This window comes from Nomia melanderi, chromosome 12 (assembly GCF_051020985.1).
Source record: "Nomia melanderi isolate GNS246 chromosome 12, iyNomMela1, whole genome shotgun sequence".
Lineage (NCBI taxonomy): Eukaryota > Metazoa > Arthropoda > Insecta > Hymenoptera > Halictidae > Nomia > Nomia melanderi.
This window is the reverse complement of record NC_135010.1, coordinates 8,912,757-10,066,189: the sequence shown is the minus strand read 5'-3', so window position 1 is coordinate 10,066,189 and position 1,153,433 is coordinate 8,912,757. Positions and strand designations below refer to the sequence as shown.

Genomic DNA, 1,153,433 nt, shown 5'->3' with positions numbered 1-1,153,433 from the left:
CGTTCGTTCCAAGGGTTGGAAGCGGGGAAAATCTCGAGTCTGCGATTCCCGAAGGCTGAAGCGTATCGAATCGTCGGAGGGCAGTCATGGCGGAGGATACGGGTACACGGGGGTTGCAGCCCCTCGCACGCGACGCAAAAGTGTATTACATGTCGCGGAGAGAGAAGAAGCGTCGCGTAAACTCCCTTGATGCGTTCACGTGTGTGCACGTACACAGGACGCCCTGTAATTGGTGGCTCGCCTTTGCGAAGGGTTGGTGATCCCTGACGGGGAAATAAACTTGGACGCAGCCCGGCGTGTTCTATTATTTATATTTCCGTCCGGCGATCGTTCCGCGCCGGGTCGTTTCGGTGTGTCGCGGAATTTGTCTCGGTGCGGAGCCGGGGGGTGGTTTAAGACGCAGCTGGAAATTCAGTCGCCCTTCTTGGCGTCGTTGTAATGTCTTCTATAGGATAATGCGTGTTCCCTTCTTCTTTTGGTTCGTATTTTACGAAAGAGAAATGTGCAAGTTAAAATTTCTGCAATGGGAAAACTTGGGAATGAAAATGTTCGCATCAGGAGGATTTGGAAACAGAAGTGTTTCCGATAGCAATATTTGGAAACAAATTTTTGTTGTAAGAGTGTTTGGAAACAGAAATGTTTATAATAGGAAAATTTAGAAACAGGAATGTTTGCGATAGGAAAATTTGGGAACAAATTTTTATTGTAGGAGTATTTGGAAGCAGAAATGTTTGTAATAGGAAAAGTTGGAAACAAATGTTTGTTGTAGGACCATTTGGAAACAGAAATGTTTGTAATAGGAAAATTTAGAAGCAGAAATGTTTGCAACAGGAAAATTCGTAAACGAAACTGTTCTGTCCATAAAAGAATAATTTAACAATCACAGCTTTCATTTTACGAAAGAAAATATCTAAAAATCCAAATTGCCATTTAGTAACGAGATAACTTGCCCGTTCGAATGTGAAAGCTTTTCATTTTCCATATTAAACGTTCCCCGTATGAATAGACCGGGCGCGATCGCTCGTCATAAACAAACTGACTCATTAAACGTAGCTCGATGGAACCCTCGGCGTCCCCGCCCTCGTTCATCGAGCGTCGAAAATCATAGACCGCAAGTTTGCACGGGCAATCCCAAAAATGGCGTCATAAATAAGCTAAAAGCTATTCGTTTTATTCGTGGGGGGTGGCCACCCCTATCGCCGGGACACGCGTTTGTGTACGTGCACGCTCACACCGGGGCAATTACATAAAGAAAGAGTGAGCGATTCTCGCACGTGCAGGCGTTAGCGGCGAAGGGAGACGGCGGTCGGCCAGGAATTTGTCTGCGTTACGTTGCGAGTAAGTTTCGGATAGCTCCGATCCCCCTTTAATATAAAAAATGCGCGATCCTTCTGGTACGGCGGGGTTCACAAGGAAAATTCGTATTCGTAACGTGACACGCGGGATTACGAGATTTATAGGGGGTCCTAGGTGTTCGCGGTCCCCCAAATGGAACGAACGACGCCCACTCCGTCCGACTGATGGCCAAACCGAAAGGACACTGTATATTTCTCCGCGGGGAACAGACTGCCGGGCTCTGAGACTCCATTTGTATTTTTCATACGGTAAGAAACGTCTTTCGGATTCTTAAACTCCTGTGCGCCTGTGGTAGCATTTCTCTCGTTTAACCCCTTTGGCGCTATTATTTAATTCCGCTACTAAGCTCGTGTAATATTCTACTGTCGACAGAGAAAATTGTCCATTCGACTTCGAGTGGAAATTTTATTTGAAGATAATGCATTGATTGCAGCGAAATAGTTTGCTTTGATCCTTGGTAATGAACGACATTAACTGTTAAATTGGTCTAGAAATCTTCATCTGGTGATAAATTTCTTTCAGTGGAAACAGAGACGAAAGGATGGATGAAAATTGAAGAGCCAATTAATTGGACAATATAGGAATTAATATAAAATTACATGAAAGAAAACGCGGAATTTGAAGTACGGTTAGCGTTAACCCTTTGAATTGAAAGCTTTTTTCCACTCGTTTTGCCAACAGCTCGAAGCATTTTCAATGGGAAAATATATTCATATATAAATAAATGATACAAAGTTATTGTTTGTATTTAGAATCAACGGAAATTCATTTTTTATATAATTATTAATTTGTAACGTTTGTATTTATGATATTTATAGAATTGGCATTCGTAACACGAAAACGTTGTAATTTATTTAATGACAATATTTTGCGATCAATAATAATAAATTTTAAATTATAAATTCTGCTTGAAGCTACAATATTATAAGGTAAGGGGTATTCACGAATGTAGCCGCGGCAACGGAGTATCGATGATTCCAGCACTTTTAATTTGTGGTATACTGTGATCGAAATTTCGGTAGAAATACGGTCTCGATTGGTTCAATTATTTTGATTCATTTTCCATACCGCGAATATTCGGAGGTCCTCTCCCGTGATATTCGATGTCACGCGATACTAAATTTGTGTATGGGAACTTGGAAATTATCATCCTCCATTTTGAGTCCGTTGCGGAGCAAGGTAATTGGAAAACTTCTCGTTGCAATTTGCTTCTATTCGCGTCCTCTCTTTCTTCGTTAAAAAGAATGCTACAACCAGTCAGAGTATTCCCGTATTTTCGAAACGTTACTTTTCCAGCAAGGAATACAACAGGGCTTCAGTAAATGATATCATTATTTTCCACTATCTCGATCACAAGACTCTTAATTACCTAACGACTAAATCGAACTTTTAACTTCCACGAACACAGTTTACAAAATTTTTTTCTACATTTATTCGGACGCCTAATTAAATTCTGCAATCGAGATTCTACTGTAGAAGAAATAGTAGTGTGGGAATGGATGTATTTGAGTGATGAATGTGTGTGCAGTAGATGAATGACGCGACTGTGTGTGAGCGCGGTTTGAATGAATGTTCAAAGCGCTGGAATATTCTAGATTATCCTGATTTTCTCCATATGTTAATAATGTTCTTTTTAAGAATCTAGAATATTCCAAATATATGTGAAGTTAATGCACGGTGATGAAAGAATGTTCTAGAAAGTGTGCGAGTGAGACAAGAGCCTCTGAGTATATAAATAGTGTGTGCGTTGTTTAATTTAGTCAGTGTTTTATTGTGAGCTGTGATGAAATAATTATACTGTTTCAAATAAAATTCTCTTTCTCTTACAATAGGTACACGGAATGTTCCAAAATTCGATAACAAGGTCTCTGTTCGAACGGGTTGAAGCACACAGCCGCTAAAAATCGAGTAAACGAGCTTCTTGGTAATTCTGCCTAGGGCCGGTCTCGCCTTTTTTCAATTGCAAACTACGAACGGTCCGACGACCAAAAAGTCAGACCGTATTAAGCAACGAAGAGCATTTCGCGGCGGTTGTTGTAGGTCCACGTTCACTCCCGTTCTTCTTTTCTATCCGCCCCCGACCGCGGAGGGCGGGCGGGGGGGCGCAACGGAAGGGAGCCATTTCTCGACGGGCCGTATTATCGCGAGCCCCAGTTTCGAATGAAATAAACATAGGGTCGTAAGGTAGCGTTCGTTCCCCCGAACAATGGCGCGCCGGCTGCCGGTAAATGGGTCGGTGTGTCGCGCGCAAACGAGCCCCCGGCCGAACAATACCGCAAAGACGACGTTTAATCCCGTTTAATTGCTAAAAACTCCGGCACCGCAATTGTAAATACAAATTTCTATGGACCCTGCAGAATTCTTCGACTAATTAACGCTCTAACTGCCGCCGCCTTTAGCTCGTCGATCGTGTACAGGTTGTTCGTGCGATTTTGCGAAATGAATTTTCATGGAATCGCGTCGGGTGAACTACATTTTTTGTAGGATCTGTCGCAGAAGTAGGGAGAGTAATTATCTTGGTAAATGTTGGATTCTATCTTCGTTTCGTCGAATGATTACTTTCGATCTTGCGACATTTATCTGGCGACGCGATGTTCTTGCAATTTAATTTCTTTTCTTTCTCTATAGAAATCCTTTTTTACAACTGAACAAACCCTTTCAAGAATTATTAACAAAATCATTAGAAACGTAACTCTCCACAGATTCATCCCCTATTTCCTCAATCTCCGACTCCTCCCAGACCTTCGACGCTAAAACCATCGAGCAATGAAATTGAATTTTTGAGACTTCTCTATAGAAACTCTTAGAGTGCATCTATCGACACTTTAATAATACACCGAGGAAGAAATGCAGAAATTCGGAGTGCAAAGAGTTAGAAGACGCCCGAGCATCGTTGCGGCACAACAGTCCGAATTTCATCTCCGTAGATAGACGCTGATCCGCTTAGACTAGAACGGTTTGAGGCCGCTCGTACATATCGCTGGTAATCACCTTGATACTGGCCGCGTTCCCCGGGAACGGTATACTAATTACTCAGGATCGGGAACAGCGGGGTAGGGGGCGATGCTGCGTCTTGATGATATGTGCCCAATTATTTATGCAAATCGATCCGGTTTCGACTGAATCCGTTTTATAACGTGTCGCGGCGGGCTGCCGGGCACGGGGCCCGGCATTAGCTAGGATGAAATAGAGGGACATTTCGAGGATCGATCGGATCCCGCGAGGGGAGGGGAGCTGGCATCCCTCGAGCCCTGAAACAGAGGTAGCGATGGGCTTGACACCGGTGTTGCTGAACAGACAACGGATATTCATGCGATATTAACCCTTCGCATTCGAAAGTTGTTCACCGGAAACATTCGGCATTCTCCGGTGACACATGAACGGACACTGTTTACAGCGAGCCAAAAGAGGAATTACACAGGAAATGAAGATCAACGCAGTTTTATACGGATATTTCACGCGTCGATTGATTACATATAGATTAATGTTAAATATAAAACTTCGTAATTTTCCTGGGTCGAATCGGTCTGCATGGAATCGAAGGACTGAAATGTGCCGAAGATATTTCACCGTTTAATCGTGGAGTTTCGTTTGAAAAATCTTTCATTAGGCGTTTAATTAAATTCAATCAGCGACGGGTGTACGCGTCACACGAATGATGAATGCGTCTATGATATGTTTTTATGAGAAACTAAAGTAGAATAGAGGAGTACATGTTTAGTTTAGGAAGTGAGTGGTATATTGTTGAAGAAATTCGGATTGTTTTGGGATTTCAAGTGTACACTGATCGAAGGTAATTCAATATTGACAGTTTCGATGTCTATGCGTTTATATATACTCGCGATACTATGATATGTCAACACTAACGCTTAACGCTAACGTGAACCGGTCAAATGACCGGATTTCAAATTCTGCATTTCCTTTTGTTCGTGTAACTTTATATCCATTTCTATATTGAAGAATTACATCCTTCCTTTTGCTTCTGTTTCCACTAGAAAAATATATCATCTAATTTTTTTACCCCTATTTTCTAGACAGTTATTCGACTAATTACATTTCATTCAATTCAATAAATCTTGTAAGCAAACCATTGGAACAAATGAAGCTAAAACGTGTCAAACTCTCAATGTAATTTCGTGGCTTGTAACTTTACCTAACTATATCTATAGGATTAATCTCATTTTGTTTATATAAAATATAGGATTGCAGTCGTCACGTATATCGACGCCGGCAGCGAACGTGCTAAATACCGATATGACTTGAGCAGTATCATTTCCCATCACTAGCGCGGGGGATGCCGGTGGTGGAAAGTAGGGTCGGATCAAAGCGCTGCAAATGAGGAGGTTAACGGCCTTCGGCTAGTTACGACGTCTCTCTGTATTCACCGTGTATATACGTTACGTGACCGGTCGGTCGACCGCGTCGCCTCGTTAATATTAAGCGTAAGGTCAACAAGGCGAGCATTAAATGGAGCGAGCGCAACGGCGACGTCCGTTCCAACCGACGTTTCCCAGCGAGATGAGGCGATGGGCAAAACTTCATCTCGAGAGATGTCTATCCTCTTTATCCGCCGCTCGTTCCGCGAATGATCTGCCACGCTCCTGTCATTCGTATTCCCCGAACAGTTTCGTTTTAAATAATCATGTTTGAAAAACGCTCGATAACCACCCTCTCGGCGAGGTCCGCTGCAGCTAGAGTTATTATTAGGGCCACCGGACAGTCTCTCCGCGTTCTGAACCCTTCGATTTCAATGGTTCGAAGCTGACAACTTCTTGCGAAGGGGAAATGAGAACGGTGGTTGAAGAATAAGGGTGGATCGGTGAGAATGACAATGTTACTGATTAAATACAGATGATCACTTTTGCTTCACGGAAACGATGGAAAATGTTTTGCAAGGAGTTTCATGCTGAAAATGGAAGACTTTTTGGCACTTCTGATATTAGTTATCGATTTCGAGATGACAGTGCGGCGATGGATGAAATTGGATTCGTCAGAAACGATGTTGCTGATGTTCGCGTTGATTGTCGGTCAGGCATAAATAAATCAGTCATTTTGGGAAATCACTCACCGATTAGGTTGGAAACGAAAGGACAGAATGAAACCGCGGGCTGTCGGTCAGCGGGCTTTCGAATCGTTCTAACGGAATTACCCTTCTTCCGCCGGTGAATAGCGTTTGCTCTACCGATCGGACGAGATTTTAGTCGCGGCGCGCGCGACTGGCGACCGCAGGCGTTCGCGTTCCCATTTCGAACTTCCAAGTCGTCCGGGAATCGGTGAAACCCGCCGCGTCAGCGCGGATTTCGTCGGATAATTCCGTAATTATGTAGAAAAGTACACATCCCATTGATTCCATCGATTTCCACCTATCTACGATTGACCCTGATACGTTCGCTGGAACCAAATTATCTTTGCCTTGCGTTATCATATAATTATAATCCCCTTCCGGTCTCTAAAATTGTAGGTATCCGTCAGAAATATTCAAAACTTCATATCATTAACGCGTACAATTAAATTTCTATATTTAAACAGCTCTACTTCATACTTTACTCCTGTCAAAATTAAATCTACGTACGAGTACAATTCTATTACCGTTACTTCCACATTTATAATCTACTATGATTCCTAATACAAATAACCTATACAATACAACCGCATCATAAGAGCAACTCCACAGTCACCTTACAAAACCTCTGAAACTTGAATTTCCACTTTCTACCTGTTCCGTTCAAAAACTAACAGCGTGAAACTATAATCCTTATATCACTTGTCTCCCTTGATATTTCGCTTACCGAGGCTCCACTGTATAATTACCAATAATTCGTGGAAGCACCGGAGGTGAAAAAGAGAGGAGGGGGGTCGGTTGCCAAACCGGAACCGGAAAATGATGGAGAAACGGGGCCAGCTGGTACAAAGAGGCGCGCGATCTCCGCAGGCCCGTCGATGAATATAAAACGAGGATGCACGCCGGTTTCGTTAACGGGTCGCGTAGCCGGTGACTGACAATGCCGGCCGTCGAACGAATGGCGCAAATCACCTCGCCGCGCCGGTTATTTCGAGCCCGCCGATTCATCTTAACGATCGTTAACGGAGGAACGGAGAACAACGCGATGTTACACTCGGCGATCGTTAAAACTTAACGAAATCCCCGCGCAACAGCGGGACGGGACGGGACGGTCCGCGTAATCCGTTGGAAAAACGTGGCTGCAATCGGGGTCACGTTCAGAAGGGACGTTATAATTGCACGGACGAGCCATTCAAGCCGCGCCCGCGCGCTTCCGCGTTTCCTTTTCCGACGACCGTGTCATAGACGCGGCCGCGGAGTATTCCATTGCTCGATGAAACGGCGACTTTGGATAAATAGAACTGTTATCGTCGGACACGTACTAAATTTCAATATTAATTATTCCTCGTATTTATTCTCCGTTAGATTTCAATTTTTCGAGCGAACTGTTCCGCGTATGATTTTAATGGAAAGCTCGGTGGTTTTTCGAGTAGTTTGCTTCGTTTTTTGGAATCCAGTAGTTTTCAACCGTTTGCACTCTGAATTTCTTTTGCATTTTTCCCTCGATTATTCTGTATTACGATATTTCATTTGAAATGCATTTGAAAAAATAGATATTGTATAATACTATCGTATAATATTGTAGAAATACGATATATAATTTGTAGAGAGCAGTGTAGACGATTCCTCTTACCGATATTATCGAGAATAACATAAAAGTGTAATCTGTTTGAAAAGTATTTTGGCAAAGCGCACCCATGAATAAAAATGATGTCGAGTCACCCTCGACGTAGGAGCGCAAAGGGTTAAGGAAGGAATGGTAATTAGGAAGTCGCTCGAAAATTCTAGTTTCAATTGCTGCCGGTCTATATAATATAATTAAAAGGTTTACTCTGTTCCAGTAAAAATCCAGAGGGGAATCCTGTTGAAACCCTTGAGACCAGCGAGGTCACGGGTTCACTCGCGCAAGAATCAAATGATCCCCGAACACGGTCCTCGGTAACGAAGCTCCTGAATGCTGGGCCAGCGATTCCGACCGGAAGACTGATGCACGGGCCGCCGGTATTAAGAAAATAAACTTCCTTGAGCCAAGTCCCGGAATGCCCCCTCGTTAGTTTTCCCGATGCCAAAGAGCCGAGGCGGATATATATTCCGCGGTTTGAATGCGGCTTCCTGGACTCTCCCCCGGCCGGCTGAACTCCGGCTTCTTCTTTCACCGAGGGCAAAAAAGAGTCGAAAAGTAGTTTACCGTCTGCGGATATAGAGGATTCTATGGAATATGCGGATCGATCTTTCCCGGAGGGAAAGCCGATGCTTGCACTAGAGGGCGAAGGAGAACGAAGGAGAAGATCGGGACGGGGCGGGAGGGGGGTGGACAAGAAAAAATCAACAGATAAGGAAGATGACGAAGAAGAAGAAGAAGGGTAAAAAAAGGGGGTGAGCAATGAAAAATAGAGAAAGGAAAAAGAAGTGGAAAAAGGAGGAGAGGGATGAACAAGGAAAAACTAAAAGATAAGGAAAATGATGAAGAAGAAGGGTAGAAAAAAGAGGAAGAATAATGAAAAATAAGAAAATGAAATGGAAGAAGATGGGAAAAAGGAGGAAAGGGATAAATAAGAAGGAACTAAAAGATAAGGAAAATGATGAAGAAGAAGAGTAGGAAAAAGAGGAAGACTAATGAAAAATGAATAAGAAGGAAACAGAAGAAGAAGGGTAGAAAAAAGAGGAAGAATAATGAAAAAAGGAAAAGGAAAATGATGAAGAAGAAGAAGAGTAGGAAAAAGAGGAAGAATAATGAAAAATAAATAAAAAGGAAACAGAAGAAGGGGAGGAAAAATTAGGAGAGGGACGAACAGGGAAGACCCAAAGGAATAAAGATCAGAAGGGAAGGGAGAAGATGTAGAAGAATGAAGAATAAAAAGAGAAAGAAGGCTATGAGAAAGGCGAAGAAGAACGGAGAAGAAGGGATAAAGGGAAAAGTAGTCGCAGGAAGTCGAGAACGATCTGAAAAATATCGTTCGACCGTGCCGCGACCGAGTTTCCATGGCCGAAACCCCACCCGCCGTCTCGCAGCGAGATTAATTATCATGGTTGTATTAGCCAGCACGGTTAATAGCCGTCCGAGGATTTTTAACTGGTCAATTATTCCGGACCTTTTTAATGGGAGGAAGTTTAACGACGTTCCCCCAAGTTGTAAAAGTTCTCTCTTTTATTCCGGCCCGTAGGAACGCGTGTAGGTACGCGCGTGGTCGCGCGCGATTAGCGGGGATCCGCGGGGCGGTCGCGCGGGGCCGGGGGGGATGAAATAAATTATCCGTTCGGCTTGTACGCGCGATAAATTACGCGCGGCGGGGAGAATTCCGATGACACGCGACGGATCGTGTTTTACGATATTCGAATGGTAATTCATGGATTCGGAGCGGAGCGGACCTCTTGTAAATTATCATATTGCGCCGCACGAAAGAATAAAAACCTCCCCTATGACTCTCCTCATCCTCCGTAGGAGGAGACGGCTTGTTTGTCGAGAGCGAAAGGTTAAATGTCTATAGGCGCGGCTAGGAGGGTGGGATCGGGGGGCGGCGGCGGTGGCAGGGGACCAGGGAAATTAATAGTCCGCCCCGGTTGCTTCGACGTAAAGACGTCTAGCTACTAATTAAAATTTCTGTTCCCGGAAGAACCCTCAACGCAGGTCTGCAGAGAGAGAACCGGAGGCTCTACGTCCCTTTTCAAAGTGATTATCTCACAAAGAAGAGAGCCTTTTATCCGTCCACGTAGCCCGGGCATTTAATTATATAAAATAATACTCACTTGAAAAATGATTTCTCCGCTTAAAAGGAAACTCGGCCGGGAATTCATGCTATTCCCGTATTAGCGTTCCCCGGTGCCCCGGCCAAGTATTTCCGCGCTGTTAATGCAACCTTGTTATATCACGGGCCAACGGACGCTACTTATTTCCGCGTTAAATTCCGGGATGTTTCATGAAGTCTGCGACTAATTAACGACTCGTAATTGGAAGGTTTCGGATTAATATTGTATGTCTGTCCCTTGGAAAAATACCCTCGCGTCCCTTCTCGGTTCCTTCGAGTTCGAAGGGGATAACATGAATTACGTAAGTATTCCTGGTTTCTTCTGTTGCAGTCAATGAAAAATATGAGAAATTCATAAAAGAATGAATTATGATACATAAACCAATCGAAATAAATACCTTCTCATAGCCTCCACAACAAAAACAAGAACTAATGAACACGATTACTAGATACTTCGAATATTAGTACTAAATTAAACCTTCCCAAATAATTCCACGCAACCCTTAGGAATCATCAGACCTCCTCACAATGAGAAGCCTGCGAAAATTATCCGTGAAGCCATCAGGAAGTACACCGGGAATCGTCTCGAACCGCTGACCTCCATTTGAATTTTATTCGTCCGCCATTGGTTGGGACGTTGACAAATTCCATTTCGTTGAGTGGTGGAGTCCCGCGCGGCTGACGCGTCGTGTTTCCTTCGTTCCGCGATTCGGCCACCTCGACTGATGCCGAAAGTCTCCTTCTTCCAGCTTCCTTCCCACCCCAGCTGATTTTCACCCCTCGCGGCTTTACCTCGGTCTTACGGGTGAATCTGCTGAGAGGAGCATCCCCTTTCCGGCTCCCATACTTCACCGACTCCCGTGTTTCGCCCTCTTCGCCCTCTTTCATCCCTTTCACTTCCCCGCCGGCTTCACTCTCGTTACACTTCACCCCTCGCGTAACCCCAAAACGTTACGCTTAGTTTGATTCAGCGCGCGGTACCAGCCACTTGCCTCATCCTATCAGCTTCTCCCTCTCTCTCTTTCACTCTTTCTCTCCGTGTTTCCCCGTTTTCTCTCTTCTTCGTCCCCTCGTTGTCTGTTCTTCACCCCCTGTGCGTGTTCCGTGTCGCCCCTTTACCGCCGCCTACCTCCCAGGCCGTTTCGACACCCCACGTGAACACTTTTCACGTCCGCCCGCGCCGCGCGAGCGAATTCGCGCTAATTGCGAGCCGACCCGCGAACGAGGGAATTCTCGCGCGCGCGCCGCGTTCGACCGAGTTTTCCGATAGGATCGTTTTCGAGGGAGATGACCGCTAGTTCTGACCAGGGGATGGAACGACGGAGCGACTGTTGGTTTTCTGCGACGATGGAGACTCGTTGCAGGGGTTGAAACGGAAACTTTATGTGTTTGATAAATTTTGTATTAATACTAAGTTTACGGAGCTTGTTAATTTGACGGATATTGAATGTTTTAAACAGTATTTAGTGACGGTTCAAGTAGACTTTGATTCGTGCAATTACGCGAACACCAATTGAAATAGTCTGGCTTTGAAGCTACAATTTTCGCGGTTTATGTAGATGAACGTAGCTTTTTAGGAACGATAGAATAATGTGTAGAATATATTAGTAAATCTAGTGTTAACTTGTACAATATTTAGTTAATCAATTTTCGGTTACTTCGTCTTCAAGTGGAATGCTATATTTTTTATCTATTGTGCTCTGAAGTGAACGCGGATGTAGATAAATTGGGAATTTTTTGTTCCTTGGTTAATTATTGATGGCAAAGTTAGTGTATACGTATGTAAGGGATATATTAAAAAAAATTTGTTTTCCAACCAATTTTCCCGTATTAATCAACGTCCTTCTGATGCTGCCAGCCGACACAAAGTTCCGCCTTGAAAAAGTTGAAGTACCACCGTGACTGCGATCTTTATAGATAAGATGGATTCCCCCTGATCCGTTTAATTAGGTTTCTTGAATAGAGAAACGGAACCGTGAAAGGAAACTCTTCGCGACGGATAAAATATACAGCCGTATCTTTTTCTTTTAATTAACGGGATACCCCAGTTCACAAGATAACTACTTTTAGACAGATTAAAACTATCTTCCATCTTTTCCTTTCGGACGAACAAGACAACGTAACTCGCGGGAGCCATCGACAACGATGCACAACGAAAACACGCAAGATACATTAACGATCGCAAGAAAATCATAATGTACCAACGCGCAACACCGAATATTCCGCGACGAAATCGCGAAAATCGAGCGGGAATGAAAATGCCCCCGGAAACCGGCGAAACTATGGAAAATAAACACCGGCCCTTCAACAAACAAATCCACGAAGAACAATAGAACATTCGAGCACCGTGGAAACGTGAGATTCGAAAACATCCGGCCGGGTTCCACGCGTATAACCATTAATAACGAATTTCTTGCGTAGACCAAACAAACGTGGGGGAAAGGGTGTCGGGGGCGCGAGTAACCGAAAAACATCCCGCGAACCGTTGGATTAATGTATAGTTAAATACTCGCGGTGTAACGTTTGCCCGAGTAACTGGGTTTCATTTTTAACGACCGACCGCCGCTCGTGTTCGAGAACATTGGGCACGGGGTGCGGAGTCAGGGCGAGAGGGCGGGAGGGGCGATGAACGTTAAAATGCAAACAAAATCACGGGAAAAGTGGAGAGCACGGCTGGGGCACAGCCGGAGAATCCGAGCCGGAAATTTCCGGCCACGACTGCTTTACATATTAACTAATTCCGCTATCTGGTCCGGCAACTTTGGATTAGACGTTATTCCCCGGTTAGTAATACCGACGTAACGGGCCGCGACCGTTCACCCCGGCTGATTGTAAGTCCTCGTCCCCGGGAAATAATCGCCATTATCATTCGCTAACCGGTTGATTAATGGAACACCACGGAAGTGTTCCGCTATTCTATCTCTCTACCAGTGACCACTTCTGTCCGCGACTCCGGCCCTCGGATTAACCCCCTTAAAGCGGGGAGCAACTTTTCGGGTGCCATCGCTGCACTGGCCGGGAAAGGACATTCGGAATTTATAGGGGAACGCGGAGAATTCGCGAAATTCCGCGGCCGTTTCGGTGAATTTTGGTTCATTCTGCTTTCGTTATAGGTGCAAGGGTGTTTGGTAACGGGCAGTGATGAATTTGAGAAGTATTCGTTTTGAGTGGTGTATTGGGAATCGAAGTGTTAGTGTTCGTTAGAACTGTAGTATTTTTGTATGGCCTATGTTGTTGAATTATCGTTGAAGTGGAAGTCGACGCGAGAGTGTTTAGAAACGATCGGATGATTTTATCAAATTTTCGAGGGGAAATGAGAAATTTTGCGGTAGGAAATGGAATTGTCGGTGAAAGGCTTAAGAGAGCTGCGAGTCATTGTTCTTTCCATCTGTTTCCTCTGCGAGAGTAATGGAATTGCAGCGACGAGTTACAAAGATCGCAGGCACGAGTTAATTTAGCGATGCAGCGAATGCGCGCTGAAGCTCGCGAGGAATTCCGAAAGTCACCGGTTGCCGGTCTATGTGTATACATAGAAACGCTCGGTAAGTCGGGGGGATGATTAAAAAGCGACTGCTGAAAGGTCTCGCGGGCTGGGGCTAGATTTTACAACGGTTTTAATTAATGTTGTAAAGTAACGATCTTCCCTTTCGATCCTCCGTCCCGGAACAAATTAATTTTCTCTAATTTACGGGACGCAGCACGCGGACGAATTAGATTAAAAATGCAGCTGATGGGCGGAGGGGCAATCCATTAAAATGTTTCCACCTTTTCCATTTCCGTTGCAGCGCAATGAATTTTGAATGAACCGTTCCTCGGGAAATAAATTATTATCGCCGATGTACACGCTCGCATCCGGCCGGTTAAAGGGGAGAGTCATCGACTGGCGTGCTACTTAATAACGACCGAGGCCTATGACCGTGTCGCGCCGAAATATTTTCGTGGTGTAACAGGAAATACGTTCAGGGAGGAGGGCAAGGTAAACTGATCCGTTCCGTGGACAATTGAATAAAATTGAAATCGTCCCCGTGCTTCTTAGCTCCGTGCCACGGCTACCGTTACACTGGGATCATTTTCGCGTTGATGCGGTGTCTCGTTACACTTGGTACTCATGGGGAAGTCACCTACCAACCTGCAGCTTCTGATCAACTTACACGTTTGCTTTTAAAAACTCTTATTCCATTATATAGCTCACTGGTAGCTAAAGTATTAAACAATAACCCCAGTCTTCAAGATTCCATCAGCATCTACCAAAAAGATTCAAAAGCTCCAAGTTCTACATCCCCAAAGAGCCGAACGCAACAAATTCCAACTCACATCTCATTGCAATCCCTTTCAGTGCTAAACGTTTAGCTACCCATGGCACGTCAAACGAAAACTCGAAATCCCACTCAATGCTCAAAACTCATCCAAGCCTACTACTTTAAACCCTAAGTCCTTCCCGAAACAGTTTCAAGGCTCTAAAAACGCCGCTCCAGTGCCCAGACACTGATGAACCGTACGCCAGTAGCGAAAACATGAAGAACTACAGCTTTGACCCGCGGGCGCCGTAGAAAGGCTGTCCTTTCACGGACAACGGGTCCGAGTTCCGAGCTCTGTAGAATCCGAGCAGCCCCAGTGTCCACGGCGGACGAGGAAGCCGGAGGTAGAGGGATGGACGCGCGAGGAAGACAGAGCCGGAGAAACCGCACGGGTCGTAGGTCGCGGGTAAGCGGTAAGTTTCTAACGAGAAGCATTAGCGGAGTGGACGAGGTGACATCAAATATGTAGATAGCGCTACGGGGAATTTCTCCGGAGAACAAAGTTGCTACAACGAAGCCCGGGCCTCGGAAATAGAAGGAGGTTGGATTCTGAGAGCCGCGCGCGGCCGAGGGGTGGATGGTGAACAGCAGAAGCAGCCACGGACGCGTTGGTCTTGCCTCGTCCTTGGAAGGCAACCCGCGGAAGGCATCAGACTCCCTTGTGGCGCGGCCTCCTACCACCCTCCGCCGTAACGTCGGATAATAATGGGGAAGGCTGGCGAGGGGCCCGTTCCGTGCACCAGCGGAGCACGAATTAAGTCTGCGGAAACGACGCGACGCCGCGTCTGGAATTGATTAACCTTCGCGCCGTGAACAGAGCGTGGCCGTGCGTTTGGCACGTTGCGGATCGTGTCGATTACCGAGCCGTCTTCGAAAGGGGCTCGAAAGAATTCGGGGATGAGGCTGGCGGGCTTCTTGGTTAGGGCTGATCAAGTCGCTGCGCGAGGATCTTCTTCCTGGTAGTCGTGTTTTAGCTGTTCATTAGTTGAAACGATTAACCCTTTGCACTTGGGAAGTGACTGCTAAGCGGTATTTCATTTGATATAGGGGCGTCGTGGGGTTTGCCGTGTAGTGTGCAGCTTTGTATAGTATCGAGGTATGGAGTACTGAAATGGGCGTTTGGTTTCTTGATTGATGGGTTTTCGTTCGTTAACGTTTCTGGTGAGAATCCTTCGATCGCAAGGTTGATGGTTTTATGGAAGGAATTGATGGATGTTATAATATTGTTTATCAAGGATTGAGTTTGAATCGTGCGATTATTAAGCTTCTGATTTTCCATATGAATCACGTGTATCAATGAAGCTAAGCGTTTTAGCACCGAAACTTGGGAACCTGTTAGACGCACTTATTCAGATCATTGGAAGAATCCGGCGTCTGTCGACAATGATTCCTACCGAACGATCGAGACTAAGATTCACAGAAAACGTTCGGCGTCTATTACAGTGGAAATATCACGGGACGAACGGGAGAACGAACGGAGCTGAAAAACAATTTGCCTGCGAACGTGTTCCGGTTTAAACAGGATACACTCGGAGCCTCTGCGGCCGTCCTCTTTTTCCAGTTATCCTGTATATGACAGAGGATAATTATAAAGTTGCTGCGTTTGATTTTCATTATTTTTACGGCACTCTCCGTTCGCGCGGACGTCGGTGGTCGTGGCGGCAGGGGTGGCGGGGGGGGGGGGGGGGGGGGGCTGGTGAGGGCTGGCGCAACAGAACGTTTCGCAAAACAGGATTCCAGGGTAGAGACGGCGGCAGTATCATGGTCGTTCCCGATACGCTATTAAATTTTTCAATTTGCTTCTCCTAACTCGTTCGATTCTTATTGCACCAGTTCCCCCGGTTAGTCGGACGCAGGTTCCCATAAGCGTGCACAGGAAGAACGCGGCGTCGATAAAAAAAGGAGAAGGGACTCCACCCGGCAATACAGTTACCCCCACCCCTGCGTCGGCCTTCCACATCCAGCCGGGTCAAGTCCATTTTATTTTCGTCGTCCTCTACGTGTTATTAGATTATTCAATTTCTTCCTCGTTGCCCATTTTTACGCCGTGTATCGCGGGGATCCTTGATCGTCGTAAATTTCCTACCCGCCGAGCCTTCATTTTTACCTCTTTCGTAGCTCTTTCTCGCCGCCTTTATTACTCCCGATCGAATCCGCCGGGAATGGGTTCACCGATCGACGAATTTCCATCGGATATCCTGCTCCTATTTATTGGAACCGTGGTTCTTTCGAATACGCAGCGTTCCGCGGGGAACTGCAGGCGCATCCTCTTCAACGTTCTCGATGATGATGCTTCTGGACGGAACTGGGGCAGCAACTAGCAACGTTCGTGCAACGGCGATTGTAAATGAGTGATACTGAACTGTATAGGAACAAGGGAAATATTTTTAACCCTTTGAGTGCTGCGGGCGTATATATGCGTCCCTCGATCTTTTTAATTTCACAGGATGGCGACAATTCTAAGTGTATGCGATTAATGTATGCGTTTCTTGGCACCATTCGATTTGATGAAATTAAGGAATCACAGTAACAATTTAATTACAACTTACTTAAGTTTATGAATTAACATAATTTATCAATCCTCAGATGGGCAACAAAATATTCCGTCCATAGCAGAAGTATACAGCACCCAAAGGGTTAAACAGTTCTACCGTAATATATTATGTACTATATTATAATTTATTATCAATTCTTATTTTCTAATTCCACCATTATAATCACTGTCTGATAACTTCGAAAATAGGCTGTTCTAATAATTCTAGAGGGTGATCAGATATAGTCAACCCTTTGCACTCGGAAGTTTTTCACTAGAAACGTTCGACACTTTTTGATGAGACATCAAGAAACAAAGCTATTTTATAGAAGTATCTCACATAGCGATGCATTATACAAAACTTACTGTTAAATACAACACTTTGTAATTTTGTCAATTAAATCGAATGGTGACTTAGAGTCACCTCCCGAGTGCAAAGGGTTGAACATTCAAGTCTACGGACTGTATTAATGCATTCATTTGTTTATTCTTCACTAACACATTGCACAAAAATGACTTAACAGTAGACAACACGTGAGTTAATTTTCTGTACGATTCTTCATGATCTAAACAAGTCGAAACAAACAATTTTTAAAAAAACTGTGTTTCTGGGCACGATTTCAAAACTAAGAGTGTGCAGAAATGTGTTAAAAGATGGTTTCAATCAGCATTGCTTCGAAGTTACCCGATGAAAATTGAAATTTCCAGGTGAGCAAGAACTGGTCAAGGTTTCTCGTTTCCAAGCAACGAGTCCCTCGCGCGGCCGTCCTCCGAGAGAATCCGCGTGACCCCGTCGCCCCGTGTAACGCGTCGCGAGCTTTTTTATCAAGTTTCGCGGCGGTCTTGAAATTTTACGCAGGCCTCCGTGTGCGTACGCCGCCATAAATTCACGGCGAATCTCCATAGAGCTCTAAATATCTTAACAAGTTTAATACTTCGGCTGGGCGTGGTAATTTTGCCGGAGGGCTCCCGCGGGACGTGAATTATTTTCAGGCTGGCCGCACGCCGCCGTGATACGATTCTATTTCGCGTAAACGCGCGGTTACTTTTCCGATAACGCTTCGATTTTGTTCGCTGAAAGTGTTCCATCGATTAACGATAAACTTCCTTCTTCCGAGGAACCTCGCGCGAATGAATAATTGCTTTTATAGATTGTGAATGAGGTAAAATAACGACCAGTAGAATGGATGAGTTATAGAAATAATTTTTCAGTGTGACATCCACACGACAAAAGACTTTTAGATGTACGATCACTCGTGTTTCTGAATAGCATCGTACCGCTAACCGTTTGATAACGAATGTTACATTAGATACTTCACATTTATTTTACTTACAACTATTATAAAACCGTAGTTAAATTATATAAACAATGAACGATTGATTTACAGTTTTCTACAGACCCAGTAGTTAAGATTTCTATATAGAATACAGGTTTCCGAAAGTACTGTGATGCTTTAAAAAATCTTGTTCAGCAACGGAGAGACAATAATGCTTTAAACAGCAGCATCTCGAAATAACATTCGGGAGCATCGATAATTCACGAGAAGAAACACCTAAACGATCCTCCGACGTCCTCGCCGCGCGGCAAGATTCACCCCCAACGTTCCTAAACATGTCCGCGTCGTAAATCCAGCTTTAGCCGGTCCCACGAAAACCCACTGCTAAAATAGAACCGAACTCCCGAGCTTCCGGGGCTCGATGCGGCCTATTAATTACTTCTACAAATTTTACTGCGGCGTATAGTCTTGCAGCGCCGCCCGAGAGTCCGTTAATTAGCTCCCGTGCCGTGCTAAAAAATTCACGGGACACGCGAACGGAGGAAACGCTCGTCTCCTGTTCCGTCTTTAAAATTCTGGGGCCATTGTTCCGGACATGTCCAGGTACATCCTCGAAGAGCGTCCCCGTCCGGCTGCGTGGATCGGTACGTCCGCCGCGCACCGGGAATCGTTCGTTTTCGCGCAGCTGTTCCGGTCGTGAACATTAAAACGACTGTTAAATGGTTGTTAATTAGCAGAGAGCGAATCTCTGGGTATTCATGGGAAATTTGAACGCGATGAATTGTGTAGCACATTCGCGATAAAGTATACAAAACGTTCGAAGTCTAGGAAGAATTGTTGACAAACCTAGTTTCTTATTATAATTCTATTTCTCCAATTATATTCTTAAACTGAAATTCGCTTAAAGATCCGCAGTTATTCATAAGCAATAGGCGCGTTGAGGAAATACCACAAAGTATTAAATGACTCACAGTATACAATCAGAATATTAAAACCTATGCTAAACGATTTACTCGATCGTCGATAATAAACGAGCCAAAGTGTCGGGTAGTACCATTCAATAATTATTTATACTCGCGATACAATCCGAAACATTTTGAAAACCGTTCGAAGTGGCCATAAAGACGACATCCGCAGAGAACGTTAACTTCTTCCTCCGCGTGCCAAATTCCTCGTACATCCAGTGATGTATCGTTCGGCGGACAGGGAAGGAAGAGAGAAAGGATATCGATCATCGCGTTAAGCAGCTTTCACGGTGCCAGGGACATTAGATGCGGACACATGTGCGGAACGAATCGGCGCGACTCAGCGATGCGAATCGGTGACACGTAAATGGGGAAGACGCTCGCCCCATCGGGGGGTCGGCGGCCAGAGGGTGCGACGGATACGCTGTGGCACCTTTCACCCTCTCCCCATCGCGCGGACGCGTTCCGAAAACGTTCGAGACGATCGTAACGAGTCCATATTCCACGTTGGCCGGCGACCGTCGCTTCCATTCTTCTTGTTCACTCGCGCGATTCCATTTCGCGTAATAAGCGACAATGGCTCGATCCATTTTTCCACTTCCCGGCGACGGCTGACGGGCACGTTTATCCGGGAAATTAAACTTGGCCAATTTCCGTCGCAATCGTTAATAGTTTTGCCCGCGGTCGCCTGTGATCGCGGTTTTCTCCAGGCGCTTTTAATTGTTCGTTTGTCAGCTGTAATGGAACGTGAAATATGAAGGAGAGTGGAAGAACTGGGATTGTTAGACGCCAGGATGCTTGACAGGGATTTCTTCCGTTTATATGTGATTTTGTCTTCGTTAAATTCGTTTTCTTTGTTTCATAACGTGTTTAGAGAGATCTCTGGAGGATCAACGTTAGGGCAATCGGAATTTGTTCATAGAAATAGTGATTCCTTTGAGAATACACAGATGTGAAATTGTTTAATTTCTTGTAGGATTATAGAAGTAGCTTGGCAGGTTCTTCGAAGATTAAACAGCCTCGCACCAGGAACGCATTGGAGACGTTCAATGGTGGTTCTGTCCAATTCTCGAAATCTTCGATCACCCGAAGCTAAAGGAACGAAGGAATCGTTAACGAGGAAGCAGGAAAGGGAGGCGTGAAGGCGAACACGAAGCGACATCGAATTTCGCGGGCCAATAAAAGCGCAATTCCAGAGGGTGGAAACTACTGGCAAAGTAGCGGAAACAGCGGGCTAGCCGACTGACTGCCATGCCGAGGCGCGGCGTTAAGTAGCGACAATAACAATAGGACGTGGCGCGGAAAGAACGTGTAATGGGAAAGAAGATAACGTGATAAGTGGAAATAAGAGGTGGGAGACGGTCAGTTGCGTCGCTTTACACGGTTATTATCGTCGGAAACGAGGAACGGTGCGCGCCACTTACACGTTTTTCGCGCCACGGTCGTTGACGACGCTCGATCGATTTTTCGTTCCGCCATTATTTACGATATATTCGAAGTAATGTAGGATATAACATAATATATATAATGCATAACATTATTTTCTGTGTATTAATGCAACGAATTATAGTAATAAGCTGGAATAAGAGAGAACAGGTAGGCGAACCACAGTAATAGGAAGAAAAGAATAGATACGATAGAATAATACTAGATTGCATTACAATGGAATAACAGTGGAATTGTTACGGTAATAATGTACAGTAAAAACTCGATAATCCGATTTAGTCAAAATTGAATTGTGCATAATTCGATCGTACGTATCTCGAGATATTATCTAAGATACTGAATTATCGAGTTCATGAATAACCGAAGATCTAAATGATTTAGATCGTAAATTTTGGTTAATGGTGGTTCTAGTGTATCGAAGTTCAGTTTAACCTTTTGCCCTCCAATGGCCACTCAGTGGTCACTTGATTTAATAGATAGAAAATAATAAAATTTGATGTTTCATGATAATCTTTGTATAATACATCAATATGCCAAAGATTCGAATAAAACAGCTTCGTTCCTTAATTTACGCGCGATTGCTCGTTAAATTAGTTTTAACCAGTTAACTGTGGACACGTCCTCGTAAAGCTTGACATGATACGAATTCTTTCAGCGATGAATTCTTTATTTTTTCACATCAACATGTAATTCTTTGTTTCGCTTTGATCTTTCATTAAAATATATTCTACGTGCATTCGTCCTGCGTTCGAGTACACGCTCCATTTTTTTTATCGCGCGCATAACGGTTTTCCCAACTAAATTCCACAGTTAACTGTTTAAGAAGCGTCATCTATATCCAATGAGAAAGCCTTGAGCATTTCCGGGGAGCAACTTTCGGAGCGCGAAGGGTTAATCCCTCGAATCCTACGGAATCGTTGAAAGATCGCGGCGGAACACGAAAGTGTCGTGTCGGCGACGAAACAAAATCGAGGAGGGAAAGGAAAATCGTCGGATTCGAGAGTCGAATCCGTTTTCCGGACAACTGTCTCGCGAATTGAGCTATTCAAGGATCCGTGGAACGATTTCCCCTCGGGCCAGGCCTAATATTCGAAAATGGCTGTCCGCTTTATGATTTCGCTCACGTTTCACGCTCGGCCGCGGAAACGAGGGACCAGTTTCCCTCGAACTTCTGTATTCGTTTCTGAAGGCCGGAATGATGTGGAACTCCGCGATTCGGGGTATCGTTGATACAGGAACGAGCCACGCCGCTTCTCCATTGGAAAAAAAAGAATATATACGTATATGTATACATATATATGTATCGGGTATCGGTATCCTCTTCCATATTTGAATACGCGCGGTGTATTCGCCGCACGTAGCCCCGGGGGCTCAGGGTGAATCTAAATGTAAAAGAAGACCGGTTATCGTAAACAGGTTTCATTAACCCTTCGCTGGTCCTCGATAAATTCGACGTTTGATTTTGATCGCGCCTCGACAAGCCGCGATAGCTTCCCAATGAAAATCTCCAGTGTAACGTTGGACACACTAGAACCACCCACTCGTGTCGAAACGATCCGTTTTATATTTCTTCATTTCCGATTATCGCGAGCGTAGAGAGAATGTGATTTCAGAATTTGTTATATCAATGTCGATCTCCATAGATTTCAATGAATCCGAAGAGATCTTGATAAATGTACTTTTGTCGTTCTGATTAGATCGGTTTTAGTTAAATGCAGTTTTCTAGTATTAACCCTTTGCACTCGACAGGTGACTTGATTACATACAGTGAAACTATAAAATTTGATATTTAATATTATACTTAGTTTGAGAAATATTGAAATAAAATAGCATTGTTCTCGAACGTACGTGTGATTTCTCTCCGTTTCACGAAATATCTTTATCTCGTTAGAAAATGTTCAAATATTTCCAGTGGAAAACTTCCGAGTTCAAAGGGTTAATATAATGCTATTATATTAATCTTAATCAGTTTTTGTGTGTTTGTTACAAAAGTGAACTATTATAATTTGATGGAATGATAGTTATTCAGAAGCGACGCGTCTCGAGCCGCGGATCTTCCTTTTAAAAGTTCAATATTTACATTCGAATGTTCGAGTTGTCAGAATCTTTGAATGTCAAGGACCATTCTCATGTTTCCGCATCGGGGGACGCGCGTTGAACATCGCGAACGTCGCAGACACAAGGAATCTGTCAGCCGGCCAATATATTCCGGACGGAATGGGACGCTTTAACAAATAGAGTTTAAAACCGGGACCGGTTTCGCGTATCGGGGACACGCCCGGCCATTTGTCCGCCGTTTATTCGGTAACCACGGCCTTATGAATATTTATTCGACGCGTCGTCGCGAAGTTGTCCGCGCCTCCCTCCTTCTTTCGTACGTCCTGTTTTTCTTACTCTTTCCGGCGAACGTTAAATTGTTCCCCGACGTTGCTCCGCCGCGTTCGTTTCTTTATTTTCATCGTAATTTGCGGGCACCCGGAGCATTCCAGAAGCTTTGTCGGATTTAATGCGGCCACTGGGACTTTCCGTGCCGCCATTTTGCGATTGCTAACCCTCCACCAAGAGGAGACAATTTGTACCGAGAATTCAGATTTCTCTCATGTTTCCTAAGTTATTTCATCCTAATCGATCCGGGTAAAATTCTTTAATACATACATTTAGAAAAATAATTATACCGATTAACAATAATCTTTAATAACGATACTCTTCGATATCCTACTTCGATCGAAAACTTGAGTCTCAGGAAAACCAAACGTTCCATATATCCATCACTTATTCCATCGCGACAGTGGTATACCAAAACTAATTATCAATTAATTAGTAAATACTATATTCTCTATATCGATCCTCTCGTTACAATCGTTTCCAAGCATCTCGTAGCCGATAATCGGCGAGCACAGTCGCAGTCGATGCGTTATCGTTAACTTATTATTTAGCCAATATAACATTAACTCATTATTAATCACGAAATGCCGTGCCCCGGGTAATTGGAGTTTTAAAAAATATCTTGTATCTGCTAGTGTGCACCGTATGTACGCGCGACCGCGACGAATCCGCCGCACCGGTTCGGTCGGAGCTATTAAATTCTCATTACGAGAAATGGAGTCCGCCTCGGCCCCGATTACAGCTCGGAATATTTAAGTGTCACTCGTTGCTTTAATTGATCGATACTCGTTATCGCCGGTCGGTGGCGGCGGGGGCAGCGGCGGCGGGCGAGCTTATACACTTCAGAATTATCGCGCGTGTTGCCCGCCACCGTGTACCACCGGATTTCCACCGAAATATGTACACCGATAGCTTCTCGTTTTAAACAAAGCGCATTATTACGCGATACAATTAAATCCCGCAATAACACACGGACCGTAGTAGTATCATTTGCATAACGCGGTCTCCCGTTCAATATGTACTAAACGGAATAAAGCTCTCCCGCCGATCCGCCGGTTTTTCCCGATCCCGACGATCCGATATTCGGCTCCGCCGAAAACGCGCGCCCACGCTCCCACCGTTCCGCGTAACGATCCACGCGTCACATTAATTTCATTCACCTTCGCGTCCCATTCCGGCCTCCCTTGATATAGGATTCGAATTCAACGGAATCTCCGTGTCTTTCGATAAAGGGAACTCTTTCTTTCGCAAAGTTGAAGACGAGATCGTCGAATCTTTCAAGAAAGGAAACTTTCTTCGTTTAACGCCGGAATTTAGAGGCATCCTCATTGTTTTCGAGATAGCTCTTTATCGAGGGAAAATTTGGAGTGTACCGGGATCTCCGAATCTTTTGGACAGGGAACTTTCTTCGTTTAATATCAGAATTCGAAGGAATCGATTTTTGGGAGAGGATCTTTCTATCGTTGAAAATCGGAGTGAAACTTACGACTCTTTACAGGGCAAGTCAGTAAGATCAGAATTTAACACTAAAACTACCGAACGAGTCAAAATGGCCCATACCTGATTCCTTTTCGCAATTATTAAAAAGATAACAGATGTTTCTCTCAGAAATCATTGCAAACTGTAAATCGATTAAAATTCTAATACATGCACTTTCGGAATTTCTATAGACGATTTTCAAAATGTCAATTTCACTGATAGTTTCAGTGTTAAGAAACTCTAAAATCTTTCAAACAAGTGAACTCTCCGTTGCATAACATCGGAATTCACAGAAATAAGTCTGTGACAAAGGAAACCTCGTGACTGTCCCAAAGAATTTTTCTAAAGAATTTCACCTCGAAGATCGGTTCCCAGACGAGTCTACGTGACATAAACAAAGCGAGTCTGCAAAAGTTGTTGGCATAATCGCTCGCGAAAATCTCTGGTCTCGATGTGATCTCAGCTTCGAGTCCCAGAATAACGATCGTACAGGTATCTACCTGTTAGGGACGCTCCTCCTGCCGTTCGGATGCGCCGTCACGCGCAGACATTGTCACCTGTTCCAGAAGACACGCCGCTCCTTCGGCAGAGCACAATACTGTGCGTTGAAAAGAAGACGAACGAAAGAAATGCGAGTCTAATTGGTGAAAATAGAGAGTGCAGGTCCCTTTGTCACACATATTTCCCATTCTACGGGTCCGCTTGCGAAAACGGCCACGCATACGAACCCCTTTGCGTGACGTTGAAAGCAAACGTCAGGATTCATGGAGCGTAGGTTAAGACAAGTTGTAAGAAAGATCACGTACCATGAGCTAGTTTAGAAATAAATTATTTCGTTTTCATGGTGCACTGAATAGGAACTTTATAAAGTAGTCTGTTTTATGTAAGAAGAGAATATATGCAGCAATTCTCGTTTTAATTCGGGTTGTCTGCATAACTAGTAGTAGTTAATAAGATTTATTAACACGTTGAATGCCGCACGATTTCATGGTACAAAATACTTGAAACGGAAAGAATATGATATTAGATCATTCGATTGAATTGCATTGTTATTATTGCCGGTTCATCTAGCTGAATGTCACCACATTAGTCAGCATTATTTAGTATAGAAATGTTTTCAAATAATCATGGTTTAATTAAGAACTATAGTAATTCGATTTGGTTGGGAAATATTAACCCTTTGCGGATGAACGTCGACATTTCGGCAATGACGTTCATATTTGGAAGACTAAGTCGCAGGCAAATGATTTAATTACTCGCACAGCAAGAGATTAGCATATAGTTTCTGTTCTTGCTATTATTCAAGTAATTAATATATAATTTAGCTTCATCTAAGGTTTTGCACATTTCAAAGAATCTTCTGCCAGACATAAAATTCTGTCTTAAGTTTGCATGTTACTGTAATAAGACTATTAAAGAAGCCTACTAACAAGGCGTCGTTCCAAATCTTCATGCTCGAAACTATTTTCCTCCGTTCCTCTTTGTTGTCCATAAATCATAATCTCTAAATCACTTGTATCATATTATAACATTATTTACCCTCTCATCACAGTAACACCAACTCAAACTTTCTTCAAAAACGGAGCCATGAAGGTTTCCATTCCTAGATATAGACCATAAACTATTCAACCATTTAAAAACAGATTTTTATACCTAGCCCTTATCAGTGATTCCAGAATTAAATCCTCAAGGATAAATTCTCAAGCTAACTTCAAACAGTAGACTTTTTATAGTTCACCCTTTTCACCTCTATCTTACTAGTAACATTTAAAGCACGCAACAGTTTACAATATAATATTACATAACAATAACCTTTGTATCTAATCAAATCCGCCGAACAAAGGATAGTTCAATAATTCTCGTTTCCTCGGAATCACAGAAAACAGCAGGCGCCGCGTCACGGGGGTCCCGGGTCCGAAAGCGGGGCCGGAAGCGAGAATCGTCCGTGGATCACGCGTACGCAAGCGGTTCCGCTTAATTAGGCCCGTCGAAAGTTCGCCGAGCGTGAATCATTCGGCCTCTAAACGCTGCTAGGTGGCGGGCTCAGCCATCTGTGGCCACTTAACCGACGACGTGGCTAACCAACCGGTTCCGATTATTATACCTGTGTCACCACCTCTAACCGGCGGGGCCCGGGGGATCGCCCCTTCGCCGCGGCATTGTGCGTTCCACGGGGGCCCCCGACAGGTTGGCTTCCGTTTCGCGATAGAATTGCAACGGCATTCCTCGTCCCCTCTGCCGCTGGTTCGATGGTTTATAGCAAGGGTGGCCGAACTTGTCACGCATTAACGGGGATCGTATATTAACACCTTATCTATGGGATAGATGTTAATCCTTTGTACTCCGAAGTTTCTAACTAGAAATATTTAACATTTTTTGACGGGGCGAAGACGATATTCTGAGAGTAAATCGAATAGAAATCAGTACATTGAGGAACAATGCTATTTTATTCCAATATTTCACGTATCGAGGCATTATACAAACTTCGACATTAAATATCAGATTCTGCAATTTTACTGTGTCGAATCAAGTGGTGAGAGTCACCTCCCGAGTGCAAAGGGTTAATATGCTACTCGGTGACTTATAATTTTGTGTTAAAAATGGTCTAAACATGTTGTTTTAAAACATTGGTTTTCAAATAATAATTAAAGTATTGATTCAGGATTGTAATTATTATTATCATTGAAAATTGATTAAGAATATATTGAGTATAGATTATTAACTCTATGCTGCTTACATGACCGCATTGCTCCGGTTAATTTCTATTGCAACATAAAATTAAAATTTGGTTAAACCGTCGTTTGTATATTATATTAAACACTGTAACAAGTATCTCTAAAACATTCTCGGATTTTCTATCAAGCGTGCATGGAATAGATATTCCAGACATTTCGAAATCAAAGTTTACAGAGGTAAAAATACATCACGAGCGTACGGTGGCCCTAGGTTAGCCACCCTTGGTTTATGGCTTTTTATTATAAATGTCCCTCTCCCCTTGGTGCAGTAGCTAATAGCCCGGAACCGTGGCGGAACGCGTCGAACGGCCCCGAAAATGTTCCCCGACGGTGTTTTTGTCTTCGTCGGGGGCCATTTCCGCTTTACGCCCCAGCGTTTCCCTCTTCTACCCCTTACGAGCGAGTAGGCAACGCGCGGATAATTCGGATGACTTTCAGATTCGATTGAGATCGCACAATGAACCGGTAGTCACTGGAGTTCCGAGTTTCGTATGATGATTAATCGTTATATTCTCTTAATGGCACTTCGCTTTATGGGGTACGGTCCGCGTTTTATCAAAATGGACAATTGGGAAACGATAACTGATGTGTGCTGGTAAGCACACTATTCAAACAGAGACCAGCAAAGGAAATACAGTTCTTGGTGGTTTAACTTCTTTATTTCCAAAAAATTACCAAACTTCATACGCAATATTAACACTGTGACTACCGAGCAGTTAAATTTCAAAAATACTTTCTGAAACTTCTAAATACGAACTCCAAGAGTGCATCGAGACTTCAATCGATTTACAATTGAGTACGCGCATTGCTAAATTAGTTTCCTTAATAATTCCTCAGAAAGCATTTATCTTTTTACTCATTGCAAAAAGAAGACATTAAATTTCGTACAATGCATCAGTATGTGAAACATTGAAGCAAACTAGCTTTCTCATTAACATATACATATCTTCTCATTACTTAGCTTCAAGGAAAGGACTAAAGATCTTAACTTCCACACTGATCCTCGCACTCGTCAAAAACGAGAACCGTAGAAAATCTCTGCAATTCGTAGTTCTTCAAAACCAATGAGTTCTCGGCATTGAAACTTTAATATTTCATATATGAAATGTTTTTTCGCGAATATCTCGGGAGCTAAGCTCGACCGTCAATTGCACGCGAACGAAAAGTTCGTTAGGAATATCGATTCCGCCGATATATTCGAAAACCATTGAAAACAGAGAGGAACCGGCTTCCTTGCGGCCCCGCCGCTGGAACGCGCACGACCGGGGGAAAGGGTCGGAGGAATCATGTTTTATAAATTACAAGATTTCGGCGAGGAGGAAGAGTTCCCGCGATTTCGGGTCGGCCGGGAACAAACGGCCGGATCGCTGCATAGAAACGCGAGCTAATATTAACTGTTATTCTTGCGAGCGGTATTATTCCGTTACGGTGTGCGCGCGATATTGTGCGTGGCGTATAGGAAAAGCGGGTTTATAATTCAATAATAACACGGCGCGCGGCTTGCCCCGGCACATATTATTTCTGCGGGAATTCGATATCTCCGTGGTTTCCCAGGCAAATGGTATTTTGTTACGCGCCCGTTCTCCCCGGCAGCGCGTGCAATCGAGTCGAGATTCGGTAAAAGGAGCCGACACAATGGCCTCTTTCGTTTCCGACCTCCGCCGTGCATTATCCGCGATAACGCTAACAATCGTGATTCCTTTAATATTGCATCCGTGCCTCGATTGCCGGGAATTAACGGAGTTCGCGTTATCTTCGCGATTTACCGTCGGAACTTTGTTTCGTCGATAATTGTATTCTGTTATGAAAGTTGCGCGGGACACCCAGTAGATAGGGTTGACGTTATTCACTCGAAGAATCAACGACGGAGAATACTACACCTGGGAACGTGGATATGACGCGTTAGTATGAAACTTCAATTTATTATATCTTTATGTTGACACGTTCCGTGCCATGGGACTTTCGGTTACATTTTGCTTATGAACTGTATCAGTTTTCTACATAAAATGTTAAGTTATATTTCTGGTAATTTTTATATATTTTAACCGTTTGGATGCTAAACAACTTTTGTAGATATTTACCAAAAATAAAGAAGTGATTGGGCGTATGCAAAAAGATTAATAAGAGTACTTATCTAATGAGATCACAAGTATTGTGTTATTACAAAAAAATATCAGAAAATAACATTTATTCAGATAAATTTACTTTGATTTATTTCTTGAAGAATATAGTAAGAAAGTTAATATTGTTTCTTTATAATTTCATTGCTTTGCAACGTATACCACTATCCACGAGCATGTTCCTTAAAAATATTTTCTTACAAAAATTGACGTATACCATATGTGGTACACACGGCACCGAACGTGTTAAATTTGGCATGAATCTCTCGGAAGTGGTTTGTCCAGATTCAGAAATTCTCCTCGATGACGAATCGAGTGAAACAAATTTTCTTATATCCCCGAGATGACGCGAGAGGGTTAAGGGACGAATAGCTCCGAAGAATCTTGATTTCTCAATTTCTATGCGATTCGGAAGATTGCCCCAGTTGCACGAGCTCCCGATAAGTGCTGATTCGGTGAACGGGTTAATAAATTCGTAGGAAACGCTGGAATTTTCTATTCGGTGACATCGCGACCGCCGGGGGAGTCCCTTTTTCCAGACGGCCACCTAAATCCCGTTTATTGGACTCACCGTTCTCGCGTTTCTCCATTTTCTCCTCGGCCTTTCGGTTTTTATTCGAGAAGATTACCTTCAGTTGGCGAACGGTTTTAAATCCGTGTCAACGACAAAGCTTTCCCGGATAATGTACGGCACACCTGGCGGACGAAACGTGTGTAACGGTGGAAACGGCCGGGCGACCGGAATCTCCTTCCCGCGTTTATCGCGATCGCGACGCCTTTTCTGGATCGCGGCCTGGCCCTCCCGCGTATATATTTCATCTCGCGGCGCCGGCGGTCGATTGCCCGGCATAAAAACGCCCACCATTAGCCCCCGCCGGATGCACGGTAACGATTATTGTTTCTTTCGAATTACGAGCCGGCTCGCGTTCCAAAAGTCGTCCCGGCGGACCGACCCGCTTTCCAGAAACCGTATCACCTATCTCTCCCTTGTAATTCCGGCGCCGGGAGTGAGAAACTTTTCGCGTAAGTTTTTAAACCGGCCGCTCGTTTCGTTCGCACACCACTGAGCACGGTTAAATTTCGATTGAATTTTTGAAATAAGTCGCTGGACTTACGCTTGTACATCGAACCGTTCGATAGATAATGTCGCTTCGGTTTAAAAGGAATTTCACGTAGACACCTGGTCGTCCTATTCTATTTCGAAGAGAAGTTTGAATGAACGTCACAGTAGAAAAAATGGAAATTTGTTTAGTGCCCCGAGGAAGCTCTAAAGAACACGGCAAGATTAAACGCATTCGGGGGGGATGGAAACTGCAGTTGCCAAGAAGGAATTTTTCTCAAGAGAGCAGTTCTTGCGGTTGCCTTGGGAACCACAGCAATGTCTTGGGAACTACAGATCGCTTTGAGAACTACAGTATTGCTTTGGGTACGGCAATATCGCCGCGGAGGCTACGGTATCACTTTGAGAACAACAGTGCTGCTTTGAGAGCTATAGTGCCGCCTTGCGAACTACAGTATCACCTAGCCAATTATAGTATCGCCTTAACAATTGCAATATTTCCAGAGCTCCAGTATTGCTTCAGGATCCACATATCGTCTTAAAAACCACAGAATCGCTTTAGTATCTAATGTATCTCCTTAAGAACCACAGTACCCCTTGATACACAGCTCATTCGAGACCCACCCCCTAACGCGTTAACCTCCGCGTCTCTATCTCCAAAATCTCCCCGTGAAACTATCCCCTATATCCAAACCATCGCCTGAATCAAAATTCCCAGATGATCCGCATTCCGCGACTCGTTCGAAAGAACTCGAAGACACCGGTGGCTCGTTCAATTTCACAGCAAATATAGTTGACCACATCAAACGGGCCGGTCCTAACAAACCTTGCTCCCCCGCGAGCGTCAAAGTGGCACGGGCCAGGTAAGCCCCCGGTTTGCCGGCGAGATGCACGGCACGGTAAACGAGACTCCGAGCGACGCATGTGGAGTCCCATTGAGGCGACCACATCAAAAGCCACGCGCCGCGCCTGCAGCTTTCCGCGGCGATGTCGGCCATTACCGGGGCTCGCTCGTTTTACGCAACTTTCCTTCGGGATATTCTTGCCTGCCCTCCAGCCAGCCATCCGGCTAGACGAGCCTTCCTTCACCTGCCATTAAGCGGACGCGAAAATTGTCCTACGTAAATCGTCGCGCCGAGACGCGCGGCTGGGAAAAGTCACGTCGTCGTATTCCTGTGCTTCCTCCACTTTCTCCAGCTTCTCCGTGGCCAACGACCCCCATTTTTTTCCCCTCCTCCGCAATGTCCCGAGGACGCTTTCCTTAGGAACAACTAGCGGAGCCGCGGACCGACCGCTTTTATTTCTTCAGCCTCTCTCCCGAGGAAATCGTGAATCGCCGGAATTCTTGCGGTCGCCGACGGAGCTGAATGATTTACTTAAACCGCGCTTTCTTCCGCTTTTCCCGGGTCGTTCTTTTGATCGCTGCCCGTCACCCCCCCCCCCTCCCTCTCGAGCGGTGAGTCAATAATTGCCGGGGCTTTTGTTGGAATTTGCGCATGGTTTTTTCATCTGCCCGGCCCAGACGGTTTAGAAAGCGACGAGGGGGCTGAATTAAAGCCGTGCTTTCCGGTTTGAATTGTTTAGGGGATGTTTTGCTCTGCGCCAGCGCTGTCGAGGATGTTAATTTTGAGGTGCTTTGCTCGCTGGGCTGAATACTGCGTTCGATAATACGTACGAGCGGGAATGTTGAATCGTTTATTAACGGAGTGGTTTATTTGATTTGATCGCAGCTTGGAGAGACTGATGTTAATTATAGCCTAGCAGACATTTTTATAGTTTCTTCTGTCTAGTTTCTTAGGTTTCTGTGAAAATTTGAAGAAATTGCTTCGGTTTGAGCTGTACAGAATTCATGAAGAAAATTGGAGAATTTCTTAAATTTCGATAAGAAGTTCTGTATTCTTAATTATTAGTTATTAATGAAATGTCCAACGAATACACTTTAGATATCAACACGAAGATTAATTAAAATTAAAGGTTGATCTTCTTTGATTTTCTTCTTTGATTTGATGTCAGAAGAACAGGAACACGAGCGAAGATCGATCAGGACATTGATTGTCGCTTGATTTTCGTGCATATGGGGAGTTCCGTGAATCGTCAGCTTCGCGAACATCGGAATAGAATTAATTGGACGGCCCAAGGCCAATTAAAATTCTATACTTACGGATGAGGGCGCACGTGCGCGACTTCCTCCCGGATAAATAAAGCAATTATCGCGGCCACCGGGGAAAGGACGGTCCGTCGGCACGATCGAAATAATTGTTAAGCAGAACGTTCCGGAACTTTTACCCCGGCGAAACGAACTCGCGTGTACGTTTCGCTTGTAAACACTCTCGCACCTTTGCTCCCTTCCGTGGTAATTAAAAAACGCGTAATTTGCGCGTCCTCTTGTCTTCCCGGAGGCCATTTTGTCGGCGCCGAGCGCGTAGCTTAGAGCATTCGTCGTTACTCGAAAGGCGTATTCGAGTAAGGAAAGTAAAAATTTATCCATTTGGGACTCCGTGTTCGAGAAAATTAAGATTGAAATTTAATTCTAATTAAAATTAAGTATCACAATTGAAAATAATAATCACATCACTGTTTCCATAAACGAAATCTACCAAATGTCGTTACTTTCAATTTACATTTCCGTTATAATTCGCATAAACTCTTAATTATTCAACTTAGTTCAATCCATAATTACATCGATTGTCCCAATAACGAAGCCTGAAACGAACAAATTCACTCTTCCCCTTCGACGTATTCTTTCGCATAAAATTACCTTTTTCCTGTTCGCACCGTATCGAAAGCGTCCTGCGCACTCAGATTCGGATGCCCCTTTGCGTTCCGTTCGTCGCTCGTTCTCCGTCGTTCCTTTTTCAGTGTAACGGGCTGGCGCGAGAGCGAGTTCGGCCGATCGCGTGCGGATCGTGGTTATCCCCGCGCAACAACCCCGTGCTTTGCGATCGTTATCGTCACCTTTTTTATTTATCGAACAGACGTTCCGGTTTATGGGGCCGCGTTGCGAGCGTTAAACGTGTAATTCGCGATAAGAAAAGGTTCCCTCCGATTCCTTCTTCTCCCGCGGATCCCGGCTCGGGTCCGTGTGTACCGGTTTCCGTTTCGTCTCTGTATTCAGCGGACGTCCACGCGGGATACGCTGCTCTCGCGCGCTCCGCCCCGCCTTGATTCCGCGATTCGGCGGTGCCGCGTCAACGATATTCAATTTTCTGGTTTCTCCTCGCAACGGAACGCACGTACGCCGATCGGTACCATTTACGATTACCGGGAATTCCGGCGAGAAACTGGGAACGACCGTAAAGAAAATAATTTCGTTGGCTACGCGCATCGAGATCCTCGCTTCACCTGTTTTTTCCCCGATCTTTGCGTTCCTTTTCTTCGTCTCCCCGTTTCTTCGTTCCCCTTTCTCATCGATGCGGTTACTCGAGGCACGCGAGAACTCGAAATGTCGGGTATGTTTCTCGGATTTGGCTTTGGTCGGCGAAATTTCGGAATTCATAGAGGATAGAATGTTCGGTACAAATGAGCGAATGATGTTTCATTATACCCTACTCCGTTCATTATGAATTTTACACTAAAATCTACAAACGGGCGTGCTTTCGCTTCAATTTCTTTCGAGAACACAATACGCTCGACGTACATATCTGGCGCACCCCTAGCTTTTACACTTCCGATCCTTGTTACGACCCCTCGAACGTAAACTATCATAATTAAATGTAAAAGGGATAAACGGGTAACGTTATGTACACCTCCTTTCGTATACACAGGAGTTAATAATTGTAAATAATTACTTTGAACGTCCGACTGGCCGGCCGGCCGGGTATATAAGGATTTATTTCTGATTGCTTTCCGGCAGAGCGAATCACGGATAATGTACAGAGAACGATAATTTCGCGTACGTTCTGCGCCGGCCGTACAAAATTAATTGATATTCCCGTTGTTCGGCAAACAACGCATTAATATAACGCGCGGGGCTTTTCGATTTTTCCGCGGCCTGGTGAATTATCGCAAATTAAAGAGGATGAGGAACTGCCGGCCGGCTGGGGACGAGGGGCGCGGCAACCGGTGTACACGAATTATCCACCGGTAACGATATTTTTGGTGTTGTTCCAACAAACACGAATCAAATCGCGTGTGTATTTTTCCCGTCGAACGTCGGTTAATATAATTCACCGTAAAATTAACACTTAACGCGGAGTGACGCCGCCGAGTTTTTCCAGCCCGTAGACCAGTGTCCCTGCACCGTTCCGTGCGACCGGGAAGATAAACAGGTAACGACGCGGCAATTAATAAAGAGTAAATTATATTCGTCGAAGGGGGGTTCCGATAAAGTGCGTCTCATGGGGTGTCGATTGAAATAATTACCGTAACAAGGAACCACAAGCTATCTTGAAAACACTTAACTAATCCTGCGAGAACAAGCTTCAACGTTCACGCGATACGAGGTCGATATGTTCGACTAAAATTCTCACTAAAAATTCAACGAATTATCCGTTGCGATCTCTTTGAAGAGCATGTACCTAAAATGTGTCTGACGTAAGTTGCAGCTGCTTTAACGAGTATATTCATCGAAACACAAGACCTTAATCATTTCTCTATGACGAGTATACTCGTGAAAGACAGTTAACTAGTCGAGTAACAAATTTCCAATCGTTTCCAGCCACGGTTAAACAAACAATGGAGAAATCGGAATCGCGGAGATCTCTCTCGTGTTAAATATATCTGAAATAATTTCCAATGAAGCGCTCGGGATCTCCGATGGATATATAATTGCCCCCTCGACTCTTGCCAGCTGCGCGTCAATCCGATTCGGCCGCGTTCGAACGTCAGCTGCGAAAATTCCACCCCCGACCGCCCCGTGAGCGAACGAACTCGAGAACACGACGCGGAAATCTCGGCTGCCGGGGCCAACAAACGTATAAATCGATTCACGGTAATCTGAAGCTATCGACGTGGACAACGCGCGGCTTGTCTGTATCGATTTCGCCCGGCCGCGGGGAGAACACACACGTTTAAATAATGCCCCGGCACATTAACAATCGGTAATAACATACGCGCCTCTGAAAGCCACATATTGGGGCGGAGAGGATCGGATATGCTCGAGCGAGGGAGGGGACGGAAAGGGACGAGCCAGGGGACGCAAATATTAATGATCGGCCCCCAATGAACTAGGAATACATAATGCCTATTTGCATGACACCCCCGCCGTGACAGGCTTAGTTAATCATTCGCACGCTCTGATGTTTGCTGAATCGGCGTTGCTTACACACGCGTCCCCACAAATCAGCCGGACCGCCGCTAATAAATCGGTGATCATTTATTAATTTATGGAACAGCTAAGAACGGATTTGAACGCGATTTACCAGCTGACGGCCGTAGGTTGGCTGGCTAGCTGGCTGGCTTCGACTTCACGCCGTGTCCCGCGAGAATCTCGTGCCCGGTTTACGATCTGTCGATCGATTTATGCCCTCACGTTTCGCACTGAAACGATCGAGGCTCGTGACTGGTTGTTTCTAATGTTGGAGAGTTTGCGAGGCGTTGATGTGAAGTTAAGCGAATTGGAGAATTTGTTTGCTTCTGTTAATGGATCTTTTTGATGCGATAGGTTCTTGGGAGGGAATTCTTAAGGGAATTCGGATTTTCGGATTTCGAAGGGAAGACTGAGTTTATGGGTTTTATGGTTTATAAATTTCTGGATTTCTGGGCAACTCAATTTTGGGATTTTCGGATTTCTAGGTTTCTGAACTTCTGGATTTTCTTAAGTTTCAGGATTTCTGGGCTTCAGGATTTCTGGATTTTTAGATTCCTAGATTTCTTGATTTCTAAATTTCTAGATTCCAAAATTCCCAAGTTTTCAGATTGCGAAATTTCCAAATTCCGAAGGGACCAAATCCCCAGAATTTTACTAATCGCAATGTCTCCGAGCGAGCTGACGAATGAATACAAAATCGCGCGAACATTCGTTTCCTAAGTTTCCTCCATTGATACCTGATCGGATCGATTAACTTCCGTGTCGGCCGGTGAATTACGGTGTCAGCCGAGCAAAATTCAGCAATTGTTCCTGGTAACCCGCGCTCAGAGCCCGAGCCACGGAGGAACAAACGTCAGGCACGAATCTCCGGACACGTACGCGCCATTACGGCGCCGCAAGCCGAACTAATTCCTCCGCAAGTTCGCCCGGAACGACGGTGTATGACGCAATTCACAGTTTCCGCGACCGAAACTCGTGGCGCGGTGTTTCGGAATAATTCGCCCTGGATGGAAACTGCGGTGGGGTTCGACTCACCGTCGCGGTTACCGTCGATGGACACCTTTTCTCGTCACACAGCACGATTTTTCAGATTCTTTCAACGAACGCCAGTAACTCGATTTAATTAGATATCACTGGCAAATCGAATGCCGGTCATTGACGACTACCAAGGCATTCAACGCGTTAACCCCCTGCAGTTAACTTATCAAATTTCTACAAACTCTTCCCATAAAAAAATTATGCATCAAAGTCTTAACACTAGAACTACCGAGTATTTAATACATTCAACATATAATTCTTATAAAAACTATAAGTACACATTTTTCCAAATCTCCATTGCACCACTGGGCTGCAAACGAATGATTTCACTACTCAAAGTGCAAGAAATCACGTAGCGTCCTTATTCTCTATTACTTAAACCGTCGAAAAATTTGCCAGAATCTGTAGGTGTTGTGCACTTTGCATCATCGTCGAGAGGTTAAGTATCACAGCATAAATTCCACCCCGAAGTCACCCACAAATTGTCTTATTCATCGTATCGCGACACATGTAAATATTACAAGCAGCCGCAACTCTGAATATTACATAACAATGACCGGCCATTTTTCAAATAATATTCGATCCTCTAAAGCTGAGCCGGTTCGCCGGCAGTCTCCCGAGAGCCGCGTAAAAACGGCAAGGGGCGAATGAATTATTTCAGCCGGCCTAGGTCGCAGGGCCGATCGTTACCCGCGTATGTCGGTATTGATTTCATTAATAACGGGAACCTGCTACCTGCGTGACTGCGCCGCGAAACAACCGTCCGGCCCCGTCTCGTTAAGCTCGCCCGACCACCCCCGTTTTAATCTTTCCACTTTTATCCGGCCGCCCTGGCCCTGGCCCGGCCGGCCGGCCGCTGCGAACGCTGCCGCTATTGGCAACGACCGCGCGTCCGGCCGCGTTACATACGGGTCCGGCCGCTGGTTTAATCTCATTTGGCGAGGAACCTCGGCGAGCAAGGAACACGCCAGCCACCGTCGCGCCGCGTCGCGTCGCGTCGCGTCGCCTTTTGGATCCGAATATTCGCCGGGATGGGGTCACGCCGACAGACAAAGTAGCTCGGCCTGGAACAGGTGCAGTCCACCGGAAACGGGACGGGAAGGTGTGTTAACGTAATTGACTCGATCGCCGCGCGACGAACCAGACCTTTTGGCTTCGTTTTAGATGATACTCGTGCGCTTCTTCCCTTGTGCTGGCTGGCTTCGTGGCACTCCTGATAATCGTGGATTTCTGGGGCGTTTTTCTATTAATTGGAGTTGCCTGGAGTGGAGATGATGGTTACTGAATTGTTTCTTCGAAGATGTTTGGGAAGATAAAAATGATGCTTTCGGAATATTTAAATAGTTTTCATTGGTATCGATTTGTTGAGACTTAACAAATTATTTAACCCTTTGCACGAATAATATTGAATATTACTAATAATCTTATTTACTTATAATATTGAAAGTAACATAATAAAATTTATTTTAAAAATCTCTGAACAAAGAATCACCGTTGCGAATAAAACTGAGTCACGCTCGACACAGAAGCGCAAAGGGTTAATTCCCCAAGACCGTCGCAAGATCATTGCGCAAAACCCATCACTCGTAATCTGATCGTAACCACCCTTACTCCAACTTATCGAAGCGAACCCTCTCATCCCCGAACAATCTCAAACAGCACGGTAACATAGCCTCCTCTCGTTAGCCGCGTGCGTCAATTCATCCCCCGAAACGACGCCCACATCTGCCGGGGGACTAATTACCAGAGACGAGTCGGCCAACGGAAGACGAAATGGAGCCCCGGAAAAAAGTGGAGTTACGACGCCGGAATGTTGTCCAGCTGTCCATAAGCGTTTCATATCCCGCGACGTTCCCGTCGTCGCGGGCCACCGTCGATTAAGGAGAAATTCGTAATTGCGAATTAGCGTCGCGGGGGAAGCGGCGCAACGACTTCGTCCGCTCGCGCCGCCGGTTGTTTTACTGCGCCGAGCCTCGCCGCGCTGCCAGGCCGCGGGATACACACGCGTGTACCACAATTTTAGACATCTGGCGTGGTAATAACTTAAGCGGCATAGCTTATGATAACTGAATTATGTAGCCGTGGCCGGGAACTTGTGTGTACGCGGCACGCAAAATCCCTGTATAATTCAGGGATTGCGTGCAATTTGTCGGCGTTTTCCGCGGGGCCGTTGCACCGGCCGCCCGCCCGAAAATTGTCAGTCCCGCCCGGATTTCGGTCGTCGCTGCCCTACCGACACCGTCGCTCGCAACGCGCAAATTCAATTTTTTTCTAGTCGCGCGTCGATGTTTATCGAAGGCGTGCGTGCGGGCGGGCGGGCGGGCGGACGTTTTTTTTTTTGTTTTGTTTCCAGTTTAAATCCCTTAAAGCGCATCTGTTCCCGAATACAATTTTCACGTGTTTCGGGGAGTAGCACGGGCTGCGTTATGGGGCCGGGCTCTTTGTTTTTCGTGTTCGACGCGATGCGCTTTTCCCCGACCGGGCGAGATCGTGTTTTGCAAAATACGAGGGCGGCTCGTCGGAACGCGGGCGAAATAATTACGCGGACGATGGATGGGGTTTGATCGCGGAATGTAATGCGTTCGGTTGTTAGCTTTGGAACTGACGAGTGGACCGGGATGGTCTGACTTGGGTTTTTCGTTTTGGAATTATTGGACGCCGAGGATTTTAGGATTATTGAGATACTGAAATTCCGAGGATCGGAGGATTGTGGAACGAATTTAGGATCTTCGAATCTCGAGATGTATGAACGAGTCGCTTTAGTTAACGTAGATTCAGCGTTAATTAATTGGAATCCGAATGTTCGACTTGCACTTCTAATGATTACGATACGACCGCGCACCACCGTCGACTTCGAGTCTCCTTCCGCGCGTTTCACAAAAACGCCCCGTCAAACAGTAATCTCCTCAAGTCCCCTTTCAGCTAGCAATTTACAGAATTCCAACGATATCCCAAAGAAACAAAGATCCGAAGGAGATCCGGAAAGAGTACCGAATCCTTAACGCTGTTCCATTTGTCCGAGGACCGTCGATCTCGCGATCCCCTTTCACGCTGCGGAGGAACAATCCCCCTGGTATTTTCAATATCAACGTTCCCGGAGCGAAGGAGCACGGATCGCAGTTTCAAATTTCTTTGTCCAGTACGTGCGGGATTCGATCTATCGACATCGGCGATGAAACGGAATCTCTTCGTAGCGGAGCTTTTAATCCCTCTCACACGTCGTCAGCGACGGGACGACGGAATCCGTTCATCGACGGAAAGGAGGCGAATTTTTAATTTCGACCGGGAAACTCCGCGAGAAGACGAACGAAACGATTCGGCAAAAGAGGGTCGCGATTCGCCGGGTCGCCTTCTCGTCGATTTCTGCCGTATACGTTCCCGATAGCGCGCACAAAGTGGCTTCTAAGCTGTTGCCAAGAGGTCCTTTGACTGGTTTCTTGTTAGCCGGTGCCTTCACAAGGCGTTCAGCGGACCGCCCGCCGACTGCCGTCTAGACGTTAAGTAAAACCGAATAGAGATCCGACGGTTTCTCGGTTCCCTACTCGCGTTGCCCGCGAGCCTCTCCCGTAGACTCTTGGTACGTGTGTATACAAGTTGTTCCCGCGTTACTAATGTATCCGTTGAGTACACTGTTAATATTTAAGCGGGCTCGGGCGGGATTCCCGTGTAGCTGCGCGGCGCGCGCCGACGACTAGCACCGTCGCCGCCGTCTCCTTCGGCTCGCCGAAACCCTTCAACTTCCCTTCGGCGTGTTGATCGACGCCCCGGCGGCGGCCTCCTAGCGCCAGGTGCTCGCCGCCGGAACGCAAACTCCATCCGGTAATTTCGGAAATTTCGATACGACATTCGCGATTAATTAATCACGCCGCGCATAACGCCACGTCAACGCCACCCGACCCCCCTAGCCGTGGCGGTTGCGACTGATCTCGCCGCCTCGGAGATGCTATGGATGGAATCCATGGTCTTTGGGTTTTCGTTCCTCGGTTGGTGGTTGGTCTTTTGTTATTTAATTGTGCAATTGAATGAGTTTTGGGCGTTGAGGGGTGTAGATGGTAGAAATAGGGGATGTAGGTAATGTTGGATGATAGGGTATGGCTATTTTGGAGATGCTATGGATGGAATGGATGGTCTTTGGATTTTCATTCCTCGGTTGGTGGGTGGTGTTTTGTTATTTAATTGTGGAATTGAATGATCTTTGAGTGTTAAGGGGTGTAGACAATGTTAGATGATAGGTTATAGCTATTTTGGAGATGCTATGGATGGAATGGATGGTCTTTGGGTTTTCATTCGTCGGTTGGTGGGTGGTGTTTTGTTGTTTAATTGTGGAATTGAATGATCTTTGAGTATTAAGGGGTTTAGACAATGTTAGATGAAAGGTTATAGTTATTTTGGAGATGCAATGGATGGAATGGGTGGTCTCTTTTTCATTATTTAATTATATATTTTTGTTTCTGGTGTCTAGATTAATACTTTTGAATGATTCGTTGTTGATGACATTTTAAATGCAGTGTTAGAATCTTTGGAAAAGTTGTACATATAGAAAATAGGGGATGAAAGTACTATAGAAAAAAGGTGATACCCGAAATTCCAGTTTCTGTTTCGATTCTAACAAATACGATTTACCTAAATTACAGTTTAAGGTTAGATTTGAAGTTACTTGGATCTAGAGAATATCAAGATCTTCCGTCGCGTGTTCCCAATTCTTCTGATTCCAAAATAAATATCGTTGTCTCGCCGTTGAATCGTCGAATCATGGAACTATTCCTTTTTTCCTTTAAGGATCACACCGTCGCCGTGTTTTTTGACCCGGCAATTTGACCGTACGCGAATCGTCCGCGTTCTACGCGTGGAATCGCTGTTTCCCGGGCGTCGGCGCAACTTGTCTCTGTCGCCGCGATAAAAGCAGGTGTTGCAATCCGCGATCGCGATTGAATTTCGCGCATGCCGCCGCTTCTTACACGCGCGCTGCGTGCCCGAGTAATTTTATCTGGGCCGTTTCTTCCGTTCCCGTATTTATCGCCAATTCCCGGCAATTCCCCGCGCGTGCATCGTTGATTATGAAAGTTCCGGTTCCGCGGGCGAACAATGGCGCACTGCTTTTACCCGGGGACCGTGAGTTCCGCCGTAAAAAACGCGGGTTCACGCTGATAGCTTTCCCTCTAATTATATTAAAAAAAACAGCGGCGACCGGAAGCAACGGAACGACCGAAGGAAAATGGCGTTTGCTCGTGAAGAACATCGACTCTTCCTTTTTAAGCCTAATCTAGCCTACGAAAGGCCTAGGACATGTTCTAAAATTTTCCCTTTATCTATTCCTTCTCTGATTTATTATTCTTCGACAATGTTCTCTACTATAATTATACAGGGATTTTAGTTTATTGAAAACGATCTGAATGAACTACATTAAATTGATTGTAGATCATTCATTTATTCAGATTCAACTGTGTAGAATTAGTTTTCGTATGTTTGAGGTACGAATGAATAAAATAGAAGACATTCCGGGTTACTTAATTAGCTTCGGGGAGGAAGTAATTCGTTGAAAATGGAATATTGGTTTTCATTAGAAGAGAACGATCGTTGAGTGGTTTTCCGCGAAACATTTTAAACGTTTCAACGCTTCGAAAACCGTAGGAATTGTTCGTCGGTTAGTTAGCGGAGAGGAAGTGGCCTAGCTTCGGGAAATTAATTTTTCCCTCGAGCTCGAACGGTCCTTTCTCGCACTTTTTCCGACCGGAGAACTCGATTACGACCTCGAGCTGTTGCCAAGGAGTAATGGCAGAATCTTGCGCCGTGTACATCGCAATTACATGCTTAATAATCCGGGAATCACCTCGTTCCCGCGTCGAAACTGAAAGTGACGCTCGGAATTGAAGGAGAGCTGCTCCGATCGACGGCTCGTCCGAGGAGCTTTTGAAACGTTATCCTTCCCGATGTCCTCCCCATCGAAATACGCGGCGTTCTTCAAGTTCCGAGCATACGTCGACTCGCGTTTCAAGGTTTTGTAATTGAATTCTGTTGCTTCTCCGACTCTCCGTTGCCTCGGAATGTCCTGATCACCAGTCTTAAGGCTCCCGGCGGAACGTAGGCCTTCAGAACTTTCAATTTCACCGGTGTCCACGAGGAGAATCTGAGGAACTGCACGGTGACATTACAAAAAAGAGACGAACAACAGAAAATCGAACAGCTAGAATTTTCGAAAGCAAAATTGAAATTTTCAGAAGTATATCCGAAGTTTCGAAAGTAAGCTTGAAGTTAAGTTTCCAGAAGTAGGATGCAACGAAGCTGTTTGAAATTAAGATACAATTGAAATGTTCGAATAGATTAACACTGTGTGACAAATATCGATTGAAAGAGACGAACTTTCGGAAGTAAATTTAAAGTTTCAAAAGTAAGATTGAATTTAAATATTTAGTAGGATAGAACAAAGCTGTTCGAAACTGAGATATACTTAAAATTTTCAAATAGATTAATACTGTGCGACAGATATCGATTGAAAGAGACGAACTTTGATTGGAATAGCGTCGTTTCCAGAAGGAAACCTTTGAGAAATATTTTTGCGGGCTGATTTGGTATTTCGAGTATCAATTGGCTCGCTGAAAACAACTTGGCCTTTCATTTCCGGTCCCATGAAATTGGCGAGTGTGCATTGGCTCCTCGGTGGCGAATGGCGGCCGCGACCGTCGCGTCGAGGAATTAATTAGGAAATTTAGCGTTTCATAACTCACGATTGGACAGAGCTCGAACGGGGAAAGGGTCTTCAGCTTTCCTCGAGTGGCTATTGAACCACCGCGGGCAGCGCTGCTCAAACACTTCAACTCGAAGAGGCAATATCTCGTAATTGGACTATCATAATGGCGTGCTCGATGGGCCTCGGCAAGGAAACGCTTCGAAATTAAAACACTTTCGAGCCGGATCGCGCCATCTGCGACAGGAATTCCGTGAATTTCAACGCGGAATGTACGATTTTTCAACGCGCCGCTCCCTATCCTAGTTCTTCCGCACGGTTTCACGTTAAGGTCGAATATTCGGGACCGTTCCGAACACATTAGCCTCGCCTTTACCTTTCTTCCTACCGTGGACCGTCGATTATACGAATTAACAACATTCTACAAATTTCCGTACGTCCTAGTCTTGATTTGGAACAGGTCGAATGAATATTTTCAGATTTAGTGTTAATATTAACCCTTAGTACTCCAGATGGTTTTGTAATTTATCAACTGCAACTATTTTTTATGGTATCTCTAGTGAAAATGAAAAATGCTATAACATTTCGATCTTTTATTTTCCTTCTCAGTACAAAATTTGGATGCGTGGAAAATCTAATAATTTTAGGGTAGCTTCTTTGATACGTTAAAATATTTAATATTATAACTGGTTCAATATTGGAGCAGAGTTCAAAGGGTTAACACTTGTAATATACGATTCTTATTATAAATTGATGATACATATTTGAGGATATAAAGAAGGATTGAAAACTAGTAGATGATTAGAATACAAGTAATTTACTCGAACCATTACGTTAAACGCCGAGATTTCCAAATTCCCTTTGACGCAGGCTAACGAAACTAATGCCGCTGGTAAAACGAAACATGTTGAAATCTTGTTAGCAATTAATGCAGCCAGATTATCGTTCATTAAAAAAGTTTGGCGGGCGGGTAACTCGTCCGTCAACAGTCCCCAATTAAGTCCGACGCGTTTGTATCGCGGACACGTAAGAACGACAATGCGTCATTACGATCGATTACCTGAATTCAGTTCGTTAGGAAGCCGGCGCGTCCCGAACGTGCTTTAATTAGCGCAATTTAATGGACGGGGCCGAGGGGAAGGGTTGAAGCTGCAGGGAGCGAGCATATAAAGGAATGCACAAACGATTATACGTCGATCCTATCCTCTGTTCCTTCCATAAATATCGCGATAAATATTAACGGTAATAATCGTCGAACTTTTTCAACCCTTTTCTTGCTCGCGCAGCTGACGAAGCGGGCAAGAAGCGATCGCGAGGGTGGCGTGCGTATATTGCGGGAGTTCCCCGTGCTGTTCGCCGTTTTTACGGAAGACATTGCTGCAAGTTTTCCGCCGGTTGCAACCAGTTGATATCACAAAGTTTTTCATCCCTCGGCCGGTGGGCGGAGGGAACTCTTTCGGAGAAGGGACGAGGGAACTCTCATTCGAGAATAACCAATTGCAGGAACTTGTGCGTTCAAACAAATTTTTACAAGAATGACTAATATTCTTTATAGTTAATCAGACTGGAATAGGTGTATAATTTGATACAGAGAGCTATATATCAAAAAGTGCCAGCGTCGCTCTCAGCGACGCTCTATTTTTGATAACTGTGGTCATCCATAGAATTTTTCATATTTCCTGTCATATTTATCGCTGTCAAAAATATACGGTTACTGACAGCGCCACTGGCCATTCTTGGCAAATTTTCAGCGTCGCTCGCAGCGACGTTGGCACTCCAAGGGTTAAACTATCTTTCTTAAAATTCTAAGTTACGGCATCTTCCGACGTCGTCGTCCAAGAAACACGAGGTTTTGTTTGCAGTACCGCCTAATACCGTTACACATCTGATCCACGATACTGCGGCCGAGATAGCAGCAGACCATAATTTCCAGCATAAAGCATCAACAAAAGTCGCCTGCGCAGACACGGGTGTTGTCCCGACATGAACGACCATCGAATAAAAAGGAGGATCCACAGTGTACACACTATTTTTATGCATTCGCCCGTGAGAAGTCAATTACACCTCAATCCCACGACAGTTACGACTTATTCCGGTTCCCCATAACTGTTCCAGGAACCGAAACCGATATAACGGTTTTCAATCCGCGCCGCCTCGGCTCGTCGCGTCGCGCGCGGCGGCAGCAGCAGCAGCTGCCCGAGGACGTCGTCTATGCGCTCGGCCCTGATCGGCGTACGTTACACCTGTGCCATAGCGTGCATGTGCACACGTAATATTTAACACGCGCGTGCTCGTCCCGTGTCTCCGACAATGGTGCTCGGCAAACAGCTTTTCGCGCCGGCGAGGGAGGCGGGCCGCATTAAGCGCACGCGTGTAAATTTCGTGTACACCTGATTGTTCGCGTGTTAACGGGGCACCGCGGCGTGGGTGCTCGTAACGGGGGAATCGGCCGGAGCGTATGCACAGTGCCCCGTACATCCACGACAATCGCAGCCCGCTTAAGGCCCGCCGCGGCGCAGACGAGCGCGCATAGTTTCCGCTCGCTCCGGATTATATTCGAAGACGTAACGCGGCTGACGTGACAGGTTTGTCTGAACGGACGGCGGAGGAAATATTGCTGGAACGTGCGGGCGGCGACGAAAGACACCGCTTCGTACATTAACGCTCGGCGTGCTGAAACTATCCCTGTTAAGTCTCCGCGGGATTCGAGCTACCTTTCCGGCGAAATGTGAACCGTTCCCGTTGGTTTACTATTTTCGGCATGATGTTGAGGCAGGAATGATTGAGGAAATTTGGAAGATGCTCGGAGACAGTTGCGTCGAATCATTTCGTTGGAAATATTGTTTTTGGGAGAACTCTTGTGGATATTAACCCTTTGCTCTCGAAAGGTGACTTTTAGTCACTGGTGGATTCGATACAGCAAAACTGTCAACTGCTGTATCAAATCTATTAGTGACTAAAAGTCACCTCTCAAGAGCAAAAGGTTAATGTCCACAAGAGTTCTTCCAAAAACTGAATATTTCCAACGAAATGATTCGACGCAACTTGTCTTAATTCGATATTAATTCGATATGTGAAATATTGAAATCAAGTAGCTTTGTTTCTTAATTTATATATGTCCTCTCATTTGTTTCAAAGAATATTTATATCTGGCTGAAAAATGTATATTTCCAGGAAAGAACTTTCGAGTGCAAAGTGTTAGTGGTTAGACTGTTGAAGGTCTCTTGTAAATTTCTAAGCGGAATTCATAGAGTCCTTATTTCATTCGAATTATGTATTTAATATAATATAAACTGTCGCTTGAGTTATAAATACTAATTTCAGTGAATCCTCATCGAGCTTATTTCTTCTATCGTTCTATTACAAATTGAGTCTTGCTCTATACTCTAACGCTCGTATTCGTTCGAATGATCCTAAACAACCCCTTCACAGCTAGAACCCTTTATCGGAAGCTTAAGTCAATATTGAACCGGTCCGAACGGGCAAATCGCGTTTCCGTCGCGTCTAATGTCTCGCAGTTACGCAACGTGGTTCCCGTTTCTTTCCGACAGCTTCGGCTGAAATTAATAATGAATCGGGCACGGTTGAAATCGAGTTTCGGGGCGTGCTTTAAGCCCCGCTCGGAAACATATCAAGCAGAGGCTAAATCCTTGGAAGTTGGGAGAAGAGCTTGCAGCCTGCGCGTGCACGTCGGCTACGGGTTACGTATTAATTGGTATTAATGATCAAAAGGATCCGAAGTTCTCGAACGAAGAGACGACAGAACTTTCGTCTCAACTCGATTGTTTCTGTTCCAGCAACTTCCCAGTCGGTCTCGCGTGGTGTTCCACGAGGATCGTCGATACCTTCGGAAATCTTTCCCGAACTCGGTAATGGACGTCCGTGATGGAATTCCCGAGCTCTTCGGTTTCACATTCTCTGAAAAATTTAGCTTCGCCCGCCTCCCCGCTCTCGATGAAGGAAAACTTCGTTCCTTCGTTTTATTCAATCCGCGCCGTCTCGTAATAGGAGTTCGTTCTTTGCCTACGGTGTCCCTTAACCGATCGATGATTCCGAAATGACGGGCCGGATCGAATGAAACCGGGAAATCGAGGATTCCCCGTGACGCGTGCGTTTTCCCGCGAGCTTCCCGGGAAAGGAGCTGGTAGACGATATTCAACGGATTAACCCTTTGCAGTTGAGACGCGATTCAGTCACGATTCGATTCGACATAGGAAACTTACAAAAATTTGATATTAGGTAGCACGAAATATTGAAATGGAATACTTCTGTCCCTTGATTTGTGCGTTGCTTCCATTTTACAAAGTTTAATCAATGGCTCATTAGAAAATGGTGAATACGTTTGGGAAACTTTCGATGAGTAGTTTCTTGCTATTTTTCCCTTAAACCATTACTAGAATCATCTACACTTACGTCACTCACAAAAATATATCAATCTCCACCTATATCGCACTACACAAACACCAACGACGTAAAAAATTCATTAAAAATCTCAGTTAACCCTTTGCACTCGAGAGGTTACCCACTCACCACTTGATTTCGTACAACTGTAAATCTTGACGTTTAATATTATACTCCGTACAACGTATCAATTTAAGAAATATCGAAATAAAATAGTAATACTGGGTCTTCATCTCAGAAAACGCGAAAATATTTCTAACGAAAAACGTCTGAGTGCAAAGGGTTAACACATACGAGTCAAACGTCCTTCCGCCTTAAATCGAAGCACCTATGATCATCGCATCGAAACTCGAAGGAGCATCTTCGCTACACTCTCAACCTATACAACGAACATTCCCATCAATCACCAGAAGAACACGATCGATTCGACAGTCGTCACTGAGGTCGGAAGCAATCGGCGATCGAAGAGCGTCCCTCCTCCCCAGCTGTTTACGATCTAATAAACCGAAGTTTCAGGGCGTGCGATATTTCCCCGAGCGCGCCGTAACATGTCGGGTATACGAGACAATTCTTAAGTATTCTTTAAGCTAGTATCGAAACTCCGCGGAGCGAGGCGGCTACGCGATCATGTAAATAAGGGACGAAAATGTAGTTTATGCTACGTAGCCAAGACCCAGTTCCAGCTTCTCCGCGGCGGACGGTAATGGGGACGGGAGCCATGGCGGACGGAAGAATACGTACAGCTTCCGGAATATTTCCTATCGGAACAAAAGGCCGGAATACAATTTCCCGGCGCGCCGCGGCGTGTCCCCGGCAAATGTATAATGACTTTCGAATCGATGCGACGCGGACCGCTAAACTTCCCGATCGTTCGCGAACGATCTTCAGCCGGCCGACTCTCCACGCGAGACGGTTTTACAATCGCGGGACAACTCCGGTTTCGCGTCTCCGTTCCTCCTCCTGATAATTATCCTCGCAATTACACACTCGAGAATGTCTGGCAGTTAGTGGCCGGACGGTTCTCCAGAGAGCCGTCCATTTTCTTAGCGACGAGCCTCAGCCGTGGAGAATTATCCGGCGGCTGTAATGAAACTCTCTCGACGTTAAGCCGATACCGGGAACAGATGATGAAACGGTGGGCATGCTGATGACGTTGTTGCATCGATGGTTCCTGTTCGGCTGGAGGATGGGCATGGCGTTTGATGCATTCGGGGGTGGGTGAGCTGAATAGTTTGAAGTTGGATGGTTTGAAATTGAATATTTTAAACTCAAATATTTTCATTTAGATTTGGAATGTTTCCAAGTTTGTGAATATTATATTTTGTGAATTTTCTGTTTTGCTTCGGAATACGTATATATATATATGTGTATTGATTTGTTAATTGGAGACTTTTTAATTTTTCATCAGCGAGCTGGAATTTTTTATTTTCGTTTGTTTCGTTGCTCGTTACTGGAATAACATTTTTAAATTCCGTATTATTTCAGCGATAGAGTGCTCCAAATATTCGGGATGAATATTGATTTTCTCGGTTCCAAGAGGCTTCAGGTAGGATAATAGGAAAGGAGGTAATTGTCCGCGTTTTTACCGATTTGCGTGAATACGGTGGTTCGCGGCGATTCACGGGGAAGAATAGTCGATCAGCCACAGTCGAAAGTCGAAAGCGAATTATCATGGATACAATTCATTAGTGCGTCAATAGAGAAAATAATGGCGGGCCGCGGGAAATCGGTCGTGCTCGCATCAGGTTCCCTCGTTATCTCGATTGAAAAGATCCAGCCCCACCCCGCAACCTCGGTAATCAGCGGCCGGTCGTTTTTAATCGTCGCGCGTTCACCAATTATACATTAAAATGCGCGGCAATCGGCGACGTATCCTGTTCATTACCCTGTCCCCTTGATTTTATATTTAACAGGGGCCGACTGATTTTCCTGGCGGGCAACGATCTCGCTGGTCGATAAATATTTTTGTTTGTTCTGGCCGCGTTACGAGCCAGACGGAAACTAGCGGTTCTGCAGCCCGCCGCGTTCATTAATCAAAAAATCGCGAACCTCATTTGTACTCGTGTTCCTTATACTTCTGTATTAATTACGTATTTTGCGATTGACGAGTTTGCTTTCCAATTTAATCCACTCACGACTTGTTTCCCAAACTCGTCGAAATTATTTCGTCGACGATCAATGAAAATAGCGAAGAATTCTATTATCAGTAATTAACGATAGAATTTTAAATCTCGAAGAGTCTCTTTTAACCCCTTGCCCTATGATTTATTTCGTACCTACGATCAACACAACTTCATCGTTAATAATTTATTACAAAAACACACAATTTTGATGCGTATTCCACGTTCACTCCAAAGGTTAACGATCGACAATAGAAATAATATTTAATTTATATTTAAAACCAATAAATAAGATTTCTCAAACTCAGTTTACAATTTTCGTCACGAGTCTAACACGATATTCTACGCTAATCAGTTAATTTTAGGCCACAAAGAGTTATCTAATTTATCTTCCAGAAAATAACATACCAGTAGATCGATACGAATAAAGCTTAATCCAACGCACAACAATTCCAACCCTTAAGATTCATCTTGCAAGCCAGCTCGATCTGTTATAACCGAGGATATTCTAAAATCGAAGACTTCGCGGACACAGGTGCCTCGTCGCCTTACGAGAAATAAATGTGATTCGACGCCGACAATCAACGACTGACTCGATACAGTTCCATTCAAATCGGAGGCGCGACGAGCGTCCGCGCAGTTGATTTTCCAAGTCAACGAGCAATCAGGAAGCCGACACGCAACACGCCGCGCGAAGATTGCTTTTTCATTCCATTCGCCGTTTATTTTTTCACCGATCAACGAGCCCGGGAATGTAAATTAATCCGGTATTGCATATGAGATGCGCGGATGCGCGAGCACGCGGGCCACCGTATTGAATTCCATGATTGGAAACAGGTATTACGTCGACATCGGGCGTCGAAACCGGGCGGGGAGTGATGGCGGCCGTAGGGGGAGGAGGGCGTGGAGGATCGCGAGACCGTAGTTCGTTTTCCGGCTGTCGTTTTTCCCCCGGTTTGTTATCGAAGGCGTCCGCCGAGGAGCGAAAATAGGGGCGCGCTTTTAGCCACGGCTGATTTGAAAACGTATCTATCAGCAGGCTGAAAAATTGCGCGCGCGGATCTTCAATACACACTCCGGGTGCCGCGTCTGCAATCTTTCAGCATCTGCCGCAGACGGTGTGCAAGATGATTTAGGGGTTGCGCCTGCCTTGATGATGATCGAATGGAGGGATATCATCGGGAATTATGGTTCGTCGTTTCTTCGGGGGAATTTTAGAAAGACGTTTCGTTTTGTTACGGATTATTAGGTTTGTCGTACGTGTCGTGCTGGGTTTGGTTAAGATCGTTTGTTCTGGGATTACGATTTTTGGAGTTTGAGAGGAGTTTGATAGGATAATTGCGCAGAAGTACGGTATTGTGTGGATTATTGTCTAGGGTATTATTTAGATTATTTTTTGGAGTACTCTTTGGACTGTGCTTTAGATTACTCTTTGAACTATTTTCTAAAGTATTTTTTGGACTATTTTCTAGACTATTGTCTGGACTATTTTCTAGACTATTGTCTGGACTATTCTCTAGACCATTCCCTAGACTATCGTCTATACTATTCTATAAATTACTCCTTAAACTATTGTCTATGCTCTTCTCTAAACTATTCTTTGATCTATTCCCCAGACTATTCTCTAGACTACTCTTTAGATAATTTTCTAAACTATTCTCTAGACTACCCGGCGCTCTCTATCGCTCCCTTCCGCAGAAAATTCGCATTCCATTCATTTTCATTCAATTTTACAGGAACAATCCACGACAGAAGTACAAAACAGTAACGCAAAAAAATGTCGAATCCATTGTTAACTCTTTGCACTCGAGAGGTGGCACTCAATCACCATTTGCTTTGATGTACCAACATTATAAAATCTTATAAACAATCTTAAGTTTCGTGTAATCCATAGATACGTGGAATATTAAAATAATAACTTTTTTTCTTAACTTATGTATATTCTATTATTTACTTCGTTTCACAAAATGTCGGCTATAATTCATTGGAAATATTTGTTCAATATTTTTAATGAAAGCCTCCCGAGTGCAAAGGGTTAATACCCGTTGCACGTCGAAACCGTGAAAAAATTGGAGGAACCCATGGCTGGGACATCGATAAATTAAATGTTTGTATTCTCGATCGAGGCGCCGCGATTTTCGAATTAATTTTAAATAAACGGGGAAAAAACGGAGGAGAAACAATACCCCCGACGGCTGGTGTTGATTTTCAATTGATATTGTAACAAGAGAATTCTTTCCCACCGGAAGCCGGCAACAGATATTTCGACCGCGTGCGAATAACAGCATATGGCGGGGGCCAATTTTCCAGCAAGTTGGTCGGCTGTAAATTCAGCTGATCCTGGAGGACCGGGGCCGGACAGCAATTACATTTTTCATGGAAATTAAAATCCCGTCCGGCTTCCCGGCCGGAATTCGTAATGGGCTGCTTAATCATCGCGTTAAATTTCAACGTTGACGAGCCGGAACCCGAGATGATTCTTCACGGTCCTCGTAACTAACAACCGGAATTATTGTCTTTGACACCTGAGGACGGCGGACACGCGGAAGATCGGCCGTTGTCACGCCTACGAGAGCTGTTCGCGATATACCGGGTGTCGAACGTTACGAACGTCCACTCTACTAGCAAAGATACGGGGAATGTTTCCATTAGGAGTTCTTTTATTAAAAATCGTACATTCCTTTCTAATACACTTCACAACAAAAAGTTAATTTGCTGAATACTGAATGAGACTTAGCGATGGAACCTTCTATCTCAATTTAATATAGTCATTAACACGTCGATTGCCACGGTTGCCGGTGATCGGAGCTTCAACGTAACGCGTGCTATGATACCAAGTCATTAATAATTATTTCTAATATCATTCGCCTTTATTATGAAAGAATATATAACACAAAACGTTCGAAATTCTCATGACAGTCAACGTGTTAATTATTAAAATGTATATTCCTTCAAGTCCTCAACATCTACTAACAAGCAGACGCACCAAAAACGTAACACAGTACATATAATAAACACTAAAACAAACAACTACAGTGAATAACAGCGTGCCCTAAGCGACGACAAACCATGAACACCAGAAAAATAGTAAACTTACAAACTACAACACTACATAACATCATTATTCATCTTCCACAGGCCTATCCATCAACGACAACACGAACCTAAACCAAGAGATCACTGCCCGTTCCACCGTTCCCAGCCAGGCGATTTTTAATTGGACCCGCAACACGACGCAATCGATAGGTTTACGAAACTATCATGCCCCAGCTATTCCGACACAACAGTTTACGAGGATCCTGTACGTGACAGCTTTGTCTCGGAGGACCCAAGACGTGTCAGGAGGCTAACTACGGGACCGACGATCGTCACCGATGTTCCATCGTGTGTACGTCAACGGCGCACACGAACGCAGCGACTCGTCGACGTTGGAAAGGTGGACGACGCCAGGTGAAATATAATGGCAAACAGGCCTGATTATTTTCGGAATGAAATGGTTGCCCCCGGGGGGCGGAAGGGGGCCGGTCTGCACGGTTTATTTACATTCCGGGTCAAGGGCCCACAAAGGAGCCTGTAATTATGAGATGAAAGCGTCTCCCCTTCCGGCCATCTCTTTTCCTCGTTCGGTCTTCAGTTCATCCGAGGATACACCCCTGACCGCCGGTGTATAGATCCGAAAAGAGGGGGCATTCAAAGTTTTCGGCGTTTCATCCCCCGTCCAATTACTCGTTACACAACCGGTCGCTCGCTTCTTGCCCGGCCCTAATCAATTACGCCGCATCCGGCGAATTTTTCTCGTTCTCGTGTGCGTTCTCTAAAGTAAACCGCGATACGTGCGGCCGGCCGAATGGGGGGGTTCCCAGGGAAGAGGGAGCGGGGCGTCGGTAAAGGGTGAAAAAGAACGGATCGATGGGAATCTCATTAGAGGTATAGACGCTCCGAAATCGACTGCGCGACGGTAACAACGCGAATTCGGCTTTATTCGCCCTTTAACCCCTTCCACGGCTGAAATATTACGCGAAGCTTATTATTAGGGTATTCCCGAAATGCGAATGGAAATTTCGCGGAGCTTCCATGGGAATGTAATAAATTACGTGGGAGAAGATATAGAATGTTCTCGGGTATTTGGTTGCTTTTGCAAGGATTAAAAGGTAGCTCCGTAACGTTAAGTATATCACGTAGGTAATTAAGTGTGTCTCGAGTGAACGTAATATCGTGGAGCTGGATTTGTCACGTATTTCCTGTTATGCGTAGAAAACTAAGGGATCCTTTAAAGTTTGATATATCTCGGTGGATATTTCAGTTATGTGATAAGGAAACGGACGCTTGTCTAATGGCTCTTAATATTCGAAGCCGAAGAGATCGATGCAACGTTAATAGAATATATTAATATAGAAAGACAGAGAAAGGGAGGAAACGACGGAAGAAGTCTCGTTGTAAGGGACCGTGCACCCGTCAATCGATATTTAATTAAGCCCGAATTTACATGAAAGTTCGAGGGAAAGAGAGAGAGCGGTTTCACGAGCAGCGAACGGGGAAGGGAGGCCCAGGGAGGCGGAAAAATAGTGGCATAATTAGGGATAATCTTTCCCCATTTATCTTCTAAGCGCTGCGGATGTACATTGTTAATTACGGCTGACAGTAACGAAGAGAGCTCCACTTAATCGAGCGAAGACTTCGCCGCGCGCCGCGCCGCCTTCTCTCCTGCCGACTTTCTTTCCCTTTGATCCTTTGTCCTCGCTCATCCTCCGCCCCCTACCCTTACCTTTCTTCTTCTTCTTCTTCTTCTTCTTCTTCTTCTTCTTTCACTTCCCTTTCCACCGTCCCTCTGTGTCGCTTCTTCAATATTTATTCTCCGAACCGGTACTAAAGAAGGAGCGTTTTTATCGTTGCCTCGTGGTCAACGGCGTCGCTTAAAAGTCGCGGCGCGACGGCCGCGCAAACGATCCCCGCCGTTAAACGGCGAAGTAAATTGTAACGGGACGAGAGCCCTCTGCGCCGGCGGCGCGGCGCGGCGCGGCGTGTGATTAACGCGTTCGATGCGGGAGGATTTTTATAATTCCGCGATCCCCGTGACGAACGTTTGCTTAATGTTCGCTCGCCTGGCTCATTGTATGCGGGCCACTTTGATCACGTCGATTTACCTTTCCGCGTTTGTCTATTGTCCTGACTGCTTCTTCGTGTTTTTATTCGTGAATCGGAACACTTTTCATCCGAATGAGACGTGGATATTTATTTATGCCTATTACTGTTATCTTTTTCAGCGAGAAACGCGGTTTCTGGAGATCTGTGCAGATTTTGTACTTTAGCATAGGAAATTCAGTGTTTGCGATCGAAATATAGCGATTTAAAGTTCTAAAGTGGTTAGTATATGATTACACGTATATCTATATACAGTAATTAACTACCGGACCGATCGAAATCACCCATTTGGGAATTATTATTTCACGATTATCAAAACTGTGAAGTTTGCGAGAAATTATATAGCAGATTTATGCGTTTGTACGGCTTTTTGATATTTCTATGATATTATATGAAAATCACTGTTAATCCTCGGTAGTATTAGTATTAACGTGGAGTTTCCACTTCGATACACGCATCGATCTCGCCGAGCGTATTAAGGGTAGTCGATCCAGCGGTAGACGGAGAAAGTCGGAGACCCGATCGAAAACCGAAACGACGGAAGAGGGAAACGTTAAGGAGTGTCCGTTTTACGTTTCGAAACCACCCCTTATTAGAATTATTAAATTTTAATGAAGGTTGATCGGCAGTAACTCTTAACGACACCCCCGGACGTAATTGTTTTCGTTAATGAGGAGCTTAATGATACCTTAAATTCCTCGCGATATTGAGATTCTGACCGGCTGCCAATTAGATCCTCTCCGCCAGACCGATGTCAACCGTATAACGAGCAGCTTAATTCTAGCCGAACAAAAGAATCCCATTTAATTATAAATCACGGCCGGCCGTTAAGAGGCACATAAATATTTTAATTGAAATCCCCACCGATACCGGTTAATGACGATTATTTTATGAACGGTGTTCTTGCCCTGTTAACGATTACCCCGGGACAAGTAATTAATGATTCGTATCGTTCGGCGATATCGTTTACAAGGCCACCTCTCGCGACAGACGAACGGACGGACGGACGGTCCGCGACGCGCTCGCCTCTTTAATATCCCCGGTCGCTATTAATGGGCCCTATTAACGGGAAGATGTGTTCATTAAGCTCGAGTTTAGCGTACGTTTACCACGGTTCCTATAAACGAAAATATATGCCCGACCCGTTCAGGCTACGCGGCTCATTCCGTTCGCCGCGTTTAAACCACTCCCGTTTAACCACTCCCAATTCCCGTAACCCTGAAAACTACCCGCGCTCGATGAATACAGAAGAGACTCGCACATTTGTTCCGCCGATCGAAATGTGGATTGAGTTCTTCTTTATTCCGGGGACGTTGCTTCTCGAGCTGCAAGGATTCCAAATAGTTGTTTTGATTCTCGTTGTTCTGTGAACATTGTAAACTTGAGAAGGGACATTTGATGGATGAATGGAATTTTGAGATTTGAGGTGTTAGCTTCGTTGCTCTGGATTACCGTTCGTTGTCAGTGTTATTTAATTACGGTTTACTCATTTATTCGGGAATGTTTAAAATGTATTAACCCTTAGCGGATGGAGATTCGTTGAAATGTACAAAAGCTTCAACAGATTAAATTGTATATTAATTGCTTGAATAATAGCAGAAACAGAAGCTACATGCTAGTCTCTTGCTGTCCGAGTAACTAAATCATTTGCATGCGACTTAGTCTTCCAAGTATGAACATTTCATCTCTCTGAAATGTCGACGTTCGTCTGTAAAGTGTTAAAATCGATGCATCATAGGATTAAAAAATTACTGTGTTTATTATAATGTTGATTGAGTTATTAGGATATTTATAAGTTGAATGCCCATTTGGTGACGATACTTCAACAGTGGAATATTGAACATTCCTACGACCTCTTGCACGATTTATTCCACGACGCTCCAGCGTCACTCGAGATTCCATTTGCCGAAACAGAAACAAGGAAACGGCCCCATAATGTCTAGGAAGAAAACGGGAAGACTGTTTCGGGGGACAAGCTAATATATCTTTCGAAAAATATCTAGAGTTCGTTTCTCGGCGCTGTTATCCGAGGAACAATATTTCCGACGACCAACTACTTGTTTCAGTCCGCCCGGAGGGTTGCGACGAGTCAAGGTCCCCGCCGCCGGAAATTGAAATTCCATCGTCGTCCGATCTATTAGAGAGTAAGACGGTTTTTCGGGACGGGGGATACGTTTAAAATTGGAGCGGTATTTATGTAACGGCGCGTGGAACGCGTCGGCTCGCGCGGCCGAACGAATTGTAACGCGAGTTCCGCATGTTAATCGCGACGCGTTTCCCGTCAATGTTCGAGCAGGATTGCTGTGAAGTTCTGTTTCACTATTGCGACAGAAGAAATGCGAAAGGAATGAATTGTCAGTATGTTTCTCACGAATCTTCAGAAAAATAGCAGTAATTATTAACATATCTAGACCTTTAGTTCACTTACACATTCAGAATATAATAGAATAAATAATACTGTAATCTATTTTCTCACACCATTATACAATTTAAAATGATTAAATTAAATAAGAGCATAACCAATTAGGAAAAGATTGACCGTTCGATTGCCACGCTTCTCTATTACACTGCCTAAAAGTGTCAGCCTATCGGTTCGCAGAATCCCATTATTTATCTATTTCAGCTTTCAGCTCTATCCAGCTTCTAATTATTCATTTCCATTTGTGCTACTATCAGCTTGAAAATGAAACAACGAAACTTCGCACTATTCGGAACCCCTTTCTACAAAACTAGAAAAGCTAATGATCATCAAATATTAATCAGTTCAAAACAAACCCATCCCATCAACTTCAACACTAAAACCACCGAAATTAAATTGACTTTTCGATGTTCCTCGATAGAAACCTCAAGAGTACATCAATCTTCACTTCAACTGATATACAATTAATTTCGCGTATTGCTAAATGATATCGTCAATAATTCGAATTTTGAAGGATTAACAATTAACAAGAAATCAGGAATGGGTCGACCCGTCTATTTTTAGCGTTAACCGTCCCGCAAGCCCCAAATAAAATACAAACACCAGAGTTTACTGAACTCGCATCCCTACGCGATGAAAGGGTCGCACGCGACTCCGCGTTCATCCCTCGGAGAACCTAACCCTGCACGCAGGGTCGGCCGTTAGAAATTCAGCGCGCGGTTCAAACACTCTACCGCGGCGTGTAGCGAGAACGTGTGAAAGCGCGGAACAGAGGGACAGCCCGTTGGATGCAAACGTGTTTTTCGGGGTGGGAGGGTTGAAAGTTAACGCTCGGGGAAAGGTATACCTGCTAATGGGCCCTTCTGTTCGCGCGCGGGGACGTGCGTGCGTGCACTCTTCCTTTCCGAAACGGTGTGCTCGAGGAGGGAGCGGGAAAAGCTTGTCGCAGACGACAGAGGGAGGAAGAAGAGGGTGTAACGCAGCCGTTTTGTTCCCAGCGAGGGACATCAATATCGCCGTGCGCGCGGCCTGGCTCGCGCCAAGTATTCAGAATGCCCTTCAAGAATTTTAATGCGACGGAGAAAGAATTTATTGCGACATAGAATGCGCAGTAATGGCGGAAATACGTATAAAAGTCGGGGAAAAGGGTGCGCATTGTCGCCGTCTAATGGCCTGGCCTCGGGCGGCGTGCAGCGGCAACGTGTACACGCACCACCCCCGCGACCGAGCAATCTCTCTCTCTCTCTCTTTCTCTTTCTATCGACGTGCAGGGCCGTCTTTCCGCGAGGCATTCCTGGAAAAGGGCACCCACAAGGTCAGCGTGATTTCAACCCTTTGCTGACGAGGATTTTTTTATGTATGTAGACGTTCGCCCTTTTTCGCGTCAATACTTGGGGGCCTGAGAGATGGACCAGGCCCATTGACTAATTTATGACCGAGGGGACCACCAGGACCTGGATCGCGTGCGCCCTCGTCTGAAGAGGTTTCCTTAGAAAACCGTTGAGGGAAAGTTAGTCGCCGTTCCTCGTTAGAGCCACATCGCGTAATAAATATATTTAACCTGACTACGGACTTAGTTTTTATTTTAGTAGCCCTACATGTAGATACTACTAGATAGGAGTTAACTTAACTATGGCGGGTCCAGACGTCAAGTTGTTCGTTTGTACGGCGAGGTTTGACGCGGTTTGCGTATCATAAATTTTGCGATTTGAGAGTGATAGGATTTTTTGCGTAATTACGTTAGATTAGATTATAATGTGCATGTATGGTAGAGGAAGAATTGTGTCGGTGTATTATACCGTTGAAATAGATATAGATGAAAGTTATCACATTGGGTACCGGCTAATTTTCATAACTGAATTGTCCAGATGGCAATTTTTAATGGAATCAACTTATATCACTGTACATACAAGAATTCAGATATGATATTGTCATGTAATATATTTTAAATACGTAATCAATTCGAATCGAATTTAATATTTTTTTAAATACTGTAGTAATTAGCGAAGTTGCATAGCATGCCTTCTTATTTGTTTTATTTGTTACAAAGCCGGTTAATAAACTATATAATTGATAAATTCTTTAAATCAGCGGACCACTTGAAATCCTTGGCGGCAGCGACACATGAGAAAGTATAAAGAGGAGTTTTAGTGTTAACACGTTGAACGCCGCGCGATTTCAAGAGGAAAATACGCAGAGTGGAAAAAATATATTAAATCATTTGATCGAATCGCATTACTATTCCACGTTCATCCAGCTGAATTTCACTATTATGTAGCATTATTTACAACATAGAAACCTTTTCATATAATTGTCGTTATCGAGTGAATTATAGTACAATAATTCAATTTGGTCGGGGGTCAACGCGTTAATCAAATTCACTTCGCTCGAGGAACCGCGATAAAAACCAATTTCTTTCCACGAAAAACCTATGTCACCCGAAGATCGTTTGGTCAACGTTAAGGGTTGAAGCAAGAAGAGCTGCGGAATTATTTAACTTTTTAAACGGCGCTGCTCGAGATAGCCAGGGTCGTAGAACCCTGACCTGCATTCAGGGGGTTAGTCCTCGGCCAAGAAATAAGCGTGGATGTACCCAGCGGCCCCCCTCCCCTCCCCCTGCGCCCGTCTTTCCGGCCTTTCTCGTTCAGCCCCTCTCAATTTTGCCGTCTCTTAGCATCCCTTTTGAGGCGATTCAAGTGTCTCGCCGAAGTGCGCCATTAAAATAGATCAACTGTGATCTCAATTGGGCGACGCGACGGGAAAAAAGGGTCGCGCCGCTTTCTTATCCCCCTTTCTGGATGGTCGCTTAACGCGGTAATACAGCCGCGCCATTGTGCCGCAGTCTCGCTGAATAAATACGCTCCGTTCGGGAAGGGGCGCATTATTTTTTGAGGGGTGGGCCACACGAATGAAACTGTCCGATATAAAACGGATAGCCGGCGAGTTCGGATTTTTTTTAAATGCGAACGCTGATTTCAATGCGGATACCCCGGGGGAGGGAAAATATTTTCGTGCACCGCTCGGCTCTCGGTTCATTCGGCCGGCAATCGTATTCCGAGTAATTAATATTCTGATGCTGGATAAACGATTAATCTGTTGCCGATCAGTGCCGGTCGCGGCCGGTTTGCGTTTAATTTCCTTTTTCACCGGTGTCGCTGGGAATTTGTCTTTTACCGGAACATTGCTGCGGTAATCAGAGAATTTTTTATTGAGCAGCAATTAGTCGAGATAGTGCAATATCACGCTGAAACTAGAAAATTGATTTTTTGAAATATTCCTATAGATACTCCAACAGTGCGTCTATTGAGACTTCGATTGGACCATTCAGTTTAGGTATTAATTAATTTTTTCAATCATTCTGTAGAGAAACATGTATTATCTTCTATATAATTGCAAAAAGGAGGAATCAGAAATGGTTCGTTCTGACACGTCCAGTAGTTTTAGCGTTAAATAAGTGAAATCGAGTGGTTTGGAAAGTTTTCGAATCTCTAGGGGATGTTTTCGATGGTTTGGACCCTTAAGAAATTTCGGACTACTTTAGGATCCTTCGAGAGTCTTCTAGAATATTCGCAATCCCCGAACTCGCGGATCCTCGAATCCTCTTAGAGATCGACCGAAGATCCTCGGATTCATCGGGACCGTTTAATTGTATTCCGCGTCGTCTCGAAACTGTGCTGCGTTCCGCAGTGCTCGCGCGGCGCGGCTCCGGAAACCCGACGCCGGAGAATATTGTCATTATTACAGAAACAGGTGGCAGGGATTAAATTTAGCGGCGAGGAAAGACACTTTATGAAAGGCCTCGTTAAACATGACGGTGCGAGAACTTCGTTAATAGATCGTGTCTCCGCGAAAGTAACTTGCGACGCCGTCGGTGTCATCGATACGAGACAGCCTTTGAACGTCGGCCATGACAACGCTGTCGATGATAAAGCTCGCCTTTAGCAGCGTGACCATTAGGGGCGGCGGCTTTTCATTGGAGAAAAGTTTACTTTCTCGAGCGTGAGCGATCACAGCGCCGGGCGAACTTCCTGACAGCGTCTTATATACATAGGTAACGTTGCATTAGCGGCAAATGGCCGTAAGAACATTGATGGCCTATCCTATTTCTGGCTCGCTAATTATAGCGTGCACGGGAGTCCCGTGGCTCGTTCAATTTCGCGCACCGTTGTGACCCATAAATTACACTAATAATTCCACCACCACCGCTACCGTCACCCTCTCACCTCTCCCCGCGTTTCTCATCCCTCCCACCGTCATTTCCCTATCTCTCTATCCGTTTCTGTCCCACTGTCCGCTTCCGTTATCATCGTCATTACTTTCGTTAACCGAATTTTCCGCGTTCGCGTTTTAATTAATGTAACCTACATTCGTTTACGACAGTTATTGTTTCACCGAATAAATAGGTCTTTCAGTGACTTAGAATTTTGCGTTTAGAAAGGACCTAACGGACCTTTGAACGATTGTCCTCCAATGAGTTACATTACGTTAATGAAAACGATTCGCTGATGTATTATAATTTCAATTACTATTCAATTTGCCGACAGCAATGATTAGTACTATTGAAGGTTTGCCGAGTCGTTGCGATAATAGTTGTTGTTCAACGTTCGGATTAGAGTGATCGCAATTGTTATCGAAAGTTTCATTACACGGTATCGTATTCATCTCCCGTGACTCCTGAAGTTTTCTGGAAACTAGTTTAAGTCGCGTGAAACAAAACCGCGCGGCGCGTACAGCGATATTCGATCGCGAAATTATTTTCTCGCGCGAGGCAGGGTCGGTGACATGTCGAAACGCGGGTTAATTTCCGCGTTTCCCACGACCCGCGGCCATTTCCACGGTTTACATTGAAATTTCCATGTTGTCTACAATGCCGGGCCGTGTCCCGATCCCCGCGTAACATCCAGTTAAAGACCCCCGAAGCAAAATTCTGTCTCCGCTTTGATCTCGTCGGGCCGCGTACACATCGTTCCCGTGTCCTTTGTACGAATAAACGCGAGGGGGAGCCGTAATGCGGCGTTCACACGTGAACCGGCCTGCCAGTCGGCGCGGAATTCATCCGTTTCGCATTTGCATATCGAGCCGAACCGGCGGGCATTCGCTAAAAATCCCCACGCAATTGCAAACAACGCTATCAAACTTCGCGGATACGCTTCCCGTCGTGGTGCGCCGACGCTTGACCGGGTTTCCCTGCGAAATGTTTTTCGTATAAACAACGAACTCGGAGTTTTCAAGTTCCGCGCGGCGCAATACGGCATTTTCATGAATTTCTGAATTTTCAACGTTGCTTCATTCCCATGAACGCACGAAGCACGCGTACATCGAGCTGCAACGCTATAAACTTCCGTCGCTACGAGTATTTTTAACATTCCCTTTAGACTAATTTTCGATTATTTCGTATACTTCGTTCGATACGCACTTCAAAGGATAATTGATAGACAATGGAAACGATTTATCTCGGTAATCATATATAAAACAGTGAAAACGATCGAATACGTGGATACTTTGGATTTTTTAAGCATTCTCTTTAGACCAACTCGCCATTGTTTCATATGCTTCGTTTGATACTTAAAAGGACAGTTACTCGATAGGAGACAATAGAAACAATTTGTCCCGCTAATGATATATAAAACGGGGAGGACAATCGAATATTCCCGTCGCGGAGGTAGCTATAAAATTGCTGAGTACCCGACGAGGAAGCACAAAGCATTATTTGCCCAATAGCGGTGCGCCGATATTTGTTCCCGTATCGATTTTAGAAACGCATCGGTGGAAGCGTCCATGTAAACAGTTAATTCACCTGATAAATCGTCCTTCGAGGGATGGAATACTTTATATTCTTCTTCCCGCTCGCTCCTGCCATTCGTTGTTCCGCTGATGAAGAGAAACTGCGTGAATTTAAAGGACGCGCACGCGATAAATCGCGCATCACGCGTTTCGTTCGCGAGAGAAATGATTCATTCTGCGCGAAATTGTGAGTTATTCACTCGAAATTTCGATCTTCCCGCTGTATCCCGTTGTATCATTCTCCTAGACATTTTCGCCCGTGCACAGTGATCGAGAATAAGGGCGCGCGACGCCAGTAATTCCCGAAGCAACGATGAAAACGCGAATTCACCTTCCAATAACCACCCTCCGCGTCGCTTTTAAAATAAATACCCGGCGTCCCCCAGCCCGGGGGTCGCGAGCTTGTTCGAATTCCGACCTCCGTTTGATCTCGTTGTGAACGCGGCAGAAAGGAAGACGTAATGCGATGCGGCGCGGTGCGTGACGTAAAATGCGAAGCTTTTGAAGTTCGATGGGAAGGGTCGGTGAAATTGAAGCGATCGGTATGCGTGTACCCTTATTGGCCGGCGACCGGGTTGTCCGGCAACGTATCGAGTACTGTTCACGTTTGTTTCACTCTTTTTGCCGGGCGTTTTTTCTTTTTTCTCTTTTAAATATCGACACGACCACTTCGCGTGGGGCTGGAAAAAAAATACACAGCACGCCGGGGGTCGTTCGGAATGAAGATGGGACGACGGAGACGGTCAAAGGGGATTATCGGCGCTCCGCGGGGAGGCAGAAATTAATTTCAGCCCTCGAAACGCTTGTTTTCTGTTTGTTTTACGTTTGTTTTACGTTTGTTCACCGTTGTCGGTTTTCGAAATCTCTCGAAGCACTCGTCTCGTACTGTTTCCCTGATGTTATCGTATACCTTCTGTGAGCTTCTAACGGTTCGCGAATGTATCACGAGCTTTAGAAAATAGTATTTGAAACACGCGCGTTATTTCTAGCGATCTGAAGAAATTAAATAACTGGTGGTTTCCAAATATACGTGATTTGTAGTAACAGCTGAACTGTTACCGCGCGAAGGATTCTAGAATAGCGAACGCTCCGCTTGATAATCGAGAAATGTATTATCCGACCGCAGTTTGACTAATTGCAACTCCGCTGCATTGCAGTGGAAATATTCGAAGTTTCAGGAGTTTCGCTCGCCGAGAGTCGGTAAAACGTTTGTAAAAAGGAGCGGATGGTTGTATCGGTTATTATTATTGACAAGAAAGCCGGGTAACGGTAGACGGGCGACGACCGCGGCCGTTTAGAACGACGTCGCGCTGTTGCCCGCGTTACATCCGCGTGTTTAGCGTTTAATTAAATTATTTCGCGGGTTACCTTCGCATTCACTTCCGCGGAATGTGATTAAATTATGTTTCGCCGGTGTTTCTGAAACGTCGTAATTTATCTAGTGTATTCACATGAGCAACAATATTCATCCGCGGGATAACAAGCGGCCGGAGAGTATACCGGGGGACCGAGGAGCAGGAGTTCTGGATTCATTTCACGTAAGTTTAACCCCGTCGGTTTTCACCGCCGCGAACGCTTCGGTGCGCCTTTTGTTTCGGCGAAACGGCGCCGCGGACCCTGTTCGTTCGCGAGTTGTTCGCGAATTCGCGGTTCTTGCTCGTCCCGCGCAACCCTCCGTCCCTTTTGACTCCATTCCGCGCGCGATCGTCGCTCTTATCTCCGGACAAAACCATTATCAAAAACTCGATATAACTTTCAGTTGTTCCCGGAGTTCTGCAAATCAATGGGACGTTCAATTTTTCAAGAATAGTTGCCGGGAACAGGCGAACTTCGGGGTTTCGGTAAAACAGCTGGCATTCTTTATCTTTCAATTTATCGCGCTTCGACGATCTCGAGTATCACTCGCAGTCCCCTTTGTTTCTGTTTTACGATCGTCGCTGTTATATATAAACAAAATTATTATTTAAAGTCATCCATTCGGAAGAGCTTTCAACTATCTTGCTACCACTTCCATAGCTTTGTAAACCAATCGCCTTTGTATTTCAAGGAAACCTATTAAAAGGAAGGAAAACATCAACAATTAACCTAAGTCAATCAACCTTAATACTAATCATACCACTTTTTCTACCGAAACTAGTCAAATAACTGGTTACAAAATAGAGAGAAACAAATTAGATGACAAATTCTTCTTAGTGGAAACAGGAACCAAAGGAAGCATGAAAATTGAGAAACCAATTAATCGGACAATATAGGAATTAAAATTAAAAGAAAATGAAACGAACAAATACAACGCAGAATTTTAAATCCGGTCGTTTGACCGGTTTCCGGTGCGATTAGTATTAGCACTAGAACTATCGAATGAGTCAAAATGATTCCTGATTCCTTCTTTTCGCGGTTATTAAAAACATAGCAGATGCTTCTCTAAGAGTTATAAAAGAGATTGATTCTGCAATACTCAAATTGAATCATGGATCAATTAAAGTCTCAGTAGATACTCTTGAAATTTCTACAGAGAAATTTGAAAAGGTCAATGTCAGTGCTCGTTCCAGTGTTAAAGTCTGAGAACCTCGAGAGGAAAGAATCAAAGGCAACGCATGAACTCGGAGATCGAACGAATCAACAGATCAGCGAAAACATGGCGGATCTACCCCCGAATATCATGCCGTCCGTGAAGTGGCGACCGTCTACAGTGTCCAATCGTTCGAACGGTCATCGCGTACGTGCATCCGGGTGTCCCGGTTGTTTATGGGACGTCGAAAGAGCGGACGGTGGCCGTAGGACGGGCGCGTAAATCACGTCCCTCCGCCGCAGACTCGTAAACCACGGGAACCGGGCGTTGGTAAGTTGGTCGCGGGTTCTGGACCGCTTCTGCCGGCGTGCCGTGTAGCGTCTTTCCATTCCTGCCGGGAACGATAGCTGGAAAACGCAGTTAGAGCGCGCACGCGATCGCGCCCGGGTAAATACCCGGGACACCGTGTCCAGACGGATAAAGGCCACGGTCGATCAAACGGACATCGTTGCGAGGCACATAAACATCTTGCCGGAGCTCGCCAAATCGAGTAATTCCTGGATACGGCGCGAGCGCGATCAATTCGTCCGTTGTCGGGGGTAAATGGCGGGTGAAGAGCGTCGCTCGCTCGTCGCATCGCGTCGCGTCGCGTCGCGTCGCGGCGTATTGGGTCGCGCCATAGAAACCCGGGGATTATAGGCGTCGGCGGGAGAGTGGACCGCGGTAATTGCAATAAATTTTTCAACGAGCGAACCTCGCGCGCCTGCCGGGGGTGCTGGTACATAGGTAGATAGAGCTAGGTGCGGTAGGGTATATGGCGGCGATCTCGCGTGTCTAGGAGATGGGTGGAGTGAACGGTGGAATGGGTGGGCAGGCGACGCGACGGTTCCCAGGGAACGCGATGGCAGTAAAAGGAGGGTAAAACCGTTGGTTGACATTGAACATATTTACGATTATTTCCCGGGCATTAAGGCGAGTGGTTGCCGGACGTGGAGCCGGACGCCGCGTTTCGAATGGTGCCGGCCTCGTTTGGGAGACTGAGAGGGCGAGGGAGAAGAAGGAGAAGCTGATGAAGAATGAAGGGAAAGCAGCGGGGGATGGCTGAGAAGAAGTTGAAGATGGAGGTGAATATAAGGAAGTTGAAGATGAAGGAGTTGAAGATAAAAATGAAGAATTTCAAGACGGAGATGTAGATGAAGAAGTTGAAGATGAAGATGAAGGAGTTGAAGATAAAAGTGAAGAATCTGAAGATGGAGATGTAGATGAATAAGTTGAAGACGAAGAGCAGAAGAACGAAAAGACGATAAAAATGGAAGTAGATACAAAAACAGGCAACAAAGAAGAAAACGAACAAGGAGGTGGTCGAAGCGGACAGTCAGACAGGAGATCCCCCAGCCATGCCTCGAACCGCAGCAGCCGCACCGCTTCGCGAGCCTCCCCCCGGCGAAAGAGACCTTTATCTGTTGTGTATTTTCCAGTGAATTAAGTTTCTTGCCTTCTGCTGTCCAAGTTTATATGTTTTGCGGAGAGATAGCGGGCGTTCATCCCTCCGGCCGACGCGAAACCGGGGGCTGTCAGAGGACTTTTCTTCGCCGCTGGAACACGAAGCCTCGAAAGGGGATTTGTGGGCTGGGTGGTTTTTGTTTGCGTCACTGCGCAATATCCTAGCCACCGGCTTAACCACCCCTTCCACACCCCCTTTTCCTACGGCCGTCCTTTCCACCTTGGATACCCCCTCATCCTCCTTCGACGCTTCTGGATATCCTCTCATCTACGTCCTCCGCATCTCTCGCGCTTCCTTCCTCACCGTTCTAGGCTCTTTCGGCAGGCCAGACGGCAGGCGACATTGTTTCAGCGGGTGTCGCCGCGCGAGATCTCATTCCGCCGTTATGGTTTCGCGCTTCGTTCCCCGGGCACTCAACATTTTTACGTTCGCCCGGGCTTTTGTCGCCCCTGCTTCGCTCCTTCATCCCCCTTAGGCTGCCTTCGCCCACCTTTAGGAACCGTACCAACCCTCTCTATTCACGGCCACGTTTTATTACAGGCCCCGGGAACCGGTTGATGGAGCCTCTCCCCCGAAACGTTAACTTTAAACTACAAATGGATTCTCCTTTCCTTTCGCGCCACCCGATGGACCCACGCGGTGTTTACCTTGTTACGAGGTGCGGGCAGGTAGATCCTTCAATCTGTTAACCCCGTGAACTCGACTGTGTCTGTCGTTACAAACGTTCATTATGTTCTAATGAAATATAGGTGTATTCATATATTATATATATTATTTATAATTATTTTAAATATACATATTTTGTTTATAGAATCTTGTATAAATTAAAAGTATTTTATACAGGTGGATAGTAGTTATTAAGAAAAGACGTCAAATAAATAATTTGAAGCTAAGAAGCACAGGAACGATGCACTTTCTCGTGAAAATGTTTATTTATTCATCCACGATCTGGAAATGAAGTTTACGTGAACTTTCTCTTGACAGAAAATTGCTACTTTTATATTCCTCTTTGCCCGACCCGAGAACATTTCTGCATCGCAATAACGAGGCCGGCGAATAGCGAAGTCCTCGGAATGAATGTAACTAACGCGAATTCATCGTGCGCGAGAGGGAAGGTGGCATTATGATTCGATGATTCCACTATTCGCGCTCGGGGAATAATAAGAAAATCTCGCAGCATTCTTCTTCAACCCCGTTGAACTTCCATCGGGGTGAATTCACGGTTCGCGGATTCTTCCGAGATTCCCGGGGCGTCGGGCGTGCACCGGTCGGACGCGTCTTCCGCAGCCCGGCGTGCGTTTTTCTAGTAATATACGCACCACGGAGGAAGAGACGGCGGTGGAAAGGTCGGCCCGATTCCACAGCTTAGTTTGCAGACTCCTCTCGCCGAGGGATGGTCTTTGTTTGCGCCAATATTTGCTCGCCGACTAAATTACTTCCTTCTATAACTCTCTATCTCCCTCTCTCTCCCTCTCTCTCTCGCTTTCCTCTTTCGCGGCTTGGCCAACACGGCATCCTACGCCGCGAAGGGAACAATTATTGAATGCGGCTCCGTTTCGAAGGTTATTCGAATCCGATCTTGTAGATCTATCGAACCCAGCCGTTATTATCCGTTCAGCGGCTATTGCAGACGTAACAGAATACGAGAACGCCGAGACCAAGATGGCTGCGAGGAGTCGAGGGCTCGGGAATTTTGGAATTGCGCGGAATATGAGAAGTTCCGAGATTCTTAAATTCATCCTCGGAAACGTCGAGGTTCTTGAAACTCGGTAGATTCCCGAAAATCTCAAAGTTTCAAGTTGAACGAATGGAATCACGTATTCATAGGTTACAAAATGAGTCCTCGAAATTGTCGATAATTCGGACTTGTAAGAACTCAACATTCCAGAGTCTCAACTGATTTGGAATTCCCAGAGATTCTGAGATAAAAGTATCATCGTGAAAATTCGAAATCACCGTTTCATTGCAAGAAGTTCCTAACTAGCAATCGAGTCTTCAAAATCTTCGACAATCCTGAACTTCTAAGTATCTGTAATGTTCAAGGAACTCATTTCATTCGCGAATTTCAAGATTCTCAGAAACCCTGTACGATTTCTAGAAAAACTCCCGCCCCGAGCCGATATTTTCGAATCCCCGCGCATTTCCAGCGGTTATCCTCGCGGCTCGCCCCAGACTTTACATTCCGCAAGCCACTTTCCCGTAATACCCCCGGCTCAACGTGACAGACGAGGCTTAACGCCGGCCCCTTTGACGAGGCAGACATTTAGACAGGGGGTTGTTTTTGCGCCGGCCGCCCCCAGACGTCTCTGCGGCACGCGGAGTCGCTGTCAAACACTTTTTGCGAAACGCGCCTCCGCCTTTGGGTCAGCCACGATCCGAGCGAGCGTCGTATTGGGGAAAACCGTCGACGCGAATGGAGTCGTCCGAGCGGCCCGGCTGTTAGGGGTTGTTTTGCTACGCCGTGGACACGGGAAACGTTTTAGCGGTCCCGCGGGTAGAAAATTAATTTCGCGGTTGATGGCCGACGATCGGTCGGTTCGGAAGTGTCCGGTTCTCCGGAGGAACTGACCCGGCGTGGAAAGTGATTTCCGTCCCAGCGAGTGTCCTCTCGCGGTGAAACGCGACGCACACGGATTTCTGTGAAACTTAAAAAAAATTGATACTCAAACTCCGAAGTTAAACTCCGTGAGTTTCACAACTCTCGAATGTTTCACAATCAATTTCTATAATTCACGAACGAATCTATAGTTGAAACAACTGATAATTGATCTAATTGATCCCAAAGACGTAGATGATCATTATCAAGCAATTCTCGAGTAACCAAACAATTACCCGATCGAATATTTCCTACACTGTTCCAGTGAACGTTACGCAAAACTCCTTCCAGCCGGAAACTTCCAAATAACATCCAATCGTTCCAAACTAAACAAACCCGAGAACACAGCCACCAGTGATCCATCAGAAGCAAACACTTAGCTACCCAGCAATCCTCTCATCCTTCCCAGGGCCGCTGTTCTTAATCCGAATCTCCTTTTCAAAAGCCTACGACGAAAGGGCCCGCGGAAGGGGTGAGTTCGTTCGGAAAAGCAGGTTGATCGAATTTTTCGCAGCACTTTAGTTCATCATCCGCGGCACCGGGGGCGCAAACTTGCGGAACGACATTACCGGAAATGTAATACCCATCTTGATTACAGAACGGCCGTGGGGCGTTTCCGTGGTGATGCTTTCCTCCGCCGCGGCTGCCCTGCCTACGTAATTTCCATCCGACGTCGAAACCGCCGTCTTCTGTGCGGAGCCCTGGGCTCTCCCACCGTTCTGCGACGAGTTTTCTCTTTATCTTAGGACGCCGGCAGACGCTGACATTGTCCTCGGCTCTCCTCTCATTGCCGCTACACGCATCGTCGTCCCTAGCGCCGCCTCTGTCTCCCTTCGACCTGTTCGAGGCACGCTCCGGCGCCGCGCTTTCACGCCCTTGGCGCTTTCCCCCGGCGCCCCCGGCCGTTCCGCTTTCCAATTTATCCCTTTCGCCGGCTCCGTACTTCCGAGATATTAAACCGTAGTTCTCCAACCTTTGATCCGCGGCCGGTACACAATGCTCTCGGTCTTAAGCCGTTCCGGTCGCTTCCCCACCCCGTCGATTCCGTTAATCGTCGTCGCCCCTCTCCGGGCGGCTATCGCGCTTGAATCTTTTACGGCGCGATCTTCGGATATAAATGCGGGGACGTTTGGTCAGTGGGATTTCATGTTCGACGAATTATGGATTAACCCTTTGCGGCCGAATGTCGACATTTCGAGATGAGTTTTTCGTGTTTCGAAGACTAAGTAGCAAACAAATGATTCAAATAGTCGAACAGCAAGAGATGCACTTAGCTTCTGCTTTTTGTATTATTTAAGCGATTGGTATATAATTTAGCGTCGTGTGTTGAAGGTTGTGCAGGGTTAATCCAGAGGATCCCAGGAGTCCGAGGTTTCTTCATTTATAATTTTAATCCGAAGCTCTTGGAATTTATTTCGGACCTTGACATCTTGTATCAGGGAATGCTATTTATATAATCGCCAGCGAGCCGTTATTAAACAATTCCAGTCTAATCTTCTCAGAAGTAAACAATAGAATTACCTTTCAGTGGAACCCTTCGACACTGATGATTTCCAAACTGCTTCGAGACACAAAAGAAACCGGCTAGAAATCTCATTATGCGTCCTCGACTCTGTCGCGTAATTATCTCCACCGTCGTCTCGTTTCCAAGAGAAAAAGGAAATTTTATTTCACGCAACATCGAGAAGGGGACACGGTATCCAGGATGAATTTCCTGTTGCCACGTTCCTCCCCGCGCACCACCGCGTCGCACGGATAACGTTCCCGGATTCACCGGTGACTTTTATCGACACGATGGATTTCCTGAAACGAGCGCGGAGCTCGCTTAAGTTGCAGAATGAAAAATAGAGGCTGGATACCGGGGAGCGTCGCCGTCGAATCCGCGACGCGGAGCATCGTGTATTTCGCGTGCACCCGAACAGATCAAAGATGAATGGCGCTGCAAGTATAGATTCTCGAGACGTCAGGAGCAGCGACCGGAAGAGAATTGTCTTTATACGGATGCTGGGCATTCAATGAGGGGTAACAAGTCAGCCATGCGATACGACGTCGCCGCTCCATCTCCAACGGGTAAAGCCTCCCTCTCTCTTTCTCTCTCCCTCTCTCTCCCTCTCGTTTTCTCTCGTCTCTTCTCCGGGATATACAGTTTCCACGCTTTTTATTTTCCCGGGGCCTGACATCGACAATGGACATTCCAGTTTCCTTGAATTCGCGTCCGTCGAAAGGTACACTTTGCGTGAAACATTCGATCCCGTGACGGGGACATCAGACACGTAGACGTTCTTAGTCAGCGTCACGTTACAAAGGCGAGGTCGAAGGGCGCGGAGGGCGGAAGTAATCGCTCGGTAAATTCCCTTCGAGATGGATACATCTGACAGGTAGATAGATTTCTTCAAGCAAGCTACAGAAGTAGAATTTTGTGATTCGAACTGTGAAATTTTGTAATCGTTTGTTTTTTGTCGCTGAAAAGGTGATTGGTAATTTAGTTAACCTTAATCGGACCGCGATGCGGCTTTGAGTCGCATTTGAACTTTTTATTTGAATTTTTTTATTATTTCATATTCCAAAAGTTTTCTTGTGCTTCGAAATTTGGAGAAGCAATAATATGTTAATAATTCCTTTTTTTCTCATAAGTGACTGAGGGCCACATCGTGGTATGTTTCGTTATAAAATTCGTTCGTTGGTTTCTAGGTTTCTATAGTTTCCGAAGCTTCTGATTCATTGTGAACTTCAATCCACTTGATCTATTTCAATTAGAAGCTCAGTTCTTTTAAAAAATTGAACCAAAAGTTCAATCTATCATTTCAAGATATTTCTTCGATATCGAAATTACCTCCTTCGCCTAAAGAAGCCTATCCACCCTCGAGATTCTGTATCCCGTGCAAATTTTCCTAATCCGCACTGGAAAATCTGAAAATACAAGGACCGGCGTCTACTTATCTCGCAGCTCGCTCTCGCCGCGTTCGCCAGAAGAAATCTGCGGATCGATAGTGGCATGAAAAAAGTCTCAGACACCGTCTGCGCGGCCGGAAGTCTCCATCGAGGTGGAATCGCGGTTTTCACGGCTGGGACCGTAGGAATCCACGACCAAGGGATTCTCGAGTCGTCGATATTCGCGAGGGGGTGGACGAAGAGCGGAGGGAGGCGCGCGGAAACCCTGTGATAACCGTCTGAAAAGCGGCGAAAGCGGCGTCGTTTTATATTGTCGCGCACGTCGGCGCTGGATCCAGAGCTTGACGAAACACGGATACATCCCCGAAAGCCTGTCGACGACGGCTCGGCGGTCGGTGGTCGGGGGTGAAAGGGCGCGTCGCCGGCGCCGAGCCAAACCGGGCCCGTGTAATTTTCCACCGACGAAAAATAATTAGAAGGCCTGGCCGTGTATGGACCGTCTGGTCCGTCTGGGCCGAGCGTGGCTTGATTACTCCTAGCAATACGTCGGGGAAACGGCAATTTAAATTAGTGGACGCGGCCTCCGCGTAGCGCGGCGCGGCTGCGTGCACACGCGGAGCCGTTTGACGCGACCCGTCCACGCCGTGCCAGTTGAAAAAGGAATTTCTAACGACTGGCTCGACGGATTGATACGGTAATGGTTCTTAATGTTTTGTTTCGGTTTTCGTGAATATTCTACTGAGTGATAATAGTTTATTAACCGGTTGACTGTGGAATTTAGTTGGGAAAACGTTCTGCGCGGAATAGAATCGAAAAATGGAGAGTGTACTCGTCGAACGCAGAGCGAAGGCACGTGGAGTATATTTTAATGAGTGATCAAAGCGAAACGAAGAATTACGTGTTTATGTGAAGAAATAAAGAATTCATCGCTGAAAGAGTTAGCATCATGTCAAGCTTTACGATGACGTGTATACTCGTCAAACATTAACCTTTTGCACTCGAGAATATTTTTCTCAACAAATGTTCATTATTTTTTTATGAGATATCAATACGTTTTACAACTAACAGTTTATTTCAATGTTCCATGTGTTGATACGTTATATAAAATTTGACATTGAATTCTAAATTTGATCATTTTGTTCGGTCATATCAAACGGCGATTGGAAGGCGCCGCTCGAGTGCCAATTATTACATAATGGAAGTGAAATTAATCCTATAGATATTGTTATTAGATTAACTGCGATATTAAATTTAGGAACTCAGTGACTCGTTTCTGTTTCATTTTTCTAATATTTTGTTTAGAAGGTTTATTAAATTGAAGAAAATATAATTAAGGAGACCGTTACTGAAATAAGCGCTGCTGGCGAATGTGTTAACGTGTTGATTGCTACCAGTATTTCGACTGCTCTGTATACTAATGCTTATTTTATTGTAATAAAAGTGAATGGTATTAGAGGTAATTATTATTTATTTGGTATCGTAATATATACTTGTGTTACAGTATTATTGTATATAGCTGCTCGTGTTTGTAAATATTTTTATCCCACATAAATTTTCCTATTGTATTTATTCTCGAGCAATCTGGAAACTCTGGTCATCGGTGACCAACAGTCAGTGTCTTAATATATTCATAAGATATTTGTAAGAGTGTTCTGGATATATGTTTTACAAATCGGAAATAAGGTTTGAAATATATTCGTAAGGTTTTGTTACTGGAATGAACTAGTTTGTAATTTCTGTGTACTTTTGTTCTAATTATGGTTAATGTAAACAATTAGACAATAATTTGTCTAATGTTGGTTTCTAATTAATTTGAAGCGATTAGTCGGTTCTTTTATTTTTTTATATGGATCTTTCGCTAGATTTTCTGTTACATTATTCGATGCACGTTCGAGGAAAATTTCATATGAGCCAAATATGGTTCTGAAGGCACTAACACCGGGAACGTGTGTATATTTTTTCATCAGCCTGTGTATTATACTTCCATCAGGGAACTGACAACATGGCCGTCGACGAGAGGAGACACCAGGCCTTTACAACGAACCGTGCGTTATCAACCGGATCTACCCCATCGACTCGAATTAATCAGGAGCCCTGCGTGCCACGTCACCGAAAAGTACCGAACAATATTATTCGTCGGGAAGAGGCAATCGTTTGCGGTCGCAATTGTTGCTTGATGATAAAGAGATCACGCTTTGTGCGGGGATGATGGTATCGACGGATTTACTCGCACACCCTGTATAGGGAGTGTTGTTCACTCCCGTCTGTCCATCGCTTGGTTTCCCACCCTTGGTCTCCTTTATCTCGCCACTTTCCGCGTCCAATTAATCTTTAACAATACAGTAGAGTTCGATGGACGTATTTTCCAATTAGAAGACGCACCATTAACGTTAGAAACATTGGACAAGTGAAAACGAGTCGTTCCAAAATTGTTATTTCAAAAATATTCAAACGATCGAGACGCCTATACGAAGAATTGCAATCTAAATTTGTCTTACTTCTAGTTTCACTTGTAACTCTCACGAGAAATCATAAATAAGTTACTCTAATTGCTTGCCAGTTCTAGCACAAACAACGTTTCCTCCATTGCGAGATCACTTTGTCTAATTGATCCCCTTTGCTCCATCCCCCAAATTGCTTTACCAAGGTTCCTTAAGGGAAAATTGTTTTGGAAGGTTCAATCAGCGAAGGATCGAAGCTCGGCCAATAATGTCGGCCAGAAAATTTGATTCGCCCCGGCGTGACTCGGCCCGTTTTCTTCTCTTTCTTCCCATTAGACGGATCATCCTCGTTACCCGCCACCTGTATCGGAAGCGTCGATTAAGGGTTTCGTCGATTAATCAACGTCTCTGTTAACAGTCACGTCGCTGAGCCAGGCACCGGGCCGGTGCGGTGCATCAATTAATCGATGTCTCTATCAACTGACGTCTTGATTAACTTGATCGCGGCCGGCGCCTCCTTTTTCCATGATTTGCATTGACTTTTACAAGACAATCATCGTCTGCGTCGCTCCTTAATAAACCCAATATCAAAACTTCGTACATTCGCAACTCCTCTAATCATTATTAAACACGCCTAACACTAGAACTACCAGATGGGTCAGAATGATCATTCTTAATTTCTTTTATAATTACTGGAAAGGTACAAATGCTTCTCTGAGAAATCGTTAAAGAAGCTGATTTAATGATACCTACACCGAACTATAAGCCAATTGAAATCTTAAAGAATTATATATTTCATAAAGAAATTTGGACTCAGTTGCTCGATAGTTCTGTTAATAACTCCACAACATACTCAATAACCAAACCACCATATAACAACCTCCAAACTTCACTTTCAATTTACTCCCCATTCATACCATTCCCGATACACCATCATCATTAAATCAAGAAACGAAGCTCAAACAACAAACGTTCGTCCAAGAAGACTACTACAAAACCCAGACCCCTCAAGCTCGCAGACCTTCGAAGCTTCATTTGCCTCCGGTACACCATGCGACTTTGTCAGCGAGCTCGTCGAGGAAGCTAGAAAATTAATGTGAGTTTCCGCGTTCGTTGGGGAAGCAGATTGGCGGAAGGGTTCGAGGCCTGCTGCAACATGCTTCCCTGAAAAAAAAAATATATATATATATATATATATATAAATATATATAAATATATATAAAAGGAAGTAGCGGAAAAGCTCAGGGAAAACTTTAGGCTAGGAGGATGCGGCACGTCGGTAAATAATGAAACTTTACATCGGCGCGAGTTGCTTGCGGTGTTTTTCATCGCATGAAGTGGGACTGTCTAGACGCATTCAGCGCTTCTGCAACACTGCGAGGAACACCTTTATGGTGTACCCTCTCTCGCAATTTCCCGCAACGCGCGTACCTCCCTCTCCTCCCCTCTCCCTCTGTCTCTCTCTCTCTCTCACTCCGTTTTTCTCTCCGCCCTACGCCTCTTCCTTTCTCTCCTTTTTTTATCGTCTATTCCTTTCTCCTCGTTTCCACGCTGTTTCCCTAGCATCCCCACCCGGCCCGGTCGTCCGGCATTTTTTCTGCCACTGTTGCGTTCCGCGTTTTCTCCGCGGCCTTTTTGTCCGACGAGCGGTGCGTTACACTTGAAAAAGGTTACTGGAGACTGGCTCGCTCGCGCGGGGTAGGTTTAGCGCGCCCGTCGACGGATAACACGGCCGCTTTCGATTCCAGACGTGAAAAAACACGCGAGGAATTGAAGCCGCACGCGACCGAGCCGATCCCGCCCGCCGCGGAACGTTTCTGCTTTATTAAAAGCGGGGAATGCGTGGGACGATCGTTTCTCTGGCGCTCTGGCTCCCTTTGCTGGCAGCTTGTTTCAGCTTTGATACTGTTTTTTATCGGGTTTCCTTGGATGTGTGTTTCGACTTTTGAAATGGTAGTTTATTCTTGGTTATTCCTTGGTGAGGAAAGGAATCGAGGGTTGATGGCAGTTGTTTATTGGTAGTTTTAATTGTAGTGTTTCCCTGTAGCTCATAGGGACTAGGGGATATTCGAATTCGATTGCTGGTTGCATATGCGATTTGCTAGTATATTCTCTATATAAGTACTGCTAACTACTTATTCCGTACTATTATTAACCCTTTGCACTCGACAGGTGACTCTCAGTCGTCATTTGATTCGATGTAACAAAATTACAAAGTGTTATATATAATAACTCTTATGTAATGTATTGATATGTGAAATATTCAGTTAAAATATCTTTGTTTTTTAATTTACGTATGCTTTCTCATTGGTTCGTTTTAAACGGTGTCGTCCATGTCTCATCGGAACGTGTCGAATGTTTCTAACAGAAAGCTTCCGAGTGCAAAGGGTTAAATGTGACGCCTACATTCGATTTCTTACTATCCCAATATCGAAAGCAGACTGCAATCAAAGACCTAGGAAATACCATTCGACCTAAAAGGCTCGACACCTTCCCAAAGAAGCCGTCCGAAGTTCCCGGCCCCAACGCGAACAATTCATACACCAAACTCCAACGGAAAGTACCGAGAAACTCGACGTCTCAAGTATCTAATCCAAACTCCAGCCGTTCAATCGTTAGAAACAAAGCGCAATAGGGCTCGCAATAACCTCGACTCTTTTCCGTTGAACGGGCACGGTCGCAGCCCGAATCCGCCGAACATCCCGACTTCATAATCCACGCTGACTGCGACGGGGAACGCCATTGAAGCGGCGTGCGCGCGCGGTATCAATATTAAATGGCGGGCGACAAAGGAGGAGGAAAGATAGGAAAGATACTCACAATTACCGGGAAACTCCGCGGCGGGGTGAACGCGAACAAGGAGCTCCACGGCTCCTCGACGAGGCAGATAGCGCGCGGCGAGCAGCTGGCTGTGAAACAGAAGTTCGCGAGTTACGTCGCGGAATAACAGTTTCGGGGCGGTTGAACGCGTGCAGCCGGGGCAGCGGGGGCGGGGAGGATACGACGGAGCAACGGGCTGCGAAGTTCGCCCGCGGAGAATACTTTGGACGCGTTTCCGGCCCGGCGTACAACCGCCGCCGCCGCCGCGGCCAGCTCGCAATTCTTTACGCGGTCGCGCGAATAATCTCGAAATTTCGCGTTTTAATCCACGCCCGACGACGTAAATCCCTCCGCGCGGCGCAATCTTGGCCCGCGGGAGCGGAACCAGGCGCCCGATGGAACCGATGAAACGTTTTGGCAGCGGGAGGGTGGTTTTTTCGGGCGTCGATCCGAAACGCTGCTGGTTTCCTCGGTCGCTTCTTTCTGGATCGACTCCATTTCTTGCGCGAGATCGCCGGTTTTTGCTGGGATTTCTTTGTATTTTAGTTGGTTCCGTTCCGTTTTTCTGATCTATTATTCTTTTTGTTGTGGTTGGGAACTAATTGGAGCGTGGCGGTCGGGATTGATGTTAGTTTTTCGAGGGAGGTTATCGGTTTTTGCTCGATTTTCTTTGTACTTTAAGAATGTTTGATATTATTGTTTGTTTATTGTTGTTGTTTCTTTAAGGTTGAATTGGAAGAAAGGTGGTAGGTGTATTGGATATTTATATTATTGTTGCTATTATTATTTTGTAATGTTTTTTGCTTCTTCTTTCCTTGTTCCTTGTATCTTTATTATTTTCCGCAGTCGAATGCAAACGAGCTCAGTTACCTTACAGGATGGTAATGCATAGTAAGGAATGAAGTAACAAGTACGTATGTACGTATTTACAAAGGAGGATGCAATGTAAAACGGAATGGGGGAAAAACTCGCGTGTGAAACTTAATTTAATACACAGAATGGACGCTCCTTCTAGTGTACCGTTGAACCAATTCTTTTTTTTTCTCCCGGTGCGAGGGTTTCTGTTATAAGGAAACATTTTATAGGGATGATTCCTCCGGTTTCACGGTTTTCTTTCTAATTTTTCCGTAGAGAGGGAACGCGAGATGGCGTGTGGATCAGGTGACGCGGCGAACGCGTGTAAAACGAGATGAGGTGTCGGGTGTAATTGAGGAGCGAATGGTTTAATAAAATTCCTATAAAATGTGAAACGAGAGTGCGAAAACAAGTTTGTTAACGACAGGCTGTTCGCCGACGTTAGAATTTATAGAAATTCACTAATAAATATAACAATTTACTAGTGAGAATATTCCACAGACGCGAAATTCATTGGCACTTTATGTATCTTTTGATTGGTACTTAAAAATTTTCGGAAGTCATGTGTCTTTGTAAAAACTACAAAGAAATACATAAAAAGTTCTCTCAAATGATTAGTCAATTCCAATTAATAAGATTCTATGAAGTCATGTATCTTTATGAAAAATACAAAGAAATATATAAAAATTTCTCTCAAATTATTAGTCAATTCCAATTAATAAGATTCTATACTCTTTTCTGTCCATTTATTTAAAATTACTCAGACCTTACCGTTTCATCAATTTCGTCTATAAAAACTGTATATCTGCATCAATATCATTATTCTATTCACAAGGCGCTATATTTACTTTCTTTCAGCGACAGAAACGACTTGGTCTACGTCCTTACTCTAGAGTCTAGACGCAGCAGTTTTCTTTTAATTTTCCAGCGACTGGTTTCGAACGCTCTATCATGCACGAATTCAGTATGAATGCGGAAGAACTTTGTTCGTGAAACTGTGACATATTTCCGTGAACGGTCTCTCGTAACGATCCTCTGTTCTTGTCCGTGGTGAATCAAATTCATACATCGATTATTAATATGCGGAGAGAGAGTTTTAGAATATCGAGAACTGAATGTGAGCGTGGTCGAGTAGCGAGCTGTGTATTCGTTTTATCATAAGTCAAACGAAATGTTCATTACTTAATTTTCGTTGTTTTGGCGAGAACAACTGTAAATGGAATGAATAGAAAATTAGGAGAATAGGAAAATAAGAAAACAGGAAAACAGAAAGATAGAAAATAGGAAAATAGAAAGTCAGAAGATGGGAAAATAGAAAGTCAGAAAATAGGAAAATAGAAAGTCAGAAAATATGAAAATAAGAAAACAGGAAAGTGGAAAATAGAAAGTTAGAAAATAGGAAAATAGAAAGTTAGAAAGTAGGAAAATAAAAAAATAGAAAAATAAGAAAATAAGAAAATAAGAAAATAAGAAAATAAGAAAATAGAAAATGCAGAATAGAAAGTTAGAAAATAGGAAAATAAGAAAATAGCAAATTGAGAAAATAGAAAGTTGGAAAATAGGAAAAATAAGAAAGTAGCAAATTGGGAAAACAGAAAGTTAGAAAATAGGAAAATAAGAAAGTAGGAAAGTAGAAAGTTAGAAAATAAAAGAACACGATCAATGAATGTACAAATAAATTCATAATTAAGCTATCCACACAATTAACAGATTAAGGTAGTTGTCCTAGCACCACACGTCAGTCACATGAAAAGAAACCAGGAACTGGCTAAAGTTTGGGAAGAGTTATCAGACGCAGTAGGCGTCGCGCCACGTCTCGGACGTACCTTGTAATTGCTGGAAAATTTGCGAGTCCCCCGTACGGTTCAACTTATCCCGGCGGCGGGAACTAAACTTGCTCGTGGCACGAAGTGAAATTTACTCGCGCCAGTAGCGAGGACTTACGCCGCCCGGTAATAGAGTCGCGTGTGTGCCTTTGCATGTAGCGTTTTGTACATGGCCCACGGTACATGGCGTCGCATACTTCTTCCGTATAAAACAATTCCCCCCCTGCGCGGGATGCGCGGGAGCTACCAGCAGGGAGCGTGGCTTTCTTCGCGGAGCACTATGGGATATTTGCCTCCCAAGTACGGTAAAAAGTCCGTTATAATAAATATCCCCAAAACCGAAAAAAGTATATACATGGTTAACATGTGTAATGCCATGTGTACCATATATGGTACACGTCAATTTCTATAAAAAATTTTTAAGGGACACATGGTCACGGATAATGCGTTATAAGATTATACAAACATTACCAAAAACTTGAATATAACTTCATATTTTATTTAAAAAATCAATACAGTTTAGTAAAATATGGAATTTCCGTAGCACGGAACTTTTTAAATAAGCATTCCATGAGATATGAATTTTTCAGATTTTTGGCTTTGTTAAGTTTGTAGTAAATAAGTCATATTGTTATAGTCTTGATATATTAAGTTTTATAGATTTGCTAAGCTTTAATGCCTCTAGTGATTTTTAGTAAGGTGAAAGTAATAAATGAATGTAATACACAAAGTCCAGTAATTACTGTAACTACTACTAATAGTAGGTTATATAAACCTAGTAGCTCAATACTGAGAACAAAGAGTTCATATTTCACAACACAATATGTACAGTTATTCCAGCAATCTAGAAAAGGCGAAACATTCACGTTGTCACTGTCCAAACACTTATTCAAACGTTCCCTCAGGAAACTTTTAATTACACAGAGAACTTCGGAACCACGCTCGATCGCGACGATCGCGACACACGGCAACACGCTAGGATAGAATGATAAATCCAAGAACGAAAGCGCCGTTCGACAGTGACAACGGGAGTTGAACGAGGAAACTTCCTGTAGGAATAAGAATTTATAACGATACCGGGCCGCCGCGGGTCCGTCCCGGCGGGATTGCCATCGAGTTTATGAAAATACGGTATCGTCCGTTCCCAACTTTCGCAATTTCTTGAACCGCGACCGGTTCCGCGACGGTGAAAATTAGAAATCCCATTCGAGGATGATGAACGTATCGGCCGAACGAAATTCCTTGGTCGCGCGAGAGCGTCCCCGCACTTTTCCGACGTAGCCGCCGCCGCCGCTGCGAGAGCCACGAAGGGAAATTCGTATTAGAGAAATTACGATGGTTATGGAAATTTATGGAAATACGGGTTACCCTGATTTTCTTCGGATCGAATCCGATAAACGCGTCGACACGGAAGCTCGCGGGGAAGGAAAATTTTATCGACGTTCCCTCGAACGTCCCGGTGGCCGCCACGTCGGACGGGAATCTGCATTGAAAAGATTGCGCCCGCCATTAAAATTTATGGAGATCTTGATTCCCGATTCGACGAGCGGAGCGGAGCAGCGGCGAGGCTTTCCCTTTTCCCAAGACGAGGCGAAGGGAAGAAGCGAACCGAGCCGGGCTGGCCGCATTATCCGCGCCTTTTGACTTCTTCCCGGGGCCAATTACCGCGAGCCGTTCCGCCCGAGGAAAATGGCCGCTTTGGGCCATGATTCCATCTCGCCGGGCCTCGGCCGGGGAATCCTTAGATCGGTCGTCCGGTTTTCGATTCAATTATCTAATGGCACGGTTCAATCGGCGGACAGTTTTCCGTTGTTGGCGTATCGGCTTCGTTTTTCTTCTGTTTTTTTCGTGGGGCTGTGTTGTCGATAAAAATGTTAGCGGGAAGAATGGACTGTCGTGATTCATGCTGGAGATCGCCGACGGAATTGGGTCGATTCGGAGGTTATTTATGTGAAAGCCTTTTCATTTGTCGATGTTATTCGACTGGATCGGTTTCAGTGAAATTAGCTTTCTGGTTTCTTGCTTCCTTTCGTGCGGTTCGATTGTTTTGTTATTGGTCATTGTTGAGAAGTTTCTGGAAGACTGTGTCTTTAATAGTAATGTTAGTTATGTATTTTAGTATTAAAACTACCGAGTAGTTTATTCGACTTTCTGGAATTTTATTGAGAATCTATTGAGACTTTAATTGATTTAACATTCAGCTTGCATATTGCTAAATCATTGTCTTCAAAGATTTCTCTTAGGAACATCTGTGATGTTTTTAATAATTGCAGAAAGAAGGAATGATTTGACTTGTTTGGTAGCTTTAGTGTCAACGAAGCTCGTTATTTTCACTCAAACAAGTTGGAACAGTTTAATACAAGACTCGTTTGCTACTGTAAGACGAGTACTACAAGGAGAACGCGAGACGATTGATCAGACGGTTAGATTCAGAAATCGAGCGGCTGTACCGATGACCCTTTCCAATCTCCAACGCGACGACTTCAGCAGAGACGGAATTAATCAGTCGCGAAGATTAGACCATAAAGCGCGCAAATGTCACTCGCGATCGCGCGAAAGGAGAAAGATTCCAGCGGACCCTGATTCGCCGGAGTTATCGCCGCGTTCACGCGCCACTGGCTTCCCGTCCCTTTTCTTCCCTATTCGAAATTATTTTCCCGCCTTGCCTGTTGAATGCGGCGTGATCGTCAGTCGAGAAGGGAGTCTTTTCAGAATCTGGGACGCTAAAGAAAAGAAACATGCTCCTCGCCCATGCAAATGCATTGAAAATACCGAACAAACCCCTGTCGCTAAACATTACATTCACAAACAACTCATAAATCCTCTGCCATACAAAATAGTTATTTCAAAAATACCAACTACATACAAATAAATTCCGTTTCTCTATTTCTACATCAGAATCAAACCACAAAATACCCATTACCATTTAAAAAACTTCACAACACCCCTATAATGCAACCAAAACGCAACCACCATATATTTACCTCTATACCTAAACAATTTTCGTCTCATCCATGTGTTCGTATCACTCGTGCTTCCCAAGTTATCGAATTTTTCCCCAGAAAACGGCCGTTCACGCGCGGCGCGCCCCTGAAAACCAGCCCGAAAAGCGAGTCACCCTCTCAGACCCACTCCTCGCGCGCCCTCGAGAGATCCGTCGTAGACGAGGAACGGCGAGGGGGGCGCAGGTTCCCGGTGCACCCTTAATTTCGGCCCACGGTGTCGGGCGTCGGGGTTTTTGCTCGAGTAGCTATAGTGAATTCCGACACCTCGTAAAAGGGTTGGCTGCCGACGCGGCCCGTCACCGACGTCGTCAGCGTCGTCGCTTGCTGGCTGCCGCGCCCCTTTGACAACGGCCAATAACCCCCGTCTCGTTTCGGTATCGCGATTCCAAAGGCACGCGGGCGAGCGAGCGAGCGAGCATTCCGCAGAGTCGCGCGTCGCGACGCCCGGCGACGCCAATCGAGGGCTCGTCGGGACGCCTCCTCGTGTTACCCGCTGATCGACGCGCCGCTCAAAGGAGAAATGTTAATTTCAATGCAGACTGCCGCGTGAAGGGCCCGCGCCGCACACGTGCGACCGACTCGCGAGTCGCATTCCGCCTCGGCCACCCCCTCGCCGCTTTCCAGCCCCAGCCGGCGCGTCGACACACCGTCTCGGCGTGGTGCACGCCGTTGTGCATCGTTCCGGGATGTGCGCGAGTTTTTTCATCCCTTGCTGCAGGATTTTCTTTGAGATTACGTGTGATTTATTTCGTTAGGGCTGGTTTGGCGAGTTCTGTGTTTGGGGATGAAATATTGATGGAGAAATGAGACTGGGGAGATTGACTGCGTTGAACGAGAAGTAGGGAAGCGATGAGTGGTTATATATTGATTTTGGAGATTTTTGACAATGTTTCCGCCGAAGGTGTGTTTTTGAGATTTTAGCTTGAAATGATTTTCTCGGTTTAATCGGTTTTCTTTGAGTAAGTTTGGATGTTTTCTATAGTTAATTTTAGAATCGTCATTGGAGGTAGGAAAGTTCATTCGGAATATACGAGTAATCTTGGAAAAGAATTTTAAGTTAAAATTCTAGGTGTTTTTTGACACTTTCGATAGGAATAGCGTTAAATGCGAAATTTGTATTGAGGTGGCTTTTGGCTACTTTTGATAAGGAATTTTTAGGTTAATGCGGATGTAGCGAAGCTTTCGAGTAATTGTCTTTTATTCTGTTTGTTAAATTATTTTGTATCCGCCGCTGCGACTTCCGCAAGAAAAATTCATAACAATTACTTGGTTTCAGGATGGCTAGACGAGAATCCCTCCTTAATTGCGCGAGCTGCGGCTCCGACCACGACACACGGCGACAACTACCCCCTGTAACTTCTGTTTAATGGTATCTTGAAATTTATTAGAGATACCGTGGAGTGTGCCCGGAATGCTGCAGCGATCATTTACTTCCGTGCACGATTTAATAATGTAAATTAGGGGTTGTTCCCGGTGTATCGTTGTTGGTTGCCTCGTCGTTTCTCATACTTATCCCGTGCCGTAACTATCGTTTCGAAATCTTTATAAAGGCTACCTTAAACGAACGACTACAGGATAGAAAAATATTGAAAACACAATTAACAATTCAAAAAAATACTTCACAATTTCGAAAAACCACTAATAATTCAAAAGAATACTTCACAATTTCACAAAGCCACTAACAGTTCAAAAGAATACTTTACAATTTCAAAAAACCACTAATAATTCAAAAGAATACTTCACAATTTCAAAAAACCACCAATAATTCAAAAGAATACTTCACAATTTCAATGAAATAATTCGATTCTATTTTTTCCCATTTTTTATATTTTGCCACGTGAAATTGTGCTGCATTTAACGCATTAAAGAATACCATATCCAATCCATCAACGTATCTCTTCTCTTTTTACAATACGATAAGAATAAAACAATTCAATGAAATAATTCGATATTATTCTTTCTCATTTCCTATATTTTGCTACATAAAGTTATGCGACATTCAACGTGTTAAAGAATACCATGCCCAATCCATCCACGTGTCTCTTCTCTTTTTACAATACGATAAGAATAAAACAATTGAATGAAATAATTCGATATTATTCTTTCTCATTTCCTATATTTTGCCACGTGAAATTATGCGACATTCAACGTGTTAAAGAATACCAACCATATCCAATCCATTCACGAATCTCTCTTTTTACTTCCTCCTTTCTCCGTCAGCAGCCGGTCGAACGAATCTCCTTGACACCCGTCGGCCGAATGTTTATTGCCGATGTTTGCGCGCGTGCATCAAGGTTCCGGGCAGTCGTTATTGGTCGCCAGTGACTAATGGTCCTCCGTAGAGATGTTTCCGAGGCCGTGGCTCGATTTTCGTGCGCGCCGACCGGGGGGATATGAATATAAATTACTGGGCGCCAGGCGTTGTATTGATTGGTTGTAAATTACGCGGACGGACGGCCTTATTCGCGCGTGGCTGTGATTTTGTTGGGTCTAACTGTATCTCCGGATAAGGGAGGGCGCAGATAATGGGGCTAATTTGATAAGGCCGGTCCCCGGCGTGTGCGCTCCGATTTAAGCGAGCCGGCGCGCAACAGATCCGTCCTACAAAATCTCGCTTCTTCCGGGTCCCCGGAACGATCGGCAGTTAATTTTATGGAGATCGCGTTGTCGATCACCGACGGGAATATTTGTTCAACTGATCCAATAATGCGCAGCGCGCAGCGAACTTCCGTTTGTATTTCCGCGAAGCGCGAGAACTGTGAGTGATTGGACAATGGGATAATGGTGTATTGTTCGTAATGTAAAGAACTCCAGTACAGTGAGCTACTCTGCATTTTGAAATAGAATCACAACGATGGAGAAGATTCTTTGTTCTTTTTCGAAGAAATTTCTGGAGTTCTATCATGTAAATACAATAATATGAAAGTAAGCTTGAGTTAACCCTTAGCACTTCAGGCTGTTTTGTAATCTATCAGCAACTGCAACTAATTTTTATAGTATTCCTAGCGCAAATGAGAAACCATAACGTTTCTTCGATCTTTTATTTTCCTTTTGAGTGCAAAATTTGGATGTGTGGAGAATCTGATAATTTGAGGGTAGTTTCTTTAAGATTCATTGAAATATATAATATTGTAACTGGTGCAATATTGGAGCCTACAGAGTTCAAAGGGTTGAAGGTTGAATAAATAGAAGACAGTACAACTGCTGCTATCATTACAATATGTTAGCATCACAGTGACTCAATTTCTAGAAAATCGGTACGCAGAACAAGTTAAAACTACGTCACACAGTTGAACAACATTACCTACTGTTTGCTATAAATCCTTCAATACCAAGGATTCAGAAAACCGTAGTTAACAGAAGTCTAACGCAGATCTACCCGAAAAACGACTGTCCCCGATAATCCCCAATCAGCGTTCCTCCGCGTCGCGTCAACCCCGAGTGTTTCTCCTTAAAAGCGAGTCAGCCTCGCAGCACTCTCCTGAAGCCACAAAAGCTTCTAGCCTACTTCGGAGTGAAAGGACGAAACGAAAGAGGATCGCGCGAGGATGTATCCAGCGGATAGAAAGAGAACGCTGCCGACGCTGTCATCGAACGGTAGGAAGGAACATCGTCGAACGGCGAGGGAAACGGCAGGGAGGCAGCGCGTAGGAAAAAGAAGAAAGCCCGTGATGCTCGCAGGGGTGGCGCGCAACGGGGACGAGAGCATCACGCACTTTCGCGTACACATAATTCAGTTTCACGAGTTGGCCGGGCGCTGTAAGCACCGGCGAATATTAACATATGGATGGGGTTGCGCAGTGTGAAGCGCTTATCACACAATGGAGCCAGCCATTGTCATGCAGATTCCCCTTGGCTAATATAAAATGATCATCAGACAGATCGGGGGAATCCCCTAATGCTTTAACACCCCTCCGCCGGCCGGTCAGCAGCGGCGTCGGTCGGCTGAGCTGTTGCGTTCGTTCGCAAGCGTAGCCATGCGTGATAGGCCAGATACACGCCGATAATTATATGCTAAAGGCATGTAGCGAAGTTAGTCTCCCTCCGGGCCGAACCCCCGACGCGTCTCCCGTCTGTCCCCCGCGATAGGATTTGCGTCTGCTCGCGAGCGTCCCGTATCAGCCGGATTACCCGGCGAAATTGATCGAACCTAAAAAGCCTCGGATAGCCTTCTATTCTCGTCCCCATCGTATTTTCTCTGTCTATCCCATTCTAATTCACGCCCTCTCCTTCCTCTCCTTCGCCCTCCCCCTTTTTTTTCATTTTGCTCGAATTTTTCTTTCACCCGCCGATCGAATGTACGCGGTTTAACGGGCTCTCCCGGTCGGTTGATTGATCGGTGTTTTGCGGCCGCTTCGATGGTAATTGGGGCAGCTGCTAATGGGAAATTTGAATCGCGGTTCCCGGAGAGTTCACCGGGTCACCGATACTTCGCCACTCTAGCCGGCTACAGATTTAAACGCTACGTCTCCTTCGGCCCGCCGGCGTTTGTCTCGCTCGACGTTCGAACGGGACGCCGATAATCGGGTCTCCATCGATTCCCGGCGTCTCCGAGGAAATGAGAAGGCGTTTTATTCTTTTTTCCGTGTTGCTCGCTTCTCGGGAATCGATCTACGGCGAGGACTTCGCTCACGGAAGGTATTTCCATTCGAGATTGCGTGACGCGCTGGCGTCGGGGGCTGGCTTCTCGCGCGAAGGGCGAGCGACTCTATCCGATACCGCGGTTTTCAAAGAAACTTTCGCGTCCCCGTCGTTCTGAAAGCCGCGGATGACTCAGCTTCGCGCGCCACCGTGTTCAATTATACCCGCGGCTCCGCGCCCGGTCATTAACCGACGCTGAGGGCGACCCTTAAAAAGCGGGCCCGAACTTTCCGACGATCCGCGGCTCGTAATTATCACCGGCGATTCATCCGGCGTTCACACCTGTGCGCGTTGAATACGTTGCCGGATTTCGAGCTCCGTCATTGTGCTTTGACAGCGATCGGACCACTTCCGCGTCGCTATTCAGTCGGTTAACCTTTTGACGATGGCTTCAGTGGTCCCTTGTGGATATCGTATTCATTATGTGTTGCGGGGGGTAGCGATGGGTTTGTGTATCTTGGTGCATTTGGGGTTTCTAGTTTCGTGGGGTAGCGGTAGTGTTGGAGGGATTGTTTGCTTGGAGATATTTTTGTGCGGGGTTATTGGGGTTGGTTACGAGTTTGTGTGGACAAGTGTTGCGAGGGTAATGGGAATAATAATACAGAAGTTGTAGAACAATAGAATAGTAGAATAACAGGAATAATGCAGTAGAATGTAGTTTGTATCTGCATTGGAATCTAGTTTTTCTCGAAACTCTACTCTTGAGTCACATTCGGTCGCTCAGAAAACAATACGGTTGACAATTTTTTATTTACTGATTTTTGTAAATTTCAATGGAATAAGTAATATTCTATTGCTGCAAAACCCACCCTCTGAAGAGAGACTTCATATCCTCTCCCGGTTAAATAAATAAACGAAAAATTTCAAAAACCAATGCATTAGAAAGCATTAATTTCCTCAATTTCTTTTTCTGGACTTAACCGCACTAGCTTCTAATCCTCAGTATTCCCATTCAACACCTAAATACCTCAAACGCATATCGACAATCCTCGTGGCTCACCTTTAACCCTCCAAACCACGTCTTATCTCCAACATTCCCGAAACGCCGAACATCCCCAAGTCGCAAGTGTTAAAATAAAACCATCCCCTTCCGCGAGCTCTCGGAAATTAAAACTCGAACCTGTTCGACTCCATCGAAGACGCCGCCAATAACTCGCGACTAAAAGACTGCCGGGCAAAAAGTCGGAAACGCAAGTGTCTCCGGCGTCGAACCCGAGCCGGGCGGGGTTCGAGCTTCGGAATAGTTCGATTACCCGGTGACAACTTTAAATTCGAGATCGTGAGTCACGGGTCGGAGGTAGGCGTCGCCCTCGAAACCCGGAACCGGCAAAAAGCGAAGCGGCGGGCCAATGAAACTCAACGAGCCCTGGCCAGCTCGTGTCTTAAATTACAAAGCAACGTCGTTACGAGACGGAGTTCTCGCGTCGCTAATAGATCCTAATTAGCGCCCGGACGAAAGTATACAACTATGCAGGCTTCCGGTTTTTTCCCTCCCCCCGCCCCGTGCCCCGTCCGTTGCTGTCCACCGCCGCCTCCTCGCTCCTCGCCAGCAGCCGAAGTAATGAAGACAGGGTGCAAAGTTAAAGTGGAATGTTCCACTGTGCGGAAGACTACTTAGTGACAAGTGATCCTTGAGGAGGAGAGCGAGAGGAAAACATTGTTAATTTCCCTTGCAGATTCGAGTGCGCCCGCCGTCCTTCTCGCCCGTCCACCGTACTCCTTCTTTTTCCGCCGTCCGCCGCACCCCTCCGCCCGCGACTCGATTCGGATGCCGATTAAATTAACGTCGTCCCGTCACGACGAAACGATTGCCACGGACACCGGTGGCAAATCGAATTCGAGCGGCGAGGCGGACTTCCAGCCACCGAAAAATTCAGGCTCCGGTGGAGATGGCTCCTTATAGGGAGGGTTCCTTGGATATTTGTAGCTGATCGTCGTTCGAGTATCGGGTTTGTTTTAATATTCATTTGTTTTAGCCGTTTGGAATATTTCAGGTTTTTTACGCATAAGTGTACAAGTTTCTGAGTGTTCTTAATATTATGCTGTCCAGTGGCACCACGGTGATTCGCAAAAATTTTCAGACAAATGCCGGTGACACCACGTTAGCGTCGCATGCAGAACTATCGCACAAACGGTATTCCTTGTGTTCTGTTCAAGGCAACAGAAAGTTGAAAGCTGCAATACGATCATATTAGCAAGCTTCGTGTTTTTATAAGAAAGTGCTCCTTGAAATTTCGTGAAAATAGGGGGACAGGATTGAGAACTATTCAGATTAGTAGAAAATAACATTTTATGATCTCCCGGAAATCTCGACAGGCGAAAAGATCTTGAATCCTACCGCCAAACCAAAGAATCCTGATTACGCGTGCGGACGGTATTGTGTTAATAATAATAAATAATTTTTCAAAGGTTACTAATGAAATATGAATAATGAACTGAAGATTAAAGTCCCATCTTCACTCGTAATTCAACTAAACAACGTCAGTTCCAAAGAATCCAAGAACACTTCGGGCAAAGAATAATACGGAACACGAACTGGAAGAGCGCGATCTATCGACGAACGTGTTAAAACCGAAGAAAAGAGCATTGTACGCGAGTGAAATACTTCAACGGTCGTATCACAAGAATCGATGTTCACGGGCGCGCCGGATAACCCGCAACAACGATCGCGTCGCGTTAACGACCGGCCAGGCCGGCCGACGACGTATAAAAATGTCCGTGCAGACGAGCGAAAAATCGCGTATCCCCGGCGCAATTTCAAACTTGTCAGCGTTCTTGCGCGCCGGTGATCGCGCGGCGGGCCGCGCGAAGAAAATGGGTGGCCGGCTGACCGGGGCGGCAGCCCCATTCTGTTTCGTTAAGCCCGTCGCGGTATAACGGCAAAAAATACATGCCGCCGCGCGGCGCGGAACGGCCGCACGGCCGTCGCGCCTGGCCCAACGACAATGCAGCGGCATTACACTTTTATGGCAGCTCGTGATTATGTATCAACCAGACAGATTTATACGTTATGCATGCCGGTATCGATTTGCACGCGTAACGGAATGCAACGCGCGTTGAGCCCTGTGGGAAATATGCAACGCCGAAGTAATGGCGTCCGAGCCGATACGGGTTAATCCGGAATAGGCGACCGACGCCTGGAACCGTTTCCGACTGACGCGCGGAAAAAAAAACAAAAGTGGCGTCTAGTTGACGGAATCCGCCGACCTCGACGCTCTCGGCCGGCGCGGCCGCCATTTTCGATCGGCGACGCGTTTCGCGGGCTTCGGGCTTGATATCGTCGCTTCTTTTGAATTATGTTAGCTGCCAGTTACCTAGCTACTTGTTTCTAGGTCGTTTTTTAGAAATTGTCACGTGCTGGGAATTTGATGTAGTTGCTATGGATTGTTGGTCTTTGGACGGTTTTCTGACTTGTGCTTTGAATATAAGGGATTTATAAGTGAATTTTGTAATATTGAAGTTTGAACGACGGCAAATCTTTCGGTTGCTATGGTGAAGGTACAGGTAAAAGGATTTCCGTTAGCTAAGTTGATCAATAACTGACTCACTGGTCGTGTACACTTTCAATTTGGGTTAAATGGCGAAGAGTCCTCGGTATATTTCTTCCTTCACTCGAACGTCAGGAAGCATCCAATTTCTTTTAAAATCAAATCTGAACTGCGGAAGTAGCTGAAAAGTAGTTGCTCTTTTAGCTCGGAAGAGGATTTGTTTCCGTCGTGCAGAATTCAATGCGGATTCCGTATGTTCTAATTTTCATAGATGAAAAGTGCTATTCCCGTGATTCAGTGGCTCGACAAAAGGGAAGGAAATGATTCGAGATTGTATCTCTGAGAACGGGGTAAAGACTTCTCGAGATGAACCGGCGGTTTAATGCGCGGCACTGTTTCGTGTAGAAGAAATATGAAGATCGCTGGATTTTATGAGAGCTCCCTCTGGATACGTTGAAATATGATGTTCTTATATACTGCACACAATTATAACTTAGTACTTGGAACTCTTTAACAACCTTTGAACAGCGATAATTTTGTAATATAGATTAACGAGCCTTTAAATAACAAACGAACAGAATTGAATGCAACGCGATTCAATAGTTTTGTGTACCGTATCGCGGGAAAAATGACTGAAAGCTTTGAATTATATTAAACAATAGCATTCGTAAATAATTAAATTCCACTAAACAGTAGTATTTAGAAATGAATAAATAATGCTAAACGGCAGTATTTAGAAATGATTAAATTATATCGGATAATAATATTTAGCTTGTTGATGAGCGCGTTTAACTGTCGAACGGTTCTTTACTTCGTCCGGCACACCCGGGCGCCGTAAAAATGGCGCGATGGCTGCGGCATTACGGTCAATCGGAACGAATAACGAAAACGATAAACGCGGACGTTACAGTCATATTTTTTAACGAGTCCCGGGGAAACAGGTTCGATTTCCGCGGCGCGGAAAACACGTTTGGTAAACGGATCGCGAAGGAACGGGAACGACGCCACGAATGGCACCGGTGTTTGCGAGTAAATTGCATTGATAGCGTGCCAATGTGCAATCGTTCCGCGGCGCGTCCCACGGAACTGATTCTACGCCGGTCGGATTGCGGAAGCGAAAAAAGGACGATTTCGGATCTCCATTTCCTTATAGAAAGCTGTCATTCCGCTCGGAGAAAGACCGTCCGCTGGTGGCTCGGGAATCGTTTCTTCTTTCGTTCAGCTTCGCGCCGATATTGTCGCGTTCCCTTTATCGCCGCGGATTATTATAATCTTCGACGTCCCTACATTCCATTCCTACAGAAAGCAGATTGTCGATCGTCGAACGCTTCTGGATTCCTGAAGCTCCCTTCGCGATGAAAAACCGATCTCCGTTGGTTTTAGGCTGAAAATCACGACTTCGGTAACGTAATTATCTATACGAACGTTGGATCAGTTTTAGAATTAATTTATAATGCGAAATACAATATTACCGAGTATAACATTTGCCAAATAATGTAGCGTGAATTATCATATTATTTAATATACCGCTGGCTAAATACTGTACTGTGAATTACAACTTTATTGAATGTCACATTTGCCAATAACACGAATTACGATATTATCAAACATAATATTCTCCAGGATAATGCAATGACAACCGCAATAATATTAAATATAACCTTTTCCGAGTCAGTAAAATACAATGTGAAGTACAGTACTATAATCACTAAAACTACCGAGCAAAATAGACTTTTCGAAGACTTTTCGAAGTAGAAACTCGAATAGTGCATCTATTGAGACTGGTTGATTTACAATGCAATATTCGTATTGCTAAATCAATTTCTCCAATAATTTCTCATAAAAACTGTTGTCTTCTCAATAATTGCAAGAGTGTTAAGTAGTTCCAATGTCAAACGCTTGTCAAACAAAAATCAATCATTCCACTCACTGATCCCAACACTCCTATAATAAAATGCAATCCTTCAACGTTCACTTATCACCTCAACGTCTCTAATTAACAACACTCGCGTCTCGGAATCGGTTATCCGAAGCGGCTAATCGTTTAATCATATTTTTCGAGCGAGAAGCAATTTACGGGCAATCTGGTCGCCGTATCTGCACGGTCAGGATGACCAATCCTCTCGGGGGCGAAGTTACGATCGGCGAGAGTCACGGACGAGTCGCGTCTCGCGTGATTATCGGCGCAGCGTTTCGTTCCACTCTAAACGAGGTTCCCCGTTGAATAAAGGCGGCGTCGGCGGGGGAACGGCGGAAGGGAACAGCTTCGATTCCCATCGAAGAAATAATGTTAAAAGTTCATTCATTACTATCGGCGGAGATAAGGGGAACGAATTATAGACTCGTGATAGTATACCCTCGAGGGAGGCTGCAGCCGGCTCCCTTTCGCCCGGCATAAATCCTCGAACTGTAATTAGGTCGATAAGACACCATTTACATCTGGAAACGAGGTACGCTTTCGCGGCCGCCGCGGTTTTTGCGATGAGCCCGAGGCTAAGATCGGAGCGGCTTCGCGTAATTGATTGCCCGTTCGATTCTATTTCGAGGCTGTTCGCGATATTAAACCGAACGATCGACCCTCTTGCCCGGCACGATACTCTTCACCCGTTAATTAATATCTTGCCTCGGCTCGTTCGAATCGACAATGAAATCGGATGAGCCATCGCTTAACCCTTGCAAGACGGATACTTCGAGACCGCGCTCTGAAAAATCATCTACAAATGAAGCTGCCGCGCGGATATTTGACCATTAATCGAGTTTTCGACAGTGAAAGATTGCGGCGTTAGCCTGTGTCTGTTAATATTGATAAAGATCAATTTGCAATGAACGTATTAAAGATATTTTGGTAGATTGCCAGGTGGTATTTTACTTTACTGGCACATGTGCGTCGTAATAGTATCGAAATTTTGGTCTGTTTTACTTTCTTGGAGGATGCGTTTCAATTCGAGAAGAGTGTTTTGTGTATGATGGTCCTTAGGGGATGTTTCCAGTGTAACGATTAATCGGGATTGAGCTGGCGTTAGAGATTTGAATAATTGAATCGATGGAATAGCCGGATAGCTCCGGCAATAACTAAATTTTACAGTGGAATTAATAATTCAATTTTGTAATACAACCACTTCGCCGGTCAACTCGATCTACTCGATGCTGCTGCATTCGACATGAGTTGCTGAAATTAGTAATACGATCGGTTTCATCGACGCAACGTCCGCGGAACGAACGAAACTAACGATTAGAACGCGCAGGTTGAAGAAAGAGGTCACGAAAGAACTTGAAACCAAGAAATAAGACGGAACGTGTCGGTGGAATGTAACACGGAATAAATTATAATCAAACGCAAGCGATGTAATTCTGATCGTCGCGTACCGTTAACGTCGTTCGCTGCACGCGAAGTTTATTAATTTGTCAAACGATTTAATTAATAAACGCTGGTGTTTCCGGGCCAGACTTTAATTATACGGACGCTCGCCAGACTGGTTCTTGGAAAAAGAGATCCGTGTATTTTCACGGCGTAGCAAAAGCGCGCGAACTGGCGGCGACCAATTCATTATTTCATTATTTTCCAGCGTCGTCGTTGTAACGTTTAATAGCGGGACAGAACGGACGCTGCTTTCATCGAGCGTTCGACCAGCAAATTAACCCTTTATTACGAATGTCGGCGTTTTGTCGAGATCAGACTTTCATGTTTGGAACACCAAGTTGCAAATGAATAACTTAACTATTCGAATAACAAGAAATCAGTACTTAGTTTCCTTGTTCTCTGATTTAAGCATTCAATGTCCAATTTAGCAGAATTTGCGAAAGGTTTTGTATACGTTAAATAATCTTCGTTCCCAAAGGGTTAACTAGTTCTCTTGTTCCACGCTTTTCACGACTGAGAATAGAGAACTATTCGAACAGCAAGAAATAAATACATAGTTTCCTTGTTCTCTATGATTAAAGCATTCAGTGTCTAATTTAGCAGAATTTCCAAAAGGTTTTGTATACATTAAATAATCTTTGTTCCCAAAGGGTTAACTGGTTCTCTTGTTTCACGCTCTTCACGAGTGAGAATAAAAATTTGTCTTTCTTCGCGAGCGACGACGATCCACGCGGGAAGTGATTTTGAAGTTTCATTGGTCGGGCAATTGCTCGTAGATCGCGGGGGAATTTATGACGCCTCCACGCGGCACGCTAAGCCAGAGCTAAGTCACGGTGATTAGTCACCCGAAAAGCGAGTCCTGGCGGTTTTATCCGCGAACAAGTTCTTGATCCGCACAATGGATGGCCCGGGGAATATTAGGATTACAGTTGGACCATCTTCGCACCGCACCGAGAACACGACGCTCGGTTTCCTCCGCTGCTGACGTTATTGACGCAGTACGATATTCGTTTTGGACCTTTGAACGAAGGTAATTCTGTTTTTAAATAGCTTCACTCGCGAATCGATTGGTATGTAATAACCGATACTTCACGGTTGCTTCGAAGGTTTCATTTCATGTTCCCTTTTACCTTGATAAAACTTTCATACTTCTGCGATGTCGCTTGAGAATGTCTCCTCGTTCAGAGATTTTATTCTTCAATGGTCTTTAACACTATAGAAACTTCTCTATAGAGACTTTCATTCATTTATCATTCAGTTTGCGTATTGGTAAATAATGTCTTCAATAATTTCTCAGTAAAACATCTGTTATCCCTTTAATAAGTGCAAAAAGACATCAGGAATGGGTGATGTTGACCTGTCTAGTAGTTTCAGTGTCAAATTGCGATTGAAAAGTAATAAGTCTACAAACTACAAAACAGTATAAAATGATAAAAATTGCAATATAATATAATTATGATAACAAGAGCATCTCTTTCCAATTACAACGTTTCACTTCAAACAACCCAGACAATTACCGTAAAACTCTTCCCACTCGAAGACAGGACAAACATGTGAAAATCTGAAAAAACGTAGCACCGTCAAAAGAAGGCTCCTCCCCGCGCTCCGCGCGCAGTGCCCGACGCAAGCGTAACACCAAAGAACACAGCTCATCAATCATAAATTCGCCGATCGCGATCCGTCGTTAACCGACACCGTCGACAATCAATTTCTCGGAATCTCCGCGCGTAGTCGCGGCGCTGAAAAACGAGGGGCGGCCAATCCGCCGGCGGAATAGACTCCGAGATTCGCCGGGTCGGGTGCCGGCGCGGCACCTCGCCGATTCCATATATCCGGCGTCTCTCAAGGCTCATCTTCAATCAGGCAGCTCGCCTATCGATCACCCTGGAACGCTTTCTTATCTCTCTTTCCTCTCTCAGGTATAACTCTTCGCGCAGCCCCGAGGTTCCTCCGGCGAGGAGCGTCCCCCCGCTCCTCGTCACCATGTTTTCCCTCCGCCCGTCCCGCCGACAGCCGGCTCGCACGCAATCAGCGTTACAAAATACTCGGAGGGAAAGAGGAATATCATCCCGAGTCGCCGAATAAAGAATCCCCCGCGATCTCATTCGCGGCGCGGCTCGTTCCAGCGCGTCGCGGAAATAATCTCGTCCCCGTTGCATCTCGCAACCCTTCCGACGCGTCCGTTGACGGTCGGTCGTCGATGTTCCCGGGTGTGTTTGCCTCGCCCGTGTTTGCTCGGCCGCGATGGCCTGGCCCGGGGATCGGCGGGAATGAAAGAAAACGGGTTGAACGAATGAAAGAAACGAGGCCGTCGGTGGCGCGGCCTGAAGAGGATAGTTTCGCGGTGGATGGCGAGCAGAGGGGGGCCAAGGGGAGCGGTCTGAAAGGAAATAACGGAGAGCGAGAAGCGGAATAACAAGGGGGACCGAGCGAGAAGAAACGCACCCTTGAGAGAGAAATTGAGAGCGAAATGGGGAGAACGGACGCCGGTTGGGAGATAGAGGAGGAAACGAGGGAAACGGAAGAAGGAGCGAGGCAGAGGGTGCCGGGGCGGCGGGGGAGGGCGGCCGCGGAATCGAGATGAGAAATGCGCCGAGCCAGATAAGACAAACCCTCTATTCCGTGCGCGCATAGCCAGAAGAACATCCTAGATCGTAGGAGTTCCAGAAATCGCTCGAGGGGCTCTGCGAGCGGGAGACTCGGCGCCGCCTCGGTTGTCGCTCGGTGGTCCGCGGGTCGCGAGTCTTGCTGCTTCGAGGGAAAAAGGAAGGAGTTAACAAGAGGCGGAGGGAACAGGGGAAAGCCGGGCGGAGAAAAGTAAAGAAATGAAGATAAGAGGGAGGAGGAGAAGAAAAAACGAAATGAGAGAGGAAAAGTAGAGGGAAAAGGTGACAGAGGAAAGTACAGAGAAGTAAAGGAGAAGAGAAGATAAGTGAGGGGAACGAGATAAAGTAAGACGGAACGGAGGAAAAGGAAACAAGAGGAGACTGTGTAGAGGGAAAAGGTAAAAAACGTGTTCGAGCATCAAGGAAAAGCAAGGGAACTCGCGCAATCGTACTCGCGAGCGCCGCACGCACGGCTCCGAGGCATGCCCGGTTTCGTTTTGGATGACGAGGAAGAACACGCCGCACCGCGGAACGCGAGCGACGTGTCTTCGGGCGGAAATGTCGGCCGAGAACACGGTGGAACGTGCCGGGACACACGGTCGCGCGGACCTCGAGCTCGCTGCGCGCGGCGCACGGAATCTGCCCGGAAGATCTCTCGAGGCTTCCGCCTCGCCCGAGTTCACCGGGTTTTCGCCGCGGAGGATATTGAAGGGTACTTTCCGCTATTTCATACGACGAGACCCGGCGCAAGCCATGTAGTTACGCTGATAAGAAGAGATCTCGGCTCGTAACGATGAATTTTCGTGCGAGCCTTATTATCCCGCGATAGCGGCGCCGCGATTTTACTAATATTTCAGGCGATTGCCTATCAATTTCACGACTCCTCGAATCCCATTGGGCATCTTCCGTGGGACTTTTTCCGCGTGAGGTTTTCGACGAATCGTGTAGATGAGAAACGTTAATTAACGCGTTGAATACCATAGGGTTACAATTCGAATTACTGTAATTCACTCAGTTAAACGATAATTATCTGAAAATATTTCTCTATTATAAGCAGTGCGGTTTAATGTGGTGACGTTCGAGTATATCAACGCGCAGCAATGATACAATTCAATCGAATGGTTCAATATTCATTTTAATTTGCATTTTCTATGAAATTGTGCAGTGTTCATATTAAGAATTACTTCATTACTGATTCTTTCGAGAAAGAATTCTAATCCCCTGCGAATCATCGATAACATGCCTCCCCAACTCACAAGGAACAACACCCATAAATTCGATCTCACATCGTTCCTCTCGAAGAAAATTGTTTCTCCACGCATTCGCCAACAAAGGAACACCAAGTAGAACTAATCACGTCTCTTTTACTCGGAGCGTCTCTCATACCCTAAGTTACAAGCGCCTTAAAGTGATTCACACTCAGATGACCAACCCTGATAGAACATCCTCAGCCAACTCTCGCTCCGCAATCCGTGACGAATCGATCAAGAAAATTCAATGATCCATCCGAGCGAGTCACGGCCGATACCTGTTCCATCGATCCCATTCTAGCCCGACCACACGAATCAGCTATCCACGATTTACACGGTCGCCGGCCTCCTCATCTGATTCTGACAACTTCTTTCGCCCCCTGTTCCTTCCATCTCGACGTCTCCCGCACTCAGGTGGTGGACACGATTTCCCTGCGCCCACCCGGGACCCTCGGGGAAGATCTCGCCGGCGGCATACCGATCCCGTTCATAAAAAGTTCCCTCTTCCCCGACGTTCGGCCTTTCATCTACGCACGAAATCTCCCAGATTACCGCGCGGCGCGTCTGCCTTCCACCGTCGCGGAAATATACTTTAATTTACCGGCTGTCAAAGCGTGCCAGTTCCTTCCGAGTTCCCTTATCAGTGTCCCGTACAATTCCCTCCCCTCCCCCGCACCCCGTGTTCTTCCTTTCTTTTTCCCGCAGCCGGTGCCAGGACGTCGGCCACTGTCTTCCGACGCGTTTTCCGCATTTTTCCGCCGGAAGGAACGCCCCTCTGCATATAGATTCCCCCCCGAGCCGCCTCTGTGTCTCGCGGGCTGAGGCAGACGTCACCTAACGTCGCCGCGGTAATCTATTTACGTCAAGGATATTGAGATGGCTATACCAGACGAGATTAGCTTCGATCCCTCGGCCGGCCTCTCTGTCTTCGTCTGTCCTCCTCTGTCCCGCTGGGTTCCGCCATCTTCGTTCTCTCTTCCCGTGCACCGTTCGCTCACCCTCCTCCGGCTAACGATCCCGGTTAATTTCATTTTTGGTATCGTTACTGGCCGATCGCGCGGCGCCGTTCGGGGCGGCCCTCTCAGCGCGATACAGTTTATAATTTGATGGCTGGCGAGGGAATGAAATTACGGTGTCTTTGTGACTGCGGGGGGAGCACGGACGGGGCCGACGTCGGGGCTGAGGACGGCGAAGGGAAGAAGGCGGCGCTCTTGAGATAATTCCCGGAGACACGGACCTCTGCCGAGACATACGTTTAGTTCCTTATCTGGTGTGAATACTTGATGAGGTATTACCCGGGACCGGCGAAGAAGTTGGAGCCGACTTCAAGGATCGCAGAGGGGACACCGGATGTAGACCTCGCGGGTATAAAGTGAAATACCGTCGCCGACAAATGAGGAGTGCGCCGGGTTCGCGAGAGGGGATTGAAATGTAGACGGATGTTTGGGATATCATCTTGGATGATAGGAGGATCTTGCGAATGGTAGTCGGTGGTTTGGGTTGGACAGGAGTCGGGGGTTTCTGGAAAGTCTTGGGGAATGTTGACGATCGTTCGAGGTTGCGTTCGATTGGCCGTGTAATTAATGCCGCGATTTGATTTAGGACTTCGCTGCCTTGATAGGGAGATCGGTTGGAAATAGATGGTCCCGAGGAGAAGAAATTCGATGCAAACGAACTACTTCAATCTTTAATATTCAATCATTTTAATTTCCAAGCCAAAGCATAGCTACAACCAACCGCGTCTCAATACCCAGTTCATTTTACCCCGCGAAAACAGAACGATGGAGCAGAAAAACCGAGAGAACACTCAGCCGCGAATGACGAATGACAAAGCAACGTTCCCAAGATAATCCCGGAGTACCTCGAAACCTCCGATCATTAGGAACTCGCTCGATAGAGGATGTATCTCGAACTGTAGCTCCGCGGAATAACATAAATCCCACCCCAGCAGGCAATAATTCATCTCCCTAACAAATGCTCCCTATACGCCATCAGTCTCTCCAGGAAAAAACGAGAAGAAAAGCAAACGGAGGAGGAAGAAACAGCGGCGGCAGGAACAGCCGCGGAAGACCAAGAAGAATAAAAGACAGAGAGAGAGAAAAAAAGCGTAACACGCGATAGGAGTCCAGTAAAATGTTTCCCCATCTCGAGAGGGCCAGTCGAGTAGGGTCGTAAAGGAGCGGCCTGGGGATACGTTAATGCGGAAAACGCGGCTTTTTTTCTTATCCTTTGCGGCCCGGCTGGGGCGGCGCAGGGAACAGCGGAGACGTAACGATCCGGGACGTATCTCTCTTCGAGCAGCCGGGGATACGACTCCAGACGACCGAGGAGAGGAATGCTGAAGGGTACTAAGATGGCCTCGGAAGAAGTCTGAAAGGCTGCTGGCTACTGATTTTACAAAGGGATGCGCAACCGTGCCGATCCAGGGGCTGGCTCGGAGAGGTCTGGGGTGCCGGCCGATCAGTATTCAGCCGAAGACCGGCGGGTCATGTGACGGGCTGGACATACACAAGATTTGCCGGAGATTCTTCACAGTGTACAGGATACGCCTCGCCTGGCAAACTGATCCTACGTGCTCTGGCTCCTTTATACGTCATTCCCATTTCCGATCGCCACGGGTTCGACGGACGGCCGGCCGTCCGACGGGCCTGACTTTATTCCGTCGCGACCCGTCGCCGGCGCACGTGAGTCTCCGCGATCGTGGAACGATCCCCGTGGACCCGGGCGCACTGCGATTCTTTTGGTCATTACGGTCTGCTTAGAGAGGTCCGGGGCTGATCAAACCCCGGCCAATCTCTCTTGATCACTGTCCTCTGGACGTAGATGCACTGACTGCAGACGTGACCTTAATCTCGAGTAGGCGGGGCTAATTTCGCGCGGCTTGTTGATTGTGTATGAATATGGATTGGGTGTTATGTATCCGGGACGCAGGCGGTGTGAGAGTATGTTAATAGTCGCAGTTGGCTTCTTTGGAGTTGTTTTGATTAGATGTTTGAATTGTTTGAGGAACTAGTTTTTGTTGAGACTGTCGAGTGTTTGTAGTAGAGTTTGTTTTTAGATGTTTGGGATAGTTTGGGATCGTTTGAGAATGTTTGATGGCGGATGAAAGTTTGCTTGGTGATTGAGAGACTTTATATGAATGTTATGACAACGTCTAATTGATGTAATTAGATTTCATGGGTATTGCTTCGTAAAGTAATGTTTCCAAGTGATTATGTTCATGTATTTTTACTCGAAAACAAGTGTTGCATTGTTTGCTGTAATAAATGGATCAACAGCAATGTTTCTGGAGCGTCGTGAGAACGGAGCTCAGGTGGCACAGGAAGTGACGCCACAAGGTAATCACTCGGTCCACAGTAAAAATATATACGTCGAAAACGGGGCGCGCAAGAATTCAGAGTGATCTTTAGCCGTACTAAAACTAGGAAAGAATGCGCAAACGATCCTCCAGCGCGATATACTTTTATTATGATTTCTTATCTCCGCTTTTATGACAGCATCCCGGAGGGTCATTCTTTTCGAAAATACAACGGTTACACGGGAATTTGTCGAACGAGCGTTATGGCCCATAAAATCTGCTACCATGTTTCCGACGGTTTCCTTAAATAGAATTCTTACGTGTCCGCAGTGCTTTTAAATACGCCGGACTCCGAAGGCGGACACCGGGGCGCGCCTTTCACCCTTATTACCATGAGCCCAGGCTGGGGGGCAATTTATAACCCGCGGAGGAGAGTCATTCCGCCGGGCGAAGTGTTTCAGCGTTCATTTGCGAGGAGCTTCTATATACACCCCTGGAAAATGACGTTTACCCGCGGAAAGCATACACATCCATTTAAGAAACTGAGCGCTACCGCGCGTTCCCGGTTGCCCGTCAAACTTATGAGCCCCAGTTATCGCGAGTGGAATAAAAATGCCCGCAAACGCTGCGCGCGGTAGTGCGTACAGTGGCGTTTAAAAGTTCGGTCAGATCGTTTTTGGAACTTTTCTTACGCGATAAAGACTTTCAGAGCTTTTTGTTCTTGTGATGTACGAAGGACATATCGCATAAACAGATACTGTACGAAAATCGACACCATTTGTTTTTAAAATTTTTTGGAAATAAATAGTTCAACATGTTCAAAGGTTTAGGGGCAGAGTGTCTAAAAAGGAAATAATGCTTGTTTTCTGTTGTAATAGTAATGCAATGAGTATTCAAGATATACTTAGTATTTTGTGGCTATACTGATTTCTAAAAATCACCTGGAACTTTTGAACGTCATTGTATTGTCTTTCCGAAATTTTCATGGATACACGTTACAGGAATCGCTGAAGTTAGATTTGGATTATTTATAAATTCGGATAGAAATATTTTTTAGTATAAAATTATGACTTTTTCATGTTTTTTGTAGTTTCGTCTTTTATATTCGTTTGATTTGTAGACTTCGTTGGTTGAAATCTGTAAATTCTTTCTAGAGAATGTCTTTATATTTTGAAAGACTGGTTCTTCTTCGGGTTTTCCGTTTCTGAAGGATTTCCTTTTGTAAAAGGACGTCCACTGATTATATATGTACTTTAACTTTCTCCGATTTCACTAACGAAACCCATATCGAAAGTTCGTGTACCAACGATTCGCCCGCATGTTTCTCGTCGCTCGAACGGTCGCTCCGTCGTATGATAAGGGGATTACGGAGCGTCCGGCGCAAGCCGAGCGAGTCGATCGTATCCATGGTGAAATTTCGTAAGAACCGAACCGAACGACGCTTTGAAGAACGATACGGTGTCTAATCTCCGATCCCCGTTTCGTTTCGGCCATTGTTATCGATGCGTTCACGAAGAAAGAATGTCTGATGGTGCACGTTGACGATTGAGCCTGTAAAGCGGACGTTTAAAAGCTCCGATAAACGATAAAAATCCTCTTCGACGTTCTTCGAGTCCTTTCAATCCCCACGCTGCAAAGAATCTTCAAAATAATCTTACGTACTTTACAAAACTGGCGAAACAAGTTCTAAAATCAATACACTTGATCAAACTAACAATCTTCAACTTCGACAATTCATCGAATCAGAGAGTAATTAAGCAACCAATAAATTCATCACGATTCACTATCTCAACAAAATTCCACGATCCCTTCAATTAAATTCAACTTTCCGACACCTAAAACTTAACACGTTCATCGCACAACCGAAAAACTCCACTATCCCCGACCACCTCGAACCTCGAATCTACCATCAATCGATCCGCGAACACTATGGATCCCAACAAACATAATCCCATCGCATCGCGAATCAACGAAGCCGAGCGAAACATATCGCGGCATAGAATCCTCGGAGACAAGGTGCATTCACCATCCGCGTAGCCACTATCGTTGATTGGAAAGAGTTCCAAACAACAGGGACAACCCGCGCCCCCCTCCAGCATCCCCCGCCGCGGCAAGCAAAGGGGCTCAGCTGAACGGGCCGGCTTCGATTCGCCGTTGAAAGAGCGTAACGCGGAAGCGCGCGATAAAAAGCATCACCGGCAGAGAAAGCTAAATGAATGGAATCTCCTGATGAAGCCGGGAGAGTGGCACTCGTGGCTGACATTCATTTTCCCGGCTCCTTAATGCCGCGGCCACGGTTCAAGAACTCGCTACAAAACAGCTCCGACCCTTATATTCACCCGCCGAATCCTCCCGTCTCTTTCGTTCGTCCGCGCGCGCGAATAGGGTCAGCCTCCTCTCTCCGGCTTCGCGCAGGAATGCGACGTGAAAGGAGGAGACGCCGTGCAGGACGAGTCGCAGCGCCGGGGGCAAATTGTCGCGACTCTTTCGTTTTTCCCGGCCGGGCGGAAGCGTGCGCGGCGATATAATGGAATAGGGGTGGCTCGAGTGGCCGCGCGGAAAGGGCTGTCGCTGGCCTCAACGGTGTCTGCGCTCGCTCTCGTCCCCGCGCCCGCGACCCCTATTTGTGTCAGTCAGTTAGTCTTATCTGTCGACCGGTCTCGAGACTGTCACGTCGTCGATCCGGAATGAAAAGATACGGGGCGGCTGCCGGTGACGACGGTGACGTCTACTCTTCTAGGATCGAACGCGATTCAGCTGGGATCGAATTCTTCTTTACGACCGCCGGGCGCGGCGGCGGTATTTGATGGCGGATTCGTGGTAGACTTTTCGGAGCTATTGGTCTATTGTCCTCTAGTTTTTGTGCTTGAAATCGAGTGGGGAGTTACCGGCGATTCTCGAAGTGTAGTTCCTTTGGATTATGGGAATTTTTGTCTGTACGTATGTTCTTAACATTGGAAGTACCGAGCAGTTGAACTGACTTTTGAACATTTGTTTGTGAGAACTACGAACGTGGATTTATTAAGGTTTCAATTGGCTCAAATTTCAGTTTAGGTACCAAATCAGGTTTATTAATCATTTTTCGAAGAAGTATCTGTACCTTCGCAGTATTTGTAAAAGAAGCAGTTAGAAATTGGTCATTTTGACATACCAACGGTTCTAGTGTTAACCGCTACACTAAAAGTGCTACTCTATCGGTTCGTAGAATCGAATTACCTGTACTTGTCTTCCTTCTAATTAATTTTCGTTACCTGCTTAGAAATGGAAAAATGGATCGTGTTATTGACAATCTTTTCACGTGAAAATAGAAAAGCGTCATTCAGTTTCTGAACTGAAACGCAAGAAGCGCGGTCGCGCCTGGCACTTTTCGATCGGGTTTTTACAAAGACCAGTGGCACTCAGGTTAAGTGTTTCCCAGTGAAGTTTCTAGGAAATTTGAAGATTGAATTATAATCAATAAGATGTAGAATACTCCTGCTTGCGAGTCGTTCGAAATTAGGAATAATTAGATAAAACGAGTGTGTGTTCGTAGGTTCGTTTATCTCCACGCTTCTGTCTTGCAGTTAGTCTTTATCGGAAGACGCATTTCTGTTTCGAGTGAACAGGAGGAAGCCCCTAATAAAACCGAAGCACCGGCTACCAATTAAACCAGAAGCCGCCGGCCGACTACCGAGTCATCTAGCAGTGCATACCGAACGGCTAGCGTCAGCAATACCTTACGAACTATCATCGAACCATCAGCTGACGAACTCTTTCCACCGAATTCCGTTTCGTAGAACCGTTCCGAGACGGAACGGTCCCAGAAATGGTAGCCCGCGAGATACGAATCGAGCGGTGAATCCGAGGAAGCTGCTCCGCGCCGCGGGAAGCTGCGTCGCGGAGTCCAGATCTATTCCCGCGATTATGATCCTGACAAAGAAGGGTTCTCGAAGGCGACCGCCGGGTCGTCGGTCAGGAATGCACCGGTCAACGCGCTTTATTCGGCCGAAACGGGGCCGAGAATCCCGCGGTGACACCGAGTGGACGAGTATGCTATAGAAAGCGATTGGATGCTTTTAGCATACGTTGTGTATCATTGTATTCATTCTAACACGGCGAATAGGAATGTTACAGTGGCTTCCGATGGAAATGACAGACGTATGGGAAAAATTCGGAATATTAGAATATTACTTTACGAGGTCTACGAATCTATGTTGAACTTTTTGAACTTATGATTACTGTACAATCAAGTATTCTATAAAGATTTTAGAATTTTAAATCATTTTCTGTTGTGGTTCTTAATATATACATTTTATTTAGATAGTAAGGTATATTTCTAACGGTGGTGCAAGGTTTTATCAAATCCTGTTACTTCAGAATCGTCCGAAATCTGTTTGTGGTCATTTTCCCTTCGCCAATCTGTTTAGATATGGATTGAGCTAGGTCCACAGCTAGGTTCTAGTTAGATTTAGAGTTCGGTTCGGATTATATCCGCGGGAATTTCAATTTCCACGAGGAGCGAACGCGATATTCGTATTCGGGACGAGCGGAATGACGTATAATGCGCGATAAAAGCTTGCAGGGGGGGACAGCGCTACGTCCGGTAGGAAAAGAACATCGCTGGACGTTTTCACCTGTGTGCGCACGTCAGATGTGTAAGATTCGGCGCCTCTCCGAGGGCCACGAAGCCGCTTAAGACCGGTTAAGCCGCTTACCGAGCGCGCCGCGTTCCCCGAAACTCGGTTCACGGGGCGTGGGCGTGCGTCCCCGAGCGGGAACCTGCCGAATACGAATCCTTTCCCGCTGCGCGCGAGAATGTTACGATGTTCCTACACTCCGGCACAAAAAGGTACGAGAATGTTACATTTTTGGAACCCTTGTGGCTACATATTGCACGGCTTCCGATGGCGCGGGGGTAAATCGTGGAAATAACGAGGCTGCTCTTTGGGTTCGTAAACCTGTTCTTAATGTTAAAACTACCGGACAGAATGACATTTCTTAACTTTTTTATAGAAACTTTGAGAGGAAATTTGTTGAGACTTCAAGTGGCGATTCAGTTTGTGTGGATATTTATTTGTTTCTAGGGATTTTATATAGAAAAGGGTGTTAATTTTCAGTGATTGCGAAAGGAGGATTTAGAATGAGATTATTTGATACTTTTACATAATATGTTGTAAATCGTATATTTTAGTATTTACTGCAACTTCTGTTGCAATTTTGTCTGTCAATGGCAACGCTTTTTTAAAAATCATACGCTCCTGACAAGCGGTTGTCACTTTCGGGTGTCTCGTGCTTCTTTCTCCCATCGTATTTCCCGACGTTCCTCGAGAGATCGTAAATCATTTTACGACTACGATTTACCAGTTTCGCAGTTCCGAAAATAGAACCGCTTCCTTCCCTCGAATTCCAAATTATCGACACTTCAACGGCGTTCGATCCTCCGGCATTCAACGTCGTTAATTTTTCGAGAATCCAGCAACTCGAATAACAGTTCACCTTAAACGCAACGTTTAATCAATCGTCGACTAAAAGTACCCAATCGAAGAATTCAAACTATATACTACTCGATTCACATTTGTATCAAACAAAGATTTCTAAGTGATGAATACTTGAAAAATATTTTCAACTTTAAAACAATGATTTTAATCGATATAACAATGACGTTCACCTTCATCAGATAGATAGTAAGCAACCAAAAAATGTTTAACTTCGAAGAAAAGAATCGTTGCGTTTCACTGCTCACGTTCGCTACCAGCGACACATATTTGTGACAATCATGATCCTATACTTTACATAATGAGAATTAAATTAATCCTACAGAGACTGCTATTAGAGATTATAAACCACGACATTATATTTAGGAACTCAATGACTCGTTGCACTTTCATTTCTCTAATGCTTTGTTTGCAAGATTATAGAATTGAAGAAAATATTACAATTCAGGAGACCGTCGCCGAAATAAGACCTGATGGTGAATGTGTTAACAATGTTAGCAAAGCAGCACGCCGCCATTTTGTCGCGGAGTGTACTCCACGTCCCGGCGGCGTTTCACGCAGGCAAATCCTGAGGCTGATGGGTTGACACGTTCGCGAAACGCGGATATGTAAATACTTTTCACGACGCCGACCGGCTTACACGATTTCAGAACAGCAAGGACGGGGATTCCCATCCCTTATCTGTGTCATCGTGTCTATCGATGCCGCGCCGCGGGAATAGAGCCCGGCGAAGGCCGAGGGAGAGAAAGCTCGCTCGCGCGCGCGAGAGTTTTAGACGGTAGACTAAGTTTATAATCTTGAATGTAATTTTCGTGCTACACCCGGGTCAACAGCTTTGCATACCTCGCGCGAGCTACCTGCTCTTTTATTAAGCGCCCTGCAAGTACGAGCCACATTGTTGCGCCGCTGTCGGAACTCTGCTGTAGAGATTGAACGGCGCGACGCGAGATTATCGAAAAGTGGCGACGAAATTCGGCGAGATTAATTTAAAAGGAGGCATCGAAGCATCGTCTTGCGAGATTCTTTTGCTATACGATTGATATTCATAGAGATTCACTATTTTAAAGGTTCACTTCCGACAGAATATTAAAAATAGATGTAAGAAAATTGAAGGATTCGATTACGAAACTTTCTCAATAGGTTTTATTGAAGAATCTAAAAGGAGAAGGTTTTTCTTTGCAAGTATTATAGGAAGCTGCAACTTCCTCGTTTAACATCAGATTTACGGAACCCGTGGATTTAACGGATATTGGGTTTTTTTAAATATTATTTAGTAATAGTCGATTTTCATTAGATTATGTGGATGCACATCGTGATACTCTGGTTTTCAATCTACAGTTTTCGCGATTTATATAGGGCACACAATTTCCTAGGAACGATAGAAGAAAGTGTAGAATAAACCACCATAAATCTAGTGTTGAGTTCTTTATTTCCTTTAAGTATTTATAAATTTTCGTTTTATAGTGTGGGGGTGGAATGTAGGTTATGAGGAGGTAATGAAACACAATCGACACACGTTTTGTATTCGTGAAAGTATCGAACTGGTATTTATTAGTATTTTACACCGCGCGATTGTACGGTGTAGTTTTTCGGAATAAAGCGTCAGTCGTTCGCTGTTACAGATAAAAAGTGGAGTGTCGATATGTCGTTTGTTACAGTTGAAATTCGAATGTCCAAATGTCGTTTGTCTACTGTCGTATGCCGAGTGCCGAATGCTCAAAATGCTTAAATGCCGTCCGCCGCGTTCCTTTGTTCTACCGGTGTTATATACCCGGTCCAAGACAGACAACCGCGGATGGACAAAGCAATCGGAAATGTGTGCTGAACGTGTTCGTACAGGTCCTTACAATGCAACTGTCCTGTAACGATACTTATCCTATCGGAAACGAGGCAGTAACGAAGTCGCTACAATAGTATTCCATCCTCTAAAAAATCACGCTCCAATCAATTCCTACATCGCGAGATCAGCAAGCAACTTCCTCCAATATTCGCCATTCGTCCCCTCCCACGAATTCCACCCTAAACCTCCACTTAACCATTCCAGAACACCCGGCACAATAAAAGAACCTTATAAAACGTGTCGCCACATCCCGCGATCGAAACGGCTGTCGCCATCTTTACGGCGGTGACACCCGTTCCCGAGCTCAGCGCGCGCCGTAAGCGTCAATAATTAACAACGAAGTTAAATATTCCCGAAACGACGTAGCGAACGGAAACTCGTCGTCGCGAGAGGCAGTTCCCGAGGAGTCGAGGTTTCCGTTGTACGCCTGTCGCGCTGTAAACAGCCCCGCGATCCGTGGAACGACTCGAACCTGGAACGTGTCGCCGGTGTATCCGGTCGTCCGGGATTCCTGCCGAAATTACGAGGCTCCCAGGTCCGCGGGCCGCTAAAAACCGCGGCGGAAGAGCACAGGCCGCGCTTTCCTCGCTGCGCGCGGCTCGGCGCGTCGTTAAAGGACGAGAGTGTTCAATCGGGCAGCCGAGTCGGGGGACCGTGTAGTCGCCGGTTTACGAGTGGCTGTCTCGAACGCTCGAGTTTTATAGTCGCGATAGAGCGTGGCTGTAAACGATAAGGATCCCGTCGAAAAATTTACGGTATGACAAGCTCGCGGCAATCGTAACCGTTAAAGGCTGAACGCTGAAAAGAACAACGAAAAAAATCAACGAACAGCGAGGAGGAAGAGAAGGAAAAAAAAACAACGGAGGAATCCCGTACGAAAAACGCCGAAGGGACGAGGGTGGACGAAAATTGCGGCGAGCTTCTTCTCCGGGCAACAGGGCGAACCTGCAACACGAAAGTCGCGACGAACAGTCCCTATCTTTCCGGCTCTGTCTATTATCCGCGTTTTGCTCCTTTTCTCTAGAGTTTACCGTGGCGTTGCTGCAGGTTTCCACAGTTGGGCGATGACTTGATGTTCAGCGGGACGGGAGCTTCGCTGTTTATAGTTTCTTTACGGTCTAATTTTATTTACAACTTCCATTGGTTCGGTAGCCGTGTTTCGCACGTAACTATGGATAGCAAATTAACGTTGCAAGAAGAACGAAATTGATGGATGAAACACATTAAACCAAATTTCCTCGGTTCAACCATCAAATGATCTTCCTACAGCACTTTTCCATAAGTTCGTGTTTCACGTATTCCCAGGAAAATGACGGTAGGTCGTGAAAGTTCGCCAGGAGACGCGGTTTCGCGCCGACTTGGTTCGCCGAGCTAACGAATAACGCGACCGCGACTGTCGGCGGGAACTGGGTGAAATTGTTTCCGCGGGATGAACCGCCGCCCCTCCCGACGTCGCGCTTCGTTATGGGGTGATTCGTCCGGAAGCGCGAGGCAGCCCGCCGCGGGCGGAGGCTGATTTGCTTGCGCGACGACGCGAACGTGCTCGCGCGGAAAAGAAAGCGGCGCGGTGGAACGGGAGCACGGTAAAGCCGCAATTTATTGGAGTAATGCGTTATAGACGGCGGCTTGTCCCGTTCATACGGGCTGAGTTACGGAACCAATTACAAGCCAATACCTCTTAAATGGAATCAGATATCGAGGAACTGTTACCGGCGCGCCGCGCCGCCGCGCCGCCGCTTTCACGGCGCCCGGGGAGAGTTACATTCTTCGCGAGATTCGAGATTCTTCCCGGACGGGCCGGCTCTTCCTGCCTGTCGAACCGCTCGGACGATCTTTCTTCCCGGGCCGTGTTACTCTTACCTTTCCCCCGGCCTCCTCTTCGCTCCCGCTCTATCGCCCGGGCAGATATCGACGTTTCTGACAGACGCTTCGGTGATACATGCAAATGCGCGGCATCCGTGTGCGCGATGACGCCTTTCCGTGGACGTGATTGGGAAATTGCTTGCGGTTCGCTCCGCGGAAGGTGGCGAGGATGTTCCGTTGATTAATTAGTAGAGGTTCCACACTCACTGATGTAGAGTGTTTTTCTTTAAATGATGAAAGACTTGGGAATACTCGTATTTGCAAGGTTCAATTTTTTGACCAGTTCACTGTGGGATTTAGTTGGAAAAATTTCTCGTTCGCGCGCAGTACGATGGAGAATGGAGCGTGTACTCGTCGAACGCAGGACGAATTCACGTAGAGTATATTTTAATGAAAGATCAAAGCGGAACAAAGAAGAATTACGTGTTTATGTGAAAGAATAAAGAATTCGCTGAAAGAATTAGTATCTTGTCAGGCTGTACGATGACGTGTATACTCGTCAAACACAGTTAACTGGATAAGATTGAGACTTTTGGGTTAAGTATAGATCTTATATTTCCTTTCGCTTTATGAACTCTGCCACTATTGTAGGGAGCGATTAAAATCTTAATAATAATTGAAGTTTACGAAGCAATGTACTCGGAAGATCATGATCTTTCAAAAAGAAGCTAGAAAAAGAGTCGCTGAACGAAGTCTTAGTTAGCGTCGATGACAGAATATAAGCAGATGAGACCCGAGTTTTTCTATTTTTTATAGCTTAGTTCGTTAGTCTATGGTGACAGGTTGAAAACCTGAACCACGGTCACAATGTAAGAAAATGAGAGAGAGCGAAAGAAAGGGAACGAATGCACAAATACATAAGCCAACAACAGCCAGCACAGAGAGATTTTTAATACTTCGACTGATACTAGCGAGTATTGAGAGTAAACTGAGAATTAAAGCTAGCAAGATTCATTTAAATTCCATCTCCAAAGCAATAAAACTGCATTACACTTACGATCCTTCATTTTCTTCTACCGTGACTCTACTATCCACCAATCTTTACCAAACCAAATTCCCAAGTTTCAAAGTACCCAACGACAATACTCCGAAAACTCGCCATAAAAACGCTACAAATCCCTTGAAAACATTTTCCATTAAAACATCATTCCCAAAAACAGTGCGCATTTCCATTCGAAACAAGAAAAAGCCTTTCTAAAGCACATCCTCCCACCGCGACCGTATAAATTTCCAAAGGGGTGCTCGCTGCATTTCAGGATTTTCGGTGGCGGACGTAACCACGCGCCGCTCGATTTCCCCTTTTCGTCGAGCTCCCACGCTGTTCGCCGATGAAAAATTGTCACCAGAATCTCGATAAGTTATGGCCGGCTGGGGTCCCGTTGGTCGCTGGTCGAGGCTGCGCCGCTGGGACCCGGAAGCGGCCGCAGGGACGTCCGAGCGTGACGAGCCTGACCGCGCTAAGCGACGCGACGTGTCCCCGCGAATAGTTTTACGGGGGTAAGTACCACTCGCCGCAGCCCCGTCCTTCGGCGTCGCGTTTCCCGGTTACGTTTCCTTCCAGTTCCCCCCGCCGACGTCCCAGTCGTCCGTCGGCCGCCATTGTGTACACGGGGGTGGCCTCCGAGCACGGAGGATCCGCTACGTGCGTGGCCTCGGCGGGGTCAACGGACACGGAACTAGACGACGGTCTCGGTTCCGCTTCGGTGAACTTCTGATGACGGTCCGATTTTGATTTCGCAGCGGAGAGCCGGGACCAGCTTCCGAGGGAATCGATAACGCCAACTAGGAAGGACTTTGGGGATGGAGGAAAAAGGGACGGAAGTCATTTTCGTTTGTTCCGCTGGGATATTATTCTATATTGTTCTGCTTGGGGAGCTCTTTCTTGATCAACTTCGGAGGAATGCTTTCGTTGAGTATTGCTGGGAGGTTAGTGTTTATTTCTGTTGATGGGGATGTATTGCGATAGAGTTCAGAGGAACGGAAGATAGTGATGTGTACTAGTATTGTTCAATTAACCCCTTGGCCTATATCTTTCTCAACTCTGATCGACACGGCTACTTTCATTAATAATTTATTGGAAAAAGAGGAAAATTCTAAGCATATTATGCCTATATTTCCAAGCATAATAGTTGATTACAGAGGAATAATATAACTTTGAATTCGAATGAACTGAGTAATATATTTATTTGTTGAATCATGTTGAAAATCTTCACGAGTCTCGCTCGTTGTAGGACAAGGAGTTAATCGAGAGATGGAAGAGACTAATAATACTACTACTAATAATGAATAATACATTAACGCACTCTTTATCCAAAGTTCACTGAAAATGCAAGATGCAATTCTAGTTTCCATTATATCTATATTAAAGACTATTAGTTGAACCGATTACTGCAACCACCAAAGAAGCTTAAAAGATTCGCACGGCATTCGAAGCCATCGCTAGCGGGGAACGCCGAAAACTTCAAAAATCGCTGAGGCAAGCTGCGGACTGGTTTGCGCGAGCACCCTCCCCATTATATAAGAACCACGGGGTTGGAAATCGTCTTACTTTTGACACTGAAAAATATAGTCATCGGATATACGTGTTATATAGGCGGGCCGCCATATACGTCCGCGCGTACATATATAGACTTCCGGGGGACAGGAAGCCGGGACCCACTTATCAAACACTCTGTAGACACGGCCCGGCGCGTCGCCGGCAGTATCCGTGACCGACATTTGCAAGGCGATTAAGGGAAGCGACACGATACAGTTGACGACAGGGGTTCCGGCTGACAATCGTTGTTACGCGAAGAAGCCCTTCGCTACCAGAGAGAGATTACCGTCGAACCGGCGGAAATGGCGCTGATGGAGGGACTTGACTTTGTCAACTGAAGCGCGAGGAAAGCTTCCTCCTGTTGCTGCCGCTATTGTTACGTAAATACGTAATACGGGACGGGACTATGGGCGGCGGCGGCGGCGGCGGCGGCGGGTGACGCGGGAGGGGGTCGGAGATTGAATGGCCCGCTTTATTAAAGTTCGGCACGCGGTTTAATCGGCGGCCGACCGCCGAAACGTCGCCCTCGTCTCCGTAATTAATTGGGAATTCGCGTCGAAAGCCACTTCCACGATTTTCCACTTAATCCTCAATGGAGGAGCAGCATTCCGCGGAGCGGCCGGATTCGCGTAAACTGTCGATTAGGAAATCTGTTTGAACGGGTTTCAGCTTTTCCGCGTCCCGGGGGATCGGTGGCCAAGATTTTCGGCGTCGGATTGCTGGAAATCGCGATTGGGGAGTTTAAATGGAGTTCCGAGTCGCTAGAGATTGTTGTTACTGATGATCTGGAGGTGTCGAGTGTTTTAGAGAACCTTTTCTCAGGTTAGGGAATTATTGGGAAATGCAACTGGTTTGATTTTTAATTATTGACAGTCTTTGGATTGGAAATGAGGGAATGTTGTCATGAGCGTATTATGTACGATCGAATGCTAATTTTAAAGGACATCGATAGTTTAGTGATTGAAGGAGATGATAATCTCTTCTTTGCCTAATATTCTTGAACTTGAATTTTTAAACAACCGTCGCGTAATATATCGCAGCGTTCAATCCTATGTGTTCCTATGTCAGTTTTATTCACACGTGTGCTTGTTTATCAAGATATTTTTAAATGGACTATATTATTATATTATTTTCAATATTATTAACAAGATGAATCGTTTACACTGCTCTCTACAAACGAACTATTTTTCAACCCTTTGCCCTCGGAAGTTCTTCACTAGAAATATTTTAACATTTCCTAATGAGATAAAGACGATACTTTGTGAAACTAATTCGATGAGAAATCGCACATACATTCAGGAACAAAGCTATTTTATTTCAATATTTCTCAAATTGCATTATACAGAGTATAATATTAAATATCAAATTTTATAGTTTTACTTTATAAAATCAAATGGCGAGTGACATTAATCGTATTAACCCCTTGCGCCCCTATGTCAAGGCTCTACACCAGTTTTACTCACAGCTGTGCTTTGTCAAGATATTTTTAAAACAAATTATATTATTACATTATTTTCAATATTATCAGTAAGAAGAATCGTTCACTCTGCTCTTTACAAACTATCTTTTAAAATCCATTCCAAACAAAATATCGTAGTAATGCATAGTTATCGAGGAAAAGTACAAAAGAAATTCGGCGTGCAAATGGTTAAGATTGCCCAATAACTCGGTAACAACGGAGCCGTAACGGTAGTATCAAACTAGCAAAAACGCGGAGCAGTAACTCTAAGGCTGCCGCACGTCGTAGCCAAAATCTCCTGTACCCGACGCTGCCGGCCGCCGGTTATCGCTAAATACGTTGTTTCACGGGCAGCCCGCAGTTAACTCTTCCCGACAGGAATTATCTTCGGCATCTACCCGCACAGGTATCGTTGTTGTGTCGTCCTTAAAGCGTCCGGAAAGAAAGGAGGAGCGCGCCGGGACGATGCGGGCGACCGTCGCTTCGACGCATCCACCTCGGCGCACGGACAGATTAATTTTCGTCACGACTAGATAACAATAAATACACGTTTGCGCTGACCGCCGTTCGCCCGTCTTACGCTCCGGTATCTTTAATCAGATTTAGGAGAGATGGAAAAAGGGAGGAAGAGGGTGGAAACCGTTGGTCGCGCTGCGAGCCAACGTTTTCTTGCTGCGTTCCTTTAACAGCCGCGACCGCGGTTCTCTAATACGTGCAATTACGATTGTTGGGGTACACCGAGGAACCGCTATCTCGCTCGGCATCTATCTCGAGCGCTTTAGTAAGTTACTGCGATTGCCCCTTAACAAAAGAACGCCGGATTACCGCTTCGGATGCTTTTTAATTAACCTCTGGACCTAGGAATTCTTACGTTTATCAAACCTGCATCAATGTATCAACTATTGTTTCGTGCACCATTTGAGTACTTTGTTTATGGAGATTTTGTGAATATTAAAATTGTATTTATACTTGACCTTCGATTTATTAAATAGAGTCTATAAATAGATTTATTAAATAGATTCGAGAATTAAATAGAGCCTGCCGGCACAAGAGAAAACAAAATATCGAAGAGAAAAGCTGGTAGAATTTTTAGAAATACATATTTGTTTCACGTAGCTCAACAAAATAAATAATAACGACATTTCAAACAAAAGTATATTTTATTCGTTAAATTCAGATCGCGTAAATTGAGCGTAAAAGCTTCCGCGTAAACAGTGTTCCAATTTACCCGTAAAAATGGGGCTCGCGTGATAAAACGAAATAAATACTCCGCGTAAATCGTGGTTCGTATGTGTATATAGTGCGACTATAATACAGATAAAATATTTCCTTTCCAAAGTTTCAATCATTCCTCGGCGAGAAAGAACCGCAAGGCTCTCCCGACTTCCGATCATTACAAGACAAGCAATCGTCCCATTCTACGATTCGCGAACACCGAACCATCTGCGCGCGCAACAAAACCGATCGTCGGTGGAGATACGGGCCCAACTGTCTCCCCGAAACGTTCTTTTCCGTGCGCGTAATTGACACTTCCACGTTAATTAGCGGCGCGGTCTGCTCATCGGGTGTCCAGCCTATCATCACGGACCAATTAGCTCCTCGCGCGTCACCGATGCAGCCCCCGATACCGAACACGCTCCTCCCCGCGACGCGTCCGCTTAATTCACGGAGTTCGGATCCTAGAAACTCGAAAGACCGACCGTTCGTACACGAAAACTTCCCGGCCCCGTTCCCCGGACGACCCGGACAACTTATTCCCTACCCTCCGGCTCGTATCGCGCGACCGAATCAAACAACGACGGCGAAATTAACCCGACGACACGGACGGGAATCTCCTGGAAGTCGTGAGGCGTTCCCGTGGAGCGGGGACGAATTCTTCGTTAATTGAGATGCCGGGAAACGATTCAACGGTGGCTCCCGGGCCGACGATAAATACTCGTCTCGGGCCGCTTTGTACGTCCCGTCGACGTATCTCCGTCCGGATCCGACGACGAACCGTTTCCACGTAATCGTCGGACCATGGGCCAACTTCTTTGGTGTACGGGGTCTAGCGCAGGGCCACGGCCGCTGGGAAACGATTGCAATAAGAATCGATGTTGAAGAAATATTTGGGAATATGGGTAATGCAACGTGGGTATTGTGATAAATCGTTAATAGGTATTTCTAATACCATTCGTCCTTCTTGTAGTAGGATGAATATTATTATGTAGAGTTCTAAACATTCTCATGGCAGACAACCTGTTAACTTGACGATTTATATCTCATATCTGATCGGTGCAATTAGTTTGTGATAATTTGTTGGAAATGAGAAATATTCTGGGAATATGTTCATGTTTGCTCTGAAGAATAACTGATAAATGAAGAATAATATTTAATTTGAATTCACGAGAAATAATATTTGTATTAATTTCTATTTGAAATGTTCACGAGTCTTGCACGTTATTCTGAGGGTTAACGCGTTGACGCTCACTTTGAGGTGGTGAACGACAAAAGCAATTTTCAATTGATTCTCAAGGTGTTTGATCAAGATTTTGTACTCTCAGAATAAAATTACTATATTTCTTTATTTACAATACTGAGAATATAAAACTGCATTGAACACGTATAGAAGGCATTTACTGTGCTAAGGTAAATAATTTTTACCTTTTAATATTATTAATTTTGTACTGCATAGATCCTGTTATAATCGCGAACAAAAATTCGGCCCATGGAGGGTTAACCCAGTTATTGCACCAGGAATAACATTAGATATTTTAATGAATCTTAAAGGAACTACCCTACAATTATTAGACTTTTCACACATCGAAATTTTGCGGTAAGGATGAAAATAAAAGATCTAAGAAATGTCATAACATTTTTCATTTTCGCTAGGGATACTATAAAAACTAGTCGCAGTTGCTACAGATTACAAAACCATCTGGATTAAACTACCGAGGAAATGATTCCAACTTCCAAGTAAAAGATCTAGCAGGACAATCGTACGAACTTCCATCGTTCCTTTCTCTGCCCCGAAGTGGGCTCTACATGTTACACACCTTATATACCTGGCTAACCTAGACCTCCAACCGGTAACCGGTCTCCCGTTCCGTTTCGGTAGTAATATCGCCGTATAATTACAACTTCTGCGGTTACGAGGATGAAGGGCGAGCCCGGTGAACACTATTTTTCTTATCTCGTTCGCAGGGCAGCCGCGAGTCCCGGCCGACGGCCACTTATAGCGAACATAATAGGGTTCTATTCCGGACCAGGCTTTCTTATCTGATGTGCCCTGCCCGGCGTCCCCCGGGACGGACACTTATATGGGGCATGTAGCTGAAGGCACGACCCGCCATCGCGACCGGGCATTTTCCTTATTGGCTCCCTCCATCCCGCGTTCTTCTCCCGCGATCGCCTTCGGAGAGATCCGGAAAGAGTCTCGATAGGATCGTTGCCTGCTCCTTCTCCCTTCTGTTCGCGTTGCCTTCGTCTTACTCCGGAGCACGGCTACCGAAACAATTCGGTTACTCTCGGAATACGTGGCTCCGCCATCTTCTTTGAATTGCTGGAGGATTTGGCGGTCGCGCGCGCTGCGATGGATTGCAAGGCGAATTTTAGCTTTGACGCTGCTGCGGTTTACGACGAGCTAGAGGATCATTATTCTTTTCGGTTGATACTGGTTTTGAAGTCTTTGCGATAGGTTCGATAATCCTTTTGGAATCTTTGATGTTAATACGTTGAATATGGTTTCATACGAAATACTCAAAATGGAAAGAATATAATATTAAATCGACGCACACTTTTAGTTTTAAAATCGTGGTTCTTTTTAATAGTTTGTTTTGACTCGTTCAGGTCATGAAAAATCGTAAAATCAACTTGCATGTATCTAGACTGTTAAGTCATTTTTGTTCAATTTATTACTGAAGAATAAACAAATATATGGGTTCAATCATTGTTTGAAGTACATTATTAATGCAGGTTCGTCTAGCTGAATGTCATCGCATTAGACAGCATTATTTCTAATACGTAATTAACGTAAATTTTGGAAGAATCTTCGGTGTAAATGCTTCGCGACTTCTTTTGTAATTGTATTAGCTACAGTTGTTTCATTATCGATCGCTTATCTTCAGAGTTTATCTTTGTACTTCGGAAAATTCAGTTTGTAATAGAGAAAATTATGCAGGAGCTTCCTGTTTTTACAGTTTCCATGAAACTCCGCTTGAAACGATGGAAACGGCGACCGTTCGTTGCACAAGTTTTTCGCGTTGATTACCGTTTCAAACTTCGCACGGTTTTCGTCACAGTTCCCTGAATAACGCTTTTTCCATCGACAGCGGACGATGTCCGTGCGCTCAGGTGCGCGAAGGAAAAAAAACAACAACGCGGAGCCGGTATCAACGGTTCGACCGCGAAATTTATACGATTCTCGCGGGCAATAATGACGGCGCTTTTCTGTTTACGAATTCAAGGATTGCCGCCCCGGGAAACCGGCGGATTTATGTGTCTCTTGCGTGCCACCGCGCCGAACAATTTTTCCCATAGTGAATGTAACGGCCGCGCTGCCCGGCTACGCGTACCTGGGAGTTTTTCATATTTTGCCCGGCGGCCAATTCGATTTTTTTCCCCCTCCCGGTGCGACGGGGCGCATCAAAATTCCCGGACGAAGCAAGATGCGCGGACACGCGGAGAACCGCGCCGAACCTGATGGTACTCCCACGCCGGGAAAATCGTTTATCAGAAAAATATACCGTTACAGAAGCCACCAGCCCGTTTCCTAGAAAATCACTGGGTTCGTGTTTTCATCTGAAAAAAAAACTGATCCGCGGCAAATCCAAAAGTTTCAGCGACGTTCCGACGGTTTAAATCAAATATTCCCGTTGGGGAATTTCGAATTAACGAGCATTCATTGAGATATGTTAGAATTCTCTATAGATCGTGCGTCTAAATTCAAGCTTTCAACGGCTCGATTACGAAAGAAATAGGAAACTGTTTTGCGTCTTCAAATTTCAAATAAAAATTCGCAGTTAACTATGCCATTGAATTTCGTTGCGTCAGATCTTCCGATTATCGATTTCCAGTGCGCAATTCCGCGCATTATAGGATGGAGGTTATGAAACGATGCGCGAAGATCAAGAAACAGGTGAATTTCCACGAGCATCAGCGAAAAGCGGAACAAGCGGAACGGAGGTAGGCTCGAAAGCAATAAAGCCGGCTAATGAAAATTAGAAAAGGCGGCGGCGAAAGGGGAGCGGGAAAAAGAGTGGAAGGGGAAAGTTCAACTAAAATTGTTCGGTGTGCGAAACGCCGGGCGCAACGCACAATGCGCGGAACGCGTGCCAGCGGAGGCCGCGAAAGAAGTCGGGAAGGGAATTAGCCGGTGGTGTGTTTAATCACCGAAATTTCCCTCGGAAGCGAGCAACCAACTGCCGCGGGGAGACCGCGAGGCCGGTTTCCATTTCCCTGAAACTCGGCGCGCCGTTAGTTGATTAAACAACTCGGAGCTACTATTCTTATAATGGAGCGCAACGCGGGCCGCGGGATCGAAGTATCTCTAATTAAAAACGATAGTCGCTCCGCGCGACGGCGCGAGACACGGCGACAAAGATGCTGCTGAAAAAAAAGAAAGAAAAAGAAACAAAGGTTGTGCGAGGATATCCGCGAACTCTCTGTCCCCGGCGGAGGAAATTACAATATTTATCCGTGGCAGCGGCCCCGCTGCAATTAGTCGGCCATTATTAAAACGAAAAATTTATTTTCCGCTCGCGTTCCTTCGACCCCGCCGCGCTCTGCCCGGAGGTCGCTAAATTGTTTCGCATTCTTGGCCGCTGTTAATCGAATTACCCGAGCTTCAGCTCGAAATTCTGCAGACGCCGAATGAATTAACCCTCCGCCGGCGATACGGACCGTTACAGGCTTGTCGATGATCTTGTCCCTTCGCGACTGCGCCGCGAGTTTCGGCTTTTATCGCGGGACGATGCGAGGATTTTCGTAAAGTGTTGTTTGTATTTAAATAATAGACTGGTTGAGTAAGATGATTTTGGATTTATACTTTGAAGGTTATTGATTGGTTTCGTTTGGTATTGTTGGATTGATCGATAGGGTACGTGAATCGTGATATAGATTAATCCAAGTTTCGTATCATTGTAATTTTTAAGTGGTTGATAAAGGTTTGAATGATCTTACAAGTTGCCAAGAAATGTCATGTTGAGGGAGAAATAAGAATGCAAGGATTGTAGGGAAATGATGTAGACAGATCGTGAAAAGTAATAATAGACCGCAGAGAATATAATTAACTTCGGGAGAGGGAAAGAAATTGCAGTTCGAGGAAAGAAGTTGAAGTAGCTGTTCCAGTGACTGAAGATCTCGCGAATCAATCGGATTACCGGCGAATAAGGGAAACGCGCGAGTAATTACGGCTGGCCACCGTAAATTTGCCAAAAATCGCGAGCCGGTTAATTAAACCGGCCCCGATCGACCCCGGCGAAAATACGGGCGCGATTTTACGAGCTTTAATTAACCTTCGTCCGGCACGCCGGTCATGTTTCCTTTTTACTCCGCCGACCGTCTCTGTTTTTACTGTTTACCCGTTGATTTTCATCTTCATTCCTGTCACCGAGATTCGCGGCAATTGATTCTTTCAACGATCACGCGTATCGTTTTACATTCGTTGTTTGCTATCCGTCGCCGAAAATATCTCGTGAATAGTAAAGCCGCTATGGTATTTTTTTATTTATAAGCAAGCCTGGATTGCGCGTTGAACGTTTCGAGCTTTGAAAGGGATACGTGTAAACCGCGATACTGGACGAGAGTATGAAAGCGCGGTTCGTGATTGATGAAAAAGGATAATACGATTTTTTAACGGTATAATGAAATTTGCGAAGTCGGGTCTAAGTGAATTATTCGTGTAAACATTTGGTGTGCGCGATTCGATTCAATTCTGTGGAATATTTATGCTTGCTTAATGAACCGTTCTAATTTTACACTTTTTGTATATATATATAATGCACGAGCCCGGTAAAAATATATATATATATGTATGACCTTTTCCGAATATAATTTATTTGAATATTTGATGAAGTTCAAATGAGCTGTCGCTTTCGAGTTTTTGCAAATTTCACTTCGACTCCGGTTTCCGGAAATTGCAAGTCTAAATTTGCATAAAGTCTCGTAACCCAGTTACAACGTATTTCAAATTTCAAGCTCTCTCGTAACGCGAGCACTTCCCCTCGCCGTTTATAATTATTCAGCATAGAGAAATTAAGAAATTCTTCATCGTGCTCCGTTTCTTTCCGGAAGACTTAAAGCAACCCCTTCGAGTTTTATATTAAGTTCCTCCTATTTTCCGTTCCTCTCTACATAAATTTACATAAATCGTTTTTGCATGAATATAATATGAAGTTCCATCTGAAGGAAGCTGCATCTGCATTTTTTTAGACGCATTGTTGCGCTCGAAAAGAAAATAAAGTTGCGGGAAAGTGGACCATTAACTCCGACAACGCTGAAGAAACTTTAGATACGACGTGTCTCCAGAAGACGAGGTGCGCCTTGAAATACTCCTGCGGCACCACTAATTATTACATCGTTAACCGAATTCTCGGGTCGAAATCACAGAATTCAATGTATCACATTATTCACCGTTAAAATTACTTAAATGAAACGTGAACAATTGAATATTAAGATTACTTAAATAAGACTTGAATAATTTAATATTAAAATTCACTCTTAACGGACCGGAAGTATTTCAAGTTCACTTGTTGCCAAAGAATACGGTAACATGGATGACCAGAAGCGACCTAGTGCAATACTTAATGTGGTAATCGTAAACATTACACCAATAACAGTGATGAAATTAATAAAATGACTTTTGCCATTTAGTTAAGGGTTCAAATGCTTAACGAACTTCATTTCATAATATCATTCAATACAATCAAATATCAAACATTAAATTCTCTACAATTTTACTATATCAAATATGCACTATACAATTCTACCAAATCCCGAGTGCAAACGCCTAACCCCTTGCCATATTACTTACTTTCGCTACTAAGCTCGTGCAAAATGTTTTTATCGGCAGTTTAGGAACGCAATGAAATTCTCCACTCCACTTGAAGTACAAATTCACTTTCAAGATAACCTATTGGTAATAGCAAACTAGAACTTTTATCCATGCGAACAACATTGATGCTCATTAACACGTTAAGCACCACGGAAACCTTGATCTTCTACACAGTTACCCTTTTCAGCAAAGAAAAGCAGCAACAATTATTCACTTGGCGTTACAATCTTTGCATTACACTTATCAACTTCGACATCGATTATCTCGCATATCACGATCGTTTCCAAGTAATTAAAGCATCAATCATCGACTAGACTCGAAATCTTCACGAGTCCCGCTGTACGGCAGCCGTTTAAGTTTCCCCGTCAATTGGAAACCAAACGTCCGCGCGGAATCGTGCGACACCGAACGATTTCCCGCAACGACTCAACAAAGAAGTTTCCGTTTGCCAGGGGACGGGTCCCACGGCGCGTCACATCGTCCCGCGAAGATTCCATCCCCTCGTCAAAAACAGCCGGCCGCCCCGTCGCTATCGGTGTCCTTAATGTCGAAAGTTTCGCCGGTCCCTGCCCTATCTGTGCCAAATGAACGAATTTGCCGGAGTTAGCCGTGATAATAAAGTTCTTTTTTCTCCAGCTCGCCTCGCCTCGCGTCTCCTCTCTTCCAGCTCTCTGTTCCACCCGACGGGGCCCATGGGACCGACGGCCGAGCCGCGGCGGAAGGGACAAACAACAAGCCGCGGGAAAAGTTGCGGACAACCGCGCGGCTTGTTGCCCGATAACGATTGCTCGGCGAAAATAAAGGGACCGGCCCCGGGAATAACGGCCCCCGCAGTTGTAAAGTTCCGTCCGAACGGACGTATATCTGGCGATACCCCGAGAATTACGGCCGCCTAATCTGTCGATGTAACGACTCCGCGTGTATCTCGGGTAGAATGGCCGCGATAGACGGGCCATTCCGCGGACGACAAGGTAGAATCTTTAAATGTTCCTTGCCGAGGATCTACGAGCGGCGGGAATGCCGGACGTCTACGTGAAAGCGCCGCGGGAATTTGTCGACGTCGCTGGTACCGTTGCTGGTCCAGTGGAACGGAGATGTTAAGGAATGGTACTCGGTTCGAAAATAGGTGCTGAAATGGTGTTTAAACCTAGGAATAGAAGCGCGGGCTTCGGGGATGCTGGAGTTCCGTTTTTCGAGATTTATGAAGGCTTTTCGGGATGTTTGAGGTCTGCGTGAAAGGGTTGAGATGCGGTGCCATTCGGAAGGATCGATGAGACAGACTATGGAAGATGTTTGAAGTTTCTTGTTAGAGACCTATGGTTTCCGAGGATTGAAATGTGTAATGATAGACAAGCAATTGAATTGACTTTTCGAAATTGATGGGAACTTTAAGAGTATCTGTTGAGACTAGTTGATTTAATTTAGTTTGTTAGATCAACTTTAGTTAGTTCTCAGAGATATCTATTGTCTTTTTAATCATTGCAAAAGGGAAAATCAGGAATGGGTCATTTTGACTCTTCTGGTAGTTTTATTGTCAAAAACATTGAAGAGAATGTCTTGGTACCATTAAGAAAAGATCAATGAAACATTCATCGTTCCATCCGAGGAAAGGCAGTTCCTTTCTTAAAGATTTGGTGAAGTATATCGAATTCGTAAAATCTAAATTCTCTTTTTAAGAGTTCACGGGAGTAAACTGACTGAACGTTTACGTAAAGACACGGAGACGCTCCAGGATGTTGGTACCATTAAGGAAGGAGCAGCGAAGGAGACATTTGTCGTACGAGGGAACGGTAGTCAAAAGCATCAAACTCCTTCAGCATTCTCCTTATCCTCGTTTCCACGGCGTGCGACGATTAAAACGAGAGCGAAGGGCTGCAGAATAGGGGATCGTCGATCCGCGCAGGACAAAGAAGACTCCTGTGTTCGCAGGATCCGGCGAATGGAGTCAGCGGACCTTAGAAGCAAGCACAAAAGAGCGTGCTCGCTGCGATCGCTCGGTTAACTTATCTGTCCTTTCGCTCGGGATCCACCCTATCCGCGCGTCACGCTCCCCTTTCGCGATCAAACGATGCCCGCGCGTACTCCGCGTCCACGTGTCGTCCCGGTTTGTCACTGCGGGACGGGAAACGGTTCATGGATACGGGCCATCCGTCAGGTGAGGCTCGGGACCGAGTTTTTATTTTCGGGGTAGCTACGCAGGACGTTCAAGCTGTCTAAACGATGGGCGGAAGATACCTGGGGGTGAGTCAGATGATCTCGATCAGGAGGATGACTAAGATAGCTATTCTTGATAGCTTTCATCGTGGTAGTATTGTTCCAGTGAATTTTTTAATATGATAAGATCGTTAGAATTTGCTTTATGATATTGTTAAGGTTAAGGCAAGTTTCAGGGTGGAGTAGCGTTATATTAAAAATAGCTTCTTTTAACACTAAAACTACCAGACGGGTCACGGTGACCCATTCCTCATTTCTTCTTTTTGCAATTATGAAAAAGATAACAGATGCTTCTCTGAGAATTAGAGAAATTGATTTGGCAATACGCGAGCTAAATTGTAAATTAACAGAAACCTCAATAGATGCACCCTTGGAGCTATAGAGAAATTTCAAAAATTCAATTTAATTGCTCGGTAGTCTTAGTGTTAATTACAAATGGAACACTATTACCTTACCAATATTTCAAATGAAAAATCGTTAAATAAACGAAAGAGTCCCAATAACTATCTGTTAAAGATCAACGTAATACTAAACTCACAGACATCGTTCACCATAGCGAAACGTTTAACAATTAATCCGGCCGCCACTCGCCTTTGTCGCGGAAGAACGTCACGGGAAACACTCGAAATTCCCGCGGCGGTCAGCCTGTTAAACGTCGAGTGAAATTGAATGTCGATAAACATTTGCCGCGCAGATATTCGTCGGCCGCGCGGAATTGCGACGGGTCGGTGCAGCGCGCGCGGCGTGTTTTCGGGGATTTTCAATCATCCGGCCCGCGGAATCGAAATATTATGACGTTCGGCGTGTCCCCGGTCGTGTCCCATCTTCCATTACCTAAATTAATCAGTTATGCATTTGGAAACGGTGCCGGGAGAGCCGTCAGTCCCGGCCCGATGCCGCTCGGCCAAGCAGGGGATCAATACTTGATAACGGGCCGCGCGGACGCTTGATAGAATAATGAATGATAATGCGCGATAATTATTCGGTTAATCGTTCGACTTAATTATTGAAATTGCACGGTCAATCGTTGGGTCGGCCGGTGGCGCGATAATTAATGGCGCGTTCCGGGCCGACCTTATCGCGTCGCGGCCGAACTTTATATTCCGCCGGCCAATTCCGCTAATTATCGGCCACTTTTAAACCGGCGCGCGAACCGAATTATTTGACGCGGGCCCGCGCGCGCTAAATGGAATCGAAATCCTTCGAACGGAGAAAGAAACTCTCTATCTCTCTCTTTCTCTTTCTCCCCGTTCCGTTTGCGTAGAGAGAAAAGGAAACAGTAACGAAAAGAGAGAGGGAGAAGCACGATCTAATACGAGCTCGACGCGAAATTGAAAATTAATCGTAATGATCGCTCCGGAAAATTGAAACACCGGCTCTCTCCTCTACGAGTCGTTTCATTCAATCCCGTTACTCTCTCGTCTCTCTCCTCTACGCCGACCCGCGGCGCCCCACCCCTTTTTATAGTAACAGATCCTCCAGTTATACTCCGGTTAATCTGATTCCCCGGTAATTTCGCGTCGTTCCCCGCGGAACGGCCGGACGATGAAATGGATCGGAATTGTTATTCAAGGACCGACCGCCCGGCCCGGCTCGGCTCGGCCGGTCGGGATAACGAAGACGGAAACGGGACTTGAGAATTTTCTGGGACACGTGGAGCCGCTGATCCGATTAGAATTGATTTTCCTTTATTCTCTGATAAAAGGGGAATGTATTCCAGTGTTCCGTAATTCGATTATAAGTTCGTTCTTTATCCGACTCGGGGAATAAATTTCGATGATTACGTGTCTCTAGGTGTCTGTGTGAGCCGAAGAGGTGAACTTTGTGAAGGAAGATATAGGGGGTGGATGCTTTAATTTTTCAGTGAACGAGTATCGAATGCGATGAGTAAGGAAATATAAGGTTACTCGTGTCTTACTTTGTACCTTTATTTACTTTTCTTGTCTTATACTAATATATTATTATTGAAATATCGAATTTCTCCTCGTATATGGTACATAGTTATTTCATTGTTTACGTTATTCTATTTCTTTTATCAGTTCCTTTTAGTATTTAGGTTATTTCATGTCTCTTGTTGGGTTACTTGCTTTATTTTCTACCTTTATTTACACCTTTTGTCTTATAATATTATATTATTGAAATCTCGAATTTCTCGTTACACATGGTACAAAATTTCATTGTCCTTACTCCATTTCTCTCATTAGTTCCCTTTTTTCTTTCGGTCATTTGATTTCTGCTTATTTATTATTCAAGTTACTGTATTTCTTCGCCTTCGTTGGAGGATAATCCCGTTTACATCCGCGGCGAGAAGCATTTTCGGGGTAAAGTTGAACGAGCTTGGCGCGACAAAGGGACGAACGCCCAACGGTAACACTTTCTAAATAAAGTTAACTAAATATCTAATGGACCCGCGGTGTTTCCAGTATTTGCGCCGGCTGGCCGGGCACGGAAGCGACGACAATATAAACAAGCGGACCGGCCCGGCGTCAAAGCGGTCGATGGCAAATTAGACTGCGCTCTAAACAGGGCGCAAGCCTACGTTAAGGCGCGCCGGTACACTTAACCGGGCCGCAATCACGGGCCAGAGTTTACCTTGTCCGGCTTGGAATCGGGTTAATGCGCCACACGAGCGAAATTAGTTTCGCTAATTTAATCCTGGTAATGCGACCGATATACCGTTCGATTAATCGCCGGCAGACGGGATCTCGAGTCGCGATCTTCGGCGTCGATCCTTAGGAACCCACGATTTCGCGTGAAATCGACGACAAGGTTGCTATCGGCCACCTCGAAGTGACGAAATCGTACGGGTCGAACTTGGACGCGTCGAACGCTACCGGGAAACGTTCGGTTAAATTTTTTTATTCGACTTTCAGTTTGAATTTGAATTATATGTTTTAATTTTCGTTCCAATCTCAAGCTTAATTTTGATTTTAATGACAGAAGTTTCGGGAAATTCATTTTAACATCGAGTTCGAATCTGAATTATATGTTTTAATCTTGATTCCAATTTCGAGTTTAATTTTGATTTTAATGACAGACGTTTCGTCACTCATTTCAACATTATCGAGATCGTTATTATCTTAACACATTGCTGACCGGTCACGGGTTCGCTCGTGTTTTCGTGCCCGAACGTTGTTGACCGGTCACGAGTTACCTCCACTTGCGTGAGCCGTTTCAATTTTCAAAACATAGGACAATTTAAGGTATCGCGAAAACAAGATATTCAAAGTTACATAACAGGTACGTCCAAAGTTTCATTTCAATTCGTTATGTATAAGATAAATAAAGTATTGAAGTTTTATTTAGATCGAGAGTGGGAGTTCCAAAAATATGGTCATTAGTGAAGTGCGATCAAATGCCACAAGCAACAGAGCCCTCAAAAATGGCAAAACCAATACAAATTTAATTACATTCAGACGAAAGTTAATAAAAATTCAGTGGGATATGCATGAGCATTGTAATAGATTCTTCAAAGTGACAGAAAAGAGAAAGGACAAAATAAAAAATCTATAAAATATGAAATGTTTAGGATGTTAGTGCATCAACATTATCAAGTTTTAATGCTCTATCTATTAAGTTGGTACAGAAAATACTAAAAGTCCACAAGCTGCTGAACCTTTTTAATTACACCGATGATTGCATTGTATAACTAGGTTTATGGAACGCGTCGATTTGACGCACACTGAATTTTATAAACATTATTTAGTAAATGTTTCGACGGGTTTGAACATGTATCCTAATTATCCATTTCTAAATCTAGAATTTTCAAAATCTAAGTAAACGAATATCAACTTTTCTAGGAACAATAGAATAAACTGTACAATGAATATCCGCAAACCTAGTGTTAATTACGGAATAACCGATGACATTAAATAGCTTCTGCGTAAAACTACCGATCAACAATGTATTAAGTAAAAATAGAATATATTCGATTTGATATTTACAATTATTTACATGACTTGGTTAATCCTTTACTCCAGAAGTTTCTCACTGGAAATACTCAGTACTTCCTAATAACGCAGATGATATTTTCTGCGATTGAGTCGACGAGATACCATGCATCGAGGAAGAAAACAATTTTTTAATATTTCATATATTGAGGCATTATAGAAAGCTTAATATTAAATATCCAACTTTACAGTTTCACTGTGCCAAAGTGAAACATTTGGTTTCCATTTGGACTCAGCATTTCGATCCATATTAAATATTCCTGTAGCTACACGCAAATATTTAGAATACTGCAGCGATCTTTCATTATGCTGCAAACTTTACTTCGAAATTGACAAATAAAGGACTATGTATTTATCCGGATGAAAGTTTTATTCATTTTCGACGGGGATTCGATATACGGCCTCGCAGAGCCGTTTTAAATTTCGCTAACGCATTAAATTCCCCGGCGATCGTGCGATTTTCGGACGATTTGACCGGAATCGCGTGCATTATTCGCGTGTCCGACCATCTGTCCTGCGGATACGCGCTGTAAAGGGGGTCCGCGCGACGCCTTCTGCCTCGCACGAATTTTATTACGTTTTACAGAGGCCATTTGTCGCCGGCGCCCGTTTATCGGCCGGTTACCGCACGCGAACCAGTCCGCGCACGTCCCGGACTCGTCATCAAAGAATTGAAACCCGGGTCGTGCGCGACGTGTCCTCGCGCGCCGTAATAAAAATCGTTCACGCTCAGCTCCGCCTACGAACGGAATTCTCTGTTCTGATAAGCTCGCGCTGCGAATCGTAGGAAATCTTTTTCCCACGAATTTCGAATGTTGCTCGACGTATTCCAGTTTGTAAATGAACCTGTCCGCTTATCGATCTTTACGCCGTGAATTTCTGCTCCTACGGAAAACGATGAAATCTACGAGAATTTCGTATAATTCTCAGATTTCCATACAGATCTGTGCTCTTTAAAGAAAACGTTAGTAACACTTTAGGGATAGAATTTTACTTTATGAATTTAATGCATAGTTTATGTTATTAACACATTGCGTACCGGCTACTTATCAGAAAACTGAATTGTTCGGAAATTTTCAGTGAGATCAACTTGCATTGCTACACATACAAAAACTCAGCTATCATATTGTTACGTAATGTATTTTAAATAGATAATCAATTTGAACCAAATTTCATATTTTCCTAAGTACTATAGTAATCAGCAAAATTGCATAGCGTCTTTATATAAAAACGAGATTTCTCGTTGCAAGTACGCAACGTGTTAAGAAAATATTTTTAGAGGTAGGATTTTACATCACGAATATTTTGTCGATTCGTTACTAAGTGAATCGAATGATAAAATGAATTAAAATATTTCAAAGTTTCATCGAATCGAAATGTTGAGGTATTCGGTTTGACAGGATAGTTCTCGTTATTTTACTGTGCTCATCGGAGAACAACATTCCCGAAAAAAAGTTAACGAATCCATGAAAATAAACGAAGATCGTCGAATGGCCGATGAACAAGGAAAGCAACAGGGTGCACCGAATCACGAATACCGCGAAGATCTCGGGGTAATTGGCGATTTGCTAGGAAGCCTCGGGATTGGATTCGCCGCGATCGCTCCGGAATCGCTCGTCAGACCCATTTCCAGACGAATCCACGCGAACGTCCGTCGTAACACGTCGACGTCCCGAGCAAACGTTTCCGGGAAGACATTTTCAGAAGCCTCGGACGCGGCGCAGCGAGTCACGTTCGTTCGCCTCAGCCACTTGGCGAGATATATTGTCGCCCGGCTGCCGCTCCCGATCGAACGAACTTTTTAATCTTTCCGCGGCCGCGAACGAGCAGATGCTTTCAAGCTTTTTGTTGGAGCTGAGCTCGCCTCTCACTCCATCTCTTCCGCAACGAGCTTTCGTCTCCCGATCGACCGGAGAATTTTTACTCATCGCCGCGAACTTTCGCTCGAGAAGATCTCGAGCAGCATCCGATTTTTCGCTCCTCTTTATACTTTCTCATTTGTCGCCGGCGCCGGGGATTTCGCAATCGAGTGGTTCGCTAATTTAAAGAATTTATTAATTATATAGTTTATTAACCGGCGTGCTTTGTAATGAATGAAAGAAATATGAAGGATTAACTAACATTACCAGTCAAATCGACTGTTTTATATTTTCTTGCGAAAAAATTGGTACGCTCATTTGTTTAACACTAAAACTATCGGACGGATCAAAATGACATTCCTGATGCCTTGTTTCTGTGATTATTAAGAAGATAATAGATGTTTCTATGATAAATTATTAGAATTTCAAAAAGTCAATTTAACGATTCGATAATTTTGGGGTAAATCATTTCTGGGATGTTCTCTCTCATTATATCCTAATAATTCTGAGTAGGCAAGTATGACACGAGTCATTTTGATTTACCTAACAGTTTTACTATCAATCTTTAATCTATCCAACAGTATCACTATCAATCTTCAAATCTATCCAACAGTATCACTATCAATCTTTAATCTATCTAATAGTATCACTACCAATCTTTAATCTATCTAGTAGTATCACTATCAATCTTTAATCTATCTAATAGAATCACTATCAATCTTTTAATCTATCCAAGAGTATTACTATCAATCTTTAATCTATTCAACAGTATCACTATCAATCTTCAAATCTATCCAACAGTATCACTATCAATCTTTAATCTATCTAATAGTATCACTACCAATCTTTAATCTATCTAATAGTATCACTACCAATCTTTAATCTATCTAATAGTATCACTACCAATCTTTTAATCTATCTAATAGTATCACTATCAATCTTTTAATCTATCTAAGAGTATCACTATCAATCTTTAATCTATCCAACAGTATCACTATCAATCTTTTAATCTATCCAATAGTATCGCTATCAATCTTTTAATCTATCTAAGAGTATCACTATCAATCTTTTAATCTATCCAACAGTATCGCTACCAATCTTTCAATCTATCTAATAGTACCACTAACAATCATCTTTCACACTAAAAAATCCAAGAATATCTAAAAGATTCAAACCAAAACACAATTTAACTCCACCAACACCTAGCTTCTTTAACAAAATTCTCCCACCAGAAGTCACCGACGTCTACCCACAAATTGATACTAGCTATCCCGCGTGTCCCTGCTTTTCGTCGCCCCAGCACATTCGCGACATTCACACCGCGCGGCAAGAAGTTTTTTAATCTGTCGCGGGTGTGGGTGGCGAGTAGATGTTTTCACGGCGAGATCGGCCGACTTGACACGTCGCGGCGCGCTGCGCCGTTTCCGGGGAACACGGATCCCCGCGAAACTTCGCCGACGTTCTGGAAGAAACAGCCCGGACACGACGTCGCGGCGCTCGTTCCGCGGCTTAATCGGCCCGGGAACTTTTTCAGTCGTCGGACAAAACCGTTGCGCGCGGCCCCCCGTCGCGATGGCCGCCGGACCCGCGCCGGAACCCGGCAAGTTCGCCGATTCGGTGACTGTCGGCCGTGTTACGCGTCGCTGACCCGCCGCTGGAAAAACTTCCGCGTGTTTTCTCTCTTCCCTTTCGTCGGAAACAATGGCGGCGGTATCGATCCGGTCGATCGAGGAAATCCACCGCGAAATCCTGGACACAATGGAGCGTGCGTGTTGGTTCGACGCGTCGATCGCCGCGGAATCTTCGGCTCTTCTGTTCCGTTGGCTTGTAAAAGGTGTCGGACGTAATCAGATTTTTTAGTATTACAGTTCTTATTTCATATTGTTCGTTTGGTTAATTGGATTATGTATCTTTTTCGCAGTTAGATTATAGAGTACTACAGTTCTCATTTTATATTGCTCGTTTAGTTAGTTAAGTTAGTTGGATTACGAAAGTTTTCTCTGAAAATATTTTTAAAAACAAAACTGTTACTCGAAGGAGTATTTTGTTTTTCGAAAACAAAGAAGCAGAGGTTAGAAAAGAAATTTGCATCGTAAGATTCTAAGAGTTAGAGAAGCTTAATTATTCGATTTAACATTCTTCTAATTTCTACTTTATCAAGATCGAAGGCATCAATCATAATTGTAAGGATACTTAAAAAGTTCGTTTCAACGGACGATCGAAGCTGCCCGACCAGTCGACGTTTAAAGGGCTCGGTGTGGTTTACGTAATTCGCGGCAGAAGGTGATCTTAATTAACGGCCCAGTTGCAGACACTCGTCAGTTTCCTGTGACATCTATCACGGACCTAATTAGGATCAGTTAACAGTAATGCAGGGTATCGATTTTACCATAACACCGGAGAATAACATTAATTACACAGCAGCAACATCTGCGGCGATGCAACCCGGGATAATAGGGAACGAACGCGAGATTCAACGTTTAATTAATTCGTCCCGTCCCCGTAAAATCTAATGTTATTATATAATTCTCAGCTAATGCGGCACGAAAATTCCTGCGCAACGATCACGCGGAAACTTGTTCTCGTTATTGCCTGTCGCAGGTAGAACGAGAACAGCGAATGGATTTCGGGGATCGATTCGCTTTAAAAAGTTGCGCTCGCGAGCGCCTTTGTCCCCGGCCGACAATCGGGGCTTTTTGTCCTTGCCCCGCGCGGAAATTGTTTTCACGCGTCGTCGTGACTCGGTGCCGTTCGCAAGGCGTCTCGGGCGCCCTCCATTATACCCTTTCGACAATTAAACACCGTTATTCCATCGGGAACAATTCGAATATCGTAAAATTAATTAATTGGGTACGACCGATCAAACGACCCGGCGCTCAACGGGAAATTGTTTGTCCAAGGAACACCGATACGGGAGTTTCATGAATCCCGGATATACGTGACCGCTCCTTCTTCCTTCGTGTGCGTTCGAAAGATTGAATAATAATATTTTCAATTTCGAAACAACTTGTCGGATTGAAAGGAACCTGAAGTTTCCTTTCGCGAGTGCGTTCCAGAGATTAAACGATATTTTTTAATTTTGAGACAATCCAGTGTATCGGAAGAAACCGCCACGTGAAATAGTATTTTTTCCTTTGTTCGCAGACATTCAATCTATCGGACAATAAAGTTTTCAATTCCGAAACGACAATTGATAGTTTGAATGAAACCGCTGTCAAAGTAAACGTCCCTTGCTTCGTGCGCGTTCGAACGATCGGATTATAGCATTTTTAATTCCGCAGCGAAATCCAGCGTATTGAAAGGATTACTATATTAATGCTATCACTTCGTACACAATATACAAAGAGTCCGGAGCGAAAAAACGAAGGTTCAAAGGACGCGTACGTAGTTCCGTTCCATGCAATTTTCGTCCGTTCGTTCGGGCAAATATTAAATCGACAATTTTTCAGAACTCGAAAAGCCGGGGCACGGTGGGCCCTCGCTGATCGAACAGCGTGTTTTTCTTTGTCGGTCAATCTGCGGGAGAGCAGCACAAAAAGCGTCGTTTTTTTGATCAACCAGTCGAATTCATCAAAGGGCTCGTCGTGCGAACGAGCGGACGCTAGACGCCGGCGTACCTGGTGCGAAAAGCCTCGCGAATCGTCGCGATTTCCGCTTGGAAGCGCGCCCGTCACTCTCGATTCTAGCAAAGTCGCTTGGATACAAGCTTTTTTTAAACCTTTCAGTGCTGGATGCTTTGTTGTCGCAGAAAAATCTCAGGAGGAAAAGTTTTATTCGTTTCCTAAGATGGCATTCTGTGGATGCATCGTCGAGTACCTTGTAGTACCTTAATTTAGCGACAACGCGATACGTATTAATTCGATATAGCGATAATAGTAATGATATAATACAGTGCATTAATAACAAAATAAATAATAACACATAGTACAAGTAATAATGATGTAATACAGTAAACACCAATACAATACAGTAATGAAAAATAATACAAACTATTGACACAATCCACCAATACAACCCAGTAACAACAAAATAACACAACCTACTACTACACAATACACCAACAATCCCACGCGACGCGAATTAACAACGCAACATAATCACAAATCGATCGCAGAACCCAACGAAACCTCTTTCTCCAAAGACGACACTTCAGTACTCACTTGTGCCCGCTAATGGACGCTACCATTCAGCACTGAAAGGGTTAATATTTCGAGCGCGAACGCTTTTTCACAGGGACGACGATTCCCTAACCCGGCGCGTTAAGAACTGACGGCGCGTCAAGGGGCTGCCTGAAGAGACGGCCTGTGCTCGCCGCCTTTCACGACCGACACACACGTCCCGTTCGGATCCTCGGATGACTTGGACGTCGGAACGACGCTCGACGGTGGAGATTTCGTTCCGGATCCCGGGGAACGTTGCCGAGAGGCTTGAATAACCCGAGGGGCGGACGGGCGGAGGGCGGTGCGCGCATCCCACGCGAAGTGGAGACGCAACACGCTCGCGAGTACACAGCCTCCATCCCCGTAACTAGGCTACGGTATTCTCGAGGGCCCGTGTCAAGCGTGAAAATAGAATTTTTAGCGCAACCCTCGGCTAACACACTCGCAATCCGTAAAATTCGTTTCCCACGCTTCCGCCGCGCCCCTCGCGCGCTGGGAATCGAAAGAGCGTTGCGATATACTCGTCGGTTGCCGTGGAAGCTTCGCTCGCTGGATTTTCGAGGATTTCGCGTGTAGAGGATTAACATTAACTTTCTCTACCAGTCAAACAACTGGCTGTGAAATAAAGATAAACAAGTTAGACGATAAATGTTTCGCAGTGGAAACAGAGGCAAGAGGAAAGGCGAGCATTGAAAAACTGGGTGATCCTGAATTTGAGGATGACTGAGAAGGAAACTGAATGGAGAGGAGAAGCCTAGAATTTTGAATCCGGTGATTTGATCGGTTCACGGTCACCACTTGATTCGATACAACAAAACTATAAAGTTCAATATTTAATATTTCAAATGAAACTTCGCATTGTTACGTGAAATATTGAAATAAAACACCTTTGTTGCTTGATTTATCTACGAATTATCGTTAAATTAGTTTCAAACAATATCACCTATATCTCGTCAAAAAGTGTTGAATATTTCCATTGAAAAACTTTCGAGTGCAAAGGATTAAAAGGGTGACTGTTTTCGTGGTTTTGGGAGAGGAATGAGTATCGTGTCGATTCGTTGACAGTGAGGTTGTTGAGGAACTAACACTGGAACTACCGAGCGTTTACTACGATTAATATGCGATCCATATAAAAATTGTAACGGTAGATTATTTTCAGTTTCTTCGGACATTCATTATACCCAAGTGAAAATGAATTTGCAAAATCATTTCGAATATTCAATGCTTTGAAGATAATTGTTGAAGAAAAAGATTGAAACCTGTCATTTTGACTGGTACAGTAGTTCTAGCGTTAAGTTGATTGGCTTCTGTTTCCTAATGTAAATCTTAAAAGTATATTGATTGAGACGCTTGAGGTTTAATTGACATGTATGTTAGTTTATGTAGTATTGATTCTATTTGTTCGATAGAAAATCAAGGATCGTTTTGAGTGTTTCAGGGTTAATCACTCTTCTCGTATCAGCCGTTAGGGGTACAACGAAGTTCTTCGAATTTGCTTTTCATCGTACCTTTGTTCCTGTACCATCGCGTTTGGATTCCGGGTAAAAGCTGTATGAGTCGTTTGATCAATACAAAGATTAAACGGCCTGGATTCACATGGGGAAGATGAGCGAGTTCGTTTGATCAAAATATTGTGTACATTATGCATTCCCTTTCAGGGAAGTTTAACGTCGGATACGGTGGCGTTGTTGAAGATGATCTGACCGTGAAAGGCCCCAGGAAAAAAAGGAGACACGGAAAGAGTTTAATGCCGCTGCTTTGAAGAACCTTCGGAGTCATGTCATCCATGATAAAAGAATTTTGATCGGTCTGCTGGCGACGAGAGTATTAGGGGCGGAGAAGATGCACAGTTTAACGTGTGCGTAAGTATTCAGACAGCGTAATAAACTCTCGAGAATAATGAAATATTCAGAGCAATCCTATTCCCTGGTAATTACCGCTTAACACATTGAGCCCCGCGATAATCCTGGATTTTTAGTATATTGTTTGATTGCTAATTCTACGTTCATATAACATTTTAGATATGTATAACACAAGTCCAAAGTAAAATTTACAAAATCGAATTCCTTATTCTCTTGCGTAAGTTAGAAATTTTGGTTTAATCGATGTTTAAAAATATATCAATATAATCACCTACGCTCGCGTTTTTAGTAGCTGGAATTTAGCCGGCGTTCATTGTGTTAACAATGAATCTACCGAGCAGTTAAATTCACGTTTTAAAATTCCTCTGTAGCAACGTCAAGATTGCATTCATCGAGACTTCAATTGATTGATAATTCAGTTTACGTGTTACTAAATCAATTTTCTGAATAATCCCTTCGAGAAATATCTGTTATGATTTTAATAATTGCAAAAAGAAGAAACCAGGAATGGGTCATTTTGGTAGGTTTAGTGTTAAAACTGCAATAATTCGCTGGTTAGTCATTTTCATTTATAATTTACAAATAATCTCCTCTCCCAAGAACACAACGATCAATCCTTCACCATCCTATATCAATAGCCACGTATTTTATCAATATTCCCTAGAATTATTCACAGCATTATAGCCGCATTACACAAACGCAATGTTACTGCTTCTCAAAGGTTGAATGAATGAATAACCCTTTGAACTCTATAGGCTCCAATATTGCACCAGTTATAATATTAAATATTGTAATGAATCTTAAAGAAACTAAAATTATTCGATTTTCCACATATCCAAATTTTGTACTAACAAGAAAAATAAAAAATAGAAGAAATGTTATAGTGTTTCTAATTTTCGCTAGGAATACTATAAAAATTAGTTGCAGTTGCTGATAGATTACAAAACAACCTGCTAAGGGTTAACTGCTTACAACGTCGATGCAAGTTTTAAGTTTAAACAAAGTCAAGGACGCTGCAAAGTTCCAAGGGAAGTTTAATCACGGTATCTTTTTCCTGTTCCCCGGCAACTCGGGGTGGAGGGACGCTTCGATGTCTCGGCGAACAGCTGCGACGGGTCCGCAGTTCCCGATGACACGTGAAATTCGCACCCCTTTCCCCAGGATCGTTTCGCGCCGCCGTTTTCCCAGCCACCCCCCGTCACAGAGATCGCGACTCGCGACGCATAACAATTCGCGTCTCTCGGCGGCATCGTTTTATCGCGTTAACGCGACCTTTCCCCCCTCCCTGTTCCTCCTCCCGGCGACAATGACCCCGTCCAGCCACTTCGGGCGGCCACGAGGAAAATTCGACGGGGGATGCAAATTAGCCGGGCAACAGTCACGGAAACTTTCCACGACTCTGCAATTACTTTACTTCTCCTGGAGAGGAATATCGTGAACCACTTATTAGCGGACACCGCGCGACGAATGGGACCATTGGGAATACATAATTCGCCGGGACATGTATTATTAAACAAGGTAATTAAACGATTCATTTGCCGATGCGAGTTCACTGGCGCGATCGTGATTCGCTGCTACCGGCTTTGCAATTTAAATGTGTCTTTAAAGGAAATTTCAATTAAACCTCCGGTTTACAACCTTACTTTTTAATTAAACAGGAGTTCATTTTTTGACAGGAGCTCCCTGGGGAAGAGGAAGTTATATACTCCCCGCGAGGGGAAACTTCGTGCGAAGCTGGGACGTACGGAACGATTATTCACTTTATACTTAATTTAGTAATAATCCTAATCATTCATTATTACCTGTTATCACGGTTAATTTATCAGTGCCTACAATTACTATAATTTCACGCGTATAACGACATAATTAAAACACTGGATTCCGCTGTATAAAAACAATATTATTTTTAACATTAACATTAGCGTTGTTCCACAATATATCGAATAATCTACTAAAACAATATTTTAGAGCGCTTACAGTACCATAAGAACAACATTTTAAGCACCTTTAAGCGCTTACGCTATCACAAGCGCAATTCTCCTAACCTTCAGGCGCCAGCAGTAGTCAAAGGGTTAAACATCCCCATGACTGACGCTTCTGAGTGACTTGAAATCAATCGTAGCACGCAGGATAACCGATATTCGTAACGAAGTTGATAATAGTGCAAGGGTTGCAACGCCAAATAATTAATAATTTCAACTTTCAACCCTACTTTTCTTTGCCACAAAAGAATAAGTCTAAAAACGGCCAAGATCTTCGCGGCGCTTAACGTGTTAAACTAAAACAAAGCATCAACCACGTCCAGTTCACAATGCTAATACATCATAAGGCCCGCGACGTCCGTCACAACGAACAATTCACCGGCATCAATCCAACAGTCTCCACACGGCGTCGTCCCTAGGGAGGTTCGAAGGGGATGAAAGGGTCCAGGCAAGGGCCGAGCGCGCACGTTCCGCAGAGTAGCGTCCAAACTCGTTCCAGATGCCAAGGAAACTGTCCAGTTTCTCGCGATTTTACCTGAATCCGCCGTTTCCCGCAGAACGCTTTCTCCTGATGGGCTTCCATCCCCATCCCGCTCCAACCCCCTATTCATCTCTCTCGGCGGTCCATCGGGCCGGTTGTCCTCGTCTAGCGGTGTCCTCGCCAATCCGCCCGTCTTCGTCCGTCCCTTGCCCTTTTGTCTCGCCCGTGTTCATCCCCCACCCTCGGCCGGCGTTTCGCCCGCGTATCCGTGTTTCCCTGTTGACGTCATCCCCGAAACTCAGAGGGGGATACGCCGGGGTCGGCCTATCCGACCGCAGGATGGACTGCACGGAGAACCGGGGATACGGTCAGGCCGGCCTGTTACCGTGGTAACGCGATACAGAAACTAAATTCCGTATGTACTCGGGGGCTAAGTGCGGCTCCGGCCGAAATTTCCCGTGCCTAAGCAAACCGTTCCGCCGACACTTAAACGGGATTTTGCAATTAATGCTCGACCGGCGGGCCGGCGCGCGGCGGACACGCGACCGCCGCGGCAAATAAAACGCGGCTTTGTCCGTCAACACGTTCCAGCGGTGATACGCTCGCGATACGTTTGCTGTGACGCACCCTTTCGGCCGGTTGTAAGACCGCTTTGCGGGCTGGCGAGAGGGTTGGCGGAGGGAAGAATTGTGGGAGTCGAGTGTGATTGAGGTTTCAAGTCGTTGATAGGGGAATTGGATTCTTTTGATAGTTTTGGGAAGATTTTTATTAGTGTTTAATATTTTATGACGATATAGGAGCGTTCGTTGAAACTGAGTAATGGGGAATGATATATCAGTTACTAGAGCTGGCAGAGAGGTAAAATGATTCCTTCTTTTTACAATTATTACGAAGGTAACATAATTCTTGGAGAAATTACTGTTGATTTAGCGATACTGAATTGAATAGAAATTTCAATAGTACCACTGACGGAGTTTCTATAGAAAAATTTTGAAAAGTCAATTTGACTGATAGTTCTAGTGTTACTGAGAAAATTATTTTGCTTTGATAATTCATGTACCGATGCGTTATTTAAAATTTAATGTTATATATAAGATTGTATAATTCTGTTATATCAAATCTAGCGAGTGAGTTATCTCAAGTGCAGATAGTTAATATGAAAGCAATTGTAAAGCAATTGTAACAATTGCTTGAAATATTTAGAAATATCTTCATAGACGGTAAGAACTGAAAAGATGAAAATATCAGGAAAGTGTTTGAATATTCCGTAGAATAGCCGCAATCTAGAGAATCAAAAAGAAGAGATGAAAAAGAGTTTCATCATACTTTATCATTCAGTAACTTACGAAACACTGGAAGGAACCGAGTAGTACATAGTAAGGAAAGGAAAGAAACATTTCCCAATGATATACACAATTTCCGTAACACTATCACAATCCTGCTCACTGTTCCACGTCAGCCTCCATCACGATACTCTTACAAACCGTTGTCCAGCGAGCAAACCGCTTCGTCCTCGCGATCGCCGCGACGGTTGATCGATCCACGCCATCTCCCGACCGCGTTTAAGAATCCCATCGACGTTAATTGCTCCACGGAGCATATTTCTGAAGGATTTGAGATCCGGCGGGTCTGCGCCAGCGAGAGAACACTCGTCGGCCGCGCGCCGCCGGCACGTCGATTCACGGATTTGCCTGGCTGGCCACGAATTGCATACCGGCAGGTGCCCCTCGGCACTCTAAGAGCCCGTGAAACGTTTCCTGGCCGAGTGTTGCGCGCCGGTGTAGCGCTGTCGTGTCGGTATTTACATTAAATAGAAAATCCCGCCGCGCGCCAGCGCGACCGAGAGGAGCCGGTGATCTCGCGCGAGCGTTGCTCTCGATGGATTCGTCGTATCGTAACTCAATAACGCTGAGTGCAACGCGAGAGCCAATAACAGGGAGAAAGCAGCCGCCAGGAAATGCATACCGAGCTCTATATAGCAGCCTCTAGATCTTCCTTTTTCTACGTCCGCGTTTTCTTCTTCCCGGTTTTCGTTGGTCTTCCTTCTTACTCAGTGGAACGAAGACTTATCGACAGTGAAATGTTTGTGAATCTAACTGCGATCGATGGGTTAACGTTGACCGCGTGGTCAGTGATAATGGAAGATTTTCAGTTGGAGGGAATTATGTTTAAGGTTGATATCGGATAAAAGTGTTTATTTGAGGTGGGTGTAATGGAGGAATTGTGATTATTTTATACAATTCGTAACTATTTTTATAGTTTGTATAGTTTGAAGGATTTTATAATTGTAGTGTCAGGATTAAGGATTGTAACTAATTGTGTCTAGGAAATTTTATATTTCACGTTCGTAATGGATTTTGGTGATGTTCTAAACTACAGTTTGCAGTGCCACTGTAGGTCTCGTTAATAGTAAATATTGTTACTACTGCTATAATATGAGGCAAATTATATAGAAAATAATATTCAATGATCTATATTTGAGAAAGGACATTTATGTCGAAAGAATTTATCAGCGCTGAAATAGAGCGTGTCAAACAGGCCAGCCACTACGGTCTCCGTAAGTAGTATAACCCAATGCTTCGTCGGGCACGGTTGATCGGTCTCAACGTTCCTAGGAAGGCTACTGAAGCGTCGTTATGTTTCTCCGATAACCGATCGCCGTCGACTCTTCGTTTGAATATTAAATACGCGGAGTATTGTTTCGGACGTCCGCATTTCACGTGTCGTCGCGGCGCGCAGCGCACAGCGCCGGCTGTCAAGCAGATTCGAACGTCACGAATAATTAATTTGTTCCGTTGGGACATATTTATCAGCCGATTCGCGAACGGTCGAAGACCACGTCTCTTCGTGGCAGGATCATTAATTCAAGAGCTCGCGTTCATATATTTTTCATCGGAATTGTGTTGCAGTTGATTGTATCGTTCCTAGATTTCGGGACACTCCAGTTTAACCTTTTGCACTCTGAGCATTCGGCTACAGATACTGGCACACTTCAAGTATCTTTCATTAATTACTTAACTTACGCAATATCCTCAAGAATATCTTGACAATTTATTACAGTATACTACAAATTTTGTTAAACAATTGATTACAAAAATATCACAATTCCCTTCAAACCTCAAATCCCACGACCAAATCCAATCACACCACAACTACTGTAAAGGTCCCACATTAGTCAACTCGACCTTTGGTTCAAAATGCGTCAATAATGATCATGCATCCGAAAGCTGAGTGTTGTCAGTGGAAAAATTTGCCGCTCTTGTAAACCAAAGATCAGCTTCGCAAACGTGGGACCTCCACAGTACCAACTATCCATTCACATCTTAGTGCTGCAGAACTGAATACAACTAAAGCAGCCTAGGATTTACTATAGACGATGAAAATAAATACTTCTGGGAGAGAGGCGGTTCATCCGGGGTCTACCAGTGAACTCGTCAGTAAGGCAACCTGGTAGACTAAGCTCATGTAATATTTTACTATCGACGATTCAGAAATGCATCAAAATTTTCCATTCTACTTCAAGTGGAAATTTCATTTCAATACATTGATAATATTAAAATAGTGGTTTGCTTTGTTCCATGAGTAATGAACATTGATAGTCGCTAAATTAGTCCAAAAATCTTCGTCGCGAGTCTCACTCGTCATTGTACGATAAGAGGTTAACAGTACCTACACAAACTCACGCATATTAGATCCTATAGGAGGCCAACATCTCGTTAGGGTTGAGATTCCCGCGACACCTTTACCAGCTCCGTGCCGAACCGAGCGAGAAAACGCCGGATACGTTCTCCGCACCCCGTCAGTCCATAAAACGCGGACCGCTATGTACGCCGCGGGAGGGCTAAGATGCCGCGGCTGTAAAAAACTATATAATATTCTCGGTTAATTTTTAAAGTACCACTTACGCCGAAGGCGGGCTCCAGACCTGCGGAAGTTTCGTTCGCTCCCCTCCCTGCCGGTCCGCGGGGCACACCTTTTTTAATAATGCCGTAAAAACCCTCTCAGCTCGCTCGGGAGCCTCTTGGAAAATTACAAATTCCCTCTCTCTTTCTCACGTGTATCCGGCGTGTAATGATTCGCCCGTCTCCCCCTCCCCTCCGCCCCGTTGGCCGCCGCCGGTTTTTCACTGGAATTTTTTTCCCTCGGCCGACGTACCGCTCGACACCGATCGACTCGCTCCCGTTGAGGGCGGACGTGCTCGCACGTCAGTCGATTTTCGACGCCGCGTTCTTTACTTGTTAATACCGGCTGCTTAATTATTCACGCCTCGCCTAAAACGCGAAACGATCGGGGAATAATTATTTGAACGGCGTCCTGCGGCGGTTCCGACCGCGTCGCACCGCGAATCAGTTGCCGAGCGGCTGATTAAAATTTAACGCGGATGGTTTTTGTGTAATCTGCGTTAAGCATTCACGACGGGACTTTCGTCGATAATCGCGGAACTGTGTCGAGTCTTTGAGATAATGAAAGGTAGCTCATTATTCTGGTAAATCGTGGGCGCATCCGTAAATACTCAACGCGAAAGGAACGACTTTAAATTTCCAACAACTGCGACGTTAGTCAAATATCGAGCTTAAACGAAAGATCACTCTCATAAACTTCATCGATAATTCATCCCTAACAGAGTCTCCCGCAAAACGACCAACATTCTCGACTTTAAACCTTCCAGAAGAGTCTCGAAATCACCGGGAGAGTGGCGAAACGGTCGCAGAAAGGGTTCCCGGTAAATTAAATCCGTGTCAACACGTTCCCGAGCGTGGCCTTAATCTATCTCCCAACCGGCAGCGTCCGCATTGTAGTCGGAAGTTCGCTTACACGTCGGCCCGCGTTTCCGCGGAAGAGAGCGGAGAAAAGAGGAAGTCGGCGGAACTCTTCCGGCCAGCGAGGGAAACGTTTCCCGGCAGTTCGTCGGTTCCGTCGTCGGATCCGTCGCGCCGGCGACAAAGCGCGGCCGCTTTGTGGCCCGCGGAAAGGCGCGTCGCTCGCGATCCGCGGGCGGAAAAGCTCGACGCACCGCCTCGCCGCGGCGCGCAGGAAATCGCGGTCGGTCCCCAGCTCTCCGGGGCTTCTTTCCGCGGCGCGAATCGTTCTCAAAGAAAACGCCACTCCTTCATATTCCATCAGCGCAACGAGGCCAGGCCGCGGCTCGAGAAAGAAATCACTCGGACGTGTACGCGCGAGCTACCCGACGTTTTTCCGCGGCTCGGCTCGACTCCGCTCCGTTCTACGGCGACGTGACCCGAGAAATCGAGGATACATTTATCAATTTCTAATACACGGCTGCCGGGGGCTTTGACTTTCCCGATTCTTCCCTCGCCCGCGAGGGTACACGCCGATCCTTTCCACCGCCGCCGCCTCGCTCGATTCCGGGTCACCGAGTGGCCGGAGAATGCGGCTGCCTGACGCGGTTCTCTGAGCCTCGGCGTTATTAATTGCGCCGCTGCCTTGGCATCGGGGGATTTCGCGGGGTTGCGATGCGTTTAACGCTGCAAAGTAAATTCGTTAACTTCTTTGTTAAATTAATCGAGGCGCCGTGAATTTGAATGTTTTCGTGGTTTCTTTAGTAGGATTTCGATGTTGAAGCTATGGAGATAATATTCTGTTTTGTTTCGGAGGATGATACTAGTTTATTGAGGATAGGTTTTGTAAGGATTGCGAGGATTCTTTCGGAATTTGTCTAATGTTCTAAAGTTAATTATTTGAGAAATAGCAATCGTGTTAGCATCAGTAAAATGTAACAATGGAATGATACGAGAGACAGAGTAACAGATGGGAAATTCTTCGGGAGGAAACACTCGTATAAACGGCGACTTGTTCGCATTTCAAGTTTCATAACAAGACGACCAAAGTAAATTCGTTAACTTCTTTGTTAAATTAATCGAGGCGCCGTGAATTTGAATGTTTTCGTGGTTTCTTTAGTAGGATTTCGATGTTGAAGCTATGGAGATAATATTCTGTTTTGTTTCGGAGGATGATACTAGTTTATTGAGGATAGGTTTTGTAAGGATTGCGAGGATTCTTTCGGAATTTGTCTAATGTTCTAAAGTTAATTATTTGAGAAATAATCGCGTTAGCACCAGTAAAATGTAGCAATGGAATGATACAAGAGACGGCGTAACAGATGGGAAATTCTTCGGGAGGAAACACTCGTATAAACGGCGACTTGTTCGCATTTCAAGTTTCATAACGAGACGACCGATGTACCGCTTAAACGTTGGCCGACGTTACTCGGTTTCTTTCGGTTTAATGAATTTAGGAACCGAGCACTCCTCGCCCCACTCTCGCCATCTCGGTTGGCTATTAGCCTTGCCAAAGGCGGCGGGAGTTAGTGAATAGCGCGGAGGTAACGTCTGCGAGTTTCCACTTGTACAAACTTTGGCTCGCGAAATGCACAAGAACGCTTAGTTAAGCAGAAATAAGGCTGTGAATGTTGCTGCCGGATTAAATATAAACAGCAACAAAGAAGGTACAAACGAGCGCCGGCAAGGATTTGCCTGTTCCTGCTTAGTATAATGGGATGCCTTTAATTCCGGCCCGGGAATATTGTCCCCGCGTATAATCGCAGTATATCAGCGGGTTTATTCAGAAACTTCTAATTGTCATTTGCGTGGCATATATTCTATAACATCGAGATATTCCGCGAATCATGCCTCCGCAGTCTTACAGGATTGCCGAAACGCTCGAATGGAATACCTCGGCTGCGTTTCACGTGTAATCTCGTTCATTCGCGCTTAATCTCGGCGCAAAATGGTAATAATTAACCAGGCCACGGGAATTCGAGCATTCATCGCGTGTACAAACATTTTGGAAATTACGGGCCATAGAAACATAAGACGCGAAGGTGTAGAAGCGTGGAAACCTCGTAGAATTCACCGTGGTAATCTTTCCTTTAATTCACTAGAAGCATCGTCTAAGAAACGAAAATTTCATCCAACCTTGATCACCCCTTCGTCCACGAGAATTGTAAACTTGCTCAAGTAACTGTACCTTAAGAATTACATTTACCCTTCATCGTAGGTTCAATAGCCTCCGATACATTCCGCGTTCATTAATACGTAACCCGGAAAACCGTATGAAAGAAACAAGCAGGATATTGCATTACTAATGGAAAAATGTAAATCCGAAATCTCACCGTTGCTCCGAAAACACTGTACGCTCCGCGGGAAGCGTCGTTGCGACGTGTAAAAATATTTATCCAGCCGGACGGGTACCGTGAGTTTTATCAGACGCGATCCCGCTAACGAGCCCCTCGGATTTATGTTAACACGAAAACGTCGAACGGCGACTGGATTTTTCCGAGTCGGTTGAAATATACATTTTAATAACAATAAAGTGTCCTATCTGCGACGGGGATCGATATTACGCGGCATTTACATTATCCGCAGCGGAGTCGACCGGCCCGTAATCTGATTACGCGTTTACCGGTCACGATTCAAACACAATAAATGGTTACAATATATAATTCCGAGTCGGCCGGGCTCTGTACACGTGAATCGTTATTCACGCGTTCATGACCTACAATTATGATCACGGTTAATCGGAGGACGAGTTGTAATTAACAATTACAGAAAGTAACTCGCTATCGAATTAACAGTTACGTTTCAATCGTCATTACCGGCTGGTAATCGGGTTACATTATGCCCGGGGACCCGATCCGGTGCGCCGGCCGCGTAAATCCGTCTGTATTTGTTTTAAGCCGGACCTGACCGAAATCTAATTAATGTTTCACCGTTTATTTACCAGGCCGCGTTTAAGAATTCTAATCAATGTTTCACCGCGGCTAATTCGGGGACGCGAAAGTTTACGTGGATCGGGTCCGGGCTCCTCCCGGTTTGCTCGCAACACCATCGGAGACCGGGCCGGTTAAAAAATTCAGAGGAATTAGGATTCTTGACTTGGTCAGATTGGCCGTAATTAAAAGTTTCCTTTCGTTCGCGGCCGCCTTTTAAAATTAATTGGACAAGTTCCTCGGGCTCGTTAACCGCAGAACAACGCGCAACTTCGGCCGCGCCGGTTTTCGCCGTTGAATAAATAAATAAATAAATAAATAAATAAACGAACAATCATCCCCTCGGAGCAGCGAGAGCCTCGTTTAATATTGAACAACGCCCGCGAAGGAAAAATTCGCGTCGAACATTTTCCGACTGCGTTTCGCGGCTCTGGTAACTATTCTTCGCGCGGAAGTTTCGCGAATCGAATCGTGTGGAAGGTTCGTTTCGGCTTTTCCGTGTGGGGAAATCGTTAATTGCTTGTTGCCGGTTCTCTGTGTGTAATCGTGTCGTTGAAGTGAACCTGTTTATTAGTGATTCTCCTTGGAAATTGAAATAAATTGTAATCTGTTTATTAGTGATTTTCTTTGGAAATTGAAATAAATTGTAATCCGTTTATTAGTGATTCTCCTTGGAAATTGAAATAAATTGTAATCCGTTTATTAGTGTTTTTCTTTGGAACTTGAATTAAACGGTAATCCATTTATTAGTGATTTTCTATGGAAATTAAAATAAATTGTAATCCGTTTATTAGTGATTCTCCTTAGAAATCGAAATAAACTCTAATCCGTTTATTAATAATTTTCCTTGGAAATTGAAGTAAACTTTAATTCGTTTATCAGTACGTTTCCTCAGAAATTTGATTGCGTAGTCATCTAGATGAATATTGTAATGATCTCCAAAATAAGTGAACAAAATTTCGACGGTATGAATTACGCTGAAAATGTTATATCTGTTCTCTCCTTATTCCTGACACTTTGATTTCAACGTATGAATTTGATGTCATAGAAATGTGAGGAAAAATTCCGAAAATTCTAATTGTAAGTGAGGAAATTCAAATGATCGGAGCGGATTCCCGTTGGCGCGAAATTCCGCGATATCCCGGTCGCGAGGAACCTCCGCCGGCGAACTTCCAGCGAATCGGAAAAGCGACACGTAATTCCGCCGGCTGGTGTAATTACCTTGCGGAGAAATTTCCGCTTAACGACGAATCGATGATATCCGGCCGACCTGATTAGCGACGTTTCTTTTCCGCGCGCGCTCGATTAAACGAGGAACTCATCCCTCTTCCGCCGGCACTCGATTATTTTAATCCGTCTCCCGTCGACTAGACGGGTTTTTGATTATTTCGAAACGCCGAACGACAGACAGTGATAAATGTTGAAGAAATATCCGCGATTTTCTTTAATCATTTCGACCTTGATAATTTTAGTAATATCCAACTCGTCGATTCGTAATTTGATTCGTGTAATAATGTACTTATCGTAGTGACCGCGTGAAGTTTAGATACAGTTTAATGCTTTAAATGGGATTGATACTGTTGTCAAATCGTGTACGTAACAACGAAAAATCACCGCATAACCGCACGCTCGAAATTATTACGAAATATTTACCCTCCGGGGAATATCAATTAAGTTGTAGTTGCTACGGGGAAATTGCGCTTGATAGTTGCAAACATAATTACGCCCTCTCAACTTTACTCGAATCGACAAAATTTAGCGCAGTTACGAACAGTCACGCCCGTCAAACATATTTCCCGAAATATTAAGTTTGTCAAGGATCATGTAATTAATAGGCCGGCGCGCGTGGCGCGGGCACGAGCGTCGAAAAATTGGTAAGCGTAACAGAGAATCGGGTTTCGTTACAATTTTCAGTGGAACTCTTTCTCGGATCATTCGATACCTTCGAAGGAGAGAGAAAAAAAAGTGAAATAGCGATCGAAGGATTGAAAAGCGATTTTTCATGATTGTTCTTTCTGGGTCGTGTAAATACCGTGGCCTTATTGAAACGATCGTAATTAAAGCTCCCGTACAATCCTCCTCGCAATCTTCTTAGGCGAGAGGAACGCGATTTCCAATCGATATGACGGTTCACGTCTGATAAAGTATTTCTATTCCTGGCCCATAAAAAACTCGGTAAGTGGTTCGACCTAGATTTCCAACAGTAGAAAAGACCGAGCTCTTTCCGACGAATCAAAATCGATTTTCGAAGAAAATAAAAGTATGAACCGCGGAATACTTTCTATTGCTCGGCGTAAAAATAAAAAAACTCTTTCGTGCGGCGATACGTGACGTAATAAAAAGTTCGATAAAGTAACGCGAGGAATTCTTAACCATCGGGGGACTTACTGTGAATCTGATTCTTCCATCGACAACAATTAATAGCATTCACGGCGTTGATTAGAATTAAAACAGTTTCAGAGGTTTTCAACGATTCTTCGATTCTCCCATATTTTTTTCAGCGGTTTTAATGTTCAGATTTCGATGCTCGGATAAAGAAATCCTTCGAGGGTTTCTTTAGACTTTTTGACAACCACAAAAAGGTTTCTAAGATGCGGCTGTACTCAGATGGAATGTTTACAAAATTTTCAAGAGTTCCTCAACAACCTCTTTGATTCCGAGGAGCTTGCAAATAGTTTTCTGGATGTTTAAGTTGACTTTCAAAGGATTCTGGAATTTATAGAACTCATTTTAAGAACTCATTAGAGGCTTAAGAGGAGCTAAACGGTCTGCAAACATCTTTCAATGTCCTTTATGGATCTTCAAGTCCTTCAAGAGGTACTATGGGAGATCCTAAAGAGTCCAAGGACATCATAAAAAGTCCTGTAAGGAATTTCAGGGATTCTGGTAGTTCTCTTGAAATTCTTACTTGCTCTTTGAAGAATTTCTAGGGCTTCAGGAATCCTTCAAGAGAATCGCTAGAGCTTGAAAGATGATAGAAGTCTCTTAGAGACTTTCAAAATTCTTTTAATACCTTCAGATGTCCTTTAAAAATCTTATAGAACCTTTTAATAACCTTTCCAGAATCTAGGGAATTCTAAAAGTCTTCTTAGAGTCTTCAAAATTTTCTTAAAACCTTTAGATGTCCTCTAAAAATCTTATAGAACCTTTTAATAGCCTTTCCAGAATCTAGGAAATTCTAAAAGTCTTCCTAGAGTCTTCAAATTCTTTTAAGGCCTTCAGATGTCCTCTAAAAATCTTATAGAACCTTTTAATAGCCTTTCCAGAATCTAGGGAATTCTAAAAATATTCCTAGAGTCTTCAAATTCTTTTAAGACCTTTAGATGTCCTCTAAAAATCTTATAGAACCTTTTAATAGCTTTTCCAGAACCTAGGGAATTCTAAAAGTCTTCTTAGAGTCTTCGAAGTCCCTCTTAGGATCCCTAGGTGGTCTCTGAAAAGCTTTTGAAATTTTAAAGATCCTTCAATAGGCTGTCTAAGACTAAGGGAACCCTAGAAGTATCTCCTAAGTTCCTTTTAGAGTCCCTAGCTCCTTTCCAAAGTCCCCTAGAAATCCTGTGAAAGGTCGTGTCCTCAAAGTCCTCATAACAAACGATCATCCATGATGGAAAGTTCCCTTCCATCCACATCCCTTCACATTTTCCGACAAGCTTTCATTACCCTTGTCACACGAATCTGTTTCAGCCCACAGTTCCACACTTTCCCGGCGCATTAACGCGTGAAATCCGTCGGGGGTTGCCGGGCCGCCTCCATTTTCCCTTTCAATTTGCACCAGCCACCCGGGCGACGTCGCAACGCGAGCAATACTCCAGACGTGGTCACGATCAGCGGATTTTTCAGCCGCGCGTCACTAATTCAGGAGTCTGTCGATGGATCCTCATCGACGATAACGCGCTATCTATCAAATCCACAGGACGAATCTCATTTTTAAAGGAAGAATACCAAAACTGGCCATCTATAATCCTCAATTTCTCTATTTAGAGTACTCAGACACTCAGGTTCAGGATCACCAAACTGTCTATGCGTCATCCCGAATTTCTCTATCCAAACTACTCAGAATCCTTAATTAAGAACAAAACTATCAAACTACCAATTTGTCTCGTCCTACATCCAAATTACCCAAATTCCCAAGTTCACAGGAACGAGATTGAAACTATCTTATCTTTTTCCAGGCCTCGCGTTACCCAAGAATCTCCGAATTAGCGAAACAACAGCGAAGTGCTCCTTTCAATGTCCCCGTTCAAAGTACTTACAGACGACGCGAGCGGAGCTTGCGCGCGCTCCGCAAAGCCAAAGGTAAATACGATTCATCGTAAGCCCATCTTCTCCTTTTTCGGGTGGGACAGTATAGTCTGCTTTGCGAGGGGAATAACGAGGCATCGTCTCAGCGTGTTAACGTCCAGCTCAGCAAAACGTTGCGAAGCGGGTCGGACGCTTCAAAGCGACCGGCGCGGACGCCTTCCTCCCTTTCGCCGGTTTTCGTTGCCCTTTCGGTAGTCTAGACCTCAACGCTTTCGTTAATTAGCCCGCTGAAACCGCGCCGGCGGTATCGCAAGTAGCAACGTACGGCAAAAGCGAACGAGCGCTGGGAACGTGAGCAGCTCCCGCTCTTCCTCTCCACGGTTACCTGGATTACACGGTCTCCGGGACGAGCACGTAACGCGGCCCCGTTTTTGGCCCCGGTTCTTACCGAGTTCTTTCACGACGCCGGCAAACGATCATCGCCCCTGATTGCGGAGTGGCTTTTCCGCGGGGTTTCGTGGTCCCGTTAAAATGAACAAAAAATAAATGGGAAAGCCGGCACGAAGGGGGAAAAAAGACAATCCGAGACTCGGTACGCGTTCTCGTTCCGAGTTGATCTGAATGCGGCTAACTAAAGATCGCTACGGTTTCCTAAGTTATCATTCGCCGGGAGCTGGCCCAGCGATTCATTCGGCGAAGTGATTAAAGTAGGAAGTAGAGAAGTTTGCTGCACGCTTGAATAAGCGATCGAGTGTTCTGAAGTTCGAAAATGTTTGGGTGTTAACCATTTTGACCTGGAGACTGTTGTGTTCGTTGTAACTGTTGAATTTAATCGAGTGCTTCTAGATTAGTGTTAATTATTCCTGGTTAGCACTGTGCTATTGGAATGATCGTAACTGTTGCCATTAATTAGCACCGTGCGGTTGGGGTTATCGTAGTAATTGTTTTTACTAGTTATTACCGTGTTATTGGGATTATTATGATAACTATTATTACTAGTTTGCACCGTATCATTACTATTGTTGTAGCGACTGATATTACTAGTTAGCAAGTTCGAGGAAGATCGGCGAACTTTAAGATAAGCTCGCACGTGCATCCACACAAGATGGTTCGAAACGAGAGCGGTCGTGCGCGAGAACATCAACGATACGCGACGCATCCGCGCGACGGAGGCACGCAGCCCGAACAACGCATTATACGACTGTGCGCTATCTATGCAGTTATGTGCATGCACACGCACACACGCACACCTATGTACTTACCCGGCCACTTGTGCATCTGCGCGGCAGTACATGCATATGCACTCATACACGTTCTCACCCCCTGAAACGACGCATCGATGCACTTATGCACATGTGCGCCGCTGCGTGGCTGCATTGATGCTTTACGAAGACTGCATAATAGACTGCGCTGTGCATCTCGTGTCGCGTGGTTACACTGTGCACCGGGCGCGGTGTACACGGGGTGGATTCACCGACGTTGCCATCTTGTGATTCACGTTGCTATCATTTTCCGCCTGGTGGAACGGATTAGAGGATCCCGAGTAATTTTTCTATTCGACGTTTCCTTTCTAAATACAATCGTGTGTACTTTATTCTAGAAAATTTGGAAAATCACGTTCCGACGCATTTTTCATCGACGAATGGATATCAACTGATCCACCTCGGCGTCAAGCTATTTTATATTAACACTAGGACTACCGAGCGTTTGATACGATTGAACTGTAATCGTTATGAATATTGTAGTAATAGATTATTTTCGGTTTCTTCAGACATTCGTTATAGTATTCAAGTGAAACTATTTATTTTCAGTCATTTCGAATATTCAATGCTTTGAAGATATCAGTAATTGCGGAACAGAGAAACTGAAACCAGTCATTTTGACTGGTACGGTAGTTCTAGTGTTAATCCACGCGTGTAGAGACAACGTCAATTTGAATCGAGACGATAATATCGAGTGCCACGCGTATTTCTCGGGTGCTTTTCTATTATCACGAACGAACGAGATATTTCGTACTTTCAATTAACTGTAGGATATCCAGTATAACGCAACACTCTCGCAGAATAATTTATTACACAATTGCTAGCGCACAATGCGGCCGATTCGCGCATAGGGCGCCGTGCATCATAGCTTACACGGACAGCAACGGTTACAATCAACATCCGGGCGCAACGTGAACCGTCCAAAATTTCGGTCGAGCCTCTAGCTTGCGGGATACGGCCGGTGAACGTCATGATTCCAAGTAGCTCCAAGATTCTATTCCACCGCAGGCACCGCTGTTCGAGTCGCTGTGCTCTATTTCGAGGCAATGTATCGCGTTATAGTTTATGAAACGCTGGAAACCATCATCGGTTTTGTCTCGACTTTCGGTGATTTTTAATCGACCGTAGGGAAGAGCCAGCCCGGTGTCCGAGACGACAGCAGCCGACAGTCGTGATAAATTTGATACAGGCAAGACCGCTAATGGATCTCCGGTTGCGCTCGAGCCCTGACCAAACAAACTTTCAGCCATTTTCGCGTTTATTTAAGCTGGCCTGTATTAAGGTAAATTACAACAAGCCTGAGATAGAACAGGGGAATGAACTTGTTCGTTTCATCATTTGTCCATTTGTTTGTTCCTCCTTTTTTCCCTTCTTTCCCTCGTGTGTTCAGTTGTTCGTTTGTTCATTCTTCCGTTTTCTCAAACGTTCTTTCGTTGCTCTGTTCCTTCTTTCTTTCGTTCCTTCGTTCACTTCTCTGTTTATTCCTTTATTCTTTCCCACATTGCTTCTTTCCTTTGTTCTCTCCTTCACTGCTTCATTTACTTGTTCTTTCATTCACGTATTCTTTCCTTCGCTGCTTCTTTCTTTCGTTCCCTCATTCACTTCTTCATTCCTCCATTTATTTCCTCTTTCATCCACGCATTCCTTCATTCCTCTATTCCCTCCTTCGATTCATTCAACCCTTCACTCCTCCCTTCCTCCATTAATTCCATCATCGATACGTTCATCATTCCCTCGCTCTCTTGTCCCTTCACCCCTTCATCCCTCCATTTATTTCTCCTTTCATCCACGCATTCCTTCATTCCTCTATTCCCTCCTTCAATTCATTCAACCCTCCACTCCTCCCTTCCTCCATTAATTCCATCATCGATACGTTCATCGTTCCCTCGCTCTCTCCTCTCTTCACCCCTTCGTCCCTTCGCTCAGTTCTCCCTTCATCCCTCCGTTCACCGGTTCCTTCGTTCCCCGTGTTCGCTCGTTCCCATCTTTCACGACAGTAGCGAGGCAACGACACAAGAAGCGAGGAAGAGAGATTTGATTTTCGAGGGCGTCAGGAGGCAACGGAGGCAAAGATCCCTCGCGTGCCTTTGTTTCCCCCGGGTCTGCAGCCTGTTTGGTTCCGCAACAGGAAATTAACAGCTCGGTTCCGCTTTCTACGTATCCCGCCCGTATTGTTCGCTCTCTCTCCGCCGTCCCCCCGCGCCAGCTCGCGCAACCACCCACTCCTCGCCCGAAGGTAATCAGGGATTTGTCACGCTTCGCGTGCACGCGCGCGCGGGCGCGTCCTCTGATATTAGACGGCCGCCCACATGACGGGCACGGGAACCCACCTAACGTGTGTCACGGGATTCGCGAGTATCGATCCGTCGCCGCCGCGATACTTATCGCGGTTACGCGGCAATTAAATCGGGGCGAGAACAGTGATCCGCTTGTTCGACGTTCAGCGAGCGGAATCGCTGTTCCTTGGTCTTGTTACCGAGTTGTCGAAGTCTGACGTAGTAGTGGAATGTTTTGACGATGGATTCTGGGGTGGAATAGCGTTGACAAGTGTTTAGCTATTTTCTATTAATTCATTCTCTAGCAATATTTCCTTCTATCTATCTTTCGTTCTGATTATTCTGGTTAATACTTTGTTGTTTGATTAGAATCATTTTGAAATATTTCGAAGTACACTACGCTCGACAGGTGACTCTCAGGTATCACTAGGTTCGATGTATAAAATTATAGTCTTATATACAATATTATGCTCTGTACCATGCATCGCTATTGGAAGTATTCAAATGAAGCTTCGTTTCTGAATTTATGCACGTTTCCTCATTAGCTAGTTTCAAAGAATGCTTATGTTCCATTGGGAAATGTTGAATGTTAGTGAAAAACCGTCGATTGGAAAGGGTTGAGATATCCACTTTAATATCTGGTTTTACCTTTAATTGACAATCCGTCGGTTGTCGAGACTTTTATGTATGAATTTCCGGTGTTCCTAGATTCTACGATAGATTCATACCTATAAAAATTCTGTCAGACCATAAAAGGGATCCAAAGTAATCACGCGTTGCCCTTAACTCAGTTCGAGCACAGCCGATCGCTCGAGCCAATCGGATAACGAAAAAACGCCCGCGCGGGAGAATTAATTGCCGCGTTTATGTCGCGTTCAGCTTCTACCCGTGGAGCGGACGCGGTTGGCACCGGAACAACCTATCTTTCCGCATATTTTGCGGCCGGTGTTTCTCAGGGACGCGAATTTATCGCGAACTGCAGCGGCGAGTCATTTTTCTCGTGCATCTGTGTCATAGACACGGCTCCCAATCACGGGGCACACAATTTATCCTCGGAGGAACGCGAAATATAGAAGAAAGCGTCGCACGACGCATTCGGCGCTGTTAAATAACCCGAGATACGGACAGTTCGATAAATTATCTGATCTCATTGTCTTTCTTCTTTAAGAAAAAAAGCTGATAAATATTTTCCCTTAACCTCTTGCCCTATGATGTATTTCCTAAATGTGACCGATACATGTACTTTATAGTTAATGATTTATTTATTCATTTATTTCCATTTATTTATTCGTATTTTATTCTTTTCTCTTTATTATATTATTATACTTTCATTGATTTATTCATGGGATCAACGATTCATTTATTCATTTATTCATTTATTCCAAAGATTAACGATTGATATAGTGTTACTATAGTCCAGATAATGAAAAGGTGGATCTTGAGTAATAAATATATGTTACAGACGTTTATTTAAAACGATGTTTATTTTTTTATATTTTTCCGTTGTCAACACAAACTTCGTTTTTTTCAATATCTCTTTTTTTTCTCGCGTTTATCCAAAACAACGCATACACGTACGCTACACCCATACATATGCACGCACATCCATGAAGTTTACATCAATATTAACCTACATGTCTGCAATGTATTTAATAAAATATGGAAACAACACGGACAACACGTAAAAAGTACAGCTCAACGCCACGGAGGTCAACACACGACTCTGCTCCTGCAACTCTCTCACAGACATTCTCTCTCAAAAATCATTCTCTCCCCCACAAGCATTCTTCTCCCTCGCACTCGCCGCAAACACTCGGATGCACCTCTGGAAAGCTGACCCTGCAATCTTGGGTCCGCGACGTTGCGCAGGCCACTTTCCCTCGACCGTTTTACAGCCTGTCCTTCGCTTACACTCGTTCTTACGTTCACTCTTCTTAAAAATACCTTAACCTACGCTAAAAATTCTAGACACTACATTATTTACCACAATTAACCCTCATTTCAATGAATCTACTAAACAGGAAAATTTCAATTACTTCGAGAAGATTAATATATTTAAAGATTCTTAGTCGCAAGGAAAGCATCCCCTGTCTCGAGTTTCGTAATCTGCGACACCAATGGCACCCCAAACTGCAGCGTCCCGCGGATACTTCACTCATTCTTACATTCACTCTTCTTAAAAATACCTTAACCTACGCTAAAAATTCTAGACACTACATTAATAATAGGAAAGCCATACGTAATCTATTTTCAAAACAAATAAATAACACTAGGACTTCTCAAATTCAGTTTAAAATTTTCACCAGTCGGACATGATATTGTAGGTCAAGGGGTTAAAACGTTGCTCGAATAAGTGATGCCTGCAGTTCGATAGATTAACTCGCCTCATTGTCTTTCGCCACGAAGAGAAAGGCTGAAAAATATTTTCCCTTAAACTCGACGTCACTGTAAAGGGGCTAACATCGTTGGCAAATGAAACATTCCCTTTTTTCGCTTCCCGATGCGCCAAGCGCGTTTCTTCGCGGCGGTTCACGTGTGCCGGCAAAAACGCTCGTTCCCAGCCGTACATTGTGCCCGAAGAACGGGTGTCCCGGCCGCGTTTTTCGCTCCGGCCCCGGCCATTTTGTCGCGGTCGCTATCAGATCAGCGCTGGGATCCATTGTCCTGCGAGCGACCGTGGTCGTGATCGTTTAGATCGGGGACACGCGAGCGTTGAAATTACGTGCGTTATGACGGACGTTTCGTACGGTCGTAGATGTTTACGATTGGCTTCTTGCGTCTGCCGGCGCAGACAGTGTAGAGGGAACGGACGTGTAACCTATATTTGTGTATCAATGGTAGATACTTTTAACACGTCATTGACCGGTCACGAGTTAACTTGTGTTTGCACGTACATTAGCTATTTCAATTTTTCAAACGCAAGGCGATATTGCAGAAGCTAAATATACGAAGTTATATACAAGATATGCCGAAAGTTTCATTTCAATTCATTATTTATAAATAAAGTATGCTGAAGTTTATTTAGATTGTTTCACTTTCATACTTGATTACAGAATAATAGCAGGTGACATGGGATGGTTTTTGTGTAGAATTGCCGGTCAACGATGTGTTAACGTTAAAAGTACCGAGCAATTGGAGTGACTTATTCCTGTACTTTTATACAAGTTAGAACATATTTCTCCCTTATTGTTGTATCAATGCAATTTGTTTTCATTTATTTTACAATTTTTCGCAACAGCCTCGTCAGAATTTAAGTACTTGCAATCTAGACATTCTAAAATGGATCAATTTGACTCGTCCAGTAGTTTCAGTGTTAATAATGATGAATCACGAGGGTGTGATAGATGACTAACATAATTTGGTACATTCGTTTATTTAAGAGTTCTCGTAGAAAATACTGTAAGTGCTAAAACTTAAATCTCGTTTTCCTTTTACTATCTTCCTAAATAATCATCAACAACATCAGTCACCAATAATACAGTCAATATCGAAACACGGCATCCTTAAAACGTTCAACGCAATATCAGCTAACTCTCTCAAAAATGTCACATTTAATCTCTTGAATATTTTCTCAGGCATTTTACCATCTAACCCATTACTTATTAATCCCATAAGTTTCTATCCAATTTTTGAAAAATCAAGAACTCACGCACGATTCAAGGATTTCCTTTCAAAACATGTCTTCATCCCATCGGAGAACGCCGAATACCAGAGTACCTTTCGAGTGCAAAGTGTTAACACTCGTGCGTCCTCAGCCTTAACCTCCAAGCCAGACGGCGCGAGATGTCGGGCCCAAGATTGCCCGGGCCAGTCTGTCCAGGCATTAGGTATCCCGCGAATCGTAAAATTACAGGCCGCCGGATCGCGTCCTCGTAATTTCACGGGTTATGGATCGCGGTGATAACGCTCCTCGAACCTTCCTAACAAAGCCACCCGGGTCCGGTCGGCCCTTAATGAACGGAGACCCGGCCGGCTGAATTTTTATGCCCGAGACACGACCTCGGTCCTCCCCGCCCGCCCCGGTCAGCCCCTGATCCCGGTCCGCTTCTTCTGTTCTCCTTTCACATTTTTCCACCGGTCGACGCTCGCCACCGCAATCTACCGGGGCAACGGAACTGCGCAAAGGCATCGGGACGATTGCTTATTTCCGGTTTAGCCGCCGGCCCGAGACACCGAGACGGAAGCCGCGCGGTTTTGCCACCGCGCTGCGCCGAGACAGAGGACCGAATCGGATCCGCTCCCTTTCTCGCCCGCCGAGAGGCTATCCGCTTCTCTGCCCACTCGGCTCCTTTCTTTTTTCCCTCGAACCGATTCGAGGATTCCCGGGCTCGCCGTGTAATCGAGAGCGGAACGAGGCGACACGGATGCGGCCTTGTCTTCCGTGGATGTTCGACGACGCCGAAGTTTACGGCTTAGATCGGTGGAACTCTTTTTTGACGGTTTAACCCTTAGAGTGTCAGCGTCGCTCTTGCGACTCTGTTTTTGATAGCGATAAACGCAATAGAAATTATGAAAAATTCCGTTGATGATTACATTTATCGCTATCAAAAATGAAGAGCCGCTGAGAGCGACGCTGACGATTTTTCCAGAAAGTGCAAGCGTCGCTCTCAGGGACTGTATTTTGGATAGCGATAAGCATAACAGAAATTATGGAAAATTCCGTTGATGATTACATTTATCGCTCTCGGGGACTCTATTTTGATAGCGGTAAGCATAACAGAAATTACGAAAAATTCCGTTGATGATTGCATTTATCGCTATCAAAAATGAAGAGCCGCTGAGAGCGACACTGGCACTTTTTGGAAAAATTGCCAGCGTTGGCTGCAGCACCGTTGGTGTGCTAAGAGTTAATCTTCGAATTCTGCGAGTGTGGGTATGTATATTTGGTTAGAAATGTGTAGTGTTCAGGAGAATGAAGTGGTCCTTGAAATTTGATTGGGAAAGTTTTGAGGATTTATTGATTGCGACACTAAAACTACCGAGCAATTGACTTTTCGGAATTTCTCTGTGGAAACTCGGAGAGTGCTTCTATCGAGACTCGGATTGATATACAACTCAGTTTGCGCATTGGTAAATCGATTTGTTTAATAATTTCTTAGAGAAACGTCTGATATCTTTTTAATAATAGCAAGAAGAAGACGTTAAGGTGATTTTGACTCGTCTGAGAGTTTTAGTGTTAAGTTTTGTATTGAAAAATAGTGCTACTTTGATTAAGGAAATATTATAGATATTTAAGCATTGTTTCGTGGTAAATTTAATAATCCTATTTATCTATTGAAGAATTTTGAGAAATATTTAAATCTAATTTCGAAACATAGGATTCTTTTATTCTTAACCATCGACTGCTTAATTTCAATACTAAAATTACCAGAGAATTGAAAATCACCCACTTCCGATTTCTTCCTTCCGTAATTATTAACCCTTTGCACTCGACAATACTTTTCATTACAGACATTCATTATTTTCTGACGAAATATTTAACATTATCTGCAACTTACATAAAGGAACATCTTGTATAAATTATAGGGCAGAATTGTTTTATTTCTATGCGTTAATACCTTATTTAACCTTTCATATTGAATTTTTCATTTTATAATTTTGTTGCGTTCAATCAAACGGCGACTGAGAGTCGCCTCTCGAGTGCAAAGGGTTGCAAACATAACAGACGTTTCTCTGAGAACTTATTAAATCAATTAATTCACCAATACGCAAACTGAATTAATTAAAGTTTCAACAGATGCACTCTTGGAGTTCCTACAGAGAAACTTGAAGAAGTCGGTACTTTTCGTGTTAAGCTATTGTGCCGGTGTTCTGTGGTAATTTAATCGATCCCCACGATGTCCTCGACGCGATAATAGGCAACGATAAGACTGGAATACAGGCGAACGCGTGCTCAAGTTTTTATATCGACGTTCATAGAAATCGATCGATCCGAGGCGGATCCGCGAGCCAGTCTCGAAGAAAGTTTTCAACCGATCGCCAAGGAAATTTCCAATTCAGTTTGATGGGTTCGCCACACGGAGGTCAGTTACAAAGTTTGCCGATTACCGTCCCGCTATCTTATCAGATTTCAGGGGCGGAATGGGCGGCGGAGGGGGGGGGGGGGGAGGGAAAGCAGAAGTTCACGTTGCTCGCTTGACGAATCTTATCAACTGCACGCCGGGGATTTAAATGCTTGGAATACTTGGACAACGACAGTGACTTATTCAACGTGATATCCGAGCGTATCACTCTCCGAAAATAAATCAAAATTATTATCCCTCAGATAATCAATGTTAACAAAACGATCTTCGATCGACCATATTTTTCCACTGCGAAATCTAGATATATTCAATCTTCAATTCGAAGATTAGTAAACAATATCGTAGACTGAGATTTGCGATGACGGAATGTTCAAGGAATCAATGAACTTCAATCGATGGAATAAATGCTTCATTGTTCGCTATTCCTTAATACTAAAACTACCTGACTGGACCAAATTCCTAATTTCTTCTTCGGGCAATTATTAAGAAGATAAGAGATGTTTCCTTGAGAAATTATTAAATCAATTAAAGTCTCAATGGACGCACTCTTCGAGTTTCTATAGAACTTCAAAAACTCAATTTAACTGCTCGGCAGTTTTAGTGTTAACACAGTAACGATTTATTTATTAGGCAGACCAAGGCAAATCGTTTCCCCATCCCTTTAACACCAAAAAATTCCAAATACTCAAACACCAACGACCAAAACTGAAGCCAATCTCCAAATAAAGAAGTGACAAGCGTAACGCACTAAATGCGCTAAATTCTTCCAGGAAAATCTGCGACCCAATTCGCCTCTCAACAAATTCACTCGTCGGGAGCAGCGAATGGATCGCAGAAAGCTTCGAAGACAAACAAGCATCGTCGGAATGACACAATGACACGTCTTCGCGTTAAGCGACAATGTTACACACCCCATGACAAAGAATCAAAGGAAAGGGAACAAAAAGTGAGGGAAAAAAGAAGAATCACCGGAAACGCCGAACGATGATAAGATTGCCCGTCGAAGGGAATCACCGGTAACTCGGAAGCTCGCAAGAAATCTGATCTGCAAGCTCGGATATTAAACTGGAGAGGGAACCGTGGGGGAGGTAGCTTCCTACATGCGGGATCCTTCGAGACTAGTTTCAGACGAAAGCCCAAAGACAGGAGCGCGTCGCGTAGCTGCGGACCTCTGATATCAAAGGTAGGAAGATAAGAGAGGCTCTCTCCGTCGAGATTGGCACTCAAGATTGATACACGCGTGCTTGATTCTCGCTTGTTCTTTGAAGAGACTCGCCGGCCGCTCGAAGCCTCTCTTTCTCCGTCCCCCGGCCCCTCTCCCCGCGCCTCTTAATACACCCACGCTGCAGATATCATTCCGTAAGCGGGCTGGAAATTGCCCGGGACCCCTCACGAACGTCGCGAGACACGAGATTCGGGGTCGGCCGAGCGAATCGGGAGGAGCCGAGAAGCCGAAAGACGACGGACGCGGAGCAGGGGCTGCGGATATTAGGGGAGGACGTTATTCTTTCGTGCGAGCGTGGTCAACCGGCGGCGCACATCAAAGCGCCGCGACTGGAAAACGATTCCACGGCAGAAGGGGAAGAAGGGAAGATGTAAGAAAAGGTCGTTTCTTCGGAGATGGAAAGCGGTTTCGGGGATGGATCGCTTCGGCGGGTCATTGGACTTTTTCGGAGGAACACCTCGATGTGGAATTTTTAGACTGATCTAGCTTGCGTCTGACGGATTTCGGTGAAAAGTTCTCCCCTGGGAAAAATGGGATTTTAAAGCTAAATGAAATATTCAGGAGTTCGTGGTGTATTCAATGTATACACGAGAAATTTAATGGAGTAATTACGTTGACTGCCACGGTGATCACCGGAGCTTCGAAATTGATCAAATGCAATTGCAATAAGGAAACTAATGCCAAATAGAAGTAACACAAACAATTAGATGATAGTGTAACACGTGTGATACGACATTATTAATTTCTAATACTTGCCTTTGTTATGAAAGAATATGTATTGCTACAGAAAACGTTCGAAATCCTGGTCAACGTGTCAAGCTTCTCGCGAAACCTATATTTACCAATGAACAAGTCCGAGTTTCATCGCGTTCTATTGTACAAAGTTCCCCAAGAAATTCATGATTTTCATCCCGGGTACAAGAGGTCAACGAAGAATCGTTGGATTAACGAAGTGTCCTGTCTTTTTGCTTTCCTCCTTTCTGTCGGGCACCGGTGCAGCGTATCGGTGAAAAAGAGAGCGCGCCGCCGCGGATATCGGACAATGGCAGCGACGTCGGACCGTTGAACAAAACGATCGGTATCCGCGAAAGGGTCGAGCGGGTCCCGCGAGCCGCGTCCCAGAGGCGTCTCCGTGTAATGCGGAAAAATGCTCGACGGCCCGGGGACAGCGGCCGATAAAATTGTTTTGTCCCCGGCCGCCGCCGCCGCCGCCGCCGCCGGCGGGACACGGTCCACGGGGCAAACGAGAACCTTTAATCCGGCGGGTCCGCGGATCGGGGTCAGTCGAATGAACGTGTGTGCACGTCCTACGGCGCGCACTGCTCTTTTCGTTGGACGTGATCGATCTTACCGGCGTGTCACGGTAAGCAAATACGCTTTTTGTCCTAAAATCGACCGTCACATGCGACCACCGCGGTGCAACCGTTTCAATATGCCGATTCGACCTCGACGACTCGTCGATTATTTCCTGGAGATGCTTCTGTGTCCCAAGGGATGGAAATAGGCGTGTTCGATACATTCGGCTGGATAACGTGGATTTCAATGTTCGCAACAGAGAACGGCGACTGAGTAGATTAGATAATGCGAGGAGAGATGAGAATGTTTGAGGGTTCATGGAATGATAGTGATTTTTGGATCGAGTTCGGGATGAACTTGTGACTGAACTGTAATCTGAGTATTGTGATTACGATTAAGATCGAATGTTTAGATTGTGAATGATCATGTGTTTCTCTGGGATTAGGAGAGTATGATGAATGGTAGATAAGTTAGTATTATAGTTACTTTTTCTAGTTATGGAAATTAGTAGGATGTTTATAGAATTTTTTAATCGAGGAATAGTTAGTAAGAGTTTTTAACGTGCTGTTACGAGTTATTCCGCGAATTCAATGATTCTACGTCTCGCCGGAATCGAAATGGAGCGTAAAATCAAGCGAGGATCGCAGTTCAATGATAAAGAGGTCGATAAAGCGCGGCGCGGCAGTTCATTGACAGTGGATTCCGTACTTGTTGCGTCGAAATTAAAGAGCACGAATTATTTGATACCTTCCCGGGCAAAATGCGAAAAAATACTTTGTTCGGCGATGGCGGAGCGCATCCCCGACGCGATTTTATTACACGTGTTCGGTAACGCCCACGCCCCGGACCCGCGGAAATTCGAACGAAACCTGAAACACGGCCGTTACAGGGCCGATCCGCCATTTAGCAGGTCCAATTCCCGCCACCTTTTTCCTCGCGTATCGAATCGCGGAACGTCGTGCGTTTAATTTACCTTTTCCATCGGCGCCGCGCCGATGAACACCGGCGACTCCTCGATTTAATTGGATATCAAACAATAACCGGTCGGCCGGGAACGTTCCCCGGACGTCCGCGCATTTTCGTGGTCTACAATCACGCCCGTGATTACACAGACAGTTTGCGAAATAATGATCCTTCCGGGAGAAAAATAATATTTGATTTGAACTCAATTGAAGATGATAATAGGCACATTTGCTCGAAACTTTCGTCGCGTGATACGGTAGGGTGACCAGTTGGTTAACACGAATTCTGCGCGGTTTCATAGAGCAAAGTACACGAAATGAGAAATATAATATTAACACATTGCTGGCTAAATTTAGCCACTAAAGACGCGAGCGTCGGTGATTGTATTGATACGTGTTTAAACATCAATCAAACCGAAATGTCTAACTTACGAAGAAGAATAAGGAATTCGATTTTCTAATTTTACTTTGGATTTGTGTTACACATCGAAAATGTTACATTAACGTAGGATTAGCAGTTAAACGATAGAATAAAAATTCTCGTGTAAAATCGAAAGCTGAATGATTGACGCATAATTTCCTTCCGTTCTTTGTACCATGAATTTTATAGAAGTTTAAACAGTTCTAGACCTTAATGGCCGTCAGTATATATACAAGAGATTCTTAGAGTCTACGATGTTTCTTTATTGAAGATATCATCTTATCAGCGAACGAGAAATTCATTGAGAATTCGAGCAGATCGTACGACGCGGATATCTGTTTACCACGCACACGCGAAATTTCACGATAACCTCGGGAGTAAGATGGATTGTTGATATCAGCGAATCGAGGAACGTGGAGAGCTATATTTAACGTGGATAATTGCACCTTCAATTATTTCCACGCGTGCCTACTTCAGTTAAAAATAACAAATGACAGCATCGCCGTTTAATCGCGGAGTCGCGACACATTTCGCGGAAAATGTTCTTTACGATGTCCTCGTGGCGTTAATCTTTCCGATCGAGCGCTGCCAGGTTTACGCAGCAGATATGCGGGCCTCATGGCGGCGCGGCATAGATTCTTGAGCATGTGACTATAGGTGTCGGCTATCTGGAATACTACTGACACTCCTAATGGTCCAGATAGCTGAGTCGCCCGAGGCAGTTGCCCTACAATCTCGCATCTACATTCGAACCTTAGTTCGGCAATCAAATTGATATCACGCGTCATATCCTCCGCCTTATAAACGTAAAGGTAACGCGTACGTTTCTCCTTAAAGCGAGGCGCACCACGCGAAACACCTATCGTGTGTAACTTAACCCCTTGGCTTATGATTTAAACTTTGATCGATACGGCTACTTTGTCATTGATAATTTATTGGAAAAAGAGAAAAACTCTAAGCATATGTTACGCCTATGTTTCCTTTGAAGTATTATAGTTGATCACAGAGGAATAATATTTATTTTGAATTCGAATGAACTGAGTAATATATGTATTTGTTGAATCATGTTGAAAATCTTCACCATGACTCTCACTCGTTGTAGGTCTTGGTTAGGTATCGATACGGCTACTTTGTCATTGATAATTTATTGGAGAAAGAGAAAAACTCTAAGCATATGTTATGGCTATATTTCCTTTGAAGTATTATAGTTGATCACAGAGGAATAATATTTACTTTGAATTCGAATGAACTGAGTAATATATGTATTTGTTGAATCATGTTGAAAATCTTCACGAGTCTCACTCGTTGTACAAGGGGTTAATAGTAGAACTACCGAGCCTTTAACCTTTGTACTGCGAATTTCTTTTGAATTTTTTCCTCGATGATTCTGTATTACTATGGTATTTTATTGGAAATGGGTTTTAAAAGATAGTTTGTAGAGAGCAGAATAAAAGATTATTTTTACTGATAATATTGAGCATACCGAGCATTTAATACGATTAATACGTAATCTATACAAAAATTGTAACAATAGATCATTTTCAGTTTTAGAAGTAATCAAGTGAATTATAGTATTCAAGTGAAAGTATTTATTTTCGAGATCATTTCGAATATTCGATGCTCCGAAGATATCAATAATTGCGAAACAAACAAATCGAAACTAGTCATTTTGACTGGTACGGTAGTTTTTAGTGTTAATTAATAAGATATTTCTAAGAGAACTGAACGCGAATAAATGAGTGCATTTGATTAAAATTTCGTTGAACTGAGAACGTGATTAGATGGAAGATATAAATTCTTTTTTCTCATTCTTATCGTTTCTTTGAATTCATTTCATATTTATCAATCAATGTTTCCTGGTTGTTGTAATTAGCACCAAGTTAAGGGATTGCAAGGTTTCGAGAGCACCCAGTACATGCGTGGACTCGTGTCTAAAGGGCCATACGATTCCACGCACATGCATATGTATATGTTGCGGTTATTATTAGATTTCGTTGCGCAAGGGATGGAAAGGGCGGCTGGTTTTGCCTGCCCTCCGCGAAACGGGCTGAAATCGAAGCTTCACTCTCGCGAAGCTCCTATCCGATCCGCCTACAATCTGCTTTACAATATTCTTTACATCACCGATTTCACCTTACAAAGACATTCACTCGTGTTCGAACACTTTCGTGCAGCTTCCCTGGCAAAAAACCAAAGAAAATCTTTCGACAAACCTTTTCATAAACCTACCAAGAATATAAAACACGACCTAACCATTACAAAATCTGTATTCAAAGTACCCATCATTAAAAACACCCAATTAAGACACCGTTTATCTCTATTTACAAAAATCGACCGAACCGATTCCCTTTTATCCTCGAAAAAACTCTTGCTCCATTCAAACCTCGAAAAACAAGTTAACATTCGCATTTCACCGTCACTGCCCTTTCAAAATAAATTGACATTCCACGGACCGCGTTTCCAAACGATCTACCGTTAAAAAAGACCCGCGGAAATCCATTTTCAGTTACATCGAACAGTGGCGAAACTGCGAAATCACTGTTCGAGTGTTCCTTGTAAAAACAAAGAACGATGGCAGCGCGAAAAGAGAGAAAGGAAAGGTGAAACGGGAACATTCGTCGAGCCCGATGGAACAAACGGAAATCAGAATATTTCGGGAACACCGTGTATCCACACGCGTGCGCGAATTTCCATACGTATCTGCCCGCATATGTGTGCGGACGTGTACATATGTATAGTTAGACGGTTAGAACTATTATTGGGTCGCGGGTTTGGCCAAGGACCGTGCGGTCACGTGGACCAGATAGCGGTGCACGAATCACTGAACACGGAATCATTCAGCGAGAAACGCTGATGCATAATCTACGGTATTTCTCGAAATCACGCGTCTCGGTTACCGGCCGGTGAACCCGCCGCACGGAAGGAACCCGGTCGAACGTGTACGTTTGATAAATTTCAATGGGCTAGGGCCGGTGTTCCCGGGGACCGTAAATATTTCACCCGCCAAAAAGTCCCTTCTCGCTGATGGAACTACTGGGAACGTGCTCGAGAATGCTGCACGGTTTTTAGGGATCATTTGTCGGTGAAGTTATTAGCAGTTTATGCGGATCTATTTAACCTCTTGGCCTATGATTTCTTTCTCGACTCTGATCGGTACGGGTACTTTGTCATTGACAGTTTATTGGAAAATGAGAAAAATTCTAAGCACACGTTATGACTATGTTTCCTTTTAAGTATAATAGTTACAGAGGAATATTTACTTTGAATTCGAATTAACCCTGGGCCGAATGTGTGTTCATGATTATAATAAAATTAATAAATATCCACATATGAATACGAATTCACAATGTATTCAATAGTTCCAATAATTTCATCAAACGAATATATTTTGTAACTTTCAAGTTACAATGACGTTAAACTTTCACGCCTGAGCATATGAAAGTTGAAGTTAACTGATTACTTAATTTTATTCACCACTTCGTGTGCAAAATGAAATAAATCAACAAGATGTCAATATACTGATATATGACTTTAAAGTTACATGGACCTGCAGAGGGTTAACTAAGTAATATATGTATTTATTGAATTATGTTGAGAATCTTCACCATGAGTCTCACTCGTTGTTGTAGGATAAGGGGTTAATAGTAGAACTACCGAGCATTCAAACCTTTGCACTCCGAATTTCTTTTGAATTTTTTCCTGGATAACTCCGCCTTGTTACGATATTTTATTTGAAATGGATTTTAGAAGATAGTGAGTTTGTAGAGAACAGAGTAAACGATTCTTCTTACTGATAATATTGAGAATAATATAATAGAGCCTTGACATAGGGACGCGAAGGGTTAATACGACCTATAAAAATTGCAAGAATAGATTATTTTCAGTTTTTTTAGATATTCATTGTAGTATTCGAGTGAAACTATTTATTTAGGTCATTTTGAATATTCAATGTTTTTAAGATATCAAAAATTGCGATACAGACAAATCGAAACGTCGTTTTGATTGATACGTAGTTTTAGTGTCGTAGGATTTTTTTATAACCTCGTATCCCTTTTCCACTCGTAAAGACAATTCTTATCTTTCATGATAAGACGATTGAATTTAGGTATTTATGAAAATTAGAAGTATTAATATAGATTGATTATTCTGAAGATTATATGTTTTTGTTTATTTTCTGCTATAAATTTAACATTTTGTAATTTTTAGTAATTTAAAGGATATGGAAATAGAGTGCAAGCGCTGCTTAAATTCTTTACAAAAATCTTTCGTTTTGCTAAATATTTACAAAGAAAAAGGGTGCAACCAATTTTTTGAACCTCCGGGTTCCGTGCGCCCTTAACGTGAAAGATAGATGAACTTCATGTTTCCTACCTCCCTTTTTCAATAAATGGGAGTTGCGTGCATGCTGACCGCTTTTATCGTCGCAACCAAAATTTTAGTTAAAAAATCACACGACCGCGTTTCAATATTGTCCGCGTAATATGTCGAATTGGGCCGGGTAAAATTTATCACGTTTGTTGGCCACTCCGTCTCTCGCGTGATCGTTTGGAATATAAATCGTGTTGTCGCTGTAACCTGAAATAGTATTATTGGAAGGAAGCACGCAGGAATGAAAATAGTCTCTTTGAGAAACGAGTATAACATGATGAACAGAACATTCTACTAATTACTCTTGTTTTAGTAGAATGAAAAACCCGGAAATGTTCAATGAATGATCATCAACTTAGTTTAAACTGTAAAGAACACGTTTGAATAATTTCTTTAATTTCAAGAGGCTATAAAAAAATCAAATTGACTGTTTGAGATTCCTCAACTAATTTCGAATATTCAATGCTTTTAACACTAAAACTATCGAACAGTTAAATTGACTTTTGGAAATTTCTCTATGAAAACTCTAAGACTGTATCTATCGAGACTTTGCTTTCACATTGCCATCACGTCAACCTTCTGCACTCGAGAGATAACTCACTCACTAGATTTAATATAACAGAATTATACAATCTTATGCATAACATTAAACTTTAAACAACGCATCAATACATGAATTATCAAAACAAAAATTTTTCATAATTTTCTCATTAACACTGGAACTACCGATCAGTCAAATTGACTTTTCGAAATTTTTCCATAGAAACTCCGTCAGTGATACTATTGAAATTTCTATTGACTTACAATTAAATTAATTTCTTTTATAACTTCTCACAGAAACATCTGTTGTATTTTTAATAATTGCAAGAAGAAGAAATCCGGAATAATCTTAAGGTAATTCTCTTAAGATTCATTAAAATATTCAATATTAGAACTGGTGCAATATTGGAGCCCACAGAGTTCAAAAGGTTAACACATTGCGTACTGCTAACGAGAAATCTCGTTTTCATATAAAGACACTTAGCTACGCAACTTCGCTAATTACCACAGCATTGAGAAAAATATAAAATTTGATTCGAATTGATTATCTATTTAAAACATATTACATAACAATATGGTATCTGAGTTTCTCTATGCACAGCGATATAAGTTGATCTCAGTGAAAATTTCCATCCGCAAAATTCAGTTTTCCGAAAATCAGCCGGTCACGATCTAATAATATGCGAGAAAAACATATCGATTTTCCTTTCCTCGGGCACTTTCCTTTGAATCCTGAAATCGGCGAACGCCGGGTTCGTTGGCCGGTCAAGAAACTTCAACCCCTTCGAAACCGCCTGGACAATGGGAAGCAGCGTTCTACAAAAATTGCTGGAATATTTCCCCCTAAGGTAAGCGTTTGCGCGGCGAGCTCGGGGAAGCATAGAATCAAGTTATCATAGAGATAAACATACAATGAAAATACTTATTCCACTTTGAAAATACCGCGTTCCTTATAAATGCTCCGTACGCTTCCGCGGCTGTGAATAAAGGACGTAAAGAGTTGATAATTGCGAGTTCAGTTCGAGGTAAGTTTGCATTCTACGGGGAGAGGGCTGAAAATAAACGAGGGAAACATTCGCGAAGTTGATGATCGTTCCACGTGCTCGTCGGCCGGATGGAACGAGAATGGAGCGAATCCTTTTTACACGGAATACGTCCGACGGTATCGAGTCGGTAATACATCAAGAAGCGAACACGGAAGAGGAAGTATCATACAGGATATGCGTTGCGCAACTACCAAAGGGAGTAATAGTGCCCTGTCAGTTCAATGGATCCTCGCGGAAACTTCAATTATATTAACTTCGCCTAGTTCCACGATTCGAAAGAGAAATCTTTAGAAATCGTAACAGAGCGATTGTGCTCCTATGACATTAGTTTTATTCACAGGCGTGATTGTCAAGATATTTTTAAAATAGATTATATTATTATGTTATCTTCGATATTATTAGTAAGAAGAATCATTTGCTGAACAAACTATCTTTTAAAATGCATTTCAAATAAAGTGTAATACAAGGTTATTGAGGAAAAGACGCGAAAGAAATTCGGAGTGCAAAGGGTTAAAATGCGTTTTCTTTTGATCATTTAATTTTATATCAATTTCTACATTGTCTGATTAATTGCTTTTTTAATTTTTATCTTTACTGGTTTCTGTTTCTACTAAGGCAAATTTATTATCGAATTTTGTTTTGTATTTTGTAGTTATTTGACTAGTTACGGTAGGAGTATGGTTGTTAACGCTGAAACTATCAAATAGGTTAAAATGACTAGGTTCAAATATCCATTGTCATTGAAAAAAATATAATCACCGTATATTTAGCTGTATGCCTGACAACTTTTGTCTGAAAAGTTTATTCGCATCACTCATACATTTTAAGTTATCGAGTTTCCTCTAGAAAACCGTCGTTTAACCCGCGGCAGCGCGAAAATAAATCATTGTCGGAATTGATCAAAGTACTGCTGTCGATTCCCCAAATTCTCCGATGAAAAGAACAAATCCAGGGAACGAGTCGCGAAAATTATAGGTTTGATGGAGGAATCTCTGCAGGCCACTCTCCGTAACAAACGAGGACCCGAACTCGAATCTGAATTCCGGCGAATCCTACGTAATCTACCCTCTTTCTCCCGATTGCCCCCGGAGTTACAGGAGAACGCGTGTTATCGGAATTCTCTATTATAGGGACGTCAACCCGTGACTATCGATTATCCATATTCAAATTTCATCGATTATCCTCGACCAAACGGTACAGTCCACGCTAACTTTATTCCGTTTCGGTTCCTAGCGCTCCGTTTCGATTCCAAAACCGCCTGTTAATCATTTTCCTTTACATATCGTCCTCCCATTTTCTACCTCAATTAATAAATTATTATTTACTTCCTATTACAACCATTACCAATCATTCTCCCAACAGAGAAAACCTATCCATCCAGGAACATACAAATATAAATCAAAATCACCTAAATCTTCCAACGCAAAATTAATAAAAATTTTCGATTCCAAAACCGCCTGTTAATCATTTTCCTTTACCTATCATCCCTCCATTTTGTACCTCAATTAATAAATTATTATTTACTTCCTATTACAACCATTACCAGTCATTCTCCCAACAGAGAAAACCTATCCATCTAGGAACATACAAATATAAATCAAAATCACCTAAACCTGCCAACACAAAATTAACCAAAATTTTCGATTCCAAAACCGCCTGTTAATCATTTTCCTTTACTTATCATTCAAAATTAATAAAAATTGTCAAATTTCTGTTTCTTGCAAAAATTCTACCAACAAATATTACGTTCGCCAGCGAATTCCGCGCAAATATTTTCCCGGCAAAATTACAATTGCCGAATATGCAGCGGGAACGGTTCCCGGAGGCGGACGAAAATGGAATCGGAACGCGAGACAGAAGTTTCACGGGTCGATTACTAAACACAAAATGGCGGTCCGCGGCCGCCGGAAAAATTCCCTGAAATCTCTGGGCCGCGATCGTCCCGCGAGACACGCGTCGCCGGTTAAGGGCTCATAAATATCATTTCGCGAACCGGCCGGTGAAAATTTCATGTATACGCGATGCTGCGCTGCCCGGGAACGCCGTTTTTCACTTTCCTCCGGTCCGGCGCTCGTAAAAGCCCGCTGACCGATATTATCCACTCTAAGCTGCCGCCGCCGTGCGCCGGCCGTGTTCTGTCAACCCTTGACACCCGCGGACCCGGGGAAAAATATATCATCGCGGTCCACGCGACCCGAATAATTACCGGTCGCGTCGCTCCGCGTGTCCGCCGGTAACAAGATTTTTAATAATCCTGCGTGAAATGTTCTGAAAACGGCGCACGGCTGCCGGAACGTTCCGCGCGCACGCCGGACACCTGAAAAGGACCGCCGATTTATTGAAATTCCGAATGCGGACGCGACGGGGACGTCCCAGCGCTCGCATCGGCTCGCCCCCGTTTCCGCGATTCCCCTATCGACTCGCCGAGGACAGCTTCTGTTTCGTTCGATTCCATTTTCAGACAAATGCACGCGGCGTTGCGTTATCGGAGGGCAATTAAAATTTGATACACGACGCTGCAGGGTCTTTGCTTTCGGTGTGTTCGATTAGAGAGTGAAGTTTGTCTGAGGTTTTCGAGTTGGAACGCTTGGAACTGCGTGGGAATTGGGGAGAACGTTTCGGGTAGCTAAAGGTAAATATAAAAGAAAAATCTGCGAGTGTTTTCTACTTTTTTATTCTATTTAAGGTTCTTTTGGGAAATTGATTCTGTTTATAATAGAATTCTTGTGAATCGAAGGTAATCATATTGACAGTGAACTTTCAGGATTTCAATTGAAGATCGGATGCAAGTAATTTGGTCACTTAAACAGTAGCGAAAGTATCAGTGCATATCTTATTTTCAGTATTCCAGTGTTCAATATTTAATTTATCTTCTAAAGTGTTTTCAATACCTTACCAACTTCGATCGATAAAGATGTCACGTTCCCCAGAGCGTTGTAATTATCAGAAACCACTGCTCGAGAATTACAAACGCCTCGAATGGAAGTTCTGGGAGGTCCATTCGATTTCGGGAACAATGGTTGTGGCGACTCACGTTGCGCGATTATCCCCGATTTTCCGGGGATCTCCGGAAAACTCGGCCCTTTTCATCTACGCGTGGCTAATAATTAGGGAGCAGCGCGTGAAATGACTGACAAAACGCCGAACGAAAGGAAAGATGCACGCGATTACCTCGCATCGATCCCGAGGATCGTATCTTTGCCCATCGGGAATTGTTCCCGGTCCATCGCGCCGAAGCTCCTTAGACCCACGGGCAACGGGTCCCCGCCGGGAATAGCGGGAGCGGCTTAGGCTGAGCTGGAGAAATTAATTTGGACTACGGATCTCCGTGCAAATATCAATCTTCATAGGTTAATTGCCGAAATGAAGAGATCGACGGACCCCGACATCCCCTTTGTTAATGTTCTGCACGGATGAAACTGAATTAATGATTTTATTCGATGGTCGCCGCTGTTGTGTGCGCAGTCTTTAACGCGCTGAGACGTATTAACCAGTTAACTGTGGAATTTAGTTGAAAACCTCTGGTTCTGCGCGCAATAAAATCGAAAAATAGGAGCGTGTACTCATCGAACGCAGGGCGAATGCACGTGGAGTATATTTTAATCAAAGATCAAAGCGAAGCAGAGAAGAATTACATGTTTATGTGAAAAAGTAAAGAATTCATCGTTGAAAGAATTAGTATCGTGTCAAGCTTTACGATGACAATACTCGGCAAACACAGTTAACTGGTTAAAACATGATTTGAAGAGGAAGTTGAAATGATAGTGTGGTTAGAATAGAAAGTTCTGTTGTAGAATTTGTAGGCTTGCAATGAACTTTCGATTATCGATCAATTTTTATTGGTAATGTAAAGTTGAAATCTCAAATATGAAATTGGCAAGTTTATAGTTGAAATTTCAAATATGATATTGACAAGTTAGTTGAAATTTAAAATATGAAATTCACAAGCTAGTTGAAATTTAAAATATGAAATTGGCAAGTTTATGGTTGAAATTTCAAATATGATATTGACAAGTTAGTAGAAATTTAAAATATGAAATTCACAAGTTAGTTGAAATTTAAAATATGAAATTCACAAGTTAGTTGAAATTTAAAATATGAAATTCACAAGTTAACAGGTGAAATTTCAAATATGAAATTCACAAGTTAGTTGAAATTTCAAATATGAAATTCACAAGTTAACAGGTGAAATTTCAAATATGAAATTGGCAAGTTAATTGTTGAAATTTCAAATATGATATTGACAAGTTAACAGTTGAAATTTCAAATATGAAATTGGTAAGTTAACAGTTGAAATTTCAAATATGAAATTGGCAAGTTAACAGTTGAAATTGAAAATTTCAAATTGGCAAGTTAACAGTTGAGATTGAAAATTTCAAATTTGAAATTAGCGGCAGAAACGTCTTCGCGACGACGTCGATGCTCGATACGCGTCGTTCCGCGGGTCGTTCGTCATCATTACCAGCAGCCCCGGTAATTAAAACCCGCCGCTTTGTGATGGACGAGCGAGCGAACGGATTTTCCGCGGCGCGGAAGATGGATCGCGCGGCCCGGCGAAAATCGCCGCGCGATACTCGCCCGGTGTCCCTCCGTTTCAAATTTTTCCGCCCCTCCCTCCCCGCGCCGCTCTCATTCGTCAAGGAAATCTGCAATTTTCCGAGAAGTGGGTCGCGCGATTGAGATATATCGCGAGTCGATGACGTTGATCGAATCTCCGGGAAAATTCGGGACACGTCCCCTGCCGTGCGCTCACCCCCGGTCCCAGACTAGATTTCTATCGACGCAGTTTCTCTTCTTTCGAGAGAAAAATAGGAAATTTCGCCGAGGACGACACGCTGCACCGACTTTTCTGGAAAGCGGAAGCTGGCTCGGTGTACGCGGCATCTAAATGCATCGGAGGCGCAAGGCCTGATGGGAAGATAGGTCAGGTCCTTGATGGACGCGATATAGACGGGACAAAGGGAATAATCGTCGAACAACGTTAAGTGAATTTTCGAATTTCCTGGAGAATAATTGTGGAACAATGTAGGGAGAGATTTTGGAATTTTGAAAGGGAACGATCGGTGAACTACGTTGAAGGAGATTTTGGAATTTCGAGGAGAATAATTGTTCGAAGCAATATCGAGAGAGATTTTCGAATTTCAAGGAGAGTAATTGCTGAACAATAGAGAGCGAGAGAGATTTTAGAATTGAAAGGAGAACAATTCTCGGACGATATTAGGAGAGATTCCGAAATGCTCCGGTTATACTGCGAATATTTGTGGAAATGAATATTCATCGAGTTTCCTTTTCCCCAAATGGGAAAGCTAATTATAATGGAAACACTTTTCATCGGGAATTCTAATTTCAACCGGGCTGCGAATTGCTACAAGGATCTTTCATTTTGTTTTTCGGCCGCGGAGCGTGAAAGAATTTTAACCAGCTTACGTTGCTTGACTTTTTCCATCTGGGAAACAATTAACAGCGTTTATTTGTCGCGCCGGCATTTTTAGTTGCCACATTTTCTCCGAGTGAGAGGGGAATAAGATGAAAATAAACGTTCGAGTTTCTCCGAGATTAAAATTAATTAATGCGTCCGAAAGGAACCGGTCGTTGTCGAGTGTTTTATTCTCTCGTCTTCGCGGGATTGCAGATTTCCTGGATATGAAACATTTTTCACCGGCGATTCGTGCCGTTCCGCCGGTCGTATATGCGGCAACGATTTTCCCTGTTCAGAGCAAACGCGAATGAGCGAAAAAGAATAACTTTCCCGGAGCGATGTGAACGTTATTCCGTACTGAATTAATTATCTACGCTCGACTCGACGGTAACGCCCCGGACCGGTGTTCGCTGATCGATATTCGATATTCTAATTCGGTGACATGTTTATGGAAACGTTCGTGGCACACGTGTCATTACACCGCTCGTGCTCATATTCGATCAAGACCATAGATTCGAAATTAATCAACGAAAATGCGAAATAGTTCGTGCGCCGTCTGATCGTATATTTCGGTCATCGGTTCTTCTGTGAGGATTAACACTGTGACATTACGCGCCGCAGCATGGCCATGTTTAATTACCTACGATAAAAAATCAGTTTAAAACATTCGACAATTCGAAATACCACTACCATTATACTTTGTGCAATGCTGATTATGGTTTCGTTCTGTTTCTTTTAATAATTAAACAATAATCAAATTGACCTTTGTTACCCAACGATCAATTATTATTAAGATTTCTTATAATAAATTTACAGAGTAAAATAAATGATATATTAGAGTTAAAAATGAATTTTTCAAGAACTTATCATGAGGTCAAATGAAATAGTCTAAGTTTCGATGATACGCTACAGAAGCCCATGAAATCTTCATTAAAAGATGAATAAATGACGATATCCTTTCATCCATTGTCCGTCCGGTAAAATAAATACTAGGAAATATCGCGTCGCAAATAGATATTTTTATAACGGAATTTCAAGGTATTGACGACGAACAGAACGCAATTCCGCGTTGAATGGTTCGGTCGAATGACAAGATCAATAAAACCGAATGAGGTATTATCGGAGCTCGAGTTTTATTAATTCGCCGAGGCTTTTCGCGGGATATTAATGCATGGAATTCCGCAATCTGATTATACGCTATCACAATAAATTGGAAGGAAACGCGTCCGGTAATTTGCCCCCGGGTCGATATCTATTTCCCGCCGGACAAATATCGAAGAAAAATATTCCCGAATGAAATACAATATTTTCTTGCGGCCCAGTTATTCGGTCCTCGGTTCCCGCGCGAGCCAGAAACCAGGGCGGCGCTTATTAAAACAAGGATTTCGTTCCGTCCTTCGCTGGAAAATCCGACAATCGGCTCGGCGTTCGGCTCCTAATATATTGTCGAAGGTGGAAAAGTCCGCGGAAAATGAAACAAACCGTTCGGGGAAAGGTTGCTGTTTTCTTCGAAATTAACACGACCCGATAACTGTACCGGAAAAATACAAATCGCTGTTTATTTTCCCGGCGGAATTGCAAAACGCGAATGCTGGCAAATATTTGGATTCCCCGGTGGCCACTCGCGAATTCAAGATATTCAAATGACCCTCGAGGACGCGGATAACGATCAACAGAGCTGAAGTTGCGAAACGGTCACTGAAAATTGTTTCCCCTTTGTACTTTTCACGTTGGATGCGTCATGCCGATTCTCGGGAGCGAAATGATTTTATCGCCGAGTAAAAGGCTATCAGTCTCCGATAAAATACTCGAGACAGTAACATTTGTCGTGGCGAATGCAAGATTTCTCGGTAAAGCTAGGAACAGTATTCAAAGCTTCTCTTATGCATGTTCGACCGTAAAACCACGGAGCTGTTTCGAAAGTTGGATTAAAGAATTAATGACAAACTGAGAAACTCATATGCAACGATGATCGGTACGTCGACGATTGATAAAACGTGATAATCTTTTACTCTAGACGCTAACGCAAGAGATGATAACGAAACGACGTTACTAATAGGACGACGTAATATAATTAAACACATTCTTTCGAGGTTATCGAATAGTGGTAAAGGGGAAGAAGGGATTTAAATGTCAACGATCTTTCTTAATTACCAAATTTACAAATCACACGTGCAAATCGTGCTCGCGAAGAATTCTGACGTGAATGCGGGCGGAAAGTTTTGGCTAATTGTAAGCACAAATTCGTTCTGTTAAGGCCACTTACAGCCTTACCGTTTCTCTCGAGCCCTTAAATCATTGCAGTTTTAGTTTTTGTATACACTTTTATCTTTTCTCGGACTTAGCTGCACATTTGGCAGTTTTCTCGTAACAGTAAGAGCCCTCGTCCCGTCGCAACTTGCAATCGTCCTTAAGTATTACGAGAAAAGACCGTGGCAGCCACAAATCCCTGAACCCATAAGGCCCGCGATTCTTGCTGTAGATTTTCCTTGCCTATTGTTTACATCTGGTGTCCAGTCACCAGTATTTTTAACTCTCTAGCCCGTCTGTTAGCGTGTGTTATTAAGGCCTAAGCGTTTCTTGCTTTTTACCTGCCACGGTCGACGACTGCAAACGGGACGAATTAGTTATTAACATTAGCAACATGGAAGACCCAAGAAGGGAGGGGACTGTCTCTCCCTTCCACGAGTAGCTAGATGTCAAAGGGCCAACCAGAACGACTTCACCCCCGCGAAGACGACTTGCGGAGGTGTCGTCGAAGACGATTCTGGGAGGCCCAGTCAGTTAAATGCACACAGTTGAGAAACAAGTTTGACAAGTATCAGCTCAAATAGTGCATAGCACAGAGTACGGAGTAGGAAGTACGGATTGCAAAGCATCAATTAGCAATTTCGATCAAGCGCATAGCACTATAGTCAAAGTCCGCTTCACCTCCTACTCGCTTCTAAGTTTTGTTCCCGATTCTTATCGGGTGGTCCTTCGAGATATACAAGTTTATTAGTCGGCACACCACCTGCAAACGCCTACAAAGTTCGATATCGATTTCTGTCGAGGATAGAGATCGCTGACCGCTTATCGATCGCGATCCAGCGTTCGCGCTTCTATTCCAGACTGTCGGGGTTTGAGCGGGGCCTCTGAAATATTCCATTGTACCCGGTGACGATGGTCACGTAACGTCGCGAGTTGTTTTCTCCTCGTTATCGTTCGATACCTGCGAATGTAAATAGTCGATTGTTGCCTGGTGGCTATCGGCTCTCATGATCACGACTTTTTTGCGATCGCACGGGCGCAACTGTCTCGCTTATCGAACCCCCAGCGTAGCGACATAGGTAATGGAAAGAATGAATGGAGAGAATGATCGCCGCCATGGGAAATGTAGATCGCGAAACGGTTGATCCAGAAGTAACCGTGTTCCCTATGAATACACATTGATATTCGGTTCGTTTTAATCCTAAGAAATATTGTATTGAGAGCAGCGGTAATAATAAAATAATTTCAATGATTAATCGATTATTTATTCAATTAAGTAAATAATGATTTCAATAATTATTCGATTAATTGTTCAATTAGTTATTCAATTCGTTCAATAATAATTTCAATAATTAATCAAATAATTCTTTAATTAGTTAAACGATTAATTGAATAATTAATCAATAATTTTAACAGATTAGTTTCGTGGTTACACTTGTTGCCACTGTCCACCGTTAATCGTTTACCAGGAAAATAAAAAGATTCTGTGGTTATTCTATGAATTAATTTACTGTAAATTATATAAATTAATAACAAGGATAATAATGTTGCATTTCAACTCGAGGGAATGGTATCTATATTGGTTAAACTACACACGAAATTTTCGCCACGAGTGTGACGATATTATAAGACAAGGAGTTGATCTATTCGGTAAAGAGATCGATTTAATCTCGAGCCAAGCAATTTCTATTATAAAATCTTGTTAGGGTTATCTTGATTTTCGCGATTGCTAAACGAATTTAAAAGCTTCACGTTCCAGAAGTGAGAAACACGCTTTACTCGTGCAGAAAGGGATAGAAGACATTTACGTAAGTTGTTGTCAGTGTTTGACAATGGGTATAGCCGATCGGAGGCGATTCGTCAATTTTCTGAGAATCATCAGCGGCGATTGATAAGAGCAACCTATAAATGATCTACAGTGATACGTTGCACGGCAGATCCGCGACAATTAAAGTAGCTACTAAACCGTCGAGAGATCGCTGTCAAGGATGCGCAATCTAATACTCCTTGCCACGTGTTTGTCCCTAATCGCAGTCGCGTGGGGAAACTTGATCGAAGGATGGCATCAACCGGGCGAGATAATCGTCAACAGCCAAGTCATCCGCAGAGTAAGAGATCCATTATTACATCTTTCTTCGATTTGTTGCAATTAATAATTATCCAGGTTGAACTCGGCTTAGCAGTGTCGTTTCAACTTCTCCACTACTTCTTTCAATAATTATTCACAATAACTAAACGCACTCCACATTATCATACTTTCAAACGACAAATAAGAGAAACCCATATTCTACAATTCATCTAAATTAAATAAAGTTCGACTTACCAACGAAACGGATATAATCGAAAATTGAACGATCCAACACTAGATTTACTACACCGGTGTCTCAGTAAAATTTTAGATCCACTTCGATAGATACAATTCTGTCCCCTAATCTCGAAGATTACCTATTACTTAACGAAGCGTGTAACGAACGTAGATCTAGTGTTAAACGGTAATGAATTTCGTTGGCGATCCGGAGCGGCGCGCGCGTGAAAGTCGTTTGAAATGGAAATGCTTGCGTTTTCAGCCGAGGATTATAGGAAGACCGAACATAGCGACGTGTACGGGGGTGGCTCCCCCGGGATACGAAATTTCCTTCATCATTGTAACGACTCCGAACCCGTGGATAGTGAGACTTAGTGTCGCCAAAGGAGGTCTCCAGTCGGACTACGCAGTCGTATCGGCGATTGGAAGACCCAGCTGGGGATTCGTTATTAAATGTATCATTTTTGCCGCGCCTTCCGACAAAACGACCACCCCCAAGACTACCACGCAGAAGACCACCACGCAGAAGACCACCACGCAGAAGACCACCACGCAGAAGACCACCACGCAGAAGACTACCACGGAGAAGACTACCACGCCGCAGACTACCACGGAAAATAATGCAAACACCACTTCAACTTGGGAACCTAATACCAACACAACTCCAACTTGGGAACTGACTAGCACACCAGCTCCAACGACACCGTCTCCGACGGCATCCAGCGAAAGTACGGAATCAACCGACGAATCTTGGAAACTCATTAATGACATTGAATAATCCAGTTACAGTGAAGTCGATCGTAAATACTCGTACATAGTCTGCCATCAACGACTGACGAATAGCTTAGGAAGTAAAGGTCGTCAGCGCAACAAGATTTAAACGACTATCGTTTCTAAGATGTATTGTATTCCATTCGTAAATGTGATACTTGAAACGCGCAATGATTACGATGTAATTCGTGTCTCTTATTTGATGAATGCGTGTCATACTTGCGGGTAATTGCGCGAGTTGACGTTCAAACGGGGCTCAACGATCTGCGCGACGTATTGGTATCCTACTGAGCGTGAATAGTGTCTAATGTTTATATTCTATGGCATGTAAAGCGGTGATGGTGTTCAATACATTATTGATTCACTCGTTCGTTTCTTCTTTAACGTCTTTCCCTGAGCTCCATTTTCTCTGGTGTGCATTAAACTTTCCGACGGATCTACAGCGTTCAAGTTCCAGATCGTTTTCGGTATTGATTCCATACAACATAGATGTGTCGCTGTCATTAGTGCAAAGGATAGAGCCACAAAATAAGTGTAATATGTTCAATACTGAACGTTAAATAATTATTATAATAGAAAACAAGCATTAGTTTCTCTTTCAAACACTCCGGCCGAAAACCTTTGAAAATACCGAATTATTTATTTCTAAAGAAACATGTATAAAGAATAGGTGTTGATTGTCCTATAGTATCTTCTCACGCGACATCTTTATACGTCACAATACCAAAAAGTTCTTAAAGCCTTCATCGTGTAAAAGTTTCGAAACCCATGTGGAAACTTTCGAACGCCACTGTACACTGCACAAAACAAAATTCGACGCTTCGACTATAAGTAGCTTCCGTCATTAACACGTCGTACGCTGCACGATTTTAAGGTGCAGAATATACGAAATGAAAAAGGTGCAATATCAAATAATTTCATTGAATTGCGTTGTTATCGCAGGTTTGTTTTGCTGAATGTCGTCGCATTATGTAGCGTTGTTTACAATATAGGAATGTTCCCATCATCGTTTAATTGAGAGAATTGCAGTGACTGAATTTGGGCGGTCACCGGTGACCCACATGGCATTCAACGTGTTAATAAAGAAACGCTCAAACGTCCAAACTGTAAGAACTGTACAAAACGCAGCTGCACGCTCGCTGTAGAGTCCTCGATTCCACGGTCCCGTGGAAACGGAACAGCTTTAACAATCGGTTAGCAGGAGCCAGCTTTCGTCGCTGAACCGCGTCGAATAAATTAAAATTTCCGCGCGGAGCAGTCGTAAACCCGTTTGGTAACCTGGGTCCGTTGAGCCGGGGGCCGCGCGGAATAACGTCGCCGTTCCCCGGACCGTCGCCGCTTACGTACACATTTTCAGGCGCCATTGATTCCGTGACGGGAGGTATGTAATTCACTCGTCGCCGCTTGAAAATTCTAAGCACAGACGGTTTCGTTGCTAACGCGTTTCCAGGAAATGCTCCCCGGGGCGATGCTCCTCAAGGCTGCATCGCACGTAAACCGCCACTGTTACTTGATTCGCTTCATCATCCGCAACCGACTTAGAACCGTCTTCTCCTCCGTTCAACCAGGGATCCCCGTTCCTTCCGCTTTCTTTTTCCTCTTGTCTCTCCCCTCCTTCTCGGTGTTTCGCTCTCCCCTTCGTCAATTTTCCTGTTTCCATCGTTAACTCTATTCTGGCCTCTATTTTCCTACCCTTCTTGCCTCTAGCTTTTCCTTTGTATCCCTTTCTTTCTCGATTTCGCTGATTCTCTATCTTTCTGTTTCCTCTCTTCTTGATTGCACTTCTTTTCTTCTGCTTCTTTCTTTTTCTTAGTATTTCTGCCTTCTCTTCGCTAATTTCCTTTCGCTATCCCTTCGCTATATTCCTTCGCTATATTGTTCTCTGCTTTGCCTTTTGCTTTTCTATATTTCTTTATTTCTTCCTTTCTCTTTTCGCTGATTCTCGTTACCTTTCTGTTTCCTCTCTTCTCTTCACTTCTTTTCTTCTGCTTCTTTCTTTTTCTTAGCATTTCTGCCTTCTCTTCGCTAATTTCCTTTCGCTATCCCTCCGCTATATTCCTTCGCTATATTGTTCTCTGCTTTGCCTTTTGCTTCTCTATATTTCTCTATTTCTTCCTTCTTCTTTCGCTGATTTCCTTATTTCCCATTTGTTTCTTCTTTCATTTTCTTCAGCCTCCCCCTTCTCTCCCTTCCAATTTCCTTACGCCCCGTTTCTCTCTTCTTTCATTTTCTTCAGCCTCCCGTTCTCTCTCCCTTCCAATTTCCTTACTCTCTCTGTTCCTTTCTTCCTCCACTTTCTTCAGCCTCTCTCCTCTCTCTCGCCCCAGCGCCGATTCCTTTCTCCCGCGTTGTCGTTATCGGTCGCGCACGCGCGTCAGCCGTGGCCACGCGCTCGTGAAAATTGTACTCCAATTTGGTAAAATCCGATTTGTATGGATGGTCGGGATCGCGGTATCGAGAGGACTGGATATCGAGTGCCGGCGCCCGTGGAATTTTGATGGCATTTACGGCCGCGGGAAGGCCAGGGGGTGGCGAAAGGGGAGGGAATCAAGTGGCGTTCCTATCCGCCTCTTTGAAAAATTAATTCTTCCCGTGCCCGCTGATCAAGCCGGGCTTCGTTAAATATTTCAAGGAAAACGGAAACGATCAGCGCTCCGCCGTTCCCCGCGACCCCCGCGCCGCGCACTCGAGAGCACGCCTCTAACCCCGCGAGCGTCCGGTAATCGTTCTGGAGGCCATTCGACTGGAAAATATAAAATATCCCTTCCGCCGATGGAAATCTGCGCGGCGGCTCGCCTTGTTCGGGCGAGTTCGTTAATCGGAATACAGTGGAGCCTGGATTATATGGAACTCGGTTATCCGAACCTCGATCATCCATCTTGGTTGATTCCCCGAATCAACGGTCTTCGAGTTGCAAGTTGATTACCGATAGATGACCTCGTTGAATATTAAGACATCGGTCTTCTTATTCTACATCATGATCCCATTAAACAAAATATCCCCCATTCCAATAAAATTCGGAAAATAGCCATTTCTAACCGAAATCACAACTACCTCAACCCGTTCACTCGTAATTTACTTTTTCAGTGTATAAAAGGGAAACTGTGCTTATTTCAATTGATACGGTTACAAGGAAGCCAATAAACTTATTTTTAGGAGTACTTACTTAAGGGTTGGTTTGTAGAGGTAGCGAGATATACAGTGTCTTTCAAAAGTTCCCGGCCGGATCGTTTATCTTACACGATAAAGGCTTTAAGGACTTTTTGTTATTATGGAAATATAAAGGACGTCGCACATGTCTTTAGAAATAAATAATTCAGCATGTTCGAAGGTTTTCAGTCGGAATGTTCAAGAAAGAAAATAATTAGGTACGTGAAATACTTCTATAAGACACATATATCCAATTAAGAGCGAGATTACTATTTCTTTTTATCAAAGCAAGATACAAATTCTACTTTCCCTAACCTAGACGAAAGCACCTCTTCATCTTAAAAATAATCCGTTAGTCAGACTTCAGTGTTCCCTACGCGGGACAGTAAAAAATTAAAATCTCCTTCGCGAAACATCAGCGTGACGCTAGAGTCGAACCCGTTCGCCCAGACCACTTTCGTATTCGTATTTTCATCCCCTAACGTCGGACGGCGCGCGAGCATCGAAAAATCGTGAAAAGGGAAACGCGGGGGTGCCCTTCGCGCGACGACTACACAGCAACAAGTGAGAGCCGAAGAGTTATTGGACCCAAAAGCCTGTAATAATAGCCGTCCCCTCGCACCCCCGCCGAACCCCTCGACATTCGGAGCCGAGCGGAATCGAATGCTTCTCCTCCGGTTTTATTCCGGCGCATCTCGATGAGAGGAAGTCAATACAAGGGGACAGCTGGCCGACCGGAAAAATCGTCGCGTCTCGCGGCTCCCGATTACAACGATATGTTTTTTTACCCTTTTTCTGGTCCCCAGACGCGCAGAGTTCCGATAACGACGCGAACGGAGAAGGGGAACGCGGTCCGCTGCGGATTTTTCAGCGTTCGATACGCCACGCCGGAAGATTAGGATAGGAAGATCGGCTGTTCGGAGTTGTTCCGAACATCAGGAGTTGTTCCGTTTATTCCGGTAAATGTTTCTTGAATTCTTCGTTCCAACGTGAACGATCGGAAATGTTCCTCGGCTCGTTTTGCGCACGGATTTTGGATTTTTCTAGGAATTACTGGCGAGGTGGATCCAGTAGAGTAGGAACTTTGAGTAACGGTAGAAGAACAGTACAGATATGAATGTTATTAACGAAAGGAAATGAAAGATGATTAAATTAAATTTCCCTGTTATTCAATATCAAAATTTTAGCACTCCCAAAGAATCAGCAAAGAAACAGATCGTCTCAACATTAACCCTTATCACTCCAAGAATTCAATATCGATATTCCAACACTCCCAAGGAATTAACAAAGAAATAGATCTCTTCAAAATTAACTTTTATCGCTCCAAGGATATAGAATGATATTTAACCAACTCCCAACGCAATAATAATAAACCTGCGATATTCTATCAGTGACAATATTCTGCAATATTCCGGAGTCCCACGAATTCACAGAAACTGAGCCTTTATCCAATTCATCAAACTTCCGTCAGCTCTCCCAAATAAAAGCCACCTCCGTCCGTTAAAACGGAAAATTACCCAGCGCGATTGGCCCGTGAATAAAAACAATGGAAAAAGAAGCGATTCCCGGCGAACGTGACGGAGCGTGCCGGAAGTCGGGATTCGTGGAGCATTGTCGCGGCGAGAGTGCGGATCTTAATTTCAAAACGCGTCCCCCCATTTTTATCGCGGCCGGTGATCCGTCTTTATGGTTTCGTTATGCGCGCCGCGGCGAACGCTCGCTCGCTCGCCCGGCCGCCGCCGCGCCGCTCGTATTGTGAGCATATTTGTAATGCATTAGCATGCCCGCCACGGAACTTTTATCGACGCCCATATACCGGAGTTATTTCCTCCGTGGATGCGGTCTATCGGCGCATCGCATGTAAAACAGCGCGCGCCCGGCCGCCGCGCCACGATTCATCTTTTTCACGCCCCGACCGCGCCGCGTTGCGCCGCCTCGGTGGCTTGTAATTTTTCTCGAGAACGGAAGTTTTCGTGTATCTATCCGATCGCGGCCTCGCTCGGAAGCTGCCACCGAGGAGGACGTAACACACTTGTCCCGAACTTTTTTCCCATTCCCTTCTGTTCGTCCCCGCCTCTTCCGTTCTCCGTCAGTTTCGACTGATCGACGTGCCGATCGAGCGACCGACGAATCGTCGAAATTGATTTTCGTATCCGAACGGACGACGGGACGCATCGGAGCGGCGCGCAGCTGCGCGTTCATCGGTCCCGCTGCATTTCAATGCGTTCGACGTCTAACGAGGCATCTGGGAAATATGAGTGTCGAGATCGTACGTGCGGATTACGCGATATCGTAACATTCGGGGAAAGTACGCTCGGGAGCTTGTTAAGACACTCGCGCCGCGCAAACGGAATTTGATATCCCGCGGAAATTACGGATGGAGCTGCCGTGTTGGTCTTGTCGAAGAGTTTCCGCGTTAACGGCTCGCTGTATAATCTTCTTTCTAATGGTTTATTTTGCTATTAATAAGTCCGCGGGAGCGTGTATTTACTTTCATGGCGGAACGATGGTAATAACGGAGCAGTTTTTCGATGAGCGATGCAGCGAAGTAGATTAACGAGTTACGAAGTTCTAGAATCTTAATTGCTATCCTCTTCCGAAAATCCTTAACTTCCGAAATCATTAACAATACTCTACTTATTCAAAGTATCCACATAAAGAATCTTTAGATACTTCCCACTCTACTGCATTATCGCAACACGGAGACTGCATCTCAACTTCAATCTCCACTGTAGTAAAAATTTATCAAAGAAACCTCCATTTTTTAATAAAACTTCAATCATCCTCCGCAATCAACATCTTCGTCGACTAAATCCAATACAGCTACTTCGTATTCCCATTTGCTTTTTCACTTCCATCGATCCAGCGTTATGAACTTGACAAAATCCAACGACAGTGAGTTACCATGCCTACGAAAAGTCGTCCATCGGGTCCAATTCGCATCTGGCGTGACTAGCATCCGCGCAACTCGGTGACAAGCGATCGAATCTCGTTCGCGCAGCCGGCCTAGCCGGCGAACCGCCCGGCCGGCTCTCTTCCGCTGATTCAGATGACTCTGATACGGCAAAACGAAGACTTTGAATGATAAATGGCGGCGAACTATCGCGCGCGCGCGCGCGCGCCGGAGCCAGCCGTATCCGGATTCCCGGGCGCGTTTATTAAATGAGATTTATGCCGCTAAAGGACGGGGAATTGGTAAACCGATCGCGAACACCATTCCCGCGTTTCAATGGGATCTTACGGGCGACCGGAAAGCCCGGGATTCTCGGTACGCCCACCGTCTTCCTTTTGCTCCCCTTTCCACGGGCCGTTCTTAATATTTTATGGGGGCACCGTTGTCGCCTCCGCATTTACATCGAATACCCGCGCGGGGAAAAACTCGGACGGCTAGATTTTTAATAGCCTGCAGCCGTTGGTCGTCGATTTTCTGAACACCGCTCCGACGAACAATGTTATCGCGTTCCTCGCGGTCAGTTTGTTGGCCGAGGCGAGCCGAGGGATCGAAAGGAGAGATTCACGGCCGGGTTTCGAGGAGGTTCGCGCGCCGCCGCTGCGGGATTAATCCTTTCAAGGCGAATATCGGGGCTGCGCATGTGGAATCGAGAGATTCGAGGAAAAATTGTTTGAACAATGAAAGGTGCAGCTGTCTTCGTACGGTTCTCTGGTGTTCGAGAGCCTGTGATGTTGATTTTTATGGGAACGGTTCGCGAGATTTGATAGGATTTTTATTTGTGAAGGATATTAACCGTTTGCGGAAGAGTCTTTGACGTTGAACTACCAGATGGGTGGAATGACCATTCCTGATTTCTTCTTTCTGGAATTATTGAGAACAGGAGTTCTGGAAAATTATTAAAGAAATTGTTTAGCGATATGCAGACTGAGGAATAAATTGATTATAGTCTCGATATATTTCTTGAAGTTTCTATAGAGGGATTTTTATAAGTTAATTCAGCTGTTTGGTAGTTTTGTTGAAGTATATAAACCTTGTAACATATGAAGAAATATGTTATACATCGAATGTTTAAATAATAGAGAAGGAAACTATAGACTGATCTCTTGCTGTTTGAGTGATGAAAGCAGACATTTGCAATTTAATATTCCGAATACGAAAATTTGCAAAGGGTTAATTATACTATAATTGTATTACAATCAGTCTTATAGTGCTGAGAATACTTTTACATCTTGTTTCCACGAACTTTTCAATATTTTAAATATTCTATTTGATCGACGTAACGAGCAGTTGGTTGATAGAAAGGAATCTAAGCAATTTTCTTTATTAATTATGTTCGAAGTGGGGGAAATGCAATTTAAGAATGTCGAACGCGACTCCATGTATGGATCAAGTGACTGTGAATAAAATTCGTGTCGAGTCATACTCGACGAAGGGTTGGGAAGGGTTAAACGAGGAGAAAAAGGAGAAAGAATCGACTGCCACGCGAGAAAACGACACGTCAATTAAGCGTCGCTTTATCGCGACTCGCCGCCTCCGTGCCCGATTTTCCGTCGCCGGTCGCGGCCGAGGGACGAGGGCAAGGTAATTAATCGGGCGCGAGCTCGAACAACGTTTCCTATAATTTCATCATTACATCCGACTTGACGTGACGCTGGGCCCACGAGACAGATTCGACGGAAATAATTAAAATGTTTCGGTTCAGTGAGCCGTACCCGGCGAGTTTCGATTCCCCGCGGGGGCGAGGGGTGGTAAAAAGTCGGCCAACACTTCGGAAAACTCGGTTGAAATTCTGTAACGCTCGTCGATAGGCTTCCTCGCGACCCGATTTCTGGGCCGGACCAATCTGGATCGACGGAGAACGAACCGACGTAGAACATCGGTACGTTTCCAGGTTCATTCGGTAGCAATGATCATTTCCGAGGGCCTTTAAGGGAATCGTTTGTCAGGCGTCTCGGAGTGTTGGAAATTTAAGTAAGAAAAAGGAAATATTGCAATAGACAAACTGGAAAAATTATTTTTAATTTTACATTTGAAGTAACGCGATTTTAATTAGACGCGTGATTACATTCTCTCGCGCTCCAATAATTTAGGGAAACGTCAATTTTAAATTGAAATTACGAATTTTTAATTGAATTTTAGAGCTGAATAAGCTTGAAAGATTTATAAGTGAGATGGTAGGTCAGGTTGAGAAAAATAGTTCAAGGCATCAAGAGTTCCAATTATTGAGAGTAAGGAAACAATAGAAATTAGAAGTTCAATTTAAAAAGAATCAGAGAACAATAGAAATCAAAAGATTCCCCTCACAATTATCATTATTAGTTCGAATTAAAAATAATCAGAGAATAATAGAAAACAAAAGTTTTCCGTCACAATTAACATTAGAAGTTCGAATTAAAAAGAATCAGAGAACAATAGAAACTCAAAGTTTCATAAATTATTATTAGGAGTAACTATCGCGCAAAGGTTCAAATTATAAAGAATAAGGGAACAATATAGATCAGAAATTTCACGTTACAATTAACATTAGAAGTCCGAATTAAAAAGAATCAGAGAACAATAGAAATCAGAAGATTCCCCTCACAATTATCATTAGTAGTTCGAATTAAAAAGAATCAGAGAATAATAGAAATCAAAAGTTTCCCGTCACAATTAACAATAGTAGTCCGAATTAAAAAGAATCAGAGAACAATAGAACCTCAAAGTTTCACAAATTATTATTAGGAGTAACTATCGCGGAAAGGTTCAAATTATAAAAAATAAGGAAACAATATAGATCAGGAATTTCACGTTACAATTAACATTAGAAGTTTACATTAAAAAGAATCAGAGAACAATAGAAAACAAAAGATTCCCCTCACAATTAACATTAGAAGTTCGAATTAAAAAGAATCAGAGAACAATAGAAATCAAAAGTTTCCCGTCACAATTAACATTAGTAGTCCGAATTAAAAAGAATCAGAGAACAATAGAAACTCAAAGTTCCACAAATTATTATGAGGAGTAACTGTCGCGAAATATTGCGGCGTACACAGTATAACAAGTTACGCGCGTACGCTCGTACTGTCCCATTCTGCGTTCCGGGTCCCAGCCATTCGGCCCCGATGACGTATTGTGGCCGGGCGCGTAAACCGTGGAAGTTGGCTCGCGCCTCGTACGCACGGGACATAACTACGCTCGATCTCCGTCGTATTTCAACGGGCGTGCAGCCGCGCGACAGCCAGTATGCAAAACGCGTGCATGCCCGTAAGCGTGAAATTACACGGCGCGCGAGTGAGCCCCGGCGAAAGGAAAACGGACGTCGGAGGGGGGAAACGAAGCCAGACACTGCGAAATCAGGCGATCGAAAGTCCGATTTCGATGAACAGGTAGCTCGAAAAACTTCGCCTCGGAATTTGGTGAACGGACTGGACTATCCCACCGTGGAACGAGCGTAATGAAGTGGCTTATTGCGTTGCGAATAGCGTACAATGAAACTCTGCTTATGCGACCTCGTCGAGGGTGAAGTGGCAATATAAACGGAGTATCCGTATAATAGAAGTCCACTGATTCGTATCATTATTTTAGAGTTTTCGAGTAACCGAGATTCATGTTTAGTCGCTAGCGAGAAGATAGAACAATAGAATGAATGACAATGCGTTTGTTAGACGATCGAAAGTGAACAGATGAATTCAATTTATATCATCATTCTTCTGTTCTAGCGACTGGAAATTATGAATTTTATAAATTTGAAGAAGTATTTCTAGAAATAGAGACTTCGCGGAGCACGAATTAATGCATGAATAATTAAAGTAACTGTTACTGTGTTTTATAGCGTCTAGACTGTATAAAGTTTCTGTATAATTGGAATGCTTGGGATTAGTTGCAGTAACGCAAGCTCAGCTATTTTCGTTAATGTTTCATCAGGTTCAATTATGAGGCACACTTATGAAAATGGAGTTCCACTGTAGCCACTCGTTCTTGTTTGTTTCTGGGCCGAATGCCGGCATTCCCGATCGATCTTACCTCGCCCGCGCGTCTCCCTCGCCGCGCGCCGGTTACCTAAATTATTAACGATGCCGCGGGAACAGTTGCCGAACGACTCGCGAGCTCCGGCGTTGACAGTTGATTGAAGTTTCCATAACTGGATTTGCGTGTTTACCGGAAACTACGGGCGACAAGTAGCTCGACTATTCCGCGATGACGTCACCGCGTTGATTGCCCGCTGCACCTTTCCTTCGGCGGCGAACCTGGACACGTTTCTGGAGATTATCTCCGCGAGGATCCCGTTATTAAGATCTCTAACTTTTCACGATCCGAGATGTACTCAGCTCCTGGTTCTGGAACTTGCGTCAACTTGCATGGATTCAGTACCCACGTTCTATGGAATCGAAATTTCTTCGAACTGCTGGCCAATAATAAGACGAGTTAATCGTCAAGTTTCAGTGGAATTCGTTTTCGTTTTTGTGTTACACGTCGACGAAAGAAGTGACGCTTATTACACAACGTTGGATTAACTGGAACTTCTCGAAACTAAGAGGAATATTCAAACGTTCGAAAACGTTAGAAAAATCAAACTTTAGTGACATTTTAAGATTCAGGAATACTGAATGCTGTTGTTACTTAGAATAAAGTGGCAACAATTTCACAAGCAACGACGAGAGATCTAATACTCGATTTAAAGTTCGAGAGTGCTGTTCACCAACAAAAATTAGACATTTTAGTGGTTAACCCCTTGCTCTATACATCGTGCAAAACTCGCGATGATTTCAAGCAGAGTTAGGCAAGCATAGATATTACTTGATTTCTTTAAATTCAAATCAAACGTTAATCTTCTCTTATCAATAATGACGAAGTGGTTGTGTCGATCATGTTAAGAAAGAATTCATAGAGGTTACACCAATACTTACAAATATATAAATATTATTACATAGAATAAATAATTAATTACATAGAATATACCTAAAAGTTTCTTATTTTCCAATGAATTATTAACGGCAAAATGGTTGTGTCAATCATGTTAAGAAAGGAATCACAGCGGTTAAACCGATACAAATATATAAATACACATAGAATATGCCTAAAATTTTCTTATTTTCCAATGAATTATTAAGGACAAAATGGTTGTGTCAATCATGTTAAGAAAGGAATCACAGAGGTTAAACCAATCATTACAAATATTTAAATACACATAGAATATGCCTAAAATTTTCTTATTTTCCAATGAATTATTAACGGCAAAAAGATTGTGTCAATCATGTTAAGAAAGGAATCACAGAGGTTAAACCGATACAAATATATAAATAATTCCTCAAGAGGACGTTGATTTCATTCAGCAAAGACGTTAAAAGCGACTTTTATTCCTGCCCTCTGTCCCCAAAGTAGATTCAACCACTCTCGGAGCGTGTCCCGTAGGGCACGCCCCGGCCCGAGAGTGACCCTCAAATTTTCCGGCGGCGAACGTTCCTTTATCGTCGAAACTTCTATCCCCGTCCAGGACCGTAATAAAAAAGTAAGATACTTCACGGCGGTGGAATCTTATGCGACTTCTCAAGTGTTCGGTCCCGATTGCCCGCGGCCAGCTCCGCGCTGAGCCGCCATTTTTATCCGTTATCCACTCTTTTCCCACAAATCGCGGCCGAAAACTGGTTTCCCGATTGCGTCGGCGTGTTCGCCGCACGCGACCGATCCCCGGGAAAAATCGTCCGTTGATAAATCGAGCTGCGTCACGATTATTTCCGGAGGATCCAGTTTCCACGGGCCGAAAGATCGAGCTCGAACGATTCCCGCGCAACAAGCTTATGTACTGCACGGCAAATATTTGCGAGGAGCGCGTCCGGTTTACTTAAAATTCGATTTGCATGCTCGCTAACTCCGCAGTGTTGGGTTTTCGCGTTTCTCGCGTTGAACTTGCAGCTCTCGATTGATTTCGACTTGTGCTACGATTAATTACCGTGTAATACCATTATGGGACAACTTAGTCTTTGATCTTTCTTCTATTTAGATCCTTTTTTAGAAAAAATTATACACATACGATATAATATAGATTTTTATTTAAATCTCAAAGCAACTTCTGAACGTTCTTTTCTAGATCGACAAAGATGATCGTAGTTCGCGATCTTCGAGAACGCTGAATATTCCTCTCATCTCTGAAGAAACAACGATTAATAGTTTCCGTTAAATCGACGATTATTACACGCCTCGTTCCCTCTCTCGACGAGGTTTTAGGTAACGAAGACAATCCTGGGAATCTCGTTTCATCCGAATCGCGTAGTAAAATGGCCGCGAATGGGAATGGGAACGGGCAAATATTATCAGTGGCAATCCGACCGTGGTCGGACGCAAAACGAAGACAATCTGCTTTTCAACGTGACTGGTAAGCGCCGCGGAGCCTTTCCGCATAGTTAAATATTTTCCTTCCGAGCAAACATTTCTCAAAACTTCCTCTAAACGTTATCCCGGGCCGGGATCGGGCATCGAGGTACCATTTCCCAGGCACCCGGCCCTCTCCCGGCATATCACTCGCGCGCGCCCACACCGAAAACCCACAGAGACCGGGACCGGCAACTCTCACAAATGAGTATTCGGATAGTTTCTATTCGGGAGCCAGTGTGAGCTCGTGATCTCTCCAGGTTACAAAGACAGGAGTGTCTCCCGGCACGTAGCCGACGGCGTTGAACTTTCGCTCGCTCGTTACGCCGAAGGGTTGAACGTATAACGGAAAATGATAAAATATCAGATTGTTCAACGCTGGACTTACGAAACACGTCTGTCCGACGAATATTTATTTTCAGTAGTATCATCCGACGAAAGCTTAAATCCATTTAGATGGAAGAAGTATTCCGTTAGAAATACTTACCATCTTCTAACCAGACAGAGATGATGTTTTTTGAAATTAACACATTTTTAGTCTATCGTTTAATTGCTAATCCTACGTTCATGCAACATTTTAGATACGTATAACGCAAATCCAAAGTAAAATTACAAAATCGAATTCCTTATTCTTTTTCGTAAGTTTCGGCTTGATTGATGTTTAAAAATGTCTCAGTATAATTACCGATGAAGAGAAATCACAAGTGAATTGAGAAACAATATTAAATATCAAATTTTATAATTTTACTCAAATCAAGTGAGTGAGAGTCACCTCTCGAGTGCAAAGGGTGAATTTTCTGCGAAGAGAATTTAGTGAATAACGAAATACGTATAAGGTAAGTAGAATATTGTGTGTTTGATATAGATGGAGTATAATGGAGGATGTTTTTTATATGTACATTTTTTGATAATCGTCACGTTGGCATTCGATTGCATTGCAAGATGGTTTCAAGGATATAGGGCTAAATTGACCTGACACGGTACTCCGGAGGCAAACTTCACGGTTCGTTGGGAATTCCGTACAGTTTAGAGCGGAAACTTGCTGAGAATTCTTTGGGCACAATTTTAAACGCTCGTCGAACACTTCCGCTCGTTAATCTGTCCGAGTCGGACAATTTCTTTCGCGATCGAGAGCCTCGGACGGAATTTAAAGGACTTGGGAATATAGTTTCCAACGGAGCTCGCGAAATTCAACTCCACGTTCGAGCGTCAGCTCGGAACTCCACTTCATTCGGGTAATTATTACATTAATCTCTTATGAATTGAATTGGATCAAGGTGGACTTCCTACTACAGAGCGAAACTTAGATTTAAATTCATTTTATTGACCGTTCGGTGCCGGTGGGTCTGGATAGGCGAATTAATGGCGGATTAATAGCGAATCGTCGGTGTATTGGAATTTAATAATTTAATTCATTTCACTGTGTGCTACGCCGAATGCTTCAAATTTTATTACCCGATAACTACTTCGACCAAAATTACCAATATTAATTAACCGCTGACCCGTACAATATTAGTAATATTCTACGTTCACCTCAATATATACCTTCATTAATTTACACTTCAAGAACAAAAGTTTATTAGTAACCACAAAACAAAACTTCGCCTATAAATTAACCCAAAGTAAACCCTGCTTAAAAACAGATGTAATTTCCCTACGAAGCTACAAATTTCAATAAAAACCCGCTAGAACTAATAATTAATATCACTCTTATCGTGTCTCCCTCAAAATAGTTCCACGATAATCCAAACAACCTAACTTAAAAATATTGTATACATACACAAAGTCTGTAGCTAACAATATCAATTACATCACAAGTTCTATTCATCTCTCGAATAGTTTCCAAAGCATAAAAACAGCATAACGACGAATATTAAAGAAAAACGATCGTTATTTCTTACTAGACCGGATAAATTCGAATAAATTCGCTTTACAGAATCTCGATCTTCACAAAATCGCCCGGTATCTGTTTCATCGTGCACACGTTCCAGAATTCAGGGGCGTTCGTACACATACGACCGGATATACGCGAGCGCTCGAGGTCCGGTCCGGTCCGTGTTCACCGCTCCTCCTTGCGGTTTTCTTTCTGACCTTTCAGAACCGCCACAGGGCTGCGAAGATCGTTAACTAAAGTGGGTAATCATACCCACCGGTTTCACGCCGCAGCCGACCGGCCGCTCTGTATACAGGGTGGTGAAATTAGACGGCGCGGAGGCTGATTGCGTTCTGCTTTCATTTTTCCCGTGCACACGTGCGCGGCCACGATGGTAATCGCGGCACGTTGCGGTCCCTTCGACTGAAAACGTGCACGACACCGGACGAAAGCCCGGCGAACGGCTAACGTCCGATTCCCGGACACGGGAGTATCGAACGAAATTCAAAATTGCACCGGGCACCGTGTCCCATTTCAGTGAATTTCTTTATTCGCCCGAGGATATTATTCGGAACCTCGATTCGTGCGAAGGGTTTAACACTTTGACTGCCAAGCGAACAATCATTAGAACTCGTACGTAGTCGACACGATTTTCTTGCCACGTGTTCCAATATGTGGTGCACGCGAATTTTTGGAAGAAAATATTTTTGGGGCACATGGTCGAGAATAGGTATACGTTGCAAAGCACCGAAAACAAGAAACGGTATCGAAATATGTAAGAATTTAATATTTCATTTAAAAAATCAATACAGTGCGTGAGCAAAGTATAACTGAAATTTCCGTGGCACGGGACGTGTGAATAAAGCGGAAACTGAGAAATTAAGATTCTTTGTAACGATTGCTCTATCTTCCTTGTATCTCGTATATTCAATAAAACTTATGTTAAGAATGATGTCACCCGAATTCTGATGGCGTCGAAGTGTTAATACTGTCCTAAGTTGAACACTATTGAGTCTGATACTATACGATATTTACTTCCCAAAATGATTCTACTTAGATTTCGGAACTATTTCGCTGAGTCTACCGAGATCATTCATTTCGAATCTCTATAAAGAAGCCTGGTTTCAAAATCAAATTGAAATCAAAATGAAATCGAAAACTCTGGACCAGTTGTTCGCAAACAATTCTCGACTACTATTTCAAAACTGACTATTCAATATATAGGTTCTCCGACTAGAACCCTAACCTAAGAAATCACCAAAGTTCTCCACTCCCAGAACTTCCATTTCCGTAACTACCGAAAAACACTCAGAAGTTCCTATCACTTCGTTCACCTGTTGTACAGGTAGAACACCGGGGCATACGGAATTTTCATGGAAACACAGCGATGAACGCGGCTCTCGGAAGGCAGGAACGCCGCGGAGCGCGGGCAAGGGCGTAGGATCGTCGCGGTAATGACACACGTAAACGAGGAACAATTTACCGTGGCAATAGACACCGCCTCGGTGCTCCTTTAAACGAGAAACATCACGCCGGTTCCCGGTACTGCAAATTGTTTTAGAAGCTAATGGAGGTTCGCGGCGGATCATTTGAATGTCTTTCGGCCGGGGAGGTTCGCGGCGGTGTTTACCGAGCCGGGAACGAACTCCGCCGCCGTTGGATCGGCGCCGTTGATCGACAGGTGTTCCCTCAATCTCTGACCGTTAAGAGGGAATCCATAATGCAATTAACCCCTTCCCGAGATACACATAAACGCTACTTGTATCAAAATTAACCTCTCAGCGAGTCGTTGTAACGCGGACCGCCGTTTTCTCGCATACCGTCGAGCTGAATTAATTTCCTCCCCTTATCTCTCGCCTTGATACATACACTTACATTCGGAGACTGTTTAAGCTAATTTCGCTCTTAAATTAACATCAACGTGCATACCATCAGATACGCAAGTATACAATACACTTACGCACAACGCTATTAACATACATTAATCGATCCTTTTCAGACTCGAACATGCCACACGGAAAATGTTCAACCTAAATCAGCTCGGTTTTCATCGCACAGATACTATAATATCACAATTACCCAACGACGCCAACAAAGCCGAGCGAACGCGTATAAATCACTGCGCGCCGATGTAAAGCAAAGTTTCCAGAAGACGGTAACCCGAAAAATCCACACCGCGAAGGATTTACGGCGGCCGATTAGTCGGCGAAAGTGGAACGCTTAAACCGTCTGGACACGCGTCAAGAGGAGGCCGTAATCCGTAGGTGTAAGCTAATCGGCGGAAGATCGATCGGCCAGCGAGGCATATATTTAGAATCGCAAAGTATCGCCGTTACGTGGAACGGCCGTTCGATCACGGCGGGATCGCCGAGATCGTCCGCGCGATTTCCCGTGGATCGCGGGTAATAGGAACACCCTGTAGATAAACTGGCCGCGCCGGAGCATGCATACGCGCAGGGGAGGCGAGCATATAATTATATGCCTCGAGTCGGCACCTCGAAAATGCCGGCTCGTTAGCAAATCTTGCGGAGCCGCGCAAACACCTGCCTGATTGTTAATAATTTGCCGCCGCGCTAGAAGCCGACCGGCCGGCCGGCCGGCCGTGTTGCGAAAGCGGGAAGGGACGCGCGGCCATGATCGCGTCGCGCCGGTGTTAAAATGATGCCGGGCCGAGGCCCGGACCGAAGATACCACCAGCCAGTTAACACTTTCGTACGGGGAGGCTGTTTAGCCGCCGGTAATTTCGCCCCGCTCGATCGGACCGATCAAGATTCCTGTCTTTCGGGCCTCGACTAATCGCCGACGCTACCCTCGCCGCGCACGAGCAAAACGAGCCGTCGATCGGACGAGGCTGGGTCCTTGGGCGAGATTCAATAGGCTGATGGAAGCGGCTTTCTGATAGTGGACATTTTGTTTAGCTAATCGTCGTAATGATCGGTGTTAACCCTTTGCATTCTTACGTCGAGCGTGACGTGACATCGGTTTTATTCATGGGTGTGCTTCTTGGTTAAGGTATTTTTGAAATTGATTGTGTTGGTATTTTCAATATTGTTAGTAATTTTTGTTTGATGCATTTCTAATGGAATATTGTGATAACAGAGTTATCGAGGTAGAAATGCTAAAGAAATTCGGAGGTCAAAGGAGATAGTGGAATTGCGTGATGATAGCGTTATTGGGTTTAACGCTAACGACGGACGGGAGGAAATGAGAAGTTCCCGATGTCTTCTTTTTGATATTGTTGAAGAGATAAGGAATGTTTCTTTGAGGAATTATTAAAGAAATTGATTTAGTACTACGCAAATTGAATTGTAGATTGATTGAAGTCTCGATAACGCTCTTGGAGTTTCTATAAAGAAATCTCTGAAAGTTTAACCGCTCGATAGGTTTTGTGTTAACGATAGTTTCGGTTATTTAATCATTGTCGCATATATTGGGTTTCATTGTTTCAATCCTTTGGCGAGGGAAACGTGGATCATCGCGGAAATTAATTTTATAGATTAATTGTTAAACATTGAATCAAGAATAGTATCCTTAATTAAATAATTCCCCAACGAAAATTCCGCGATTCAAAAGATTATTCTAACAACTGCACATTTTCAAATCAAACATATAACACTTCTGCAAGCAATGAAATCCTCGAACGATCAAAGGTTAAACGTTTTATTTTCACCTGTCTATGCTCCACTTTCGAATTGACTATTATCACTGATCGCGACGTGACCGACAAAGGATCCGCCGAACGAATCCAGGTCGGGGCGCGCAATAAAACGAAAATCGTATCAAGGCGTAGGAGCGTTCATAGCTGAAACTACATCCCCCGCGGAAAAGTGGCATTTTCGGTGAAGTTGCGAACGCCCGCGGCGACTTTCCGGAACTTCGTTCCCACGGTCCCGTTCGTTTAATCAGCCGCGGCAGGTAGCTATTAATTAATTAGTCGCCGGCAACAATTACCGCGCACCCTGTCCTCCGCCGCACGCGAGTACCGGAGCGCAATTATTCCGTTCGCATGATCGCGGAGCCCCGACTGTATCCCCGGCCGCGTTCGGCTCCCTTTCATGCTCAACAGGGTTCCGTCTTTCTCTCAAATGAGCGCGTATTATTACGCCCACGACGTCCCGAGACAGGCAAGCGGAAAGTGTCGATGATCCTTTTTCTCCGGATTAACCGTTTCTCGTTATCGAGCCATCGTCGTTACTCGTCTCTCGGAAATCCCCGGCGAGCCACGGAAATTCATCGCACCGCGGAACGAATACAACCCGATGAAACCTGACTCTGTCCGTTCGTGACTCCGCCACGTAACTGTATAGAGATGATTTTTGTCGTTTCCTCGGTTTACGATCGCGAAAATGACGCTGGCCATTGGTCTCGGCTCGGAATGAGTGGATTATCTTTCGATTTACGTCCGCTTTAAAGTGTAATTATATTTGCCGTGTATTTGTTGTTGGCATCGGTGATTTACTGACTTCTTTGGGAGTCACCGCGTTCGCTTGGAAGTTGTACGCACATTCGCCGAGGATTTTCTTGTTCGAGCTTCGTTGCCTTTGGGATATTTTTGTTGGATCAACTGGAGACACTGCGAGCCTAAACTTCTGGCGATGGGCTTTATGACACCTGTTGCTTACAAAGAAAATTTGATACTTTGTGGAAACTGTGTATTTCGAAATGCTCGACGGTTTTTGCGCTGCGATATCGTAATTTCGATTTATGGAATTTGTAACGTTTCTGGGATTAAGAGTTTACGAGGGAGTTCACGTTTGATGGGTGTCGCGGAGATTTTTAGCCGCAATGCGCACTGAAGCTGCGTCGACACTGCAATGGATCGTTCATCGGAACGTAAAGTACAATCGTAAAATTCATAACAGTTGCGCGGAGAGTCCCGTATATCATCGAGATCGCCAAACTCGGCGCGGGATTCCCACTTTCCTTTAAACCGAAGGGATCTACGGCGACGTAGCAGGGATATTTCTCGAATCGTTTCCGAAGAAAGATTGGTACGTCCCGGTGAAGGCAATTTGAATGAATTAGTCGTGGGATCTCTTCTGTTCGAGTTACGAGAATCGAGTTACGCCTGTCGCGCGAAATAATAAGCGACGTCCTCGATCACCGATTGAAAATAAAACGTGGAGTGAACATTTATGGGTCGATTATACTGGAAATCGATCGATTATTTCCTGCGTACAGTCTTCGCGAGGGGTTTGAAGAATTTAATTCCATCGATTTCAATTAAGTCGATAATTCGTAACCGGCGTTCCCTATAATTATGGAACCTTTAACCATAATGACGTTCCACTTTTCACAGATATAATGTACTTCGAACTATTGTTTCCTTTATCGTCCATAAATGTAACGCCTATGCATATAATTTAAGATAAAAGACATTAACAGAAGATTAAATAATCAAAAGTGTGACTTCGAGAAGGTTAAGAAAAGCAAAATAAACACGTCGAAGAGTCAATTAATTAGAAATTAATTTTCATAGTGACTGAATGAATAAAATTTCATTAAGATCTATAAAATGCGAGAAAGCTGAGAAAGTAGCTGTTGAATACATCGTACAGTATCATTCCCACTAAGTAAATTACCTCAATTTTCTCTTAATTTCACTTAGCAGCCAACGTGTCAATTTCACCGAAGCAATCGGGATTCTGTCCCACACGGTGGATAGATCTTTCCCCCGGTAACCAAAAAACACGAGGCAAACGGTCGTGATACTTTGGCAGCGTCGCGCGATGGCTAATTAACCATCGACGAGAGGAGACGTTCGACGAACTTTTCCGAATTAAATTCCTGACGTTGCTCTTAATCAAGCCCTCTCTCTCCCTCCCTCCGAGTCACTCGGCCCACTCGCTCCCGCTAAAATATCGCTTAACGAGCGTAATTTACCTTTTTACGTCCTCCTTCGTTGCTCCTCGCCGGAGCATCGACGTCGAGGCGAGGCTTGAGCGAGATTTCGAGAGGGTTGCGGCTCGAACCAGCGAACCGGTCCCTTCTTATTGACTCCGAAGCGTTATTAGCCGGAATTCTTCGGCGGCACCGGCGAACCGTGGATCGCAATTATAATTAGTCCTCGGTGAACGGAGTCGAATCCTCTGACGGCGCGGCACCCGCGATAAATCGGGGACAGTCGGTTTTTCAAAGGGCGGCCCGCGATTCTGTATCTCCGGAGTTAATTCGAAGCGTCTCCATTAGTTAATTATGAGCCGAGACAGGGCGTGGTGTTGATAATCATGGCTCCCCCGAGGGTTTTATCTAATATCGTTCGTGTCGCTAATGGAACGACAAATTGTGACATCGCTTTAAGAAGAAGCTGGTCGAATTACGGGGTTCGTTTCACCGAACGGCCACGATATCGTTCGTAGATCTATTAATGTGAACTTCTATTTAGGTTTCTGCTAGTTACATTGTTCGGTGAAAGTTCATATCGATTTCGATTGATGAGATTAGACAGATGTAGTTTCCTATTTCTGTGTCTCCAGTTTCGAGGATCTAAGTGAACGAACACCAGCTTGTCTAGGAACGACAGAATAAATTATACAATAGCTATCTATAAACTCTATATTAACCCTTAACGGACTGGAGTTTCATCACTTACCACCAAAAATACTGTAACATACTCAACATAACATGTTAACGTATAAATATTAACAATAGCAGTAATAAAAATAAAATTATTTTCCCAGTGGACCCAGTAAGTAAAAGTTCCATATCTTTTATGTAATATCATTGCTTCGTTAAAAGTTAAAGTAGAACTATTTCAATTCAAAATTCCAGCATCTTCCCGAACAGAACCTACAACAAATTAATCTGGAACCCTAACCAAGCCCAACAATACAAACAAACAACACAAGAACCAGCATCAATATTTCCTCTAAAAAGTAAATCCCCAAGACGTGCCAAACAAATACCCCGTTCTTTAAGTCTCTCGGCCAAAGAATTTCCAAGCCTTTTAATCGCAAAAGGCGAGTCTCGACGTTCCCGTCCGCAAAGGAAAAACGAAAATTCGATCCTCGGGGAGCCAGAGGCCGGCAACGCTGCGCGGCGCGGCGCGACACGGTCCGCGAAGTAATCAGAAACAGGTGTTGACACTGCTCTATTATGTATTCAAGAGCTCTCCGGTGGCTTTACACAATGCGCGCAATCTTCGCTTAATTTCCATCTTAAAGCATTTAAGATTGTATGCATACTCGGCGCGAGATCGCCGGCGCAACGTGGCCGGTTCCCCGCCGCGCCGTCATAATTTACCGGGGAATATTACAGGGACGCCGGGATCCCTCTGTCGTTGACGGTTTTCCATTCAGGCCGGGTCACGCCGCACGGAAATGGAGCAGGGGCGCTCGCGCGTACAGTTTTTCGAATTCGCCACCCCCATTTTATATACGCCGACGGTAAACATCGACGGGAAAACGGTCACTTGCCGTTATTCCCCCCTCGCCGCCCGGCAGCTCTCTGCGAGGGCTCGAAAGTAGGTTAAACGTACACTCGCTGACAGTCTATGTAATTTAACAATTTCCTCTTTAAAATGTTTCAGCCCCGGCGCGATAATTACGAGCGAGCCGGGCTCGCGCGCGAGGGAAACACAATGCGCGCGGAACGCCGACAATTGAAGCGTTCGGAACGACCCGGCCTTTTAATGCAAATCTGGGCCACCTCTTTCGCTGCGAGCCCGCTTTTGCCAGCGGGACAACGGGGGGAAGAATTTGCCGCGCGCCAATCGAGGGGGCTACGCGAGGGATCGATCGGGACGCCGCGGTCGCGGCCGTTATTACGAATTCGCGCGACAATGCCGCGACGCGTGAATCGGCCGCGATCCACTCGGTTCGTCAGGTGTATCCATTAACACGTTCGCGACTGGTCGCATATTTCTGACGCTGAACGCTTTGTATTTCGCGCGAGGGAAATTGAATTGCTTTCCCTTGTGTTTGCGTTTTAGGCTGTGATACACGGTATGACGCGTGGGGAGTGGTTGAGATGTTTTTCTTGAATTTTAATTGCACCTTGTGAAGACGGTTTGCTGTGTTTAATAGAGTATTGGGAGTAAATATTTACGAATACTAACGAACCTTCGATAGCTTCCATTTGCTTCGAGTTCAAACTCCCGCGATCGGTTTCGATAATATCAACCCTAATCGGACCACGATGTGACTTCAAGTCACATTTGAACCTTTTACTTAAATTTTTTCGTTGTCTCATATTGCATTTCCAAAAGTTCTTTTGGGCTTTTAAAATTTGAGCCCTATAAACTAAAACAATACTTGAATCATTCCTTTTATTCTCCGAGAGTCACATCGTGGTATGATTCGTTATAAGAACACGTGGTACGATCAGGGTTAAGGAAAACAGCGATCGAAGCTACTGCGTCTAAGAACACCGATTCGCAAGGGAGCACGATAATTGATAAAATTTCATCGAAAGCTACAACGAGCGTTCCGCGAGAGAATTATTCTCGAGGATTTTTCGTCGTCCACGGAAAAACCACATTTATTCATCGCGCAGTGGCATTCAGCGGCCTCGATACAATGGTCCCGCGGAGAAAGATGCGCGGCAGCTTAAAGTCGCCTGACCCGGGGAAAATCCGTATTTTTGGAAAACGCGGGTCGCCGACAAATGGCCGCGGACCGCGGTGACGCGACGGCAACCTTTGTCTGGCGGCTTTTCAGCGCGCGGGCGCGAAAGGGAGCGGTTTTCGACGCCGGAGACGGAGCATTACTCTTCGCGCGGCTGACAACAAGATCGGCCCGTGAGATAAAAGGAAAAAAAAGGGGAGGGGATGTCGGGGAACAAAAAGAGTCAGAGCGGCGGGGGGTGGGGATGGGAAAAAAAGGAAGGACGCGGGGCCGTCGTTAATTTCTTCGACGCGCTGGACAGAAATGTGTGACGTGAAAATTGTCCAGTGATTTCACGGGGCCTGGATCAGGATCGACGGCGCGGCGTGGCGTGGCGTGGCGTGGCGTGGCGTGGCATGGCGTGGCGTGGCCCGAGGAGCATTCATTTTTTGCGTGTCCCCCGCCACTGTCAGCGAGCGAGTACCGGTCGATTATCGATACCCGGTACCGTGTGATCCTTTGTCGCCGTTCACCGTAACCAGGACGAAGTTATTATCCTGTCGGCTCGTAAATTCCTGCGCGGCCGGATCGTTACCGCGCGCCGCGTCCGGATCGGTTTTCGAAAGACGTCGACGCTGCCAGCTCGTGACACGCTCGCGACGCGTTACAGCGTTAACCAGCCGTGTAATTAATCGGGCGCGCAATCGAACTCTCGATTCGCGACCGTCCCTCTATCGCGTGTCCGCTCTTTGGCGGATGCGTCCGAAAGGATGCTTCTTGCCGGGCGCAGTAAACGCGAGGTCGGAGATACGGATAAGAAAACGCGCAGGGAAAAGATAATTGCGGGGAGTAAGAACGAGGCGGTTATCGGACGCCGACGGTGTCTCCGTACCCGTAATAGGGAAACTTGATCGCCTTGGAGAGGACAGGCGTGGAATGATCGAACAGGTGGAAACAGTTAGCATGCAATTATCCGCACTGCGATTGGATTTAAAGTCCCACGTGTCGAGGCCGAGGGGGAGTTCTAGGCGGAAGACGATTGGAAAAATGGCAGGCTTGAGATACGCCGATGAGCGGGACTGGTTAGTGCTCGGTGGAACTCGGAGCTAACTTTCTTTGGCGATTCGTTAAACGGAACCGGCACTTCCTTAGGCGTTCGCGATTGATTCGATCGATCTCTGCTTTAAATATCCGTTTCGCTAATCTCGACTTCCCTTTAGTCAAATGTACCTCGTCGTCAGATTAAAAGCGGCGCTGTTAAAAGCTTCCGTTCCCAACTAGATTTTCCGAATCAGGTTATATATATCCTAATACAATCACACCTCGCTTCATAACCGGAAACTACCATTTTCACGAAAATTCACGTCCTCGTAATTGTTAAACTACCCGAAACATTTCTTCCCATTAATTAATACTCAACGAACCTCTAATACCTCGCATTTAATACTAGATTTACAAAACCCTTCAATTTCACGGATACCAAATTTTTCAAACGATATTTAGTAACAGTTCTCGTGAATTTTGCTTCGTGCAGTTCTGGGAACACATATAGCAATACCCTAGTTTCGAAGCTACAATTTTCACGATTTATATAGACGAACAGTTTTCTAGAAGTAACAGAATGCAGTGTACAACAAACGTTCACAAATCTAGCGTTAATATCAGTTATCGAATCCTCCGTTATCCATTCAACTCCATTAACTTCTTTCATTCCTCGTGCCTCGGAATGCCACCTCCCCGAAATCTCTGCCAGACTGTAGTTTAAAAAATAAAGCGACTCGACCGGCCAATGTAACTGATAAGCAGGTCGGACGCGAATCCCGCTCGGCGAGCATCAAGGAGGCGTCACCGACCTGAAACCGCAGTATCGTTCCGATTCGTTCGCCAGGCCGGTTACGTAACGGGGATCGATCCGATTCCGGTTGGCACCGGAAGATAATCGAGACCGGGCCAACGGGGCGGGATTAATTATTGAGAAGCAAAAGGTTGGACCCGAAGGCGGTCCGGGAAGTCAGCAGTTCGTGAGCCACCCGGCACGCTCCGAAAGGACGTGCAACGCCAGCAGTTCCGTCCCGCTCAGGTGCAATTAAATCCGGGGGACTTGCACGTCGGGCGGGCCGGCCCGATGACGGAACTCAAATATGTGCCGCGTCGCGCGGATTTTAAACTGGGGCGAGGACAAACCCCCGGGCTGACGGCGGCTATCTCGCGCGCGGAGTCGATTGTTCGCGTTGACGGCCTCCGCGACTTATCGCCGATGCTTCACGGAGACAGACAGAGGCTGAGACCTTGTTACGGAGGAAAGCTTCGAACATGTTTTACGAACGCGAGACTACCCTTTCCACGTAACCGCGGATTTTTATTGATCTCCGCGCGTCCTCCTCAACGTCTGAGCTTCTCAACAGCGAATATTTCTAGGTGAAGTGTAGTGGGTAATTTATCGGGGCAATTTATTATTCCTGAAAGAAGACCTCGTTTGGAATGATCATTCTGTTCGGTGAAATGTTCCCAGAGATCTTGAGGAATGAAGATTTAATTAAATCTTGAATGGTTTCAATTTGATCAAGTCGTTCGATAATTCAGTTCCTATTACCCTATCCTCGTTAAAAATGTGGTAAGTACCGAGGACATTGATTTCAAGATCTGCCAGGAACTTTTGACTTATAAGTGTTAAACTTGTAATCAGTAAAAAATTACATCCGGGGTTCTGTAGTAAGACGTTATTTCGAACTTCAGAGTCCATACCAAAGGACGGTCTCAAATGATACATTAACAATTCTTCCGCGTAAAGTCTTCAAAATACAATCGACCCTCTTCCATCCTCTATTCCCGCAACTAAAATGTCCTTCTCAATCATCAATCGATAGTCAAAATATGAAAATATGAGATCAAATTTTTTAGCCCTTTATAGGCTGGTGGCACGTATAGATGCTTTTATTACGGGTCAAATTAGAGACTCTGTTCACCACTTTGATCCTTATGGTGTCGCAGGAACGGTTGGTGACACAGATAGGTGCCACCATAAAACAAGGAATCTAGGAAAATTTCGAAAAAACTTCTCAACAATAATTGTCTTTTAAAGTATTTCTAATATGTATACGGTAGAGAATACGAATTATAAATAATTTGCCCTATAAAGGGTTAATTACTGGAATAGCAAGAGATCAGCACACAGTTTCCTATTTTTCTACAGTTCAGGTAATTGTTATATAATTCAGCTTCATCTGTTGAGGGTTTTGTATATTCCCGAGAATCCTCGTCAAAGGGTTAAAATGAAGCTCTAGTTTATCCTGGGCGGCAGCTCGAAATTCGCTATTAGCGGTATATCGCCGAGGCCGTTATCGCGCCGGTATTTGTCGAGGAACGGATCAACGGCGAGGCACGTTGTAAACGTCTTCGGCAAACACGCCACCAGGTGGGTAGAGGGTGGCAGACGGGGGCGGCGGGGAGGCCTCACCGCCACGAGGCTCCTATCGGGCAACGGCGAACTTCGAAGCCGGGAGATCTGTAACTTTCCGCGGGGGCCGGGACACGACTTCTGCCCGGGAGTCGACTGCTCCGTTCAAACTGTCTGAGTTATGAGCTCGATCCGCGAATTCCGTTCCCCCGCCCCTCCCCCGGAGCCATCGCGGAATAATTATAGCGCGGGAAACCGAGCCAGCCCCCTCCCGCGAGCCCGGCATCAACGGAACTTGGAACTCCCGACGAGGCGTACCGGTTGCCTCCTGTATTCCGATCGTTCCCCTCCCCCGGTGTCAGGCGAAAATTTGTAATTGCGAATTGTTCCCGGCCCCACCCACTCGACGGAACTGACGGAGCGACGCGTCGATGACTTTTCGGACGAGATGCGTCTTGAATACCGAGTGCCTCGCTCGGGGGTTTAGAGGTGTTTGACGAGGGAATTCGGTTTGCCGTCTTGTGGGAGGGATTTCGGCTGGAGATTTCGAAGATTGAGATGGTTTTTGTAGTTTAGAGGCGTGGCATTTAGTTTTGGAATGTATTCGATTATTTAGGGAGGGGTGTTTGATGAGGGAATTTTGGCCGTTGGAGATTTTGAAGATTGAGATGGCTTTTATAGTTTGGAAACGTGGTATTTAGTTGTGGAATGTATTTGATTACATAGAGTTGAAACTTTGAGCAGTTTGCGATGGAGACGTCTGCTTGGAACCATCGTCCTGATGTTTTATGTGAATTTTAAAGTGGGATAATGACTTGTGGTAACAATATTCCTATTTCCTTTATATTCAAGAGCATTCCTGAAAGAATGAACTCCAGAACCAACAGCGAGAGGGTAAACGAACGTAACGGAGCTAAAAACTGGAAGGATCTCAGGAGATTCCCGAGGACTCAAAGGATCCACGCCTCGTCCCTTGATTCGCGCAATTATTCTTCCAAGTTTCTTTACCGAACCGACTCGAAAAGCAAGGATTCTGTGCTCGGGGAAAGTTCCCAGACAAGGAAATAAAGCGCCGGGCCGCGATGATCGGTCGCGGGCGGGGCGCCGGCCGGGGCTGTATCAAGGCGGCCGGCAGCGGCGTATTCCCGCGTAATTGAATTCAATCGGAGATTGAAGTGTAAACCGAGGAGGAGATTGAAAGCCAAAGAGTGGCATCGGCTCGATATAGGAAAGTTTCGGCCAAGCCGGAGAAAAAGGAAACGAGATTCGCGGGTGGGATGGAAAAAATTCTGTTGGCTCCGGGCAGACAGATTGGCCGGCTAGCAGGACTGACTGCCGATGCGCCAGCCCCGGAACTTTTCCCCGGGAACTTTCTCCGCCGACGTTCCCTCATCGAACCGGCTAAACCGATCCTCGACAGGCCGAGCAGATTACACGGGACAAGTTCCGATCGGCTGACCGGCCGGCCGGCCGGCCGTAATTTAAAAGTTTGCAATTTCGCGGAGGATACAAATGTCCCGCGTCGGGATCGCGTCGGACAAGACCCAGCCGCGCGTCGTTCTCCCTTCGAAATCAATTCCCCTCTCCGCGTGTTGCCCGTCGAATTTCGAAATTTCCGGATCGACCCTGTTCGGCCTGGTAAACTCGCCGCTCCCCGGCCCGGCGACCCCGAAGCTTTCAGTTCGCCAGAATAAACTCGGAACCTATCAAGTTCCGAAACTTGCGCCGCCCGCCGCGCCGGGACGCCGTGGACCGTCGATTTATCATGCTCCGGAGAAGTTGCCGAACGGAATAAACTTCGTCGTCGCGAAATTTTGGGAATTACAGCGTTCGAGCGGGACCGTGGTTTCTTCGGTGGACGGCTTGGATTGTTCGGTGTTGCGAATTAGGGCTGTTTTTAGGCTCGTTATTGTTCTATTGGAATCTGTCGTATAGAATGATTCCTCTTACTAACCCTTAGCACTCCAGGTTGTTTTGTAATCTATCAGCAACTGATTTTTATAGTATTCCTAGCGAAAATGAGAAATGCTGTAACATTTCTTCGATCTCTTATTTTCCTTCTTAGTACAAAATTTGGATGCGTGGAGAATCTAATAATTTTAGGGTAGTTTCTTTAAGATTCATTAAAATATTTAATATTATAACTGGTGCAACATTGGAGCCTACAAGGTTCAAAGGGTGAAATGGATTTCATTCACTTGGAACATGGCGGTTTTTATTCATTATATTAGTAACCTACCTATTTTTTAAATTTCATATACAACTTATTACGTTCTCCTAAGAAATTCGGAGGAATTCCTTTCTCTATCTTTCAATACTTTAACATCCATTTATTTCATAAATAACAAATTTTCGAAAAGATACTAAAATAGTAGAGTATGAAGCATATATTCTGGCTGCTAAAGTACGTAAGTGTTAGATTCTCACGAATGTTTCTCCGTTTTCATTTTCAATTCTCTCACGTTCGCCGAGAATACCTGAAATTCAGTGCATTGATAACAGATTGAGGTGCGGTAACGAGTCTAGGCGTGGCTGAACGAGTCATAGACACCGGGGGTTGATTTTTCAAGTCCATCCCGCCGCGAGAACCGTATCATTGAAGCCGGTAAGTATCGGACAGTCGACTCCATTCACGATCGCGGGGCCGTGTTATTACGCGGTTACGATGTAAATCGTGATTAACACGTAAGAACCGATCCCATTGAATATACGGGCCACGGTCCCCGGACCCATTGTTCGGCTAACGACGAGATAGTCCCCCGACTTCGCGGGCCCCCACGACATCAGGCGAGTTTCTTTGTCTCGGGAACCGGTTGGAAGGATCGGTCGGCGCTTACCGGGCCGACTCATACTCGGAATCATAAGTACGCCGTACGCTGGAATTAAAACAATGGAAACGGGAACTGTACCGGCGAAGTCTCTTTATGGGAGAACCGCTGATGGTAATGGAACTCTGCAGTCGTCTTAACTGATCCGCGCGCTGGGCGTTCCCCATGGCAGCGGAATATTCGAGAGACTAGATTTACAGGGATTTATTCTATACTTTATTCTATTCTTCCTGGAAGAGTGTATGTTTGTCTATGTAGATTAACCCTTTGCACTGGAGAATATTTTTCTCAAGAATATTCGTTATTTTCTGATTAAATATAAATAATATGTTTTACAACTTATATAAAGAAATACCTTGTGTAAATTAAGTGATAAAACTAGTTTGTTTCGATGTTCCATGTGTCGATACATTATGTAATGTTTGGTATTGAATTCAAAATTTGATCATTTTGTTCGGTCGAAACAAATGGTTGAAAGCCGCCGCTCGAGTGCAAAGGATTAAAATTAGCGTGAACAGAGAATTACGTGTATTCGCAAAATTGAATGAATTGTTACGGAATAATGTTTAAACCAATATCTGTAAAATTCATGGGTCCCGTAAATCTAGTGTTAATACACCGTCCTCGAAACACTGTCTCTGGTATTGACATTTTTGTTTGCGTCTACAATTTTTGTATATTTTTATGGAAATCGAGTTCGGGGGTTAAGAAGGTGAAAAGTTAAGATGGAGAAAAGAGGTTGTCGAATATTCTATGAGAAGATGTGTATAGTCGAACATTATGTCGCTGGAGCATTAATATTCCTTATTAACTTCCATTAACGATGTATACTTCTGATAGATTTAAATGTTTGTTACTTTTAATAGGATTTTATTTTGCCACTTTGAAGCTCGGTCTTTATAACACAACGTGCAAAACGAAGAAGAAAACACAGGAAGAAGAACGAGTATGTAACTCATTATCACGTGTCGCTCACATTATTACCAGACTAATGACTGAAAATTCCTATACTAATTTAATAATCCAAGTCGTTCATTGCCCACGCATTAAAGCGAACTATTTTGCTATTATCAATGTATTATCTTCAAACGAACTTTCCGCATATAGTAGAATAGACAATTTTGTTGCATTTCTTCCAAATTGTCGATAGTAAAATATTCTACGGGCTTCGTAGCGAAAGTAAATAGTACCCCAAGGGGTTAATTATGAAACTCCAACGATTCCCACGAAAAGGACACTCGGAACTTCTCGAAGAAGGTTAGAGGATCATTCTCCCGTGATCGTCATCGTGTAGACGCCGATTCGATCCGCGCCGCGCGCCTCTCCGTAAAAGTAATTCCTCCGGCGGCGGTTAAAGCCGTGGCGGAACTCGACGAGGCCCGGGCCTTGTACACGGTGTTTACGATTTTTGCAGACGAGGCTCATTGTGGTGGCTCGTTGCGCGCCGTTTCACGAGTCCCGAGGTGTAAATAAGCAGTCGCCGAGATTGCGCTTGATTACAGGGAGTCCGGCGCATTCGGTTGTCTTGTTGCAACGGGCCGGCGCGGCGCTGTTCTCCGCGAGTACATCGACGAGGCGTGAACCTCTGTCCAAATTTAATAATTCCTATTTGCGAGGGATCCGGTCGGCCGGATCGTAACCATCACGGGCCCCGTCGCGCGGAAAGAAAAAAGGTGAGAAGCCAACGGCGAAAATGGGGATATTACGATAAACATTAGCGGCTCGCACGTATCTAGTAATTTCTGACCTATGCGATTCGTGCGCACGCCCCGATCCGATCGAGACGTTATCACGTGGTCTTCGCGCTCCGAAATTTAAGGAATATGTCGCGAAAAGTTTCGAAAGGGAACCATGATGTTTCGATAACGACGCTGTGTTAACCCTTTGCTCGGATGTTTTCCACTAGAAATATTTGAACAGTTTCTGATGAGATAGAGACGATATTTTGTGAAACTAACTCGAAGAGATCATACGTTTTTGTTATTTCGATATTTCTCAAATTCATGCATACGAAGTATAATATTTAATTTTATAGTTTTGCACGGAATCAAATGGTGAGTGAGTCACCCTTCGAGTGCAGAGTTAACTTTGAAACCCCTTGAATCTGTTTTCACTTTGCCCTTTGCTCGAGAGAGATTTCTGTTCTGAAAATGATGAGAACTGATTTTTTGGCTTTATGTTAGTTGGAGGTCTTAGAATTGTACTTTGAGAAGAATAAGTTTTATGAATATTTGTAGATTAAAAGATTGTTTTAAATTAGAGTAGATACTACTTGGAACGCCTTGAACGATACGAAGAAAAATCGAGGGAACGAGAAGAACGACGTTCATTATGCTAGGTATCGTGAAAGAGAAATTAAGAGAATCATAGTGCATACTACAGAAAAGAGAACCAAGAGGATCGCGGTAAAAAATATATAAATGCCGTAATTATCCCTAGGATCCATAAAAGTATACTCACCAAGATCTAACTCGCAAAAGGGAAACTTTCAACAAAGGGCTCCGTTCTCGAGAAAAATTCCACGGAAATTCTTCGTCCGAAGTTCCGCGTTAAATGAATTTCGAAATTTCCGATGCAACGGGGGAAGTTCTTGAAGTTCGCCAGGCATCTCCTCGTAAATCCCGGAAGTAACCGTACGAGTCCCGTTGTCCTGATTGGGGGAAAAAATGGAACAATCGTAACGTTGATCGATCAATTGTAATTCGAGCGGTACGTCGAACTCACCGTTGAGGCGTAATGCGTGGGAGGGTGATAGCGGAGGACGTTATCGCGACCGCCCGCCGAAAGTATCGGTTTCCGACGCGAGCCGGAAGCGTATCTCGCGATAAAACGCGCGTTGCGTGCGGTCTCAGGACACGGCGAGCGCACTTGACCCGCGCGGATAAAGTAGATGAGGGAAATTAAAGCCGTAAATCGAGACCAGGCTACGTGAAACTGCTACGGCTCGCCGCGGAACGAAATCGAACCGACCAGCAGAGGAGCTTCCCTCTATTCACCCGAGTTTCCCGCTAAAACGACATCCGAGAGTGTCGATAGAGGTTTTCCTTGGACTTCGGTTCACATGTGCGCTTCCGCGCGAGACGTGTGAACACGAAAGTAAAATTTCTGAAGGTTTGGTAATCCTTTCTTTTACTTTTCTGCGATTCTTCCAGGAAATTGTTTTTTGTTATTTGCATTCTGCGGAGTTCGTTGTGGCGATTGAGGGAGATTGTAAAGATTTTCTAATTTTGTTAGATATTGGCGAAGGTTGAGAGAGATTTGGACGCCGAATGCGTTCGAAATCGGTGAATACAATGAATTGGACAGAAAATAACAAATGTTTAGATGTTGGAATGCTTATAAATTTCTGATAATTCTTATTATTTTTGTAGTATTTTCATTACGCGAAATGATTCCTGTATCTTCGATTCTCCGCAGTCCATCATGTGGAAACAAACTATCAGCCTAATTTTTTTTTATTTTCCCCGACTACGCCTTCGTAGATACAACCGCGAGCAGAGTGCCAGCAGTGATCTGTGCAAAGAAAATCCGCAAGATTTTCATTTTACGCAGAGAATACAGTTGCACGCACAAAGCCGGGTATTCGTCGAAAATACTGTTCAGCATTTTAATTCCGTTACGATGCAACGGGCAACGAAACTTTACGACCAACGGAATATCACAAAAACCCGACGCGAACGATTAGAGCCAAGGGACAAACACCAGGAACCACGCGTGTTCCCTACACCTTAGTATCATCGAACGATTAGGAAGATGAATAATCCCCTCGGCGGATTAACGGCCGGAGCGGATTTACAGCCGCGGCGGCTAACGAGCTTAGGGACCTCTTCCATAAAAACACCTGCCAGGAAAATTAGTGTACGAGAAACTGGTATCCGAACGCGGCCCAAAAATCGTCCCGATAAATATTTTTAGGCTCGTCCTACCTCCCGCTGATCTGATTTCCATAAGGCTATAACCGGCGTTCACAGACACTCGCCTTTCATTCGACGCCGCGTGCGTCCGGAATATTCTATATACAGTAAATTACGGGCGGGGATCGTCCGTCTAAACGTTCCGGGGCGAGCGGCATTATCCCTCGTTTGTAAATAAATAAATCGCGACGGAATAAATGCCTCTAACGGGCATTTTTCATGTTGCCCGAGCAGCGGTTCTTGTGCCCACGGTTGTTGTTCTGCCCGCTGCAGTTTCGCCGGGCCGCTCCAAGTGGACGACGCGATCGCCGGGGCAAAAAGCGGCTCAAAGCCCCCGTCGCTCTATTTCTATCGGGCCGATAGGCCGATAAAGTTGAACGGGGCTGTCGAAGAAAAAGCATGAAAACGAGTCGCGATCGCTGCTGCCCGGCATAATGGATTCTATGGACGGTAATATCTCAGCCGACTGTGTAGCGAAGTTTCTTCCCCCCCCCTGTTATTTTTTCCTTTTTTCTTTCTTCGTCTTCCTGTCCCTCCCTTCCGTCGTTCTCGCTCGCACTCGCGCCCCTCCCCTCCGCCGCGAAGCGGTTACTCGTTTCGCTGATACGATCGTTCCTACCTTTTTCGCCCTTACGTTTCTTCCTGCGCCAATGTCGACGTCGGAACTGGTTGCCCGGGAGGGAACTTCTGCGGGAAGTGTAACGCCGCTCCTCTCCCGCATTCTTCACGCCGCTCGATACCCTGGAAATCAACGAAGATGAGCGTTACCCTCGTTGGACGGCGATTATGGAACGATCCTGGAATGAATGCTCCGTGGGCATTCTCTTGGTTGGTTTTATTCGTTCACGCGTGGTCTACGTACCACTTAACGGGTCATTTACCGGCGTCATATATTTGCGACGATTAATATTTCGTATTTCGCGCTGAGAGTGAATCACGTTTGTTTGTCGCGTGTTCGCGTTTACGAGTGTTTCTGTTATCTTTAGATTCCAGGGACGATTTCGTTTTATTAATAGCATATCGGTGGGATAATACGCTGCAGAAAAATGCGAATCGATGCGAAGGTACATATTCGAGCAAACGGATTTCCCTGGTGGTATCCTGTAATCGAATGATGTTTGAGGTATAACAGCGTTCAATAAAGCTACAAATAATCGAACATTACTCAAACGCGAGTCACCGATGAGAAAAGATTATTAAATACCCCGAACCGTCAACAGATCCTCCAGACTCGTTCCCGCCTTAAATCCATGTCGTTCCAAAACGGAATCGTATTCAATGTAGCCCTTCGCACCCTCCCACGAGCAGGCTAACGGTCGAGGGCCGGCCCGGTCCGAGCCGATGCCGACGACTTAAAATTAAAACGTAATTGCGCGTGAAATTGTCGATTAACCAGTGTAAATAATTGCCGAGCGGCGAATGAAATCGAGTAAAACAAATTACGCGCGTCCGGCGAGCATACTTTCGACTCGGAAGGGGACGGGCGGAAGGGTTGCCGGCGAAAATGGAAAAAGAGCTGAAAAAACGGGGGAGGAGCCCGCTAGAAATTCGTTCCAGGTCGGATTCCAGGCCGGATCGGTTCCGCGGGCCTTCCTTCGAGCCGTTGTCGGTCGCTGCGACGGGAAAGGGGGGAGAGAGGGGCAAAGACAACGAGAAGGGGCGCCCCTTCTCAGCCGTCGATATCACTTAAGCCCGATTTATTTTACGATATCGAACTATATCTGCGCGCGCGCGTTCCGCTTTGCGTCCAGGAATGTCGATGGGTATCCCTTAATCATTTTTTGCCGTGGCCGGCTCGCTCAGCCCCGGCCAGGAGAGAGAGGAAGCTGCCCGAGCGGTTCTATAACTCTCCGCTCTCTCGCTTCGGGACTCTGATGCTTCCGAGAACATCCATTGTCGTCGGTTATCATGGCCGGTCGTGCGTGACGTGGCAAACAGCTTCGCTGAAAGTCACGTTCCCCATCCCCTTTCTGCCCCTGAGTCATTCTGACCTTGATAATGCAGGAATTTCATATCCTCCGCGACCTTAGACCTGCTCGTCCTTTTGTCAGCGTCCGACGTTTTCTTCCTCTAAGTCCTAATTTCTCTTCTTCTTCCGCTTCGTATTGACGATTCAATTGTTCTTCGATTGTTCTTCGTATTGACGATTCTGGGATTGTTATCGTTGATGCGGTGTTACCTGGTTAACGTGTTGATCTTTGAATCGGTGCAGAATTTAGTCGATATGATTTTCTCGAGGAAAAAGGAAGTGAGATTTGCAGTGATTGTTCCGTTGGTGATCCTGTATGTAATGGGTCTAGAATAATTCGGTTTGTTCGAGATGTAGCTGAGAAAGTTAACGTTTCGACGCTGTAATTTATATTTCTTTGTGTTAAGAGATTCCATTGATTCTACGAATTCTCATTTTCCTACTGATTCTGGATACTACATTAATATATAAGTAAAATTATGCCAGCTAAATTTAAACGATTCACTATTTAGAATTGACCACAATCCAATTAACATTGCGCAACAAGCTTCATCCTTGACTCTCGAAGGAAGACAGATTCGCGAATCAAACAGCGGTGTTGATTCCGTAGAAACTTTTGGAACCGTTCCCGAGATAATTGGGCCGTGCGCTGGAACGTCAGGAATCTTTTTGTATCGGTCAGAATTAATTAGCACGTGATTAACGTTTCGCACAGTCTCCGCGTTGCGAAAGGAATTCGATCGCAACCTCATTTGCTAGCTTCATTCTTTCTATGTTCCTTGCTGCCATTTAATTAGCGTTTAACGTTAACTTGCGAAACGTTGCGTTCTATTATACGCAGAACAATTAATCAATACTTCTGCACATGGTCAACGCAGCCTCATTTCGCGTTAATTTCTATTGTAACGAAGCCTTTGTATTGTAATGCCGTCCCCTTCTTCGATTCACTTCCGATCGCAACGGAATATTTCACGATACATTCGAAACACGGAATTAGAATGACACACGCAACGTTCGAATGATATCCAATATTATTCCCCCGTTAAATTTCATCCGTTAACGGATGTTTGTCGTCCGAATAATCTCGAGCCGGTTGTCGCGCAAGGTAATTACCCGCGCGAAGCTTTTTCGCTGCGCGATCGGGATAATAATTATATATTATACACGGCGCATTATACACTCCACGCCCGAATAGATTACCGGTATGATTGATCGTGAATTAACGCAGAAAATTTACGATCGAAGAATAAATCTGCGCGGATGATCGCGCTGAGTGCCATCGGACGCGAGTGTCTCCTATTTAATCCTAAAACCATTTTCATTAAGTTACGCCATACACGATCTCAAAACTTAATCATGGAATGGTCAAAATAGGAAACTGTCGCAAGGAATAACGTACAATTCACCTAACGCATCGCATTTCGTTATCGTATAACAAACGAAATTAAACGCGAACATATTTACCCCACTCACTAAATAAGAATGGAACGAACCGAACAACTAAATAAACAACCCAATAACTCTCTATATTTCCTACACACCGCCGTTCACAGCTCGCCAACTCGCTTTTCCCACGTGCCCGTTCCCTCGGAAGGAAACACGGTCCAAGGAGGCGTCGAAAATCACCGCGAGTCACGAACGGATCCACCGTTCGAGAGAAATCGGCCATGACCGTCGCGTCGCCGGCCACGCCGGGGAAAAAGAAAAAACGGAAGCGACGGGTTTAATCGATTCCCGCGTGTCACCGTGCCTCGTCCAGGCACGACCCTCCGCGCGAGAAGCGTATCTTCCCGCGGCTCCGTTACAAGAAATTACTCGCCGACGCGAGCTACGTGACCGTGCGCAACCGGCGACCATAATTCCCGGCCGCGCGCCGCCGCCACGTATTACTATTAAATCGCGTTTACGCCAGCTGCGCGCGGCCTTCTCCATTTTTGTCCCTCCGCGTCTCCCCCGCCGCCGGCGGTTCCCCGGTCCCGGAAGGCTCCCCGGGGATCAGTGATTGTCGATCTTGATCACCGTGATCCGGCCCGACGTAATTTCGGGCCAATTATCCGGCCGCGTGTAACGTTTACACGGAGGAAAGTACAGGGTGTCGCTTAAACGGCCGACGAAAAGTGCGACCGCTCACGCAACTCCTCGGCTGTAATTGCGGCCGGAGGACAGCGCTCGGTTTTTTCCTCGCGGTTCGCCCCGATATCCGCTAAACCGTCTCGGCGAGTCGGGAGCTCGGGGATAATTAGAATTCCTTTGGCCCCCTGTGCGCGGAAGCGAAAACAAGAGGCGCTGCGAGACGATTTGGTCGTTGCTGATTTTATTGCTTCGAAGTCGCGTGGGTAGGCTTTCAACCCTTTGCGGACGAAGATTCTTTGAAATGTATGAAATCTTCAACAGATGAAGCTAAATTATATATAAATTGCTTAAATAACAGCAAAAACAGAAGCTACATGCTAATCTCTTGCCGCCCGAGTAATTAAATCATTCGACCGGCTTAGTTTTCCAAATCTGAACGTTTAATCTCGCCGAAATGTCCACAATCGTCCGCAAAGGGTTAATACACGAAACGTCATGTATTATGTTGCATCGATGTTCTAATAGAATCTCGAATTTCTAGCGAAAGTTCACTTGCTCGCTGAACTGTCATCGTATGCCCCCGAGTAATGAACAAGTACCGAGGTATTCGATATTCCCCGTGTTTCCACCGTTTCTTTCTCAGAACTCGACTAACCTTTAACACGTTGACTGCCAAGAACTTCGAGCGTTTTGTTATAGTAAGATTAATTCCTTTATAATAGAGGAAATAATTATTAATGTTTTGGTATTACAGTACACATATAACACTATTATCTAGCTTCTTGTGTCACTAGATATTGATTCAATGTCAGTTTTCTTACTGTTTTCAAGCGATTTGGAAGTTCCAGTCGCCGACCAGCATGGCAATGTGTTGACTGCTGAAACAGAGATCTACATACTAGCACGACTAAATCCACATTTCTTAGTTTCATTGCTTCAAAGACGGAAACGAGGTTGAATAAAAAGCGATCCGCTAAATGTTCCCAAGTTTCCCGGAATCTTGCTCGACCGTGTTGCCGTACGCGACACCATAACGAGCTCAGATCGGCGGCGATTCAATGCAATGGCCCGGCGTAAATCAAACGCGCGTCAAATTCCAAAAACAGTAACGTCGCGGGTCTATGCAAATGGCGCGGCCTCCTAGGCGAACACGCGACACCTAAAACGCGCATGCAAACGGGCTCTCCTTTCCGAGCGTGCAGGAATTCCGCGGCGTGCACGCGTCGCCGATCGGCCAGGCCATTTATCCGTCTCGCGGGCCGGACGCCGCGCCGGCTACGAGCGTGCCATTCTTCGTCGGCGAACACGCGAAATAAGGCACAACCGCGCCGCGCTGCCAATCAACGTTTCCCCGCCGCCGCCGCCGCCGCCGCGTGACAACGAGCCTGCCAGGCTAGGTAGCGGCGGAAACCGAGGCTGCCCGGCTTTCATATGCAAATAGGCTGCGAGCCCGGCTGCACGTTCCTCGAGAGCATCGCCTTTTCTTGTTGCCAGGTGAAAAATGATCTCGACAACAATCAATACGAGCGTTTAACGCCGCGCACTTGCTCCGTCTTCCAACGGACGTCGCGCGACGAGCGACACGTAACCTCATTGGCGAGTGGACAGGTGTCCTTTGATGCGCTGTAATAAGCTGTTCTTGTCGAGAATTGTTGTGAAGGAAACTGCTCTGCGCGCGAGAAAATATTGGAATATTGAAATGCATTCTGATCGAATGTACAGCTCGTTATTTTGTGAAGAGATCTATGCTTCTGAACGTGTTAGAGAATGAATGAGAACTAGAGGTGTAGACGAGGGATGGATTTTATTGGATTTTTAGGTTGTTTATTGGATACTCAGTTGGTGCTTGATTACAGGTGCCGATGCTTTGCGCTTGAAATATAGAATTCAGTGATGTATCGATTGTTCGAATCTTCGATGGTTCATACAAGATTATACGAATCGTACGATGGTAGGTATAACGTACAAATGGCGGAAAGTGGGTTTAGAAAGTGATTTTGGCAATTTGAACGTTGTTGTCCGTCGTATCGCGAGTTTCGATCGATTAAGCAAACACTGGCAGAAATATTCTGTCAACGGGAGTGAACGCGACGCGCGGATTAATCGAGAAGCGCACTATTTAGCCGGCGATTCCGAACAAATCGCCGGGATAAATTTATAGCGGGTCGCACGCGCGCCGGCGCGCGGATAAATAAACTGGAACAGTGATTAATTACAGCCGAAAATCTGCCTGGGCCCCGTAATTACAACCTTTTCATTTCCTCGGGCGTTATTGTTCCAAGTCACGTGCGACCCGTTAATCGTTAATCACCGCCGACGCTAATTGTCCACCGATCGGAATAATTAAAGTCGCCGGTCAGCCAGAGGTGTTCCCGCCCCGACGAAAGAATTTTCACCGTTATTTAATCCGAGCAAACGTTTTCATTCGGCTCGAAGCGCGGTCCATTTGCAGCGGCCGACGGGATTCTTCGCGGGCGGATAGATTAAAAAACATGGAACTCGGATTTCGTAGTTACCTTTTCGAGGAAACAAGCTTCGAGGGTGCGTTCCGCGAGATTACTCGGATATTCGTGCGAAGTTTATACGAAAAGAGATTAATAATGGACTCCGCGCGTACTAAATGCCGGTTCGTACGTTAATATTCTGCGCGAAAATGTTTCGAACGCGTGAAGCGAGGAATAATTAAACCGAGATTATAGGCCAGTGCGTATTCTATTTGCAGCGAAGAATGCCTTATTTTTGGCTCGGCCGGCGTACAACTGCTCCCTTTGTACGGGAATTGCTCAGATTGCATTCTTTATTCGATACTCCAGTGGCCGGACCTTTCGCTTCGCCCGATCTGATACTCCAACGAATTAAAATTACGACTCACCGGCGGTTCAACGCGCAACCATTCATTTCAGACATTCTTATTAAGAAACGGCGTTCCCAGAAATTCAACAACTCCTCTCTTTCGCTCCCGCGGATGAATAATTGTTTCTTCTTCCACCTTACGACTATTAATTTCACGATATTCGACTGCTTCCTAATTCAACCTCATTACCTTACATCACTTCACATCGTATCCTATTTTGCATATACTTTACATATATCTCGCAGGCTCTGACGTGCCAATCACCGCAAACATCTAAAGTCTACACCCAACTCCCCGCCCCACTCCCTTGCCTCGACAACTTTAACGAATTACCTTCTCGCGTAGGATCCCCCGAAAAAATCAATTAACAAACAGCGTTGAAAAAATCAATTTAAATCAACTGGTACCGTAGATTGAGCAATGCCCGTAGGCATCACCGGTCGCAGCACAAAATGGAGGAATGTTCATTTCGTGGCGTGGAATCGACGACAGTTACTCGGAGCCCATTTATCTTGCACAGGAGCCTATTCGGCTATTCTTATGCGCATCTACTTTCCCGAATATATTTCTTTTTGTCAGGTACTAATGATATTTATCATATAACGATACTTTCGACTAAAGTGGCCCGTCCCTCTACCCACAGCCGTCACCTGTTTCATCTGAACTAGCTTCCTTCCATTCCCAAAGCGAAGAAGAAAGAAGTCTCTTAGTCAAGACACTGGGGTCGGCCTGTAAGACGCGAGACAGAGGGTCAGAGGAGAGGAAAATCAATAAGGTCGAAAGGCGAAGTGTCTTCCCTCTTTATCCCACTCCGAAACTCACCCTTTCTCTATCTATCTCTCTCTCCCTCTCTCTCTCTCTCTCTCTCTCTTTCTAACTCTCCCTCATCCGCTCATCTGACTTTCGGCGTAGAACACCGTGGCGGCATATTAATCTAAACTAAATCGTTCCGTGGCCCGAGGTCACCGCCGGTTAGTCGCGAGCCACGAAATTCACGGAAACACGGAGCCGACCGCGTGCTCGCGCTCTCTCGCCCCGTCTGATTATAATTCTGGAGGCAAATACGTCTGTGGCTTATTAATGGGAGGCAATCTTTCTTAAGGTGCTTCGTTCATCGGCAGGAAATTTCTATAATTATTTTCGTCCCGGAGCCGGAGCTCATTAGGTCGGCCGGGGCCAGTGTTGCTCCACCTTCTCTCTCCCCTTCGCTCCCTCGTCGCAGCCGTTGCTGCTTTTTGCTCGTACCTGCGCCATCATCTCACCTTTCTAACCACGGACAAGCACGAGAACCATCGTCGTCTACGTCCTCGTCCTCTACTCCCATTTTTTCCTTTCTGTCGACCACTTCTGCTTCTTCTGCTTCTTCTTCTTCTTCTTCGTATCTTATGTCTTTTATGTCCTATATGCTTCTCTCTCTCTTTCTCTCTCTCTCTCTCTCTCCCTCTCTCTCTGCCATCCCGTTCGCTTACCCTTTGCTCCTTTTCGTTCCGGAGCACCGGAGAGCGTGAACGAACCCGAACCCGCCGAGTATCAAAACATCTGCATCGTATATATCTCCGGGACGCATCTCCCTGGCTCTCTGGCACTTCGGTAATTATCGTTCGGCACCTGTTGGAGGTGGGTCCGTGCGTGTTCCAGCATTGGGCAGCGTCGCGACGTCATCTCCGCGGCGAATCGACGTCCCGCGGCCGCAGCTCGCCGCGGCGATTGCGGCTTGCGACGTTTATTTCGTTTATTCTGCGAGATACAGCTGTGATGCGCTGCGAGCTATTTTAGTAGCGCCGTTTGGTAACTCGGGGCAGCTTCTGAATTAGAGGTTCGAAGGAAATCGATAATTCATTTGACTGATATACTGGTGGTTTGAAAAGAATTGGCTTGTTAATACGGACTAGTGGTTTAACTCTTTGTACTTGGGAGGCGACCGTCGTCATTTGATTAAACGCAACAGAATTATACAGTTTAATATTCAATGTTAAAGTTCCTGTAATGTAACGCATGAAATATTGAAATAAAATAGTTCTGTCGATTTATACAAAATGGTTCTTCATACTAGTTGCAGATCAGAAATGTTTTTAGAAATATCATCGAGTACAAAGGAATTGGTGAATATCGATAATTGCGTTAAGTTAGTCCACGTACCCGAAGAAAATTAATGTCCTAGGCCGTACTATCGCAAAGTACTCTCGATTGCACATAATTCCAAGAAATCGTGAATATTACACAGCCAGAAAACGTTAAACGTCCAACTGGCATTACACAAACGACGACACGATGCTCCTCCGACGAGACCTCGTGTCTTCACACAATTCCATGCAATTTCGCGAAACTGTAAATATTGCAGGCTCTCGGCAGTCAGTGTTCGGTAGCCATTGCGCTAACGACGATAACTCGCTTCACCTTTACCGAGCCCTCGTTCTTTAATTATATTTCCGGAGCTCGCAATTTTCCGCTGCTCTCTTCATCGGATATCCGTGTACGCCGCGCACAGCGGCGGGAACGTTTTACACGATCCTCTACCGTAGACGGGAATTTATCCGGTAGCCTGATAATCGCGGATTCTAAGAAATTATGGAGAGAAGAGAATGAGATTCAACGAGCCTGCCATAGCAGCCCGCTCGCAGGGCGGAAAGAGGGGAAAAAAGTTCCGCGGGAAGATCACGGGGGACGGATACTTCGCTTCGCCTGATACCGTGCCGGGGATTTAATATTTATTAAAGAGTTCCGACGCGGGGCGAGGCAGAGGCCGCCTCCCGTCGAGCCTCCGCGCTCGAAACTGAAACTCGAACGCAACTAAATTTATGGCCGAGATTGTGAAACTCCCGGGCCCGTCGCGTCGCCGGGAAACCGTGTCAGCCGAAGATGGCCGACGCAAGAAAAATATCGCCACCGCGGAAAATCCGAGAGATTGTTCGAAAACTCAATTTCGGTGTCAAAGAGGGAGCTGAAAGTGTAGAAAAATCGCCGGCCGGCCCGCCGCCGCCTTTGCCTCCGTCCGGATGAATTTCGCTCGGCTCGACGACGTGCCAATACCGAGAGGCTCGTTCCTTTGTGGCGAAGTTTCGTTGCTCGAAATTCTCCGCGCGGAGGGACGGGGGCAAGCTTAACTCGAGTTAAAGGCAAAAAAAGAAAGGAGCTACGAGGGGAGCGGGTAACGGCGAACGGTAATTGGAATTCGTCTCGCGTCTCCTTGGGATTCGCGGACCGTGCGAACGCGTTAGTCGGTCATCTCTATGTGTGTCAGGACGTTTTTCTCGTGGAATCGACGGGGAAGTTGAAACGAAATTGCGTAGAAACGTGTTTCCCGGCAGCTTCCGATCTCCTTCTCTTGCGATAAACTGCGACTCGTGCGAGTTGAAATTTGCGAGGATATAATTGAGAAAGTTGGGTTGCGTATTGTGTACAGTGGATTTTGTAAGGGATACACTATAAAAAGGTACAGTATGGATATTATATACATATTCTCTGAAATTGAGTGGTATTTCGCGCAAGTTTCTAGTACCAAATCTCCCATAAATGCGTAACAATCGATATCACGACGATAAAAGAGAGAATCCCAGAAAAATGTATTCCTCGAGCGGCACTCCGAGCATTGGCAACGCTAGATCCTCCCGAAAAGGAATTCCCGCGCGATCGATCGGCAACGGAGCGCGGCAGACGGTCGATTGCGTGGGGAAAGACGCGAGAGTGCACTCAAGGCTTCCGGACGCGGGACGGGGGAACGCAAATTCGTGTTTCCGTGTAACGACCGCAATTTATAGTGCGTCGCGTCGAATAAAATCGGAATCACCGGGGCGTTCGCAGGGATTTCCCGCTTAACGGCTCGCGGCGGCCACGGAAGCACTAAGTAGCCGTAAAAATGGCGTCGGGGGGAGCTCGAGGCGAGCGGCGCGGAGTGGGACGGGGACGGGAGACGGGAGGAAAGAGTTCTAATCGACGTTCGCGGTCCGTGAAGAGATTTTGATTGCAGGTTTCGCGTCGAAAATGATCGCGGTCGTCGGTGCGACGTGTTGCGAGGATTGTTCGGACAGTCCGGTCTCGTGCGCGATCGGAGAAGGGAGAAATTCGGTCCGATGAAGGAACGAAGCGCGAGAACGCGCGTGGAATAATGACGATAATGATAAGGAAGCGAATGGAAACGTCGGCGAACTTAGACACCTTAGAGACACGAGGTGGCGGGATTCACGGACTTTCATGGTTTTGTCATTCTAATGGCGGGCGGGAGGAAAAAATGGCGGATACAAATAGACGGGCGGAGTAACTCGTCGCGGAAGTCGCTCCTTTGAGTGTAGTCTTTCAGAGTTGCGCTTCGAGGGAGACGCTGGAAGGAGCCCGTTCCAGTGAGAAACTTTCCGTTGAATCCGACCTCGTTTTTTCTTCGCCTTGTTTAGGGGCTTCTTGTTTGGGGGGCTGCGCCTAGGTGCGAACGGCCGCGCGATTCCTTGGATATATAGGGTGCAAACCGGGCGAAGATCGCGATCGAACGCACCGTTCGCCGGTTCCCGGTGGATCGAACTTTGTTAATTGCCGTTGCGTGCTCGCGGGCTAATAAATACACGCGGATAGGAGATATTCAATAAAGAACGAGCCAACCATCCGTCGGGGGAATTAATTACGAATGCGCACGAAGGGCGGGGCTTAGCCACGCTGTTATTAAACATAACCCTGTGGCAGCGGACTATACTTTGATTTAATGTATCGTTTAGTAGTTAGCCGCTCCGACTCACGGAAATGTTTCGTTACTTAGAGTGCTCGGTTTAGGGTGGAGTGTGTAATATAAACTACTTATTTATTCACTCGTAACACGACACTTATTTATGTGTCTGGTACGCGACTGTCATAGAGAAATTGGAAATGTAGATTAAGAATCTGTCGAATTGATAACGAACTAAGTATATAAGAATTTGGAGGATTCGATCGACGATACCGTTGTTAAAATGTTTTTACCTGTTACTTAATATTAACCCTTTGAACTCTGCAGGCTCCAATATTGCAGCAGTTATAATATTAAATATTTTAATGAATCTTAAAGAAACTACCCTAAAATCATTAGATTCTCCACACATCCAAGTTTTGTACTAAGAAGGAAAATAAAAGATCGAAGAAATGTTATAGCATTTCTCATATTAGGAATACTATAAAAATTAGTTGCAGTTGCTGATAGATCACGAAACAACCTGGAGTGCTAAGGGTTAATACTTTATTCACTTGTTATCCGATACACATTATTTTTACTGTTTCTTACCTACACAATTATTAATACGTGCAATATTCGGATTTGATGTCGGTGTCCTTAATGGTACAAGAGTTACACGAAATTGTCACTAAATTTTTCGTTCCGCGGCGCCGTGCGCTCAGGCACCGGTCGAATTCCTGTGCGAAATCGAATCGATAATAATACGGTATCGGACGCCGCGGGGGATGGGCCGCGTGCGCGGAGCTCGTCGCATCAAAGGGTGACGAAGAAGATTCAAATTCGCAATCAACGCGGTCGGAACGGCGGTCGGCCGCCGCGAGCGAGTGAACGCGAGCGCGGAAAGCCCACCGCAGCCCGCTTCGTACTCGGAATTCGCGTGCAAGAGCGTTCGCTTCGCATAGAAAGTAGTCGGCTTTGCGCTGGCGTTATCCCCTCTTCTCCTTCTAATTCGATCGCGGGCCAACGGGGTTTAATTCGCGCTTCGGGTTCTCCGTGACGCGAATCCGGTGGCCGTGTTAAGTCACGGCCAATCGTTAACCGCTCGTCGACAGTTCAATTAACCTTTAGAGGATGGGAAAAGCCTTGGAGCTTTGTGAAAATCTTCATACCTTACGGTCGTTCTACGGATACGCGAACATTTGGAAAAAGTCGAATACCATTTTTATCGAACAGAGATCTCTTGTAATTCGTGAATTTTACGAACCGTTCGCTAACGAATGATTATTTATCAAATTTATAAGAGTAAACGTATCGTGAATTACTTTTTGGTAAAAATAGGTGTCTGTGAATTGTGAAAATGAATTGTAAGAATTGAATTATCATGCACGAGAAATGCGATTCTTTTCGGTGAATATAAAATAAAATGAAAGTCGAAAAATACTGTCTCTCGCTTGCTTTTTAGTTAATGGCGTCGTGTCACGAATAAATCAATTTCAACTTTCGAAACGCCTGAAAGGCCCCCAACGGCGGATAAATACATCACTGCGCGCAAGATAAAGTTGAAATATACCTGTGTTCGAAGTCGGTGAATTCGGTGTCGCAAAGTGTCCGTGGAACGTCTTCGTTCCAGCAGGTAGACGAAACCTGTTTTGCCACCTTGCGCGGCAGACTTCAGATACGCGGCAGATACCACGAAGCTTTACAAAGTTCTGGTAGTTCAGCCGCGCCGATAAGATAGCAAGTCCAATTAGAGTCACTCGAGTGACTGCGGCGAAGCCGAACACGTTCTACTTCATTTAGAAACAATGTTCCCGCGGTTAGCATCTAACCACGGTGTGACGAGCGTAGAGAACCTTTCTCCACCGTGACACAGAAAAAGCATCCCTGAAAAACTGAATTTATTAACCGAGGAAAGATCGATTCGTAACGTGAAATCCTAGTTCAACGCTACAGAATCACGTTAAACAATTCAACATTCCTCTTTCTAAACGGTTCACCATTTACGTCGACCTCACAACCTAACCTCGATAACCAAGCAAATATTCCTTTACCTAACCAACAGACCTTTACCTTCAGTTTTACCTTCGGAAAAACAGAATTTCCATAAAATTCTCTTGGAAACACAAAACGAGCGAGATCAAAATCAGACACCCTATGCATTCAGCTAACGGGCCGCGAACGGGATAAGCCAGCAACGCGCGCACGAAAGGCACGAGACGAATCGGAAGTGATTGATAAACACAAGCACCACAGCCGCTCCGCCACACCTCGATCGTTAACTCCTCTGGAATAGGCTTACGCGATTCTCATCTCCCGCGCCTGGATAATTAAACGTCTGCCGGGGCCGCCGGTAAACACGGTCGACAAACTCGAAGCGTTCGCTCCCCCGTAAGAATCGGCCGCGTTGCAGCCCGAAAAGAAGCCCTCGCCCCGTCGTCCTGCATAATTAAGCGTATACGCGGCTCGAGCCGGATGCGTTACGGTTTTACATTGTCCGGCCTGCAAACATTTCCTCCCTCTCCGCCCCTGCAGGCCGGGGGTGACATTCGTAAGCCGGATTTAAGCAGATGTACGTACACCTAGCGGGGACCGCCGCCGCCGCCGCCGCCGCCGCCGCGCCGTCGGATCCTGCATACTAAACGATGATCCTTTGAACAATCAATGATCCGAAACTAGCAGCCAGGAACACGGCTCCTCGTTACGGCACGCGTGCACCATCAGGGAGGGATCGATCCCTCTCGACGCCGGCGCATGCTCCCGTTGCTCGCTAGACGCTCGTGCGGCGGAAACGATCTGCCGGTCCCCGGTACCGCGTCTCGCGGTGTAGAAATGGAACTCGCGGATTCTGCAACCTTGGACTACAATCAGTGATAGTTTGTCTATGTTACGTGATAGCTTTGGATTTAAAGAACTTGTCAATTTAAGTGGTTTCATGAATTTCGTGACAATTCAAGTTGATTTTCATTGATCAGATTCTGGGGATTGTCGGTTTCTCTGTTGTATGGATGGAGATCTAGTTTCATAGGAACAGTAGAATACAGTAAATCTAGTGTTAAATATTTCAGTTGATGTTCTAGAAACGTTAAGTATTCTGTGATTTCCCAGAGGTCCTATGATTGATGCATCGAATTTACATCGCGTTTTATCCAATTTCTTCCAGCAACATAAACCAAGAAAAAGAAGACTCCGTTTAAAGAGAACCACATTATGGAATCTTCTTATTGTATAAAACATCTTTCCCAAAAACCGAAGATCTCAACACCGCGAATTCCATTAGACACTCTCCTGTACCTCCGACGTTCGTCTTCACGGATACATTCCTCCTTGCCTCTTAACTCGCACACTTAGTAGATCCATTCTCGGAAGGGTGCGCGATTCGACTCGGTTCCCGGTCGACAGTCCGGCCGCAATTTGTCAAGGTTGACAGCGGTTCCACGCGATGATAAAAAAAGATTTCCTACGCGGCCGAGATCGGAGGGAAGCTCGTCTCGCCGAGAGATAAAGGGGCGAGGCGGGGGAGGGCCGGTGCCGGTGTTCGCCTCGACCTACAGCGCGCCTCATTAAATAACCCCTAGCTTCTCCTCTAATGATTAGACGTCCTGGGACCGGACCCGCGGCCGATAAATATTACAAACCGCCCCGAACCAATGGAAACGCCGGTTTTACGAGTACGAGCTTCGTTGCGTAGTAAATTCGTCCGATTGGTTCGCGGGGAATTCACCTGGCGCGCGCGTACTTTTATCCCGCGCTGGCCGGAGGTGGAGGCATTCCTGACGAGGCGATTAGTCCTGTCCGTGCGGCTTTCTCTCGCCCCGCACGCTATCTCCGCCTCGCCTTTCGCGTAACAAATGGATTCAGATCCGGGGGAGACGGTAGCGTAGATCCAGCGCGCCGGAAAGCGCTAACGACTGACCGCGGTGTATGTATTTGGCTCGTCTTTGTTCGCCGTCACCTCGGACGCTCTTCGAGAATTGCTTTTTCCTGCGATTTCTGGATTATTGCGAGGTAACTGGATGCTTGTCTTGTGACTTGCTGCGGAGTTATCTTGTTCGGAGGATTTGTGGACTGTAGCTCTGTAGATTACGAAAGTTGATCGTTTCTTTTGGGGGATATGGAGCAATTATCGATGCGAGTAGCTTATATTAGTAATTATTGAATTGACACTTTGCACTCCGTTGTTGCTATGGCGATAGTAAGTTGTAGTCTCTGCTATACAAAGTGATTTTCATAGCAAAAATGAAAATTTTGTGCAAATTTTGTTTCTTTGTTTGTAACGTTTTAATCGAAACACAGAGTATCCATTGTTATTTGGGAAACTGTATAATATCCCCATAATATGAATAAAATAACCATATGTTTAGCTCTATATCTTACAACCTTCGTCTAAAGTATTTGTTCGCATCACTCATACTTTTCAAGTTATTGTAATTATATTAATAAAACAGAAGATTAAAAGTAGATTAGCTACTAGCTCATAGTAATGACTGGAGTTGCTGAGAGGTCATATAAATTGCTCGTAGTGCAAAGGGTTACTAAATGTAACTTCAAAATTGTCATGTGATGTTTCAAACTTTATTCAGATGTTCGTATCATTGAGAAACGTAAGTTTCTATTCGCAAACGTGATTTCGTTGTTGTTCGTCTAACGAGACGCAAGTCCGCGGCGTTAATAGATCACAATTAAAATTCGCTAATGCCGCGAGTTCGCATTTGATTCACGAGAGAGGTTTCCGCTTATCAGAGCGCGCGTTCGGCGCGCACGACGAAATAAAATCCGTAATTCACTACGGCTCCGCGGGAAACCTCTCCGAGTAACTTCTGCACGTCCAGCAACGCGAACAGATTTCCCGAAACGCGCCGTTGTAATTTCCCTCGTTCGCCGCGAATTGCGCGAATTAAATTCGACGATCTGCCTCCAGACAGAGAGACCCGGCTTTTTTCCCAGGGCAAAAAGAGAAAGGAAGAAATTATGAAAAACGAGGGGGCGGCGATATCCCGTCTGAAAAGCGCGGTTCCCGGGTAAAAGGAAAAATGTTAATTTTACGCCATGAACAGAGGGTCCGCGGGTATCTTTCTCATTAACGTCGCGCCGCCGGAAGCCTCCCCTTGCGACAGAGGGGGCGTATCCGAATTGGCGGGGCCCCCATCAAAACTTATCGTTAAAAACGGCCGCGTAAAAGGTAACGACCGACGAAAAATCCACGATAATACTTCCGTCGTGCCGTTCCCGGAACACCGGTAAAAGCAACCTGGTTACACGTGGTTCGCCGTTCCGAGCGGGGATTAAAAACAGTTACGGGAACCGAAAAACATCTGTAACTGTAACGCGCGTATCGGTTTTTGACTTAATATCAGCCCCGCTGGCAGTCCTTCGATACGTGCCGATATTATTTTCCCAACTGTCACTTTCCTATGGAATCCAAGCGAAACTGATACGGAACAACGAATAACAGAACGTAAAATTGAAATAGTAACAATTTCGGAACCGACGTTGCTTCAGATTTCTTCAGAATCAACGTACGAATTATTTATAATGCTAATATACCTCATATTTCTAAATCCTCGAGGAAAGAACCTAATCATTACCCAGTAATAACATACAACATTAAACACTGATATCACAATTACTGCTAAGAATCATCGATAATTAATATTATCGGTAACATTACAATATTATCCAATCAATGCAACGTTTCCCAAAACCTCTCCCAAGAGCTCCAAAACCGGGCAGATAATTCCAAGCCACTCGTGCAGCACCTAACAATTATTTCCTCGACCGTTTCAATCTTCCCGATCTCCCGATTCGACTGCCCAAAGAATCCTCCCCGCCCGTCGATTGCACGGGCTCATCACTTTCCCTTATCCCTCGCGCCCCGTTTAATGGACACACGGCCGCAGACCGTTGTTCACGCAATTAGCCGGACCCCGGGGGAGGTTAGGTCCGCGCGGCGCGTCCGGAACGGTGAATTTGCAGGACAGGCCCGGCCAATGAAACGCATAGTTCGGATTATTACGATCGCCTGGCCGGCCTTTGTCCTGCCGGTTTCACGCCCGCCGCGGACGAAGGCCTCGGCCGGCCCGGAGATTTCTGCCAAGACAATTAGCCGGCTAATCTAGTTTCGCGGATCTGTAACTAACGAGTCCCGATCCAACCCTCCACCCCCGCTCCCCGCGTTACACTGTTTGCCCGGGCAGCGGCGCTCTTCCGGCGCGTGTGCCTTCGGAGCCGAGCCGCCCATTCCGCCCGTAATTACGACCGAGTAATTGTTGTTTCACGAGCATTAATTAACCGCATCGACGAATGGCCGCGCCCGCGCGTAAGGTTTTTTTCATTATGAACCGGGCCGGGCTCCTCGGGCCCGGTCGATTCGATACCCGGACCCTCGAACCAGTTTGCGAGCCCTAATTTGGATGAGTAACACCGACTCGCGTACGGTTCGCTCCGAATACGCGCGGTTCATCTTTTTGCGGCGCTAATGGAAACGGAGGAGCGTGAACTGGGAACAGGGAAGGGGACGCTTAGCGAACAGCTTGTTAGCGCACTCGACGGGTCGGGTGTTTTATGATTTTTGCCATTTTTCCGTCGGCGTTCTTTGGAAATTGAATTGCGCGAATTTGTAGGGGGATTTGGATGGAGTGTTCGGGTATTGTTTATTCGACCTTGATATCTTTATAATATTTATATGTAGAAGCGAGTCGTAGGAACGAGCTGTCGGAGACAAGAGACAGTTCACGTTGCCGATCTTGTTTTCCGTGGGTCGCGCAAGGTTGTAGAGTGTGAGATAGATCGCGAGATAGATCGAGCGAGGCGAATTTACGGAGGGGCAGAATTGTAAAGAAAGCGTGTAGAAGATTCTTAGACCACCCCGATAGATCCTACAAATTTCTAAATACGTTCGATCTAAAGTTATTTGCCATTTTTCTGTGCAAACGAATTGGAAACTATCGTAAGCTGCGATATTTCTGATAAAGACTGATTAATTCTCCAACTTTCCCCGAGAATTTCACATTTTTCTATCCTACTTCTATCGTAGAATTCCAAATACCGAAGTCCTAATCGAAATTCTTATCGCTGTTTCCCCAAATACCGTCCCACGGGACGAAGAAAATTGCCCCTAGGACTTTTCCGTGGACCGTGACTTCTCCGCGACGAGGAGGGCTGCGTTTGATCACGATATTCTGGGGGAACGCGGTCGTCTCGTCGAGTTATCGGTTGCGCGGAAAGGCCGACAGCGTTACGGGGGACGCGGCGAATTGCGGCGGGGCTCGATTTCAACGTCGACGATGACGACGATCTCCGGCGAATGCTCGCGGAATTATTTATCGTCCCCGGCGGCGCGCAGGGCGGCTCCGTTTCCGCGAGACGGTCCCGTCGAGACGCTGTAGTCGATTCCCGCCGATTCATCGGCGAACCGTCTGCTCGGCGAACAATGGCGGCGGCGCTGTGCACGCGCGCAATTACGTCGGCGAGCGAGCACGACCGCCATTGTTTCGGTATTCCGCGCCGGAGCGCGCTCTCGTCCCGTTCACAAATAATCACCGGCTGTTAATGCTGCCGGTTATTTCGGTTGAATAAATAATAAATAGACGATCGGAAGGGAGCGACGAACAGGGAAAGAGGCGAGCTGACGCGCGAGACACGCGGGAAAAGGATGACAGCGGTGAAATAATTGAAACGAGCCGGTTGAACGGTGCGCGTCGGTCAGGTGATCGTTTCAAATTACGGCTGGCCGGCCCGATGCTATTTATTAGCATAGTTTCTTATCGATTACCATATTCCAGCCGTAAATTCCGATTAGAAAGCGTATCGTAAATCCTCGAAATCAGGTTATTAACCGGTCCCGCCGACGCTTCCACCCATAAATCGACCGGCAATTTATGTAATCGAGTGCACCGAGTGTACGCTCCGCTCGCTTGTACGTTTGCGGACGTGTGTGGAGCAAGAAAAAGAGAGGGGGAGAGGGTTGGCGGCGAAGGATGCGGAAGAGTACGGGAGCCTTCTTAATATTCGCTGATAAAACGCGACCGATAAGCCCGATGCCGCGTATCGATGGTTCACGGCCCGTTGGCCCGCGCATGACGAAGATTAATACGGTAGATACAGCCGGCGGAACAGACGCGCGTAGGAGCGATCCGGAACTTCGGGCCACGTCGCGCCGCCGAAATTTGCAAATTAATTGTCACGTCAGGAATAGACGATCGGCGGAGCAGGAGGAGCGCCGCGTTCCCCTTGATCGGCTGCGTCGGCTGGAAACGGTCTTCGAGACTCGATTAGGGTTCATGAATCCAAGATTATACCGCTTTGTAGGTATCGAACCCTTCCGCAGCCTCGTGATCGTCTACCCACCTATCCATCGGTCTTATTAGTACTTCAGGAACCCGGGGAAATCTGATTCGCCCCCGTAACAGACGTTCCGAACGGAGAACTCGCTTGCCGCGCTAATTGATCGATCGATCGACGAACCGTCTTCTCTTCGTGTTTACAAATCACGAGCGTGGCAGTGCAAAATGATATATCGTCGCTCCTTCCTTATGAATATAAAACATATTTACAATCTCTCACTATCAGATTTCGACCGTGTCGTCGCATTTGCTTACGAGTACATTTCCAACAGCTTTCCTTTATCTTCAAGTTTAAACCTGATCATCTCTACTTCGTTCATCCCCTAAACATCCAATTCAACTTCTACGGAAACGCTCACGTCTCCAACTAAACCTGACGCGGTTCTGAAGCAAACTCAGAAACATCCAGCTCCCTCAAACATCTGGACCACACAACAATCGGGGTTGCTCGGGGTACGAAAGGAAACGAGGTCCGCTAGGAATAGGCGACGGCCGGGCCGACGCGGTCAGAAGAAGCACCCCCCTTCGGGCGGTTTTGTATTAAGAATGCACGTGAATGACGTGAAACGAATTCCTATGCAAAGCGTGGAACGCCGGAGAGCCCGGCCTCGGTCCTGTCTAACTAGCAGCCTCGCATCATTAACGGGTCTTGTTTGTTTTACAGCAGCGTAGAAAGGACACGCCCATTTCCTCGTGATTCTCCTCAGGTCCTCTCCGGACCCAGCCACCGAGCTGCCCTCTCTGTCTCACCCCGGGCTCTCGCCCTTAATCTCCCGGCCAGTCGGCTCTACACGGTGTGCCCGTTCGCTTTCGCGCCGCTTTAATTTCCAGAGTTCAGGACCAGCCCACCCCCTCCGCGTCATCCCTCTCGGCGAACCGGTCTTTGATGTCGCATTACGATTTTTGCCTGGACAACGTAATCACCGGGGACTTTGTTGGCCGTTTTCGGCGAGACCGCCGGAAATTGCCGCGATCCCTGTACCCCGCGCGCGGCTTCCGCCGTGGAACCCCGATGCGCTAGGAGATCTATCGAGCTAATTAATGAACGCGCCACGTCTGAAGGTCTTCACTGCGTTACCCTCATTAACATTCGTCCTAGTTACACCGTCGTTCAAACCATTCGCGCAGGTGCGCGAGCCGATACCCATAAATGTTTGCAACAGATTTTTGCGAGCGATCGTTCCGTCGGAACATTTTCCGCGCGCTCCGGTTCTCTGTAACAATTAGAATGCACGAGAATTTCCGCGGAAATATTTCATTAACCGTGGTAGGCGATATATATGTATATACATACACTTATATTTACGCGTTCCGCGTTATTTTCATTGAAATTTCCCTCGCATTATTTCGCGCCAGTATCCGGTTATTAAAAGAGGCATCTCGTCCGAATATTTTCACGGTAGAGTAACAGTTTATCGTCGAATGCTCCGCGCTTTTTTTCCCCCGTAGCGGCTCTTTCGTCGGGGGACACCCCGTATATGCGGACCCGGTGGACCACTCTCGCTCTCGTCCAACCCCACGGTGCGTGTATACATATTCATGGTGTCATTAGCGCCCCGTGAAACATGCTATTGGTAAACGTTTCTGGTGCTCCCTTCTCATAGATGATTGCGGGGCCGCGCGCATCGCATCGCGCTCGGCCCCGGCCTCCTTATAAATTATTGCCGGCTCGTTTCGCGGAACGTCAATGCCGCCCTCGATGACAAAGTGGCCAGCCTCGTAAACCTGCGAAACGTGCAGCCCATATAACGCCGTGCGCCCGGTCCGCGGCACCGTACCCGCGGATCCCCGGGATCGTAATCGCCGATCGATCTTCCCCTTAACGCCCCGGTTACCTTAACGCCCCTATAAGAAGAAAGTTGTCGGTTCGACAGCCCCGGCCGCCTCCCCACGCCGCCCTCCGTCGCCGCGCTCTTTCGCCGGTGAACGGCGATTTATTAGACGTATTTAATAATCAACAATGGCGTCCGGCCGGCGCTATAAAAACGAGGCGCACGAACCGCGTGCCTCGCCCGTAAGAAGCCCGTACACCATTATCCACTGACCTTTATCGCCTGGCCGCGATCGGTTTCAGTTTTCTCGACCACTGCTGCCAACGTTCGCCGATACCCGTTGATTTTCTACGAAGAAATGTGATATTTTTGAATCACCGTGGACTCTACGGAATTCGGCAGGAAAAATGATATATTTCTTCTTTATGGTGTATACCTTGTAATGTCTTTTTTAGTTGACTTTTCAGTTGATCGAGGGAGGATTATAATGGAAATATTGGGAATATAGACGGTAATGATTGTATCATACTTTTCCCAGTTTAATTACCAGTAATTTTTGTCGTTCTCTGGCCCATTACGTTTAATCGTTCATTATTGTTATTTAGGTGTTGTCGAGATATGAATTTGAATAATGCGTCCTTGGTTCCTCGAGGAAAATTATGCGGCTGAGTTCGCGGCGACCGGCAACGATGCGACAAGAAAATCGTGGCCAACGCAGCCGCTCGCGCCGGTGTGTTTTATTTATTAACGACGCGGGTTTATTAATTGCGCCGGGATCGGGCTTGGCAGGTTACTAACACTGGTTATCGATCGAACCGGGTGCAACCGAGTCGTTGTCTTACTGCCTGTAATCTTCTGTAATAGGAAACGATAAATTCGATATCGCCTTCCCCCGGTGAGAGCCGTTCGGAGTGTTTAACCCTTTTAAATTCGAGAGCGGAACCGGTCGGTCCGGCGGTGCGGCGGAACAAGTTTATTTACCGAAACGGATCGCGGGATTTGCAAACCGGGACGCGAAATAATTTACGCATCGCGGAAAGTGGGCGGGCGTTCTGTTTTCATTTTAATGCACAATATCTTCTCATTAGTAATTGTACACCGCGGGAAATGTTTGCTGCGATTATTTCGATATTCCGGGGAGACGAACGATTTCCACGGCATCATCGATGAAATATAATCGCGCGAACTCCCCGTGTTCTCGAAAAACGGGCACTCAATTTTTGTTGAACGAATCACCCGATGGTTTCAACGACCGTTGCACGGTAGGTCCGTGTAACGATAGTTTCGATTAAACGAAACTCAGCGAAATCTGCAACTAGAAACTGAACCATCTAAGTTCAGAGAGACGTTCGAATAAAAACGACACCAGGAAATAATAAAAAACATTCAGGTAAAAATGATATTTACCCTAAAATCCCTGCAAGCACGAATAAAAATATTCGAATCACTCTCGCGCGTTCGATAGATAATTCTGAAACCACAACATTAACGTTTACAGTTACAAGTTTCTAATCCCTTTAAACCTCTCCTCGCGGTAATTATTATTTCTGCATACTTTCAGATAAGGCTCGAAATACTTCCCTGCTCTGGCCCGGTAATTAGCGCGAGAGAGCCGCGTCTTAGCGAGGGCAGCGCGCGCTCGAATTCAGCGTAACGCTGATTCACGTCGATGCATTTAGAGAGGTTTAAGTCGAGCCATTACGGCTCAGAATTACGCGGCCAATCAGACAGGGGCCGACGCGACAGATCACTCCGCCGGTAAGGAATGGAACGATAGAATCCTAATTGGCAATAAATAACGCGGTATGCGTAACGGGAAGATCAGTAATAACGATCGGCATCGGAGCGGCGTGGCCGATCGGGGCCGAAGTTCTATTTAGTAGGTACAGAATTAATTACGCCGACGGTGAATCTGCCAGGATTTAGAATCGAATTACGTAAATGCAATTACAGGACGCCCGGCGCAACAGAGCGCGATTGTAGGTAATTTGTGCTCGCCCTCGTCTTTCTTCCCCCTCCCGCCCTCGTTTCTCTCCGCGATACTTTTTCTCTCTTCGCGCAGTCTCATCCCCCCTTCGTCTCCTTTCGTTTTTTCGCTTTCCTCCGCTCGTTCGACCGATCTGTCACAACATTTTCCGGTTAAATGAAACAGCAGCCAGCGGCTCGTCCTTCGCGAGCCACCCTTCATGGTCGCTTTGCGATCCGGCCGCTCGTTCCTCGAGTTATCCGAGTTTATTAAAATAAAGCAGTCGAGCTCGATCGATCCGACCCATTATTTACGATTCCCCCGGTGGAATTGAATTCCTTTTCTCGCCGACGCGTACCCTCCGGATCAAGGACACGCCGGGGATCAAGGCGATCGTAATCTCGCCCTCGAAATCCATCGCGAGCCCGTTACCAGCCGGCAACGACGAGTTAACTCGTCAAGCATTACCTGCTCCCGATCGCTCCCGTTGTTTTATTTATTTGCCGAGGAAGCGCTATTGAATTTAATTGCACAGCGAGGCCTGTAGATACATCGATTACGTTTCATTTATATTTATTGCGGTGTAATTCGCTTCGGATCGTTATTATTCCCTCGCGATTAGCTGCGCGCGAGTTTTCGCTGCGCGAAAATCACTCGGTTCGTACGGTTGCTATGAATTCTCGCGGACGGGTTGATCTTTTTACGAGAGCTCGACTTTTCGCCGACCTTCGCCTCGAAACGTCGCGAACGGAGATTTCAAATGAACTAGAACCGTTAATGTCGCGCAGTATTGAATTCAACGAAGATATTCTTCTATTAGCTCCTGCAATGCTGAATCTCTTATCTATCGTCGCTTTCGAAGTTAATATTCTATACCTTAATTTCTCCTCTAATTATTCACCCTTTGCACTCGAGGGGCGTCTTACAGCCACCTGATTCGACGCAGCTTATAAAATTTTCAACTCAATATTAAACCTCGCGTAATGTATCAACGCATAAAACATCAAAGTAAAATAGTTCTGTCTCTTAATTCATAGAAGATAATCAATTGTTAGTTGCGAGAAATATCGTTAATATTTAATCAGAAAGTAATGCATTTTTTTAATGAAAAATATTGTCGAGTGCAAAAGGTTAATCTTCAATGTAAACGCGTAGATAGATTCACACAACAATACAACGTACATTTCACAAATATCATTCACCAAACGTTTATCTTTAAACCTCAATCTCCCAAGGTCCAAATCAACGAACAATTTTCCCAGGAACGATACAACTCTACAACAAATCCCAGCAAACCTATTCTCGACGAGCGACGTAGCCGCAGCGAACACGGTCACGAAACTAATCACAGTGTCAAAGTCAAAGGTTCCACCGGGACGAAGACGTAATGGTAAACGGCAAACGAAGAATGATTATTCCCGCGTAACCGGCGAGCGTAAAACGATCGCCGGCCGAAATCCGGGTAATGGGTAAAGGCTCCCGCACCGTCCCGAGCGAAGACGTTTCCGCAGACCCTATTAGCCGCGCTCGTTATTACGTTAATCGGCTAAATAAAATTGTCGGGCAACGGGGCACGGCGAGAACGCGCGCCCGTTAAAAGGCCCCGTTGCACGGTGAGTCTGGCCATTGAGAAATTTCACGACGTTACGCGGCGGGCATTGTTCTTTCCGGAATCCCTTTCCGGCGTAATTAGCAACGCGGCTACGCCCCCGTCGGCTTCTCGGCCGTCCATTGTTCCCTTTCATATCGCGGATGATTAATGCCGACTAATCGCAATGATCGATCTCGATCCACGGAGGGTGCGTTTCATTCTCTTAGACGCTGAAATTCCGTAAGCCTCGTTGCCTCGTCCTTTGTCAACCCCCGGAACACCGGTCTCGGGAGTTTTTGCCGTATCGCCGTCGCCGACGGGACACCAATTGTGTTGCGCGAACTTCTTTCCCGTCGCGTATTCTTCTCCCCTTCTTGTTTTTCGTTCGTTTCTCTTTCGAAAAGCAAGCGAGCGTCGTTAACCGGCCGCCGCTCGACGTTTAATCAGCGAACGAGTTAGCAAGAATATTTGAGCGATTTGTTCGGGTTCGAATTAGGCCGGCGCCGACACTGATTTAACGGCGTCATCAGCGAGCAGCCGGACGAGGCTTGCGTGCCCCCCTTCGGGCACTGATCGATCCCCGGCCGTCCGTAAATTAATGAACTTTGAATATTCCTAAACATCCGTGGCATTAGAGCGATGAATCACCCCGTCACCGCGGCTTTCATCGTGGAGAATGTTAAAAGGCTGATTCCGGTGACGGAGAGTCTTCGGGATCGGTGTTAAACGGTTGGGGTATAGCCGGCTGAAGAGAAAGTTGCCTTCGTGGAAGCGTTGCGAGCAGTGAGCGCAAGATCTATGCGAGGTTTCGTTGTTCCTTCTGGGCTTTCGAAAGGAAAATTCGATGTTTCGGAGGAGGTGACTTCTAAAGGAAGCAATGGAACGTCTGTAATAGAAGCTATGCTACTATAATTATCAATTATAACTCTTAACGAACCAGAAGTACTTCAAGGTTACTTCCTGACAGACTCACGCTATGTAAAATAATTTCTACCGCTATATACGCATTGGTCTTTCAGGGTGAAATAAATTATTCCCTTCAAATTTCTAATTTCAAATATATAAGATACCCAAGCCTCCAAACATCCAGTATTATAAATCTTCCTAGTTCCTCGCAAATCAACTTTGAACGTCAAAGAAAAGATACACGTTCGCGGACAGTAAAGATTTTAATGAGCAAAAATAGAAAAAATGCAAATGCTGTACTCCGAGGGCTGCAGTGCATAATAATTTCAAAAAATTAAGGCTACATAGAATAAAATTCACGACAGTGTGGCTTATAAATTTTAATGTTATAGCATTCATGTCATTTTGCATCACAATGAAAGTGAATGCTACAGCATTCGCGTCCGCGTTAACTTCCACATCCAAGTGAAACTTAGACCACGAAGGAAATGCAACGGAGGACTTGTTATTCAACGTTGTCCAGGAGCACTTCGCCGAGCCGCTGTATTTCTTATTTCTTGTCCGGGGTACGTAGAAAAATTTGATTTCCCGAGGAATCGATACTCTGGAAGCTAGTCTAAGCACATCTGGTTGTCCCGCTAAGAAATGCCCATCACGGTAAAAACGATCCGCAGGAAGCTCTCGAGGCCGGTCTTCGATCTTGTCCAGGCTCGGGTACGTGCTCGGTAACGCGAATCAGCGAGCCGAGAGAGAGAGAGAGAGAGAGAGAGAGAGAGAGAGAGAGAGAGAGAGAGTTGCGTGGTCGGGCCTCTATCTCTCTTTCTCCCCGTCCAACCCCCGTCCCATTCCAATCCCGTCGGTGTTTCATCGCAAAAATCGAGTCAGTTTAGAACACTTACTCTCCCATTAATGCCGTCATCTGCGCGAGTTCGGCCATTAATCGTGGCGAGCTGAAGCCTGGCTTGCGAGCGAGTTAAAGCCGCGGCAACGTTGCTCGGTGTTGTCTCTTTCGTCCTCCGTTCACCCTCTCTCTCTCCCTCTTTTTCTCGCCCGCCGCTCTCTTCTTCGAACCCCACTGAACGCAAGCTGTGTTCCCGCAATTTGTTGCCAAATTTATTACGTGGCCCGAGATAAAAAGCAAAAGATCGACCGGAGGCAAAAAAGATAGAACGAATGACGTATCGTTCCCGTTGCCGGTTGTTGCCTTATAACCTCTTCATTCCGATGGCCGAGCCGAATGAAGCGGGAACGGGGTGTAGGGGGAAGAAGCGAGGAGCTGCGAGAGGGGAGAAAAAACGTCGGAAGAGCGAGAACTCGACGAAAAGACGTGGGAGATCGGAAGGAGGAAGGAAGAAACGTTGATCCGTGAAATCGCCGACGGAAACTGGAAACGATTCCCGGAGTTATCGTCTTGAAAACGAGACGACCGGTAATGACCGCGCCGCCCGGCATCCCCCAGCTACCCCCGTGCACCCTGTCGCGCCGCTGCGCTGTCGTCGCGTAATTATTTCTTTGCAAATATTTAGTAACCGGGACGTGAATGCCGGCGTCGTAATTGCGTCAGCGTGATGCACTCTACCGTTTACCACTTCTTTAATAATATGTTCTTAATGGTCTACGCCAGCATTCGCTTAATTGCCGCCGTTTATCCGCCGCAATTATACGAGCACTCTCTAATCCGTTTATTACCGTCAGCCTTGCTTTACTCTTTCCGAAGTGGCGTTTATCATGCCGGGGATTAAAAGGAGGGCCTCCCCTTTATTAAGCGGTCGATTAACATCATCGTCTCTGTCATCATCGCTTTTTCCCTTTGCTTCGACTTTCGTGGATCGAGACGACTCGAGATCCCGCCGAGTCGACCTGTTTCACTGAATTAAGAATCACGCGGATTAAAGAAATTCGGATGATAAAAGGTAAATCGAAGGAGTCGACCGATTTGCTCGGAAATGGAACTTGTTTTCGATTTCGAGCGGTGAGAAGGAGTCATGGAAGAGGTACAGGTGAAGACGTATAATAAAAAATAAACACAGTGAAGATAAAGGGAATAGAACAGAGTATATAAACTTAGACAGGGAAGTAGATAGGTTATTGAAAGAAGGGAAGTTACCGAGAGACCATCGTTTCAACAGAGATAAAGGGATATGATCATTTATGATCATAGATCAACGATTCCTGAATAGATAAGGGGATGAGTAAATAATGCATAGAGGCAAAAAGATAGATGACCGGGGACAGATGTTTCAAGAGCAGACATAAGGGGGACAGATTACCCAAAGATAGCCACTAAAGTAAAGACGTCAGGACAGATGATTAGAGGCAGGTGGTTTACAAGTAAAAACAGCTAGAGAAGGGTAGAGGCTCACAGAGACAAGAGTACATAAGCAGGGAGAAAGGCTACATAGGTAGGAAGAGATGGGTTTCCATTCTGTCCCGGCCGAATCCTCGCTAAAAGCATCTGCCCCGCTTCGCCCGGCCGTATCACGTTTACTTATCCACCGGCGGGATTATAAGAAGCTTCTCCAGCGACCGGTCGGCCGGCGTGCCCGATAAAGCGATCCAACGATCGCGAATAACAATTTCTTCCTTATTCTTATTCACGAGCGCCGGTCGGTCACGCGTGCTGCTGTTTCCTCGGAGGAAGAAACCGGGAAGCGTACTATTGCTAGATGACTTGATGTCTGGCGCCGCGACACGTCCATTGGATCATCGCGTAAGTAACGCGGCTTTCTTATACCGCTCTTATCTTCGACAATCAAGACAAACCTACATTTTTCTGTGTAATCACAGTGTGTACATAGGTAATCGATACACAATGAAACAGAATATACCTTAAGACGTTGAATGCCGCACGATTTTGCCGAGAAAAATGTACAGAATGAAAATAATGGAATATCAAGTTATGGAATTGAATTTATTATTATTGCAGGTTTATTCTGTTGAATGTCGCTGCATTAGGTAATGTTACTTATAATATGGAAAAGTTTTCAAATAATCGTTTAATCGAATGAACGTGTTAAATGAAGTGTTTCGCGCATCTTAATGTTTAAACATGAAAGAAACAACGAAACGGGAATAATGTTATTTTTAGCTTTGACTGGTTATTAACGTATAACAAATTATTATCGATAATAAGACGAAAATACGAAAAATGTTCAATCATCCCTTATCCCATCCTAGCAATTCCTTATAGAGCAATCCCCTAAACAAAGCACGGCTGATTTCCGACGATCGGAGGGACATCGCGAGAAGTCGCGCGTAATTTCCAGGCCGATCAACTTAAAAGCATTTATCTGTAACCGTATGATCAGGACGAGGCGCGATAATTCGTTTCGATGTTGCTGGAAAGAGGATTTACCTGTCCCGGGGATGGAAAACGGCTGAAGCGGAGTCGCGCGCGCTCTCCGAGCTCCCTTTCTCCCGGCTCTCCCAGTTCTGTCGTCCGGTAGGTGGCTGGGACGTCCCTTCCATTCAGAAGTTTCGATACTAATCGCAAGGTCATCGAGGATTCCCCGCGGAGGCCGGCCGATAATCTCGCAGCAGGACCTTCCTCGGCGCGGAGGATTCGTGGCTTATCGAGGCGCAGGCATCGCGCGCGACGCTTACTTTTCCGTCTTATTCATGCCCGTCCCATTCCGCCGGTGTCTCCCCTTTTTTTCTCGTTGCGCGCACACGCGTGCGTCAGCCACTTTATTTTTTTCTAGCCGGAATCCGACGCCGTAAATCCGCCAGATTACAAAGCATCGATCGGAGATTGCAGCTTGTTTCGGCTCCTTCGGGACCGGCGACTCCGCGCCATGGAAAAATGAAACGCACCTCATGCATTATTCAATCCCCCCGCCCCCCTATTACTATCGGGTTTATCCTTTCCGAGGATAATGCGTGCGTGTACGGCTCCTCGAACGATTTGTCGCTCGATCTTCCGTTTCAATCGCACCCCGTATACATTAGTCCTCTTATTCAAACGCCGCGAGCTCAGCTGAGATCACGGGCAGACAAACTACCTCTCTGTTTCTCTATTTCTTCCTTTGTTTCGGTGATTCTTGAACTTAACGTTGCACTGGAGACGTTCGCTGGAACTATTCGACACTCTTTAACGAGACGCAGACATTCTTTGTAACTCACTAACGAGGAAACAGTGTCTCGACGAGAGTTAATCTAGACTGCACTATTCTACTACATCGCCTTTATACTATATTCTTCTTCTCTATAATTATTTCATCCAATCCACGCCATCGCTCCAATATCAAGACAACTCGTTCCACGGATATTCCCAAAAAATCGCGGAGGGTCGGAACCGATGCTCGCGGGGACTCCCGCCGGGATGATCCCAGGCTATCAAAGAAAATCCCTCGATCGAGCCTGCAAACTGTAGGGCATCCCCAACTTCCATCCCTTCCCGGAGCCTTTATTCTTCAAGGGTCGCCGGCGGAGTCCGTTTATCGCGACGGTTATTTACTCGAGAACAATAATTCCGGACGAAACGCGGCCCGGCGACTGCGAACTTTCCGTCGACTGGATTTACCCAGACTCCGGGCTTCGCGGTTTCTTTGGCTGCGCGGAGAACTGAGACGAGAGAAGGCGGGGGAGACAGAGAGAGCTGGTGCAAAGTGTTTTTGCCAGTCGGCTCGTGGAACGAGGTAGAAAGTGTAAGAGAGAGAGAGAGAGAGAAAGAGAGAGAGAGAGCTGCAGTCGCGACCCGGTAAATGGTATCTTTGTCCGCTGGTACGGTTTTCAACGGGATTTGAATTTACCCGACGGCTCGGCGAACAAATTGGCGACGTCCTATTCGACCGTGTCGCGGAATCAGAAGTTGCCGGCAATTTTTCCGCGCCTTGCTCTCGCCGCCTTCCTGCAGCTCTCCATCTCGCTTCTCCTTTCGGCTCCTTTCCCGGTCGCTCCCTTATTCGGTCTTTTACAGGCGCGACTCCAATTGCGCGCCGAGCCTGCAATTGCTGCCGCGTGAAACCCGCGCCGGCCTGTGTAACGCGAAATGGTTTCTTTGGCGAACGCTCGTCGCACCGGAAAAACAACCTGCACCCTCGCTGTAAATCTCTGGACTCGTTCGCCTCTGGCTCTGCGGAATCATGCATCGCCTGGCGGCGATTGATCACATTTTCTTTGAATCCGATTGGATTGTTCGGGATTATCCGATTGAAAGTTTTACATGGGTTTCTTTGGGTGAGTAACCTTTCGTGACGTTCGTTTGGAATAGTAAGGTCGTTGACAGTACGTTCATTGCGTCTGGGAGCATCGTTTGCATCAATTATTTTTCTTCGATTTAATTTACTTTGTTCAATCTCTTTTGGAAGTTTTATATGGGTTTCTTTGAATGAATAAAATTGATGATGTTTGAGATATTAAGGTTGAGAGTTTTCTAATTGCGTTTGGGAGCATCGTTTGCATTAATTATTTTCCTTCGTTTCAATTTACTTTGTTCAATCCATTTTTCTCTTTTTCTGTCTCATTCTCCCTTTACTTCAAGTTTGTAGATACACGATCGTAGATGCAGTCTTCTGATTTTTAATTGCCCATCTACTTAATTCTTCCTCGGCTCCATCTTCTTCGTCGTTTTCACGTTATTCCACTTTCTCACGCGCACGTCTCATTCGTTTACCCGCCTCAGCTTTCAAATTCACATTTAATGCAGCCGGTTCAAGTGTTACGACAACATTAATCTCGTATCTGACGTATGCATCGTTGCACGTGACACGATAAAGTCATTATTATACGAAACGAGGGAGTTAAAACCGGTAACGTCTCAGATACAATCGTCTCCCGCGAGACACAGGCGGGAGGACGGCGACCCGCGCTACGGGGTTATTTAAAATAACAAATGTGTGATAAAGTAATCTCGCAACAGTATCTTGTGCTGTCATTTTCCGCCATTCGGGCGCAGCGACGCGTGACGACGTGATAGTGCAAATTGCGGGCCGACTTGAAAGGATCCGGCGACTTCATCTTCGCCGGCCCGCCGAACAATGATCGCGCAAAGTACGCTTTCGAGATAATTCCGTAACGTCCGCCCTCGAAGAATCTTGAAAAATCTTGAAAACCCATTACCACGAAGGAAGCGAACAGTAATTAATGCGCTTCGGTCACTGGAACCTCCATAAACTTCGTAATAATCACACCGCATCGCATACTCTTCGAATGTTAACACTTCCCATCAAATTATAACATACATCATGTACTCCGACATTCGGTACTCATTTACAGTCAACAACAGGTAATCAATAATTCCAACAACCATATAATTTACCACTATCACACGTTCGAAGCGCAATACCAATCGCATACAGAGCATCGCACACGAAAACAATCGAATCGCTTCATCATCCTAATCCTGCAGCGTCCTATCCATCAATCCACACATAAAACACCTCAATCTCCAAACTCGGAATTCCTAAAATCCACTTAAACACCGAACCAACGAAGAAACCCAAGTATCAGCTTGATCTTCGTCAGAAAATCCCCCAAAAACTTCTAAAAAACTCCAGAAAGCACCTGTCGATCAACACGCAGAGCGTAATCAGCTCGGCTCGGGAGAAATGAAGTGGTGACGCGTCTCGATCCTCGGATCCCGCCGGTGAGAAAGTCAAGCGTCCCCGAAGCCGTGTTACAGCGGCGAGCGTCACGCGGGCCGAACGAGATTACCGCAGATCGCATTAACATCTTCGAAGGCAGACAACCCGGGGAGAAGGCGGCGTGTCCCGGGGCGGCGGCATTCGAGCCGGCAGATCCCTTGATCCCTTAAAATTCTCCCGCGCGATTATTCCCGGGACGTGTCCCGCTCGCGGACAATAAGCTCCCCCGTTACCTGGACGTGTCCCGGGACGTCGATCCGGGGCGCGAGGAAACGAGGGCCCGGGATTCACGGAAACGGGGCGCGCGCACATCCCCTTAAGCCCTTGACGCGCTCCCGAGACTAATCAGACGGGAGATCTAATCGCCGGGCCCGATATTTGTGCGCGGGGGAAGACGAATGTCGCCCGGAGAATAGAAAAGGTACGCGGAGCTGAAAGGAAGAGAAAAACTGGGGGCGAGGGGCGAGGGATTAGGTCTTAAATCGCTAACACGACGGGGATGGGGTAGGTGGTCTCGTCTCGAGATTTCCTTGGCTCCCTTAAAAGGCCGTGGGACGGCGGCCTGAGTCTAGTGTGCGTGCACCTATACACTGCCTTTGAATGGCCGTTGCATGCACGCATAATCGGTTTGCATACTGGGTGGTTTCGAAATTGAAGGATGAAGCTGGGAAGACAAGTTTGAGATAGGGAATGACGTGACGTATTGACGGTGTTGTTTTTAATAATTCTAATCGAACTGTGTAAACTCAGATTAATCGGATGTATCGGTGTCTGCGGTGAGTAGGAATGGATGTTATTAATAGATACATCGACTGGTTTAGAAAGTTATTAACAGACATCAACTAGTTTGGGAAGTTATAATTAAACAGCCGATTGGGGAATTTATACTGACGTATCAACCGATTTGGAAAATTATAAATTGACGTATCAACCAATTCGCAGGATTCTAAATAAACGTGAACCACACTGGAAAATTACAAACGCAAATTTCACTGATACTTGTTCACAACTGAGGCAACCGGATTCTCAAACGCGATCTAAAAACGGAGATTGATAAAAACAATCTCCCACGGTTTCCACTGGAATTACATTTCTCGAGCGTGTACCACGATTTCGGGAACACCCTGTACACGCGCATCGCGACAACGCAGACAACCGAAGGTACACACTGCGATCCGGACCCTTTCGTTAGAAGAATGCCAGAGATAAAATCGCGCAACCCCTGCGCCGGTGACACGAAGGGCTGTCGGGTCTCGTGTTTTCACGAGCCCGCGCGTACGCGTGCGTGTGCGCGCACACGCGTCCCCCTTCCGCACAATCCACGCACACGATCAAGACACTTTCGTCGGTGGCTATAGTCGCGGGCTCGTTCCTCCTCCTTTTATTTTCATCCCCCTCGAGCTGCGCTCGCTCCACGCCGGCCCGCCGAATCCGCCCTCGCGGCAACATAGTTCATCGGTGTTTTTAAAGCTCCGCCCGTACGAGAAAAAGTATGTGACAGTTTGTTTTGAGAGAGGAAGAGAGAGAAGCACGGCGAGAGAGCGGGACGGGGGAGGGAAGGGGTGGCCGGGCGAGGCGTTCCGCTGACACAGGCGACGGCCGACCTCTCGCTCGCCATTGTGCGCGATACCTTGAGGACATTTCAAAGTTTAATAGAGTTATGCCCCGGGACTAGGGGAGCCGAGTATTTGCGGCGGAGAGGCGACCGGCCACCTTTCCGCGGACCGAGAAAGGGGCCAGAAGGAGAATGATTCGCTGCCTCCATTGGGAATCCGTTCTACCGGTGTATTTATATAATGGATTTCCACGCGGGTCGATAGGGTTGCTCAGGATCGCGGACGACGCTGTCTAAACTGCACCCTCCGTCCCGCGTCACGTATTTCAATTGTTACCGAGCCGGGTCGCGTTTTGCGGGGAATCGTGGGAACATAAGAAAATCTGGGGATCTACCGTGGATCGTGGGGAGTTTTTTGTTGGGAGAGCTGCGGATTGTCTCGGTGTTGTATCGGTCTCGAAATCGTTCGAGTTTGTCGTCTTAGACCTGTGTTTGCGATGAAATAGGGGGAGGTTTGTTATTGTTTGAAGGGATTGAAGAACCCCTTAGAACTTCATTGAATCGAAGAATATCAATTTACGTTTGCGCCGAAGCAATTTTTGTTTCGCGTAAAACATGTTTATTCGTGGTTTCGAAAGCGAAGAGCAGCTACGAAGCAGCAGAAATTGCTTCGGTAATTAATCAGATATTGATTCCCCGGTTGTGAACATGAATTATTCCCGAGCCAACTTAATAGCTGCCATTACCGTTGACGCGTTACTGTACCTCGTTCGATCGTGATCCGAAAAAATCCTCTTTGACGCATGGTTGTATCCCCGCGAGGAATGGGCGCGGAAGGGCGCGTCGCGCAACGATGAACAGTATCAGCGTTGTCGTGACAGATTTCCCCGTTCCATTTGCATGCAAACAGCAACGCCAATATCTTCTGGGAGCCGGCCGATCGTTTATGTATTATTCGATTCCCGGCCGACCATTTATCCCATTTTCCTTGGTGCGCGCGCATTAACACCAACGGTCGGCTAACTAGATTCGCATATATCCCGAAACGGCGCCGGCCTGCATGTGTTGTAATTCGATGTGATTAACAGCGCCGCGTGTTCGTAACTGTATGAACAAGTTGGCAATATTACCCACCTGGCCGTTTTAGCCGCCCGTGCCCCCTCGGACTCCGGCGCCCTCCGCGCCGCGAGATATCGCACGGATATTGCGCTAGTCCGCTCTAGTCGAGAAATTTAATAACAGCCCGTCTGATTCCTAGTCGGGTTTCAAGGTTGTTCTAGAATACGGTCATCGCGTGATCGACTTGTTTAACTCCTATGATGATAAGGACACTTATACGCTTCTATCTAGCGAAATAATTTCCACCCGGTATTATTACACGCTCGTAAACTTCAGAATTGAAGGGTGAAGATTGTTACGAGTCGCTCGGAAGACCGGTTAAGTCCAGAAAAGAAAAATTGAGAAATTATCAGTGACTTCTGAAATTATTATACAAGATATTTAGAAGCTGTAAAAAGGGCTTTGTGGCCTAGAGAAAACGAGTAAATATTTTAATAACTCAAAAGAGTATTATTTATTCTATCAGAATCTACAATCAGAAATCATCAAGAAATCAACTTAAAATTGGCTTTTAAGCGACTCATATATATAAAATCTTCGCGAGAACCTTGAGAAATGAAAAATTTGTGTTCGGTAAAATTCGGATTACCTAAGGCACGCTATAGGCAAGGAGGAATTCAGAAAAGAACTGAAATTCAGAAACATATATCAAACTACAACACAACCTCTCTTCTACAATAAAGATTATCACATTTACAAAACATTCCACGAAGATCTCGGAAACTATAGATTGGACTTCCCAAATTCCTCCGCCCTGAAGTACACAGATCCCTCCGAAGTACGCTACCCTCCCAAATACATAACCTTAAAATCGAAAACCACCCTACCCTCGCCGATCGTTCGATCATAATCCCCAAGAACTGTCGTAGCCGCCCGCGAAATTGGCGTGTAAACCGATTACCGAAGGTCAAAGGGTTTCCATTTTCACGGCAATAAAATCCCCCCACCTTTGATGTTTTCGCAGGTGGGAGAGGCCGCCCGCCGAAGTCTCTCCGTCCGCTTCGCCTAAGTACGCGTAGCCCACGCGCGCAGCCTTAAACGCCGTGAAAAGTTAATTTTGTTTGGCTTCGCGATATTACCGGGGCTCTTCGTTAACTTCCACCGACCCGCCCGCCCCCGCCGCCCCCGCGCCGACGGCTCTAACAGTGAACACCATCGTCTCTGCACCCGGGGGCGGTGTGTCTCCCGACCGACGCGTAATTAATTAAAAAACTTGGAGCCCTGTTCAAAGTCGATCAACGGAGGGTGAAAATTGATCGAGCAACGGCGCGACACGGGGACGAGCGGGGCTCGGCGGAAGGGACGGGGGTGGCTCGTTTTCGAATCGATCGCCGGCGCTCGCACGCGACGGTATCCGACCTGTATACAATTTTATTTCTCTAATTTTACCGGTTGTACGGCGGCGGCCGGGGGAACGGGGGGGCGCTAGACAACAACAGCTGGCGCAATTGGCGCGGCGTTAAAGCGCGGGCACGTAGCGTGCCGCGTGCGTATGCGGAATACGGAAATACCGGCAATAACCGGCGCGGGACCGTCGCTCGACCGGCGAAAAATCGGGAAGAAGGGGTTGGTTGGCGGGGGTGGCGCGTTAACCGACGCGGCGCGAGGGTAGAAGTAACTTGGCTTAACACATTGTCGATCGCGAGTGCGCTTTGCTTGCGCAGTGGCTTAAGTGATTGTCGGAGCACTAAGTTGCGGAGGTTGTTGGGATATTGTTGATTGGATGGTGTTTGTTGAATTCCAGTGACGATTCTGTTGCAGTTGAAATTGTTTGAATATTCATGGTTCGTTCGATGAAGAAGAATAACGCGTGATGCGCGTTGATTAATTGGTCTTTCCGCGATGTACTGATTTATTAGATGCGATGATTTTGTTGTTGCGGAATGTTAATGGGGAGTTCGGGGTGTTATTGATTCTGTTTGAACGTGATATATGCGTTAGAGTTGCGAACAATAAATCGGATGAAATTGATTCGGATTTCTTTATGGAAAGTACAGGAGATAGCTGTTACTAAGAATATGCGCCGGTGGTAGCGAACGTGTTAAGTCAGCAGCCGAGCCACATGTTTCGACTGACACATGTGGATCGGCTGGGGACCTCACAGGAGTGCTCTCAACGATGGGAGCGAACGCAGATAAGGCGAGAAATATTTCGCGCCCTCGCTCCTGAGGATATACTTGGAAGGCTGTGAGAATGGATGAGGATTAAGGATCTAATGCTCGCCACGATGGAGGGATGATCGTGGAATCTTTCGTACGGTGTTATTATCATTTGAATGACGCGAGCTGGTGATTCTTGGATGTAGGTGACATGATAATGTCCGTGGATGAAAGGGCTAAGCCGTCGTATTAGAATGATGATTCTATTATTCCGTCACATATTTACGAGTATTCTTTCATTTCTAACGTGAAACGTTGAATCGATTTTATCAAATATATTTGATTTATGAATAATATTATATGCGACACTATCCACGAATCCTCAGTTATTAAACGTAGATCCTAGAAGCGTATTAAACAACCGCCAACGAAGCGTTAACGTAATTCCGCGTCTACGTCGGACAGTCCAGAAATTTTATTCGCATCGTCAAAGGGTTTCCCGGTCCCTTTGGTGTTTCGCTCGGCGAGCCAGCGTTCCCGCGATCGCGCCGACAAATTTTTAAACAAGCCCCCCGGGAGCCCTACGAAGTCAGCGGTCTGCACGTGTGGGGCTTTAGCAAAACAAAACCAGCCGTCTGGAAGTCAGAGCACCGCGTTAAATACTGTCTGCTTCTGGTCTGGACCGATCCTCCCGCAGTCGGAAAACAAACTTTCCACGAGGCTCACGTTTCGTCTGGTCTTCGAGCAGCATGTTTTTTCAAATTTACTCAGTGTTGAGTCGATGATGATACTCGGAGTAATAACATTATCCTTCTATCTCTGGAGGACACTTTTTGCAAGCTACCACTTTGGGGGTTGCAATCAGATTGATATGCTCTTGGTGATTCTAAGATCGATCCATGATAGTTCTAATCTTTGAAATAATAATCTATGTAGTACCTAATTTAAAGTATTAATAACATTCGCACTCACAAATTTTTTTATAAAAAGTAAGAAATATTCGAAATTTTCCTATGAAATATAGACGACATTCTTTGAATTTAACTAATGAGAAAACACACGTAAACTAAGGAACATTAAAGCTGAATATTCTACATAAGATATTTTAACTTTGTTATATAGAATCAGGTACATCAAAGTCACCTCTCGAGTGCAAAGGGTTAACACTTTGTCGACCAGCAATTTTACACAGAAACTACCCCATGTTGAGACAATCTAAATAAACTTCAATATACTTTATTTATGCGTAATGAATTGAAATGAAACTTTGGACATATCTTTTATCTAACTCTGACTATGTTGCTTTTGCAATACTCTATATCGCCGTGCGTATCAAAAATTGAAACAGCTAATGCAAGTGCACACACGAGTTACCTCGCGACCGGTCAACAATGTGTCATGTTGCCAAATAAAAAATATTAAAATTCTTCAAACGGACGCGCAGTTAAACGATTCGGATGACAATCGAGGATACTAAACTTTGAATCTAACTCCCTCGAATGCACGGGTACCTTAACGCCGATGATTTACATATCGGCGCGCTGTCTCGCACGCGAATCTCGTAAATCCTCACGCTGTCAGGATCCGTCGTTCGCGGAGCAGTCGGCAAGACGGGCGGCCGATTCCTAAGCGCAACGGGCACGCGTTACACGCGCCTAGCCGCCGGTGGTGGTGGGGCTAATGAGGACCCGGGAGATGCATCAGTCATGACGGCGTGCGGTGGGTCACGAACGACGAAGCACCGGCTATTAATAAAAGTGGTTAATTGCGCGGCTGGCTCGGTGATAGCCGCCCGGCCAAACTATACGCGCGGCAACGGCCAACCCCCATCCCTCTCTCTTTTCAACCTGACTGGTTAATTATTTTGCGGCTAATCTCGTTTCGACCAACGTCAAATCGTTCCGTGCGGTCGATGTTTTTCCGAAATTCTGATTTTCGTTGTGTCTGCCAGTGCTTTAGATTTTCGACAGAATTTAATAATCTTCTAGAGGGGTGAAAAGATCGTCAAATCGTTCCGTGCGGTCGATGTTTTTCCGAAATTCTGATTTTCGTTGTGTCTGCCAGTGCTTTAGATTTTCGACAGAATTTAATAATCTAGAGGGGTGAAGAGATGATTTTATCAATACACAAGATGATCATAGAATGATAGACAGAATGCTTTGTGTCGAAATGCACGGTACATGTACTTCCGTCCGCCATTATCCGTAAGGGTGAAAACATCCCCTACAATTGGGGTTGAAGCTAATACCTTAGACTAATATTTGTGTGAATATTTGAGAAGCTCTAAGTATTGCTTTATCGTATTAATTCTCTCCTAGAGTTCGATTCTATGGGTTAAGTTATTCATCATTTCTCACCCCATATACAATGGAGACATACTGAACTACCCCTTTCGCTGACATGTTTCTATAAATCATTCTAACCTTCCCTTTTCGTTTAATATATATTAACCCTTTGTACTCAATAGGGGACTCCTATGAAATTGTAAAATTAAAAATTCAATATTAAATGTCGTGAGGTATCAACACGTGAAACATAAAGATAAAATAGTCCTATCTCTTAATTTATGCAAGATTTTTCTTCACGTTAGTTTGCAAATGTTATCGATATTTCATCAGGAAATAACGAGTATTTGTAATATCAAATATTATCGAGTGCAGAAGGTTAAAGTGCTACACTTTTACAGCTCATCAATTTTCGAACGTATTTATCAATACTTAACATATATATTTAATAAAAATAGTTCTACAATACAGTTGAACCTCCTATGACACGATTCAAATATTCTACGTTACAGTGTATCACGTTTACCATTTTATCGTGATATTTTTATTTTGGATAGTAATTCAAATTCTGGTAAGTTACCTTCTGCTTAATTAGTTTCTCATGGAAAATCTCATTTTCATACTTACACTGGTGATTGTTTCAATACCGTTGTACATCCTACTGTAACTCAATACACGCTAAGAGACCGACATTTCGAAACATAAATCATCAACGAAGACAAAGTTCCCCAGAGTCAATGAAAAACGTTTACCATTTTATCGTGATATTTTCATTGTGGATAGTAGTCCAAATTCTGGTAAGTTACCCTCTGCTTAATTAGTTTCTCATGGAAAATCTCATTTTCATACTTACACTGGTGATTGTTTCAATACCGTTGTACATCCTACTGTAACTCAATACACGCTAAGAGACCGACATTTCGAAACATAAATCATCAACGAAGACAAAGTTCCCCAGAGTCAATGAAAAACGTCAGAACCTAATCGTCGGTGGACGCAGCATGATCCTCTCGAGGTCCGAATATTTAACCGTGCGTTCCGCGTGGACACTTTTCGACCGGAACTCGTAATTTATCGCGCGGGAGTATATTAACTGGCGAGTCTCCAACTTCTGACACGGCGAAGGATTTGTTGGGTTTGATACACACTGGCGCGGTTTCGTCGCTGGATCGCGGGAATAGTTTGCGAGGGGAATTCACGGTTGAGGAACGGGAAGGTCCTCGGGGTCGGTGGCGAGGGTTGCAGCCCGTTGCAAGTAACAGGCATACGGGCTCCTTTTATGGTGTTTGTCATCCGTCGAGGTTCGAGCCAGCGCGCGGCATCTTCGAGCTATGGAAATTAATTCGATTCGCGTGTCGGAATTTAATTGGAGGAATATGTACGCTCAGCGGTTCGAGATTACGCGGAAAATATATGGGGCTCGCGTGGCGCTGAGGCTCGACGCGTTCCTTGTATTATTTCCAACGGTGTTCCGCCTTCGCTGAATACATCGTCGGAATAACTCGTTTGATATGTATTTGTTTGAATACTCGAATTTGCGTATTTCGATTCGAGCTCCAGCTTGTTGGCTGCTACATTATTTATCGTGATTTTGTCCGAGTGACTGTTTGGAATATTGTAAACATTTGAAATGGAATATTTGATAGAGGACACTGTTCAAACATTGTAGATCGCATAAAGAAAATTGTATTTCGTGCATGGAGATCTTGGGTCTGCTAATAATATTAATTAATCGTCCGGTTTTGAAACTATGAAATTTTATTGTATCGTGAGAAAAGATTTAGATCTCTCTTGAAAGTTAACGCTAAACCGTGCAGTTTGAGTTTTTGATATTCCTCTGTAGAAACTTCAAGAGTGCGTCTATCGAAATTTTAATTGATCTGCTATCTTTTTTATCCTTGCGAAGCGAAGAGTTCAGAAATGGATCAATTTGACGTGTCTGGTAGTTTTAATGTTAAGCTTGTCGGTTGTTATATTATTTGTCGTGATTTTATTCCAGTAATTACTTAGAATATTGTAATTATTTAAAATGGAACATCTGACAGTAAGAACATTGTTCAAACATTGTAAATCGTATTAAGAAAATTGTACATAGCACATGATCTTCGGTCCGCTCATAATATTAACCCTTGCACTCGAAAGGTGACTCTCAGTCGTTATTCTAATCGATATAAAAAAATTACACAGTGTTACACATAATATTAAGTTTTATATAATGCAACAATATGTGAAATACTTATATAACAGCTTTGTTTCTTAATCCACGTATGTTTTCTCATTAGTTCGTTTCAAATAACGTCGTCTACGTCTCATCGGAAAGTGTCGAGTGTTTCTAGCGATAAGCTTCCGAGTGCGAATGGTTGATTAATCGATTGGTTTTAAAACGACAAAGTTTTATCGTATCGTGTGAAAAGATTCAGATCTTCAGTCTCGGAATTGAAGCCACAGTGAAATCTGAAAGCACGTTAGATGAGACGATAACTCGGAGAGGCACGAAGACATAAACGATCTTGAAGTTAATGGACCCTGCGAGGCACGAGGATGTAAGTTACGGGGTTAATGTGTCGCGATGACCGTGCGGATTACCGGTGAAACGTGAACGGCCACGGCACGCGAAACAAATCAAATTTTATAACGGAGACGATATTTCGCGGCGGTCATGCTAGATTAAATACACGAGGGGCGAGGGACCGGCGAATAAGCCGCGCGCAATCGGGCACCCGTGAAATTGAACTATGCCGCGATAAAATTCGATGCCGGTATCGCGCGATTAAAATCGATCGCCGTTTCGCCGGGGACGGTTCGCTCGATGAAGGTGTTCATAGAGTCGCGATTAATTATGATGCTCTCCTCTTTTATTTATATCGGGAAATTTGTCACTCCGTTCCTCAATTTCATTAATTCATTTGGAAGTCATAGATCGACGGATAAAACGAAGCCGAAAAATTGATAGGACACGCGGCGGCGATCATGGAAATTGCACCGCTCCGGAAATATTAACGCCCGCCTCATTCGCGTCGCCCCTAAAAATCCGACTTGCGACCGAAAATGTGGAACCTGTGATAATTCGCAAAATTATATTGTCACTAGTACAGTAATTTATACAATTACCACAAGCTACTGATCAAAATAAGTTTCAAACTACAATTATTATTTCACTTCGAACAGTATAAGATCCAATCAACTGCTATGAATATTAACATCGTATCCTATTCTTGTAATTCACACTAAAACTACCGAGAAATTTGACATTTCTAAATTTTCATGAAAATTACAATATACTTCTTGAGATTCGATGGGTACCTTGCTGTATCTGTATAAATACACATTTTACAATTTTTCGCAAGTCCTGTCGTCTGAATATTAGCAAGCTAAATATTCCGAGTGAATTCAAGCCGTCCGGTAGTTTTAGTGCTAAACAAGTCGTTTTCCTGTTTTACTTCAGATTTCGTTCTCCTCGCTCTAATTGTTTAATCCGTGAAACGTCTAACGTAGCTTCAAGCAGAATGGGGATTTCAACGGAATATCCGGTCGTGATGTAATTCAATTGGGAAGTTCGTCCCTGTCCGCAGGTGTGGAGCCCGGATAACAATGAACAACGAAAGTAACGGAGTACGGCGTGTAGTACAGCGGCGCGACGTCGTTTGAGCGGGGACCGATCGCCGGCCGTTATCGTCGTTTATGATCGTCCGATTGTTGTTCCCTGCGCTTACACGCTCATGCGGCGGCCCCATTGTCCGTTCCGAGTGCGGATACCTGCGTACATTCGTGTACAGGCGCGATTATGTTTATTAGCGGCACGCCGTGGACGGCGCATGTGTCACGCTGCTAATGTTGTCCGCTAATTCCGGCCGTTGTAACACGCGTAACCGAGACGGGAAACCGTTTTCGCGACAATGCCACCTCGATAATTGCCCGTTCTCAGCCTGTCGCGTTCGCAGCGCGAAATTCGTTCGTCGAAACAAGCACGAGAGGTATAATTAGACTGTCTTACGACCAATTAGTAAGATTTTTCAAAATCGTTGACATCTTCGCTTGGAGAGTCAAAATGGCAGCTTTGTTTGAAAGATATTTTAGACTTCGTTATTCCGCGTGTTGATAGATTTTTGACAAATTGTGAATATTTTGAGTTTGCGCTCTTAACCCTTAACTCCGAATTTTGCATTTATTCATCGATAACTCTGTATTATTAGGATATTTTATTTGAAATGTATTTTAATGAATAGTTTGTGGAGAACCGTGTGAATGATTCTTCTTATTAATAATGAAAATAACATAATTATATGATCTGTTTTGAAAATATTATCAGTGCAGTAGCTGGAAAAATTTCTCGCGATTATCTCAGAAACTAAAGCTTTCCGTTGATAACATATATAGAGAACAGTTATTTGAACGGGCTAAGCACATCGACGACTAGACCCCAATTTTATTATATAAACAGTTCACAATTGTGAATGTCCAATTCGTCGCTTGCTGGTAATCGGATACTGTGCCAATAAATAACAGCACAGAAATCAGCGGCGTATCAACAAAAGCAACAATCAATAAAATAATAAAATAACGATGACAGATAGAATTTTTAGTAGAACTCTATGGAAAGCCTCGAATTTGTTCCTCTCTGCCACCTAATTAACTCTTGCCAATAGTGAAACTAGGTCCGCTCATTATTTCACATATTTACGTTTTCAGTATGCAATTTGAAACGCTCGCACACTATGTCACAACGCGCACACAACGAAAGAACACCTCTTGCCCGTGTCGTCCTTCATTTTCACATTTCAACGACCACGTCACAGTTCCATTCCCCCGCAAAATGAACTTTTGACCGCGCAGATCGGACGAACACCCGACTGCGCGATGTTCAAATTCAAATATCCCGGCTTCCTCAACGAACAATTTCCCTGTAACAGATTTAAAGAACAATCTCCGCGAGTAACCAACGAAATATAACCGCGGTAACATCCCTTACCGTTGATCACAGCGGTCAATCAAGGGCAGTCGGATGCGTGTCCCCCGGCCACCCCCGTCGCATTCATATTTATGTACCCCGAGCCCCCGGGATTTGTAATAAAACTGCAGGCCGTATCGCGATTTTAACGAACCGCGTGCCCGAACGTAACTTCATCGGCCGGCCCGATCCGCGTGTCAACGAACGTATGATTGTTTTCGTAATTCGCAGCTGGCCCCGGTAGTTATTTACATAAACGCTGAAAATTTATTTGTTTCAGTTTATTTCGTACGCAATATCCGGACGGGCGCGCGACGCTTCAGGAATCGCCAAACAGGGAACACCGGTGGCTTTGTTTCGGTTTACAATTCAATTTTCCGCGCTTCGCCCCCTCCGGCCGCCGTTCGTTCTTCCTCCCGGCCTCCGTCCCTCTCCGTCGGCGTTGCCGGAAAACCTGATAAAACGGCGCCACCGTTTATTACCATCAATTTTATATGTTTATCCGGGACATTGATTCGCGCGTTAGCGACCGCGTCACGTAGTTCATTATCGCTGCGCTCCGCTTTATTCATACAAATCACGCGAGACTTCCTCGCCCGCGATACGGATCCCGTCGACGAAAACAACCGGCCGATAAATTCGTCGGGGAAACGTAATTTTTCGCGACGAGGATTTCGAGCACGCCCGTAATGACGCGTGCGTTCGCACATTTCCCAGCGTTTCCCGCGGGCGACACCGTCGCGTCGCCGCGCGCCCTTCGCGCTTTACGAGGACGCCGCTCGTGAACCGGATGTTAACGTTTCCCTTGCTTTACGAGCGGTCGCGCGGAATGGTTTACACGAACGCCGTCGTCTAACCGTCAGCCTTCGGTGCCGCGCTCGCGATACGGCCGCGATTTTCATTTCGGCCCGCTCGTCGTTCGAGGAGCAATCCGGTCGTCCCGGCTTCGAGTGGATTTCAAATAAATAGAAAACTTCTGGTAGCAGTTTTTCAAGATCGTAGCGATGCTTAACCAGTTAACTGTGTTTGACGAGTACACGCGTCATCGTAATGCTTGACGTGATACTAATTCTTTCACTACTGAACTCTTTATTTTTTCACATAAACATAATTCTTCTTTGTTTCGCTTTGATCGTTCATTAAAATATACTCTACGTGAATTCGTCCTGCGTTCGACGAGTACACGCTCCATTTTTCGATTGTATTGCGCGCAGAACGAGATTTTTCCAACTAAATTCCACAGTGAACTGGTGAAAAAATTGAATCTTGCAAATACGAGTATTCCCAAGTCCTTCGTCGTTTAAAGAAAAACACTCTACATCAGTGAGTTTGGAACCTCCACTAATTAATCACCAACGGAACATTCTTTGTTTCGCTTTGATCGTTCATTAAAATATACTTTACGTGCATTCGTCTTGCGTTCGACGAGTACATGCTCCATTTTTCGATTTTATTGCGCGCAGAACCAGAGGTTTCTCCAACTAAATTCCGCCGTTAACTGGCTAATTTCGGAGTGATCACGAAGCATAGGAATTTCCACGCTGATTCTATAAATATTTTACATCCAACAAACGAGACACGCGTGACACTTACGATTTCGTTTGCTACAAAATAAACTTCCTCTCGGTGAAGTCATAGATTCTTCTTCATATACCTCTTTGTTAAATAGTTCGCTAGTCGGTAAGTGGCAACAATTTCAGAGAGTCCTCTCCGCATCACCAGCTTCCGCTCCACAAATTCGCAAATCTACAACAAGCCACGCGAAACCAATGGGCGCGGAGAATGCGGGACAAAGAGCGTGCGACGCGTAACGATCACACTTGTGATTCTTAGTCCGCCACCCTTTCAGCCCCGAGTATCGTAGCCGATCCACTCGACGTCGGCTTTTAAATCATTGCCCGTGCCCTACATAAAGCCAGCCGCTGCAACATATTGTATTATTAACATAGAATCGGTTCATCGGTTTTCCAACCCGGTTTCCATCGTTCGATCCAATTAGTCTGCGGAACAGAGGCCCGCGACGCAATTATTCCACGGAACGGAAACGAGTTCTTCCGCCTGACAAGACCTTCCCGATATCGCGTTTTTTTTCTCTGCGGAAGCCTCGCACGGAAAGGTACAAAGGGACGTTCCCAATCGGTTACGCGGCCCGTTGCCGTCGCGTCCGATCGCGTTCGCGAGTGTCTCGATCCTGTCGGACGCGTGAAAAATTGCCGGCGCCCGAAACAAGGCAGCTCTTCACCCGTGAACGATGATCGACTGTTCTAAACGGTCGCTTAACGCGTTCGATGGGGGTTGTTCCCGCGTGTTCCGCCTAAAGCACGATTACTTTCACACAGCAAAATATACATAGTTGAAATTATTGAGCACGCTGATCAAACTGGCACTCGTGAAATAGGTAACTAGTATAATTAAAGCGATATTTCTGTGGACAAACAAATTGATAATTCAAGATCTACAGCAACTTTCTAGAACTACCAGACGAATGGCTCGAAATGATCGATTTGAAGGTTCTTATTTCACCATTATCAAGACGACAGCTTTCGTGAGAATTTCAAAATAAATTCTTGCAACAATATGAAGTTCTTCATATCTGAAGAAATCTTTCCTAATTTTTCCAACAGATTATAAACTCCTTGCACCTTGTGTATGCAAATTCGCTTCGTTCAATGTATCGCCGAGAAAATGAATTCTTAAATCTATATAATTCATATAGCAGTCGGAATGTTAATGAAAGTACATAATGTTTACAAATGCCAGTACTTTACATTATTCATCACGTCGATTCACTCGGACAATGTTCAACAGTTCGATTAAGTTATACACGATCTCCATTCCGTTACAAACCGAGCGCCGGTCACCGGTGACCCCCAGGGCGCTCGCGTCAGAAATCACCGGCCGTGTTCCGTGGTAGACAAAGATCGCTCGGACCGCACGTGTGCACGCGCCTCCATCGATCCGGCCGTTTTATCCCTGGGTGCTCGACTTTTATGGACTTCCGTGGCCTTTATTTCGCCGTCGAGGATGCGGCTTTGATGTCTTTACGAGGCCGTCTCTCACCGAAATAAACGCACCAAGAACATATGGAGACGGGGTCCGGGCCGCGCGCAACGATCGCCATTCCGCGTTTATGCCCGACAATATCCGCGGGGGCGCTGGAGTTTAACCGGCGCGGACGAAAATGCGAGGGGGGGACGGGAGGGTTAATCGCTCGCCGCTTCCTGTTTTCACAATCCGCCGGTGGGAGAATAAGACTGAAATAGGAATTCAATGTTTGCCCAGCAACGGAGGGTGCCGCCACCCCGTTGCTCCACTAGCGAGCAAACATCATCCGCGCGCCGAGGAGCGCTTGATGAACCGGGATAGTCGGGGGTTACGGAAAATGCTTCGTAATGGCTGTTGATTTTAATTCGTGTAAAGTCAATCCCACTAGTTTGAACGGCGCCCGAGATGTTCACCGCCGAGATACGGAATCTATTTTCGTGGGAAGCCTTCGTCCGGAGATCGACCCTAAGGATCAACTTGGTTTAAATGTTTCTGGTTGATAACAGGTTGCAAGGGAATTCAAGGTACTCGTTGTAGAGTTAATCTTCCTGGAAGAATACTCCGAGATTCTTGAATTGACTTTCAACTAATGAAATTCGAATATATTTCATAGCTATCGATCGTTCAATGTTTGCAGCTGAAGTGTACACTTGAACTATTGAACTCTGAAACCTTCATCATCGAGGCATTAAAGTCTTCTCACCAGGCAATTATACCCGACTATTGCAGTAATCACAGGTAACCTAACTAAAACCTAACAAAGAATACTTCGAAATTGTTGAATCAACTTCAACTAATGAAACTCGAATATATTTCATAGTTATCGATCGTTCAATGTTTGCAGCTGAAGTGTACGCACTTGAACTATTGAACTCTGAAACCTTCATCATCGAGGCATTAAAGTCTTCTCGCGAGACAATTATACCCGACTATTCCAGTAATCACAGGTAACCTAACTAAAACCTAACAAAGAATACTTTGAAACTGTTGAATCAACTTCATCTAATGAAATTCGAATATATTTCATAGCTATCAGTTGTTCAATGTTTGCAGCTGAAGAGTACGCACTTGAACTATTGAACTCTGAAATCTTCATCATCGGGATATTAAAGTCTTCTCGCAAGACAATTATACCCGGCTATTCCAGCAATCACAGGTATCGTTCCCGTATCACGCATCACTAAATTGATTCCGCAACGCACACGGGCGTCTCGATACCGATCAATAGCCCGGGAATGGAGCGCGTTTCATTGTAACAATTATACTCGGCAACAGTATCCGGCCATTCCGTTGGAAATCGAAGATTCCTCGCGTCAATGCGAACAATCGCCGCGCCGATGATAATCGGCTACACAGCCGCCGATTAGCGTTTCCCGGGAACCAGGAAACAGGGAATATTACGATGTTATCGTTGGTACATGCAACGATCGGTTAGCCGTTAACGCGGCAAACCGTTCCGCCCGGAGACAGCGACGCCGGGGAGTTACAACGATATCCCCAACGGGGATCGGGGGAACTTTTTAAGAATACGATCAGCCAATAAACGAATTTAACGAGATCACCGAACGGTGAAATGGAACCAGAGACAGAGACGCGGAAAGAGGTAGACGGAGCTCAAGACGGAGAAGGACGGACAGAGGAATAGATTGCTTTCTCCGTAGGATCTGTACGCGCCATTTGCCGTGACGAACTTTTAGGCAAGGATTTTATTTCCTCCCGTGAACGCTTCCGAGTGATAATCGACACGCCGAATCTCTTTGTCCCTCCGCTTCTCTCCTCCTTTCTCCTCCCGTGCGCGAGGAGTCACGGAATGCCTCGGGAATCTACATTCGCGGAGACGAATGACCGGGAATTTCCTTTTCCGCAGGCAGGCCGCGCGGATCGGGATTTTTTTAAATTTCCCCCGGGAGCCTGACGGGGGCAAACGGGAAATCGCAATACGCCGGGTCGAAGGTAACGCGCAGGGTAACGTCCCTCCGGCGTTCAGACCCGATTGAAGTATTGCTCTTAACTATTGGCCGTTCCCGGCGCGCGCCGCTCGCTCGGCCGGAAAGATCGTGCCACAGCTGGATACAACCGTGACTTCCGCGCGCGCAAGCTCTCGTGCTATCGAGGAAAACGTAAAAGGGGCAATAATATGCCCAGCAGTAAAGACGAAGGGGGGACGAAAGTGCGCCAGTTCGCGCGACGTTTTATTTACAGTCGTTGTGAAATACCGTTCGGCCTGGCGCGACACCGTTCCGCTGGAAGAAAAAGGAAATTTAATGACCGCGAGCCTAGGGGGGCGGCAGGGTGTTTCGCCGTTTAAGGGCGAGGGCGGCTGGTGAAGCGTGGGGGAAATTAATGCCGCGCCGGGTCGGGCCCGGGATTGAATGGAATGATTCCGAATGCTAGAGCGTCGGCGAACGGCTGGAATACCGAATGAAATTTACCTATTAACGCATTTCTCAATGTCTGCTTTATATTAAAAAGGGGCTTGATTATTTTACGTGGCCGATCCTTTCGGGGGAAATTCTTTGCTTGCGTCGCGGAGGATTGAGTGATTGGGGGTTGTAGGTGGCGTTATTAGTGAAGTATTTATTAACGCGTTGTGGTGTGATTATATTTCTTCTTTTCGATATAAAATTAATCAGAGTTCCGTGGAATCAGTTAGAATTTATTAGATACGAAGAATTCCATGTTTATCTGTATGTTTATCTTGAAGCATAACGGTTGGTTATTGGAGAACAATGTTTAATTTGAATTCAAAGTGGAGTGATAATTATTATTATTAACCTTTTGCACCGACAATATTTTTCATTAGAGATATTCATTATTTTCTGACGAAATATGAACATTATTTGCAACTTACATAAAGAAACATCGTGCGTAAATTATGGGGTTTTATTTCTATGTTTCATGTGTTAATGCCTTATTCAACCTTTTACATTGACTGTTTCATTTTATAATTTCGCTGCGTTCAATCAAACGGCGACTGAGAGTCTCTCGAGTGCAAAGGGTTAATAAGTCATTGCAGTTACACAGGTACAGCTACTAAAATATATGGTAGTAGCAACTGTTGAGAAATTGTTAGTTGCTGAGCATTAACCGCGAGGAGAAAGAAGATTTAAAGCTTTAAAGAGGGGCGGAGGGTGTTTCGACGTTTAAGGGTGAGGGCGCCAGGTGAAACGCAGGGGAAATTAATGCCGCGCCGGGCCCGGGATTGAATGGAATGATTCCGAATGCGGGAGCGTCGGCGAACGGCTTGAATACCGAATGAAATTTCCCGTGCTCAGATGTCGGCTCTCGCGTCCCATGAATTCTTGTTAGTTTGGTCTTCGATAAAACCTCGCTACGCGGATTCGCGGCCCGACCCCGTTACTCGTCTCTCGCGGCGTTGCGCATCAATTCGCCGCATCGATGCGAGGAAAAGATGAGCGGCGGAATTCGTGATTTCCTTTTATCGGGAATGAGAAAATGAAATATCCGCGGGACGCTGCAGTTCGGGGTGCCATCGGTGTCGCGGGTTACGAAACTCGAGACAGGGGATGCTTTCCTTGCTACTAGGAATCTTTAAATATATCAATCTTCTCGAAGTAATTGAAATTTTCCTGTTTAGTAGATTCATTGAGATGAGGGTCAATTGTGGTGAATAATGTAGTGTCTAGAATTTTTAGCGTAGGTTAAGGTATTTTTAAGAAGAGTGAATGTAAGAACGAGTGTGAGTGAAGGACAGGCTGTAAAACGGTCGAGGGAAAGTGGCCTGCACAACGTCGCGAACCCAAGATTGCAGGGCCAGCTTTCCAGGGGTGCATCCGAGTGTTTGTGACCAGTGCGAGCGAGAAGAATGCTTGTGGGAAGAGAATGAGTTTTGGGAGAGAATGCCTGTAAGAGAGTTGCGGGAAGAGAGTCGTGTGTTGGCCTCCGTGGCATTGAGTTGTACTTTTTACGTGTTGTTTCCATATTTTATTAAATACATATATTTATTCCTAGCTCTCGATTACTCGAGATCCACCATTTCGTTATCTGTACTATAGCTACACTATAATAATGATTAATATATATGAAATTATGCTTGAAGGAAGATTCTCCGAAGATTTCCAAAGAATCAGCCGACGAAAACTGTCTACTAAATCCACTCTGAGCTTTATCACATCTTTCCTCTCCTTAAATCTAATAAAACTCGGAACGAAAGGTAATCGAACGGAATTTATTACGGCATTATCGTTCCGTTCTTAAATTACACACCGTCCACAGTTTCCCGCGATCCGATTCCGTCTCGCGCCTCGGTCCCGATACATAATCGAGCAAATGAATCAATAATAACGCAGTAAATCGATTGACCCGTGCATCCATAAAACCGGGCATTACGTTCGAAGCCGGTCGAACGACACCATAAATAACAGCGTAACGCTCGTAATTTCTCCATCCATCAGCCGTTTAATCAGCCACTGTTTCCGGAACCGGTTCCCCCCACCCGTCGTTCCCCGTGGCGCGTTGCATAAGGCGAGACAACGCGGGACAGTCGCGTTTCACCGCGATCCGCACGTACGTACTGCACCCCGCGTGCCCCGGCACGAACGTCTGAAATGCCTCCTCGAACGCATCGCGAAAGTGCATTACAACTGCGTCTGGAATACGCAATACCGCTCGGAACGGTGCCGGGGAACGGGTCGAAGCCGGCGCTCGTCGCGGATGCGCCGCACGAGCGTACACGAGCGTGGCAAATTCGCGTCGCGAGAGTGAACCATTCTCTTTCTCTGTTTCTTTTCTATCTTTCCATCTCTGTCTTCCTCTCCTATATGTCTATTTCCCTCCAGCTTCCTTCCGTACATCTCTATTTCTCTCCTTCCGACTCGAACAGAACCTATCTCTGCTCTTTCCCCTCACTTTCTCCCTTTTCCCTATTCGCTTCTTTCCTTTTCTCGAAACAAAGGGAAAACTTTCCCTCTTTCCTCCACTTTACAGTCTTTTCTTCTTCCTCCACTTCTCTATTCCTCTTTTCCGCTAGCTAAAGAAACTTCTGTTCCGCTCTTCCCTCCATTTCTTTATTTCTCCGTTCACCCCTTCTCTACCCAAAGCAGAAACTTCCTCTTTCCTATACTTCTATATTTCTCCTTCTCCGTCAAAGCAGAAACTTCCTATCATCCCTTTACTTTCTCCCTTCCCTTTACTTTCTCCGTTTCCCTCTTTCGGTTCCTCTTTTTCCTCAAAAGCAAACTTCTCCAATCCCTTCCTCTCTATCTTTCTCCGTTCCTCCATTCCCCTTTCCTTCGACTGCAAGAGTGCACATAATCGTTGCGGAACTCCCGACAAGCAACGTCGTTTCTTCCCGATTCGTTTCGCATCGCGAGAACCTACCCCGCCCCGCGCGGAACGGCAGTCTCCGCCGCCGCCCCCTTTCCCGGCGACATCGCGATCCCGGCTCCTCCGCAAACTGCGCGTTGAAAGACGCCGCCACCCCCGTACGCGGCACGTCCTCCTCCCGCCGGATTTCCATGAGCTCTCGCCAGGCAATACCGTTCTCGCCGGGGCGTTTAACGTAACCCACGATCGAATATTAGCCGGCAGTCCGCGTGTTTACGCATCGACGAGGCGCTTCCTACGCGTTCCATCCAGGTTTCTCCTGAGTAATGGATTCGATGGGGTTGTTTCGCGTGCGATCGAGGAATCTGCTATCGGTCCGGCTTTCCCGCCCATGCAACTTTCTCGCCGCTTACGCACGGCATCGCTTCGAGGGAATTTTGTTTGCGAAGTTATTTTCGTGCTCGGGGAGGATTGCTCGGCGATGCTCGCGAGAATCGAATATTGAAACGAGCATTGTTCCTCCGTTAAACCACCCGCGACAGTTTATTACAACTTTCGTTGGGAACTGTGATTACAACTCCGAACAACCCCCGGTAGAGTTCGATTCGCTAAATTCTGTACACCGACGGCCCATCGCGATCCTCTAAGTTGATCATTTCCAGCAACCCTCGAACTGGCAGGTGAGAGACATTTTTCAAGATAAGAAGAGGACGTCTCTTATTGTACTGTCCTCTCCCCGGCTCACAATTGCTAAAGCTAGGATTACCTAAGTCGAGAACTACACTCGGACTACGCAAGATTGGAGTACAAGAGGAAGTGCTGAGCATAACGCGGAAGGCAAAATGACAAATAACTTCTCCAGCCTTGTTGCAGTAAAAGGTGCTCGAGGGCCAGCTTTACAGCTCGTAACCGTCCGCACACGCGTTCTCCTTTCGCGTGGTCGTCGCAATCGGCGGAAAGTAGTCCCGAGGAGTTCCTAATCATCCGAGCAAACCCCCGTCGGCGCGCGGAGCGGCAAGAGAACGTTGTTATTCGCCGGACGGCCGGAGGGTGGACGTCGTCGGCGCATCGATCCCGGGGACGATAAAATTTTATTTGCACCGTGGCGTGTGCATGCGGGTCGCGGCAAGGTCGGACGCCGACGGGATAAAAAAGCAGGGGCAGGGGGAGGGGGCCAAGGGAAAAAATGGAGCGCTAGACAGCCGGGGTAAATAAATTTAAGACTAGCTGCCGAGCACAGCGCGTCAGCCGGTTTTCGGTCCACTCCTGCGGGAGCGGCTGGATTCTTTTACTGCCTCGACTTTTACGAGAGGCCGGCCGGCTCCCCCGATTACCGATCGAACACGCTTTTTATGCGGCCCGCAGCATCGCGGGCTAGTGAATGCAAAGTGCTCGGCTCTCCTCTCTATCCGCCTTCAATTTCCGTGTCCCTGATATAACAATAAAAATCTGCCAATAAAAGAACGACTGGCCGTTCGCGCCTGTTCGTGATATCATCCCCGCCTTCCGATGTTCAGCCGAATGGAAAAATCTGGGGGATATCGGCCACGTAATACACTCCGACCGATAGACCGGGCTATAATAACCGTGTCATTTCTCACCGGGCCCGTTATACGATTCCCACCGGTCGGTGTGCCACGGGGTCTTGATACCGCGGCGAATCCACGGGATCCGGGAAGCGGCGATCTAAACGGGACACCGGCGTTTACGAGTACGAACGTTTGGTTAACTCGCGAGTTAATCTTCGATGGCAAGTTTCGACGAATGGACGGGGGATGGAATTTCAATCGAGCGTGGCTCGAACGCTTGAGCTCGTTGGACTCTTTCGGCGGAGTTTCGGTACCTTTGGCGGTTGATTTATTCGGTGCACTTTATTAACCTTCTGCACTCGGAAGGTGACTCTCGGTTAGCACTTAATCTGACGCAGTGAAACGGTGAAATCTGATGTTTAACGTTCGAGTTTGTATCATGTGCCGATACGTGATATATTGGAACAAAATGGCTTTGTTCCTCGATGTAATTGTGATTTCCCTTCGCTGAAAAATTATTCGTATGAATATGTGCCAGAATAAGGTACATACCTTTCAAAGAGGCAGCTGACTAGTTAAGAAGTTAATTCCAGAATATTGAACTTTCAGATTACTCCGCAAATAGGAGAAATCTATTCATAGATATTAACCCTTTCTGAACGAAGATTCCTTGAAATATACAAATCCTTCAGCGTACGAAGCTAAATTCCATATCAATAGCCAAAATAATAGACAAAAGTGAACTACATACTAATCTCTTACTGTTCGACTAATTAAATCATTCGTTTTCCACTGAACCCTCCAAATACGAAAATTTCTTCTGAAAATATTCGCCGGCGAAGGGTTAATAAGCTAGACGTGAAAATTGCTATAATCACATGTTGTTCTACAACCCTGTCAATCTTACAAAAAATAAAGCAATATTCCGATACAACATCTCCCATCACCATCCACCACGGAAACTACCCGTGAACGAGCGTCCGTCCCATCAAAGATAGGTTGAACCCACCCCCGCGCCTATCGGACAAAAGGGTCTCCCAGCAGATTTCTCGAGCGAGCCGGAGCCAGGAGCGTAAACGGTGTATAAGCCCGAGAATGCACGTCCACGGGGCCAGCGGAAACGGTCCGGCTTATGGGGTAATTATTTTTTCAACTGGACGGAAAGGGGCGGGGTGGCAAAGGGCTGGTCGCGAGCGCTCACCACCGGGGGTCTTTGCTTGGGCAGGAGAACAAGGGTGAAAATAGACGTGACTGGAGGGGGGCGGAAGGTTGAACGTACTCTCGTCCCTGCGAATACGGTCCGGTCGTGTTGGTTCGCAGGTTTACAGGCGCTCGCGGGCCGCACACACGGCCGACTGCGAGGGAGCGCGTGGTCTTACGCGCGCGCCGCCGGGACGCATCTGGTTTAAAGCGGTGAAAGCAAAAGAGTACATGAAAGAAACGTTAATTACTGCATTACTGGCTAGCCAACCGTAAAATGTACCGCCGCTCGCGGCGCCGAGCCGCGCCGCGTTCGTGCCCCGCTCTCCTACGCTACCGTCCGTACGAACGGTGCCGGCCTCGGTTACGACGCGGCGCGGGGCAAACGCGGAACAAAGTCCCCGGGCGCGAGAGTCGCGCCGGAATAATAGACGCGACTCGGCTCAATGAGGAATTAAGGGTAAACGAATTAAGCGGACGAGCGCCCGGCAAATTGTCCCGTTGTTGTTTGCGCCACCTTTGACATTTTCACCGCCGTGTCGCGTGTACGTGGCCCGGAGACGCCGGGTTTAAGGTCGATTCATATGTGACCGCGGCTGTTACGTGTACGGGCATTGTCCGGGTTAATTTGATAATGACGAGCGTGACGTGGGTGATTGTGGACTGTACGGAAAACTGCGGTAACCGATTTGCTCGGTGAAAATGACTTTCCTCGTGAAGAAGAATCGGAGAATGAACCCTTGGCACTCCAGATGGTTTTGTAATCTGTCAGTAACTGCAACTAATTTTCACGGTATCCCTAGCGAAAATGAAAAATGCTATAAGATTACTTGGGTCTTTTGTGTTCCTTCTTATTCCAAAATTTGGATGTGTGAAAAATCTAATAATTGTAGACTAGTTTCTTAGATTCATTAAAATATCTATTATTTCTGGTGCAATATTGGAGTCAGAGTTCAAAGGGTTAAATGTTTCATGGTGACTGACCCTTTTGACTGAAGAGTTTACTCGGTATATTAAGAAATTTCGTTTTTAACTATTTCAGATGTCTTTCAGTATGTTTGAAGTTGGGTAAACTGATTTAGATGAAGGTAAATTAGAATCCAAAGAAATCGAAGCTTCGACAAATGCGTTTTTATAGATTCAATAAGAAAGTGTGACGGTAAATTCCACTGGTCAGTAGTTCTACCGTTGAATCTATAGAAAAGAGTGTTACCGAAATTTATTGGACATTGCCGTATTGCAAACAATGACGATCGCGGCTCCGCCGTAGGTAAATCAAGCTTCGCCCGCGTCGCAAATTTCTTCGAGCCAGCCCCGCGAGTTAATTATACCGATCCGAAATCACGCGTTCATCGAATTCGCGTTCGAATCGGTGGCGCTCGATCATCCGGGACGGCAGTGACGTATCGTATCGCCGGGCCAGATTTTTCATTTCAATCGTAATAACCGTTCGTCACGGGACGAGCCGGCGCGGCGAGGCGTCCCGACGGAGAACAACGGTCCCGCACGCAAGCGCGGGTCACTTTTCAATTAAAACTGCCCGCGGGCGATCCAGTTGCCCGCAATAAAGCTGCGCGGTAATTGTTTAGTTAGGACCGAGTTAGCTCAAAGTGGACTATCCCCGTTCGTGTCCAGCGGCGCGGCCGGACAACGCTCGACAGCAACGAGACGAATCCTTTTCCTGAAAGCTGTGGCCTTGCGCTACGCCGAAGGCATCGTGCTCGTTGACGGCGATTATTGCCAATGATCATCATCAACTCTGACAATGGGACTCTGGAAGACAGCGGAAAAGCATACCGATCTGAAGCTACATCCTCATTAGATTTCTTCTTGTTTTCTAGTAACAGATGCATCCTCGATGTTAGAACAAAAGCAAGATGTTCCTCGGTTTATGTTGCCTGAATGTAAACAGAATGTTTCAGTAAATACTTGCTGCAAGTGTCTCGGAACATGCAGTAGCAAAAGGCAACGAAGAGTTCCTGTTGCTTCAGTGAAGACGTTAATTGGTCGAACTGAAAGGAAGCACTTCATTAACTCCTTGGCGTACTGTTTACTTCCGCTATAATATTTTACTATCGACAATTTGGAAGAAATGTAACAAAACTGTTCATTCTACCTCAAGTGGAAATTTCATTTGAATAGAAAAATAGCTGTTCGCTTTGATTCGTGGGCAATATTGACTGTTAAATTAGTCTAGATATCTTCGTCGCGAGTCTCGCTCATCATTATACAGGGGTTAATATACTATCCGCCAATGCGAACGAATGGTAAACAGTTAATACAGTGAATAAAACAAACGGCGAAAGATTGTCTTACCTCTTTCAGCCACCAACTTTCCATCCACGTCAGTTCAGGCTGTTCCAGAGCCAATCACGGTGAACTCCATGGAACTTGAGGCAACGCGTCCGTTCCACCGGAATCCGCGTAAACCGCGGCGCAGGCTATAGATGCGGAGGGGTATATCATTTCGCAATAAAGCCGGTTTTAATAAACCCTCTGTTTGCCGGTGAACGGTGAAGCGGACCGGACGGTGGACGATTTCATCGGCACTTGAGCCGAGCTTTTTTCTTCCGCGCTGCCTTCTGTGCGAGCCGGGGAGCGCAGGGCAATTTTCGTCCCGATGTTTGACCAATTCTTGAACAACGGGCGAAGTAATAACGCGGGTCTCGCCCTTTCCCGCGAAACGGAACTTCTTCGAAGGGAGAGGGCGCGCTCGTAAAGCGGTATTAAATTGATACAGTGACTTATTTTTATTTGCCGGGGAAAACTTCGCCGCCGAATTAATTCAAATCTATGGCCCCGTGCCGCGTTGCGTATTATAAAAGTTCTCCGCGGCGCTCGCCCTCCTCCGCCCCTTTTCGCCGTGCACCCCTGCGCCGCGCTTTGTCTTCCGTTCCCAGTTGCTCCGGACAGAGTTGGGGAGAATGTAATCCGATTATAAATTGAGACTAATGATTAAAATGCGACATTTTGTTCGGCTCAAAGTTTCCCGTAATTAATCCTTTCTTGGGTATCCAGCTATGCGGGTAGTTGTTTCGAGATTTTTAATCGTTTGTCGTACGCCGGCGACAATTCACTAACGTTACTATCAATCGCGGTTCTTTTCGTCCGAAATGTTGTTGTATCGAAATTAGAGAATAAACACTTCAGATCGTAGAATTCTAGAATACACTGCGATCACCTTTAACTCTTCGCGGACGGAGATTCTATGAAATGTACGAGAACTTCAGCGGATGAAGCTGAACTATAAATTACTTAATACGTTCACAGCGCTGTAATTTACTCTTTCCCATTTGGCGGCTGAATTCTCAAAATTGATGAAAATATTGAAATTATCAATAAGTAAATTAATTTTCAACTATTCGGCGATGTTTTCTAATTACCAAACCATTCGACGAACCATATATTTGATGGTACACGTCTATTGTGATATCTTACTGTAAGCCACTTACGAACCGACGTGAACTCAATTAATATAAACAAAGGCAACTATCTACTATGTTGCTGTTCGAGTAATTAAATCATTCGTCCTTGACTTAGTCTTGCAAGTACAACAATTTCATCTCGAAATTTTCCGAATCGTTCGCAAAGGGTTAACAGATCACTGAAAATAAGCAAATTATAGAACATCGTAATCCTATCCCATTGTGAGGGATCTCTAATCAAACTACATTTCACCCAGCACTGCATCGCAGGCAGTCTCGGTTCTTTCACTTCCGGTCGTCCTCGCCGCTGCGCTTCGCAATTCGCTCCGTGGATTTAGTCGCGACCACGCGCGCGGAAGGTCGCAGAGCCGGGCTTTTTTTGCGTTCACGTGCGTGTACGTGACTGCAACTTTCAACGGGAACGCGGTTTAAGTATATTCAAGGATTCACCGGCCCCGGGACACTTTTTTGCGCGCGTCAGAACGCAGGTTTTTCATAACCGCGCGCGCGGGGAACCTGCTCGTCGCCTACGTGCCACTCGCACCGCGGTCGGCCGCTCCGTTCCCTCGCCCCTCTTCCCGTTTTCGTTCCGTTTGATTTATTTATTTCGCGCGAACCTTCCCGCCGGGGAACACGGCCGTATAACCGAGTTATACGCGGTCGAACGGTTTTAGAAATAAAACGGCTCCAGCCCTCCGAGGGGGCACCGCGGGCGGAAACTTTCAGAGACAATAACCGTGACGGTTGCCTTCGATGATTAGGATCTTCCCTGATTCGTTTATCGGTATCGCGTTGTCTGCTTCGATTTCTGCTATCTGATGGGATTAAAGTGTTGCTCGATTAGGAGCGTTTCTGCTTCGAGGTCTGGAATTTTATGTACCATAGATCGAATACTTAGAAATTTTCTTTCTACTTAAAATAGTCTTCAAGTTTCGAGTAATATATTATGCTTCGACCTATAGTTAACCTAACTTTGCATTAACTGTACATATTAAAGGGGATAAAAGAATACTCTGCTTTAAGTCAATTGAATCCTCATTGAAAGAATATTCATCCAAGTTCATTAAGTACAGTATTCCTTTATCACATTTACGTTAAATTCAATTAAAACCTTTCTTAAGTACCTATCTATAATAAAAAGAAGTTCGATCTTTCGTTTACGTTTTCTTAAGTTTCCCCGAAACTTTCTAATTTCGATGATTTTCGAATATGTCATTGCGATCCATGATTATGAACAACTTTTTCCTTTTTCTGTTAATCGAAGCAAAAATTCTTCGCGATTATCTCGGAAACTAAAGCCTCCCGTTAACAGATGTATAGTAAACAGTTATTCGGAACCATGTCCCCAACGACACATTTGAAAATCATCAAAATCGGAGCGGGCTGAGCATATCAACAACTTCACCCAAGTTTATTAGCATTTGTTTCCCACGTATCAGGTGGTACGATCGAAGACCGGAAACGGAAGCTGATGTATCTGAATGGTTTTCGTCGGGATGCCGTTGCCGAAAAAATATGGCCCTCGTTGGAAATACAATCACGGAGAGTAGTAGCCCGGGCCCTGTGTAACGATCAGCAGCGATTTACACGATCGTGGAAGATATATTTGAAGGAAGGATCAGTGGGAGCCGTGGAATGAACGTTAACCGCCCGCCATCTTGTTCGCCGACCGGCCGCATAATTTCCCGCGTGAAGTATGCGCGGCCACGCGTCACTCGTCGGCCGCGACGAATTTCCAACGTCGCCGGCCGTTAGGTAAAAACAATTTGTCGCGGCGTTCGTCCGGTTTTGGTATTCCCGTCCCGGAACACTTCGAGGACCCTCCTCCCTTTCCCCCGTTTTTCCGGCTGGCCCGGGACGAGGAAATGACAGCGAGATATATCGCGCGAACCCCGCGCTATTTACGACGCTACCGGTATTAGAGTCTATGCGTTTGGCGTCGCGTGGATTTACATGTCCGCGAAAAAATGCGTCGCTCGCATAGAGAAATATAGTCGTGCCGCGTCGTTAATCGCGCGATTTTCATGATCCTCGTTCGGTTGACGCGCTCGATCGAGAGAACTCGGAGAAATGAAATTTAAACTTCGTGTTCGGATTCTCGTCGGAGCTTTCGCATTTGTACGCTTTCGAAGTTTCTCAGGTGAAGAATTTTTAATTCCCAAAGCTTCGAGTGTTTTAGCTTCGAAATTTTTGAACGTTTGAATTCTGGGATATTCGAACCGAGTTCCTTAAGTCTTCTATATCCGAAGAAATTACACCTGTACGAAAAACAATCCTACGAGCAGTGTTTCAGTCACGGACGAAACCTAAACAGAACCTAAAGTCCCAACGGCAACATCATAAAACCGAAAACGAGCGTTTCAAGAGACATTAGTTGTCCATTAAGATTTTCAGAAGCCCTGCTTGAAGCTCCATTTAGGCGCCATTAGTGTCTACCACCTTTACAATCCCTTTCCTTAAGAAAACTATCATTATCATCTATTGGTAGGTGGTCCGTGTGCCCCCGGTGCCTTTACCGCGCGAACGCAAACAAATTCGGTCCTCGAATGGTCAGTCCCTCGTAAAGCTGATTTCCATGAGGCAGCACCAACGGGCAACGCTCTTAGCAACAAATAGACGCGAACGAAAACACTCGGTGGCTCGAGAAATCGTGCGCTCGGGGCCCGCGTCGGTTTCGAGAGGCTCGAAGGGGTCTCGCTTGCGCAACAACACCTTTGCTGCCCCTTCTTCTGCCTTCAACCCCTCAAAAAATCATTAGCACGGCATATGCTGAGCTAAGAAAAGAGGAGAGGGGTGGGGGCAGGGGTCGCGACATCTTTCGGTATTCGCGTCTCCGGATCCTTGAAGGACTCTCGGCGCCTTTGTGAGCGGTTCGCTCTCGCCGGTCGCGACGTCGGGGCATATTGCGGAAGCCGTCGAGTATTTATGGTACTCGGGGCATTATTTGTGCGTGGAGGGGTCCGTTATAGGGACGTCGAGTGCATCGCTAATATTGGCACACAGTGCCGGCGCTTGGCTGAGCACAATTGGAGCGTTGTGTAAGTACAGACTGCAGCCTCATCAATTACCCGTTCAATTAGCTGAGCCCCCCTCGCGCGGAAGTGTGCGTCGGACGACGGGAGGGGTACCAAAAGGACAGGCTGCGGAGAAGGAAAGTGAACGCGCGACCCGATGCAGTCGCGAAAATTTGCGAGCTTGCTGCCTCTTACAGCGATCATCCGTAGTCTCGATTTTCTTGACTGCCCTCGAGCAATGATCCTCTTGAGATCTGAGCTATGAAATTTGGAGGCTCGACGTGTGACCGAGGAATCAATATTACAGTCATCTTTGAAATTGGTTGTTACAGTTTGAAATCTAGGAGTCTAGATTATAAATTTAGGTTCTAGACTTAGGTTACATACTGAAACTTGGAGTCTAATTATTGACGAAACAGAGTTTGTTTCTTGCCCTTTGTTGCCTTTTGTTATCTGTAGCTTAATAATGGTAAGTTTCCTAATCGTAATTTTGAATCCTAGACCGCGTTCCACTTTACGAGAACCTTCGATAGGAATTCGAAGTTAACGAATTCTGAACGATCGCACAGTGGCTACTCGAAAAATCAATTCATAAATCGTCAAGCTATAAAAATGATCATCACGGCGCACTGTAACTACCCTTATCGCAGCAATTTCACGGAAGCCGCTTCCGGCCGATGATCCAGCTCGATCCTCGAACCCGTGGGATCGCGAGGCGCGGGGGAACAGCTCGACGAAGTAATAACGATGAAGAGTGGAAGAAAAATATTGGGCAGCCGGAGGGGCGGAAGATTAAGCCCCTCGAAACTCGTAAACCATCGCGGACCGCGGCGAACGCGGCCGCGACTCCGTTAAATTTATTATTCTCCTTTCGCTGCGTTCACAAGCCGCGGCTTGATTTAACGGGGGGAACGTGCCCATTCAGCGGAGACCGTTTCAACGGAGATTCGCGACCGTTCTCTCCTCCCTTACGATCGTGGGGCCCTCGTGAAACTTTGATTCGCGAGTGCATTGTTGGGACATCGCTCGATGGCTGGGCTGAGGAACGCAAGCTTGATCAGTCAGTTTTCATCCGCCTTCGCATCGCTTTCGATGCTAATTTGCTATTCATCGAAACGGTTACAATACAATCGAAATTATAAACGAAACACAAAACGAACTATCCTTCCTCTTCTTCATAATATAATATAAAATCTATCATAGATGTTATATAAATGTATATTCACAACGGAACAGAAATTTTCAATTTTGCAACTATGCACGAGTCATCTTTCCCCATCTAATAAAGGAGACTAATCCCAATGGAAGAATGATCATGTAAAATCTGTCGCAGATGTTACATAAATCTGTAGATTTAAAATGAAACAGAAATGTTCAATTTCCCAACCCCTATGCGCAGTCATCTCGACTCGTCTAATGAAGAAGGCTAATCCTGATGGAAAAATAATCACGAACGCACGTGTTGCGTATCCCAGCGGCCGTTCTCATTAATGTTTCCCAGTCTAGAAAACAGGCGTATTTTCGATGGAAAAAAAGAGGAACTCGGCGAGCTCCGGTGGTTTCCAGTAATCCGAGAATATTAACCGGGGCCATCCGTGTAACAGTATCCTCCGAGTGGCCGGGAAGAGTGACTAACTGATCAAATATACAGCCCCAGGGCTTTCGACGATCCTGGCTGGGGTCCTTTCGAGTTTTTCGCCCCTTCCGTAATATTGGCCCCGTGTATACGTACCCGCGATACGTACGTACACAGGAAAAGTTTCTGTTCCGCCCACGTGGACCCATATTGGTCGCATCGCAGCTGCGCGCGTGCGGAGGCAACGATATGTATGTGTGGCCACGTACCCGCGCCAGGAGAATTGCCAATATCGGACGAGCCTCGCCGCGTTTATTACCGCGGAAGCGAAGCCGAAAGTAGTTCTTGATATATTGCCGGCCGGCCTCGGTGTCGCGGCACTCTGATCGCGGACGTTTAATCGCAATTAGTCCTGGATCCTTGCCCCGGACGCTCTGCTTCTATTCGCCCGCGGCTACGGATTGCCCGCTTCTTATTATTCGTGTGTTTGCCCGGTAATTCGGTGCTGCCTGACTGCGGATGACATTTTTCATATCTGAGAGTGATACCGCTGGGAAGAATAGTTTAACTTCTGGTTCTGCGCTATGGAGAAAGAACTTTCGCGGATGTTAATTATATATTAATAGTACAGATATTAATGTTGATAATTAATGGTGGTTTATAGTGTTAATAAGATTGTAACGTTGGTAATAACAATTCAGTAATAATTGGTTAATATTAGTGATAATTTATTTAACTAATTCTAGGACACTTCGTAAGGGTTATTTTTCTCGAGGAATAGAAGTTAGACTATTATTCCTCGCCACTCGTGTATTCTTCACGTTTTGTTACTTAGGATCGACTTAATACCCAAAAGATGAAAATATTATAGAGAATAGTTTAACTCTCCGCTATTCGCGCGTGTAGCATTACTTCAAGGAAACTTTTCCTTCGACTATCATTCAAGATTCCTCGTGTCGTTGTTACACGGAACATTTTTACCGAAACACACGCAACTTCGCGATCGATGAATAGAACGCTCGGTTTCTCCTCGACCGAGAGTGTAGAATCGAACGTTTGTGGTTCCGTTGTAACGTCGCTTCGCTGCGTTCCTCCGCAGACCCGTTGTCCGCGCGAACAAATATTTTCCCGAAACAATGGCGGCCGGCGGCGAAGTCGCTCTCGAAACGACGCGACGCGACGCGCCGCCCGCGAAGAAATCGTGTTTTATTGTTCGCCGCGGAAATCTTTTTAAAAATCCATCTGCCGTCAAGGACACGGAAAATCGATCCCGCCGTTAACCAGGGTTTGACGCGGAAGCGCGCATTCACCGCGTCGCGGCGCGGCGTCGAAAGGAGCGTGTAAAAGCCGGGGTGGCCCCTCCTTCTGGCTTTTTTCCAGTCGTTCTTTTTTTCGAAAACGTCGCTGATATTTCAGCGCGACGAACGTTTTACCGCTGCCACCCGGAACGGAGCGGTGGCAAGATAGAAAGACTTTCTGACCTGCCACCGTTTTCACGCGGCGCGCCGCGACTCGCCGGCGGCAGGGGTAAGAGCAAGAGCTGCAAAAAAGTGCATTCTGAAATACCACCGCTGCCTTTCTGGAATTTTTATTATTGGTTCGTACCTTTGTTACCGCGATCCGCGTTCTGCGAAGGAGCGAGAGAAAATAATGGCGGCTGGAGAGAGAGGGAAGAGGAAGGAAGGAACGCGCGCCGGAGCCGCTGCGACGGAAGTGCGATTTCTAGTGTGTATTCCGCGCCTTGCTTCGCCTTTTTTCCCTCGTTTCTCGACTCCGTTGTCGTCCTTTCGGTCCCCCCGCGTCCCTCCACCGTCGGCGATCGATAAATTTAATAAAAGTTTATGGGAAATCGAATCAGAGGGACTCGCGACTGTTCTTTCGATTGCGAGCCATGAATCGTTCTTTCGAGCGACCGGTCATCGAGTTTGCCGGAAGTGTGCGTTGAATGTTAACACGTTGTTGACCGGTCACGAGTCACTAGCTGTTTCTAGTTTTATAGGGCAATATAGAATATTGCAAAAGCGAAATATACAAATTTATATACAAGATGCCGAAAGATTCATTTCGATTCATTATTTATAAAGTATGTTGAAGTTTATTCAGATTGTTTCACTTTCATACTTGATTACGGAATAATAACCGGTGACACGGGGTGGCTTTTGTGCAAAATTGTCGGTCAACAATGTGTTAAGTTGCCCATGAATTCGAACGTTCATCGTAGATGGTGGTAAACGAGGTTCATCGTTAAGGTGATAGTTCGTTGACGATGAACATTGATTTCAGAGAGGGAGAATTTTTATGCGAGTCGTTTCGTAGTTGAATAAAGTGAAATGATTTTGACAGATGTCTCAACGACTCGCATTTAACGGTGAACGTTCCAATGGACAAACGAGAATCAAATCAATTCGCGCGGAATTGATTTTTATTCGACGCGAGCTGTGAAATAAACAAATCTTTCGATTCGTTTACACGTATCACATTCACGGGATCTAATGAAACGTGTTTCCCGATTACTCGCTCTCGCGTTTCAAAGCGATCGCAGCCGATACGCCGTGAAATGTTGTTTTCACACTGACGCGAAGACCCGTCTCCTCGCGCGTTCCCCATTAATCACGCGTATTAGGTGTTTTTCAAGGTATTTATCGCGTTTCCGCGGACCCCGATTACATTTGCATCGCTCGCTGCCGATTTTCCAGTGAAGTTGTCGCTCGCTGAATAGATCGGCCGATTCGACAGGTGAATTTCGCGTTTCGTTTCTAAAGTAGACAACCCTGTTCTTCGATTCGACGTTAGTCACATCGTTTAAAACTAGTACTACTAATATTCAACGCGATTACTACACAATCCTTATAAAAATTGCAACAATAAATTTCCTTTCAGTTTCTCCATGAATTCATTACAGCGTCCAAGTGAAGCTATTTCTAAAATCATTTCGGATATTTAACACTTTCAAGGTATCAATTGAAAAATCAGAAAACTGAAACCTGTCATTCTGACGGATGCAGTAGTTCTACCGTTAACCTATCTACCTTGATATCTACAATTTCATAAATTCCCCGTTCCGTGGCTTCCAACATTTCAGAAAATGATTGGCTCGAAGCAGTTATTCGTATAATTTCTGCCAGTGTTATCGCCGAGAGATTTGCCGAGCAATTCCTTGAACTTGACCGCGGCAACATTGGCCTCCGAAGCAACCAAGCGCGATTATTTCCCCGAGGCTGGCCAGCAACAGGTTACGCGATCGGCATTCGAGAAATAAATATCCCTCCTCAGTGGCCGAAGACGTTTCGCGAGGTGTCATTAATATTTCGAATGTCCTTCGGGATAGATAACAATTCGAAATCCGCCGGAAACCAGTTAATATAAATCATTCGTCGAATTAACGGCAACACCTCGATCGCTAACGCCGGATTTCAATTAACTCGGCGGGTTTAATCGAGCGCTATTGTTACATGATTGAACAATGAACCGTGTATAGCGTTCCGTACACTATAAAATAAAGTTATTGCCCCGTAATAGCGCGCACCTCTTTGAATAATTCCTGCGGCCGAGATTGCCCTGTATATTAAGGTCGCAGGGCTGCGAGAAACTTGCTGAGCCGGCGAGGAGAAGCGATCTCGCTCGCGTCAATATTTCCACGATCCGCCGTAATTTTGTCGCGAGCAGAACCGAGAGGAGAAGCTCGGTCACGGTTGAAAAATGAATTCGACACTAATAAATTCGAGGATACACGTAAGAATATTGTACAAGTTTATCCTGCTCTAATTAAATTTCAGGGAATATCACGCTCGGTCCCTAATTTTCTTCATTCCACTTTCACTCATCCCACGCCCGTTACTCATTTTAATTTGTCTCCTTTTAAAACTTTCCGAGATTCCAAAATGAAATTCCTCCTGCGAGTTACAATTCATTAGAGCACATTATACCTCGAAGTTCAATATGCCATCGCCTAATTCACTGCGCACGACGCCGTATAATAATTTTATACAAAACACCAGCGATCCGTTAAATTATATCATTTCCACAAAAACGCATCACCAATCAACGGTGCAAACAGATCCTCCAAGAACGAAGACCACAATGAATCTCCCCAATTATCCGCTTCATCTCCCAATAACACGCGATAAATTAATAAAATCCCGGCTGACAAGAAACAGGTCTCAGAAAAACAGGCCGATCGAGTAATCGCGGCAATCGGCTCGATCTCGCATTCAGTCCTCGGCGATGTAACGGGTTAATGCGATCGATGCATCGTTGCAAATAACCGAGGCGACACGCGGCGAATATTGGCAAGATCACTCTCTACCTCTCCCCCTCCCCAGTGTGTCTCTCTCGCTCTCGGATGCAGGGGGGTTGAAAAAGCGTCGTGTTGCCGGGGATATTTTTCCGCGAGTATCGCGCGCTGTGTTGTCGCCCGGTTACGATGGAAAAATCGTGTTACCGCGTGTACAGCCGAGGAATTTACATGAGGTGGCAAATAAAATGAAATTGTGTATCACACTTAAAAAGGTAAACACGTTTCACGGGGGGGCCGGGGGCGGAGGTGGCGCGCCCGGCGCGTCCGCCGCGGCTCTTCCTTACCCGGGACGCGGCGACCGCGCCGCGGAAATATGGGAATGAATAAACAACGATATGCATACAATGCGCCGAGCCCGAAAGCCCGAAGCTTCTTCGTGATATCACGCCGGCCGGAGGGAAAATAACGTTGTGAATTAAACGGGAATTTGAAATTTAAACCAGTCACGGCGCGACCACCCCGCGTGCCAAGGAAACGCTTCGGGGCGTTCCGCGAAGGGACTGATACGTTGGCTGGTAAGTCGCAGTGTTTTCCTTTGATAGCGACCCTTGCGACACGTGTGAACGCGATTAAGGTTGCTGGGGGTGTGTGTATTGAAATAGTGATGATGTGAAGTGGAAGTGTAAATGTTTCTGCGAGTTATTATAAGGAAGATACAATAACAAGCAAATTCTGATGTTTTTTGATATTTTAAAATATTTTTGTGGTAAATTTCTGAAAGCGACCCTTGTGACACGTTAACGCGATTGAGGTTAATGAGGGTGTGTGTATTGAAATAGTGATGATATGAAATGGAAGTGTAAATGTTTCTGCGAGTTATTATAAGGAAGATACAATAAGAAGCAAATTCTGATGTTTTTTGATATTTTAAAATGTTTTTGTGGTAAATTTCTGAAAGCGACCCTTGTGACACGTTAACGCGATTGAGGTTAATGAGGGTGTGTGTATTGAAATAGTGATGATATGAAATGGAAGTGTAAATGTTTCTGCGAGTTATTATGTGAAAGATACAATAACAAGTAATTTCTGTTTTTTAATATTTTAAGGTTTTTGTGGTGACTTTATGAGGTGAATGTCTGAGATTGCTGGGGCGAGATCAATATACTTGTAATAATAATAAATAAATTCTGGATTGTCGAAATTCAAATTTTGAAGAATATAAATTAGAAACACAGAATTTCTCTTGGTGTATCTGCACCTTAGAATCAAGACCCAATTGTTTCAACCCTGCACCGTGCCGCGCGACCCTACGAGCAGATTACTCGCATAAAACAAGGATAATGGCGTGCGGTGCGTCGCGTAACTGGAAGAAGACTTAAGGGTTTACAGGTGAAAATATCGACTTCCCAAGAAACCCCTGAAAAACTCACGCTCCAAGCTCCTTGGCTACAATTCACATCGTGAACCTCGCGCAACTTGTCACAAATAAATTGCGTCCGAATCCCAAATTAAAATCATCATTAAATTAACTGTAAGCAATTACCCTCGGATCTGTATAATTTCATATGTCAATAATTACCGAGTAATTACAACGCATTATTATATTTTATCGATTCAAAGTCAACGCCGTCGACGTTCCAACAAAATTATCCCCGGAGTTATTAATTAAATTTCAATACACCCTGAACGCGTATTAAAATAACATTTTCTCAGCAACCGTTATCATGCTCGCGCCGTAGAATTTTGTTTGCAACGAACGATCGATACGCGATATTAAATTGAAAGCAACGCGTATCTATGAACTTCATTTCCATCGTCGCGATGGTGGGACTTATTAGACGAATTCCGGGTCCAGGGGACTCAGTTAAAAGTTTCCGTGGAAGCGTCGCCGTCGTCGTCGCGCCGCGTCGAAACTGATTCCGCAGGATCGAGGAGCCGAACGCCCGACTTGGAGAATTAGTCCTGACCGTACGCCGAGCCAGGCCCAACAAGTGGTTGTGTCTAGTTAACTTGCGGAGTCGTTGCTGGAGACAGTTCCGAAAGACGCGCTGTCACTGGGACAGTTCCCGTTGCGGGGGCGAGCAACCGCGTCTCGTGCGGCCGGGATTTAGGGTATTGATCCGTCGCGACGGCGACGCGGAAGAAGGATCCTCCTCCGCCAGGCTGTCCGGCCAGTGAAACGGGAACGTGCACCGCAACATAAATCTTTCGCCCTGACGACGGAGTTTACGAATTGTAATATCAATATCTCCTCTCTCTCACCTGTTGCAGTCTGGTCTGAGTTAGACCGACCGATTAATTCCGAGCAAGATTTTTATTGTGTCTGGAAGCTCCGCGTCCTCGGTGACCGTCGCGAGGATCACCGGCCGCAGACTTTTAATTGATCGATAATCAGTCGGAGGAGGATCCGCTGAGCTTTCGAATGACGGTTTAACCAGAGAATGAGACGTAACTCGTGATATTGCTGATATTTGGGTATTTGTTGGATAGTTTGAAAATGTTTGGGTACAAAGTTAGAATGTATCGAAGAATTGTGTGGGAATGACATTTAGAAATCTAGACGTTTAATTATGTAGAGTCTAGATTTCAGAGATTGTACATTTAGAAAGAGAAAAATGTTCGAACTCGATCGTTTCAAGTATCTAAGTTCCATTTGCAGCTACAGGGAACTGTTTCTAACACTAGAACTACCGTTCCAGTCAACATGACTTGATCTTTTTGTTTCGCAATTATTAATATCTTAGAAGCATTCAATAATTGAAATGATCTTGAAAATAGTTTAATTCGAATACTATAATGAATGTTTAAAGAAACTGGCAATAACCTATTGTTTGTATTCACAGACGCGTATCAGAATTTCGCAAGAACTCCGCGAAACCCGCTCCGGAAGCTGGGACTCTCGAAATTCTCCGAACGTCGGTGCATCGGTGAAAGGTGGTCCGTCAGCTCCGACATCGGAAATATCACGAGACACGGGAAGCTCCCCTTCGTGTCGGTGTAAACAAAATACGCGAGTCGTGGGAAACGTGGATCTTCAACGTTTGCTGTTATTACGGCGCGTTTTGAAGCGGGCACGCCGAGTTTTCGGGCGGGGGCGATGACGCAGAAGCGCGCGCGCGTGCATTCAGCTCGGCTAGAGGGTGTCGCGGGTGAAAGGAATTTGAACAAGCTCTAATTACCAAGCACTATAATTTTCCGTTGAAAGTGGCGGACCGAAAAATATGCTTCATATTTCGCTTTGCCGCCTCGCCGCTCGGTCTGCATTAACCCGCGCGGACGTGAACGCGCATAATTCTCTCAAAATGTGGCGCACACAAGTTGCTCTGTCTCCCGCCGGCAGAGAAAGGGTCAGGAAGGAAGCAGATAATTTTGAATGAATTGAAGCCGCCGCGCAACGAGCGGCCCGCCGACGCCGCCGCCGCCGCCGCCGCCGCGCGCGACCCACCAACACAGATACGCGGCCCCGGTGAAAATTATGAATGCGGACGGCAAAATATGTAGATGAAACAACGAAAAAGACAATGAAACTTCGCCGCGCCGCGTACCCGTCCGGTTCCCCCGTGCGCCGGCTGTGTCGCGTTGGATATTATTCGGACCACCATTTTCTATCGAGTCGCCCCGCGAGCTACGCGGGCGCCGGGCACTTTGCTAATAAAACAATAAAATATGTAGCACGCATTTCGTCGGTGCAAGTGCGAGTGAATTATTTTAGGATGATAGTCTTGCAGCAGTTTTATGGATGCTTCGAGACCGAGTGATTACATGAAGTTAACACTATTTCTATCGGAGGCATCAAAAGACGCCTTGTGAAACTTCGACTTAAAATTATTTTCTCAGTTTAATTATTCTTCTACAATTGAATGTTGAATTTACTATTAATTTTATAATCGTTGGAAAAGTCAATGCAGAATATATCAGTAAACTTAGGAAATAATTTTAAAAATTCGAAAGGCGTCTTTTCACTGTAGAAATAGTGTTAAATTATGTGTTGCAGTCGACAAATTTGTACCATTCAGTGTTCGTTTATAACGTCAATTTGATACGAGCGTTATCTAATGATTTTAAACATTTTGTCTAACGGAATACAAGTACAGACGATTTATAGTTTATCAGAGAAACGCCTGTATAATTTTTTGATGATCGTAATGATTAATCGATGGAAGTAGATGGTTTTGTTTGGGAAAAAGGATGTTCACGTTAGGTACTGGATGATGCGATAAACTCAAGCGCGGAGATGCGAGGCCGTTGATCGATCGAGGCAACGATCCGCCGCGATCCCCATGAGCGGGGTTCCCCATAGCGTGAAAATACAATACGCAAAGGTGTCCTCGGCCCTAAAACGACGCGATCGTCGTCGAAACGTGTCAACAGTAATTAACGTTCGACCGATGTAAGGCGGAGTGCCTGGAACCGGATCACGAATCCCGGCCGGTGTATCGATAAAACCGAATAATACGAGATCGGGCCGGCGCTCGATGGGCCGGGTCGACCAGCTGGAAACACGTCACATCGGGCCCGCATCAGAGATTAAACCTCACGGTGAAAAAATTCGTTTCCAAGGATCCACAGATGGTCACAAAAATACGCGCTCACGCTTTGGTACACAGAGTTAACACGATCCACCCGTTTCTCCCTTCTATTTTCCGTGGCACAGTCTCGAGTTACATTTTCATGGATCGTTTACCGGGAATTCTGGTGGACGATTTCGATCGACGAAGAATGATTAAACAGAGTTTTCTGTTTATAACAGATTTACATGGAAATATAGGTTGTTGAGGAGAGAAAGTTAACTCTGCACTCCAGACGCCGTTACAGTGATAAATGTATCGTTAACTACTTGTTAGGTATTATACTTTCGTTAATGATAAAATATGATTTTTCCATTTCTATGAGCGATTCCTCAAAAATGGCTTGATGTTACCGGTCGCTCGCATAAGGAATTAGTAAGGGTGTAAAGGATTAATATGACGCGATTCCTGATTTCTAAAACGTATGATTTCTAAAAATGATAGATTGATGAAGGAACGTTTGATATTTGTATTAACATTATTGAACAATCTATTTTATTATTATCCATACGTTTTAGAATTAGAGAATATAATTTAACTGTTATTCGACATAAATGTCTTCCGAGATTTCAGAGAATACACCATCAAGAAAAGAATATTTTTCATCGTGGGATATCTACCCTTCTATAACAAAAAGGCAACTACTTAAAAATGAAGGACCGACGTATATTTTAAGTCTAAAAAAGATCGAACGTGCGCAGGGCTAACGGCAAAGGGGCGAAGGGTAGAAGATCGACGAGGGTAGAAAGCAATTCGTTGTCTCGATCGAGTGAAAAATTTGGTCGTGGGATCGAGGCTTCTTAAAACTGCGCGATGTTCACGGGTTGGCGTGAAATTACGGGACCGTTTCGCGGGGGGAACGGTTCTACTCAGCGCACTCGACCGAGATATCCATCCCCCTCTGACCTCTAGTCGCTACATTAAGCTTATCCGTCAGCCTTCGGCCGAAGAAAGGGACGAAACGTCTCGAAATCGACGAGAGACACGCGTGCACGCGGCCCTCGACGGTTCATCGACACGCGAGATCGTTTCCCCTCGAGCGACCACCGACCATTGCTGCCTGTTCAACCAGCAAAACATGTAGATAGTCCCCGGTACAACTTAAGGTAGTGAATATATTGTTTGTAGACCGATAAGGGTGGTCGCGTGACAGCAGAGATTACAACCCGACAGGGAATCAATAAAGAACCTATTATCGGGTTGGTACATAAGTAAATCTCGTTTCATATGAATAGTCAAAGGTTCTTGCTAAACAACGAACACAATAATTGCAGTCAACTATATGTTCTCTATTACTACAATGACTTGCTCATTATATAATTGCTTAACACTAAATCTACCGGATAGTTGAATTGACTTTTCTAAAATTCTCTATAGAAACTACAAAGATGCATATATTGTGACAATTGATTTACAATTCTGTTTGCGTATTGCTAAATCAATTTCGCAGGTAATTTCTCAGACACCTATAAGTTTTATAATCATAAAAAGAATAAATTAGGAATCGGTCATTTTGATCTGACTGGTAGTTTTAGTGTTAAATAATTGAATTCCAACAATTGAAACTAGTCTGAAACAGAATAATTCAAGACACTAAGGTAAAGAATAATTTTTATTATTCCTTTGTTCTTCGAAACTATGAAACTAGCTAATATGAAAACGAATATAAATTCAGAAAGAAAGTTATTTTATTTGAATGTCTTACATATAGATACATTATATAAGACTATAATTTTGCTATATCAAATCTAATGGTGATCGAAAGTCACCTGTCAAGCGCAAATTTCATTCAATATTCGTAAACCTTGGTTCCTGTACTTTAAATTAGGTGACATTCAATTAAGGAATTGTTATATATACACATTTACTAAAAGATGTAATATATTAACCCTCGATTGGAGTCACGAGACCATTGTCAAACGATGTCAGAAGTTTTTAAATGAAGATAACCACCAGAACGGTGATGAACGCTTGCATTTCGGAGATTCGCGTGGAACCTCGAGGAGAATTTCCTCGGACGAGCGTCGCGGGAGCTTGAATTGTTTGAACGTGGGACTGGTTAAATATTTAGGAAAGGCTCAACATCGTTATAAGTTGTACCGGCTTCTTGGCGACGGCTGCGCAAACTTGTCGTTTTTATAATTGACCTAATTATCACGACCGACCGGCTGGAAAAGGAAGTCGGGGATTTTCGGTCGGTTTTCCGGCGCAATCGGAGGATTAACCGGTCGGTTCTCGTTTGATCTAAGATAGTCTCCTGAATGCAATAAGCATGTATCATAAAATGACAGTTCACCGCTTGACCATTAATTTATTCCGATTAGGCCCGCGGGGGCTGTTCCATTATTAATAACATTCCAATAGAAAAGGAAATTGTACATTCACTGCGGCAATAATCCGTGCTCCGAACACTATCCGAACGCACTGTATAATTATGATGTATAATGAAAGTGATTCGAAATTCATTCGACCAATCTTCGAGCGAATAGATTCACGAGTTAATGAGATCCTTAATAACAATATCACGGTGTAAATACAAACTTCGAAACCATAAAACCAGTCTACTTACATTTAAAAACTATACCTACTAAACCGTCAAGTTTTATTAATTGCATAGAAAATCCGGCACCACGCGAAACATAGAAATCCATCTTTCTCCCCTAAACGCAAGTATCCAACGGTCGTATAATATTCCGTATCAACGTGGCTTATCGGCGCCACTATTAACGAACGCCGGCGCAACATTGCAGCTACCTTTTGTAATGCTGTTTTAACAAAACACCGTCCCCATTATTCCATATAAAATCTCCTCGATGCGACGGCGTGTCATTCGAGTCGCTTTCAGCGAATTAATTTCCCAGCGAAATTTCATGACTCGTTCACGGCCGCGCGAGGGAGGGGGCGGATTTAACGAGCGGCAATCGTCGAAACGCGGACATAATTTAAAACAATATTCATCTTGTCCGGCGGATCACGGTTATGACGCGAAATTCGCCGGCCGCAAATCGATCGACCGTAGTCGTAGGTGGTTCCCCGTCGTTTCATCGAAACGACGGATCGACCGTCCGCCCGGGCCGCATTCTTCGAGCGTGTCACGCGCGATTTTGATTCCCGCCTCTCGTCGCGTATCAAATGCCATTCCTTTCAGCGGGAAACCGAGTTGCGCTTATAAATTTCCCCTCATAAACTCCGTTCGTCGAGTTTTTCGCGTTCTATTCGCCAGACGCGCCCCCTCCCCCGCCCTTTTTGTCTGGGAAATGGGTCAGCAAGTTTAATGTCGTTTATTTTGTTTACGCGCTCCCGGACGTTGTCCGGTCGCGACTCAAAAATCGAATTCCCCGGACGGATTCGTTTATGGAAGCCAATCTGCCCGCGGACGAGAATGTTCCTTTGCTTCCGCTGCATCGTCCGTTGGGAATGCGCGACGGTATGCGGCTGTTTTCGATATTATTCCGGCGGGGACGTTTCGAATATTCGTTGTAACGGCGATCGATCTTGCGAATGAGAAGTAACGACGAGTGAGATTAATATTGTGCATGGTTATAGGAATATTAACACGTTGAATGCCATGGGGGTCACCGGTGACCACCAAACAAATTGAATTATTATAGTTCACTCAATTAAATGATTATTTTAAAACATTTCTGTATCATAAATAACGCTGGCTAATGCGATGACGTTCAGCTGGACGAACGTGCTATAATAATAATGCAATTCAATCGAATAATTCAATATTACATTTTCTCCATTTTGTGTATTTTGCTCCATGAAATCTTGCGGCATTCAACGTGTTAATTTCAGTGATTCGAGGAATGGAAACTTGGAAACTTTAGAAAATCGAGAGAATTAGCGTTTGCGGTGTTCCTGATTGTCTAATAATCTATACAGTAGCATAAAGACAATCTGCAATTTTCTCCAAACTTGCACTAACACTTCCATTACAGAATATACCTCGCCACCGATCCCTTCAACCTTCCTCAAACGATGAAATCACTAAAATTTGCTACGACTCCACAATCCTTCAATGTTTACGCCAATGCGCGGCTTCTCACTTTCCAAGATAACGCGCAGTCACGTCGTGGTCCGAGGCGCAGCGTGTCATTGGTCCCGAGGAGCCATTACCGGCGGCCATAAAAAAAGGAGGATGGTTTGATAATGCCGCGGATAATCTATCTACTCGGTCCCTTTATAGGGAAGAATGGCTCGATAATAGGAAATCGATTTACCACGTCGGCGGACGGAACCGTCGCGACGACCGCCGATCTCCGCCATCTTTCCACCTATCTCCTCCGTTCCGCGTCCGTCCGACGCGGTCCACGCTGGCCGCAGTATCACGAACGATAACCGGCGAGGGTGGAGAGACCGGTTTTTCCCTCTTTTCATTTCTGCGCTCGCTCGGAGCCGGGCACAATGGCGGGCATCGCTGTTTTCACCGGGAATAATATTTCCCGCGAAGTCACCCGCCGCCCACGGTAATCGGTCTTTGTCTCCCGAGGCACGCGATACAATGGACGACGCGAGCGGACGGATCTTTTATGCTCGGCCCGCGATCGCCACCGGGTACAACGTGCAGTCACATAAATCGCTCATTGTCGGGATCATTTTCACGATAAGCGGTATCGGCGCCGATATTACGCCCCTAATTATCGCCGCACGATGAAAGGAACAATAAGTTACTGGTATGGGGGACCGACATTATCTGGCTGAGTAATGAAACCGTGGACGAGACTCGAAACTCCGGGACACGCTCTCGAGTCGCCGCGGACGGAAACGCGCATACGGCTAGTTTCATCGGGAAACTACGGGGTTCCCCGGTTTTTTTTCCCCCCGGGAACGAGTTTCCGCGAGAAATATCCCGTTTCCTATTCGAATTTCGACTCGATTTCCTGGTGGAATATCCTCGGGTGAAGTGTCTACGGGAAATACGATGGAATTCTTTATGCGGAGTGCGAAAAAATGGAGGTTGAATTATTGAATCGAATTAAACTTGAATTGTCCGTTTTTCATTGGGATCCCGAGGAGGTTGTTCGCTTGTTTGTACCCTCGTCTACGAGAAAATAGATCGGAGGGATTAAAAGAAATCATTTGTTACTATTCCCCGTTTATTTCATCGACTGCGTCGACTGCAATTTCCTTGCCTCTTCGTTAGAACGCTCGAAGAACGACTTCCCGTTCCGTAAGCGCGGCGAGGGACCGAGGCGGATAGATCGCGAACTTTTTCATACACTGTTGGGACGCCGTAAATTTAAAGGGTACCCGGTATCGGTTGGATTTATCTCAGTCACGACGCGTCGCGGCCGCCTCTGGCAATCAAAGAGCCGAAGATAAAATGCAAGCTCGAAAGCCGATTACCCTATCCTCTCACGTTCGCGGAGTCTCCTCCTTCTCATCTTCCTCCAGCCCGCGCCTCTCTTGAAATTTTCTTGCGCAACCCGCGAGCTCATCGGCGTCATTAATACCAATATATCTGCATAAACCCCGTAATGACCTAGCTTAATTCACGACAAACGCGCCGTCTCACCCCCGTGGCATCCATTTTCCTGCGCCCTAGCTTCGTAACCGGCTCGCCGATTAATTTCTTAGGACGCCCTCTTAATTTCAAACCGCGAGAAGTTGCGTGGTCAAGGGTAGACGAGCCGACCGGAGGCGGCCGAGGATCCGATCGAAGCCGAGGACGACGATTCCGGGACCGGGAACTCTCGAGTCGTTCGAAATTCCCGGGAAGACGGGGAACTCGCCGCGAGGAGCAAATTTCTTCCCCGATCAGATAACAGGATCTCCGAACGGCGGACGGGATTACCAGTTTTCCGACGACAATGTAACCCGTCCCGTGGATACAGCTAAACGGGCTTAAGGGATTAATCTTTAGTAGTCAATTTAGTAGGTGGCAGAAGTTAGATAAAGTCCGGCGTTAGCCCGCTCGGCTGCCGCGCGCGCGTGCGGCCCGACCGACCAGCGCGGGGCTGTGTTACCTAAGCTAACAATAATTTAATCACGTTCAATGCCGGGGCCCCTCCGATTGTTGTACCGAGATTAGAATTGAAGGCGGACTTAATTCGGGCACGTCTGCCGAACCACGACGAACATCCCCGGGTAATTACCATTTCAATAAGACGATGAGAGTTCGTAAACAAACTCGCTCCTGTTTCCTCGGAAAGGAGCTGGGGAGCGAAATGGCAGGGGTGGTTTAGAGCTGATCGTTGGATCGGATTTTATAGAAAGCGGTTCTAAATGTTAATCTTCTTGCGTTGACTGAGCTTGTTGAGGGTGTAGATACGAGTGAATTTAATTTTATTGAAGCTGAAGTGTAATATTTATAACGAAGTTCGAACTCTTATTTTGATACGTTGAATAGCAGTTTTAATCCTTAATGGAGCAATACCGTCATATATGGCACTTTTAGTTACTGGGTCCAATGTCGCGTATATGACGAAGATCATTTGATTGTATCACTATCGTTGCAATATTTACATTTAACACATTAAGTATCATGCTAAGTCACTTCTGTGAATCCGTTTCTCGTTACGTATTCTCTCGCGGCGAGTAAACTTGAAATACTTCCGTCCCGTCAAGGGTGAAACGAAGCTAAGACACAAGACGCTCTCCAAATCTTGAAATCTCTATCAATCACTTAGCCCTAGAATCCCACGCCCTCCTCCGCGACCCCCAACACAAGAGATCCCGCAATTAGCCGCGTCGTCCCAACCGGAGCATTCGTCTAGCATCCGTCAGAGAGCTGTCCTTATCGTTCACTGGCACCCCGGCAGCCCCGGGATCTCTCGGATTGGCCCGCGAACGGGGACGACTTTAAGGGAGCGCTCCCGGGGGCGCTGGAAAAAAGTGTCGGCCGGGATAGAGATTCGCCGAGAGTATCAGTCAGAGACGACGGCGGTTTCGGGGGTCGGAAAAACCGCGATGCCGGGTCGCGATGGTTGGAAAAAGAGGATCGGGACGAGTGCGTTGGAAGGGGTTGGCCCGAAGGGGTGAGGCGACGTTCGAGTGGGACCGGGATAAGGCAAGCAAGAAGGGTGGCCTGGGACGGCGCGGAATAGGACGAGCAAAGTGATTGCGAAAAGGGGGTCAGAGGGAAAATGGGGTACGCCGGTTTAATAGAGTGAGCCATGATGGATGACTCGGGATCGATATTAGTTCTTCTTTGGCGGAGTATCCTACGGCGACACGAGTATCCTCGGCATTTCGGAAGCCGCGATGGACCGTGCACGATATACGAGCCCGCATACCGGACATTTTCCCTAGTGGACCGTCGCGTGCGCGTGCACACGTACCGCACGTACGTGTGTCCGCGCGCCTGTGCGCGACGCCGGCCGACTCCGTTATTACGAGTCTTATGGACGACGGATGTCGAGCAAGAATTCGTAATACCGGGTTTCGTCTGGTCGCCATGGTTGACGGGGGCCCGGATAAGCACGATTTTCTTGGTCGCGGATAATTGTAGCGGGATTCCGACGCGCAAGAAATCCTGAGTAATGAGTTATGTAATTCCCGTTGCACCCGGCGATCATCCCCTATCGCCGCGCGGACGCGACGCGGGAAAGTTTGCCCGCTCGCGGATGATAAAGGGCGCCGGAATTGTATTTTTATGACCGACCGGAGGCGGGTCTCTGCGGTAACGTTTGCGCTGGGTATTGCGGGGAATGTTTTTGGATTGTGAATGCTGCGGGGAGTATTTGTGTTTATTAGGATTGGAGGATAGATTTAAGGTAGACAGAGGGTTGATGACGGTTGGAAGGGATGTTAGTGAATCTGTGTTTTACTACATGGAGGACAGTATGATCACAAACGAAAATAGTTTCGATGCACGTAAGTGTAGTTTATAAATATTACTACAGAAAGTTCAGTAGAATAGTTTGTTACTGATGGTAATTCTAGAGACCAAGTTCCAAAAGAAAGGTTCAACATCTTTAGAGCTTTCAGATATTAATCTCAGATTCCCAATGAACCAAAGCGACTTCTCAAATTTCCAAGAGCGCCGACTCAAAATCCTCCCAACACCCGTTGCCACAAAAGCAACAACTCTTGCGCGTAACCAGTTTGGTGTCCGAGCAATTACGGAACTTTTAATAAGCGTGAATATTAGTCCCGCAGCGGCAACATTCTTCCAGCGGCGTTTCCGCGGCCGTAAAAAAGAAAGCTAATTTCCCGCGACGCGCGGCAATTCCGAAAGCCGGGTGTATATATCCGGCGCGTTTCCCGTGCGAATGCTCTCGCGGGGGGTAGAGGTTTTCGCGTGTCGTCGACGGAAGCTGCGAGAAAGTATCGAGGCTCGTCACGAACTTCCGCCGCTCTGGGACACTTGAAGGGCGGATTCGGCGGCGGGGGATGGCGGGTCCGCGAGTTGGCAGCCGGCGCGATATAAAGTTACTCGAAATTACATCTGCATATTATTTCAATTTTGTAGATTGTTTAACTGCAGTAACGCCCTGGATACCAGCGGGAACTCCCGCGGAAAGTTTTCTTAGGATAATCTCTCGCCGGTGCCGCGACGCGCCGCCTCAGCGCCAACTTGCCGCATCTCATTGACTGTGTCGGAAGGAATTTGTTGCTCCCCGCGCGCCCTCGGCGTCCGCCCTCCGCCCAAAATTAATTTAGTAGCTGCCGCGGCGAGGGGGCGGAGGGGCAGGAGTTCAACGAGCCGCGAAGCGAATAAATAAGTCGCGTCGATGGAACGCCATTGCCGACCTCGCCGTCGGAAAAACCGCGGCGCGGAATGTTCGCGGTCCGCCGACCACGACCCGCAATAAACAGCCCTGGAAAAAACAGAGCGAGCCGCGCCGCGCGTAAATCATCCCTCGAGTTTACGTTGGATCGAGGGTGGCCGGGAAAAAGTATCGGACGGACGGTTCGACGAGATAGAACTTCCCCGACGGACCTACGCGTCGCCGGAAATACATTATCCGAGGAGGAGGCCCGCCGCGCGACAAATGCAACCGCGGGGATGGAGTTTGATCGGGATTGCGATACGTTTGGCCGTTGTTTTCGCTTATTTCTCCCGTGCGCCGGGAGACGTATTGTCGTCTGCCGGGCGATTATACTGTTCGGGGGCACGGGATTATTGTGAAGAGGAATTAATACGGGTGCTTTGGAATTTGAGTTTGCTTTTTCTCGTCTGCGAGAGACGCGAAGACGGGCGATTCGGATGTGATATTGATCATCGGGGGCGAGGGATTGTATAGAGTATTAATAGGGTATTAATACTTGATGCTTCTATACAAGCGAATCATACGATATTTATAGACATTGAAGGGAAACAAATTTCGAAGTGGATATCTTCGATACTATCGCGTGAATTGCTCTAAAGTCTCTCCTTCCTACTTACTTTCTTTCCAAATGGTATATACTCGTGATTGACAGTTCTCTATATATTCCATTACACTTCATCGCATCAATTTGGTGTTAATTCCGACACGGTATCGCAAGATCAAAACAAAATCCGTGGTTAGGCATGTCTGGCGTCTAGAAAAGGCGCGAGGCGATCCTCAATTTCAATTTGCGGAACGTACACTTATCAGGGCGTGTCGGGCTGACGTTTGACGGAACAGGAGTACTTCCGAGATTAATTCCCGCGCCTCCCGGCGTTTTGATCGGCCGTGGCACGACGGTGAAATAACTTCGAACACCTTCCTGCGATCGGGGTGCTCTAGAGCGGAGGGTTGAGGAACGAGGTGGTGGCGAGAGGCGAGAAAAAAGAGTAGAAAGGGGAAGAAACCCGGCGGAAGGTGAAGCGGGTGGGCAGCGTGTCGTTTGTATCAATTTACCGGAGCCACCCTCACGCCCACTAACTTCGCTTCAGATTTAATCTAATGCCGCGTCGAGAAGGGTAATTCATTAAACAAAGATCCCCGCCCCAGCCCAGCTGCCGGCGGCCGCTATAGATCCCTCGGTTCGGCTGGAAAATGAATATCAATCGAATATCAATCCGAATTTTCCTCGAACCCCTATCCTTCTCCCGGGGCGATCTTCGAGGAATCGGATTACCGGGGAGCTTAAAATATCGTGGCCGGCGAACGACGCGATAGCGAGCTGCTCGATCGCTCGAGAAAAGGATATTACTTATGGATACACCTGCTATTTATAGCACGACCGATAGCCCACCCCCGCGTCAGTGGTTTTCATTGCTCGCCCTCCCCCCTCCCGTCCCGATGACATCGCCGCTTCCTGGATAATCCGTATAGGTTCCGAGTATTATCCATCGGTTTCCGTTACGTCCATGTTTCGTTTTCTCCCCTGCCACGTCGCGATATATTGGACTGTTTGGGGGTGGTAGTGGAAAAGTTGACTAAGAAGGGGTTGAAAAAAAGATTCCGTATTACGAGGAGAAAGGAAATATTTTATCCTTCCTGAATTTCTTCGGAAGCTTTTGAGCCGCGATTGAAGGGGAGGGATGAAAAGGGCGGAGTAGATGGTCGGAGACACGATCGGAGTCTTCGCGAAAATTGCGAACGCGTGAAAGAACGCGAGCTCGAAGAAACTTTCGAAACGACCGTCCTAAATCGTGCCCGCGACCGTGACTTCTATAATCGTGGATCGTCGATTTATCTGGCGAATTAGAAAAGTTTAATTACCCGCGACGTATTTCATGCCGGTGCTACCGCCGCGGGGGTGGCTCCCGTGTGTACCGCGGACGCATCGCGGAGCAGAATATTCGAAAAAACCGCCGGCGCACAGTGTGAAATGAAATTGTTTCGTTTTATTTGGTACCGTTATTTTATCCTTAACAATTCATTAACGGGGAATCAAATTTCACTGTGTATTCTATGAACAGCGAACGTCAGTTGAAACGAATGCCGCGTTTTATCCGCGGCGAATTTATGAATATTCACAATCCTCGCGGTGAACACGGCCCGAAGTTTCAACGAGAGTTCTATTTTATATCGCGATCCGAATGAGAACCGAACGAATTAAGAGATCATCGACCGTAATTCTTAACCTCGAACTATCTAACCCTCCTTACTCGGCGCACACTCGCGACTGGGAATCTTCCGAATTCGAAGAAACCGAGTGTCCGGAACCGCTCCGAAACGGTCGACCGGGAAAATTTGAATTCCGAAAACCGGCGCACCGTTCGCCGCGACGGGAATATAAATTCCGGCGCGATATTCCGCGGGCAAGTTCGTCGAAACAGGTAATAGAGTGAAACGTTAAAACGAAACCCATTATCGTTAAATAATTTAATGCCTCGGGAAACGTTCCAAGCGAGGAATGCGGCCCGAATTCTCGCATAAATTTCGCAACCGCATAATTTCCGGCGACTAGCTCCCGGCCCCATAAAAATGAGCAATGTCCCGGGACAATGTATCGAGGCGAGTTTCCGCGAGCGGCCGATCTCTTTCGCGGTTACCAAAGGAGCCGAAGTAAGAAGTTTTCATTCGGACGATATTGGCGAAGTAAAGGACAAGGGTCGGCGAGTTTAATTTCGTATTTGCTTTAATTTTAATTTCAGCCCCGCTCTGCCCGCTGGAAGCTCCTCCGGCCGTCGACCGACGAGGGCGGCTCCAGGCAATTATGATAATATCTTGATCCGATAATGGGACACGGTCTTATTCTTACGAATTGTCGCGGGCCGGCTGGCTCCGGGATAGAAGAGCGCGGTACAGGGGGTTGGCGGGTCGCGCGGAGGGGCGGGGGGGCACGACCGGCGCCGATTTCACGCTCGAGAACTCCGGGAATGGAGCTAGCAAAGAGGAATTAAGATCTCGCGAAGGCTCTCGTTCCGACAATGCAAAGAACCTGGCCGTAGCTGGAACGTGGATCGGAATAAGACGGATCGGGTACGACGAGGATGACGAAGATGGGGAGGCCGAGCGAAACAGGAGCATCGTTTCGAGCCCGAGGGACTGAGACGGACGAAAGGGTAGAGGAGGCTATAGCGGAGGGATCGAGGAATAAGGAACAGCCTGGGCGAAATGTGCCGGAGGGGGTAGCGGAATCGAGAAGACGTAGGATGAGGAATAGAAGCAAGGGGTCAGAAGGGACATTATACTTCTGCCGAGTTCTCTGTCGTCAGCTCTTTGTTTATATTCCCAGGACAGCCGACGGGGACGGGGCCGTTTGACATGTCGCCGCTCGCAATGATGTTAAAGGGACAAAAGGGGGTAGGAAACGTTCCGCATCCCCTCCCGCCTAGCGCGCGACCGCTTCTACCCGGCTCGCTCCGAATCGGCGTTCTCGCGGCCATTGAAACGCACCACGGAACGAACGAACGAACGAACGAACGAACGAACGAACGACGGTGCACAAGCTGCCGGTCGTACGCACGTAAGTGCCATATCATTATGCGGCCGGATAATGAACCCTCGCGAAGTGTTGGTGGGATAAGTAGCTTCCTATATTTCATGAAACGACCCACGGGGGGTTGCGTGTTGGTTCTTTTTTTCTTCGTCTTTCCCTCTCCGCTCCCCGGTCTTTATTTCTTTTTTTCCCTCCTCTTCTTTCGTGCGCGGTTAGGTACGAAGGGGAGCCCCCGTTTCAAGAAAGAAACACGGAAACGGACTTCGAGGACCATTACACCGTAATGAATTATAAATCATAAAAATCGTATTGAATCGTTTTTCACGCGTTAATGCGCGCCGTTCGAACATCTGCCGCCGCGCCGGTCGCGCGCCGGGGCGCAGCCACTTTTTCTGCCTTCATTTATTCCGTTTTACGGCGGAATTAAGCTATCTTTATGCCGGCGCGGAGTCAGGATTCCCTTCGCGCCTGGCATCTGTCGCGCGGTGTACTTTACGTTTTTATATTCGATGATTCTTTCGCGCGCCGGGGATTTCTAATTCGACGGAGCGCGCGACGATCATTTCGTTGGCCCTATTTGCGCGGAACGCGGGATATTTCTTGATGTTTCTTATCGTGTTTATATTCGATGGTTACCCGTCGAGGTTCATTTATGAATTACAAGAAAGTTTCAAAAGAATAGAACTGTTTCTAACGTTCTCGGGGGAATGCAAAAAATTGTTAATTGGTACACGGGCACTTTGTTGGCCACAGAAGGGTCAGCGCGAGATGCATTCTCTTGGCAGTTTTGAAAAGCTTAAATACGATGCATTTAAAACACAGTTTTTTCACTGAGAAGGAAGCAGAAAGTTCAATGGAGGGCTTCATAAAAATGCGTCGGTCCATACTGGGAAATTTATAAAGATCTCTCAAGAAAAAGTAAATAAGCAAGAATAGCGGGCTTCTGGTAAAAAGCGGAGCACAGAAATAAAGATGCTGCAGTGGGAAGCGCAGGATGTATATTCCGCTACAAAGAAAATGGTGCTATTTGATGGCGCTCGGCTGTGATAAAGCACAAAAGAGTGTATCTAACATTAATGTGCAACGCGTTGTAACAATTATTAATAACCTTAACCCTTGACCTTATAATATCGAGTGAAACCGTGGAAACACTATAAATATGAATTCTATAAATAACAAGCACCCATAAACTGATATAAATATACAAACTAGTAAATTCTTTGTGACTAAAAATATTTAATTTTCCTACTAAATATATAATCTATTTCTACTGTAACATTATTAACGATAAATTCTCAACTCTCGCGAGTCTAGTAATAAAATAGATAACAAGTTAGAACCTACGTTCACTTTTCTACTCTTTTGCCAACCCTTAATTTCAAATAACCCGAGTTCGAGGGTTTAATTAAAATGCTGTATATTTAATTACCTAATTTGCCCAACAGTTTAGAATAATCATTTACACGTTGTACGAGGTGTATCAGACTAACCAGACATCACAGTCGACGCAACGCGAGCACGTGGCTCGTTTATTATTAAAATAACCAACGTCGCGCGGGACGGGGCTGCACGTGACCGGTAATTTTCCCTTAATCTTCGGATATCTCCGATCCGCGTAATCTGCTTCGCGGATCAGCCGGCGGCCCCCGTAATTATAGAAATAACTTCCCCCCTATCTCTTTAACCCGCGACCAGCGCTACGTAACGGCTGGAATATCCGCCGTCGAATAACTTCGAACAACGTGTCCCCATCCCTTGACACTTCATTACCCCGAAATAATTAATTCCTATCTAGTAACGAGGTACCGGTCGTTAAAGTCCGCGACACTCGTAATACGCCCGGTTAATGATATCCATAGCGTGTCAGGTAGGCAACGGCAGCTCGCGTGCGCGTATCATAAGCTGACGCGGGATGTACAGCTTACCTTTAAATATTTCACTCCTCAAACCACCCCCCCCCCCCTACGGCGGCTCCATTGTTGGGCGAACGCCCGCGCGCTCATTCGTCAGGCCCACTATTTAATCTTCTCACTGCTAATGGAGAATATTTTGCATCTATGGTAATATGCCTAACCGAGTATTATATTTTCTATACTCATTTTTAGTAATATTACTTACCCCTTATCAAAATTGCAGGCGTACGGAATTTTCAAGTTTCTGCTGAGTCATTGCATTGCGAAACTATTCAGTTTTAACCTTTTGCAGTCGAAATTTTTTCACTGGATATAATCAACGTTTTCTAGCGAGATATAGAAGATATTCTTTGAAACTAATTAATGAGAAAATAAACATGAGATAAGAATGCTATTTTTGTGTCAACATTTCACGTATTGATGCATTATACAAAATTTAGTATTATATATAAGATTTTATAATTTTGTTATATCAAATCAAGTGGTGAGTCACGTCTCAGGTGCAAAGGGTTAAAAGAAGTTATGACAAAAGTTACAGTATGAAAATGATAAGAGTACATTTTCTTAAATTTCTGAGAAGAAACCGTTAGTTGCCTACTGTAAAATAAGACATTAGCAATTGCAAAATAACAAAACAGAAGCCAGTTATTTCCTCTGGTTCCAGTGTTAAAATATCATTACAAAAACTGAAACTCACCCTCTTCCGCCACCCTCGAGTTTCGCCGTTTATATTCCGTCCCTCGCAAATCCGCGGAACTACCTCACACTTCCGTCGTCAACTCATCGTTCACAAAATAATCGCTGTCCCCGACAACTCCGCGATCTTCCGCCGATAAACATTTAAATCATCCCCAACAACTCTCGACCGTTCTTCGGTTATTACTCCCTTCCGCTGTTCTCGTTTCTTGTGTCCTTCCCGAAGACCGGCAGCCAGATAAGAACCTGCAAAGAAAACAAGAAAAAAGGTCGAAGGTTAGCTCTAGTTTCCGAAAGTTACATCGATTACGCGAGAGTCAACGCGAGAGCCGTTCTCGCGAGGTTATTTTATCCGGCCCCGTCAGAGGATGAAGCGGCCGGCGGCGGGGCCAAAGTTTCTGTGCTCTATCTTCAATCTGTTGTTGAACTTTGCCCTCCCCCGAACTGCGGAAGGTTAATTTTACAGTACAACCCCCTCCCCGCTCCGCCACCTCGTAACGAGTTCCGAGCGCAATCGCACATTCAATTGAACGAGCCAACGTACATTTCGCCCGGCCCCTCTCCCCCGGCCCCTCCGCCGTTCTTCCTCGTTTCCCGGCTTCCCTCTTCCCTTTTTTTCCCTTTCTTCTCCTTCTTTCGACAAAACCGGCTATCTGGCGCTCGCGACAACCGTGTCTCGCCCCGCCAGATGAGAGTTAATGGAACTCCTTTCACAGCGTTTCCCAGCGTCGCGCTACCAATTTACGTTTTTCTGATTAGTAAAACCGACCCGCCGCGAAAAACAGTTGCCGCGGTCCGCGGCGGGAGAACGCGGACGCGCGACAGGTCTTATCGGCTCGGAATGAAGCTGTCTCTTTCGAAAATCAGTTCCGGGACCGGCGGAATTGCGACTTTCAACGGGGAATTGGGGGCGAGCCGCGCGGCTGACGGCCGGAGGCGTGCCGGGTATTAACTGCCGGTGCGGCGTCGCTCTAGGAAAAACCTTAAAAGGAACGTTGCAAATTAGAGGGCGGCCGCGGGGGCAGGGAGGGCCGACAACCCCTTGACTACCTCCACCGCGGCGCGGCTAAATACCAGTAATTAAAACGTCGAGGTTCCGCGCAACCGTCCCATTTATTTGATATTTGTTTGGCAGCGCGGTGCATTCGTCTCCCAGCGTTCCATTTCCATCCCTCTCTGCCCCCGCGCTCTCAGTCACGCGCAAACACCTCGCGATTTCTCGTGTATACACGGAGCTGTTGCACGCGTCGGATGGCGCGGAATTTCTCTCGCGGTCGGTTTCTTTTTCAATTTGCATCGTTCCCAGTGAAATTACGTTAGACTTCTTAATTTGTACTTGGCTTATTTGTAAAGAATTTCGTTATATTTAAGTCAAACACATATCTGCGAACAGAATTGTACGTACTTATAATAATAAACGGTTGTATCATATGCGTAGAAATAGTATTCTTTCAGGATCGAGCTAACTAGAAACAAAAGCAACTCACGATCGGTGAAAACGAACCGAGGAAGCTTACAACGAATATTCGGTCTTTTGAAAATATCTGATTCCACACCTCGCGGCACCCTTCGATTCAAAGTCGGAAGGCCCCGCGAGACACGATCTTCGAAGGTACGCCAACGAATCTCGCGGAATTCGGGAAAGAATCGGCGTTTATGCGGATTCTATGCGACTCGAGGTGGAGCCAGCTAGTCGCGTACGTGTGCCGCGAACGCGAGGGAGCAGGTGAACGCCGCCCGAATATGGCGGTGTGTCGCTGCCTCGGCGATGCAAGACCGTGCGACAATGCGTCCGCATGCAACCGCACACGTGCATTCCCCGTTGCGACGTGTTACCTCGGCGCACACAACGCCGGCACGCGTGCATCGGTGTGCCCTGGTTTCCGCGCGGGGTGTATCTTCGGGACGTGAAAGGGGTAGGACACGTTTCGGGAATGCTTTTAACCCTTAAAAGCGGTAAAAGGGGCCGCGTAAACAGGGGCACACGCACACGGACAGGCGCGCAAACACACGGAAGCGGTTTGATCTTGTTTTCGCCTCCGCGCCGGAATCATCGTCGGGCGACCGCGAACGAAAAGCTTCGCCAGGAACAATCCTTTGGACGTATCGCGAAATATATTTTGTATACACGCCCCGCGGAAAGTTCCAGCGAATTGGTCCCTCCAATTAGAATCGCTGCTAAGAGTTCCGCGTACTTGCTGTCCCACTTTCCGCGCTCGCGTGCGGTGAGCTGCCCGAGACACTCGCAGCGACTGTATGCAATTTCGAGATAAAAATTACAAGGGCGTATTGTTTGAGACTTCGCGCGACTTCTCTTTCTCCGGGCGAGCTTTTTCGCGGCCACCGTGGAAACACCGGAGATGTGTAATCGCGTGGCACAGCTTGGAAGGGAACGCTCCTGTAACGATAGAGGAAAAGTGTGACATTACAATCTAGCTTCGCGAAATTTCGACCTCGGGAGAACGAATTTTTTGATGATTTCCAACGTTGCTCTTTGTAACACTGAATTGTAGAGAATTTTCAGAACTGCTGTATATAAGTTTTTCCACTTGCGACAACAATTGAGAAGTAAAGGTTCCACGATAGATTTAATAAACAGAATTACCACCATAGTCAACCGAAGGAAAATACTATCCCCTACTTTCCAACGCTCTTCCGAGTAATCTACTGCCAATTCCAAATACAACTCCTCCTTGCACATAAAAATTACCAACAGCGAAGCAACCTCTTCGCGATAAAAATAAAACTCACGAATAAACTACACTGTCGCCCTCCGAAAAGCTCAACCTCAACCCCAATTCAAAAACCAAAATCCCTCCTGAATCCGGAAATCCGGTCACACAAAAGGTACGCTCAAAAGCTAAACCGCCCCGGCGTCGCTGTGAAACCGCGGATTCGTAGAACGTTTCTTATCCGAACGCTGTCTGCGCGCATCTCCGCGGCACACGGTTACACACAGCCCGAGAGGGTGCAGAAATCCAGCGTGTCCGCTCGAGTCAGCGTGACAGAACACGCTGCGAGGTTCCAGTGTCGCTCGGCAGCGAGCAAGAAGGGATCGAATCGCGTGGCTGAGGGTTGGCGAGCGGCGGGGGCGGCGGTCGGTCGTCGGGGACGTAGTCGGGGATCGAGCGAGGAGAGAAAACCGCGACTACCGCGCGCTTCGTTCCGCAGCTGTTGCCAGGCCTGTGTGTTACGACTGTGCACGGTTTGTTCATTCGCCGCGCATTTGACTCGGCGAGAAAGAGACGGCGAAAGGGAACGAAGGGAACGACAGAGGGAGAAACACGGAGAGAAAGAAAGAGAGAGAGCGAGCAGAGGAGGAAAGGAGAGGCAGCGAGAACAGAGACGAATAGAGGGGGAGTGGTTCTAATGAAAGGAGTTTATTAGGACGCGCGGCGTCGGACGAGAAACGAGAGACCGAGGAGAGGGGCCGAAGGGTGGATTTGCATCCCTTATGCGTAATTTCGCTTCGATATTAGATTAGTTGGTCCCGCGTTATCCACGCCTCGGAATTACGGCGTAGCTGCGCTGATTAGGCGTCCGGGGAGCTCCCGCTCCTTTTTCCCGTATTCCCTTCCGGCGGCGTCTTTTTACCTCGCAGGCGAAATAAAAGCTACCGATGGCCCCATTGTCTCGAAATTAGCCGGCTGAATGTCGCGCACCGGTTCCCCGCTCGCTCGCCGTGTGCCGAGGTAGGATCGATCGTCGCGACAGTGTTTCCATTGTCGTGCGCTTCGCCACCGGCGTTGCATCCGCGCGGAATCGGAAAGGGGAGCCCTGCGTCGGCTCGCTCGCGATAAAGCGGGCCTTCGATCGAGTTTCGGCGAGCGAGCGAGCGAGCGAACGGAAAAAACCTGTCGCCCCGCGAGTTCCTCCGACGAAAGTAGTCGAATCGAAAGGCGGAACGGTAATTCGAGACTTTCTCCCTCCCGGCCGCGAGACGCTATTGTGAGACTTCCTCTTTGAACCCCCTCGACTCTGCTCCATTAGATCCTGGTTCCTGTGCGCTCGGAGGTAACGAGAGGAAGGCTCGCGAAGCGCCGAGCATGAGGAAGTAACGTTTAACTTTGCTGCAGGTCGTTTGCTGTATTCGGTTCGTCTACGAGCTTGATATATTATCTCGGGGGAAGTTGGCGAAGATTTCTTTGTGATTCCGTCGAATTGGACGGCGACGGTGGAACGAGGAGTCGAGCAAATTGTGAAGAATTCGATAAATTTCACGCTGGAAATGGAGGTCGAGGAAATGAGGAACGTTGCAGGGTTAATATCCGAGATTCGCAGCGAGGTTCAAACTTGACAAAAGCAATTTCTAAATATATCTCCTCCGATCCTTAATTCGCAAACAACCATGCTTCAATCTAAAAGAAAACGATTCACGCAGTACCAGCTCTCGTGCATTGCAAAATAAATACCTCGCGGGAGAATTAACCGTTAAGAAATCCTCCTCCGGCGCGTTTAAAATCAGACGTACCGTGTACATCGTGGAATTCATTCCAGCGAGCGGAGGATAGAGTGGTCGCCGCGATTCCGTTGAACTTTCGTCGGTCTCGTTCCGCGACGGTGGTGGCGCGCGGTCGTTCGGATTTAAAACGCGGCTGGGTGGCTGGCCGACTGTGAATTTTAGGGCAGGGCCGTTTCCGCGACGAAAATGTTCCATTGATGCCGCGTTTATAGGACCGTTTATACGTGACACGTATATCCACGATATTCTTGTAAGTCGTAGAAACTTTAACAATATCGCCGCGTCGCGCGCGGAAGGGCGGCGAGATTTTAGAGCCGTCGGTTATGATGCCGGCCGCGTCGCCGTTCCTCACCGTAATGGTACTGTTAGCGTGACCTATGTGCCGCGGCCGGGCTGTCGCCGCGGCTACGGCCGCTGGAAATTTTATTTAAGAATCCCATTTGCGTCGGTCGCCCGCGATCGGTAGGACATTCCGCGCGACGACGCGCCGGGAACGATCGCCGGGCAGCCGGGCCAAATTGTTGCGCGCCCGACGAGACCGATTCCCACCAATAAAGCTACAATGGAGCATGCTGCGCGACGCTGGCCCACCCTGCGCCCCGATACTCTTCTACGTGAGCCGAGACACCAATGCCGCGACGCGTCCCCCGTCTCGTGACCCGCTTTTAACCCTTCGCGGCTCGGAACGTACTCGACTTTTACGGAACTCGCATCGAAGTTGTAGGAATCTGTGGCTTAATGTGGCGCTGTGTGGATTTATTTCATTTCGTTCGGTAGAATTTTCCTCTTGCCGTTGTTATATCGTTGTTGGACTTATCGCTGGAATATTGTAAGTGCATGGGGTACAGTGGAGAAATGTTCTTAAGGGTTTGAGGATGTTACTTTACGCTGAAGTTATTAATTTTCTTAACAGGTTCTTAAACAGGAAGAAATTAGTTTGCAAATTACTTTCTTTACATCGCTTCGGGAAACTGTTGTGTTGCACAAGGATCTGCTGCATAATTGTTGTTCGGAAAAATTCGCTTTACGTGGACATTCTTTGTTCGTAGTAAATGCACATTTACTTTGAAGCTGGGACATTGAACGTAGCGAATTAATTGGGAAAGTTACTAACTGGTTCGGGATGGTCTCGAGACTACGCGTTGAGTTTAAAGGGGTTGAGTATTTCAAGTTGAATATTTGGAGTCGGTTACATGGAGAATCGTTGAAGGTTCTGGGCCACGAGGAAACATGTCCGCGAAACTGCATTCGATATTTACCAGTTGCCAGACGGTTTACTGGCCGGCAGAAAAATCCCAGGCTCGATCAATCCGGCGAAGTAAATAATAATGAAAGCTCATCGATCGGTCGGCCGGACCGGCGAAACGCAGCTAGCCGGCCGGATACGGGGAATTACGAATCGTATTGGGACGCGGCTTGAATATTCAAAGTGATTTAACATTTCCTGACCGATAGTAGCGCGAACGTTGTTCCGGCTCGCGCGCACGCCGCGGCCGATCGGCGAAAAATCGGTCGCGTCCTCGATAATCTTCGCGTTGAAACGCTCGCGACTGGGCGCAGCTGGCGATAACGTTATCGATAAATGCACCGTGTATTGCATAATTGCGGAATCACCCGATGACGCGTGGAAACCGATGACTCAGTCCCAGACGGAACCTCCGTCGATGAAATCATATGTTCCTTCGTATACGTAATCGCCTGTTCCATTCTACGATATTCATTAAAGATTCCTTTCATTTGTCCTCAATTACATCGAATAAAACCCAATAAATGAAATCATATTCAAATCAATAAACGTTCCTCTTCGACAAATATAGAAATTCTTTATCTTAGGAAACGATTGAAGAGTGTTAAGCTATTAATCGGTTACTATTATTAAGCTCTTCTTCACGAGTATTTATCTATCGAATAAACTTTGTGCTACAATTGAAAACAAACAGATTTTACCAGTTCCAACGGAAGGGATTCATTTAGAGAAACTAAATACTAAATGGAACACCGAAAGAACAATTTTGAGATTCTAAAGAAACACGTCACGAGATTAAGAGAGTTCGTGTGGCATATATACGCGTAAGATACACAGAGGCGTCTGAAACACATGCATTCAACGAGACTGCCGGGTAAGCGTGAGTTGTCACCGATTCCCGGCACGAAGTTCCCTTTTAAGTCAGTTTATATGTAAAGGACGGGAACGCTTATGTCAGCAGAAACAAACAGAGGGTGCGGCGGAGGGGAAAGTACTAACAGCGAGTTGCCATTGAAATCCGAGGAAGTATGAAGTTGCCTACCGATCCGCGTTATCATTGTGCAAATTCCACCGAAGATATCGCGACGCCAGGAACGCGAGTGTCGCGTTGAATTTCGCTGGAACTTTAATCTAGTTTCGCGGATACCGATCTCTCGATGAGATCATCGATCGACCTGCGCGACGGTTTTTTTACCGTGAGTCGGTCGCGTCGACGCACTTGACGTTGCGGCTCGGTGAACAAGAACATCGGGCGCGTTGCGCGCACTTTACGTTCGCGTTAACGCAGTTTCAATTGTGGCCATTATTTCGCAATATCCTGCTGTAAAACGACCAATGGAAACGTATTATCGTTATTATCTCCCGACATTATCGGTCCGAGCTGTGTAGACGCGCGCGCGTTCAACATCGTGATATCGGCGAGAATTACGGTCGGAACGCGTGCCCGAAAGAACGAAACGCGCGGTCGGAAATTTGAAATTCGCTCTATGAATCGATTAGTAGAGATACGGCCGCTAAGTCAGCATAGTTAACTCGATCGCCAATAATCGGGGCCATTAATAGCTGTTCGAAAATGTTCGAGCCAGAAGTCCGCCGTTTGACGTGATTGTGCCGAGAACCGATCGATTCTACGCTGAATCGAAATGGTTTGGACCGTCGGAAGAATCGATGTTCGAATTAATGGGACCGTTCGGAGTATCTGATCAAACTAGTTCATTCTATTCTAAACCCCACAGTGTTCGAGTTCTATAAATTCAATGAAACATTATTCTACCAGAAACGTTTCATTGATCATTACCGAACGATGCACAGTTCAGATCGAAGACAAAGAATACTCAAAGGAGGAACAAAAACGAAGGAAAAAATTAGCCAAGGCGAGCTAAGAGCTCGCGCTGGAATCAATATCCGAGCGGCTATAGTTAGTACGGCACGAAATTTTTGCAGAAACGTTTATATCCAACGGTGGCCTGGTCCCCAGGCGATCGGCGCACAAAAGAGAGGCGAGTTCTACTTCGTTTGTTCGGTGGGCCGAAGCCGGTGCTTACTACCACCGTGCACGGCGGTCCGCGTTCTTCGACGTTGTTGATCCTCATTGTCGTGTAGGGCACGATCAATTGAAAGCGCTCGCAGCGGTGAATGTCCACCGATATCAAGTTTCCGGTTAAATGTCGTTCAGGTTGTGCCGGTGCAGCTTGAAAGAGGTCTCTCCCGTACCCATTGAAACCAGATCATGAACGCTCGTATAGTTGCATTCGACGTGGATCCTACGCGACAAATTAACAATCTAGAATGGCCGACGAGCAAAGGGAAGAACAAGGAAAGAGGGAAAGAACGAGGAGACGAGGAAAAAAAGCCGGAGCCCCTGGCGTCGCGATGGCCAACGAAGTCCATTCGTGGCGGAATCGAAAGGAATCGCTGTCGCGTCGGTTTCCATTCCTCCTCCTGGTTCTCCTTTTTTCGTTTCCGACCGCGGTTTCGACGTTTCCGAAACGACAACAACGCCGATAGCCGGCGAAACAAACAACGCTCTACCATCCGGATCGAATGATACCCCACGCGAGCTTTATTTAATGATTTTTTCCTGCCTCCTATTTTTCTTCTTTTCTCCCTCCCTCACTCACTCACTCTCTCTCTCTCTCTCTCTGTCTCTCTCTTTCTCTTTTTTTTTTGGTCGGTGTATACCTCGGTAATTTGAAACCGGACGTACCTTTCAAGTGTCCTCGTAGCCGGCGTTTGTCGAACGGCCGTCGAAAACGATTTGCCAGCGTTTCAATTAATGCGCCACACGCGTTTCCAGTGGCGGCCGATTCATCGCGGACGGGAAATACAGCGAAAAAAGGAACCGGGCGGACGAACGAGCGAGCGAGCCGACTGAAAATTCGGGCGCACCGCGAGAAATCGATTTAAATCGGACGGACGCGGGCCCGGGCTCGCCGGAATCCGCGCGGGTCTTCGCAAAAACCGAGCTCATTCTTCGGATTCGGGGACTGACTTGCTTTCTGCGCGACGGGATAAAAACTTCCACATGGTGGATACATTCTGGCTGTGTTATCTGGTTTCTTTGTGGCACGCTGACTGAGAGGGGGGTGGGGCTTGGTTTATGGATATGGGTTGCGAAGTTCTAATTGTTTGAAGTTCGGACGGTTCGATCTGTTTGAAGATCGTTCGGTTCGGCAGATCAAATGAATTGAAAGTTGTATGGTCGGGAGATTAAAGTTTGTTTGAACTTGGAACGCTTCCAAGTTTTTTCAAGTTGGAATGCTTCAACAAGTCCACGCCGGCAGTTTAAATCTTCGAACAATAAATTCGAAACGTTCGGACGATAACGTTAAATTTCAAACAGTTGACTTAATTTATATGGTACACTCTTTGATCGAATCGTTTTTGCGTTGCTGTGTCGAATAGTTCTAAGAAATCCGAATTCGAGGTTAATTGGACGTAATAAAGAATGAAGACAGTGAGATGCATCAGACGTTTTGTAGTCTTACTTTCAAATAATGTTTAAATGAGAATATAAGGTTTTACGAATCGAACTCGGATTGAGATCATAGTTGCCGAAGAAGTTTAGCAGAGGATCGATACCGAGCGGTGGTTTGCGTTCGGTCTACGGTCAATCTTCTCGAGAAGAACAGCTTTTCGAGAGAAGTGCCTGTCTCATTTCCGGCGGCCGACAGTTCGTTTCTAGCGTGCGCCGCGGAAAATACCGTCGAAATGCGGTTGTTGTTCGCCTTCCGCAGAGCGGCAACAACGGCAGCTTCATTTATTCTTCGAAAGTTCCGCGCCCGTGTACCTATCCCGGGCGCGTTGTTATGCACAGTAAAATTTTACTACGGCACTTTTTTACAATTGCGGTCGGGACGCGGCCGAGCTATGATACCCATTAATTTCACCCCCTTGTGCAAACTCGAAGGGAACACACCCCTGCGCGTGCTTATCTCCCTACGTTCACGAAACCAACTCGAGCTTAACTCTTCTAGGATCAACAATTTTAAAGGAGTGCTTGGCAAAAAAAGATTCAGAAGAATCTTCGCTACGAAATGCACTGAAATATATACAGAATTCCACGGAGAATGTAGTTCCCCTTGATAGGAGCAAGGAACATACTTGTATGAAAGAGAATTATGTTTCTTCTAACATGAAAATATACAAGTGGAATTAAAAAGTTAAGAAAATAAAAAGATAGAATGATAGAAAGATGGAAAGATAGAAAGATAGAAAGATAGAAAGATAGAAAGATAGAAAGATAGAAAGATAGAAAGATAGAAAGATAGAAAGATAGAAAGATAGAAAGATAGAAAGATAGAAAGATAGAAAGATAGAAAGATAGAAAGATAGAAAAATAAATAAATAGAGAAACAGAAAAATATAAAACTATTTCTAGCTAGAAGAAAAGTTAACCTAAAGTTTTTCGAATAAATTATTATAACATGTCATAGTTAGAGATAACTATTTCGTTGTCTTGAGCCTAAAAGGGTTAACGAAATTATATTTTGAAATTCAAGCGCCTCGAGGAAGAGTGGCAGGATGAATTCGTCGCTGAACTCACGATACGATTGTCCTTTAAATTCCGATGCGCCCGGCCCTCCAGCCGGAGGTTTTCAATTTTCTTTCCCCTCCGAACCCTTTGGGCTTGACGTCTGCCGGCGCGTCTCGATCTTTCAATAAATTGTAAATACTGCCGAGTGTTCCAATATTGAAAGACAGTCGCGGACTGATTGGCAATTACTTTCAGACCAGCGATTCCTCCCTCCTTACTTTCCTCGGTGCCTTCTATTTTTCTGTCCGTTATCCGTGACTTTGTCGGGGGACACGTAAACGGATCGAGTAATTGCTCGAATATAAGAGGAAACACGGGTGGATTGCGAGATCTATGCGAATTTAACTTTTGATGCAGCTTGCAGTTAATCCTTGATTGGACCATCTCACTTATGGCTAACGTAGAATGTATTCGAACGCATAATAATCATCCCTTACGCATCTATTTACTACCTACATAAAATATCATATCTACCCGTGTATTATTAACGACAACATATCCTGATATCGATTCGAAACACACTGTTCCGTCGAAAATATAAATCACAAATAAAATTGCAAATACGGTGTAAAATATACCGAAATAAAGAACGCACTACAAAAAAAATATACCATATGAAATGTGAACACGCCACCCCCGACCTTTAGATGTTTAACGAATATGTAAGGTTAATGTATTATCATTGATATAAATGAATCAATATCCATACGTTCTCGTTCGATTCTCGCGCACCTGTAAATGCTGTTACTGTAACGACACGGAATAAAATTTTAACGAAGCAAAATGGATATTACAGCTCCGGTGTACGTGATTTATCCGGCGTTATTAAAATATTTTTATAATCATCCCGATCCCATGCACGGTATTATACAGTTTCAATTACCAACATATAAGCATCTCCTTTAGCAAAATTTTACGTTCGTAAAATGAAAGTACAAACGTAAATCTGATGAAAAACCAGCGTGAACCGGAAAAACTCGGATTTTCCCAAAATTCTACTTCCCATTCAGCGATATTAGCACCGGATTTTGTATTCCGCGTTCGGCACGCCGAACGAACCGTGCGAACCAACATCGTGTTCCAAAAACTTTCGCCGGAATCGCGAGATTCCGTCCTGCCGGCAGGAATGTTTTTTCAGGCGTCGAAAACGAAAGAATACGGACACGGCCTCTCAATGAATCTGACCAGGTGTTCGCCGGCGGTGACACGGTATTCGTTTTATACACTTTGCCACCGTGTCGCACCGACAATGACAGACATGTTTGACAAATACCGATGGCCGGTCTGTGGGCGCGAGCGCGCTGGTCCCCGCGTCCGCGCGCGCCGATTTCACCGGCGCGACTGAAATACCGCAGCCCCGGAAAAACCCGATGTAAATCAAATCGCCGTAAAGCACGCTATTGTCTGACACATTATACTCCGCGGCGCGGCGCTGTCCCGCAGCCCGAAATTTCTGAGCGTCATAGATCGACGCTTTTATACGACCCGTTAAAAGCGGTCCGAGGAATGTCAGAGGCTTCCAGCACACCGTGTTCCCGGGACACTCTGCCCCCACTCTCCCCTTCGCTGTCTATGCAGAATGTTTCTCCGGACTTGGCAGTTCACTCTATTTTTCTGTTTTTCATCCTCCTTTTTTCCTGTGCGTGTGTGCGTTTTTTTTGGTTCGGAAACTACGAATCGATGTACCGCGAACACGGGATAAACCGCGCGCTCGTTATTTTGCGAAATGGGATCGCGTGTTACCGCTCGAGGCAGATGACATTTCGAGGAATGCAGCTCTTTGGGAGTTATCGTTCGATTATGAATTAATAGGTTAACCGAACAACCCTCGAAGCTGTCAGAACTGAAATATTCACTCCGAGGTGAACCCACAATGCGCAATAACTGAATTAAAAGAAGTGTATCACTCGACTTCGTCGGTTGAACGTTAAACTCCCCTGTCTCGAGGGGTAAGCCGCGGACGCTTAGAATCAGAGGATCAACCTTGAAAGCCAGGGAAGACGTTCAAAGCCTAAAGTCAGGAAAAGAGCCGCTCGATCGCGAGTCGATTAAAAGTCACAGCCGTCGATGAAAGTGAGTCCGCCGGGCCGTAAACTCGCCGCGGAAGAATCGATACTCGGTAACGAAAAGTCTGGAGCGTTTCGAGGCTCGAGAGGACTCGTCGCCGGTGACTGCTGCGTAACCGGCGGGTGGGTTGGCCGAAGCCGGGTAGCCTTTTAATAACATCGATTCCCATCAAGGCCGAGTATCGAGGCGGCGCGGTGCGGCGCGGTTTTGTTTGCCGAACGAAAAAGGGCTTTCAGAGGAGCATTCAGACGCGAGTATTTACGGGGAGGGTCCTCCCTTGTCCACGGCCACTCGAGAAGCCACGGAATCATCGAGGAGTATCGCTACGCCGGCCGGTCTCCCTTTGACCCGTCCCTCGTTCTGCGGACCGCCCCACCTTGGGGGCAATTAATCCCTTTCGCTCGATTAAACTCTTATCCTAGCTTTAATTAAAACTTCTTTTTCACCGGTCATTCTCGCCGGGCCGGGATCCGAACGAGAACGCGACCAACCCGCCGCGACCAGGAGGACGCGATACGCCTTCTTACATGGAAACTGAATCTGCCGCTAATTGATTTTCGTATCGGAAAGGAAAGTTCGAAGTGGACTGGGATGGGGTCTTTAAGAGGGGCAGACTGATTGGTCGGAGAGATTTTTTAAAATTGTCTGTGGAACTATCGAATGGAACTATCAAATCGGTTGGAATGTGTGTGGAATTATACTGTTGCTGGAAATTGAAGTTCGAAGTGACAGGATGAGTTTGGAACGAGTCTAAGTGAAAATCTTGAAGGAGCGATTGCTTCTAATTAACTTGATATTCGAATGGTAATGCATACTTCGTATTGTACTATCGACGTACAGCGTCTAACAGAGTTTCGAATACTCCGAACCATTTAAAGACAGATATAAACCCACGATCCAAGGAATAAACTGCTCGTTCCAATACACGGAATCGTTCAACGGATAACTTCGCACTCGACCCAGTTCGAACTGTTCACCTGTTCAAATCGTTCGGACGATAACTTCGTGTTCCTTCTTACGCAGAAACCGAATCAACCCGCTAATTGATTTTCGAATCGGGGAGGAAAGTTCGAGCGAAACGGGGACAGAGTGTCGAGGGGATCGGCCTGGGTGGGGTAGCACTCGATTGGCTCGGGCAACGTCTGCGAAGGAGATCCGTTTGAGGAAGTTCGAAGCGGCGAATGGCGAAACACAGTGTAAATAAGATAAACAACGGCCGTGGCGAGGGGGCGAAACGAAAGTTATCTAGCGCGAGAACAAGTGTTCCTCGCTCCCTCTCCGTTGAGCACCACCACCTGTCCGGAAGACGAGCGTGTACGTGCAGCCGCCCACCAACGGAGCCCTAGTCAGACCTATTTCTGGCTAACGTCGGAGTTTAGGGTGCCGCCGTTGACTTTGGTCCGGGTATTTCTCGCCCCGGAAACGAAACTTTCATCTATCCGGCTCCCATCCCTCCGCCGCCTCGCTGGTCATAACGATCCTCGATCTTCCAATCCCAACAGGTTTTAATTACGAGCGATCCTCCTCGCTCAGCCGAGAAGTATTAATTACATTTCTAGACAGTCCGGCTTGTCTCTGTTTCCCATCCCCTGATTTTTATCGGGCCGCTTGCGTAACCCGAGCCACGTGATCCTCGTTAATTATGCTTCGATAAAGTAACTCGCCGGGGATTAAACGATATCCCGCGGAAGGGCTAATGCCGGCGCGACGAGCAACCTCGACACGCGCCACGGATCACGGGGTTTTCAGCTTCGAATTTTTCTGGTTCGATTTTATTGCACCGGTGCTTTGACCACCGGGGATTATAGTGCTTCCGGTGGATGACCAGCGAACTGTGAATCTTCTCGCGAAAGAAGATTGTGTGTGGTTGTTTTATTCCGTTTGTCGCGGTCGTGCTCGTCACGAGCGCATAAATATCGGCTATCCGGGGATCAGATTTCTGTAATAAAATGCTCGTTGAAAAATTATTCGATCGGAATCACTCTGAATAAGTATAGAGATAATTATAATCTTATAATGCAACCACTACTCCGCTTATCGGAATACCGATCATTCTCCTCGAACCAGTGACACTTTTTATCTACGTACTAATTCGGAAAAATGTTGATAATTAAGACAGGGATCGATACTGCACGCAAGAAACTCAAGTAAAAATCAACTGTTCCCCTAACTAACAACACACCAACTAACATCTCGCGATCCGCCACCATTTTGAGGCTGAAAGCAGCACGCAACGTCAGCCGATCTTCACTTTCCCACTTACAGCCTTAAACCCTCCGCGTCTACGGAGACCGTGAGCCGCGCGGATTCCCCGAAATTCAATTCACCGCGGCCGGATACACAATACAAATCATCCTGGATCATCATCGATCAAGCAGTGGGTCCCCCGACGCGACGGCCGGACAAGAATGAATCAGCGTGGCTTATTCAGAGCGTATCAAGGGCCCCGATCCCGCGTAGTCAGTCGTCCTCGTGTTACACACAAATCGAAGATCTCGATACGGTCTCGCCGGCTCGCGCGTATAAATACGTGTCCGCTCCGAAACCCTCCCGCCCCCTCGGAGACCCTCGCTTTTTCTTCTCCTCGCGAACCGTAAAGAGAAATAGAGAACCGCGCGGAGATCGGCCGGCCACTTAAAAATTGATCGAAACCTTTTTATGAGCGGTCCTCCAACAGGGGTGGTGCTCCGAATATCGGCTCGGATCCGATACCACGGACGGGGCGGGGGAGACAGAAGGGGGAGACCGGTTCGCGGTCGTTCGTGCGAGTTCGGCAGTCGAATAATCGCGAGCGGATCCCCTGCGCCGCGTCGCGCGACACATTCTCCTCGATATCGATGCACGCGATACGGAAGATGGATCCGCGAGAAATGCAAAGAATGTCTTCTTGTATGTTTGCAGATACAGTGGAATGATAAAGGAAACGCGACGAAGACTGTAGATAGAATGTGTTCACTACGGTTTTGACGCGAAGATTAGATTTCGGACGATTGAATGTTAGTTTGATAATGGATTAACACTTTATTTTGATGTGCTCGTGTACGGATGCGGGGTTGAGCTTGAGAGATTTAAAATAAGAGGAAATTTCAGCGGTGGATTTTAACGATTGAACGTGATTTTATCATTGAAACGGTGTACGACTGTCGAATTCATTGATTATTCGTTAGCAGCTATATTATACGTGATTTTAACGGGTGCAAAATAATAGAAAATTCATGTGCGGCCACTTGAACGGATTCCATATGAGATTTTTCATGGCGTGGCTCACGATGGAATTGATTTGGATGCAACGAATGTGGGGCATCGGGTTATTAAAAGTATTGCCTCGGCGTTCCAGGAAGAGAGGATTGATATACTTCGGGGGATATCCAGTTTTCGCTTCGCGGAATTATTTACGATACCGCGGCCACGGGTTTAATGTGGACCGGTCGTCGAATATCGATGTCATTAGACGGCTCTAATTCGCGTGATCGCATTTTTTAACGTTCGGCGATCGGCGAATTCTGGAGCGTTCGATGACGAAGCGCTTCCTCGCCGTTGCACCGCGATTTATTGGACGACCCCGCGCACGCTGTAATGGCGCGAATAACAATAAAAAATGATTGCCAGCAGCGGATAGTCGTAACAAATCTGTCGGCGGGAAACAGTTTGCGCGTCGCTGTTCCCCTCCCGATGGTATCCCACGGTTTTACTTTTTCATTTCTGCTCGGCGGGATTAGAACAAACAGCTTTTCAAACTTTTGCGGCTCGCTCGCGCCGGCCGCGCTCGAATCGTTCCGCGCGAAACACCACTTCCGCCGGCCGCTCTTCAGGAATTTCGCCGACTGCGGTTATTAACGGAAGTATAATAAAAATTTCGTAACTCGTTGCACTCTACTCGGGACATAATGAAGCCGTTAGCGGACCGAACGCGGCGTTCTTAAATTCCTGCTTACGAAAATATAATGAGATACATAAGAGGTTTAGTTGTAAGAGCCTCCAGGAACTTCGCCGTGGTGATTCAGTTTTAAATTCATTTTAAAATTCAATGCCACAAATAATCTTAATCTATGCTTAATTATGAACCTTCCATTTGCTGTTCGTATTAAACATCATTCCCTTCCGAGTTCGTTGATTATACTAGGAGATAAAAAGGAGTTATTCCTACCGCTGTTACGCCGGATTCAATTGGCGTTCTAAATCCTGCGATTCGAATATCGAAAAACTGTCTTAAGGAATCTCACGGAGTACAAGGCGGTTCGCAGTGTTTACGCGCGCGATAACGGATTGTTTCGTTTCCCGTCGACAAACCGTGGATCCGAATGTGTCCGTAAGTATAGAAACAAAGAACAGCGTGCCAGTGGTGCGCGAGAATGCAGCACGAAATAAAGAGAGGGATCTATTCGCGGGATCAGAAATAGAGTTTCGCGCTTGCCGGGGGCCGGTCGAAGGACAGGGTCGCTCATGGGGGAGGGACGGAGAGGAAGAGGTAGAAAGAGAGAGAGAGGAAGTGAGAAAGCGAACGCGCAGCAATCGGGAATCGCGATGGAGATACGATCTTCCAGTTCTGGTTCTCCGAGCAGGATCGCAGACCGGGGTGGTCGTGGCCGAGGTAAGAGAATAAGATTTCATCGTGTAGAACGAGGGTGGCCGTCTACGTCGAGGTGTAAGGTGTCCCGCGAGAGCCAGCAGATCGTCGGGCTCACGCAACATCATCGTTCGAACTCGCAGCTCTTACGTGATGCGACCGAGATGAAGACGCGTCACGTGTTTCGTGCGTTCTCGAGAAATACTCGGTAGAAGAAACACTCGTAGAAACTGTAATTCGAAGTTTTTGCGAGGCTTCCGAGGGAAATTTCGAAAGTTTTAATGCTGGAACAATTTGAATCGCAAAGATCAATATCATTGTTAGAGCCGATAGAAGTATCTCAAGTTCGAACTCATTCCTGGAATAATTTGAGCATACCTGAACAGTTCGAACTGTTTGAAACTAGAGCACTTCAAGCTAGAGCAAACGCCGCGGTATTCAAATAATTCAAACCGCTCAGACATACATTCCGAACTAGCCGAGCGTTCAAATATTCAAAGGTTTCAAACCAGCCACATCTAAATTCATATCCAAACGAGTTCAAACAGCATTCGAAGTCCACAAACTTGAAACTTGGGACCGTTCAAATCCTAATTCCGAGCTTATGCACTGTAACACGGTCGAGCGTTCCAAATGAATTCGAACTTTATTTACAGCCCGAATCCACGAGCGACGCGCCCGCGCGCACGATTAGCCGTAGGAGGACGGTAGCGGAGTGTGTTCCGAGGGAACCGTATGCCCTCTTCCTTCCTCCGCGAAGGGCCTCGGCGATAGGCGCGTGCTCGACGTAGCAGGACGCCGGGTCCTTCCTGCGTTCGCGCGCGTGCATGCATCCGTCCGTCTCTCTCTGGCTTTGCGTGTGTCGGTGCTGCCTCTGATGGTGGGGGTAGGAACGATTGGCGGACGCAGCGTCGAGTTAGATGCTGAGGAGATCCGAAGCGTCAGTTGCGCGGTGGCCGCCGTACCGAGTGTTACGGGTGTTCTCGGTATCGTATCGACGACGGTTGGCTCAATCTCTCCTGCTCTTCAGAGAGCAGCTCCATTTAAGCGAGTACTGGGATTTCGGTAAACAACACCGCGATTTCTGGACAGTGTCCACCGGCGTCCCTTGCAATAGGAAAACCAGTGCATCGCCAACGGAAGAAACTTACGGAATTATTCGGAGCGCGGTTCCCTTTTAAACGCGAGACACTTTTCGGAGTACTCGACTGGATTACCACGATCCCAATGGAGGATCGTAGAGCAAGGAATACCCTAGACCCGCGTATGCGATTCGTCGATCACCCCTGTTCAGACTGATGCCTGGGTAATTTCCAAGCCCCGCGAACGTTTCGAACTGGTTCGAGTGTCTAACAAGATCCCCTCCTCGTGAAGTGTGATTAATCGTCGAAGTGCGTATCACCGATGCGGTGAATACTCGATAAAAAGGGAGAGCAGGGAAATGAAACTGTTCGAATGACGGCTGCGCCCACCGTTTCGCCGCGATAACGAATCGAACGATCGGGAACCGAGATCCACGCGGCTAACAAGATCCCCGACGAATCGGCTCTCGTAACAGTCGCCGTGAGCGAGTTGCGCGCGTATCGATTGGCATCGGTGCCACACATGTCAGTCGGCCGGAGTAAATATTGGAGGGCGTATACGTGCGACGACAGCGTGCGTTAATAAAGGCGAGCTAGCGCGGCCGGGCTAGCGGGCTGGCTGGCGTGTGATGATCGTTCGGAGCAACGGTAACGGGAGAAGAGGGCAACAACGACGACAACGGTCAGGGTAGAAAAGATGCGCGAAAAGCACGCGAGCCGCGACGCCGCGGCCGGCCGCCGCGGAACGGTGTTGTCGGTGTCGTTCGCTTGCTACTACTGTCTTCTGGTGCCGGTGTGCCACGTGCTCGCGGTGACCAGCGAGCTGCCGCCCAGGCTCGACCTGCCGGAGCACTGTTCTTGGGACTCGCGGCAGGACGGCGCGGTAACCTGCGTCCACCGGTACACGGGTAACGATGGATCCTTCAGGACGAACTTCTCCCAGGCCACCAGCGAGTACGTGACGTCGGTGAACGTCGTTTGCGAGGACACCGAGGCGAACATAGGCAATGTGCTGAACGTGGACGGCTTCGTCCAGCTATGGAGGCTGAGGTCGTTAAGGTTGACCGGTTGCAAAATGGTCCATTGGCCAGCGAAAGTGCTCAGCGGGCTCCGGGACCTACGTAACCTGACCGTGCGCAGCCTGAACGGGCGCAAGAGCAAGTATACCCTGGAGCTAGAGAGCGGCGCGTTCGACTCGGTCCCGCAGATCGAGAAGATTGATCTCTCCTGGAACAACATCTGGCAGATACCGGAGCACTTGTTCTGCCCGCTGTCGAACCTGCTCACGCTGAACGTCTCTTGGAACATGCTGAAGGACATCAACGAGCTGGGATTCAGGGAAGTCGGGGACAGACACACGAGACGGCAACAGGAGTCCACCGCCGCGCCGTTTGTCTGTTCCCTGGACGTACAGTCGTTGGACGTGTCGAACAATCAAATCTCGGTGCTGCCCGCGTACGGGTTCTCGTCCCTGAAACGTTTGAGGGTGTTGAATCTGTCTAGCAACGCGATCTCGATGGTAGCCGACGAAGCGTTGCACGGTTTGCGATCGTTGGAGACGTTCGATCTGTCCGGGAACAGGATCGTCGCGTTGCCGACGGGGATGTTTCAAGACGCGGCGAAGTCGCTGAAGGAACTACGACTGCAGAACAATTCGATCAGCGTGCTGTCCCCTGGCTTGGTCGCTGATATGAATCAGCTGGTCGCGTTGGATCTATCGAGGAACGCTTTGACCAGCTCCTGGCTGAATTCCGCGACGTTCTCCGGCTTGATACGATTGGTACTCTTGAACCTGTCTTACAATCGTATCTGCAAGCTGGACCCTGCCCTGTTCAAAGACCTGTACACTCTTCAGATACTGAACCTTCAGTATAACGAGATCGAGACGATACCGGCGGACACGTTCGCGCCGATGAGTAATCTGCACACGCTAGACTTAGCGTACAATCGATTAACCTATCTCGACGCGTACTCCCTGAACGGACTGTTCGCGCTCTCCCTGCTGTCGTTGGACTCGAATCAGCTCGAAGGAATCCATCCGGACGCGTTCCGGAACTGTTCCAGTATGCAGGACCTGAATCTGTCCGGGAACAATCTGGACAGCATACCGGTCGCCCTGAAGGACATGAGGATGCTGAGAACGCTGGACCTCGGCGAGAATCAGATCAGAAGCCTGAACAGGCCCGGTTTCCGGGGCATGTCCAGTCTGTACGGATTGAGGATGATCGGGAACGAGATCACGAACGTCACCGCGGAGGATTTCGCCGAGCTGCCCGCGCTGCAGATCCTGAATCTCGCCAGGAACAAGATCGAGACGGTCGAGGCCGGCCTGTTCGCGGCGAACCCGGCGTTGCAGGCGATCCGGCTCGACTCGAATCTGTTGCAGGACATGTCCGATATATTCGCGAGCGCACCCGGTCTCCTCTGGCTGAACATGTCCGACAACATGATCGTGCAGTTCGATTACAGTTACCTGCCGGAGAAATTGCAGTGGATGGACCTCCATAAAAATCTGATTATGGATCTCGGCGTCGCGCCCCAGGCGATGAGATTGCAGACGCTGGACGTGTCGTTCAACCGACTAACGAGGATCCACTCGAGATCGATACCGGATTCGATCGAGCTTCTGTTCGTCAACGACAATCTGATACAGACCGTCGAGTCGCAGACGTTCTTCGACAAGAAGAACCTGACCCGCGTCGACCTGTACGCGAACCAGATCGTCAAGATGAACCTGTCCGCGTTCCAGTTGACCCAGGTGCCCGCGTACAGGCAGCTGCCTGAGTTCTACATCGGTGGTAACCCGTTCATATGCGACTGCACCACGGAGTGGCTGCAGAGGATCAACTCGCTCCCGATGCGGCAACACCCTCGGGTGATGGACCTCGAGTCGGTCTACTGCCGGCTGCCGTACGACCGGCACAAATCGTTCATACCGTTGCTCGAGGCGAAGCCGTCCCAGTTCCTCTGCACGTACAAGGCGCACTGCTTCGCGCTCTGTCATTGCTGCGACTTCGACGCGTGCGACTGCGAGATGACCTGCCCGGTCAACTGTACGTGCTACCACGACCAATCTTGGTCGGCGAACGTGGTCGATTGCTCCAACTCCGGCTACAAGACTCTACCCGGACGCTTACCGATGGACGCAACCGAGGTCTACCTGGACGGAAACAATTTCGGCGAACTGAACTCTCATTCTTTCATCGGGAGAAAGAATCTGCAGATTCTGTACGCGAACGACAGTAACATAATCGCCGTGCGCAACCACACATTCAGCGGTCTGAAGCGTCTGCTGGTGCTACACCTCGAGAACAACAACATCAGCGTGCTGAACGGCGTGGAGTTGATGCCCCTGGAGAACCTGAAGGAGCTCTACCTGCAGAACAATCTGCTGACGTACATAGATAACGGAACGTTCCTGCCGTTGCGGCAGCTGGAGGTGTTGCGACTGGAGAACAATCGGCTGAGTGTGTTCGCGGTTTGGCAGCTGGCGCAGAATCCGTACCTCGTCGACATCGGTCTGTCCAGCAACCCGTGGAGCTGCGAGTGCACCTATCTGGACCGGGTGCGCGAGTGGATGTCGCTGAACCGGGCGAAGATCAGCGACTGGCGGACCGTCACCTGTTCCCTGGGCATGCCTATCACGGTGCCGGCGAACGGCTCGCTCGTAAATTGCGCCGCGTTGACCGGCACGACCTCGGTGATCGAGCCGCGGCCGTTCGAGACTTATCTGCCGCTACTGCTGGCCACCGCGGTCCTGATATTCGCGATGGTGGCGCTGGTGTGCGGCGTGTTCAAGCACCGACGCGCGCTCAGGACATGGGCAGCGAGCAGATGCGGCCTGAGGGCATGCTACAAGACCGCCGCGTTCGAGGACCAGGAGAAACCGTTCGACGCCTACATCTCTTACTCGGCGGTGGACGAGGCGTTCGTCTCGACGATCCTCGTGCCGGGCCTCGAGACCTCGTACCGTTTGTGTTTGCATTACCGGGACCTGGGCGCCGGCAGCAACGTGGCCGACGCGGTCGCCGAGGCGGCCGACTCATCGAGGCGCACCATTCTGGTACTGTCCAAGAACTTTCTGCACGGGGAGTGGGCCAGGTTCGAGTTTAAAGCGGCGCTCAGGGACGCTCTGAAAGGGAAGGGACGCTCGGTGATCCTGCTACTGGTGGGCGGTGTCGGTCCGCGGGATCTCGACGCCGATCTCAAAAAGAGAATCTCCTCGCACACCGTGCTGGTGTGGGGGGACAAGTTGTTTTGGCAGAAGTTGAGGTTCGCCATGCCGGACGTGTCCCCCATCCCCGTTCTGGAGAGACCGCTGCCATTGCCGCCGCCGCCGCCGCCCCCGGCGCAGCATCAATGGACGTAGAACTGCCATTATTTAGGTAAGAACCGTTGTTTCATCCTCCTGGGATCTTTCTTTCTCTGCCCTTTCTTTCTTCATCTTGCGACCACAGTCTTCATTCGTCTTTTCTTGGCTCAGACTAGGGGACACGATAATCTTGATGAACTTTACGGAGATTCCTCCGAATAAGATACTCCGCGTGTACTTGTCTTTATTGAAAGAACGATCGATGTCGAGGGTGGAGAATGTGTTACTTCTCAGAATATTTGAAACACTAAAGGGTGCAAGAGGAAATGATCGATTCGTATTAATCTCTACCTCGTCAAATGCTCCGGGGGACATACTTCCAACCCTTAACACCGATGCTTGTTAAATCTAAACTTTATTAAATCCCTCGTGCACGGGTGCACCGTATTCCCTTTCAAACAGCAGTTGGCGACAACGGCGCGAGCCGAAAGAGGTGGCAGGCATTCCCGTATAAAATCGTCGCGTAACGAACCGGCTCGAAAATAACTCTACACACCGGGATCGATCCGATTCCCCCTTATTCCGGATCCGTAGGAGATCCGGGGAGAGTCTTTTATTGCTACTCGAACGAACGTCTTGCTCGACTCGCATCGATCGTTTGCCGGGCTACATCGGCTATCGGATCATAGCGCGTCGCCTTCCGTTCTCGGTTCGTTTGCCTCGATTCCTGGCCAGAGGAGTCCATGATTTTAATGACCCTTACTCCCGAGGCGGTGGAATCACCGTCTCCACCCAGCCTCGCGTCCCGGGGGCGCAGGAATTGTCCCGCGGATCCCGCGTTGCTGACGGATTTATAGCGCCGCTTAAACCGTTCAATCCGCTGCCCCGTAAAGCCCGAAGTTCGACGCGGGGCCTTTCCACCCCCGTTAATGGGCGACGCTGCGAAATTATATATCATTCCCGACTGACAAACTAACGAGACCCGGCGCGCCCCCGTGCCATTGAACAACGCAACGACGGTACGCCTCGACCTACAAGCCCGATTCGACGACGGCGCATTTCGCCCGCCATTGTGATCGCGCCGATCGTGAATGGGGTCATCTTCGGGCGGGTTTCGCGGCAGCATATGGACCGGACCAGCGAAACTGCGCGAGGGAATCGGCAACAGTGAAATTTGTCGAGCAATAGGGCAGCAATGGGCCTGCCCCGACCACTCTCGCTTGTCGCCCGTTAAATTTGAAAACTCTATTGATCGCCGATCGCCCCACGTACGGCGACAATTCTCACCCACTTACCAATTAAGTCGCTTTTATCGGATGGCTCCCTGCCAGCCCGTAAAGGAATATTGTCGGAATTGCATCGCGCGCCCCGTGCACACGCCGCGCCGCGTCGTGCTGTGCCGTGCCGTGCCGTGGCAGGCGCGTTACCTTTTATCGATTATCGCGCCGCGTCGTTGTGTCGTTCTTAATTCAATAGAACCGCCCGCCGCGCATTTCCACGACAACCCATTGACTCCCGTTCTCCGGCCCATCTAACGTTAACGTGTTCTCGATCTGACACCTCCGCGCGCGCCTATCAACCCCTATACGTTTCGCGCTAACGGGGTAATCTTGTCTTCGTTATTAAACCGTTACCTCCTCCCACCGACGCGATTCTTTCTTGTAACATCGTCGCCGGGGATAAATGGCAGTGACGCCAGCGAGGATCGAGTGTTTATCCTGGCACGCCTCTCCGTTGTCTTTTTGCGAGACCTGTCGGGCTATCGAGTTTCTTCCAAGAGTTTATGGAACCTTTGTTCACGTGGACCATTGGATATTTCAGAAAAATGAACGGAACGGCAACAACGGCTAATTTAATTTTCGTTTAGAGTAACTCGAAGCAGAATATTTCAAAGATATTTCCGAGTACTCTTGAAAATCTGAAACATCTATATCATCGAATTCTACAGCTTCAGAATTTTCCAAGCTCCGTAACACTTTTACTCAACCTTCGCTAGGAAAATATAAAATATTCATTGTAATAATATCATGACACCAAAGTTTAAGCAAGCGCAAACATTTTCCTCGTTAACGGGAAAGTTAAGCTTTAATAGGGGTGGCGACCCTCCTAAAAGGGAAATATCGCGTCAGATTCGCGCTTTGTCGCGGCTATACGAGAAAATTAGGAAAGTCAATTGGTCTCGGTCCCCCGGAGCCCCGCGACAATGTCACTCGCACCCCCATGAACTCACCCCTACGTCCGAGGATATCGGGTGGCCGAGGTTCCGCGTGAACTCGACGGACCGTGCCCGCCGCGTTAACTTCTCGTGACAAGCTTCAGTTTCAGCTGTTCGCCGGCCGAGGTGGTCACCGCCTCGTTTCCCCCGAGGGGCGGCGGAATCCGAAGGGCGGGTGTGCGTGCGTGTAGACCCTTTTTATTCCCCCCGAAACGGCGCATTCACGCCACGAACGTTTCCATTAGCGGCTGATCCATTGATAAGCCAAGCCGATACGGGCCCTCGATCCTGGCTCGTCTTACGGGATTACGCAAAAAATATATTACTCGAACAATGCGTGAATGGGGACCTCCTTGCCATTGTGCTGGGAAGATTGTCACGCTCGCTGTCGCACGTTCGAGGGTGAACTCCGATTCGCGGGGATATGCTCCACGTGACGCGATTTCATGGAATTTCTCGGAAACTCTAGCCATAAACGAAGTGGTTGGATGTAGGAGTCATTTTTAGGGGTAATACTAGGTAGATATCGGAGCGCGTATCTGTAGAAGCTTTGTGACGATCTTCGGAATGGCACATCGTTAGAGAGAAATTCGAGTTTGCAGATTTGCATGATGTATTTTTTGAATATACGAGCATATTACCTATCTTTGAGGAACGTTACACCCCCAGCGCGAAATTAAGAATTCGTGCGATTCCGCGAGTGTCAGCCCGAAAATGTTCGAGAGCGATTCAGCCCGGAAAAGCGGGAAGACGGAAGGTCTCCCGCCGGTCTGAGTTAGGCGCAGAGCGAGGAGGCGCTTTGTAAGATCAGCCCGAAAGGCAGACGGCAAAGGAGAAGCTAGGGTTTCGTCAGGGGAGAAAGGGATCTCGTGCTCTTTTTGCCGTGATTTATTACCGCGCCATACGCCCGGCGGTGGGGTTTTGTTGTCAGTTTCGATTTCGGCTATGATGTACGAGTCGCGCGGGGGTGAGCGCGGGCGCCGAGAAGAGCGAAAAATAAAAAAGGGAACGGCGATCCATCGATTAGTCCCATCCCCGTTCCACCGTTGACTGCTCCGCGCGCCTCTGACCGGTTCTCTGTTTCCCCGCTTTCTTTTCATTTTTTTTTTTTTTCAAACACATCCCGGCGTTATTTGGCTCCCATAATTCCCTTGTATTTATGTGTTTTCCAGCGACACCGAAACGGCCGAACGGGAGGCGTGAACCGTCCGCGGCTAGAAATCGGCGCGCGAGCGCGCTCTCGGCGGAACGGACCGGTGAAAAATGCATTTTCGCCGTACCCTCGATCGTCCTCGAAAAACCTTCGAATACGTGTCCCGCCTCGTGATCGCGTGGCGAAGTAGCCGCGCGTGTTCGCGGATGAACACGCTTTGCGACCAAAGAACCGGCGGAGTGGGCCGAGGGCGAGACGAAACGAAAGGAATCGGGGGAAAAGAGAGTGAGAGAGAGAGAGAGAGAGAGCGCTTCTGTCCCCTTCCCTGTTCCCCGCCGTCTTCCTTTCTCGTTCTCCATTTCTCTCTTTCTCTCCGTGCGTCTCGAGGTGTCTGCCGAGGGAACAGGTAGAACCTGCGCCGTACCTGTTCGCCGGCCTTTACATTTGTACCTGACAACGGCTGGACCGAATCTGGAAGACAAATGGGATTAACCATCGACCTCGGTTGCGTTTTTCCACGGGCCGAAGGGACGTTAGAAATTAAAAGAGGACTTTGTGAACCGGTGCTCCGCATCTCAGTTAGTTTTTCCTTCGCTTTTTTGTTTGCGAACGTTCCCTCGATGGGCGGTCGTTCCGGGATTCTCAGGCGCGACGTTTTCCCGGCGTTCCTTCGCCGGATGATGGACATCGAATACCCGGAGAAATTCTGTACAGCGACCAGAGTCGATCTCTCACGTTCCGCGGCCTCGTCGAAGACGAACGGCGTCCGAGCCAACACGACCGACGGAAAATTCGGCCGGCTTTCTCAGTTCTTTCAATTAACTCCTGGCGGTCTACGTGCCCGACTTTGCTGTTCACTCCAGCGAGCTTGTTCCCCGGGCTCGATTATTTATTTAGCCACAGGCGTCAAACGGCGCGCACTCCAGGATTAATTGGAAGAAACCGCGCGGTCGCGCGCTTCTCGCTCATTAGAATTTTCTACACGCATTACGCAAATTGCGCGCGATAAAACCTGCGACGATACACGCGGCGCGGCGCGGGCCGGACCGGGGCTTTAATTACGCGCGCGCCCCCGCTGGAATTCCGCCGTTGCACGGGGAAAAATCGCGGGGCGGCGCGCAGATACCGTCCGAATGTGTAACGATAACGAGTACGAAAGGATATTACGGAGCGCGGTCCAACTGCGCGTGGCAGAAGCTCCGCGTTCCGCCGGGCACAGAGAAATAAACGAAGGGATGTTCGAATGAAAGGAAGGAAATACAGAAAATACAGAAAACAGTTGAAAACAATATTCACCGGAGAGTACACCTGGCCTTCGATTCACGCGAAACTCCGATGCACGTGTTACGCAAATGAAGATCGTGCAAATAGAGTCTGTCGGCACGGGAAAAAATAAAACATTCGAAACAAAAGCTGTTATAAATTTCATAAATGCATATTCATTCCACATAGCCGAACAAAGGAACGTTGACATTTTACGAGAACAAAAGAACATATTATTCGGCGTTGCTAGAGTCAGATCGCAAATAGAACGAACCGCATAAATAGGACTCTAATTCACCTTGTAGAAGGGAGACCTATCAAAAGTCCGCGTAAATCGAGGATCAGGTGTATCGTTATTCCTCACCATACCCACGCGTCCACGAGTGCTGGCGGATGGAACTTAAACCCGTCATAAATTTCGGTAAATCCATTAACCCCGGTCGAGCATTTGCATAACAAAGGCTCGCCGATCCCGTCTCTCCCGTGACGTGTCACGGTCGACGGATCTTCGTACGCTTTCGATCGCGAGAGACCACGCTGCGGGTGGCGGTCCCCTCCGTGCGTCGATCGCGGACAATAAAACGATGCGTTTCTCGCGCCGGGTCTGTCGAGAAATGTCCCGCGATATTCCGGGCAGCCATTCCGCGTCACCGCGGTCTCGAGACAGCGCGGAGACGGCTGCGCTCCGCTTATCCACCGTATCGACAACCCTCGGTATTACATCCTGAGATTGGCGTATCAGTCGTCGTCCCCTCGCACGGCTGTATTGTCCGACGTTTCCCGGCGAAATGCACTTCCACGCGCCCCCTCATTGTCACCGACATGTTTTACGAGGCCACCGGGTCTTCCTCGCCGCGCAACACCGTTGCAATCCACTCCGCACCTGATTTCCCTCTGCTCTGCCGTAATCGCGTGGATTCTCGGGAGGTTTGTTGTCTTTTGATTTAAATCCTCACGGCAAGTACCTTCTACTGAATGCAATTTATTAAGTAATTCGTTGGTATTCAATACACTTCCAATTTGGTCATTTATGATTAACTTCCAGTCCGACTCTGTCAACTTTTCAATTTTTAACGGAAGCTTCGAACGTTTTAACGTGGTTAAATAACGAAAGTAATCTACCTTGTAATTTTCGGGAGGTCAATTTCATTTTTTAGTTTCTTGGGTACGTGGATTCTAGCACCATTTAGCTGATGATGTAATTGAGTATCTACACCGGCACGATTCACTCGAATCTTCAGCAGTTCATTGGATCCTAATTTAACGACACAAGAACGAGCACGAGGCGTCGCCGGTTTAAAGAAAAAGATCCCCGAGGATCAAAGAGCGCGATCGAAAGGAAGCACTTAGAGGAATGTACCGACCGGCTTTGCGGATTAAAACGAGCCGCAGAAGTTATTTCTAAAATCATTTGGCCGAGCGAATATTCCATTATGTTCCGTCCGCAAAACGCAATATCCTTTCGCGAGAATGGATAACTCGAGAAACGGGAAACGAAGCGAGTCGAATAAGCCCGTTCCCTTCGCCAGTCGCTCCTCCCTGGGTTTCCTCGTTCCTTTAGAATCCTCGTGTCCCTGTGTCCCTCTCCCTCGCTCGGCGCACCCTGTTTGCCGTCTCCGCTCTTCCGGTGCGCCTCTACTCGGGCGTGAACTTCTCTCTCTTCGAGGCCCTTGACGTTTCGACGGAAAGTAAGACCGTTTGCACACGACGCACGCATCGGGATACGATGGCACTGTGCGATCGATGCTGAGTTTGCTCGTAAACCAATGGAAGAATCATTTAGATGATAACTTTGGATATAGGGTTGTGACGGGCTCTCGTATCTTGTCGAGAAACTTGATCGTTCGTAATACTTTCCTTAATCAGGTGACGGACGAAACAGTGGATCAAACTTGTGAGAGCTGCTTAAAATGCGCGACAGATACCCGTTCCCTTTTCAACGAGACCGCGCGGCGGCGTGTGCACAACTAGCTCGCCGCCTTATGGTGCCTTCGCACCAACCCACTTTCGAGTGTTCCTTTAGTGATTTCAGGAAATGGAGCACTCTGATTTCGATCAAAATGAGTTTATAAAGAACGCGAGCGAATAGTGATGTTTTTGGACATACGGAGTATCATGAATGCTTGAGGGTTTAGTATTTTGTTCTTTCATAGCGAAGGTAAATCGAAGCAATGATTAATTATTTGGCATGATTCTCGCATTAGACTATTATCCAGTCATTTACACTGCTAAATATTCCGGCATAAACTCAATCTTTGTATTATAATCGTTTCCGATCAATCCGTATGCGCGGCTCATCCTAGGCCGTGCCTCTCAACGCGTTAAAACGATCGCGTAATTATGGATATCGAATATAGAACAGAGTAATTCTATATTCATGTATTCAGCATTCGTTTCTGAAATCGAGCGAGCACTCGCCGAGCTCCCCGAAATACCCGGCGAACGAGCGGGGTGCGTCTGTAAAATCAACTATTCATAAAACAAAATCAAGCATCACATAATTTCCAGAGGGTGCTCCAGAAATTGCACTTCGGGTCGAGCGAGCATTCGTCCGGTTGTTGTAAACGCACCGTAACAGGTACCCGCCGGCGCTCGCCCCTTCCCGCCGTTCACCTAACGCTGCCAGGTGAATCGCGAGGCACGAATGAATGGATGAATAACGAGCGACGATCTCGAGTCCCCCGATTCTGCTCCCCGGCCCGTTAAATCGCGGACGACGCGACGGCCTCGCCCGTCGCGCGGAGATCTGTGCCACCGGGGTAACGGCTGTTATGGAATTTCCACGCAGAGACCCGCGACTTCCGCCGGAGGATTCGTTTTAATGGCTCCCATTGGTAACCGGCGTTGAATTAACGGCCATTGTCGAACAGTCGGACGCGATACGCTCCGCGATTATTTCCCGATGGTCTCGCCGAGACGGTTTCAAGCACCGAGCGAGCCTTCCCCGAGATTGCTCCTTTACGACCGAGCCGGACTTTCAATTTTATTCGCCTCGTATGCAACCTGCTTCATCGGATTCTCCCCTCGCCCCCCGGCGATTACGTTATGCGTAAGTATGATTTTAACGCTTCTTAAACCGATATAAACACGTTAACGAAGGCTGACACGTTAAATCGCGGTCGAATTAAACGCCAACCGCGCTCGCCGCTGCCTGGATAAAAAACTAGAGCACTTTGACCGCGCGCAGCTAATACCGGGATTAAGAACACCGTCGAGTAAGCTTCTTTCGCTTCAAAAAACCCGCGTCCCTTGAAAGGTTCCATTCGGAAAGGTGATAATTCGCGAAATTTTTCATTTTCCACGGAAAATCGTTCCACCTTCCGACGTCTGTAACCGTTATTTATAATTGCAGATGCTCGTTCTGGGTACTCTTCCAGATATGAATAACGCAGAACGCGCCGTCATAAATTGATAATGGTCCCGAACGATTTAACGCTGATTATCATGGGCATCTCTCTCGCAACTTAAAAGCCTAGGCTCTATTAGGACTAGGGGAAATCGACGACCGCCGTGTAAACGTCAATATTTGCAGCTCGTTATCAGCCGTGCCCCCGCGCTTCACCCTCATTAGCGAGATCGCAGTTTCCTGTCGCGCGGCGGATCGCTAATGAAACGAGCGGGCCGGCGGTCTTCGATTAAACGTTTTCCCACCGGGCGGATGAAATAATAAACGCCGAGGTTTCCGGTGGACGCGCGGCCCGCGATTTTACGAGCGGCTAGTCGGTTTCCTAGGAAATTCCGCTAATCTTATCAGGAACCGTCGCCGCGTCGCGCTGGTTGCGCGCGAGCCTCGCGAGCACCTGCATCCGCGCAATGTTTGAGCAACGGGGAATTTTTATGGCGCTCTCGGTGCGACGGCCCGCTACGGGACTCTCCTTCCGTGCATCGCCGACGGTTTCTCTCTTTTTTCTTCCTTCTTCTCGCTTTTTCTCGTTCCTCCTCTCTCCGTCCGTGTTCCCCGAGAGCAAGAAACGCGGGCCCGCTCGCCGCTTCCCGGTAAAGTCGTTAACAGACTTATCTCGGTGGCGTGTTTGGTCAATTTGGAAAGCGTCTCTCCGCATCGCCGCCGCTTCACGATTTCTGTCCTGCACGCCCGCGCCGCGGCCGACCTCGTCGACTCGCTGCTTCTTGTGTCTCACTTAAGAGCTACTTCCACTTTTAATACGCGCTTCATGCCTCTTATCTTATCGGACCTCTTTTTCTGTCTTTCCTCTTCTTTTTCTTCCTCTTCGGGCCCTTTTTTCTTCACTCGCTTTATTAGTTACTCCATTCAGCTCATCCCTCGATGAGTTTGGCGCTATGTTGCATCGGAGCAACGAGACTAGATCTGTGTTTCTTAGGATTTGTTTTTAGATTGTTGGATTGTGTTGTAAGTGTTGGACGCAGAGGAATTCTGTGATTCTATTGAAAATGTTAACGCTTTGCATTCTAGAGGCGAGTCGGTGACTTTATGATAGGACACGATGGAATTATAGTTTTATATTTAATAAGTATATGAAATGTTAGAATAAAATAGTTGTTCCTTAATTTATCTGTCACCTCTATAATCTGTAGCTTTCAAAAATATCGTCTATATCTCATAGGAAAACCTTAAGTATGAAACACTTCCAAGCACAAAGGGTTAACTATTGATAACACAATAACAAAAACAATCTTCGCGAAGTTCCGAAATCTCATTAAACAAATAATCTCAAAATTTATCTATCGTTACTCTACAAAGCACTCCAAAATTCTCCCAAGGAATTCCTCCAGCATTGCTTCAATTCGCAAAGTGCCCCGCGTTATCTGCCGTAAATTCGATTTTACTTGCGCATTAAATACCAAGGACGCAACTGTTACCCGAAGAAATCACAGGGGTCAAAACCTCTCTTCCTAGCGCAGTCCCGATAAGCCTCGGAATCCATCGTTCAGCTCTTCCGCTTCCATTCCCTGTCTCGTTTATTCGTAACCCAGAGCGACGGTTCCATCGCGGAAATTCGGCCGCCGGCGTTCCGAATTCATCCGCGTCTCGCGCCGGCAGCTTCCCCCGGATACGCGGGGCCGGCTGATTTTCGTTTTATTTAACGACCGTTAGCCGGGCGATTCTTCTTACTCAGCCCGGACACGAATTTAAATGGAAATTACATTTAGGATTCGCGACGGATCCGTCGGCCGGCGGTCCTCGAACCGTAATAACGGCCCCGACACTCCGGGATCCCACGCTTTTGTATCGGGAAAAGTGTAACCAGACGTGGCTAATTCGAAACGTCGGGCCCGGGGAAAATTATTCCGGCGCGCGGACGCGCGAGCGGGCGAGCCTGTTCCCGGGATGTTTTCGTTTCATAAATAAAACGGGCGCGCACCGTATCTGGCCCGCCCCGGCGAGCCACGATAGACCCCGGCGAGTTTACACTCATAACATCGGAAAGTTTGCGCCCGGTGGCCGCGTTAAGGTCAGTCTGTTATTTCCGGCGTTGCTCTTTCCCGTTTCCTGAGATGCACCCCCGCGCGTCCTTAAATAAACCGTGTCTCGTTTTCGCGACGGGTCGGTACATTTCGATCTGGAGCCACTAAGGGAAGTTTCATTCCGTTTTCGAAAGTTCGACGGGTTAACTGGGCAGTAAGATATCGGCGGGGTTGGAGTCTTGTTGGCCAAGTTGTTTTGATATTTGAAATGTTCGACCGTTGCTGGTTTTTTAGGTATAGTGCAGTGAGTAAATTGTGGAACATTGTTGCTGATTGATTGGTAAGGGATTGGATCGGGAGTTGGAGAAGCGGTGCTCGATGAGTGAGTGAAGCTTGTGTATTGTTTAATTTTAGTAACGGTATGTCTGCCATGGTAAGATTGTAAATTCTTTTGTGGGACCTAAGTGGAGTAGATAAATTTCGACTAGCAGAAATTGTTAGGTGTATATTACGAACGTGTGATAAATTCAGTAGCATGTGTCACCGATGGAAAACACGAATTCGGCGAGGCGTTCGCGTTAAAGGGCACACGTCGGGGGCGTGCACGTTTCGAGGTATCGATTTATACTCGGTCGGCCACGAGTCCACGGAAAATTCTCGTTCCCTTCTGGTGACTCATGTCCGATCCTTTGCATTAACCGTGCAACGAGGGCGAGGGAGAAAGGAAAACGCAGCGGAACGGCGATCCTCGGGAACGGTTCGTAAAGATCGTCGGAGGGAAACGGGGGTAGAAAAAGGTGTAATCAACGTAACCATATTTTACGTGCTAGCTGTATACACAGCGGCGTATTACACCGGCCATGATAAAAATACAAGGGACCGGACCGAGTGAAAAATTTCGCCCGGCCGGAACGAAGGAGGAGGGAGCGGGTCTAATGTAATATTTTTCCGGCGCGGGGATAAACATTCCTGCGATTCCGGAGACCCGGCGGCCACGGGAACGATTAAACCGTTACCGGCCGGAATTTCTTGGCGCGACGGATTTTTCGAAAAAGTCCGCCGCGCGCGGCGGGGTGTATAAACCGTTAAAAAGCGGGCTGGACCAGTTTCGGGTATTACAAAATCAAATAGAGACGCACGAGTCACTCGGTGCTTAATCCTGGGAAGCGTTTTTCGGATCCTTTTTCCGCTCAAATGTGTTTTCATTCTCTTAGCACGTTCGTCACGCTTTTATTACTTTCGTTTAGTTTTTTCTCCCCCCCCCCCCCTCGATTTCACCGGATTAGTTCCGGGATTTTCCAGTATTTTTGTGTTTCAGGGCGAGACAAGGAAATTGTATACGCTCCTGATAATACTTCAAATATATAGAATTTCAAATGCGAGTAGCGCAGGGTTTAGCTTCGCCGTGAAGTGCAGACTGTGGTCGACGCGACCATGCTTCAACTTTTTTCGACCGTACGCCGCGCGGCCATCTGTCGACTTTAGAAGTCTGTTTACGGTTATTGGATTCAGTCGTTCCGAGTATTACTTTATGGGCTATTATCGCGATCATTTTGAAAATGTTTCACAGCGGGATGCTTTTCGTAAAAGATGCCAGTAAAGGGAGTAAAAAGGAAGTCCATGTGGTATGCGTCGGTGTTCTGTGCATCGAAAAATGAATGATAATATATATAACATAATTCACTTCCCCATGAACAGATTTCTCGAAGGTATAAGTTCTCGTCCGCGAAGGGTTAACAATGATCACCTATTACCGTTAATATTAAATTAACCCGAAACAGCTACTCCATTATTCCAAGCCACAATCTAGCGGAAAGCTCACGATTCCGGCGAGCCGTCGCGAAAATTGTGCCGGCGTCGCGTCGCGGCGGCTAACAGCTGCGCCGCGGAGGATCCCGGAACGCAATCAATTTATCAGACAAGGAAAACGCGAACGTGACCAGACTTAAGCATATGGCCGATTTAACGATGCGCCCGGGCCACGGGGAAACTGGATTCATGACTGCTCGTACCGCCGGGAGATTATACACGTTCCGCGGGAATATTTTCCGCCAGCGCGACGCAAAGCCAACTGGCGTCCGAACAGGGGCGGGAAAAAGGGGGACCGGTAACGCGGGCTCGTTGAAAGGAGAGGAACGAAGCCAATTATGCGCGGCACCAGCAGCGAATTTGTCACGGGGTTACGTTGCGATCCGAGCGCGACAATGAAACGACACGCCGAGACGCGGCCGCTGTTCAATGGGGAGAGAAATTTCGTAGGACAGCCTACGGTCCCTTCCCTGTCGCTGCGTACCTTTTGTCATAGGTTCGGCCGGGGCTCTTCGGAACGGCGAGTTTTCTACTCCAATGATGATTCCGCAGGAAACCTACGGATCCGCCCCCTACACCGTTAATTACTTTCTCTCGATTTTGACTGGCCCCGCTCGCTCGCTCGTTCGCTGATTTTTCCTTTGCTCTTGATTAATGGACACGGTAAATGCTCGCGTGCAACCGGCGTCCGATTGACAGAACGACGGAGAAATATTCGGGAGGGTGAACGGTCATTTTTCGACCCGCGTACCGTTCGATTCCGCATGGAATATCGCTGCTGGACTCGGTTTTTATGGTGGATATTGGCGAATGTTCGTCGATATTATTCTTGCTCGTGGAATTGCAGGGTAGACGTAAAAGGGGGGTTCGCAATTGTTGATGCACGAGGATGAACTTCGATTTTTTGAGGTTCGTGTATTATTATTGGACGCGTTAGTGAATGTTTACTGAGGTTTAATCACCTCTGATATACGTCGGGAGTATTAAATTAGATCTACGTCTTATGAACGAAAGAAGGCAGGAGTCAACGAAGTTTACCAACGACCACTGTTAAATCTTCAATAATTCCAGTGAAGCTCGAACAAAGCTTCTCTCCCTAAATTAGATTGAACAATCTTCCACCTATTCTCACACCATCGAATCCCTCGTTCTAAACCCATGCCCAATGAGACCTACAAACTTCAATATCCCCTACGCCGATAAATTAACCGTCCCAGAATCTCCCTGCGTCAACAGAAGAATAATTCACGCGTTCACTGATTTTTGGCAACGTTCTCCGCGGGTTTACATATTGAACGAGCTTCGTAAACGTCGCAGCGCGACGTTCCGCGCAGATGAGACGCCAGCGAAAAGGGAACGGCAAAGGAGAAGCCACAGGAGGAAGCAGCGCAAAGAACGAAAAGGGAGAGCCGAGGAAGCTACCTGTTCAAGATTTTCCCGCGGAAAGCTTACGGTATCGACGGCCGGCCTCGAAGCGGCGTAGTTCTGAATTATTTACGAGCCGGCTCGGAGCCTGGCCGTTTAATTCATACGGAAGGAACGATAATATCCGTGGCCGCGGGGCGGAGGAGCGCGCCGCTGCCGCCATTGTCGCAGGCCTTAGGGTGGCAGCTTCTGAAAAGGACAATTTTTCCCGGCCGCTTTGGATCTAGGACGGAAGGCGAGTGCCACGGGGCATCGCGCGGATCCTTTTCAAGCAGACTTTTCGGCCGGACCCGTTTCCCCTGTTTCCGCGGGGGTGCAGCTTCCTTCTTAGCGTCCCGTTGTTATTTCAATTGCTCCGCCACTCCACCTGTCATCGGAGTGTCAGCCCGGCTGGCCGGTGTTTGTTGGACATTCGAAAAGAGCAAGCGACGCGGTTGTTGCCTCTGCAGCTCTCGCGCCCATTCAGGGCCAGATAGCCGTGAGAGGGATCGAACTACGCTTTCTTTCTGTCCCGCGGGGGCTGTTCCGTGTCTCTGCGACCTCTCGCTGCTTCTATCTCTTCAATCTTCCCCTCCCACCTCGGGTTCGCCGGCTGTTCTCCGCCCTTTCTTCCGTTCCGTGAATCCGCAAAACTGGCTGCGGCCTGTCCTATCATAACATCTTCGCCTTTCACGGCAACAATGACGGCGTAACGAGACGTGCGATCGGGATGATGACCGTGGAAGCTGTAGAAATTCGGGCCACCGAAATGTTCACGGGCAAAACGATGTTCCTCGACCGCGTGTGTTCTTCTTCGCAGCGACGCCCCTGGACGTGCCTTGTGTCCGGATATTAAAGTGCCGTTACATCGTGCGGCTTTAATGCGCCGTAATGGACCGCAGGGAAAATGTGAATTAACAAGCGGAAAAAGAAGCATCGGGAGTCGCGCAAATTGCTCGGATAGATTCTAATCGCGACGTAATCTCGGGTAATACTGCTAAGTAATTGAATACCGCCGCATTGGGATAATCAATTTTTTCAAGTAATCGTACCGTTGCTTGGCGTTATTGTTATTGTTAGTGTTATTATATTTGCCGGGACATTTTGTTCGTCGAGCGTCCGCGTGTTTTCTGTTTTGCCTTTGCCCGTTTATGCTTCCGCGGTCGCCGGTTTTATTATTCAGAAGTACTCCCGTTTGCGCTGATATCCGCGGGGAAAGGAAGCATTTGTACGGTGCACGCGGAACGTTCCCTTCTTCCAAACGTCACGCGCACTGTCGCCGAAAAGTTTGGGACAGTTTCTGCTGTACGTTGCTCGCCAAGGAAATATAACATAATGCGTCCCGACGTTTCCTGTTTTTACTGCTTTTTCCCGGCGGCATTATCTTGTACCATACTAGACGGTAATATTTTATTCTCAAAGTTCCAAAGAACTCAAATTATATATCGGAACCTTCAGATATTACTAAAAAGGAAAACTATCCCTTAATCTCCTATCGCCTGAATAATCAAACGATTCATTTACGAACCCGTACGTCTAGTACAAAACCATAACATCAAACTGACATTCATTCCCAAACGGTTACTCTCAAAACTCCATTGAAACCCTGCCGCGAAACAAGTCTCAACAAAATCCCTGAAGGCAAATCCAATAGGCGAGCATTGTTTGTACCCGTGCACGTATCTCCGAACCTTGTCGCAACAATGGTCCGCGCCGGAACGGGCGAAATTTTCTTCTAAGCTTATTGATATTCGGAGCTTCTGTCGCTCGTGCACCGGCGCGCGGCGCACAATGGACGTCGAGTCGGCGGAAACGGTCGGCGAGCCGAGCATTCGATAATTTGCGGGTTTGTGTAATCGAATGAAGAGAGAGCTGCCGGCCCGGGAGAAAGAGGAAACAGTGGTGAGAGAGACTCGGACTCGGAATCAGGGTAGCCGTTCGCCGGTACGAATTAACGGCGGGGAAAAAAGGGGTTTCTGCGAGAAAAAGGACGGCAGGGTGAAAAAAGAACAACGGCGCGGAAGGGCGGAGGGGGGGACAACGCGATGGTAGTGGACTGGCAAGGTTTCGGGACCATGGGGAACGGGAACACGACGGACGCCCGAAGGCGGAGGTGAAAAATCCGAACGGGAGATGCTCTCGCTCCCGTTGGAAACCGGGCGGCCGTCATTAGAGACTCTGGCGGCTGCGCACGAAATTACGCGCGGATCCCCGTATGATCCTCGCTTTATTAAATCTACCGTGTAATTTTCATTCCGTACGTTCCAATTCCGGCGCTCCACGTGCGTGTCTTTGTTCCATTAGACCGCGCCGCGCCTTTCACTTCTCCCCTCCGTTCCTTTTTTTTCTGCCCTCTCTCTCCCTCCTCTCTGTTTCCCTTTTAATAATCTTTCGCTCCGACTTCGGAGCTTCGGTTTCGACTCGTCGCCGATCCTTGACGCGTATCGCGCAGGATTTCGACGTTCGAGCGGCCGCGAGCGACGGGTAGACGTTAGTTGGGGGTGGAGTCTTAAGATGGTGCGGGGGTAAGAGTCTCTTGCGCTTTGTTTATGGGTTGGATTCATTATACGTAACTGTATCGGAGAATAGGAAATTGGTACTGAGAATGAGATAGGAAAAGAGACCTGCGTTGTTTCCGTGGATCTTCTCTTGAGTAGATCAGGCACAGTTGGATGACTTGATGTTTAGCGAAGCGGCACTGGGACAGGATGCGTCTCTCTGGAATACAGGTTTGTAGGTTTGATTAGTTACGCGTAATCGTATTGGCGAATAGGACATTAGTGGTCGGAAATGTTGGGAATCGAGAAATAAGCGGAACATCGGGTGAGAAATAATAGAAATTGATCGATCGGTCGAATTCCTCAGCCTAGCTATTAAGTGATTTCCTAACGCTATGTACATACACGAGTGTTTCGGAGATTCGAACGCGGCGTTAATTTATTCAGCAAACAGGATGGGAGAAGGGGAGAATGAAGAGTCGCGAGACGGGCGGGGTCAAGCGTTCTCTCCGGACGGCGCATTAACACCGTCATATAATTCAATGTGAGGATCCTGGATCAACGCCGCGAGAAATCGATAATTTACGGCCCGGGGATTCGTCACGCCTCCGTGTTAATTGTTTCCAGGCCCGACTGCGGTCTGTCCCGCAGCGTGGGGTCATTAAGCGAGTAATCTCTCGCTTTTCGGACGGTCTGTGGAAATCGGGACGGTTCTTTTCGCTTTGGAGGGTATTTTTTTTGGATTGACGTGTTCCCTGTGGAATGAATAGAGCTTCAGTCGGAAGATGGATATCAATTCATCAACATTCCTCTTTAGCGATACTCTTCCTTTACTCTGGAAACTCTTTCGTCACGGCAGAAGCTACTTCACAAACGGTATATTCTCTAGAAATCAATTCATTAAATGAAACTTTACTAAATTCAATTTAATCTACAATTGAACATCAATGACATAAGAAAACTACTCGATTTCTACTTGAACAAGACAAGATCCACATTAAAAGGTTCGTTGCATCCGACGAAGCTGTCCTTTACACTTCGAAGTCTTGTACCACTAATATTCAACATTTTCTAATGAAACAGACAGCATTCTTTGAAACTAATATGAAAACATACATAAACAAAGAATATCATGTATAAGACAACGTAATGTTGGTATATCAAATCAACCGGTAAGATTACCTCCCGAATACAAAGGCCTACCTTCGTAACTACTTAATCCGTTGATCGTTCAACCCAGGAACATATCGATGTCCAATGATCGAGATGCTTCTCACCCCACTTCAATCACCGAGCAGGAATGCCCGAGCGTAAATTCGAAAAGCCTTCATTGGCTCGCGCCGCGGGCTAGAAGCTGCTGGAATAAAGGCGGCCGAGGGGAACTTTCGATTGATTTTTCGGGGTGGATTCACAAACGCTGCCTCGTAATCCGAAGTTGCAGCGGGGGGGGGGGGGGGCGATGGAAAAGCCAGCAAGTGCGAAATGAATCGGGATTCCCGTCGCCGGAACTATTCCTCCTGTTTATGCGAATTCCGCGTAGAACGGAACGAGAAGCAGCAGCCGGCAATTGTTCCGCGGCGCGTTTTAATTAATAAGCGGGAACACAGCCGACTGGAACGCCCGTGCGTTTCTCGGCCGCCTTCGTACAGCCGGCAGGATTTTATTCGAACGAGGCGCGCGTGGCCGTGCTCGATAATTCCGAATATAAGCCAGCGCAAATATTTACCGGCGCCCGGCAAATAAAACCCTCGTTACTTGAAAATTATTGACGGTGTTCCCGCCGCTCGTAATTCGGATCCCGAACGTGGATCGGTTTCATCCCGATACGCTAACGAACGAAGACACACGGGCTCCGAATTATCGGAGACATCCCGGCCAGCGCGGCGGCTCGTTCGCGGAAATTATTCCCGCTTCATCCGACCGTTCGCTCTATGACTCTTCCCGTTCCAACCCACGCGCGCGTCCGTGTTTGTTCGGCGTTCTTTCGGCGAGTCGCGAGCTGCCTGTGACGCGCATCAACGATAAAGTTCTTTTAGCGGACCAGTCATTTTGATTTTATTCGTCTCGTTATCGACGTTCATTAAATTTCGCCCGGCGCCACTCGGGACTTTTATTCCCGATATTTTCAATATTTTCACTTTTCGATTAGTACATTCAACATTTATATCGGACGAGATAAATATTCGTCGTACGGGAAATTCGATTCGTGTGTGCTCGCCGGTGTTTATTCGGTAATATTCCTCGACAAGTTTCTACGAGGCAGGCGGGGAATTGCTTTCGGACGAAGAATGCGACTGAAAGGAACGGCTCACGCTTCCGCGTCCTTCGCCGAAGTAATTAACGTCCGCTAATTATGGAATCATAGAGGCTGGCGGCCGGGTGATTTGTCGCGGGCTAGCTCGCCGGCACGCAACAAGTAAATTTTAGCATTAACGCGGCGAACAAGAGGAGAACGACCCCCGCGCCGACGTCCCGGCCCCCGCTCGAATTTCCTGCGGGACTCCCGGACGCTTTTCTCCCGGTGGAAGGACGCTCCGCTCGCGAAATTACTTTTCTTTGTCTCGCCGCGTCGCGATACCGGCCGCGTCTAAAGGGACCGGAGCCAGGGACTAGGAAAAATCGCCATTGTTCCGCGCGCTGAACGCCTCGGCGCGGAGAATGAAGGAGAGATCGTGTTACGCGATACCGTGGCTAACGTAATCATCGAACGTAGCATCGCTGCGCGGCGTTCCACCTTATTGGGGATCCGACGATCGACGGGGCCCTCGGAATCCATTTAGCAACGGAGAGAGAGCCTCTCGATCGCATCCGAGGCATCGATTTTCGAGTAAAATCGTCGTTCACGTCGCAGCTGCGACTCCGGTAGTAACATCGATCTCTTGTTCATAAATATTCTATGCGGACGTCTTTGATTCGGATTGCGTGTCCTACCGATTGAAATCTTCGAGTTGGATAGTATAGTATTTTTTCTGTGATTTGAAGGTACACGGAACGGGGTTGTCCGAGGAAATATCGAAATTTTGGTGATTAAAGCTTTATTGACGAGCATTTGTTGAGATATTCAGAACCATTACTATGGGAATCGATAGTGTAGATTCTGAGTATAAGTAGAGATATTTAGAGAAGTAGAAAATAGTACTGCTCTTCTATTGGCAGATTAACCTAATTATTGGTACCTTTTTGTTCTAAGTATTAATCCTTTGCAAACGAGTAATTTTAAGTACTCGAAACCTCTAAAAAGAGAAACTAAATTAGATATACAACTATTCAATGGTAGACATTGACCTCTAATTAATACATAAATCGCTTGTTCACACCTTTATGTTATATATTAAAAAGCTCAGTGTCGCCAATATAATATTCACCCTCAAACAGTTAAACTCCATCACCGCCGGTACACCGAAATTCCTTGTCCAAGGATTAATCCTAAAAACTATCCCGATTTCGAGTTATTCCAGCAAGACGTTTCAATTAGAGCATCGCGGTGTTCCACGCGGCTTCCCTGGGTTCTTATCAAAGACCAGCGGTCAGGATCACGGCGGAAAATGGACCGCTTCCCGGCTTGTTTTTCGACTGGGCCGGCCTCGCCGGGTTTCCGTGCCCGATCGTGGCTTCGAGAAAAAGGAGGGGGGGGGGGGTAGAAAAACGCGGTGTCGAGGGCGGCAGGCGGAAGAGGACGGTTCTTCGTCGGGTTCGAGTTACGTTTTTGCCGATGCGCCGGGAAATTAACTCTTGACCCGGACGCGGGAGAATTTTATGAAAGCGATAAATCTTCGCCGGGGCTTATGTATTTACCCGGGAACAACGCGCTAATGGAGGAACTTTTTTATCTTACCCTCCCGCCCCGGTCGAAGTCGTCGGTCACCGTGAATCGCGTGGTCGGCCCGCGAGGCGTCACTTTCGCGGTAGTTCGCCAAGCCGGTCCCGAGCAAGCTTAAATTAAGTGTCGATTAAAATGTATCGCCGCCGCTATTGCCCCGCGGGACGAAGGGGTAGCAACCCCTGTTTCACGCTCGCGTTTACGTCCTTTTTAATCACCGGCGAATTTTAACACGCCGTAACCAGGGCTCGCGTGCAATTTAACGCGGGGGATACCTGTGTTTTTTATGGAACTTAGTAATCTTCGCAGACTAACGCTTTAACCATCGATAATCGTCGGATGGCGCTTCCAGAGTACATTATTAAGAGCTGGATATCTTTCCATCGATTTCTTCAGCAGCAAGAATAAATAATCTGATAATATAGAACCTAAAATAACCCAGTGAACCAGTTCTTATCGTCTCTCATAGCGAAGTATCAAAGTTCCCAAGTATCACATCGGTTCAACCTCCACGCAGTTCTAGTGTTTACCTCTTAAAAGCTTCTCGAATACATCCCCTCGCGAAAAAACCGTCCGACCACCCGAACGTCGCTCCGCGGCGATATTTCGGCTGATCCTACGGAAAGCAGGGGCAGCGATCCACTGGGACAGCCGGCTCCTCTCGGTGTCGCGCGGAGAAACGTGCAAGGGCAAGCAGATGCTCACTCTGCAGCCTCACGCCCCGACACAATGGGGTCCAGAATGCGCGACGAAAATAATGGTGGTCGGCTGGTAAACCTATGAACCGATTCAATACGGTCCCACCTTTTCCTCCGGCTGCTCCCTCTCTCTATCTCTCTCGTCCCTCTGCCTGGGGCGAGGAGAGACCAGCGCGCGTCTTCTTTGTCATGCCACTTTTACCTCCATTTATCTCCGAGCGGCGTCCGTTCACCCCTCGTCCCCCGCCCCCGACCGGTCCACGGCGTATCAGTGTCCATCTCTCTCTTTATCCGCGCATCTATCCGTCCCCCAACCGGCGCGTGTATCTCCGCAGCATCTTATTGTGCCCTTTTCTCGGAATTCTTTTCTGCTCGTCTCCGCGTTCGACGCGCTGCTCACCCCTTTCCTGCCCGTCCTCCCGCCGGCCCACGATTTTATTCGTAAAGCGGAACGGTAGACGGCTAACGTCTCGTTCGATCGACCCGATACGGTTTTATTAGATACCCGGAATGCCGCTCGCCGTTTCCGTCGACCGGACGCGCGCGTCAAATGGAAAACTGCGGAACGCGCGCACACACCATCCCCCTTTCGCGTTTCCGCCCTGACGAGGAGAGCGCCGCTTTGTCCGGCTCCTACGGGACCAGTGGTTGTCAAAGTTCCTTGCAGTTCTTGCGTGGACCGAGTTTCGGGAGCTTGATTCGTGGATTGTTGCAGTCGTTTCATTTGTTGCGGCCTACGAGATGCTGAGGGGTAGCTTCGTTAACGCTTTGTACTTGGAACGAGACTTTTAGTCACCGTTTCACTTGCAGCAGAATTGTGGAATATAAAATTCAGGCTTTAAATCTGTAATGTAACTCTTGAAGTAAGATTAGTTGTCGTTCCTTGAGGAAAGTATTACCAATGCTTCATCAGAGGTTCTTCTCAGATTTGAAACATCTTTTAACCAGCAATCAAAAGTATCAAACGTAAAATAGATTCTAAAACCATCCAATAACTCTCTCTCTCAATACCAAACTAAACGATCAATTTAAAAAACATTCATCCTAACCTCGGAATATACCTATTCCAAGCGTTCCCGTGGCTCTCGATTTTATTTCTCAAACCGACCAAGGAATCGCGATCCTCGGTTTGAAGGACCCTGTCCTAGACGATGGTATCTCTCGCGACGGTAACCGTACGATGAAATAAGGGTGGACAGGACGTCGGTGGGGACGGAGCGGGATGGGGGGGGGGGGAGCATAGAAGACGGAGCCATTGTGCTAATCCCGAGTTACGTCTGGAGGTACAATTGTGTCAAGTTTACGGTCGAGTGCGATCCCATTCGGGCAACGTGTATCCAACGTGTGTCGGTGTGCTCGCGCGGATAGCGGCAGAGGAAGGACAGGGGGTGGGAGGGAGGATGGAGAATGGCAAGAGAAGCGGACGTCGGAGAGTCGCTTCCCCATCAAAGGAGGAATTACAGGGAACTAGTTTTCTATGGGCTCTCCGCGAACCCACGGCTTCCTTAGGTAAGGTCGGGCCGGCAAGATGATTCCATTATAAGTTCCGCAGCGACGGCTCGCCGAGTTGCTGGCCTTCCACCCCAAGCCACGGTCCTCGCCCTTCCCCCGACCGAATATTCCGCCCCGCCGATATCCCTCTTTATCGCCGAGCTTCTTCGTTTCGCCCGCGAATCGACGCGTCCATCGACCAGGACGATTCAACTTTTCCGACCGGCCCGCCGTAACGTATACGGAGCCCCCCTCGCCCCCCTGTACCTTTTATTTCCTCGACGCCGACCCTCGAGCCCGAGCGGCACTCGAAAATTTGTAAGCCGCGGATTCGGACGGGGGACGATCGGCTCTAGGCGAGTCGAAAGTTCGCCGGCGCGGATTTTCCGGCTGCTCAAAGAGAGCTCGAGTACAGGGCTCTATGCTCCGAGTCCTTTTCGGAAGGAGTTTCACGCGATCCGCGGAGCGTTTAGCAAGTGTGCGCGGTTTTTTGGACCCTCGAGGCTCGAGGTGTGTTTAAGTGTCTCTTTGATGCGTGAAATTTGGAAGTTCGGCCCGGCGGTGTGGAGTTTTTGGCGGTTTTTCGTATTGACTTTGCGGTTGGAAGTTTCTTCAGAGAGAATTCAGAGTTTGATGGGATTATTAGAGGGGATTGGCGGGGATTTGAGATTCGTCTTGAACTGGTTTTGCAGGGATAGTCTTGTGGTTTTATTATGCTAATTTCCAGGTGTTCGGTTTGATTTGTATTACTTGTGAGACGAGTGTAGAAGTAGCGATTCTTTCTTCGAGTTCTATTGATGAAAGATATGAACAGTTCTTGTTTAATCCGATAACATTAAATTTTGTTGAATAGGTATACGAAGTTTATAGAGAAAGCCGTATATCGAGTGATTGTTTAGTAAGTTGAATGTTCAAACTGTCTGCTCATTTTACGAAAACCTTGAATGAGGAGAAATATGTATCAAACATTCTACAATCAATTTCATGCAAAGGAGCCTCGTAATTTATACGAGGTTTTTGGGCTGCCCGTTGGAATTCCACTTAAAAGCGTACCATCTTGATCGAACGCGAGAAGTAGCACCGATGGAGGGGCATTAAAGCGAGGGGCTGAAACTTGGTGAAAGTTCGTCGACGTTTATGGGTTCGGGTCGGCGCGTAACTCGCGGTAAAAGAACGATTTGATGAGTAACGGGCCCCGCTTAATCATTTTACGCAACTACCGATTATCTGGCGCGCAAGATAACAGATATATTCCTGACGTATCGCCGGGAATGATTGATGAGGTAGCCGCAAAGAAAGAAATCAATTAAATCCTTCACATATATATCGGTCGCTCAGCCTGCCGGATGAATCATATCTGTCCAATATATAAAAACGTCCACTAGAGGCGATTTATCTTCCGCAGGCTATCTCCTTAATACTTCCGACGATCACGGGACAAATGTCCGTTGAACTTTCTAAGACCGGGATCCGCGAAAATTAAGGGGGAAGATAAGATAATCCAACGCTTCGGGAATCAGTCGTTTCCGTGGTCCATAGTGGGCGTTGAATGAAAGACGAGAAACTTTACGACGAATCGATAAAGACTATTCTTTTCCTACGACTTCAATTGCATCATGACAATCGTTCTACTTGTAACATACAAACCTCTCAACCGTGTTTTATCTCTGATCAAATATATATCTATATCAACTCTCTATTCAAAATCACAAACTCTGGATACTCAACGAATCCTCGACGCTATCAATAGTATCCTAATTCGAAGAACCATTCCCTCCACTTAAGAATAAGAAATCATACATCTCAAAAACAAAGAAGATCATCACAAACAACAATACAAAACACCACCGACCCATTATTTCCCAATCAAATATCCACATACCCTCACACTAACCAAGATCCCGTAACACTGCAACCATTACAATCACTTTAAACGCAAAAAGAAGAAATCCCCTGCATCCTAAATCAAACATTTCAACCCCAAAACATCTTCCCACTTCCCAGCTATCGGGATTCCCCATACTCTTCCGCCCCAAGCAGATTTCGCTGTGAAACCGCGCGCGTCCGCGTGTTTTTCGAGAGACGCCGGCCTCTCGCCGAGGGGAAACACCATGAATTTTAACGAACGGAGGGGGCGAGAGGCGGACGATAATGCCGGGGGTTGGGCGAAGTCGGCTGGCCGGCTGGCCGGGTTACCGGAGCCACGGCGACCCGTGTCACCGCTGAAACTGTAACATCCCCTGGCGTGAACTCGGGGGCGGAATTTCGGAACGAAATTACGGGTGATTTAAAAGCGGCCTGGCTCGGTAATGCATCTCAGGCTGTAGGTACGGGGGCGACCGGTGTGCGGAAGAGGGGCGGCGGCGCGCACCTAGCTGGCCGCGTGCGCGGGCGCGTACACGCGCGTATAGATTTCGCGGTTATAGATCGCCAGGAGATTCGGCCAACAAATATTCGAGTATCTCTTTTCCACGGGGTGGGAACGCGCCCAGGGGTCCAGACGGGACGTGACCAAGATAACGAAACGACCTACCCCCGTTCCGGCGGGGGTGGACGGGCTGGGGGGCCGAAGTCGCTCGGCGTTCCAGCGGCGCCGAAATCTCCGAAAGCCTTCCCGTGGACTGGGGAAACTTCTGTACCGTGACTACTCGCGCGCTTGGCGCTGGTAACGTTTCCTCGTTCGAGTATATCTTCTTTTATATGATAGAACGTACGTAGCCGTCGCAACGTCGCACACGTACGTGTGTCCGCGCGCGCGTGTGCGAGCTGCGGCGCGCACGGTCGCGGCCGCGTCTCTGTGTGCCGCGTCGGGGAAGAAATATTTATTAGACGCCCCGTGCATTGAATTCTTAGGAGGCTGCTTTTGCCCTCCGTCGACGGGAAGGGGCGGGGTTAACCAACCGTGAACGATAGTGGATTTTTACGATTATTTATCGTTATTACCGGATACGCGAGCACCACGACGCGACGTCGATCGAGAGACCCGCGACTACCCTAGGTTCTTGGGATCCCGGAATCCTCGATCGTAAAATTGTAACTGTGAAATCGGGGCTGCCGTGACTTAACAGTCATCCCGGATCGAATCGAGCCTGTCTTTAGGTTTTAACGTTGGATGGAGTTGGGTCTATTGTCTCGGTTCTCTTTGCGAGGCGTTTTTTTTAGACTGTTGGCAAAATTTCGGGAGGGAATGCTGGGTGTTGATTGGGTTGATAGTTGAATGCAATGTTTGTTGTAGTAAGTGGAACTGGAAGAGAAAGAATATGGAACAAGGCTATAAGGTATATTTATCATTATAGTGTATAAAATATTGTTTTACAGTATTTAAAACCTGTTGAATATTTGTAATTTCTACTTGTAAATTTCAATTGTCGACTTCTATCATTTTCATAATTATCGTCTAATATCTGACTTAGTCAGCATCAGTGTAAGCGATATTTGGCATGATCCATACGGTGGGTCATCGATCTCGAATGCGTTAAGTATACGCACACAGAGGAGCCGGAACAATTTGACGAAGCAGCGACATTCCTCCGAGTCGAGAATGAATCGGCCGCGTTGTCTTTCCATTCAAGCGTCGTCGGCTACGCGGCGCGCCTAACAAACCGTGGCCATAACCGTGAAGATCGATTCAGCGCTCGGTGAGAGATGAAACGCGTCGGAGTGTTCGGGCCGTGGCCGGCGAGGCGCGATCGGGCTCCGTGTTCACCGGAAGACCCGGTTATTAACGATTTTCGACACGCCGCCGGCTTTATCGGGGATAATCGATTAGAATGATTCATGCACGCTTGTGAAACTGTTTACACGGGCCGAACAATGTTGCGCATTGAGGTGCGTTTGATAGCTCGGTGCACGACACGAATTTTGATTTGTAATAATTGATGGATAATTTCGATAATTAGTCACGTCGCACTGATATGCATCGTAGATGGAATTAAAATTGAACCTTCTGCTCGGAGAACACTATTCTTTTTCTTCCGGTTGATACAGATTAACCCATTCGCTACCGGCAGTTCTTTCAATAAGTCTTTATAAAATACAAGGAATATTCAAGAAAAAATATCTTCATAACTTTCTGTGCATTATACCATTACAATGCTAGACGAGGACACGCGTGAATGTAATTTACTTTTCTTCGCGCTAGATATGAAATATCGAGCGTCACAAATTTGTTACGCTGGTAGCGAACGCGTTAACTCCCATAGGCGGGCGAGAATAACGTGAAGATTTCAATTTTCAACACCCAATGGGCAATCTTTCGTCCCGATACTCATTGAAAACAAAATTTCACAAGTAAAGATAAGAACTGAAACGTATCTTCTTAGTTCCACGAGAACATTCTTCTTCCCTCATCGATCCAGATTAATCCTCAAGGGTGCGCGAGAATAAGGGAAACGCTGTCCGCGGCAAGATTTATGCGGGCGCAATAATTCACGCATTACGCGGCGCGCGTAATTTCCAGGGCAGCGGAAAAAGAAAAGTGGTTTCCCCGTGCGAGCGGGCGAATTTCAAGGGAGAGAATCGTTCGGTGCCCGTTGGCCGCGGCCGAGCGTTGCATCCGTGCGCGCCGGGGCTGCGGCGGTGCATTTATCTGGCTAACCGCCGCGTGCCTGTCGCTCGGAATTGCGATTCGTGTCCCATTGTACTTAAATAGTTCGAAATGTCGCCGGTCGATTTAATTTCGGGATACGGCAACTATTTCCATTTGCGGGATTTATAACCGCCGTTTCGCGCGACCCGACCGTAATTGCGTATCGTAAAAAATCCACCCCCTCGACCCCATCCGCGCCGGGCAACTTGCTGCGATCGGTACAAGTCCGTGGAATCGTCGACCGCCGAGCAGTTACCCGGTAATAAGAGGCTCGTGTGCATAGATTGTTTTGTTATCATCATACGGCTTAATTAATCGCAATTACGTTTGATTAAACATCCTGCCGGCGAACGATAATTGTGACAAAACGGCCAGCGCCCGCGCATCAAGCCCGCTCGCCGGTTTCTCCGTGTCGCAGTTCGTTGGAAGCCGGCGTTGCCTGTAATATTTTTCGGCCGCGCCGCTTCTCGAATAATTTGATGAACAATTACTCGCTAATGAACAAGCTCGTCGCGGCTGTACTCGAGCGGCGAACAGCGGAACGACGGGCACACTCGTCGCGGAGCGTTAATCGCGAGCCGATCGATCCGTGAAATTTTCCCGGAACGGCGGCACGATCGAAAACTGCGCGGCGGAAGGGTGTGTGGATCGATCGTATTTTTTTTTCGAGTTCGCGGAAAAATTGAACGCGCCCTTAAACGGCCGCTAAATATTACTGAATAGAAGTAGAACTCCATTTATCAGAGCGTGTCGGTGAACAAAGTGGTCCCAGTAATTGGTACATTCAAATAATGGAAGCTCAGCGTGGCCCGACCTCCCTGCGGCAATGATTTCTCGCTCGGTTAACTTGATTCGACGATGTCCATTCGTTCTAAACCATTGTAACAGTCTCAGGCGCGCACGCGAACGGGAAAGGAGGATAATTAAATTTCAGCATATCGATCATTCAATTATACCGCGAATGAACAACATTTTATTGTGCAATCCGCGTTGCCGAAAGAGTTCTCGAGAAAGAACGGTTTTTTCCTTGTCGACAATTAACCGCGTCCTCCCTGCGTTGCGCTGTGCAATTGTTTGCTTGCACATTGTTTGATGATTCAGATGATTCTGTTTTATGGAAGGAATATTTAAAGCTCGATTCAAGTTACCAAATTACTTATTCAGCAATTCATAAACGATCTTTCCTTAACGTTGACTACCGATTCGCTAATTGAAAAACCAAAATTCCCCGATCATCCCGCACGAAAGTATTTTCATAATTCTATTTCCCAATTACAAAACAACGAACTTGTAATTGCTCGTTCCAGCCGTTTCGCTGGTTTGAATCTCAAGCAAAAAATCCCGATCACCAATTAACGAGTGCGGACACTGCGATCCAACAATACCCCGGCACAAAGGTTAAGCATTAAAACTTGCGAATAAGGGTTGTAGACACAGGCGCCTATAAGCGTCGATCCAAACTTCCGAAGGAGGTCAGACAGAAGGAAACTTTCCCCGAGCCCTCTCTATTATTTCGTTGCCGGGCGTCCAACCCCCAGTGAGCCATCACGGGAGCAGCGATTTGCGCGAGAGGTGGGGCAACGTGTCACGACCGCCACGTGCGAATTACGCGGCCGGTAATCCGCCTCAAAAAGACATAAAACTGGTTGGCCCCCGGTGATGGCCGCTGGCACGTGTCCGACCGTTCAAATTGGAAAATCATGATCAGGAAAGTTTTTAATGCGACCGCCATGTGGCCCCCGGTATTAATGTACATCGAACAGCGGGAGGGTGTGGCGCCGAAGGGAGGCAGCGGGGTGACGGTCGATTCACGTCGCGAGCGAAGTGATAACTGCCAGGCGGACGGGGGTAGACCGGTAAATTCGGCTGGCGGCTGCCAAAACTTCGTCCGCTCGTTCCTCCGGCGGAACTTGCACAACGATGGCCGTTCTTTGGAAATATTTAAGCGCGATGGCGGCGGCCTGGCGCAACGGCGAAGAAAATGAAGACGAAGAGCGGAGAAACGGGTAGAGCCGGAGGAGGGAGGCGTACAACGGAGCAGCAGGTGCTACAAGGCCACGGGTTCTCGAGGAATTCACACGCAGCCGGTAATTTCTTTCGACTCGCCGACCCTTGGAGATGATCGGTCGCACCTTGCATCGTTTATCCGATTTTTAGTCGGACCCCGACTCCGGAGCTACTAATTTGAAAGCTGGTCCGTTGCTCCGATTCGGAGTAACGGGTAGTTTCTCGAGGAAACGAGACGCGGAGGATATTGGTTTGCGGACGCGGTAACGATGAAGCAGGAAAGCTGCGAGATCGAAAGGGTTTCTGAACATTGAAGGAGGATTGCGGGGAAGTTGCGCACGGAGTCTCGCCGAGCGGATAGGCGAAGCCGAGGACGGAGCGGCGCGTACTATCGGCCGAATTGAAACCTTTTCGAAGGCAATTACGGGGCGGGATCGTTGAAAGAATTCGGAACAAAGCGCGATTCGTCACGGGAGGCTGCGCGCCGGCACCGGAGAACAGCCGAATCATCGCCGGGCTGCGTCGTAATCGCGCGCGATTAATCTCTCTCCTCTTGTGTCCCGTCTAATTCGTCGCGGAACCGAGCCGCTCGATCTAGTCGCTGGCGAAAAAAAGGAAAGGAACGGCGGAGGGGACGCGGGGGATGAAATACACGAAATAAATTCGGCCGACCAATAAAAGCAGCTCGATAAAACATCTGTACGCCAAAACGGGAACGATAAATTCGCTGTAACACGGCGGTTCCCGTTTTTCCGTTTGCCGTTCCGCGTTGGCGGAATGTTTGCGCTGAATAGTTGCTGTAATTCAAAGTCTTCCTTTGTATATTGACGAGTCTGGTCACATCCCTGAATATTTCCATTATTTTTCGTAGGAAACTGACATCTGCTCGGTTTCTCCGTTGCCAATAAATTTCCATCAACTTTTTTCACGTGCGATTCACTTCCGTCGCGTCTGAGGTTGCGAACCTCTACCACAACCCCCCGCGTTGCGCAGATATTCTCCGCGCACGCCGCATTTGCCATTTATACCGAATAACCGTTCTCCGGTCGAACCGTGCGGGACTGCTCCGTAAGTATCCCGTTCCTTGTACGGCGAAAGCTCCGGCCCGGCGCGACTCAAATCGCCCGTAAAAAGATTTTCACCGAGTGGCCTGTCTCGATTGAAATGAAGTTCCCGGGCGCAGTGTAATTGCGAGCGGATAAACAATCTCGGGGGTGTGCACACTGGTTCCTCGCAATGTACCCGTTCTTGCTCCATGCGCCGAGGAAACTCGTTCGTCCGGCTTTCTTCTCCTTCATCCCTCTTTCGCCGGGCGTAGTTCTTCGCCGGAGCCCGAGCGCAACCGGCCGGAATCTGATCGCAAAGGTCAAAACGACTGTCTCTGATTGATTTACCCACGGTCAATACACGGTGAAGAATTGTTTGAGAGCGACGTCGATTCCTATCCCTTCCACGGCCGCACATCCAATTCCCGTATCCAATGGAGAGCTTTCCCGGCCGAGCGGTACTTATTCCAGCCGCTATCGTTCAGCCTTCGGAATAACCCCTCCAGTCGTTCCGGATTGCTGCGAACGTTTTCTTCTCTTCCCTGGCTCCGACCCGAGAAGCATTAACCGTTCGCGATACGCGATCCGACCCCGATCCCACGCCGCCCGTTACGTGTACCGGCAGATCCACCCCATCGAAGATTTTCCACCCTCACGGATAGCTACCTGGCCGGGTTTCCAACTACGCGGAAGGTCGTTAAATTCGGTTTCCCGTCGTGGATCCTCTTTTAACCTATTTCCGAACGCCGACGCTGTTTCCGCTGTCGCGTTATTATAATACCACCCCTAGCTATTCCCGGCGAAATATCGCTGGCTGGACGGTTTCCGCGGTCCGGGAAGGGGATAAAACCGTCGAGAGGGTGACCTACGTAGTTTTTAGCCAACCGAACGCTGTTATCCGTCGATCACCCACCCTTCCTACGCGGTATCATCCCCCATTTGGTTGTGGCCAGGCGTTTATTGTGGCGGTCTCTTTCCCGCCGGCAGATTTTTTCCGCGGTCGCGAGATTTATTCGAAGAGCGCCGCGAAAGCTTTGACGCGTCTGCGTATGATGGACGAGAATTTCTGTGTCCGGCGGGCGGGCGCGGGAGGGTCGCGCGCCGGGCCGATACCAGTGAAAAATCGCACGAGGAATGGAGAGTGTAATCCCCGTGATTTTTATTGTGACGCGTGCTGGGTTTTCTCGTTTTGTCGGCCGCTCTGATCCGCGACGGGCCGCGACAACTCGCCTGAAAAATTGTGGCACCGGAGAATCTATCGCGCGAGTCGAGCGTACCTGCCGGAAATCGTGCGAATCGAACGACTGCGAGAGCCTGCGAACGTGTTCGCGGGATTCGTTGGGAAGTTAGGGGTGGGACGATTTGATCGCTTAACACGGTGATCGTCTTTTTAATTCTGATCCTGGTGAAACCTGAAATTTCCACCGGTCATGATAAAAATCAAAACTCTCTTAACTTCATTGTAAACTTTCAAGTTAATTCAATAAGTATACACGTATAGAGGTTCTACAAAGTTCAATAAACCTTACAAACTCCTCGAAAAGGAACGTCAGACATGACAATTTGAATTACAATCCTGAAAAATAAAGGTCAACGAAACGTACGCACGCGAATATACAATTATAAACGTCCCATTCGATCACGCACAGGTTACCAACCCCGCGGACATATCACGGGCGTCGGCGTCGAACGCTCGACGTGTAAAAGAGACACTGCAGCAGCCCGGAGTCTACTCACGTCGTGCAAATACGGGCCGTACAAACCCGTGGGGTGCCCGTTCGTGCACAGATAGACGGATAATCGTCGCTAATTCGCCGTCCAAAGTAGCCGATTTTAATTAACGGAAGTTTGCGCAGCCGGGGAGCCGCGTATTACCCGGAATAACCGGACCGGGCGAGTTCGTGATCAGGGCGTTCCAGTTACGTACACAGAATGTAAGAGGACGAGCAGTCGATTGGTTCGATTTCGATAAGTAGAATGGCTTGAGAGGCGACGGGGGGCGAAGAGTGTGGGGGAGGTTAGGTCGGAACGAGCCGAGGGAAAATGGCGTATGTCACGATTTCCGTTATCGCGGCGGTGCTCGTTCCTCCCGGCACCCTAGTCCTACGGATTCTCTTTCTCTCTCGCGCCTCCTCCGTCTGCAGAGCGCAGTAGTTGCATTCCGGGAGCAACTACTTCGGAAGTGCACTCAACCGGCGCTCGACGTTCCTTGGCCGGGACGGGCCGGGTGTGCGCGCCACCCGGGAAACCCGCACCAACACTTTTCAGCCGGCGGGTATTATGCGCAAGTCCCAACCCCCTAACTTTTCCACCGGCGGAGCAACTTTTCGACCGCTTCCCTTCATCGAGCCCGAGCAAATAATTACTGTCTCGACGACGCGACGAACTGGGAAGCCCCGTCGACGAAACTTCCGCGAAAACACGCCCGTTTCTCTTCTTGGCTGGATGACGGGACAAATGGTTTCCGCGGGGACCGCCGGTTAAGGGATCGGGAATTATCTTCGCGGGAAACAGTTCGGTACTCGTTCCCGATCGGTCGACCGGTCCGACGAATCTCCGGCGGGAACGCTTGAGACGGATAATTTAAATAGACGATAATTAAGGAACGCTCGACGGAGGTAACCCCGTTCGATTATCGATGAAACCAATTAGAACGCCGCCGGAGACCGGAACGGTATTAAAATGAAATTAAGGGTAGTCGTTTGGAAACAGTAGCTCTCGGGGGTACTGGGGAATCAAGGATTTTTAAGGCTTGTGGATGTAATTCCGATTGGAAAGATGTTTCTCCGTGATTTGTTTGTATACGTTTGTCTTATTAGAGATAGTCGAATGTACTTTGTTACGTTGTTAAATATCTTCAATCATGGTGGATGTTAAAAGGGAATAACGAAGAATAATCGACTCGTGGAATCATAAATTTTTCATCCCGAGTATGTCGCGTCGGAAAGTCTTCTACGGAAAAAGTGGTTCGAGAAACTCACGGGTAGAGACACGAACTGCGCCGTGCACCCGTCATTCCACGGTCCTTTTAATTCCGATAACGTCATAATCCCGTGCACTTAATCTCGCCGATCACGTGCAACGTTTGCAGCGAGCGCGGGTGCACGCTCTCGCTCGGCCGCGCTCTGAAGAGGAAATTTCCCGACGGTGCTTAACGCCGGATCGCTCGTCGCGAAATTGTCCCCGGGTACTTTTTACGTCGGACACGCGTCAAGTAAACTCGTGTCGGTGCACTTGACTCGTCTAGATCAAATACGTGGCCGGCCTGCAGGAAGGATCTGCGAGACGGCTGGAGGAGTAAGAAAAAGAAGAAGAAGCGGAAGAAGGAGAAGAAGAAGAAGAACCAGCGTTGGCACTGCGGTACGAAGTTTCCGATTACTTTGTAAGCCTCGATTCAACTTGGCCCTGTCGCGAATGATGTCGTTCGCTCTTAAAAGCCGCGGTCGGATTGCGGGGGAAGGAAAAAAGCACGGAACCACGGATCGTTTGCGAATCGACCCGCGTCTCGCGACGCGAAACTCGTTTCGCTGGTCGCGGAATTAACTGCGTGCCCCGGGACATTGTTTTTCTCGAGATTCGGTGTCGCGGGTCTCGGTTGCTCCAATTACCGGCTAATCCTGCAAAAAATCCACGTCGAATCTCGTTCCGTACTCATTGGCCTTGGGGAAGTTTCACGGAGTGGGATCGATGGAAACGGGGGTTCTGCGGGTAAGCGGGAGCCGGTTGCTCGGACCGCTATTTAAATTCGACTGCGGAAACTATGTTAATTTGACAGCGATCGCGGGAAAGGGGTGAGGCAAGGAGGGAAAAGCGAGAGGACGGAGAGCCGGGGGATGAAACGGGAAAATAGGGAATGCTGCGACAGATAAAGCCGGACTAAGGTAAGGCCGGATGACGAACGACGCGGGAAGGGGTGGAAAATGTGGAGATGTCAAAGGGATAAAGGGGAAAGTAGACGGACGCGAAGAGGCAAAGCGAGGAGCGGCGCGTGAACGGCTAAAGAGAGGGATGAGGAAGAAAGGGGAGAGGGCTGGTCGGAGTGTCAAAGGGGGAAAAGAACAACCGGGAGAAAAGGAAATTCAGAGGGGTGCGTAGGAGGGGAGAGGCGGCGGTGTGGGTTGCCGAAGGATGGAAGAGGAGGAAAAAAAGTGGCGAAAGAGGGAAAGAGGTGAGTCGCGTCAGGTGAGCCGGAAAATCCGGTAGCAGTTTTCAGGGGTAGATCCAAGGCTCCCAAGCTTCGACGAGGGTTGAAAGGTGAGGAAGAGGGTCGGTGGCGAGCAAGTACAAAGCTGTAGGAGGATGGGAAAGGTAAAGAGTGCTCGAAAAAATTTATCGAGCGCAGCACTTAACTCCCGGCCGCGTTTTAAAACAGACTGACGGAGACGATTCAAAACAGCTACCCTTCGATTCAACACCACCCCCTACCGCCGCCCTTGTTCTACACGCCCTTCCGGGTACGGGGGAGGACGATGGGCAAACATACTTAACGTTCGCTCGACAATCGAACAATTTCCTCGGCGCGAGTCGGGCGCAACGGCCGCTCGTGTTCGTAATCAGATTAGACGAAGTCGATTTTTCGATCGAGGGATTATATTCGAGGCTTTTTGTCTCCGGCTGCGAGTCTGTCGCTTCGTCGACGGACTGTTTTACTTGGAAATTTAAACATAAGTCCTGTTCGATGAATTGAAGTGATGTTTTAGTCCATAGAATTCTATGCCGCCGAAGAGACGTCTATTAATGCATTAGGAGTATTTTATTCATTGATGCGACCGTAATGTTCAACGTCATTCGTTTCAAATTTGTGTATCTCGCGGGATCCTCAGGTAACTTCTCTCGACGTTATTTAGGAGAAGATACTTTTCAATCTCGAAGCGAAGTAGATCGGCGGAGATAGGGTCGAGACGCGTGTAAAGGAAGGAAACGCGATTCGAAGACGTCGCTGGGAATTCAGCAGAATCTCAGCCGCTGCAGCTTTAACGGCTAATGCAATCGCGTGACTGGTTTGATGCATCCCCCGTGGAAACTGGGGAAAATTCAAAGCACCCTCGTAACACGGTGCGCGGCTTGGCGCGTCACGGAAATATTGTGGGTTACGTTTTTCTTTCTTTTTGCCGGCGTAACACGTAATTTCACGGTGTTTCACAGAGAGACAGGCTAGTTACTTCGCGCTCATGGCCCCTTTCGACGCTGTCGGCGGACGCCGCGCGACAGGGAAAACGCGAAAGAGTTTGTCCATCCATTCTACTTCCGGTGACGAGCTCATGCATAGAGGCCAGACGCGTCATTGGCCGGACGATAAATCCGGCTCCCCTGTTCGTCCGTCCAAGGGAAAGTTCCGTTGCGGCCGTTGAATCGTGTCGTTCCCTGTCGTTGCCTGCCCGGTTCCCCTATCACCTCCCCCATATCTTTTTGTTAGGCGGCTCAATTTACACAGTCGCTAATTTAGGGTCATGAATATTATTTTTAGAAGCCCCGCTAAGTTTAATAGCGGCCGCTCCCGCTCCCCGCGAAAACCGTGCTAATGAAAATTAGTAATTACGCGGCGAATGCCTGTTTATTTGCGCCGCGCGCCGACCGCGAGGGACACAATGGAATAAACGTTACAATTAAATTTCTTACCATTATCACGTTACCGGCATTGTATCGGACCTCCACATGCGAAAGTCCGAATTTCCGAATTCACCCCCCGGATACTGGAATTCATGCTCGCCCTTAACTAAACACTGCTATTTCAAACGCGATTGCAACGAAGGAATAGATCCTGATTAAACGTATATTTTTCTGTACTGTTATACCGATAACCAACTTTCTATGAGCCCATAAAAATCACTGGAGAATTCACGACCGAGGTAGTTTCGTCTAATTGATTGTTCCACGTCCATACGCTGTTTCATACGACTCTGTTTCAATTTCACGAGCACCGATTAACTTTCAGGGGACCAGAGCTTTTTCGTACAATGAAAAAATACCTTATTTTTCGAAATTCGTTAACCAACGTACACAACGAACTTTCGTATACGAGCAACAAATCATTAATTCTGATCTCGTTTAAATTTAAATTTATATTTTCAATTATTTTTAATTGAACATCGAATCTCGCACAGAGACCTATTTAACTACTCTTCATATTCCTTTCTATTAACTATCAATAATATATATAATGTAGCAGTATTTTTTTAAAGTGATCCATCCACCTCCGATTTACCCTATTTCAAAATTTAGTTCAAAGAGACATCCGAATCCCCATGATCAAGCATCAGGACACCCAATTCCAGGGGGTCCACCATATTAATCCGCGTCAAAGAGAGCCGACACGCTTTCCGCAAGTCTGTCACAAATAAACGTCCATCGATCGCCGAGTTCCCCCTTTTTCGTTCATGTCGGAGTCCTAAGTAAGTAGAAAGTCCTACTGAATTGTTCGGGTACGGAGAAGAAAGAACGCGGGTCGGTCCACCTTCGCGGCGTGTCCCACAAATTTCGGTGGGATCGACGTCGCGCAGCGCCCGACCGATCCCAAGCCCTGCTCGCCGTTTGATCCTGATACGAATTGAACTATCCGACCCAGGCACAATGTAAGAGTCCTTCCGGCGCGAACGAGCCCCGGATTTATCGTCATACGGACTTTCCGCGTCCGATGGCGCATAGGTAGAGCACGAACACCTACACCGTCGGTCAAAAGTTTGGAACTCTTATAAAGATCACGAAAAAATCTCCACCATTTAAAAGCAACATTCACTTCAGAATTTCTGTACATTACAATAGAACTGATTTACATGAATTAATCAAGTATAAAACTTAAGAAGAAAACTGATAGTGCGATACATATAAGTGATTTTTGGCAAGAGTCATCAAGGATGCAAGTGGTCCCACACTTTTGACCAGCAGTGTACCTCGTTCCCGAAAGCACGGACAGATGGATATATCCCTTCTCCCAGTTCCGCACCCCTTTTTATATTTTTCGCGCTCCGGCGTTTGTCCGATCCCTCTCCCCCTTTTCCGGCACCGTTTCGCGCTTTCATTCCAGGTTTTACGACGCACCGAACGTCGAATCCGGCGAAGGTTCACTGGCCCGCATCCCCAGGCCCAGGGGGAAACTTGTCCGCCCGGAGACCCTCGTAAACGTATAATTCGAGATTCGCGGGGACGCGTCTCAATTCCGGCCACGGGAACGGAATGAGTTCCGAGGGACCGTCCGATTCGCGTGAAACGATTTTTCGGCGGTTTCAAGCGAACACGAAGCATCGGGAAGTGTTTTCTGAGTGTTTGTTTCGTATCGACAGATTTAGGAGTGGATGTTGTTAATCGGAAGATGCTTTCTATCTTAGCATCTAGGGAACTATTATTTACTCAGCTGAAGAATTATTAGATGTAAAGAAAGATGTGATTTGACATGATTTTATATGATCTTGGAAGGTTTGGTTTGTCATATTGAAGACGGAAGTGTACCTTAATCGTGTCCTTTAACATTTCAACGTTTCTAAAGAATACACTGAAACAATGATCCTCGACAGGCTCACAGTTGCTGACAATATCGCTGATTCCATAACATTCAAGAGACAGCCACATAAATCTCGTCCTCTATTTTCTTCTCCATCATAAACTGTAAACGTTGTAACAGATCAAATACCATCGTACTTTATGTGTTTGTTCAGTACACAGAATAAGCTACCATATACCCGTTTAAACGTTCAAGAAAATCCGTAGAGTATTCCCGAGGGAGGACCGACAGAAAAGTAAAAGAATGTACAGAGATTTCTCTGGGAATGACCTTTGGCGTTCGAGCAGCGACCAGATCGAGAGTGTTTGATTAGGATTACGACGTCGCGCGGCGGAAAATATACGAGAAAGTTTCGATCCGGCTGCGAGCAGTTTCCGGAGCGTATCAGGACACGTTGTTTGACAAAGCTCCCGGCAGCCTCTCGAGGCGGGCGCCGCGTGGAACCGCAGATACCGGGGCCCACGTACAGCGAAAGGAGGAACTTTATATAGCCACTTTTATGTCGGTGCACGGCGAAAACGTCAGCTCCCACGCGGAGCCGGTCTCCATGATATTGTATGGGAAATTCATAGGTTCCAGTTCCAGGTTGGAGAACGGCCGCACGCTCGTATCCGACGCGATCGTAGCCCGCGGACTCAGTCGAACGTAAACGCGGCGCGCGTTTCGCGCTAAAGGGACTTTTATTATTTTTCCCTTTTTCCTTCTCTTCCCTTTTTTTTTCGTTCGCGTCCGCTTTTTCCCCTCCGAAATTCGCGTGCGAAAGGTCCGAGCGCGCAGATGTCCGGCCGCGATAAGGAAAAATTTGTGCTCGCGCAGCCTTGCTCGCGGAGCCGAGCGATATCTGTCGATCGTTATCGGACAGAAGCGGTTCGGACCCGTTATGAAAAATGCGTTTTGCCCGCCGGAGGGTTTCGTTCGGCGAAAAACTTGGGACAACGCGGACACGCGAAATCTGCCGCTGTTGTTGCGACGGGAAACCGAAAGAAGATTCTCTCGTAAAAAAAAAGCTCGAATCGCTGTAACGCGCGTACGGTAATTCCGTGTATCGTTGATTCCGGCAGCGACGCGATTGAAATTCGGAAGATAATTTCATTTGGAAATTGATTTTGCGGGATACGTGATACAATGGAGTCATACGATACGATCGAACGAAGTATTTGCCAACGTTGTGCGGTCGTTTGTAAACTATCGGTGTTCCAACGAAAACTAAGCAGATTCAAGAATAACACGGTGTGTAATGTTGCGTGGTTCAGTAACTATTTATCAGTGAACGTTCAAATCCACTTTACAGCCCGACCAAACGATCCCGAAACTTTCGAGCCCCGACGGCAGACGGATCGACGTGTTCCGAATTAATTCGGGGTAATATCGGGCGCGTTCGAATTGTTTAACCCCGGGTAACCGGCTAATGGAATCCCGTCGTTAGTAACCGAATACAATATCATCTTACTGTTATTAGAGACAACACGGCGAACGTTCTAACTGGGATTGGCGTAATTACCGTTATAAGAAACTTCCATTATGTACCGGGCCCGCCACTGCCACCGATGGTTTCTGTTAATATTTGAAACAACGGAGACGCGGCGGGCCGGGCTCGCAAATTACGCATGCATATTCGAGATGAATACATTTCGCGCCATAATTACATGCACGCAATTATCGTTCGGTGTACTGCAGGCCGAGCGGGCGGGTCGATAAAGCCCGCGGAAATGCTTTCGAAAATTGCGCGTTTCGATCCCGACGTCCGCGGAACGGCCACCGCGGATATCAAAACACCGCTGGAATGGCGCGGGGTTGCGGCGGAAGAGAGAAACGAACGAATGAACGGGCAGACAGACGGATGGACGGACGAACGGACGGTGGCTGATGATGCAAATGGCGGGACCCGCCTTGGGATTTGTTCGCAGTCCCGGTGCGTTTTTCTGTGCGCGGCTGGATTAAAAGCTGGAAAAACCATGGGATCGGAGACATTCTCGCGGGGGGAGGGAATTGGAAAAAGCGGAAATCATAGGCGGGCCAGGGCGTATAAACGGGACGACAAAATCGGAACACGGTGCCATTCGTTAGCACGAAAAATGCTCTTACATTGTGCTCGGTCGAATAGACTCGCCCGGTTCCCGCGGTGAACGCGGTCCGCGCTTGCTGCCGCGCTGCTGGCTGTCGGGATCGGTACAAATGGCCGAATCGGGAACGGAGGGAACAAGCGTTGCTGCGGCTCGTCATTCCTATGCGTCATTTCACTTTCCAGAGAGTGGTCGGGAGTCGGACCGAAATTTCCATGCAGCGCTCCGCCGGCCACCCTACTCACCTCGTCTCTCTTGATTTCCGTCCCTCTGATTCTCTTTGCTTTGGCTTTTTCTCTCCCGTTCCCTCTCTCCCTTGACTTCGCTCTTTTTTTCTCTGTTCATCGGTGCTCCCTCTTTCTCCGCCCTTTAATTTCTCCTCTCCTTTTTCCGCTCTCTCTTGATTTCTCTGTTTCCTTCCCGGTCTTTCGGTTTCCTCTTTCTCCCTCTCCCGATTTCCCTCTCTATTCCCGTCTAACCCGCCCTTTTTTTTCGCCGCTTTATTCGACAGCATTTCCCCCGTACCAGGTTTTTCCCGCTTCGTTCCCCGACGCAATTACAAATAGAAATTTAAGGCGTGCGTGTGCCCGCGGCGAATTTTAGCGTCGCCGTCGATTTCGCGGCCAGGCGTCGACCCCGAATAATTCCGTCCTCGTTCGACAGCCCGCCAGACCCCATTGTTCGTTACACAGTGGAATAAATGTTCGCGTTTCGGGAATGCGCGGCACGGGTCGATCCGACGCGTAAAAGGATTCTTTTTATTACGTACGTTACCGTGGCCGCGGGGTGAAAAAAAGGAATTCTCCGTTGTCGATCGATCGGGGAATTCGTTTTGCTCGACTGGCAGCCTCGTATCGGGCCCCCCGTTTCCCGCGATATCTTATTGACAGCGGAATATACCGAAACGGCGTTCGACGATTTTAATGAAACTCTCGCCGGCGAAGCGGTCCCCGTGAAAATATTTCACGCGCTCTCCTTTTCCCGCCACTCCTCTGGAGAGTGTGATTTTTCGGAACGCGTTCTTCGTTCAGAGACTGTTCGAATTCGCCGGAGAAACGAGATCGAGTTCCCGCGGTTTTCGAGAAGAATTAACGGGTCGCGTCGAGCGTGAAAGTGTTCGAAAGAGGGCCGCGAACGCATTTTCGAATCGCTCGTTACCCGAACGAGGCCACCGCCTTTCGACCGCGTAGATTCGATTCGCATTCATAGCCGGTCGAACCGAGCGCAAAAAAAAAAAACGAGCCATTGCGGCATCGTCATTCCGTCGTGTCATTCCGCTCCAGGAGCCGCGGCTCGCGTGCAACGAGCCGAAATTTGAATGACGCTTTCCGCGTCACGCCTCTCTCACTGCCTCTCTTTTTCTCCCTCGTTGCCGTGGCTCTTTCTCTTTCCCGTACACGTACAATCTCTCTCCCTATCCTCTCGTTCGCGTTCGATTTCGATCGTCCGAAGCGCGAAACGAGATTTCTGATCGGCCGTGTTCGCCGCGCCAGGCGATTCCCTCGGCTCCGACGAAAAACCCGTGTACACACTTATCCTTGATGATTTCTCCGGCGTCTATCCTTACCCCGGGGGACGCAGCCGATCGATCGGCGCGATCGATCCGCGTGTGATCGGCCGCGCGGAAAATGAAGCCGAGGCACAAAAGGTTTCGACAAGAATCGCCGGACCGGAATACGCCCTGGAATTCGATGCTCACGAACGAACGAACGTTCCCGACCGACGAAAGTTTTATTCCAGCCTCTTCCGGCATGTAGTCTACCATTCGAAATTCATTTCCCCGTTCGCTACCCTTGCGGTGCGCAAGCTTAATCCGCGTTATTATTGTTTTACGCCGACCCCGGACTCCTGGAAACCGTGTTTATGATGAGGCTTTGAATCATACAAGAGCTTAAAGTGTAACGGGGAATAGGAGATGCTCGCTGGAGGATGAAATACATCGCAGTGGGTTTCGGGGACTCGGCGAGCATTCAGATTTTCACGGAGAAATGGCTGCACTCCTGCGGATCCTGGGTCACGCGGAAGTTGTTCCCCTTGAACGAGTTACGCGACCGCGGTGCCTTTATTGTTATCGTTCCTCGTCTCCGGCGCGATGTTTAGCATTGCTATTGTCTACCGGAATATGTTCACCGAGAGTAATTCCCTTTGAAATCTGGTGAGCATCGGTGATCGGATCGATAGCGGCGATGTCGGGGATGTTTAAGAATTCAATGCGGATGTACTCGAAAGTGTTCCGTAAGTATTATAGCTATTCAAGGAAATTGGAGAGACAATATTATTTTGGGAAATCGTAGGTATTCATTAAAGTTTAGAAAATATGCATTTCTGATTTTCTTCGATATCTTCGTGTCATATTTCAGTTCATTCGTCCGAACTAATATTATAATTAAAAGAAAATGTAATTCATTTCTTGCTTTTTCGAATATATTCAAAAAACCAAGTTTACCCCTTGCGTAACAGAAACTACTACAGATATTCCTAATATTCCCTGATCGTTCGCGATGTTCCCCATTTCACAGTAACCCGAAAATGGTGTTCGCGAAAGTTCTTTCTCGATGTTCCACAAAAAGTTTTGTCTACGCGGTAACACGCGGCAACAGTCGTTGTTCTGCGTGTATCAGTCGTTCAAGCTGACCGGTACAAAAAAACAAAAACGAAGAGAGGAGAAAAAGCGGAAAGAGGAAGGAAACACGTCGAATTTACATGTAGACCTCGAATATCGAGAAGCGGCGCGGCAAAGAGGGAGAAATGGCCGCGTCCCCTAGGGCGCAAAGTTTCGAGGGTTGTTCCTGACAGGACAGCTAAGGCCTAGTGTGTAACGAAATATACCGGGTGTGTAGCGTTTTATTACTATCGCTGCTCTCTTGCGAAGGGTGGGTAACCATGGAAGATGAGAAGGGGAATGAGCGAGTAACGAAAAGACGTCGAAAGAAGAACGGAAAAAGGAGAGCGAGAGGAGAGCACCGGCAGGATACATAGAACTTTCTGCAGACTTTCGACTTGGCAACGGGCAACGACGAGGAACCTTCAATTTTAATGAACCGAGCACGAAGTACAGATAGGGGAGGGGGTGGACGGCGAATGTGTTCGGCCGAGGAAAGTTTCCTCTCTCCTTGAAATCCTGCCGGGGTGGATTTCAACGGTTCGCTCTGAATATTGGAGCCGAAGTTTCGCCGGATGTACACGGTACCATCGGAAGAACGGGGAGGAATAATGCATCGGCCATCCGCACTGTGGATCGGGGACACCCTTATTAGCGGATGGCCCGCGACAGAACCCGTCGAAGGGTGAAAACAAGGGCCAGCGAGCGGGGTTCACGGGGATTGGGCGAAATAATGAAAACGCTTCGTACAGCGGAAAAATGTATTTACCCTTAAGGGGCGGTAACTTTTTGGTAATTCCGAGTTTATTTGTGAGACAACAGAATATTGGCTGAACGTAGAGGAAACGTGGATAGGATTTTCAATATAATAAAATAGAAAATATATCCCAATGTTACTTTCATTTCCGTTTATTACGTTTGCTGCAGGTTGGGACATATTCTTTATTTTATTATACCAGAGCTCCTATCAGTGTTTTCTGTACGTCTACGTTACCTCATAGTGGAAACTTTCAACTGTTAAAGGCTAATATTGCCTAGAGCCATTATTAACATCCCATAGAACGAAACTTTCTCAGAACGATATTAAATCCTGAACAACGTTTAATAACATATTATACCATGCTTCGTACGGAAACTCCTCGAGCATCCAGCGTCACACCCAACGCACGACTTACAAACGTTTCGTTACTTTCCAATTATCCCGTCCAACCCTTACACAATAGTTCCGCGAGGACACGCGTCGACCACCCCGCGGGTGTCCACCGTACGGAATGTTAATAGTCGCGGAACAATGGGGGATTTCAATTTCACACCGCGTTAACGACGATCGCCAGCGAACGATAATGGCGGTTAATAATGACGAGGACGGTCGCGCGGAGACCATTCGCGATGTCTTAACCGCCGCGCTGGTCAGTCCCAACGCGCAATAAAAGTAATGCGAGTCGGAATGCAATCGGAACGTCGTTATTATGCGCGATATTAATTAACGTCCCGGCATTATTAGAGACGGTGGTGCGCGGAGCCGCCTTTGGGCGTCGATCCGCGGGGATAAATTCTCCGATCTCTCTGTTCTTCTCGACTTCCCTCTCTCTCCTTGTCCTTTCTTCTCCGTTCCTCTCTGACATTTTTTTTTTTATCGTCATCCTCGTACTTCTCTCCCTCCCCCTTCTCGTCTCCACCCCCTCCCTGTCTCTCGCTGGCCGTCTTCTCTTTTACTTTTTTCGATCCTTCTACACGCACGATTATCCGCGGCCTCCGCTATATCGGCTTTAATTAACACGCTCGCGCTTATATTCACTCTGTCGTGAACGGTTGAGACAAAGGACAGTGGCTCTTTGTTCGTCTCATCGGTGCGCGGGGCTCTTTCACACGGTCGAGAGCCACCGGGGGCAGGGCGTGTCCACTCTGCCGGCCTCTCCCTTCAGAACCAGTTCCACTTGTTTGTAAACACGGAAGGGACTTTCCGCTGTGAAACGCGCTCGCTCGCTCGCTCGCTAGCTCGCGGGGGTGGCATCCCGAGACCGCTTAGTACGTTTCATTATTTTCTCTGGACTCTCCGGTTTCTCTCTCTTGGCCCTCGGTCTGTCTTTCTCTGTCTGTCTTTGTGTGTTACCATTGTTGCCGCCCTCGTTCACTGGAGCCAGTAGCCGCCGACCTGCCCCCGTGCTGATATCTTAATCTGGTTTTAATTCACGACGAGAACGATTACGGATGCCGCCGCGGCCGTAATTCACCCTGCCATAGACATTTATTCCTCCCTTGTATCTTGCTGCTTTTTAACGCTCCTGCGAAACGGCCCGATTAAGAAGAGATAAATTTACTCGGCCACGCTGATGATACATCCTTTTCTTCGGAAATTCTCTCCGCTCTGTGGCTTGGTAATGTATAGGTACTTGCCGACGATATACCCGGTGTCCTCGAGATAACCGTGCTTATCTTGATTGAATAAGAGAGAATTTGGACCACGGTATAATTCGCCAATTGCATGTTCTGTTCGTTGATGTTGAACAGAACACTGTAATCTAATCTAATCTAATCTAATCTTGCTGTCTTCAAATATTTATAATGTCATCGCGAGGTGTCTTCTAATCGACGAACTTGTCGTCTATGTACGAGGATAATGAAAACTTCGTTATCCAAAAGAACACGATACCAAACGCGAGATTACCAATGAAAATCGATGCTACGTTAAGCCAATCCTTTATCTTCAAGCGAAAGAATCTTAGAATCCCGCGGTCAACCTAATATTCACGGAAACGCGTCTCGAATATCCGTCCCAGGCTAAGCCGGCTAGGACGTAAGTAATTTATACAATCCAGACACGATCCAGTCGCATTAAAGCGATCTCCGACGGCGGCGGGCATCTCCCGCACGAATCGCTGATTGAAATTCCGGCCGGGAGAAGAGCAGACCGCGGAAGAAGCCGGGCACCGCGAGTGTTTGCGCCGCGAAGAAAGTAATATCATTCAAAAGCACCGGAAGTTATTCCCCGATGCGAAAGTTTCTCCATTTTACATTACAGGAATGGTCCACGGGCAGGAGATGTTAGTCGCGGAGAAAACTTCATCTCCGCGATAACTTTTCCAATTATTATCAGATGGCAAATGGACAGTCTTTGTGTTTTCCGCGGCCGGCGAACGGGGCAGGGTGGAAAGGGAAAAGGTACGAAGGGGATGGACAGCCGGCGAACCAGGAAGTTCAAGAATTCCGAAAATCTATTTATGATCGAACGCTCGATGTTTTCCGAGCGCTTGCACGCGGCTTTCCCGAACAAAGATTACCGTGGTGCTGCAATACCGAGTCCGAGTTCATCCCGGACGCGCGGCGAACAATCGTATTAACTTCCTCCGATAACACATCGATGTACCCTGGAAAACGCTTCGGGTAATCGTGATAGCAATGCGATACCGATACGCACCCGCCCCGCCGATAATAGGAAATTTATTTTCCTTCGAATTCCTGTCGTTCCTCGAATACCGTGTTACAGGAAACGTTACTACCGCGAAGTTCCGTTCGATTCACTATCGTCCAGCGATACTTTCGCGGAAAATCGTTTTTCGCTGTGGAACAGCTTACGGTTTCCTTTGACGCGGCGCGCGTCCGAGTTCTCCTCGTCGCGGGAACGCGATCCGACGCGTAACAAACTCGCGACAGTTTCGCACCGGGACCCGTGAAAACGGGAAAATCAACGAAACCGACAGCGGACAGAGGGCAACGCGCGCAATCGGATCCCGCCCGTGGATCCGATGTTTTCATTACCGGAGCAAATCGAATTCCCGGCGATTGTGTTACTTGATCGGGCCCCGGCCGGCTTTATTTCCATTTTCGTTAACTAGCCCGGTACCGAGTCGCGTGCTGTTCGCCGCGGAATCTCGGGGCTCGGCTAGTTTTGCGGCTGTGATGAAGGAAAACGTTGCGGAGGGATCGAGCTTGTTTGGGAATCAACTGTTGTGTACGGTGGGATTTGTCGTTTCATTGTTTTCGGTTCTAAATCAACAATACCATGGCTGTCCGCAGAAACGGGCAACCATATTCAAATGAAAATACACCCTAAACTACTGTTCATCCCCACAAACGATTCGACTCTTTCCACCCACAAACCCTAAGTCACTCTCCAACCTCTTGAATCTTCGATTAACGAACTAATTCGCAAGGAACATACTAGAACAGAACACTCCGCGTAGAAATCATGAACAAATCGAGTATCATCGAGCAAGGTGTCGTCCTAATAGCACCGCGGCAGCCTCGAGTACCGGAGTTTACGACGACAAACGATAACGACGAGATTAAAGTCCGCGTCCGTGGAAGTAGCCGCGAGCTAACGAGCGTCGTTCGCGAAACGAGCAGCGTCGTCGTGAGAACGGTCCGCGAAAAAGTTCCGCGACAAAGGTACACAGGAACAACCGTAGTAACGAAACAGGGCGTGCTTCGTCCCGATTATTACCGTGGCCGGTGCAGCACAGAGGCGGCGCGTTCGCGAATCGTCGTTCCGTGCTGCTGCGCTGCTACGCGCGGCGCATCGATCGCACTTATTTGCATGTGCACGTGGCGCATAATTAATCACCGGGCCCGGCTCGGCCGGACGCGGCGCGCGATTGTGTCTAATTGATAATATAATACGCCGGCAATCGCGGCCACTTTGTGACGGGGCGAGGGACATTCATAACATCGCGACAAGTTGATGCGTCGTCATCACCCGAAATTGTATACCGCGGAACAGCGGGGCGGGATTGGGACGGCGGGGGGGTGGATGAAAATTCTCACCTGGACTCTTGCCGCGATCAATCCGACCGAATTAATGATCGACGAGCTCCGGCCGTCGCCATCATTTCGGCGATTGAACGTCCGGCCGATGTCGCGACCAATCCGATGGAACACACCTCGCGTGTACCGGGTGAGCCGAAAGTGATTTTTCGCAATCAATAGCGGCGATTGTTTATGCGGCCGTTTCCTACGAGCGAGGCGCGGTGTTGCCCTCCGGCTGACGTTGTAATTACATTTGCGCCGGCCGGGTTCCACGGCCGTTTCCTCGCGGAACAACCGCCGCGATCGATCCATCGGAATTATTTTACAAACGACCCACGCTGCCGCCGCCTCTATCCTCGTCTTCGTCTCTCTCCTGCTAACCGACCGGTAACCCGGCAAACAAAAACGGGAAGCGACGCCCGATACCCCGAGTCATTATTAATTTTCCGACCCGGTTCAATTAAATCGCCGGCGTCTCGCCAGGGGAAAAAGTTAGCCGGCGCGACTTCGGGCTCCGTGTTCTGCTCCGGTTTGCTCCACTCCGCTCGCCGTTCTTTCTCTCTTTCTGCTTCGTCCTCTTCTCGCTCCGTTCCGGCTGCGCCCGTACCTACACAACCCGTTCGTCCGTTCGCGCAGCGGTTTCTCCTTTTCTTCCATTCGCGGCCACCTTTCGTTTTTCTACCGGCGCATCTGGCGCTTTACGGCTCGTAGTTTATTGCGGACGGGGCTCCAGGTTTTTGCGCGATTGATCGAAGGGCGGCTTGAATTTTAGACCGTCCACCCGGCCTCGCGACTGATGAGACACTGTTACGCTTTTTGCGCGATATACTCCCCTACGATCGGGCCTGAGACGGCAGTTCATCAAGATTCTATCATCGCGATCGTATGTTATCCGTTCGCTTTAGCGATACATTAGCGATCGTTCTTTCGAGCGGCTTTTCGTCGACTCTTCGGGAGGCTCGAAGTGTAGCAGATATATTGAACTGGGGATCGACGTAATATCCCTCTCAATCTTATCGCTATTATCGTTTATGAAAGGAGACTAGAATTATTTCTTCATCAGTTTCTAAAACATTGTTCCAAGTTTGCGTTGAGAAAGATCCTTCTATTTCATAGAACTATTCCTGCTGGTAATATCAATTGGATATCAACTTAACAAAGAATTCCAAAGAATTTCAATCAGTGAGCTCACGAAAATAGTAATAAATCAACTCGTATGAAACAATAGCGTGCCTAAATAATATCTCCTTCAATCCACTACCAAATCTCCAAGAAGTAATTCCAACAAACAGTGAATCTAAACAAGCCTCCAAATAAATGAAAAAATGCAATCAGCGAAGTCTTACCATTAATATTTCCAAGCCATTCAAACGCTCGTGCGCGATAAAAGAGGGCAGGTCTCGATCGAAGCATCGCTGGTTCCAATTCCCGTCGAAGCCTCGTATCAATTTGTCTCCCGCTCGCGAGGAGTGAACGACGTAACGAAAAAGGCGAAGCGACGCGCCGCCATATTCGTTCACCAGGGCGTAAGGAGGTTCAAGTAACCGGAATCTTCAGCGCGGACATTTCCGGGCCGGGGGAGTCGCGATCCCGACGCGCCCGCAGCTTTTTCCTTGATCCAGACAGCCCGGGGATCGCCGCGTCTAGACGCGACAACCGCGTGGAAACGAGGAAACGCGTTCTGACGCGGGACGCCGCCCGGGAGGCTGGGGCGGGCGGTTCAGGGCACAACCAAGCGGAAGTTTAAATGCATTTCTAAAAGCGCGTCCGACGAGAAGGGGGCGAGGCTGTCGCCCGCGTACCCGGCTGATCTAAAAGAGGATCGGGGACTCCTGAAACGTATAGTATTAAGGAAAATGGAGGAGCGGCGCGATCGGTTGACGAGGGTCTGAAAAGGACCTGCCTCCCCGAGGACTGTCTATTCAAGATCAAGGACAATCCTCGAGATTTGTAATATTTCTAGTATTCGCGTTCGCTGGAATATTCAATGCAGAGCCTGGGGATACGAACATACTGTTTTTTAATCAGTTAACTGTTTTTGTTGAGTTTACTTATGAAGAAATGTTAAAGTACTGTGTTATGTCGAGTACAATCGTTGAAACAGCTGTAAGTTAGCTTTCAAGAGACATTTCATGTATACACTTTTCAAAGAGGTTGTAACAGTTAATTGGTTAAATGGTTATCTTAAAATAAGAGAGTGTACTTGTAAGTGTATAAAGAATTAGTTGGATTATATTTTTTGAAGGATCTTGAGAAGTTACTTCGTGGAACTTTGATTAGATAGATGTGATGGTTTTGTTAAATTATTGAATGTATTTCGAGGATTGATTTTTGGACCTGTATTTGGGTAATTGTCAACGATTGATCGCTATAATTCGTCGATTATAAGTCGAAATCTATTCGAAAGACGACAAAGTACATCTGTCGATATACTGCTTGCCAAAAGCAGAAGTTTCAGTGGGCAGTTACATCAGCTTTGTCTTCTTGAAAATATGTTCGGTGAATTTTTCTCAGCGTGATTTACAGAACGTATCGCTTTCTCTGTTTCAGATGTGAACTGTTGCCAGAAGTATTATCGATTCGCATTACGTATGAAGTAATTGGAAATCGCAGTGAGCAAGGTGAGTGGCTATTGGATTCGAATTTTTCTATCGAGATCGCGCGGAACTTCCGGTCGAGTATCGTTCGCGCGGAGCTTCGAGTATTTCGCGTGTGATTTTGTCGCGTCGGTGGCCCGCGCACGAAAAACATAAATATTTCGGGGCAGCGAGATCAAAGGGACGAGATAGCACGGGTTCCCGATATTTTCTTGCGCTTCAGAGGCGGGAACTCGGAGTGACTCGACTCCTTTAGCGTTCTCTCTTTGACGGCGCAACACTCGCTCTTCTATTAATTTCTTGGAACTAAACCGTTGATAACTTTCAATTTGTTAACTCTTTGCGCTCGAGAGGAGCTTGTCAGTTGTTACTTTATTCTGATACGGCAACATTATAAAGTTTGATATTTAATATCAAGCTTCGTATAATTAATAATTGAAACTTCGAAAGCAAACGATCTTCTCAGTTTACATGCGACTCCTCGTTAAGTTTCCGAAAATGTCGCCTATGGATCAGAAAATGTTGAGTATTTTCAGTGAAAAATCTCTAGAGCGCAAAGATTTAAAGAACGCGTCGTCGACAACGATGAGCACGATCGGATTCTAAAATTCTCCTCGATTTTCTGTTGCAGGATTCCCAGCTGCCGCGACGTTTCTCTCTACTTATTATCAAGAAGTATTTCTTACTATCGCAATGTACTCCGTAACACGGTGTCCAAACTAAAGTAAACGGTTATTCGTATTTTTGAGAATCGTGATAGCTTCGTAGTGTGCAAATGTAATTAGGGCAAAAAAAAAAAAACTAAGAAGGACGACAAAAGAAAACGAAAACACAGAAAAAAACAGGCGAGGCGGGGGTGAACGAAAGGAACGGGGGGGAAAGGAAAATGGAGAGCGACGAAAAATGATTACCCGTGAAGCGTGAACGAAGGGGGCGGGAAAAAAGAGGATGCGACACGCGCACAGAGATATACACACACGCTCGAGACACCTCATACACAGCGTGCACGCGCGCGCGGACACACAGGACAACACACCGAGCATACTACCTTTATTAACTCGTAATTGCAACGAAGTAACAAGTTTTCTCTCTTTCTACTCGACACGATAGTTTAATCCAATGGTCGACTATTAAAGAATTGCGGAACGATTGAATTTTGAACGGGGAGGCCTCGCCACCCTGGGCGGATAGATCGTCCCTTGTTTCATCGGACGGAGGTTATCCACTGTACATAGCGAGAGTTTTGTATATTTGTAAAATAGATAGGGCATTTTATTATAAACAATAAAGTTATTTATATATATTTTAATCACAACACGGCGAACGATCTTTTCTTCTTTTTTTTGCCCCGACGTCATTCACCCAACAGGGATCGATGCTGCAGCCGGCGACCGGTCACGCGGAGGAACGGACTCACGTGCCGTGCGCCAATGAATGAAACCGAAAAAAGTGAAAAAAAGGAGGGAGAGAGGGGAAATTTCTATCGATACGGTACGTATAAAAATTATTCCCGAGAAAATCGACTCCGGATATTTATACAAATTCGCAATTTTACAGAGTACGAGCCTGGCTCGTATTGTCGCGCGCTTCATTGTATTCTGAATATTGAAATTCCCCGCACGTATTTTTTTCTTGTTTCCTATAAATCTAACTATCGAAATTGATTGATTGCTGCCCTTTGTGTGACGCGAAGTGCCGCGTAAAAATTTCGCGGGTCTTGCGCTACCCGAAATTCTATTGTCAAGTATTGCTTTTCACTTTTTAGTTCGTATTAGATTCTTAGATGATCCGATTATACTTCGAATTGCATTATTTTCCGGCGACCAGAAAATATCGTGCACGAAATACGCGTACACGGACGGAAGCGTGCAGCTTCATGGAATAACATAGAAATTCCTTTATGACATAATCATCGAAGAAATATAAAACAAGGAATCATTAATGGATTTTTGTACTCCGGTTAAGTGCTGTTTCATCTCCACAGTAGAGTATTTTCAATGAAACGTCCCTCCTTCACTCGAGGAACACTTTACCCTTTTAAACTCGCAGCACGCTTCAAACTTTCGAGTAGCGTTAAATGTATAATAAATATCCGCAGTCCGGTGAAAACTAGAGTTCACAGTAAATTGCTCAAAAAGGAAACACCGCGGCAACGCGTTCAGCTCGTCTCTCCAACGGTTGTCCGCCATTTCGCGGAATTCAACGTAATTATCGCTGGACACACCAAGAGCAAGGCAGTTTTCATCGGAGCAAATTGTCATGTGGTCAGCGACTATTTGTTTGTTCCAAAATTTCCACTGCATTATTAATCCCCGTCCAGCGGCGGCGGCGGCGACGGCGGAGAAAGGGGTGGCAGGCCGCGCGGCAATGTCCATTACATTAACTTGATTGAGAAATATCAGGCAACAAGTGCGCGTATTACCGTATCGGCAAATGAAATTCGTATCACGTTCACGTCAACACCATTCTCCGAGTGTTTTTTAGGTTTCCCCCATGCCACCGGCGCGGCGGCCGTTATCGACGGTGATTCCTCCGTCGCGTCGGGTCCAGGAAAAATAATTATTTTCCGATGCCGGTGACGCGTGATTTGGAAACAATTATCGAGTCGAAAACGTTTCGGCGAGTGACGTTTCGAAAACGCTCGAAAACAAAACCCGGCGGAAGGGAGGGCGCCGCGCGACACGGCGCGACGGTTAGTTTCCAAGGAAACATTTGCACGTAAATTGTCATGAAAATTTCATTTCTCCGCCAATTATACAATGCGTTCGCCGCACTTCAATCGTCCTCCCTCGTTATTCGATTGAAGCCCCGCACGCGCGCCCCGTTAAAACGAAGTCACACTCTTGCCGGGCGACGGCTAATTACTCGGTGCGCCGGCTCGCGCGCATAAACTCGCGGTACAACCACGTCTAAAAAGCAAACCCGAGTAGAAGTCGTCCCCCCCCCCCCCCGGCTGCTGGCTTCGTCGATTCGACGATGTCGGATGAACCTAGACCCGGCGCGGTGTCTGCGTGTTCTTCTTCAACTATTCTCATAATTTCTAATTACGTCGGCATGTTGCGCTGTATCTTCGCGAGAGATTCCAAACGACTCGCGAAATATTCTTTGTTCTCCGTGGACGTTCGCGAACAGCTCGTTCCGCGATCGCTAATTACAACATCAACTTCATAACTCTTTAACTGGAACTTTGTATCTCCAATTTCCTGGTACGCTGTAGAACCTTGCTTCCCCTGGACAACCTATTGCCTTTGTAGTCTATAAATAACATATCATTCCCCTGTATCTCTTAAAAAACTAGCAATATAGCTTTCAAATTCGATGTTAGAAAGCTTTACGACCTTCTCCCCGCATCGTCAAGCACCGAAATTCGCGTTGAACGGTATCATTCATCGTTACAAAAAGGAAAGAAGAATAAAAGTGAAACGACCCGACCACTTTGTCAGGGTAAACAGCGGCCGCGACTTCGTCGAATTCCGTTCCCGAGGTTGAGCGGCGCGCGCGAGGGGCGTTCCCTTGAAATATAGGTTAATATATCTCCGTGAGTCGGGCTGAATCGCTGCTCGCACGTATCGCGGGCTATCTTTTATGGCGTCCGCCGTCTCTCGCGCGCTCCGCGCACTTGCCACATGTCATAAAGGGTAGTTCTTGGGGCGCAGTAATTACACGGGCTTTGCTGAAAGCTGCTTGCACATCCGTAAAGGCAGCCCGGGCTGCAGGGTCCCACTTTTATAATTATTCGCCGTGGACCCGCGACTCGGAAAATTACGAGAAGTCGCCGGAGTGCATCGCGCCGGCCGTAATAACAGGTCCCGCCGGGAAACCTTGTTACGCTTAATTCTTTGTCCTCCCTCCCCGACGCCGCCCGGTCACCGACGATGGCCCTTCAACCCTCCTAACGATCGAATTATATTTATAATTACGGGATTCCGCTCCCGGGATCCCGTCAGAAACGCCTGGAGCAATTAGACTGCCTCTTGTTCGAATTACCTTAACCTTTGGCCGACCGTTCGGCGTTCCGCGCAGCCGGCGGCCATTTCGACGTAACAATACCGAGCGAAAGAAGTATCGCGGCATCTCCTTCGTCCCTTTCCTCATTATTCCCTGTCACGTTATCCGATGGGATCCGAACGAACGTCAATTACAAAGATTCCATCCCTCGTCGCAGAGCGGATCCACGAGATCCTCGAACAGTAGAATAAAGACGACTGTTGAATCTTTCACCGTTTTCCTCCGTGGAACGTCGCGATGTAGATTCAAAGCGACTCGTAACATTCGTACGTCTGCTGTTTCGCGGGAACGGCCTCGGACTTCTTTTCAGTTACATCCCCGAGTAGCGAAATATTAATTTTTCTGTAGGGTAGCAGCCGGTTGGCGCATTTCTACAGCGAATTTTACGGCAGTTGAAAAATCCTGCCGCGCCGCGGAATTCGTAACGCGAGCATAATTCGTTCCCCCCGGAGGTTGGCTCTCGTTTTCCGTCAGCTCCACTTTTGGTTGCCATTTGTGTCGCGCAATAGAGTGCGCTGCTCCTGACAGCACTTCACTTCCCCTGCGCCCGTTTTGTCCCGCAGCGCGCGCGGCTCTGACAATGAGACACGGGGCTTGGCGATATGAATGAATCCTTCCCCGGCCCCTCGGCTACATCGCCCCCGGGCTGCAAGTGCGGATCGTCCGCCCCCGACCCCACAGCGTGCACACATCCGATTCCAGGCCGAAATCATTCCAGCTCCGCCTCTCCCTCGCTCTCTATCCGTTTCGCTTTCTATCTAGCTCGGACCACTCGTGGACCGCTCTTATTTCCGCCAACGAAGTCAAAAGTTCTCGAGCTTCGCCCGGCACTTGGAGGGCGTCGATCGCTGCCTCCTGATCCGAGCTGCGCCCGTTTATTCTAGCTCTTCCGATAAACGGCGCCCTTTGGCCAGGCACCCTTTCGACGCCGTTTAACGTTGAAGGAGATCGATGATCGCTGATGGGAGTTGAAAAGATTGGACGGGGCGGTGTGCATATTTTATTGCTCGGAATTGATCGACGATAGAAAGTAAACGACGCTCGGGGCTCTCGTTTACGAGGAACTCGAAATATTTCGCTGTTGACGATTGCGTTTGAAGGAACAGCGCCTTTTCTCGCAAACGAAGAAATCGTAAGTATGCAAAGTACTATTTCTACTTCTTCCTAGATATATGCTAATCCTCGGTTATCAGAGTAACTTCTAAAGTTAGCTATTTAGATAATGAATGTTCCTAGAGAAAAAGCTGATTTCAGACTCTACTTTTATTTTCCCATATAGATTCGCATGCTGTCAATTATACAACCTCTTCAGAAATATTCCTTACAGTTTTTAGTTTAGTCTCTGATACCAACTTCGAAGATACACGGAAGAACCTTTACTTCCCGACGGTTTTAAGTATCAACCTCACGGGGATGCCTGAACTGCGCACTGCCGTACAGACACACAGGATCCCCGCTTCCAATTGCGAGCGTTATTGTTCCCCGGCCTTTATCGTCTTTTCAGAATATTCGAGGCTAAGCAGACGTTAAATACGCGCCCATCGGAAAGCAATATCCTCGCGAGGGGATTGTCTGTGGTAGAGCAATTACGATTGCGGGGGCGGATCCACTTCAGAATCGAACAATAATCTGTAGTCGAGTGATCCTTCATCCGCCGCATTACACGACTGCTTTGCCCCAGTGTTCCCCGCGGCGAACCGCGCACTTGTCGATGGTTAATACCGAAGAAAACATTCGAGCACCGGGAATAACAGTGGACGCGGGTCTCTCTCTCTCTCTCTCTCTTCTCTCTCCCTCTCTCTTTTCATCTCTCCCTCTTCCGCCATAAATTCAGCAGCTCGTATCAGACCCGTATCCGAATCACAATAGCACTTGTATTATCCAAATATCGTGGATATCCATATGAAGCGGTATAAAGCCGATAGCCTTCATTATCCGTATAACACGGGCTACCCAGTTACACCGGGAACGCCGTTCGAACGTACCATTGCATACCTGAAGGATCCCTATCGGTACGAACTATTTCACCCTCTTCATTGTTTGAAAACCGATCGCAAGATGGCCGACGCCGATTCACTCGTTCAGCAACAGTTGTCCGCGCGAATCGCGTAGTTACAATGGCCGCACGATTGAATTGATTTTAACTGTAACTACACTTTTAACCCTTCCGTTACGAGTGTTTGAATATTTCAATTCGAACATTTGAACTTGAATAAGAACACTAGATAGTACGCGAATGGAAGTGAAAAGTTCACCGAAGTAAAGATTCTTCGAGTACTTATAACCTCTGCAGAATTATTTTATTTCACCTTCAAATTACCGTAGCAGTTCGCAAAAAAGACATTTCTTATAATGCCAGTTCCACTTAACCTTATAAAAATGCATTCTCTGCATACTCGAAAATCTTCTTCAATATCCTCCAAAATCCTCCATAACTTTCTCATAATACTTTCCCCAGCTACACCCAGAAAGCATGAAATATTATCGTTCCAAAGATACCAACGAAGAATCGTAGATCCGTTGCGAGAGCACTCGATCCATGGAAACTCGCGGCGGAAGAATTAACGCGACGATCGCGGTCCGTTCCGCGAGTGTCCGGCGACCCTCGTACATTACCATGTAATATAAGAGGACGTGTCGCGCGACGAAATTTATACGGTTATTTGTCCCATGGTAGGTGTACGCGTCCGGTCGAATGGACTCTGCGACTGGTCTATAATATATCTTCCCTTCTCCGCCTTTCCTTCCCTTCGTATCGTGCGTCAAGGTCCGGCCGGGTTTCACCCATACACACGAGCCGTGATACAGATAACAAGGCAGTCATTCTTTCTTATTTCCAACGAGGCGCGGCCGCGAACGCTGATTTATTTCTGTGTCCAGTGCTGCCCTATGATACACGCCGGCCACGGTGGCCCATTAACGGCGCCCAGACCGCGACCTTGATGGCCACGCCAAAAGAAACCCTGAGGGAAACTTTTCTGAACGACTACCGGAGGGCTATAGAGTTTTTACGGCGTATCCACATACGTCGACGTTAAGGTTACCGAAGAGAAACACGTTAACGCAGTTATCGTTCGAGACTAAGCACGCGAAGGAACTGATCTGCTTTACGATAAGATGTACTCCGCTGGATTGCGCGCTTGCGGAATTCGAGGATACACGTGTAATTAACGGAAATTAATACCTGCGGCATTCTTGTTTCGTTCTTTCACGAGATACTCCCCGATTCGCGAGGAAAATATTTGAACCCCTTGCAGTGAAGACTCTCGGTATACTTGATTTGATATAGTGAAATTATGAAATCTTGTATGTAATATTAAGCTTTGATAATAATAGTTGGATCTGATAATTTATGTATGTTTCCGCAACATTTAGTTTTAAAGGATGTAGTCCGTATCTCAGCAGAAAATCTTGAATGTTTCTAGCGAGAAATTTCCGAGTGCAAAGGGTTATTATGAAGATCTTTGATTTGATTATCTCTCTGATTCAGATAAATACTCAAAAACAGTAGCAAAAATTTTTGCAGATTCCAAACTAGAGGCTCAACTATAATATTCCGTTGAAAAACACGAGTTGAAGGAGATTCGCCGAATCAAGTTACGGTTGAACACGCATAATTAATTAGAGCAATGTGTATCGTTTCGTTCTCGATCCGACTGTGGCACGATACACACCGAACAAACATAGACACCGAGTCCCAAAGCAGGCGCAACTTGTCCCCAGTTGTTTGCCTACCCACTCCGGAAATTTTCGCGCGCTTTACCCGAAAGTCAAACAAGCTTCGAGAATCGAATCGACCTTCCGGTTCGCGTGTCGTGCCAGCCGCTCTTTGCTGCGAGTCGCAGGAATGGCTCACGTGAAACTGACACGAGGAACGACACGTGAGCCGCGCGTTTTTCATCGAGAACCGTCGCCGACACCTTAACGAGTACGATATTTGCGACATTCTCCGCACCGCGGCTTCGATTCAACTCGATCTTGGCTCGCGTGACCGTTAGCGCTTTTATCGCGGAAAATTGCCGGTGCAACGTAAGTACCCGATTGTCACGTGAGTCGCTCCTGCCTTACGCACTGGGGGGTCTCCTATTCCGCGGAATCGGAAAAATCAATTTCCTTTTGCGTTCTTTAAATCACCGTATCATAAAATATAAAGCAATTTCGTATAATTTGCTAAATTGCAGAAGTTGGGGGGGGCTCGAAGAATTTAGCCTTAAAGAGGACACATTACTACACTTGCTGATGATATGGCATGCGACTGGATGTGCGTGCTAGTCGTGTATTATATGGGTTAAATTAATTGCACATGTATGGGAAAATTTCAGGATGTAGTAATCGCTTGATTCTCGATATTAAAAGATTTTAAAGATCGCTCGGCAGAAGATATGTATCTTGGGTAAGACCATAAGAGGTTTACCAATATTTTCGCATGGTTCTAAGTTTTTCAACCGCAAACAGCGTTGATCAGAAAATTCCTGTTTATATATTTCAATCCGGTAGACATGGATGTCTTTGGTAATTGGACCGCCCCTCGAGTGAAATTTTAATTAAGAACCTGTTCCTACGCGGTGAACTTGCTCGATAGGAAGGTGTAACACGCGTCTTAATGACGTTTTGTCGCTGTGTTGCAATCTAAATTGGAAATAAAGAGAGACTGGACACAATAACGAATCGGTAAGAGTCGGATACGAAATTTGTTGCTCGCAATGGATCACGAGAGAATGTTTGTTCTTTTTGTATCCGTATCGTTCCAATCTCCATCCGGCGATTTTCACTTGGAACACACGAAAAGAAGAAAAAAACTGGCGAAGTTTGAATATTCCCCGACGTCGCGCGTTCGCCATCGCGAATGCACGAACTTCGACAATTTCCTTCTTGTAGCCGGCGTGAAAATTGAGTGTTAAAAATTCTGCGGTAATATTTAGTTCTACTTGGCGCGACCACGATGGAAAAAAGTCTAACTAGACTTCCGAGAGCTCGTACATGCACATTAAAGGGTTCACAGGTGATCTTGAGCTCGTGCACGTGTGGTTAAAAATATTTCTATGAGCTTATCTATTATCCTATTATCCCTTCTGATTTTTATTACAACGTTTGCCTGAATATTTCCAAATAAGTATAATAAATACTAATCGATGTTACTATTACTCTGAAACAACGAATTATATCTTTAATTCTGTCATCCGTTGTTTATTCTTTTTCAATTTGACCAATCACTATTTAGTCATTATAAACGGTTGAATGAAAAGAACCAGTCATAATAAACTAATGCAAACTATTAGAGAAACTGCACACACGAACGTTTCCCTTTACCTGTATACTTCGCAAATTACTTGAAATATAATTTCATAGATACATATTTCGTATGTCAGACACACATTTAAATTGAAAAAATAAATTGATGCAGGTATATTTTTATTTCGATGCAAATCGTTCAAACATTCTTCCTTCCGTCGGCTTTAATTATCGCCGCGTGGCGTGTCGGATTCCGCACTTCTGCGCAACCACCGCCTCCTAATTAAGTTAATTTCCAGCGGGCCCTGTCGGGGCCTGGCCCGTTCACGCGAGACCGGACGAATTCGCCGGCGGATCGCTAAAAACGAGCGTTCCGCGGCTTTCGCGGCGCGGCGTCCAATTAAACAGGCCGGCCACGAAAAATAGTAATTGTCTTGTCCGGTGCCGCAGCAAAAACAAGGCCCCGAGCCGGCGGAATCGCCCAGGCCAAGGCCGGGGCCCGATGTTTTTCCTCGCGGACGATTTAATCGCGACCGAGGGAACGCACCCCGGCGAGGGACGCACGCGAGCGCCGTGATTCTAACGATCCGCACGCTCGGATCCGCAATAATGGCAGCGCAAGGCGCGACTTAACCTCGATTAACAGAAAAAGAGGCTGACAAGGATAATCATCGGCTTCTATTCGCCTACCGACGCACGCACGCTTCTGCACGAGGTATACGACATCAAGCGGACAGAAAATGGCGGAGGAAAATGGGACAGAGAGGGCATAAACTCTTCCGAAGGACGAGGCGCGGGGACATAATTTTCTTTGTGCCTGAGTATTCCGGAGATCGAAAATTCTTTGAAAAATTGGGTAGATGGAAAATTCTCGACGAAGGAAGATTCTTTAGAATTGTGTTACCTTGCGCGATACGCTTACTACGATTACTGTTGCATCAAATAGAAGGGATTTCCTTCTACCGTAACAGCGATATGAATATTAACTGTTTAGAAGTAATTAGATGTTTCCCTATTCTCGACTCTTGTACATTCTTTCGTCTGATCGTTAGAAAGATTACATTGTTCAAATTTATACGAGTAATTACCTTCCGTCGGCTCATTTGAAAAGGCCCGTCGTTGCGGAATTTCGAATTCCTCTTGCAGCGTACACGGGACACTTTATTACCAACTGGTAAACTTTGAAAAGTAACTTTGCAAGGTGCGGGGCGCGCCCCGCCCCGTCGGAGTTCCATTAAAAAAGAAGCATCGCGCAATATCCTGCCACAGTGTGCGACAAGAAAATTAACGGCGTCGTAATACAGTCACTTACCAGCGGCCACGGCGGAGTCAATTCGCACCGGATTGGGTTAAGCGGACTCGTTACGATCCTGGCCGCGCCATTACGATTCTCCCAGATCCTGTAATTCCGCGGCGGCGCGGAATGGGTTTTTCGTGGCGGTCGCCCGGCGATCGTTTCGTGGAACGTCCTGTACAGAAAAAAGAAAACCGTGATGCACGCGAGCGCATACGCGGGGTGTCAGCGAACCGATGCAGCGGTGGCGCAGAATCCCAGAATTCCGGGTGAAAAGGTAACCTGAAAGCCGAAAATAAAAGTTTCCACGCATTTATTTTCGGCTCTGCGCGGTGCATTCCGAAAAGTTAGTGATTTCGATAAGAGCGCGTTATTGTCGGATCACAGATCTTTCTTAAACTTGTTAGATTTGTATGCACTGATCCATAGGAATAGTGCTCTTGAAGCTATCAGCCGTCTCCGTTAGAAAAAATGAAAATATAATTTCCGTAACTGATTTTGCTGGCGAACTTCTATCCACGTCGACTTCGAATAAACACTAACAGAATATTCGTTGCACTCTATCCAAACGAAGCTACGGAAATGTTAACTATAATTATACCGAAGTAGAAGCGACGAGTCACGACTCCAATTCCAATTCAGCATCCATCAAGCGTACGAATAAGATTATCCACGAAATAAAAAAGGAAACTATCCCATTCGCCCGACACATTTTTAGTCAAATTGTACGCTGTCCGTTCCTCGGCAATTCAGCGCACACGTACTACATACACCAGTCGGGAGGTCGTTGCCGTTCGAAGGGCAGCCCTGAAACACGTCGAAAATAATTGAGCCGAACGGCCTTACTTCCAGTTTGTTACACTTGCCATCGCTCGCCGTGGCTGCAGACAGTTGTTGCTCGCGGACCGTGCCGTCGTAAAGGCGACCGCGCCGAGGAAAAAGCGTCGACAAGGTGGAGCACCGAGGGGGTTACAGGGGAGAAGGCAACCACGGCGGCCGCGAGGAGCGGAGGGCGAACGGGGCTGGAGAGGACGCGTTTTGCTCGAGTCGCTTTCTCGGGCAACGAGGGAACCGTGCTCCTCCGGACATTAAGGAAGAGCGCAGGAATTCCGAAAGTTTGTTAGTTTGTCCGGGGAGAAAAATGCACGCTATCAGCGACCGCCGTTCTCTGTATTAGCAGTGCTCGCGGAGGATCTCCACCTCGCCTGGGAAACGCTTCTCTCTCCCTCCGCTTTCCCTTCCGCCCCCGCGCGCATCGGAGAACTTTGATCCGCGCCTCGTCGCAACTAATGGACAAGCTTGTAAATACTCGAACTCGACCACAAAGCTTTAAGCCCTTCCGAGGGAAGAGCACGCGGGTTTCAACCTCCGGATCCCGAGGTCGCGTTCTATCCGATTTGCGTTTCTTCCCTGATCCACGCTGTTTTGATCTCTGACTCGGCCGGCGGAGCGCACCAACCCCGAATTTAATCCTTGGACAGAATAGGTACGAGATCAACGGGAACGGGCTCTGCTCCGGTTTTAGGGGTTTTTGGTTTGCTGAAATTTACAGGGTGAAGCCTCGTCTGGGAAACTACTGGCAAGTGCCATTTGGAAGATTATTAACGTAACGGTTTGCTTGACGAAATTTCGAAGTTCATTCTTTTGAGTTGGAATACCAAGTGTTTGATGGAAGTTCGTTATTATAGTATCTCCTCGAACAAGAATATAGAAATATATCTGAAGAACTGCAAGTGCAACAGATACACAGACGAATTGAAATTTCATGAAACAGAAGCTCCCTCCAAAATATCTCGAGAATACGAAGGAACCTTTCGCGTGATCCAAACGCTTTCCCAAATTAGCATACATCCGTCAAAAGCGTCGTTCCAAATGCTTCAAAAAGACACAACGCATCGTTCCTCCGTGAAGCACTCCCGCGAAGTGTTCTTCATCGTGAAGTTTGAAATCCCATCATAAGGAGGAACATCTTTCTCGAAAGAATCCCTGTTGCCCGGGCGAGAGGAGAGATCGCAGAGATAGAAACCGGTAGCGGCTCGTGTTCTGATATAAACATTTCCGCGTGTTCCCGCGTATTAGGGGCGGACACGAGGGTGCTAGAGAACGCGGGGCCGCGGATTTCCGAGCAGGAGGAGGATGTAAAGGAGCAGTTTTTCGAAATTTCTCGCGAACCGTATCCGAGGCTGGCTCTCACAGTTCCCAGCAGCGGTCTATTCGGAGCGCGGCACGCCACTCGAATTCCGGCGTGCACGTCTTTCCGGCGGGGCCTCTCCTCTTCCTCGCTTCCGCGTTATCTCCGACGTCCTTGTCGGGCAAGCGTACCGCGAAAGTGCCTCGGAAAACCGACTCCCTCCGGTTCTCTCCCGAAGGAAAGAAGGAAATAAAGGAAGGAGTCTCGGAGCCAGCTAAAATAATTTATTCCGTTAAGAAAAACGGACGTCGACGTGCTTCGCGAAAAACATTTCGTATATTAAGGGTAAGAGGGAGAGAGAGAGAGAAAGAGAGAGAGAAGAGAGAGTAAGAGAACGATGGCGAAAGAGAGATGAAGCTGCCGCGGGCGTGTCGGTCGAACGATGAAACTTTGTCAATTTGTCGGGGGCCGTGGAAGTGGCCCCCAGAAGTGCTCTTAAAGCCGTTCCGCGTTTTCAACGGCATTATGTCTCTAGCCCGGTGCGTCCCTGCGCTGGCGAGCGCGCGGGCGCGTCGAGCATCAGCCTCGACGATGCCGAACTATGCGACCGAATGTCTTCGTGGAATACTTGGGATCCCTGGCTGGCAATTTCGAGTTATCTCGAACGCTTTCTGCGCCGGTGCAACAGCGGCGGCGCTATCGCGGCGATTGTTGGATGCTCCTGGTGACGCCGGGAAAAGAACCGTTCTCCGCGGGGTACGCGTATTCCACTGGCTCGAATCTGCCTCTCCTACGTGATAGAAACGTCGTGAAGTAACTGTATATGATACAGTGAACTCCGAGGCGTGGCCGAGGCGCCTTCGACGGAATATACAGGGCGCGGCCGTGGCTCGCAATCGAAGCCTTCGCCAAGAAGGATCCATTTTTCTGACGAAATTTCGCCTCGCTCTTCGTGCTATCCTTTTACTTGAGGCGTGTCTTAGAAAGGAGAGATAAATTAGGAGCATCAACTTCTGAATGCGAGATCTGTGGTAGGCGTAAATAATGAGATAAAGATACACAGGGTGTCATGTAACTCTTATGCAACGGGACAGGGGCTGATTCTATGCCACATAATAAGACGAAAATATAGAATTTTCTGTCGTTGGCAGTTTTTATCGATATAAACTTCCATCGAGACAATGATTTACAGTGAGATCCAATTACGCGACATGGCCAGGTGCACGTGTACCTGATATTCAAAGTTGATTGTCTAGAAAACAAATTTTATTCTATGTTTTCGACTTATCTTTCGACATGGAATGAGCCCCTATCCAATTATACCACCAGTTACACGACACCCTGTATATTTAAATAATCAGAAATTACGCGCACAACACAAGAGACCCTCGACACCTCGAGTTCGCGTAAAACGTTAACAACCGACTGACCCAACCAGGGCGTTTCCCAGAATACCGCGATATGCTTTCTTTAAAAGATGTCATAAATTACATGTTGTATTGTAAATATACAATAGTAGAATATATAATACACAATAGTGCCTCGTAAATATATATTTGTTTAATTTCTTGATTCTCTGCAAATCTTCTATACTAGTAAGTAAAATTAAAGAATCACAGTATTTCTGTTAAAAACTTGAAAAGTTGAAGGTAATATAAATTCATAAGAACAAAATCTGCTTCAAGGTAAGTTAGATAAAACTTTTAAAATGGACATTCGGCCAGCCAGATCAGGCGACTGCCACACTGTGCGACGTAAAAGGCGCGAATATAAATTCCTGTAGATCATATTCATAGCATATTCAATATCCACGCGTAAAACTCGATCGAAGGAGAGATTGAATCAAGCACAGATAATTGTGTCGTTCGATTAGTTCCGTTTCAGCGAGAAACTTGATTTTCTCGGGAACGGGGCCCCGAAGTTGCACGAATTTGATTTACGCTCGTATAAAGAACCATCGGTCAGCTCGCATTACGTTCTCGGCCGCGCCCTGCGCATACCCCGGCAATTTCGCGACCGCGAGCCCGTCCCCGTTGCTGGCCGCGGCGTTCCGGGTAATCCTCTTCGATTCCTCCGCGTCGTATAAGATATTCGAGCGTTCGATACTCGCGAGCGATCCGCGCGATTTCAACGGGGCACATTTCATTGTAGCCCGTCGCCGGCCAGTAAAGCTGTCGGGCAAACCAGTTACCGCGTAACGCGTCTCCGATCCCCGAGACGCGTTTCGTTTATTTGCCGCGCGTGAACGCGACCGTGGAATGTTTTACGGCTGGCCGGCTTGGTCCGCGACGCTCGCGGATTCCGTCGTTCTTTATACTTCGGCTTCGAATATCTTCGATAACGACGACCGTCCCGCCCGAAGAACGCTTCCGGCGCGTCCCGTTTAATTCCAGCGGCCGCTACGCGATAAAACGCGTCGCGACCACCGGGAAAAATCCCGTGACCGCACGACACTCGATATTTCCACCGCGGAAGAATCGGTTTCACGGGTACGGTTAGCTGTGCATCGTCGCTCCCATGCGTCGATATCGATTGCACGCAAGAAACTCTGCACGGAGTAGATTTATTCGCTTGTCTACGAGGAAATGCTGCCGCCGGGAGCATCCGCGAGGAAATTTCACACTTGTACATACCGCGGAAAGATTGACGACTCGCGGACGGGAACACGGTACAAAGTAATGTCTGCGCTATTTTTCAGAGATATCCGTTAATCCAGTAGATTGAAAATTTTATGTATACGTGGTGAACTCGGAACGCGCGCAATAAGACGAATAGCTTCTGTTTTCTGTGACTTTTATAGATGCCGGTTAGACAATGAGCCTGTTAAGCCGCAATTGGGTCATTTGTTAATGCACTTAGCACGCTCGGAGCATTCCCGCGGTACAGTCTCGTTCCAAGGCTTCGTCGAATAAAAGTCGAGCAATTTTTCCGATGGAACATCCCGAACCATCCACGTAGCATTCATCTCCGCGCGCAGCGTTCTTCTCCTGGAATTTGCTCACACTCTCGAAATTAACAATTTTCATCCAATTCACCCGCTCCGTCGTGGTTCGCGGGAAATAACGTGCATCGTCTCGCTGGGTATACCGGCTCTGAAGCATTCGGAAAAGTTGCACGATCCCTTGGAGAAAAATGCGGTCGCGCGCCAGTGGGATGAGAAATATCTGATACGAGACCAGGAAACCTAGCTTATGTCTCTCAGCATATCGGTATCTTTTCGCTGGATTCAGTTAGCTCGGTCCGCCGACATAAACCACGCGAATTGTTATGCGCGCATTCCCGGCAGATGCATCTTGCTGGATATACACTGAGGACGACGCGCCGCGGCAATTCAGTCGCTATCAGCAACGTCTGACTCGCGGATACGCGTTGTCGACGGCGTTGTCGTTGCCGTTACCCGTCGACGTGGAGCTGTATCTCGACCGTCTTCACGCCGGGCATTTCGCGAATCGATGAAATTTAATTCGCCCGCGTTGCGTCGACGGAACGACCGCGTTAACCGACCTTCAGGATTCGATGCTGGGACCGGTTAGATCGATCTCCACGCGTGTCAATTCGACGATTCGATGATTCGACGATAGCTACACTCTGAGATGCGATGCATGTTCATCGCTTGATGTTGGCTGAAGAAAGTTGTGACGAAGGAAGATTATTCTATAAAATCTCTTGCCTCTAATTTTGTCGTTATTTAATGCTAGTTGGATCTATGGCAATTGGATTAATGGATTGTTCGAGGCAATTCTCACTTTTCTATACATTGTTAGGCTGCGTTATTTCAACCGTACCAAGCAGTTACCTTTCAAGCTAATGGTAAAAGGAAAATGTCTTAAGGAATCTTAATGGTTGAAAGTCTTGTGTAAACGAACTGCTTGTAATGAACCTCCCCGAGGTAAGGAAATCAGGGGAGATTGATGTAAGCGAGCTTCCGGCGAGAAGGATCGGTAACATATTTCTAATGGCCGTTTAATTATTACCGATCATTATATCCAGCTCGCCGGAGAGATTAGAGTGATATTAGAGGGAATGCCTGTGTTGCGGTATCGGGCTGACGGTCGGCTATCGGAAAACGATTACAACATAATTCACCGGTATCGATAAAATTTAATTACGCTTTATATAATGTAACGCCGCCGCCGGGTTCCGCGCGAGCGCGAGGAGACGCGCTGTACCGTCCGTCGATTTATAATACGGTGTCACTTTCACAGCCGGGCCCCGAAATATCGAATAACAAGTCGATTCCGATGGCAATATAGTTCGTTATCGTTCGCGGGGTCGTTTTATCATCACCGCGAATCAAGCCGCCTAACCTGCCCGCGGTTGTATCTTGCTCGTGTGCCTCGCGCGTGACGTTTTCCCGATAACCCGCTGCATAAATCTGGACGTAATATCGCGAACAAAGCCATCGCGCGTCTGCCCTGTCCCTCCCACTTCCATGAAAGAAAAGGGGAAAAAACTGGAGAGGAATTCTGACCGGAAGAACCTGCACGGATCGAGTAACGCGGCCAGCCGGTCTGCCCTTTCTCGAATAATCCTGCGGAATATACTGTTTCGCGGAGGATACGGAGCGACTTGGACGAGTCGGGGGCAAGAAAATTCTTTAGAGAAACTGGTAATGATGATCAGAGTAGTAGTAACCAAATACCTACCGCAGTAACGAAGGTTTTTAGCGGTTGCTAATGAACAGTTAATAGCTTGAAACGTCGATCCCTAATTTTAAAATTATCAACGGAAAATGAACATCTAATTATTACAGTGTACCGTGGAGATTGTAGAACTTGTAACATCTAGTGTATCAGATGTCGCACGAGTACTTTATTTCAACTCTCAATACTACCCAATCAACTACCAATGAAGATTAAATTCCATTCGAAAACAAATTATTCTCGAATCTACATCGATGAAACCGCGGTTCACGCGTACGGGTACAAAAGATTTCCACTCCTTTCCCTGTTACAAAATCATTAAGAAGAAAGCGACTCTCGCTCGCCCGATGATAAATCACAATCCGACAGATCCCAGTGACTCAGCCCGTACACACCGACATTAGCAGCGAGCGTGACGACAATGTATGCGCATATTCTTTCCCCGGAGTCTCCAGGTCGGTTTCACCGCGACGGCGGTCGAATCAGTCCGGCGCGTTCGTCCGATAAAAATGATTCACGGTTCGATTCGATGGAGCCGTCGATCGGTCCCAACGGCGACGAAAATGTCGCAACGCTTAGGCGTGGTTCGGATCGCGCTCCAGCTCCGTTCGCACAGGGACAGATCGACTCCGACGGCTATTTGTTTGTCCGTGTGTGTGTGTGTGTGTGTGCGATGTGTGCGCGAGCGTGTTGGGAGTCTGAACTGGTTTCGCGATCGGCGTCGTGATTGCAGACACTCGGGCCGAACAATATTCTTATGCAACGCGGGCGGATCGTGCGCGACAAAGCGACGTCTCGCCGCGGAGAAGGAGCGCTCTCGAAGGGGGCAGGGAGCGCAGAAAATGGAGGCACGTTACACGATCCATCTTCCGCGTTCAAGTTTATCTCGAGAATTTCATTTCTCGTTGTACGTGGCGGGGTCGGCTCCCACGTGGGACAGCGGTTTTCCAGAGCTCGTCTGGCTTCCCGACTACCTCCGGCCCCGCCTACACTCTAATTCGCCGTGAAATCCGCCGAGAATTCGGCGGTAAAAATGCCGCTAGAAATTAGGGCCGATCCGAGAGCCGTTTCCTCGCTTTCTCCTCCGCGCTTTCAGCGCGCGGGAACTCGGACGCGAAAAGTTTCCCGCTGCTCGAATTTCTCCGATTCTGTCCTCCCTCGCCGAATCGACGACTCCCAAAGCTGCGCCGCGGGGACGGATTTTGATGGAACTTCGGCGAAAAGTAGTTCTCGCGGAAATGCTTGACGCGTGTTTTTCCGTGGCAGTTGTCGATTAAACGTTGGGACGAACAGTTTTGTCTTTCCTCGGAGAACCGAGATGAAGAAGTAGTTTCGGGGAATTTTGTTAGTTTGAAGGGTACATCGAGGCGAAGCGAGTTATACGGTGAATCGGATCGAAATAAAAATCAAATGTTTCTATTGTTAATGTTTGAGTATCTTTAGTCCTTTGCTGGTAAAGAGGAGACAGTCTGATTCGGCTCGGTCTACTTTACTTGTCGTTGATTTGTCTTCTTGTTTTTCTGAACATTTGGAATATCTGGGATTGTTACAGTTCGAATAGTTTCCAAGATATTTCATAAAATGTCTAAGTTCGAAGATTGCTTTCGTTTCTCGGGTGAAGACTGTAGCTGATAAAAAGATACGTGACATATTCCTGTGCGAAATGCACTTCACGAAGTTCACGAAGTTCCGACACAATCTGCGCATGTCACTCCGCTATCTTCCCTTGCGAAAAGGAGGAGCCACCCTCCTCCTCATCCTCCTACTTCGCATCCCCCATAAAGCAGGGTTCGCTGCCGCGAGTTACGAATTAATGTGAACTAAATTCGCGAGGAACTACCAGTCGGATGAGTCCCTTTAGCGGCGCGCGCGGAGCAGGCGGCGTTCCTCGCAGCGGTGCGCGATGGCGAACACAAATTCTGCCTCAAAACAATTAGCATACTGGTACCCGAAGAGTCATGGAGCATTCATGTGCATGTACGGTCTTCTTTGAAATGGCGCGCCGAGTCGGGGGAATTGAATAGAAGTTGACTCGAGGCGGATAACTCCTAGAGAAGTACGACTGAAATTTCTGCGACATTTTCCCAAAGTATCTGATATTCGCTGCTTAAACCGAGATCACTGATTCTCGTAGGATCAAATATGCGAGCACGCGCAGGACTTTTCGGATAAACACCGTGACTCGAATACGATAACCGAGGCGAGTGAAACGTTCGCCAAGTATCGAGCGTTAGTCGAAACAAGTTTATCGATCCATACGAAATCACAATGATCATTTGAAATCTACCTTTCGAAACTCAACCAGAAGCTAAGAGTATCTTGATTAACCTTTCAACAGCTACAGCGATTAGAATCCTAAATCGCCAAGTTACTTCGGAAAACGTCCTCCGTTAATTTCTTTATAAATTATCGTTCCAGTGAAAATTTTGTTTATACATCAGAGTTATGCGGAAGCCTGTTCACGGACTGCCGGAATCCAAAGTTTTAACAATTTATCCATGGGAACGCCTCAAATAGTTTCCGGCTCGTTGATCAAGCAACTTGACCACCCAAATTTAATTAACAACTGAATTTAATTAAAAACAAGCAACAATCCGACGGCGGGGGCGTGCGGAAGGGACGAACAGGTTCGCCGGGGTCGGTACCGCGCGGCGGATGGACGTTCGTCGGGTCGGTGGGCGCGCGTCAGGAGAAGTTCCCTTAGAATTTAATGTCCCACGTGTTCGTAACGATCCGAATGTGTCTGGCTCGTACGTCCTGTCCCGGAATTTAATACAGTAACGTACGCGCAATTTAGATCTGGTCCGGCACGGCTAATGCGTTACACCGCAACGCTCGCTCGCGCCTGGAATTTCGCGAGCAAATTATACAGGGTGCCGTGCACAGGCCGGCGGGTATTAATGGCCGTGTATCACCGTTCATTTTGTTACGCGGGATTCACTTCGCGCCACGGGGGCCGGGAACGATCGAAAAATTACGCGGGACGTCCGCGCGTCCGCGGCGAGCACAAATCTACCCCGCGTGAAATTATTACGTCATTGCCCGACGCGTCCAAAGAATTCCTGTAACGTAACGACCCGTTTACGCGACTCGAACAATATTCAACGATCCCTCGGGAAAAAGGGAGCAATCCCGGATTTTCACCCCAAATCTGCGGAAATTGAAGTGAACGCTCCATTCACGTGTTTATTTCGCGATTAACGCGTTACCACGGAAATCTTGAGCATTCCTCGTAACGCTTATTCTCTCGTAGCAAAGATAATATCTTTGATAATATCTTCCTACATATCATGTAGGACATATTATTAATCATTTAACATCGCAATCCTTGCATCACAATATTCTCAACATACTCCCGCAATTAAATATTTTCATTCAACATTAATTGTTTCCAATAGTTCCTTCAAACGACATATCATTCCATTTCTCCAATTATTTTCTCTTTCCTATCGAAAGAAGAATTCCTTGAACGAACCTTCTCTGCCTTCAACGTTCGATTAACCGTACCTTCTAAATTCTTTTATAATCAGTTCGATTCTTTCCTAATCGGTTCGTTGCTTATTAGAATCTCGCGCCCCTCAAGCAACGAGATGGATCGATTTAAAGGCGAGAGCAGATGCGAGGAATTCGTCGGGCCGTCCCTCGATTTCACACACCCCCGCGCCCTAAATTACCCTGACGTAGCTACGTGTCGGAGGATCGTGGTTACGGGGCCCCAAGGACGGCCGGGCTTAACGAGACGGGATGTACGCGCGTGCGTGCCCTCCCGCGCCGAGAGGGCGATATTTTTTTACTGCGTGTTCCGGAGACAGTTTTCACGCGTGTCGCCCGCGCCGAAAACGAGATCGCTCCATCCCCAGGGTCGGCCCGTGGCCGTAATCAGCGTCGGAATTGTAACGATTATTTACCGGGGAATCCGGGGGGAGAAATTGATGGCGGGGGCGTGGTCGAACCACGGACAATCTTAGACGAAATTATCCGGCCGGCTAATATCGTCGAGCGGCGGTGACGGAGAATCAGGCCGCTATAAACCCGAAGACGATTCCGGGTAAGGACGCCTGTTATTCGCCACGTGGAATTTATAATCCTGTTAACGCCTGTCGATGGTCGTAATTATTCTGCTACGTGGCTCGTGGAACGGCTACTTTATTCTTGCCGGTCGCTATCAACTCCACGTTGGCCCGGCGTCATCGGTATCCTTGTCGCAAAGAAATACGAATATCGACCGCGGAGAGTTTTAAACTCGAATTCCATCTATCCTGCGAAACGGATAATACTGAAGCAACTTTGACTAATTATGCTATATGCTCGAAACTATGCTCGTTAATGAACACCAATCCTCAAGGGGATGAATTTACTCAATACCGAAAGACCAACGCGCGTATAGCTATTTAAATTCGTTTGATATCTATTATCCGCTTTTTGTACTTTTGTGACTACCTATAATTATCTCAAAAATGAAACGACGCTATTCTAAATTTCATTCTCGGTTCTTCCGTCCCACATTTTCCAGCTGAAACACAGTACGTCCGTTGTCCACGGAACACATACGGTTCTATTAGCGGCAGAGTTTGTAGCGAGGTGTGTTGATCGACAAACTGGTCCACAGAATCGCAATGCTGCGCCGAAACTCGTCATCGCGTACAGTGGGCACAGGGTTCGCGTCTTCGATCACATTTCACGTGTCCGGGGAGAGCGCGCCGTTTGACCGTGTCAATTATATCCCCGGTCAATCCCCGGGTCCCGGCACGACCCGTGCATCTGCCGAGTTTCACGAGCCACTATCCCCCTGTATATGCTGTGGACAAACGGGAGCGTTGGCTGGGGTCCCGGCCTCCCATCAGTACCCGGGTGTACAATCAGTTCGCTCTGTTCCATAGGACCTGCGCCACGATCTCTGACAATTATCGGGGGTGGAACCTACGGGGTTCGGGGTCGACTGGCTCGCGGCGTCGGCCGCGTCTAAGCGAGAACCGGGCGAGCTAAGCGCCAAATTAAATTCCTCTTCCGGCGAACTTTTAACGAAGAACCCGTTTCCCTCTGTTCGCCGACCCTCGACAATAGGACGTTACTAAAGCTTGCCACTGACACGGGAATTAACAAGCTGCACCGGGCTGGCTAATGAAAAATCGAGCAAGCGTCTCGAGGCTATCGGTGGGCGGGTCGGAGAACACGGTTTCTCGGAAGACTTTCCGCTGTAATTCCACGGGGTACGTGTTGGAAGACAATTCCTCCTTTGGAAGATGTACCGGCGACATTGCTTTCCTTTTCGAACGGAGCAGAGGAATTTTGCTGTTTTGAGTGAGGGGATTAGTTTGTGGAAGATAGAGCACGGAGAAGTATTTGAGCTTTTAGTGGATATATCAGTATTGCGTGTTGCTATGTTTATCGAAAGTTGGGATGAAGCAGAAGTTGAAGATGATAGTTTTATTCCTCGCGACGAGATTTAGCTGGAGAAATTGATACTTTCAATTTCTGGTTAACTGGAGTCCACTTTCAAATGCAAATGGTAGATCTTTGATTTAAAAGAATATCGTAAACAGACATTCCGAAACGTTGAAGAATTAATAGAGTCTACAGAAGTCGAGAAAATTCTACAGACGATGGATCAGCGCGACATCCTCTTTTCCATCGATCGTTTTCTGCTTTCCGAGCGAAGGAGCGATTCAGAACTGGCGGAACGTCGGCGAAGTTCCTCCGCAGGCGTCGCGTATTAGCGACAGGCTGTTTCAAAGTTCGAAGGCCCCGTAGTACATAAAACGTTTCCTTCGCGCCGGGGAACAGTCGATTTAACCCTCGGCCCCGGGATCCGGCGCCGCGGAGTTTGCGATCTGGACGTGACAGATCAGGCAAAGTTCGAGAAACCGCAGGCAACGCGAGAATCGAACTTTACAACGCCTCCGCGCGCTCGCGCGACATAACCGGCGGACTGCCCGGCCCGTTCCACTCGAAATGCGAATTCGCCGCGGTCCACGTAAACTCGAAGCGATTCGCGGTCGTTCAGAGGCATGAAAATCGATACCATCCTCTATAAATGAAAACGTATCAATATACTTGTTATCATATGCGAAATTAAACCAAAAGAAATAACAATAGAGACACGTAAGAACAAGAACTACAAAGAACAAAGTTGATGCTACAATCATCGATAACAATAATCTCCGAATCGTTTTAAAACAAATCCCAATCACAAGACTAATATTACATCAAGATATTCAGTTTCATAATTACTCGAGCATCATTTATTTGCCATAAAAGATTAATAATGTTATACGAGATCCTCTAAACTCTCTTGCCCCTCAACGTTAATTAACAATATTAAAGACATCAAGTTGAAGAGAAGAATGGCCAATCAAAAGATTAATATATCAAGATATTCAGTTTCATAATTTCCCGAACATCATTTATTTGCCATGAGAGACTAAATAATGTTACACAAGCTCCTCTAAACTCTCTTGTCCATCAACGTTAGCTAACAATATCAAAGACATCAAGCTGACGACAAGAGTGGCCTAGGACAGTGTCAGTCTATCTATCATCATATTTGCTTCGCTGAAGGATGAGGGTTGAAAGGTTAAAAAGATGGGCAAACGGAGAAAGAGAAAGGGAGAGGCCCTCGGAGAAGGGTCGGACGGGGCAATGTGGTACCAGTGGCCTCGTGGGTACATCCGTCCGGATGTTAAACGTACTCGACGGTCCGTTACGCAGGCCAGGCGATGTCGCGTCGCTTAATAATGCGATAGGATTGATCCGGCTGAATCATAAGTGCGTGTCCGGGTCCGTGGAGGCGCAATTATGGGATTGCCGGCATCGCGATCACGTTGGACCGCATTTATGAAAATTCAATCTGACGGTACCCAATGATTTTCGACGGGCATTATACGTTCCCTAGTTACGGGGACGACGGTATCAGCTTGGCGCACAGCGCCGTGCCATACGTTCGTTAATTTCTCCTGCCATTGCGGAATCTTGCTCTTTTGTTCCACGATGAGCGCCATTATCGGGATCGAAGATAAGCGGACGATCGTGGGAACTGCTCGACTCGTGATTTTTCTGACCCACATCATATTTATGCAATTGCAATCTAACACCAGAACCGCCGTACCTGTTATGACTGGTTTCGATTTTTTTTTATTTCGGAATTATTGATATTTTAACGACCGAGAGCTTTTTGTGTAATACTCGCCCATAAGACGTTATATTAGGGTAAATATTTTTTGTCAGTACATGATCAAGAAGCCAATGATGTAATAAGTCGCAATATTTGATAAAGAGAACTACAGCGATGATAAATAGATGAAAACTAAATTCTTTTCATGTCCTCGGCCTTTCGACCGTTAAGTGTTAAAAGCACTCAATATTTGAAATGATTTTGAAAATAAATAATTTCATTTGAAATTATTATAATGAGCGTCTGTAGAAACTGAGAATAATCTATTGTTACAATTTTTATGGGGATTACATATTAATTGTATTAAATTTAATGTTCAATTAAATGTTCAAGCTTAAAGCATTGCGGTTCATCATGGTAATTACAGTTTCCAATTTTTGATATCTTTCAAACGCTTATTGTAATTCAAACATACAGACGTATAACAGAAATAGAAAACCGTTAATTCTGTCAGCAGATTTGAATCAGAGAATACAGCGCGCCCTCTAGTCTGCGCGCGCAGCAATTTTCGTTCATAATTGGAAACATTCTAATTCTAAATGTATATACCTCCTTACGAGCAAAGAGAAAGATAGTTTTGATTAGAAGCTTCGGTGTTAGAAGCTTTTTTGAAACAATTAGATATTTATCGTTATAATGCAGAAAGGTTAAAAAACAATTATCAATGAAATTGAGACGTACCCTGAATTGACGCGCAAGGATGTTCAACGCACGAACATGCTGCAATTGTTTATCAGGTATAACTCGTCTCCTGGGGCTTGTTGCATCGTGCAAACATGTAATTCTGTCATTCGTTTTCCTTAGATTCTATGTACACGCTCGTTATCCTCGTTACACAACAATAACCACAATTTTTTCGTTTTAATTCACAGCGAAAAACACATTTCTTACTTCATATCCGCCATGATGGATCACTGGTCACGTGACGGAACCACGGGACCAAGACGCGCAACCACGTGACCAGGATATCGATGCGCGCGCTGCTAGTTTTAGTTTATTCCCGCCAATGTACGAAGTGAGAGGTTACCTGACGTAGGGAGTTGTTTCGTGCTCTTCGATTAAACGAAAAACAGTGTGGTTATTATTGTAAAATAAAAGTAACAAACACGTTCAACGAATGTATAAAAGAAATACGAATCCGACGAACATCAGCACGATGTGAAATATTCTAGAAAACTGTGACAATCTTGAAAAATATCACTGCGACCAAGTTCAAGGTATTTCACACTGTCTTCAGCCATTTTCTATTTTACTAAAATATTTGAATTATCTGTATCTGTCGTAACGACTCGGATATATCTGCAGTGATTTATTTTCTCGTTCATTCAAATATTCCAACTGTCCATCTTTCTTGTAATGACTCTGTACAATTATTTCTTTAATCTCCTCCCGCCGGATGCTTCAGCAACGGAGCGGGTACAGGATGGGGGTTAAAACAACCCGCAATAACCGTACACGTGTCTCGTCATGCTATTATAACAAAGTTATACCCCATTGGGGTGCATGCATCATTGTTTACATTAAAGCGGTAAGAACCGTGTTCAGGATAATCATCCGCATAACAGTCGGGCACAAATGACCCGACCTATGCGGGCGAGGGTTAATCTTGCAATTCATAATCCCCGACTAGTGAAAATTTTTGCCCCGAGCTGCAGCGTCGCGTTCGATTCATTAATTTTAATGAATTACGAGCATTGAATAAATTCAAGAAATTTTCGTCTTCCGTATCGGGTGGATCCGTTCCTTTCTTCGTTTTTCCGTATGCAAACAGAGAACGTAGTGACGTAGTGCCGGCGAATAAATCGCGATTGATTCTACTTTATTCGAATCGGCGAGCCTTGGAAGTGCGAGCGCCGTTGATGAAGGTGATATTTCAGTACTTACTGCGAGCAAATCGGATTATCGGATCGATGAACCTTCCCCGTTGTTTCGACGCAGAAAATCGTCGTTGAAAAAGTGTTCCCTATTTATCAACACCCGCTACATCCACCCCCTCGGCCATAATAACGCGAGCGAACGCTGGTTCCGGGAGGATTGGTAACGCCGCGCGATCCCTGCGTTCATTTTAACGAAATCTTTCCGCGGAACACGATTGCGTTGCAGACTTAAACAAGAACTCTGGATATATACACTGAAGTATGGAGACAGCAGATATTCCTGTAGAATTCTCTGCAAATCAGGGAAACATACGATTTTTACTTCAATTCTTTCGTCAAATATGAGTATCGAATATGAAGTTTAAATACATCAGAATTTATTATTGATAACTGATGCGTAACGAGGACAAATGATAATAAGAATTACTTTAACAATTGTCCCCAGAGAAACACGAGTTTCATATTTCGAAATTTGATCTTCTTATGTGAAATTAAAGGAAAATACTGGCTCCACGATATCTAAAGTAAATCAAGTATTCATACAAACATTCCATTATTCATCGTACCATTCATCTCCACAACAACAATGAATTACAATATATCCTACATCCGAAAGATCTTATAACGAGATTACTCTATGAATCGTGCAGCTCGCAAATTGACGTCGAAATTCACAATAAAACCCGGCCTTCGATACTTCAGCCCGCGATAGCGTACAATAGGATCTCATAGTTTTAATTCGCGGACGTGGACGCCGGGTCCATTCATCGTGCGCGATTCTCCGAACCGCAGAAAGGAAGTAAAAGGGAAGGAGGAGCGGCGGGTGTGCACGCGGGTCCGTTCTCAATCGGGGTTGCCGCGCAATCAGGGCCGAAGAAAAGCCTGGGCATTGAAGGCGCAGCTCGGTGCCGCGCGGAAGTTGCATTAAACAAATCTTCCGGCTTAACGAAGACGCATTCTAATAAGGGAGGCCGCGGGACTCGACGGTCCTCGAATCCGTCCGGCGAACCGGCGCGCGCCGGCCCTCTTCTTCCGGCCGTAATTAAAAATACTCGCGGATTTGTCGGCGGGCAAGCGTTCCTCCTCGTTTCCTGGGGAAAAAGGAAGACGGGGAGCTCGAGGAAACTTTCTTTTCCGGGTCCGTTGAAGAGCGGCAACGGGATGCGCGGGATGGAATTATCAGGGGTTGAAAACCGTTATGATATTGGTCGTGGTTCTTGAAACGGTTATGGACTTATAACTGTTGTTAGGTATATCAGTTCTAAGCTATATCCGAAGAACTGCAAACGATATTATATCAGTCTTGCATTTGTTCGGTAACTATTATTTTTGTAATGTAACAGTTTATAATATCGGTATTAATTATAATTAATACCGAGTATTATATGATTTGTAATGATAAATTGTGAATTTATTATCAGAATAAATCATAAATTATGTAATATCGGTTCTGGGGAACCGTAACTGAAACCGATATAGCTTAAAACCGATAGAACTGATAATAATTATGGTTCTGTTTCGGTTCTCCATAACTGTTTCAGTTTCAGCCGATATATAACAGTTTTAAACTGTTATTTTCTAAACGTTTTCAATCCCTGGGAATAACCGCACGGATACACTTCCATCGAAAACACGGAAGCTCGCGTTCCTTTCACGCGGAGAGGAGCGACTCGTTGCGAAAGGTTAGAGGGAAGAAGGGTCGTAGCGGCAGAAGGAGACGGCGGTTGGTCTACTCGCAGAGTGTAGCTAGTTCCATATCGATCTAGGTGTCGTTATCAAGCAAGTAGGTAGGGGAAGTTATATAGTTATTGGCCCCTGTACAGTTATTGGCCTTCCCCCTTGGCTACTGCCATTCGGGGACCAATTTCGTGGTTCATTTTCATCTAGGCGACTTTAATAATAATGAAGATAAAGCCTTTCTCTCTCCTTCTTTTCCTGTTGCTATCTTGGACTTTCTGCTTTTTCTCTGCCGGCTTTTACAGTTGAATTCGGCTATTACCATTCGCGTGTTATACGATCGTTCCGCGGCACGCCTTTCGCAGCAACAAAATCTGGGCGATCGCGAGCGAATAAACAACCCGAAAAATAGTCTCGAAGTTGCTGCGAGTTGCAGAAATCTCCTAGGAACTTTCTTTCGTTTCACAACCTCCTTTTTTGCGATCCGATGGAAGCGGTTATTTTCTTTGTGGGTAGTTTTCGTGTTACGGTTTAACTTCGATTTGTCAGGGAAGTTGGAATTTTTGCCAACTTGTGGTACTAGCGTGTAATGATCGTGCATTAGGTATGTAAGCTAGTCTCGACGCTACAGTATAAAAAGTATTTAGAGTATAATGATTGCTGCCTCAGTAAATTAAAACAACCATTCATCGATGGCAAAGTCGAAATATTAATGGTAAATAACTTTCTGTATTACATCTGAAAGGTATCAAAATTTTCTCTAAAAGTTAGTTATAGACATCCACAAAGCTTGCTCAACTTAAAAATCACCGCAAACTTCAAGGACAATGCGGTACTGCGCCAATATTTCATCAGCGCGATCGAAACGCATTAACAGTTACGCAACAAAGTGGAACAGGGACGATCGATTGAGTTGGCCTGGTCATTAGCACAAAAGACCGTTTACATTTGCCGTGGAGGCAGCCACCATAACGAACTATTCTCGCGAGCGGCTGAATGGTCGGAAAGGACGGAGCAATATTCGATCGGTGAAAGTTCTCGGAGCCCGCGTCGCGCGTGTAAGTGGATTGCTGCGAGGAAGAAAGTTGCACCCCCCGGCGGGGTGGAATGGAATATTCGCGTCCCGTGGAATTCCGTGAGGAACGGCCGAAAAAGTTGTCAAGCCGCGAGAAAACGACAGTCGCGAGGAGCCGGAGTATCGTTGAAAAGCGCTCGCGAACGACACGGGGACGATGTGACTGCCGCTGATAAAATATCGCGCGACCCGTCGCAAAACATGGGAAGCCAGCCGCCCTTAGAAAAACCCTCTTTGACTCACCGTCAAAACAATCCCCAAGCATCGAGCTTTATGGCTGCGCAGTTTTCTATAAACTCGAACGGTTTCTTGCTGCCATTCAGTGGCAAACTGCATCCACTTCTGTCTTCGATGCCAGAATCTATCGGAGCGAATATATTTTCGTCGTTTCAAGTTTATTTATCTTCGCGTGTACACACTCGTGTTTCGAATACATCAAAACACCGTTGCTTGTTCATTTATTTGAGAAAAGCTCGCGGAATAGATGTCCCTTATAAAGATTTCAACGTCTGTTCTCTTCTTTTACGGGAGCAGGAATGAAAGTTCCTCGAAACAGAAGGTCGGCGTTGTTCGTTTCACCCTTGAATTCGAGAGTAGTACATGAAACAGATTGAAATCGGGGAAGTTCTACGAGAAAAAGGAATTATTAACAAAATGTTAACCATCGTAGCCACAATTTCGTAATATTCCATGATGAACTGCTATTGTAACATTTGCGTCAGATAATACGGTGTTCGGTTTGCAGCAGCGGATTTTCAAGAAATTTCCTCGTTACCTCGGTTGGAGGGTGAAGGGATCGATGTAGCGCCGACGTAAGGCAGAACCATCAAGGGGTTAAATTCGGCTGGGGGTAACGCGATGATTTGAAACAGCAGTCTCGTTTGTTAATCACGATGATTATGAGCTCATAAGCTAATTTCGCGTGTATCCCGGCCTACGTCGAATGCGTCATCCCCGGAATTGCTTGCTAACTCGTTACCACGCGGTATTTTTCCCTTTGACAGAGGGTGGCGGCACTCGGCCGTAATATTTTCCGTCGCACGGCCGAACACGTACCGCGTGTAAAGCAGAAAATTCCGGGAACGGTTTCGAAAATTCGCGTTAATTCCGCGGGAAATTGAAGTTCTCGTAAAAAGCGCAATATTCGTATAGATAATATATGACCGGCAAGCGGTGCACGTGTCAGGGCCGCGCATAGAGGTTCCGCATCGCGCAGTAACGGTAATAACACTTGGAGCAATAATAAAGATTTAATGCTAGGCATTCCGCCTTTTACGGACGGTTATACAGCGGAAAGGGCGCCGCCCCGGTCAAAAACCGATTCCACCGTGTTTCCGGCGAAATTACATCCCCATCGCGCGAGCCAAATTTTTTTCCAACCCCGGGACCGGTTGTTTCTATTACACCGTTCTCCGCGTTACAGTTTTCGTGCGCTGGTAAACGCGACGAGCGATTAAGCGGCGACGAGTCATATGGAGCGATCAGCGCAGAGAGAATCGTATAAAAATTTCGCATGGAAACTTTTCATCTTCAAATTTAGAATTTCTCACGTGGATCGTGCAACCACAAAATTAATTTCTACATTAACGTCTACCTTTTTTTTCTCCGGTTTAATATTCTCCTTTTCCAACGCTAAAATTTAGCTGTAACGAATTATGAGAATTGATAATCACGAAGAAAGGCTTGTTTATGATAATTATTTACTTTGTATGGAAGACACTCGATGTTATTAGGACACACAGTGCGGTAATTGCGCGCGTTGTGCGTGCAGTATGCATTGGTTCGTTAATTCCCTTGTTCCCTCTCTATGCCCGGCCGGGACTATTATACAGATTTGCATTTTAACTAAATTCCTTGGCGCGTATTAGTGCCCGATTGTGTGTTAGGCAAGGACTTCTCCGACAGTCTTCCGACGAAAATCGAACTCTACGGTGGCCCCTTCGATTACGAGCGCTCGTTGGGGCTCCGAGTAAATTCGTTAATTTTCTTTCCACCCTTCCGACCGGGTATTTAATACGGGTAGAGGCTCGGCCTAAACGCCTTCTAAATTTCTCTGCTTAATATTCCGGCCGCTAGGCGGTCGAAGGATAACGCGGAACGGTCGAAAAGAATGGCGCGCACGGCCCCCTTGAAACAATAGGATTGAACGGCGTTATCTGACGGTTTTTCGCCGCACGGAACAACACACTTTGCGTATTAACCCTTTACTTTCGGAGCATCCATCCCCCCGAGGGAACAATACGGGATCCCGTGCAGATCCCGGCGTAACATCGCCCGATAATAAACAATAATTAAAAACAATCCCGTCGGGGCTCGGATGTTTGCATTCAGGGGATCCGTTTTTCTCTTTCGGGGCATATGCTGCCGTTCTATAGGCGGAACAAAATCCATCGGCCTATAATCTCACCGTAAATCCAGCCTATCTGGTCGCACGGACGATTTTAATCAAGCGGTGTCCGCGAATTTGCAAAATTGGTGAACTCTGAAACGACGTTAAGCCTGACTGGAATTAATTTTCATCTGTTTTCTAACTATGTCGATTTTAGTTTCGTTATTCCTTTTCGTTTACATCTTTCTGGCTCTTTCTGATCTCTTCTGATGTCAGTTAATTAATAATAGCGATGATAGCGATTTTATTTCTGGATTTATGTATTTTGGTTATCTTATGACGAATGTATACTGTTTTTTCGTTTTGTCGTCAAGTTTGAGAGAACAGTAGGAACGTTCTAATTGTGGTCAATTTCATTTTACCAGAACTCCATTTAGAGGGAACTCACATATCGCAACATTATTTATATTTGTCCCCGTTGAAATAATCTCCCAGCCTCTCGATGCACCATTAATGGCATGCACGTAAAAGTTTAACAAATTCCGATGAAATTCCTCTTGTCTAAAAGCCATTAGCCGCGGCGTAACACGTGGGAGCGGATTGAAAATATAAATCCTCTAATGTGAGTCTGAATTACGAAGGGGAATGTTCTGGCGCCGGGTAAGGAGAACAAGGGAAACAGTGAGAAACGGGATTCGTGAAATCCGTTCGGGTAAAAATGAATGTCGATAAATGCTAATCGCCGACACCGCGACGCTTTCCCAAATCTAATTACTTTCAATCCATCAAAACGGATTTATTTTTAGCGTGACAGGTAATAATTATTTTCTTCAAATTTTCCCTGTCTCGACCACGTTATCGCGAAATCAAAGTGATCCGGTGCCATTTAAAGAATCATCGGTGACTTCTGAACTACCTTACAAACTAAGAAATAAGGAAAATTTCTATCGCAGAATGTCAAAATAGTTTATATCCCTAAAATTCCATAATTAGCAAGAATATAACCAATAATTCTACCATATTAATCAACAATTCTCCGGTACAATGCAATTTGGCCTTCCAACCTTCTCCAATCTCCGATCCACTGAAACCACGCCCCCACCACATAAATTCAATTATTACCTCATTGTGCAAATAACGCCATAGGACTTTCGTCCCTTCCGCCATGACTCCGGCGGATCGAACGCGCGGAGCCATGCGAGAAACACAGAGAACAACGGGTCGTAATGAAATCATACGGCGAGAATAGTTTTCAAATAGCCCGGAGCGTCCCCTTGATTTTGCCGGAACTATAGCATCCACCCACACGCCCCTCCGTTCCACCAGGCCATCGCTATTGGCGGCTGCAGGTTGCCCCGCGAGCGTGCACACGAAACACTCTGTTACACGGTGGAAACGTTGTAGTTACCGTTTGCCGTTTAGCGACCAGACTAGAACCGGCGATCTTTATCCTGGTGCATCCAGCCACATGCATCGCGAGTCATCGCGGGCTTTGAACACCTCGCGGGCCTGGATCTCGCGTGGGTCCAGCCGCCTTTCCGGTTCCGTGATCCCTGGGAAAGCCGCCATTGGCTCCGGATACGTTCGCTCAATGAAAACTCGCCGCATTTCGAAGATTCTTCCACGCGGAACCGTAGTTTTCCCATAATACACGCGGCTGGAGAAGGGGGAGAAGGGTCGGCGTGGTCGCGTCGTCGTTGAACTGCAGCGAATTCCCCGCGATCTTGGTGAATCGCAGCCGGGGAATGATCCCAGTGTATCGTTCATTGAAACTGCGGCACGGGCAACCCGCGTTTAGCGTATTCCCCGTCGTGGAGCGGCGCGGCCGGGCCAACCGCATCATGGAGAAGTTTCGACGACTTCGATGCATTCGAAAAATGGCTGCTCGTAGAAGAAGAATAGCCGGCGGCTCGCCGACCGTGAACATTCCCGACGGTTATAAAATCCATGGGAAATGGAAGTTCGAAGCTTTTTGTCTCCCCCGGCCTTGTGCTCGCTCGCGACCTCCTCCCTCCCGGCGAGCCGCCATTAGGCCGCGCGCGCGGAAGTCTGAAATTCCTGACGGAAGAATGCCGTATTTTCGCTGGGCAAGAGGCTGGGGTGGGCGGGGGGGGGGGCAGATTGTCTCGTACCCGCGGCTCTTTCTTCCCGTAGTATTTTTAAAAGCGCGCGCTCGCCGCGTGGAAGTTTCGAGATTCCGCGCGGCCGCGCCCCGGGAAAGCGCGTTACACAGCGTTCGGTCTTCAAGAATTTATATCCGGCGTTCGAGCATAATGTTCAATTACGGCGTAATGAGTGTGCAGAGCCCCGCCGCGCCGCTGGCCCGCCCTCGCTTTTATTTACCTTCCGCGGAACCTTTTGCGAGCCGGGCCAACGGAATATTGCCCCGAGCGTGGACTCCGCCGGCAACAACTTTAATATGTCTTTAAGCTCTCCCGTATCACGTCCTCTTTCCGAACAAGCCCGCCCCCGGAGTTTTGTGTACAGGTGCCGCTTATTAATGTGGCTTCTCGCTTTATGCTCGTCGAACGTTCCCGTTTTTCGGCGGTTTTTCGCGGGATAACTCGCAGAGCCAGAATGAAACTTGGAACGATTATTTTTGGGATCTCTGCTAGATTTTTTCGGTGTTGGAATTCTGGGTATTCTCTTCGAACTAGGAACTTCTTTTGCAAATCTAGGTTCTGGTTACTTATAGGTTTTAAGCATCTCATTACTTAAATTTGAACTCCTTGCCCTATGATTTATTTTTTAATTATGCTCGATACAACTGCTTTATCGTTAATAATTTAAAAACATGTGTAATACGTATTCTACGTTTACGTTTACTCAAAAGGTTAACCATTGATAATAGGAAGATAATATTTAATTTATATTAAATAACATTCAGGTTTGTCAAATTTAGTTTAAAGTTTCCATCACGACCCCGACACGATGTTATAGGTCAAATGGTTAAGCATTTTACCCAGATCCGAACTACCTAGCGATTCTCATAATAAAAATAAAAATCCTAATAATATCAATAACAATAATAAAGAAAGAAGAAAGAAAGAAAAATGGGACAGCGCACGGTCACAAAGTCACTCGTTCAAGTGGAGAATATCCTCTCCAGGGTAGAAGCGTTATGTCCGCAGATGATGAACGCCCGTCAGAGGAACATCTGAAACGGGTGGAACTGAAAAAGGAACCGCGCGACGAAGGAAAAGGATGAATCGCGGGCGCCGACGTAATCGCGGGACGGTCGAAATTGTTTCGGTCCGCGGGGCCGAAAAGTTTCCTCCGCGGGAGCCGAAATAAAGATAAAACGGGAGGGCAAGGTGAACGCGACGCAATTATGAAGTTGGGGAAGTTTAATTGAATTTCAGCGGCATATTATTGGACGGGTCCCAGGAACACTGTTACCACGCGTCGCGAGCATTATATAGGGCGACGAATTAAGAGACCGAGCTCGTCGGCCCATTCGTTATTGACAAAAAGAGAGAGCGGCAGGAGGGGTGGACAGGGGCGGAACTTCCTTTTCCCATCGACGAACGCGTCCCACGGGAATCGATATTTTCCATTCGGGACACGCCGCCGGATAAAGCGTCAATATTTTGTTACAAGTTCTTTAACGATGCGACGTCGATAACACGGGGAACGTTTTCGGCGGTCCGCGGCTCGGATGAAAATGATAACGCTGTTATCCTCGATTGTTCTAGATCGGAGTCGCGCGACTATAATTGCACGGCAACGTCTACGTGAATACGTTCAACGTTTAATATAAACTGCGAGGGGCGGCTCGTGTGCGCGCGCGCGCGCGCGCGTTGTATCGTGGCAACGGTGTTATGTAACGGCGCACTGTAATTGCAGTTTATTGTTACGTATGGAAATGAAGTACTCCGGGGTTCGCGCGGAATAGCTGGCGCAGGAAATACGCGTTACTCAAGGTCGCCGGGTAACCAGACCCTTTGTTCTATTTCGTTTTCGCGAACGGGCGACAGAAATCGCTCGCAACGCAGCTCGGTCACGGGGTTGGCTCGTTTTATTCGTGAAAACTTCAGAGACCCTCTAATTTCAGTTGATGCAAATATTTCGGAACGGTGTCATGGAACTCGCGAAAATAGCCGTCAGCGACACATGTTCAATGGAACGTGGACGCGCAATAATTTACAATTATTACTTACGAAACGCGGAGAATATTCTCATCGAAGAAACCATTGACAACGATCGACGCGCTCAAAAGAAATATTAATACAGAACGCTCGCGTTACTTCGTAATATAGAATATGCAAATTAAACAGTGATCTGTGAAAAGTATCGAAAATATTCCAACGCTTCGAAAAAAAAAACGAAAGCATTTATGATTCTCTTTTAATATCATGAGCTTGCCTATTCCACACCTTCGGCGCGCGGATGCGCGTGGCGCCATTGTTCGTTTACGGTACGTGTACAAATAATTCCATCAGCGATCACGCCCATGATTTTCATCGAAAACAGCCGGGTCGGCAGGGTCGAAGGCGGGTGGTAGTTAAGCGGAAATTATTTTATGAGCAACTGTAGATAAGCTCGCAGCGTATTCCCGGCTACGCGAGAGACGCCGCGCGATCCCTCTAAAATTAAACTCCGTAGATTAGCTGTTCGTGACAGTCAATTGTGAAACAATTCCCGTTCCACATCTTGCTCCGAAGTCAAGATATCTCGGAGATATGAATCGTTCCATAATAATTAGCGATTACCGGCATGGTACGCGGGGCTCGGGCGGAGGCGAACTTGGGCGGAGCCGGCTGTGTAGACTGGCTAAATTCGATTCCGGGACTCGAAACACGGCCCTAGTCGAATGAATCCCATCCAATAATCGTTCCCGTTTCGCGAACTACATACTCGGGGCATTTACAACGTCGGAATTAATGAAATCTTCCTTCTGGCCCCGGTAATTCCGCTCACATTACGCGCCCTCAATCCCCCGCTGCGTTCTCGCGGGTCCGGCGCCGCGAATTTACACCGGCCCCTGCGCCGCCGCGGCTATTTCACTCGGCGAACTTTATTTTCGATTAATATGACTACTTCGCGAGCGGCGACCCTCCGTTACTCGGTCCTCGGGCGCCAGACGGTAGCCTCCGCTGCGTACACGCGCGAGTATTAAACGAGCTTCTGGCGCGAGCCGTGTACCACCTGCAAACGAAATGGTTAGGAGCTCGCGACAATGTCGTTCTACACGCCGCTGAAGTTTCCGGCTGGTTTTAACCTGGAATTTATATCTGTCCACCGCAAAGCGTCTACTGTCTCTGAACTTCTGCGAGTAGACGCTTTACTACTTTCTTAGTAATTGAAGTTAACAGGTTCGCTATTAGCGTTGCATGTTTGCGACGATCGATGTTACATATTTTGAGGTGGAACTGTAACGCGTGGTATAATATGGAGGAAGTCGCGGAGATATCTTTTCTTTATTACTATTTATACTTTGTAAAGACGATATGATTTATTTAATCCAATATTGTAACCGCGGAGGCTGTTATTGAAAGAAATGCTGGCAGCGAATGGGTTAATTGGGCTTCCGTTGGATCTCGGGGCAGGGTGAACGATCGATCTACCGTTTATTAAAGAATTCAATAAGACGAAGTTACGATTCTATTTCATCGATTACATAAAGTCCGCTGTTCCCAGTATTTACGAGGTTCTTCCATTTTAATTAGTCATCAAGGAAAAGTAATTTCACCTCAGCCCGATCAAAAACCGAGTTTATCCTCTCGACCCGATATTTCATTTCACGCGACACACTCGTGCGGGATACGCTCGGCCATAAAGCGTTCCGAGTGCTTTCATTTCGAAAATCGACCTTCGCTATAATGCGACGCGCTTGTATGAAACGGTGATCCGGCGATACATATATATATCAAAGACGCTAATAGTCGTTTATCGAATATTTATCAAAATCGGGTTAGATTCGAAAATTCGCTCCTTTAATTTCCATCCATCTATCCATCCATCACACTTTACGTCCACTCGCAATTTTCCCTTCATCATCGGTCCATGCATTATTCATATCCCCGTGTTCCTTCGCGTCGAATGTTTCTTTTTCAATCATCGCTTCTCGATACGCTCGAGCCATTCCACAAAGGCGCGCCAATTATTATTCGAAAACAGGTTCGTGTACCGGTAAGTACACGTGACGGCGAAACGTGTTAAGCCCGACGTCGACCAGTTCCCGATCGTGATTACGTACTCGTTCCAGCGACACGACGACCAAGAAGCATCGCGGAATCGATAATTAGCCAGGAAGGAGCGCGGCCTCGCGTGGGCGGTATATTAAGCGGAAGGGTCGAGTGGAACATTTGCAATTCGGCCCTTTGATGCCCGCCAACCGGAACGAACATTGGAGAGACGAGGCTCGCCTTGTCGCTTACGCGGCCGCAGTTATTAAAATATTATTTTTCCCCCGCGGAGATCGAACCGGCCGCGGAGGAAAAGAGGACGGAACGTCGTGCCGAGCTCTGCGGCTGACCGTACACGCGGCATCCACGATATTTAATTGGCCATGCACTTGGACGGCGCGCACCGATATTTTCGTTCCGCTCGGTTAGAAACTGCGGTCTGCGCGCGTCAACGTTCCGGGCCGACCGCAATTTTACTGTCCGCCGCGAAACGCGCACCGGGCGTCCTCCGTTCGGCCCCGAAAAAAAAGAAGAATTTCCACGTTCCAGCCACTCTTCCCCTCGACGCTCGAATTTCCGATCGTCCCGGGGCCGCCCACGCGTCCACGGAATTTTACAATCCGATCGCCGTTACCCTGGTCGCGCGCCAATCATGTCCTTTTTTCCGACCTTTTTCCCAGCGAGGAAATTAACGCGACGAAATTCTCGTCTGGAGTTTTTCCCGAGGTTCACGAGTAAAACAGTTGTTATGGCATTGTAGTTTCAACGCGATCTTGCATTCCGCTCGGAGCAAACTCTTTTTCGCGGGAATATTAACGCGATCAAATTCTCCGCCGAGTTCACGAAACTTACGAGGGAAACGGTTGTTACGACACTTTGATTGTTCCGATACGAGTTCCGTGTTTACGTCTCGAATCGCTGCCGCAGTTTTTTTTCTGCGGGAGAAAATGTTCCGTTGAGAGTTCGCGAGGTTTACGAGGGAAACGGTTGTTATGACACTTCGGTACTCCCGGTAACGTCTTAGATTTATGTTTCTCTTATTTGTGGAACCGGTGGCCGTCGGTTCTGCGATATTAGGTTCGAAGGGGGTGAGCAAATATCGAGGTAGGTGGTTTCGTTGATGGAGCGATTATTGGGCAAACGGTGGAGGTCCAAGTTTGCCCGGCCGAATTCTTCTTTCTGCCGCCAGTCGATGTTTTATCGGCCATACGTGCGTGTTATCGTCGTTACAACCGAGGCCGAACGGAATTTCGTTGGAAGTTCTTTTTACGAGCGGTAACGTAATTTCCCTTTTCCTCCGAAAGTTCCGAAACCGGCGTTGCCGAGTCCGTAGCGTTGTCGCGGCGGCCACCGGCGAGAGATAAAAAGTTGACAGCGAAGTTTGGAGAATATTCTTTTATACGGTCCGTTTTGCGACGGATATAATTAGCGAAACTCCGTGAAGAGCGGTGACAAAGTTTCGCGGCGCGCCCGGCGTCAGGAAGTAACCCTGTTTCTTGCGAGGCAGAAGGTGTCCTTCTTGTGCGGCGCTGTTATACTTTGAAACGGGGACATCCGGTAATTGGGCTACTGTAACGATGATCAAATTACGATGTTAATTCGCGGCTCTTACACGCGCGGAGTTAATAACCCGTGCATTCTGCTGTTCATTGAAACGATAATGCCTACACGAGCCGCGCGCAGCCGGGCTAATGACTGCCGACCGTGTCCTTCGGGAGATCATTATCAAAACGTGGGACCGAATAATTATCGGAATTTGTCGAGCTACTTTGTAGCCTGGCTCTCGACCGTTCAAGAAAACGAGCCCGAGGTATAATCGAATTCTCGTTAGCTCCCCGCGCTCGCGGCAGAATAAAACACCGTGGAACGGCGTGCTCTGTTTCTTCGTTCGTCGTCCGGCCAATTAATAAGCGTCGTTTAATTGCTGCGTCTTGGACGCCCGTTGGCATTAAAGTAACTGTTCGATCGAGAAAAACCTACTTTACTGTACATCGTAAAATCGTTACGCTTCTAGATAACGTTACCGGGGAATTGTGGGATAAAGAAATTCACCCGCAAGTTCCAATGGAAGCAATATCATTTAATACTTTAACCGCCGAGTCGCTCGAATTCAGGTGGCATAACTTTTCGTATAGATTTAGCAATTCTTTCTCTGTGAAGTGTCGAACGGGTTGAATTTTCTTTTATCTACGAGATGTGAAAAGATCAAAGCAGCAATTACTGTGACAAATCTTGACTTTTAAATTCCTATTTCTTTAGGAAAGCTATTGTCATTTTATAATTTGACGAGTACCGATTTAACGGTCTAACACGTTTCATCGCTTTTAGGTACACGATAGTTTAATAATAACAACGAATAAATCCCTAGGACAATCAAAGAAATCCGCGTTACGTTGGAAGCGAATGCGAGATTTGCACAGCTATGAAAAATTAGTATCGGTAACGAAGATGTTCATACCCTTTAAAGACCTCGCAGAATGTATCTGGATAATGAATCCGTGCCAACGACTCGTCAAAGGCAATGCGTTCGTAGCAAATGAAGACTCTAATAAAACGCGCGATTAATATACACGTAAGTCTCGCAATTCATTACGCGACGCGGCAGCCTGCAACGTCGATAGATACTTACCACCGTTGAAGAATAATTTATTTAACGACTCGCAGGCCGTGGGGGTGGCACAGCGTTTCCCGGTTTATTGCCGCCCTTATCACGAGTTCGAATTTCAAGCGAGGAAAATAACGTAACGATTCCGGCCGGGGAAGTTCGTTAATTAGTCGTGAATCCGGAGAAATGAACGATAACGAGGATGATTTCTTACGGTGGCTTCCCGCCGCCTTCCCCCGCGGCTCGGAGTTTTATATCTCGAACGGGAACTTCCACGAGACTCGAATTCTAGGTTACTTTTATTCCCCTTTTCCCTCTTTTCGTTCGCTTTTCAGCCGGCGCGCGGTTGCGCGGTCTATAAAGCCCTCCGCGCTCTCAGCCCGAGACGAGCAAAAAGTAGGAAACAACGCCGCCAATACGCCTTTAAATACAATTTCCAGCGATGGTGGCGGGGCGGTACGCAATCAGCAAGAAGTATTTGCACGTGTGCGGAATACGCGCGCGGCCCGTCCCAATTCCGCGGCTCCGTTTTGCGGAAAAATTCGAACGTTCAGACGGTCTTAATAACGACTCGGCCCGGATTGAAACGTTTTTCACGCGCCACCGACGCCAGGCCCTTCGCCAGGGATATTGTCGCGCGGGAATTTATCCCGCGTACGTGGCCCGTTCCAGCGTATTGGCGCGGCTAATTATCGCGCCGCGAATTTTAACGCGGGGTTGGAAAAAGGAAACACGACCGGGGCCTCTTTGCCCGCGAATCGTTGGTATTTTTCGCCTCCACGTTTCTTTTAATTATACCGCGCGCGAGTTAAAGCTTAACGTCTGCCTATCACGATGTCGCGCCGTCGACCTTTCGGGAATCGTTTATTTTTGCAGTTAAATATGAAATACCGGGACAGGCTATGATGAAAGTAAACAGCGTAACGATTGTAATTAAATACCGGCTTAACGGCTTGTTAGTGCCTAATAGCTGGGAAATTAAAAATGAAATTTCCGTCTAATACGTTGACCGATATGGTTACTAATCACCGACGCTTTTAGGTTGCTTGGAAAGAATTATAATATACGTGACTGATGTTGAATAAAAATCTGTAGTAATGTAAGTCGATAATAGCGCGACGCAATGACTGTGATACCAGACATTTAATAATCCTTACTTATCTTTACTACGAAACAATAAGTGACAAAATCCTCAAAATTCTCCTAACAATTAATCCGTTAATTCGAATCTTCCCGAATTACAAAGGAAACATCTCCTCCGAAGCTTCAACAAATCCAAGCGAATCGAACCGTCGAAAATCTTCCTCCGCGACTCGTACGACAGCCTCGCAACCACAAAAAGAAATACAAAACTCTCCGGGCCGCAACTCAACCATGCGGAATGGGGACACGAGCAGGGTGGTACCTGTATGGAAACAATTTGACGGTCAGTCTTTTCCTCCGCGGACCGATTAGAGTGATCGACGAGGTGTCGCCGTCGGCCGGCGCGGCGCGTCGAGAGGATCCTCTCGTGAAATGCATTTTTCATGAATCCGGTCGGGCCGGTCGCTCGGCCACCCGCTACACTCCCGTGTTTGCTTATCATTATTATACAGTTTACGGGGGTGGGCGGGCCACGGGGAGCCGCGAGGCTGACATAACATCCGAGGGACCCGTGTGTCTCTTCTGTGAGGACGTCTAAAACAACATTGTCGGGACATCGGGCGAACGGGATCTCTGAGCTCGTCCGCCTCTCTCCTTTCACGTCTCATTTCTCCACCGTGCTTCGCCTCCAACCCGTTCCCTCGCCCCTGCAAACGTGCTTACGCGGCACCCACAGGTTACCAGGGACACGCCGGGCAACTCTAATCCCGTCTCCCTCCACCCTCCCCGCGGACACGATGGAAATTAACGACATCAACGATTTCCTCAGTGTCCAACTTCATCGAATGCTGTCAACGCGCGGGCTCGATGTAGAATCGGTTGTCTGCGGGAAAAGTGCTGCACACGGTGCAGCATTCCGCTTTTTTCCCAGCATCAACTGCGCCGAACGACCTACTGGAGAGATCTGCTGAATCTTCGGTTCGTACTTGATATATTCTGTGGAATGTCCACGGATGTAACTACTGGTTCTATTGATTTCTTCATACAGGGGAGAAGGAAGTTTGAGGGATGTGCTCGTTGAACGAACAAGGACCCTATTAACCGAAGTGTGAAAGTGGGGAGCTTGGGTCCTTATCGATTCTGATGTGACATTGGTGTCGATTCTAATAGATTTAGAGTTTTGGGGAAAGAAGTTTCTCACTTTAATGAATTGGTGGAAGAACTTTGGAACTGGGAATTATTAAACAAGGGGTTAAACGAAAAATTTTCGTTAGAATTTTAATTTGATCGTGCATTCGAATCGATGAATCGTTGAATTTGATTCTTCGATTCTTCTTTATTGGAATTGCTTTCTCTGCCCTCAGGCCCACAAATTCTTCGTCTATCGTTTCATAGATCTCGTAGGAACTTCGCAGAGGATTGTTTCAAAAATTCTCGGAGTATTTGGAAGGCATCCGCTGACATCATTCTTCTTTAGCCTCAGCCTCACGTCACGCCCGTAGATGAAATAAATTCCGCGGTAGAATTTCGGTAGATGTAGAATAATGTGTTCCGCTGAATAGTTTATAAAGAGAGGAGAAGAAAACGTGTTTGTGCCGGCAGAAATTCCCTTGAATTTATGTTTCGCGGGTAGATTTCCGTCCGCAAAAATGTTTATTCATCGCGCTGCCGCGCCGCGGCGAACTGTTCCTCGAACACGCGCGCATGCACGATTGAAATCGACGGGAAAAGCCTGTTTCGCTCTTTCTCTCGCAGTTCGTATCGCGATATTCGTGGACGCGCATCATTTCATTCATTTGCGGGGAGCTATCGGTGTCCACGCACGGGCTGCCGCTTCTATTTGCCCGTATGAATTCGCGCGCTCATGATTGCGTAATAAACGCACAGACGCGCTGGGCCTCCGAAAAAAAATCAAGCGGGAAGGAAAAAAATAATTCATAAATATTTATCGAACGGTCCGATACCTGGGAAACCGTTTCGAAACGCCATCGGCGTTACGTCACCGCCACGAAAACGACGAAAATGGATGGACGTTTCGGTAAATCTTGCGCAACACGGAATAATTATAACGATTACCCTTTCCGACACGAATTTCGATTTGCAGTTTATTCGATAATATTTCAAACACGCTCGAACGGCCTATAAATTCCGCAGGTGTCTCGTTTACTTTAAAAACCGTTTGGACACGTTTAAATATTTATAACGTTACAAAATTATACATCACTTTATTCGATAGACACTCCACAATTACTTCGAGAATCTCGTGTCTCTTAACGCGCAACAGATCTCCGTAAGTCACCGACTCGATACCCTGAAAATAAAATTCTTCGGGAAACGCGCCGGGCAAAGAAAAACGGTTTCCGAATTCATACCTCGCGCTCGATATTCCACACGCGAATTTCCCATTGAATATCAGAGAGCGGGAAAGAAATTAAAATTCGTTGGACAGCGTTACCGACTGCGAATCGTACGGAGCATGTAAGGGAATAGCGGTCGGTAAATATTTGGTGTGCCTTGTAGCCGATATTCCGCGCGCCGCTGCGTCGTCGTCGACTATTTTTGTTGACTTTCCGAACTGTTGAAGATCACGAGTGCATTTCCCCTCTACCGGGCACAGCTGCGAGATTTCCGCGGGAAAACAAAGCCCGGGAAGTTTGCTGAAACGCAGCCGCGCGCGAATTGGACTTCATGGAGATTTATCGGCGCGGGGATCCCGCGGACTTAAACGCCGCCGACGGTTTTCAGACCGTCCCCGAGGCTGGATGAGAACGCCGGCGTCGTTTCTTCCCGCTCGGAGGAAATGAAACAAATTACTCGATAATCAACGGCCGCGAACTTCCCGGCCGGGAAAGCCGGTGGAACGGTGAAACCGCTCGCCCGCCTCGCGGAGAGTTTCCAGTTCCGCCCTTTCCGCGTCGTATCTCTTTCAAACTTGAAATAGAAAAATTAAATCGCGGGAGATCCCGTAACCCGCATCCCCGCACGCACGCCCAGGAACACACTTTCTCCGACGAATTTAGTGGAAAGATGGATCGTTTGTTTGGAGTTCTTGTTAAAAGCTGGCGGGAAAAGCTTTCCCGTCGATAATGCTCGTGTTTTGTAACTGTTTCTATTTGTAACGTGGATTTTACGAGCATTAACTCGTTGGTTTGTAATGTTGCGTTAGCGATGAAGATTTTTGAGGGAATTGGAGAATTAAAATTACGCGAGTGATGTTGAAAATATAATTGTGTAATTTAAAAGTAAAAATGTATTGAAAAAATCTGTTAGATTTTAATATTACAAATCTAATTATCTCGCCGGCAATTTTGAACAGATGGAATGACCTGTGTAATGTTTAAAAGTTTCGCGGCTTTCACAAATTCCCCACGGATAATAGAATACGAAGTTTAATTGTATTATTAATAATTAATGATTAATATTCATAACCGTGTAATATTTCGGTAAAAGCATTTGCACATTATTAGGTTTGTTGACAAATCCAACAAGCCAGCTGAAATAATAAACTTTCATGCTTGCCGCTGTCTCGGTGAACGAATTTCCTCTGGATATATCGTAAACTGTATTTACATAATTATACTGTTATGAATTTCTATTCAAATTGGTTAACCAATTACAAATATAATCTTTATTTCTGCAAACACGTATTCATTGAACGGCGGTTTTAACGTCGCAAACAATATCCGTTCAAATCCAATATTATTCGTTCGCCACTTGTAATCGCCTCCTTAATAATTTAATACATTCATCAATCTGTTGAGAATTAAAAATATCATTCATTCCCCGACAAAAGCCAAAGGCATTCATCGCCACAAGTCAAACGGTAACGATTTTCATATTAAAACGTTAACAATATAAACATTTAACTCGAAAGGCATTAATGGCCATGCATAACAAAACGTGCGTTCCGTATGGTACAGTTGTAATAGCACAAAACGAGCGTTCCATCATTTCGATAAATGAGTAGGCGGAGTAAACGTCAGCCAATCAAGACCCCTAGCTGCCCGTAAGCGAATATCTTTGTAATTGTTTGTAGCGGCGCAGTATTCAACGGGTATTCGTATGCGGCGGAGGTCGGCGTAAAATTTCCCGGATTTTCCGGGAGCTCGCCGTGATTTTCCCCGGGCGTAACCGCTTTCCTCTATCGTCTATCGGCAGCGGAACGTATACCGCGTCGCCTTGAAAACCGACTTCCACGCGCTCAGGATTCCCCGGCTACGTGTACCGATAAATCTTCATAAATTCCGATTCACGACCTCTATGGGGCGGCTCTCGCCATTGTATTCGCCCCGTAAAGCCACTCTGTGTTTAAAATAAGGGCTCGGGAGTCGATCCTCGACTTAAGCCGGCGCGTTCGGGACGCGAGTTTACATCGGAATCGCGTAAGCTCTTCCCCAAAAGCGACTCCCGCCACTGTGTATGGTGAAACCCCCTAAACGCGATTCCATTTTTTTCCCTTTCTCTTCTGTCCCGTGCTACCTTCTTTCTCTTCTTTTCTCTCTCTCTCTCTCTCTCTCTCTTTCAGCGAGGGAGCCGCCGCAGGTCGGGACAAGTGTCTCGCGGGGAGGCCGGGGATCGTCCGATTCGATCTCGAGTCACAAATTTAATCCGAACTTATCGCGGCGCGAATCTAGAAGCTGGCTCGCAGCTAATCTAGGCTTGATGCAGACGTAACTCGAGATGAAATAATTATGCGGCTACCGAAGCGGCTTTTCGGCTGAAGAAATATATTACCTCCGAATGGTATCGCGAAGAGAAATATTCGTGTGTCGACCTGCTTCGTGAAAATTCCAGGGGAACACCGATATTTATAACTACTGTAGTCTCTTAAATGTCGAGTCAATAAATTTCATCCCCGTTGATATATTCGAAAGTAATATATCAACTTTATTAAGCCCTTCGCTTTTAATATCCAGCCATCGTGCTCGATATCTACGAACCACCTCGCATTAATCAATAAGAAAGGTACCATAAGGCAAATTTTTAATGCGGAAACTTTATCGAATCTCTCCGAAGAAGACCCACTTTCGTACATTGAAAACGACCGTAACTCTTCGCCGACTCCCCGAGTTTCAGAAGGTCGGCCCGGAGGTATCTTCTAAAAGGATAACATCCTTAATTGAGTTGTCGGAGGTTTCAACGAATTCTTCTCCCAGGAGCCTCCGAAATGGCCGCCACCTACGCGTCGCCCGCTCGCCTTTCTTCTAGGCTAGTTCTTGCCCGTCTCGCCTTAAGGTCCGGCCTCGCACGCTGGCGGAATTCCCGCGGCGTGTACCGATAAATCTTCATAAAATCCAATCCACGCCAGCGGCCGGCCGAGTGTCGTTGCACTCTTCCCGCGACGGCACAGAAGGGGCTTAATGAGAGCTCGCTGCGAGAGCAGGCTGACGGATAATTTGATGTCGAAAAAACTGGCAGGCTTACGACCCCCTCCGCGGCGATCCTCTCACGCCCGGAATTTCTCGCGACGAATAAACCGTCGCCCTTACCCCGGTGATTATCTTTTAATAAATTTCAAATTGACTTTGTACCGAATGCTCGGCGACTGTCAGCTCACGTGTCCCGCAGTCGATCCGCGTGTTGCCCGCCGGGACAGGTATCGGATAGGTACTTCGGAAAGCCGTTTAACACGTTCCTCAATTTTAAATTGCAACTCGCGAGACGACAATGAGATTCTGACGGATAATCTGTGAACACGGCAATTCGGGATTTCGGGCACGTATTTCGGGGACCTGACGTTACATGGAATTATGATGTCCGCGGCAAAAGGTTTCTAATTTAAATGATACACTGCTACAAATTTCCATTGAAATTGCTGGGTAGATTGAAATGAAATTGAAACTGAATCTGCTTTCGGTTCCTCTTTTATCCCGAGTCCGTGGTAATTTGCTTTTCGCATTTGTATTAAAATTGTTTTTTATAAAATCATAAGCTCTTTATTAATTTCACTGTTAATGCTACGTGGTAAAGGAACATATACCGGATGGTAGGTGTTAATGGTGTTAGAGAAAATGCGCGCATCAGCACGTTAGAAGGTTGAGAACCAATGCGCAGGCCCGAATAGTATACTCTGTACGCCATTTTATCACAAAATAATCGTTTCTTCTAAATTTCTTCACGGTCCGGCAACAAGTTTACGTCCGGCGAGGACCGTGTCCACTAGAAACGTTGAAATACCACTTTCATCCCTGGCCCGTTTAACCCGCGTCCCCCGGCGATCCCCTAATTCCCGGCGCGCGCTCGGGCTCCCGTCGCGTCGGCCTATTATTATTGAACGCGATGAGCGCGCGCGACGCTTCTAAGCGAGTTGTCGCGTGGGTGAGGCCACGGTTTCGTTAAACAAGCCGCGGCGGGGCATGCGTCTCCTCCTGCGCGGGCTATAAAAACGCAGGGCGGCCAGCCGCGGGGGTGAATTGATGCTCATGAAGATTTACGGCCCGCTGGTCGGGGAATCCTCGGAAGTGATGCCCAGCTTCCCGGATTAACTCTGCTGCGTTCATCGCGTCTTCTTGATCTAATCACTTTCTCATTTTTCCAACACGTTCGTTTAATCTTTTTCTGAGTTGGTCGTGGATCTATCGTGTTCGGTCAATTTGTGAGCAATTGAGACAACGCGAGAGAAATATTGTGAAGGACTTATTATTTGTTAAATGATATTTTTACCGTATAGATAAACTGAGGAGTTAAACGAGGTGTGTGGACTAAGGGTATGTTTATAATAGAGCTGTGACAGCTGTGGAGCGATGAAATATCTTTGTTTGATGTGTTTATAGTACAGCTGTAATTTGAAGCGTTAGTACCTTCATTTCGACTTCCACGAAGACTTGAAAGATTTAAGAGAACTCAAGAAGAATTGAAAATATACTGTAATTGTTCTATTTTATTCGTAATGCATATTTCGTTAGGCGGACGTGACGCGACGTAGGCCGGGACACGCCGCTCGTGAAGATAACCCAATTCGACGACGTCTAAACCCATCGGGCTCGCCCGGCTGGCCCGTAAGAAACTTGTAAAGATCCCATTAGGAATTCTTCGTGTGGCCCCGAGCCCTGGCCGCGGAAATTTTGCAAACACCGGCCCGCCACCGCGCAATTAAGCCAATTGATCAAAAAGTTCCCGACGCCCGGTGGTTCCCGGTAAAAGTGGCCGTGAATTGAAATTGATTAGGGGCGGGTAACAGCGGGACGGCGGGGGCGGCTGCTCGCGTTTCTTCCCGGGAATTCCTACGCAGCCCTGCGGAGACAATTCGCAGAGCCACTCGGTAATTCGTCCTTCGTTACGCTGATATGACGACCAGCGAAGAAACTCCATTAGGTAAGGTGAAAGCGGACTCTCCCAGAGGCGCGTCGCGACGGTCCCCGCTTCGCAGTGGAACTTAGATCGTCGGTTTTTACTGGTTTGTTCTGCACGAGACAAATTCCTGATAAAGGGAGACTCTGACTTTTTTCCTTCGATTGAATTTGCGAAACGATTGATGAGAATATCGGCAAAACTATGTAATTCACTGCATCATTTGGAACTGAAAGGAAACTGGAACAGCGGAGTTAGAAAGGTGAGTTCTCTGAATACTGTTGTTATTAGATTTCAAGTCCTTTTGAGTTATTGTTCTGTTGCTGAAGTTTTATAGTTTAACAATGAGTTCGGATGTAGATAGGAACTGAAGGCAAGGTGTACGGTACAAGACGTTTTTAGTGTTACTTGAAGCTTACAAGAAGTCTGTTTCTTTATGCTGTGATTTGAAAGCATTTATTGAAAATCATGAGTTCTACAAAAGTATCCCAGAAAATTGAAGTACATCGAAATATTGCCCCGCAAGGCACGGGCCGCTCGAGAAGCACTAGTCACGGCAGGGAAGAAGACGGTCGAGGGAAAATTCGTTTGGGTCCGGGAAGCCCGAAAATCTTGAACGACAGCGCGGAATTGAAATTTATCAGAGAGGCCTGCCTCTCCGGGGAATCCCGGGAACGTAAAACACGGCCCTTAAGACGAACCGAGGAACGCCCACCGATGCACATTTCATTAGAACGAGCCCGAGAAACTGGGGAAACGTGGCATCGGCAGGGCGTGTACGACACATCAAAAAGTGACAGGACACAAAGCGGAAGCCGAAGCGAGAAAGAGAGAGAGTGAAGGAGGAACAGAGAGGAAAGGAGATGAAGGGAGACAAGAGACCGACGAGGAAAGAAGTAACGAACGATCGCACGATTTCCTGGGGCTAGGTTACCCAACTCCGGCCCGAGGGTGACATTGTTCCAAAACGCAACAGCCTCCTCCCATTGGTCCTCGGTTGCAGCTGCTCCTCGTATCCTAGCGCCGGTGACACGAACCTCTCCTTTTTTTCCATTCGGTCTCGGTCTCCTTTCAACCCCGTCACCGAGAGACCTGTTCCTCTTCCTCCGGCTCTCGAAACGACGCTCGTTGGAAAAGTTCGCCATAAAGAAGACCGTAGAGTACCTCGAAAAAAAAGAGGGAAGGAAAAAAGAGAAAAGGAGGACCGTTCCATCGGTAACGATGGTCCCCCGCACGCGGGAAGTTGCTCGAATCTTGAGTGAATCGTCGAATAAAACCACTGACGTGTTTCCTCCCCTTTGACCTTACGGCTGGCCCAGATATTATCGACGCCCCCTCGCCCTTTCCCCTTTATTATTCGTCGCATCCCACGGTTGATAGAACTTCGGTGTCCGTCGATCCATACGAAATCGGCCATTCGCGTGTCGGCCTCGCGTGACGACGATCGAACGTGTTTTCCGGTAGGTGGTAACGAATTAATTTCACAGATTACAGGGCAAAGTGGGACGGGTCTTCGTCTAGTTTTTTTTTCCTGCTTTCGCTCGTTCTCTCTAATTTCTCGTTCCGCCGCGGCGCCGAACCAAAGAAATCCTTGTCCCCTATCCCTGAGCCCCCCTTCGAGGGCCGACAACTCGCGAAGAAGTTCAGCGGCGACAGAAGCGGCGCTGATTACTTCGCGGAGGAAGGATATTCTTTCCTCCACCCCGTTACTTTCACCCGATCCCATCCCCGCCAGCTCGCAGCCGGTTTTTCGAGGGAACGGAAGTTCGGCCAGCCGGCTCTTTATTAAATCCGCAATACCGACAGCGGCGAAACTTCTCTCTGTCTTCGTCGGCGGGGGTGGCTGGGACACCTTTGCGCGCCACCTTGACGATTGCGGCGAGAATCGAGTTACAAAGAAAATTAATTAGACGACCGGGGACGGGCTCTCGTGTACAGAGGGGTTGCCGGTTGCCGTTGCCGCCGCCTCGGGTACTTACTTACCTAACCCGGCGACGACGATCGCCGCGACGTCGAGAGGGATTTCTTTTGGTCTGCGGTGGCTGCCGCGGTTTATTGAATTTCCGGTGTAATAGCGCCGGGAAATCCGTTTTCCGCGAGCCAGCCGCGCCGGACCCGCCGTCCGACACCGACCCGACAATTTATTGCGCGATTAGCGATAACTCTCGGTGCCATAACGACTCGCGAGTGTCGCGATTAATACCGTGATTTCCGGCGGCCACGGGTTCATCCAACGTCGCCCTCCTACTCTGCCTCGAAAACGGCGACCTCCATCGGGTATCGAGCACGAACCGGGTCACGCTTGTTTGCCCTGTATTTAGGTCGAATTTTTGTTCTAGAGAATATTTATTCATCCCTTTATCGTTCGGTAGGCCGGTTCGGGAGCGTTGCGAGGATTTTGTATCTTTCTACGTCTTATTTGCGCGAGAAGTAAGGCAGAGAGGACTGGGGTTCGTCAATGAAATATAAACTACTCGATATTTGAAGTAATGTCATTATTAAATTTAACTCCGTTTAATTGAGTAGATCACACTTTCTACGAGGGATCGTTGACATAATAATCGAAAGAAGGTGTGCCGTGATTAATAGACAATTGACAACTCTTAACTTGCCACTTGACACTTTTCTCATTGGAAATCTATTACCTCGGTATCGATTTTATATCGAAGAGTTTAACATTCCCACGAACGTGGAATTATATTATATTAATCAAGATTCACGACTCTAATTACTGGCTCCGTCAAGAAACTCATTTGGAAATCCCCACTGACATTGTTTCTTAAGACCCTGTTAAAAGAGCACGCGTAGTTGAATCATTAAAAAGTAATGCCACCAAGAACCTTCCACCTAAAACCGGAAGATCGATTAAAATTCTTACGAGGACGCGCAAGGGAAGCCGGCATTCCTCCTCCATAATGAACCCCGGCAACGCAGAATAAACGTGAACGCGACGGGGAACACGGGCCACAGTCACCGATTCATTTCACCTGATTGAATCGTCACGGAGCCGGAGAGATAGTATCGCGACACCGGTCCGACCGTCGGCGACCGGTTCGTTTATCCGAGGAAAACGCGGCGGTTAAGGGGAATCGGAACGTTGTAACACCTGTAAAACGTCCCGGGGAGGATCATTTATTCGCGCGGCGGAAGATCATTTCGTTCCCCCCCGTAACGCACGGTTAAAATCGGGCTAGAGGACCCATTCAGCCCTAGCCTGACCCCGCGTACCTTCCACCCGGACGAGCTACGACGAGCAGCTGCGCGACAGGCCTACACATATCTCCTTTTCTCCCTCTCTCTCTCTGTTTCTCGCGGTGAAACAGTGTTTCCTGTGACTAACGACATTTTTTTGTATCGGCGCCGAGGCCCGTTTGGATCCCAGAAGGAGAACGTGTTTTCCGAAATAGTTGGAAAGTGGGACGTGTTCACAGATCCGTATCTGCCGCGCGCCAATTAATTCTCCCCCGGTCGTCCGGTTTTTTCCGATCCCGTGTTTATTGCATTCGACGGCCGACAGGGAACGCGAGGGCGCGAACGCAACATAAATCGGCCAGGTTTTTCTGTTTTTAAATTTATAATTGAGTATAGCTGGCTGTCCGCTGCCTCGGATTAGCTTCACCCCTATTTCAGTGATTTTTACATCTTCTTCCGCGAGAGTTTTCTGTGTACGTAAGAATTCGAGGAATCTACTTCGGAGATTTGTTTTTTAACACTTTGATATTTATTTTGGATTTGAAACTAGAATATTCGTGTGAAAATATTGTAACGCTAAGGTATGAACCGATTCAAATAGTTCGTGTAATCTGAGAAAAAAGTGATTTAGTCAAGTCTTTCGGCGTGTACGAAGAAGGAAAGTTTCTAAAAAAAGCTTCTAATGAATACAAGGAACAGTAATGAACGAACATGGCGTAAATTGGTTCACAGGAAATCGATTTAGAATGAAAAACGTCCGACGAGACAGGCGATCGTCACCGTTAACGAGCAATCCTCCCCGACAAAATGGCCGTTGAATATCTATTAGTCGGCGACAATGCGGCTTGTCGCTAATTACGAACAGCTGGCCTACTGTCGGCACGATTTCCAAGGCTTCTGAAAGACGTGTAACTAATAACGAGAGATTCTTTAGAGAAAATCACCGCTCGAGAACGACCGGGGCCGGACCACGTGTCCTTCATTCTGCGATTCTCTTGACCCGTCTCGCCTGACCCAGTTAATTACCAGAGCGGCGACAATTTTCCTAGTTTTAAAGAATATTTCACCGCAACCGTGCCAATCCCACCGAGAAGAAAAGAAATTCTTTTTCTCAGCGAGGCGTTCTCCGCGGTTCTGGCCGAGGAATCACGGGTTTCTCTTTCTCGCCGCGGCCCGATACGATCGAGAGTAAGTCATTCCACGGGTTATTAACTGGAAAAATAACGAAGACCCTCGTTAACGGCCTGTCAGCCTGTTCCGTGTCGCATTTAGCATAATAAATTATGAATTTTATTATTCCCGATGAGGTCACACGAATCTTCCCACCGTCCTTTGTGCGTTCTCTAGTATCCAAGAGTTAGAAAGTTATATGTTATGTCGTTACGAACACGACGAGAGAGGCTCAGGGTTTGATTAATGAACTCCATATTTCACGAGCTCCCGGAATAAATTAACAACAGATGTACATTTTTATTGGGAATCGATCCGAAATCATCGTCGCGAGCCCGACGTTATGAGGCGGCTTAAAGCAAAGTTCCAGGTCGTACAATTAAACTTTGTCGAACTGTACGTCGCCGATTTTCTTCGGCGACTTTCCGCCGTCGTTCCGTGCATTCCTTCCTTACGTATAATATTTAATCCCGCATGGGAACGTCGATGGTTACATCGGAAAGAAAATCGAGGGGACTTACCGGCGAACTTCGCGACATTTGAAATATCGCGAAGTTTTAGTTTTTCGGCCCATCCCGAAGTTTCATTTCGCGGGGGAGTTGCCGAGTGGAAAGTAGCGAATTCGGGCAGGAAAAACGAGCCTAACGGGCGCGGCGCGGGACGATCCCGGCGTCCCAGTAATGATGAGAAAGCGGGGAAAGTTTCGATGCGCCCTTGCATAATTTTCGCCGTTTTCACGGCGGCCGTAGTTACGTAGCTGCAAAGAAAATTAATTAGACGTCGGCGTAGAACGTGCGCGCGCGAGCGTCCGCCGCGGCGTTGCCAGGCGCGTACAGTGTGTTCCCAAAGTCGTTTCACCCCTCCGACATTGTCTGGGATCGCGAGGGGTCGAAAGCATTGCTTATTATTAGCAGGGAGTTCGGTGTTACCGGCACAATAATCGTCGATTCCCCGGGGGGTGGCTCGTCGCGGGTGGTCGCCACCCCTAAAATTTCGAATAAGAAGTTACGCCGGCGTTATTTCAAGCTCTCCACCGCTTCCGGATACCGTTTCTCGCCCCTGGACACGGAATTTGCGTCGGGGTTCTCAGGGGGTGAATTTTAAAATCCTAGATTTATTCGATCAGCGGGGAGTTAAATTATCCTGCAACAATAAGATGCTCCAAAGATCACAGGAACCATTTTCTAAGTGAGACAATAAACCTGAAATAATAACTTTCACCTCAAATTCTTCAAAATTTTCATCGCTAATTATCAAGATAACTAAACCTCCATATTTCATCTATATACAATAAAACTATTCTGGCAGTACCATTCTGATCCTAACAATACCATAATCGTCATCAGTAATATCTTTCCAAAAACAAAGCTACGAGCTCATCAACCAGAATATTAACTCTTTGCACTGGAAAGGTGATTCTCAGTCTACACTTGATTTGATTTGCAAAATTATAAAGTCTTATATATAACATTAAGCTTGGTATGATGCATTAGTACATGGAATATTGAAATAAAATAACTGTCCTCCTTAATTTATATATATTTCCTCGTTAATTAGTTTCAAAGAACATCGTCTGTATCTCATCGAAGTACAGGTACAAGTATACCAACTACACAAACGCTTCAAACGCTCAAACACTTCAAATTTCTCGAACAGAAATCAAAAAATCCCACGACAGTCATAAAAATGAAACCACGCAAAATTCGATTGCAAACACAACCCATCCGCAATTCCTTGGAGGATCTCCACGGCATCTCCACCCCAGCAGAATTCCTCTCGCCGATCGCGGGTTAACATTCCCCGTCGCGTCCTTGAGCCAGTGTTTCCCGGCGTTCGTTCATTAAAGCCCCGAAGTTCGATCACGGGGTTAAATATCAATTTCGCGGGGCGGACGACGCGGAACGGGTTCGTGGGTCCCGGATGCCGCGCCGCTAATTTCTCGTAGGCGGCATCGGCCGTATCCGGGGGTGATTTATCGCGCGACGGAGCCCGTCATTCTCGCCGCGAAATGAAACGCCAGCCGCGTGAGCGGCCGGGAGACGCCGCGCCGCGCCGCGAACTTCGCGGAACGGCCTCTAACATATAAAGCGTAATATTCGAAGGGGAGGAACACGTCTATCCGGAATCTTGAAGGGCTTCAATAATATCTGCGAGCTACTTCCAAAGTCTCGGCGAAGTTCGCAGCAGTTTACGATACGTGCTGCGAGGCAACGTTAGAGCTACCTTCTCGATCCACTTACGTCGAGCCACCCTACGCGAGTCTCCTCCCCGCAGACTCCGCTCCGCCTGTCTGCGGGATGGCTTGTCCATAAATTATCTATCGCACGGGTAACCGAAAGTTTTCCGCTTAATCGGGGGAAAAACAACGTCGCCGGGCGAAGCGCGACAGCGATCGTCGCGATTAGGTCTGCCACCCGATCGTAGGCGAGCACGTCGGATAAGCGCGTGACTCTTCATCGAAGAAGACCCGCGACGTAGATCTTGTTTTCCGCGCAGGGAATTCGCTCTCCTCTTGTCAGCGAGGAGAACCTCGACATTCCCCGATATCATCGAGGGGGAAAGCTGAATAGCCGCGAAGGAGCCGGGCCGACGGTATCGGGGGCGGCGAGACGCAAAGAGGTTTCGACTCGTCGAGTGTTTGCCGTGGAAAATTGTGCAGCGGGTGGCTGTATTTTTTCTGCGTCCGGGGTAGTCGGGACGAAGATCGAATGGATTTTTCGCTGTTCCCTGCCTCGGGATCGCGTCGAGGGTTTTCCATACGATAATTGTCGAGCTGGCAGAGGAGTAAGGCTCGATCGAATTGTAAAGTGGTCGCTTTAAAGGGGATGGAAGTTCGGAAGTTCCGTTGTCGGAGGAAACAACGGTATTATTCGAGGCTGGGGCTGGTTCTTCGAATTGGACGGGAAATTTACAAGACGCGAGGAGAATCGAGGGAAGTCGGTGTCCAGGAAGAATGCGGGGTAGAAGCGGCGTCCGCGTTTCACGCATGATTTCCGGCCGGTTATTAAAAGTTGTAACCGTCGCTTCCCGCGGTTTATTTTTCCCCGCGGCTGCGTCGAGCACCCTTTTCAGAAAGTTTGCACTTCACCGGCGGAACTGCGACGCGATTGAATCGCGAAGTGGACCATCGAGGGAGAGGGGGAGGGGGCGAGAGCGAGCGAGGTGGGAACGGGGACGAGGAATGCCGGGCTCGACGAGAGAGGAGAGTATTCGCGAAATTATTAACGAGGGCCAGCGGCGAAGTTTCGCAACTGGGTGACGCGTTTAACGTGCTCGATGGAAATTTGACGCGCGACGGCGATGAATACACTCGTTATATTTGTCACGGTGATCGCGTTGTGTACTGCCGTTACACGGAACGATCGAAACGCGAAGTGGATTGCCTCTCGCATTTAATACTGCTCGATAGATACACGATGTCCCGTGATGTGTACGGTCGCTGCCACCGGAGAACCTGCAACGTACGCGCGCGCGTGTGCGTACGGCGAACAGCCGTGTTCAACTTTAATTTTACATCAGACCGGAATTTTCAAGAATTTCATCGTTCTTTTCTTCTTTCATTTTCATTGCTCTTCGTGTTCCAATTTCTTCCTGGTTTTCTTTGTTCTTTGGACTTTTGTTCTTTCGATCTGTATTCGTATTTCTAGTTCCTGGAATTAATACGTTCGAACTGTGGCCCTTCTGGAATCTAGCCATCTGTTCGTTAATCATGGCACCAGTAAATCTGCATCATTCGATTCTTTATTCTTGTAATACAGAATCTCTAAAACTACATTATTACAATCTAATCGAATCTATATGAATAGTAATTCAAGCAAAGATCTATAATCTAATTATCTCGATTAACAGTCTGCAATCCTCACGTCACACCGAAAGAATCCAATCAACACTAAAAAAACACACAAACATCGTTCCAACTCCAACCTGCCTTTAACAGCCGATAATAATAGCCCAACTGCCATTCACGACACCAAAAAACAAACGTACCCTCCACACGTGTCCACGCATTCCGTGGCTGGATCGATTTATCCGAAATTATCAGAGGCGAGGGACCGTCGTCGAGAATCACAAGGCGACCAGTCAATTATCAATCGGCCGATCTCCGTTACATCGGGAACGAACGCCGGGCCAGAAATAACGTAAGAAATTTGGAAAGGTGGCCCCCGGACGTTTACGACTGGCCCGTGAGTGTCCGACTTAACGCGGCCGGGCTTGGCCCGGCATAAAACGTGAAAAAAAGCTGGAATTCGCGGTGGGACGATCTTTACGATCCATTCACGGATTTATTCCGTCGTGTTCTCGGAGGAGGGCGAGCGCGCGAGCGCGAATAACTCCGGAGCGTCGATTCACCGGACCGGAACGTATCGAAGCTGGAGCCCTACGAACGTTCGCCGGGCGTTCATTGATTTCTCGACGGATCCGGAGAGTGTTTTGCTCCGCTGGAACTCGTTACGTGGGAAGCTGTCGTTCGGCACCGGTTCCCGAACAAGAATTTTTATATACACGCGTATACATTTTTATACATACACGATACGCGCGTACGTGCATATGCCGTTTTTCTCGGCCGCTCGTCTCCGTAACGCGCGCAACGAAAACGCTCATCGCCACGATCGCAAATTGCATCGTTAAAACAGCCTCGAGAGTCGTGTTCGACGCAGGGTCGGTGTTACAATCGAATTCTTGTCTAGCGGACCTCGATCCCGCGGCGGCCGGACAAAAATTTCTAAAGGCTCTCTGCGGCCGTGTCGCAGAACCCGCGCGCAGAATTGAAATTTTGTTTACACTTCCGTGGAATTTACTCGTGCCCGTTGGGAACGCCGCGGGACGAGGAGATAATTGGAAACCTAGGCGACTCGCGATTTTATTTCGCTCGTTTCGGCATGGTCACCTCGTGTGGAGTTCTAGCTCTGTGGATGGTTTGATACTTGTACGGTGACAAGATTTTTGGTTTACTGATGTATTGGCGAGTATTGAAGAAAGTGGATTCACTTGATGTGAGGAATGTGGAAATTGGATGACTAAATATCTTAGATTAGAGAAAGATAAATTCGTTTCGAGCTAGGATACAGTCTAAGAAGACGATACAAGCTTTAACCCGTGGATCACCATTTTCCCATAAGAATACTATAAAATTAAATTTCAACAGGTGAAAGGAGCTTCGTCATTCTTCTAAATACCGATCCATCCCCACTGGAAGATTCAATAAAAGGTTTCCACACTTACCAGCAATCAAAACAATAATCAAGGGGATTTCAAGCAGATGTCCAACACGCGCTCGTTAAGGAGACGGGAAAACGCGTGTAAAACTGGGATCAGATTAGGGAGATCGCTTAAGGTGCATCCATTAATAATGAAGCAGCCTGTACGTGGAATTTACCGTGGCGGGATGAACATACCGTGGGACTTCATCGTCCATAAGCCGGCCGGTGCACGACGTCCTGGAATGCTACCAAGTTGGCCATAGCGTCGAAACTCGGGCCGACAGTTTCAAAATTCTGCGGCCGTGTAGTCTTCGCGGCGAATCGTAACACCGCCGATGCACGTAGGGATAGTCTAGCAGGAATAAAGCAGATCCGGGTGAACCTCTCTAAGTAATTGGACAATTTCCCCGACCCACCCCGCCGCAGCCATCATCCCCACGTAGGATATGGGTGGATCCCGGGGAATCGCGATCCTAAATACCACGAACGGCACCGCTTCATGCCGTCGATTCTTCTTGCCGCCGTAGAAACCTACTTTTCCCGGCTTGTTCGGGGAAGAACGGGGGGAGATGGCAATTTCCTTTAAGTGTCTGGGAACTGTTGTACCGCTGGTGTCGAGTAATACCGGTAGATCCTTCATGAGCGCTCGATCAGGAGTTTCTAACGTTCCCGCGTACTTTTTGGAGCGGTCGGTAGCCTTTCTTAGCTTGTTACGCCGTGAATAATGTAGGTTTTATTTTTAATTACCTTATGGCGGATGGTTTAAGAGTATTCTACGCATTTGCTTCGTAACACCGAGTACAACCCGCGGTAGAAACTTGAAAATGAACGTTATTTCTTTGCTCGGAGTTTAATGGAATTCTTAATTTTCTTTCATGAACGTTTAAGGTAGTTCGAAGTTGAGGTTGATAATTAATGTAGAATACTCTTTCCAGTTGGTGAATTATTAAGCGTTAATGTGGTGCCGGCGGTGTTAGTGACTTCTCGAAGATTATTCGCTAATCGAGCGACAAGCTGTTACAATCGTCGAGTCTACAATCTCGGCAACGTGATTATAGAAGGATCTTATTCCCGGTTCTTCTTCTCCGCAACGAATTTCATAATTCAACGTAATCCTTTCTCCCGCGTAGTCCGCTGAAAAACAATGTCCTCCATAAATAAATACACTCTATTCATTCGCGAGCTAATTCCCTCTGGAAGAATCACGGTCGCGCGCTAGTGGTAGCCCGGCCGAGAAGCGAGAGAGGGAGAGGACGTCTCTCGGGCGGAGGACGAGCGCGCAAAAAGTAGGCGAGGAGCGAGAAGCTAGAAGAAATTTGTAATTAACCGAGAGAAGGAGGCGGCCGCGGCTGAAAAATATATTAGTATCGAGGCCGCCGGATCCGTGAGTCGAGCCGAGCCGAGCCGAGGCGGGGGCCAGTCGGAGTCATGGATTTAAGAGAAAATTAAAAACTCGTTAACAAGAGCAAAATTACGAAACTCGTTAGCGGAAGAAGGAAAAGGGACGCGGTTCGTCGACGTAGCAAAGGCCGCTGGGGGGTGTGGGGTGAACGGCGGAGAAAGGAAGAGGGGGCAGAAAGTTTCCACAAGGTTTCCAAGAGTACGATGTCGAGCGGAGCTGGTGGACCGGGCTCGCTACTCTTTGTCTGTCGAGTTGTCGAGCGGAGCGGCGGGCAACATTAGGGAAAAAACAAATATCGAGCAACAAAAGGCGCGGTGGAAGGGGGAGGCCGGAACCCTTCGGCCCACGCAGGTGTCCCCCCGGTCCGCTCGGGCTTACAGCAACGAATGCCAATGTCGGGGCGACGTTCGAGCCGAAAACACGATTTAGGGTGGAATAATCCGTTCGGTAAAGGTCCCCCCTCGCTCTACCTGGTCCATATTGCTCTCTTTTCGCTTCGGCCTCCGTCCGTCCATCCCCCTCCTCCTTCTTCGTTTTTCTTTTTCGTTTTTCCCCGCCTCTCTGTCGCTCGATTTTTTCCCCACCCCCGCCCCGCGCACACGTATTTAGGTACACACATCTCGGCCGCGCCGTGGAAACAACGTTGCCACGTGTACGGACAGCGGGACTGCACGGCGGATCGAATTTAATTTAAAATGGCCCCCGCCACTTTCTAAACAGACGACGCGAGCGCCTGGTTCGTTATGAAATCAAGTTATTAAAAGGGTACCGCGCGGGAGGATGATTTACCGCGCGCGAATTTTCGTCGGGCTGGAAGAGGGGCTGGAACGATCCGGGGGCCGAGCGAGCGGCGACGAGTGAAATTATTTTTGGGGGTGACTGCTGGTGCTGATCGGGGGAGTCCTGGGTTCTTGCGAGCGCGACCGGGGATGAGGGATTCTGGTGGTTGCGGTGATCTGCGAATGGATCGGTATACCCTGGAAGATATTGAAGTAGTAGCGGGGATCTGTGAGAATTTGAGTGCTCATTTCAGCTACGATTTAGAGAAGTCAGCAGCTGGAAATTGAGGGTAATAAATTGGATTAATCTAAGTCGGATTCTAAGCGTCGACATATTAATAATTCAATATTGACAATTGAAGATGGAAACACTAAAAATTCGATGAATAAAACATTTCGACAATAATAACATTTTAAAGCAGTAGGTTCCACGCAAGTCACTAAATTGGCAGGAACCATAGTCGCTTCCTAGCAGCGTTGGAAGGGATGGAAAAAGCATTGTTCCCACGACATACCCTAGAAGCGGAATCACGAGGATAGGCCGCGGGCCCCGTCGAACGGAATTAACCCGGCAGCCACCGCTATTTACCCAAAAATACTTCGACGTCAAACAAAGATCCTGCGAGGAGCCGGCGACTGGTTGGCAAGACAATCCCTGAAGAAATTTAATTAACGCCGCCCCTCCGTCGCGACGCGAGCGCCGCGTAACTCGGATTCGCAAGTGGATTAACACGTTCGACGACAAAAGGCCGGGAATATCGTAACGAGATTCTTAGGATTCCGGCGTCGAGCGTCTCGCAGACGACTCTCCCGCGCGACGAAGGGACCGCCGGAGCTCGTGAAAAGGGGGGTAGCCGAGACGGAAAGTTCCTTAAGCGCATTTGTACTTTTCGCTCGGAACTTTTGATGTACCCCAGGGTGCTCTCGACTGCGTCGAAGGGTGAGCAGGCCCCCGACGGAGCCACGCGCCGCTTCTTAAGCTATTTTTTTCGATTGGCCGGTCGTGTTTCAGCCGGGCGCCGTTTCGAGCACCCCCTGGGCCCCGATTCAACGCCCCGAGCGACTATGACGGAAACTTTTGTACAACGACTCGGCGAAATTTACGTGGAAGATGATAATAGCCGAAGGGATGGAAATAGTTGCGATGCTGAGGGCCGGGTATATACATTTTCGGAGTGTTTAGAGACGAAGGTGATCTGTAGGCGGAAGATAAATACTCTTTTAATCGCATATCATAAAAATTGCACTCACGGCTGTTATTTGCTTTGGAATTTCGGTTGCCTGGCTTCCCTGCGTATTTCCGTTTTTTCATTACTAACAAGTGAAATCGGTCTATCCGATCATGCGGATTTTAATGAAACTCGAACGTGTCTGGTATCGAGAAAAATTCAATATGCGTTTTTTACAGCGCCCGTATTCGTATTTGCGGTGTATAAACGGTCGCAGATTTGTTGATGGAGAATCTATATTACGAAACGTGTGTTTTGACTGGAGGAACAGAATTTTGTAAAATCCCTGGAAGCTTCTCTATATATTTAAACTGCATTAGATATGATAAAATAGATTGCCACCTACACCTTCAATTATCTTTAGTGCTACACTGAACCTTGCACATAGGTGTATCCAAATATTCCCATACACACCTTCATAAACACTTTTTTAATTAGATATCAATAACACTTATAATGTAATAATCCTTTCAAAAGTAAGTATATCATCCCCTCGACTCACCCCACGTTCAACTACAAACTTATTCGCTGCTACCGAGGGGGTTACGAAAAGCATATCCGTCCCGACCGTACAACGACAAAGAATTCTTCCCCCGTACGAATTTCGCGTGGCAACGAGAAACCCATTAGCGCGGCAGTTCGGCCGTTAATGAACGCGACGGAGTATCGGCAGCGGCGCGACATCCGGCCACGAAACGGATTTACGAGGGCGACGCGATGCGACGCGGAAACGTCTGCCGGGGCGTCTCCCGCGGGAGGGACCCCGCCGCCGTTGCCGTCCTGTCCTCGACTTTCCCCGAGCTGGAAACGCGGCGGCGGAACGACACTTGCGAGTTCGAGGAAATGAGAATGTCGCGGGATCGAACGGTGAATGGAGATGCGGCACGTTCTGGTCCGGCTACCCCTCGCTGCGGTTCTTCGGGGATTTAGGGTGGCAGCTGCGCTTAACCCTTTGCGGCACTCCGATCCTCCCTGCAGCCATTGCGCAACCGCCTTTGACATCGCTCCTCCGGAACATTTGAAGGATTCAACCGGTCTGCTCGAAAATTGCGTTTTCCCGCCGAGGGGATCTTTCGGCGACATTTCCGCGGGGATTGAAAAGGGTTATAGACGTTCCTCGCTGTTCGTCCAACTTTTTCTTCATCGGTGCGGTTTCCCGATGTTTATCGCGCTGCCAGTTTTGACAGCGTACATCTTCGAGGGTTCAGAGTCGAGGGAGTTTCTCAACTACCCCGATTCGACTCCTTTGGTTTGCATCTCGCTGCGAGACGGAGGGACACGTGAATTCTTGGAGTATCCAGAACCATGGGTTTTGTTGATCATTTACAGTCCAGTTTGGTTATTCGGCTCCCGTGCATGCATTAACGTGTGTTTTTGATATTATTCGCTCCTCGTAGTTTTGAACATCGACGTCACATTGCGTTGTCGAAGGTATGCGACCAACTTTCAGCGAGATTCGTCTGTGGGGGATAGAATATATCTGCTGTATGTTTATTCAATGTGTAGTTTGATGAGCTTTATTAACACCGAAACTATCCAGCAGGTAAATTGACTTCTTTAAATTCGTAGGAACTCTAACGAGAAAAGTTCAGCTATTAAGATTGCTTGATTCATTTCAGTTCCTGTATCGGCAAATCAGTTTCTTTGCTAATTTCTTGGACAAGCTTCTGATAGATTCTTAATCATTGCGAAAGAGGAATCCAGAAACAGATCCTTTCGACTCATCGGATGATTCTAGCGTTAGCTTGTAATCGCCTTTGTAAGTGTCAACGCGATTCAACGACGGGTTATGTTTCGGACAGCGGGTCGCGCCGTCGTGGAGTAATTACTTCACGCACTGCGGATGCCACGGTAATATATTTATCGCCTTAAGCCGCGAAGGGGCCGAGTCCGCAGCAATGAATAATTTAAAGCCGCGGCGCAACAATGCCCGCGCGGAAAGAACAACTCGAGCAGTCGGCATTCGGGGGAACTCTAAAGATAGAGATTACATTCCCGAGCTCCACTGGACCCGGCACCGTTGAATTGCAAATATCGTGTACTCTGCGATATTAATACAGTCCCTGGGCGACACCGACATGCATGGTAATTCGTGGCGCCATGAAACCTTGATAGAGAAATTAACCTGCTCGATATCAATATCGTTCGCCGCGCGAAAGCTTATCCGACCCGACCGTTAGACCCTCCGGAAACTTGATGGCCCGATCGAGATAAGCTAACTTTCTGATGTTCCTGTACATTATACCTCGGATCACGGGGCGAAATAATTCTTTTGCATAATCCGGAACGTTCCCGGAAACTTTCCTCGCTTATCCCCCGCGATGCTTTCAAACGAAATTCCTCTGTCTTCAACTGTTCCAGTTCTTAAACCACGTAATCGCCGATCAAAACTAATACACTTACTACTTCCCGACTACCTTACCACTGTTAATTATTCGCAACCAAGCTCTCCAGCTGAAAGCTCTAAAAAAATCTTCCAATATCGGTCTCGACCATGACTTTTTGAAGCAAACCTTGTAACCCTTTCTACTACACCTACCTCTGCAATCCGGGCGCACAACAGCGCATGTATCTCGCCAAACCGCACACCAGTTCATCAATTTAATTCGGTCGAAGAACACCTTTGACCCCGTTATTCTACACCCTTTCCTCCTCTGTGTTCCCTTTTTCCAGAACATTGGGTTCCCTCTAACTGACAGCCTCTATCGGCCGCGCGATCTTTCACCCAATCAGCCGATTCTACGTTCCCAGCATACGAAGTCCACACATCCTTCTTCATCCCCCGATTTTCGGTCTTCCGACTTCCCGCTGACAGACGTCATCCTGCGCGTCACATTTCTGCACGATCACAGCCCGACGAAGCCCACGCAGCCCGCGTACGAGCCCCGGAGACAGGTTAGCGAAACTTCCGCGGGATCAGCGAGATAGAGACCCTCTCCGGACAGCTTGCGAGGGCAGAAAAATCGCCAGGAGCAAGGGCACGGCACGGCGGGGCGGGAACGGGAGCGGGCCGCACGCAGAAACACGAGCGGTCGCGCGCGCGCGCCAATCTCTAATCTCATTTTCCTGAAAAAGGAAGGCCCCGGACGTTATATTCCGTACACATCCTTAAACATGACCGCCTGCAGCGCGCCGCGATCATGTATTATGCATTCGCCATCGTGTAGCGCGTACGTGCGGCCCCGACGACGACGACGACGACGACGACGACGACGACGCCCGGGAACTCGCACGCGTGTTCATATACGTGTATCCCGGCAGCGCCTTCACTTTCTCTGTCCGTCGTTGAAAGGAGCGAAAAAAGGGAAGAGGGGCAAAAAAAAAAGAAGTGAAAAGGACGATCGTTAGCGTCCCGTCCGGGAAGGACCGCCATTCGCCGCTTCGCACCGCTCTCCCTTCCATCGTCGACGGTCCCCAAGGACGCGTCTTCCACGAAACTCGAATTCGGGAAACGAAGAAACACCGGCTGGGAAAAGAGCCGCGCGCAGGAAGTCTCCGGTTTCACGGAGACGCGTCTAGAATTCGCGGCTGGGAGCCGTCTCTGGGCCACGCAGAAACCCGAGATAGCGGGGAAATTACTGTTGCGGGGAATATTATACCCCGCTGCGGAGTATCGGCTGCAGTGGAGCGTCTTTCGGATCCTGGGACAGGTGCGAGTTTATACGCGTGAAAACAATTTGCGCTTGTTAACTCGGTGGCGGAGAGTTTCTTCTGTTTCTTGGATCGTTGAACGACGTGTTTACCGTGCGATGATTGATTTCAGTGGTTCGCAAATCGTTTTTTAATGTTGCCGAAGAAATGTGCTGCTTGAACATTGTTTCTGAGAATCGGGAATGCTTAATGTAATTTGGATAGCTCTGCAAGGACACTTTTCAGGTTTCATTTTTCTTGAAATTATTCGTCTCTTATTCCAGGTTTTTTGGACTTCTCGAGCAGCTGCTGGTAGTTTTATATACCCGTGAGACTTCATCGTGCTCGAGACGTGACTTAAAAATTTGAGGGAACTAAAATTTTCACCCGGATAATCCCCAGTTAACGAAACTTCAAGGACAACTCTGTAAGTTACATCTCGTACGTGTGTTAGACTCGTATCTCGGGCAGTCCTTTTTCCGCGAAATCTCGACTCTGTCCGTATCTTTCATAATAACTTTGCGGAATGAGTAAATCATCGCTTTGCATCTTAAGAGCACAATATAAAGAGCGAGTGCCGTGATAAATAGCGGTTCGCGAAGCTTTTTCACGGGGAAAGGAGTCGTCGCACTCTGGTTCGGGAATTTTACGAGCGATCGCGCAAGATAATAAGCGAAAGGAGTGGGTATTTAAATTCATCAACGAGGACATCCGTGGACCTGCCGGTCCGCGCGTATTGATCGCGATCGAAAAATCAATTTACAATGTAACCGGTGCGCGGTGGAGCGCGGATCGTCGCTGAAAATAACGTCAAAGCGCTTCCAGCCCATATACTTGTCAAAGTGTCTCTCCGAAAGGAAACCGATAACAGTCGCCGCCGCTCAAATCCCAGGATCCCATAACGTCAATCTCTATTCGAGGAGCCGTGAACAAACACGCCGGAGTTGCCATAAGTGTACATAAAAGAATGCCGGTGAAAGGAGTCGGGGGAAGATCCCGCAGGATACGCGAGGCGACATCGCACAGTGAGGTGGTTGCCCGATTTCAGCGGTCAAAATTAAAGACAGGTTATATCGACTTTTTACAGGGTAAGATAAGAATGTAATAAAATACAATAATATACAATTACATGGCATATGATAGGAAATTTATTAACATCAATTATACATAATTTCATATAATTATATAGCAAAAAAGGTGTTTGTATATCATGTATTGACATGATACTGATGTAATATACGATGATATAATATATAGTACATGATAATACATCGTAAATAATATATAATTGTTTAATTTACCGATTTTTACTACACTAGTGAGAAAAATTGAAGAATCATAATATTTCCGTTGAAAAATTGCCGAAGTTGAAAGTAACATATAAGAAAGAAATTTGTGTCAAAGTAAACTTTATTTATTATTTACCCACCTGAGAACTTTGATACTGAAGAAAAATTCTGGGAACTTTTCCTAAACATGGAAAGTGAGAAATTTTTGAAGTAAAACGCGTAGTCAAAAAATCCATAACTTTCGGGATAGGGCAGCTCGTTTCGAGTGCTCCAAAGATAAATAAATTTGTAGGGCATTGTTCCTCGCACGTTCACGTTCACGACAAAACGAGTCTTCTGCTGGATCGAGCGAATACTCCACTGTGCGTCGGCAGTAAACGCGTGAAGACGGGTGGCCGCGAGTGCTCGATAAATCGCGACTTATTATCCCCGCAGAGACCGTAATGCCGTTAGTTGCAGGGCGCAGGATTTAACCCCGCGTAATCGGACAATTTTGGAAGTTCCTGATCGACGTAAATTCAAGGGCCGAGCGGGTCTCCGCGGAGCATCGTAAATTGTTCGTAGGTGTTCAAAGGGTAGAGTAGATCTCGCCGGATAGACACACTCCATTCCGACGCGATTCGATTGGCAATTTTCGAACCCAGCTGATAGGAGAATCGATTTGCAATTGGAATAGTAATTTCGCGTTTACTCGGCCCTTACGTTGGCAGCGAAGTACTTAGACATCTGTTGTAGCTCCTTCTATATAATCTGTTACATCCCCGCGGAAATGACAAAATGTCGGATCCTTATTTTCAAAACATTTGTACATGGATCTATGCTTTGAGAATGACAAATTTTTGTAGAAACACTGTACAGTTTAGTAAAAGGCAAACTTTTTGGTTGGTAATGTAAGGGTTGATAGGGCAGTAGAGCGATGCTAAAAATACTTTTCGGAAATATAAAAATTATTTCTCAACCCCCTGGTCCGTTCCCCTTGCATTTCGGCTGGAGCGAATGACCCGCGCGTAATGAACGCAGCTGAACGCCGGCCGTACCGGTTGTTTGCCCGTGAAAATTCTCATTTCGGAAAAAACCGGGAGACGCTCGCCACCTCAGCTAGACACCGCGTTACACGGTATCATCGCGCGCGACACCGGGGATGAATAATGCACGCCTAATTCCGCTAATAACGATGCGCGCCGCGCGCCACGCCCGGCTGCCTTTTTAATATTTCACCGCGGGCCCGTTCGTTTCGCGGCAATCGGTCTTTTCGCCATGATTCTCGATTGCCTCCTCGTTGACCACGAACAACCCCCGTGATTCTCGCGCCGGTGAACCCTCCGAATACTTTCCCGATACTCGGCGCACCGGAATGACGTCGATTTTTGTGAAATTTCGGCGAAAGTAATTCTTCAAAAATGCTCCGTTATAAGAGCAACGATTTTTTCGAAAATCCTGCAAGGCGGACCTTCGTTCTGGAAGCACAACGAGTGCCATGGAATCTTTGAAATTTGCGACTGTAATTAGAATGATTGAATTATGGGGGGGCACTCGGTAATCAACTGAAGGCTGTTACGTATTCTATTATTCATGAAATGTTTGCAATTTCCGTGGTACAGAGCCGAAGATTTCTCATGAGGAACGCCGCCTCGAAGTTACATCCGAAGTCAAGCCCGGGATCGCGCCGGCAGTAGGGTATTTTACAGTTACACCGTTACCATAACCGCGTGTTTTACATTTCCCTGCCTTGAATTTAGAGCCGCGCCACGGCGGACGTGAATTTTTTACATCCTCGTGAAGCTTTGAGCCGCGAAAACGCGTCGGTATTAAGCTTCCGCTGATTCCCGCTATCGCGATGCGTTCGCCGTCGGCGGACGTTCGCTTTAACTAACTATTCGCCGGCTGAAAAAATCCTACGGCCGACGGCCGACGATTAAACGTTGTCCGTAAAGGGTCGCCGGAATCGTCGGCCACTTTAGCGCGGCCTCGCTACGCCTGAACGTGAAATTGCCCTAAATCGCGCAACCCCCTTCCAGTACACTACACTGAAAAAATGTGTCCCTTCTTCGATCTCGTTTTAACTGGAAGCGATAAAACAAGTTTCCCGATCGTCCCGGCGAGATTCGTAGTCGATGGACTTCCAGCGCGCCGCTGGAACTTTTAAAAAGGGTTGGTTGAATTTATTCCGATCCCGCTCGTTCGAGAGATTGGACTTACACGTTTGTTATTCGCGGATAATGACCGATGAATCGGAACTCGTGCTCATTACAGAGATCTTGAACATAGTTCTCTTAAACTACTGTATCTTTATTGTTTCTATCTGTAAAACTATTCCGCAACTATCTCGCCAATCAGTTCAAAATCCTTATTCTTACACAAACGTGTTAACAAACGAGCCAACAACACACACAGCTTCGTTTCAATGAAAGAACCTCAACCTCAGGGGTGTCCCGAATAAACAAAGTACTAAAAATTCGCACCATCGAGCGTCTCCGACACCGCGACAAAGCGACAGCGGCTTCCGCCAGACGTTTCGCCGGCGGTTTCGATATTTCGAATACCCTTTCGTCGCGTTCAACCGCGGTTTATAATACCGTCGCGCCTGTCCGCAGGCGAAACCCGGCGCGTCTACACGACGAAGTTTTGGCGCGGCCGGCCGAGCCCTTAATGGGATCCCCTTTTTCGAAAAAGTTTCCACGCAACGGCGAAGAATAATCGACCCATATATTTAAACTCCAGCATAAAAGTCACGGGGCGGGTGGACCGCGGTTGCTGGAACCGCCTCGGCGAGCGAGCGGACGGGCGGAGGGGGTTGAAAAAAAAGAGGAAACGAATGACGAGAGCAGTTAGTATCGCTACATTTGCGGGGAAAGAATGACTGATCGTAAAAGTCGCGGGGACGAGGCTCTAATATACCGGCCACGAGAAGCTGAAACACGTGCAACGATGAAATTGCTCGGGAGAAAGGAGCGGTAGGGGCGAGGAGGGGAAACGAGGAGATAGAAGGGGACGGGGAGACGCGACGACGGTGCTTTTTCGTGGCTCGGATCGATCCCGGGACCCGCGATCTTCGATATCTTTTATCGCGACCGGGCTATCGCGGATTTATCTGTAGACGGCCGGCCTCGATGGAATTTTATGGAATATCGGCGTCGCCGGCGACTGTAAATGATGGAACGGCGGGGGGAATCGAAATTATTTTTCGACTCCTCCGGGGCAGCGTATCGGACTTCTCCGTAAGTCCTTATTTAAAACTTTATGTATTTCGCGCGTTGAATATAAAATGCGTTCATTTACATTCGCGCCGGGCACCGTGGTGTTCGCTCTCCGATTCGAGGCGGTTTTTTAGGCGGCGGCCAATTTGCGAAATGCCGATTATTTCCGCGGCGATGGTTATGGAATCGGCCGGTAATAGAATCGATAATGTTCTATCGATACGCGGCCGAGTTCTTACCTCTGAGAATGAAATATCGGCTCTTGAACGCGGCCCGACTCCGCCGCGGCGACTGTTCGAGCGACCCGTTCGTGTTTTATTTCAATACTCAGCGTTACTTTCGCGACGAATCTCCCGCTAGAAAGATCGATTTTCTACAATTACTTTTGCTCTCTGACACTTCGAATAACCGATCTCTGAATTTCTCGTATTTAAAAACATCTATTCTTCTGACCAACTTCCAAAACTTTAGACACTCACGACCGAATAGCTACTTATATTTCTTCGTTTAACCCTTTGCACTCGGAAAGCGACTCTCAGTCATCATTTGATGCGACGCGGTAAAACTATGAAATCTGATATTAAACGTTGAACTTCGTGCAATGCCTCGATACGTGAAATATTGGAATAAAATAGTTTTTTTCCTCAATGTATTTCTGATTTCCCTTCAAGTCCCTTCATTTGGAGAGAAACTTCCGAGTGCAAAGAATTAAAGCTCAACAGAGCAAATGTACGTGAATATAAGGTTGGGTTTTGCAACGACGTCTGGTTACATCCGTTCGTTCGAATTAGGAATAAATTCTGAGAAAGGGGATTTCAGATTACCCCATACCTTATCGCAGCCAGAAAACGCGTCGCGAGGACAAAGAGAATTTCGCGACGTGTCGCCGCAACCTCCGGGAATATCGTTAGCATCGGGAACCGGTTCGTTATCGATCAGCCGAGAGAGGATCGAGCTTAACGCGCGCCGCTATCTCTCGTCCTCTTCCGTTGCGATTAATTAATTTACATTTCGCCGGGCCGATGGTAAACCGGACCGGCTCGGCGGCCGAGCAAATCTTTTTCCGCGGACGTTTATCTGGCGGAGGGAGACAGCGGCGCGAGCGCAAATAAGCCCGGCACCGCCGCGAAATGCGTCGTTCGCGTTACACGGCAGCTGTTTTCATAAACACCGCGCGGCAACGGACCGGCCGCTGTATGGAAATGGCCGCGACGCGTTTTACGGCGGCCACGCGTCGAATCTACGCCCGCTGTTTAGCGGAATTACGAGGACGCGACGCCGCGGGCGTGGATCAACCGTGTCCCGCGCGCTTTAATCATTCCCGCGAGCCGTGATTGATGCCAACGCGCTATCGGGCTTTGACGGTCTCCTCGATACCGGAGGAACTCGATGTTTTTCCGCCGTTTTTCTTCGTTTTTCCCACGAGCGCGCAGCGGACTTTCAATCTTGCCGGACTGCGCCGCTATCTCCATCGCGCGACGCTTTTCCGCCTGGAATTCTGTTTCGACCGAAGCCCGGCAGAATTATTCGCTATACATAGACGATGGAATTTATTCCTTGTTTCTGTTTCCGTGATTTAATGAACAGTAGACGTTAGCTTTGTTTTCGGAGACTAAACTCGAACGCGCCGGATTGCGGAGTATATTGAATCGAATTAGAGTTCATTCGAGTAAGTTTTATTCGAGATTAATGAGCGGTTGGGTATCATCATTGGTGCAATTAGTGTACTCGAAAGTTCGTCCGTTTAATTACCTCCCGCGTAACATTTATCCGGAACGATGCGAATAACAGCGAGCCTTGGCAGCGCAGTCCCGTTGTTGTCGGTAGCCCACGGTTACCGTAGAACGTCCATTCGGTGGAGTGCGGTCGAACCCGGCCGTTTCGCGGTCCCATACTCGAAAAAGACCTGGACATTGTTCCTGGTATTAAAATTTTAATGCGAAAGTAACACGGCCGAGCCGTATAATTTCAGTTTTTGCCGTGGCGGCCGTCGCGGGGACGGCTGGGGCGGCGAAGAAAGAACCCGGAGTTAATTCGAGCCTGCGGGAAGTTAATCCCGCTGAATACCGAAGGAGAATATTAGTCTTGCCAGCTACTGTATAATCTTCAGCCAACTTAGACGCTGCGAGACAAGATCCCCTCGCCTCTAACGGAATCGTTCGTAAATTACGAAAGGATAACCGCGTTATTCGCGAGGATCGGAAATCAACGGAGTAAATCCTGATCGCCGTTTAACCAGTTCGGGAATACGGTTTTTTCAAAGGTAGGAATTGAAACTCTATACCATTACTTTCACCGTTACTGTTCATTTTGTTAAATACCACAGCTCTTGATCGCAAGTATCTCTTTCTGGGATCTTCAAATGGAACCGATACAAGTCTTCATGTTTCCCTTCAATTTTTCCTACTATCTACTTACGTAAACCAGTTTTTCATTACTGACTGATAACAGAAATTGATGATCGTTACATCTGCGGCGTACGATTCGTCCTTTTGCTACTAGACGCATTATACACCTGATATGTAACTGGTCTCGAACCGCTTAAACTCGCCCGACATATAAGGCGCGGAATCTTCGTTCCCGCCGCGTCTGTCGTATTCGTGAATATTTCTGGGTACTCATAAATCTGGCCGATAAATTTCGCGCATATTCGAGCATATATATATATATATTAAAATTTCGCGATCACTTTGACAGGGCAATTAGGCGGAGCGCGGTTGCGCGGCGACCCCGATTTCCCTGGATATTTATCTGTTTCGCCGCGCACACCTCTGTCGTTGGGTTCCTCCACTTTTATTTTCCCCGCCTCTACCGCCGCGTCCCTTTCTTTTTCCCCCTTTTTCTCGCCGCCGCCTGACGCACGATAATAATAATCGAATTTGACACGATATACCAGGCCCGGGCGTGATGGATCATAATGATCGGCGGAGTTGACGTAACACCGGCTAGAGATCTCGTTCGGCGAGACGGATAGGCGGTAAATAAATTTCGTGAACCGGGCCCGCAGTCCCGCCTTCCGCGCGGCTTATCTGAAATAAAATTAACGCGAGGGCCGCTCCAGCCGGCGGAAGTTGTCGGATTTTATCTACGCCTCTATACGGGGATCCCCGCGGCATTAATGTTCCTCCACGCATTATCCAGCTGGACGTTCCGCGATCTGCTTCATATTTTCCACGGAATTTCCGGCCGGAAGTTCGCCGATTTTCCCGATCCCTACACGATTCTCCACTTAACACTTTCACTGCCAAGTAAACCCTCATTAAAACGCTCATCCAGTCGAAAGAATTCTCTGAACCCCTCGCCGTACCATTTAACCGGGCGAAATCCGGGCTAACGAGTCATATCGAGTCAGACTCGTGATATTTATGTCCAAAATTTGTATCACGAGTCAAACTCGTTGAAGTGCGGCGAGGAGTTAATAAAGTTGAAACTCGAAATCAGGATTCTTCATAACATCCAGCAGAATTCAATTCACTAAGAAAATTATCGTTTATGTTTATACTCCTCCAGGTCGCGTTGGCGCACTCTGCGTTCATACCTTTTACAAACAGCCACGAGAGACCTTTCCAAATCGTTTATACGTGTCACGCGGCAATCGCTGAATTCAATTTATCCGGTTACTGTTTCGTCGAACTTTATTAAATTCTACTGAAACTTCTAGTTCACGAATTTCGTTGGAAACTTTTACGCGCTATAAACGCGCGATGCGCCGCAGTCTGGCGAGCGATACAGCAGATTTGTTTCATAGCGCGGCACCCCTATCTCGGCCGCGTTCCACCCTCTGCGGGAACGAGCAGCGGCGTGCTCAGTCGCGCGGAAGAATCGCGACGAAGCGCGCGGAGGCCCGCCGTCTCGATGCCGATTGTCGGCCGCTCATTGACGGGGAATCGAGGATTGAAACGTTCTAGGCTCCCGCGCCGCGCCGCGCCGCGCCGCGTCGCCTGTGTCCCCTGTCGCGTAATCAACCCAGCGAGCCCTAGCAAATGAATTGGAAAATTGCCATCCCGCGAGCGAGGCCCCCGGATTTAACTGCGCGAAAACGATACACCGGTCGTGGAAGGTCTGTCGCGCGCGGCACGTTTCACTCGCGGCCATTTCGCAAATGAAACGGAGCACGGCCGCCGTTTTATTAGCGTCTAGCGCGAAGGTAAACGTCCGGATTAAACTTGCCGACCCTTGCGACCCTTGCGCAAGGGTAAAAGGGTTAGTCACGGGAAGCTTTTTTTATTTATTCCCGGCTTGTACTCTCCGGATCCTCTGTCTTCCCCGGCTATCGTTGTTTACACAGCGAAATGTAGAGTGATTAGGGAAAAGGGTTGTGAATTTTAATAAGCACTCGCTAAATGAGGAAGCTTTAATGAACGCGAGACGGATCGAGGAATTAATACTGTTCCGGAATCGCAAGTAACCTTTCGTCTTTCGATTTAGAACGGAAGATCCTGCGAGGAATATTGAATCTTATCGTTTGTTCAACGGGTAATTACAGCGAACTTTTCTAAAGAAATCTAATTATCGTTTCAATTTTAGTCGGTGGGTCGGTGTTTTCCAGAAGCTCTGACATTTTAGACGACAAATGACAAAGTTGACTTGATAAACGGTGAAGCGAAACGTCATGACACCCGACTCGGTGATGCCAGTAATATATTCGAACTGCGAACGCGTGACATTTAGCTCGCGCTATTTTCTCGGACAGCGCTCGAAGATTGGAGTTAATTGTATCACCGATTCGGAGCATCGAAGTGATTCCTAAATGCAGGTTGGATAAAAAGTGAATGAAAATCGGGGATGTTTCAGTTTGTCTGCAACATAGTATGAATCTTTGAATATATCTTCAATCTTCGTCACTGCGCCACTCAGTCTCCCTGACGGAAAAATCGATATTTTGCAAAACATTTAATCAGAACATAGAGATCTCCAATTTTCATCGAATATTCTATTAAACACCTCATTACACCGAAGCATTCTAAAAATCTCCTTTCGCTTATTCCCACGGCTCCCCGCGCAATCAAAGGAAACGAAGCACTTTAGCATCGCGAGTCCCAACGATCGCAATGCCCTGAAAATCCTCGATCCCGAATTTCCGCGGGGATTCGGCTTTCAATCGGGAAATATCCGACAGTCGACGCTTCTAATCGCGCGTGAATCCCGCCGCGGCCGGGCAAAAAGGTGCGGCGAGCCACGATCCGGCTCGCAAACGAATTGGAAAACGATCATTGTACAGGGACGCGCGCCGTTCGAGCGATCGACCGGTCGACTTTTTCCTAGCCGTGAACACGCCGGAAGCATCTAGTTTACATAACCGGCCGCTCTCATCGAAATCGCCGCCCCCACACCGGCGTGTCCGCAATTTTCCGTGCGGGATCGCTGCCCCGGCATCGCCGATCCGCGCTTCTTTCCTCCGAATTCGCATGAATAGGTCCGCCGGGACGATACCGGGGGGGGGGGGGGAGGCTAGAAAAAACAGGGAAACACGCGGGAACAGAAAAAAATCTCTGGATAATTCATCCGAAATCCTGGAGAACGAGGTGCTCCGCAGTTGATCCGACACGAGCAGGCCAGGAATACCGAAAATCTTCGCAATCCGTGTCCGGATAAGGCGGGGAATCCGCGTCGCGAGGCTCATAATCCTTCGTCAGACATTTTCCCCAAATAATCCTGGCCGGAAGTTTAACCCAGAAACCCCGGGAGTAGTAGTGTCGCGCAAGAAACTGATATCCACCCCCGCACACCCCAGCCGAGCTTCTTCTTCTTCGTCGAGTTCGCCCGACTCGACTCGACACGCTGAACGGCTGGAAATCGATCCCCGCCGTTTAAATCCTCCCGCTGATCGTCGAAATCCGGACACCCGCGGGAGGTTTCTTAAACATTCCGTCGCCGGCGCTAACAAAAACGCGCGTGGCGCTAATTGCCCGCCAACGATTGAGTCTTTAATTAAAACCGGGGGAACCGGCATTCCCCGAGTTCCATCTTTCTGAAGCGGATTCCGCCGGAAACTGGAATATCGTGCGATTAAGATGCTCGTCGATAGGAAAGAAGTTGGACCTCCCCTTTATTACAACGTCTCGGAGACGTCACAAGTTTCCGTAGTTGAATTCGCTAATGAGATATCGGAGATGTTTATAACTGCGTCGCGTTTCTTTCTTATGCAGATACATCCACTGTAACAAATTACTGTATTTTCCATCTTAATAGATGATAGGAACAAAATAGTAACATTTAATAATATTCGAAGTTAACATCGCGACCGAATGCTACTGCAATCTCGACTTCAAGCTTCGACATTCACAATTTGGAAGCTTCAAATGAATAATCTCATTGCTCAAACATCTCAATATCAATATCTAATCTTCCCTATACTTAATAGCCAGCGCATCGTTTGTTCATCGCGAAAAGACTATGTAGAAGTTTGTTTTCTGATCTACGAAGGCTAAAATAGTAAACGACATAACCTTTCCAATAATCGCTCCACAGAAACCTCCTGGCGCAGAAAGCTTTCACGAAAAAGGATTCCGAGGAGGTTGACTGGCGTCAAGTCTTCCTCCTCGCGAGCAGACGCTGCAAGGACCATCTTCGCCGAGAAATCGGCTTCGTGGCGAGGCGAAGCGAGACGAGGCGGGACACCTTAATTACAGCCGGTCCGGACCAAGGGATTCGGGTTATCTTATCCGGGGCTGAGTCAGTATCGGGGCCGATGTTCTCCTCGCCGGCGTTATTAGCATAACATAAGACGGGGTACGAGAGCGCTGGCTGCGTGGGCGGCGCGCGGACCCTTCGCGACGACAAGCCGCGCCGCGGAGGGACCGAGGCAGCCGGGGCGACGAGGTGAGGCCGGCGACGTTGCCACGGATCCAGCCGATATCGCGCCGACCTGTCCCGATTAGACCTGTCCTATGGGTCCCCATGGGAATGCGGCGAATCGAGCGGAACGCTCGCGATTGAACGGCGATGGACGCAATGTAATTGTCAATTGCGGGGATGTTTGTAATGGGAATTGATCGAGGGATTACCATTTCAATGATTATGTTCATGAAAATTCACTTTCCCTTCTATTAATGTCATTTTTCAATTCTGAAGTTCATTTTTAGTTGGTCGTCCTTGTTTACCGATTTAGTTTCTATAGATATGGGCGATAAAGGATGTATGTCTCTATTTTCCGTATTGATCCTGTAGATCGAGGAATTGAATCTTATTCGGGACGTGACGCATTGAGATTGTAAATTTCGAGAATATTTATAACTGAAGATCATTAACGGATCCATACCGTTGATGGCGAAGCATCTGACGCAGTAGTTTCCATGAATTTTAATAGGCAGCTACATTAAGTAGGTCCCGTAATTATGTCGTATAATTTTAGTGGCGTGCATCAGGAGTATCGATGACTTACATTATGGATCGTTAATGAACACCTTCGCCGATCGCGGCGAAGAATAAGATCAGCCGAAAAGCAGCGGTGATCCGTGGCGAGATTTAATACGGGAACTATATACGCACCGACGATCGTTGGTCCGCGTCGTTACCGGTCGCTTGAATAATGCATGCCGCATATATTGAAAGCGAGCCAGGATTAAAGCGACATCGGGGACCCGACCACGGCCTCGTTCGACTCGGGAATCGTATCGGAACACAGGCCGCGGTACCACGTGGAACTGTGTCGAGGTATGCGGGGAATCGAAATATGTATATTCTTCTGCGTTATATCGCGGTAGGCGTTTTATGAGAAACAAAATTGAATAGTTATTGATGGTCCGGCGACCGGTGCTCGAAACGCTGGATAACGGACGGATCGACTATTTCTTGAATCGAATTAATGGTAACGGCAGACAATTAGTTATCCCCTAAGCGTACATGAATTTTCATTGGTACACGTGTCAAGATAACTGAAGGCACTTACCTCTTTAACGGAAATTCATTTCTCGCAGACAATTTCCAGAAAGGAGGATACGTTGTATGTATCCTGGGATGTACAAGGTGTATACAACTATTGCACGATATTAATAACGTTGTTTAGCAGTAACTCATCAGTACCTGTCGAGACTCTTGGCTCGCAGGAGGCCTCCTGGGGCTAACAACGCTTGGGGGTCTTCAACTCGGAAGCTTAACACAGACCTAGGATTCCTACGAGTTGCCTGAAAACCTTCGGAGGTTCTAAGGGTTCTTCACAGGACTGCTGGGAACGCTTGAAAATCCTGAAAGTCCTCTAATAGGCTTATAGACAGAATTCTAAAGGTACTTTCACTGGACGTCTAGGAGTCTGGGAGAGTCTGAAAGTCATTCGTGAACTTTCTAGGATCACTTGTGGATCCTGTCAAAAGTTTTCTAACCGTCCTAAGATTCTTTTATTTTATGTTCCAAGTAGAATCCTCAATACCCAAACCCTAGATCAAATAGAGACCTCTGAAATTCTCGATAGACAAGTCCTTTGGATCCCGAAAGATTCTTCGACAACCTCGCAAGTTTCCGAAAGCCTTTCAGAGGCTTCACTCAAGGACGCCGCAGATTCTTCAAAGACCTTTCAGCAGCCCTGCGGAATCCTAATATCCTAGAAGAGCAGCGCCCCTCGGAAATTCGCGTTCAGTGAAATTATATAAGTCCGATTGGCGTGGTTTTCGAGCGAACCGCAATCGTCTTGCCGTCGAAGGTTCAATACTTCGATCTTCGATCTCGGAGCTGGTCGCACTCGGCTCCTAGTCGAACCGCGAACGAGTTAAGTCTGCGGGCGGCCCGATAAGAGATAGATTCGTGGGAGTCGCGGCGGTGTAGTCGGTCCGTCAGTTTTCTCGGATCGTGTTTGCGCGCCCGGTCCGATAAGACGGGACCGGAGAGTTCGATCGCGGGAGCGAGCCAGCCGGCGACGATAAGCGCGAAATGCAAGCCGAGCAGAATACGAGCGGAATCCGCCGCGCCCGGAACAAATACACGGTTCGCCAATTACGTTTCGAGAGCTACGAAGAAAACCGCTCTCGCGGAGGGAACCGATATATTCTCGGCGAGACGCGACGCTCGTTCTTCATTTATTCATAGGAAGATTGTATCTCGCGTCTATTCCCCTTTCGCGACGAGCGAGCGAGCTTTCAACTTCGATAACGCACAACGGTCCGTAAACTTTGAAGGTTCCCGGGTATCTCGTACATCAATAATAACGCGACGCACGCTTAACCATTCCCCGATTCCATTCCCGGGTTTCCGGATCGTCGTTGTAACCGTCTGACCAGAACCAACGCGACGGAAAGCAATTTTCCCGGCCCGTTTAAAAGAATCGATCCACGACGGTCCCGATGCTAACCGCGCGAGAACGGGATCCATGGATGGCCGGCGAAAGATCGCCCGAGTCGATTCCGAGAGCAAGGTTCCATCTGAATAACCGTAAGTTCGGTCGCGGCCGCGCGTTCGCGGTTACATTCGGTAGACGTCTCTGAAATCGAGGAGATGGTCTGCTAACGTTTGCTGGAAGGACAAAGGGGTTCAGGGGTTCCCAAATGTGGTACGCGTATCGTATCTTTTCTGGAACGGCATCATTCGCGACACAGGGGTCTTGAGAGTTTAGCCCTTTCGACCCCTTTGCGCTGGAATCTGTGTTTCCTCGCTTCGTTTGGAATTGTGCTTTGATTTTAGCTGAACGAGCAAGTGTTTGGTGGATTTGGATGGAAGCATATTTGGACATTTGAACCTTTGAACTTCGAAAATAGAATCATTGGAAAAATTAAACATTTGAAAATTTGAGAATTTGGAGGTTTGAAGATTTGGATACTTGAAGGTTCGAAAATTTAAATGTCCGAACATTGGAACATTTGACTGTTTAAACGTTTGTCGAATAACATAGCTAAGAATCATGTTTCGCCAGCGAAAGAGTTAACCTTTAAACAAAAGGATGTCAGCTTAAGCCACGAGCTTCCTAAATCTTTTCCAATGTCCCCCAGGGAGAGTCATGGGCCATTTTGAGAACCACTGAGTCAGGAGGTTCCGCAAGACGGGACGCAATATCGGCGATAGCGATATTGCTCGGAACGTGTAGAATGGTCCGAGTCTACGCGACAGCGTCACGGCACGAAACCGCGAATCCGTTTCTATAACTCACCACCGTCTGAAAGAAAGGCAGCTCCGTGGAAGGGACGGGGGCGAAGGGGACGAATAGTCGTTTCTCTATTCGCGCGGGGGTGGAAAAAGTTGCGGAAAGAAAGATCGTAGCTTCTTCCCGCGTTTGACGATCCGTTCCCGCGTTCTCGGCCCGACGGACCGGAAATTCGGGTCCTTGGATCGGTTCCCGGCGAGCCGTTCCCCTCGAATCTCAATCTAGACAAGAATGTAACCCCCCGCGAGATTTCTCTGTCGCTTTGTACCGCGCAGTTCGAGCGACTTCGAATTCGTCAAACTCGATACACATTCGAGGCACTTTGTAACTTGAGATCAGAATGAACAGGGCACAGAGATACATGAATCACCCGGTATTCTCAAAAGAAAAATTCATTTCCCTCGACGTAACAACCAAGCGTGAATAACCTCCGGCACTTTCTCGAATCTCCCTTCACGTAAACAATTCTATAATCGTCTCCAAGATTCACGCGAATCGATCCTCAGGATTCCACCCGCCCAAACGGGAAATCGTTCGGACAAATACGAGCCGAGGCGGCGTTATTCGGTCCAGTTGCTTCACGCCCCATTTATTTTTGAAAATTCCGCGAACAATCGGTTCCTCCGAAAATAGACGACCCCGGAGAAATCACGGAGGGCGAATCTCAGGTGATAGGAGTCGAATCGGCGGTTAACCGACGTCTACCGCGCGGCGGCGCAGAAAAAACACGTATTCAAATTGGATCGCCGAAGGGGTTAAGCAACGAATAAATAAACGTGGAAAAACAGGAGGTCGGCCGGCCGTTCGGCGACGGTCGCTGCCTTCGATTCGCCAAGACAGGAGGGAGCCCGCCGTCGATTGCATAATATCGGCGTCTCCAGAGTAAATAGAATGTCGGGCCAACGACGACGGGCTCTCCGACCAGCCAGCCCCCAACCCCCTCCGGCGGTGCGCTGGCAGGGGCGGCAACCCTCGTCCGAGGCAACGGCACAAACCGTTAACCGCGAATTTATTTCGACTCTCAGCTCGAAAGGAAAATCGATTCCCGCATCGGCGGGTTCGGAGCGCCCGCGAACGTGTTGCAGTCGTCACCGGACTCTGGATGATTTCGTGTCCAGGACCGAGCCTCGCCCGATGCCAATCTGATATATCGCGTTTCATTTATAATTCAACTGGACCAGCCTTATCGTTCGCTTCTTGGCAGAGACACTGACGTCTGCTGCGACTCCGTGGTTACGTTATATCTTAACCCAGATATGCTCTTCGCTCCGCTAGACGGACGACTCCGGGGTACTTTTGTCGCTTTGTTTTGTAGATCGGTAATTTATAGTTGGAGAGTTTGAAAAGCAACGCGCGTTTGATTATTTATTTGGTGTTTTCAGGTTCTGCGAGAGGAGAAAGGTTTGATCGGTAGTTAAACTAATTTCTTGAAGATCAGAGTGGCAGGATGATTGAATCAGTCGGAGAGTTGGAGAGTTTGGAAAGCGAAGTGTGTTTGATTATTTATTTGATACTTCCAGGTTCTATAAGAGGAGGAAGGTTTGGTCGCTGGCTAAACTAATTTCTTGAAGATCAGAGTGGTAGGAAGATTGAATCAGTCGTTTGCATTATGACTTTCTATTTTTAGCACGATGATTACTTTATTTACTATCACTTTTCGATAGTAGTGCAACTAGCTCGTAAGAGTATACCTACAAAGTTTAAATATTCGGAGATAGAGTATTACCATCCTCCGAACGTGAAGTAATAATTCACACTGGAAGTAAGAAAAGGGCATTAAATTACATAAGATAAAAGGAAACATATTAGAGCGTTCCCGTGTTAAAAGAAATTACGTTTCGCCGCATTCGACGATCGTTTTCGCATTAGAGGCAGCGCAGCACCGTTCCAGGGGGCGGACCCGATTATTTTCAGTGGCCGTGTGTGTACCAACACGAAGAGATTGTAAAATCGGTTTACGACCGATCCATTAAATCGTCCATCATTGGCCATCAATAGCCGACCGCGGTGGCCCGCAACCGTGTTCCAATATTTCCTGACAAATGATCAGGGAGTACCGAGAATGGCGACCCGCTGACCAAACCCCCGGGATCGCCGTCCAGGTCGCAGGTCCCATTCTTCGCGGGAAACTGTCAAGGAGAATGTCAAATGGAAGGTCTCCCCGGAGTAATGCTTTTATACACGATTAAACCAATCTTATCCCCGGCGAATCTGGGCCAATACTCTTCCCGTCCGGAAGCGTCGGTCTCGAGATATCCCGCCGATTGATGTTGTCCGTCGCAACTCATAACCGGAACGATTCGTGAAGCACCATGGAAGATCCTCTTCCCGCGATCGAAAGGGGAAGCTCGTTTCGGAGCGATTCATTTAATAACCATTTAACCGATAACAGGGGCAAAGGAACGGGGAGAGCGGAGTGATAAATGTGACGTGGCCGGGGATATGGAGTGTTTCCCTTCGTCTGAAGTTGGACGCGGATATATACGCGTATGAAACGTTAAACACCGGCTCGGGGTGGCTTCCCTCCGACCCCACGGCGCGCAGCCCTAGCAAGGTCTCCATTGTCGAGCACGTAACCGGGGCAGAGGCTCCTTTGATTTTTCGAGGCTCCCGTCGCAGCCCTGCGGCTCGCTTTCGAGTGGCTGTCACCGCCCTTTCATTTTTAATTGAATTTAAATGTCGCCACCTTGCCGGTGTCCCCTGCTCCCATCGCCGGTATCCGGCCACCCTGTACGATACAGAAACGAACGAACGAACGAACCCGCCGACGCGAAACCTCAAATTACCATTTGCCTTGTTCGAGGCGAACCATCAAGTCGTCCGACGGCATATGCGTGTGCAATCACGAATCGCGCATCGATGCGTGCACTTCCGCATGCACGCATCCCGACGCATGCATGCGCGCACCGATACCCGCCGACGACTCGAATCGCGGGATCGATAACATTATCAAGCCGCCACGATTCCCGGCAGCTATGACAGCTTGATTGGTAAGCCCCCGCAATGGGCGAATCAACCCCGCTATATAGTTTTTTTTCTCCTTTCTCCTATCTTCCTGTTTCGAAGCCCGCTCATGCGTTATTATCGCCACTATTTGGCAGGGGATTGATTATTTATCCATTGCTGACTTTTTTCCAGAAGGGTGAAGGGGTTCATCGTTGCGGGTTACGTTAACTTTGTTACACTGCAATCACTTTTACGAATATTCTCTCGGCGAGAACAACGTTGGGACGGTGTAGTCTCCGAGAAAGAAGTTGAACGTTGCGGAACAAATGTCGGGGGAAGTCGGCGCTACCGGTAAGTGGAAAAGGTGAGCGATGAACGGACACGTTGCGCGATTACTGTTCGAGCGTATTCAATATCGACGCCGTTCCAACATTTATATCCTCCAGCAAACGAAGCTTCTCGCGAGCAGATTTCTCATAGTCTTCATTTGTAACTATGGAACACCTTGTGCATCTGGGATGATTGACTATTTCGAATATTTCGGGTATTCCTCGTTTGACAGGGAACACGTCAAAGTTACAAATCACTCGAAATTTTGCAGATTTCATTATATTTTTCATCAAATCCATGCATCTTCGTTAGTATAAGATTCAAAGGAATCCAATCGATTTTATCGAGCGCCCAAAGCAGAGGTATTCGTCGAGGCAATTTCTACGTTCTGCCATCATCATATCGCGGTTTCTTTTTTCACGAGAGCAAGGGGGTGTTTGATAATGGCCGAGCAGGCGGCATCACGTAGCCCGTGATTAATGTCTCGCCGGGGTGAATGGTTTCCCGGTTTCCGAGGGTGAGCACGATTTTTCCGCGGCCTCGAATCAACCGGCGACGACGTTTCCGCAATTGTCGCGTTAATTCCGCCGGCGCGGCGCGGGCTCGAGATTAAGGAGATCCGAAGCCGCCCGCTTAATTTGCGAACCCTCGTTTGCCGTCACGTGTAAACACACGACCCTCCGGCAGATTTCCCATTAGATTACAGAAATCAAAGGCTTACGCGTCCCGCCGCGCCTCGACGCGGCCCCACCCTCTAAAATATGCAGATCCCCCGAACCGACGCCACGGAATTTTCTGTTTGCGGACGAACCGCCCCCTTGACTATGATCGATGCCGCAATTTCGTTAACTCCATTTCAAAGTTTCCGTATTCCGACGCGCGCCTTTATGTCTGCGGGCACGCCGAGGTTTCTGGCCAGAAAATAGGGGTCGCGGGGATTTCCCGACCACGTAGTCTCTCGTATCTCGGATCAATCGAGATCTAAGTCCCCAGATACGCGACGAGCAGTTTCCTTCTCAGCTCACCCCTAAGAATTTTCATCCCAGAAGTTTACTGTTCTTTCTGTTTCTTATTTGCGTCGATTTTCCAGCAGCCCTCTGATGAATACGAATGCAGTTTCGTGATCAATGATAAATACCATTTGGCGGGACGAATGTTTCACCAGTACATTACTTGACTTGTCTCTTCGGATTTCTAATTTCTCCCGCGACCACTGGAATGTCACTTCCGTGAACAATTATCGAATAATCATGCAAAATAGAATATAAGTTAATCGAAAGCTCGACATCATAATTCCTGCGAAGCGTGAAGAGAAGATAATATAACAACCTGGTAATTTCGATTTTAAAACGAAAGATCCTGCCAAACGTCGAATAAATCAACCGGCAATTCCTTCGTTCCCCTTCACACGAGTGAATTTCATTCTCCGCGCGAACGTTCCCACAATCCGCATGAAATTCGTCTCCGAGGGAAATTCGGAATGTCGTTAAAAGAAAAACACACGTACACGCGGGGGGAGGTTCGAGATCAAAGGGAAAGCGATTTTTAAGTAACGACTCGTCGAAGCAAGCCGTCGGCAACCGCGAACGTTCTCATTCACCCCACGGTAGCTCGCGAATATTCAGCCGCGGGAATATTCGTTGCCGGCGAAAAATCCGCCCGCTTAAACCCAGACCCGTGACGGATCCGACGCGGGAGGCGCGACGTTTTACCGATAAATCGGCGAGCTAATTGCGCCGTTGGAGATTTTAATTTCGGTCGACTCCTGGAGGGGTGCGTGGTTCGCGCGGCGACAACGTGTTTCGCGTGCCGCGTAATTACGGGGGCGGAAAGGACACCCTGTCGCCTGCCGATGCGTCCCAGTTTCGCCGATCGATTAATTAAGAGGAGGAAAGTCGAGCTCGACGTCGCGTCGGCTCGTTTAGACGATGACGGTGTTTCCGGGCCGCTCGGAGGGAAATCGAACGCGACGCGGCGCGGCGGCGTTCCGCCAGCCCTGTCGCTCTAATTCGAGGCGGGACGGAGGCCGGCGAAGACCTAAACGGCCGCGTGTTTCACGGAATTCCGCGCGCGCGTCAGGATGCATCGGCCTCGCTCGAATATGAACACCGCCACGGCGATTTCACGCCCTTGGAATAATCCGCGGGAGTCGGCTTCGCGCCGCGTTCCCCGCGTTAATGCACCGCCGGAGAACGCGGAGCTTAATCCTCTGCGAGAAGTGACTAAACGCGGTCATCACCTGGTTCGATACAGTAGAATTATGAGATTCAATGATCAATGTCGCGCGTGTAATGTAATTGGACGCGGAATATTGGAATAGAACGGGCGTACCTATCGATTCGTGCATTATTTTTGTTGGATAGAATCAGTGATTTGGTCAGTATTTCATTATGGAGCAACGAATATGTGTATGCAAATATCATTCGAGCGTGAACAGTTGAACTGTGACCATTGAACTTCGAGTGTTTATTCGTTCGCGAGCTTTGAACATTTTCCGGGGAGGACGGGCGGTTTGAAATAGATTGGAATTGAGAAATATAAGTTTGCAAGAGGGATTGCGGTATAATGAAACTTTATTTTGTATATTGTAACCTTTGATAAAGTTCATTCCGTTAGTGAATCAGTTCTTCCAGGATTTTTCATTTTGCCGAGTTTCCATCGTTGATTGCATAGAATGTAGCCGTGCGACATTAGGAAAAAGATTGGTAATTGAATCGCGCGACTGCTTCCCGTCTACTGTTCTCTTTTCCCCGCCGCCGGGAATTTAGCGAAGTTTGAATATCCCGGGTTGTAAATTTACGAATGCGTCAGATAGGTGGATTATTTCGGCCGCCCGAGTGTAACGAATGATCTTTTGATTTCGGGAGTTCCGCCGAGGGAAGAGCGAATTACGGCGGCGGTCATAAAGGGATTCAATTTACCGCAAGTCCCATGAAATTCTATTACCGGTACCGTGGCCCGCGTAATATTATAATAAACGTATTAAGATGAAAAAGTAATTGGGTAATTCACTCTTCGCCCGGCATTGTGTCGCGTTAATACCCGCGGCGAGTGTGATCCGATTCACCCCCAGCGTAATAATATCCAAACAAAATACGGAGATCCCCGTCGAACAGTAACTCGCCGCTAAATTCGCAAGGTGTTCCGCGAGTAATTATTTAGATGTAAAACCGGAACGTATATCGACGGTTCCATCGACGATCAATATTCGCAAAACACACGCCGATTCAATTCATTTCACTGTCAAGATAAAAATCAAGCGTACAGTGATAAAACACCCGACAATCTTCTCCATTAATATTCCGCGTAACCACCTCCATATTCGAAACCCACGATACCGAAGACAATCCCTTCGCACCCTCCGTTTTTCCCGAAACCCCAATATAATCCTCAATTCTGCGTTCACCCCTTGGACATAATCGCCGACAAGAACAACCGTCGAATATATATCCCAATACCCGTCTCCCACGTTTCAACCGGAATCCGTGTGTTTTCCGCGAGCCCGAGAAACGGAACGATTCCCCGCCATTATTTCAGATTACCTCGAAGAATAGTTGTTTTACGGACACCGCTGTCGAGGGATGAAAGGATCCGTCGGTGGTAAACCGTCGAGCCCTCTTTCCGCACGCGTCCGCGGGAAAAAAACAGGCGAAAGAAGAGACGGCCGAAAGGGAGGGAACGGGAGAAAAAAAAGGAGAAAAGGGGAAAGAGGAGCAAAGATACCAGCGCGTTCCACGCACAAAAGGAGAGCGACTCGAGGCGGGAACTCGAGCGCGAAACGTGCCACTCTCGCGCGGCGTGACAGAGGTGAAACTTAAGCTTCAACCCCGAACCCGCCGCCAGCCCCGGACCGCGGGCCGTTCCGGGAGAAAGGAAATTCGCGGGAGCTTTCCCCGCGGCGCGTGTTTCGGCTGTCACGCCGTTACGAGTCTCGCCCCCCCCCCCCCCTTTGCGTCGCGCCCGGACGCGGCGGGCTCTTCCTTTTTCGGGAGACGTTATTAATCATAACGGGACATGAATCTTGGGATATGTATGGCTCGCCGGGGCCGGAGGGGCGAGCGCTTCCGAGGACCGAAGGGCGGAAACGAGAGAGACGGCCCGAGCGAAAGGGAGTACCGAACGATCGCTCGCGATAAGTGCGACGCTCGATTTCCCTCGTGAACGTATTGCTTTCTGTCGGCGATTAACGAACGCGCGCCGAACCGCCGCAATTTTTCAACCGCCAACCGGGAAGAATCGCTTCGCCGGGAATTTTTTTCGTAACCCGTATCGAACGCTCGCGGAATTTTCTCGATCGATCGATCGACTCTTCGGGACTTTTGACGGTTGGATTTTGCTCGCCGTTCCTCGACTCATTACCGCGCTCTCGTCTCGAATTATTCGAATGAAATCGACGGAACGCGACGATCCGCGTTACAGCGTATTTGGGGTACGAGCTTTCGCGGTGAGAAATTTATTTGGGAATTTTCGGTCGAGACAATGGAGCGTTGAATACGAGTCAGTGGTTCCAGGAAGATTCATTTGAACGCGAGAGGGTTGAAGTTCGTTTTTTGTTTCTTGCGTTGGAGGAGAGTGTTTATCGTTGATGTTGGTTGGTATTTGATCTACCGGAGCTACGGTCTAAACATTTGCAGGGGAAGCGAATTTAAAGTGTAAAGGACGTTAAAAATATATGGTTTTTAAAAAAGGGCAATGAAACAAACCTCCGCCGCGTGCGAAAGTATTTATTACGGACACTAACCGTTTGCCAGGCAACGCAGGAAACCACGCCGAAAACTTATCAGGTCGTGTCATGAGCTCGCGGTGCTCTTCTCGGCATAAATTTTTTTACGGCACCGTTGTGTGTTTATTAAATATTACACGTTATTCGGCGCCCCCCTTTCCCTTCCTCGCCGCGGCCGGTTTCCGGCCGCCCAATTTCATTTGTTCCGTTTTTATTTCTAATTTTCTTCATGACATCGTAAAAAATCTTTATGTCTAAAACAAAATACCAGGGAACTTATGACGCGGACACGATAGTCCGGCCTCTTGCCGGCAATATTTCCCGGATACCGTGAATATATTCGAAAGCATCGAGGTGTCTGCATGTAATAATTACAACTATGTTCACGCGATGTTACTATATAAAATTTATGCTACGAGGTGAAATTAAAAACCGTTTTTACGATGGAGTTCATCAACCTTTTATTTACTTTAACAATTCCAACGCTTCGTACGTTTCAATTCAGAAACTGAATTACGCATTTCTACTTTTGCACAAAACCATTCTAGATGCGAACGTTTCGTTGTATCATTTCCAAACTGGCAATAACGGAAATGAAAAACAACCATTAGAAGGAAAATAGATGAATACATGTAATTTGATTCTACGAACCGATAGACTGCTACTTTCAAGCAGTGTAACAGAGAGGCGCGATCACGGTGGTCACTGATGACCTAAGCTTCCAAATTGCTTAAATAGAATCGCAATAATAAAATTGGTATCGATTGAAACTATTCATGTAAAACGAATAGCCGGATGATAGCATAATACGAGTACCGTGATACCAAATCATGAATAATTATTTCTAATACCATTTGCTCCTGTTATAAGAGAATATTTATTGCTACATAAAACGTTCGAAATTCGCTTGGCAGTCAACGTGTTAACACGAATCGAATTACTATAGTCCATTCAATTAAACGTAGATTACTTCAAAACACTTCTATATTATAAATAATACTACATAACGCGGTGATATTCTAGATGAACACGCAATAATAATAATGCAATTCAACGAAATGATTTAATATCGTATTTTCCCCATTTTGCGTATTTTCCTCTATAGAATCGCGCGGCGTTCAACATGTTAATAAGCAAAATCCTCCTCCAATCTTCTTTCCTCGAAACCGCCATCAAAAATGCTTCTTTCGCATAAGAATTCAGTCTACTCATTAGGATCCACGAAGCCCGCCTCGGAGAGTCGGGTCCACGAGACGCCCAGCCGGGCGGCGCGTTATCAATCAGCCTTATCGATAAGCCCTCCCCCGGTCTGTCGTGCACGAGCACTGCAGGGTCGCGACGTCGACGTCGCGCGATGCCCGATAAGCGCGTCGCATCGCGTCGCGACGTCGTGACTCGCGGGAAAAGATGGGCAGAAGAGAGGGCTCGTCCCTCCGCCGCGGCGGAACCCTCGCAGGAGAGCGGAGGGCGGAGTTAATCCGGCGTTAATGCGCCGGGAAATTGGTAACGTTGTTCCTGCAGCGGGCGGTCCGAGGGAGAGAGCCACTTTCTTCTCCTTTTTTCCCGTAGACGTTATTCATCATAGAAAAAAAAGGATTCCACGGTGGGAGTGTCGGGGAAGCGTATCGAGGGGTTGTAGCTTCCAGGGGGGCGCGCGATTCATTTCGAAAATGGAGAGGAAAAGTAGCGGGTGGGGGTGTGCAAGGGGAATTCCAGAAGCGGGAGGGTCGGAGAACGGCAACGGCGTCTCGCAATTATTCCCAGCCGTGTGGCGAACGAATATTTCAGCCCTTACGCCAATTCGGCTCCGCCTGGTTTATTTCGTCTCGGAGTCGACCCCTTTCACGGCTCGGACGGCCGCCGTATTTCTGGGCCGACGACGGCGGGGAAAAGAGCAGATAGCGGCGGCCGTTGTATGGAAATTGGATATATTAACCCCTTTTGTGGCACGGGACACGGTAAATCAAGCGTTTGTCGATGAGCGGGTTGCATCGCGACGACGCCGGCACCCGTAAAATATGATGGACGTGGGTTATTTACATTGAGGGGGCGGGGAGGGCGACGAGGGTTTTCGGTTACCGGAGAACGGCGGCCTCTTATCGTCGGACAGCAGCTTTCGGAATTTATTCGATGGCTGCGCGACTGCGACCCGCCGCGACAAAGGTGCCGCCGCTACGCCGGTGGAGAGTTTATTTGGGAAACCTGCGGAAAATCGGGACCCCCCTTTACTCGTTCCGCAAACAACCTAGAATATTCGCGGTTTATTTCGTCGCGAGAGTTACTTTATCTTTGATGGTTTTTGCAATGCTCCCGGCAGGCGGGGAGAGGTTTCGAGGTTCTTTTGTGCGTTGGATAATTACGAGTTTTACGGATTACTTCGTAGGAAATACATAGGTCACTATCGATGAAAGTTACGGGGAGGCGAACGAGAAATTGTTAATCACGGTTTGATATTAAATGCGAATATTTCAATTCCGCCTTGGCCCACCTTCGTTTTCCCACTTTCTTCTCTGAAATCCCTCCGCCATTGCGGCGGGGTTTGCGTTTTATATTCGTCGGCCTGGCAAGGGGTTAGAATATCGAGGAGTTGTTGCGCGGAAATTGGATATATTAAGCTTTTTTGCCCGCGAGATTGAGCGAATCTTCTCCCGCCGCGCCGGCAGACAGGCTGTTTCTTCCTCTATTTTTAATATGAACGGCGATGCGTTATCGATCAGCGGCCGCGCTAGAAACTGCGAAACGCAGCCCGCCCCGCGTTCTACCGCCTCGCCGGCGATACTATCGATAAACTATTAATCGTCAAAGCAAAAAGCACCGGCGTTGTAATTATCCTCTGGCCGGCCAGCGACAATCCGAACGGGCAACGTCGATCGCTCCATCGGAACAACAACGTCGACCGGTTTCTTCTCGGCGTTGTTATTCCCAATTATCTGTTTTTTCGTGCCCCGCCGAGTCACGTATAGACGGGCAACCGAAAACGCGCGGCAATTTCATGGAAATTGGACGTACTTACCCCTTTGTGCGTGGCCGGAGTCGATCAATCTTCTCGAAACGACCGCCTGTTTTTCCATCGAGGGCGAGTGCCGCGGGATCGTTGCTCGAGTCTATTGATCAAATATCGCGGGGAAGACCTTCGCAACGGAAACGCCGCGCCTCGGGGGAGGAGAGCCGGCCGCGGCTCGGAAAAACCGGGTTTTCGCTGGCTCATCCCGCGGATCGTCGATCAGATTCCATATCGCGTTGATTTATTCATGAGTCATTGCGCGCTCGCCGTTCGTCATTCTTCCCTCTTTTTTTCGCGACTTGTAAACGTATCGTTTTGGTCGATTAACTCCTCGCGGCACGACCTGTTCTCGATCTTTCGTTATCTTGCTGCTATTTTTTTGTTAACGATTTAATTGCGTGTTTCCAGACATGTGGGAGACAATAAAATCGACATCGCATGTGATACAATGATGATATTACAAATATAATGAAAATTGTTCAGATACGTAGGTATTGGTATTAAATGTCAAGTTTGCGATGATTTAGGATTGCAAAGGTTTAACGGCGAGAATCGTGTTGCTTTTGTCATCCGTTACGAGGAACGAAGGAGGATGGTGCGGACGATAATGTATTCATCCTAATTCCACGATCGATTGCCGTTAATTAACGAGGAAAAGAATGTTCCCCGCTGAAAGAGTTGAAGAGTCGAAGTGAAAAAAGACGGCCGGGTTCCGATGTCGATGGAACGACGGCGATGGACAGCGTGTTTCGCGGAGCAGCCCGGTCGCGTCTAATTATACCTCCGCGCCATTGTGCGGCCGATAAAACATTTCTTACGTGGTTCCAGCGTGTCGACTGCCAATCAAAGCCGGCCATTATCTCGGGCAGCACGGCGTTCCGATCGTGCCGCGACGGCACACGAGTCTCGCCCGGTCGAAGACACTAGGTGACTCGGTAAAAATAAAAGCGAAACCGTGTGTGCAATTAACGCGTCCCACGGACTGGCAGACTTTCGACGCTCCGGATCACGATGTCGGGAAGCTGTCGGTTGGTCTTCATCGTCTCGGTCCACGAAATAACAGAGCGAATGATATATCTTTGCTTCTTACGCTCGTAGGTAATGAAAATTTACTACGGTCACGCGAACAAATTACAGGATCGAAGAAAAACGACGCGCGACGTAGCGAAGTTCGCTATTAATACGAAACGGATTTTACTGGAATAAAAATGAAGTAACCTAATAGACGACACGCATGCGGCAACAAACAAGTATGTTAAAGTTCTTTGATACATCGGTGGAATTAATACCATCTAGGATTCGAATTAAAAATAACAAACGAGTTGTCAGAGGGAGGAGCGAGAGGAAGAGCGAACGCTCCGAAAGCCGCGGCGGGAATGTTAATTAAGAGCGTGTAGCGCTCGCAGCGGTGATAATAGGCCGCGCCGGTTGACATTTTTCCTCTTAAAGACGTTGACAAGGTACACGGTGGCGAACAAATGCCCGCGACGCGAAAGCAACGACCGAACCGGCAACGAAAAACAGTGTCGAGCGGTTCTTGCGCTCATCGACGACTGCGCCGCGCGCGATGGAAGCCACTCGGCCAGTTTATCGGCGATTACCTAATAGACGTTCTCGTTTACCGATTACCGCGTTTAATCCTATAACCGATACTATAAATTAATACCTCCTAGCTGGTAACGTCCAGCTAACCATCGCGATCGGAGATTTTAAATTGAATTCAATGAACGAATATTGTTCCGTTCGCATTGGCCCAGGTAATGCATTGTATTGTCAAAATACATTCCCAAGCGACGGAAAGGAAACATCCGACGAAAGCAACTGATCCACAAAAATATTCCCTCGCAGATTATCATTTACCAACCACTCTAATTCCAGCTTCCGCTGACGCGTCACACTTCGATTCTTCCAAACTCCACGTTATTTCACGCGAAACCTCTCGCCTCTGAATTTCCTTTCGTCTAGCCGACACAGCGTCCAGCGAAACGAAGCGAAACGGAAAACGGAAGCCGCGACGATCGACTCTCCGCAGGTGAACCCGTAGGTGACGTTCCCTCCGGAGGTCTAGGGGGGGCGCGCGGAGCCTACAAAGGGCGGGTCGGTGGCAAAAACTGTGAAGCGCTCTGTAGAATTTTCAATAAGGCGGGGTCGGAAGAAGAAGATTAATGCAACGCCGCCGGGGGACCTTAGGAGACGACAGCGACATGACTGTCAAAAGAACATCCCCAGAGGCGAAGTCCATTCGCTCCCTGCGAGTCCGCAATCTCCTCCGTCCCTCCTCCTTTCTCTTCTGCCTCTTTCCAGTCTCGTTCCTCGCCCTTCCCTTCTGCCGCGGCTCATTCCTCTTTCTCTCTCCGCCTCGTTCGAGCCGGTTTTTATCAGCGTATCCGCTTCTCCCGATCGTTGCCAACTTTGTTCCATTTCTGCGTCTCCCGATCGAAGAATTCCATCGGCCGGTTTTCCGACGCTATATTTCCACCTACACTCGAATCACTCCTCCACCGGCACTCAGCGCTTCAACATCTCCCCCCTCATTTTTTAATCTTCCCATTATACCCGCAGAAGATTCCCCCAGTCCCCTCGCCGCGTAACCTCTCCCTCTGCCCTCTAAAAGCGGTTCACCCTTCACGCGTCCTCATATTCCACGCCGCGCCCCGTTTAAACCCTCCCCTTTATTCCGTCTTAAACGTTGTTTTCTTCTCGCCGTCAATGAATCCTCTCACGGCTCTGGCCCCTTCCTCTCACCGTCGACCCCCTCCCGCGTTTTCTCTCCATTCAATTACCCCCGCCGCCACTCGAACCCCTACCCGCGACGCGTCCCGTCGACTGCTTTTTCCTCCGGCGCCGGATATTTACCCTCTTCGCGCGTTCATCCTCGGTTTTTCTCCTTGTTCTTGATCTTCGATCCCCGCGCGACGCCTCCGCCGCGTGTAGTCGTTGCCCCGTCCCCTCCGTCGTTCTGTTTCTCTCCTTTTCCCGTGGACCGCGAGCCCGCCGCTCCTTCGTCCACCTTTGTCTCCCGTCGTCCCCATCCGATGTCTGCTTAAAGGAACGCGCGCGAGCGTCGCGCGGGTGTCCCGAGGGCGAGACGAGCCAGACACCGGCGGGGAACGGAAAAAATGGAGAAAAAGGTCCGGCGTCCTTCGGGCCGACGCTCAAAGCGATCGCCGCCGCCGCTGTGACAACTGTGCGACCCCTAAACCTCTCGCCGAGGTCGGGCACCCCGAGACAAACCGCAATACCTCGTCCACCCCCGTTCGATCAATTCTCGCAACCGACGATAGAACACCGGCCGACCGCGATAGGCTTGAATCGACTGCCAACAGTGTTGGCCGTTTTAACCCCTTTCGTCCCATCGCCGCCGTTGGACTGGTCGTTAGGGGTGCGCGTGCTACTGCGGCAACGGGAACTGATAATCATCGGGGCGCAGGGAGTAGTTGAATCGGTGTTTCCTTTCGCGATGCAGGGATTCGAGATTTCTCTGACAGAATCCGAGCCCATTCCCGCGTACATTGGGACGTACGCCGGTTTAACCCCTTGCGTTGACAACTGGCTGGCTGGATTAGCCTTAATATGACAGGAAATCGATGGACGGCTTTGCGTGACGCATATGCTCGTGGAGATCTTGCTGATTCTTTTTGCGCGCCGGGTATTGGGAAGTGTTTCGTTTTTGTTCTCCGCTATCCTTTTATGATCACTCCTTGGGATAGTTTGACCGTTCGGTTTATGAATTACGCGTTGCATAAATTACTGAGTAACGGGGATTTTTCATTGCGAAGTTTCCGCGTACACACGCGATGCCCATAACAGTTGTCGCGATGGCTCGTAACGTGAAAAGAATGTATTGCTACGATCGCCGTAAAACGTCGTCGACAAATCATTTTAAATACTCGGTAATACCATTCGATGTATTCGGATCATTCCTCTTTACACGCGTTCGCGTGGAATTTATGATCGAACAAATCACCCGGTTAACATAACTCAACTCGAGTATCCCGTATACGGGTTGAAGAATCGAGCTCGGACTATCTATCTTCCGGCTGTTGTCAAGGAACTACCGTTTACTTTAATTATTCCGAGTCTAAATAAAGACAAGCATCGATCAACTACGGACTCTTACAAGTTCAAAGAACCGGACGGCGTAATCGATTAATCAAGCCTGTCGCGGCGATCACGCGCGAGGGAACGAAGACAAGAAGGGCGGTACAAAGGAAAAAAAAGGAGACAAAGAAAACCGATAAAAGGGGGATATCGCGGCTAACGAAAGGCGTCGAGGACGGCGGTTTTTCCATCGTTACAAAGATAACCACGGAGTCGGGTCGGAACCGCGGCAAACGTGCCGCGCGTATCGTAATATCTGCTACGTGCACGCGCTTTAACATTCGCGGAACAGACTAGCATAACCGTGGAAAAGACTGTCGAGCTCCCGTGAGTACCATCGTCGCGACTAGAATGTGGACCACCTTGCGCGAACTTTGATCTCTCTCGTTCACCCTTCGAATCTTGACATTTTCACTACTATGTCGCGCGAATTCGGTTGACAAGATTTTGTATAGATTCAAACATTAATATTTCTCGCGACATATTGAACAAATCAAGTTTTCATCCATCCACGAGATGCAAGAAGAACAAGGGAACAATCACAGTGAAAAATCTCGACTTTCCAGTTTCTGTTTCGTTAATTATTACGATCGCATGAGACTTTGATGAGTGCTGATTCAACAGTCAGTATGTTAATAAGCTAACTCCAGATTAAGTAATTCAATACACTGTTCTATATTTCGTTCCGTAAAACCACAGCGCTCCGGGCAAAACACCAATCGTACCGCCATGGTAATCATCAGTCTTCCGCTGCCCCGACAAGATGGCCGCGCAGCCCGCACACGGTACACACAAAGACGCCGCATGAAAATTGCGGAATACGTCGGGAGCCCAACAGAAAATATTTTAATATATCCGGCATACGAATATCGGGCGGTTCAAAAAGGAATTTAATACTCGAGGAAATTTATTCTAGCGACGACTCGGGTTCGTGGGAATTTCCGCCGGACACCGCCACAGATTACCGCGCTGTCATCAGCGATGATCCGTTGGCTCGCGGACGAAAAATTCCGCGAGCGGGAAACAACAGGAATATCGAGATCTTCGAGGAACATTTATCTAAACGAGAAACTCGTTTTCATTGCTCGATGCCATGTTCCCGACAGTTTCGACATAACTCGCGGCAAACCGGAACGCATTCCGCGTACAGTCGCTCCGCCACAAACGCGGCGTGCACGGCGGACAGCGAGCGATTAATTCACCATTAATTTTTCCGGAGTCCGCTCGTTAATACCTCGCTCCTTCGAAAGCGCGCGTGTAACCGCGGGCCGCGTGTTTTCCCGATAATCGAACGACCCGTAGGTAATTTACGGTTTCTACCCGGTGTACACCGGGGCAAGTTATGCTATTCAATCCGAGTGGAGTGTCAATTTGCACTTCGGACTGGTTCGCCGTGAATTTCAAAGCAATTGCCCGGAGGTGCTGCAAGAGACTCGAGAGTTTAACGTCGCGCTGTAAATACACGCTGAGGAAGGCGGGCGGGAGGGACGACGGGCGGTGGTCGGAGAAAGAAGGAATTATCGAGCCGCAGGCGGCGAACTGAGACGCGTTTTTAAGCGAAATATAAATCGCGTAATAATAAAAAAAAGTCGGAAGGGGAACGGCGAGTAACGCTTCGCAGCTCATGCCGCGTAATTATTCCGATCCCGAGACACCGGAGGCACCAGATGCCGCGTCGTGGATAATGATACGATTCGATGACAGAATTAATCGTATTGGCCACGGTTCCGCGAAGTATATTTCGGCGTGATTGCCCGCGACTCGCGTGCACGTCAAACGTGATTCATTTATCGTCTACGGTGACGGGTGAACGCCAGAAACGCGTTTCAAACCCTGTCACGAGGGAACAACCGATGAATCGGCGGCGATCGTCGCATTAAAAAATCCTTTTTCGAACGGCACCCTTGTTTGAACAGTATTCGAAATACTTTTGGGACGAGGTCTCGCGAAAATCGTGCTCCGCGCGGAAAAAATATAATTGAAGATCGATAAACGGTGCAGGAGCCTGCGATACCGATCGCGGATGCGTTGAACAGTTCCGCCGGCTGCCAGAGATGGAGCTTGCAGTACCAACTGTGCTGTGGATCAACGTGTGGATCGTGGATCCTGTCGCCGACGAGAAGGAATGCATTAATTGTAATTTTCACATTTTTACGGTACTCCTGGGTGACTTTATTTTACAAAGAATACAAAGCTGTGAAAATTCTACTGATACAAAGACGGTGTCCTATTATCTCCCTAGTTTCCCATCAATTTATTAATTCACTCGTTCACTCCGCGGATAAAGGAGGAGGACAGTAACACTGACCCTCTTTCTCCGCGGCGTATCTCGCAGCGCATTGCTTCAGCAATACCTTGAAAGGATGCGGCGTGATATCCTCGGAAGCCGTCAGCAGCTCGTCGGTAAGCTTCAGGTCCTCTTCCCGCCGTTTCGCCTCTTCCCGGTACCATTTCTCCGTTCCCTCGGCTTCCCGGCGACGGCAGTCGTCCGCGCACTTCCTTTGCTCCTCTAGATCCCGTTTGTATCGTAGTTTCCGATCCTTATCCTCTTGTCTGGCGTAAATAGTCAACTTTGCCTCTGTCTCGATAGCCTTTTCCATCTCCTCCCTCTCCAACCTGCGTTTCTCTTCTTCGTCTCTTTCCCTTTGACGCTGCAGTTCCATTTGTTCGTCGCGACCCCGAAGAACATCCTGCAGAACTCTCTTCCTAGCTTCCTTGAACTGCTTCACCGCGAGGTCTCGCCTGGCATTAGCTTCTTTCGCTGATTCCTCGATGATGCGATCCACGGCGACGTCCCTCATGGCTTCTTCCTTCCTGACGTCTTCCAGGTACTGCAAATAGGCTAATAGCTCCCTGCGCAGGACAACGCTGGACTCCTTAATCTTGCTCTTCTCCTTAGCCAGCTCTGCTGCTGCCAAGGTGTCCCTCAAACGGTCCATTTCAGCCTCTCTGCGAGCCTTTTCGGCTAGTCGTCTCTTCGCGCCTAACACTTGCCCCTGGAGTTCCTTCTTCAACGCATCCCTTTTCCTACGCTCGTTCTCCAGCCTCTCCAGTTCCTCCTTGCGCATCTCCTCCTTCAGACAGGCCACGTACTCCCTGTCCTCTTCCTGAATTTGCTTCTTCTGTTCCTCCAGGGCCAGTTTGCCCGCTATCTGCTTCTCTAGAGTCATGACTACTTCTCGGCCACCGAGACAACGAGTCTTAGCTTCCTCTACCTCCCTCTCCTTCTTCGCTTCCACGTCTCTCAGCATCAGGTTGTGCCACAATTTCTCTATCTCCTCGTTCTCTCGCCTTTTAGCCTCGTTCTCCGCCATTTGAATCAGGTTACTCTCTTTCACCTCGACCGTGTACTTCTTAGCCATCTGCTCCCGGATCTCGGGACACCGGGCCAGGTACTGTTGCATCCTTTTCGCAGCCACCAGCGCCAGACGCTGCTCCTCCTGCTGCTTCCTCAGCTGCTCCGTCCGCTCCCGCATTTCGTCCATCCTCGCGTCATCGCCGTGCTGGGCCTGATCGACCACCTCGCGGGTCAGGCTCATCTGCTCGCGCAGCAGAACCTCGCGAAGCTTCTGCCTTCGCTCGTTCACTGTATCCTCGTGGGCTGCTAGTCCTGGGGAATCCATCAGCAATAGCTCTAAATACTTCAAAGAATACTTCATCGTTTCCTTGCTCAACCTACGTATCGTTAATCCTAAAATCTGATTATATTCCACCTGCCATTCGAACTATTTCGATGGTAATGGAAAGCCGAAGCAATTCAGTCGTCTATGAACCTTCAGCTACCAACCGATCGTTGCATCTTTCAAATACCCTGATCCATGAACTCAAGAAACACCGAGAAACGCAATCGAACAGGCGATCGAACCAACGAGAACATCCTAAACCGGCGATGCCGAACCAGTTTGCACCTAGTCCATCCCCGAACCCCCGTCACGCTTACTCCCGGCCGGATACCTTGCCGAACGTGGCTCCAGACTTTCTTTTTGTTGATCCTCCTGTCCGTCTGCTCCTCGAAGTCCATGGTCTTGATCAGGTGCTCGTGCTCCCTCCTCCTCTCCGCCTCGTGCTGCTCGATCGCGGACCTGTCCCGGTACGGCAGGATAACGCAGTCAGCGCGCTCTCGCAATCGGTAGCCTATCGCGCCCTTCGGGCTGCCGATCACCGCCCGCGGGTGCCTCCTCGGGATCAAAGGGCCGCATCGCACCTTCGGCAACGGCGTCACGTTCATCTCGAGAGCAAATCGTCGACGACCGGCGGCGAATGGCTTGAAACAAGAGGTTCGCTCGCTCGCCAGCGGCGGGCCGAGCCGTGTTTACGGTTACTATGACGATAGTCCGCCCTATTGAATTAATATTTGAGGGTGGGGTTGATTTGCAGCGGCGGTCTAGTTACGACCCGGTTAGACTGGGTACACTTGGACGTCGCTCAATGCCCCAGAACGTGACTGGCAGCACGCGACTCCGTTGAAACGCGGCTCACCGTGTCTGAAAGGAGTCTGGCAAGGAGCGGCGCGAGTTATTGGACTGCGGGAGACGCTTGTGTATGGCCAGGCTGAGGGCGCAATTCAATATTTTGAAAAGGTGCCGGCACCGAGGAGTCGCGGGACCGTGGCTCGCTAATTGAGCGGACGCGGGACCATCATACAAACACGGATTTTCCTACGTTATTTTTGCAAACACTCCGTGGGAACTTGTTTCGCGGGTCGAGAGGTACTGGGGGCCATAGAGTACATAGACTAACGAGTACTGGTGTAGAGAAATAATTGCTTTCTCGAGCGCGAGCTTGTGTAAAACAAGAAATATGCCGAATTGATGGAACTAAATGCTTTGAAAGAATTTTTCAATTCTTAACTATTAGACGTCGAGTTGTTAGCGTCATACCCGATAATCTGGAAACTGAATCTTACAACGATGAAATAAATATTACTCTCGAATTACAATCCTTCTCTCGACTTTCGTTTGAAAAATGCACCTAATGTATCCGAACGTTTCCTCCGGAAGAGACATCAGCGTCGAAATAAAATTGATACGCGGAGGAAAGAGCGTCGGGGAACGATTTGCGTGAGTCAGGAGATCGCGAGCGACCTGTCTCGCATAATTTGAAACTCGACGCCGCGTTGCAATCGCTCCCGCTTCCGGCTCCGCGAAATTTCCTGCCTAAATCGGGGATATTGTGTGCTTGATTACTTCGATATAGATATTGCGTTACAGCCCGTGGCAGCCCGGGGGGGCGTGTAATCGAACTACGCCGAGTTCTCGTAAACTCGATGAACTCGAAAGACGAGCCACCTCGTCGAAGTCCCGAAGTTCCGACGCCGCGCAATGTTAGCACTTCGCCGTCGAACTACCGCGTTGCTCTTCTCCTCTGATCTAACGATTTTACGGCCGGTACTGCTGGATAATTACTTTCTTGCTCGCGACGAGGCGAGCCCTGAGCTGTTCGACAATTTCGGCTCCCCTTGCACCACCAGCCCGCTCGAACGTCCCAATCCCCCGAACGCTACGAGAAAACATCGACGATTGCAGGCGGATCGACAGATCGCAACGGCGGCCCGGTTTCTGGGAGTTATATTCTAATCGACTCTATGGTCTAATTAATGATTACAATCTTCAGTATTTTAGAAATCAAACAGGGATACCGTGCGATTTTTCTACAGAATCGAGCCTTCGTTCCATGATACTTGTTACTACATCTTTACAGCAGCTTCTGAATCTGAGAATTTCATAAAAATCGATTGCAATGCCAGCTTGGAAGATAATTTGTTTAAACGTACTGTTTAACGCATGCAAATACTTCCACCTTTTCACTTTCTTCCCTCAATACACAAACGTCGCAGTGTTTACTGCGATATTCATTGAACTCCTCTGAATTCACTCGACCCAGGGAAAAACTCTCGCCGCTCTTCGATCACGCTGCTCTACGTCAGCTATTTTTACAAGCGACTCGAACGTCGAATCGATTCTTTTCCATTTCCCCGGGAATCTTTACGCGATTCTTCTTCCAGCGATATCCAGTTGCAAGGAGGACGGATTTTATCGGTCACCCGTTTCCGTGCGATCGATCGCCGGCTCGTTCGTCAATTATTACACGAGTTTATCGAAAATTCCGATGGATGGAGTTTCGGTTTTTCCAGTTTCTCGATGGTAAAGATTGGAAGCGAAGCTATGATCATGGGGCTAGCAGCGAGTGGCAGGTTCATACTAACCTGGCGCAGGGGACACCATGATCAACGAGGTGGTTCCCCCGGGCGAGAGGCTACGCGCTGAAGCCCGTGAATACTCGTAACGGGTATTTGTGCGTTGAATTTTTGATAGTGTGGAACCGTTGCAGGCCGTGGGTTCCACGCATTAATTCCTCAATGAAAATCCCTTCGTACATCTCTCATCATTCTGCCGATTCTCCATCGTCGACGATCCTCTTCTGTTTCGCTAACAGAGACGTGGCCTTCGTTGAACGCGACGTGCAACGCGTGTGTCGCATTCATTCGAACCGAAGTCCCTTTTCACATTTTCCATCGCTTTCATTCAATAAATAACGTTATTGCTTTATTCGATAAACGGTAACAAAGGATTACTCTCGTTACCGTTAATCATCGTTAACCTCTTATCCCATTTCGTTTTCGCTAAGAGGAAATATATACCTCCCTCGCGAATCTATACGTTCTACTCTACAATGTTCAGTTCCGACAAGTATTTCCCCCAGCCTGGAGTCAAAGGATCATTTATATCCATACTTACCAAATCGAGCTTCAAATCCACGGTACGAGTTCGCCTTAACTCCAAGCTACCGCGTCAATATCGAAAACGTAACGAGCTTCGTAACCGACTTCTCGAAGGGCCAGCAAAGAGCCTAGCAAAGCGTCAAGGATAACCTACATACTCGGCCGGACCCCGAGCACCCTCGAGCGCGTCTGTAAAGGCTCTCCAGCCGGCGAAGGAAGCGAAATCAAAGGAAATCAATCGGGCCTCGAGACTTCCTTCAACCATCCACGTCGGACAAGTAGCTCGAGCGAATTCGCGGGGATGCGTGACCCATTTCAACGGCGTCGGAGGCTCTCTCGCGACGGAAAACCGTGCTGCCGCCAGGCCGTGCGGAGCGGCGTCTAAGGGAAATGCGAGGCATCGAGAGAATGGGGCGTTTTGTCGGTGAAAAGACCCGGGGATGAGGTTTTTCGCGGGCCGCGGCGTGAAACCTCGTAAGAGGGACTAGTGCCGCGGGATTCGCCTAGTTCTGCCGTCAGAGTAGTCGCCAGGAATCCTCTCTTGAGACATTGACAGTTCTTATTGCGCAGCTTAACTTACCCTCCGAGCCGTTCCTCGGACAACGGTGAGAACTCGCGAGGCTCGAGGGTGACGAACGCGGGCCGGGACTCTGAGACGTTCTCACAATGGTCTGTCACTCGATCATCGGGGAATCCCCGGTGAAATGGCTCGGAAACGGCCGTATCGAGGCATTACCGTCGACTGAAACGCCGATCGGTTGCCCGCCCGCCGACTGTAAGTCCCCGGGATTACAGTCCGGGAACCGCCGACCGGATCGGATCGATGCAGCGATGAAGCTCGACGAGGCTCGACGAGATCTCACCGGTGATTTTTGGTAAAGGGTCGCGGGGATCGGTCGCCATCCGCTTTCGTCGTCGAACGCAGGGTTTTACCATAGAAACATGTCTTTCTCTTTATTGTACATTCTTGCGTGCGCCTAGGTCTCGCAATCTCGAACGCTCGCGAGGGTTAACATCTGTATACGAGATTCGAGCGAGTTTCGAATTTCTTGGATTTCATTAAAATTTGCCCGCACCGTCGAGTGGCTCGACGATTTTCTTCGTTTCGCACCGCGTGGACCATCGGCGGCTCTGCGTTGGCGCGTTCGTTGGAATTCGGGAGCGCAGAAATTATGGGGAGGAGAGAATTACGATATGCGCTATAAAATATAACATGTATTTCTATTTGAAGAATATATAATTAACCCTTTCGTTACGGTGATGCTTGTTCATCGTTTGGGAGACTTGAATCGCCAGTCTGCGCTTTGTAGTAAATCGAGTCCGACGTCTTTCGGTTTGCCGAGGGGGCGCTGAAGTTATTCGGATCCTTGGTTGAATTGCTTCGAATTAGTATGCTAAGAATTGTAAGGATACGCTTGGTGTAATTTCGTTTAAAGGTCAAACTCGATCAGCCTTGTCGCTCGAAGCTTTTGCGGTGAGTTTTAGGGCACGAGAAGCTTTCAGCAACGAGTCGCTGCAGTCACTAGATTAAATTTTCATCGTTAGAAGCTTTGTATTCCGGAAAGGACAAACGTCTCGGTACATTTACCTGAAATATTTCACTTCGCGGAACATTCGGACATCGAAATCGTTACAAATGCATAGAATTCGCAGTTCAACGATCGCCCTTGGCAACGGAAGGGTTACAGGGTCATACGCAGCGTATCTTTTTTAACAAAGTGTGAAAACGAGTAGAAAGTCAGCCAACATGACTGGCCGACGGTCCACGCGGCACTCGACGCGTTAACGAACTCGAACGACGCGGCGTGTGCGTTCGACGCAGATTTAATCGGTGAGTGGTACTTAGACTGCGAATTTTATGCATCTACACCGCACAGGATTTTCGATAATTCGTCACGTTTTAACGACCTTTTCATTTCGCTTAGAGATCAACAGAATTTTTCATAGAATGTACATATCCCCTTTTCGACTACAATTTCTCTAAGTCAACGCGCAAACGCTTCTATCCGCGCGAAGATTCACGGGGCGATCGCACATCTTTGTGCGCAGTCTGATCATCAATACAGAATTTGACACGAATGTACGTCCTTGTAGATCAATTTAGTAAGATCGAACAAACATCGATTCTCCTCGCGCATTGTCTCGTCAGATAAAAAATAACATTATAAATGCAGAAAATTTCGCAGTCCGGTGAAGTCGTCTCTTAACAGTTCAAAGACGGACTTCGCTGTTCCATCGATCGATTCACAATTATTTCGTTCAACGGTAATTTCCAGACACTGTAGAGACGGGATCGTCTGGTCCATCACAGCGGAGCAAACCGGACGATGCTGGAAGCTGACGGCGACTCGAAGATCACGTGACAAGCGACGGAAGCATGGTACCTAGGCCGGAGAGTCCAGGTGGGGACGTTTGTGAAGCATGCGAATAATACGAAGCGAGTAGAAAAGAGAGTTACAGGTAAACAGAATACTCCAACGTGTACAGTGAAAAATGATTCTATAATAATGTACAAACTAAGCAATCATGAACGTGTGAAAGTGGAGCGAAGCAAGGCACGAATCTACCTCGATGAACCTACATACTCTCGTTGCGGTCCTCGGCGGTTCGACGAATTTCTACGACGCCGATCGACGAATAAAATGGAGAATGGAACCGGCGTGCGCTAGACTACAATCGACGCGACACTTAATCGCCCAATAATGTCTCCTTCCATTTCACGTGCCAACGACAACTTTCACAAAACGTGGCAGTTCCCTCGAGAAATCATTACTGGGCGAATAGAAACAGCAGAAACGAATCTCTCTCCCGATTCACGATTCCAGAAATTATAGACACCTCTCGATTCGATAATCAAGTTACGTCTATTCTGCAATGGAAATCACGTTGCTCGAGTATCCACTATCATAGTTTCATTCAACAAGTCTCAAGCTAACCGTTCCAAGTGTTTAACACTTGCAGTCGAGCAATAAGAACGAAAGGCGAAGTAGTAAACAAGCAAATTAGTTTCCGCTGTTCCCAGGTATAGTCTAGCACTCGCGTGCAAGGTAAGGCGATTCTCTTAAAACAACGAATGAGTCCTCGAACGAATCGAATATACTCCACGGTTACTCGATACCCGATCACTGAATACTTATCACTGGCATCTGTCCGAGCAGGCTCGACCGAGAATCACGGAAGATGAAATCCGCGCCGAACGGATCGAGGTGGGTGCTTGGTAATGCCGTTTTCATTCCCTGTCTAATCGTGTAGGTACTATCCCGCTCGAGAATCAACGTCGACAGTTAAAATTGTAACGCGGAACGGAACGCGAGCGGGCCGGATTGGCCGCGGTTAAGTGTCTTGGAGGGTTCGGTTCCGGCCGGTGTTCTCGTTTGCCCGGCGTTTAAGCGAATGTGACACGGTATCGTCGTACACGGCGTCCGCGGCTGGACCGTTTAAGGCGTCGAGCTGGTCGCGGTGGGCGCGGGTATGCCCGTCGACGGTGTGCCGGCAGCGGGCATCGCCGGGGGCGCGTACGGGCTGCCGCAGAGCTGGTCGGCGATGCGTCCACCCTCGCGGAGGCCGCTCAGGAATGCCCCGTGCACCGTGGCTGGGTAATTTCTTATGGTGTGCTCGCCTGAAAACACAGAAATCGGGTCTGGTCCATCATCGATAGAAACGTTCGGGAATTGTGAGCCGCCGTTACGAGTAATTGAGAATTGCCGTCGCGAGAAACCGTGAGCTGTGGATATCCGGAGTTGTAAATCGCGATTGTCCCAAACGGTGAATTGTGATCACGGGGAACTGTGAGTTGCAGTTGCCCGAAGTTGTAAATTACGATTGTCCCGGATTGTGAACCGTGATTACTCGAAGTTGTAAATTACGAGTGTTCCGGATTGTGAACCGCGATTACGCGAAGTTGTAAATCGCAGTTAGCCGAAGTTGTAAATCGCAGTTATCCGAAATTCGAGAATATGTATTCTACGTAAAAAGCCGAGAAGATAGAATGCTATTGAAGTGCAAACATTGTAACCGTAGATTGATCGATTCATTTATAAAGGGAGAAAGGTGTAGAAGGTCGTTACAGAATTGTTGTAAAATGTCACGTGAATGAGTGTATTCGTAAATATTCTGTGCGACTTCAACCGATTTCATTCAGCAGACGTTGAGGGACTGGTCCATTACAGCCCGGCGAAGCAACCGTTCGAAAATCAGTTCGCAGATTCGAGTTTAATCAAGAATTTAGAGACAACAAGGGGCGAAATGAAAGACGAGCGAACGGAACATAGCACATCGAAGTCGGTAGAGTGTACCGCAATAAGTGTTTCATAGAACGATTCAATAAACCCATTACGAGACTGTTTGAATCCCTGGTTTGTGAAACGTCTGGGTGAAGCGAAGTCGCGAAGCGGTGAACGAGAGGGAAAGAGAGAGGAGATAGAAAAGCGCATTCTCTGGAAACGAAACTGCTCGGCGCGGCTATAAAACTTGCAGCCCGGTTCCCCGGCAAAAGAGGGAACCAGTTGACTTTGTTTCCCCGCAGGAAAAGAGGCGGGGAAATAAGTGGCCGCTCGAAATAACGCGGAGTCTAAATATTTACCTGCGAAAAAGACTCTCGGCTGCGGGGGTGGGGCGCCAGGGCTGGGCGGCGGTGCGACCGGAGCTGCCAAGAGATCGTAATCGCTGCCGGAACTGCCGACCGCGACGAAACTGTAGGATCCTCGTGCCCAGGGATCCGCCCTCCATCTCGTCACCACGCTCTCGCGTGGCTGTGGTACCACTTGATTCCCGAAAATACCCTGGAAAATCGTGCGGCGATCAGAACCCGACGTATCCATAATAAACGAACCCCTCGTCATGCACCGTAACGACGTCCGCGAGAAATTAAAACAAATTCCGACGTGCACTCGAATGTTTACAACATGCAGAAAAAGGTTTGATCGATAAAGATTCCTTCGGAAGCGATCTCCCATGATTTCCATGGGATTCGGCGGTACAATAGACGTGTATCCGCAATAAACGTAACAGAACGGTTCCGTTGGTAATAAGAAAATAAGGAGCACAAAAGTAATTTCATAGAATTATCCGCATTTCCATAATCGTAACATCTTAAGTAATTGTTCCTTCGAAACTGGAACTATCCGAGGCAGCAATTACGTATATTATGGATACAGACCTATCGCCCTATTAAATTTTATTGAAATCGGAAGGAGTTACCTTTGAAGCGGTTCTCGTGAGAGTCTTTTATAGACGGAACCTGATACCACAGACTCTATGTTCATAATGAAACGGAGAGTATCTGCCGGTATCGAGATTAATAATCGATCGGATGGGGAAAGAGGTCCGACGGTTAAGGGATGAAAATAAGATTTCACGGTCGCAAGAATGGATTCTCGTGTTACCTTCAGAACGGCGATGCAGCGTCCGACGATCACGTCGTCGCTGACGTTTTCCATTACGCAGGCCGCCTCGCCGGCCACCAACGCGAGCAGCACGGGCGCCTTGTACAAGTTCCAGAACAAGAAAAGCTCGCCGCGCGACGCGGTCGTGCTTCCCACGTGGCCGAACAAATTGGCGGTCGGGTCCCAGAAGATCCGCTCGAAGCACAGCACCACCTGACGTGACGGATTTAGCGGCGTTACCTTCCGACCCCTGAATCTCGGCGCTGGGCCGAGGGCTTAACGATTACTCTCCTAGGAGACAACGATTCGACGCGCACCCGGAGACGAGGAACCCTCTCCGCTCTAACGACGGGAAACTCCCGGCGATCGATCGTTTAAAAGCCGGTATTTTCTTGCTTTTCCGCCATGAACACTTCGTGGTCTCTTTGGGAACGAACGTCCGAGAAAATAGACCGCGGTTCCTGACCTGTTCGCGGCGCTGACGAATGTACCCGTGCTTTCAATTTACCATTATCCACGATTAACTTTTTTCCTTGCTTACACCGTTTATCTTGACTAGTTGTTCATTTACATTGAGATCGTTGCGACTTTAGAAACAGCAAGTAGAATATCGAATTATTCATTTTGATACAATGTTTAGGAAATATATTCCCAAGAAACCAACAGGTTATGGGCTGATCTCATTGAACCTCACGGTGTTACCAATCGAACAACCAAGGTCCGAAACATTCGAACGTTACTGGAAGCAAGAGAAGAAGTTCCCCGAAAGTTCCCAATTACGAAAAAAAGATCCACCGATCCCCGAAGGACCGAACTTCCGAAAGAGACCATCCCGCTCGATCCTCGTTAATCCGAGGCGCATTCTCCGCGGTCGCATCGGTGTGCAGCGGATCCCGCGCGCGCATCGGAAGGGACAAACGGGCGCGCGCGTCCTCGAAGACAGATCTCCCGGAATCGGCGGCGAGCGGCTGCGCGCCGGGGCGTCCCCCCGATTCATCCAAATTACCCTCAATTTATTCGGTTTCACGGGCTATCGGGCGAAAAATCCTGACAGCCGTAGCCCATTTCCCCGGCGCGATGAACCTTTAATTTCGCATGCGAAAGTACGGCCCGGGCCGGGGCGAGGAACGCTCGTAAAAGCGGCTCGGCCCCGTCCGGCCGCGGCGGAACCGTCCGGCCCGTTCCTCCGTTCCGGCGGGTTCGCCCGCTCGGGGAGGCCGTAAAAGGAACGTGTCCCCGGCGTAAGAAGCGACACGAGCCACGTCACCGGGCCGCTGCTCGCTCGCGACGAAAGAGACCGCCGGATCACAATATATCTCATTCGGGGACCGGTCGACAAGTTCGATCGTCGTTTTCGCCGGGCGCATAAATCAGCGGGGCCCGGGGGCCCGCGCGACTCGACGCCGCGGAGACGAGAGACGATCCTCTCCCTCTCGCTGTCCCCTCCTCTTAACCGGTGGAACCGTTCGCCCCCCCCCCCCCTTCCCTGGTCCACCACGGAGAGGGCCTTACCTTATTTAAATTGCCGAAGCCGAGCCTCTGAATAGCCTGGGACTTCCAGTCCGGAAGCGGCGGGTTGAACGCGACCGCGGACGGCGGCGCGGAAGCCTTCAGGACGCCGAGGGGCAGCGTGACCAGCACCGCGTCCGCTTTGTAGACCGTGTGATTTGTGTGGGGGCTGCGCGAGGGCGCGGCCCACACCTCCACCCCGTTCACCCCGTACCGGACCGCCCTGGCAGCCGTGTTCAATCGGATGTCCAGGCCTTCCGAGAGAGCAACAGGTACGCACGAGTATCCGTTGCGAACTGGAAAAGGTGACGGGTAAAAAGGTCAGAAGACGCCGGTTATCGGACCGGAGTTTTACTGTTTGGGCGTAGGGGTTGTTGCGGTTCTTGTTGACGCGCTTGCTACCAGCGACTTTCGGCAACGGTTTCTTCAATTATATTCTCATTAATTCAATGAATCTTCTAAATTGGAAAAATGAAATTGAAGCGAGTCATTGAGTTTCTGAATATAATGTAGCTTATAATTTCTAATAATAATGTCTATAGGATTACGGCTGTCAAATGACGCTAGTAGCGAACGCGTTAAGGCCGCGGTTTCCAATCTGGGAGGCGTCAAAGTTTTTAATAAGAAATTAATGTTCATACCGTAATGTCTAGAAATAAAACTTCATATCGTAACGTAATAGTACAAATTCAGTGAAGTTATTTTGTAATACGGTTATTATTTAAAACGTGTCTATATTATTACATCTATTAAAACATAGGGAGAAGAAAAAATTGTTTTAGGAAGGCGTAGTAGTATAAAGGTTGAAAACCGCTGGCTCAAGGGGGTTTTTAGTGGATTGAGGTTTGTAGGGGTTGTAGAGGAATTTCGGGAACTGTAACAGGTTTTGATTTATGTGGTGCAATTGAATGACTATTTCATGTGTTGCATTTGGCTGAATGGGAATGTTTCAGTTTCTGTGTTGTTGGGATATTGGTTTTGAATAAACTTGAAGTGCCTTGGAAATGCTTTCCACTTACCTAGATCGAAATCTGTCAAGTTGTATATGTATGAATCAGTTCACTATAGTTCTACAGTGAGTATACAAGGTGTCTCAATTATAATCTACCCAAACCTACATCTATGAAATGATTCTGTTCGCAAGTTATCACGCGCAATCCCGAATTCTCGCGAATTGCCACGAAACGCTGTCGTCCCGTAATTCTGTTATCGCGCGAAGATATCCAACAAGGTGTTCCAATGAAATTTTCACGAGAACGCAGCTCGCACGGGAAGCTTCCAGGGCTCGCCTTCGCGAACGGCGCGCGTCGCAAGGGTGGGCCGCGGATCCGCAAAATTCCGTGAGTGCGAGCATCACCGGTCGCGATAGAGGCTCCATTACCGTTTAATTGGATATTTCGCATTAGCGCGGCCAAATCGGGACACCTGACGCGGCCCTAAATTCTCGTAAGCACACTCGAACCCCATAACAACCGGCGTGCATGTACTAATAATGATACACAGGCGTCTCCACTTAGGGGGTTAATTATGTTGATGGCCACCGCTGCGCTAACAAGCACTCTCCTATCGGCGGACGGCGTTCCGGATATTTAAATTTACGCGGCCCTACCGCCGTACTACCGTCCTCGCTACCGAATTTCGAATTACCGGGCGAGGTCCCACGCCGCGAGCTTCCGATTGGAAATCTGCCCTTTGCGGATTCCTCGCGCGTTCCCAAAATTAATTCCACTTACCGCCACCTCCTGTTTCGAGATAAAAGGCAGTCCCCTTTTAACTCTTTCAGTGGTTTAGACGTGTAACAGTATCGGTGAGTATTAGAGTATCAGAAAGTCTTCCTTCAGCTTTGCGACAGCTTTAGCTTAGTTTGTACAATTAAGATTATTAAATGTATAGAACACTCGTGAAAGTTTTATAAAACAAATAGCATTGTACTGTTTTATATATTTTATACAACTTCCGCGAGTGTTCTATAAATTGAATAATCTTAACTGTGACAATGTAGGTTGGTAGCTTTAGCGATATTCGATTAACCCTTTTGATATGGAATACTTCATTGTGTATCTTAGAATAGAAAAATGGCATTGTACTGTTTTACACTACCATACCAGTTAATCAAACAATACCAATGTCAAACAACACGAACCCCTTGCGTCCTCCAGAGACCCCAACCATTAACATCGCCCACCTCGCGAAACGTCCACCTTCAAAACACCTCGCGCCCGGTCTCACCGAGAAACCTGGAAAACTTTCGGCTTAGGTTTCGTTCGGACGCCTCTCCGGTTCCCGAGGCGGTTCCAGACCTGTTCCTCCTAGAAATTTATCGTTCGCGTCGCGAACGAGAGTCCGGCCTCGTCGTTTCGTTAATTCGACCGATTTAAATTCGACGTCGGCCCGTCCGTGGCTGTTTTTTCGTCCGGCTCCGGTAGGAAATACTACAGAGGCGACGGGGAAAGGGGGGCGGACGGAGAAGGACGCGCGGAACGCGGGGTGGAGCGAGGGAGAGTGAAACGATCAGCCGACGGAGGGACAAGTCGCGCGACGCGGGGCCCCGCCGATCCACGCACGATTATTTGCGACGGAACGGTACGCCGGATTCGTTATTACTTTAATTGGAATCCATTTGACTGGCGGCTACACCGGCCACGGATCTCTTTCTCTCCGGCCTCCTCTTCCTCCCTTCGCCGTGTTCTCTCCCGCTCCCTCCGACAGCTCGTGTCTGGCGTCGATTACAGAAACCCCTTTCTAATAAGCGAGGGAATATTCAACAGCCAGTCAAGGGAACGATCCGCTGCTACCAAAATTATGGTAAGTCGACCCTCCCTCTCGACCGCTCCTCCCTTCCCCTCCTCGCTATCCGTTTCTTTATCTCCGTCCACCTCGGTTTCTTTCTCTTGCGGGGCCCACTCTCGAATGGGAAATTAATTCCTCGCAATGAGGCGGCCGGTTCCGAGTCGATGGAAATTCTTCGCGGTGAAACGGACTGATCCGGTTTCGGTTCGATCGCGGTGACAGCTCGGCCACGGACTGATCCTCCGGGATCCCCGCACGATGCCTTCTGGCTCTGTTCCTTTTATCGTCCCGATAAACCGCGATACGCTCGGGATTCGTGTCGTCGGTAGAGTTTTCGTTTCTCGCGGTGACAGGCTCTTCGATGCCTCGTCTTATTACGTCTTAGACGTTATCGCCGGAGCACGTGGCTTACGGCAGTTTGTGTCTCTTCGGTGGTAATCGCGACGGTTTATGGGAAAGGGAATTTCAGAGTGATCTGTGGATAGTTTCGAGAATCGAATGTAGTTGCGAAGTGATTTATGTTAAATGAACATGTTCGATCGTAAGTGATGATATTGAACCACGAGAATTGGTATAATAGATAATTATTCAGTGGCACGTGTACCACATATGATAGAATTTTTGTAAGAAAATATTTTTAAAGGGCACACGGTCAAGAACACCGGTATACGTCACAGAGCGCCGAAAAAATAAAGAAACAATATGAAAATATATAAGAATCACCGAAAACATGAATGTAACTTAATATGTTATTCAAAAAATCAATACAGTGCATAAGCAAAATATAATCGGAATATCCATGACACGGAACGTGTTAACGATTGTTTATATTTGCCTCCGCCGCGAAAGAATGATAGATCGAAGATTCGCGCAACAGTCGAAGCGTTGAAATTTCACGAAGAATAATAGCGGTGTCGATTAGCTCGAAACCTGCGAGGATGTTTTCGGCCCGTCGGGTTGCGTAACGCTGGATTTATTGAAACTGTTACGAACGGGATTAATGTACCGATAATATGCTAATAGCTTTCGGCGATCCCTCGAAGGTTTCACCTGGCCGAGGACTTCCGCGAGCGAGCGTCCCGTGGTATGAGAAAATATGTCCACGAAATTATATCTGGAAATTGGCTCGACTCCGGCTGACCCATTTTGCCCGGAATTTATGACGCGAACTTCCATCAGAAAGTCATTTTCGAAATCTCGAATATGAAACTGAACTGGGACGTTTCAACGAGTATCATTTCCTGCCCGCCGCGGACGAAAAAAGCCGCCTAAATTTTTCAACGAGCCGCCGCCGCCGCCGCTCGCGGACGCCGGCCACACCGCCGGAACCAAAAATTCGCTTCGGACATTTTCGTTTCCCGGTTCCGCCTCCGTTATAATTATAATATGTCCAGCCGAAAGAGGCTGTAACTGCGTTTCATTAAATTTATAATTGCAAGTCCTGGAAGCTGAACCGGCGAGATCGGCGGCTACGCAACATATTCCCGAGCGTTCCGCGGGAATGAGGAAAGAACAATTATTTAGATGCAAATGGCGCGGTCGCCGGTAGTGTCTCAATTTAAAAAACGTATCGAATTTGCATCGAAGTGTACGGCCGAGGATAATCAGCCGAAGGAACGTACGCGAGTCCGCGTCGTATTGTAAATTATACTTTCCATGATCATTGATACATAATTTTACCCGCTGTTTCGCCAGATTATTATTGACTCCGTGCGAGGTATCTTGTCGCATATATTAGGCGGGAATTTTCAGAGAAATTTCACAATGTCGAATCGAACTTCGTTAACCCTGCTCGACGAGCCGGATCATTTTCGCATAACAATTGCCGCCGCAGTTCAGCGTTATTTTATTCGTCCATCAGCTCGTACAAATTACACACGAATATTACCGTAAAGTACACGAAGGTTAATATACAATTCAGAAAACCTGCGCGCGATAAGAATCGCACCTACAAACAGCCATCCGCCTTCAAGTTCAATTACCAGAACACAATAATCTGCATAATTAACACGTTGAACGTCATGGAGGTCAGCGGTGACGTCAAGCAAATCGAATCACTATGGTTCACTCAATTAATACGGTGATACTCAGCCAGATCACCGTGCAATAATAATAATACAATTCAATCTAATGATTTAGTATTGTATTTCATCATTTTGTGTATTTCACTGTATAAAATCGTGCGGCATTCGACGTGTTAACAAAATCACCTTGGAAGCCCGCGAGGACCAAACAAATCTACAATCCTTGAGCCACCTCGGATCGATCCAATCCCGATAGATCCCTCTCGAAGGTACAAAAAAATGGAAGCACACAGGAGGGCGCGGGCCGCACGTTAACCGGAACCCAGGGCGCGACGGAGGTTCGCCGGCTCGCTCCGTCTCGCGAGCGCGCGAAGGCAAATATTTAAAGAAGAATTTATCAGCGGCGAAAGAGAAGGCCGGGGAGCAGGACAAAGAAAGAGAGGGCGAGAGCAAAAGGAAACAACAGAGCGGGAGAGCGAGAGCGAGGGGGATAGTCAGAAAGATCCGGGGGACGTATCTCCGGGCTTTTCTCGTTCTATCTCGTCCGCATCGGGGGCCCCGTGTTGGAGCGTGCAAAGCCAGCGAGAGCTAGCCGCTAGCGTGCGAGCGAGCGAGCTAGCGGGCGAGCGAGCGAAACACACGCTACCCTCTCGCGTCTTGTCTTCCGTTTGATCTTTGCTCGCAGTATTTTTTGACGGCGAGTCGAACAATTTGTATGCCGCGGTGGTTTTCAATTTACATTTAAATTGGTTGCTTATGGCGTTCTGTCGTCTCGACAGGAGTCGAAGTGCAGCCCGGGAGCGCAACAGCGAGGGGACGGGCTGCCGTGGAGCCAGCCAGAGGATGCGAGAGGAGAGGGCGTCCTCTCGGACCAGCCGCGCGGACGTGCAACCGACGGAGATACCGCGTAATGACGGTGCCCGGAGACGAAACCGGGGAAAGGGGATACCGGGAGAAGGGAGAAAGGACGACAGACCAAGAGAGTGTGAGAGAGAGAGAGAGACAGAGCCGGGAGAAACGGCGGAGGGAGGCGCACCGCACCCCGTAACCCCTTTCGAACCCGCTCTCGGGCATCCCGCTCGAACAGTCAAATACTGAAACGGCCCCAAGAGAGAGGGACTGGCAGAAGTCTCTGTCCGCGAGAGTTCAACGCACCGGCGACGGCCCTGCCGCGTTTTTGCGCGCCGCGCGAACGTGCCGGAACACCGAAACCGGCGGGATAGGGGATGAGGAGGGCTCGCCGCTAACTTTCGTCGACGTCGTCGCGGATAGGGGCGGCGACGACGATGATCAAACGCTACCGATCCACGCGATCGTGGACGACGGAGGAACGGACGGACGGTCGGTTGGTTAAAGAAACCGATCCACCATAGGTTTCTCGACGGAGATAACTGCCGCCTCTCGTAAAGGGATGATGAATACAGGCGAAAAGAAGACCCTGAGTCTCGGATGAGATAGGGGGCGTTGAAAATTCGGGGATGGGATTGTGTGCAAAATTGGATCACATTTTGCAGATTTTATCGCGCGCCGGATGAGCGGCTATCAAGGAAGATTTAAGCGGAACTGGGTCAACCCTTAGTCGCGAGGGCGGATTCGCGCGTATCACGGGCGTTTTTTCTCCGTGCGATGGAATGCTGGGGCTTTCTCGTGGAAGGGAGCGGTTTCGGGGATTTAAGGGGTTGTTCGGGTGGATGGAAGGCTTCGTCACTCTTCCCGACCCCCTGTCTTGTAGTACGTTTTGCGGAAAGTTCGCGTCGGCTTTGATACTTCGATGAATATATAATTCTCTGTTATACGGATAAAAGTAAAATAAAGTAACCCTCGCGTCGGGGAGCGATGAATGTTTCATGAAAATTCCTGAGCATGGAATAACATGAACAGAATTAATTACCGCGACGATAATATTATTCGCGGCGCGCGCCAGGATCGTCACTGATTCGCGGAAGCCGACCGCGCGCTTGAAAACAGTTAAACTGGAAGATAATAGGCAAACGATTACTCCTTTAAATAGAGTACACTTCCGTCGAGAGCACGGAACACCAGAGTTTCTCGGTTGTTGACTGCAGCCCTGCTCCCTCCCGCGCGCGCACGCAGCCCCGGGACCTGGCGCGGGAATACAGAAATTGGAAGGGTTGCTTTTCTTGTTCGGCGGACCGTTCCGTCAACATCCCCGGCGACGCGAGTCTCGGAAGCGCACGTAAGGCAGAGGAAGTCTCATTTACCTCGGCGAGCAAACATTGATTTTCGGAAATCGGGAAGGCGGTCCCGTTGCGCGCGGGACCCGCAGGTGAACTTCCACCTTTGCGGCGCTCGCCCAGCAGCGGGGGTTGGCTCTCGCTTAACGTCGGGGCAAATATTTAATAAATAAACAGCCTGTTCGGGCATCCACGGACAAGCGGTCCGAAAGAAATTGATTGACCTTTGACGATACTGCACGAGAGACCCGTCTCGATCTCTTACGTGATATCCATGCCAAAGGGAATCCTAGAGCCCGGTTTAGAGGGATATAGCGAACCCGATGTAAGGAACGATAAATCGACGAGGAGAGCCGTTATTCCACGGGGGATCGTACGCGATCCCGATATCGAGTGCAGGAGGTACTTCCGAAAAATCGTTCTCATTCGCGTGTCTTATACCGTTTCGCCTAGAGTACGCGACTTTTTTCCATTCCCCGAAGAGCGACTCGCGATCTGAATTTAAACGGAACGCAAGGAAAAAGCGCGAAGCTAGTCGAAACTCAGTGGCCCGCGAAGGACAATATTTGCGCGACGAGTTCCGGGAGACGGTAGTTTCGTTCCGCAGCCAGGACAAACACACCCGGTTGTTCCGTGTTTACCGCGAGACTCTGGATCGTCGGGGAACACCGCGGAAATTAGTGCACGCGAGAATGCGTCGTCAGTGTGTCTCCGTTCTCCGCGGTTTTCCTCGTCGCGCGGCTAAGTTTCGATGAATCGAGGCGCATTGTACGCATCGGGAGTCGTAGCTGCGATCCAGAGCTATGACAGACGTTCGTCTGATCGTACGACGCGGTTGACTTTGAGCGAGAGTACACGGGCAACCCTTCTGGAGCGGCTGGGAGGGCGGATGTTGACGCGCAAACAGACGCGATACACATAAATTAGCGATTACCCCTTGTCGCCGGTCTACACGTCGGCAGAACTTCCTCGGCGAGCGGAGATATAATAAGATTAATAGGACGAAAGTTCGAACGAATGCTCTGGTCCCCGTTTCTGTTTGTCCTATTAATCATACCTGTCTACGCGGACTCGTTCCCCGGGCCATTACGCCGGCATTTTGAACCGCGCAGCCGAAGTCTGTTTGCCGGGAGGACGTCCGACGGAACTCCCTGGACAAACGACCGTTAAACGCGCGGAAGCGACCTGTGCGTACCGGGGACGTTTTCGGGGAGACTTCAGACGTCTACGGGGATGGTTTCGTAAAGTAAAATACATCGTTCGATGTTAATATTAACAATTAACCAGCTGGCAACACGTTAATGTGTTTTATCTTGATTATTCTGTGGTTAACACGTTAAACGCCATGTCATTGATGACTGACGCTTCTGAATTGGAAACAATCGTAACATGCAAGATAACGGATGTTCAATGAAAGTGTTTAATAACGTGATAATAGTGTAATGCAAGGATAGTAACGCTAAATAATCATTGTACCTGTTTTTTCTTGCTACAACGGAATAACTCTATAATAAAATGGTCAAGATTTGCGCTTGTGTTAATGTACTTTGCATTGAAGAAATAGATTTAAGCTGAACGCGTAAATCTTAGCAATATTGTACAAATATAGTGTAACGTTTAATCGTTAATTAATAAAAGAGGACTCATGGGAATCCGAAGATGTTACCGATTTCACCGAATCAATCGCGGAACGCGTTACAAAGCCAATTTAATAATACCAGAAGTATTAAAACCTCACTTACATTTAATAAAATCCAAAACAAGGGCGCACGGCAATCACGATAAAACGAAGGATCCCGCTTAAATCAACACAGCGGGAAATTAATAACGATTCCTTTGTTCCATTCAACCCGAGCAGTAATAACACATCCAATATCCACACCGCGAGACCCGCTGAAAGTATCTTAACGAGCGCCGTTCGAAATAAGCCTCGTCCACGGCGGCAGCCTCGGAAGACGCCTAATATCTCCGCGGTCTTCCCCGGGCAACCATCATTTTTTAATACAGCTGGCAATAAAAAAGGGATCGCGGGGTTCGCAAGGAACAAAACGTTGCTAGGGGGAGAGTACAGAGGCGAGGAGTCGGCTTTAAAATGTTCAACGACGCCGAGGGATGCCAGGCCGGCGGAATTACGCCGAGACAAAAGGGTGAGCCCTGCGTCGGCCCGCGAAAAATAAACGTTATCCGTTGTCATTTCGGCGTCCTCGTTTTTCTGCGGCCCGTTATCTCGCCGGCTGTCCCGGCCGCATCGGCGGATCCACCATCGGCATCGTTCCCCGTATAATTTGTTCAGATTGCGATAAAGTTAATTGGAGCCTGTGCTGGAATTTATGACGCCGCGGGCGGCGCGCGGGAACCTGGGGGTGGCCCTCCCCCGGCCGCCGCCCGCGCGCCGGACCGACCGCGAGAGATTCCTAGATCGCGCTAGCGAAGTAAAACCGAGGAGACCGGGCAGAGATCGATATCGCGCCGCGATTTATTACGATTGTCACACATTCTGTGCAAATGAGCTTGTACCGTGGGCCCCCGTTCCACCCGGCCCGATTCTCCACGGGACCCTGGGCAGATCGAAGAAATTCATCGCTGCCGCATTAAGATGCCCCGCGGAACGGTATCCGTTTCTCTCCGTTCCTCTCTGTTTCTGTTCCTGGTAACCGGATATCGCGGGGACAAGGAGGAATCGCTGGTTTTTAGGGGTTCCTTCGGTGGCCGGCGGTTTCGAACGGCGAGCGTCTCGACGACGCGTCCACGGGGACGACCAAGAAGCGACATCCGCGGCTGACGCGGGAAACCGGTGATGCTGGGGTCGGTAAAACAGGGGAGATCGATGGATCCGGGGTACTACTGTTCTTTCAGAGGGATGTTTTGGAAGTTTGTTCATTGAGAATGTTCAGTGGGAATGTTTGGGTGAATGTTTCTAGGTAGATTCTTTGGTTTGCATTTTGGACGTGAGGTCTAGGGGAATTTCTGTGGAGTACTGAAAATATAATGATATATTTGTTTGTTACAATGGGTTCTGTTGCGTGCATTCTTCTGATCGCTGAAAAGTGCGTTTAAGATTTCTTGAAACTTGGGATGAAGAAGCAATTGGATTGGGAAGCTTTGTACGCCACTGTACATTTTGCAAAGAATTATTCGAAGAAACAACGCTAGGACTACTGAGAATTTAATACGGTTGATATGTAATCTCTATAAAGATTGTAACAATAGATTATTTTCAGTTTCTGTGGACATTCGTTACAGTATTCCAGTGAAGCTATTTATTTTCAAGATCATTTCGAATATTCAATGCTTTTGAGATATGAAGAATTTCGAAACAAAACAATCAATACATTTTGACTGCTACGGTAGTTAAATGATAATGAAATAATAAAATAAAACAATTTTCACCGTTACTAGTGTTAAATATCAAAGCTTCGACAACCGTGAACATTTCACTTGGCTGCGCTCCATGTTTAGCATCTTTCGAAAATTCTTTCACCAATCACACTTGTTTCATAAATGAGCATTATCCCGTTCGTTAACAAAATAATTCCAGCAGCATGCTCGCTGCGTCAGCCGTCAAAAGAAATTTCCAAAAACATCACCTCAATTAACCTACTAATTAGCGGATCGGACCGGCTTCAAACGCATTCTCCGCGCGGAGATGATCGCAAGAAACCAACAGTCTCGCGTTGCACGCACGCTCGCGCGCTCGCGGCATTCGAACCGGGAGCGAGTTTTCCGCGAGCGGAAGACGTGGCGGATTAAAGCTGTTCGCCACACGACACACGCCGCGATTAGACTGTCGTCGCCGATAATTAACCCTTTGCACTCGAGGTGATTCTCAGAGGTGACTCTCAATCACCACTTGATTACATATAGGAACATTATAAAGTCTTCAATCTAATCTTAAGCTACTCACTTAAGCTACACACAATTCTTCCGACTTCAAACTAACACCATTTTCCCTTCGGCCACTGTAATACTTCAAATCAAACATAGATATAAACACAATCCCACGTTTCCAATAAATCATTAACAATCAAGTATCCCGATCAAGCGCAGTATATTTCAAACTTCCAATTCAACGATTACTAAAATCGCATAATCGCTTCTACTAAGAATCCTACAACATAATTCAACTCTGGAACAAAACAAGAACCGCCCGCGAATCTCGAGGAACATACTATCCCAGCTTTCCCAGATAATTATAAATAGGTCACTCCGATTACCCAACGCTTCCATCGTTAAAAGTGAAAAGACCGACTAGGCTGGGAACGGGACGCGGCCTACGCTGGCGAGAAAACGGGGAAGGAAGGAAGACGGATAAGGGAAAAAGGGAGGCGCGAGAGAGGAGCAAGAAATCTGAAAGCGGTGAAAAGAAGACGGCGGAGAATGCGGGAACACAGGCGGCGGAGGGGGAGCGGCGGCGACGGGGAGAGAAGAAAACCGAGAGAACGTGGAAGAAAGGAGAACGCAAAGGGCCGGCTCGCAGGCAAGAAGATATTTGAATACGACTATATACCGGGAGTAAATCGTATCGTCCGCAAACGAGCAGCGTGCTACACAAGAAATGCATTTGCCGGATGCTGCGCGGTGGGGATAACGGGCCCCTCCCTGCGGCCTCACGGGGCAGCGCGGCGAGAGGGGCGTGAGGTAGGAGAGCAGGGCGCACGCCGAAAGGGGTACGACGATGGTAGCGATGGACACCGGAGAGTCCATCGGCCGCGAGCTTTCGAGCAATTTCGCCCGAATATTGTTACCAATTTAGCCGAGGCCTGATTGGGATGATTGATGGCTCCCTGGGAACTCGGCAGTCTCGGAGCCAGGGCTTAGAAGACTTGGGAGGTCGACGGTTTTTGGGCAGCCTGGAAATCGGGGAGGCCGCCGCGCGATCCGCTGCGCGCCTTGGAACGCTCGATGGGAATTAACATTTTTGAAGGTTTTTCGCTGGGAATTACACACGATTTCAGATACAGATATTTTATGAAACTTGAGGGGAACTCGTGTGTGAATTAACGAAGGATTTTAATGTTGTATATGTTGCACGAGGGTAAGCATCAGACTTTATGGTGTTACTGTATGGAACCAAGTGATTAAGAGTCGATCGTGTGATATAGAATACCTTGGTAAGTTATCTAGAGTATATTCATTATGCAATTACAAAGTATTTCAAGAAACATCAACACCAAATCAACCTTGACCATCGAAAAACCAACTGAAGTCTCGAGCAGCATCCCAACTATAAGTACCATCAGAATATCGAGATTAACAAAGATCCCGCCTAACGTTGCAATTAACTTGGCGACTTTTATAAGTTTTTCGAAACTTTTCTTATATTCCAAATATCAAAGTAGCTCTGCTAAACAGAACCCCCCTGTTGGTAAACCAGTAATTCTCAAACTAAAATGCTAGAGAGCACTATGCTCTAGGTATCTTTTAAAACCCTCAGGCTCAATCTACAGACCACTCCTATCCAAAAAAAAAAGATTAACAAAGATCCCTGACAAATGTCGATCACAGAAGGGGTCGCTAAAGGGAAGAATAGACGGCGAGAAGCGTCGAGGCGAGTCCGAAAGTTTCAACGTTTCGTGGAATCGTTTCGAAGGATCTTGAGGCCATCGCTAGGTGGCCGGAGCGTGTAAGGGGGCACGGTAAGGCCCACGGAAAGTCCCCTTTCGTCTGAGACCAGGCGGAGAGCAAAGGGGCGCTATCGAGTCGAGCTATCTCCCACCACCCGTACCAGTTGCGCCGTAATATATAGGCCGTATCTCAGGCCCGCAAATTGCCTTTTTAAACACAACAAGACAGCCGTGCCCCCTTTCAATTTACGCGGGGCCCTTTTTCGCGTGCGCGCTCCATTCCGTTTCCCTCACGGTCCTCTCCTCCCACGTCCCCGCCGGTCCCGCCGGCGCGTCCTCTTTCTCTATGCTATATTCTATCCGCCTGCCCCCCTCCCGCCCCCCGCGCCCGACCCCGCAATCCCGTCGCTCTTATTTCATCTTTTCGCTTGACTTCATCCCCCCGCCGCCGCCCCATCGCCGACCGAGCGGCTCCGAGCACTCGGAGAGACGTTTCCAGCGTTCGGCCGATCGACGTCGTTCCCTGGCATTACATCTAAATACACGTTCCCGCGGGGATTCCACGAAAACCGGCCGCAACGTTGTATGTTATCGGTATAATTACAAACGCGGCAATCGGTTCCGGCGACAGCTCGACGGCTACCGGTGTCCGGCGACCGCGTCGACGACGGTTCCTTCCCCGCTCGGCGCTTCTCGCATGGGAATGGGAAATATAGCGACGGTCGAAGGGTTAACCATTGGCGGTCGACGGGAGAGCTTCGCGGCTTGACTTTCAGCGAGATTGTGAAATGTATTATTATGAAAGAAGATTAATGAATATATGAACGCGTCGCCGATTATACGGAATTAATTGAACGCGTGCGTTTTATCGGAGCAATTTAATAATAGAAGTATTGAAGCCGCGTTTGAATAAAATTCAATACGAGGGCACAAAGTAATCACGGTGGAACGAAGGATTGAGCTTAAATCAACATGGCAGGATATTTCAGCGGAATTGTGAAATATATTATTTAAGTTTTTAGTTATATACATTTGATATTTAATATGAAGCTTTGTATGCGTTGATACGCGGAAGATTCAAATAGAATGGCTTCGCTTTTTATATCGCGAGTGATTTCTCGTTAACTTGGCTTGAAAGAATGTATCTCGTCGGAAGAGGTTGAATGTAGTGAACTTTCGAATGCAAAGGGTTGAAATCCTTCTAGGCGGGATTGAAATAAAATAGGAAGACGGACGGGGTAGTGATTTCTGGAGAGAGGTGTAGCCAAGATGGCGAGCAACGCCAGGAATGAGGATAATCTTAGAATGTCTCACGACTGCGCCGGAGAATCATTTTTCCATGTTTCCGCGTGCACGCGTGAGGGGGTCGTCTCGCCCCGAGGAGAATCGTTCGTCCCGCTTCTTTGCGGCGGAAGAATCGAATTCGCGATTGTCGATCGCAGGGACGAGTGCTCTCGAGGGGAGAGACTCGATCGAACGCCACAAAGGAGCCGCGGGACGAGTTTCCTGTGATGTAATTTTCCAGTAACTTTTGTCTCGGCCCGGGGTTGTTTAAGAGGAAATCGTTTCAAGGAAGAGGACAGCTGCATCGACGCTCGAGGAATCGAGATTTCTCGGTTTCATTATTGCTCCATGTACGCTCGGCGAATGTTCGAAAAAACACTAGAGGCAAATTATCCGTTTCCAAGAGCCGCGCATCCCGCAACCCCCAGAGCTCAACACATAATAATTCTCGAAACCCCGAGCCAATCACGTCGATCAGCGTGTATCCCTAAAAAGAAACGAACGATAATTTCCGCGACGCAGAAATACAGATCAAGGTTGACTAACAAGGTATTCATAAAAGGACTCCGGTAAGAAAGGAATCATTTACCTACCGCAGCCAGTCAAATGCCCATTGCAAAGTTGAAAAAGCCGTAACAAGCAGCGATCGAACGATCCCTTTCTTGGGAACCGGGGAAAACAGGAACAACACAGAGGGAGCAAACGCAATCCATGGGGAACCGTAATGAAGAGGGTGGCGGTGGTTGGTGCGCGGCTATTAATCGGCGTAATAAGACGTCAAGGACACGCCGCGTGTGACCGGAAGAAAAATTCGTCCGCCTGGTCCCTGCAGTTAAACGATCGCCACCGCAGCCGCCGCCGCCACCGCCGCCGCGACTGGTACCCCAGGACAAGATTGTCGATTTATGTTTACATACTCGTTTTACGTGAGATCTCGATAATTAGAGTAGTTACCCGTACAACGGCTGCGGCGGCTGCTGCGGCCGCGGCGAGGGAGTGGGGGGGATGCGAGCGCCCCGATCTTGTGCGTCGGAAACCACCTCCCCGGCAGGCCAGGATGATGCCGTGAGAGGATTTAAAAAATGGAAGAAGCACGAGGCGAGCGGCGAAGGTTTAAACGAGGGCCGATTAATCCCTCCGGGGGGAACGCTGGCCTGAAATTGGCGTATAGTCTTCGCCGCGTTATCTTCGATCGTAAAGCATCGTCATCTCCCCGGCCGCCACCCTGCCCGATACACTTCCAACAGCGGTCGCTTATTCATCCTGCTCACAAGTCAATATAATCCGTCAAGAGTCCCCCGGGTACCGCGCCCGACTTTATCCGCCATTTTTCCCGCGGACCGGGGAAGATCCCGCGATTCCGTTCGGCTCGGAATGAACCGTCGAGTTTAAAGTTTGCCGGGGAAGGTTCGCTGGGAAAGTTTGCGGAATCGATGGGATGAAGGACTGCCTAGGGTGAATGGTTCTATCAAGGGATTCCTTGTTCGCGTGGATCGCGAGTTTTCAAATGATAGGGCATTAGGGGTTGTAACGAGCGAAGTGATTTGAAGGGACGTGAGAAGCTAGTAACACCTTTTCACTATTCCTCCATTATTCCGTGAAGCTTAATCAAATATTTTCTAGTATTTAAGAGTTCCGTGCCGAATTTCATTTCCTCTGATCACCTATAGTTCTCTATTCGAAAGAAGACTAGGTCATACGAATCAAATGATTAACTGAAAATACAGCTTCACGAAATTTCACGAATTTCACTTTCGAGTCGCAACCCTTCGAAGGAGGAAATATTTGCGAGGTAACTAAAGCATAGGCTGGTGCCTACACCCGTGCAAAAACTCCTCCGTCTTGTTCTCCGTTCGAAGGAAGACTCCTCGGTTCGATCCCTCGGAACGATCCTCCTCGGTGTCTGCGGACCTTGGGCTATACACGGGTCGGGGGTAATGTAAATATTAATCGGTGGGAATGGAGAGAAGCAGTCGGCTAGGCGAGAGAACCGGGCACTCGGGCCCCGGTTGATTTACAACGTGGCATCGCGGCCCCTGAACCAGCTATCGCGTATTTGCTCGTAATAACTCGGTTTGCTTTAAGCGCGTTTTGATGGTTCGCGTTATATACGATTCGACTGATGGCGGATGTAAACCTTGCCCCGCCGCACGGCCCTGTGGATTCGGTCCGGTGGAGAGTTGTTACCCCTGGCTATAGGCAACGCAGCGGGCGTCGAGGGAAGAATGCGTCGTGTGAGAAGGTGCACCGGGATTGGGCCCCGGCCAGCTGAAATCGAATTCTCCGGGAACTTTTTCTCGGGAACCGAACCTGGACGGTCTTCAATAACCGCTGAACAATATTTCAGCAACGAATTAACCGGCGGAGACGAGGGAATAAATTTATACGCACTCGCCGAGCGATTACTCTTTGTCCCTGTTCTAGTCGAAGGGGTGGTTTTTCTCGTTTTCTCCATTAACCATTGAGATTTAGAGATTCCGTAGAATTTCCTGGGCAGCAATGGAGGCTTCAGACCTTTGTCACGGAATTTTTCGAAAATATCGTCCTTTGCAATGTCTAATCGTGCATCAATCAGTTCAGCCCCATTAGGGCGAGATTTTAGAAAGATGAAAATCACTTTTTATGGGACTCAGAGAATATGATAATTTATATTATTTTCCATAGAACAGAGATTATGGTAACTTATATTATTTTCTATAGAATATAGATTGTAACTTATATTATTTTCCATAGATTTAAGATAAGAGAAGCGTTCAATTAAAATTTGAATTACAAGTCGAAGCCTTCGAAGTGTTTCTATTCTCGCGCATCGTAAAATCTATTGAAGTCATCGGTAGCTCCGAGGTGGACGCCGGGTCCACGGAAATGAACTCTCCGAAAAAAATTGCTTTCACGAGTAAAAAAAAAAGGCCGGCCAAGCCCGGAAAAGCAACAGAGTTCTACACAGCCAGAGGCGTAACGGTCCGAAGTGACAAATGGTTAACTAGAATCGCAAACAGTTTACTAGACAAATAGTTCGACGCGGGCAGCGTTAAATAACCAATCGATCACGGGGATCGGGTTCGGATATCAGCTGCGCGGTGGCAGGGCCCGTATCGGATGCGGCCTCGATTGGCGCACGTGTTGCCAATTACCCGGTCCGCGTCAAACGACGTCACAGTTGAATCCTCCATGGACGACGAACGTGACCGTCGGTGGCGAACATCCGCTCGGAGAGACGGACGAGCGGGAGGACGAGGAAAAAAAGGGTTAATCGCGATACACCTCGGAGGGATTCCCTTCTCGGGGGCCATTAAAGGGGTCGTCTGGCCTACAGAGTCCAAAAAATCGATTTTCTTCTGCCTCTTACCACTCCTTCGATCGCCGTACCACGAAGAACGCATCCACGAAATGATTTTATATCATTTATAAAAGCCGCGGAATTTTCGGATCGAAGACAAACAGAGGAATGAACATTTCTCCTTGAACATTCCGCCGATGGATATTACCCGTGATTCGCAATACAAAACTTCCGTTGGCAAGCTATCTCAATGTTTAAAAATTTTACACCCCGAAGATTGCTAGAAAAAGAAGCTTAACTCGCAAAAAGAAACTACCTGCCAGGTATTCCGTACTCTATTATTAATAAGAACAAATTCGGTGGCAAGGAATTTCTCCCACCTCGCGTACACGGACATTAATAATATTCACTGGCGCGCTAACGTCCGCGATAATCGCCATTCTTCTTTATCCAGCGAATTGATTCTCATCTATATAAACATCGATTCCAGTCCCTTCAATTCCGGCCGGCGCAATCGTAACGCGATCGACAAGAAACTAAAAAGGTGAAATCGTTTTCCCGTCCATTCCTCCGAGGAACAAAAGGAAGGGAGTCGTTCTCGGTGAGATTAAACGCGAAAGAGTATCAAGGCCGAAGGAACATCCCCGCGCGGCGGATATCTAGAACAAAACGTCGGAAGACAGTGCACGGGGCGTAACGAGCGGCGGCGACGCGTTCCTGTCTGTCCGGCGATCGGGTTCACGCGTGTAACCTCGTAGTCCAGCGCGTCCGGTCCCCTCCGACGATAAAGTCTACGGTATTACGCGGAACGGAACGGAACAGAACGGAACGGAACAGAACGGAACGGAACGGAACGAGGAACGGAGAAAAGGAGAAAAAGAGGAAGAGAGCGAAGTGACGAGAGCCGAAGGGCCGCGAGTAATTGAGTCAAAATTATTTTCGAGCGGGCCGGGGCTGCGGTCATTACAGCGGTTAGCCTCAATCGAGGGCGGTCCGGCGGGCCGAACTTTCCGGGTGGCAACTTTTTCTGCTTTGATGATCACTGTCAGTGGGCAAAAGGCCGCTTACGGGGCTCTCTCGCGCGCTCTCACCTCGCGCGTCGCTCCATCAATCTCTCGTAACCCAGCGTGCCGTTTTTACCGGGTGAAATTTATTACGCCCGTGGCCCACGCTCTTGCGCAGACCGCCCCCTCCGCGAGGAACGAACAACAGGCCTCTCGAGCGAGCGAGCGAGCGAAGGGCCGAAGTAGCTTACTTCCATCGCCTATCATCGCGGACCGCGTTTCGGCACGAACGTTCAACACTTGGGGCGGCTACCCTCTTTCTAGGCTACCTGATGGGATAACAATGGAAATTTGGAGAATAGATCTGATGGGAGTTGATGGGTTGATTTGGGGTTTCGATGACAGGGTTGGGTAGAGTTTCGGTAAGAATGGGCATTGCTATTGTAGATTCTCTGTTGTCAAACTTTCGTTAGATTTATAGAATATAGAGTACTCGGGTTGTAGAGTATATGTATAGAATGTCTGCGAATTTTGGGGAACAAGTTTCCGAAGTTTTTCTAGGTTATTCAGTACCGAAAGTGCTAACGCGCAGGACTCTAATATACATATCGTTAAGCCGCATTCCGGAAAGTTCGTACGTTTCTGCGCACTTCCATGAATAACAAAAACAGCCAAGATGGACAAAGTTAGCGCGGCGTTCCGCAAGAATACTATTTGCATAGTAAGAGGCCGTTCGCAGCGGCGGGCAGCCAGCGCGCGGAGACGTTTGCTTAACGAACGAAACGTTCAAACGGAGTCAGTGGGGCACCGGTTAATCACCGGAAAAGCATTTCGAGTTCCAGCCGGGAACTGTTTTCTGATTAAACATACCCGACCGTCGGGTAACCGAAGTTCTCGACGTCCGTGGCGGCAAGATCCCGGCCTCGGAGAGACTTCCCTGAACGTTTGTTCCCGGTAACTGCGTCCGCGGAGCGTGTTCACGCGATCCCTCCCTTATCGGGGCCAATATACCACCACGTTAATTCGCGGCGGCGCAATAACCACTCCCGAAAGTACAACTTAGGCACCGCCGGAATAGCACGGTATCACGCACCGGGGCGATTCCGTTCGCGAGGGATCGCCGCGATCGGGCTGGGCCGGGGCCCGATCGTTTACGGGGTGGAGCGATGCCTCGCGACGCCGTTATTCAATTCAACGGGCGCGGCGCTGCGCAAGACAAACATCGAAATCGGCGCGGGAAAGTGCCGGTTACCCTACAAAAATCGGCGCGGGACGGTCCCGGTCATTACGTCGCGACCACCACGATCATTTGGTCACGGATAAGGCGGCGAATTACGAGCCGCGCCGATACGAGGCGCGATACGTCCGGTTTATAGAAATTTCGAGCGATCCCCTCGGACAGTATCGGTCCCGATTGTATCATCCATTCTCTGTAGTTACGGAGATCGATCGGTATCTTCGGTTTCCGGGGAACAGGGGTGGAATGCTTGATTTCGATTTACTATAGCTTGGAATGCGAGATATTAACTTCGTGGATCTGTTAATTAGATTATGGAACAGTTGGAATAAATAATTCAGTGGAGTTGTAATTATTAACAGATAGAAGCAATGAATATTCAAGCGAATGATCTTCCAACGAAATTTCGCGAGTTTCAATAAATCTCTTGATAATATAATTAATTTTCCTTCCCAAGAAACTGAGAAACAAACCCATTAACTCTAAGTACTAATTGTATCTGTAGTTATCAGCAGGTAGAAGAGACAAATATTCAAGCGAACGATCTTCCAACGAAATCTCGCGTTAGTCAACTGAAATTTGGAAACGTCAAAGTCCGTAGAATTTCAATAAATCACTTAATAATATAATCAATCTTCCTTCCCAAGAAACTGAGAAACAAACCCATTAACTCTAAGTACTAATTGTATCTGCAGTTATCAACAGGTAGAAGAGACAAATATTCAAGCGAACGATCTTCCAACGAAATCTCGCGTTAGCCAACTGAAATTTGGATACATCGAAATCCGTGGAATTTCGATAAATCGCTTAAAAATATAATCAATCTTCCTTCTCTGTTCTCAACTCGTTTTCAATTTTCAAACACGAAATGCCTCCGGATCATTCTCGAAATCTGCATTCCGATCAACGGCGGAGCGAACAAAAAGTCAGGGGGAAGAGAGAAAAATCTGTCGCGCTCCCATCAGCGTGAATTGCATCCGCGAGAGAAGAATATTCCTCCTCCGGAGGCGTCCTTATTAGAAGGAACCCGAGATCCCGGTTGACACTCCGTTGTACCTGTCGCTTGGCAGGCTTGTACCGGGAGCGAGGGGTTACAAGCGTTCGCGGAATTCCCGGTGCGCGTTGCGCCGGGCCTCTCGCGCGAGGAATAGTCTCGGGGCCCCGCGAAATTACGAGCACCGCGGCCGGCGACGATTCTTTAATAAAACCGTTAGGCCGGGGTCCCTAGCGCGGCCGCGGTAGGCCGCGCGAAACGGGCGAGCAGCATCGGGACGCGGATAAAAAGGGGTTATACTATACGTTAATATATCAGGTTATCTTCGATCAGCTTTATAACGATACACCCGGTGGCGCTCGGGGCGAGGAGCGGAGGGAGCAGGTACTCTCTTAACAAGCGGCCCGGATTTTTCTGGCAGTTAATGGCGACTTTCTCCTGTTTATTGTGCGCACGATCGTATCTCGTTCGGGAATTAATTAGTGTCAGCCTCTTTAAAAGGTCTGCGCAATTCTCACGAAATGCGCAAATCCGCACGAGAGCGGATTCCGGGAGGCTGTCCGTCTCTGTTCTTCGCTTTCCCCTTTCTCTCTCTGTTTCTTCTTCTTCTGTTTCTGTTGCTTCTTCATCCTCTTCTTCTTCTTCTTCCTCTTCCTCTTCTTCTTCTTCTTCTCCCTTTCCATCGGTTCGCCGCTCGTTTAGAAAGTCCGTCGGATCGGCCGTCGTGCAAGATGAGTCGGTGTGCGAGAATAAAATGACCTTTCTCGTTTGATCCGCTCCGATATCGGGCATTCCAGGCTTTCCGTTTCGCGCCCTCGCGATCCAGAAATTCTGGGCTCCACGGGTTACACCGGAACTCGCGGCAGCCCCGTTTATCGGAGGTTTTCGATCGGATTTTGTATTTAACGATTTAGCGACGTTCAACGTGAACCTTTCGTGTAATTTTGTTAAGTGGGCCAAACAAGGAAGTTGGTACAATGACAACTGGACTAGTGGATTCTACAAATTTCTATTCTCAGAAGATACTTTATAAAGATTATTTATAATCTTCCATTAACACGTTGAATGCCGTACGATATCACAGAGCAAAATACACGTAATGGAACAAATATAATATTAAGTCATTCGATTGAATTGCATTATTATTGCACGTTAATCTATTTGAATGTCACCACATTAGATAGCATTATCTATAATATAAAAATATTTGCAGGTAATCCTCATGGCATTCAACGTGTCAATCACAAGGAGAATAGAAACTATAACAACAAAATCAACAAAATAACCATAGTAATCCTACCGTACTTGCCGCGTCGAATGCCACCGAATTTCCCGGTGATGAACCAGTATCCATCGGCCGGATCGAAACGATCAACGATTTTAATTCCCGGAGGATCCAGAGGAGCTCGAGGCACTCCGTCGCTGAATGATCTTTCTGGTCGTTGTTCAGGGCACGACGGAAAGCCGGAACGGTCAGTCACCCTGTCACGGCTGAACCGCTCGCAATGTCAAGCCGGTGCTGCGGGAGCACTTAACGAATCGCAATCATCCCGACTGAATAGGAAAAGTCCTGAATAGGAATCCGGGGACCGGTTGCTGGCTACGGGCAAGGCCTAGACAAGGTCGGCCCGATGCGATTGCAATACGATCTACGGGGTATTAGCGGAGAGTCTGAATGATCGAGCCGTTGGTAATCGACTGCGGAGAAGAAGACGACGAAGAAGAGGAGGAAGAAGAACAGCGAAGGGGAGGAGAAGAAGAAGGACCGCGGCTAGTAGGATTAAGAAAATATATGACGGGCAATTCTAGTTCTCTTTATCACGGCTTGTATCCCGCGAGAGGACATTCCACGGTTGTACCTTATAGATCTTTCGCTATTTATTACTCTCCCTCCCTTTCTTTATCTTCCCCCCTATCTCTCTCGCTCCCTCTCGAGAGATAAAGTTATGTAATGCCGCGCGTAGATCCTCAACCGCTGGTGGTCCACCGGATGGACGCGGCGCGGTGCGCACGCACGCCGCCGCTCGGAAGTATGTGGACACTTAGCATTTTTATAGAACCCGTGGTACGCAACGTGTGTCGTTATTGTCGGACGACGTTCGCCGGTGAATTCTGTTACACGCGTACGCGTAACGTATTACGATAGAATCGACGACGAACGATTTCGTTATTGAAATATCTGAAATAAATGGAAGTTCGCGCGGCGCGTCCGGGGCCGGCTCTTATTCAGTTCGCGCGCGGATGGGCTGCCCGACTCATTTTTTTGTCTCTTTGGTTTTACGATAACTGTTAACCGAGCGCGCGGCGGATACGCAGACGGGAAGGAAATTTAATCGAATGTATTAAAGATTCGAGCGAACCGCGCTCTGCACTTGCAACGAACCCGCCGATGGACGTATAATTCCTGTCTCCACGAAATTACTATCGATAAAATCAATTCCACCGGCATAGCCGCCAAGACAAGAGGGTTAATTTCACGGAATCAATCGAATCAATCGACTGCGCCATTACCAGCCCACAGACGGTTCGCGTCAGCATCTGCGTGGTCTCACCCTGAATAGGGGTCCTCCCCGTCCGAAACACTGGCTCGACAATATCGACCCTTATCTGTCCAACCCCTCAACGTTTGTGATCGCGTAGCTTTATTCTTCTGGTAGGAAGGTTGTATCAATCTGTTGCAAACCAGAGATTAGGTGAAAAGGGAGCTAACGATTGAGAGGCAACCTTTCAACTACAACTTTCTACGTTATACAACTCATAGTCTCTTCGATTCTGATAGGTGACAACTAATTAGATCAGAAAGAATAATTCACAACTGACTCTATTCTCACATTCGAATCATTATCGACGATTACCATTAGATTACATTGACTACACCGTCAGATTATATCTCGCCCAACTATACTGAGTAGCAACTCGACTAGCACATCCCCAAAAATACCGATCCGATTCTAACAGGTAACAATCAATTAGATTAGAAAGAATAATTCACAACTGATCAACCCTCACATTCGAATCATTATCGACGATTGCCATTAGATTACACTGACTACACCGTCAGATTATATCTCGTCCAACTATGCCGAGTAGCAACTCGACTAGCACGTTCCCAAAAATACCGATCCGAAGGCATCATAGAACATCCAGCGTTCGAAGGGTCGTTTCTTTTAACAAGACAACGCCGCACGGCGCCGGCCGCTGCAGCTTAATTCGATTAAAGCGTCCCGGTGGCAGGTTATCGGCCGGTGGGCGCCGCTCCCGGTGAGATTCCTCGGAAAACGTAGGATAAGTTTCTGGCGAGGGCCGACGCGGTGAATTATGGGCGTTATTGTCCGCCCGCGAACAACAGGCCGCCTCATTACATGTGGGAATTATTGACGGCGGACCGCCTCGGTGGCTCTCCTAAGTGCGCTACACTCGGCTCAGGCCCGTCTCGTTCCAGCATCGTCGCCACCATTCCACCTCTGCACCGCAGGCCCCGTCGCTGCTCCGTTGGGCCCTGCCGCCTGCGACGAGGCGCGTCCCTTCGCACCTCGGTTACCCTCATTTTCCATCTCCTATTACTCCTTTCGTTTCATCTTTTCACCTTCCTTTCGGCTGTAACGACACGTTTCGTTTCGTGTCTCTGGTTCTTTCCAGAAACTTGAGGGACAGTTATCGGTTTCGATCCTTGTAACACTTACAGAGCATTAAATAACTGTCACGAAGAACCGAAGCTCCTGTTTGTATTAGCTTTACTAACATTCTCTTATCAATCGGATATTCTCGTATCGGTTCTTGTTATTTGTTTCTCATAGCATTCTACTCAGTTGTGGTCTATTCAGAGTGAATGTTACTCGACTGCTTTCAAATTAAATATCATGTCTCTGTTAGCAATAACAACGCTTAAAAGTAAACTAAAGACAGATCATTCATCTGTATCCATCAATAATTTATTGTATTATTGACGAAGTCATTCCAGCGAGCGCCACGAAAAGAACCGCAAAAGGCAAGAGGTCAACAGTTATCCTCGGGCCATTTCGAGCGCTGCTTCTACTTCCATCGTTCGTTACCCGACAGCTCTCTAGAAACTAGACGAGGAAACTGGCAGGGGCCTTTACACGGGAGAATATGGCCTGGGTTAGGTCTGGGTTAGGCTCGTTGCGATTCGAAGTTATCGGCGACGCCGGTAGAAGCCGGAATACAGGGACAAGAAAGTACCGGCAGGGTTGTTTTATGTCTGCCGGAGAAAGAGGGAGAGAGTGCCGGCTACAGGCGGCCACCCGCCGGCCATTAAATTAAACAGTTACCTGAGAGGGTTATAAGTCCCGGGGATGAAATCGTAGACGCGGAAGTCGGGATAATGTAAATGCCGTCGCGTCGCGTTTGAAACTTGTTTATCGACTTCTTTCCCTCCTTACGCTCGCGAATCTTTTTCTTTTCCTTCAACGCGGGCCCGAACTTGTCGCGGGCGTGTCCCGTCGCTCGCCCTCGGGGGCGAAGGTCGTTGGGATGCGCCGCGATCCTACTAATAAGATTCGAAGTTAGAGAAAAACCTTCGACGACGCTCGCGTCCGAGCTGTATTTACGGTTTATTTTTTAAAGAATCGTTCGTGTTCCCTGCGATCCGGCCGCAATCGAATTAGACGATCCTCCGGTGAGCTCAGAGGGTGGCTCGAGGGAATCCTTGATTCCGCCTGGCACGGGCTCAGCCCTAATTGCAGGGGATGCGGAAATAAAAGGAACTTTGTTCGGAAGTTTTCGTCGAGAACTTCGCTATCTTCCGACTGGATGGGCATTGATACGTTTATTTGAATTTCTGGGGATAATACGCGCCATCGAATTCCGCTTTAAATCAAGGCTTGAATATTCATAGTATTTCCAGCTAATTTTATCTCTGTTTTATTCGTTCTATTCTATTCCTAAGCGTAACTGTCGTAAGTAGCTTATGATGGAACTAGAGGTACCATTGTTATCTATTGTAACATAGAAGTTACTATATTATAAATATAGTAATTGCCATTAGAAGTTATTATCTATCTAGATTATGATAGAACTAGAGGTATCATTGTTATTTATTAAAACATAGAAGTTACTGTATTATAAATGTAGTAATTGTCATTAGAAATTATCTATCTACATTATGACAGAACTAGAGGTACCATTGTTATTTATTAAAACATAGAAGTTACTGTATTATAAATGTAGTAATTGTCATTAGAAATTATCTATCTAGATTATGATAGAACTAGAGGTACCATTGTTATTTATTAAAACATAGAAGTTACTGTATTATAAATATAGTAATTGTCATTAGAAATTATCTATCTACATTATGACAGAACTAGAGATACCATTGTCATTTATTAAAACATAGAAGTTACTATATTATAAATACAGTAATTTCCATTAGAAGTTATTATCCATCAGAGAATCCCTGAGAAACATATATATAAAATATATATAAAACTTTCGACTCCAATTTATCTGGAATAACGTACCTCCAAGCATCTACATCTGATCTAGATTACGAACGATCGAATAGTTTCCAGCAGCAGTGAACATTTCCCATAAAAAAACGGTTCCCTTGAAACCGAACGAGGTCGCCGCGACAAAGATCGGAAACCGTAGGAGCGCCGGGGCAATTATTTCGAGCAGCGTAACCTCAAACGACCGGGCCATTAATGAGGCCCCAGCTAGACACGTTCGAGACGGGACCGCGGGTCTCGAAAGCGTGCTGGTCGTCGCCCGCGGACACGAATTCCTGGGGCGGGCAGGCTCGGCGCGCGAACATACACCCCCGACCATAAGTCACTTACTCTCGCGCATCACCGAACACGAAACAAGACGAAATCGACCCCACGGAATTACAGAAACAGCGAGACCTATTCATTAATTTTCAATGTTACAAGGAAAATATAAATCTTGTCGCATGACAGGGGCAATCACGGACAGCTTTCCATTAACACGTTCCGCATGTGTTTAGAAATAATCAAATTCAAATTAATATGTAATATCTCCGCCGACTCTACGATCTACACTCTCTTTATCTCTCGCGGAAATTTCTGCCTGAGCTGGTGCTTCCTAATCGCGACGGCTATAATTCGGAGACCGTTAACCAGTTAAAACTGTTTCTCGTAATCGTTATCTCGCATTTAAGAGCTCATTATAATAGAACATTCATTTTTTAAATACCTCACGTTGACATTGATTTAGGTGGACCCAACGTTGGAATATTCAGAAATTAGCGAGAGGCATTGCTCGTTATCTCGGGAGAATTTATTATTATCGATAACCGAATAACGTAAGCAACGATGTGATTTGCATTTTCATCGGGAACGGCGAGTGTCTTCGACGTAGAAATAAGAAAGGCGGTCCAATCCTGGTTTCGAGTTCTTTGACATCGTTAGCGGCCACCGGCGATCGCTAGACGAAAATCGGCGAGCGACGAAACTGCAGGTACGGCGCCCAAGAGAGGGGTCCAGTTAAAAATACAAATAACGTACAGAAATTACTTTTGTCCTGGCACGCCGGCAAGAGATTTACGGCGGGGCAACAAGCTTGCATTGGCGTAGGACTCGGAGACATAAATCAAGGAGAACTTATGAGAGGCCATTCATTAATATTAATAAGCCGTATGTATCTGTCGGGGCATAACGATACGCGATAGTTGCCCGATCGATACCTAGAGAGATTTTTCACCGGGTTGATGAGAAACGATGACTCAAAACGAGCCGCGTGCGCGCGCGCCAAAGTTCACGCGGACACCGACGGCGCGCCGGCCGCCGGGGGAAGCGGAAAACGTCGTCGCCGACGACGCCAACACCGGTGCCGTTCGATTGGCTGTTATTTAGACGCGCAGGTGCGTGCGACGTATTTGGCTCGGCCGGTAATTGCGGCGCTGCGCCAACGGACAAAGCGTCCTTCGCCATTGGACAAGACGAATTAATTCGTTAACTTATTATCGACGACGTATCGTCGCATGCCGCGCTTCGTTAGCGTTTTAATCTTCTACCGCGCGATTCTCTTCGCGGCTGTTGCCCCATAAATCTATATTAACGATAAAACTTTACAGATTTAGCTTTGTCAGCGGAAACAGAGGTTCTCCTTGTTCCGAAAAGAAGAGAGCTTATTGGATGTTAACACATCGCGTATCGGCTAATTTTCGGAAAACTGAATTATAGGGACGGCAATTTTCACTGAGGTCAACTTATATCACTATACATAGAAAAACTCAGATATCATATTATGTAATATATTTTAAATAGATAATCAATTCGAATTAAATTTTATATTTCATTCAATGCTGTGGTAATCAGCGAAGTTGCGTAGCTAAGTGTCTTTATATAAAAACGAGATTTCTCGTGTTAATATTCATGTACAATTCAGAAACGACCTTTCGTTGGTTCTCTAACTGTCAATAACGCGGGGACCGCAAAGAAATGTTTAAAACGCGATAACACGCGCGGCAGGAACAAAAAAACTAATCGCGATGTACCTTTCCGAGCGACGTTCATTGTTTGTTGAAACTCGTGAGGGCTGTTAACGGCGATAGATCGGAAACACGTTTGATGGAGATAAACTCGACGTCGGACGGACGTAATGCGATTGAAATTTCAGAGCTGTTTCGATGATTGATCGCGCGGCTGATTGTTTCGAGGCGCAGCCGCGCGCGGCTCGGCTCTGCCGCGGCGTTCGGGAATTTATTCGATTTAATCGGTGCTAACGGCGACGCTGATTAGAAACCATTACCGGTGGATGACTTTTATTAATCCACACGGAAAAATGAGTCGATAACGTGGAACAATATTTTTCACCGGGAGACTTCGTTCGCGAGATAATTGTGTTCGAAGGCTCGTTCGTCTTGGTCCGTATCTATTGTACGTAGTAGAAACGGAAGGCCATAATCAGACGCGTCGGCCGGTTGCCTCGCGCGTACGCGATCTTCGGACGCGATTCACTCGGGGACGAAGCGTTCTACGAAAACACATTATCCCACGCTTTTTATTCAATTTACCGCGCACGATTAGCCCGTCCGAACCGAATCCCGAAAATACCTCGCGCAACTGGGCGGGGACGCGATTACTTCCTCTAACGGGGGGGGGGGGGGGGGGGGGACCGAGGGGCCGCATATTCGCCCGCGTGCCTTTACACCGTTCGCGATTCCAATAAACAGTGTGACGCGCGGATTTTTCTCCCTTGCCCGGTTTACGAGCTCTCCGGCGACTCCTTCGTGTCTAATGAAGACTATTAAACGGGGAACAAATCGTTTCGCCGAAACGATAAGGGACAATAAAACCAGGGTCCCGCGTTCGTCGGGACCCGAGCTTCGCCGGGTACGGGAGGGGGGTTGGAGGGAGGGTGGGATCGGACGCGATAAAAAGGGAGCACGGAGGCATCGCCGGTAGCAGAGACAAATGATGTCTAATAGGGAAGAAGGGCCGCGAGGGAATTCGGCGTGCCGGTTGATGCCTATCAGTCAGACGTTTAATTAATAACAACACTCGGCCCGGCTGACATCTCCTGCCGATGTGTGTAATAGTTTACGCCCACCCCGATCGGAAGGTCGCCTCCTCGCATCCTCCGCGAGCGAGCGAGCGAGCGGCCGAGTGAGCAAGGGACCCACCCAGCCCGCTTGCTGATTCATTTCGATTAATCACAATCGCGCGGACGGAAAACTTTTAAATCGCTCCGCGCGGATTACTGTTTGAACACGGGCTCCCTTCGTTGTTCTCCGCGTCAGGGGGAAGTACTTTCTGCGGTATTCTCGGTTGCATTGTGTGGATTTGTCCGTGCGCAGTGAATTCCTCGGTAATAATTATATTTATCTCTTGCCTTGGGGTTTGTGTAGTAGCTGTCGGAATAGCTTTGATGGTAATTTACTTAGGTTTGCTTCAACGCGTCGACTGCCACGGAAAACATCGGCACGTACCACTTACACCTTTGTAACAAAAACAAATAGGAATGAATTATTTCCTACTTACGTTACAATATTATCCAGTTATTTGCGTTATTGAATACTTTAATTCGACGTCAGCTGTCTTATGGATTACAATTGTTTTCAAGTCGTTTCGAAACACTGTGGCAGTTGACGTGTTAATAATGAAACAACGGTAAATATTCGTGAAGTTGAAAGTATCCAACGTTCGAATCTGAAAATTGTCAAGATCTAACAAACGAAACTTCGTATTACAGTTATAATAACGTACAGAACCGTCGATAATGTAAAGATTCATTTCCGCCTGTAAGGAGGAGAAATACTGAACGATCACGAAAGAAAGACATCTGGAAATGAATATACAGCCCGTGGAAAAATTCGAATGGTTCCGTGTCGGGTAGCGATTAACGAGTTCCACGGCCCGAGAACTTTACCCGAACGAACGGATTTATTTCTAACGGAGCCTGGGTCTGCTCGTATAATAGGAGTGAACGTGTACCCGATCCACGGAGCGATGAACGCGAACGACAGTTCGAGCGTCGTACAAGGGGAGTTCGAAAGTCGCCGCGTGAATGGAAACCATTGTAATTAACCACGGTTTCACGTCCGATTCGGTAGGTACGGCTAGGCGGCCGTTAATTTATTCCACGGGACGGCGTGGCGGGACGCCTCTCGATCTATAGATCACCGATCGGGGGCTGCGCTGTTATAACGAAGAAATTCCGAGATTAAGAGACGCCGCTGGCGCGCTCGCGGCCGGGCGAGCGAGCGAGCGAGCGAGTCGTGCGGGCACGGGAGAACAAACGTGAAGAGATTACATCATAGATTAAGTCACACTATAAATTCTGGCCGGACGCGAGCGATAATGAGCTCCGGACGATACATCAGCGTCGCCGAAAACGCAAAATTAATGTAGTTCATCGTGCATTCCGTCGTTAGGCATAAATCCTTCAATAGGTCGCGACGACGTGCCGGCTCTGATCAGGGAAAGAGAAACGGACGCGGAACGGGTTGAACGACAGAGGGAGAAGGGGGAGAATGAGGGAGAATGGGAGAGAGGGATCGGAGGATCGGGCTTGCCCGAGGAAATTTGAAGAACGAATGCATCGAGCGGCACTTAAAATGCAACGGAGTCGCTGTGGAATTATTTGTAAATGCTTTCGTAGAAAGTGAACTAGATTTGGGTAGTAGGATTTCGAGTGCTTCAAATGTAAAGTGGAGTACTCTGCGCTCGCGTGTTTCGTGTAACACGTTGAACGTCATGAGGTCGCCGGTGACGCAAACTAAATTGGATTACTATAGTCCGCTCAATTAAACGATGATTACTTGGAAACATTTCTATATTATAACTAATGCTAATACGGTGACATTCAGCTTGAAGTGCAGTAACAATAATCAATTCAATCAAATGATTTGATATTATAGATTTCCCATTTTCTGTATTTTCCCTGTGCAATCGTGCTACATTCAACGTGTCAATGTTCGCGATATTTCTCAGTCAAGCAGCTGAGATAAGAGTTGCACTAGAAGCTATAAAATTTGGCAAACTAAATTTTCAGTTGAACTCCTCGTCTAAACAGATGAAGGATTCATAGTTATCTAAAGTCACAAACGAATCATGGAAATTCGCGTCTCCGTTAACCAACTGTGACGAGTATACACGTCATCTTAAAGCCTGAAATGATACTGATTCTTTCAACGATGAATTCTTTATTTCTTCACATAAACATGTAATTCTTTCTCGTTTCGCTTTGGTATTTCATTAAAATATACCCTAGACGCATCTCGCGTTTGACGAATAAGTAAATACACAGTTCGTTTCTTCATTTTATTGCGTGCAAAACGAGAAATTTTTCAAACTAAATTCCACAGTTAACAGGTGAAAACGCGAGGCATCCCGAAAATCCTATTACCGCGGGATTTTCAATTTCCAGAGATATACGATTGAAAATAAACCGGTCTATCTGCCGGTCAGAATTCGAGACAACATTTTACCGGGCACCGGTAATAAGTAGAGGCGCGTGGGCGAGAAGAGGACGAAGCGTCGAAAAGGTGAAAGGGGGGGAGGGAGGAACGTGGCCGATCGAGGAACGAAGATAACCCGCGGAGAGCGGCGCGAAAGGGCGGCGGAGGGGAGGGGGCGGTGGAGATGCAATGGCGGAGGAGAAGGAACAGGAAGAAAGCCGGCGATATCGGCGTAACGAGAAATCCCGGCGGTGGCACCGCACACGCGGAGAGTCGAACGCGGCAACGGCGGGTAGTGATTAAGCGGCTGATTAATTTCAGATTAGCGGCCTATGACTGTACACGCGAATGATCATAATGGAGTGTCCGTCGCGATTACAACTCGGTCTATTACGTTGATTAATCGGATACAACTCATATACATATGTATGACATCGAGCGCGCCGCGGCGCGCGGATCCATTCATTCCGTTTCCTTCCCCGAGAACGAACGTCCGCTCGCGATACGCCGGACACGTGAGGAAACGATCGTCGTTTTCGAATTTCAGGGACGCACGGGAAAGATTTCACTCTTTCCAGAAGTTCTACGCTGGATACTCGACGTTTCCCAGTGAGATAGCGACGACAGTTTTTGAAACTGACGGGAGGTCGCGTAGAAATTCAAGAACCGAACTACTTTTTCCCAATGGTTCATATATTGATGCATTGTACAAAGTTGACGTACTAGCTACATTCGCTAATAAGCTCGTGTAATAGTTTACTATCGACAATTTTGAAGAAATGCAAGAAAATTCTCCATTCTATTTCCAGTGGAAATTTCATTTGAAGATACATTGGTAATAGCAAATAGCAGTTTGCTGTGGTCCGTGAGCAACGAACATCGATTATTGTTAAAGTAGTCTAAGATTAATATTAAATATCAAATTTTATCATTTCGTTGTGTCATTTGGCGACTGAGGCGCCTGTGGAGTGCAAAGGGTTAAGCTTTAATGACGTGAGACGTTACAATTGCTTGGGGCTTAAGAACTGCATCGGTAATATAGAAAGTTAATAGACTAACTTTTATGCACAATCGTAATCTCTCGGAGTAATTTAGGGGAATAGGGATTAAGTAGATACTGATATCTCTTGAGAATTTTAATAAGTTGAAACTAAAGTAACGTTATTCTTAAATTCTTATAGATGTTTCCATATACACCGTAGCCAACAAGCTAGAAACAAAGCTTGCAGCGACGGCTGACCGTCGAGGAAACTTTCTCATTGGACTCGACCCGCCGCCGAAAGTCTCAAATGACAACAGACGAAGAAGGTGTAACGCCGAAACTCTTCTAGGAACGATTTCCGTGTACCGTGGATGGACACGATAAATCCTGGAGATTATCGATCGGGGAGATATCCTTGACGCTTTCACCGTGCCCCGGAGCCCGGTTGCTTCACGATCGTGGATCATCGTGGATCGTGTCTCGTCCCGTCGTCTCGGACGAGAGAGTTTCGCTTCATTTTTCTTGGTACCGGTGACACGTGCTCGGCGATCGCAGCAGCGCGGAGGTATCGTGGGTACACCGGGATCGAGTGAATGAAACGGCCGGCGATCTCGGTTGCCGATCGCGGAATTCGACGTTGCTGTAACGCGAAGAATGCGGCGGCGCGCGATCAATTCGAACTCCTTTTGCGCTCTCTAATGCACGGCAGATGGTACTTGGAGATTCCCTTGCGCCAAATTAGAAGGTTCGATCGTAAAAACCGGAATAACAGCAGAATTCCCGTGTTAAAGAATTTAATACGAGTTCGGTATGAAAGGCACGCGAAAGTTTCGCGTGGAATACAATCCTGTAGAGACTTCGAAATACAATGGTGCGTTCTCTTGTAATATCATACCTATCCGAACAGGTTGAAATAATTCTAAAACGAAGTAGACGTATTAAGGTCGCATCGGAAGAAAGAATCAATCGAATAGGAGTTGAAAATTTGGAATTACACGAAGATAACCTATTAAAAGTCGGCGGACGGAAGTCCACTCGAACGCGGCCTGACGTTCCGAAATGCCGGCAGTATATCGACGCATCGATATGGATTAATATAGAACGAAGTTCCGGGGAAATAACCGGGGAAATTCGCGACTGAATTGTAGTTATTTCGACCGGCAATTGAATCGGCCGGTGAATGGCGGCCTCTATCAACTCCCGGGTACGATAGCAATTTAGTTAATTCTTCTCTTTTTTCCATCGGGTAGGGGGAGCTTTTTCGAAAAGGGACCGGGGCCACGTCGCGGATGAAAAAGCTGGCCGTCGCGTCGGATCGTTGTTCGCCGCACGTGGACACGAATTACGCGGCACGAGCCCGACTCGTTACACGGTCCGAATGAGTTAACGAGGCCCGCGCCGCGCCGGGAGTGCCAATAATTTTGGCAATTCGAGGGGATCTTAAGCCGGCGTTGCAACATTTTACGCGCGGACCGTGCAACGCGGTATTATCATTAAGTCCCACGGTATGCGGCTGCATTTACATGGAAGCGCGCGACGCGAACCCGCCGGCCGTGCGCGTCGCTCTAACGGTTTAACGAACGAATTTATGGCTACTTATCATTTTTCAATGATCCCGCTCGATGCCGGGCCCGACACTTTTTCTCGAAATAATCTCACGGCGCGGCTGCCCTCCACGACTACCGAGACCACTCTATAATTCTTCCGATTCCGATATTTCCGATTTATTCGCACCGCTCGGTTCACGATCGGATTTACCTTAGCCGCTCGTCCCTTTCGCCTGGCAACGGGCGCTCGTTGATAAATTGATAGGGGAACTGGTTCAAACGCGACGCCTGATACCCTTTTTTGCGTAGTAATTAGACGCGTTTCGATGACAGGGTCGAACTGTAATCGTTATAACTGGATTACGGATTCTTATGCAAATACGGAGTTTTCACGGGCGGGCGGAAACCGGGGAGAAAATTAAACCGGTTTAAATTTTCTTGCGCGATTCGCGGGATCTCGTTGGCCGGGGATTTCGATTGAATTTTATTGGTAACGGTCGAGCGGGGCAATTTAGTCAATTATTTCGTACGAAGAAGAGTTCGATAGAGGCCTTTGACGAGAATAGGTCGTTCCAGGAGAATGCGAGCAAACGTTGAGATTCATTTCGATTTATTGTATCCAGTTTTAGAAGATTTCGCGCGCCGCGAACAGATGGAATTCGCTGTAAATGTACGTCTATCATTTGAAGGAATCGTTCACGGTGGTTTTTACCGCGCGGCACGGGATCGGTCACGCGATTATCTCTCGCCAAACAAAAATTTCGCTTTATTTCCCGTGAAACACATGTTCATTACGTAATGGTTTCCACGCGTTAAGGAAAGCACCGGACACAGGCCGAGATGACTATCTAATACCAGGATACCCGTGCAATGGGTTTCTACCTCGCGGAATCGGGCTGAACGAGCGAGAAAATTAATAATTCTTGTACCAACCGGCGTGCACGTTTCCGCGGAAACATGATCGATTGTCTCTCGTTTGCGCGATTAAGACCGCGCAAAAAACCCCGCTAGCTGCATCGCCCCGAGGGAAATCTTAATTATTAACCGGCACTACTGTGCAAGCAACGCGATTCCTAGATCACCGTGTATTTCCCAACGATAATACGAGATCACCGAATGCCTTAAAACATAAGTGGCTGTTCTAACAAACGATAAAAATATCAAAGAAACAGTTACAACGAAATCCACCCCTCTAATTCCAGTTCAAATTGCTCAACATTCATTTTCGTAATAATAATTCTATATTTAATTTGATATTTAATTTCTGTTTTAAATTCGATTTGATAAGAAAATACTTATGTAATAAATATTGATTTACGAATGGTCAAGCAAAGATTCTTCGGATCCATCTTCGCTACATAAGACGATCAACAACGTTGAAACACGTTTCTCTCATTTCTTCCAACTTCAAGGGTTGTTCTCACCCCTTCAAACTACAAGTCGGCAAACAGAGCAACAACTCGCGAGAAACGATTTCCCATCAACCCCCTTTCCATCGAAGTACCATCGGGATCACCAGGACACACGGTTCGGCAGCCTCCCTCGTTAGACCCGCGGACGCCGCTTCCCCTTGAATGATCCGTAAATGACGCAATAACCGACGAGGGAGAAAATCCGCGCGTAGGAACGGTTCAAAACCGACCGTAACTCGGAGCTGGCCGCCATTAACGAGCAGGTATTCACGATTAAAACGGATTATCGTCGGCCTATTAAAATTCAAGAATCGAACGTTAACGTTCGATCAAGGCCGGCGAGGTGAATTTAAATCGTCCGCGGCCCTCGTAATCACTCTCCCTCTCTCTTTCTCTCTCGCCTCCCCGCCTTACCACTCTAACTGTCCGTAATTGAAACGGGTTATCCAGGCCCATAGATTTCAGATACCGTGAAACGGTTGACGTTAAACGATCGCGGAGTCCGTAAATCCCTGGCTCGGTGCGACGACACGTTCTTGTAACCAGGTGGCTCTCTCCCTCTCCTCCCTCCTTATCCTCATATACATATACAAACATATATATATATATACATAACATATACACATTCTGTACATATATATATAACACACACATAACATATACATACACATATACACACATATATGAATAAAATATATATATACACAAATTTGTACATATATACTACAAACCCATACATACACACAGCAAGTTCGCCATGTGGGTCCACGGCAAGAGAGGCCCAAGCAAGCGACGGTAAGAATGCTCTCTATCGAAAAGGGGAGAGAATATGGATGGAATGGAAGTGCAAGAAAACGAGCCGCGGGAGAGAAAGGAGAGGACAAGGGAGATCGAGAGAGAGAGAAGACGGTTAGGGGCCACGCACCGGTGCATCAACGGCGAGAGAGGAACCCGTACCGATCCGCCGATGCTCGTCGGTGGTTGCGCGGCATCGCGCGGCTCTCTGTATACACAGGGCTGCGTGTGTTGGTCGGGTCCGACGGTGACGACGCGGGGCCCGTCGAGGTGGTTGTGCCACGGCCGATATAGGGAACGAGCTCTTTCTCCCTCGATCCCTCGCGCTCGCCCTCTCCTTCCCTCCCGCCGATGGTAGTGGGTATATACGGCGGGCATAGTAGTCGTTTCTGACCAGTGTCTGGGCCGCCGGTATCCAACTGTAGGGTTCGAGTAATGTGGACTCGAGCCATATTAGGGGACGGCTACAACGTGCCGTTTCCTGCCAGTATTCGATGTTATCCGATGCATATTGAGAATCGCGCGGGGACTGCCAATGTAGAGCGATCCGAGTCAATATGATACCGACGTTAAACCCCTATTCGGTCTTGTTCCGTCTCCCTCCGTCCCGCTGTACCCTTCCAGCCGCGCCGCGCCGGTTCCCCGCATCCTTGGGAAACGTATTACCCTCGCGGGGATACCGTTCTCTACCCTGACAGCCGGCACGCTAACTGGACCGTGATCTGTTTCCCGGGAGTAGAGACCTCTGGGATGCGACCGCCGCGCGCCGCCTCGCGGATAGCTGTCCGCGGCGGAGGCCGACGGGAGCGGCACGAGCGCGGTTGACCATTCGATTTTTATGCATCCGCGACCCGGCCGCGGATTTTTACGATGATTTTACGACGGTTCTCGTGGATCGCTTTTGTAATAACTAGGATACGCGCGGAATTCGCGCTGGCAACCGGGGCCCTCGCCGCGAGGATGGAACGGAAAACGCGATTAATCGGGGACAAGCGGGAGGCTGTTGTGGATCTCTCGAATCGATGCTGTCCGTCGCGTGTTCTAGGAACTGTCCGTTGTTGCTTTGTTGTGTCTTTGACTGATGGTGTTCCAGTTGGCAAAGAGGATTTTAGTTTCGTTGCAAAAGCGATTGGTTAGTATATTTAAGAGAAATTGAAAGTTCATTCGGATTTGATTTGAGCTTCGAGTGTAAGAGCGGGAATCAATGAATTCATTTACTCCTTGAACGAACGTCTGCGATTTCAGTACAATTGCAGAATGAAAAATCTGAATACTCCGACTCACCCGGTACACTCGGTGTCAGAGGTCGTTCAAGGTCGTCGGAGGTCAACCAGGGTGACCGCTACACGGTGCACAGTATACCTCACGCGTTTTCAGTGTCCACGGTCGTCTCTTCGAGATTTGAGGACCACAGTAAACTACAAATAGCCCGGCAGTCTAATATACTAAATAACAATCCAAATCTAAATCGCGAAAAATTCACCCTCGATTCCCCAAAACCCATTGAAAAATCAATACAATTATTTATCAGTTTACTCCCCAAACGAGCGGAAAACATTCATTTTTCCAGCGGGTGGCCGACGTTATCGTCGCCGATAGCGCGAAGAATGCGAGAGTAATTGTGCCGGTCCAAACCCGCGGCGGTCCGAGAGTTGAAACCGAGCCGTCGGGCACGCTAACGAGGAACAACGCCCGGTCCGAACGGTTTTCGAAGCGGGGAGAGATTGATAAACGGATAGGGACACGGCCGAGCCGATTCTATGAAACGTAAGCTCCGAGCGTTACATATCCGCCATTATCCCTTGTTTGCTGCATGCAGATGAGAAGAGGGGTCCTTACGCGGCCCCCCGATAAATTAGAATACATAAATAAGAATAACTCTTCGGAAGGTATTCGCCGACTGCCTCGATACTTCGCGAACCGCCGCCGTCGCCGCTGCCATCTCGAAAGAGGAAAGAGACGGCGCTACCGTTGACGGCGGCGGAGAAGGAGGAGCGAAATCTCGGCGTCCGCGTTTCTGTCAACAATCATTTCGTTCCCCTGGTGTCTCCTCGCGGCGGCCCGGGCTGCGAGTCAATTTACATTACACACACCGATTCCATCTATCGATCTTACAATGTCTTCTGCGCCCGAGTCCCATTCGTCAGCCCTGTCCGCGCGCTGATTATTCCCCGTGCGTTTCTCTCTCCGCTCCTTTTTTCCTTTCCTGTCTCTTCTCCACTCTTCCCCCGCTGTTCCTCTCCTTCTTTCCCGCGCTACGCTTGTCGCCGGCGACCGGAGGTGGCTCGCATGCAAGCTGCATCGCAAGTAGCCGACCACCGATCCGATTGCTGTCGCATGCACCGATAATAAAAGGTACGCGTGTCGTAATCGTCGCGTGAAACGCGAACGGGAATTAACGTGGCCGTACGCACGCGCAACGCGAGAACGCGGAATCGACGCTGCTGGTCCACTGCGGGGGAATCGATATCGAAAATCGTTTTAGTACTGCGACACTGGAGACTCAGTGTTCCGCCGGGAAGAACGCGTTGGAGTCGATACATCGAGAAGTAAATATCTTTCTCATTCTGTTTCATATTTAAAGAGGGTGGTTAGGGAAACGATGATTCCGTTAACGTAGCACCTAAACTAAAACCGTAGCCGCACTCGTAAAAATTTCAATATCCACAGGGGAATGTTAAAATGTGCGGAGTAAAAGTAAAAAGCCTCGGAACGAAATAATTCACGTAACCCATTAAAAGCACCGAATCGATACCCGAGCCGAATAAAAAGCTCATGTCCCGTTAAACATTTCATCACGCACATTCCGTCCGCGGCAGCCACAGATCCATAAAATCGACAGCTCGCTAACGATTCGAGCCTCCGACGGTTACCGTCTCGACGTCCGATCCGCGCGCGACCCTAAATCACCGAAAACGCGAACAAAGCCCCCACCCGGTGGCCGAGCAAAGAAAATTTCAATCAGCATCATCGAGGCGAACGTTACACATAAAATGAAAGGCAATTCGCGTGCCGTGGCAAAACACGCCGGGTCGCCGGCGGAGGGCGAGGGACGGCCGGTCGGAGGGGGGGAGGGCGATCTTCACTCGGAGGAAGTTGGCTCGCACGAAAAACGAGAGAGGCCGCGAGCCGAAGAAGAGTAGAAGCTGTCAAAGCCTCCCACGTGACGCGCACCGATACCCTCCGAAGTCGACATATTTTAAAGGCAAGCAAGCTTGCTAATAAGATCGCGTTTTACGACACCTCGTTAGGGGAGGGATGATTTACAGGCTGGCTGGTGTTGGTGCACCCCCGACTCACCGAATGGTAGATGACTCTCCGCGTCCCCCTCTTTCGCCCCTCTTCGCCGGACCATTGGTATGTACGTAGCCGGCCAATATGAAGAGACCGAAGAAGGGTACGAAGTTTTATGAGAAAGAATGGCAAGCAAAGAAGCCAAGTCGAGCCGAGCCGGACCAATATAGGAGCGGTGTGCGCGCACGGCCACTACGAGGGCTTTGTTCCATCGACAATGCGCGTCTATGGCCGCTGTGTGTCCTTCGGATATTAGCCGGTATACACGCGCCGCTCACCCGGACGCGGCTGATGAAGTCGTGATATCGCTGATAAAAGTCGGCCCGAGATCGATAGGGGTAGACGGCGCGCGCGGGAAACGGTGACTGTGAAGCGACGTCGACGTCGCTAAGGTACGAAATGGCGTAGAACGATAGGAAACGGTAAATCTCCGGTGAGGTTTATGAAACCCGGGTCTACGCTGGCTGAGAACGTACGGGGTGAGATTTCTGCGAGACGCTGGGGATATTGCGATGGTTCCTTTTTCTACGCAATTTTTGTATACGATTTTTGTACGATGTGCCGTGTAATCGTGGATAGAGATGTTTTATTATTTTCATAGGAGTTTAGTGTTGTGTACTGTACAACGTTCGATGGTAGCTCTGAGATGTTGCTACACAGATGGAAAGCACGATATAGGTATACGGGACCTATACGTTTTTTCGACGCACGAGCCCCGAATTCTCTCCTTAAAAAAACTCCATTCCGAAAGAAACTTGAACCGTTCGACTTGTGATGTGGAGCGAGACTCGCGGCGGAGATCTGGAATCCAATTTAATCAATATAATGGCATCGTTTCACTCTCCTCCCGTATCGCGTTACCACTGTTGATATTCAACGTTCGGCGTAGATATAAAATAACAGTGAAAGCAGAATTCCTTTCCCTTTTAATGAATTATCGACGATAAAATGATTTCTTCAGACACGGCTGGGAAAGGCATCATAAAGCAGCAGGTGAACGAATGTCGACTAGGATACAGAACGAAATTAATCGCTGTCTATTATCGGAAGCAAGAAAGTCACACCGAGTTATCAACGGCAACCAATCGAGACCCCCGTTCTTCGCCGATAAGATCGGTTCGAGCGAGAAGAACGCCTCGAAGACAATCCAAAATTCTTCACGGTACTTCGTGGAACCCGGGACTCACCTAGGACAAAAAGCCCCGGCAACCGGCGTGCACTCGTTCATAATTGTTAAAGGCTACGGAGCGCAAAGAAACCATCGGGAGAGCAAGAAAACACGAAGAACCACGAGCGATGGACGATGAAAATGAAACGAAAGGGACTAAAGTAGATCAAGGGAGGGAAGGAGAGAGCGAGAGGCGGAAGGAGCGAACGAGAGGAGGGACGACGGCAAAGGGAAAAACAAAACCCGGGATCGGGAGTCGCACGGAAAGCTTCGGTTTGGCGTGCCTGGCGTGCTACGACGGAATTAGCGAGATGGCCGAACCGGGGCATCGGCATAAAAAGAGGCCTGACTATGCAGAAGACACTTCATCCCGTGGCGGCACGGCCTCGGCATCGGTCCCGGGGCCGACTTTCGGGGCCCGGCTGACAGACAGACCCGCAATAGATAATATCTGGAAGAGAGAGAAGACGTGTACGGCCTTCCAGCGAGCGGCTCGAGACTCCTTCCATCTTCGGCCCACTAGCGGCCGGCCCTCTGTCGGGGTGCACGCGCGTTCCACGCACACCTTGATCGATCTCGTTCGCTGGTAGATCAGCGAGGAGGGCCGTTGAACACCGTAGAACCCTGGGCCAGCTCGGGCCGGAGCGGGCCGGAGCAGGGGTCTGACCCGGGCCCGTCCCGACGCATGAGAACCCCTCGCGCTAAGCTAACGGCGTGCACTTATCGAGTTAGTTTTTTGTGTCAGCCGGTTATTAGATTATGATTAAACGATTCGAAGGGCAGAGCGAAGATTGGAGGAAGAACGCGCGGCGAGGCCGTTCCGTGGGCCACGGCCGAACGGAGGGCGCAGTGTGGGCAGAACAAACGGCTATCGAAAAGGAGGAGCTAATTAAAATACAAATACCTTAACTGGCTCTCCGGAGGATTAGTTCCAGCGGGGGCTTACGACGCCCGGACGTCTTCCTCGTTACTGTCAAACGGCCGGGGGAACACGCTGACGCCTTCTCTTCTGCCTCCACCCCGCTCGCGGCGGCCGTCCTCTTACCGCGCGCCCGCCACGTTCTGACGACTCCCCCGCCTCTTCGGCGGATATCCCACTCTTAAATCGTGAATCGAATTGATACGCCGTGTCGCATTCTATTCCGCGATAATCGGATTTCGGACGATTTGCGTGGCCGCGATGATGTCTATTTATCCGTGGCGGTATCCTCGTCGTTCGTCAGCGGTCATTTTGCGGGTTCCTTCTCTTCGTTTTCGTTGTGGCTTGTTTTATGCCTTTTACCAGGGGTTGTTTTGTTTTTACAGTTCTTGGGGGATTAAATGTTTTGTGTGGTTATTTGGGCAACGTGGATATTGTAATGAATTCTGTTGTTTCTCCTGCGCGTTTCGGTTTTGGGAATATCTAGAGGACGCGATGATGTTTGAGAGATTCGTGTGTTGACCGGATTGCGTTTGACGCGAGTGTTCGGAATATTGTGTTCTATTCTTCTCTGTTTTTCGTTGGGTTTGAAGAAGTTCGAACGGTCTAAATTTGGATAGGCTTCTATCGCAAAAACTTGGATACTCGGAAGCTAATTCCGAGGAGCACGCTCGTCGAACGGAGGCGCAACGATACGCATTCCGCGTGCACCTTATCCCATTCCCCGCCGTTACTCCGACGCGTTGACGTTTATTATGATGGAAGATAATTCCTCTCGCGATGCTCTAACTAGCCTCGTTTCTCCATTAAACATACACGCGATCCATCAACCCGCTCGCCGTCCGCGCAGCGGCAATCGAAATCGACATTCTCGAGAAACAAAGGTACAACCCGATCCAAAAGCAACGTCCACCCACTACCAAGACACCTTGTATACTCACCGAACCATCCGGAAATGAAACTTCTCGGGACCAATTCAGTCTCATACCTGAAACAAAACGAAAAGCAGAAAACCTGAGTCTCATCTCAAAAGTGAAGCCAGCTTTTCAACTATAATCATCAATTTATTCACGGTACACATTATCCGAACATTAAATCACAAAAGAAAATACACTTAACGGACCAGTCCCTATAAAACAATAAAACAAGAAAAAAACGAAGAAAGAAGGAGAACCGACGAACAGATAAATAATTATCCATACAACAGGTTGCACCGTAAATCAAGTTCGCTCGATTCGATTTGCACCTCGCAAACATTTTAATCTCTCGATCATCGAAGCTGTCCGCGTAGAAACGAAGGTCTCCGGCGTGATCCGCGAGTCGCGAGCCGCTAGGAGCAAATTACAACGAGCGCCACGGACGGAAACGGAAAAAGCCGCTGCTGGCTGTCGGACGGCGGTCGTATTCTTTCGCGGGCACCGCGACATCTTATAAATTTACACTTGCGTTACGATCCGCCGCAAAAAACGTGGACGCGATGGGCTTCCCCCGTTCCCCCCTCGTTTTTCCCGTCCGCTCGCCCCCACCCTACGTTCGCTGTCTTCCCGGTTACCGCTACTTAAAAGGGTCAGATCGTGCTGCGTCGCTTAACGAACGCTGTCGAACATGCAGGAATAGCTTCATAGTTCCCGGTAAAAGTTTTTGCTGCTGCGTGTTTCTTACCCGGTCGCGTAAGGACGGTCCACGAGCGGCCGGGGAACGAAGAGGAGGAGAGAAAGAGAGGGCGAGTGGGATAAGGAAACAGCGTGGCTCGATATATACCGGGGGAAAGAAAAATGTCCGGGGAACGGCGAGCCCCCCTTCGCCCGGTAAAAAGCGACGATCCACCGTCGGCAACGAGTGCCGATGGTCGTTCATCGTGGCCGATCGTTGTTCCGCCGTTGGAAGTCGAATTGATTTGTTGGACGCCGCGCGGCCACCGGCCGCAAAAACTCGCCGGCTTCCGACTATACGCGCCGCGGAAAATCTCCGTTAACTAACTTCACGGGGGATACCGCCCGTTTCACCTGTCCCCCAGCGCGGCGACGGACGTCGCGTCGCGCCGTCGAGGTTCGTTCGCCGTGTTTCACGCTCGGTAACCGCCGCGCCGCGCCGGTCGTCTGGGTAAGGTCTGGGATTTTGATATTCCACGGCGAATGGTTGATGGATCGAACGACGGAGGATGCTGGCGAGAATCGAGAAGGGGAGTCGATAATGGTTCTCGTTAGCTCTCGAATGGATCGTGCGAAAGAATTTCGCATTGTTTCCGAGATTCTTCAGGGGCGCATGGTACTGAATTGAAGGTTTCGCGATGATTTATTGTACCGATGGATGGGATCATTTTGGGAACTGTGATCGGGGGCTAGAAGTTTGTAGGTTGGGTGGTTCGAGAATTTCAATCGAGTTTCGAGTCTTTGATTGTGAAGCTTTTTGTTGAACTTTTAGAGTTTGAAGAATTCCAAGATTGTTGAGATTTCCAGGATTCTCGGGGATCTTGAGGTTTGCAAAAGTTTGCAATGGGTATGGTGGTGTTTACCTTTCGAAACCTTCGAAAGTGTCGAACACTTGGAACTCTCGGGATTTATAAAAACGAGGATTCGCTATAAAACGCGAGAGATCGTCGCGATTCAATTCGCCCGGAACATACTCGAGGTGACCGGGCAACCCGAGCGCGGCCTCCGGAGTCACTTAAATTCGATTCGCGCGAACGTTCGGTCCGCGCGCGACGTGGCGGCGGGCGGGAGGGGAACAAGAAGCCGGGCCCGGAGCCCGGTGCTCGGCAAACAGGCGGACGAAACGATCGAAAACGAGGCGATCGGCGGTTCCCGGGACGGCCGGAACAAATCAAACAATATAATAAGCGCGTGGCAAGAAGCGACGAGTTGCGAGAGGGCATAAAAGAATCTGCGGGCCGATGCTCGTCCGCGTGGAATTTCCAGCGTATGATCATCGGTATCTCGGTAGGATAAGCGAGACGGGAAGAAGAAGACGCAGAAGAAGAAGAGGACGACGACGACGACGACGACGACGACGACGACGACGAAGAAGAAGAAGAAGAAGAAGGACAACGAGAAGAAGAAAGAAAGAACGGCTGCCGCGTGCAAAAAGACCGAAGAAGGGATCAAAGGGGACCAAAAACAGCCGGGTCAGAAGATGAAGAAGAGAACGGTCGGAGGAGAGGACGGAAAGGCGACGGAAGGAAACTCGTTTCTCGAAAAGAGACAACGGGGACCGGGAACGAACCGTGGATGGCGAACACGGGACGGGAGAGCAGGACCCGGCGATCCAGCGCGAGAGTCGGACAAAGAGAGACAGAAGAGGAAAGATCGCGGAAAGGACAGGGAGGGGAACCGCGAAAACGAAGTACACGGGCGAAACAGGGATCAGAAAAGTGTACTGGCTTTAACGAAACGGTGAACACGAGCGACGAAGCGGCGGAGAGCGGTTTCGAGAAAGAGAGAAACGAACGAAGGAGGAGAGAGAGGAGAGGGAGTACACGAGTATACACGCGAGTGTGCATGTGTCGGTGCACGTGCGAGAGTAAGGGAGGCGGAGTACTCGCGAGAACGACGGAAAGGAAGGAGAGGGATGAAAGTCGAATACCGAAGGCGAGTGTAAGGCAAGATATCCTACTCGGTGATAGTCGAAAGTAGAAATAAACCGCGCAATCGGGGATACACGGTAAACAGACAGGAACAGAAACCAAGGAAGAAGAAGAAGAAGAAGAAGAAGAAGAAGGAGAAGAGAGTTTTCGATCCAAAAGAAGGTGGAGAAAGGGCAAAAAAATGGGCGGGGAAGGGGTAGGAAAAGAGAAAAAGCCAAGAGAAACGGGAAGAAAGACGAAGGGGAGGGAGAAAGAGAGAAAGAGAGGCTTCAATGATGTTCATCCGCGTGTAGTGAATATCCGGCTCTCTTCGTCGGTGTGCGCGGGGATGGTTGTACAGGCTCGGCCGCGAGTTTCAAGCTTTACTCTCCGGTGGTGCCGCGCGCACACAAGCTCGCCGCGGCGGAGGAACACGCCGGTGTCCGGTGTACGTGCATCCGTGCCCGCCGTGTGTTCGTTCGCCGTTGTGTATACCCGTGTACACACGGCGCGCAGGAGAGCCCAGTGCAACAGGCGCACACAGAGAGCGGATCCGGAGCGGAGAGTGTGTTGGGTGTCGGGTCGTAGACCACAGCAGAGTCAGCTCTCCGAGCGCCCAACCGGTCGGGCAACTTTTTAACGAGCTGCGGTTCTCTTCTCCGCGAAGAGAAGGAAAGCCGAGACCCTGGCCTGAACCGAGTTGAGCCATCCTCGGCTTCGAAATGCATGCATGCATGCATGCATGCATGCATGTGCGCCATGTGATACCGAAGTTGAACGAGCGAGGGACGAGGACGTGTGTAACAGAAAGTGGGAGGGAAACGAGGATGGTACACGGATGAAGGAGAAACAGAGAGGACCGGCGAACAGTGGGAAGGGTATAGTCGAAGAGCGAACGAGAGGCTGCTAGCGGAACGGAGAGGGGATCGGTGGAGACAGAGAAAGAAGTAGGTGGAGAGACTCGTTCTTTGGGTCCGCCATGGGCATGCGGTTATAGGGTTAAACGGCCCAAAGTCCGTTTCGCCGGGGCCCTTCGAGTTTCTCGTGGAATCAAACGCGGCCGATTACCTCGCCTATTTACGGCACTGCGCACCGGACTCTCCTCTCTCACTCACTCTCTCTCTCTCTCTCTCTCTCTGGTTCACTCTCCTCCAACCGTTCTTTTTCCCCTCTTTCCCTCTCGTTCTCTGATCGAACTGTCGGCGTAACATAGGGCTTAACGCCGTCAGAGAATACCTGCACGAGGCATCCAGTCGTTTCAGCTACTCGACCGTGAGCCCGTGGCCAGGTTTGCTGCGTGCGGTAACGCCGTCGTTCTTGCTGCCCACGAGCGGAGCCAGAATCCCGGTTCCGTTCCTCTTCCCGGCCGTCCTCTCTTTCCCTCCGTTCACGGCCGGGATATCGATTCTTATTCGAAAGTTGCCCGATTTCGCGTCGCCGCGGCATGCGTCCCCTTCTATCCCTTAGGGGATACTGGATGCAGGGAAGCCCGTAGGCTAGCCGGTCTCGTTGAATATCGCGTCTCCGAGCTCGGGGATCCCGGAACAGTCGACTGCGATGCGTCTTGCATTTCCATCGGTTTCACGGAAATTGCTCGCTCGCTCGCTGCTCACTCCCCTTCTTTCGATTCCACCTCGCGCCGCGATGTTCCAGGCTCGAGCCGAGAGTTCGGGGGCGGCGGGACGGCGGGGGTTAGGGATCCGGTTGGACGTTAAGTCGAAATTTCACACGGCTCTCTCGCGGCGCGCACACCGCGCTGGAAATTCCGCTGGACGCCGGGGTTTCGCGGATTATCGCCGGAGGAGAGGAGAGACAGGGAGGAGGAGGAGGAGGAGGAGGAGGCAACGCGCCGGCGTGCCGGACGCGTGTTCGTCATTAATCCCGTGGCGCGCGAATACCCGCGAGATTATCGCGTGAAGTATTGGATGTAATATGCATACAAGCTGCAATTTTCCGTGAAGTATATCGCCCGCGTCGATCCTAAGCGCTGTCGCTGTATCACTGTTATTACGCGGGCCGCGTTACGGAAGCCCGACCCCGGCCCGGGAAACTGTATCCATTATTTTTACGCCGGCACGAGGATGTTTCTATTCCGGGGAGATTGGAGTGTGAGCGACTGCGGCCCGACGATCGTGTATGTTTTTCGTTTCAACGGCGATTTTTCATGGTTACGGGGCTGGGTACGAGGAAGTTGTTCCACGGTGATCTGTGCTGCGGTTTGGAGACAGTTTAGCGTGCCACAGGCGATTTAGGAGTTGTTTCATTCGACTGGGAATGATGTTTGAGTTTCTAGACTTCGCATAGGGTTTTTATTGCACGGCAATGAATGATATCCAAGTCGGAAATTTCTCATTGGAAATGTTTTTACGAGATATTCCTTGAAACTCGAAGGGAAATCACAAGTACATGGAGGAACAAAGTTATTTTATTCCAATATTCCACGTATCAAGGTATTATACAAAGTTCAATATTAAATATCAGATTTTATAGCTTCACCGCGTCAAATCAAATGATGAGAGTCGCCTTCCGAATGCAAAGGGTTAAAGCAGCCTTCGAATGATCGTGAACTAGGGACTCCCGAACACCTGCGAGCCGAGCGTAAACGGACCTCTCGTTCGTGGGTAACCTGTTAACCAAGAAAGATGGATTCTTTCTGTCCATCTGTACGCTTCAAGTATTTCTAATCTGCTCATTCGTTCGCTAAGGGAGCCTTCCGTTTATTTATCTCCCCGTTAACCGTGATATCTCGGCTGACGTGAATTATCAATATTCTGGATTCCATCCTCGGATTCCATTCCCCGAAGGGATGCGTGCGATTTCAACTAGCCCCGCCATATTAATTTATAGACGAGCCTCGCGCTATCGCAATGAATCCAGAAATGGATCATCGAATGGTCCCGGCCGCGAACCGCGGCGCGAGCATCGCGGCCGGGGTTCCCCGGTAACGGCGCGCTATCGAGAAACGGCAAACGAGCCGAGCTCGTTCTCACGATCGCGAAATCGAGGATCGAGGCGGCCCGGCCACCGTGAACGTCTTCGCGAGCGGCTCCGTGCCGTGGCTACATTGCGTTTCCAGACTTTATTGAATCGGCGTAAGCCCGAACACTGCCGAGGAAAGAAAGGGGGAGTATGGAGAGAGGAAGATAGAAGCGGTCCGCGCGAACGGCTCCTCCGATAATGCCGGCGTTACTGTTTCACGGGATCCCGTGCAGTCTGGAATTTAACACTTTCGGCACCGAGTGCTTTGTTGCTTAAACCATTCGAGGCGACGATTTTTTTCGAACACGGTCCCCAGGAGCGAAATTCTGTCACGGGGTTTTCCAATGAAGATTTTTTAAAATCTCTAGATAGTCATAAAAATTCAATTTTCTTATTGTTTGTGAGTATGTTTATTTTGCTTTTCTATACTTTACTTTACATACTATTAATTCAAAAACAGTCTTATCTCGACGACTATTTTACTCAGAATAACTGAGAAATGCTCATTATTATTACCGCACACACGGCGTGCAACCGGTCTTATAGCCACGGAAATCAATTGCACACACGGTGTGCAATCGGTCTCGAATGGGTTGAGCACCGTGGTGGAAAATTTTTAAAACGCGATCTTGGGTACACATTTTCCAAGATTTTCACTAGCATCGTACGCATGTAATAATTGTATCGTATTATAGTAATTTGAATAAATGCCGAGTTCCTTTACTATCATAGAAATTTTCTTTACCTGTTAATTTGAGACTTCGCGTAACTATTACGTTTCATCTATCGTGAAAGCAGGAAAAGGCTCCTTCATTAAAGATGATACTTATAAATACTGATGATGTGTAATGGATACCTGTAGCGCCGGAAATGTTAACAACGAAATCCATCTTTTCTCGTTCATTATAATATGTTCCTCGAAGCTATCTCGGGAGCAACGTTTCTCTTAACGAGAAAAGGGCCGTGAACGGGCCAAGCCGGATCGCGGTCATCCACGCTAGAAACGCACGCGAGTCGCGAAATACCGTGGGCTTGCTCTACCGTCGCCTCATTACCGATGCCTCTCTCTTCCTCGCTTCGCGAAACGTCGCCCGTCTGTTCGCGACAGTCACGAACGACTGGATCGTTAGCACCGGCCGATTCGTTGATTCTCCGCGAAGGCTTTCGAGCAATAAGCTTCTTCCGATCGTTCCAAGATGGATCGAGAAAAACTGTGAAGACCGAGTGTATCCCCTAAGAACCCATTAACGGCGGGGAATATTAAATTCCTTCGGCGACCGATAAGAAATTCATGCGTGGAAAGTTCGTTCGTTGATCAACGGTTAACGGTCCATTGTCTGGATGGTTTGGATATTATGGTTTTCTTTTTTAGTGGGATCCGCGCCGGGTTGCCCTGGACACTATAATTATCCGCGGCAGGTCCTGCGCTCGGGTCTAACTGGATACTAACTATAAATCAATTAGGAGTTATAGACGGATGCAATAAAAATGGGCCTTAACGTTCCATTGTCTAGGCGGTCCGGATCCTGCGTCGATACCCACGTTTATTCGGTTACGACTAGGCGAATGGAATAAAAGTAGGCTTTAACTGCCGACCGTACGGAAGCTCTGGAATCCAGAGTTCTGTGCAGCGAGACCGAAACTAACTGGCACCTGAATGCCAAGAACGAATCGATTTAGGCCTGGTTATAAACGAACTTGAAATTACGGCCACTGAGCATTGTATAACTCTCGTTTGAGATATTACAATTCATTCGCCGACGTTTCAGCTAACGATCAATCCATACGTAGTAAAAGAACATACATGATATAATTGTGCATTCGTGAGGATATCCTTGGCACGAATGTGAAACAGTGAAACGAAATCGGAATTTCGTAGCACGCCGTCCGAGCCACCTCCGTCAAATTCATTCAGCAGAAAGAAATTATACCGTCGATTTTTCACAGTTCGATCCCTTTAACCACAGCCCCGGGGATAATTATAATCATCCCGCTCGGCCGACCGATCTCCCTCGCCAGCCCCCGAAAACGAGCTCCGAGATTTCGGGATCCACTCCCGCAAACGCCGAGAAAGCGGCAGAAATTTCTCGCAGGTGATTCCCGCGGCGGATCCAATCGCTCGTTAAGCGATTCATTTATCCGAGACAAATTGCCGGAGGCATTTTTCGTTCTAACAGCCTACCCCCGAGGCCGCAGCTGCCTCGGATAATCATAATTACCCGCTTGTTCAACGCGATTCTTACCGTGTTTTCATAATAACCGCGGCTAATTTCTCGAAACGGTGACTACCGACATCGCTGTTGACAGGCTAATCGAACCCGTCATTCGAGACGTCTACGCGAAACAGTAGTTGCGTCGTTTCGACGTACCAGCCTATGATTACCATTCCCGGAGCACCTCCTGCCTCCCGTGGTATCGTTAAACCGCCACGGGAATTTCCGGCTGGCCGATTCATCAAACGGTGCCCGTGTCGAAAACGCAGGATCGTTGCTCCCGGAACGATCGGCCGGATACGCGGATCGATATTGCGTCCTGTTGCCGCGGAAAAGTTATCCCTCGAACGCGCAATGATCGTTCGCGCCGCTCGCCCGTTCGCTCGTTATGATTTTTCTATAATTCAACGTTTACCGCAGATTTATCGTCGGATGCGCTGATCGTCTCAACGCGACGCCGGCACGCGAGATTCTTCTGCGTGAGTTTAATTGACTTCCATCGGAATTTATACTTCACCGCGCGATCGGGATGAGGAATTTTTGTTTTGGCTAGCGGAGAAGGTTTCTTTCGCGCGAAACACTCGACGACCAGTCCGGAGTGTTACGTTTGTATCACGCATCAATCAACGGCACCTATGTATTTAACGGTAGTGCCATTTTTTAAACGGCAATGGTAATTGGCGAGAGCTGTATCGCAACGTTTCGCTAGAGTTCGACGTCCCGTTTGTTTCGGTGATTAAAAGCTCGGCAATTAGAGTGCGCGATAACACGGAAGTCGAGTTTATTCAGTCGGTAGGCTGCGGGTTCATAAAAATCCGCAATGCGGTTAACAATTTTATACCGAACACGAAGCTGACCGGCACAATGCGCACTCCGATCTCGACGTTCATTCGTCGAAATCATTAACACGCTAATTCTCCCCTTCCGATTCTAACTTTCCTAAACATTCCTGCGAAATCTGTACAATTACGGAATTCCGAGGAAACGTAAAATCATGCGCGGGGACGTTTAAAGGCAGCGGCGGGCATCGAAAATGGAAGGGCAAGACTCAACGGTGCAACGTAGCTGCATCGGATCCCATTGGAAATTTCAATTAAACAAATTTTTTCGAGGTTTTTATACGCCGCGAGCGCATAAAGTCCCGCGGGGCCTAGTGATTATCAATGACAGGGGTGGCGAATGGGTACAGTCTTCGACGAAAAGCGGGCAGTCACGGAGGAGGAGCGAAACCTAGGGAACAGAGGATCGAAGGGCGGAGGGGGATGATCGTGAGGAGGCTGCCGGTGGCCGGCAACGATCGAGGGAACGCTCGATCGGTTCTCCTCGGGTCGTGCGTTCTCTGCCTTCTTTTATTACGTATTTCAATCGAGTGTAGGTCAATTGACGATAATCACGAGCGGAGTTATACCAAGGCCGACCGATTGGAGGGTGAAAATGTAACGAGCACGCAGCGAGGCCGTGGGCCCTGCGGGGTCGCGCGGGGAACGGAGAGGCGGCGAACAGCCGGGGGAGGGACCGAGACGGATGAAGGGCGAAAGAGAAGATGACGGAGGGCAGAGGGTTGTAATGAGAGGGTAGCGGAGTACCGATAAATCCAGCGGGTCCCAGCATTTGTAAATTACAACCTGCCAATACTGATCCTCGGTAAATAAATGAGCCTGCCCCCACGCATGCATAGGTGCCGGCCGTGATCCGGCCTCTGAGCAATACCGTGGAGATCGCGGTGGCGGTTGATCGCGTTAAACCAACAGGAAGGCGGCGTTCACGGCGATCCTGCGGTCCTTTATCCTTCTCGCTTCCCTTTTGCCCATCTCCATCGAGCGGCGGTCACGAAATTTTTCTCTGGCGAAAATTGCACTGTTGCACTGGTCGCGGGCGGATTTAAGTAAGTTCGAATTGGTAAAGTTGATGGTGAAATTAATCGGTCGGTCGGGCATACGTCGGTGGAAATTGATGACTGCGATCTGTAAATTTTGCTTCTGGTAACTGTGCGAACAGTTATTGATGAGTGAACGGCGGAACGCGAATTTATAGTCTCATAGTGGAACTGAAAGAAACGGATGTAGACATCTGCAGGTTGATTTCGGAAACTGTTACACGCCGTGAACGCAGACTAAATTAACGTTCTATTATCGTAACGCAAAATTCTATTGTAATTCATGTTCCCTAACTTTCGTGCGCGATCAAATTTCTCATCTACAGAGCACGCGAAGTTCGGCAACCAATTTCCATCGGCGTATAGATCTCCGCGTCGATCGGCCGCGATCGATTAGATCGTTGGTGTCGTAACCGCGGCCGAGTGAGACGTCCCCGATCGTATCGTTAACCCGGCCGGGTAATAGAAAAAACGAAGAGACAAATAACGCCGGCGAATAGCGGGCAGCGGCGGCGATCGCGATAATGATCCGTGACGAACGATACAATAACGTTGCCGGTAGCGGCGATCTACCGGCGCAGGAACCGGCAAATTAAATTCACCTGTCGGTCCGTGACCGATCCTCCCCGGCGTGTCATTATGTACCACGGCCCGTGGTGGCGCACGGATTTTCCGGATTACACCGCGATTCGGCGGGCCATCATCGACGTTCCGATCGTTTTCTTCCGTTTTCGATATTTCACTCGCTCCTCGGATGCGGCGCGCGGAGTTCCTCGCAATTATTTCGACGAACGATCTGCCGAGGGGGCGGGGAACGGGGGAGGGGGAGGGAAACTGGAATACACCGGGAATATTTTTCATCAGAAAACCCGCACGAGTCGGCGCTGGGAAGCATCGCCGCGGCGGCCGGCCGCGTAATTATCCTCGGCGAAGAAGCCGGGAGAAAGAGAGACACGGAACCAGAGTATCTCTCGCGTGTGTCCGTGCACGGCCTGTCTGTGTATCTACCTACATCGAGAAGAGAAAGAGAGAGAGAGGGAGAGAGAGCGAGAGAGAGAAAGACAGCGCGTGAAAGAAAGAGACAAAGAGGAAGAGAGGGAACGGACACCGGACGACGGCATGATTAATAAATTTATAGTTTTATTTCGCCGGTGCCTGCAACGCGGCGCCGATCAGATACGCGGCGCGATATCGTTACGCGCTATTGTGCTGCTAGATTAATTCGCGGCAATAAATTCTTCATACCGGCGGGGCCGGTTAAGTGATACAAATGAGTTCGATATTCAGTTAAATATCTGCTAACCGTTTCGGCGAGCCGGAGTCCGCCCCTGGATCCAGGCTACGGGGGCCCGGCCGCAGATTGCCTTGAACGACGGGGGTGGGGTAGGAGCAGGCGTCGTTACGGACCGCGTATTTAATGGAATTAAAGTGTGCGAAGGTGTGCACAGAGGGAGGCGGCGAAGGGGAGAACTGCAATCGCGTTTCTTGCCGCGGCACTCACACTCCACCCCCTTCGACCGGTGCAATATGATGCCTCGCCTCCCTTCCGTCCCTCCGACACCCTCCGCATTATCGACGAGACTGTGTTTCTCGGTCGCTTTCGTTTAACTCTCCGTGCTCCCCGCCCCCAGCCGCGTTGGCAGCGGCGTGTCGGTCTTGTAACGTTCCGAATTTTATTTACGCTCGCCCCCACCCCCTGCGCCCCCTCGTTTTGTTCGGCAATTTTCGATTTCGCCGCCGGTCACACATCGCCTTCTCCCTTCGACGTCGCTGCTGCCAGCTCTCTTCTGTTTCTCCCTCTCTCGCTCCTTCTCGTCTTTCTGCTAACGATCCCCCTGCATTGCCCGCGCGTTTCACCCTCGGTATGCTCATGAGAGTTGTTATTGAATATTTCGAAGGCGACCGGACCGTTCACGCGTCGTTATGTGTTCCGTCGACCGTTTTTGTCAGCGTTCTGGGTATTCGCTGGAGGGGTTGGAGAGCAGAATCGAATTTTGGAAGTATTTGGAGGCGATTGTGGTTTAGTTAATTCAGTCGGCTTCGTCGTGGAGGTTCGTGGAGTTAAATTCTATAATTTCCGTTTTCCTGCGAGTTTTGAGTCTACTTCGGTACCAATGTATCACGTTCGCTCCTTTAACAATTACAAGCTTTTTTGAAAATAAAGGCTTCCTCCAATCTCGGATGCTACTCTTCTCGCTCATTTTAACAGGGAATAGACAAAGCTCAGCTACCAGTAATCCCGTCAGCCTATGTAAAAATCCCCGGACCACGCTCGCCCCTCGATGAAGGGGCGCGTAGGAGCGGCCGCGAAATAATTTAATCGCTAAATACACGGCCATAATTTTCCTCGTTACGGTGTAATGAAGAGAGCACCGGGAAACTCGTAAAACCGCGAGGGGTGGAACGGAATCCGCCCCTGTCTCGGCAGCGAACGATACGCGCGCGCGCGGACCCTCATTCCGGCAGACGAAAAGGTGCGCCTATGTATCCGCAGCGCGCGGACGGGCCTTTAACGAGCGGCCGAAAAAAATTGGCCAGTTTTCGTTTACCGAGTCTTAGCCGGTTCGCGAGGTCGTTAATTTTCGGGTGGCCCGGCGCACCAGCGGCAGCAGCAGCAGCAGCAGCAGCAGCCAACAGCAGCAGTGGCGATTGGATACGTCTCTCTCGCCCACCGACGAGTCTTTGAACCCGAGATTGCCTTCGGTTCCTCTCCCGATGCTTTTTCGATCTGCCAGAACCGCGAGCTGCGCCCGCTCCCCACTCCAAGCGTCGTTTCCCTCGCATTCGGAATATCTCGAATTCCCATCGGCGTCTCGAGTTTTCTTCGCCACCTTGGGCCGCATAATATCCTCGTTTAACGTCGGAGTTAACAACGAATTCTCGACGAGGCTCCCCGAAACGACGGGCAAAGACACGCAAAAAATAAAGGAGAAGGTTCAACGGAAAGAGAGAGAGAGGGAGAGAGAAAGAAAGAGAGAGGCAGCACGCGTACGCGGGATAGAGAAAGAACAACGACGAACGAGCTGACGATTAACGAGCGAAGAATTTCGCCGGCAGATTGTACGTCAATCAGAACCGGCGTCCTTGATTATTTGCATAAACTTAATTCGGAACTCGCGCGACGTCGACGAGAGAATTGATCGATAGAGTCTTGTATCTTTCTGTATCTGCTCCGGCGAGTAGAAAAATAACCGTGACATTACGGATCCTTGCGTAATCACGGAGGATCGAGGAGCCAGATGGCAGAATCTTTTCAAAGCGAAGGAACCAGCCGAACGAGGACGCGTTTTCGTTCGCCGCCTGTTCCCGACGAGCAGGAATGTCTATTCCGCCGCGGCAGGGTACCGAGCAACAAGCGGAAACGCGTCGTTCGAGCAACAAGCTTTTCAACTACCGGTTAAACATTACTTTTCCAGCGAGGCCGCGAGTTAACAGTCGGCCGTTTCCCCTCGGCGAAGGTGCTTATTAAAAGCAGTCAACTTGTCAAAGTTTCACGCGCTATTAAACGATCGCCGGCCGGCATTATCGCGGCAGGAAGCTCGGCCGTGAAGAAAAAGAGCGGACGCGGCGCGGCGCGGCGCAGCGCAGCGCACCTCTGCACGCCACGGAGGAACCATCATCGACGGCCGATCGGCTGTGGCCCGGCCGTGGACGCCGGTTACGATCAATTAAGATGTTCCAGCGCGAAACTTATGCAACGGACTGCTTTTCACGAGCGTTCGTGAGTCACGCCTGGAACGGAACACACCGCGCCGGGCCCGGGCTCGCCTCCCATTTGGAAGCCCGGCTCGTGGTGAGCCAGCGGAATCCGTTAATTTTCACGGTGGCCGTCCACCGTGGACACGCTTCTCGATCCATGAACGTACGCCAGGCTCGGACCCCTTCCATCCATTTAATTTCGGCGCCCCCGACCGCGACACGATCCTCGGCGAAACTTGATCGGGATAAAACGCTCGTCGACGCTATTGAAATTTTTAATGTCTCGCGTCGTGTCGCTGATAGAGCGATCAGTTCACCGCTGGCGGATGCTTTAAGTCAGGCTAAATGGACACATTGTCGACGGTACCGATATGCGGTGAACCCTAAATTACGTCAGTGTTCATAGGGACTTTGAAAATATTCAATTACGGGATCACTGATCGAGAAATCTAGGATAAACATAAGCGTTGCTCTGATACCAGACTATATGACCTTAATATTTTCCAAATGTCCTATACTTTCAGAGTCGCGAATGCGAGGCACGTAGGAATGAAGTAGAGGCTACCAGTCGTTATAGATGCAGTTAAACCAGTTCATAAGGAGTAATCCGGTGAGGAACAGTCCAAGATGAACATACCACGGTAGGTCCACGACGTTCGAACCGATAAATCAATCTTTAAAACTCGCAAACACGTAGTATCCCTTCCTCGCACGGAATAATCATAGACAGAAGCTAAAGGTACTCCTCGCCGATCCGATAATGTCTGTTCGAAGTACTTATCCGGAACGAAATCCACCTAACACTGTCGTCTCTATGATCGCAATGTATACGGACACGTTCGACATCAGCCCCGACCAGTTCGTGAATTCTGGACTGCCTTGGCGTTAGCCGTGACGATCGCTCCCAGCTAACCACGCATCCCCAGAGGAGGCCGTGGAGTTATCGTAATCGTTAACGAGACTGCTGTCAGCGTGGTAAGATACCCGGGGGTCCCTCACCATTAACCTTCCGCTAACAAAGGCATTGCCACGTTCTTCGCTCCCGGCGCACCGAACCGCTCTCTCTCCCTTCCTTATTTATATGCATAACTCAGAAAAGGTGTAATGAAAATTTCACGGTCAACTCGATTATAAACGATCGCGCCGCGTCCCTCCCCAACCATTCCCTCCTTGGCCCTCTCTCTCGCTCCCGTTCGTGTCCCTGTCTCGCCCACCATCGTCCTTCCTCTTCTCGCTCACCTTCTCTTTCCCTTCCTCCGTCCTTCTCTCTCTTCGCCTCCTCTCTACGCTCGGTTCCTTCGATCTCTGTTACGCGTACCCGCTCCTCTGCCCCTCTCCGTCCCGCCCTATCGCCGTTTCACCTTCGACTCGAGATTTGATTGCTCCTCGTCCCCGCCGAGCGGTTCTAATCCCGAGTTAACGCTCCCCCCGTGCCCCGTTTCACGTTTTTCTCGCTCAACCCACGGCAACCATCATTCCTCCCTTTCCCAGTCAACGATCCTGGTATCGGTCCTGTTGCCGCGAGCCGCTCGCACGCGGGAAATGAGTTCTCCGAGGGATGAAGGCTGACAAATCCTATACAGTTATCGATAGCGTGACCAGCGATAAACCTTCCTCCCCTGACGACAGCGATCAGCTGGGACTCTAAGTTAGGGGAAGATGGTTGTAGACGACTAGGTAGCACGCGCCTCCTTCTCTCTTACTCCGTTTCAGGCCGCTCGCGCCCAGCCTGTTACCGATACCGGAGTGGAATTATTTGAATACCGCGGAGGCTCCGTCGGCTTCATCGTTCATCGATCGGAGATTATATTTATTGGACGGTTACCGTTAACCGGCTAACGTAATTCGACTTTTATCTCTAACGGCGGGGATGTACCGGTCTTTAGTTTGATTTAATCGACGCGATCCGACGATCGCGGCTCGTCTTTTTACGCGTAATTGAATATAAACCTGAGTGGAACGAGATACCGCCTGTGGTATATGGCGGAAGGCTATCTAATCGACGGTAAATAATTGATGGCTGCGGTTAACGTTGATTACAGATGCACAGCGCGCGCGCGCGCGCGCGGGCGCGGGCACGGGCGCGCGTGCTGGTGAAAAATTTCGGCCCTACCATCTTGTTGTTCGCGATTTTTGCCGAGCCGTCGTTTATATGGTGTGTAAACACACTGTGATTGGAAACTGAACGTTCCCCGGCGCGATAGAAGAATATAACCCATGATGCTTTCGCTCGTTAGGCAACCTGTTCAATTTAACAAACGGGACTATTATTATCTTGCTCAAATGAAATAGTCTCTAGTCAATTACTCGCTAAAAGCAAGTTTCCATGGCAATTACAAGAACAGTTTCTTCGTTCCAGCGATCGGTTCTAAATTTTCCGGCGATTTTCCCCGGGGGAAAATATGTTATTCCGCTCTTTGGGTGGCGCGAAACGAGATCCATGCTCCGAAAACCTTTTGGTCCGATTACCCGCCGCCCCTCTTTCCCGGTTTCGTTCTCACGCGGTCGAAATTAAAATTATTCCAGGGATACCGCCGCGCCGGGTATCGTTACGAGCCATTGTTGCCCGGGGAACGGCAATAAACCGCCGCGTAAAAAGCCGCGGAGACTTCGTGCCAGGACGATAAGAATGTAGGACGAAACTAGCAGGTGATCGTCGTGGGCATTGCCTCTCTCGGTGGTTCGTGATTTCGTGCCGGTCTCGAAACAATAAACAACCTACGGACTGCTCCCGAGGCACGAAGAAAAGCTGGAGCCTCGAGTGAAAGTGCACGGCATCCTAGTTCTGCGGTTCACCGGCCTACTCTGCGGCCTCCACGCCTGTTGGATTCCCCAAGATCCTCCGCGTTTCGTTTCGGAAGTTTTCTATCGTGGAATCTCATCGCTGATCATGAAATTCGTAGGTCTACCAGGAAACGAGAGAACACCTGGCTTCGTCCCGACCACACTCTTACAGATACAGACTTTTAAATGTCTAGAAATACCAAATTTCATCGAACGGTCGACTTGAATTTACATCGGACTCCAGAAGATCAGATCTGAATTCCTAGACCATTGCAAATTCCTGTAGACCGAATAATAATTATTCAACAAATAATACTACAGCAGAAATTGATATACTTCATGTACTATTCGAACGCGAGGAATCCACAGTATTTAGACCTAAAAACGAAACCAGGAGATTTTTCTAGGGCACTCTCGTATTCAATATCCTCTACTCCGTTTCAATTCCCGTATAATGCTTCGCTAATTAAAAGCTTTTTTCCGCGCAAAAACGAACGAGACCTATCGTTACCCGCGAATCACGCAAAAACGTAGCCGGCACGTCTAATTGCGCGCATCGAGCGTAGGAAGCCTAAATCGTTCCAGCGCAAGAACCGCTGCGCCGGCTGGAAGGTGTGCGAAGCAGGACGCAAAGGCGTCTGAACACCCACAGAAGTGTCCTCGGCGCACGGCGATTTGCAGCGTACGCGAAGCACATCCTCTCACGCGCGATCGTCCGGCATGCATTAGGGGTACCGTTGATGCTAATCTTTGGCGAACAATTACCCCGGCGGAACGACAGCGCGCCGGCAGTGTGTTTGCTTTGCCAGGCACGGATGGCTAGCAACAATCCTGCGGTCATGAGAATTGGGTAACCGATGCCACAGCGATATGCTCGCCGAAAGACGCCACGCGGCGAAATCGTAGACACCTATCGACGCCGAGGATTCCAGGGACGTGTCCGCGGATCGAGCGAGCAGCCGCTCGATAGCCGTGCGAAAACGGGGCTGCGAATGCGTGCGAGTATCGTGCAATTAACGCTTTATGTCCTGTTGCCTCTTCGGTCTTTTTAGGATCAAGGTAACGATCTATCGTTGTTCCCTGTGGAATGTTCACCGTAACGATCGATCCTTCCCGGCTTTTATCGCCTTCGAACGGGAAACGATCGTCTTAAAACTTCGCGACAAAAATTCGGGAAACCCATGAAATTCCAAATGGTTGATCCATGAAATGGTTCGGGATCGAGGATTTCGAGAAAAAAACGTTCGCCGAGAAATTCGAAGGATTCGAAACAGCGGGATCTTCGAAAGTCCTTGGAGGCTTCTCGGGCGCGCCATAAAATCGCTGATCCAGAAAGGATTAAAGTATCTAGCAAAGATGATTAGATTTTGTAAAAATCCTGTTCCATCCCGGGAGCGTCGTTCAATATCAACGCCGAAGGAGCTGGTTGGAACGCGGGCAACAAATAATTCCCGCTCTCGCGTGTTACCGAACCATCGCCGCCGTACGATAGAGGATCGCGAAACAGAAGCTTCTAAACGTGCTCGTCGAACAATATCCTCAGCCGGGAAACGATTCCGTGCAAATGAACAAACTCGGACGATCGGTTGCGCGCCGGTTTCTATTGAATCAACGAAGAAGGCGATCGGAATCCAGTAGTTTCGAGCGCCATTGTGCGCCGGAACGATCGCGCGGACGTGTTTGATCGATTCCCAGGCAAGATGGCCGCCGGACGACCAGCCGAACTGGCCCGGACTGGCCCAAGGTGCGCGTTCGTCCGCGAAAAACAAGGAAATGGTCTTATCCGACGCGCGTGTCGGCCACGATTGCGTAATCTCTGGGCCGCGTGACTCCGCCGGTGTCTCTGCCAGGCGGACGGTCTCTCTGTCATCGCGTGCCTCGGCTAGAGGCCGAACGCGGGACACACGCGTGCGCGTCCACGAACGGTCCAGCCTTACATACAGGGTGCTCGGAGAGTAACGAGTCGCGACAGCCAGCAATCGCAAGAAACATGCGTAATCCGTTCGATACGTCATTAGGCAATCCCCTTCGTTAAAAGTAATTGCCCAGAGTTCCACCTGCAGTTGGCAAGGAAACATTAACGAAACAATCTTACGAGCGTGTCAAAGAGATTCGCGTCTACCGACCTTATCCGTGAAACACGCTAGACAAGCGTCTATTCAGGAAATCGCGAACGGACATCGAGAGGTGTGAACATTTATCTAGAACGACCAGAAAAACGGTCGTGGGTGGAGGGTTACGGCGATAAAACACGTAGGTTCGAATTATGTACGACTACGATTGTCTATCGGAGAACCTGTCAGCCCCGACACCCCGGCTCATCGGGAATCGACGGGACCCGTCCGATCTCTTTTTTCTCCGCCGCCCTTTCTCTCTTTCTCTCTCGCCCTTTCTTCCTTTTTAAACGAGCCTGTCAGCCATTGAGGAAACACCCTGTATACATCGAGGGGGCCCCGGGTTCGGTAGTTGATTAGATTTAAAAGAATGCCCCGTCACCTGCACCGTTGAAAGGAGACTAGGGCCCACGGGGCCGGATGGTGGGGAGTCTCGTGCTCGGTAGAAGGAGAGGAACTCGGCGTGGAGAAGAGGGCGGGTGGGGGACAAGGAATCGGAGAAAGGGAAAAGAACGAGCGAGCGAAGGAGCGAGAAGGACAGCGCCGGCGAAAGAGCAAGAACAGAAGGAGAAGGTAGAGAGACAGTAGTGGGGATGCGATCGTGAGCAACGAGGGGCCCCGAGAGAGCATGAGGGCCCAGCGATCACTGACCGCTTTCGCCGATCCCAGCCGCCAGCTAGCCACCTTTCAGCGGCGCGGCCATCGGGGCATCCTCCTTCTTAAGGCTCATTCACATCGCGTCGCTAATCAAACCCGACAACCCGGCAGGAAAAAAAGTGGCGCTGGCAGTTCGGTTCCTCGAGAAATCATGGGAATTCGTTCTCTCCACCCCTCCTTGCATTCACCTCGCCAGCCACGCTCTCCGTTGCCTCTGCCTCTGTCCACCGCCGGTCCCCTTTTCTGCCTCGAGACGAGACGAGGACGACGACGACGATTCCGAGGCGGATAGGGCCCCGCAACGTTCGGTCGCGCAACGCCCACGGCGCGGCGGATGGATTCTACCGATGCTCGTTTACGCCGAAACCGCGAATTTTTGCCGGCCCCGTGACAGCGGGTAGGCGAAGGGTAAGGGCAGGACCCGGTAACGATCGATCCGCGTATCGACGAGTGCAATTAAACCGCGCCGGCTTAGATACTTGCAAATGAGGATTGGGAAGAAGGGGTGCGAGACAGAGAGGAAGGGAACCGCGGCTGGCGGGCGGGGGTAGGCAGCAGGAGAGGGAGGGGGGAACGAGTTTGCGACGTAACGAGCCGGGGACCGTGAACTTGGGTAGGTATACCGGCTGCCGCTGATGCGGGTCTCACGTATTACGTGTAATTGAACGACGGCGTTCCCGCCGCGGGGAAATAGGGAATGCTGCTGCCGCGGATCAAGTGCCAGTTCAAACGATGCCTGGTGGTGCGCGCGCGCCCCTGCCCTGCGCGATACGCGCTCGCGCGCGCCTGCCGATTGTTCATCGGGAATTTATGGACCACCGTGGAACATTTCGAGCAGCTTTTGGCCGGATCGTTAAGGATCCGAGGAGGAACGCGTTATCGAGGCAGTCGTAACAATTTGAAACGACGTCCGAGGGAAAAGCGTACCGTGGCTGGAAAGTGGAGAAAGTTGGAGCGTCCCTCTGGTATTAAGAAGTAAAGAAGTTCATTCTCTAAAAGTCCGGATTATCTGGAATGGGATAGCGACATAAATGTCGGGAATAAATTTTTAATTTCGAGATCTGGCCGGCGGATTTTTTCGAAGGCGCGCCTTTAAAGTTTCGCAGGAGAAATCCTCCGGAACCGGTCGTTCCGATCGATCACCGGTCGTTAGATGTTTCTTTCGGCCGACCGATCGAGTTCGATAAATTCTTGCGAGGTATATATCGGTGATTGTTATGGGACTGTTTTGATTTGGATCCGCGGACCGGCTAGGAACGACAATTCGGATGAGATCACGACTGGGCCCGGCGTCCGATCTCCGTGGAAGCGGACGACTTTTTCCGGGAAGAGCCGGGGAATTCTGTATAATGAGGAAGAATTGTGAGAAAGGACCTGAGGCGATCGGGGCGCAGTTAACTGGTTGCAGTTCTCGCTTTACGGCGAGTGATATATGGTTAATTCGCGAAACACCGAACACTCGGGCAATAACGTTACCGGCGCTCATTGACGACTAAAATGCAGACTATAGGCAATTACTGTGGCGCGAGGGAACCGCGCGCGGAAAGGTGAAATATTATACCGATTTATGCCCACGGCCTTGGCAAAGATCTTGTAATAAGGATCAATGAGCTCGCACGATAAAATACACCTCTGCCGTGGCTATACGCTTCCACGCCGCGGTTTATTCTCTCGAACGGGCTATTAATGACAATGAATACTATCCGTTATTTCGTTGCCCGCCCTCGGAACCCGTAATTATAAATCGTTCCGCTGAACGGTTGTCGACTGCACGACCAGTTCCCGGAGAAAATGTAAATACTGCGCGAGCATAATTCAAGGGGATGATGGATCGTACGAGCGCCGGCTCCAGATCGGGCGGACCACTTTCGCCGCCATATTGGCTTCTGCCAATTAAAACTGAGAAAGGAATCATTAGCGCGCGGATCGGTCCAAGATGAAACGGAAGGACACTGTTTACAGACTGTCTACATAGTATTAATAGCTATGATATACATCCAAACGAAGAATATCACTGTAGATTCTCCGCGAGCGACACTTCATGAGTAACTTAGTCCCAACGTGATTCTATCTGAAATTTTTTGGAAATGCAAATCATCGAAAACACCGAACGTGAAACGGATTAACACACCTCCGCCGAGAATCCGTAGCGTCTACGCGTTTCCCGCCGATAATACCTTCTAAGGGTTAATCGAAGTCATGTTGGCAGAGGGTTCGAACGGCGTGTATACGATTAAAAAAGATTACACGGGCCTCATTCGATAGATGAAGAGTTAAACGAGACAAACGCGCGCGCCCGCTCGGAATTGGAACGAATCGAGCGCGACGACGCGCTGGTCCCGGCATTCATTTTACTAATGATACTTTTATTGGGCCGATGAAAATGATGTATCCTCCTATTTGAATTTCGATGAGTAAATCAAGGCGGTCCGGGACGGGGACGTGCGTAGCAGAGAGAGGACGGCCTGCCAATGCCGGCCGGGCCCCTACTTTGGCCAGGTAAAGGTAACAAATCACTTTTCAACGACGGGAGATGGAACTACCGAGCACTGTTTTCTGAAAGGAGGCGGACATCCCTTTCTCGCCCCTCTAGCCTTTTCTCTCTCGCCCTTTCTCCTCTATCTTTCTCCGTGGGGAACCACTTGACGTGTCCCTAACACACGGTCCCTGACACAATGCGTCCGATCGTTTTACACTCAATGGGACGGGAATGCGCGAATCCCAAACAGCCCGTAAAGCTAATAATGACGCGGCGAAAAACCGGCCGTCAAAAGGGAGAGCATCTTTAACCCGGCGGCAATTAGAAAAGGCGACCGCGGTACACGCTCCTGTCGTCCTGGCGAAGGGAAAGAGAATTTCTTTTTCTTCTTTCGTTGGGATTCTGCGTGCCTTTCTACTTTCTACGATATTTCGGTGGTCGATTTATGCGCGCAACATATTATATTCGTTCATCTTTCATTAATTCTCACAAGGTTTCCTTACTACGAGAGCACACGGTAATCACGCCGACTTATAACTGAAGAAAGTTTAATATTAGCATTAAATGCGTGCATTCTTCCAGCGGCCGCTGAAGTTCTCGAACAAAGTACGACGCCGATGAGAACTCGCGCACAGTGACTCCGATATTTTCATTTACCCGCGTTTAAATCCTTTATAATACGACGATTTAATTGCTCGTCGGCTTATTTGCACAAAAACGAGCGCGTACGAGCGTTATTCCAATGTATATTCAACTATTAAGAAAATAGAAAGAGGTTTCTCATTTCCCAACGTTTCCGTCGATTCTCCCACAGGGCTGCCGCAATAAACGGCGGAACCGCCGCCGTCGTAGTAACGAGCGCGTAATCTCGCCGCGAAGAAACTAATTCGCGCCGGTCACCGGAGATTATCAGCCTCGCGCCGCTCGCCGTCGCGTCGCGTCGCGTTGCAATCGCCGCCCCGTCCCCGGACACGTTCAATTCTGCGAAAATCCGCGAGGATCCGCTGAAAAGAACAATGCCGCGCGCGTCCCGTGTAACATCAGATACACGGTCGCTCTCCCGTGTAGATTATAAATCGACGGGGAGGCCGGCCGGGCGAGAGAAAGGGTACCACGTAGGTAAAGAGACCCGGAGGAGGCCGGGGACAGACAGATAGAGAGAGAGAGAGAGAGAGAGTGAGAGAGAGAGAGAAAAAGAGAGAGAAGAAGAGAGAGAGCGACGGCGAGCGAAAGACCGATAGAGAGAAAGAGATAGAGGGAAAGAGAAAAAGAGACGACGGAAAGAAAGATCGGGAGCGAGAGAGAAAAAACGAGAGGAACGGCTAGTTGCAAAATACTAGCCGGGGACTCGCGACAACTGGAATGCGAATGGGAACGGGATTCGCACAAAGGCATTGAGCAAACATTCTTTTTCGTGGTTTCATTCTTCGTGACAGAATCGTAGAAAACGATGTGAGAACAGATGACGGTGAGGCAAGGTTTCACGGACGAATCGAACGGCAATACGGCAAAAGGGATGCGGGGTGGGACGAGCAGGGGCGGGGGGGTTAGGGGCAAAGGGGTACGAAGAGAGGAAGAAACGAGAGAACGAGGGAGAGAGGAGTGGTGAAACCGTGGAACACGAGATGCGCGCGGGGGAGGGGTGCGCGAGCGAGCGACCAAGGGAGAGAGGGTTGGGGGAGAGGGACGAAGGCAGCAGACACGGGAGGAACTGGCGGGACGAGGAGCGACGGTTGTGCCCGTGGAAAGGAACGCGGGAGGAGGACGGAGAGAAAGACACGGGAACGTGGTGGATGGAGGCTGCAGATGCTGAGGAGCCACTGTAAGGGCCCGGAGAGTGTACCTGTCTTGTTTTTATAGGCTTGCCAGAACGTCGGGCCCCGGCCACGGAGGACGACGACGACGAACGAGAGAACCGGGCCCCGAGTGGGGGAAGGAAGGACGACTGGGACGCGAGGCGCGGCGAGGAGAGGCCGGCGACCGGTGGGCGGAGGGGCGAGGGTAGCGGTGCCAGTTCGGGCCTTACAACTTGCCAACCAGTCCTCGGAGAACCGTGGGTCTTACCGGAGCCGTATATACGTGTATATTAAAAGCGCCCGTGACTTTTCGCCGTTCCTTGGGATTTTTCTCCGTCGCCTGTACTACACACGCACCCACGAACGCACGCACTAACGCACTGACGCACGCACGCGCGCGCGTTCGCTCGCTCGCACGCAATACACCCGGTACCGTAGAGATATTTATACGTATATATGCATACGCTCGGTATATATAGGTGTATACGTATGTGTATGTGTGTATACGCGTGCACATGCACACATAGGCAGAGTTACATACGTATATGTACATATTGATAATCTTGGGAGGTCGGTGAACCCATACGGTCGCTCTCTCGCGCGCGCGCGCGCGCGTTCGCGAGCTTTCCTCGTCGCACACCGTGATCGTGTGTGTCTGTGTGTGTATGTGTGTGTGTGGCGATCTTGTTCGGGAGTAGCCTGTGTCCCGAGGATGAAATCTCCAGGATTATAGGAGAGCTTAGCTGGCCGAGAGAAGAGATCGCCGGAAGAAGGATATCGGGGGGGTACGTTGACCGGGTGGCGGTTACGGGATTCGCGTTGCCCGCGAGAGGACCGGGAGATGAGAACCGAGGCCTCCGAGGGGATACCAGTGACATGGACGACGTGAGGTAAAGGAGATCGCTGTCCAAGTGGTAGCCAAGGATTTAAATGGATCGTGGCCGGTTCCGCGACAGATAGGAGACCCCCGGCGATCTGCTGGATAGGGACATCGGAACGGGATTTGATGGGAGATTGAGACACCGGGATAGAACTAGAGAGAAAGTTAGAGAGAAAGAGAAAGAAGGAGAGAGCGCGGGAGAGAGAGAGCACGAAGGAAAGGGAAGGAAAGTAAAGAAGCTAGAGAGAAAGGCAGAAGGGCGGAAAGATGCGGGGCAGTCCTGCCTTCCTCGCCATATTACTGGGCACAATATTCGGTGTCCTCGGCGCGTCCCTCAGCAAAGCGTTGAGGTACAAAGCGCCGGACGAGTGCAAGTGGGTAGCGACCGGCGACACCGAGGACGACGTATCGCTGGTCTGCCGCCTGCGTACGATCAACAGCGAGCTGGAGAACACGAACTTTAGCGTGATACAGCCCCAGCACACGGTCCGCTTGCGGCTCGAATGCAGCGACGCGTTGTTCTACCAGAGCTCGCTGAGCGCGGGCAGCTTCAGGCCGCTGGTCGAGCTCCGGGAGCTGGTGATCGAGTATTGCAAGATCGGCAATCTGTCCGACGACGCGTTCAAGGGGTTGAAGGAGCTCAGGAATCTGACCGTCAGAACGCACAACACCGACTGGTCGGCGATGGCGTTGGACGTGTCCGCTGGGGCGTTCACCGACGAGCTTAGACAACTGGAAAAGCTCGATTTAGGGGAGAACAATATGTGGAGCATACCGGAGGGCACACTGTGCCCCCTGGTTAACCTAGAGATACTGAACCTGACGCGTAATCGGCTCAGGGAAGTGACCAGCTTCCGGTTCAACGGGGTAGCCAGGTGCCTGTCGAACCTGAAAGAGCTGGACTTGAGCAACAACAGCGTTGAATCGTTGCCGAGCGCCGCGTTCTCCGGACTAACCAGGCTACACAGCTTGGACCTGCGTTGCAACGCCATCAGCTTCATGGCGGACCGCGCGTTCGAGGGACTCTCATCGTTGGCCATCTTGAGGCTCGCGGACAACCGGCTCGCCAGCCTGCCGCCGGAATTGTTCAGCGACGCGAGGAGCATACAGGAGATTCACTTGAGGAACAACACGTTGAACGTGTTGCCTCCGGGTTTGTTCAGTGAACTGACGCAATTGTTGGTGCTTGATCTAGCTCACAACGAGCTGACCGCCGAGTGGGTGAACGCGGCTACGTTCGGTGGTTTGGTACGTCTGGTGGTGCTCGATCTCTCGAACAATCGTATCGGCCGTTTGGATCCGACGGTGTTCCGCGACCTCTACAGCCTGCAGATACTCCGGCTGCAGGAGAATCTGCTCGAAAGCCTGCCGGAGAACACGTTCTCCGCGCTCTATAATCTACACACGTTGCTGCTCAGCGATAATCTGCTGACCGTTATCGACGCGACCACGCTCAGCGGCCTCTACGTGCTGAACCTCCTCTCGCTGGACAACAACCGGCTGCACACGATCCACCCGAGCTCCCTGAGGAACGCTTCCTCCCTTCAGGAGTTCCACCTGAACCGTAACCAACTGAAATCGGTGCCGGACGCGCTGAAAGCCACACCCCTGCTGCGTACCCTCGACCTCGGCGAGAACCTCATCTCGGAGATACCGACCGGCACGTTCGACCACGTGGCGCAGCTCTACGGGCTGCGGCTCACCGAAAACCACATCGGGAACCTGACCAAGGGCGTGTTCGATCGTATCAAAGAGCTGAAGATATTGAATCTCGCGATGAACCGGATACAGTACATCGAACCGGGCACCTTCGACGAGAACCTGAATCTGCAAGCGATACGGCTGGACGGGAACCAACTGACCGACATCGCCGGGCTGTTCACCAATCTGCCGAACCTGGTCTGGCTGAACGTCAGCGACAACAAATTGAAATGGTTCGACTACGCGATGATACCGACCGGTCTCCAATGGCTCGATATCCACTCGAACGAGATACGGGAGCTGGGCAACTATTTCGAGATCGAGAGCCAGCTGCAGCTAAGCACCTTCGACGCCAGCGAGAACAAGCTCACCGAGATCACCGGGAACGCGATACCGATGAGCGTGGAACGGCTCTATCTGAACGACAACCAGATATCCAAGGTTCAGAGCTACTCGTTCTTCAAGAAGCCTAACCTGACTCGCGTGGATCTCAAGGGGAACCACATCAGGAACCTGGAACCGTACGCTTTGAGGATCAGCGCGGTACCACCGGACAAACCTTTGCCCGAGTTTTACATCGGTGACAATCAGTACCTGTGCGACTGCACCATGGAATGGTTACAACGAGTAAACAGGCAGAACCAGAGCAGAGTGCAGCCGAGAGTGATGGACTTGGAGAGCATCTACTGCGAGCTGCTCTATGACCGCGAGCACGCGTTCGTGCCGTTGGTCGAGGCGTCTCACTCGCAGTTCCTCTGCAAGTACGACACCCATTGTTTCGCTCTGTGCCACTGCTGCGACTTCGACGCGTGCGACTGCGAGATGACCTGCCCGCTGAACTGCACGTGCTACCACGATCAGTCGTGGTCCGCGAACGTGGTCGACTGCTCTAACGGCGGCCACGTGAGCAAGCTGCCCGAACAGATACCCATGGACGCGACCAGACTCTACCTGGACGGGAACGATCTGAGGCTGGTCTCCAGCCACGCGTTCATCGGCCGCAAGAAGCTCAAAGTTCTCTTCCTAAACTCATCCAACATCGAGATCGTGCAGAACCGTTCGTTCAACGGTCTCAGGGACCTGGAGGACCTCCATCTTCAAGACAACCGGATCAGGGAGCTACGGGGACACGAGTTCGAGGGACTGGACGCGCTCAAACAGCTCTACCTCCAAAGGAACAAGATAGTTTCCATCGGGAACGACACGTTCGCGTCGCTGAGATCGTTACGCGTGCTCCGGTTGGAGAACAACCGGCTGACGACCCTGGCCGTGTGGACGTTGCCCGGTTCGATCGAAGTCAGCCTGTCCGGGAACCCGTGGTCCTGCGAGTGCGACTATCTGCAGAGTTACCGCGAGTGGATCCGCGAGCCGAGCGTGCAGGTGACGGACGCGTCTTCGTTGCGGTGCGTGTACAACGTGACAGAGTTCGAGGCGTTCGGTGACGAGGTGTTCGCGGACAACGAGTTTGGTTTCCTGGTGACCGGTGAGAAGGAGAAGATCAACGAGACAGAGGTGTGCTCGGGTGCGGCGAGTATCGATAACGACGCGCACCGGAACTACACGAAGACCATCATCGAGAAACAGGTCCTGCAGGACTACCTGCCGCTGCTGGTCGCGACCCTGGTCGGCTCTCTGCTGGTCATGCTGGTCTGCATGCTCGGCTTCGTGTTCCGGCAAGAGTTGCGCGTGTGGTTCCACTCGCGTTTCGGCGTGCGGATATTCTACAGGAACCACGAGGTAGACAGGGACGACCGGGACAAGCTGTTCGACGCTTTCGTCAGCTACAGTTCCAAGGACGAAGCGTTCGTTGCCGAGGAACTGGCGCCCGTCCTGGAGATGGGAAACCCGTCCTACAAGCTCTGCCTGCACTACAGGGATTTTCCCGTCGGTAGCTTCATAGCGGACACCATCGTGCAGGCAGTGGAATCTTCGAGGCGAACGATCATGGTGCTCTCGGAGAACTTCATCAAGTCCGAGTGGTGCCGTTTCGACTTCAAGTCCGCGCACCACCAGGTGCTGCGCGACAGGAGGCGCAGGCTGATCCTGGTCCTGGTGGGCGACGTTCATCAGAGGGACCTGGACCCGGACATCAGGCTATACTTGAAGACCAACACGTACTTGCAATGGGGCGACAAGCTGTTCTGGGAGAAGCTGCGGTTCGCGTTGCCCGACGTGCCCAACAACCAGAGGACCACGCAGAGGACGAGGCAGCCGCCACCCGTCCGACGGCAGCACAACAACAGGACGTCGAACGGATCGCGCACCGTCTCCGTGCACATATGAACTGTTTCAACGGATTGTCTTTACTTCGGTGTCTAGAGAAGTGGTTCGTGCATTAGTGTGCGCGTGCGGTTTGCGTGTACGAGTGTGCGTTCGCGCCCGTAGGTGTCCTGTTGTTCCGCGCGTGCAGCGTTACGTGCCGCGGGAGCGCGCACGGTTTCTTTTCTGGCTCGCATCGCGTGGGCGTCGCGAATCCGACGACGACGAGTCGCGCAAAAGGAGACGGAGCGGCGCGAGCCGCCACCCCTCCGGTGTTACAGTGCATTCCCACTACGTTGGTGCAATACGTGGCTGATAGAGTGTGTAAATACGAGCGAGGATTTCTATAATGTATACATTGTACATCGACCGGATATATCGAGTGTGTACGGAGGGGAGTAGTGTTTTGTAAATAGACCGAAAATTCCAGTGGAAATATATATATAAATATGTATGTATATTTAAGGTGCTTTCCCGTGTGAATGGGATTAAAAAATGAAGACTTTAGCGTCCCGGTGTCTGTATATTGCCAGCGAAGTCAGTGAGTCGATAGATAGCTTAAAAGTCAGTTGTTTGTAAATACCGTGCCGTGTTTTCCCGTACTTCTCTGGAGACCGTTCCGCGGCTCGATCGTTCGAGCCCGCGGTTCGTTTTATTGTAGGGATTATTGTGCTAACGCGAAACGATTCGATCTCGCCTCCTTCTTTTTCTCTTTCCCGTTTGCTCTCTGAAGCCGAGTAATGGGAAGGAGGAAAAGCCGGAGAGAGAGGGAGAGAAAGATTCTTGCGGCTCCGTACTACGGCACGCTCGCCGTGTGCCATTTTTCTCGTTTTGCCGAATTCTTCTTCCCTTTTGCCTTAACTGCGCTCGCCGTGTCGCGAGACGAGCACGAGAGTAAGAGAGAGGACGATTCGACGTCGGTCGGGTGTGCGACGGGTCGGACGGGCCTCGAGGAATCGAACGACGGACCGCGATTCTTCGATTGTCGCTCGAATGGTCGACGGAAGACGCCGGAAAACGGAACGGAGAACGTCGGAGACGTTTACGAAACGGTCGCAACGGATTCCTCGAGCCGGATGAACGGTCGTAAAACCCGTCGGACGGTCGTCGGACCGAGCCGTTCGCTCGTCGAACAGCAACCGGTGGCTCAGCGCGAGTAAGCTGACAGTGATACCACTTCCTAATCGTAGCTATCAATGTGTATTTAATTTGTATCGGGCTGGCCGAAAAGTCTTCTCGTCCCCGTGCGTGCCCCGAATAAATGGATTGTGTTGGAAAGTGAAAATTTGTCGGACCACATTAGTGACGCCCCGGTTAACACGTTGACTGCCGATGCCGTGTTCCAGTGTCACACGGAATATACATTTAGAAGTACGCGTAGATTGTTTTCGATCGGATTGCGGTATTTCGTGGTCAGCCGTGGTTCCTTCCGCGTATTCGATGGATCGGCGTGACAGAATTGTAACGTGTATGTTAGATAACTGTAAACAATGGAACTGTCTCGGCAGCGAACGTGTTAATCGATTTTAATTGAACGCTTCAACCGCCGCCGGCTGTTTAATAGTCCTTTAAAAATCTGTGATCAGCTGATTAATTTCTAATAAATCTTTTAATGGAAACCATTGTCAGAATCGTAAACCAGTTGCCTCGAGTATATTAACCCACAACTTCTTCCGGATTATTTAACCTTTGTGCACCGTTCAGTATACTTTAACGCAGCTACGACTTGTCGTTGTATTGTAGATTTTTGTGTGAATATATATTTCCCGGGAAATTTTGTTCATTTCTTGCAAATTCCACAAGTATACAAGATCTGCTGTCCACTTTTTGAGTTAACTTGGAAGACTACTAATGCTACTGGCATACAAACGGAACATGAGGGTTAAAAGAAAATCTTTCAACTTCCTTTGAACACTTAAAAGACCGCATACGAAATTTCTCGTTTCCATTTTCGTCCATAATTTGTACACATATTTGAATATGTTTGTACTACATATTCAAAAGTATTATCAATACACGCGACAAGACATTCCTGCCACTCTACATGCTTTATTTTCAAATGAAACTCAATCGTCCATCTCACAAGAAACATGAAAATCACAACCGAGAAATTGCTGTCATTTAAGGGTAAACGCAAACCAGACAAACATCCCAATTAACTTTTCAGTGGGCAAAGTGTCGACGAAATGGAAAGCTCGTCGAACACATAAAAACGAAAGCAAGACTTTTCGACCGACCAGATACTCGGAGACCGGCCGACGGCGAATCTTCGGATCGTGACGCTGGTCACCGCCGTAGCCGCGATCGATTTGTAAAGTATTATAATTGCGTGCGTCTAATTCTTATTTATTTCGTCCCCGAGCGTTCACAGGGGCGGTTAACCCTGCTACGGTCCTCAGTGTCACTGCAATTTCGAAATATTACTAAAACAATAAGATCAAACTGTCTAACGATAATTTTCACACGCTGTTCTCCAATTTGAAACTATTCCCGACGAAATCAGAACGCGACTGAACTGCATGAGAAATCAGAGGAAACGTGCTAGCGAAACGAAAACGTGAAAAAATATTCAAAGAACGCAGCAGGGTTAGCCGCGTGTTCCAACGACCGAACGAAACCGCGTTTACCCTGTTCGGTCGCGTGGTTCTTTCACACTTTGTGTCTCGAATTTCGGCAGCCATTTTGTCCGGTAGTCTTGCCACGGCGAACGATTAATCGCTCGTATGATCGGGCGTAGAGAAAATTCGCGGCGACGCAGGAATTCTACGCCTCCACGTTCCCCCCTTCGCCCGTTTCAACCGCCGTTCCGCCCCAGGAAACGATGAATCAAAAGTTCACGTGCAATTCCGGCGCGCCGAGTGCCCCGCGTCCGTCGAACACGGAGCGCGCCGCGTCACGCGGGGAAACTAAAGCGCCGCTATAAATAATTGAAATGTAATGTACAAACGTGGAACAATTCTACACCCGAACCACCCCCCCAGCTTTCCTCGCAAGCTCATCGATGTTTCTCGCAGATATGTTTCTTTTTTCGCAACCCTTCGCCCCCCAACCGACGACAACGACGTGAAAGATATTACTAGAATAAACATCTGTGACTGAAACAATAAAATGCTCTATTTTTATGTTTTTTTCTTTTCGACACCTTGATATGTCTTTCACCGATTCCGTCTTTGGTCCTGTTTCTGGGTATTTACGACGGTTCATCGGATTTCGATCGGAAGAGTTTTAGAGGACGAAACCGAATCGCGCAGCTCAATGATCCCGGTGATCGTTAGATCGAAGCGAGTCGACAATCACATGTATGCACGGAATATCGGGGATAACTGTGTATTACACAACCTAGGAGAAAGTTTGTCCATTCTATTGCGGTTTTGTGGTCGACCGAAGTTTTTTCGGAGGATTCAATTTGATTCAATTAAACCGAGTGTCGCTTGAATTTGTACCGTTCCCTTAAGGCGCAAGAAACTCTGTACGGTATGAAAAAGATTACTACGCTCTTTTTGCGCCCTGTAGTTAATTGGAGTCTCTTAATGAATTCGGTATTATTTTTACAAGTTTCGCTGAACCGCAATGTTATCCATTCCGTTCAGAATGAAGTAATAAAGTCTGTCAACGTGCGGATATTTACTGCTTCGTGGGAAACCGTTTTCAACTAAACACCGCGGAATCGGACACCCGACGGAATGCGTAAATATTGATTAACCCTTCAGGGACGACGTTGATCCGATGAATATTCAATCATTTTCTTCTTGTCTGGAGACAAAGGTAGATAACGAATGATCTTAACACTAAAACTACCAGACAGGTCAAAATGACCCATTTCTGATTCCTTCTTTTGAAATTATTAGAAAGATAATAAATGTTTCTTTGAGAAATTATTAAAGAAACTGATTTAGTAGTGCGCAAACTAGATTGTAAATTAATTAAAGCTCCAGTAGATACACCCTTGGAGCTTCTGTGAAGGAATTTCAAGAAGTCAATTTAACTGCTTGATAGTTTCAGTGGTAAAAGATCGAAATAATCAATGGAGTACGCCAGTTTAGCAGGATCCAAAACACACTACATTTCTGACCGTTCGAATTCCGTGCGGAAAATATCGAAGGGTACATGGGATTGGATGTTGTTGTGGAAAAGTTAAACACTGAATTAAAACGGTTGATCCGATCGCCAAAAATACGTCCGGGAATGCCAGAGAGAAAATAATAAAAGTACGCGGAGTCCTGTCGCCGTGCCGGCTGCCTTTCACGTGGAATTTCAGCTGCGAGACAATACCTTATGCTAATCGAGTCACGTCTGTTTACATTGTCATCACGTTTCGTTACCGTTACATCGGCGGAATAAGTAATGCCCAGCTCATTGTAATAGAAATCAGATAGTTTGGCGGAGGACTGAAGTCGTCGGGGAACCGTTCGACTCTGTCTTTGATCATTCTCGTTACGACAACGTTATTTGCGCGAGGCAGCACCGAACGGAAGCTGGATACCGGGGAATTCGAACGGCGCCGTTCACTGGCGTTTAGCTGTTCGGATATGATTAAACCGCGCGCTCCAATTAATCGGCAAAAATGTGGGAGCTGAATAGACTGTGAAAACGATTATGTAAAACCGACGCGAGAAAGTGCACGAGCGCGGTCTGGAAGAAAGTCATTCCGTTCGTTTTCTGTTTTGAAGGTGTCGAGGTGTTCCGATAGATTTGTTCTGCGTTATCTTGATGAGCACGGTTCGAATTCGCTTCGTTTATTCCGTGACTGGGACGGGGACCTGTTTCTCAGAGGAGAAAATTAATGGGAATTCATTTTATTTGCCCGGTGTTTTATCGTGTTCGCTTTTACACGCGGTTCCGAACGTGTTTGAAATGTACATGTTGCTTCGGTATGTATTAATCTGGGATCTTGGGAAACGAACTCGGGAATTCAGATTGAATTAATTGAAGATTCAAAGATTCAAAGACTCAAAGATTCAAAAATTCAAAGTTTTAAAGAGTTAAAAATTCAAAGCTTCAAAGATTTAAAGGTTCAAAGATTCCAATATTAAAATATCCAAATATTCAAAAATTCAAACATTTAAACATCTAAACATTCAAACATTCAGAGGTCCAAAGCTTCAAAAGCAGTTCTTTCACACAAAAACAGCAATCTATTTTAATTATAACTCCAAGAAGCTCGTATCACCTTTCACAATTCCACCTACACCGAAACAAAACATTCACCATCCATCGACCAAAATTTCCGAAGCACAACGAAACGAACAACAATCTACCAACCAACAACTCGTTTATGCGTCAAAGCGTGTCCGCGTGTCCGCGTTGCGACGATAAATCTTTGTAAATGGCCGGCCCTCTAAACCGGTAACTAGGCCAGCCAGGAACGATCTTCGGTAAATTTGATCGGCACACACGTTACCGAGTCGAGCCGAGTGTTTACAGAAGACGAGAAACTCCGTGGTCTGGCCGTCATAATTGAATTAGCCGCGGCGCGAGGTTCCATCCGTCGATCGTCGGTTTCTCGATCGTTCGGGCTCGAACAATCAGAGAAAGGGGATCACCGAGCGTATCTGGCGTCGAAATGCCAGGGATTAAAGCGTCCGCCGTGCGCGCGTCGCCGGCCGTCTATGATTGCGCCCGAGTGTAATCGGCGCGCGAGAATCGCGTGGCAATTGCATTGATGCACAAGGGATATGACGCAAAAGCCGTCGATTGCGGCGCGGCGGCCGCCGCGATATTATGAATAACGCAAATATGTGTCACGGGCCGGCGTGCAATCACGATTACGTGAATTATGGAAGAACCACGGTTATAGAGGGCGAGAGAGAAAGGAAAAGAGACGGGGGGAGAGGATAAAGTCCCACCCAGCAGGCGCGCAACTCAACGCGAAGATAGAGAGTGCGCGTTTTGTGGTTTGCTTAATGGGATTCGGAGTTCGCATTGTGCGCCAGTCATTTCCAGTAATAATTGTAATCGCGGTTTCCTAAGGTTCCCGTAACCCGTTCCCCGGTAGCTGGAACAATCATCCACCAATCAATGAGTCACATCGATGCGCGCGAAATCCCATTCGCCCGCGGCCGGCGTAAAGGACAACGGTTTTTCATTAACCGTTCGTTCGTTTGAACTTTTTCACCCTTTCTCCGACGGGAAGATTGAACGACCGTGTGTTCGGGTTGTGTAATCCCAGCTCAAATAACCGGGACCGTTCGTTTCGGTGTGACTCTCGCGTGCGCGCGCGCTTGCCTTAACGCTACAGTCAAAATATTGGCTCGGCAAACAGGGGTGCGATGTCGGGATCGTTTCCAGTGTATTTATCACGGGTTTAAATGCACCGCGCGACGGCGATTCTACAACGAGGAAAATAAAGCGTTATGGTTTAAAGTGTTTTCGGAAGACGCCCGGTTTTCGGGGAAATTGAATTTAACGGTTTGGACTCGCGTGTTATACGAATTTGCTCTGCCGCGGGAGTGTTTGCAGGGAGAATTAATGCCGAGTGTTTAGAGGCAAACGGCGATTCCGTGCTCCCACTGTTTGCGTTTGAAAATTAACGACTGCCGCGGAGGAATTATGAAAATGATCGGACTGTATTCACCGGGACAAATGTAACGCGCCGAAAGAGGGATGATCCTGCGTTCGTAAATAAATCGGGAGCACGCGTAATATAAGATCCTTCAGAAATACACCGCGCTGCTCGACCAAAAAAAAGTCGGATTCTATAATTGGCGAGTGTAAATTCGAGAAGTTTACTGCTACGAGACCGTTTATAGGAAGAATAAATACAGGGTGCGCACTCGGGGCGAACGGCCATACCCGGCGGCAGAAAATAAAGGAGAACTTTTATAGCATAATTTTCGAGAAAATTGAATTTAACGATTAGCGCACACGAGCTATGAAAATTTACAGTTACGACTGTCCGGGGTTTGATAAATCCTACGCGCGGCCTGTTTGCGGCCCAATAAAATTACCTCTCGCGATAGTCATTTTATCAATTCCAATATCAGCCACCGGCGCGAAGACCAATAATTATGCAAAGCGCATGCTCGACTAACGAAAGTATCATTCGCGTGGCTCGCACAATGCGAAACAGAGCCGGGGACCGCTTTCTCGCGCGACTCGAGCCCGCATGGAAGCCAGCGCGCCGGCGTTGTCGGGCAACTATGAAAATATGAATTGCAAATTCCGCGCGGATAAATTCGAGCGCGAGTGATCAAGCGCGTGTGTGCGCGCCGCGTAGATACATACCTGGCTACCACCGGCGGCGGGTTAGGATGCGTATTCGATTCAATTACTTATCTTATCGCCGGTATTATTAAGCGTTTAAAAAGGGTGGGGAAACGCTGCGCGTCCCGCAGGAAACGGCGTCGTTACGTCGGGCATCGCCGATCCGAGCGGCGCGCGATTTCTTTTCAGCCGGTGCCCGCCGATCCTGTTCTGCCACTTTTGTAATTAACAAGCCGCTCAACAACGTATCGCGGCCGGAGAAACATCCACGGTGTAATTTAACGGCGACGGAAAAATCCGCCAGTATCGGAACAACCTGCGCTGACTACTGTCCAGCCCTGTATCGAGAATTACGCCGGGCGAACCGCCTGTACCCGGGCCGGGATTTAAATCGTGCGCCGCCGATCGTGTCCGAGATCGATTCCGAACCGGCCGATATGAAACGGATATACGCCGGCCACGGAAAAATCGCCGCGGACGGGGAACATGATTAAGAACACGCGAGCCAGGTCGAGGGTGGAGCCGTAGCGATTGACATTTCGTTTGAATATTCAGTGAATAGCGACGGACCGAGGTTTTATCGTGGACCGGTCGCTCGCCGCGCGATGACGAATGGCACCGTGTTTTCTTGGCCGGTGTTCAGCTGTCTCCTCGCAGCCACTTTGGGAATTACTACTGTGTCCCGGGGACGCTGACGCGACGAACGATACAGGGGAGTTTAAGTTCGCCAGCGGACGGAGGATTTTTATGACGTCGTTGGTTATCTTTGCGGGGGGACGAGAGAAAAAGTTTCGTGGGATTTATGATGGATGCGTTACGATCGGGGAAAGAAAATTCTAGTGGGGTTTCTTTCTTGAGGTTTAGGGCCTGGAACCTGGAGTTTGCGAATACACTCGTAAACGAGTTGTCGGAGAGTTTGTGAATTATTTTCGGTGGCACTGGGAGCAAGAGAAGACGATTTGGAGAGTTTCGACGGTTTTTGTAGAATATTGTATAATAGATGTTGCGAATTGTTTGTCTGTTGATTGAACGCCGAGTTTTAGCATTAGGATGTTGCAAGCTGGATATTGAGAAGTAAATGTTACTATTGTGTGTTATAAATACAATGAACAGTGTATATTCTACATTGCATATCTAATGTTTGACGCTATATGAAGTAAACCTTTCATTTTACACAGTAGAAAAAGGAATCATATCACCTCCACTTTCGTCAACTCAACAGACGTCAAACCAAGAGTACCGACGATACAATTGAACCGCGACACCCCGTGCTAGCGAGACCACACTCAAACGACGGCTTCCTAAGCAGCGGAAGAAGGGGATCGCCGGTCGAATGGGAAAATCGAACGAGGGTAGGCGATAATCGTAAAACCGGGAGGCCGCGTGCATTAGGAGGAACTGGAGGGGAAAAAGCTAACAAATGCAAGGAATGAAGGGGAGCCCGCGAAACGAGGAAACGAGCCGAGCGGTAAAGTGTATATCTGGGGACCCGCGAGTCGAGGAAGCGAACACGGCCGTGGAATAATCCATAATGGCGGGGTATAAAGCTAAAAGATCGCGGGCTTGGGAAAACAATGAATTAGGAACGATAAAATACGAAGTGGAAGTGGGTCGGCAGGGACGCGAGGGGGAGGGAACAAGATAGAGGCGGAGAGGCCAAGGTAGACCAACGGAGAGAAAGAGAAGGACCGCGGGAAGAGGAGAAGAGGAGGTGGCAGGGGAAAGTAGCCGTTTATTGTTCGAATATTTCTTTCGTCGGCGAGCTCCTTCGTTTAGCGGCCAGGCAACTCGTTCGCGCAGTAGTTAAGCAGCGCCGGGGAATGCAGCCTCGCATGCCTGCCAACCTTCTTCCCCCGTCTAGTTGCTGCTCGCTAGTGGGCCCCCGATGCTTTATGCAGTATAACGGAATTTCTGTTTGCGCTATCCGCGCGCGCGGCGAACGGCACACGCGACTTCTGCGCTGCTGCTGCTGCTGCTGCCGCCGCCGCCGCCGCTCTGCCGTTCTCTCTTCCCCTTCTTTAGGTAGCTGCCAGCAGCGGCAGCAGCAACGGCGGCGGTTAACGTTGGTCGCGGCCGAGGCCCATGTTAGGAAGAGGCCGATTGTGATTCGTGGCTCAGATTAAGACCAATGAGCGGAAGGCATCGTTAGTCGAAATCGCCCGGTGCATCGATGCATCCGCGAGATAGGTTTTGCCCCTTTTCGACCGTAGCGAATGGAGGATTCGTGCGGCCTTTTGTAACCGGGTCGCCCCGGCCACTCCGGCACCGAACCGGGAGAAACGATCGGACTCCACTCTACGCCGGGGCCATCGCGCCGCGGCGGATTCCGCGGCGAGCAACCGTTGCATCGCCGCGCTCGTGACCGCCGCGAATCGTTTAAGGAAGGCCGCGCGAGTAAGGAAATTGGTTCGATCCTGCCGATTCCCGCGATCCCGTAATTGGAAAATTGCCGCTCGGAAATGGGATACCCAGGGATTTTAAGGACCGCCGCGGAACGATCTGCCGCGATCGATTATGCCGGACGAATTAGCGGGTACGCCGTATCGCCGCGCCCTGCCGATTAATCGAGCGGGGAATTGCTGGGGGAGTTTCGCTTGAAATGCAACAAGTTTAGCAACGGCCCGGCGATGTTGGATATTCCAAGAAATTCGGTCGTTGGTCGTGGATCGGATGTACGTCTGCGTTTGCAGGTTCAATGTGTATTTTATCACTTGGTAAACTAGAACGTTTCTCGACGCAGCTTGATTCGTACGCTAAGTCTTAATACGTTATGGATAGGTTTAAAACGATTCGAATATCGTACGACCGATGTACGATGCATCGAAACATTTGTAACGATTAATTAATGTTCAATCCACCGATGGAAATAATTCATCCCTCGACTCGCGGACGATTTCCGATCGAACGGTCTCGTGTTCGCAGCAACACAAGGACGATTCTAAGTTCCCGTGTGGGGCAGGATTCGGCCAGGTGAGCCGAGATCGGCGTATCTTCAATTACAAGCGACATCGGCACGTGAACTTTATATTCGCGTGCGGGATCGCGCGTGTACGCGGAACGTTTCGCCGCGTAGTTTAGTTATCGCGATTGAGAATTTAGTGTCCGGCTCGCATTGTCTCGCGGAGCGAATGCATATTTCACACGTGCGCTATCCTTGCGCCCGGCCGACGTCGTGTAGTCGCCGCGCGGCCGGCTTGCTGATTATGCGAGCGGGTCGCGCTCGCTCGCACGTTACAAAGCGATATCCTTCGCACTCCCTCTGCGCCGTTGCATATACACCGTCGCAATGCCGCGGACCGGTGCACGGCGCAGTACAAGTAACATCATAATAACTCGCAGAAATCATTTGGTCCCTTTGCACGGGGGAAGAGTTCCCGAACGCACCGCGCGAGCGGGAACCGCCCGGCGATGGTTAATCCGGCCCTCGGCCAGCCCCGATCGGTGTTAACCCTTCGGCTGACGGCCAGGATGCAATACTTGGTATAAATAACATGAAATGCTGTGCATAGTGTACTTCGAAGTTACAAGGTATGGCAATGTATTTAGGAATTTGTTAAGTCTTTTATTTTGAATTTGTTACTAGTCTATTTAGATTTACTAGGAGTTCGATAGATTTTATAGAATATTGTGAATGAAGATGGTCACTGAAATAAATGATAGCGAACGCGTTGAAGGCCTATGGAAAAGTTGGGTGATATGGAGGTTTGGGTAATGTGTCGCTTGCATATTCAATTAAGAACTGTAAGATTTTTATAGAAGTGGTAACAATCGAAAATCAAACGTAATTATAGAAGGTCCATATTGCTGGCTAGGTTGTAGAAAAATTATATAGTTGGCGAAAAGTTAATTACGAGTCTTGCAAGTATCTTTTAGAAGAGGAAATTAAGAATCACGGGTACGTGGCGAGGAGCAAAGGAATTCTGAAGTATTTTTCTTACCACGCAGCGAATATAACGTCGTGTTTGGACAGCATTAAATCGAGAAGAAGAAAATTTCTCGCGAAACTCTGCGCCAGGAAGAAGAAGCGTGTTTGCGTGCGAATGTTCCGAAGACCACGTTGATCTGCGGAAGATTCATCAACGCATTCAGAGAAATTAATCGTGGGTGGAGAAGAGCGATCGGACGCTAATTTCATTGGATATCAAAACCGAATCGTTTGGAACGATTGGCAACAGTAAATCGACTTTCAACGAACATCAGATTAAACGTTCGATTAATTCTATCGATCCGAGGGAGGCCTGGCGAGCAAATACTGTACCGAACTGGGGGTGGATCCTGCTGTTCGCAAGAATGATGCACCGGAAAAGGAGAGACAAAGAGGAATCATCGTTCTTAGTCCTTGAGGATCGATTACAAAGCAGTTTTGAGGAATACACCGATGTACCAGAGGCCAAGGGGTCGCAAATTCATCATGAGGACCTTCCGTAGTGAAATAAACTCTTGCAGTATCGACATCTTCAATGACCTTACAAACTGCGATGTCTAACATCATTACAATTGCATTTATACATTTTTTAAGAGCTCTAAATCCTCAAATTTCTGATTCTTCAGATCTTCTAGATCTTTTTTGAAAACGTACTCCCACGGAATGCATCGGTCACGTTACTTATTCCGATAAAAACAACTAAGAACGCGTGGTAAGTACAAATAGCTAAAAAGTCAAATGAAGTCTTAAATATTCCGAGTCAAAACAGACCCAAACATCGTCGTTCAAAGGTTAAAACCGGGAAGAAACCGAGCGACGTGGTCCCGGCGATTTTTTTCGATCGTCCGCGGGCCCGGATCGTTAAAAGGACGCTTATCAGCCGGCGGGACGCGCGCCGTAATGGACGCACGAAAGCGCATCGGTGGCTTAAATTAATCAGCCGGGATGATCCGGCGGTTAGAGACCGGGGCGAAACATTTTATTAGCGACGCCCGATTATTTATGCGTAATTAAGTGGGGAATCTTTACGGCCCGGCTCCTCCGTGCGGCGCGCGGCTCTCCGGGCCGATACTTTCACGCGGGGATAACTCAATCGTAATCATTCGGGCCGCCGTTCGTGAATAGCTTCGCTTTCGATACGCTCGACAAAAGGAGCGGATAGTTCCCGAAGGTATGCGAGCGCCGCGCCCCGCCATGGGATTCTCCGTGAGGCTCACATGCGAAAACATAGACACGCGACGACGCCCGAGCGAGGCGCGGAACATCTGCCGCCCCAGGAAAACCGAGGCAGCTGTCGATTGAAACTCTGAATTCTCTCGCCATGTATCCGTATGAGCAATGAGAAGAATTCGCGACCAGGGACATCCAGGCGAATGTTCCCGTTGGTACTACTGTTTTCGATGTTTCTACGCAACGGTATCTTTAAATATTGTTATTGCTGAATATCGGTCGTCAGATTAGACGAGAACGATTCGGAATTATCCTAAAATATCTCCGATCAAATCACACATTCGGATGCATCCGCCTGAACGTCTCGACATTCTGAAGCCCGCGGCGTGTTTCTAAACTGGTTCAACCAGATCGGGTACGATTCCGCGTGAAAAACTATCAAAAATGTCGAAAAAGGACCGAAGCCGATCTCGTTCCCCGTCGATTCGGTTGTCCTTATCCGCGAGCAGGACGCCCATGTACGCGGCGACATGAATATACAATCGGTCCATTGGTTCCCGGCCGGCGAGCGTCCGAGCGTCACGCTCGAATCCGGCCGCATAATTCAAGGTTTCCCGCGAAAAGCGTGAATTAAGTCATACGCCGATCGAGATAAGTAGAACCCCGCGCTTCGGTGATTAATAACGCGCGTTTACGCGTTGAATTTATCGGCGCGCGTCGTGCTGCACCGCGGCCGGGGTATTCCCGGGCCGGTAATTCCGGTGCAAGTTCACGGTCCGTGCGAGCGGTCACGGCCGAGCCGAGCAATTTTCTGACCGGTGCGTGTTAGGCCACGGAAAGGAAAAAGGGACAAAACGCGGGCTGCGCCTAAGGAGAGTCCCGATCGGCTTCGAAACGAAACCGAACCGATGGGAAACCCACGGTGCGACGCATCGCGGCTCGCCGGAGATAACCAGAAACATCGCAGTAAATCCGGCCGCGCGATTAAACTGTTACAATTATTACGGCCGACGCTCCGGCTCCCCTAGCCTCCACCCCGATCGAATGCGGCCGCATTCCTCCCTCCCACCGGACGGACACAAAGAGACGCGGGCACCGAGGCTGCGGCAAAAATTACAACTCATTACCGCTACTTATGCGCCGTATATTTCAAGCGGCGTCCACCCCGCTATCTCGGACCCCACAAAGAATTTTCAATTAGCGATTAAGAAGCGTCCGGAGCCATGGAAACTATCCGCGCCGCATTCCCGGCGCTCCACCGAAAACGAGCGCGTTCTACCCGGCCCGAGGATCGCCGGCATTGGACCCGGCCTCGCGTCACCGGGGCCCGATCCTTTATCTATTAACTTATCGCCGCCTCGAATCTCTACCGCCTTCCCCTTTACGCCATATATGTCATCGAGCTAGAACGTCCGAATACCGATCGAGCCGATCCCTGAACACGGTGGCGGCGGTGGAGCCCGGTAGCATCGGTTCGACAGAGGAAGAACACACCGGGAGGACCCGGTCTCCGCTCGGTTCAGGTATTCCTTCGTCTTCCTCTCGTGCTGCTCGCATGCCTCTTGCCCGGTTTGCTCCTCGTCGCGTTGTCTCGGTTGCCTGGCTAGCTGGCCGGCCGTGGCATCGGACGAACGAGCACGGGTAAGCGAGTAAGACTCGGCAGAGGCGTGGTGGGGACGCGCACGGTTAGCGCCCGTCCACCTTCCTTTCCAACGGGCTATGACAAGAAACGTGCTCCTCTCTGTCCCGTGTGCCCTCGGCCGCGCCGGAGTTTTCGTCCCTGCCTCGTGCACGCGGTAACGTAGCTACGTACGCGCCTCCTCGTCCTCCGCGTTTCGCCGCGAAGGAAAGCTAGCGGAGCCGACCGAGTCCCCGAGATGATGCTACGCGCGCTATCATCCTTAAGGCCGGTTTACGGGCGCATAAGCCGCGGCGGTAATTAAACGACCCCGCTTAAGGCTAATGCACGGGGACGAGCGACGCGTTCAACCCTTGCTCCTGCTGCTGCTGCTGCTGCTGATGCTGCTCCCGCAGTTGCCGCCGGTTGTCGCCGGGTTAAAGGGGATTTTTTAATTAACCAACCTTTCGAGGAGAGAATATGACACCGGGAATACGTGATTAGATTGTACGAGAATTCTGGAGCCGATCGATGCAGTTGGATCGTCGTTTTTCCATTTAGCTGCAGCTCCGTAGAGGCGCACGTGTTCCCCGTGGAATCGCCGGCGCGCTAATTGAAAAATGCTTTAGCGATCGGTGACATATGTGCATACGCTTTCGACGGGTCTTGCACGGAAGATCGAAGAAGTAACGCTCGTTCGTCTTTGACCGAAGAGCAACAGTCTACCAGAATTGGCGGAAGTATTAGGGTAAGTCGTTCTAATCGGGCGGTAATACCAGAAACCGAGCGCTGCTTTCGCGAGTGTCTCGTGGACCTAAAGCCGGAACACAAAAAGATGCGTCCATACAATATCGAGTCAAGTGGGCCCTGGCCAGGAGTTATTTTCAATTATGCCCGATTAGAGCGGTGCCCGTGGAAATCTGTGACTAACGGATCGACTGGCAAAAAGCGCGTCGGTAGCTTTTCAGTGGATCGGACTGAGAATGCTAACATTAATACTACGCTACCGTCCGTTGTCCTAGTAATGATAAATAGAGAACAAGGTAAAGAAGCCTTTCCGAACAGCGAATCAAAAATGTCGAAACTTCGTTGAATACACAAACGAGTTCGAGGATATTTACTCGGTCGCGATCGCGTACGGGGATTCAACGATACGCCGAGTCTCGCTATCGAGCGGCAAGAAAAGGGCAGAGCCTCCGGGCTCCGCAAAACACGCGAAACCGTACGAGGCCGAGTGCAACAAAGACACTTTCGACGGCCCTGGGTGAATAATACAAACCGGCCGGCGGTGCATATTTCAACGGGGGGGCAGGAACTTCTTAATAACACGAAGAAACGAATCAATCCGGGCCCAGCGACGATACGTGCATAATGCAATTCCCTGACTTGCATTTCTTTCCCCGCAGCGGCGAGAGGAGCGCTCGGGCCAGCTCGCTCGCTCGCGGGTAGCTTGAACGACCGTCGATATCCGATGTAAAGGAATAATTCAGCGACCCGTGTTTCTACCTTCGGTGCATTCTCTGTGCCTCTCTCTTTCTCGGAACACTCTTCGCCCGTTCTTTCACTCTTCCTCCCTTCTCCTCACACCATCCCCTTCTCGCCGAAGTTTTCTTTCTCGAGCAGCTTGTCTCCGGAGCTAATGCTATTCGCTCGCCGATATTCCGAGAAAAAGCGTATTCCCGCTCGCGCTGCTCGCTCCGCGAGAGGACAGCTACTCGCTGGCTCGAGGATGTTCAGGAAAAACCGTTCCAGCGCGAACGGAACAAGAACAAGCACTGGGGCCGCGGAAAAAATTGGAACGCGGGATACATCTCGGGGGGGAAGACGGAGCGGAGGAACGGAAAGGGTGGATTCCCGTTCTTCGATCGTTATTGATGTAAACGGTGCGTTGTTGGAATCAGAAGTACAAGGAATCAAGATGAAGAAACGATGTAGAGGAAGGAGATAAGGGGAAATTCGTGGGAAACAAGAAAAAGGAGGAGTACAAGTGGAGAGAGCATCGAGGGCAGAAAACTTGGGGATGAAGAAGAGAAACAAGAAGAGGGAGGAGCACAAATAGGGGACAGAGAAACGATGTAAAGACAGACGAACAGGAATCAGGCGAGGGAAATTCCGAGCTGTATTCGGGGAATACCGAACGAAGAAACAAGAAAGAGGGGGAATAGAGATGAAAGGAGAAAATTGAAGCGGTACGAAGAACAAAAAAAGTAGAAGAAAATTCCCAGTTAAAAGGGAAGTGAAAATTGGAAACTGCTGGCGCGGAAAATACGCGAATGAAATTGTACGCGTTTCACGGGTTCCGCGAATATTCGAGATCGCGAGGGGAAAGATAACGGAACGTTATAGCGGAAGGAAAGCGTCTAATGAAAGATTCGAAGGAGCAAAGGGAGCGAAGTCGGACGAGATACGGGGTAGGATTGCGCTGAAGGTGGAGGGGGAGAAGTACCCGGTGTATCCGGTATTCGAGCCGAAGGTGTTGCGTGCAAGTTAACAAGCTAACGACGCCGTGCGAGTGCGATTTTCTTTCCTATCAACCTCAATCTACCGCGCCGCTTCCTCCCACCCCCGTATCCCACCCTTTCCTCCCTTTCCTCCTTCCTTTCCGCTATCTTTGTTTCTGTTTCACGATCCCTCCCCTCCCTCCGCGACCGTTTCTTCGTTCGTGATCGTGCTTTTCGCCCTCTCCTCGCTCACATTCTTTACGTAATTCTCGTGCGCTCTCTCTTTCTCCCTACCCCTCTCTCTTTCGCTGTGCATCTTTCGCGGTGCACGATGTTTTCTGCATCCGCAGACCTTTTCAGGACGGGGAAAGAAGCGAAGCGGTTGACGAGGAACATGGCTGCCCGTTTTACGGCACGTCTGGGTCCACCGTTGCCAGCACGCTAGATTAACCCTTAGCAACTCGATACGCTTTTATATTGTAAATGAGCAGTGACTTTTTAAATGTTACATTGAAAGAAAATAATCTATTGTTTAAAATTAAATGTCATTATAAATGTTATTATGTTAAACTGAATTGCTTGGAGACAATAGAGTGGTTCATGTCGAATACAAACAATTGACAATGTAACTAGGTAACAGTAAGAACTGTAATACCGAATCGTTGATCCTTTGCACTACAAAAGTTCTTCACTGAAAATACTCTCTAATGAGACGCGGATGACATTTTCTAAAATTGACTTGACCAGAAATCGTATATTAAGAAAGAACACTATTTCTTTCAATATTTCACATACTGTATTATACAAAATATAATATTAAATATGAAACTTCACAATTTTTCCGTGAAATCTGCGACTGAGAGGCGCCTCTAGTGCAAAGGGTTAATAATTACTTCGAATATCTTATGTTCGACACGACGAACTGTACATTCCTGTGATAATATTATATATATAACGCTTAATATTCCCGTGGCACTGAACGCGTCGAGGGTTAACCGAGGACCACAATAGCCGATAGGCCAAGTCACCCGCGTTGGTCCCTTACAGGCCGCGCCAGGCTGGTCCGGCGGATGCTTTCTCACCAAACGAAGGGCTGAATTATTCAGGATCGTGTGCCCCTCGGTCGATCCCCCGTGACCGCCGATCATCAGGGATAATCGATGTCCCGATGGGAAAGGATCACGAGCGGGTAGAACGGCGCACGAGCGAGCTGAACACCGGCACGGCGACGATTTCGTCAACGCCGCCTCGAGGAACGATTACACGGTTACGCCGAGTTATCGAGAGGTTCTTGGTCGCGCGGCTGGAATTCACCGGGGAACCAGATTTCGATTAATTATCCGACGCACACGAAACCTACGCGGCCTGCCTCCTTCTTAATCGTAAATCATTCCTCGCGCGATGCGTGCTTCGCTGCCCGCCCGGCCTCTGCGCGGCTGGCTGGCTGGGAAAAACTTCTTCCGCTTGTTGTTACCATTCACCGTGTAATGCGAAACTACCTGTTTACGAGTTCGCGCGATTCTTTCGGTCCCTCGCGCGGATAGAGGAGCAGTCGGCGCGGGTGAGTCAAAACGATGACGATAAGCCGTCACGGCCCCGTGGAAATTAACTCGTCGACGAAGGTACGCGAGAGCTCGGGGAATTACGTGTACATACGCCGCAGAGATGACTTGACGTCTGGCGAGACGGGACAAGGGGAAGGGTTAACTTCGCTGTGTGTTTCGTTCACAGCTTTTGATTGATTACAACTGTGTCGACGAACGGTGAATTGGTATTGAAAACAAGATGAAAACATGGAAATTCAATAGACATTCCGAAGCTTAGTCATCGAGTGATCTCTAAATTTTAACTGATGCGCTAGAAAGCTACCGGATCGAACCTGAAATTTTCAGTAAGTTGGAACGGTTCTAAACACGATTTGATCTAGCTGAAGCCCATCGGAAAGCGTTCGAATTGAGTCTTAAAGCAACTAGGTCAAGAAGTGGTCAATTCTAAGCTCGTCGCATCGAGCTAGATCGAACGATCGAAAATAAACATCTCCCAACGCGGAAACCTCGAAATCTATCCATCTCATCAAGATTCGAAGTAGCCGTACCCAAACGAAGATGCCTGAAAATAGCCCAACCGGATCGTACCTTAAACTCCCGTAATCTCGTCCGCAGTTGAACACGATCGAAACCGTCCGAAGAAACGACCGGCCGAACGGAGGGAAGCATCGTGATCGCGGCTCTAACGAATCCTATCTCAATCCCGGATCGCTTCCGAACAATCGTAAAGCGACGAGTGGTCATATTACGAACGACCTTCCGTTCCCGGCCGCGTGTAACGATCCATCAGCCAGTTAATTACGCAAACGAAACGCGTATTATGCGAGTGTCAACGATCCGCGCGTCGCGCGGGCACCGAGCGATCCTACCTCGAACCTGAAAATCAAGGTCCGGCCGTCCGGTGACTCTCGGCGTTACGTATCCCGCGGAGCAGAGATTCCCACTTACCGAGGATAGTCGAGCCAAGCCCGCGATCCTCGATCGCCGGCGACCACTCCGACGGAAAGCATTTTCCACCTCACCCCCCCAACCCATAATCAACGATTAACAGCGACGCGGAAGCGATGGCCCGACGGAAAGCCAGAACGGCGCGTATTGGAACCGACTAAATCAATCGGCGAGGCGTTATCCGAGAATACACTTAAGCGAACCGGCGAGGGAGAAAAATTCCGTGCAGTAATTCAACGCGATATCCCTCGCCCTCGACCTCTCGCGCGTGACCGCGGCGAGGGAGCCCCAGGGGGAGGCTAACAACGCGACGCGCAAACAAATCCAACAACCTGTCTCCTTCCTGGATTTCACCGCGATAAGGTGAGAAAGCGACTTGACGCTCACCTCGCGTCGAACAGCTGCAACGGCCTTTCCGTGAAACGAGCTTGGCGGGCGGCGACGCGACGCGACGCGGCGCGATGGCGAGCTCGGGCCGCTCCAGGTGAGCACCACTGCGCGCGCGAACTCGGGGGAGAATATGGTCGCTCGGCACGGTGGGAATACACGCGGCGAGAACGATGCTGCAACGAAAATTCATATCCAGCGTGGCAGGCGAGGCAGCAGCGTATAAAGGCGAGCCCACGACCGTCCAAATATATTTGCGCATACATTTTTTCCTTCGCGGTTATACAATCCGAGAAGAAGTTACCACCTCTGCCCACCTTTCACCCCCTCTTTCCCCCCCTTCGGGCCGAGATCCTCTGGCTTTTTCTCTCCACGGCCGTGTTCCTTCGTCCTCGTTCGCGCGTTCCACGGGGAACGCTTCTCTCGCCCACCCCCTCCACTCCGGCCAGCCGCGAAAAAAGGGGATCGTTGCCGCTTGAAATAAACGTACGAGCTTTCAAATACATTATCGAGTGAATTCTTGTTTATGGCATTCGAAAAAGGTGGGACAACGCGGATATCGTTTACCCGCGGGATACGTACGACGCGTTCCGCTCCGTCGAAATAAGCTGGCAGGCCACGGGGAGACAATTTGTATACGCGTATAGTGGTGCCTGGACGAGTTGGCCGGCTACCAACGAGCTGAGAAGTCGGGGAGGCGGGAGGATTCTTCCATTCGCGAGGTTTCGGCCTCCTCGGGCTTGAACAGTGAATCGTAATTGCTCGCGTGGCAGTGACAAAGAACGAGCTGAATGCGACGGAGAATGTGCGACGATGGAAAACGAAGTTGGAGTTAATTTAAACGGTGGCGCGTAATTATCCTTTTACGTTTCATTTGGTGAAAACGTAAGTATCGCACTTATAAACGTACATCTCCAGAATAGTCCCTCTGGTATCCGACTTTTTAGGTAGTTGGTAGTCGGCCAACTCGCCGGAGCACGACTGCACTCGCGAATAATAAGGAGCACCACGATATCGTTACGAGCAACAAATAAACATTTACCGGGCAAGCTCCGATATTTCACGCCGGGAGATCGGTCGCGCGTACGTGCGCATTGAACGAGCGGCGCGGCCGTGTTAAGCCGCGCGTCTTCTTCTTCTTCTCCGCCGAGGGGTACGAGCCGATCCCGCGTGACTAGATCCGCTTCTTTAGAGGACTTAATACGCGCGACGCTCCGCGTTTTTGCTCGGCCTCACAATGCTAACCCGAGTCTCCTTCCCGCTTACCGTTAGATTTTATGTGAAACCGCGACCCGTTCGGTGCCGCGCTACTGGAGCATCGCACTTACGGATTGCGATCGATCGCCGGTGAAAATTGATCTTGGAAATGCGTGAGGTGTAGATTTCTTGTGTCGAAGATGGACTGTAAGAGATTTGCTGGGAAAATTAGATATCTACAAGTCATTGGAGGAGATTTAGGTTACCTAACTGTAAGCAGTGTGTGGGAAGGTAATGAAATTATATAGTTTGTATCATTAATTTGTCTAAAAGTCAATCGTATCGGGTTGGAGGAAGGTCAAAGCCAATCATTGTTGAATTCCTCCTAGACCGACAAGAGGTCTTTGATCGACAGTACTTTTGATGCGGTTCCTTAGAGTGCGCGATAGAAAAGGAATATCATTTATAATGGAAAATTCGAAGTAACCTATTCACGTACGCTTCGAAATAAATGTAACGCTGTACCTGAATATCCTCGCAGAAATAATTGAGGTTGCGAAGTATAGAAACGTTAACCCTGGAACAAACTGGACACGAAAGAGGATTGCTCGTCACGAAACAAGCTTAAGAGTAATGTCCGCGAGCCGTGGCGTCCTAAAAACGATCGTAGCGTTTCAATAGCTTTCATGCAAGTCCCGAGCCCGACGGTAATCGCTGCGGACGATAATTAATACATCGACCACGCGCTGCCTATCTATTTATATTCCAGCGGACATTAACGTCCCCGTGATAGACGGACGCGTGCACGGCTATTGACTATCAGCATCCTGATTGTGAATTACTGTTAATCCTTTAACCTTTCTGTACTTTCCCCACGGTCGCCGCGAGTAACCTGTCGCCGAGCAACCCGGCCGAAGATTCATGAACGACGCTTGTCATCGCTTTCGAGCACGGGGACGACGCATTGTCCGCGAGAACACTGGGGCCCCGCCAGTGACTTGCAAATGAAGCTGAATCCCTCTCTCTCCCCTCCTCCCCCTCCGCCCTGTCTCTCTCCTCGCGAGAGAGTTTACGCGGTCGGGCACGGGTAGGTACCCGTTCGCGCGGAAACCATTTATCTCTCTGTACACGGACACGCCGGCCGAATGAGAAATCAATTTTCTATTTCGCTCTTGATCGATCAATATTAATCATTAACCGGCGCTGATCCCTCGCGTGGCCTCCGAGCATTGATTCACCGGTGGATGCGAGACCCAATCTGCTCGGAGGACAATCCTGTCGCACGAAATTTCTGAACTTTGTGGAAAGAGGGACCTCATTTATAACGAAAAATCGAGTTTCCTTTAATAGAAGTCTCCGACAAAGCTAGGAACATCGATATTTGTAAGTGAAGCATGAGAATTTTCATAGCCGAAGTCGCAGAGACTTAAACGGATGGGATTCCTCGGACGATTTCGGTGAATCGGAAAGAACGAATAAAATGATATTTGACTCTAGTAAAATGGAATAGATTCCTATTGTTTAGTTACAAAATGATATTGATCACAGTGCATAGTCTATTAGAGAAGCCTATCTCGTTTCACGAATAACGCGTGTCCCAGTTTCCAAGCGCCGTCCGACAAGTTGAACGTCTGTTTCCGGAGCACGACGGGGGTGGAACGACTAATCGGCGATTACCAGCCACCGGATAATTTTGTTCGGAGTTTAGTCACTGTCGGGGGTTCCCTGATAGTCATTCGGATCACGCGGAGCGCGCGGAATTCAATTTCTGCGCCGGTCGTAATATATCAGGAGCACGGCGAAGTCGGGCGCTCGCACGCCGGTTTCCTGGAACTAGGCAGGATGTTAGGCTCGCACGGGGTCGCAGGTGAAGGACGCGCGAGGATACCGCGCGCTGGCGGCCACCGAAGGATGCTCCTCGCGTTTCCTTTCACCGACAACGACCCGGCACGCCACAGCTTATCATTACCTAACGACGAGTTTAATGGCCGCGATGACGCTCGAATTCCAAAACGCGATTCCACCCGCTTAGATCGCATTCTACGAGCACCGAAGATGCTTGAGCGCCGGGGATCAAATTGCGACCATTACGCGGCTGTCGTTGCACCCGCTGACTCATATCCTTTCCGTCCCATTTCGAAAGGAATCACTTAATGTTCCTTCCAGTGTAATTCGTTTTACACCGCAGTCTTCAGTATGATACACAAATATCAAGAGCTGGTTAAAAATTTGGAAGAACAGATTTGTGTGCATCATTTCGAGACTCTTTAAAGACTTTCTCGTGAGTCATGTGAATATTTAAAGAGAAATTCATTGGAATTCGATATCTGAAGATAGCAATAGCCCCGAATACAAGCCAACAGCGTGAAACGGGCACAACGAAGCCTACAATGCAACGAATCGAAAAAGGAACGGAAAAAAGCCGAAAAATCGATCACCGATCAACTACGTTCGTTCTTCCAGCCCATTATTCCTTTCCCCGTGTCACGCCTCCGCATACTTTCCACAAACATTCCCCACGTCTCCCTGCCAAAGCACGAAACCCGTTCATCCTCCGAGGCAGCAACACCCGAATCGCCGGTCAATCGAACCGATCCGTTCAGGATCGTACGCAGTCGCGGAACGAGGAATGTCCCACATGTCCCGCTCGGTTCCTATCAGTGTTCATCGGCCGTTTCAGCGGCGTGACACCGTGGCCGGCGTGTCCCGCGCCGCGGCGCGTCAGGAGGGGTGGGGAACGCGAGCGGATCGCGGTTCCGAAAGGCCAGCGGGCGAGCGGGGAACACGCGAAAACGAAGCCGCGTCGACGGAACACCGAGAAAAAACGAGGAAGAGGAGAGGCATAGAAAAAGAGAGAGCCAGCAACTGGAAAGATCGGCTGACCGTCTTTTCAGAGAGTGGCTACGAACACATCGCTCCCCTGTTCCAGCGATAATGATCGTTATTAGGCGGCCACGCAAGCTTCCCAGCCAGCGACGTTCTGCCCGCCCGGCGTCCCACTTTTCTCTGAACACCGTGTCCATGCAATACACACATGCACGTACACTCTCTCAAACACAGGTAAACAGGTGCGTGTTAACAACCGGCGCGCTTTCAACAGGCAGGGCGAGATTCAGCGGGATAGTCACCGGCCGAGGGGAAAATGTCAGAGTTAGGGCAGCGTCCTCCGGGGCCAAGGAAGATACCGGAGTGTCGAAGGTGCATACGCGAACGCGCGTACCTTCCGATCCTCCGACGCGTTAAGAACAGCTAGAGGGGCTCGGGAAGGAGAGGGTTGTCGGAGGAGGCAGCGAGTGCTCGAAAGGGGAGGGCGAAAGGACGCGAGAGGCCTTCATAACTTATCTGCCGCGTCGGTGGGGAGTTTGCTATGCACGCTTTCTTGAGATAACCTTTCAGGCCGACAATTATTGGTAATATCGATACCGCACGCCCGTCGGCCGAGGAACTCACCTTTCCGTGCCTCGAACTCACGATCCCGCTCTCGGAGAGGCCCGAGCTCTCCTTGTAAATTACCATCCTCGCCCCGCCTAGCCCCTCGCCGCTCGCCAGGGTACCCCGATAGAGAAACCGCGTGTACGTTCTTCTCTGTCCCGCGTCCCCGTTCCCCGTGTTCCCTCTTTTCCTCGCTCTTCCTCCCTCCCTTATTCTTTCGTGTTACTCCCTTTCTTTCGGCTCCTCCACCTCTTCTGTTCGACGCGGCGCTCTCACCTCCCACCGGTCCGCGCCGCGTTGTTTACAATGCACCGACCGAGCCTAATGAATTTCCATTCGAATAAAAGCGTACACGATGATAATTATGATTTACGGGCGGGACGGAGCGCCGCGCCGCGCCGCGGTGCGGCGTGAGCGCGTGCAATCGCGCTGGGATTCCGATAATGTTGCGCCCGCCGAAGAAACCAGAGCTCCGAGTGCGACTAACGTGCCGACCCGTTTAATGCATTCGTTGGCGAGTTATCTGGCCGGCCGCGTAGCTGGTGCCTTTTTAGGTGAGCGCCGAACGAGGTGTATTGGTGCGGTAAATTAGTTGAGTGGAAAAACGTGGGACCGATTGGGAGCATTGACAATGAACGCTGGGTTTCCTTGTCGGATGGGACGGGTCCGTTGTGTTGGTAACGAGTGTGTTAGACTGAAGATACTTGTGACTAATTGGTTCAGCAAGCAGGCCACTATCATCAGCGAGAAGATCTTCAGGGATAATTAATATTTTCTTAAGTGACTCGAAGGAAGAAAGATCAAGTAGTTAAGTTAATGGCATTCTCATATTTTTATGCTCGTCTCTTTGCTTTATAATCATTGCATTCGTGTTCGTGACAATGGATGTATACAAGTCTAGATAGGAAATCGGTTTTAAACGCGATCAATTGCGCAGTTTCGACGAGTATATAGGGACTCATCTTCGCGACGATCGATGATCTTCTCGCGATACCTCTCCATCGGTTCGACGATTGAACGACTGGACGTCGATCGGTTAAAAACGAAACTGGACATCTTTATTATACCATTAGCCTGGTGCAGAAATAATTGCTGCTCTAAGCTCACAACTTTGATGCAGTAGATCTCGGCAGGGATTATAGTTTATTAATTACCGGCTGATACACCCCAGCTTAGATAATGTGTATCATTATACACACTAATTGGTGAGCTTCGATATCTCTGGAAGGCGCATTGAACTAAAATTAAAGGAAATTGCTCCCGCAATTGCGCAATTAGACATCGATCAAATCTGAAAGAAACGGTGGGGGCGAGGAAGGAGGAACGAAGCGGAGAACCCGAAGCGATTTCGCTGCTATCGGCACCAAAATGAACACGACTGTAATTTCATTCGCGTCGCGGTGGATATCGCGTTACAATTTAATTGAACGAGTCAACTTAGTCGCCGCGCGTTAACAGGCGGAGGCCAATTATGGAAAGTTTGATCCGAATCGATTAGGAACACTCGAGATTGTGTCAAAGATACGGTTAAAAACGTTCAATCAAGCTTTCAACCCGATGTATCACTGATCGTCCGAGTGATTTAAAGTTCCCCCGTTTGAAAAACCAGAGCGTGGCAACACGGCGATCGTGCGCGAAGGGAGATCGAAAATTTTCAAAGAGCTGTTCACGGAGGAAGATGGAAACGGTAGGATCCGAGGGCGGGGAGACGTCAAGCCTATCAAGGTCAGCCGGAATGTTCCATTTTTTACCCGGCTTAAGTGGCTTTTAACGCGAGGTTCGACGACCAGCCTGGGCGCAAGGCCGATCAAGATCGCGAACACGTAACGAAGCAATCTCGAAAGTACAGCTTCGGCTCTGAAAGCTCGTTCGACCTTCGCAGCGCCGATAAACCGTGCTTTCAACATAATTACACGGTTCGCGGTCCCAGTCCCGGGCGACTATTTCCGATGTTTTTCGTAGCACGCCCATAAAACGCACGCGCTGACACGCTCCCACCCCCGGGGGGCCGGGGATAGAAGAAGGACCCTCCCCCTCAAGTACAATAAAATACGAGCTCGTAACATTAGCGGATCAGAACGTACAATTACCGGCATTATCAACTGGTGTTTTATTGTAGGCGAAGCGTCGCGATTAGGCTGACCGCGTGTTAACATGTTAACCCCTTATCGCTCCGGGCCCGCGATGAAGGCTCCCAAACGGTATTCGACGAACGCGAACGTCGTTAAGTCGTTACCAGTTGAAATAGAGCCGTCCCCTTTTTTCGCTCGATCAATATTCAAACTCGAAAACGAAGGTGGATAATGAGCACAGAATTTTTTACCTTCCGGTGAATTCTTAACGAAACTCTGAAACCGTAAATCATGTTGCGAAGGGTCGAGCGTCTGATCAGTCTCGCGAAGGAATCCTGTTTTCCCCGAACCGAGCTTCGCTCCTTTGGCAATTTCCTTGTAAATATTAATTAACAGTTTCGAAATTGCCGATGAAATCCATTGACGCTAACGGCCCCGTCGAAAGGTACATTCGAGCGTCACAAAGGGGCTAAGCTTATTAATCCACGGCCTTGTAATTTTGTCCTCCGCTCCGGCTCGCGGTGTAGCCGGCTGACCGTTAGTAATTTCCTAGTAGAAAAAGGATTATATATACTCATCGCAAGAATAATAACATTCGTATTTATTAAATTCAATGTAGGCCCATCCCAGCGGGACTAAACTCGATATTACAAGGCAGGTTTATTGATATTTTATTAATACCCATATTAATCAGCAATAAAACCCCGCATCCTACGGAACGCGCATGCGAACAGCGGGCGGGTTGAAAAATCAGCGAAATCAAGGCCGGCGCGCACTAATTTAGCTTCCAATAAACTAATTCGCAAAACACCCCGCCGACTGCCGCGTCCCGGAGGGTGAAAAAAGGTCCCCGCGGCGCGGAAACGCGCGGCCGTCCAACCGGAAAATTATTATCATAATGACCAACGGATACATTCGTCGATCGAGCGGCAATAAGGAAATGCGGATCGGAATGTCTCGATCGAGGCTCCGCTTCCCTCTCTTGTCCCGGCCCGACTCGCGCTTCGCGTTCTTCCATTACCACGCGCAAATAGAGGGCTACGTCCGCCGAGCGCATACCTATTTATCCTCTTGGATTTCCTCTGTCTATCCAACATTCGCACGACCGACCGCGTCTTTCTCTCTCCGCAAAAATCAATCGAACATTCCCGGAAGGTCGTACGCGAGATCTACGAGTGCGCGAACAACGGGCGTTATGTTCGGGGACACCGGTATCCGCGGTACAGTCATTATTCTATTAATTATTGAAAAGCGAAAGGGACGAACAAAGTCCGCCGAGAGCATGCTGGTCCCTTCAGGGTAAGGGCAATTCACCTTGGCGAGGAATAAAATTACCTGCCGGGGACCGCGAACAAAGTCTAGCAGCTTTGTGTGTCGAACTCGTGACGGCCGGCTCGGGGACGTCGTGTTCCCGTGAACTGGCCGGGGCCCGGGGGACTCGGAGAGGGGCCGGCGGAGGGCAGGGGGCCCCAATTATCTCGCACGCAACGCGGGTAACAATTTTCCAGCGGCAACCGTGGACGAGAGAGGCGCGCGGAAGGGAACGCGCACCGAAAAAGAATGGCCTGGCTGCCGGGTGGTGGTGTCCGTCTGGCCGGGCCGTGCAGCAGCAGCAGCCACGGTCCCGCGGGCCGGCATACGAATCGAAATTCAGCGAGGATAGCGGTTGTCGTAACCGACTACGGGCGGGCAAGTCGATTACAGGATAATTGGACGAGCGTTCGACCCTTGACTTCTCTAATATCATTTCGGAAACCAATACTGGCCGCTCGCGAATCGAACGTTCCGCTCGCTGCCCCTCAATTAACTCGGAAGATTACCGCGTTCCACCTCCGGAACGATTCATCTTGCTCCCTCTCTCTGACACAACTGAACAATTTCACTTATCGTTACGGCGCTTGCACGTCGTCGTCGTCGTTGTTGTTGTTGTTGATGTTGTCGGCGTTGTTGGCGTTGTTCTGTTGTTGCTGGGCTTTCTCTTCCACCGTTTCCGATGGCTCGCTCACTCGCTCCCTCGTTGGCTGATGCCCTAACGAGAAGACGATCAGCCGCGGACATTACGGATCCGGCAGTCCCTCTTCGCTTGCTCCAACCGTTGATAGTTGTTCTCCTTCTCTCGTCGACGCACACCGCGGCGCAGCACGGCGTGGCGGGACTTTACGCTTTATGTGCCGACGGTTATTTATCCGTCCCTCGTTTTCTCGATTTAATTTTTCCCTTCGGGTGTCGGATTAACGCTGGGAGCAACGAGCAGCGAAAGCGACTCGTTTGTAATTCCATTTTCCTTTTTCTTTTGCCCTTCCGTGCGCTCGTTTCGTCTCTCTTTCTTTCGTTCGTCCTCCTTTTTTTTCGTTCGGGAGGAGAATCGAGAGAGATTGATCGGGATTCAGCGCGGCATTCGTTGCGGTGTCTTGTGTCGACGGCGGTAACGAATCAATGTAACGGAGAAGATACGCGATCGAGTTTCATTGTAATTAGTTCCTGGCTCGAAATGAAACTAGCGCGCGAGCTCGGGGTTTTCGTGTTGCCCGCGCCGCGTCGCGAAGAAACGGAGATTAAGGACGCGTTACTTTTTATTCCCGCCTCGCCCAGACGCATTGTTTTTCAATAAAGAACGACCGTTGCGGCGGACGGTTATACGCTCGCGGATACATTCCTCCGTTCCGGAGGCTTAATCCAGAGTTTATAATTCGAAGGAATCGCAACGTTTCCGTCTGCGAGGCGAGCGTATCGAGCATCATAGAAAAATGAAATAATTAAATGTTGTTCTTCGTAACTATTAACCGTTCGTATCCCGAAGGTACCTGAATTTCATTCTCATCGAAACGCCGCCGTAATCCGAGTTCGGCCTCGCATTCTTATTTTGAATTTAATTTAATTTAAAGTACCGCAACACGCATTTATTAGTAGTAAAAAGGTGGAATAATAATCCGAGCGGCAAAAAACCCAAAACGAACGATTAACGGCTAAAGGCTTACTTAATAATTTTTTCAATAAAAACGGCCGATCGCAATCGGCGAGCCAACACAGCCCGGAGTAATCCACTAATTTCTGCGAGGCCTATAAATGGCCGACCGTCGGGCAAAAGCGTTGTCTACCGGGAGAGGATACCGGGAAAAGAGATAGAGAACCCGCTCGCTCTGAAGTATTTATCTTCTTCGTTCTCCGTTAATTTCAACCTCGGAATTCACCGCGCCACGAGGAAACGAGCAATCACGTCCGCCGATTGGATAGTAAAATCTAGCCGTCCACACGCATCAGCGGAACGAGGTTGATCCTTAAACGACCTGTCGAAGCGTATAATTTGACCTATTCCCAGGTCCGGAGAGGAAAGGACTCGTTTCCGGTTACACATCCACTCGTTCTCGAAGGGACACGCTCTCGGATCGGTTTCGAGACCGACCGGCATTTAAAGTAGGCGATCACCGGCGGCACGCAACGAACGACGCTACCCCAGCCGACGGGGAAAAATTCCGTGGGCACGGGAAACCGTGTGTAAACGTGTGTACACGTGCACACGGAGCACAGCCCCCCTTGGTCGAAGCCTTCAATTATCGCGGAACGATTCGCGAACGCTGCCATTTTTCTCGCGGCGCAGCGCGCGCGTCCGTCTCGCGTGTACCACGAATGAAATTTTCGCAGGGGAGGAAGGGGTGGGTTCGAAAGTGCACGCTGGACGGAAACCACTTACGTGTCCTTCGTCGACCAAAGTCTTCGCCGTTGAACCCTCCCACTTAATCCATATTATTCGGAGTATCGCATACTCGTGGAGGGAATACCTGTAAATTATCTATTATGTGGTACATCGTGTTCACCAACTGCGCGCAGGAGCGGAAGGATGCAGCCGTAGGCCACGGGCACTTTTACATTCGATGCAATTCAATGCAGTATTTTTATCTTCTGTTCATTCAGGATGCTAGATAGATTGAAAATATAGAAAACGTATATATTTGGAAATTGTGTCTTTCTTCTTGGTTCTTAGGAAACTATCATTCTTTAGAGTCACGGGTCTTGTTACATTTAATTTATGATCGATTATCTTCGATATGTTTCTTAGAAAATTTAATATATGATTTGAGGAGAGTACGAATAATCTTCATTGTAACACTTCATTTTGCTTTTCACTGTGAAATCGAATGCTGTGATGACAACTTTGCGAGCCCTATGTATCTCCATCTGTGTCGCTTCTTTTCTTTTATCTCTTTCCTCCCTTGAGTTTATAATGATTGTTTGATTCTGGTGCCCTAAGCGCTGAATGGATAACACAGCCCTGACCACGAACGTATTTTCCACAAGTCGGGATCGAGACCTCGCGCAAGATCCTCCGAGGAGGTCCGCCCGTATCCACCGTGCCATCAGCCGCAGTCACAAAATTGTAGCCGACGACCACGGCCCGATGCCCTGGGCTAGATCACGAAAATCACAGGTCAGGCGAGTCGGGGCCACGCTCGTTTCACGCATCCCGGTCGCGGATTCTTTCCGCGAAGAGTAATTGAGACGGCATTGTCGGTTCGCGGCGCAATTTCCACGTGGGCGGGCCGAAACTAGGGTTATTTGGTTTTCGATGATACTAGAATCCGGAGCCGAAGGAGGATCGGAGCTTCGAGGGAACAATGGGGACGCGATTGCGAGATCCTTCGGAGCGATACACCGGCGATTGGAAATTTTTTCGACGATCGGGCCGCAACGTGGTTATGTCCGAAGCTCTCGTCGAAGATCCTGGAGCGCTACCCTTCGATGCAGCATACTATTAGGATTCATTAAGTCCCTGGATCCTATTTGAATTATGGATGTATACACGGATACATATTTTTATGAAACATTGAAACATCCAATCTGATGTTGATAGTTTCAAAGATTCTCAATTTTCAAAATCGAGCTCCCTTACTTCGTATCGATTTAATTTCTCCGACATAGAAGGAACAGTTTCTCGAATATTTATTCTACCAATCAGAATGAAGTATAAGATTGTTTATTTCTTCAACATTTCACAGTTGAACTTTTGTCCGCGCCGTGTTCTCCTAAATAACCGTGTTACTCCTACGCAAGGCAATTATGGCATTTGAATGCAGTATTTGCGGATGTTTCGAGATACAACGGGGCAGGCGAAATATCGCGGTGGCTCCAGCGAGTGTTCCGCAGTCACAAAATTGTAGTCACGAGCTGCGCCGGCAAAGGGTAGGTTACGAAAATGACCGGTCTTGCGTCAATCCCCTCGTTTACACGGCGCAAGTTATACGTGTTAAAGCGTGAGCCCCGGCCAACCGTGCTACGATTCCTTGTTCTCGCAATAAATCAATCCCACGGGCACGGAACGTATTTAGCTTCTTAATTCAATTACGAGATACTTATCTCCCTCGATTCACGCTGGTTAACCGTTTGATTTACAACCCGTTGCTCGGCATTGCTGTGTCAATATCGCTATAAACTATGTCGTGAGCGATTAAGGGCGCTCCGAGAGACATCGAGGCCCATTAACGGAATCCAAGGACCGGCGGAATCTCGACGGCGACTCCTCGAAGACCGCGGGAACCCTCGAGGATCACGGAGGATCCTAGAAGGGCTTCCAGTGGCCTTCTAAACGCTGCTAGGCTCTTCTTGACCCAGCGAACGATATCTAAGGCACTCCTAATGGTTCTCTAGATCTATCGAGGTTCGTTGCGTCAAAGAAATTTCGAGGGAGGCACTTAGAGGTGGCTAAAGGGGCTCGAAGTCGACGTACGGGCCCTCGAGAGAAGCCTCAGGGCTATTTCGAGAGCGAAAGTACCAAGAACTTCTACCCATGCTGCCTCCATAACTATTTTCCAGATTAAATCAAACCGATTCTTTAATTGCTAAAATTAATTTCCAATTACAGTTGGAAACTAATAGCTGGAAACCGCTAATTTTCCAACTACAAACATCGGAGCACGTGGAGTTAATCATAAACTCGGCAATTTCAGCTCGATCATTCCGTTTTCATTGATCGTTACGCAACGAAGGTATTCCGTTAATGATTGGCGATAAATAACGTAATATTTCAGAGAAACCAACGAAATTATCTCGGTTGCCTTCGATTGGTCGTGTTCAATAACAATAATTCCGGGACGATAATACACGCGAAAAGGCTGAGCAAGCTTTTCCACTCGCGAGACATGGAGCGACGTAGACGCCTGTGGCGTTAGGGTCGCCCGGTCTATTGCCCGTGTGGATTGTCGTCTCTCGACCGAGGTATCGCCGGTTGATTTCGTCTCGCGGCGCTCGGTAACGCGAAAGTTGCCGGGGACCGATTAGCTGTCAGTCAAAAGCTCGTTACGGTAGCCGGCGGCGGCCGGCGCGATCGGCTTACGAAAACCGCGCGTGACGTGGTAGTACCCGCGGCGAGTTATCGAGCCGGTAGGACAACGAGCGAGTGTACCCGGCGCAATTTGTTGTCACCGCGATAAATCAACGGTGGCGGTCGAATAAATATTTGCCGTTCGACGGTTATAGTTGTTGCGTGCGATTCGAAGATCCTTATCTCCGTACGCGGCCGATGTTTTCGACGCGCGAACGCTAGCACCGACCAGGTATGTACCCCCTAATCGATCGGGGCCGCACTTTTAATAACGAGCGTCCGGTCGGAAACGATCCGCGCGTGATAAATAAACGTCGTTGCCCGGCCATTAAACAAGCAGAACCTTCTGTCACCTACGTACGACGCGGTGCGCCGGGTGGTCCGCGGCTCGCGGGGCGTGTCTCGAGTGTCTCGTTTCACGAACACGAGTAATTAAATCAAAAGTCGGTGCCGAGGCCGAGAGCCACGACTTGTCCATGCACCGCCGCGTCGCACCGCCAGCGCGTTCCCTTGTCCAGTGGAAACGCCGGTCACGTGGGAGGACGAAATATCCCATTGTCCAGCGGCTCGATCAATCATCGCGGCTCTGGACCGTTCGCGAATTCGAATATTATTCCGCGGGAGCGAATAAATAACCGTCGACCGTTATTCGCCACGAGGGATTACTCCTACGGGCTCGCGCGAGGCGACGCGTCGTCTCAATTATCGTCTCGTTTGCGCCGCTGAGGCGAGACGGTATGGAGAAGGACATGGCTCATTGTTGAAGCTTGTTGGCTGATCGTTGGTGTTACATCGATTGCGTTAGCCTTTTGTCTACTCGAACAATCTTACGGGGAAAGGGCGTACGTAGTAGGCTACTTGTTATTAATCCAGTGAACTTAATGCAAAGTTTGATGAATACATCAAGAAAAGCTCCGGTACTTTTATAGCTTTTCTCTCGCATACTACTACTTTATCTCGAAACGACTCGCGACACTAACGAGGTAACACAGCCTCACTCCCCGATCAGAGAACACACCTCCCGATGTCGTCGAAAGCCCGCCCCATCGAAATGCCAGATGGAGGCTGTTCTCGCGACAGACCCGTCCGCGCCGAGGCGCGCGATATTTCCTCTGTCGCTTGGCCAGGTTATAAACAAAGTTAACTCCAAGCCGATTGTCTACAAAAGACAATCCTCTCGCGACCCGAGTCTCGTTCTAATGCCCGGAGCTATGTCTCGGGACTCCGCGAGGCCTCTGAATACATTAACCGGGACGTACTCGAAACTTACCGCGAAGAGGCACGAGCAAGGGGCAGGGGAAGCCGGAGAAGGCAGAAACACGAGGCAGCTGGCACATGTGGGTACCCCCGGTATATACGGAGAGAGCCTCGTCTCTGCGAACCGCCCCTACGTTCTAGGCTTGCGCCAGAGCTCTGGGTCGCACTCTTAGGCGTACCGTACGCTCGATTCCTTTGCCCGGTAATCCGCGAGGGAACTGGAAATTATATGGTAATGAAGTGCTTCTGAGAGAGCATCGTAACGTCGGCGGGTCGACTGGAAAGACAATACGATTTTACTCGGGGAGAATTTAATAGACCAGCGTGCGCGGGCGACGAGGCTGCTCCGGCGGCTGTGCAGCCGACGACACCGCGCCGGAGCCGTCCGTGCACGGAGAGTCGTCCGCGGCGATGCAACACACGATTCGCGGTGTGCCTGCCGCGGCGCAGCGGCGGCTGGCTGAGTGCAGTTCGTGGTATTTGATATCGACATAATCGGCGAGCCGCCGGCAAATCCGGCTATCTCGCTCCCTCCGGCTTTTCCTTTCACGAGAGAAAGAGATTCCGCGTGGAATCGAGCGCGAACCACGCGCTCCGCCAACCTGCATATCGTCCCGTGTTTCACTCGTCGATGCGCGCACATTCCGTCTCCCTTCCTCCCTTACCGGTGCTCTTAACCATCATTCCGTGGCTCGATTCCGCGGGCCTAGCCTCGTCTTACACGGGCCATCCATTCCCGATGCGAGCCTCGCGTCAAGATTTTTCGACCGCGCTCTCGCGCACGCCTGGCGAGCGTACCACGACAGGAGATTTGTACGCGGATCCAACCCGTTGTCGTCGTAAATTTCTCCATGGAAATTCGTGGCCGGAGTCGCCGCGGGCCTATTGAGCGATTAGACCGCGCCCGGGCGCACGGGAATAACGTAAACGCGATTTGTCCTCGTACAAGCGCGGAATCACGAATAGCGTCCAGCGCTTGGGTTTTGTTCTCCACGCTCGCCACGGTGATTCCGGCGAATCGAACGGATTCGATTAAGGGGATGAGACACGGGGTAACCGATGGCGATATAAGCGCCATTGTTGCAGCGCTGTCGGGGGAGGGGGGTGTCGCTCGTACTTCCTTTTTCGCGTCGCTTCGATAACAAAAGAGAATGTACACATCTGAACTGGCTTCAATAAAAATCCGATAACAGTTGATATTGAAAAATAACGATTCACGCCGCAGTAGTTAACTCGAGCCGTTCCGAAGATCCTTCCGCGAACAGAATTCCCGGTAAACGTGACTCCCTTATCGAATTCGACGAAGCTAGGAACGGTTCTCGAACCCATCCCGTCGGAGGGACACCAAAAAGAGCATAGAGAGAGAGAGAGAGAGAGACAGAGAGAGAAAAAAGAAAAATCTTTTCCATACCGTCATCCCTTAAAATGACACGGGTAACCGAACGTATTGGGCGGGGGAGGTGGTCAGAGGACTCCGGTGCCGTATAAATTACCCGAGAGGCGTGAAAAATCGCCGGTAATCTCGTACGGCGCGCGCGTTTCATTCGGAGGCATTAGCGTCTAGGTAATTTTGCAGTATACGCGGCTGATAAATGCCGCGCGGACGCGCGTGCATAAATCTCGCGGCGTCCGCCCGGTAGAGATAGGCGAGGCTAAAAATACCGGGCGCGTAGTTGACGCGCGGGCCCCTTCGATCGGTTCGAAGAGGGACGGGCGAAAAAAAAGAGCGAAACGAAGAAAGGAAGAAAGAAAGAAAGAAAGAAAGAAACTGGAGGAAGAGGGAACGTTAGCCGTGAGCCGCCGCTGTCGTGTACCACCGAAAACTGGCCCTCTGCAGGTAGGCAACGGATATATACGCGGCCCGCCACGGATTTATAGTGCGCCGGTTAATATGCGTGGTCCCCTTGACCCGCATGTTCTTCTTACCCCATAAATCGTCGCCGCGGTAAACGTACGCGTGGAATACTAAAACACTTCGATCCCCCGTTGCCCTTCATCCCCGCGGACAGATCGCGCCGCCCGGAAGAGCGTAACCGTTCCCGTGGGTTCTTCCTGCTCTGACATCAGCCCCGAAGACATCCTCACCTACGCTTCGCGTCAGTCTATCTCTATTTCCTGCTGTCCCGGCGTCTCCGTCCCTGTTCCTCTTTCCCGGCAACAATAGCCGGCTCCGGGAAACGAGGATCAATGCGAGTGGATATCGCTGTAAGCCCCGACCGCCGTCCCCGCCGCCGCCCCCCTATTTTCTTCGGCTTTAAATCGGAACGGCAGCCTCCCGGGCTTCGTTCGGTTTGACTGCTAAAAGGGTTGACCGTTAAAGCGAAAACGACCGATGCAACGTAATCTCCTTAACCTTCCTACACCGGCGAGATATAACCCTTTCGACCATTTTCTACCCCTTTCGAGAGGCGCGCCGGTTTCCCGAATTTTTCTTTTGCACCCCCCCGGCTCTACCGTTGCCAGCGAAATTTCACTTTGTCCGGCGCGCGCCGGGGGAGAATCACGGGATTCCCCGCACGTGGCCGTCCATACTCGCGGATTTTTGCGGTGCGGGGAGGGGAGAAATTGAAGGGTGCTCGTTCGACGACGATGGATTTTGTTTGAAGTTGAATTCGTAGTCTCTTGCTTTCAGCGAATTTTTGAAAGCGAACTGTGGATTCTTTTGTGGGCATTGAAGATTTATTCGGCGAATTAATTTGATTAACGAACTACGTTGATGCGTTAATTTTGCTGATCGTCGCGGATTTTTGTAGTCGTCGGTGGAGTAGTTTGAATGTATTAGTCGGGGGAAGTATCGGTGCTTGAACTACTGTCACAACGGAGCATATTATTGTGACACCAATGAATAATCAATGACACGGCACAATCAAGTCTACGCGATGACGTGGCTGATAGCTGCTGACCAACGGAGTCACGTGTTCGTGACAGCGGCCATGGGAGCGCTATGCTTCGGGTAAAGTGAAAGTGGGTAGAGGAAACGTTCAGCTCGTGAAAATGTATCGAAACGAAAGGAAAATTGAAATTCGTCGGGGAGCAATGAACGAGGATCGTGCAGAGTCACGTGACCGCGCGCCTCTGCGGTCAGCCCTAAGGAAGACGCACACGAGCGGGCTGTTTAGCGTGACGCGTTCGGGGATCGTTGAAATAATTAAGCGTAAAGGATTTACCGTGCATTAAACTCGGATTTTAATTAAGCCTTCGGAACGGTTTAATAAATCGTACGGCTTTACGGCCGATGCGAGGCATTAAAGCACTTTAATCGGGCGTAAATCAAAATCCGCACTTTATGTCGAATAATCGCATTCTCGCGTCGTTAAAGTACCACGATGATTCACTGGCTGGCTAAACGGTAAACTGTCTTGGAAACCAGCTAGCATCGCGGCGGCAGGCCTTGCGTCGGGTCTCTTTTGACCCACATCGGAGTACTCGTTGTACAATAATACTCCGATATAAAATACAACTACTATAACCGCTCGTCTCCTAAAAACGAAACAGACGAAAAGAGGCGAAAACCAATTCGAAAAAAACATCAAAAGTACAAACCCCTGTTTCGCGTTGCAAAACTTCGAGCCGAAACAGCTGCCATAAATCAAACCGAAGATATTCGAAACCGATGAACGATAAAACTCTTTTCCCTCGAACATCGGCGTAATTCCGACCATATTTCAATCGTGAAAGATTTCGACAACGTGTTGTCATTCGACACGGATCGGAGCCGTGGCAACACGACCCGCCGAAGAAAAGTGAAAGCGAATACGAAAATGGTGACTTCCGACGTTCCGTCTCCGCCGAGGATCCATCCATCGCACGGCACTCGCGATTTCGCGTCGACGGACGACGGGAGGCGGTGACAGGGGTGAGTGACGAGATTTATGACGTATCGCTTCCCGCCCCCGGTTCGCTCGCATCCGGCAACGGTCCGTCTTCCGGCGCGGCGTAGAGCTCTCGTGCGTTGCCCGCGCGACGTATAACGGTTACCGCGCTGCTCGCCTCTCCCCTTCTTCAGCACCCCCCCCCTAGCGGCCCGCAATATGAGGGAGTAATATATTCGCGGGCAAAAATGCATACATGTATAACAATTACGTTAGAGCCGGGGCTGGCTCCAGGACAGGTACGAACGGACGTCGAGTGGCGAAGGTAAGCAGAATTTATTACAAGACGCGTCGCAATAAATTTCACCTATCTCGCGGGTCTCCGCGCGAACACTTCTTTAATTAAAAGCAGGAAGCTGTACTATAACCCGAGTGCTAATTAATCGAAAGATTGTTTTATCTTATCGGTGGGACCAGCGTATAGGAGGCGACCGAACGTTCTCCGCCCTCCCCTGGCCCATGGACACCGCTGCCGAACGCTAATAAAAGCAACGCGACGACGGCGCGTGCAAACGAACAAACGGCGAAAAGGGAGGCGAAAAAAGAGCCGAAAAGGGACGAAAAGAAACGGTAACGTTGCGAGTCTTCTGCCGGGTGGCACAGGACTGCTAACTTCGAAACGTTCCCCGAGAGTAATTGTACTTTTATCGCGCGATGTGCTCGCGATCAACCCTTCCGTATCAATTGGAACGTACAGGGGAAAGGGGTCCGATAATAGGCAGTAACGTGCCTGTAAATGTCGATACGATCGATTCAGAGGAAGCATCGAATTTCTCGGGACTTTATTATCCATTCACGTAACTGTAACGTTCAGAATTATTCATTACTAATTGTATCATCGGTAATTTATAAATACACCGCACTACCGGCTGCGCGCGATCGCTGTACAATAATTGGGAAACGTATATCAACATCAGTGCCTTTTTAAAAAGCCTTAAAATATCGTTAACGAAGACAGTGGTAAAAAGGGAGAATAATAATTCAGCGAGCGTATATTTCGCGAGGTATGACTTTCATTGCTTGCATAAATATATCAGGCGCAGAAGGGTACACCCCCTTTCCTTTCTATCTCGCTCCCTCCTACGTTTCTACTATTCTAAGTCGACATTTCAAACTACGAAATAAGAAAAAGAGCGTAAACCATTACTTACAACTAATTGCTTTTGCCAAACAGCAAATCTTCCGAAGACCTGCTCGAGAAAGCTCGAGAACCGAGTAAATTCACGGACAATCTGATCTGCGCGGCGAACCTGTAGCTCGTGACAGTGGAACCTAAGCGATTCGTCTCTTGTTCAGTGACCATTACGCGAAATCGTATCGTTCACCCTCTTCCCTTATCGCTGTTCCATCGATCGCCCTTTGATACCGGTCATATTTCCGTTCGGTATTCGAGCGGGAACAAAGAGCGCGGATGGGGGCCGCGGGCTCGCGCGGCGAGGATCCCGCACAGGGCCCGCGGAACCCGCGATGAATGAGAAGACGGTTGAATAAGAGGACAGAGAAAAAGTTGGGCAATCCATTAGCCGGGCTTACCAACTCGCTAGACGTCGGGGCCGCTGCGAAACCACGATGCCGTGTTCGCCGAACTTCCGTCAAAGCTCGACTCGCTCGTGACTAAAGACGCGCAATCCTCCTCACCGACTCTGCCTTTCTTTTTTCATCATCCTTCTCGTTCACTTTCTCTGGCTGTTCCACGATCGACCAACCGGTGGAAGGGATACCACCATCGTCGCGAAGGAAAGCATGCAGGAAGCAGCAACGGTGGACCGGTACCGCAAAACTTTCGAGATCCATTAAAAAGAGTAGGCTGTCCGGTGGCCGGTGATCTCGCAAAGCCTGTCCTTCGGAGTTATAGTCCACCGCGCGCCGAACATGGCTAACTTTTACCCGTAGGATCCAAGTGTCCGGACTTTCTCGGTTATCTTTGGACATCGTCGCGATCGTGTCCGCCGGAGGTAGCTTCTCAAAGGTCGCGGCGAACGACTGACGGGACCACGGTGACTTTTCGAAAATCCCGTTCGAATGAAGTTCCGTTTGCGATTCAAACGTGTTTCCCAAGGCTCGAAGCCACAATGGCGCGCGCTCGCTCGCGATAAAACTGTCGTTCCGCGTACCGCATGTAAATAATAGGCACGGGGCCGGTAAAAACACGATCCATAAAGATAGCTCAGCCGCAGCGTGTCCAGAGGTCTCTATCTGGTTTGGTTACTTTACGGTCCGTGATATTCCAGAAATCTAAATGAATGCGTAAATTTCGCCCCGCATCGGCCGTAATTGATTGAAGCGGTAAAAAACGGCCGCCTAATAAGGCCGCGTCGATAATCGGCCGGACAAACGAGACTTTTATTCGTCACCCGACAGGTTCCGCGGACGTTTACGTCCCAACGGGACGCGGCCCGCGGTCGAGCTGTCAACTGAAACGCTCGCAATTTCGAGATCACTGCGAGATTTCCCTCGGACCGACGGAAGCGACCGATGATCGTGGAGACGCTCGACGAAGGCTGTTAAGACGACGCTGAAAGGGGATCGAGTCGCGGCGATTTCGGTGAATGCTGCGAATAACAATTAAAGGACTCGAACAACACCGACATTGTTCCGCTGAGCGTTTTACTGTTCAGTCATTTCACGTTGTTTTACTATTATAGCCGTCGTGTAATACGAAAATCACACCCTTAGCGTTGATAGTCCTCTTTATCGCGATCATTCCAGCTACGATGATACTCGACTGGAGTGAGATAGCCACTTATTACGACTCCTACGCGTTAAGTCGAAATTTCTTTTAGCGAAACAGACTGTACATATATCCAAGCAGACTATACCCTTAATCTTCTCATAATACCTATTTGCCAGACAAGGACGCTGCCCCAGGAAAACAAAATTTAGACCATTCCTAGGCAAGACCCACTAAAGACACATCCCCACTGCTGAATCCCTAAATAAGATCACAATAAAACGGATCCCTTCCTCCATGTTATCTTTCCAAATCCTAAACGCAACTCAGCATACATCCAAACAGCAGCCAATTACCCGATCAACTCAATCCCCAACGAAATAATCATCAACCACCTCTCATATCATCCTGACTCCCCAAAAAGCTTCACGGCTAACTATCCACTCCATCCACTTCTCTCCGTGCGGTCGCGCGAAGAATCGACGCGAAAGCGGTAGAGAACAAGCGATCGAGCGGGGCCGCTGTACGGAGAGAGTCGGTCGCGCCGGTCTGATGAAGTGGTTCAATAAAACGTATCAATAAAAACGATTCATAGTCGTGGACGGAGGGCACGCACGCGAGTACGACTCGAGCGAGGGAGGGACCCGAGGTACAGAGAGAGCGAAGCAGAGTGAAAATCAAGGAGAGAAAGAGAAAAGAAACCGTAACCCGTAAGAAGAGGAAAGTTGGGCAATCCATTACCCCCGGCCCCGGGAGTAGCGCGCGCGAGAGAGTCGAGGCGGTCCGTGGAGAGCGCCGCGCCGCGCCGCGCCGAGGCGGCCAGCTTCGAATCCTCCTCCTCTTCGAGTCCACTCCTCTGGAAGTTGCGTCAAGGCTAAATCCGCAAGGGGCGGCCCCTTTGTGCCGATGTCCGCGCTTCTGCATACATTCTCGCCCGATAAATATACCCTTTGGCAGTATAATCCAGCTCCGCGCGGATTCCTCCGGCACCGGTAGCTTCTGAGAACCTGCCCGGGAGAGAGCTTTGAGCCAGGAACGCCAGACAGAGACTGCCACGCCGCGCCTCGCCGCGCCAGGCCCGATCCTTTTCTCCGTGCCAAGGATACGCAACGCGCCCGGTGGACGGGGGTTACTCCCTCGACGTTTCACCCTTCCCTCCGACCTCCCTTCTCCGCTACACACTACGGTGTGCACGCTGCACTCTCCTTCTACCGGCGTCTCTTCTTTCCTCCCGGCTCGTTCTTTTCCGACCCCTTCCACCTTCGCCAATGAACGGACCGTGTTACGCGAACGAGCCCCGCGTTCCGGGCCACGCACGCTGGCTATACGCGAACCACGGAAATTGTTTCTATTCAGTCTCCCGTGTACCTCCTGCGTATCCCTCCCGACCCTCGCCTACCCCGAGGACTGCGAGTTACAGATTGCGTACAAATAATCAGGGATGGCTGACTTCAACTGCCTTCCGGGAATCTTGAGGAGGATCAAAGTGGGGGTGGCTTTGTTCAACGGTGCAAGTACCGGGCAGTGAAGTTCGGTTTATTTAACTTTACTGTAGCAACTCTGGGAGTGTGTATTGAGATTTTTGGTCATTTACGACTCGGGATTAATGAAGCAATTTCTTGAGGAACTTATCGGAGATGCATTTGTTGCATCAATGACTGTAAACGAAGAAATCGAGAACTGGACATTTTTAGTCGTCTGGTAGTTTTAGTATTATTCTTGAATGGTGTTGATGATGATTTTGTCTGAAGATCTTATTTTCTTAACGTCTTATCCTCGGTGTCTAAGAGTACTCCTTTTCATAAGGATAAGAGAATGCTGTCAATTGAGTTCTCTAGTAAATTCCCGTCGAAACACTTGCAACGTTGGATAGTCTTTCCAGTTTTTTACTGCAAGTAAGACGGTCGCGGGGGATGAATCGCGCGTAGGGTAGCTACGCTTTTTATCCCCATATTCGGAACTAATCGAATATCCATTTCCGTTATTAATGGCATTCCGGTTAACTGGTGCGGCCGCGGGGAGGTCAATAAAGATATAGAATAGAGGGCCGAAACAACAATTTATAGAGCCATAAAGCTTGTCTCTACATGCGTTCGCCGGTTATGCTCAGGCAACTTTAAGGGCCCCTAGCATTTGCTTTAACGGTCATTCGGCTCGGCTCGACGGATATTGGAAAAAAGTTGCCAATCCCCTGCTAGAATTCCGCTGCGTTTTTGCGGGTGAAACGCGCGCGCGCGCGCGCGCTCGCTCGCTCGCGGACCGACCGGCGATGTACACGCGGGCATCTTGTAAGATTAATGGCGACGCGTCTACACCTACGAACCACGGTACTTTGTACTTCTATCGCCGAAAAGGAACACGGAGCACGGATTTGTTTCAACGCGTGCGCATGCGGCGGATCAATTGAGCCGTTACTCACCCAACTAGTACTCTATTCTGAGAGATTTTTCTAAAATTTCCGTATAGAAACGACCTCTGTCGATAGTCAACCATTTACAGTCGAAATAAGTTTCCTATCGCTTTGTATTGTTAATCCTCTACACGAGAACGTTCCAAATTTATATTGCAAGCGTAGCCACGTCGGAGAAAAATATTTCCGTACCTTCGATGATCTCATCAATGGAACTCAAGAAGGAAATCTCAACAAAGGAAACTGCGATCCGAGAATTCGAATACAAGAAACGTGACAAACGACGGACTTCGACGGTAGACAACACAGAGCCGCACGATTTCGTTATTATCCGCGAGGGGTGGCGGGAAGTCGAAGAAACGAATGCGTAAATTTCAGATTTCGCTGGCGAAAAAGGAAGAACGTAAGAGAGGTACGATGAGCAACGGCGTGTATCCGCGAGGATGGAGCCAGAGGAGAAAGAGAGAAAGAGATTCGCGGCAGCAGCGGCACGCGGGTTTCGCACACGCGGCGTGTACACGGTTCCGCGCGGCGAGTCGGTGCAAGATCCTCCCAGCGAGTCTCGTTAAATCCAAACAGGCGAAATTCGACGTACCGCGCGCAATATAATATAGTATTGTAAAGCAATATCTCGTGAAAGGAAGCGATGGCGATGGCGGCGGCGGCGGTGGCGGCGGCGGCGATGGTGGTGGTGGTGGTGGTGGTGGCGGCAGAGCAAACAGGTTTTTCGAGCGAGGCCCCGAAACGACGACGACGTATGCTTTGCTGCGCGGGGTGCAATAAAAATTTTTTAATAAAAAGCCTCACCTGCACCGCGGCCGATTTGTTAGCTTCTTTGTGGGGTCCCGGCGAGTCTGAGAAAGAGACGATATCCCCGACGTCCAAGGGACGGAGAAGGAGAAAGGGAGAAATGGAGAGGACAGAAGGAGAAAGGCGGACGGAAAGAGAAACAGCGAAAAAGAGACGGTAGAAGGAGACGAAGGGGTAAGCGAGCCAGAAAAACGAGAAAGAACGAACGACGGGGGGAGGAGGGGGGGGAGGCGGAAGGTAGGCAGGCAGGGAGGGAGAGGGCCCGTCCGAAACGAAAAGAACAGAGAGCCGGGCGAAAGAAAACGGCGCCATTATGACGTGCGATTCGACTTTGCTGCTTGTTTGGTAGGGAACGTATCACGTGTCAATACTTTTCCCATTTCGTTCTGTATGTAAATCCGTGGAGCCCCATGGGGGCGCGAGGGCAGCATCAATCAATGGCAGACGGCAGCTGATTAAAAATTGCGCAACACCATGAATTATTAATGCGACAATAAACGTGCAAATTCCGGTACGCCACCCTGCGAGCCGCGCGAGCCTCCGACGTCGTTTCCTTTAACTCGCGATCGTTTCGATACCTCTTTACCAACTTCTCGCATATATTCCCGTGTACCCGTCTCCCTTCCAACGAGGCGATTTCTCCTCGACACCGGCGAAACGTGGAGAGCGAAGGTGGGTGGGGACCGGGCAGACGCGAAATTACCGAAAAATATCCGACGTAATCGAACGATCGCGTCACGATCGGGCTCGCGAAAACCGAACAATAAACCGGACACCTGGGATCACGGTTTCACGGTTCGTCATGTGCTGCGCGAGCCAGGCCCGGGCCCCGGTCCCGGGCATTACCGGGGGTCCGGGGCTGGAGATAAAGACAGAGCCCGGGACCATAAACCTCGAAAAAAAACCGCGGCGCGAAGAAATACGCGTTACACGCCTCGAAATACTGATCGGGACGCGCGTTGCGTTGCGTCGCGTCGCGTTCGCGATGCTTCATATAAATCGGAAAAGGGACACCGGTCGTGTATATTTCCTGGTGCCTCGTCGGGCTGGCCGGCAGCGGGTGACGGGGGGGAGGAGGAGGAGGAGGAGGAGGAGGAGGAGGAGGAGTAGGAAGAAGAGGAAAGCTGTTCGTTCGTTTCGCCCGGGAACGAAGAGGAGAAGCGCGAGCCCTCGGGCACGGCGCGCGGTACGCGCTTCCTGGAGAGGCTCGTTGACACACGGCAAAAAAAATCAGGGATATTTCGTAAAACGAAGAGCAAGCACCGCGCGCCGCAGCGGCCGGCCGCGTCGTCGTATTTTACAGGACGGTCTGGTGCGCGGAACCTCCCACACAGGTAGTTATCTCGGTGACTTAATACCAGGTAATGTGCTCTCCAGTTACATCTCAGCCGATCTGGCTGGCTCTCGTCTCTCCTTCTCTCTCGTCCTCTTCACCGTCCCTCTTTCACGGTGTCTCTCCCCTTACGTTCCTACAACCCGAACGACCCTTCGTCCCTTTTTCTCTCTCTCTTCAAAGTTTGCCTCTCGAAGGACCGGACCTGAAGAGGATCGCTGGTCCCAGCGAGAGGGACGAGGTGAGAGGTGAGAGGACGAGGACGGAGAAGGAGGGTAGAAAATTGAAGAATAAGAAGGGAGGAAGAAGGTGGAGGAGGAGAGGTGTTGAAGTTACTCGATCCCCGTTCCCGTAAACCTACGCGACGCGACAAAGAGATCGGTGCTACGTGGCGCGGATAGTTTATTATCGACGGGGGCCGCGGGACTATTCGCTGTGTACACACATTTTCATTGTGGGAACGGCGACGCGTCGGGAGGCCGGGGTAATAGGAATCCGTACGTACGAGCGGGCTCCGTCGGCGACGGGCTCCGGTGCTCTCGTGTTTAACGGGCACGGTTGTATACGCTGAATCGCACGGTCGGTTCCTCGGGGAGCGGCGAGTGTCTCGCCGATTTCTTCGAAGAGAGTTTGTCGGCCGGTGCCGGGTTTAAAAATTCTCGGACCGGCGATAAGGTACTTATCTCGTAGGAACTTTGAACGTCGCTTTTCTCGCGGCTGAACTCCGGAGACAAGCGGAAAGGGGAGAGAGAGACTGAAGGGCAAAAAGAAAATTGGAGGAGGATATGTCCAAGAGAGAAAAAGAAACGAAGAAACAAACAAACGAAGAAGAAAGGGAAAAAGAAGGGAAGAAACGAAGGAAGAAAAGGAGGAGGAAAAGGAGGAAGATAATTTCAATCATACTCGTTTCCTTAAAGACTTCCCGATATTCTGCGAGTACGCAGAACGCGGCGATGGGCGGAATCGAGCTCTCGGAGGGCTCGCCGACCGTGGGAGTGATCTCGCGAGGAAAAGGAAACGAGCGAGGCACTGTAGAAAATTGAAGGCGAAGAAAAAAAGAAGGATGGTAGCGCGCGAGGGGAGGCAGCGAAGTTACTCGATCTCCATTCCCGTGAAAGCGGACGAGGCGACAAAGCGATCGCGAGGCCCGATCCCCTCGAGGGCGGTTTATCACCAGCGACAGTTCCAAAACTGTTTCCCATTCTCGCCGTAAGGACGCGCCCCGTACGGGGGATCCCGAGAACCGAATCGAATCGAACCGTTCCGATCGAGGGAATAGATAGGCGGCTTAGAATCTCCATTTACAGGCCAATTAATCGTACAGTTATCCGTGTGCAAATAGCTTGATCTGAAAGATCGCGATCAAAGGAAACAGGAACAACAGATATTAACCGATCCACGAACAGGAGGAATAAGAAGCTCCGCGTGTTCACAGGTTCCCAGATCCTCTGCCTCATCCGTTTCCCATCGAACCACTTTCTTCGGCGACGCGAGGGACAACTTCGTTGTCGAAGGAAATTGCGAAACGCGCGCACCGTTTTCCCTTTCGAACGGTAACCAGAAGGCGCTCTCTCGGCTATCTCCACTGGATCATCTCACACGATTATTAGAAGCTCGAGGAGATTTCAGCAAAAGGGGAGACATATTTTCGGATGTATCTCGGGAAAAATCTAGACGGCCGGCGGAGCCGAGCCCGTCAAGAGGTCCCCGTGGACTATTTACCGGCGACAGTTCGCAGTATTGTTTCGCGGGCCGGGTCGCCGGGCGCGCGTGTTCCCCGTGTACACCGGGAAGAGGATCGCCGCGGAGGATCGCACCTAATAAGAATCGAATCGTACGAGCCAGGAAACGACACCGGGACCCCAGACAGCGGCGTGTTCCCCGGTACGCGGATCCCGCGAGCGCGCACGGCAGTTAACCTATCGACAGATAGAGTTTCACTTCGCCGTGCCACGCTCGGTTGACATTAACCGCGGATATTTATTGTTACGCGTGCGTGCGCGGTACGAGCGTGTACTTACCTACCTACGAGATGAAACGAAACGAAAATCGACGGGAATATAGTGGGGAGGTGAACGTCGAACGTCGTAGCGGAACGCGTTTCCACGGGTTTCGAGAAATTGTTAAATAAAACATGAGAGGTGCCCGAGGATCGAATTCCGCTCGGCGTTTCCAATGTAAATACAAATAGCCTGCGGGAATCGCGGCGAAAACTGTTGCGTCGCCCGCTCGAAAAGACACTGTTGCGGTGTGTCCAAGGAGTGGGGGGTATGTGTGGGTCAGCGTGGGAGTGGGGACCGCGAGATTAACGAGCGACGCGATCTCTCGTAATAAATTTCCCGGCGTTCTCCTGTAAATTCATCGTTAAGGGAGCAATTCCCTGGTAAATTCGGCCGTCATTAACGATATTAAGAGCACCCCGTCGGCCGTCAGCTTCCGGTTTATGGGCCTTTCGAGGGCCGGGCCTCGTCGGGCCCCCGGTACGCGCCGCCTCGAATTCATCATCGAGATAAACATCGGTTTTTCAGCGGATAATGTTTCACGTCCACCGGGATACACAGACTCCGGGCCGATCGTTAATTATCGCCGGCGATGCCCCGTTCCCGAACTTTTCTATCGCCGGTTTTTAATGACCGTCGTTAGAAGCCGCGCGTAGCCGAGTTTTACGAGCCTGTGCGCGGGGTGGCAGATTGAAAGCGGCTGGTCACCAGGTGCTGCTGTTTCTAGAGGCGAGAGGCGACAGCGATCCTGTGCCATCTGCTAAATCGGCCTCCCGCCGGCTTGCTCCAAATTTTACTACGATTTAATTCTTCCGACCCCCCCGGACACCGGCCCTCTAAACCCCTTCCTCTCGCAGCTTTAGTTTCTAATTTCGTGGACGGGAAACGTGTATGCAAGCGAGACGGTCCTGGCAACCGGCCCGCAACCTTGTTCCAAGCGGGACTTGGTTTTTCAAGGAAAACGCGTTTCATTTAGGATATTACATTGTTCGTGCCGGTGTCGCGACGGTTTGTTCGGAAAATCTCTAACTTGTTTTTCAACTGTATCTTCCTCTAAAGAAAACTTTAATGAAATTACGATATTCGAATAATAACTTTTATATTATAGTATGACACCCCGTCGTTAATACGAAAATAATGATCTCCAGAAAAGAAATTAAACGAGATTAGATTTTCTTAAACTACCTTCCCAGAGTTCGGAATAACAAGCATGCATCCTTCAAGAAACCAATAATCATCAATGGCTCCATGAAGTATTCCGCGCGAAGAATTTCCGGGTAATAGAAACGGTCAAGATAATACGAAGCAAGACTAGAAACACGGAAAGAGTGAAATATACTTAGTCCCAGAGGGAAGTATTTAACCAGATAACAGAGCCTGTAGAGGAGCGCGTTACGAGGCGCGACGCGACACGAGACAGGCCGGTGCGCGCGCGAAAACAGACATCATCGTCGCCGGCCGTTAAGTGAAAAGATAAATACCCGCGAAAACTCTCCGTGGCCGATACTAGTTTTTACGGGCCGCAAATGCGCCGCGAACGACGCTGAAAGGCCAGGTAATCGTCGTATGGCGTGTGGCCGGACATTAACATATAATGGTCGCCGTCATTCTTCTCTCCGTCACGTTTGCCGGGGCCCCGTTTAATCATTCCCGGTCACCCCCGTCACGTAATCCCCTTTTGGAACGATTGTCGGCCGAGATTACCGAGCATTAATTTGAAAAATGTAGCGACATCGCAGTCCGGCGACGCCGGCGTGCCCGTGGCCGTAAGCTTATTAGCCGAAAAAACACGAAGTACGCGCCACCATCAGTCGACGATTACGCCTGGGCGTTAAGGGGAACGTTCGCGCTTCGAATTTATACGAGCCGCAGTTATACCCGCGGCTGAGTGAGCTACCCAGCCGGAAACCGAGTACCGCGTTACCCACCAACGAGACGGTGTACAGCCCCGCAGTTCGAACTGCCAATTCGATCCCTTCCCTGCCCCGTTACTCCCTACACCACTGCCTTATCCCAATTTCACCGGCGGACTCCATCGACTTGCACGGAAGGCTCGTCCCTGACACTCGAATTATCCGGATAACTTAGGTCCACCGTTACGCCCCGCCACGGAACCCTGCGCGCTGGTCAATAAGCGTAAGTAAGGGATGCCAGAAGAACCTCTAATCAAGATGGTGGAAACGAGTCCAATTAAGCGCGAGGGGAAACTCTGCCCTTTCTCCGCCGTCTATCTCTTCAGAATAACTTTTCCAACGATTTCCCACCGAATACTCTGCAATGAAAAACGTGTCCTTCGGATACCTGCTTCGTACATTTTTCTTCCTATATTTTCACGGTTCTATTTCGCTCAACATTGGCGGAATAGTTCGATCATTCCCCCGCGTAATCAAGTTTATTTAGTGGAGTACAATAGAAATATGCAAGTAATGAAGGATGCAATGGAAATATGGAGGAAACGTAAACGAAACGGAATCTCAATATTACTTAATGGACTCATCGGGAAGACTACCTGAAAGTTACCTCCAGCGCGACGATATTCAATGATTAAACCCGATGTATAAACCACCGACGAATCGAGTAGCAGCGAGAGAGCTGTCGTCTCACTAACCCTCTAACGCGGAGCACGGCAAGAACCGGTACGCTGATCGGCAGAAAACGAATCGCGGGAGCGGAACGGGTACCTATAACGAGAACCGCGATCTTATTCCCGTCGAAACTAAACGAGAACTCGTCCGGCGTATACGAGAAACGTTTGGACGTTCGAGGCGAAGGGCTCACGGGCCATCAACCGTGAAAACTGTTGCTCTCACAGCGGGTGGACACGGAGAGCTAGATGTTTATTAGGCATCGGAGCTGCGGGTACTAATGGCGTGCGACAATAAAGTCCTCTTTCTCTGCTCAGAAGGAAACGAGAGAAAGAGAGGAAGAAAGAGAAAGAGACAAAGGCAGAAAGAGAGAGAGAGACAGGACATTTCAAAGCGATCGCTAATCCGTAGACGCCTACGTTCCCGGTTTCCCTTGTACCGTGGCCTGTCCTAGATGAATAATCGGATAGGCGGACTGTAACGAGCTGTTTTCATATTTCTCGTGTAGCCCTCCGCCCAGAGTCTTCGAGGGGGCGCATCCTCGAAAAAGCTTGTCGCGAGCAACAGGGGGACGAGGGAGGAGGCGTCTACACGCCGGGAATCGGGTCGCCGACGATGATTGATGAGCTCGACCGCGCCTAATTGAGAACGAAATTCGGTACGAATAACTCGCGCACGGTGACACGCACATGCTGCGATATATATCAGGGGTACGCGCAGAAGGGGTGAGAACGAGACGGGGGGGAGGGACACGCATAAATACACGGAGCCGGCGAGGCGCAAGCGGGGCCACGGCCACGATGACAGATTGGCGAACACGGGTCGTACAAAGCGCGGAGAGGAAATAATTCGTTGGCTCGACAACTTCATGACCCCTGAAGTTACTTTCTACGTTAGAGTACTGGTGTACCAGAGGGGTGCAAGGAAAAAGGGGGAGTCGGCGCCGTCATCGGGAAATCCAGGCTCGCTCGTTCGCTCGCTCGCTCGCCGCCGCCGCGAAATTTAAACGCGTCATCCGGCGGGTCTACGCGTGTACCCTCGCATAGCTTTGTTATCGGCGCGAGCGCATCCGCGCGCATAAATAAGCCGCGGCGTGACGTCGCTCGGAAGTTGATTAACCCACGTGCCGCAGCGCGGAGATACTTAATCGTGGCGACGGTGACGGCGTCGCGCGGATCGGGCCGCGAAGACGAGCCCAACGAACCGGAGAAGAAGGGAAACGCTTTAAACGGGGCATTCCCAGCAGGCGAATAAAGTTGCCGCGATAAATAAAAGCGGATTAGAGGGTAATTGAAGGGCCGAAGGGTGTACACGCCTTTCTCGTTAGCCGGTCGAGCTGGGGGAACGATTCAATTATGGGAGAGGGAACGCGGCCACGATTTTCCGGGGCCGCGTTATTAATCAATGGCACCGAACATACCGGCATCGCTCGATCTTGAGAACCTCTGCGCTCCTCGCCCAGCCGTCTATCTCACGTTCGGCTAAATCATGATCTAATGCACCGTGTGGCCGACCTAATTACGGAACCGGCCGCGAGACCGGCACATTTCATGCTGACACGTGCCGTACCTACGGCCCGAGCGGACTTCATCATCCGGTTTACCCGGCGATCTCTAATTAGAGGTTACGGTATTACCGAATCGGACGCGCGGATATACTGGGTGTCCGGCAACAGGTGGGAGAAAATTTTGGGGATGATCTGAAACGATGCACAACGTAAATCGAGAATGGAAAAATCGTGATTACGTACATTTGCGTTTCAAGGTGGTTAAAGATTCAAAATCGGCACAGTGAGTTGCTCAAGTCTTCTCTGTTCCTCGAACGATACGGCAATAAGGATTGTCGAACTGACCTATCTCACGTTGCTACCGATGGATCGTCGTAGTTCAAATTTTCCAAAAATGAAACCGTGATTACTCTAACTTTTCTATCCTCACGAAGAATCCCCATATTTCCCCTCACCTCCCACCGAACAGCTTGTAAGTACACGTTTTCAAACGATCTACCCTGGCATCCGTGTCCTCGCAATGTTCAATGGATTTATCAAAGTTCGCCATTGTCGTGTCTTACCATTCCCCCAGTCGATTCAAAGCGAATCGCGGCGTTCAGCTCGCGAGAAGGACGAGCGCGTCGGTCGAGTATCGGTGACGCGGTCAGTCAGGGAAGACTTAATCCCGAAGCGTGCGCGCGTGTCGGCGAACCATTTGTTTCGAGGGTGAGGAATGCCCGGCGCTAAGAAATCGGCCGGTCGACGCTTCGCCGGCCGATAGGTGACGTTAAGAAGAGAAATCACGCGCGCATCGACGGGGAGGACCGGCGAGGAGCCCGTTGAGCCCCAGCCCCAGATAGACTATATCGACAAGGTACCCTACCGCGTCGCCGACACGAGGAGCACTGTAAATGGTAAAGGCACAAACATCGAGAGACAGAGAGGAAGAGAGAAAGTGAGAGAGGTAAGAAGAGGTAAAGCAAGCGGGCGAGAGAGAAAGAGAAAGACAGAGATGGAGAGCCGGGTGGAGAAGGTGTACGGTTGTGTACGAGATCGCGAGGCTGTGTGCCCGGCGTGCCGTGTGTGCACAGATAGGCCGAAAGTGGTCATGGGAAAGGTATCGGTGCGTTAAGGCCAAGACTGGATTCCGCGGGGCGAGGCCGGCTCGTTGGCGGGTAGGAGTGTACAAGGTCTTCGATACCTCGTAAATTACCACTCGGGCCCCCCTCTCTCCCCCACCCTGTTCCTCATACCCTCCTCCCTCCTGCCATCCAGCTCTCGGCTCAACTAATGTTAAGCTGCCTACGTTTTCGTCCTGTCGGGGAAACACTGGCGTCCGAGAACCTCCGACTCCTTCCATCCCGCTTTCTCCTCTCTTCCTCTTTCTCACGCCACAGTTCCAACCCTCGACCGAAAAACATTGGAGACGCGGCCACGGCGTTTCGACACATTCTATTTTACACTCTTTTTTTCAACGGAGTAGCAGCAGCAGCACCTCGGTCCTCTCTGTCCCTCGGTCCCCTGTCTCTTTCTCCTCGCCAAATGAGCCGATCGAGAAGACCTCTCCTCCACGGTCCGTACCCGGTTTATTTCCAGGCCCCCGGGTGAACATCGGCCGGAATCGATCGGAGATCGAAAGCGAAAGCTCATTAAGGCGCACCCGGGTTTGTATATTCTTTCCCCCGATATTCCCCGGTTCGTAAATTTCCTGACGGCCGAACGTTATTGGGAAACACGAAACGCGCGTCCCCGACCCGACGCCGCTACGACCGCGCGAGATCCTTAACAGGATCCCCGATTCCGATCTCCGGCCACGGGAATACGTCCGGGCCTAGATATTCAGGATTCCATTCTTCCCGTTATTGTCCGCCGACGACGGTAAATATTTTTCTCTCGAGGTTTAATACGCGCTTAATGGCCCCTCGGCTGTCGAGGTCCTTTTTTTCCCTGGCGTGAAACTGCGCAGCGACTCCGTTTGCAAGAACTGATTTCGTTTGGTACACGGTTCACCGAACTTGCCGGTATATCTTTCTCCGCTCGTGTTCGGGGCGCGCGTAAGTGGAATTCGAGATGAATAAACTAGAATTTCGCGATTGGTTTCGGTGTGCGAAGCTAAAGTGGGATTGTAACGTATCCTGTTTGTTCGTTGTTCGAAGATTACCGAGTCTTACGGAATACACGAAGATCGTTCGATAGCATTTCATTTCAGTTTCAGTTTCGACAAAGAGAAAATTCCTTGCGCGAACCGATAAACAATAGCAGATCAAATTATAGATACCCGTATCGTAATACCGCGCTCTCTGATGACTTTGAATAAACGAAATCCACTTATACACGCCATCTCAACGTTCAAGCAAGAAACTCGACTACTATCCCGCTACAAAATCCCCAACAACCGAAGCAATCAAACCGGACGTTTATCATCGTGTAACTATCCAGATAACTATCCATCGGATTTCATTGCGTATCCGTCCAGCCGGTGAAACATTATTCAATAATTGCAGTAACACCTTCACCGCCGACGGAGTCGGCGATTCATCTTCCGCGAGGCCTTTACAGCCGCTTTAAAAGTCACCGGGCGAGGACTCAATCGAACTTATCCGATTAACGGCAAACCAACCGCGGACGCTCGCGCGCGCGTACGCCGCGCTGCAGCGTTGTGTTCCGGTGGATGGCAGAACGGACGAGGCGAGATTTCGGGCGAGAAACGCGAGCGGGACCGTTGGGTCTCGAGTGGACGTTTATTCGGACGCGTACAAGAGGATCGTCCCCTTGTAAACCGTGGACCACGGTCTCTCTCTCTCTCTCTCACTTTCTCTCTCCTCTCTCCTTCTTTTTCTCTCTCTTTCTCTCTCTCTCACACTCTCTCGCGCGGAGAGCCTCGCCAAGATCGGCGAGAAGTCAACTTTACGACAATATAATTTTGGTAGCGACAGACCGACGTCGTGGAATGCGACGATCGGAGTCAACGAACGGTATAGAAGTCTTCGATACGTCGTAAATGGGCCCCATATCCCCGGCCACCCCCCTTTCCTTGCCTCGTATCCCCGGGGCCACTCCATCTCCGTTCGGTACGCGCGCGCGCGCGCGCGCGGTATATACAGGCATAATATCGGGCTGCCTACGTTCCCGTCCTACCCGTCGCGGGGCTGACAACGGAACGACCGAAAAACACTGACGACGCGGCCAGTCGACGGCCGCGAACAAAGCTCGGTAACTCTCCGCTATACGACCGAATCGTGAAAAGGATTGGTTAGGTCTACGACGCGGCGTTGTACATTCCAGCGTTTTAGTACCGAATGTTGACCGACGTGGACGTGTAGCGGATCTCTTGATCGAGTCGAAAACAATACACACGAAACGGAACGACGGTGTACCCGTGTTGGACACGGTTGAATCGGAAAAGATGGCCCGAGGGCGGAGGGAGCTGGGATGATGCGTAACGTCGAAGGTGGACCCATCGTTCGATACCTTCCGATGGACCGTGGACAACGCCTTCGGATCGAAAGGAAATCTTTTCGAGAAAGTCGAAGTACTATTGACCGGAAACTAGCGACGCTATCGATGGGAAATGGGTGAAAGGGAAGTAGGCATCGGTCGGCGACGGTCAAAGCGAAAATGTATCTCAAAGAATATTTCAGCCTAAACGGTTTTCGGTCAGCGGCTATTAACCCTGTGCAGCGGGATTCGTTTGAAACCGAGAAGGAACCGATGGTCCGTAAAGCGGGGAAGAGCGCAAGGACCGCGAGAGGCGAAGTCCGTGGCTCCGCTCGGGGGAGAACCGATTACATCGGTGGATCCCGGGGGCCCCCACGAAAACATTTTCGACCGGCCGTTCACGGGAAAGAGAAAGAAAGAGAGGGGGGCCCGAGAGAGAGGCCTATTGTTGTGCTTAATTTAGCGTTAAATTGTTTACATCTCATTAATCGCCGGGAAGAACCTTGCGGGCAGACCGTCATGATCATCGATGCACGTCAGTCATGGGCCTGTGGGCATCGCTTTAATTTCGAATTGACCACCATGCTGCCTGGGGGCTCCGTGTTATGCCCGGCCCCTCGTGCCCCACTCTCTGCACGCTGCTCTTCCCGAGTGAAGACAACGAACTACGATCTCGCGTGTCTTACCGGGCCCACGGGGCCCATAAGAATACGGCGACGTTCTACCGCGTCGGGAACCGTCAAGGAAAACGGATACTGGAGCGATATTGGAACTCGAGAGTTTTGGCTCCGATCGGTTCGTTCGTTCGTTTATTCGTTCGCTGTCAGTCGAGTGCACTTTGCAGTAGCAGCACACGCAAACCGCGTTCATTCCGCTGAGTTGTACGGCCGACACCGATACAAAACTGCGCGTCCACCTTGAACTCAGTGTCGCTTGAGTGTCCTCCCTATTAAAGCAGCCGTTTACCGTTCGTCCGCCGCGCGTAACGTTATCGCGATTCTTGCGCTGCAACTTTTATATGCTCTTTAACCTATCGCCTCGTGATTCCTTTCGCAACAGTGACGATCTATCGATTCGATGTTATAAATTAAGGGCATAAGAACCAACTTTCGGATCAGCGAAATATAATGTATAAAAGTAGAGCACGTATGATAAAACGTGAGTAAGTATTATACAAGTATTCGTAGAAATTTACTGAAGATTCTGTATTGATTTGCAGATATCTAACGATTTGAAATTGAAATATAAATCGATCCCAGAAGGCTCGAGCGCTGTGGGTAAAATCGTAGCTAGTGGATAGACGGTACGCGGCAACGAGACAAGATGGCTGCCCAAGGTCGCCGATAAAGTAACCACCCACGCTATTTCGCTGGTTACTCCTATCACTGGCTTCGCGCGTAACAGTTGTCGCTAATATAGGAAACCGCGCGCGATTAGATACGATATAACAAACAAATGTTTCAAACTCCGAACTCGGTTATCGGCAACAATATCGCTCTAACGCAAGAGCATGGCGTTTAATAGTATTTCACGGAAACCAGCTCGGGAGATCGTACCAGGAAGTCCTCGAACAGTCCTAACTGCGGTACAGGTGGTATCGGTATGCGAATTATTTCCGGGAGACTTTAAGCTTAATGTAAATACTCGCCGGAGGGAGGGAACGATTCGGGGAACGGTGACCGGCGCTATTAACGTGTAGCCGTCGCCCGTGCGCGCATAGGCCCGTCGACAGCGTAAAATACGAAACCCGCTTGATTATCTACGGTCATAACTCTCGTCGCCTTCGTTTTTGTTAACGCATTAGTAGGCCCCGAGCACTTGGGGTACACGCGATGATCATAGGTATAATTTCACGTAATGAGAACTCCGGTAACCGATCGGCTAAGGGATACCACGCGGTACTATCTACACGGAATCTTATGCTATCGGCTTTCAATAAGGTTGATAAAGTCAACCGCGCGGGGGCACAGCGCTGCGAGACTATCCGACGCCTGTAAAGGAGATGCAACCCGCGAATAATTCACCCGTTATCTAAACCATCTACCGGCTGGTTAAGCAATTTCTCGAGAACGTCGATATAATGCGGCGTTCGCGCGCGTACACAAAGCACGCTAGAATATTCTTGCGAATCCACGCACGAAATTAGAATGTCTTCGCGCGGTTTGCGCGCTGCCAATGCCAATCAATTACAGTCTCGGGCAATTTAATCGGCGGCACAGGTAGATCCGAATCACTCCCGCCGAGCGCTAATTCGAGACAGCGATTCGTTCGGATTATGTAACAGAACGTTGGAAGACTTACCTGTTAGATGGCTGCCGGTGAACTCGAAGTCGTCGTCCTGATCCCAATGCTTCAGGCTCAAGTTGGACAAGGATGTCGCGTTGGCAAACTCGAGGTTCGCGAAATGCCAGTCGAGTATCTGACGATCCTTGGAGGATAAGTACACGTCGCTGTGAATCAGAAACGTGTTTCTGTTTATTAATGAGGAGCTTGAATAGGACAATTACGGGAGTCATAGGAGCGAACATGTATATCTTACCTAGGAGGTGAGGCTTCTAATTCCTGCAGCTTCGCCTCGATCTCCTTCTGTTGTTCAGCCAACTGATCCCACTCCTAAGACAAGCGAACGAACTCAATGCGATACCTGTAATATTCTAGTCGCGTAAATATTACCGCAGCTCGTACCTTGCACGCATTATGAAGATCTCGCAGTTTCGAACGTAACACAAACTCCTGCGTTATATCGCGTGTTTGTAATTTACTTTCGGTCATTTCTTTATACTGTTTGTTCAACTCGACTAAACGGTCCATGATTGCTGTCATCTGTAATGCAAACGTCACGACATGTATTATATACTAAAGTCACAAGGAATGTATTCGAAGTCGCTTACCCTATGTTGATTGGTGATGAGTCGTCCTTGAAGCGATAATACTGAACGCAAATGGGCTACTTGACGCTGTTTAACACCCTGTTCTTGTAAACGTATCACCCACTCTAGTGCCTGACCTAGTGACACTGGTCGCGTATTACCACCTTGTCCTGCTGAACCGGTACTGCCCACGTAATTAAAGTCTAATTGATGCGAAAGATACGACGTTGCTTCCAATAGTCTGTTAAATTCTCTCTCTACCATTTCGTCTTTGTCTTTCGGAACCTAACCAAAATAAATGCATAAAATTATTTTTCTTTTTTTTTTTTTAAACACTTTATCGTTGTTTTGCTTATGATAAAATTAATTTATTCACCGTTTGTCCATCGCTCTCGTATAAAGGACACTTTTGTCGAATTTTGTGAAGTTCCATATTAATTTGTTTACTGAGAGTTGTTACCGGATTCCCGCCTAAACCTGTCACAACCATAGCGCCTAAGTCAGCAATGTACGAAGATTTTCGGAACGTTGCGATACGACCTCCAACTCGGTCTCTTGCTTCAAGTACAATTACTTCTAAACCAAACTGTTGCATTTGCTGCGCTGCAGCTAAACCAGCAATACCTGCTCCTATTACTATTACTTTACCTAACTTCTTAGTAGGTAAGGGCTGAAAGACAAGGATACAAATGTATATAAATATATATATGTTTTGTAGTGATACAATACACCTACCTTTAACCGCTTAAATACACCAAAGTTTATGAAACCATGTCTTTCTAAAAAGGCATGAATTCTCCGTGCCAGTACTGTATCACTATTATAAGGCGGTTCAATAGCTGGCAAAGCATTTTCAACTATTAGTTGTTGCTTGGGATTTTCAAGCCACAACTGTAACTGTAATATCAAGGACAATTCATAAGTAAACTTAAAAACCCACAAGATAAAATATTTATTGTCGAATAACGTACAAGTCTATTTCTAATGTGAAGAAACACTTTTTGTGTTTGTGGTGGACCACCTGATACATCTGGAAAACAAGCTGCTTCTGTAGAAGTTAATTTATCAAAAGGAAGACGACTCTGAAATGCTGCTCCTTCTAATCCGTTAAGTAATTCTTTAACTGTAACCACAAATATGTGTTAAAATTACTTTCGGGCTAAGAAATATTTTGATATACAATATGTTCACCATGTGGATCTTCATGATCACTATCTTGATCATCCTCCTCTTTAACTTCCATTTTTGTTGCTGACGATGTGGGAGCAGACTGTGGTATGGTAGTTTCAGTTTCTTTTTTTACTTCAGGCACAACTTTTTTTTCTGGTGTTACAAGACCAGTTTTTGATTTTTCCGATGTATCTGAGGCATTCTCATCCTCTAATTGATTATATTTCTCCTCCATTTCCCTGTATTCCACCTACATATAAATAGGGAAGATAGATAACATGGCTTCATAAAACTCTGCTTTGACATATAGGTTAAACATTTTCAACTCTATTTATGACATAAAAGTTATATAAAATACTTACACTTTAACTTAAACGAATCATGTACAAATCAATTAAAAAAACTGAAACTTATGATTACTGTCAAGCAAATACAGATAGTAAATAATAGGTTTAATCAAAACATAACCTAGTCTACTTGTTTACAACACTGAAACGTGGGCTCTAACCACGTATAGTCTATAGATTAACATGTTTTCTGAATGACAACATGTCAAAGAGTATAGGAAAGCAGACATAGATTTAGTATTATAAGAAACCTTGAGAAACATAACATTCCAAGTATTCAACACCACAATAATTTTTATAAAAATAACCTTTCAAATCATGTAACATTTAAACTACTTGAAAAGCACAACAAAACAAACCTTCGCTCTTTTCCTTCGACTCATATTGCTGCTATATAGTAGGCTTTTCGCTTAATATGATCACTGCAATGTAAAGTCACACAGGTTTGTTTTGACTCTTCAAACCGGCGGCACATACAATTATGAAATCCAGAAACTATGGACAACATAGAAGACTACAGTTAGTAGCGTTATAGTTCATCGCCGACATCTGCAGGGAAACGAATAATAACTTTATCGGGGATTCCCTTAATCACTTTACCTAATATATTTGTTAATTCTTAATGTATATACGTCTTCATATGTTTCTTAGATACATATTCTTAAATAAATTATAATTACAATTACTTAAGAGTAATTCAAACAAAAACACAATTACGTTATTTGTAAATTCCTCATTATCAGTTGAGAAACTGCATTCGCCATCTACCGGAATATACAGCATTTCATCACATGAAATTTGTATTTATGTAATGTAAATATTAACCGCTATACATGCGGTTTTAACGTTGATAAACGTGCACTAACCAAATAACAAAAGCATAAATAAACCACGAAAAAAAATGGCAATTCACGTATGATTAAAATGAAATACATTCTTCTCAGGATTGTTAGAAATTTCTTACATATTGTTTCATTTCAGATTTTGAACAGATTATTAAGTTCCATTACATCCTATAGTACAAAAAGTCAAAGTAGATCTTTATTTTACTGGGTTCGTGATATGTTTAATAGGTACTACAAGTTGCTATTACTAAATGCTTAATGTAGAACAATTAATTTTACATACATGGCTATTTCTTAAAGAGTTGAAGAGGACCGTATATTGGTACTTGGTCCTGATGTCGCTTGTGCAATGTGGCTCCTAAGAAATGGAGCGTATGTCAGATGGAAAGGTTACTCTGAACACTTAATAGATTATAACAAAATACCAGAAGATGCTTCTTATTATATTGAAGCTGTTCATGCTGATAATGCTGGAATTAATCATGTTGGATTTCCATATTTTGGTAAATATTGTTTAAGTTTATGTTTACGGATGAAAATTGAATATACTTACGTAAGTTATCAATTTAGAAGGATGCAAACACATAAAGGAAATGAATCTGATAAGCTGTAAATATATTAATAATCAAGCTATGGCATTATTACCTCTGCTGAAAGATTCATTAACTGAAATAAACATCATAAAATGCAAAAGTGTTACCGATGAAGGATTATTATGTTTAAAAGATCTTAAGTATGTATAATATATAAACATTAAAAATGTTTATTTTCTAGTTAATTACTTATATGTTTTTCAGAAATTTAAAATTAATAAAAGTTGAAGGATTACGATACCTTGAAGATAAAGAATCTGTACGTAATGAACTTAAGAATGCCTTACCTGATTGTGAAATTTGTATTAAATAAATGTATCTAAAAATGTATATTTTACTCATTATGATTTAACCCCATTTATGTGGAGCTTACTGTAGAATGGAAAATAATAAATAAAAGGAAAATATAATCTATCAGGTTTTGGAATAGTTATATAAAGTAGTCATTAGGATTCATATGAATAAAATAGTTCAAAGATACTTACACGTTAATATTATCCTTAATAAATGCATTATATTTGAATAAAAAGTTGAAACAAAAACTCAGAACTCTATGTTTAATTCTTCGTTAAAACCGGAAGTGATTTATTTGAAATCTCTCGACGGAAGTTACGAAATGTTCGCTAAAATTTAGTTGCCTTATGTTGGTCAACCTGCTACGTTAGATGTCATACTATTCCAAGTTTGAAATTCTTTAAAAGTGCTGTGCTTTTAGATTCAAGTTTTGAGGTGTTTCTATTGATTAAACATCTCAAAAATATTCATTAACATGTCACAACAAATGAATATTCTATGTTGCTTTTCCTGCAATATCTATCAGGTGGGTTCTAATGCTTTAAATTCTAAAATCATGGTTTTAATATACAATTTTTCATCTCCTGCCAACTGTGTACTTTCCAGGTTCATATAGTCAAAACTTCAAAGAAATGGCAATGCAAAATATGTAATAAAAAACAGCCCTTCAGACAGGTAAGTTTGTTACTGTTTTATGAATTTAGTAATTCTTTGTTAAGTTGTTTTATAGTAAGAACTATAGTAATACATTTGTAATCTAAATCATACTTTTAGATATTTTTTCAAGGGTCAGGGAAAGATTGTCGTGTTCAGGTTCAAAAATTAAATGCGATGAAAGAATACGAAAGTCAAATGAATCCATCTTTCGAGATGGTCAGTAGTACACATCATAGTAATTACCAGAATAATTACACTGACCAACCTAAAGCAAAAATATCAGAAAACAAATGGGCAAAGTATTTAGACACATCTGATAAAGATCTGTTTAATGCTGTTGAAAATTCTAATCATGAATATGTTTTTGATAAAGCAATTGATGATTCTGTTTACTCAAATAATGATAATTCTTCACATGGATGTTCTCAAAGTAGCAACATATATAGTAATTTTGATCAGAATGATACTACACAAATTGTTAGTTCTGACGATGAAGCAGAATCTCCTAGTTTTGTAGAACAAGAAATTTCTCATACTATATTGACTACTAGGGATGATAACAAAAGTAATGATTCTTATAACTCGAATACCACAGAAACAAATAAGAAAAATATTTTTGATGATAATGAAGACTTTGATCTCGTCATTGATTTTTAACTTTCTTAATTTAAATAATTTGATAACTTTTAATTTAAATAATTATCCCCATATGTGTAACATATATTTATTCTCTATAGTATGTGTATAAGAAGTACATGTTAGTAATTCTTCAATTTCTTTTCTTCATAAAAATAAAATAGATAAATAAAACAAAAATGATCACTTGGACAGTATTTATTTATTTCACATGATTTAAATACATTGTTTTAGTTTCAAAATCTTGAAGATATCTTCAGAATACTAACTGAAAACCTAGTACGTAACACAGACATACACTTGTAAAAAAATAAAATGCTAATGGAGACAATTATGCAGCCATTTCATTTAAATAATATATAATTTGTATTAGGAAAGGTTCGAGTATTGTCTAAAACGTTTATTCATTAAGCGATTACGTCCAATTCAGTGCAGCGTATAGATCCATCAGCATTTCATTTTTTATCATAAAGACTGTTAGGTGTAGCAATCACAAGAGTTTTCATACTGCTTCTAATAAGAAAAGAGATTGCGCACAAAGTTTTATTGAAGTATAAACAGTCTTAGCGTTGCATACATTCAGACAGTGGCTGGAGTTACTTTCTGCTTTTTATTCTTATACTGTCTGTACAATGAAGGTCAAAGATGTCAGTAAAAGTGTGACAGTAATGATCGTAAGACAATTTTATGACGATGCGTCGCAAGAGCAACTCATCATTTATTCAATATTGCTTAAAGGCAATATTAAATTTAAATATATGGCAGCTGTAATGGAATAAACCGTTCACGATTGTACGAACGTTGTAAACAGTTGTTTGACGCGGGATTAGGCGAAAAACTTTTCGTTTTCATGGTAGGATAATTTTGTTATTGTGTTATTTATTTCGTTGTGCGTTTCAGTCCACAGTAAAAAAATCCAAATTCGAACTGCCCTAATTGCGGTACACGATTACTTGAATTCTTTCTCTTTTCCTCGGGCAATCTACTACCTAGACAGAAAGTAGTTCTGATCGTCTAGTTCCGGATAATCGGCACTCTCAAATTGCTCTAGATCTTATTCGGCAAGATTATCGACACAAATTATCCGCTTCGTTATACAAAGAGACCTAAAGAGACGAGGGTAAATAAATTATTATAAAAAATATTTCCTATTAAGTAAAAAAGAAAAAAAGGATCGTCATCGGGTCGTATTCTCATTTCCCTTTTTTTTTGTCGCGTGCGCCAACGAAACACCCCTTTGCACGATGCACGCGGTAATTAATTTCACGGTTGAAAAACGTTAATCGTTAAAAAGATCTGCACTGTGCTCGTCGAACCGTGAGCTTCGTCTAATGGAATCAAAACGTTTGTCAATTAAATACATATATAATATTTATATGTATATTATATATATATATATATATCACGTTTCCGTTTCCGTTCAATTAAATATCACTAAATAAATTACATTATTAAATGCATCGCGAAATTAATTAATATACATCTAAGGCAAAATGCATCGCGCACCCTCCGGCAATGCATCCTAAAAGAAAAACAAACGGACCGATCAGTACTGGTGTCTGTGCCGCCGGAAGTTCACTGAATCCTGATGATACCTCCAACTGCTCTGCCAGCTTCTGCTGCGTCTGTTCCAAACACTGTTCCAACAAGAAAATAAACTTTCAGTAAACACGCTCCGCGGTCGCGCAACATTATCTTCCGCCGTTACTCGTCTATTCTAATGGTTCGCATATTAAGTCTCAAGCACTTCAAACATGCTTTACTTACTTTTGCAACTTTTTTCGTCTCTTATTAGGTGGACTACCAAGTTCACTTTCACGAATAATTTGCAAAGCTGACGGTACAAACATATCGTCTAGGAAAACGAACAACATGTAATCAACGGTAATGAGAGACACGATTAAATGGGGTTGCAAACGGGCTTACCAAACGTGTTCGCGTATTTTCTCTTCGAGATCAATCTCTGGTGTTGCTGTGGCTGCGGAAGAGCCTCTTTCGCGTTTCCAACCGTGCAATCCCTCGTCCCCTTGCATCCCTTCAGGTGTTCCAATTGATCGTGAAGATACGATCGTTCGGTTGATGTTAGTGACGATATCCTGTTCCACTGCTCGAATGGATCTGTGTAGAAAAAACGAAAATGAACACAAGAGGATGAACAGTTAATATTACAGTCGCGAGATAAGCTTACCAATTCTCAAATTGTAAAACGTGACCAAGCCGGTGGTGAACTCGCAATAAAGGAAATTATGCGTCGCGTTGATGGTGCGAATGCACGAGTAGGTATTATTGTTGGCGTTCGTACAGAAACAGAACGGGCCGGCACTCCACAACGGAGCTGTCCGCCAGTGATCGTTATCGTGCTCGAAACAATTCATTTTCTCGGTTAGGCATTCCTTTTCCAGCTTGGCCTTCTTTCGTAGCTTCCTCTCCTTCTTCTTCAGGCGTTCTTTTTTCAGTCTTCTCCTCTCCTCGCGGGCGATTTCTTTCTCGTCCTTCTTCACGAATGAGTCGGGCTCGCAGTAACACTTGTGCCGAGCTTCCAGAGGATTGTTCAGCAGCGGCGGTAATCGTCGGTTACTCGGTAAATCTGTAATATCTATCATTTAAAAGGATTCTCGCGAAATGATCCGTAATAAGTGAAAGTACAAAAAGGTCTTCTTTATCCTGTTAGGAATACTTACACCCGGAAGACGATACAAATATTTCATACCGAATATCAGAAGTGAAAAATACTCTAAACACCTAGTAATCTTAGAACTCTCAAAATGATCACCAACCTTGCCTGTTCTTCCTGTCAGGTGATTCCAAAATAGTAACATCTATTCTAGATGGTCCAAGATTGGCAGTGGTTCTATTCTTGTGGATCTTCGGTGTCTTTCTCGCTGGAGCGACCGTGACGGGGTTCGTCATCGGTGTCGTAATCATAGTAGACGGCAACGACGCAGTTTTGGATCGATCATCTGTCGTAGATTTAGCGATTATAGTGCTCGTTCGTTGCGGCTCTATCGGCTCCGAGTGACTAGAAGGCTCCGAGCCAGTTAACCCAGTTTGCGAGTCCATTTCTATAGTGGTCTCTTTATTAAAATCATTGGTAGTGCCCAAGGTGTTCGTGGTCTCTCTTTGAAGAGTTGTTTCCTTCATCGTAGTAGTTGGCAGAGTGGTGTACTTGGCTTGATGCACCTGACTCCTTTGAGTCGTCGTTGTGCTTTGCGTGGGCACGGTCGTCTCCGTGGTTTCGCTAACATTGACCGTGGACACTTCATCGTGGACGCTGTTCGTGAACAGCGTGTTGTTCCTACGATGATGATGGACCTTTCTTCGTCTCAGCGGCTTGTCCTCCTCAACTTCCGTTCGATTTCCGAGCGTCTCTTTAATCTTCGGACGACGAGAAAATTTCTTAGATCTAACGGTCGTCGTCGACTGCGTCGTCGTAGTCGATTCTGTCGTGGTAATCGTCTCACTGTCCGTCCTCTCCGTCAGTGTAACGCTGACTCTAGGTTTCTCTGTAATTTCCGTAGTAGTGGTCTTGTCCTCGGTGACTTGACTCGGCTTCAAAGTGGTCCGGGCAGTCGTAGTCACAGGTTGAACAGCATGATCGTGTTTCTTGTGATGACGATTCGAATGAGGCTTCGATACGTTGTGATGCGATCTCCCGTCCTTGGCGTCCTCCATCGCTTCCTCCGGATCCGGGATGAAATGAGGACGCTTGATCATCAAATGACGGCGTATCTCCTGAAAAAGGAAGATACGATGCTTATCGAGCGAGATTGAATGGTTGTCGCCGGCACTCACTCTCAGTGTCTCCAGCTGCATCCTCATTTCTCTTATCTGTTGCTCGATTTCTCGCCTGGAGATACGCCATTCGTTCGGGTCTTGGTAAACTGTTTCTGAACAGTTCACTCCGCCCTGGGGGAGAACCGAGCACTTCGGCGGAAGTGTTTTCCGCGTTTGCGAATGGCGAGCTTGGGTGGCCTGATAGAACAAATAGAACCTCAGTCCACATTTAGAGGATCGAATATTCACGATCAATATACGATAATTACCTTCAAGTCGTCCAGTTCTTCCTCGATGCTTTCCATGATCTTGGTCACGTGTTCAACGGTATCCTTCTTCGTCACGCTCCTCCGTATCCTCCTGTGCCTCCTGACAACGTCCTCGACGTTCAATCGACCCTTCACCACCTTGTCCAAGCTCGGATCGAAGTCGTCCATCGAGTACTCTAACAGGTTATCGAATTCAAGCCGGTCCTTACCAAACGTGCGATTATCATGCCAGTCCCTGAACACGCGTACATTCGTTAAACACCACCGGTTAATTTATCGGCCAAGATATATATGCTTGCTAGAGTCTACCTGGAGAGAAAGCTGGCGTATTCACTTCTCACGTCTCTGGCCAGTTGATTTAACTCCTCCATGAACTCTTCGTCGTCTTCCTCGTCTATCGCGCGTCGGTCCCGTTCATCGTCATTATAGTCGTCCTCATACGCGTTCGTATCTCGTCCGTCATCTTTGCCGTCCTCGTCCGACACGTCTCGCTTGCCTGAGAAAAATCGACGACTCCGTTCTTAGACTATACGGTTCTTGACGCGTTTCCTGTGTCCCGGGCTAATTTGTAGGAGATAAAACTGAGCACGATTTTATTTCTTGTATCAGGGATTTTATTTCATATATATATATATATATATATAGGTATCTGTATATTCAATCGCGGAGCGAAGTATTTGAACTATGGAGACAGTTAAAAACCAGTAAATGAATACCTTCGTCGTCGTGAATTTTATACGACGTTCGAGCTGATATCGGGCATAAACTCTATTTCTTTATATTTGATCGCGTCCCGTAATTCACTAACTAGTTCGAATGTAAATTCGTAATAGTATAGTTTCACGAATGACTGGTTTTATTTCCTTGCGAATTAGCGACTGGTATAAAGAACTTGCATAAAGATCTATTGATTGCCCACCTCGTCTAGCGAAGTATCTAGCCACGTCTGCATAGATGTCTGGCCTCCTGTCCCTGGCCACGCCATATCGATGCCCCTCAAAGTCGTTCGATTCTAATCTGGTGTAGACCACACCGTTCGGCGTGAAGCAGGCGCATTTCTTTGACACTCTGGGCGGCGGTGCAGCGTATTTGCACTTGTGTCTGCGCCAACGGTGGCCATCCCTCTCGCAACGCCATTTTTGGCCCAGCACGCAGTTCGCCTGGGCTTCCGGTCGCGAACACTCGATCGCGAGACGCTCGTGCTTCGTGGAATAGCTCGGGTGCACCGGATGCACTCTATTGTCCAGATGAGGATCGACATCTAAAAGAATTTATCTTGAGAGAAAATCCCGCGACTGACCAGAGATCTCAATGAAACTCGCGTGAAACGTAGAAATCAAAGAAATATACGACGCGTGTTTTATTGGTCATTTGTCATCTTTTCATATTTAGGGGTTGGAAATAGCCCTTAAAGTCGGAGTTATAACTAGTAGACTCGAGATGTCTACTTCTCAAAGCCTCTCACTCCTCTCTGAGTGTCTAAGATTATTTCTCGCGGTTCTTGACCCAGAATGCGACTCGTCCCTACTAAAAGTCGAGATGAGGATCCATATCCGGAAGGATTCACGATTGTCCGCGGGCGTATTTCAATCGGGGATGTTCGGTATCGATCCTCGGAACGGTCTCGTTTATAGCAGTAGTTCGAAGCCGGTCTACGAGGACGAAAGTGACGGCATGGTTTTATGAAGGGAACGCGGGCCAATAAAACGGGATTAGAGCTGATCGTTGCGTAAATCCTGGCCAAGAGCCTAGCCGTGATTTATGTCCAAACCCGGACCCTTTCCATCGCGGTAATCCCGTTGGGTTGAATAAGATTTCATTTGAGCTAACCGCGACCATTACTTCGACCGCGGCCCGTTTCTTCAAGCCCGCGAGATTTATCGAAGTTGAGCTTCGCCCTCGCGAAAGTTACGCGAGCGTAAACCGATCAAAATTACAATTAAACTTTTCCGCCGGCGAACGATCGATTTCCCGTGCGAAACACGGGATAAACAACTTCCGATCAAAACTCGGAACTTCTCCGTCCGATCGCCTCTACGGTCTTCAACTAGCCAGAAGCGACCGAACGCTGTTAAACCAGTTAAAACCCGTTTAATGCCACCGACAGCTTCGCGAATCCGTACTTAACGTAATTTATTCATTGAGCCATCGGATCATAGGCGTGAGATCGCAGAGGAGGGACGGGTTTATTACACCGGAAAGGTTAACGCGACGTTGTCGCGAAGTGTTAAGGCTCCGGCGTAATAGAAACCTCGTATCCGTTAACACTTCGACCGTCTCATTAGTCATGCATAAGTGACACTATCCCACGGATAACGAAATTCGTTGCAACATTGATCTCCGTAATAAATCTCCGCTTCTCAATTTCCGTTCCACTGAACGAACTGTCACGGTCTTATAGGGTTTCGCGTCGAATAAAATCTTATCGGAATAAACATATCGTTACTGGAATCGTCGATGATAGAGTCCTCGAGATCATCATCCTCGGAGATGTCCTGGTCGCTGCCCGTGTCGTTGTCCAGGAATCGTGGATGCTCCGGATCATGCTCCGCATCCGGATCGCCCGCGATCTCGTCCTCCTCTTCCGGTGTCGTGTGCTGTCTCGCGATCGTCGCGTTATGCCTCCTCGCCTCCCTCGCCTTTGCTTCGGCGATCGATTCCGGCGTTTCCCGGCGCCCGGACGATTCGATCAGGAACGTGTCCGGCCATTTGAATTTCGATCTTCTCCCGTGTTTGCTGCAACCGAGCGAAATTTCGTTCGTCCATCGATCCGATCTCCCTTTTTCTCGGTTTCGAGAGATCCGCCGAGCCGGATAACGGTTTTTTAACCGGCCCGGGCGGAATTGGCAACGCGTACTCACTTCTGGAAAAGTTTCTTGAAAGAACGACCGTCCATCTGCGGCGGCGTCTCGACGCCGGCTATGTCCAGGAACGTCGGCGCCAAGTCGATGTTCAAAACTATGTCGTCTACGCTGCAACGTTATATAGATATGCTTTATCGTAATCCAATATTGGAGACCCGACCCCGCATCCCCCAGCCCCCGACGCCGCCCCGGGGGTAAATACCGGACGCCTCGCTCCACCCCGTCGCGCGAGCATATTCGCATCTCGCGAGTCCCCCGGCATTTTCATCCCCCCCTGGACGAATTCCCTGGCTTTTTATCCCTCGACCTTATCGTACCCTTGCCCGTCGCAATATATTCCGCGTTTTACGGCATCGTGATCGTGGAGGACAATTTACTTACGACCGTCCCTTCGAAAAGATCACCCTCGTATTTGCGGAGTATTTTTATCTTTGCTCCTCTTGAATTTTTAAAGTATTTCTTTCAGAGAATTTTGATATTGTGGAATGTAAGCTTTCACCCATAATTAACGATTTATTTCTCTGTGATAGAATTTCTGATATGATGGATATTGTATTAGCATAAAATTAATTATGAATGAAATTCTAATGTAGAAAATTTGAAGAAAATGTTAAGAAAGGAAGCATGATATCGGCAAAGAGGATTTTAAAATGATCACACTCATCGACGTCAAGTTTATCCTGCGCAGCGAAGGCTATATCATTCCCGCGATAAAATAAGTCGATCGTAGCGCAAAAACAGCGTCATACTTGCGAGAAACCCGTGGAAAACGCTCAAACATAACAAAAACTCCAGTCCCGCGGTTAAGAGCCGCGCAAACAACTGTAAAAGAAAAAGCGCCGTCCTTGCGGAAAATTCGTAAACAGCATCCCACCCCTAACCAAAGAAAACGAGTTCACCCTGGCCCGACGTCCTCTGCCAAAAAGGTGACCGTGGCCGTCGTGTCTTTAACAATGCGAGCGCGACCGCGTCTTTCCGCTCGAGGACGCAGAATCGCGGCGCCGTTTGTTAAATCGCGCGGGGCAGAAGAACCGTAGCGTAGGACAGCACGCGGAAGTTGCCGCGTGCGTCATTAATCTAACCGCGATGTTTATAACAGACGTGTATCCCCCGGTCGTGCTTCAATTTATAAGCGAGTGGACGTTGGTTCGCGTTCGCACGGTAGTTTGGCAACGGGCTGAGAACAGCCGAACCAGCAGTGTGAGTCGTCTCCTCCGTGCTTCCCTTGTCTTTTTTTTTCGTCGCCCGCGACGGATATAATTTATCGTCTCTCGTGGAGGCTTCCTCGCAGCGGGCCCCCGCGGAACCGTAATTCCAGGAGACGGCCAGACAACGGCCACTTAACGGCGAGTGCTCTATTTATTGCCTCGGAACACCGTGTACACGGGGGATGAAGAGCGCAGCGGTGGTAGGGGATCGAGAAGAAACGGAGGCACGTTCGATCGTTTCAACGCGGCGATCGTTCAGGCTCGTCGACGAAAATTATCGCGTTCCCCCCGTCGTCCGTTTCCCGGCCACGGATTTACGGGACACGCGGATATCGTCGTCTCGTCGTTCGCGGCCGCGCCGTAGCCTGCAATTAGGTGCGCAACAATGTCGAGGAGAGGCTCGTCAGACAGAGGGGGAGCAACGGTTGGATTGCTTCTGTAAAACGGGAAGCCCGGGAACGCGAGGGGGGACGCGCGGGAATCCCGGAACGCGGTTCAACGTCGCGATGCATCTTCCGCGAGCAGGTAGGCGAATCAATTTGCCCGGGACGGCTGAGCGCGCCGGACATCGTTCACTGGTCGGCCGTGAGCGGCGATGATTCTATGCGCCGTCGCGCCTCTACTTGTCACTTAGCAATCGTTCGTTTATTTGCGCTATTAGATCCGTCTCCCATACGCGGGCCGGCTTAACGAGCCATCGCACCGCGTCCTACGCGCGGAATGAAAATAATAAACAAGCCTGCTACTGGCGGCGCTTACATGGTGCCGGGCTCGATTCCAGGTCCCCTGATCAAGAACGGCACCCTGACGTCGAACTCGAACGGGAAGCTCTTCCCTTTGATCAGGCCGAACTGGCCCAAATGGTAGCCGTGGTCCGACGTGTATATTATGTACGTGTTGTCCAGCTCGCCCAGGTCTTTCAGTTCTTGGTAGATCTGCCGGGCAGAGATCGGAATAAATCAACGTTTCAACGAAGCGGCGCGCACCGCCGGTGTTCGGCTGGTTCACCGAATGATTCGAATAGCTGGAACGGTCAATTAACGGGCCCGTCGACGGAGATGATTAATCCCTGCGACGACCGGGTTACTCACGGGATTTACTGTGAATTTGCTATTCGGGGAATTGGGGTTTAACGCGAATTGAAATTGCCGCCGCTCCGTTAGTGCTACTTTTCTGAATCACGCATACCCTGTCCACCGCGTCGTCCACGCTCTGCAGCGTCTGCAGTCTCTTGGTCATCAGCAGGTCCGTGAACTGTTTGTGGATCGGCTGCATCTTCTGCGTCACTTGTAGGATCCATTGTTTATCCGGGTTCGGGGCGTAGTCGTAGGCGGGTGTACTGAAACGAAACAATTCGTTGCATAGGAATTTATCTCAGACATGGATCTCGAGGAATTCATTGATCGGATTCATTAATGGAGCACCATGAGAGAATTCTCAGAAAGTTTTTGTATTACTTCAATTGCATGATCGTGGATTTTCGTGGAGATATCATTTCTTTCGCCTATCTCTCGCGCTCTAGTTTAACGCGATCCGGTGTACTTATTAAAATTCTTTATCAAAGAATTAAGTATCTATCTAGCGTCGAGGTTTGTAATTTCGCCTGAAAAATTTCAAGATCCCGCGAACTTCCTTATTCGAATCGGCGTCGTCGGTTCGTCGCCGGGTTTCCAGGCATCGGTAGCTAATTGCCGGTTGCTCGGGCCGTGTTCCCTCAAAGTCGTAGAATCCCTATTAGCCGATTAAGACCCGGCACGGCTCGGGTAACTAGGATTTAGATGCGTGCGTTCCTCGGTGCGCGCGGAATCCGAGCCGGCTAGGCGAAATTGAATTAATCTCGAGTATCTAGCGAGGACGCGGGAGTTCGATGCAGCCGGGAAGGTGAAATGCGTTGGACCCTCGAGACACACGGCGCCCCCTCCTTCTCGCCCCCACTCCCCGGACCGTCCTCTTTCAGCCTAGCTCTCCACCAATTACGCGAGACACGAAATTATGGGTAATTGGCCCTTCACCTTCCTCCACGTCCTTCAGGAACGCTCGCCTCGAACGCGGAGGATCTTTGTCTTATTGGGCGGGCCTTCTCGGGCACGGGATGCAGGGAACAGGTTTACGGCCCCGCTCGTTCAGAGTTTCATAGAGTACCGAACGGTCACCGACGGAAAACTCGAGACGTCCGTACGCTACGCTGCCCATGAAATTTATCGAGAGAAGTCTCGTCCGAGATCGAAGATTCGCGTCTTCCTTCTTCTACAAGGCGATCCTCTTGATAGCTTCTCAATGGGAAACCGATTTCTTTGATGGCAGCAGTATTTTGACGCGACAAACAACATTGCTTCAGTTATCATCGTCCACCGTCACGCTGTCTTTTTCAATTCCGCGATATTGCAGCGATAGACCATGTCGATAGCTTTCATTTAGAATCTCTGACAAAACTATTAGGTGCCCGGAACACTTCGTGCAGTCTTCCTGTTATGAATTATGTCCAATGAATTATTCCGACTTCAATCAGTATTTCACTTGTTTAATGGATGAAACTGATATTCGAAGCAAGTCATACTTACACCATTGGTATCGAATAAAATAGAATTATTTCACAGAAACGTTCTCTGCGTTTAAATTTAAGAATCCCCGCGAACTGTTCCCAGTACCTAATACTTCTTAGAATAACGTACAATCTCAACCACGAAGCGTCGCGATCGAAAACCGTTGAAGTTAAAGCATTGACCATGCTTATACCGTTTTTTGGAAAACCCCACATCCTTGCAGTGATTGGTTAATTAGGGTCCAGGGCCTGCGAGTACTCCAGGTATAGATGCATGTACTGTCGTGGCAGTTTTTTCCCTAGTACTAACTATGCGCCCGTCTTGTAACTATCGATTTCTACCAATAGTTTCTTCACCGTTTAACATCTCTGTATAAATATAACTATTACTCCGATATACTCTACGCGTGTATTATTTTATTTCACATAACCCCTTAACAAAAACGAACCCGAGGAAAGCCTCTCGTCACGATTCCGCCAGAAGTGGCGGCAATGCGGGATTTCCTAAGCAAACTCCGGTGCGCTTTTCCTCGAAGATCGCGCGCGCCGAAAGGTATAAACTCTACGGGAAAAGGGGAGAAAAGAAGAATGGGGGTACAAGGAAATCGTTTCCAAACAACGACAAGCGATTCGACCGAAGGAAAGAGAACGCGGGACGGGGCGGGGGCACCGAAACGGCAGCGCGGGCTACCGAAAGAGAGGAACGCAACGGGCAGGGGGTTGGCGCGGAGGAACACGGTCCGCGTTAATTTCGCCGGATAGCCTTTTCGTTTGCCCGGCTGCTGACGGTCGTAAAGCAGCTCGTTCCTTTATGCAAATTCAAAATAAAGCGCGCAATCTGACGGTGGCAGCCAACCCCGCCGCCCCCTGTTCCCCCGTCGAACGAAGAATACTCCTGTCCCCTCGCCCTCCTCCCGTCCGCGGCTCCCGACGTATTTCGTCTGGACTCGGTAATTGCGGCCTATTCTGCGTACACCACGGCTCGCCACGGCCACTTAACTTTCCCGCGAGACACTCCACGATTATATTTTGCGCCCAGACACGTGCACCCCGCCGCCCCTCATCCCAGTCGCATCCCGCGCTCTCGTTTGTCTCCGCGCGTCATCCCCCGTTCGCCGGCTGCCTCGCAGCAGCTAGATTTAATCGACTGATCGATCGGCTGCGGCTTTAATCACGATAATTGGTTGATCCGTTGAACCGCAAGTGTTTGATGTTTTGGCGTAGGCTTTGATCTAGGTCTATTATTGTCCCGTGTTTCAGGATAGTGATTGTATTTGTTTCTCTACAAATATGTATAATAATCTTAGCGAAGGTAAAGTCGAACGTTGTCTGCGTTTCGTCAGTCGGTGCCCTCTTTAGGGAAGCATCACCGAGTCGGGGCGCAATAAACAGTGAGAGCTGATAAGAGGAGGTCCTCCGGCTGAAGAGTGTCGTCAAGGCATTCTTCCTGTAGCCTCTGAAGAACACTACATTATGAAGAGTAATATTCAGTTAAGTTTTCAACATATCTCACGTCTACCAAATCCTGCGTTACGGATGGACTGAAAGGTAACCGCAGAGCTTAGAGAAATGAATTCGTATAAAGTAAACTCAAGGAAGTAGTTTCCAAACGAATTCATTCGCCGAGGCGATTAATCCCGCAAAACAAGAATCGGAATTTGGAGTGAGTCACTTCGACTCGCGAACGATCCGATCAAAGATCTCCAGCCGAACGCTATTCGTCTCTGTCCGTTCTCTATTCCCGCGACAGCGCGATCACGTTTCCCGACAGCGGCGAGGAAACACTCCGCGGCAACTTCTCCGCGTGTCCATAACTCCGTTCGGCCGGACAGCCTCGCGTTCTGTCGGCCGGTGTTTACCCACGCCTCGTTAATCAATTCCGCCGGCCCGGTACCGGCACCGGCACCGTTATCGCGTGATCCACGCGGATCTAACGCCGCGGAAGTCGGTCCCCGCACGCACGCGGCACGCCGATCGATCAGCGTCGCGGTTTTCGAGCGGAGAACGCGCCGGATCCGATACCGCCGCGCTGGTAAATTTCTTTTCTCGCCACCTCGCCCGCCGGGCAAAGATCGTCCAGCGTAATTGCCGCATAAATTCCGCCGGCTAATTACTCCGCCGATAAATCCTCGATTATCTGATCACGGGGGAAAGAAGAGAGGGGCCGGTGGATGATATTAACGCGGCTCGGTGGGAATTGAAACGAAGCCCCTCGGGCTGAATGCGATTTTCTATGCAATCCGAACGTTCCCGATAAAATCCTTATTGTTGCTCACGATTCGATCTCTTCTCTCTCGGGGCGATCGGTCACGGCGAAGGGGCAACGTTGAAATATTGAGAGCGCTCTTGGTGACCGGCGATAACGGTAGTAGCCTCCGCTGCGCGCGGACACGACGTGCACGGTCATTAACGCGACACCGTCGCAGCCAAGACAAGATCTGGGGAGATCGACCGTGGTGATCGAACAAACCGCGACCACCAGTTGATTCGATGACGGCCGTGCGTTGCCCTGCAGTGCCTTTGAATCCTCGTGTCGTTGATGTAACGACGAAGTGCCCGAGGTTCAAAGGTTTTAGAAGCAAATTAGTATTAGAAGCTTGAAGTTTGAAAGCTTTCATTAGTTCTCAGGGCACGTGGTGATTCGCTATTTATTTTCTAATAATCGATATCTTCATTTTATCCAACTCGGAGACAACGCTACCCCTTAACAGTCATCCCTTCGACAAGAACGATGACTAATAAAAAGAATCTGAGCGGAATATTTGTATAAGAACCACTTTTCACCGAAAAACTTCGCGAAGACCGATAGCTGTCACTTCGCTACATCCCTCTTTTGACCTCGACCCGATGATGTCGAGGAACATAATTACAGCCAAGATTATCCGTACTTCGATACATGGTGGTCGTATCTGTGGATGATTTACTCTGGCGCAAGGGGAAAGGTAAAAGTAAGACTGCACCGTGGATGGAGGCTATTACCGTCGCGACCATATTTTTCTTCGTTTTACATGGCCTCCTTTCGTACTCCTCGCGATACTCGGGGATGCTTGACAGGCACTCGGGAACCACTCGAATATCGATTACCCCCCCGATACTCGATGATATCCTTACATCCGTCTGCGCCGGACATTTCGTCGTTCTTCCCTATTGCGGAGAAGGAAAATAAAATCCGCGATATGTATATACTTAAAGGGATCTAAGATAAAATCGTCCTCGTAAAGGAGCACCTAATAGAGTAATCCTTCGAACGCATACCACCCCAATCATAAAACCCGATACAATTTCCTTTTGGTTAATATGTTTACCCTTTGCACTCGTGAGGTGACGCTCAGTCGCCACTTGATTTGATGTAGCAAAATTATAAAGTTTAATATTTAATATTAATATAGTTAATAAAGTATAATGTTCAATATTTAACAAAATTTTATGTTTAACATATAACAAAGTTAATATTTAATGTTTAATAAAGTTAATGAAGTTCAATGTTTAATATTAAACTTTGTATGATGCACCAATTCGTGAAACATTGAAATAAAACAACTTTGTTCCTTAATTTACGCGCAGACGATGGTTAAGTTAGTTTTAGAAAGCATCGTCTACGTATATTCAGAAAACGTTGAATATTTCAAATAAAAATCTTTGGAGTGCAAACGGTTAATATCTCCCGCCCACGAACGTAATTGACCGCGACAGGGACGTTCCGCGAGGACGATTTCTCATTAGACGACAGATGCCACCTTCGAAAATGCAAATTGCGGCCTCGGCGAGGGGGTAAAAACTCGGCCGGCTTTCTCTCTCTCGGTTTCAATCGAGTCGATCGATACGCGTACTTACTTACTTACGTACTTACTTACTTACCGTACATACGTAAGGGGCCGCTGTGTATTTACCGGTGTGTCGCTCGTGTACGAGCACTGTGCCTTATCAGATGTTACATAAAGCAGATAAGCATCCACCGGTGGCTTGTAAAACTTAAATTACAGGGGAACAGTTCCGGAATACGAGTTACGGTCCGGGCACCGGTGTCATTCCAACTGTCGCGAAGGAATTGCCGGCGGTATCGGTTGCACGATCGACGCGGGGATCGATCGCGGCTGTTATTGAATCGCTATCATTGGCTCGGCTAATTCACGACCAATAGCGAGGTGAAAGATCGGCCGTTACGCACGCCTCTGTGAATTTAATATCGATGACATTTCGACTAACGATCGTTCGTCTTGTTTTTAGTTCTCCAGCGTTAAAAGAGAAATTTTTGTGATGGTTACACATCGGAATACTTTTCTCCAAGAAACTCTTACAGAGATTTTGTATATAAATCGTGAATAATCGTCGAAATATTCAAAATTAAATTAAACTTTTGTTGGTGCTGCGACAATCGCCGAGTAGATATAGCGACCTAAAATTCTTGTCGGAAGGATCAACACGCGGAAGCAGTGCCCTCGAGAGACCGTCGAAAAGAGAAACGACAGAACGAGCAGAAAGAAAGAGAAGAAAAAAGTCGAAAGGAAGCCTGGAACTTATTATTCGAGCGATGTTCGCTCAGGTGCCCGAAGCGTAAAAAGGAAAGAAATCCGATCAGGAAATTACCCGGGCAGTCGTAAAACCGATTTCGTGCCGGTGTCGCTTTAATCCTCTCGCGCGGGCGCAAAAATATTAATTCGAAACCCGGTCAAATGGCTGCTTAAGGGGACACGACCCCCTCTATTCCGAGTTTCTCGGCCCATGCTGATCCGCGCGTTAAAAGCGGCGTGAAAGCACGTAATTGCGCGTGCCGCGCGGCGCGCATTAATTTCTCTCGATTAGCTTTTGAACAGACGCGGCTGTGATTCGTGCGTTGCGTACCGGAGACGAAAAAAGAAAGGAAGAGAGAGGAACCCGGCCGATTATGGAATTAAGCGGGCGACCGGGGACGGCTCCGCGAGCCTTCGTTAAATCGCGGTCGCGTTTAATTGGAATTGATCGGGACACCGATTACCGTCCGCGCGGAACGCGTTCCTCCGAGGAAAATCTCATTTTTTCGTCGTGGAATGTCTAAACTTTTTTTATTTCCTGCGGAACGCAGCGATCGCCGAGTGAAACTTTAAGGTATGACTTGGTATCCATCTACGAAAGCAAAGTGAAAAGTTCGCTGTCTAATCTGATATGAAGGAAAAGTAGTAACGGTTGAGAGATATTGATATACGTCGAAGAAGTGGAGTCTCACAGATTGAAATTCAAAGAAATGTAGAGACAGCAAGATTGAAAAGTCAAAATATTATGATCTGAAACTAAAAGTTTCATATTCTGATTGATTAACAATTCGAAACAAAACTGAACGTTCGAACCATCCTGGGAAATTCTCATATATCACAATTATTCCCATCACATTCAACTGAAGTAGCGGTACAACTTAATTTCGCTACAAGAATCAATTAACAGTGTCATAGAAGGTTTAACTCTATGTCTGACGACTCTTGTCCGAGTAAAAACGAGAAACGAAGCTGTAACCGCTCGAACAATCAGTTCACTGTTTGGACAACACTCTACCGGGTGAACGGTTCTCCTCAGACCGACTTTATTCCACGGACCACGGAACGTCTATAATCCTGGCCCAGTTTCGTACGGAAATCCGGTAATGAATGGCACGGGGTGGCTCGCCAGTGGAAGACAGACACACGAACCCCTCGCGGTTGAGCCGTCGCTCGCGTCGGTCACGCTAACGACCTACATAAAGAAGAAACTGCTAAGGGGAGGAAGACCTAGAGAACGATGCTTTACCAGCTCGTGTTTTCTTCAGCGTCGGGGTAATGGCATCATGAGCGGATCAAATCCTTACAAAACTTCAACATTCTTCCGGGAGACAACGAAGAAAGTCGGATCCGCTGAAAGAGGCTAGCTCACGCGTGTCTAGCCAAGAGAATCCGGTGAACGGTGTACTTATATCGTTCGCCGGAGAGAATGGAACTTTCTATCGCGCAGAACGGAAGGAGAGGATCTCGGCGTGGATCGATATCATCCGGTCACGATCGAGCGGCGCTTATCGCGGAATGGCTGCCCGGCGAAAACGCTTGCCGCGCAATGAGGCGATCCGTAGTCCCCCGGTGCTCACAAAAGATCCCTCGCGAAAACGACACGCGTTTCTCTCTCTCTCTCGCTCTTCTCGTTCTCTTTCCCTCCTCGTCGTCTGATTCGCAGTCGTCAGGTACTCGTAGAGTCCAGCTGAAGGAGAGACGAGAAGAACGGCTCGTCGCTTCAAGACACACAAGAGAATGAAGAGTACGTGCGCGTGTGCGCGCGCGCGGGTGTGTATTTTTTTTCTCTTCGTAAGAACGGAGAGACAGGTGAACATAATACCTGCGTCACGGTACAATGACGGGCGTTGGCTGTGTCCAGAGGGGGCGAGAGACTACTGGCAGAACGAGAGAGACAAGGGTGGCACGCGTTTTTAGTGCTTTTCATCGTTGCCTCGCTCGCTCGCTCGCTCGCGCGCTGCGACCCGTCTAGGGCACTCCATCACGGGACGATGACACACACCGTCGCTCCGCAGTTATCTATCCGGTTGTCTAGTCTAGAGCGCGTCTCTGTCTCCCGTTTTTCTCGGCTACGCGACACGGGGACCGTACCGGCGAACAAAACGCGGCCGGATTTCGACGCGGCCCCGAGCCCCGAGCCGCGAGACGACGCGACGCCTCGCGACCGTCGTGAATCGCGCATTGTCCGTCCGCGGAACGCCGCCGGACGTCGGACGACGGGCACGCTCGTTTGCTCGTTCCGAGAAACCGGGCTTATTGTCAGGAAGCGCGCCTCTGGTACCGTTGCGCGTTAGGCATTCTGAATGGGAATGGAACGGGAGCTCGTGACGAGTAATAATGGGAAGACTTGGAGGATTATCGAGCGTTTAAGGAACTTTCTGCCGGCTTTCGGCGACACGGAAACGCGTCATTGTTTTTCGGGGGATTGTTCCCGGCGATGAACGCGTTGAGCGATTCGTTTTTTGTCACGTCCACCGGAGCTCGAGGAGAGATCGCGTCGAGGCTTAAAGAGAAGAATATAAGGGGAATAATGGAGAACGTAAGAGCAGTTTCTTGAAATTTGTTTAAACCTTTGCGCTATGATTTCTTTCTCAATTCTGATCGATGCGACTACTTTGTCATTAACGACTTATTGGGAAAAGGGAAAGATTGTAGGCGTATTCTATATCTACGTTTGCTCTTGAGTATAATAATTACAGAGGAATAATATTTACTTTGAATGCGAGTAATATTTATGTTAAATCATGTTGAGCATCTTCATCGCGAGTTTGGCTTCATTAAAAGGCAAGGGGTTAATACTTGGCCTCGTTTCAAATGAAAATCTTTGTTAATGGGAAGAAACATTTGTCCCTTATCCTCGAAGCTCTACAGCAGAATTCTACAGCGTATTAACGCGGTGTATCAAAGGAATACATTTCGTTAACGAATGAAACCGTCTACTTTTCAATGTAAAGTTGCGATCGCACGCGAAAAACGAAGATTAATTCCGTGCAGCGAAATTCTGAAGAAACCGTGGACCTCGACGGAATTAATTCGCCGCTTGGTGACACGCGAACTACATACCTCCACGTTTCGGATACATGGGGCGGAAATGAACCGCTGTACGCGAAGCCGTGTCCGTTTATCATTTCTCTGAAGCGCCATTGACATCCTGCTCGTCGGTTCACTTGAAAATGCAGCGTCGATACTAACAAGGATCGTTACGACGGGTCCTAAATTATTTAATTCACTTTCTATACGTCGTAGAAACCGTGCTCGACTCGGCACGGTGAAAGGACTATCGTTGCGCGGTGGATCTTTAGAAAGGCAGCTCGACGATACGGCCGCGGGGAGTTTGAATCGCGACTCTCGGCGGAAAGCTCGTTTAAAAAGGGACCAGGGCTGTACGTGTGTAAACAATAATGCAGCCAGTTGCTCGGAATCGCGCACGAGACCCACCCAGCGAGGCAGGAAACGACGTGACTCCGCGAAATTAAACTAAAATCCGAATATCGGTAGAACCTCTCTTCGCGGAACGGTCTGTTGACTCTACAATGAAGCAAAATCCTGTTCGTCGCAGAAAATGAAACCGATACGTGCAGAAATCGGGATGCAACGTACGGAGCAACTAGTGATAAGATCCGTTTCCTCTCTGCTCCAATCTAGGCGTTCTACGTAACAATCACGAGTTTCCTGAAGTTCTGGAGCACACGGCAACAAACGAGGATTCCACTGTGAAATTCGATTGTGCCCGACCGAGACACGTATCCACCTTGGCGAAAACCGTGGAAAAACGATCGATCGGGAAATTCGCGAAACTCGCCCGTCGAAACGGCGGAGCCGTGATTAACGGCAAACAGATCCCGTGATCCTGGGCTAACGAGCTGACCCAGATACACGGCTGCGTCGCAGCGGCCCGGCCGAAGGACCGGCCAGTAACGAAGGCAAACACAATGACAAAGTTTCTGGTACTTACTGGTGAGTGGTGACGTTGAAGAAGAGATGGGAGTACTGGGGTGCGGAGTCCTCCGTTCCGTGCGGCGCCGGGAAACTCGCGACGAGCATCACCGGCTTCCGGGCGAAATTGTGTTTGCTCTGTCTGAGAAAAGCCACGCTGTCGTTCGCTATCAGGTCCGGATAATAGTCCTTGCTGTACTCGAAGCCGTGCTTTATCTTCTTCCCGTTCATGTTCACGCTGTAGTTGTAGTACCGTGAATTCATTATGAGGCCGCCCCACTCCCGCCATCCGGGCGGTATGTACAGACCGTTGTACTTGTTCAGATACTTGCCGAAGTACCCTGCAAAACGTGTGTTCCGCGATAACGGCCGGATACGAATCCGCGGAAAGGGTGGACGGGGAAAGCGGGAGGAAAGGAGAAAGAGACAGTCGGTCGGGTCGACCGGCTGTCTCGCACCGTGCACGACTTTATTACACTTTCACCCTTCGACGAGATGGCGAACGCGCAACGAAAAGGCAGCCGTTCGTTGCATAAATTATTCCCACCGCGTAATTACGAGGTTTACTTGTTCAAAATCGGCGGACAGTGACCTCCGCGTCGGATCGGATGAAATGTAATCCGACTCGCGTCTTGATAATGATAATTGAAACGTAAACGTTAACTCGATTACGACATCACTTTCTAGAATTCCTGAGTGAAACTCTGAAACGAAACATTAATCGTTTCGGTGAAGATTATATAATTATATTGATTGAACTGTTTTGTAGCTGTCAGGTATCCCTACTGTTTCTTGTTGCTCTCGGTTTGCGTGGGCTTTCGCGAACTCGCTCAGACTTCCGACCAATCAGCTGCAAGTGTATCCCCACCACTAAAGATTCCTCTATCCCTCGATCGAATTCGAAGATGAATCGATATAAGTGTCTCTCGATAGTTTCACTATCTTAGCCTTGGATTTGCTGTGTTTAGAATGCAGAACCCTTTCAGCCTTTAAAGGATTGACAATTTAAAAGTTCAAGATATTAATCTTTCAACGCGAGGCCAGTCACATTTCGCGTTTCTCTTCGGACAGGTTGCCTCAAGAGTTTCTCGAAAAATCACCAATCGTAGCTTACGATCGGGTGAATAATGGCCGCAAGGCGTGGCCAGTCCCCTAAGCCCGCGTTCGACAAAAAAACACCCCCATCCCCCTACTATCGCAATAATAATTAATGTGCTATGGACACGCTCGGCTCGTCGCAGGAACTGACTCATGTAACAGATCGATTACCGGTCGCCGACGTTATACTTTTATTTCGCGCGGCCTGCGATCGCCTATACCGATAAGTACGTATGGATTTTATCCCGAGAATTATCACGAAACATTCAATTATCGTGTTAACCGTAACCAGCAATTACCACTCCCGCGTTCACTTTTCCGATGCAATCGGAACTCAACGCATCAAGAGTAAGCGTCGAATCTATCATCTGATCCTCGAGCAGGATGTTTCGCTGAAATCATTCCACCTCTAAAACAACCTCGAATACCGAACGGTAAATAATCTCTAAACGTCCAAGAGGGTAACGAAACCAAGCGTTTCAGTTAAAAGCGGACGATCCACGGAAACGGGAAGCATCAAGAAGAATAAATTACACGCGGCGTGGAATACGGGGAACAAAGGGAACAATAAGATAATGAAATTTCCTCGGTTCCGTCTCCCTCGATCTTCCTTCGCGAGGAACGTCCGTGAGGTATCGCCGGAGCTTTTCTTCCCGTAGGGCCTCGATAAATCAAAAGGCAATCCCATTTTCCGCTCGCTATCGGGCAGCCGCATAAACGGCGCGTCGCTTCGGTCAAGATTCATCTTGCCCGGCCGTTGAATTATTCATACGGGAGCAAAATCAAATAATTAATTCAGAAGTACCACACCGACGCGGCGCCCCCCCCCCCTTTCGCCGTCCCCGCAGCGTTTACATACCTGTACCGGTAGCCCTGGTACCGCGGTAGGGCTCTCTCTCGGTGTATCGAGCCTATACCGAGCGGGGGCTTATTTATAACAGTCGCGCGGGGCCCCGAGCCGGGCCCAGTTCGGGCCCGGGACAACTTTTTGCCGGCCGGGGACCACCGAGCAGGACCAATCGCATTACTCTCGTTTTGCGTTAAACGATGACATCTCAATAAAGGGCCGCCTTGTCCGCTAAATATAAAGAACAGTAAATCTTCCTGGAATACCAAGGGTCCCCTCGGACGCTTGCAGCGGAAATTCCGGCGAGACGCGGCCTCGATGCTCGCGGGGACCGATAGGTTACCCGGAATCGCGGTGGTGTCGCGAATCATGAGATTCCACGATGTACAATCGCTTGGGGATTGAGGTTCTTAGAAATTATTGCGATGAAGAGGATTAGTAACTTGTAGATTGACTTGATACGGTGTCTTTAGGATTTCTTTCATACTTGTGCCGACATTGTACTTTGCTGATGATAGAAAGAGAATAGTATTGTTTATATATCTACAATTAATGTACAAATGAATTATTCATTTTTATCATAGATTACAAATAATCTTATTTTACACTAAAGGAAGTGAATAATTATAGTTTCATTCTATTACTTCCATTCGAAATCTTCGAAGTAATGGGTTATGGTGAACCTCTCGGAGTCCATAAGAGGGTGACTGTCCTGAGGATGATCATGGATCGATATCATGCGTTAGCTCCCCAGAAACAAAATCCCTCGCGATGTAGCTCTGCCAGTCCGGTTTTTTCCCGGAGCACGAGCCGAGGCGCACGGAGCACGGGAAAAAGGAGTCGCGGGATTAATTAGCGACGTCGTTCGAGAAACGTTTTCTCGATCGTCGTCGGGATACTGTTGCGTCCGGTTTTCGAAAGCGGGACACGTTTCTCACGGAACAGGTTTCAAGGATCACGGCTGATTCGCTGCCGAGGAATTTGCATAAACGGCCATTCCCGCGGCTCGACGGCCGCCGCCGCGATTGCGCTTTAATTGTCGATAATTCGGGCTTATTGAGTGGCGTGCCGTGAATACGTTAGCTGTAGGGGGACACCGACGACGTCCGGAGTTATCGGGTAATCGAATTAATCGGGCCGCGCTCGGGCGTGACTTATGTCGGATTTCCTTTTCGCTGGAGAAAAGAGAGCGGCTCGACCACCTGCGAATAATCGCCGGACTCGTTGTCCTGATCCTTCATCATGGGGCGGATTATTGGACTTGTCCCCTTCCCGCATACTTGTCGCGCCTTCGTTCAACCCCTATGCAATTCATCAAAAACTGTTCCGTATTTTCTGTCTTTATATTCATTTATTTCCATTAATCTTCCTTTCCGTTTCGAAATAAGGTATTTCACTTAGGAACTGTTGTAGAATGCAAATAGACGACTTGGCTGATTAACATGAAGTTCTCGTTTAAAAGAAAAGGAAACAGTTTGACATTGCTCGGAACTTTAAATGCTTGCAAATGTCGATCGGAAAAGGTCCTAAACGAAAGTTTGAATCTAACGTTTAAATTCTTGGCGTTAAATATCTTATGTTAAAGAGGCCACCGGTGAATTCTTTGAAAGTCCATCGCAGTTCCAAAGAAGAGATAAAAGAGAAAAGTAGAAGCTGCACGTCTCCCGAAACGATATCCCCGAAAAGACCGTGTCGCTGAAAGAGGAAAATCCCACGTAATCCCCTGGATATCCGCGCGGCGATTCCCGCACCCCCGCGCGACGGCGGTCCATTTCTCGTGCATTACTTCGTCTATCGATTCCGTCAGCAGACGAGCGCGTCGCGTATTTCCCGAGGTCGTTGCTACGACCGCCTCAAGTGGCGCTTTACTTAGCGCCAGCCTAAAAATACCTGGATGCACTAGGCCAACCGTAAATATCAATTAGATTGTTATCGCGAAACGCGCGTTGCATGCGAGGAACGCGATAGCCAGTCCTTACGGCGCATATACATTATACGGGCTGCTCCAATAACGATCGGACCGGGTTGCTAACGAGCCTAATTGGTGCCTCGTCATTCCGGTTAATCGCTGTCGCGGCGCGTTTCAAACAGGGGCGCGTGCCACCGGGAAATCGTTATCGGAACAAGAGCTGGATCTCGCGTCGATCCCTCCGCTTGTTCTCTCGACAAGAGGTCCGTTCTTCAAGAGAATCTATGTGATTACAACCTGCACGGTTCGTGCGGCAAGTCCATTTTTCATCTCGATAAACCGAAGGCCGAGCGTTTTAGTCTCCGATGCATCATCGTCGTTATCCGACATTGCATACAACAAAGTATTGGCTGAAATAGACTCAGTTGAAGACCATAAAGTTTCCTTTCAACTGTATCTTAAGATATAATTTGGTTGGACATTGAGGCTAACGATTAGTATGCAACTGTTATGTATTATAAGGTATCACTAGTAATTATCAGTTAATATTCATTGCAATTGATTTCAATTGTATATCGGTACCAATTAACGATTACATAAGACAGTTTATAACTGAGTCTACTTGTTATGTTTGAATCATCAGTAATAGATATGTAAAATTATGATCATTACTGTCCTTACAATGTTCCATTCCTGTAATGTTGATCACAATCATTACTTCTGCCCAACTGTGACATCACTTACTCGTAAGCGTGAAACGAGGACCCGACCAGAACGCGGGTGGATTACCAGAGACGACGCGACGCGACGCGGCGATGCGTTACCTGTTGCTTCCCGTGGCGAAGAGGGGTGTGCCGCGCGGCCGGCTACGCGGAAAAATCTCGGCGAGACCTCCTCGCGAAACCGGACAGAAACAACGACGACGACTTAGCGGTCCGGCTCGTAAAAAGCGATGCTGGGGGAGGGACATGCTCGTTCGATCGGTCCGTCCGACAAAAGCGGGACAAAAGGACGAGGCGAGGAGCGGTGATATCCTGGCGCCAGTCGCGCGGGGTTCCGTGGTTCGGTCGGAGGGAACGGAACAAAACGAATGGTCGTCGGACACAGGCCGGGTGGATTGCAGCCGGTCGATGCAGCGGATACGTGCACGCTGTTGTATGCGGCGAAAGGAATATGGGCCAGGCCGGCGAACGTTGGATCCGCGAAAAAGGGGATGCATCGTGAGCAGAGCGTTGCGGCGAAACCGGGGACGAAGGTTCGAATTCCTTTGTATTTGGCTAGTTCTTTGGTTACTTCTAAATTAGGTTGGGTATCGGGAGAATAGGGATTTTAGGAGCGCTTGAATTCCAATCTTGCGAAGCTAAGAAAGGAAAGCAAAGAGTCTCTTCGATGGGATCTAATATAACTCGTGCGCAGATGTTATCTATAATTGCCATATTATATCTGAAAAATTATAAAAAAAGTAGGTCCACGCTAGAAATGATCCTTTCACACTCTTCTCTAAATCTAATTTTAAAAAGATGGAAACGTAATTGTTCCACCATCTCAGCGAAAGGTTCTTCGAAGTCCTACTTGCGACGTACTTATGGTCACTTCGAGTTTCCCTCGTTCTATCGAGGAGTTCCGAAAATAATCGACGCTTGGCGCATTTGGAACATCGCGATGCGCCAAAGCAACGACACGGATTATTTCGACGGACGATTTCGTGCACGAAGTGTATTAACCCCGTTTTCGCGTGTCCCGTTTCCGCGATCGCGGGACGTTAGCGCCGGGATTTAAGGGTGGATCGCATGCCGCCACGTCCACGACCGCGGCCTTAACGAGCTGCTTAACGATCGTCCCGGGTAGAAAAAATAGATCGCTTAACGAATAGATTTTTACGGTCGGTTATAGCGGGGGAAGTTTCGGGAGGAAATTGTTCACGAAGTGTGCGTGGGTGTGGGCGTACACTCGCTCGAAAAGTAAGTAGACGACGCTCACGGGATTCCAGGAAAGACAAAGCTTTCCAGGTGTTTCTGTCCTCCCGGCTATTTGCTCTTCAATTTCCTGTCCTTAACGAACGCAATCGTAAAAAGCTACGCCCCGGCTTTGATGATTATTGCACCGTGAAATAAAATTTCCGAGGAGTCATTTACACAGGCCGTGGTCGAACAGAAGTTCATTCTTCCGCCGATGAATATACACTCGACCTACCCACGCCGATTGTTATTAAACTTGGAAAGTGGTTCTTATGAAAATATTCGACGCGCACTTTTTCTTGTAGGTCGTCGCTCGCATTGAAGCGGCGAGGAACGGGGGGTGGGAAATATATTTGATCGAGTACCTTCGAAACTGTTGGAACCTGGGGAACGTTGTAAATTGCAAACTTGTTTCCCGATACGAAAGCTGCCGTGTAATCGGATTTGGAGAAATTCAATTCGTTTGAAGAGCACATTCAACGATACCCTTACGTTAAGTTTTTGAGTTGAAAATATAAAATCGGATTCGGTCGCGCTTCGCGTCTATTTAAATGCATGAACGTTCACGATCGGACGATCGCATCGGAAAATATCGACGTTTCCGACGAAGCCATCCTTCTCCTCCGATTTTTCCCCGTTTTAAGCGGGAACCAGCTCATCTCGGATGACACGTATCACGCAGCGCAATTACGTCTTTACGGCTCGATTATTTTTCCCTTTCGCCTATTATATTCAATCAACGCGGCTCTCTTCTACCGGGCATTAATCATAGAAGCCGTTCCCCGGCGAGTTCCATGGTGCCGGCGTCGTCTCGCGCCGATCCCGTCATTATGCAGTTATCACGATTATGCAGATAATAGAGCTCGATTTGTCTTATTACGAGCGTCGCATCGCCGAGGGATCTTCGCCTTCGTACTCTTCCGGCTCCCTTCTTCCACTCCTGATTGTCTACGTTTCTTTTAGCGACATCCAGCCTCGTTAAATCGTAATAGGCAAGCCGAGACTAATCTCTACGTCTGTTCTAATTACAACAAATTATAAAATAATCACTAGCTGTAACGATTCCTTCTTTAAAATGTACTGATTCAATTTTCGCATTTATTTTGATAAACCACACAGTAAGATCAAAATAAATGAGATATATATTAGTGAATTCAGATCGAAATTACCCTTTTTCACTAATAGAATGTAACAAGTAACTGTTCACACGTCCCCGAATAGAATCCACAATGCAACCAGGCGCATTCGCAACTCAGTCGGGACGGTTTCGTCGATGGGCTGCAGATTCGTAGCTGCACCTGCAGCAACGGACAGCCGATTATCTACTCGCTACACCCACGCGAGACACCGCGCAGCTTTGACATTTCTCAGGTATCGCTTCGCACGTGTCTCGATTCCACGCGCGTAATCCTCGACGGATTTTCACGTGGGTGGTGTATATGGAATAATCCGCGTCGCTTTCGACGGGATACTGCGCCCATAAACTAGGGGAAACAGGAGAGACACATGGAATTCTGGACTATCCGAGCAACAGGGGTAACAAAATTGTTGCAAGCCCGGAAAGAGAGATGTTCAAGTGTCTCGGCGATATCTCAACCTCGGATAACCCGAGTAAGAACACAAACTTGCCTACTATCGACGAATATAATCAATACCGAGTTCCTTTCATTACTCAACCTCTTACTACACAAAACCTATATAAACCGATCACGTACCAATTCGTATAAATGAAATGAAATTACTTCCCGTCGAACTCTCTTAACTTCTCCTTATACAACAGTGTGCAAGGAGTGCCATCACCATTAACTTTCTAGAGTTCCCATTCTATAAGTCACTAATTACGAACATATAAATCAATCGATCCATTCAATCCTCCTTCAAACATTCCTGCGCGTCGCAATCGCTTCGAGTCCTCCAGCAGTGTCTAGCAACCTCGAACAATAGAAGAAATAAGGTTCTCAGGTCCCGAGTGAGACGGGGTCCGCTGGAACAGCTGAAGGTGTCGCCGGTTTCCATCGAATCGCGCGGGCCTTTTGACGGTGCGTCGCGTTGCTGCAGAGGGTCGCGCAGCCCCGATGAATGCGTCGATCCGCGGCGGGGTGCACCTGCATCGCGGGAGCCCTTTTGTGCGCACGGTGCCGCGACCCTCCGGTGATCCTCGCGGGTCGAACGTGTGGGTGCTGCCCAGGTCGGCCGGCTCGTCTTCGACCTCCTCTCCTCGCCCTCAACCCCGTGCGAGCGTGTGTCGCCCTCTCCTCCCTTCTTCGTTCTCTCCCTCAGCGCTGCTTCCCTCTTCTCCTCTCGTGCGAGCACTCGAAAAACCGGCGGCGAGCGTACTCTCGAGCCCGCAACAACAGGGGAACAATGCTCTTGCACGGGTCTGCGCGCCGCGGCGCGATTTAAATTTAGATAATCTCACCTGCACGAACCCCTCGCCGTGCTACCTGCACGGGGAACGTACACAACGCTGCTCGCGCGGAATAGAAGGGCGCACCCTCCCTCTGGCGTCTGAGCGCGCCTCTCGTGTGAAAATTTTGGCTCGGGAATATCGAGGCGGAACATGTACCTCGTTGCTGGAGTTTCCGTGGACCGAGATTTTTGGGAAAGATTGATCGATTGATAGCGTATGATGTTGGTTTCGTAGGGTTCGTATGATGGGATGTAGAATTTATTACTAAATTTGATCATCGATGTGAATCGGATTGCAGCTTGTCGAGGAGTAGAGCTGCGGTTCGAATATCGATGGGTCTTCCCAATTATTAGAAGTATAGATCCATTGAGATTCAAGGCGTAACGGAGTAATCAATGTTCAATGCGCGCATCAAGCTTGTAAAGGAGTCACCGATCAGGAATAAAATACAATTAGGCTTCATGAAACATGGAGGAGTCCCTGGAACGTGTTCCCGTTCATCATAAATTCCGGCCTAGGAAAGCATGAAATTTAATATTCGACCGTTGAAACCGACTGGGGCAATTGAAGCGAACGACATGTATAAATTTGATCAAGACGAAAACGATAACTGATTCGGAGAACAGAAATCGATTCTAGCCTCCCGCGGACGGGAGGGAAGGGAGCTACGAACGGCGAAGGATCTTTTCAATTACCAAGAGTACCGGATTATCTCGATCTGTCGGACACACCCGAATTTCTGATAACACGGCGACGTTACATCCTCTATCTCTTCATATTCAGCCGGACGCTGCGCCCTCCGCTCGTTACATCGCGCGTGCATGTTCATGTAGATGCGATCCAATGGATGCCGAGAGATACGAGACCGAGCGCTACACGAGGAGAGTAACGACTACGTCAGCGACGGACGGGGCAACACCAACCTGGTCATCCCGATAACGGCGGGAGAGCCTCTCTTTCTCTCGCGGTCCAGGATGCCCGGCGAACAGACTTTCCTGCGATCCGGCCGCATCTACGCTTGTATCTGTGTACCGATCCTCTCGCGTTGCATCGTGCGATCGCGGCCGCGCGCAACATAACTCGAATAGCGCGAGATATCGTCGCCGGGATCGCGGCCTCTTCGCTCGCGGAGGAGATACCGGCGGAATCTCCACTTGATTTCATCCCGCATCGAAATAACATGTTTGGAATATTGAAATTGCTCGATATCTCTATCCGGAACGCGGCGGGAAAGATACTCGTACCGAAATCGATGAGAACGAATTAACATTCGCGAGATTGAGTTTGCTTCTTGCATTCCTACGATCGAGAACTTGCAAATGTTCAATGTCAAGACATACAATCTTTGATATAGGAAATAGTCCGAAATTCTAAGATCTTGCTTTCTTGATTTCTTATCAACACGTTTTAAAAGAAATTTACTGGACACTAATTTCAGTAAATCTTCCGAGCCACCAAGACCTTTAAAAGAGAGAAACACTTATTCCAAAGGTCTCCTATCATTCTATTGTGAAGCAACATCTAACTTCCTAATCCCAAGAACCGCTCCCAAAGGATTCAATGTGTAAAGCAATCACGAGAACCAGCTTCTAAGCACATATCCCTTCATATAAATAAGCCTGAGAGCGAAGAACTCCTCGATTGCGTTCAGATTTCCAGAAATATTCGAGGCGATCCGCCGGCCGGCATGGAGCTGCGCGAGTCAAGCGAATTACGAGACAGGCGGACGCGGAACGCGGCTCGAACAACGCGATGTATCGTTTACTAGGATCTCCCCGGGCCGTCGGGGACTCTGTGTCCGCGATTCACGGGATACTCCCCGCACGATCGCCATATACGACATCCCGGAACCGTGCGAACTTACAAGCGTATAAGGAGATTTGTTTTATTACCGCGGCCGGCCCTCGCAGCGAGCGTGTCGAAGCGCGGCGCATAAGTTCTCGCCGGGTCGATGCGAAAATATGGCCGCAAACAATCGGGCACGCCGCGCCGGCACGTAAATTCCGCGCGATCGGCTGCGTGTACAGGTGTGCCGAATTTTTCCGGTAGATTTCTCCCGGGACGGGACTCGCGAGCGCTCGATGGAAACGTTTTAACCGGAAGACGTAATTTTTCACCGGAGGCGTTAACGGCTACTATAAATCTATTAGTAAACGCTGCAACGTCGCGTTACGTACAAACTGTACATTACGCGTGACAGTTCGCAGGAAAAGGGGTCCCTTAATTCGATTAAAATTATACGATTCCTCGATATATTATGCCGATGTAACAGGCGTACGTGTTTCCGTTCCAAAAGAGATATTTCCCTGGAAAATACTATATTTCGCGAGCATTTTACTTTCGCAAGAAAACTGGTATCACGCGATTCCTTTTTCTGCCGTGATATTAAGTTTCTCCCGTGAGATGGGGAAGTAAAAACTGTTTATTAAAAGATCCACGTGGAGATCCGAATACCGCGGTCAACTGGGAAATGTAATGCAACGGCGGAGAGTCGAAGCGACTCTCGCCCAACGTTTCATTTAATGTAATTAGGTATTTCACTCCGAAAGAGCCGCCTTCCTTTTGCTTCTCTAAAGAAAGGCGAAACAGGGAAACTATAAAGAAGGGAGCCGTATCTTAAGCCGGGTCCCGCACAATGAGATATCTGCCCACCGGAAGGGACGAGAAAGCCCGTATTTCTCGCGCGATTTCTCGCGTAGCCATTTCCTGCGCACGTTAACCGGCCGTCACGCCCGTGCGAAAATCTGATATCGGTAAATTAGGTTTTAAGCACGCCTATGCGAAACCACGTAAATTATACGGTGGTGTGCGAGAGGGAATAGCCCTTCGGATAAGGGGCGCTGCGTCCGCCCCTGCGTGCCCGGCTCCGTCCCGATACCGCCGCGAGTGTCCCGGCTCTATCTAAAAGTGTTAATAAACCCGAGCGAATGGGCGCACAGATAAACGTGAAATACGTGTGACTGGCGAACGTTTTTATTCGCCGCCGTAAAATCGCTGGAAACCTTCTAGACCCCGACCGCAACGTTGCTGGCCGGCAATTAGCGACCATTTTTCGTTGTTTCCCCCTGGTCTTTATACGATTTCATTGCGTCAGATATCTATACGATATTAATAGCAGATATCTAATTGATTCGAGTATAACGCTCCATCAATTTTCTTATCTTCTACAAATTTAGCTTCGTTCTTAGCAAGCTTCGAGGGATTCGAACGTTCAAGCGTCTTACACAACCGTTACTTCCGGGACTAATATCATTTTACCGATACCAAGCTTTCATATCTGGCAGTTGCACACAAATGACTCAGTTACTCAAACTACCAGAGAACAGTTCCTTTCTTCTAGCAAACTCCGGAGCCTTTCTAAAACCATAAAGGATCCTTGTCCGCGGAGGTGTAATTAACAAAATCATGTATACAGCTGTACACCTCGAAGTACCCACTTAGCACCAACTAAACATCCATGTAAGACAGTAAACCACGATGAAACCCGCGGAACGTGGAAAACGAACACCTAACGTGATATTCGTACATGACTTCGCGGCGAGAGGACCCGTTCGGATCGTTTCGAAAGCGCTCTTAGCTAGAGCCTATACTTAACGCGATTGCGCCGCGATTTTTCTGGCTCTCGTGAACTGTTGCATCGCACGCTAGGGAATCGGCCAGTATAGAGGCTACGGTCGCGTGATATGCTTTCCTAGAAGCGAAGATCGGTGCGCGCCGCGAGGCTGAGAGTTAATAAGTATAACATAGGCCATGCTTGGATTTGCATAGGCAAGGATCCGCTAGGCGAAAGTGGATCCGCGGGGACGTCGATCACCGCGGAGCCTCTGGGCTCTCCCGTGAGATCCATTAGCATCGATCTAGATATTCTATTAAGATATCCGCCGGACGGGATCGAGGGGCTGGGACGATTCCATCGATAGGGAAAAAGCTAGTTTTCCGTATCGGTCAGCTCGATCGGCTACCGACTCCCGGCTGGCGAGGTCCTTGACATTGTCGATGCACTCCGGTGGACGAGCGTTTCGAGCCTCGTTTGTTGGTGTTTCCATTTAACGAGCGAGCGAGCGGGCGAGCGAGCGATCGGCGCTGCCCGCCGCGCGCTACCGAATGTTTCGCCCCGAGGTTCTCGCTTTCAACGCTTCGCAGCTCCAGCGGGTCCTTTTGTTATCCCACGGTGGATCTGTTCTATACCTGGCGCGCGGCGAGCCGCGCGTGTGTGGCCTTATCATTATACCCTGCGGCCCGCGAACAGACCACGGTTGAAAAGGTTCGCCTTTAAGACGCTGTCGAAACCTTTCGCCCGTTCAACAAGGAATCACCTGTTCGATCTTTATCTGTGGACCCATTGTCTGGTTGCCTTGGTGTTCGTTGACTTGTGATCTGACCGGTTATCACGGGAATTAGTTTGTTTCCAAGCGGTTTCCAGGGAATCGGTTCAGTGTGGAGTTTGAGTGTATGGATATTGTACCTTCCGCTTTGCGCGAGGAGGTGTATTTATAAGTGTTGAATTCTGTTTTATTGTCGTTTCATTGTTAAAAGCTATAGGAATTCTTTAAATCGTTCCATTAGTTGTCGATAGGGTTAAAACAATATCGTTTGTACGTTCCTGCGAAAGGAAAAATCGGGGAGAATCTATTCTCCGCGAAGAAATCTCGATATCTCCCGTGTACCCTACAATCAAAAGCACCGAGACAATTGTATCGATCGTATTATACAAATCACCCTGAGCACCGTGTTCATTGTTTGGCTGGCAAAAATCTTTACGAGACCTTTTCCGACTGGAACAGGGACGTGCCGTTTCTCCTGACAAGAGGAACGCGAAAGGACAGCCGAACAATCGAGGCAATACCGTTGCCTTCCTGCCGGTGCATTATGCATCGAATGCAGAGGGAAAGAGACGGCATTAATAAATGCACGCTAGCATCGGTCGTCGATCGAAGGTTGGCGGAGAATCTCGTAAATCTCGTGAAATATTCGAGCTACAGCAGAATTCTGTTCAAAGATGAAAACACACGAACTGCATCATGTAACTATTACAAACGACACTTCATTCCTAACAAGAAAACCTATGCATAATCCTCCATATCCAACAATACAATCTTCAAACCTCTCAATTCTTAGCGTCACCCTCAAAGATTCTCCGAAAGCCGGACACATCGGCAATAACCCTGCGAAACATTCGAATACCGATAATAGACTAAAAAAGAACAACGAGGAAAGGAAATCCGTTCGTTTATTATATTTACCCCGAAATCTCCATCTCGAGTCAGTGTCTGTATATTACAGGGCGAGGGGTTAATTAAGGAGGGCAGTAACGCAATCTCCGCGGGCGGACGGCAAAAAAGGGGACCGCTCGGTGTCCCGATCGGCGTGCGCGCCGCGTTCAATCGTAAAAAGATCCAGGTTAAACCGGGCGCAACACCCAGCCGCCACGGGCACGTTTCATATCGGCTGGCAAGATTCACGCGCGTGCACCCCGAACACCGATCGCCTCGCAGCCCCGGGGAACTAGTTTCTCTCGTACCTAATTAGCATCGTTGAATTCAGGTCTAGTTTCGCGAGTGAGCTGGGGTCGCGAGCGCGGCTTAAAGGTGAGGCCGGACCGCCTAACGTATGCGGCGCGTGACAAGATCCTCTTGCGAAGATAGCGAAGAAAATTTGTCGCCCGGCCTGCCAGCCCCGGTATTCTGGTCAGGGACACTCTCCGCGTACAACAGACGACGATAACGAAACCAGTTCTCTTTCTCTCCGCGGCGTTCCGCGCGGCCGCGCCGCGGTTCACGGATCGGTACAATTATCCGCGAACGACTACTTGACTCGCGGCGGGCACAGGCCGGGCGAATCGTTTCGATTGTAATTGTCCCGCGCGCCGCGCCCGGCCGAATTGCGCGCGACAAAACCGACACGCCGGGGAAAATAACAGGTTCTTCGCTCTGACGAGACGCGAGAGGCTCGGAGAACCGGATCGAAGGTTTGTTTAATGCCTCCACGGTAATTCGAACTCGCTTCAACCAAGAAGGATCGCTGCTGTCCGGTAGCGAATCACTCACGGGCGAATTGATTAATTATCACGCTTTTTCTTCGAGTACACTCGAGGGGAAACATCTTTTTACGCTCGGGACGGAATATTCATCGAACGTGTCCTTGCTGCTATGGAAAATGCTGTAGAACTAGAAAAGCTACTTATAATCAATGTTCGCATTGATTCTTCGCTATCAGCTGTACGAGAGCTATAAGTGAAACCGAAGTTATACAAGATTCGATAAGGTGATAAGTGTCTTTGAGATCCTGCGTTAACTTCGTTAATCCTTAGTTCGCGCGATACGGGATTCCCCAGGCCAGTTAACCGTCTTATCTGAAGTTAGGCGCCCCACTGTGCACCGGGTTAGCCTCTCGACCGATCGGTTTCACGGAAGTTTCCGCGGGTCGATTACGCGTACGCCGTGTGCTCATAAATTTTTTGGAAACCGGCCAATCCCGTGCCGGATGTGTGGACGTGGCTTTAAGGCCGAGGAGCCAGGCCGCTTTCAGGGAGCAACGTCCTGCCTCTCCACGTCGAATATGGTCGTACGTAGAGAGAAGCTGCAGACGTACGGACAACGGGGAGAGAAAGACACGTACGGACAAGGAGAGGACGCGGGTTAAAGGGAATGCGAGAGGAGAGCGCCTCCGAAGGGCCCCCAACGGGAGCCTGTCTCTCCTTCTGCCCGTCGAAGGGTCGAACTGTCACGATCGTGAGAAGATTTTTGTCTCCGCGTCGCGTTCCTCCGCCGGTCGTGATCTCTTTTCTTATGTACCCTACCTTCCACCGTTGTCCTCCCTTCCCCGCCGCTTCCCGGGTGATCGACGACCGATGTCGCGCTGGGAATTCGAATGCACCGGGGCACCGCTTTCACGAATAATCTCGCGGAGCGAGAGATAGCTCGCGCGGATCCGCGCGCTGCCCCGAGATACGGGGCAGCTCGGTTCTAATTTACGAGTGCCTGTTGCCGCGCGTTGTCACACCTCGCTAGACCTTTCGGAGACGACAGCACGCTGTCGCGACGCCGGTTTTACGTAAGGCGATCGTCTTTTTCTGTTGGCGAGAGAAAAATCTGGAGAAAGTGACGACAGTGGGTCACTGTTCGGAGAAAGATCTTTGCGCCTCGATGTTCGGGAGGCGTTGTTGGTTCTTAACGGTTGAATATTTAGCTGGCACGTTGATTTGATCGCTTATTGCAATCTCGTGGCGTTTAGAATGATCGTGGGTGGTGTAATAAACGTAAGGGTAGAATGAGACGTTACACAGAGTAAAGAATGGATATTAGAATACCAAAGTTTCATCAAGATAAATTAGGTAACAAATCAAATCGTAAGGACTATAAAAGCGCCGGGCAACACAGACGGTCGTGATTACTCAGGAGCAATGAATCCTTATCGCCTACACAGGTCTAGCTAGATTGGTCGTTAAATCACTCGCTAAACGTATATACGAAACGGCCGGCCCCGGAACGTAATTTCTTATAATGGACTCGTAACAGCGGTGTAATTCTGAAGGTAATTCGGAGATAAGTCCGGAGATTCGGCGGTAAGTGTTCCGCAAAGTAGGCTATCCGGGTTACGCCCGTCCAAGGAGGAAAGTTCAAAGGGATGAAAGAAGCTTCAATCAGGCAGCCCCCTATTTCGCGGGTCTCGTCAGAGGCAGGGGTCGAGAAACCTAAATCCCTGGACTACAATGTTCCTAGCTGGAAGTTCTCGGTGAATATCTTGCGAAGAACAATCGTCCGAGATGAAATTCGAGGGAGCTGTTCGAAGCTTTGTATTCTAAAAACTAGGATCGATATCATCGTTGTTTAATGTACTGCGGAAAATGTATGCTATATGAACCATAAAACGGAAGGGCTTCATAAAGTTCTGAAGATCGTTAGAATAAAAGTGAATCTCACTTAAGTATCCAATTGAAAATTCTATCGTCCATCCCTGAAATTTCGCCAGCAGCTGCACAACGCACACGATCCACTTTAGTCGAGACCCCGACAAGTTTTCTGTTTGTATCGAACAATGCAAACAAGAATCGAGCAACCAATTGGCACAATTCATCCGTGCCCGATTCGCTGACGTTTCCTGAATTATTGCTCTTGATGATTCGTCTAGAACGAGCTGCTGGCGGTCGCTTTTTAGTCGCGCGCGGAGCTTTTCTCGGCTTCTACGAGCAAGATTCGCTGCGATAACCGTGACAGGGCAAGGCGGAGAGCCAGCGACCGCGGGACGAAGAAATCGAACACCGTGGAATCCATTCCCGTATTGGGACTCGAGTGTCCCGGTCGGCGCGTAATTACGGGCCGCGGAACAAGAATCACGGCCAGGATGATAAAACACGCTCGAGTAGCCACCGGTGTCCGCGGACCGACACGACCCGGGATTTTCTAATTGCAACCCGGCTCGGTTCGTATTCCGTCACCGTTTGCGCCGACCGTTTTTACATCGATGTTTACGCGGCGGGGACGCAACCGTTGGCGGCGCCGCGTGCCGCACGGATGGATCACGAAACGCAGCTGAACAATCGGAGGAAGAAATTTCCTCCGTCGATGTCTCGTCTCTATTAACGCATTCGCAATTGCCTGAATACCAACTGTTGAAAATTGGAGAGTTGGTAGGTGTGTTTTCGAACATCGAGAACCGAAATTTTGAATTTTAGAATATTTAGAATATTAAGGATACTTAGAATGTTTAGAGTATTTAGTATGTTTAGAATGTTTAGAACGTTTAGAATATTTAGAATTCTATTCTATCCAGAATAGGAAATTACAAACAATTTAGTTAATACCAAAAATGTAGCACATAATCTTCTTCTCTAGTACTAATAATTTAACACAGCGTTTCGCGACGAAGGTTTCGAATGGTTAAATGAATCTTCGTCCGCGGAGGGTTAACTCGATGAACACCGAAGATTCGTCGCATCAGCCGAACTGATGGAAACACGACAGTGCAATTCATGCTACTCGTCCATCACCCTCACCATTGTTCCTCGCCCCATTTTCTCCCCAATGAAGAATTATTATATAGGCCAATCGCCCGTGGTGAATTCGCTCGTCCAACCTGAATCCCACGAAGCATCTGTACGCGTCTGGCCATTGAAAAATCGCCGGTCCGCGAATCAGCCGTTTCCACGGTAATTGCTTATGCAACGAGGATTTATCGTGTCGAACGTACTTGACTCCAATTACCCGCGGCGAGTCCGTTGCGCTCGCCGAGAAATAAATAGAAACCTCGGCTCAATTGAAGGTGGCCAGATTTTCTTTCTCCCTCTGCCGTTCATTCTGGTGAATCGCGGATGTCGGAGGTCAGCGAGCGTACAGTGGCGTACCATGCCGGAGAACCGCGGCCCCCTTCCGCCCCCGGCTCTCCTGCCAGACAAATGGCAAATTCCTTCGACTACGGGATCATTAAGTCGCAATGAGCGACCGCTAACGAAGAACCCGTCGCAATAAATAATCCACCCCCGTCCCTCCCTAGCAGGGAATCCCGAGGCAGGCCAAACGGTCTCCGTCGACAGCTACAAATTGTCTAAATTATCGGCTCGTCGATAATCGTGGATAATGTCGCAACGATTCCGCCACGGACCGACGCTCGTGCCGGGATGCCGATGGTCGCGTGACTTCTTTCCGACTCGTCTGCTAACGAGGGACGTCCGGTAACGCACACGCCCATTTTTCTGTGACTTCGCGTAATCGTGCCTCGAAATCACTCGAGATATTTCCTCTTTGGATCTGCTCGCTCTTGCGTTTTAACGGAGAAACTACCCTGTTCATTTAACTTGATAATCACTTACTTATCAGTAGAAGGTATGGAAGGACATCGCTGCTTCCAACCGAAAGAATCTAATTCCATCTACATGAATTTCCCATGAGCAAAAATAAATTTGAATAACCTTATAGATTTTTGAAACTTCCAAAAATTCAGAATATTCTAGTTTCCTTTAATTAATGAATATGCTCGAGAAAATATTTCTTCAATCGAATCCTGTCAATCAATGGGTTAGCTATACGAATCTTTCTACGGCGTGGAAGCAGGATTCCAAATTCCTCGGATCGTCCCATTAAACGGCGCTAGGATACATAAAAAATGGGCGCGTGTCGCTCGCCGTCCCTCTGCCGAGCAGACATGCTGAAAAAGGGGGCGAAAGAGCAGGAGTTGGTGCGGTGGGTGAGGAGGGACTGTCATCGAGAAAGGTGAAAAGGGATCGTTGATCGGCGAGAGAGTACTCACCGGTGCGATATCCCGCGTTGCTCAGGTAAGTGGCGAACGAGTGGGGCTCGTAGTCCCGTTGCCACTGGGGGCTGCTGCAGTTGTCGCTGTTCGTGAAGACCTCGTGATTGTGAACGTAACGGCCGGTCAGCAACGAGCTCCTGCTCGGGCAACACATGGGAGTGGTCACGTATGCGTGTCTCAGCTCGGCTCCCTCGTCCCTTATCCGCCTCAGGGTCCGCGGCATGAAGTTCAGCGAACCTGGGGGATCGGACCAACCGCAACAGACGATCAAAAGGCCTGGACCAACGACGGGCGCAGCCCGAAAAAGAACTCTCGGATCGGATTCGAAGATAGATAGAGGGGTCCTCTCTCGCTCTCCGCCGTGGAGGAGATTACTCGTTCGAAGAAAAGGGGGCCACACTGGGCCAGCCTGTTCACCGCGGAATTCAATTTTCCCTTTTCTCTTTTTCCTTCCTATAGATCCCTTTTCGGGTTTCACTATCGGTAACCGATAGATGAAGGTGGTTTGAAAAGTTCGCGACCTAATCTATATAAGGAAAAGCTGAAGTAACAATCAAATGTCATCGATGTAACTTGCAGCGAGTACCGTTGAATGAATTGTAATAGACTTAAAGGGGAGCATCATTGAAATGTCAAGGTAATTTAAAAGTAAACGTATGTCTTCGTTATTGAGCAACTTTTCAGACTACCCTCGCGCTAACCCTCTAATCTTCGTAATGATTCGAGAGTCCCCTGTCGAGGCGAAAGAGGCAAAGGGGAAGATAAAGGTACCGACCCAATTCGACGTCCTGATCGTCCGTCAATATCAGCACGATGTTCGGCTTCCTTTCTCTGGGCTGCTGATAGGGCAGATACGGCGAGTTGTTCGACTGCGAGTTGTAATTGTTGTTCCCGTTGTAATTAGGCTTGTGAAGGGAACCACCGCGACGCTGACCGCCGCCACCGCCGTACGTGTCGTCCGCAGGAACGCCCGCGTCCGTACGCCTGGCATTGACACTCAACAATAGCAACGCCAAAAACTGTAGTAACTTCCTCATGGTGGGATGATGGTCGTCGGTTGCAGGCTCTCTTCCTCTCAATCGAGTGTCATATCATGGCTGCTGCTGCCGCTGTAACAAGCGAGGCGTGTCGAACGCGTTAACGAACGTTTGCCGACGACGTTGATCGGAGAGAGCTCGCGATAAAGTCTTCCGACGTGGACCGTAATCTGTGGAACCGGTGCGCAGATCGCGGAATCGACGTCTTCGACGGTCTAATCGGTCGTCCATAATTGAAGTGTCTATAATCTATCGATTCCTCTCCATTTTTCTTAGGGGACCTCCTTTGATCGTTAACGTTAAAGATAGTCGTTCGTTCCGTTGGAAATTCAATTTTACATTTGTCACGTTCGTTAATCGCTGTCCACTTACTCAAGGTATCTCGAATACAAATCATCCAAGGAAAGCGGATGCGTAAAAAGCCCCGGTGCAATCACGACGATGTTAAACACAAGCTGCGCGTCTACCATCCCGCGCCACACAAGACGACCGCGCGATCCAGTCGCGTCGCAGCCCTGTATCGCCGTAGGGCAAATTCTTGTCCGCGACCGAAACGGATTGCTTAACAGCTGAATGGCGTGGACACTCGTGTACGCGCAGGTAGGACATACACGATCGCCTAATTGTCTCTGATAACTCTGGTAACCCGGCCATTTCGGTCTCCGCTGGTGGAAGACGCTCGCATCATTGCTTGGAAGATGATCTTCGTAGCATTACTATCGAACTACTAGTGAATCCACGGAAATAGTCTCAAAAAGAAACTCTACGATATCTGTAAAATTCGATTGCATAAATCCCAAACTTAAGTCTCTTAATTACCGAGGTTAACCGAAACTATACCCTAAACCAATAGACGTTAATCTAATCGAAGTCCCACTACAGTTTCGATTAGCTAAGTGTAAGCGTATCGATGACTAGCGAATTAGCATCGAAAACAAGGTAAAACTTGACCAACCAAACCCGCAATCCTTGCGGAGACCAGCTACTCAGGAGCAACGCTCGGTACGTGCACCGTGCGAAACAATTAACCCTTGGAGAACGGAGAGCCCGCGATCGATTCGCGGCTGGGCACGTATGTAAGCTGTTGCGCGAACACCGCGGACGTGATCCTCGTAACAAAATAGTGTTCGGTAGGCGTGTGCGTGGCCGTTCGGCTCGCCGGTCCCTCGGTTCGCCCGGAGAAAGATGAAAGGCGCGTGTAAAAAAGAATGGACGGACACGACGGCAGTCTGGCCGGTGAGCGTTTCGCTGGCCGCAACCGCGATCGGATGGCCGGGCGGTTTTATGGCGGATCTCCTTCGTCTCGCATTCCTTCCCCCGGACATCTCGCCGCAGCGATCAAACTCCGGGGCCCTCGTAAATAGTCGTTAGCACCTGTATTATACGCGAGCTCCGTTGAATAGGTTATAGTACTCGCTTAAATCAAGCCGCAGTCTATGACTTAGGCACTCGTTCTCTCTGGCCCCCTTCTTATACAGTCGTTAATACGTACACCAAGGAATCGTAAAGACGGAGGTTCATTGAAACCGTGGGTCGAAGACATTACACACTTTGCGACGTTCGCAGATAATGTCTAAATTATTGTTATTGCCGTCGCGTCGGTTTCATTGCGTGGTAATTGGGAGGCGTCGCGAGTGGATTATTTATGCGGTGCGGATGAACGTTTGCGGCTGGATTGATTTGGAAAGTGTATTGTTGTTTGAAGGAGATTAAGACTGTGACTAAAGTAGGCTGGAATGTGGTTCGAAAGTTATGGGGAAAGAGAGAAATTGATTGTTGCGCGATTCGCGGCGTTGCAACAGATGCGAATCTATGATAATACGTTGGGGGTATTGTTTGAGGATAAAAGTTTATGTGCTCGACTCTTTATATTGTAATTCAACTGTGCTGGTAGTACAGTGTCGGAAGATTTAGTTGCGGATAACTCCAAGCATTCTCGGCTTCTAATTTTATAAATCGACGCATGAAAAGAATGCTCGCGATTCGAGCGATAGGGGATGACGCGCGATCGCGCTCGAATCTTTCGAACGAAATTGCTTAGGAGACGGCTGCCAAAGAAATTTCCGAGCTTTCTGGCAAGGCGACCGCGATACCACGCGAAACGCAATGGAATAACAGGGCGACGCTACGGAGCAGCTAAGCGAAGGTGAAGGAGAGGCAAATTTCAGATACGGTTCGAACGGTTCCGACGTGAACGTCGACCGGTAAGACTCCCCTGCGTTATTCGCGACGCGATCCTTTCCATCGGCCGACCTATTTTCCCGGGAAACACGGGCTTTTATTAAATTTCTCGGTACGTGCCGTTCTGTTTTCGCTGTTTCGACGACGCGCCGCGAATAGGGAACGGTTCCGACAACGACGCAACGTTCTACCCCTTTGAGACCCTAATTTTCTTGTTCTCGTGGCGCAGTTCGGGGAACTGTAATCCGATTGCCCATTGCTGACACGATTAAAATGTGAACGGTAATACTTTTCATTGCAACAAATCTATCTACACCCAGTACAGTATATCTACATTATTAAAACCTAGATTATTAATAATCCACAATCAAATGCGGAACGATCACCGTGAATCCTAGTTAATACTACGTACAAATGAGCAGATCTAAGAATCTGCGTTTTATCCGTTCAATTTTATATCAATTCCTATATAGTCCGATTAATTGGTTCTTCAATTTCCATCTTTTGTTTCTGTTTCCACTAGAAACAATTTACCATCTAATTTGTCGATCTTTATTTCGCAGCCACTTTGACTAGTTACGACAGCAAAAGTACCGGTAGTGTTAATAATCGCGTTAACAGCTTATGGTCGAATAAAAAAATTCATTTTCACACATAATCAGATTACACGTTGCCCAACTCTGTCCCGTTGGAGCGATGTATCGGCAACGGCCGGTTTCCGTTCGCCGTAGTTCGCTCGGACACGCCTCAGACACGATCCAGAGCCCGCGCGTTGTAAGTTCAGCCGCGACGTAATACACGGGGATCTACGTTCGTAAAGTTCGCGCCGAGCCTGTCCCGCTTGTACATAGATCGGCGAAAGTGAGATTTCATCGCGCACCCACCTGGCGCGCCGGACAAGAGCTTCACCTGTCTTCCCGGCGAGGATAACGAGGCGAAATAAAGGGGGGCCGCGCGCGGAACACGAATCGTCTATTCCCATCGGATGGATCTCTCTGCTGGGTTTCACACGCGCGCGTCCGTTTCTCCCGGATGAAACGGACACGAATCTCTCCCCCTCCCCAATGGAAAACGCGCTACAGAAAAATCCTCTTTAGAGATCGGTCAGCTTGATTTTATACTTAGCGGAGAGAAAGAGAACTTGATTTATTGTTGTACAAGGATAATCGACTATATTGTATCGGGAAAATAGAAAATACGTGAATATAAATCGGAAATCGAACGGTGCCGTTGGTTTAACCCTTTCAACTCCATAGGCGTTTCTCAGTCGCCACTCGATTTAGTACAGAAAAATTATGAAGTGTAATATTTAATATGAAGTTTCGTATGATGCATTAATATGTGAAGTATTAAAATAAAACATCTTTCTTTAATTTATGTACGATTTCTCGTTAAGTTTCGAAAAATGTTAACTATATCTCATCGGAAAGTGTGTTGGGTATTTTTGGTGGAAAACTCTTGGAGTGCGAAGGGTTTTGATTTTAGTTGATACAAAGATTGAGTTAATTTCGGAGGATAATCGTTGAATTTTTGTTCGAATATGATAGAAACTTAAAGTGTGAGCTATTCCATCGATCTCCTCCGTGCGTGGAGCACAAGATCGCCAAGGGCGGTAAGTAGAAGGTCCAACGACGCTTCGCGAAGGTTCGATTCCATTCGGAACGCGAGTCCTTGCCGCAGCGAATGGACTTCTATTTGATTCCTGATCAGATATACGGGGCCGACACGTATGGAACAAATTCTTTCTAATTTGTACAAGGCCCGACACAGCGGAAGAAGCGTCAGGATTATGGATCGCTAATTAGTGATGCCTATTCGGTTCGCGGCCGTGGCGAATCGGCCGGAATCGTGTCTGGAGGCGGCTGGAAAGACGTCAGGAAGTGATGTCACGGCCGATCCCCGGCCGCTCGATCCGGTGGCTCGGGACCCGCATTAATTACCGCTAATTGATAATCACCTCGTGATTCTCTCCCTGCGGAGCAGGTAGGCAAATAAGTCCCTGGACACGGGGTGGCCCGCGACCACTTGTGTCTCTGCGGGACAATATGTCCGGCTACCTTGTTCGTTGCCGAAACGGTCATTCGCGTGCGATATATGAGCTGTTAACACTAAAGCTACCGAGCAGTTAAATTAACTTCTTCAAATTCCCCTATGGAAATTCCAAGATTGCATCCACTTGGACTTTCATTGATTCACAATTCAGTTTGCGTTTTGCTAAATCCATTTCTTCGATAATTGCTCAGAGAAACAGCTATCTTTTTAATAATTAGAAGAAGAAATTAGGAATGAGTGATTTTAACAGAGTAACTTTAGTGTTAATTTGTCAAACTAGTGAACTCTATAATATAAGATCTAATGAACCATTCCACTGTGATCACTTGAATTTCCATTGTAGATTGATAATGATTTTAATTACAAGATTGTGATAATATAGATGTATCATATAGATAGACTATAGCAATGTTTAATAATTACTTTATATTAAAATGTGGAACTAATCGAGTGTTCTGACACTGAAAATAGAGTCGCTCTAATCGTTGATCTGTGAATGATTTATTTGATAAGTCACTCGCCCTCTCAGTACTCACTGCGACAGTTTTACTTTCAAACGGACACTCAGCTTCGCGCGATTTATCAGCTGGTAATTGGCCGCGTCGATTAATTCAACGCGCGGAGGCTGCGGCCGAACAGAGTCGACCGGAAAATAAAGAACCAGGCCGTCGCGTTGGAATCCGCCGTACGCTCGAACGGTAATTGGATTTCGAACGGCCGACACCACAGGTTCTTTCCGTCGCTAATCCACGCGCACGATTTTCTGAATACGGGTTTCTCGGCTGAACGATGATTCGCCCGAACGATGAACGGTCCCGTCGAATAACCGGATCGTTCGAGAACGAATTGATAGAGATGCCTAAAAATATTTTGCAGCGATGTTTCCGCAAAAGAGGGAAAAAAGGAATAAAAGAGTGTATTATCAGGTAACCGTATCTCGAACCTTTGATACAAGTTTCCCACTTAGCAGGAATTACAGGAAGTGTTTCTTAAAAATCGATATAAATTCAATCCCTCGTCCTCTGATATATTATTCAATTAAAAGATTCCTCCTACTGAAGATACCATTGGAAAGTTACAGCTTTTAATTTCTTGCGCTGGAAAGACGTGCTACGCACGAGATGTTTTTGTTCTAAAATTGCTAATGATGTATTGTACACACCGATAATCTTATTACACAGGCTGGATTGTTCTCAAATCTATCACTCTATACTAAAATTCTCAATAAACAACGTTAGTGTACATATCCGTGTAAAATAGGTAAAAACAACATTCTTCACGCAAGACTTCAGCGCAAGGGGTTAAACTTACTTCAGAGATCGCTTCAATAATTCTTCGCCTACTAATTGACTGAATATTTAATGAAAGAGTGTAATCATTGTAGACAGAGGGAACGATCGTTCAGATCTACGGGCACTAGCTCGAGTCAGAAGTAGCCTGTACAACGGGCCGCGTTCTAGGAATAAATAAATCAATCCCCGGAATCGCGAAGTCAATCTTCATTCGCGGCACGAGTAATCTATCCGACTATCATTCGCGTTTCGGAGCGCGCGCCGGTGCATTGAACCGCGACGTCGGGCTCGCGCGCGACATTCGCGACACAAGCGTCGAACCCAACGTTGGCTAAGAATAGTAAAACAATAATTCGTCCGTCGGTTTCGCAACCGCAGGAATTGAGTAACAGCTTCGGCCGGCGCCGCGAATCGAAGCCATTGTACCAGCAACAGTACAGGAAGCGAACCGAGAAGCCGGTACGTTCGTTTCCTCGGTTCGCTCCTTCGGCTGGGAAACCGTGATATCGATCAACGCTCGATCTCGTTAACGTTCGCGCATCGAATGCTGCATTCAACGTCCGCGAAACTTTGTTTGGCTCCGAGCATCGGCGAAAAAACCTTGTTACTCCGATACCCCGGCATTCCAAGAAGAACTCGGAGGCGAAGTTTGCTCAGCGAAATGTCTGCAGCTACAGTCCCGACTACTTGTTTATCCGAGTGTTCCACTGTAGAAGTATTTAGACTTCTGCGAACAGTTTGATAGGACGATGAATCCAGAGCAGAAGCATCTCTGCAAATAATTCGTTGAAGTCGTAAGGATAAGCGTTCAAACTTCCGTAAACAGTTTACGGTCGAAGAGCTTTCTGTGACCAACAGTTGCTCGGTGCAGCCATAGCCAATCAAACTAAGAATGTATTCCAACTCCTAACGAACAGTTAATTAATTAACGAGACAACGTAACTTTGCAACATATAGTTTCCTAAATCGTCACTTATCGAAAGTACTATTAAAGACACGTATAACATGAAACCTCTAGAATAATTTTACGTTAGTCTCCTAAAGGGCTCCGATTCCAAACATCTGTGGTCGTCATTAAAAAAACTAAAAGGCATTCGTCGAACGATGCTCGGAGTCCAAATCAATCGAATCCTTGGAATCGAAGAAATGCCCACACGTTTGCGAGCGTTTCGTTCGAATCGCGCGTGCACTATCTTCCCGGATCGCGTCGCTCCGCGTGCGTAACTCACGTATCCGCGCGTGCGTTGAAAAGCGGCGTGGGTGGCAGAGCCATGAGGTGGTGTATCGACAATACAGATGCTCGGCTATATACGGGCCGGAGTAGGTCGCAGGTAAAACGGATGTTACGTATTCGCGGCTCGCGTGTATACCTGCGATGCGACACGCTCGCGCGGCGAGTGTAGGTCGGTCTTCTGTAGGTCGGGCCCCGAGTGAATATTCATTCGAGGCGTTCTCCGCCTATCCGCGCGTGGGAAGCCCCGCGAAATTTACGGCCGGCTAAACGATCCTGCCCGTTCATCGCGATCGCGATCGATCGCGCGATACGGCAGGCCGGTGTCGGGGATCTTGCGGTCACAGTTCATGCGCGGCTCGTGTTTCGTGATTCTTTCGGCTTCGATTACTATTTAATAAATATTTGAACGCGATGTTAACAGATCATTATCAGCGTTTCATTTACTCTGATGCGCGATCGGTATCGCCGGCGGATTCTCTTTTGAACGGAAGCGGGAGCGCAGGAAACCTGAATATTCTGTTTAAACACTGTTAACCCTTGACGAATCGGAAATAGTTCGAGTTTACTCGCCGGGGAGAAAATATCGTAACATAGATAAGTGGAGAGAACTTAAGAGTTAATTGTAAATATTGCAATAAAAATAATAAAACGATCTTTGCACCCAGTAAGTAAAAATATGCCGCTTATACGGCAGCGTCGGTCTGTTAAAGATTAATTCTTTAATCAACATGTTTCTTCTCTAGGATAATGTGTGAAATTGTGATTTTACAGGAGAAAAGCTGGATTTTGGAACAGACTACGAGTGGGGTTTGCACAATTGTCAATTCGAATTCCTTCGAGCCCACCAGCATATCCTTCTCTATTTTTCAGTGATTAGGAACTCCGAATAGAATTTCCTTCGCGGATTTACGGTCCAAAATAGTTCTCACGTGTTTGGAGTACCTTTTCTTCCGCGAAATGCAAGCATATCTCGTGTCACGTGTTAGAAACGTCCAGCAGGATGCTTACTCTATGGTACCAACGAGTTACAGTCGCCATTCCTGTTTTCCTACAGACGAAATAGGCGTTCGTCGGGGGACAGTTATGGTACTCGGTTATGATTTATCGAAACGCAAACATTCCTATTTCAACGTCCCGCGATTCGAACGCGAACATTAGGCGGACCATTTTACGGCCGTGTCCCGTTCCGACGAAACATCGCCGGGGAACGCAACGGGGTTAACTGCGAATCAATGGACCGCCGATAATCTATCGGCCTTTGAATCTAGTTCCTCGCGTTTACGACTCCGGTACTCGGTAATCTTTGTACTTTGTTCGGCATTGTTCGGCGGCGGAGCGTGGTTCCTGCAGAAACTGCTTCCCCCTTTGTTGCTGCTGGCTGATTGAACGTAAAGTTCATTCCGCTGACAAGATAGGCAATTTCTGCGCCGGCCCTTGACGAAGCATGGAAAGTCTCGGCTCTCTCCAGGATCGATATAAACAACACCTGACAAGACGAGGAGGAGGGAGTCTGACAGTAGGCACTCTTGACTTGTCGAGAAGCTATATTAAACAGCCATTAGAGTCCATGTGGGCGCTGCCAATCGCGTCCACCGCGTAGCTCGACCTTCCTCCGTCCGAAATTGCTTCATCGCAATCTCGATCCTCTGACCGATATCGATAGAAATTCGTGTTGCCTCGTGGGCGTACTGAATGACGTGCAAATTATCGTTGCTCGAAGTTCGTTGAACTAATCAGGAAGTCCGGGCGAGCGACACGCGAGTCGTGTTTTGTATTTGGTTAAAACGATGTGGTCAACAGGTCAGTTTGAAAGACTGAGACTGAGAGAAAATTGATAAATGCAGGACAATTTTTAGTGTATCCTTACTCTAAGGGTATCAACTGATTCTAAAAAATTTAACAGAAAAATCAACGCCTTTGAATTACACTTGAAATAATATTACAGACATTGACGAGAATTCATATTATACTAGATGTTGCTTATGAAATCCTCAAAAATGTTAACACTGTCTGCCAAGTAAACACTCGTATCAACTCTCGTGCAATCGAAACAGTTCTCAATAAACCAGAAACTAAAGAGTCAAGATTCTTCGTAATTACACTACTATCTTCCTTATATCTCATATATTCAATGAAACTTAGTTTATTCGATACGTCACCAAGAAAATGAATGCTCAAGATTACGTTAAAAATACTGTCACCCGTATTCGTGACGTAGCAGTCGAAGTGTTAATCAGAACGAGGTAAATACAGACTGCCAACGAGGCGACGATTTATTCCCAACCAGCGAAGTTCTCGATCTAGTCAGCGAGGCACGCGGAAAAGTCACGGATTTAATGCGTTCTACAACCGGTCGTACAAAAAGGTGTCCACGTCGAATCGGTTTCCGCGTCGTTGATGCACCTGGTGCCGCGTGTTATTACGATTCCCCGCTGTTAGCACCGTGTCCGCGGCGCATAAGGTGTTTCCGACCGTTTCAGGATCTCAATCGACCGATGATAGCTTGGAAGAGCGCCGTCCCGGCTCGTAAGAGCGAGTCGCGGATTAGACCGTCCGCGGTTCGCAATTGGCCGCGGCTCGTCGAGCAAATAACAAGTCGGCGAGCGGTCGCGATTATCACGCGTGTACGAGATCGTCTTCCCTCAGATTTCATACTTCAACGCCCTCGGAAAACGAGCCGGCGATGAGCTCGTCGGCGAGCATCTCCCGATGCTCGGCACTCTTCATTGAAACTGACGTTAATAGAGTGACCGAACGATCGCCACCGTTATTTATCATTTGCATTACCATAATGAACGGAAGCCGTTGCGGCCGTGTAAAAGAACGACCGACGAAGGATACAGAGATCGCAAGCAATAAGGGTATCACTTGGAGAAAAATAAATTACAGAGGAACAAAACACGAAGTCCGCAGTGTATCCGATAAAAATACATCGACAGGTGAATGAATATTATCAACGCTCGGCTGTTAGTGAATGTTCCTTAAAACTCGAACGGCCGCTGCCTCGGCGAAATGGTAATTTTAGAACATAACGATCAACCACGAAAAAGATATCCATAAGGTTATAAACTTTTCTGCAAATACAGATTTTTATGGCGCGATTTCGAGGAAGACCGATTAAACCGCGCGTTCTTGCAGTCGAAGGGAAGCGATAAAGTGACGTGGCTGGTAATACCCCGGACTAATAATACGATATTCTAGCAATATAGTAATACTGTAATACGATTACGCGATGATACGATAGTAGGATAATATCGCGATATAATAGCGTAATACCGGGGTAATGATAATAATAACAGCGTAGTCGTAACGCTGATGCCCGGCGTGCGACTTAACAGCGCAACGTCTGCGCGCGGGCGAAACGCTCGCGTGTGCTTACGTTCCGGTGATAATGACCAAGTAAATCGAGCGCGTACGCGCGTTAATGACGCGAATGGATTAATCACGAGAGACGGAAAACGATCTCGCGCGTGGTGTAAATCCTGGCCGGCCGCTGGATCGCTGACGTCACGCTTCCTGGAGGCACCGGCGGCCAGCAGGAACGGAGCCGTGGACTGAATTCAGCGCAATCAGATAATGCGACCCGGTCGGCCCTGCCACACGTGCGAACCGCGGTTCGCGACTTTACGCAACGAGAGCGTGCGTCCGTCGGGGTTACAACATTTCATGGTGGGGTCGCATCTGTCCGCACGCCGTCCACGAGCACAGTTCCAGCTGGACACGACAATTGGCAGCAGAACCAATCGTAGACTCGGAAATTAGCCTCGCGGCTAGTTCAAGTGTTAACGGTACCGCTAGCGCGACGCGCGCTACCAGAATAGATCATTGATTTTTCTGATCTGATACCCTCCGACCTTGAGGATGACACCGCGGAGGTTGTATTTAAAGTTGCACTTTGAAGCGAGCAATGACGGACTTGGAATATATGTTAATAAATACAAATTGGATTCGTTTCAGTTTGAAGAGGATCTTTCGCTAGTGCCATTTTTGACGTTTGGAATAGAAGATATAGGTTTTCATTGAATGCCAATTACGGTGGATCAAGATACAGGTTTAATGTTCTTGTTTTAGACTCCTCGCGTTATGGAGAAACGTGTAAATCTAATTTTTGGTGGAAAGTCGCTTTGATTTTGAATGATCTTTCGTCAGTACGAGAATTTCGAAGGACTGAATATTCGATTCAACCGTTCAGTCGCACGAAGATTCCTGTCCGTCACGTGCGGCGGTCGGATCGGATCGATTCAGCCAGAAGGGAAATTTCCTGTCCCACATAGCACACCTATGGCGCGTATTTGCGCGCGCCAGAGAGATCTCGTGATAGCCGTTTCCTGCATCCGCCTGGATCGCGCGGACTCGCCCGGCTAATTAGTTAAACTGTCCGAACGGAGCCACCGGATCGAGGCGCGCGTGTCCGACACGAACACCGATTCGCTCCCGTGACACTGTCGCTCGCGGTGATTCAACGTCGAGGATGTTAAAACAATTAATGTAACCGGTGGCCGCGACGGTCTCGCTGCTTCGAAAACAAACAAAAAGATCCTCCGCGCGCCGCTTTTAGAACGCGTCCTCGCGGCGCGATCCGCCTTTTGCTCCCTTTCCATTGGGCGCGAATCCAGAAAACTGTTTTGCTATTTCTGTTCCGGTTTCGCGGATACGAGACGTGCTCCAAATTTCCTCCCCTGTTTTCGGAACGAATCGGACGTTTCATTTAACTTTCCTCGAAATCGGAATGTAACGGTCTCCTTCTGTTAAGTTATAACATTCGGAACGAACGTTGATTCCAAGCGAACGATGAATTCTTTACTGGTGTGTTATAATTTCCATCTACACTCACTTCGAACGTCACGTATCAGACGTTTGCCATTGAAAATATTTACAATTTTTCTATCGTCGATATTCCACGTTACAAAGAACAGAGATCAACATTTCTCATAGAGAGTGATGAACAGGATACATCGATCTCAGTCTCAAGGGTAGAAACCCTTCCCCCGAAACATCATTCGGAGCCTGACGGCGTGCGGGAATCAAAGCGAAAGATCGGAGTGGGGTAAGAACAACAAGAAAACAATCTGGATGTACTCGGCGCGAAGGTAAACGAGCCAGTCCCTCGGAGGAACGAGTCCTCTCGATTCAAATCCTCGATCCTGAATCTCGAGGGACATCAGTCGACCGGCCGAAAAAGAGAACGGAGAAGCGAGCTCGTCGGGGGAGAAAGAACCCACGCGGTATTCTCGCGGAGCCAGTCGGGACTCGTGCGCCCGCGGGATGAGTTTCGGGGCGCGCGAAAATGAGGAACGACGAATGCGACGCGCCACATTTTGTGCGGGCGGTTATGGTGCGTTTACACCGAACGAACGGGTTCGAAGTCGAACTTCGGACGAGCTGTCGTTCAATCTTAATAAACGATTCGCCTGATATTTAAGGAATATTCGCGTGATTTTATAAGGAAACGCTGAAATAAATTAGGTGTTCACAAATAGATGATTCATCGGATGTAATAAACACGCGTGATCAAATAAAGAGCGTATCATTTGTCAAATTCGCGAGGATATATAAAAAGAAATCTAGGAAACTCAGTCGTTACGAGGAATATTCCTTATCATTGTCAGATCGGACGGATTACAGCGTGATTGTCACTAAGCCGGCACGAATTTGTCGAAATAAGGACGAGCATTCGTTCCGTTGGTGTAAACGCAGCATTATTGTTCTCCGACGGGTGGAGGGCGGAGAGATTTCGAGGGAAAGATTTCTGTGGGGCCAGGCTTCTCGGTCGCGAGAGATACGATCTCGAATCTCGTCTCGCGGCGTGTTCCACGGAAGCTCTCGTGGACTCAGTGTATGAATGAGAGCCGTGTATAGTGCGCCGGGGGTGAAAGGGGGTGAGATAAAAACAAGGCTTCTCTCCGGGGTAAACGTCGTGGCGAGATAAATCAGAAACTTTTCATGGGAACGTCGCGGAGGGCAGGAAGAAATCGTCAACTTTATTGCCCGGTGTAATTTAGGGAAGTGGTCGTCCTAGTTTAAGAATTTTCCATGTGTGAGAAGGGTATGGGGATTCTTGGACCTTTTGTTTAGGTTCCTACAAGATTCCTTAACTCACCGCGTAATTGATCTGCTATTAATTGACTCGTTTGCGAAGGGGTCGCAACCCCTGCGCAAATTTTCACACGTCGTCGCTCTACTTCTCTTCCCCCTTCCTCTGTCGCTGTTTTTCTCTACCCCCACTTTTTCTTCATTTCATTACCCTTTTTATTTCCTTTCGCCCATCTTCTATTTTCTCTTGGTCTCTTTCTGTTTCGCTTTCTCTCGTCTTTTTCCTCTCCTCCTCTTCGCTCTCTGTCTCTTTTTTCTCTTCCCTCTTCCTTTTCCTACGTCTCTTCTCTCTGCGTTTCTTTCTTCTTATCTCTATCTGTTTCTCTCTCTTCTCCCGTGTCGTTCTCTCTGTCCCACCCAGCGAAGGCAGACCAAGCGCGAGTAACATTCGCGATCGCAATCGTGCGACACCCCTCTCGCAAGGGTTGACGAGAAGTGAAAAGGTCGCGGTTCGATGCGGTGGATAACGGACAATTAGCGACGCGTAATTAACGAGCGAGCGAAGGGATGAGAGGAGAAAAGAAGGGCGGGAGTTGCGAGCGCGATGCGGAACGGGGGAGGGAAGGAGGAAAGAACGAGAAACAAAGCTGACAGACGGCGGTGCCAAGGCAGACGAGTCGAAGGGTGAAAGGAGGGAACGATATCGCGGCACGGCGAGGAGGAACGCTAGACTGCTTGGCGGCCGCTTTGTCAACCTACGCGTTCGAGTTGCCGCGTTTCAGCTTCGAAACGCGAGAATATTCTCGCCTCGTTCCACTCGCCTTCAGATCGAATACTTTCCGTTCAATCTCACCTCCGCCGATTCTTCATTTCGCACTACAAAACACGCAACATGTTCAACGCTAGAACTACTGAGGATTTAAACCATCTCTTAAACAATTCTTTATAAAATCTAAAAGCGTAAATTTATTAAGATTTGGTTTATATTTCGTAGTAGGTATTACTGAGTTCTTTAGTTATTTCTTAGTGTCTGTAGCTTCGCAGTAATTATAAAAAGGATTAGAAATTGGTCATTTTGACCCACCCGGTAGTTCCAGTGTTAACATTTCGTTTATCTCCTAACATAATTTTCAATAAAACTGCCGCATTAAAATCCACATGAAATTTATCCATTATAACGATAATATTCAAATAATCAAAACCCATTGCCCAAACGAAACTCCATTCTCCGAACACAACCCATCCCTGCATTCGCTGCGAATAACAACGCTATAAATATCCCAAATTTTTGCTCGGTACGCTTGACCCCGTGTCTTCTTCTCGTTCCCCCGCAGTCTCGATTAATACGCACGCCGTACGCATATCGGCGTGATAACTCGCGAAGCGCACGGTATAATATTTTACTCCGGTGTATATCCATCGCGTTCCGGCTCGCGATTCGTTTCGGCAATTAACGTGCCGGTTTTTTCCGTGAACATTTTCCCCCGTCGACCGATCCGCGCGCGCCGTTTAATTGCTACACCTGTATCGGCGAGGACCGGTCGTCTTTCTCGCGTTCACCGGCCCGTGACGCGCGGCCGCCGCCCCGCGCGCGTTTCAAACGAGGGTTACACCCTCGCCGCGACACGCGTTCCTCTCGAGGACACGCCTCCCCCGACGGAGCGGAATAATTTAATCATTCGATCGTTCGTTAATTGGAAATCGGCCGCGTCGAGCAGCAACAGTCGACGGAACAGCCTTTGCCGTCGTCGGACCGCGCCGGTTCACGGCGATCGCGTTCGCGAGGGGTTGAACGCGCTTCCCGATTTAATTAGGGGATCCCCCGCTGCTTAAAATATCGCTCGAGAGGAATGTTTCTACGATTCGACAAAAAATTCTGTTCCATCGTGTTCTGGGAGACGTAGAAATAGTTCCAGCGGTTCTCGTTCCCAGTGGATTCTATTCGCATCGCGTGAGAAGGAAGAATGGAATTTGAAGATGAGATTTAGCGCGAGAGAGATTCGAGAAGCGTGAAGTTATGGGATTTAGTATGAATGAATGATTAAATTGAAATGAATAAATCAAGGTGAATATATTTGTTCGATGCGGTATTTTATCCAAGAATCAACGGAAATTAGCAGCGAAACGATTAAATATTTTTAGAATTCCGCTTCGGAGGTGGCGGGACACGTGACCGTGACACTCGAGACACCATCGCGTCACGTTACACCGTAACGCGTTACCTAACAGCTTCCCCAGGCTCCGCAAATTAACCTGCGGGTACCTATCAATCAGTTTTTTTTCATCCTGGCAATAAGACTTTGTAATCGTGAAGCGATAAACAAGCGGACTTAACACAAAGTTTCGCTTTTTTTTGTTCTCGTTCGAAGAAGAAATTAATAGTATCTGCATACGCCTCATCATTGGCCTCTTTCATAAAAACCTCATTAACGAGCTTCCGGGTGAGACGAAGCGTTAAAAAAGGAACACGAGGTCGCGCCAATATAATCGAAATTACAGTGGTAGCCGACAGTCACGTGTTTGTCCCTGACCGCCAGTGATCCAGCTGTTTATTCCCGTCCCAGAAGCGAAAGAAAGCGTTCAGCGAGTTTCGTAAACTGTGTTGCCTGTCGCGCTGAAGAAAAACGCGTGCACGCAGGGATTGAAGACATTCATATCGGTTTCCGTTTTAAGACGATTATGGAAACTCGAAATAAATCATAACTATTAATCAGTATATCTATTTTAAGCTATATCGGTTTCCGTTCCGATTCTTCCGGAGCAACTTCGTAGCCATTATTTTTTAGTTCTTCATTTCCCAAAATAGCAGTTATAGAACCGTTTTAGAATCAGAACAGAAACTGACATAGCTCAGAGCCGAATGACAGTTATGACTTATTTAGATCCTTCGTAACTGTTTCAGTCGGAACCGACATACAACAGTTTCAAACAGTTATTTTCGGAACGTTTTCAATCCCTGCGTGCACCGAACACCGATGCAATCGCGTTGCACAATCCCCGCGGCCGAGAGAGGAGTTGCGTGCTGCGGCCTGTCGCAACCGCCTCATCCTTGAACGAAGCCGCAAGCTGGATTAATAGCTCGATCGTATTCCCCGGATCGTCGCTGTTCAGCGGCCGAACCGACCCGCCGGAGAAAGGAGAGAGAAAAAAGGCTGGGGACGTACCTCGAGCGAGGAAATGGCGAGCTCGCCGGTATATCGGCGCGCATCGGTACCGTCCTCGGACGGTGCACTTTAGTTAATGCAGCGGCGACGGTCTGCGGTCGCAATTTCTCACGGAGAGCGGCTGCAAGGGGACACGTACCGCCTAAAATGGCCGGGAACGATCGTGTTCACCGATCACCGGAAAGGAACGACGCGTCTCACGAGTTTCGAAGCCTCGGCTCCTTCTGTTCTCTGCTCCGCGAGACCTTCGGTGAACTTATCGTACGGAGGATTTTGATCTTTGATCCTTCGTCGAGTGTAGAAGGTTCTAGTCTTCGATCTTTCGTTGAGTTCTCGAAACTCTTCAACGGTTAAGAATTCCGTTGCCACGGATAGTTCTGTTCGTTTGGAAAGACAGGACTGTAGAATGTTGGCAACCATTTCACACCACATTAGCTACTAACCGAGAGAAAATTTATTATACAAGAACCCAGAATATTCATTTTATCAAATGAAACAGCTTGTATTTCCCACAGGGAAATGAGAGTTGCAAGAGAAAAAACCTCCCGCGGAATTCCCATCAATACATCAATGAAATTAATTAGCGTACCAGAAACTGGAACATAGTCTCTCGGATATGCCGCGCGCGTTACCGATACACTTTCAATTACGCAGCATTCGGCTTCGCGAATCCGCTGAGCGGTCGGTTAACTCTACGTCCGATAACTCACGTCGAAATTTGTGAAATTGATTAGCGTCTGATTTAGATGCAGTTCGGCGGTGGGGTCGCTGAAATACTGCGACATATTTTCCCCCTTTTTTTACGGAAAGTCTAATAACAGGTTGCGCGCGACCGATCATAATACTTGCCCGGTTTCTAGCTATCCAATTAAATTCATTAACCTGAAATTACAGGGTCGGCCGCGGAAAGTGGTTTTGCATCGATACTCTGGTATATCTGTCTCCCGCGACAAGCAATATTTTCCAGCCGTTGACTAATTGCCGTCGGCGTTACGGCGCATTCGTTCCAAGCAGGTTCTCGTAAAGATCACGAGCGGCTCGCCTTCCAAGTTCCGTGGAATAGAAGCTGCGGACTTGTCAGAGGGAAGGGGAACGATCGCCGGGATCCCTCCCACTTGACGACTCAATCGATCCTCGGATCGCGGGTAGCTGCTCCGAAATATATTACGCAAGCCTCTAAAAATACCTCATACATAATCGAGGATTCGTTTGATCGGAGTGTTTCGGCCGGGCCGATTAACGCGGCCCGTTCCGAATGAATAATTAGCTGCTTTAATAAAGGCAAAAACTCATCAATATTAATGGTCGATCCCCCGGTGTGCCTTTTCTCTCATTCGAACGAATCCGATCCGTGAGTCCGAGGAACGCGCAGCTCGATGGCCGTCGAGGAGACTCCAGGGACCTTCTTCGGGATAATCCATTTTTAATTTCCCTTGAGCAAACGTCGACTCCTAACTTTTTAATACCGACGAAGGCTCGGATATCTCGCGTTGGATTTAATAAACACGGGTATGATGTGGTATTCTCACTGTTTTCTCAGTTACAGTTTACATAGAGTATTTAGTTTGGTGTAAGATGCAGTTTCAGTTAAACTTCTTCGAGACAATATCTTCATAACTGTCACCTGGTTCGACAGTGATTTGCACATGCACCATCAACTTTCTATTCTAAGCAACTCAGAAATACATCGACACAAAGCCAGACTACCCAAAAAAGTATCATCCAAGATCATCAAAGGAATTACTCAGGCACCAGAAAAATCGGTTTACAGCTTCCGATAATCGGATTATCACGGAGAATCGTTCGCTCAAACTTATCCGCCAATTTCTGTGCGCAGCATTCAAAGTTGCACCACGAAAAGTATATTCAATAGTTCAGCGGCGGAGAGGGGTGTGCGTCTGAAAAGAATGTTTAGAGGAAAAAGCGAAAAGTATTTGCAGAACAGGTGGCGAGGTTCTCAGGCGATCCGACGTCGCGTGGAGCCGACAGGCTCAGACGCCAGAAACGATGGGCTACGAATAAGAATATTCTCCCAAAGAGCAGCGTTGTTTCCGTGAAAAATTTCAATACCCGAGCGTACAGGTGCGACGCTCGATTTCAAGCTAAGAGGGGAATTGAACGCTGAACGCGCCCGATGGGACGGAAAAATCCTGGACCGCGAGCGAGGGAGGAGAAGAAAGGTGGGTTCGGTGGGAAATAATTTAAGCCGCGAAGCTGTTGTTCGCGGGAGGAGAATGGACGGGAGAGACGTGTTCGATCGTTCGTTAGAAAGAAGACTCGCGTTGGCCCCCGCGAGATTCCGAGCTATTATTTCGAGCGTATCGTTCCGCGGTATCGCGTTACCGTGGTACCCCGGTTAATGCGCGCCTCTAAATCTCTCCGCCGTGAAATTACTTTGCGGTGGCTCCGTCATTATCCTTTCAGGACCGTTCACGCGATTGCACATGGTGAAGCTGCTAGAGAGAGAGAGAGAGAGAGAGAAAGAGAAGAATAGGAAGAAAGAGAGATTCACATGTGCTAGCTTTTCGCTTGTCCCTCCCTCTCTCTCTCTGTTCTGTGTCTCCCACACTTTCTCTCCTTCAACCATGTGTACACCATTAACCGACGTTCGTAATTGTTAAATGGTAATAATGGACGGTCGACACCGCACGGAAAATTGAACGGTGATGCTTCGAACAGCTGTTTAATGGGTCGTAATTATTCGTCGCGTCTTGGGCTCGTCTTGCCTCGCTGCGCCTCGACTTGCCCCGCCGGTAGCGGTACCAGAGTTTCAGAGTGTTCAAGTGCGTGTACGTCATGATACTCCCCGCTGGTTTGCTGTTGTCCCTCCATATTCGCGTGGGGATGATTTTAGCTTTTGGATGTACGGTTCGTTTGTGGTGTCGATTTCTGAGTGCCTTAGATTTTGTAAAATAAATGTAGACGATGAAATGTATCCTGCTATTTGGTTATTAACTGTAACTGTTTTGTTCTGATTAGTACAAGAAATTAGACTTAAGTCAGATAATTGTTTGGTAGTTCCAGTGTTGAGCTTCTACATTTACAAACATTCCTATGCAGTCAATTATTCGATAATTGCGTTTTAAGAATCACGTATGTACAGAATATTTTAAGTGTATTTCGATCGATACCCTTTCAGACTACAACATTTCCAACGATTCGCTCCTCCAACAACAGATAGCCGGCGGCGATTACTCCAAAACGTTTCCCCGCTCTTTGTAACCGTGGCTCGTAACCGTGACCCGGATCGGTTCGCGCTTGAACTTCTTTTCGCTCGACAGATTCATCGCGGAGACCGTTGAGTCGCCAACAAAGGCCGCACCGAAACGGTCAAATTATTTCAATCCCGCCGTCGACGGAATCAGGGCTAGCGGTAAGGCGCAAGGATCTCGTCGGTGTACTTCTCGCGTAAGGACGAGAGTGCACGAACGTGCGCGGACATTTAAGCCCGTTAAAACCGGACAGAAATAAGCTACTTACGGCGCGACGCAGCGAACCGGTCAGCTGTGAAGATAGAACGTCGCGCACGAGCTCGCATTCCGCGGTCTTGTCTCTTATCGCTAGCAACCGCGGGGTGGGCTGTTCGTTCTAATACTGCGTCGCGTTTTTATGAAAGGCGTTTCTTATAGCGTGTTTACATCGAACGAACGGGTGCTTTCCAGTCGAGTATAATGAAAGGAACGAATAAACATGAAAAATAAAAGAACAACACTAAAACCACCGGGCCGATAAAAATAAGTCATTCCTGATTTATTCTTTTTGCAATTATGAGAAAGAAAACGGATGTCTCTGAGAAATTATTAACGAAATCGATTTGCCAATACGCAAACTGAATCGTAAAGCAATTAGAGTATCAATAGATACATTTTGGAGTTTCTATAGAGGAATTTCAAAATGTCAGTTCAACTGCTCGGTAGTTTGTTAAAACACTCTAAACGAATTCAAGGACCTTTAAAATTTATGTACTAATAGGTCTATGCTTGAATTAATTGTTTATCGATCGTTTGAAATGTTCAGCTCAAATGTTTCTATGATGTCGTGTAGGCTCCCAGTACTGGTCAATCCAGCTGCCAAAGCTCCAAATTTGTCGAAAGACAATATCACGAGCGAGCGTTCATTACTTCGGTCGGAACGCGCTGTTAGGCAAATTCTAGGCCCTTGTTGAACCACGTAGGATTACTCTATGAAGACGTACACCAATAGCACCGCGAATGGACACTTTCTATCTACCGCGTTCCAAACGCAGAAAGCAACTCGCACGTATCCCCAGAGGGAGACAGAGGAACAGCGATGAATACGCGGCTTAATGGCATTCACAGTGAACATACCCTTCGGATGAATGCATCTTGCGAATCCTCTAACACCCCGCGACACCGCGGCGAGACCGGCCGTGATACACGACGAAACCGCGATCCGATCCGCTGGACTCGTTAAGCACGCTCATGAAGCTACTTTACAAGCCGGGTACTTCGGGTAATCCAGGTAGCATGTGCAACGTGCATCGAGCCGACAGGCTCAAGTCAAACTATGTTTCTGCAGTCTGAGTACCTCACGCGAAGATGGGAATTGAAGTTGAAATATCGCCAGCCCCCGATTAAGGTAACACGAATAGCAGCAAAGTTGAATTAATAGAAATTAGCAGGAGTTAATGGGAACAGCGTTCCCAGAGTACGAGTCAAAAAGTCCAAGTTCACAAATGAATTTACCTTAATGCAGCTGCGGAATCCTATAATGAAATTTACATCTACGTCTACGAGCGTAACAAGGGTTAACTGAAATTAGGGAATAATGGTAATCCTGGCGAAACCCGGTAAATTCCTTTCGAATAATCACGGGATTCTATCAGATTCTATGAAATTTCGCTCGCGACACGATTTCACGGTAATCCCGTTGACGAGCCGCGGCGTGTCCCGTCGAACCAGATCTAGACCAGCGCGATAAACCATCGCGCGCAGGCTGGTACCATCAATCATCCCCGCGGTGACGGCGTATCCGCATCCGCGCGCAGGTCCAGCGCGCCGGAAGACACCTAACCCTGCTCTTTATCATTCCCGCCGGGGGATGGGGGGCGAATCGATAACAGGCCCGCGCGGCGAACAACAATATCGGCATTACCATTTTCAATTAGCCCGTCGGAAGCGGGCGCCGCGCCGCGCCGCGCCGCGGCGTGTCAATTAAGACCGGTTCCAGGAGCCGGGGCCCGCGCGGCAACATGTGAAATTGAACGCGTCGGAATCAATTACGCGAAATAACTCGGTGGCCCGCGGTTTATTATACGGTGTCGGGTCCGTCCGCGAGATTATTCATTTGTCTCGCGCGCCAGCCCGGTTAGACGGAAATACGCGGCGGCCGGCCGGTGACGCGCGTCGATCATCCTCGAGGAGGAAACTCTGGCGCGCGTTGACGGGTCCCGAACGTTCCGCGTTGAAAACACAACCGGTCCTGCCCGCGAAACTTCTGACAATAGCGTTTGACGGACAATTCCGATGGTTTAATGCGTTGCCCCGCTCTTCATCTTAATCCCTTACGTACTCTGTAAGCCCTGACGGGTTTATCGCGTGGATTTTACACGCTTCGCTGTAAATATCGATTATTTTAGTGTATAATGTGCGAAGGTAAATTAGTGGTTGATCGTCAATGAGCTTCGTGCTTCGTGTGTTATGATTTAATGTATCAAATTGATCGCTTATGTTCTTCCAAATTGAATTTGAAGTGCTGCCAGAACTTCAGTTTCATTGACCTGTACTTATTACAAAGAAGTTTCTGTTAGATCCACCTGGTTGCTTCCAGATTTCTAACGTCTAATTCGCGATGATATTTCAGCATTCTGCCGAGAACCGACAAAGCCACCTACAGTTTCATAATCAGCAGGGAAACGATCTAGCTGGAAGAGGTCGAGATACGATTGCCGGTTGGTTGCGCGTTGCACAACCGATCGCGGTCGCATCCGATCTCATTAGCCGATTCGAAAATGAACGAAGTACTCGGGGACCGCGAACGAGCGGGTAGAATTCCGGATTCCGCGGCACCAATGCTATCTAGATGTAAATGCGGGTTATAAACGGTTTCTTGCATGCGCGGACTTTAAAACGTTGGGTTCTACGCGAATCGGAGAGGTTTTACCTTGGCTCGCGAATACGATGATCCTTGCCCCTGTGATTACGGGGAACGCTAATCGCCGCTAGTTATGACGAATTCCTTGGTCATATTTTTCTGAGTACCATGTAACCCCTAAGTCTTCTTTCGTAGGCACCTTCGTTGGAGTTACTTCATTCGGTTATGCTTCGATAGAAATAAAAGTTCTATGCTTATCCTATTCCTGCATCAAGACTAATAGTTAACAGGAAAAAATGTATGTTAATCTCGAAAGAATTGAAAATTTACGTTTGTCAATCTCTACTCGAAGTCTTCGTCGTACATTGGATGATTAAAGGAGCCTCTGCGAGTTGCGCGATGCGTACAGTCGATGACTAATACGGTGAAATAAAGCATCTGGCTAAGAACAGTAATTTCATCCGGCAAATGGATAAATAATTTTACACGCTCTTCCCACGTGGAGCTTATTTCCGTCGATGAATGCTCCGTCGCAGCTTCTTTTTATCCGAACAAGCTTCAGCGCGCGGCCGAGCGCTCGATCCGGTCCCATTGCCAGGTTCTTCCGTTCCAGACGCGCGTGCAATTAATATTCCATGATGAACCGGCCACCGGTCCATTCACTTCCAGTGACCCAGTGATTCGTTTCCAGTCCGATCGGGTAAACGACTTTTCTAGGCGCGAGCTTCGTTCCCCTCTCGCTCGCCCCGCGCCCCTCGGGGCAGGCTCCGCTTAAGGGAGAGCCGAGAGAGACATAAATATCGGGATCGGGCCGGATGGATCGTGGGAAAACCGTGGAACACGTCCTCGTCGAGCAGGGACGACGACGGTCCGGCTGTCACGCGGAATGCAACTGGCAGGCTCCTTGGCTACCGCGCGCTACTTCTTGTTTGCGAGTAGAAGAACTTGCGTCCTGTGACACGGTGAATTCCGTGGACGGACGTAACACGCGTCTCTTGGCCGCGCCTCGTCGTGGGAACGCGGCGGAATCGGAAGTGGGATCGGATAGCGGTCGAGTCGAAAAGTATAGAGTGGAGATCGAGACTGTTGATTAGGCACAGAAGTAGATTATATCTAACTTCTAGTTGTACTTCTAGAGTTTTACATGGTTTTTAGGAGTTTTATTTCTATAGTGTAGTAAGTAGGGGAGTATGTAAATGAACAACTGTTAAGACAAAAGGACCATTATTTATTGCGAGGATTGAAGTTCAATCCTTTGGACTCGGAAGTTTCTCGCTAGAAATATTTAACATTTTTTGACGAGGCGAAGATATTCTCTGAAACTGGCTCGAAGAGAAATCACAAGTGCACTAAGGAACAAAGGTATTTTGTTCTAATATTTTACGTATCGGGGCATTATACAAGGTTGAACATTACATATCATTTTATAGTTTCACTGCGTCAAATCTCGTATCTCCTTTCTCAAGTGTTTTGGAAAACCGACCGAAATAGCCACATTTACAAATTGTTACGAGGAGGTACGAAAGCATCAGAGACAGAGTAGGCAAAGTGGATTACCCCTCTCATTTCTGTGCCATTCTGGTGGCCAACTTGTCATGTCTGCGCTATCCACGCAGCACCTTCCAACTTTTCTCATTCTCACCTATTTCGTCGGCGCTTGCCAGTTCCACGGAATCCCGGGTGCTTCGACGATATTAGAGTCCTAACTCGTAATGCGGAGGCTTCCGATAAAGCCAACGCTGGCAGCACGTCGAAAACACTCTTCAACTGGAACACGGCTTGTACGCGGAAGCCCGGAACAGTATTAAACCGCAGTTTCCAGGTATTATACGCTACCCGGAAGACCGTCCAACGAATCGGGAAATAACTAACCTAGTAGTCGTTTCCCGCTGAAGACTTTCGAGGGGTTTTCTGTAGCTCGGCGCTGGATGGTTTCCGAGTGAATGCACTCACTTTGTTATCGGTTTATGCTCACAGGGGATGTTTTGTGATACGTGCCACAATTCTCGAGGTTTCGAGACAAATGAACTGGAGAACAAAAATTGCGCCTACATAAATGTAAAAACCTTTTCCAGCCTACTGCCTCTGCACCGATCTACCGCCACCTGAATAACCCTCTTTACTCATTCTTTCTTCATCATGAACCGAAGCTTACTTCATTGGGGTATGAAACATTACTTTGTGGAGTTACCAGAAGTAGCCTAGGTAACTAATTCTAATTCATGTTAGGATTAAAAGTAACCTAGGGTCAGAAGTAGTCTAGAATCAGAACTAGCCTAGGATCAGAACTACCCTAGAATCAGAACTAACCTAGGATCGCAATTATCCTAATTAATGTTAGGATTAAAAGTAACCTAGGGTCAGAAGTAGTCTAGAATCAGAATTAGCCTAGGATCAAAACTATCCTAGGCCCAGAATCAGCCCAGAATCGAAATTTCCGTAGAATCAGGACTACCTTAGAACCAAAACTAGTCTAACATCAAAACTACCTTAGTGCCAAATTACCTTGGAATCTTTCTCGATGCACTAACGAAGCACGGCGAAGAAACTGGAAAAATTCGCAAGGTGTCGATAAGGCCTTGCTGCTATGCGCGGCACCACGGGAATTAACAGTCGATCGGCGTACGCGATACGGAAGAAAAAAGGGCGTGAAATGTGGAAATCCAATTAAGATTCCATGGCGCCACCCAGCGCGAGTCGAGCCGGTCGCGCATTAATCAGGGGAACGCGTTTCGTATCGTTGCGGACGTTTGTCCGTGGACATAATAACGGCGCGGCGGCGTCGCCGGGTACGCAACTTATAACGCATAAATATGCTTCCCAGCGTTTACGACACCGCGCACGTTTCCCTCGCGACCATCCGTGAAGAATCGAACGACTTCGCGTCCGCCTGGACGCACCGTGCGCGTTCTCCGCGCGCTGGCCTGGCTCGCTCCTCGCCGGTTCCCTCTCCCACGCCGACAAAAATCCTCTCCAGCGCGTTCGTTCTCTCCGCAATCGTCCGGAGCCGATCCCAGAACCATCCATTAGTCGACCGTTCATCGCGATAACGACCAGCCAGCCAGAAGAGTTCATCCCAATTAGAGCAAGTTCGCTTATTAGTCTTCCCGGGCTGCGACGTCGCGACGCCGCCGATAATCTTTATCATCCGCGTCGCGTCGCTTTTTACCGAACGCGTTTTGGCCCGCGTTCCGAACCTATCCGTTAATCAGATTCGTGTCGATCCTATCTGTCGTGGATTGTCCTACCGAAGAAGCTTACGGACTCCTTTGAGCGGTTGGTTCAAGTTTCGTCGCAGCGTCATCTGAATTTGAATGATTTAAGCTGTCGCTCGGAAGGATAGACGAAAGGGTGCGCGATCCGCGATATTACGAGATGTTGCGTGTAAGGTTGGCTCCTAGGATTTGAACCTGCTCGTTAAGATCAGGGTCGATAGCGTACGATGATAGATCGTTGAACGAAGAAGCTTATAGACTCCTCTGAACGTTTCACTGCCACGTCACTCCAATTTGAATAATTTCAAGTTCCAAGCTGTTGTTCGGAGGAGGAGCCGAAAGGAAGTACTCCGAGCGATAGTGTTAGAAACCATTACACGGGACATTAGCTGCCAGAGTTTCAAATTACTCCTTAACAAGATCTATGCCAGTAGCATCGAGCCTTTCGAACGAAGCTTACGTAATCCCTGAAACGACTTCCTAAACTGTATCGATCCACGCCAGCCGAATTCTGACTATCCCACCGGTCGTTCAGAAAAATAGCCGACGGAATGCGCGCAACATCGAAGTAACATGTCCGGCGAGAAACAATTTGCTCCTAAGCCGCGCAGTGGACGAGAATCTAGCGCGGACTTAACATTCTTCGACACGAAGAAACGCAATTTGCGTCCGATGGAAATATATATGTACCTGTTAGGCCTGCGAGAAAATGAAGGATCTCTCTCCGCGTGTGTCGCCAGCGAATCGCGTGCCTACGTACCTGCGTTGATTTACAACGTCGGTAGTCCAGGCATCGGTCGAGCGTGATTTCTCGTCGCAAGAAAACGACGTGGCAGCCGCTGAGCGCCGCGCCGCGCCGCGCTGGTCCTCCGAGAGCGGAAAACCAGCGTCGGCACTCCGATGCAATTTCTCTAATAACGGACGAAGTTTTGCCGGGTGCATTCCGCCGGTAATTGACTGGAATCATTATCTTGCGATTAGCCTGTCCTTCGCAGCCGGCAGATCCTATGAAACGCGAAGGAACCGTTTCGAGAACTCGTGGGAGAGTGCCGCGGCCACTTCGTCCGAGGATATATCTCCCTCGGGGCCTCTCGTTTCAGCGAGTCGCGCAACCTTTCGAATCCGTTTCATTATCAGGCGACCGTTGCTTTTAATTCCTAGCCGCGCCAGTGCGGAATTCCCTATTGCAGGAGGCGGCATTAAACGTCGCTTTCGTTTCGCCGATTCGAGTTTCGTTTAACGATACCGTTCGCGGACGTGTTTCCTCGGCCCGCTGTTCGTTTCCTGCTCGGACGGGAGCGGAATAAGCCAATTAGAATTATCGCGGCGGGACAATAAAACGCGCGCGCGTACGAAAGAGTAATAACGGCCGATAAACCGGGACCGAAAGAAAGTTAAGTGCGATTTAATGTACTTCGCACGCCCGGAGACAGCCGACAAGTTGCCACCGCGCGAGCCTGCCATTGTTCCCGCGCACGGATTTGCCTTACGCGGATTATCGTCCCTTTTATCTCTCACCCACGTGTACCTACCCGGTCCGCTCCCCTCGGCTCACCGCGGGGCTAATTGCTGGGCCGATTCCTGCTCGCGGAAGCTCTACGTGCGAAACGAACGCTGCTGGGATAGAGAACGATGGAATACAACGAGTGTCCGTCGAGCGAGTAATCGAGTATAGGCGGGTTCGATCGAAGCTTTTGTGGATTGCGAGCGAAGCTGAAACCTTTTTCTTTTGATCTTTTTTTATCCTTTGTATGATTTTCGACTAGCTTTATCATCGATAGCTTGGAAGAAAGTAAAAGAAATTCTGCGTTCGTCGTGGGCGAGTGTGTAGTTCGAAGGTGGAAGATTGAAAGTGATAATATAGACTTTTATCAGTGGTCGTTTTAATGGTTGGAAGGTTTAAGAGTGGGTAGATAGAATGTTGCCAGAGACGAATAGGGAGTAAATGGAAAAGCGACACGCGCGATTCATTGCTTTTAACGAGTTCGACAGAAGAATAGTCCTCGCGTGGAGGGACTTTCGATCGAAACGTTCTATTCCTGACCCGATCGAGTTGTGTTTGTTATTCGCAGCGGCGATAACGATAGCCGAGATCGCAACACGCATCGTGTGACAGGACGTACAACTGTCGGTACCGTGTACCGCAATTAGCTGGCCGCTGCAGAGTCTTTTCCGTCATTGTATTTAAATGGGCGATCGGTTTGACGCACGGTGTACATGAATACCGTGTAACCTTTCCGAACAATGGCGTAACGCGGACTGGGCACCGCGTGCAGCGATCGTTCTTATGTGTCATCGATTGTAATGGAACCGGGAATGTGGTTTTATTCGTGCCACTTAATTTGGTTGTATCGTGGTTTCGACTATGATGACCGTTGTGAATCTTGATGCTGTTATTGCTATTATTCCTTGTTGGGATCCCATAGAAGATCTGTAAAGTCCAATGTTCCTCGAGAGCTTTTAAATCAATGTCAAAGTCCTTCGAGGATCTCTGGCCTAAAAGGATTAGAAGAGCCCTAGAAGGATATCTTAAAGCTCTTGGCAGGACATCAAAAATCCTTAGAGAGTCTCAATAGACCGCATAGTCCCTTGAAAATGCTTGTAAGAGGTTAAATAGATCTAGACTATCAAGAATCTCTAAGAGTCCCAAAGAAAGTTTCGCATAGATCCCTATGAATCCTTATTGAACTGCAAGATTTCCATGAGAATCTTCAAAATGCCTTAACAGGACCTCACAGTCCATTAACAGAGAACGTCCTTCCAATCTCCAGCACCACTTTCCCACCATATTATTACTTATAATCATATTAGCGTCCGAACATCGGACCATTCGATTAACGAAGCAATCGTCGATCAATTTGCTTTGCCTCTTATTAAAAAAGATCCTCCGAGCAACGAAACCGCCGTGTAAAGAACCCCGCGTGTAACGAGCCTACCGGACGAGCCGTGCATCGGGATGGGTTCGATTAAACGGGAGGAATAAATCGTGGGTTCGGTCGTGTGTGGGTGGCGGCGTCAGCTGACGAGCCATTAAGGAACAGGACGGCGCGCGGAATCCGAAGTGAAATTACAGCCAATGAAACGGCTAGTAATTAGTCGCGTACATTATACAGAGCCCAGCGGGGCGCTTCGTGCCTGCTGGGCACCGGGAATGATCGATCGGCCAGGTGAAAACGATTTTGTCGCTGGGACCTCGGTGAGCTCTGCAACCCCGTTTTCTTGCTACGCGGCGTGGCGCGGCGCGGCGCGGCGTGGCGGTTCAACGGGATTAACTGGTTCTCCCGTAATTATTCTTTTTCTTTCGGCCCCCTCGTCGCCGCGGAATAAAGCCACCGGATTTTTATCGAGACGTATCAAGGCTGTCGCCGGTGGCGGCGAGAAACGCGCGTCGTCGTCCACCGGCTTCTGGAATTTATTTCGCGACGCTCCCTTTCTTCTTCGCTCGCTAGTTCATCCATTAACCTTCCAGATACGAGCCCAAGGTTTCTTAGTTTCTTTCAGTTCCTTCGGTTTCTATGGAGTTTCATTGGTATTATCGAACAGATTGAAAATTAGGAGGATTACTTTAAGAAATATGGTTTAAGGATCCGTGGACGACAGAAATTTCTTGATATTTTTCGTAGTTACTTCGAATTCTAGGATGCAGACCAGATGAAGCGGTAAGTTAGACAGTGAAATATTTGAACAGTGAAAAAGTAGATTCCTCAGGGACGATATCATCGCGCACTGACACCGTTCTCGAGGGGTTAACACAGTTATCTACCGCGCTCGTCGGCCGACTCCTCTAAATTCCCAACTTCCGCTCCCTTAGTCCTCCCCACGCTATCGACCTCGTGTAAGTTTTCGTGAAACCTGTCTGCCTCTAGCGAGGAGAACGCGAACGGGGGAAACCATAAATCCACCCTTCGCCCCCGAGGACCCAATGAACTCGCGTGATCAGCGACGGCCAGCTGTTGCTGAACAGTATCGCGACGGATCGAAACACCGAAAATAGCGCGATCCGAACGGAGTAATAACTCATCGGCGGGCCATTTAGATTCTCTGTGTATCTCTATCTCCCTCCGCCCCTCTCTCCCTCTCCCGCTCTTCTCTTTAATTAGGTGTTGATACATACCGTCGCCCGACCGAGTGATTTATAAACACCGCGCGCCAATTTAGATACGCATCTCGAAATAAGCGCGCGTTTTTGTCAGCGAAGACGAAGCTGAACCGATCGTCACGGTTTTTCGCTGTTTGTATCGACGCGGGAAATGAAATATCAGATATTCACTTCCCCCAGCGACATCAATGGATCTGTTCAGCTAACTTTCTGCTCTCCCGTCGATGCGTTTTCCGGAGCACAGGCGATATTCTAGGACCCCACACGTCACCGACGAAACAACGCTGTTTTCTAGCCACCCTTCCCATGCGACGCGAAGAAACGCATTCCGACGGTCTGTGGAAGACAGAAAATTGACGTTTCTCTGTTAACGGTAGGCTAGACCGTTCGATCCAACATTCCCGACAAGGGGATCGATATTGTTGGCGATTCGGGCGGCGATAACCGCTTGTTTGACTATGACGATTGTCTGGCTGATTGGAGTCTCTTTCATCGATTCGTCTGCCCTTCGAGATTGTAATATGAGGTCTATAATTTTTCTTGTTGATGTCTGGAATGACTCTAATCTATGCAATATTTCGATCATCCTGAAGACCCGAAGCCATTCATTTTTTGCATTAATAAATTCAATATTCTAAAAATAATGTAAAGATTGGGGATACCTAAATTTTCTATGAGGAACAGCTACGTATTTAAAGAAACTGTCAGTCAGTATAGAAACGAAGATTAACACTAAAACTACCGAGCAGTTTTTCAAATTCCTCTATGAAAATTCCAAGATCGTATCTATTGAGATTCGAATTGACTTCTTTAATAATTGCTCAGAAAAACAACTGTTATCTTTTTAATAACTGTAAAAAGAAAAAATCTGAGATGGGTCATTTTTACCCTGGTAGTTTCAGTATTAAATTACAATTGTTCATTACTAAGGGTAAAACGGCAAACATCGTTAGTCGGTTACCTGTTACAAAACGGTACCAAATGGTCTAGCCATGAAATACAACTACCCCCTAGTTCCTTTACCCTAACGAAGCTCGCAGGTCCTGGTCAAGTAACCGACTTAGAACAACAATGGGACCGAAACAACGGTAAGACCCGAAACTCCGAAGATCCAGCCGCGCCGTTTTTCGCCAATTAATTCGAACCACTGAGAAACAAATTTTACAGGTCGTGCCTTTCACCCCCACGTCGTTGCCGAAGGTCACCGATCAAAGTGCCCTCGCGCGTTGGATAAATTATTCGCCGGCAGGGGAAAAAACGTCTGAGCAGAACGCTGAATCACGTCGCTGGTGAAATAAAAAGATAAAGGGCGCGAGAGGGAGAGAGAGAGAAAGAGAGGCACGACGCGTTGATCGACGCTCGCAAGCTCTCGGAACACCTCGTGAGTCATGTAAACTGATGTGGACTGATGCAAACTGGTGTAGGGTCAGCCGGGGTCACGCAACGTCTTCAAACGTCCAAGTAGCCGGGCTCACGGCTGACGTGAGAATAGCGTGTAATTTTCAAATGAGCCATTCAAAATACATCTAAGCGCTCGCGCCGTGACGCCGTTTCCGACGCGATCTTTGCACCCCGTTCATTTTCCCTCTCGCCGTTCCGGGGCATCGTGATTGATTTCTATCGACGAGGAAGAGAACCTGCCTCTGTCCCTCGTGACATCGACGATCCTCCAGTGGGAGCAATCTTTTCCCTGCACTTTGCGACAACTTCCTGACGATACTCTTTAAGCCTTTGCGCACGAACGCCGGCATTCTGCCGAGATCAAACTTCGATTGCGTATTGCCAAATCAATTTCTTTGATAACTCCCAGAAAAGCGTCTATGTTTTCAATAATCGCGGAAAGAAGAAATCAGGAATGGGTCATTTTGACCCGTTCGGTGGTTCTAGTGTTCAACCGACACTGCAATTGCATCTTTGCAGCTCAACGTTAAGAAACAGAAATGGAAAATCATACGGCAATTTACTCATTCATGTTCTCTCCGTTCATTCCAGATAACTGTTTCGATTCTTCAACCTCCCTGAATTTTTTACTTCAATAAATACAGATTTCCTTCCTAAAATCTCTTTCTTCGTTCCAGACGAAGAACTCACCCCCGGAATTTCATTTCAATCTCGATCAACCACCCCCCGCAACTTATTTATTCCGTGAAGCCTCAAATTTTCTGTGAATAGACGCGCATCCTCGAGTGGGTCCAATCGGAACGAATCCGCTCGGTTTATCGTTCGCAATCGCGACAGATATTGTCCCCCAGGATTAACCCCCTTTCACGATCCTCGAAGTCGTTTCCATCCCCCGTTCACCGGGCGACTGTATCCCGTCCGGCTGGATCGTGGCCCGATACCGTCGATTGATAAATGGACAATCGATACCCCCCCGTCGCACTGTTTGCCAGGGGATGCTGCTCGGAGCGTCATAAACAGCTGACCACGTTTCGGTAACATATGGTCCTACAATATTCCCAGCGCAGCGCGCTCCGCCGGAGACACCGGACATTGCCTCTCTCTTCTCTATGATTTTCCCCTCGCCGAAAATCCTGGACCACCGGTACGTCGCGCACAATGGAACGAGAAGAGCGAGAGAGAGAGAGAGAGAGAGAAGAGGGTTTGGAGGGGAAAATTGGCTCGGTGGACCTTGGCCGAAAGAAAATAGGGATGAGGGTCCACGGTCCGAGCCAGGCGCAGCTTTAAACCCGGCCCCTTGGTCCACCTTTGTTGCCTGTAATTATGTTAATTCTCGGCAAACGGATCTCGCGCTCGTCCGATGTTTATCAAACACGGTTTAAATATTCCCGGGGCCGGTGTCGGGTTCGCGGGAACAAAACGACCGGTTCCACGAGCATAATGGCTCCGCCTACCCGAGCGACTGAAAAATTCCTTGCAATTGTGCAACACGCTTTTCGGCCGTGGCCTCTGCAGCGAGACTCTTACGGCATGAGATAGCGACGGGACTGTGAGCACTGACAGATGGATTTTGTTGAATGGTTTTAGAAAGAACAGGATATTCAGTTATCTGCTTCTGTAGTACGGCTTTTAGCATCGGTTATCTAACGAGTCTTGATATCATTTGAGAAGACTGAGTCTTGGAGATTCAAGGGATGACAAGATTAAATGAGTCTTGTATTTCCTTTTTTGTTTGGAAACTATCTTTCATCGAATTAATTTGCTCAGAGCATTCTTTTGTTCTTGCGATTAGAATATTTACGTCAACGATGTGTCGGATAAACGAAACTTCGCTCGAAAACCTATAGATACTTAATGTCACCATAGAATTTGAGGAACTTTCAATCCTGTCGAAGTTAGTGAAAAGACTTTCTAGCCGGCTGGATGTTTTGAATGCTTCTCGATTCACGAGTTCCAGAGACCCACCCCTTGAATGCCACCGAGGTTAATACTTGTAGCGAACAGTTAGCAACCCGGAGAGCGAATGCAGATACTGGGATGCTGGGAAAGAGGTTGAGAAGATTCGAAAACGAAGAATAAGCGGTAAACGATAATTCTCGACGGGACGTAATTTCCAGCGGGGGTGGGCAGGTTATGCAAATCGAACAGCGATGACTCCGCGACTCGCGGTCCTCCGTGGCCGCGTTTTCACCGCGCCGTGAATGGACTGATGCTTTAATAAATAGGGAACCGGCCGCGCAATGAATCGCGCATTTGCACAGTCGCGCCGCGAGGATCCGACACGCTCACGTTTATATACCCGCCGCTTTTCACGCAGCCGCGCGCTTTCACCGCGATGCAATCAAAATTTCCCATTACGATGCGCGGTTAATCTTCGTCGAGCTTTTTAACATTTCCCACTTCGCGTCTGTGTTTTTATACTAGCCCGCGACAACTCCGTAATTATAGATAGAATTTGTAGAATGGTTCTAAGATTGTTCATTGCGCCCAAGGAGCATTAAATTTTAATATTTCGAATGAATCTTATTACGTGTACGTTTTAGTGTTTTACGATGTGGTGTTCTGTGAAACAATTGTAATGAATGTGAAGTAACGACTTGAAGACAGCCGGAAAATGGAATAATTGTAGATAGGATTTATGGAGTCTAATTTAGAATTGTTCATTGTGGCTAAGAAACGTTGGATTTCAGTATTTCGAATGAATGGTGTTGTGCATTTCAACTGTTTTCGTGTTTTACAGTCTGGTATGATTTGAAACGACTGCAACGAAAGTTCAGTTGACGTCTGCAGTGTCTCGGCCGCGACATTCAAGAAATGGAGACCGCTCTGTCGCGTCCCGTTCTCGCCGTTTTCACGCCGCGAACCACCACCGAAATTCACAGCACTTTTTTCTAAAGCGAAAAACGATACCTCGGGCTTGGTCAGGCTTAGGCAGACATATCGCGTTTCGATGTAAAATTATACTGACCGTATAGTTTCCCGTTACATATTCCCGTAGTTTCGGCGGCCGCGAGCTTACGTGGACTACCCTCGAGCGTTCTCCCGTCGGGGATCCCGCTGTTCTCAGTTACTGATCAGTGAATCACTGATCTTCATAGAATCTTACTCTATATCTTATCATGTTCAACGTAATTACTTCGATGACATATTTTATCTCAAAGCCGAAGAAACATCGTACAGGATAATCATACAATATCAAGTAAATAAACTAAATGAAAGTACACCAGAAATATGAAACTTGAAAGAATAACAACGAACTCCGACGAAACTTCAATTTTCCAAGTTTCCTTCGACGTGTCACTAGTTAAACGAAAACACTGTTACCTCAATCCCTGGTAATCTTCACCGTCAAAACATAAATTCACAGAGAAACACGCGTCTCGCTGATCACCGGTGATAAGTACACACGTTTAATCGTTCTACGTTTCCCACGAAATTCCCGGGCCATCGTTCAATCGCGAAATGCACGATCGGCGCGCCCAACCTCCATGCACGGTCAATTTCACCGCCGACAATGGAACTTAATTGCAAATCCGTCCGTTTACCAAACTGATCAACCGTCACGGAACCGAGTTTATCGCAGCCTCCTTATCGCGGCTGTTTGTTTATCGTATCGTCACTGATACCGGGCTACGTATGCCGAGCTCGGAACCAGAGTGGCACATGTCGCGGAACCCGATAGACCCGCGTAAAATTAGCTTATCGCCGGTTCGGTTCACCGTTTCCACCGAAACGCCGGCGCTTCCGTGACGCCAGAAATAAGCTTTACAACTTGGCCCCGGTGTCCAGATAATTACCGAATCTAGCACCGAACATTGAAATTATTTCGGGCGCTCCCGCTGTTACCTGGGGATGGACCCACCCCCAGCTACATCTTCCGTCAGCGTAACACCGTTAGTAACCTAGATATTTATTTTTATCGTTACCGGGTATATAACAGCTCGGACTCTCTTCGAGCTCTCTCAACCCTTCATCTCGACAGATGTTAGCATTATCTTTCCCCTTTAACTCGAAACGAAATATCTATTTGATCGATCAATATTTAATCTTCAAAGTAAACCTAGACTCTCCAAGTGAACATAGAATTCATTTTTCTTGCAGATTATCGAGGATATAATCAATATTTATGTTAAGAATGATTCGTGGGAGTGCTCGTCTAAAATTTTTATTTAAATTGATCATTCTATAAGAAAGACAAAATTAAGCTAAATCCTTGTAATATGTTTGTAAATCCATTTCACTAGGTTTAACAGAAACACCACATACACCCATGAAAAGTCACACTTCTGAAGTTAACACTAAAAGGATCATCACTTTATACACTCTTATTCCTACTGTAACCGATCAAATAACTGGATATAAAACGGGGGTAAATAAATTAAACGATGAATTGTCCTCAATGAAAACAAAAACAAAAGGAAAGGAAAAATTGAGAAACTGATTAATCAATGTAAGAATTGACAGGGGTGAAAGGGAACACAAGAATGTTTAATAAAATTTTAAAACCGGTCGTTTGACCGGCCGCGGTGCGTTTAGCGTTAAGATTAGAATCGCATGTCCACTTTCCCTAATCCCGTCCAAGTCTTCTCCTCCTCGACGTCGGCCTCCTCCCGCCTCTCGAAAGTTGTACAAACACTCCGCCGCGAGTCATACACCAAACACCGGCCAAAAATTTGTCTTCCCCCGTTGCGCGGCACGGAAACCGTCAAACATTTGCTCACTCGGTGCTGTGGACTCAGCCGCGCGTCGAGCATCGCTTCGAAGTGAACGCCGCGCGTTTCGAGTATCTTCTTCCTCGAACCTGATAAGAAGACCTTCAAAGGCGTCTCGTATCGCGGATCGTTGAACCCGGCTCGAAAGTTCCGGGGCGAGCGAAGACGCAGCGAAAAAAAGGTGTAAATGGCGGCTACCTTATCGGCGACATTAACGTTAGACATCGTTATCGCGTTTATCAGCGTTTTCAGCGAGATCGAAATGCCACCTGGTTCGTTAATGATCGGGGATCTCGCTGCACGCCTCGGCGGACTTCGAGCCGATGAAGTTGTTGCCGATGTGGGTCAGTCTCATTTGCGGGAACAATCTTGTCGCGGCCGGTGCCCGATGAATAATAAATCTGTGAGATCTGTTCGCGATACGATAACCGGAAAACTAATGAGCGAAGGGACGCCTCGATCGACCGGCCAGCCGAACCGATTCGGGATTCCGCGGAATCGCTGGCTGTGTCGAGTAAGGGTGTAATTCGAGTTTCCATTTGTAAATTAGTTTTAGCAGCCATACTGCGTTGCGAAGCTTTCGAGTACTCGTAGGTGTACCGTTGGAGGTTTACTGGTTTTAGAGAGTGGAATTCAAGTTGATTGAACGTTTTCCACGAGTTTTCAGACGCATAGAAATTATTACCAGAAATGGATTACCATTTGATCAATGGAATTTAAGGGAAACGATTTTTCTAATATCTTTGCGGAAGCATATTGCTAGTTAGAAGCTATAAATTCTACCTTTCACGGCGTTCCTTTAGCTCCATTAGCTCCCGAGATACCCAACCAGCACTTCTCACCCCCATTTCCCTCGGCTGCGGTAGCTGCTTTCACCTTTTCAACGTTGCACGATAAAACGGCGAACAAACATCGGGCATTTTTCCATGACTATTCTCCGGTTTCATCGAAATCCGTTTCCCCGTGTTCGCTTACAAGCCGCCAGCTTCCTGATGATCGTTATCAACGTCGACGCGCGGGTCGGGGCGGAAGGATACGGTGTCGCCGTAGAATCGACAACGGTGATCATCGAATATCGGTGAACACGGGGCCCGCGGGGAATGTTAATGACCGAGGCGAGCCAGACGTGTAAGTCCTGTACAGTGTAGCCGAGCATTAGCCTTAACACTTTTAAGCTTCACGGTCGCCGTCGCCGGTGCATGGCACGAGAATTGGACGATTGCCCAGCGACAGTGTTTCTCCCCCCGTATCGCGGCCCGGCGCGCGGTATTAACATTCAGCGCAGCGTAAATGAGTTGGGCGTATATATTTATCTTCGGTTAATGCACTTCCGCGAAAAACCGTCGTCGTCTGGGAAGAGAGAACCCGCTCGGACGGGATCGATCGTAAAACGCTTTACATCCAGCGGCATGCCTCAGCGTTTTTCTTGCTGGCGCTTCTTCTTCTTCTTCTTCTTTCTATTCTTCCTCTTCTTCTTCTTCTTCCTCTTCTTCGTCTTCTTCTTCTGCTTCAGCTTCTGCACGCCTCGCAACTCGCGTCCGGAGGTGGTGCGAGTTCTCTGCTCCGGAACACGCGGGTAGAATACGTTCACCTCTCTCGCGGGAGCAGAAAAATCCCCTTTTGCATAATCGCGTCCTCGGTTACCGAGAGTGGCAACATCGATTGCGCAACCGAACGTTCAGTTTTGAGGCTCTCGCGGCTCGGCGAACGCGAACGTCTCTTGCCTGGGGTTTAATGTGAACTTAAGCTCAGACGACGAGCTATTGTTGGCGGGATTGCTCGTGTAACTTCGCCTCGGCGAAGGAGCAATCTTCTTATGAAATTTCGAAGATCGCGGTGTCCCTTTTGGCTGAATCTTCCGAAGCTCTTGGCAAGGGTTTTAAGAGAAGTAGGTTTGGCAGTGTTGTCTTTTAGAAAGATTGTCTTAATTCGTTTCTTGCTTCTGGTGAGCTTCAACTGTGCGAGGATAAGAATTTGCGTGAAAATTCGCGATTCGATCATTGAATCTTGTCGAGCTGTGATTAATTGTGCGTGAAAATTGTTAAACCGAGGAATAGCTTTGAGAGAACGTAGTTCGGAACCTTTGATAGCGAGACCTGGGATAGTCTTCAGGTCTGTAACCATGCGGACGCGGAAATGCACTGATGAAGCGGTAAAAAGGATCCGCTCGCCACGATCGGGGGCCGGACTGATTCTCGCGTGCCCAGCGCGCGAAACGAGCGCGACACACCTGGTACGATACGGTACACGCAATTACCGCTTGAATTATACGATTCTCACCGGGTGACGTTCTTTTTAAAGTAGCGAACGCCGATCGCGGGACGGTCTCCAATTAAAACGTGGATTTTCGAACGACTTGCGCGCTCGCCGACGCGAGATAAGCTTACGACGATCGTGCACCGTCGGCAATTCCCAGCTCGCAACGGTGACTGGACGGTTTAATAAGTTGCAGGGATATTAATTACTAAGATAACACGGAACGTTGCTCGAGGTTGCTCGTATTGGTCCGTATCTTTTAACAAACTAACCGGTTGTTCGATGTACAGTCGGTTGAACGGTACACGAGTCGCCATCCCTCTTATAAATCCACCCTTAAACGATAGATTGGAATCTCGGAAACCCCGTAGGATTTTGCAAAGCTAATTAATTGTATTCGCGAGAGCAAAGGAAATTTGATCAATGTTAATTGCACACTCTATAAATGTTTCATTCTCGAATAACAAGACAGAATCTTTGAGACATAGAGTTCTTTAAGGGGACAATACTTTACGACGCTGTACTCCATAAATTAAGAGCCTCGTCGAATGAGTCGCAGATCCAACTCGGGAGACGAATTATAAACGAGTCTCCACCGGTCACGCGAGGAATGACACGATCATATTTTATTCGCCATCGTCCGTGACGGTATCGGTCGATGATCGCGAGGCACGAGGGCGTTTTCCACTTCGATACTTCTTTATCTCGTTTCCTGAATGGTCGTATTAGGGGACGATTACTCTAGCGCGAGGAGGATACGCCTAGGCGAAAGGAGATATCGTTAAAGATATTATCGGAGACACGGCCCGTAAAGCAATCTCAATCTAGCGGGGGGCGGGGGGTGCGAGCACAAAAGACCCGGTGAGTCACACGTTCGTACATCTAACGCGTCTCTTAGTCTAGCCATCTAAAGCTTGACCCTTTGCCTCGGCGAGGAAAGATGACGTCTGCAGCAGCCGCGCTAGACTCATCGGGGGTTGGCCGATGGTCGCCATTACTCTCGATTAACTTATAAATCCCGAGACGACCGTTCGTCACGGCCCACGCGAACTCGGATGCTTAAGCAGTTAATAAGCAAATAAAGAGTTGCATGTTTATTTGAAAAAATGAATGATTCATTGCCGCCGAAATTAGAATTACGTTCAACTCGAAAATCACGTGTACACTTGTCGCGGTCTGGTCAACACTAGATTCACGGAACCCGTCAATTTGACGGATATTGAGTTTCTTAAACATTATTTAGTAACAGTTCAAATCGATTTTCATTCATCGTGACACTCTGGTTTTCAATCTACAATTTTCGCGATTTATATAGACGAACTAGGAACAATAGAATAAAGTGTAGAGTAAACGTTCGTAAATCGTGTTAAGCTAGGTGTCAATTCGAGAGTAAAACTATGGATACTATGTTAAGATCAATTACCCAAGAACATTGTTGAATACATTATCAAGACAGTATCCACTTACGAGAAACGCTGTCGACAGCAACTGAAAATAACTTTACTCTGAAATTGACGCGTACCCTTAGATCGGATCACGCGTCGCCCTGGTTTTCTAATCGTCCCGCGACCCCGGGTCCAATTTGTCTCCCCGCAGAGGTCGGGTGTGTAGCACGGAACTGGAAGAAATAGGCGACCCGTGTCCCCCGACAAGCGCCGTAAATCAGTCGTCGCGAGAGGGAAGTGAAAGTTTCGTTAAAACTTGCTTTATTACCATAATATATTTGGATGCCTGGAACGAGCCGACCAGCCAGCCAGCTTGTCCGCTTGCTCGACTATCCGGTCATGCTTATTCGAGGCCCGTGGCCCGCGTGCGCGGTTTAGTGGCATCGTTTTCCGTGACGATCGCAGCTGCCAGCCGAACCTCACGAGACAATAAAGCGGCATTAACTGCGGGCTGCTGGATTCTGATCGTCTAAGGCCGGTGATTATTCGATGAGAGAAACATCGAGGGGACAATGAGTATCGGTAAGTGCCGGACATTTATTGGTAGAAAGTGAAATTCATCCCGCGGCGGGCTGGCCAGAATTCTAGCGCTCGAATTATTGTTATTACTAACTACTCCGCCTGGCTCGGATAATGGCGAGTCGATTCTTGAGAAACTTTTAGCTTTCATTATGTTGGACGAGACACTAGGTTTTATTTATGCTCGGTGACTCACTTGTTTGCAACTTCCGCGCGCACCGCCCTTTGAAAATATTTTAAGTGCACCGGTACCACGATGTTCACAGAAAAAGGAATAAAAGGTACCTACTTGTTTATTGCTATCCTCTCATCGTAAAAGCTCGAGTATTCATTTGAATTTTTCTTTTGTTTATACCTTCTCTACCAGTCTATGCCGCGTCTTCTACTGTTTCGATAGAAAAGATTCTGCGTTTTATGCACACTTTCAAAGACCACCTGTTTGGACGAGAGAGATTCGCAATGGTAGAATCGTTGAACTTCGTACGTTTACAAGGTACACGAGAGCTATTGAAATATTCTAAACTGCGAGTAGCCATTCATTCTATATACAATTTCCATACGTAATGTTCCCAGATCGCACATCCATTGTGACTGAACCTTGGTTCTACCACTCGGAGACACCGTCAACCTCGATGTCAGCGTGAACGTCGGCCGACGCATGAAAAATCAGCCGGGTCGCGGTGGAAACGCGGCCCGGGAAAAATGAATTACAAGGCCAGTTACGAATTAGTCACGTGCCCTCGCGCGCGCGCGGAAGGAGACGCTGAATCGTTCCCGGCCCCTATTATTATTCCGCGTTGAACGGCCACCGTTACCGCTCCGCGTGTCCATTACTGTCCCGACGGTAATACGCATGACAAATAAACAAGTGTCAACACGGCCAGGCCAGATCTGCGAAAGGGAACGGTACCGAGCGGACAGGAAAGAAAGGTAACGCTCGGCGAACGACTTATCGCCGTCAGCAGGCCGGAGACAATGGACGATAATTCACGGGCAGTGTCGCGAAAACCTTTGAAACCACGTGGACCTACCCGATCCCTGACGACCGGCTAGGTTTCTGCATTGTTGCGGCTAGAAACCCTTTCCTCGGTGTCCACGCATAAGCGGCAGAACACGTCGACAATCGTGTCAAGTAGAATCTGGACGCGTGGATCGGGCGACATTGTTGAAGAATGATTGAGAATGAGCCTTAACAAGTAGCTCAGTCGATCGGTTCAGCCGTCTGACAGCGAGCAGTTAGTTCCAACACTCGGTTGATCGATTCGTTTCTTGTATCCTTTGGGAGTGGTAATAATAATATTTAATGAGAGGTACTGTACAGAATTTTATGGTGGATAAAAAGTTTCATTCTTCCGAGTTTTTTCGTCTAGTTTCGACGTTCCGGGTCGGGTTGTGCTACCTGATCGAGGGTGGTTCAGCCAGTTTTGACGGGTAGCCACGACATTTGACGCCCCTCGAAGAAAACACGGCCAGGAGGCTTTTGTCCGCGGACAGGTCCTTTGAATACCTCGATGAAAATTCCACGCCGGGAACTATTTCGTCTACCTGGGAAGATCGCCGTCGGGGACCCGAATAACTTGAGCAAATGCTCATAATAGGGAGCCGCAATAAAAGGGTAACAACCAGTTCAGTGTGAACGCTGGCGCGTTTAGCTCCTCGGTGCCAGTGCAGCGATGGTTCTCGTAGTCAGGTGATCGCTGGTGCGTTATATTTTCTGTTGTTACTTGATCTGTCAGTGATTTCTGTAAATCTGAAGGCTGGTCGATTGTCGAATATCCCTGTTCGATGGAATCTCAAAGACACAATTCAAAATCGCTTGAACACATACTTCTTCGAATACTCTTCGATCAATGGAAACTCTGACTAACAAGTATGATCAACTCTAATCACAAAAGAACTAAATGTAATATTCCAAACACTAAAATGGACAGAAGATGTTCACGATCCCAAACATATCCTCAAACCATCGATCCACGTAGTCACTATTCAACCAATCCCGCCGCGCTGTCTAAACGGTCATCATCCCCTCCCACAAATTCACCCTCCGCCGAACGCAGACACTAAAAATTATACCCTCTACCCTGATACTTTCCCACGGAACATCTTCACAATACATCCAGCATCCAATAAAAGAACCATCCAATGTCCCCATGTCCAAGTCGGGGTCCGTTGGCTATCTTCACCCTTGACTAACTTTCCACAACCCTCTTCCACCGTCATCCCCCGCATTCCATTCCAGTCGTCAAACCAAACACGAATCTGGACACATCATCCCAAAGTGTCTCTCCCCGCGAACTATCTGAAAGGTTGTTCCCGCGGCAAAGAGGGCCTTATTTCCATCAGCGATACCTCGGGAAGAGGTCGATAAGGCGGAACGATCAGCGTTTTCCCCAAAGAAAAACGTAACAGATGCGGTTCAAGGGGGAAAGTCGACAAGGCGTTCCCAGACGAAAAGCACGGCCCCTCTCCCGCAGCCCCCTCGGACCGCGGTTCGGTCTGTGAAAGGCATTTAGGCGGGCGAGATGTTCGCGGTGGCACTCGAGGGCCTCGGGTGGCGGGCACAAAAAGCGACGGGGGTGCGGGTTTCTGGTGCCAAAATGAAGCGAGCGAGCTGGCGCGCGACGTCGTCGAGTGGTCCCGGGCCCCGAGACACTCTCTCCTCCGGGGTACTTAAGATTCTTGCGTCCGAAATGGCTGCGCGACGCCGAGGCGCGAGACCGTAGAGCTAACGATCCGACATCGTCGCCGTTCCCCCTTCCCTCGCTACAATTTGCCGAGAATTTTTCGGCCGAAAAACCGGCGACCGCCGGCATAAGCTTGCGAGTGTCCTACCCCGGCGGCGGGTCAACGATCGAGAATTACTCGAAATTACGAGGAAGATTATGGGCGATCAAGAAGAAAAGAATCGTCGCCAGATCTCGCTGGGGCAAGTTCTTCAGACGCGGAACGCTTTTGCCGGGAAGTTGAGATGAACCTGCCGGCTGGTGAATCGGAGACTTGTTGCCAAGGACTACGCGTTTCGTTGGTCCTGTCAGCAACCAGGTGTATTTTTGTATTGTCCATAAATTGTGTTCTGTTCTTGAAGATTAGAATCGATGTCTTCATCGAGTCTTAGCTGAACTCTAGAAAATACAGTTTCTAGAGTTTCGAATGTCTGCGTAGGAGACTTTAATGACCACAAGACTAGTTGAGCTGCTATGTAGATGATCATCATTTCTTCAGATAGTTTCCATTAACCAGTTAAACGATCAGCGATCAAAAGTCGAATGTAGATAGGCGACAATCTTCTTGCTTCCGTTTGATACGCTCGGATAGCACGGGAGCAACGTCAATATTCGGAGAGGATGATGTTAAATCGGAGCAGCTACGATTCTGCTTCCGGGTTAGCCGCGCCTAGCCGATATTCCGGATGATGCGCCTAACCGGCCGAAAAGCTGATAATACCGTTCGCGGGAAACGGCGTCCACGGGCGGCGGAAAGAATCGCGCGGAACGACCGTCCGAGAGCGGATATTCGGCCGACGTTCGAGCCACAATGGGTCACCATGGGCGGTCCGAGCCTAAGTTACGAGCATGGGAACCATCGAATGGAATCTAACACCTACCAGGCGCCGTAATACGGTTTTAACCCACCACCGTCCCGCCGCAAATCTGCATAAAATATCGAATTTCGAATTGAATCGCGGCGAACGGATTAGGGAATGGGAGGCGAGGTGTGGCCGCGCCGCGCCGCTGTCTGAGGTTTTGCTCTTTAATTCGCCGAGCGGCGGGAGGCGAGTCTAAATTATATTTACCTATAACGCGGCGCACCGTATTCTCCATTCGGAACACGTTTCTTTCATCTTATACAGGAATTTTCGCGTGGGAGAACAGCGAACTGTATTAAAAAATTAAGCCCTACGGAAGAAAATTCTTGAAAATGAAACTCGTTTTCCAGTGTTCGGGAATCGAGAAGAATTGGGGCTTTTAAAGACAATTTTGGAAACGAATTCTTCTGTTCCGATTATTTACGAGACATTCGAATACTTCCAATCTGTGCGTAGTCGATGCGTTTTCGAGTAATTGAAATTGCATCCACTGGGAAACTTGTAAACGACTGTGTTAGACTTATCGAGCGTCAAAGAGGTTCGGTATTTTCGTTGCTCGATAATTGTCACGATAATCAAAGCAAGTACCTGAAGAATTCAAGATGAAGGTAGGACTGTTTTCATGGAGCAATCAACTTGCTATAGTACATATACCAAAAAAAATGGGAGTAATGAGTGCTAGTGACCTGTAGAAAGTTAGGAGACGAAGCAGCAGCGTGATCTTTCGGGGAGTAGCCAGTCGAAAAGGCAGGAGCAGCTCCAATCCGCTTTTCAATCGGCCAAAGATGATGAAGACGTCTGCTCGTCCCAAGGTTCGTTACGACAATGTAACGATCCCGGGGGCGATACGATGCAATCAAACCGACGAACCGTCGAGGCTCACTGTCCGACGTGGACGAGCAAACACGAGCCTCACGATCGGTTTCGCCCGACTGCTTGGCCGTGGATCAAGATACAGCCGGCCGCCTATAAATAGGATCCGGCGATCGGTTCAATAATGACCGGGTACGTTTATCAATATTGATCGCACAACATCGACCGCGGCACTCGAAATATCTTGGCCGCGTAATAGAATCGATTCGCGGCCAGTCCACCGATCCTCGGCGCAAATCACCGGCAGATAACGCCGGTTAATCCACCGATTACGTTGATGACATCGCGTCCGTCTCCGATCAGCTTCGCGCTAATCTTAGATCGACTCGTGTCTTTCGCTTTTTCCCTGGACTTCTATTTCGAGACCGGTCGTACATTTCGTATTTCGGTTCGAACTTCCAGGAGCGGTTTGAAAAAGAGTTCGAACGTATCTCAAGGAGACCCGATGACAGAAATAAGCTCAACGATCCGTAATTCGTGGACTGTTGCACAATTGAATCTTGGAAGAAGCTAAACCTTGAAATTTCAGGAAAACAAACGTTGAACCTGAGAAGATACGAAAATTGGGGCTCGAGATTATTTTAATTCGAGACTTAGGGAAATCTAAAATTTGCAGCTAGAGAAAATTTAAACTGCAGAACTTAGGGAAACCCAAAATTTGGATCTTGAGAAAATTTGAAACTCGGGATTTGTAATAACCTGAAACTTGGGGCTTGACAAAACCTAAAACTTGGAATCCGAGAGAACCCAAGACTTGGGACGTGAAAAATTCTGAAGCTGAAAATTGCAAACCCGAGTAAACCTGAAATTCGAAACGCAATAAACTCCGTCGACGGAAGGGAAGTAATAATAGCCTTCGGCAAGAGAATACGTAACGAAACTCGACGAAAGGTCCGAAGCAAGACCAAGAATGACCCGTCGTTCGTAGGTATCGCGCGTCGGACACCTGAGCACCGCTCGGTACGTTCACACAATAAGCCCCGGCGGGTCTCGCGAATAATTAAACAGCCGTGGAATGGCCGCGGCGAGTGACGCGGAATTACCTCCCCTTGTTTCCGCGGCACGGTGACATAAAAACCCTATAAACCCGTCGCGCGATCGTCCACGCACGGACATATACGCGGCCCGTCTAACTTTAACGCGCGTGTCGCTTGGTGGTCAGTCGACGACCGGCTGTCTGGCTTCTGCTTCTAGCCGTCGCCGTGGAAAGTAGCCGATCGTTCTCTATCTGAAACGAGGGTATAAAGTTAGCTGTCCGGTGTCGTTAACATACTTGAGGAAGTTATGCCGGCCGATAAACCGCCCCGGGAATCTTCCGTTTCGGTTGACGCGGTCGCGGATCGTCGACCAATCGTTCGCCGAGCCGAACAACGGTCTATCGTGTCATCGACATTTGTCGGACAAATCCTGTATCAGACTAAAACTTGAATCTAAGGTTTAATTGACACGGAACCGCTCGTTTAACTCGTGACTCCCGTGTAAATTGAATTTTAAACTGATAACCACTGCTAAATGATTCGGACGACAAGATGTTAACCCTACCGCTTTATTCTTTGGATCTTATTAAATTGTTTCTAGTTTTTAATATAGTCTATTAACACGTTGAATGCCATGGGGGTCACCAGTGACTTAATATAGTCTACTCGATTAAATCATGATTATTTGAAAACATTTTAAAATTATAAGTCTATTTAATGTGATTACCAGTTAGCTAGATGAACGTGCAATAATAATAACGCAACTCAATCAAACGATTTAATATTATATTCCATTCATTTCGTGTATTTTGCTCTACGAAATCGTACCGGTGTTCGACGTGTTAATGTTTTATCGATTTAGTCGTATATTTTACCTTTGTCGAACATGATTTCGAATTCATGAAAAGTAGAAGAAAATCTGCTTAATGGGTTTTACAGCTATTCTATCCGTCAGCTTGATGATCTATGAAGACACCGGTAGTGTCAAGGTTAAACAATAAATGTTGTAATTTTAATAAAGTTTAATTAAAACATTGTAAGCAAAGAACCACAGCTCAAACGAACATCATATTCAGACTGTGCAATTGTACTCTGCCACTTGAACGAAAAGCAGAAGAAAATCAGCTCCGCGTTCGACGCGTTAACCCTCGAGATGAGCAATGTCCTTCGGTTCAAGCCGACGTTCGCAATTTTCCGAAGATCACGCAGATTGTTTACTCCGGCGCGACGTCCGCTGCCAAAACAAGATCGCACGTAGGCGGCCATGTTCCCGCTCCGCGGTTACTTTTATTGCGGCAAAAAAGACGCTTACGCCTCGGGACCGTGGATCAGAAGACGAGCGGAAAAAAAGAAGGTTGCGCGTCGGTTGATAAATAACGTTGGATCGGCGAACGCATACTGAAGGACCGTCTCGGCGGGGAGCGAGGGGAGAAGGAAAAAAGGAGAAGAACAGGCGGTTTACGTCTTCCTCTCTGCTTATGTAACCTAGCCGAGAGAGGAGAGCGCGTTCCGGCGTCGAACAACGGGCAGGAAAAAGAAAAGATCGCGCGCGAGCCGCTGGCAATGAGAACGGGAACGAAGAATCCGATCCGAATGCGACTGCGAGAAACGCGAACGTATTTAAGAAGTCCTCCCCGTTGCCAGATCCCTCGCGGAAGCCCGTCGAGGCCGACGAGGAAGCGATCCGTTGCCAAACGGAAGCCGTTCCCGGCCAAAAATCATCGAACGGCGAAAAAGTCGCGCGAGATTTTCACGGGACGCCCGATTCGTCGCTCGTGCCTCGATAACGTCGATCTCGTTCGGCCGCCGATCAAACTTTCACGATCTCCTTTCGGCCGGGTGTCCAAGGTAACGGGCCATTCGCTTAAATTCGACGACACCGAACAACTCGTCCACTGCCAGACGCCGCGTCCTCTGTTGACACGAATCGCGGCTAAAACGGGGGACCCAGGAAAATAATTGGAGAACTGTGCGGAGGAGTGTGGAAGACGGAACGCAGATCGAGGCGACTTGTTGGGAAGATTTGTAACTGCTGCCACTTTTCTCTGAATCTTAATGGCATCGATAATTATTAGAATTCGCTGGAAAAGTTTCGGTTGCCGGGGAACCCAGAGAACTTCGAAATCGGAGTCAAGATTTAATTGAGTATGCGCTTCGCGGGAGTCTGGAAACTTAAGAATAATGGATCTATAATGTTGTGAAGAACTTCGGGTGCTGGACGTGGGTTTATTAGAATCCGATTAGCAGCGCTATTTTTCTCAAATTTGATCGTCGATGGAAGTTCGTTCGATAAGTTGAACACTTCTTTTCGTTGGAAGTTTGAAAATTCGAGAATAATGAGAGATCTGTAATACTATGAAGAACTTCGGAGGCTAACAGTGAAGTTTGTCAGGATCTGATTATCAATTCATGGCAATTTGCTCGAAATTTGATTATCGCCGATTAGAGTGCTGTTGAAAGATTGAAGACTCCTCTTCGCCGCTGCAGTTTCCAGCGCACGCGACTCCGAAACGATAATTTTGTGGAAGAACCTCCTTGCCGGGCTAATAAAACGTCGGATGTAAATCAATCGACGCCGCGAGGGGTGGGCTCGATTTGGCAAGGGACGTTAATCTCCGTGGACAGCGCGATGGCCCCATTTCGCGGGCGTGCACGGCGTACCCGCCGCGAATCGAAGCCGGCGCAGCGCGGATTCGTTCCGAGCGCGCCGGACGGCCGAGGGAACTCGACGGGACGGGTTTCGGACGGCTCGCTAGAAAATGGATTCGGAATTTACTGCCGTTTCGCGCGACGAAACTTTATTATTCGTTTAACGCGTGCGTCGGCGAGCCGACGCCTCGGTGCCGCTTCGCCTTCATTCAGGGGATCTTTAATTTGACGCCGTTTACGGCCGTCGCGCAGCCGGAAATCGGCGACGGTAAATCGATCCGCCTGCCCGCCGTGGCTCGAACGAGTCCGCGACGCCGATTCGATTAACATTTGACCCGCGAATTTTCGTAAACAAATACGCGCTCGCGTTACCGCAACGGGGCCGGCCGTTAATCGTCGCGTGGGCGAGCCGAGCGTGCTCGCGGTCCTTGAAATTGAATATTTCAAACTTTGGCCGAGGCTTCCAGAAATTTCCGAGGAGACTTCTGCTCGAAGAATGTGAACGTTACGATTATCGTAAGAACCAACTTCTTGCCTTATGACAATGTGTCAGGATCGCGATGTAGATTTCCAACGTAATTTGACAAACATATATACTACTCAATTCATTCGATTTCAAAGTAAGTATTATTCTTCTGTAATCAATTGTTATACTTAAGAGGAAACATAGAGATAGAATATGCCTAAAATTTTTCTCTTTTCCCAATAAATTATTAATGACAAAGTCGTACCGATCAGAGTTGAAAAAGAACTAGAGTAAGAGTTTAATAACGGTGACGATAAATGTATCCTCGTATCGAGATGAATAAATCATTTCAAGTATCTTGGCAGAAAGAAGATTTAGTAGAAATGATAGATTAAATTTATTATGCTTTAGAGATGAATGTCTAAGAGGCTTTTCCTACGGGTCACAAGTGACCCGAACACCGCCGGCCGCGTCGCTTCTAAAATACCCGTCGTGCAGCAGATAACGCGACGTGCCATCCATTAAAACCCAATCGTCTCGACTCTCTTTCCCCGCAAACGACATTCTCGGCGCTCGTGGATCGATCCCGTAGATAAAGGGCAGAACAGAGTCCTCCGGAGATCGTAAAACGAAAGCAATCGGGAATGGTTCGTTTACGTGCCAAGATGACCGGTCGCATAGATGGAGCTACAATTTTGAACGGCATTAAACTCGATCAACGTATTACCAAAAATCTTACCTAGGAAAATACTTCGGTAATTCTCTCAATTATAAAAAAATATAATCGTTATGTTCCGCATCATACGAAAACCGAGCAAAAGTAAGTAATTCTATCTAACGTAGAATTCCCTTTTAAACTTCTATTACAGATCAAAATCGCTATCCCACGTGTGGAGTGAACTCCTCCGAGCGGGACCGACATCAAGGAACGTTTTCCCAAAGAAACAGCGCGGCGTAGAATTTATTTCCGCTTTTGATCCGGCCGTTCTTTCAAAGTGGCCTCTATTTTAAGCTCGGCCTGGGTCGAGTGCGCGAAATAAACATTTCTCGATAGGGACTAATCCCAGACGGGGTTCGTTTGAGGAAGGCTTGCGTCTACGCGGACGCAAACGCGAGGATCGTAATTCTCTGGGATGACCAATTTATCAGGCGAGCGTGTCGCCGGTGAAATAATTACACCGGCGCGTATCTTCGGTTACCGCAACGTCCGCGTGAAAAACGAAGGAGGGATCGACGCGGCTTGTTCTTGTTACGCGGACCGCTGCGGAATAGGCTGTTAATCATAGGATCGAGCCACGGGCCCCTCGACACACAGGTGTCCGCGCATTGGGCCCGCGCTGCACGAATTCCACCGCGAACGACCTTTCCGCTTTATTGCCGGCTCTCGCAATACGCGATACACCTTCGCAAAGAAGGATGAAAAAGCCAGCGAACATAATTCGTGAAACGCAATAGGAGAGACTTTATGAGCAAATAAAACTGCTGTTTTCTTATAGATACTTTTTGTCGAAAGTCTCCGGGCCAATGTTCAATTCCTAAAGTTCACACGATTCCGAAACGAATATGCGCCGCATTGAATACAATTGAATTTCAGGAAGTTTTCAGGAAGATCTTGAAAATGAATCATTACTGGATATCGTAAACGTAAAATATGTTTTCACAAGGCAAACGTTATCTTAACATTACAGAGATTAAATTGACCTTTTGTAATTTCTCTATAGAAACTCCAAGAGAGCATCTATCGAAGCTTTAGCTTAGCTTCTTCGTTAGCTTCTTAATAATTGCAAAAGGAAGAAATCGGGAATGAATCATTTTGACACGTCCGATGGTTTCAGTGTTAAATGAATAGAGATGGTTAACGAAATTCAGTGGGATTAACGAACAAGCGATAGAATGATATTTCCAAATTTGTATTTTAAAGCCACGCCCATCGAGTTCTGCAAATTATATCTCCGAACTTCTTGATCACACTTTGTATAATCATCCAGTGCCAGGGATTCTGGGTAAATGTAAATATAAGGCGGCACCGTCACACCGAGCGTGAATAATAGAGGAGCGTTACGAAAGTTTCTACTTCGGAATTATTGATGGACACTCCCGGACCGTGAACGGTCTATCCTAGACCTCTTTTATCTTCCTAGCTCCACGCTTGATGAGAGAAGCTCTCGAGAAGTTACGCTGACTTTTTAATGAGCATCTGGTGGACCTCCGGTGGCACTCGCGTGGACTCGTCGCGTTATTTACGACAGTTTTTCTTCCATTAACCCTTTATGGACTCAAACGCCATTCCTCTTAGTCCTCGGTGATATGTTTATCGCAGATGATTTTTATATTCTTCTCGGATGACTAATCGTGTGAACAATTTTTTACGTGCATAAAACGATGAGTGCGCAGAGGGAAAACAAAGTTCAGACATTGATATTTCATAGATTCTTCTGTCTTTGAATGATAAATTCCACGTACGGTGCAACGTTAATACATTGCGAAACGATAATTGATGGAGGAAATGTATGAAACACTGCAATTACAGAAACAGTACTGAAAAAGCCCAGAGAAATCTTGGGAATCCCTCGTGAATCGTTCCAAGATTCGTGGAAGATAACATAAAATCGAGGAACGTTTCGAAGGATACTTTTAATCTCTCAATCGTTGGATATGCAATCGAAGATGGATTACCCGATGCGCGTATCGAGTTTTCGTTTAGCATCATTGACTCGGGACGATCAGATTTCCACGTAATAACGCTTCGGATCTGTTGCTCGAACGCCGTGCCACGAGCAACGCTTTTATTATACCGCGGGACTATTTCGAATGCACGGAACCTAAGCTTTTTTAGAACCCAGTCGGAGGATCGTAAAGCTGAAACCCTGAGCCTGCTTAGCCGTGCACACGAAGCTCTGGCCTGCATCGGGCGTTAAAATAGTTCCGAGGGAATAGCGCAATTTCGACGGGTGGCGGTGAACTGCGCTCGCGTGGACGTGTCGATGGAGATGATCGGGGATGACAGTGGTTTACGCTTTGGCAGTAACCTCGGCGAAAGGTACTCGACCGTAAAAACGATACTGGAGCCTCCGAAAATACTCTCGGAAACGATCGGACCATTAGAACCGATTCTTGAACGCTGCTAATCTGCGTTAACGACGAGAATATATGCAGTTGTTTAAAGTTCAATATATTTTTGTACAAGTTTCTTTATTCTCGAAGCGGACATCAACATAACAGTGTTCAAGGAATGTGAATCTGAAACAATTTTATCAAATTTCCTAGGAGGCGTAATAAATTTCGTGGAAGAAGATCGAAAAATGAGGGACAGGGAATTTCTAATTCCGCCAGGTAATCGTGCTACGTTATTTACGATCGTATAATAACTCAATAATTCTTCGATTCACCGGAGGTATGGAAATTTTCTCGATCCTCGGACCCTTGAGATCAGGTCATCAGGATTCTCGGGAAACAATTGAGTTCAGAACAATAGGATAAATCACAATGGGAAGATCGTTGACTTCGGTGAAGAATACACCAACACGCAATTATGTTTGTCGTTACCATGGATTTTTACCAACCCGCATGACTCGACAGTCTCTGGAGAGTTTGTTAGAAGTCGCGAATGAATATTACGTTGGCAATTATCTCCAATTTTACACCGCAATCATAGGAAACGGTGAACATTACATAATTAACCTTTTGCTTTATGTTCCTCGTTCGGGTTTGCGAGAGTTCTATTGTTAATGGCTTTCCAGTAAAAAGAGATATTATATATCCATCCTAAGCACATAATCACCGTGAAATTCTGCTATTCGTGAACATGATATAATATTTTCAACTAACATAAAACTTGTAACGTTCATACATATCAAACGCAATTCAGAGTTTTCACCTTGATTCAATAACACGCCAAAATTACTCAAACGAAATAATCTTGCTGCAACGATAATAAATTCACTACCTTCCGAAAAACCAAATAAACCATCGGATACTCCAAAATGTTTAAGAATTCTCCGGAAAAAAGAACCACCCCAATTTCAGTTCTGACAAACAAGCCGTGCAATAATTTCGGAATAAAAGGATTCAGCGGGGGGGATCAGGTAACGGAATAAATTGTTCGAATGCGAACGAAGCGCGCCTGGACAAAAGTACCGCCGCAAAAATATTCCGAAACGGTCCGAATTCCCCACCCGTTGGCCGCGACGGCACGTCGGCGCGAAATAAAACGCGCGCCCAGCAGAATATTCGAAAGTCGGTCGTCTCGGGCGGGCCGAGGCGGGCCCGCTTGCATATATCCCAGGCGACACATGCATTTACCGTTTTTCTCTTCTTTTTATCGGCGATTCCTCGAAGTGGCTAACCGATCCGATCGGTCGAACGCGAAAAAAAGAGACGCCGTTTCCGGGCCAGAACCGCGACATTCGACGAGAGTATATCGAGATAGCAGCGAAATCCGCTGCGGTGTACGTAACGCTGAACAGGCAACGGGAACGAGGAACAGACGAGTCGATGACAGCTGGATCGTTTAAACACTGACCTGGTCGATACCGAAGGAATGCTTTTGTTTGGAGCCAGAGTCCCGGGGAAATAAAACACGACACAGATATCAATGTTTAACGGTCTCTTTCTATAGAACAAACTTCGCCGGGCATAGAAACGTGTGTCGGTTTCATTGGAAAAGCCCTACCGTCTAACAATTCGTTAAAAAGGAACACAGTTCGCCGCGGAACGTCATGAATAATCGGCGAAGTAAAAATGTCAGCGCGTTTGTCGTCGGATCACGCAGATTAAAAGACGAGCTCCAATAATTCATGTAAAGCCTCCTAACCCCTTATCTCGCGCTCGACTTTACGACCGTGTTTACAAGAATTACTTCGTCATCAATCATTCTCTGAACTAATCGTACCATAAAAATTCAATATTCCCGAGCTTCGAATCGTTGCCTTTCAATTAAACCACGGAGTATTCACGTCGTTCGTTGATACTAGATTTACTTAATACGTATCGTAAATTTATTGCATTACTCCTACGAAAATCGACGATCGCCCACTAAGATCTTCAAAAGCTTTAAACGTAGACAACTGGACATGCGAACATTCACCGATTAACGCTTATAAAATTCGATACGCATCAAATCGAGCGTGAACCCAATGTTAAATTCTGTTCGAGGTGTCAGCCACGTGTTTTCGCGAGACAAAGGATTAGTCTCCGTGCAGGCTGATGATTCCGCGCACAGCAAGATGTGTTCACTCACCGTTGCGTGTCTAGAGGATGCTGAGGACGCGGCTGGTGTCTTCCGGAAGAGAAGTCGCTTCTTCCCTGGCCGCCCACGAAAAGCGGCAGAAGCGAGGCCGCGTGTACCCTCCGCGGATGCGAGCGTAGCCGGGAGCCGGTTCCGAGACTGTTGGTCCGCGGGGACCGAGGGCGCGTGACGAGAGGAAGAGAGGATGATGAGAGGTGCACGTGGCGGGAAGGCTTCGTAGCGCGGCCGCAAAAACGGCTGGCTGCGACACGACCTCGCCGACGGTCGCAACGAGACTGAACTTCCAGCCCGCAACTCCAGCCTGGAAACAGCTGCTCTCGCCAGCCAGCGCCAGAAAACTACGGTCGCCTGGGCCGGCGGACGCGGAGCAGCACGCCGCGCCAAGTGCATCTTTTCTGCGTCCCGATCCGTGGCGAGCGGTGGTAGGGGGCACGGCCGCAGAAAAATCACGTTTCACCCTATTGGGACCGGTGGCCGGGGTATTTGCTGCACGCGCTCCTCTCCCGCCCCTGGGAAACCGCTTTTGCGCCGTCCCACCGACGAGACACGGGAGTTAATTGCAAGTTTCCCTGGTGTTCTTGCACTAGGCACCGCGACCAAGGATCTCTTTGTTTTTCGGAGATTGACAGACAGGCTACGGTCGTTCGCGAATATCTGAGTAGCTTGATCGAGTATTGGAGCTGCGGGGAATAATGCTTGAATTAGGGTAGGAGATACGAGTGTTTAGATTGTTGGAGATAGGCTAGAAGCGAATCGGATCATTTTCCGGTTGATAGTACAGAAATTAAGGTAAATGAAAGTTGATGATAAGAAATGGAAAAGAATCTTTGGATCTCCCTTTTGCAGGCAGGAAATAAGAAATGGGGAATATAATTTGAGATGTAGATTCATCCGTCTACGGTTTAGCCCATTAGAACTGCATCCTCTTTGAAACTCTTGTCATCTTGCATACTTTTACAACGCGTATGTGTATAACGTACGTGAAACTTGTAAAAAAAAACAATTCTACGATCATGCCATAAGCAGATACTCGAAAGTTCTCCGAAGTGCATAGATGCAGCGCCGCGCGTTCGAAGGGGAAGTGTTCGGTAGCCGCAGCGCGAGGAGACGTCCGAAGTGCCGGGGATCCATTACCTGAAAAAGGTGAATACTCCCCTTCACTGACAGCTGCACTCGCGTGTAAATATTTACGTTTCGTATATGCCCTCGGGGTCGTTCACACGAGCCCGGAAGCCTGCAGTCTCCGGCGTTGTGTTGCGTCCGCCGGCGCGAATTTCAGACAACGAGTCGTCTATTATTAAACATACGCCATCGGCCAGTGAAATCTTGACAATCGTTCGCGAAAACGAGAGGAAAGAAAGGGGAGAACGAGCATCGTAAATGAGCCCGGATATGCCAGGGACCGTCGTCCGTCTAACCAACGGCTCGATGATCCCTACCCGTCTAATGTCCGCCAGACACCGCGGGTCGTAAAGCTCTCCCGACTGAAAAACGCAGTCGAGTCGACCGGTCGCAGACGGCGCAGAGACTCGGTAAATTTCACCGGTGTGCGTGGACGTGCGGCGTACTCGGGGACCGGCGTGACAGTACCGGTCTTTTATTGGTCGAGTCGCTAATGCGCCTTTACTACGCTCACCCCGTCATTTACTTACCGCGCCGCGTTGTAAACCGGCACCTGTGCCAGAACATGTTACCGAGGCTAAACCGGGCGCTTATTGCCAGTCCGCGTATCATTTCTGTCCACCGCAAATTCGACAAGAAAGTTCGAACGGTACGACTGGCTTCACCATCGATGATGGTAGCCTCGTATTCGATAAGCCCGAGTTGATAAGGGACAGCGTTCTGGGCGAAGTTAAGCAGAGGCGGCGCAAACTTATCGCCTTTCAGGGATGATTCACCCTCGCTACCTTCTGTATTAGCCGACAGCTGCTCGGCAGACGGCGGCGAATGGTAACCTTTGTACAAAGTTCATCGGTGTACCCGGTGAACGTCCTTCAACGAGTATCTTCTTGCTCTTTTCACGCAACGAAGATAAGGATTGAGGGTTACCGAGCCTAAGCGTCGGAGCCCTCTTATCTCCTATCGTTCGGAGTCTTTATAGTGTCTGTCGGATCTGGTACCGGAAAGCTATATTGATAATGCAGGCATGTTAACAGGAAGAAACCAAATTATGGAACATTCCTGTCGGCGTTCTTGGTTATCCAGACTAATAGAATCACCAGTACAGTGTTCGAATATCCAGGAGCAAACGCATCGAGATCTGTATCTTAACGACCCAATAAACTTGTCGAGCAATTATATTCCTCCCTTTCGTCGAGTCGACTTCTGGTGTACCGTCCACTCGACGTCTCCGCGATCCTTCAAACCTACTCGCGGGAACTGCGTGTTCGGCCGACCAGTTTTTTTCCTCTTGAAGCCACGACCACTTCGATCAACAGTCTCCCCCGGCGTGTCCGCGCTCGCGAGAAACAAATCGCGACGCTGTTGAGGCCGGCTCAAGTGCTGCGGCCACTTGTTTCGGCGCGGCGGACCGTTCCTCCGCGAGGCTCGCGCCTCTTGGCACCGCGGCGAGAGAGTCGCATGCATAAGTAAATGCCACGCCGAACGCGGGATCGGGTATTTATTTAGACACCGGGCCCCGGCGAGTCGATGGCGCCAGAATATTTGCGATATTGCGGGGACCGTCGAAGAGCGGGCGGGAACGACTCAGGTGAGATGTTTACGAGCTTCGTAGAACTCGCCCGGTCGGCTCCCTACCCTTCTCGCCCAGGTGGACGTGGAATCCGCGGAGGGAAAAGTCCGTGGACCACGCTGGCGCGCTGCGTGAAATATGCTCCGTTGCGCAGCGATGCTGCGACACCGCGAACCGGGGACAAACGCGAACCCCGCCTCGCCGGGGATTTTGGAAACGAGCCGGGAAAAAGGAACTTCTGTCCCCAATGTTCTACGGTTGATTACAGTTTAATGCGGTTGCATCGTGCCCGGGGAAGTAGGAAGTACAGTGGAATCTTGCGCGAGTAATGGCGCAAGCAAAGTTCGCCGCGGCGCGATTGTTTAGATGCGAATGCTCGCCGGAGTTAAGAAAGTTAAACGAAGGGACAGGATTTTTGATGTTCTTATTTCTGTGTACTCCACTTTATTGCGCGACAAGGAACAGAAAATACGTCGCACGGATACGCTTGTACGTTTACGAGACACCGGAGGAGCGTATTTTTGTTGTTTCGCGTTGCTCGCGTTGCCGCCGCTGGCCGCATAATGAAAGGGGATGTATAAAATACGACCGTTCGCCGTTAATTCGATTTAAAACCGGGATATTTAAGTTTTGTAATACCGCGTAAAGACTGAGCTCGGAGGATGTAATGTATTTAAGAGTGACACTTTGTCGTCGCGTAATTACGCGTTACCTCGTGCAAACCCGGCGAACGAGGTTGAACGTTTTAATTTAATAACGATTATTATAGTGCTCGGCCCACGTAAAGACAGAGTGGTAAGGAAATAAGAACTTACGGGACTGTAACAGGTTACGGGGTGTGGGTACGCTTATTTACGCGTTGATCACCCAAGCTCGTTCGTTGATGAATAAAAATCCTGCCTCCTTTTACAGTGTTCCACGGTTATTCCGGTCTGGTTAAACCGGCGCGCTGTCTTGGCTACGAATCTACCCCGCGTCCGCTCGTTGTTCTTCATCCCCTGTGGGCATAATTAAAGCTCGTAGATCACGCGTAAACGCGACTCGATGGCGCCCACGTCCCATTAACATCGTGCCCGAGTCTTTGAAGAAATCAATTTAGGAGCAACACACGGAGCAGAGTATTAACAAGCCATTCTGCGTTTAACGTGCCTCTGAATCAAGTGAAAATTAGCCGATCCCTCTAAATCAACTGATATTCGAGTAAACGGCGAACATGAAATGTTTATTCGCGACCGGGTGAAAGAGAAATTCTATTCATCCGTTGTATTCGTTATCCGACGAACAATCCTGCCCCCACAAATGTATTCTTTTCTCATTTAAAAAAGCGAGATGCAGACGTTACGATACCCGCCGCCGCCACCGCCGCCGCCGTTGCAAGAGAGTAAATTATTTATGGAAAAGAAAAATTTGGTACAACCGATCAGAGCGTTTCCGTACAAAATTTGCATTGCGGATTCAGCATCCCCGTTACCCGTGGCCCGTTCATCTCTACTTTGTGCCTGCATTATGCATGAACCGGAGGAGGAGTTTCTTGGCTACAGTGTGTTACGGTTTTCGAGAAGGGTCGCAGACTGCTCGACACACATTCTCCTATCCGGGCATTCTCTGAGCGTTATCTCGCGTGCCACCTTTTAGCGCGGGATCGATCAACATTCTTGCGTCTTTACGACCAATGATAAAAGGCGAGACGGAGGAAAGGATCTCGTGAGAAAGCGAAGCGCCGCCGTGTCGGTGGACTCGCTAATAAATTTCCTCGCGGTAACCTGAAATATATAAATCATGTTACAAGTCCCATCAACGATATCGCGTTCTCCCGTCGGAATCGATTAATATTCCCGGGACCGTGAGCAGCGGCCAAGAGAGAGGTTCCTCGCCGTGGAAATGTACACCATATCATTACACGAACTTTAATCGGTCGTGTCTTCTCTCGGTTAAACCGAGCAACCCTTTTTCCCATGGTGGTCGCCAGGTAAAGGAGCGGCTTAGCTGCTCGTGCTGTTGCTCACGTTAGACGAGCAATCCCCCGTCTCGTTTACCAATAGATAGATCAAATTACTTGGCGGACCACCGGGCAGATACGGCCCGTAGCCGTTTGCTGCTTCACGGTGAATTAGGTCACCTGTTCCTACGGTCTACTCCAGACAGGAAGTCGTTGAAGTTCCTCGATTACACGCGGCGCACTCCGGCGACGTGCATCTTTAACGAGCTCCCGCCACATCAAACAAAACGTTCGCGCCCTTAACAGCCTTCGCGTCGACGACTTTACCGCTCGCTCGCTCGTTCGGTCTTTTCTGTCTTCCTTCCTCTTCCCTCGTCCTGTCCGGCTATTTACTCCCGCGTGAAATTAAACCGTGATCCTGATTAAAACAGAGCGCAGCAGCCGGTCGTTATACGAAATCGTAACGGAGCCTTGTTTCCTACGCGTCGAGCAAACGATTAGATCATCTTCACCCTTGCGGCGTTTTCATCCGCCGCGACAAAGCCGCGCCATATCCCGGATGCGATGATTATCGTTAAGAATCCGAGCGGTTCTTTCTCTTTCTCTCGTTCTCTCTCCTCGTCCCCCTGCCGGTGATTCGTTCTCTTTCTGCGGAGACAGGACGACCACGTGCGCCCTGTCAGGGCCCACGCGACACCCATTTAGACCAATCGGCCCTTCAAATACGCTTTAAACGGCGCGGCCGATTCTTCAATCTCGCTGTGGAATGCGTCTTCAGCAAGTGGTCACGCTTGCCGGAATTATAATATTATCTAGTTGGATTGCAACCGGACAAGAAGAATCACGAGCTCGTTATGCAACAATGTACGCCCTTATAACTCTTCGTCGCTGGTAATACTGTCTACTTGTCGCTGGTAATTGTTCATCATTGTTTAGCAACGAGGCCACCGGTCCTCGGCGAAGAAAAATGGAATGAAATAATTGGACGCGCAAGGTGTTCCGTAAAATGCGGACAATATTTTATGTTGCCAATTTCGTTTATGGAAGCTCCAGTTCTTGGTGGGAAGAAACTGAAATAAATGATACTACTTGAAAAGTTTCATGGTTCCTTATTTTAGGCAACACCCTGTATTTGTTATAGTCGCCAGGAAATTAATGGCTTTCTGTGAATTGCAGTGTAAACATTCATTTTGTATTGTATATCTACATAAGGGATGAGATCCCCACTGGGTTATTTGTATATAAATTAAAACCGATACAATCGCTACGACGACGAGAAGACGCCTTCACAAAGCTGTTCACTCACTTATCCACGTACAGTTATTCGTTACAGTATAAAATTACTTTCCTGTTTACACGCTCTCAAATATTACAGTACGGCACACGTACACCGCGTATACATATATATATCACACAATATGGGTACTTATATAATATAATACAAACGCTTGAGGTTCCCGCTCAGTTGAATGAGAACGTCGGAAACGCAGCTGGTTTTTCTATACCTTCTAAAAACCGAGAAAGACATTCGATGACGAAAACACTCCTTAAAAATTTACTAATCTCACAGGTGCACACTGATTATGTTGCTATGATACACGATAAAGAAATTTAGATAAAAGACGACGAACATGTACAGTTGGAGTAAAATCGATTGCATAGGAATATTAAGTAAAAACAGCTTGTTACATTGAACTCCGTACAGACTATTCTAGTTACTCGCGAAATGGGGAAAGGATATGAATAACTTCCACCAGCACCGGCGAGTGATCGTCCGAGTATTCTCACCTATAACAAAGAATTGCGAGGGTTTTGCGATCTAGACATTTCTACTTGTAAAAAAATACATTGTCAGAAACACGATTATTATTCTCCAATCCATCGCAACATAAATAGCGGTGTGGTCAGTTGAAAATAAATACCTACACGCAACAATAAACAAAAGTGTACATAGAATGCGACCAACACGGAACTGAAAATCAAATTGAAGATATTAAATATGTGATGTCGATATCATGACAAACGAATTCGTTATTTATTAAAAATTAGGATTATGTACCCGTCGATATTAAGAAATTATGTGGAATTCAATTTGGACGGGGAATATTTTGGCACATAGTGGTCCATAGCTTAATGGCACTTTCAAGCCACTCTTAGAAGTGGATAAATTAATCGTGTTAACGTTCTATTTTCCTACAGTTGTTCTACTATGTCATGATCGTTTTTATAAGACGTTTGCATAAAACTAGCTCTCTGCGAGTGTTTCGTTCTCTGCAGTTCTTTAGCGAAGTACATTATCGTCTTTTTAAGTCCTTCGGCTAAAGGAACCTTTGGCTCCCAGTTCAAATACTTCTTAGCCCTTGTTATGTCAGGTCTTCTTCTTTGGGGATCATCCTCGACCGCCGCAAGCTCGACTACTTTACTATTTGTACCAACTAAATCTTTTATTATAAATGCGAATTCTGAAATGATTTTTTATTCAGCTTTTCAGTAAAGTATTATTAAGAATATTCTACGTTAAAAGTATTTTACACTGCAATATGGATTTACCTTCTATTGTATGCTCTACAGGATTTCCAATATTCACAGGCTGTGTGTAATTAGATGCCATCAAGGCTACTAGTCCATCGACTAGATCAGACACGTATTGAAAAGATCGCGTCTGCCTTCCACTACCGTATATAGTAATTGAATCATTTTGCAGTGCTTGTAGTATGAAGTTAGAGACTACGCGGCCGTCATTCATGTGCATTCTAGGCCCGAATGTGTTGAAAATTCTAGCGACGCGTACTGAAACACCTTCTTGCCTCATATAAGCATAACTTAGAGTTTCAGCTACACGTTTTCCCTCATCATAACAAGCTCTTGGGCCTAGAAGATTCACATCAAATATTTGCATCATTTTCATCACAGTAAATCACGGAAATGTAATTTCTTTATGTACCTATAGGATTCACATGGCCCCAATAGGTTTCTGATTGTGGATGCTCATTAGGATCTCCATACACTTCAGATGTACTAGCTATTAAAACTCTTGCTCCTACTCGTTTTGCAAGACCTGATATAGTTAAAGAACATTTAAATTGCATCATAATTATCTTGATCTGTGTCTCAACCAATAATATACATTGCACAATATTACATACCTAATATATTTATTGTGCCTAAAGTATTTGTTTTAATTGTTTTTACTGGATTAAGCATATAATGTGGAGGACTAGCTGGGCTGGCAAGATGATATATTTCATCTACTTCTAAATAGAGAGGTCTGACTATGTCATGGTGAACTAGTTCAAAGTTCTCATGGCCAACCCAATGTTCCACATTGCGTTTTCTTCCAGTGAAAAAGTTATCTACAACTATCACTTCATGGCCAGCCAACATTAATCGATCAACCAAATGTGATCCAACAAAACCTGCTCCACCTGTGACCAGAATTCTTTTCCGGTTTTTATAGTTAAGGAACTTGACTGTTGGGAAATCCTTGGACACAGTGTTCTCAATTTTAGCCTCTAGATGCTGTAATTTACCCTCTAACTCTCGAATCCTTAATTTTGCTTCTTCAATATCTTTAATATCAGCATAAGGTGCATCTTCCTCAATGTCTTGTACTTTTTGATTTTCAGATTCAATATCATTTACATCGCCTATATGGGATTTACGATCCCTTGGATGAATTCTAGGGAAAGATTGTTCTTCTTGTGGATTAACTACTGTTTTGTAGAATCCTAACACTGAAATATTTGTAGAATGATATTTAGAACTTATGGAAACTCTAACATCACTCTTCAATATTTTCTACTTATATATAGCTTATCAATGACGGGAGAAAAAAATGGTATCACTCTTTTCACGAGGTTGAAAGACTTACCTATTATTACACAAATCACGGAAAAGGCAACCTGTTTCATCTTTCGTGGAGTGACAACCATGCTTTAACGTTGCACATGTCTTGGGTAAAGGAACTCACGTTAATTCTTCTTTCTATATGCCGCAGATTGTCAACATAACACTCTGCGGTGAAAGCGACAGCTAACAGTTGACCGTATCAAGTGTGTCATTTTTTGGAGTGCACAATTAAAAAACATAACCTACATTCCCTTTCTCGACATGATATTCGCATTTCCTATGTTCCGTTTCGTTTATCGACGTAAAACTGGTGCTGCTATCTGAGCAGTGCAATGCAAAACATTTCGCAGATTTTGTTTCTTATGTCAGTTGATCCTAACCTATCGTGAGCTGATAACTTAACCTCAAAATTTGAAGTGTATACACGCACGCAGGCGCAGATCCTGTTTTTTGATTGATATATAAGGCTGTGGCAGTACAAAGGAAACATCTCAAAGTTTTTCTGGAGTCACGGTGGCAGTGGCATTTGAAACATGGCCGACGTCATTGATTGTAAATTTCCTATTTGGGGGCTTCTGCCTAAAAATGAAACGGGTGTCACTCAATTTCTTAACAAATACCCCGAATATGACGGTCGAGGAGTCATCATTGCGATTTTTGATTCAGGAGTTGATCCTGGAGCTCCTGGTATGCAGGTACGTTGACTTTTATCAGACACGCCTCACGATTGTTCAAATCATGGATTTTTTTCCCTTTTAAATTTGAAAAAAATTTATCTCTCTTTCCGGACTGTATACATTTCCAAACGCATTCACGTAATAATTACAATTTTTTAACTATCAAATTTCTGTTTACTTCTTTTTATATATTGAATGAAGATTTTTTTATAATTCTGATTACAATTAAAACCTACCTGTTGTATTCTTTCTCTTTTTTTTTTTATTTAGTTTGTTTCAACATTGTGTTGCAATTAATTGTTAATATTGTCTTTGTTATAACTTGTTACATTTATTAAGTAATGAAATGGAATGCAGTACTCATTTCAGCATCCATTTAAGTCCATGCAAATTTGCATATATTATTTTTGCATGATACATTTTGAAAGACGATACAGCCACTTTTCTTGATTATTAAGAAAATGTAGCAAATGTTAATATAGTAATATGACAGATGTATTTCATATAGGTAACTTCAGATGGAAAACCAAAAGTTATTGAAAGATATGATTGTAGTGGAGCTGGAGATGTAGATACCAGCAAAATTGTACAAGCACCTGATGGATATATAATTGGTATAACTGGCCGTAAATTAAAGGTACATGTCAAACAACAATTAATGATGACTAAATTGTGAGACATGTATTAATTTAATAATAACCAACACATATTTGATCATTATATTTTTATATTTCTTAAGATATATTATTTCTTTCTTAGGTTCCAGCTAAATGGAAAAATCCTAGTGGACAATATCATATTGGTGTAAAGAATTTATATTCATTATATCCAAGAAAACTGAAAGAAAGAGTTTTATTAGAACGCAAAAAACGACTGTGGGATAGTTCTCAAAAAACTGCACTTGCAGAAGCAACTAGAGAACTACAAGTAAATAATTGTATTAATTATATTGTCTATTTTTGTCTGGCTATGCATGTATTAAAAGCATGTTATTAATTTTTCACATAAAGTATTTTCTCATACATATAGATCCATGTTAAATTTAAAAAATGTTGATTAATATCATTTATTCTTTATTTCGAATTCAATATTTAACGTATAATGACCTACATGTTCAAATGTACATTTAGTAGGGACATTGTAATTGGGATTTTAGACCATGTGATCCAAAGATAGGGTTGTTGTGGGTACATTAAACCATTCAATCAAATGAGGCCGGTTTCACAATGTGTCACAGTGATCTTTATCTAATGCTATATTTATATTTGGCAGTTTGATCTACTGTAAAGGCATTGATTCATTACATAATAGTACTTGTACAAAACACCTAAACTGTTTATATTTTTCAATATTTCATATTTCGATTTTCACAAAATGTAACAGCTATGCAATTTCTTACAATTTCCAGCAATATTTATAGAAAAAATTAAGTTCAATTAAAACATAAATTAATATTACATGAACACGTAATTTTTAATTAAAATAAAAGAGATTAATATGATTTTTATGTTCTATTACTGTTCCACATAGGAATTCGAAACATACTTCCCACAGGTGACAAGTTTAGAAGAAAGACTTAAAAAAGAAGAACTTGAAGCAAGAATTGAAGTATTGAATAACATTGAGAAAAAATATTCTGATGTAGGACCTACTTATGACTGTGTTGTTTTTCATGATGGTGAAGTCTGGAGGTAAAAATAATTGAAGTGATCTTTTTATGTTTGCATGTCTGTTAAGGAAATTCATTTTAATAAACATTAATCATTATACAAATAGAGCATGTATTGATACCTCAGAAGAAGGTAATCTGGAAGCTGGTGTATATCTAGGAGAATATACTCTGACAAGGGAATTTGCGCCACTTATACCAGAAGATCAGTTAAATATTAGTATTAACGTTCACGGCAATGGAAACACATTAGAGATTGTTAGTTTATGCTGTAAGTTTTTATAATATAGAATTATTTCTTTTTACTCAAATAAGATAAAAATTGAAATAACATACCGTCTTAATTTATTTTTTATGTTACAGCAAGTCATGGTACACACGTAGCTTCAATCGCAGCAGGATATTTCCCAGAGAATCCAGAAATAAATGGTGTAGCACCTGGTGCACAGATCATTTCACTGACTGTTGGAGATAGTCGTCTTGGCACAATGGAAACAGGAACTGCAGTAGTAAGGGCAATGATACAGGTGATGAAACATAAAGAGGACATACACGTAATTAATATGAGTTATGGAGAACATGTACACTGGTCAAACACGGGGAGAATAGGAGAATTAATAAATGAAGTGATTGATAAGTATGGCGTTACATGGGTAGCATCTGCTGGTAATCTTGGTCCAGCTTTATGTACTATTGGTCAGTTAATAAAATTTTATAGAATTCTATATGCACTTAGAATTTCGTGAACAATTTTTCATCTTTAAATTCAATAGGAACACCGCCGGATATTAAATCAAACAGCATTATTAGTGTAGGAGCTTACGTTTCTCCTGACATGATGGTAGCTGAATATTCTTTAAGGGAAAAAATGCCGGGTATGCCGTACACATGGTCATCTCGTGGTCCGATGATTGATGGAGGAGCTGGTATCACTGTATGTGCTCCAGGAGGAGCTATAACTAGTGTTCCCAATTTTACATTAAGAAAAAGTCAACTTATGAATGGTACAAGTATGGCCAGTCCGCATGTAACTGGAGCTATCGGTACGTGTATAATCGTTAACATTAATATAGCTTATATTTATAAATATATAATTTTAAGAGTGTTTAATACAATATTTGTTTATTATGTAGCTGTGCTTATATCAGGACTTCTTGCCAAAAACAAACCACACTCTCCATACAATATAAAAAGAGCTCTTGAAAATACAGCTCTCTATGTACCAAACTTAGATCCTTTTGCACAAGGTTCTGGATTACTACAAGTTGAACGCGCATTCGATAATCTTGTTACCTATAGTGACGTCACTGAAAGGGATATAAGATTTTCCGTTAGCTGTGGAGCAAATAACTCCAAAGGAATTCATATGAGAACTGGTATCATTGATCGACCAAAAGATTATTCTATTACTGTTGAGCCTATATTCCTGAATAGCGAAAATACCGGTAAAGTTTTACTTACCTCTTATTGCGGTGCAATATGCTTCATATGGGTCTAATTCATTACGCCATTTATTTTTATAGATCCAGCACTCAAAATTGCTTTCAATTTGAAATTGACCTTAGTATGTGATGCATCTTGGGTTGAATTTCCAACACATCTCGATTTAATGCACATGCCTCGCGCGTTTGCTATAAGAATCAATGGTGCGACTTTACCAGAAGGTGTTCATGCAACTAGGTAATGTGTTGGTAATAATATAAAACATAACTTTTATGTGTTTAATATACATTGCATTGACACTAATTGTACTTTATAGTATCCGGGCTTATGATGTAACAGATATTGGAAAAGGGCCACTGTTCCAAATACCAATTACTGTAGTGCAACCACAAACACTGCCAAAAACTGCCATCCTTCCAGATTTAACATATTCAAACATTCTGTTTAAACCTAATACGATTCGTAGACATTTCATTCTTGTTCCAGAAGATGCAACATGGGCAGGTAAGTTTCTCTTACAATATACATGTTCATAAATTTAAGAATATAATACTAATTTTAATTGATTTAATTATCAAAATGTATATTTAGTTATCAAAATGAAGAGTACAGAAAAAGATAAAACTGGAAGATTCGTAGTTCACTCTGTTCAGTTGAAACCTCGCTTAGCTTGCAAGACTCTAGAGGTTAATAAAACGATCAGTGTTACTTCTCAGTCTGAGATTGTACAACCATTTGCTGTTCAGGTAATGCAAATCTGTAAGATGCAATTTAATAAAGGCATATAGTAATAAAACTACATTTAACTTACAAATACACATGTAGGGAGGATTGATCTTAGAAGTGGTTATTGCCAAATACTGGACAAATTTGGGTGATATGTTGATTGATTACTCTATAGAATTTCATGGTATCCATATGATAAATGGAAACCTTACCATGCAATCTGGAGATGGAATAAACCGCTTGGAATTACGAAGCTCGCTTAGAAATGAAGAAGTGGTTCCTAGCATTTCTCTTAAGTCATCTGTGCAAATATTAAAGTATGTATACTTAAAAGTCTCACGTATAATGTTTGTTTTCATTTTCAGTTTTAAATGTATTGTTTTTTAATACGCCAGACCCGCTGATTCAAAGATCGTCCCATTGCGGGAACGAGATATTATTCCACCATCGCGGCAAATTTATGAATTGCAATTAACATACACGTTCCATTCTGCAAAAGCAACGGAGGTAACACCAAACGCTGCTTTGCTTAGCGACCTACTATACGAAAGCGAATACGAGAGTCAACTATGGATGATTTATGACAGCAACAAACAACTCATATTTTGCGGAGATGCTTATCCGTCTAAGGTAAATTTCGTTGATGATTTAAATGCGGAGAATAAAATTATAACTTTGTATGTCTTCACAGTATACTATACAAAAGTTAGAGAAGGGAGATTATACTTTAAAGATGCATGTAAGGCATGAGAAAAAAGATTTGCTGGATAAATTAGAAGATATGCCACTGCTTTTAAGTCAAAAATTAAGTAATCCAATTACTTTGGATGTATATGCTAGTCAATCACAAGCTATCACTGGTGGCAAAAAAATGGTAGCAGCTTCGATCCCACCTGGCCATATTCTTCCTTTGTACATTGCTCCTATGTCGAATGAAAGCAAGTGAGTATTCTACTTTCGTAATTTCTACATGTTTCATCATATTTCATTTCATGATTTACGTTAAACTAGTGGTGCAAAATATTGCGTTTTCATAATATTCAAGAAAGTACAGGATATTAATTTATGCTTACTGTATGTTTATAAGGATATTTTATATATATTTTGTACATGTAGTAGTACGCGCATCAACATTTCCATCTCATATAAGTAAGAATACAGGTAATTTTATAATTATGAGTTCGAAATGTACGTGTAAATGTTAAACAGTTATTAGATTGATTATATTCCATAAATTAGATTATTATTTGCTCTTGAAGAATGTTAGTTCTTTTTAAATTGTCATATACAATTTATTTTGTTAGTTCTTTTAATAATTCTAAATGATTGGCTTTAAAGTGCTACTAAGATAATATTCTTTTTTTTTATCCCGCATTTTAGCACTGAAAACAAGTGAGTCTATAGTATTATTTTTATAAACATTTTTGCACATTTATATGCTTTGTAGTTGTAAAAAGGATATTAATTCATTGAAGTAGATAATGCTTTTAAATACTAATCTACAATGACATACTATTATTACTTTGGTTATTGAGTGAGTTTTATACTGCTCTGCTAGATATACGATATAATATTAAGCATAGCCACGTTTTCATACAGTATTCAAAATTATACCATATTAAATATACATTTTGGCAAATATATGTCATTGCATGAAAAGTAGTTTATATAATAAGATATATTTCCTTTGCTTTCTCCAAATCAAGCTTTTAATAAAATTACATAAGATTTATTAAAAATATATCACCTGTAAAAATAAAGTCAAAGTTTCTTCTACATGTAATAATTATAATACTTGGCTTACGATATTTATTACACATCTTTTCATTTTGTAGCACCGTAATATTGAGTATACCTCATGCTTTCAATGCTGTGGTTTTCTCTTAATAACGCTTCGTTTTATCATTCTAGTTTTATTCGCTTCTTTACATAACGCGTCACAGTAGTGATTTACTTAATACATTATATAATAATAACCGAATTGAGAAATAATTAATTTTTTGTTTATTTATTTTTTTTAAAGAATTTCCAAAGGTGCTACCCTGGGTAGTTACCTGCAGGGTACACTGACATTCTGTAAGGATGATATTGGAAAGAAAGTAGACTGTCACACATTCAAATACATTTTATCTGAACCAGCCAAGAAGAGTACTAATCCTACAAATAAAACAGACAAGGAGAAGACTACCAAATGGGACGAATATAACGAAGCACTAAGAGACTTGAAATGCAATTGGCTTGGAAAGCTGGGTAATAAAATTTTTTTTCAATTTTATATGATTCATATATGATCATGTTTCATGCAAACATTTTTATTATTATGTTCACGTATATTTTTTACTTTTTCTTTCCGGTTTCAATTCTACAATTAGCACCTTCTACGAGTAAGTTCTAGTTCAAAAGATCATTAGACGATTTATGTTTTATATCCTTATACAATTTAATTTAAGCAACTGTGTTCTTTACATTATCAACCTTTTCACACTTACGCATGTACATGCAATAACAGTTTATAATTATACATTTTCTCCTTGTGACTTATATTAAGTATTTCTTACAGCCTTTAAAATATCAAAAAGGTTTGTTTCATATCCCAAATATGAATTACTCATCCAATATTGAATGGTGTAACTGTTTTATTATATTTTATGTGCATTTCTTTTATTCGTTTATATATTTACCGTTTCGTTTGTGACATAAATATACGTGCTTCGTTTCAGTCTTAGTAATATGATTAATTTATGGCTTTTAATAATAGGACCCGGAGAATACGCAAATTTACTGTATGGAGAGTTAAAGAATCTTTTTTCTGATCATTTGCCCGTTCACACTGCTATGTTGACTTCTTTGGATTCCCCGGAAGCACGACGTCATGTACCACATGACGATCTCTCAGAGAGTGCTATTTCTCTTGCAAATCAAATAATAACTGTCGCTGATGCTGTGATTACCAACATAGATCAGGATAAACTGTTAGCGTATTACGGTTTGAAGAATGACCAGCGCACTGATGCAGCGAAAATTAAAGCGACTATGGAAAAACAGAAGAGCAGTTTGATAGAAGCACTAGTAAAGAAAGGATGTGCACTGGCACGATTATACGTACACAATGTAAAGAAAGGAGAAGGAGATCGTGCATCATACGAACATTTATTAGAGAGTGTTACAAACCATTGGCAAGAAGTACAGAAGTTTGCTGAGCCAACGGACAGCAAGGCAAGAAATAGAATATTGTTCTACAAAAACACTTAACGATGATTCTCAATTATTTGAAGGAATTTGAATAACGGTAGGATGCTTCTTGTTACAGGTCATTATGCTTTCTCTCTGGCATGCTCATATCAACAATCATAGCGGCCGCTACTTGAAATTACTAATGCGTTACTACGAAGAAAAACCACTGAAAGAAATTGACGAAAAATGCATAGAAATTGCAAAGAACTTGGGATGGGAACATTTGTCAAATCATATTACCTCAAGTATACCGACGCGTTATCCTACTTCATATAGATCTTTTTGATTAACGGTAAACAATATTACGCTCCACCTTTTAGGAGTACTTGATGTTGAAATAATTACACAATATTTGTTTGTCCGCATAATAATATTTTTCAGATATAATAAATAAGACGAAGAAGAATCTGATGTCCTGATGAGGGGAGACTAATCGTGTAAAACAGTTTCCAGCGCAGCTCTGCATTGACAGAGACATTTCTGTCGAGCCATTCGGATGTATGATACATTTAGGGAAATGCAATTTTATTAATACTCGCGAAAAAAGGAGGAAAAGTGACTTTAGACAAATATTTTAACTTTTGAACTTAAAAAAATAAATCATATTCATACTTACATACATCATTTGTCTTATGAAAACCATAAAAGACCGAAACAAACTTTAATAGTAATAAAATGATTTTTATCCATCAACATGTATATACATACTTACAAACGGAAAATGTTAAATCGCTTTCTCGAAGGTACGGTTATTTTAAAAGTGCATTTTTATAAGAACTATCGCATGGAAAAAGAAAAACATGTCAGAGTATCATGGAAACTGTTATCGATTTAGAAACTGAATTTTTTAAATAGAAATGTGTTATTCGAAAACATTCGTCTCGACTAATTTGATGTACACCATCAACACGCATCTAGGCTTTTCCATTTTTACAATATATTAAATGTAAATATATATATACATATGTATACATATATCTATTTTCTTTACATCCACAGAATATATTTTATTCTATTGCATTCAATTATTTATAACTATACACATGATTTAAATTTGTGCAAGGTTTATGTAAAATGAATTTTCAATTTCTGTTGCTAAATAAACAATAAATACAACATACGTTTTACATTTATATACAATAAGTGTTAAATACACTCATGTATATAAAAGGGAAATTAATAGTTAGGCTACATGCTTCAACTTTTTAATGAACGCTGAATATAAATAGTAATTCATGGAACTATAACAAGCAAGTTATTACATAATCAATAAAATGTAAGTCATTACTACAATTACAACAATGCAAATAAAATGTAATTGCAAGAAATACATTTAGATGGACTACACAAATATATTAGGAAATAAAATATGAGTTATTTCTTGATGAATTGTACAGTTTTTATGAAGTAACTGATTATATGGGTAATAAATATACTAATAGAAGTTTCTGAATTGGAAATATACTTTTTCTTTATCTCATTTAATTTAATTATTAAATGTTCATTTATTTTAATTAAGCAAGAATAATTTCTTTTTTTATATCATTCATATTGAAGTGTAATGAAAACTAATCAGTTTATCTCAGAATATGGACATTTTAAACAAAATCTAAGACTATTATTAATTTATAAGTTGACACTGCGAAGTAAATAAAATGTCTAATATTATAAAATATTTCTATGATAAAAGAAATAGTTCTCTGTTATTCAATTGTAAGTAATGACACGGGACGGCGCTGTAAAAAAACCAAAAAAATCTATGAGTGAAATTTAATCATGTCTGACCCACTTGGATAAAAAAATGTTTTCAACCACAAAATTTTTAAAATAATACACAACATTTACACTAAATAGTTCTACAGAAAGTTATGTCCTTATTACCGTCGTTAATAATCGACTCTCATTTTCCTTCATATATAAAAGAATATGTGTATAATAATGTCACAGTATATTGGTACAATGAAGAATTTGCACAAAGTCGATATCCACCAGGACAAAGAGGTAATAAGAAATTATTGTTTTATGTATTTTCCGTGTTTTAATTGAATTGAACAACATATATACCTTTTTTTATTGTAATCTCATACTAGTCAGCAAAGCTTGTACTCTAATTTGTCTTCTCGTGGCACAACTAATATCTGAAACAGGATTGCTAATATACGATGTAGACACAACTTCTGAAATTACTAATTATATAGCTAAAGCTATGATAGAGGGTAATGCTATTCATGCATGGATTGTTAAACAACGATTAGTTTCTCATCCATATCTTAGCACAGATGAAGCATTAAGACATGGAGGCGATAGATTGAATATATTGAAAGAATGGGTATATACGACTACATTTTTATCAAATTATATAACAATAAAATTATTTCTTAAAATTATATTTTGTATTACAGACATTTCAATTGTTTTATGAAAGAATTGAAAAAGGTTTATATCAAAACATAAGTCACTTTTTACAGAAATGGTACGCACTGCCCAAGTCCAAAAACTTATTCATGCTTCTTATTACCTGTGGTCGCACGGTTTTATTTATATTTCAAGAAAACACTCATATGGTAAAATATTTATTTGTAATTTATTTGCAATATTATTTGTCATTATAAATATTGTTCATTTATAGGTAACTTTTTTTGACTCTCATAGCCATCAGATAAATGCAAGATCAAACCGGGGATTAGTTATTGCACAGGTAAAACTTAACTAACTTTACTAAATATTATTAAATTCTTAATAAATGGTATGGAATTTTACGAACTAATAATAAAAAAATATATAGACGACTATAGATAAATTGCAATTTTTATGCAAGTGGTATATCGAGAATATATTAAACAAATACTATAACATGGAATCAAATCAACAATATGAATTAGCTTTTCTATATCCAAAAGATACTGACTGCTGTGGATGTAATTCTCCTTGCACTTGTAGCAATTTTTGCAACTAGTGTAATATTATTTTATTAAAATGATTTAATTTTTTTATGTATGTATAATTAAACCCTTTCAAAGTACGTAAATACATTAAAATAAAAAAAAATGGTAAAATTTAAATAAAAATGAGAAGTTCATTTCCTTAGGGCTAAAGTTTTACTTAAAAGTTATTGTTGTGGTATAATGATTATATCACACTTTAATAATTATAGTATATTCCTTTCAATCAAACATCTTATGTAGATTAAGACTGATAAATTTATTTACATTTGTACAATCTCTTTCTAAAACTATTACAATTTTTTGTTTACGCAATGCTAAAATAATTAAAAGAAAACTGCAGTTTAAACTTGAAAGTGTATTCTCTAAAGAGTAATAAATATAGTGTCAGTGATTATGAATTCTTTTTTTTACATTGCATAAACGTATACCTGACATTATTAAACTAGACTTGTTTTATAATGTATAGCTTAATCAGAATCTTTTTCACTCTATCTATTCCAATTTTTTATAAAATATAATCCGAAACTTATGGACGACGCATCTTTGTGTTACTAATTTTCCACTTTGCGCCTTTGTATGTTAGTATACATAGGTGCACATGATGTTTTTGATTTCTTAAATGTTAACTATAAAGTTACAGAGATATACGTATATCTGTGTGTGTGTATATATATGTATATATATATCTTTACATTATATTTCTTTAATCTCTTTGTATTTTATATAAATTAAAACAATTAGTAGCATTGAAAATTCATTATGTATTTTACTAACACTACGCAAGCATTAATCACACATTGTACTCTAAAATAAAATAACATGAAAATGAAATTGATTCTGCACAAAAATTTTTTCAACATTTCAAGCTGAATATATAGTAATGTTTCTTTAGTTTATTAAAAGAAAAGATACGTTTCATTAGCAATAATTATAAATGAAAGTCATAATTTAAACTTGTAAAAAAATTCTTAATTTATTTTTCCTAACATCTATAGTATCTCAGAATTACAATATAAATATTTCTTTATAGCAATAAAACGGAAACAAATCTTCTGAGACAAAATAAGTGTAGCAGTGCCAAAGTTGCGTTACATTTAAAATAGAGATTTGTTTTTCTCTTAGTGTATTTTGTATATATATTACAAGTGTTATGTAGTGTCGTAAAATTCATTTAATAACAATTTTTAATAACGCAATTTCTAGGAATTACTATCTACAAAAACGTATAACGAATCTCTCTTAAAATTTTTCCTTTCAAAATTAGATTCTTGAAAAGGAACATAATGAGCGATTTTTCCTAATGTTTGCTAACACCTCCGGTAATTGAGCAACATTTTCCACTGTTACTACGTTGTTTTGAAGAATAAACTGATTATACATCATATTACTTTGTACAGATGGATTTATAATATTGTAGATTTAAACTTACAATAATGTTGTAAAGCTTTAAAGTTAATGTAATTTAGATTTACAACGATTTAATAAGATTTACTTTTTCATATAAGAAAGTAACATTTCTTTTTTTAAGCAAAATGTTTTTACATTACAACGTTATTATACAGTATAATCGACTCTAATAATTATCGCGTGTTTTGCCTCACTGTCGCATTCTGTACATGAAGTAAAATGATAATGCTTTATCAAAAAAATATGTTTAAGTATCACTTGATTATACAATTTTATAATTGAATAAATAAAGCTTTTTTCACATAAAGTTATAGATGTAATAAGGAGATGTTAGAGGGACTGACGAACTCGAGGTTGTGCCCACTCTACAAAATCATCTATCAATACAGGCCAAGCTCCTTCTTCATCATAATTACTCATATCAGGGTTGATCATAAGTGCAAAATCTAATAACAAATTCCATGTATCTTTTGGAATTGATCTCTTATGGTGTTCCTATAAAATAATATTAAACATATTTAAGAATATTTTTGTTTTGTGATTTTTTAATTGATTATTAATAATTTCCTTCAAATCTCTACCTGTAAAAACTGACACCATAATGGCAGGAACTTGAATTTATCAACTAATACAATATTCCAATAGGCAATTGCCATATCGAGATCTAAACCCTTTTGTCCAGGATTTTTCGCATAATTAAACGTGAAATGATAAAAATCCTTAAATTTTTGAGGATCTCTCAATTCATTTCCTAAACTACTTAAACGAGCTTCTAATTTATCTATACTGTCCACACTGAAATGGTAATTTCAATTAGTTTGTTTAAAGTAATGCCAATATTAATTTGGACATATTGTACATGAAAACAAGAAAATGATGGGAATTTTTTAAATTACCCTAAATCCATCATGCCATTCATAAATTCATCTTTAGTAAATTCACATTGAGTTTCTGCTCTAAATTTCCAAGCAATGATTAATACTAATTTGCTCTCAGGGCTTAGACCTAGGTCGTCCAAAAATTTCATTATCCCATCTGCTGTAATCTTGTCTGGCTCATTTGGATCTATGTTAACCACCAGATTACAATAGAATGTACATATTAAGAATTAAAGACATTAGCAAATTGGTATCATAAAACAATATGAATTTATTATCTAACGAATAAAAAGTGACCAACACTTACCTTGATATCGATTAAATAATATCTCTAATTTCTTTTTATCCACAAAAATCCTTGGATCTTTATAGTAAGCCTCAGGATTTTGAAAATAATTATCACTTGCAAGATCTAGCTTCCAATCATTCTGCGATAAACAATATATTGCTGTTTGTTCTCCCGCTTGTGTACATGTTATGAATATCTTCACCTTTTCTCGTTGTGAGAACTTTAACTTATTCTATAACAAAAAATAAACAAAATACTTGAATATTATGAAACCTCAACATATATTTGGCGGAATTATAGGAAGAATGCTATAGTCCAATGTTCATTTGCACATCGTCTTTAGCAGAACTTCACTATAGAAACTATTTATACGTAATCACAGGGCTTTTGTTACACTGACGTTCATTTCAAGAAAGATATATAAACAAACAAGACTTTGTTACGTATACAACAACTATGATACATTGAGTATGATCTCAGTGAAACAATACTTCTAAGTTTGAGAATTTTCATACGACAGTGATACGTTTTATAGGCACTCAAAAACGTATGTAAGCATTATTCACTAATCTTCCTTAGCCAAAATGTATGTCGATGAACCAGTTTATATTCCGTGCGAAGGGAATCATTAACATTAAAATCCGATAGGTTATTCCAACATTTTCATTACGTTTGCGTAAACCCCTGACAAGGAACAACGATTTTCACTTTGCGATTGATCCGTAAAGATGGTTGCGTGAATACGACACAGAAATTTGCAAAAGGCTCACCATTTTAGCTAATTTTAGGCCCCCGAAAGCCAAAATATTATTTCCTTTGCACTGCACTTGACATGAACATGCGCATGTTCTGCGAAGGCTCCGAGAAATGCAAATAGACACCAGCGGGCCTATGAGCAATGCCACCAGACGTTGTCAAAGGAAAACTATTTCGAGGACAATGTCGCGGGTTATTTGAAAGGGTTCACGTTCAATTTCTCAGGCCACGCATTTTAGCGCGAGGTTGGTTAAAAAAAAAGTAATCGTCGAAAACATCGCGTAATTCGGCTCGGCGTTCAGTGGCATCGACGTAGGATTCTTTTTTTACGTGTTGCTCGAATGAAACGCGATGTCCAAGCTACTTTAAAAAACAACAGAACATTATCATAAATACTGGGCTCACACGATTAAATACTCGTACCGTGAAGTTACAAAATTATAGTAAACTGTAAGTCGAATGAGTGAACATTAACATGTAACGTTAATTAATCCGATGTTATTTTCGAATTGTTAACCTAAATGTTGCCTGTGAAATGGATTCGGTGCTTGTGTGATTTTGACAATTCTTTCTTTACATCCCAACGGACAGAGATCTATTTGGAAGAGCGTGCGAAGTCAAATAAATCTGTCAATTCTTTGGTAACTGTAACAATACATTTAATAAATACTGATTATGGTTGTCAAAAAAATGAGTGGAGGATAGTTGCCTTGTTAGGTTACTGAGCAATAATGCTAATTGTAATTTCACGATTACCATGTTATAGGTAAGAAATATTTTGTTATTTTTATAATTTTTTTACTTTACAAAAGTTTGATAATTTCTCACATAAAATGAAAATTTTGATGTGTGTAATTAACATTTATTCAATCTTATATTTACTTATATTTTCAGACGTTTATCAAGTAATCATGAATCAGACGTATAGGCTTCAGATTTGAATAAACATGAACAGTAGTCTATAACAGTCACAATGGGGGGAAGCGTATTTGATTTAATTCCATTGCATCATCAGAATGGAAGCGGAAGAGAATTTCGTCATTGGATAACACATATCAAGTTATCCAGGATTATTATGTTAACATCTGCAGTTTTATTTATTGTACCACTATTTACTCATTATTATTTGTCAAAAGTAATAGTCATTATTAAACTTTTACAAAAATTCCAAATGTAGCAAAATGAAATTATAACAAACTCTGTATTATAGGTAGAATCTGATTCACCAGATAGAGATATTTATCGTACTTTTTCCACATTGGAAGCTTTCGAGGATTTTACATCTATGAAGGCTTCTCAACTGAAAATGAGAATCGAGGAAATGTTACGTATTAAAGTTTCTGTAAATAATGAACTCAGGGACTTGAGTGCAAAGAGGCAAAGACTTCAAGTGGAAGTCAGTAGTTTAACTCAAAAGATAGATGAATTGAAGCAAGAACTGCTTCATCAACAAACAGATCTTGATAGATTAAAGATTAGTGTTGAGCAGGCACAAGTAGCACAGAGAGAAGCGGTGGAAAGAAATACACCAGAATTGGCACCTCCTAAGCGTATATTAATGAATTCTGTTCCTGTAGTATTACCCAATACTGCATCACATTCGTGCAGAATGTATAATTGCTTTGATCATAGTCGTTGTGCATTAACAAGTGGATTTCCAGTTTATTTGTATGATCCAGATCAGTATTCCATAATAAATCCTGGCTGGGATGTTGATGGATTTTTACAAACTACCATAAAACAAACATTAGGTATGTATTTCTATAATCATTGATAGTTGTTTATAAGTTAAAATTATCTAATAGAATTTTGTCTAATAGGATACAATCCACATCTTACTGCAAATGCAGCTGAAGCATGTATATACATAGTACTAGTAGGAGAGGCTCTTTCCACCCAAGAAAGGGTTGATAAGAAAAATAGGAAGGTTATAGATGTAAAAAAGTTACATACACTTCCTTATTGGGGTGGAGATGGCAGAAATCACATTTTATTGAATCTTGCACGTAGGGATCTATCCATAGAATCTGGCAATATTTTTAATGGTATAGATACTGGAAGGGCTATAATAGTGCAATCAACATTTTATAGACATCAATTTAATGAAGGTTTTGATCTGGTTGTCCCACCAATTTTGGGACCTCCAGGTGGTGATGTGTGGCAAGAATGTACTCAAATGTTACCAGCAAGAAGGAAATATTTGTTGTCCTTTCAAGGAGAAATGAGATCTCCAAGAGCAACAACCATGACAAATCAAATAGATGATACTGATGCAGACTTGGAAAGATTATCAGTTGATGAAAATAATCTTGATGCGTTTATTATCCAACACCTTAAAGAAATGAGTACAGGAACGACTTTGGACAAATTCTTTATTCAATTTGAATGTATTCCAGCTGCAGAAGAGAAAAATATTGTTGAAATTCTAGATTGGTCCCTTTGTGGAACTGATTCATCAAGAAAAGCTATTTTAAAGGAGTCTACATTCGCCTTAATTCTGGCACCTAGCAATGCTTCTTTTGTGACTACTTCATTTATGCAAGCAAGACTGTATGAAGCTTTACGGTCGGGATCTATTCCAGTTTTCTTAGGTGGCGATCAAATTTTGTTGAGTTACAGTGAAGTGATTAGTTGGCGCAAAGCTGCAATATTTTTACCGAAGGCCAGAGTAACGGAAATGCATTTCCTTCTGCGCGCTGTACCCGATACTGATATTTTAAGTATGCGTAGACAGGGCAGACTGATATGGGAACGATATCTAAGCACAGCACAAGGTGCAGTAGACACTATTGTAGCTGTTATCAGAGATCGACTTGGTATACCACCATTGCCAGCACCACAAACTGCCAGTCCAAGTGTTTTTAACGAAAGCTTTGTGGTAACGATTACAAGATAAAGTTATACAGTGTCCACTTTGAATTATTTATAATCATTTTACATTTCTTTAGCCTTTAAAGTCTGATGCCATTATTGCTGAGCCAGAAGCAGAAGAAAGTTTAGGCCCCTTAGAACCACCTTATCCATCTCCTGCTTTTAAAAGAAATTATACCACAATATTACTTCAGGGTCATGAAATCTGGAATGATTGGGTGGATCCGTTTTATTTATACCCACAGTTGCCTTTCGATACTGTTCTTCCTAGCGACGCAAAATTTCTTGGTAAATAAAAATAATGTTGAACTTATTAAAGATGAAAACTTCCATTGGTATTGTATAAATTGCAGGGTCTGAAGTGGGATTCAGACCAATCGGCAAAGGTGCGGGTGGTGCAGGCAAAGAATTCAGTGAAGCTTTAGGTGGAAATTATCCAAGAGAACAATTTACAATTGTAATGTTAAGTTATGAAAGAGAGCAGGTTCTTATAAATTCTTTGGCACGACTGTATGGATTACCATATTTGAATAAAGTTCTCGTAGTATGGAATAGTCCAAAACCACCAATGGAAGATTTAAAGTGGCCAGATATTGGAGTTCCAATTCATGTAAGCTTATGAAATTCTATAAATGAAACTATCAATTTACAAACGGAAATGTTTTTAAATAGGTCATAAAAGCATCAAGAAATAGTTTAAATAATAGGTTTTTGCCATTTGATGCTATCGAAACGGAAGCTGTTCTTTCAGTCGATGATGACGCTCATTTAAGACATGATGAGATTATGTTTGGATTTAGGTAACTTCTTACTTCTTATTTGTAACCCGTGTAGCATAGAATTTAAAGGATACGGTTTATTGAGCATGTTTACAGAGTGTGGAGAGAACATCGCGATCGTGTAGTAGGATTCCCTGGCCGTTTTCACGCGTGGGACCAGAACTTTCATAATGCTTGGAATTATAATTCTAATTATTCATGCGAGTTATCAATGGTTTTAACTGGAGCAGCATTCATTCATAAACATTATACATATCTGTACACACACTGGTTGCCTCAAGCTATACGAGATAAAGTTGATGAGTACATGAATTGCGAGGATATAGCCATGAATTTTCTTATATCTCATATTACAAGGAAACCGCCCGTTAAGGTTAATAAAATTGTTATTTAACAGATTCCGTATTCGTTATACGATTAATATGTTAAATATTGTACGTTTATGTTTTTCTTTTTTTTTTTCTTTTTAGGTAACATCACGTTGGACTTTCAGATGTCCTGGCTGTCCAGTTTCTCTTTCAGAGGATGACACCCATTTTCAGGAAAGGCACAAGTGTATCAACTTCTTCTCTCAGGTGAGTATTTTCTATTAATGTTGGTGGTGGAATAGTCTCGAATCTTTGTACATAATAGGGCTTAGTTTCTGAATAATGATAAGTAGAATAGCTTGTGTTTTATAAATGTAGGAATACTAATTTGTCATTTCAGGTTTTTGGGTATATGCCTCTCTTAAATACTCAATATCGGGCGGACTCGATATTGTTCAAAACGAGGATACCGCACGATAAACAGAAATGTTTCAAATTTATATAGAAAACTAATTTTTACATAGATAAGTACCTAGTAATTGTCACTTGATAGAATTTACATGTTTTTGATAAAATTTTGACTGAATTGATACACCGTTTACTATGAAATATGCCAACGTGCGATACGAACGTTGTAGATCTTTTTTTATTGTCCTCCTTTTTTTATTATACTATTTATCGTATTCTTTGGTCGAACATGCACATTTGAAGGTTAATAAAATTTATAGCGGAGAATTATTGTACGCGTATACATAATGTCATAAGGAATATAGGACACAATGCAGAAAAACTTTTTATGTCGTTATACACTGATAAGTTATATCACACCGATTTTAACAGTTTCTAGTGAGCTATACTAAATTCGTTTGTATAATAATTAATATTGATTAGGATAATTTTTATGAGAAGGAAAATCGGCCCAATATTATAAAATATCGAGGACGTATAGCGATACGCATATGTACATATGAAGAGCTCTACAAGAGTAGGTTGAATTGCATTTTAATTTATTTGAAATAGGACCAACTCCAATTAAAAATTACAGTGGTTGCAGTTATGTACGAGATGTGTAATTACTACAACTGTAAATAACAATAATTCGTGTAAATACAATATCGCTGATTTTCAAAGACAATTGGAACAGAAAGGGTTATATTCAAATTTTATTTCCAGGAAGGTTCTTACACAGGTCAGGTATTCACCAATTTATGACAGTATTTAAGTAATTTCACTGTGGAATTTCGTTCGTGTAACTTTGTCAGCGTATGCAACACCATTGTGCTTTAACAAATTTCAGTTAGCTATAAATCCCTATTCTAATATTTAATTGCACAACACTCTCGAAGACATATTTGTAAATACATACACGTATTCGCACACCGTTTGATCTTATGTGATTTAATACAGCTACTCTAACTCGATTACAATGGAACACAAATTGTACAGGTGAACGTAACTCGTACCGACGCCAGCGCCTGTAAAATAAAACACTTTATAAATGTCATTTTACATTGAAAGTCGAGTGCAACCGTTTCTGTGTATTCAAACCTGAACCGAACTCGTGCCCCCGTGCAACGACATAAATATATATTATTTATGATCTCCTAGTGGAATGTACTCGTCACGCTGAGAGCAATAATTAATCGACGTTAATGCCCCTGTCGCTTAACATTAATTTAAATGCGATTCTCGCGTCTGTAGGACCGGCTACCAAGCATCACTGGCTTCGCTCCAGATGTCATTAATCATGCGTGCCCGTAGATTGTACGCCATAAAAACAAATACATGAAACAGGTTGGCAAAGTCCACCGGTTTCGATCGACGATGGCTGGCAGGATTGTTTTAATACTATTGCCGTTGATTGATCGACATTGGGTACGCGGAAGCATCCAAACGAAATGGGAACAATTTTCTTAGATGAAAGGAACCATTAAACAATTGAAAAAAATTCTATTGAGTTCCCGATCTAAGATTGATTACAAGAAATTATACAAGACACCCAGTGTCTGACGGAAACTAATATATTCTACTCTCCGCGACGGGGACCAAATTGTCTGATCTAGAACAGACCGATACTACTGCGCTCGTGGCTGCGACATCGTATCACCCGTTCTCCGAGCGAATAATTTTTAATTTATTCATGAAACAGAATTTACTATTTCAAACATTAGCCGGCACGTATCCAACAATAGCACGGACGAGCACAATGAACACGAGTCCCAAACGTAATCAAATTTTTCAATCGATTCGCGCATCGAACCATCCGCCAGCGCCCCTGCACCTATACTTCCTACAAAAATTTCGCTTCTAATGTCCAAAGGACGGCCACGGCTGTGTGTCGCCGTACGAAAATTTAAATTGCGGAACTCCGGAGCCTCGGAAGTTTTTACGAGCGCCGTTTAAAACTCGCCTCGATCCTCGGAACATGGAACGCGGTCCAAAATCCTCGAACCGAGGTCGACTCTCGGGCAGCGTACCAACTCCGTGAAACTTCGTCTATTTCGTCGATTGTTACAGTTAACGTCCCGTGACCGACGACGAGACTCAGGGCCGTGATTCCGTCGAATAGAGCGAAACACATCGGCAAGATACGCTATCATGGAAGCGATTTATCCGTCGGTAAGCTTCCGCCGAAAGAACGGACGGCAAAGTTCTCAGTCTCCCTCTCGAGGAATCGTGTTGGGTACGGTCACGATTCTACGGAATAAAGTGAAATACACCCGACAAGTATGCTATCAAGTAACCCATTTCTCCATCGAGAAAGCTACGCTAATTGAAAGAACGGATGATATTCGTAGTTTCCCGCTCGAGGAATGGTGTCGGCGTCGTTCGAATTCGCCGCCGGAACAAGTCGTGAGCGGCACCGTTGCGGCGTTAGACCCCATTGGCCTATAGCGCGATCAATACGGGGTTTTCCATGACGTAAGTGCGGCCTGTGGGTCCTTATTGGTCGCGGCCGTACGCCGCATCCCATTATTTATTAAGACCGCATGAATGGGCGCTTCTCGGTCGCGTCCGGCCCACGTCTATCGGTCCCCTAGCGTGGTCAACGGAGCCCAGTCATCGTACAAAGACGAGGGAAAGCGGAATTGAGAGCCGAGTCTGATTTCCGCGGAAAAACCCGACGGGAGCCGCGCGTAGCGTCCTCTCGGACGTCTGTCTCTCCCTTGGCTCGTGGTCCCGGCGCGTCCGCGAGAAGCCGGAATTCGTGCGGGCAGGGTGGTGGTCCGTAAATGGTGGGACGACGGCGGTCGCGGGGAGGGGTGGTGGTTCGCGCAACTGCGGTCGGTAGCTGGAGAAAGAGGGTGGAAGGGTGGAAGAGAGAGAACGAACTATTGGTAGGAGAGAAGAGGGTGTCCTCGTCGCGTCGAGAGGCTTGAAAGGAGAACGCGTGGGGGGGTTAGATTATTTTTTCCTTGTTGGCAGCGGACGAGGACGGGAACGGCGACACCGCCGCCGTAGGCCTGCGGAGGAGCCGGGCCATCTCGAACGCCCGGTGAGATTCGAACAGGAAGTCGATTCGCGGCCGGAAATTAGCCCCCTTCGGGCGGACCGGTTGTCTCGTTCCAGTCCGTTGGCGGAGGGAGGACACGGGCTGGAGGGAGGCAGAGAGGAGAGAGGGTTGGCGCAGAGAGAGAGTCGGTGGCGAGAGCCTTCGCGAGCGGAGAGGGAAGGTTGGACTGGAGTTGACTGCAAGGGGCGAGGGACGAGGCAGATAGGACCAGATATAGAAGGCGTGGGTAGAGGGAGAAAGATGTAGGCGAAGCGGGTCGGGTGGCGAACGGGGGCGCGGAAGGGTGGCTAGGGGATATAGAGAGAGAACGAGCAAAGGCTAGAACGGGACGGTGCCGGGGTGGACGGAGAGAGACAGAGCGGAGGGAACGGGAGCGTGACGGAGAGGCAGTACCCGTCAGTGAGAGTAGTACCAATCGCGGAGCGTTGACGGACATAAGCGCGCTAGGGGTGTGGAATAAGCTCATTCGTGTGTTGTTCTTGCGTCGAGCGCGCCGAAGGGAGAGGAAAACGCTTTTGGAACACGGAAGCCGAGAGGAAGTTTAAATCTCGTTCGTGTTCGGCCATAGATCTCTGGTCGTACGATTCCGGGGCCCGTGTACGTTCGTCGATGCGTGTGTACGCGAGTGTGTCCGTGTAATCAGTGCGAGAGAGGGATATCGGGCGACCGCCGCAGAGAAAGAGAGAGCGAGAGAGAAAAAGGTAGAAAGACAGAGAGAGGGAAAGAGACAGTGAGAACGACAGACAGAGAGAAAGAGAGAGAGAGAGAAAGAGAGAGAAAGAGAGAGCGAGAGAGAGGGAGAGAGAGAGAGAGAAAGAGAGGAAGAGAACAATACTCGCGATAACGGAGTAAAACTGGCTTGTCCGTTAACCTGACGAAACACGGTGGATCTATTAATTCATCGGGAGGAGCCTCGGCTGGAAGGATTCCACCGAAGAGGACAGTGCGACCGGAGGGCTCGCGACGAGGATCGTTCGTAAAACCGAGTGCGAAACCTCGGGCACAGCCGGTCAGCTGGGAGAAACGGCTCTCGTGGGTGTGGAACGATCCGGCCTAGGGGGCGATTGATTGTGTGGGTGTCGCGGTCGCTGCAGAGACGTCGAGGAGCGCCATCGTTGTGTCGGCCGCCACGTGAATCGTGGCCGCGGCCAGTAACGAAATACTTGTGGCGTTTAAATATCGTCCGGGGAACCCTCTTGTGGCCACGTATACGTGGCGGACACGAGCCACGCGAGCACACGAGAATCGCGTATCGGGTCGAGTCGCGTCGATCCAACGGCGTCTAGAGGTATCGTCGTCGTCATCTTCGTCGTTGTCTCGCGAGAACTCGTCGTTCGCGAACGAGTGACTTCTCGAACCTTTCCGGACACCGGATCGATCGCGATTCCCATTGTCGACGAGTCTGTTCGATTCGCTGTCGTCGATCCTGCCGTGAGGATGCCTCTCAAGCGCGCCATAGAATAATCATCCACGGGGAAGAAGAGAACGAGTCCGGCGAGTCGATCGTAAGGGAAACTTCCTGAGCGTGTGTGTCCCGACGTGGAATCGATGAAATTCCGAAAAGTCGGAGAGCCGAGGGATAGGAGCGCGCGTAGCCATCGTTGAAAAACACACACAGCATTCCGGGATTGGTCTCGCTCACCTCCGACGATAATAAATCCACGGATCGCCAGTCACCCGGAGGATAGCTCTTAGGTTGCTCGTTCCACCTGCGCCCCCCTCGCTAACCCCCCAACTAGCCGACCGACCGACCAACTATTCAACCCCCACCCCCGGTGTACGTGTGTGCGTGGCTCAAGAGTGTGTACAGAAAACCAGTGTGTACCCCCTGCAAAGTTCAAGAACCCGGGCCTGTTCCGTGTGTATATACGGGTTGAAACGAGCGCAGAGCGACGGGGGCCACCCGTGACCCGTTTTCCTTTTCAATCGATGTATTCGTGAACTGGGCCGCTGCTACGCTCCGAAACCTCGGGACACGGCTGTCGTGTTCCCGAGTGACCCGCGGTTGCCAAAAAAAATAGGAGAATAGGGGAGACAGGAAGAAAAGGGAAAAGGAAGATCGGAGATCAGAGAAGAAACGGGGAAATAGGAACCGAGGGAAGCGAAGAGAAAGGAAAAGCGTCGGGTAAACAAAACGACGGTGAAGATCAGCGAGTAAATCAGAGAAGTGGGAGACGGAAGGGTTGAGGATAAAGAGGGTAAGAGGAGAAAGAGAGAGACAGAGAGAGAGAGAGAGAGAGAGAGAGAGAGAGAGAGAGTGTGTGTGTGTGTGTGTGTGTGTGTGAGAGAGAGAGAGAGAGAGAGTGGGTCTGTGTGAGAGAGAGAAAAGAGAGAGAAAGAGAGAGAGGGAGAGAGAGAAAGAGAGAAAGATAGAGAGGGAAAGAGAGAGAGAGAGAGAGAGAGAGAGAGAGAGAGAGAGAGAGAGAGAGAAACAGAGAAAAAGAGAGAGAGAGAGAGTAAGGGACAGAGTTCGGGGCAACGGGTGCTCCGAGTACACGCGTCCTCCGTGGCAGCGACAGAGGGTAGGAGGGTTGCGCGCGTTCTAACCTCGCAGTCGCCGCCGCCGCCGCCGCCGCCGCCGCTGCCGCCGCCGCTGCCGCCATCATCATCGTATCGAGGACGCGAGGAGGAAACCTCGTCGGAAGGTCGCGTATCGAGGAACACTCCCGTAGAGTTACAGCGGAGCGCCGTTCCATGAAGCTGGCTACGAGCGGAGGACGTAAAACGTGGACGGAAGAGAGAATGCGAGAACCTCCACACAGCCTGTGAACATGATTTGTCATACAGATGCGGCTAGTGGTGATCGTACGACGATTAGAGACACAGACGACAAGGACGCCGACGTAGACGACGATCACGGAGATATCGTGGGAATCGTCGATGCGGACGCGGTGTTGAACGAGCATCGGAAGGGAGCAGGGAGCCCCGCCGGCGACGATAACGCGCGAACGATAAACGGTGCGGTCCGTGGTCGCGTACGTTTCCCATCGGCGGCCGAGCGTACGGGGTCAAGCGACTTTGTCGTCGTCGTCATCGTCAACATCATCGTTGTTGTTGTTGTTGTTGTTATTGTTGATGTTGTTAGCGTCGTCGTGGTAGCAATCGACGACCGGTCGGACACTCGCTACGCAAACGTCGCGTGTCTCGTTGGAGGAGCCAGGTGTGATAGAATCAGCAGCTCGCAGCAGAGCCCGAGGAAGGAACGCACGAAAAAGCGGGCGACAACACGACCGAGTGACCACGTTACCACGGAGGGTCTGACGTGTTGTCGCGTCGGCCAGCTGGTACGATTACCAGGTGTCGGATGACTCCCCCCGTATCGCGCAGCATTCCCGTAGTCTTAGAAAGGACGCGATATCCCGTAGGAAGGAGCGTTGCCGCGCGGCGAGCGAACCTCGTCGCGGGACCATATCGGCGGCGTCGTCGGTGGTGCGCCGGACCGCGCGTCGCGCTAAACTTCTCGCGATTAGACCTTCCCGTGCACGTTCCTATCTTACGTCCGTGATGGCGGCTGTGCCTGATATGTCCCACCTCACCCCCGAGGAGAGGAGCACCATCGAGGAGGTTATGATAAGGCAGAGGCAGGAGGAGGAGAAGGAGAATGAGATTATGAGGTGCGTACCGTCTGCTCTCTATTCATTCCATTGTCTACTAGCGTAAAGGGCTCGCTTTAATCTGCCCGATTCTGCTCGGTGATTGTTTCTTGAAATTTTCTTGGAATTCTCTTTGAATTCTACGGGGAAGTTTTGTTTCGTTCAATTCTATCTTCTGTGTCTACTATGCACGGTTTTATGGATACTTGTATTTTCTTTTTATCGTTTGTTTGAGAATATTGTATGGTGGTTTACTTAATTTCTTGATTAATCATTTTTTTGTGTTTGGTATGCTTGTATCTTTTCAACAGATTTATCTGTTATATATTTATTTTTCTATTATTATTCAGTTTCTTCAGAGATTAGTTTCGTTTGATTATGTATTTAAAAATTATATTGGAATTTATTTTGTATTCCATATGGTTCTTAACAGGAAGAAATAGATTTTTCTGTATGTTGCGCAAACCTGCGTTTGTTCTGAGTATTAAATATTGATAAGAGACAGATTTCTTTCGGATTTAATCTGCACTGTATTCTAGGGCAAGGGGTTAAAGTACCGCTTCCATTAAAATACTGCTATGGATCAAATACGCGTACAGTCTCGAAGTACCCAGAACAAAGGCAGCAGTTAAAAATAAGAATACTATACAGTGGTGGGCAATAAAGCCGCACCACTATACGCATCCGCAATCTAGACCCGACTAAAGTACACAACACACATAAACTACCCACTGCTTCTCTGCAACGAATTATGTTCCTTTAACCGTAAACTTTTAATCTCCAATAAGACAAACCTTCACTGTTCACACGACGATCAAACCGAAAAAATTGTTTCTTAAACAATCTAATATCTATAGCCGCTATCGTGAATCAGGCCTGGAACAGTTCATGTTCAAGTACAAGTCAAAGGCTGAATTCGTATAACAGGAACTTGGTGGAAAATCAGGAACTAAAATCATGAATTGCTGAACGTGTGGCACAGCATTGAAAAGATACGAAATATAAATAACTTTCTCATTGATACGGTATCTATGCACGGCAGAGATTTCTATGCAATCTTTCGCAATTCGTAAACAGTGGAAAGGCCTCTTGGTTTCAAAACCAAGCACTCCGAGCGTGTCTCCGCGGGAGAATGAATAAGTAAAGCGAGACAAAGTCGGAGCGGTCGCGTCGGCTAGTAGTACGAGACCTCAATGGTCAGGCCGGGGTGGCAGAGCCACGAAATGTGGATGGGACGGTCACGCGTCGGCGAACGGGAATTACTGAACGGAGGAAACGATATCCGATCGATCCGGCATACGTACTTTCTTGACCAGCAAATTGCCGCCGTCCGACGCCACCAACGCGCGTTCCACCTATTTTCTGGATTCACCTGGCCCGTTCAGTCCTTGACCGCTTTATACCGCCGCGACATCTTCCATTTAGGTATTCATCGCGCCGCACACACATCGTCGCCGGACGATTATCCTGCCGGTTTCGCGCCGCGAAATGAGAATTTGTTGTCTTAATCCCCGAGCGATCTGGCGCGCCCAACTTAATGATCGTTCTTCGTCGTTTTCCTGGAATATATTGGAAATATTCAGTGAACCACTGATTGGGAGCATCTCTGATCTATTCCTCAAGTAATTAGCGACTTGGAGGATGCAGTTGAATGTGGATCTTCGAGATTCGTTTCCTTCGATCGAAGTTGTAGTTTAAAAGCGCTTGTGTTAGTCCTAGGATTGACCTTTGAAGATAAGCTACTTTATCTGTCAGCTTTTAAGAATCGATTATGATCTTCAAGATGCAAGCATCGATGAATGACTGTTCTGAAGCATCCTAGATAAGGGAATTATAAATATCTTATAACTGAAGAGGTTGAAAATCTTCTATCACGATCTATCCAGGGCTTAATTACGAATGTACGTAACATGTTGTTACACGTGATTATTTCCAAGAGCAAATTTCTTAATGAAGAAACGTCATTCTTCCTAGAATCACACTATTCCCAATGAAATCGCAAGTGTGCGACAGTTGGCTTCGAACAATCCTCTATTACACCTTCTTTCTATTAAGAAAAGAAGCCCTTACTCTTGACTCAACCTCTCCGCCTCAGCTCGAAGATTAGATTCCCATTTCCAATAACCACCTCCAGCCCCATCTCCAGCGTTTCTCCCGATCCACGAATAGGACGAGCGGTTGTTCCGAAAAAAGCTCCCTTTCACCTGGCCGCGTCACAGCGACGTGACAGTCGCGTCAGCTTCCCCGTTCGCATGCAATTACGGGTCGGGGCTGTGTGTAGGGGAGAGCGAGGTGTAGTCGGAGCGAGTCGACGCCGAGGAAAATGGTCGCCCGTTCTTCGAGGAAGGCGTTTTATTGATAGGTTGTCGCTGATGGAACACGGGGACGTGAGAAAGCAAGCCGGGCCGGGAAAGAGAGACAAAGAGCCAGCCCCAGCTCTGTCCTGCGAGGGGGCAAGTGGGCGGGAGGGTTTAGACGCGTTGGATCGAGGGGAAACGATAGACGGAGAGGGCGTTAGGGCAGGGAGAGAGGGCGGGACGAAGATAGAGTAATGAGGAAAGCGTGCTCCGCCATACCGATGCGCGAGGATCGTGTAATGTGGACGACAAGTACGTGTAGGGACGCATGTAAAATGCAAGGCAGCAAGCCTTGACGTGGCTCGGTAACGAGCTGCTGCAGTTGCATAGGGTATGCATAGGGTATGCAGTTAGCCGGCCGTGGATGGAGTGCGAAAGAGGCTGGATTGGTACGGTAAATTCTTGGATACCGGAGTATAGAGGGTGGCAGCTCGCGGTAAAGCGAAGAAAGAAGGAAGACCATAGGTCCAAGAATCCTCTCCCTTGTCCCGTGATTTGCTAGGACCCCACGTCACTAAGGGAGAACCCTCCTCGACGTTGCGCGGTAATTTTAGTTCTTCTATAGAAACGAACCCTCGCTCGCGTATCGGAAGGCGATCCCGGTAAAAATAGACACGTAACCTTTCGATACCTGCGTGTCGCGGCTGTTTCGATACACGCGTCGAGAAACTGTGCGATTAAAATTGGAAGAACTCGCTGGGAGGATGTTCCGTAGCCTCGGTGAATACTGAGAAATGTTTTCAGCTCCAGAGGGAAAATGGATGTAAACCCGAAGTCCGATAGTGTTTTATTGTATCGAAGGATTCCTAAGATTTAGAGGACTTGCATGGGATTTGAGATTTGTTTCATTTCCCTGTCTGTTTTGAGGAAAAGAAAGAAATTCTGGAGAGAATAAAAAAGTAGCAGAAGAATAAGTGGTGATGAGTGATAAATAATTTAGAGCGTTGTATATCGGGCCAGAAACGATTAACTAATTCCTGAAGGAGTCTCTGGAAAGAATCTGTTTTCATCCCTCGCCATGAATATCGGTCGCGTTCCATTCGCCGAGGAACGAGAAATCATGCTCTCCTCCAAGGATCTTCCTTCTTATCGAGTGACATTTATTTTCGAGGGTTTGATCGATTCTTCGCCGCGCGAAATCCCGCGGCGAGCACAATGGTGAACGTTCGTGGGGCTGGAGGGTGTGGCGGGGCGCGGAGAAAAAATATACCGAGCTGTCGGAAGTTTCGACGCGTAGGATAAGGAGAATTCTTTGTCGATCGTGCTCGCGTGAAAAGCGTTACGCGCGGACGGCCCGAATTTCGCGGGCACAAGAGAAATTGTCGCGCGCGCGAAATCACCGAGGTGTTCGTTAAGTAACCTACATTTCTCCGCTCGGTTCTCCGCTTTTGATCTGCCCCTTTGTCACGGACGGACAATATACATATACACATAAATATATATATATATATATATATATTTTATATACGTGTACTCATATATATTATTTTTTTTCTCGCGTGACGGACACCGAGCCCAACGTCGAGAAGCCGAGCGGAGCACTTTCTCTCCCTCTCTTTCCCTTTCTTTCCCTGCGCGGGCTCGATCGGTGCTCGCGTGCACCCACGGCCGATTATTGGTAAAGTAATTAGAGGAACGTAGGCGGACACGGTGTACTTTGTGACATGCCGCCGCCGCGACCTTTGTCTCGCGATCGGCAAACTCAAGATTTAGGTTACCGCTTTGCGACTGTTCGATGCAAATTTCCGCCGCGAACTTCGCCTGCGTTTAATAGGGCCGTGCGGATTCTCTTTCGCGGCCGGTTCGCCTCTATCCAAAAATTGAGTTAGAAAGGCAGCCCTCGTCCCATAATTTCTTACCATTCTCGCGGTAATTTGCTTCGGAGTGTCTTCCATTAATTGTCTCTAAATTTAACGTTCCGCCCTAATTGTGTCCCTCTCTTAGAGCTAGCAACTTCCTGCTTTCCACTTGTTGTTTTAGACTTTCGATAAGTATGAACTGTGAACTTATCACAGTTCATTTCAATATTGTTCTATCTTCATATCCATTCAGATCTATAAAATCATTTTAGAAAACCTTTACTATCGTTAAAGTGTCAAAGCTCCAAACTTCTCGCAGATCATCATCCCAAAATGAATCAACGTTCACGACACGTGTATCTCTTAAATGCAGCTAAACTAAACATCTAGCCCTCGAAATTTTCACTTGATCAGAAACCTTGATACCGTTCCGTACGTTCCTAAACGCGTAATTGATTCCGTGGGCGTTACGAAACACCCTCCGCCGTCGGAGCTACCCTCCACAGATAGGGATGACCCGATAGATAACGATCAGAAGGAATCCCGGCCCGTTCTCGCCGCTTCCCTTATCCCAGGTATCCGAGCCGGAGTTCGCCGGTGCCAACAACCCTTCGGTTATAGGTTGCGAGTTCGGTACACGCGACCTAGAGACCGAGACTTCCGGTCGAGAAGCCCGAGCCCGGTGCCAAGTCTTCCCACATTCCTCCCGTTCGCCCTCCTCCGCCCGCGGAACGCTGGTAACCTACTTGGCTTGGGAATCGCGGGTACCTGGACCCCCCGGCTGTGTGTCCTTTCCCCTGTGATTACGCCGGCTAACATTGTTTACGGAACCCCCTGGCGGCAGCTGCCGCTGATTCCCGACGCGTTCCGCGCAATTAGAGGCCCGGCTTCTTTGACGAGTGAACTATAAAAGAGGAAAAGGAGGGAAAAAAAACTGATGCACGACGGCGGAGGAATTATCTTGATCAACGTCGCAGTTAGCCTTGTCAAGCGGAGAATCAGGAATAGCTGTCGCTTCTTTTGATCCTTGACGAGGCTGCAGCGTTGACCAAACAAGTTGAACATCTTTCGAAAAAGGAAAGTTTCAATGGAGACATGTAGACACACGACGCTGTCGGCTAGAAGAATCTCCGCGCGCGGAATAATTGGACGCGATCGTGGGTCTAGAGATGAGGGGTATCGATACGCGAAAGTCTAGGAGGGTAGCGGAGACGCGTCCATCAAAGTTTCACACCGGCCGGGCGAAAGACGTAGAAATGTCCTAAGCCGGGCGGGCGGCTAGAATAAATCGATGGCATCGGTCACATTCCGTTCCAGTTCAATTACCCCGCCGATAAATTGACTTTCCGCCGGACATCAAAGTGTGACCATCCCCCGTGGACAGCTTACGCTTACAATCCGATCTTCCTGCCGCTAATTAACGAAAGCTACGATCGCGTGTTTGCCTTCTGAACGCCTGCGAAGTGAATTCTCCGTTCAATCTGCCGGTGATTCGCACAACGGATCCGTGAATTGCGAGTGAGACGTTCGTTTCTTTTCGGAAGAACGGACCGCGAAGTTCAGGAGACTGGCGAAAGGTGTCCTTTATTAATTAGACACGGGCTTCAGAAGCGCGTTAATAAGATACTCAAGGGTTCCAGCACGGATACGAGGATCGCTTCTTTTAGTTCACCGTTTTCCTTCTATTTTCTCTTCCCGAGTTGGTTCTTCTGCGTTGAAACGCGTTCGCCGACTGTTCGATCGTCGAATCGTGTAATGGAAGCTGAAGGGACGCTGGAGTTAGCGGAATTGGACTCTTGAACGCGAAATGGTTCGTTCCTCGGGAACCAGACGAGTGGCTTCGAATTAGTTACGCCGGCGGAATTAAGTAGCTGCATCTAAACGAAATCATATCGAGCAGGCAGGGGGAGGGGACAGATAAAAGTGGGGCGGGGAGGAGGAGGCGCGGAGCGGCCGCAATTTGCGGAAAAATCTCGGTCGACGTCGGACCGAGTTCCCCGACTCGGCAGTCAGAAATTGAAACGCGGCAGCTTATTACTTTACTTTTTCCACGTGTAGCCCGGCAACCGTGTTAAGTAAATACTTTACGACCCGTGCATAGATATTTTCGAAGGTCCCGAGGTTCCTGTGAATTCGAAATGCCACGGTTAACTGAGATTTTAATGTGCAAAACTTTCTTGATGTTCATCGTGGAGTCACGGGGATTAGCAACTGAGGATTCAGTGGTTATAATTAAGTTGCATTTGAACTAATTACGAACAACTGTATTACTGAAATAAAAACTTAAGAACTAAGATCTCCAACTGCTGTTTAATAAAATAGGTTCCAGATAAAGGAGCTTATCACACGGAGATCAGCAAGTTAATTCAATCTTTCGACTAATAGCCTCCATTGTCGCTTCAAAATAGCGCCTAAAATTCTTTAAAGGCCATTCATCTCTTTGAACATTTTTCTATCTTTTCCTCGTTCGCTGTCTAGAGAACCGGATAGATGCTGGGAACGTCATTCGTTTGCAATAAACTCGCTTCGTCCCAACAAGTTCCTCTCCGCCGTTTAATTTAAGAGAGGCTCAGGTTTTCGTTCGAAGTTATTCGAAGCGGAAATCACGAGCCAGACATGTGGGGATGTGGCTTCGGTTTATTAGTTGAAATCCCGGTGCACGCGATCCGCGAAACTTTTTTCCCGGAGTCCGGGCACGATAATCATTTCTCCGTCGTTGTTTGCCCGCAGACGAAAGCAGGACGAGGTGAAGATCCTCGAGGAGAAGATACGGACCTGCTCGGAGTGGCACAAGAAGGCGGGAGTGGAGCTGCACGCCACGTGTCACATATGCATGAAAACCAAGTTCGCCGCCGGCGCCGGCCACACCTGCAACTACTGCAGCATCCGGTGCTGCGCACGCTGCGGCGGAAAGGTCAATCTACGGTCGAACAAGGTACGGCCCGAAATTCGGGAAAAGAAGCGGGAAGATGTGGCGTGAGATAGGCGAGAGCACACGAGCAGTCGAGGGTTCATCGTGGATTGAAAATATACATCTTCGCGTGGATGAGACGTTGAGCAACGTCGAGTAATAGATTCGTTTCTCGCGGCGCGATGGATGAAAAGATATTAATAACCTTTACGTAAGAATCTATCTTTAGCTAATTGCGTTACAAGTATTAGCAGTGAAATAAATATCGACAGGTGTGAAACGGAAGGTATTCTTGTCTAGATTTTCTAGGTTCCTTAGACACATAGAAGTTCGTGGCATCGATTTTTGGGATTCATAAGATTCCTCAGTTTTTATCATTTCTAATGCGAACACTGGTTACTGTTCGAGTACTCTCGTTTTGGTGAAATTCGATTCGCGACTTGGAACGTGTCTGATTCATTGTTGACGATTCCGTTGCAATCCGGCATTCGGAGAAGCGATAATCCTGGTCCGCTGAGAGGTTCTCCGTGATCCGGTATTTTTCTTTTAATTACGGGAACCACTTAAATTTAGTGAACATCCGCACTTTAAGGGATCATCGGTTTTATTTGTCGTCGGCCGGGATCGCGGCCGAAAAAGATTCATTAGCTAAATGAAGGGATCAAAGGGAATCCGCTATGGCAACGACGCGGGGCCACGGGGAAAGCTTGTGACATTTCGAGATTCTTTTCGTGAGGACCCGAGAAAACGGTCTGGATTTGATGTCGCGGGCCTCGGCGAACTTCGACGAAGCGAACGCGTCAGAAATTATGCAACAGTTGACGTTTAATCGCGAATCGAGACTGTCGTTCGTTGAACATCGAGGGCTTGGCTGGGCTGCCGGTTAACCAGACACGTCACCGATCGATGAACGAGATCGACGATCACTTATATAGGGTGTTCTGCCTAAGACCGAACGTTCAAACGTCTTTAGTTTCAATGATATCTGAAGCTGCTAAGTGCTATTAACCGAGATCACCGTTCTTGCTGTAAAATGAATTTCTCCTTCGCTAGTTTCAAGAGTACCTTAGTATTTGTACACTGATGTTCTCGAGAAATCTTTTATTTTTCTTAATATATTCGAAAGAAACTATAAATTCTGCAACGTGATATGGAATTTTTTCTCGAGTTTCTCGTGTCACTGGAAAGATGTCTTATTTTAGGGTTGCCTCTAATTTTCGAAGTCAAATTGCAAACTTAAGCGTTACCATTTGATATCAGTAATAATAATTAGGAGTCTCTTGTTGCTATAAAATAATGCAACCATTCTCAATAACTCTCTAGGAGGTGTTCGTCGCGCATTTCTCATCTGACCTTTGAATATCAATGAAATACTGAACACAATTAATTAATATAATTAGCTTGTGAGTCGGTTGAGATAACTGAGGGGCAGCATGAATATCAGTAAATGCCAACGTCCATCGAGAAAGTTCAAAGGGGGCCCGAGTATCGAGGAAAGGCGGATCGGGTCGTATAGTTCCGCGAAATTCAGCCCCGAAGGCGATGTATTTTCTTTTGCGGAAATAACGGTAGTGAACGATCTTGATCCTCCGCGCTCCCAGCACACGGTTCCGTTTAACTATAATAATTTGCATACCATGTCGTTTCTTTAATATAAATTTAAATTTCGGAAAGAACGTACAATCTAGCAAATTGCTGAGATCCTTTCCCGATTATTAACTCGGGAATCTAAGGAAGAAACACATTAGAGTCTACAATCAACGTATAGTTTTATTTCTGGGAGCGCAAAGGGTCGATCAACATGTTTCACGGGATTCCCTGAACTCGAGGGGGTGCAAGCTATTCGAAAAAAGCGTTCCACGATTCGAATCACCGGGATTCCCAGAGCCGTGCTCACTATCTGGGCCGTCGAAAATTACGAAATCGCGCGCGAACGATTACGAGAGCCGAGCTGGAAATGTCAACTTCCTGGAAACACTTAATACGTGCAGCCGTATCGTGAAAGACGATAATCGGGGGTGGGCGAGGGAGGGAGGGGGGTGAATGGTGGCCACGTATCGTGGCGCACGCCTGAAATACGTGGAAATAATTGACCTATAGCGAGCCCCGCGCGCGCCCTACCTCCCGCGACACAAATTAACCCTTATCGCGGACGCGTGTACATTGCGTCCGTGGGCGTAATGCCGTCGCTAAATAACCATCCGGCGGAATACGTTTCCCGTTTATGCGTCGCGTACTCGATCGCGCAATTTCCACGGGATTTTCATCAATGGGAAGGGAACTGTGTGCCACAGGACTTCCGGAGTACTTTTAGCTTCTCTGTCTTTGACGCTGGAACCCTATTTGCCAGGTTACAAACGCTACGGGATCTGTTTCGGTTGTCCCGACGTTGCCTTTATTATTTTCATAGGTCTGACAGTAGTGAACTTTGCATTTCGACGCTGAAACAAATGAAATGTTTTGCTCGGAGAATTCTTCGCGCGTTTGCCATTAAGGCTAAACTTTCCAGCGGAGTTCTCTATAATGAATTATCTATCGACACGAACAACTATCAGTTGCCTTTATAAAATCGCGAGCACGTTGGGAACGCTATCACTAATAATAGTTGGCGTATAAAAAGAATGTCAAAGGGACGCGAGGATGCTTTGTGGCAAAGGGAAGGCGCGGAAGAAGTTTAATAATCACGTGTACACGTGTTCACACGCTTTCCTATTCATCTACCCCGCACTCGATCGTCACCTCGCATTCTCGAGGGGTGGCGCGACCCTTGTTTTCGAAAGGGTTGCGTATCGGTAACCAAGAAATAAGAGGGCCGCGGTGAAACGTGCGGCGAACACACGCGCGTGTTCCAGCCGGCAAGCCGCGGGTACAATAATAGAGGCGGACTGCGCGCGGAAACTTCGGCTTACAACTTCCCGCGAGTTTATTGGTTTTCGTCGTACCTCCGCGCGGCTTAAGAAACGGCCCGAAGGCGAATCGCCGCTTCCACCTCGAACTCCGACTGAAGAATAACCGAACGATTAACAATTTACAACGTTGCACGGGAATACCTCCGTTTTTCCGCCGCGAAACTCTCCTGCTACCCTGTCGTTCGGGGAATGGCAGAAAGTTCCTTTGGAAATATTAACCTTCGCGCTATTAAGGAGGATACTTCACGCTCGCCATGTCATATTTCTCATATCGTCTTGACCAATCCGAGTAACACTCTAGAGGGGTTTACTAGTATTCCTCAACACGTTCGAGAAAAATGGAAACTGATCCCCAAAGAGGGCGAATCCCAATTTTTGGTTGTAGTTCCAAAAGTAGTGACGTACGCGAGACAATACTGTAATTCCTAAGACGATGCTGCGGTTAGCAAAGCAGTAGTGTAGATCCCAAAGCGATAGCGTAGTTCCCATAGCAATAGCATAGTTCTTAAGGCAATAGAGCAGTACCCAAAGAAGTAGCATAGTTTTTGAGACGATACTGCAGTTATCAAAGCAACAGTGTATTCCTAACGCGATAATGTAGCTCCCAAGACAATACTAAAGCAGAGGCGATAGTCTCAATACGATGTTCTTCAGTATGTACATAGTTTCGCAATGATCTCATGTAGTTCGCCTTTGAAAAACCTTGGCATTGCTCAGGCTAACCCTGCTATTGCTCAATCGCGCCCACCCTCCATAGTCCCCTAAGAAGCCCATCCGGCTTCATGAAACACGCTCGAACGGACTTTCCCAAACGTTGCATTTAATACAACCAAAAATCCAGCAGCCGATGGGAAAGACGGACGAGCGTGTCCGGCGCGGTTCGTCCCGTTGGCTCGTCCCGCGCGCACCGACGTACTCCTACGTGTCCCCCCTTTGTCCTCGCCGTCCGCCTGCCCCCGCAGGAAGGCTACACGCAAGTACGATGATAAACGTCACGGGCCGCGTTACGACATCATCGATCCGCGGCCGCACGTACGTTTCCTCGCCGGCTACCCGGACCCGCCGCCAACGATACGCAACCTTCATTTAATCCTGCAGAAGGGGTTGTTCGTGATTCGTGAAATTTCAGTGCCCGAACGAACCCTTCTCCCTTTCACTTCGCCGCCGTTTCATCCCACCTTTTTTTTCCGGGCGCCGCAGCTTCTAGACGCCAGGCGACCCTCTTTCTCCCGGCTGATCTTCACTTCGTTTCCTCTTCTTTTCTCCGGTGCCGCTGGCTTCTCTTCCTCTTTCCGCCTCCCTCGCCCCTTCATTTCGTCGTCGCGGCTTAGGCTGCTGGCTGCGTGGCAGCCTATGAATGGGGCGCGTCCCTGCGTGACGTCACCGACCGTGTAAGGGGGGCGAGTAGCCCGTGGGGGAGGCACGGGAACGGGAATGAAGCGAGCGCGGGGTGGTCGAAGGTGTGGGTGGCCGTGGATGAATGTTGGGGCCGGGTACGAGGGGCTTGGGCAGGGAAACGTGACGCAACATATTGATCTAAGTTTCGTGGGGAGGGTTACAGTCCACGATAGGCGGCTCTCGGGGCTGGGTGCGCGCGGACCGAGGCAAGGGTGGCGGGACGGGACGGGGGAGACGGAATACAAGGTGGCCGGTGAATTTACGTTTGTTCGTCGTTTTAACGCGGTTGTCCCTTGTTTGCTGCTCGGGGGACACCGATCCGGGAAAGGAGTGGCTTTCGAAGCGCGGCCGACGCGATCCGTGGGTGGGCTAGGTCCGCGGAGCTGGATAGGGTATATAGATCGCGGGGGATGTTGCGTTCGTATTAATGAAAACCGTGGGTTTCGCGGAGGCCTTCTTTCCGGCGATTTTCAACGAATTTATTGATTCCGCTCGGTGTCTCTAGAATCACCGTCTATTTTAGGAAGTGACGGGGATTTTGAGTATACTCGAAGATGGAACAGTAGATATGCTTTCGAACGAAAGGCGAGCGGAACTTGTAACTTTTATTAAGCGTTTCAAATAAAATTCGGAGGTTTTATTATACATTCTCTTCGGGAAACATTCGTTATCTTCGATCTTGCACATGTATTGCATATCTGCGCAAGCTGATTCAAAGTTCCGGCCAGATGACATACCGAGTATAACCTATAGAAGAATTAATTGAGTCGCCAGGAATTTCTCGAGGTTGAGTCGAGTCCCCGAAACAAATATGCTCGTGGTGGCTTGCTGCCGTCATTCTTGCCACCCCCGCCCACAACCCCTAGACGGGCGACAAGGCACAGTGGCCGTTCCTTCGAAAGGCACGCGTGTCACCGATGCCACGTCGACATAGTTCGCGTTGCCCATCGAATTATGGCAATTTGTCGATTAATGACTCGCCGTTTCCGAAATTGCTGAAGGTCCGGAAGGCAGGCCAGGCACGCGGAGGGTGAATAGCTGCACAGGGTCCGTGGGACGGCGCCCGTATGGTCCGGAGCTGCGGGGCGCCCCGATCCCAATTGTGCGCGGCCGACCGTGCCACGCGTGTACCCTCTGGTATTTATGTCAGGGGAGAGGAGCAGGGACTGACGGTAATTCTATTCGAACGCCGTGTCGAGGAAGTATCCTTCGTTCCGATACAGCATTCCGTCTTGTTCTCATCGATGGCATCGATCGCCTCGATGTCTCGCAGTAGAAAAGTCCGGTCTCCGCTCAGACGTCGAGAGGCACACTTTAGATCGCTGTATCGCGTTCGTTCGAGAAACCCGGTGAAAATTCTGGGGATTTGTTGCATCTAGAACTTGCTTATTAGAGAGTTTTAACGTGGGTCTTAGTTGGCTCGTAGGCAACGTAGGAATTGTAGAAATTCGATAATGTTGATCTTCACTTTTGATTGGTGGCTTTCTTATTTACCCAGAGATTTTTGCGTCGAATTATTTCATTGTCTCTATTTTCATTATTTCACTGGATATAGAAGGTGGATCAATATCGTTTGAGAATGTAGGATCACTTTGAACGTTCGCAATGTAAGATTGATAGCTTTCTTATATACTCAGAGACTTTTGTACCGAATTGTTTCATAATTTCTATTTTCATTATTTCACTGGATATAGAAGGTCAATCAATATCGTTCGCAAGTGTAATCACTTTGAACGTTCGCAACGTGCGAAGTAAAATTTAATGTAACGGTATGTACACTTGAAAAGAGCAACACGTTTAAACCGCAAGTTCATCCTCGAAGCCACCCGCTTCTGCCTTTGATGCATCGCTCCCGCGACTAGTTTCCTTCGTAATGAAGATGGATAATGACCAATTATTGTCCGGGTAACATATAATTACGAGGTACCGTGTATAAAACCTCGTGTCTTCCAACTGCGACAGACCGTAGGAGACTATTTCGTGTGTCCAAACCGGAGGAGTGCCGCAATCTCGAGGATGATTAAACGCGGACTCGCGTGATTCCCATAACGAGCCGCGGTCTCACATAAATAAGTCGCCGTTAGTTGGCTAAGTTTCTCCTACTCCGGGGCGTCTGTCGTTCCCGCTTCTGGCTTCCTCTTCCTTATGAGCCGGCAATCGGGACCGCTCCGTCGTCTATCTAGGACACGACTGAAAAGTTCGGACGGCGAAGTTTCGGCTCGTGACGCTAATGCACGGGGATCCGTGGCATTCCCGTACCGTCGACCGAAAAATCGTGAAAACGGGAAAGGTCGAAGCTGTCTTGGTGACAGGGAACCAGTCAGCGTGAACGGGACCGAGGCCTTCGTATGGTAATTATGGTCTGTATCACGAAAGGGACTTAGCAGCGACTGGCCATGTTTAATGGAGAGGGGAACCAATTGCTGTTCAGTATTTCCAACGATGTTGCCATATTGCGAGATATCGCTTTTTCTTTTCTAAAGATATTTATTGGCTCTATGAATATCTCGATAAAACATTTATCGTTCTTTATGTATATTTTTGAGAAGAATTCTATTTGTACGTAGATATATATATTTCGATAAAAAGCTTTCTGCAGAAGACATTAGATTGATTGATTGTTAGAGGACTTGGCAACCTCGTGAGCTATTCAACTAGCAATTCTTCCGCGATTCGAACTGTAGCCCCTTGTTAATGGCCACGAAATTCGTTCCAGGCCAACGATTCCCGAACTCCATCAACCGTTCTCATAAATTCGGCTATCAATTTAAACCATTTTTGCGATCGGACAACAGATCCTTTAAGATCCTCTAACAGGCGGCAGACAGTTGCCCCCAATTATTCCGACCAGTTCGGATGGCGCAAAAGGATTCCCGGTGATCCCTTTCTAAATTCCGTCGTCGGTGCTGTCGCCTCCTCGTCGGTATTACATGCCGGAGCATGATTTCAGGGCTAGACATCAAAAGCAGTCTGAACGCGACGCGCCTGGCCGGGCGCTAGTTGGCTTGGAGGGTCGTCTGAGCACTGATGCTACTCGTCTCGCGCAGACTTTATTATCTGAAAACTGAAACTCTTGTCCACCATTCTGCTTTTCTTTTCTCTCTCCCTTTCGGAACGCTGCCCCTCCGGTATTCAGGAGAGGCTCTTTTCAATTTCAAACGTCGTCTTGTTTGAAATTAAAGAGCTCCTCCCCTTGTCCGAGCGCTGCGAGCCGTTGTCATCGCGCCGCGCGCGCCTGCATTCTTATTGCGATCAACAAATATCCGACTTTTCCTTTGCCGCCGATAGAAACGAATCGCTCGAAGCATATAGAGTGACCAACTTCGTGAAACGCGATGATAAAGTTGCGAGAAACGACAAAAGACTATTCTCTTCCGATGAATTCACGGTTAGCGTGTCGTCTGAGTTAATTCTGACTTAGAAAATACTTGGTCGCAATAATCGAATACAATGAATTTAAGAAACCACGGTCAAACGATATAGACCAACCGAACGATCAAGATTTGCGTCACGGTCATCAAGGTTCGTAAGAAAGTATTCGCTTATCTCCAAGAACGGCGAAGACGTCGATCAACGTGTCCAAAATTAGCGAACCACCCAGTACAGTCTGATCCGAGAGCCCGTGTCGAAAGCCGGAACGAAACGAATGATCGGGAATCGTTGGCTCAATCATCGGCACTCGGATTCGTCGCTCGCGTGATGGCCGTGTAGCATCGTGTTATTGGCGGCGTGGCGAGTTATCGGATTGGCTTGAACGACCGTATCGATCCCGTGCCTCTGTACTCGAGGCAGCGGGACGTCAACGTCCATATACCGACGTCTGTGTCGTCGTCGTCGTCATTGTCTAGTCTCAGCCGGCGACGCGGCGCAGCTCGACGTTGACACAGGCTGCGTACACAGGCCCCCGTGATAAAGTAATCTGAATTAATTGGCCTCTAATTAATTAATGCAAATCACCGACTCACCCCTCCCCTCCCGCGGCCTCAGGAGCCAGCGAACTAATGATCATTTACGTTACGGCTACGTGTACCGTGGCCTGTTCCCATTCCCTTGGACTAGCTCCGTCGTCGGGCCGGCCGTTCAAGGAGAGGGTGAGACGGCTCCGAGCGCGCTGCATACCTTCTCCCCTACCAACCCTCCTCAACCGTTTCCCTGTTTTAGGGTACGTTTACAGCGGAGCTGAGATAGAAGCTAAGAGATCTGTGCGTCGATCAAATATTTTGCGTTCACAATAGAGCTGCGATAGTCGTATGGTTTCAGTCGTTTAAACCCTTAGAAAGACACGAAGAAGAACGGAAGACCGAAGTATTATCGAGAACAGCGATGAAAATGAAAGATCAATAGATAATTTTCTTATTTTCTAGTATTCAACAGTTCCACATCTAATTTAGCTTTCCGCGGGAAAGACTCTTAAGGCTTCTAAATATTTGTCTCATCAGCGTAAACGGTTCCATTGCAAAACAAAGGCTTGTATTTCCACGCTTCCCTCTCGTAGCTACTCCGATCGAGTATCGCGGCGCCGTTGCAAACGTACCCTTAGGCCCGGGAAAATAGCGCACACGTACGTAAAGTACACGTAACCCGCGTATCCGCGGTACGTTGTACGAAATGTTCGGCGGGGGCGGCCGAGAAAAGGGGGTGCATCCGGCTCCCGCGGGAGGTGGGGGACGCGCGAGGTTGGTGGAAAGGGGGGTTGAGCTCTTGACATATTGCTACCTAGGCAACTCGACGAAGTGCTCTTCAGGTTCCCCCTGCCACGCCGCCCTATCTTTCCTGCTTCGTTTCTCGGTCTACCCTCCCGCTCCGGCCGCCTGGCCGCCCCTTTCAACCCTCTGCACCCGTTCCGACCCGCCGCTCGCCGCTTTCTTCTCTTTTTTTTTCACCGGTACACCCATTCTCGTTCCCTTTCTTGTTCGGTGCACTCTCTGTTCCGCGAGGACAAGCTCCGCCAGTCTGCTGCGAGGTTCGGTCGGTGTTGCTGGTTGCTTGGGCCGAGACGAAATCGGGGAAGGTGTTCCGTTTTAGTGGTGGTGGTCCAGCTTTCTGGATCTTTAAACTCGCGGACGGACGGTCGAAGGTTTGGCTGTTGATTCGAGCATCCGCGTGGCCTCCAGTTCCGTTCCGCGATTCTACAAGTCCCCTCTGTTCCCCGTGACCCCGTGCGACAGAAGGAGGACCCGCCGCAGCTTCTCGCGATGGAAGCGTTCGGACCGCGCCGAAATGCTAGATGCCGCGACGTCGATGGATATTTTTAGCAGGATCGTTCCACGGACCGTCCGCGGGCGGTCCACGCGAGGCCACGGAACGCACGCGGACGCTCCTCGACGCGGAGAACCGTTCGCCCATTAAACTGCGCGGGCAAGAAGGTAAAAATCAATTTCGCCCGTTCGCCGCTGCTTCCCGAAACTGGGACGCCTGTGGGTTCCCGGGAATGAAGTGTCATCGGATTGATGACGCTTATTGTCCGGGACCGCGGACACGGTTCACTCTATTTTCGGATTCTCCTCTCTTCTTCGATTTTCGTTTAGATCGCGTGTAATTCGGACGTTGATTGGAACTCGCCGCTTCCTTTAGGTCACTGTTGCATCGTTAACGATCCCTATACCTCGACGATTTTAAATTGACTTTCGCGACCGGTCTCGCTTGTTATTCCTTGAATTATCTGATAACCCAAGAGGTCTCGAAACCAGAAGAAAGACACCTGCAGGAAGCTGAAAAATGCCGAACCATATTAATTCTTTCTTCATCTTCCGTGTACAACGGAAACTGATTCCAACAACTTTCAAGCCGCGTAATTGATCTCCGCCGCGATGTGTCATCGCGATTGCGCGTGACAGGTGCTCGCGACGCGACGCGACGCCTCTGAATTCCCAAGAATCGGGCTAGGCGGTCGCGGGATTTCTCTCCCTTTCATGCCATTTTTCTCTCCTCCGCCGATTCCGCCGCGTTTGTCCGCGGGTACGGCCTTCGAGGGGTTCGAAACTCGCTGGCAATCGGTCTATTTGATCGATAAATAGAACTCGGTCAAAATGACCGAACCCGAACGCGCGCGGCGAGGCCGGTCTCCGGGTTAACGCGAAATAAGTGGAACGCGGCAATCAGCCACCAAGTATTTTTCGTCCGCTCTCCTCTCCCGCGGTGTTCGTGTGTGCCTCTGCGTGTACGTGTGTGTGTCTGTGCGCGTAACGGGACGGCGAGCAACATCCGCGGAAACGTCACGCAATTACGGGGGCCGCGGGGATGGCGGCCAACCCCTTTCGCGCGCGAATATCACCGATGAATCGATACACGGCACGCCGGCCACGCGGCGCAGTTCGCACAATTATTGTTGGCCATTATCATTACTCGATGAATCCAATCCGAGCCCATATTCCTGGCCCGTTAATCCGCGGGGGAAGGGGTCGGAGGGGGGCGCGCGTTTCGAAATGAAAACGCGCTCGGCCGTATTAGGCGGCGCGAAATCAAGGGCCGGGCAATCGTGTAAACGCGATCCGATTGAAACGTTCGGAACCGTTTCATCGGCGGCGAGTAATTAACACTCCGACCGCGTTCGTCGCGCGCCGGTATCGTTGTTCGTTCGGATATCAAAATGAATTTTTGCCGGCGGTTGAACTGGATCACTGGTATCATTGGCGGGCACTCGGATTTTCTTGAACATTTTTGTGTTCTGTACTGTTCTTGATTGCAATTTGAATAGACTACTGTATTTTAGTATTACCCTGTTCCTTTGATTTATTTAATTTTAGAGTTCCTCGCAGAGAGAGCGAAGATATTAATTTTGAATAAAGCGGCGTCTTCGCGAGTCGCATCGCAGCCAACTTGACAAACGGAATTGTTTCCGCGAACGCGTCGGTTTTACGGGATTTTTAAGAGTGGAGATACTCGAACATCCGAAGGATTCTCTCCCAGTAGTAGAAGAATGGGCAGTGTTTCGATTTGATGCGTTCCTACTTTATGGTTTCCTCGAACGGCGCTTGGAATCGGTATCCACGTTGTTGCAGGATTATTCATAGCCGAGTGTTGCAGCCAATTCGGCACAGTAGGAATTTACAGGCTCGTAAAAGGGCGATTTGTTAATCGGGTCAGTCCGACGATGCAGAGTTTCGGGCGTAAGTCGTTGCCAGAAGAAAGAAGCGGAAGGCGAAAAGGGAAAGGTAGAGGCGAGATTCCTCGGCGAGATGAAGATCCTTCAAATCGAATGATTCGGTCCGTCGAGAGCTCGTTTTAATCCCCCGTCGAGACGCAACGGAGGCTGGGACGCTCGTAATTCAACGGAAGAGAGAGCCGATGCTGTCCTTGCGGGGCGTTGCTCACGCCATTTTAGTCCCGGGCGCAATAATACGCGTGAATGGGCATGGAAAGTGTTATCGATGGGAACCGGCATGGGCATTGTTTTATGGTTTGCTTCTAAATGGTCCATCCATCACGTTTTATCTTGATGGAGTATTCCGCCTGGCCTATTCATCCCTCAAAACGGCCGGCCGTCGCGGTAGCCCGCTAATTATTAGCCTTCGTTCATTGTACCGACCGTCTGAATGGTCGCCCGCGAAGAATGCGCTTCTCGATCCGAGACGTTCGATTCCGTTCTCCTCTCGTCGACGCACGCCTTTCGTGCTACCTTTCAAACGCGAGTTCTTCTAACTGTTACCGAAGAACCACGATTGTGATCTTTAAAATAATGTCGAGAAAGAAGAAACATCTATACTCCTATCTCCCTTTTCATACAATTTCATTTATTCGATTTTTAGAAGAGATATAGTATGCGTTTTAAACTTCGCCATTGATTACGTTGACGAAATTAATTATTCCAAAAGGGAACATTTACAAATGGCATTACTGTTACCTTCATTTTATCGAAATAAGTTGATTTTTCGTACTTTTTCTTAAGTCACAATTTTCTCCGCTTTCCTCAAGCAATAGAAAAGCTTTGTTCCCAAAATATTCGAAGTTTCCACTTTTAAGTCGTAGGTTGCTTCTCGTCGACGAGTACTACCAAGAAATCATGTCTCCCTCGCATTCCTCTCTAAAATATCACGAAAATCATTAACAACCTTTTCAAGCAATCCCGCCGAGTCCTTACTCCTCTCCCTTTCGTCCATCCTTGACGCTCTTCCTGTCAAGCGTTTCGCCTCCAGCTTGTGCATACGCGAGTTTCCATGAAAATTCTGGAATCTAAAACGTCGAGCAACGCGAAACGCCTCGACACCGTTTGCCACGGAGCTCCGTCCGGCTATTTTCGTTCGGCGTTGCATCGGCCGTGGATCCGCTTGATTTAATTTAACGTAGCCCGGAGCGACGAGGATTTGCATAGGAATTCACCCCTGAGACGATGGACCGCCACGGAGCCAGGGGACTTCGTTAAAGGGGATTTTACAGTTTCCCTCCGACGTCGAGACCGCTCGGGAGTTTTCCCGCGGAAACCGACGCCAGAAATACGGGACGGGGAAACTTTCCACGGACGTTTTCGGCCCGGCGTCTCCTGCGAGCTCCGTGTATTTTTAACGCGCGACTCTCCGCCTGGGGAACGACTCCCACGACGCAAGGATACGCGCGGTACACGTGTCCCCCGAAATCTACGGATCAAACGTCTTATTCATAGCGGCGCGCGAAACTTTTCCGCCGAATGGACCGTCCGTTTTATGCGGGAAATATTCAAAACTTTTCGCTGCGACGGTATTAAAGATTTTATCGTTTGCTTCTTCGAAATATTCACTTAACGGCCCCTGAAATTCCGGGGCAGGATTAGAATTGGACATTCGAAGAACAACGACTGAGAGCGCGAGCATTTCGAATTGACGTTTTGATGGAGTGATTTGTAGAAATTGAAATTGAATGGGAACGCGTGTTGGAGAGTTTGAGATTCTATAAGTTCCGACGTGAAATATAGATTGTCGAGGTGAGATTTTCGAATCTTTGACGAGAGGAGAATGGGAATAAGATAGAATAAAACGGATAAGATAGAAGTAAAGTATAATGAGAAGAATAAGAACGAAATAAAAGGGAATCTTCTATGAGTTCTCTTTTAAGAGAAGATACACTCTGTGTTCGTTAATTCTTCTTTCTGACGAATGAACTGACCTCTGGTTGCAGGTAATATGGGTGTGCATCCTCTGCCGCAAGAAGCAAGAGCTCGTGTCGAGGACCGGAGAATGGATGACGAAGGCGAGCCTCAGCACCGCGGACAACGCGATGCTGCGACAGATGCAGGACATGCAGGTGGGTGTTCCTCCGGGACTCGTGGACCAAACTCAGGATAAAAGACTGAAACTCGAGAGGGCGCACAGCGCCGCTGAGAAGGAGAATCTGCCCTTGTTACAAAGGAGCGAGAGCCTGCTCAGAAGACAGTACTCGCAGCAAGAGCAAGTACGATTTATACCACTAATACATTTGTCTGTTCGGCTGCGGGTTAGCGTATAGCCCCGCGGCGGTATTTCGATAGCGCTCGTGCACGCACTGTTGCTCTGGATGTACTTAAACGATATTATTATACAGTTTACGCAGAAGTATTAACCTCCCCCCGCCTATCCCCGTACGCTGCCAAGTAACTCCGGCTGTGCTGAAGCCGTCCGACGCCATTTTTCTCACCATATTTCACTGTTTCATACTCACTTAACCTGCACAACGTGCCTTTGGACGATTCCGCGTGCGACACCTCTAAAACATTATTCTTCCTAGGACAATGTATAATATCTTTTTGCCTCAAGATATTGCGATTTGAATCGTTGATCGTCATCCTCACATTTTCAACTTCAACGTTCTTTAAAGAAATTCCATTTTTTAACTTGGAACTAAACATTCAAACTTTATTGTCTAATAACAGCAATTACGAACGTAAAAGTAACAGTTAACCTAAAGAATGAGCATCTAGCGATACAGCGGAATGGTCCAAAGTCATAGCTCCGAGAGCGCCTAGTGTCACGATGCTGATCAAACTCTTACGCAACATCTACAAGTACAACTACAACAACAACAACTACAACAACAAGAACAATAGCACTGTCTATAAGCCACGATCGCCAAGGCACACGCGGCCAAGACAGAATCGGCCCTCTGGTACGAGAGAAATGGAAGTTCCTCGTCGCGATTTCAGGTACCAGTCCGCCCAAAGTCCACAAGCGATAGAGTGGACGTGTCCGTGTCCCCTCACGCGAGGACGTTGCCAACGCCTCACGGGCCGCCCACGCATCAGACGCAGCAACCGCCCCGGCATCCGGACGCGTACGCCGAGGATGACCCGAACCTGTACAGGGGCGAGATCGACGGTCTCATGAAACAGCAGAATTATCAACGGCAACGACCGATTTACCCGGTAAGGAAACCCCAAACCGCGAATTAACTCCCGTTCGATAGAGCCGGCCCGCCCAGGCCTGGCCCGACGATGACGTTAATGTTCGAGATGCTGCGAGACTCTTGGAAAATTAAACATTCAACAAGTACGCCGGTCTCTCTCTCTCTCTCTTTCTCTCTCTTGCTCTCTCTCTCTCGCTTCCATTCTATCTGCGAGCGCGTAGGAGAGCCGCTAGCTAGCCGATATACTTGCGTAGGCGGTGCTCGAGAGGCCTCTCGAACGACCAGTTTCCGGAAGATTCGCGAAACGAAGTTATCGAATAGGAAAAGGGGAATCTCTCGATGCCCCGCTTTATCCTGGATTCAGATACTTGTCCCGCTACGTCGTGGTTCGCTGATAACGCTCTCCAATGAATTTGAGGTTCTTTTGCGGGCTCTGATACTCTCTCGGTGGTTCTTGCGGATTTCCCGGGAATAGATGTGAATCTGGAAACAGCCTTTCCTTGTTATCCTTGGTTCCGAGAAGTTCGGTTTCGAAGAGAATCTTGAGATTTTTATTTGAAGTTTCGGTATGTTTGTAAAATGTTACGTGGGTTGTGGTTATTCTCCGAGTCAGATCTCTCTTGCGTCGTTTTGTCATTGGAAAATCTGATTCTGTTTCGAGGAATGAAATTTTGGGAGAGTTGCGGGTGACAGAGGAATTTTGTTCCGCGTTCGGGAAAGTCTAGAAGAATCACCGAACGGATATTGCAGATGGAAAAGCTCGCGTTGAACGGTGTAATCGATTCACGTAGAGACTTATCTTATCTGTCGCGCCTTCGATCATCCTGCATCGAACATTTGCCACTGTCATTCTTCGATTACAGCACTCGCCCTACTCCCCCCACCTGTTTTATTCGATGCATCGTAGTTGAACGTGTTACACGCGTCGTCTCTTGCACTTGTTGTCTGTACACAGACGTCTATAGTTAGAGATCCCTGTTGAGATCCAGAGTAACAATCGTTCGCTTGTATTTAGATTGCTCCTTGCAAGAGATCGTAGCGATTTTAGTGTATTAGCGGAACTAAGTATTAAACGCAAGTTCCGAACAGTTCCCCCTGTATATCTCTCTTGATGCTTTCTAGTAGAATCAGCTCCGTTCTACGCAGACAACGTGCGGCTGCTGCCGGATCAGTAAGTCTCGACGATGAAGAGGATCTTATGATTAGACTGCGGAACTTTATGCGAATTCACATTTTTATAGGAAAATTTCAAAGCACCGGGGTCAAATGCAATTCTATCTTTACGAATGGTCTAGTAAATTGATAAATAAAATGAAATATGAACGCATAACTTCCGCGGTCGACCTATTATACTTATTTATCACGTTCAGTGCTGCCATGCTAGCAAATTATGCTCGACTTTATGTTCAATTCAATTTGATAATTCTATACGAAAGGAATTTTTATTTAATTACAAGGTATCTAACTCTTCTTCGAATAAATAATTACCTTTATATCTATAAATAATACAATTTATACAAATATGTATATATATAACAAATTCAATAACATGGGATTAGCACTCGGCGTGTTCAAACAACCAATGGCTCATGAAAACATTCAGCGATACAGATCTCTCTTCTATATTCTCCGAAAGTGAATGATCCATTCGTTCAGGAAGTTTCATGTGCCATTGAGTAAATGAAAATATTCCACGTTTATCTTGTGACGGTTTTGTCCGCAGGTCGCGCGATCTTGATCGCGGCTGAAAATCGTCAACGACCCAGAGCACGTTTCTTTTTCGGTGTTCCAGGACCAGAACACGGATCTCGCGATGACATATGGCCAATCAACGGTGGAACCTGGCCCACCACTCTCCGCGGTCCATCCTCCACAACAGCACTCGGTGCATCAGATGCAGAGCGCGCGTCCCCCACAATCCGTGGGCGGCGTACAGGGCGGTCTTCAGCCACAAAGGAGCTTCAGCAGCAGCGAGGAGGAGCGAAGCACACCCGAGTGTGCCAGCGACGAGCCTGACGAGTCCGAGAAGGGTGAGTCCACGTTCGATCACTCCTCTTATATTATCTTCCCCCTTTACTTAGGTCGACCGTCGCTGGCGTTATCGATCAGCCGAATATTTCGTTCGACGGGGGTTAATTATACTAACCGAACCCCTCGTCGATGGGCCGCGGAACACGCGGACACACCGTCGCAGTCGCCCTCGCGGAAATCCATTTTTTCGATACGTACATCGATCTCCAAAGATTTCGCTAGAAAAGAAGAAACAAAAAAAAAACGATACTTTCCTTTTTGATCATTTATTCGATCATTATCCAAGAGGCGACGAGACGGACGCAGCCGCGCAGGAAGTGACATTTCCCGTGAACCTCTTGACCCCTAAATTTGTTCTAGACAAACTGTATTATCATTGAGAAAATAATGTAGAATTTAGGTATCTTTAATACATCCCACGCGAATCAGAGATAAACTTTCTAATAGGGGCTGCTTTCAACGTCGGTCGTTAAAAATTCAGAAATCTCGGAATTCGCGAGACACCTAGGTTTGCTCAACATATAGTAGAGTTAACACCGTTTAATAACGAAGCACGTTGCGCCCGGTAAAACAATTATAGACAATTCGGTCTTTCGACGTTTTATTGGAACAGGGGTGGGAACAGCCGGCTCGGAATCTTATGGGAACGTTGTCGCAGCGCGGTGATCGGCATCCGGGTATCGGTGAACTTTCCCGTGGCCGTTTTTCCCGGCCATCGGAGTTCATCGCCGCCGGGGCAAGCGATATTGCCCGTTACTCCTTTCGAAATGTCACGTCCTCGCGGCGCCGGTCGTATAATTCAGCAGCGACGCGTTCGAACGTCGTGCCCGGCGTCGAATCGCCGTCGGAGGCCGCCGTGGGAGGATCGGCGGCGACGTCGACGGGGGACGGAGACGTTAGGGCGGCCGAGAGCAGTCGGCCTGGCTCTCTGCTCGGCCGTAGGGTCAGCTATGCCCTTGAAACTCTCCTGGTGCACGAGGAGAGCGCACGGGCTTTCCGTGTCACCGGATAATTGGTTTACGGAGAGTGTGTGCACCTGTACCCGCGCGGATATTTACAGGCGAGCCGGCCTAAGGAAAGTGTAATCGACCGATCCGATGCTCATGCAGTGTCTCAAAAAGCTCACGCGTCGCCGCGTACGCGTGTTCGTCGGCCGATTAACCGCTTCTCTTCGCGCTATCTTGATGTACCGGAGAACAGAGGTTCTATAAGGCCAGAAGTTTCCAGGGGTAGGATGCGAACGTAACACCCCACTTCCAAAGAGTTTACGAGCCTGTTCGCCGAGCGGTTTACGACGGCAATGGGGCTCCTCGACCGGTAACTATCCGGGAAATAGAGCCGATCGCGTTTCTCCGTTTGATTTCGGGAGAGAGCGCGCGTTTCCGGGAGAGATTCGGAACGGGGAAAGTAGGTCTCCGCTCTCGTTCTCTCTCCCGCTACGCGCAGTCGGAGATCGGGACCGAATGGAGTGGCAGATGAAAAGCGATACTGCATTATCGCGAGGAAGGCGCCGCCGGTGGTGCGCGCGCCAGCGAACGGGAGGGACGTGTAACCGGGTTCATCCTTGGCTAATGAGTAAATTTAGGTTACCGACGCGGCTGGATTCTGTAGCGCCGTTACACGCCGCTCGCTCGCTCGCTCGCTCGCTCGCCCGCGCGTTCCCTTGTGCGTTTCACGAGGAACATGCTTGATCGTATACAACGTGCAACTGAGAGCTGGTTTTCAACTCTGATATAGGGAACAAGGGTGTATGTGTGTGTGTGTGTGTATTTACACGTATGCATGATCACGGTTGATTAGTCGCGAGATCGGCGAACTGTGAACCGATTCATCGAGGTGCGCATCATCGGTAGAACAGCTCGCGCGAAATAGGAACGTCGCTTGGTATCAGTGCTGTTGGCTTCTCCCCTTGTTCTTCTTTTGTACCTTCGATATTTCTCGTGTACGCTTCTTCTCGATATTCCATATTTCTGTGAATATCTGATGATAAGTTTCATGTTGGTTTTGAATGCTGCCTTCATAGGGTAACTGCCGATCATAGATTTCCCGAGTTATCCGACGATCATCGGTGCAATCGTCGTGTGCGAACTATGTGATCCTAGGTTTAAGATTCTCTATGGAACTGGATAGCACAAGTTTTCCGCAAAGGGAATTTTCTAAAGGAGTAAAGCCTGTTTTTTCGGCCCACCAGCGAAAATATCTGGCCGGAGAAATCCTTGCCATGTGGAATTTTCCTCCAATTTCTTCAATCCTCTTTCTCGTGGGAAAGAGAGGAATAGAGTATCGACTTGGCCAAGGATGCGTGTGGACGCTTGATCGGCATCCCAGCTATCCTCGCAGCCGTTAAATCCTTGATCGGATCTCCGCGATCGTGTATCGCGGCATATCGCATACGGTATCCTGCGGGAATTCTCGGGTTCTGCCCTCCCGGTCTCGTCGTTGCATTGATCCTTGGTATCATCCCTTCTACCCCCTTCTCTCTCAGCCTTCCGTGTCCCTCCCTTACACTCACACCAAACCCTCCCACTGTCTAATGTTTTCCTCCTCATTTTCACCAGCGTTGTTCTCTTTTTCCACTCTCCCTTCTTTCCTCCTTTTTTCTTGCCACTTTGCTTTTCCTCGTACTTTTTTCCTTTCCCCACTTTGTTTTTTCTCTATTATTTTGCTTTTCTTAACTACTTACATAAAATGCAAGCTTTTCGATAAGCCGCAATTTTCCTGTACCCTATATATTTCCTCAATCTTCTCTTGCCCATATTTTTTTCTCCCCGCAAGCTCCGGCGTGTTTCATTTTCCGTATTTTACGGGACATTTGAAAATCTCTTTTCCTCAATTTTCCTACCCTGTGTCTAAGGTTATTTTTCCTCCTTTTTCCTTATCTTGAGGATAACGTTTTTTTTCTTCAATTTACCACACCTTTCTTCCCTTTCCTCGACAGATTTTTCTTCTTTCCTGCAATACTTTTCATTGGCACCTTTTTCTATATATTTTCCCTAAACCCTTTTTCCATAATTTTCTTTCACCCTTCTTTCGTTGAACACAGACCCAAACGTTAAATTACCCAAGAAAAACTCTGGAAAAACCTCAAGTAATTCGAAAAATAGTAGCGCGAGAGAGAAAATTTTTCCCGACACCGGGGGTGTCACACACCACCACCCATCTTTTCCCGGGACCGCGGCGAAGGCCGCTTAACCTCTCCGAGCCAACTGGAATTCCCCTTCTTGCCTCGAAACTTCTTGATCGTTCTCCTTGATTCTCCGTATCAGTATTTGAACATCTTCCAGCGCTTCTTCAGCGCCGTATCCACATTTTCCGCCGTATCTTTCCGTTTCTGGCTCGCTTAACGCTATTTCTCCTGTTTCCACGGCAGCCTCCGTCACCCGGCACATCCTCTCCTCGCAAATTAGTTTCCCTTTCGCTTCCGTCCCTACGCCCCCGCCCCGCTAGCCCCAGGCAGACCCTGTATCGCCGCTTACCCTGTCGATCCTGCCACCCGCTCGCGACGCCCACACGTCCGACGTGACGTCACCCGGCCAACACGTGGGCGGGCTCAAACATCTGCCCCTTCGCTATTTCTGGCCTGGCAAAGAGAAGCGGAACGTAGCTGCGAACCGAGAGAGCGCCGCTTTCGCTTCCACCGGTTCCATTCATCCGTCGCCGCCCTTTCGAGCTGGTTCAACTGGGATTTTCGGCGGGGAGTGCGGGCTCTGCACCGCGAGCTCGATTCCTGCATAAATGCTGAGCTTCGTGCGTCACGCACTTAACACATTATCTACTGGCAGTTATGGAACAGTTTATTGAAGATTAATAATCAATGCCTAAGGATTCAATCAAACTTTAAATGCTAATGGCAATTACATAACATAATCTAATAATTATTCGAGGATTATTTTTCAACGAAAGTTAGTTCATAATACAAGATTATCTAAATATATCCAATATTATCTCTCATCTCTAAATATCTCAAAGTAATTCTAATCTTAATACAATATTGTTAGCAGTACTCTAAATTTTAAGTGATCTTCGATAAATTCTTGCATTCATATTTGCCCGTTGCTCTGAACAAATTAAAGAATAGTAGAGAATCGAGGAATCCAGAGGAAGACTCATTGAAGTTACTACAGAAGATTTCGAATATCAGTGTCACAGATTCTCGAACGTAACGGTGCCGATGTCACAGGCGTTGGTTCCGGTCCTGCGACACTTAGCGGAACTGTGTCATGGGGATCTGTTGAATTCGTGATGAAGCGGTCGCGGTTCAAAGATCATTTCCAGGGGCTGTCTCCTCAATTTTGCACGGAAAGTTTTATTAGACCCACCGGCTCCGGGGAGTTATGACAAAAGCGGAGCTGCACGGAGCTGAAACCGTCCACGAAAGTGTACATTTAGGGACAGCCTTGCAATAAGTAATGATCGAACGCTGGCAAACCGCGATAGGCTTTCCCGTTTAATTATTTTTCCTCCGAAGCGGACAGGGCTTTCTCTTTTCTTTCAACCGTTGAATTTTTAAAGATGTCACTGTTCCCTTTCCCGATAGCCGAATAACTCTCTTTGCACGTCGATCTTCGAGGCTTCCACCGAGTGACGCAGTCAAGGCAGACCCCGTCAGTCGGCAGTCTCATCGAAATTTAATCCGAAGACATTGCAATTTGACGGTCGAGCGAACGGCAGTTGGTTCCGACGTCGCTTCTCAGTCGGCTCCCGGTTCTTGCCCCGGCGTTATCCGCTTCCGGCGCTGACTGTCGGGATTGGAATTACTTTGTTTACTGGCGGGAGGTTGAGGATGCACCGGTGCCATGGAGATGCAACGAAATCGCTCGCCCCGAATACGAAGTTCGAGGAAGAACCCGCCACGTTTTGATCTCGCTCGTTCGCTCGTGGACGGAATGCGTAATGCTTTGCTTGCGGTGTCTTAGGGGATGCTTTATCTATTTCGTTCTATTGGGGTCTGTTAATCCTGGAAATACTGACGATACGCGAGTGGCGTATCCTGCAATTCTGATGAAATCTTATTCGAATATAGATCGAACAAAGATATTCGTGAATATTAGTGTGAAATACATATAGCTAAAACTCTTCGAAACTATTACAGTATATTACATTACAGTTATTAGTATATCAGAACCATTACTACTATTATTAAAAATTTAATTCAGAAGGTACAGCGCCAAATACAAAATCGTACAATCAAAGATTTTAACATTCGATATTACGAAACACGTTGTTACGATTCCAAAAGTATTATAACACATATAGTTAACACTTGAACTATATAGGTCAAAATGACGCATTCCTAGTTTCTTAATTTTCCAGATATTGAATAGATAACACATGTTCCTCTGAGAAATTACGAGAAAAATTGATGTAGCAATACACAAACTGAATTGAAAACTAATTGAATAGTTGCGCTATTAAGGCATCCACAGAGAAATTTCGGAAAGACAATTTCACTAGTGTAACATTTAACATCCGCCCAGTATTGAAGCAATTCCTCGAATTGACCGGAACAATGCGCAAAGGTTGACACGATTATTTAGCAAGCAACGGGTCAGCGAAGCCACAGTTTCAGTCTTTCCAGGATTAAATCTCGCGGAGGACACATCGAGTTCCGGTAATTCCGTTTTCCGCGGAAGTCACCGATTAATGTCGCTCGAAATGAATTCTGCCCTGGTGTCTCGCGGAGTCCTGCCTTCAATGGGGTCAGGTTAGGGGTTCGCGGAACGCATCCAGCGCAGCGGCCGGATTCTGGAACCGCGGGACGGTATAATCAGACGCGTCGCTGGTTCGCCGTGCACCTGGGCTCCCGCATTCACGGACGCACGCCGCATACAACGCTACCGTAACGCCGGCAGTAGTGCAGCTACGCGTTTGGTGCATACGCGGTGATGCAGATGGCCAGGGCAGCCGCTATGCGGAGATCGCGCTTATTAGGGACGCCCTCGACGCGCATTCTCCCTCGTAACGGCTCTTTCGACTTTTTCGTTTAATTGTCCGCCGACGAATTTTCTTGGCGATGGTTACCGTTCTTGGATCGCTAGGGGACTTGATTTCTTCATCTCTCAACGGCAGTTATTACTGCCTTCCGAAAGTAGTTAATCCTGTTAATAATATCTGAGCGTCGAGCTTGCGTATTTTAGTGGAAAGAAGTTTCTTCTTTTACTTTACGCTCGGAACTTTATACGCGTGGGAATCTTTTATGCTCCTCGAATTCAAATATCTTCGAGAATTAGCTTGTTCGCGATAGATTAGATTTCTCCGAAGAAAACGATCGAGAAGATAGTTTTAGATTTCAATGGAACTCTGGTAAAACGCAACTCGCCCGGAAGCGTTTAACGCGTAATCCTTTTCATCGGCCACTGTTCATGCGGAATGCGTGAATCTCCGAAACTATAACGATTCAATCACGATCGAACAAAAGGACTCGTTCGTTCACGAGGAACTTATTCGACCGTTCTCATCGGCGTACTCTCGCGTAGAACAACAAAACGCCGAAACTATGAAACACGCGGGAAAAGAGGAATCTGCAGAGCATCGGGGGACTCGATTGCGCGTTCCCAAGCGGCGGAACAGGCGCGGCGGATAAGATAATCGGCCGCGATTCGATCCGGGAAAGAGGATCAGCGGGGTGTCGAGCGGTCGCTCGGACGATCGCGGATCGGCGTCCGGCGATCAACGGCGCCGCCCAGCATCCTCCCCGGGCTCGCGTGCGTCGGAAAGCAAAGAACGGAAAGAAAATGTAATGTAAAAAAGAAAAAAGAAAGAAAGAAGCAAGAGAAAATTTGAGACCCGGCTCAGTCGGACGGCGTTGTTGCTCCCATTCGTAGATGCACACAGATACAATTAGTGACTAGTGTTACAATTAGTTTGTAGAAAGTTTAACGAGAGGTAAGTCCGTTTACGCGCGCTCGCAGCCCGCGAAACGAGTCCCTTTAACGAGGATTTCCAGAGAGGCCGGAGCCGCCGCGGCGTCTCCACCGGATGATCCGAGGCGGACGAGGAGAGACGGAGAGGCGAAGGATAAATTGTCACGGCCACACACGCTTTGGCCTCTCATCGAGCCTGCTGCCTTTGATTAACACACCTTTTGACGATCCTGCCGGCCCACCCACACCGCCACCCACTCCGTCAGCCGTTCCACGTTCCCGTTCACCCTGAGATTCTATTAAACAGATTTTTCATTCGTTTTCAGGAGCGACGTGCACGTTCACGGAGAACGTTCCCTCCCCCCGTAGATTAATACACCTTTATATCCGTGTCCACGTACCGCTCCCCCCGTCTCACCCTTTCTTTCTATTCTACCACCTGACGTCACGACGCATCTCCGACACAGAAAACTCCGCGGCGCTGTTTAATATACTTAATACGCCGGAGTTACGGGCCACGATATCTCCCGGATCGTCGACGATACGGCGCGCGGCTCTTTACCGCCGCCGACTGTCCAATAAAAACACCGCCGACGTCGCTCGAGCATTAACGCCGATACCATCGACGCACCGCGGCGATCGCGTCACTCGAGATTTCTGTGCGAGATTCGTTTCGTCGGGTTCGTCTCGTTCGTCGTCGTGCTCGGAAAGCTGTCGGTACCGGTAATTGGTGGCTTTCTTCCGTGGGACGCACTGATTTTCGGGAGAATGGATTCCTTATTTTTTGAGACTTTTGCGAGAACGTTAACTGGAAGATGCTTACTTCCAGTGAAAATTGTTCGCTGCATATCGGTTGTACAGTATGGAATGAATCCATTCGATCGGAAACCTTTGTGCCTGATTGTTCATCGCTGGCCAAGAGCATACTCAGAGTGTTAACTCTTTCGAGGCAGTCTAAATAATATTGTAGAAACTTATGATTCTTCTAAATTTCATTTGTATACTTTTTAACGTTGGATGCCACGGGGGTTACCGGTGACCTCAACCAAATCGAATTACTATACTTCATTCGATTAAACGATGATTATTTGAAAACTTTCCTATATTACAAGTAATACCGCCTAATTCAGTGGCGTTCGACAAGATAAACCTGCAATAATAATAACGCAATTCAATTTCACAACTTCTTCTTGTTAATATTCCATTATTTTCATTTTCTACATTTTTCTCGACAAAATCGTACGGCGCTCGCGTTAAAAAAGAATATCCAACGTTAGAAACACAAATTACAATTACCTAGAACTCTGCGGATCATAACATTCACCGTTCAATCGAGTATTCCAAAAATTCCTTAAAGATACCTTCACTCAACCTTTTCGTTTATCGTGAAACATCAAATCAAGGTTCCAGTGTACGCTCTATCACCGACCGATTACGAAACAATCAAAAAATTCCGCTAGTACAAGAGACAACGCTGCGAGACACTGGCCAGCGATGTGAATAGGCCGTTCCACTTAGGGTGCATCAGTCCCTCGTAAATTCCGAGATGTTATTCGCGTGGGAGGGTTGTGAACCAGATACCGGAGGGCGGGGAGGGTGGGTCCGCCGGGTGGGCAGAATCCCGTGGTGATTTATATGCGGTGAGCCGGTGTCATCTAACTTTTAAATTAAGACTCCGCAAGGTCTGCCCGGTTACCGGCTCTATCTACTTTGCTACCGACGTAGTCCGCGCGCGCTAGAGAATCTTCTATTTATTACGGGCGTGAGAGCATCGTTCAGCAGAAAATACCGGCACGTTTATGGGATCCGATGGCCGCGGATGCGTGACTATCCCCGCCTATCTTGGCTACGCTTTTAAAACATCCTTTGACCGAGCTTCACACCGTCATCGCGCTCCGCCCCGTCCGCAGCAAGCCTCGTTTCACGGTATCAACGTTCCTGCCCGCCGCGTAACACTTTGTAGCTCGAAGCACCGGGGCCTGATTATGCAAAGGATTCCCCCGCCTTTCGCGCGGAATACCGATTATCGTCGCGCTCTTAAACCACCGGAACGGTTTCCCATTCTTTCCGGCCGGGGGTCGCTGAAATGGGACGCGTTTCGAGGAAAGGCTTGATCGCGATCGCTGTTTGTTCCATCGGCAATGCTTTTTTCTTGGACGTTCGGCGAGATTAATGGGAACGGTCCTGTTATTCGATTTCTGTTCGTTGGTTCTTGTTTTATGTAACGCTTCCACTAGATTCCGAGGCGTGGACCGTTTATCGTGGAAACGGTTGAAGTTTGCTTCTCTTCGCGCTGATATTTTCGAGAAAATATCGATGAAGTTCCTGTGAGTCTTTGTGAATCTATTCATCGCAGAAATAATTCCTCTTAGTATCCACCGTACACTCAAGTGTTATTCTCTTCAGCTTGTAATCTTTAATCTCCAAGATCGAGAATACAATCTTAAATACAATATTTCGTTTCGAAAGCGAATAGCACAGCGTTCTCGCGATAAACGGTCCGATCCGAAGAAACGTCCAAACGTTTCTCGGACTCTTAATCCGTCGCGATACACGCCATTTTTCACGTGCCCTGAAATACGCTCGGTCACGTGAGGCAGGTATGCAAGCCGAGCGTCTCGCGTGGCGATCGTATGGCCAATTTGCTGGTTTTATGACGCGGCCATCCCTCACCTAATTTCGCTGCGCGACGACGAACGAGACGTTTCCACCCCCCTTTTTAACCCCTCCAACCCGTTCCAGCCGCCGCTCACCTCGCCCTTCGAATCCACCAGCCACCTCCCTTCGCTGCCCCGTCCATAATAATATCGACCCAGATCGAATTCTCGAGCCGGGACGAAATCATGTGAACCGAAACGACGACTTACTTCTTGCGCGTAGCGAGAACACCAGACACTGCCTGCAACATTGCGATCTTTTAACCATATATATACTATATATATACTTAGTATACAGTGTTCGATTGTTCCATAGTGCAGTTTACATATATACATATATATATATATATCTCATAGCAGTGACCGTTTTACCTACGTTTTTTTTTTCTATTTTTTGTTCTATTCTATTATTATTAATGTCGTCTCTGATTACTTTTTCTCTACTTATATACATATACGATTATTACATACCCTGTGTTCTTTGCATCGATACCGTGCATAGCGTATATACATATATATACATACATAGATGATCCCCCCCACCCCCGAACCACCCAAAGTGTATTTTTGTTCTTTCTTTTAACCGAACGACAATTAACATTACGAGAAACCCCAGTAACCATCCAGAGTTGTATGAACCAAGTAGCGGATACTGTTTCTTATCCGAGTGATCATCATCGTTATTATTCTCATTATTAATGTTATTATTACGATTACTATTATTATTATTATTACGATTATTATTATTATTACTGTTGTTGTTATTATGATTATCGTCCAATCACACGTAATTAATCGCACTACACTGCCCACTCGTTAAATTAAATTCAGTGACGTTCGCGGGTGGTGCGTGTGTCCTCGCGTGAAAAGAACGCCGAAGCGAAAGGAAAATACGAAAGGTGGAAAGATGAAAAAGAAGCGAAGGAAAAAACCAAGGAAAAACAGAACGAACCGATTCTCCGTGATTCTCGAGGGCGCGTTGTTCGTTTTACTTTTATTTTTCTATTTTTTTTTTTCTCTCGTCTCTCTTCGATTCTTCTCATTTTTTTTTTCGTCTTCGTACGCCGCCGTGATCTCCACCACCGCACGGGAACGAACTTGTACCACACCCACTTACCTTTTCTTTTTTTTTTTCGTCGACTCCTAGCGATAAGAGTGAACCAAAAACACCCTTCTCCAGTACCAGAATAAAAAAGACAAAATAAAAGAAAGAAAACCCTTGTGAAACCCACCCCCCTCAACCCCCCGTGCACATAATCATGCAACATGTGTGACTTAAAGAGAGATCGCCTTTTAGGGGAAAAACCGCCGTCCATGGTGGTCACTTCCAGGAGCTTGAGGGAGAAGCCCGGGGACAGAATGAATCGTCAGTTTCTCGCGGTACCTACTAATTTTCCAATAAGGCAGTTCGTTTTTCCGCTATATATATATAAATATATATATATGAACCGATCGCATACATAAATATATATATATATATCTTACCTATAACGAAAGAAGAAAAAATAAATATATATATATATTCTATATATGTATATATATTATATGTATATCTCTGCGTATGCGTGTGCATGTGTGTGTACGTCATCTGCCGACCGGTCGCGCGATTCTGTCCGCCATCACCGGGGCGGGGGAGGGAAAAAAAGAACGTGGAAAAAGAAGAATAGACGAGACCGCGAGAGTGGAAAGGTTACCGGGGACAGTTTTCCTTTTTTTTTCTCTCTCTCTCTCTCTCTCTTCCGTTTTTTTCTCCGTTCCCCCTCGACGACTTTTTTTTTACACCGTGATTCAATTCACCATCGAACGTTTTTCGGTCGGCCTAACGACCCCCGAAAACGAGCGAACGATCGAGGGAGACTCTCTCTCTCTTACTCTCTCTCTCTCTCTCTCTCTCTCTCTTTCTCGCGCGCGTACGCCGCCACGTGGCGTCATTTACAACAAAGATTTCTTTCGCGAATGGTACTCGGAGAAAAAACACACGCGACCGCTCCCCTCGCCGCTGATTTGAATTTTGGAATCGCGATCGCCCGGTCGTCGTTGACTTTTTCCTTCACGCACGGTAGATGGTTTCTCTTACCCTCCCCCGAATACTTTGTATCTGTCGCAACCGCTTTTTTTTTTCATCCCTTCTCGATCGAGCTCGGAATGTTTCTATCTTCTTTTATTTTTGTCTCTGAGTTTTTTCTTCTGTTCCCGAAGTTTTTGATCCTCATGGTTTTGGACAAAGTTTGAATTGATGTCAGTGGTTGTCGAATGACCCGCTCGAGATTGTCTTGACCGCGGGATGCGATCGGTCGGCAGTGCTGTAACAGAATTTTATTTGTTCTACTTTGGACGGCTACGAATCGTGCACAGGTATACCATATATCGTTTACACCTCACTCACGCCACGTACACGTATCGCTCACCAGATACTCCCGGCATTCCCCACATTCCGTCGCCTCGGTGTTCGTCTCGAAGATACGTTTACACGCGTTACGACGCGAACGGTCCCGCCTCGTGTACGCGAATATCTGTCCCTCGCCACGCGAATTCTCGCACGCTTGTCCTTGTACCCTTCGCTCGGCAATTAACACATTTCGCGTGTCGGAAAGTAAAGGCAAATTTGCCACGTCGTTCGTTACCGTAGCTTCGTAATTCGAAATTCTTATGTACTAATTCGAGAAAAATCTGATACCAGAAATACTCGCGACATTGAAGATCCTATCAGTTTCGAATTAAAATAGGAATCCCTTCAAAACTTTCTTAAGCCGTTTGCAATATCGAGCTTCAATCTTAACTTATAATTAATCGCGATTAATCTTTCACTCGACCATTAACCTCTGGCTTCGTTACGTCAAGTTAGACTCACCGACGCAACGCTTCAAACTGAATCTCGCGATAATTATGAATATTATTCATTTTCTTAAACCGTCAAGTTCTTTAATAATTAATCCTTAATAGGATTCCTGTCCGCCCAAAGGAACTCGAGTGCCTCTTACAAAATCAGGTCTAGAAATATCAAGGCAAGGGGTTAAGTTTGAGTCATGAATTATAATCAAGGCGTCGCTGAATGTGTTGAGAGTCGATGGTAATTGTTCTCGCGCGGATTGACAGCGATTGAAACGTTGTCGTGCAATTTACAAGCGTGCAGAGTTTCCTTCTTTTTCCCCCGTCCCAACAACCCCCGAAAGAACAACGGACGTAGCTCGGATCTCCGAAAATTGGGAAATCTCGGTGGTCGTCTTTCGAGAGGTGGCATCGCTATTGTGCACGCGCACATACGTACACACACATACAACACAGACACAGACACGCACCCCCCTGGCACATCGACGCGAGTGTGTGTATATATATATACACGGTGGTGTAACGCTCCGGCAGCCGTGAAACGGGAGTAAAAGCTGGACGACTTTTGGTTCGCTGGAGCCCATCGTCCCCAAACACTTTTTCTCCGCGACGGGGCAAGTCTGCGCACTGCTGTCTTAGCCCGTTTCCCGACAGGGATGAACCGCGGCACACCGAGAACGCACGTTTACGGTTAGGAGCGACAGGGTTCAGGCGGGAACAGTGGACGGTAGTGGTCGACAGGTTCCGATGTTTGTTCGTAGGCGATAACGAAACACATTGTTCAACTAATTCTAAGCTTTTCCCTTTGTTTCTTATAGATTATCGTACGCTGAATAAGGGGTGGAATAGTTTTCCTCCTTTCGTGTGAAGTTTTTGAGAATGATTTGATTTTCTAGTTTGAACACGTTCAGTTCATAAATGGTAATGATTGTGCAGATGATTTTTACGTAGAAATATTGCGTGGGTTCTTCTGAATGAAACGGTTTGAGTATTACATTCTGAGTAGATATATTTTCTGTTCCGAAGAGTTCTCATTAAGATCCTATGTAAGAGCAAAGAAACAAGTATCATCGTTTTTACAAATTATTCTTCAATTAGAAGATTGATATGAAAGACCTCTCGCGCTAAGGGAAGAAAAAATGAACGCATTATTCAGGGTATAAAGATCTGCAGGAAACACGTACCGAAAGTTAGAAACTCGCACACGCGTTGGACAGTGTTGCTAGGGTGTGAATCATTTAGGGGATGAACTTCCAGAGAACTAATATTAGCCACTTGGGTTAGCGATGTGCCGTTCTTATCGAATTATAGGCGTAGTTACGGAAGAAGAGCTATCGGTAGGGATCGCGTGCGTTCGTTGAAAGGGAGTTAAACTAGCGTAGATGGTAGAAGTTTTAAGGTTGCCACGGTTTAGATTAGCTAGCCGGCCGAGAGAGGAGAGAGGGGAACGGAACAAAACGAAACGAAACGAGAACGTTTTGGATCTACTGTAGGGAAGGGGTACTACCACCATACGGGAGGTCCGATGTCAATGTCCGGCGGTGGACGTAGGCACAACGGGCCCCACAACGGTCACCACAACACGGGCGCGATGACCATCGAATATAACGGTCATCATCCACCGCGAGAGCCGCGAAAAGAGGAGAGCACGCTCGTCAGACGGAGTTTCCGAAGGAGTGGCGACGAGTGGCGCGCCGACAGTAGGAGGTGCGTGTGTATAATTGGCGATCGTGTATTCCGTTCCTTTTCTTTGACTTTTTTTTTCCGTGCTCGTTCCTTCGTTTCGCCCCTCCATTCACTTGAAACACTTTTTCTTCGTTTTGTTTCTTTAACGCGCGTTTGCGTCGGTTGTCCCGGGATTGCCAGAACCTCTGGCGATACCCACGGATGCCAGACAATTTCAGTTTTATCCGTTCGCGACAAAATTCTCTTCCTCGCCCGGGACTTTCTCCGAGAGATTGAACACACTGATCAATGGACTCGCCATCATTTCTGGCAAACTCGGGATCAAAGTCGAGCAACGAATTAGCTGATTAGTGCCTCCTCCATCGCGACTCGAGACAAAGGAGGAGGTGTGCCTTCACGACGAGCAAGGAAACACGTTCACAGGAAACTACGCGCACACGACTGATTACACACTGGAGCAAACGTACCGGAACACTTCCACACGGAACGTAGTTATCCTCTGAACGTTCCATTAGGTTCGAACGATAGGACACGACAGACAGACGCAAACATACGCGAACATACACGAAAGAAGACAAACGTTTACAATCCAAATGATACGCAACTTACTACAAACTTGGGCAAACAGATCACGCACTGCTACACGTAACAACTGACAAAGTAGACGAATCGATACGACGATCGAGGAGACAAGCAAACCGAGGCACACAGAGTCAAACATACGCAAACACACCCGCGCGTAGAGTAGCTGGCCTCGTATCTCTGTGTATGTGGCGTGTCCACCAGGTTCACGGAGAGGAGGGGGAAAAAGACAGTGCGATTTGACGGTGGGACCAATGTCGGCGGCCCTCACGAGGATTGGTCCTGGGAGGCCGATCGGCAGGGTAGCCAAGACAGCGCGACCAAAGACTCCGGGATAGACACCTCTAGCACCTTCACGAGCAGTGAAGACAGCAACAGGGGCGACCTGCCCAAGGTACGGGCCCGTCACTCGATTCTCATTATTTTTGCTTCTCTCTCGACGGACACTCGCTCCCCTACCGGGGAGGGGAGAGAGAGTGAGAGAGAGACAAGGGTGCATAGAGAGTCCCGCGCGCCTCGGCTCGGTGTCGAGCCCGGCCAGTCCGCTTCGATCTTAGACACGCGTGTGCCAGGAGAGAATTGACCGGTGTGGATCGAGTAAAAGGGGTCTCTGCCGCGCGAGCGATCGCACGAGAAACGACGCGACACGGTTCCTCCTGCCTTTTCGGTTGGTGTCACGCTTCGCGTCAGTCTCTTGTCCCGCGGCGAACATTTCCAGCCGCCCAGACCGTGGCGGATCTCTGTCGTCCAAAGTGGAATACGGTTGTTTCTTTTCTCTTTTCGTTTGTTCTTTACTTTCTCCTCGTTCCTTTTCGCTTAACTCGTAGCTTTAGTGGAGAGCGAGACAGAGAGAATGTGCGAGAGGAAGTGGCAGAGTGAGAGACGGAGCGAGAGAGATACATATAACGAGGACCTATCCTTGACCTTGTTAGTGCCTGATGGTTAATGCAACCTAGAGTAGTGTCTTTTTTTATCTTAGTCACGTTTCGATCGCAACCCTTCCGTTGCTGGTCCCCATGGAATTCTCGGGTCCTTCTTACTCCTGCTTGGACCGGCGATGAGTGACAAGCTTGTCTTGTTGAAAATGATAAATTCGCTCCATTGATTGACAATATTGATTCTTTACACTCGAAAGTTACACATACGAACGTTTGATATAGTACTATTATAAAGTCTCATACATGATATTAAACTTCGTATAACGCATCGATAAGCGAAATATTCGAATTAAATAGTTCCTTAATTTATCTGTTTTCTTATTAATTAGCTTCCTCAGTTGAACATTGTGACAAACTTTCGACTGCAAACGGTTAACATTGATTCTTTAGATTATTTCACGGTCCCTGTACGAATCTGTGAATTCCAAATGGTCAACGTGAAATGCTCGTCGCTCGTCGCTCGTCGCTGGTTTAGACGATTAGACACCGTAGAAGCTTAGCGTCTGGATGGGGCGCGCGACGAAAGGGTTGACGCGTCGAATGCCAGGTGAGCCGAAGTTTCAGGGAGGCCTGTCTCGTTTCCGACACCTCGCGGTTAACCTGTCTGTTCGAGCGACACGTGAACCTCGCGAACCAAGACACCTCTTTTGCTCGATTTCACCCCCCGGAACATCGAGCTTGAAGGCTTTCGCGCTTGGAGACGGTGTCCCGTCGTTTTCTCGTCAACGATCTCGGGAGTTCGTGATCGTCCCGTTGTTCGTTTTGTTGCTGTTGTTGTTGTTGTTGTTGTACATTGTTACTGTTGCGTTGCAAGGAGAGCTCGTGTCTCGTTGCCGAGCGTCTCGACCACCGTCACGGACCGAGAGCGTTTGTCGGACTCGAAAGGGGAATGCGGCGTTCCTGGCCCACCAATAGATGAAATCAGCACCTTCGCATGAGTCTTGAGTCTTGTCTCGCTAATGACAAGGGACTTTGTGCCGTTTACCTGCGGTGGAACGTGCTGAAGCGACGCTCGCCAGTTTCGATGAGACTTTGGCGAAATGCGGTTCAACTTGGAACAGCTGACACGTAGTTCTTTTTTTGGTTGACGTTCGTGCTGAACGAGTGAAAACAGAAGTCGAAATATACATTCGGATACCTTGGAAAGTACTGGAGCTGGAACATTGTAAATTTCAAAATGATGCATCTTCTAATAAGAAAAACACACTGTCGAATAGTTAAAATTGTTCTTATCTAAGTAGAACATTAAAAAATAATATTTCTTTTTTAACTCTCTTCATTAAACCAAGAATATTTTTCACTTCATCGATATAGACGACGACTGCTGAGAAAACAGTCACTTATCAAGCTGCTCCAACTATTTCCCAAGTTCCATCGAAACGAGCACACGAACACCGGTTCAACACGCTCCGCCGTGGACACCTAGACCAGTAGAAAATCATCGCTTTCTTCACGGAACTCACCTTCTCTTCACCTCGTCTCATCTCAACTCGACCGGCTATTCTCGCTTGAAAAACAGACGCTGCCAGGGAACGACTTGGACTCGTCGCGCGAAATCCTCGCGCAAGTCACCTCTCGCCTCTGTTCTCGACTCATCGAACTTCGTTCCATTCATCGAACCGTCCTCCATCTAGATCTCTCATTCGGCTCTCGCGAGGACGCGAGTGAACGGTTCCTCGTCGCGTCGTTCGGTGTACCGGATGTTGCCCCGCGGATCCGCCGTTCGGGGGGATTCCAACGCGGCACACGACTCTCATCATCCCCACCTCCCGTCACCACTCACATTCGCCACTGTTCATTCACCACACGATACATCTCACGCCGGCGACCCGGGGACAATGTATCGTTTCGCGTTATTAAACCGGAAAAGTGGGGGCGTCGGAGGCGCAGGGATCCGCCGCCGCCGCCGCCGCCGCCGCACGGTTTAATCGAGTTTGGACGGGACGCTCGCCCAACCGGACCCCCGGACAAATTTTCGAAACGATATTTCCGGCCGGAATTGCGCGTCCCCGCGGTTAATTGGGAATGTATTTCTTCCGAGCCGCGGCTATTACTTCCCGGACGGACGGAACTGTCGCGTATCGCTCTCGGGCCCACCTCCTCGGAAGCGGACGAAAAAGATTTATCGCTAACGACGATGAACGCTGCACTTTCGCTGCCTTCCTTTGGTATTCCAATGTTTGAAAAGATAGAGATTTTCGAGTTCTTATACGGTAATAGTACTAAAGTAACATCGACAAGTTTACCATTTTACAATCCCTCTACACTAAGATTAGTCTAATACACCTGAATCCACAAAAGAAGTTGCTAACAATGAAATAATGTACAACCACACGGAAATCTAGGAAACTATGTCAAAAGGATTCGCTGAAGTCTGTTAACGCGTTGACTGCCACGAAAAACGTCAGAATTATATTATTATTATATTAAGAATTATATTAACGCAAGTATCATAATTCTTGCGTTAGATTATTATCTAGTTATTTACGTTACTGAACATTTGTATTCGTCATTAGTTTTCTTATAAGTTATAATTATTATCTTGTAATTTGGATGCTCCGGTCATCAGTGACTCCCGTGGCAGTCAACGTGTTAACCAGTTAACTGTGGAATTTAGTTGGAAAAACCTCTGGTTCTACGCAGGGCAGATACACCTAGAGTATATTTTAATGAAAGACCAAAGCAAAACAAAGAAGAATTACACGTTTATCTGAAAAAACAAAGGATTCATCGTTGAAAGAATTATCATTTCAAGCTTTAAGATGACGTGTACACTCGTCAAACATAGTTGACGTGTTAAACAGCGAGGCCCGCTGAAACAGAACGGGAGCGTTTCAAGATAAACCAGTCTCTACCAATCGAGGCAGAACCGAGCCGGCCCGTGAGCGATTTAAAAAGAGGACGGGAACGGAGCAAACACCGTCCCGTCCGCCGGCGGTTTCGTAACCGGCGAACATTCAGGATCATCGCGTGAAAACGGAGCCCCGTTCGGCGAACGGCCCGGCGTCATCGGTCCGTCATTGTTCTTCCGGGCGTGCCGGCCTCCATTTGGACCGAAGTTTTCCGATAGCCTCTCCCCCGGCCCCGCCGGTTATATTTGTCAATTTGCCGGCGTCGGGATGCCCAGACGCGACGGCCCGACCACGCCGTTCGATTATCCGTTATTGTTATTATACGACCTCGTAAATCGGCTTCGAATTTCGATCCGCGGCCGCGCCTCGCGCCGGACCATTCTTTTCGCGCGACCCGCCGCGCCCCTCTCGTCGACGCTTCCGTCTGCCGTGGACCCGCTCGAACGGAACCGGGCTGCCAGTTATCCGCGAGACACAGGCATCGCTTTCTCGTATTAGCCGTTCGTTCCTGGTTAACGGATTTCCCTGGCGAACGGGAGAATCGAGCGTGGAATCTGTATCATCGAGTATTTCGCCCGTTCGAGGATGTATGTCACGCGTAATTGCCATATTGGCGACTTTGGGCTTTCGCGTCTCGAACTGGGAGTTGTTTATAATTGGATTACTTCAATGGAAAGATCATGGTATTGTTATTTTTTAATGTAGTTAGATGTTTGGCTCATGATTTATCTTTCTGCGGAGAAAGGTCTTGGAAATGGAAAGAATTGTTGCATAGAGTTCGCATTTCTCTCGATGGAACAGCTTGGTTCAATGTCAGTGTCATTCGATATTTTTCTTCGAGGTATGATTTGGAATTTCGAGTGAATTTTTCGTCCGAACTGAACTTTCTGTTGAAAGTATTTTAAGAGACACGTTAGGAACACGCGTTGCTGATAGAGGCAAGGGTGCGATCTACAAAGGGTGGGTTGCAACAGAGAGGGCGGTTATTCTACATGGGAGAACAGGTTGACAAGGAAGAATAAAGTTTCCCGTTCGGGGCCTCGTTTTCGGGGGAATCGAGTTTGAAAGTTTGCCGAGCACGCGTGCGTTGGTATCCAGCGGTAGAAACGTCTCGTCATGAACAGCCACCGATACGCGTGCTCGGTGAACGTCGGAACTCGATTTTCTTAGGAGGAAACCTTCAATTGAGAGAATCTTATCCTTCTTTCTCGATAGATTTCTGCGTGTAGAATAATCTCTGACTATCCTCCTTTACTCTTATCAATGACACGCATTTTTAATTCAATCCTAAGCCTGTTTCCAAGAGAAATTAACCGTGCATATCGTCCCACGTCTAAAATATCAAACAGAATTCAGTGAACGAGCAACAGATTCATTTCTTTACAATCGAAATCAACACGCAAACAAAATATCCACGACACAGAACTCTTTTTCACGCATCCTAAAAAATAATTAACAATAAAACAACTCCCACTGCTACACTCCCGAGAGACATCTAAACCAAAGAATCGACAGCTGAGAGTGTTAAAGATACTTCCAAATGACACTTCGAAGAAAAAAAGACTCGTAGGTTACCGGTACTCCGGCCGAGCTTTCGATACCATAGACCGCTCGTTTCCACGGAACGTCTCACCGGTGTGTCGTGAAAATTCACGACCATCCCCCGCGGTCGGCGGTCGTTATTTCCGGTTTAGAAAGATCCGCGGGACTCCTTAGCCTCAATTCGAACAATAAAACCCGCCGGGAAGTTTACGAACCCCGGCATCGACGTTCCGGCCCGACACTCTGTTATTTCCCCCAGAAATACTCCATCCCCGATTTTTTTGCCGGCGAACTTTTAATTACTCGATTCTTCCGGACGACAGGTACAAACCGAAAGATGAGAGCGATGCTGCCGGTGGGTTCCAGCCGGAGCTCGATCGGCACCGGGTGACCGAGTTTCTCGCGGCGCACAGTGCGGCCAGACGGCCGTTTTCTGGACAAAACTCGATAACTTAAAAAGTATGAGCGATAGAAAAGAATGCTTCAGACAAAAGTTGTAAGGTACAAAGCTAAACATATGGTGGTTATATTTTGTTCAGGTTATGGAGATATTATCAAGTTTCTTCAATGATAATGGATATTTTGCGAGAAACTCAATTTATTTGCGTATTTGTATTTTCCGAATGAAAATCATTTTGTATAGCAGGGACAACGTTGTTTCAATAACAATGGATATTTCGCGGTAGAGAAACAGAATTGATTGAAATTTGTATTTTCCAAATGAAAATCGTTTTGTATAGCAGGGACAACTTAGCAAAGGTAACCTTCAATTTTCGTTATGTGATTAGTCGAATTTCGGGGTTTTGTCCGCAGGCGGCCGCATTGTGCGGCGAGCGCTCTGAGAATCCCAGCCGATGGTTCTCCTTTAGTTTCCGTAATTGCCACGCCGCGTCCCGATCTCGCCGGTGATCGTTTGCTCGCGACCAGGAACGAACGAACGAACGACTCGCTCGGAGATTGCGTGCGCGGCTCGCCCGTCCGCGGATCAACGTTCGATAAAACGGGACGAAGACAGGAAGTTCGGGGGCGGACGGACAGGAAAGGGACGGGGGCAGGCCGTGTTCCAATTATGCGAGGCAAATAAGCAAGATTAAATTCGGTCCGAGTAAACGGACGGCAATCGAGCAATTTATCTGCCGGCGGATCGTCTTATGTACTCCTTCGGCGAAATCAAGATCGACCCCCTGTTCCGGGGCGCTCCGCGATTAGCCGGAATTTTCTTTCCACGGGAAAAAGGGAGAATGATTCGACAGAAAAGTTTTCCATCGACGGACGATCGGTCAAGGGTCGGCGTGCCGGTTGAAATTCCGACGATCTGGAATAATGGACACGCGAGTCCAGGAAATTGAACCGTGTGTTCTTTCGGTCACGCTTGTACTCGACGCACGGCCGTTGTGGAGATGTCGTACGTCCATCGTTCGTGCGACGTCTGGGTGATTATCCGGCCGACGATCCAGCGGGGGAACGTATTTCGAAGTACAGTTTTGAAAGGATAATTGGAGGAGAGATTTATGCTTGACGCTTTGGAATTTCTTTTGTCGAGTGTGTAGTGCTATTTGAAAAGGATTGTTGCCATTGTTTAACTGCTGGGTTTTTTAACGGTGAAAGGTGTTTGGGGTGCTGCGATATTCTGTGCTCGGTGACAGTTCAGTTAACGATTCGAGAATCATAAATGTAAAGTATTCGCTATCACTAAGATGTAGATATGTGTAATAATGTTTTTCATTTTTCGAGGATGTAAAGATCATTGTTGAGAATTCTTAATGAAAATGGTACTTCGAAGTGCTTTTGTAACGTTCGAAGCGACGTTTCGATTCTAGTTGATAGCACGAGGTAGGGACAAGACGATTACCGATCCTTGAACCGTCGTGGCGATTCCGCGGAACCGCCGGCGATCCCGAAACGTCCAATTAAAATGGCCGAAAGGATGCCAGGTAGCCGGGGAAGCAAACGGGAGAGAGAAAGGCGTACCTGTTTCATAATTAATCGAATTGGAACACGGCCAAAGGATATCCGAAGCGGCGGGGTCTCGACGACCTCGTTAGCCCGGCGTCGATCGGTTTCGCGGTGTCTTTCGATAAATCCGCGACTCAAGCGCCGCCCCGGAAACCAGCAGCGGATGTAATTGGCCGCGCTCGTGGGAAAAGAAACGAAACAACGTCCCGAAGCGAACGGTTCCGCGACTTTCCACGGAACAATCGAGACAAGAACAGTTGCACAAGAAAGTAACACAGGAATTGCGAAAATTGTGGAAACTCTTAGTCCAATTCGAAACGGTGAAAGGATGTTTTTCGGACTTTTCGGTACATAACGAGAATTCTTGGCGGAATTGCATGGGTGTTCAATTTAGAGTAGTATTAAATTATAATTATTAGATGTGGGGAATGATAACTACGGTAAGCGGGACATTTTTCGTTTATTCAAGCCATTCGCTTTTAACGTCAACAGCCACAATAGTCGACCGATACTAATGCAGGCTACTATCAGCCGACACCCGGGAATACATCATACTTAATTACCTTATTGGTTCGCGTTATTGTCCATCGATTAGTATTAGTAACATTAATTATATTATTCGTTCATTCGAAACGCGTTAATTAACTCTTTGCGGCCGCAAGTCGAGCGTGGCTCGACGGCCATTTAGGAATTTATGAGCGTAACAGCGCAACGAGGGTACAAAGAAAATAGAAACGAATAACAATAGTCGGATAACAAGTTGTACGTTATAACGAAAATATTCCTTATCCAATCCTCACAGCGAAAGGGTTGAACGGAATAGATCGCGGAAGATCGAGCAATTCGAGGTTCGAATAGTCAGGGACCGAACGCTTAGGTCAATTGAATCGTTCGTTAGCCAAAGCAATGAACTTCACAAAATAGAAACTGGGGAAATATAATGAAATCATGCCTCAATCAACTATTTCGATATTAAAATTTGGAAACGTTCAAAAACTGGAGTTACCCGCTTTCGCCAATGGGAAACTCGATTCTAAGTGGAATCGGGTATTAATTACAATGATGTCACTTACAATGGAATCAACTGTAGTCAATTAAAGTATTCAACGGCCAATTATGTCGCGCTTAAAGTACGGAATAGAGAGAAATGAGGCGCGCAACGTCCGCGTCGTTGTCGCGAACGGTCACTTTAATCTCGAACCTGCGAAGCCGGCGCGCGAGTGAAACAGGGAAACGGGCGTCACGCGGGATCGTGTTTTACGCGGGTTTCACGACGTCCGCGGCGCGTCGTAAACGCCCGCCGCGCGATGCTCACGGGAAAACCGGAAGGAGGCGACCCCTCTCCCTAAAGTAGATCCACCAAGATGAATCGAGTCGCTGTTCGACAGAGAAACTTCACCACCACGGTTCTTATATATGTATATCTTGTTACATTTCTTCTTGTTTTTTCTCTGTTTTTCGTTTTCTCTCTTGGTTTCTGTTGGTTGTCGTTTTTCTTTGTGTCGTCTCTCTAAAAACGCAAGCTGACTGACTGATCACGCGGCTGTCGCATGCCTGAAACCACGGAGAAACCTCGGACATTGGGCGTTCGATGGGATCGTTCCGCTTTCTGCTCGTGTTCTTTTTGTACCACGTTGGTGAACGCATGCAGTGTTTTCTTTTCTTTTTCTTTTCGTACTTTTTTCGTTCCCTTTTTAGTGCACGGACCTTTAGTTTGACTGTTTCACGGTGTGTTCTAGACACGTGTTGTGTAGCTTGCTACGAGAAAAGAGGAAAGAAAGAAAAAAAAAGAGAAACAGCTTGCCTCCCCCTTTTTTTGTCGTGCTTGATCGTTTTTTATCGTTCACCTCCACTGTAGATGTAGCGGATTCACGTAGCGACGAACGCTTTCCGCGTTTCGCAGGGTATTCGAACTTGAATTTCCCGATTTCGTGGTTTCCCGGTTGATCTTAGCATTGAAACCGATTGATTCCAGCCTCTCACCGCGCATCGATCGATGGGAATCTTTCGAATACCCTGCGTAACGCTCATCACACCGTCAGGAATACCATCAAATCTCTTCAGCTCTCTCTCTTCGTCAGAATTCTTCGCGAGAGAAATAACCTGCGACTAACGAACGTACATACCCAGATTCGCTGATACTCCCACGAAAACTGACTAAATCCTCATTCGTTCGTCTTTCGATCCCAATACAATAATTCAATCAATAACTTCGTGCGGATTTACTTCTCACAGAAAAATATTATATAAAATCATGTCCTGTTAGAAACATTCACAAAACTTCCGCGATTACCATCTGAACGACATTCAAACTCGAAAGTTCCATTCATCGGATCGGATGATAAGTATCCTCAATTGATCGTCGAAGCCCGATCAGTTCGATAATCATCCCCACGAAGTTACCCCTGCCGACGGAACTGCCCGAAAAGGAATTCGTTGAAATGTAACCGATAACTTCCACGAAGGAATCAGCGAGTCGCACGGTCGTTCAGCGCGCAGGATATTTTTCCGCGTCAGCTTCGAAGTCATCAATGTCTATTCACGAGTCACATACCATTGCGACCAGCCCCGCTGCGTGCCCGACATTTCGAAGCCGATCGTCTTCGAGCCGTTATCCCGCCAGCGGGAAGGTCGATGGGTCGGTTTCCGAATGTCGGCCGTGACCACGCCGCGTTTCGCCCCTCTACCCGCCCACCGACCCACCGCCACGCCACCAGTCCACCCCCTGTCATCTCACAACGCGACGCTCTGATCGTCGAAACGAAACGAAAGAAAGAAAGAGGATTGACAGTATGAAAAAAAAAAACAAAAATCCGTTCTCTCCGCGCTTCGTAGCATCCGTTATCCTGGCAAGTGAGCAGAGACGGCCAGAAGATCATTGGCCACATGGTGTTGCGAAAGCAGCCAGGATCCGGGAGCAGTAGTAGCATACTCGGGCTGAAAGTCGTCGGCGGGAAGCTGCTCGAAGATGGGTCCATGGGCGCGCTCATCGAGAAGGTCAAGCAGGGTAGCACGGCTGACATAGAAGGTCAACTCAGACCCGGTAAGACGATAAATTTAACTCGTCGTCCTTAGGAATCACCTTTCCACCTCCCACCGCCTCTATCGCTCTCGGAGGAATCGCCTTCCGGTTAGACACCTCTGACGCTTCGCCCACCTTCTAGACGATATCTTTCACCTACCACACTCCCCCTACCACGTAACGCTCCGTGGGAACCTGTCGCTGCTCCCTTTGACGTGTCTTAGATACCGTTGATCGGGGAACCCTTTGACAGCCAGTTTGGAGTGGTTAGTTACATGATGATCCGTGTAAGGCGCAGGGTTGATTCTAAGCGAAAGTTTACTTCTTGCCGAATCGAACGAAGAGTGTTCGAACTTAACATGGAAGTGACGATACTCGATATTTCGAAAGAAATAAAGAGAATATTGAATTACTACGAGTATTCAATTCGCAGGGCAGATTCTAGTTTCATCTGAGTTACTTATCAAACACACTTCCTTTCTCATTGAACCAAACGTAACGTCCTTTCTAAACGATCGAAGGTCCCACGAACGACGCCAATCAAATTCCATAAAGTAGCCCAGATCAGGCCGAGCCAAGTATCCGCAAACACCCCTAGATCACCTGGAGCTAGAATCACCGCGTCAGGAGTTTTCCTCGATCACCCCGCGAAAGCAGACATCCTCCGAGGCTCCGGCTCCAGTAAAAGATATTCCAGCCCGGAGTAAATAAATCCTCCAACTTCCACCCCCGTGCTCCGGCCCGCAGGCAATCCAATAGGAACCGACCGGACACTCGACGATTTCAGGTGACGAGGTGATCAAGTGGAACGGGAGGTCCCTTCAGGGCAAGACCTTCCAAGAAGTTTACGACATCATCGCGGAGTCGAGGCAGGATCCCCAAGTGGAGCTGTTAGTTTCGCGGAACTTGGTGACGATGCCCGCGGACCCGACGCCGATGGCATCGCGCAGGATCACCGCGCAGACCCAGTGGAGACAAAAGCATCCGGAAACGATACCCGGGCCCCAACAACCTCACCACAAAGGTAACTATACGCTTCACGCCACCTTTCGTCCCCCCAGCATATTCCCTATTTCGGTTCTTTTCATTCCCTCGTTTCTCCTTCTCCTGTTCGTTTCCCTTCGAACACGTTCCCGTGGATTTTGTTCTTGGACGGTTTTACCTCCTATTCTTCTCCTCGATATTGTCCCGCGCTTTGAAGAGTGTACCGGTTGTATAATAAACCCTTGCGACGTGGACTGTAGTTGGTGTTCAGTTTAACCGCGATAGATTAGGATGTACTGGGAGTTGACGTGGAAGTGTAGTTGACGGGGATGTGTTTCCTTGTGTAGGGTGGTTTGTCGAACGGTAATCGAGTGAATTCGCCGGGATTCTCCGTGAAACATTGCGTCGATACGATTTCGGAGTTCGATCGAAGGTTTCCCTCGCGAGGAAATCTGACGACAGATTTACGTCCTGTATTCTATTCGATATTCTGTTTTTCATATTTTTGTACGTCGAATAGTACGTGTACCGTTTGGCAATTCACTCTGAACCCATGGACGTTAGCGTTACTTAGACTAGAGAACTTTAGAATTAATTAGCTTCAACTAAGAGGAATCGCGGGACACGGTTGAAAGATCGATACCGAGCAATATTCCATTCACGTAGAATTAAGTAAACTTTAAGCCGACTGAAAGCGACGCTATATTGTCACAGATTATATGATTTTTCGCATTCCAGGTCTTAAGAAATGTATTCTATGGGGTAGGCCTCAAAATTTCTTTAAATCTTTGCCCGCCCCCCCGCCCGCCCTACGAAACCCAGTAATCGATGTTTCACACCTTTCTCCACTGTTCTCTCTATTTCGTTTCGCCCACTTCACCCTTTCGTTGTCCGATTTCGGAAGACAATGTCAGGAGATGGTAATGCGACGTCGAGATCGACGCTGAAAGGCATCACGATTGTTAATCCCCGCTTTGTGTATACCGTCGATGTTACCCAGTAGAGTGTAGAGAGTAGCGCAAATGCACCCCCGCCCCGCCCGGCCGCCCTTCCCCGCTGAACACCGCCGTATTACGAGCATAGATTTTTTTATGGGAGCAACAACTTTCAGGCGAAGTGAATCTCTGTAACAAGAACGTTCTCTTTGTATCCGCTATCTTCCCTACCCGTTTGAAAGGGCCACTAAACTCCTGTATACTCTGCGATCAACCTTTTTGTTGATGATTTTCTTCTTAGACTGTTCCATTTAAGATTTATAGTGCAACGTATCGTAACTCGTAATGTACTGTAATTTCCACTTTAATTATTGCGTAATTAAGTGCCGCTATCGTTGACGACCGTAGAACAATGCGCCTACGTATACATAAGGAGCAAGAAGAATCTCGATGAAATATCATTACCGTTCCTCACGATCTAACATTTTTGTTTCCTTTTTTTTATATTTTTAAGCGTCCAGAAAATCATACTCTATGACAGATCATTCTCCTTAACGACGTAATGTTTCTTTTTTTCGTCCGTTCGAGAGGAGTAAACGTAACGTGCAATGAATCAACAGTCGAGAAGCTAGAAGAAAGTGTGCCACGTTCTCCGCGGCGTACGCGCGTTTACGCGACGAAATTTCGGTGCGTCCGACTGCACCCAGATGGCCGCGTTATTTCGACGTAGAGCCGCGCCCGGGGGAGCAAAACCCGCACGTGAACTGTGTGAACATACTCCCGAGGAATGGATGTGTCTGCCCGTCGTAAATTCCGTTACACCTCGCGACGAGGGGGAAGTGACGTGTTCCCGGGGTGTCTTACAGCGATTCGACGGTTATACAGAATTCCATCAGCGGAACGGGTTTCACCGTGTGCTGCCGCATTAAATCCGCGGCGTTTCTCGCGGAAACTTTCGAACCGTCGAATCGCCGTCGTGAACCACGAAATCGCCGTTAAATTAACGTCCGCCGATAAACATGCCGGGAACGAGATCTTCCGCCGAGCTTTTAGTGCCAGCCAGACTCGAATGTTAAGTATTTCCCCGCAAGCATTTTTTGGTTCCCGTGAATATAAAAGCTCCGTACGAATCGTGGTACCCTCGACGTTCTCTTCACCGTCGTAAACTTTGGCCCTACCCTCGATGTGTGCCCTCCCCCCCCCCCCCCTGTTCCATGACGAGCACTCCCGAGCTCTCGCGTTGCCCAAACACGAAAAGGCAGCCCGACGATACCTTAGAATTGCTCCAAGAGTATTTCAAGTTTGTCGGACACCGAACGATCACTTGCAGAGTTATACGACGCGAGGCGCGAGAAACCTTCGGTTTTAGTGACCTCGCCCGGCTCGCCGGACCTGCACGGCCAGGGACGCGCCAGACACCTCAGACACCCGACAGGAAGCATCGGCGGCAGCCTGCAGGTGAAGGTGGGCTACGACCACGTCGCGCTGCAGCTGATCGTCACGCTGTTCTGCGCCTCCGGGCTTATACCAAGGAGCAACGGGCAACCTAGGAATCCGTATGCGAAGATCTTTTTGCTTCCGGATAAGAGGTGAGGAACTATTCGAATGCGCAAGGTGAAATTCTCTTGTTCCTCGTACTTGTTTTCGTGTGTTTTAACAGATCGTTGATCGGTCACGAGTTAACTCGTGTTTGCACTTGCATTAGCCATTTCAATTTTAATTTTTATTTAATTCGTTATGTATAAATAAAGTACATTGGAGTTTCTTTAGATTGCTTCACTTTCATATTTAATTACGGAACAATAACCAGTAATATAGGATATTTTCTGGGTAAAATTGTCAGTCGAGAATGTGTTAAGAATGTTTAGTTAGGGCTTAAGTTTCTTTCGTACTATTAGAAGGATTTAACTTGATTCGCGATTTGATTTGATCTAATAGTCTGTAGGACCTAGTAGAGATCTAGGCTAGAGAAACAAGTAGTACACTGTTCTGTGATTGCAATAGAACTCTTTGGTTTTACGGAATAACCGAAAATGATGGACGACTGCTTCGTCCGACTCAGATTTATAGTACAAGTTCTCCTTACTTTTGGCTACACAAAGTCGGAGTTTTATCGAAGCCAAAGAGGGAGGGTCGCGTAACATCCTTCAGCAACTATGAAGAAACTATGCAGAGTGTTCCAAGAGAATGGGACAACAATCAAAGATTAATCGCTAAAAGCCCCAATTCGCGTGCACCAAACCGAATCTTTAGTTCCACGAAACATCGAGTCGCCCCACCCTGGGTTCCTTAAATTTGAAATCCGGCTACCGCTCGGATAATCGATAGACCGTTCCGTCGGAGATTTTACGATCGCCGAGCGCCAAGAACACCGCGGCGACGATTCAACGAGGCGGAAACATGCCGCGTGCGTGCATGCGGACGCGATAGGACCGCGTAAAAAGATACCGGAGTCTGGACGATGCCGTTAAATCTGTCTACCCTTAAGATTAATCATTTCCCGAAGAGTCTTTCTCGAGCCAAAAAGATAGCCGTCGAGAGTTTGGCCGGGTTGCCAACAATCCCCACATTCCGCGTGCTTCTCCGTTTCATTTTCCCCGAATGAAAATACTCTGCGCTTAGCACTAGAACTATCGATCGGTAAAGCCGATTGTCTTGTGTTTTCTTGTGCAATTTGTAAAAATACGTTTATTGAGATTTCTATTTGTTTATATTCTGGTCAGAGTTCATCTAAATCAATATACTTAATAATACGAGAGAGTCATCCACGATTTTTCGATAATTATGAAAGAATAGATTTGAAATCGACGAAGTTAACCAATCTGGTAGTTCTAATGTTAAAGTCGACATCGGTCGAACATTCAGTGTCATTTGGTAACCATCTAATAACGATGTTCATTGCTGTAAACGCAGCGAGAAGTCGAAAAGACGCACGAAAACGCTGGCGAACACGAACGATCCACGGTGGGACCAGACGTTCGTCTACAACGGGATCAGGTCGACGGAGCTGAGGAAGCGCGCGTTGGAGATCACGGTGTGGGACTACAGGAACTACGACCCTAACGATTTCCTCGGCGAGGCTGTGCTGGAGCTGGGCTCGGCCCGGCTGAACGAAGAACCCGAATGGCACCCGTTGATGAACCACGGGGAACACTGGCACGTGCATGGGTATGTTGGTCCGGCGTCGATGGGGCGACGTTCTAGACACATAGGGCGTTTTACTTAAACCTTACCTCATTTCTTCATGGCTTTGGTTATGAGACACACACACGGTCGCTGTTTACGCAAATCATTTACTGCCTGTCGAAGCAACCTAGAACTTGATTGAGACTTAGAGGATTGGTGATTGACGAACACTCTCTGCGCTTGTTTAGACGCTTTCAAAGAGATACGGGAATGGCAAATACTTAACCGATTACAGTGACAAAACTCCACCCTCTCCCCCCACACCGACCTACAGACCCATTGACCATCTGTAACCCCCAGCCTAGAGCTTGTTCTCGAGAGAGAGAGGCTATAGCGCCGTAGGCAGGCCGGTGGTCTGAACGATTCTTTTTAGGCTCTTTTGGGGGAGAAGGAATCCGTCGACACGGGGCTTTGGAACGAACCGGGGCCGTTTGTTATCCCGATGGAGGATCGTTAGAGGCGCGCGATCGTGTGTCGAGGTGTCGTGTGTCCCTTCAGTGTGCGCCGGTGATCACTCGCGGGAACGAAACAGCGAATTCGATTCTGCCGGATCGGCCGATTCTTTTTCTCCTATGGCTAGAGATAGAGCGGTAGCGTGAGAGATCTAAATTTCGCGTTACACAGATACTATCAGGAGACCGATGACATGGTGATACCGGACCGGCATCGGAGCCCACCGTCGACGACGTCGCGGCTCAGCGACTCTGACACTTCCGACTGCGACGTCTCCAGGGAGCAAAGGAGAACAGCTGACGGTGCCAGTATAAGCAGTATCGGCAGTTCCTCCAGGTAAGAGCCATCCTTCGAAAATCTCTCTACGTCGCGGTTCCGTTCCATCCATCCCCTCCCCCTTGCGCGATCTTTCTCTCTGACAACCTCCAACCCCTCCGTCCCACTACCACTGAACCCCGAAAAGTCGAACGATATCGAGGTATATATATATATATATACATATACATATATATATGTACGTTCGGTCGGGTGGAGAGCGTGCTATTTTCGCGGCCGATGCGCCGCGAATATCCCCCACGGACAAAGACGTCCCAGCCCAGAGACGGAGAAAGCGGCTAACGAGATATCCACTTCGTCTTTCGTCTTCCACCGAGCGCGACGTCTTCTCTTACATCCACCGTGTTTTTATGGTGGGGAACGGAGTTGCCGTACACCGTCGTACGTGAGTCTGTGACCGATCGTGGTTTCACCTTCGAACGATTTTGTTTCGAGTGCTTATCATCGATCCCAATAGAGATACGATGGGTATTTGCGGGGTTCTTCCGAATGCGGAATCGTCTGGGAATGTTTTCCCCGTTGGTGTCGGTTGAGTAAATCGTCATAGATGGTTTTGTTTTCGTTTGGAACAAGGGCTGGTCGTAATACAGGGATTTTGTGTAAATTTCGAAGGAAAGTTCTTTTGGGAATTTTAGTAGTTCATTGTGAGATGGTAACTGTTGTAAAGATAGCTTTGTTTCTATAATGGAGGTTGGTCGAATATAGAAATGTGACCTATTTCGTAGAGATATATATTTTTCGATACCAGCCATAGCTACTAGATCGGATAAACGAATATTAATCTTTTTATTCTCAAAGCATTCAACTGTCTATCCGTTGTCTGCAATACGTCACAGTTTCCGGTCTCAGATTTAAAGAATAGACTTCTGCGAGTTGAGATCGCTCACAGACCCACATCGTTAATTATTAGCAGCGAACACGCGACGGTCGTGAATAAAGCAACGGTCCACCAGGAACGACGGTCGAAGAATTTGTCGTTGTAAGTGCGAAGCTGTGTCGTGCAAGGTTCACGGTTCTCCGGTCACTCATGAATTAATGGCACTTAACCGGTCGGGTGCAGCGTACCGTAGTCCTTGGCCAATGGGACTCGTGTCACTAATCCGCGAAACGTTACTATTCCCGGCTTAAGATCCCGTTTACAGGCCCCGTAACCGGCATCGTAACTGTCGTCGTAATGGTAGCGTGCGACGCGGTCTTAATCGTCAATAACACGGCCAGCAGCGACGCGACGCGACGCGACGCGACGCCGTCGTTCGAGATTATCCGAGATTCGGCCCGTGAAATGTTTCTCCATGCGTCTTTCCTGCATCATTGATTCCATTCCGCCTCATTGAGGGAGCACGAGCGGCTAGGTCCCTATCCGATGGATCGATCGATCGACCCCTCTCATCGGTTCGGCTTTTTGCATCGGATCGGTGATCCCCCGTTCCTGCGGTTTGCGACTCGACCACGTGGCTGCCGACGTTGACGCTTAATCCTCGATCTCTCGACCTCGTGAAAGGGTCTTCTACCTTCTACGGCTCCGGTCTTAACACCTTCACCGCTACGGAAGTCTTGAGCGCTTTATTGTTTCGTAGGAATGGTAAATGGAAGCAATTATCGATTACTTGGCACCGCGATTCTTACGACTACTGTCTGGTTACGCTGTGATATTTTATTATATCAGTAATTTTATATACTCTAATTGTTTCCGTGGGATTGAAGACAATATCAGAATGACGGAGAAATCATTACCACCGCCGAATTCTTCTTTTAAATTTTCTATTTCTTGCGAATCGTTTCCCTAGTTCCTTCTATGTCAGATAACTGCAGTCAGCGCTTCGGTGGATTGTACCGTAGCTAATCAGACAAATGGATCAAGAAACTCTAACACAGAATTTCCGTCTTAAATCTTTCTTCGCCTTCTGCTTGGACAATTTCCGGTTCAGACATTCACTCCGGCGACTTCGCTCAATCCCGGCGTCAGCCGGTGAATTTTTCATCCTCCACCGTCTCCAGTGATACGTTTTACCAAACACTTATTTTATCCGCTGCCGACTGACTTATTTCATCCCTAACGCTCCTTAATTACTCGAGACTCGAAGCTGCTTGGCAGTACACGAGGGTCGCAAGAAGGCTAGATACGACCGGGGTTTTTGTCTTCCGTAACGGAAGGCGGCGTAACGGTGACGTAAGGCCGTCGATGATCGCGACGTCGGAAGGGAGACAATGTTGGAGCGCGAACGACGGAGAATAACGAAGTCGCGGGGCGGGAAAGCGAATTAGCGAGCGAGAACGGGCGACAAAGAACGGTCGAAAGGAAGAGCGAGGCGGACAGAACGCGGCGGCGGGAGAGAGGGGGTGGGTGACAGGGTAGAGGAGAGGCCGAGAGCCAAGTTATAAAACTGGGCAACAAGCCAATTGACATGCCAGTTGGCCTGCAACCACCGCTGGCTGCGGAAGCCAGCCCCTGAACCCGTATCCATATTAATATTCCAACGATGACGTCCGATCGTTATTTGTGAGTGCAAAGTGCTTTCCACCGGAGCCTTTCCGACCCTTTATTTTCCACGTGACGAGCAACCCGAAAAAACGACAACAAAAACAGAAGAAACACGTCACGCCGGAGTGACGACAGAGTACAACCGGTTTACGTGACTGGGCACGGAACGTCGGCAGGAAAGTTAGGAAAGGGAAAAGGAAAAAAAAGGGCGAAGGAAACACGGAAACAAAGCGAAAAACAGGACTCGGCGGCCCGGGGGCCACGGAACACGGCGGTAACCGCGCGCCGGACACCGCGTCTAAACAGAATCCACTTTGAACGCGACGGGTTAATAAAGTTTTTATCGTTCGCTCGTCCCTCTTTCTTCCGACGCGCGGCGATTCGTGCAATTTCCACGGAGCCCGTGCCCCTTTCGGATTCAGTGGCTCGCGAACCGTCACGCCCGTGACGAGTTAATCGGCTCCCTCCTCGAATTCCGGATTCGGTTGTGCCCAGTGAGTCGTCCAACAGGCTCGCCCCCTGTACGCGAGTGATTCCGTTTCCCCTGTCTTCGTTTCTTTCCGTTCGCCGATCTCCGCTGGACGTGGACACCGGTGATCAGTGCACAGGTATTCCCGTGTATTCCGCTGTACCAGCCGCCTAGAAGGACAGAGAAGGGAAAAGTGTTCGCGTAGTCTGCCGGCGCGTCCTGGATTAATCGTGACTCGAATGCACCGAGGCTACCACCCAGAAGAATCCCGAAGACGAGAGGGTTGCTTTCCTCTCTTCCTCCCGGCCACCATTTCCAGCTTTAATTGGTCGAACCTTTGTAAATTTATTCCGCGGATGATGCTCTGAATTTCAAGCTGCGCCTCTCGAGAGGGTTTCTAGTCGCTTCTCTAAGAGAGTAATGCGATTGCCGGGCGAAGAATCGGGGAAGAGGGAGAGAAAGAGAGAGAGAGAAAGAGAGAGAGGAAGAGAGGGAGAGAGAGAGAGAGAGAGAGGAAGAGGCGAAGGGACGGGGCAGAGACTCGCTCGCTCGCTTTCATTTGTAATCAATCGCCTTATCTCCGACCCTCTTCGGTTTCGAGGGTGCTCGAATAATAATAATATCTGGAAGTTGCCGGGGCTCGTTGAAAATTGCACGACACAGCCTCCGTAGTCCGGGGGTAAAGTTGCGGGTCGAAAGTTTTCCGCGCCGCGCGGGGAAAAGCGGCCTCCGCCGAACCACCCCCGCCACGCCGCTGAATTTTTCATCGAGCGTACCGCGATTTCGTCGCGTACGAACCGCCCGCCCCGTTGGATCGCGTTTCCCCGTGCTCGTGTGTGTATGAGGATCGCACGGAAGGGCGAGGGATGGAGAGAGAAAGAGAGAGAAAGAGAGAGAGAGAGAGTGAGAGGCGGTCGCGCCTCGAGGTCGGGTGTGTCGGTTCGACCGTCGAGAATCTGTAGAAACGATTCGGAACGACCGCGTGCTTCATTAATCCATCTGGCCTCAATCTCTGCGTGCGTCGGCTGACCAATTTTCTTCTCTTTTTTCCCCTGTTCACTTTCTCTCTCTCTTTCTCCCGCTATCTCTCTTTTCCCTCTTCCTCCACCTCTCTCTCCCTCTCTCTCTCTCTCTCTTTCGTTCATTTTCTTGCTCCCTCTTTCCCTCATTTGTTTCCCGCGTGGGAGGAATACGAACGCGCGAATAATTGATACATCCAATTCCCCCGGGTACCGGGTGCCCCGCGAAGGCGTCCGAGATATTTAATAACCTTCAATATTCGCTTAACAAGATTGTCCGAAAGGGTTTCACTGGTTACATTAATAAATCCATCGTCGGAGAGTCGGCGGCCGCGACGCGATCAGATCGCTCTCCTCTTTCGTTCGACGCTCGTCTTTGCCGTGGAGATATTTTTCCAGGAAAAGGATTTAGCTGAACGAGCATGCGCGGCTTTGGTATTTCTGCTTGGCGGATAATGCTTCTCTTGTGAGGTTTGAGTTGTTTGGGATGGATCTTTTGTGTCGCGAAATTGCAATTGATAAACTCTGCATTACTTTTTGTACCAGAGTTTACAATTAAGTTTCATAGTAAGGATCTTTTCTATTTCTCATGACGGATTATTTTCCGAAGTATGTATGAAGCGAATCTTGTGCGAAGCAAAAATTGTGTTTACAATTTTGGGGGTTGTCATCTCTATACTACCTTCAGAAAGAAAATCTTAACGCGAAATTCTTTATCTACTATAAATCTCGACCTACTCGAAGCCATGTTTAACACAAGACGTTTGACGCATTGTTCGCCAAACCTAGATACTAAAAACCGTCGTCATTGTTCAGGCCTACCCCACTATACCCGTTCTACAGCTCGATATCCCTCGAAGAAAGCAAACTTTTCTAATTTTCCTGAACCGATTCGTTCCGACGCGGTGTTCTCGCGCACTACGTGCACTGATTCTGGTTTTAAGTTCCGACTGGAGCTCTTGACCGTTCGAATTGAACCCGTGCCGAGGGAATGTTAAGATAAACAGCCCCGAGCTGGCACCGGCCAGCCGTTCTCCATTGTATTTCATTTGTAATCGTGTGCTCTGTTATTTATTTTTTAGGTTTCATAATATGCCGTCAAATTATAAGCGGTACGGCCATTACAACTTATATTTTCTATCCTCTCTCACGTATCACGCCAGTCACCACCGAGTTCTTTGCATCCTCACCACCGCTAGGGTTGTTTCTTGATAGCGTACCGCGCCAGATCGCGTGCGAGTCGCGGAGGACCGGCTGAGCGGACGCGTGCCGTGCCGGCGCGGACGAGAAAGTGATCCCGAAAAGAAGCGTGAACGGGCTCAAAGGGACCGGCCGCGTTTTGTTCCCGCGGAGGACGATTTAATGACGGCGCGCAACGGCCGCCGTTGACGAGAAACGACGAAAACGGTCGCGGGATTCCCTTTCACCAGTCCCTATTAATCCACTGGCGCCGCGAAGCCCGCTGAAACGAGAAACCGCGCGACGAGAAAAGGGAAAAGAATTTATAATAAACTTTATTCGAGGGGTCAGGCTTCGCGTAACCCCAGAAACGAGTCTTGGAATAGATTCCGCTAAGAAAAACGACCGGACGTGGTCTAGTGTCCGACGAAAGTAGAAAATATTACTTCGGTTTAAGAATCTTTGGAAACCTTTCGACTCCGAATATAACCAGTGTTTCACATTTGCATATTTTTCACCGACCGTTCGATTGGCTAGTATTTTTAACTGCTTCCTTTGGATAATTCCAAACACGTTGGGAAGAGTGCTTTGTTCGCTTATAGCTTTCGTGATTTAATAATAACGCGTCTAACCTCCGAGTAACATTTTGCATTCACGACTAATAAACCGACAAATGCGGTTTTTTCGCGTCGATAAGATTATTTGAAACACGGTACAGTAAAAAGTTTACAGTGCTCCATCGAAAATCTTATTTTATTCAACGGAGCTCGATAAAGAAATAAAACGTCCGACCCGGTGGTCTCTAAATTAATCCTTGAAACAATATTTGCATAAACATCCGCAGTCTGGCGGCGACGCGTCCCCAAAAAGATACAATTTCCATGAAACTTTGTTCCCGAACGGCTCTGTATTAATCGCGATCGCCGAAGACTGGCTTAACTCGTGGCGGGGGCTCGTTTCAGCGGCGGTTAAAAGAAACCGTCGGAAGACGAGATTGAAATGACAATTAAATTCGAATCGCGGATCCGTTTAATAGCCGCGCCATAATTTCTCGTTGGGATCGCGCGGAACGAGAGACAAGCGAGACCCGGACGCGCGACGATCCTCGTGAAACGACCGTAGTTCTGGGCGCAGAGATTCAGTAGGTCACCGATCACGTAGGCACACGTAGGCGTCATCATGTCATCGCTTCTTGCATCCTCCCACGTTTACGTTCACGTTTCCTTGTTTTTCTTCCTTCTTACTTTGTTTCCTTTCTGGTTTGTTCGTTTGGTTCGTCTTTCTCTTTTCTTTTGGAATACGATGAAACGTAGATTGCGAGAGGACATGGCTTCTAGTTTTTACGCTTAGTGCAACGCGATGCATCGGCCGGGGTGGCTCCATTTCTCTCGCGAAGAAGCTTGAACCGATCGCGACGATCTCACTGTCCAACACGAATCACCGATTTCCAAGGTCCTACAGAAATTTCGTGCCAACGGAAAAGAATTTGAAACTATTATCTTGGACTATTTGCTGTCTACGAAAGTTACACAAACGTTTCTCATAAAGAACAACTCCATATATATATTACCCTGACATTGTAAATAATTTTATATAGAAATTGCCTTGGTTCTCGATAAATAAACCAATAAACAGTATTACAAACACGTATATAATCTCACTCGCGGAAAATAACAGAATCATCCCCCGCAAGTTTGTGTAACTGGCACAGCCAACGAATAAAGTTGAACGCCGAATGTCCTTCGAAATGAAATTTCTCAGAAACCGGGCACATCGGAGTTTCAAAATTCGCGTTCGCAGCGCGAGAATCCAAGAGAATCGCCGGAGCAAACATTGGAGCACATAAAAGGGAAACATTAAAAACCGTTGGACAGTGTTTTTGGGCAGCGTCCAGCTACATTCGACGCGTTCCCCGCGCTTTAGCGTCTTCGGCGTTCCGTTGCCAGGAACTGTGGGACGAGGTTACGAGCTTTCTTCTTTTATTTTCCATTTTTTTTTTCTCTCTCTCTTCGTCTCTATTCACCGTTCCCGTTCCGTTTCACGCGTGTGCCACGCGTTTTGGCTGCTGCCAGTCGCGCTCGTTCGGCGCCGCGTTTCCTCCCATTGTTTCCCGGCGGACCGGCTCCTTTCTTCGGACCGCGGTGCTTTCTTGGCAACGGAAACGTCCTTCCAATTTTTCGCGGGAGGACGGGGATCGGGAGAAAACGGCGGTCCAGCCCGTACGGTTCTGGCTTCCATTGGCAAGTAAATCGTAATCGATAGCTTCGCCCCCGCGGATTACGTATCGCCAGGAATATTATGCATTTGCACTTTGCAGATCGTGACCGGTTTGTGCGACCAGTTCCCTGCGGAATGAGGTAATAAGTATTGCCGTTGGAAGTAATTCATTCCCCGCGCGCGCGCGTGTGCACTCTCACAGAACAGCGGAAATTAAAGGGAACAAAGAATCGAAACGAATGAAATCTTCCCGTGGTTATTTTCGGTGGGAAACGAATTTTCCGTCGCGACGGCCGCGCTCGCTTCGACAAAAGGAATCAATTGTTCCAAGGGTCAATAGTTAGTGTCTCACTCTGTCCACTATACATAGAACACCTATCTATCGCCAAAGTAGGATTGTAAATACTGATTTGAGGAAGAACGAGCTTGCTCGCGCGAGAAATCACTTTTGTACGGGACCACGAGCGGTCCCGGATCGTTCGATATATTCCGATCAACTTGTTCATTCTAAATATAATATATATATAAATATATATACATATATTTATATATATATTTTTTACGTCTGAACTCTGCCAAAGTAGTAGAAACTCGCATCCCTGTGTCTTGGTTTGTTCGCTTTCCGAGTTCGTTCGTCTGTTGAACTGAAGACACGATGAGCAACGCAGCGTAGAATTGCATATTTGATATATTATATATATATATATACATATATATATATATATAATATATACATATATACATATATTGATATGTACATTACATGTATTCACATATATATATACACGTGCATATATGTATATATATATACATATATACATTTTTGTATATATACATATATATGTATGTATATATACGTACAAGTGCCTGTATATACATACGTAAACATATATGCATACGCGCGCGCGCGTGTGTGTATGTGTATGTGTGTATATTTATATATGTATATGTAAGCATCGTCAATGAGAACCAGCCTGGCCGCATGCACTCTGTAATCTAGCGCGAGATCACAGCACTCGCCCCATTTAACCTGTAAGCCACACACGACGATCACTAATCGGCGAAAAAAAAATGAACGCATGCCGGAGCAGCCACTATTCTAGCCCCCCGCCGGAAAGGGAGCTGTGCGTCGACGGGGAGCACCGGAGCCGAAGGGACATGTCGCCGCAGGGGCGTAAACGGGCCGCCCTCATGATCCGCGAGCAACCCGCGTCTATTTCTGGTTATGCAGCCTATCGCAAGGTGAGCAGACTTTCAGGACCCACTCTTGAAGCGAGCTCTTCCCGGGATACCTCGCTAATTAGCGGACTGTTGAGCTTCACGCGAATTTACATGACCGCGACGGATTTCGGGGAGACCGAAGTCGACGGGAAAATTGAAATTTTCGAATGATGTTGGTTCATTGTGTATTATAATATTATTTTGAACAGCAATTTAGTAAAGCGTCGTGATACGATCTCTGATTTCCGAGAAGAAAATTACAATTATCAATTATTTCCAAGGTATTATTTTATTCGTATAAATTCATAAGAAATCTTCTGTTTCTTATCGAATGATAACGATTAACGATCAAATCATTCTGCAGAGTGTTCGCCACGCGAAAAAGGTCTCGGGGGTACCTTATCAGCCGAATCAATTGTCCGAGTCATGAATACCGTCACCGGTGAACGGGTTAATTGATACTGCATTGTCTTGGGAGCTGGGAACGGTATTTGGCTAAGTTTCTGTAATTCCCAGGACGATATTCACCGAGGAATGATGGGGCACAGGTCGCAGAGCGCGGCGCCGATGGACCCGTCGAGCATCCGGTACCGTGGCAGGTCTCAGAGTCCCACCGGTCATCGCTCCCTGTCTCCGCCGGAACACAGATCCATGCCCTATTCGCACGGCTACGTATCGACCAGGTACGAGCTATCGCCGCGGCCAATCTACCACGGCCAGCCCTTGCTTTCCGCGAGGAATCGAAACGTCGGAAGGGGTCGTCGCGCTCATCGTTTTTCCACCGTTTCCAGGTTCGCCTCGAGGTCGGCGACAGCCACTCCTACCGGCTCGCCGAAGAAACGACAGCTGCCGATGATACCGGCACCGCAGAAGGACAGGATGGACCAGGACCTCGAAGAGAGGGCTAGATTCATGAGGCACCATAGCAGACAGGTGCACACGGCGTATAGCGCGGGCATGGGAGGTGAGCGCACCAAGAGATTCCAGTGTCTGTGCACTTATGAGCATACAGAGGAACTAGAATGATTCGCAAAGCCTACAATGTGCTTTTCTTTATCTTCTGTTACCTCCTTCGTTTAATTTTCTGATATTCTGTACTGAATTTATAGATCTATAGAAGACAATCAAATAGTGTTTCACTTTATGACTTCCTTTGGAATTGATTATCTTGAATAATTAATTAGAGGAGGAAGTAGATCTATGTTCCACGTCTACGAATAGACAAGACTGTATTCACAGTAGGTGTACTTCGTAGTAAATGGAAATCTCTGTAATTTCTCCAGGTTGGGAAAGACACTGTAGCGGTCAGTCGGACTCGGATCTGCCCTCGGTGGGCCACGATCCGTTGCCGCTGCAGCACGGCTATCCCTACCGAATGCACAGCACGCGTAGGGGACACTTGAGCCCCGAGAAAGACGTACTCGGTGATCACGGTGACTCCGATATGGAGAGCGTAGCCTCCGTGACGAGTAGTGCCTTCAGTACGCAATCGGAACGACCACGTGCCTCCAGGGGACTAATGTGAGTATAGCTCGATGCAAACAGAATTATTCTCTAATAATTTCGAGTCTCTCGATGACCTTTGCATTATTCGATGATATATCAGTGTACAAAGCAAATACAAGTTCCATAGAGAAGAAACGATCCCTTTAGAGGAGACAGCCATCCATTGTACCATTTTCTCTACGTGACACGCGTCTCTTTATCCGCATATCTGTTCGCCATCCTTTCCCCTCCGTTTGTATAATTTGCCGTTTCCTTTTGTCTCACCGCCCTGAAAAGCAAATCACGAGTATTCACAGATGTTCGATCGTTGTTATCCCCTCACGCCGGACAAAACGACCATGTTTGTAACTGCGCACGGAATGGAACACTTGATGGCTTACCTTCTCAATCGACGATAATCCCTGAATTAAATGGACATTGCCGAATGAAATGTCACCCCGTAGCTGCACCACTCTCGCTCTCTCTTTTTCTCGCTGTCTCTCTCTCTCTCTCTCTCTCATCGAATTCCCACGTCACCAGCTTGATAGGCTCCCAGATCCTGTCTCGCGCCTGATCATTCGCGGTTTCTGGATACTTTTGGTCTTTTAGCGTACTAGAATTCTCGCACCTCCTTGTTGCACCGTGTCAATGTCCATTTAATGCTGTCCCATTCTAACAGTGCAGGGATTAGTGCGTGGCGTTGGTCGAACGGCTAGGTGTTACCTACGTTTTAAACACACCGTCTCACCGAATGTTATGTTATGCGTGTCTTACGATCACCGTTTGCATAGTACTTCGAATCAGTCGTCGCACTTTTTGTCCACCGAAAACAAAAAGCAAAAAAAAAAAAGAAAAAAATAATATATGTAAGAAAAAGAAACGAGCAACCTGCATTCTCTCGATTTGTTCGGCGAGTGACAAATGCACAAAATTCGCAGGCCAAATCTTTCGAGTCCTCCGTGCGCGCGTAATGCACGCGCGCAGCGAAAAACTAGAATGACAACCAGGCAAAATCGCAGAAACCGAAAAAAGAACTAGATCAAAGAGGAACGGAAAAGAGCAAAAAGAGAACGCGTTCGATCGATCGCGGACGCGCAAGTAGAGTCACTTTTGCAATCTTGGGAATAGCCTCAAAAAAAAAATGAACAAGTAAAGATAATAAAAAAAAAATAAGAATCAAAGACAAATATATACACACATTGATCTATAATATATATATATGTATACATATGTGAAGAATGGGCTGATTAGAGAACAGAAATGAGAAAATCAATTGAATTAAAGTATATAGAACAAAACAAAACAAAAAAAAAAATACAAAGCAACTTTTATGTGACCGAAGATCCGTTAAAAACTCTATATGAAAAACATTGTTTGCAGACCGACAGTTAAAAACGTTTTAATACCCGGTGTCATATCCCCTATGCCCCTGCCCCCTAGGCGCAATAGGCGCAGGCACAGACTTAGGGTACCCTGCAGCGAATGTCACTGTCCGAACAACAATCCCACCAAGCCCAGGAGCAACAACCCAAGCAAGCACAATCCCACCCCGCATCCCCTCGTACGGAGCAAGTCCGCAGTGGTGCGCTCGTTGTACAGAAAGATGCGTACGCCGTTCACGAGGTCGCAGACCGTCGACGAGAACATGCTGAGATATTACAGCCCGGAGACCAGCGAGTACAGCGTCTCCGAGGGTTACATGCTCAAGCCGGAGGAGCTGACCGGCACCTCCAAGAAACGTATACCGGAGATATACGTGGAGGATTGTCTGCGGGTCGACTTCAACGATCGCCTCATCGAGAAGTTCCGCGGCAGGTACGCGTCGCCGTATCTCTTCACGGAAAGTAGTAACGGGACGCGTAGACGATCCCGCAGCTGGCAGGACCGTGCCGCGGGACGTGCCGCGAGATCTAGGCACCAATTCGCCGCTTCGACTTTCGCGAGAAGCGGGATCGGGGGCTGCGTCGGAGCCGGGATCGGAGCCGGGATGGTCGGCGGCGCGACGCACGACCTGACGGACGACGCCGGCATTAGGAACTTAGACGTTAGCTTGCGCCCGCGTAGGTCGTTCTTGTTCGCGAAGGCTAGGAGCTTCGATTACGACGTTCTCCACGACAGCTGCGACGACCGTTACGGTTTCGGGATAGGCGGGGGACTGTTGTCGCGGCGCGCGAAGAGTTTCGAGTACGACAACATATCCGGGAACATATTCAGCGACGACAGTATGCGCACCGCGAGAAGGAAGCTGAAGAAGAACTTGTCGATCAGCGACGGATACGGCGATAAGATCCCCGCGCTGGGCGACCAGAGTAAATCGTATTTGGACTCGAACGGCGACGACAAGATGCCGAATAGCTTGATGGATAGGGAGAAGAACTACGACTACATGATGAAGGAGCATAAGCCCTTCTACCGGTACAACAGACAGTTCGTTTGTAACAACGAGGGCTACATGCCGCGATTAGCGACCAAGGACTATTGGTACGATCTTTTCGGCGAGAGTGTCTTCAGCAGCGACGACCAGGTCGGTCTGAGGAGCATTCTTGGAAGAGAGGATCCGGCGAAACGGAAGTACATCGACTCAACGTTTCACGATCATGACCCGACCTTCGCCAGCGACATCTCGGAGAAACGGACGAAGAATTTGGATGACGATATCTGTGACCCTACCGGTGATCATATATACTGCAGCATCGACGAAGCTTTGTCCGCGGAGAATTACGGCCGCGATGTAGTCAGCTCTGATCTGGATCAGTACGAGGATCAAAGGAGGACAGTTGGTCGCAGGAGGACGAAGAGCAGCGGAGAGTCTTACTTGGAGAACGGGTACGACGGTTACGACTGGGACATCGAGTACGACGAGGGTTTCGTTGACAGAGGGAAGATCGAGGATTACGATCAGCGTTTGTACGCGTACGATGACAATCAGACCGGTCGCGACCACATTGTAGACATGGATCAGATGTACGACGATGATTACTATGACAGAAGAGCGGAAAGAAGAAGGACCAGCACGAGGAAGAAGAGAACGTCGCAGTATGTAGAGAATGACTACATCGTGGACGGGTACTGCGACTATCGTTCCGCGGAGGAGTACGACTATCAAGCGCACAGCGGTCCAGAGATGCGAACGGATCATTACCAGGAAACATTGCCGCGACGTAGACGAAGGAGAAGTCGAAGAGGTAGCCGAGAAACCGGCACAGTGGTCTACGAGAACCTCCAACCGTACAGGGACGGTAGTGGCAAAGATACTCTAACGGTACCCAGTTTCACCGAGAGCAAACGAATGATGCTTCAGCGAGCGGAGTCTTCGCCGGTGCTCCGTTCGGACGAGGAACTGAGTTCCTCCGAGAGAGCGGAGAGAGCGAAGCGCTTGTATCGTCGCAAAAGGAACAGCAGCTGCCCGGAAGCTAGAGACCTACGGTATTACGATCGCAGGAAAGACGAGGAGAGGAGCACGAATTTCATCCTAGACTCGGACGAAGAGTTCGGTTCGATGGAGACGGTCGTGTGCGCGGACTGCTTCCGTCAGAGGAACGACACCGGTATGATAGTTAGCGAAAGAGCCAGGTACTACGAGACGGAACGTGACGGTTACGCGGACGCGAGGTACGACTACGGTGACGGACAGATTTGCGACCCGGAGACTTGCGAGCTGGCTAGGTCGGAGTCGTTGCGCGCGTACCGCGTTAGGCGTAAGAGTAGCTGCCCGGAGTGTCGCGAGTTAGCGGAGTTAGGTAGGTACGGTCCGTCGCGGAGGGCCGAGGAGAGGAGGGCGTCGTTAGAGTCTCGGTATAGGTACCGTAGGCGTAACAGCAGCTGCCCGGAGGCTAGGGACCTCGAGCTCCTCGAGAGGAGGCAGCAACAGCAGGAACAGCTACAGCCGCAGCAGCAAGCCCAGCCGTCGCAGGCGAGCGGCGTCGCTGGTGTCCAACAGCATCAGCAGCAGGGTAGTAAGAGGAACGTAGCGATCAGCGACACCCTCGAGTACTACGAGTACTCGATGGAGAGCGAGAGCCAGTGCAGCGAGAACTGCGGATTTGGCCCGTGCGATCCGCGTAGGCCCCGTAACCGAGCACCCCGCCCCGGTAACGCTAATTCAAGTCTCTTTGATTCCCAAACCGCTACCTCCGACACTGCTAAAAACTACCACCCACGGGCCGTCGATCACCACGATACCACCACCACCACCTCACGAAACACGAAAACGTCGCCGCGCGACAACAACCACCACCACCATCATCACGATCGTGCGACCCCGGCGGCCGCCACTACCACCACCACCACCACCAACGCCGCCACGTCGTCGTCGACGTCGTTCTCACCGTCGTCGTCCGTGCGGCGCCGCTCGCGGAAAAAAACCGGCACGGACGGCCAACACGAAACCGCCGGCGACGATGCGCGCGGCGACGATCATCGCCGATCCTCCTCCATGCCCGAAAGCAGCGAGTACACCGGCCAGTCCGGATCGTACGAGAAGGCGTCCAGAGGACAGGGGGCCGAGAACGAGGCCGACGAGCACGGGAAACGGAGCCAGTTCGCCAGAAGCCTCAGCAACACCGACGCGCCACAGGACGAGAAAGTCGGTGAGTCTACCGCCGCGACCTTCGCTGCTCGATCATGATGCTTTCTCGTTGTAGTTTGTGTGTTCAGAAAGCTACTAGTTGATCCTCGCGAGAGAGCTATCGGTTATTCCCCGCGAAAGCGCAACAGAGTGACGTTTATCTCCGTGAAAGTGCAATCGAGCGATTTCAGAGTATTCTGTTGGTTATTTCGCTTCCTCGCGATGTCGTCTGAATTCTAGTTTCTTCCGACCTCGCGAGAAAGCTAGCCGATGCACCGGAAAAGAAGCTTTCTCGTGGAGATTGCTGTGTTTAGTTGAAACTAGATAGAGTCGTAGGACTCCCACAGTTGCGTGCAAAAGTTATTTTGTTAAAACTCCTTTTCGATATCGCTTTCCAAATGTAAACCAAAGTATCTATCTAATGAACAACTTTTACACGCTGATGTATAGCTGTACCAATTTTCAAGATATCAACAGGTATACCAATAACAAGGGAAGGACCTCTGTTATCCAACTTCGATTTCAACGAGTCTTTAACTCTTTCCTCAAACCACTGAACAAAGAACTGTATTGAAGTCCTTCTCTTGTAACCAATATTATATTTTCTTCAAATTTACTATTTATATTTTTGATTACATTATATTTTTTAACTCGTTACATTCGTTCCTGTGATAAACGATTACTAACAATCTCTGTTCTTTCCCTAGTTTCAGAACAACCGAAAGTCTGTCCACCTAGAAACTCCTTCCTGTTCCGTTTCTTTTCGTTAATTTCGCAATGAACTTGTTGTCAGCTGGTTCACGTGACTTGTCTTCAACAGACGGTAGCTTGAGCGACACGGCGATCGGTTTGAACGTCGAGGACTCCTCGAGGAGGGGTCGTAAGAGCTCGCCGGGCAGTAAGAGCGGAAGCGGAAGCAGCGGCGGCGGCGGCAGCACCACGCAGTATCAGTCCGGTCTCGGGAAGAAGAGCAGCAGCACCAGCCAGCTGTCCGCCACAGGTAACACATCGTCACACTAGCCGTTTCTTCCGGTTTCACGTGAATAGACGTCGCGTGCCGCGGCAATTCGGTTCTCTGATCCGCGGAAATTCAGCGAGAGACTCGTCCTCGGGCGAACCGTGTATCACGCGTCATTACTATTCTCTCCGAATAGATCTAGGCTACATTTGCTCTCAGTCTTCTTTTCTTTACATCGGACTTTAGTCTCTCAGTCTCTTTCTAATTCACGCGGAGCGTCCCGTAATTAATGTCACTGCTAGAAACTGGTCAACTTCCGGCGACAATAAATTGAAATTGTGAAATAGAGTTCTTGCGAGTGAGATTTAGTATTCGGAAAGAAACGATTATCGAAATTCTATTCTATTGTTAAGAATCGAAGATTCTGTTGCATAGATTGTATCGAGAGGTTCGATTGAAATTTTGCGAATCGCGAAACGTTGAAAATGATTTTTATTTAGGAAACTAGGGTTTCCGTGCTACTTTTACAATTTCATTTATTTCTTCTGCAAGGAAGCACCTTTTTCTTGGCGTACAATGGTTATTGGGACACTCTGTATACAGGATGAATCAACGAGAAGTTCCATGTGAAACAACTCGTTACTTATTCGTTCGGTCAAAAAATTAATCGTAAAATATACTCCATTCACGATGACTCAAGCAAGTGCACTTCATTACTTCTCGTTGCATTGTTCCCGAGATATCAAAGTGACACTGCATTTTCTTAATATAACCATACTTTCGTCTGTATAAAACACTTCACGTCACTTTGATATCTTGAAAAAGGCACGACACGAAAGGAACAGACAGCATTCATTCCAGCCTCTTGCACCGGATACGTTCAAGATAGAAACATTTCTTAATCGAGTGAACAAGTAACGATTTAGTCGGACATAATAATCTCGTCGATTCACCCTATACATGTATACCTATGAATAGTCACTCGAAAATTAGCGTAGTCAATAGTCTAGTACCATTTAGTGAGTAGACTCGCGGTGTGCTCTCGTTACGTGGAACCATTTTCTCCGGAAAATGACGAAAACTTGTGTCGCGAGGAACGTATACCGGTTGTATCATCGGGAAACGTAGAAACTAAGAAAAAAGGTGAGAAAGAGTGTGTGAAAGAGAGCGAAAGAGTTCTACGACAAAAAAGTAAAAATTCGAGGATCCTCTTGCTACCGAGCGAGGGCGCGCAACCAAGAGCACACCGTGTAGGAGGCAAAAGGCAAAAAAAAAAGAACTAGAAAAAGCCAAAAAAAAAAGAAACCAAAAAACCCAGTAAACGGGGATAGTATGTACATTCTAATCGTTATTCTTGTTTTCTCCGCCATCCCTCCTCATCTCTGTCCGCCTCTCTTCGACATGAACACAATTCACACTTTACTTCTACCAACCAACCATCTCTCGACGCTGGGGACCAACCATTCACGTGTCATCGATCTGCACCCACCTGCACGATTTCTCATCGTGGCGGGGCAAAAATCGTCGCTCGCGCGATCGTGTCACGGGACAACACTCGGCGCGGATCACCCCCACCCCCCGACCGATCGAAAACGAATCGATCGAACACGCTGGGGAACGATCACCGCTGTTACTTGAGAACCGAAAAAAAAACCAAACGAACGAAACCAAAACAAAAAAAAAAAAATGAAAAAAATCAAATCTGAAACTACGCACACACTCACCAACAACGACAACACACCACTTCACTGAGGGCGACAACACACTCAACTACATACTCGTACAACTCCGTATGCTGTGTACACACGAAAAACAACACTGTCAACTACTCTGCCTGCGAATACCAACATCTGCTACTTTAAACATCACCGCTACTTCTACTTCTACTACTTTTACTACTGCTACCACTACTACTTGCTACAATCACAAAACAACCACGAAAAAAATACTACTACTCTACTACTACTACTACTACTACTACTACTACTACTACTACTACTCTACTACTACTACTGTGATCACCTCACGCAAAAAACATAACATACCACGTGCGTCTGTTGGTGGTACATGCGTGGGCGACGAAGGACGAAAACGGAGGCTAGGATTCGGGAAGAAGGGCAAGTCCTCCTTTACAGTTCATAGGAGCGAGGAGGTGTTGCCGGAGGACACTGCCAGCGGGAGGAGCGGACGTCAGCCGAGCTCCGCGAGCAGCGACGGCGAGGGTAGCGGCGACGGGGACAGGTCCGAACACCCAGCAAATTAACACCCTTCTTCTTCTTCTTCTTCTTCTTCTTCTTCTTCTTCTTCTTCTTCTTCCTGCCCCTATACCCCACCTGCATTTCTTTTTCTTTCGGTTTCATCCCCTAAAAAGAAAAAAGAAACGTTCGCGCGGGAGCGATCAACGTCGACCAACGGAAACACCCGAATACTGATACGTTTACGTCGCCTCTAAGAATTTTTCTACTCGTTCCTCTTTTGTTTTCTTGTCCGAAGAGAGGAAAGATTCTTCTAAATTCCTTCCAGCGATGTTCTAGTAACCGTAATCGCGATTCGCTCTCGATTCTCACCGGTCGAGAGGACGTCGAACCGTATTCCGCCGCGGGGATTATCGTTTCAAGCCTTCGGCGAAATGTGAGTACAAGTTTTCGAGAGAGTGACTGAGGGTGAGAAAGGGGGAGAAAAAGGAAGAGAGAGGGAGTGAGAGGTTCTGGCAAGAAGAACGAGACAGCGGCGTGATCAGCCAGAGACACTTACGATTACCAACAACAACGAGACACACAGCACATTGACTCTTTTAGAAGAAGTTGTGCTTTAGACCGGGGACAGAGAGAGAGATCCACGTGACTATTCTTCGAGAATCGTTTCGTCCGATCTGTTCGCGAATTGGGGTTGCTCGGACGGACGGGTTGGTTGTGTACTTTCGATTCTGCTCCCGTTATAGTCACGAGTGGATCCTCTGCTCGTCTCCCGTTGCGCTAGATCGTAGAGACTGTTTTCTGCGTAGTAGCGATGCGTGATCATTAGAGGAACGTTTGCACGAGTTTCCTGAGCTGTTCGGGCTCCGACGAAACACAGTGTTCGTCGGGCCGGGCGAAGATCGATCTCCGAACCGTGTTAATGAAGAATTATGTGTTAATCCTTTGATAAGCTGATCGAGGTAATCCGGGATGGCGAGTCATTGCCGATCAGTAGTTAGGGGATTCTTATGGAAACCTGGGTTATGTGGAAACGAAACTTTGATTTCGATTTCAGTGCAGATTCTCAATGGATTTTCATCAGTTCCGTTGAAACTGCGATAAAAGATAGCTTCGAATTACAAAATTATATTTCTTTCAAGGAAACTTAATTCGCTTAAACCATATAAATCTGTAATACAGTCTCAATAATTTCGTAATCAACACTTTCGTTGCACGAGAAATACTCAAAACTGGTATAAAATTCTATAAAGTTTCAACCTCTACACCGTCACGCTATCGTTGAACGCTGACCGGTGGTCCGGAATCGATATCAGCGATCAAAGGCTTAACAAACGACTCGTTGACCAAGGAGTCGCTCCTCTAACATCGTTCCTAGCGATCTGCGGCTCAAGAATCTTAGGTATATTAGTTTAACGCAAGCGATTTAGACCGGCTGTGTCCTGTTCGTGGCTGTAGAATAGTGTCGTCGCGGCGCGCTAGCAACCGCCGCGCCGCCGAAACACGTCGCGCCGCGGTGTCTGTCTCTGTTCTGTACAGCTTCTCTTTGGAATTTCGGCGACGAGTCGCGGTGTGGTCGACTGTCAATCCTCGTGGATCGTGCAGTAGGTAGGTAAAACGATCGTCTGACCACGCCCGATTCTCGTCAATTATGTTAATTATTTATTATATCTTTAGAAGGCAGCTGTTGATACGTGCTTGGAGGCGGGGACGGAGAAACGTGTAGAAACGGATACAAGTTAAACCTGAGATTAAACGTTCGATCATTCGATCGGTGAAATTAAACTCCATCCCCGTCTCCTGTTTACGGCTTTTCGTTCATCGATGTCTTCAAGCGTTGCAGTGTTCTTATATTGCGCATACGTTTCTATATATTCATACATACACGTATATATCTACATCTACATTAAATATATGTACATACATACATATACATATATGTACATATATATGCATCTATATACATATATATGTATGTATGTATATGTATGTATATGTATGTATGTCTCGATATTTACGTTTACAATTACCAAGCAAACAAATTCGTTGAATGTAGCACACGAACACGCAGACACACGCGCAGACACATACACACTGACACTGTGTCTTGTACATTCTGCCTGTGGAGATGTCCTCTCCGCGCTCGTTCGGACGGCGCTACGGATATCACGCGTCCGGAACGAGCGCGTGAAGGAGAGCTTTAAAACTATATATGGATGTACCCTCGGGATGTGCCGCGATTCTTCGAACACGTACACAAACGTGCACACCGAAACGAGCACACGTACATACACACATATACATGCATACATAGACGTACACGCATACGAACCGGTCCGAACTCGTCGACACGACAGATGATTGAAGTCGCAGAGCGACAGCCGTTCGCTAGTCCCGCGGACACGCGAGCGACGCGACGCTTGTTATTAACATTATTCGAAGGTGTTCGATTGCTTTGCCGGCGAGCTTCTGATTACAGGTGCGCGCGGCCGGTAGACGGACAAAGAAGTCGACGGGCCGATGACAAGTCTAGGGGACGAGGGACGAGATCACCGGCCGTATCGATCGAGGAAAGAGTACGAAAGAGTGTGTAACGATCGAGAAGATTCTTTTGCAGGTTCCCCCCTTTACCCATACACAGAATTATCCTAAATGTCGACGAGAGAATCTCGACGGTTCCGATACCGTCGACGTGTCCTCCGACACGCGCCGCCCTAATTGTCCACCGAATTGCGTCTGCTTTCCGTTTGACCTGTCTCAATCATCATCTACGATCATTCTCTCAGCCGAATCTGCGTTCACGTGGTTCAAGGTGTGCTCCTCTTTCTCTCGTCCGGCGACCGAGCACGAGAGAAAGGGAGAAGTTGGGAAGGCGAGGAAAGAGGGAGAGAGAAAGTGTTAATCGTTTAGAGGAAGGAGCAGTTGGGAGAAGTGCGTGCGTGTGTTGGAAGAGAGAGGGAGAGAGGGAAAGAAAGAGAGAGAGAGAGAGAGAGAGAGAGAGAGAGAGAGAGAGAGAGAGAGAGAAAGAGAGAGAGAAAGAGAGAAAGAGAGAGAGAGAGAGAAAGAGAGAGGAAGTCGTGTTCAGTCGAAAATACAGACGGCACGGCAAACCAACCGGAGAGAGCTGGATGATAGAGAGAAAAATGGGCTGCGGCGGACGCCGATGCGGGGATCTACCACTTCTCAGCCCAAACAGACATTGAACAAAACAAAAAGACAAAGAAAGATTATGGTTTAGCGGTTGTTTCTTGTTTGGTTTACAACGCAGAGTGCGGGATCTACGCCGGAAGTGGCGGCGCGGAGCCACGCGCCGGTTTATCGAGCCGGAAACGGAACAGCACGCCGAGTACCATACAACGGTCCGAAGAGATTCTGCCGTATCAGCGCTTTGAAGGGAAACAATCGGGATCGGCGGCCAGTGACACAGCCGGGAGTCTCAACTCGATCTCTAGTTCCGAAGGAAGCTCGTAAGTAGTGGCAAACAAACCACCGACAACCGATTCTGCCAACCGGGACTGCGAGACTCCCTTGCTCTGTCTCTTCCAGACTTCTCCCTTTTCTGCATTACTCTCTGTCTCTCTATTCTCTCTCTGTCTTTGTCTCTCTAATCTCTTTATTCTCTCTCTGTCTTTGTCTCTCTAATCTCTCTATTCTCTCTCTGTCTTTGTCTCTCTAATCTCTCTATTCTCTCTATTCTCTCTCTGTCTCTCTTTGTCTCTGTCTCTCTAATCTCTCTATTCTCTCTATTCTCTTTCTCTCTCTCTGTCTCTCTATTCTTTCTCTTCTCTCTCTTCTCTCTCTTCTCTCTCTTTCTCTCTATTCTTTCTCTTCTCTCCCTGCCTCTCTGTCGCTCTTTCTATCTGTCTTTCTGTCTCTCTGTCTCTCTGTCTCTCTGTCTCTCTGTCTCTCTCTCTCTCTCTCCCTCTTTGTCTCTTTATTTTCTTCTTTTTCTTCTCTTCTCTCTCTCGCTCTCTCACACTTTCTCTCTCTCTCTCGCTCTCTCTCGCTCTCTCACACTTCTCTCTCTCTCTCTCTCTCTCTCTCTCTCTCTCTCTCTCTCTCTCTCTCTCTCTCTCTCTCTCTCTCTCTCTCTCTCTCTCTCTCTCTCTCTCTCTCTCTCTCTCTCTCTCTCTCTGTCTCTCTCTATCTCGTTCTGTATCTATTTCTGTCTTCAAAACTGTTCCCCGATATCTCAGCAGGGTAGCTCTGTGCGAAGCAGAGAATTTCTTAGATCGGCAGCTACTACCCTTTTAACTCTCACCGCTCCTTCGTTGTCGGTAGCGTCGAATGACGTTCGACGAACGATGGGACCGGCAGAATGTGGAAATCTTGTTCGGGGCTGACAGTGGTTGTAGATCGTAGTTGTGGTATGAGCATTCGTGTTCCTTTTTTTTTCTTTAGAGTATTTGAATTTTCGTGTTCTGTGTATCAGCGTGACACACGTTTGTGAGTTTGGGGATGAAAGAAGCGAGGAATGAGATTTTCGTGCAATGCGTTTGCTTGGGAGATGAGTGATATGCAAGATATTCAGGGTACATCTTCTTTCGTTGCGCCCCGGCACGCCGTTAAGGGGGTGGATACGTTGCTCGTTGAATAAAATATCGGGACGAACGATGCTCGCAGACGGTGTTGATCAATTATTCCCGGCGAGAGGATAAAATAGTAGCCCGACGGGGCTTAAATTCCACGGCCGAAGTCGCCGCCCCCGAAACTTCGCAATTAAACAACTAATTTAGAAAAATGGGCTGACCCTGCTGTCAACTCCACTTTTCGCTCCGAAGTCCTCCCTTTCTCACCCTTCATCCACCTTTCCCTCGTCCTTCTCTCTTTTTCTCTCTCCCTCTGTCTCTCTCTCTTTTTCTCTCTCTTTCTCTTTCGTATTTTCTCTTCCTATCCTCTTTTCACTCTTCTCTCTCTTTCGACTTCCTCTTTCCCTTTCTTCTCTCTTCTGCCTTCTTCTCTGTCTCCCACTTCTACCACCATCCCTCCATCCTTTTACATCCTCCCTCTCTTTACCCACCGATCCAAAGCGAAAGTCCGCCCTCCGTGAGAAAGTTTTCGCTGTTCATGCACCAGGAGACCGCGAAAGTGAAACCGTGGATCGTTTTGTCTCTGAACATGTGCGATTGAGTCGATGTGTATGCATTTAATGTACATTGTCTTGCTCATTCACGCTTCGTCCCTCCTGTCTTTCTTTTCGTTTCTCTCTCTCTCTTTTTTTTTGTCCCTCCCGCTCTATTATCTCCAACCGAGCCCCCCATCCCTCCACCCCCGCACTCCCGTCCGCATTTTCGTACACGAATCCTCTTGTATCATTTCATCGTCGTGCCGTTTCTTCTCTTTTGTTCCCCCCTCCGAGCCTTTCCCGCCCCGCTCCCGCGAGAAAAAAAATTCCGTCGGGTTTCGTAGCCACACGGAGAAGAAGCAAACCGCGAGGGAGAGATTTCTCTCGCGAACGCCGTGTACGAAATGCTGCAAAACACACAAGACAGTACGCCACGCCGCATCGTTCTTCGTTTTTTCCTCGTTTTTCTTTCTCCTTTTTCTTTATCTCTTTATTTCCCCGCCCGATTCTATTCGCCATTTCGCGATCCCCCCTTCTTCCGTTTCCTTCTTCTCTTCTTTCTCTTTGTTTCGTTCAGTTCGTATATGTAGAAATATGTATAAATATACACGAATATTTATATATATATATTGAGTATACGTGTACTTCGATTCGATGTGATTCTCGATGTTCTGTCGCGTTCTGCTGCCTATCTGTACCATTTCGTCGGTGTTTTTTGATCGTCGTCTTGGCTTGCTGCTTGGCTGAATGATCTCGCCGCGATGATTTTACAAATTCCGAAGCACCCGTTCTCTCTATGTATCTCACTGAAAAGTTACACACACCCTATTGTCTCTGTCCGTATTATATATATATACACACAAACGCAACGATCAGTACAGAATGTTTATATATATATAATACGCTGTATATGTGTGTTGCTATCATCTGCAAATATCATTTATTCTTATCCAACGCGTCAGGGGGCGGTTCACTGTAAGGAGTCCACCGATTCCAAGGTTCCCCTTTCTTTATTCACTCTTAAATGTGTAACCACGTGTACTTAATCCTGTGTCTATACTGCCATTTATATTTATAGATCTACCTTTGCCTCTGGAATACCAAAAAAAAAAAAGATAAAAGATGAGAAAGTACCAGGGAAACTTTCACATGTAACCGTATATACGTGTACACATATTTATATGCATATACATACATATATATATACCGTAGGTAGATGAATGTACCCGTATACCCACGAGTGCGCCTCGAGTCGATCAAATATTAACGATCGGTTCGAACGTGTCGTTTGATCGACTCGATTCAAGTAGTGATCCCGTTCTCGTAACCTTCCCCCGCGACTCCCTTTTCGAAAAAAAAAACAAAAGAACAAATCCTGGGTGATAGTCGCGAGACTCCCGAGGAAGCGGATAATTCCCCGGTCCCTCGATTTTTAGCGCGCCAATCCATGGGGGTGAGTCCGACGAGGGTAGCGCCGACGAGAAAGGTAAACCAAGAACGTAAGTGCTTTTAAAGATCGATACGCCGCGTATCGATGATTATTTAAGGATAACGCATGCGTACGTAGTAGAAGTATAGTGTTAGCCGAGTCAACGGTAATCAAGCCTCGAACCCGGCGTTGGGAGAAATCGGGTGGATCGTCGAGCGGGTTCGGGATTGATTACCGTTGAGCCACCCTTTTTGGTACTTGCGCCGTAGAATGATCTGCATGCCGGTAAACCGGACCGCCTGCTGTGTCTCCAAAAAACCTTACGAATATTCTCTCTGTGACACACTGTTTATATAAATATATATATATTCTCGTATGTATATATTTATATATATATATATATTTATTTATACTCGCCACCACACCGACACACTTTGCAGCGTGAGTTCTTCTTGTCTGCGAAAAGAAAGATTCTAAAGTATCAAAAGAAAAAAAAAAAGAAAAAAGAGAAAAGTATAAAAATAAGGAAACAATGATAAACGAAGGTGTGCGATTCTCTCTCTGTGTATATCCGCACACACCCGTCGAAGGCTTGCGAGAGTTACGGTCCCTCGCTCCTGCGGAACGTTCACCTACAATCGATCTCTTTCCGTGTTTCTCTTTTTTGCCGTTTCCCGACCGATGAATACCGATCTCTGGACAGGGGGGGAGCTCAAGTGAATGTGACAGTGAATCGATCACGATCGAGAAGGGTAGTTCATTGATCGGTGTTTCTTTTCTTTTTTCTGTTTTACTCATTTCACGATGAGTTCGGTTCCCGCCCCCCCCCCACCCACCCTCCGGGAATGCGTTTCTGCGTTCTTCCACGGAGAGCAGTCTATTATTTTTCGTTTTCTCGTTTTACGAAGATTTTTCCCGTACACCACCGCCGTCCCGACCTTCTAACCCCTCGACCAGACCTTCAGCCTACCGTCTCCCTCATCCCCTGTTTCCCGATCTCGAGTGCGCTGACGTTGCGTTATTGAAACGTGTGATTTTGGGAACTGCAGTTGGTCTCCGAGTCTGCGAATGGCAGGCGAAACCGGCCAGCTGAGAGACTTCATCGAAGATCTCGGCCCCGGGCAAGTGGTCGGACGACAGGCACTCGGTGCACGGTGTCTGGGCGCGATTCAGCTCTCGCTCACGCAGAAGAAGGGCTACCTTGAAGTGGAGGTGATACGTGCCAGAGATCTGAAACCGAAACAGGGCAGCAAAGCGATACCAGGTGTGCATACGGTTAGGCTTTCGTTCCTAGCGATCTTAGGTCCGAGCCGGATGATCGTCCTTCGGTTTGTCTTTCCTGTTTATTGTTATTCTACCGCGGCGAATCAGTTTAAGAATTCTTCCTACGAGAGTCTGGGAAGTACACTTCCTAAAGATTGCTGATCGTAAAAGGGTTAAGTTGTGTTCAGCTCGTCTTAGCTTTTGATGTGAAGGGCTGTCAACGGTTAGGAAGGAGTTTGGCCTGGAAATCTGTAGTAGCTTAAGCTGTTTCCGGCAGTTACCTTCGCCGTAAGGATGACGAAATCTTTTGGCGAAAGCTAAGACAGCGTGAATACGTTTTCGTGCCGTGCAGAACTGAAGAGTTAGAATCGAGCGTGTTACACGTCCCTTCAGCTCTGCTCGGGCTTTATTGTTCCCATGATTTAATCACTGTTAACCGTGTAACGTGTGACAAAACCGTAGCACCCTACGTGAAAGTCTACCTGGTCAATGGGAAGAAGTGCATCGCGAAAGTGAAAACGTCAACGGCCAGGAAAACGTTGGACCCGTTCTACCAGCAGCCGTTGACCTTCAGGGAAAACTGTCAGGGTTGCATACTGCAGGTGCGTGTTCATAAAAGTGTATTAATCAAATTCTTTTCTCTTTCGTTTCATTTATTGCGCGCTTTACGAGAAAACTGTTACGCTGGAAATTATACTAGGGGTGTAAATAAATCCAAGCTGTTCAGCATGTCTCAAAATTTGTTTTGAAATATTATAGTATTTTTGTATCTAATAAAAAAATTTGTTGTGTGCTTTACGAGAAAACTGTTACGCTGGAAATTATACTAGGGGTGCAAATAAATCCAAGCTGTTCAGCATGTCTCAAAATTTGTTTTGAAATATTATAGTATTTTTGTATCTAATACAAAAATTTGTTGTGTGCTTTACGAGAAAACTGTTACGCTGGAAATTATACTAGGGGTGTAAATAAATCCAAGCTGTTCAGCATGTCTTAAAATTTGTTTTAAGATATTATAGTATTTTTGTGTCTAATGCAATCAGCATTTACGTTTCGCAATGTTTACACTGAAATGAAAAGGACATTGTTCTGTTTCTATTCCAGGTGGCAGTGTGGGGAGATTACGGCCGATTAGAAGGGAAAAAAGTGTGCATGGGTATCGCGCAGATCGTGTTGGACGAACTGAACCTGAATGAGATGGTGTTCGGGTGGTACAAGCTGTTCGGCAACATATCCCTGGTCAGTAGACCTCCATCCCAAGCTTTGTCCCGTCGATCCTCGGCCACGTCCCTAGACTCCTATAAGACTTAAGCAAAACGTTCAAGTATCTCTCTTTACGCGTAAACGAGTCCTACCAAAGATTTCGCTTTTCCAATATATCGAGATATAAAGAAAGAAAAAGAGACATCCGACAGGAACGATCGATGTTCAGCCTTGATTATTATGAGATTCTCGTTCGTTTTCAGATTAACAGAATATTATCCCCTATATATTTATTAATCTGCATAAGGAAACAAACGAATTCTTTCTAGCGTCATCTTAAGAAACGTAACAGTAAGTTCTAAACGTTCGAGTTTTCCGCGATCCGTGTCCGTTCCAGAAATCCCCCATCAAGTCTTTGTCGTTTACCGATGAGAAAAGAAAAGAAAAGAAAGAAATGACCAAAAAAAAAAGAAAAAATAACAAACAGAAAAAGAAAGAAAGAAAGAGAATTGTCCCTTGCCAATGATTGTTCAGCATTGTTTACCATAAAAAAAATCGGATAGCAGTATTACCCGGGGGTCGATCGTTTAGCGGTGCGCGTCGGAATCTGGCACGCGCGGTCGCGCTGTTGGACGAGACAAGAAAAGTGTGTTTTATTTGCAAGGTGACCGCGAGAATGGGAAAAGTGTGAAAGGTCGTACGAGAGGACATGTCTTTCTAGAAAACACCACTAGCACATCACATATCATGTACGGCATATCAGATGAGCCACTAGTCTGTATGTAGACTAGATGTAGAACATAGCGGCCATGTTCCCGAATCGCCAGATAGCTTTAGGTACGCACCGAGATCTAGGCATCGTTCGTTAAACTGTTTTGGCTTCTGCGATTTCACGCGGATAATTCGAATCTGTCGAATTTCCGCTGGATCTGACAACTCTTCCGCCGCGATTTCAATGCAATTCAGTTAATTGCGATTCCGAACCTGCCGTTGACGATCCAATTTTCTCGAAAGATGAAATTATCTTTCCGTTTTTAACCTCTTTTAAGTAGAAATTAAGATAATCGCGAATATATTTACGAAATAGCGTTTATATATTTATGAATACTTCTATATTATAATATTTAAGAAATATTATGTATGAATATTTCTATATTACAATATTTATGAAATATTATCTATGAATATTTATATATTACAATATTTATGAAATATTATCTATGAATATTTCTATATTACAATATTTAAGAAATATTATGTATGAATATTTCTATATTAAAATATTCATGAAATTTCAAATTATAAAATTCAAGTTAAGCTTTTACATATGTATAGTAAATGAATTTGTAGAAATCTGAAATCGAATGACAAGAATTTAACGAGGGCTTCAGTAAAATAGTCTGTACAAACCTGTATTAGATTTTGAACAATTGGGTATATAGTAAAAAGTTTAAATGTGCAATCTAGGATTCGTCGGTTCTTAAAGCAGGAAGTGAAACGTTTCAATTGTTTATCCGCGTGAAATCTACAGACATATGTTTCCCCTTTTGTCTACGTTTTTACATACTGATGTTGCCTTGCAAAAAATCTCTGTGTCTCAGTGGCAAAACTCTTCCTGTCCAGCAAAACCTCTGTGTGCCTCTCTGCGCACCTGTCTCTTTGAATCTGTATCAAATACTTCCGTATTCTTATTCTCTGTCTCTTTTGTATGAGCTCTCGATGTCGTCCCGTAAATCTTTTCTCGTTCACCTTTCTCTTTTTAACTTGTTAAACGCCCTGATGTTGCTTCGTTGCGCTCTCTGTTCACCTGTTCGAGTCTGCACCAACAACGCCACGCCTTCTTCTCGCTGAATCCTTTCATCTCGTCCACAACGAAACGCGAGAAGCTGTTACAATGTATTCCGATTCCACACATTAGATGTACCTACATTTTTTTCACGTTTCCATTCGAATAGAATCAGAAGGTAAGTCCGTGCGATGCAAACGGAGTCCTTTGTTCAAGCTCTTCGATGTTACACGACCCACAGGAGACAGCGATACCCGAATATCTCAGACACACCATGACACGGAAGCTGCAACATCTGTCCCTGTTTGTAGTTACCTGCAGGCTTGGCCGGAGAACTCTCCCCAATGAAATTCTAGGAAACCCAGTCGCAGAAAAAATGTTCCTTTTTCGGAAGAATTGAATTCAACCCTAATCATACCACGTGTCCTTATAACGAATCATACCACGATGTGACTCTCAGTCACTTATGAGGATAAAAGGATTGATTAATATGTTATTGTTTTAGTTTATAGAAATGTATATAGAAATAATCAAAGAATTTAAGTGAAAAGTTTAAATGTGACTCAAAGTCACATCGTGGTCAGGGTTAAGAAATAACTAAACTGCAAGTGAACTATAATTCCATAGTATATTTTTCATTTGGCTTCGAATGTGAATAATTTTACTGTATCTTTTTACCTTTCATCTCGACGGTCGCTACATTACACGTGAACACAGGTTAAAACGTAAATTGTAACACAGTTGTATTTGATCTTTCACTTACTTGAAACATTAACGAATTAAATAGGATTAAAGAAAGATATTAAAAGATTCGTGAAAAGCTGGCCAGGTCTGATTTCAGGTATATTTACTTTTCATTGTTCCTCTTCTAAGATGTGTTTCTATGTGCGCACGTGACACGGGTTGAACGAACCGTCCCATCTAACCGTAACGCTTCTCCGTTCTCTTTCCAGTGAAACCAATACAGCGGCACTCGATGCGAGATCGATGCGAACTCCAACGTGGTGTGCAGTGAGAAAGGCGTGACGTGCAGGTGTGGGACAACGCGTGTCCATCCCCGGGCGTCACGGGACCCGGTGAACCCAGTGAAGTGGTGAAGTTGTTCCCGGAAGTTCAGTGAGATTGGTCGCGAGCCAAACTCCAAGAACGAATTATTATCACGAGATTCACGACGAACAGGGACGTTCGAGCAAACGTAATTTGTACATAAATCTAGGACACTCGAGCTGTGCCAGGCTACCAAGTGAACAATTTTCATCGGCGATGATACACGAGAAAATAGAAGAGAAACGAACGATAAACCTGCGAACTATTTCGTCGAAGTTTTTAGCCAAGGAACATGTCATCGTCGAAGCGTATATTATATTATTGTAAATATTAAAAACAATTATATATATAATTATATATATATAATTTATATGTATATACATATACGTATGTGTATATATATAAACGTAATTATATATGCATATAAATATATATATATATATATATGTATATATATACACATATATATATGAATTCGCGATACGTATTGCGCGCAGGTGTTTAAATGAACAATTGCCTTGACCGTCGCGTTCTCGGTCGCCATGTTGCCGCGCGTCTTCGATTCACGCTTCGAATCTTTATCGATTTTTACTAGCTGCGATCGATGGAAAAACAAAATGAACCGGAAAGGGAGAAATTTTGCCCGAGTCGATACCGATTTACCAGGTGAATTCGAGCCACGCCACCGGAAGTCGCGCGGCAACGGCGCCAACCGTCGAACGTATATCGTGAATTAGCGAATTGTTGTTGAACGTTTAAAAGTAGCCGTGTCAACTGTTCTGCGAGCGAGAGAAAAATTGCGTTTAAAAATTGAAGCAACGGACGGGGCCGAGGGTGGGGGGGTTGGGGGGGGGGGGGGTTGACGCGTTGAACGATTTATCGACTGTCGTATATTGTGATTCTGTTTAGGCTTTATTTCCGATCGTCGACCACGGTGTGTATAGGTGCGTGACGGTGGACGAGGAACAGCCGTGTGTACAACTCTAGGGGAACCTTTAATTATTCTCGATACTTGCACTCGACTTTAAATGAACGCTCGTTTTTTTTGTAACGTGACATATATATATATGTATACATACGTATATAAGAAGGTATATGTATATATTTCACTTGAACGAACCGCCCACATTTGACTCGCGCAGCGAACGAGAGAGACCGCGGGTACGAGTACCACACTGCTGATGTTATAATCCTTTGAAATGAACAGAGAGAGAGAGAGAAATCGAGTGAGCGTGTGTGTGTATGTGTGAGAGAGAGAGAGAGAGAGAGAGAGAGAGAGAGAGAGAGAGAGAAAGAGAGAGTGAAAAAAGCAAGAGAGAGTGAGAGGGAGTGAGAGAGAGAGTGAGCCAGAAAGCGAGAGAGAGTGAGAGAAAGCAAGAGAGAATGAGAGAGAGAGTGAGAGAGACGAATAAAATGTTCGATGCTGTCAAATGCGAATATGTGAACAGAGAGTAAGAGAATGTGAGAGAGAATGAGAGAGGGAACGTGTAAATGTGATTGCGCTTGTGCGAGAGAGAATGAAAGAGAGAGACAGAGAGAGAATGAGAGTAACCGGCGCGCCATGTATATTTCACAATCGAATTTTATATCTCTTAATTCTGATGTTATGTGTTCGATCTTCGTCTGTGCAAATCCGTCTGGTCACTCGATGAGCATGCACCTGTACGCGGTTACGTGTAGCGATTAAACACTTGATTGAATCGTGTACGATATGTATATATATATACACATATATTTTTCTCCTTTTTTCTTTTCGTCGCTGATTGTGCTTGCAAAACAGATGAAAAGACCGCGCGCGAAAGCGTTTCTAGTTGAAAAATTCCGGATGGTGTAGGGGTACATACTACATACAGGGGACACGTATACACGACGATGGAAGAGGGAACAATGAAATGATCGAAGTCGATTGTACGCTGATAAATACGGAAGACAATGTATAAGCAGTTTATTCGTTCGAACATTTACGTTTTAATGTCCACTTGGTTGTTACCGTTGTTTCATAGTTGCTTCATAGTTTCACTATTCGCCGAATGTTTGAAAATGTTTAAAGGAAAATTCTGAATGGATTCATGGATTTTCAAGATTATTGTCAACGAATTCGAGGATGTACCGAATACCTGGATTCTCGATCGTCTTCACTCATTCTCCGTTTTCGACCGGTAAACTCGCTGAAAAGGGACCGATGAGCTGAATTCGGGGTAGATTTAATGGACGTCGCTTGTCACCCGCTGAAACTCGCCCTCGCACTCCTTTATTTCATTTTATTCTACCTTTCTTTCATCTCATAATTTTCACTCGTTTACCGATCTTCGATTTCTAATTATGTCATACGTCATTCGTATTCGTCTTCTTCAATTTCACATTAATCTCCACGCTTGTTCTCTCGCAATATTTTATACTCTTCATATATAATCAACATGTATGCAACAACAACGCTTTTATTAATACGTCGCGAGGAGCATTGAACAGCGTGGAAACGTTCGGTGAATCGGGCAGATCGATCGATTATTATTACCGTGAAGTGTATGAGAAGAGAGAGGGGCGGAGGGGTGGGTGGCGATATCTTATCATATCTGTAACGTGCTTGATTTAAAACGTGCGGCAGGATGGATGAGCGAAGAGAAACGAAGCTTTTTTACTCGTGAACAAAAAAAAATGAATATACGTATACACATACCTACACCCACGCGTACACACGAGGAAACGAAGGACAATTTGCTAATTGTAAGACGATTTCTAAGTAAAACGAAACAAATTTTGCAAGTGCATGACTTTGTAATCAGTAGGCTCTTGGGAGAGTGGCAACGTAATTAACCGAACACGATGAATATATCTCTCTGTACTAGCGGATAACGCTCGATTAAAGGAAGAAAAGAAAATGCGTAAAAAATATATATATACATATATACAAGACTACGAATCATGTAACACAACGTTCAGTTTGTAAATTCGCCGGTTACTCGCGGCCAATCGGGCCTCTCCGCGTGGTTCGATTCGATCCTGGATGTTTTTTATATACTCGCCGTTCCTTCGATCAGATGTAATTACGAGGTTCTCGGAACAAATTCCTCTTTTCCAAAGGAACATGTATTTCAGCTTGTAGATTCTGTTCGCGGCAAATCGAGGCGAATCCCGGTTTCATTTCCAACGTGTAAATGTGCCCCCCCACGATGAATCGCGCGGGAGCCCGCGGTGGCCGCGTACTGTTAACGCTTAACAATGTAAAAGTACCGCATATCCTGTACAGACGTAGGACTTTCGTAACTTGGTAGCCGGTCTTAAGGAAATTCCAGGAGTTGCGGGAGGGCGGGTTTGCTTTTTTATACTTGTATATCGACGAACGAGAGGCGGGATTCCGTGAAGCTATCGGGGAAACGTCGGTGAAATTCACGTAGGAAGTTTCGCTAGAGATCTTTCGAGAGATATATCGATACCACACGCGACGAACACAGAAGCTTGACGAAAATACGTGCGGTTACTGGCCAGAGATTCTCTCTGAGACGAGAAACCTGCGAAGAATGTAAGGTAGACAAGGATTTTACTCTTTTCCGAACTCTTTTCTGTAACGTTATACATACGAATTTAACGCTCGTCGTCGTTTCCCGATGGAAACTTGGAAAATGTTCGTACGTTGTGACATTGCCTATGTAAAAGGAACATCGCTGTATCGTCCTCTTTTTCCCTTATCGCTCGTAAGAAAATCGCTGGCGAGTAACTGCTCGAATACCGGTGTAAACCGTGCGACAAAAGAGCGATAGACGTGGAACGTTTTTATCGAGTTTTCGTTCGAGGCCAGACTCAATCTGATTTCAGCCTTAATTTTCTTCGCAGTTCCAGTTTTCGTACGACACTGTAAATATCTATATATATATGTATACATATATCTCGAGGCAGGAACGAGTCCGTTCGAATCGCTCGGGAACGATCAAACAAATTCGTGTAAACTGTGCAAAGGTGCAACTGTGTAAATATTGAACCAAACGTTGTCGTGAAAGTGAGCGAGAAAGTGGGAGAGAGAAAGGGAGAGAAAGAGAGAGAGAGAGAGAGAGAGAGAAAGAGCGAAAGGGAGAGAAAGAGAGGGAGAGAGAGAGAAAGAGCGAAAGAGAGGGAGAGAGAGAGGAAGAGCGAAAGAGAGGGAGAGAGAGAAAGTTGATAAAAATTTCCAAATAATCCTGTGTAATAATTCGAGTAGCGATATCTAGGGATCTCGTTTATATTTTCTCCGTAGATCAGAGCTTTTTCTAAGCCGAACAACGACGCAACCATCGTATCGATCTTTTCCATTGAATTCCGGGTTGGGGGTGGGGTGACGATAAATCCAAACTGAAACGCGAAGAGAATCAAGGTGACGTTGATTTTTCATTCATCACACACTTTCTTGCCATGCCCATCTGTACATAGGCATGCTCAATCTTAGGATCGAACACGCATCGTGAATCACATATAAATATATATATATGTATATGTATGTATATACATACATATATATACATACATCTCACTCTCTACATATATATATATATGTATATATATATGTATATATATATACACTTATACATACAAGAATAGCATTAACTACGAAAAAAAAGAAGAGGAAGGGGTAAGAAGAAGATTAAAAAAAAAAATAAGAAGCGAACAAATTAATATCCGACTTTGTACCTATATACTTAATAATTAAAACGTAAAACGAAAGACGGGAAGAGGGGCGGAGTGAGCGCGACATAGAACAAAAATGAAAATGAATATAATACTTTCGAGGACATTCACAAATCGAGGAAACATAGGGATTGGGGGCGCGGGAGTAGAAAGAGAAGGAGAAATGTACAACGGGTCGGTTGTGGGAACGAAGTGGAGCGCGGAAGAAAATGGAAAACCTGAATTCGAATTTGCACCGGGATGCGAGGGATCTGAGAGCCAAGGGGTACCACTTTTGTCAAATTTAGAGAGCCAATTTAGGTTTTACGATTACTGATAATAGGGTGTGCGAGGGACCGAATGACTGCGGGAAAATGGACAGTGAACGAGCGGGAGAGAAAGGGGGATGAGAGACGACGGGAGAGAAAGAGAGGGATGCAGACGGAAGGATACTGTCAGAGGTTTTCTTCGCGATGAAACTCATTAATCACACTTAACAGGCGATCCGACGTAATGAGTGTTCCTGTAATTTTGCGCTCGACCGACTGATCGACTTCGTCCGATTTTTTGATCGTCCAGGCTTCTCTCATGTATATCTTGTCTTTCTTAAATCATTCTGCATACTTGTTTTAACAACAATTATTCCAACGATCGTTCTGAACTCCCGTTAATCGCTGTTAATATCCCGACGGTCATTTCACTGTGAGATTTCTCTGGAACCGATACCTTTTAAAATCTCTCGTACGCGGTGTTCACAGAAGCGAAAGGGTTCTTGCGCTTCCGAACGAGTATAACCATCGTTATTCCGAAGATATGCGAAACACAGTATTTATTTAGTGTTTTTTTATTAATCTGTTAATTGTCCAGGTAACGCATAAATAAAAATGTTAACAAAGTGCTTCTACGTACAAGAGAAACGTTTATTGAGATATCAAGCTCCATTTAATTCCTCTTCTCGTCAATGAACGGAAGTACCGAGACGTTTCGTTCGTCTGTTTTAGACGGCTCGGGATCGATCGTAAGATCACACGAACGCTCAGTGAGTTTCACGGTACGCCATTCGGGGTGGAAAGTTCCGTTCGAACCTGGACACGAGCGTCTGGTGGGTTTTCAGCGGCGCGCAACGGTGAAATTGTGTCCGAATTTTTCATTTTGTCGTTGTGTGTGTGTGTGTGTGTGTGTGTGTGTGTGTGTGTGAGAGAGAGAGAGAGAGAGTGTGCTCGGTGAGAGCGTGTGGACGGAACGATGAGGGGAAGTCGTGTCCTTTTTATGTTGAAAATCGTTGAACAGGCTGGATGAGGAACGAGAGAAAGGGAGAGTGCGCGTGCGAAAGGGAGGGAGCGAGTGAGCGGGAGAGAAAGAGAGAAGGAACGACAAAATACAATGGCGAAAAAGAATTTAAACAAAATGAAAAAGAAACAAAAAAACAAAAAAACAGTACGATTAGACGACGTTCCGTGGGTGTGCAAGAGAACTCGGCCGCGGACTCCGTCGACGATTTCTCTTGTGTCTTCTCGGTTTTTCTATAAATACATTTATATATTTGCTTCTTTTCCCCCGATTTTCTCTTGGGGAGGATCGGTGAACGTGGTCCAGGATCGTCGGGATAGCTTTTGTGGATCCTCGGCGTGAAATCGAACAAATTCCCAAACGATGTTGACGATCAAAGGAAACGATGTCTAGGGCGGTCGCGGTTTGCGCGCGGTGTTCTGTTAGAGGGGTCGAGGAGTTCACGGCGGGATCTGCACGGAACGATTAATATAAAAAGCGTTAGTGACTGTATCCAGTATAATATATCTGATAAAAGATACCCCCGATGCCAGTCATGGCGTGTGACAATAAAGTGATTCAATGATCTCGTCGCATTTCAATCGCAGCCACCTTTCACGACACGCACGATCCACTGACCGACACGCGTACACGCTCTGGGACGAACAGACGGACAGACACACGAACACAGAGGGAAACACGTTGTACAGGTTGTTCATGTTTCGACCGCGAATGAGAGCCATTTTTTTTCCGAAACGAAACTGATGAACGACGCAACACCGCTGGTATTCAATCGAACACGATGCGTAAAAGAAAGTATCTCCATACGTTTCCCGATCGCTCGTTAATCCGCTGTTAATCAATAATGTCAGTCATATTTTTAACAAAATAAAGCAACCTTATTCAAAGCTGAGAGAACCTCTTTTCTTGTACAGTTTCCACGTCATATCGTTTGTTGTATTCTTTGTTTTTTATGGGAACTCAGGCTTTCGTCGTTCCCCTTAATGGATTTTGTGTTATCAGAGATTGGAATGGAAGAGGTTTCGTTTATTTAATTTTTCTGTTAACGGAACACTGCCGTGGTGCCATCTACGGCGAAATGCTCAAGCGAGTAGCGCAGTAACACAGCTTAAAAAGTTTGTGCATTGAGAGAAAGCAAGATCTTTGCTTACGTGTCTTAACTCTATCCTACCCTTCGTCGGTGATATTACCTTTCGCTAGTAAATATTACTCTTAGCCGATAAGCATATATACCGTCGATAGTTTAGATATTCCCCCAATAATATGTAGGATAATTGATCGATTCTTTAAGATGATCGTGTACGGTGGTGTCCTCTAAGGGAAAACGATATATAAACTCGAAACTAAAATTGCCATTGTCATTTGAATTTTACCTTCAAAGAAAAATATAATATTTCTACAATTTTCAATTTTTCATTTACTATTATACGCTTGAAACATTAAACATGAATAAACTATGACGTAAATTTAATTATTGCCCTTACAAATGCAGTTTCATTAAGCTTGCTTCACATTGTTCGAATCATTAGCGCGACTCTTCGTTAATATTATTCAAGAAAAACAAATGTAGTGTGACGCAAAGATAATAAACGTTTTATAATTCAATATACATGTTTATCTTACTACTTTCGAATTGCCTGTTTTATAGTAAAGATTGTACAATTCTGAAACGGGGAAGACCCGACAGGTAGCGTAACCTGTCGGGATGCTGCGGAACCGCCGCTCCGCGAACGGAGCAATGGCGTAGGCGGCGATCCATGTGATAAATTAATTTTTATAGCTTCGTGGGTGGCGGCTCTTTCTATTGGTCGCTGATCGGGCACCTCCCACTTCGAACGACGTAACCTTCTCCTGGTTTATTCCACTCAGCTGTGATACGACGATATATACCATTTGTCTCGTTTTCAATGAGCTGGCAAGGGAACGGCGGATGGGTGTAATTGAAATACATTCGCGGATCTCCGACGTTCAACAAAGGCGCAGCCTGCACGACGCGATTTTTAATAATGCATTACCATGCCGTCGCTTGCATTTTACAACGATACTCTGCCCGATGAACACTCCAACATAATTACATAAGGCTCGGAGTAACACGGAGCTGCAATAGCTTTCGTCTTTCCACAGTTGAACGATTATTACGTCGATCGGTTGGCTCTGCCGAGAATTTTTCCGCAAAAGTTTAAACGTAAAGTTTCGTTCGATAATACAGAGAGTACACATTATATGTTACTTAAAAATTTGATTCACTCGCGGAAGGAAAAGGGGAAGACGAAATCCTGTAGAGTATTCGGTGGCTGTAGCCTGTACGGTTTAAGCGGAGAATTATTTTACACGCAAAAGTGAAGCACCATTGCTAAAATAGAACACGTCTTGTCAATTTGTAAGTGCACTGATGCAATTCAGTAAGAACCGTGTCATAGAGCGATGAGTTTTGTTAATACGAGCGAAAATATTTCCATCTACCCGAATGACTCAGTCTAGCTTTTACTTTGAATGTTACTTTAAACCGAATAAATACTCTGATGAATTGTTACCGTGTGCATGTAATATTTCACTGTCCCCTGTATGCAACAGTTAAACGAAATTGTACAATTTACTGCGGCAACGAGTGACAGGATGACCGCCGCAGACCCAGCATTGAAATCACCGAGAGTGCCACCTGTGCGGGCGTTAAACTCTCATTTACATTTCCCCGATTCAACGCAACAAACATTGCAAAATAACCTTATGACATCAAATTTATCACTCGGCTTGCATCTGTCACTCGTGAAGTTCATACTAACTAAGAAACATTTAATTGCATTAAACCCTATCAGACCAAACTCTCGGCAGTGGCCACGAGCGATAACTTCGACCAATCCAACGAACAATACCGCAGTCTCCGATTCAATTTCCCCTCGTTTCATCGCTTTCCCATTGTTCCCAGAAACTCTGATACAGATCCTCGCAGTCCATCGCAAAGAAACTTTCGCGTCCAATTACGTTACGCGAGTCGTTGCTCACCGGTGCCTCAAACTCGCGAATAGCCTCGCCGAGATAATTCTTCCTCCGCGTCCATTACTCGGAATTTTATCGCCAAGGAAATTCGCGTAAAAGTGCGAAAGGCCTAGGAGCGAGGCAGTAAACGAGGTTTTGCTCGATCACAATCGCGTCCGTCGAGAAGTCGCGTCGGTTCTGGCCGTGCCCGCCGCCGCCGCCGCCGCCGCCGCCGCCGCCGCCGCTGGCGAGCGGCAACGGTAAGAAAAAGGCCTTGGCCAATAAAATATCGTGATAAACGACACGGCAGCGCTTTCCACGATTACGTTTACGAGTGGTCGCGGTAGGGGCGGGCCAGGGGCAGAGGAGGGACTGCTATACTTACGCGAATCACCCCGTGGAGAAGCGGGGAACCGTGTCCGTCGCGGCTGGTTTTATAGTGGGTCGCTTTTCCGCACGTGCTTCAGCGTCGTAGCCGGGGAAATCGCGGCGTCGGATGAACGGCTCATTAAATATAGATGGTTATCTTCGATACTTACGGCGGGACCGAGCCCGGGAAAATGTACTCCGGGAACTTTATGGACCGTCGACTTGTTACAAAGGTTAGGAAATGTTTTCGCCGCCGTGGAAAGTTTATAATTTTCATTGCTGGTCACGGTTCGCGTCGCGACTCAAAGGTTCGCGTCCGGCGACGCCGGCTTTCGGTATAAATGACGTACACGCGCGTCAACCGTTTTTATTGGAGAGATTTGTCACTGTTCCCCGCCGCTGTAGATAATTCCGACGTCGCGTTCTTCCTCGTCCGGCTGGATGAAAAAATTCTATATGTATATGATATAAATTAGCGTCCTCGCGCCGGTCGCCGCGCGCGCGCCACAGAAGAAACGCCGGATTATCTCGCGACGAGAGTGTCTACTGCGCGCGTGATAACGAATGCCGAATCATTCTGGAAAGGGGATAAAGTTCGCGTAGCCGGGATATAATATCGCCGCGGGGCGTGCATCGAGATCTCTGTGTATTTCAGTCGCATTCGCGGTCGTAGGTTCTCCATGGGTTTGTGGATTTAAGAGAAAGTGGGAAGAAGAAGGACGCTCCGCGCGGAGAATATTAATATAAGTGGATATTTAAGTGTAATGCCTGTACGGTTCAGTAAACGCGATGTCTGCCGGTGTTCCTGGCATGCGTCGCATCAAAATCGACTTCGCGTCGATGAGAGTGTTTATAGTCGAGAAACAAGCATCGAGATCATTTCGAAGTATTCTCTAAGAAAATCGAATGCAATATCGAACTCTGTAGTTTCTTCTCTCGCAGAACTCAGTTTCTAACCGTCAACGTGCCAAAACTAGAACAGTTCTCGTACTTCAAACCCACTTCGACATTTCTTGAAACCCTAGATGAAAATCTGAAGCGCTCTCAAAGCAAAAAGCACGATACTTTCGGAAACCAGAAAACTTCCAGTATCACAAAAATAAAGAACAATATCGAATTCCGAAGGAGAACATCAAACGACCAGCAACTGGAACAGAAGCACGTAGAAATCATCCCCAAACCCTTCCGAACGTCCAAGGCACTCCTATCCGCAGCAAGAACTCAACATCTGCTTCGCTAACTCCACCCAGCCTCTCCAAACATCGGCCCCCTTCCGCGTCCGAGGGACTCCAGGTTCCGTCGTTGTCGCGACGCGCCGCTTGTCCACGGGAGACGCAGGTTGCGGGTACCGTGGAGCGTATCCTGGGATCGCTCGCGCGACCACGCACGCTCTGCGCACGGGAAGGGAAAGACGAAGACGCTTACGGAGATGAATGCCGCTTGCGGGGAGAGATCGACAAGCTCGGATGAACAGGGTCGGGATAGGAAGAGAAGAAGAAGACGAAGAAGAAAAGGCAGCAGCAGCAGCAGCAGCAGCAGCAGCAGAAGAAGAAGAAGAAGAAGAAGAAGAAGAAGAAGAAGGAGCAGCAGTAGAAGAAACAGAAGAGTTTAAGGAAGAGGAGACGGATAAAGGAGGCAGCGGAGAAGGAAGAGGATCGAGAAGGAGGAACAGAAGAAGGAGAAACCGAATAGAAGGAAGAGGCAGGCGAAGAAGAGGATGAAAAGGAGCAAGAAGGAGAGTGATCAAGGTGGGGCGGCAGAGACGGAGGAGGGGGAGCTAGGTGAGAGAGATCGAGAGAAGGCCGCGGTAGTCTTTCTCGGTCGGCCAGGTAAGATAAGGACAAGGCGGACAAACGGACTGACGAAGGTGGCCGAGGTAGGGGATACTCAGTCTCGCGGCCACGTGCTACACGAGCGCACGCCCCGAGCCGGCCGGTGGTCCAGCCACGTCTCCGTCCTCTTCTTCTTCGTCCCGTTTTGTCCCACGCTTCCCGGTTCCTCCTTCTCCCTTCCATTCTTCTTTTATACGCCGACCCGTGTCTCCTCTCCTCGTTTGTTCCTCTCTTTTCTCCCTTTTTTCCACCCTTCCTTTCCACGGTCTTCTTCCCTCTTCTTTTTGTCCGCCTCCGCGTACGCGCTCCCGAGCCGGCCGTGTTCGCCACGCGATTCCGCCGCGCGCCCGCCGCAACCAGCGGATTCCGTGGACGCCGCTCGTGCGCGTCTCGCGGGACGGGAAATCGCGGCGAACGGCGCGCCGCGCGAAACGGGCGCACTCGCGCGACCGCAGGGAACAGTTTTCGAGGGGAAACCGTCGCGGCCGACCGGCGGAAGAGAGGAACGGCGTCCTGTGAAGTTCTGCCGCGACTGAATCGTTCTCGCCGGGGGCGAGACGGTTGCGGCCTATGTTTGCTCCTTGGAACGACTCGTGAAACGGACACCGGAGGACGGTTTCTGTGCGTCGAAGTCGCAGTGCGTCGTGGATTCGCGGCGGAGGAGGCATTCGTCGTTGGATCCCGGACCGACATGCTCCCGCCGAGATTATCTTAGCTGACCGCAGCTGTGACATGCTCGCATCGAGTGGACTGGATCGTTTGTTTAGGCTGTACTGCGCGCGAGGAAGATCGAACAGGTGGTTCTCTGACTCTGCGCGGCCGACGATGTCACGCTGTCTTTCGATAGTATGAAATTATTGGGCACGGGAGTTCGAGTTTATGAATCAAGTGTGTTGCATAAATGAGTGTTGCGCCCGAGGAACGCAGAAAATCGCCTACAAGTCGGGCTTCCACAGTCGTGATCGGACTCGGCAGTGATTTCTGAGAAACCCCGGTTCGATGGATACTGAAGCTCGCTCCGCGGTGTGAGGGTGTGTATACAGTGTGAATTCGCTGATGTTGTTCGGGGAAGATGTCAATTGGCAGGAGGCTACAGGTGTCGATTGAACGCAGAAGGTAAATGCTAGGTCCGTAGCTGTTTGCTAGTCGACGCGAAGAGATTCCTGCGTTTGTAACCGAGATTCGTGGCACCTGAGACTTTCACGGGTCAGAACGAAGCTATCAAGATTGACAGTAGCGGCGGAGTTCGAAGGAAACTTGCGAACATCTCTAAATGACCTATTCTTCGTCGTTAATCGTTACTTTCCAATTTCAAGCATCGAAAACCGCGACTTTGACTCGAAATCAATGAAGTCGATCGATGTCCCCCTAATTCAGCTTCCACGCGAGTAAAGAACGAAGCGGCGTTGGAGTCGAATTTACGGAATAAGATTTCTCGCGATTAGCTACAGGGGTATCGTCGAGCAACCGGAGGCCCGCAGATTCGCGTCGAGTTTAACGAGCCGAGTAGCCGCTGGCTAGGCAGCCGTACGAAAAACCAATTCGAATTTCTTTCTCTCTCCATCGTTTCGTCCCTGTTCCCCGGCGATCCGCGGCGCCGACGATTAATTTGTCACGACGTCCGGGCACAACAATTTCAACTGTCTGCAGTCGGTGCCATGATATCCGTGTGACGTGCCGCTCACAACCGGTTCATTAATGCTGCAGCCGCTCGTCACTCATTGGCTGCCACGGGTTGCCAGCGATCGTGATGTTTGCGATAGAGAGAAAGAAGGGAAAAAAAGGAGGAGAGACCGATCGGAAAAAGGGTGGGAGAAAAAGAAGGGAAGAACCGATACGCGCCGGCCGATACTTTTGACGGGAGTGTTTCACCTTTCAATCATTATTATTGCGAACGGCCGGCGCGCCGTATCGCCTCGGAGGACGGCTGGCCACGCCGCGCCGGTCCGTACGGGTTGACGGACAATTAGGATATTAATGATCCGTGACGGCCTGGGAAAGTCACGTAAAAATCGCTCGTGCCCCGGGCGTCGATGCTCGCGCCTCCGACAATGTAATCCTGCCCGCACGATTTCTTCTTCGCGCCGGTGCTACGCATTGTATCCCGATGATTGCCGCGAGATTGCTCGGCTGTCTTCCAGAGAGAAATCTGACGGGAGGATGACTGGCTCGAGTATTTGTTTAAAACGTTCGGTAGGGTAATGAAAGGATTTGGGAGATTTAATTTGACTAGTTAGGGAACGAACTGCTTCAGACATTTCCTACGGGGAGATGGTAGCACAAATGATTATTTGAGGTGTACAGTACTAATATATAAATCGATACTTTCATTTTTCTTGAATAATTGCAACTGAACAGCGTGTTAAGTGAATTTTAATCGTTCCTTATCTGTTCGAAAGATTAGAAATCTACTGTGATATTCATTTCTCCGTAAGATTCTTTCCTCAGAACTGATTGTTAAAACGCAGAGCTACGACGTCAAGATTAATAATCAAACTTCTTCTTTTCCTTTCAATCCGAAAGAACCTCATTTGAAACAATTAAACGTCAGCCTGCCTTAATTAATAGTGCGAACGCGAGAGAATCTCAATCCATAAATAACACCGCGCGTACGACGCGCAACGTGTCCCCGGTTGCACGCAGGCCCATCGGTAATCGATTTCAACAATAATTCTCGTTCCATTCGAATCGGCCATAAATCACGGCCTATCCTTATCGCGAGAAGAGATTCCGCCGTTCCGCGAATACTTCTCCGTAGCCTGAAGTTTCAATTCCGCCGCGACTGCGGAATAACTCGCCGCCGACAGGGCTCGTCTTCGGTGTCTATGTAGGATAGTGCGTGCCGCTAATCCAGTCTTCTCAAGAGTGACGCGATGTATTACGTTTGCATACACGCGGTTATAACGCGCGCGCAGGTAAAAGAGCGATTATTTCAAGGACTGCAAACTTGTTGCGGCCCCGCGGTAACGATGCGAGCCGCCTCCTCTCTGTTCTCTCTAGTTTCGCGAGCACGAAAATATCGGCGGGGCAACCGGATCGCACAGTGGCCGCGTTCATTCGTTCTCTCGTTCGTACCGCTAACAGCAGGAATCGTAACAATGCCGGTCACATAACAGACGGCCCCTTGGAAAATCAAATTTCGGTTGAGTATCTAAATTCCACTCCAGCATCTACAATCTAATTCGCACGCGAAACACCGACATTCCCGGGAATCGAATTAAAACATGATCAGTTTCGTAGACTTTAGTAGTTTATATACCTCTGACAATGTCTCATTTGTATTCTCGGTATACTGTTTATTCTCTTCTATTTACACACGTCTCCTATCGCCGCAGAACGCGAATCATCGCAAACAACGCTCGATCAAAGATTACTTCGACAACGTTCCTGAACACTCGCGCCGGGAATATTAATTGCAGAATTTCGAGAATGACGGAAGAATTCCGTCCTCTTAATTTCCCGCGGACACCGTCCGCCCAGAGGTATTACTTAGCGAGTTAACCTTTTCGGGATCCCCGGGCGCGCGTGTTTACGACTCAACCGGCGAGTAAATGGAACTTTATCGGTTTGAAAGCTAGTTTCGGCGCGAAAACGGTCTAGCCGATCTCAGCCGGTTACGTAAGCCCGGCCGACCGTAATAGCGATTCGGCAATGAATTATTAATACCGTAATTGCGCCGAAAATTTCGGGAATCGATGTCGCCTGCGAGAGGTCTTCTTTCGGTGGTTAATGAGATCCACTCGGAGAACTTTTGAAATTTTAGCATCGTCAACGATTCGCCACAATGATAGATAACCTTCGATTTATGTGGAGGATTGAATACCGAAATGATCTCTCAATGAAACCAAGGAGAGCCATCGTTTTTCGATATCCTTTGAGATTCTCGAATTTACTGTTATCCGGTTGAAACGGTATGTTGCTTCTTTTTTTTTGTAGATATTTCCAGTGTATTCTATTCTCCTATTTGCTCGACGATCGAAGTTCACGTCGTCGCGTTACATTTCCCATACCAACGGGGAACGTTAGCCCGCGGGAACGGGGATTTATAGGACTCGCGGCGAGCGAGCGATACATTCAACCGAACCGGTCTTCCGCGGGTACACGGACTCTTAATTAATTTGTCATTATTTAAGGAAGACGTCTGGCGATAAAACTTACCGACGTCACGGCATCGCGAGCCTCCTCGTATTTCTCGCTTGTCGTTCATCCTTCAAACGTATCGATATCTTCTCGACAACTGAACAACCGGAATCCGATGGACACGGAAGGGAAAAAAGGGCAACATTCATTCCCGGTGCAATTTGTAATTTGAATTTTCCCTCGACTTTCTCGAGGATGCCACTGGTTTTTCGAATGGACGTGCATTAATTACTAGATTGATGTGTTTCGTTAAACATTTGTGATATCTTAATACTTAGACGACTGCCTAAGAAGAACTACAATCTCCTCCATTATCTTCAATTGAATTCAATTAATTCGGTTAGAAACTGTGTTTCGTAAAAGCAAGAACCGTATTTGATGAATTGCAAATAATCCCACTTAAAGACTTACTAAATAACAAAAGAAAAGATAAACAGAATAAAAGGCAGTACGTTGCTAAGTGAAAAGTTGGAAATCTCCCCATTCGGTTGGCTAAGTGTTAAGAACGCAGTATATTTCGGTACTCATTTTAGTTCATAAAAGTAGTAAAGGAGGTACATTGAAATCACTCTTTTGAGTTTTAATTCATATATTATTTCTATGTCACAAACTTTTCAATTATCCTTGTTTCTACATGATAACGTTGGAATATAAGCTAAGTACCTGTATAATAAATTCTAATTGAAGTTTTAGGAATTTCTCTACACATTCGAATCAACCGGTTCGCGTTTAATTGTCATCCATTCGTTAATCCATTCGAAAAGTTCCCCTTTCCACCGATTAAACGTGCAACGCGAGGATCGTCGAGCGTGATTCTGTCGCGTAAAATAATTTCGCGCGGACCGACAGTTTAAAACAAAATGGTGGCGTGCGTGGCGTGTAAGGGCGGCGCTTATTATTTTTAATGCATCAAAAACGGAACCTCGTTAATCGGAAGCGGACACGTTTACACGCGTCGGTGTTCACCAGGCGTACACGGGTTCGGTTCCCGCGCGCGGATGAAATTAATACGTGGCCGGCGCCGTAATTAGCGCTCGTATTTATGCGCCTCTTGCGAGGCGGGCTCCGTTAACATGGTAATGGCGTTACACCGCTGTAAACACGACATGTTATCTCGGTTCGGCCCAACGAGATTCGCGCAAGAAATGGCGGATCCGAATGTTTCGAATTTTCGGCTGACGGCAGCCTCGTTTCCGATACGAAGCTTTTTACCGGAGGATCTCGGCGAACGTCTCTGGAAAGGTGTGATTGGAGGGACATTAAAAAGCTTTATAAACTTATAACGTGGTTACTATTGTGGAATAGGGTATTGCAACTTTTGTGAATCTTCTTCCAAGATTTGCCTCTTAATAGTCTTCCTTCGAAGTGAACTGTCAAATTTGAATACTGTTTGATTACTGTACCATTACTCGTACTAGCTACTTGATTGTATCTACTTTATACATTCGTAATTAATTAATATCAACTATGATACAAGTGCCCTTTTTCAAGATATAAAGATCAGTGAATTTTTCAAACTTGACACAGTAATTCTTCGTATAACAACTAATGCAATATTTATATAATATCTCAAGGTTAATATATTCAAAAATTGTCATCACACAGTATCCTAAAAGCGACCTATATCTCTTCTAAATATCCATTACACAATGGCCACTTCCCAAAGATTAGCTGCGCTAACGATGTTAAACGTTTGAAAGTGTGATTCTCCGAGTGTTCGAGTGCACCCTTGTGATTCCAGTTCACACGGGATCCCGTAAAAGAGAGGAGAGGAGAGGCCGGTGGTACCGGTCCACCGCGATCCAAAGTGAATCCGTGGCGTTCGACGAAATTTTGAACGGCGCCGTAGGTTGTTGGACACGCGCGAAAATGTCGGCCCGCGGCATCGAACACGGAACAGACGGCTCGAGGGACCGGCTCGAACCGTTTACAGCGAGAGATTAAAGAACATCGAATGGACGTGGGCGATTTGTCGAGCTCGGCAGGATTGGCTGGGAGCGGATCCATCCCTGGTGCAACGGGTGTTGGTATCATTACAAGTACGACATCCGCCACCGCAGGGTGGTGGACGCCTACGTCGACGATCGCCTCGGCAGCGGCCAACACCGACGTGGTGAGTTCCTTTTGCAGTTTTCTTTTATTTTTCTCTCCGATCGACGCGGCGTTTCTTTCCCCTTGTCGAACCCGGCCAGGTTTCGCTAGAGGACTCATTGTTCGTTCCTCTCTGAGATCACTTCCGCCGGGGGCTCGATCGAAGCTTATCCTAAAATGTACGTGCATCGCGGCATAATTATCTTAGCGACGATTAAACGCGCAGGAACTTGAACGAAGGAAGTTCTGTCGGATATGTACAAGTGGACTGTATATTTCGTTCGTGTCATAAACTTCGAGAATCTCTAATTACGGTGTTCCGTCCTATACGTTGTTATTTGTATTAGAGCCTTTCGATTAATCTACCCAACAGCTTGTTCACTCGATATAATTATAATATTCACGTAAATGGCACGTTGTTTCAAGTACTTACACGCGAATGGTGAAAAAAGCCAGGCGAAGAACAGGTTCAAATCGACGATTCGCAGCTGAGTCCCCTAAAAAACCCGTAGACACCGGTGACCGGGCTGCGGCGCCGATAAAGGCGAATCATCGGCCGTGTAACGCGAGGAAAAAGATCCCCGGGTTGGCACGGTACTTTCATTTCTTCGTCGAGTCCCATTCGTCATCGGCATTACCTTCGCGCGTTACTTAATGAGACGTCCCCACGGTTGCGGGTGTGCGATTAAGCGGCCGAGAAGGGTCGAATCGCGGGTGCCGCGGAGGTGGAACGGTAAAGAACGCCGATAGGTTGTCCGCGCGGACGGGAGAAAGAGAGAACGTCGACGGTCGAGATCCATCGGGCCACGGGGACCATTATTTAGTTCCGTTCCGAGTGCAGGGGATTAGAACCGAGGTGACACGGCCGCGTCATCTGTTGGACGTTTAACCTTTTTTACCTTGCACCGAGCCTGCGCTTTTGCCGGCGTACCAGCAAGAAGCCGTTGGCCGTCTCACCCAGATACATTTGCACCACGGCAAAAAGGAGAACTGCCCCTTTTTATTTCATTTCACTTTCTTTATTTAATGTTCTCACTATTGGAAGAAGAATACTGTAATTCATGCTGGATAATGTATAGCAATGCTTTAATGGATAATGATACTAGAATCGTTTGACGCTGAGGATTTGAAATTTGGAAAGTAAATATGGAAGATCTGTATAGTTATTAGGGTATTTTGAATTTTGCCTATTTTAAGTGTTATGCATTTGATAGAGTTAAATGAATCATAAATCAGAGAGTAACAATTGATACAATTAGAAATGTCGAGCCTTTCTGTATAGGTCCCTTTAGAATCCCCGGTTCAGCAGAGGTTGAATTAAAGTTACCTTCCATTGACACAACGTCACTCATTTCCAATCACAAGAGTCACCTGACAGAGCCCCGTCGATTCATCTCTAGGACCATTACGGCACCGGCAGACGAGATATATCAGAATTCTAAAAATATTTCGAAATAATCCTCTCGACCTCAGCTCCCAGGATCCGCGAAAGGTTCTTCTCTCGCGCAGGGCTGACGTAATATGATTTCGTCGCTCGGCGAGACGCCCCTTTACATCGGCGATTACGCTCGTTGCGAAATCGCAAACTAGAATCGATACACCCTTCTTGCGCCGTGGAATCGAATAACATCTCCGCTGGATCCGCACGCTCTCCCGTCCGACGATTTACCTTTCCCGTTCGGTCATCCTTTCTCATTCGATCGTCGCGATCCGCGGAGGCCGCAGCCTGGTTCGCCGGTAATGACTAGCTAACTAGGTTTTAATAGGAACACGGTCTCGCAACCGAATCCCCGACGGTTCTTGCCTGGCCAGAGAGAACGCGGGAAACGGTCCTTTTCACCGTTTTCGAGAGCGAACCGCTCCGATCCTCTTGCGAGGATTCTCAACCTGTCGAAGCGCGACGTGCGAAATTGAAATATTCCAATCGAAAGAACACGCGTTCCCCTTGTCGCTTGCGATCGGTTCATACTAGAAAGTCGAATTTCCGAAGAAAATAATATTACCCGAAGATCAATCGATCGAATACCCAAATACGTTCAGGTCTCCGCCGGTGATCGGCGGCCGAGTTGCGCTCGATTCGAGCGGAACCGGCAAGTTGCGATATCGACGGGAATTGCCATCATTCACGGATCTGCTCGGTCGATCGCCTATAAATCATGCAAAATCATCGACGCGTTTTTTCCCCACTCTTTCGGTATCCACGGCGGTTTTAATCGTTTCGGTGTTGCGAGACGCGAGGGAAACGCGTGCGCGCCGGGTATACGTGTCGCTTGCGGGGAGCTTGTTAACTGCTCAATGATTAATCCGGCGTTACCAAACGCGTCCCGCCGATCGTCGCTGGAATAAATAGCGTTAGCAGCGGGGAACACTTGCTCGGAGCGTGTCTGGCTAGCCGGGGACTGCGGACTTTTTTCTTTTCCTTCTTTTTCCGCTATCGCGGATCGGAGACGGGAGACGGTCCCCAGTGATTGGCACGTATTGCGGGCTTAGGCACCGGTCCCGCGATCGTTGGACCAGTGTTCCGAGCGTCTTCGGTTTCTTAGCTGAAACGTAACCACACGTCGCGCCTTTTTGTTGCAGATGAATCAGCTGTGCAGGGTATGCGGAGAGCCGGCCGCGGGTTTTCACTTCGGGGCCTTCACGTGCGAAGGTTGCAAGGTTAGTATCCGTCTAGTCCGTCGCCTTTTTATCGTAATCACCACGCCCACGGCAAAAACTGAATAATTTAATAATCATTTCACTCGCCTCGCGCGCATCGGCCGGCCAACTTAGATTAAGTAGCCGAGTAACGAGTTACTCCGGGGAAGTGGCTAAAAGCTATTAACTGTCTGATTAATAGTCCGACGCGGAATTGATTGAGGCGATCCTAAATAAGTTTGCTCCCTGTATTAACAATCCCGCAATTACGTGTAATTATTCGGTCTACCGATGATTGCCCCGTTGTGTTATCAATTGACGCACGGTTTCAACACCGGAAAGATGCTTGTCGTTAGAAGACGATAAGAATATTTCGTTATCCGTACACGCGTAGAAGATTAGTTCCCTTGAAAGCACAATTAGGAGACCAGGAAACTTCTCCCTGAAACCCTACGAACCGCATTTAACCGAAACACATTCCAAAGAACGCTACGAACCACTTGAAGATTAACGATACCCGGCGCTATCCCCTCCCACCGAAAATCACAAGCCTGTTTTCTGCCCCCTAGTCGTTCTTCGGCCGTACCTACAACAATCTAGGGAGCATCTCCGAATGCAAGAACGGCGGCGTGTGCGTGATCAACAAGAAGAACCGAACCGCGTGCAAGGCGTGCCGTCTGCGCAAGTGTCTGATGGTCGGGATGTCGAAGTCCGGCTCCCGTTACGGCCGCCGTTCGAACTGGTTCAAGATCCACTGCCTGCTGCAGGAACAGAGCCACCAGGTGCAGACGCGCATGGTCAAGGACTCGAAGTCCGCCTACGAGAAGGCGTTCGGTTCCCTGGACGTGGCGAACAATAACAATAACAATAACGAGAACGCTGGCACGACGAGCTCGTCGAACGTAGTCGGTATGGTCACCACAACCACCACGACAGCGAACAGTTACCATCACTACCATCATCATCAACAGGATAGGTTTCCGAAGCGGGACGATTCGGTCCTGAGGCCGCAGGACCTGCCGTCGCAATTACGAACGCCGGAAATACCGGCGAGAGTCAGCGGCCAGGATCCTCTTCTGAGGCCCATGGACCTGGTCCGAGCGCCACACGAGCTGCTGAGGCCGGAAGTGTCCAGGTTCCCCATGTGGCGTGGCCCGCCGTTCTTCCATCCGGCGTTGTCGCACATGCAGCTGCTGAACGCGCCGTTCTTCCCGTTCCAGCAGCGGTTCATCGTCCCCTACGTGAACCAGGTCGAAGCCTCGCAGATGGTAGCCAGCTCGACTAGCTCGTCCAGCGACAGCGTTAGCGCGCGATCAACACCTTCGTCGAAGAGGGACGACGAGAACAGAAGCAACAACCGGGAGGAATGTAAGAACGACGAGACCTGCGAGAGGAGCCAAATGGAAGTCGCGCACGACAAGAGTCTGGCGTTCCTGAAGTCCCTAGGCCCGGAACAGGACCAGCCCATCGATTTAAGCATGAAGGCAGGGCCCACGGAGGAGCTGGAGGTGGACACCGCCAGTACGGAGGAGGAGAGGTCCACGGACAGCGAGGAGGACATCGACGTGCAGCAGGACACGGGGCCGCCGCTCGATCTCACCAGGAAGACATGACCCCGGGGCCGCGACGATAGCACTTGATGGAAACGGGACTTTTACTCTGGAGCGAGTGGCTCGCCTGGGGATCGTTGTGGAGGCACCGGGCCTCTCCGCACAGAGAGCCACATTGTTGTCCTTTCGCGGAAGCGTTGCGAGATGAATCGTAGACTCAAGTGACATCGAAAGGGTGATCCTCGGAGAGGTCACGCGAAGACTCGTGGAACGAAAACATTTCGGTTCGAAGATCGGAGAGGAAGACGACGAGAGAAGTGTACAGTTCTTTTTAGTTCAATGGGGAAGTGACAGATGGCTGGGGATTGGAGGAAGAAGCTAACGTGCAGAGGTTGTTGAGTCGACTTTAGGGTCGGATCGATGAAATTGCTCAAGTACCGGCCTGTTGGTCGCCAGGTGAAGTAAGCAACCGGAAGATCGTCAGAGTTTGTGCCTTAACCGGTGCCTTCGAGCTTCCCCGGCCGGGTACAGGGTGCCAGTAAAAAGCCACGTGATAGTTTAACGTTTAAACGACGCGCACGTCCGATGTGCGGCAAGTAATATACATAGATTAATTATATGTATATGTATATATAAATATTTACCTGTGCGTGTGTGGTGCGTTTATCGTGGATACCGCGATCGAGCGGAGCGGCCGGAAGCCGCCTCCGACGCTCGGGAATGGCCAGTGTTACGTTCGACCCTCGACCAATACGAGATTCTCACGTATCTTTCTTTATTTATACCGAGCGTGTTTCTTATTTAACGAGATCGAGAAGTGTACACCCGTGATACCGTACAGTGTGTGTGTATGAGAGAGAGAGAGAGAGAGAGAGAGAGAGAAAGAGTGTGCGTGATCGCTACATCGATCTCCTCGTCGAATTACGCGGGAAGAGCCTAACGGTGTGTTCGACCTTTTTATTTTCGTTCGAAAATTGTAATACGGGATCGAGTGTTGCGTACGGTTTCTGCAAATATTTTTCCTTCGCGATCGGAAGAGATCTCGCGGCAGATCGGCGGGGCAAGGGAAGAGGAGAAAGAAGTAAGACGAGGAGAAAAAAAGGGTGAGGCGGAGAGTGGCGATCGCGATCGAACGATACGCAAGCGCGCGAGTCCGGCATGTGTTCGGGCGAGAATACGAAGTAAAATAAAGAATATTGTATAGCCAATATGTGGCGCCTTGATCGTCGTTCATTAAATCTCTCCTCGATCATCGTTTCCCTTACGCGAGCGTCCGTAATCACGTACCTCGAACTCGAGATGGTATTCGATTACTTTCGTCTCGCGCGTCTCTCGCATTCCATCCCGTCGGCGCGAGTTGCGCTGTGCAGGGGCCTGTTGCGCGCACCGTGCGCGAGTGCACGCCTATCCCGCCCTGTCTATCGGGTTATTTATTCGATAATAAATTCGTGCGACCCTTGACACGCCGCGCGAGAACGCGTTTCCCCGGTGAATTCCGTTTTAACGCGACGCCGCGCCGCTAATAAGCCGCCTGGCCGCGCGTCCACTCGGAGCGGACTGTTTCGGTCGGTCGGCGGAACGGCCAGTGTACGAGGGAAGGAAAGAATTTCGAAGGAGTACCTTGGACGCGTGTCCTTAACGAGGATCGAGTGACGGGGAAGCGCGGCGGGGTCGTCCTTGCGCGTAGCGTTTACTGCTAATTACGCTGGGTCTCGAATCGGGGGAAATTTCACGGTCCCCGCGCAATATATCATAACTTGCGATAATTTATGAACGGCGCGCTGGCAATGAGGAACTGCGCTCGCACGGGCCCCGGCCAGCCCGGCCCCGATCTATGGCGCGGACTATCATAGGCGGTATCGCGTTTCTAATGTGACTCCATGCTCTGTTCGCGTACGCGGTAACCGCGTGCGAGCCCTCTTCTTTCGTTTCGTCCCGGCCTCCGCGCTTTATGGACGGTCTCGCCGAGTAAGAAACGTTCGGCCGTCGGAAAACGAGGAGGAAGAAGAGAGAAAAAACGAACGTCCGAGGGAAGAAAGAAATCGTCCGAGCCACGGCGCTCGAGCTAACAAGAGGGACGCGTTTCCTTCGATTTATTATTATCATTTCTCTTCTTTCGATCTATAAACCTCGCGCGTAAATCTTGGCCCGTTCTTGCGGCCGGGTTACGCCGGTGATTTACACATGCCGAGGGGACAAAAATCATAAAATCGTAATGATCTTCTTCTGCGGGCTGCCAGCGCGCGCGAGCGAGGCGCAGAACGGGGCTTCCGCGACGACTCGGAGACTTCGATGACCGCGCGAGCGGGGAACTCGAGGAATATTCGAATCTAACTTATTTCGACGTTACAACCGGTGATCCGCCATTTTGTTGTATCGATGTGACCCGGTTGTAGCACGGAATGGCGGATGATTCGTTAGGAAAAATGTTCTGGAACGCTAGGAATGCGCAAGAATTTGATTTTGTGAAATAGCGAATCACTTATTGGGAGTCTACGGTCATAATACACATTTCACGCTATTTTATATGCGAAATTAAGAATCGAAGTCATATTTTCCTGACTTCTTAACTGTCACCGAGGAAAATTCGTTTTCATTCTTTGGAATTTGTCTCGAGACCAGAAGAAGATCGTTGCTCTTAAGCGAGCCGAGCGCGAGGTTTCCACGTGTTCCGCGTCGCGGACCGTCCGAGGGACACGGAATTCACGGGAAGTGACACAATCGGCAGCATTCACCTGCGTGCACCTGCGTGTATCCACGACACACTCCCGGTGCCCGTAACCCCGGACGTTAAAACGCCCGGGCCCGCTCGTTTTGTTGACTTAGGCGGGGACGAGGAAGGGAACGGGGCGGCCACTCGATGTCCGGCGAACGAGCTCTAGTGGTCTCCCGACGTTTCAGGTTTCCGAGATTTTCGGTCCACGTGTGCGCCGCCGGGAAAAGTCGCTGTCAACGGACGATGACGTGTGCGAAACCCGCGAACCTTCTCGAGAGGCAGCCCGTGTCCCTGGATTACGTAAAGAGACACTTTTTCGGGGGTTGCGTCGGCCTAGTTACGATCGACGGACCAGGTTGCGTAATTGTTTGGGTAACACATTTTCACGAGAAAAAAACATTTGTCTAGTCTTAATTGTAAAAGCATATCAGCCGGAGGAAAATTGACGAGTGGATTGTTCAACCTACCAATCGCGGGATGCTGGAAGAATGTATCCCGTCTAGGACGTTGCAAAATTATTTAATGTTGTCTATTTATTTGAGACATGTTTGTAGCTTGTACTATTGTTTGTCAAAAAGAACATTGGAAATAAATGATTATGCACGTGGACGCGTCTCTCAGTCTCTCCAAATCGAATCTCATGAGAAATAAAACGAGAACTCGTACGTCGCGTTGCGTGGAGTTCGCGGCTTTTGTGCCGTTTCCATTTTATTCGGTTTATTAACACGCGCCGATTCATTTCCCCGCGATTCCCTGCGCGGGAACAGCGTCGCGCGGACACTGAACATCGGCGGATCCTATTATGAGACAGGTACGATTCTATATATCACGCCTACGTAACGTATACCGGGATGATTTACGATGTTTACGCGGTCTGAAGTCACACGCGTCTGTTATTAATGTCGAAATTGAAAGACCGGATCGCCATGCCGCGCCGCGCCGCGCCGCGTTGAGCCGAAGGATCCACCGGGGCCAGGGAGCTGGGGGGCGGATGAAAAATCCTTCGTCCTAACGCCGCCGACCGGGACCGAACCCATAAACCCCCACCGTTTATATTCTTTTTATGAGCGAACGGTTACTTCATTTTTCACCTTCATTCGCCACGTATTTTCAACACGTTATGTAAATCTCGCGGGACAACGGACCGTCCGGTTTCTCGTAAATTAATAAACTCCCTCCGAAGGGGACAGACGAAACGAATTAGGGGTGTCGACAGAGGGAGGGGGGAGCGGAGGCGACCGGAAGAGCTGGAAGGACCGGTTGCCCGTTGAATGGCTCTCCAGAAGGCACCGAGGAAGCCGCGCGGATTCCGCGCCTCCGTCTCGAACAATTGATTGTTCAGACTTGATTTGCATTCTGTTCCCTGTCCGCGTACGTTCTATCGATTTCACGACTCGTTTATCTAATTGCCGGCTTGCCTTTTCACGCTCGACTCGTTATGATCGCGCTCGTGTGTACGTTCTCGTTGCTGTTCGCGCGAACGACGTTACGTCAGGTTGATGCTCGCCGTGGCGGGGATCCGCGCTGCGCGATAGCGACATCTTGGACGATCTACGACGAAAATGGCGATAAGTTGCTGGTCCGATTTACTGGGACAGAGGTGTGTTTTGGTTGGAGAATGTTTCGATTGTATGCGTTGGGATTATTAAACTGCTGTTTATTCAGAAATAGGATTCACTGTAGCAGAAATGGTACTTAGGTTTATAATCTTAGAAACAAGATTTTGAAAGGTTTTAGGCTTTCAGGATCATCGCGTTTCGATGGAAAGTCCTTCAGTTGTTAAATAAAAGAACATTTAATCTTCATTTGATACTAAAAGTTTCAAAGTTTTAACTGCAATTAGTTGCTCGTCAAACTACCACCGACGAGGAAAAAAATTTTCACCCAGTCCCAACTCAGAGCAACCAGAAAGCAGATGTCCAATCGGCCAGCCCGTCGAATCCGATAAGCACAAATTCGTGATCGGCACCAAAGGTGAAACCAGGAAAATCGCTGCGAGCGATTCCTAACAAAATACACCGGAACTTTCACCTCCGCCGCCTTTCTCGAGGCAATCTGTTTGCAAAGAAATCGCCGGGGAATAGTAACGCGTACACCCCGCGCGCGCGCTCGGCGACGAGGTCGGCAGATGCGCGCGGCACGAGCGTAAGCGGGGCCATTACCGGCGAGTGCGTGAGGTAAAGAGGTTTACTACACCTGTGGCCTGTGGGCTTGGCCAATCAAGCCGTTACCGTGAGGCCCGCGATAGAAAATTCCGGTGAAAAGCTTGCCAAGAGTACCGGAGAGAAACGGGGAACAAGAGAAAGAGGAAAGTAGCGGCGGAGAGGGAGGGAGGGAGGGATCCCGGCGAGAAAGACGGAACAACGAGAAAGAGGGAGAGAAAGGAGAGAGGGCACAGCGTTAAGGTTGACAATCCGGGGTCACAGTGGTACCGTCCGATTGGCCGTCGGGAAATTCTGAATGTGTTTTTCACGGGGAACCGACGGCGACGTGTCCGAGCCGCGCCGGGTTGGGTCGGGTCGAGCGTTTCGCCGGACGTTTACGAGCGTTTGACCCTAAGTAAGTGTGCGCCGGGGAGCGCGGAATGCAGGGGAGGCGGAAGAGAGGACGGAGAAAGGGAGAGAAGTCGCTCTCTTGCGGTCTCGCTAATTGGGTACGTTGCACACGCACCGTCGTAAGAGGATCCTCAAGTGGACGTAAACCTAATATCGCCGCTGAGACGGGAAAGGGATGCTGTCGTACGGCCGGCGGGGAGATGATGAGGACTCGAGGCCCGACGCCGGAGATGTTTTTCAGCGCTCTGGTAGCGGGGATAATAAACGTTCCTTTATACGGCGAACCTGGGTCGCCGGGATTTTTGGGACGGTAGCGACTCGGGAATTATCGGGTGAATTTGGAAATAGCTTCGTGTTTGTATTATGAGTTTCAATGTGTTGTTAGTCGATAGAGGGATCTCTTGTTCTTGATAACGCTGCATTTTTGTCTTTCTTATTTATGTTAGTTTCATTGTTGAGTTATGGATAATAAAGGATCACTGATGTGATTGCGATTTGTGAGACGTATGATGTGTTTTATGAAGGTTTTAATTTGCAAAGATTACGTTGGGGAGAATACAAATTTTCTTGATTTCGTTTTCGAGAGGTTTCACTGTGAAATTTAATATTGTGAATGATTGTAGTATTAGGAGGAATAGAGGATCAACGTGTTGTTAATTGGTTCTTTGTTTACCATGAAAAGTTTATAGAGCTTCGAAACGATTTTAAGGCGACGGAGGTTGATGGATGATCAGAAGTTCGGCGACGTTCGGGAACAACGTTTAAATCTGTGTTCCGTTGAGGTCTTTGCGCCTTCGGGCTCTCGACACTGACATTGGCGGATCGTGTACAGGGAGAACAAAAATGTACGATCCATTATGGTTGTGTATTACAATCGTTAATGCGTCAGGGGACAATAATAAGGAAGATTAATGAAAAGAGCGGGGAACAGGTTCTGCCGAAAGGTCCGCTAAACCTATTATTGACGGCTACACGCTATACAGGCGAATGAAATCAACGGAGGCCGTACTGCCAATGTCTGCGCGATTTGTCTTATTTCGCCGGCGACGTTCCATCGAAATAAAATATTACGCCGTTTTAAAATTGCATGTTCCAGGAAATACACGTCTTGCCAAGAACTAGGTAGCAAAGCTGCTAATTCGTAGTCTTCTAGCTGTTTCAGCTAATCAATGCTAATGCCCCCGTCTGTATTCGGAAAAAGGATAATAAAATCAGCGAATCGACCAAAAAAGATTGATTTACGTACTGTTTATAAAATGTCTTCTCATATTTTTAAGATAACGTATCTCAAGTTTTATCCTTATATTGCAACGGAACCTTGAATCGTTTCTATCTTAGACCTCGAGTCAAACAAAACTCACGGCTTCCGTGTATCCAGACATCGCTTCCATCTTCCCGAAAAAAGCCGCCCGTTTAATTATTCCCGGTCCGAATGATACGTTCAGCTGTGTCATCGGAACTTTCTTGATCGAAAGTTGCTGCGTAGGCGCGGGGCCCGCTTTCGAGAAATCGCGCGGACGATCATTAATAAGAGCCGCATCATCGGCTCGGCGTGACCGGCCTCTGCCTCCATGACACTTGACAAATATCTTGGTTTTTTTTCATTCCCGCCCGTTCCTGTTTTCCTCTGCCTTCCTGTCCAAGCGTCCCCGGAACCGTATCTCGGGCAATTACGAGGTAATCGCTGTAGAGAAACTTCTAAGTTTCGGTTCCAGTGGACGCGACATTGGAGGCACCGTTCCGACGAATAAATAGCTAAATGTGTACGTTTACTAGCTTTTCAGAAGCTCGGATAGAACCTTCGAAGCTTCAAAGTTAAGCTTTGAAACTTTGAAGACTCAACTTTGAAGTTTCAGTTTTGATGCTTTGAACATTCGAACTTTATAGTACTCCAAGCTTTCGAAAACTTAATTTGTAACTTTGACTTTTGCAACCTCGAAGATTCAGCTTTCAAGGCTCAATTTTGAAGATTCGAGTATTCGAACTTAATAGAACTCTAAGCTTTCAAAGACTCAGTCTTTATAATCCTCGAAACATCGAAAATTGAAGCTCTATGGAACTCTAAACCTTCGAAGACTCAACTTTTAAGTTTGATCTTTGAAACTTCGAAGATTCAGCTTTCAGCATTCAATTTCGAAGCTCCGCAGATTCGAAGTTAATAGAACTCTAAGTTTTCGGAGACTCTACCTTTAAGGTTAACCCTTGAAGCTTCGGAGATTGAAGCTCTATGGAACTCTAAATTTTTAAAACCTCGACATTTAAGTTTGACCTATGAAACTTCCAAGATACAGCTTTCAACCTTCATTTTTGAAGCTCTGAGCTCATTTTTGAGCTCATTCAAAGATTCTGCCTTTAAGCTTGATCCTCTAAACTTAGGAGATTGAAGCTCTATAGAATTCTATAAACTCTTATGTTTTCCTCTCGAAGCTCCCAGGATTAGAGGCTTTTATAAACCACAGCCCTATCGAGAAGCGAACGCGTGCGCTTCGGCATTGTTGCGTTCCGTAATTAATCGACGATCGTGTTACACGCGGATACGTCCTTAGGGACGCGGCTAGAGAAGAAACTTGAAGGAATCGTTCGGACGGCGTATCTGTGAATTCTTGTTCCTGAATCACGGCCATTTATAACGGCGGTGGGGGCCGGCCGCGATAAGGGAATTCTGTGGTAAGCGATGCGCGGCGAGAATGCATATTTTTCGTGGCTCGCACGTTTCATTATGCGCCGCGCGCGGCTCCGAACGAGGAGGAACAGCGAATCGAAGCGGAATCCAATTCCGTGGAAATAACGTTCACTCAACGGCGGCGGCGGTACGCTGAGAGGGGGGGAGGGATATCTCCGATTACACTTTCCTCGCGGCCGAACCTCGTCGTTTCCCTCTTCGATCCTGTCGTTTCGTTTCTTTTCCGGCGGTCGACATTGCGTAATCGCGAACGACAAACAGCCACGATAGGGAAAAGAAACGTATTAATCCTTTCCGGTGTTAAATTAAGCGCCACGGAACATCATATTTCACAGCTGTCAATTTAAATCCGAGCCGAAAAGAGAAATTACTCGAGTCAAAATTTCTTTGGGTTACCCGCGCCGGGACACGTCGCTCCGGGACACCGTCTGGGAAGAGAAACTCCTAGGCGTAGACGCGGCATTACAATAACCAAGATACCACGAAGGTGTTCGCGTCGATTCGATCCGCAGACGCGTCCTAAACTGTCATTTTTTTGTGCGCCACAAGAAATCGTTCTCGAATCCTGGACTTCCCCGATGTTAAATTCGATTGAATTCGTCCGATTGTGCTCGATCGCTTCCAAGCAATTAATCTTGCTTCGTTTCTTTCGCGAACTCCTCCATTCTACCGTTTCAATCGTGACGCTTTAGTTATTCTAAGGTGATTAATAATCTATTTCTCGCCGCGATTTTCTGACTACGACTCGCCGGACGCTTAACTGATAAAATTATAATCCATTCAAATCCTATGCGAGAACCTTCAGCATTCCAAAAATCATTATCCTAAATACGCCTTGAATACTACATTTATGACACTATTACTCTCCCAACGTCATAAGAATCATCATCTGAACACGTTAAACGCTTTCTGCACAGAAATTCAAAAATTCCATTTCTATACAACCAACGAAGCGAAAGATACCTTTTGTTTAAATCATCCAGTAAACCCTACAAAGGACACGAACAACTGTCTACTGCTTGACCTATAAAACATTGCTTCCAAGATTCTACGCTATCAATCCCAAAGTACCAACACCATGTTCAACATGTTAACGAGTACCGTCCGCTACCCAGAAGCTACCCGAGTTGACACAAGTGTCCCAACACTTGATCGAGAGCCGACAGATCCGCGCGGCCGCGTTCGCCGATCGTCGAAAAATTCGGGTTGGAAGGACGCGACCGCGTGGTGTCGTCCAGGAAACGGGACCATTAATAAAGCGGCGCAGACCGGCCCACGATAAGGACCCTCCCGCGTGCCGCAGGAACCGTGCCGTTAAGGATCCGCAGGCCCGGCGCGGCGGGAATGCCGTAGCACGTCCTTTCGCGCGGACTAAGGTAACTTATTCTCTGTCTTTGTGGGCGCCCTTTTTGCGCGCTCGCTCGGGCCGCGGGATAGGGTTAAGTGGGTGCGACCCCAGGACGCTAAATAATATCGAGCTGTGCCATCTACCGAGCACGTACCGCGCCATCTTGAAATATTACGCCGGCCGCTTTATTATTCGTTTATGCGCGACTTCCCCTACCCCGGCGGCCGCGCCGTTTCGCCGCGACGCGACGCCCGATCATTATACGTGCGAGCTCTGCGAATTCTCGGGCTGTCGGGGTACAGAGACGCGGCCGGCCGCGATACTTTCCGGAAGCCATCGCGTTTTTTTCAATATTAACTCCGCCGTAAATCAACATCCGCCGGGCGCGCCGGCTTTTTGAAATATGGAATGTTACGAAGACCCTTGGATCGCCAAATTAAGTCCCAATGTGCCATTGGATAGATTCGTTCTGAAGAACTGTAGGAATTTCAATGAATTGCGGCTCGTAGGTGGATGTGATCTGTATTGTAGGGTTTCCTGGAGAGTGTCTATGGAGTGGGTTTGTATCTTTATGACTGTTCCTATGATTAAACTGATTTACAGGAAGGTATCCTATAAGATTCCACAGGCCCGAAATTGTGTAATCTCCTATTTCATTGGAAAGAATTTTACAGTTAGCGGACTCTCGCGTCACCTGATGCGCGTGACACGTTCCCTTACACGGAGGAACTGATTAAATTAACGGAGCGGACGAGCTACGCGACGAACTGCGTCACAGTGCCGGCTACAATAGGACCGGGACGTGAAAAAAGGGGAACACGCGACGGCCGATGCGTTTAGCACGATTAACACCGTCGTTTCGGCGGGACACGGACCGCCACCTGTCCGATGCTCGCCTGACGACAAATATCTATTTCCACGGAAGCGGCCATATTACCAGCGATTTTCGTTTCGTCTGAAATCCACGGGATGTGTCGTGGACGCGGCTAATGGCGCGTCCGCGCGATCCGTGGGGACGCTCCTCCCCGCGGCCGTTTCGAAAGACGAGGACTCCCGGCGGACGGCGAGGCTCATTGAAATTCAAATGTCAATCTCGAGAGTGCGAGCATATATACTAACGAGGGGCCGAGTAGACGAGGCGCGCGGCGGAAGGGGGCCGTGAATGCAGAGTGCTTTTCGTGTCCCGTGATGTCGAAAACGGTCGCCGGATCGCGCCCATGTTTGCTCTCGAATTCTGCTGGCCGGGGATCTCGAGTTCCAAGGCTGGCCACCGTCTTGTCAATGTTGTTTTATAGCCACGCTCTCTCGTAGGCAACGGACCTTGGGGGCCTTTAAACGCGGCCTGGCCGATTCGGTGCTCCCTCGGCCGCGTCCTGCGCACACTTGACACCGGGCCCAGCAAGGACTCGCGCAAATAAGATCGGATGGGACTTTCGAGTGCCTCAGAACTAGGTAGCCTTCGAAAACATTGCGACAGAACGCGATGTTTGACGAAAGCAATTCGGTGGATCGTAGTTCGGCTACCATCGGACTACCTAGGCTTGTAAATAGGATCACGATTGGACTCATCTTTCGCGAAAGTCTCAACCTGTGTCCTTTGGCGTGATTGAATTGAAAAGAAGCTACAGTGTTGATGAATGACGAATGAATGACAAAGGATTCGATTGACAGTGAATTCGATTGACAAATGATTGAATGGGACGATTGAGTAATTGAGTACTCCCAAATGTTTTGGAAGTTTAGCTTATAGTCTAGCATTGTTCCTTAAATAAGTTAATTTCTTAGAGACCTGTTACGGAAACGGAAACTCTCCTGCGTTCTATAGATCTGAGAAGGAACGGGTTCGAAATGGATGATGATCCAACCGAGGCATCGAACTCTCGTGCGTCTCTTTAAACGCAGAAACCAGGTGCTCGCCCCGAATGGCAGGCGGTACGAGCGAGCCGCGGATGCGAAGCTTATTTTCTTTCCTTCAAACTCTCGAGGACGTTGGACATTCGAGGGATTCAAGCGCGGTGACGCGAGATCGCGGGCGAGCAAACGACGAGTCCCGGATTACGGTGCTTATATACGTTTACCTAAATGGCGGGCAATTAGAAAGACGGTAATGAAAGTGCCAGTCGAATAGCGCGTTTCGCCGCTTCACCAATAAACAGCCTGCTTTACGGTACGCGGACTCCGAGACTCGAGCTCCTCACCTAAATTTCCCACAGTCGGCATTAAATTCGTGCTGGGGCGCGCTCGCTCGCTCGCTCGCTCGCTTGCCCGCGCTTGCCCGCGCGCACGCACGCTCTCGGACCGTTCGTATCCCCCGGTACCAGCTAACTGAATACTTATTAATTAAGGATAATTGCCGGAATTTACGATATCGCCGAGATTTCGCGGGTACCTGCGGTCCAGCGGGCTCGCCTTTGCCCCGAACTGGACCCGTGCAACGTGTCCCTGTACTGTAATTTTTATTTTCACCGTCGTATTCCCCCGGCTCGTGTTCAGCCTCGTTCACCGCCATTCCGTTTTTACGGCCGGCGAAGTTTGGAATTCTTCCACCGGCCTGCGTCCACTTTCCGCGACGGGAAGGTCCCACGACTGATCTAGATTTTTCAGGGCGTTCAGTGTCGTCGGGGGTCAAGCGGAGACTTTCAGGCCCCACGGATATCACCGATCGCTAGTATGCTCTTTAATTGAGTGTCGTGTTAAGGGCATTAACAATTCCGAAGAAGAAACGACGACGTATGAATACTTTATTAATGACAGCGTCTCAGTGGTTGGGGACATAAAATGTAAAGGGTAGTAACGGACGTTACTGCCTTGTTTACTATCCTCTCTGAAAAAGTTATTCGAATCCATGGACAAGCGAATTTTTCACAATCCACATAACGCGTCTTATAACGTAGAATATATTCCTAAAACTATTCACGCAATTTATTTAAAACCACTTTACCGTACACTTCAACCCTAAGGAACTTAGTACCATCCCCATGTCAATATTTCAATTCCCCGAACATCCACTCAAATTCCCAAACAATTCAAATCCAAATAACCCTATCCATCACCTTTCCATCGTTCTAGAATCAACCATCCCATGGAACCTCCAGAATAAAATCAAACGAAACCAGCAATAAAATCTAGGTTACCGAAGCAAGCGGATCAGGAACAGGAGCCCGGAAATCCGGGCGGTCTTGTCGTAGCTCAGCGGCTCGATAAAATCGACGTTAAAAAGCTCCCGCGCCTCGGATAGCACCGAAAGCCTCGCTGGCTCGCTCGCGCGGCTGTTATCGTGAATTGAGCGCGTTCCGCGGCCGCATAAGCAGGCCCCGGTACACCTGTAACTCCTCTTCTTTATCTCTTCCCCCCGTCCTCTCGCTCTCTCCTGAAGGGGTATCAGTTGCTGATCGATTCAACCTGTGGGTGGTCTCGGGCCACGGGTACGCGGTGCTGTAACCCTACTCTCGTCGGAGGCTACCCGGTGTCCCGAACGTAACCGGCGTGTTAATCGTCAGCGAGGACCGAGCCGGCTAGCCGGGCAGAGGTTGGGACCGATCGGCCGGTGCTTCGGGCCCGGGATATCGCGTCGGGTCTCTGGCCGGCGATCGAACGAGTCACCGGGTACCGCGTTTACGATTCCCCGTTGCCACGTGTTTTATGGCGTCGTTCCTTACCGCGGAACTACCCGTCGCGTCGACTGGTAGCCCGCGCGAGAAAAATCACGAGCCGCGTGTATTCGGCGCGGCGCGACGCGACGCGCCGGGTCGGCTCGATACAATAATTTCCCGTAAATTCACTGTTTCCCTTTCGTGCACGACCCGAGACGACAAATTTCGTGCGCGCTCCGCGGCCTCCGCGGACGTAACGCTCCCCGGGAAAGGTTATAACGCGGCTGCGGCCACGAAACGAGCACCGCCGTATCGCCCGGAGCCGAGTTTATGGCGTCATTGGTGCGCGCACGTCGATGGGCCAGCCTCGAAACGGTGAACCTTGGCACCGGGGATTTTTGCGCTGCTCCTCCTGACGCACGGTGCACATGTCTCGTCGTTTTATTCTTGGCCTCCCTTGTTTCTCCGCTTTTCGCTTCTTCCTCCTCGCTGGTGGGTTTCGACGATTCGAGAAAATCGTGATTGATCGCGGTCGCGGCTGTGAAATATTTGATCGCGCTCCTGGGGGGATAAAAAGTGAGGGTGTTGTCTCGAAGATGGACGCCGATGATTAATGGCGGGAGTCGCGTGGGTTGGAAAAAAGGACGACGATGAATTTTGCACCCGGTACGTGGACCGAGATGCTGCGCGCTGCTCACGGGACGGGGGTGTAAAAGACCAGGAAACAAATGAGGTACAAGGGTGGTAACCTACACTCGCGCGTATCGGATGCGGCTCCCCTAATATCCGTCAGGGATTTTTGATCATGCTAATTTGAGGCGTGCGAACAACCGCTGCTCGATGCGCGGATTGAATGGGACGCTGGAATGCCGAATGAATGCGGCCGGACAAATTTTTCGCGCGGAATGAATGGTGACCCGTCCGGCTCGCTGGCGTATTAGAATTTTAATTGAATTTTGCCGCGGTATTAAAATTGAATTTTGTACTGTCTGTAAAGTGGAATGGTTTATTCTAAACGTTAACACCTCTGATGTCACGTCTTGTATTTAAATATTCTAATGAAGAGAACTCAGAATTCTATTCCTTTTTCTTGTATGTAGATTCGATGGTATAGGAATATTCAGCTTGAAAAATTTGCTAGACAGTTGCAGTTCTAATTTAATATTAACTCTACCAGAAACCAGTCAAATGACCGGACTTAAAATTCTGTTCTCCTTTGTTATTTAATTTTATATCAATTCCTATATTGTCCCATTGGTTCTTCAGTTTGCATCCTTCCTTTTGTTTCCACTGAAAAAGATTTATCATCTAATTTGTTTATCTATTTTATAGCCAGTTATTTGACTAGTTACGGTACGGTTAGTTTTAATAAACTTAAATCAGGTTAATATTCGAACTAATTAACTCAACCGAAATTTATACGCGGCGGCAGTAATACTTTTGCATGGAAAAATTTCGAATCGATTAGGATTAAAGAATAGATATAGGTAATTGTTCCGTTTTCAAACGACTCCCTCAGCGAAGTATTATAACACGCAGGAGGCTTGATAAATAATTTACGATTCGCTGTGCGAAATACCATGGACGAGAGCACGTCGCGTCGGTTGCCCATTCCGAGCGATATAAATTAAGGCTCCGCGTTGCCTGCTACCCGCCCGGTGCATTATGAATCGCCGTTGCTCAGAAGATATAGTCTCGCCTTTATCAGGTTTAGATCACTCGCAATGCTCCGCCGAGGCGTATGCAGTTCATTAATCCGTATTTGCGATAGGCGTGTCATGCGTGCAAATCGCGGAACGCTCGGGCTCTTGAGCGCTCACTTTCGAGCGGTCCCGTGGGCTGCGGAGGGGGAGCAATTAGCGCTGTCAGATCTAAATCTGTCGTGTTCACTTCGACGTTTCAATGGTTTCGTTAGAACGCGGAATGCCTTGGTTTCCTGCCGATTTACATTATGATTTACTCTTCCTGCGTGTGGTTTCGAAACTCTAGGGAGCTTCGATGCGTTAAGCATTACATTACACGCGTCTGATACGTATCCTTACTCCAAAGGCGGAAACTTTAAATTTGGAATTCCAACGACACGATGGAAAATACCTGACGGATCATCTTTTTGCAACAGATCTACCCTTTCCACTGTAACAGACTAGTGAAATTGGTAAAAATCATTTGAAATAAGAAATTTTATATTTCACTGACACTGAAACTTTCTAGCTTTAATTTCAATTAATAGACAATTCTTTCAATTCTATTAGCGTCCTTGTCCCACTTCATTCAAGATAACTATCATAAGAGAAGTATCGAATAATAGAATAAATTATACTATATTCTATCCCTTTATACCGTAAATAACACGAAACACTAAATATTTTTCAGATCGAGAAGAACCGTCTTTCTAGTCGTTCAATGGGAACACCGATCGCAAGGGAAGTATCTAATAATAATACGGTCGTTTGCTCTGTACTTCATTTCATTTTCTTCTTTGTGCTGCGAATGGCGCGGGGATATTACAGATTTTTCCGATTCGACGGAATATTGTCGATGTTACGGGGATGAGAAACGCCTCGTGCACGACACGGCGGCCATAATCTGCCGTGTGTCACCCGTCGATGCTCGCGCGCGTGTCCACGGGGGTGGTCCGCTCTTTCTGCCGATGGAAACCAGCTGCTAATCACGGTCCCCGTTATACGCAACGCCGCCGACGTATCCACGTCCCTTTGCAGCGCTCGTCGTACCCGGCAATACACACCTATGTATTACCTGCGGTTCTCGCGTGGCTACCTACTCGCGGCTGTCAAGCCACGGCACGTTCTTATCGAATTTCGACGAATCTCCTCTTTCTCTCTCGTTGAAGCTGCCTCCCCGCGGATCGTATTTTCAACTGTGCTTCTTCCGAGCACGCCGAACTAAATCACCATTTCTTTTCCGCGGAAATTGTATAATACGCGGTCCCGAAGCATAAATTATTGAACACGAAGCTATCGTTTCGAGATCTGCTTGCTCGCTCGGTAAAAATCCCGCGGAAATTATAGTCGGCGGATCTTACGCCTCTTTTTCTGGATAGCTTCGGTTGTTATTTAGTCGTTTCTTCCGTTTCTGCGAACTGTACCTCTCCGCTGTTTTGACCGTGTTTAACTTTTGCCTAGGAAGACAGGATGTTCGAAAGATCTTTAAGTGAGCTTTTTGGGTTGATCTGAAGGATTGATGGTTCGTGATTTCGTTGTGACTTGTTTTAATATTTTTTTCTGGAGGAGAATATAAAGTGTGATTGGTACCGAACATATTTATGTGAATGTTCCATGTATTAAATGAGAATAAAATGTTTCTTACAAGATAGTTTTCACTGCTGCTTGCTCTTGGTAATGTGGAAACAGTAATGGATCCGTGTACGTCTCACTGAAAGTAACAAGGAGCGCTCGGTAATCGAGCACACTAGGAAAATTCAAGACGTAATCCAATCGATTGAGTTTTCAGCGGCTGCGAAAGTGAGCGGGATGCGCGTTTTCGAGGGAGAACGGGTTAACTGTTCAGTTGAGGCTACCTCTGAACTGTTGAGTAATCGCGTGTCGTCGAAAGCTTGTTATTGGGTAATGTAATCCTGTGTCTTCCTCGCGTGCAACGTTATCGAGACTCAGCACCGCGTCTTCGCCTAGGTAAATCATCTAACACGCCCTAAACGAGGAAGACTTTCGATCGTATAAATAAAATTAAAACTGAACTACAGATACTTAAACAAATTCACGTATTTGGAAATCAAGTGACCTCAAGAGTATTTCCATAAGAATCTCCGCAAACGTTACCATCAGAACATATTGGATTTCGCATTGAACTTTATTAAAATTTGATTTCAATCAATGAATCATTCACGTAAGTTAATTCTTTATTGAATTAAGACGTTGATGTAATATTGTATACACAGTGGTTTCTCCTCACTCTCGGCTTATACAGATATCTATGGTCAATTCAACTGCAATTAAGCACACCGAAAAATAAAGATAAAAGTACACTGGAAAGAGATTATTCTCGACGCTTCAGCCGCCACGTATCCTCCTACAAATCGCTCATTAAGAAGTCCCGTGTCACCTATTCCGAGAACACGTTTCCAGACATGTTGAATCGACCGCTGGTCCATCATCTCAGCGCCTAATCAGAATCTTTCACGATCCGTCCACCGAGTAAATGCAAATGGCTGTCGGTGAAGTCCCGTTGATAGCCGGGAGACTGGCGTCTCGAATGCAATTAACGGCGCCGATCGAACCGTATCGTGGATTACAAAATCACCGGGTTCGGCGTCGTATACGAGAAAACTCCTAACACGATGACACGACGCGTTTAACGTTCACCGAACGACTCCTCCGTGGTTCTTGCCCGTCGATAATCGACCGAACTCAGATACGTTCCTCAATCTCGAAGTCCTTTCGTTCAAATAATGGATCGTCGCGTGTCGTTTCATTCGAACACGAAGTTGGGCCTTCATCGTACGAGTTAACCTCTTGCTGTACTTTAACGAGTTTGACTCGTTATACAAATTTTGAACCAAACAAGTAGCACGTGTCTGACTCGAGGTGACAACACGAGTGAGATATCGGCATAATTATGCCTTGGATTTTGCTAAGTTAAATGATATAGCAAGGAGTTAACCCTTTGCGAACTTTATACAAAACTTGCAGATTCTGCCAGATTACACATCGAATGCTTAAACAATAGAATATGGAAAGTATGTACTGATTTCATGCTGTTTGAGTAGTTGAATTATTTGTTTGTTAGCATTCCGAAGATCAAGTTCAATGTCGGAAAATGTCATTCGTCCGCAAAGGGTTAACAGCCTAACACACATGGACAACTGTAGAACCACAAAACAGTAGTTGCTCGCGGACAATCGCGAATACAAACACAATACAGTACTCAGCATCAGACTACCACCTGAAAATTCTCACCGTCAGTTAAACACGGCGCGTTCAGATCACAGTAATCCCAAGATCTCCGGAAAGTGGCGCATAAACATTTGATTTCACCGGGCAGCCCAACATTTGCTCACCGCGACATAATTCCGAAGTGGTCCACCCAAGTTAGACCTCAGACCTTGCGCTAACCAGGTTCTTTCAACGCTTCTTTCAACGATTTTCTCTTTGCCTCGTCGAAACCATCCCGCGTACAATACGCCTCGGCATACTCTAACGGTGAAACCCGGGATTTCACGCGACGCTCGCAGAAATCTTAATTCTCGGAACGGTGCCCCGGGTTCCCGATAGAAATACGAGAGCCGCGGAACGCAGGGAGGCGGTGGAAGAAAGGAGGCAAAGACACGGCGGCGGTGGCTGCCTCGGTGGAAGCAGCATCGGCAGGAGAAGCACCAGAAGGAGAAGAAGAAGAAAAGGTGGATCGAAAGAGTGGAGAAAGAGAGATGCGCGCGTAGCCTCTCTCCGTAACGCCCGTTGGTTATACGAGGATAATACAGACAAATCGTAATCCGTGGAGGCACGGAACGAGCGCCGATTAATTCCGAGATGAGCCCTGTCAAAATACAGGCACCGCCGTTAGGGCCGATGCTCCCACGTACCGGGGCTAATCTTGACTAATAACTGTCGCAACCGGCGCGCAATAGGGAAAGAAGGGGAACCCGTTGAACCCCGTTGCCGCGGTCGCCACCGGTGATACACGCCGGCGTGTCCGCAGGCTCCGGGCCCCGGGCCGGCTATGTTTATGGCGGCCGGCCGCCGCGCCGCGTCCCGTACCGTCTCACGGCCGCCGCGGATACGTCCATAGATCAGAGATTACCGGGACGAACCAATCGTCTTTCCTGTTTCAGATATTCGCCGCGGACAGGAATGCGTTCTGGCATTAAAGCCGAGTTTCCCCGTGCGCCGATCGATCGGTTCCTCGCCGCGATCGCCTGCCCGCCATTACGATAATCGTGTGACGCGGCTCGTGCGGATCGGTAACGTGGGAATGCTCGATCGTATGGGAGCTCGTGGACTCTTCGATCGAGGAATTTTTCGATGGACAATGTTGGGCAATGTTCACTCGTGGAGTGTCGAGGAATCGTAGAAGGTTTTCGAGGATTGATGATGTCATTTCGTGTTCAAGCGTTGTACTGGAGGATCGAGTTTTTTTAATTGAGGCGGGAATAAATTTGATATGATTAATAGTTTTTGGAATAGAATGTATTGTAGGGGATTTTATAGTGAAGTAGAAGTTAAATATTTAAGGGGGAAAATCAGTGTGTCAACGTTGCGAGTGATGTAGAATCGTCATTAGGTCTTGTTCACGATACTTACCAGCTAACGTCCATCAATGGTAATTCCTCTTTCGGGATACAATCTACAACTATCTAGAATTCGAAAGCTGTTCCTGGATTCACCGTAGAACGCAAGTAAATAAACGCGCATGTCGCCATTTTGTAGTAGATAATTGCGCGCGCTGGGGAATAAAATGTTTTCGGTAATGGACAGTAATCTTCGAGTGACAAACTAGGTTCCGACGTACTCGAATGCGCCGTGCGTGTAGACAGCGGAGCTTTGATGGATTCGTTACACGGCGAATTCTTCGGGCCCACTACCGCGTTTAAACTTTTAATCAGTTAAGCGTTTCCGTGACGGGGCTCGAGAAAGGTCCGACTCGGAGCGGCGGACCTTCGGGCCGCGGAACGGGGATTAATTGAGACTTCTGAGCACCGGGGACCGGCTGTCCGCTTGAAAAATGGTTCAGGTGTTTCGCTAATATATTTTAGCGTGCCTTATCTAATCCGTGACGGGGCCCAGTCAGCGGACATCGCGTGAAATGTCGTCGCCGTTGGTAATTCCTCGTCGCTACCGGTTTGGGGGGATCGTTAGACGTTAACTGGAAAGCTCCTCCGCGCGACGTTTTCATTAGAGGACATCCACGTGACCAGAAAATCGGAGGGCGAGGAAGAGGAACAACCGGGTCTGGCTTAATGGGTTAGAGAGCTCCACTTGCATGCTCGTAAACAACGTTTTGTTTAGGGCCGAACTTGCCGATGAGTTATTGTATGAACGCTCGCGTAAGAACTAGCGTGACCGAAAGGTTTCTGGGCTCGTTTAATTACGGTGTGGTTGAAGTTTTTATTGCGCCGCGTTATGTTCTATCGCGATGCACGCGATCGCCGCGGGATCTTGGGAACAAAATATTGCCCGGCCCCCGTACGGAAAGCGGGATTGCTCGAACAATTATCGTTACTTAGTTTTCTTTTCTTCTCCTCTCATCTCTCGCGCACCGCGTCCGCGTCAAGCTGTGCCCTTTCGCCGTCAGGTGTTTTACAATCGAACTGATCGCGAATCTTTTCGTGGCTCGTTGATCATCTTCGCCGCATCTTCTTCCGATGGGTTCGATGCTTGATCGTAGCAGTTTCTTCTTGTATACTCTTCGAGGATATTTCATCGTTGGAAATGGAATTAACGTTGACATTCAATCGAGTAACATATATTTTTCTTAATTGCGTGATATGAATTCCATAGTGACGTCTTTATTGAGTTATTTATTTCAACTCATTCACTTTGATCTGTAAGATGTTATTTGGAATGGTAAATTTGATTAACGAACAAGACTGTTTATCGTGTATGCGCTTAAGAATCTAGATTAATTACTTGAAGGATCATATAAAACTAGCGCAACAATGACAATTGATAATACGTTCAAAACGTAATCCATTATTCTCTGAAATATCCTCGAATCTCCAATCCAAAATTCCATGAAAGGATTCGTCGAAGGCAAGAATGGGATAAAGTCAGCATCCGTCGCGTCAGGTGTTAACCGTTCATCTAAATTACACGGGGCACACTCGCCGCGGTTCACGAGAAGTCGACATTGACTCGCGCGTATCTCATCCATCATGTTCGGCGTCACGTCACTCGAGTGTGTTGTCCGTCCGTGGCCGGAGATCGAGGCGGCGGAATCGTTCGAGGTGTAATCAACGCTAACCACCGCTGTTCCCTCGAAAACCATGACGCTCCGTTCTTACGTGATCGTCGTTTGTCTCTGATGCGGGACTTCGAAATGGCCGGTTTCTCGCACGTAGGGTACCTACAGCGAGCGCATGCACGCTGACAGCCTCGAGTCGCGGCTCAACGAGGGAACACACACGCGCGCGATCCTGCATCGCTCGTACTTCTGATCCCGATCCCGATCTAGATCGACGGGGAGAGGGGCCAATAAATTGAGTACAAAGATGATTCGATCGGGTTCCGATCCAATACGCCTGCAATTTGCGAAAGAAACCGCGGCGGGGATGGAACCGCGAGTCACGCGCTCGTTATGCACCGTGGTGCATTTTGTTCGGCTACCTGGCCAGTCGATGCGCAATCCAGTTACACGGGTACCGGATTATCGCTAGACATGCGAGGAGGGTTTATAAAAACGGATAAAAATCAGTACAATAACTCGAGGATACAATAACAACGATTCGAGCGTTTCGATATAGTTTCGGCTGTGATGTATTTATTTAATAACAAATGATTGAAGTATTCACTCGTGTCGCAAAATTAGACGGCTCTATAATTTTCTATGAACAACGCGTTACGTTGTATCAGTTCGCTCGCAAAGCTACCCTTTACCATACGTTTACTATAAGTATAGATTTTCAATCGCATCATCTCTGTCCACTCAGACCAATCATCAGGATCACATCCCGTCGCGATGCTCTCTCGAAAGAAATCGCTCCACGTGAGAACGCCATGAACTTCAGGCAGAAAAACCGGCGAGTCGGTTGAAGAGACGGAAAAGCAATCGTTAGAACGAAGGCCGCGTGCTCTCGGTTAGCCGGTGGACTGCTTTCCAGCGTCGTTTCACGCGTCAGCCATCGACTTAATCGATCCAACGGGAGAGACCAGACCGCCGCCGCCGCCGCCGCCGCCGCCGACGCGGTACCATCGATTAAACCGCGATCGAAAGAATCGGCCCCCTCCCCTTATCTCCGGAATAGATCTGATCCGGGCGATCCTCGAGCCGGATAGTTTCTGCGAGCGGCAGGGACACGTTTTATAGGCTCGATCGAGATCACGATCTACCATATATTTTTCCCACCTTCCACCCCGGCCGACCGAGGGGGAGGTCGCGGCCGGGGGGTGGGGACGGAGAGCGGAGGGAAAGAATCGGGCTGGGAAAGGATCGAAAGGGAGACGGCGAAACTCGTCAGAGCGGCGGCGAGAGGAGGACAAGAACGAGTGCCGGGAGAGTCTCATCGGCCACTTCCCATGTTAATATCCGGTTATGCGTAAGGTATGGAGGCGTACGGCCAGTTTGCATGGAAACTAAGGCATTACCGTCGTGGACCACCGGCGTCGAACCACTCGTCGAACGGCCCTGTTTGCCGACACCTTGGAGGACGACTCTCCGTGTCTCCCCCTACCCCGTCGTCCTCACCGGCCTCAGCCCCCCTATCCTCTTCCCTTACCACATGTAACCTCCCTTCTCTCTCTCTTCGTTCTCTTATCGCCGCCCTCCTTTTCTCTTTCTCTCGGGGCCCCGTTCACTCGGAGCCTCGATTCCGATTCCACAGAGAGACGTTCCCTCGTTCACAACCGCTGCCGCCACCGCCGCCGCGGATCTTCAGATTACGCGGCGAGTATCCACGACGGATCAAACGTGGTTTTATCGACGGGACAGGGCCGGGCCACTTCGACCCCAGTGGAACCTTCGCGCCTCTCGATATGACGTAGCCGGGTTTATTTCGGGGCTCGAGACTTTCGACGCGTGTTTTCTTCCTGTTTCTTCTTCTCTTCTTTTTCTTTTGCTTTTTCTTTTTCTTCTTTTCTTTTCCTTCGCGTTTGTCGCTCTCGCGTGTTCGGATTTCTTTTTCCTTCGGCTCTTCGTTTTTCAGTCGACCGGAGCGGAGGAATCGTTTCGATTCCGCGATTTGTCGTATCACCTGGAAACACGTACCTGCGGGAGGAAACGGGAGAAACTGTCGGGGAGTTTCGATAATGGAGGGGGGCAGGGGTATCGCTCGGTGACGCCGGTCATGTCTGTCCCAGGAGAGGACTTTTTAAGCGGTCCTTTTCTTCCACGGCGGCAGAATGAAAGGAAAGTCTCGGAGCGGTTCTTGATCGTTATATTGGGTGTAGATTAGACGTGGGTCGTCGATTACGGGTTTAGGCGACCCGGCCCCTTCCACGAATTTATTCTTACCCGCGGACCGGCCGAGATACTTTCCTCGTGATCCTTTTTTTCACCGTCGCCGCGATGCAGCCCGAGTTTTGCACATAATGGGCGAGCGTGACGCTGCCCGGGATACGAATGAAATCGTTCACATCCGCCACTTTTTGTCGTCGCGGCGCTAGATGTAGGTATACCGATGTCACGACCGTTGAATTAAATGTCGCTTCCTCTGACTCTAACAGTGCATTCTTCTCATTTGCGTGTGGATTATGACAAATCAATTGCGGTAAGTGTTATGCAGTAATTTCTAGAATATTGAATAGAACAGTGAATAATTTAGTGTTTCTCGAGAGGAATTAATAGTAGAGTATTAACTTCAAATCTAGTGAACTGTAATTGTAATTAACTCTATTCGTTATAGGGAATTACAACGTTCAATATGTAAATAAGTCGACGACTATTTAGATGTTATAAACTTAAAACACTTTCGGAAATTGCGTTAGTTTTGATGTTTGTTGATAATATTAAAGAAAACTATTTCGTACTCTATATTAAAAAGAGAAATCAGAAGCATTTTCACGTTGACTCACCGACATTAATGTTCTCATCTACTAGCAGCTAACGACTTTAAGATAGTTCCCTCGTACTGCTACAGAAAGCGCGCAGGTTTTTCCAGGAAGGTCCGCCGCGACGCACAGTTCACCTGTCGGCGAAGCTGCATCCGCTACGGCCCTGTCTTCGTGACACCTATGCCCCCCTGCTCGGATCTAAAAGTCCACGGCGCCCACACTCGGGTTCCTAGGCTTAAAGAGGTTCAAAGTTCCCTCCGTGGTCGTTTACGCCTTATTTATTCTCGTAATTTACTCCCACGCGGCCCTTGCACGCCGGCAATTTATTTTACGACGATCATATCTGGAAGTGGCTGGCAGAGTGCCGCCCGGTCCTCTATACAGGTATAACCCCGTGTACCGCTGGTTCACACTCTTTTTCCGGTTCGCGGCTTCGAGCAGTAGTTCCAGCCACGTTCTACCTTCGCTAAAAAAAGAATGCTAATCCCTTTTACATTGTCCACCGTGAACTATGGTTTCGATGGCCTAATCTTTTTTTTAAACATAGTCCGCTTCTTCCTACAATGATCCTTTTCTCCATAGAATTTCAACAAAATAGAATTCAATGAATACATTTCTCATAGCAGATGCGAGTAATTCGGAAATATTCAAGAATATATAATTAATCTTGAACATAATTTCATTCTAATTTTCCAAACAGATGCAGAGAAGATTGTACTATCATTTTATAATCTGATGAATCACAAGAAAGAACTGATGCTAAACATAGAAATATCCATATACAATTAACAATACACTCTACACCGAGCAGTATAGAAAATAAATGTCAAAATTCATATGCCAAATTAGAAAATCATCGTTCGATTGCAGGTTCGCGAGAGACCGTAAGGGCAACGCGCGCCGAGAGGGAACCGGCCGGAGACATCGATGCCGGGAGAAGAAAGCAGCCGGCCGGGCGGAGGGTTCAGCTCTTTAGCACGTAGTGCCGAGCCAGGTCAAACCCGTTGCCCGCGAATTTTCGCGCGGTGGCCGCGCCGCGCTCAAAAGATGTGCTACAGCGCCGAAAGACGCTCTTTAAAGGAGGTCGTGAGGTGTTAAAGGACGCTAAGGAGGGCGTGTCGCCTGCCCATTAAAAAATAGCGTTGAATGCACCGACCGGCCGGCCGAGTCTAAGTGGTGACGCCGGCATTCAACCGGCGTAACCCTCGCTAATTTTCCTCCATAAAGCCACCGGTTCGTATCGGAATAAATAAGCGGGTATATATCCCGACAGTGGGCACCGTTTACGCGGAGGTGCGAAGTGGGGCCCGAACAACGGGCCCGCCGCGGCCGCCGCGCGACACCGTCAACGCAAATTTACACGCGACCGGCCGCCGCGCGTATAAATGATAATTCATTTTACGCCCGTTAGCGCCTGACCGTCTCCCGATGTATGAGGATCCTGTTCTCGCCGCGTAAAAGCACCCTACGATTGCTACCGGGACGACTTTTGTCGTCCTCGACCGTCGAACAGGGGGAAATCTTCTGAATTCTATTCGAAAAAGGCAATTTTCACGATGTTTTAGATGTTTTTTATAGGAAAATTCTGCAGTGGAAGAAATATATTTTGATTAATAGCTTCGTTTTGTTTATTGATATTATGAGTTCTTAAATCAATTAGTTCAGTTTGGATTGATCGTCGCGACAATGGCTTCGAGTTATTATACTGTTCCGAAGAACAAAGCGATTTTGTACCGATCCAAAAGAATGTAAATAATATTTGTATTGAAATAAATTGAATACTGATTAATAAATGAATATTATATACTCTTGTTTTCCGGTGTTCAGTACCACGAGTACTTATCTACCTCAGGCTTAGTATCAGCGAAAGCGTGTCTGGCAGGAAGGTTCATTAAGATGTCTGTATTCAGCTGTTCCCTTCGTTGTTCTATCCCGATAGCGTTCGTCGGTTTGATACCGTGATCAAGGGGCAGGCCGCCTCCCCATATAAATTCTGCGGATTTTTTCGCGCGCCGCGAGCGATCCGCGCTCATTAAGCCGCGCACGCGACCAGGGATAAACGTCCGAGCGGGCGTGAAGCGAATGAATATAAATACGAGAACGTAATTGGATCGTCACATCCGGGATATCTTGTAATTTAAGCCTCTCCCTCGCCGGCAGTATCTATTGTCCCCGCTTGTAATTTCGCTGTCGCGCGAAAAATCGCGTTTCAATTCGAACGTTCCCGATTTAGTAGCGTCTGGCAAGGACGTCTCGCTCCCGGGAAGGAATGAAACGGAAAAATATGGCCGTCGTTCGTCGGCCGATCTCGTCGGGATCGCGGCGATCTGCCGAGGGGAAGATAAAACGGGGAATTATGGACGGGTGATTTTCCTGTAATCTCTTTTAGAAAGCGGGTGCGTCATACGTCATGAAACGCGATGCACGGGGAGTACGGGCGACATTGAGGTATCTTAACGTCGTAATTCGTTTGCGTTTAATCCCTCGTCGCGCGTATGCGCGCCGCTGCTACCGGTTCATCCTGATGAACCGTAAATCTGGTTAAAAGTGACGCGACCCATTGGAATAAAGCCCGATTCCATTCGGGCAGGTTCGCCGGGAAGATAATATTCGAGGCGCGCGGAGTACTTTACGACTAACTGATTGACATTTCCACCGTTTAAGTGGCCGCGTGTCCAACTTTGTATTTAAATATCGAATAAAAAATTTCTTACCATTCGGCGTCGACGGTGTTCCGAAAAAAACCGAATTCCAGCCGAGCTCTTCGGGTATCGACCAGTTGTCAACGAAAATATGGAAACGACATCGATGCGCCTCGCGCGCGCAGACGTCGCACAGATTAAACGTACGCTTCCTGTCAAAAGTACGAGGTTCGTTCGCAACTCTCCACGGAGCAGGTAAATATCCCTCGAACACCAACGAGACAAACAATCGCGCGGAATGAAACGATATCTCGAGAAACCGGTGATTCCCTGTTTTACATCCCGAATCCTATCGTGCCCATCTGCAATTTCGCTTCTCCAATAGGTTCGCTAATTACCAAAGTAAAAATACACGCAGAGATTAGCTCGCATAAAATTAAATTCCACAAAAGATCTAACCACGCTTGATTCATGGCGGCGTGCCCGTGGAAACGGTACTTTCGAATACCTTCGCCGCGTGAAGCGGCGTTAATTAATACCGCGAAACGGTTCGAGATTTCCCTAAATACAATTACACGCTATTTACCGGACACAATGCCCGGCCGGCGCAATTTCCGCGCGATTCAGCGAATAACAGCGAAACCCTCGAGATTTCCCAGAAGAAACGAGAGGATCCATGCGAGATGCTGCCTGCGCCAGGCCGGACGGTACCTGCGCCGCGTCTCTCCGTTAAGTTACAACGACTGGCGCTTAACCCCTGACACGAGGTACAATGGCTGGACGGGACTCCATAATTGTTATTTTAATAAGCTAATTTTCGCGGCGCTCGAGCGGAGCAAAGCGCGCGCGCGAGGAGGAAAAAGGTCCGACCCGGGGTACAGAGACGAGCGCATCGGACAGGGATAGGCGGCGAGAGCCGATCCTGGGACGGGCAGGGGGCCGGAGGGCGAGAGGGATGAGAAGGTGCACCAGGTATGGCCCCATCGACGGCCACGTCGGACGTGCCGAGATTAACGGCCGTACTTCCGAGGGTCCCGACGATTTACCCGTAATAAACGTAGCCACGCTTCTTGCGCCGCGATTCGTCCTTCTTCGTGCCCTTTTCCGCGAAACTCTCTCGCCCTTGCGTTCTACGTACGCGTGTCGCTCCCAGCCGGCACCTCTGTTCGTGGGATAAAGTTTTATCGGGTAGAGCACGCTGTTTGCGGCTCTTAATCGACGCCGAGTATTTTAATATGATTTTAATCGATCGGTTAGTTCTGTGGGAACTCTGATAGGCGCGGTGAGAGATTAGTTGTTTTGAATATTTTGTTGAAATGGGAGGGGGATTTGAGGAAAATATCTTTTTCGTTTTAACCGTTTGCAAGAGATTTCTATCGAAATACCCAATATTTCTGATCAGATATAGTAAGACATTTCTTGAAACTAATGTAACGAGAAATTATATATAAATTGAAGAGGCTGTTTTATTTTAATATTTCATGTATCAATGTATTACATGGAACATTAAATATTATACATCATAATTTTGTCGTACCAAATCGCGTGTAGAGTGTTAAAATTGTATCGGTCAGAAAATCATTTTAAAGACTATTAGTGTATCAGATTTTCTTGAAATTTTCTTGGTAGTTAATGTGTAAGTTACTACATCAGTGAGTAAATGCTACAGTTACAAAATTATTCACCGAAATTGCAGGGGTTTAATGAAAATCTGAAGTATCAGAGTCGTAATGCATCACGACAAAACAGGTCTGAAAAAGTGTTATGCTGTCAGTGTAGTATACACGCCGCGATTTCTTGTTCCGCGGAGTTCAATTTCTTAACAGAACCTGACCCGGCAGCCGAAGCTTGCCGCAAGAACATAAACATAGATTTCCCGTAGGGAGATCCGTTGGATCGTCCTCACCCAATCGGCCGGGCACGACATTTATCTCGTTACAAAACGTCCCATCTCTCTGCTGGAAGATCGATAGGGTTTTCTGGCTTTATCAGACGGTATGGATATCTATAATGCCGCCTTCCGCGACCTATCCCCCGGTACCGTACTTTTCAATCATTGCGAAATTGTGAAAGGACTCGGTCGCAGCTTTATATGGTTTTCTTAGTCTCTTATTATCTGCCACGGCAAGGTTTCCTATTGTCAAACGCGACCAGACAGAAGGTTAAATAATGTCACAGCTTATATGGCAACGGGATCCGCGGGCTCCTACGATGATCGGCGACCCCTTAAAGATCAAATCTTCGCATACTCGGATCTTCTGCCCAGTCTTTGATAAAAAATCCGAAATGAAATCGAGAATTACAAGTTCCTTTAACTTCTAGCAATGAAAGAATTATTATCTTACAGTCACATAAAGTAATCTTAGCTTCTAAAAGCGACGAACAGTTATAATCTCTCTTCCAAAGTGACGGACACTGTCATTCGAACCTTTAGAATTCACTCAATCGCATTTCCGCTATTATTTCTCCTAAATTCTCCAACAGCCAATCGAACGAGCCCACTCTCAAGACAAAAGAAACGAACGTTCATCGAACACGACCCCGCCGGTTTCCGAACTACACCCTCCGAACAAGCGTACCGTTCCCAAGCGCCAACGAGTCGCACAAAGACGATTCAATTTCCCCGCGCGCAGCGTCCGCGCATTATCAAAACCATTCTAATCCCGACCATTCTCTAGCCGCGGCGTCAGCCGCCACGATTTAATCATTTCCTTTACAGTGATAAACGACGTCCAATCAACGTCGAAGGCGTCATCGTTATCGAGCGTTCATCAAGCCGCAGAATCCCGGGGGAGGTGAGGCCGCAAGGAGAGGGAGAGCGTTGCCAATTAATACGATCAAGATGAATCGCAATGAATTTATCGTGGATAAGACGCGTTCTCCCGCGAGAAGAATCAGCGGAGACGAGGAGCGTCGGAGGCTCTCGCTCGCGCATGAGTTTCAGCGGGAGGACGTTCACTCGCATTAACGGCTTATGGGATTCCTGCGTAACTTATTTACGATGACCAAAAAAAAATCGAGGCTCCCCCGTCCGTCTATAATATACGCTCAAATCCGCTATTCTTCAATTACCGCTCGTCTCCTTTCTATACACGGCGTATTCCCGCAGTTTTATCGTTCCGTCCCTTTCCCTCGCGTTCTCTTCCACCTCCTCCTCGGTCTCTTCCACCCCCCCGTCCCCTTTTATTCCTACGGTCGCTCTTCTTCCTCCCTATAACCCTTTTCTTCCTCGAACCGTGGGCTCGTTGTGGATGCGTGCGCGTCTATCTATCTCCCGGAGAGAGCCGCGGCTCGCGTGAACCTGAACGCGCGTGAGCGCGTACGGCACGGGTTACCCGACGGAGGTCAGAGGTCGGTTCCCCGTCGGACAAGAGAGAAAAAAGGGGTAGAGGTGGATGGGCGTGGCTCGTATTTGAAGTAGAATCGACCCTCCACCTTCTAGCCCCTTCCGACGCCGATTCCCCCCTCGAACGCGGAATACGATGTTAGTCGAAAGAAATACTCGGCGTACCCGCCATTACCGTGTCCTACGCGCACGCTGGTCCCCGCGGGGACCGTTCATTAATTTGCCCGCTAATCGACGCAGTGAATTTTCGCGACGATCGAGCTGGACGCGTCGGCCGGTGAAATTGATGATTTCTTTGGTCGAGGATGAAGAGTGAGCGTAATGAGGGATTCAGTTGCTTATTGAATTTGTCGACAATATTTTTGCGCTGATGGGTTTGATCTCGGTGGTTTTAATTATGCGTTTAGCGAACGATCGCGTGAGTAATCTGGAACGGAGAAAGTAGGAGTGTGCTTCGAGGATGAACTATTCTATTGTGCATTCGTTGTTTGAAATTATTATTACTAAGGATAGCGGTGGAATAGTTGAAGCTCTCTAGTTTATTTTATGTTCTCTTCTCATAGTTCCTCTGTTACTTTATCGAAATATAAGTATCGCGGTAATGATATTGAATTCTCAATCGTACTAGCATAAACTTTCAAATGTCAATATTCGCTGCTCCTAGGAACAACGTATTCCGAATACCCGAGAGAACGAATCGGCTGATTCGACTCTAAATTCAATATTTCCCATTCAGCGACGGGATAACACAAATACCCGCGTCGCAATCGCGCAGCGTAACAAGTCGTCGACAACATTGTCCAGAAATAAATTCCGGGTCCCGGTACATCCGTGGCACATCAGGCATGTACCCGGAGTCCCGTCCCGGTGTTCGATGGCGAGAACAAAACCGTTAAACACGCGACACGGCCGAACACCCATGAAAATGCATGCGCTGTCGGTCTTCAATCGCGTTGACAAGATCGTCCGCGGTAACGATCGACAATTATCGGGTGCCTGGCGCGGCTGGGATACCACGGATGCCTAGGCGACTTCTTTGGCGACTTTGGCCGCGCCGATGTACAAATCAAACGGCGGATGCCCGGCGAAACCGGCGAAAGAGAGAAACGAGCCGAGCATGGAGGGGACAGAGAAGACGGAGGAAAGACAATCGAGACGAATCGTCCGATCGAAAACAATTAAAGGCGCGCGAGACACATCTCCGAAGGGATACCAGGCCGAAGACGACTATTCATTGCCTCTTTCTTCTAGCCGGCGGCTGAACCGAAACGTGACGCGCGGCTGACGACCGTCGCTAATTTAATAAAAGCATCGCGATAGGCAGGAGGAGGAGGACCAAGAAGAAGAAGAGGAAGAAGAAGAAGAAGAAGAAGAAGGGGGAGGAGGATACAAGAAGAAGAACGTTCCGATGACCAATTTAGATACCCATTTCTGATCGACCGAACCGTAGAGCGCGGCGCGACCTATCGGCTCGATCTGATCCGAGTCGGTTCACCGGGCGAAAGTTCGTCCCGCCGGCCATTACGGCCGGTCACGTCGCCGGCCGTCTACGGCTGAAAAGTCCCAGGCAATTAATTTCGCCGGAAAAACGTTTATATCTTGTCCCGCCGCGCGGCTACGCCGTACGCCGCACGGATTGGTGGGTGGAATTCCGATACTTCCTCCGCTCGTTACGATGATTCCTCGCAGCCGGCATTCCCCCTCGATGATGTCGGCAATTAAAGTCTTATACCCTCCATTAATCTGCATAGAGAAGCGGACGGAGACGCGGAAAGACGGACGGAGGAAGAGGAGCTGGTGGTACGGCTCCGCGGGGGTTTCGCGACCCCAAGAATGACACGCGGTGGAAGCGGAGGGGAGAAAAAGGGGGGAAAAAGGGAAAACACACGATACTCCTGTCACCGAGAGATCACCGCGGGTGGGACGACCATGATCGTCTTCGTGGCTCGCTCGGAGATCTCCCTGATATCCGTCGAAATGTCCCGACGGTTCTTCTTCCGTGTTAAATCATTGCTCGGACGCGGCTTCTTGTTAGGTACCGTTTTGCGGGGGTGTGGCGTTTAATTACCGGCCCGGCGTCCGGTGCACGGCTTGATGGCTGTACCGAACGCTCGTACCATGCGACACCGACTATTCCGGTTAATCGAATGTATGATTAGTTTCATGGAAATTCTTGGACGTCGCATCACCGTTCCCTTTCTTTGACCAGGTTATCATTCTTAAATGGTTGAGTGATATTCGATGCTTGGTGAAATTAATGATGGACTCTTTATTATTTCAAATTGTGTCATTATCCTGGAAACAGTGAGTCGTTGATTGTCAAATGAAAGAGATGCACGAAGATTGATTGAAAGTTTGAATTTAAGAGGATTGTTGTAAAGAAAAATTGTTGCCAGTAGCAAGTGTCGCCATCTGTTCTCCCGACGCTCGAGCCGCCATGACAGTTGGATGTTCAATAACCCGCTTATGAAATTAATATTTCATTCCAGTCTGGCCTCGCTTGAAGCGCCAAACTTCTCATTAATTTTACCTGGGAAGATAGTTTTAATTCCCCGCGACCCGTCCGCTCGACCGCGCCGCTTAATTGAGAGTCCGCCGGGCCGCGTATAAATAATTCAACGCGAAGTTGATTCATTCCGTTGCACGTACAGTTGTCCCGCGGTTTTTAACACTCTCTAGAAAGTCAGAATATCGAGGCAATCGCCATTACATTTCCTTCGTCACGTACCCTGACAAGGTAATGGTGCACAGGGATTAACTAACACCTAACGCGGGACACTTACTACGCGGCAACGACAGATAAATTAGCGATGCTCGCATTGTGGATGGGGTAATAGACGTCGCGGCGCTGACATTTAAACCACGACAGTGCAACCCGGCTCTGTTGTAATACTTCTTGCGGGCGAGCTGCGCGGTTCGACGTGCGGGGCCGTTAGCGGTTCCATTTTCCGCTTTTCTCGCGGCACAATGGTGGGAGAGCCGTTTCGCGCCGGACAATGGCGGCCGCTCGTCGGAAACACAAAAGGAAATCAACGCGGACGTTCCATCGGATTTTTTTTCTTCCAGGCACCGACGAGCGCCCCATTCAATCGAATTTCCAGCTAAACCTGTCTAATTGCCGAGCGTGAACAATCGATTGAAATAGCCAACGAGCGTTCCGCGATAAGATTGATTTATTACCCAGGAATTAATTAGGCGCACCGTGAAACGGGGACAGAAGCTTTCGATCCGGCAGATTGAATGAAGTCGGCGGCAGCATCGGCGGACAGACGCTGTCGGTGAAACGTTGCACGGTAAACCCGCAGCGGTATTATCGATCTTCATCCCTTCTGTTGAAGTTCGCAAATTGCTGACCGCTCGGTCAGATAACTTCAATTTTCCCCCATATCGGGACGCAATCGGCGGTCCTCGCCGAGAGTCCGTCCGCGGAGAGATGAACGTCGCGGAAAGACGTCGGGCAGGTGCAAAGTGTGGGCGATCGAGCGGAGGATGGTATCGGACGTGGAACGGAGGATCGAGGGGAAGATCGAGGCGCATGGGAGCGAATCGATGATCGGAGAAACGAAAGAATAGTATTCTAGAATTTTATGGGGATTGAAATTGCAGAGTGTCGGCGGTTTAATCGATGATTGTTACCGAGCATGAGGAATGAAGAGATTAGACACGATAGAGGGAAGATTCGTAGTCCGCGTATCATTATGCAGATATCGATCTTTATGGATTAATGACTGGAAATTCAGGTTGGAGAACGGTTGTTTCACTTCTGTGGTGTTTTATTAAAAATAAAGCATTATTAAGCAGTGAGGTTTTTTAAATATTCGACGATATCGAATGTATATGTGGCGTGGATGCTGTGTACGCAGAATAGCCGCAATCTAATTATCAGTGATTAGAGGCCTAGATCTCGGCGACAAGCAATCGAAGTGAAGGGAAATCGATCGTGGTCTCATTAAGGTGCACCTTTTTGTTTGTTGCGGTCGTGATTCCAGTTACGAAATAACCGTGGCGTCCTTAATCTGAGATCAACTGTAGGCGCATCAAACTTACCGATGGAATATCATTACGATCGAAGAGATGCGGCCATCTCTCTCCGATCGGCGTAGACAGAGGGGTCGAGTGCAATTTGTACGAGCGGTCGGCTAATGATAGACCAAGTAGAAATATATTATAGCCGATGTTCCAGGATAAGGTAATGAGTAAAACCTGCATCGAATTTTGCGGACGCCTCGTCGCAACCCCTCGGGAATGCTCGGATTGCGTCAAAGATGCCTCCCGAGTTCACCTTTGACTGATAGCCACCTCCCAGGGCAATTGAGTTAGCAGATAAAAGTTCGTTTAACCTTTTCCGAGCGTGTACCACGATAGATCAGTTAAGAAAACTGTTCTTAATCTCTTTCCACCGTAGATCCGCAGATAGCGTGATAGCATTAAGTTACTTCGCTAATTTGGAACATCGTAATCATACTTTGCGTGCAACCTCATTTGTCTTGCGTTTCCAGGATAATCAAAGGTTAATTAAGACCCCGATCAATCGTTCTTCCTAGTACCAATCAGCGTGAGGCGCGAAACATTCCGAAACCTCAAGTGGCACGCCATTCATCTATCCCATAATAATAAAACTCCACATTATCTCCAAGAAGAATTCATCAAACTCCAAATAAATTACAATTCCTAACAATTTCATAAACCTCCACTTATACATGACACCTAGAACATCGAAAAATACACACCAAAATCTTCGCATATCGCTTAGAGTCCACAATTAAAAGAACCACCCCTACAATGATTCTCGAGGATAGTCAGCAAAAGGGACCAAAGGAAATCGAAGACAAAGCTTATAAAGAACAAAAGAACGGATCTTCAACGTATGCCAGCGAAGTGACCGGTGCGAGACAGGGTAGCGCAACTATTCACGCGCACGACGAGGCGTGTACGAGCCGCGCGTTACCTGTTTTCCATCGCGGAGACAGGTGAGTTACAGTCTGCCTGGCTCGTCTTCGATCTTGCTGCGTGTCCCCCGGCTCGTCGCCGCCGCCGTCGTCGTCCGGGTCCCCGGGTTTGAATAGAACGCGCGTATGGGCCTGACCGTCAGGTATGTATCGCCTTGAACGGGCACCCGAGGCTGACCTCCGACCCCCGCCCCGGGTACGCAGGTGAGGCGCGAATTTTTCAAACGGATCATTCCCGTTCCCGGTGTATGTACACACGCGCCGCGGCGTTATCCGTATAGAAACACGGCTGGAGGACAAGGGGAGGTGAGGCCGGAGGCGGCGTTTGCCGATTGGTCGGCGCCGTCCTCTTCGCAGCCAGTGACGAGAATGGAGGCCATCCTGACCCACTCCCACCGCGCCTAGTTTATTCTTGCCTTTCCTTACCTTACCTTGCCTTTCCTTTCCTTGCCTTTCCTTTCCTTGCCTTTCCTTTCCTTTCCTTTCCTTACCTTTCCATTCCTTTCCATAATCCGCGCCTGTGTCGCTCTGCACACTCCCTTCCCCTACCCCAGGCCGCGGAGACCACCCCACGGCCACCTGTGTCGCCGAGAATCTAACCCAGGAACTCGATAATACGGACCTGCCCCGAGTATTCTATAGGGCTTAACACTTTGAGCGCCAAGAGTACCATTTTCGAGACAAAGAGTGTATGCTTCTCTGCTTGTTGTCTGAGGAAGAAACGTTGATGGAAGAAATGGCGTGTGGAAGTTGATAGTAGAGGCTTCGAGGTTTATAATGAGTTTAGGTGGAACGTTGTTTCATTATTTTATTCAACGTATGTATAAGAGCAATTTAAGAATGGTCCCTGTTTCAGTAAATGGGACCCATTTCTGGGAGCGTTCGAGGTGTTAACGATTCGACTCTATGTTCTGCGTTTTTCAGGAGTAATTCAAGGATTGGGATTGATTCTAGGTACTGATTACAATTGAGAGATTCCTTGTATCGGGTATGAGAAATTTAGATGCTTAGGGTGACTGATTTTCACAGTACAACGCGGTGTTACTGGTGATTTCGACGCGTGGTTAAGCGGTATCTTCCAGCGGCCTACACTAAGGCATATAATCTAGCTTCTAAAATTCATATACACCTTTCTTATATTCACTTAAAACAATTGAAGACGAAAAGTCTCATACATACACAATAATATTTCCTTTATCCAATAACAATATACCATAAGAATCATCGCGGACAGAAACACTAGGAACACCAGTGATTTCAATGCGAGACAACAAGTCTCTCGACCGTTTAATCCTTTCTGCCAAGGTACTTTAATAATCGCTACCAAACCATTCCAGCAGACAAATGATTGTCTCCTGTGTACACTAGGCGGACGTTTCGCGAACAATACAAACATCCCGCAGGTCCGATTCTCGGCGGACTACCTTGGAACGCCCACGCACTTCCACCTGTAACCCGCAATTCCCCGTCGCGATATTAGCGCATAATCCGAGCCGGATTAAGCATACTGAAAATTTCTGCCACGCGTCATGTGTGGTCCGGCAGGAACAGATTAGAGCGATCAATCTGCCCCGGCTGATCCTACTCCCCCGTTTTCGCGGCCGGCCTCTTTGTCTCTCCCTTTCTCCTTTTCTTTCTCCCCCCCCCCCCTTCTCCGCCGTTTCTTCCCCGCCGCCGTCTCTCTTTCTCCCTGGCTCATCTGCCTTCTTGCTCCTCTATTTCCGACGCGTCTTAATACCTTCTCCCGCAAACCCTTCATCGGTCTTCGGACCAATCTCGTGGTAACGCGTTCCCTTACGACGCCGTGCGGTGTCGTAATGCCCCGAGCGCGGCCGGTAATATCTCTATTAATAATGTAATTGCCGGGCGCCCGCGGAATCGTGCATGCGTGAAACGGCCATTAAGAAGTATACTGCGGAGGATCCCGATGGATGGCTCGCCTGAGAGCGTTTACGCGGGTCATGGACGGAATTAGTGCGACCCGTGTCCGTCTAAGGGTACGTTTACAGCGGAGCCGCAATGGAACCTGCGAGAGCTGCGTCTCGATCAGACCGGAGATAAAATAACTTTCTTCGGCTCCGGGTTTATTGTAGAGTTGCGATGGACGCGCGGTTTCGGTCGTTTAAACTTTTAAGACGATCGAGCGATGCGGCCGGTGATATCGAAGAAGAATCGAGCGTGTTATGTTATCTATACGTATTGCTAATCAATTACTAAACGCCACTCTATGGGTTCTATTTGTAAAACAGAAACATATATTTCTATGTTCGCTTCGCTGTTATTGCTATTCCGATGAAGTACCGCGGGTCCAGTGTAAACGTACCCTAATGCCGTGCTGCCGCGATGGTTCGACGTGTTCTAGACGAGTCTATTAAGTATATTGAATTCTGCGGGAAGGTAACTTCGGTATTTCATTAGGGTATAATGGTTATTAGTTTTAGATAAGTGAATTTTAGTTTCTGTTGGAAAATTTGTACGAGAGTGGAATGCGATCGTAGAGAAGGATTGATGCTGCGTGATTGATTAAAGGGAAGGATGACGGTATTGTTCGTTATTAAGTTTTATGAACCTTGCTTTGTATTTTAATTATAGTTTCAATAATTGTAATATCAAGTATTATTGCTTATTAGAATTCTTTGACGGAGCAAAGTATCGCGAGACTGATCTCTTTCAATCGATACGGTGCTGCTTTTATCCGGCGTTCAATATTAGATTGTTAAACGACCAGCGTAAGGACAGTGTATAATTGAGGCATTCTTGGTGCTTCGTGCACGCAACCGTACAAACGTACCGCGTTTCTTGCGACGTTTTACAGGCGTGTTTGCCCGGAACGGTACTAATTGCATTTGCACAGTAATGGACAAGGCCGCGTGGCATCCGCGCGCGTTTCTCACCGTGCACGGAAAAAAGTCTCCTCACTAAACGACAGAAATGTACTTCTTGTACCTCTATTGCATGCGGCGAGCCGTAAAAACTAGCCGCCTGTTATTCATTTAATTATTCGTGACAGTTCAAACTGAATTTCCTCGTCGTTTATTAAAAATTCTGATTGCCGATCCTCTTACCAAACGAAGTCAATATTTTGAAGTTAACAAATATTGTTAACAAATGCGTCTAATCTATTTCATCGCGATCTCTTTAACACCCATATAGATTGATACTACCTTGAACGTGAATAATTACTCTGCAGATTGAATATAAATAACAGAAAAGTACAATCTCATTTGAATTTAAAAAACAACAGAAAATATTTGAATATTCAGTAATTTCCTTTGCAAAACTTCAGATACAACTGTGTTCTTAACGCCGAGGGAAACGGGAAAAAGTAGGAAACGCCGAGGAAGATATTACGTTCGCGAGACGGTAACACGAAGAAAGTAAATTCCTCGGCGACGCGTGCATCGAAGAAAGCAAATTCCTCCCGACAAAATTTCACGGCGGCTCCGCGCGATTTCGACCGCGACCACGTGGCTTCCACGAAGAATGCGACAACGCGGAAAGTTATTAACGGCGATGAAATCCGAACGCGAAAACACGACCATGACGACGGTGGCCGCGTGCGTGGTCGCATCTCATTCGCCCATTAGGAAGGTATTTCACGGCGTGTCACGTTTTATGTCGGCCACGTGACTTCGCGTGACACTGCCGAGTTGAGTCGATGGTAGGTCAGAGGTCGCATGCGATTCGCGTCGAACCGTTCGGCCCAGCGACTGCGGTTCCTTCGGCGTCGTCTAAGTTTCTTTCGATGGTGAACGTTGTTAGCAGAAATGTTAATAAACCCCCGCAGAAAAATTCCCAGTCGTATCCTCTAACTGTAGATGCTCGTTCCTTCTTCTATCTGCACGCGTCATCTTTTCAATCCTTTGTACGTTGATTGGCTTTTCCTGGTGTTTCCTTTGCACCGTAACGAATCACGGGACTCGAAAGGGTCACCGGTGAATTTAGATTATGCGTTACGGTTTCTCAACAGTTATTCGATGATCGTTCGAACAGATCGATTCGTTTTATAATAACTTACGTGTACGATAGATTAACTTGGATTCTTTCTTAGAAAGAGTCTCGATATTCCTCATAGATATAAATGAACAATATTCATTATAGAGTATCTTATACACAGTTTAATATTCTTAAACTGTCAACACAGAAACGAATTCGTAAATTCATGCAAATGCGACGTAAAATGTAGCTCCAATACGAAGATCATACTTCAAGAGAAATTTCGAAGTTCTCGTAACGAGCCTCGTAAGTTACAAGTCGATGAAACGGGAAATGAGAAAAAAAATATATACTGTAGTACATTGTGTCGGCTCTTGCGCCGTTTTCCCTACCGTTTCGCAACGGCCCCGTCAATTCGGTCGACTATGTGCGCAAAAATTGCCGGATTCCACCGGTACGAGCGGCACATTTTTATATTTTCTCGGTGATTTACGGCGCCCCGTGCGGCGAAGGCCGGCCGTGAACGAAACGCGACCCGGAACGACGTATTCTAATTTGGTTAAACTTTCATAAATGGGACAACGCCGGACGAGACGAGAGCCCGTGTCTCAGCAGGGGTGCGCGCCGGTCTTTTAACGACTCATTTGCGTCTCCGGGAAACTTTACGGGCCGGCTGATCGATTATTTTATTTTATTTTATTCCGGGGCCGGGTCCTGTCTGCTGCCTTTCTCGCGCGGAGCACCGCCTCTGCGCCGTTTTATCGGCGTATCGCGTTTCCGACGCGGCCCCTCCGGATCCCTGCGTACTCAACCGGGTTCCATTCCGCCGCGGGAAATCTACCGATCGACGGGAAGGAGATCGTTCCGGATAGTAGACGCTGCTGCGAGCGTGTTCCAAGATCGATCGAAATCCTCAATTACTCCTTCTACGTTCTCCGGCTCTGTTTTTTTTTAACTCACTTCGCCCTTTTCCAGCGTCGTCACGTTTGTTTAGCCTTTTCTAATTTACTCGAGTAATTACTTTCTTCGGGACACTGGGATCAATGGTTCTTTTTACTCGTGGTTTTTATTAACAGCTTGAATTCATGGATGTTTAACACTAGATTCACTGACATTAATGTACAGTTTGTTCTATTGTTCTTAGAAACACTGTGATCCGTTCATTTAGATCTTAGAAATTAGAGTTATTAATCGTATTAAACGTCGACCCAAACATTTACCAAATAATGCTTACAAAATTCATGAGTCAAATTGACTTGTTCCGTAAATCTAGTGTTATGTCGGTGAATGTTTTCGAAGGAAATTCCTTTCTAATAGTATTCGTATTTGGTGCAATGATAGATTTTTAGTAGTTCGTTTATTGTCCAAGTATAATGATTTCGTTTGTTTTAGGAGCGAGAAATTGAAACAGTGGTTGTGTTTTGTATTAAAGGGAAGGGGAGATATGTACTAAAGAGTAAGGCGATATTTATCTTTTTACGGGTTCCTAAATTATAGAAGACTCAGCTGGCTGGCTGGCCACGTATCTCCGAGCATCAGACAGAAAGTAAAAGGATACTTTCTCTTGAAGACCAGGAATCCGAGAATTATTTCATTTCAGATCAAAATCCGAAAACTGAATGACTACGGCCGCTACAATTTCTGTTCTTTATTGCGTGCCTTAGCACCATTTCTCCCGTGAGATACACTCACCCCTTTCTAACCAACTCCGAGACACGCTTATCTATTCTCTACCAAAACTAAAAGAAACAATAGTAATACATAAATTACAACAGTCTACAACCCAACAAGAACCGAAATGAATTATTTTCAATGCGATATGATCCTCGAAGAAACGACATAATTCTCTCTCCATACCTCAATCAGAATTCTGCGAACCTAATTATGCATTATATCATACTCCAAGTTACTTCAACGATATTCTTCAATTCCGTACACCTAACAATCCTTATCCACATCTAATGACGCGACGGGTCGAATGAAATTTAACGCGACGAAGCCGCCCAATGATCAACCCACGATAAATCCCGCACAGCAGTGCCTAACTGAAAAATTGCTTTTAATGGGTTGAAGATAGTAATCGAATCTCTCGGCGGAGAAGGCGGACTTCCTTTCGAGTCGTCAAAGGGAAACGCGGGAAAAAGGAGGAACACGGACGGGCATAGGAAACGAACAATGACGGCGCGAATTGCCGGTGTTTACTTAATCGTCGAGGGAAATGCGTCGACGTCGGCGCTGGTTTCGCGGAACGGCCGCCCCCTTATCTTTACGACGGCGATCGCCTAGCCCCGTCCATTCGCGCCCGCCTGGTTCCCTGACAATTTTACAATTCCGTGCGCCGCGCGGGAGTGCTACAGGTTTATAGTACTTGCGTTTTTAATACGTCTCGGAGTTTATGGTCGGCCGTGCGCGCATTACCAACGATTTCTTCCGTGCCGGACGCTTCTCCTCGCCGATGCTGGTCACGGCCGTGACAATGTCCCCTTTGAGCAGCTTGATGCCTCGACGCTGATCGTAATTCGGATAGTTATACGCCGGGATCTCGATTGATGCATCGGATAAATTCAATGATACTAATCATGTACACCCGTCCCGCATATCGGTGTTCACAATTAAAATCGCCTTTATCGAGAATAATACTCCTCATTAAGGACTTACGTCTTCATTCTGTCGACGAGACTCCGGGGTAGGTTAATTTTGTCCATCGCCAGGTGGATCGCGGACGACGGGTGTATTGGGTTCCAAGGGATGCTGATTTTGTGTAAATTAATTCCATATAACGAGGAATTGTTGAACAGTGGAATCAGGTTAAAGACGGTAATCATTGCTCGATTAAGAAACTAGATTTTTATGGAATAGATGGATCTTTAAGAATTAATCTACAGGGACTTAGAGAAATTTGATAGAGTACAGAAAAAGTCACGAGAAACGATAGATTATCAGATAAATAAGAATTATGTACAGTCCCTAAATAAGAGTTTAAAAACCAGCGAGGGGAAGCGAGATTTTCGGCGAGAAAGAGAGCAGAGAGCTCCGTCCGTCGAAAAGCGAAAGGGTAACAAAGAGGAGGAACGAGAACAGGCTAAAAACACGCTGGCAACGCGCGAGGCACCGCGCGCAATCCCGTGAATGCACCTGTCAGTGGTCATCATTCAACAGCTTCATTGACCCTAGGATCAATTGGGACGCAGTGATTCTCACGCTCGCGACACGTCCGACGAGCGTGTCGATCCGCCGGCCGAATACGGCCGGCTCGCTCGCCTCGGTTCTGACAGGCACTGGCCGACGGGGGCGGGGGTTAATGAGACACGCTGATTGGCTTCGGAGATTCATCGGGTGGCTGACGTTGATCAATTTTTATCCTGTCTTATTTGCATACAACCGGCGCAGCGCCGGCCAGTGGCGTAAATCCGGGCCCATCGGCCGGCGCGTCTGACCGCGACGGAAAGATACTACTGAATCCATCCAGCTCCCATCTCCTTGCGTGGCGATCAGCCATTTTGGCGGTCGGTGATCGATCACCGTGATAATTTCGTCTGAACCTTAATGCCGCACTTTAGGGATAATAATGTAATACGCGTTTGTCCCTGGGGGTTCGTTGTAATGGGATAACGTAGGATTAAAGTGAACGGTACGGTATGGTTTCTTTTTGTATCGAGCGCTTACGTTTGATTTGTTGGAATTTAATGAAGCAAGGAATGTTAAGTATCTTCGAAATGTTAGTGAAACGTTTGTGGAACTCGGTGGATGTATTTGGAAAGTAGGAAGTCTTCAAATTCGCTGTACTTTAGAAGAAACTGAGGAACAAGCTATTGAATTCTTTGTTTTTACGGTTTCTTGAATTTAATCTGATCTCTTTGTTGAAAATTGAAAGGGACGTTTGTGAAGTACAGCAGATTTATTTCAAATACAGTCAGCTTTGAAGTTCATTGTACTTTGAAAAGGATTACCAGATACGCCTTCAGCTTCCGGTTGAAGTTGCCGTCGACTCGCGGGAAGGATCATTACAGACCTCGCGAGAATTCCATGGTGGCATACATAGATTCTACGTTTCCACAGTGAATTCTATTAAGTATTTTTCCACGGCGCGAGCTTTTTCGTTGTAAGGATGATTCGAGCCCGTGATTAATTTTCTTTAGCAAAAGCGGCCGTTGATAGATGATCGAGGAGGATCAAAACGTCTACGCCAATGAGCCGCGATATTCCTGGCAGATTCTGGACAAGTGTACAAGCAGGTATCGGGTACGAGCCACGGTTCATTCGCGTTCGCGATGCGTGCATAATCCCAGACTGCTAAGACGCGGGGTGACTCGTGGCATTCGAAACAAAAATCGCAGAAACGAACGCTCGATAACCGATAGGCCCGGTGATCGATCGTTCCTACGTGCGAGTCGTCATTACATTAATCTCCCGTGAAGTAATTCGTCCTGCACGGTTGTCGATAATTAAATTAGACGCCATTGATACCCGTCACGCACCTCCTTTTCCCCAAACACGGGCTACGGTCTAACGATCTCGTCGTGCACGACCATTCTACCGGATCAAAGATCTCGCGCGTGGACGTCTGGAAAAGTGAAATAGAAGTATACGCGATTTTCAAAGAAACTTGAAAGCTTTAAGATACAGTTGCTGCGAACGTTGAATCGGTGTAACGAGGAAGGAAAGATTGAACTGTAGATTCTTATGCAAATTTCTATTTCTACAGGTTACTTTATAAAAGTTAGAAGAGTTTATCTTAATTAAAAGATTCTGCACAGCAAGAATCAAGCAGAAATATAATTAGCACAATATTTGTCATTACAAGTGTCTTCTTTTGTTTTATAAATCTAAAAACATCGTACATATAATGATTTCTATTATATACAGCTTGAAAGTGTTCAGTATTTTAATGAAACTAATACGAATACTCAAGCTTCTGTCATTTTTGGCTCAGTGTTGAGTTGACAAAAATATCGGATCAAAGTAACGATTAATTATGCCTTAACAAGGGCCAAAACAAAGTTCCTATCAGTTTCTTAGCGTGGTCAAGCAAAGGGACACCTGCCCGGCAGCGATTCCCGCGAATAATAACCGATACCCTCGTGAGGGCCAGCCGTGGCACGGCCACTCGTCAGCCGTGATTAATAAGTCATTCATTAATATAAATGAATTCTCCCGGCGCGAATGATTCCGTGATGAATCGGCTGCATTTACCGGTGCGCGAACGCCTGGCGGGTGTGAACGCGGCGTCAATCGCGGACAGCTTTGTACCACTTAAAGCGTTAAGCTGCGCACGTTCGCGGGTACGTGCGTTGGGGTGGCTGGTTTGTTGAATCACCGGCTGCCACGGGTAAGACGAACGCGGAAGTTTAGCGCGCAGCGCCGGGAAAATTAATTTTCGAGACGGCTGAATGTACAGAAAAATTGTGCCTAGGGAAATAGACTTATAAGAGGAAATAAATGCTCCCGCTTTGGGGCTCTTCGCTTGGTCGTTGAATCCTCAGTCTCTGACAGTTTCTTTTTCGATTTTTGGATAGTTTAAGCATTATTGACGTTCCACGGTTTTCTTAGATTATTTATGTAAATAAAAGGTTTCTGTGGTCTTGGCTACTGGTAGAATTGAATGAAGTTTTAATACGTCTAGTTTGAATGATATCAAATTAGAATTTGTTACAAGTTGTTGAATCCTCAGTCCCCAACAGTTTCTTTTTGGATTTTTGGATAGTTTAAGCTTCGCATTATTGCTGTTCTACTGTCTTTGCTTCTGGTAGAATTAAATGAAGGTTTAATGTATCTAGTTCGAATGATACCAAATTAGAATTTATTACAAATTGAACGGATCTTGGAGTTGAAGTGTCGAGACTTCAAGATGGAGAGACATCTAAAGAAGCGGACAGTTTGATTAAATAAATTTGTATTCTCGGGGTTTTACGATATCAACCAAGACATCGAGAGACACCGCTTTTCTGAAATTATATAAGCATATCGTACGTCGATCACAGAGTCGACTAAGCTTTAGATCAGTGTTTAAGAAACAGGTATTCCTTTGTGCAGGTTTCACTGTGACGTATATCTCGGACAATCCGGATACAGTTTCGCTAGAGTACGTTCCCGCGAGTAATATTCCGCCGTTCCGACGTGACACTATCCCTTTTTCTTCGGTTGACCATTCAGGCAAGGCGTGGAGAAAGGGAGTCGATGCCTAATGAACGCGATTCAAAATGTTCCGAAGTGTCGGAAATTGAATTTCATCGACCGCAACAGGATTTATCCGGCGAGGAGATGAATTGCAGGCTGTGCCTGTGTTTAGTCGCGTTCCAGTCTTTGATGCCGCCACTCAAACCCGATCGGGACGATCGAAGGGAACGTCGAGAAACTGATACGTCACATCCCACCGGCCGTGCCATCCACAATTCGCGTATTTACGATTTTTATCTTGTCGCGACGTTTCCTCTAAATGTTCCTGTTCCTTTCAAGCTACAATTCAAGGCAGCCGACGATTATTTAACACTTCGAAAGCTAGCTTCAGTACAAAAGGGATTAATTTCAATTCTTCATTCAATACTCGTCGAAATTTTACAAACACGTAAACTTCTATTGTAAATAAAAATCAAGGCTAAGACACTTAAAAAACGTCTCCAAGAAAGATATACTAGAACCATCAATTACATTACTCCATATTATACAAAATCTACTCATTACCGTAATACATAGTTTTCCCTTTCAGCTGCCCACATAATCCCATACAAAAGCACAAATCATCAACCAAAGTGCGCAGCAAACTAAAAAGAAAGCCAGAATTCTACAAACTTCACTAAACATCCTCCAAATTCCTCGTTCCGTCGGAGCAGCCCAGAGCTAACCCAGATCAAGGTAATTAAAAACAATTCCCCCGAACTCTACGAAGATCCCGATATATTCTCGAAATTCCTGGCCCTATCAGAGCATCGTCTCGGCTAAAAAACCGTGATGGCTGCTGGAAGAGCCGGTCAACCTTAAGACCTCCCGCTATTCGACGCGGCCGGTTGATCTCGATTTCCCCCGGACCGCGTATCGCGTTACCCCTAAAGTGTCTCTATCCGTTGGGAATAAGGCAGCCCGCCCCCGGGGGGATTACCTTACTTACGGGACGTTCCGTGACGTTTGCCCGCGGCCACCGGTGTGTGGTCGACATAAGAAAGCATAAAAGTCGCGGTGATACGATCGTACGGCATTCCAGCCCGTTCTTTATCGTCCGGCCCGCTATAAGTCCTGAAATAAGGAGGCGCGCGCGCGCGACCGCTCACAGGGTGCGCGGCTAAATATTTTAATTATTCCGAGGCGCCGCGTCGCGCACCGAAATTACGCGACCCGTTTCTCCTTTCTTTTTCGTGATCGACGATACGGGTCAAGCGTCGCTGCGGCCCATTGTCGCCGTAGAACAATCAAATCGCTGGGATTCCTGCCGCTCCAGCTTTCTCCTTCTATTCCATTCGGTATCCAGCAACGACAAGAAACTCCCTTTTCCGCTTATCGCGCGGAGGATCTTACGAGAAGTATGTCGGAGATGCGTCCCGATAGTGGCACGCTGCTCGACGCGCGGCTGTTCCTCTTGTAAGGGACTGCTAAGAGGACACTTTTCGCGGCTACCCGATTTGTCGGTGATTTTTGTGTAAAGTCTTCCTCGGAGATTCTTTACTGAAATCTTGTAATTTCGATTGGAGGTAGGTCAAACGAAATGAATAATATCAATCAGGACAATGTAATTAGGTAGAAGATTGTAACACCGATCTGAAGGTAGCTTCTAAAATTCTATGATACACGATCATTGCCAATCACTGTACTCTTCTCGATGAGCTGATTAGAGAATTCAAATGTCCTTTTGTTATCGTCTACCCATACTTCCATAGTTGCAAGCTTCTAAATTAGAAATTGTCTCCACTGTGAAAAGATGATACGTTTGAGTCTTCCTAGGCAGCTTTACTGATGAATCCTTCAGCAGAGCCTTCTTCTATGTTCTTCTACGCCTTCCTATCTTTCTTCCACGCGTTCCCATTGAATCCGTCAAAGATGAATCAACGGCCGCAGGATTTCCACGCTTCGAGTCCTCGGAAATCAGCAGAAATCTAAGCGATTGTTGGGAAAGCAGCCGGCGAGCGTGGAGGGACGCGTATATGTCGACTGCCGGCGGAATTAATTGCAGGCAAATTAGCCAATCGGCGGACGATCGATCGACGAACGGGGATCCTGTATCAGGCGTAATTTACGCTGTCGCCACGGCCGGCTCGCGATTTATAGAAATTTCAACCGGTGTCCCGTCTCGGCGGAGAACCGCAACAGCTACGCCACTGTCTGCGGAGAAGGTCAAGACGGTGTACCGCGCGCACCGACCCGCGGTGAATACCTAATTAAGATCTTAATTACTGCACGGCCAGAGGAGCGTTTCACCTTCGACCGACTCCCACGATGCAGTTTATAAGATTGTTAATATCATCATTTATACGCCGGGTAATACGAGATCGTTAGCGTCCCGGGGTACGCGACCGTTAATCAGCATCCGGTTCTAAGACCCGCTAGCCACCCTTTCATCGGCCACCCTTTTGTAGCGCGCCGCTGGCCACCGCGAAATGCCGAACGCTCGAACGTCAGCCGCGAGTAACGATAATGATAATCGGCCCCTACGACCGGCTGCCGTTTCGTAATTAACGCGGACGTTCGATTGTAATGATTCATCGCGGTTACGGGTAATCGATGATGGAACTCTTACCGAGGAAAGTTTGAACGTTCGGGACGCGCGAGAATTATTTATGGTGACAAGTAACACGGAGAATCTTCTTTTTCCATTGGTCGATGAAGTTTTGTACGGTGGTTTTGTTATAGTAGATTTGTACGGGGTGTTTGTTTCGATCGAGGGAGAACGGATTTAGTGGGATTAGACGGCAGTCATTCAATCAGCATTGTCGAAATCAAATCCCGCCGCGATCTATTCATCATTGCCGGTTGCGCCCGCGGAAAAATCCAAATTCGCGCGGCCCCGCGCCTAGCCGTCCCGTCGTGCTCGTTAAAATTGAAACGGAAGAGGCTTCGAGACATATTGTTTCTGTCAAGCGAAGGGTTGTAGACGATTTCTCAAGGTTCGTCAAGCAACTGGCACTTCTGTCGGCCCGAGCACATGGGCTCTTGTGTTTATGTCAAAGTGGGGGAGCTGTTTTTGATTAATTCTGTGAGATGCTTCGCGGATTTTTCACTAGATTTTTAATAATTAAACTTTATATTAAGCTTCTGTTAGTATGATTTTGTTTGATTTGTTTTTATATTTAGTTTCCTATAATTTTCCACTAATATTATAATACTCACTATTATTACTAAGACTACATCGACTTTTACGATGGAAAAGTCGTGGTTATTGATATCTTTATCATAATAGATAAATAAAATAAAGTAAATTAAGAAGGCACTGTCAAAGTTGTGTTTGCGCAATTCAATGTTCTATATTTTCAGTTATAGTCTGAGAATTTAGATAATCGATTTTCCGTGTAACTCGGAATCTGGGCGATCGAGCTAGCAGATAATCGCAACCCGATTAATCAGGGTTTCACCGTGTTCTTATTGAAATGGTAATACTTTTTGCCACAAAGTATGGATAATGGTTTCTGATAGATCTCGACGTCGACGAGGAATCAGAGTCAATAGAAAACAGGAGGAGCAGTCCAATTGCGAACGACCGATAACAAATCGCCGCAAAAACCGGCACGGGACCGTCAACATCGTCGTCGAGCGTCCCGCTAAAAAGGGGCACAACTAATTGCCGCAAATCCCATGAATAATTCAAGCCGCGGCGAATTCAACGTCGTGCTTGATTCATTTCCGTACGATCGTAAAAAGTCTTGAAAGATCGCCGATAGACGCGTCGATACGAACGAGAACCGTATAAACTAGTCTCCGGGGAATTGGCGAGTGACGAAAGAAGTGGCGAAAGAAGGCTGACTAGATACAAAACGAGAACGACGTGAATCGTTTGATCGTCGAACATTGTAAACTCATAGTTGAATCATTAAGTGAACTCATACCGAATCATTACTCGAGCTTGTACAATTCTCCAATAGAATGTTCACAAAATAAAACTATCCAACATGACCAAATTAAATCACTCATACGATCGAAGCAATCTTCCTAACAAAACGCAAGCTAGAAAGTCGAGATTTTTCACACCAATTTTCTTAACCATCTTACACATAATAGACAAAGCAAAATTCAATAACCCATAAAACTCACCGAGATAATTAATTCTCAAGTCTATCCAAACATGTATCAACTGAATTTAGAAGATATTGCATTCAAAGTGTTAATAAAATGTAATTAACGGATGCAGTCGACATTACAGTGATTTGAAGCTTTCGATAATACACCGTGACCAATAGAATAGTTTTTCTAAATGTTCAATTACAGCACACGGCTTGATCAAGGTACAAAGATACACTGATACCGAAGTACACCATGTTATAACGGAAAAATGTCCTATTGGACACGGCTTACCCCCGAAAGCCTCCCCGGTTGTAACCTCTCAGGCCGTGAAAGCGTCGAAATTCACCGTGGAATCGAAATCGTTTCGAAAAATGTCTAAGCGGCCTCCCCGGCGAACCGGAAGTGTCCGGGCGCGATTTCCAAGCCGCAAGAACACGTAATGGGATATAACTGTTTCGAAGTCGTGAAATCTGTTATTGTTTATTAAGAATTGCTTCTTGCGAGGACTGCGTGGCCACGCACGCACGGCCGCCGGTTAATGGACAACCACGGGGAGAAAGAATCGAGTGCCGCGAGCGTCGTTTCGATTCTTGAGGCCGCCTTCCTCTTCGTACGCTGAACACGATACGCTTGTAACTCCTGGACCTCGTTACCCGCCGCTTCTTTCTTTGCGATTTGCGCGTACTCCTCCGGCCGTTTTACTGTTCCTCTTTGTCGGTGGAAAACAGTTTTAGATTCTTCTTTATATTCCGGCCTCACTTACGTGGATCGCGAATGGATTTATACGTCTTCCTCATTTCTTTCTAAAGGCGCCATAGAAATATGCCTCTATGGAACTTTGTGAATGTAAACGCTGGGAACGGTACTGAGATTTAAGCTGAAGACGCCGCTGGGAAATTTAATTAATCGAACGATGCTGAAGATAAAGGGCTCTCCTTGGGGATTCGGTAAGCAGAAATAGAATATTTTGGGACTATCTTTGTTTTATTAATCCTTTGCACTCGGAAGTATTTCGATGGAATATTTAATGTTTCCTAATTACAAAGACGATGTTTTTTTGAACTCAAAGGGAAATCACAGGTAAATTGAGAGACAATGCTTTTTTATCCCATTATATACATTATACACGGTTCATTAAATATCAAATTTTATAGTTCCACTGCGTCGAATCAAGTGGTGACTCCTCACCTCTCGAGTGCAAAGGGTTAAATATTAATATAAAGTTCGAATCACTTTGAGAAACTGGGAGCGGTATAATCCAGTTTCTTTGAATTTTTCTGTAATAAATGGAACTATTCATTTAGATATGAGTATGATACAGTTAATGTCAGAATCTTTCAAAGAAACGATCGATATATCTTATAGATTATCGTCGCGTTTTGACAGAAGCCAGATAACAATGGTAATCGACAGTAAGTCGAATTACTTCCCACGGGATCGCAAAGAATAAAGGTCGATCAACCGAGCCCAAAATCGACAGTTCCACGGCATGCGGATCGATATCGCGGCGGGACCGATCTCGAGCCGAGGAGCGCGTGGGTGTGCGATCTTTTGAGCTGAGCCGCGTGGAAGATTATCTCCATTATCTTGCCCTATCGCGCACGATCCTAAGATCTCACCCCGAGATACGATCGCGCGAACGATCGAGGATCTTTCTCGCGGTGGTGGAGCAGGGCCGCGACCGGTCGCTCCATTACGATCTGCCAGCGCGATCGTGGCCCCTTTCCCTCCTATTTCGCACAAATCTTCTGCCGCGATCATCGCGGATCGATTTCTAACTAGACGCACTCGAATCGGCGATCCATCGATGCCTCCTCCGATCAGGACGCAGCTGATCGGTTTAATCCGCTGATTTGCGACTCCTTTCGCAATTACATTAGCCAGAGTTACTTTATCCCTATTCATTCGCCGAGAGAAAAATGAATTCCATGCACATTCGAATTCTACGTTCATTCTAAACGTTGAATATTAATGTCATAACAAATGTACCTAATTTCAATTCAACTATTAAACCATTTCCTACATGAAAACGTTCAATACCTTAAAATTGTGATTCACACTTCTATGATTAACGCCATCATCGTGATTACAGAAATACCTCAACAAAAATTCTAACGCAAACCCTTCGCTACTCTCAGCTCTACTCCGCCCATTCTCCCAAAATTCAAATTTTAAAAATCATTCCTACATCCTTTATCCAACGATTCATAATTCTTCCAAGCAGGATGATGAACTTCCATCAGTGCTTTCAACATCCCTTCCTCGCCTTGCCGAATATTGAATGCCCGAGATCGTTCCGCCGCGCTTGTAGATCGACACCGTCGTCCATCAATCCGTTCCAAATATCAACGATCGACCGGTAAGTTATGCAACGGCGACGTGTCCGAGTTTGTTTGAAATTCCTCGATCCGTTTCACGGCGCGCGGGCAAAAGGCTGCCCCCGACTCGTCGCTCGGGGAGGCTCCTCACTCGGTCCACCGTGATGCACCGGTGTATCAGCACGTCGTCCGGGCCCGCGGTATCGTCCTGCCGATCTGCGGACGATTTGTCAGCGGTCGACCGGCCGTGTAGCAGCTTATCAAATATATATCGAACACCGCTCCCATCGTGTATTTACTGGCCGGGCCCGTTGGGCTTACGTGTACGCGTGCACGTGCTCCCGGCTCGATTTCGATCAATCGACGCCGAAGTATCGGTACACGCTCTATAACCCGCGACACGTACCCCGCCGTCTTTAACCTGCACTTTCGGATCATTAATTAACATAGTTACGCGGCGAGGGATTTTAAAGTTCGCGTATAATTAGAATATCGCTAAAGGTTACTGGATCACCGAATGGACACCGCGATGATCGAGCTACGATCGACTTCCTCCGGGAAGGGTTTAACGAACGAGCTTGCCGAGTAAGATAATTTAAGATTGATTTTATTAAGGTTTCCAGTGAAAGAGGTCTTTTAGGGACTCGATTTCTTCAAGTAGATCGTACCAACATAGAGTCAGACGCTTTATATTTACACAGGATTTTCGGATGTTGCGCAGGTTGTATGTAAATAATGTGTTATAAAATACAATTGAATGTAGTACGAAATTCGATGGAATTTAATGAAACTAGTCATTCCTTTTATACCTAGAAAAACTTATCCACGATTAATACAATATTCCTGCTTCCTATAACAATCCTACAATTCCGATCATAGTAACAAACCTACCCCCTCGGTCACAGTAAAAATCATCTATCCAAAACAGCGTTGAAAAGTAATCAGTACGAAGCGATAAACCGATCTTACCGAAATGGGAACTACGAGAAATCACTGGAAATCCAATTAACAACACTCAATATACTTCCCCGGCGCAGCGTTCCAGCAGTATCGATTATTCAAATCAGCCGGGTCTTCCGTTCGCTGACGATCGGATTAAAATCTCCCGAAACGTTTAATTGCCGGCTCGAACGCAGGTTTCGCGCGGCGCGTTGCGGTCCGCGTTGCTTGTCAGGGTATCGCGGTCGGATCTCGCGGTTCGCACGCGAGACGGATCTGTCTTGAAGGGCGCGGAGGTGAACGGTATAGGATAAGAGATCCTTCCCGATGGGGGGAGCCGGCAAAAGGGTATACGGAGTCACGGAGATCGGCGGAGGGGGGGCGGGGGAGGGTGTTGCTATACGCTCGCTCGTTTCCTCGCGCGCGATCCTTTATACGAGGGGTCCGTTTGCGGGCGAGATAAAGCCCGGTAAAAGTCCGGAGGCGCGTATCGCCGCGTTTCTCCGACGATTGTTATCTGCCGGCGATATATTAAGCGCCATTACCAGTATTTAGAAGGCGGCGCTGCCGTGGCAGCGCGCCGGCTCGGCTCTTATCGAGATCGGGCCGGGCACCGGTGAAACGTGCCGGACCACGGGCACGCAGCGATAAAGCGGGGATTAGCCGGGGTGTTCGTTATCGAATTGAGCGTGATTATTCGTGAAAAAGAAGTCGGCCTCGCACCCCGTACTATGGGTTGTCCTCGGTGTTTCCAGGATTCGTTGCGTCCCAATACGGACGAACGCCCGTTTTCCGGAGAAAACTCAATAACTTAACCGAACGAAGATCGTTTAACGTATACAAAACCTGCAGATTCTGCGAAATTAAATATTGAACGCTTAAATGGTAGAGAATAAATAAGCTACGTACTGACTTCTTGCTGTTCGAGTAGTTAAATAATCTGTTTGCATGTTAGTATTCCAAATATGAAAGTTTCATCTCGAAACGTCGGCATTCGTCCTCAAAGGGTTAACCCCTCTGCACTCGAAAGTTTTTCAATGGAAATATTCGAGACTTTCTGACGAGATATAGGCGATGTTGTTTGGAACTAATTTAATGATAATTGATAGGTAGATGACAAAGGTGTTTTATTTAAATATTCGCAGCAATACAAAGTTTAATTTGAAATATTAAATATTCTACTTCATAGTTTCGTTGTGTCGAATCAAGTAGTGACTGAGAGTCACCTCTCGAGAGCAGAGGGTTAAAAAGTTTGAGTGATACAATGTTTTATTACCGACATGAATTACGATTTGTTTAAGTGGTACGGCTGCAGTTTCCCACTACATTCTGTCACGGTTGTTTCGGTCATTAAAATCCTAGGTCTTGAGAGGAATGTCTCGTAATCAAGGAGTTTCTCGAGGATCCATCGAGATAAGGAGAACCGGCTCGGAGTCGAAATTATTTTGGATCGTAACGCGGGTCACAGCCGTGTGTCGTTTACACTGGTTAGGACACTATGTATATCAGCAGCTATCTTCAGTCGTACGATGAAAAAGCGAGCGGGTGAAAACATAGATTTATCTAGGCACTTTAGTGTCGGATATCGATGGAGTCGAAGAAGTTAGCAGTAAAACATGAATTCTAGAACCTGGTACGTCGTCTATAAAGAAACGCAGCGTCAATCATGAAATTTGGAGCAAAGAAATAAGCAACTGCTTATCAATACGAAGCTGTTAAAAACGTAATAGACAGTTTCCATATTACAACTTCTCCCAAATATTCCCGACAAACTTTTCCTGATACAATCTAAAATTCTCATGTTCTTCTCTTGCCGAAAATCAGGTAAGGCCGCTAAACTGCATGCTTGATCCCGTCCAAGCGAACTTGCACGCAACGCGTCGCAAGGTCCCGACCGCGAGCGAACAAAGTCGCCGAAATGCCCGGCGACAAATCCGCCATCGCCGGGAGCTACGTTTCATCCGGCAGAACCTCCGGAAAGCGTAGATCGCGCGGCTTGTCTCCGCGGTAGAACCGGACCCCGCTCCGCAATTTTCGACGTAATAAAGAACCGCATATATGGAGATTCCATTACCAGGCCTCAGCTGTTCCAGGGTCGCGGCGTATTAAGCAAATTTATACGGCACCTGACTGTCATAAAAGACAGGCGGCATGCCGAAGCTCGCGTCACCGTGATCGTGCTTTCGTCGCCGTTTAGCGGCCCGGCTAGAGAGAGGACCCCAACGATCGTTTCTCGCGATTTCACGAGAGACCCGGCCACCGTGGTGACCAGATGGAAAAAAGGATTCGCTAACGAGGAATAAGGGAGAGGAGCTCCGTGGCCGGAGAAAGAGAGACAGCGAGAGAAAGGAAGGTGGAAAATGGCGGGCGTACGAGCCGCGTCTTCGTTAGGACGGGGAGAAGGGAGAGGCGATCGAGAAATGCGGATAGCAATGACACCTATCGGTGCTGGCGCGGCTCGGTCGTCCGCTGGGGTCATCCTCCAGGTTGTTGCGCGCGACAAAGAGGAGAAGAAGAGCGACGGCGCTGCGGCATAGCCGAGGAGGAGGGAGGGAGGGAGGGGGGCAGGTCGAGAGGCTGCCGGCACGCGGGGTTGACGGATAAACATAATGATTTAATGACCATTTCGTACGCGAACGACACGAAATTCTATGATCGCGGTGCCTAATGACACGGCACTTGCCACGAGGCTGCAATTATTTTGCGGCACGTTGGACTCCGATGACGTCACCGCCCGGTACCTTCTCACGCCCTATGACCGGCCGACGGAGAAAGTACACTCCGCCCTAGAAGCTCCTCCTCTTCTGTCCTTCTCCCTGCCTCCCCCTCGGTTCCTCCGTCACGCTCGCTCTATCTCTTCCTTGCTCACGGTCCTCCTCTTTTTGCGATGGATCCTTTATCCGGTTTCTCGATCATCGTTTCCTGCGTTTCACCCTGCCCGTTCGATTTTAGAGAAGCTTTATAAGCGTTGATCTCTGATACCGGGACCTACGCCTCTCTTTGCGTGAGTCGCGGAAGGAACGATCGATCATTCTGCGGTTGCCGGGGGATTTTTTCGGTTCAGCGCAATCTTAGATGGGCGTTTGGGGCTCGCGTCCGTCAGGTGCGGGGTTACGGGTTCCGTGGTTTATTCTTATTTGTTTCCGTCCGCCGGAGACTCTTTAAGGTAACAGTACTCGGAACGATCGCGATTCCTCGGGCGAGAGAATCTTAAACGCGCCGGGAATCCCCGTGGGACTTGCCTACGGACGGCCGAGCTGCTCTTCGGAAATTGAAACGCTGTGGCTTTCGAATGATAATGGTGAAACTCGCCGCGGAACGATTTCGCGAGTCGCTCGCTGACGTCTCGTTCCGTGAAACCGGTGATCGATGGGGGAATTTCTTAATTCGAAAGTCTAGACGTCGGGTGCTCGCGGTGACTCACACGTGGTTTGTTTTAATGAGCTGGGAGTGTGGTACAATTAGAAATGTCTGGGAGATTATTCGACGGCGTTCGTATCGATTGTAGATTGATGAAGATGTATGCAGGTGTATATAGTTAGATAGTCGTGTACTTTAGGCCGCCAATTATATTCTAATGGTATGCATTGCTTCGATCAACGCCGGGCCTACTAGAAGTTGATTAACTTTTCATTTCTCAACGTGTGCATCATTCTATTAAATTTTCAATTTTTACAAAACATTCCATATAATCATATTTACTATTCTCTATTTCCAGCACCAACCCCATTTCACTAAATCTAGACGACAATCTCTCAATGAAATGTCCAAGGAAACACATCCCATAAATACCATACCTTGTTACCGGGCCGAAATAAAAAAAGGAACCTTGTTTCGCAACGAAAAGCCCCGTTCACTCATCCTCGAAAACGAGCAAAACCGCGGACAAGCATCCGAATGATATATTTCCGAAAAAAGGAGTCCGAGGCGGAGATGTCCGACAGAGAACGGACGGTCGTATCCCGCCGGTCGTCGATTCGCAACGAATATTCACCCGTGTCGCAACGTTCACCGACTCGTCCTGCGCGCGATTTAAATAAAATATCAATTAACGCCGCGCGAGGCCGGTTGAAAAGCTCCCGGCGTGTGTAGCCCGGCCGTGTTCAATATAAATCAGATTGTATCACCGCCGGTGCTTCAGTTATCTGTTCGGGGATCTCGCAGTCTCGTTCGTTGGGCAATTATCGGCGATCCATCGACGCAGCGGGAAAATGTCACCGCGTCGCGTAGAGGAGCCTCGCCGGAGGAAGCGTCGCGTCGGTTGTTTTTCCTTTTTTCCCCCCTCCCCCCACTTTCAACCGCGAGTTTCCTTATTATTCTTGTTTCCCGCGTTGTTGTCTCGCCCCCTGCCTCTCGCGCGTCCCGCAGCGCCTATCCCCGCGTCCGCGAGGGATAATTACATCCGCGCGCGTCGAGAAATTCGATTCATCTCGATCGCGCCGGCAGATTAGTTTCCCCGGGACGCGACGCTGTCACACCGGAAGAAAAATGATCCTCGGTTATGTCACCGGCGTTCGCCTCGCTCGCTCGAGCGGATCCATAAATTGCCCGCTGAAAGAACTCGCGGACGATCTACCGCTTCGTGTTTCGCCCCCTCACCCCCGCCGACCCCGCGGTCCACGGGGGGAACGGAATTACGCGTACGCTCGCGAGCGCGCGTGCACACCTTGAGACACCCGGGGAATAAACGTGATTGCGACGCTATTGTGGCCCCGCGACGATAAATTTTCTATTACGCCGGCAGACGTTAATATACATTTGAACGATAACGCTCGCGGAAGATTCCCCGATGATCGCGGCCGCTGCGTTAACGATGATTGTGGCGAAGGCTCGTGGGGATCCTTCGCTCGCGGAACGGGCACCTGATAAACGACCGACCTTTCGCGGAGATACATAAAGTTGATAGACCGTCGCCGATTGGCCGTTGTTCGTGCTCGTCGATGATGATACCTTCTTTTAGACGGCAGCTCCGTTCGCCAGGGCCTTTGCACGGAAAATCGGGATTGGGATTTCAGGGGATGGATACCGTGGATTTTTGAAGGGTGGTTGATGCGGTTTATGAATATTTGTGAAAATTAGGGGAGATACTGGGAGTCTTCGGATTAACGAGTTCCATTGAGTTTCCAGCTCATTCTTTGGTTTTCGGTTTTGTGAAAGCTGATAGCTTTGGATAACTAATTTAGAAAGATTTAGGAACACAAATATATTAGATACTTAGATATCCTCTGAAATTAGGGATTTTCAAAAATAGAATGGAATTGCAACATTTGCTACAAAGTAGGGAAATATAGTCAATAATCATACGCCTCGTTGCGTCGAAGAACCATTCATCTGATCGATATCTGAATTACGATATGAGTTGAACGGTTGCTGCAAAGTGTAAGTATCAATTACTACGAAGCCGTGCCAACAAGGTTGAAGCTAGCACTTCGCAGAGAAGTTCAACCGGTGACTCGGCGATCCTAGTTTCACCTAACCCAGACCTTGGCAGTCTCGAGGCGAGCGGCCTTGGGCAGCCGCGCAAAAATCCGTCTTGCACCGGAGAAGCAAGAGACGCTGCTATTAATCTAAATCGAAGGAAAGCACGGACCTGATCGGTAATCGTCCGCCCACGTGGCGACGTTCGTGAACGAAGAAAAAGGAAGACAGTGGAAAGAAGAATCTCGGCCGACAGAGCGTGGTTGTGTTTAATTTTCTATTCAAGGGATCCGACGAATCGAGGAGTGGCTTCCAGCTCGCGATATCTCGATCAGCTTAATTTACGACACACGGCGTAACGGCCGTCCCAGCAACGATTAATATCGTCGGCCAGTTTCTAACTACTATTTTCGTCCATTTCAGAGATTTCTCCGGTCGACTTTCGGAAATGTTTATCGCCCCGGTGTCGCCCGATCGGCCGTAGCTGCCTTTAATCTAGATTTAAGCAACTTTCTGGGGCAAAATTATAATTAATTTGTACCTTTTACTTTTTTCCCCTGTTTCTGCCTCTTCCTACCGATACTCGATTTAAGCGCACCGTCCGGGGGAACGTACACCGATGGTCGTAGTAACTCAAGGGATTACGGGAGTTAATCCTATTTTCGTTTCCTTTCTTCCATCGGGAATGGTTCGAGCACGGACGTAGAAAAATATATGCGTAAAATCGACGGGGCTCAGTTTAATCGACAAGAATTTGCTCCGACATCAAGATCGTCGCCGTGGGCGTTCCGAGCTACACGAATTACGAGACTCGTGTCCTCGCTCTCGGCTTCTCTTTCCGTCCCCGCGCGAGGGGTGTACGCATCTCGCACACGGGCCAAAGCAGAAGCATAAATTTCGTCGGTATCGTCCCCCTTTCGTTTTCTCCGATCTTTGTGAACTGGCTGCGCCCCGTCGCTTTTAACGTGGTCCAGAAATGGTCCTTCACAAATCAGCTGGCTCGTCTACGCGCGTAAACTAGAGTATCATGCTACGCAGCGGCTCTACGCGCTACAGGCTGATGCACAAGCTTTGTCAGAACGTTCAGGTGTTTCGAAATTTTAACCGAGGGAACGGGGAACTCATAGTTCTTTAAAAATTAGAAATTTATTAGTTCCTTTCGAATCCTATTTCATCGGCTTCTTAATTTGAGGTCTTAGCGCAATGTAAACTAGAAGCGATGCATCGAAATCTCCAGATCTAGGAACTTCTTAAATGCCCGAAAGTTTCAAACGTTTGTCCAACAAAATTGTTGAGATTCTCTAGAATATTAGAAATACTTTAACCTATTTCTTACTAAATTTGACTATCTATTTTTTATTATACCTTTTTCTAACCTACAAAACGCTCGAATCCACGCGAAGACCGCTCATCCCGGCCGACACACAAAGAACCGCGCGCAGCTTTTAATCACGGCTGTCCCCAAACTTTCAATAAAACTAACGGCCTTCGGGGAAGGAGAGGAGCCCCGAACAGAAAGGTCCCATTCCATAATCTTAATTGCATCTTACAATCAATAAACGAAGCGTCCAGAGATCAGGCCCGGGGCTAAGTAGGAAGAAGGCCCGTCCTCACCGATTTTATTTCGCCATGTGGAATCCTCGTGGAGCAACCTGTAGCCGATCAACCGACCAATACATCCCCGCCGGTGCCCGTGTACGTGAGCACGACATGGAGATACTCCAATTCCAGTTTCACCGAATTATCATAATGACCTCCGCCGTGGTCGAGAGATGGAGGTCGATTTCTAATTCTTCGTTTGCGGTGCTCGCCGGGCATCTCCATAAATTCAGAGGTTTACGCGCGTTTGCTTAGTTTTTTACGATCCGCCCAGTTTTCAACTGGTTACCCCGTGGCGAGGGAGGGCTGGCAGGTTAGCAGGGAGGGGGGAGAGAGGACAGGAGGGAGAAAAAGAGACAGAGTAACTGGCCGCCGCTGGTTGAACCGTCCGAATTAACCAGCAGCCAGCGACGTATCGTCTTCGATTGTCCCCAATCGTCGGTTCCACGATCTGCCCGTGCTCCGAAATCGATGGATCGCTCCTCGATCGTGCTCACGATCCAACCGATCCGTCTCCGACCACGATCGAGGCTATTTTCAAACGGTTACGCGATCCCCCGGCGACCTTCGCCGATCGATTTCCGTCGTTTCCCTTTCTGGACGCTTGCGAGCTTGCTCCGGCTGGATTCCGTGGATTCCAACGTCGAGCCATCGATACCAGCGCCGATGAATAAGAACCGGAAGTTTTCTCGCGTGAGCATTCGCTGTTTCTGTAATCGGCTGCTTGAACTGTGCACCGGTGAATGCCGGTTGCGCAGGTTCAATCGATTTGTTGGGGAAGACGAGTTAACTCGTGGTTTTTTTTAGTCAAGACGATTTGAGCTTATGATTGGATCGCGGATGTCTGTGAATACATGATTTCGGCGTTTCCTTGGTGAAGGAGAAAAGGCAACAGTGCTTCCATTCTTTTACTATTCCGTTCGAAGATAAAATAATCATCCCAAAAATCCAATATCCCCTAAATCTTACCGATATTTCACCTGTCACGTCGAATCTATCATTAAAACGCACAGAAAACCGAATAGCAGCGCACAAATATCTACACTGTGACCCAGGACTGAACCTAGTGTTCGCAACATCTCGTCTATCGTTCCCGGGTCGAGCTCGTCGTGGCACATGGTAATTAATAAATTCTAGGGAAGCGATCGCGTTGAAAAGACGCTGCTCGTTCTGCGCCACTTCGCGCGCGCGCGCGCGCGCTTATAAATAAGCTCCTCGTCTGTATGGAAGACAATGAAAAAAAGGAAAACGAGGAAAAAAGGAGAAAAGCAGCAACAAAAGCCTGTCTGAATTTAATAACGATCGTCGGCGGGCTGCTGATTACGCGTACTGCATTGACGCGAGTCGTCCGCTGCGTTGCCAATTGACAGTCGGTAGATCTTTCACTGCGGCGCGGCGAGGCGCGGGCCGGGCTCGTGGAATCAGCCGGCCCTTAACGTGTAATTCGACGTGTTAACGTTATTATAACGCGCGCGGTTCCCAGACCCGGCGAATGATTATGCGGTTAAAGAGCGACCGGGACCCATAGACCGCGACCGGCTACAAAGCAGCTGACTTGTAAAGGATGTAGACGCCGGGTACGTCCGTTAATAGCTGACATCATGAATGGCGGGGATTTCATGCCTTTCCCGTGCACGACAGGTCCCTATAACCACCTCTTGCTTTTCTTTCGCTCGTTTCGCGTCATAATGAACGAGACATCTGTATCCTTGACGGACCGATCTAGCTCCGGTTTCATGGGATCTCGAGTGACCGGCCTTGTTTCACTGATTTCATTCTCCGAACAGCATCGGGATCTTTGTCCGGACTGTTTGTGGGTCGTGGAAGCTGAATAAAGTGTTTTGAAAAAAGGTTACACTGTCACTCATTATTTCCTGGTTTCGAAAGTGGATCTTATGATACAGCGTTTTGGAAGCTAACTCTTCGGTTGTGGATCTATACATAGTCTAATCAATTTAATGCGAAGTATGACATTCTAGGGCCCTCTTAGAGTTCTACCAATATATACCTGATGAAACAATGATCTCCATATTTTCATTCCTACTACTTACCAAAACTAGAAGCCCATAATTACAAAATATCCGGAAACCTATAGATTTCTGTTATATTACCACACAATCGTCCAACCACCAATCTCCTCTAAGGATCCAACACTTTTCCCAAGTTTCCCAAGAAACGACCATAATGATCACGTACCCCAACCCCTCCCGGCGCATCAGTATCATTACCATCCGCAGTCCAGCGACGCATCAATTGATTAGACAATCCTCATCCCCCGTCCCCACCTTATTCAATTTCAATTCCCCCCGCGTGTTGCGATCACCGCGAACCGCCGTCATTTTTCCCCTCCGCGGCAGATCTGGCGGCCGACCCGTGTGTGTTTTGTGGGCTGGCATCGTATGGCCCCGGTGTGAAATCAATGCACGTGTAGGCGCGTGCACCGGCGCGGCTCTTGTTTAACCGTGCCGTAACATTCCCTGCGTTCCCGCCGCACCCCCCTTTCCACCCCCGTAAACACAGCCAACGGGGTTTTCCGTTTAGCCGATGATTTACGGCGCGAACGTGTCTCGGAAGGTGTCGATCGCATAATGGCGAGTCCTGTCGCCGTCGATCGCCGGCCGATACGGTAATCACGGGGTGGCATCTACCTGGCCGTGATCATAACGATAATGGCCGCGCTTCGCGGGGAAGACTTCATCCCACACGGCTGGGACGTATACGTGGCGTTGCGCGATCTCTTCTCTGGCCGGTGCCCACCTTTTTGCTCCCACCGGGATCCGCTCACCTGTGCGCCGGGTCGAAAAAAGGATCGGCGCCGGGACCCGGGTCGTTCGTTCCACCACGCAGAACGAAAGTGTTATTTCGTTGCTCGTTATCCGGCCGCCATCATACTTTGATTTATGCAGTCTGCTATCGAACGTTTTAGACACCTGTTCGCTCGCTAGCTTCGCAGTCCCGAGGTGTCTATTGCGGTTTCAGGCGTTTCCGGCTGTTTTAGTGGGATGATTCGAAGAAAGGACTGTTGATTGGGGGTTTACGTTGATGGGACATTCCTGGTTGCTCTGATGCGGTGTTTATGTTAGTGATGGGTGTTAGGCGATCGTGGAATACGTGGGTAGCCAAGGGTTTGTTTTCTGAGAGATGAGCGTTCGAGGCGCAGGTTGGACGTAGAGGAATCTATCTACGGATTATTCGCTGAATCTATGATCTAGAGGATACCTTGTTGCCAGCTAAAGTGTTTAGAGATGGAGGGAATATTAATAATCATTAAAATGAAGTTCATCGAAAGAAGAGGTAATAACTTTGCTGCTTCGGACAGAAAATCTTCCGATCTTCCGTATCGCAGAATGATCGTAGATTTGGTGGATGTTACAAAACAGTCGCATAATTACGAAATCAATCAGAACCGGTACCGGTTCCAAAGATTCGCTTAAACAGAAGATCTAGTCTCCCCAATCAATTAGAGACACTTCCAAACGACCCTTGAATTCCCTCCTCCCCGCGACTCCCTCCGCCGCGGCGGGTATTAATAACCTTGGCCGTTCTCAGCAATGAAATATCCCCTGAAATCGAATATCGAGGCGTTTAGAAATCCTAAGTGGCCTCTGGCCGCACCGAGGCATTATTTATCGGTCACCTGTTACGGGGTCGGTATCGTGTGGCGAAATTATCATAAGTCGATCCCGACCTCGACTCCGCATTTCCCTGGACAATTATATACAGACTTCTACACGCCGGCGATCGCGCAGCACACCTGCGTAGAAAAAAAGATCGCATCACGCCGGAGCTTGAGATTTCGGCACACACCGCGAATAATTTAAATATTCATCAGTCACGAGATAAACGGCAGATCGACGAGGAAGAGGAGGAAACTATAAAGAAACGGATGAAGCGTGTGCGATCGTCGGGGGCGAGCGAGCGAGCGAGCGAGAGGGAACACGGTTTACGATGGCAGGTATTAATTTACCGAATAAAGATAACAGACCCGGCGCGGGTCTATGGTAATGAGACAATTAGAAATTCCGTGGAAGAGCCGTCCAGGGCGACGGACGCTAAAATCATCGCCTAGCCTGATCCCGTTACCGTCCATCAACGGCCCGCGCGGCCCGTTTCCGCTCGGTGTACTTACCCAGGGCACCGATAAGTGCGGATCGTTTTACGCGGCCGCGCCGTCGCGAAAAAATCACCAAAATTGACAGCAATTTGCGACGCTTCGTAATCCACGGTCCTCTTCATTCACGCCGGCGCGGCGCGGCGCGGTGCGGCGGAGCGAGGCGAGACCGAGCGGCACCGTTCCGGACACCATCATCATCGGGCCGGGATGAGGTCGAGGGACCATCCGCGGTGCTACGTGATCGGTGTGGTGTTACAGCAATTTCTACGAGACCCGCGCACGTTGCCGTACGTGAGCAACGTTGTCGTGGAACGCTCGCCTCGCCAACAATGAGGGGACCCTTAAGGGGCTACGTGCGAGCTGCGGCCCGAAAACAGAGTTCACTTGACGGATACTTTATTGATAGAAATAAAGTCTTCTTAATTCTTCTCTGATCGCCTTCGAGCGTGGCGTGTTCTAGCGTTGAACGCTTTGCGTTCGTTGGGGTACATTGTAGAGTTTGAATGAAATGAATGTTTGATTTGGTTGATCGAAGCTTATAAATTTATTCAAATGATTTTTGAAGATTTATGGAACGGGTTTTATAGCTTTTAGTTATTGTTACGTGAACTATGAGGGTTATATTAGAGACTTTTATCAAAATAATTGGAAGATTCTTACAGAATTGTGAAGGAATTCAATTTTTCGATCATTGACACTGACCTAACCTCTTCGGAGGTCTAGTCTCCGACGTCGGCCATTTTGTTCACTCCGCAAGCGTCGTGTTAAAGAAAAAACGATCGCGCTAAGAGAGATCACCTCGGTGGCGCGTAACGCTCGATCAAAACAGAATGTTAATTCGGCCGATCGATCGTAAATCCCCGAAAATTGCCAACAGGTCGATCATCGGGTGGGCAAGGGGGAGGCCAGGGAAGGGAAACACGTGCACGGTTGCTCTCCTCGCGCGTTACTAATTATCAAATTTATATTCGACAACAATATTCTGGAAATACTATATCAACGTCTCTTTAAATAACACCGTGGACGTTACGCGCGTATCTAGGCGCGCGTGTATTTTTTTTTTCCTTTCTTTCGCCAGATCACGATCTGAAAAATTCGTCGCCCGAGGCTGCGCGCGGCGATCGGATGGTAAACGGCCGCGTCCCGATTTCAAAACCTCCCTAGGCCGGTCACATTTCACGCGAACCGCTCTTTTGCCTACGCATCTCGACAAGAAATCACGGCTATTAATGCCGCACGCCGTGAACGTCTCCGTATTTAAACACGGTAACTATAAGTCATTGAGTAATCGACAGGCGGCCGTTCAGCCGGCGCGGCGCGGGAGTGACGATCATGACGTCACCACGTGGGAAATCGTGGGTGAAAGTTTTAAAATCCTAGACGGCCGACAGTCTGCTCTCCCGGGGCTCGTTTTCTGATCATTTGCATTCGGCTTTTGGACTTCGGACTGGTCCTAGTTGATCGAGTTCTAGTCACCCTTATGAAACGTTCCTTGAAAACATCAATCTTCGCTTCAACTGAAACTTACGATGCTTGAACAGTAGTAAAAAACTGAAGTGATTGAAGTGATTGATAAATACGTTACATAACCCACTAAATAAAGCATATTAAACACTGATAAACTAATAACAGTAATTACTGACACTAATCCAAAATGATCAACAAACATATTGTACAATCAATAAAACAAACCATATTAACACTAAAGCTACCAGACTGATCGAACTCATTCATTCCTGATTTTTCATTTTACGATTATTGAAAACACAACAGACGGTTCTCAGAGAAATTACTACAGAAATTGATTTACTAATACGCAAACTGAATTATAAATCCGAATTTCTTTTACATTCTTTGCTCGATAACTCTGTATTATTACGATATTTTATTTGAAATGCAATTGAAAAAATAGTTAGTAATCAACCCCTTGGCGTTCTATTTACTTTCGCTACTAAGCTCGCGTAATATTTTCCCATCGACAATTTCCAAGAAATGCAACAAAATTTTCCATTCTACTTCAAGCGGAAATTTCATTTGAAGATAATAGAAAAATAGTTGTTCGCTTTGATTCGTGGGCAATGAGCAATATTGATTGTCGTTAAATTAATCTAGAAATTTTCATTACTCATCAACTCAAACACCTCCAACACGATCACACAATATTCCCCTCCTCATCCATAGTATCAAGCACAATCGGCTCGGTCCCGAAAACGGGAAACAGAAGGAACGAATATGGACCACCCGACCGCCCCCCGCGCCCGGCAGTCCGTGGTGCCCCGGGCACAGTCGCAGGAATTATTTATACCCTTCCCTAGAAACCCGAGGAAGGGAGCGACATCGTGGCTGCCGGTCCCGGTGTATCGCCGCCGTAACTCAACTTAGAAAACAACGCCAGTGAGCGCGCATGTGTCCCAGGTAGCGGTAAATTAGTAGCGTAGGGGCCCGAATTTCGACCGCGGCGAACGGGGTCCCGGGAGTCGACGGGGGTACCAGGGGTTGTACCTGAAGAGGCACGCTGCGGCGGCCGGTGGGTTTCCTACGCTCCCCGGCGGACGTCCCGCGGCGAGGCCCGGCACTCCTGATTAAAATTACTCTGCCGAGATCCGGCGAGATTTCCGCGGCGAAATTTATGAAATTGTCCCGGTTTATTGTTTTAAATGAGCTTGCGTTCCCGAGGAGATCAACGCCGGATAAGCGGTTCCCTGTAAATCCACGGGTCCACGGGGAACGGGGGAGAGGCGGACGTATGGGACACGGCAACGACACGCCCTGGTGGGGGCGGACGACCCCCTAGAGCGGCCACCGTACTGGAAATCGAGCGGGAATTAAAAACAACCGCGAGACGGGGCTTCGATCGTTTCGGATCGTGTCGCGAGGTTTGTAAATGATTGGAGCGGAGGTTTTTCGTTTTGGCGTGACGGATTTGGAGATTACGTGAGATTGTTATTAACACTAGAACTACCGTCAAAATGACTGTTTCGATTCTTTCTTTTGGAATTATTGATACCTTAAAAGCATTCGATATTTGAAATGATCTCGAAAATAAATGGTTCCATTTGAATATTATAATAAATGTCTGATGAAACTGAAAGTAATCTATTGTTACAATTTTTGTAGGGATTACATATTAATCGTATTAAATGCTCGGTAGTTTTGATGTTAACTCCTTGCTGTATTATTAACTTTAGCTACTGAGAAAGTGCCAAATGTTTCTGTCAGTAGTTTAGAAGAAACGCAAAGGAATTGTTCATTTTACTTTCAGTACAAATTTAGTTACAAGATAATATATTGGTAATAGCAAAATAGTTTTTTGCTTTGATCCATACGTCATTGTACGGCAAGGGGTTAATAGTAACTACCACTTAAACGGTTTTTTAAAATTTCTTTGTAAAAACTGTAAAAGGGAATTTATTGAGATTTGAATTGGTTTATATTTCGGTTCAGGTATTAGTAAATCAGTTTTTTTTTATCGTTTCTTAGTGTCTGCAGCTTTGCAGTAATTCTAGAGGAAATTAGGAATTGGTTATTTTGACTCGGTAGTTCTAGTGACGATAACATAGAGAGAATGGTAGATGCTAGACGTTGGAATTGTAAGAACGAGATAAAAAAAGATAATGAAATAACAGTTGTCAATCAAGATTTTCATTTCTTCGTTGCTTCTCTTTTGCTAGAGGTCACTACAGTTATAATTTTAATTAAGAATCACGCAATATTCATTTCTAATTCTTGAATATAAAGAAGAACTTAATGCAAACAAGATTTCAGACCATCGCCAACGGCTTACCATTAGAAGCAGCTAATCAAACGCAAACGGTGGAAGGAAAGAGAAGACAGCAGAAGCAAAATATAAAATTCTGTCGCCGCGGGTAATCCATCGGGACGATTGAAAACGAAGCTCTTCACACAGCCGGCGCACGGTATCGGTTTAGAAAAAAGTCCACGGCAGCATACGTCCGATCCGATCGCTATTAATCATCCAGTTAACCTTTATGATTACATTTTCGACGTTCCGCGAGGCGATCCGCCTCGCTCCACGAAACAACGATCAGCGGAACGTCACGGCGTCGATAGCGAACGCGAATAGGTGTCCCTCGTGCGTGTGCATCGTGGGAAAATCGTAGAAACTCATCTCGCGGGGATTTCTGTGGAACAGCAGGTGTCAAGAAAATCCTACTTAGACGTTGTCAATCATCATTGCCGATGCTTCGACGCGCTGTCATTGAATGTTGGCTAATTTAGGCTGCGGTGGATACTTATCCGGAATTGGTGTCGTGGAAAATAAACATCTGGAGATTGCAATATGCTCGCTTTCAAGAATACAGGTAGCTCCTATCACGCGGTAGATATGCATCCACAAAATAGCAGGTTATGCGAAACCGTGTTACATAATACCGGCAGCAACGGAATATATGTAATTACATTAAATAATACATAATATAACCTTCTTAATGTGTAAAGAAAAATTACTTCATCTCACTGTAGGAGTACACTATTAACAAATTCAATATTCACGTCGTACGTTGGTAACACTCATAGTCCTGTACTTGAAGATATTGACATTCGAGCTACAGATATTGTTATTAGCATTTGTAGTAAGCATTATATTTAGGAACTCAACAACTCTTCAGTTGCGTTCAATATCTTATTTACGGTAGTTATTGTAATTAGTAGAATATTGCAACTAAGAAGATTAAATGAAACCGTGTTGCGAGAGGTGATTTCATTTGACTACTGTCGCGTATTGGCTTCGTTAAAACGCCAGTCCGCCTGAATATCGACTGTAATCGCAGCCTTATCTGGCCTGATATCGATCAAACTCAGTCAGAGAGAGCACGATAGCGGGTAACGGTCTCACGGGCATGGGAACCGTGTCGGGAATCGCGTCGGGAATCAGGACGGGCGTGAACCATGGCCGTCGACGCGGTCGCTTTACGATCGCCGCCGATCGTTGGCCACCGTACTCGAACTGGTCCACCGAGTCCGTTTCGAAGGATTATCGGAACGTTTAGCTGAGCGACTGAGATATCGAACTCGTAAGTTAAATCGGCCGCGAAGCCGGAAATGCGGTTTATAGGGGCGCCCGAGTCGGAGGCGCGAGCGCTCCCGGCGGGATTAGGCGCGTTAATGGAAATCGTTCTTGCCGCTTGGAATTTTCTTTCGCGGTACGCACTGTTTATTGCTCCAGTTTATTATACGGCGACCAGGAAGCCGTCGGGAATTTAGAATTTATATATTTTCTATTAGCTCGAATTCTTATGGATTACTTTTTTGATAAGTTAACGACGCTGGATGCTCCGAACTACCGACCGTGGAAAGATTGCGCCTCCAGGCTAAGCGGTTTGCTCTGCCTACTGGGTGTCCAGTTGGTTGTCTTACAAAAAATTATTGCTTAAACATAAGGTAGAACAGAGAGAATTTCTTGAAATGAAACAATAAGTGACGAATATTGAATATTTTCCGATTTGAATAACTGTTTTAAAAAATGTAGTCTACTACTCTCTGAATTAATATCTGCAGACTCAATGTTTGCGAACTGATATCTCGAATAAGAGAATGTAAGACTTTGAGAAATTTCAATATCCTTATATATACTTATTGCATTAATTGAAACTAAACGCTAGAAACTTGAAATGAATTTTTCCTCGAGAGAATTCTACTGTAAACTCGCGGATACCGACGGAGAATGTTAAGTAACAAATCGAATACTTTCCGAGGAAGTTTCTGTCGTTTTAATCCACAACGGGAGAATGCGCATTAGCGTAATCTTTAGCGGGAAGGTTCATTAAATTAGAATTTTCATAAAATATGGGTAACCAAGTGAGAGAGGAGTCCCGCGCGGAAGAACATATCTCAGCTTTCGATCCGCGGGAGCATTAAAACGCACCACTCGGCCGGGCTCCGGTGTATTATTCATCCCCACTAGTAAACCGCCCGGCTCCCAGGATCGTTGAAATTCCCCGGGCGTAATTTAAATTAATTAGTCGCCGTTTAAATTCGAGCTAAGTACGCGTAACGGACAGGTTTCTCCCGTCGATCCGCGATATTGAGTCCGGCGATCGTTAAAGCTCGCTGGGCGGAACGTCCGGATCGGACGTGATATTGAAATGAAGTTCATACGGGCGAGAAGCGTTTCTCTTGGCTCCTTTCGCGGACGATCGAACCGATCATTAAAATTCCCCGAATTGGTCACCGGATCGGGCGTGAACGCACCTCGAAAATTAAGTTAATACAATCGGACCGTCTCTTTCCTTTTAATTAAGAGGCCCCGAATTACGCGCGGTTCATACGGAATTAGCATGGCAATTAGCACGGCGATTCTCGATCCTGAAAAATCACTTTTTCGCAAGCAGATTGGGAGCTTTGAAGTTGCGTCAGATTGGTGATTCTCGGGTGATTGTAATTTACCGAAGTTAAATTGTAATTTGTTGCTTCTGTGAGAAGTGTCGATAACGTTTAATAAATTATTTTCGCGGGTTCTTCGGGCTGGCGATGACGTCTTTTCATAATTAATTTATCATCGTTATCATTTCTCTACCGTTTACCAATCATTGATAATATTTATACAATTATGTATACATATAAAAAGGACGAAGAACATTTTGACCCAATAATCCAATAACCTGAATTTTAATTGTCCTCTTCTCATCCTCACATTTCAGTAATTAACTGGTTCCCTGACATTTGGATTTCTTATAAATATTACTTCTGACAGGTTTGGAAAGAACAATGTCATTAACGGAAAGTTCAATTTTTCAGGTCGAGCGAATGGCGATTCAAAGTGACAGAGGAGGGAATTCCCGCAGGTTTTTCTAGGAACTACGTCGACAGCGAGGAACGGGACAGAGGAACGCGGAGGTCTGAGAAGAAAGGAGCAGGAGGGCCGATTAATAAATTCGCGATGTCCACTTCCGGTAACCGTAGCGCGTGTCTCATTAGTTTCTTAGGGCCGGCTTAAAGAGAAATTAAATACAGCGTCCCAGGGATGGGTGTCGACTCCGCGGGGACCCCATGCCGGGTCCCATCCTTATAATGAACGCTCGCAACATCGTCCTTAAGCGTAATGCCCTTGTATGAGAGTCGCTTCAAGCGACTTCTCGGTGCCCGCGAGTTTTCGAACGTGTTCGCTCTATTCGTTACTCTATTGACTGCTTTCTGATCTTCGAAGATTAATAAACATGATACGAAAATAATAATTCGCTCTCTGATTAATCCTTTGCACTCGGAAAAGACGATATTTCGTGAAACTAACTCGAGGAAACCATACGTACATCGAACAAAGCTATTTTATTTCAATATTTCTCAAATTGATGCATTATACGAAGTATAATATTAAATATCAAATTTTATAGCTTTACTGTATGAAATCAAATGGTGAGAGTCACCTCTCGAGTACAAAGAGTTACTATGACTTTTCTTTGAGCACTTGGAACTGTTGAGAATTGAAAAACCTAGTTTTCATGGAAAACAATTGAAGAATTAAATAAAAGAAATAGAGAACATTGAATAATCAGTTTTCTTATTAGCTGTGCGAAAGTAACACTTACACAGGTCTGCGTCTTTAATTAAAAGATTAAATATTATGGCAAATTACAATAAACACAGTGTACAGTATATTATACAGCACGAGGTATCAACTGTATCGTTGAAAACAGGTTACGCCGACAGATGTTTTGCGGGCGCAGCGACGTTCATCGATAATTAATCGCGATTTTTACAGCGAGGGTTTAACTTCCATGAAATAAATTCTACGCGGAGAGTTGCAGTTACTATTCATCTCGGCGCTATCCAGCGACGCGTTTACGACAGTTTTTATAATGCATTAAAGATGCGAGCGAGCAATAAAAGGATTTCGTTAAGAATACGATATTCCGAGGGAAAAGAGAAACAAATGAAATTCCTTTGATACCAGTGGACTTCAATTAAACCCGCGTCCACAAGGATAACCGTCGTTGCACCTCATCCATCAGTACCGCGAACGGCGCAAAAAGCATAATCGTTCTTTAGAAAGGTCCCTTACCGCGTTTCTCGACGGAAAGCCGTCGATTTACGCGACAAAGTGACGCAGGGTCGACGAGCCTTTCGCCCAGGTTAATCCACTTGTCGGCGTTCGTGATTTAACGTGCGGTTGCACACGTTCTGTCACCCGTTGCGGAATCTCGTGAAATATTGTGATTAATACTCTTTTATCGCCGCGGCGCGTCGTTACCGCGTTTCGCCATACGACGCAACACCGGCCTCCCTTTTTAAATATCGTTTTACGTAACCCTCGCGTTCCGCCGCGAATCAGCTGACGAGGTTTCCAAGATTTATCATAAACATCCCTCTTCCTTTTTCGACCCGCGCGCAGGCAATTAATTGCGCAACGCGAAATTACGACTAGTTTTACAACGTACTTCTGGCATTTTTTTATTCCTTCAGCGTGCACCTCGGTTCGATGAAAACGTTCGGGGATGAAACTGTAGTCTAGGACAAACCGAAGATGCCGATACTCTTCACAACCGCAAACTGATTTTGCGTGTTCGATGTTCCGAATCTTTAATTTCCAAGGAAATTAATTTATAAAAACGAATAAATTTCAGTCGTCTCAGCCGTCGAGACAGCTCGAAACTAGTAAATAACAGATAGGAATTCTCTAAACGGCGAAAACAGAAATAATGTTTCTCCTATCTCGAAGATCTTCGCCGAAGATCGAATGCCAAGGAAATCCGGAATGAAATAAGGGAGTCAATCAGGTTAACGAAATCCTGGACAAGGATGAAACCGAGTGTGCTTATGTATAAAAACATCCACGGTCGCTCCCGCGCGCTTAACTCATCCCGGAAACGATGCCCACATTTCATTCGACGCGCCGTCCGATGTCCGAATTCATTAATAAATACCAGAGAGGCGAGATCCCGGCGAGATAATTTCGGAAATATAAAAATTCGAAGCACACACTAAATTAGAGTCGTTTTACGGGTGCTGTAACGTTATCCTCCGGGACGGCCGCCCGCCCGCGGGAATTTATATCAACCCTTCTTCCACCGGGGAACGATGTCAACGCTCGCCTCGGGAATTTTCCTTTCCCCCGCGGTGGAATGCGCCGGGAAAAACGGCGGGGCCCGTTCACGGGGGACCCGTTATCGCGATCCATCAGCTGGAAACGCGATTTTCGTTCTGTCTGCGGCCGGGGCCCGCGCCAGGGCGCCGATGCTCCGGCGTAAATCACCGGGCCACGCGGAGGTTTTCCGTTGCCAGCAGGGCACCGGGGCCCGGCGCGGGCCCCATGGCGGTGTAAATGTATAAATACCAGCCACAAATCTGCCAGCCGGCTAATTTATAAATTTCACGCCGATCTCGTAAATGCGTTTCTGATTTAGCGCGTTTAAATTATCGCTAAACCACTTCTAACTGCCCGCCGTGTAATCTCTCCCCTTCTCGCTGTTTCTTTTTCCATCTGTCCCTCTGTCTCTTTCTCTGTCCTTTCTCTCCATCTTTTACTCTACCTTTCCCTCTGCCTCTCTTTCTATCTGTTTCTCTACCTTCTCTTTTACTTTCGTCTTTTCCTGTCTTTCTACGTTCCCGTCTACCTCCTTTCTTCGCCTTCCTCACTGTTCTTTTCTTTGACTTTCTTTGTCTCTTTCAATATCTGTTTCTTTATCTCTTTCTCCATCGTTTCTTTGTCTCTGTTATTTTTCTCTTGTTCCGATCCTCTACCTTTCCTCATTTTCCTTCATACATCTTTTTGTCTATTTATCTCTTTCTTCACCTTTGTGTCTCTTTCTCTCTCTACGTATCTAGTTGTCCATCTCTTTATTTCCCTTTTCTCTCTACCCTCCTATAACTATCCCTTTCCTTGTGTTAGCATTACCACCTTCGATAAATGGCGTCCGCATAATCACGAACGATACTCCTCGCGGCCACCTCCCCCTCGGACCGCGGAGAAAATATGGAGATTGCCAGATAAAAGGCGACACCGTGATTTTCTGTATTTACACGTCCCGACGGCCGGCCTCTTTTCCCCCTTTATCGCGGCTCGCCGCTCGATTCACCGGCGAGCCCCGTATCGTTAAGATTAATTATTCCTCGTCCGGTTACTGCCAAGTGTATACGGTTTAACTTCGCCGGTTATTAGGGGCCCGCTCGGTTGGAATGTCTCTTTTGTACGCTATTTGCTCCTTATCTACGCGCAGGCTTCTGGCCCGAGTGACTAATGCGCGTCGCGGAATTTCCCTCGCGGGCCGCTTTAATGTGTAGCATGGCGTTCCTTCAACCGCGACCGCTGCGCGTCTGCGTTTATTCGATCCGAGTGCTTGCTTTGCGCAATCAACTCTTATCGCTATTACAGTTATCGTAATTATCACATCAATTTGGATCAATCCTCTCATCCGATCAGCACTAAATACATTGAAATCCACAGATTCGCGTAATCAAAAATATAACAAACCTTAGTTTCTAAATAGATTTCACCAAAATTCGTTGATTAAAGAATCTAAAAAGCCATTTCAATCGCGAGAACATCCCAATTTCACTATATTACTGAAACCAGATGAATTTTAAAACACAATAGCGTCCACAAATTCCCACTAACTTACAGTACACAGCGAATCATCGATTTCCTTCGAAATATCCACGCTGGAAGTCCCACAGTACCATTCTGTCCCCCATTTCATCCACATCTCCATCATCGGCGTTCTAAGCGTGGAACCCGCAATCCACCTGTCCGTTCATTAAATTACCGTACGCTTGACAGTTCCCATTGGCGAAATGAAGCTCATTCAACGGGGTCGCCAGCGATCAACGGAAACGTGTCCGTCCGTGGCCGTGGCGCGGCGCGGCGGGCCCCGTGTTTCGCGGACGATGGATCGATATCGGGCCCGTCGATACTCTGTCTCCTGGCTCGCTCGTCCCGGCAGTCAATCGGCCTCATACAGGGTAATTGAAAATTATTCGGTAATATGGTTGATCGATTGCGACCCGTTAACTCGTTCATACATCACCCGCGTCCAGAGACGCGGCTGTCTCCTCCTCTTCCACCCTCTTCCTCCTCATCTCTCACTCTCCCTCCCTCTAACCCCTTTCTCACTCTCTATCTCTCTCTCTCTCTCTCTCTCTAGCGCGCGCGCGTTCCTGCCCGAACGTTTCCATCTCTCTTTTTTTCCCATTTCTTTTCTTCCACCAGCGGAGATCGGCTCCTCGGGCTGGCAGGCTTACCGAGGCGTCTTAGCGGGGTCAAGTCGACCAATAAATCCAATACGCCACGGTTCGTCCCGCGCGAGAGCAGCAGTTTTACAATTCATGAATTTATTATGGGCACCACCGAGAATACCGCGGGGCCTCCGCTATTGATTTATCGTTACGGTTGGCCGACCACGAGTCGGGCCCCATCTTCCACGATGTACGCTCCTGGCGGGGGAGGCGGCCGCGAGAAAATTAAGCTCACCCCGTACCTGTTGCCGACCCGATCGCGAAACCATCCTTTGTCTCGGTCTCGCGCCCTTCGCTGTTCCTAGACGCGTCGCTCTCGAGGATAGGGGATCCTGTCTCGTTAATTGACTGAGAAATAAGTATTTGTACATGTTACGCTCAGTTGATGTAATTTCTTTGTTAATCAACGGGTGAGTAGACTTGTCCGAGCGCGATCGGATGTTGCTTTACTGTTGATATTATTATCGATAATGATTCTAGGGTATTAATACTGAAGCGAAAGCAATTATAAACCTCTTGCACTTAATTCGAAATTTTGACTTGTATTATCGAATTATCTTCAATAGCTAGAAGGATGTATATTTTATTAGATCACCGTTTCGATCCATCAAAACAGCTAACCTTCGAAATCAACGAGTTCCGCCATAGAAATTCCGCAAGCGGAAGCACCGGGGGACCGAGTCGCACGGAAAAGTCCTGGTTCCGCGGGTATCCGCCGCGAGAGGATGCTCGACGGGTCCCGGGAACCGGAGAGGTCGAATCAGTACGCGGACTTACCGTAGAAATCCCGTAGTTCATTAATCAAGCAACGCCCGGAGTCGGAATGCCTTCGTATTTCGAGAGTTGCAGTCCATTTATCACGGCGGAAACGTATTTGTAGGCAGTGGCTGTGCCCGCTTCGCTAACAAGTGGATACGCTGTCCCCGCGGATGATGTAGCACCGGCTAGGCACGGGCCCCCTACGGCGTCTGACACCTCGAACCTTACAACCTTCGAACCAAACCTCTCCCGCAACCCCTGGCCCCCGTTCAAACGAATTTTCATGTTTGGGAAAAGCATCTCGCGGCGGACAGGCACCGCGCCGAGGGAAAGGGGATGGGACGGCAAACTGGTAGAGTTATCACTCTACGATAGAAAAGGAAGAAAGAAAACGGAGGAATGTTCGAATATCTGGCTACGAGCTTCTCGACGCGTCTCCCGTGGCGGCCGGTTGGGGCACCGATCGGTTTCCGGTTTCGGCCAGAACTCCGCGGCCGATGATTTACGCGGGAAAAATCAGCGTCGCGACGTGTCGCATTCGATCTTCGAACCGCGCGCCGCGATCGGACACGCTTTCAGCGAATTTTCGAGGGAAAACCGCGGAGAATTTAGTGGCCGGGCCGCGCACCTGTTCGAGCGGAACTCTCCTCGCAACCGGAGGGTGTAATTTATCGAGGCGAGCGTGCGAGGATAGTGACGCGTTACATAAGTTACAAGCTGTTCCGGGATTTTTACCGAGGCCGTTGCTGTAAATTAAATATCGAAGCATGTCGGATAGCGTGCCGACTAGATACCGATCTCGTCTTCCCGACGAAAGAAATTTCTTGTTCGGGAATACCGGGATGGAATCCGTCGATGTTCTACAATAATCGCTCGATCTAATATCGAATGCATCGCTGTCGATGCTAGTTAATTAAGTTAATATTCGAACTCGACGGATTCTATCGCCCGTCTAGGTTCCGTGGATACATCAAATTACGAATTTCCATACGACGACACTACGAAACGGTGATACTACCCAAACTTCGGATGCAGTGGAGTTCATGAATAATTTAACCCTTTATGCCCTGCAGGTATTCCGAAGTATCAGTTTCACTGGAACACTATGTCTTTTCCGTAGAATCAGATACGCCCAGATTTTATCTTTAATTTAATTTTAAGTATTACACGCATCGTGTCCGCGACCTAATGATTGTAAAGTATACTCTTACAGAAGTTATTCGAACGAGCGGACCATTAAAAGATAAAAACACGACCCAGTACTTAATCCGACAGGGAACAATATTCACGCGAAACCGTCTACGAGCGAATGCGACGGAACACGTTGCTTTGACGCGAACGTGAACGAATCGGTTCGAGGTGCAAGTGAAATCGCTGCACGAGGTCACCTAAATTCCCCGAAAGCGTTCCACACCTGCGCCAAGGACCGAGAGATCGCGATGCCCGCGACTCAGTTAGACTGAACTGGATCCCCGATCGGCAAAAGGTTAACCCGGCCTGCGGTGCGCACGGTGCGCGCCGGTTTGCATCGGCGGCGGGCATGCAAAAGGGCACACCATCCGCCATAATTCGTATAGAGAGAGCACGACCGAATTGGAATCTCGAACGCGCTTTTGTCCGCTTCCTACTTCTGGGCCGCGGCGCACGAGCGTGAGGTGAGAAACGAGGCTGGTAATAGGCGCCGGTGTTTTCTTCCTAGGAACGATCCACTTAGATCGGATCGGGGCAGCCCGAGCAGATTGAATTTTCGATCGACAACGCCGCGCCGCGGGATTAGAGCCGAGGATCGTTGGATCACTCGCTCGCTCGCGGCGCGTCCCGATTTCAATAGCAGCCGGGAACAGGACGGGCGCGTTCGATCCGCGTGTGAAACGTCGTTTTTCTTTTCCGAAGACAGACATTGAGAGAGTGAAATGGCCGGGCAACGTTTTCCTTATTACGATCACGGAGACCGGTGATTTGAGTATACGTTTCGATTGCTTTCTAGGATCGCCGGTACTTTAGCATGCTGGTATTATCTTGTAGCTTTGGGGAACGCAGCTGTCGTTTGGGTGAAAAAGTGGAATTCTTGTTGTACTATTCGCGTAAAATTGCAGGTGTAACGTATCCATTTTTCCGGGGGTTCCAATTGTTCCGAAGTTCCAATGTCATATTAATATACTAAACTAAATTTCGTCTAACAACTCGAAAGACTATCCCTAATGTTCAGGAACAACGAAGCGAATATTTTAACAGAGAGCAATTTCAATGATCTACACCGAACGAATAATTTTAACATCCTCGAACAACGGGCTAAGTATTTTAGAGAACAACCAGTTTAATTCCAGTAATTCAGGCACGTCAATCTCGAATTCAATAATAACACGCCAATCTACATTCTGCTTGAAACAAGAATCGAAGGAACGGTCACGATATTCTCGAACAACGAGACGATATGTATCGTAAACATGGGACGAGCCGTCGGTAGCCGCGGTTCTAGCGTGATCTACGGCGGAAACCGGCGCTCGAGGGCCGTAATAACTCCGCGTCGCGATTCCTGTATCCCCTGGTGCAGCGTCGGTCGTCATCCTTGCACTCCCGCGCGGTCAGTGTAACGTGCTCGAGACGAAATAATGGTACGGTGTCCGGCGTTTTAACGCGGCAAAGGGCGACGTACGGTCCCCTCCTCCACTCCCACCCCAGAACGGCCCATATTCCAGCTCGTTTCATTCGGGCTCCTCCGTGGGCCGGGAAAAAGTGAATAAAAGGCGAGGCCGCGCGCCGCGGTTTATTGAAATCAGCCCCTTCCGCCGCTCGTTGCCGGCTTTGACGGGCCAGATCGCAGGTTTGAAACGTGCCCGCGCGCGAAACTGACGTCTCGACCCCTCCCAGTCGGTGTTGCTGCGCCCTTCGTTTCGCTCGTTGCACGCGCTCGTTGCATTTCGCTCGTTCGTCGTGTTTCATTTCAAACTGTACTTCCGAGGGGACGCGTTATTGCTTCAATATTTTGCTGCTCATTGTGACTCTGAAATCTTTAAAGCAACTAAACCGTGCGTGTTTAACTGTGCTGGAATTTCATCAATGTGAACCTACGAATCTATTTTTAAAGAACAGGAAGAGAGGATATTCAAAATTTAGCGTACACGTGTTGTGGAGATTGTTTCTTAATGTTCTAGGCATACGAGGAATTTCGTTAATACGACGGAGAAGTAGAGAATCAACCTGTTCGCAAGGATTTGGTTGACAATTTTGTTCGGACAGACTTATAATTGTGATCGTGCAATGAGAAGGAGTTTTATATGAAACAGTAAGTTGACACTATAGAATACGTTTGTTGAGAGCGTATGACCGACGTCTGTTCATGGCTTACCAATTCTCCTTACAGTCGAATTCCTGGATCTCGTACAGCAAGTCTCCTCTTGCCATAGTTTCACTAAAACAGAAAAACGCACTCTACAAATGAAGATTCTCTAGGATAACATAGTTTCGAGGAACAAACTTCCACAGAGCGAAGTTTTATGGAGACACTAAATCTTCCGTTTAAAACATTCCAAAAAACGTGACGTAGATACTTTTCACGTACAGATACAGATGTACACGCCGAGAGGCGTGTAATAGAGACCTCATTAAAAATAAAATGGTACCGCATGATAGACGTAATCAACGAATAAGCCGAATGTCTCCTTTAAGGTATTCATAATGAAAGTGATCAAAAGCGTAGATAAGGAGCCTGCCGGCCAGTCCAGTCTTAATAGTTAGCCTATCCCGATAGGAGATCCATCAGGAATATCTCCGCGGCGCTTAAAAATCGATAAGAACTACACCGTGTTCCATGCTCCGGCCGCGGCTGGATGTCTGCACTTTGTCCGCGTCTCGCACGTGCCCGGCGAGATACGCGCCCCGAGCCCTCGGCCCCGGAGCGTTCCGCGAGAGGATCGCTCGGCAGACGAGCTGCCACGGGCTTATCGCGCGCATGCAATTTTCCGATGGTTAATGCGCGCGAAACCCGTGTCGTCGATTACGCGAACGGCCTCGGAGAATTTCACGATTAAAGTACTCGCGTTAATTACGCTGCACCGGAACATTATTGTGCTCGATCTGGCGACGAGTGAACAATCAGAGGTGAGTGTATTTAGGTCGAGTTTATCATACACTCGTGACTCTCTTGACATCTTAGAGATTAAGATTTCAGTACGGTTTTCAGTTATTCGTTATCTGTTTGGTATTTGCTGATTTGAATAATACTTCATGACTATTCACGAATTTCAATTTGTGGCGAAGGAACTCGTTAGAGTTTTATCACGCTTCCCTTGAAAACGCGTTATCTAACTTCTTTACTTTCTTTTCCTTTTCGGAAGGAAAAGAAGATATCAACGCTATGAAATCATTATTTCCTGTTTAAAGCGTCTTCTATGTTTTACAGGAATTTCAACTCGAGTATTACTACATGCTTGCGAAAAGTAGGCGGCCAATGTGTTAAACTGATGTTTCGGTGAACAGAGTTCCAGCGAATATAACCAGAGCTGCAACCAACAAATTTCGGAGCGAACAACAATCGAGGCTCACGATCGAACGTGCGAGCGGTTAGCCGTTCCCTTCCTATCGGCCGAGGGCCCGGCATTTTTCTCGAATAACAGATGCGCGGTAGCTGTTAAGTAACAGCGAAGCCGAGCCCCGAGCCGAGTTGCTCGTGCATCGTAAAGCTCCTGGGTAAGGTTGGAATTCGGCGATGCCTGCGGAATATTCAGAAACGCGGCCCCCGCGGCCTAGGATCATCGGGGATCTACATATTTAGAGTCGTGCACGCGAACGTGACTGTACTTTAACGATCCGTGAACGTAAGGTGACGCTCGGTTGTAGGTACGTATACCAGTGTTGAGTCGATACCCGCCGTCCCATAAGTCCAGATTTGCATTCCCGTTAAAGGATATTTCTAGATCTGTTCCCTGGAACATTGGAATAGTGCCGCATTCCGAGCGTGCCCGCGCGCCGCGAGATACCGCGCGGGCTCCGGTATTAATTAACACTTGACTTTTCTTTTCGTTCTCACCTGGCCGATACCGCGCGACCGTGGCGTTCAGATAACGCGGGTCCTCTGGATCGCCGAGTGAATTATAGCCGGCGAGATAACGCGCGAACAATATCGGAATCGGTGCTCGGGTTCTGATAGCTTCGGCGAGAGTTTAATTAATTCGTTAAATCGACTTGGGTAATCGAGTTTTTTGGGATTTAATTTTGGAATTTTGTTGCGGAAAATTTGAGTCGCAAGGTTTTTAGTGTATACGTTATTTGCAGTACGTATTGGTGTATATTGATGTGAAATATTATATTAGAGAAAGTATGAAGGTATTGTAATTAATGTAAAATATTTTACGAAATTTTATAAAACAGGATAGTGGTAGTTGAGAATAAGACGCGAATAACTCAGCAGTGGGTATGTCTCGACGATACGGTTAATTTTTGTATAATAAAGTCGCGTGCGTGACGTGAACGCAAACGCTGTTTCGGTGATTTCAATGCGTGGTGAGTAGGTGACACCGCGCCGGTGATTTCAATGCGTGGCAAGCGACAATGTCGCGCCGAAAACGTTCAGATGAACACGAGATAGTGTCATGCTACGGAAATAATCATTTTATAGGAATGAATAGCGTCGATCATCCGTAAACGTGCAGCTTTGAATTAACCATGAAACAAAGACGCGAATACTTCGAGTCTTCCCGCGTGCTTCACGAAGTATCATCGAATCCGCGGAGACACTCCATTTGTCATACTCTTCCTGGCAAAACTCCTAACTACATATCGATGAAACACGTGTCACCTTACAACTGCGCATACGCAAGAGAACATACAGGCAGAAATACTAATCATATCCACAGAGATTCTAAACTATCAATATTCAACGTTGCCAATCAACAGTCTTCAGCAAAGAAAAGAGAAACCACTTCTTTCATGTTTCACTAATGATTCTCCACGAAACTGAAAATGAGACAAACATTGCATTGACATTCAACAATACTTATTAAAAACATTCATTATTTTCCAATAAAATATACACTTCGCAACAAACGCAAACGAAAATCTTGCATAAACAACAAAATTATGTAATTTTAATACTTCGTATCCTAACACAACATTCAATATCAATTTCAATATTTATAATCTATCCATTAAGCCACGACAGATCGCCTCCCGAATAAATATCAATAAACCAAGCCGATCAAACCACAAAATCTCCGGCGTCGCTAAGCAACCCCATATCGATCCCAGACCATTGATCCTCATAGGATCCACCGCTTCCGCGGGATTAGCGATGAAGGCAGTGCTCGCGGTCAGCGGAGGCCGTGGCCCGGATCGATTCACGGAGCGTTCTCGCCGGGCCTGGTCGAGCGGAGAAAGCACGACGTGGGAATACACGTCGCCGCGGATTACGCCCCCTCTTCGGCTCGAGGTGCTTCGGTGTTGGCCGCGCGAAGGGCGAGCTGCTAGGCGAGCGTTCACGTGAACCGCGCGTTATCTCGTGCATGTACGCCCGTCCGCTCGTGCGAGGAAGGAAGGAGGCGAGCGACCGGCCGAGCGAGCGAGAGCGGGAACGAACAAGCGAGCAACAGCCGCGGATAAGTATTCACTTTAGCCCCGGTTCGTGACCTCGTATCGCCAGGCATTACAGGCCGCCTTTTTATCGGGGCGCCACGTCACGGAGGCTGCAATTACTAATTTAGAGGCGAGACCGAGTCGTGCCAAATCCCTCGGCTCTCCGATCCATGCCCGGCCGCCCTCTTTCTCATGTTATTTGTATGATGTGGATGGTATGCGCCACGCTGGGATCGAGGACGGGCCCCGAAGTTCCTGCGAGGAAGCGAATCCGTGGATCTCCCCCACACACGCCATACCCTTCTCTTCCCTTGGTTCACTCCGCGCAACGTTTCTTACTTTGTCCTCTCTCTTCCTCTCTGTTTTTCCTCCCCTCGCGGTAGACGTGGTAGCCGCGGGTAGGCCGGCTGAAACGCAGCCAGATGCAACCATCGAAATATGCACACCCGCAAGAGAGCCCTCGCTAATTACATGCCTGTCGCGGCGCATGAACGCCATTTCCTAATTGTGAACGTTCCGCTGATAGGTGAGGGGGAGAGGGACGCCGGAGCGGCAGTCCGGACATCGGCGTGATGCGCTGCGGGCATTTTTAGCCGCGGGCGGTGATGGACGTGCCCGGGGTAATAGAAAAGCAGTGGCGGATTAATTGCGGTCCTGAGGGGGCGGGTCGGTCGAGCGGCAACTGGGAAAGGTTTCCAGGTGTTTCGGTAATCTCGATTGGTTGCTGATGCTGACCGTTCTGTGTAATATGACGCTCTCTTTCTGTTGTTGGAAGGCAGTTGGAACAAGTGACGATTATGTGGATCATAGATTCGTGTACGATACTGTGACTCGCATGAATTTTCTTTTATTAGTGGTTCACTACTTTATGATCCCTATAGTAGTTGTATTAATTAGAATCACCTTAGTACTAATGATCGACTAGGTGAAAAGAGAAATCTACATTTCTCGTAGATCTCCGATTTCCAAAGATTCAATATTGCTGATAAAACTTTAATACTGATCGAATTACTAGTTTCGATATTACTATGCATATGAAATATCGTCGCAATAACAGAAGACAAGATATTAGTCGCTCCCATACAAGTGTCGGCAACGAAAAACTCAACCGCAATGAAATACGACGAACACGCAGCGTCCATATTAACATAATAAACTAGATGCTCGATATACTCCATTTTCCAAGCCGACCCGTTCGGATCTAATGGTCTGTATCTAGTAAATCTCAGTGTCCTGCGGCAAACGTCGGCAATGAAATCGATCTCCGCATTAATCAAAATCGAGTTGTTCCGTACCCGCGCCGTTACCGCGAGAGCAACGCAGTCGACAAATCTCAGCCGGATCATTCTTCACGAGGCAGCTTCCCCCGGCCGCCGTTGACTACGGTGCTTAATTTAAATCCCTCTCTATTCCAACCGTAGGGGGAACGCCAGGCACCGAGAAACCGGGGGATTCGTTTCCGACCCTCCGCTCGTATCGTAGAACAATGAAGGGCCGCTATTAATATTGGCTCACTATCTCGCCGGTATCGCGCGTTTCACACTCCCCACGCACTCGAATAACACGACCCGCGTAGGGACATTTTCATTGCATATTAATGCCCCTCATTACTGCCACTCCGCACCGCATTACTCAATGCTACACCGCCGGCCCGTCTAGTGTTTCAAACGGGATCGAGGCGGAAATGCTATTGACCGCGTAGGTTCCGTACCGCGAAAAATCCTATCCCCGTCGCGCGCTGATTCCGTTCGCTGGGTTGCAACGTTTCGAACGGTTGCTGGGAACTCGAACGATAACAGATTCAACGATTTTATGTTAATAATCTTGATCGCCGGTGGTTTTTGTGTGAATTATACGTGATCGAGGGTGTGACAATGGAAGAATTGACGTTTTATAATTTGAACTTTGAAAGTTTAGGGAGCGAGCTTGAATGATAATGGGGTAATTAATTTTGTATTAACAATGTGATATGTGTTGGTAGTTTTGTAGCAACTTTGTAGTGTTCATTGATGGTTGATTATGGGTCTGATGTTGAAGACTGTCTTCCGAACATCGTTGGAGTTTTTTAATAATATCTTCTTTTTAATAGTATCTTCAATGTAGTTAACAATTTGATACACACAGTAATCTGGTGAGACATTGTATTAACTCAATATGGCATGAAGTGTACTTTCGTAAAACCCCTCATTTCACTTCATCCAATCGCAGAGTAAAAAAATACAGAGAGGATGAAGGCGTACGTTACATAAGTAACACATGTTATGGTACACCTTTGTACTCAATTTACTCGAAACTTCATATTTGTAACATAACACCTTCATTCTCTGAACCCTTCGTATATTCGTCGCTCTCGTGCTTGAACTCTTGTCTAATAACAAGTCACACTCACGATAGAGATTATAAAGTAAACTCGATAAACATAAGCATTTAAACCTTCGCAATATATTTTTTACTTTTAAAGTATAATTTACCATTACACGTCCATTTTTTCTGCTACACAAAACTCCCTTGATTTTCTCATTGAAAAGAAAACCACGAAACATCTCCAATAAAAGGCAAACATACGAACACGAATGAATCAACGAACAAGGAAGATAAAATAAAACAATGTAACTCCAACGCGCGCAATCATGGAAATTTCATCAAACGCTTCCCATATCACCAGACATTTATCCATTTCCGAGAAAGGCACACTCCCAGCCTCGTACCAGTCTCGCAACCATCGAATTAAGAAGATTATTAATAAGCGAAAGTACTCCCGGGAGGGCTGCACGATACTTTTCCCGGTGCACCCGACCATTCCACTTTCGTCTGCGTAGAGAATCAGGTCCCACGAGAGACCGTAGATCACTTAACCCGTTTCCGGCCGATCGCTGGAAACCGACGCGAGAGGACAACGCGATAGGTCGATTATTAATCGTTCCGGCGTCGGGTCAGGGTTTAGCCGAACGGTAGAATCCTCGACGGTGAGGCTGAACGTGCGAGGTCGTCGGAGGGACACGCTCGCGGCGTCTACGTCCGGGACATTAGCTATCGAATCGTTGCCCCGTGTAAGAAATACTTAAATGTCGTGGGCCTCGCGCACGACGCCGCCGAGGGAGAGAACCGTTGGCCGGGTCGTGGTTTTATCAGAGCGATATGTCAGTGCGTGACAGCGCGGTGTGTAGACATCGGTCACGGGACGAGCAACATTTCTCACCTCTTAGAGCTTAGGCAGGTAAGGACGTCGCCGCGATGCCGTGTCGAATCGCTCGATTAAATTACACCATTTTTCACGGCCTCGTTCGCTCGTCCACGAGGCTGCCGTCACTCGCGGACGATTACTGGGACACGTTTACACGGCCCGTTTCCTGCGAGCCCTTGCTCGACTGTACCCTTCACGGGTTTCACATTTTTCTTGGGGAAAGAGGATCGCATGTAACAGAGTTCAGTTGGGTTAAGTAAAGTTTGGCTCGGTTGTTAGGGGAATTGGAGTGAAGAAGTTGATGGAGGACTTTGTGAAGTTTGTGGAAGGTTTTGATTGATTTAATTCAATGAGCGAGTGAATTGTAAGGGATTGAGAAAGGAATTGTAGATTTTGTTAGGTGGTTTTCCTTAGGTACTACGTAGATTCGATGAAGTGCCTTTTGTGTTGGATTTTGGAAAAATTAAGATGTAGAAGGTAAGGAGTAGAAAAAAGTAATTTCATAAGCCTTAGGTGTAAGATATATGCCAGTACGTGACTTCATTGCTATAAAAAGAAGTTGCCCATGGTGGAACGACATCTGACCCGGCGGTGCTCCTCAATTATTGAACGTACATCGGGTAATCAAATGTGCAGCTGCTTGAACGTCCATTATTATGTTGAGTTTACAACATAAGACTTGAACGTATTTTTCGATTATGAAGAAGGTTGCAGATACGGGTGCTATAAAATTCGAAACACCTTTACACCTTGCAGCCTGAGACGTTGACGAAGATTTATTGCGCATAATTTAAATAATATGTAACAAAGAGTGAACCGTTCAGAAGCTTCTAGCGAGTACCACTTCACAATTTACACGGGTTTTCATTTAAACGATTACTCAGATGGTAGGAATGTTCTCGTGGAAATAATGAAGTTGATTATTTAAGTTCAGCATTTGAAATTCTCATTACCTGCACTGTCAAAATTGTTTGACATATGTGGATTATAAATAGTCTACTTCATTGCAATGTAAATTCATGCTACTGCAATTTGCGGACAGTAGAAATCGGTTCGTTGCAGGACTGCGCAACGATAGCGTTTACCACGCATTGAAGTCTCCGGGCGTCGCGTGTGCCAATGCTGCATTCCCGCTTTCATTATAATCACAATCTCTCAGGTATGGTCAGCACGAAAGTATCTGACACTCTCTTTGAAAAATTTACGATAAGAATCTCCCAGCAACTTTATTACCTGCGTGATATTTCAATTACATTTAATCAGAACAATTTTATATAACTCATTCTAATAACGCAATATTTTTAAGCCAGACCACTCAATTTTCCATGCACTACCTACATCGAACAAAAAGCATTTTCAAACGTCCAAATGAACTAAATAAAACTCCACAAATAATCCAAGTAAATTCAATGCACACCTCTATCTTAACTAACTCAATGATTCAAAGTACCCTCCACTCCTAAACTTTCAAACAATATCGAACTTTACACTCTCTCTTGCTAACCATTTTCCTAGACCACTCTGTAACACAGAGACAGAAATCTTACACTTTATTTACTCCGCCTATGACGCGGTAGTATTAGTACGAACGACACCGAACATCAGAGCAAACCCGAAAACGCGTGTGAAAATGGACGAGCCCGTTCCATTGACCAATCAGGTCCGCATTACTTCCGTGCGACTTCTTAGCAGCAACTCCTAATGCACGCACACGTAGCTACCCGTACGTGTACAGGCGGGTACGTAGGCCCGCGAGTGCGGAGGCAATGCGCGAGAAAGCAGGAAGGTCGCGGAGTCGACGGGGCCCAGGCGCAGCGGTCGAGACCCCGCAGGAATGCAACGGCGGCTCGAATTAATAGATCGAGGGACCCGGGCGAATTTATCCGCTTCGTGGCGGCGAGTTTAAAAGCGGCGCGGGTCTCCTTTGCATCTCGATCTCCGCGGCGTACGGGGACGTACGCGGGGGCCCCTGTATACACGCTGGAACGTACAACGTACGGACCGCGCGCCGGAGAACAGAGAACCCGAGGAGGAGAAGACAGAGCGGACGTTCAAGTGGAGAACCAACCGGGATATGTGCCCACGTTGGTGTACGTTCCCCGTGGACGACGAAGGAAAAGTCTGGCTTGGCTGGGCTCTAGCTCGCTTCTTCTTCTTCTTCTTCTTCGTCTTCCTCCTCTTTGTCTTGTCCTTTCTTCTTATTCTTCTACCATCTTCCTCTTCTTCATCCTTTTCTTCTTCTTCTTCTTCTTCTTCTTCTTCGTCGAGCGATGCAAGCTTTCTTTGGCCGGTGGGATAAATAAGAGAGACGCCGGCACAGTGATGAGTCCAGACAACGGGTTAGATAACGGGGAATCGCATTTAGATAAGAAGCGCGGAAGAGGCCATTGAAAATATTCGAATCCGGCGGCGCGAACGGGTGGGGGTCGCGGGGGGCACCCATTAAGCGCTCCGCTCCGGTCCCCGGCACGCGCGCCGGACCCGATAACTTCCATATAAGAAATGTCCTCGCAATTAAATCGCGTCGCGTTCGCCCCCTTCCGACGTGTTCACCGCTCGTCTCTTTTTCGCTGTCCGGCGATCACGGTGTCCGCTTCTTCTTTTCCCGGCGGGGTAATAAAACGAACGCGGCGCTCGCAAGCTCGTGTGACCAATCACGGGACCATGGCGAAATATTTTAGATGAGGTGAACGGTGTTTAATCGTCTTGCGTGTTGAACTCCGACAAGCGAGGGGTTCTTTATTTTCTTTCGGTTCTACGGTTTGTGAACGGTACATCTTTTCCATTACGGTTTGTGAACTGAAGTTCCGTAATGCAGAAATGTATATTGACTGTGGTGGCCGATGTCGAGACGATCGTCGAGATGAATAAAGTATTAATATCGTTCAGAAGAGTACCGAATTAACTAACATTGCAGAGATACTTTGGAAAATGAACCATGTTCCAATAGATACAAAGTCTTCTAATAAATCTTCTGATAAATAAAGATAGATAGGGTTAGAGGATCACGGAACAATAGTATTTTTCCGATAAGCTCAGTGGGGAACGGAAAAGCCTCGGGTTCCACGATCCATCTTCGGTCGGACGTTCCCCGCGTAATTTGACGAGTCCGCGTCGGGCTTCAGTGCACGATCACGGCCCCCTCGGTGTATCGCATAATTACCACGGTTTACAGCGGTCTTTACACTTGTTTCTTCACCACTGTATCTACCTCTGCATCTGTGTAACCGGAGATCGTAGGAGAGAATTCGCCGCGTACGCTTCGCGGTATAAATCCGCTCGGTCTCGGTCTCGGGCCGGGCCTTTTTATTCCGGTCGCGCGTTCTCCCGCGCCAGCGACGGGCGTAGATAAAGACCTATCGGCAATATAGTATCAAGAGCGGCGTAAATAAGGATAATGCACCGTAGGAAGGGTATACTTCCTGTTAGGCGTGTAGGTGTAACGGTGTAAAAGGTAGATTAGATTCGCGTTACCGCCGACACTAAACCTTCCGTGGTTATTAAAAGGCGACTATAATGTCCGGACGAATATCGGCACCGAGCGGTTTCGCGCTTATCGTTCCGACGATTCGCTACAATTACGCCGAAACGTGACTCGCGGGGGAATTCCTCGAGCGATCTGACAACTGGCTCGGCTGATAGAGCGGTCAGGAAACATAAATTTTCAGTTTCAATAGATCCAATTCTTACTCTGTGTAACGCGATCTAAGTTGATTTACCCGATACGTGGTACCATTCTGCATCAGGAGGCAAGTTTGTGGTACAATTATCTAGATCCTAGGTCCACAAGACTATTAAACATTAGACACAAGACTATTGAACAGTTGATCGTTTGTAGATAGGAACTATTGATCATCTAGACACAGGTTCACAGGACTATTGATCATCTAAACATAGATCTACAAGAAAACAGAACACCTGGACCATACGGATAACAACTTAGCAACTGGACACAGGTGTACAAGACAATTCCACGTGCAAACATAACTCACTAAGATGATTGGATCCCCAGACGTACTTCTAAAGAGTATTACACTGAAAACATTGAACAACGAACCATCGAGGATTAAACTTAAAGAAACATCTTCCTATGATCAAATGCAGTCGAAAAATCGTAATAGTTCGAATCGCTCACTGAGATCAAAACAGTCGGAGCCAGCCAGAATACAGGGTCAGCGTCGATGAGCGAAGCGACAGGATAATCCGCCCGGCGGGACGTCGCCGGACAGCGGATCCGCAGGTGCGGAACGCGCTGCCGCACTGCCTCGGGAGCGGATAATCGATTAATCGATTGTGCGGTCATCGATGCTGCCCGGGGACCGTTGTGGACGTAGAAAAGAGTAGCGGACGGCTGAGGACATCGAGGAGGAAGCGGCGCGGTATTCGAGCGCGTCCCAACAATTAGCCTGAGAACGAACGAGAGAGCTAGCGATTTGTCGCGCAAGATTTATAGCTTCATACATCGGGCGAAGGCCCTCTTCCTACCCATTGGTCCCTTCTGGAGTGCCTCCTTCGCCTCGCGGTTCCCGACCCATACGCGGCGTACACGCACAATCGAGAAAGGGACTGCATCGCGGCCTATCTCTCCATTCTCGTGCGTGCCGTCCCTATGCGGTTTGACGGCCGGGACTCTCCGCGGATCTTCAACGAGATCAGCGAGATCCATCTTGCTCGGCTGTCCGGGGGACCCTCCTTAACCGTGACCTACCGGAATGCCTGAGAAAGCTGCCGGTCGTGTATCTGCCGATCGCCGCGTCTTCCGGTTCGCCGTTTCAGGGAAAACTCGCGAGAAAGCGCGCGGACTGTTTGTTCATCGGTTGAACTTTTATCTTAACTCGCGAGGGAATTTTAAATTTTGAACGTTTCATTAAGGAGATTGGAGACTCTATTGGGCGAAGTAGGTTCTAGAGGCTAAAGTAGTTGAGGCCATTTTGGATGATACTTCGATCTGGACTATAGAACAATGTTAGTTAGCTTTCAGAAGATTTAAATTGTTTGTATTAGCTGTAGTAAAGTGAACTTAGCTTAAGGAGTATTCTTAAAAATCTATTTTTAAGTAATGGATGGACAAAGGTGCCAATGGATCCAGGCATCGGCAACAATGTAGTCGTGAAATATGCTTTGCAAGATTCACTGCTGTCCTGTTCGAAGACAAGTCACCAATAAAGTGATTTTATGGCACCCAGAAGAAGAGGATGCAACGCGTCTACCAAAAGCAGTCGAAGTAGAAACACGGAGGATTTACGTAGCACGGCGCGCCGCGATCTTCTCAGCTGGATGACATCTACGTGGAACGTGCGAAGTAGCCACGGGAGAAATCCGCGCGCGTCCATTATAACCGCTAGTTGTAAAGAAACTTTCTCGGCTAGCGCAAACAGTACTATCGGTATTACACCAGGATAAGTCTGGCTCGGGTCACGATCCGTGGGCGCGCAGGTGCGTTCACCGGAATTTTTCAGACGGGCTCATGGAACATCACCGCCGATCGTCAACGAATAAACAGGTGCGTCCCGGACGGGTAGCTCGGATACACGGAAAAATCACGGACGAACGATAAAACGACTCACCTGCCGCGAAAACTGTTGCCGGCAATCTGTATTGTGGGGAGGAACGAAAGGTATTGCTACAGTGATGCCGAGACAGGAGAAAGAATTCTGCGACTTGTGTTTCAGCGTTATATTGCGACGTTATTATGGCCGTCAATGGGTTTTATTGTAGTATAAAACGCGGATGACTTTCGTGCATTCGGAATTCACGGAATAACTTTTGCACGGAGGAGAGTTAAATTATAATTTAGCTCCAGGTTCGGGAATTAATAAAATTGTGTAACTGGTACAGTATTAGCGTTGAGAAATTTATCAAGTTTTAATTGAGAGATTAGAAGCAGCCGGTGAATTGCGGAAGATCTTTGGTTCCCTAACTCCTTGGACCTTCTAAACTCAACTCTAAGGACTTTAGATGTCCTTTGAGATTCTTAGATCTTTCCCAGGAGATAATTTCCTAGGACTATACTTTAAGATTCTATAATTCTATAGTACATTCAAAAATTTCACATTTTCTTCGGAATATTCTGTCGTACACTCCTGTTCTGCACTATCTGATCGTTCGTAGTTTATAATTCCTGTTCGCATTTTTCCTCCTTCGTCAATTGTATACTAAATTGGACACTTATCGCGATAAGTTTCTCCACTCGTGTAACGTCACACGAGTAAGCCAACCGCGAGACGAAATTTCTTGGCAACTTTTCTAAGAACGGGGTCTGGCAAATCAACGTGGATCGTCTCTGTTCTCGGTCTTGTCGTGCTCACCGAGTCGGCCCCTTTACCGTCGTCGCCCTAGACGCCCGTCCGGAAAGTCAAACAATGCGACGTGCAGATTCCGCCTTATTTACTTGCGGTATCCGCTAGAAGGGCCCTCGACATGCAAAGCACGCGTTGTCATTTGCTCCCATCTCGAGCGGATCGGTTTACGTTCGCCGCGCACGAGAAAATCTCTCTCGCTGCACTCCATGAAGCCCGCTGCATCCACTTCCGTCTTCCTTGTCTCTTTCACAAAACTTTTCTGCGCAATTTTTTTACCTTTTCCTGTGAAGATCCTTGTTCCTTCCATTTCATGTATTTTCCGTACCACGCTTTGATATCGGTTTCTGACAGTTCCTTTTCAAGTACTATAAGAAGCATCGAATCGCTGCATATTGAGAAATTCACTGCGATGATCGTTACGATGTTATCGATATGAAGTTGAACCGATACGCGTGTCATTCGAATAATAACGGTTACAAGGTACATTCAGAAAAATTGAATTAATATCAGAGATTAACCTCCTTCCATCACGAAACTATATTACTCAATGAACACTCATTCAATCTAAAGCTTCACCTTCGGTCACAGATTATGATAATTTCTTAGAAACTCTTCGTACCTTCTGATCTATATACTACCCACGCAAGGTTCTACTAAACGTATACTTATCGACTTAAGATTCATCTCACTAGATACCTCTTATCCACAACCATATGCGTGATTAATTAGAAATTCAAACCTGATGTAATTATCTTCTATAACCATTATAAGACATGCTCCAAACATTCTGATTCACGTTCTGCTATACATCCGCCTTCATTCTCACTTATCTTGCATACTTCTCTTAGAAAATGACACTGATTACAATTACCGAAACTATAATCAAATCTCGATCTCTCTATTCACCTTCCCAATACTCCCACCTCCACTTCCTAACGTTTCCCCTCCGATACTCCCATTTCCACTGGAAAATTCGCATCAAGACATCAACCGCAAACTCCATCCCTCGGCTCCCTCGCGATCGTGACTGCTCTCTAACGCCAGAAGACCTCGTCCTTTATAATCTTCCCTCCGCAGGGATCGAAAGTAGCGGTTTTAGTCAAGTAGCGGCTCGCGGTAGCCGGTGATTTCACGGCGGCCCCTGATCGGCGGACAACGTTTCGGTGGCTTTCTCATGGCGCCGTTAATCGGGAAACGCGAGCCCGTTCGATCGCGAATCGTGGGGTCAGCGTTAAATCATCGACAGCACGGGTTCAGCACGCGCGGAACGGCCGCTTGTAATCCAACTGGGATTTCCGATTCGCGGCGTCGGCCGTCCTCCCGCGGATTTTATGCTTCCCCCGCGCGTTGAGCGTCTCACGAGCGCCGCGCCAGGCCTGAAAACGTCCCGCGTAGGGCGCCATTAATCCCGATTTAAAGTTCCCGTTACGCGGTTTGTGTGGTCCCCATATATCAGCCGGTGCTATCGCTTTACCGCGAAGCAACGCCTTCGCGGCGCGCTATCTCTCGCGCGCACCGCGTCTACCGGATGAATAATTCGGTTACAATCTTAATCCAATGACGCATGGGGCCTCTCCGAGCGCACGCACGCCGTGCTGGCTACTCCGCTTTGCCCTGATTAAAGACCGACCTCGTTCCCGGGCAAGCTACGCCCGTATATCTAGGCGCTTGTTTCGTCATCGCGCGTTGAAATCGCTCCGGACTTCTGTTAAGCCGATGGAGGAGGAAATATTCAGTCACGCGTGCCGGAAACTGGGTCGCTTGAATAATGGGGAGTTTTGAGTTTCCAGGGAAATCTCTGGTGAGCCTGAGATGTTGCGTCTGTCGACTCGGAGAGAATGAACTTTGAATTGCGTGATTGGGGAATCTTGATACTTCTTGATGAATGTTTGCAAATGATGTTGATCCTTTTGGAATAAGTAATGTAGGGAGAGGTTTTGTGTTTAACATACTTCTACTCGCTAAGACAAAATGAAAGGTTACTTTGGTGTTATCAATATTCTAACTGTAAAATGGAATGAAATGTCTTCGACGTTTTGCAGATAATTAACAACGGAACAATTCTAGTGATTGTTGTCACGAATCCCAAGGCGAGGGATTAATTATTGTTTCCCAACGTTCTGAAGAAACATCCCCGGTATTCACAAGTTCCATTTAATGCGTCAATGAGAGTGGATGCAAGGAACCATAGCGATCCTCGGCGTGGCGAGAATGGAACGGCTGGGAATACCATTAAGAAAGCTTACCGTCGCCACTAACACGACCGAACAATGCAATTTGTAGCCGCGAGGTGGTCCCCGGTGCCCGGCGAGTTCCCGATTCCCCGCGTTACGTTTCTCCGACACGACAAGGGGCTTCTGGGCCCGCGGAGGGGCCACGAAGACGGGCGAAACACCCACGAAATACTGCCAACATTCGCAATCCGCGAAATACTACACGGGCCACTGGGGGCCACGAACAACGGCCTGCCGCATTTTTTTCGTTTCCCAACATCTGATTTATGGCGGGAATTCCGTGCACGGTTACAAACCGTTCGGCCGGATTCCGTGGGTCCGGCCGCGGGAAAGGAAGTATGAACAGCGGGGTGACTTCCGATCCGGTGTACTAGCTTTCGGCCATTTTGAAGCTTCAACTTGATCGATTTTTGACTGTAGGTTATGTTAAGATTGCGATGGAAACGTTTACTTTGGAGTTACGAGTCAAAACTTTTACTTGTGATTTATTATGATCGTCTTAATAAATATAGTAGGAAGCTTTATTTAAATATTATTGGAAACGTATTTTCGTTGCTAGCTTTGGAAATGTACGTATACGTTTAAATTAAAGGTCTAGTGATAATAATTTTGTTAATATACTCTGTCCATACTGTATAGTTTCTTAGAGATCAATACTACCTCGCTAGTGACTTCAACGCCAGCACAAGACAGTACTTCCAAATTTCAGAACACCTCCTATACCCAACATCAATTCCTTCAAACCAGAATTTCATTCCTATCCACTTTTTATTCATTCCCTTCAAACTATCAAATATAGTAACAATTATTCTCATTACTCCACGATTGAAAGTCTAATTCCTACGAGCACAAAATGAAATCGTCGCCCTTACCCGTCAACGATCAAGATTCAAAGTTATTATACCCAAATTCAATACACTTCTTTCAACAAATTATCCGAACACAACACCGAACTTACACTGTCAACCAACGTATCAGCAAGCTTCCTTGCTCGAAACCAAGAAACCATCTCGCCCAGGAGCGATCCCGCGGGATTCCCACGAGCGCACGCGTCGCTCGGCCGAATCGTCCGGTTCAAACGCCTATCAGGCCGGGGTCAATGGAGAAATCAGCTCGAAAGTCGTCCGGCCGTTTCACGTGCCCGCTCACGCACAGGTATCTTAAGTGTTCTGCGGTCTCAATCGTTCTTGGCCAGACGGCGGCGCAGGGCGGAGAGGAAAGAAGAAACACGGAGGTCGAGCAATAAGGAACAGAACGGTTTTGCGGTTCGGCTTGGTGGCTCGAACCGTCGCGGGGATCCCGCCAGTATCTTCTTCGTCCCCTTGCGCTTGCTGGCGCGGGCGCTCGCGCGCGCGCACGCGGTCAGCCTCGCCGGCCATCATCAAGAAATATGATGATTGCAGGCTGCTACCATTTACAGTAGTGCGGTTTTGTCTCGTATACCCGCCGCCCTTCGAAGGATACCTTTTCACGTACGCCACGGTAGGAGTGCAGGAGGTCTTCCAGGATTCTAAGTGACTTTAAACTAACGCGCGTTTCCCGCGGGTAATCGCCTTCTCGCATACAGCGCCGATTCGTTTTGCACGCCGGCGCGGCGCGGCTTTCTAGTATCTCCGCTCGTTCCTCGCGAACGTCTATATTTTTGAACCCCGGCCACAACTAATTCCCCCTTTATTTTAACCGTGTAGGAGTAATTAAGTTTGTTACGATCAGTTAGCCGATGCTGTTAATTCTTCGATTACGCCGCGATCTTTTTGCTCCCTCACTATTTGCGCCTCGATATTTTATGTTTCGTAGAGGCAGGGAAACGGTCGGTACTCTCGAACGCGAATGAAACGATAGTATTACGTTTGATGGAGAAAAATGTAAATTGGCTGTACGTGGTTCGGTATTGGTCTGCTGCAGCGGGATCGCGAGCGGTTGGATTCAATTAACAGTGGTGTATGTATTTCGGGTTCCACTTTCGCGGTTTAAGCGTGTTGTTCGCGGATAAATTGTTTATTTCAGAACTATACCGGTAATCTTCGAATAACACGGTGATTCAGTTACGCGAAGTCTTGAATAACAGGGTAAGAGATTGTGAAAGTACATTGTGATATTAATAATTTACTATTCTTCGTACTGAAATTTTACGAATCAACTTGATGAAGTGTTTTATATATATATATATATATATATTCTCTGTACCAGGAATATATACGAAATTTCACGTTCGACTTATGATTGGTATATAAGTTAATTTTATCCTCTTTAGTAACGAATGTAATTCTTTTCAGCAAATTGAGGAACCGTCTCTGGGAATGACGCCAATGATTAATATCTCGTGTCTAGGAATTCCTCCAAGATCGAAAGGAAAATACCGATCGGGTGGAACAGATTCGCGAAGAGTGAAGATGTTCCGCGTCGTTGAGCAGGAACTGCGAAATCAATGCATGCCGGCGCACTTTCGAGACGCACTGTACGTAACCATCCGAGTGCAAGGTGCACGGTATTCTCAACAGTTTCCACCGTGCGCCATACATAATGGAGGTTAGCCGCAGGATGGTAAATCACGGGACGCCATGCGGGCGTCGTTATATCGTGCGTGCGTGATGGAAGATTAGTACGGCATTGTGCGAGCACCGTGGACGCTCACGATGATTTATCTCTTACGAAAACGCGTACCGGCGACTCTACTAACAACTATGATCGCTCCGGTACCGAAATAGATCCTGGATGGTGACAATCACACTGGGATTGACATCGTTTCCATTTGATACAGGATGGAATCTTTATTCGTAACAATTCTCTATAAAACATGAAATAATTACGAAATAGTTTGTCAAATAAAAATGTCGATCCTATGAATCACTGGTAACTTCCGTAAATCCATAACATTCACTGCTGTTAATCTTAAAATAAATCTAAATAAACATTATCAATACTACCTAATAAAATTCCTTCTCCAGTATTTTTAAAAAACTTCGTTGACGATATTTTCCACGAGTACTGACAGTAGAAATTCAAATAAAATAAACATTGTTATAATAAACAAGTCGCGAATCGAAAATACATATCGTTTCCCACATTCTTAACGCAGCTCCAGTTTTCAAGAAGTCTCGAAACGAGTTTGGAAAACAAGATCGTTTAAATGGAAACTGGTACCTTTTCTCAAGGGGGCCATTCGAGATTGTCCCCCTCGTGGAGCGCCCGATATTCTCGTTCTAATGTCCGCTGACATTACTGCGTCGCCGTAGATTCTTTATCGGCCGGCCAAGAATTACATTACAGGAAAAGCACGCGCGGGCCGAAAGGGGGCGGGAAGGGGGTAGGGTAGAAACGTCGTGGCCGTAGAGAGAGTATCCGTAGAAATAAGGAGATAACGATATTTGCGCGCACATAACTCGCGTCCGATAGGAATAGGTCGTCGTAGTTGTCGTTAGTAGCCTGGCGCGTTTCGAAGAATGGAGCAATAAAGGGGTTTACCGTATATGCGGCGGATCGCCGGGTCCTCTCGGCAAACGTACGATCGCCGGGATCGCAATAATTAAGTGTACATCGCATCACGATAAAATTTCACGACTATCCCCGGCGGCGGGCTAATTCGCCGTTCGACGTGAATTCACTCCGTTACGAACAACTGTTCCTTTGTATCTGGTTGAGTAATAAGTTTCGCGGCCGAGAGCTTTCGCGGGATCCACCGACGGCACCGGCATCACAGAAACAATTTTCTAATTGACGGATGTTCGGGTACCCATTACGCGGTGATATCTTCCGCGATCTAACTTCGCTGATGGTTTTTTCCATTTCCTTTTCGGAAACTTCATTACGAGAGACCTCTCGGCGACCGTGTGTTACAAGGAATTTTACATGGAACTTCGATCACCGGGACACTGGGTTTAATTATTGCTCGGTTCTATGGGAGTCGCGGTGACATAACCTTTAGAGCCTTTGATTGATAGGATCTAGTAACATTTTGGTATTTACTTTCGCTGGATTTTTCCTGTGAGAATGTCTTCGTACTTAGAAAAATATCTGGGATGTATCCTCGTTGTCTAATTCTCTAAGATAATACGTAATATTCGTAAGATAATTATCCCCTTCCCGTCTAACATCAAGAAATTCGACGGTAATGCGAAACGATTTCCAAAACAACACCGGCAACAAGAGAAATCTATCCGCGCACCCTAATCTCGCAGCCCACTCCGGCGCATTCCTTTCACCTCCACCACCCACCGGGCCGCGCGCGCGTCCAAATACGCGAAAACCGGCGCGCAAGGACACGAAAGTGCTCGTAAACCCGTATCAGCGGATCGTGAAAATCCCGGCGAGTCCTTAGAAGCACAGCGATAACGCGGCCGAAGTGCTCTTTAGCCCACTTTCTCGCTCGGGAAAGGAACGCTACGCGAAAAGAACGCGACCGGTTGGCGTTTCGCCTGGGAAACGGTTCGGGTTTATCGGACTTCCGTAACCGGGAAATCGAGCTGGCCGGTGAGGCCGAGAGAGGGCCGGAGAAAAAGGCGGAGAAGAAAGGAGCGGGGTAAAGAGAGCGGGACGGGTGGACGGGTTGTATTAAGGAAAGATAAGGGGATTTACGCGTGTATAACTCGCGGCCGATAGGGATAGGTCGTCGTCGTCGTCGTTAGTATGGTTTCCAACTCGGAAGAATGGAGCAATAAAAGCGAGTCCGACGTGGTACCGGCGCGCGACTCGCCGCGGCGGTCTTTTTACGAGCGATTTTCACGGAGTAACGGTCGCGCGATCGGGAATTACGCCGCCGCGATCGAAGATCCCTCCTGGTCTGCGGTGCTAATAGCGTACAAATCGGGCGGCCGATATTATTCACTCCTCGCCTCTCCCGTCCGTATATGTATCGCCGCGGCAGGTTACTCTCGCTCGCCCTATCTCTTTCTCTTTCTCTCCGGCGGTGCTCGTCCCGAGATTTGCGAGCTGCCTCGGCCGCGACTCGCCTAGACCTCTCTCGCCCTCGCGAGGATGCCTTTTAGAGGCCTCCGCACGAGCGTACGATCGGCGAACGTCTTCTCTCGCCTCCGTTACCTGCTGAATTATTAAAACGCTGACTTAGGAACTGGCCGACGCGAGAAATTATCGCTGGAATATTGTGCGGGACCGAAGACGTATTGACTCCTCGGATCCGCTCGCTTTCAAATGGAAATTGAGTCGCGATCGATCCCCCTTCGAGATCCGCGCGCGGCGCGGCGCGGTGCGGCGCCTATCTACGACGCGCGCTTATCACGTCGATTACGCTCCGTCGCTCCACGCCGCGCCGCCGGGCTTCTCTCTCCGGGGAACGTCGTAAATATGGAAAATAATCTTAACGGCCTGCCCCGGCTGAATTATGGCCGTCTAATCGGAACATTGGAGTAACTTGTATGCACAACGTCGCGACCGTCCGAGGCGCGTGCGGGGTTGATGCTGCCTACTTCGCGGTGCTCGGGTCGTTTGGTGTTCCGCGACGGTTTGGGGAAAGAGATTCTCGATGTATAGTTTCTAGGCGGATCTGCGGAGGAAGTTATTGAGAACAATTGGGGAAACTGAAGTTATTTTAATATATCATAATTGGTAGCGCCAGTGAACCTAGCACGCGTCGCATTTTAAGCGTTCGATCGGTTACATTAGTCTCCGGTGAACGAGCAACCTCGCGTTCAACTTTTTCCTACGAGTTAAAGTAGCCGATTAGCCAATCCTTCCTCTCGTTATGTTTGATTCATTATATTTTTGCAATACGGTGTCAGAATCGTAAGCAGCGGAACGGCAACCGGCAATCGTCTTATTGGAATTTAAGCAAGAATGGCCGACGGGCCGCAAAAACTCCAAGTCAATTCTTATTACCCTACAGCAGTTAACGTCAGCGACGGTTAAATAATCTCGGAACACAAAAATGATCGTAAATATCGACTGGTTACAGGTGGAAAGTGCCTGGCAACGATCTCTATGAGACATCGTGTCGCCATTTTGTATTGATTACCCATTCGCGCCACCAGCCGCGACCCCGTATTGAAAGGCGCGCGGCGAGGCGACCCGCGAAAAGATACCGAGACGAATTTCAGCCGGACCCGGCTGTAATTTATGGCTAACGAACCGGCGATATCCCTTCCCGGTGTAATTTATATCCGCGATATCCGTCGACTGTCGCTCGTGGCTGTTATTACGCGCATTAATGATGCGCTCGAGTGCGCGCGAACCCATACTCTATGATCCCTTCATCTCTGACGAAATACGCGGATGTTGCGCGTGATGCTCGGATAATCCTTGCCGTTCCGACACGCGTCCCCCCGCGCGAAGGCGGCAGGGATCATTTGACCGCTCCGCCGGCGGACGCTCTAATGATTCCTGCCGTTCTTTCGTGCAGCGTTCGGTCGTAAGGCGGCACGAATCAATGGGGAACAGCGTAGATGAAGATGTAAAGGATGAAATAATGGTGTGACATAACCTGACGGTTGTATTCAGCTCGATGATCCCACGGTTGATCCGCACCGACGCCGGACCGACCGGGTCCGGGTCTAATGACGCAATCCGGCGAAAGGAACGCCGCTGCGCCCCGGCTCTCCTCTCCGGCTTCTTCGTTTTGATTTCATTAATGGATCGGGTGCGCACTAATGCGACTTTGTTTGCCGAGCACTCGGCTCGCATTAAGAGGAGCTACGGCCGCGCTGGACACACGCGTCGTTTCGCGCTTCGCCGTGTCACAAGGCCGACTTTTTCTTCGCCGGACGTTCTCGCCTCCTTTTTTACCGCCCCCCCCCTTCTCCCGTTCTGGTACCGTTTCTTGTATTCTCTGTGTCGGTACGACTTCTTATTTCGCCTTTTTGGTGACTCCATTCGCGTTTTATTGTTCAATTCAACTAAATTATTTCCCTTCTGTCCTCGTCTCCTGTTGATTTTGCTTATTTCTTCTTGTCCGTGATTCATTGTTTAAGGATATTTCGTTTTAATATTCCAGCTGTTGTTCAGCTGTTATTTGTTACGTATTTTAATTTACAGAATAGCTGTCTATAGACAAGATAAGTGTATTTTCTGAATGTGGGAATATTCGTTTCTTGAATATTTTCCAATTTCCAGTGAATTCCATATTCCAGCCTCGTTCTCGTAACCTATTAAATCGTTTCTTCTATTTTTCACCGGTATTTGTTACGTCCTGGCGGTCACCTGACCGCGGCCGCAGCCTAGCAAGGAATTAACACTTCTAGCAGCGCGCTCAAAGGACTCGCTTCGCCGGGTTTGTTTATGCTAATCCATGCGAGCGGTTTCGTGCCACCTCGCCGCGTCGCCGACGCTTCAAATATATTAATTAACATCGTCATTAAGCGGCGCGGCCGTCAGTTACTGGGTCTTCTTATGCATCTTCGTCTTCCTCTCCCTTCTCCGCGCCATTCTTCCCTTGTCCTTCCACTCTATTCCTCTTTCTGTCTTTCGTACGAGTGGCTTCTACGCGGTCGGGTGTCGTTCCTCGTTCCTCTCTCGTGCAGAATCGGCACCTAGAACGCCGCTCAGAATTTCATGCAGACACGAGTCTGTTTGCGGACGGCGATTTTTATTTCTTCCGAGTAATTCTCGACCGTGAACATTACAGAAGCCGACGCAGTATCGAGGAGATTTCGCGGGAACGCGCTAGATTCGTCTGTCGAATTATGTTAATAATGTTGCTCAATACGTCTCTTGTCTTTCGGTAATCTGAACAGTCACCACACCGTACCGGAAAAATATGTATTCTCTCTTAATCACTTACGCGGGAGACGGAAAATAATGTTTTTCCATCGGATGCTGTTAATTAGGAATTAAAGAACATCAACCGACCGCTTTCTAGCTATAAATTCATTTCTTCTTGTTTAGAAGCTTTAAGTTGCGTCAACGGCTAATGTTATTAGTAAATTGAAGTGCCTTATTCACTCGTGGCATTTGTAAGTCTATAAAACATAAGGAAACGTCTACGCAGTTCACATTAATAAACATTAATTTCTACAATCTGTTAATCATATTATTCAACCGTAAAAAACTTCTTGATCATTTCGCTTTTTGCGAAACCAACTTACGTAAATACGGACATTTGAGATTAACATTAGCAACAACAATACCTTCTATGTCGTTAAAAAGTAAAATTTCCAATTCGGAAATTACGGAGACTAAATGATTAAACTTTCTATATTACCGATACGCCGCACGCTTCATTGAAACCACGAACCCTAGCGACACTACCGATCCACGCATCGAAGTCTCCGGCTATGCGCGCATTCAAATCACCGCGCCTTGTTCGGAGTTTCATTATTTCAACTACAAGGACCAACTGTATCATTCTACAATTTACGATTCCGTTCTTCCCAGACGCTAACAGTAGTTCTCGTCTGCGATCGATTTTTACCAGACACCGTTGTCCCAGCTCGGATTCGTTCCGCGCGACGACGAAGACCGGACGCTCGTGCACACGTACCGACGACACGAAAAATCTCTGGAACGGTATCATACGGTGTAGCGGTAATTAACGATCGAGTCGCGATCGGTTGCCCTGCTTTGTCGCTAATCATTTTCACCGTGTATCGAAAGTCGTTCACGGAAAGGAAATATGGCCTATCGGCGAGCCGTGCACCGGTCCTTAACTCGTTGTTCGATGCAATCGCCCTGACGATACACGATCGTCCTAATTAGGCGGTAATTAGATTCTGTTCGGTGATCCGAGCTCATGCACCCGGGCATCAGACGACCGGGTACACGCGGATCGGACCTTAACCGGGGGCACCCTCTCGCGGAAGTGACTCGCGAGCCTCTCTCCAAACGAAATTCGTCTTCTTGTTAACCCGGTTTCGAAATAACCGCTCGGGACAATTGGGTTAATCGATCTGGTACGAGTGGGAATGATCGGAGACTGAGATTCTGATACAACGAATCAGCTATAGGAACTTTAACTGTTGATTGGTGGCGCGTAGGGTGATTAGTCTGAGACTGTCTATAGCTTTCGTGTGGTTCAAATTTAACCTTGATGATTTTACAACGTATTCGTAATGCACGTAATTGATTAAAAAAAAATAGTTATTAACCCTTAGCACTCCAGGTTGTTTTATAATCTATCAGCAACTGCAACTGATTTTTATAGTATTCCTAGCGAAAATGAGAAATGCTATAACATTTCTTCGATCATTTATTTTCTTTTGTTAGTACAAAATTTGGATATGTGGAAAATCTAATAATTTTAGGGTAATTTCTTTAAGATTCATTAAGGTATTTAATATTATAACTGGTGCAATATTGGAGCCTATAGAGTACAAAGGGTTAATTCATAGCGTCAGTGTCTTATGTATAAACTTACAATAAACATGGAATTCTCCTTTCCTAGTAACTTGTGGTCAATGTAGCTCCAATACCTGCAACAAAAACCATAAGTCAATGGGTTAATTCATAGAATGAACAGTATAAATTCATGTTTACTATACAGGAGTGTAAATTATGAGTGCAGTAACTGTAAACGACGCTGTAAAGTAAGAATAATAGTTTGAACGGGATACAATTATTCAAGTGTCGCGGAACAACATAATTGAATAAGTTCGAGTAATGGATTTAACGTGGACCAAACATGATGTCGTTGATAAAGGAAAGGGGAAGGAATATTTAAATAATTGTACAGCCGTGATATACTGTCCGGCGCGTTACCAAATTCTCGCCGAGGGGCAGAGGGCCTGAATTCCGCAGGATACGCCGCCGGAGGCCACCGCCTGCACCTACCAGCGTCGCTTTGTCCGGCGTTATTTACTGCGCGCGACTCTAGCCGCGTAAATTATGGCGAGGCCGGCTTTCATAAATTCCGGGACGAGATATGGAGCGACAAATTCAAGTCGCAGGGCCCGGCGCCCGGGTCGTGAGATCGCACGCACGCACACGCCGAGCGGACGCACAGTAGCGCGCACCACTGCGCTTTAGGTTCTACAGGACGTTTCATGGGAAGTGCTATTAAAGAATTTTTCTCCCTAAATTCACGAATTCCTGTGGATTCTCGAATAACACGTTCGTTCGTTGATATTATACCATTATTATATTAACAGTTAGGTAAAAGAGATATTTATTAGCAAATGTTAATACAATATCGATGCAACTTGTACTAATATAAGAACTATCGTGCTTGTGCAACCAATTAAATGCAGTAATTTGTAATAGAGATTTTGGAATGCAGAAAAGTTATGAGTAGAAGTAGACAGTCTGTAGTCAGACACACTTCACTTCAGCAGACTCGAGATATGATATAACAGTTACAACTGTTTGTATTCTATGCATTCAATTAAATAATTCTGAATTGCATATTTTCAAATTAAAATTAATGATAAAATGAATAATTTTCATAAGATGCCTTCAACTTCGGGAAGATATTATACGTCATACATAATCTTTATCTTTTCCTCCCATTTTCATGAATTCATGTTTAATACACATTTCACGAAAAAATGTATTCACAGTTAGGACACTGTAACGCCCTGTAGAGCGCGTGGACCGCTTCAGGACACAGGGTTCTAGATTATCATTTGTATGGCGACTTCCTGCTGCGATAAACACACTACCGGCGCCCTGCCCTCGGGTTTCTACCCCTGATACCGATCCAGAACGCGAGTCCCGGGGGATTCCTTCGGTCCTTTATGTGGATCAGCCTCGGTCCCATGGTAGCAGGACCGTCACACGGGCAGACGCACATATTTTAGCGGGTCGAAGATGCGGGTCTGGATTTATAGGAGACTGCCGCCCGATAAGAGAGATCCCGCGCGCGCTTGCATTCGACCGAACGGGTTATTTATCGCGTATTCCGCGGGGTGACATTTGAACTATCTTATAGCTTCTTTATCGCGATTCTTGATAATTATTAACTGCGACTGCGTAACAATATACCTTCCGAGCGACTTCCCGGAAACGTAACTTCGAATCCGCGAACGTTGACTTCATGGCGGCTTGGTACTTAATTGAGAGAATTCTATAGATAATGTATTGCTGGAGCCTGTATTATACAATAGGTTAGCGAAAGTGGTTGTTACTTATGGAAAATTCTCAGATAGAAAAATGATCTTACGACTGTATTAAATAAATGTATTGTTAATTCGATCGACAAGCAAAACTTCACAGAAACTTGAAAAGTTTCTATACTTATTGACTATACCTTGAGTCGAAGAAATAAGTTTCAATCGAATGCCCGGTGATTAAATCAATTTTCTATTCGGTAAGCTAACGTTGTACCTAATCGAGGCGAGAAGCAATTAGCCTAGAAGCTAAATAGAGACTTCGTTAGAGCGGACCAACTACCGGCCAGTAAATCTACACGAAAGGGTAGCCGGGCGCGGGAGACAGGAGCCATTGAAACCAGGCCCGGTGTCGAGTGGGTGAGCTCGCGTATGGATTTCAGGCTGCAGCAAAAATCGGTAACATCGACGGCGAAAGAGTCTCGAGGTGGAGGAAGAGACTCGCACACCGATCCGCAGGGAAAGGGAATAAGGGAAGGCGGTGGTCCCGAACGGCCATCGAGGAGAGAACACCGTGGAGATCCCAATCTTCCGTGGAGGCCTCTCGAGCAGTGAGTAAAAGGTGGCTAACATCTCGAACATCGTCCCTGTAATCTAATGAGCACCTGCTAGGAGCGCCGCCTACGCTTTATATATAGAGGAACGCTTCTATGCTCGGTGTACGTGGTACCCAGGGCCGTACTGGACTCCTCTTGGAAGATTATTTTTTTCATTTGGAATTCTCATCAATAGGTCTGCTATTAAATTTATTGTGCTACATTTTCACTTGGATAAAAGCCTGGAGCCTTCTAGCTCGTGTCCGAGGTTTGAAATTAATTAACTGCCATTCTTAATTAGTCGAACTGGACTCTTCTTGGAAGATTATTTTTTTTATTCAGAATTCTCATCAATGGGTCTGCTATTAAATTTACTATGCCATATTTTCACTTGGCTAAAAGCCTGGAGTCTTCTAGCTCGTGTCCCAGGTTTGAAATTAATTGACTGCCATTCTTAATTAGTTGAACTGAGGATATATGGATCGATAGCTTATTAAGTAAACGCTGAGTTCCAATTACCTATCCTCTAATGGAAAATTAGGTACAATTTGCATCAAACTTCTCTTTTCTACATGCAATTGCATGTAAAAGTCCTATAGAAATTCCGAGTATCAAAATCTAAAAAAACCCAAATGATCCAGTATCACTCAAATTCCAAAATCATCCCACAATCCTCAGGCCAACAAACCACCATCCCACATCAGCTCTCCTCGCAAGCAGTCCTCACTACACCTCACGAAATTCAATAAAATCCCGCACACATCTCCCGACAGAGTCCCAGCAGTATTTTCGTCATCGACTCGGTCCATCCGCGTCGGAACCGTCTCGCAGCCCGCGTCCGCCGCGGTAAGCGGTCAACCCGATTTCATCGTACACGAACGGCTGACGTACGGCCAATAGGAGGAGAAGAAGAAGAAGGTAGCCGGCGGTATCGGATATCAACGGCAAGGAAGACAAATAGCGCGACGCAGCGAGAACGTTCTCTTTGCGAGGGCATCCACCGGCAGTGCCGTATATCCCGCCGCGGGATCTCGAACCCCTCCTGACGGATGGCGCGGATCGCACGAGGGCAGAGGAGGATCGGTGTCGCGCGACGGCCCTGCCTGCCTGCCTGCCGACTTCTCGCCGTCAAACAAACGGGCGAACGCGCCGGTCCAACACCCGCGGATCCGTATGCACCATCAGCGGAGACGTCCGCCGGTGAGACCTCGGGGTGGAGGGGCACGGCTATATGTTATGAGGGTACAGGTGCCGGTTTATCCTCCTTCTTCCACCGTCCAGGCTTCCACCTCCAGCTGAAAAACCTCCTTGTCCCTCCGCAGCCGCGTTCACTACGCCTGTTGTCTACGCCGTGCTCTCCCTCTTCTCCGTTTCTTCAGTTTCTTTCTTTCCTTCTCTGGTTTTTGGTCTTTTTCTCCTCGTCGTCGGGATCCCCACCCTTTTACGCCGGTCTCCCTACTATTCACCCCTGTAATGAAATAGTCTTGCCTCCTTTTTCGCCGCGAGACTCGCGTCCTCTTCGCTGGTCCGTGAAACGGTCCGCCGGGAGAAGGAGATCCTCTCGTATGCGTGAGGTCGGCGCGAGTGCGGGTGAAAGTCTACCGCGGGTCACCAGCCGCCCCGTACCCCGCCTATCGGCCATTAGGTGCACCTATGCCTTGAGATGGTCAACCCAAGCCCAGCCTGACGACACGCTTCCTTCTCGTTCGGTACCCGGTGGGATGACTGCCTTGAGATTTCGTAAGCGGGATGCTCGCGGTGACTTCCTAGTTCGAGAGGTGATTGCCTTTGGGTTTCGATGTTCGCCGGTTTTTACTCTGGAGAGACTGAGCCTTGAGACTGAGAAATGAATTCTTGCGGATAGCTGTATGTACCTGAGTTCTTCGAGGTGATATTTTTGATGAATTGTGAATGATTCTTTGACGTTGATTCCGATGATGCGGATTTTATAATTGGATTATGAGAGAATTGAAAATATTTGTTTTCCTGACAAAAGCATTTCTGTAGAAATGTTATTTCAATGCGATGAGTTGAAGTTAAAGATGTGTATGGTATTAGCTACATCTTATTTCTATTAATAGTCTACTAATACCATACATTAAGTTAACATGGCAGTAACTAGTTTTTAGATTCCTAGTTCCTGGTAATAATTATTACTTTTAATGAAAGGGAAACGTGAAACTGAAATGGTAACGAGTGTTAATCGATTTCTAGAGGCAGCCGCAGGTTCGTTAGAGGATCGTGCGGCGGTTTGTAAACTATCGTCGATAGTTCGACTTCGGCCGGTCGGTGAAAGCGTCGGGTGTAACATTGTCGCGAGGCGTGGGTCGCGGGGTTAGGCGATACGCGCGATTTCGCCTGGTATCCTCGCTAGCGCGAAACTCGACGGGGGCCGAGTGGGGATCACTCCCTTCCCCGGGGACGTTGTTCGTTAGTTCAACGCGCGCCATTCCCCGACACGAAATCCGCGAGCTGCACGCTCCGGGATATGTCGTTCTTAGGCCGCGACCCCTCTCGACTCCGCTTTTACATCTCGGCTCCTTCTATAACCTCTAAGAAACGTACTCTTCGTGTACCTAATTTTTTATCGCATCATCCATAGGAACCATGACCATTTTCTGTGACGAGATAGTTTTGAGATGTTAACTCCTATTTAAGAGAAATGTGATCTTTCTTCGTAAAGTTTAATAAAGGAGTAAGCATTGGAAAGAATGACTTAACAGTACGTCCTACGAGCAAAATCACTAAATTACGTAGTAATTAAGCACACAATTGATAGCCGCTTGGGGTTAAGTAAATTGAGATTAAAATCAAAGGTACTTTGTTGACCGATCATCGACTGGGTTAATTGATCTATTTGCATTGATTAGATTCTTTGAATAGTCCAAGCTTCTAATTAGTTCCTCGTTAATTTTCATCGTACAGTTTGATGAAATAATCAATTCCAGTGAATTGGAAAAAAAAATTTTATTACGTCCATTATCACTTCAATTTGCAAGAGACGCTGAATGCTTTTTAAAGGTGATTCCCTACGGGTAAAAGAATGGCGAGAGGTGATTGTAGTAAAGAAGAAAGCGTGGAGGCTTCTCTAGCGCGTGCTAAACGCGATTGGAACCGAGACAACGTTTTCACGGAGCGATGCTTACGCCTCAGTCGCGCGTAACTCGGTTCATTTGCCGCTAGTCACGTGTCCACTTGACAAAGCGCTGGCTTGTAGCTCGTTTTAAATTTGTAGCCACCTCGGGTGTGCTGTTCCCGGCCACGAACATTCCAATTACAGTCAATAGCATCGATCAACGATGTCTGACGCGACGTGACCAAAATTCTCAGTGTCATTTACGATTAATCCCGCTGTTACGTGTGAATTTCTCTAACACATCCACTTACAGGAACACCTGCACTTTACTTCAATATTATTCACCCCGCGTCATCTTGAAACCACGTACAACAAATTACCCTAACGCTTCTTCAAAACTTCTAACTTTACCCTTACATCCAATACTCCAAAATCCATATACTACAACAAAGTTCATCTTTACAGCCACCAAAAACATAATATCAACTTCATCAACACTCAAACAACACTCCATATCAACCCTTTCAAAGATAAATCCATCCACCCCGCACTCGCAACAAACTTCCCAAGATTCCAAGAAACTTGGCAATTTCGATACCAGATAAAACCACCACAGGATCGCCGATTTTCTGATTAGTCATCGAGCGCAAGACAAAAGCATGGGAATGTCCTGCGAGACGGTTGAAGTTTATAGGCGTCGGTGCGCGTACGGTCACAGGGTTAGTAGCCCCATGAAAACGGCGCGGCGCGTCGCCGGCCATCGCAACGCTTTCGCGCGGACGATCTCACGCGTATCGCCGAGAGTGAATTCTATCAGGCCGGGTACGCCGGCGGTTTTTCCGGAGCTTTCAGGTATGTTGATTGCGGTCAGCGATGCGCGCACAGGCGCATAGGTGCCCCGGTCGCATAGCTGCGTCCGCGCAGCGCGAGGCCCGCAGCTATGCCCGTGCACCAGTATAATGCGCCGCGCGGATCGCCGTTGAGCGACATCGGTTAAACGATGCTACCCGATGCGTACCAGCACCAAGAGAGAGCCACGAGATAACCCGACGGACACGTGGGAAAATTACCGTGGCGGATCCCTCGACGACTCCTCCGATCTCCGCCGCCTGGCCATTGTAACTTCACGATTTACATACCGCTATTGATTTATTCCGAGCCGCGGCGGCGCGGCGCAGCGCAGCGCGGCGCACGCAACGACCGGTCGGTCGGTCTCGATCTCCCCGCGCAACGTGTGCGCGCCGTGCGTGACGCCCGGGATCGGGAATTCATCAATTCTCTAATTATTCATTCGTGTTTGTTCTTCGTCGCGATTACTCGTGCCTTCTCGCGGCGCTCGAGGTCATCGGCGGATTGATGCTTCGACGTTTGATGCGCTAATTGTTTCTTTGGATAGAGGAATAGAGGCTTCGATCGTCGGCAAGACGTGTTTGCCGAGGATTTTTATTATTTTCTAAGTGTTCGTTTGATTGAAGTGTCGTTTCGGTGGAAACGATCGTGAGATATCGCGTGAATCGATGAGATCCTTCAGTGATCCTTCTTTTACCGACGTTATTGAATTCATTTGTTCTTGTTAGCGATAGTATTATCGATTGCGTAAGATTTTAAGAAATGCACAGTTTCGGGTTGGAGGTGTCGTAATTGTTGATTTTTATGTATCGAAGAACGAGAGGTGAATCGAATTTATGAAAATGCACAGGAGATTGATTTTATGTTTTACGGAAAGAGGACGCGCGGAATAGGTTTCTTTTAATTATTGTTTTCACCGCAAGCTGATTCCCGAGATGCGATAGTTAATGTCGCCGGGCGCTGCTGCGAGCAACAAAGTCGTTGCAATCAATCAAGCGGAGTCGCAATTAAGACTCCCGAAAGGGACGAACGGGAGTAATTAACGACCGACGATTTTCTCCGCGGCTTTTACGATCGAATTTCACTTTCTTTTATGAGGCGGTATAATGTCGGCGTCGTTTCCAAATCGCCGGTGGACAGCCTTCCAGTAACAATACGACGGAAGCGGTGAATTATGAACTCTTGTGTCATCCTCGTTAATTTGTTACTTTGGTCACGGTTATCCGCACTTTTATACGTTGACAATTAGAGTACAGCCGCGAAACATATTTACACGTATCATAGACGAAACGGAAGTGGAGGATCATTTAATGATCCCTGCAAGAAGTTGAGAATGATATGTTGAAGTTGCAACCATGTCTTTATCGCGCATTGAAGTCACCGGGTTTCAAATATTCTAACACTGTCTTCTGGAGTGTATACTATTGTTCAATATTAATCGAATGAAGTGTTACGCACGCTGAATTGACATATAAAAGGATATCTATTTACGATACAAAAATTCCCATGACAGTGCAATATATTCCATAGAGGAAGTAATAATACTTGATTCATGAGGCAGTAGTGTCTTCACCATGCATTGAAATCACCAAGCTACATCCTAGCGCTATTTTCACAATTAAATTCTATGACATGGAATTCTGTCGTAGTTTCATTACTCATTGCATACCCTATCATTTGAAGCTGTCTTTCACTTAACGATTCATCAAAAATCATATTATTTAACTGGAAAATAATGGTTTACATGTTAAGAGATTCAGAGTACTCGGAATTTCATAAATCCTCTTCTCCTTTGTTAACGATTTCATTAATTGGACGTAAAATATTATTATAACCTTCAATCTTTCGTATTCCGCAGACACTTACAATCTATACATTCTCAGAAATCCACAATCTATCTCTACATATTAACCCTCACATCCAACTCCCAAAACAAAACCATCCACGTCATCCTCTTGGAACCATACCAAAATTCAAACTAAATTAAAAGCCTCTAATTTATGATTCCATTGAGATACACAAAAATTATTCACATTACTCAAATAACATTTACAAAACAAGAATTTTAGTATCAACCTACATATTCCCAACCGTATAAACGCAAAACTGCATCAAAACTCGTTTAACCCAGTCCACCATCAACCCCGAAACCTCAACTCCCCCATTTTCTCTCATCCGCATCGAATTCATCGTACAAATCCCGCGGAATGCAATCGCGCGGCGTAGACGAACGAAGGCAGAGAGCCGCGAGCTCATTCGGACAGCGTTTACGAGCGCGATGGTCCGTCGCGAGACGTCGTTTCTTGCGTCGGTTCGTCCGCGGAGGTTGAAGTGTGTCGCCGCGGCGCGTATTGCCGCGCTGGGCCCTCCTCCTCTCCGCGATGCGCCTCGTCTAGGCCGCGCCAGCTCCGGGCCTCTACGCGTCGCGTCGGTCCGCGATGAATGGTGGACCGTTTTCTCCAGCTGCTTTACGACCGAATTCCATCGCCTTCTTCCACTGGTGCGCGAAACGGAGGAAGAAAGGAACAAAGAAAGAAAGAAAGGAAGAGAAACCGTGGAAGAAACGAGCGGAGAAGAGCGTCGCGGGCTTCTCCTCGCCTCTCCCGCGACGAGAAAACTGGACGCGTTCGAGGAGGACACGCAGGAGGGCAAAGAGGGAGTGAAGAGGAGGAGGAGGACACGCCGGGAGAGGCGGACGTCGCGAAAACGAATGCCCAGAACGCGCCGCTCGAAAAAACTGGTCGCGCCACCTACACGACCGATACCGGGGGCCCCTCATTCGGGGTTAAGGGTCAGATCGGGCCCCGTAAACGCGATTTTTCCCCGCGGCACGCCAATGAAAACCGGGTTATTAATAAATCGGCGTAATCGTCGTGAACTCGGTGGGAGGGGGACGAAGGAGGAGGTCGACCGACCGGCCATGCTCGCGGCACGGCTTTTTATAAGGCCGGTGGGAGGAATAAATTAAAAATAATATAAACAGAAGAAGGTCGAGCGACGCGACACCGCGTTAATAAACCGCCGCGAGCATCCTGCTCGCTCGACGAAGCGTTGTGCTCCTCGCGGATTCTCGCGGTCCCCGCTATTGATATCTTTTTCCAATCCCGTGGATGTTGTTGCGCTCCTCGGTTATGCGACGCTTCGCTCTATCGGGCCTTAACTCGCGGATTGGAGGAGCGCCGGATCGCTACTGGCTCGGCGCTCGGATATCCTTGCGCGAGAGTTATTGAATCGTAAAGGGGACGGGGAGAGCCACGGTGCGCGGTGTGCCCGATTATTTTGTGGGAAAGAGGGAAATAGAGATGATTGGTATCTATCTTGCGAACGATAGCTAATAAAGAGTTTTCAATATTCGCGGATGCAGCATGTTAAGAATATTTTATAACGATCAATGTTTGTTAAAATATTTTTCCCTGGGCGCTACGATGAAAACAATGACAAACTCACACTTCGCACGCTCCCGGCGAAGGGGTTAGTGCTGTGGAACAAAGCATCCCGCGTGGCGACGCTTGATTTTTCAAGCTCACACACTTCGTCGGGGAGGACACGTATCCCCGAGGCGTCGTTTCTTCTTTGGGAACGTGGTTCGGGGCCGTGGCGTACGGGAAGGAGCAGTATCCTGGATACACCGGCATCTAGATACTTCCTTGGCGAGCTTCAGTCCCGTATCTGAGCGTAGATCGGAATTCAGGTACACGGTAGCACTACCTCGAGGCGCGCAGCTCGTGAACACCACCTCCGTGGAGGGACCAACGGGCAGGAGGAGAGGGCGAAAAGGGAGAGAAGAGGGAGGCCTAGCGAACGTCGGAGACTGGGAACCGGGGGATGAGAAGCGAGAAGAAAAGAGAAGAGAACAAAAGCGGCGCGGTGGAAGAGAGATGAAAAGGAGAGGGAGAAAAAGAGAGAGAGCGAGAGAGAGAGAAAGAGAGAGAGAGAGAGAGAGAGAGAGAGAGAGAAAAAGAGAGAGGATACGGCGGCGCGAGAGAACGGCCACGGAGAGACTTCAGCCCCGGCGGCTCTCTCGAGGTCCGCGGTGATCTACCGTCCCGAGCCAAGCCCCTCATTAACGCCTTTGCTAAGAAATTACACGCAGTCGGTGGCAAACAAGAGCAAGAAGGTGTCGGCCGTGCTCGTTCGGATACACGAGACCTCCGTTCAGCTCCTCTCGATCCCTCCCGTTCCGCTTCTCCGCGACTCTCCTTCTCTTCCTCCGCCGAACCCGTGTCCTTCCACCTTCGCCTTGCGCCTCCCTTTTCTCTCTCTTTCTCTTACTCGTTCTTTCTTTCTTGCTTTCTCTGTGTGTTTATGTATCTCGTTCTCTCCTTTTTACTCCTCGCTGTAAAGCGTGCGAACCTCCGCAGCCAATTCGATCGAGATTCTGGTCCAGATAGCGCGACTTCTCACCCCATGCAACGCCGACCAACGTCCCTCCCTGAGATCACGCGCGATCTTTCGCCTCCCGAGTTCTATCACACTTCCGGTCGCTGCGTGGACCAGTCTCGTGGGCGTCCCAGGATACTCTGGGGTGAATCTTGCAGTGGTTGCGATTAATGCGGTGGAATTGTAGGTTTTCTGGAGGTTTACCCACTATGGAACTTGCAATTTTCATGGAAGTATCTAGTAACTTCTTCCAGTGAAATTTAGAAGTTAATGCTTGTATTTCCGTTTGAAAATTTGGGATCTACCGATGAACTTTGCAGTTGGTACTCTTTCTAATAGCAAAGATTCCGTCACCTTTCCGTAGAGCCATCGGTTCTTCCCAATATAATGTAAAACGAAATCGCAAACAAATTAATTCCATCCTTCCCATTCCAAATTTGCAAAAAAATCACCATCAAACCCCGCCCATCCCCATTGTTGCGCACAAAGAAATCCACCATCGGTACGTTCCCACAAGCCCATCGATGTTCCCGACTCGCGGGACACCCCGTAGACCCCGTGGCCCGCGATGTAATCTTTAGGTACACAGGCACGGTGCCCCGACTAAATACCTCCGGTCAACAAGAATCATCCGTCAGGGCCTTCCAATTTTTGCGCAATTGAATCGGTACCGTTGTATCCGCGATCGTAATCTGGACAGATCTCTCCGCGTCCTGTTACATTTATCGATATCGTCGGCAGATGTGTACGCTCTCGCGCGCCGACACCGGTGCGCGCCGGCCGAATTCCACCGGGGTCGGGCTCGCCTCCTCCTCCTCCCCTTTCCATTGCTCTCCGGTTTGACCAAGTTCGTGCTCTTCCCACCTGGCGTACCAGGGACGTTGGCCGGTGTGTTACGATCGAAATGACTGACGTACTGACGGGAAACATCGCGGCCCCCCGCTGTCGAATGTCATCGGCCGGATCGTCTGAGTGACCGATGTGGGTGAATCTTTCTGCTCCGGCTGGCAGACCGTCTCGCTCGGGCCTGGGCCCGGCCCGGTCCCGAAACAACAAGAAACCGAGAGCGGAAGGGGACACGGAGGAGCCAAGAGGTGGACAAGACCGGAGACAACACGGGCAACCAGAAAACGCGGCCCGATCTTGTCCGGGTTGCTGGATTGTTCAGCGATAAACTGGGATACTCTTGGATGTCCTGGCATTAGGGAAGAGTCTTTTCTTGTGTCCACTGTTTACGGTGTTGATTAGTTTGACTATATAGTTGTTTTAATGAATAGAATAGAATTAAACGCAGAACTTCTAAGTATTAATGTGCTAGTAATGCAGGATGCACGAATTGCAAGGATCCGCGATGCGAGTTCGCGAAGGAGAAAAAGGAGGAACGCGGTATCGGAATATGGTATCACCGCATGTCTAGGAAAATAACCGACCGGTGCTCTAGAAGTACCGGTGTAGAGAACCGTGATAGAGCACCGTGGAACGGTCGTGCGTTTCGCTGCTTATCCGAAAATCGGTTGACCAATGCTATGTGGCTAGCTTCGGGTCAACGGAGATCCTTGGGTTTTGCTTTTCAACGCGTGGTAGAGAGAACTTGAATGTAATTTGCGTGGCTTTCTAGAGGTTGAATTAATATTAGTACCCAGGTTGAGTAATTCGAATTAATTCATCAAATTTAAAACCCAATTTTGTCTTTGCGATACAGTCACATGGAAGTTTGTAGAGAAATGAATTCTCTCTTCAATTCTTCGAAACTAAACACTGAATCCTCAACATTTAATTTCCTGTTTAAACCCCTATCTCATCCAAACTGATGAGCATCAGAAATTTCAACTTTCATCCGGATCTTTGTCCAGTACGCGAAGGAAAGCGACGACAGAGATGAATTTTAGGAGGACCGCCGGCATTCGTCGCCTCGTAGGCGTGTGCGTCGACCCGGGGGAGTGCGTTCCCGCGTCTGGCAGATGTCTAAATGTTGACAAGCCTCGGCGAGCAGCTAATAGCCGTTTAATAAGATTACGTCTCCGGCCGGACGGAGTTGACGTGGCCGAAACACGCTTGAACTCCGCGGACCGTTTGCGCTTCTCCGGCTGGCCTCGTTTTACGATCCCGCGGAACACACGTAACCCCGCGGGTACACACGCAGGCCCCGGTGTGTGGTAACATGGGCCCTAAGGCCCCGAGCCTGGCCATCCCCGATACGTCTCGCACGATTTTTCGCGGTGGATTCCAGTCTCCGTTGTGTCAACACCGCTCTCCGACTAATCTCCTCGCAGTCCTGTTGTCCTCTTTGACAGGACATGTGAGAGTGTCGAACAAGTTTTCTACGGTGTCACGGGCGCGCCGATGGGAACACGAGCGTGGAACGTCACCGGAGACCCTGGACAACGTCAAGCACTGGACGTGTTGTTGGAGCAAAGAAGTTTAGTCCGGAATCGTCGTCGTTCGCCGGCTGGGTTACGTAAAGTTCAGACAGGATTCGCTCGCGGTCATCAGGAGTAGCGTTATATAAGACAGTCATGTTGATTGATTTTAACGGTCTCCTCCGAGCAATATGTAATCGCCTCTCCTTATTGTCCCGAGCTGTTGATTACATTCTTATACGTTGTTTCGAGGTTCTTCTCTTTAATGTAACAATAAGTAGCGATATTACTGGTGACTTGCTGTTACGTATTCCCGTACAAAAACATTATCCAACCTGCCATTATCGCTGGAACCATCTGCGCCAAGTAGACTTCCTAGCGCTGTTTACCAATAATCTTATCAATTACAATTAACTGCGGTATTAATATCCTTCCCAAGACACCTCGCGCTCGGGCAAACAGTAAAATTCAATCTTCGAAACAATCATCGGTAAACAACGGCGAAAAGAATTGTATCGCATTCGCCGGCCAATTAGACCCCGAACAATCCGAAAGCGGCCGGACGGAACGAAAATGGCGTCCGCCTCCACCCGAAGGTCATTACGTCCGATTTAATATACCGTATCGGTAGAAATGTCGCCGGGCCCCGGTCTCTTATTGGGCCCCGCAGCCGGTCCCGCGGGCCGTGCAAGTAATTCGACATCCCGCGGCGCTCCCCGAGCGCCCCTCCGCCGGGCCCCGCGGCCCACTGAAAAACGAAGAAACGGGCCGGCGGGCCGCGTGGGGAGCAAGGGAGGGGCGGCGGATCGCGCGCGTGCACGCGGGGTTTAATAAAGTGCACTAACCGGCGCGTATTAAGAAGATTTAGGTGGCCGAGAGCAGCGGGCGCACTGGTATAAATACCAGAATAATAGCGAGGTTATGGTGCGCGTCTCGGGCGTCCTCCACCCCCCTTCGACGCCTCGCACCGACGTTCGTCCACGGGGGCCGAAATGTATGGGGTGACGTCGGGGCCCCGCCATGGGTGGGCCACCGCGCCGAGCAACGGGCCCCGGCGCGTAAAATATCATCGCAAATCGCACCCCGATAAATTTCGCGATATTGCCCGTGAAACCGCTCACCGGTGAAAATAAGAATGCAAATGGCCGCGCGAGGTGTTCCAACGGGAGGACCGTGCGCAAGTCTGTTGCCGGCCCTACCGGACCCCACCAGAGACACGACGACCGCCGCTCGACGTGGGAGCCGGGGATACCGGGGGTATACCCGCGCGTCGCGTCGGTTAGATCTCTTCCCCGATCGTCCCGGGGAATCGTTTCCAGTCCTTCGGAATCACTTTGTACGATCCTTTAATCCCTTCGCTCTCTGATTTCTCGGGATTTGCGCTCCCTCGCGCTCTCGGGGCCGATCGTGAAAGATTATCCCGTGAGTTCGTGCTGCAATCTGTTTATATACTTATACTTTGTTGAACGATCGCGGAGGTTTCCGTGGATTTCCTTTTCCCTTTTACCGGGACGTGGAGGACCGATGGTCTTGAATGTACGGAGAGGTAGGTGAATGGTGGAATTGGTAGATCGAGAGTGGTCAGGGACGTCTTTGATTTTGTTGGAAAGTGTTGTCGATTAGATTAGATTCGCTTTGAGATATAAATAATGTGAATGAACATTGCGTTGAGATAAGAAAGATTGGAATGAATTATATTAGTAGGATTATATGGAGTAAGTCTTCAAATTTTCGAAACCAGCTACGAGTAGTATTCGTTTTAAGGAACAGCTCATCTTCGTATGCCTCGAAAATACTAAACTACATTCAACGTTCTAAACTACAGTTTACCACAAAAATCGTGAAAGTCACTATTCAATTAAGAAAATAATGAATTACTTATAGATCCTTCTTAACAAAGCAGAAATAAATCTGATAAATTCCCCAGCCGCACGAAAACAGCGGTTTCTCGCAGAGAGTTTCAAATTAAAGAGGACTGAATAGAACCTCCGTAGCTGTGGAGAAAATCGAATAGAAAAATTCGCACCGTACGCGCAGTTAACGCCTGGCCGTACGGTTAACGTGGGAGCCGGCGGATATCGGGGACCATCAGATAGATCTCTTCGATTACGGAGGATTTGTAGCCGGGACGGACGTATCGGAAGCTTACTTTGTGGCCGGCCGTTTGCCAGTGAATGGAGTAATTGCTGGTCTTGGCGTGACATGGCGGGGAAGCTTGTTGCTTTTAGGCGTCTCTCGGGAAGAGACTTGTTCACGAGCCTGTCTCGGACATTGAGCGGCTTGAAGAGTGGAACCGGAGGCTCTCGCGGGATCGAGCGCGCGCGAGCAAGCCCGACACTGACAGCCGGGCGTAATTGGTTTCATTTCGAACATTGTGCAGAATGTAGTTCTAAGCTCTGGCAACCTTTTACGGAACACTCGTGCCTCCCGGGGGTAGTGTCATGATTCGAAGTTTCTGCATGGTTGTTGCGAGTTTAACGGCCGTTACGATCGGACTTTGTTATCCTACGCCGTGCAACATTTGATTCGCGTTTCTTTGCTGCGAAACGGGAACTGAACGGGTCGAATCGGTTCAACAGACTCGCAGAGAAGATTCGCGAGATTGTCTATCAAAGAATATATTTACGTTGAAACTATCCTTCGCCGTTTATAAGAATTAAACTTAGAATCAATAAAATCGAATAGTATATTCACAGTGATATTGAAAAATATTTTCTGGGTGGATATACTTTAAAACTATGACCATAAGCGAGTGTTGTCAACAACATTCTAGCGATACCCGTGTAAGGCCCGTTGAATATTATTTACAAGGAATGGTCTAGCATTGAAAGGAAAAGATATCGACAGTCTCTTAACACCGGGAACAAGTTTCTATGCGCATGCGAGGTTGCAATAAGTGTCCCTCGCGTCGTTCCGAGCCGCGCGGCGAACGATCACGGCGAAGCATCCCCGCGACCATCGGGGTAATTCCTTCTCGGTGTAGGATAGTTTCGGTTTCTTGTCGCGAAGATTTCAAACGGCGAAGCTTTCACGGTAACGAGGGTCGCGGTTTCGCGCTTGTGCTTGACCTCAGCGTTCGCGAGGATCAAAGAGGTATTCTCTCAGTGGGGATTTCGCGTCCGTATGGGCGTCAGAGGTGCAAGATAGCAGGCCGCGGTGGCATTAAAGTCGATAATTTACTGCCTTTTAAGGGACTCGCGCCGCAGCCCGCCTATTATCCGCTTCTGATCGTCGCGCTTCAACCGTACCTTTTTTTCCCGGGACAAATGAGCTCGCTACGCCGCGCGCTTTCATTCCGGAATCTACTCGCGCCCGTACCTTTGACCCGGGCGCCAAGGGAACCGGCGGGGCCGTTCGTAGAATCCGCGGAGAATCCGAGGATCCCCCATTTTCGACCTGTTTCACGTCCGTTTTATGTCCACCAGGAAACGCTTTAATCGCTCCTAACGACGTAGAAATACTTCTGCTTCGTTTACATCGATCCTACGTACGTTAATTTTATTCGTATTATTGGGTATCGGGCACTTAATCTTTATGAATTTACGCAGCCTCTCGTGTCCCGTGAGCCGCGCGGGATAATCCAAAAGTACTGCCATAAAATTTACGTTCTTATTCCGTATCGCGGAACTAGGAAAAGTGTCTTTACTGTCTTGCGCTTCGGTTCGAGATTCTTCGGGTCGCCGTAAGTGCTGCGAGCAAGCTATTCTTGTGATTTCTCCCCGCGAATCCTTTTAAAGAGCGTAAAATACTCTGGTTCTAGACCCGCGGATATTAGAATAAGTGGACTGCGGATTTTTATGCGAACCGCGAATTAATCCATTAAGCACCGAATTTTTATCGGGCCGCGCTTTTAGATACAGGTATAACGTCGATTGGTTTATTGAACTCTAATGAATATATCGAGGAACTGAAACTACCGATTTATTAAAAAATTCCTGGAAAATCCACAATTGAGAACCGTTGTGCTTTGAGCATTAGAATTTCTAAGTTATAAACGAAATTCGTTGTCTATCGGCCACTTATTAATTAGACTAACAATTGCAGCGTTTCAGTACTCAACTATCTAAATCACTTTATCGAATTTCCATAAAACCTACAATTTATCTAAATATCCAATCCTCAAATCCAACACCCATCCACCATAAAAAAATCCAAGCAACAGATCAACTCTCGCAATTCCTGCAGGTAAACAAATCATAAACTAAGAATCCAACGTATCCCCAATTCCTCATCACTCTCCACCAAAAATTCTATCGTATCCAGCACCATTTAATTCACTGTTTCACACCTACGGGCCCCACGATCGACGTATCCACGCTGCAGATTTCGTCCGTCGAATTTCTTCCGAGCGACCGGCCGAGCGATCGTCTCATTAGCATACGAGCGGCTTGACCCGAGTCACCCGAAAATCGCCCGGCGACCCGGTCGGCCTTATAAAACGTCACCGGCACGATGCGGGCCAGCTTCCTCGATCCTCCCGTTCCCCAATGGTCCGTCGGGCCCCGTCCACCTCCACCGCTCCGTCCGCGATCCGCCCGTCTCTCCGCGGCGCGTCACCTCCGCGCCGGTGATTGCCAGCGGGAAATTTATACTGTCGCAAATTCTCCGGAATCGGCGGTCGCAGGGGCCCGCAGCATCGACGAAACGGTCGCGCGGGCCCAGATTTATATAAAATTGTAATGCCGCGACGCGCGTGTAACGAGCAAAACCATAAGCCGTCCCCGGGGCCCACCGTGGAACGGTCGACGGACGTTTAAAGGGGGACTTTTATAGCGGCGACCGCATCGTGGATCGTTATACTTGCCGGGATTTATAGATTTACTTGGCCCGGCCGAGCGTGCCCGGTAGTTTAGGGCCGCTTTTAGGAACGGGCCGAGTAACGATCCGCTTAAAATCCATCGTTTAACGACCGCTTTAAATTCGCTCGGTCGCGCGCGCGCGCGCGCGCGCATTACCCCGCCGCCAAATGTGTTTACTTATCGACCGGTCGTCGCGTTAAAGACACTCCCTTCGCGCACCGACTTCCAGATCGAATTCCTTCGTCATTCCCGGTCTTTTCGGTCGTTTTTGCGTTTCTTCCCGTGCAGTTCGAAAGGGGTGAGACGGTTCGCTCCGGGGACTTTGAAGGCTGTCGGTTTAAATTACAACGGGGAAAGTTCTTCGTAATACGCGTTCCCTTAATTTTCTTCGTTCCCGATGCGCCCGGGAACCGTATCGACCGGTAATTTACATTAATTTGGCGGCGCGACCGCGCGGGTAGGTTTACGAGTCCTGGAATTACCCGGGAATATACTGCGTCGTCGTTTGAACCGAGTTTTTCGGTGTAAGCGGAGATATACTCTAGATTGCTGCTAATTGAGCCGGTCGTTGGAACGGCGGCGGAAGTTTCATTAGTTATTAACGGGGAAGCTTTTTTTGTCATTTGATTATGTTCCTTGGACATTTTGGCTTCTTGGTGGATACGGGTTTGGAAATTAGGAGAAATACTTTTTAAGATGTTGTAGAGACTGTTTGATTTTTGTTTTGTAAGCTTGTGGTAAGAATACATAAAACTGAAGTCTTTACGTTTATGAAATTCACTTAGAAAATTTTTTGTGACGTACCTGTTCATTGCATACTGTTTCTACTTAATCATATTATTACTTCAGACTTTTCGACAATGCTTTCTTCATTTAATACCTTTTCTATGACAAATTGATTAAACTTGGCAACGATAACTAGACACTCATAATCTACAGCTATTAATAATTAGAATCAGAATATTCATAGAAACTAATTTTGTCGTAAACACATTTATATTAAACGTTACTCTCGTTATTCCTTAAAGGTTACTACAAACTATACAGAAATGATACAACGCTAATTAAAATGACCAACAAAGGGTTACAATATTACATCGCAAATCCACAATTCCTATCGTACCGGATCAACCAAAAATTCCTCGACTCACCGGCGTGTCCCAAAAATCGTCGTCAACAAGCGTCCAATTAACCTGACCCCGATGATTCACGTCCGCCGATTACTTTCGTCGTTATATCCCCGGAAATGACCGTCGGTGTCCCGGGGAACCACGCGAACATCCCGATGAATATCGCAGCCTCGGCTCGCCACACTCGGGGGGATGGCGGGCGGCGGAAGGGGTTGAGTAAGCCGGGTACAGGAAGATACCTGCTCCTCCTGAGTAGGAGGAATAGTCAAGACCACGTACGCCGCGGCGAGGCGGGCACGGGCAGGCACGAACGAGCGAAAGACAGCGTCGTAATCACATTACCGTGATTTTTCCGCGGCGACCGGCTATTAATTCCGCGGGTGTACATATATGCCGCGGAAGAAGGAGGAGAGGAAGAGGAAAGAGGCAAACGAAGGCGAGGGGAACGGCAGGAGACAAGAAGGAAGAAGAAGAAGAAGAAGAAGAAGCAGCGGCAGCATCGAACGAAGAAGGGGAACAAGAACACTAGGAAGAATACTGGGGTGAATAAGAAAAGCACGAGGATACACGAACAACGTGTAGAAGAGGAGGAACGAGGGACCGTAAGAAAGAGCCCAGGCGAAGAAAGAGGACGAGGAACCAAGGGAGAATGGAGGAGAAGGAGAAGAAGAAGAAGAAAAGTTGGTATAGGCCTGGGAGGAGGACCCCACCTAAGCAACCGAGGCCCTAAGCATCGGTGTGCGGGTGTGGCGAATACGTGCCGGGGTCGGCGGGTCGGACCTCGATGGACCCCTGGACCCTTGGAACCTGGATCTTCGTGCCCGTGAACGCACGCAGCGCCGCGTACGATGGCTCGCGCGGCACACAACGAAAATCACGGTGAACGCGCGCGTGTGAGCCCGAGCGCCAGCACACGCAGCGTACACGCGCGCGCGGAGAGAACGAGACGGCGAGACAGCGAGCGAGTGAGCGGGTGGACGAGCGCGAATAGACACAGGCGTGGGAGAGTTCATTCAGCGAAGATACTATCGCCGATTTTATTTCTAGGCGGATATATCTATGCCCGTTAACCGAGAGGAGCGACCAACGGGACGTTACTCCGAGCGATCCCTCGTCCGCATCCCGCCGCGGCGAGCCTCCTCGAGGGATTTAAATTAGAAAGATAATTTTCTATTAGTCGCGCGTGATAAACGCGCCGTTGTTCGCCGCTGCGCGCACTGATATCCGCCGCTCGCTCGCTTCTTTTTACAGGGTCCCCGTTTCTTTCCCGCCTTTCCGTTTCCCTTCGAGAAGCTTTTCCCGGGATGATTTTATCTACCCGTGCGTGACGGAGTTATTGGAGATACCTTGCGTAATCGTCCGAGTGTTGTTGTTACGTGCTGAATACTATGTATGGAATTCTACGCGCCCACCGCCCGCTGCCCGCCTAGACCTTTTTGAGTCGCTGGATTATGATCGTGAAGATGCTTCGATACCGCGACGGCATACGAACTTTATGTTATGCACGTGGACCGATGGACTGACGATTCTTTTCAGTGAAATTGTTGATGATGAGGAACGGAGTTTTGTTGTGGTGACGTGTTACGCGAATAGACTGGTAAGTTTCTATTGAAACTCTATTTTCGGTGGAAAAATGTTGCGAACGTATACTGAGACTGGAGACTTCAATGCGCGATGAAGTTGCGCTGGTGACTTCAATGCGTGGCAGAGCGTTACGTTCGGAGTTTAGTAACTTCAGTATGAGTATGGGAAAATATGTACCCTCTATTTCTTTTATTATTACATCATTATAAAACATATTAGAGACAATATTTAACACTTCAGTATTCATAATTCGAAACTGTTATAATTTATCTTTTTCCCTTCCAACTGTTCAAAATCTTCTTTCCAACGCTGATATTTTAAAATTCAATTTATCGTTCCAAAGTTTTTTGTAACATGCATATTTTTCAATTCTTTCCGCCTTGATCACAGCCCCGCCACCGGAGGGAGAACCAGCCGCGTCCAGAGGGGGACATAGAAGCGAAGGAAATCACAGTCGGCGAGGCAATGAGAACGCTACCGCAAATTCAACGAGCACGATTCGTATGAATTATGCGTAGATAGGAGGGAAGCGGCCGGCCATCTATTGTCCGCGCGAATCTCGTCGGCTTTTCCCCGCGGACGATACATACGCTGTGGTTCAGCTCGCCGCGCAGGGCCCCTCTTAATAGTATTGAAATTGCTAGTTAGACGCATAATCGAGTTACAACTTTTGCCGCGAATGATGAAGGTGGATGCCAGGGCCGCGGCACCGGCCTGCCCGTCCCGATCATGCGAGGGCCCACCGAGGCTAATGAAAACGAAACCCCCTTTGAGGCGCACGGCCATCCTTCCGGGGGAAGGCGCCTCGCAGTCCGCTGCTACTGTGAGAAGCTATTCTCCGATCCCTACAATCTCGCGTACGTCATTTTCGCCGGGTCTCCTCGCAATCTTCTAAACATATCGGAGAAAACTCGTATTCGCCTTGATGAACATATCAGACGTTTGTTAAAACAACTAATTGGATTCTTTAGATCTTAAATTTTTAAGTTAAAGCACTGTTCAGACATTTTTGAGGATGATCAGCTCAGAGTGGCGTAGGACCTCTGGCTATGAGTTCCTACTTTCAATTAATACTTGCGTTAAAAACTGTTGATATTGAAGATAATTTATAGAATATACTCGGTAGATTGTTACAACCCTTCTTCGATAATCTACAATCGTTACAAACTCAGGTACACAATATCGTTGTAAAATATACGATTGAATCAATAGAGTAATTACTTCATCGTATCATGTATCTTACATTGATATTTATCTACTGATTTGAGGTCCAATCATATACAGGCTCTATTATTTAAATGAAAACCTTGTTTGATCCTCTGAATAGGAGTATTCCTACAAAGCGGCATAACTGTAATGCACGTCGAAGCACAAAGGTTCTGAGAACACGCGTTTATGTATCACAGATCGTATTAATTGTACAAACGAGGGCCCACGAAAAATCCTCTGACAATTGTTAATTGCGACATCCGCGTGTCGCTGATCGCCGACTTCCTGTCGGGGCACGGAAGGCGGGCGTTATAATGTAACAAGTCGCGCGAGGGCGAAGCGAGAAAGATGCCACGAAGATTTTAGCGTTAAGAGCGCGCCGGGCATAAAGAAGAGCATTATGCCGGGCGTATAATGCAGTCACGTAACGGCCGATCGAGGGGGATCGATGCCGATCGTTTGATCATGGTGGCGATGCCGATCGCGGCGCGGTGGCCGGCCTGGTCGCGAGAGGCCACAGATGGAACGGGGAGGGAGAGGCCGGCCCTTTTAAAAGCACAGAGAACGCTCGAACGGGCTAATTGTGCGATATTGTGCACCAACAATGCTCTAATGAAGCATTGTCCATGGATCGGCACCGATCGGTGTGTCGTCCGGCCGGGTTCCTTTTTTTTTCCTTCCACTCTTGTTGCTCCACCGCTGGGCCATAGCGGACGCACACGGGACACGGAAAGCGAACGTGTTCCGAGGAACGGTGCGGAATAGAGCTGGTAACAAAAGCGACGCGAAGACGCCATCGACGTACCATCATCTGCCGGACGTGACGGGATTCTTGTCGAGGTCAGAGATCGACCGCGGATATTCTAATAAGTGGACGCGGCGGAACAACGGGCCTTTGTTGCTGGCAACGACGAATTGGGGCTTGGTCTGTGATCATTGATCGAAATTTCTGTGTGTATTTAGTTGGTTGTGATAAATTAGTGTATGTAACTTCGGATTTGTAAACTAATTTGCGATAGCTAACAGAATAATCGGTGTTTATATTTTGAAGTCTTCAGTCATCAAACTTGAAGGTACCAAAGATTCATTAAGGAACTATATTTTATGAACATTTCATCAAAATTTAAATACACGTTTTCGCGACAGCGTTCTCTCCCGAGGAATGGAGGATAAAGAACGCCCGCACTTCCCAGTGAGTTCCTGTAGGGATCAAGATTCGACCGTGTCGTTAAACCCTGCGGGACGATAGGAAATTCCGCCGCAGCGGATACTTCGCCGGCGTGAAGCACGATTCACGCTTGTATACAGGGTGCTCGACTGTGTCTAGCAGAGACTACGAACACCGACCCCATAAACTGAAATAAGAAGCCCAGATTTGAAAACTCTAATCTCTGCTTCTTTTTCAACCTACATCCTACAATCTCAAGCTTCTAACTCTGAACTCGCGCAGTTCTGACCTACCTCAAACTCTATCGTCACACGATACCCTAAAGAAATCTCCAATCACTGATAACTTCAAAACTAATTCAAACTCACAGTATTATCACCCTTAATTTCCATTTTATTCTAATTTCTAGAACCATCCGTCAGAGTATCCTCTACATACGACGATATATATATATATATCGATGTCGCCAGTATGGATACACGAATCCGAGCCAGGCCTTCCATCACGACACAGTCCGAACGCTAATGAAAATTCCGGTGGAACATATACATAGCAGGGAAACGTCGGGCGGAATGCGGTCCAATTAGAAGACGGTCTCTTCCTCCGCGCGCCGAAGGGAGAGAGAATTGGTTTATTACTTCGAACCCGTAGATACGGTTCTCCCACTAATGGCGATTCCGTTTCACGGTCTCTCCGCCGCGTTGTATCCCCCTCCACCACCGCCCCCGCCGTTTCTTCCGTGTACATTGTGCCCGCTATCTTCTTTAGAAACGTCGGCGGCCCCTCTTCCCGCCGTCCGCCCCTATCGCCGGGTCGCTTTTCCCTCGGCCGTCCACCACGAACGGTTTTCCGTGCTAACGAATCAATTCGATGTTGATTAATGTACCCACAGGTCCCTCCTCTAATTACGTAAGAGTTATTACCCGATTGACCATCGGTCGCCCGGCTGATTATACATCTTTTCCCGGATACCGCTAACGTACCGGGATCGAGCCGAGTTTTCCCATTCACGTGACCACCGGGCCTGCTCCCCGCCCTACCGACGAGTACACCACGCGTATCTGTTCTAGCGATGCGTCGTGTAACTGGACTCGCTTTCCGGCATCTTTATTGGCTAATAGAAACTTCTTCGTTTCTACGAACCGCGGAGATTTATCGGGGTCCGCGTGGGCTGTTTATTGATACCGACTTCACGCTCTATAATCTCTTTTATTCACGCGATGCATCGCGGGAATCGTTTTTCTTTTCTAGCCTCTGGAATGATGCTTGTGAAAGCTGGAGAGGGAGGGGAACAGGACGGATGGAATTGTTTGTTAGTGTCTGGACATTTGTTAAGGGTTCTTAGAAATTATTAGAATTGAATAATTTAGAATAAGGTGTTATCTAATCCTAAAGTGAATCCTTTACTAAGAAATACACAATTCTGCAGTGTAACGTTGTTATAGCTAATACACCTTCGAAAGATTTGATATGTTTCTTACAACTAACTTGAAGGATTATTTTCACCCCATCAAATCTAAGCGTAACTAATAATAAACGTATTATTTGGTACGTATCACTCTGATACATTCAGACAATAAAAGAAAGTATTAAAAACTCTTCGACCCATCGCAGAAGAATGAAACAACGAGAACAAAAGAAAAACACCTATTCAAAATGTCCACCTGTAGGATAGAAATGATGAAACCCCGCAGTTTCTAATCATGCGATCCGCTCCTCTCACGAAACAACGGAACGTCTTCAATTTCCGCGCTCGACATCGATCGTAATCTCGCGCGATTACCCCGCATTATTCCCTGCAGGCCACGGGTTGCATAACGTGGCGCAGAGGAAGAGGAGGTGCGGACGGGGCCATGAAAGGGAATCTCGTGGCTCGATCCCGATCGGAAGCAGAGTTGAAGAGTTCCCCGAAGCTATTAACGCGAACCGTGATTCAACGAGCCGGCGCGGCCTGCGATGTTCCCAACGTCTGAAAGATCAGCGGTACGCGCGGGCGCGAGCGCGAGCGGGGCTGTTCTCGAAAGCTTTTAAACGATCACCGGCCGAACGGAAGACACGGTGAACCTGTCCGTCACGTCGGCCACGGAGATGAGCAGCACCCACTTCTTCGGGGCCACTCGTTCGAGCGCGCTGCGCGGCCGGGCCTCGGTGGGAGGTGAGAGGTTAGGCAAACACGAGCTTATCTGATGGCCCGTCAGCGGCTCCGCCGGCCCTTCTGCGCCCGGGAACGGCCAGACCTTCTGGTACCCCGTAACGCATTGTCCGCGAGCCGGACGGGAACCAGTAGAACCCTTGAAAGGTTACACGGGGCTGGCGAACGGGGCGGGATATATTCCCCTCTGTCCCGATAGATTCAATTTCGAGCCGTGTCACTCCTGGCCACCGGAGCTCGGAAGATCGAGAGAGCTGGTTCCAATCGGTCTGATGGTGATTCCTGCAGCGATCGTCGCTGGAAATCAATTACTCGATGATCCTTAGTTAGTAGGAAACTGGAACGATGCATGGCTAGTCTTTGGTTCGATGAATTGTATCTTGTTGATGTGGAGTTCACTCTTTTGAGTTAGTTTCTAAAATTTCGAAGGATTTCATTCTGGTCATCGGAAATTGGAGGTTCGAGAGAGCTGGTTCCAATGGGTTTTATGGTAATTCTTGCAGCGATCGTCGCGGGGAATCAATTACTCGATGATCCTTAGTTAGTAGGAAACTGGAACGATGCATGGCGAATCTTTGGTTCGATGAATTGCGTTTGGTTGATGTGGAGTTTACTTTTTTGAGACATTTCGAGCACCCTTTCTTAAAATTGGAATCGTTTCACTGTCGGTTACCGGTGTGATGGTGAATCTTATAGCGACCGTCGCAGGAAATGAATTACTCGATGAAATTTGGTTTTGTTAGAAAATTGGACGATTCACGGTGAATCTTTGGATTGATGAAATTTATTTGGTTCGTGTGGAGCTTATTCTTTCGAGCCAGTTTTTAAAATTTCGATGCGTTTCATTCCGGCCACCGGAGATGGAGGATCGGGAGAACTGGTTTCAATGGTTTTAATGTTGCAGCGATCGCCACGTGAAATCAATTACTCGATGATGCACGGTTTGTAGGAAGATTGGGCGATTCACAGTGAATCTTTGATTCGATGAAGTTTATTTGATTGAAGTGGAGTTGTTACGCAATTACTGCGATGTACTGCGTAGTTTGATTTCCGTGTTTCTAAGGATACGTTTAAGATAATATATGTAATTATAAGTACTAGGCTTTCATTATTATTCAGTTCTGTGTATTACTCTAGCCACCATAACAATTCATATATTCATTTGTATATTTCACAAGTGATCAGATATGTTCGAATGTAAAAGTAGGCTGGCTATCAAGAAGAAATTGGAGTGGACTGGTAACATATCGACGATAGGATCGCGTGTCGTGTCTGGATCTAAGAACCCGTGACAAAGCTCTTTCCAGGGCAAAGATCCATATCACTCGACAAGGAATTCGAACGTCGTAAGGGTCGCTTCGCGCCAAGTGCATCACCTTTCGACAGCCGCGCTATCCGTCCCGCCTTTAGCGATTAAGGCCCACTCTGGAATCCCTTCCTCCCGATTTATCGGATCAACGCTTTCTCTAATGTATTCGGTGTATCCCCCCATTGTCTCTACCCTTGAACCATTAAAAAACAATCGCCATGAACTATCAACTATATTCACCATCGAACTTAAAAAAACCGAACTACACTGACAATCCAAATGAACCTCGTAACTTCCGGGGAAACAGCAAAGCCAGAAACACAGGCGCAACAAAATAATCGCAGACCCAAAGAGCAAGTCCACAACTCAGAACCACAACGCGAGCCAGCGAAACACGGATAAGCGGGTTTCACCGCGGAAACCGTGTACGCGTTCAGCGTCCAGATTATGCAACGTCGAGGTGTACACGTGTTAGAGGCCGGCGTAGTCGCGGCGGCCGACAGCGATCTAAGTAACCTTAAGTGCTTAATGCTCTTTCGATCGAAAGACTTTCGAAAGAGGGAGGAATGGAGGCGGCCGGCCGCGCGCTCGCGCTCGCGCGGCTCCCTTGACGACTCTATCCGACTGGTCGACTGTCCTAGAAAGCGGCGCTCAGCGACGCGGCGGCGACGGTGGCGCGAGAGGCCGTTCGTGCACGGCCGAGCAGAATCTCTCGCCATAAATTGGAGCCCGTTGCCGTAATTGAGACGGCTCTATCGGCCGTCCACTAAATCCGAAGTATCCCATCCACCATTCGGCCGGCCTCTCGGTGACTTACTAACGCCTGGACTCGATCCCCCTAACGGGCCCGTGTACAGCCACGAACGGGGCTCCGGGCCTGGTCGGTCCCGGGGCGGCCGCGCGCGAGACGTATAAACGTGGAGGGCGATCGGACGGCGTGGAGGATGCATTAACAAATTAATTCCGCCGCTATCTCGCTCCCTCTTCATCATTCTGACTGTCCCGGGGCCGGCGGGCAGCAAGGCCGGGGCCCGGGCTACAAGCAACATCAGCGGCGGCGAAATTCCGGGAAGCCGGTGCGCGTCGACGAAATTTACGCGTGCCGCATAAATACGCGATGTGATCATCGTTTCTGGCCGCTCGCGCTCGCGCTCGTTCTCGCTCCCTCCGCGGACCCCGGTTCTCTGATTCAGGGGGTGTGTGTTGGCATTCCCCTCGGCTTAAGACAAGCGACCGTACCGATTTAGGATCCAATCGGCCGAGTTTATGCGAGCTTCGCAGCTGGGTGCACGGCCGGTCTTATTTCACGGTAACGTTATTACGCGGCCGGGCCCTGAGAGAGAGAAAGGCCGTAGAGGGAGGAAGAGAAAGGGAGAGACAGCGCGTGTACAAGCCGCACGTACAACCGCGTCTTATCCTACGGCACAGCTCACACGGGGTGTCCCTGGAACCGACGACAGCCGGGGTCGATGAGGTTACGTATCCACGGGAATGGCTTCTTCAATTATCGAGCCTCGTCTTTCGCCGGGAAAATACGGAAATTGGCAACGGGCCGCGCCGATCACCTGCTGCAAACACTCGAGATACGTGTCTAGCCCCTTAAGATGAATGAAATTGGTGTTCCGAGGGAGGACGGGGGGCTTGGCACTTGATTGCAGTTGAGTCTTTAGCACCTGATTAGTCCGTTCAGTCGATGGTTTATTGAGCTTTGGTAGTTCGAATATAACTCTCGGGTGAATTGGAAATTTGATATTCACAGATTATTGACTGGAATTTTCGATTTATATCGTATTGATTTGATCCTCTGTGCCTTGCATTTATTTCTTTTCAGATGTCTAGTTACTTGAAGATTGCTCAGTGAATAATCTACCAAGTATAATTCCAATAATTATACGAATTACACATTTCTACGATAGAAATATAATCTAATACATAGAACTACAGACCGCAGGCTCATAATTAAACCTTCAGCACAGCGAAACAGACTCCTAGCTTCCGAACACGGTCCCACTAAATTCCAGGAAAGTGTCAAGCCCCGTTCGCCTATGTTTGTCCGTGTACAGTGAACACCGAGGACCGAATACTCGTGTCGTAGATGGAAAGATAGGCGGCGTGTACCGCGGGACGGGGTGACCGAGCAACGCCGCGCCGGTATATCGAATGGATTCGGGACACCCCGTAGATTCCTGACAAGCCACGGCTGGCATGGTCCTGCTGGAAGATAGGCTTGTTCGGTAATTAGGCGGTCGGAAGGTGGCCGCAGGGGGTCCGTTTCACCTCGGGCCGGATCGCGTGGGCGTGCGCTACGTGAGCGGCTTAAAATGTTGCTGGCGAAATTGACGACGACTCTCTAATTAGGCGCGCGACCGGCCGCTTCCACCGATTCTCACTATGAATCCACGGCCGCGGCCGTTCCCCGTGGCTTTATCGGCGCGGGCCGGTTACGGATTTCCGCTAACCCATTCGCGATCTCCCGCAAATTGGCGCGAAACCGCGGCCGGCACGCGTAAAGGATCCGACGCGCAGACTAAGCCCGGGAAAGCGAAAATCCGCCGGGAACACGACCTCCTCGAACACGCTGATCCTTCTCACCTAGCCGTACGCAAAGTCAATAATAACCGTGCACTTCTTGTGTACGCGCGGTTTAACACTTAAACCGCCGCATTATTTCTGGAGGACCTTCTTCTGGATCTGCATAAGGAAGGACTGACGAGAAGAACGTCAAGGCTTTGAGATTTTCGTAGGAATCAGTGCACTAGTTGCTTGGGTTGGTATTCATTTGAGAGTGGAATTGAAGATTCGAGTATACAGTAAATTGCATTAAAGTATTTGACGGTTGACTAACATTAAAATGAAGTAGCTAGAGAATAATAATTCACAGATCTTTCCGGTAACTCGTAATTTCATCGAATTTACGAAACACGGAGAGTCGAACCTCCAAGAACCGTCGAAGGCACGACAAACACGCCGAGTCCTCGATCCGCGGGCCATTACCACCGACGATAAATGTATAAATTATCGTTACACGTCTTATAAAATTCAATAAGCCCGGTTCGTTACCCGCGCTTCCTCACAGTCGTAAACAAGTCTTATAGAAAAATGCCGAAACTGTTCTCCGAAGAGGCGACCATCATCGGGCATCAGGCACGGCGCGGTGCGTGACTCTGCACGTGCACAGGTACGTTACGTGTGTGTGTAGCGCGAGCCAAAGATTTTCCAACGTTACTATAACCATAACCATAATATCTTGCGGGGGGGAATCGTCAAGCGTGAACGGAACCGAAGCGAAAATTGTCGGCGCGCGAAAAATCGGTTTATTGAGAATGCATAAGGGGTACGTCGGCTCCTCGCGAGCGCGAACATGGCGGAACTCGGGCTGAGCTACGGGGAGGGGTGAAAGGGTATCTCGTTATGTAGAAGGGCGGTCCAAATACCGAGCAAATTGGCACGACTCCCACACTATCATCGGTTGTCTCGCGTGCAAGGGAGGGAACCGGCGAACGAGATCCGCTCGGAAACGAAGCCGGGCCGCGTATTATAACGAGCCCCGGCCACGTACCCCACGCCGTGCGTGCGTCATTATATATTACGTTACGCTTACGCGTATGTAATTGCGAGCATCGTCCACGAAAGCGTTTGATTTATGTCTTCATACGAGAGATGTTCGCGAGCGCGTGGGCCGCGTCGCGGACCTTCTCTCTCTCTCTTTCTCTCTTCGCCCGCTTCTCTTTCCCACTCTGTTTGCCCAAGCGTCTCTCTCGCACCGACAGCCGCCCGGAACGACCGTTCGCCATTCTGTCGAACGAGAATACCCATAGAGAGCCGTGTTTGCCGAGGCACCGACCGCCTGGATTATAATTACGATATAATTTAATACAGTCACACCTCGTTTGTATGCGATACGAACGGGCCGGGGCCTGTACACACGATTATTCCCTTCAGATACGGATGATGTATACGAGCCAACGGGGCTTGAGAAGATGCACGATGATGCCGGAATTGATTTGTTCACGTGGATTATTAAAATTTCCCCTTGTGTCTTCTGGCGCGTCCTTCTCGTGGGAATGTTCCGTTTGATGGAGATTCGGTGGGTTCGATTGTTTAGTAATTTTCTGCTCGGGCCTTGGGAATTCCTGGTGATCCTTTGGGTGAGTTTTCATGTTGGACGTTATATTAATTATATCAACACCTCGATGATCATAGTTTTAAATGCAAAGTTTACTACAAAATTCCTCGTAAGACATTCGAAAATTCTAACATTTTAGGCCTTCTGATAGTTACCATTTCTTGCCAAAATCTACAGTGATTGGAAAAATTAAATTTTACCAATGTTCTGGGCTAGAACTGTGAATCCTACAGTCACAGACTAAAAGAGGTTTCTATAACGGTCCAGGAAACGTTTTACAACAGTTCCGCTTGTTATCTCGTCGGCCGAGGCGTCTCGCGAATGGGTGAAGGGCCCTTTGGTCGCCGATAAATCATATCCGCGATCCGATCGATCTTCGACCGGCCCGTCGACAAGTTCGAAAAGAGACAATATCGTCGGACAATACGTCCAACGGAGGAGAGAGCGCAAACTGGTCTCGAACTCGTCTTTCGCCTGCCCTGTGGATGTTTGCCCTCCTTTAACGTCCTCCGAGCTGTCGAAGACAGTCAACGTTTGCTCGGCAATTATGTAACCCCGTCAAACTGTTTCACCAAACAGTCGGTGAAGTGCACGTTCACACGGCTATATACCACACGACGGCCGGACGACAAAAGACGGGCCCGTTACAGATCACCTTCCGCTTGTTTGACTATCTCACGGGATGCCCAATGATAAAGCCGTCAACGATTTCACGCGACGCGACGCAGCCAACCCTGTTTAACTCTCGCGCGGCGATGCGTCCCGCGAGTCGCACCGGGAATCGGTTTTATCGGTTACTTCACTGTTTGTACTGAACTGTAGAACAGGTTTGCTTTCATCTTATTCTTCGTGTTCTCTGTTCTGTTTTCCCTTCTTCTTCTTCTTTTTCGCGGTGATCGGATTTTCTTTGCTTCGTAGAGTGACCTTGGGAGGTCTCCAATTATTTTAATTGAAATTTAATCACGTTTGAGTAATTTGGGACTCTGTAAACTACGAATTTTCTATCACTCAATTTTCATTACTTTTGTAATATTTTGATCCAGAAATTTTGATGAGTATTTCCAGAGGTTTGTTTTAGTTCATATTAGAGATAATAATGCATTCTTGACGATAAATGAATCATTGATTAATGGAGCTTGACTGATTAGCGTCAGCCCACGGTGACGAGGTATTTTCGATCATTTATTCACGCGACTTTCCGGGTTCACACGAATCTTAACCGAGCCCGCCCCCAGCCACAGGCGAGCAGCCCGTTAACAACAAATTATATCAATTTGTTAGTGGCGCGAGAGCGGATAGGTCTGCGGGGGTGGCGCGTTGCATGCGTGTTCCCCGGCCATAGATCACTCGGCCTCGGTTGGCAAAGGCGTGGAAGAAAAAGGAGCATGAGCGTATAGCTGCGGGACTCGTGGGGCCCTCGAAAAATACGAATCGAAACAAAAGTGGTTTCGTGATCTTGTTTCAGGCCAGATCTAGGGACCCTGTTAACGCTGATGCTAAATCGTCGATCACGCGACTATGAATTATGCGCAACCAGTCTCTGTCTTGTTTCGAGACTGCTCATTGTGGAAACTAGTCTATGGCTGTTCATTATAATTCTAAAATAATGAAAAAGATTGCTGCAAATCCATCAATTTCTAATACAAATTTTTGTATTAATTAATTATATCTTGCGCTAAAATTTCCTACGTTACATGTTTGAAACATTCGTTCATTTTCAACTTTACAGTTTCATCGACAGTAGAAAAACAAGTCTCAAACATTAACTGCATTAAGATACCCTTATATCGCAACAAAGCTATACAATTCAAATCATTTCTCGCTCAATAATACTCCACAATTATTACTATCAATAAATTATTCAAACCTCAAACCACAAAAATCCCTCTTTCATCAGAAACATCGAAAATGCGGTTGGAAGTCAAGCCGAAAAATCGAAGCGGAGAAAGCGTGTGCCCATTGAAATACAAGAATGAAATAGATCGATGCGTGGGTGCCGCGACACCGGACGTATCGGAGCGAGGGTGTTACAAAATATGAAACTGTGTCCATTTAAATGTAGAACTAAAATTAAAGTCAACATGTAAATAAATACAATGTACTTCTATTTCCTGAAATCTCATTATCATTGTTTCTTCGATTTGGCTGTATGAAATAAATATGTATGTCAAAAAATTATACCAGCTATTCTTTCCAATATTTTATTTCGTCCTGTACTAACAGACTCTCATTCGCGTAAAACGAATCCACGTGGCACGGATTTTCGCGTAAATCGAGGGTCAGGTGTATGTTTGTGTTCCTGGTGTCCGGATGTTCCGGGTGTTCCGGGTGTTCTCACGGCGCGTTGTACCACAGGGGACCCGGTCCGGGCCCTGCGCGCTCCCCACCCCCGCGTTCCTCATCCGCGACCCCCTCCCGCCGGCCTCGCCCTGGCCTAATATCATAAATCCTTCGAGGTGTTAATACGTTCGCACACTCCACGGTTCTTTCTTACTACGCGGCCGATCTGGGGCCCCCACGTGGAGACACGCTCACCTCTCGGGGACCATGCCGTCTGCCCTTTGTCCTTTCGATACGTCTACCTTATTTGTCTTCGAGCGGGCCCCTTCTGGCTTCGATTTGCCCGTGAAATGCACGCCGTCGGAATAAAAAAAAAGAACCCAGTCGTTCTGTAACTTTTATTTTAAGCCTTGCGCCGCGAGATGTTGATTTACTGCTGACGATCGAATTAATGGGCCGATATTTAGGTTAAGCAGGACGATTAAAAGCACGGTGCGACTGAACTTGGATAATCATTACTTAATATTTGATAATTGATAAACACTGTCGGGTATTTTATGTTTGAAGAAGAAGTTTGAATTAAAATAAATTGCTTTTTCACGTGATTCGCTGTAGGATATAGATAGAAGAGTTACAGTTTCCTATAGTATAATATTTCTGTAAGTTGGAACATTTCGTTCAGAATAACAAGATTTCGCGATCAGATGAATACAAGTGAGCATCATCGTTTAAGCGTCGGCTATTAAAATCACAGCACCTCGCTTCCACGATAACACCAAAAATCGCTGGTCAACATGGCGTCTACTTTAGCCGACCGAACAAAGCGTACGGCCGTTAAACGAATTCGCATTAAATAAACTGGCCCAACGGACGCACGATTTTATAGACTCAAGTTCTAACTATGCACCGTGCCCGGTCATAAAAGGAACTAATTAGTCCCTATTTATACTTCCTTCAACTATTCACCGAGAACGATCGCGGAATAGCTAGCCGCCGTTAAATCGTGTAACGAACAAATACGATGGAATATGTATCGATTACAACGACGCGCAGCGATAAAACATACGGGCTAATTGCGGCACGCTTATCTGTAGCAACGCGCGGCTACACGCCAGTCCCATTCCCGGATTTTTAAAGAACAGAGCCGGCTGTGCACGCGCGGAGCCGGTCGTTCGAGGAAAACGCAACGGTTCTCCCCTCTCCTGGGCCCGCGCGCCCGTGGAATTATCGCAACGCGCCGTGAAACATAATAATTAGTTCCAGTTTAGCGAGGTAATGAGCGCCGGCCTCCATTACCGACCTCATAATTGTAACCAAACCCCTATTAAAATCGACCTTATAAACGCGTGCTTCCCTCTCTTCCTACCTCCCTTTTCCCCACCCCTTTCACGGTATTCCCGCCCCCCGTCTCGCCCCTCTATTCGTTGGCCTGGGCCCCGTAGAGTGCACAGGCCGCAAACGGGGAACGCTATCTACCTCGAATCGCATACCCGGGCCCCGCGCGATGCCCCGCGTGTAACACCCTATAATTTCCGACATACTATACCGCCACGGTGTTATCCGGCCGATCCCCGCTGGATCTACGCCGATCGCTCGGTTTCGCTCGATTTCGAGACGGGGATTTCACGCGGCCGCTCCGGGATTCTTTGCACCGTCCACGAAATGGTTCAGCGGAGACCTGGACCTCTGTCTAATTGTGGCTAAGATTGGATGTGGGTCTAGTGAAATTTTGAAATTTATTTTTTCACTTTTCTTTGATTATTCTGCGTTGTCTGCTTTTTATTATTTGCAATTGATGTTGTGATTGAGAGGATTTTGGGTGGAATTTTTTGTGTGTTTTTTTTTTTTAATGGGTAGAGGTCTGGGATTAATGGAATTTATTATATTTAATTGTAATTGGTTGTTGTTGGTTTTCATGGAAGTAGACGAATTAATTTAGCGATGAAAATGTTGATGAATGTAGAATACGTGGCGCAAAGGATTGCGAATGATGTGATTTATGGTAGACAGATGGACTTGTTTCATAGAGATGTTAAAATAAGTGTCCAATTATTCAAGGAAATTTATAGTTTGATGTGACTGCTCGCAGCAAGTGGATGCGGACGGTAATAGACAGGCGAACTGTATTTCATGGCGTGTGTAATCTGTACACTGAAAAAATTCGTTTCTCGAGAATATGATAATCAAACAAGAATCATAATATTAATTTGAAATAGAAAACATCGTTACACATCATAAAATCATCTTCGTTTCATAATATTATGTCCGTGGATGTTGAGCCACTGCCAGTGAATTTGAAGCATAATTAATTCGAATCGTTAGTATAATTTCATTTCGCGATGCTTCCGCTGTAAGCGTGTCCAGAAGTTGATAAGCCTCTTAAATAATGATTCGGACAGTACAAAGGTGAAAAACCGGTGAACGATAAATCCATTAACGAGAAGGTGGACGAAGTTCATTTAGTAACGGGGTTTGTTTTTGCCCGCGCACCGCCCCGCTCCGCTCGCGGACATCTCGCCAACTCTCACGACTTGTAAGTTAGTGGCCTGGGAGAGGCAAACCGAGGCTGTTAAAGATTTAGAGCCGGCCGTTAACGGTCCTCGGCAATTTACATTTGCGACCCGCGAGAGAGTTCTCGGCGACTTCCTTCTTTTTCAGAACATTTTAAAGAATAGAGCGCCGCTAACCAAATATAATTCTCATTGAAATTACCGGTAAACAATTTCACATTACAATTTCACTGAACAAACTTGCGTGAAATAATTATATAGAAAATTCTAACAAAAAAATAGTCTACCAACTTTGTATCTATGTAGAATTGCTTCTACATACATCCTATCTTCAAAATAAATACTAAATCTGAGCATTTCGAAAAATTGTTCAATGTTTTTACAGCGACGTGTTGAAATATAGAAAAATAAATGATTTGCATCATTAAAAAATTAACTCCTTCTCTGGTTACTCGAATTTCGCGGTAAACATTTGTTGATTCGCGGTGAAAATTAATTATCGCGCGAAGTTCATTTTGATGTCTTCACTAGCGTCCGCGACAAGTACCCCGCGTTTCGCATAACCGATTCGTGTGTAATCGATTCGCCGTGTCGAATTCATTCGAATCAACGTGAGCGTTCTCCGATATGTCACGATCTGTCCGACGATCCGCGTGGGACAAAGGATGCTGGAACGGCTAAGGACACAACGATTCGCAGGCAATAAGCGACGGGAAGAGGTCGGGGATCATTCTCGATCGGAACAGATAACGGCTCGTTCCGCGATTTTACCGCGAGCGGCACGCTTTATGTTTCGCTCGCGTGAATTTCCGATCCGGATTATATTAAGATAAAGGGGCGCGATGGGCGGGAACGCGCGGCGCCGACGCCGACGCCGATCTCGTTACAATTTCGGAAAGGAGGAAGAAGATCGCCGGATGGAGCGCGCCGCTGATCGAGATCGAGGGTTACCTCGTCGATCCCCGCCGGAGATCGCCGCGATAAACACCGCTGAATTTCTTTATATTCGCTCCGAGGTGTATCGAAACGTATCGAAAGTTTAATTGGAATGTGATCGGTATAACGGAGATCGTTCAACTACATAAAAAGCAACACGATGAATCTCTGATCTAAAAGATGACAGAAGAAGCTCCGCTTTCAGCAATTATCAACAGATAACTTTAATTCACAGGAACGCGATATAATTGAAGATAATAAGATTAATCCATCACGATCAAATAAACAAGTAAACAAAGCGTCTACAGTATAATCTGATAACGACAAAGTTATAAGGTCCAGAATTATAAATACGTTCCCTTAGAAAACATTAATCAAGCCACTTAAGGAAATCTCCGGCATGTTATTCCAAATCTAATCAACCAACCATCTCTCTAAACCTATCGTCCAATAAAAGTCCTAAATTTACTGCAGCTAATTAACGTTCTAACACCGGCCGCCTATTAGAGGACACCTAAGCGTTATCCCAACGCAGCAACAATTTAATACTATTACCGCTTATCGTGCAAGCCACTTCCGCAACACCGAAACGATCAACGACGAACAAGCGGGCAACAGCATCCCGAAGAAGAATCACCGTCCACCAGGACCTGGAAGAGAAGAAGTCTTTCCAGGAGGATCGGGCTCATAATTACCAGCCTGACCGGTGGTTTCGCGGGAAGGCGTGCAAACCGCGTCCATCTTCTCTGCCGGGTTCACGATTACCGGGTGAGATTAGGACCGGTGTTCCTTCCACCGGTGTTACGGTGGAACGATAGATCCCGCGCGTGGATCGTGAAATAAGATTCGAGCGGTCGTTCGTTAGATTTCGCGGAACGGCCGGCGCTCCTGATTGGCGTTCGCCCGATCCACTTTACAAGAGGGGAGTCCGTGAGCCGAGATAAAAGGCCGATTTTACGGGGCCTCGCGGAACTCCGCGCAGACCCGTTCCCGAGCCATCCACCGGCCTGATCGAGGAAGGTATAAAGGGTGCCGACGGGCATTGTCTGGCGTTTAGTGCTGGCCCGACCTTTGCTACATGTATCGCGGGGCCCCCTCGGCATCCCGATGGGCTTCTTAAACGCTCGTTCTTCTCCCTCACCGCCAGGCGCGAGGGAGAAGGAGGAAGAGAGAGAGGCCGGGTCTTACGTTTCGCAGCCGAGTCGTAATACCCGCGCTTACGACCCTGCGTCTCGCACCTATCCGATCAAGACGAAAGACGCTCGTCGTTCTTCTTCTTTTGTTACCTTCCCGGACGCGGCGCGCTTGTTCTACTGCGGCGCGCGGTTCGATGAACGCGGTCTATTGAGACCGCGTTTTTTGCCATCTGTTCGAACGCGTCGACTCGCTGTGCGAGTTTTGTGGGTTTTGCGCGGGCATTATTTATTTTCGACGTTGACACGAATGTTGGGTCGGTATTGGTTTCTGTCGGTTGCACTTGGAGTTTATACCTTCATGATAGTGATTCTTCAAATGATGCGAAGTTGTATGGTTGTTGATGATGTACATTTATTTTGTGAAGTTAGTTATTAACAGCATTTCGCTTGTAATCGAATGGATTGTATAGCTAATACTGATGTTTATTAAATTAATGGGCCTTCGTTCCTTGAGTTTGAGGTAAACGGATGTCTCAATTAGCCTAGCCTCCTATTTTTCTCTGTCTCCGATTACCGTTCATTGAAATTTATTATAACTGATTACTAGCATTAGCACTACTAAACTATTACTGTATCATTACCGTCAAATTATATTCCAATTACTAAACCTCCAAACATTAATTCCTATCATCAAATCTCTACCATCACTCTCAAGCATCGATCCAACACACAACAAGGACAGTACAAAAAAGCTCAACGAAACTCAGCGCCAAGACCGTTGCGAAACCACGCGAGATCCCATTCGACCAACAAAACAATCGAGAACTAGTCTCACGATCCAAAGTCCACGAGTATCGCAATAATCCGCCGTTCCTCCGCGTCGTACACAGTCCGTGTCCAAGGAACGGGCAAGATGAAAATCTCGGAAGGATAAGAATCCTTCAAACGTCGAGACGTCCTCTCTACCGCGGAATCTATAATTAAAATCAATCAGAGGGTCTATTTATACCCATCCGCGGCGCGATCAGCCGCAAAAAGAAGAACGGCCTATCGATTCTTCATTCCGATGTCGTAGCTCGTCACGTCCTTCTCTCTCTTTCTCTCTCTCTCTCCGTCCTCCCCCTTCCTTCCGAACCCCCGCCGCACCCCTTCACCGATTCCGCCGATCGATCGGCAATCGCGACGCATCAGCATCAGCACTTTCATCTCCGTCGTCGTTAGACGTTATTAGAAGAAAAAGGAAGACTCGCTCCTGCGAATCCTTCGACGTCCATCCTCGACGGTTCCAGTAACGGACAGCGTTCCCCGTCCTCGGTCCCCGCGTTTCCGATAAACGCGAACCTTGCCCGCGCGGTCGTATCGCGGCAGAAATTCCTTTCTGGGAAATTAAGCGGACTTTCAGAAATCGACGTTTGCGCGTGGGGGGTCGCGTCCGCGGCGGTGCCGAGGGGGGCCGCGGGGGCCGAAGGGGCCCCGCGCGCTCTTTAAAACGGGGAACGTAACGCGCGCCGCCGCGCAAATGTAAACGGCCGTTACTCCCTGACCTCGTCGTATCTTCCGTTCCCGAGCGTCGCGGGGTTTGACACCGTCGCGGCGACCGTGGCGCACAGAAAACCCGCCGCGAGAATAGGATAAACCTGACTCTCTCTCCCGGCGTGTGTACCGTTTTATGGATTTGCCCGAGCCGGGGCCATAAAGGATAATGCCGCCGCCGTTGCCGGGCCGGGGGACCGCGCGACCGGCCACGTATTACATTTATGCATGCGTATATCACGCATCTAATTGTGCCCGAACGATATCGGCGTTACGCCGATTGTTAACGCCCGGGATAAACGGGCGGTCGTCGCGACAGAATTCGAGATCCCTTTTCCCTGAACTACGTCTCCCCACCCCTCCTTCTTTCCGTCTCGCTATCCCACCGCGGGCAGGGGCCCAATACGGATATTTTTTCTTGTCCTCGGCTTTCTCTATTTCTCTCCATCTTATTCGCGTTCCACGGCTTTGAAATGTAAATCGCGTCTTTTCAGGGCAGTTATCGTCGGGATATGAAAATTAATTTGCGAAATTATTACACTGAATTCAGGTCTCTATAATAAAAGACGCGGAATCGTAATACGCGGGCATGCGCGCGCCGCGTCACGTTGGGACGGTATAAAGGAACACCGAGCGTTCCCGGCCTCGTAAAACGAAATTGATTCGTCTCATTAAGTTCTGCCGAACCTATGCAAGACTTATGGTACAATAAACGTATAGATTTCCGTTTCTAGCGATCCACGAAGTTACTAGCGTAATTCTTCATTTCTTTTCCCCCGTCTTCCTTTCGTTCCTCCCTTTTTTTCTTTCGCTCGCTTTCGTTTATATGACTTCGTTTTTAATTGGCGTTTCTGCGAAAGAGGCTATCAACTTCGATTCGAGCATCAGGTTTATTATCATTAACTGTTTAATTGCCGGACCGTAGAATTTCTAGTTTTATTCGGACCATTTGCGCGCGGTTTCATTGGCTTATCGAGTGTTTTGTAATACCCCGGTGAATCATTCGGTTGCGATCGAGTTTTTCACGTGTTCGCTTTGTCGTAATTTATCGGTCGAGCGTCTTGCTGTTTTAGTCATACGGTCGGAACAATTTCTACGTGTGACACGCTATAAATAAACGACGATTTCCGGATGCAGCCATTTGCTGAGGCACCTGAAGAGACCTTCGTACGAGAAGTTGACGCGTGCGCGGAGATTCTGTTTGCATTTCTCTAGCTTCTTATAAATTCTTTGCTAATTTACTTCATTGTAATTCATCGATAATACTTCTCTTTCTTCTGACTGTTCATTTGGGACAGTTCCTTTGTAAGAGAAACTGTAAGTAAACGACAATTTCCGCAGCAGCCATTTATGGGATCGCCCAACGAAATTGTCATATGAGAAGTTCGCGCGTCCAGTGTGCTTTTTCTTGCCGACAACGTGCAACAATCGTATCTCCATACAAATTGAACCGATCGACGCTGCCTCGGGACTTGAAATTACTACCCGAGCGCGGCTCATTCCACAAAGGATACGTCACCCGAGGCACGGACTCCAAGAAAACCTTTCCGTTCCATCTTCCGTCGATCCCGCTGATTTTGCACGCGTGTCTGTTACGCAAACAGCTCTGAGATGGAAGAACGCGGGCTTACTCACCGGCTAACTTCTGTTCCCTCCGCATTCCAATTAGCCACCGGACCGTTGCGTATCGATCCAACACAATGGACCGACCCGATGGCGACTAATTCTAGTCCATTTAATTCATGCAATTAACGGTCGTTAATGATACAGCGGACGTGCCGCGGACTCGTTATTTACGTTCTCTGACGCGGTGCTTGTATTATACGCGAACAACAGGAGACCAATTAAATTATAAGATTCAAAATTCCTTGGTTTCCGTGAGATGAAAAAATGTCTTGACGAGCCTGAACCTTATATATTTCGACAGAGATAACGGTAGATGTTTTTAATTGAAGGAACCTTCCAATTAACAGTTTTAAGGTATAAGAACCACGATCCTTCTTTGCAAGTAGTAAAAAGCCTATATAAACATAGAGTTTTCTCTAAAGAATCAAACAGTTGCATTCTTAGCATGCATCAATGCACGGAGGTACACAAAATTGCTTCGCATACACACTGTCTCGATTTCATCCACTCTTTCCAACAATTTCAATGAAACGAGTACTTAGTCCGACCTGCAAAGAGCATACAAAATGGCCCCTTATCCGCGAGCAAGGAAAATGGCGTCGCGAGACGTCTACAGGAACGACGATCAAGCCGAATATTATCCGGCGATAATTTCAGTTTCTAAAGTTCCAGGTGAGTTAAGGAAGGGAAATAATAATTAAGTTGCGAACGGGCCGTTTTCAAGCGGGCGCACGGTTCCAAACGTTAAAGCCCGGTTCTCAAGCACCACCGTTGCCATACGTCAACTTATTTACGTGGACGTAGGCGAATGCCAACGACGTTACCTTCGGGCGTAATAACACGTTTATGGGGGATCGGGTAGGATAGCGTAGCGTTTATATCGAATTTCTTCGCCGCGTTACTTTGTCAGTGATAGTCACTATGAGCACGGATATCCTGGCAGGGTCCAGGGGCGACGGTGCCGGGCGGAGGACGGGGGAACACGGGGACGGGGGAATACGGCGCAAGGCTGCCGGTCGGCAATGCATGGGCATGCATTACCCAAAGATTACGATTATTTTATTACACTATACGCGCGAGTCGTAAAATTCGCGTGCCATTTTAACAACTGGCTTCCTGCTGGTGCCGGTCTATACCGAGTACGCCGGTCGCGGTTAGGGGACGGGCGTGTGGACGAACCTGGATGCCTTTTAATTGATAAATAAATCACGGTGACCGGGTACAAGCCGCCGCCACGGAACACCCGATAGACGGCCCAACGTCAATGGCACCCTTTGTCGCACTTTCTTTATCGAGTGACGATGGATTGATGCGCTTTCCACCCGATTCCCACGGGGATCCCGGAATTTCGACGCGCGTTTCGATGTTGCCGGTGATTGATTGAACTTGTCGCATTCCCGCGGTGATGTATTCGCGATTGGAAAACATAACCGCGGAGAAACTGGATATGACCTATCCTATGACGGCTAGTCAGTTTAGCGGATGAGAAGCGTCGGTTTTATCTTGATAAAATGGAAAAACTGATTAGGATTGATACTGGATTGAAGCCTCCAATGAACCATGCGAGTGCTTGGTGAGTTTAGATTCTTATAACTACGTTTGAACTATCTTTACCAACTTCACGTGTTTGCGAAGACCATTCTGTGTCCTACAAGAGGGAAATCAAATTAGCTTCTCACGACATTCGCACGAACATAATACTAACTCTCATTGAACACTTTCTATCAGAGCTAACATTTAGCGACCATTTATTCCCAAAGTTCGATCAGAATCTAGGTCACGACCCGACCCAAGCCCGACCCAGGCAGTCGGCCCCTCATGCCAGGAGCGTCTTCCGTAATGCCACCGACAGAATTCTGACAAAGAGGGTCAATTAAGGGAAAGTCGCGGTACAATACCACCGAAACTCCTATATTAATAGCGAACACGACTTTTAGACGTAGCGCAGGGGTTACGGAAGCCGCGGCGCGATCATTCGTCCAAGCATTGTGGTCCTCGCAGTGGGAGCGCGTTTACACGGTCTATCGTTCTGTCTGGTTTCGACCGGGCAGAAATTTTTCGTTGCCCAGGGCCCTTTTGTGCCCCGCCGGCGTTCGCTCAACTAGCCCGTGTTCCGAGCTCCCGGATTGCCTAGCCTACGGTATCCGCCTGCTTCGGCTACGTGGCGTCGGTAGCCGACGGTATTTACCTACTTACGCGGTCGCAGCCACACACGTGGCGCGACGTGTGTGCATGCGCTGTCCCAGGCATAATACACGAGAAATATGAGCTCACGACCCCCGGCCGTACAGATTCTGATGATGAGAACGAAATGAGGCTGGCCGTGGTAGCCGCGCATCCGGAGGAGATCGTAGAGTGATTCATTGGCGGGCAGCACGGGAGATTAAAAATCGCCTCGAGTCAGAGGTGCTTGGAATTTTATTTCGGAAATCGAGCGGTGACCTACAATCCTTTTTCTGGGGCGTTTCGTGTCACTGTCGAAAGTGTGGTTGTTAGGGGATGTGCTGAAGGGTATTCGAAATATCGAGTCTGGTAAAAAGTCTTATTTAATAAAGTGTTCAATGGGTTTATGGTAGTTGGTATTGAAATTGCAGTTTTATCATTTGTTTATATGGAAATTAAAATTTTATACTAATGATGAAAAGTGTATTATTGTGAAATCAGTGATCTTTAATTTAGTTCAGCGGAAATTTGATAAATTTGCAAGTTGGAGTTATAAATGCGTTAGTCTTTTCTTTGTTGGTTTCAATTTGTTAGATTTCTGTAAGCTGTAATGTGCTGTGAGGTTTTTGTAGGTGTTTTCTCTGGTTCAGAAGTAGAATGAAAATCCAGTTGAATAAAATAGCAGCGTCGTGATTATAGGATCGGTCGCAAGTACCATCAATCGCGACACGAGAGAGCAACGCCGCGGGAAATAAAAACATTCGCGGAGCGGCGTCCGCTTGCTCGCGAGCATCATACAATTATTCTATGCTGGTTACCATACAATGCTTACTTAAAGTCAGAGATTTCGTCGCGCGATTTCTAAGAGCTACCAGCAAAATGGCTTCATCGGCCGGTCGCTTTGCATACGGATGTTCCGACTCCACTGTCGACAGGCGTTCTACAAATTTTTTTTTTAACGCGAGTCGTTCAATAAATAGCGCCAGTTTCCCAGTTGAGTCACTTTTCTGTTTGTGATCGTTGCAGTCACAAATAAACCCTTTTATTCCATACCTACAATACTCGAGATCATTTCCATCGCCATCCAAGTAACTTTCATCGATAAACATCAAGTATCAACAACTATTCACGATTCCTGTTATTAGAGCTAACTATCTTTAACAATCGATGCTTCTGATTAATTAAAGTCCAAGAGTTTGCAACAAATGATATTTTCATATTTCACACATCTTAATTCACCTCTTTAACTGAAAACAACCGAACATTGACATTAATCTTTCCTTATCTCATCCACAAATAGCAGATCCCAGCAAACAGACAATTTGTACTCGTACAACGATTCGCAGAACCCTCTTCCAATTCCGAGACCAAAGACCCAGCCGTTTCGTCCGACCAAGCTCTCCAAGAAGCTCCGCAGCAAACCGCATTCCCTTCGCCGCAAACGAACTCGAACAATTTGTTCCAAATAAAATCCCCATCGCGACAGCGTCGTTCCCATATCCCCCGTACGACTGGGGGCCCAATGAAAACAGCCTCTCCTCGTCCCGTCATTTTTCCCCGCAATTACACACCTCATAAACCTCTCCTCGCAGCCGTTTCGTTCACGGGCCCGTGTTTATCGTTGCTCGTGGCGCGATCGCTTCGCCATATCCAATAATAATACCACCGGCGCGTCCATAATCCGTCGTATCATGACGTTTGCTCGGTCCCCCTTTTGTGCGCGCGGATCTCCGCGGGCCCGACGCTCCCTACCCACGTCTGAACGCGAACGGAACTCGGCTGCGTGGACAGAGAGGATGGGCAGAAGGGGGGAAGAGGTGGTGCGAAAGGGGAGGGTAACGCGGAGTCGAACCCGGTGTCACGGGCAACACAGGTGCACAATGCACGTGAGAGAGTCCCGTACGGTAGACTACTTAAAATGCATTGGCAATAAGCCACGTCGCGTTACGCGTCGCCGTACCGTGAGGTACTGCGCGCGACTTGTCTATGGTGGCGAGCCACTCACGGGGCCGTGGCAATACGGCTTAAAAGTCGTCCCTCGTCTAGTCGTATAAGCTTGGAGAGCCTGATGCGACTCTGTACACACGCTAACACACACAGGCACGCACACGACGCGAGCGAGCGAGCGAGCACCTCGGTTCGTCAAGGAGAAAGAAAACCTCGGATGAGAAAACGACGCCGAGGATCGCGTGAAAACGCAGAAACGAGGAGGCTAAATGGTTCTCGTCGATGCGTTTCCGTTTACGACACCCCTACAGACAGGGTTACCGGACGCGCCTCGCACTCGCGCGGTGTAATAAATAACACCATAGATAATTAGGATTATCGCGTGTGTTCGTTAAACGGCACGTCCGCCCGGCGAATACGTCTTGTCACGCATGGATCAATTTCACGTTTCTTGCCGGCGACGGCCTTAGCCCGTTTAGCGGCCCTCCCGTGGAACATAAAGAAGCTCTCGTTCCACCCGATCGCTGCAGGAATTATATTAATTATAGTGGATTTGGAGGCGTCGACGCTGGTGGGCGTGTCACCGGCACCCGCCGTTCCGATCGATGGACAGTTGTCCGGGCATTCAAATCACTGGATCGACGTGTGCTGGCTGCTGGGGTATGTCGGGTATCCTAGCGACCGGTTAGTTCGAGGAAACTTCAAGGGATTTGAGCTGGATTGTAAAAACATATTCCTGAACATTGAAGATGCGTGGATACCCAAGATTAGGAGATCGAGATGACCCAGAAAAAGTCATCACAATATTGGCAATCTCGAGTAAACCAATAATTTCAAATAGAATCGCAATGCGCATAAGTAATCTTGAATAGTCCAACAGTTTCAAGTAGAATCACAATATAGGTAATCTTGAGTAGTCTACAATTTCAAGATATCTGAACAAGATACCAACATTATTTTCTGCAACTTCGTAATCAATTTAGAATAACGTAAATACATTCTTGAGCTCACCCAATTTTAGCAACCCAATCAAATACCACCGTCCTGGATACACACAGGATCCCACAGAGTACCCATGATTTAAATTTTTGATCGCGCGGTTTAGGATTCGTTTATTTCCAAACAGAAATCCACGAAACCATGAGGCAGGTTTCTACAGGGTCAGGATCTCTGGGGAACGACGCGGCGCTTTTTGCCAGGTCCATTAACCCAGACCGGCGGCAGGTTCTGTCGTTCTAATTTTCATACGGCCGGGTCTGGATCGTGGGGTCGACGCGGTCGAAGACCCCGTCGCTCTCCGAGCCCGTAATTAATTGGGAACAGTATTAAAATGATCGGCCTATCGTTCTTCCTTGTCCATAAATACCTCGGCTCACGGGTTGCCAGGCTGGGCAGCAGCGCGACGTTCCTTCGCCGCTGACAGCCACTTTTTAATCCTGTCCTTTTTTTCCGGACGTCGATAATTCATCAACGCTTTTTTCCAGCTGGTCTGGGACACTGGGCATTTAATTAAACATTGCGTCCACTATAAGGAGCATCAACACACCGTGTCACGCGCGGACGCCTTGATCGATGTTTGAGTTAGAATCTTTTGTATGATAAAGCGCACGGTTAAAGTATTACTAAACGACAACGTCTTTTCAATAATGTCTTCAATTTGTATCTTAACTGAAATAATAATTAAAGTAATATAACTTCTAGGAAGAATAATATTGCACAAAAATCGATCTAACGGCATGCGAGAATTGAAATGATGGTAATCGACGAATCAAAGGATCGTTTATGCAACGACACAGGAATTCAAAATATATGATTCAGTTATGTAAATTTATAATTAGTAATTTGTAATTTGTTAATGACATATCTTAGTGTTTTATCCACCCTAGAGTCTAAGGGGATGACAATTTACGATCGGTGGTCGATAGAGGGGCCATCGGATATCTCGCCGAATGATTCACCTGATCGAAGGGTTGATACATTCTTCCCGATCGTTCTCTTATTGCACTACCGTGGTACGCAGTCAGAACGGTGTCGGAATATCGCGGCTGCTCGTTCACTCTCGAACGAGGTGGTTGAAACGTAATACTGGTAACGAGTACCTAATTCAAGCACGCCCGCGTCATAAGTCCGGCAAAGTACGCTGTAAGTTGCCCCCGCTAGTCGTAATGGTGTTTATGGGCAATTCCCCGGCTGGCCGTGGTGCAGGTAGCAAACGGCGACGGGTTCGTGGCTCGATCCGCTTATTCCGGAAACGTATCGACGCTCTTCCACGAATGGAATTCCGCGATCAATGAAATGGACGCGCGACCAAGCTATTCGGTTTTTCTCTGCCTCGCCTGTTTCGCGATAATCCGCGAGTAGGTAAGTACTTGAGATCGATCGCGGTGTCTTGTAGAGGTTTTATATACTAATAATCGTACTGTCGCCTTTAATCCGGGCGACTGATAAAAAAAAAAAAATCGTTTTGTCGCATGGCGAAGTGCTCGGAGAATAATAAAAGAATAATAAACCGAGTAAGAGCAAACGTATAATATATTGAATGTGGAACATGAAGGAAGAAGAGACGTACATTGATAATAAAATGAATGAAGTAACGTGGAATAATAAAGATAATCTTGCCTACTGGTGTGCAATCGCTAAGCTGAATGAATAATTAAACATACTTCACGTGTAATTTGATTACGACGAGAAAAGAGACAAGAACAAGAAAAAAGTAACAGTAAAACATATATAATTGAATAAACATAAAAACAAAGAACTGAAGGACATCACTGGATGATATAGAAGCTAACCAGAGTCCACAGTTCCTATCACTAACGAGGACTAGCGTTGCAATAAAAATCTCCAGTTATTAATTAATTAAAATTACCGCGGCACATTATTCTCACAGAAATCATCGTGTTATTTCTTATCACAAGAAATCCGCGCTTTCCTCGCTCTCGGTTTCATTACGAGCGTAATTACCGTGGTCGTATTATTAATTAAAATATCCGCTCGAATCACACGATCGTAGCCGACCGATCCACGGTGCACAGGTGGAAATAGGTTAAAAGAAAGGGGAGTCGTGTATTAATCGCGAGCACGAAATAATTTCGTACCGATCCGCGCGGGGATCACGGTCGAAAACTCGCCGAGCGAGTTCTCACTCCCGTTCGCGCGCTCGTAAAGCTCGTCCATTTGAATATGAATAAAGCGTTCGTTCGTCCGCGAACACGCATCCCCGGCAATCTTGCTCCGGCTACGCTCCGCCGAACTCAGGAGTGTTTTACGCGCACGCATTTATGGATTGTTTAATGGCGGCCGCCTACAAATTAGACGAGCGGTAAATCAGCGATCGAGCGGACCACACTCGCGCTCCTCGCACAATGCGCACAGGGGCCACGGTGGGCATTGTTGCGCGGCCGGGCGTTACGCCTCGACCAATAAAATATTGGGTGCACGCGTTGCACCGCGCCGCGGATGGCGAAAGCGACAGGGCCGCGGCCGACCCGCGCCTCGCGTATTATTCGAGGCCCTGCTCGCGAGGAGAAAAGTGGGGTCGGCTCGTATATCAAACGCGCCGCGATAAAATGCGAACTGGGATAGGAATAATGAGCCTTCCCTTGGAAACGCGTGAGAAAACTGGGGGAGTACCATTGTCTTGATGATAGTACCGAGGGAAAAGGAAGAATGTTGGATGTCAGAGTCCTATGGAGGTCACTGGGAGGCTACCCTTACTGACCTATGTCTTTCTTTGTAGAAATATTTGGAAACAGAAGCTTAATTGTTTTTGTTAAAGTTGGTTTGATATGATGATTGTAAAGTGTTTTCCAGTTTTGTTGAATTCTTGGGTAGCGGTGACCTTTAAACTATGTTATAATGGGTCTATGAAACATTTGGTGTGCGAAGATAAAGAGATTACTGTTTTAGCATTTGTAGTTGTAAAAATAGCTTTGAGAAGAAGATAATTGGACACGAACAAATGGATTGATAATATGAGTCCGAAGTTCTTTATACGAAGAAACGTATAGAGTAAGTGAAAACAGTAAGCAACGAACAGACACGCCGCCCAGAGGCTCGTATACTAGGCAACACATTATCCTGTACTTTCTCAAAAAATTCCATGCAGAACTATCACGTAGTTTTTAATTAATTCCTTGTTGGAAGGCAAAACGAGCGTAGTTCAATTATTCCGTGAAGTTTCCATGTAAATTGAATACCAATGTGACTATAAAGTGAAAACCGGGAGAGCTCCACCAAAATTTCCCACAATGCCGGACAGCATAAGAAAGCTGCGGCTATGATTTATGACGAGGAAATAGCCTTGAGCGACCAATGGATTTTGATCGGGCTGTAGCCAGGTAACAGGCCCGCTTCTCCGCGGATTTTCCCATAATGTCAGTGGGTTAGCCACGGCCGTGTTTTCTAAAGAGGCCGCGTAACGCGCGGAAATCGTGATTCGCGCGCTACCGCCCGATTATCGATGCACTGGCTCCGCGGTGTACGTACATTTCGTCCGACTTTCTCACGCTGACTATTGTCATCATAATGCCGTCCCGATCGTGAATTACTTATGATTTTTCAACGAATTTCACCAGGCTTCTGGAGATATTCCACGCGACTATGATCCAGCATGGCTGTTCAACGGGTATCTATCTCCGCCATCTTGGACTCGCGTCGGTTTCTATTCTCGCTTAACATTATCCCGTATTAAAACTGCGTCCGTATTGTATTTCATCCCATTCGATAGAAATCACGAAAGCAGAACGTCCATACAGGACGGTATTAACCATTTAACATACAGTAACTAAGGCTTACGAAAGTTTCAGGGTTGTGACTAGAGTCAATAAAAAGTTGTAAGATCAAGAAATTTGATAATTCCTTGTGCAACAGTCGCAAGTATCAATTTTCACATACCTACACGCATCGCTTCACTGGGATACACACTATCACTTATCCCATCTAAAATATTATCAAAACAAAGATCCCTAGAGTAAGGGGTAGCTCAATTAATGGAACTTCTCGAAGACTGGTCAGTATATTGCGGCCCTGCGTTTATACAGAAGTCGAAGCAACCGTACTTCAGCGAATCTGCATAATCGAGGAACAACGGTTCCTCTCCAAGGACTCGACTCCTCCGCAAACAAGCGGCCGCGTTCCGCTTCATTGTTACGCTCCGCTCGCAAAAGCCGGACCTGCGCCGTCGCGGATGCGACTTTTACTTCGCTAGGGGGACTTATCCGCAGCGAGGGAATCGGTGCAGAAAGAGCCGGGCCGCGTCGCGCCGTTTGCCAAGGAAAACCGCAGCGATCGGTCGGTAGTCGAAGGCTGTTACAAGGAAACTTTCGAACGTCGCCGGGCAGGCCGACGGTAACGGCAGGAACGGTCGGCATAATACGCGGCGGAGTCATACGAAGCATTAAAAGACACACCGCGCGCGCGAATAGTGATTACTGGCGAGGCCTGCTCGCAGCCCGTGGCTGCCGCAGGTTGATTATCTCACCTGTCCGGGACTCTTTTACTCTCGCTCGCTGCTATAATAGGTTCTTCGTCCCCGTGGTCTACCGCTGCCGCACTCGCTACGCGATTATGTTTCTTGCTCCCCTATATCTCTGCCCCCACCCCGCCGCCCACATACCTTTCTTTCGCACCGGCGAGGTTTTTTTTCGATACCGGTCACAGGAACAACACACGCCACGGTGCCCCTTTCAGGTTCACGACGGAATGATCGTCGCGGGCACGCTTCGCTGCTATTATTAAAGGTATTCGAGTCATGACACCGCCGCGGACGAGATACAAAAGAGGTATGCGTGATCTTTGGTGATCGGTGGCTGAGGTTACGGAGGGTGATTTAAGTTTTCTAGTATAACATTCAGGGAAACATTACGATCTTCGATTGGACGTGACTCTGAAAGAAGTCCCTTATTTGATTGTGCACGAGTTTCGACGGGTTGTTACATAAGATAACTGCTTCTTAGAAAAGTCATAGCTAAGTTAATATCTCTGACTACTGCGCTAACACTTTTCACAGAAGAAAATATCATTATCCCCTAAATCGAACGTCATTTCCTGTCCCAGAAAAATCTTCGAACCTTCACGCGAAACATTGTGAAGCTGGAAGTGCGAACAACGCCGGCGAGCGTATTCCAATCTCTAGAGCCATTGTGGCCGAGTCTAGCACCGGAGGGGTAACGTGGAAAATGAAGTAGTTTTCTTCTCTGACAACGACAATCGCTCGGCTGCCCGGAGCGTTCCGCGGCACCAAGAGTACCCGGCAATAGCACCGGTACGAGGCGCATGCTACGGCAGCGGCAGCAACGGCAGCAGCAGCTTCCTTTCGTCGTGCAGAAGGGATCGAGCAGTGCATTACCCGTTAGACATGGCCCCCGCGCTGATATATTGACTTGGACAAAAAAGCGACTGTTCTTCTGCTCACTGGCACCGCGGTTGCTGCCGCCGCCGCCGCAAAAGTCCTCGCCCCTCGCCTTCCCTCTCCCGCCACCCTCCTGGCACACCTCATCGGCCCTGACTTCTCGTCTCGCTTCACAAACGCGATGCAGCCACGGTGATGCACACACGAACCGCGGGAGGATGAACGATCTAACGTCTAATGGAGTTTTCTATAAGCCTGCGTGGGTTCTTTCAGCGATTCGATCCAACCTCCCTCGATGGCTCAAATTGGCTTCGTGCCTCGGAACTACCGTTCGAGATGGAGACGGATCGGACTCAATTGCCCACTCGCGTCTGGTTGTTTAACTTCATTCAATTTTAATTGGAGAGGATTCAATCGTATTAAGCGCACCGTTATTAGCGCGATTTGCTTCTCACTTTAGCCGTAGCTGGATTGGGAACGTTGGGACACTCTCGGTTTGATAGGTTGGCTTGAGAAGCACCAGGACCTGGCGACTCGTCGCGGGATCGTTAATTACGAAGGGAAGAACGATTTCTTCGTTATTGCTTAGACAATCAAAGGTGTACAGCATTTATAATTTAGTCACGACTACCAAGATCTTTCTTTTGCCTATATTGATCAGAATCTTCGTCGTGTCTCCTTGAAAAATTGGAAGATCAACAACCACTTGCTCTAGAAGACAGAGACCTCCGTGCCGCGGATTCCCGGCGCTTTATAAACAGAACGCATTCTGTTGCGCGCGATTCACCCCGTTCAAGGTACCCGCATCCTAGTCACCATCGAACACTCGTCGTTCAATTAGCCTCGCATTCCGGCAAACGACAGATGTTGCTACCGCCCGCGGCGCGGCACAGTGAATTTGATCGAAGGAATATGGATACGGTCGCGGTATCGGTGCTAGAGGTTTCACGCGGCGCGGCTCGCCGCGTGTCCGGCTCGCCGTGAAATATCAAATTCAGCGAGGCAATTAATTACACAATTGCGTAACAACGCGTAATGGCAGTTTACAGCGATCACCTCTCGCACGACATGCATAATGCATGACAATTTCGCCGAGGCGCGATGCTTTTTGATTTAAACGACCGTCGCGGCGGGATCATTAAGCGACCGCGCGCGGCCATTCCGCCGATCGATCGGTAGCCAGACGCCGCTCGATCTACTATGACCGTCTCCGCGTGACGTCAAGTCGATTAGCATCTGGCGACCGATCTCCTCGACAGCGAATTATCGTCACCTCGCTTCCGGGGTGACGGAACTTTTTTTCCCCCTTTCACGCCCACCGCATTATCAAATCGGTCGAAACCAAGGTCAAAGGTTAGAAAGATTGGCAGCTTATTTCCGGTAAGGGAACTTCGTTTTTCTATTCTGCCATGAGTGCGAGCGTATCATACGTGTTTGTGCAAAGGGTACTAATTGGGTTCTCGGATAATAATTACCTAAGTGGCTCGTGTTGCTAAAGTGATTTTTGTGTGTATAATGAAGTTGAATTATTATGCCGTTTCGTTGCATAGATTACTTAATGTGACGTTAACTAGCCATTAAACGATATGATCATAGTGATTCGATTTTATGATACATGTATTCATTGGGATTACGAGAGAAAGAAATGGGACTGACAATATTTACGAGATATTGTACGAGCTAATGGGAATAATTGAGAATAATGATAGTGGCTGTGGTCAGGGCTCGATAATTTCTGTGCATCACTTATTGTTAATTGATTTAAATGTAACCCTTTTCTAAATTATTTACTTGTTATGCTAATTATTGCGGTCAGGTGTCTTCAATTAAATGTATGTCTTTCAAGAATATTGGCACCCTGATTAAGATAACATTCACGGAACGATAGCTCACATGAGCAACAATGTTTCACATAGTAACGTCTATATGAGTACAAATGTTTCCTATTTTTAATTTAACTACTGTATAACTAACTGTGGGTACACTTAACTGTTATGAGTATTACCATTATATACCATATTATGTAAAAATGAACAATCAAATAACTATTATTAATTCCAGAAAGCCTAAGCGATAAAACATGTTTATATTTTTAGTGGCAAAAATCAAAAAACCGCCAAAACTGTATACAACATAACCTTAAAAAAGGGAACGTAACCAGCAATGTGTACTTCAAGTAAAAGTGTCATTTAATAGTCAGATGATCAAGCTAATCATCCAGAATTATACGACACAAGAAATAAATAGTTTCAGTATTGTATAAACGAAGAAATATTCAAAATATTATAACATACCTTGAACCAGAATGCTGAACCACCCTCGCAATTTTGACACGGCGATTTTTAAATGCCCAGTGCTCGAAAATGTTCCATTTATACATCAAATATTCATAGCTTTCTAGGATTTTCACTTTCGCATATATTATCCCAATTTCCCCAACTAATTTCCTAAAAACAACCTCCAATACATCGGTACACAACTGTCACAACACTTAATTGCACAAGACAAGGAGCTCCCCGCTGCGCGCGCAGCCACTGCGATCACGTGATTCAACGGCGCGGCGCTTCCGCGCTGTTTAAGTTTTGTATCTGCCGAGTCAGGTGACCTGGAATCCAATATGGCCGAAGTTAAAGAGGAGGGTGTTTTGTGCTCTTCAATTAAGCAAAAATAGTGTTAAAATTGTGGTGCTACACAAGTTTGGAACTCGTTTAACGAAAGTATATAAGGTATTTGACAGAATTAAGTATCTGTGTAACAACAAAAGCCCCGGATGACAACGTTTGACTGGTAAATATGTGAGGCGTATTCGTCCATTGGAAATCAACATGGGGCTGCAGCATACTTCTGAGACAACCTAAGAAGCTAAGTTAAGGTCAGTCTTCGTATATTTAATAATTCTTTGTTTATACATTACTGAACTGTGTATTCGTATCATGCCAATCTTGTGTGCGAAATATATGTACTTCGTTTATCTCTATACTTACGATATTACTTGGTAATATTTACAACATAACATTTACATTTCCAGTTACTCCTAGCAATCATACATTATCCTACGCAACTATCCGAAGTTTACGCAATCCCTTACTGAATCGAAAAGTCACTAAACTCTAATCAGCCGCAGTATTCACTTACTCCTAAAACATTTACCTCCCCACTTTTCAAACTACCAGGGACACGACTCCGATTTTTAAGGAATACCATTGTCGAACTGTTATACCAGCTTCTTCAAGGAACCGATAGAATCTTCTAATTTATGCAGAACCATTAATTATCCAATTCCTCCGTCACGTAACCATCCACGGGGAACAAGAATATTCAATTTTCCGGCGTTAAGGCCGTTCTGTTCTTTAAAGATCGAGTATCGATCACCTAATCCCAGGCCATCTTTCACCCACGAGGCACGTTTTCACTCATGAAACCTTCTTTCTTATCCTTTTTCCCGGGCCTCTGTCGTTCCCCGCTGATTTACGATCGCGCCGACGGGTATCCGCGGGTCCGCGCGAAAGTCAACCGCGGAAGGTATCGCAACGGAGCCGGGTACCAATCGCCATTTTCTTATCGCGCTCGAACGAGCCGCGAACTAGCCTCTTCTTCCTACCGTGCCGGCGAGCGAGCGTCGGCGCGCCGCGCCGTAGGCTTCGCCGCCTCAAAATTACCGGCACGCCGTTATGAAAATGATAATTTACTGTGACGGGCCCTCCGGGCTGTGTATCTGGTTCACGCGGATACGCCGGCTACCGTGTACCCGCGCAACCCGCGCCATCACGGGACGAAGCCGATAGTTACTTCGCTACCTGCATGCCGGCCGCTCGTAAACAATGCGCCGGACACCGCGAGTGAATATGAAAAATATGATTTATGGCGATTGACGAATCGCGCTCTGAGAAATCGTTCTCGTTCGCGGCCACGTTTTTCGTGAGCTGTCTCAGCTTGACGTCGTTGTTCGGAGACTTTGAAATCGGTTTAATCACCCCGAATGTTCTTTTGTCTAGGATTTTCTGAAGTGATTTACTAGAATGAGACATTGTGTTTGGAAGATAGTATTGAAACAAGTATGACCAGTTGAGAATTTCAGTGTAATGGTACTTACGTCTTCAACTGCACAGTTCTAAGCGGTTCTAAGCGGTTCTATTTAAATTCGCTTCATTTAGCATTTCCTTAGAAATATAGAATTCTACAATCTTTAAATACCAGTTTATATAAGCTGAAACTTCAGAGTAATACTCCTCAGGTAATAATTCATCAAACAAGACACCAGTTTCCAGACAAAATTTCAAAGCAAACAATCTCAACACGAGCAGCCAAATCTACGAAAGTCCCCCAAAAATATCCGCATCGGGAGGGATTGGTCCACAGACCATAATTTCCCACCGTCCGCCCATGGGAGCGCTAATTAATAACAAACATTTATCCACGACGGTGCCGATTGGGCTCACCGATAAGCGTTCCTCTCGGTTCCCACAGCGCCGTTCGTTAGAGCCGGTCTTAGGGACGTAATCATTACCGTTGTTATTATCGTTATCGTCATTATTATACCATGAATAACTAAAACGCGCGGGCGAATCGGCGAAGTCATTCTCGCTCTCATCTGTCCGCGGCAAGCAGCGGGCAGGGAGTGTCGAGGGGGTGGCGGCGGCGGAGGGACCGAGAGAGTTTAAGAGTCGCAGCTGCGAGAAGGATGAAGAGGAAGAAGAAGAAGAACTCCGAAGGCCTACCTCGCGCGGGTTTTCATTCGGCCAGGGTATCCCCTTCCAGCTTGGGATCCTCTCTCGCCTCTACGCGGTCTCTATACACGTACGGGCGCGCACACACCGGGCGCGTATTCGCCAATTAAGCTCTATTGAAGCCGGCCAGGCACCGCAAGGTGGCCTCACGCCGGAGACCTCGCCGTTAAATCCAGATTAAGAGCGGCGCATGACACGTTGAATCCGCGGCTCGTCGATCCAGAAACATTTAATTTAGACGTTACCGCCTGTTGCCGGGAGAGATATCTCTTTATTCAGCTGGCCCGCGGACCGTTCCGCTCACCGAGGCCCAGGGGCGGATTAAAACGTCCGCTCTTATCCTCCCAGTGAATTTATTATATCCGACTCTTTCCTCCCAGTCGGAAGGACCCGAAAACCAGACTTACCTCGGAGGCGATCCGCGCGTTACACGCTCGCGGAGACCGAGATTACACGTCCCCTACCGATTCAACGGCTACCCCCGGTACCAGAGGTCTCATCGTTAGCTGGCCACAGTACCTAGGATGTTCCCCGCGTTCGTTAATCGTCACGGCTACCAGAAATTGTATGAGCCGCGAGGAATCCCGCGCGTCCGCGCACCTTGACGAATCCAATCACGGGAGGATTCCGCGGATGATTCTGTTGCGTTCAATAAGCGTTACCTCGCCGACGGGTGTAAATGAAGGGGAGCCGGCTCGGTGGACAATGGCCGGCGAACAAGGGCGAGGAAAGTGGTCCGCGCGGGTCGGCAGATTACGATCCTCCCGGCCTGCAAAGGCGACCGGCGGATACCTTCTCGCGCCACCTCAATCCACCCACTTGTCCCTTTCGATGTGTTTATTCAATGATAACAAATTACCGAACGAATCTTGTGCAGTCATACTCTATAATTGCGACTACCGGGCCAACGATTGCGGCCGTGGCAGCGGTGGCGGTTGGTCTGTCTCCCTTGTGGCTGATGAATCGTAACCGGGAGGTTAGGATCCGCGATGGAAAGTCGAAGGTGAAAAAGCTCGGCAATAACAGGGAGGGGGGGGACCACAGAGCGACGCGTGTAAGAGAGTCAAAGGAGCGCTAAAGAGTATGTCTCGCGCTCGAAAGTATTCATCCTATTTCTATCGCGCGGTGATTATATTGCTCGAGCCTTCGCGGCTCTTTTTTCCTTTCTCGCTCTCCGCTGCGCTCCTCTCTGTTTCGCCTCTCCGGCCTACCTCTCCCTCCCCCTCGCGCCGAGTCTTCTTGCGCCGAGGCGTCGTAACGTGGAATTATTCTGCGTGCCGCGACCGAGGGCCGTTAACCTTTAACAGTGGAAAGAACCTCGCCGCCGATAATTCACACCGTCGATGCGTACGCTCGATATGATTAGCGACTCCGATGTAATTGCTGGACCCGTCGCTGTCCACCCTCTTCGCGGGTGCTAGAAAAATCGACGGGCCTTTATATTTGCGAGCCCCTTGCCAGGGGATTGTGTATCTACCCGCGGTGAATAGTTTTTGTCCGCGGACGTTTCTATCGTGATTTAATAGAGGGGTTTTAGAGTGTGGGGAAGTGTGAAGGAAATTGGTTGAGAGAATTGTGCCATAAAATCAGCTTGTTAACTTGGGCTGGATAGATCATTCATGAGAGCTTTTATATTCCGTTCTCCGTCGTTTGGAATCGTTTGTGATAAATCGACGCGTACAGAATCTTCCAATTGTGCTTTATTGATTTTGGTTGGCTTATATATTGCCATAGAATTCGTGGCTCAATAAAACGTTGAAGTTTAATTAAAGGGAAAGATTGATTAATAGTTTAATTGTAAGTTTATAAACTGTTTATATTATATTAGATAATTCGTAGGATTCAATAACGGAAGGTATAATTAGCAACGATTTTCTTTTGGATGAAATCTGGAATTCCAGTGGTACAGAACGTTGAAAAAAGATATTCCCTAGGGATTTGTAACCAAGGTATTTACCCTCGAAGGGTAAAAAGGGGCAGAAGAAATGTGTTTCCGTCCGTGTTGCCTGTCTCTGAGCGTCTCACGCGTCCCGTCACACGTCAATCAAAGGGATAGCAAACTGCTCGGGTACCATAAAGCATAAGCTGCGAGGAGGTGACGCTGGAAAAGTCGATAGTTGCGCGAAAGTGTAACGCGGGCCGCGGCACGTAGATGTTACCAGAGTAGAGTCCCGGGGCTAGGGGAAGCTGGCAAACTCTCACGGCCTCTGAACTCGTACTCGTCATAACTGCAAATGGAATGAATACCTGCCTACCCGCCTATAGTGGTAGCCACTAGTGGCCATTGCCGGTGGATGGTTACTGGCATTTACGGCACTAACCCACTGAATGCAAGCTCTAAGATTGGCTCGAGATATTAAGCGCGGCGTATACACACGCGCACCAACACTCTCCGCGCCTGCGATACAGAGATCCGACGAGCGAGAGAGAAGGAGAGGGAAACACACCGGCCACAGACAAGAAGAGAGGATATACAATACGATCCATAAGTACCGTGACACTTACGACTTCAAAAAATATAAAACGCAGAATTATTCGGGTCGAACCTTCTTCAATGTAGCTGCACCCACATGGGAAATTAAAAGTAGGATAGTTTTCAGTGAAATATTACAGTGAACGCACAGTCATTGAAAATTTAGTGACAAACTATCATAGCTCTTCCAACTAAATCCTCACTTTATAATGTTAAATAAATTCCATCCCCATCCACCGGCAGGAATTTTCATATCATTTACTTATTACTCGTCCAACGGTAGAGTTTAAAACTAGAATTCAGAAATTCCGAAGCTTACATCAATAAAGTACCTGCAACAGCTATACAATCAGTAACAATCCAAAGAAGCAAAGACGACTTTATGACTTAATACTTCTGGATGGTAGTGTACGAGCACATGTTGTCTAGCCGCGTACCACGGTAGGTAGAGGCCGCAGTCCCCGAAGCAACGAATTACGAGATGACCCGACGATGACGACCAAGACAACGGAAGGGGACGATGATCGCGCGCGTGTGTCTACGTGTACGCGGCCAAGAAGATCAGGGAAGCAAGGTGCGAAGGTGGCATCGGCTCGAGCACCTGCTACCGTCATTATCATCAGGCCGCTGCCGCCGCCGACGCCGCCGCGACGTGTTCAGAAAACACGGGGAGCACGGAGACTCGGGATTCGAGTCTAATTTCCGCCTACGGGTGCAATCCGCTCTCGTTGCTCGTCCAGGCGTAATCCGATTTACTGTACCACCGTTCTCGGTACGATCATTACTATGGCCTTCAGTGACGGGGTCCTCTACCGCCGGCTGTGAGATCTGCTCCGTAACTTCCGGTTGCCTCCGGGGAGGGCTCCGCCGAAGGAATTCTGCTGATAATTGACTAAATTAGCGAATCCTCTTGGGAACGCAATGTGTACCGAGGTTGATTTAGCGTGTTATAGTTTTGTTGGGGCTTACGGGTCGAGAATTAAATAGCGGCCGATGGCTGCCGAGCATTTTAATTAGAATCTTGATTACATTTCGGAACGGATATCAGCAAAATCGCTGTGCCGAAGGAGTATTAGGCGTGTGAGGTTAAAGAATGTATCGGATCGGATACAAAATAAACTAATTGTGAATTTTATTATCATTTAGATGGAGAACATTCTTTTACATTTTTGTTGAGGAATATTTTAAACTTTATTGAACTCTACGTTGTCGAATTTTTAGTACGTTCATTCATTCGTCTATAATATTCATTCGAATACTTAGACGCCGTGTTGAAAATAAGTGAAGAGTGTTTCCGAACTGAAGCGGATCGGCGATTTAATTTACTATATCGTGATTATTTTCCACAATCTCGCCCTAAATCAACTGTGCATAGATTTGAAATCGTAGCGTTTCCAGCTTCCCGTTTAGATTCAGTTTATATACTGTTACGATCGCGGAGCGTGCAACAGGAAAGAATGAGCGGGGAAAGGTATAGCTCGATACAATCATACATTCGGCGTTCCGTGAAGGCCCGACGTTACATGGAAACGAGACCTCACCGCGGGCAGGGCATTATCGCACGAAGACCGGCAGGAGAATCGCGAGAATTCGAGCGGAAAGAGAATTACGACGGCCGTGGATCTGAACGGGTGAAATGCCGGCGTGCCGCACGAATGTTTCTTTCACTGCGGGGAACGGGCGCCGCGGTACCGATCGATCGAATTATCTGACTGCCGATCGAATTCAAATTATTCTAAGCTACCCCGAGGCACCGAAATCGATGGATCGATTCTAATCCGCGAGGCCGGCCTTTTAAATCAGGGAACGGCTTCGATACGTCTCCATTAAGATCTCCTATGCAAACTCCATTAACCTTCTATTTACCGGGGAATCGTTTGATCTATTCTTTACAGTTTTTACGTTTTAATTGTATTAATCGAGCTTACAGAAACATGTACTAATATTTGTGTTAAGTTCAATGGCTAAGAAAAGTCTGGAAAGTATTATTCTAAAGAGGATAAAGATTATGATCAAATTCAAGTTTTATATTATTATATAGAATTTATATAGAATTGATTTTTTACACAAAACTAATCTTTTTGTACATTCAAGAATTAAATTCAGAATGGTTTTAATTATGACTAATTCGATAGTTAATAATAGTGAAAGTTTCGATGAGCGTCACGTTTAAACATTGATCGCTTCAGTGCAGAATCAAATATAGTCCTAAAGGTGTTGTCCACAACAAGTTCAAGAACTTCCCGCTCTCTTTCATCGAAGCTTCACGCTTCGATAGAGAGATGGCACTGGCTGCACTGCTTGGCAAGATTGAAGGACCCCTAACATTCATCCCTTACGAGCCACCAACAAGTGCACGAACTTCATAAAAAAATAACGTACACCTACAGAGTATTAAACTATCAGAATTATATTTCACTAAACTGTCTTCAACAAAGAATTCACATTCAATCGAAGTATCATCCATCCATCACATTTTGACGTCAAATTAACTAACGCGGATCAATGGAATTCGGTAATCCGCATTAATTCCATACCGTTCTCTGTCTTTCAATCTCCAAACCCCCATAACTCCATCTTTTCTCGAAACCACCGAAAGGATATAAAAGTACACAAAGAATACACATTCCGCCATTCAATTCTACATGCATACACGATACGGAACAAGAAGATAAATACGAGTTCCGATCGCGAAATACGATGAACATACGCTGAAAAATCCAGTCATTCATCGTTCGACGCCGATCTCCGGCGCAAGGCGCGCGTAGCGAGTGAATCTCGCGCGAGTCACCGGATCTCGGGGCCACGTTGCGTCCAGGGCGATCGGCCCATAAAATAGGGAAGCCCCAGCGCATAAAGAACACGGAAGGAAGAGATAGAGAAGCGAGCGCGGGTCCGAGGCGAAGGTGGAAGATAACCGTCGGGAGTGCGTGGACCCGTAGGAACGTGTACCACCCAGCGAAAAATTAATAAATCCTGCTCTTAAACAAACAAACTCCACCCACCCGCGGATCGGATAAGGGGCCCCGGCTATTGATTTATTAATTTAGAGCTGCCCATTCCTAAGACGCGGCGGCCGTGAACGTGAGGGCCCCGGCAACTCGTGTGCGCGCGGGCTGGACTCGCGCCCGCGCCTGCGCCCTCGCGATCCTCCGTACACCGCTTCGGGACCCGAAGTTAAGGGATCCGCTATCCGACGTGGTATCGGTAATTATAGCCCTGAACGCGGGCGCGCGTCGGTTACGTTCATTACTGAATTATCGGCTCTGCTCGGCAAACAATGTACCCCTTTCAACCCTCGGACCCCCTTCCCGCTGTCCGCCATCTACCCCCTCCATCTAACTCTTGTCCTCTCTCACCAGGTGGATCCCCTTACTGTTCTTTCCTTTCCATTCTCATCCTCATCCTCATCCTCATCCTCATCCTCCTCCTCCTCCTCCTCCCAATATCCTCTCCCCACGAAGGAGACTGGGTACCTATCTGATGGGCCACGGGCTGAACTACGACCGGATCTCTTTTTTCTCTTCTCCTCCATCCCTCTCTCTCGCTGTTCTTCCTACTCGTTCGTACCACGAGTTTGCAGTACCTCGCAGAATTCTGATACTCCTCATCGTAGACTTCGAATAGAAAAATATGTGAAATCTATGGAGGTAGTTTTGGTAATGATAGGAACGATGTGGGGTAGAAGCGAAGGATATTTTCGCGTGCAGGGAAATAGATTGAAAGGAGATAATGAAGACGTCTATTTCAGGCGAGTTTCTAACGCGAACAAGAAACGTTGCCGAGTCCGTGGCCGAACCAGCGGCAACGGTAGGGAGATAAAAGATCGATCCGGCGAGCGTCCGTGAAGGGAAATGATTAATGGCGTTATCCGTTTGCCGCGGATTCCGCGTAACGCGAGATCGGCGAAATAAGAAGAAGTGATTCCATTATGCCAGAGCCTCTATGTCTCTCTTCCTCCCTGTCTCTCCGTCGCTGTCTTCCATACGCAACCCCCTTTCTCCCCCCGATACGCTGAAATTTAATAAATTCGACGTTTCGCGAAACCTCGTTATAAATACGAATTTTACATTCGCCACGGTGTTATTAAGTGTGAATCGACCTTAATACCTAGGTGCACCGTATGACTATAGGAGAGATGTGAACCCGGAGGATGCGGCATGCACCTTTGCTTCGTCATCCATGATGAGGATCGCAAGAACGCGCTTTACCCACGGATCCACGCGGCTTTTCTGGTCCATCGTGCGACCGCCTCGACCACCACCATCGACCAATAACCGTGCCTCGTCGCCCCTGCGAAACCCCCTAGTAGTCCTAGGGCAGCATTTCTCGATTGCAATTCTATCGCGGATCGTTCGGCCAGGACTTTGTAACCGCGCCGCGATTCCTCGATGGAATCCAGGAATAGTAGTGTTCGGGCTCGCAAGCAAAAAGAGAGAGGAAGAGAAAGAGAGAGAGAGAGAATTAATGCTCGGCTAGCCGTGGAATTGAAATCGTTTGTATTTTGCTATTTATAGTTAGCGATTCCCTGCGAGAACTTGTCTCGCACGATGAATTTATACATTCATTACGTTTCCGATCTTCTGGAACCCGGTATGGGAAAACGGTTGAGGAAGCTTCGAAGGGATTTTTATCTTATTTGAAATGTAACAGGATTCTTGGTTAACGGATAGAGGAAAATGGAAATGAGGCAGGGTAAAAATATTCGCATCGCTTCTAATTCTTATGAATTAATATATTAATTCGGGTATGCATGAAAATTGGAATAAATCGTTGTGATTTATCGAAATTGAATATCCTTTTTCTATAAGTTATTCTAATTGAAATAGTTCGCTTAGGCAATGGAAGAATTATTAAGAAATTCCTTAGTGCATTGCGAGTATAAGAAATTATACGTTTCATCTTTTACAAAAAGATTTTATATTTGTATTTTTAAAATGCAGACTATCGGAGATCGTAACACAGATAACAAGTTTTGAAAATCTCATAGGAAGGAGTACCTGACAGATTTTGAAAAGAGAATAGTGCTGTTATATGTATACTTTGGAGACTTCAATGCGCGATAAGAAACGTCGGCCGCTATAAGCAACTCTGCGCGGTCCGAGCACGACGCTTCTCGAGTTTATCAATTCCAATAACATTTTTCCGAATATAAATTCGCTGAAATCGATAAGTGTTTGAGTTACAAGGAAGCGTGGATGATTCACGAGGAGCCGGAAGCGGAGAGAGCCTCTTCCCTCTCGGTCAGCGATTTCCAAGCCGTTCCGAGGCGAGACTTTATAGAGTACCTAAGCAGCTTTTGCTCGTAGGTCACGGCGGAAAAGAGTTCCGCGCTGACACGAGGTTTATGGTTTCAGGCATGGAGGTAGCAACGAAAAAGAGGAATAGGGCGGGAGGGAACCAGCGTGTCCGTGGCGAAATGTAGCAGTCTACGAACGGTACGCTAAGCATAAGCGTGCAGTTCGCCCGTGTCCGAGTTGCGTCGGCGGATAATTTATGCCGCGGTGGTTCCGCGCCGCCCAGTTCGCCCTAAAAATTATTTATTTGATTGAACGCCGCTTCGGGGAAGGCTATTCTTGGTCGACCTGGATGATCGTTCTCAGGAACTCGTTCTCTTTCGACGATGCGCAAGGGGCGCATGGTTTGGCAACGCGCTCGTGGTCTATTTGAAACACTTTTGCAGTACTTTGGAAGCTACAATGTCAAATTCAAAAATGGTTCTCAATTTCTTAAATAGTTTGACTTTCCTTTGATGTTTGCTGAGTTTATACACCATAGAATCAGTCATAATTCACTTTCGATTCCGATGGAGGTAAATCCTTTTTAGATTAGGTTCCAATATGGTCGGTGAAAAAAAAATTGTACATACGATATAACAATAATAATAGTATTCTTTAATAAAACAAAAGTATTAGTAATATAAATGCAAAGCACAGAAGAAGTCGTGTATCCGAATATTAAGTAATTCTAATGTTTATAAAGTATTAATTTCAAACCTCCTGAAGGGAGATCTTTCTTAATAGTACTAAAAATATTTTCATGCTCTCATGTAAATAAAAAAATATAAAATTTCCAATGTTATTCTAAAAGCTCGATTAATCTGATGCTACAGAAAGATGTTAATATGTTAACGAGATCGATACTTCGGGGCACGAGACAGAAGCGTCCATTGTGCATGGTCTCCAATAACATCCATGTCCCATCCCGTCTCGAATACCGCGGCAGCATCGTGCAACGATACGAATCTGGTATAATTAAGTACACCTGCGAGGCTGTTGCAGACAATGTCGAAAGTGCGAGCCTCACGCATGAATCATGTATCCCGAGCGGGACGCCGATGCCTCCGAGGTCGAGTTACGTTAATCACGAGCCCGTGGATCAATGCAGATGCGGCCGCGTTACATGCCCCGCTATCAATAGCCTAGCCGTTAAACAAGACAACAAAAAAATGAAAACAAAGAAAAAAAAGTATCCGACGATCGTGCAACCAATAACTTTCTATCTCACGACCCATTAGCCTTCCCACACTTGACCAGCGCGCGTAGAACAATGCCGAGCATTGTCCCGCCGTGACTATAATTCGCAATTAGTCTCCTGATTAATTATCGATTTATCAGCCAATTATTATAATTATCCCGCAGCCCCGCGAATCTCGTGCACTAGAGTATCCTCTGCTTATCTGATACTCCGAAAGGTCTTCCTCCAGTTTGTTCCGGGCCCGTGAGCCTTGCGCAATCCTCTTTCGCTAATAGACATAGACGTAACCCTTGTATCAGCGTGTTCAACGAGACCCCTCAATGAATATTCCACTTATACCACATAGTTTCGTTTTACGACGCACCAGGAAACTTCAGTGTAAATCAGAAACATTACCAAGAAACGGCGGACCCATAGCTTGTCCGGAGACTCTGTTGGCGCTCGTGCCTCAGAACGCTCGCGAGAATGAAACGTCCACGGGGTGTGCACGTGCATGTCGGCGATGCAACGATGCATCGGGTTACACGGCGAATAATTTATCGAGCTAATACGCCGAGATAAATTACAACGGATGATAATCGATGTCTACGCCTATGTCATCCGAAGTAATAAATGCACCGCGGAACGATGCAGCGGGATTTTATCGTGGTTACCCCAGCCCTCTCCCCGTTGATCAGCGAAACGTCCGCGGTTCGCGGAATCCGCGTCGTAGATCGATCACGGAGCCGCCGCCTCGAAAAATCATCGTAACTGCGAACGCCTAACGACTAGCGTCCCCTTTTCATGGTATTCCGCGGTGTTCCGTGGAGACCGCGTCGCCGGGAGAGAAGGAGAGAGCTTGAACGCTCGGATTGGAGGAGTGGTTGATCCCAGATACGAGGGTCGACCTAACTTTATTGTATTTAATTAATTACTCCGTCCGATACCCGATCCTGCAATTTGTACCTTCCTCCCCCGGAATCCCCGCGCCTCTTCCGCGCCGCGCCGTTCCTCTTCGTTCCACGGTCGCCGCCTCCACCGCGGACCGACCTGCGGAATCCCCTTTTCCTTCCTCCGTCGAGCGGGATCCGCGATGGATCGAATTTACGGGCCTCGGATTCGATCTATGGTCATAATCATCGGTGGACCGATTGGGATTTAGTCGCTGCGGCGTTCGTCGCGCCACCCTTGCTTCGTGATGAGATTTTTATTGGGTGTCGATGGTTGGAGATTGGTTGAACAACGTGTATATTACGTGTAAATGGTTTTGCGATAATACGCTTTGAATGAAAGTAATTTGGATGTTTTGAAAGGATATATTGAAGTTGGGGCTGTTTGATGAGTAGATAGTATAGCGTAGATAATACAGAGTTGAATTTATTGATGAAACATCAGCACTGATACAATTCTTGGTTTGATTGAGCTAGAATCTACTTAATTCTCTTGTCGCAAACGTTTCTAAATCTTCAAGTCTACTATTATTGGTCCGCACGGGTTTATAAATCTTCAGTCACAACTTGTAATAATACGTGCTGTATCAGATCGAAATTAATTGGAAAAAGATTGCCAATGAAAAGTATGGGACCAGGATTTAAGATTAATGAAAGAGGGTGGAGTCCTTACTTACATGAATTATTTCTGTTGCGTTTTGGTACACGAGATTCAGTAACACTCGGACGGAGCATAAATTTATTCACTCTCGCATCGCAGTACGAATATCGTCAAAGTAGATTTACGAACCATAAATCTACAATTTCAATTAAAAAACCATACACAATTTCCATCATAAAACAATCACATCAACGTCACATCGAGCCGGGCGGAATAAAATAGCAGTAAATCAAACGCGAAATAACTGGAATACGTATCCAATAAATTACGAAGCAACCCTCAAAAATGCACAACTCGCCAATTGTTATCCGAAATAAATAACCGAAATACCGCTATCGTTATCAAACGACAAACGTATTACTCCTCAAGGATCAGCAACTCGAAAAATAGTACGTAAGCCTAGAGGTAACCGCCGCGCACGGAACCACGGCCAGCCTTAAACGCGTCCAATAAAGCAGACGATCGAACAGAAAATATGATACGGGCTGTCAGCCCGACATCGTAAATAACGCGTAACTCGGTGTCCCCTGGATCACGGGCTAAGCAGTGTATATTGGCGTCGCGCGTCGGAACGCGCGGCATAAATCAGAGTTAGGAGCCTATCCTGATCCTGCGCCCGCGCTCGTCCAGCCGTGGATGATCCGCGAGCGTGTAAGGCGGCGTCACAACATCGGTAATGCGGCCGTAATGCTAATTTACCGTTCGTAACCCGAACGGATCTCTCCCTTTGGCCCTGCCTCCGCCCGGCACCCTTTCGCCCCGTCGATCGCAGTCACCCCGGCGAACGTAGGAGGCGAGCAAGCGAGCGAGCAGCGCAGCCTCCGCCTAAAGGCGATCAGCCTTGACCCTAGGGCCTCGACACGATTCACGCTCGTGTAGAAACCCGAGTCCCCGCAGATAGATAAGGAACGCTAAGCTCCACTTGTAAATATGCCCCGAGTCTTTTCGTCGTCGGCTGCAACAGAGGCATTCCATCATTCGCGAATAGGGATTTGCTTCCATTAATGCACACGTGGGATGCGGATAGAAGCTACCCTGTGCGCCGCACGGTTGATGCATTGCCGCGCTGCAAGACCAGGGTTGTGTTTCATAATAAGATGAAGTACTGAGCCGCGCGAGCGTAATAGGGCGGGATTTATGGCCGCGGCGTTGCAGGTTTAACCTACTTTGTGCCTGAGCGGTTTGATTTTGATGGGACTGGTTGTTCGTTGTTCGATTGTATTGGGATCAGTGAATGTGTTTGTAGACCTGAGTATCTTAAGATATTCAGTATCGTAGGTTTATTGATATTGGGTTTCTTTCGAACACATTGTGTACTGAGAAATCTTGTTTCTATTTAAACCTACTTTCGTAACTTTCCTAACTACCACACTATTTAAAGAAAATATTAAGTTTTGTTAGAACTAATTACTTGTTTAATACTTATGAAATAATAAGATATTTAAATATTTTGCGTAAAAGATCATTCATTCATTGAAAAATCGGCCAGTTTTCTATGAATTAACCGGCACGCATTGTATTAATGGGATTTTTATGTATAGAGCAGTTTCATTACTGAAATTAGGGAATGTAAGTGGTATAACAATTATCGTTAATGAAATATTAAGTAATTCGTGAAATTTTATTAGGGATATGTGTAATCTTTTCGAGTACGTAACCAGAATATAAAGTAAGTGACTTCAGCATTGTGCTCGCCGATCTGGAACTCAGCACCGCCGCCCACGGCGTTGCCCCGGCTATTGGCTCGAATTTAGAGCTCTTCATCCTTTCAGAGATTCCTTCGTCGGTGTTCCATTCTTCGGTAGGCACAGCGTCCTGAAGTGGACGAGAGTGGAGGTCGAACGAGGGCTTCCAGCACGGCTGAACACGCGGATAAACATTCATCCCGGGCCGAGGCAGGTCGGGCTAAAAAGGCGTTACGCTATTGAGCCACCGACGAGTGCACTCGTAACGCGACGTTTGCAAGTCACTTCGTGACCGAATCGTGAGAAACACAAATATGGATCTGGCTGAGGGTGACTTCGCCGCGATTATCGTTGCTTTTTCGACGGTGGTCAGGAATTTCTAAATTCTTTATTTTCACTGTCGTCGTTTATTATTATCTTTTAACTTTTATTCTCGCGACTTAATATTGTAGTAATTATATCCTTCAAACTTCTTACGGAAGCTTAAACAATATTTACCATTCTAGTTTCATCGGAAATTTTCTACCAAAAATCTCAATAAGGTAGCTAAAAATACATGAACAAATTCTCTCTAATTAACACCAATTATTCACAACACAATCATGCATTTCATCGTGCAAAAGATTCCCGATCACGATTTCCCATTCAGATACGAAGCCCCACTCCGATTTCCCGAACAATCCTCGACAACCCTCAACAACACCGGCAGGGAAAAGAAATCTCAATCCCTTCCGCTCGCACAAAGCGTCCCCAAAAAAATCCTGGAAACATTCCAGGTGTCCGATCCCTCTGTCGCAACAGTCTGTTCGCTCCCACCCCAAGTTCAGCCTCCCCCAGGAAAGAATCGTCCCGTCCAATTAAAGGACGACTCGTTTAATTGCGCGGATTCGATACACAATATCATCGCGTCGAACAAAAGTGAGTCTCATTAATCGAAATTGAAGATACACGAAACGATTGGCTGGTGGTTCGTCTTCCTCCTGCCTCGATCTGCCGTTCCTCCTCGCGTGCAGGATGCGCCGAGCAAAACGGAAGAGGCGGAGGGAGAGGGGAGGAGAAGGACAGGAGAAGAAGAGACTCGAGGGCGAGGGCAGAAATGAAAGGAGGCGAGGGGAAGCGACAGGCGGGGAAAGAGAGGCCGCAGGAAAGCTTCGAACCTGGCTCCGGGATATTAACATTATAAATCGTCCAGGCCGGCGACACGCCCGGGGCGGAGCCGATCGTATCGGCTCGATACCCACCTCCGGGCCCCGATATCGATTACACTCCCGTGATTGGCAGGATTCGTAACACGCCACGGGGATCTCCCGGCGCGGCCGGGCCCGATCGATCGAGAGGATCCGGCGCGCGTATCGCCGCGCAATCCGTCGATAAACGCGCCACGGCTGTCCGCTTGATGGACGCGGGATTCCACGACGATCACGCGAACGCCACTACGAATCTATGGCGGAACGCCGATAGATATCAACGGATCGTTGGCAGTTGAAGCACTTGACCGCGAGGAAATCGCGCATCGACGGCTCGAGGAATTCGAATCGGTTTCGTGGGAATGGAAGAAATTGTCGTCGAGTTTACGGGTTCGCGATATTTTTTTTATTGGATTCAAGTTTCTGGAAGTTCGAGGTGTTTGAAGGGTAAATTGGGAATGAATGGTCAGTTGATGTAGGCTTTGCAAAGTTGATTTAGAGCGCAGCGAGCGCGGATTTTTCGGTATTATTTTATAGAATCAGGGAGATTTTATGTGACGTTTATTTAGTAGCTTTTTGGTTTCTTTGGAATTGTAGTGAAATACTAGATTTCCGTTGACGTTACTACTTAGAATAAAAAGTTCCTTTTTTTTAATCATTAACCGTTTCAAATTTAAACTTCACTGGGTATAAATCAGATTACCTTAAAATTACACAGTACACCATAAATAAAAAGTTATTATTCAACACTAAAAACTCCATACTCCACGTACCAACAAAAGCGTTTCCAAACGATCGAATGAAATCCAGGTCAAAAGAGGTTCAAGATAAAACGTCTCAGTCGGAGTTGCGAAAGGGACCGCGTGGGGTTAAAACTCGAACCGGAAGGACGCTCGTGTCTTTTTATTTTCGTTTTGGATCATGAATTCTGCCTATGGCGTCGAAACATCGGCCGAATGGAAGCGCTTCGAAGGAGTGCGAGACGCGTCGCCGCGATGCCGTCGAAGCAACGGTGAACGATCATATTGCTGGACGCGGCGCGATGAACGTCAAAGAAATTTATTGGAGAGTCGCGAAAAAAAAGTCGCTTATCGGCGCGGCGGGCTCTTCTCCGCGCGGCCGCCGCCTTTCACCATATTTATCGACACTAAAGGTGAAAACTCGTCACCCCGTTGACGACAGCCCGTTGTCCGCCGTCAAGGATCCTGTCCGCGCGGGGATCCACCTGGACCTGGAGTGAAATCGTCCGTACCGCGCCTCCCGACGCGGTCTCCTCGGGTTTCGCGTCAATAATCCGCGACGTTAACTGTCTAAATGTCACTGATGCCGGAATCCTTCGGCGCACAGGTCGATTTTACGAGAGCCGGACCGCGCCTCTTTCCTTCGCCGCGATAGGCTGAATCAAAGGCGAATCATCATTCGATCGAGACGCGAAACGATTCCGAAGACGTGCGTTACTTCTGTTTAGAGAAGGCTGAATAGCGTATCCGTTAGAGATCTGAGACAATGTGTGCTTGGGGATATTTTATGCAGTGTGTGTGACATTTTCTTAGTCGATTAATTGTAATCTTGTAGAGATAGGGATATAGAATAATAGTTTAAAGAGTATTAAGATTGGATATGTGTTCTTGAGAAAGATAACAAGTAGTTTCTCGTTGAAAGAAGTTAGTGTGAAAACATGGAGCTGTTGATTTTCATGGAAGTTTATTGATTAATAAGAATAAGTGCATATTTAACATTAGAGGCGAAGAATGTATAAGTTATTCGGAACTGTAGTTTAGAATCGATGTTGCCCAAAGTCGTGTTAAGGGGGATGGAATGTATCCAACGTTTTTTCAACGACACACGAATTTGTTCGATCGCGAGGAAGAACCGACAAGACCTTGCACGGCACGAAGATCGATTTTACGATCGACGGGCGCGAAAAAGTCCTCCTGGAAGTTTGCTGTTCCCTTTGCTCGTCCCTCTTCGCGTTAACTGCCGCGGCACGCCAGCGTGCGGATCGACTTTGCGGTCGCGATCGTTCCGTTCTTCCGAACAATGGGCAGCCAGTGCTCGGGAGACTGTGTCAAAGTGCCCTTTTATTGGGCCGTATTTCACCCCTCTGCATTCGTGAACGCAACCGTAACGACGCCGGACGATTCACGACGGACACCGTCGATCTGGACGATCGATGTTTCTTCTCCATATCTGTCTTTGGTCCGTCGAGTCTCTGGATGCCATAAAAATCAAAGAAAACGCGGCCTTCCTTATGAATTTTTTCCATTTGAATTACTGAAAGGTGGCTGCACTGTCGTCCTTTTGTCGAAGAAAAATCAAACATGATGACCGGGTGGTCGAAATACTTTTTATTATACCTCTTTTCAAATCCTACCCTGGCGAACTGAAATCTAGATTTCTATAATCTCATTACGAATGTTGATAAAACGTATTTATTAATTCTAATGATACTTTAATTTTACTACTTTAATGCTCTTCAATCTTTACATCAAAATCATATAATAATTGCTAGCCACTCGAGAATCAAATACTTCAAATCATCAATTATAAAATATCTTCGAATCTATCTCTTCTACACAGAACGAGTCAAACAATTCTTCACGTACAGAGTAAATAATAATTTCGTGCACAAAGTAGTAATTTCTATATATCTGTACTTCCAAATTCTACAAAATATGACACACCTTTTATTCAATTGTTGCATACAGTTCGCAGTTTGAACGCTATGTAGGTGACATTTCTGGTTCACGCGGGAGAAATTGAATTTCTTAAGCGAAGGGAAGATCCGATTGACGGGTCGCCATCGGCACGAGGAATTCCGCGGGAAGAAGCCGACCGCACGGGAACGAAGCGTATGAGAACGCGAGTGTGGGCACGTCGCGTCATAACTCCCCGGGCATTGTAAATCACGGTGGACGCCTCGTGCACCCATAGAAATGGTTATATTCGGCCATAACGGCTCGTACCCACCGCGACGACGACCAGGCTATATTTTAATAGTAACGATAAATTACTTACGAGAAGAGAATCGCGTCCCGGTACTGGCGGCGATGAAACCCTCACGCGGAGAGGGCGCGAACCTCTTGTCGAGCACCCTCCGCGTTTTCTCCTCCAATCATTTGGACGGAGATCACTGTATCGACCTAGAATCTCAGAAACGTTTAGTGTCGTAACTTATTTAACCAACCGCCGTGCTACATTTATTTATTGCATCTTTAAGTGGTCTAGAATTTAAGTTTGGAGAAAGTAAGAGGGAATGTTCGAATTTTTCTAGATTTAGATAAAGTATTATCTTATTTATTTTATTATTTTTGGTAACCTCTAAAATTGTTAGAGAAAATTTGTTTAATATTTAGGATCATCTGAAAAGTTGAAAAAATTGACGTCAAATTTTGTTCTTTTACAATTAGTGGAATTATGAAGTTGCAACGAAGATGTCCATTGATGTACGATTTAAAGAATCGTGTAGTAAAGTAGTGAAGCATTTTTCTCGGAACATCACTCGTGTCTTATATCAGCTTTAAAAATTCCTTTCAAAGAACTCATTAATTAATATACTACACAATACTTCACACAAGGTGACTCAATCTTCCAATTAGCACCACGTGTCCCACAACGTGACACAATACTCAAATACCCAGTCTACATTTCATCGTGACGAGAGGAATATAAATCAACATCAAACACGCTTGAGATCTAATCAACATAATTACCTTAGACACCATTACTGTTAAAAGGGTGCGGTTAGCCCCTCCCTCGCGCAACTATTGAAACGTTATTTATGAAATACGTTCAGTCACCAGGATAATTCGCCGATTCTCGAAGGAAACTTGTTTCGCAGACGAAATACGCTTAACCTCTCGAACACTTAACTCGTAGGAATTCAATAATTTCTATTTCAAAAATTATATAAAACGAAAGTCGTTGGGTCGATTTGAAATCGTGAATAAATTCAGCCAGAATATCTTCTCTCAAGAAAACATATCTTCTTGTTTAACCTTTCGCCCTACGATTTATTTCTCAACTGTGACCGATACTACTTTGACATTAATAATCATTAAAAAAAAAAATAAAATGATAAGCATATTCTATATCAATCTTCATTACAAAATCTAATAATTGATAACAGAAGAATAATATTTAATTTTAATTCAAAAGGATCGAGTAACATTCATGCGCATTCGATTCTATTTAAAATCTTCGCCACGTCCGACAAGTTATTGTAAGGCAAGGGGTTAAATTTCTAAAAATGTTGACGAAAAAACACGTCAAACCAGGTTGAAGGGTTAATGACGGCAATGTACGCGTCAGCTCTGTCGCGAGAGGGTGGCCGCAATGTTTAATTGTCCGCGCCGAATAACATTTTCGACGCCCACAGGTACCGGGCCAAACAGAACCGTAGCGTGTTCTAGAAACGCGATTCTCTACCCGCGAACACTAATCACTCCGTTTATCTGTCCGCGTCGGGACTGCCAGGGATTTTCGCTTTCAGATATCACCTGGGTGGTGAACCGACACGACTCGACGCGTACGCGGTATTACGAATCCCGGGGCAAGATTAATGCTCGCCTCCGTGAGCCGTTCATTAATACCCGTGCGTGTGCACGCTCGTGTTTAGGATTACACCCTGATAACAGAATGGATTTCACTGTAACATTATGTTCGCCGGTTGCAGCCGGACGCTCGCGTTTGAATAAATGAAATTCTTGCGAACGGGGCGATTTATACTCGGCTCAGAGTATTAGTCGGACGAATTCCTTTTGTCGTAAGATGCGCACGGTCAATTTAATAAGTTTAATAAATCCCAACATCTTGTATAGAAGCATTGTTTCCAAGAAACTTTTTCTTTTAATTGTTCTCTTTTATCATTTTATAGACACATCTTTATATTAAGATACTTTACACCTCTAAAGAATCCCCTTGACTTATTTCTACTATTAGACTACAAAATAAAATGTTCACTCATGTTTAAAAAATCAAAGGCAAGCCTCAACACTTACTTAAAATTATCGTTCCTCGAACGCGCCGTTTTTCCGCAGCTTTTCGCGAACTCTTTCCGGTCGTCGCTGCGCAGAGGACCTCGAGCTTGCGCAAGCCCCGCTAACTGTTCGCGAGCCGATCGCCCACGCGGCGTGCAAGGTGGTCCGGGCACTTGAGATCTTCGGGTCTCGGTCCCCGGACACTTTTATGCCCCCGACGACGAGCGACGACGACATCGCCGAGCACCTTCCTCGCGGCGTGGGCGAGTCATGGGAACCTGCAGTCCGTCGTTCCTGTCTCCCTCCTCGTTTCCTGGCCGGCCATTTGTACTACGTTAGTACGTGATCCTGCGTAACTGTTCTCTTCGTTATACATTCGCCGAAACCAACATTGTTTTAATCGTAACGCTTGCAACATTTCTATTCATCCGACTTGGACATGTACAAACTATCAATCTACACGGGGTCGCATGAAAATTTCCATAGATGTCAACAGAGTACAATAGAATACACTCTATTATACTTTTTCAGTTTCCAGGAAAAAATTCAAACTTACTTTCTTCCTGATTGTACACTTTGTAAAATCTTCATAGACTCTAGGCAATGTGCTCAAAGTATGCAATGGATAACAGCTCTCACCTTAGAGATCTACAAACCATACAATGCCAACTATACATCAATCTCATCTCAATATCCCAATTTTCCTTCCATCGCGCCACTTGCAAACCACAATACTCAACCTACGAATCACCAAAAACCTCCAACTGAATCTCCACCGTATCAGCCAAAAACAATGCAAGAATCAACAACACAAAGAAACCTTGCAAACTTTCCCCAAACTACGAACAATCCGCGATCAACTTCCCACCGCGATACACGTGTCACTAGCATCGATCGATTTACCAAGCTGGAATGCGGCGCAAGGTGGTACGCGCGCGAGAAAGAGCAGAAGAGGAGCTGGCCAGCTTATGCGAGGCGATAGAAGAGAAGCTCCGTGACTCGTACTCGACGTTCCCTGCATACACCCATCCCGTCGTCTCTTCCCTCGTCCATGACGATCGCAGGCTCCACACTCCCCCTTCCCGTCCCGTCTTTCTTCCTCCGCTTCGTCTCCCGTTGTTCTCCAGCTTTTTCTGGTTGCCCGCGTCGTTCGTCCTTCTCGATCCTCGTGGTTGTTACGCGCGCGTGTTGGTAGGTACCTCGTGAGAGCCGTATGTAATACTCGGCGAGGGACCCGCGAGCGTATAAAACGCGTCTTTGTGCGCGGTCTCGGGGCCAGCTGTTTGTCTAACACCTCGTACCTGGCTGAGGTCAGTCGCGATTCTGTTACGAGTCCCCGGGAACCGGCGTTCGATTCACGGGCCGGGGTCAACGCCACGTTCCACGCCAGATCGACGGCTCCTCTTCGCTTCTTCTTCTCCTTCTTCTTCATCATCTTCTTCTTCGTCCTCCTCTTCTTCTTCTCCTTCTTCTTCTTCTTCATCCTCGTCCTCCACGGTGCCCCCTCTGAGAGGCGTCCGGTCGAAACGGCTCGTCCCCGCGACATCGTTCGCCTAGCCTCGTCGAGAGTCCGCCGCTTTCCAGAGACGTACGATGATTTATGTTTATTTGGCAAGGTACCTCGACGACGAATACACGACGGCCGTCCCCGGCTGCACCGGCTCCCCGTGACTTCTGTGAAACCGTGGTGGGTCATCAAGGTCGGGGATACCGGACCCCTTTATGACGGGAAATTTTCTATTCGAAACGAGATTTCAATGATCCACGCGGAGGTGGAGATTTAAATTCCGCGGCCGCGGCGGCGGCGGCGGCGTCGTCGTCGGCGGCCGCGCAAAAATGTTTATAACGCCTGCCGCGTTAGTTCCGCTAGCGGCGTCGCCGTCCACTCGCGAAATTCTGATTTAGTGTCTATACCGAACCCAAGGAGCCGGTCCGTAAAATACTAATGGCAGGTCCTCCGGCACGCCGGGATCGCCCGTTTAACGTCTCGCGATGGCCGCCGAGCGGCGCGCGCGAGACGCGATCGTATGCGTTCGGGACGTGCGAGGTGGTGTGGGTTTCGTGTCTATTGGCGATTGTGACTGATCTCGATCGGAGATTCTGACGAGTAATAGAAATATTTTGTATTATTAACGTACGTGAAGTTTCTAACGGAATTGAAGGTTAAGGTAATTGATATTTATTAGGTTATCTAAGTATATCACCGAGCTTAGACGAAATAAAGTGATTTTCCTTTTCTGTTTCCATCTGTAAATACTCTGACAATGAAAATTATTTCTCTCTTTATCATCACATAACAATTAGCCAAGCGTCTTCTTGTCCTTCGCTCAACTTCCAAGAACCGTGCACAACAATCTCAGCATGACGCCCACGGTGTTTTACCAGAACGTGTCGCATCGAAGGGGTTAACGATCGCTTATCCCCAGATTTGGGAATCCCGGGAGGAATATATTCAGTCTCCCGCGACGATCCGTCAAAAATTCTATCGAACCGCAAGCAAAAATTGCCAGACTCATCCAATATTTAACGACAGGCGCAAAACGGCACGACCAAGAGAAAGAGGAAGAGAAAGAGAAAGGCTCACCAGTGATCCATATTCACCGGACTGTCTGGTGCATCCTCTTCCCCGCGATAGCTCGAAAAGAAAACGGTGGCGCTGGGCCGCGTCTCCTCGCCCTCTTGGTCGCGACACAGAGGCAATAACTCGGTCGTGATCTTTTGCCGTGCCGTGCCGATGAAAAAGCCGATCGCCAGTAATAAATACATCGCGGAACAGGGTAGTAGGTCCGGTGGTGCATTGATATTCCCGTTGGTTTCTTTCTTCCCCCGTGCACCGCTAATAACTTATCCGGTAGACGGTGGACGTAGTTCTTGCGCGTCTATCGGGCGTCTCCCGTGCGCTCGGTGGCGATCCCTCGCTGTCCCTCGGGTCGCTCGTCGGGGGCGAGTGATGTTTTCTGGCGCGGCTAGCAGCGCTCTGTGTGGTCCTCGTGTCAAAATGTGTCAAAACTCGAGTTCGCGGTCTCGGGCTGGCCCGCAAAAAGCGGTTCGACGGCTCTACAAATTAACGGGCCCGTCGCGACGCGTCGCGGCCGGGCTATCGGCATAGAAAAGGACGACGCTGCCTGAGAAATCCGTCGTCCCGACGCTGCACGATCGGCTGCACGATCTCCCCCTCTTACCCGTCGAAACGCTGAAACGATACCCGTGTTCTTAGTCAGCGCCGAATTTGGCGAGGGAACTCGTCCCGCATTGCTGCCCGAAAGAATTGAGGACAGCGTATTCGATTTTATTGAACCTCTACAACACTTCTTACGACTTCGCCGGGACTTCTAGAGTAATAGCGCGTCGAATTGATTTAGAGAACTACTTAAAACGCTGATCCAACGAAAGTTCGTCCTTTAAAATCATTATTTACTCCTACGTCTCAAGAAGAGAAAACGCATTCCGCTAATAAGGAACTCGAGGCCCGCACAAGCGATAAATTAATTTAATTTCAATTTTATCTCCTCTCAGCGGCGGGCTATGTTATCTTAAAATGCTACACAAAAGTTCACGCATTCGCTCGTATATCTGCCTAGAAAATCGCGGTACCACGCTCGCCAAAATAAACGATCCCGAACTCTTAACCAGCGACACACGTCCATTCATCTCGCGGCTAATGATCAAATCGTCCACGACCGTACAGATACAACACGACCCGCGTAACGTCGCTCGGCGTGTTCGAATTTTTCGGAATGCATTCCCCCGGATTCGCGTTCCATTGGAAGCAGCTTCTTCGCTGAAGAATTCCGCAGGTGAGGCCACGGGAAGCTCGCCGCGGCGAAGAATTACAGCGCTGTTCCCTGAAATGTTACTCCGTGTTTTCCCGGTAATTATCGCAGGTGTTAAAACGATCGTCAGGCCGCGTCCGCGTTCGCCAACCTGTCCGTCGTCCGGCGGACCTTTCGAATGCCACCGTGCCGAGCCGAGCCGCGCCGCGATGAATACACGACACGTCCTCCGCTGAATGAAACGATCCGTCGCGGTCCGAGGCATTGCTCAACGACACGGCCGCCATCGTTGAATCCCAGCCGACGCTCTCCCGTCGACCTTAACACCGCAGGAATTCCGCGACGACCTTCGCAGATCGCTCTCCGATCCTGCCCCCTTCTTTCGGACGCGTTTCCGGTCTCCGGAAACCTGCGGACAGGGGCCGATCGGTCCCGATAAAATCGTCGGGTCGCACGGGACACGGGCGCAGTTTTCGCCGCCATTGTTCGGCAGAATCGCGCCGTTGATTTTCTATGGGACACCGCCATTGTGCGAACCGCAACTGGACGATCGAGGACGACGCGTTCACGAGCGCCGGGCGCGAACTGTTCGCCAGCTTCTCGATTTCCACCGATAAAATTATTCTCGGCGAAGAATAACGCGGGATACGCTCTGCGTTTCCGTCTGCGGGGCGAGACATCTGTTGTGCTTCGATGTTTCTTTAACAGCGTAACGTGTTTTCTAAATAAAGAATGATACATGGAGAGTGCCGGTTCGAGGGAGGGTCTCTATTCAATCGTTCTCTTTTGTCGGGGAGATGTTCGATAACACGAGGTGTTTGAAATAATTGAGGGCCTGCGGTGGTAAATCAAGTATCGGGATTGAAATGTGTTTTGAAAGGATCATTGGCGACCCTCTAGTGACACCGTAGCTCACTTTTCAAGCATATAAAATGGCTGCGGGTTGAGCAATACGTGGTATTTTCCTTTGACATTCTGTTATCCAATTGAAGTGCGTTTATCTGTGAATTAAAGAACGAAGATTAACAGGCTATTTTATTAGAAAAGATATTAAATACAATAACGAGAACAATAATTTACGAAAGACATTTGACTGCCTTGTATATTGAAAGAATTGCTAAAATGAAGCTTTTATTGTTTCCGTAAATGGAAAAGTAATATTCTCTCAACGCGATAATAAAATTTCCGTCACTTTTCGAAAATGGAAGTATTCAGTAACATTTAGAAGTATTATTAAGAGGTATTCAACAGAATATTTACGATTCCCGTGATTATTAGTCAGCGTGTCAGGAAACAGCCCCGGAATGATTCGAACGCGATCGAAGACGGCTAACGAGGTTGTCCGCCGTGTAGTCCGGCGCGCGATATTTCCTCGATTATCGAGAAGGTATCTGGCGTGTTCGACACCAGTCCGCGGCCACCGCCGCGGAACAATTTCCCCGTGGATCGGCGATTTATTCGTGGATACGGCGCATTCCTGATAAATCCTTATTCGCGCTCAAGGACCTTCGCGTCGCACAGCCAGGCCTGCCGCCACTCTCTTTTCTGTATTATATACTTGTCCGACATTGTTATTATTGCGGGCACGACTTGCAGCTGCCTCGCCGAGAATAATAACGAACGTTTCCCGCACCCCTTCGTTACACGAACTGTAACGTAGTCACGTACCGCCCGGTTATTGTTATTTAATCGGAGGCATTCCTTCAAATTAATCGATCGTGTCCGGTGAAATATTAGTGCCGGAAGCTTGGATACCTACGAATCACCGCGATCTCAATATTAATGCCGTTTTTATGCATTTGCTCCATAGAAATGCCGCCGTATATCAGCGAAATTGCGAAGTACGAGAAATTTATGTTTTCCACGGTAATTGGGGTTTTCGTTACTGTGCTTGTCAGAATGAAATTTATGTCTTGTATCTGTCTAGTTTGATCGGTTACTTTTCACTTTGAGGAATTGATCGAGTCCATTGGCGGTTTTCGTGGGACTAGGTTTATTTGATCTAATATGTCATTAATCTCCGTTGCTCAGAGTTCCAAAGCAAGTCGTTAAAATAATCAACTAATTCTGTTATTTGAAAAGATGATCCATTCAAAATTAAGTTATCATAATGAACTGTAACGGACGTAATGGAATAACTACATGAAAAATATAAATTCTATCTAAAGTTGAAAACTATCCAACGATCTTTTAATCTGTTTTACATACTTCGATAATTCTCTCGGCGCAACCCTCCAGCGGCACAAAAATCGTAATCAAATAACGTCCACGGTGCAACCATTGCCAAGGAGCAGCGTATCGGTGGAACCGCAGAAAAATGCCACGCCGGCATATTAATTGAAAATTAACAGGCCCCCGGAGGGAATATCGGCGGGCCCGCGTGAGCGGTCTTGCACGGCGGCGACACAATAGACGCGCGGCAATAATCCCGGGACAGCTTCCGTACGCGTGATCCCGGGGTTGGACCGCGTCCGAGGATCGTGGCTCGTTATTACGGAGGCGAATGGGTCGACCGCACGCACGTCGGGATGAGGCAAAAAGTCGTTTTCGCGTAAAACGATCGGCGTTGCTCGGCTTTCCGTCGTAAAGTAGCGCCCACACGCGCCGATGCTCTCCGCTTCGCATCGGACCCATAATCCCCGCGCTGCCGCCAAGAACGTGAGAATGTCCGCGGGACGATAAAAGTTACGCTCGTGAATTTTACGTTCCGCTCTCTCCCTCACCCTTTCTCGCTCGCTTTCTATTTCTTTCTCTCTCTCTTTCTCCCTCTGTCTTCCAGACGGAGGAGACACGCGAAAAATCGCCGCTCGCGGCTTGTCGTCCTCTTCACTGTGAGACGAAGTTGACATTTCGCTCGTCCGATTTTGAAAGAAGTTTCGAAAGAAACTTATTGGACTCTAGGCGAATCCTATTTTGATTTCTCTAGATTTTTCGTGTTAATTTTGTAGTCGTTTAGGAGAGTAGAGGAATTTTGTAATTTTTATTTGCTGCTACTTTTTAGTTACAACTTATTGGTCAATAACAAGTATTATTGCAACTAACTCCCATAACAGTTAGAATTACGGCTGTAGTGTTGCTCCAGGCCAAATCTAAACCAAAGCCACACACGATCCAAGCTGAAACCTCGATAAAATCGAGCAACATCGTCTCCACCTCACGTGTACGAACAAACCAGCGGAACGCACACACAAATCAAAATCCCGGTGCCCAGGCAAGCAATTAACTCATCGCCGTTCAAAACCAAGCCCCAATTACCACGATTCCATAACAACACGATCGAAATCAAGCGAACCACATACTCCGCAGTTTACTCCCTGAGCATCCCTTTACCCCGGTCTTGTCCCAACATCCGCGACTCGAGGGTTAATTAGAGAGTAACCAGAGTATAAACCCGATCACAATGAGATCGTTAAAAGAGCGCAAGCAATGCGCCGCCCGTGTAAATGGCCATTTAAGCAGTCGGAGCCGTTGCCGGAGAAACCGAGCCGCGGAGGATGTAACAATTTCCCCGAGCGGTAGGAGGGACAAACCTCAGGTCGGCCGGCGATCGGGCAATTATTGTCCTCGGTGGGCCCGCCGGTCGCCCGATAACTTTCGTTAATCAGCGGGTCAATTGTTTCACCTCCGGGGATCCTCTATTGTGGAGCAGAAAACGGAACGGATGGAAGCGGAACGGAGCGGAACGCACGCGCCTCTCTCGCCACCAGCACCACCAGCGGATTGTTTATATCTGGCTGGATTCCAGCTCGATAAATTCGATTTTTTACACGCGTACGAATATAGTGCCGGCCATTCAGTCGGGTTTGCACCGGGGCCCGTGTCCCGGGCTGCGCGCCGCGCGGCGTCCTCGTCGCCGTAAGCCCTTACAAGAGGCGAGCTCCATTCAAGAGTCAACCGGGCTGAGTTATACCCCGCTACGGATTCGCACGGCGCGGCGCGCCGCGCGAAATTCGCAGCCGGATTCCCCCGGTGGACCGTTCCTGACCCCGCGAGAGGCCAACAATGCCCCGCGGCACGGAGGGGAGGGAGTCCTGGCACGCTCGCCACTGCCTAAGGGTACGTTTACAGCGGAGCCGCGATGGAAGCCGAGAAAGCTGTCGATCAGATCGACGACAAAATGTCCGCGGTGCATTTAGGTCAAGTGCAGGCGAGCGGTTGATGGGAAAATGTTGCAACCGCGAATGTTTCGGGAGAATGGAGACGTGAGGTTTTATTATTCTTCTTCTGTGGCAGAGGAATTAGTGTCATTTTCAAACTCTGCGAGGTGGTACATCGCGAAGGAATTATCTTATTGAATAATATGTTTTATGATTTGAATCGTTAGTCGATCAATGAAGGTTCAATGTAAACAGCTTCTTTATGAAATGAAAGCATGGTTTTCTACATTCCGCTCGCATTGCCACCCTGATCGCAGATCCGCTGTAAACGTACCCTAACGCCGCGATCCGAGACGATACTCTGCCGATCCAACAATAAGGGAACGGACACGGTCGTTGTTACGTAAACGCGCGACCTTATCGAGCGAATTGAGGCTGGTCGCTCGATGTAATGTCGATACTAGGGGGTCGTTATTGATAATAGTGATCGCGAGAATAAAACTACTAGGTAGGATGGGGGTATGTTTGCTTGGTCTTCGAGGGTGACAATGAAGATGGTTATGATAGTAGTGGAGCTGGATGGTCAATAAGATAGTTTATTGGGTGTGCGGTGGTAAAAATGAAGATTGAGAATTTTTGTGACGGTTTTTATCATTATTTTTCTGTATTAATAAACTGTCCTATCTCATGGGGTGTTAATTATAGAATCTTCAAAAGCTAAGCAATTCGTTTGCCTGTAGAATGCAGAATGTTGCTTGGAGCATCTCCTCTAACCTGAAGATGATCTTTTTATATCAATTCTAAAAATATTTGCAGCAATAAATATTCTAGAGGAATACACAGAAATGTTTTTTTCCTTTAAATTATCAGGATACATTAGTGGGGTATTTTCGAATCATGGAAACCTGATTCTTTCGAATGATTACCACCAATTCCCGAGATACGGTGGATTAGAGTTCCTAACGGACGATCCTTTCCGCGAAGACTTTTTCCCATCGGTTCTATGATCCACAGAGAGCCCTCGTGTCTATCGACAGAGGAGGTCACCACCACGATGGTACCGCGGCGTGATAGACCCATTCGCGTAATTTATCGTCGCGTTAACCATAATAGACACGAGCGTGGTATCCGCCGGCTGGAAATGACAAGTACCAGCGAGTATCGGTTGTACCTGGTTTTTCTCCTCTCGTCAGCCGTACGTCCGTCCCCGTGCACGTCCTTTCTCATCTTCTCCTACTACCAAGCTACCACGAGCAAATAGAAATGTCCGTTGAGAATGCTGTTTGCTAACGAACGGGGCAGGGCCATTTTATTAATTACACACTCTAGAGGAATACCAGATATGGAAATAGAACGGACAATATATAAAGAATAAAAATAATCGAAGGCAGATAAGTAGCTAATGGAATAAGAGTATATATAATTAAGAATTCATTCGATCAAGAACTTATTCATTATTCAATATGCACTTACAGTTAGTTACAAAACAACGCAGCGAATACTTGCAATTGCTTCAATAAATTATAACCAATTATTCAAATAGATCAGAATCATCTGTTGAAACTGATAAATATAAATTCTCCAAACAGATACTATATTTCGCTCTGGATAAAATATGATACACTATCCTTATGTATGAGAGTAACATGAACCTAGTTCTCTAATTATTTTATACAAGTACGCATTCGAAATAATTCGAATCACGTCCAACGCCACGAGAGACGAGAGACGAGCAAGGTAGCCGATCGTATCTCGATTAGCCGGCGGCTCAGGGATCAGGTGGGAGGGATGCGCTCCTCGCGAGCGATTACCGATGACACGTATGCAGGCAATCCCGCGTGGTTTGCGCAATTATTGGAACACCTCATGCCCGTAATAAATGGCGGAATATGCCCTGAAAGGTGTTAGTTCAAGATCATCCGGTGATACAAGTACGCTCGGACGGTATCTCGCAGCGTTTCGTCATCCGGCCGCGGCTCGTCCGCTCGCAGCTACCTAGCAGAGTCCGTTCCTTCGGTTTATGTAACCGCAACGAGACATTAAGGTTACCCCCGATCGTGGAAAGTCGCGCCTAACCCTTTTCCACTCCGTTACGCCGCGTTTTCATAATGTTTTTCCAGCGGCGCTCTTACGCACGCGTCTACGCGCAGCTACCGACCCGAGAGCAGTTGGAAATGGTCGCGCGAGCGGCGCCCGTGGATCGCGATCTTCTTCGAAACTTCTTCGGGCAGATGCCCGCTCGAGATACAACCGCATCGCGAAAGGACGAGGCTATATGAACTTGGGAATCAATTTCGCATCGACCCAGAATGGAATCTTAGAGAGGATCTGCAGGTGAGAGATGAATAGGGAGGTTTGAGTTTTGGGGATTTTGTTGTTGAAGATAATCTTTGCTGTTTCTGGGATAGAAAATAGTACAGCTTCTAGTGCAGTTAATTTATTTTGAAAAAGTACGTAAGTGATAGATAGATACATTGTTATTTTGGTTTTACTATATGATTTGGTTTAGCTTTATTTCTATATGAAGTGGAATAGTTATTAACAATAATAATTAGAACAATTAATAATAATTTCATATTAATGAGGACAGCAAGAAAATTATTAGAGTATCGTACATCTTTCCCAAGTGACAATCGGTATAGTGTCTGTATAATTGATACATCTTCATTCTGATAAAATTAATGTGTTCGAAACTTTCAAGCAACAGTAAAATTCTCTTATAATGTAATTCGCGATGCTCGTAAATTCAGTGCAATTTTATTAGCAAAAACCGAGTGTTCTAGAAAATTGTCTACACGCGCATCTTCCCGTGGATCGTCTTCGGTGTTCCTCGCGCGGAGATTTCAATGCACGGGTGACGTGGGAGTAATTGCGACACACGGTGGTACACACGTACACAGACACGTGGCCCGACCTTGCGCTCGTCTTCCCTGTACGGCGCAATCGTATGCTTTGTGATCAATTACGCGATATCCAGTTTCGTCGCGCTCCTCGCCTAACGACATGGCCCAATTAAGGACGACGATTAATGCGTTCGCCGCTCACGAGACCTTTTCCCCCCCGCTGTGGCCGGCACTGACTCATCGCTTGTTAGTTTATCCGTAGCATCGGTAACCGAGTTTTCAGGAATTCACACCGTGCCTCCGAGAAGCTTCTCCTATTTCTCTATTTTACAGCGCAAGTAACTTTTCCAAGTATCCTCTATCTTGGAACCTTCGTTTCATGATTCACCTTGAACCGACTCTATATCAGACAACTCTTATTATACAATCAACAATTTTACTTATCAAAGTTATCCAAACTGTCGTTATTATCATTACTAGCTTAATCTTTTAGTAACACTAGAGTTAGACGATGTGGAAGTAGACACTTGAAAACGTAATTCTCATATCAATTTAACTAAAAATTACATCGTTCGCGCAGTTATTACTTTAACCTTACAACACAGTTACTAAAACACCGGTTGTAACCGAGAATTTTAAAATGTCATACAATCCTATTAAAATCAACCATTGAACATACACTAAGTCCATGTTCTATGCCACCAAACTTTTTATCCAAACAGTAGCGAAAATAGTGGCAATCACAGGGAAACGGTAAACAAACCTCGTTAAATCTGTATAATCTTGAGAACTTTCCAAAGGGAACTTCCAATCGAACGAATATCACCGAGTTACCAATCGGCACACCTGATATCGCGTGCGAGACCCGCCGCTAATCAAGAGTCATAGTTCAGCCGCGGAGGAAAGAAAAAAGAAAACGAATCCTCCAACAATGAGCCCCGGTGCCATAAATCCGCCGCACAGTAACACGACTTTAGCCGGCGCGGAACGGACGCATTAGCATCGCGCGTTGCATCTGAACCGTAAAAGGAACCATCCGCGAGTATCCTGGCCGAGGATGATCTTTCAAGTGAGAGGAGGACTCGTCCTTGTCTGTTCGGTTGGACGCCGCGGTGCAGAGCGTGTACATCATGCCCAGGCCGGCCAGGACGCCTCTCAAGATCAGGCATCCGCGTGTGACCACACATGTGTAATTCCAATTAACATCGCGCGCGCGCGAGCGAGAGAGCGAGCTAGCTAGCTAGCTAGCTAGCTAAAGCTAGGCGCACGAACACCTAATGCCAGCGTTACGAGTTACACGCAAGTTATTTCGCGCTAAGGTTAACGCGTGCACGATGCCTCGGCTAAACGACTGACCGATTGGCTTTTATTCCGCTTCCTCGGTTGTTATTCTCCGCGATGAAACGCTGCCAAAAATTCAATTCCCTGACGAATTGTAGGAAATTCTGAATCCAGTGAAATCTCGTGAAAATCTGCGGTAGATTAATGTAAATTACGCCGGAACGAACTTTATTCATGCTCGTTTAATGAGGATTCGACGAGTTAATTGACTACTGTATTGACTGTTAATACGATATTAACATGTTGGGTGCTGCGGTAATGAGTGCTGTTGAGGGTTATATTAAAAGAAGAGTAGCTGTAATAGTTCGTTCGGAATAATCGTTACTAATAACGCGTACTCTCGCGGTAGTCTACAAATAAGGCTCAAGCGAAAAACTGTGTTCGCGAAGTAGGATTTACGAACTTAACAAACCAAGTTTATAAACTGACGAGAGTGAGACTGTTAGTGTATGCTTTTATCTGATGCAAGTTCATCCACGTACCCGTTCGAAGTTCTTTTTATCTTCTCGGATTCCATATACCTCGATTCCCAAATCAAAGAAATTCCTCTTCTATCCTCGTTAAAATATTCTCGGAACTTATAACAAATCGTGGATTTATTACCGGTCCGGTATCGATCGGCGAAGTGCGCGCAAAAACGGAAGGAGGAAACAAGAATCGATTGACGGGAATAAAAGCCGCGGCCCCGCGTCCGCCCCGCGAGAGCGAGCGCTCGCGCGCAGGACTCTCCAGGACACGGACCACACACGGCGAGGCAAGTGTATCGTAAGTGGCCTTTATTTCGAGAGAAAATATTATCGCAGCATCGGAGCCGCGCTCGCGAATAATACTCGCGGTCTTCTGCGGCGTGCTCGTAAGCCCCGCGTTCGGAATAATATTTTGTCCGGGCGGGGTCGAGCGGTCTCAGGTGCGGCAACCTGAACGTTTAGCTGCTACCCCTGGCAGAAAGTGCTCGGTCGTGAACCTGTTCGCTGAATGAATTATTTGCACGCGTGTTAAAAATAGAGAGTGGCGTCGGAGTTGTATCAAGAAGTTGAACAGCGGCGTTGGGGATATTTTAAAGAATATTAAGGAAATAACAATTGATGATAAATTATTCGATAGTTTATTAGTTACCTTGATTAGCATAGCTAGAGGAGATTGTACAAAAATTTTAGGTTTTCATATACAGTGGACACCTATACAGACTAATTTTTTCCATTTATCAAATGTCCTATTTGAACAAAAATTAGAAATATTTAAAAAATTGAAAGAAAATTTCTTATTCGAATCTAAATGGGACATTCACATTTGTTTTTGCGGTTGATAAGATATATTGAAAATCTACTAAGCAAATAATTATTATAACAGACGCTCGGTTTTTTTGATCGAACGGTGCTTCCTAGAAATGGCACAGTAACCTCTATTCGTTGGTCGTTTGTCCACTGAAAAGTGTCCAGGAGTTTCTTAAAGTGATTGTCGCTGGACAATTACCAAGCTAAAAAGGGAACAAAGTTCCAGTATTGTACCTTTAAAGAAAAATCAACCGATTTCTGGGTCCTCCCTCCTTTGCTGGTGTGTATCGCGCGTCGATTCGGCGATCTCTTACAAATGCGAAATTTATCTCCGATCTGGACCGTGGGTCAATCCTAGGCCGATGGACGTCTCTCTTTCAGCGGCCGGCTCTATTGTCGGGTTTCGGGTCAACGGGGTCGTCATTGTCCACGGGGCCACTTCAAAAATGGATGTTTTGGTTTCCGTGAATGCGCCGAATGGCACTTTCGAGTGGCCAGGCCTCGATCGTCAGTCGTTTTTCTTGCCGAAAATTTTTCTTCGTCCTCCGCTCCTCCTCTTTCCCGTTTTTCATTGTCTACCGTCGCTCCTGTGTTCTTGCCACCGATTGTCCGCCGAAGAAAGGAAACCGCTGGAAGACGGATCGAGAACGTCACCTCGGATCGATGAATTATCGCTCTGCTCTTCGATCGCTAACTGTACTGACGTCTAACGGGGATTTATCTCGATTTTGAGAACACTTTCCTGCGGTCTGCGGACTTTTCTTAGCTACCTTGTGGGTGTGGTTTGAATTCTACGCGAACTTTTCATGCGATTTTTTGAACGGCCGAGCTTGTTACCTGTTGGACTTATTTATTTGATTATTGGGGGAGACCGTTGTGTTTTCTACGTACAGAGAAAGTGGCTGATCATATCGGTTATTATACTGAAATCCTGTGAAAGGGCTCGTGTAATTGATGATGGAGGCTGGCTTTGTGATCAGCGAGCTTGAAATCGCTAAGTACAATGGTCTCTTAATTGCAGAATTATATACTTTGGTAATGGGAGAAGTTTACACGGAAGTCCCAGCGAAATTGATCAACTCTACTGATATGGAGTGATCAATAAGACAATTAATCATGTCAAAGAGAAATGGCACAGTCTCGCGTATCCTTCGCTGTTTGTCTACATAACTCGGACTAAAACATTCAGTCTTCTTCGAGCTAAGATACAGTAGACAACTCTCGAAAGGAAACACTAAGTTATCTGTTATATAATTCCTCATGTACAGTGGAATCTAAATCAACATTTCAACCATGGAATTTCGCAATTTTCAACAGGCGGAGACTACAATCGTTACGGGAAACCTACAGATTCATAAATAAAATCGATCGTTCGAAGATCGTATTCATCGGGAATCTCAGGTTTGCCAAAACAGTGTTACAATATCAACACCTAATAATAATATTCCTAAAGTACAATAATTAAAACACCGCTACCGCCATAACTCGTCGTTTCCGTGGCCATCACGGTCGAAAAGCACGAGGCGGATCGCGCGAGTCATTCATCACGCGCTTGTTAATTTCTTGTTATGAATCGACGCCGGGTCGACTACTGGCACCGACCTGAATGTCTTTAATAAGCGAAGAAGCGGAACGGTGAGCTCGGGAACGGGCGGCCGCGTGCATGCGAGATACAGATTGCGGCCGATTGTGACCGGCAGCCATGATTAATCGCGACGATCAACCCTCCGCGCGAGGAACGCTCGCCCTTCCAGCTCCCTCAATGCCCGCAATTAACCGAACAGCCCCCCCTCCCCGAACCTCATTCCGTCCGGTCCGAGCGTCGAAATTCGACGATAAATGATTTTCCTCACGGCGCATACTATTTCAAGAGCGCCTTCGATAACGTGATCGCGGAAAAACACGGGCTTGACGTTTTTAAGGTCGCGTCAATCACGCTCCGGTTACGTCAGTACCTTCTTGCGGCGGAATAGGAGGTAATTACGTCCGATTAAGTGCTCGCCACCGTGAAAATAAATGTTCTCCGATGGGATGGTAAATATGTCGAGCGAGATCCGCTAATAACCGAGCAACATGCGATCCTCGATAAACGGAGCGCATTGGGAATACCGATGGTTTTACGGAATGCTTTATCGTCTGGACGAGATTAACTACGACTCCATTGATTTAGATTGCGACGATCGTAATCTCCGGATCGCACTGTTCCCGAGCGGTTCCGTTTCCCAACGAACCGAACCGACGTGAAACGTTATCCGGACTTATTTATTCTTAACGTGACCAATAACAAATACTTCTTACGAACTACATCGCTAAATACCCAGACAACTCCGTAAATTGGCGGATGAATTATTAAACACGTAAATTAGCTACGAAACGAAGCGTTTTATCGTGTTCCGCTAACGTTTCATGGTAATTAACTCCGCCACGCGGAAGGATAAGGATCAGGGGACGAACGAGAGGAAAATGCGTTGTGATTCTGAAAACACGTTAAGAAGATTCGAAGGGAACATCTGTTCTCGGCGGCCGGACGGGTCATTAATACGAGGCAGCGACACGTCGGCTGCGGAAGGCCCGTGAAATCCTGAGGATCTCGTTATGCGTAACCGAGTACACGGAAGTGGCACAATGGCGCTGGGCGCCCCCGTGAAGAGAGGAAGAAAAAACGGTGAAGGGAAGGAGAGCGAGGGGCGGTTGGGGGGGGACCTTAATCTGACGGGTCACATAAATTCGCGGGAACGAGTCAGTTTTCGTCGGGGACAAAATCCCGGGGCCCGCGTCTAAAAGGGTTTCGCCAGATGTTTCGGATCCGATCCGCGGCCTGTCTCCCGATTCTCATGGCCGTCTCTCTAACGAGACGATTATCGGCGATCGGAGCCTCGACTCGGGAATTGCGCGGGCAATTTGCCTCACTCCAATGGCGATATAAAAAGAAAATAAAAGAGGGAACGTAGCGGGAGAGGAGGGGGGGGGGGGAGAGAGAAAAAAGAACGAGGAGGAAGAAGGAGGAGGAAAAGAAACGGAAAAAACGCTCGCGGCCGTGGAAAAAATCGGCGAAGGGAAATAACAACGATCTCTCCTACGCCGTAAAATCGTTTGCCCCCGGGCCGGTATATTGCGGGTCGCGTAAAAAATGTCCGGTCTTCATAAAATTTCCGTTTTATTATGGTATCGGGACGAAATCGGCGTATCCGCGGGTCGTAACGAGGCACATTAAAGGGTAGATCGTGCGTGACACGCGTTACGATTCGCCCGCCACGCCTCGCCGCTGTGGCGGATTCTTGAAATTATTGAAAAACGAACGGCGCGGCGGGAAAAAAAGGGACGGTAAAAATTAAACGGGGTGGAGAGGGGGGTGGATGGGGGAAAAAAAGGAATCGCGCGTGGAGCTTACGATCCCGCGACCGGGCGGGGAGGGCCGGATTCCGAAACGGTGGCGCGTCGGGATTTTAATTCGAGAAACGTATTTAATTGGATAAACGCGACAGACGATTACGGAATGACTGATCGCGCGGCTGTCTCTCTCTCCCTCGGAATCGGCCGCGGAACGAGTTACGAGATCCGTAAGAAAATTGGCGGGCGATTCGGTCGGATGAATAATGTAATAGCGCGCCGCCCCGGCCCGATCCGGCCGATAGAAAACTGCGAGCGTCGGGCTTCTTATCGCGTTCACCGCTTGAGAACTATCGCGGCGAAAGGAGGAAATTTCGCTGGTGGAACAAACGACTGCGTACACGTAATCCCCCACCGTACGGTGACTCGAAAAACTCGGTTATGATGTTTCATAGCGATTTTACGGCGCTCGCAAAACGTACAAAAACACAATGAAATAAACAATTTTATTAATATTCTATCGGAATGTAAAACAGTTCTTATATTGCTACTGGAATAATAAAATCCGGGATAAAAGGACTACATTTCTATTCAACTCCAGTTTTCTGTGAACCGATTCGTAAAAATCCTGCGCGTACGTTTCATTGCGAGTTAACGTTCTTACACTATAATCTTGGACCGAGGGGAAAAACAGAATTTTCTTATGCTGATCGTTTCCACGGGTTAAAGGGACTCTTAAGAAGAATGAAATTTCGTTCGAGTTATTTGATTCTTTTATTGAATGCTAAATTCCTCGGTAAATGAAATATCAAGGGACGTGTAATGCAACCACGATGGCGGAAAGTGTCACGAATTTCGCCGTTCGGCCGTGCACGGATGCAAAAAGGAACCCCTTGTCGCGGGGCTGATGCGCGCGTCGCGACCGAGTGCCCTTGAATTAAAATGGTAATAGAAATGTACGGATTTGAATTGCGAATGTCATAGCGTGCACGCCGCTGCCGAGCCCGGGATATGTATATGCTAAGCAGCGTCTTGTTTTGAATTTAGAACAGGCGCCATCTTGCCGGCGAGCGGTTTGCTCTTTGCCCCCTTCCAGCGGGTAATTCGTGCGCGACCAATGGGGATGCATTCCGGAAACCACGTATGTACCGGCCGCTATAACCTACGAGGTATACGTATACCTATTTCATCGGGCGCAACACTGGGGCCCCCCTTCGCCTGTACTTTTATTCGTGACAGGCAGTAGCAAACTCATTAACCTTCGGCTCGTCTACGACCCCCTACCCCCTGTCCTCCCCACGTTTCTTCCTCGTGCAGTCATTTTTCTGGCTCATCTCGCCGGAAGAAACAGCGGGGCTTCTTGGAACTCGGGGGAAGACGCGAACCTTATTGAACGAATAGTTCATTTAAGCGATCATCCTCGTGCAACAGTTATTCCGTATCTTTTTTCTTCGCTGTTTATTGGGGGAGATTAATTGTCTAGATTAACCCCTCTGAACCGAGATTTATTTTGGAGCTGACTGCTCGGATGGTTTATATTTATCATAACTTTGCATATGAAGTTTCTATTATTACAGGCAGAAATTGGACTTATTGGATTTGCATTGAATTTAGTTATGGTAATTATATATTCTTATTCTTGATCGTTTGGACGCTTAGTTTTTGAAGGATTTATGGAATTAGTTTTATTAGAGAATTTTAAGTATCGAGTAGGTTTGTATATTATACGTTATTATAATGGAACGTTCAACCCTTAAGTTCGAATTTTTTTATATATACCAAACTCATAGATGTATGAGACAGTGAAGAACATTTCAAATTCTTTATTCAAAGAGAACTGACTTTGATTTGAACCATTCTCATGCACTGCCTTCACGAACGCCCTTCCACGGTAGTTGTCGAGGAAACATCTTTTAATTCGCTCCGAGAGTTAGAAAGGCGCTGATCGGCACGGTAATAAAAATGTCAATGGTTTCTGAGGTCTATTATTAAGAAACACAGGTTAGAGACGATACACGGCGATTGTTCGTAATCTGCCGCTCGTAAAGTAAATGCGATTGGAACAAGGACGCCTATGATTAATTGCTGTTGACCGAGGAAAAAAGACGGTAGTCAGATGTTAAGCAAACAGCATCGAAGTCGCGGCCAGAATCCATCAATATGTCGGATTAAGGGATTATACGTTGCTTCCCCGAAAGAAAGATGTAAATGAACCTGTTAAAAGTCACGCTGCGCGTGATTACGTATCATTATGCTTGTTCTTGTTAGTGTCTTCACCATTTTTAACTTTTACCTCGTGAATTAGCACGATAAACCACTATGAAACTGCTCGAAGAAACGATAATCTAGCAGACCCAAGAAGAGTACCCACTAAATTCTCTTTAATAATACCTTTTGACAGTTAAAAACCACTACAATACTCCACCAACTAAATCCAGAATAATCTCCAACGCGTCATCTCCAAGAGAATACAAAGTTTACATCCGGTCAACCCATTTCCTCCGAAATCAAATATATCCCCTCATTCCTCTCAACCATTAGCAGAAAAAATCCAATCCCACATTTCCAAATACCCCAACAATGCAAACGCGTTAACTTCGAAAAACACCAATCGATCTTCAAACATCGTCAAACATCCGCTCACCGTTCCGAGGCGTTTCATTCTTATTGCACGTACGGATATACTTATTCCGGAGAAGCAAAACACACGTACAGGTACACGGTGACACAGTTTCCCCGGAGCGGGTCCAAGCGATTCCGAGCACGTCCTCGTGTACCCAAAGACGATCGTCGAGAGATTCTGCCGCAATTAGACTACGGGGCCCGCCGCGACGCCGGTCTTTTCGCCCTCTGTTTATTCGGGGCAAACAGGCGCGGGCAGAGCCCGGACAAGGCTAAAAGAATCGTCGAACGGAATACGAGGGAATCTTAAGAAAACGAACGAACGTGGGCCACGGTGAAAGAAGACTCGGAACGGCGGAAAAGAGGCGACGATCGTGCCTCGAATCCGCCACCCTCCTTTTGTGTCAGGACCTTTCTCCGGCTCGCATTATCCGCTCGCCTAAGTCAACAGGTCCCCGCCGGAGATGTCGTGCCCGCTCCCCCGGTTTCTTCCTTTTACCCGTCGACACCTCTGACCGATCGACTCTCGCATGGAACGCTGCTCTTCCTTTTGGCGCTCGTTGCTTCATCGAGACCAAACACCACTTGCGCAGGTTCTTTGAGCTGTGGATAACTATACCGTCTTGTGTGGGTACTGGCGAGTTAATTATAGATTTAGAGCATGACGAGTAATTTAGAGAATAATTGTGGAAATTTGAGAAATCGCTGGAGTTTATTTCTCTGTGTTTGAAGTGCTGTTAGGTAATGAAGTAGGAATCAGATGATAGGATTGTACGTGACGGACTATACAATATCATTAGTTATTTAGAATCGAATAATAAAATATGATAACAGAATCTTTAATAACGAAATTGAAATTCTCTTAGTTCTTCCGTTGCACGGCAGAAACATCAAATTAATAAGTACGAAGCAACCTGAAACGCAATCTTCAAACGAACCAGCTCGCTTAATGGACGGAAAAATTATAACGAACTTGCATAAACGGTCGGAAGGAGACTGTTGAACGAAATAATTGCGAATTATTCCGAGATAGACGAAGCATCCGTCTAGCCCGTGGACGCAATACGCGGATCCATGAACGAACGCTCGACGGGCAGCGAGGCGATCAAGATTGAGCCGTGGTGTTGTAACACGCCACTCCCCGGTAGGGAGATGTCCAATTTTAATTATGCAGCGAGCTCGGATGCCAGCTTACGTAAGGGTAATGAGGCGAGGATCGATTTCGTCTGGATCAAGACACAGAGGAATATAATGGGAAAAAAATTCAGCGAGCGTTCGCCGGGGTACGTGACCGGCGTGCACGCGAGCGATTCCATGCCGGCAGGAATTTTGCGATTCCCCGGTGCCTCGGGTTCGTTGCATCCCGGCCTCTCTGCACGCGTTTATTCCTCGCGATTTCGTATTCCTCCTGTTTATGGTTCCTTTGAATATTGAATAACCGCGAGCTGGAACCTTCGGGCGAAGCCCAGTCCCCTGGCACTGGATGACAGTGACTTTGAAAGTAATCGCGAATGTGTACGGTGCACACTCGAATTAACCTTAATATTCCGTACATCGCGCACAAACATTCGCGTGACAGAATATTATTTTCCCATTAAAAAAAAATGAAACATACGAAGGTAATAAACGTTTATATCCATCCGGATTTATCAGTGATCGTCGCCAGCAGAAATGATTAAAAATCGAATCCGGCAATTCCCTTCTAATGTTTCGAAGCATTCACAAACTACCCGCTGGAACGAAAGTGAAACTCCATTTAATCAATCGCCGGAGTTTCTAGTAAATAATTAACGATGAAATAATTCTGTGGAATAATGTTGCGAAAGGTGTTAATGTCACTGGACAGTGCGCACAGTAGCCGTGGCAGGAACGAGTCCTATGTATCTTATGCGTCTCATACGCGCGCGTATCGGTCCGCGCAACGGAAGAATTCACTTTTCACATTCTTCCGTTTATTATCCGGCGGCGTTCATAATAGAAAGTTCAATAAATTCCATAAACAACTCGCAAACTAATCCTCCGATTCTCGCTGCGGCGAAGACGACGATGACGAACCATCTACGCCGCGTTGAATTTCCCGAATTCCACGGCGACGTGTCTTCCGGCGGGAATGAATCACGCTCGTGATCCCGTCTTAATAATCCATAAAAGGGTCTCTTATTCATCAGCTAATCACGCGTCCCGGGAGGCTGGCGCGACGGCGAGCGCCGCGGAACGACGCGGCCAATCAACGATAAACAGCAATATCATCTCTGGAACGGTACGCGACCCGTCGGATATCCCGGTCGTCATCAAATTAAAGGAAAAACGCGCGGAACACGCTGGCTGCCCCTTTCCTGCGAATTCCTCGATTAATAAATCCCTCCTCCCCCATCGGAATCGACCGGGCACGATTTACCGCTGAGCCGCGTAATCCACTTAATCGATCATTAGGAGACCGGGACGGCGCGCGCATTTTTTTACCGGTCTCCCCCCGTTGCCGGAGCAGCGGGCGGCCAACGTTTGATCGTCGAAAATTTTCATTTCCATATCGCACCGGCTCGTTAGCGCCGATCGACCCGTCCCGGGGTGAAGGAGAGAATGCCAATTACGGTTTGTTTCGTCCGCGCGGCCGGGTAAACGCTCGACGATCGAGGAGGAGGCTCGCGAGGGACGCGCGAGCGCTCGAGCGCCGCCGGTTTTTTCAGCTCGCTGTCACTTCCGCATCGATGGAAACGTAGTCATATCGATGCAGCGGCGAGATAGCCGGTGCCCCGCGTGTGTGCCGAGCGTTGTTCGCGATCAATAGATCGCTGTACCGGCGGATCGGCGATCTGGCGATCTAGCAGCGGGAGATCGTGTAGCGATCGTTCGTTCCGCGATCGCGCACAATACGAATCGTACGTTCCGGGGTCGTACCGGGGGCGACTGTCTACGTATACCACTTCGGGATCCGTGAGAAGTGTGCTGCCGCCTGCTCTCCGCGATCGTGCTACGATGTCGGAGATACTTTCGACGACGATCCACGGAGCGTCCGCTGCGTGCAGGGGCGAGGCACTTGCGGATTCGCAGGTTTATTGGCATTGGCGGGCATTTGATCGAATTTTGCGGTATTTTTATTTGGTCCTTGGGAATTGATGTTTGGTGTTTAGGTTATAGAGGATGATACGGGTTTTTAATTTGTTAATCGCTAATCACTCGTGTAGATAGTAATTGAAGGAGATGGATGGAACAATTATAATTAAGAACATGTGATTGAGAAGTAATTATTATATACGTAGATATTGAGTTTTGTGGTGTATTGCATAATTTAATCTATATATATATAGGTTTTCATTCCTGCATAAGTCGATGATCCTGAAATTTAGTCTAATATATAGAGAATAGAATAAAAATTCACTTAAGAGTTGAGAAAATATTTTTTATTGGAATTTAAAGGAAGGAAAATTTCTGCAATCTTCAGCCCTTCGGATTCCAACTTCCAAGCACCTCGGTCTTTCCTTTTTCTTGTTACAGGATGATCTCGAATACAAACAGAGGGATTCTCGTTTACAGCCAATCAAACGGCCCGTTCACGTCCATAAAAGTGTTCGCGAGAGGGAGAGTTAAGTGCTGCAGTACCATTATTCGCGAATCGATCGATTAGCAGCGTGACGTAGCCTTTCTCTGCGATAATTATTTGTTTAGAAAGTATCCCGTGAGCCTTTCAGACCGATTCAGGTCAAAGGTTGGGACCGTGCGGTACGATCTAATCGACGGGCCGCGGAGCACGCATAAAATGGTACCGTTTCTTTCCGGTGAACGTGTCCACGATCTCGCTGTTCGGTTGTCTGAATCATTATCACCGTTCATAAATAATATCGTCCCATGTATCATCGAATCTCGACTTGAATTTTCAGGCGATCGTATATCTTGCGAGACGCCGCGATCGATAGACGCCATTATAAAAAGATCGAAACAGAAAACTATAAATAATGTCCAGCGGAAAATTAGAAATAAAAAAACTCGCGGAAGATCACTGAAATAATGAATGAATAAACCAAAGATGTCTCTATCTTCTGCTATAATATTTATACAATTAATTCTCTGCAATTTTCAAAATATTACCTCTTAAAATCGCTGAAAAAGCAAACAAGGCATTATATTAAACAATCCTTTCAAATCCCGATTGTAGAAACCACAAAAATTTGGACACCAATTTCCAGAACTCTCCGCCACTCTCCGCGTCCCGGTTAAATTTCCTTAATTTTATTAACCCGACACGTTGTCATAAATCGCGCCACCAACACGTGGCTGAGATAGCGATCGGGCTATCTCATTAAATGGTCGCGAGTCGTTCAAACGGTTCTGACCTATCTGGAAATAAAATTCTGCCATCTTATCGCAGCCCTATCTCCCGAACTACAATTAAATGGAGTCCGGACTTCAGCGACCCAATGCGACTCTCCCATTTAACTGAATTATCCTTGCTCTCGCTGATAGAACGGCGCGATAGGAATCCCGGAGGGGCGGACGGGGTGGTCCGAAAAACTCTGACGCGCACAAGCCGGCGCTGATTGGGCTGACAAGGGACCGCGGGATAGTTGCACGCGAGATCTCGCGCGCGGTTATGCCTCGTCGACACTATGTCATCGTGAGCCGCGTTCGCCCGTGGTTTCAACAAAGGGCGCGGGGGCCCGTAGTGTCGCGCGTGTACGTACTTACACACCCGGGGGCCATTGAGCGCGAGCCAGGACCGTTTGACCGATCACAATACGAAATTAAGATAGCGATCGACACCCTGGCTATCCGCCCGGTGCCCGGTGTGACAGGAACAGGCGAAAATAATAAATAAGCGACCGATAAATCGCCGTTTGCGAAACCGCGTCGCCGACGGGGACACCCCGCAGATCCCATCGCCGGAAACGGCCGCGTTTCCAGCGCACGCGAAACGGATCACTTTGGAATATCGTTGCTTGTATATTGTACATGATGGTGACAAAACAGGATCTTGAGCGTTAGGGTTGGAATATTCGCGGAAATGAGAGGGAGTTTGAAGTGTACGTATGTTTTCGAAGGTATGAATAATTTTGATGATAGAATCAAGACAGAATTCTCCTTCATATCGATAAACTTCATGAGAAAATCTACGATCACAAAATAAGAAATCATTAAGCTACCGTATATATCACGCTACCTACAGCAAACAATCCATTCGTCTAAAGCGGAACTAAAAACTAACAAAAATACCAATCTCTCAATACATCCACGTTCAAACACCTCAATCCATTTTTCATCGCATTGAGTCTCCGCGAGCAAGTTCAAAGATAGGGAGCTGAACAATTCATACGAGATAAGACTCGAGCTTCCCCGACATTTTTCGATCGACTCCCACGGTTGGTATTTTCAGCGTCGAAATAAATCTTCTTCGGAGCGACTGTCAGATGCCTCTGTCTCTGTCGGGCTAGATCCGCGGCCCTAGAAGACGTTACGCCCTCGATGATCGATCGACGTTTCGATTCTTCGCGAAAGAAAACGACGATCCCTGGCTCCTCGGTTCGTCGGTTCCGTGTGCATGCTCGCCTCTGAATCAGCAAATCCTTTGATATCTCGTTGCGAGGCTCCTCCGGGCGGCAGCTGCCGCTCGCTCGCTCGCTCGCTCGCTCGCTCGCGCGCGCGCGCGCCGGACCGATCCCCGCATTATTTCGTGATCACGGGGCCTGCGCAACGCCGCCGCAGCGGCGTGAATGCCTGGCCCGTATATACCATGCAGCATGCATGTAGACATCAGATACGCCCGGTATAATATAACTTTTGCCCGCTAAGATACTTGACGCCGCATACCTTCCGCGAGCAACGGATGCCCGGCGTGCCAGCGAACCGCCGCGAAACGGATCGGTGTCCCGTCGAAAATATTATTCCGGCACGGGGAACCGAGGCGCGGGACAACACCGGTCCCGGAGAGAGATACGGACCGTTTCTATAGCGGACGCATTTATACGGCTTACGCAACGGACGTTTGCACGGGGCGGATAGCTACAGGGTGTTCAACACGGATTACCGGATATCAGTCCACTCGTAAATGTTAGGCACGCGGAAAAAATGGTAGCGGAGAAAGTTTTACCGATTCTTGTCACTTGCGTAACGGGACTTACGTGCGTTGGCAGTATTTTAATTGATAGAAACAAGGACAACTTTAGATGTTTCTCTTAATTAAACGTTACGTGCTCATTTTGTCTTACGAAAGATTCAGTCCCTGCACTAATTAATACGTTGACTGCCACGGTAGTCACCGGGGACCGGAGCTTCGAAATAACTTGAGAACAATTATCATTCATAAGATAATTGACGTTGAATAAAAATATTCAATGACGTAGATAACTAAATAATATTGTAACATAAGAATTGCGCTAGCAAATAATAAATATTTATTCCTATTTATCTTTATAAATAGCACGAAAAACTCTGATTTTCGTAACAGTCACCGTGTTAAATGAGTTCCACTTGTAATGACAATTTCGGATCAACGACTGTCACAATTTTAGTACCAACATAAATGTCACCTTTTTCAAACCACTTCGCTTCGCTCGAATTTCATCCGGATAAATGGTAGCGCAAGGGGTTGTTTTCGAAGAAAATCACACGTCCCACGCTAGAAGATTCACCCCCTACCCGACTTTCATCCTCATTGACCGCACCGATCCATCGATCCGCCCGCTCGGGGGTGAAAAAGAGGAGGAACGGGAAAAAAGGAAGAAAAGAAGCACCGTCTCGGTATCCTCGGGAGAGGTCGAGGCCGACTTTCTTCACGAGAAGTTCGGCATACCGCCGCATTCTTCGTCGCTTCTTCTCCCCCACCCCGGCCGCCGACGCGCTCTCTTTTCACTCCCCTTCCCTGCGCGTTTCTTCCCTTTTTCGGACCTGCCATCCGAGGCACCCAGCCACCTGCTGAGAAAAGTGCTCCATGACCGTTCGACGGTTGCGTCAGGACCGAGGCACAGTTATTTGCATCATCCATCAGCCGGGGTGGAAGGGGAGGGAGCCGTGCGGCAAGGTGATCGTCGGGGAGGAGGCTTCGTGAACGAAATAAGAGACGGATCCCGACGGGGCCCCGCTCCCGATTCCCCCCGCCGGATTCGCCCGTATTGTTCGCCCTCTCTCGGTGATATTTTATTGGGTTTATGACGTCATTAATCTGATCGCGGGGTCCGCCCACCGCTTTAATCGTGACGCATCTGAACCGGTGGACACTTGCCGTGCGCGGCCGCGCGCGCTCGGCCGGACTACCTGCGCCCTGTCATCTCGGGAATTTTCGGCTCGGCGACCGCTGCAGATTCCGACCGAGATATACATCCGAATACGTAAATTATCCAGTTTATGGGGCCTTCCGTGCACTCCTTTCTTTCGCGCCACGTTTCGGACCGCTAACCCGCCACACCCCCGCAGTTCCGTCTGACACGGATCGCGCTCACCGCTTCTTGTACCTCTGGCACGGTCCACCGAAGTCGCGGGATGCTGGATGTACAAGGTGCCTTGGTAGGTTCGTGTGGCTTGGATTTGTTCTGATTGGAATTATTGATCGTGGGAATCGAGAGGTTAGGTAGGGGTTACATAGATGTTCGAGGGTAGTTCGTTGAGCAAAGCATATAATCATTTATTTGAGGTTATGCATTGAAATTTCGTATTAATCCATTGTCTCCTTTCTCAAAAGCATACCTTTCGAGTGCAGATCTATACAATGTCAATTCTTCTTCTGAATCATAGTATAATCGTTCCTATAATATTATATTCATTCACCTTATTTAGAAAGCTTACTTATAAAACTAAACTCCAACCTCCGGTTATGAAATTTTTGTTTGAAGAAATAAGTGAAAAGCGATTGTAACAGAAAGTGGTCCCTTTAACCTGGACACCGTGAAACGCAGCCACGTGTAGCAACGTCTCGCGAGGCGGAACATATCACGTTTAATCGACACGGACTGTAGCGAGCAAATGAGTGTCTAGCGATGGCCGATCAACATCCGGCGATCTGTCGATGATACCGGCGTCCACGAGGCATCCTCCGCGGCTAGGCCCTTCGACGGAGGATGTATCGACAAATTCGTGTCCCGCGGCGAAGGAGGCAGATCTGTCACATCCGTGGAGAGCAATCAGAACCTGTAGCACGTATATCGCGTTCCGCTCGTGTGGGCCCACGGGCCCGGGGGTCGTGGGGGTCGGATATCGATAGTTTGAATCGACGGACGATGTCTCTCGTCGTGCTCATCAGGACGCGACAGGACGGCTGTACGCTGGATGCTGCGTCATCCGCGTCCAGACGCGAGACGTCCGCTCGGTGACCGCAACCCCTGCGCGTCTCCTTTGTTTTTTCGCGCTGCAGCCATTAGAGAAGAAGTTGCTTCCCTTCGCGGAACAATACATTCAACAAACTCTGTGTAATCGAGTTTCAGACGTAACTGAAACTTTAATCACCGTGAACGATAGCGAAATAGGTTGAATTCTTATCGGGAAACCGATTAATTCGAGTAGGTATTCAATTATTTATGTTTAAAGAATGTTTATGTATTTATCCTCATCGTTTCTGAATATTGATTTACAAATATATTAACTTTTATGGGTATTTTTACGAGTGATTTTTATGAGTCTACTAATAAAACCGCTGTTAATCCTAGCAACATCAAAACTTACGTTTCTCGTACTATCAAGCAGTTTTTTACGGTGGAACTGTTCTTTCTGTGAATTTTTTTTTCGTACCATCCATATTCCCTCCTTCGCTTTACCACCTATAATTGCCCGCACGAAAACAGCAAGGTTAAAACAGCTCATCTCGGTTTACTATAACATTATACGGTCAGGTACAAGGTTAAAACACTCCGAAGGCCTACTGGGTAAAAAAGAGGAACCCGGGTTTACTGCATTTTCACCGATGCATCAGGTATAACAGGAATGAGGTTCAGCGTAAAAAAATAAAATCTCGCTCCGCGTAAAACATCTGTAACACTTTATGACGATGCCTGGCTCGATGATGACGCGTCAGCGGCAGGACAATGCGAGGCACGACCCTCGGAACTCCCGGTATTATAAAAGTGGGTCCTAAAAAACCGAGCTAATCCCATATGATAATCGGAATCGATCATCGTCAATTAACGCGACCACTGTTCGCCATTGTTCCTGAGAATCAGTAGTAAGTTTAAGGCGGTACGATGAGGGTAACCGATCGTAAAATATGTTGCGGCGTACAGGGTACGAGGGTGGGTAAATAAAAAAGCAACTTGAGATTAAACAGGGGAAAAAATGGTCGTAGAAAAAACTTAACATCGAACAGGACGAACCCGAGGGTTGTAAACGCGTAGGGTGGATCCGTTAGGTCGAGTGAGAATTTTTGTTATCGAAGTTTTTTTACCGTCCCCGGATCTGATTGAGCTTTTTATTTGGCTCGAAGGTGGGTTTCACCCTTATTTACGACGAACTTCGTGCCACGGGAAATTGGGAAGCATTCGGCAGATATCCTCATTAGCTCGGATTGTAAAGCATTTATTCGGAAACCGAAGATCGCGTTTACTGTACAGAAGTTTTACCCTAATGTTTGTGGCTTATAGATACACCATAATACATAGAAGCCGATAGTTCTCGAATTTACGATGGTTACCTTCTGAACTCTTTCATCTTCAAGGATTTCAAATTTCAAAGGAACACTGCGTATATTATCGTTTCGAAATTCGAAAACTTGATTATCTGCGAGTACTTTTTAAAATTATAAACACTGAAACGTAGCGATTCCAGTGGAATGCTAGACCCTACACAGAATAGTAAAGACTTAATAAAAATGTACCATAAACATATATTTCGTGTTTTTTCGAACATAATGATGGTAATAATATTAGGAACGAAAGCAATCGGTAAATAACAACATAACTGCCACCGAATTCCCCCGAAAGGTGCAGCGACCCACGCTCCGCATCCCTAAGCAAATTCTCCTCCGCTTTCTTCTTTTTTTTTTATGGTCGTTCATCAAGTATCCTTGGGTTATCTCGCGTAGATTGTTTTGCGTTTTTCCAACAGGGTCGTAAAACAGTCCAACCCCCGAAGCGGGAGAGCAAAAATTCTACGAAGATTGTCCACCCACAGTCTAACGGTACCGGTTTCGACTTTTTGGCAAACAGTACGGGGACTTTCTTTCTTCTCCGCTTTTCTCTCGACTATTTTGACCTCGTTGGTGGGGATGGCGGCGGAGTGGGAGGAATCGTACGGTTCTTGCATTTTTATGGCGAACACGCCGCTCCGGCCTAAAGAATACGCAGACCTGTACCCTTGTTTGCGCGGCCAGAGATGTGGGTCAAGCCATAAAAACGCACCGAACGGCAGAAGGGTTCCTTTCGTCAGGGTAGTCGCAGCAGTTTACCGTTAATTTGCCACTACCCGTAAAGTCACGGACTTTTTACCATTATTGCACGGAAAATAACGACAAAGACGAATTGAGCATCGTAGAAAAATATTTCACATCCTGATCTCAATAGAAGCGATGTTTTTCTTTTTTCGAAAATCTTCCGTCGCTTCTATAATAAAACGAAAGATTCTATTTCTCCGTGAGCTCTTCCGATTCTTCCTGATCTGAAGGTAAAAGTTTTCTTAACGCGAACACTTAATGTTTCCTACTATTGAAAGATTCGATTTTTCATTACTCTGAGTAATAATTGTAGACATAATATCTACTAATCAAACTTTAATTCAAGGTGTTACTGATCTAAGAGAAAAATTGAGAGAAAGAAATAGCAAAGATTACTTCCAAAAAATTGATAATTATTTAGAATATTAAATGAATAGCAATAAAATAACGCCAAAACTAGGTGAGTATATTTTTTAACGCAGTAAAACCAGGAGAATAGAGTATGTCAGCAGAGAAGCCCGTTTCATCAATTTCTTTCCAATTTGTACCCTCGCCGCATCTCGCAACGCTTATTCCGGGTCCCGAAATTGTGTACAAAAGGGTCGCTGGGCGTCGTCCCGTCATTTAGTCCGCGAGGGTCGCGTCGATAGGATGCCCCCGAGAAAACGGGCCCAAAGTGGAGCGTTCTCCGAGCGTATCGTTGCGTGAAACCGACTCATCGCGGCACAACGAGCGCCTAACGACGGGCATTCAGTGCGCGCCCGTTTGCCCACGTGACATGCAAAAATCACCCTACCGACGGCCGGGCAGCAACGGCTCGGGGCCGGGAATGACTGGCCCGTGATTGGGCCCCGAAACTCGAAACCCGAACGGAGATCCTGCCGACCTACGAGCCTCTCTACCGTTCCAAGAGAGATCACGTCGGGCTAATTCAACCAACAAAACGAACGTTTACGCGCGTTTTGCATAAAAGCTTACTCATGCTGCTCCCCTGATTCCCTTTCTGCTTCGAGACTATTCCTTCCACCCTGGGGAAACGGCCTACCGAGAAAATTTTGTTTCTCCTGGGTGTTCTTCTGTTAAATCTGGCTTATCGTAACACCTGTTCGATCCTTTCGATGATGATGTTGTTCCTTTGTTTAATGAAGAGATATGTAATGATCTTCACAATTCTATACATTCGATATATTATCACGATAGATAGTTGAAAGTCGAATGAGTCAAGTAATTCATAGTTCAATCAACCCTGACGCTAAGATTCCCTTCGCACTCGATCCCCTTGGCACCTTTTTAACTAATAATTCGCCAGAAGAATGTCGACACGAGAAATTCTCATAACAAGAAAAAAGAAACTAATATTGTACATTGCAAAATTAGAAGACTGAACTTTTCATATTCCCGCTTGAAGCATCCCTTTAAAAAAAACTTCCCATATCGTAAATATTCATTGGACGGCGCGATTAGTCGAAGAGTGTTCTAGTCACGTGTACCTCCGCCGCGTATCCAACGTAATAATATTACATCGGCGCATACTCGTCTCGGAAAATAATGGATTACCGAAGGTTTAAAAGGCAACGGGCTGGTACAATCAGCGCGGACGGTGAACAACCCCTCGGCAGAAAACAAGAGTACACGCAGAAAACGGCTCGTCCCTGCCTCTCCCGTCTCGGATCGGAGTTGGCAATCGCTCATTCGGGATCACGGTATATCACGCTTCATATAGAATGCCGTTCGACCGATGAATTATTGACCGACCGGCGGCGTCCGCAGGTTCGTTCCGCGGCAACGAACGATCGGCCATACCAATCCCGTTCGCGGCAATGATGAATCCAATCATAATTTAGTTACATCTTATTAGACTCCTACCGAGCCGGCTCACCGTGAGACCGCCAGGTATATAACCTTCTTAATCCACGAAATGCATCTCGCTGCTACCCCATCGACCCCTCCCCCGGCGTACCCTCGCTCCCTTCATCCCCTCCCAGCTCGCTAACGGGAGGCCAGGCTTCGATTCCTCTTTCCCGCGCGTTTGTCCTTCGCTCGTCTATGAAACCTGCTCATCTTCCACGAAGATTGCAGAGTCTAATTTCGATCCGGGCTCCGCGGTCCTGATTTCAGCGGGCCTATACCCGTCCTCCGATGTTTGCTGTAAGCTACTCGTTGTTTTTTCGTTCGGTAGCATCGGTGGTCAGGGCGGTTTATAATTTAGAGAATGGTCGAGGAAGGAAGGTCCCTTGGAATTCTTTTTTACTAATGTTCCGATGGAGTTGTAGTTACTTCTTTTAAATTTTTGAAGGAGTTGCGATTTATTGTTATGATTGTAGTTAATTATAGTGTAATATTCGTACTCCTTGGAGTTAGGTTTCTTGACTTGACAGAGTTTTATTTAGTTGTAATACAATGTTTCTATTTAGGATTCATTGTAAAGGAGTAGTTCCACGATTGAGCTGATGGGTTGTGATCAAATTAGAAAATGAATAAAATTTCTTGAAAACCTCAGGAAGATTGTTGGATGGTTCTCAGGTTTGGAAAGCGTCGAACGACACCCGCTGCACGATCTTTCAATTATCTCGAAGAGGCCTGTAATTTTTGTGAGATATCTATGTGGGTTCTAGACATCCGGCGTTAGCATCTGTCGTCTGCGTGTCAGCACACAGTTCCATTGACGTTAATTCGACGCCACGGTGGCTAAATATTATGGAAACGAGACATCTGTCCCGACGGAACCCGTTTCACTGACGCTAGTTCACGGACCACCGTGTATATCAATAATTACTATGTGTGCGACTTGTGTTTGACGCCTGACACGCTATGGTCCTAGGCACCTCGGACATCTTGGACCGACAGGGAGACCCTTGTCTAAACGTTTCCTGAATTTTTGACGATCTTGACGAACGATGGATACTTTGACCCTACCAATAGCTCCGATATCACTTAAGAAGTATTATTAACGAATTTTTCTAATCGATTACTATTTTTCTGACCTATATGGACAATTAAGATATTCACAACTTTTCGAACCTGTAATAGTTACAATTCTTTCTATGAATTTGTGTTTGACGACGAAAGTATTGAAGATATTTTCAGAAGATTAATGAAATTGTTAATCATGTAGGAATGGTATCTCAGTTGCCCACTGAAGGGTAAATAATTCGATACTAATTAAATCTGATCTCGGCGTAGGAGGCAAGAAAGACGTGGAAATTGATGTTAGATAAGGATTATTGTTTCCATCTCGGAATTACTAATCTATATGTTAATGAAAAGGGAATTAACTGACTGATTGACTGTAGGCATAGTGAAAAACGTAAAGTGTGAGTCACATCTTCATCCGATGGAAGATACAAAGAAGGCGAGCAGAGGATAATAAGTATTTAATTCCTCGATTACATTTTTGAAGAATGTTATCGATGTAGTCAGGATTATTAAAGGTATGACAGTGAACACAGGTCTTGATTGACGTCCACGTGTATTCTGAGAACCAGGTTACCGATGACTCAATTAAAATCGTGAACACCTGTACGTTCATGAAGCTAACTTCACTTGATTGAAGTTAAACATTCATCAAAGCTTTAGCAAAATATTCTAGCAATCGATCCACCACGGAAGACAGTAAATAAATTGACGCATCATCCACAATATTCGTATTTCAACAAACTTCGATTTCCCTCTACCTGGTTCTAACTTCTAAATAACCTATTCAAATTTCAAGTGATTCAACTAATTTCCCTCACCCCAAAATTTCCTCCAAAGACTCTAAAGTCAAAACCTTAAACAATTCATTCAACTAATTCGATCGCCCCAAAATTTTCTCGGTAGTCTCTAAACTCAAAACCTTAAATAACTCTCTCAAATTTCAATACATTCAATAAGTTTCCCTCAACGCACGATCTTCACAATAAACTCTATACTCAGATTATTAAATGCACAACGCACCTCTACAATGATGCATCTATTTCCCCCATACTCATTCCTACTGACGCGCAACACTGAAAGAAAGCGCGCTCAGTGGGCAGCACGCTAACAAGATTTTTCGATCGGGCACGAGCCGACCGAGTCCGGTCGGACATGTCATGAACCACCGCGCAGATAACCCCGCGTCGGTCCGTTCGCGTTTCCTTGTTTCGACCGGTGCTCCGTTCGGTTTAATGCACCCGTGATCTTTGGCACGCATGTGCAGCCAAGGATCCGGGCCGCGGCCAGGTGCCTGCCTGAGTCACGGATTTTATGGTCCACGACCCCGCATTTCGCGGTTCTCACGCTGCCTTTAACACAGGAATGCTAAAAAGTCGTTCCTCATTAAACGAACTGGAACGGAATTCCGGAACGGTACTGGAAAATACCACGCAACGTTGGCCCCGACGTTGAAGCGGGAGCAATATGGATTGTGCATCGCGTGCACTCGCGATCTGCCCCGGCACACGCGACCCGTGAAATAGAGACGCGGGACTGTACGCGTCGCGCCCCTCCCATGCCATCCCGCATCGAGAATACGTTTTCTGTTCCGCGGTCTCTTCGTTCTTATTCCACGCGTGTACTTTTATTAGCGCGTCGAACAGGCCTCCGTAACAATTCCAGAAAATCGAAGGAATTTGTTCAATGGAACTGGAACTAAAAGGCAAGGCTCATCGCCAGGATTGTTTCGTGCAAGGTTTCCCGCGTGTAGATCTGAATAAAATTTGACATAGGAATAGAAGATTGTAAGGATTGAATTTTGAAGAAGTTGGTTTAAAAGATTTCGATTTCTTGAGTGTCCGGATTGGTAGCATTTTGATGTGATTAGAATTGATCATGAATAGAATTGTTGATCATGGGTAGAATTAGCAGATAGTCTTATGTTTCTTTATGCTTTCGTTAGTTGTTAGAGTTGGATCAATATTATGGAAGATCTTTTAATGATCTAAGATTAGAATTGTTGATAATAAATGTATTGAACTTAGGATTAATTCAGTGATCAGCAAGTTGCTCAACAGGTAGTGGAGTTAAGTAGATTCTGGTGAATGCAGATTCATTTACAGAAACAAGAACTGCACAATAGTCAATGCAATTTGCCGAAGCCAGTCCGCGTAAAAAGGAGAACATTTTCTGCGTTTTCTAAAAGAATCGGTAACCTACTTCTCCGAAGCAGTTCCAAGTCTCAGGAAAGACTAGCCGAGAATGGGTCTTGGGATTACGCGCGAGCACGTTCAGGTAATAAGCCATGGTAAACGATGTAATGAGTGTCTTAAGCTTGTGGCTGAAGTTTTGACATATTGTGCATTGTTCGTGCGTTATTTCCAATCTTCTAGTTTACAAAATCGGAAAAAGTTGTTCCTATAAAATGTCCGCGGTTATTCTTGTCTTAATAATAACGGAGCTTTAGAGGATATAATACACTTTTTTCAAATCCGGAATATTGAATTTTCGAGAAGCGAGCGTGGTCAACGATTTCCCGTCGAAGAATAGCGGAGAACAAGTAGGAAGCAAAACGGGTGACACTTAGGTGTGCGGTGTGCCAGGTAAAAAGCAAGACCGGTTAAACGCGAGGCTCGCTCATTCATACAATCACGCTTGCGCCGTCTTTCAGCGGCTGGTTCGTTTGCGGAAACGGCGCGGACGACGGCGATTAAGCGCTTCCTTGTAAAACCTACTCCATCGCGGACTTCTACTCTCGAAGAAAACGGCGAACGTCGTGGCTGGAGCTTAAAATTCAGAAAAGTGGAAAGATTCGCTGAAAGTTTCTTTATCCCGACAACTTTGTATCTCTTATAAAAATGAAAATTAAAGAAACAAAAGTAACAAGAAGGAAACAGAAATATTGCAAGAAACAGAAGGAAAGTTAGACGGAAAATAGGAAAATGAGCGTAAGAGAAAAAATAGAGATAGGAAGTCGAACAAAGGGAAGGAAAGAGAGTAGAGGAGCAACGAAAAGCATGGACACGATGAGCGAAATAGAAAAGTAGAAAACTGAATAGAAAGGGATGAGCAAAAACTTGGAAGGAAAGCAAGAGAAAAGAAATAATCAGAGGGAGAGAAAGAGAGCGGTAAGGGAAACGAAAGCCGCTCCAGAATCGTGGTAGTCGTGCATCCGATAATGAGGCTCGCGCGGCATTTTCGATCCCGTGCCGCAAATAATCCCTTTTCTCGACATGGGAGGCTCTCATTACCGGACGAGGGGGCGGAAGGAGGCCGAGAAGACACGAAAGACAGAAGAAAAAGACACGATAAATGCAGACAAGGGTTGGGAAGGAGGGGGGAGAGATGCTTCTGCCGGGCGAAGAAGGATCGGGGCCCGTTTTATTTTTTTCAGAAGCTGATTGAGATCGACCGAGATCATTTACCGGTCGACCTGTTCCGGGGCCCCGCACTAATCAGATCAATCAGATAGAGAACGATCGCGAAATGAGTTCGGCATCATTATCCACCGCCGGACCATGGTCTCTCTTCCCTGTCCGCGGCCGTGACGGGTCCACGGGACCGTAAATCGAATCGTGAAATCGATTTCAATCGACTCGCGTCTTTCCGCGATACAATTTAGGAGGGTTGCTGGCCGATCTTAAATCAGTGTACTTTTATTCTTCGTTCCATGCGCCTCGTGAGATTGGAATTTTGTCTCGGATGCAATTAAGGAGTAATTAAGTGTTGGCAGGATTCATCCTCGAGACAGTGTTTATCTATTGATTTATAATGTCGAGTCGGACTGGTAATTGCTTCGAATTGAATTTAATGAGTGGGAATATTGTTCGCGAATGTTTCGTTGAATTGTCGCTGAATCTTGTTCGTTTCAATTCGAGGGGAATGTTGTCTTGTGATTATGAATATTAAATTTTTATGAGGAATATATGTTTCCGATGGGTATAGAGTTTCTTTTCGGAAATCGGATATGAGATTAATGGGTGGATGTAATTATTGCTTCGGGTTATTTGTCATACCGGATTAATAGTATGATTGTTATGGATGTCTAGAAGAAACACGCCATTGTTTGGCCAACTGAATCATTTGCTACTGATTCGAAGATCATTCGCTTCCGTGAGGATACCTCTTCCTCGTCATTAAACTCGCGTGATTTCACGCGCACGCCTACCACGCTCCAGTGTCCCCTTTCGTGACGACGACACGTGCACGCCCACAACGTTTCCACGTTCTGGCGTCGTCTGTGTTAAATGAGGGGAAGACGGCATCGAGGCGTCCTTCGAAAGAATTTAGAATGGCCGGGATTATTAATAACTAAATAAAAAATAATTACAGTACCCTCTCTTTCGCCAACGAACAAGGCTGTTTCGAAGGAAATAAAATTAATTAATATGGAAATGTAATAACGTACGCGTGTTCCGTAAAGACGAAAAAATCAATACAAAGTAGAATACCGGTGAAGTCGTCGATGCAACATTGTTTCAACTCATTAATGTCATCGAGACCTTAATCTATTAACACTAAATATTATGGACCGTGATAGTTCGGGTTTCCGAAAAATAGATTCGTTTTAAGCTTCACTTATTATGTAAATGGCGAATCAACATATCAAGGAAATCGAATGGAACAGAGACTTAATTAAAAATAAAATGGGTATTTATGGCACAACGTTCGGAAGGTACGCAGCACAAGCTTCTTTCCACGGTTCTCGACAGAAATATGCGGCCAATATTTTCCAAAATCTGGAATGGCTGTTCCCCCGGTTTCTTTTTTCGTAACACTTTATTTCTATGTTCGGCACCGGCCCGGCCCGGCCCAGCCGGCGGACTTTATAAAACTTATAAATATTCCGCGATATTTCATCGACGCGTAACTCGTGGTCGCGTCTGCGGGATTATCCTGTGAGAAACGACGGATTTCGATACACATTATTCAGAGTGGCCCGCTGGAAATGCAAATGATCGAGCCCGACGCTCGAAATCGAGAAGGCCGAGGCGATCGGGACCGAGAACGGTCTGTCGCGAGAACAATTTACACGATCACCGGTATAAATCAATTCGATGGGCGACGAGGCGTCGCCTAGGCAAAGTAATTTCTCCACGAGGACCAGACACTTTATCGCCTCTATTTAGTCAGTTTCACAACAGAGTTGGTGGGTAAATATAAAAGTAACCTTACGAAATCAGGACAATCAAGTAGCCACGAATAATTATAGTAATTTATATATGACAAGAACCGAGAGAGTTTCAATGTTTACTTCTGAAAATGTTGGGATACAGTTGGGAGAAAATTCAATTGAAATTTGAAGCGCGGTGTAAAGATTTTGGGGGAATTGTGTAAATCGGAGTGTATCTTTGTCTTGATAGAGGAGCGAGAAGTTTTAGGGACGAGACGAGCACAATTTAGAAGGCGGAAAACTGTGGCGGCACCGCCTTCCACCTAATGAGCCGACTAATTGTTTCGAGCCGCCCTGATTGACCGTGGGAAACGTGGAATAGAGTGGGCCACTGGCAACGTGATAATTAACAGGATGTCTTGTTTAAATTGGGTGTGCTGATTCTCAGTTAAATGCTGTGATTGGCTCATAGGTTCTGTTTTTCTTTGTTTGTTATTCAGTTTTCGGTTCGTTACTTCAGATTTATCAGTTTAGAAATGATTAAATTAAATAGATTGGAAGCTATATAAAATGAACTTTCATCGATTCTTTAAAAATGGAATGAGACGTTTTCATATTTATTAATTTCATTCGTTTAAGAAAAAATTATATCGTCACGACTACATCCATTCTTCTCAGAATGAAAAATCTATGAATTCACAGGTATATTCGTGAAAAAATTCCAAACAAATTCTTCAACGATCAGCAACAAAACTAATATTGATTCCATACTTCCAGATCATGCCGTCTGAAAACACCAACGCAACATCGAGGTCATCCAAGATCAGTCCACCGAAAGTGTAAGTAAAAATATTCCCATAAGAATATTTTTCATACATTTATAACTCGTTTAGTAGCAGATATCGAATCTTCCAGTTATCTGCGATCAAAATTGCCGGGGGTACAATTTTTTTAATGCCAGCCCAGATCCCCGACCACGTCATTAAGCTAATTTACGGGAGTGTTCGAAATTAAAGTTGAATCCCAGACACAGGATCCACCGTGGCCGGTGCAGAACACATAATTATCCCAGGCCACGTGGCTCCGTGGATCGTTTTTACGACTGCCGAGCGATTTTCTAGGCATCTCCGTCCGGCGATCTAGCCGGTGAACGTTGATCGTTCTCGGTCGGCGTCGATTATCCTCCTTCGCTTCCGGTCCGATGTCTTCTATTGCTAATGGTGACGCGGGATGGAACGAAAGGTCTCGCCACCATTAGACGAAAGAAAGTCGATCTGCTTTCGACAAAGGACAAACGTTTTGACTCGGGCACAATGGGCCCATTTCACCAGGACTTTCACACGCGGTGCCCTTTGTCGTAGCTGTGGGCGTGGCTGAATATCGCAGCCAGGTACTTTTTTTGGGTCGGCTACGATTCAGGTACGATACCGTGATTCTTAAGGAATCTGAGTATCAAAAAGGTCAACTGAAAAACATAGTAATCTACGTATGGTGCCACTGTGAATGGAAAATATTTACAATCGAAAAATAGTCTAATTAACAGGTCAATGTTATTCGCATGTTTTACCAGTGATATTTAAAATACTTAATACTGATCAACAAGTTTCTTCTTGTCGAGTCAATGAAATCTACAATATTAAAATTCACACTTTCTCCTTTCTAAGAATCATTAATTCTAAATCTTCGCAAGTTCTGGCCGCGTCTTAACATAATTATACGATATTTCATTAGAAATCGTTCCGTCCTTAACTAGCGAGGCCAACCCCAATTCCTCCGCGATAACAATAGTCAACTATTTCCTTGAGGACCGGTCAACTAGCTGAATTTTATGGAAATGAGTAAAACCGTTAAAATGATGTTTTCCGGCGAGAATAATCAACGCTATCGTTCGCCTTCCATCGGATAATCAATCGGGGTCGAAAGCGATAGAAACAAAGCGGATTCTCCAGATTATTTCCCAGTGTACCGCAGGCCCCGGCAGCCGGTTCCAATCGTTTCTCAGCTGCTCCATGACAAAGCCCGGGTCCGCGGATGCCGCGGCGAAGGACCCTGACGATCCTCCGTGCAATAAAATAATTTACACGGCAAGTGTCGAGAAGTCAAACGGAGTCAAAAGTGAGGGAAGGATAATTACCGCGTAATGTCGTACTTTCTCCTCGGAGCGTCGGTGTACGCGGTCATTTACACGCGTGTAAAACGTTGATGCTTGGAAGCAGCTTACCCGGTGATATTAATGTCGTGCTAGTAACGCGCGTAATAGCGTGAGCGCGAGCGCGCGCGAGAACAGGCCGCGTGATTTAAATCCCGCGATTAAAACGAATAGAAAACCCGCGTGGAACGTGGCTCTTTTCACTACGAAAATTCCGCTCGCCATCGAAAATCTCCCGTTTGCCTCCGAAAGAATCATCGCTAACCAACTCCAACCCAATCATCCCTCATAGAGCAAACCGAGACGAATTCGATCGTTCCTTCGACAGTAAAGAAATGAAACTTCTCAAACATTAATAATAAAAAGTGAAACAAAATGTTTAATCTCTCTCTCTCTCGCGTGAACAAGAAACGTGGAATATATTTTGCGATACAACAAAAGTCGGCTGGATCCCCATTTCAATCCGACTCGCCTCTACCATCGAAAACCAAGAAGCCCTAAATAAACCCGCAGATAACGCAACGAAAATAAAATCGAGGATGAAGAAACCGAATAAACTCGGAACGAAGAAAGATCCCGAAGATCGAGCGAGGAAGACCATCCCCTGAAATTTACAATTACGATTGCGCCACGGGAGGGGAAGCGGGGGGAGGGTTGGACGGAGGATATAAAATAAATTTCAGAAATTCCCGGGCGTTTCACCAGCGAAATTTACTGCCTGACTTATTACCCCAGCCGTCGTTCCGCGGCGGAAAAATTCGGCGCGGTGGTTTATTTACGCTTCGGATCCTAGCCGGCCTGTCGTTGCTTTCCGGACGAAAGGGAAATATAGTACAGATCGAATTACGCGCGGATACACGGCGTCAATAAAAGTCCGGGTGATATATTCGCGGCCGCAAGTGCGCGTTTTAACGATTCCCGGGCGTTTCGGAGCGATATCGGTGAATCGACGAGGCGTCCGGGTCGCGGGGAACCGAGCGCGGCGCCGCCGTCCTTCATCCGTGAAGGACGCGCCGCGGAGGATCACGGTCGAGGATTTTCAGATGGAAAGGCGGCCCCGAGGATTCGTCGGGAGACCCGCCGGTTGCCAGGCCTCGGCCCATTTTGATTGATCGGGCAATATAGCCTGCTCGCCCCCCCGCGGTTCGTGCATTACCGGCCGCGACGTGGAAAAATTGCCGGATTGAGATGCACTCATTAATAACGGGCCGCGTACCCGCTCGCGCGCGAGATCGGGCACCGCGCGAGCCTTCGATCCTAAACGGCCGCGACTCCGCGCTCCGCCGACCATCCCGCGGGCACCGTGTAATTACTCGCGAACGAGCGTGCGACATGAACCGGGATGGCTCGCCGAGGATTGATCGATTTTCCTGGAAAAATGCTCTCCTCACCTTGTTCCTCCTTTCTTGGGAGGTTCTGGAATCTCGGGGGATTGGCTGAATAGATGGAATAGGGGTTGGAGTTTTGAATGTGGGTCAATCTTGGCGAAATGGAATGTAGATTACTCGGGCGCTGTTCGATCGTTCGGTGTTAGTTTCATTTGTGGAAGTGGAATGTTTGATAGTTGGTCTGCTTGGGAAGTATCAGCGATAGATCTATAGATTTTACTGAACTTATTGTATTAGATCAATCCTTATGTCTAGAGTATTTATTTCCTTGCCAGTATTCCGCGCAAACCGAGATAATTGCACTTTTCCATGAAACCACTGACATCTCCGAATGAAGTTCGCAATGAAAAAGAAACGCAGAGAAACGGATGGGTTCGAGCAGCGCAAAGTCCTTTAAAATTCGAGCAGATCGCGTTCGTTCAGGTATCCGAGGAATCTTAAGTCTCGAATAGGCGAGGAGTCCATTCGCCGACCGAAATAAAACGCGTTTCGACGGTCACGGTATTAGAGTCGGAGGCGGTCGGGGGTTCCCGTGAAACTCGATATCCGTTTATCAAGGATCCACTTTGCTCCCAGGACCCGGTGAATTGCTCCCGGTTTCTTGTCGCCGATCGGGACGTAAAGCAGCCACGTACACGCACTACGACGCCGGTGAACGCGAAACGCGGATAGTTTTATGGCGGCCCTCTGCCTTCCCGTAAAGCGTTTTCGCTAAGAACTCCCGTACGGGTTCTCTCTCTGCCGATGGAACGGAGACGAGGACGAAAAGAGGAAAAAAGAATTAGGGGGGCGACGCGAAGGGGAAGAGGAAGAAGAAGGGAAGAGATAGAGAGAGAGAGAGAGAGAAAGAGGGAGAGGCCAGAGAGCGAACGAACGAGAAGAAAGGGAGGACAGAATGGTCTTAATATCCTTTGATTTATCTCGGCTGGGTCACGGCTCCTTCGCTCCCTCCTTTCATCCTCTTCGTACTCACCCCCTCCTCCAGCGCAGCGGCCAGCCACCCCTCGCGCAAACCGCAACGCATGGGCGGGCCAATAAGTTTTTAAATAACCATAACTCCTGGTTTTATGGCCGAAACGGCGCGCGATGGCCCACGGCCGATCTTCTCGCGTCCACGATACGGTCAAACTGTAGCGAGCAACTTGTTTGCTTTATCCCCCGCCCTCCGCACCCCCTTTATATTCGATTTGTTGCGGGGATGGGCCCGCCGACCTGTCGACGATCGTACAATGAATCCTTGGCACCGGATGTTGTTCTTTTTATAGGGAAAATTATTATTATTAAGGACTACTTGAGAACAATTTGTGCAGCGAGTGTAGGGACATTCGAGATTCTGATCGCTTCGAGTGGAGAATTTTGCGTTGGATAGTTAGTGGAGCGAATGATTTTAGTTGTACATACGACTTGTATTTTTGATAATTTAGGAAGGACAATTTGAAGGATTTGTGATGATCTTTAGGATTTTCGGAAGATTCACTGTTCTGATTGATTTTCTTAATAATAGGAAGTTAAACATTTTATTTATTGGTAATAATAACTCCGCTATACTTCGAAGGACGTGAATTTAATTTTCTACACGAAACTCGATAAACGGAATCGTTCCTTCCCACGACGAGTGGTGAAAGAGTGAAATTTAACGAAACAAGTCTCGTTCTTGTATCCTCATAAAGCAACGTCTATTACGCGCCGTTCCTAAGGCCCGTTTCTATGTAACAAGAACAGACCATGGGAAAAAAAGATGCGTGGGTGAACTGATCGGAAGATGAGGCAGTCGTTGTGTGAACGAATCGCCGGGCAGGAAACGTCCGGCCAGATTTGTGTAGATCATTACAGAATGGAAGCTAGAACAGCGAGGCGCCCGCTTTCTTCGCTCGGCGGTCGCATGCGGCCCGCGCGCGGCTTACACGCCGTGTCATGTCGCGGAGGCGCTCCTACTAAGTCACGGGCCATTGTTCTAGTCGCCGTTTGATAGACGATCCTCGTTCGTTACACGACTGCTCGAGAGCACATGCGTCACGGGTTAGACGATGATGAGCATCCGTTGCCCTTTCCGTCTGCTCCTTTTCTAGACCATCCTCTTATTCAAATACCTGACGGACCTGTTTATTGCCACACTTGAATCACCTTTTAAGCAAAGGAACAAGAAATATAGACCCCGTTCATTACGAAATATGTCACAAACAGAAAATAGAAGATATAATTTTCTAACCAGATTATTTCAAGAACAGCTCCAAATAATTGATAGTCACCTCCAATTTCTAGAAATGAGACATCTTATATCTCTGCACCCACGTCTCAGTAACGTCTATACCTAAAACAAGTTTTTAAAAATTACACTTGATAAAAGTTCAAGGCAATTTCAATTATTTTCGTACTGCAAGACACCAAACGATAAAGGATCACCCGAAGACAAAAGTCAAGATCAGCTAACATCCACAAATCATTCCAAAGAAACCATAAAATCCTTCTACAAAGCCTGCTTGTTTTACAAAGCTCGCAGTATCGGTAACATTTAACCCCCACGAAAATCACAATCGGTGGTCCCACGAAAAGGTACCACCGAGCTACCAGGCGAGTGGGTGGTGCCGAGCCCTCGCGGAGCAGGTTGCGTGGCAGCCGGAACACGGGGTGCGCTCGGCTCACGAACGGTACCCACGGCTCCGCGGAGCCGAGCGTGTAGCGCGAGTGCGCGCGTTGCATTCCGTTGTACAACGCGGCGCGGCGAGCGGCTTGTATGCGTGAACGCGCGTGTCGGACTTAAGCGCACGGATGTGGCACCCAATGAGTTTAAATCATGCCGGCCGGCTGGCCGGGAAGAAGAAGAAGAAGCAACGCGCCGCGGCCGGTTGCTGGCGCGGTTAAATCATAGGAGCAGGAAGGAAGGCGTGCGAAGGGGATAACGTTCCGCCGACGGACCACGGAATCACGGCGTGTCTGTAATTCGTTTCGTACGATCGCCGGATAAGCGACGGGGCAAGTGTTTTCTTCGTTCAGCCGCGAATCCCGAAGCATTCGGTGCGGCCTCGTTCGTAGCGGCGTTGCGCCGATGCCGGTAAATCTAGCCGCGATTTATAAGGGAGGGTGAACGGATCGTTAGAGGTGCAATGACTTCTTCTAATGCCTGCCTGTAGGAATCCTTTGTTGTTCGGCGGGACTGAGACTTCAGCAAAGAAACTAGAACGGTTATCAGGACTGTTTCTTTGGTGTTTATCGTGGAGCTTTGTTGAGCCAAAGTTGGTGCAAGTGAGTTCAAGGGAACCGGAGAAAAGAATGAAGTGATTGACCAAGGTGTTTCGAAGTTCACAGTTAATCTTCGGTAAAAGGGTAAAATATTACAATTAGAATGAATAACAAAATGATATGCGAAATTCCAGATACTGAACGATCAAACCCGAACTCTCTAAGAGCTATCCACTGCTATTTCCGGCGACCCGATGCATCGCGCCTCTTAATCCTAACAAATCGAACGCAACGGTCGCGAGGACACGCGCGCCAGTTCGAAAGAAGCGGGAACGTTGCGCGATAGCGTTAGACGAAACTCGAAGGGAAGGTACGGATGCAACGAGGGTGAGAGCGGCAGAGTCGCAGCGGTTCGAGCGAGAGGAAACGAGCGGAACGGGGGAAGAGGGAAAGAGAAGAAGGAAATAATAAAGCGGAGTCAGTGCCAGGTGCCCAGGTTCGCATAAGAAGGCGTCCAAAAGCAGTGCGTGTCATTAGAGACTGTGAAAGACGTGACAAATGACAGTCTGTCTCGTCTTGAATGCGCATTGGCGCCCCCTATCGCTGCCATTCGTTTGTTTGCGGTCGCGCATTGTCGTGCTGCGAGAAACCCGGGTTACGACTTCTACGTTTATCGTGGAACCTCCGTCGTTGACGTCGCGTCGCCTCTGTGAGAATTGTGATTCGCCACGGATCCTTGGGGATGTTTTGACGGCCGGTTGACGAGCGATTGTCCTTACCGTTGCCCTTCCGAGTCCTTCCACCGTTTTTCCCCCCTTTTCGGTATTCCTTCTCTTCTCTGGTCTGCGGACTTCCTTTCTGGACGGCTCTCGAGTGGCCTCGATTAACGAGCACGCTTTTTTACGTTTCTATTCGTGACGGATTCCGAGGCGCATGAGCTGACGCGGCGCTGAGACGGGTGGGAAGCGGACGGTGACGGGATACGCTTCGTAGCTGGGATATTGATTAATTGAAACGCCGCGGACGGGTGCTACGGGATGATGAATCTAGTTATGGCGAGTGGAACGCGGTTGTAAAAACCGGAGGGTTTTTGAGGATGAAATTGCTCGGGGTAGATTCCATGGAGTGGGTATTCCTCGGGGATGAGGAGCTATTGCAATTTACGAGCTAGTTACTTTTTATTTTGAGAGTACCTCTGATATTGAGATATCCATGTTTTCTCTTTTGTATCTCCTTCATTCACAATTGCGATCCTCGTTGCTATCGAACAATTTATTACTAAATCCTCAACCATAGAACTCATCGTTAATTGATAAGAGAAAGCTTGAAACCAAGATAAAACCATTAGAAGAACCGTCGAACAACTACCAATGCACAATTATCGAAAAGACATCATCAAGAACCTCTAAGCCCCGCGGATTACGTCTTCAGCCAGTCCCGCGATAACTCAAGCCTCCGCCGATGTCCCATAAGTCCATCGATCCTGCCGCGACCCCGGCCTTGACAACGCAACCAATAATCCCCGATACAACGCTCGATAGCGCTGTTCCACCGTCTTAAATCCAATAAAGCCAGCCGGACAATGTCGTCGTTGGCGGCCGGTAGTCATCACGCCGCGCACCGAACATCGCGTCGACGCGTTCAACGATCCGAGGAATGGTAAAAAATCGTCGCGGGACCACCACCGTGAGCCCCGTCACGGGACACCGTGGCCTCTATTTCTCAATTACCGCGAGAAAGAAATCGATAGCAGGCTCCCGGCCGATCTACCGAAGCGGCCGGGCCCTATCGCGGGGGAGGAGGGCGGCGTCCCCAGGATCCATGTTAACACGGCCGGCCACTAATCGTTCACGTTTTCGCCATAAGGGCTGATTCACTGGCATCGCCGGTTCTTTACGGCATTGTTCCGCCGGTGCCCGGCGTCGGATCGCTATCTTAACTAGCCTCGTGTGCGCGCTCGGGCCCGCGAGAGGAACTGGTAGCCGGCGCGCCGCGCCGCGCCGCCGGCCGGCTGGTAGCTAACCGACCGCTCGTAGACATGATCGTTCCCGCGGCGTGTTCTACGCCGTGCTCTCGGGGCCCGGCGACGTGACGGCAGTAAAGTAAACGTTCCTCTGGCCGGGCCCCGTCCAACAACGGCCCCGGGTCGGCCGGACCGGCAGCGACGCCGCGGAAAACGCCACGGAACGGAGGGAGATCCAACGACGATACGAGCCGAGGTGCGAAGAGATGGGATTGGCCGCTGCTACCGTGGCCCACCGTGGAACCCCTATCGCGAGCAACCGGGCAAAGGTCAAGTCACGTCTAGTTGTGGCCGTACTACCCTCGTTGTCGCCCTCTTTCTGCGATGCCGACCCTCTGCACCCTGATCTTTGGTGCCGAGGTCTTGCGTCCCTGTTGTGTTCTTTGATGATTGTTTTTGCTTATAGTTCAGTGACTCGAAGCTTTGCAAGGTTCCTGTATTCCCTGTGCTTCAGAATGGAGCAACTAAAAGTTAATTAATAGTAATTGTTTTTGTGCTGAGTATTTATGTGTTTTATCTCTAGAACTGGAAGTCGACAGGAGCTGAGCTTCTACAAGTTGAAATTTATTTTTATGTGGAAGTTTAAGTTTTATAAATGTTAGGTCCATTTTTGAGCACTTATGACAAGTGTTATTGAATGTAAAAGATATGTTTATAACCGTCTCTTTAGCTCCGATAAAGTTTATTTTATGAAACTAATTTACCGTTCGTCCTACTGAAAAGTTCAAAATTTTTAGTTTTAGGAATTTAAAAAATATTGATTTCATACTTGGTGTATTCGAAGTTGAATGAAGACTAGCAACTTCGAATGTTGAATAAAGAGTCCGGCAACGTTATAAAATAAGACGAGTGTAATTTTTAATATTTCACTTTTCATGATTCATGAGCAGCGCTCGATCTTTCCGCGATCGGTTGTCAGACGCAGACGCATATCCGCGTGGTAAACAGAACGACGTGCGAACCGGATATCGATCTTAATAAATTGTCCATCAGCCGTCATCCATCTTCGCCGCGTTCGAGTTCGAAGAATCAACGCGTGCCGCTTCCCGGTATCGGTAATTTTCAGTTAAAAGCCTCTCGGGAAACCGTTGAGACCAATCACATGTAGAGGCATGATGTTCACGAAGATTCATCGCTAATATACGGATGATCCATCTGTATCTGGAATTATTGACAATGACGTGTGAACAGGGCTTTATTCGAATCTACTCAACGTTCGACTGCAATCTGCCGTTCTGTGGCGAAGAATGTTATACATCGTTGCACGAATAAGTGAATAACTGAAGATAAATTAATTGAAGTATCCGAGTCTGTTCAAGAATCAATGAAAAATATTTTCGTTCGTTTAATCATTTATTTTAAGTAGGTATTACACCGCGAATGAAAGAGTTAATGAAAGGAAATTGATTAGAATAAACGTTGAACTTCGAACACGAGGAAAGGATGATTCGAAGGTGACAAATTTCTCAGATAGTTTTAAAATGCGCCTCGACGCCTCGTTATCTTTTCATGTCTGCTTAAAACTATCGCTGGTGTTAGAGAAAACGGACATGTAATCTTAGAACGGCGCTACTTTCTCTAAAGATTTAAAGCCTGAACGTTTTGATAAGAAGATTCGAGCCATTCGAATCCACCGTCGAACGGGGAACGTGTATTTAATCCAAATTTCCATTTCAATTGCAAACAATCCGTCGATAGGCATTAGGACGTTGATATATGAAGATCGATTGAAGACCCTCGGAGCACAAAAAAAGGGGACCGAATCACGCAATATAAAAGAACATTTCGATATTTCATCGACGAAACGCGTATTAACGTTTATGAACTGGGATTAAGGTCAGTCGCTGGAAAAAAAAATATATATATATATACGTACGGGCCTATCATCATTAAAATGGTAATATTCACTTAGGAAAGTGAAATCAATTTGTCGAAACGGAGCAGCCTAATTAGGGCCGTTCCACGCTCCTCCCAGAGATCGATTATCATTCATTAGAGTGAAATTCTTGGAGCTCGTTTAATTGTTTTTCGGATCGGCGAAAGTTGCTTTTATAAAAAAGAAGTGTTGCTCACGTGACGGCGTTGTTTGGAACGATTACTACTGTAGAACATTATAAACGTTCAAATTGTAGGCTGACTTCGCTATCGAATATTAAACTCACTAGCAGACAGTGGCAAATATTTCTGAATGATTTGGACTATTAGTCTTAATGACCCGATGAATCTTAAATGAAAATTCTCATTGATAATAGACCACGAGACAAATTAATAAATGTAAATCCTCAAAAAATTTACCATTCTACTAGCCAACTTGTTGAATATTTCTGTAATATTTCTATAAATAAATTACGAATTGATCATTCTAAATAATCCCTGCAATGCTTTTACTTCTAATATGAAACTACTGTATATCTTACATTCATCGATCACATGATTTAGTATCAATGTAATTCTTCAATTAAACGCTGCATCCAGAATTTGCCGGGATAGTAGGAAGCACGTACTCGGAAAATCGCTGTTAGCCTCGCGATTTTCGAGAACGATGGTCGAAGAGTATTAAATGGAACCCGAGAGGCATACGGACGAGACACGCGGTTTGCAAGTGTCATAAATAAATTTGTGGCGGAGATTAGCGAGCCGAAACCGCGAAAGTTACGGTCCACCTTTCGAAGACGTCCTTGTGTTCTCCTGTTCCGACAAAGGGTTGTCCCTGCCGCGCGCTCCGTCTCTTCTCCGTTCACGCTCTCCTCCCTTTTGTCCCGATTGTATTCCTTTTCTCCAACAAAGACAGCCCTAAATAAAATTTGACCGGCATGCGCCGGCATAATGGACTCTCGTAGAGCTCGCAGCCTGCAGATTTACGATTCGACGTTGGGCTATTCGATTCCCATCTTGGAACGGTGGTAGCTTCATACTGGACGTGTTATTACTGAAAAATTAGTATACGTGCATATAATTGCTTCGTAAAAGAAATTTCATTAGACCGACGCGACCATTTGTTCCATTTTTACTTTCCGATCTCTTGTCGCTTCTGTGTCGTTGAAATTGAAATTTTCACTCTATCGCGCTACCAGTGAATCTTAACGATAAGTTTGTTTCACTTTATCCATTCTATTTTGTTTGTTTGTTCAGCGAAACTCGAATTTTTCTGTTTAATATTCCGCTTGTGAATGTGGAAGATCGAAAGTGAAATATTCGATTTTCGCGCGGTGAACGGACTGTTAGTTTCCATCTGAGAGATGCAACAGATAAAGCGAGAACTGTGCTTTCAGGTAGCAGTTTCTAAGAATGAGCAGAAAATTTTGGATAATTTTCTTGGAAAAATATTCCGCTACGCGCAACATCTAGGGACTTTTAAGTAAGGGAGTAAGAGTGTTTGCATACTAAGAACGGTGTTTCTATAAATCTTGATTGATCTTGGCCCGTTTCTGTAAACTCTTTGCGATCTGGCAATAAGTATGCTCCTCAGGTGTAAACGAAACCTGAATTTTACTCGGGACACGTCATCCAAGTGCGGTGAATTTTAAAAATACTAATTACCTATTCCATGAGATCATTCTAGTCAGGTGAAACCGATTCGATCAACGTTACGTTAGAAAAACTTGCCTGACTTCTAAAAGCAGCTGCTAACACTTGCTTTTTATGTAATCCACTATTGGTCAAAATTACAAGACCAGGGTTTACGATCAATAAAAATGGATAATATTCCTTTTCAACGCTATAATAAAACCAGGATAATAAAACACAATATATATATAAAAGCACATAAATTGTGCATACTATTGGCTACGGCATTAATTATAATAAACGTAATTATCGGAGGAAATGAAACCGAATTTACGACCATAGAATCTGTATTACGATACACTTAGAAGTAGTACGATACACTTTCTAACGTTCTTTGAATATGCAAGCGATAATTTATTGAAACTTAAACCAGTTTCCATCGCTGGTTACGCAGAACATAATCCACTAAATACAAAGTGCAAACCATTAAATATACCCAATAAAATCAAACAGAAAAAAAGGACAATTAACACAATCCACAAACATAAAACACTGAACATGAATCTAACACTTGCATTAGCAAACAAAATATTTGTATTTATACAAAGGTTAATATTACAATATCTTTAACACTAAAACTACTTTTCCTAAAATTTCTTTATAAAAGGTATAAGCGTGAATTTATTAAGATTTCAATATATTTTACTTTAGGTATTACAAAATCAGCTTCTTTAATCATTTATTAAAGAAGTGTCTGTATCTTTGCGATAATTATAAAAGAAGAAATTAGGAATTGGTCATTTCGACTCATTTGGTAGTTTCAATGTTAAGTAACCACAACAAAAATCCGCATCGACCATTTACCGTTTAAATAATATTTAATTATTTGTATCTTCCTCCAACAATCGATCGGCTCAAAAGCAATGTCTAGACCCTACTGTTCGATCAATTAAGACGTTTCGTGTTAAAAAGTCCGAATAGACAAAGGTTTACAGTAGTCGGTGTTCAATTCAACCTTATCCCACCGGTAGGCAAGAAACGAAAATTTCTCGGTGTATTTACCAGTATTAAGGTAATCCCATTTTCCGAAATATGGCTCCTTATAGCAGTAGCATTCCAAGGGGACACGCCCCATCTCTCCGATTTCTTCGTCGGAAATTCTGTGGTCCCGGGGAAAGGCTGGTAAACGGGTCCAGCCGGTACGACTAGCGTGTCCCTAGGGCCACGCACTTAAGGGTGCGTTTGTTCTTCCGTTATGGTGGTCATTGTGCCGGGTCGGCTGCGAGAACGTTCCTCTCGCAAAAGCCAATCGATGGTTTTAAACCGCGTACCGTTACAGATGCCACAGAAATATTCGAGTTGGTCGCACTGCAAGACCATAGAAAAGGGTTGCACTTAATGCCGGAAAATTTAAGGCCCAGCTAGTCCCGTGAGGGATGATTGCTCGGGCAATTTGTCTTCGTCCAATTTGCCCTGTCCGCGTGACGAGATCGATCCTTTGAGTATCTTTCAAAAAGTCCCCAAACAAATTGGGTACCTCCATTTTGCGGCTCGCCAACTGTGGACTACAATGAGACGATATTTAATATTCTTAAAAGTATTTGTCATCCGTTGACAAGTATACCATGGATTTTCTAATTTATCGAAATTTCACTATTTTCTCGTAGACTTTACGATCATGGTAGTAACGTAGAAATTAGTTTACGATTCTGCGCGATTGTTTATTTCATTGTGTCCCGCGTGTACCCGAGTGCGCGAACGCACAAAACCCGCTGCGACTTAATGAGCATATTAAATACACTTATTATGCGTGTAGCAATGTACTATGGTCGGATGCATTCATTATTTACTGCGACGGAAATGAGGAAACACGCGTTGAAAATTCTTCTCCTTAATTTCCAGTTTAGAATTCATGGATTTACTTTCAAATAAATTGAAAGGAAGCTGTTGTGATTCTTCTATGCGCGAGTATATAGTTCCACTAGAAAGCCTGCTTAAAAATCTACCTTCTACCTCCAAGATATCCAACGGAATTTAACGAAGCACGCTGGACTGCCATAAAACACAATTCCAAAAAATTGCTCCACAGTCGCGCATTTTAATTTCCAGAAAAACCCGCAATCTAATATTCACGGTAAGCCGACCGCAGGCGTAAAATCAGTATGCGCGATTCATAGCGCGGTCAGCTCGGAGAAAGGTGCGTAAAAGTTTCGGGTCCGCGGGTCAGGGGTTGCCGGGAAACTTAGCGGCGTCTTTGCGTTTCAGTTGCGTTTTCCGCGAAACGTAATTGTATTCGCGACACGATCCCGCGGTGAATCGACGTTCATATAGGTCAACGCCTGTCGCCAACGGCTTCTGGGAAGCGTTGAAATCTCCGGGTGGACGCGATTTCGCCGACCGCGGCGGTGCGGCGTGCGATTGCGATATCGACGCCGACACGGTTCTCCACTTCGCTTGCTTCCCTGTGATCTACCACTTCGCAATCATGCATTTACGATCCGCCGACCGGACCAGCGTCCTGTCCGTTTAAACGTTTCCGCTTTGCACTCGTAACGACCGGCTACTATCTTCCTCGACTAGTCGCTTCGACTTTCTTTGTACTCTCATTAATGTCATTTTGTTTGAGGTAGCACTAACATTCCTCAGTTTCTATCTCTCGTGTTATGGATTATTGCATTCGGAGTTTTTAGTAACATTTGTATCTTTGGACAGTTTAAAGTATTTTAAATGTTAGGTATGTTATGTAATATTACATATTACTTATAATTTAAATTAAATAGTATTGCAGGTGTAGTAATTGATTATAGGTTTCTCGAAATATTTAGAATTGAACTATTTAGATATCCAAAGTATCTGGTTGTATTATTATTAATAATGTTTTAAGAAATTCCTGGATACCTCGATGTCAACTAATATTCTACAATAATTAGGAAGCACCTACTTTCGGTATCGTTACCAGCAGAAATTTCCTAAATCCCGGTACTCCTTTCAAGACGGAGCGACCCGGTAGATATTCCAATTAGAATTTCTCTCGTCTCCTTGAAAAATACGGAAAGAAGGCGTAGATCTTCAGCTGGACAGCGGCTGGTCTCTATTTCTTTCCTTCCTTCCGAAGAAAGTTAGGGATGGTCTTGCCTTCTATGTTGACAATTTCATGGTGGACTAGCTACGTAGGATCCTCTTTTGCGGATTTCCGTTCTAATCCGCCCAGCGCCGCCCATTTGCCCGCCACTCCTGACGAAAGAGACTTTTGTCCGCGTGGATGGATCCCATTTAAATTAGGATTAACGCGTTGCACCCTTCCGCGTCGCCGCTGCAGGAAAGGTCGACCCGGCCAACGGTGAAATTTTATTGATATTTAGTTTTCGACGACGGGACCTCGGAGCATGGCCATGCCATCTTTTGTACCCCTCGGCGCGCGAGGGTTGCCCGGTTTCGCTACGGTCAATCCGGCGATTAGCGGCTGGCCGGCGTGCCGGTTAACCAGATTGCTGGTTCAAATCTTCGAGATAAGATTTCGCCAGTGATACCGCACGCGTACAATTCTCTTAAATGGATAACATCAGCTGAAGCGGATTAAGGGAGCGACGTCTCCGTCCCCTGGGGTGGCTCAAGCGAATCGACGATCACGGATTTGCGTTGAAGGATCCATTCATCGTGTACTTAAAAAGAGGTGTCACTTGTTCGGGATACTTATCTGTTCTTATCTTTCGTCTTCCTTCTTCTTGAATTGATGATCGAATGTAGCACCGGTGCATTTGTTATTTGGAAATTTTCGAGGTTTCAAATATTGTTTTCTGTATTGTATTTATTACAGAATTGTTGTTGGTTGATTAACCCCTTGCGCTCCTATGTGGCATCAGTTTTATTCACAAGTGTGCTTCTTTGTCAAGATATTTTTCAAATAGATTATATTATTATGTTGTTTTCAATGTTATTGGTAAGAGAAACGTTTATACTCCTTTCTGCAAACTATCTATTTTTTACTGTCCAGTTATCGAGGGAGAAATGCAAAAGAAATTCAGAGTGCAAAGAGTTAATAGATAGAATTTTATATATCAATGTTTCAAAGAGAAGTTTCGATTTTTCTATTCGTAATTTTGGGTAAGGGTTCTTATGAATATTTACAATACAAGCGTTTGTACATTATTATAACGCTAGTCGCATCGTGTTTTGTATTTCAATGCATAACGCTGAATTAATGGAATTTTATTAAAATTGTAACTGAAAATATTCCTACATCAAGCTATATTTTAATCCACGATTCATAGTGACCCATAATTAGACTTCACAAACAAAAACATTTCGAACTCACATTTCGTTCGTTTATTGCCCCTTTGTGTCGTCGGAAACAATAGTGCTAACTAAGTCAATCGAATAATCCAAAGGTTGTAAAACAGAAATAGCTATCAGGGGGTCCGAACGGACCTAGGCGTGGTAAGGCAAGAATTAAGTATAATATTGCTACCAATAATTAAGGGTAAAGAATTCTAGGTACGTAGCACTATACTCCAACCCTTTGTCCAAGTATGAATGCGTCTTCCAGTGTTTCGAAACAAAACGGGAACACAGGTAGAGCGCAATTGTAACAGAACGTACACAGAAATTATGATTGCAGCAGGGAGTCTCGGGCAGTGTTTGTAGAATAGGGCAATAAAACTGCTCCATCAGAAACTAGACAGCTCCACCCACTACAAGTAAAAGGGAATTCGAAACTTCTCCGCCACCTACCAAACTTACCCTCGTACCTTTCCATCTCGATCTCCTTTCCAACCCTTCCTCTGGTCGAATTCAACCGTTGCCAGGTTAGTCGGTCCGCGTTCTTAAAATTTACGATAGGGTACGCCACTTGACTGCATGTGGGTGACCGCATGCTACTGCGAACGCCACGAAATCTACCCAGAATCCCTCGTAAATCTTCTTTACTCGCCACCATTGCGGGACCATAATGAAATCCCGGTCAATCTGATTTGTATAACGAACCGGTTGGGCTCCTTGGTAGAGTTGCGGAAAACGGAATTCCAACGGGGTCAGGCTAGTCCGATGTGTATTTGTTTCGATGTCCCGTCAGGATTAAGTGGAATTAAATCCTGACCTGGAACGTTCGTCCCTTTTCGCTTCCAATCAATCCCTCCTGTACGAACAGCTTTAATTAAAGCTTTGAAAATATTATTGTTTGTCTTTAATACACAGTGTCATACACATCTTAGTGTTCTTTGATGATCCGAACGTATTAATACCCACTGGGAGACTTCAATGGGCGATAAGCGATGTTTCGTAAACATTTCAGGTAGACCCGGTATATATTATATTAAATTTCATACTTATTATATTGTACCTGTCACAATGTTTTCTTTAATTTATTCATCACTTGATGATATTTCCTTATTGTCCTAAATTTATTATTTATTTGATTTGCTTCATTATTCTTTATAATCACAACTCAACCTACATAACACTGTCTCCAGTAACATCACAGAGTATATCATACTTTCACGAACAAAGAAATCGAGGTTCCACGAAAAACAGAAATCCCCGTTCCCTTGACTCGAACTCAGCGAAACGGAACAAGTCGGCGTGCGAACGCTTACGATCCAACGCGCGATCGACGCGATCGTTATAATTTTAGAGATGAAACCACGCAGAAAGCTGACGCAATTACTCCCGCGCTGCGGAGAAGTTGACGAGACAAGGAGAACCCGCGGTGCTGGAATAACCGATTCAAGACTACGAGGCACCGATGTGATTTATTGTCGGTCAGCCGCGACGCGGCGACTCCGGAGCGCACACGTTCCGAATGGAATCGCAACGATCGAAGTTTGCGGAAGTACGGGTACGCAGAGCCAGGTCGAGGTTACGGATTAGCGTGGTTGTCGAAGGAAAATTGAAAGTAACTGGATTTCCTTATTGACGGCACCGGTAATCCGATTACCGAAGATTCGTGGGGGCTCAGGTAAATGGTAGGCCACCGTTTTGACGTGTAACTGGAGTGATCGAACTGCAATGTACGTCACGAGACCCGACTTTGACGCCGAAGTTAAGCCGATTAACCCTTATTTAGCGGGCATGTTTGCCAACAATCGGTGACGCGATACGCAATCGTATGACCTGTCCGTTGCCAGCGACCGGTTCCCCCTCGAAGAATTTGGAACGGCGCACTCGGAAAGTTAAGGGGAACGTATCCAGTGAATGAGTTAACGGAAAGAAATCAGCGACGTTGAGAAACGTTGCCGAATCGGACCGCGCGGACCTCTTCATTTGTTAATCAGATGATCTCGGATGGCCCGTGTGGGCCAGGATCAGTTTCTAACAAGACGATCGTATTTCTTGGGATTCTACTTTCGAACCTGGTCTGGTTATCGTCGAATCTGATGAAAATACACGAATAATTTTCTAATTTCGGCGAGCCAGACACGGCGACCTCGTTCAACTCGCACCAGGAAAGTGTCCGACTTGTCTTCCGAGTATGGGTGACGTGTTCTTGATAGTGAAATGCTTTAATATCTCGAACTGCTCGTTCGAATGTCGGGTGTCCATAAAACTTCAGATAAATATCGCGTTGAAGAGATTCCCATAGTGGTATAAAAATTTGAATTCGCCTCGAGTTTAATAGAAAATTTACATTTACTTAACCTTCTTCGCTAACCGGGAACGCTTCTTTTAAATGTATTTACTATAAAATTAACGTTATAAGATGACTTTGCACTCACGTCGGATGGACAACTGACAATACGTTATTGAATTGATTGCATATTTGTAACGTTTACACAGTACGATGTAGTCTGTGGATTAAAACACGGTCTGCCGTTTAAAGAAATATATCATCCGAGCAAAAACTTTCTACACGGTTCACCGATGTTAAAGAGTCCATAGAATACAGTTCCAAATGATTCGGGCTCGTTCCGTCCGAAGAGACTACGTGTCTACAAGGGGACTAGATGTCCAATTGAATCAAAAGTATCCCATTCTTCTCGAGGAACACGACCGCGACAACTCGAATACATAACCGCTCATACCCTAGCCCGGAGGAATGCGTTCACATCGTCCGTCTTCCGTCCAGTTTCTCCCGTTCCCGCGTGACCATCTTTGGCATGGAATTCGTCGCGTGAAAAGAGAGCCACCGGATACAAACGACCGCGGCCAGGCCGTCTCCTAAAGGGAACCACGCTTGCGACACTCGCGCGTTGCCACCCCACCTCCATCCGTCGATACGATCTCGAGATTAATCGAGAGTTAGGAGCGTTTCTCCGACACCTAGCGAAAACAATTCTTATTCTCCTTCTTCCAGACGAAGAAACCTAACGAATAGATGTGGTCAATTTTTCTTAGACGAAGAACAAGAAGAAAACTTAAAAGAAGAAACCCAAGGAACAAACGTCGTCAATTTTTCTTAGATGAAGAACAAGAAGAAGACTTAGAAGAAGAAACCTAAGGAAATGATGTCAATTTTTCTTAAACGAAGAAGAGAAGAAGAAATCTCAGGCAAAGATGTCGTCAATTTCTCTTAGGTAAAGAAAAAGACGAAGTTATAGAGGAAATGCCAATCCTTGTTCTCGAAGAAGCAGAGGAAAAGAAGAAAGAAATAGAAAAGTATCGATCCTTCCACTCGAAGGAAAAGAAAAAGAAGTCCAAAAACAGATGTTGATTTTTCTTGAACTTCTTCGAGAATAAGAAGAAGAGGAGGAGGAGGAGGAAGAAGAAGAAGTATCAATGCCTGGGCAATTCACGCACACAGGTGCGTCCCGTTAACGCGATTCCCTCCCTTCCGTTCCTCTCGTTTCTCTGTAGTTCGACTCTGTTCCTCGAAGCGATACGTCCCGGGCCCGGTATCTTCCTCGGGCGTCTGTCGTAAGCTGGCCCAATTTCTATGGTGGCTCGCCTTATAAATCGCCGTGCCTTTTTTACGACCTTCGCATAAAGCGCCTGGACGAGTCCTCTCGCCAGAGGTAACGAGCGCTCTTCTCCGTCTTCTCTTTTCACCTCTGCCCGTCCATCTTCCCCCGCCCCGTAACCCCTCTCATCCACCCCCCTCGCCACGGTATACATGTCCAGGTCGATCCGAACGAATTCGTGTGTTCCACAACTAGCGATGGGTCCAAAAATCACAAACGGTATCGAGAACCGACCACGTGTTCTCCGGAGCTACATGGTGTAGCGCTCAAAACTATCTGCGAAGACAAATCTTGACGTTTTTATTATGGAAGTGGTATGTAAAGGAACTTTTAATAGATTACACACAACGTAACTGAATAGTGAAAGTAATTCGTACGAAGAAAGTAAATGTCCTAGGTTTGATCTCTGTTATATGAGAATTTTAGAAAATCGACTTCGTCGAGTCTGCGAATAATGATTTCTAATAAATCTATAAAGAGAGTTAAAAGAAGAAGTATTCACGGAGCTATTCCATGATTCTAATGAGAAACAAGTATTTCATTCGTTTTTAATTGTTTCAATTCATCCGGCGTGATTGATTTGCGCGTGTGCCAGAAAAGTTCCTTTCAGAACGATGACATAAGACCGTGGATCACGATAAACCTTCCCCGACGATAAAACTGAATTCGTACAACGCTTATGGTTTGTCAAATGTCAATTTTTCAATGAGTAATATTTTGTAGACTATCCGAACGTTAAATCAACGGGCCCCGCTCACGAAAGTATTGGAGTTGGTCCCATCGCTAGCCGGAACGATCACTGGGACCGATTCCCCAGAGTTCGACGATGTCGTTAAAACGGTTTCAGCCAGTCGCGAGGACACTCCCCGGTATTTTTATGATTTCCATCGTGTCCGTATAAAACGCCGGGAACAACGGGCTGTCACTATTAAACACCGGGACGCACGCCGGGCCCCAGTGTTTTCGTTCCAGACGGAAATCGTATTTAACAGTTTTCGGGGGACCGGCTTGTACCTCGTAAAAGTGGCTCTGGATGTTCCGTTAATTATCTGCTTGGTGTACCCGTAATCGTAAAAGCAATTATATTACTCGATCCTCTGTGTTAATTCATTTTTTCCCCCCTTAATCCTCTCTCCTCCCCCTTCGAATCCGCGTGCTCTCCCGAGTACGAAGACGTGTTTTAAACTCACCAGTTTTATTGATAAGCAGGTGTCGGATTTATCGCCTAACGTCGACGATTTATGGGACAGTTTTGTTGCCTTTGGGATTATCCAGGTATTATTTAAATTTATGCGGGTTTTGTTGTGTTGCCTCGGTGTTTAAATAACGATAACAGTTGCTACTGAAGCTCGTGGGCTTTTGTTTGCGGGCGTCGTGTGCGAGGCCCTCGGTGCCGGTGTTTGATAGAGACTGACTTTAGTGGACGCGTATCGTGGTGAATATTGTAGTACAGTTGCCGCGAATAGGTAACTATGTTTTCCACATACTTCGATAAAATACGATTCACGAGTAATCCTATTTTTCTAGTACTTCCAAAACATCCATACTTTCCAATTACTTCTGAAACGAAACTAAAACCGTCCGCATTCAATTGAAAAATGGATATATAAATCCACCTGTTAGCTCCACTCAAAGTTTCAACTTTCCTTCATCGTATCCCTCAATATTCTTCCAACCTAAGCCACCATCGATAACAGTGACAAATACTAAATCTACAATATTTAACAATGCAAACCCCACTTTACGTACGAACATCACAAAGCTACAATTCACCTACCAAATACACCAAACCGTTCACCCAGTGCAAAGAACAGAAGAAAATACCGATAGACTCCAAATATTTTGCACTTCCTCGAAACTCTTCTCTCGATCATCTCTTTCCTCCGTCGTTTCGTCGTTCTCCCTCTCAAAATCACCGTTCCACGCGGTTCCCCAAACAACCATTCATCCAACGGCTCGTGAAAGCTAGCGCGGCTAACCGTTCATCGGATAGTCGCTGCGAAATCGAAAAAGAAAGAAAGAAAAGAAAAAGGGAAAAAGAAGGAGCGGGATCCGTAGGTGCAGCGGACCGAGCAACTCCCCCAATATTTTGACTACCGTGTCAACGAGCGAGCGTACCCGCTTTCAGCATGCTCGCCGGCCCGTAACGCCATTCATTCGGCCGCGTTAGCGTTCCCGAAGCAGATTTATCGAACGACGTGTCGCCGGTTCAACGCCGTGCGCGTCCGTGCGGTTAGATTTGTGGCTGTTGCGGTTTTGTCCCGCGGGATGAAAAGGTCTCGCCCCGTACTCCCCCCGTTCGCGCCAAAAGCCACGGGCAATTACCGGCGAGCACGGGCCACCGTGTTCCCCACGCTCGATAATTTCCTCGGATTACCGTTCGCTGGGAATCTGTTCGCGCGGCCATCGATGCCACTTTACGGATTGTATACGACTGCCGTATGAACACGTCGCATGACTCGACTTCGCCGTGATCTACGTCGGATCATCCACTGGATCCTCTGTCCAGTTTTGTTCTTGCGTTATCACCCCTCGCGCTGCAACGGAGAATTATTATTATTCTTCTTTACGATTCGTGATGGTTGGATACTTAACAAACAATATTGAATGATGGTTTAATAATAATAATTGAATAATAATTATGATTGAATAATAAATAACACGAAGATTGTAATTTTGTCTAAGTTAAACGAGGTGATTAGCACTTAGACTCGTCAAACTGTACGCGAAACTATTGAGAATTTTATACAAAGCTTATAGAGTTTAATGCTTCAGTAAACAGTACTCGAAGGTGATAGACAGTTAATGGTATATAATTTCGCAAAGTGGCACCCATCTCGAAACGTTCTCAAAAAATACGAGACACCATTACGACCGTATTAATTAACTCCTGAAATTGCATCACTCTCGGATCACACGACAACGGTATTCGCCGTAGGGTAGCGAAGTGTTAAAACAATCGTCGTATATATAAGATGTAAATAAAAAAAATTCCTCTCGTCGGACATCCTCCTTTTAAAGGATCGATCATTTGCATGATAGCGGTCTCGTCGAAAGTGGCGGTCGACGAAGAATAACTCGAATCAATCCGCACATTCTCGCGTCGCCGGCTCAAAGAGAAATGTTCGGCAGATTTGCTCTGGGAACGAGATCGCCGCGATAAAATCGGGTCCGGCCGCGCGGCCGATGAGTACACCGGTCCCGGCGTCGAAAGCAGTAATTATCGATTCGTTCGCGTTCGGTCATCCTTTACGGGAATTCATTAAGCCTCTTTGTTCGCGGCGGGGTTCACGGACAGCGGATTCTGAAAGATGGTTCACGGCCCGGCATAAAACCGAATGGGACGCGTGGGGAGGTCCGCGCGAAGGTCGAGCGATTTTCTGTAATTAAATATGCCGGGCCCCCGCGAGTGGGCGGTAGGCGGTGGGCAGTCGATTTATCGCGAAAACCGCGAGGACGCGATATTAAATTTCAGATAGGGTCTGGTAGTCCCGTGCTCGACGCCGGATTACGTTTCAAGACTCGTGCCGGCCGCGCCGCGGCCCTGTATCCACGCTCTTGTTTCGATCTCGTTCCCCTCGTAAATCTTCATCGATCGGCAACGATCGACCACCTCCCCTAAAATTAAACCTGAGTGAAAATACTTCTCCGCCGTTGCAATTTCACTTAAACGATTCGTCTTTTATTACGAGGACGCGATAAGGGGATGCGTATTTCTCTGTAGACAGTAATATTTTCTTAATATTAATGGTGATATTAATATTAATAACACAAGAATGTAATATACAGATTTTTCACTGATTACTTCTATATCTGTATTTACTACACTCCAAAATTTCTTCAATAGAAAACGATTCCCCGATTAGCCGGGGTTGTTTCCTAGCGATACAAACAGAAATCACGAAGCTTATAATATTCCCAGCAATTCTTCATCCTTCGACATTGATTTATCACGGAAAAGGGCAATGAAATATTCGCGGATCGGTGAACAAGTTTATTAAGAAAAATCGACGATGATTTACAGATCGACAACAAAATTTCTAATAATCTTAACTCAGGCTAGTCACCGAATTCACATTGGCATTCCAGCCTCGGTACCTAGCAGTACCCTGACCACGGTCGTCAGGATCATTTCTAGTTAACCCCGCGTGATTTATCGGCCCCGACTATTTTGATCGATTCAACGAGATTCAACGACGACTGTGTACGGTGTAGCCGATCGGCCTGCTTTCCCGACGACAGGAAGCAATGACCCGTCCTACCGGTGACGAGAAACCCCTGCGTCTAAATACGCTTAATGGATGACAACTATAAACTGCCGCGCCAGTACATAACACGGAACCACACGGTGAATATCGTTCCGCACGATTGAGCGCAGCCACGGTACGAGGGGCACCGGCTGCTCCTTCGCTTTCAACCGATCTGCCCGTCCGCTATCATTCCGCTCCCCCATTGTTTCTTCTCGGTACAAAATGCACCCTGTTGCGGCTTCCTAGCGACCCTCTACACAACCACGCCACGGCGTCGTGAATATTTTCCTGGCGATAACGAGCCCCAGCCGGGGACGATCGAACGGAGACAGTGACGTTGAGTTCGCCTAACGACGATCGCTTTGGTCACGCGAAAATTGGACAATCTATCAGCCCCTGAGGCAGGAACATCGTTGTATCTGTTTCCGTGGGTCTTTCTGAAATACGAGTACGTTTTCATTTAGCGGCCGCCAAATAGAAGCTTGAAAGAATTAAGTTTCGTAGGTAGACCCGTTATCCGCTAGTCCCACGGAGGAAGACTACTTTATTTGTCTCACAACTTCGAATAGAGTTCGTTGTAAATTCGTAGAAAGGATTTCGAAGTAGAGATAGATGAATACGGAAACTGGAATTAAAATCTGGAAGTGATTTCTATGGAGATGATCTATGGTTATTTGCAGCGCTCTGAAGTCATCAGAGCTATCTTAATGCTACACTAAATTGATTAAAAATCTTCAACATAGGAACCTGTAACATATCAAATTTTCAATGTACAAATTGTTTATGAATCGTCAACTTCATTTTCAAACTTCACAATGATACTATACATAAGAAACTTGTAAATACGACTAATCAAAGGCATAAGTAATTTCTATGTTCAATAGTTCTTCACCCCGCATTGAAGTCACCAAAGCCTCTATCGTAATACTGCACTAGATCGGTTAGAAACTTCAACATACGAATCTGTAACATAAAATTTTCAATACGCATATTACTTACAAATTCTCAACTTCATTTTCACACTTCACAATCATATTACAGACATAGGAAACTTCTAAGTACTAACCAAAGGCATAAGCTTCTCACGAGCAATCGACTCTCGCTGATTCATTGCACCCCAAGTTTCGCACCCCCAACGGGTATCATAAATATCTGCTGATTAAGGACTCGATACAAAGTGGTGAAGCGTCTAGTTACGCGTATCGAAACGATGGAAACCCGCGCTGCAACCCAAACAGTATTCTCACGAGCGTAAGCCGGTCGCCGGTTCAGCGTTAAAACGCGCGTGATTCGACGCGGTTCGAGAGCGGATCGCGGGCTCTCTCACCACTAGACTCTCATTAGCGGTATTCAACAATTATTCACAGAGACGACTTCGAGACGGCTGCACGCCGCGGGCCGACGTATCGCACGGAAAACCGTCCCGTGACAAATCGAACAGATGTCGGGGCCTAGTTAGGCCCCGGGCCACTTTGTCACCGACACTCGACTGTCACGATCGATGTTAATCATTGCTGATCATTGTTGATTCGTCATCGGCGCACGGGGAATCGATACCGCGCCAGTCATCCTCAGTCGAGTGCCACTTCGATTTCCTCCGGGGGAGAAAATCGTGCTCGTGTGCTCGATTGTCCGGAATATGACTGTGGATTTTGGAATTGTAATAACAAAAGGAGATCGTTCTGCTGTTCCAAGAAACATTTGCCAAAGAGCCCGCCACTTTCATTGAATCTCCTGCAAGCATTCACTTTCACGTGGCAAGTTTCTCGAGAGGCTACTTTGCAAATTAGAAAGGAATACTAGCTTCATCCTAATAGAATAATACTAACAAACTTACCTATATTCTAATAGACAGAATCCAATTTTGAAATATTACATTTCACATTCTATTATTAAACCAACGTTAGATTACATGAATAACGAGCGACGAAACACCTCAAGCACATACCAAAGGAAGCCCACAATTCACGTGCAACCGATTAAACCCAAGCAAAAATTGAACGCAGCGTTTGCAATTAATTTAATCCACATCCCGCGCAGCGTTAAGCCCCGAATCAATCACCGGGTAATCGGTATCCATCATCGCGGATAAGAGAAACAAAATCCCACGAGCTCGGCTTGACCAAAAGCCGGGTGTCTGCGGGATATCGGTAAAAGGATTCAGCGAGTCCACGGAATCCTGCACGGTTTCAGCGAGGATTCGATCCAACCGTGCCGTAGATCATTGAAACGTATATCCCACGGATCGCGGGGTGTACCTGTACCCAGTCTCTCCGTCTCTCTCTCCCCTCCGACCCCTCTCTGTCCCTGCCTCTATCGGTGAGCATACTGGTGGAAGGACACAAAGTAGATTCGAGATACCAGCGGTGCACTCCCAGTTCCCGTGGGGTCGTACCGGTCGTATATGGCCGCCGGTTGACTTCCAGTTGCTTTCGAGATCGAAGATTCGCCTACGCCCTTTCCCGCGGAAGGATCTTCGCCGAAGGACACGCGTACGTTCGAGATCCTGTTTCCTGCGGATCACTCGAAATAATTCGTCGTTGTCCGCCGGTGAAATCGATACGAGCCGATGCACGACGCCCGCTAACGTTCGCCCCGTCTTCTTTTATTCCGTCCCTTCCTTTTTCTCTTACTTTTTCCTCTGATCCGAAGAATTATTCGCCGGGGGTGCAACGGTGACCGATAACTCTGCCGATCGCGGACTGTCGCCGCTTGATAGCGCGCCTCATGCTGCTGGGAACGGAGCTCGGATCGTTCCTCAACGTTCACCGATCGCGCGTTAGTATCGCGTACTATGTTGCTACTTTGGTGTACGCATACTCGGTTGCGCGGCGTAGCGAGACGGAAATCAGAGCTGGCTATTACCGGGTAATTGGTCGATCGGGTAGAGATATGCAATTAGGAAATGGTCCTATTTAACTAAAAATTACTTCTGGGTAATATTCTGTAATTACAGATTCTTTCTGATAATTGGAGGCGGTTTTTGTTCAGGTTCAGATTCGTGAAATTTGATTAGTAGTGTAGCATGTATAACTACGGTATAAAAATTGATTGTCGGGTACTTCGAAGATTAGTTTCTTAATCAATGCGTTTTATCTTTATCGATCTCGGATGTTGTAGAATGTAGCTAGTCGAATCTTTCATCGAGTCAGTACTTTATTGCTACGCAGATGTTTGGCTTAGCGGTTTAAGCAAACTTCGCCAAACACGAGGTCCGTTTTCTATCGCTCTACCAAGCAAAGGTAAACTTCAAAATGGTACTTAGGAGCAACATCCACGACTCACAGTGCCAAAGCTCTGGAACGAAAGAAGATCAGTAGCTATGAATGCATAGGGACCAGTGAATTCTAAGCCAGTGCTGATTTCCCAGCCGCAGTCGGTAAGCCAAAGTATCCGTTACGCGGCGATTTGCGAGGACATTTCGCACAGAGGACTCCGGCGACTGTCAGCCAGATGAAAAAGATGCTTTAACGAGTCCTAATAGGATTCGTACTGGCGCGGATTTCTTTAAGAACCCGGAGGGGATTCCGGTCAAAACGTCGTTAGTCGAGTTCGGGCCACGACAAACAGCGCGTCCATTTTCAACTGGACCCGTGACCCGGCAGAAAGGGTCCTTTCCGCGCGGCACCACCGCAACGGTAGGTGTCCTGCGTGAATGGTCAACTCGAGAGACGGGGCCGTTCACTGACTAAACGATGTTTGCCCACAATATGATAAACGCGTCTCGAGGATCTCTCGAAGCATCCCTTTCCGGGCAAACGGACCATTACGCTGGACCATTTTTCATCCTGTCCCTTGCCACTTTTGTCTCTGCCTCCTCTGGATCTGTTCCAATACTCTTCTGTCGTTCTAATGATGGCATACTTTCAGTCTCTGGTAATATACAACTTATAGACAAAGTTTCGTTCTAGTTGAACTCTTTCCTAGATAATCATATTCACGATTGAAATATCGAGATATCAAATTCGTTGGTATACACTTCTATTTAGAAATTGAAAATCTACGTCGGAAAATTTCAATTTATTATATCGTATAACTCATGAAAGTTAACTTACATTCTCTCATAGAGTTGTAAGACATTTGAACGCTCAACATCCACCATTCCATTCCTCAAACATGTCTACTCTTCATGAACCACGAATTACCAATAAGTATTTAGCAACGTTTTCAACAAACCTAAACATACTATTCCCGAAAGACGTTCTCACCGAGAACATACCATTTTCTCCGAATCAGAAAGAAAATCACAATACTCAGTACAATGTGTATTGAACTTTGGAACTTTCCTAAGCCTATTATCTGAAAAGACGACGCGCCAGAAAAATCACCCGGAGACATCGTCGCGAAAGCGGCGCGTTAACGATGCCGAAGTCGATCCGCCATCACAATGCAATCAATCTTCTACGGCGTACGCGAGCGACCGAGGGGGGCATTACAGTCCGTTGAAATTCAGGCTATCCGCGGAACTGAATTATGACGTTCGAGCGTTGCCCGAGCCGCGATCGCGCGCTGGCATTCCCGAGGTTTCAGGAACGCGGGGACGATTAATTGAATTCCGCGGGTCCGATTCGCCGGCAGCGCTGAAAACTGGCACTCAATCTCATTAATCGAAAGCGCCGCGGAATGTCGTAAGAGGCAGCGGCTCGCGCTCGCGCGCGCGAAACGGTGTTTCTCCACGCGGAGACGTGCGAATCGTCGTTGGCCGCGTGTGTATGCGAAACGCCGCCGCCGCCGCCGCCGCAGCGACGTCCGTTCGTCGTCACCGGTAATCGATTACCACGGCCGGATTATTAAGCGTCCAGCTCCCCGCGAGCGAAGAAAACGCATCGGGCACCGCGAGGAGGTCAAAGGGACACGGGTCGGGACGCGACTTCTCTCCGCGGAAACTCGACGGACGATCTCACGACGCGCGCGAACCATCGGGAGCTCTACGCGCATCGCCTGCGCCGGCGTTCAAGTTTCCCGGGAACGAAACCGCCGCGCTATTAATTCTTGTGTCAGTAAACGATTTTTTGGGGGACTGGGGTTATTTGCTTGATTGATGGTGTTTTTAGGCAATTAGCGTCGTTTATGCTTGAGTGGTCTCCTAATGGTCGGAATCTGTTCATCATTGAAAACTTTGTAATTCGAGTGTATATGTTTAATATAGAATTAATATTTCTTTTTGACTTTGTTAGGTTTCTGTTTGTTTCCTTGATGATTTCGTGAAATTCTGGATCAACGGGAAAAGTAATTCTACTTTTATATGGCATTTTAAAACCTCGAACAGTAATAGTTACGGAAAACTATTTTTACGGGTGATACTATTAGAGTATCGAGTAAATCGAGATTATCTTTAGAATAAAAAACTGACCTTTCTCCTTTCACCGAACGCTGACCGGACCCACATAATTCTTGTCGTCATCAATTTAACGACCGCGAGGTCCAGCGTTCTCTGGATCTTTCATTAGTTAAATTACAATGGGGAAGGAGGTCGCAGCGTTGACAACTGCAACGACCCCGGCCACTCGAGATCGTTGGAAGGAGCCGTTTCACCGGTGAAGAGGTCACCGTTCGCCGGGTAAGAGAGGACGATAAATCTTGTTTCCTTCCGTGTCGATGGGCAGACACCTTCGTGCGCTCGAAAGAATGAGTTCATATCTTCGGGGGCAGAATCGAGTTCATATTAGCCCCATCTGCCTTCCGCCTGGAGGGGAGAAGGGCTTCCGCGTGAACGGTCGCGTACACAGGGACGACACGGCGACAGACAAAACGTCGTGGATCGACAGGACGGACGCGCGTAAATACATCCGCATTACGTTCGGCCAATTGATCACGAATCTGGCGACGCTTGCCGCGCCTCTCTTGTTTGCTACACATCGACGGACATACCGTCGAGCTCTTTCACGCTGGCTCCTCTCCTGCGCTGCCAGAAGTCCGATAAATTATTTATGACCACGAGAGAAAAAAGTCTGCGTTCTTTTCTAGTTTGCTCGGCGCACCGAGTGATCTACAAGCAGCAACATTTGTTCAGGTTCGTTTCAATCTGTGAGAAATACGGGATTTGTTGCGATGAAACGTGTTCAGAGAAAATAGGAAGGATCACCGTTGAAAGAGGGAAATTGTTTAAATTCTGCAATAGATGGTTTTAATGATCGAAAATGAGGAAGGCTTTATAGAGTACTAAATATTGGACGACAGTGAGTTCTTTTCGCTAGTTCTATTTAATAAATTAACCAGTCAAATAAAATGAACCGCTGGGATCACCGAGTAAACGGTGCTATCAAGTTTAATTGAATTACACTCGCATAAAGCAGAGATAAAAAAAATGGATAAAGACAATAAAAACTGTTTGCACGAGTACACGGGAAAAAGAGAAACGTGTACGAGGCGAAGATTCCAATCGACTTCTCCGCTCCTCGCGTTTTATTGCGAATAAACGACAAACCAGCACGCCGTAATACGAATTAGCACTACAGAAACATCGGTGCGCATCGGCAGGATATTACTCAACCGTGTTCCTTATCGATTCCGAAACCCGAATTTCCATGAACGCTTAATAGAATAAATTTCGCCGCGCCGTGGACAAGGTCTCAATCCCCTTTACGATCCATTACCGGTCGGCCGATCGAAAGCCGGCGGCTTTCGATCGATGACACACACCGGATCGCAGTGGAATCGGAAGATCGAGCATTAGAGTGACGCAATTCTTACGATTCCCAATTCCAAGGCGTGTACCGTCTGAGAAACCGTCCGACACCGTCATCCACGGCTATCTAGCTCGTAAAAAAGACAAAGAAGAAAGAAACGAAAACGAAGAAGAAGCGATAAAGAACGAACAAAGGAAAGAAAGAGAAAAAACAAGAAGGAGACAAGGAATCCGTAGGATCGGTTCGAACGTAGCGGACTTTCCCAGATTTGTAGCCGCTTCTCCGGCATTATCTCGATAAAATGAAATCGGTCGTTAAACGAGGAAGCGAGAGGCTCCGTCGGAACCAGACGAGGAAGGAGGGAGAAAGTAGAGAGACGCGACCACAAAAAGCACCGGGCCAAGGAGGATTCATAGGGTCAAGGGGCGCGGGGCGGAGGGGTCGAAGGAGCAAGGTAAGAGAGAACCGCGGCAATAATGCGGCGTGGCGAGGGCAGATGGGGCATCCGGGGGGATCGAGAGCAGCGGAGGGAGGGAGGAAGAAGCGTTTTACGTTCGAAACCAGTTTCTATGGTTTAATTTTTACGGGTGGACATCTTCTTTAATTTATGGCGCCGTCCAACCCCGTCCTTCCTGCCCTCTCCCTGCTACGCTCTCCGGACGCCTTTCGACATTTTATTGGGTCGACCAGTTTCTGTAACTCGCCGGATTCCCGGCTCGCCGCGGAAACACCGCGGCCCGATGGGGGAATCGGACGTGATCCAATCGGAGGAACACGGGATCCTCTTCTTCGCCCACCTGTAGCCCCCATTCCGGTTTCTAAATCGGCTTTCCTCGGGACCGGCGCGATTAGCCGGTGTCTAATTGCCGCGGCGTGGAACGGAACGGCCCGGAGCAGAGCAGAGCAGAGCAGAGCGGAACGGAGCGTCGCGATTTCGCAAGGTCGAGCCGTTCCCAGCCGGCCGCCACTGGTGGAAGCGACAAGATCGACGGTCCCGCGCCTCCGTCCGGCTTCGACGCGGTGGTTTCTTCCTCCTCCACCCCTCGCCGCGCGCGCTCGCTCGCGCGTGTTTATCGGATCTGTACGTTAATTGAACCAGCGAGCGGGTAATAGCTATCATTACGAGCGCTTACGTCTTCCAGGCCAGCAACTAAATTATATGGGTGAGCCGAGCGGGTTGCGCGCGAGCGCGTGTGCACCGCGTTGCCGGCACCGAGATCTGTTTCCTCGATAGAATTTTGGTTTTCGAGCTTGGGAAATTGGGCACTGGGATGGCTCGAATGGTGATTGGGCCGGAGTAGCGCGGAGATGTTTGATTGGTAATGGAGTTTGAGTTTTTGTTGCGATTGAAGTCGAGGTGGATGGGGTTTCTTGGTATTGTTGTGTACCGATGCTTGGGAATGTGTGGTTTAATTTGTTTCGTGGGGAGTTTCGTGTTAATCGTTTCAAAGATTTCGTAGATCTATTGGGAATCGTTGAATTATTCTGGACTAATGGTATTATTCACTGTGAATGTGACTGAGATGACGTGGGCTCTTTAATTGTTAAATTTTTCTTCGGAAAGAGGAAGACACAAGTAGAAAGATGGACGCATAGAAATATTTGCGCTCGGTGGTACCACTATAGTATACGACCGATAATTCCTGATACACCGTCGCAGAAAACCAAATGCTGTTCAGAAACCTCCACGAAAATCCAAGTATGTTTCCGAACAAGCCAACAAAGCCTCTCAAATCCTTGTCGGAAACGTAACACAGAACCAAAGTAAATTCAACAATCAACAAGAAACAAAAGATCCCTCTAACACATTCTCACCGTAAACAACTAACTCCTACAACCATCCAACTATCACTGCCTCTCGATAAAATCCCTTTACAAAAAATCCAAGAAGGAAAAGAAACTCAAGGAAACAAAAGTTCTGAAGCCGCGTTCACCGCAAGCTCGCCGCAAGGAGGCGAACCCGAGTGTTTCTCATGCGAAGATAGGAGGTGATCGCCGTGCAGCCGTACGATCGGCTCCCAACGGGGGCCCCGCTGGGACAGCGCACGCCGCGCGGCCAAACAGCTCGGAGTGGAGGATCTAGAGATGCTCAATAGTGGGGGTGAGATGGGCGGCGCCTAACCGGTCAGCGTTCTGGGACCGAGCGCGCGGCGATTGGCGGAATGATTGGGCCCGAACGGAGCCGATTGGCTGTTCGGCCGGCAGGCGTGCACCGATGGGCAGGTTCAGGTGTCTCCCTGCCACCCGGCGGAAAATCGGGATCCCGTTCGGTACACGGCGCGCGGCTCACCTTAGGCGCCTTCGATGCAGTCGAACAGGTCGCAGCGATCGCGAAGCGCCAGTCCTCTCCCGTCCATCGACGTGGCCGCACCGTGACTCGTGGATGTTCGAGAGAGACAGACAGCCCCAGCCAACAGACACCCAGTCAGTCGAGCCAGGCCACGGCTGAGGGAAAAATTTTAGTCGGAGGATCGGGGACGCCGCGAGAAAGAGAAAGAGGGAGAGAGATAGATAGAGGAGGGAGAGGCAGGCAGGCGGGAGGGAAGGAGAACCGCTCGGAAGCCGCTTGGCCGGGACTCGCGTGGATCATCGGCGGCGATCAGAGGTCATTCGACGGATTTGCATCGAGGTGAACGGTTCACCGGGGACTCCTGTCGCGTGTCCTTCGAGGGGTGTCGAGTAATCGGCACGATCCAGATCCGGGCCTGTAGCCAATCGTTCCCGTCCGAACATTAGTGCAGGCCGCCGCGGTGTTGACCCACGCCACGTGACAGCAAGTCGAACTGTACGGACTGAAGTGTGTGCGACCGGTATTCACGGACGATTTTATTTACGATTCGGAAAGGTTCTCGGTGGTAACAACCAGCGGACGCGGTCGAGGGTAATGGTGTGTTGTATCGTGTGACCCGGACTTTGAACGATCGGTTGGATCCTAAAAAGAAGGTTGATTTATTGAGTTTGTGGTGCCGACTGATACCGGGTGGCCAGTTTGTTTTGGATATCGTTGGACTGCGAAGGTGAGTGGACTTGTTTCGATATGGTACCTCTTATGCGGCCGTTGATGTCTCCGGTTGTTAACGAGTTCGCGTCTCTTTGGTTTATCATGGATGTCTTTGATAGAGTCGTCGACCTTACGCTTTGATGTACGGTCTACTTGAATGCATCTGCTGGATAAGAGTGGGGAAATATGGGAAAATTTTCGGCTGTACCGTGGAGCCTGTACTCGTGAAAGGCGTCAGGGGGTGAAAAAGGCTAATGACGGTTGTAAAAAAACTAGGGAATAAATCATGCGCGTTCAGCCGGTAATCAACGGGGTTTCGTCAATCTTACAGCCCATTCACCGCTCCATTTATCCCTCGTAAATTAATGTCTACATCCGAAGTGGCCGCGTTTGCTCGCGATTATACCGCCGCGTGAAATTGATAATGTAACGTAATTGCCGTGCGGCCACGCTTGACCATTGAACGCACACCGGCGGATAGCAAAGTTTGATTGGAATATAATTATGCGGACGTTAAACCGTGTAGATCCTTATCTCTATGACCCGCCACAAAAAGTCTCGGTGTTTTCGTAGCTTTGCGGAGGATTTGTTGTGCTTCCGCGGGACAACCGTGTTCCGGGAATCGGGAATTCAATTAACGCGTCCGCTGCCGCGTCAGTCGTACAGTGGCGTGCAGAAGTTTCCAATTGAATTCACTTTTCGATTTATATTCTGGAAGCGAGGCATGAAGGAATTTGAACCGAGTGAGGAAACAATGAATAGGATTTATTTGTAGCAGTGTCTTACTTAATGTTCCGTATTCTACTCGTTCGGTAGAATTCTTTTAAGCGCAGTTCTTAGTTTTTAATACGAAATATCAGTCCCGCCCGTAATTGTATATAAATCTTTGAAAATTAATTTTTCCAAATGTCAAAATACATTTCTATTCAACGGCGATCAAAATTCCAAAGCTTTTCAAAGAAAATCAGTGCATCTCTGTATAAAACATCGAAGAAAGAGAAAGAGCGCTCTTTCAAACGTTGTAGCCATATCCCTCCGTCAAATTGTATAAAATGTAAAAGGTTTTAAATAACAGTCTCGAAATCGTAAATTCTCGTGGAGCTACACGATTCCTTAAACCACTCCCTAACAATTGGATCCGAAAAAAGGTTAATTCATCCTATTGCCCCCGCCACACTCGAGGCAACACGAAAACCCCACGAAACTGCCATAAACACTCAGCAGCGGCGAGTGTTGTAAACCCAAGAATGCCGTAAATAAATCAAACCCACGATCTCAATTCCATGAAATTAACTCTTTCACCCCGAAGTTCGACGCTTTCACGGATTCCTGTGGAGAAAGACTTCTCGCGCGGTGATCATCGGACGGAAGGATCGCGTTTCTATCCGTCCAATAAGAACTTCGACCGCAATTCGCGTATATTTTTCTCCTGTCAGTCCATCCGGTGTGTTTTTATTCAATCTCCTCGAGTAGGTAACACTCGACCCCGGCAGCGATGCGGTCTGCCGTGGGGTTAGTCGCAAATGAAAACATTATCGTCACCCCTCGCGGGTCCGCCTGTTGCTATAATATTTGCCTACCGGTAGACAGTGCCGTAATTCGGGCCGCACAAAGGCCCGCGCCTTTGTCGTCGCATAAAGGCGAGCAAGAGTCACGGAAGCTGTCGCGTAGGTACACGCACGCACGTGTGCGACGCGTAAGCAGGGGCCGAGAAAGAGAGCGAGAAATGGAGGAAGACGGAGAGCGGGGACGAAGCGTTACAATTATTATGCATAGCTGCCCGAAACCCGGTTCTCCCATGTCAAAATATATTTATTGCCCCCCACCTTTGGCCCGTTTTTTGCGCTGGTTGCGGTGTGTCAGCCACCATTGTCGCCCTTTCATACGGTTATTACCCACTTGTACGTCTCCGAAAGCCCCGAAACCTTCCAGAAGCGCAATCGCGATCCCCTTCAACGAATTAAAACGACGGCGCGCTGTTCTGCTCCGATTTCTCCATCCCAGTGGAATTCCTGAACTGGGAACAGCAATTCCAACGATCGCACAATACCAACGGCTCGTCGACTAATTTTAGGAGAAAGTCTATGAAAATCTGTAGACGAACTTTAAAAAGGATCGGCGGAGAAAGCGTGGACACGAAGAACGCCTTTAAATTAGCATCGATAAGGGGACGACACCTAGAGGATCGTTGCACGTTTAATTAACCTTAATCGCAACTGCGAGCTGCAGTTTCGAAATCTCGCGTTTGCGAGCGTCGAGCGAATATCTGGGAACCCTCTGCGAGCTAAGTTCGATCCTCGTTTGCATACGCGACCCTTCGGGATCTGACTTAACGCCTTTTCGACGTTTCACCCCTCGCCGGTCAATCGTAAAACTCACGACGAACGCGCGTATTATCTCGGTTATTGCGGTGCCTGGCGGGAAACGGAAGCGTCGTTCGAGCAGTTTTGGATCCGGGACGTATCGAGCCGGGTCACGTCGGGTCGGGGACCCGTTTCGAGCGGTTCCGATCGCGGAAAACGGTGCCGAGGCAGGATAAGTTTTCCGGAGGGAGTTTATCTCGATGCGACGTCCGAAGAGACATGCGTTTAACGGTACAGGGTCACCGGGCCCCGTTAGTTTTCTAATCTGAACCGATGAGAGCCGCTTTGGACTTCGATAATTTGCGGATACCGAGAATCACGCTACGACACGCTTCCTTCCGCTCGCGGTTCACCGCGGAAACGCTTTTGTCGTGTCTTCGATACGCATGGTTAACGAGATACTTAAATGTCGACGGCGGTTTCTTTGTAACTGTCGTACGTTTTAAAGAATTGATTCATTTTTAAGGTGCACAGGGAAAATGCACAGGATGCATTAGTATTAGCATTTGTTGTTGGCATTAGGTATTAGCTGTGAAACTTTTTCTAAAGCGTTTTTTTTTTATAATTTCAGTAATTTGATTGATTTTTAAATAGGTGCGTTAGAACATTTTCATAAGCGTAGAAGTTAATAACGAAAGTATAGACATTTTTTTTTAAATTTAGACGAAGATAGAAATTTTTGAGAACAACAACGAATCGGTTTGAACGAAGATGAATTCTATTTTCTTGCGATAGGAAGTTACTAGAGGTAACTGTTACTTAGATATTAAGTTAATTTATATTTGTTCACCATCGTTTTCCTAATTGTAGTGTTCTATCTTAGAAAATACTAGAATTTATGTAACAGGAGAAAGTGATTGAGTTTCTGAATATCACACAATGTGTGACGGATATAGATTTCTACGTGCAACGGGTGAATTCGATTCTCCATGTTTTTCGAAAAATTCTTGATAAAATTTGTATTAAATTTTCATCAAACCACTTATATTGGTATAATTTATTATCCGTATAGACACTGATTATAAATATTTCTACATCCTTTTACACGTCGACATTTTGCAGATAGTAATCAGGTTCCTCTTCGATGTTTCGCAAAAAAGACTGTAAAATATTGAAATTGTAATAAACCGCACAAGTCGCGCTATTATTCCTCAATTATTGTGGTTCGTTCGTCCAAGAGTCGTAACGATGAAAACTATTCTTGACACCGTCTGCGTAATGCATTAATGCACCTAATTGTATGACAGTTATCATTCCAGATGAGATATTCATTTCTCGCTCGCGCTGTCAAATAAAAAACCACCGTTACAAGAACTGGAGACCTCATCTACTTAACATTATGATTTGTTCGGTAACAGCACTCGCAAGAGTTACTTTACTTTTATTGGTACATTAACAGGCAAAAAAGTGTTGGCGTAGAATATACCGTAGAGTTCAGAATTATTCGAACAGCTTAACTGTTAAAAAACCCGGACGCGCGGAATTAAAATCATCTCACGCCGCGATCTTTAGTCCGTGGCGTTAAAAGCCAAAGGCTCGAAAACAATTCGATAAAAGAATTTCTGCTCATTATCAAAATACTGTTTATTATCGACATTAATTTTCCAAAAGGTCCAGCATCGAAGAAATCCTGAATACATCATGTTAATTGGAAGACTCGTAACGCTTTAAGGATCGAGACCTCTTTCCCTAAAATTCTGTCGGTCGAAAAAGGAGCCTGACGCCCGAGGTCGACGTTATCGAAGTTAATTTCGCGGCCACTGGTTTACGATATTATAAATCACGCGGTGACGCGGTTAATCGCCGAATAAAATGAGATTACATCGCCGCGACGAGTTTCCACCTTGCGACGGCGATGACACTGCGAGAGTGAGCGCGCGGCCGGCGGAAAATGGCGGTGCGGCCGATCAACGGTAATACACAAGCGCGATACCGGGCTGACATAAATCACCGGTGGCGCGCAATTAAAGCGGAACGAACGACGCCGCGATAATCGAAACCGGTCAATTTATTCAATTCAAATGACCACATGATCTGGCCACAGAGTTTTCCGGAACCGACCGAATTCTGGGAAAAATCGTGGCAGAACAGAACCGCGTACGAGAATCGCTCGATCTAACTTCTGTTTCGATAAGAAGACGATCGAGAAAACTGATTCTCTCGCGATCGAAACGCGCACGTACGATCGCGATTCAAGCAACTCAAGCATAGTTATTAGTGTTTTGCCACGAGCGAACGCTGCAAACGAAGCCGCCGCGCATTCGTCGCGAGATCAGCGCGAAAAAAGTCCGACGTTCTAGATTAAACGTAATTTACGAGCGACGTGTTTTATTTTCATGTTTTCATCGTCCGCGAACAATAAAACTTTGAACCAGTATCCGATCGTGTGCGGTTGCTTTACGCAAGTTCAGATGACGTGTTTTCAGGCAGAACGACCTCGCCTCAAAGTCTCAAAGTCTCTCCTCCTGTGCGTCGCGTACATGGAACGTCTCAAGTTCGATCCATAAATCAACGCGAAACGTGTTCGATTCACTTAAAAGTTTCCACAGTTGACTACGAACTTCCGTGGTCGCGGCGGTAATCGGTTCCGTCGATTCGAACTTTCTCGATGAGCATGTTCCACATCCCTGTTCTCACTATCCCCCATTAACTCCTGAAAGACGACATCGATATCGATTCGGATATCGTTTCCAGTGCATCTATCTTCCTTTTATTACCTAATTAGCATCTCGTCTACCTTCTAAAATGAAAGACACCTTCAGAAGAGACATAATAGAATCCAAACTATGAAAAAACTATAGTAACATCTGTAACGAAGACACTACGCTTCGGGAGAACGGGAAACGAACCTGATCTCGTGGAAAGAACTCCTTGATTTCTCCATCACCGAACAATATCAGCCACGTATTACAACAATCTTCCTTTCGAAGGTTTCGCGAGCGCAACGAATCCCGTTGAAAATTCCCACAAGTGGCAAGGGTTGCGTCGGCTCGGAGTGGCTGAGGAAAATCGTGCGCGCGAAGGGTCGTGTAGACGACGTCACAGTTAAAAATTGGATCGGTCACGGGACGAGGAGACGAACAATGCCCGGCGATCGGTCCGTCAGTAGCTCCTCGAGGATGTGTATGGTTGAACCGAGCTTCTCGCATGTATACGTGATTCCTCGCGGCCGAGAGCAACCTCCGGGGCTAAACTGTCGCGATAAATGATCCCACGGAGGGTTATTAATTGTCTTTGACTCCCGACCGGGCGCATTGCGGATCGCGAAAACATATTAACCGAAAAGGATCGCGCTACCCCTGGTGTATGCCTGGAAACCATCGGAGCGCGCGTCTCGACCGTGACGGTTCGAGTGTCTGGCGCGGCGCGCAACGATCTGGAGCATCATTTTTCAAGGGTCCTCGATCGGCGCGCCGGCCCGGCATCATCCATCAAACCGATCGTTAAAAACGCATCCGGGGCCCGATACAAATTGCGCGACCTGTATAGCCGACCGAAACCCTGCCCGGCGCGGTGCGGCGCGGCGCGGCACGACGCGCGTACGGTTTCCCTTTCGAGCTTTCCCTGAATCTGTCCTCTGCCGGGACGCGCTCCCGGGTGGTGGCACCGACTCCCGGCGACCCGCGGTGACTGGCAATGAGGCGGGCGTCTCTCGTGCCTTCTGCTCGCTCTCGTCCTCCTTCTGCTCTTTCTCCGCTCCTGAGACCCCATGGCGGGAAATGGATCACAAAGGAATTCGCAAGTAACCGTGTCTAGCCGGCTCGGACTTTTTACAACGCTCCGAAGGTCTGCCGATCCTCTTTTTAAGTTCTTCAGCTAGAGGAGTTTTACGGAGGCGTTGTTTAGGAAATTTATTGGCTTCCGGGGTTTATTGGTATAGGGTGGTTTGGCCCAGTTTCTGAGTCACCTGCTAGTACGCAGGAAACAAGAACGACAGTGGTAATAAATTCCTTCCGAGTAGAAAATAATATTGGGACTTCTTCGAAGAGAAACAAAGCGATAATTCACGAGCAAACGATGTTGCCGACACGCGAATGGACGATATTCGGCGCGCTTTAAATTACATTGTGATTAAGTCCGAAAAGGAACTCCGCGTTGCCTCATACCGAAAGAATGTTACATTTTATGTTTCTTAATGACGCGTTCAACGTCGTAACTCCTTAAAATTCGACGACTCCGCGCGTCGATCTGAATATCCGCCGATTTCCATGACGAAGAGATCTCCCAAGGCCCGACCGGCGACCGTTCAGCAAACAGGTCCGCCATGAGGAGCGGCGAGACGCTGACATTGACACCGTTCCACCCCCTTATCAAACCCGCCGAACACCTTGCGAGGCGTTCGTAAAACGAGATCGCGCATAAAGTGATCGTCCAATAACGCGACCGGTTTAATCCCCGGCGCAATCCCACCAATAATTAATCGGCCGGCCGAGCGACGGCCGTCGCGTGGGGGAAACGTAGCGGCGTCGCACTGCGTCGCGTCGCGTCGGTGTCTCTTGATGCGGCAAAAACGCGGCGCGACGAAAAACTCGGGTGGGAGATAATCGTCCAATTAAACGGTTCGAATAATCTTTCGACGGAGAGTTTCCGCCGCGAGCGAGCAGAGCAAAACGGGTTCCGCGCGCACGCCGGCCGATTCAACGAGCGCGTTAACCGCAATTACCCGGTTGACAGGGGCGAGAGGAAGAGAGAGAGAGAGAGTGAGGGAGATGAAGATAGAGACCGTCGGGGGACACCGGCGATTGTTACAATTCCTGGGCCCCCGCGGGTCGCGTTAGAGAAAGCTCGTTGCGCCGATTTAATTAATTGGCGGTATATTAATTCGCGAATTTATGGCCGCATTAAGAATGACCGCTTGATTACCCGGCCTGGGTAACCGGCGTTGATATACGGCCGACGATTTTTCTTTGCGGGTTAATGAGTTAATGAATCTACCACGAAAGAGGGAGTCGATATATCACCGGTTGTGCACGCCGCGTCAAGGGAATTTCTTCGTACGAAAGTTAACTGACCACCGGTCGCGATCTTATCGTCGCGTAGTTACGCGCTCCAGCTCGCTCGACCAACCGACCGACCGACCGACCGACCGACCGACCGACCGACCGACCGCGCCAACGGTTTAAAATATACGGACGATTACAACCGTTTATCGCCAATTAGAGAAAATGAACGGGCCGGGGGGAGAGCACCTACGTTTCCGATTGTAACCGCGATCGGCGCGAGCCGGCAACACGATCGCATCGCGATCTCCTCGATTATATTATTCCGGGGGTGTGGAAACTGCCGGGCAGATTCCTCGTTACAAGTGGCTCTTCCCTTTAGAACCCCGGCTGATTTGTATGAGCGTTTTATGTTACGTCCGAAATCTACTCGCGATCGAACACGAGAAATTTGCTCTGCGGTATGTGTTTTACGATCCTGTTATTAGATTGTGGATTCTTACGTAGCCGTGCATGTCGGGTATGCTCCCAGGAGATAATGAACTGCGGGTTTTCGATGGAATTTCGTGGAAATTTTATGTTACGCTACTCTTGAATCGCCGGGATTAGTGAGACGGAAAAATCATTTTATCGCGGGTAATACGATAATGGGATGTACAACGTTTTTTTCTTCAGATATTATCAGCACTGTATTTAAGTAGGAGTCCGGTTTACTGCGTGGAATAATTGAATTTGAAGTTTCTGTGTTCAACTTTTCAAACACGAATCATCCTATAAGTTTTCTAATTTCAAATATTCCAATTTTTTTATCAGAATTTCCCCTATTCACTTTTTAAATCCAAACTTCGCCGAGTAACTCGCCAGTTCGACGTTCAATTTTTCAAATTCACACTTTCGAAATGAAATTCTCAAATTTTCTAACATCAACATCCAAAGTTCAACAGTCCTCCGAAACTCTACATCGCACTGCTAGACCTTAATGCATCATCAACGCAGTTCCGACATCCAATCCCTTTCTCGCTCACCGCGCTACGCCCTTTTAACGCCTCGATATCTCTCACCCTCTTCTGGTCTCACAATGCGGTCCTATCTTCCCAAAAATCTTCTCGCGTCCCCTCCGACCGATCTTCGTCTTGCTCCCCTCCAAAGGGTTCGTAAGAAGTCGCCGTAAGAAAAGGGTTGCCGGGGTGAGAGGACAATGGGGGTTGGGTTGAATCGGTGGGGATCTCTCCGGGGGAAGGGGGGAGCAGGGGGAAAAAAGAAAAAACGCTCATAAAGGGATAAACGTCAGACGGGACTCGAGTTTAATGGCGCGTAAAGTTCGACGTGCCCCTGGACTGGCCGGGGAACACGCGCGCACTAGGAGGAGCGGAACGATGACAGGAGGGGTGCGTGACCCCTCGTTCTTTTCGTGCTCGTCCTCTCCTCCCCGTTCGCCGCCTCGTAGCAGTCGTTTTCGTTCGCTCGGGGCATCGGTGCGGCCGTAAGCCGATATTTGGAGCAGGTCGATCGACTTCATTAACGTGTCCCGTGGCAAATATTGACTCTGGAAACTGGGGTACGAGCTGCACGCGCATACACGAGCTGCCCCGCTATAACCTTGATCCCCTCAATTTTCATGTTGTTCCGTGCGACGATATCTTTCGGCAATCTATACGGATGCAATTTAATTTACTTCGCGACCCAGGTATCTAAAAGTCGAAATCAGCGAACTTGAAATCGAATTTAAAGATTTTTAAGATTGAAATTTGAATGTCTGTTTCAAGTTCAAGATGGGTATATTGAAATGAAATGAATAGCACTTTTACCTAACGTTTGCTACGAATATTTTAATCGAACGATACTTCTTCCTTGTTGTCGTTGTTACAAAGTAATTTATAGCGTTTGAGAATCGCATCGAGGGTGGTTCGCTGTTCGATTTCAAGTTCTTCCAACGATATTCCAAAATATCGCACAAAGGCTCTCACGAGCGGTTCACAGGGCCGACCGCCGGTCCCATCGTCCGTTGCGCAGATCTTCGCAAGTATCCTTTGCATATCAATGGTGGAAGAGGCACGCTGCCTGGTAGTCGCCGTGTTATCTGATGCTTCGTGGCCCCGGTGATAAGCGTCTCGGTGAAACTCGCCGCGATGGCCGCCATCCCGGAGACCGGTAAGGCCCCGCCGCGCCGCGCGGTCTCTGGGAACAGGAATTCGGCCGGGGAATGTCCCGCGAACGCTCGGAATTCCGATCATCGGGAACGTTCGAACGCTATATACGATTCAACGACGTTTGCTATACGTCTCTCACGATATTTGAATCCAGTTAGCGCGGTTTCGTGTTTCGTGGACGGGATCGAATTCCTATCGTCGTCGAATTGGAGAACGCCACGAGCCGTTGCCTCTCTATTCCACGGCGCACCGGTTAAAGCGCATGAATATTCAGAAACCGCTATTAATCACGGGGGCTTCGAATCGAAATCCGATTACGGAAACTGGTAACACTTATACCTACTCGTGCGTGTGTTCGGAGTGATAAAAAGAGTGTTCGTAAATCCTTACATAGAACTATCCATCTGAAACGAGCACTACCTCGTCAACGGACACACGTAATTTCCAATGATCGCAGACGAAAAACTGATATTCCCAAAGTTTTATAAGGAATCATTCATTTCAGTCGATCCGATTTTCCCATTTAAGATACACTACAGAAACAATGAATTACGTTCATTACAACGGTTTCGCATTTGAACAGCTACCATCCACCCTGGCAGTCACGAATACTTCTTTCTATCACTCTGTACACAGGCATATTCCACGAAGCAATTGATCAAGTGTAGTCAGAATGAGCAAGAATCGGAGACACGGTTGCAGGTAGCAAAGATTCCGATTAGCGGTGAAACCTGCGGCCGAAATGGCGACCGCCGCTAGATTTCACGGATCGTGAGGACAGTTTAGGGCAGAGAAATCGATCCTCTCGACAGTGCACTCGGCTACAGCCTTGGCCCGAATTAACTCTACTTCTCCGTGGGATATAGAATCCGATATCAGTCTCGTGGCCTAACGTCCGAACCGATCCTTTGTAAAATCAATAGGCTCGGCTACTTAAATGGTACCGTTCGCTGGTTATAGTCACCGGTCGTACCGCTGCCTGCTGGTTGCTGCTGCCTGTTGCTGCTCCGGGCACCCACGGATACGGTTACGAAGGTTGAATCAATGCGCTTCTGTGATTTACTGTTAATCGGGAGACCACTCTTAATCAACGTCGAAGCGCTCGCGCTAGCGCGCGACCGCGATCGGGATATTCGAACGAGCCGGTGGAAACAACGCGCCGATATTAGCTACGCGCCCCGCTTTTTGCGCCGCTTAACCTTTCCTTCAGCCATACCGGCTCGCTCTTTCCGGTCGCGCAGCAACGGCCCGCTCGCCCGCAATCCCGATGCTCCCGGCCGATTCTCACGCGAACACCTATGATTCCAGCGTACGAACTTTGCTCCCGGGTAGGATATTTGCAATATCTCGTGATCGCGGCATTGTACGATTTGGAACGGTGATTCGAGCGTTGCGGCGTGGTGGATCGTTGCTTTCGTTTTGGTTTCTGGGAGGCCCTCTTGGAATGCCGGGAATGTAGCTTATTCGTCGGGTTCGCTAGTAATGCAGAAATTCATTCCTTCTGCTAGATTTAGCTCTAGTCTTTGATATTCTGAGATTAATGAAGAATAACGCACCTGGGTTTTATGGTACATTGATCAACTTATACTAATTGCTGTAACAGTAAAATGTTACTGATGCTTATAGTCGGTTGAAAAGGAATATATAGTCTTATAGAGTTATCTAACAAATCTTCGTATCATTCATTTAATCACAACGATTGAGCTTCTAAAGGGTTAAATTGTGTTCAATAGGACATAGAACATATGTAATAGATTAGTAATAAATGAGTTGCACTAAAAAGTGTCTACAAACAGCGAAGATTACTCGCCTATCCATGCGTTAAAGTCTCCAGCCACGCTGAAGCTGTTCGAAAGGCAAAGTGGCTCGAACATCTTCAGGAAAGAAGACCGTGTCATTATTCGGGCATCGTTTGTGGTCGAAAGAGGACCGAGATAAAGGCTGGACGAAGAGAAAAGATACCTGTTGTCCGATTCTTTAAGGACAGAGGGAAAAGAGGATAGCTTGGCCCTACAACCAAGCGGAATGAAAGAAAGAGCGGGCGTCAGACAACTGCGCCGTGAAAAAACTTGGAAACCTTAACGAACTTGCGGCTCAGACTCCCGTGCTGGCTTCTCTCTTCCCTCTGTCTTCGTTGGTCGGTTAATACGGGAGACCACGGGCGTCAGATCCCTTCCTTTTCAAGAACAATCGCGAAGGGACGATTAGAAGGGCTCGCGTTGAGTCGCGACATAATTATAGTCGCCTGGAACCCTCGTTAAGGCGTTAATGGCACCTTGACACGAGCATCTCCGTGGAAACTGCCACCCTCGCATCGTACATTGAACTCTACAGTTTTTTAAATTCACTTATTTATCAAGATTTGCCTTTAATAAGGAAGTGAAGCTTACTTAAAAAGGAGAAAAAATGGAACTTATAGGAAATACATCGTTACGAATGTGGACGTAATTAATCTTGGAATCAAGATCTCAAAAGCAATTGACGCTAGGACAGATAAATTTGTAGAAAGGGGTGAAATAACGAATTAGAACCAGCTGCAATCGTTTTTCATCTGTTACGACGTGTTCGGAGATGATCTACGCGTCCTAGCATCTGTGGGATGAAGGTTAGGCTTATCGGGAATCTCATTTTAGTAAATTATACAAGACAGTTTTCGGTTAGGTAAAAGTTAGAGGAAACCAGGTGCCTTCGGGCGTCCCGGTTTAGAGGTATTCTTTATCAGATCATCGATGGTCTAATTTTAATCCCGTTTGCCCGTGGAACGCGGCCATTTCCCTGGCACCGACCTGCGACAGATGGTGGTTTTTACCGAGATAACGCTGATTTATGATTTCCCTGTTCGAACGGGACAGACCATTTCCCCTTTGAACAGAAGAAGATACTTAGACGCGTCCCGGAAGGGCTTAATGGTCCGTCGATCCTTCGACGAATTACATTAGTTTATTGATTGACTCGACGAAAGAGAACAATAGGAAGAAAAACACGGCCCACTTCTAAGAAACCTCCCGTTTCTCCGAGTTCATCTTAAACTTAATCCATTCGAATCATTAGCGCGTACGTTCGTCGATCTACTTGAATATTATCACCGCGACGCACGCATATTCTCGCATAGTTTATATTAGTCGTTCCTTTCAATAAAATTCAAATTACTGTCCACAAGTCACTGAAATATTAAACAAGTTTCTTCCCGACAACGTTTGTATCTAAATGTAACAAGCGAGAAAACATGTGTTAACAAGCGCATATATTTCACACTCGACGAACTTCGTTCATATTTGATTCGCATCGGCGCGGATAGGATAATGATAACGCGACGAAAGAAAAGTCGAAAAAAAGACTTCAGGACTGAAGTCGATCGTGGACTCGTTCCCTGGGTGCCAGGTACATTAACTACACGCCGATGAACCGTGTCAGGGCCGATAATGGCCGTAGAGGGGACACAGAATAATTTTTCAAGCTCTCCTAATTCCTGGTAATCCAAATAGCATTCGAACATCCGTAAGATATTGTGGGAGGAATAAAAAATCGAAGCGAACACAGAGAACCGGTTCGTCGTCTCACCGTGCCCCGCCGCCCCCGCTCGGGCCTGGCAGGCCACTCAGTCTCTTTTATCTTTCCAAGGATGAGCCGGACTAAACTGACGCATCGTCCGCTGTCCGCCTCGAATAACATAATTTCTATAATTGCAGATGAACCAACAGTGCAAGGTCTGCGGCGAGCCGGCGGCTGGTTTTCATTTCGGGGCGTTCACGTGCGAGGGTTGCAAGGTAAGATGAATCCGTTTAACCCTCCAGCGATGACTGGGTCCATTGTGACCCGGACCCTCGAAATTCTCGTTTTACTGTTCGCTTTTTTAATATTTAATTTCGATGTTTGGTAAATAGCGTGAAATTCAAGCTCTTCGTATTTTTCAATAAAATATCTCGCGAGATGATATTGATTAATTAACTCTTTCGACGAGATACCTTGACGCGTGATGCAGGCAGTTCGATTTTGTAGATGAAGTTGTTTAGATGTTGATTCTCTTCGAGATACAATTACGTTTCGTGTAACATGGTAATATTCTCTTTCGCCGTTAATTAGAATTAATAAGAAGATCATCGGATAAAAATACGCGTGATATCGCGTCGAGATCCGTGTGAAAGTTATCGGCATCGACATCTCGATCTTTAGATTATGTATTACGAAAAAAGACGGAAGGAAAATCTTCTAGTAGGAATTTAGTGTCTTTAAAGCGTCTGATACATTATTAGTGTAATATTTCGAATGAGATATTAGCTTGAAGTAAACTGGAATCGGTCTGATAATCCCCATTAAAAATGGGGGAATATGTGGTGTGACTAATCTCGGATCATAGAATTTTTAATTCGTCGAATATAAGGGTATTAGTCCGCTGACTTTTACTATTAACGAGGATTATCGATATCCTAAAGTGTATTAGGAAAGATTACACGTCTTAATCCTTTACGCCACGAGTAATTGCGTCCTTGTCTTCCCCTGGCCACTATCTTCGTCCTGGATAGTTTAAACTGTTTAATGAATTCACGTGCTAGATGCAAATATCTTTTCACGATCGTTAGAATATAAACTCGCATGCTGAAGTTTCAAATTGAATTAAATTAAACTAAATAAGATAATCGCGAAAGAGTACCTTCAATGATATTTACATAGTCAAACAATATTTAAAAAGTTCCAAAAATTATGTACAAAATCTTACAGACACTTCGACAGTTACTCGTCCCAATGAATCAGTGAAAACACCGGTAAACTAATTTCGTCCCGTTTAACAACATATTCCCCACGAACACAATTTACACGTTTAACGCCGCAAACCGTCAGCGGACACGCTCGCATTAATCATTAAACAACGAATTAATTAAGGCCGTGTTGCGCGCGCAGTCCTCGTTGCCCGCGTCCCCGCGCACTGCCTTGCACGCGTTGAAATCACCGGTCGAATCCCCTCGCGTCCAACGCGATTTACTCCAGTTTAAAGGGAACAGGACATGGTTAATAAGCCGCGTCGAATCGTGAGCAGGATGGCCAGCGTTTACTCATCCGTCTATTGACGAGGAAGGTGGGAGAGTCCGATCTTGATGGGAAAGAATCTCGCCCGATGCGAATGCGTAAGTGGTCGGAAAAAATCGAGCGAGGCGAATCGATTGTCCACGGATCGTCCTCCTTCGGAAATGGGTTCGCTCGAGGTTCGCGCGTTAATCGAAAAAATTGTTGCGCTCGCTTATGAAGACACTACAGGCTATTACAGATTTATCTCTTCGCTGGACTATTACATTCGCAATCCAGAATAATATTCCTAAAGCAATCGAATTCGAAGCAAAGTGAAATTCAGGGGAATTTCACGCAACTTTCCATCCATTAAAATCAATGTCACAGAGAACGAGATCCCCCAGGCTCCGTTTCCCGAAACTCACCTATGAAACGGGGACTCGTAAACAGCCCCGGCCGAATTCTAAATTACCCAGATAAAAAGGGCACTACGGGCCGCCTTGAAGCGTAGATACGCCGGACCTTAATAAACTCATGAGCATCGGCGTCCCTTATCTCGAAGGTATTCCAGACGGGCGCTGCGACGTCGTGGAAAGGCGAAGGGTGCGAGCGGCGCACGATAGAAAATCCGGTCTTAGACGCGGCCTGCCTTCGATGGCGCACAGCCGTAGATTACACGGACATAAATCTGTGCGCCGTGCGCGCGGCCGTATTTTCCAGCGGTTTCAGTGCCGATCCTAGTCCACAAAGAGAGAGTCTAATTTACCTAAAACGCGTTATCTGGTGGCTCGGTCTCTCCGGGAAACCGGGAACGCGCGCGCCGAACAGAGACAGCCCGCGGGGCCCCGTTGTTGCCTTAATGAGGTCCAATTACTATCGGATGGGTCACTTAGTATGCGGTACCCGATATTCCACGGTGCACCACATTAGTGGGACGAGAGGACGAGAGCCAAGGGTCAACACCCTTCGGGCCAACTAAACGCGGCCTAACGAGACTCGGGGATCGTCTCTTCTGTCGGCCGGGCTCCTATACGCGTTTCCCTTCTCCCCCCCGCCTGCAAGCGCGGGGCCACGTGCGCCCGCGGAATCCGCCGATTGAATATTATTTGCGTCCTTATCGATCGAACCGTCGAAGGACATCGCGATGAAAGCGCGGCGACCGCTTCGCCGCAAACGCGATTCAACCTGCGCGAATTGTTGCCGAGGATGGAGGGAGGGACGCCTCGGGTATAGAAAGTTTTACGACTCGGGAAATAGTTAGATCGAGATAATTGGGATAATTTCTGGTCTTTACATGGATTTTTTTTGCCCCGCGATTCTCTTTTCTGCCTCGGCTCAGAGAAGTTGCGTCGCTCAGGGATCCTTAGATTGACAAGCTTTAAATTACCAGGGGTACACTGACTTTTCGAGGGTTGAATATTCTCGAATCTGTAATTGAATCGTCATTTTATCGAGCCGACGCGAGAACAAGGTAATAAATACATCTTTAAATTCGAAGTTAGCATAATCATTAAAGGAAGCCATGTTCATAAATCTCGAAACAAGCTTCGTAACATCAAATCGCTGTGTCCAACCTACCGAACAAGAAGTTCACGTTCCCACATCTTCTCCGGAACACGAAACACCCGGGGAATCAGCGTTTTAATTACCTGTCGGTTACGTAAGCTTCACCCTCGACTCGAGTGATACCCTGCCACCATATTCGAGCGGACCCAACCCGATAAGGTTCCGTTGAAGGAGTCAAAAGCGGGTTTTCGAGGTGGTCAGGTGAATCTGTGCGCGTCGGTGTGCGAGATGAGGGATCGGTCGTCGGGTCGAGCGCCTTTAATTCTCACCTCTGGACTTTCGTGCGGCTCTCGATATCAGGGCCCGATGGCGCCCGTTATATATCCCGCGATAACATCGAAACTCGCCCGTGAGAGCAACGTACCGGCGAGAGAGCGCCTCTCTCTTCACCCGGCCCGCGGGGAGTACATAGTTACGCTCGCGGATAGCGACGTTACACGCCGGGATGATAATATTAATTCCCGTGGCCGGCCGTATCGTCTTTCATACCACCGAGCTCTCTGCCCCTATTTCCCCCCCGTAACGTCGCGTCGCTGCGCACGGCCGATCCGCGATCATTAATTAAACATTCAATTCGTATGAGAAATTTCGCGCGTTGTTGCGTTACGACCGCGTGGCTCGCCGGGGTACGGCTTGATCGATGCCGGATCAGGGGCGGGAAGAAGGTCCCGGGAACCGGGAGAGGAGCCATTCGCTATGGTAACGGTACACGCTCGCGTAAAAATCACCCGCAACGCTCGCTCGATCGTGGGATGATGTAATTCGATGTGCCAGATCGGGAATGCGGGGATTTTTCCAGGCAACCGCGGTCGGCCGGCCGGGAAATGTTTGTTCGGATTATGAGTGGAAGATAAGAGTAATGGGTAGTAGTTTGACCGAGTAAAATTGCGCTGGTTGGTAATGGATAGTCGATTCAATGGGAATTTATTTGTGTAATTATTTATTTGGCGCGCGAGAGCGCGCCCGTGTTTCCTGGTATTCTTGTACGCTCTGTTGTGTATAATTTCAATATCGACGAAATAGTTACTCGAGTTGATTACTAGATAGATTAGGTAACAGATGAATTGCAATTTCGTAATTGATCACCTTTCGATGATTACCAATCCTGCCTAAAAGAATATGAAGTACATAACGAAAGGAAATATATTCGTTTTACGACACAATCAAGGTGTCGTTCTCGATTGAAAATTTTTTGAATTTCTTATTGAAAATTTTAGAATCCGAAGTCTCACTTCGACACTTCTCATTCCGATCCAGCTCGGAGTAGACCAAATCAAATTAACCTAGTTTCCTTCCTGGTTCTCCTTCAAGGTTTACCGCCATCGTTAGGGAATATAATTAACACGTGGTTTTAGCTGCCGCCGAAAGCAGCTTGTTTAATTGACGATTAATTGTATAATTTAGTGGTTGCATGAATACGTTCGTCAAGCCTCATTTTATTATGTTGCGAACGGATTCTGTAGGTTGGCTTATAAATTGTATTGTTTTAAGGATAATAAACATTGATATATGACAAATCGAAGGAATTGAAAGGATATCCGCTGGAGCTGATTTTGTCGTTGCACATTCCAATGAACAGATCCAGCAATAAATCGATCGAGTATATTTATACGACTGGCAGAACAATCCGAACGCTTAAACAAAATATCGCTCGAAGTAGTCAAGCAGCCTCTTTTTCCCAAACTAGTTCCATGGTCCTAAAAATAGAGGTCTAACACTAGGACATAGGAATCCAGACCTCCACCCTCTTTTACAATTCTTCCTCTAGCAGCGCGCGAATTCCAGAGTCCGCTAGGTGGCGAAGAGGACTAAACAAGAAAAAAAAAGAGGAAAGAAGTCGGAACGGTCGCTCCGAAGGCCGATCGAAGAGATCCAGCGTTGCGGATCCCGCTGCGCCTGACGTATGAATATTAACGTGACCCGGGCCCGGTCCCCTCTTCCACGTTGCACCAATTTGCGAGGGCCGTTGCGATCGTTGCGCGGACCATCGTTCACGTTAGAACTACCGACCATTCAATGCTGTTGAACCAGTACTCATCAAAATCCCATGCAATCGAAATCATTTTCTTAATAAAACAGAAACAGGTTAATATTTCTCATAATAATAGCTTCCTTAAGCTTTTTAAACCTGAAAGACGTAAAAAAATTAGGATCATTCAATACACTGCTGAGAATAGTAATTCTTGAAAAATTATACATACGTAACTTCTCATAACTACTAAAGTATATTAAATCAAGATTCCACTGCGTTTATAGTATTATCCAAACGAGACCATCAATTTTAAGTAGTATAAAACACAAATACCTCTACAATTCTAATAATTTCCATACGCAAAATGTAAAAATGCATTTTAACGGATGTACCAATACTAGTTGCGAAACGAGGAGTCGGAGATTTCGCGGATTCGCGGCGCGTCGCGATGCAAATCGCTCGACAAAGGGGTGCCATTGTCTCTCGCGCGGCGATTATGCGCGACCGACATTTTTCGGCGGACTAAATTTTTCGGCAAACAAATGACGTCGCGGTGCAGCGTGATTCACGGGGACCTTGCGCGTTTCTTCGCCGGCGAAGCGAGTTACGATGGATCGGGGACACGCGTTGCGAGCCAAGCGAAATGCGAAACGGCGATGGGTTGCTTTTCACGCGACCCTTTCGTGTCGGGCTGTCTCGCGCCGAACGGCCTCAGATTGGAATCCGGGCTACTTCCGGCGGCGGAATCTGAAAAGGCACTTAGCCCCGATGGAAGTGTCGGGTTTTCCGGCCCCGCTAGGTTGCACCGGGATTTAGAAGTGCAGCGGAGAGCCCTGTCGGAAATGGAGAAACGCGCACGTGCCGGAAAAGTAGAGAGGCTCGGTTGAAGCCTGGAAACGGTTGAGTTCGTTCGGAGATAACAGCTTGTAGCATTTATTTAATCCGATAAAGGCGCTTGAAGTTTCTGCTGGAAGAGCTACGAAGCATGCGGACGGAGCAGTGTCTTTGATAAGAGAACCGCGAGATTTTATGCATTCGCCATTGTTAATTTAAAGTAAATCTTATTTTGCTTCGATTTTCAATATTTAAATACGCGTACGTTTTATTAGTATACGTATAATCTTCAGTAGTTGTTTCGAAGAATGATGCAGAATTGAAAGTCTAATTCCTTTATTAATGATTCTAGCACACTAGGATTTAACCTAAGTCTAGAATAGAATTGAATTTAACTAAAGATCCATATTTCAGTATATTTACAACTCGAATTCAACATAAACACACATAGCACCGCAAATACCAATAATTTAATAATACCACGCAAGAAACTTTGGTTCGAGGAACCGAGAGCCGCATTTCGAAAATCTAGTTTCCCCCGTGTCAAACGCCAAGAACAACCTTACGCCTGTCATATCCGAGATTTAGATACTATAATCACGGTTGCTCGAGAATAATGGGTGCATAAATTCCGCGGTGCCAACGATACCCTCGTCCAACAATGCAATATAAATTCCCTGAAAACCGCTCTCGGAGCGTACGGGATCGGCCATTTTGTCACGCGTCCAGCCGTGGGCCGTTACGTCAGAAGTGGGAAGCCGCGGAATATCGATGTAGATTACCGGAGCACTTTATGCAACGCGTCTGGGCACGCGTCCGCGGCCGCGGCAAGAACACTTGTCGGCGTCGCGGACGCGGTGACGGCGAACGGGGACAATGGGCACGGGACCAGGGAGAAAAAGAGAAGGAAAGCGAAACGGGGGAATGGAAAAAAGGGTAGGCCGTTCCATGGAGACCGTTTAGGCCGATTTCCAGAAACGGCGGACGATTTCGCGACCGTCGATTACCGTTTCCCGTCACGATCGACAGATTAGTCGACCGGTTCGTTTTTTGCCGCGGCGCTTTATTGGCCTCGCCTGGGAGTGTCTCGCTCGCGCGCTGGAATATATATCGAGCACGGAGTCCCATAGACAGAACTGTCACGTCCTGTATTTTATACGAGCCACCGGCCGAGGGAATCGGTTCCCCTTTCGTCGTTACGCGCCGCGGCTAAACAGTAACTGCCAACGAACTCGTCGCAAATCCCAACGATTCCGCGAGGGCAACCGCGCCGCGGACGGTTACGCAAAACCTGAAACGCCGCTGACTTTCGACGAACCGCCGTGCCGCGAGCCCGTTGCAATTGTATCGTCGACGAGCGCGAGCTTTGCGAAACCTCGCCACCGGTGGCCTCGCCGTCCGACGTAAATAAATAGCCGGCGACGGGGAGTTTCTGACGTCTCGTTCTGCAGAACCGAGGCTCGACGTGTCAGCATCGGAGTAACTCGGGAATATCGATTCCCCGGTTTTCCAATCTCTGACGAGTAATAAACGTTACGAGGATCGGATCCGAAGCTTATCGAGGAATGCTGCAAGACACTTCCCTCGAAGAATTTACTTACCCGCTGCGCGCAACGTGCGAGCCCAGTAATGGCACGCTTGCCTCTAAACTTTATCAGAAGCTTCCACGCGATACTCCTTTCAACGAATTCACTCAACCGTCGAATTGCAATGGTAAAAATCGTGAAACTTGCTTGTAAACTTTCAATCAAGTACCGGTGCACAGTTCAGCCACTTAGCTTGCCTACTAATCGAACACCTAGGTCTCCTCTTCAAGCGTCAAGAATTACCAGAAACTATTCTGCTCAACGAACTGGCAGCGACAAAAATCCTAAAGTAAAAGTTGCCACGAAACTTCCTCCAAAACGACTAGAGGACATTTCACCTGACCAAGTAGAGGCTCCAGAAAAATCAGCGAGAGGAATGTCCGGCGAAGGAACGCTCGGGTTCGACGGACGGAGACAACCGATCGGTTCTTTCCGCGACATCCGGCACCGGCACCGGCCGACGCGGTGTGCGCGCCGCGAGGTCTCCGTTTATCGCAGTGGATCTATTTGCAGCGGCGGTATTTAAATGGCCGGCAATTAGGCGACGTAATCGCGGCAGTTAAGGAGCGAGTCGCGCCGACGAAGTTGCCAACCGAATCGCCTCGGCATCGCGAGCCGAGCGGATAGGAAAGGAAGCCGCGGAAAAAGGGGCAAGGGACGCTCGGGTGGTAGCAGTGCGACGACGGTGAAGAGGGGAAGAGGAGGCGGAAGGTACCAGCGCCGCTGGAATACGCTCGCCGGATTCTCCGCGTGTGTTAACACGCGCCACCTTATTGCCTGCCTAACGTCGGGCTTTATGAGAGAGCTAATTGTGCCGGGCCGACCGGCCGGAGATATCGCGCGGAGATTGCCTCTATAATCGAGTTTACGGCGGTGCGCGCGGCCGCGGACTAAAAGCCGAGAAGCGGAGCCCGGCCGCGCGGCGGGGTCGGCCGCCGAGTTTCCGTGTCACCTTGCGTTCGACTTGTGCGCCGCGGCCTCTCTACGGAGGTCGATTCGCCGGGCAATCGAGGATGGCCGTGCATCTCGCGACGGCGTTTCGGTGCCGACATCGCCGCGCCGAGATGCTTACCGACGATTGCTTGGGTCAATTGGGATACGGGTCGCATCGCCGCTTTTTTCGGCTTACATACCGCGTCCCGTTTGCTGGTGATCTGTGGGAAGATCTCGTTGGTTGTGTATTGAAGTATTTGGGGTTCCGAGGATTGCCGTTGGCTTTTGGACCTTTAACACTGGAACTAGCGAGCATTTAAACTGACTTTGCTAAATTTCTTTATAAAACTTCTGACTGTTTCATTAAGAATTCAATTCGCTTATATTTCAGTATAAGTATTACTAAATCAACTTCTTTAAGGATTTCTCGCAGAAACATCTTTTCAGTAATTGTAACAAAAGGAATCAGGAATGGGTCATTTCGACCCACCTGGTAGTTCTAGTGTTGAGTTGTGAGGTTTCTGTTGAGATTGTAAGCGAAAGCTCGGAATGATCAGGTTTTTCTCGAACAAAAATACTGCGTGATTATTTAGTTTATTAAAACGACCGGGCGGGTCTTCGACGGAACGCGACTGACGATCGACTTCGGAATGCGTGGCGATCGAAGATCACCTCCCCTTCCGCGTCACTGTTTCCGCGTGTTCCAATTTTTCGGGCGTTGTGTATCGGCTTCCGACAGAGGAACTATATGGCGTGACCTTTTCGGAGATAAACACTTGCGCCTTGAAGGACACCGCACGTGTCCTGTTGGTCCTCGATAAAAGAACGCGCCGCGCCGATTTCGGGAATCGCTCCTGCACGTGCGTCCCAGTTTCCGAACGCTCTATATCGCCTTCCGACAAAGGACGCCGCGCTATGCACAACAGTGGGCTCTCACAAAGCGTGATAGGGAAGTTATCGCTGAAATATAGTTGAAGCCTAAATTATTTCTGGTATCGAATGTTTTGTTTGGGCGAATTGGTGGGAGTTTCGTTATATTACAGGGTATTTGAAAAGTTTGTTTTATTGTGACTCGTAATCTTCTATTGGGTGGTAGGCAATATCGAAAGTTGACCTATGCAACGGAAAAGGAGAGATGGAAGAGCTATTATAACGGACAGCCTACGTAGCCTTTCATTTCCTCTGTTTCCTTAAGGTACAAGCGTTGTTACTGATCAAATCATGTTCGAACGGTAATGTAAATTCAGTCGGATGAAAGAAAAATGCCGGAGAAATTCTTCTACGACACTTCCCATGGCCGTCGGCCGTTGTTTTCCATCGGAAGCCGAGCTTAACCTCGTCGTCTAACCTCGAGAAGCGTAAAATGTGACACAGGGGGAGGAAACCGCGGAACCGCAACGGCGTCGCTCGTATAAACCGGCGATTTACGAGCGGGCAAGGGTGTCCGACGCCGACGTAGCGCGGAAACGCGGCACCTTGCTCCTATGTGGGCCAAATCGCGGCGACGCGACGTCCGCTTTATGCTCCTTTTACGAGCCAATAAATCGCGATCTATCGATCCCGGCCCGGCCCGCTCTAGTCCACCCGCTCCAACAGATCCGCCGTTGAAACCGTAACATCCGTGACATAATTTAACGCGCGAGCGTAATTTACGGCCGTTTCGCGAATTAGGATCGGTCGCGAGCTCCCTCGAATCACGTAACGGAACAATCCTGCTATACAGAAACGTTATTAAATTCTCTTGTGTTGTTCGGATCGCTGTGTTATCGATATGCACGCTGAAACTTATAGTAAATTTCATTTACTAATTTTGTAGAAAGGAGAATCAGATCAGTACGGATACTACTCTTCTGCATAATTACTTCATCGTTAAACTGTCCTCAGTTTCATTGATCAATGATAGCATAATAGTAATGATACGAAACTACAAACTATATTCTTAACTTGCTTAAAGAATCATCAATTTTTCAAATAATAATTTAAAGAATCCTTTACTGGCTGATCCAAATATCTTCGATTCTAAATATCTAGATGTCTAATGGTAGTTGAGTATGTTCCTTTGTGATATGATCGATAATGATCAGAAACCTGAACTTAATAGCCGATCAAACGAGAGTCCAAAGAGAAGGATCGCCGAGATGGCCCAGTTCACGCCCGAAGCGACCGCGTCGCTCTTGCCACAGACGTCGCGCCCTTGAGGACCGTCGTTTAGCATTCATGGGACGACGGTTCCCCGTCGCCCTGCGCAACCGGCGTCGGCACCGTGACGCTCGAGCTCACGTCCGCGACCGATCTTTTCAGAACGATCGGGCTTGCGCAAACCCAGAGACACACACAGGCGGACTTTACGCAACCCGGCGAATTCTCGTGAAACCGACGGCTCTTGGAATCACCTAGACCGCATCCAATTCTCTGGAAAAGAGGGCTCCTCGCGGGCCACTCTCGAACGCGAGAGATTGCCAGGCGTGTTTGAAAGGAGAGATGCGTCGAAAATCGCTGGCCGCTCGAACAGAAGCACGGTGTAATGAGTTGCGCGTGAAATCGCCCCGACATTTCGGTCGCTGAATATCTTACGAGGGATTGCGTGTCACGTGGACCTATCCTCGTTTGCGTGACCTGTCGACATCTCTGAAAATGGAGGATTCTATTTGGTTCTCTTTGGCGTCTCCTACTTTCCTGAAGATTGATTTGATAGTTACACAATCGTTTTCAAATATTTCAGTCGTCTCATCGACTTCTGCATTGGATTGTTAATTTTATTCTGCAGTGGTATTTCTATTCTATACAGATGATTTTAATGTTCTTCGAATAATATATCTATTATATACAACTGTTACTTTCGTTGGAAACAGTAGATTTAGGAAAATGCTTTAAAACGAAGGCACACGTTGGATAACGTTGTTGAAAGTAGTACTTCGATCTTCGCGAAGTTATTAACTGCATCATTAATGCATCTGGCAGTGAAGTTTTAAAGTAGATAGACTCGACGTATCACAGTAACACGCATGACCACGCGTTGAAGTCACCGGACTCTATTGACTCTTGGGCAACCGAGAGTGTTATGCATGGCTTCAATCTACTTACAGTCTGAACTTTATGAGCCTAATAGTCTATTGTCCAATGGAAGAAAATTAAACCCTTGCAAAACGGACAGACTGGGATTGACATGGCAGATATGGTCGAATACGGGGTCATTTCGAATCGTAGTAGAGCCTCCATTGTACGCAGGTTCCACACGTACAATTCATGCATACTCTTACTTGAATACATTACTTATCTAATTACATTCATTGGCGAAACAAGATATTCATCATTCCCAGGATTCTTAGTTTACAAAACACAAAAAGTCGGCAGCCGTAAGAATTTATTCTACACAATTGATACCTCACCATTTCTTCTACTCACAGTTTTCATTACATATCTTCGTACCGAATCACTTCTACAAATCTCCCAAAAACGTATCACCGAAAACTAAGAGCATTATCCAGAGTCTAAGCAATTCTACATACCTGATCATTCTCAGAGCTGCAGCGACAAACCCACGAACATCCTCAACCACGCAAATTCCCAAACGTATGCCTAACAAAATCATCTCGCCGCTTTCAAAATTCGTGTCCAGCTTTCACCGGAAGTCGAGAAAGAGGCGCGCGTCGCGTCGCGTCGCCGTCTGCCCGGCAGCCTCGTAAATAAGCGGTCGCGTCTCTCGGGGTGTCTGCGTCGTCGGCGGCCCGTTGTCTGCTAAATCTGTCTGTCTGTCCGCGAGACAATCGTCGCTCGTTCCTGGTTCGCAAACGAGGCGGCGCGGCGTGTTAGTCACGCGAGCCCGGCCCCGGGATGAAATATCGAACGGCAGACAGCCGTGGAAAGCCGTTCGTCGAACAGATTATCACGCGGGAATCGGATTCACGTGACCCGCGGATCCCATGGAGACGCGCCGCATGAGACACGGGCACGGTGGCGTGCATCGCGGATGATCTTTCGGATTGAGTAAGGTCGCTGAAGAAACGCTCGCGCGCCTCGTGCCCGGTGCCTCTCGCGTAACGAGGAAACCCCGTATTGTTTTCTCGGTACCGACTGCCCGTATCGCGACACATTATCGTCCGCTTCTGCATCTCTCGATTCTTGAAAATTAGCGCGCCGCACCGCGCCGTGCCGCCGCGTCGTGTCTTGCCTCGCCGGAGCGGTCTCCGCGAAGAGTGAAAGTCGCTTAGGGGACTTATCGTTGTTATTGTTAATATAGACGGAATTATGATTTGCGAATTGGAGAAATGAATATTGTTTTTTATTTGTATTTTTCATGTGATTATTAATATTCGTTATTAATATGACTGTCGACGGAATAGTGAATATTCTTGAGTAGTAGAACTGTTAATATCGGGTACTAGAGAATTGAATATTACGGGATTATCATTTGCGTATGGTGGATGGAAGAAATGAACACTGTTCTTCCGTTTCTTAATATCCTCGATATGGTTATTGATATTTATCATTGACGTAACGGTTAATATAATAGTGAATATTATTATGTAGTAGAATTATGATTGCCGAGCATCGGAGAATCGAATATCGCGGATTAGAAAGCATCGAATTATAACTGTGAGAAATAAAAGGACCCGGGACAAGCCGTACGTCTACCGGCAATAGTCTCAAGTATCTGTCGAAGTCATTCAGACATTAAATTTGAGTTTTATGCCACGGTGATCACGCGAAGCGAGCGCGCTCTAACGCGCAGGCTAAATATATTACAGGCTAATGAAAGTGCAATAAAGTGTATTCAATATAACCGAACGGAACCCCGGGGAATTCATGAGGTAGCAACGACACACTCGCCAATAGATCTTTTCAATAATATTCATGTTTGTTTTATAGCCGCGAAGAGGGAATATTTTATACCATTATTCTCCCGTCCGTTCAATCAAGAAATTTGATCCGTCCCGATTTTTTCATCCGACGGGACATAATGGAGAACGTAGGCCGGCGATCGCAGATTACGCGTCGATTAGGCAACAGTTCGGTAGCGATTCGATAAACAATCGGTGGCAGCCGACGAACAATTTATTGACTGCTTGCGAAACCCGGCTTCATCGATCGTTCGACATTTTCCCGGTTACATCCCCTCCTATCGCCCCCTCTCCGACCCCGGCTCCCCCCCCACCTCTCTTTTGAATATGATCGAGCAATTAAATCCATCTCGCGGTAGCTAATGGTATGCGCGGCCTTTGCGCGGCGACATCCGCGCGGCTAGACATTTCCCCGGCGCACGCAACGAATAAATCACCGGTACCGTGCGATCGATCACGCTCGATCCTCCTCTCTGTCAGTTCTTTTTTCTTCGGCCCGGCCGCTGTCTAGCCATTTTCGGGGTGACTTTTCCGCGAGTTTCCCCTGTACCCGGCTTTGGCAATAGAAACTCCGTAACATCGTGATCATCGGTTACGTCGGCCGATTGTATCCAATTGAATCGGTCTCACACCGCGGATAGATTCGACCAACCGATTGCGCCGGGAGGGAGGAAGAGGTTAAGAGTGAAACGCACGTACACACGCAGACACACGGCGAGCGGTCGCTGTCCGACCATAACTTTTCCAGCCGCGGCCCCTCGTCCGACCGGCAGCATTTTCTCGTAGCCCGATAACCAACCTTTGGAAATAATTCTTCAGTATCCGCCGATCGATTCGACCGTCTCTTCTTGTTCGGCGCTTTTCTCACGTGCCGTCTGCTGCCCCGTACCCTTTCCCCGTGGAAAAAAGCTACCGTGTAAATGCACCGTTCAATGAAACTTTGGACGATGTTCCTGGAAAGACGGAGCATCTTGTTGTTTCCGAGAATTCTGCGGGTTCCCAGGGTCTTTTTTCCTATACTTGTTATTAATCGTCGGAGGCAGTGGATGGTGTATGGAGATTGGAGAGATTAGTCGGGAGAGCAGATGAGTTAACTGGTTGATTAACTGAGGCTGGGAAGATATTCGAATATTTAACCTAATAAAGTTCCGTATAATTATATATAGTGTTACTGTTACTGATCATAAACCAAGAAAATAGATTGATAATTGTACTTCGATTGTTTATTCAATTTAATAATATGACACATTAGATTTTCAGATATTCTGACGTATTTCCAAACCTCAACAATGAAGATCGTATCGATTGCTTCGTAAAGTATAAGAATATAAAGTGAAATATTTCTGTAGGAATAATTTTCCTTCAAAATCCTCCCGTCGAAGTCGAGAAGCTAAATCTTCCGTACTTCTACCCACGATACATCCAAACTTCCAGCCGTTAGCGTATACATTTGGCGTGGATCGCGTCAATCGTCGGGTTCGTATCTTCCCTTAGCGTGAATCCTCTCCCGTGCATCAATCCCGGGCAAGCTAGGCTATCCGAGGAAGGATCCGCGGGACACGTAGCCCGAGATAGACTGAACGGCTCCTCCGCGTCGCGGATCGCGGCCGACTAATGTAAGCAAATAGCTCGGCCGCAGACAAATTCACCGCCGACCATATCGGGCCGTTGGAAAAAGTCGCTGACGTACGATCTTGTCCGCGGCCATAAACCGCGCCAGTCAAGACGCAAGCGGAGGATGCGAGCTTGCGGGTACGCCGACTGAAACACGGGCTCGTCTCGCCGCGCGAAGATCGATGACTTCCTGATCGGGAACCGACGCCGCTGCGAAACGGCCACACTCGAAAATATTTGGTTACGGTGTTAGTGGCAGTACGCGAGCAACCGATTTTTCGAGAACCCTGGCTGTCTCGCGTCGTGAAAGTGTTGGGAATCTGGTCGGATGATCTTCAGACAGGTTTCCGAGGTATTTCGTATTCTTTACGATTTGTGGGTGTTAAGAAATTGGATAAGGAGTTCTGAAGATGCGTGAAATGTCAATGATCTGGAAGGGTTTAGATTAGTTTAAATTTATCTGGTATTTCTTTGTTGCATTGGAAATTGAGGGAAGTAACAGGGTTTGATGATCATAGAATATATTATGTGAAATTAAACTTATGGACCCTTATCTTGCGAAAAGCTTCCCGAAGTGGAAGAATAGAAAATCAGTTTTAATGTTCTTTGAAACATTGTTCAACGAAAGTTCTTTTTTGGTATTGCTGTTTCGTAGCTTATCGTATGAGATAATGATTGCGAGAGTTTATAGCAGAGAAGTTCCTATGGAACTAATTTTCCAGAGAGGACGTCCTCGCCTAGATTATGAAGTTTCCTTTCGTGTAAGCAATTAACAAATTGTGACGAAAGTCGCGTCATTTCCGAGGAGGGCGAAAACAAGAATCGATTTCACCGAGCGTCGAACATCATTTCCCCGCACGTAGCGCCGGAGAAACGAACTTACAAAATCGCGATGGAGAATCAGCATACAATGACCGTCGTTCATTGTTCCCGCAGTTAGGAGCTGTCCTCGCGCGATCTGCAATTCAATCGGCGGCGTACGTAGAACATGGAAGCATCCCGCGTCATAAAAGTGCGTTAAACCGCGCGAACTCGAATGACACTGCATTAAAAACCGCGCGACACTCGGAGACCACCAATGAACTCCATGGAAGCAATGATTCTCCGCAGCCCGTTCGTTTGTAATTAAAAATCTATTACCAGCCAGGGTATTTCGAATATGTTAACCGGTTCTTATTGTCTTCTGTGGAGATTTCAATGTTTCGAAAGCTAATTCGATTTTACTAAACAGCCGTTGCTTTCAATTAAGACCACTTGCTTCTCAAATACAATGGGAATGGCAGCACGAGTATATAACTGTTTATTTGCCACATTAATTTTTATAAATAGACTCATCTGCCTCTGAAACTAAAAATTGTTTTGCCTGTAGGCAATGATTTGCTATCACATCGACCACTGGTAGCATTTTAACGCGTTCGCTGCCGATGACGCTTTTTCACGTCGCTCTGAATCTCATTTTAAGATATTTTGTCTTGTTGTATTATAATTGCAAATAAATCTATATCTATAAATGGTATAACACGAGTTGTCAGTGTTAAATTCTAATAAAAAGATTTCCAATTTTTTACTTTTTAAATTCATGACACATACCAGTTAATTTGGCTAAAATATTTCTTCAGACAAGTCTGTACGCCGTAACGTGTATCAGATCTCTAACGCCGTTCGACCGAACAAAAGAATCGCGATGAACGAGGAGAGCGCGTAACACCGGTTAAAAATCGAAACGAAAACGAGAGTGGCTACCGCGTTCGGCATGCAGACCGCGCATCAGCCAAGGTCTCCGCGGCGGCATGACGTCACTGTGAGTCGGTTTTCAGCGATCCCGTTTCAGCAGAGTTCCCTTGGATCGCGGCCAAATGTTCCCTGGTAGCCGGCGTGGAATCGCAGAAATCATCTTTCCACCAACAACACGTACTTTCCATTTCGAAAGGGTAGTGACCCGAGCGAACTATAACACCGACTCTCGCGCTCTCCGCTAGATGTCTACCGAAACTCTATTCCTTTCCATTTCCCGCAAATTTTCATCGTTCCTCTTCCTTCGTAACCCACAAATCTCATCATCATCGACACTCAACTTATTTAGCAGTCAAATTGATTTATTCTAATTCTTTTCACAGAAACTTTAACAACACATCTACCGATATTTCAATTCGTTTAATCGTTCTCTGTATTACTAAACCAATGTCTTCGGTAATTTCTCTAAGAAGCATTTATTTCAATAATCACAAAATAAATTGTTCGACAAACGAGAATTATCCAAACTCCCGAAACCTTTTTCCTCAAGAACCTAAATTCCACATCGAAGTCTCAACACTAAGAACCAAGAAAACCTCTTACCGGTTTCCATTTGAACAATCAAATTATCCTTTCGCAGCTTTCGATTTTACACGTCGAAGCTCGAAAACGGTATTACTCACTCGACCTCAACGGGTGAATAACATTTATCCAAAGTGGCCGCGTCTAGAATAATTCTTCGCCGAGCCGGGCACGCGGAAAAAGGAACTCCCATAGGCAAGGAGAGTATCGAATCGTGTGAATATCGATCATACCGCGTGGCCAGTGGAGCGCGGAGGCCCGATCGAGAAAAGCGGAATAAAATCGCGAGACTGGAACGTGCTACGGCGGCAGCGGCGGCGGCGGCGGCGGCCGCGAGCGACAGCTAGAAATAGCCGGAGATCTAGATAAGTCATTACGTGGAACGGCTCGTTAGCGATTCACACCGCTCCGGCCCTGTTGCCGCATCGTGGCGGGGGACGCGCGGAAAATGATTTCCCGGCGCGCGTCACGAAAACCGGCGTGACCGATTATTACCGAGCGGAGTCGCTGGTACCACGTAGTGCCAGGACACGGAATTCAGATCGAGCCGCGCTAGTCGAGTCATCCCCAGCGATGGGAAAGTCACGGGAGGAAGGAAACGCGAGCGGACCGCGCGAGCGGGGATTCGCTGGAACGAGGATGATGACGCGCGTTCCGCGAACATCGTCGAAGCTGAATCGCGCCGCGAATCAGGGTCACGCCGCGTCGACTCGTCACGCGTTCCGTCGAACGCACGGTGCTCCAGATTGTATAATTAGGAGGAAGAAGTTTAAAAATTCCCGCTAAAGGAATATGAATAATAATCGGAGTGTTTCCTGAAGATATATATCTTACATGTTCTTCTGTCAATATACTATTTCAAATGCATAGATGTTTTTCCGATTGGAGCGCGTATGTAAATCAGTTTTTTATAATATTCAGAAATTCAAGTTGTCCTGGACAGACTGACAATGAGATTAAGTCGAAGAAGATTAATGAAGGAAATGTTATTTAAGAATGGAACAGTGAATCGGGTTAAACTTGATTTTGGTTGTGTTCTATTTGGGACGCAGGAATATGTAGAAAATACTAGTATTATGAATCGAGAAATGAGTTTAGAATCTGTTCTGCTTAATCCGTCGATCTAGACTATTGTACGATGCCGGGGAAGTTAGTGGTTAACGCAGGTTGACGCATCGGCAACCGGTTTTGTAGTCGACATTGTGCACTCGGAGAAGCGTTTAGTTGATACAGGGTGCTCCTGGGTTTCCCTAATGATCGAAGACATCAAGAGTTCTGTGAATGCATAAAAAGAAGAGAATAGGGTTATGTAAGGATATCTTCGTAGATTATGTGGTAGAGTGATTTTTATTCGCGGAGAACATTGAAGGATCATTCACGTGAGAAAAGAGGCAAGAGTAATTTGAAATATATGTGATCGCGGCGAAACAGTTGGAAAATGTAGGGTAACGTTTCAGTGTTAAGTATATTAACTGTTAAAATGATTTTAAGCATTAGGGTCTTGACTGTGAGTGATGGCACTACTGCCGCGCGTTGAAATCTCCGGGGCGTTACTACTTCCAAGCATTGAAATCACTGGGATATTAACTTCTATGAAAGGTTTCAATTCTTCCGTTTTGAGTTTGATGAATTAGTGATCCAATGTACCTTCTTGACCAACAATTTATCTATATTTATTCGGTGGAAGGAAAAGCCTGCCCATTGAGGTATTGTTGTTTATATAAATACAAACAACGTTCTCAAGTACTATTTCTATTAAAACATTTCATTCGCTTCAATCCGTATAGATTCACATTTAATTGAAATTACTTTCATTTAACGTACAACTAAATATCTTTTTCGAAAACCGTATACAATGGAAACGTCAGTAGAGGTTAAGAGCGTCATAAGTCAAGGCACAAGTGGGGCTCAGAATTATCAAATTTGTTCTGTCCTCTTTGTAAATACTTTGAATGCTGTTAATATATTACCTCTTTCATCAGCAGGAAGCTCAATTTTTCACGCATGACCTATTGTCTCTTTAAAAATAGTGAGCACAGTCTCGTTCTCCCGTTCAAGCTGCTTCCATAGAGCCGGCCGAGACACCTGTGAGACCAGTGCCCTCACTGTCGCACCCACGTAACGCGTCGCGGCGACGTCTTTCTCTAAAGTCGCGGCCTTTATCCATCTATTTTCGTTTATTCTCTCGCCTGGCCTCCTTCTCTCTCAGCACGGTCTTCCCCGTATCCTCGTCCTTTTCATTTAGCTCTCGCGTCCTTGTTCCGCGCGCCTCTTACTCGCTCGCGTATCAAGAATCTATATTAAGGACGTGGGAATGTGAAATGACCCGTCCAGCTTAGCCGGTGGAAGTCCACGGTACGGTCCTGAGTAACATTGTGTGTCAAACTCGTGCGTTGCGTGCCGCGCAGCCGACTTAGAGTTAATTATTCCGGCGATTTAATTCGATCATCTTAATTTTCCTTCGAGATGCTTTAATAATGAAAGTTAAATTCGTCATTACTTTCCTGAATTTTCATATTTAAACGAGCATTGCATTTAACAAAATACAGATTGAAAGTGAGTGGAACGTACATAGAGATTTTCCAAAGTTCAATGAAAATCAGCGTCGCGATAAAATGGAAGATTAATTGCTTTCTTAGATATTTGAATTTTCTAATAGGAAAGATCTTTGAAACTTATTTCTTTGGTCGAACTTTATAGTTATTTTATAGTTCTTTTGATTCAGAATGTAGAAGCAATGTATGACTCGAAGAACTACCGATCGCGTTTTCCGGAATCTCAGGAAGCCTCAGTTTTACGTAATCCGGTTCGCGAGGCGTGTACCAAACGTCGACACGCGGCTCCCATTGTTCCGCACGTGCGGATCGGCGGTTCCACGCGGTCCGCGATTGTCACGGGTGAAAATTATTTCAACCTCGAGGCGGTTGTCCCCTCTAATCGCGTTAACTCGCAACGTCATCCGCGTCTGTCGGCCGCGGAGCTCTTGTTTGCGGGTTCACTTAGTCGGGCCTAGTCGCGATGTCGCGCGCGGACAAAGGTTGCGGTTCGCGGAATCGACGAAAAATCGTAAATCGTCCGTCGTCCGTCGAATTTCCTCGCGACAAAGCGTTCCCGGAACGAAGCGCGCGCGGCCGACGCTCGCTTTGACCATTTACAATCGGTTTCAGCTCGCTTGAGACAGCGCCGATTGCCCGCGCCTCGAATTCCTGTCACGTGCGGGAAACTATCGGCGCGATCAGGTTTTTTTCCTTTCCTCCTCCTACCCCCCTCTCTCTCGCTCTGTCTCTCTCGCACTCCGTCTTTCTCCGTCTTTCGACGAGGAAATTGTTCCCGCAACGCGGGCTTGGCGAACGCCGCGGCAATCGCATTCCCGACGCCGGGTCGAAGAAATGACCGTGTTCGGCGCTGCGACCCCGTGAACGAGAAATTTATCGCCGCTGTCAACATTTATTTCGATTATTTTTTCCTTCCCAAATTGGACCGACTTTCCTCGAACCAAATTAAGCCGATGACACGCTGCTCGATAACATACCCAGATGAAGTATCTTACGCTGGCTTCCAAATTTATATCCTGACGCAGGAGGTTGTTAAATCAAGACATACTCTTGGTCATCTTTTCAAGGAAACATCGTTGAAATTTAATGAAGATTCCTTGGGTTTCACACGCATTGTCGAAAGTATTATACTCGAGTTTCTTCGCAAATTATATCGCATAGAATTAAAAACATTTATCCGAATTTAATATTACTCCCGAAATACAAATTTTCTACGTTTCCCATAATTACACGAACTTTCTCAGCATCTTTGCGCCTTTGCGTCTTCGTTCAATCTAAAGGAGAGCATCGAATACGTTGCATTCACGCGTCAAGAATGCCCATTAGAATTCAAGGCCCCGCGTCGCCTAAAAATTGCCGAGTTAATGAAAACGCCAAGACAACGCGCGCGAACGCAGGAATAAAATAATGGAACGAGGCCCGTATGAATTTTCACGAGCGGTTTTTTGTTGTGCCGGCTACGGCACGACGTGTTCTTGTGCAGGCCGTCGACAATTTGTCAAACTTTCCCGCGGCGATTGCCGCTTCACGATCACGGACAACCGATTTCCCCGGGTGCCGTTTTATATGGCGTTGCAAATCAGTCCGGGATTCCGGGGATGCCGGCTGATTTGTGATAATCTCCGGCGTCCATGACGGATTTGTCGCAGCCGGCCGGCCCCTAAATGGCGCGCGTTTCAACCGCCTTCACGGGAGAATTTTCTGCGACGGCGCGCGCGGCGAGTTTGATTCGCGGCGGCTGCCGGTACGTGATTCGCGACCGGACCCGTGGACCGGCAAAAACTTGAAAAGCAGCGCGCGGACACGCGCTCGCACGCTCTTACGCAATCATCGCGGATCCCGTTGTCCACCTTGTTTTCTGTCTACGGTCAAGATACGCACAGCTGACCGACTCGGCGACGCAATCGCCCGAGCGCGATTCTGCGCTGCTTTCCGATACCTCGAAAGCGTTTCACTCACGTTTTGCGCGAATCTGAACTTCGAGATTGTTTAATTATTTGAGGGAAGAAAGTGGTAAATTGTCGGATCGAAAATGTCAGAAGTGGACTTATGGGTGGAAGTTTTGAGGTTTCGAAAGAATAATCTCATTTTATTTATATATTAAACATTTGCAATGAAATTCAAGGCTACGTCTTTATATTTACAAACTTACGAGAGCTTCAGGAAGCTTTAAAAACTTATTTGGATAAAGAGAAAGCTTGTAAAATTTAAAGAAAAGTTTAATTTTATATTACTCTCGACTGTATTAAAAAAGAAGTTAATATATTATTTCCAAGTTAAAAATATTACATTCATTCCTTTCAACCATCACGTATCAGAATTCCGCAGCACCTTTTACCACGCACCGAAGTCACCGAAAGACACCTCTTACCACGCATCGAAGTCACCAGAAGCTCTCTCTCGCCGCGCATCGGAATCACCCGCAGCAGCTACCCCTCCAACAGAAATTCTCATGAAACTCCCATTTCCGTTCAAGCACAATTAAACCTCTCTCGCTATTCAACTCTCGTTCGCCGAGTCCAAACAAGTTCGAGTGAAATTCAGGTTCACAGTTCAACACCCGCAGACGCAAAACTGTTGGGGACTTTTCCAACCGCAGCTATCTGCGTCTCGTGATCTCCCATTGAGGCATTAATCAAAATAATCAATCTATCCGTTCTCGCCGTCCGAGTCCCATAGCAGAGTTTCTCCATAAAACCAGAAACCGGGTATCGGCCGGCCGGGATTTAAACCATCGGCGGCGATTCCGATCGCGAAAAGAAAACGCTTTCTAACGGAACGCTCTCGGACTGCGCGCTGTCCGCCTCTGCTTCCCTCCGTCCCCGACACATAATGCGCCGCGCGTATACAGATATACCCGTCGTGTATACGTGTATAATAATTCCGTATATCGCGAAAGTCCCGCTCTCGGACCGCCCGCCGTACACGCAGACAGGCACGAAACGCGCGGCGTACACTAGATCATATTGCAAGCGCGGACAATGAGCGTTTCGTAGGCGGAAGCGATCGGTCCCGAGGCCGTGCCGGTTTTCGCGTGCACAACGGACGGCACCGTGACCCCTTTCACACAGTCGCGGTGACAGCCAGGGATCATCTGGCGTACGGGAGCCGTTTCCAGCGCGTCCGACCGCGGCCGATCTAAGATCGCCGCTGAGAGATTGCCACCGCGCCGCGATCCGGTACCGCTCGCGGACGGACGGACGGACGGTTAGACTTCGTGTACTGTGATCATTACTAGTTTGTCAACCTTCCGGCGTTCCTTACCCGTGATATCGATTAATCAACGACAGAGCTGCCCTGCTGGATGGTGAAGTACATGGCTGGGGTACAGTGTTCTACTGAGCTGCTTTGATTAATAAACAACAGGTGTTTAAGTCTTGGAACTTGGATACTCTAATTGCTGAGAGGGACTCTTCAGATTGTTTGATGCTTTTAGTGGGACTGATGGGATTGAGGGAGGTTAGAGTGGAGTAGGAAAATATTTATTGATTGTTGTAAACGTGAAATTATTTATGATGTATGTGTAATCTGTGTAAGTAGTTTTGGAAATCTAATTTATAATTTTGATTGTAATTGTATTAAAAACACTGTATTCGTGTGAAGTAGAAATGAGTATGCTTTGTATGCACTGAATGCAACAAAGTGTATGCAATAATTATTGATGTTCATTGCATAATTAGGCTCGAACCTACTTACAGCACGCTCCATCGCATCTGCAGTCAAGACAGATGATTTTTGAATATCACCGGGACTGAAATGTCGGCCACCAGCCAATTGTTCGAGCATACCCACCGGATGATTCGTCGCTCCCATTTAGAGTACCGCGTACCGCTAACCGAGCTTTCGGTGGTTCGGACCGTTATCGGGCCGCCCACGTGGATGCGTCAGGTGAAGCCCAGAATCCGAGCGTTTCCGGTGCGCGATGAAATATGGGCGCGCTGTGTATGGTTCGCGGGTTTTGTTTCTGTGTTAACATGTTCCTGCATTCGACGCGGCTCATGCTCAAGACTGCTTGCGCTTATTTCGATCTATTCTTCTCGGGGACACGAACATTCTACACATATTTAAATGAATATGTATTCATCTTATCAAATATATTAAAAATACCATATACTTTTAACTTTACTCTCTCTTTACTCTCGTTATACCCACCTTGCGATAAGTAGAAGTAGCGAGTCAAGATCAGACACTCGAAACAAGCGATGTACTGATTGATTATATTATCAAAAATAATTTAATTTATTATTTTGAAGAACGGAATGCCTCGAGAAAAAGTGGATTCATGTTTAATTGTTTTTCAAGTAGAATCATCTAATTCTTAGACCATTGGTTAAACGACACCCTGTATACACGTCTAGGACCGCTGGTGCGCCGCAAAGGGTCCGACGCAAAGGCTTGCGGACCGCGTTTTCAACCGGATTAAACGTCAGAGGTTAATGTTACGCACGTCACGAGAATTAGCATGCCTAGAATAAGAGGCAACGATGCGGGGGTGGCAAGGGTGGCGCACGAGATTGAGCACACGGCCGCTCGTAAAGTCGGACGCCTGTCGGCCGACAATAAAACCTCCTCGAAGTCGGCCAGCATCGAGTTCTAATTTACGACGATACCCCTCCGCGTCTTGGGAACCGTTTTATTTTTTCGGGGGATGCTAAGATCGGCGACCAACTTCTCCCTTTCATCGCTGTCTTACGGAACGCATAAAGTACAAACTATATTCAGCAGCTTCTTTCCATGTTACTTTGTCCGCCACTTTAAAGGTTATTTAATGATCGAATTGTTGGGGCTGCCGACTCTTGCGAAACTTTTTAAATTGATATCCTTCAACGGCTAATGTTTGTAATTAATCGATCGACGAATTTTATAATATTCGTAGTTGATTAATTTTATAGTCGATCAATGTCGTAAAACCATAGATACGTCGTTTTGTTCGACGATCTCTCGCATTTACCGAGGGATGCTCCCTGAAGTTAATTTTGATAAAAGATGTTTTGCAGAAGTTAGGTACTTCGAACGATAATGGTACTATGGCGTCATTGAAAAAATACTCATTTTCGATTGATTTACGACACCAAGTATACCAGGCAGAATTCCCGAAGAAAAGAACGTCGGATTCTGTGCCGCGCGATTCGCTATTTGCTTCCATTCGCTGTCCCCGTAAGGAAGTTACCGGGATGACTTGCCTTTCGCAGAGACCGTGGCAAAAATTCGTGGCAATAACTCGCCGTGCTGTTGATCTACGGTGGAAATGTATTATCATCGGTAGAACCGCTCCAGGCGAGACTTTTTACCGTTCGGAAAAACGACTTAAAAATCGGGAGAGCCTTACTCGAACACGTTCCAACTGTACTACATATTTTACTTCTTGAATCGTCTACAAGTGTGTCAAACATAATACAATTAAATTAGTAAACCTCTCGCCTCGTTTGCGATCAAATTAAAGCCTCGAAGTCAGGCTCGAAACATTAATTAGTAACAATCACTGAAAAACCAACTTGAAACGTTTCGATTTTCATTGAAACTCATTGTTCGCTTGTGAAATCAATTATCGTAATAATGCAATTCAGGAAAACAGAAATAGAGACAGTTTCTAAAAAATGCGAACATTTTAACGCAGGCAAGAACCACGACACTCGTATATTCGCGACGAAGCGCGCGAGGCACTCGAAGCGTGAAATTTCCCGAAGGGAAACACCGGATTTCCCCGGATTCCAATTAACTAAAATGAAGACGACATTATCATAATCTCGCCAGGCCGTGGCCTCGGTTGCACGGCAGCGGTAGCCATTAATAAACGCGACGCGATTGGAGGTCATAAACGGCACCCGAGCTTCCGAAGGAGCGTGTTCGGTTAGTCTATTAGCGGCGGTCAAAAGAAATCACTCGCTATGCGTCGAATGATAAGATCCCGTGCTCCATGAAAAACTTGATTAGCAAGGCGATAAATCATCGGTCTAAACGATCGCCGGCCGCGCCGCTCGATGCGATAGAATTTTCTTCGATCGCGCTGCGCGGAGTCTAAACGAGATGAAAAGCAAAAGAAACGGAAAAAGAACCGAAGAGTCTCTATAAATTTTATGCCCAATAAACAATCGTCATTCTGCGATGGAAAGGCCACCCGCGTGAATGCTCGGCGGAAAACTCTCGTTCCATGAAATTCTCCGCGTAAATTCCGAAAATTCATCAGCCCCAATCTTCATCCCCGACTCGGAACTCACCAATCCGGTATTTTCTGATTACAGTCGTTCTTCGGCCGTACCTACAACAACCTGAGCAGCATCTCGGAATGCAAGAACGGCGGCGTGTGCGTGATCAACAAGAAGAACCGCACCGCGTGCAAGGCTTGCCGGTTGCGCAAGTGCCTGATGGTCGGGATGTCGAAGTCGGGCTCGCGTTACGGCCGCCGCTCGAATTGGTTCAAGATCCACTGCCTCCTACAGGAGCAAACCAACGGGAACCAGAGCGTAAACGTGACGCCTGGCGCGGGATCACCGTTTGGCCCGGGCTTCTTGCCTGGTTTCCTGCCGCAGACACCCGGACAGCAAACGAGCGGAGTCTACAAGGACGGGAAGGACCGCGCGTCACCTAGTCAAGAGGACCTAGCCCTCCAGTCGCACCTGCTGCACGTGGCGATGCTGAAGCAAGAGCGCGAAAGGGGCAACAAGTCACCTCACCCCGACGATGTGGCTCTCCAGAACCAACTGCGCCTGCTGGCTTGGCAGAAGGAGCGCGAGAGAGTCAGCAATCCTCAGCAGCCACCCAGCACACCTCCGAGAGACACTACGCCTCCACCCTTCTTCAAACAGCAACAACAGCACTCGGCGTCGCCGATGTTCCCCATGAACTTTGCTCAAAAGGAGGTCTGCGTGCCTTCCAGCCCGTCAGACGTGTTCCGGCCGTTCCTACCGACGTACAAGAGATCGGCGGATACACCTAGCGACAGCGGCGCGTCGTCGGTAGACGGTGGAGACGGCCAGGACACCGAGTCCAGGAGTAACTCAGCGCTCAGCTACTTCAAAGCCAGCGCTGCGTCTCCGACACTTTCGGAAAGGGACTTCCCAGCGAGGAAGATCAACGCTACGGTGACACTGACGACCGGTTACCATCCTCATCAGAGTCTAGGCCTGGTCTACCCGCCGCCAGGTTTGGTCACGCCAGCAGCGTCCCAGCACTCGCCTAGAGGAGGCGACCTGCTGCTAGTCAGCCCGAGTCCGGGTGGTCTAGCGGTCGAGCAGGACGAACCCATCGACCTCAGCGTCAGGTCCAGCAGAAGCTCCCCTAGACCTAGCCAGTCGTCCGAGGAGGACAACAGATCGAACGACAACGACTGCGATCGAGATAGTCCAGCCAAGGAGGAGGCCACCACCAAGAGCAAACCGTTGGACCTGACGCTGGGTGTGAAGAGGCCAACGGAGTTGCCTCTGTCGCTGTGAGGGTTCTGGCGACCTGGCAAGCCCTAGACGGGCTGGTCCCAAGTTTTGAAGCACCGTTGAGTGCCGCAGAAGCTTCTTGGAAGAAGCTGGACTGATGCAGGATAGATGACAAGTCTCTTTCGGAAGAGATTAGAGGGATGAAGAAGATCAATGGGACTGACGATGGTGGATCGTAACATGATCGGAGTACGGAAGGATATGGCGGGTCGCGGTGGAGGTGCCCGGCGAACGAAAATGTGTTCAAATCTGTACATAGCTGTCCGTCGAAGCGATCCGAGACCTCGAGATTAATTTATTTACGGTTAGCGGCCTATAGGAGCAAGCGAATCGCCTAATTTCAATTAACCTTTTTGGCTCCACGGACACGTTATAGAGGTTTCTTTTTTATTTCCCCACGACGCGTCCGTGTACGTACACGGACCGGACGAGTACAGTAAGTCCTGTATAAAGAAATCCCCGGAGAGTCTCGCGGATGTACCGGCCAGTAGTTGAGTGCCTTAATATAATATATTTATATACAGATATTCTTTATGTATATGTAATATGTACTCGGGGATGTATCCGTTTATCGCGGGTATTGCCTCTGCGAGACGTGCGACATCATCATTTTGTTCTCTCTGTATTTTTGTTCTTCCTTTCCTCTGTTTTTCTTTTTTTTTTTTTTGTTTTGTATAGTCGAACAAGCGTTTGCGGGGCGACGCGGAGCGGGACGCGCGTTACACGCATGTCCCGCGAGCCCGTCGCCGAAGAGAGAGGCCAGTGAACGAGCGAGAGAGAAGCGTGACATCATCGTCGATGTATAAAACAATCATGCGTCTTGTAAATACGCGAGAATGGGGGGACAGGGGATTCCGTCCACGAATCGGATTAATGCTTTCTTGTACTTCCGCTTGGTGCGCGACCTCTCGGCTGGCGTTGACAGGCGAACGTACGTTCGGTTTCTCTCTCTCGATTCTTTCCTTTCGGTTGTTTCTACCTTTCTTCTTTGATCGATGTTTTCTCTCTTCTATCGGCGAATATCTTCTTCTTCTTCTTCCGTGTTTCGACACTGTATTTCTTTCTTTCTTCTCGTTTTGTACATAATAGAGTGTAAGCGGTGAACCCAAGCGGCCAGTACCTACCACGTAACGCGGAATTAAATATTTTTGTTTAATCTATACGCCTTTGTGTCAGTTCTTTTGAAATCCTCCTCCTTTATTCGGATGATGCTCAGTCTGATATTACTCTTCGAGAGGTAAGGCGATTTTCAGAATTGGAGAACAGGTAATGAAGATATTTTGGATATCTCCATCGTTTGTTGTATAAGAGAAATACAATTTGCTAATCTACAAGAGAAACATACTTATGAAGCAATGTGCGACATTTTATTTCTAATTACTCGGTCTTTCGAATCAAATTGTAGACTGAAAAGATTCTATATCATCAAACGAACCAAGAATTTAATGAAGATCTACAAGGCTTTTCAGTTTTATTCGGTATATGCTACATTTTGATACTGTGCAATATTTATGGGCGTCATTTCATTAGTCCACGCGCTAATAAATCGCAACAGGAAACGCAAGATCATCGTTGGATCGCCGAGATCCGTAACTGCGGCACCAGATTAGCCCACACGGCTAACCTTGACGGGTCGAACGTTCTTTACACATCCGTATCGCGCGTGAACGGTTCATCTCCTCCCGATTCCCCTCCGTGGAAATCCACGTGACGAGTCCCCCCGCGCGATGACGATTACCGATGCTAATCGAGCGTGGCATTATTCGCGGCGCGATAATAACTTTACGTAAGATGGCGAGAGGCCGAACCAGCCGGATCATCGTCGAATTCCGGAGGAGAGGATCCCAAAACGAAACACTCCCGAAGGTTCCAGCAAGAAATATTCACGTAATACAACAAATATATCACGAATAACACAGAAGCAAACGGATTTGAAACATTTATTTTAATCCCAATAAAAAAAGAAACTAAAACTATAACAAAGATAGTAATCTAGCTTAACTGAAGTTATCGAACAGATCAAAAACACTTACTTCAGCTTCCCATATTTTACGATCGAAGAAACTGTAAAAATATCTCTGTAGGAGAGGTAGTCGGGCAGCTCAAATAAACTCCTGATAAGTCGTAAACCATAAATATTACACAATAATATTCAACAAAACTATACAACGAAATTTGTATTGTATAAATTTCTATTGCACAAAAATCCGGGTATAATGGCTGAAAAATTCTGAATCTGGCAACAAATGTCAGCGGAAACTTTTCGTTGCCGTGCGAACAGTCGCGTATAAGCCGTGTTTATTTTATTACTGCGAATGGATTGCATCGGTTCGAAGGAACCTTAAATTGCGCCGTGCGATCGTTCCGTGCCATGCTACCGAGTTTTACAGTGCTCTAAACTCATCGTGCCCGCGTTTTATTGCCGCCCATCGTTCACCGTATCACGGCCCATATATCGAATCATTCATTTCGCGCGTAATGTATACGGGACGTGGGCCGCATAAGGGGCCTCGTTCCGCGCGCGGTAGGTATTGCTCGAAAAAACTGGTACACCCTGAAAAATCACTGCTCCGGCCGCCGTAGATCGATTTGTCGACCAGCGGACCGTGATCCTATTAGGGTACGTTTACACCGCCGCGCGCCGGGGTTGTACCGTACGTCTTGACGCATTAACGCGATGAAAACGGTACAAGCGAGGGTTATATTTATCCGTTACAATCACGTTGACAACTAACGGTGTGCTCATTACAATATATTTCACACGAATTTTCTCAGAGAGATTCAGATAAAAGAACATTCTAGTACAAACAAAAACGTCGTCGACTAATTTACATCGACCAAATGAAAATCGTTAATTTCTCAGATTGAATAATAAGAGAATATAAGTTGCCTTCATTCTTTAAGAAGGCAACCCAGGATTTATTTCCAAATCGCTAACTCCCAATTCTAATATTAATAAATGTTCAATAAAACAAGTAATCCCAGAACAAACATGCCTAAACATATCACTCAACCCCTATACATTCTCAAATCAATCTAATCAAATACATTCGAAGTCCAGAGTCAAGTACAATATCGACTTCGAAGAACATCCTCTACTCCAGTTGCCACGCTTAACCCTTTCCGGACGAATGTCAACATTTTCAGATGAAACATGTTCATGTTTGGAATACCAAGTTGCAAACAAAGGATTTACCTATTCGAAGAGCAACAAGTCAGTACGTGGTTTCGTTGTTCCCTACGATTTAAGCGTTCGACATGAAATTTAGCGGAATCTGCGAAAGGTTCTGTATACTTCGAACAATCTTCGTCCGCAAAGGGTTGAACGACGATTCCGCGTTGCAGATGATAACAACAACCACCGCTCGAGCGGTAAAACGTCCGCCGCATCTTGCTGCTTCGTTAAAATCATCCCTTTCCAGTCAGCCGCTCGTTACAGCGCGCCGCCGCTCGCAGCGGTGTAAAGGTGCCCTTAAGCGAGAGCAGTTCGCGCACGTACATGGACCGAATACGCGGATCGCATTCGCGGCGCGCGCGCGGCGGACGTACCGCGTCGCGCTCACGTACTCCGGGCAACCGTGTAGACCGCTAGGCTATCCGGGATAACAAACGGGCGAGACTCGGACCAATGCGTCAGTCCGCGGCGACTGGTTGCACCACCCGGGCAATAAGCAATCGCTTAGACCCGTCATGACTCTATGCATGAGTTGGGCAACGCTCGCGTACGCGCGCGGGACGATTTTGCCCGCTCCCGGCCTCTCGCCGAGTGAAATATCGCCGGGCGCGCGGGGTTACCGGTTAGGGTTCGAGAGATCGACGGTGAACGCTCGAACGCTTCGCTAGAGAAACTGGAGCGATCGTCGATCGAACGGACCTACGTGTTTCAGGCTGATCGATGATATTTCGTTGAGATAACGGCGAGGAATGAAATTCTGATGGAATTGTATTTGATTATTGGGATGAAGGATTGTTCGGACAGTGGATAGAGTGAAGAATAAATATTGTATTTGGTTCTTGGGTTAGTTTTGCTAATCTTGAGCAATTTGGTTACGTTTCTTATGTACTGTTTATTTTGTAGTTCCTTTGGATCTATTGAATTAGTAGATTTAATAGAATCTAGTTAGAACTAGCTAATTGCGCAATGAAGTATCCAGAAATTGTACGGACTATCATAGAGTCGTTAAAGCACGCGATCAACAAGATGTGAAATTAAAGAAATAAAGCGAGCCATCAATCTTTCATAATCCTTGCATGAACGTCCAGCAAGAAGAGACCTTTTCTACACTCTGCAATAGAATCCCCATGGCCCCGAACTCGAATAAAAACTAGTACACAGGATTACCAAGTTAAAGTTCCAGCTGCACCGACGTCGGAACAAAGTTGCGCAGCAGCGTCGACGTTGATAGGTTCATTTGCACAAAACAAAAACTGGCGGCATGCATCTCGGCATTGTTGGCATACCGGCCGCCGACTTCCGGAAGTCCTTTAAGAACCCACGGGAGAAGTCTGTCAGCGAGATCTCTCGGCCGGTGCTCCGTCGAGATTCCTTTTCTCTTTCGCGTACGGGGGTAGGACGGCCTGTGAAAGGAGAAACGTTTGTATAAAATACGAGAAGCGGCGAACATAGCGCACCGAGCGCACTTGGATGTCAACAGCTCTCCGGGGACCTGGCTGGCTATCGGGCCCCGGCTCGTGGTCCCGAACGCGGACAAGGGAGAGCCATTGATCGACTACTTACTTACTCGCGTTCTACGCGGATAGAATAAGAAGTCACGGTGTGCGGAGAACACCGTCGTGTGTACTGCGCATTTTTTCCCTCGGGCTTTCCCGGTTCGTCCTTACATTAACAGCCGAGCCATTTCCGAGCCTTCTACGTAATTCTGTTCTTTCCTTTGAAAAATTTGGTAAAATTGCTTTGAATTGTTTGGGCACTTGTATATCGATCTTTGATTTGAGAATGAAGAGTTGATGTAAAAATGTTGTTATAATTCGATTCGGATAAATGTAGCTTTGGTTGTTGTAAGGGATAAATATATAATGATTTGATGAATGTATATCGACGATGTTGAGATTGCACGCGTAGAATGGAAATTTGAGAGGAGATAATTTCGTTATTGAAACAATAAAAGATGGATACGTATTTTCCTCTTATTGTAGTTTTTAAGGGATTAATATATAATTCAGCGCCTTCTGGCGAAGGTTTTGAATACTTGGAAAAATACTGCAAAGGGTTAATCGATTATACGTATAAATCCTGGTCGCAGTTCGGACGAGAGGCAATTCGCGTCTTCTGGCGATTATTAATTCATAAAACGCTGAGAACCAGCTTTGATTCGAGGGATATGCTCGGATCACGAGAGATTAATTCAATATCCACTTACCGGTCATTTGGGATTTGAAGCTTGTTGATTCGGACGTAAAGAAAATAATAACGCGCAAGTACACACACGTGAATACACACGTTCTTACAGTGAAAATTAGCGATATGAGTTAACGTTCGATAATTCCGTAGACTCCGTGAGAATAGCTTGATAATATTCATCCACATTCTCACTCGTCCGCGGTATCAAAACTGTTCCAATACTTTTTATTTCATAGTCGATATAAAGACAAGGGTATTTATTGTTTCGTTAATATCCCCGGTAGATTACTTCTATCGGAAGTTCTATTCGATCAGAAATCAGAATGATTTGAGAATCCGTGAGAACATCCTATCGGAATACTTCAATTAAAATGTTTTATCAGAACGTTTCCATCGGAATGCTCCGGGAAAACCGTCCTATTACAATATCCCCGCTGAAACGATCCGACAGAATACTCTCTTTTATTCCTTCGACACACATACAAGCTATTCCGCGTTTCCATCGCGGTGCTCGGCGCGAATAACTCCTCCGGCGGATCGCGTCCACGATTTTCAAGTACCCGACACTCGGGGAATAAGACGATAACGCCGACGCGAAAGCCTCCGTTTAATTTTCTAATAAATGTTTCATTTATTATAACGCGGGACGATCTAGAGACGGGTCGGGTTGTAAATAATCCCCGCGCCTTTTTGCTCCGCTACGTCCCGGCGCACCGATAAATCCAACGCGATTTTTTTAAATCTGATCGCCGCGGAAAAAGGAGAAAAACGGGGCCGGAGGGGAAGAAAAGAGAGAATAATGCTTAATAAAAAGCCGCCGTCATAAACGGAACAATAACTATCATCCGCATACCTAAATAATTCTTAAGGAGGCGCGCGAGGTGCCCGAAAGCGGGTCCGGGGACAAAATACAAGCGCGTTGGATCGGGTCCAATAAGACGCGCGGACTACCCCGCCGGCCATAATTGCCCAATAAAATTATCCTAATGGCGCGGGACTCGGCGAACGAGCCGGGCAAGAGCAAATCGCGGCTGCCTCGTTTATGCTGTTCGCGATACGACTGTCCTGGACCTGGAGGTTCCCTCGCGTGCAACGGCCCTCGTACGCGAGGGCCGCCGGATAAAATCCCGGTGAAAGCGCGCCGTTCCGATGGGGGGACGCGTCCCATAAACAGACGATCGACGCCGGGGGAATCGGCGACGAGACGCCGAGAAGGTCCCATCTCGATCCAGATTTCGATAGTCAAAAGGGACGACACTCGAAACTGGTCCAGTGGCTGGCACGACTTCCTGCATGACCATATAGGCGCAGCCGCTGGGAAATGGGGAGCTAACGATCGGGGTGCTATGGGTATCTGCTTGGCTTGCTTTCGTATCGGAATGGAAGATATTTCGTGTCACAGGTATGTATGTATAAGCGTCACTCGTGGAGTTCACATAGAGGTTTTTACCGTGTAAATGATTCTCTGTGGTGTGGTCGTTGAGTGTCCGAGGATGTCGAATGAATTACGATGCATTTGTTGATAATAAAGTTATACACGAGGAAATAGTTTATGTTAGATATTGGTATTAAAGTTATACAGTTATTAATAGAGGATTCTAGTTTTGTATGAATTTGGTAGTCTTCGATTAACCCTTTGCACGAGAGATGACTCTGAGTCACCATTTGATTTGATATAAATTACAAAGTGGTATATATAGTATTAAGTTTTGATGCATCAATACGTGAAATATTTATATGAAATAGGTTTGTTTCTTAATTCACGCATGTTTTCTTATTAGTTTCAAATTGCATCGTCTCTCGTCGGAAAAGCTTTCGAGTGTAAAGGGTTAATGGATCGCCGTCAAGGTTATCGTATGGGAATAACTGTGTATCGATGGTAACAAATAAATAATCTGTTCTATTAAGGAGTTACATTAAATTCGTACATTTTCCACGTTAAAACAGGTGAATGCTGTAGGTAGAAGATGAACGTACGCGTTGTACACAGCGCACGACGTCGCTCGCGACCGTCGTCGACGAGGGAGCAGCGAGGAGAGGGATAGGAACGGAGCCGTGGCGTGCACGGAGAGCGTTAGGGGTTAACGAGGGCCGATCGTGCGATCGGTCGATCTTTCCCAAGAGCCGAGGCGGCCCAATTAGAAGGCACGTAAAAGCCGGGCGCATAATCAGCAATTTGTATTGTTGAAGGATAAGGCTGCTCTCTATGGACCACGGAATCCCTCTTTTTCTCTCGTTATTTGCTTTACACGGCTTTCCTCCTCCTCCTCCTACTCCTCTTGTTTCCTCTCTATTCCTGCCCGTTCGGTTCCCTCTTCTGTTAACCTCCTCTTCGTCCGTTTCCTCTTGGAGGAAGCTTTAAAGGAATAACTTCATACGTGCTGGGCCCGAGACGATGGAATGGCGAGATGAGGAAGAGGAGGAAGAGCTGGGAGGAGATGGAGAGGGTGGCACACGATTAAGCTATGGAATCGCCAATTATCGGCAATTCGATCCGGTTATAACTCAATTTAAAGTAATTGGACCGAGTGCTCGCACATCTACGAATTTTTCATCCCCTTCCTCTTTCTCCATAATTCTCTTTCCTTATTCTTTCCTTATTTATTCTTCATCATCTATCTTCTTCAGTTTCCTCCTTCTCTATCTCTTCTTTTCATACACTATTACCTTCTCTTAACTTCTTCCATTCAATTTTCAAATATCACAATCATAACACATTTCCTACATTCTCACAGAACCTCGGAAACTCATTTTCCATTTTCATCTGCGAATCAACGCCACGCGAACACTCATTTTCGATGTTCAACTTCGAAACAGAGCCTCGCGAAAATTCCCCGTTTTCAATTTCCAAGGAACGCGTGGGATGAGACACTTAAAGAGGAGACTACTTTCGCGAAAGAATCGTACTCGAGCGACAGCGTCGCGTCGCCGGCACGCGTCCCGCGATCGAAACGGCGGTTTCGTGTCCTCTCCCCGTCCTTCTTCCTCGGCCGAGAGATTCACGTTCCCGGCGGTGCGCTGCGCCTCCGGGTTTCGCAAGAGAAGGCCGGAGCGAGTTGGCCGGCGTGATCGTTATGTCTGCGGCCGGTTCGCACCCGTTGACAAATTTGACAAGACACGCAATCGATCGCTCTTAACCGGCGCTAATCGATACAGCGATCGGTTCATTAGGCGGATCAGGCTCGTTTCTCCCTGCGGCCGGGATCGAGCGCAACAGATATTGGCTTTTCGATCACGTCGGCTCTCACGGAAATCTACCGATTGCGCTCGCGGTGCGCGCGGTCGTCGCCGGGCTTCCTTCTTCGCCGATCTCGCGCCTCGATCGATCCCCCTCGGATCGGGGGGGATTCGTACGCGGCCGGTTACCGTTTTCCGGCTATCTTCGATCTCGAAACAAGGTCGCGGCGATCGTAGAAAAACCATCGGGAATCCGCGGGATTGGGGTTGAATCGATCGATCGGGGAAAGCTTGTTTCTTATTCCGACGATTTCACCGATCATTTCTTCCTTCTCCGCCGTTTTTTCGATCCCATTTTGCGTCGGGGAAACCGGTACAATTAGACACGGTGTTTTATAGCGTGTGAGAACGATGTTTTCTTGGTGTCCATTTCGCGAAAAAAGGCAATCGAGGAAACTCGCCTCTAAATATGTAGAATGAAACTTTGATCTTTGCGTACGCATGAAATACTATTTCATATCAGTTTAAGCTAATAATACTGTTATTCGTTAAGATCCAATGAGGTTTAATTATTTAGACACCATTCAAGTAATTACGATACATTGATCTACATTATACAATTTCCAAATGACACATCGTTTAATACACTTTTAATCATTGTTTCTATTATATCGTTTCAATCGGGACTCAATAATTCGAACCCCATATCACGATCGAATCCTAGTAACATCCATAGACACGCTCATCCGTGTTACTAAAAGGAACAATCCCCTTCTCGCTCGACTTTCGATTTTCTCCCCGCTAATTGAGTTTCCTTATGAATTCGTTAACGACGATCCCGGCCGTGCGCGGTCGCAGGCGGACGTCTTCATCGCGCTTTCACGCGGCCGTGCGTCCCTGTTCGGTGGTAGCAGCGTCTGGTTACTTTCCGATCGAAGGAACGAGGAACGCGACCGTCCTCCGCGGCGCGTACACGCGGAGAAACTTGATCCGGCCCGAGGAGAGAAGTAATTATTAATGAAGATCCGAAGGACCCGACGCTCCGCCGGGACATTCTTCATCCGCCTCTCCGCGATCGAGCGTTCGGTTTATCGCGCAGAAATCGAAGACGCGCGCTTTATCGCCGGGAAACGCGCCGTACGATCGATCAGAAACTGGAAACGTTATTCAAACGAAGCGGATTTTCCGGAATCGGACGACGAATGGCGCACAGGGCACGACGGGATCTCGGAGGAGATTCTTATTTCCGATTAGAATCGTTATCGGTCCACCTGGCGATAATCGAGCGGGACATTTTCATTCGGTCGCTGACAACGCAATTATTTTCCGTGGTACGCTCGAATTCGTCGCTCGTTAACCTCTGTCGACTGGTACCTGCTAGGAACAAGGATTTTCCTGCTGGCGCCTGTAAAGGTTTCTTCAAATTCTTTCGAACGCGGCGAGACGTTATAGGGGGAATTTGTCAAGCCAGATGACCGAGCGGGGTTCCGGCGAAGGTACCGTTTAATCGATGCTGGATCTTAGGCCTGGTATCTCAATAATTGTCAGCGGGCTTGTAAGTATTTTGTCTTGAGGTACCTGGGGATCGTTTATAGGAAAATGCTGGAGTGTTCTTCAGGCTGAATCGTGGAGAGGACACGGCTCGCTTGGAAGTTAAGGATTAATTAGGGTTAATGAGAGTTTTTTAATGAATACGAATCGAGTTGGACGCAAGGACTCCTTGTAGTCTATGGATAAATTTATAGACAAGTTTTACTGGTTATCTAGCCGACCGATGTCAGGCTTCTTTGAATATTATTTCATTTCATTGTGAACACTCTATTTCCTCTTTTTAAAACTTATTCACCGAACACCTATGAATTGAAGAATGCCGACATTTTATTCCAACGTTTAAAATCACTAGAAATCAATGAACAACTGCACTATCCAAGAAACTAAAATTTAATTAAATTCTTTAACAATATCCGTATACACAAGAAATAAATTCAAATCCATTAACTCCAAAGAATTCCACGGGAAAATTCTTTAAACCCTAATCGGACCACGATGTGACTTTGAGTCGCATCTGAACTTTTTACATACATTTTTTGATTACCTCATATTGCATTCTCAAAAGTTTTTTAAAATTTCGGCTCTACTATAAAAAACAAAAACATTTTAATAATTCCATTTATTCTCATAAGTGACTCAGAGTCATATCGTGGTGTGATTCGTTATAAAAACACGTGGTACGATTAGGGTTAAATTAACCCTAATTTAATTTAATTTATGAGAATAAATGTAAAAAGTTCAGATGCGACTCAAAGTCACATCGTGGTCCGATTAGGGTTGAAAGAATTTTCCCGTGGAATTCTTCGTAGTTAATTCAAGAGTAAACAGAAGTTTCCAATGTTACAACATTCACGAAAATGATTCGCATACGAAAAATCCTTCGACATCTACGATCTTAGGTCCATCCTTTCGAGAGCAGTTCGAGCCCGTCGCTAGCCGCCAGGCAATTTCCCAGAAACCCCATTAACCCTTCGCGAGATGAACGACGGAGAGTCGTAGGAAGGTGGCGCGGCGCTGGCTGGGAAGAGGGATAAGGACGGACAGGCGCGAGGAGGAGTATCAAAGAGGGAGGACGTGGTGGATCGCACTTGTCGCTTGCCAAGTTCCTCGGTGTGTTTGCGTCTCGCGCCGAGAGAGACGCGCCTCTCTCTACATAGTTGGCCGCAAGTACGAGCCGAAGGGAGAACGAAAGGAGAATGAGAAAGGGACGAGCGTACTGCCGCGGAGAAGGCACCGCGGGGGCGGAGGTGGAGCGAGAAGAAGAAGAAGAGGCACTGGCGAGGCGAGGAGGTCACAGCCGCTTATGTAAACCATATAGAAGCACACACTATCTAGCAGCGCGCCGTTTATCTAATAATATTATGGTGCAACGCCAGCGCAACCCATAACAGGCGCTCGGGATGCACTGGCCGCGATGCATATAGATACACTTAGGGCCGAGCTTATACGCCTCTATAGGGTAATGCTCGTGTACGCCGCGGCGAGGCGCAAGGTGTGCGCTGTCCGCGAGCCGTGGGGGTGTGCGAGCACTTGTACAGATACTATCAGCAGATATTCCGCGAGATAGAGAATATATCCCGGCGATATTATCGCTGCCCGGAACGGATACGCTTCTCGCGCGAGGAAGGTCGGCGGGTGGAGGATTCGATTGAGCTCGTTTTTAGGGTATCGGGAGTTTTGTTGGCGACTACTTTGTGTTCGAGAGTCATTCTAGAATTACATATTGCCTTTCCTTAAAGATTGAAACGTGATGGAGCTAAAAATTTTGAAGTTCTGGTAGTTCTTTATAAAATTTCATATTTTCTTTTTATATGAAGCTTGAGATTTGAAGGAAGTAAAAGTTTTGGAAATTTTGTTGGCAGTTCCTTCTGAAGTTCCTTGTCCTTTCTGTTTAAAAAGTTAGAGATGTAGAGGAATCAATAATTAAGTTCTTTTGGTAGTTCTTTCTGAAGTTGTTTTTTAAGTTTGAACTGTGAGAAAGGCTAAAGTGTTAGAAGTCTCTTCCGATAACGGAGATTTTTATATGAGTCCGTAGCGGTATTAATAGTTTGAAAGTTCACGAGAAATACATTTCATTCGATACTTAAGAAGTGGCTAATGTTTAATTTTAGACGTAAGGTATACGCGAGCATCCTGTCCTACATTGTCCGAAGGAAATAGATGATCAGCTTGGAAAAATCATGGTATTATATTTATACCTTTCACATTTAATATAGCACAGTAATAAATATTTTATGTTTTACTAATAACACCATTAAGTGGTGTACGGTTCTGCGTTGGTTTCCTGAGTCGAAGGATCTAATTGCGAGCCTGCAGATATCGGATTGTAAGTGCATCGTTTATTTAAATACCTCTAAATGCTAACATCTCTTGGAACATGGGGAAAAAACGGACAACAACTACTTTCCCACAAATTATAAACAGCGTTTGAAGAAAGATCGCCATAAAGAAACGGATATAAAGAACGTGTCAATGGCTCGTCTTTAATGATTTTTGAGCAGCCCTACAAAGAGGGAAACCTCCTAAGCTGACGGGACGCGACGATGTTCACAAATCCAACGATTTTGACGAGTCGCACGGCCGATGGAAACGCGATGGGGTACCGGCGTGAAATCGAAGTTGCGTTCCACGATCGTTAGCGTCGGAATTACGAGGCGTTCTATTAGCGGTGGACGCGTGTAACTTTGTAACCGTGGCGGCTGCGCGACCGGGCGACTTACGAGCCGCGTAAATCGCGGCGTCCGCGCCGCGGATCCAATCCTCTAAGTCATTACACGGGAACTTACGACCGTCAAAACTTCACCGCGCTACGGCGAAGTTGTTCAGAGGTTCCGTGAATCTCCACGGTCCCGGCGTATCCGTGAACCGCCGTCACGGCGATCATCGGCCAATCGATATACATGCGAACCGCTCGCGGCCGAATGATTTGCGAATTGCGAATTTATGAACTATTAAGCGGCCGGTACTTAGAACCTGCCTGCCGCCTCGAGGGTACCATTCCTCCGCCAGGGTATTTCAGGAACGCTTGTCGAATGCCAATCGGAGAATCGAGTTTTCCTTTGCGATTACTTGCCCGTGAATTCGCTGTGCTACCACTTGACAGGAATTGTTCGATCGATGGAAAAGTAGAGAATCTGTTGATGTTTGAAGAAACGAAGGATACCTTGAAATAGTAAGTATAATAGACAGTCTAATTAAAATATCCTCTAATCTTCTGAAAGAGTATTTTATAAAGAGTCATTTTATTATATACGGAATTTGTAATAACTACAACTGAAAGTTACAAGTTTTATCCATGAATCCTTCGTATCTTATAGATACCATGATCACTCTTGCCATTAAAGTAAGCGTAGACTCGTAATCCCAATGAAATCGAGCCTACCATTAGACACACTCACGAATCCCACACCTACTTTCAAAGACCTCCGAAGTATCTAGACCGAAAGCGCCAACACAGCCAGGCAAAAATACCAATCCCGGTCGTAAAGGGTTAAGAGGTCCAAGTCGATCGGATCAATCAAACAGCCATCGATCGCGGCGGCGTGTTATTAAGAGAGCCGTCGATGCCTCGTGTAGACGAGCGTCGCAGGCAGGCCGGTGCAAAAACCGGCACAGAAAATAAATAAAGATCCGCGTGACACGGCGCACTTACCATTCCGCCGCGCGGTTTAACGTCCCCGGCTTGTCAACAAGATCGTCACGAATATCCGCGCGCGCGGGTGCACGCCGGGTACCGTCCGCGACGCGGGAAGTATCAAAGCGTGCTCCGAAGCGAGGAGACGAAGAAGACGAATCACGGTCCCATGGCGGCGCGCGAAAGTGGAACAGACGGCCGGCGCAGCGAGGCGCACACGCGTGATGCCGGGCGATCACGCGTCTACTTTAAAGGTTAATGCCGCGGACGCCAGAAAAATGGCGGAATTAATGCGTCGCGTGTGCTACTGGTTGCGTGCCCGATGACCATTCCCGGTGGCCTGGGGGAGAAAAAAGGCGACGGGCCGCGCCGCGGGTAAATCGACGCGCGCGAGCGGAGAAATTCGACGCGTCCCGGGTTCTGTTTGCGGAATCGGTGTGTTGCCCCGGCACTCGGCGGCTATAATCGGATCCACTCCGATATCAACGCGATTACAGGCTGCCCGGCGATCCGCCGGACCGCCGATGATCTTCGGAATTGCCGGATTTAGTCACAATGTTGCGCCGGGGCACGACTGCGGAATCCGGTGTTCCGTGATTATCTGCCGGCCTCTATCTCCATCCTCCGGGCCGTTGCGTTGAATTACAACGTACGGGGGATTTACCGACGACACCTCCGGTTGCGATGAATATTCCGCGTGGCTTTATTGAAACCTCGCACGCGGACCGGACTGTTTTCGTAATGCTGCGTCGATTTTTGTACGCGCCTCTGCTGTTAGAGATAACTCTGGTATTTATGTTCGATAATCTAATTGAGGGGTAATTGTGTATGTAGATCTTAAGAGTGTAGCTTCAGAATTGTCGTTTGGAGATGTTTAAGTTGAATTGGTTGTATCGGTTTGTACAGCGTGAATGATAGATATAGAATTACTAATATTCGACGTATTTTCATTTAAATGCTATGAGTGGACTCGTGTTCCTTCGATCATAATTATTGTAATTGTCAGCAGCGAAGTTATTTGAAGCTCACGGTATTTCTAATTTGAAGTCTTGAATCTTACTAATTTAAGTGACTCCACGGTTTACCGATACTTTCGCGAAACTAAATATCAAAAATAAAGGAACGCTTCAGGCTTGATAATGAACAGAACACGCGCCATCGGAATTCTCCATCCTTCGCGGGCTTTCCGCCAGGGACGCCGCGCGTGGAATGGCGTCGGCACGGCGCGTCGATCCGTCATAAAGGGTAACTCAATTGCGCACCGTAAAAATGGCCCCGCGGGCCGTAAAGATCGATGATCCGCGCGTCGAAGTTGCCGCACTTTGTCTTCACGCATGAGCCGGCCGGGATCGTCGGAGATTAACGCGGCTGAGGTGACGGACACGACGGACACGGCCGAGAAAGAAAACCGAGGCAGAGGAGAGGAAGCGCGCGTCGCCCGTGATGCGCAGCCTCGGATCCGGCGAACTTAATTACGCGCCGGAACGAACGCTCGCTCGCCCGCAGGGATTCGCCGGGTTAATTTATTAGCGGCCGGCTCGAAATCGGGAACGATTGGACGTCAACGTCCCGCGCTAACGAGTCGCGACAGCAAATTGTTTCGTGCGATCGTCTCTCGCCCATTGTCAGCCATTCAATTATCGCCGCGGACGCGCGGTTTCAGACGATTAATCGACTGGGTTTATTTAATTGCGATGTTTCCTGCATTTGTCGCGCATGAAAATCTTCGTTCGATTGCGAAACGTAGGACTTAGCGGAGTCTAGCGTGAATTTATCTTTAGTTTCGATCTAACGAATCGATTGAGGACGGAAAGACAATAGATCTTTCGATATAGTTCCTATAAATTTGAGTTGAATCGTTTGTCGAATTCTTTGGATTATTATGATCGTGTTTAACATATTTTTGAAGTATTTTATGTTTAAGAATTGAGGTACAGTTAGGAATATTTAATGTTTAAGGAATATGTGTACTTCAGCTGAACCGTTACTGGTCATTTGTGACATTATTCTAATGAATAGACGGCATCGTTCTCGCGATTAAAAGGTACGAACGATTCCACCGCGCTCCGCATCGACCGCGTAATATCGATCGTGGTTTCACCGCAACGATAGCGCGAGTTAAAGATCGTTTTAACGTTAAACGCCGCTTTCGACGGTCAATCTCAAATCCCGATTTGCTAGTCAAACCGTGAGTGGATAATGGAGGAAGTGCGGACGATGGAAGGATATTAAGATAATGGGGAAAATTGACGATACACGTCGAGGGTTAATTTGACGATGACTTACGGGGCCGAAGTGAAAACGTTATTACGTATCGACGAAGCCTCGCCACAACAGCTGTAAGCGCGTTTCCTAGCTTTGCAACTTAATTAACTACCGGTCCAGTCTTTTATGTAAGAAATGCCCGCGAGATGTCTGTATTTACCGACTTCTCCGATGATAGTTTAATTCGCGTGCGTCAGCGGCTCGGTAATCACCTCGTCACGACTTCATTGAAAAATCGAACCTTCGTCACAAGTGCCGAATAAAACGGCCGTGTCTGCGGTCCGCGAGAAATCGGTAAAATCGGAGACAATGTGCGACCGTGAGAACCCTCGGAGCGCTGTCCCTTTTACGGAAATGGGGTTTTGTCACGTGGGAAATTTCCTCAACACGGTTGCAATGTAGAATGCACACGACCGACGCTGCATTTATTTCGTCGGAACAAGGATACATCAACGATTGACACATTGCTATTACAAACCAATAATGACAATACACAAGCACGGCACGCCGATCCACTTCTCAAGGCTCGACAATTCCAAACACTTTCATCCACCACTCAGTCCACCTAAATTTACTTCTCAATATACCTACGATCCTCCTACCCCCAACAACTACCAACACTACTCCCACCTCTCGAATCCTCAAAACAAATCGAACGTCAGTCCAGACGAGAGCCTTCGAGTTGCCACGCAATACACTCCCATTTCCCTGAAACTCGGATCACCTCTTATCTCGAAATGAAGCTATGAAGCATCGACCGAAGTTCCACCAGAGAAAAAAGGGTGGAACAGAGAAGAACAGAAACGCGGTGGTTCTCGCAACGCGGCCGCATCGATCGGATCAGTCCGATACAAAGACTTCGACCGATTTCCAATGGTAAAGTCCTACCGTGGCCGTAGTAAACGTGACGTTCCCCGCCACGGCCGGCGGCCGTAGCTGAGGTTAAAACGGTAGGAGCCCGATCGAGGACGGTGGCTAGCGGGAGGAAGAGGAGACGCTAAGGAGAGCGAGCACTGCCCCATGAATATTTAGGGCCCCCGGTACTCCCGCAATGGAGTATTTATTCGCGGATGCCGGTTTTATATCACTCAACCGGCGAGTACGAGAGCCACGGAGAGGCCACGGGGCTTCAACGGGTGTACGTCCGCGTATCTGCCGGCTCCTCAAAGGAGGCTTTCCCGATGGGGGACCCCGGTTGCGCTCGATATCCCCGAGATCGAGTTTCACCCGTCCGCGGTCCCGATCTCGGGCTTGAAATATCGCCGCGGATCGAACTACCGATCAACGATACGAGCCAATCGACGCGTTGCTAATCACGGATTACCTGTTATCGGCGGCGGCTACCGTCTGCTCCGCTTTCTACCGGGCTTCAACCGTGGAAGCCGCTTCCGGTGATTAACCCTTTGCACTTGGGCCCGGGATAGCGCGCTCGTATTGTATATTCCTCGCCGACTGCTCGATCCTCCAGCCACGTCGGCTTAAGTACCCCCGAAGCCTCTCATTAGGCACAATTATACGAGGGCAATTGCGATTTCTAGCGATTTTTGTTAGAGTCCTGGTTATTAGCGCGGCTTCTCGAGATAATTAGTGTTTCTCCCGGGGAATCGAACGATGTCACAGCTTGAGATACGTGATTTGCGTGCGATTGGAATGTGGGTGATACAGAATACGTTTCAGGATGATGGTGTGTTTGTATTATAATGTTACAGTATAAATATGAGTACGCCATTGAAGCGAAATGGAAGGCGTTATTGTGTATTGTTCTATGAAATTTCAATTATCATACAGTAAGATTATAGAGATGATCAAAGTGAAGATGAAGAGTATAAATACACGAAAGATGACAAAGATAAAGAATGTATCTAAAGAGAAACAGAAAATCTACAAAATAACCAACACGAAAGATGCAATTCTAATCAACATCTTCCATTGAAATCCTCGCTTCTCTCATCTATATTTCAAACTCCCACGCAGAACAGAGGTAATCGGAAAGTTCATCGACCGAGCATCGACATCGACCATCGTCCTCGAGTCCGTTTATCAGAAATCGATCAGCCGTCGATCGACTCGTTGATCCGACGTTGACCGCCTCCGATCGGCTCGATTTTAGCCAGATCGAAATCGCGGGGGCTGCTTCGATATCCCCCCGGCCCCCCTCTCCCAGCACGTCCGATCGGAGGTTTTCCATTTAAATGCGAGCGAGTGCAGTGGCCAGAATAAATTATCCGGTCCATCGATTATTTCCTTACAACACCGCCGGCAGCCCCTTATTTAGAGAGGACTCGCGGCGAGTCCGAGCTGGAAGCGTCCGCGCGGATGCCTGCGCGCCCAGAATAGGAGAAATTCCCTGACAATCGGCGAGGCGCGCGCGATCCTTCTCCCAGATACACATCGATGCGCGAGCGAGCGAGTGTGTCGCATCGATTCGGAGCGGCCAGGGGAGGAAGAACGCAGGCCGGCCGCCGGTGTCGTCTAGAAACGCGGCTCCGAGAAATCGCGGAAATCGTGTCGGCACCGGCTCGAAAGGTCAGGCCTGCGACATTTCGGTGGGGCTGCGACGAACCCGATGCTACTGTTACGAGCAACTTGAATTTGTTTCGCTTTAACCCCTTCTCCTGCGATTTCACCCTTCGCACTCGAGAGGTGACTTGATGGTTTGACCAGTTGATTTGATATATCGAAGTTCTGAAGGGTTATAGGTAATGTTAAATACCGTTGTAGACAATACTGCGTCTGATCGAGGCGTTCGTTTATGTAATGGATTTGGTCCAGAGATTGTATTAGGAAGGTTCTATGAAATTTCGTAAGTAGAAATTAATGAGGTGTTTGAAGATTTGAATTTTAGAATACAAGAGATCTGTGAGTACTTGGTTCTTATGAAATGTGATTATTTTTATTGTTTTCAGTTTGTTGTAGAATGTTTTTATTTATGTATAAGTTGGGTTGATATTAGGTACCTATGTCGTTTTATAATGGAAGTAATTTATGTCGGAGAAATGTGTGATAAACAGTTATAACAATCGGATGACGTGTTCGACGTGTGATAATGAAGTTTGACACTCGAAAGGAATGGTGTTGCGGAAACGTCATTGTAAGGGAAGCGATTAATTTCATCTCGTTTACCTGAAAACCCCGAAATCCACTTTAGAACTGTCGACGTTATAATTTGCCGTCGGTACGGGTAACCGGCTCGTTGCATACCTTTATTAGAAAGTCCTCGTGCCGTTTTGCTTTAATCGTCCGATCGATCGTATATATCTTCTCTTTTCGCATCTTTTTTTCGACCTATCCTTTTTTCCCCCTGGTTCTTATTGAGTATTTAGAACGTCGGATGTGATCCATTTCAACCTGTACACAGGTATATTTAATATGTACGTAATTGATCGTATAGACTGCGGAAGTTTCTACAAGTTCATAATTTTATGGCCGTATTCAGGGAATCGGGGATTAAATAGAAACTCAGCTGATCTGTAGATCCGAGATTATTGAAGATTTAATTTTATTGGTCTGTACTCAATTGCGTCTATTATAAATGCATAAAATTTGTAATATGATCGTCGAGGAAGTCGGGGAAGAAAGAGCGGAGACGGTTTTTACGGTTCCGTGGTTTCGCCTCTTTTTTCTTCTTCCATTGTAAAAACTCTGATTCTTTGCTTGCTACAATTGGTATTTTAAGCTCTGAAGATCGTTCTCCTTTACCTTTTTTCAAGATAAGGCCACGCGCCACCGACGGA

General features: G+C 47.1%; 18 protein-coding genes, 2 long non-coding RNA genes and 1 other non-coding gene across 53 annotated transcripts; 14 read left to right on the top strand and 7 right to left on the bottom strand.

The window, feature by feature from the left end:
* The first annotated feature begins 181,110 nt into the window (after positions 1-181,110).
* Positions 181,111-182,689, top strand: LOC116430811 (uncharacterized). The gene is made up of 2 exons (XM_031985413.2): positions 181,111-181,270; positions 181,730-182,689. Exons 1-2 carry the CDS (start codon positions 181,151-181,153, stop codon positions 182,243-182,245), a joined length of 636 nt encoding a protein of 211 aa, XP_031841273.2. The 5' UTR covers positions 181,111-181,150; the 3' UTR covers positions 182,246-182,689.
* A 33,173-nt stretch (positions 182,690-215,862) lies between these two features.
* On the bottom strand, positions 215,863-384,501 carry LOC143175151 (uncharacterized). Its single transcript, XR_012999826.1, has 3 exons — positions 384,387-384,501; positions 302,680-302,924; positions 215,863-215,985 (listed from the first exon to the last, which is right to left on the bottom strand). It is a non-coding gene; the product is annotated as an uncharacterized LOC143175151 (long non-coding RNA).
* Toll-6 (Toll-like receptor 6) lies at positions 320,486-329,608 on the top strand. The gene is made up of 2 exons (XM_076372605.1): positions 320,486-325,024; positions 328,339-329,608. The coding sequence occupies exon 1, from the start codon at positions 321,337-321,339 to the stop codon at positions 325,006-325,008; it is 3,672 nt and encodes a 1,223-aa protein (XP_076228720.1). The 5' UTR covers positions 320,486-321,336; the 3' UTR covers positions 325,009-325,024; positions 328,339-329,608.
* LOC143175158 (uncharacterized) lies at positions 370,681-375,149 on the top strand. Its single transcript, XM_076372788.1, has 3 exons — positions 370,681-370,880; positions 373,788-373,858; positions 374,466-375,149. Exons 1-3 carry the CDS (start codon positions 370,681-370,683, stop codon positions 374,555-374,557), a joined length of 363 nt encoding a protein of 120 aa, XP_076228903.1. The 3' UTR covers positions 374,558-375,149.
* An 86,314-nt stretch (positions 384,502-470,815) lies between the features above and the next one.
* LOC116426392 (cilia- and flagella-associated protein 53) lies at positions 470,816-473,366 on the bottom strand. Its single transcript, XM_076372504.1, has one exon. The coding sequence runs from the start codon at positions 472,296-472,298 to the stop codon at positions 470,910-470,912; it is 1,389 nt and encodes a 462-aa protein (XP_076228619.1). The 5' UTR covers positions 472,299-473,366; the 3' UTR covers positions 470,816-470,909.
* Positions 473,367-474,836: 1,470 nt separating this feature from the next.
* LOC116426406 (U1 spliceosomal RNA) lies at positions 474,837-474,984 on the top strand. Its single transcript, XR_004234902.1, has one exon. It is a non-coding gene; the product is annotated as a U1 spliceosomal RNA (small nuclear RNA).
* Positions 474,985-477,842: 2,858 nt separating this feature from the next.
* Su(var)3-3 (lysine-specific histone demethylase Su(var)3-3) lies at positions 477,843-612,398 on the bottom strand. 3 transcript variants are annotated; one of them, XM_076372577.1, is made up of 14 exons: positions 612,260-612,398; positions 611,491-611,626; positions 610,806-611,034; positions 610,586-610,737; positions 610,350-610,511; positions 609,991-610,284; positions 609,636-609,899; positions 609,430-609,567; positions 609,284-609,357; positions 609,046-609,194; positions 482,257-482,549; positions 480,745-480,957; positions 479,943-480,141; positions 477,843-478,979 (listed from the first exon to the last, which is right to left on the bottom strand). In XM_076372577.1, the coding sequence occupies exons 2-14, from the start codon at positions 611,512-611,514 to the stop codon at positions 478,798-478,800; spliced, it is 2,373 nt and encodes a 790-aa protein (XP_076228692.1). In that variant the 5' UTR covers positions 611,515-611,626; positions 612,260-612,398; the 3' UTR covers positions 477,843-478,797. The 3 variants fall into 3 exon arrangements, with proteins under 3 accessions (XP_076228692.1, XP_076228691.1, XP_076228694.1); XM_076372576.1 differs by having other exon boundaries at positions 611,491-611,680; positions 612,260-612,372; XM_076372579.1 differs by lacking the exons at positions 611,491-611,626; positions 612,260-612,398 and adding an exon at positions 611,147-611,480.
* Tollo (Toll-like receptor Tollo) lies at positions 548,931-552,650 on the top strand. Its single transcript, XM_031974537.2, has one exon. It carries the CDS (start codon positions 548,931-548,933, stop codon positions 552,645-552,647), a length of 3,717 nt encoding a protein of 1,238 aa, XP_031830397.1. The 3' UTR covers positions 552,648-552,650.
* On the top strand, positions 611,835-612,899 carry LOC116426075 (ATP synthase subunit s, mitochondrial). Of its 2 annotated transcripts, none has more exons than XM_076372580.1 (5): positions 611,835-612,044; positions 612,113-612,204; positions 612,277-612,479; positions 612,550-612,709; positions 612,774-612,899. In XM_076372580.1, exons 1-5 carry the CDS (start codon positions 612,033-612,035, stop codon positions 612,880-612,882), a joined length of 576 nt encoding a protein of 191 aa, XP_076228695.1. In that variant the 5' UTR covers positions 611,835-612,032; the 3' UTR covers positions 612,883-612,899. The 2 variants fall into 2 exon arrangements, with proteins under 2 accessions (XP_076228695.1, XP_031830398.1); XM_031974538.2 differs by having other exon boundaries at positions 611,862-612,044; positions 612,547-612,709.
* Positions 612,900-613,220: 321 nt separating this feature from the next.
* LOC116426210 (uncharacterized) lies at positions 613,221-614,323 on the top strand. Its single transcript, XM_031974854.2, has 3 exons — positions 613,221-613,389; positions 613,470-613,538; positions 613,638-614,323. Exons 1-3 carry the CDS (start codon positions 613,339-613,341, stop codon positions 614,175-614,177), a joined length of 660 nt encoding a protein of 219 aa, XP_031830714.1. The 5' UTR covers positions 613,221-613,338; the 3' UTR covers positions 614,178-614,323.
* Positions 614,324-614,339: 16 nt separating this feature from the next.
* Positions 614,340-706,573, bottom strand: Sulf1 (Extracellular sulfatase Sulf1). Of its 3 annotated transcripts, none has more exons than XM_031974851.2 (17): positions 706,215-706,573; positions 652,506-652,839; positions 651,728-651,967; positions 633,280-633,601; positions 623,460-623,610; positions 623,031-623,206; positions 621,061-621,171; positions 620,646-620,935; positions 619,119-619,460; positions 618,509-618,695; positions 618,200-618,434; positions 617,949-618,128; positions 616,934-617,888; positions 616,345-616,743; positions 616,083-616,274; positions 615,924-616,011; positions 614,340-615,793 (listed from the first exon to the last, which is right to left on the bottom strand). In XM_031974851.2, the coding sequence occupies exons 2-17, from the start codon at positions 652,765-652,767 to the stop codon at positions 615,703-615,705; spliced, it is 4,221 nt and encodes a 1,406-aa protein (XP_031830711.2). In that variant the 5' UTR covers positions 652,768-652,839; positions 706,215-706,573; the 3' UTR covers positions 614,340-615,702. The 3 variants fall into 3 exon arrangements, with proteins under 3 accessions (XP_031830711.2, XP_031830712.2, XP_031830713.2); XM_031974852.2 differs by lacking the exon at positions 706,215-706,573 and adding an exon at positions 686,817-687,036; XM_031974853.2 differs by lacking the exon at positions 615,924-616,011.
* Positions 706,574-712,024: 5,451 nt separating this feature from the next.
* Uxs (UDP-xylose synthase) lies at positions 712,025-715,079 on the bottom strand. Its single transcript, XM_031975164.2, has 5 exons — positions 714,726-715,079; positions 714,001-714,588; positions 713,799-713,912; positions 713,405-713,725; positions 712,025-713,316 (listed from the first exon to the last, which is right to left on the bottom strand). Exons 1-5 carry the CDS (start codon positions 714,784-714,786, stop codon positions 713,048-713,050), a joined length of 1,353 nt encoding a protein of 450 aa, XP_031831024.1. The 5' UTR covers positions 714,787-715,079; the 3' UTR covers positions 712,025-713,047.
* A 26-nt stretch (positions 715,080-715,105) lies between these two features.
* On the top strand, positions 715,106-723,067 carry LOC116426345 (tripeptidyl-peptidase 2-like). Its single transcript, XM_076372865.1, has 18 exons — positions 715,106-715,398; positions 715,889-716,017; positions 716,140-716,307; positions 716,911-717,071; positions 717,157-717,320; positions 717,413-717,745; positions 717,823-718,092; positions 718,183-718,494; positions 718,573-718,729; positions 718,809-718,996; positions 719,084-719,238; positions 719,318-719,535; positions 719,614-719,848; positions 719,910-720,160; positions 721,242-721,468; positions 721,977-722,434; positions 722,529-722,744; positions 722,834-723,067. Exons 1-17 carry the CDS (start codon positions 715,237-715,239, stop codon positions 722,736-722,738), a joined length of 3,798 nt encoding a protein of 1,265 aa, XP_076228980.1. The 5' UTR covers positions 715,106-715,236; the 3' UTR covers positions 722,739-722,744; positions 722,834-723,067.
* On the bottom strand, positions 722,350-728,898 carry SCCRO (defective in cullin neddylation 1 domain containing SCCRO). Its single transcript, XM_031975165.2, has 5 exons — positions 728,742-728,898; positions 727,990-728,203; positions 727,701-727,869; positions 727,386-727,599; positions 722,350-727,299 (listed from the first exon to the last, which is right to left on the bottom strand). The coding sequence occupies exons 1-5, from the start codon at positions 728,742-728,744 to the stop codon at positions 727,135-727,137; spliced, it is 765 nt and encodes a 254-aa protein (XP_031831025.1). The 5' UTR covers positions 728,745-728,898; the 3' UTR covers positions 722,350-727,134.
* Positions 724,321-725,764, top strand: LOC143175172 (uncharacterized). The gene is made up of 5 exons (XM_076372868.1): positions 724,321-724,453; positions 724,543-724,781; positions 724,855-725,016; positions 725,082-725,150; positions 725,238-725,764. The coding sequence occupies exons 1-5, from the start codon at positions 724,321-724,323 to the stop codon at positions 725,406-725,408; spliced, it is 774 nt and encodes a 257-aa protein (XP_076228983.1). The 3' UTR covers positions 725,409-725,764.
* Positions 728,891-734,189, top strand: LOC143175171 (exostosin-3-like). 2 transcript variants are annotated; one of them, XM_076372867.1, is made up of 11 exons: positions 728,891-729,177; positions 729,319-729,493; positions 729,622-729,862; positions 729,938-730,478; positions 730,548-731,605; positions 731,676-731,886; positions 731,952-732,208; positions 732,271-732,398; positions 732,474-732,750; positions 732,848-732,952; positions 733,086-734,189. In XM_076372867.1, the coding sequence occupies exons 3-11, from the start codon at positions 729,701-729,703 to the stop codon at positions 733,188-733,190; spliced, it is 2,844 nt and encodes a 947-aa protein (XP_076228982.1). In that variant the 5' UTR covers positions 728,891-729,177; positions 729,319-729,493; positions 729,622-729,700; the 3' UTR covers positions 733,191-734,189. The 2 variants fall into 2 exon arrangements, with proteins under 2 accessions (XP_076228982.1, XP_076228981.1); XM_076372866.1 differs by having other exon boundaries at positions 728,999-729,493.
* A 1,477-nt stretch (positions 734,190-735,666) lies between these two features.
* On the top strand, positions 735,667-830,384 carry Rim (Rab3 interacting molecule). 22 transcript variants are annotated; one of them, XR_012999849.1, is made up of 26 exons: positions 735,667-739,813; positions 746,679-746,883; positions 760,257-760,529; positions 761,257-761,475; positions 763,249-763,486; positions 777,330-777,543; positions 778,309-778,498; positions 788,228-788,435; positions 789,202-789,438; positions 790,113-790,160; positions 791,664-791,922; positions 793,247-793,501; positions 794,144-794,308; positions 799,361-799,390; positions 802,766-802,916; positions 803,412-803,578; positions 803,687-803,859; positions 804,179-804,416; positions 805,761-808,969; positions 809,768-809,947; positions 815,369-815,567; positions 819,644-819,858; positions 820,320-820,459; positions 820,962-821,096; positions 821,725-821,897; positions 823,800-830,384. XR_012999849.1 is itself a non-coding variant. In XM_076372768.1 (25 exons), exons 1-25 carry the CDS (start codon positions 739,704-739,706, stop codon positions 823,800-823,802), a joined length of 7,461 nt encoding a protein of 2,486 aa, XP_076228883.1. In that variant the 5' UTR covers positions 735,667-739,703; the 3' UTR covers positions 823,803-830,384. The 22 variants fall into 22 exon arrangements, 1 of the variants encoding a protein (XP_076228883.1); XR_012999851.1 differs by having other exon boundaries at positions 760,257-760,382; positions 820,962-821,897; XR_012999846.1 differs by having other exon boundaries at positions 790,137-790,160; positions 820,962-821,897.
* Positions 830,385-831,608: 1,224 nt separating this feature from the next.
* LOC143175139 (uncharacterized) lies at positions 831,609-1,001,340 on the bottom strand. 2 transcript variants are annotated; one of them, XR_012999810.1, is made up of 3 exons: positions 1,001,131-1,001,340; positions 947,989-948,043; positions 831,609-831,730 (listed from the first exon to the last, which is right to left on the bottom strand). It is a non-coding gene; the product is annotated as an uncharacterized LOC143175139 (long non-coding RNA). The 2 variants fall into 2 exon arrangements; XR_012999811.1 differs by lacking the exon at positions 831,609-831,730 and adding an exon at positions 923,754-923,809.
* Positions 834,766-848,738, top strand: LOC116426100 (uncharacterized). 5 transcript variants are annotated; one of them, XM_031974586.2, is made up of 4 exons: positions 834,766-836,111; positions 840,877-841,248; positions 843,807-843,884; positions 844,433-848,738. In XM_031974586.2, the coding sequence occupies exons 2-4, from the start codon at positions 841,090-841,092 to the stop codon at positions 845,474-845,476; spliced, it is 1,281 nt and encodes a 426-aa protein (XP_031830446.1). In that variant the 5' UTR covers positions 834,766-836,111; positions 840,877-841,089; the 3' UTR covers positions 845,477-848,738. The 5 variants fall into 5 exon arrangements, with proteins under 5 accessions (XP_031830446.1, XP_031830447.1, XP_076228719.1 ...); XM_031974587.2 differs by having other exon boundaries at positions 834,766-836,122; XM_076372604.1 differs by lacking the exon at positions 834,766-836,111 and adding an exon at positions 838,112-838,137.
* On the top strand, positions 931,853-934,138 carry LOC116426389 (uncharacterized). The gene is given in 7 exon segments (XM_076372787.1): positions 931,853-932,087; positions 932,090-932,138; positions 932,472-932,490; positions 932,492-932,523; positions 932,525-932,570; positions 933,898-933,981; positions 934,049-934,138. Coding segments are annotated over 7 exon segments (555 nt in total).
* A 91,570-nt stretch (positions 1,001,341-1,092,910) lies between the features above and the next one.
* LOC116426167 (uncharacterized) lies at positions 1,092,911-1,135,028 on the top strand. The gene is made up of 3 exons (XM_031974758.2): positions 1,092,911-1,093,622; positions 1,106,749-1,106,826; positions 1,132,523-1,135,028. The coding sequence occupies exons 2-3, from the start codon at positions 1,106,749-1,106,751 to the stop codon at positions 1,133,711-1,133,713; spliced, it is 1,269 nt and encodes a 422-aa protein (XP_031830618.1). The 5' UTR covers positions 1,092,911-1,093,622; the 3' UTR covers positions 1,133,714-1,135,028.
* Positions 1,135,029-1,153,433: the final 18,405 nt, after the last annotated feature.

Bases quoted from the DNA above. Each gene is read 5' to 3' on its own strand.
- LOC116430811 (XM_031985413.2), top strand. From the start codon at position 181,151: ATGCGCAATCTAATACTCCTTGCCACGTGTTTGTCCCTAATCGCAGTC. The intron at 181,271-181,729 runs GTAAGAGATCCA...TTGCGTTTTCAG, and splicing joins ACAGCCAAGTCATCCGCAGA to CCGAGGATTATAGGAAGACC.
- Toll-6 (XM_076372605.1), top strand. From the start codon at position 321,337: ATGCGCGAAAAGCACGCGAGCCGCGACGCCGCGGCCGGCCGCCGCGGA.
- LOC143175158 (XM_076372788.1), top strand. From the start codon at position 370,681: ATGAACAAATCGAGTATCATCGAGCAAGGTGTCGTCCTAATAGCACCG. The intron at 370,881-373,787 runs GTACACAGGAAC...TCTCTGTTTCAG, and splicing joins GAAAAAGTTCCGCGACAAAG to ATGTGAACTGTTGCCAGAAG. The intron at 373,859-374,465 runs GTGAGTGGCTAT...TTTCTGTTGCAG, and splicing joins TGGAAATCGCAGTGAGCAAG to GATTCCCAGCTGCCGCGACG.
- LOC116426392 (XM_076372504.1), bottom strand. From the start codon at position 472,298: ATGAAGTATTCTTTGAAGTATTTAGAGCTATTGCTGATGGATTCCCCA.
- Tollo (XM_031974537.2), top strand. From the start codon at position 548,931: ATGCGGGGCAGTCCTGCCTTCCTCGCCATATTACTGGGCACAATATTC.
- LOC116426075 (XM_031974538.2), top strand. The intron at 612,480-612,546 runs GTAAATATTGTT...TTATCAATTTAG, and splicing joins TGTTGGATTTCCATATTTTG to AAGGATGCAAACACATAAAG. The intron at 612,710-612,773 runs GTATGTATAATA...TATGTTTTTCAG, and splicing joins TTATGTTTAAAAGATCTTAA to AAATTTAAAATTAATAAAAG.
- LOC116426210 (XM_031974854.2), top strand. From the start codon at position 613,339: ATGTCACAACAAATGAATATTCTATGTTGCTTTTCCTGCAATATCTAT. The intron at 613,390-613,469 runs GTGGGTTCTAAT...TGTACTTTCCAG, and splicing joins TTTCCTGCAATATCTATCAG to GTTCATATAGTCAAAACTTC. The intron at 613,539-613,637 runs GTAAGTTTGTTA...TCATACTTTTAG, and splicing joins AAAAACAGCCCTTCAGACAG to ATATTTTTTCAAGGGTCAGG.
- Sulf1 (XM_031974851.2), bottom strand. From the start codon at position 652,767: ATGAGGAAGTTACTACAGTTTTTGGCGTTGCTATTGTTGAGTGTCAAT. The intron at 616,744-616,933 runs GTTGGTGATCAT...TAGATATTACAG, and splicing joins TGACAGGAAGAACAGGCAAG to ATTTACCGAGTAACCGACGA. The intron at 615,794-615,923 runs GTAAGTAAAGCA...TTGTTGGAACAG, and splicing joins AGACGAAAAAAGTTGCAAAA to TGTTTGGAACAGACGCAGCA.
- Uxs (XM_031975164.2), bottom strand. From the start codon at position 714,786: ATGGTTGTCACTCCACGAAAGATGAAACAGGTTGCCTTTTCCGTGATT. The intron at 713,726-713,798 runs GTACATAAAGAA...TGAATCTTCTAG, and splicing joins GGGCCATGTGAATCCTATAG to GCCCAAGAGCTTGTTATGAT. The intron at 713,317-713,404 runs GTAAATCCATAT...AAATCATTTCAG, and splicing joins TGTAGAGCATACAATAGAAG to AATTCGCATTTATAATAAAA.
- LOC116426345 (XM_076372865.1), top strand. From the start codon at position 715,237: ATGGCCGACGTCATTGATTGTAAATTTCCTATTTGGGGGCTTCTGCCT. The intron at 716,018-716,139 runs GTACATGTCAAA...TTTCTTTCTTAG, and splicing joins TAACTGGCCGTAAATTAAAG to GTTCCAGCTAAATGGAAAAA. The intron at 717,746-717,822 runs GTCAGTTAATAA...TAAATTCAATAG, and splicing joins TCCAGCTTTATGTACTATTG to GAACACCGCCGGATATTAAA.
- LOC143175172 (XM_076372868.1), top strand. From the start codon at position 724,321: ATGTCCTTATTACCGTCGTTAATAATCGACTCTCATTTTCCTTCATAT. The intron at 724,454-724,542 runs GTAATAAGAAAT...ATCTCATACTAG, and splicing joins ATATCCACCAGGACAAAGAG to TCAGCAAAGCTTGTACTCTA. The intron at 724,782-724,854 runs GTATATACGACT...TTTGTATTACAG, and splicing joins TGAATATATTGAAAGAATGG to ACATTTCAATTGTTTTATGA.
- SCCRO (XM_031975165.2), bottom strand. The intron at 727,600-727,700 runs GTAATTTAAAAA...TTACCATTTCAG, and splicing joins AATGGCATGATGGATTTAGG to TGTGGACAGTATAGATAAAT. The intron at 727,300-727,385 runs GTAGAGATTTGA...ATTATTTTATAG, and splicing joins TATGGTGTCAGTTTTTACAG to GAACACCATAAGAGATCAAT.
- LOC143175171 (XM_076372867.1), top strand. From the start codon at position 729,701: ATGGGGGGAAGCGTATTTGATTTAATTCCATTGCATCATCAGAATGGA. The intron at 731,887-731,951 runs GTAAATAAAAAT...TATAAATTGCAG, and splicing joins TAGCGACGCAAAATTTCTTG to GGTCTGAAGTGGGATTCAGA. The intron at 732,751-732,847 runs GTTAATAAAATT...TTTTCTTTTTAG, and splicing joins CAAGGAAACCGCCCGTTAAG to GTAACATCACGTTGGACTTT.
- Rim (XM_076372768.1), top strand. From the start codon at position 739,704: ATGGCGGCTGTGCCTGATATGTCCCACCTCACCCCCGAGGAGAGGAGC. The intron at 791,923-793,246 runs GTGAGGAACTAT...CTGTAAACGCAG, and splicing joins TTTTTGCTTCCGGATAAGAG to CGAGAAGTCGAAAAGACGCA. The intron at 803,860-804,178 runs GTGAGCGCACCA...TAATTTCTCCAG, and splicing joins GTATAGCGCGGGCATGGGAG to GTTGGGAAAGACACTGTAGC.
- LOC116426100 (XM_031974586.2), top strand. From the start codon at position 841,090: ATGGACGTGGGCGATTTGTCGAGCTCGGCAGGATTGGCTGGGAGCGGA. The intron at 841,249-843,806 runs GTGAGTTCCTTT...TTTTTGTTGCAG, and splicing joins CAGCGGCCAACACCGACGTG to ATGAATCAGCTGTGCAGGGT. The intron at 843,885-844,432 runs GTTAGTATCCGT...TCTGCCCCCTAG, and splicing joins TCACGTGCGAAGGTTGCAAG to TCGTTCTTCGGCCGTACCTA.
- LOC116426167 (XM_031974758.2), top strand. From the start codon at position 1,106,749: ATGAACCAACAGTGCAAGGTCTGCGGCGAGCCGGCGGCTGGTTTTCAT. The intron at 1,106,827-1,132,522 runs GTAAGATGAATC...TTCTGATTACAG, and splicing joins TCACGTGCGAGGGTTGCAAG to TCGTTCTTCGGCCGTACCTA.